The sequence below is a fragment of the Schistocerca cancellata genome, chromosome 2, assembly GCF_023864275.1.
Source record: "Schistocerca cancellata isolate TAMUIC-IGC-003103 chromosome 2, iqSchCanc2.1, whole genome shotgun sequence".
NCBI classification, from domain to species: domain Eukaryota; kingdom Metazoa; phylum Arthropoda; class Insecta; order Orthoptera; family Acrididae; genus Schistocerca; species Schistocerca cancellata.
The window spans coordinates 826523320-827496391 of NC_064627.1; the positions used below are offsets into that span (position 1 = coordinate 826523320).

Consider the following 973072-nt stretch of genomic DNA (forward strand, 5'->3'; position numbering starts at 1 on the left):
ATTGGCGATGCGACGCCGCGTAGCATCCATCGGCAGTGGAGCGGGCTGCGACCCACGCCACGCCTCTACAAGCAGGAGGAATACGAAGTGGAACTGTCAGACCAAAAGAATGGCTGTAGAAAGAAGTTTTCTACTGCCGTAAACTGCGTCTGAAACGTAACGCCCGCAAGATTCTTTTAGGTGTATTTGAAGGCGTCTCTAGGGTGGTGAATTCATAGCGAATGACACTGGCTGTCACCTTGAATGAGGTCGCTAAGAGACGAAAATATTGCAGTCATTATGGCGATCAAATCCTAACCTTTCCGGAGTGATTTGTAACGCAGAGTCTTTGCATTATAATACTTATATATACACTGAAGCCGTTGACATCGAGTATAGATTTGAGTGTCGTTTCTGAAAGTATTTGTATGGAGTGTAGCCGTGTATGGAACTGAAACATGGACGATAAATAGTTTGGACAAGAAGATAATAGAAACTTTCGAAATGTGGTGCTACAGAAGAATGCTGAAGATTAGATGGGTAGATCACATAACTAATGAGGAGATATTGAATAGAATTGGGGAGAAGAGGAGTTTGTGGCACAACTTGACTAGAAGAACGGATCGGTTGGTAGGACATGTTCTGAGGCATCAAGGGATCACCAGTTTAGTATTGGAGGACAGCGTGGAGGGTAAAAATCGTAGAGGGAGACCAAGAGATGAATACACAAAGCAGATTCAGAAGGATGTAGGTTGCAGTAGGTACTGGGAGATAAAGAAGCTTGCACAGGATAGAATAGCATGGAGAGCTCCATGTAACCAGTCTCAGCATTGAAGACCACAACAACAACAACAACACTAAAGCGTCAAATAAATTGTCATAGACAGGCGTATTCAAATTCAGTGATATGTAAACAGGCAGAATATGGCGCTGCAATCGGCAACGCATATGTAGAACAACAAGTGTCTGTCACACTTGTTAGATCGGTTACTGCTGCTATAATGACAGGTTATCAAGTATTAAGTGAGTTTGAACATGGTGTTATAATTGAAGAACTAGTGATGGGACACAGAATCTCTAATCTCCGACATCGCTGCGGTCGGGAAAAGATCCTGCAAGAACGGGACCAACGACGACTGAAGAGAATCGTTCAACGTGACAGAAGTGCAACCCTTACGCAAATTGCTGGAGATTTCAGTGCTGGGCCATCAATAAATGTCAGCGTGCGAACCATTCAACGAAACATCATCGATATGGTCTGATGACTACACGACACAAAGCTTTACGCCTCGCCTGGGCCCGTCAACACCGACACTGGACTGTTGATGGCTGGAAACATGTTGCCTGATAGGACGAATCTCGTTTCAAATTGTATCGAGCCAATGGACGTGCTCTGCATGTCAGCAGGGGACTTTCAAGCTAGTGGAGGCTCAGTAATCGTGCGGGGCGTGTGCAGTTGGAATGATACGGGACCCCCCAATATGTCTAGATACTACTCTGACAGGTGACACGTACGTAAGCATACTCTCTGATCACCTGCATCCATTCATTTCCATTGTGCATTCCGACTGACTTCGGCAATTCCAGCAGGACAGTGAGACACCCCAAACGTCCAGAACAGCTACAGAGTGGCTCCAGGAACACTCTTCTGAATTTAAACACGTCCGCTGGCCACCAAACTCCCCAGACATGAACATTATTGAGCATACCTGAGATGCCTTGCAACGTGCTGTTCAGAAGAGATCTCCACCTCCTCGCACTCGTACGGATTGATAGACAGCCCTGCAGGATTCATGGTATCAGTTTCCTCCAGCACTACTTCAGACGTTAGTAAAGTCCATGTCACGTCGTGTTGCGGCACTTCTGCGTGCTCTCGGGGGCCCTACACGTTATTATACAGGTGTACCAGTTTCTTTGGTTCTTCAGTGTATAAAAGACAATTTGCGACTGACTGACACACTCACTGAGTCATCATCTGCCAGACGAAAGGGCTATGGATCGAAACTTGAAATTTGGAGAGCGAGTTGGTCTCATACTGCAGCCGTCGTTTAACACCCTAGGGGGATGAAATAGGGGATGTATGGTATTTGGTTTATCAGCAGTAAATCAGCCTTTTGGGGAACTCAAAGACAAAGGGGGTAAAACAGTGGGTGTTTTAAGATATCAATACATCATCATTAAAGTACATCTGAAGCATTTTTAAAGCTACATCTCTGAAAATAGGTGTTTGATTTCTCTGATGCTAATTAAAAAAATTCGTGTTTCATTCTTTCTGGAAATCCGGTCCCTTGGGTGGTGAAATAGGGGATCAAAATTTTTAAGAAAATATTTCATTATATTAAAACATTTTTAAAGGATAATCAATTAAAAGCGATATTTTACTTCTCGGTTGAATACAAGGAAATAGGTTTTATGGGATGAAAATTCCTATGAAAATATCACCGCAAGAAGTAAAAAGGCATGATTAACAAACACCTCGGACTCGCTGTACCAGAATTGCTTTCAGTCACAAGTACGTTCGGAAAAGACCATGCTTCTTAGGCCTTAATTAGCGTGAAAAGTTTGGAAGGGGTTGCTACCTTTGAGCAACACAAAAACTTGATTAAGGAAACAAAAAGTGTGTGACCATCACACAGTAAACGCGAGCGAAGCAGCGGGTGCTAAGTTAATCTTCAATACATAATAAAGATCAGTTAATGTGTTAATATTTTACTTTAATCGTGGGCAACTAGCACTCCATTTGAAATAGAAGTTAGTTTATCATGCCTCTGAATGTTTATAAGATCATATATCTGATAAACTACGTGTCGTAAAATGATACACTTTTGCAGGTACATCCAGTGATGTATATAAATACTGTCTGCAAAGCGTGTTGCGAATAGAGTTAGTAGTAAAGAAACAATCAGTTCAAAGGTCATGAATAAATTTGAAGTTCTAGTGCACCTTTAAGCGAAATCCAATTTTTCGCGCATATAAATGTTTATGGCGTTATATATCCCGACCCGTGTGTCGTAGAATGATACAGTTTTGCAGGTAGATTCAGTGGTCTATGTGGACACTGCCCGCAAACTGTGACGCGAATACAGCCAGTAGAAGTAGTAAATGGAAATGTCGTACATGATGCTGAAGTCTGAGTGCATGAACAGCGATAAACATTTTTTCAGTTCATCAGTTTGTGGGGGATGTCAGCGGGAAAAAGTTTAGTAAACATTTAAAATTATGTGTATAGTTTGTTGGAGGTTCCCAGCTGCTGTCATTCTGCAACACTGGATGAATATAGTTCGGGTATTCGTACGCCGCCAGCTACGCTGCCCCACGACAAACACACAGTTTCTAACTGTATTGTCTGTCTTATTGTGTTAAACTTTTAATATGAGATTATATTTGTTAATGAGTAAATTATGACAGCATTTTAAAATTTTAAATTCGGTAAAAAATTACGTGGAATAGTGAAAATCAAAATTTTGTTGCCCATGGAAGCCGTCTGATAGACCACGTGCAGTTGGTTTTAGGTTCTGCGATCTATTAATATAAATAAACACCGTGCGCTAAAGTCTTGCTCCAAATCCGAGGGAGGTGTTAGGAGTACAAACTGTGGTCGCAGCCAATGAGAAGAGACCGTAAGAACGCCACCTCCAGTGTCCAACACTAGTTGCTTTGCCACCAGCTGCAAGTGTGTCTACGAAAAGAAAACAGAGGAAAATTATCTACGAGTACATCTACATACACACACCACAAGCCACTGCCCATTACATTTGTACCGATATTAGAGATTTCCTTTCCTCTTCCATTCACGTGTTGAGCGAGGGAAAACAATGGACAACATACATCTGTCCGCTCGTTAATCTCTCTCACCTTCTTCTAAAGACACCTGTATCAGACCTACGATGTTGTCAGCATAGTGGCCACACAGGCTCCAATTTCACCAAACTGGATTTCGCTAGAACTATGTCGTCCTTCAACCCCCTTGAAATACAGACTTTGCCGTTGGTGGGGAGGCTTGGGTGCCTCAGCGATACAGATGGCTGTATTGTAGGTACAACCACAAGGAAGGGGTGTCTGTTGAGAGGCCAGACAAACGTATGGCTCCTGAAGAGGGGCAGCAGCCTTTGCAGTAGTTGCAGGGGCAACAGTCTGGATGATTGACTGATCTAGCCTTGTAATTAACCAAAACGGCCTTCCTGTGCTAGTACTGCGAACGGCTGAAAGCAAGGGGAAACCACAGCCGTAATTTTTCCCAAGGGCATGCAGCTTCACTGTATGGTTAAATGATGATGACATCCTCTTGGATAAAATTTTCCGGAAGTAAAATAGTCTCCCATTTGGATCTCCGGGCGGGGACTACTCAGGAGGACGTCGTTATCAGGCGAAACAGATCTGGCGTTCTACGGAACGGAGCGTGGAATGACAGAGCCATTAATCGGACAGGTACGTTAGAAAATTTATAAAGGGAAATGGATAGGTTAAAGTTAGATATATTGGGAATTAGTGAAGTTAGGTGGCAGGAGGAACAAGACTTCTGGTCACGTGAATACAGGGTTATAAATTCAAAATCAAAAAGGGGTAATGCAGGAGTAGGTTTAATAATGAATAAAAAAAATAGGAGCGCGGATAAGCAACTACGAACACCATAGTGAACGCATTATTGTAGCCAAGATAGACACGAAGCCCACGCCTACCACAGCAGTACAAGTCTATATGCCAAGTAGCTCCGCAGATGAAGATGAAATGTATGATGAGATAAAAGAAATTTTTCAGATAGTGAAGGGAGACGAAAATTTTGTGGTCATGAGGGACTGGAATTGGATAGTAGGGAAAGCAAGAGAAGAAAAAGTAGTAGGTGAATATGGAATGGGGGTAAGGAATGAAAGGTGATGCCGTCTGGCAGAACTTTACGCAGGGCATTACTTAATCATAGCTAACACTTGGTTTAAGAATCATGAAATAAGGTCGTATGTGTGAAAGAGGCCTAGAGACACTGAAAGATTTCAGATAGATTATATAATGGTAAGACAGAGATTTAGGAACCGGGTTTTAAATTGTAAGACATTTCCAGGAGCAGATGTGAACTCTGGCCCAATTTATTGATTATGAAGTGTAGATTAAAACTGAAGAAACTGCGAAAAGGTAGAAATATACGGAGATGAGACCTGGATAAACTGGGAGAACCAGAGGTTGTAGAAAGTTTCAGATAGAGCATTAGGGAACGACTGACAAATACAGGGAAAAGAAATATAGTGGAAGATGAATGGGTAGTTTTGAGAGATGAAATCTTGAAGGCAGCAGAGAATCAAGTAGGTAGAAAGACGAGGGCTAGTAGAAATCCTTGGGTAACAGAAGAGGTATCGAATTTAATTGATGAATCGAGAAAATATAAAAATCCAGTAAATCAATCAGGCGAAAAGGAATACAAACATTTCAAAAATGAGATAGACAGGAAGTGCAAAATGGCTAAGCGAGGATGGCTAGACAAATGTCAGGATGTAGAGGAATATATCACTACGGGTAAGATAGATACTGCCTACAGAAAAATTAAAGAGAACTTTGGAGAAAAGATAACCACCTGTATGAATATGAACAGCTCAGATGGAAAAGCAAAGAAGGGAAAGCAGAAAGGTGGAAGGAGTATACAGAGTGATCTGTTGATAGTCACTGGGCCAAATATCTCACGAAATTAACATGAAACGAAAAAATAAGAAGAATAAATCTGTTCGAGCGTGACAGGGTAAAATAGATGGCCTATGACTGGCCCACTAGATGGCGCTGCCATAGTGCAGATTGATACAAACTACATTTTTAAAAAAATAGGTACTCCCATTTTATTGCATTTTCGCATAGTACGCAAACAAATATGAATGTTTAATTTGAATATTTGTTTCGCTTTGTGATGGATGGCGATGTAATATTCTCACAAACGTAGCAACGCACCCACTAGCACTGTGTGTAATTCATTACTTAAATTAGGTATGATAATGCGCTTGTCCACACCTCACCCTTTATGGTCGTCTCATCCAGCTCACCCCCGCCCTGAAATACCTTGGCCTCACCCTCGACCGACACCTCACCTGGACTCCTCATCTCCAGACCGTCCAGCAGAAAGCCCATTTCTGCCTCCGCAATTCTGAAACTCCTGTCTGGCTGGACATGGGGATTGCATCCTTCTACCAACCTCCACACCTACAAATCCCTCATCCGTCCTCTCCTCTGTTATGCCAGCCTGGATCTCCGCCCCCACCCGCTTTTACAAGGCCCTCCAAATCCTTGAACGCCATGCGCTCCGCCTTGCCTTCCGTATCCGCCTTTCTTCCCCCTCACGGCTTCTGTATGACCTGATCCCCTTCCCCCACCTCCTCCTGTTCCTCCAACATCTCCGCATCCTTTACATTGTCCGCAGGCTTGATCCCCCCCACCCTCTGGTTTCCTCCTTCCTCTCCACCCCCCCACCCGTTGCCGCGCCTCTATCGCTGTATCCCTCCCTCTCTCGACCTCCACACCCTCCATCTCCTTCATCAGGGCAATTTCCAACGCCTCCCCCTCCCGGATGACAACTTCGCCATGACATCTACCCTTCCTTCCAACTATAACCTGGCCTTGTTCCCCCCCCCCCTCCCCAGGGCCCCCTTTTTCCTCTTCCCTCCTTCACCCCGAGCGGATTTTCCTCTTCCCCCCCCTCCCCTGAGACCCTGCACCCCATACTTGCCTCTTTCCTTCCCACATCCCTCCCTACCTGGCCCTCTGCAGCGCGCCCCCCGCTCATCTCCCCCATTACTTCCCCTCCCTCCCTTCTTCCGGTCTCCCTCATCTCCTTGCGCCTGGCAGATCCTCTGTTTTTATCATCGTCAGTGTGCCACATCAGTGTTGTGTTTAGTGCTGTTTCTCCTGTGTGTCAAGAGGTGTAATTTTAATTGTGTGCTGCCTTGAGGTGTGCTGCCATCAGTGTTTGTTATGTGCTATGCCATCCGTCGATACCTTTTATTCTCCAGTCATACTGTGCCTTGTGTTATTTTAATTGTCGCAGAGTGTGGCTTTTTGTGTGTGCTACTTTTAAACAGTTTTTTATCTCCATTTTACAGTCACCCCGTTTTTTGTCTATTGCCTTCCATGATGTTCCCCTTTTTTATATCTATGTTCACCATATTCTCTCCCTTGTTATTTTTAAATGTCTTCTATTGTTTGTTCAATGTCTTTCGGCTGAAGAGCAGCGCCTATGCTGCTGCCAGCCCGCCCCGATGGGGAATTGTAATACAATAAAGAAAAAAAAAAAAACGCTTGTCCAGTCATAACATTTACGCGGAAGACATAATCTTAGTAACATGGAACGTTCAACAGTTGCAGAAAAGGTAGATATTGGGTTTGTTTATGGCTATTGTGATCAAAATGCCTAACAAGGTTGTGCTATTTATGTTGATCTTTCTCCCGACAGACAGCATCCAAGTGTCCGGACCTTTCGTCGGATAGTTAATTTATTTAAAGAAACCGGAAGTGTTCAGCTAAAGAAGAAGATGCAACCAAGAAGTGCGACAAATGAAGATGCCTAAATAAATGTTTTAGCTGCACTTGAAGCTAATCCGCACATAAGTAGCAGACAAATTGTGCGGGAATCGGGAATTTCAAAAACGTCGGTTTTGAGAATTCTACATCGTCATAAATTTCCCCTTACCATATTTCTGTGCACCAGGAATTGCATGGTGATGATTTTAACGTCGTGTAAATTTTTGCTGCTGGGCACAAAATAAATTACGAGACGATAACAGGTTATTTGCAAGAGTTCTATTTAGTGACGAAGCGTCATTCACAAACAGAGGTAACGAAAACATATATTGTGCACTATTGGGCAACGGGAAATCCACAATGGATGCCACAAGTGGAACATCATCGACCCTGGCGGGTTAATGTACGGTATGGAATTATGGGCCTTATTTTATCGATGGCAATCTAAATGGTGCAATGCATGCCTATTTCTTAAGTAGTGTTTTACCGATTCTACTTCAAGATATTTCACTTCATGACAGAATGGTGATCTAGTTTCAACATGATGGATGTCCGGAACATAGCACGCGTGCGGTTGAAGCGCTATTAAATAAAATATTTGATGACAGGTGGATTGATCGTGGGCGTTCACCGGACCTTACATCTCCGGACTTCTTTCTTTCTGGAAATTTGAAAGGTATTTGCGATCGTGGTCCACCGACAACGACTTAAAACATGCGTCAGCGCCTTGTCAATGCATTTGCGACAGTTACTGAAGGCGATCTACTCGCAGGTGAGAGGAATTTCGTTACCCGTATTGTCAAACGCATTGAGGTTTAACGACATCATTCTGAGCGTTTATTACATTAATGAGGTTGTTACGGTTGCTCACGGAGTAACAGCATGCGTTTCATTAAGTTATGATAACGTCACAAAAGTAAATGTATCACACAGGAACAACAGAAATAAAGTTGAAACCATAACTACTTTTTGTGTTTTAATTTAAAAAAACCACATTGTTACCAACTGTTCTTCTGAATTGATTATGCATATTACAAGTGTCAGAATATTACAGCGCCATCCATCACAAACCGAGACAAATATTCCAAATCATTCATATTTATTTACGTACTATACGAATATGCAATAAAAGTGGGGGTAAATATTTTAAAAAATGCAGTTTCTATCAATTTGACCTATGGCAGCGCCATCTAGTGGGCCAGCCATAGCGCCATCTGTTTCCCCCGTCTCTCTCGAACACATTTGCTTATTTCTTCGTTTGCTAATTTTGTGAGATATTTGACCCGGTCACTATCAATGGACCACCCTGTATAGACGGTCTATACAAAGACGATGTACTTGAGGGCAATGTTATGGAAATGGAAGAGGACGTAGATGAAGATGAAATGGGAGATACGATACTGCGTGAAGAGTTTGACAGAGCACTGAAAGAACTAAGTCGAAACAAGGCCCCAGGAGTAGACGACATTCCATTAGAGCTGCTAACTTTACCATCTGGTGAGTAAGATGTATAAGACGGGCAAAATACTTTCAGACTTCAAGAAGAATATAACAATTCTATCTCAAAGAAATCAGGTGCCGACAGGTGTGAAAATTACCGAACTATCAGTTTAATAAGTCTTGGTTGCAAAGTACTGACACGAATTCTTTACAGATGAATGGAAAAACTGGTAGAAGCCGATCTCAGGGAAGATCAGTTTGGATTCCGGAGAAACATTGTAACACGTGGGGCAATACTGACCCTACGACTTATCTTAGAAAATAGATTAAGGAAAGGCAAACCTATGTTTCTAGCATTTGTTGACTTAGAGAAAGCTTTTGACAATGTTGACTGGAATACTCTCTTTCAAATTCTGAAGGTGGCAGGGGTAAAACACAGGTAGCAAAAGGCTATTTACAATTTGTACAGAAACCAAATGGCAGTTATAAGAGTCGAGGGACATGAAAGGGAAGCAGTGGTTGGGAAGGGAATGAGACAGGGTTGTAGCCTCTCCCCAATGTTATTCAATCTGTATATTGAGCAAGCAGTAAAGGAAACAAAAGAAAAATTCGGAGTAGGTATTAAAATCCATGGAGAAGAAATAAAAACTTTGAGGTAATTCTGTCAGAGACAGCAAAGCACCTGGAAGAGCAGCTGAACGGAATGAGCACTGTCTCGAAAGGAGGATATAAGAAGAACATTAACAAAAATAAAACGAGGATAATTGATAGTCGAAATAAATCACGTGATGCTGAGGAAATTAGATTAGGAAATGAGACACTTGGAGTGAGTTTCGCTTTTTGGGGAGCAGAATAACAGATGATGGTAGAAGTAGAGAGGATATAAAATTAGACTGGCAACGTCGTGTATAGTGTTAAGTGTCAGGAAGTCTTTTCTGAAAGTATTTGTATGGAGTGTATCCATGTATGGAGTAAAACATGGACGACAAATAGTTTACAGACGAAGCGAAATGTGGTGCTACAGAAGAATGCTGAAGATTAAACGGGTAGATCACGTAACTAATGAGGAGGTACTGTATACAGTTGGGGAGAAGTGGAATTTGTGGCACAATATGACTAAAAGAATGAATCGAGTGATAGTACACGTTCTTAGGCAGCGAGGGATCACCAATTTAGTATCGAAGGGAAGCGTGGAGAGCAAGAATTGCAGAGGGAGACTAAGAGATGAATACACTAAGCAGATTTAGAAGGATGTAGGTCGCAGTAGTTATTCGGGGCTGACGAGACTTGTCCAGGATAGAGTAGCACGGAGAGCTGCATCAAACCAGACTGTAGACCACAACAACAACAACAACAACATGACGTCCCTGTTACAATTGTTGCCACTGATCTTCCCCAAACAGTTCCGTGACAGTTCCGGATGTGCCCCACCGACATGTTAGGATCCTAGCAGCGCGTTCCGTCTTTACAGTTACGCCATCATGTTAAAGAGTCTACACGCAGGAACAGTACTCCATAATTGATACCACATGCGTCTTGCATTGTACATTCATAGAACCCTTCCAACAAACCTGTCTTTCATTTGTCTTCCTTAGTACTGGTTATCGCGATATAAGAGTCGTCTGGTGTATTTTTTTCTGATGTTTCGGCAGGTATCAGCGATTTCTCTTTCGCAACGTGTTGCTGGTGTCAGACCAAACAAATCCTACCCTCACGTCTCTCATACGACACCTAGCGTCGACGGAGAGCGTCGATTTGTTTCCCATTACAAACAAAATGAATTTTAAAGTGAAATCTTACGAGCCCATTCTATACAGTGATTCCGCATTAGTCTTTTGCGTTATCTGGTTTGTCGATATGTTTTAACAGGGACAGTAAAGCACGAAGAACAACGAGTACTGCAGCACTGACAGCACCACAGTGGCCCGAACTGACTGCTGCCGCCATGCGCTGTTTCGTTGCTGCTGGAGTACTGGTTATCATTCGCCTTTTACTGTCCCTGTTGTCACATATCGACAAAACGAATAACGCACTAGACTAGTGTGGAATCACTGTATAGAATAGGCTCGTAAAACTGCACTTTAAAATTCATTTTCTTTTTTAACGGGTGTCGTATGAGAGATGTGAGGGTAGGATTTGTTTGGGCTACACGTCGCAGAAAATAAATTTAATGTATGTGCCGAAACTCCAGACGAAATGTGCCTGACGACCCATATGTCGGACAGCCGGCATATTTCGCAAAGCACAATTAGTATACAAGTATAAAACATTTATGGACCACCAGCTGAGGAAAACTTGCATCGCACTGTCTTTATTTTCGTTTGTTTTCTGCGAATGTTTCATATCACTTGAGACCATTTGAGAACGTAGTAAAATTGAACATTAAAAAAATTCTTAAAAATGTTTGCCGCGTTAAAAAAAGTTCTCTCGAATACTCAGAAATAACTACTCTTAAATCCACTGTAATATCCACAGTACTCTAATTTGAAGTACTCTTCCTCATAGGACACCGGGAACATGCAATATAGATACTCTAACACATACACTGAAGCGCCAACTGGTATAGGCATGTGCATTCCAATACAGAGATATCTATGGTGGCAGAACACGGCGCTGCGGTCGGCAACGCCTATATAAGGCAACAAGTGTATGGTGCAGTTGTTAGCTCGGTTACTGCTGCTACAATGGCAGGTTATCAAGATTTAAGTGAGTTCGAACGTGGTGTTATAGTCGGCGCACGAGCGATGGGACACAGCATCTCCGAGGTAGCGATGAAGTGGGGATTTTCCCGTACTACCATTTCACGAGTGTACCGTGAATATGAGGAATCCAGTAAAACACCAAATCTTCGAGATCGCTGCTGCTGGGAAAATATCCTGCAAGAACGGGACCAACGACGACTGAAGAGAATCGTTCAACGTGGCGGAAGTGTGCTGCACATTTCATTGCTCTGCAGATTTACACGCTACCGAAGTCAATATATCTTACACGAAGTCCGGTTACTGTTTTGTTTTATAATGCGAAACAATTTGTCTAGTTATACTCCATGCTACTATGCTCGGCCGTCACGAAATCCGATTACTGTTTTGTTATATAATGCAAAACAATTTGTTGGCCGGCCATGGTGGCCGTGCGGTTCTAGGCGCTTCAGTCCGGAACCGCGTGACTGCTACGGTCGCAGGTTCGAATCCTGCCTCGGGCATGGATGTGTGTGATGTGCTTAGGTTAGTTAGGTTTAAGTAGTTCTAAGTTCTAGGGGACTGATGACCTAAGATGTTAAGTCCCATAGTGCTCAGAGCCATTTGAACCATTTCAACAATTTGTCGCATTACACTCCACGCTACTATGCTCGGCCGTCACCAAACTTGTCAGCTCCCCAATAATGACTCTGAACCTCACAACCACGAAAGCAGGTAACGGAAGAAGTATATAATTATTATTTCTAATTTACAACGAACAAATGAAATGCTGTGCTTGCAGTATGCAAGACGACAGAAGAAGAACATGCTAGGAGGCCATTTGTGCTTCAGTTTTTTATAAAGTTGAAAGGGAAAAATCACAGCAACGATGGCTTCAGACTAATGAGAATGGCAATGTACAATTTTATCTTTGCATTGTAAGAAGAAATTAGTTAATTACACTTTAAATTCAGAAATTATTTACTAAATCATCATATTCTCAGTACATCTGTATTTAATTTACTCAAAGAGAACGCTGCTTTGTTTTTTATTGTATTTTATACTTCGTTTAACTTATTCTATCACAATACTTGCTTATGAGCTTCATTTGTCAACTTGTTATTTGGTGAGCTGATACATTAATCCTTTGGGTCCCCATCCCTAGAGCAAGCTACATACAGGTACCGCATAGAAGAGCACGATCCTTTCAAATTAACACCACAACACCTTAAAATTTGCCTTTGTGCCTTATTTCTAGTGATCGTAATGCTAATCTTACTGGTAATTTCAGTCTTTCGAATTGAAACAGCAATTCGGTAGATATGAGCGGAATCCTAGGAACATATACTCTTTTCCCTTTATCTTTTCCTGACATTATTTCTGCTTCAATTATATTTTTTGACAACTTTTCACGACCATTTTTTGTTTTGAATTTCTGAATTAATACCGTCAACTACTCCATTTCTTACTGCTAAAGTGGCGCTTGCAGATAACCAACCTGAGTAATTTCGAAAAAGGTTCGGAAAAAACTTTATCTATTAATTGAGCTATTGACAGTGTTACATTAACCATTCGTAAATTGCAGTTTGGCTAATTACTCAGTCAACTGTTTGAGTGTCTTCACTAATTTGTGAAAGTTTTTCGACAAAATGTTTCGTTTATTCATCGTTGGTAAGTTCAACTCTCATATTTGTTCGTAACTGCACTTTCCTTACTCGTGAATAAACAAATAATTTCTTCAAATCTGCTTTGGTTTAATCTGTTGGAGTTGATTGTGTAATAACTGGAATCATATGGCGAGGACGTCGAGACGTGTGAGTAATACACCTTCCGGATTATATGGAGGGTGTGGAATATTATCGAATCTTTCGGAAGATTGTATAACATTTCGGAATGCTCTAAAACATTCTCCAACATTCTAGAAGTAATAGCACTTGATTACAAGCTGCTTCTCCGTCTTCCCTTAAGAAATGTAGTTGTGCAATTTCCCCTTTGGCACTCATATCTTCGAACCCAACTCCTGCAGTTCCACGCCAAAACTTTTTCATGGATGTTGCATGGAGGTCTGCGGTACTATACAACTCCCAAGGGGCTGTGGGAGTGTGAGCCGTAGTTACGGTGTCAGCCACCGACAAACATCGCTCATATTTATTATGTCGTCGCGAACAAATGCCCTCTTTAGACACCCATAACTAACCCCTGCAGTTCCAAAACAAAACTTTCTTCCTCTTTGGGGGATGGTACACAACGTTATCTTCAAGAGGCGCCACACACCAGTCAGTCGGAGCGTGGCGCCTCAGAGTATGAGCATTCGTCTTCAAAGTCCCTCACACTAAAAACTCCTTTGTGCTTCCACTCCAAGACATTCAAATAGGCCATGTATCTGCCAATACTCACGTATATCACCACAGAGAGGGCTCAAATCCGAAACTATTCGATGTATTGGCCAAATAGTTCACATGATGACGCAACATTTAAGCAATATTTAAGGGATCGCACGTCGACACTCGGTCAGTCGCTCAGCATTCAACACTGTAGGTCAGCAGCTCCTATTGTTGGACGGTTTCCGCCAAGTGTCATACATTGTTCCAAATCATAATCGACGTGTTTATCTGTTTGAGAGACTGAGCTTTAAAACTGCAGTTCATCCCAACTTCAGATTAGTTAGCAATCTTCTACTGTGTTAGGATAGATCAGATCCATCATTGCCAGTTTGTCACAAAGCGGAAGCTGAGTATGTTACTTCTATGTACATATTTTCAGTAAATGATTGTTCTGGTTTCTCATGAGTTACCACAGTGATTCTATTTTCGAGATTTTGCCCTGTGAAGAATGTGTATCTAGCGCTCCACTTTAATTTAGCTACATATATCTGTGGCAGGGATTTTGCTTCCTGTAAGTCAAATACTCAAACACAAAATACAGATGCAGAATTTTCTAAAGATCGTAAATAATTTGAAGAATATATTGATATGACTAATCTTGTTTCAACATCTGTGAAACCGTGAAGCTCTTTGTAAATATATGATATATTTGACTTTTTTTTTTTTTTAATCTCATTCGGTAACAGCGCTACCGTCAAAAGACATGGTTCCAGAATCTATTTCCGGTTTGGCACGTAGTTTTAATCTGCTAAGAAATTTCAGAACAGCACTTACTACGCTACAGAGTGAAAGGCTCATTTGGGTACCGAAAATTCTGATTTGTCAAAAGTCTGTAGATCATATTGACTATTTTGTTTATTTCTTTTAGTGTCCATCCGGCAATTTTATTCGTATGTAATTAATTTAAAAACACATATTTGGTCTACATAGTTCTGACTCCATTAATTTTTGGTAGAGCACTTGCCCGCGAAAGGCAAAGGTCCCGAGTTCGAGTCTCGGTCCAGCACACAGTTTTAATCGGCCAGGAAGTTTCACATCGGCGCACACTCCACCGCAGAGTGAAAATTTGATTCTGGATCGATTAATTTTGTTATGCTTTGCTTAAGTTCAGTATGCTTTTCACTTTATCAAGTCCTTGTCCTTGATCTCCCACTTTATTGCTACCACCCGGATTTTGTTAATAACATAACATATATAGTGACGAGCCAAGACATAACGATCACCTGTCCATCTTCGGAACGCAATGTAGCAGGAGTGAGGTGGCACAGTGGTTAGCACACTGGACTTGTATTCGGCAGGACGACGGTTCAAACGCGCCTCCGGCCATCCTGATTTAGGTTTTCCGTGATTTCCCTAAATCTCTTCAGGCAAATGCTGGGATGGTTCCTTTGAAAGGGCACAGCCGACTTGCTTCCAAATCCTTCCCTAAACCCGATGGGACCAATGATCTCGCTGTTTGGTCCCCTACCCCGAATCAGCCAACCAACCAACCAACCAATAAAGCAGCATTTTGAATGTAGTGGATTCAACAAGTAAATGGTAGGTTTCCGGATGCAATTCCCATACACCAGGAGCCAGTGGTTTGTGGGCATTTGTGGCGATAGCGTTCCAGATGTATTCCACCTGGTGCAGATCAGGACACCTTGATGACCGAGGTATCACCGTCAGTTAATTGAGATGCTCCTCAATCCACTGTCCCCCCAGGGGGCTCACCGCTCTTTGGTGAGTACGTGCTTGGCAACCACGGGGCCCCAGCCCTCGCAACATCGCTTCTCTTTCTATGCTACTTGTCTCCTCTCCTCCTGTCCTTTTCCCCTCTCTTGGGGAGATGTCTCGTGCCTCCTTGGGCTCTTGAAGCTCATTTGCTTTGGTTTGCTTGTAGGAATATTCCCTCTTGTACTGCTCTTTCCCTATACCGCTCTTTCCTTGCACTGCTCTTTTCCTGTATTGCCCTTTCCCTGTACTACTTCTTCCTCATTTTGCTCTTTCCCTGTTTAGCTCCTTTCCCTGTTCAGTTTTTTCCATGTTCCTCTCTTTGCTTGTTCCTTTCTTTGCTTGTTCTGCTCTTTCCTTGTTCTGATATATTATTCCCCCGCTGCAGCGTTTGAGGCCATTATTTCTTTCCTTCTTATCTTTTCTTCTCCTCCCTGTGTGTGCCTGATGGCCACCCACGAGTTTGATGCGTAGCAGGAGTCTGGGTAACGGGGTAATTCCCAGCTTCGGGTTGGCATATAGAGTCGCATGGCTTGGGGAGGGGTGATTGCCTGAGCTGTTACCTTCCTCCTCTGCCGATTGGTCCCTCCGCCTGTCGTTCGGGAAGTGTGACCTAAGGTGAGGACAATCACCTAAGGCGGGAGGCTCCCCTTTGGTGGGCCCCTGGCTGGAAGGAGGGAGCCATCGGAGACACTGGCAATCATGTGGAACTTCTTACCAATGACTGACTTTCCTTCATGAGTGTTTCACATAAAAGAAAGTGGAATGAGGCTCCTGCCTCAATGTCTGTTCCTGTTGCGCCTCGATATCGAGTAGTCTCACGTTTAGACGAAAACCATAATTTTGCTACTGTTAACCCCTTTGTTATACAGAAAGGCGTGGATGACTTCCGCGGCCCTGTGAAGTCATGCTCTCGTCTCCGCAATGGAACTCTGCTTTTGGAAATTGATAGTGCTCTCCAGGCCCAGAAACTACTCAAGGGCTAACACCTCCACGACCGTCCTATAAAAGTGGAGGCTCACAGGACATTTAACTCGTCTCGCAGTGTTATCTACACTCGGCTGTTGGATGGTTTCACGGAGGACGAAATCACTAATTATCTATCGGATCGGGGCGTTACTGCTGTTCATCGAGTTATGAAGAAGGAAGCTGCCGATTTGGTGCCCACTCGCCCATTGTTCCTGACTTTCGATTGGTTAACGCTTCCTACTAGGATAAAGGCAGGCTATGATCTCTGTGCACCCTTATATTCCCAATCCGTTAGGTGTTATAAATGCCATCAGTTCAATCATACCAGCACATCATGTAAAAGTGCAGTCCAATGTGTCACTTGTAGCAGGGATGCGTATGAGGGCGCCTGTCCACCCCCTTCCCCCAGCTGCGTTAATTGTCATGGAGAACATGATGCTTCTTCTCGTTCTTGTCCCGTCTATCAAGATGAGCGGGCTGTTCAGGAGATAAGGGTGAAAGAGAGGTACCTTTCCTGTTGCCCGAAAACTGTTGGCGAGCCGTAAACCGAATGTCCCTTCGTCTGGAAGCTACAGCACCGTGTCAGCCTCTTCCCGTCCCACGAAAAACATGGCTATGCAATCTTGTGACTAACAGTTCAGTTCGATGGTGGCAAAGTTGCCTCGCCTTCAAGCTGACACTCAGGTCTCGCGCATCCCGGGCTGTAGATTCTGCTACCCGTTCTTCCACCTCACCGACGAAGACGGTTGCAGCGCAGCCAGCGAACCGTCTATTCAAAAAGGATTATTCCCTGGAAGATTTATTGCGTACCTCGAGTTCGCAGCCGTCTGGCTCTTCTGTCAATCGCCAAAATCAATACAATCATCCAAAGGCAAACAATCTTCCCCTCTCCGACTCGTAGGCCCTCTTCGACTCGTCGGTCCTCTTCAACTGAACAACACCAGGGAAGCTCCGTTGATCCCGCTGAACTGATGTACGAAGATCCTTCACCTGTGGATTCCAGTGGCCGTCCTCCCTCGACGGCCCGCCCTAAGCGGCCGTCGACGTGAGTGTTTCTTCTTCATTCTCCGGTGTTCCTAAATTTTATGGCCCTTTTACAATGGAATATCCGTGGGCTTCGGTCAAACAGGGCGGACCTCCAGCTGTTCCTGCGATCGCAGTGTCCACTTGTAGTCTGTCTCCAAGGAACCAATCTCCGTCCTCAAGACCATTTTGCTCTTACCCATTTTACTTCGCTACAGATGGACCTTCCCCTTACGGTGGGGACTCTTGCTCATGGTGGGTTCATGCTGCTTCTAAGAGATGATGTTTGTCATCGTCCTATCCCCTTGCACAGACACCTGCAAGCAACTTCTACCCGTGTTTTCCTTCCCGAATTTACCTTTTCCCTCTGCATCGTTTATATCCCTTCGTCTTCTGCTGTCACTAGGGCGGACCTGATGCAGCTTGTTGCTCAGCTTCCTCCACCCTCTCTGCTTCTCGGTGACACCAATGCCCATCATCCTCTTTGGGACTCGCCTGTCGCCTGCCCGAGAGGTTCTCTTTTTGCGGATCTTCTTAATCATCTTAAACTTGTGTGCCTTAACACCGGTGAAGCCACGTTTCTCTCTGATTCCACGCACACTTATTTCCACTTAGACCTCTGGATCTGCTCTGCCCAGCTCGCTCGACGCCTCGAGGGGTGTATTTCTCATTCTGGAAACATCCCCCAGGCTGTGGCTAAGCCATGTCTCCGCAATATCCTTTCTTTCAGGAGCGTTAGTTCTGCAAGGCTCGCAGGAGAGCTTCTGTAAAGTTTGGAAGGTAGGAGGCGAAGTACTGGCAGAAGTAAAGCTGTGAAGACGGGCCATGAGTCGTGCTTGGGTAGCTCAGATGGTAGAGCACTTGCCCGCGAAAGGCAAAGGTCCCGAGTTCGAGTCTCGATCCGGCACACAGTTTTAATCTTCCAGGAAGTTTCATATCAGCGCACACTCAGCTGCAGAGTGAAAATCTCAGTCTGGAATACTCATTTTACTATAAGGGAGCTCTAGCGTGCTCTCTCCTCATCCAGGTCTTCTGCTTCTGGGCCGGATACAATCCACATCCTCATGCTGTAGGTCTTTCTCCTGCAGGAAAACGCTTTCCCTCGATACCTACAACCGTATTTGGACTGATGGTGTATTTCTCACGCTTTGGCGTGAAGCTATTATTGTTCCAATTTCCCTTACCAGCAGCGTTTGTAAGGTGATGGAACGCATGATCAATGGTCGATTAGTGTGGTGGCTGAGGTCACACCATCTTCTCACTAATGCTTACTGTGGGTTCCGAAAGTGGCGCTCAGTGGTTCATCATCTCGTTACCCTGTCTGGGTTCATCATGAATAATTTTCCGCCAAAGCGACAAACAGTGGTCGTTTGATTTGGAGAAAGCCTATGATACCTGTCGGCGGACAGGCATTCTACGTACTCTGCACACATGGGGCCTTCGCAGTCATCTTCCCTCTTTCATCCGGGAATTTTCAACAGACCGAGTTTTCCGGGTACGTGTGGGTTCCTCCTTATCCCACATTCTTTCACAGGAGAACGGGGTGTCTCAGGGCTCCATACTGTAGTCCTCTTCGCCACAGCCATCAACCGAATTTCCTCCCAGGGGATCCACAACTCTTTTGTGGATACGTGTGTAGTGAGCATGGGACCCCGAGCTAATGTGGCCTTCCTTCCTTTCTGGGCTGCATACCTTCCCTTTCCGCATCCTTCCCCAACCCTCTCTTCGCCCCTCCTCCCCTCACCTCTGGCTCTTTCCTTCCCTTTCTCCCCATCTGGGAGTATGGTTTGTGCCTACGTCCGGAGACGGACGCTCGTAAATGTACTGCATTCTTCGCCTTCCTTGCTTGTATGTCTTCTTCCTTCCATTGTCCTTCTCTTTTCCTTACCTCTTCTCTTTACCCTTTTCTCCGCTGCGGCGTTTGAGACCTCTCTTCTTTCCTTTCCCTTTCTGTTTCTGTGCGTGTCTGAAGGCCGACCCACGCCTTTTGTGCGTAGCCGATGACGGGGTAACGCGTAATTCCCCGCCCCGGGTAGACAGGTAGGACACGTACGTACCCCCTGGTAACGGCCAGGCCCAGGGAGGGGTGATTACCCGAGCTGATACCTTCCGAAAGTGCCGATTGGTCCCTCCGTCCGTTTGTCGGGAGGTGTGACCTGAGGTGTGAACAATCGCCTAAGGCGGGAGTGCCCTCAGAGAGGGCCCCCACAAGGGAGGAGCGCGCCATCGGAGACGCCGGTAATCATGGGGGATTCTTCCGCAATGGTTTCCTCACCTTCCACTATGTCTGCTCACAAACGTAAGTATACTGAGTCTCAGCCACAGACGATTCTTCCATCGTTGCCACAGTTCCTTGTTGTTTCTCGGTCTGACGAAGGTCATGACTTCTCCACGGTCAACCCTTTCATTATTCAGAAAGGTGTCGACGCAATTGCAGGTCCTGTAAAGTCTTGTTCCAGATTACGGAATGGCACCCTGTTGTTAGAAACACACAGTGCCCTCCAGGCACAAAAATTGCTGCGTACTTCTCTGCTCCACACCTTCCCTGTCCTGGTGGAACCGCACCGTACCTTAAATTCCTCGCGTGGAGTCGTTTATACACGATCCCTCGATGGATTGTCTGACGAAGAAATTCAGCAGTATCTCTCTGACCAGGGCGTAACGGCTGTTCATAGAGTAATGAAACGGGTTGACACGAACATCATTCCAACCCGCACTGTCTTCTTGACATTTGACAAAGTTCAACTCCCATCGAAAATCAAAGCAGGCTATGAGATAATTTCCGTTCGCCCTTACGTCCCAAACCCTACGCATTGCTATCGATGTCAGTGGTTCAATCACACCAGCCAGTCCTGTTCCAATCCGGTAAAATGTGTTACGTGTGGCAAGGATGCCCATGAGGGTGCTTGTCCACTTCCATCCCCTCGCTGCATCAACTGTATGGGTGACCACCCTGCTTCCTCTCGAGATTGCCCCGTTTTTCAGGACGAAAAGCTCATCCAGGAAATAAGAGTGAAGGAAAAGGTGTCGACCTTTGCTGCTCGAAAATTATTCGCCAGTCGACAGCCCACCGTGCCTCAGACAGGAAAATACAGCACTGTCCTTGCTTCTCCTCGGCCAACAAAGGAGGCGGCCACGCAGACTTGCGACCTCACCTTTAGTACCACGGTCATCAGATCGACCAGCGCAAAGATCGCCCGTTCAACCTCACCACTTTCGCCTGCCCACTCTATGGCTCACCCTTCGTCGGGTTCTGCTAAATCTCGAGCCCAAAAGTCAGACGCCAAGTCTTCAAAAAAAGAGCATACTCGTGAAGAGTTTTTACGTACCGCAACTTCACAACCATCGGTTCCTCCTTCATCTAAACATCATACTTCCAAGAAGGCTACAAAGAAACCCAGTTCCTCTCCTTCTCCGCCAAGGCGTGTCCCATCTCCAGCACCACCTGGCGGAAATCGCCCTCGGCCGTCTTCTGTGTCGCCGAGGCGCACTGCTGGTGGCCGGTTAACCGGCCGATCGCTGGTGGCAGGGGCTGGTCCTGACCAACCTATGGATCAGGATCTTCTGCCTTCGGCTGAATGCCATTCCATGCTGTCGGTCGCAAGCTCTGAGCAGTCGTTGAGTTGACAGTACCCTTGGTCACATTCCTCCATTTTCTGTTCACCCTATGTCCATTATCCACTGGAATATCCGCGGCATTCGAGCCAATCGGGATGAATTGTCGGTCCTCTTACGATCCTACTCGCCGGTCATCTTCTGTCTTCAGTCCGTCCTATATGACCTCCCCTCTGTTGAAGGCACTCCAGCCCATGGAGGACTCATGATTCTTCTCCATGATACTCTCCATTATCACCCAGTCCCCTTAAACAGTTCCTTCCAAGCTGTCGCCGTCCGTCTTTCCCTTTCTGGATGCACGTTCTCTCTTTGTACTGTATACATTCCATCATCCACACCAATGGCACGAGCTGATCTCCTTCATCTTCTTGGTCAGCTTCCACCCCCTATTTGCTGGTTGGGGACTTCAATGCCCACCACCCGCTTTGGGGATCTCCACATCCTTGTCCACGTGGCTCTCTATTGCTAGACGTCTTCCACCAAGCGGATCTAGTTTGCCTCAACACTGGGGTCCCCACATTTTTGTCTGCCTCCACGACAAATTTATCTCATTTGGACCTTGCGGTCGGTACTGTTCCGCTAGCTCGGCGCTTCGAATGGTTCGCCCTTGATGATACACACTCGAGTGACCACTTTCCATGTGTCCTTAGACTGCAGCCTCCACTGCCATATATGCGCTCGTGACGCTGGAAATTTGCCCAAGCCGATTGGACACTTTTTTCGTCTCTAGCGACATTCGATGACCGTCGCTTTCCCAGCGTCGACGATGAGGTCACACATATTACCGACGTTATTCTTACAGCTGCGGAACGTTCAATACCACGCACCTCCGAATTGCCCCGGCGCCCCCCAGTTCCTTGGTGGAACGAGGCATGCTGTGACGCAATACGTGAGCGGCGACGTGCTCTTCGCATTTTCCGTTACCACCCTACTTTGGCCAACTGTATCCGCTATAAGCAGCTCCGTGCGCGATGCCGTCGCGTCATCCGCGATAGTAAGAAGGCAAGCTGGAAATTCTTTATTAGCTCATTTAACACCTTCACTCTCTCCTCGGAAGTTTGGAGTCGGCTTCGACGGTTCTCAGGCGCGCCTAGTTTCTCCCCGGTCTCTGGGCTCACTGTCGCGCATGATACCTTAGTGGACCCCGTCGCAATTTCTAACTCGTTGGGTCAGCACTTTGCTGAGATTTCGAGCTCTTCAAATTACCCGCCAGCGTTTCTCCCGAAGAAACGTGCAGCGGAAGTGCGACATTTTGCTTTCTCCTCTCAAAATCACGAAAGCTACAATACTGTTTTCTCCATGCGGGAACTCCAACATGCCCTCTCTTCTTCTCGCGCCTCCGCCCCAGGACCGGATGGTATCCATGTCCAAATGTTGCTGCATTTATCAACCCATAGTCTGCGTTACCTTCTTCGCCTTTATAATCGAATTTGGACCGACAGTACCTTTCCCAGACGGTGGCGGGAAGCTGTTGTCGTTCCCGTTCCGAAACCTGGAAAGGACAAACATATCCCCTCTAGCTATCGCCCCATTTCTCTCACGAGTAGTGTCTGTAAGGTTTTGGAGCGTATGGTGAATTACCGTTTAGCTTGGTGGCTGGAATCCCGCAGTCTTTTAACACCAGCCCAATGCGGATTTCGGAAGCATCGTTCTGCAGTTGACCATCTTGTTGCTCTCTCCACTTATATCATGAACAATTTTCTCCGGAAACGCCAAACGGTAGCAATATTTTTTGATCTGGAGAGAGCATACGATACCTGTTGGAGGACAGGCATCCTCCGCACACTGTTCTCTTGGGGCTTTCGAGGCCGGCTGCCCCTTTTTCTTCGCGAATTTATGGCAGAGCGCACTTTTAGGGTGCGGGTGAACACTACTCTCTCCCGTACTTTCTCCCAAGAAAACGGGGTACCCCAGGGATCCGTGCTGAGTGTTGTAGTGTTTGCCATCGCCATCAATCCAATTATGGATTGTCTCATCTACATTTATACATCTACATTTATCCTTCCTGATGTCTCGGGCTCCCTCTTTGTGGACGATTTTGCGATCTACTACAGCTCTCAATGGACCAGCCTTCTTGAACGGCGTCTTCAAGGATGTCTCGATCGCCTCCACTCGTGGAGCATCGAAACCGGCTTCCGTTTCTCATCCAGTAAGACCGTTTGTGTCAATTTTTGGCGACGTAAGGAGTTTCTTCCGCCCTCCTTACATCTAGGTCCTGTCAACCTTCCGTTTTCAGACGTCGCTAAATTCTTGGGTCTTATGTTTGACAGAAAACTGTGCTGGTCCTCCCACGTTTCCTATCTTTCGGCTCGCTGTCTGCGATCGCTTAACACCCTCCGTGTCCTGAATGGTACCTCCTGGGGAGCGGACCAAGTGGTCCTTCTCCGCCTCTATCGCGCCTTAGTGCGCTCGAAATTGGATTATGGAAGCATAGTCTACTCCTCTGCTCGGCCGTCTATTCTTCGGCGTCTCGACTCTATCCACCACCATGGATTACGTTTAGTGTCTGGAGCTTTTTACACTAGCCCTGTGGAAAGCCTTTATGCTGAGACTGCTGAACCTCCGCTGTCCAATCGGCGAGCAGTCCTCCTGAGTCGTTATGCTAGCCATCTGTCTTCCATGCCTGCTAATCCAACCCATGACCTTTTTTTCGACGCCTCCTTTGATGTAGGGTATGCAGGCCGCTCCTCCTCCCTACTACCCCCGGGAGTCCGCTTCCGTCAACTGCTCCATTCTCTTTCCTTCCGCTTTCCTAAAACCTTATTGACAACTTGGGGTACAGCACCGCCTTGGCTCCGTCCCCGGATCTGCCTACTCCGTGACCTTTGTCAATTTCCCAAGGATGGTACCCCTACACTTGTTTATCGTCGGGCATTTGCTGCTCTATGTGCACAAATGACGGACGCCACATTTATTTACACCGACGGCTCGAAAACATTGTTAGGTGTAGGGAGTGCCTATATTGTTGGCGACACCCCAAATCGCTTTCGGCTTCCCGACCAGTGTTCGGTTTATACTGCGGAGCTTTACGCTGTTCTCCAGGCTGTCCACTACATCCGCCGCCATCAGCGGATACAGTACGTTATCTGCTCAGATTCTCTCAGCTCTCTCCTCAGTCTCCAAGCTCTTTACCCTGTGCACCCTCTGGTCCACCGGATTCAGGACTGTCTGCGCTTGCTCCACCTGGGGGGCGTCTCGGTGGCGTTCCTCTGGCTCCCAGGACACGCTGGTATCTGTGGGAATGAGGCGGCCGATATAACGGCCAAGGCTGCAGTCTCTCTTCCTTGGCCAGCTATTCAGTCGCTTCCCTTCACCGATCTACGGAGCGGTTTATGTCGCAAAGTTGCTCATTTATGGCATGCGCATTGGTCGGCACTTCCCCGTAATAAATTGCGGGAAGTGAAAGCCCTTCCTTGCGCTTGGACCTCTTCCTCCCGAACGCGTCGTCGGGAGGAGGTAATTTTAGCTAGACTCCGGATAGGGCACTGTCTTTTTAGCCATCGACATCTTTTAAGCGGCGATCCTCCCCCACTCTGTCCCCACTGCTCTCAGCTGTGGACGGTAAGACACCTTTTAATTGAATGCCCCTATTTTAATCCGTTACGCTCCCGTCTACAGCTATCGCCTGATCTATCGTCGATTTTAGCAGATGACACGCGCTCAGCCGACCGCGTTCTCCAGTTTATTAGTGACAGTGAAATGACATCAGTCATTTGAAGCTTTTTTTGGGGACAACCACCCCCTTTCTGTAGTGGATTTTTAAGCATTCCTTCTATTTTTAGTTTCTCCAATTTTATGACTTTGTTCCCATTGATGCTGGTTTTCAATTTCGGTTTTTTACTGTCTTAAGTCACGGGCTGGGCGCTAATGACCATAGAAGTTTTGCGCCCTAAAACCAAAAACAAAAGCAAAAAAACAAAATCAACCGAATTTCACTGCCTTCCAGCTGGCATTTCCAGCTCTCTTCTCGTTGACGACTTTGCTATTTATTGCAGCTCCAAGCGGACGTGTCTCTTGCAATACTGTCTTCAGCGTTGTCTGGACTGTCTCTATTCGTGGAGTGTCGCAAATGGTTTCCCCTTTTCTTCTACCAAATCCGTTTGCGTCAACTTCTGGCGGTACAAGGCGTTTCTTCCACCGTCCTCGTGACTGGGCCAAAATGCTCTCCCGTTCGTGGATGCAACGAAGTTCTTAGGGCTTACGTTCGATAGGAAACTCATTTGGTCTCCCCACGTGTCCTACCTGCCTGCATGCTGCACCTGGTCCCTCAGTGTCCTTCGTGTATTGAGTGGTACCACTTGGGGAGCTGACCGGCCTGTCCTCCTCTGCCTCTGTCGATCTCTTGTCCACTCCAAGTTGGACTATGGATGCATTGTCTACTCCTCTGCACGGCCGTCTATCTTATTCCGTCTAAATACAATCCAGCTTTTGGGGATCCCTCTCGCCACTGGTGTCTTCCCTACTAGCCCAGTTGAGAGTCTCTACACAGAAGCTGGTGAACTACCACTGTCATACCGGCGCGACATCCTACTCAGTAGGTATGCGTATCGGCTTTCTTCCATGTCAGGCCACCCTATCTTTGACCCTTTCTTTGATGACATTCTTGACCGCCAGTACGAGATGTACGTTTCTTCTCTGCAGCCTCTCGGCTTCCGCTTTCGTCACCTGCTTCAGCAGCTGCAATACATGCTTCCTGCCATTTTCCGAATGGGGGAGAGCGCTTCACCACCTTGGCTTCAGGCACAGGTTCGTGTTCATACTGACCTCAGCTCGTTCCCGAAGGATTCGACACCCGAGCTGACCTATCGCTGAAAATTTCTCGAACTTCGCTCACAACTTGCCGATAGCATATTTTTGTACACTGATGGTTCCAAGTGTGCTTTTTTCGTCGGGGATGATAAGTTTCAATACCGGCTTCTCGACCAGTGCACAATTTTTACAGCAGAGCTTCTTGCCCTCTATCAGGCCGTTCACTACGTCCGGAGGCACCAGCTCACTCGCTGTGTGATCTGCTCTGATTCCTTCAGTGCCCTTCAGAGTCTGGATTATCCAGATCCAGTCCACCCCATCGTTCGACGGATCCGGGACTGCGTCCATTTGTTCCCGGATGGGGGAGCCCAAGTGTCGTTCATGTGGGTTCCTGGCCATGTTGGTGTGCCTGGGAATGACGCTGCTGATGCTGCAGCCAAGGCCGCAGTCCATCTCGGTCAGTCCGCCACTTACTCTGTTCCCTCGCAAGATATTTATACTTTTCTCTATCGCCTTATCACGTCACTTTGGCATGACCATTGGTGCTCACTTCATTGGAACAAACTCAGAGAAGTTAAACCTCTCCTAACAGCCTGGTCGACTTCCTCCCGGCCGTCTCGCCGTGAGGAAGAAATGTTAGCTCGGTTGCTAATAGGGCACTGCCGCTTTAGTCGCCGCCACTTGTTGAGTGGCGACCCTGCACTCAGCCAGCCATTAACAGTCGACATTTCATCATCCTCTGCCCCTATTTTAGTCACTCACGTCTCAGGGTCGGGCTGCCGCCCGCTTTGCCGGACATTTTAGCGGATGACGTGCGAGCTGTGGCTCGCGTTTTAAGTTTTCTAAAAACCAGTTATATGACAAAAAAGATTTGATTTCTACCTGATGACTCCGGTGTCTTGTCGATGTCCTTTAGATGCTATTCCGTACCGTCTTGACGTTTTACATTTTCTTTTCCTTTCTGTATTGGACCCTGCAACGGTTTTTTACCCTCGCAGTCTGAACATTCTATGGTTCTATACTGGGCGATTATGACCTTAGATGTTTTACGCCCTAAAACCCCCCAAAAAAATCAATCCACTGTAGCACGATTTTGGCTGTGTAACACGGTTATCCTGACGGAAGATGAAAAGATGTTATTCCTGACGGGGAAGATACCGAGCATGAAGGCACGCAAATGGTCCGCAATAACATTCCCCTGGTTCACAGCAGTCATGGTCCCTTCGATTACTACCACAGACCTCATAGAAGCCCAGGTGAATGTTCCCACAGCATGCATGATACAGCTCCCACGTTCATGGTGCGACAGGAGCAACCGTTCGCCTATATGACACTGTATCTGGACAACTGCAAGGACGCAACGCAGGGTTGCCCAACCTTCCTGCGCTTGAGATCTACTACGTGAATTTTAGTCCATTTAGAGATCTCCTGACTTAAAAATTCATGAAGGTTTAACACAAAACAATGCCATAGCCAAAATTAATCATGTTAACCGTACAAACTACATAAAAGTTAATTTCCTCTCCATCAATAGTTTTCAGCCTTCTTCTCAATTTTCGAGATGTTACATCCCTCAAAAATATTAAAGTGTACACCATTATAAATGTTGAAAAAGTTTCAGTGGGATACTTGGTTTTGTATATTATTGGTAAGTTTATTATAATCTTCTAAACAATCTGTCACAGCCAACCGTACAGTCTAAAAGACGAGTATCAGTAGATTTATTCCTACACTTAGGTTTCACTATGTTCATCGCTGAAAAGCTGCCTCACGTAGATATGTTGGTCCACCAACGATAAATCACATGACGTCTCTTTTACAATATTAGGGTGGGTTGTGACATTTACTAATTTCCAAAAGTTATCTTTATTACATTCTGAATTTAAGGACACGTAATTTTGCAATCGAATTATTTCCTCTTCATGTTCAGTCCCCGTACCAGAGAAGAGAGTACTCATTTTACTCGAAATATATTCCACATCCACTTTTTGGAAAGGTTGGGCTATGAAAGCTAGAACGGTTCGATTGTCTTGAAATCGGATAATTGGTTTTAAAACTATGTATTCAGTTCTGTCATGTTGGCTATATACACTCCTGGAAATGGAAAAAAGAACACATTGACACCGGTGTGTCAGACCCACCATACTTGCTCCGGACACTGCGAGAGGGCTGTACAAGCAATGATCACACGCACGGCACAGCGGACACACCAGGACCCGCGGTGTTGGCCGTCGAATGGCGCTAGCTGCGCAGCATTTGTGCACCGCCGCCGTCAGTGTCAGCCAGTTTGCTGTGGCATACGGAGCTCCATCGCAGTCTTTAACACTGGTAGCATGCCGCGACAGCGTGGACGTGAACCGTATGTGCAGTTGACGGACTTTGAGCGAGGGCGTATAGTGGGCATGCGGGAGGCCGGGTGGACGTACCGCCGAATTGCTCAACACGTGGGGCGTGAGGTCTCCACAGTACATCGATGTTGTCGCCAGTGGTTGGCGGAAGGTGCACGTGCCCGTCGACCTGGGACCGGACCGCAGCGACGCACGGATGCACGCCAAGACCGTAGGATCCTACGCAGTGCCGTAGGGGACCGCACCACCACTTCCCAGCAAATTAGGGACGCTGTTGCTCCTGGGGTATCGGCGAGGACCATTCGCAACCGTCTCCATGAAACTGGGCTACGGTCCCGCACACCGTTAGGCCGTCTTCCGCTCACGCCCCAACATCGTGCAGCCCGCCTCCAGTGGTGTCGCGACAGGCGTGAATGGAGGGACGAATGGAGACGTGTCGTCTTCAGCGATGAGAGTCGCTTCTGCCTTGGTGCCAATGATGGTCGTATGCGTGTTTGGAGCCGTGCAGGTGAGCGCCACAATCAGGACTGCATACGACCGAGGCACACAGGGCCAACACCCGGCATCATGGTGTGGGGAGCGATCTCCTACACTGGCCGTACACCACTGGTGATCGTCGAGGGGACACTGAATAGTGCGCGGTACATCCAAACCGCCATCGAACCCATCGTTCTACCATTCCTAGACCGGCAAGGGAACTTGCAGTTCCAACAGGACAATGCACGTCCGCATGTATCCCGTGCCACCCAACGTGCTCTAGAAGGTGTAAGTCAACTACCCTGGCCAGCAAGATCTCCGGATCTGTCCCCCATTGAGCATGTTTGGGACTGGATGAAGCGTCGTCTCACGCGGTCTGCACGTCCAGCACGAACGCTGGTCCAACTGAGGCGGCAGGTGGAAATGGCATGGCAAGCCGTTCCACAGGACTACATCCAGCATCTCTACGATCGTCTCCATGGGAAAATAGCAGCCTGCATTGCTGCGAAAGGTGGATATACACTGTACTAGTGCCGACATTGTGCATGCTCTGTTGCCTGTGTCTATGTGCCTGTGGTTCTGTCAGTGTGATCATGTGATGTATCTGACCCCAGGAATGTGTCAATAAAGTTTCCCCTTCCTGGGACAATGAATTCACGGTGTTCTTATTTCAATTTCGAGGAGTGTACGTCTTTGCAGTTTCTTGATCCAATGATGTTTGTTGATAACAGTTTTGACTCTATCTGAGGAAAGTTTTTCACGTTTAATTTCTGTAACTGTAATACCTTACGGTCAAGTTTTTGAATGAAACATTTTATTAAAGACGTAAGAGTTATGACGGTTCAGTTTCTTCCCAAAAAGTTATTTGTTTCAATCATTTTGTTTAACTGTCATATGAAACCAGATCTAGCTACCAACTCAAATCACATACGGCAGTTGTAAGTAATCCTTCTGTCTTTGAGACACAAAAGATTTTGTTGCTGGCAGAACTTCTCTAAATCTCATTAGAACAATACTCCTACTCAGCCATCAAACTTCAGTGTGCAATATCATGCCTCCATACTGTCTATCACCAGTTCTTCTAGTTGTACGCTGAACTTTCTTCTCTTTAGTGGTTGTGAGTGAAATTGATTCACAAATTTTCTGACATTACTCATGACAGGTACTATTTTCAAAAAAAGACCACAAAGCACTTGCTGATGCACGATACAACAAAACTTAAAGAAAGGCGGGAAAATACGTCGTTCGCATACACGGTAACAAATCCTTAACGTTTCCCTACCATGTAAGGCGCGCCATGAGTACTAATAGTGTCTAGCATCTAAGCTGGCAAATCGTATTCCGAAATGAAGTGTTTCAACGCACTGTAAAAATCTTCTTCCCGTGCAGTGTCTCTCATGGTCAAAATTATAAGAATGTCTCCTTTATTCTGAAATCCGTAAATATCAATCTTAACAAAAATCATAACTTGAGATGAATCGACTGCATCTACATGACTCGTCTAACTGTATTGAGAAATACAAGCAGCGCTGCAAATTTGTTATCAGCCGATCTTTTATATCTTCCACCGTTAATTCCAGTTTTCTTGTTATAGTAGGTCTTGATAGAGACTCGTCTCTGATGACTGATATTTTCTATGATTTGTTTTTAAATGTAGAAAGCGTTCAGTAGTTCCCTTTTAAGATATGCCTAAAGTAGTGTTATATGAGGGCTATCCACAAAGTACATTACGTTTTCGAATTAAATAAAATAAAGTATTGCAATTTTTTTATTATATACAGATGAAAGCGACACTTCAATACTACTTTTCTACATAGTTGCCATTTAAATTAAGGCACTTATCGAAGCGATGGACGAGCCTGGAAATTCCTTCGTCGTAAAATTCGGCCGCCTGCGCCTTCAACCACGTGGTTACCTCTTCTTGAACCTGTGCGTCGTCATCAAAACGCTGCATAGCCAACCACTTCTTCATTGCTGGGAATAAGTGGAAGTCGCTCGGTGCCAGGTCGGGACTGTACGGCGGATGAGGAAACAACTCCCACTTAAAAGATTCGAGAACTTCACAAGTGGCATTTGCCGTGTGGGCCCGGGCGTTGTCATGAATCAGCAAGTTCTTTGAGCCCAACTTTCCCCTGCGCTTGTTTTGTATTGCTCTTCTGAGGTTGTGCAGAGTTTGGCAATACCTCTGAGAATTTATTGTAGTGCCTCTTTCCAGGAAATCCACAAAAATCGTATTTCTACCGGGCTACTTATTAACCACGTGGTTGAAGGCGCAGACGGCCGAATTTTACGACGAAGGAATTTCCAAGCTCGTCCATCGCTACGATAAGTGCCTTAAGTTAAATGGTAACTATGTAGAAAAGTAGTATTTAAGTGTGGCTTTCATCTGTATATAATAAAAAAAATTCCAATACTTTATTTATTTTTAATTCCAAAACGAGGGCGTTCTACGGATCGGAGTGTGGAATGTCAGATCCCTTAATCGGGCAGGTAGGTTAGAAAATTTAGAAAGGGAAATAGACAGGTTAAAGTTCAAATGGTTCAAATGGCTCTGAGCACTACGGGACTCAACATCTTAGGTCATAATTCCCCTAGAACTTAGAACTACTTAAACCTAACTAACCTAAGGACATCACACACACCCATGCCCGAGGCAGGATTCGAACCTGCGACCGTAGCAGTCCCGCGGTTCCGGACTGCAGCGCCAGAACCGCTAGACCACCGCGGACGGCACAGGTTAAAGTTAGATATAGTGGGAATTAGTGAAGTTCGGTGGCAGGAGGAACAAGACTTCTGGTCAGGTGACAACAGGGTTATAAACACAAAGTCAAATAGGGGTAATGCAGGAGTAGGTTTAATAATGAATAGGAAAATAGGAATGCGGGTAAGCTACTACAAACAGCATAGTGAACGCATTATTGTGGCCAAGGTAGATACGAAGCCCACACCTACTACAGTAGTACAAGTTTATATGCCAACTAGCTCTGCAGATGACGAAGAAATTGAAGAAATGTATGATGAAATAAAAGAAATTATTCAGATAGTGACGGGAGACGAAAATTTAATAGTCATGGGTGACTGGAATTCCAGTGTAGGAAAAGGGAGAGAAGGAAACGTAGTAGATGAATATGGATTGGGGCTAAGAAATGAAAGAGGAAGCCGCCTGGTAGAATTTTGCACAGAGCACAACTTAATCATAGCTAACACTTGGTTCAAGAATCATGAAAGAAGGTTGTATACATGGAAGAACCCTGGAGATTCTAAAAGGTTTCAGATAGATTATATAATGGTAAGACAGAGATTTAGGAACCAGATTAAAATTGTAAGACATTTCCAGAGGCAGATGTGGTCTCTGACCACAATCTATTGGTTATGAACTGTAGATTAAAACTGAAGAAACTGCAAAAAGGTGGGAATTTAAGGAGATGGGACCTGGCTGAACTGAAAGAACCAGAGGTTGTACAGAGTTTCAGGGGGAGCATAAGGGAACAATTTACAGGAATGGGGGAAAGAAATACAGTAGAAGAAGAATGGGCAGCTTTGAGGGATGAAGTAGTGAAGGCAGCAGAGGATCAAGTAGGTAAAAAGACGAGGGCTAGTAGAAATCCTTGGGTAACAGAAGAAATATTGAATTTAATTGATGAAAGGAGAAAATATAAAAGTGCAGTAAATGAAGCAGGCAAAAAGGAATACAAACGTCTCAAAAATGAGATCGACAGGAAGTGCAAAATGGCTAAGCAGGGATGGCTAGAGGACAAATGTAAGGATGTAGAGGCTTATCTCACTAGGGGTAAGATAGATACTGCCTACAGGAAAATTAAAGAGACCTTTGGAGATAAGAGAACCACTTGTATCAACATCAAGAGCTCAGATGGAAACCCAGTTCTAAGCAAAGAAGGGAAAGCGGGAAGGTGGAAGGAGTATATAGAGAGTCTATACAAGGGCGATGCACTTGAGGACAATATTATGGAAATGGAAGAGGATGTAGATGAAGATGAAGATGAAATGGGAGATACGATACTGCGTGAAGGGAGTGACAGAGCACTGAAAGACCTGAGTCGAAACAAGGCCCCGGGAGTAGACAACATTCCACTGGAACTTCTGACGGCCTTGGGAGAGCCAGTCCTGACGAAACTCTACCATCTGGTGAGCAAGATGTATGAAACAGGCGAAATACCCTCAGACTTCAAGAATAATATAATAATTCCAATCCCAAAGGAAGCAGGTGTTGACAGATGTGAAAATTACCGAACAATTAGTTTAATAAGCCACAGCTGCAAAGTACTAACACGAATTCTTTACAGACGAATGGAAAAACTAGTAGAAGCCGACCTCGGGGAAGATCAATTTGGATTCCGTAGAAATACTGGAACACGTGAGGCAATACTGACCTTACGACTTATCTTAGAAGAAAGATTAAGGAAAGGCAAACCTACGTTTCTAGCATTTGTAGACTTAGAGAAAGCTTTTGACAATGTTGACTGGAATACTCTCTTTCAAATTGTAAAGGTGGCAGGGGTAAAATACAGGGAGCGAAAGGCTATTTACAATTTGTACAGAAACCAGATGGCAGTTATAAGAGTCGAGGGACATGAAAGGCAAGCAGTGGTTGGGAAGGGAGTAAGACAGGGTTGTAGCCTCTCCCCGATGTTATTCAATCTCTATATTGAGCAAGCAGTAAAGGAAACAAAAGAAAAGTTCGTAGTAGGTATTAAAATCCATGGAGAAGAAATAAAAACTTTGAGGTTCGCCGATGACATTGTAATTCTGTCAGAGACAGCAAAGGACTTGGAAGAGCAGTTGAACGGAATGGATGGTGTCTTGAAGGGAGGATATAAGATGAACATTAACAAAAGCAAAACGAGGATAATGGAATGTAGTCGAATTAAGTCGGGTGATGTTAAGGGTATTAGATTAGGAAATGAGACACTTAAAGTAGTAAAGGAGTTTTGCTATTTGGGGAGCAAAATAACTGATGATGGTCGAAGTAGAGAGGATATAAAATGTAGACTGGCAATGGCAAGGAAAGCGTTTCTGAAGAAGAGAAATTTGTTAACATCGAGTATAGATTTAAGTGTCAGGAAGTCATTTCTGAAAGTATTTGTATGGAGTGTAGCCATGTATGGAAGTGAGACATGGACGGTAAATAGTTTGGACAAGAAGAGAATAGAAGCTTTTGAAATGTGGTGCTACAGAAGAATGCTGAAGATTAGGTGGGTAGATCACATAACTAATGACGAAGTATTGAATAGGATTGGGGAGAAGTGAAATTTGTGGCACAACTCGACCAGAAGAAGGGATCGGTTGGTAGGCCATGTTCTGAGGCATCAAGGGATCACCAATTTAGTATTGGAGGGCAGCGTGGAGGTTGAAAATCGTAGAGGGAGACCAAGAGATGAATACACTAAGCAGATTCAGAAGGATGTAGGTTGCAGTAGGTACTGGGAGATGAAGAAGCTTGCACAGGCTAGAGTAGCATGGAGAGCTGCATCAAACCAGTCTCAGGACTGAAGACCACAACAACAACAACAATTCCAAAACGTGTTGTACTTTGTGGAGAACCTTCGTATATCAAACCGTGGAATTGGTATGTTTTTCACTTTATAAATGCACTTATTTTCACCTTGTAGGAGGTAAGACTGGCATTGTTAAACGCGATGAAATGCAGATGGACAAGAAACAGGTGGAGGTAGTGTTGTCAGATTTACCACCTACAAAGACAGTGCGAAACGCTCATTCTCAACAAAGTGGTTTTCTACTAAAGCAGTTCAGTTAAATAGATTTCAGACAAATGATTTCAATGATCCACTTATAAGACCATGGTGTCCGCCTGGTTGAGCACCCCTGACCTAGTGTAACAAGAAATGTGAATCATACGACCAGACTACACCTTTCCTTTGATCCACGGTGCAATATCAATGATCCCTTGGCTACTGCAATAGTGATTGGGTCAGCGTGGGAACACAAAGAAGCCGCCTGTTCTGGAGTCCCATGTTCAACAGTGTGCGTTGAGCGGTGTGCTGTGAAACAGTTTTGTGTCGTCATATGTGCCACAGATCGCCGTTTATCCTGCTTTAGAGAAAGAGCCAACGGAGGACCTCCACGTCCCATCATGAGGCGTGGACGTCCCACACCTTGCCGCCTACTCCTGCTTTCACCGGCATTCAGACAGTTCCGATACTTTTTTAAAGTTGATTTAATATTCATTATTTATTACAATACCCAGTGCTGCAATTGCGACCTTAGGTAATTTTTAAGAGCCTCGGTAACTTACCTATGTACGAGAGCATGCTAAGAAGTAATGACTCCGAATCTTATTTTTGAAAACTCTTGAAAGTTTTTAAATACACTGCTGGCCATTAAAATTGCTACACCACGAAGATGAAGTGCTACAGACGTGAAATTTAACCGACAGGAAGAAGATGCTGTGATATGCAAATGATTAGTTTTTTAGAGCATTCACACAAGGTTAGCGCCGTTGGCTGCTTGCACCGCTTCAGCACTATCGAAGTGAAGTGCTCGAAGGTGTTCTTTAGGTTTGGGAAACAAATGAAAATCGGTAGGGGCAAGTTGTGACCTTAGGGAAGACGATCGATGACAGTGAAACCAAAGTGTAGAATTGTTGTAGATGTGGCAGTGCTCGTGTGCGATTTGGTATTGTCAAACTAAATATTTAAGAGGGTGCACCATGTGTGGACGAACTCTTGGTATTCGAAACTCGGTTGCAGCTCGCTGTGTCTCACGCACCGACACCGCCATTTGCGCGCTTCAATTGAAAGTCCTATTGCAGTAGAGGGCGGCAAATATGTAAAATACGTAGAAACGAAGAATAAACGTGTTGAATGTTTGTAGCGTTTGTTCTGTTTAAAGAACTTTAAGAGTTTTCATACAAATAATTGGGAGACATTACTTTTCAGCATGTTTCGTATTCTTTTAAGAAACGTTGACTACTGCTGCCTTATCAGCACCTGTAACCACTTGCACCGGTCGTCTGCTGCCAGAGACCATTAACGACAAATTTTGCAGGACTGACCTAACGGATACGTTAGTCGCACGTCCCACATTGCTTTCTGCGGGTAATTCACGCAATGTTGCTTGTCTGCTAGCACTGATAACTGCGCGCAAACTCCACTGCTCTCGGTCGTTAAGTGAAGGCTGTCAGACACTGCATTGTCTGTGGTGAGACTTAATGCCTGAAATTTAGTATTATCGGCACACCATTAACACTGTGGATCCCCGAAAGTTAAAGTTCCTAACGATTTCCGAAATGTAATGTCCCATGCGTCTAGCTCCAACTACCATTCCGCGTTCAAAGTCAGTTAATTCCCGTCGTGTGGCCATAATCACGTCGTAAGCTTTTCAGTTGAGTCATATAAGTGCAAATGACATCACCGCCAATGCATCACCCTTTTTTACTTTGTGTACGCCATACTATCGCCATTTGTATATGTGCACATCACTATCCCGTGACTTTTGTCACCTCAGTGGAAGACAGATCTATCGTACACACGTTGGAGGATAATGACAAGTATCCAGCGCTTGATGTTCGCCATGAAATTAGTGTTATGGGTTCCGCCGATATTATCACTCTCATGTACAAGAATATACCACGCGGTCCAGAAATGGTAGATCGTAAAATTTTAGCTTTAACACTATACGATGCTGTGAGGCTTCCTGGAGCTAGCACCGCCTTTCTCGCAGGGTGGGCGGTGGCAGTGTCAGCTGTGACGTCAGAGGACGCCGGGACAGCCACAGCCGCAGCCCCACTTGGCGGCGTCCATTCAGCGCTCTCTCTCCCCACCCCTACCCCTCCTACCCTCCCCAGGCTCAAGGGCAGCGCGTCCTTCTCTCCGCCTGCCACCCACGCGTCCCGGGAGAGTCAGTTTGCGTCCCAACGAGATGGGCGTCGTCACACATTACGACCCAATTTTGTGGCAAGATTTTGTGTAACCAGAATCAAACTTTAACACTAGTGCTCAACAACCTATTTATGATGAACGTACTCCTACAGTGAAACTGTGCAAGGGATCCTACCAGGAGAAATTTTGCGACAATTAAAAATAGCATTTTAAGGAATTTCGGAATTTTTAGCCTATAAGGAAGCACTTGTCTTTAATGAATTTCAGAACATTTCTCAAGGAGAACAGCAGTTTTTTTAGTGCATTAAAATGAACATAAATAGTCTCGATCACAAGAAACATTTATTTTTCTGGTTGCCAGTTTTGGTCAGTTTTTAACCGTCTTCAGACCTCATACCATGATGGTTGACAGTGCTGCTCATTGACGTTTATAGATGAGAGCTGAGTTGGTGACCCTTCACTCACAGCTCCAGGCAGTGTTGGCTTCCATAACACAGCTTGAGGCTGCTGCCAATAGCCATCACTGAGGGTCATCGGACGCGGGGATGTGAGGGACGTCAAGCACGACCCACGTGTCCCCCGATCGATCCACTGCTGTGGCTGCCCCAGGTACTGCCTGCACTGAGGTTGACCCCTCACCCATGGTCGAGTGGTAGATAATTCCAAAGTCCGGCAGGCAGCGAAAGACTTTCCGTGGGGCCGATCGTAGGGCCTCCTCAGTTCGTTTGATGAACAGGTTTCGGGCGTTATCTGCAGCTGACGAAGTCTCTGAGCCGGATGCAATCGTCCACCCTGTTCGAAAGGAAGCTTCTCGGCCCGCATGGTCTGGGCATTCACTTAGAGTGGATTTGCTGGTAGTTGGGAGCTCCAACGTTAGGCGTGTAATGGGGTCCCTTGGGAACATGGCTGCCAAAGAGGAGAAGGAAGCTAGTGTACACTCTGTGTGCATACTGGGGGAAGTCATTCCGGATGTGGAAAGGGTGCTTCCAGATGCCATGAAGAGTACAGGATGCAGCCAACTGCCGGTGGTGGCTCATGTCGGTACTAATGACGTGTTCCGGCCGGAGTGGCCGTGCGGTTCTAGGCGCTACAGTCTGGAGCCGAGCGACCGCTTCGGTCGCAGGTTCGATCCTGCCTCGGCATGGATGTGTATGATGTCCTTAGGTTAGTTAGGTTTAATTAGTTTTAGGCTACTGATGACCTCAGAAGTTAAGTCGCATAGTGCTCAGAGCCATTTGAACCAATGACGTGTGTCGCATTGGGGGGGGGGGGGGTTGGTTTGTTTGGGGGAAGAGACCAAACAGCGAGGTCATCGGTCTCATCGGATTAGGGAAGGACGGGGAAGGAAGTCGGCCGTGCTCTTTCGAAGGAACAATCCCGGCATTTGCCTGGAGCGATTTAGGGAAATCACGGAAAACATAAACGAGGATGGCCGGACGCGCGATTGAACCGTCGTCCTCCCGTATGCGAGTCCAGTGTGTCGCATTGGATCGGAGCAGCTTCTGTCTGGTTTGGAAAAGGCTGCCAGTCTTGCTTACGAGATTAAGGCGGAGCTCACCATCTGCAGCATCGTCGATAGAACCGACTGATGTCCTTTGGTGCAGAGCAGAGTGGAGGGTCTGAAGCGGAGGCTCAGGCGGTTCTGTGACCGTGTAGGCTGCAGATTCCTTGACTTGCATCATCGGGTGGTGGGTTTCCGGGTTCCGCTAAATAGGTCAGGAGTCCACTACACACAGGAAGCGGCTACACGGGTAGCGGGGGATGCGTGGAAGGGATTGGGCGGTTTTTAGGTTAGAGGGTGTCAGAAAACCACAGAATGGGCGTCCGTCTAAAAGGGGTCAGGTAAAACACAGTATGGTAGTTGTAGACACGGTCGTTATTGTAGTTGTAAATTATCATAGCTATTTTGGGAAAGAACCAGAGCTCCAAGCCCTAATAGAAAGCACTGAAGCTCAAATAGTTATAGATATAGAAAGCTGGCTAAAACCGGAAATAAGTTCAGCAGAAATTTTTTCAACCGATCTAACAGAGTTCAGAAAGGATAAATTAAATACAGCTGGTGGCGGAGTATTTATTGCTGTCAGAAGTAGTTTGCCTCGTAGTGATAATTGAAGTAAATAGTTCCTGCGAAATAGTATGGGTAGAGATTATACTTGACAATCGGACTAAACTATTAATTGGATCGTTTTACCGACCCCCCGACTTAGAAGATATAGTTGCTGAACAGTTCAAAGAAAACTTGAGTCTCATTTCAAATAGGTACTCCACTCATACAATTATAGTCGGTGGCGACTTCAGTCTACCCTCGATAAGCTGGAAAAATTATACATTTAAAGCCGGCGGCAGACGTAAAACGCCATACGAAATTGTACTCAGTGCTTTCTCAGAAAATTATTTTGAACAATTAGTTCATGAGCCTGCTCGAAGCGTAAATGGCTGCAAAAGCATACTTGACCTCTTAGCAACAAATAATCCTGGACAAATAGGGAGTATCATGACGAATACAGGAATTAGCGACCACAAGGCAGTTGCTCCTAGGCTGAATACATTTAACACCCACAACCATCAAAAGGAAATGCAAAGTACATATAATTAAAAATGCTGATAAAAATGTTCTTAAGGGGCTCCGGAACGCCCTATACTTGCAATGTTAAAATAACGCTTATAAATTACATCTTTCCTAACAAAGTATTTGAGGTAGGAAGTTGAACTTTTTACAGATTATTTATTGGAATATGGGCTACAACTTAACACAGGGATTTTACAAAATTTTAGTTCAGTTATTAAAGATGATTTTTTTTCAATTGTAATGAAAATTCACAACATTTTTTTGCAATTTTTTATTTATATATTCAAAAATATACAGTTTTTTGGAAAAAGGCTGTGTTAAATTATGCAGAAGGTACTGTGTAACATTTACCGAAAGTTTGAAACAAATATGTTTGGAAGATCCTTAGAAAACATGTAATTAGTATGAGAAAATAAAAGTTTTCGGAATCGAGCGACAAAGATTGGATTAACTTTTTAGTGCATTCCAGGTCCATAGGAGGGATTATCTTCATCCTCTGCAAACTCCTCCTCCAGCTTCCTCTTGTTCCTCCTCCTGTTTACTCTTGCTTGTATTTCTAGGCTCTTTACAGCTCTGTCTGCAGCCCGAAGGCGTTCCTTGTCTAAAGCAAGCATCGCTCGTACCATGTTAGAACCTATCTTCATTCCCATATTTCTAAATACCTTGCACCTTACAATGTTTCCATCCTTCAGAGGATTTCTAATAACTTTACTTTTACTCATTATTATACTTCAACAAAACAGAGACTCAAGAAACAGAATTAATTACGAATATTTTCGAGATAACGACAGAGTAAATAAACATGAAACAATCGACAATCACACCAGCGATATATATTGAACCATCACAGGTTAGCCACAACACATACTTTATCTCACATCACTAAAATGTACCTGATGAACACGGACGTTAATAATAACACCATTTGACAGCAGTTTAACAGCGCCACTGTGGGTCACGCCCATGTAGAACACATCTCAAAAAAAATTTAAAAATAGTTGTAGTCTTCGGAATTGAATAAATTATATATCTATTAAAAGGTAATAGTGTGCAGATTCAGAAAACGCAAAAAAGTAAAAATTGAACTTTTCATGATTTTGAGCCTTTCCGTAGCCCCTTAACGCCGTTTTAAGAGACAGTCTCCACTCCTTCTGATCTGATCATGTAAATGTAGAAAAGATATGGAATGATTTCAAAGAGATAGGATCGACGGCAATTGAGAGACATATACCACATAAATTAATAAGTGATTGTACTGATCCCCCATGGTACACAAAACGGGCCATATCGCTGTTGCAGAAGCAAGGAAGTAAGCATGCCAAATTTAAAATAACGCAAAATCCCGAAGATTGGTAAAGTTTTACAGAATTTCGAAATATATTTGGCGTACTTCATTGTGAGATGCTTTTAATAATTTCCACAACGAAATTCTGTCTCGAAATCTGGCAGAAAACCCAAAGAGATTCTGGTCATACATAAAGCACACGGGTGGCAAGACGCAATCAAATACCTTCACTGCGCGATAACAACGATGAAGTCACTGATAACAGTGCCACCGAAGCAGAGTTATTAAACGTGGTATCCGAAACTCTTTCACCAAAGAAGATGAAGTATATGTTCCCGAATTCCAATCAAGGACAACTGCAAAGATGAGAAACTTAGAAGTTATATCCTCGGTGTAGCAAAGCAGCTTAAATCACTTAATAAAGCCAAGGCTCCCCATCCAGTTGGTATACCAGTCAGATTCCTTTCAGAGTGTGCAGATGCAATAGCTCCATATTGAGCAATTATATACAACAGCTTGCACACAGAAAGTTCCGTACCTAAAGACTGGAAAGTTTCTTAAATCACACCAATACCCAAAAATGGAAATAGGAGTAATACGCTGAATTACAGGTCCATATTACAAACGTCGATTTGCAGCAGGGTTTTGGAAGATATACTATATTCGAACATTATGAAGTACCTCGAAGAAAACGATTTACTGACACATAGCACGGATTCAGAAAACATCGTTCTTGCGGAACACAACTAGCTCTTTATACTCATGAAGGAATAAGTGCTATCGACAGAGGCTGTCAAATTGACTCCATATTTTTAGATTTTCAGAAGGCTTTCGACACCGTTCCTCAAGAGCGTCTTCTAACCAAACTGTGTGCCTATGGAACATCGCCTCAGTTGTGTAACTGGATTCGTGATTTCCTGTCAGAAAGGTCACAGTTCGTAGTGATAGACGGGAAGTCATCGAGTAAAACAGAAGTAATATCCGGCGTTCCCCAGCGTTATACGCCCTCTATTGTTCGTGATCTATTTTAACGACGTAGGAGATAATCTGAGTAGCCCTCTTAGATTATATGCAGATGATGCTGTCATTTACCGTCTTGTAAAGTCATCAGATGACGAAAATGAATTGCAAAATGATTTAGAAAAGATATCTGTGTGGTGCGAAAAGTGGCAATTGACCCTGAATAAAGAAAAGTGTGAAGTTATTCACATGAGTACTACAAGACATACGCTAAATTTCGAGTAAGCGATAAGTCACACAGATCTGAAGGCTGTAAATTCAACTAAATACTTAGGGATAACAATTACAAACAACCTAAATTGGAACGATCACATAGATAATATTGTGGGTAGAGCAAACCAAAGACTGCGATTTATTGGCAGAACATTTAGAAGGTGCAACAGATCTACTAAAGAGACTGCTTACACTACGCTTCTCCGCCCTATTCTGGGGTATTGCTGTGCGGTGTGGGATCCGCATCAGTTGGGACTGAGGGATGATACTGAAAAAGTTCAATCATTAAAACAAAGGCGTTTTTCGTTGCGACAGAATCTTCTCATGAAATTTCAATCACCAAGTTTCTCATCCGATTGTCAAAACATTCTGTTGGCACCCACCTACATAGGGAGAAATGAACATCATGATAAAATAAGAGAAATCAGGGCTCGCACAGAAAAATTTAAGTGCTCGTTTTTCCCGCGCGCCGTTCGAGATTGGAACCGTAGAGAAGCAGCTTGAAGGTGGTTCACTGAACCCTCTGCCAAGCACTTCATTGTGAATAGCAGAGTAATCACGTAAATGTAGATGTAGTCGTAACGCCTGCCCGCTCACCGCCACCGCCTACTATCATGGTATCAGTTCTGAAGATGGTTAAAGACTGGACCGAAACTGGTAACTACAAAAATAAAGGTTTCTTGCGGTCTACATGGGGTGAAACAGGAGGAAAAGTACTGCGTGTTAACCAGGTAACTGAATAAAGGTAGTGATCAAAATAATTTTGATTAAGATTAAAAATAAAAAGTTTCGATGTGCGTAGCATATGAGGCTAGTATCTTACCCATTACGCCATGAAGCCAATCTATAATATTTCTGTTTTTAAACCTATAGACCGCAACATTAAATTCTGAAATTTTTTTTGTCGATTATTCGCAAACGAGGACCCACCAGGGTGAATGGTTCCTGTGTTTGATACCTTGTACCTTAATGCACATCACCGTATACACTGTTTCAAAAAGTCGACTGCACCGCTGGGGCCTCTCCCATGTCCATGGTGTGTGACTTTGTTAGCAAGTTTTTGACATTTGCTTCTCAATGTGGGCTTTCCTGCGAGGAGCAGGCGGCGTCTTTTACACAAATAATAAATTAAACTCTCCAGAACTAATTACGCTTAATAAACAGTTAAGACTGAGGACAATCGTAGAAACTGGTCCCTCAAATTAAGGCCTATATAAATATCAGTAGGATTGTTTAGCGATAAATACTCTCTTTACCTGGTCCATTTTGTTTCTTATATGCCCCTTGCTTTTTTTATCATGCTTTATTTGACTTCGAGTGCTATATATCCCACATTTGTTAACTCTGTCTCTAATCTCATTCCTGCTACGCCTCATTACGTTCGCTTGCCATTCGCTTAACCAACTTTTCAGAGGATTTCGATCATCTTGCGCCATTTACATTGTCGATAATTTTTTCTAACAAGGGATCATCGTCAACTTGACCTCATATTACAAGGAGAAAGAAGTACGTTCGGAAGATATCAGCCCAGCAATCGATCCGGCGCCGAAATTTGGGATACACTTCTGATAATGCGCAGTTAAGAGCTTATGACAGTACAGCTTTTAAGCTTTCGCGCACACCGGTTGTTTGTTACTGGCTCCGTCCCACTGCAGCCGCGTAATACCCTACTGCGAGTGCTGTACTGCGTAATGAATGGGAGGTTTGTGAAATACTGTTTGACACTGTAGCACGCTTCGTTCATCGTGTCAGTTTGAGTTTGCAGTTTCCAACCTATAGCTGCTGCCAGAGACCACGTTCTTTGAACATTTTTATGTTGCGATTCACAAGTACAGTTAAAGTGAATGAAACGAGTTTGTGTGTGTAATTGAAGAAGTAGCGTAGCGCTCTTTAATTATTAACATCGCTTTCCCTTTGCATTTTCTTTGCATCTTAAAGCTGGCGCTGTTACAGTGTTCCGGCTGCGGTGGTCTCGCGGTTCTAGGCGTTCAGTCCGGAACCGCGCGACTGATATGGTCGCAGGTTCGAATCCTGCCTCGGGCATGGATGTGTGTGATGTCCTTAGGTTAGTTAGATTTAAGTAGTTCTAAGTTCTAGGGGACTGATAGCCACAGCAGTTAAGTCCCATAGTGCTCAGAGCCATTTGAGCTGTTACAGTGGCGTAAATTTGCAGGCGATGCACTATTCTTCAGTGTGATGGGCATGATTAAATTGTAATTCGAAAAATCGTTAACTTCATTTCATAACTATTCTTCAGTTTCTTACGTTTATTAATTGAGCCTATCTACAGCTACCGAATATCAGTACGAGAATATTGTTAAAGTAATATTTGAAACGTATTCGTAGTAGCGGATATGGACAACTATAACTTGTATAATGGAATGATAATTAACAAAAAATTAGCTCAAAGGGTAATAGACACTCAATTACATAGGCCTCTACCTTGTAAAATCAATACGCCAGATACAGTCAAGACGGAAAAAGCACTCAATAAAAAGCAAAAATTAAAATGAAAATAATTCAAACAAAATATTCTTATTAGACAAAGCACGGCCGGCAGCTCTCTGCCGCAGAATATAACAAGGGAAGAGTCCAATCCGACATCTCGAAATCCACCCTTAAATGTTTTATGCGGGAAGAATATCACTAAATAAATAAAGTATCAAAATTTTAGCTGCTAGGACACACTGCAAGTGGTTTTTTTTTTTTAAATTCTTGAATTACTCATTTTTGTTGCACGAAGAACCGCTCATGGCAGCGGTTGATACAGCACTTCCTGCCTAGCGCGTGATCGATCGTGAAAAGGAGACTGTAACGCCACATAGCGTTAACATCCGGAGTGACAAAAGCGAATGTGAAGCACATTGGAAGCGTGTAATCGTCATCGCCATACTGGCGTATCCCCCGGCGTGATGGTATGGGATGCCACTGGTTACACGTCTTGGTCACCTCTTGTTCGCATTAACGGCACTCTGAACAGTAGACGTTACATTTCAGATGTGTTACGACCCGTGGCTCCACCCTTCATTCGATCCCTGCGAAACCGTATATTTCAGCAGGATAAAGCACGACCGCATGTTGCAGGTCCTGTACGGTTCTTTCTGGATACAGAAAATGTGTCGGCTGCTGCCCTGGCCAGCACATTCTTCAGACCTCTCACCAATTGAAAACGTCTGGTCAATGGTGGTCGAGTAACTGGCTCGTCACGATACGCCCGTGACTACTCTTGATGAACTGTGTTATGATGTTGAAGCTGCATGAGCAGCTGTACCTGTACACGCCATCCAGGCTCTGTTTGACTCAATGCCAAGGCGTATCAAGGCCGTTAAAACGGCCAGAGGTGGTTGTTCTGGGTACTGATTTCTGAGGATCTATGCACCCAAATTGCGTGAAAGTGTAATCACATGTCAGTTGTAGTACAATATATCTGTCCAGACAATACCCGTTTATCATCTGAATTTCTTCTTGGTGCAGCAATTTTAGTGGCCAGTGGGGTAATTGGCGTTGGACACGGCAGATTTTGGGATAAAAGCAAATTTTGTCTTTATTTCAGCTACGAATTAATGGCATCTGTTCTATGCTTTTACTTCTTTGTTTTGCGACTTCGTATACTGTGCGATTTTCTGAATCTACTTAACTATGTAGAAGATTTCAAATCAGCAATGTTCATATCAGCTCCGATTCTGAGGTGCCTGTCTCCCATTAGCAGCTCTACATGGTTCATATCTTAAGAAAACCTTAGGGGTTGGTTATTAATGGGAGGTAATTGGACTTTGTGGCTACCTCGCACAGTAAATCTTACTGATAGTTTCTTTCACAGTTCCGTAGGTTTCATTTTGGCCTGTTTTTATTATTAGGTGTAAGTCTTTGTCCCATTTATACAGTTCACTGTCAGATTTCACGAAGCAAAACCGGGTGTACATACTGCTTAACATTAGGCGCTAAACATAATGAACATTAATTCAGTCTTATCTACGTTTTCAAAAGTTATGGTACCAAAAGAGAAATTGGTAGTTGTTATGCATACTAAACGAGTTACATATTTGACTGAACAGTAACTGCGGACAATTTATTCAGAGGAAATACCAACGAAAACTGAAATTCGCTTTACAAACTACGGTCGCATCGAGTTGTGTTATCTGTACCGCCTGGCGAGCTTGAATTCGACGTTTTCAACTTTTTGTTTTCTTTGTTTTAGTAATGCTTGCTGTGCGCCTTCGCAGCCACATTTGACAAGTTAAGTGGACACGCTGCCAACATGCGAAGTCCGGCTGTCTGCACAATCACGCAACACTATAGGCAGCGGCACTTCCTGGAGGAAACCTTTCTTCTGTTCGAGTTGTTATGCTACATCTGCTCCCCTGCTCTAACGCTTATCCACAGGACGCATATTCAAAATACATTGTGACACTCTCATCCTCCCACTGCCTGATGGAAGTCTGGGACTGGTTAACGTACGTACACAGGCAGCTGCCCTGTATAGAGGGTGAAAAGTATTTAAACCGACAAACTCTGGGAGGTTGTAGGGGACATCAAAACAAATATCTTTCCCTAACGTCATTTTTTTTCTATGAGGATTATTTAAACCGGTGGAGGCCGTATCACGCTCTTCAGTTGTCAGAGGCCGTATTACGATCTTCAGTTGTTAGAGGGCGTATTACGCTCTTCATTTGTAGGCAACCGCTGTCCACCAATGTAGTAGTGCATTGTCTCTGTTTACTAATGGAGTGATACACCTGGGGTGAGTACACTGTACAACGTAGCGCACCACAACGGACGAGCTTCACAGCGGGTTTATCAACAACAATATCCTAATCGCCGTATCCCGCATCATACGACCTTTGCCGCTGTGTACCAGCGTCTGCGTGAGATGGAGTCATTTAGCGGATTACCTGGACAGGGACGCCGTCGCACGGTAAGGACGGTGCAATTTGAGGAAGCTGTCTTGCAGCATGTGGAGCGGGATCCTTCAGTCAGCACTCGTGCAATTGCACGTAACATGGGGACGAATCAGACGAATGTAAGAACAGTCCTTCGAGAGCAGTTATTACGTCCATTTCACTCACAGCGTGTCTACAACTTGGAACCAGTTGATTATCCACCCAGAGCACAGTTTTCGCGGTGGTACCTGGAAATGCATCCTACATTGTGTTGTTCACCGATGAAGCAACGTTCGGGCGTGATGGCGTCTTTAACACGCACAATTCGCACGTTTGGAGTGAGGATAACCCACATGACACAGTTACTAGCGCTCATCAAGTGCGGTTCTTCGTTAATGTGTGGGTCGGTGTTGTTAGGGACTGTTTAATTGGGCCGTATCTGCTACCTAGGCCATGAAATGGCAGGCACTATTACATTTTTCTCGCCAGAGCATTGCCAGAATTGCTGGAAGACGTCCCGCTCCCTACAAGACAACGCGTGTGGTTCCAGCATGACGGGCCGCCGGCACATTTCAGTCGTCGTGTGCGTCTATTCCTGGACCGATGGTTCCCAGAAACGTGGATTAGCAGAGGTGATGCTGTACCATGGCCTGCTCGATCACGAGATATGTCCCCTCTGGACTTTTTTTGTGTGCGGAGAGATGCACAACCTTGTTTACGCAACTCCTGCTCCATCAGAAGAGGATCTGGTTGCCCGGATAGTAGCAGCAGCAGGAACAATTCAGGATACTCCTGGGGTTTCTGCTCATGTCAGACAGAACATGAGCCGACGGTGTAACCTTTGTTTACGTGTCAATGGAGGAATTTTTGAAAATCTACTGCAATTGAAATTGGGTTGTGTTAATGTGTTGTCTCTTGGTCATAAAAACATGGAAAAGTGTTTGTTAGGTTAATTAATTTGCCGCCAGAGAAATTTTCCTCTACCGGTTTAAATACTCCTCATATGAATGTCCCCTACAACCTCCCAGAGTTTGTCGGTTTAAATACTTTCGACCCTGTATGCGCATTATGTGGAAACGATGGACCAGTCAACACGCTGTAACGGAACTGAAATGATGGTGGGCTGACAGTAATTTGGAGCCCGCGCGTCTGAAACGGGCGCGCTTGTGTGAGACTGCCAGGGAGTGCACCCTGATGCCATCTATTGGCGAAACTGGGAATAGCGCTGCCTGTCAGACAATGCACTAAGCTCTCAGAGTCAAATGTATTCTTTTTCTTGGTAATTATAAGTTATTACTGTATAATTTAATGTTGTAAAGCGCTAGTAGTAAATTATTATGACTGGTATAGACTCCAGGGTAGTAAATATAAATATTCTTAAATACTAAATGATTTCGGTAAAAAGGTGGTAGGGGAACGCCCCCACTCTTGGTGATACGAGCGTAGCTAGGGGTAGCTGGAGACACAGGGACTGAACAATGGAATGGCCTGGGGAGTGTTGACGTGATCGGACGTGCGTAACTGTGCTCACGCAAAAGTGATTGTGCAACAGCGAAGAGGTGAATATCGTCGCCTTTTTGGAGTAAAACCCGACGAATGGTTGTTGAAGCCGCCTCTATGCCACTGGGGCTGATTGTAAGAGTTCCTGCGCCCAGATTTTATGGCGGACGTGCAGTAGCTTATACGAGTGCTACAGCTCGTAGTTTCAGCCGCCATTAAGGGCATGAGGCGTGAAGAGCTGCGTTAGCCACCGGCATCTCACCACCAGCACCGACACGTCTAGCCAAGGCAAGACTGCTTGCAATTGTTAAGTCGAACTTTGTATACATGTAAAAGGAGAATACCAGTTTTCTTTTATGCAAGTGCAGAGGACAGAATATAGTAATGAGTAAAATTACGACACATGTTGTTCATTGTAAAGTGTAGTAACCTCAAACATAGTATAGTGAAATCAGACTGAGGCCACCATCGCCTCTTTCATTTACAATTCTTTTGGTTGTAGAATACTTTAGCGTATAAGAATGTTGAAAAGAGCAATGGTCACACCAGAATGAGTCGCCTATTTACAGTTACTTAAATTTTTCTGAGCAACCTTTCAAGTAAAGTCACTTAACTGATTCTGTATCAATGGTCCAAAGAGTAATATCCAAAATCATTAAATAAGTTGAAGGATAGAATTTTGTTAACCGAAGTTGCATAACCTGTCTTGGTAGTAATTACCAAGCCACCTCACAGAAATTGAGAGAGTATTTGCTTTGTAGAATCATCTAGAATGATCAGAAATAGTAATATTCAGAATTAAGTTTAAATTCAACTCAAGCCATTTCACTTTGAAATGAGCCAAAAATTGATTTATTCTTTTGCTCCTTCAGAGCTGGCGACCGTAGTTATAAGTATTTTCAGGAGGATTCGACGGTAAGTCTGCTGCTCTCGTCGTGCTGATAGGATTATCCACTGCTGCTAGCAGTGGTGATTGGATACATAAGCTCACTACCAAGTTAAGTGGGTCAGGTAGGCAGTGTTACCGTGTGAACTGTAGGGCACTGTAGGCCGTGGATCGAACCCGTTCAATCATCACAGCTCTTAGGGAAATAATCCGGTTAGGAGTGTACTATTCATTAGGTAAATACTGGCGAGTAACGGTCAAAAATGTATACGCAAGTGAATTTAGCAAGGTCCACGTAGCACCTAGTTAATGTGGTGCAATGGCGAGGGTAGGAGTGGAGTAAAAGTGAGCTGAGCTTGTGGCAGCTGTGCTGGATTCAAATATTAACTACGTGAATTCACTATTGCCTCTTACCATTGGGACTGAGCTATTTACAGTTAAAATACGTAGCAGTAAGCGCAAAGGCGTGACAGCTACAAGTCAGTATTGGTTTTATACATACGGAATTGGGAAGTGGGTCATTCCGTCAGTGGAGGGGGTTAAAAAAACCGAGTCAGTGGAGAACATACCCCATTTACTGATGGAAAGATTCAGCGGTTCGGTCGCAACGCCTCACTCATGGGTCGTGTATTGGAGTTCCTGATGCCCGTCTGTCACATCCTGCCGGTGTCGACAACACACGTCACGACACAGCTCTCCCATATAAAGACGTTCATCCTCGAATGTAGCTATGTGACCTCGGATCTGACACCAACACTCCCGCCAAAGGCAAAAGATTTTTACACCACATTCTGCAGTAAGTTCCAAGTAATGTGGTTGAAACCAAGTACCCGACTATCAATTAGCCACGAGTGTGGAAAACGATGCACCTCCACTTTCTGCCAACTTCCGTGCGCGACGTGGTAACAAGTCAGATGCGGCGAGACACCGGTTCCACGCTAATGGAGCAACGGACTCCCCACTTTGCCTCGACCCTCGAGTCCTGGACACTGACGAACATCACTTCACGTGCGCGTCGTTGTCCGGCGTCTGGCGACGGACGCAGAAGATTTCAGCTTCTTACCTCCCTGTCACATCTCACGTGCGTGAACCTCGGACCCACCCGCGTCTGGATGGTATTACCTTTCCTTCGCAAAATATCTACATCTATCATTTATACTCCGCAAGCCACCCAACGGTTGTTGGCGGAGGGCACTTTATGTGCCACTGTCATTACCTCCCTTTCCTGTTCCAGTCGCGTATGGTTCGCGGGAAGAACGACTGCCAGAAAGCCTCCGTACATGCTCGAATCTCTCTAATTTAACATTCGTGATCTCCTCAGGAGGTATAGGTAGGGGGAAGCAATATATTCGATACCTCATCCAGAAACGCACCCACTCGAAACCTGAACAGCAAGCTACACCGCGATACAGAGCACCTCTCTTGCAGAGTCTGCCACTTGAGTTTGCTAAACATCTCCGTAACGCTATCACGCTTACCAAATAACCCTGTGACGAAACGCGCCGCTTTTCTTTGGATCTTCTCTATCTCCTCTGTCAACCCGACCTAGTGCGGATCCCACACTGATGAGCAATACTCAGGTATAGGTCGAACGAGTGTTTTGTAAGCCACCTTCTTTGTTGATGGGCTACATTTTCTTAGGACTCTCCCAATGAATCACAACCTGGCACCCGCCTTACCAACAATTAATTTTATATGATCATTCCACTTCAAATCGTTCCGCACTCATACTCCCAGATATTTTACAGAAGTAACTGCTACCAGTGTTTGCTCTGCTATCATATAATCATACAATAAAGGATCCTTTTTTCTATGTATTCGCAATACATTACATTTGTCAGTTGCCACTTCCTGCACCAAGTGCCTATCCGCTGCAGATCTTCCTGCATTTCGCTGCAATTTTCTAATGCTGCAACTTCTCTGTATACTACAGCATCATCCGCGAAAAGCTGCATGGAACTTCCGACACTATCTACTAGGTCATTTATATACATTGTGAAAAGCAATGGTCCCATAACACTCCCCTGTGGCACGCCAGAGGTTACTTTAACGTCTGTAGACGTCTCTCCATTGAGAACAACATGCTGTGTTCTGCTTGCTAAAAACTCTTCAATCCAGACACACAACTGGTCTGATATTCTGTAGGCTCTTACTTTGTTTATCAGACGACAGTGCGGAACTGTATCGAACGCCTTCCGGAAGTCAAGGAAAATGGCATCTACCTGGGAGCCTGTGTCTAATATTTTTTGGGTCTCATGAACAAATAAAGCGAGTTGGGTTTCACACGATCACTGTTCCTGGAATCCATGTTGATTCCTACAGAGTACATTCTGGGTTTGCAGAAATGACATGATACGTGAGCAAAAAACATGTTCCAAAATTCTCCAACAGATCGATGTCAGAGATATAGGCCTATAGTTTTGCGCGTCTGTTCGACGACTCTTCTTGAAGACTGGGACTACCTGTGCTTGTAACGCCGGAAATGCATATCCTCCTATTTCCATTTATTGTACTATAAATTTGTTTTCCTTATTTTGATACCTGAATATATAACATTTCTGTGTCTTCGTATATTGTAATTGTTTTACTATTTGTATATATATATATATATATATATATATATATATATATATATATATATATATATATTTATTTATATTTATGCATTTATGTCGATGTATAATTGGTTTGTTTCGTAAATATTATTTGTATTTTTACGCTGGGTCTTGCCTAGGGAAAATTGCTATCGAACGATTACATCGATAGGTCGTGTGAAGAATCAAAGTGTGTAGGATCTTTGGTAGTGTTAACTCTGTCGGGTGGAGCGCGGGCTGGGTAGAGAGAGAGTCTGGCTGGGGTAGCGAGTGGAGCAGGTGTGTTGTGAGAAGCTCCCGCGAGTTGCCGCGCTTTCGGGGTTTGGCAGCATGTAATTGCGCTCGACTTGCAATGATAGTTTCTGACATGGTGTCGCGGATTGGAAGCATTAGCTGGTGCACATTAAGAGCCCGTTTCGCCTGGTGACCGTGTCGAGAAGAAGGCGCGCCAACATCCAGCTTCTGCAACAGCGACGGCCGACAATGAGTGATTGTCGCCACCTCCTCGATCGACGGCTTCAAACCTTCAATCAACCAACAAGGAAGACTGGAAGCACGTAAAGTTTTAGAACTGTATGACAGACCTCAGCTTTTCAAACTGTACCATTTTCGTAACTATAATTACAGCAACTTAGCATGAACTTTTGTTGCTCATTGTCCCAATTGCATTACCAAGCAGAGTCCCTTCCTTTTCCGAAATGAACCCGAGTGTCGTTGAAATTCAAACGCCAGCATTAAAGTAATATAGCTAATTCGTTTTCACTGCTTTAATTTCAAAGTCAGTTAAGGCATTCATAGCTGGCTACAATATTTAGATTACACAAGCACGAATTAAGAGTGCGAGTTTTGTTACCGTATTTTAGCTTACCTGTGACTGCAGCTCAGCTTGGTACGTACTAAATTTTACTATTGTTAATTGTTCAGAATCATTTAATTCAAGTTCAAAGTTAAATCTCTTGTTTCTAAATTGCGTAGATTCAAGTAGCTTTTGAAATGATTGTTGAGGTAGTCCAAGACTAACCGTATTTTACTGAATTTCGATGTGCTTCAGAAAGAAAGCTCACTATTAACTTCAGTCACTAAATTAACTTTCGATTTTCCGGTTTTATTAATTCTTTTGCTAAATTAAGTCAGGGTGTAGCGAAATTTATTACTTCTGACAAACTTTCAGTTTTCACACTACACGTGTCAACCTTCAGTTGCCACGCTTCTAGTGCTAATTATATGTGTAATAATCTTTCTTTTTCAGTTACTATAGTAATTGTCCTTAGGACTGGCGACCGTAATTTCCCCCAAATCTCAAATATCTAATTACCGGTAGTTATTTGTTAACGTAACGGCTGCACATTTACTTTCTTTATTAACTTTACCCCTTTTCAAAATTAATTTCCACCAGTTTCATTAGCATTTTTCCTTTCATTAAGATGTAACCCTTTCCTCCCTCTTTACCGACAAATTAACTTCGGTGACGATTGCTTTTCCCAAATTCCCATTAGGTACACGCGGTCTCTTTTTTCACTGTCATTAAGGTCAATTAGTGAGGGGGAGGTTACACGTGGCGACCTGGTGACAGGACAATCTTCGGATTTGAGGTTGTTCTGGACACGAAATCTCGTAACAAAGTACTGGTTGCGAAATATTCGATACGTCAGCCAGAATATTAGTGTGAGGAATCCTAATTAGATTTGATATTTGGCATTTATATTGAAAATTATTAAAATGAGTTAAGGCAACAATTACCAAAATTTGGTAGGCTTGGATAAGGAACAATCGGTCAAACAGTGGGAAACGCGCACCGTGGTACCCATTGTTCAGGAGCAGGCGGCTAGCATGAAAGACGCGACCGCTGAAACGCAACAAAGAGCAGAAATGGAATTCCACACTTTAGAAAATGTTTCGGAATCGGAAGTGAAAATCAAATGTGAATCCCTTGATGACGAATACGGGGGGGACAATTAAAGAGGAAGCCGCTACGGAAGTAAAACCGGTAGTTTCCGGGAATTTAACTGATTTATTGAATGTTTTGATTAACGAAATCAAGAGTCAATCGGCCAGGCAAGAAGCTCAGTCTGAAAAAATTGAACGAAAGCTAGACAATCAGAACAAAGCTATTAATGTTGTTAACAACAATGTTGGAGTTGTTAACACAAAAGTTGATAAAATCAAAGAAGATATTGTTGTGATTAATACCGAAATCGGTAATCTTAAAAAGGAAATGATAGGCGTTCAGGCGGAAATTGCGAGCATAAATACTCGTTTTTATTCCGATATTAGCAGAATCGAGAGAAGTGTAGGAGAATCAGTTGCTCCGATCATCGAGAATAAGGTGACGGAACAAATTCAATTAGTGAAAAAAGAGGATCAAAAGAAGGTGGAAACTTTAAAGGCTTTAGTATCCGAAGTAGATACCAAAGTGACGAAGCAGACTAATACCTGCGAAGAAAAAAAAAGGGAAGTAGAAACGCTTGCGACAACCACTTGCCAAGTAATTACGAGAGTGTCACAATTAGAAAAGAAACTTGACGAAAAACAGAGCTGTGTGCCAATCTATGCACATAGTTCGAATTGTTGACGAAAGAGGAGCGGTTCGACTCCTTGAAAAAAGGCGGTATACACGCGACGGATTTCATTAAGAATTGTGAAAGAGTTTTACCCAGATCATGGACTAATGAGAGAAAAATTAATGCGATTATTGATGTGTTGGCTGGTGATGCCAAGCGTTGGGGCTTAAACCTCAACATTACGAACCTGACTTTTGACGAATTTAAAAATTTGTTTCCGGCTGAATACTGGTCAGAGCAAAAACAGCAAAGTGTCTGGCACGAATTTGTCGTATCGAGGCCTTTCGATGCGAATTCGCGCGGTTCGATGAAGGAGTTTTGTGAGGGCTGGATCCGCAAGTTGGAATATTTGCGTGATCGCCGCACGGAATCCGAAATAGTCTGGGAACTCTACAAAAAGCTTCCAGATGATACAAAACGCTACGTAGGAAGCAATTACAGGACAATAAATGATTTCCTGGAAAGGGTGGAGGACGAGGACAATTGGCGCAATAATCGCGACAGTGGTAGAGGCCGTGGTAACAACAACGGGTACCACAGCAACCACAACAACGATAACCATGGGAATAATGCATACCGCAACCATGGCAGCAATAACAATAATGGTTCGGACCGTAATAACAATCGGTACAATGCAAATAATAACAGAAATGACGGAAACCGGTATCATACTAACGTGATACGGGCTTCGCAGAATAGTAATAACGCCAGAGGGTGTGATCAGCCGCCTCAGCAGCATCCGGGAAGCATATCTGCTGGGACGAGACAGGGAAACCATTAGCCGCGCCGGTGAGGGGCCGACCGGGCGTGGAGAAATTTTGGAGGCCCAATAACAGGAGAAATCCCAGGTGTCGTCGTTACGAAAATTCCGTATGGAATATTCAACGGTGGGAGAGTGTGCCAGTTTTAAGAGAAAGGAGATCGCCCACAAGTAGTAGATCAGCTGTATACACGGCAGTAGGAAGTACATTCACTGTCAGTGAGAACAATTTAAGTAGTGTTCCGGAAATCGATTATAAAGTGGTACCTGTAATACCCACAGCGGAACTGGAGATTGAGTTTAAGAATGATTCGCAAGTGTTGAGAGAAGATCATATGTCGGATAAAACGTCCGTCATCGAGCGAGGGGATGCAGAGAGGGATGAGGTCTGGTTAAGTCAGTTCTGTCGCTTATACGACGAACTAAGAGATTATAGGGGTCTGTATGGGAGAAGCGTTTATGGGGAGCGCGTGCAGGATTTGCCGCGTCTCGTCCCGCAGGAAGATAGTGTTTGTGAAGTGATAGAAAGTTCTGGCCCTAACCGGCAGACTTTACTAGAAATAGTTGATGTTAATGGGGAGCACGAGCAAGATTCGTCGTGTTTCGTCCCGTAAGAGTTGGATGTTGAAGTAGTAACGGAAAGTTCTGGCCCTGACCGGCAGACTTTACCGAAAGTTATAGTGGTAGAAGTAGCCGACCCATCCGACGCAAAACTCCAGTTAAAACATTGCGAAAGTATTAAGGAGAAAGATTACGAAAATTTTAGTGATAGCCGGACACCATTGGTAGAAAAGCACATAGATTACAGCGTGTATGAGGTTAGAGCTGACATTATACGGTCAGACGATAGCAGTGTGGGTTGCGCAGATCCAGAGGAAGTAATTGCAGATACTACTGGGCACATTCCTCCAGGTAGATTGGCAGATAAGATCAATCTGACCAAAGAGGAATCAATGAAGGTGACAATTAATGAATTGATAGCCAAGCAACACTCACTAGTTGACGAGTTACAGGAAAAGGTTTCGGTATTGGAGGCGAAGCTACAGACTAAGCCTCAGGACAAACGTGTTGAAATTAAAACTGTATATGAACAGAGGCTGAAACAGCCGCCAGATAAGCCAGATTTAGGATCAAAGCCGGATGGTTTTTTTTGGAATGACCTGGATATAGACGAGGATTTACTGTGGGAAAATACAGAAACAGTCGAGGACAAATGTAGACAGATAGTAGTGTCTGTTAATATGCACGACCTACAGCTAAACGTGTTGATTGACACCGGTGCAGAATTGAGTGCTATATCTGGGAAAATATTTGAGTTACTGAAAGACAGACCTGGCATCGTAGTTATGCCAGTAACAGGAATGAAAATTATTGGTGCTACTGGGAAGGCCAGTAAACCGGTCACAAAACAGATTTTTGCCAACTTCGAGGTATGTGGGGCACGATTTGAACAAGAGTTGGTCGTCGTGCCAGACTTGACTACGGAAGTAATTATCGGGTTAGATTGGCTATTAAAGTACCGTGCAGTGATTAACTGCGAAAGCAAAACTTTGACATGTATGTCACTAGATAAAACAATGGTAGTTAGTTTTGACGAGGCAGGAGACGGTGTGCCTAGGCAATACCAGCCTATACACATTGTTAACTGGCCGGATGACATTGAAGTAGGAATGAATTTGAACTACTGTAATGTGAGGAATCTCGGCATTGACAGAAGTAAAAGTTTAGTGGAAGAGATAATCAAATTCCCTCCACGGATTGACATTAGTATTGGTGTGAAAAAAGATCGTTTGCGAGAAGTAATGAAGCTAAAAGCCGATGCTCGCATACGTCGTCATGACGCTAAAGCGCGTTTTGCTAAGTTTGCAATCGGAGACTTAGTACTTGTAAAAGCTCATGAGAAATCGAGCGAGATAGACCATGAAATCTCTAAATTTAAGTTTGTTTATAATGGACCATATAAAGTCATTGGTATACCTCACACAAATGCTTATTGCTTAGAGTATCCAAGCTCTGGAGAACTATTAGGTATACAGAACATTGTAGACTTGAAATTGTACCAACCTAGGATTGATTAATACCACAGAATGGGTAATTTGTACAGTATGTAAGTATAGAGTGCAATATTTCACGATTTGCTAGATTTCCATGCTTTTGCCTGACCTAGAGGTCATTAAAAAGTTGAAATTAATAAGTAATTAATGTTGATTAAATGATTTAAGAGTTACTGAATATTAATCAATTTTAAAATCCAAGCTGCTAGTTTAAGTTTTCAGCTGAGTCACAGTAGATTAAGGAATGTAAATATGCTTTTGTAACTAGCTGTCAGATTTCATGAATGTGTGTTTTACTAGTCATTGCCGATGTACTTAGACGCTGTTTTAAGTTTCGGGCTAGTACATGCGTGTGATGATGGACAGTGTTGAATTATCCACTGTGATAGTATTAAGGGACTCCTTGAGATTACTCGGTAGTGAGTTTTTCCTAAAGAATTCAGTGAAACGGACGTTCTGGAAATTCCGTTACACAGGCGAGTGAGATCAAGCGTGCCGCACAGGCGGGCGCAACAATACTTACGAGGCGAAGCCGCTGTCGGCTCTTGTGTCGCTGTCGGCTCTTGTGCTTCTTTGTACTTGCGAGTACGGAAGGTGGAGTTGTTTTTCTTCCCGGACAGCTGATGTGAAAGAATTCTGCTGTCAATATTTATGTTTTTTTCGATCTGCTGTATATTATTTTCTTGTTAAGCGTTAAGTGCACACACATTACGAGAATATTAATTATGAAAAGTTTATATAAAATACGTATGCTATGTAATTAATTATTAATTTGCGTATTTTGATATACCTGCTTTCTATGACCATGTAATCTGATTAATTTTGTAAATAGTATTCCATTTCTTGATACTGCTAGGAATTTAGATTTTTAGAATAGCTAAACCATTTTCTATGTTTTCTATGAATTTTAATATGTTGTCAACCTGTTTTATTTTGATCAAGATGACAGAGTGGAATAAGATTAGGAGTGTCTCCACTCAATTATTATCGTCTAAAAATTGGTTTATGGTTAATTAGGCGAATGCTAAATTTTGTTGATGTTTTGAGCATATGCATTTCCGCTGTTTCTTTTTTGGGACATTTTCTGAGTCTGTTTAGGTTACACGAACATCCTCAGACAATGTGGGGCACATGTAACGCCGGAAATGCATATCCTCCTATTTCCATTTATTGTACTATAAATTTGTTTTCCTTATTTTGATACCTGAATATATAACATTTCTGTGTCTTCGTATATTGTAATTGTTTTACTATTTGTATATATATATATATATATATATATATATATATATATATATATATATATATATATATTTATGCATTTATGTCGATGTATAATTGGTTTGTTTCGTAAATATTATTTGTATTTTTACGCTGGGTCTTGCCTAGGGAAAATTGCTATCGAACGATTACATCGATAGGTCGTGTGAAGAATCAAAGTGTGTAGGATCTTTGATAGTGTTAACTCTGTCGGGTGGAGCGCGGGCTGGGCAGAGAGAGAGACTGGCTGGGGTAGCGAGTGGAGCAGGTGTGTTGTGAGAAGCTCCCGCGAGTTGCCGCGCTTTCGGGGTTTGGCAGCATGTAATTGCGCTCGACTTGAAATGATAGTTTCTGACATGGTGTCGCGGACGGGAAGCATTAGCTGGTGCACATCAAGAGCCCGTTTCGCCTGGTGACCGTGTCGAGAAGAAGGCGCGCCAACATCCAGCTTCTGCATCAGCGACGGCCGACAATGAGTGATTGTCGCCACCTCCTCGATCGACGGCTTCAAACCTTCAATCAACCAACAAGGAAGACTGGAGGCACGTAAAGTTTTAGAACTGTATGACAGACCTCAGCTTTTCAAACTGTACCATTTTCGTAACTACACTCCTGGAAATTGAAATAAGAACACCGTGAATTCATTGTCCCAGGAAGGGGAAACTTTATTGACACATTCCTGGGGTCAGATACATCACATGATCACACTGACAGAACCACAGGCACATAGACACAGGCAACAGAGCATGCACAATATCGGCACTAGTACAGTGTATATCCACCTTTCGCAGCAATGCAGGCTGCTATTCTCCCATGGAGACGATCGTAGAGATGCTGGATGTAGTCCTGTGGAACGGCTTGCCATGCCATTTCCACCTGGCGCCTCAGTTGGACCAGCGTTCGTGCTGGACGTGCAGACCGCGTGAGACGACGCTTCATCCAGTCCCAAACATGCTCAGTGGGGGACAGATCCGGAGATCTTGCTGGCCAGGGTAGTTGACTTACACCTTCTAGAGCACGTTGGGTGGCACGGGATACATGCGGACGTGCATTGTCCTGTTGGAACAGCAAGTTCCCTTGCCGGTCTAGGAATGGGTTCGATGACGGTTTGGATGTACCGTGCACTATTCAGTGTCCCCTCGACGATCACCAGTGGTGTACGGCCAGTGTAGGAGATCGCTCCCCACACCATGATGCCGGGTGTTGGCCCTGTGTGCCTCGGTCGTATGCAGTCCTGATTCTGGCGCTCACCTGCAAGGCGCCAAACACGCATACGACCATCATTGGCACCAAGGCAGAAGCGACTCTCATCGCTGAAGACGACACGTCTCCATTCGTCCCTCCATTCACGCCTGTCGCGACACCACTGGAGGCGGGCTGCACGATGTTGGAGCGTGAGCGGAAGACGGCCTAACGGTGTGCTGGACCGTAGCCCAGCTTCATGGAGACGGTTGCGAATGGTCCTTGCCGATACCCCAGGAGCAACAGCGTCCCTAATTTGCTGGGAAGTGGCGGTGTGGTCCCCTACGGCACTGCGTAGGATCCTACGGTCTTGGCATGCATCCGTGCGTCGCTGCGGTCTGGTCCCAGGTCGACGGGCACGTGCACCTTCCGCCGACCACTGGCGACAACATCGATGTACTGTGGAGACCTCACGCCCCACGTGTTGAGCAATTCGGCGGTACGTCCACCCGGCCTCCCGCATGCCCACTATACGCCCTCGCTCAAAGTCCGTCAACTGCACATACGGTTCACGTCCACGCTGTCGCGGCATGCTACCAGTGTTAAAGACTGCGATGGAGCTCCGTATGCCACGGCAAACTGGCTGACACTGACGACGGCGGTGCACAAATGCTGCGCAGCTAGCGCCATTCGACGGCCAATACCGCGGTTCCTGGTGTGTCCGCTGTGCCGTGCGTGTGATCATTGCTTGTACAGCCCTCTCGCAGTGTCCGGAGCAAGTATGGTGGGTCTGACATACCGGTGTCAATGTGTTCTTTTTTCCATTTCCAGGAGTGTATAATTACAGCAACTTAGCATGAACTTTTGTTGCTCATTGTCCCAATTACATTACCAAGCAGAGTCCCTTCCTTTTTTATAAATGAACCCGAGTGTCGTTGAAATTCAAACGCCAGCATTAAAGTAATATAGCTAATTCGTTTTCACTGCTTTAATTTCAAAGTCAGTTAAGGCATTCATAGCTGGCTACAATATTTAGATTACACAAGCACGAATTAAGAGTGCGAGTTTTGTTACCGTATTTTAGCTTACCTGTGACTGCAGCTCAGCTTGGTACGTACTAAATTTTACTATTGTTAATTGTTCAGAATCATTTAATTCAAATTCAAAGTTAAATCTCTTGTTTCTAAATTGCGTAGATTCAAGTAGCTTTTGAAATGATTGTTGAGGTAGTCCAAGACTAACCGTATTTTACTGAATTTCGATGTGCTTCAGAAAGAAAGCTCACTATTAACTTCAGTCACTAAATTAACTTTCGATTTTCCGGTTTTATTAATTCTTTTGCTAAATTAAGTCAGGGTGTAGCGAAATTTATTACTTCTGACAAACTTTCAGTTTTCACACTACACGTGTCAACCTTCAGTTGCCACGCTTCTAGTGCTAATTATATGTGTAATAATCTTTCTTTTTCAGTTACTATAGTAATTGTCCTTAGGACTGGCGACCGTAATTTCCCCCAAATCTCAAATATCTAATTACCGGTAGTTATTTGTTAATGTAACGGCTGCACATTTACTTTCTTTATTAACTTTACCCCTTTTCAAAATTAATTTCCACCAGTTTCATTAGCATTTTTCCTTTCATTAAGATGTAACCCTTTCCTCCCTCTTTACCGACAAATTAACTTCGGTGACGATTGCTTTTCCCAAATTCCCATTAGGTACACGCGGTCTCTTTTTTCACTGTCATTAAGGTCGATAAGTGAGGGGGAGGTTACATGCTCTTTTACAATCATTTGGAACCTTCCGTGGACTTGCGGTACATGGCTGTTAGAAGGGGGGCAAGTTCTTTCGCATACTCTGTGTAGAATCAAATTGATATCCCGTCAGGTCCAATGGATTTTCCTCTGTTGAGTGATTTCAGTTGCTTTTCTATTCCTTGAACACTTATTTCGATGTTAGCCATTTTTTCGTTTGTGTGAGGATTTAGAGAAAGAACTGCAGTGCTATTTCATGGTTCGAGGAGGTGACCACAGACTACATCTTTGGTGAAGGGGAGAAACTGGAACTAGATTGCTGGTGGCACCAGCAAAACACTCACAACGTTCTTGGTCGCACACCGAGATATGGCCCTCCACAATTAGTGGTTTGGTCTAGTTGTGGAGGGTCAGGCTCAGTGTGACTTTCTGCAAATCGTCGTATATAAGACATAATGACCTGAACTGCAAGCAGTGAGAAAGGAAAGAGGTCGGCTGATTCATGAAACGTTGCGTTAATTGAGGTATTAGAAGTGCAACATGAGTCTGTCGTAGATATTGTAGACGGCATTGTTGGTGATGACCGGCCTTGGTGCCTGAGCGGTTCTAGGCGCTACAGTCTGGAACCGCGCGACAGCTACGTCGCAGGTTCGAATCCTGGCTCGGGCATCGACGTGTTTGATGTCCATAGGTTAGTTAGGTTTAAGTAGTTCTAAGTTCTAGGGGACTGGTGACCTCAGAAGTTAAGTCCCATAGTGCTCAGAGCCATCTGAACCAAATTTTTGGAAAACGCTAGTGGCAATCGACACGGAACTCCAGTTGTACCATTTCTTGAAGAAAGTTTCTCTTAGCTGAATTAATGCAAATAATGTACACTACTGGCCATTAAAATTGCTACACCAAGAAGAAATGCAGATGATAAACGGGTATTCATTGGACAAATATATTATACTAGAACTGACATGTGAGTACATTTTCACGCTGTTTGGGTGCATAGATCACGAGAAATCGGTACCCGAGCAACCACCTCAGGCCATAATAACGGCTTTGATACGCCTGGGCAATGAGTGAAACAGAGCTTGGATGGCGTGTACAGGAACAGCTGCCCGTGCAGCTTCAACACGATACCACAGTTCATCAACAGTATTGACTGGCGTATTGTGACGAGACAGTTGCTCGACCAACATTGACCAGACGTATTCAATTGGTGAGAGATCTGGTGAATGTGCTGGCCAGGGCAGCAGTCGAACATTTTCTGTATCCAGAAAGGATCGTACAGGACCTTCAACGTGCGGTCGTGCATTATCCTACTGAAATGTAGGGTTTTGCACGGATCGAATGAAGGGCAGAGCCACGGGTCGTAACACATCTGAAATATAACGTCCACTGTTCAAAGTGTCGTCAATGCGAACAAGAGGTGACCGAGACGTGTAACCAATGGCACCCCATACCATCACGCCGGGTGATACGCCAGTATGGCGATGACGAATACACGCTTCCAATGTACGTTCACCGCGATGTCGCCAAACACGGATGCGACCATCATGATGCTGTAAACAGAACCTGGATTCATCCGAATACATGACGTTTTGCCATTCGTGCACCCAGGTTCGTTGTTGAGTACACCATCGCAGGCGATCCTGTCTGTGATGCAGCGTCAAGGGTAACCGCAGCAATGGTCCCCGAGCTGATAGTCCATGCTGCTGCAAACGTCGTCGAACTGTTCGTGCTGATGGTTGTCTTGCAGACGTCCCCATCTGGGATCGAGACGCGGCTGCACAATCCGATACAGCCATGCGGATAAGATGCCTGTCATCTCGACTGCTAGTGATACGAGGCCGTTGGGATCCAGCACGGCGTTCCGTATTACCTTCCTGCACCCAACGGTTCCATATTCTGCTAACAGTCATTGGATCTCGACCAACGCGAGCAGCAATGTCGCGATACGATAAAACGCAAACGCGATAGGCTACAATCCGATCTTTATCAAAGTTGGAAACGTGATGGTACGCATTTCTCCTCCTTACACGAAGCATCACAACAACGTTTCACCAGACAACGCCGGTCAACTGCAGTTTGTGTATGAGAAATCGGTTGGAAACTTTCTTCATGTCAGCACGTTTTAGGTGTCGCCACCGGCGCCAATCTTGTGTGAATGCTCTGAAAAGCTAATAATTTGCATATCACAGCGTCTTCTTCTTGTCGGTTAAATTTCGCGTCTGTAGCACGTCATCTTCGTGGTGTAGCAATTTTAATTTCCAGTAGTGTACAAAGTTATTTCAATTTATGCTTTGAACGACGTTCTTTTCTTTTTTTTTATTCTTTTTTTGTGAGATTCTGTTTTCTGGAAATTTCATTTGTGAACATTTACTAATTACAATCATGTTAAAAAAATTATAGACCCTATAACCTTGGTAGATGTTTTGGGAACAGGAACAACGCCTGAAGAGGGATAGTTGATTTTTTTTATGCTAGGATAAAAGTGGCAAAGCCAGGTAGGGTTACATATGATTTTTATTTTATGGGGGAGAGATTAAATGTATTTAGGTATGGGGGTAGGTCCATAAAAGTGAGAGAGACGGTAAACAACATGTCAGCTGAATGCAACGCTGTCGAAACTGCTCTTTGCTTAAATTGTTATAGGGAATTTCGTCGCTGACACTCCGGTAATAACAGTTCTGTCGTTGGCGGTGGAGGCAGTGTTATTGAGGGACCTTTGTGTGGAGAAGATGCGAAAAGTTCTCGGCAGATTGTCTGTTTATGAACACCACTCGACTGTGACATAAGCTCTGGAGAGTATGAAATGCTTTGCTGTTCTTGAGTGGTGCTGCACAAAAAATGTGTATTATTATTTGCATTTCACGTTCGATAGAAACAGAGGCAGACGATTTTTTTTTTTTTTTACGTGATGAATATTGTCATACACTGATATGCAAAATTAGTTTCATGGTTTGTGATCCAATCGTAAAACCTCGCTACGTTATTTTATGTTATTATTAACCTTTCGATGCATGCTCTATAGCAACAGAACACACATTTTGAGCTCCACTTATGGATTCATGGAGAACTTAACACTGATCAAAACTGTTATTTAAGGTATTCAGTTAGATGTAAACCAACAAAAGTGGCCGTTTATGAAGCTATACAGATTGCAAAGAACTTGCTAACGGTGGTGATAGCAATCGTCTACAGGGGTGCGTAATTGCTATTAAATAGATATAGCACAGATGAACTATATTGATTTCATAATTATTCCATCTACGTCTACATGGATACTCTGCAAATCACATTTAAGTGCCTGGCACAGGGTTCATCGAACCACCTTCACAGTTCTCTGTTATTCCAATCTCGTATAGCGCGCGGAAAGAATGAACACCTATATCTTTCCGTATGAGCTCTGATTTCCCTTATTATATCGTGGTGATCTTTCCTCCCTATGTAGGTCGGTGTCAATAAAATATTTTCGCATTCGGAGGAGGAAGTTGGTGATTCGAATTTCGTGAGAAGATTCCGTCGCAACGTAAAACGCCTTTCTTTTAATGATTTCCAGCCCAAATCCTGTATCATTTCCGTGACACTCCCTCCCATATTTCGCGATAATACAAAACGTGCTGCCTTTCTTTGAACTTTTTTTAATGTATTTCGTCAATGCTATCTGGTAAGGTTCCCACACCGTGCAGCAGTATTCTAAAAGAGGACGGACAAGCTTAGTGTGGGCAGTCTCCTTAGTAGGTCTGTTACATTTTCTAAGTGTCCTGCCAATGAAACGCAGTATTTGGTTAGCCTTCCCCACAACATTTTCTATGTTTTCTTTCCACCTTAAGTTGTTCGTAACTGTAATACCTAGGTATTTATTTGAATCTACAGCTTTTGGATTAGATTGACTTATCGTGTCTATTTAGCACTCATGTGGATGACCTCACACTTTTCGTTATTTAGGGTCAACAGCCACTTTTCACACCATTCAGATATTTTTACTAAATCGTTTTGCAGTTTGTTTTGATCTACTGATGACTTTATTAGTCGGTAAACGACAGCGTCATCTGCGAAGCCGACTGGTCAGATTGTCTCCCAAATCGTTTATATAGATAAGAAACAGCAAAGGGCCTAAAACACTACCTTGGAGAACGCCAGAAATAACTTCTGTTTTACTCGATGACTTTCCGTCAGTTACTACGAAATGTGACCCCTCTCACAGGAAATCACAAATCCAGTCACATAACTGAGACGATATTCCATAAGCACGCAATTTCACTAAGAGCCGCTTTTGTGATACAGTGCCAAAAGCCTTCCGGAAATCCAGGAATGTTGTTGTTGTTGTGGTCTTCAGTCCTGAGACTGGTTTGATGCAGCTCTCCATGCTACTCTATCCTGTGCAAGCTTCTTCATCTCCCAGTACCTACTGCAACCTACATCCTTCTGAATCTGCTTAGTGTATTCATCTCTTAGTCTCCCCCTATGATTTTTACCCTCCACGCTGCCCTCCAATACTAAATTGGTGATCCCTTGATGCCTCAGAATATGTCCTACCAACCGATCCCTTCTTCTGGTCAAGTTGTGCCACAAACTTCTCTTCTCCCCAATCCTATTCAATACTTCCTCATTAGTTATGTGATCTACCCATCTAATTTTCAGCATTCTTCTGTAGCACCACATTTCAAAAGCTTCTATTCTCTTCTTGTCCAAACTATTTACCGTCCATGTTTCACTTCCATACATGGCTACACTCCATACAAATACTTTCAGAAATGACTTCCTGACACTTAAATCTATACTCGATGTTAACAAATTTCTCTTCTTCAGAAACGCTTTCCTTGCCATTGCCAGTCTACATTTTATATCCTCTCTACTTCGTCCATCATCAGTTATTTTGCTCCCCAAATAGCAAAACTCCTTTACTACTTTAAGTGTCTCATTTCCTAATCTAATACCCTCAGCATCACCCGACTTAATTCGACTACATTCCATTATCCTCGTTTTGCTTTTGTTGATGTTCATCTTATATCCTCCCTTCAAGACACCATCCATTCCATTCAACTGCTCTTCCAAGTCCTTTGCTGTCTCTGACAGAATTACAATGTCATCGGCGAACCTCAAAGTTTTTATTTCTTCTCCATGGATTTTAATACCTACTCCAAATTTTTCTTTTGTTTCCTTTACTGCTTGCTCAATATAGAGATTGAATAACATCGGGAGAGGCTACAACCCTGTCTTACTCCCTTCCCAACCACTGCTTCCCTTTCATGTCCCTCAACTCTTATAACTGCCATCTGGTTTCTGTACAAACTGTAAATAGCCTTTCGCTCCCTGTATTTTACCCCTGCCACCTTTAGAATTTGAAAGAGAGTATTCCAGTCAACATTATCAAAAGCTTTCTCTAAGTCTACAAATGCTAGAAACGTAGGTTTGCCTTTCCTTAATCTTTCTTCTAAGATAAGTCGTAAGGTCAGTATTGCCTCACGTGTTCCAGTATTTCTACGGAATCCAAACTGATCTTCCCCGAGGTCGGCTTCTACTAGTTTTTCCATTCGTCTGTAAAGAATTCGTGTTAGTACTTTGCAGCTGTGGCTTATTAAACTGATTGTTCGGTAATTTTCACATCTGTCAACACCTGCTTTCTTTGGGATTGGAATTATTATATTCTTCTTGAAGTCTGAGGGTATTTCGCCTGTTTCATACATCTTGCTCACCAGATGGTAGAGTATTGTCAGGACTGGCTCTCCCAAGGCCGTCAGTAGTTCCAATGGAATGTTGTCTACTCCGGGTGCCTTGTTTCGACTCAGGTCTTTCAGTGCTCTGTCAAACTCTTCACGCAGTATCGTATCTCCCATTTCATCTTCATCTACACCCTCTTCCATTTCCATAATATTGTCCTCAAGTGCATCGCTCTTGTATAGACCCTCTATATACTCCTTCCACCTTTCTGCTTTCCCTTCTTTGCTTAGAACTGGGTTTCCATCTGAGCTCTTGATGTTCATACATGTGGTTCTCTCATCTCCAAAGGTCTCTTTAATTTTCCTGTAGGCAGTATCTATCTTACCCCTAGTGAGATAAGCCTCTACATCCTTACATTTGTCCTCTAGCCATCCCTGCTTAGCCATTTTGCACTTCCTGTCGATCTCATTTTTGAGACGTTTGTATTCCTTTCTGCCTGCTTCATTTACTGCATTTTTATATTTTCTCCTTTCATCAATTAAATTCAATATTTCTTCTGTTACCCAAGGATTTCTACTAACCCTCTTCTTTTTACCTACTTGATCCTCTGCTGCCTTTACTACTTCATCCCTCAGAGCTACCCATTCTTCTTCTACTGTATTTCTTTCCCCCATTCCTTTCAATTGTTCCCTTATGCTCTCCCTGAAACTCTGTACAACCTCTGGTTCTTTCAGTTTATCCAGGTCCCATCTCCTTAAATTCCCACCTTTTTGCAGTTTCTTCAGGAATACGGAATCGATATATAAGTCCTGCGTGCGGAACAAGACTCAAATTCCTGTCGTTGGCGGTCGAGGCGAAGTTCTTGAGGGACGTTTGTGTGGAAAAGATGTTTGGTATTCAGAAAGCAGACATCAATGACCATTGAAACAGTTCACTTAGTCGAGATTGTGAGAAGCGTAATGTGTAAAGGTTTTCGGCAGATTTTGTTAAAGTATTTATTCCAACAATTTGCAGCTCCAGTAAGTAAAATGATAAGAGAGAACCTAGAGAGCAATTGTCTGCAATGCAATTAGAATTGAGAACTCATGCTGCCATTGCATCACAATACGTGGGAACCACTAAGCTAACGAGAACTCTGGTAGAGAAGATTTCTCTCATTGCAGTACTGGTCGCAGAGCCTCATAACGCTATGTTAAAGGTAAGGACAGTTGTTACTTACGTGAAGTACGGCATTCCTGAAATCCGGAAATTAAATTTTCTGTCTCATTGTCTCATTTTACATGAAGATTATGTAGCAAAAGCCATCGAAATGGAAAGAGAATTCAAAATGAATTTAGCGGAACGATTCAAAGCCACATGTGGAAGTAAATAGACTGTCAGAGGGTTATAGGATATTTACGGCCATGCTGCCAAGTCTTAGCTGTGCTCAAGGGCAGCTATGTAGGGAAATGCTTGTAGTGCTCATCTTATACGGGCTCTTATGGGGAAGGTGCGAGCGCATTTGGTTTTTACGGAGCGTTATCTCCTGATACTAATGTCGCCTTTCAGACTATCTATATTTAAGACAGTCAATTAGAGTCAATGTTGGATACCTTAGTTCTGAAGAGATGCGGCGTGGAAGGGGGCTGTTGATGTCGGTGCAATATAATTTTAACGGAGGTGTACCAAACTAGGTGATTTTTGCTTCCTCTCATGCAGCATGTGAAATATTGAGGTATTACTATTCCTACAGGATTGCAATTTCTCCAAAATACAAAGGAATGAAACGAATGCAACGAAAACTTATTTCAGTGCAATAAAAAGTAACTGAAAATCATCTTTCCCCCACACATCACGAAATAGTAAGACATAAAATATTCTGCAGAAGTCGCTCGCGTAAGTGAATTTCCCCATGTGTGACCCGTATCGACACTAGAATGATTCCCCATACGTCTCTGCGCAGCTTGTGTACTACCCTACCACCATACTATTAAACTTGGCCCCCCGTGGTCGTTACTGGAAAACGCGGTGACTTTACAGTAAAAAAGTATAGTAGTGACTAAGGAAGATGTATCGCTGAGTGAATTATTTGAAGACGGATGTGCAATATTATCAAGTGCTTCAGCGTGTCCTCGTGAAATCTCACCATCAAAGCTCACGTAGGCCGAGCGATTCCCCCTCACTCGCAGGTGCAACAATATTGTTATCGATTCGCACTTTGCTTACCGCACCGTCTGCCTGCAAGCTCTCGCGTTCGTCGGCCGTCGTAATTTAATATATTATTATTGTTATTTTGATTGTTGCCGACTTACGTGGTGGGCCTTAATAAAAATGATATTTCATTCGATTTTGATTTACGATTAAATGCTTTTGTGAAGTTCTCCTTTTTAACAATATTAATCTTAAATTATTTGGTACGTTAATGAATGTTAGACTAGCTGAATCTTAAAACATGAGCATTTAAGTTGAAGAATGGAATAAACTTTTCATATTAATTTCCTCGGCTAGTCAGTTCACTCTAAAGCAAAAAATCTTTAGTTATTAATTACAATTGCGGGCCACACAGGCGCGAGAGTATTTCTTCTTACCTCCGTTAACCATTGCATTGTAGTCGGAGTCCTGGCTCTGGCTCTCGGCTGTGGTACTGAAAATAAGAATCTTAAGGCTGCTGAACGGAATGAACAGTCTAATGAGTACACAGTATGGTTTGAGAGTAAATCGGAGAAAGACGAAGGTAATGAGAAGTAGTAGAAATGAGAACAGCGAGAAACTTAACATCAGGATTGATGGTCACGAAGTCAATGAAGTTAAGGAATTCTGCTGCCTAGGCAGTAAAATAACCAATGACGGACGGAGCAAGGACGACATCAAAAGCAGACTCGCTATGGCAAAAAAGTCATTTCTGGCCAAGAGAAGTCTACTAATATCAAATACCGGCCGTAATTTGAGGAAGAAATTTCTGAGGATGTACGTCTGGAGTACAGCATTGTATGGTAGTGAAACATGGACTGTGGGAAAACCGGAACAGAAGAGAATCGAAGCATTTGAGATGTGGTGCTATAGACGAATGTTGAAAATTAGGTGGACTGATAAGGTAAGGAATGAGGAGGTTCTACGCAGAATCGGAGAGGAAAGGAATATGTGGAAAACACTGATAAGGAGAAGGGACAGGATGATAGGACATCTGTTAAGACATGAATCAATGACTTCCATGGTACTAGAGGGAGCTGTAGAGGGCAAAAACTGTAGAGGAAGACAGAGATTGGAATACGTCAAGCAAATAATTGAGGACGTAGGTTGCAAGTGCTACTCTGAGATGAAGAGGTTAGCACACAGGAAAGGAATTCGTGGCGTGCCGCATCAAACCAGTCAGTAGACTGATGACAAAAAAAAAAAGGCTACGTATTTTCTGCAACGTCGTGCGGCTGTGGAGAAAAATGTACACTCCTGGAAATGGAAAAAAGAACACATTGACACCGGTGTGTCAGACCCACCATACTTGCTCCGGACACTGCGAGAGGGCTGTACAAGCAATGATCACACGCACGGCACAGCGGACACACCAGGAACCGCGGTGTTGGCCGTCGAATGGCGCTAGCTGCGCAGCATTTGTGCACCGCCGCCGTCAGTGTCAGCCAGTTTGCCGTGGCATACGGAGCTCCATCGCAGTCTTTAACACTGGTAGCATGCCGCGACAGCGTGGACGTGAACCGTATGTGCAGTTGACGGACTTTGAGCGAGGGCGTATAGTGGGCATGCGGGAGGCCGTGTGGACGTACCGCCGAATTGCTCAATACGTGGGGCGTGAGGTCTCCACAGTACATCGATGTTGTCGCCAGTGGTCGGCGGAAGGTGCACGTGCCCGTCGACCTGGGACCGGACCGCAGCGACGCACGGATGCACGCCAAGACCGTAGGATCCTACGCAGTGCCGTAGGGGACCGCACCACCACTTCCCAGCAAATTAGGGACACTGTTGCTCCTGGGGTATCGGCGAGGACCATTCGCAACCGTCTCCATGAAGCTGGGCTACGGTCCCGCACACCGTTAGGCCGTCTTCCGCTCACGCTCCAACATCGTGCAGCCCGCCTCCAGTGGTGTCGCGACAGGCGTGAATGGAGGGACGAATGGAGACGTGTCGTCTTCAGCGATGAGAGTCGCTTCTGCCTTGGTGCCAATGATGGTCGTATGCGTGTTTGGCGCCGTGCAGGTGAGCGCCACAATCAGGACTGCATACGACCGAGACACTCAGGGCCAACACCCGGCATCATGGTGTGGGGAGCGATCTCCTACACTGGCCGTACACCACTGGTGATCGTCGAGGGGACACTGAATAGTGCACGGTACATCCAAACCGTCATCGAACCCATCGTTCTACCATTCCTAGACCGGCAAGGGAACTTGCTGTTCCAACAGGACAATGCACGTCCGCATGTATCCCGTGCCACCCAACGTGCTCTAGAAGGTGTAAGTCAACTACCCTGGCCAGCAAGATCTCCGGATCTGTCCCCCATTGAGCATGTTTGGGACTGGATGAAGCGTCGTCTCACGCGGTCTGCACGTCCAGCACGAACGCTGGTCCAACTGAGGCGCCAGGTGGAAATGGCATGGCAAGCCGTTCCACAGGACTACATCCAGCATCTCTACGATCGTCTCCATGGGAGAATAGCAGCCTGCATTGCTGCGAAAGGTGGATATACACTGTACTAGTGCCGACATTGTGCATGCTCTGTTGCCTGTGTCTATGTGCCTGTGGTTCTGTCAGTGTGATCATGTGATGTATCTGACCCCAGGAATGTGTCAATAAAGTTTCCCCTTCCTGGGACAATGAATTCACGGTGTTCTTATTTCAATATCCAGGAGTGTATATTATGTTAATGGCGGGCGAGTTTTTCGCTTCCGCTAATTTTTATAAGTTAATATCGCCACGTAATAGCGTCGTTGACTGCATCGGCCGCTGCGATTGTTAAATTACTCGAATCCAGGTTAATTCAAGGAAGGCGGACATGAAACCGGGATCACCTCTAACAAATTAAAAGTGAACAATGCTATTAAATCAATATATTATCTGCTTAATTAGTACAAATATGCTTACATTTGCCAGCACTCGCAAGATGTCTGTGTACACGCAATCAAGACAAGAGAAGAAGTGAAGACGGCTAAAAAATTAACAAAAGAGCGTATCTTGTCATCTCTTTCGATCATTTTGTTATATTTCTTTGCACTCAAAACTTACCCAGAGAAATTATTATAATACGGGTACATGATAAAAAAATCTGTATTTTTCAAGTTTTAAATGTCTTTTCTTTATAAATACCGTTTTTTAAGTCTTTTCGTATTATTTCACTGGGGACGCTATAAAGCCACGATAGCAGCATTCGATCTCGTGTGGGAGTGGTCATGATGTTCGGCTCACCAGTGTATATTGTCTACACATTGAGGTGACAAAAGTCATGGTATAGCTACATGCGCATATCAAGATAGCAGTAGTATCACATACACAAGGTATAACAGGGCAGTGCCTTGGTGGAGCTGTCATTTGTACTCACATGATAAATGTTAAAAGGTTTCTTCCGTGATGTGAACGTGGGATGGTAGTTGAAGCAAGACACATGGAACATTCCATTTCGGAAATTCTTAGAGAATTCAGCATTCCGAGATGCACAGTGTCAAGAATGTTCAGGCATCACCTATCACCAGGGACAAACGCAGTGACTGACGGTGTTCACTTAACGGCCGAGAGCAGCAGCATTTGGGTTGTCAGTGCTAACAGACAAGCCACACCGCGTGAAATAACCGCAGACATGAGTGTGGGACGTAGGACGAAAGTATCAGCTAGGACAGTGTGGCGAAATTTGGCGTTCACGGGCTATGGCAGCAGATGAACTACGCGAATGTCTGTTAATAGCACGACATCGCCTGCTGTTCTTCTCCTGAGCTCGGACCGTATCGGTTGGACCCTAGACGACTGGGAAAGAGTAGCCAGGTCAGATGAGCCCCGGTTTCTGTTCTTAAGAGCTGATGCTAGGGTTAGAATGTGGCGCAGGCCCCACGAAGTCTTGTACACCTAGTTGTCAGCAAGGCAATGTGCAAGGCGATGGTGGATGTATAATGGTATGGGCTGTGTTTACAGGCAATGGACTGAGCGCTCTGATCCAACAGAACTTGTAAGGTCATGTTTGCCTGCTTGGAAACCATTTGCACGAAATTCATGTTTTCAAACAAGGCTTTTTTTTTTTTTTTTTTTTTTTTTTTTTTTTTTTTTTTTTTTTTTTTGTCATCAGTCTACTTACTGGTTTGATGCGGCCCGCCACGAATTCCTTTCCTGTGCTAACCTCTTCATCTCAGAGTAGCACTTGCAACCTACATCCTCAATTATTTGCTTGACGTATTCCAATCTCTGTCTTCCTCTACAGTTTTTGCCCTCTACAGCTCCCACTAGTACCATGGAAGTCATTCCCTCATGTCTTAGCAGATGTCCTATCATCCTGTCCCTTCTCCTTATAAGTGTTTTCCACATATTCCTTTCCTCTCCGATTCTGCGTAGAACCTCCTCATTCCTTACCTTATCAGTCCACCTAATTTTCAACATTCGTCTATAGCACCACATCTCAAACGCTTCGATTCTCTTCTGTTCCGGTTTTCCCACAGTCCATGTTTCACTACCATACAATGCTGTACTCCAGACGTACATCCTCAGAAATTTCTTCCTCAAATTAAGGCCGGTATTTGATATTAGTAGACTTCTCTTGGCCAGAAATGCCTTTTTTGCCATAGCGAGTCTGCTTTTGATGTCCTCCTTGCTCCGTCCGTCATTGATTATTTTACTGCCTAGGTAGCAGAATTCCTTAACTTCATTGACTTCGTGACCATCAATCCTGATGTTAAGTTTCTCGCTGTTCTCATTTCTACTACTTCTCATTACTTTCGTCTTTCTCCGATTTACTCTCAAACCATACTGTGTACTCATTCGACTGTTCATTCCGTTCAGCAGATCATTTAATTCTTCTTCACTTTCACTCACGATAGCAATGTCATCAGCGAATCGTATCATTGATATCCTTTCACCCTGTATTTTAATTCCACTCCTGCACCTTTCTTTTATTTCCATCATTGCTTCCTCAGTGTACAGATTGAAGAGTAGGGGCGAAAGGCTACAGCCTTGTCTTACACCCTTCTTAATACGAGCACTTCGTTCTTGATCGTCCACTCTTATTATTCCCTCTTGGTTGTTGTACATATTTATATGACCCGTTTCTCCCTATAGCTTACCCCTACTTTCTTCAGAATCTCGAACAGATTGCACCATTTTATATTGTCGAACGCTTTTTCCAGGTCGACAAATCCTATGAAAGTGTCTTGATTTTTCTTTAGCCTTGCTTCCATTATTAGCCGTAACGTCAGAATTGCCTCTCTCGTCCCTTTACTTTTCCTAAAGCGAAACTGATCGCCACCTAGCGCATTCAAACAATGCCGGAATTTTTATGGATGTATATGCACCATGTCTCTGGGCCACAATTGTTCGCGGCTGGACCATTCGAGGGAATGACTTGGCAACGCAGACCGCTCAACATGAATTCGATCGAAAATGTACAGGACATAATCGAGAGATCAGTTGATGCATAAAATCCGCCACCGGCAACCCTTCCGCAAGCATGAACCGACATAGAGGCAGCGTGGCTCAATATTTCTACAGGGACTTCCGAGGACTTGTTGAGTCCAAGTCACGACGAGTTCCTGCACTATGCCAGGCAGGAGGAGGTCCGACACGGTATTAGGAGGTATCCCACGTCTTTTGTCACCTCAGTGTAAACCTATGCGTCTAGTAACCTCCACGTCGACCAGATGTCAAGTTCACTTTTTCCTCTCACAATACTTACACCTCATCTCTCCAGCCACTTGTCGAAGACATATCCAGTCCTATGATAAATACTCCTCCAAAAGAGAGCCGGCTACAAGACCACCAGCGGTCATACCCATTTATTACCGCCTGAGGCCTGAATCTGGAGACTAGCCATTTGCTGACTCAGCTATCCCGATACGACTCACAACCCCTCCTTCAGTGTTTCAGCTCTGCCACTACTTCCACTTCCCAAGCAAAGCTGTTACGGCGTTTCGTGAGTTAAGCCTGGATAGCTCAACAATGAGAATGTTGCCGTTAAAGGGTAAAGGTCTACCTGGGATTATTCAAATAACAGAGTTTCACAGTTTTAATACGTCAGGAAGTTTCAGAATATCACACACTCCATTACAGAGCGAAGGATTCAGTCTGCACCCCTGTTTCGCTCATTAATATTCCTGTACATGTAAATTATTCCCATGTTCAGTTTCCAAGCATGAAGGTTTCACTACATATACAAATACGGTTCCGTAAGACATCCATGATACCCAGAGACCTAACATTTTACGATGGCTTACTGAAAAGTAATTCCCCTGAATTATTCATTCTATTTCAATATCGGTTAAGTTATTACATCTCATGTATATTACTCGGTCGAATTTCCAACTTCGCAGAGGCAAGTTGCAACCTTTTGCCGCTAGAGGGCTCCAAATTCTATCGTGTAACATGGCTGTCTGTAACGTAACTATGTCTGTGCGTGAGATACCGCATGTCGTAATCGAGTTTCGAATTCGAAGATTTCGTCTACGTAAGGAAAACTCCCTCCTTCAGCATGACAATGCCAGAAAACACATGAGCCCTGCTACATCTGCAACAATCCAATGTCATGGATTCATTGTCATCGATCATCCTCCACATAGTCCCGACTTGACCACATCCGATTTTCATATCTTTGCAAACCTTAAACAGCATCATCGAGGACTTCACTTTGATAGTGACGAAGCGGTGCAAGCAGAAGTGAGTCTGTGACTCCGTCAACAAAGTCAAACATTCTACTGTGACATTATCAATAGAATGAACTCTCTCTCTGACAGAAATGTTTTCGTCGTCAGAATCACTGTATTTAGAAATAAATATGTAAGCGTGAAGAATGAATATGTAGGATATTAATAAAGATTTTTTTATTTAAAAATCCTTATGCGTTTCACGTAAAAGAGAGGCAGGAGGCATTACTATTCAGCACTAACTTCTTTGTATGTTGTTCAGCTTCCTCTGCCAATGTAATAACCACTTAGCACCAAAACAGACTCACCTCCTCTATTTCTTTATGTAACTATGTCACAGCTCACTGTTTATTACAACATATCCGTGTTACTGAGTGGCCAATGCGATCACCCACTCGCAGTTGCAAGTGCCTATCTAAAGGCATTCAGGAGCAACAAAAATCGATTTTCAACGTTGCACATAATTACTGACCAAATTTATAAATTTAAAATAACATCATAGTCTAGTCACTAACAGGTATGACCTAACATTGAAGATTTGACAAAGCAAATCTGTTACTGAAGTTAGAAACTTTGTGTATGTCTTGCCGTAGCGCAACTAACGATGCACAAATTACTCAGAGTATATTCATCCAGTTTTTGAGAGCGAGAGCACCTGGCGACTTTCAATAACTGTACATGTAACTTCAAACCTTTACAAAACTTTGTCTTGCTGACACTCCCTACAAAATAATAATAGGGAAAAAGTGTATCGCATGCAACATTTTTGATGTTCATGTAGTAAAACATTAGGCATAACGTCTTATTACTTCTTCACTAATAACACCATTCGCCATATATTTTTCTGACAGTATTCACTTATACCAGTGAATATACAAGGCAGATTTTATCATCATATGATAACATTGTCTGGGAGACATGTCGTCTTAAACACTGAGATGCGTGAAAGAAATGGTAATTCGATTATATATAGAAGCTTGGGTGGGTGTTGGATCGAGGGGTAGGAGGGGGGTGCTGGTAATGATCTAAGCGCAGAACAACATTGCTGCTCTATAACATAAAATGAAATGAATACTTGTTCATTGGCATCGTATCCTATTATCAACGCAATACTTTTAATCCTCCATGAAACATTTCGACAACTGTATGATTTCCATCTATTCGAGTCCCTATAAAATCGTTTCAGCCACCGTATCACCCTCATCTTTTCAAACTTCTATACCCCGTAATCAAAATCCTGCGGCTAGAAGCAAAGTTAAAAATGGAAACAACTCAGTTTTTCCACCGAAGTTTATGAACACCCTATCACCTGTTACAATATAGATATCTCGTATAACCATTCCATCCCATATGACCCTGCTATTTACATCCTTACGATATCATATAGTATGTGGACCAAGTCATACAAACCGATATGGTCAGATCTAACTTGAATATTCACAAAACTGTCGTGTGCATATCATCTCCCGGCCACCATAATTCGCATCCGTAAATACATCAGCAAGAAATTAGCTACAAACTGTTGTAACTATTCAGCCCCTTACTGAATGCAGTATTTAAGAAACAGGACTCGAACTCAGGAGGATGGGACTGCAGAAGACCGTCCGATCATCTAGATTTAGGTTTTTCATAGTTTTCCTGCACTAATTCAGTATAATGACAGGATAGTGAAATTTGACATGAACTGGAGCACGCCGTCTGTTTTTGAAAGTGCGTATTTATTCACAATTGTTTCCATCACGCTGGATGGATTTAAGCAAGTTTACCTGTTTCGACTCTTAGCAATCACCATCAGAACTAAAAATAACACAAATAATACGAAATGTAAAAATATTATTATTGTATGTATTCATGTTTTCATGAATGGTATCAAAAGGAAAGGCAAAAGAAAACTTTGAACTGCAAATAAATTTCCAGGTAGGGATTGTAAGGTGTACCCGAGAACTTCGTATATGAAATTAGATAATGTTATTATTCTATCGTTGATGATTTACACGTGCTGTGGTGATACGCAACGCAAAACCGAGGGTAGCAGTAATTGTCTTGAAATCTTACAAACGCCGCGTTTTCACAATTGCATGACTGTTTTAAAAATTCTATAGAAAAACAAACTTGGTTTACATTCAGGAAAGGTTCTCTCTCGTCGCACTTTGCAGTAACCCCGTGTAAGTCATTGTACCAAATACTGGCGAGGATAGCTTTTGATGTACATTGTAATGTATTCTCTTGTATCTTCTCTGGATCTGATTTCTTTTTCTTTCTCGACGAGACAATAGCAATTTTCAAGCTTTCTGATCAAATCTTTACCCTATGATAAAAATAGACAACTCAAGGTTGCATTAGCGTAGTGCATTTAAGTGCAATCATTTTAATACTTCACAATGGAAATTTTCATTATCTTGAAAAATTTCACCTATCTATATACAGTGTATAAGCCAATTTCTTGACTGACTGACTGACTTACTGACTGACTCATCGTAGCCCAACCCAGACCGCTATGGTTCGTTGGTTGAATTGCGGGAGGGGACCAAATAGCGGGGTCATCGGTCCCATCGGATGAACAAGGAATGGGGAAGGAAGTAGGCCGTACCCTTTCAAAGGAACCATGCCGGCATTTCCTTGAAGTGATTTTGGGAAATCGCGGAAAACGTAAATCATAATGACCGGACGCGGGTTTGAACTGTCGTCCTCCCGAATGCGAGGCCAGCGAGCTAACTACTACGCCACTTCTCTCGGGCAACCGCTAAGACGCTACTATAGGCGTCATTTAAGAAGAAATTTTTCGAAATTCCTACCCTAAAAGGGTGAAATAGAGAATGAAGGTTTCTTTGCGAAAAATGTCGCTACTAAGGCAATTTTTAAGCTAGACCTATGAAATGTGGTATTTTGTTTCTCGGTCACAAATAAAGAAATATGTGTTTCAGCATTTTTGGATATTTAACCCTTTGGGTGGGAAATAGTGGGTGAAGACTTTTTTCAAAATATATCATTATTAAAAAACTAGTAAACTATTTTTCAAGCTAAATCTGTGATAATTGGTATTTTACTTCTCGGTTAGTTTCAGTGTTTTCGAACATTCAACCCCCAAGGGAGTGCAATAAGGGATGAAATTTTTTAATAAAATATTTCTTTACATTAAAAAAACTTAAATTTCTGAAAATTGTTATTTCACTTCTTGGTTAGATATAAAGAAATATTTGTTAGGGGATGAAAATTGCTATGGAGGTATCTCCACAAGAACAAAAAAGGCATGACTCCCGCTACCAGAAGTACTCTTTGGTCAGAAATATATTTACAAAGAATCATGTATATGGCCTTAATTAGCATGAAAACCTTACAGGGTGTTGCAGTTTGTGAACAACATAAAAATTCTATTAAATAAATACAAAAAAATATCTGCAGTCCATGCAGCCTACGCGAGCAAAGCAGCGGGCGCTAGGCTAGTCGTATAATAACTGTGGATTTCTTTGTCCGCTCCACAAGTGAATTAACAGCATAAATCTGTTCTCCTCCACGTTGGACGTTACCGCATCAGTAAAAGATTTTTGGTGTATAACTGTTGCTATTCTCCCAAATCTTCACGAGGCAATGACGGGATTTCTACGTTTTTCCGGGTGCTCATCCGCTGTTTTTTGAAGCCTGCATCCAAAACTCCCTTTGTAATTCCTTTTCGTATCTCTTACGAAAATGATGAAGAATACAATACTTAAGCCAGATTTCGGCTTATTTGCAGTGTCAGTAACGCAAAAACTGGAAATAAAATGTTTTCACCTAGGGACTCGATCCTGCTAACGCCAATAAAGTACTGCAGTCTTCCCACTGTGTCGAGTGCTACTCAGAAAATATACACTAAAATAAATGGCTCATGCCTCGACCGACTCGCGTCAAAAATAATAATTTTTAAATGTTTGGCCATCTGAAGCTCCCACTCTGTCATGGGGACCACGCAACGACTAAAACGAAATTAACAAGTTTGTTGACTACTGCAGTTAGGAGCATATTAAATTATAAAAGCAAAAGAAACAAAGTAGTTGCATAACTGTTAAGGACGCAGTTATTCTATCAGGAAAATAAAATTCAAGACGAACGCAATAACAAACATCACAGTGCAGCCGCCTGGGTTCTCTATCTCCAGGCAGGCTCTTGTTATTCCTTTCAGTTGGAGTTGTGGGCAGCGCGGAGGTAGGCCTAAGAGAAACTGCTCTACCACGTCCTGCGCGTCCGTAGGTCTCTGCCTGTTGCTTCGTCAGATTTTTCGCATCATGGGAGGGGGGGGGGGGGGGCACATACTCTACTGGCCATTAAAATTGCTACACCACGAAGATGACGTGCTACAGACGCAAAATTTAACCGACAGGAAGAAGATGTTGTGATATGCAAATGATTAGCCTTTCAGAGCAATCACACGAGGTTGGCGCCGGTGGCGACACCTACAACGTGCTCACATGAGGAAAGTTTCCAACCGAATTCTCATACACGAACAGCAGTTGACCGGCGTTTCCTGGTGAAACGTTGTTGTGATGCCACGTGTGAGGAGGAGAAATGCGTACCATCACGTTTCCCACTTTCATAAAGGTCGGATTGTAGCCTATCGCGATTGCGGTTTATCGTAGCGACATTGCTGCTCGCGTTGGTCGAGATCCAATGACTGTTAGCAGAATATGGAATCGTTGGGTTCAGGAGGGTATACGGAACGCCGTGATGGATCCCAACGGCCTCGTATCACTAGCAGTCGAGATGACAAGCAGCTTATCCGCATGGCTGTAACGGATAGTGCAGCCACGTCTCGATCCCTGAGTCAATAGATGGGGACGTTTGCAAGACAACAACCATCAGCACGAACAGTTCGACGACGTTTGCAGCGGCATGGACTATCAGCTCGGAGACCATGGGTGCGGTTACCCTTGACGCTGCATCACAGACAGGAGCGCCTGCGATGGTGTACTCAACAACGAACCTGGGTGCACGAATGGCAAAACGTCATGTATTCGGATGAATCCAGGTTCTGTTTACAGCATCATGATGGTCGTCTCCGTTTTTGGCGTCATCGCAGTGAACGCACATTGGAAGCGTGTATTCTTCATCGGCATACTGGCGTACAACCCGGCGTGATGCTATGTGGTGCCATCGGTTACACGTCTCGGTCACCTCTTGTTCGCAATGACGGTACTTTGAACAGTGGACGTTACATTTCAGATGTGTTACGACCTGTGGCTCCACCCTTCATTCGAATCCTGCGAAACCCTACATTTCAGCAGGATAATGCACGACGGCATGTTGCAGGTCCTATACGGGCCTTTCTGGATACAGAAAATATTCGTCTGCTGCCCTGGCCAGCCCATTCTCCAGATCTCCCACCAATTGAAAACGTCTGGTCAATGGTGGCCGAGCAACTGGCTCGTCGCAATACGCCAGTCACTACTCTTGATGAGTTGTGGTATCGTGTTGAAGCTGCATGGGCAGCTGTACCTGTACACGCCAACCAATCTCGGTTTGACTCAATGCCCAGGCGTTGCAAGGCCGTTATTACATCCAGAGGTGGTTGTTCTGGGTACTGATTTGTCACGATCTATGCACGCGAACTGCGTGAAAATGTAATTACATGTCAATTCTAGTATAATATTTTTGTCCAATGAACACCCGTTTATCATCAGCATTTCTTATCGGTGTAGCAATTTTAATGGCCAGTAGTGTAGTTACATTTATCTTCTTAAGAGACACTACATCAGACAATCGGGACGACACTAGACATCATCAGGAGTCCGACAATTGGAATATACTGCAATAACGGTATTCAATCAAAATCCTTTCAGGATGTCAGTTTTCGCTATCGAAGATCTCCAGTTCCTCCGCAACACTGAAAAACCTTGTGCAAAATGTGTTTTGTCCCATGTTCGTTAATGAGTAATTATGTACCATAATATACTCGCCAAAAGCGCTTGCTTTTGCAGAAAGGTGTTTCCCATTCGCCAAATTCCGAAACTATGTCCATTTCGGCCTATATAGTATCTGTTGAAAGCATTACGATTGATTTTGCAAACACCTCAGCTTAAGAATTTCACCTATACAGGGTGTTACAAAAACGTACGGCCAAGCTTTCAGGAAACATTCCTCACACACAAAGAAAGAAAATATGTTATGTGGACATGTGTCCGGAAACGCTTAGTTTCCATGTAAGAGCTCATTTTATTACTTCTCTTCAAATCTAATTAATCATGGAATGGAAACACAGAGCAACAGAACGTACCAGCGTGACTTCAAACGCTTTGTTACAGGAAATGTTCAAAATGTCCTCCGTTAGCGAGGATACATGCATCCACCCTCCTTCGCATGGAATCCCCGATGCGCTGATGCAGCCCTGGAGAGTGGCGTGTTGTATCACAGCCGTCCACAAATACGAGCACGAAGAGTCTCTACATTTGGTACCGGGGTTGCGTAGACAAGAGCTTTCAAATGCCCCCATAAATGAAAGTCAAGAGGGTTGAGGTCAGGAGAGCGTTGAGGCCATGGAATTGGTCCGCCCCTACCAATCCATCGGTCACCGAATCTGTTGTTGAGAAGCGTAAGAACACTTCGACTGAAATGTGCAGGAGTTCCATCGTGCATGAACCACATGTTGTGTCGTACTTGTAAAGGCACATGTTCTAGCAGCACAGGTAGAGTATCCCGTATGAAATCATGATAACGTGCTCCATTGAGTGTAGTTGGAAGAAACTAAACTGACCTCTAACATGGAAATCAAGCATTTCCGGACACATGTCCGCATTACATCTTTTCTTTATTTGTGTGTGAGGAATGTTTCCAGAAAGTTTGGCCGTACCTTTTTGTAACACCCTGTATAATGATGTAATCGCAATTTTAGTTACTACATTTTTGACACTGGACTTTCTGAAACATTCCGATTTTAGGTGAAATTTTACAGCTCAAGGTCATAGCATTATATTTAGTCTTTTTAACTGTCCTTATTCAATAGCTTGTTTGCTGTTTATGGACCGCTACTTTTTGTCTTAATCTTAGTATCTATGTATATGACTTGCGAACTGTAATAGCCATTAACAACCACTATCTGCTCTAAGAAACACGCTCTTTCTTTATTTCTTTTAGCTGTAAGGGAAGTTACATTAACCGATTCAATACAGAGACGAAGCAAGATTGTTTTGTAGCGTAGTATATGACCTGACTGGGCATGTGTTACAGTGTTTGTACTAGTCGGCTGTAAGTAAATACTGACAATATGTTTATTCCTTTTTTATTGTCAGATCTACCTACATGCAGAATTAACTGATTGCGCAGAGTTAATAATACGTTGTTCGTTTCATTTGTAGAGGAAAAGAGAAGTCATTGAGAATGACAGCCAATACCGGAAATCGAATCTGGACAACGGCCTGAAGCAGTGACGACGCGGCTACAGAGGCGGACATTAACGAATACAAACTGTGCTTTTTTCTGCACTATCTACTTTATGCTATTCTCACTTGTGCCTTCATTCCGAACACTGCTTTGTGCAGCTCTCCACACTAGCATTTCTGGTAGGAGCATCAGCGAATAACTACTTCATCCTACATCTGCTTCAACTTGCTTACTGCCTTCATCCCTTGGCCTTGATCTACAGTTTTACAGCCCACGCTTCCCTCAAATATCAAACTGACGATTCCTTGATGCTTTGGAATTTGTCCATCAAAGTATTCCTCCTTTTAGTCAAGTTGTGCCATAAATGTCTCTTCTCCTCGGTTAAATTCAGTACCTCCCCATTAGCGACGCTGTCTACTCATCTCATCTTTAGTTCAAATGTTTCAAATGGCTCTGAGCACTATGGGACTTAACATAAGAGTTCATAAGTCCCCTAAAACTTAGAACTACTTAAACCTAACTAACCGAAGGACATCACACACAACAATGCCTGAGGCAGGATTCGAACCTGCACCCATAGTGGTCGCGGAGTTCCAGACTAAAGTGCTCGGCTACAACGGCCGGCTCGTCTTTAGTCCCCTTCCATAGCACCACATTTCAAAAGCTTATATTCCCCTCTTGTCTGAACTGCTTATAGTTCGCGTTTCACTTCCGTACAAGGTTATAGTATAAAGTGTGTGGCTTTTCTTTGCTGTGCATGTCATACTAATTCTAAATTTTGGATTGTATCTTTGATGTAACGTATAATATAATCCCCGTTAATGACTGTAGTGTACAACATGCAGAATGCCTTATGATGTGAAAAAGAGTCTTACGGCACTAATTTCGTTAGGATAAATCTGTATAACAAATTGTAAATCTTCGTTTGTTGAGTGTCGCAAATCTCCGAAAGTTCTTCACCGACTGCTTTGACATTTTGATATACCGTTGCATTCGACAACACGTGTTTTTAAATAGCTATTTTTAAGGTATGTAATACACAAAAATATGTAATATATAAGGGGTAACGTCATCAGCAAAAATCTCGAAAATTTCTTGGCCGATTTACTGTTAATTTTTACACAGTACTCTAATGAACATTCAGGACATAGATGAAAAATTTTCAATACGTATATTATGTATGTAAAATTATGATAGTGAAACACTGTTAGTTGCATTTGTGGGTTATCTGCTTATGATTAGAATACTGCTGTGGAATCTGAATTTGCAGCAACAACAAACAATGCTCAACCCCAGAGAGAAGAGGAGACGGGCAGAAGAGTGCTAGAATTTGCACAGAAATCGGAAAGGAGAAGATGGGCATAGAAAGAGGGCAGCAGCAGATGGAGTGGGAGGGGTAGGAGAAGATGGACTGAGGAAAGGGGGAGGAGGTGATGGACACGGTAACGGTGGAGGATAGAGGGGACAGGAGGAGAAGAGAGATGGGAGGATGAGAAGATGGACAGAAAAAGGGGTAGGAGGTGATGGACTGAGTAACGGTGGGGGATAGAGGGGACAGCAGGAGAAGAGAAACGAGAGGAAGAGAAGATGGACAGAGAAAGTGGACATGAGGTGATGGACCGAGTAATGGTGGGCTACAGAGTGGGCAGGAGAAGAAGGAAAGGCAGGGGGAGGAGAAGATGGATAGAGGAAGAGGGGAGGAGGAGGCGGATACAGAGAGGGGTAGATAAACGGGGAGGACAAGTTGGACAGAGACAGGGGGGACAGAGATTAGTGCACGTATACAGTTCCCACACCTATTAGAAATGAGTGCTTTCTCTTTTCTTTCTCTTCCACCCAAACAGACTGAGCTACACCAACACATAGCCAGGAACAGCTTGTAAATAAATGTTTGTCTGAGAAATTCTACGTTTTTCATGATTTACATTGTCGAAATCTTACTCTACGTCAAGAAATGGTATGAAAGAGTCTTGATAATTTGTAAGTGCTGCCTGTGATACCAAGTGCGACGTCTGAACTGCTCTTCACGCAACATAACAGCACTGGGCTCCACAATGAAAGAAGGCCAAGCAGCCCTCTCTGCTGCTGTGATATTTGTCATGGGTGTCAGTGCACGCGTCACCAGACACCAGGCTTCCCTCCCTGCCTCGATAGCAGGGACCCGAACAATTTAAGCTGCCTCGGGGCCCTGCCATCGGCAGGCAGGGAGGCCAGCCACTAGCTACCAGCACGGCGGCCTCACCATGGAGTGCAGCACGCGGCAGCGTCCACTGGAAGCCTGGCACCATTCGTAGAAGTTGCTTTGTGAGATATAGTGCTGGAAGAATGAACTACTGTTTCTATAAACCCATGTACACTTTAGTATAACTTTCTTTAAACTTTTCAATTATGTATCAAGCAGAAATTGTGCAGATTCATTTGAAGAAGGGTTAGTTCAAATTAGAAGTATGGAGGTAGCACGTCTATTTAATGTTGTGCAAACCACACCTTGCAATGTGTAGGAGGGATACTGTTCGTGAGTATACGAGTATAAATGTTTGTATTAGAGAGATGTACAGCAGACTATTGTTGTGCAGAATTTTTGTTTCCAAAGGAATGATTTTGGCTTGGTTACATTAACACCCAGAGAACCTAAGGTGAACTTTAGTTTCTCACGATGCTATAAATTAAGTTGTGCTATGTGTCTACAACAGCATCTTATACAGTATTATTAAATCCATTCTAGCTACTTATTTTAGCATCAGTTTCTGCAATTGGAATCTAGTCAAATCCGAACAATCTACTACATCAACTCTTGCAAGTGAGTACAATTATAACATTTATTATGCCAGTAATCTTAAACAGTTTATAATTCATAAATAAATTGCATTATTCATTGAAGTTCTTTGTGTGGCAACGTCTGTGCTTACAAGTTCTGTGCCATAATTTGTAGTGCAGATATAAGCAGGCATGTAGAAGCTTGCGTTCGAAGTCCTTACGGTCCAGATGACAATTAGGCAAAATCGCCATGAGCAGCGAGGCGATCACCCCATCGCTGTTTCAGGTTGAATATACCCATTTTGTTAATCACCATGTCCTGCTGCACTGTGAAGTTAGTAACTTTCTGCTGCACAGTCTCATCTGACAGGAATTGTCGACCCTTCTAGGACTTTTTTTAAGGGAACAAAAGTATTGGGGCAATGCCTTTTCTGGGACACTCTGCATTGTTGCCAGATGTATCCAAGATGGCAGCGATATCATCAAAGATGGCGTCATGTAGACTTTGCAACAGTGCATTACATCATCCAAGAAGGGGGCGATGATGTCATTCAAGATGGAGGATTTTGGCAGGAAGTTTGGATTTTGATGGGAAGAAGATAAATTGGGCTACCTCCACTAACCTAACCTCCTCCCCCAGAAAAATGGTGGGTAGTTCAAATTCCAACAGGATAATGCATCTCAGCATGGTTGTAACCCGACCGCCACTTCCTCCTATGAACTGGCGCCAAGCTTCAATTTTGGCAGTAAAGAAAGGTCACTTGGGGTTTGCTATCAATGTAAGAAATTTGTGGGAAACAAAGCTCACCTCCACTAACCTAAGTCACCCTTGTGCCACCTCTTCCTAGTGACTTGTGGGAAAAGGACTCTGCCTGCACTGGGCTGTTGGAGAGAGGAAGGAGTGTACTTTATTTATTTTCGAGCAATTTATTTTGGGATGCAGTATATTTATCACAGCGATACAGATCATACGCTCTGACATGCCCACAGCATACAGACCTGCAAACTATTCCTAAGTAACTCATTTATAATGCTCTACACACATGCCTGCTAATTGTAAACCGTCATAATAACGCATTGCACAGCCTATAGACATGCAAACCGCTCGTAAATAATGCAATACATTTACATCCAGAGAGCCAAACAACACTTAAATTGTCAAAATAATAATCCATCTAAAAGACTCTGCAAACAAGCTTGCTAGTTGTGAACAATCGAAATCATGCACCAGTCTTTATTTAAACAATTAGAGGCAGCACCACCATCCAGTGTGCTCGCCACGAGATCCACACTCCAACTGACCTAGTACACAGTACAGGCACCAGAGGGTGCTGTTGTCCAAGATGGCGGCCATTATGTCAGGTGACGGTGCAAGTACAGTTATCCATTATGTCAGCAAACAGTGTGTTCACCACGTGGCCTCGTCTCAGTGCCACCAGGAGAGGGCACTGTCTTCCGTTTCGTGGCGTAATCCAAGATGTTGGGGGGAAATTGCGGTAAAACGACTCTGGACACAATATGTTTATTTTGCAGGTAGTCTGACCTAGTACACAGTACTGCCACCTGATGGTACTGTCATGCCTCATGTGATGTATCTAAGATGGTTGTCTGTAGGGGGAAAATGGCGCTCTAAGCTGCTGGGGAGAATAAGGAAGGAGTACACTCTGTTTACTTTGGAACAATTTATTTAGAGATGGTGTATATTTATCACACTGGGACAGTCAGATGTTTAGGGCGGGTGGTAGGGACAGAGCTTTGAGTGTCATTATACTGAATGCACTATGCGAAAATTACTTTGAGCAATTAAACAGAGAACCAACTCGTCTGAACTTTTCGACTCTGTAAGTGCAGAACGAGGAAACAGTGATCATGAGGTCGTTGCAGCATCCCTGAATATGGAAGTAAATAGGAATATAAAAAAAGGGAGGAAGGGTTATCTGTTTTGCAAGAGTAATAGGAGGCAGATTTCAGACTACCTAACAGATTAAAACGAAAATTTCTGTTCTGCCACTGACAATGTTGAGTGTTTATGGAAAAAGTTCAAGGCAATCGTAAAATGCGTTTTAGACAGGTACGTGCCGAATAAAATTGTGAGGGATGGGAAAAACCCACCGTGGTTCAACAACAGAGTTAGGAAACTACTGCGAAAGCAAAGAGAGTTTCACTGCAAATTTAAACGCAGCCAGAACCTCTCAGACAAACAGAAGCTAAACGATGTCAAAGTTAGAGGAAGGAGGGCTAAGCGTGAAGCGTTCAGTGAATTCGACAGTAAAATTCTACGTACCGACTGGACAGAAAATCCTAATAAGTTCTGGTCTTACGTTAAATCAGTAAGTGGCTCGAAACAGCACATCCAGACACCCTGGGATGACGATGCCATTGAAACAGAGGATGACACTTGTAAAGCTGAAATACTAAACACCTTCTTCCAAAGCTGTTTAGCAGAGGATGACTGCACTGCAGTTCCTTCTCTAAATCATCGCATGAACGAAAAAATGGCTGACATCGAAATAAGTGTCCAAGGAATAGGAAAGCAACTGAAATCACTCGACAAAGTCCACTGGACCTTAAGGGATACCAATTCGATTCTACACAGAGTATGCGAAAGAACTTGCCCCCCTTGTAACAGGCGTGTACCACAAGTCTCTAGAGGAATGGAAGTATCCAAATGATTGGAAAAGAGCACAGGTAGTTACAGTTTTCAAGAAGGGTCGTCGAGCAGATGCGCAAAATTATAGGCCTATATCTCTGACATAGATCTGTTGTAGAATTTTAGAACATGTTTTTTGCTCACGTATCATGTCATTTCTGCAAACCCAGAATCTACTCTGTAGGAATCAACATGGATTCCAGAACCAGTGATCGTGTGAAACCCAACTAGCTTTATTTGTTCTTGAGACCCAGAAAATATTAGATACAGGCTCCCAGGTAGATGCCGTTTCCTTGACTTCCGGAAGGCGTTCGATACAGTTCCGCACTGTCGTCTGATAAACAAAGTAAGAGCCTACAGAATATCAGACCAGCTCTGTGGCTGGATTGAAGAGTTTTTAGCAAGCAGAACACAGCATGTTGTTCTCAATGGAGAGACGTCTACAGACGTTAAAGTAACCTCTGGCGTGCCACAGGGGAGTGTTATGGGACCATTGCTTTCCACAATATATATATAAATGACCTAGTAGATAGTGTCGGAAATTCCATGCGGCTTTTCGCAGATGATGCTGTAGTATACAAAGAAGTTGCAGCATTTGAAAATTGCAGCGAAATGCAGAAAGATCTGGAGCAGATAGGCACTTGGTGCATGGAGTGGCAACTGACCCTTAACATAGACAAATGTAATTTATTGCGAATACATAGAAAGAAGGATCCTTTATTGTATGATTATATGATAGCAGAACAAACACTGGTAGCAGTTACTTCTGTAAAGTATCTGGGAGTACACATACAGAATGATTTGAAGTGGGATGATCATATAAAAATAATTGTTGGTAAGGCAGGTGCAAGGTTGTCATTCATTGGGAGAGTCCTTGGAAAATGTAGGTCATCAACAAGGGAGGTGGCTTACAAAACACTCGTTCGACCTATACTTGAGTATTGCTCATCAGTGTGGGATACATACCAGGTTGGGTTGACAGAGGAGACAGAGGAGATCCAAAGAAGAGTGGCGCACTCAGTCACAGGGTTATTTGGTAAGCGGGATAGCGTTACGGAGATTTTAGCAAACTCAAGTTGCAGACTCTGCAAGAGAGGCGTTCTGTATCGCGGTGTAGCTTGCTGTTCAAGTTTCGAGAGGGTGCGTTTCTGGATGAGGTATCGAATATATTCCTTCCCCCTACATATACCTCCTGAGGAGATCACGAATGTTAAATTGCAGAGATTCGAGCATGTATGGAGGCTTTCTGGCAGTCATTCTTCCCGCGAATCATACGCGACTGGAACAGCAAAGGGAGGTAATAACAGTGGCACGTAAAGTACCCTCTACCACACCCCATTGGGTGGGTTGCAGAGTATAAATGTAGATGTAGATACAAAACACAAGCTCTGACACGCTTAGGGCCATCTCACAGACCAGTAAACTACTTCTAAATAATGCTCTCCAGACATGCAAACAACTCCTAAATTAACGAAATAATTTGAGTACACACTTGTAGATTGCTCCTAAATAATGCAGCACTGTGATGTGTAGACATGCTCAGTACTCGTAAAGTATGCAAATAATGCACAGCAAGGCCTACAGACCTGCTCGCAAAATAATGCAATCAATGCGTGCAAGCACCCTCCGCCACACCCTGTCCAGTAGAGCACACAGGAGGTAGCGGCAGCCCCCGTGAGGTGATGCAGCCGTCAGCTGTCAAACCACTCACAGGCCACCGTTTGGGTCCTGAAAGCATGAGGCGGCGACATTCCATTCATACTTGGTACCTGAGAAACTTCTATCCCAATAGCTTTTCACGTAGACACAGCAGCGGACGCGAACGGGCGGGAGTGCAGACACTCCAGTAGGCGCGCACAGCCGTGAGCCGCCAGTGCACACACGTGACAGTTGACTCTGGTTTCGAGTATACAGTCACGGTTATACTGACGTCACAGGATTCCAAGGTGAGATCATGTCACACTCATATGCAGACACCTCCGAGCAGTACTTGCCTTTACCATTGATGACAGACTAGCACAGGCTGCTTTTACCCTAATGGCACATATGAGCTGCATCAGTGACACCTCGCTGCGAAACACCTGCGTGGCGACTCGCCATGTAAAAAGTTCTCAATGTTATTCTTACATCACATGGATTTGTAAAAAATAACAGCCAAGTCGACCTCTTGGGAATTGTATAGTGTCCCAGAAATAGTTAATGCTCGCTGTCTTTATGTCTCAGTTTGCCTGCACGAAAATTCTTTCCTTAACAGAACGTGTTTACGAAAACAACGCAGAATAACCAGTCCATCACGTATTACCCTTCCTGCTCTCAACATACGCAAACATTTCCCCCACTATGTAGAGGCTCCTATATCCCAGCACAAAGGATGTGAATGAATCGAGCATTGTAATTGGCTGTTATGGAATTTACCCATCAGATTACTAATACCACCAATATCGAAGCACTGTCCGCTTTTTTTCCTTTTGGAGACAGGGTTTTACACAGATCGCCATTTGCACTGACGATTAAATCATATACAAACTACCATACGTATCGTCATATATTGAGAAATAAATGTGTAGGCGTGAAGAATGAATATGTAGGATATTAGTAAACATTTTCTTATTTTAAATCTTTTCGCATTTCCAGTAAAAAAATAAAAAAAAGATGCAGGAAGCATTATTTTTCAGCACGAACTTCTTTGTATGTTTCTCAGCTTTCTCTGCCAATGTAACAACCACTTACCACCAAAACAGACTTACCTCCTCTATTTGTTTAAGTAACTCTATCACCATTCACTGTCTCCCACAACATACGATCTGTGTTACTGTGTGGCTGAAACGATCCCCCAATCGTAGTTGCAAGTTGCCTATCTAATGGCTTCCAGGAGCAACAAAATTCGATTTACAACGTTTCACATAATTTCTGACCGAAGTTATAAATTTAAAATAACATATAGCCTAGTCACTGACAGGTATGACCTAACATTGAGGGTTTGACAAAGCAAATCTGTTACTGAAGTTAGAATCTTTATATAAGTCTTGCGGTAGTGCAACTTACGGTACACATATTACTCAGACTATATTCATCCAGTTTTTGAGAATGAGAGCACCTGGCGAGTTTCAATAACTTTACATATAACTTCAAATTTTTTCAAAAATTTTCTTATTGACACTCCCCGCAACCTAATCATAGGGAAAAAGTGTATCGCATACAACATTTTTAGTGTTCATGCGTTAAAACATTAGGCAGACGTTTTATTACTTCTTCACTGATAATACCATCCACCATATACACTCCTGGAAATGGAAAAAAGAACACATTGACACCGGTGTGTCAGACCCACCATACTTGCTCCGGACACTGCGAGAGGGCTGTACAAGCAAGGATCACACGCACGGCACAGCGGACACACCAGGAACCGCGGTGTTGGCCGTCGAATGGCGCTAGCTGCGCAGCATTTGTGCACCGCCGCCGTCAGTGTCAGCCAGTTTGCCGTGGCATACGGAGCTCCATCGCAGTCTTTAACACTGGTAGCATGCCGCGACAGCGTGGACGTGAACCGTATGTGCAGTTGACGGACTTTGAGCGAGGGCGTATAGTGGGCATGCGGGAGGCCGGGTGGACGTACCGCCGAATTGCTCAACACGTGGGGCGTGAGGTCTCCACAGTACATCGATGTTGTCGCCAGTGGTCGGCGGAAGGTGCACGTGCCCGTCGACCTGGGACCGGACCCCAGCGACGCACGGATGCACGCCAAGACCGTAGGATCCTACGCAGTGCCGTAGGGGACCGCACCGCCACTTCCCAGCAAATTAGGGACACTGTTGCTCCTGGGGTATCGGTGAGGTCCATTCGCAACCGTCTCCATGAAGCTGGGCTACGGTTCCGCACACCGTTAGGCCGTCTTCCGCTCACGCCCCAACATCGTGCAGCCCGCCTCCAGTGGTGTCGCGACAGGCGTGAATGGAGGAACGAATGGAGACGTGTCGTCTTCAGCGATGAGAGTCGCTTCTGCCTTGGTGCCAATGATGGTCGTATGCGTGTTTGGCGCCGTGCAGGTGAGCGCCACAATCAGGACTGCATACGACCGAGGCACACAGGGCCAACACCCGGCATCATGGTGTGGGGAGCGATCTCCTACACTGGCCGTACACCACTGGTGATCGTCGAGGGGACACTGAATAGTGCACGGTACATCCAAACCGTCATCGAACCCATCGTTCTACCATTCCTAGACCGGCAAGGGAACGTGCTGTTCCAACAGGACAATGCACGTCCGCATGTATCCCGTGCCACCCAACGTGCTCTAGAAGGTGTAAGTCAACTACCCTGGCCAGCAAGATCTCCGGATCTGTCCCCCATTGAGCATGTTTGGGACTGGATGAAGCGTCGTCTCACGCGGTCTGCACGTCCAGCACGAACGCTGGTCCAACTGAGGCGCCAGGTGGAAATGGCATGGCAAGCCGTTCCACAGGACTACATCCAGCATCTCTACGATCGTCTCCATGGGAGAATAGCAGCCTGCATTGCTGCTAAAGGTGGATATACACTGTACTAGTGCCGACATTGTGCATGCTCTGTAGCCTGTGTCTATGTGCCTGTGGTTCTGTCAGTGTGATCATGTGATGTATCTGACCCCAGGAATGCGTCAATAAAGCTTCCCTTTCCTGGGACAATGAATTCACGGTGTTCTTATTTCAATTTCCAGGAGTGTATTTTTCTGACAGTATTCACTTATACCAATGAATATACATGTTAGTTTCTATCGTTATACATAGTCTGGGAGATATGTCGTCTTGAACACAGAGACGTTGAAAAATATGGGAATTCGATTCTTTACAGAATCGTGGGTGCGGTTGGAAGGGTGGTGGGAGGGAGTGGTGGTAATGATCTAAGCACAGAACAACATTGCTGCTTTATAACATAAAATGAATACCTGTTCATTGGCCTCGTATCCCATTATCAGTTCAGTACTTTTAATCCTCAGTGAAACATTTCGATAACTGTATGATCTCCATCTATTCGAGTTCCTATAAAATCGTTTCAACTACCATATCACCCTCATCTTTCCAAACTTCTATACCCTGTAATAAAAATCCTGCGTCTAGAAGCGGAGTTAAAAATGAATTGTCTGAAAACAACTCAGTTTTTCCAACAACGTTTATGAACGCCCTGTCAGCTGTTACAATATAGATACCTCGTATAACCATTCTATCCCATATGACCCTGCTATTTTCATCTTTACGATTTCATCTAGTATGTGGATCAAGTCATACACACCGATATGCCCAGCCCTGATTCATTGTTCACAAAACTGTCGTGTACGTATCACCCCCGAGCCACCCTAATTCGCATCCCTAAATACATCAGCAAGAAATTAGCTAGTAACTGTTGTAACTATTCAGCCTCTTACCGAACGCAGTATTTAAGAAACATTATTCGAAGTCAAGAGGGTGGGACTGCAGATGCCCGTCATGTCGTCTAGATTTAGATTTTCCATAGATTTCCTATACTAGTTCAGGAAAATGACAGGATGGTGAAATTGGACATTATCTGGAGTAAGCTGTCTACTTTTGAAAGTGCATTTTTATTCACAATTGTTTCCATCACATTGGATGGATTTAAACAAGTTTACCGGTTTCGACTCTTAGCTATCATCATCAGAACTAAAAATAACAAATAAAAGTCAAAATTTAAAGATACCATTATTAGTAAAAAAATTTACGAAGTACTAGGTAAAGTCACAAAAGTAACGTTTCGAACCGTCATCTGATGCCTATCTCGGTCCCTTGACATTAACTGCGCCTGAGAGAGCCCATGCACATGCTTCCCTTACGTGGCAGAGTACAATTTGAATTATTTTTCATATCTGAAATACGTATTCTGCCAAGTCTGAGTATTTAAAGAAACTAGCAAGGGGACCGTGCCTACTCGTCATTACCGGTTCCGTCCAGGTTTATGGTACACTCAGGGCTTGGCAAAGCGTGAAAGATGTAGTGGGAGCTTGCGATGGCCAAGCCTTCCAAGTCTTTAGACAAAAAATAGTATTTTTGGCCGGGTTCTGGCTAAGTGTTACCCTTTTAGATAACGTGGTACCCAGGAAGTGGCTAGGGCAGCGGAAAGCGTACAGAACGGTGGGCCGAGTGTTGTTTAGTCCAGTCCCTATGCGGAAAGCTTTGTTTTAATTTTCAGGTCTTAGATTCAACTTCAGATAAAATCAAATAATTCTGTATATTGTATTTATTAATGTTTAAGGTATCAAATGGATAGGGAAATGAAAATTTGGAACTGCAAATAAATTTCGAGCTACGGATTGTAAGATGTACGAAAGAACTTTGTATATGAAGTTAAGATACTTTTATTATTTTGTAGTTGATGATTGACACGTGCTGTGGTGATAATCATAAAAGCGATGATAGCAGTAATCCTCTGGACATCTTGGAAATGCCGCATTCTCACAATTGTATGATTGTTTTAAAGATTCTTTATAAGAACAAACTTGGTTTACATTCAAGAAAGGTTCTCTCTCGTCTCACTTTGCAGTAACCCCGTGTAAGTCATTGTACCAAATATTGGTGAGGATAGCTTTTGATGTAAATTCGAATGTATTTTCACGCATCTTCTCTGGATCTGATTTCTTTCTCGATGAGACAAGAGCAATTTTCAAGCTTCCTGATCAAATTCTTTACCCTACGATAAAAATAGATAACTCAAGGTTGCATTAGCGGAGGTCATTTAAGTGAAATTATTTTAATACTGCACGATGGTAATTTTTCATTATCTTGAAAAATTTCATCTCTTTATATACAATACATAAGCCAACTTCTTGACTGGCAGACTGACTTACTGACTGACTGACTCATCGTAGTCCAACCTAAACCACTAAGGTTGGTTGGTTGAGGGGACCAAACAGTGAGGTATGCAGGCCGCTCCTCCTCCCTACTACCCCCGGGAGTCCGCTTCCGTCAACTGCTCCATTCCTTTTCCTTCCGCTTTCCTAAAACCTTCTTGACAACTTGGGGTACAGCACCGCCTTGGCTCCGTCCCCGGATCTGCCTGCTCCGTGACCTTTGTCAATTTCCCAAGGATGGTACCCCTACACTTGTTTATCGTCGGGCATTTGCTGCTCTATGTGCACAAATGACGGACGCCACATTTATTTACACCGATGGCTCGAAAACATCGTTAGGTGTAGGGAGTGCCTATATTGTTGGCGACACCCCAAATCGCTTTCGGCTTCCCGACCAGTGTTCGGTTTATACTGCGGAGCTTTACGCTGTTCTCCAGGCTGTCCACTACATCCGCCGCCATCAGCGGATACAGTATGTTATCTGCTCAGATTCTCTCAGCTCTCTCCTCAGTCTCCAAGCTCTTTACCCTGTGCACCCTCTGGTCCACCGGATTCAGGACTGTCTGCGCTTGCTCCACCTGGGGGGCGTCTCGGTGGCGTTCCTCTGGCTCCCGGGACACGCTGGTATCTGTGGGAATGAGGCGGCCCATATAGCGGCCAAGGCTGCAGTCTCTCTTCCTCGGCCAGCTATTCAGTCGCTTCCCTTCACCGATCTACGGAGCGGTTTATGTCGCAAAGTTGCTCATTTATGGCATGCGCATTGGTCGGCACTTCCCCGTAATAAATTGCGGGAAGTGAAAGCCCTTCCTTGCGCTTGGACCTCTTCCTCCCGAACGCGTCGCCGGGAGGAGGTAATTTTAGCTAGACTCCGGATAGGGCACTGTCTTTTTAGCCATCGACATCTTTTAAGCGGCGATCCTCCCCCACTCTGTCCCCACTGCTCTCAGCTGTAAGACACCTTTTAACTGAATGCCCCTATTTTAATCCGTTACGCTCCCGTCTACAGCTATCGCCTGATCTATCGTCGATTTTAGCAGATGACACGCGCTCAGCCGACCGCGTTCTCCAGTTTATTAGTGACAGTGAAATGACGTCAGTCATTTGAAGCTTTTTTTTGGGGACAACCACCCCCTTTCTGTAGTGGATTTTTAAGTATTCCTTCTACTTTTAGTTTCTCCAATTTTATGACTTTGTTCCCATTGCTGCTGGTTTTCAATTTCGGTTTTTTATTGTCTTAAGTCACGGGCTGGGCGCTAATGACCATAGAAGTTTTGCGCCCTAAAACCACAAAAAAAAAAAAAAATGAGGTCTTCGGTCCCTTCGGATGAGGGAAGGATGAGTAAGGAAATAGGCCGTGCCTTTTCAAAGGAAACATGCCGGCATTTCCCTGGAGCGATTTAGGGAAATCGCGGAAAACCTAAATCTTAATGGCTGGACGCTGGTTTGAACCGTCGTCCTCTGGAATGCGAGTCCAGTGTGCTAACCACTGCGCCACTTTTGTCAACTGCTAAGAATAGCAACTTGAAATTTGGAGAACGTGTGGATCTTATACTATAGGCGTCGTTTAAGAAGGGATTTTACGAAATTCCAACACTAGAGGGGTGAAATAGGGAATGAAGGCTTCGTTGTGAAAAATGTCGCTATTAAGGCAATTTGTAAGATAGACCTATGAAATTTGGTGTTTGGTTTCTAGGTCGCAAATAAAGAAATATGTGTTTCAGCATTTTTTTATATTTAACACTTTGGGGTGAAATAGTGGGTGATAACTTTTTTTCAAAATATATCATTATTAAAGAACTAGTAAAGTATTTTAAGGCTAAATCTGTGATAACTGGTATTTCACTTCTCGATTAGTAGTAAAGAAACACATGTTTCAATGTTTTCGGAAACTCAACACCCTAGGGGGTGTAATAAGGCAAATACATTTTTAAGAAAATATTTCTTTACATTAAAAAAAAACTAAATTTATGAAAATGGTTACTTCACTTCTTGGTTAGATATTAAGAAATATTTGTTAGGTGATGAAAGTTACTATGGAAATATCTCCACAAAAACGAAAAAGGCATGACTCCAGCTACAAGAAATGCTCTTTGGTCAGAAGTACATTCAGAAAGGATCATGTATACAGGGTGAGTCACCTAATATTACTGGTGGATATATTTCGTAAACCACATCAAATACTGACGAATCGATTCCACAGACCGAACGTGAGGAGAAGGGCTAGTGTAATTGGTTAATACAAACCATAAAAAAATGCACGGAAGTATGTATTTTAACACAAACCTACGTTTTCTTAAAATGGAACCCCGTTAGTTTTGTAGGCACATCTGAACATATAAACAAATACGTAATCAGTGCCGTTTGTTGCATTGTAAAATGTTAATTACATCCGGAGATATTGTAACCTAAAGTTGACGCTTGAAACCTCCGACAGCTGCAACATACATCGCGTTTCTACAGAATGATCTACCAACGTTGCTCGAAACTGTCCCACAGGAAACGCGTCGACGTATGTGGTATCAGCATGATGGTGCACCTGCACATTCCGCAATTAACACTAGGCTGACCCTTGACAGGATGTTCGACGGGCGTTTCATAGGACGTGGAGGACGCATAAATTGGCCAGCCCGTTCTCCTGATCTTCTGCACTTCTTTCTGTGGGGTACGTTAAAGGAGAATGTGTACCGTGATGTGCCTACAACCCCAGAGGATATGAAACAACGTATTGTGGCAGCCTGCGGCGACATTACACCAGATGTACTGCGGCGTGTACGACATTCATTACGCCAGAGATTGCAATTGTGTGCAGCAAATGATGGCCACCACATTGAACATCTATTGGCCTGACATGTCGGGACACACTCTATTCCACTCCGTAATTGAAAACGGAAACCAAGTGTGTACGTGTACCTCACCCCTCATGGTAATGTACATGTGCGTCAGTGAAAAAGACCAATAAAAAGGTGTTAGCATGTGGACGTAATGTGCTGTTCCAGTCTCTTCTGTGCGTAAGGTCCATCACCGTTCCATTTGCATCCCTACGTAATTCGGTGCTCTCCGATACACACGATCGAACAGCGGAGGAGTGGTGCTCAAGCATCAACTTTAGGTTACAATATCTCCGGATGTAATTAACATTTTACAATGCAACAAACGGCACTGATTACGTATTTGTTTATATGTTCAGATGTGCCTACAAAACTAACGGGGTTCCATTTAAAAAAACGTAGGTTTGTGTTAAAAAACATACTTCCGTGCATTTTTTTATGGTTTGTATTAACCAATTACACTAGCCCCTCTCCTCACGTTCGGTCTGTGGAATCGATTCGTCAGTACTTGATGTGGTTTACGAAATATATCCACCGGTAATATTAGGTGACTCACCCTGTATACATGATCCTTTCTGAATGTACTTCTGACCAAAGAGCATTTCTTGTAGCTGGAGTCATGCCTTTTTCGTTTTTGTGGAGATATTTCCATAGTAACTTTCATCACCTAACAACTATTTCTTAATATCTAACCAAGAAGTGAAGTAACCATTTTCATAAATTTAGTTTTTTTTAATGTAAAGAAATATTTTCTTAAAAATATATTTGCCTTATTACACCCCCTAGGGTGTTGAGTTTCCGAAAACATTGAAACATGTGTTTCTTTACTACTAATCGAGAAGTGAAATACCAGTTATTTGTTTATATGTTCAGATGTGCTAACAAAACTAACGTGGTTCCATTTTAAAAAACGTAGGTTTGTGTTAAAAACATACTTCCGTGCATTCTTTTATGGTTTGTATTAAACAATTACACTAGCCCCTCTCCTCACGTTCGGTCTGTGGAATCGGTTCGTCAGTATTTCATGTGGTTTACGAAATATATCCAGCGGTAACGTTAGGTGACTCACCCTGTATATGGCCTTAATTAGCATTAAACTTACAGGGTATTTCAGTTTGTGAACAACATAGAAATTCTATTACATAAAAACAAAAAAATATCTGAAGGCCATGCAGTCTACGCCAGCAAAGAAGCGTCTCGATCGCTGAGTCAACAAGACAACAACCATCTGCACAAACAGATCGACGACGTTTGGAGCAGCATGGACTATCAGCTCGGAGACCATGGCTGCAGTTACCCTTGACGTTGCATCACAGACAGGAGCGCCTACGATGGTGTACTCGACGAAGAAACCTGGGTGCACTAATGGCAAAACGTCATTTTTTCTGATGAACCCAGGTTCTGTTTACAGCATCATGATGGTCGCATCCGTGTTTGGCGACATCGCTGTGAACGCACATTGGAAGCGTGTATTCGTCAGCGCCATACTGGCATATCACCCGGCGTGATGGTATGGGGTGCCACTGGTTACACCTCTCAGTCACCTCTTGTTCGCATTGACAGCACTTTGAACAGTGAACGTTACATTTCAGATGTATTACGACCCGTGGCTCTACCCTTCATTCGATCCCTGCGAAACCCTACATTTCAGCAGGATAATGCATGACCGCATATTGCAGGTCCTGTACGGGCATTTCTCGATACAGTAAATGTTCGACAGCTGCCCTGGCCAGCACATTCTCCAGATCTCTCACCAGCTGAATACGTCTGGTCAACTGGCTCGTCACAATACACCAGTCACTACTCCTGATGAACTGTGGTATCGTGTTGAAGCTGCATGGGCAGCTGTACCTGTACACGCAATCCTAGCTCTGTTTGACTCAATGCCCAAGTGTATCAAGGCCGTTATTAGGGCCAGAGTTGGTTGTTCTGGGTACTGATTTCTCAGGACCTATGCACCCAGATTGCGTGAAAATGTAATCACATGTCAGTTCTAGTATAATATATTTGTCCAATGAATACCCGTTTATCATCTGCATTTCTTCTTGGTGTAGCAATTTTAGTGGCCAGTAGTGTAGTTACATTTATCTTCTTAAGAGACACAACATCAGACAATCTGGAGGACACTAGATATCATTCGGAGACCAACTATTGGAAGATACTGCAACAACAGGATTCAATCAAAATCCTTTCAAGGTGTCATTTTTCTCTATCGAAGATCTCCATTTCCTCCGCAACAATGAAAAACCTTGTGCAAAATGTGAGTGTTTCGTTCAATGTTTGTTAATGAGAAATTATGTACCATAATATACTCGCCAAAAGACGCTTGCTTCTGCAGAAAGATGTTTTCCATTTGCCTAATTCCGAAACTGCGTCCATTTCGGCCTATATAGTATTTTTAGAAATCATTACGATTAATTTGGCAAACACCTTAGCTTAAAAATTTCACCTATGTTATGATGCAGTCGCAATTTTAAGTAGTTACTCTCTTTTTGACACTGGACCTTCTGAAACATTCCGATTTTAGGTGAAATTTTACAGCTGAAAGTCATAGCATTATATTTAGTCTTTCTAAATGTCCTTATGCAGTTGCTTGTTTTCATTAATGGACCGCTAATTTTGTCTTAATCTTAGTATGTATGTATGTGACTTGCGAACTATTATAGCCATTAACAACCACTATCTGCTCTAACAAACAAGCTCTTTCTTTATTTCTTTTAGCTGTAAGGGAGGTCACATTAACAGATTCATACAGAGTCGATGCAAGATTGTTTTGTAGCGTAGTATATGACCCGACTGGGCATGTGTTACAGTGTTTGTACTAGTCGGCTGTATGTAAATACTGACAATGTTTATTCGTTTTTTACTGCCAGGTCTATTTACATGTAGGATTAACTGATTATTGCAGAGTTAATAATACATAATTCGTATCATTTATAGAGAAAAATAGAATCAGTACCGGAATTCGAATCAGAACAACGGCCTCACGAAGTGACGACTCGGCTGTAGAGGCGGACATTAACAAATACAAACTGTGTTTGTCTTTTCTGCACTATCTTCGTTACGTTATTGTCGCTTGTGCCCTCATTCCAAACACTGCTTTGTGCAGCTCTCCATACTAGTATTTCTGGCGGAAGCATCAGCGAGTAACTACTTCATCCTACATCCGCTTCAGCTTGCTTTCTGCCTTCATCCCTTGTCCTTGATCTACAATTTTTACAGGCCACACTTCCATAAATATCAAACTGACGATTCCTTGATGCTTTGGAATTTGTCCATCCAAGGATTCCTCCTTTTATTCATGTTGTGCCGTAAATTTCTCTTCTCCTAGGTTAAATTCAGTACCTTCCCATTAGCGACGCTGTCTACTCATCTTATCTTTGGTCTCCTTCGATAGCACCACATTTCAAAAGCTTATATTCCCCTTCTTGTCTGAACTGTTTATAGTTCGCGTTTCACTTCCGTACAAGGCTATAAGGTGTGCGGCTTTTCTGCTACGTATGTCATAGTAGTTGTAAATTTTGGATTCTATGTTTGATGTACCTTATAATATAATCAACGTTAATGACTGTAGTGTATAACATGTAGAATGCCTGATGGTGTGAGGAAGAGATTTATGGCCCTTATTCCGTCTGGATAAATGTGTATAACAAATTGTAAATCTTCGTTTATTGAGTGTCTCAAATCTCCAAAGTTCTTCACTGACGGCTTTGAAATTTTGATATACTGTTGCATTCGAAAACACGCGTTTTTATACAGCTATTTTAACATATGTAACACACAAAAATATGTAATATATAAGAGGTATTGTCATTAGCAAAAATCTCGAAAATTTCTTGGCCGATTTACTATATATTTTTACACAGTACTCTAATAAACATTCGGAAGGACATAGATGAAATATTTTCAATATGTATAATATGTATGTAAAATTATGATAGTGAAACATTGTTAGTTGCATTTGCGGTTTATTTGCTTGTGATTAGAATACTACCGCAGAATCTGAATTTGCAACAACAACAATCAAGGCTCAAGATCAGAGAAAAGAGGATACATGTAGAGTAGCGTGAGAATATGGAAATGGGAAAGAAGGTGATCGGCATTGAAAGGAGGCAGCAGCAGATGGAGAGGCAGGGGGAGATGAAGATGCACTGAGGAAGGGCAGAGGAGATGATGGACAGAGCAACATTGGAGGATAGAGGGGGCAGGAGGACAAGGGAAGGGAGAAAGAGAAGATGGACAGAGAAAGGGGACAGGAGGTGATAGACTGAGTAATGGTGTGCTATAGAACAGGCAGTAGCAGATGGAGAGGGAGAGGTTGGAGATGGACAGAGGAAGAGGGAGGAGATGATGGGCAGAGTAGTGGTGGAGTGCAGAGGAGTCAGGAGGAGACTGAGAGAGAGGACAAGGAATAGGAGATGGAAAGAGGAAGGAGACAGGAGATGATGGACCGATTAACGGTGGGCTATAGAGTGGGCAGGAGGAGAAGGAGAGGCTGGTGGAGGAGAAGATGGATAAATGAAGAGGGGAGGAGGAGGCAGATACAGAGATGGGTAGATGTTGCGGAAGACAAGTTGGACAGAGATTAGTACATGTATGCAGTTCCACACCTATTCTTTCTTTTCCACAACCAGACTGAGCTACACCAACACGTAGCCGGGAACAGCTTCTAAATAAATGTTTGTCTGAGATATTCTATGCCTTTCATGATTTACATTGTCGAAATCTTTCTCTATGTCAAGAAATTGTATGAAAGTGTCTTGATAATTTGTAAGTGCTGCCTGTATTACCAAATGAAACGTCTGAGCTGCTCTTCATGCAAGATAATAGCACCACGCTCCACTCTGCAAGAAGGGCAGGCAGCCCTCTCTGCTGCTGTGATATTTCTCGTGGGTCTCAGCGCATGCGTCACCAGATGCCCGGCTTCCCTCCCTGCCTCGATAGCAGGGTCCCGAACGATTTAAGGTGCCTCGGGGCCCTGCCATCGGCAGGCAGGGAGGCCAGCCACTAGCTACCAGCACGGAGGCCTCACCACGGCGTGCAGCACGCAGCAGCGTCCACTGGAAACCTGACACCATTCGTAGAAGTCGCACTGTGAGATGTATTGCTGGAAAAACTTCTGTTTGTATGAAACCATGTACACCTTCATATAACTTTCTTGAAACTTTTCAGTTATGTATCAAGCAGAAATTGTTCATTTCAAGGAGCGTTAGTTCAAATAAGAAGTATGGAGGTAGCACGTCTATTTAATGTGGTGCAAACCACACCTTGTGCTCTAAAGGTTTACATGTTCCGAGCAGCACACACCCTTGTGTTGTTGTGCAGTATCACTGAAGAGTAAGGGGGCAATGTGTTCCTGCGGTAGCCCAATCCCGATGCTCAAGGCGACGGACTTGTCAACATTGATTTGGCTACCAGAAGCTGTACCATAGTCCAAAGTTGCCGTCATATCGTCAGCTCCAAGTGTGATGATCATCAAATCATCCGCATATGCAGTTCGGGCCAGGTTACATTAACAGCCAGAGAACCCTAAGGTGAACTTTGGTTTCTCACAATGCTGTAAATTAAGTTGTGCTATGTGTCTACAACAGGATCTTATACAGTATTATTAAATCCATTCTGGCTACTTATTTTAGCATCAGTTTCTACAATTGGAATCTAGTCAAATCCGAACAATCTACTACATCAACTCTTGCAAGTGAGTACAATTATAACATTTATTATACCAGTAATCTTTAACAGTTTCTAATTCATAAATAAGTTACATTATTTAATGAAGTTCTTCATGTGGCAACATCTGTGCTTACAGGTTTTGTGCCATAATTTGTGGGGCAGATATAAAGAGGGATGTAGAAGCTTGCATTCAAAGTCATTTCAGCCCAGAATCGGTATGGCAATCAGGCATAATCGCCATGACCAGCGAGGCAATCACTCCACTGCCGTTTCAGGTTGAATAAACCAATTTCGTTAATCACTGTGTCCTACTGCACTGAGAAGTCTGTAACTGTCTGCTGCACACTATCATCCGACAGGAAATGTCGACACTTCGAGGCCTTTTTTAAGGGAACGAAAGTAATGGGGCAAAGCCTTTCTGGGACACACTCTGCATTGTTGCCAGATGTATCTAAGATGCCGGCGATGTCACCATCCAAGATGGCGTTGTCTAGACTTGGCAGCAGTGCATGGCGTCATCCAAGATGGCGGTGATGACGTCATTAAAGATGGAGAATTTTGGTGGGAAGTTTGAATTTTGGTGGGAAGAAGATAAATTGGACTACCTCCACTAACCTAACCCCCTCCCCCAGAAAAATGGTGGGTAGTTCAAATTCCATCAGAATAATGCATCTCTGCATGTACTATACTAAGCAAAGAAAATCTTTATTTAAACAATTAGAGGTAGCACCATCATCCAGTGTGCTCGGCACAAAATCCACACTCCAACTGACCTAGTACACAGTACAGGCACAGAGGGCACTGTTGTCCAACATGGCGGCCACTACGTCAGTTGATGATGCAAGTACAGTTATCCATAATAAAAGTGTCTTCACCAAGAGCTCTAGTCTCAGTGACACCAGCAGAGGACTCTGTCATCTGTTTCGTGATGTAATCCAAGATGGTGGGGGGGAAATAGCAGGAAGACGACTTTGAACACAAGTATTTATTTTGCAGGCAGTCTCTCCACCACAAGATGTAGAGACCAACTGACCTAGTACACAGTACTGCCACCAGATGGTGCTGTCATCCCTCATGTGATATAATCCAAGATGGTTGTCTGTAGGGGGAAAATGGCGTGAAAATTACTCAGCTTGCTCTGGGCTGCTGGGGAAACTAAGGAAGGAGTACACTCTGTTTATTTTGGAACAATTTATTTAGGGATGGAGTGTATTTATCACACTGATACAAATCAGACACTCTGACATGCTTGGGGCCATCTCACACAGCGCACAGACAAATAAACTACTTCTGAATAATGCTCTCCAGACATGCAAGCAATTAACTAATTAATTTCTGTACATACTTGCCTACTCCTCATTAGTAATGCAGCAAAGTGATGTGGAGACATGCTAAGTACTCATAAAGTGTCCAAATAATGTACAGCACAGCCTACAGACCAGCTCACAAAAGAATGCATTCAATGCATGCAAGCACCCTCCGCAACCCCCTGTCCAGTAGAGCGCACAGTAGGTAGCGGCAGCCCCCGAAAAGTGACGCAGCCATCAGCTGTCAAACCACGCAAAGGCCACCGCTCGGATCCTGCATGCATGAGGCGGCGACATCCCATTCATACTTGGTACCTGAGAAACTCCTATGTAAATATGTGTTCACCTAGACACTGCAGCCGAAGTGAATGGGCGGGAGTGCAGATGCTCCAGGGGGGGGAAGTCTGCTTTCAGCTGTGGTGGGGCGAGGACATCCGCTGTGCCCTGCTGTGCACGACCGTGCGTGCTTGCTTGTGTTTACCTTCTCGCGAGGTAAGTTGTATTTGTGCCAAGTTCAGTGCGACTATGACACGCACATGGCGCCACGATACGATCAAAATTACCTTCCAAGCAGATCAAACACGTCCTTGAGGCTATGAAATAGTACAATTAATATGTGATGATCTACGTTTAGATCCAGCGACTGTCGGTGGAGTACTTTTATCTATAAGGGCGAGTGTGGCTTATGTTAAAATGACTAGTGCAGAGATCTGCATGACAGTGGTGTCTAAATACGCGAACTCACTCTGATTCAAACATGCTGGTGGGCATATCGATGCAGTGATGATGGATCATGCAGGCATGGGCCAAACGACTGCAAGGGTTTTTGAGCTACCCTTTGAGGTCCCAGAGAAATTTGCAAGGACACTTTCCGACCATATGGCGATGTCATCAGCCACGTTGCAGAAAAGTGGCAAATTTTTTCGACGAATGAGGTCTACAATGTTGTGCACCAAATTAAACTTGAACTCCTGCAACATGTGCCATCCTGTTGGAACATATTGTATGGTGGTCAACCACATACCTGTTCCGGATGTGGGCAGGAAGGCCATGTTTGATCGAGCTGGTTACAATGTAGAATTACGCAGAAACCAGTGGGATACTCCGTTCTCCAGAAGTGGACGACAATCCTGCCCCTCACTTACGCTCAGACGAATATGTGCTCCATAGATGAGAACAGAATGGGCAACCTAGCACATCCATCGACGTCAGAAGGACTAAGGAAGGAAGAGGAAAGACCCCCGATGCCAACCCAGATGTCGCCTCCTCCACAGCAGCAACAGTCAAACGGAATCCAAATGAATCATAAAATTTAGGGCGAGTTGGACATGGAGGTGAACACTTTCCCGACCACAGCTTTCCTAGCGGAAGGTGGTACAATCCTGGATTGCCTCCCACATTTCGGTATGGATGTCCATGTTCGAAAGCAATGTCGGCGGACCCCTTCTCATGGTTGCCTCATACACATAGCCTGTCAAGAAGGTGACATCTCGTCATATGGCACGGATGCTGCGCCTGCTGAGGATCTAAGTGGTGTAGACGGTTCGCTTGCCAATACTATGAGTGCCAAGTTACTTGTTGCACCACAGATACAGCAGGTCATGTCGATGGATGGCCCTGCGTCCACCTCTTCCAAAGACGACGTGCGTGAGAGAGATTTAGGTGCCGATCAGCTACACAGCATTGTGTTGCACCCACTGTGGTCGGACAATGTTGAGGAACAACAACAAACAAGGCTCAAGCCCAGAGAGAAGAGAGGAGACAGGCAGAGGAGCGTGAGAATATTGACATAAATGGAAAAGGGGGTGACCGGCATAGAAAGGGGGTAGCAGCAGATGGAGAGGGAGGGGGAGGAGAAAATGGACTGAGAAAGGGGACAGGAGGTGACGGACTGAGTAATGGGGGGGATAGAGGGGACAGGAGGAGAAGAGAAACGGAAGGAAGACAAGATGGTCAGAGAAAGGGTACAGGCGGTGATGGACCGAGTAACAGTGGGCTATAGAGCAGGCAGGACGAGACGGAGAGGGTTGGAGATGGACTGAGGAAGAGAGAGGAGATGATGCACAGAGTAGTGGTGGAGGGTAGAGGAGTCAGGAGAAAACAAAGAGAGAGGAGGATGAATAGAAGATGGACAGAGGAAGGGGACAGGAGGTGATGGAACAAGTAAAGGTGGGCTTCAGAGTGGGCAGGAGAAGGAAAGGCAGAGGGAGGAGAAGATCGATAGATAACGAGGGGTAGGAGGAGGAGGAGGCAGAGAGTGGTAGATAGACGAGGAGGACATGTTGGACAGAGGCAGGGGGAGAAAGAGATTAGCACATGTATGCAGTTCCCACACCTATTAGGAACGAGTGCTTTCCCTTTTCTTTCTTTTCCACTCATTCAGACTGAGCTCCACCATCATGTAGCCGGGAACAGCTTGTAAATAGATGTATGTCTGAGAAATTCTACGTCTTTCATTATTTACTTGTCGAAATCTGTCTCTACGTCGACAAATGGTATGAAAGTGTCTTGATAATTTGTAAGTCTTCTGGTATTACCAATTGCAATGTCTGAACTGCTCTTCACACAAGATAACAGCAATGGGCTCCACTCTGAAGAGGGCAAAGCAGCCCTCTCTGCTGCTGTGATATTCCTCGTGGGTGTCAGTGCACGCAACACCGGATGCCACAGACGCCAGGCTTTCCTCCCTGCCTCGATAGCAGGGTCCCGAACGATTTAAGGTGCCTCGGGGCCCTGCCATCGGCAGGCAGGGAGGCCAGCCACTAGCTACCAGCATGGCAGCTTCACCACAGCGTGCAGCACGCGTCAGCATCCACTGGAAGCCTGACACCATTCGTAGAAGTCGCACTGTGAGACGTAGTGCTGGAAGAATGAACTTCTGTTTGTTTGAACCTATGTACACTTTCATATAACTTTCGTTAAACTTTTCAGTTACGTATCATGCAGAAATTGTGCAGAGTCATTTGAAGAAGCGTTAGTTCAAATAAGTAGTATGGAGGTAGCACATCTATTTAATGTGGTGCAAACCACACCTCCTGCTCAAAAGGTTTACATCTTTCGAGCAGTACACTCTTTTGCAATGTGTGTTTTAGAGAGATCTGCAGGAGACTCTGTTGTTGTGCAGAATTTTTATTTCCGAAGGAGTGATTTCGGCTTCATTACATTGACAACCAGAGAACCTAAGGTGAACTTTGGTTTCTCACAACGATATAAATTAAGTTGTGCTATGTGTCTATTACAGGATCTTATACAGTGTTATTAAATCCATTCTGGCTACTTATTTTAGCATCAGTTTCTGCAATTCGAATCTAGTCTAATCCAAACAATCTACTACAACAACTCTTGCAAGTGAGTACAATTATAACATTTATTATGCCAGTAATCTTTAACAGTTTACACTTCATAAATAAGTTACATTATTTAATGAAGTTCTTCATGTGGCAACATCTGTGCTTACAGGTTTTGTGCCATAATTTGTGGGGCAGATATAAAGAGGGATGTAGAAGCTTGCATTCAAAGTCATTTCAGCCCAGAATCGGTATGGCAATCAGGCAAAATCGCCATGACCAGCGAGGCAAACACTCCACTGCCGTTTCAGGTTGAATAAACCAATTTCGTTAATCACTGTGTCCTGCTGCACTGAGAAGTCTGTAACTGTCTGCTGCACACTATCATCCGACAGGAAATGTCGATACTTCGAGGCCTTTTTTAAGGGAACGAAAGTAATGGGGCAAAGCCTTTCTGGGACACACTCTGCATTGTTGCCAGATGTATCTAAGATGCCGGCGATGACGCCATCCAAGATGGCGTTGACTAGACTTGGCAGCAGTGCATGACGTCATCCAAGATGGCGGTGATGACGTCATTAAAGATGGAGAATTTTGGTGGGAAGTTTGAATTTTGGTGGGAAGAAGATAAATTGGGCTACCTCCACTAACCTAAACCCCTGCCCCAGAATAATGGTGGGAAATTCAAATTCCTACAGGATAATGCATCTCTGCACAGTTGTCTATATGAAGCAAAGAAAGTCGAGGGAAGTTAGGTCTCTTGGGCTACGTCCACTAACCTAAGTAACCTGACAGCCACTTCCTCCTATGAACTGGTACCAACTTTGAATTTTGTTAGTAAACTAAGGTCACTTGGGGTATCGCTGCTACTCTAAGAAAATGGCATGAAAGAAAGGACACTTCTACTAACCTCAGTCACCTGACTGCCACCTCCTGCCACGAACTGGTGCCAAGTTTCAATTTTGGCAGTAAAAAAGGACACTTGGGGTTTCACTACCAACCTAAGAAAATAGTGACAAACAAAGCTCACCTCCACCAACCTAAGTCACCCGGCTGCCATCTCTTCCTAGGGATTTGTGGGAAAAGGACTCTGCCTGCAATGGGTTATTGGAGAGAGGAAGGAGTGTACTTTATTTATTTTGGAGCAATTTATTTAGGGGTGTAGGATATTTATCACAGTAATACACAACACACGCTCTGACATGCCCCACAGCTTACAGACCTGCAAACGTCTCCTAAGTAACTCATTTGTAATGCTCTACACGCACGCCTGCTAATTGTAAACCGTCAAAATAACGCATTGCACAGCCTACAGACATTGAAACCACTCATAAATAATGCAATACATTTACGTCCAGAGAGCCAAACAACTAGTAAATTATAATAGTAAGCCATCTAAAAGACTCTGCAAACAAGCTTGATAATCATCAACTGTCGAAATCATGCACCAGGCTTTATTTAAACAATTAGAGGCAGCGCCACCATCCAATGTGCTCGCTACAAGATCCACACTCCAACTGACCTAGTACATAGTAACAGGCACCAGAGGGCGCTGTCGTCCAAGATGGCGGCCATTATGACAGGTGATGGTGCAAGTACAGTTATCCATGATGGCAGCAAACAGTGTGTTCACCAAGAGCTCTAGTCTCAGTGCCACCAGCAGAGGGTGCCGACGTCCGTTTTGTGATGTCATCCAATATGGTGGGGGAAATGGCAGGAAAACGACTGTGGACACAAGTCTTTATTTGGCACTCAGTCTCTCCACCACAAGATGTAGAGCCCAACTGACCTAGTACGCAGTACTGCCACCAGATGGTGCTGTTATCCCTCATTTCAGTACACACTTGCAGACTCCTCATTAATAATGCAGCAAAGTGATGTGTAGACTAAGTACTCATAAAGTGTCCAAATAACACACAGCACAGGCTACACACGTGCTCACAAAATAATGCAATCAATGCACGCAACAAGCACCCTCCGGCACTCCCTGTCCAGTAGAGCACACAGGAGGTAGTGGCAGCCATTAGCTGTCAAACCATGCACAGGCCGCTACTCGGGTCCTGCAAGCATGAGGTGGTGACATCCCATTCATACTTGCTACCTGAGAAACTCCTATCTAAATACCTGTTCACCTAGACACTGCAGCCAACTTGAATGGGCGGGAGTGCAGACGCTCCAGGGGAAAATTCTGTTTTCAGCTGTGTTGGGGCGAGGACGTCCACTGTGCCCCACCATACGTGACCATGAGTGCTTGCTTGTATTTACTTTCTCACGGGGTAAGTTTTATTTGTTCCAAGTTCAGTGCGACTATGGCACACACATGGTGTCATGATACGATCAAAATTACCTTCCAACCAGGTCACATGCATCCTTGAGCCTATGAAATAGAACAGTTCATATGCGATGATCTACATTTAGATCCAGCGACTGTCGTTGGAATAAATTTATCTATAACGGTGAGCGTGGCTTATGTTAAAATGACTCATGCAGAGATCTTCGCGACAGTGGTGTCTAAATACGTGAAGTCACTCAGATTCAAACATGCTGATGGGCATATTGGTGCAGTGATGGTGGATCATGCAGCCATGGACCTAACGACTGCAAGGGTTTTTAAGCTCGCCTTTGAGATCCCAGAGGAATTTTTCAAGGATGCCTTCTAACCATATGGCGATGTGATCAGTCAAGTTGCAGAAAAGTGGCAAACTTTTTCTGCATATAAGGTCTACAATAGTGTATGCCAAATTAAACTTGAACTCAAGAAACATGTCCATCCTATTAGAACAGAGGTGCCTGTCATGCAATCATAATGTATGACTGTCAACCGCATACCTGTTCCGGATGTGGGCAGGAAGGCTATGTTCGATCGAGCTACTTACAATGTAGAAATACGCAGACACCAGTCGGATACTCCGTTCTCCAGAAGTGGACGACAATCCTGCCCCTCACTTACGCTCAGACGAATATGCGCTCCACAGATGAGTACGAAATGGGCAATCTGGCACATCCATAGACGTCAGAGGAACTAAGGATGCCAACCCAGATGTCGCCTCCTCCACAGCAACAACAGCAGCAACAGTCACACGGAATTCAGATGCATCATAAAATTCAGGGCGAGTTGGACATGGAGGCGAACACTTTACCAACCGCAGCTTTCCTAGCGGAAGGTGCTACAATGCTGGATTGCCTCCCACATTTCGGTATGGATGTCCACATTCGAAAGCAACGTCGGCGGACCCCTTCTGACGCTTGCCTCCTACACACGGCCTGTCAAGAAGGTCACATCTCGTCATATGGCATGGATGCTGCGCCTGATGAGGATCTAAGTGGTGTAGATGGTTTACTTGCCCATACTACGAGCGCCCAGTTACTTCTTGCACCACAGATACAGCAGGTCATGTGGATGGATGGCGCTCCGTCCACCTCTTCCAAAAACAATGTGGGGGAGAGAGAGTTAGGTGCCGATCAGATACACAGCATCATGTTACACCAACTGTGGTCGAACGATGCGCACAGGTGACAGGGAATGCGGTGGCATGTGGGTGTCACTCCTAGCGTGAAAGACATAATCTGTAACGGGTTCGGTGGGTCTGGCGTCTATTGCGGTTGTCTTTGATTGCCATGGCGTCTACCATAGGTGAAGAGGCAAGGCACCTTTCGCCTTGCCACAATCAATATCAATGCAATAAGGGCACCACACAAACTGACAATGCTACAACGCATGCTCAGTGCAGCAGACGTCGACGTGGCCTTCTTACAGGAAGTATGTGTGGCTAGTTTCCCTGAGTTCTGCAGATATACCGCCCACATCTCCCACGCCTCTTCTACCGATTTTGGTGCAGCTGCCCTGCTACGGGAAGGCTTGGCGGCTACGGACATACTGTACTTCCAGAGTGCAAGAGTCATGGCCGTAACTGTCAGTGGTGTACGACTCACCAATGCATATGCCCCTTCAGGATCAGGGAGATGGAGAGATCGGGCCCACTTTTTTTCAGAAGATATTACGCTTCTCTTTATGGGCCGCATAGACGATATGGTGATCAAAGGAGATTTTAACTGTACTTTATTTCCGCCTGATCAGCAGCCACATCACGTCCCGTGTGCAGAACTGGAAATGCTAGTGCGTGACCTCCACCTGCTCGACACGTGGCACCACATCCATGACCCAGCTCCTGGTTACACCCATTATACAAGTCATTTGTCAAGTCAGTTAGACAGGATTTACGTCACAAGCACCCTTTCGATGACAACGAGAGGAGCAGAGCTCTGGCCCACTGCAGTCACCGACCACATAGCCTATATTTGCACCATAGCCCTCTAACCTGCGCGTGTGTGGCGCAGTAGGCCCCCTGGAATCTAAACTTCGCCCATATGGACGAGCCAGCATATAAAGGTGCTATCGAAGAGTCGGAAAACGCGTCCTTACAGCGTCGTGATCGTTACCGATCGACCCTCAGTTGGTGGATTTAATGTATGAAGCCTACTCTTAGGCGCATCTTCAAGGCTTACATCCTGGAAGCAGTGGCATGAAAGAGGAGCACGGAAAACTTTTATTACACCGTCCTACAGGAATGTCTTGCTATGGAACCCCACCTGACAGGCAGATCATAGTCAATCGTGCGAAAGCGCAGCTCGTCTCCTTAGCAGGCCAACATTTACAGGGTGCTGTTATGCGCTCGCATGCTCCAGACATGATACAATCAGAAAGGCCTTCTATGCAGCACGTGCTCCTAGAGCGCAGGAGGCGCCGTAGGGCGCTGGAAACCGACGTGATAACAGACGAGGGTCGACACGTGCTAGAACAAGGAGATATAGCACAAGCCTTCTATGGGCATTCTGCTCATCTTTATTCAGCAGTGCTCCCTGGTACGGCGATGGTAGACACCATTCCAGCACATGTCCACGGTGCAGTTCCACCAGACATGGTACCGACTTTACTGGGAGAAGTGACAGAAGAGGAAATGCTCGACGCCATTGGTAAAGGTGCTCCCCATAAATCACCAGGAATCGACGGATTACCATTAGAGTTCTACAGAGCCTTTAAACAACTTTTGTTACCGCGTAGGGTTGAAATTTATCAGGAATTGATGTCCCCTGGAATACCGTTTGCTGCACCGTTCTTGGAAGGACTGATTTTACCCATTCATAAGCTGATGGGACAGAATCATGTCCCCTTAACGTCATTGAACATCGACTTCAAAATCTTTTCGGGCTGCTATCAGAACGTATTCGTGGCATACTATGGCACGTCCTGTCCAGCGATCAGACGTCCTTGGGAAGACCCAACAACATCAAAACTGCGTTATGTCGTTCCAGAAATCTCATCTTCCTTGCACGGGTGAGACGTTTGCTGGCAGCCCTGGCGTCTACGACTTTAGCCATGCTTTTGACTGTGTGGGCCACACTTTCCTCACGGCCGTTCTACGGCGCATGGAATACCCCGACCCCTTTATCACAGTGTTGACATGCCTTCTGCATGGTGCTACTTCTCGAGTTCTTGTTAATGGAAGACTGACGGCACCCATGCCGATCCGCCGGTCAGTACGACAGGGATGTCCATTATCTACTTTGTTATTTGCATTGGCCTTAGAACCTTTGTTGTGTGGTCTCCGAGACAGGCTTACTGGGATAAAGTTTGGCGGCTCCATCTGTCGCCGCACCGCATATGCGGATGATTTGATGATCATCACACGTGGAGCTGACGATATGACGGCTACTTTGGACTAGGCTGCAACGTATGGTACAGCTTCTGGTAGCCAAATCAACGTTGACAAGTCCATCACCTTGAGCATCGGGATTGGGCTATCGCAGGAACACATTGCCCCCTTATTCTTCAGTGATACTGTCGGCTGCTTGGGCTTAGATTTCATGAACGACATGCGATGCATGACGACGCTCAATTATCGACGCCTTCTTAACCAGATTCGGGCCGGAATTGCAAATCAGTGCTTGCGATCCCTCAACATCGTTCAGCGGCCGCATTTCCTAGCGCCCGCGTCCGACATAAGCGCACCGCCGCGCGGAGACTAAGTCCCGTGCAGATTCGAAGTCCCTCTCAAGGTCACGCGCTCTCGCGCGTCTATAAAAGCGAGCGATTGCCGCTCAGTTGCTCATTCGCGCTGCTGCTGCTGCACAGGCAACTGCATTGAACGCTGCCACGATGCCTTACCACAGAAGATATCGTCGACGTGCAAGACAGACTATCTATAAAACTATTGAAGACGTTGAAATGACAACATCTGCTGCTGACAAGAAGAAGAATACTATAAAGTCTGTTGCAGCACATTCTTTGCTTGATGGACCAGCAGTCTTCTGTGGTTGCAGACTCAACTTCAGTATCGACATCAATGATTCCTTCACACCTGGCAACGGATGGTTAACTGTAGCTATTGTACGAGGTGGATCAGGAGTTCCAAACGTATCTGGCCTGGAGAGCTTCGTAGACCGAGATGTCATCGCCTACAGAACCTATCATGTTACCGAGAATGCTAATAAAGACTTTGGCAAATCTACCTATATGTCACCCTCACCCTTTACCTTATATACCCGTAATAGACGTAAGCTATCATGTAATGATTTCCTAGCGCCCGCGTCCGGCATAACGACCAAAAATTCAAAATTATCATATTACATAAGTATTCATCAAAAACGATCTACCTTTATGCCTAACTTATGCAGGACATCCCAGCGCCCCTCTTTTATATAGGACGTTTCTATTTAGAACAAAGATATTCCAGTGTACCGCTCACGACACCACGAATGGCCACAACTCGACGCCTATATCACGACATGCTGAACGCCGTCCCCTAAATGTGGTCGAACTATAATATCCTGACGTACAGTGGCGCGTTGTGTGGAAGACTGTACACGATGCCATGCTTGATTCCGATGTTGTTTCCCAATGGTACGTAGTCGTTAATGGAAAACAGGTGACGCAAGAACGTCTCTACAATATCCACATGACAGAATCTCCCAATTGTGTGGGTTGTAATACAGTAGATTCTGACGAGCACCGCCTCAGCTGTGGAGAGGCAGAACCGGTTTGGCACCTAGTGCGGCCGATGCTGGCTTCTCTCTTGCGAGTTGCGCCGGAGCATATATCTGCAAACACGTTATTGTTTCCGGATGAGACATTTTACCCCAAGACTCGGACCAACTCCGTCACCTCGATACGTGGACTTGCGGTCCATTACCTCTATTGTGACGGACACAAAAATTTACTTGACTTCTGGCTCTATTTGCAACAAAGACATCATGCTATTTCTGGGCATACCAGATATCGACAATGCTTCGCAAACTCCCTGTGGAGTGCCTTTCACAGCCCGCCATGTAGTTGGTATGTTCCAGGCAGTGATAGATGAGGTCATAATTAACTCCAAACGATCATACATTGAACTATCTTTATCAGTGGGCGCAGTCGCTGGGAAGCCTAACTGCGAAGTGGTAATTTTATTTTCATGTTATTTATGTTTACTATCTTTGATGGTGTCTTCATTCCGTTTTAGTTTTCAAGTTCTGATTAACTATGACTGTTCGCACATTGATATCTACATAAAAAAATGGTAGAGCTCTCTCCTAGCATATGAGAGGTACTGGGATCGATGCCCGGCGCGTCCAGGCTTTAATTTTTGTTTGTACATGGTACGACACACTACACAACCTATGACATTGATGTGACAATCGCTCGTCAGGACCAGACTGTATGAATATGTCATCCATATTTGTAGTCTAAGTGATGAAACACGAGCAAAGATGAGTCAATGTATGCATAAAAAGATGAGGTTATTAAACATGATGTTTGATCGTTGTCCTAGGGCGTAATGATAACACTCATATTGTGTTTTTATTATCAGTGTTTTATCATAGAGCACTTCTAGCAGCTTTTTCCCAATACAAAAATGCTGGAATTTAGAACACGTGCAGTTCCATGGTTGGGATGAATAATTGTACTGTAAAATGTATGACTGAAATCGAAAAACAATATTACAAAGCTTTCATTTGCAGTGCATTGAAAATGAAGTCTTTCGATAATACTAAAAACATATTAAAGAAAAAAAAGAGGGGTCGCGCACAGCCGGGAGCCGCCGCCGGACACATGTGAAAGTTGACTCTGTTTCCGAGTATACAGTCACGGTTATACTGACATCACAGAATTCCAAGGTATGATCGTGTCAGACTCATACGCATTCAATAGATTCTGACGAGCACCGCCTCAGCTGTGGAGAGGCGGAAACGGTTTGGCACCTAGTGCGGCACATGTTGGCTTATCTCTTGCGAGTTACACCAGAGCATATATCTTCATGCACGTTATTGTTACTATTGATGGCAGAATAGCACAGGCTCCTTTCACCCTAATGGAACATACGAGCTGCGTCACTGACACGTCGCTGCGGAACGCCTGCGTGGCGACTCGCTATGTAAAAACGTTCTCAATGTTATTCTTACGTCACATGGCTTTGTAAAAAAGTAACAGCAAGTCTACCTCTTGGGAATTGTATAGTGTCCCAGAGATAGTTAACGCTCACTTTCTTGATGTCTCAGCTTGACCGCACGAAAATTCTTATCCTAACAGAACCTGTTTACGAAAACAGTACAGAATAACCCAATCTTCCTGCTCTCAACATACGCAAACGTTCCCCCCAGTATGTAGAGGCTCCTATATCCCAACACAAAGGATGTCAATGAATCGAGCATTACTATTGGCTCTTATCGAATTTACCCGTAGAATTGCTGATACCACCGATATCGAAGCACTGTCCCCTCTTTTTTCTTCTCCAGACGAGATTTTACCCGGATCGCCAAATTGCACTGACAATTAAATCATATACAAACTACCATACATATCGTCATATATTGAGAAATAAATATGTAGGCGTGAAGGATGAATATGTAGGATATTAATAAAGATTATGTTATTTCAAAATCCTTGAGCGTTTCGCGTAAAAAGAATAGGTAGGAGGAATTACTTTCCAGCACGAATTTCTCTGTACGTTTCTCAGCTTTCTCTGCCAATGTAGCGACCACTTACCACCAAAACAGACTCACCTCCTCTGCTTCTTTAAGTAACTCTATCACAGGTCACTGTTTCCCACAACATGCGATCTGTGTTACTGAGTGGCTAAAACGATCACCCGGTCGTAGATGCAAGTTGCCTATCTAATGGCTTCCAGGAGCAACAAGATTCGATCTTCAATGTTGCATATAACACCTGACCGAAGTTATAAATTTAAAATAACATATGGTCTAGTCACTAACAGGAATGACCTAACATTCAGGGTTTGACAAAGCAGATCTGTTACTGAAGATAGAAACTTTATGTAAGTCTTGCGGTAGCGCAACTTACGGTGCACAAATTACTCAGACTATATTCAACCAGTTTTTGAGAACGAGAGAATCCGGCGACTTTCAATAATTTTACATACAACTTCAAATCTTTTCAAAACATTTTCTTGTTGACACTCCCCAGAATCTAATAATAGGGAAAAAGTGAATCGTGTACTACATTTTTGCTGTTCATTCAGTAAAACTTCAACATTAGGCATAACCTTTTATTAATTCTTCACTAATAACACCATTCACCATATATTTTTCTGACAGTATTCACTGCTACCAATGAATATAACTGCTAGATTGTATCATTATATGATACATAGTCTGCGAGATATGTCGTCTTGAACACTGCAATGCGTGAAAAATATGGGAATTCGATTCTTTATAGAATCGTGGGTGGGGTGGTGGGACGGGGGTGCTGGTAATGATCTAAGTGCAGAACAACATTGCTGCTCTACAACATAAAATAAAATGAATACTTGTTCATTGGCCTCGTATCCCATTATCAGTTCAGTAGTTTTAATCCTCAATGAAACATTTCGACAACTGTATGATCTCCATCTATTTGAGTCACCATCACCTAGATTTAGGTTTTCCATAGTTTTCCTATACTGGTTTACGATAATGACAGGATAGTGAAATTTGACATTATCTGGAGCAAACTGTCTGCTTTTGAAAGTGCATTTTTATTCACAATTGTTTCCATCACGTTGGGTGGATTTAAGGAAGTTTACCGGTTTCGACTCTCAGCAGTCACCATCAGAACTGAAAGTAACACACAAATTGACTAAATGTAAAGATACTATTATTGGTAACAAATTTTACAAAGTACTAGATAAAGTTACAAAAGTAACACGTCGAACCATCATCTAATGCCCATCTCTATCACTTGCATTAACTGCGTTTTTATGTAGTTATTTTTAATGTACATTATACAAAAAATATCTAATATATAATGGGTAACGTCATTAGCAAAAATCTCGAAAATTTCTTGAGCGATTCACTCTAAATTTTTACACAGTACTCTAATGAACATTCGGAAGGACACAGATGAAACATTTCCAATATGTATCTTATGTATGTAAAATTATGATAGTGAAACACTGTTAGTTGCATTTGTGGGTTATCTGCTTATGATTAGAATACTGCTGTGGAATCTGAATTTGCAACAACAACAAACAAGGCTCAACCCCAGAGAGAAGAGAGAAGAGGAGACGGGCAGAAGAGTGCGAGAATATGGACAGAAATCGGAAAGGAGGAGATGGGCATAGAAAGGGGGCAAGGGGACAGCAGCGGATGGAGAGGGAGGGGGAGGAGAAGATGGACTGAGGAAGGGACAGGAGGTGACAGACTGAGTAATGGTGGGGGATAGAGGGGACAGGAGGAGAAGAGAGACAAGAGGAAGAGAACATGGACAGAGAAACACAGGACAGTAGGTGATGGTCCGAGTAATGGTGGGCTATAGAGCAGGCAGGAGGAGAAGGAGTAACTGGGGGAGGATAAGATGGATAGAGGAAGAGGGGAGGACTAAGCAGATACAGAGAGGGGTAGATAGATGGGGATTACAACATGGACAGAGACAGGGGCAGACAGAGATTAGAACACGTATGCAGTTCCCACACCTATTAGAAACGAGTGCTTTCTCTTTTCTTTCTTTTCCTCTGAACCAGACTGAGCTGCACCAACACATAGCTGGGAACAGCTTGTAAATATACGTTTGTCTCAGAAATTCTACGTCTTTCATGACTTACATTGTCGAAATCTTTCTCTACGTCGACAAATGGTATGAAAGTGTCTTGTTAATTTGTAAGTGCTACCTGTATTACCAAGCGCAACATCTGAACTCCTCTTCACACATGATAACAGCACCGGGCTCCACTCTAAAAGAAGGCCAAGCAGCCCTCTCTACTGCTGTCACATTTCTCGTGGGTGTCAGTGCACGCGTCACCAGATGTCCGGCTTCTCTCCCTGCCTCGATAGCAGGGTCCCGAACGATTTAAGCTGCCTCGGGGCCCTGCCATCGGCAGGCAGGGAGGCCAGCCACTAGCTACCAGCATGGCAGCTTCACCACAGCGTGCAGCACGCGTCAGCATCCACTGGAAGCCTGACACCATTCGTAGAAGTCGCACTGTGAGACGTAGTGCTGGAAGAATGAACTTCTGTTTGTTTGAACCCATGTACACCTTCATGTAACTTTCTTTAAACTTTTCAGTTATGTATCAAGCAGAAATTGTGCAGAGTCAATTGAAAAAGCGTTAGTTCAAATAAGTAGTATGGAGGTAGCACGTCTATTTAATGTGGTGCAAACCACACCTTGTGCTCTAAAGGTTTACATGTTATGAGCGGCACACACCGTTGCCGTATGTCGGAGGTATATTGTTCATGACTACACAAGTATAAATCTTTGTTTTAGAGAGATGTGCAGGAGACTCTGTTGTTGTGCAGAATTTTTATTTCAAAAGGAGTGATTACATTTGCAGCCAGAGTACCTAAGGTGAACTTTAATTTCTTATTATGCTATAAATTAAGCTGCTCTATGTGTCTACAACAGGATCTTATACAGTATTATTAAATCCATCCTGGCTACTTATTTTAGCATCAGTTTATTCAATTGGAATCTAATCGAAACCGAACAATCTAGTACATGAGGACTTGCAAGTGAGTACAATTGTAACATTTACTATGACAGTAATTTTTAACAGATGACAATTCATAAATAAATTGCATTATTCATTGAAGTTCTTTGTGTGGCAAAGTCTGTGCCTACAAGTTCTGTGCCATAATTTGGAGGGCAGATATAAGGAGGGATTTAGAAGCTTTCATTCAAAGTTCTCACAGTCCAGAATCGGTATGGCAATCAGGCAAATTGCCATGAGCAGAGAGGCAATCACCCCACCGCCGTTTCAGGTTGTATATACCCGTTTCGTTAATCACCGTGTCCTGCTGCACTGAGATTCTGTAACTGCCTGCTGCACACTTTTGTCCAATTGAAGACCCTCCAAGGCATCTTTTAAGGGACCGAAAGTATTGGGGAAAAACCCATTCTGGGACACTCTACACTGTTGCCAGATGTATCCAAGATGGCGGCGATGTCGTCATCAAAGATGGCGTCATGTAGACTTCCCAACAGTGGATTACATCATCCATGATGGTGGTGATGACGTTATTCAAGAAGGAGGATTTTCGTTGGAAGTTTGAATTTTGGCAGGAAGAAGGTAAATTGGGCTACCTCCAATAACCTAACTTCCTCCCCCAGAAATATGGCGGGAAGTTGAAATTCCAACAGGATAATGAATCTCAGCACATTTGTCAAAACTAAGCAAAAAAAAAATTGCAGGGAGGTAGGTGACTTGTGATACCTCCACTAACCTAAGTCAGCCAGATGCCACCCCATCCTAGGGATCGGTGGGAGAAGGACTCTGCCTGCACTGGGCTGGTGGAGAGAGGAAGCAGTGTACTTTATATATTTTGGAGCAATTTATTTAAGGATGGAGTGTATTTATCACAGTGATACAGAACATACGCTCTGACATGCCCCACAGCACACAGACCTGCAAACAACTCCTAAATAACTCATTTATAATGCTCTACACACATGTCTGTTAATTGTCAACCGTCAAAATCATGCACCAGTCTTTATTTAAACAATTGGAGGCAGCACCAGCATCCATTGCGCTCGCCACGAGATCCACACTCCAACTGACCTAGTACACAGTACAGGCACCAGAGGGCGCTGTCGTCCAAAATGGCGGCCATGACGTCAGGTGATGATGCAAGTACAGTTATCCATGACGGCAGCAAACAGTGTGTTCACCAGGAGGTCTAGTTTGAGTGCGACCAGCAGAGGGCGCAGTCGTCTCTTTCGTGATGTAATCCATGATGGTGGGGGGAAATGACAGGAAAACGACTCTGGACACAAGTCTTTACTTTGCGTCAGTCTCTCCACCACGAGATGTAGAGACCAACTGACCTAGTACGCAGTACTGCCACCAAATGGTGCTGTCATCCCTCATGTGACGTAATAAGATGGTTGTCTGTAGGGAGAAAATGGCGCGAAAATGATCCAGCCTGCCCTGGGCTGCTGGGAAGAGTAAGGAAGTAGTGCACTCTGTTTATTTTGGAAAAATTTATTTAGGGATGGAGTATATTTATCACACTGATACAAAACACATGCCCTGACATGCTTGAGGCTATCTCACACAGACCTGAAAACTACTCCTAAATAATGCTCTCCAGAAATGCAAACGACTCCTAAATTAACGAAATAATTTCAGTACACACTTGTACACTCCTCCTAAGTAATGCAGCACAGTGATATGTAGACATTCTCAGTACTCGTGAAGTGTCCAAATAACGCACGGCACAGCCTGAAGACCTGCTCGCAAAATAATGCAATCAATGAATGCAAGCACCCTCCGGCACCCCCTGTCCAGTAGAGCATACAGGAGGTAGCGGCAGCCCCTGTGCAGTGATGCAGCCGTCAGCTGTCAAACCATGCACAGGCCACTGCTCGGGTGCTGCAAGCATGAGACGGTGACATCCCATTCATACTTGGTACCTGAGAAACTCCCATCTAAATACATGTTCACCTGGACACTGCAGCCGACGTGAATGGGCGGGAGTGCAGACGCTCCAGGGGGCGCACACAGCCGGGAGTCACCGGCGGACACAAGGGAAAGTTAACTCAGTTTTCAAGTACACAGTCACGGTTACATTGACTTCAAAGAAATCCAAGATGCGATCATGTTGGACTCATACGCAGACACCTCCAAGCAGCACTTGTCTTTACCATTGATAACGGAATAGCAGAGGCTGCTTTCACCCTTACGGAACATACGAGCTGCGTCACTGACACCTCGCGGCGGAACGCCTACGTGGCGACTCGCCGTGTAAACAATTCTCAATGTTATTCTTACATCACATGGCTTCGCAAAAAACGACAGCCACGTTGACCTCTTGGGAATTGTATAGTATCCCAGAAATAGTTAACGCTCGCTTTCTTGATGTCTCACCTTGCCTGCACGAAAATTCTTACCCTAACAGAATCTGTTTACGAAAACAACGCAGAATAACCCAGTCCATCACGTATTACCCTTCCTGCTCTCAACATACGCAAACATTCCCCCCACTATGTAGAGGGTCATATATCCCAGCACAAAGGATGAGAATGAATCGAGCTTTGTAATAGGCTCTTATGGAATTTTCCCATCGAATTACTGATACCACCGATATCGAAGCACTGTCTGCTTTTTTCCTTCTGCAGACGAGATTTTTCACAGATCGCCATATTACACTGACAATTAAATCACATACAAACTACCATACATATAGTCATATATTGAGAAATAAATATGTAGCCGTGAAGAATGAATATGTAGGATATTAATAAAGATTTTTTTATTTAAAATACTTATGCATTTCACGTAAAAAAAATAATGGAAAGGAGGCATTACTTTTCAGCACGAACTTTTTTGTACGTTTTTCAGCTTTCTCTGCCAATGTAACAACCACTAACCACCAAAACAGACTTACCTCCTCTACTTCTTTAAGTAATTCTATCACAGTTCACTGTTTCCCACAACATACGATCTGTGTTACTGAGTGGCAAAAACGATCACCTGGTTGCAGTTCGATCTTTAACATTGCATATAATTCCTGACCGAAGTTATAAATTTAAAATAACGTATGATCTAGTCACTAACAGGAATGAGCTAACATTGAAAGTTTGATAAAGCAAATCTCATACTGAAGTTAGAAACTTTATGTAAGTCTTGCGGTAGCGCAACTTACGGTGCACAAATTACTCAGACTATATTCAACCAGTTTTTGAGAACGAGAGCATCCGGCGACTTTCAATAATTTTACATACAATTTCAAATCTTTTCAAAACATTTTCTTGTTGACACTCCCCACAATATAATAATAGGGAAAAAGTGTATCGCATACTACATTTTTGCTGTTCATGCAGTAAAACTGCAACATTAGGCATAACCTTTTATTATTTCTTCACTAATAACACCATTCACCATATATTTTTCTAACAGTATTCACTTACGCCAATGAATATACCTGCTAGATTGTACTGACATGCGTGAGAAATATGGGAATTCGATCCTTTATACAATCTTGGGTTGGGTTGGATGGGTAGTAGGAGAGGCGTGCTGGTAATGATCTAAGTGCAGAACAACATTGCTACTCTACAACATAAAATAAAATGAATACCTGTTCATTGGACTCGCATCCTATTATCAGTTCAATACTTTTAATCCTCAATAAAACATTTCGCGAACTGTATGATCTCCATCTATTCGAGTTCCTATAAAATCGTTTCAACTACCATATCACCCTCATCTTTTCAAACTTCTACACCCTGTAATAAAAATCCTCCGTCTAGATGCGGAGTTAAAAATGAATTGTCTGAAAACAACTCAGTTTTTCCAACAACGTTTATGAACGCCCTTTCAACTGTTACAATATAGATACCTCGTATAACCATTCTCTCCCATATGACCCTGCTATTTTCAACCTTACGATTTCATCTAGTATGTGGACCAAGTCATACACACCGATATGTCCAGCTCTGATTCATTATTCACAAAACTGTCGTTTACGTATCACCCACTGGCCACCATAATTTGCATCCCTAAATACATCAGCAAGAAATTAGCTAGCAACTGTTGTAACTATTCAGCCTCTTACCGAACGCAGTATTTAAGAAACATTATTCGAACTCAAGAGGATGGGACTGCAGATGCCCGTCCTATCATCTAGATTTAGATTTTCCATAGATTTCCTATACTAGTTCAGGAAAATGACAGGATGGTGAAATTTGACATTATCTGGAGTAAGCTGTCTACTTTTGAAAGTGCATTTTTATTCACAATTGTTTCCATCACATTGGATGGATTTAAACAAGTTTACTGGTTTCGGCTCTCAGCAATTACCATCAGGACTAAAAATAACACACAAAAGACAAAATGTAAAGATACTATTATTGGTAAAAAAATTTAAAAAATAATAGATAAAGCTACAAAACCGTCATCTAATGACGATCTCGGTCACTGGACATTAACGGCGCCTGAGAGAGCACACACGCGTACTTCGCTTACGTGTACGCAGAGTACAATTTGAAAAACTGTTGAAGTAATGATTATTTTTCATATCCGAAATATGTATTCGGCCAAGTCTGAGTATTTAAAGAAACTAACAAGGGGACCATGCCTCCATATCATTACCGGTTTCTTCCAGATGTATGGCGTACGCAGGGCTTGGCGAGGAATGAAAGTGGCAGAAGTGGGAACTTGCGATGGCCAAGTCTTCAAGTGTTTAGACAAAACATTGCAGATATGGCGGGGTAATGGCTAAGTGTTACCCTTTTAGATAACGTTGTACACAGGAAGCGGCTGGGGCAGCGGAAAGCGTACAGAACGTTGCTCGGAGGGGTATGAGCCCAGTCCCTAGGCGGAAACTTTTTTTTTTTTAATTTTCAGGTTTTACATTCAACTTCAAATAAGACCAAATAATTCTGTCTATTGTATTTTTTAATGTTTTCATGAAAAGTATCAAAAGGAAAGGGAGAGGAAAACTTTGAACTGCAAATAAATTTCGACGAACGGATTGTAAGGTGTAGCCGAGAACTTCGTATATGAAATTAGATACGTTTATTATACTGTCGTTGATGATATACACTTGCTGTGGTGATATTCAACGCAAAAGCTAGGGTAGCAGTAATTGTCTTGAAATCTTGCAAACGCCGCGTTTTTACAATTGCATGATAATTTTAAAGATTCTATAGAAAAACATACTTGGTTTACATTCAGGAAAGGTTTTTCTCTTCGCCCTTTGCAGTAACACTGTGTAAGTCATTGCACCAAATATTGGCGAGGATAGCTTGTGATTTAAAATGGAATGTATTTTCATGCATCTTCTCTGCATCTGATTTCTCTTTCTCTTTCGATTTTCAATCCTTCTGAACAAATTCTTTATCCTACGATAAAAATAGACCTGAAGGTTGCATTAGCGTAGTGCATTTAAGTGAAATCATTTTAATACTGCACGATGGAAATTTTCAATATCTTGAAAAGTTTCACCTATCTATATACAGTGTATGATCCAATTTCTTCAGTGTTGACTTACTGACTGCCTCATCGTAGCCCAACACAGACCACTAAGGTTGTTTGGTTGAATTGTGAGAGGCGACCAAACAGCGAGGTCATCGGTCCCATCGGATCAAGAATGGATGGGGAAGTAAGTAGGCCGTACCCTTTCAAAGGAACCATCGTGGCATTCCCCTGAAGCGATTTAGGGAAATCGAGGAAAACCTAAATCATAAAGGCCGGACGCGGGTTTGAACCGTCGTCCTCCCGAATGCGAGGCCAGTGTGGTAACTGCTACGCCACTTCGCTCGCTCAACCGCTAAGAACAGCAACTTGAAATTTGGTGACGGTGTGGATCTTATACTATAGGCGTCGTTTCAGAAGGAATTTTTCGGAATTCCGACCCTAAAGAGGTGAAATAGAGAATTAAGGTTTTCTGTGAAAAATATCGCTATTAACGCAATTTTTAAGCTAGACCTATGAAATTTGGTATTTGGTTTGTCCGTAACAAATAAAGAAATATGTGTTCTAGCATTTTTGGATATTTAACCCTTTGGGTATGAATAGTGGTGAAAACGTTTTTCAAAATATATCATTATTAACTAGTAAAATATTTTTCAGGCTAAATCTGTTATAATTGGTGTTTCACTTAACGGTTAGTAGTAAAGAAACACATGTTTCACTCTTTTCGGAAATTCAACCCCCAAGAGAGTGCAATAAGGGATGAAAATTTTTAAGAAAATATTTCTTTACATTAAAAAATATCCTAAATTTATGAAAGTTGTTATTTTACTTCTTGCTTAGATATAAAGAAATATTTGTTAGGGGATGAAAGTTGCAATGGAGATATCTACACAAGAACGCAAAAGGCATGACTCCAGCTACTTGAAGTGCCCTTTGGTTAGAAATACATTCACAAAGGATCATGTATATATGGCCTTAATTAGCATGAAAGCCTTACAGGGTTTTGCAGTTTGTCAACAACATAAAAATTCTATCAAATAAAAACAAAAAAATATCTATAGGCCATACAGTCTACGGGAGCAAAGCAGTGGGTGCTAGGCTAGTCGTATAATAACTGTAGATTTGTTTGTCCTCTCCACGAGCCAATTAACAGCATAAATTTGTTCTCCACCACGTCGGACGTCACCGCCCAGGAAAATATTTCTGGTGTATAACTGTTGCTGTCGTCCCAGATCTTCACGAGGTAATGAAGAGATTTCTACATTTCTCCGGGTACTCATCCATTGTTTTTTGAAGCCTGGGTCCAAAACTTCCTTTGTCATTCCTTTACATATCTTTTACGAAAATGATGGAAAATACAATACTTACGCTCTGTTTCGGCTTATTTGCAGTGTCAGTAACGTTAAAACTGGAAATAAAAATGTTTCCACCTAGGGACTCGATCCTGCTAACGCCAATAACGTTCTGCAGTCTTCCTTCTGTGTCAACTGCTGCTCAGAAAATATACACTAAAATAAATGGCTCGTGCCTCGACCGACACGAGTCAAAAATTCTAATTTTTTAAATGTTTGACCATCTGAAGCTCCCACTCTGTCACTTTCCATTCTGGCGATGCCCTGCTTATACCATAAATTTGGTCAAAATCGGGGATGACGTGGTTCTCCGGTAAGATAAGCGATTACTGGTGTCATGGGGAGCACGCACCGACTAAAACGAAATGAACGTGTATGTTCACTACTGCAGTTAGGAGCAAATTAAATTATAAAAGCAAAAGAACCAAACATAAGCAGCTGCATAACTGTTAAGGACGCAGTTATTCTACCAGGAAAATAAAATTCAAGACGAACGCAATAACAAACATCACAGTGCAGGCGCCTGGATTCACTATCTGCAGTCAGGCTCTTGTTATTCCTTTCAGTTAGAGGGTTGGGCAGCGCGGAGGTAGGCTTAAAATAAACTGCTCTACCACGTCCTGCGCGTCCGTGGTTGCCGTAGGGCTCTGCCTGTTGCTCCGTCAGATTTTTTGCATCATGGGAGGGGGGAAGGGGGGCACATAGTTACATTTATCTTCTTAAGAGACACTACATCAGACAATGGGGTGGACACTAGACATCATCAGGAGACCGACTATTGGAAGATACTGCAATTTTACGCTATCAAAGATCTCCAGTTCCTCCGCAACACTGAAAAACCTTGCTCAAATGTGAGTGCTTCGTCCTATGTTTGTTAATGAGTAATTATCTACCGTAATATACTTGCTTCTGCAGGAAGGTGTTTTCCATTTGCCTGATTCCGAAACTGCGTCAATTTCGGCCTATGTAACATCTGTTGAAATCATTATGATTAATTTTGCAAACACCTCAGTTTACGAATTTCACCTATATTATGATATAATCGAAAATTTAAGAAATTACCATATTTTTGACACTGGGCTCTTGAAACATTCCGATTTTAGGTGAAATTTTACAGCTGACAGTCATAGCATTGTATTTAGTCTTTTTAACTGTCCTTATGTAGTAGCTTGTTTTCATTTATGGACCGCTACTTTTTGTCTTAATCTTAGTATGTATGTACGTTACTTGTGTACTATTATAGCCATTAACAACCACTATCTGCTCTAAGAAACACGTCTTTCTTTATTTTTTTAGCCGTAAGGCAAGTCAGATTAACTGGTTCATTACAGAGTCGAAGCAAGATTGATCTGTAGACTAGTATATGACCAGACTGGGCATGTGTTACAGTGTTTCTACTAGTCGGCTGTATGTAAATACTGAGAATATGTTTATTCCATTTTTACTGTCAGATCTACTTACATGCAGAATTAACCGATTGTGCAGAGTTAGTAATACATAATTCGTTTCATTTATAGAGAAAAATAGAGTAACTGGGAATGACAGCCACTAACGGAAATCGAATCTGGACAACGGCCTGAAGCAGTGACGCCGCGGTTATAGAGGCGGACAATAACGAATACAAACTGTGGTTTTCTTTTCTTCACTTTCTACGTTATGTTATTGTCGCTTGTGCCTTCATTCCGAACACTGCTTTTTGCAGCTCTCCACACTAGCATTTCTGGTGGAAGCATCAGCGAATAACTACTTCATCCTACATCCGCTTCAACTTGCTTACTGACTTCATCCCTTGACCTTCATCTACAATTTTCACAGCCCACACTTCTCTCAAATATCAAACTGACGATTCCTTGATGCTTTGGAATTTTTCCATCGAAGCATTCCTCCTTTTATTCAAGTTGTGCCATAAATTTCTCTTCTCCTCAGTTAAATTCAGTACCTCCCCATTAGCGACGCTGTCTACTCATCTCATCTATAGTTCAAATGTTTCAAATGGCTCTGAGCATTATGGGACTTAACAGCGGAGTTCATCCCCTAGAACGTAGAACTACTTAAACCTAACTAACCTAAGGATATCACACACAACAATGCGTGAGGCAGGATTCGAGCCTGCACCCGTAGCGGTCGCGCAGTTCCACACTGAAGTGCCTAGAACTGCTCGGCCACAACGGCCAGCTAATCTTTAGTCTCCTTCCATAGCACCACATTTCAAAAGCTGATATTCCCCTTGTTGTCTCAACTGCATATACTTCGCGTTTCACTTCCGTACAAGGCTTTAGCATAAAGTGTGTGACTTTTCTGCACTATGTATGTCATACTAATTCTGAATTTTGGATTCTATGTTTGATGTAACTTATAATAAATCCCTGTTAATGACTTTAGTGTAGAACATGTAGAATGCCTTATGGCCCTAATTTCATTAGGATAAATCTGTAAAACAATTTGTAAATCTACGTTTGTTGAGTGTTACAAATCTCCGAAAGTTCTTCACCAACTGCTTTGAAATTTTGACATAATGTTGCATTCAAAAACACGCTTTATTATATATATATATATATATATATATATATATATATATATATATATATATATATATCCACTCCTGGAAATTGAAATAAGAACACCGTGAATTCATTGCCCCAGGAAGGGGAAACTTTATTGACACATTCCTGGGGTCAGATACATCACATGATCACACTGACAGAACCACAGGCACATAGACACAGGCAACAGAGCATGCACAATGTCGGCACTAGTACAGTGTATATCCACCTTTCGCAGCAATGCAGGCTGCTATTCTCCCATGGAGACGATCGTAGAGATGCTGGATGTAGTCCTGTGGAACGGCTTGCCATGCCATTTCCACCTGGTGCCTCAGTTGGACCAGCGTTCGTGCTGGACGTGCAGACCGCGTGAGACGACGCTTCATCCAGTCCCAAACATGCTCAGTGGGGGACAGATCCGGAGATCTTGCTGGCCAGGGTAGTTGACTTACACCTTCTAGAGCACATTGAGTGGCACGGGATACATGCGGACGTGCATTGTCCTGTTGGAACAGCAAGTTCCCTTGCCGGTCTAGGAATGGTAGAACGATGGGTTCGATGACGGTTTGGATGTACCGTGCACTATTCAGTGTCCCCTCGACGATCACCAGTGGTGTACGGCGAGTGTAGGAGATCGCTCCCCACACCATGATGCCGGGTGTTGGCCCTGTGTGCCTCGGTCGTATGCAGTCCTGATTGTGGCGCTCACCTCCACGGCGCCAAACACGCATACGACCATCATTGGCACCAAGGCAGAAGCGACTCTCATCGCTGAAGACGACACGTCTCCATTCGTCCCTCCATTCACGCCTGTCGCGACACCACTGGAGGCGGGCTGCACGATGTTGGGGCGTGAGCGGAAGACGGCCTAACGGTGTGCGGGACCGTAGCCCAGCTTCATGGAGACGGTTGCGAATGGTCCTCGCCGATACCCCAGGAGCAACAGTGTCCCTAATTTGCTGGGAAGTGGCGGTGCGGTCCCCTACGGCACTGCGTAGGATCCTACGGTCTTGGCGTGCATCCGTGCGTCGCTGCGGTCCGGTCCCAGGTCGACGGGCACGTGCACCTTCCGCCGACCACTGGCGACAACATCGATGTACTGTGGAGACCTCACGCCCCACGTGTTGAGCAATTCGGCGGTACATCCACCCGGCCTCCCGCATGCCCATTATACGCCCTCTCTCAAAGTCCGTCAACTGAACATACGGTTCACGTCCACGCTGTCGCGGCATGCTACCAGTGTTAAAGACTGTGATGGAGCTCCGTATGCCACGGCAAACTGGCTGACACTGACGGCGGCGGTGTACAAATGCTGCGCAGCTAGCGCCATTCGACGGCCAACACCGCGGTTCCTGGTGTGTCCGCTGTGCCGTGCGTGTGATCATTGCTTGTACAGCCCTCTCGCAGTGTCCGGAGCAAGTATGGTGGGTCTGACACACCGGTGTCAATGTGTTCTTTTATCCATTTCCAGGAGTGTATATATATTTGCCGTATGTGATACACAACAATATGTAATATATAAGGGGTGATGTGTTATCAAAAATCTCTAAAATTCCTTCACCAATTTACTTCAAAGTGTTACACAGTACTCTAATGAAATTCAGAAGGGCATAGGTGAAATATTTTCAATATGTATATTATGCATGTAAAATTATGATAGTGAAACTTCGTTAGTTACATTTGTGGGTTATCTGCTTGTGATTAGAATACTACCACAGAATCTGAATTTGCAACAACAACAAACAAGGCTCAAGACCAGATAGAAGAGAGAAGAGGAGACGGGCAGAAGAGTGCGAGAATATGGACAGAAATCGGAAAGGAGGAGATGGGCATAGAAAGGGGGCAGCATCAGATGGAGAGGGAGGGGGAGGAGGAGATGGACTGAGGAAGGGGACAGGAGGGGATGGTCCGAGTAACAGTGGGGGATAGAGGGGGCAGGAGGTGAAGAGAAACGAAAGGAAGAGAAGATGGACAGAGAAAGTGGTCATGAGGTGATGGACCGAGTAATGGTGGGCTATAGAGCAGGCAGGAGAAGAAGGAAAGGAAGGGGCAGTAGAAGGTGGATAGAGGAAGAGGGGAAGAGGAGGCAGATACAGAGAGGGGTAGATAGACAGGAAGGACAAGTTAGGCAGAGACAGGGGGAGACAGAGATTAGTACACATATGCAGTTCCCACACCTATTAGAAACGAGTGCTTTTCTTTCCTTCCTTTTCCTCTCAACCAGACTGAGCTAAGCCAACACGTAGCTGGGAACAGCTTGTAAATAAATGTTTGTCAGAAAAATTCTACGTCTTTCATGATTTACATTGTTGAAATCTTTCTCTACATCAACAAATGGTATCAAAGTGTCTTGATAATTTGTAAGTGCTACCTGTATTACCAAGCACAACGTCTGAACTGCTCTTCACGCAACATAACAGCACTGGGCTACGCAATGGAAGAAGGCCACCAGCCCTCTCTGCTGCTGTGATATTTCTCGTGGGTTTCAGCGCATGCGTCACCAGGCGCCAGGCTTCTCTCCCTGCCTCGATAGCAGGGTCCCGAACAATTTAAACTGCCTCGGGGCCCTGCCATCGGCAGGCAGGGAGGCCAGCCACTAGCTACCAGCACGGCGGCCTCACCATGGGGTGCAGCACGCGGCAGCGTCCGCTGGAAGCCTGGCACCATTTGTAGAAGTTTCTTTGTGAGATATAGTGCTGAAAGAATGAGTTACTGTTTCTATGAATCCATGTACACCTTCATATAACTTTGTTTAAACTTTTCAGGTATGTACCAAGCAGAAAATGTGCAGAGTCATTTGAAGAAGGGTTAGTTCAAATTAGTAGTAGAGAGGTAGCACGTCTATTTAATGTGGTGCAAACCACACCTTGTGCTCTAAAGGTTTACACGTTTCGAGCAACACACACTTGTGATGTGTAGGAAGTATACTGTTCGTGACTATACGAGTATAAATGTTTGTTTTAGAGAGATCTGCAGCAGACTGTTGTGCAGAGTTTTTATTTCCAAACGAATGATTTGGGCTTGGTTACATCAACAGCCAGATAACCTAAGGTGAACTTTAGTTTCTCATGCTGCTATAAATGAAGTTGTGCTATGTGTTTACAACAGGAACTTATACAGTGTTATTAAATCCATTCTGGCTACTTATTTTAGCATCAGTTTTTGCAATTGGAACCTAGTGTAATCTGAACAATGTGCTACATCAAGATGCCAGTAATCTTTAACAGTTGATAATTCATAAATTAATTGCATTATTCATTGAACTTTGTGTGGCAACGTCTGTGCTTACGAGTTCTGTGCCATAATTTGTATGGCAGATATAAGGAGGGATGTAGAAGCTTGCATTCGAAAACCTTACAGTCCAGAATCGGTATGACAACCAGGCTAAATCGCCATGAGCAGAGAGGCAATCATCCCAACGCCATTTCAGGTTGAATATACCCGTTCCGTTGATCACTGTGTCCTGCTGCACTCAGAAGTTTGTAACTGTCTGCTGCACACTCTCGTCCGACAGGAATTGTTGACCCTTCAAGGCATTTTTAAGGGACTTAAAATATTGGGGCAAAGCCTTCTCTGGGACACTCTGCATTGTTGCCAGATGTATCCAAGATGGCGGCGAAGTCATAATCAAAGATGGCGTCATGTAGACTTGGCAACAGTGCATTACATCATCGAAGATCGCGGCGATGTCGTCATTCAAGATGGAGGATTTTTGTGGGAAATTTGAATTTTGGCATGAAGAAGGTAAATTGGGCTACATCCACTAACCTAACACCCTCCCGTAGAAAAATGGCGAGAAGTTCAAATTCCGACAGGATAATGCACAGTTGTCTCTACTAAGCAAAGAAAATACGGGAAGATAGGTCATTTGGGCTGCCTCCACTAACCTATCACACGACCGCTACTTCCTCCAATTAACTGGTGCCAAGTTTGAATTTTGGCAGTAAACATAGGTCACTTGAGGTTCGCTGCTAATCTAAGAAAATGGCGCGAAAGAAAAGACACTTGTTCCAACCTCAGTCACCCGACCACCACCTCTCCTGCAAACTGGTGCCAAGATTGAATTTTGGCTGTAAAGAAAGGTCACTTGGGGTTTCGCTACCAACTTAAGAAAATTGTGGGAAACAAAGCTCACCTCCACTAATTTAAGTCGCCTGGGCGCCACCTCTTCCTAGGGATTGGTGGGAAAAGGACTCTGCCTGCACTAGGCTGGTGGAGAGAGAAAGGAGTGTACTTTATTTTTTTTGGAGCCATTTATGTAGGGATGGACTATATTTATCACAGTGATACAGAACATACGCTCTGACATGCCCCACAGCATACAGACCTGCAAACAACTCCTAAATAACTCATTTATAATGCTCTTCACACACGTCTGTTAATTTTAAATCGTCAAAATAACGCACTGCGCAGCATACAGACATACAAACCACTCGTAAATAATGCAATACATTTATGTCCAGAGAGCCAAACAACTCATAATTTGTCAAAATAATACTCCATCTAAAAGAATCTGCAAACAAGCTCGCTAATCGTCAACCATCGAAATCAGGCACCAGTCTTTATTCAAACAATTAGAGGCAGCACCACGAGATCCACACTCCAACTGACCTAGTACACAATACAGGCACGAGAGGGTGCTGTTGTCCAGGATGGCGGCCATGACGTCAGGTGATGATGCAAGTACTGTTATTCATGATGGCAGCAAACAGTGTGTTCACTACAAGGTCTAGTCTCAGTGCCACAAGCAGGGGGCGCTGTCGTATGTTTCGTGATGTAATCCAAGATGGTGGGGGGAAATGGCGGGAAAACGACTCAGCCTGCTCTGGGCTGCTGGGAAGAGTAAGGAAGGAGTGCACTCTGTTTATTTTGGAACAGTTTATTTTTGGATGGAGTATATTTATCACACCGATACAAAACACACACTCTGACATGCTTGGGGCCATCTCGCACAGCCAAGAGACCTGCAAACCACTTCTAAATAATGCTCTCCAGACATGCAAATAACTCCGAAATTAACAAAATAATTTGAGGACACATTGAGGATTGCTCCTAAATAATGCAGCACATGATGTGTCGACATGCTCAGTAGTCGCAAAGTGTCCTAATAACTCACAGCACAGCCTACAGACCTGCTCACAAAATAATGCAATCAATGCACACAAGCATACTCCGCCACCCCCTGTCCAGTAGAGCACACAGGGGCTAGGAGCAGCCCCCACGAAGTGACGCAGTTGTCAAACCACGAACAAGCTGCCACTCGGGTCCTGCAAGCATGAGGTGGTGATATCCCATTCACACTTGGTACCTGAGAAACTCGTATCCAAATACGTTTTCACCTAGGCACTGCAGCCGACGCGAAGAGGCGGGAGTGAAGATGCTCCAGTTGGCGACCGACCACAGCTGCGAGCTGACTGAATGAAATCGAAAAACAATATTACAAATTTTCCATTTGCAGTGCGTTGAAAATGAAGTCTTTAGATAATACAAACAATATATTAAAGAAAAAAAAACAGGGCTCGCACACAGCCATTAGCCGCTGCCAGACACATGTGAAAGTTGACTCTGTTTCCGAGTATACAGTCTTGGTTATACTGACATCACAGAATTCCAAGGTGCGATCGTGTCTGACTCATACGCATTCAGTAGATTCTGACGAGCACCGCCTCAGCTGTGGAGAGGCGGAACCGGTTTGGCACCTATTGCGGCACATGCTGGCACATGCTCTTGCGAGTTACACCAGAGCATATATCTTCATGCACGTTATTGTTACTATTGATGGCAGAATAGCACAGGCTCATACGAGCCTGCGTCACTGACACCTCGCTGCGGAACGCCTGCATGGCGACCCGCTATGTAAAAAGTTCTAAATGTTATTATTATGTCACATGGCTTTGTAAAAAAATAACAGCAAGTCTACCTCTTGGGAATTGTATAGTGTCCCAGAAATAGTTAACACTCGCTTTCTTGATGTCTCAGCTTGTCCATACGAAAATTCTTACCCTAACAGAACCTGTTTACAAAAACAACACAAAATAAACCAGTCCATCATGTATTACCCTTCCTGCTCTCAACCTACGCAAACATTCCCCCAATTATGTAGAGACTCCTATATCCCAACACAAAGGATGTGAATGAATCGAGCATTACAATTGGCTCTTATCGAATTTACACATAGAATTACTGATACCACCGATATCGAAGCACTGTCCGCTTTTTTTACTTCTGCAGACGAGATATTATACAGATCGTCATATTGCACTGACAATTAAATCATATACAAACTACCAGACATATCGTCATATATTGAGAAATAAATTTGTAGGCGTGAAGAATGAATATGTAGGATATTAATAAAGATTTTTTTTATTTAAAATACTTATACATTACGTAAACAAATAATGGAAAGGAGGCATTACTTTTCAGCACGAACTTCTCTGTACGTTTTTCAGCTTTCTCTGCCAATGTAACAACCACTTACCACCAAAACAGACTCACCTCCTCTACTTCTTTAAGTAACTCTATCACAGATCACTGTTTCCCACAGCATGCGATCTGTGTTACTGAGTGGCTAAAACGATCACCCGGTCGTAGTTCCAAGTTGCCTACCTAATGGCTTCCAGGAGCAACAAAATTCGATCTTCAATGTTGGATATAATACCTGACCGAAGTTATAAATTTAAAATAACGTAGGGTCTACTCACTAACAGGAATGAGCTAACATTGAAAGTTTGACAACAAATAGTCTAGTCACTAATAGGTATGACCTAACATTGAAGGTTTGACAAAGCAAATCTGTTACTGAATTTAGAAACTTTATGTAAGTCTTGCGGTAGTGCAACTTATGGTACACAAATCATTCAGACTATGTTCAACCAGTTTTTGAGAACGAGAGCACCTGTCGACTTGCAATTATTTTAACTAACAAGGGGACCGTGCCTACTCGTTGTTACCGGTTTTCAAAAATGGTTCAAATGGCTCTGAGCACTATGGGACTAAACTGCTGAGGTCATCAGTCCCCTAGAACTTAGAACTACTTAAACCTAACTAACCTAAGGACATCACACACATCCATGCCCGAGGCAGGATTCGAACCTGCGACCGTAGCAATCGGGCGGTTCCAGACTATAGCGCCTAGAACCGGTCGGCCACCCAGGCCGGCTGTTACCGGTTTCTTCCAGATTTATGGTACACACAGGTCTTGGGCAGGAATAAAAGTGGCAGAAGTGGGAGCTTGCGATGGCCAAGTCTTCCAAGCGTTTAGAAAAAAAAATTGCATTTTTCGCGGGGTTCGGGCTAAGTGTTTGATAACGTGGTACCCAGGAAGTGGCTGGGGCAGTGGAAAGCCTTGCGAACCGTGGGCTGAGGGTTGTTTAGTCCAGTCCCCATGTGGAGAGCTTTTTTTTAATTTTCTGGTTTTAGATTCAACTTCAAATAAAATCAAATAATTTTGTATATTGTGTTTTTTAGTGTATAAGGTATCAAAAGGAAAGACAAAGGAAAATTTGGAACTGCAAATAAATTTCGCGGTACAGATTGTAAGGTGTACAAGAGAACTTCATACATTAACTTAGATACTTTTATTATTTTGTAGTTGATGATTTACGCGTGCTGTGGTGATAATCATAAAAGCGATGGTAGCAGTAATTCTCTGGACATTTTGCAAACACCGCATTCTCCCAATTCTATTTTTGTCTTAAAGATTCTATAGAAGAACAAACTTGGTTTACATTCAGGAAAGGTTCTCTCTTGTCGCACTTTGCAGTAACCCCATGTAAGTCGTTGTACCAAATATTGGTGAGGACAGCTTTTGATTTACATTGGAATGTATTTTCATGCATCTTCTCTGCATCCGATTTCTTTTTCTCTCTCGATGAGACAAGAGCAATTTTCAAGCATCCTGATCAAATTCTTTACCCTACGATAAAAATAGACAACTCAAGGTTGCATTAGCGGAGGTCATTTAAGTGAAATTATTTTAAAACTGCACAATGGCAATTTTTTATTATTTTGAAAAGTTCGTCTCTCTATATACAGTACATAAGCCAACTTTTTGACTGACTCATCGTAGAGCAACCCAAACTGCTAAGGTTGGTTGGTTGATTTGGGGGAGGGGACCAGACAATGAGGTCATCGGTCCCATTGGATGAAGGAGGGATGGGTAAGGAAATTGGCCGTGCCCTATCAAAGGAACCATCCCGGAATTTCCCTGAAGCGATTTAGGGAAATCGTGGAAAACCTAAATCAGAATGGCCAGACGCAGGTTTGAACCATCATCCTCCCAAATGCAAGTCCAGCATGCTAACTACTACGCCACTTTGCTTGGTCAACTGCTAAGAACAGCAACTTGAAATTTAGAGAACTTGTGTATCTTATAATGTAGCAGTCGTTTAAGAAGGGATTTTTCGAAATTCCAACCCAAAGGGGGTGAAATAGGGAATGAAGGATATTTTTGAAAAATGTCTCTATGAAAACGAAGTTTAAGCAAGACCTTTGAAATTTGGTATTTGCTTCTCAGTCACAAATAAAGAAATATGTGTTTCAGTATTTTTGGTTATTTAACCCTTTGGGAGTGAAATAGTGGGTGAAAACATTTTTCAAAATATATCGTTATTAAAAACTAGTAAAGTATTTTTAAGGCAAACTCTGTGATAACTAGTATTACACTTCTCGGTTAATAATTAAAAAAAGCATGTTTCATTGTTTTCGGAAATTCAACCAACTAGGGAGTGCAATAACGGATGTGAATTTTTAAGAAAATACTTCTTTACATTAGAAATCATTAACACAAATTTATGAAAATTGTTATTTCTCTACTTGGTTAGATATAAAGCAATATTTGTTAGGGGATGGAAGTTGCTATGGAGATATCTCCACAAGAATGCAAAAGGCATGACTCCAGCTACTTGAAGTGCTCTTTGGTTAGAAATACATTCACAAAGGCTCATGTATATATGACCTTAATTAGCATGAAAACCTTACAGGTTGTTCCAGTTTGTGAACAACATAAAAATTCTATCAAATAAAAACAAAAAAAAGTCTGTAGGCGAGCAAAGCAGCGGGCACTAGGCTAGTCGTATAATAACTGTAGATTTGTTTGTCCTCTCCATGAGTCAATTAACAGCATAAATTTGTTCTCCACCACGTTGGACGTCACCACAGCAGTAAAAGATTTTTGGTTTATAATTATTGCTAGTTCCCTGATTTTCACGAGGTAATGACGAAATTCCTATCTTTTTCCGGGTACTCATCCACTGTTTTTTGAAGCCTGGATCCAATTTTTTTCTTTCTCATACCTTTTCATATCTTTTACGAAAATGATGAAAAATACAAAACTTTAGCTGTGTATCGGCTTATTTGTAGTGTCAGTAATCTAAAAACTGGAAATAAAAATGTTTCCACCAAGGGGCTCGATGCTGCTAACGCCAATAACTTTTTGTAGTCTTCCCACTATGTCAACTGCTGCTCCAAAACTACACTAAAATAAATAGCTCATGCCTCGACCAACCCGCATCAAAAATGCTAATTTTTTAAATGTTTGGCCATCAATTCACTATAAACCTCAAGTGAGGATTGGCAAATACAAAGTAGCGAACAAAACATTTTAAAGAAAACATAACATTTGCTCATGTTTACAGTTCAATATAAAATTATTTAAACAAATTTAGAGTTATATGTAACAATTTTTGTTTTTCTCCAATTGAGGTAAAGTGTTTACCTAGTAAATACAATACATTGCATATGTTTTTACCAGGACATCAAAGTTTTTACAAAGGATAAAGTAAACACTCTTATGGTCCGATACAGTCAAATAATATTTACAACAGTTTAACTACAGAATGTTAAATAAAAAAAGGCAAAATAAATTAATAGATCCTTAGAGCTCTGGTGTTACAGTCTGAACTGCTCCTCACACAAGATAACAACACCAGACTCCACTCTGAAAGAAGGCCAAGCAGCCCTCTCTGCTGCTGTGATATTTCTCATGGGCATCACCAGACGCCAGGCTTTCCTCCCTGCCTCCACAGCAGGGTCCCGAGCGATTTAAACTGCCCCGGGGCCCTGCCAGCGGCAGGCAGGGAGGCCAGCCACTAGCTACCAGCACGGCGTGCAGCATCCGACAGCTTCCACTGGAAGCCTGACACCATTTGTAGGAGTTGCAGTGTGAGACGTAGTGCTGGAAGAATGAACTTCTGTTTGTATGAACCCATGTACACCTTCAATAACTTTTTTAAAACTTTTCAGTTATGTATCAAGCCGAAATTGTGCACAACCAGTGGAAGAAGTGTTAGTTGAAATTGGTAGTATGGAGGTAAACACGTCTATTTCGTGTGGTGTAACGCACACCTTGTACTCGAAATGCTTATGTTTAGTGCAGCACACACCCTGGTGGTGTGCAGCAGGGTTACTGTGAGTGACTATATAAGTGTTTGTTTTAGAGAGATGTGCAGCAGACTCTGTTGTTGTGCAGAATTTTTATTTCCAAAGGAGTGATTCGGGCTTGGTTACATAACAGCCAGTGAACCTAAGGTGAACTTTAGTTTCTGAGGATGCTATAAATTAATTTGTGCTATGTGTCCTACTGGACACTTCACTGATAGTAATCCAATTTTTTGTCAATCACATAAGCAAACAAAAATATTTATCATAAATCTTATTCTTGCTGCCTTCAATAGCATTTGGCAGTCCACATAGCAAACAATTAACCACATAGAAACATAGACAAAAAATATTTCAAAAGAACCATTACAAATTCACGTTCTGTCTGTTATTTGTTTGGCAGTCTTTGTATGTAAACATTTAAGCACAGAAACACACTTTAGAGTAAGAACATTAAAAGAACACGTTTTTAAATGGACACACTGCCCCATAATTCAGGTTTAGCAGTTCGTAATCACTTATCAACGGCTTGCCCCACATTTGCAAGTCCTTTGGCTACTGCTCACATAGCAGTTTGGGTAGTTCACTGCTTGAGAACTACTTTACATTTTATTAGTTTGGTTTGTTGCACAATGATACATTTTTGGGTGTTTTATTCCATTTTAATGCTGCAGAACTTTTATCACTACAGTCTCTATTTCATAATCTCCAGAACATGTTAAACGTTCAGTGTAATACATTTCTTTCAATAAGACAACATTAAGTAGTATACACATATCTGTGTCATATTCAAAATTAAGTAAAGATCAGTATTTTTCTAGTTATTTTTCATTACTTTTTCATATCTTTAGGTCATTACACACATAAATTCAGGGAATCATTTCATGGCTTATTGCAAATGATTTTATGACAACTTCTGTGGTTTAGAAAAAAAGGAATATCTTACTACTGGTACATAAAGTACACACATTTCCTCTGCCTTTGACATAAACATTTTTCACTTTTACTTATGCTCATCTTCAGATGTAAGTCACATCAGATTATTCATTACAAATTTTACTTTTATTTATTCCCTTGCATCTTTCTGATTAGAATCATTTAAGTTATTTTTATTTTTATCCTATGTTTATTCTTATCATTCCAGCACCCAATCTCAGTTTAATTATCCTTAATCATTTTCTAGTGTACCTGTATTACTTATTTACTTCTTTGTCCACAAACAATTCTACAGTCAACATAAGTCAGTTTTTCATAGAAAACAATATTCTGAAATTATAAATATTACTTGAGTTACTTTCTCTTTCCAATCTCTTACCATTTTCACTGTATTCAGTACATCTTACACAAAGAATATTCGGTATTATTGAAATGTTTACACATTTGTAAACAATTTTACATCTACCAAGAAAAGCTAACATTCTGTATTAGAACAGCTATACTGATCTAACCTAATAGAGAAGGAGGAAAGAAGATAGTCAAAGTTCCAAACAACAAAGAGGGAGGTTGACAGCATGAAAAGAAATGGCAACGACTGGGGTACCTGGTGTTTGTCAGACACTTGACAATGCAAAGAGTGCATGTCTCCTGAGGCTTCAACATTTTATTCATTGTTGGTTTCCCTATATTCCTGTGGACATGTACTTATAAGTATACAACATAGTGCACACATAAATACTTCCTAGCCTTTGAGTACACTAGAAATTAATCATTTGTAATTCTTTGCACTTCCATTAAGCTACCATAAGCATCATTATTCATAAAATTTTCAAAATTTGGTAATAATTTGTTTCAGTCCTCATAATTAAGCTGGCATCAATAAGCACTCATATGAAAATAAACAGTTTCTTAACAAAGTCACACAGTAGATTACAATAAAATAAACAAGAACCTGCCCCAGGCCTCAAGATCAACAAAACAGTAATTCACTTTCAGGCAAACTCAGTAATACAATAATAATGTCATGCATTATATTAACAAAATATATACAACTCCTTCCCCCAGTCTCTTTATTAACAAGGCAGTCTTTTATCGTTCACTAAACAGTCACTTAAGTCTGGTGGCTTTTTAGGCCTCCTATTTTCTACATCTTTCACTAAGCCATTCCGATCTTGCCAACGCTTTGTTTCATCAGGTGGCTTTTTAGGTTTTGGAATTTCAAAGTCTTTAGTAATATGCAAGAGCTCCTGTATAATTCCATCAGGTGGTTCTTTTTGTTCCTGTAATCCACAATCTTTCAAAACCTTTGTTAAGGCTTGCCCCAGTATAGTATCATCTGGAGGTCCCTGAAAATCATGCCTCTGTGCTACATTGCTTAATGATTCTTCAGTTTTGGCGCAGTTACACTTCCTGTATCTTGCTTTGGAAAAATGTCGCTAATTTTTTTCATATGCTCTTTCAGTAAAAGTGTTTTCAGTTTCGTTTATTCCTGAGAATTCATCTTTAGTGGAGTCATCACTAGTCCCTTCCTCACCATCAGATTCACTTAAGTACACGACTTTTGAACAATAGGGAAAGTTAGTATATTCATTCTTATCTGTATCCATATACCCTTCATCATCTGAACTATCACTGATTTCAGTTTCGTCATCAGATTCGAGCATGAATGCAACTTTCAGACAGCGGGGCAATTCATCATTAGATGTTAATCCACTTCGTTTTTCGGATAGTGTCCTATACATTTCACATAGTTTGGACACTATGGCATTTCTATAGTACCACTTTGAACGATTTCAGCGTTAAATTCATACTTCGTATAATCGTCATATACATCGATACCCTTCATTTTACTATCTTCTTTACTATCAGTTTCAGCTAACTATGCGAAATTCCTACCTGACTTTTCTGTATCAGAACCAAGAAACATCAACAATAATTTCATTTGCACTGCCTATAACGTCATATTTACTAACTCCCTTCTTTAACTCTTTTTCATTTTTTATTAATTGTGCACACGTCTTTTGCATGGCATAATCTACTTTCTTTTCATCTTCATTCATCCTAATCTCTCCTACTCCTACATCCTTTTTCTCATATACATTACTAACGGTACAAGTATCTTCTTTCCCAAGCGTACTATCTTGCTCTCTTTTATTCTTTAGTAATACCTTTTCGCATGATTCCGATACTGAGTTATCCTTATTATATGTCATATTAACTTTATTTTCAGTTTCATATTCATCTATTGCTGAAACCGGCCAACGGAAGTGTCTGATTCCGCCTCTTATGTTTCTCTCTATGTCAGCCAGTTTGTTCTGACCTCGACCATTTAACCTTCCCTCTAACAAGGGAACCTCCACATCGCACCCCCCTCAGATTTAGTTATAACTTGGCACAGTGGATAGGCCTTGAAAAACTGAACACAGATAAATAGAGAAAACAGGAAGAAGTTGTGTGGAACTATGAAAAAATAAGCAAAATATACAAACTGAGTAGTCCATGGGCAACATAGGCAACATCAAGGATGATCTGTGCACAGGAGCGCCGTGGTCCCGTGGTTAGCTTGAGCACCTGCAGAACAAGAGGTCCTTGGTTCAAGTCTTCCCTCCAGTAAAAAGTTTAATTTTTTATTTTCAGACAATTATCGGAGTTCAGCCACTCACACATAATCAATTTCACTCTCCAAAATTCCAGGACATGTTCAGATTTGCTTCGACATATGCAGGATTTGACGGTCTACGCACGGGAAAATTTGAAAACGTTAAAAACATATGTTTTGACAGAGCACAGAGAAAACGGTGCGAGTGTGAAACTGTTGCATTCATTTGTTACAGTTTATGTGACACACTCTTATGTTTTCATCACTTTTTTGGGAGTGATTATCACATCCACAAGAAAACCTAAATCGGGCAAGGTAGAAGAATCTTTTTACCCATTCGCCAAGTGTGCAAGTTAGGTGGGTCGACAACATATTCCTGTCATGTGACGCACATGCCGTCACCAGTGTCGTATAGAATATGTCAGACGTGTTTTCCTGGATCAAATGTTTTCGGTTCCCATTGGAGAGGCACGTCCTTTCGTCTACTAATCGCACGGTTTTGTGGTGCGGTCGCAAAACACAGACACTAAACTTATTACAGTGAACAGAGACGTCAATGAACGAATGGACAGATCATAACTTCGCAAAAATAAAGTAAGGAAACTTTTCGCTCGAGGGTAGACTTGAACCATGGACCTCTCGCTCCGCAGCTGCTCACGCTTACCACAGGACCACGGCGCTCCTGTGCCCATATCATCCTTGATGTTACCTACGTTGCCCATGACTACTCAGTTTGTATATTTTGCTTCTTTTTTCATAGTTCCACACAACTTCTTCCTGTTTTCTCGACTGATCTGTGTTCAGTTTTTCAAGGCCTATCCACTGTGCCAAATTATAACTAAATCGGTGGGTGGTGCTATCTGGAGGTTCCCTTGTAAGTACCCTGTCCAGTACCGCTCTGGATACAAGCGGTAGCCACTTGAACTACCGCCAGCTACCAATCGGCACACATCACTATGTATTGCTCGGCATGCGTTTATTAACGCAGCGTTATTAAATTTTATGCCGCATATTTTGCATTCTTCCCTCTCGGATTTTTTATTTGACATCTTTACTCTGATCCCAAAACCGGCTCCCGCTTGAATGTGACCCTTAACACATACGGTTCTTAGTTTTCCACTTCTTCCCTATTTTGAAAATTCCGCGGCATGAATCCTCCTCCGTGCATCGAAAAATTTCCCCCTGCTCTTACGCGACCTCTTTGAATTGTGTTTATACGAAACCTATAATGTACAGGTCGTTCGTTTTGGTTATTATTTTGTCGCGAGTAATCATTATTATTGGGACGAACCTCGCGATTTCCTCACCAATGGTCTTCGTCTTCGACCCTTTCCAAGAATGCTGTAAAATTCCTATAGTTACTACCCATGTATCTTTTTGAATGCTGTGGTAATTTCATCCATAGTTCCCAAATTATTTCAGTTTCAATATGTCTGGTTTTCAGATGTATTAATTTCCTATACCACGATTCACAAAACTCTTTCATGGTCTGCCTCCCTCTAATATCATACAATCTGGCCATTATAAATTCATGCCATAAGTGGTCTTGCTTTTGTTCTGACCAGTATTCGTCAATAAATTTTTGTTTGAAACTTTCAAAAGACATCTGGTTAGTATCCAGATTCAATCCCCACCTTTTCGCATCTCCTGTTAATGCACTAATTATTACATTGATCTTTTCCTGGTCAGACAAGTACTCAGGAAAGTTCATTTCGCAATTCTTTACAAAATCAAGGGGGTGCCATTCGTTATGCCTTTTTGCAGGATCGAATTTTTCCTCGCCCTCTAACATTTTGCTGTAAGGTATTCTTTCAGTAAACTGTGTAAGTCTTGCTTGTATTTTTCTTTACAGGTCGTACATTTTGCCTTGGATTTGTGAAGTCCTATGGTCACACTTCTTTTCGAAAGGAAAAGACCCCTGAACAAATTGCAGCACACGGTGACAATATTAATGCACAACTTTCTGTTCACTAGTTCTCTACCTGTTTCTGTCAGAGATTGTTTAATCTGTGCAAATTCCGTGTTGTATTCTGCCTGTATTTCGGAATTAATACCGAATACTTTTTCGTCCACTTTAGTACTTACGAAGGGTTCTATTTGATCTTGAATTTTAATTACTTCAGTGTCAATCTTTCGTTAATGTCCTCGATCTGTCCTTGTACGTTGACAATATTGCCATTGATGACATTGACCTCGCTTTTAAGATTTTTTATTTCATTACTCACTGTTCCTACCATTGAATTGCCTTCTTCAATTTGTTGGTAAGTCTGGTACTTTGCATTCCGATTTGTTTACTTTGTGCAGTAATGTGTTGGTTATGCTCAGCAAGTTGATTATTAATGTTTCAGCCTTGTTCTGAAAGTTGTGCATTAATATTGTCACCGTGTGCTGCAATTTGTTCAGGGGTCTTTTCACTCCTAGGTTATGCTCCATTTTCGTGTTCAAATCCTACTTCCCTTTCTGTTCTTGGTGATTCAGACATATCCCTCGATTCATTTGCATAGCCACTGTCTTTGACAACATTGCCTATCTTGTCTTGTTTAGTTTGCGCGACACTCATAGCTTGGGTCTGCTCGTTCACGTTTGAGTGAAATTATATGTAATTCAATTCGCGCCTAGTGGCATCTCTTGGTGCGCAACCCGAACTACTGTCAGTCGCATTCCATTGTTCCTTGTCTGGATTCATTTCTAGTATCCTGCCCATTTTAGTTACTATTAGGTTCTTATATCTTTTACTTTCAATATTAGCTGACCTTTCACTATCCATTCTGTCAAATAGGTTACAGGTTAGGGTGGCTGGACGTTTCATGTTCACACCATGTCTGTAAAATGCTTAATACTTATAATTTTTTCCAGTCTGTACCTGCAGAGTTAAGAAAGTCCTGTCACGCGGCCCCACGTCCAACATTTACTGCTAACACAGCGTGTGTCATTTATTACCAAATCTTGTTTACTACGCGCAATATCCCATCAGAACAAATAGTCCCATTCGCCAAGTGTGCAAGTTAGGTGGGTCGACAACATATTCCTGTCATGTGACGCACATGCCGTCACCAGTGTCGTATAGAATATGTCAGACGTGTTTTCCTGGATCAAATGTTTTCGGTTCCCATTGGAGAGGCACGTCCTTTCGTCTACTAATCGCACGGTTTTGTGGTGCGGTCGCAAAACACAGACACTAAACTTATTACAGTGAACAGAGACGTCAATGAACGAATGGACAGATCATAACTTCGCAAAAATAAAGTAAGGAAACTTTTCGCTCAAGGGAAGACTTGAACCATGGACCTCTCGCTCCGCAGCTGCTCACGCTTACCACAGGACCACGGCGCTCCTGTGCCCATATCATCCTTGATGTTACCTACGTTGCCCATGACTACTCAGTTTGTATATTTTGCTTCTTTTTTCATAGTTCCACACAACTTCTTCCTGTTTTCTCGACTGATCTGTGTTCAGTTTTTCAAGGCCTATCCACTGTGCCAAATTATAACTAAATCGGAGGGTGGTGCGATGGGGAGGTTCCCTTGTTAGTAAAATACAAACCTATTCTCGCCAACACAACAAACACTGATGCACTTTTCTATATTAAATACTTTGTCAAACTGAGTAACTTCATTAATACTATTACTGCAAGTCGATACTGAATTATAAATTGGGCATGGACGCAGTTTCAAATTGACAAAAACCTTTCTACATAGCATGAATGTAAAAATAGGTCACTTGCGAACATATTCTCACTGTTCTTTAAAGAAAAGAAGAAACTGATTTCATAGATAATAATAATACTTGTGTTAACTATATTCTCAGTAGCCCAAAAAAAAAAACACAACAGGTGGGTGCTCATAAATTGGTATTATATCTCTTAATACGCATAACAAGCATAAATCTCAGGAACAGTTAGCATTTTCTTTTATATAGCAACTTTTGAGTATATTGATTAACTTTCAACAGTGGGGGCCTTTAAACTTTACCACAGTAAGAAATCAAACTGACACATTTTAGGAAACACTGACTCATCTCTTGCGCTATTTCAACAGAGTGCACAATAATTGTTTACTAAGAAAAACATTTCAAGCCAAACTTTAGTAATAACCTCAAAATGGTTTATTGCCTGTCTTTATAACCATAGTCTTTTACTTTGAAGTCAGTGATGAAATAGGTAACTTCGAAAGTCCAAAAAACTTTAAACTGAACTGTTCCAGTCACTGTGGAGGCTTTCACAAAGCTACATTTACTACTTCCCACAATTTTACCAAATGCACAGTAAATATGAATACTCGCTTCTTACCAAATATCAAATAACATTACTTAATTAACTGTTTGGCTTTGAGGCTTTCATTTTTACACAACAAGGATACTCGGTAATCGTAGTTCAAATGGAGAGGAACCTGAGAGGAGTTGTAATAAGGAAAAAAATCAAGGTAGGTACATAAATTCAGATATAAGTTACCTTACATTTGAGCACACTAATAGAGCTGATCCATCACTTCACAAATCCATAATTCTTCCACTTCGTTGATGTGATTGAGCCATGTGGTGGCGAGTACATCTTGGCAGGTGGATTTGCTGTTGGTAATGGTAAGCTCTGTCATTCTCTTGGTGGCGACATTCCTCAGATTTTTGGATACAATTTCCAGAAACAGAGCTAGGTAAATTAATCCATCCATCCATCCACCTGAGGCTTTGGCACAGTGGAACCAGGCACGAAAAGCCTCTCAGCACCAGCACAATACACTGTTCTATCATAAGCTGTCAGCGGTTTGGTAGCTCGTTTCCAACTAACTCGTTGTACACCTCTTCCTTCATGCCAACCACATTTTTCGCACGTTGCATGATTCTGTTGCCGAGGGGAACCACAACAACTTTTCATCTTACAATTTCCTAAAAATACAAATACAAAGTAGCGAACAATTTTAGAGAAAACATAACATTGGCTTATATTGACAGTTCAATATAAAATTTTCAGTTATATATTATAATTTTTGCTTCCCTCCAAGTGAGGCAAAGTGTTTAACTAATAAAGAGAATACATTGCATATGTTTTTACCACGACATCAAAGTTTTTACAAAGGAAAAAGTAAATACGCTCATGGTATCGATACAGTCAAATATTATTTGCAACAGTTTAAATACAGAATGTTAAATAAAACAAAAAAGCAAAATAAATTAATAGAGCCTTAGAGCTCTGGTGTTACAGTCTGCTCTTCACGCAAGATAACAGCACCGGGCTCCACTCTGAAAGAAGGCCAAGCACCCGTCTCTGCTGCTGTGATATTTCTCGTGGGTGTCTGTGCACGCATCACCAGATGCCCGGCTTCCCTCCCTGCCTCGATAGCAGGGTCCCGAACGATTTAAGCTGCCTCGGGGCCCTGCCATCGGCAGGCAGGGAGGCCAGCCACTAGCTACCAGCACGGAGGCCTCACCACGGCGTGCAGCACACAGCAGCGTCCACTGGAAGCCTGGTACCATTCGTAGAAGTTGCACTGTGAGACGTATTGCTGGAAGAATGAACTTCTCTTTGTATGAACCCATGTACACCTTCTTATATCTTTCTTTAAACTTTTCAGTTATGTATCAAGCAGTAATTGTGCAGAGTCATTTGAAGAAGGGGTAATTCAAATTAGTAGTATGGAGGGAGCATGTCTATTTAATGTGGTGCAAACCACACCTTGTGCTCTAAAGGTTTACACGTTTTGCGCAGCACACACCCTAGCGGTGTGCAGCAGGGTTACTGTTTGTAACTATATAAGTGTTTGTTTTAGAGAAATGTGCAGCAGACTCTTTTGTTGTGCAAAATTTTTATTTCCAAAGGAGTGATTTGGGTTTGGTTACATCAACAGCCAGAGAACCTGAGGTGAACTTTAGTTTCTCACGATGCTATAAATTAAGTTGTGCTATGTGTCTATAACAGGAACTTACACAGTGTTACTAAAACCATGCTGGCTGCTTATTTTAGCGTAAGTTTCTGCAATTTGAATCTAGTCTAATCCGAACCATCTACTACATCAGGACTTGCAAGTGAATACTATTATAGCATTTATTGTGCCAGTGATCTTTGACAGTTTATAATTAATAAATAAATTCCGTTATTCATTAAAGTTCTTCTTGTGTCGACGTGTACGCTTACAAGTTTTGTGCTGTTATTTGTAGGTCAGATATAAGGAGCGATGTAGAAGCTTGCGTTCGAGGTCCTTACAGTCCAGAATCGGTATGGCAATCAGGTAAAATCGCCGTGAATAGCGAGGAAATCACCCCACCGCCGTTTCAGGTTGAATATACTCGTTCTGTTAATCACCGTGTCCTGCTACATTGAGAAGTCTGTAACTGTCTGCTGTACACCACGTCCGACAGGAACTGTCGTCCCTTCGAGGCCTACTTTAAGGGACCGAAGGCGTGATACGTGGGATCAGGACAACAGGGCGTGTGCTCGAGTGGCTCTCACCTGACTTGGCGTAACTTCTGCATTACGACATTTCTTGTATAAAGACGAGAGTTATCATAAAACAGCAACACCCCTTGGAACACCATTGCACAACGGCCGTTTTCGACAGATGTACTGACCTATACACATTCTCCTTTCTCCGATGGATGTCTATCGTTGTTTGCCCTTCGGCAGCCAAAAAAAGAATAACTGCACGTTGGTCCTGTTTCGACGCTTTTGTTAAGAAGATTGCCATAGTTCACGTTTCGCATTTACCAAATGCACGCTGGGAAGAGACAAACGGCACTCTGATCCCTTGCCGGCATGTCGGTGCTTATACACCGTTATCGGAGTCGCGCTACCTTGAATATATGCTGCAACAGCGCCCTCAAGCTGAAACTGTTTAATTGTCCCTTACAAAATGGACATTAATTTGCAGACTACGGCAGTCTACTGGTCAGAAGAGGTATAAACGTAATACTGTGTGATCCGAATCTGTGATACCAACGACGAACCATCACTATACAGTACAGATCACACGTTTTAGAACGGCAGAACACGGGGTGAGAGCTTACAAAATGTAAGCATGGCTCGGGATGTGGTTCAGGAGAGCAGAACATTGCTAGTCTTATGGAACACTGATAGGCACGTGCATAAGCGATGGCAGTATCACAGCATGTAGAACCAGTGGCGGCCGTAGCACCAGCAAAAGGTATTGAACATCGCAGAGACAACTAACGGAGATGATGATATCTGATCGAACAAGTACCAGTGTCGATAATATACAACTGCCCTGCTTTTAAAAACTATAATCAGTCATGGAAGGCATAGTGCGGTTCGATGGGCTATGCAGTCCAAACTCAGAGAAATAAATTGAAGTAGTAGGACTGTAAAGATCAAGCAAACAAGTGGAAATATTTTCAGATCAAATTGGGATGATAGAGAATAAAATAAAAACGGATGTTAGGAAATATAAGAACGAAAACTAACAGGGTGTGAACGTGAAACAGACATGTTAGCTTCAGAGCAATCAAGTTAACAATAAGGTCGATAATGCCGAAAAGGTTTTCGAGGATCGATTGAAAATGTTTAGCAAGACTTTGAAATATACGTTGATGCAATCGAGCAACGGTGAACCACGCTCGAGAATCAGATTCGAGTTGCTTACAGAATACTCACACGTGATGTCGGGGAGCGCCGCGACGAAACCAGAAAGTCACAGGTGGTCTTCAAGGCGGAAACAGGTTTGGACGCTATACGATCTGAGCAGCATATTTCTGAAGTACAATCTGTGCCTGATACACGTATTAGCATAAGGAAAAGCTGCGAATTTTGTGGGTGTGAGCGGGTATCATATTAAGGGTGACTGGACAATGTAGAACTGGCGAGTGAAGAGATAAATATAGGCCAGTACTGATTTAATAAGTATTACCTACATAGCAGTAATAACCAAAGGGAGGAAGAGAATTGGCAGCATTTTGATATGCTCATAAATATGAGACCTCGAAATAATCATAATATTCAAAGCGGAAGTGCTGCATCTGATGTCCTTAGATGTTATAAAAAACCACCGAAAAATCAGGCTATGATTTATATGGCTACAATGACTCCAAAGACATTCGTTGGGGTTCAGTCTTGGGAAACATCGAGCATGGATGCCCGGAACAAAACAATAATACAGGAAAGAAATCGGGTTGTAAGTTTAACTAGATAACATGGTGACTGATATCAGTGGTTTGTTTGCAGAAAGAAAGGGGGAAGAAGACTCTACCATGCTTAAGTGTAATAATTCATAAACCAATATGGGTGCAAAGTCCACATAAAAAAAGAGATGGGTCAACTCTGACAGTGATATTGATGATAATAGGAGGAACAGGAGTGAAGTAGCGGCGAGTTAAATAATAGATGGAATGGCATGTACGTACGCACACACAGGACTTAGCGTATTGCGAGGAGCATAATTAGGATTTAAATTACTGAGAATAAAAAATTGATAAATTAAAAGTAGCAGAAGGGATGTAGTAGCAGCAGTGGAAGTATTTAAGAAATTGTTTGCAATGGATCTGAAAGTGGAAGCACTTCGGGAAAATAACATTTATGTGCTGGAAGATGATAGCAAGTGTTAAGAGACTAAAAGGGATTTGTTACAACAAAGAGATTTGCAAAATGTGGTTGACGTGAAATTAGGGAACTGCAAACACATCCCCTTTTGGATTCAGGAAGTCTGACATCGGCTTTGGCAGAAGTATTTGTTGGAAGATTTAAGGATAAAAGGGTTGTATAAGTCCATGTATGGGAGTCTACATAAAAAAAGCCATTGCAGATTTTAAAAAGCCAGCAAAGACTGAGATCATATTGGAATTTCGTCGGGATAATCATGCATTTAGCGTAAGTTGTTTCATAATTTGAGGATTGGTTACCGATGTAATTGTGGAAACTAGTTTCCTGTCAAAATACAAGGGACCTATTAACTGTAAATAGCATTGTTGGAGAGAGGGGGAGCCGCACAGATTGTCTTAAGCGTGGATGAGCGTATTGTTCGTACCAAACAGAATGAAGACTCTTGAGAGGTACCAGACATTACGAAATAAATATGAGTAAGAATCTCTCTGTGATTCAGAACGAGGAATTGTGTAGTTTACTCTTTAGATACGAGGATATGTTTTCATACAAACTCAGTATCATACTGGACATCGAATATGAGCTTAAAGATGCGCCATTTGTACCTATTAGGTTAACAGCGTACGCTACTGTAACATCAGAAAAGGAGACAGTGTAAACCATACTCTTAACAGACAACAGAGTGGAAGGTCATCAAGCCGTGAAGAAGTGGCTACTGCAACCCGATTTTTGTCTTACTAAATAGAAAGGGCAATACGGTGAGGATAACCTTAGACGATCGGAAATTGAAGAATAAAAAGTGTGGGAAAGCAACCAGCTGCCAAACGTGGAGGAGTTGGTACAAAATTTTAAAAATGTGAAGCTAATGTCGAGCATGGACCTCACTTTAGGACTGTTGCAAGTGCCACAGGCGGAAGAGAGTAGGCGGTACACTGCTTTCTTCTTCAAAGAGTGGAGCTACGATTTTTTAGTGGCCTGTTGATTTCTGTTGAAGTATTCGTGAGGGCATTGAGCCATGTTCAGGGTACCAGGTTAATGCGCATTTAGCGGTTTACATAGACATTAAAGCGGCCACAGTGTCATGCTGAAAACGTTACAGTCTCATGGAGGAAGTTCAAAAAATGGCTCTGAGCACTATGGGACTTAACATCTATGGTCATCAGTCCCCTAGAACTTAGAACTACTTAAACCTAACTAACCTAAGGACATCACACAACACCCAATGGAGGAAGTGCTTTTAAGATCTAAAAAGGGGCAGTACACCGCCGAAGATACGACAATGTGAGTTAGTGAAGACTGAAATTCACTTCCTAAGGCATAAACTCACATCTAATTTAAATAAGATAAAAGCTAATGCTGACTGCTGAAGACCATTTACCCAGTAACAGCTTAAGTCGTTTACAGTGCTGTGTGGTTTCTACAACAATTTCAGAAGTGATGAAAGCGTAAATTCCTCCAGTCTCTGCAGATTATTAAAAAAGAATGTGGAATGGAGGTGGAGAGGTACACTACCGAGATAAGATGGTGAAAGATAGACTCGAACATCCACATATGGCTTTTGCTTGCAGTATGCTATCTAAACACAAGTGTGGTTACAAATTTCTGAGTGTCGTGTTTTGGTTTCAGAAATTCCGTATATATCTTTAAGTGCATGAGGTTCCAATTCTATACGTACTTAAGGCACCGATTTACAAACAGGAAAGCAAAGTTTTGAATGGATGTCTTATGCGATGGGCAATGTTCTTGTAACAAACACTTAAACTTTCTTAGACATAAAAGGCAGCGAAAACAAGCTCTCTGATGCATGTTCGTTATAGTGATCAGTGAAGAAGAAGTACACAGAAGTCAAGGAGGGTGACCAGTAACTTCAGATTATTTATCAGAAGGGTTTTGAAGGAGAAAAGAAAATACACAAAATCCGTAAAGACATGTGGAGGCAAAAAGAGTGGAGCACCCACAATGAACTTTATAAAGCTAAATTTAGAAAGACGTGGCTACGATAAACTGCTGCAACATTATGAGACACGAATGGGCATTTTGTTCAAAAAAAGAAAAACTAAGGTATAGTCAGAGCAAAGAAAGTTACATTTCCCGGAGGATCATGAGTAGGCTGTAATTGATTACATACATTTGATGTGTGACCACTCTGGAGCAAATAATTGTGCAGAGATATTGTAGGGTTAAGTGTACACTAATACCCTGGCAAGATGAGGATGGAAGAAATTGGCTGAACGCGACTGCTGTCTGAGAGCACAGGACAGCACAATGTCCTGTCAATTTGGTAGGCTAACTATCATTTAAATAAAGTAGAGGAATTGCTACTCATCGGTAAATTTAGATTGCTTCTCGCTAGTATGTATAAGGGGATTGTGTGTTCTAGAAGATTACTGTACTTTATCCAATACAGAGTGCTAATAGCAAGAATATGACTGTCAAACTCGAAAAAATTACATGGTACTAGCAGTAAAACCACTAATGGGGTACAGTGTACCTATAACATGATGAAGGAATTCATGAGACTACAAGGGATTAATCCTGTCAGAATCTCGGTATTTCATCCAGTAGAAATGCTACTAAAAGATGTACTTAGAAGTTCAAAACACTCATCGCGAGCGGAATATGAGCATCTTGCCAAAGATGTGATTAACAGCGTCAAGAGTAACGCAGTAGGATTGTCTGCTTTGGGAAAGATGAACATCAAAGGACCAGCAACTATCTTCTGGAGACGAAGAGTATCTTCCAGGAAACAGTGGTACAAGGCCGAATAAGGGAACTGCTGTATGAAGAAACAAACGCAGAAGAAACCGGCCGAGTTGCAGGAACGGCATGACGCTTGGCGGAGGCCCATGAAGTATAAAATAAAGGATATGGTGCTTATTAGCACAAAAGAAAAGTCTAGAGAGATTGACAAAGACCTTAAGAAATTCTTTGAGTTCTGTTATGGGCCATTGGTAGTAACACAGTTTCCGATTTCCAGTGCGCTTAGCCTATACTGTGCTGCGTTGGAATAACACTGGGACTGCGAAATTTAACCGAATTAGGGTAATATATTCAGAAATAGTGCCCAAGAATGCGGATCTGAATAACTTACTTGTTATAGAGATCTAGAAGGAGCAGTGCGATTTTTACTTCGTCGATAATATTTCGGTGCATAATTTATGAATGAACTTTATTTAAATTAATGTGTAGGATAAGATCATACAATTCAAAGCGGACGCGTATATCAATAATGCTAAGTAGATTTACAGTGCTCTGTGTGTTCTGAGGAGAACTGAATGATAGGTCATGAGGCATCGTTTCTCTTTCAGCGCCCACACACAACTGGTGCAGAGAGGGGGATGTGGTGGTGGTATTAAGGCACTTAGGTGAACTTTTACTTTCAACTGTAGTGTGTGGTTCTTGTCATTATAATCTATATATCAATGACTATTTAGCCACGTAATGCTCCCTTCATGAAATCGTATTGTATTAGGGATAGTTTTTTGAATTAATTTTATTTTTTCTTGTATAATTAGTATATTGCTGTGTATTTGATGTGAATTTTGAGTAGATCGCACAAAATGAAAGGCTGCCAGGACGGTAACAACTCACACTTTTTTCTCTACGTGAGCACTAAATAACATATTTAAAATCTGTTGTTGGCTCTGTCTATACCATGTACGATAATCATATGTACATGCGAGTCTTCGAAATCCTTTGATTGATCGTGTCTGTTAACCCTTTGAGTCCCAATAATATGAACAAATACATAATTTTAAAATTTTTCTGATGTTGTTGTTGTGTTCTTCAGTCCTGAGACTGGTTTGATGCAGCTCTCCATGCTACTATATCTTGTGCAAGCTTCTTCATCTCCCAGTACTCACTGCAACCTGCATCCTTCTGAATCTGCTTAGTGTATTCATCTCATGGTCTCCCTCTACGATTTTTACCCTGCAAGCTGCCTTCCAATGCTAAATTTGTGATCCCCTGATGCCTCAGAACATGTCCTACCAACTGATCCCTTCTTCTAGTCAAGTTGTGCCACAAACTCCTCTTCTTCCCAATTTTATTCAGTACTTGCTCATTAGTTATGTGATCTACCCATCTAATCTTCAGCATTCTTCTGTAGCACCACATTTCGAAAGCTTCTATTCTCTTCTCGTCTGAACTATTTATCGTCCAAGTTTCACTTCCATACATGGCTACATTCCATACAAATACTTTCAGAAACGACTTCCTGACACTTAAATAATACTTGATGTTAACAAATTTCTCTTCTTCAGAAACGCTTTCCTTGCCATTTCCAGTCTACACTTTATATCCTCTCTACTTCGACCATTATCAGTTATTTTGCTCCCCAAATAGCAAAACTCCTTTACTACTTTCAGTGTCTCATTTCCTAATCTAATTCCCTCAGAATCACCCGACTTAGTTCGACTAGATTCCATTATCCTCGTTTTGCTTTTGTTGATGTTCATCTTATATCATCCTTTCAGGACACTGTCCATTCCGTTCAACTGCTCTTCCAAGTCCTTTGCTGTCTCTGGCAGAATTACAATGTCATCGGCGAACCTCAAAGTTTTTATTTCTTCTCCATGAATTTTAATACCTACTCCGAATTTTTCTTTTGTTTCCTTTACTGCTGGCTCAATATACAGATTGAATAACATCTGGGAGAGGTTAAAACCCTGCCTCACTCCCTTCCCAACCACTGCTTCCCTTTCGTGTCCCTCGACTCTTATAACTGCCATCTGGTTTCTGTACAAATTGTAAAGTCGTAGGGTCAGTATTGCCTCACGTGTTCCAACATTTCTACGGAATCCAAACTGATCTTCCCCGAGGTCGGCTTCTACCAGTTTTTCCATTCGTCTGTAAGGAATTCGCGTTAGTATTTTGCAGCTGTGACTTGTTAAACTGATAGTTCGGTAATTTTCACATCTTTCAACACCTGCTTTCTTTGGGATTGGAATTATTATATTCTTCTTGAAGTCTGAGGGTATTTCGCCTGTCTCATACATCTTGCTCACCAGTTGGTAGAGTTTTGTCAGCACTGACTCCCCCAAGGCTGTCAGTAGTTCTAATGAAATTTTGTCTACTCCCTGGGACTTGCTTCGACTCAGGTCTTTCAGTGTTCTGTCAAACTCTTCACGCAGTATCATATATCCCATTTCATCTTCATCTACAACCTCTTCCATTTATATAATATTGTCCTCTAGTACATTGCCCTTGTATAGACCCTCTATATACTCCTTCCACCTTTCTGCTTTCCCTTCTTTGCTTAGAACTGGGTTTCCACATGAGCTCTTGATATTCATACAAGTGGTTATCTTTTCTCCAAAGGTCTCTTTAATTTTCCTGTAGGCAGTATCTACCTTGCCCCTAGTGAGATAAGCCTCTATATCCTTACATTTGTCCTCTAGCCATCCCTGCTTAGCCATTTTGCACTTCCTGTCGATTTCAATTTTGAGACGATTGTATTCCTTTTTGCCTGTTTCATTTACAGCATTTTTATATTTTCTCCTTTCATCAATTAAATTCAATATATCTTCTGTTACCCAAGGATTTCTATTAGCCCTCGTCTGTTTACCTACTTTATCCTCTGCTGCCTTCACTACTTCATCTCTCAGAGCTACCCATTCTTCCTCTAGTGAATTTCTTTCCCCCATTCCTGCCAATTGTTCCCATCATAGTAAGCCACGAATAAAAAAAGAAACTGGCAAAAAGTAAACAACGGCTTCAAGGGGTTCATTGCACATTGTAATATAATTATAAAATTTCTTACAAAATTAAGATATAGTACATAGTAAGCAACTATTAAAAGATGTTGGCAAAAAAACAAGGTTTCACTTTTGAACCACTGGTATATACAATTTACAACGACCCATCATTTCATGTGACATATTTGAAAGCAAATGGTCACTTTTCCCAGAGAAATTACTTCTTGTCGAAACTTCTGCCCTCCCATAATGCCTAAAATAAACTGTAGTTCTAAAAAAAAACAAGCAGAAATGAGCCGAAAATTTAATAAAGTGAGGTTGTGGCTCTGTCAACGAAGTCAAATGCTCTGCGGTGAGTGTATCAGCAAACTGATGTCTCGTTGGGAGAAATGTGTTCGCCGCAAGGGTGGTTATATTGAGAAATAAATGTGTAGACATGAAGAATAAAGATGTAGAATGTTAATAAGATGTTTCTACTTAAAAAGCCTTAAGAATTTTCACATAAAATGTTCGAAAGCATTACTTTTCAACATGTCCTCATATCTCTGCATTTCGTCTATTCTTACGCATAATTCTTGGTTCTTTTACGTATTGTCTATTACCCATATTTCTCTATAGACTATTCGACGTCCATTCCTCCTCTCATACCCAATGCTATTAGTGTAAATAATTTAAATCTAAGGGCCTGTAATTTGTCTATATTTTTCTACCAGTAATGAACAATATAAAACATCTTTTCTTCTGCGCTTTTTACGTCATGATTGTTATTAAATATTGGGTTCATTATCTGGTGTAACTTGTAATGTGTTTGTCATAATGAATCTAGCGTAAAAATATAGGATGTAGTTTACATGTAGGAGTGGGCCTGATAGGGCTAGGATAGATAAATAAATAAATAAATATTTTTATTCAAATTATGGACATCCTGCGCCATTTTTACATTGTTGAGCACTTTCACTTTGTCGATAAATCGTCTGAGACAGTGTTGACATTTCTTAAACCTCGCCTATGTTATCAAGTGCAACACAAAAAAGGCCTTGAGATAAGTTAATACTATTAGGTTCCCCCAATAGATGGCCATGCGGACCCCTCTGCTGTTGTACTACCAGTTTTCGACGTCCGTGCACGCGTCACCACACAGCGGGCTTCCCTCCCTGCTTCCTCAGCAGGGTGCCGAGCGATTTGAACTGCCTCGGGACCCTGCAGAGGAGGCAGGGATGCCAGCCAGAGGCCACCAGTACGGCGACTGCAGCACGGGGCATGCAGCATTCACGACCAGCACGGCGTACAGCACACGGCGCTCTGTTATTATAAACCGTTCAACCCTCGTACAAAAAGCTCTATGAGAAATCCATGGACACCATTATTTATACAGTCTCATAATGATGAGTGTGGCGCATTACTTGTCAGGAAAAATATACTCAAGATCTGCGAAATGAAGTGACATTTAGAATCTCATTTTATATTACCATTATGTGTCAAGCCGAAAGATGAATACCTTGACTGGAACTGTGATTTCATGCCGTAGTTATGGTGTGTCATATTAAATGTGTTTAATCGTGTTCGTCATGTAGCTTGTTGACCAATCATTGTAGTCCTTTTATTTACCACCTTTGTAGTTAGATCGCTTTTCTGTTTGTTTGTCTGTTCAGTACAAATTTTGCAGTTAATTTTGAGGCTTTCACATATCTCAGAGCTCGATGGCAGTGCAATATTAACTCCCTTTTGTGTGGCAGAATAAACTTTAACTGTCCATCTGTGTGTGTGCGCGTGTTTGTTTCAGTGTATCTGCTCGGTACAGACATTGCAACAGACTCCAAAGAAACCTCCCAATGACCTAGACCCTTGAAACTTTCAGTATGTCTCAAAAGTGGATGGCGATGATACATTCGTGTGTGGTGTGTAGTCAGGGAACTTTACATTGAGATTACAAAAGCCATGAGATAGCAGTATGCACATATCCATATGATTTGTAGTATTGCACACACAAGGTATAAAAGGACAGTGCAATGGCGAGGCTGCCATTTGTATTTAAGTGATTCATGCGACAAGGTTTCAGACGTGAGTATGGCTGCATGAGGGGACTAAGAGGGGCAAGAATGGCGTCAGCACACATTGCAGGTTGCCTACGTCAGGGGCAAGTATACATTCAGGGATAAACCCATTGTTGTCTTCTGATTGACAGGTGCTTAACCTATTCTTCTGCTAAGGCGATTATGACCCCTTGACCCCTTGACCCCTTGGTGATAACACATCCTTCATAGACACCCCACACCGCCCCTCCTCTTCCCTCACCTGTCTGAGAACTCCTGTCATTGTTACAAGCACGCTGTTGATATCAGTTTGATTGACTAATTAATTAACTCTATCAATTAATTATTTAGTACCCCTCTGGGAAACCACTCAGCATTGCCACTCCCCTCCCCCACCTGCAAATTGGCGGGAAAAAGACTAAGCTGATTGGTTATTAGGCAGCAAATCGATTGCAGTGTATGGAATATTGTTTAAACAATTTAGACAATTTGTGGAATATTGTTTATTTAAACAACTGTTTGATACAAGGCGGTGTACAGAATATAGCTTATTTATTTATTTAAAGAAGTTGCTGGGTATTTGATTGCAATGTATGGAATATAGTTTAAACATTTTTGGTTGACAAGGCAATGTGTGGAATATCGTTTATTTAAACAGTTTATGGGATACAAGCCAGTGCCGGCCATCCTGATTTAGGTTTTCCGTGCTTTCCCTAAATCACTCCAGGCAAATGCCGGGATGGTTCCTCTGAAAGGGCACGGCCGACTTCCTTCCCAATCCTTCCCTAATCTGATGAGACCGATGACCACGCTGTCTGGTCTCCTTCCCCAAACCAACCAACCAACCAACAAGGCAGTGTAACGAATATTGTTTGAACAATTTAGATAATGTGTGGAATATTGTTTAGTTGAAAGATGTATAGGATACAAGATGGTCTATGGAATATAGACTGTTAACATAATTTGTCAGGAAATCGTTTCCAGTGTATGGAATATTGAAACACTTGTGGTGCTTTTTCATTCCCACTGGGTAAGGAAACACTTTAATTACACTATTACAGATTGCTTAAACATATCTGAAAGGCTTTCTCGTATCTCGCCATCTGTGCAAGCTGCGTTGAGTCGCTGTGTACCGAGAGGACTTGGAACTGCCAATGTCCATGCTGACCAGTGCAAGTAACAGCGAGCTAATCCCCGGGAACAAAAACACACACCCTGTCGGTGTCCTCTGCCATCTTAAATGGTCATGTACTGTTTCTGCATCCGTGAACCAACCTGTTAGATACCACCACACGCGAGAGACACTTTCCTTCAAGAGCAAATACCTGACTGGGAATCGATCCTGAAATAGTGCTGGAGTTAATAACTAATTTCCGGTCACATTATTGTGATGTAAAGTATCTATCACTGCGGTAGTCATTTCACACACACACACACACACACACACACACACACACACACACAAATTGATAATGTCACAAAACTAGTGGCAGTCTGACTAGAAATACACTTAAAAAAATATCGTTGCACACACACACACACACACACACACACACACACACACACACACAGAGAGAGAGAGAGAGAGAGAGAGAGAGAGAGAGAGAGAGCGCTGTTGTTTGCTTTCAGATGTGACACAGGAACTATAATGGGATATTTAAATAATTACACTTTGTCATTTCTCCATGGACTGTAAACTGCCCCTACCTTCCTGATGCAGTTCCTTGTGCTACACTTCACGAACTGATTCAGGAGTTATTAAATGTGGTACAGAATATCACACCTTGAAGATGCCACATATATTGCTTCAGAAGATGCACCACAGGAAATATTAATGAAATCGTTAATATAGGTCTTTAAATAATTTGATTCAAACACACATATACACTTTAAAACGACTGAAATAAGATGATCAACTCTCCACAGCAGTTTGCGTGCGCAACATAATGTTAAGTTTTGATGAGATATTTCTTTGAATAATCCAAACCCATTGATATCTGATGACACAACTGGAAGTGATGATGTAAGAAATGATAGATATAAGTTCAAATTTCGACGAGAATTTATATCATCTCAGTTATGGAATTTCCGATCCCTACAGGTCTACTAAGTGTATTACCCTTTTTAAAGCGCTATAGAATTTCTAAATTCGTCCTCTCCGCTACATTTTGAAAGAGAAGGAAAAGTCCACCATGCGTTGGGAGAGTAACAACAACAACAACAACAAATATCCTTGCAAGACAGAGTCCACTGTAGTGTATTGAGAAACACTAAACATGAAAAGACTGTGATCCATAGCAATAAGTTGTCATGGCTAGATGTTGGAGATCACTATTAACTGGGAGTCTTACATCATGAATGGGTTTTTAAAGCACTATACAATTCCTAAATTGGTACTCTCCATTACAGTCTGAAGGGGCAGGAAGGGCGTGAAATGATAGAGACAATAACATCAAATACCTGCAGAGTCCGCTGACATGTATTGAGAAGCACTAAACATGACACATTTAAACCACAAAATAGACCACAGCAGTAGTTGTCAAGGATGCATACCTGAGATAGCTCAAAACACTTGCACAACCCATGTGCTTACCCCCCAGATGTCCACATGCAGTATGCCCATCCCCGCATACACTGCAGGTGGCAATGCTCAGAGGTCGGTGAAATGTGCCACCAAGCCCACAGCTATAGTCATGGATGTGGATGTATGCCAGAGTGCACCACTCCTGACCATGGAGCACATCTGGAGATGATTGGAGTGGTAGGACTTCGAATGCTATCAATACATCCGGCTTAAACACACATCATTGTGAATCTTCTCTGATGTAACACACACATCTGCTTCTATCCCCACTCACCCAGCACACTGCTCACTTCACGAGACCCTGCTGCCGTTGGCAAGATCAGACAGGTCGGCGCATTCTTTGTATATAATCCCCCATCACAGGCTGAGGTAATCCGTTAATTCCAATCGCCGACTCCTTGTGACAACCGTTGCTGTATTCTGTGGTGCACTGCAAAAAAAAAATCAGTTTTACCCAATCGGAGACAGCGAAGCCGTTTTTTACGTGAAATGTAGATTTCTTTCTTTTATAGAAGTCATTTTCGAAGACAAGAAGTCAGGGCATATACGCGTTTTCACATCGGTAACATATCATCACTTGTGACAATCCTGAAACATTCTGGCAAAGGTATAAGTATTCTTTCATCAGGTATAAATAAATTTTTTTATCTGTTATGTCATCCATCACAGGACTAAAATATAAAACTCATTTTTGGCTCATGATGGAATGCTAAGAGCGTGATGCACCTCTGTCACAGGATGCCTCTTCACTGTCGAAATCTCTTAAAGTAACCAAATGTGTCACTACAAATGAAGACTCTTAAGGTAATACAGCACAGAGAAGATGTAAATATCGGGTTTACGCTGTGTATCACGTTATGAATTCGGTAATACATCCGATTTTATTACAATGCTTGTCTCCCCCTGTATAGGTGGCAGATTGAAATTTGGTTAAAAGATATCGCCATAACAAAAAAAAAATCGCCTGATTGACGCTCCAACTAAAGAATCATATCCGTGGTTCCCTAACTACAGTTTCCACCTTCCAGGTGGCATGTCATTTATATCAGATTGTTAGGCTAGTTAATTAAATTGATAATAATTTTTCTTTTTCAGCAATAGGATTACACTCGCCAGGTAGCACGATAGAGATCCCTGGAGGAAAGACAACGTTCTTTTCGAGGGACACTACTGAAAACCAACGTTTGAAGCTGACTGCAGAAGAATACTACAACAAGCAACATACAGTTCGCATAAGGGCTCCACTATTAAAAACATGATCACAACAACTTAGTTACTGTCACCCTCCACAAAAAGAGGTCTTTTTTCTACAGGCAAACACAAGAGTTGCTGATAGTGTTAGGTTATCAGGCAGAAATGCTATCTGCAATTTGCAATCAAGTATGTCCATTCAACAACATACTTGCATTGGATCATAGGAAGATGTCTTTTAATGATTACAGCCACTAATGAATCAAATTCGTGTCACTCTCATATCTCGAAAAGAGTCACCTTTGGCTACCCCACCTGCTAAGAACCCCATACAGAAAATCTCTAGTGTGATTCTTAGACAGTCTCTCTGCAGCTTGTAACTGTTCCCGAGCTTCTGCCCATGCTTTGTCAATGTAATCATTCCAGTTTAAGTCAGAATTGAATGGAAGTTGGAGAGTGCTATATCTAAGACCTGTTGCTTCCTGTGGAGAAACAGGGCGAGCTGAGCTAATGCGACAGGACTGTGTTTTGACCACTCGGTGGAAATGGGACATGTTGTCGTAGCTCTGCCAACCGTGTACAATGTATAACAAAGCTGTGTAGAATTCTTCTGCAGTCAGCTTCAAATGTTGGTTCTCAGTAGTGCTCCTCGAAAAGAACACTGTCTTCCTTCCTGGGATCCCCCTTGTGGTACCTGGCGAGCGTAATTCTACTACCGAAAAAGAAAAATTACACCCTGGGCAAAGCGAGTCTCATGATCTAATTATTTAACTAGCCTATCAATTTGATATAAATGACATCCCACTTGGCAGGTGGAAGCCATAACTAGGGCACCACGGATATGATTCTTGAGTTGTAGTGATATCTTTTAACGAAATTCCAAACTTCTACCTACACACGGACAGACTACCATTATAATAAAATCAGATGTATTACCAAGTTTATAGCGTGATACATAGCACAAATCTGATATTTAAATCATCTCTATGCTGTTACACTAAGAGTCTTCATATATAGTGAGGCTTTTGGTTACTTTAAGGGAGAGTTAGAAAGTAAGGAGGCATCTTGTGAAGAGATACAGCATGCTTCAGCACTCTATCATCAGCCAAAAATGAGTTTAATATTCTGCTCTTGTGATGCACGACGTAACAGGAAAGAAAAAATTTATTTCTAGCTGACGAGAGAATACTTTCAGGAAATGTAGACTATGCCATACTGTTACAGGATTTTCGTAACAAGTAACGATACATCAGCCATGTGAAAACACGTGTATGCTCCGTTGTCTTGTGTTCGAAAATAACGTGTGTAAAAGAGAGAAATCTACATTTCGCATGGGAAATTTGAGGTTTATGGTCTACAGCATCGCTATCACGGATTGGGTAAAGAGGATTTTTTAAACTCTGATGTGTACATCAGGGTGAAATTGGATAAAACTACTGTATACATCCAAGCTGCAGCTGTTTGTTTTGCAGTGGAGCACAGCTGGCGGCAAGGGTGACGACAAGATGTAACGGATGAGCTCAGTCTGTGACAGATGGTAAGGTAAAAAATTCCCCAACCTGTCTGATCTTCCCCACAGTAGCATGGTCTAGCTAAGTGACTAGTGTGCTGGGGAGTGGGGACAGAAGCGGATGTCTGTGTGCCGTGAGAGAAGATTCAAAATGATGGTTGTTTGCGCTAGATGAATTGACAGCATCCGAATCTCTACCACTCAGTCATTCCCAGATACACTCCATGGCCGGAGGTGGTGCACACTGGCATGCATGTGCGTCCACAACTGCAGCTGTGGCAGTTGTTTTCACCGACCTCTGTGCATTGGCGCTGGTAGTGCGCGAGGGGAGAGGCAGGCTGCGTTTGGACATCTGGGAGGTGAGTGCATGGGAAGTGCGAATTTTTCCAGCGATCTCAGGCATTTAACCATGACAGCTACTGCTATGGATTGGATTGTGGTTTAAGTGTGTCATGTTTAGAGCTTCCCAACACATGGCAGTGGAATCTGTGTTGCTCGGGTATTTTTTGTTGTTGTCTCTATCATTTCATGCAGTAGGCCCTTCCTGCTCCTTCCAAATGTAGCACAGAGAACCAATTTAGGAATTCTGTAGCACTTTAAAAAGAAAATATACTTAGCAGACCTGTAGTGACTGGAAATTCCATAACCATGATGGTATAAATTCTCGTCGAAATTTGAAATTCCAACTATCATATCATACATCACCACTTCCATTCGTGACATCAAATAACTACGGGATTGGATTATTTACTGAAATTTCTCGCCTAAAACACAGCAGTTTTGTTAATACACACAAACTGCTGTGCACTGTCGAATTTTTAAATTTCGAGTAGTTTTAAGGTGTGTGTGTGTGTGTGTGTGTGTGTGTGTGTGTGTGTGTGTGTGCTTGAAGCAAACTGTTTAAATGCCTATATTAACAATTTCATTAGCATTTCCTGTGGCACATCTTCTGAAGCAACATTTGTGGCATCTTCAAGATATTATATTACGCACCAGATTTAATAACTCCTGAAGCCGTTTGTGAAGTTTACCACAGGAAAGTGCGCCAGGAAGGCAGGGGTAGTTCAGAGTCCATGGAGGAATGAAAAAGTGTAATTGTTTAAATATACCATGATAGTTGCTGTTTCAGCTGCAAGGCAAACTACAGCTCCCCCCCCCCCCCCCTCACTCTCTCTCTCTCTTCAGCCTGTTACTAGTTTCGTGACATAAATTTGTGTGTGTGTGTGTGTGTGTGTGTGTGTGTGTGTGTGAAATAGCTACTGTGTCAGCCTTGTATCTCCTACATCACTATCATATAACCGGAAATTAATTTTTTTTAACTTCAGCAGCATTTCTGGATCGATTCCCAGTAAGATTTGCTTTGGAAGGAAGGTGACCCTCACGCGTGCTGGTATCCGACAGGGTAGTTCACGCATGCCGAAACAGGACATGACACTTGAGATTGAACAGGACCCCGACAGGATGTGTGCTTTTGTTCCCAGGGATTAACTCCTGCTACTTGCAGAGTCCGGCATGGACACTGGCAGTTCCAAATCCTCCCAGTGCACCCTGAATCCTTGCAGCCTGTACAGATGGCGAGGCGTGATAAACATTATTTCACACATTATCTAAATTGTTTAAGTAATATTGCATACACTGCAACTGATTTACCACCAGATTCTTTAAATAAATAAATAAACTATATTCCACTATACTCCTACATCCCTTGTATCAAATAAATTGTTTATATAAACAGGCGGGGGAGGGGGTGGTAGGGGTAGGGGATTTCCCAGAGGGGAAAGGGTTTGTTAATTGATCAAGTTAACTAATTCATCAATCAAATTGGTATCAAAAGTGTTCTTGTATTAGCGAGGGTAGTTCCCAGACGATTGTGGGAGGAGGAGGGGGTTGGGTGACGGATGGTGGTTTCCCTGAAGGCTATAGTCCACTTAGCAGATCAATAGGTTAAAGACCAGAGAATCAAAAGCATGAGTTATCCCCAGGGGTTCTTAAATCATTTAGCAGAACAATAGGTTAAGGACCTGTCAATCAAAAGGATGAAGTATCTGCAGGGAATCATAATCCACTTAGCACAAGAATAGGTTAAGCACCTGTCAGTTCAAAAGAAAACAATAGATTTGCCCCTGGATATATGCTTGTCCCCGATATAGACAACCCACAATGTCTACTGATGATGGCCTTGCATCCCTACTGATGGGAATTAACAGTCTTTCAATGTGGAATACTAATTTGAGCTAGATACATGGGACATTCCATCTCCGAAATTGTCAGGGAATTCAACATCACGAGGACCACAGTGTCAGCTCATAAAAGGTTAGTGATACGAAGTGACATAACAGAATCTTATTTTGTGTTTAAAATATGTGTCAAATCGAAAGATAAATTGGAACTGTGAGTCCATGTTTTAATTATGTAGTATCACGTTAAATGTAGTATCACATTAAATCACATTTAAGTTTTAAAAGTATTGTCGTAGATGTTAAAAATTCACATGTTCAAATTTTCAGGGCTATCTGTGTGTGATTATGAATTTTTATGGCGCTAAGAGAAATTATTTCTGTTTTCTCTTCAGTCCGTTTTAAAAACGTGTTATATTAAAAAAGCTTTTTGTTGTAAATAGTTCTTTTTTAGCTGTTGCCAACAAACAAACACCTAGATCGCACAGGACCTGCCAGAATCAAACGGTGGAAATTCAAGGATAAGGATGACGACATCATGGCCCGAATTACTTTGCCACCAGTTACCACAGTTGAAGAAAGCTGAGAGAAATTGAAAGAGTCTGCTCACGAAGCTGCACATGCAGTTCTTGGGGCAAGAAAACCAGGACGACGGAGGATCGATAGAGATACGTGGCTTTGGAATGGCACCGTCAAAGACGAGGTACGCTCAAAGAAGCGATTGTATCATGAGTTCATTGCCGATAAAACACCAGAGCGATGGAACGCATACAGAACAACTTGAAGAGATGCAAAACAGGTTATAGCAGCAACAAAATCTTCAGGTTATGTTGATCTATACGCAAAACTTGACACATATGAAGGAAAGCAGGACTTATATCGACTCGCTAAAGAAAGACATTGCAATTCGGAAGATGTTCATCGGTTCTACCGAGTCAGTGATGGGACAGGTAATCTGCTAGTTTGGTGGAAGAAGGCCAGAGAACGATGGCGCAGCTACTTCAAGAACATCTCAAAAAAAGAATTGTCCCATCCACCAATACCCACCGGCCATGCTGTTGAAGGGCCCGCGAGAGAAATGGCAACCGAAGAGGTCAAGACAGCTTTCAGGAAAATGAAGCCTGGGAATGCCACCGGCCCAGATGGCCTTCCAGCAGAGTTATGGTGTTGCCATCATTGGAAGGCAGTACTCTTCAAGAAGATCATTGACGAGGGAAAACACCAACTGATTGGCAATAGAGCATCACTGTGCCTATCTTTAAGAAGAAGGGAGTGCACCAACTAACGTTCAGTTCGACTTCCCTGCCACGCCTTGAAAATCTTTGAGCGCATTCTTGACCAAAGGATCCGTGAGATCATACAGGTTTCCAAAAACGAAGCTGGATTTGTGAAGAACTGGGCACAACTGATGCAGTTCATGCTGCAAAACTCTTAGTCGAGAAACATCATGAGAAACCCAAGCCGCTGTATCTAGCATTCCTGGATATCGAAAAGGCCTTTGATCGGGTGTCACACAGTCTCATCTGGCTATCAATTTGACAGCAAGATAGGCCAGAGAAGGTTATTAACTTGGTGCAGTTATTTCATGCACAGCCAAGAAGTTATGTCTGTACAACATCACGACTATCCAAGGACTTCCCCATCACAGTTGGCATCCATCAAGGTTCTGCATTATCATCACTTCTGTTCATTCTCGTAATGGACACCGTGACAGCTGACCTGCAGCGGCCATTACTATGGACCTTACTTTATACTGACGACGTGATGCTGGCAGCAGAAAACAAGCTTGATCTGCAGAGCCAAACTGAAAAATGGAGCGACCGGTTGCCGCAACACGGTTTGCGCCTTAATTTGAAGAAAAGCGAGTACATGACATCAGACAGACATGAAATGGGAACCATCCTAATTAATGGTGAAGATCTGACTCGTGTGAGTAAGTTTAAGTACCTCGATTCCACCATCACTGTTGGCGGCCGACTCACCGAAGAGGTCAACACCAGAACTCAGGCAGCCTGTATGAAGTGGCGAACAACAACGGGAGTCACTTGCGACCGCAGGATGAAAGATAATTTAAAATCAAAAATATATCGCACTGTCATCCGACCAGTCGCCTTGTATGGTTGTGAGCGCTGACCGACTACAGTTGAGACAGAACAGTGCCTAAGTGTAATGGAAATTAAGATGCTAAAGTGGACAGCGGGCCTCACTAAGTTAGATCACGTTTCCAATGACAGCATTAGGAAACAGTTTGGTGTTGCACAGATCCAAGACAAGAAGCGTGAGAGTCGTCTTCGATGGTTGTACAGGCCGGTAAGAGCTCTATTGCCATGGCGGGTTACAAACTTGAAGTCGTCGGCAGAAGACCCAATGGACGACCTAAGCAATGTTGGGCTGATACAATTCATAAAGACCTTAAATGCGTAAACATCCACTCAGAAGCAGAACATGATAGAATGAAATGGAGACAACGGACCCATGTAGCGGACCCCGCAGGCACGCAGGACGAACGCTTTTTTTTAGATGTAGTTGCGGAAAATGTATTTCATTTACTTTCATTTAATTCATTTAGTAATCAAATTGGTGCACCTCTTTTAATTAATGTTGGATGAATTCATGCACTACATCACATACTAATTTAAATTAATATCTCATTATTAACAAACCTGAGGTAAGAAGATGCCTTTTCTTATTCAAATCAGCAAACACTAAACTCATAGAATATAGGTTACAAAATTCCTCTGCATACCTGTTGTACATCTATTCTATCCACGGACATCTATAACCTAGCTATCTAATTTTATCTCATTGTCTAGTAAATCTCATAAATAAATTTGTTATAGAAAGTAGTAACGCTATAATATATCGAAGGCTCTTGGTTTCCAGTAGATGGAAATGTAACTCCGAAATATCCATCAACTTTAGAGTCGTTCAAAGAGTGATCGACCCTAATTAAAGCAGTTTCTGCCACAGCTGAACTCATCTTCAGGAGACTCCTGGAGATTAATGGAGAAAAACAGTTCTTAATTATAGGATTTCCAACTTTCTACAAAACTCAGCTAATCTAACGAGGTCTCAGACCATAGCATTGGCAACGTCAATAATCCAGAAAATGTGCAGCATTTCATATGGTCGATCACAGGATGTATGGAAGGTGCAACGTTCAGTGCGGGAATGAGGAAGAAATGTGGATACGCAATATAACACTACTTTCGTTATGTGAGTTCACTGGGTTCTGGATGGTAGTCGTTTCCCAGAACTTGCCCAAAACATATACTGGATCATCCGGCTTGAACGCATATTTTTGTTTTAGAATCAGTAACTTACTGTAAACCCCACGTCACCATGGAATAGTTGTCTCCGTTAATGTACCCGAGTAACGTAGCTATTTCAAGGTCAGTAACGACACTGAACAAGAGAGCAAGAGATCCCAAAGTAGGGCGTCCATTCGTCCCGCTTTTTCCATCGCAGTCCCCTTTTTTTCCCAAAATACCCCGCTGTCCATAAAGTTTTTTTACTCTCAAATATTCCGCATTTTTGTGATTCCTCTTGGCTAAAGTATTTGTTTAGTTTGCAAAGTACTGCATACTGCGCAATTATATATGCTAGAAAGCGTCACTTGTACAACTTGCTCTACAATCAGTATTTATTTTCTGTCTATGTTTTGCAATGTTGGTAATGCCGATTCATGATGACTGTTTCACAATTCCAAACCGAAAGCTTAATTTTAACAACAATGTAAAAAAATCAGTTTACTTTTCTCTCCGGCAGGGGAAAAACTAGAATTTGCGTTGCCCTTATCAAACTTAGCTATTGGAGATCGGGGATAGTCACACCGTGAATCACATTAAGACGAAGATCCATCGCATGAGTATTTCGAAAATACACTATTTGATAAAATACATAAAAGTGAAAATTGCCGCGACAGCGCAGCAGAATAATTGTGAAGTCATTTGGGATCATCTGAGTGTGTGATGCAAAGGCAAACATCTATGTTAGTTCAAAATTATCTGGAAAATTTGTGTCCCTTTTTGTCCTTAATTGTCCTAGATATTTTCCGGAGCTTTTTAAAATACCTATTTTTAATAAAAATTAAATGGATATCCTATCCTGATGGCGAAATGAAGTTAGGCTGTTTTCGTTTTATAGTCTGTAGATGAGAAGTGGCAATAAAGCTAGCAGCACACATTTTTTTCGTTTGTGGAACGAAACGAAACGGGTCTGTAGAAACATTGTGACTCTTTATACACTCGTGAAGCGGTAACCGTATCAGTTGGTCAATTTTTGATATTACATACATTCTAAGACATTAAAAAGAAAAAAAGGAAAACAACTCATTACCAAGAAATTATCTGAATGGAACGGAAATCGGTTTATGTGATGTACATGTACAGATGAACGAATGATTACCATTTCAAAAAAATGGACGATTTATTCAAGAGAGAGAGCCTCCCAATCGAGTGAAGGCAGTAACGCGTTGGTCCGCCTCTGGCCCTTACGGAAGCAGTTATTCGGACTGGCGTTGATTGACAGAGTTATTGGATGTCCCCCTGAGGGCTATCGTGCCGATTTCTGAGCTGATCGCTGGGACCTACCAGTAACGTTCCAAACGTTCTCAGTGGGCGGGACATCTGGTGGTCTTGCTGGCCAAGGTAGAAATTCTCGCCGCGTGCGAGCGGTTGTGAAACGTCCCCTTAGAAAAATTATACACGACTGTGCTTTAACTGACACACAATATTTTTTAGCGCAACGCAATCTGACTTTCAGAAATCCCTGCAAAGGAATGGCCCTGACTAACATTAACCTATACCTTTCACAAATCACTTACCTCACAAAAATCTTCATTACTCGAACTACTGCAACACAGCGAGCGCCACTACTGCCAGCTAAATGAAAGATTCAAACTACGGAAGGCACTAACTACTGATAGGCATAGTTAGCAAATGAAAGATTTTAATAGAGAACAAACAATGTATTTACCTTAATAGTCATCAAAAGTCATAATATATACAGCAGCTCATGACATTCATTTTTACAAATTTCAAAACTCCGCCATTTCTCTCCCCACATCCACCACTGCTGGCGGCTCACCTCCAACTGCGCAACGCTACGCGCTGTTCACATCCAGCTGCCGCTGCCCAACACTACAATGGCAGACAACAATGCAAACTAGCCACAGACTGCACATAGCACAGCCAGTGATTTTCATATAGAGCGCTACGTAACGTTGCCGATAAGAAAACATAAACAGCCTACTTACATAAAGAAAACATAAACAGCCTACTTACATAAAGAAAACATAAACAGCCTACTTACATAATATAGAGCGCTACGTAACGTTGCCGATAAGAAAACATAAACAGCCTACTTACATAATATAGAGCGCTACGTAACGTTGCCGATAAGAAAACATAAACAGCCTACTTACATAATATAGAGCGCTACGTAACGTTGCCGATAAGAAAACATAAACAGCCTACTTACAGTTGTTATCTTCCTGAGATGTAAGCTCAGGATGGCTTGCCATGAAGGGTAACAAAACGGGGCCTATAATATCGTCGACGTACCGATGTGGTGTAAGGCTGCCGCGGACGACAGTCAAAGTGATCCTGCTATGAAAAGGAATGGCACCTCAGGCAATCACTTCTGGTTGTCGGCCCGTACGGCGGGTTACACTTCAAGCTGTTATCCAACCACTGTTCAGTGCATCTTCATACTCGTCTTCGGCATGGAATCTCATTGAATGGACTATAACTATACTGAGTGATGAATCTCACTTCGAAGTGAGCCCTACCAATGAAGACGGATCTGTAGACGCCCATGACAATAGTGGGGTCCAGCATAAATGTCGCCCACCATGCAGCCCCACAAGCAAGGGTGTCTGCTGTGCCATTTCTTTTCACAGTAGGACCACTTTGGTTGCCATCCACGACACCCTTACAGCACAGCGGTAAGAGGACGATATTCTACGCCCACTTTCGTAACCCTTCATGGGAAGCCATCCTGAGTTACATTTCAACAATATAATGGCCGCCCACACACTGCGAGAGTTTACTACATGTCTTCGTGCTTACCAAGCCCTAACTTTATAAGCAATGGCGCCGAATCTGTCACCAGTTGATAAAGCATTATGGGCAGGACCCTCCAAACAGCTCGGTATTTTGACAATCTGAGGCGTTTATTGGACATAATTTGGCATGATATCCCTCAAAAGAGTACTGAACAATTCCATCAGTCATGGCCAAGCCGAAGAACTGCTTGCATAACGGACTAGGGTGGCCCAACACCTTAGTGACTTGCTCAGTTTGTGAAGCTCTTGAATAAACCAACAATTTTTTTTTTCTGAAACTGTGATAATCTGTTTGTCTGTACACGTGCATCGCACCCGTTTTTCCGTCTCATTCGGGTAATTTCTTCGTTCTGCATAGTCTTTTTTGTCTTTTTTCTTCTTCTTAGAGTGTGTATTCTTGTATGTATGTAATCATAAATACTAAATAAATTTTGTATTTGAAAGTGAATGGTAATTATTTCTTTCCCCTTATCAAGTCCTTTGGCAACGGCCTTGCCGCAGTGGATACACCGGTTCCCGTCAGATCACCGAAGTTAAGTGCTGTCGGGTGTGGCCGGCACTTGGATGGGTGACCATCCCGGTCGCCATGAGCTGTTGCCATTTTTCGGGGTGCACTCAGCCTCGTGATGCCATTGAGGAGCTACTCGACCGAACAGTAGCGGCTCCACTCAAAGAAAACCATCGTAACGACTGGGAGAACAGTGTGCTGACCACACGCCCCTCCTATCCGTATCCTCAGCTGAGGATGACACGGCGGTCGGACGGTCCCGATAGGCCACTTGTGGCCTGAAGACGGAGTGCTTTTTTATCAAGTCCTTTGATCTATGCCACTTCAAGAATTTCATTAAGTACCTAATCTTTTTCATTCACCCCGCTAAATTGATTTATTCCATAACTGTGTGAAAAATGAAGGTAAGAAAAGAATTCATTAGGACTTCACTCAACATAGCCAGAAGACAAAACATACGAAAATGGCTTTCCTACGTACCGCATAATACAACCTCAAAAACTGAGCAGAATGAATGGAAGGACTCAAGATAGATAAATAGGTTAGCGTTTAGCTGCCAGTTCAACTGTTTCATCCGTGTAGGGTGGAGAGGGAATTCGACAGGGATATTGTTAAAGAAACCATGCCGACATTGAACTGGTACGACTTGAGAGGAACAACACGTAAGCCAAATTTGTATGGCTAGAAGTGGACTTGAACACCGCTTTTTCTAAAATGTGCATTAGTGCCTGATCATTGTACCACCTAGATCTGTCTAAAAATTGGAAGTCCTTCGATTGTAAGTCTGTCTTAGAAATTAAATTATTTTACGATGTTACTGAATGTATCATCAGTACTCAGAACGTTGAGAATATAGTTAACGGAACCTGTGTAAAGTTACCCAGATGCAGATCGTGCAATGGGTGACCAGCCGTCAGGGAGTACTTCATCAACCAACTCAAGGCCTATGTTACTTCTTCTTCAGTTTTCTGAACTGCTAATATAAAAGGCGATCAAAAAGGTTGCGTTCAAAGGCCGTACAATCCAGAATCTGTTGGCCAGTCAGGCAAGATTGCAGTGAGCATGGGCGCATTCATCGCACCGACAAACAAGGTTGAAGATATCCATTTGATAAAACACTGTGCCGTGCTGCGTGTAGAGCTTAACTTTCTGCTGCACATCCTCGTCCGACAGGAGTCGTCGACCCTTTTTTAAGGGACAGCAGGCGTGATAATCGCATTGGGAGAGAGCAGAACTGTAGGATGGGCCCTTGAGTTATTCCATTTGAGTTCTGCTTTACGACGTTTTCAATATAGGTATACGCATTATAATTCATCAACCCCGAACTTAGCACACCCTTCCATAACAATGGTTTTCGACAGGCGTGCTGGCAAATATACATTTCTCATTGTCCAATGGATGTTTATCGGTGTTCGTCCTTCGGCAGCCAAGAAAAGAGAAACAGCACGTTGGTTCGGTTAGGATCCATTTGGTAATAACGTCGTCATAGTTCACGTTTCCGCATTTATTGTATGCTAGTCAGAAAGGTATGAATGGCACGCCAATTCTTCGTCTACATGTCGATGCTTACACACCTGCATCAGGATCGCGTTACGCTGCATGTATGCTGCAGTAACGCTGTAACATGCCCGGGAGTACAAATGGATGGGGTACATTAAACTGGCTTCTCGTTTCGACCGTGCGCCCTGTGCACACCACGTACCCGATAATCCCGCTGCGGTCGTACTGTTCTGCTCCACACTGCTGCTCGACTTACCTGAAAATATCTATCGAAAAATGCAAGCGGGTTTAGGGGAGCCACTCAACGGTAAAACACAAAACTGTCCTAAGTCTGGTATGAACAACTATGTTCTGAGACGATAAGAAATCACAGGTTGCACTGTTTACACCCTGCGCGTAACCGTCGCGGCGCGGCTGATTGTTGATAATCCGGAAACGCAATGGTAGAACGCACTTTCTCACGCTCGCTACAAGACACTGGCACTTGACTGCACTCTTTTATGGTGACTCATTTCTACTGATTCACATCAGGTCATTCTGGGAGATCGAACACGGCGCGGATGATTGATGCTGTGCGACACGCAACGAGAGGATACACAAATACGTTATCAGCGGCACTGCTCATTTTAATTACATCTTGAAGCACTTTCCTCTGAATCACTTCCATATTACATCACTTTACTATAATAGCACTTGTAGCAACACTTCAACTTCCATACTGACAATGCTTCTTACATGTAGAGCTATCCACAACACAACATAACAGTTCGGTGTCCCGCTCTCGACTCTACAGACGCGGCTGCCCGCAAAGATAAAAATGGTTCAAATGGCTCTAGGCACTACGGGACTTAAAATCGGAGGTCATCAGTCCCCTAGACTTAGAACTATTTAAACCTTAGGACATCACACACATCCCTGCCCGAGGCAGGATTCGAACCTGCGACCGTAGCAGCCGTCTGGTTCCGGACTGAAGCGCCTCGAACCGCTCGGCTACCACGGTCGGGCCCGCAAAGATACTCCTTCATCTTTATGACGGCTTCAACTGCCGGCCGGTGTGGCCGAGCGGTTCTAGGCGCTACAGTCTGGAACCGCGCGACTGCTACGGTCGCAGGTTCGAATCCTGCCTCGGGCATGGGTGTGTTTGATGTCCTTAGGTTAGTTAGGTTTAAGTAGTTCTACGTTCTAGGGGACTGATGACCTCAGAAGTTAAGTCTGATAGTGCTCAGAGGCATTTGAACCATTTGATACTCCACAACTAAGCCAGCGATATGACAATTCGCTTACATTCCCTCATGAAAAGGTTTTCCAATTGTCGAAGAGAATATCGAAATCTACATAATACCCGATTGCAGGAGACTAAAAAGATGGTGCCACCTTGTGGACCAGACGTGAGTTACTCATAATCATGGAAACATTTGTCAAATACGCAAAATTTTACCTAATAAATGAACCCTACACTAAGACACAAGAATATTAAGTCCCTGAAATAGAAAGTTCTACAAATACAAATACAATAGATTCGATATGATAGGCAGGTACCTGGAAGAAAGAGATAAAAAAATAGTAGAAAAAAAGAACATGTGTTCACTGCTACTTTTGGTAGACAAATCACCGGTGACACTATTAGGCATGAACTAGAGAAACTCCATCAGCATTAGGCCCTCAAAAAAAAAAAAAAAAAAAAACACACAAGAAATGTTTTCACTACTCACAACATTGAATCACAAGGGAGCGTTCCTAGCATTGAAAGGGATGGGGAGTAACTGTAGCGTCGATGCTGCGCCGACCGGCAGATGTGCAGTATAGTCGTCAGCTCGCCACTCTCGCCTCGCGGAAATCCGTCCATTGGCGACATGAAACCGGTTAATGACGCACTCAGTGTTGTCGTAGCAATGCCTATCCAGCTTACTCATAGTCTGTTACTGCTACAGTAAACATTATAATGTTCTATATAACACAGCATAAAAAACATAGACTAATAATAATAAAAAAACATATGGATCTCCACTAAGTTAAATTTAGTTGTGAAGTGAATGGTACAAAATATAATAGCAGTCATTAAGCAGGGGTAGTAAGAAACTTTCAAATGAAAATATTTTGGATAGCACAACCTATAAACACCAGTCACTGGTAATCACTCAAACCATATCACTGTGTGGGCAAGAAGAAATGTGATACATATGATCTAGATTAAACAGATAGAAAGCGAAAACAAAACAAAAAAATAATATTGCATGTGATGGGAACACATCCTAGTTAAATCTCACTCCATTAGAGGGTCCTCATAAAACCTCATAATAATCAGAAATTAATGTCTGTACTTAAGGACAGTAACAGCTGAACATGTGTACAGTTCCCACATGTCACAGAGAACAAACAGTCATTAATCTTGCTCAGTATGGTATGGTTTAATGTTTTCCAAATGGTGTTTGCTCTTGTGGCATGAGGTATGCTGTTGATTACACCCTCAAAATATGTTATATACTCTTTCCACTTGCTATGTTTCCAGTTTCGCACCTGGTCATCTGATGCACTGTGCCTTGAATTCTGATATCTATAGCCGCCACCGTCGCTTCTGTGATCACCATGGGCACAGAAAACACCGTAATGTCTCCTATCATTACAATTATTCCAATGTCGTCCACTATGTCTATTGTCATGATCTGAATGGGTATTTGTATTGGTTTCATTGTTTCCTGATACTCTTCTATCATCTTTTCCTCCTCCTGTTGCTTGTGACTCATACAACAGGTTTAATTGTCCTGAGACTAATTTCATTGCCTCTACGTCATCTTTAGGGATAGCTAGAAACTTATACTGAACTCCAGTTGGTAGCTTACTTATGGTCAGGGACACTATTGCTTCTGTCTTCACTGGTTCACCTAAATACAAGTTCCTCTCATAATTATCTTTCTGGTCACATCCTGTCTCAAACCTTCTATCTTGGTACAGACTGTTGCGTACTTCATTTTGCATCCGTCGCGACAAAAATCGTTGCAAAAATTCCTTTGATATCCTGTGTTTACAGTGTTTCACTTCCTCTTCTAGTTGTTCGAAATGCTCGTCGTAAACCTCAACCCTTTTTGTAAGTTCTTCCTTCACTTCTTCGACATCCGATTCTACCATTTCAAAACGTTTAGTATTGCTTGCAACGTCTTGCTCAAGTGGAATGGTAACTTCATTTATCCTTTGATGACTTGATTCAGTCCGCTTTTTTAGAGCCTCATTTGTTTCGTCGGTCTTTTCATTGAGTCCTTCGTTTATCTGCTCTACTGATTCGTTAATATCTTTCCTTAGTTGTTTGTAATCATGCTCTGTAGATCGCTTAATATCTTCCCTTAATTGTTTTTACTCATGCTTAATATCTTCCCTTAATTGTTTGTTCTCATGCTCTACTGATCGCTTAATAATTTCTGGTTGTCCTGAAATAAAGTTCTGAGCATGTCAACGATGGACAGGTCATTTTACACTCATCCCGTCTAGGCGTCTCCATGATTGGTGACGACACTGCATTAGGACTTCCCATCTCTGTTGATAGACTACTGTCCCCTATACCGGAATCCTACACTTCACTACTCCTTGCTTCTGTTTTTGTCTCCACCTAATTACTTTCGCCTGAAGAGTCTGCTTTAACCTCCCTGTCTACTGCAGTTGCACCACCCTTATTAATTTGCCAAACTGAACCACAGATAAGTCACTCAAGCGAGCAATAAACAAATCACAACACTCGTAGCACAGAATGGATGGCAATAACAACAACCAAACTACAAAGCCGTATGCATTCAACGCTGTAATTCGTGAAGCACATATAAAATACTAGATCACGCAAAAGAAAAAAAAAATGAAAATATAAGCTAAGGTAATACAGTTCTGAAATTGTATTAACTGTTGATAAGGAAAAAATGTTAGACTACAAAGTGAGCAGGGTCTGGCAGTGATATTTATTTTACTGTATGATCGGCAAAGTAATTATAGCAAGTAATTTTGTGAACAAAAGTATTTCAACTGTGACTGTTTTTAATTACATAATTATAGAACGCAATCTGCACTGCCAGTTAATTACCCTCGTTGCTTCAGTTGCGTGAGGTAACGTTGTGATGCGTGACTAACTTTGCGTTGTCTGCTGGCTCCGTAGTCTCGGCTGTTGCATAGCGCCGACTTGGTTGACGCCGCCGGCTGTCAGCACTGCACCCTCTCTGCAAAGCGTGGTAATATTTGTTGCGTCGCTCGAAGGCGCCGCTCACGTCGTACACTGTGATGGCTGCCGAAAAGTTTTCACTTTTGCCCATAGTAGACGCTAGCGTCGTCTACCGCAATGGCTGTCACATTAGTGTTCACTTTCGCACATAAGTGCCGCTAGCGTCGTCAAAAGCGCACCGCCGTGGAGTATGTTTACTTCGTACCACTAGTTCTTTGCACTGTCACGGATAGGACGAGTATATACACTGTGTCACAAGTTCTTTGACGTACTCATCCTACAGCTCGCGTGATGTCACTCAGCAATCCAAATCAACAGTCATTATTTATACACGAATAGTTCACTCCCCTAAATCATTACACGGCACTTCTTATCGGAAAATTGCAGTTCCTGAATACACGTCGCCATGTAACACGCCCAGGAGGGCAAATGGGTGGGGTACCTTGAACTGGCTTCTCGTTTCGACCATGGGCCATGTCCACACCACGCAACTGATAATCCCGTGGCGGTCTTACTGTTCTGCTCCACACTGCTGCTCGACTTACCTGAAAATATCTATCGAAAAATGCAAGCGGGTTTAGGGGAGCCTCTCAACGTTAAAACACAACATTCTCCTACGTCTGGTTGTTGTTGTTGTTGTGGTCTTCAGTCCTGAGACTGGTTTGATGCAGCTCTCCATGCTACTCTATCCTGTGCAAGTTTCTTCATCTCCCAGTACCTACTGCAACCTACATCCTTCTGAATCTGCTTGGTGTATTCATCTCTTGGCCTCCCCCTACGATTTTTACCCTCCACGCTGCCCTCCAATACTAAATTGGTGATCCCTTGATGCCTCAGAACATGTCCTACCAACCGATCCCTTCTTCTGGTCAAGTTGTACCACAAACTTCTCTTCTCCCCAATCCTATTCAATACTTCCTCATTAGTTATGTGATCTACCCACCTTATCTTCAGCATTCTTCTGTAGCACCACATTTCGAAAGCTTCTATTCTCTTCTTGTCCAAACTATTTACCGTCCATGTTTCACTTCCATACAAGGCTACACTCCATACAAATACATTCAGAAATGACTTCCTGACACTTAAATCTATGCTCGATGTTAACAAATTTCTCTTCTTCAGAAACGCTTTCCTTGCCATTGCCAGTCTACATTTTATATCCTCTCTACTTCGACCGTCATCAGTTATTTTGCTCCCCAAATAGCAAAACTCCTTTACTAATTTACTCTCATTTCCTAATCTAATACCATCAACATCACCCGACTTAATTCGACTACATTCCATTATCCTCGTTTTGCTTTTGTTGATGTTCATCTTATATCCTCCCTTCAAGACACCATCCATTCCATTCAACTGCTCTTCCAAGTCCTTTGCTGTCTCTGACAGAATTACAATGTCATCGGCGAACCTCAAAGTTTTTATTTCTTCTCCATGGATTTTAATAGCTACTCTGAATTTTTTTTTTGTTTCCTTTACTGCTTGCTCAATATACAGATTGAATAACATCGGCGAGAGGCTACAAACCTGTCTTACTCCCTTCCCAACCACTGCTTCCCTTTCATATCCCTCGACTCTTATAACTGCCATCTGGTTTCTATACAAATTGTAAATAGCCTTTCGCTGCCTGTATTTTACCCCTGCCACCTTTAGAATTTGAAAGAGAGTATTCCAGTCAACATTGTCAAAAGCTTTCTCTAAGTCTACAAATGCTAGAAACGTAGGTTTGCCTTTCCTTAATCTTTCTTCTAAGATAAGTCGTAACGTCAGTATTACCTCACGTGTTCCAGTATTTCTACGGAATCCAAACTGATCTTCCCCGAGGTCGGCTTCTACTAGTTTCTCCATTCGTCTGTAAAGAATTCGTGTTAGTATTTTGCAGCTGTGGCTTATTAAAGTGATTGTTCCGTAATTTTCACATCTGTCAACACCTGCTTTCTTTGGGATTGGAATTATTATATTCTTCTTGAAGTCTGAGGGTATTTCGCCTGTTTCATTCATCTTGCTCACCAGATGGTAGAGTTTTGTCAGGACTGGCTCTCCCAAGGCCGTCAGTAGTTCCAATGGAATGTTGTCTACTCCAGGGGCCTTGTTTCTTTCAGTCTTTCAGTGCTCTGTCAAACTCTTCACGCAGTATCGTATCTCCTATTTCATCTTCATCTACATCCTCTTCCATGTCCATAATATTGTCCTCAAGTACATCGCCCTTGTATAGACCCTCTATATATTCCTTCCACCTTTCTGCTTTCCCTTTTTTGCTTAGAACTGGGTTTCCATCTGAGCTCTTGATGTTCATACAAGTGGTTCTCTTATCTCCAAAGGTCTCTTTAATTTTCCAGTAGGCCTTACCCCTAGTGAGATAAGCCTCTATATCCTTGCATTTGTCCTCTAGCCATCCCTGCTTAGCCATTTTGCACTTCCTGTCGATCTCATTTTTGAGACGTTTGTATTCCTTTTTGCCTGCTTCATTTACTGCATTTTTATATTTTCTCCTTTCATCAATTAAATTCAATATTTCTTCTGTTACCCAAGGATTTCTACTAGCCCTCGTCTTTTTACCTACTTGATCCTCTGCTGCCTTCACTACTTCATCCCTCAAAGCTACCCATTCTTCTTCTACTATATTTCTTTCCCCCATTCCTGTCAATTGTTCTCTTATGCTCTCCCTGAAACTCTGTACAACCTCTGGTTCTTTCAGTTTATCCAGGTCCCATCTCCTTAAATTCCCACCTTTCTGCAGTTTCTTCAGTTTTAATCTACAGGTCATAACCAATAGATTGTGGTCAGAGTCCACATCTGCTCCTGGAAATGTCTTACAATTTAAAACCTGGTTCCTAAATCTCTGTCTTACCATTATATAATCTATCTGATACCTTTTAGTATCTCCAGGGTTCTTCCATGTATACAACCTTCTATCGTGATTCTTAAACCAAGTGTTAGCTATGATTAAGTTGTGCTCTGTGCAAAATTCTACCAGGCGGCTTCCTCTTTCATTTCTTAGTCCCAATCCATATTCACCTACTACGTTTCCTTCTCTCCCTTTTCCTACACTCGAATTCCAGTCACCCATGACTATTAAATTTTCGTCTCCCTTCACTATCTGAATAATTTCTTTTATTTCATCATACATTTCTTCAATTTCTTCGTCATCTGCAGAGCTAGTTGGCATATAAACTTGTACTACTGTAGTAGGTGTGGGCTTCGTATGTATCTTGGCCACAATAATGCGTTCACTATGCTGTTTGTAGTAGCTTACCCGCATTCCTATTTTCCTATTCATTATTAAACCTACTCCTGCATTACCCCTATTTGATTTTGTATTTATAACCCTGTATTCACCTGACCAAAAGTTTTGTTCCTCCTGCCACCGAACTTCACTAATTCCCACTATATCTAACTTTAACCTATCCATTTCCCTTTTTAAATTTTCTAACCTACCTGCCCGATTAAGGGATCTGACATTCCACGTTCCGATCCGTAGAACGCCAGTTTTCTTTCTCCTGATAATGACATCCTCTTGAGTAGTCCCGCCCGGATATCCGAATGGGGGACTATTTTACCTCCGGAATATTTTACCCAAGAGGATGCCATCATCATTTAATCATACAGTAAAGCTGCATGCCCTCGGGAAAAATTACGGCTGTAGTTTCCCCTTGCTTTCAGCCGTTCGCAGTACCAGCACAGCAAGGCCGTTTTGGTTATTGTTACAAGGCCAGATCAGTCAATGATCCAGACTGTTGCCCCTGCAACTACTGAAAAGGCTGCTGCCCCTCTTCAGGAACCACACGTTTGTCTGGCCTCTCAGCAGACACCCCTCCGTTGTGGTTGTACCTACGGTATGGCTATCTGTATCGCTGAGGCACGCAAGCCTCCCCACCAACGGCAAGGTCCATGGTTCATGGGGGGGGGGGGGCTACGTCTGGTATGAACAACTATATTCTGAGACGATAAGAAATCACAGGTTGCACTGTTTACATTCTGAGTCGTAAATGTTTATCCCAATTAACAATCTTGATGATTATCTGTCCACAATATCACTTGGACGAGCGTACATGTACCGAACACGGCGCGGATGATTGTTCATGATGCGAAAGCCGAATAATCGAACGAAAGTTCTTACGCTCGCCAGGCATACACAGATTTATTTTGGTACCAGTCCTCCTCCACACTAGTAATGATATAACACTGTCCGTAAAGTTAATTTTTCAGTTTTCAGTTCTCACTTGTACGAGCGTGCGCATAACCGTCGCGGCGCGGCTGATTGTTGATAATGCGGAAACGCAATGGTCGAACGCACTTTCTCACACTCGCTACAAGACACTGGCACTTGACTGCACTCTTTTATGGTGACTCATTTCTACTGATTCACATCAGTTCATTCTGGGAGACCGAACACGGCGCGGATGATTGATGCTGTGCGACACGCAACGAGAGGATACACAAATACTTTATCGGTGGCACTGCTAATTTTAATTACATCTTGAAGCACGTTCCTCTGAATCACTTCCATATTACATCACTTTACTATAATAGCACTTGTAGCAACACTTCAACTTCCATACTGACAATGCTTCTTACATGTAGAGCTATCCACAACACAACATAACAGTACCGTGTCCCGCGCTCGACTCTACATACGCGGCTGCCCGCAAAGATACTCCACAACTAAGCCAGCGATGTGTGACAATACGCTTACAACGCCCAGAAACAGAACATTTTAATGGAAATACATTTTTTTTTAGCTTTTCCTCATTACAGAGGCTTATCTCCAACATAATAATTTACTTGGAAATTACAATACAAACAATAAACGTTCTTAAACTATAATCTCAAAATATTTCTCCAGGTGTTTCGATCTTGTGTGTCCTCTTCCTCTGCGCCCATTCTCCTCATTGTGTGCTGTACATTTTGGAGCCAGGTTGTCATAGGTCGTCCTCTTCTTCTTCTCCCCTCCGGTTCCCACTCCAGTATCAATTTTGGTATTCTGGTTTTCTCCATTCGTCGTATATGCCCGTACCACTGTAATTTCTTCCTATCCATTAATTCATATATTCTTTCTTTTATTTCCATTCTCCTTATTACTTCGGTGTTCCTTATCTTTTCTTTCCTGGAGATTCTTGCCGATCTTCTCCAAAAGTCCATCTCTAGAGCTTGTAATTTTTTAATGTGCTTCATGTTAATTGTCCAGGTCTCCGTTCCATACAGAACCACACTCTCTAATATGGATTTGTATATTAGTTTTTTAGTTCTGCTCATTACATTCCTGCTCCATAAGACTGAGTTAAGCATCCCAATGACCCTCCGTCCGCTACTAATTCTTTTATTGATTTCTGACTCTGATTTTCCCTCGATTTCTAAAATGGATCCTAAATAACAGAAAGTGTTTATCTTTTTGACTTTCTTTCCTTCAATGTATAGCTCATCTGAATCATTAGTCAAGTATTCTGTTTTTTGGTAATTAATCTTCAAACCCCAAGTTTTGTATGCTACTGCTAGTTGATTGCACATATAGTTAGCATCCTCCCCATCTTGTGCTACGACTACTTGATCATCAGCAAATAATAAATGATGTAGATAAACGCCATCTCTTATTTCTAATCCCATACTATTACATTTACGAGACCATGCTCTAAGGCTAATATCTATATAGATTTTAAATAATGATGGTGACATGGGACAGCCTTGTAAAAGGCCTTTGCTTGTTCTAAATTTCTGTGAAAGTTTATTACCAACTTTCACTTGGCAAATGTTATCTTTATACATCTGTTGTATTATTTTAATCAAGGGAGGGTTTATGTTTGCCATATGTAGTGCTCTCCAAAGTAATTTTCTTGGAACAGTAACATATGCTTTTTCTAGATCTATGAAAATTAATCCTACACTCCTGGAAATGGAAAAAAGAACACATTGACACCGGTGTGTCAGACCCACCATACTTGCTCCGGACACTGCGAGAGGTCTGTACAAGCAATGATCACACGCACGGCACAGCGGACACACCAGGAACCGCGGTGTTGGCCGTCGAATGGCGCTAGCTGCGCAGCATTTGTGCACCGCCGCCGTCAGTGTCAGCCAGTTTGCCGTGGCATACGGAGCTCCATCGCAGTCTTTAACACTGGTAGCATGCCGCGACAGCGTGGACGTGAACCGTATGTGCAGTTGACGGACTTTGAGCGAGGGCGTATAGTGGGCATGCGGGAGGCCGGGTGGACGTACCGCCGAATTGCTCAACACGTGGGGCGTGAGGTCTCCACAGTACATCGATGTTGTCACCAGTGGTCGGCGGAAGGTGCACGTGCCCGTCGACCTGGGACCGGACCGCAGCGACGCACGGATGCACGCCAAGACCGTAGGATCCTACGCAGTGCCGTAGGGGACCGCACCGCCACTTCCCAGCAAATTAGGGACACTGTTGCTCCTGGGGTATCGGCGAGGACCATTCGCAACCGTCTCCATGAAGCTGGGCTACGGTCCCGCACACCGTTAGGCCGTCTTCCGCTCACGCCCCAACATCGTGCAGCCCGCCTCCAGTGGTGTCGCGACAGGCGTGAATGGAGGGACGAATGGAGACGTGTCGTCTTCAGCGATGAGAGTCGCTTCTGCCTTGGTGCCAATGATGGTCGTTTGCGTGTTTGGCGCCGTGCAGGTGAGCGCCACAATCAGGACTGCATACGACCGAGGCACACAGGGCCAACACCCGGCATCATTGTGTGGGGAGCGATCTCCTACACTGGCCGTACACCACTGGTGATCGTCGAGGGGACACTGAATGGTGCACGGTACATCCAAACCGTCATCGAACCCATCGTTCTACCATTCCTAGACCGGCAAGGGAACTTGCTGTTCCAACAGGACAATGCACGTCCGCATGTATCCCGTGCCACCCAACGTGCTCTAGAAGGTGTAAGTCAACTACCCTGGCCAGCAAGATCTCCGGATCTGTCCCCCATTGAGCATGTTTGGGACTGGATGAAGCGTCGTCTCACGCGGTCTGCACGTCCAGCACGAACGCTGGTCCAACTGAGGCGCCAGGTGGAAATGGCATGGCAAGCCGCTCCACAGGACTACATACAGCATCTCTACGATCGTCTCCATGGGAGAATAGCAGCCTGCATTGCTGCGAAAGGTGGATATACACTGTACTAGTGCCGACATTGTGCATGCTCTGTTGCCTGTGTCTATGTGCCTGTGGTTCTGTCAGTGTGATCATGTGATGTATCTGACCCCAGGAATGTGTCAATAAAGTTTCGCCTTCCTGGGACAATGAATTCACGGTGTTCTTATTTCAATTTCTAGGAGTGTATATTTTTTTATTTTTCCCTATGTTTCTCCAAAATCTGTCGTAATGTGAAAATATGGTCTACATTCATGAAATACATTTTCGTGGATAAATACTGAATCTCAGCTTCATCTTCGATAAGAAGATGAAGCTGAGATCCACTACACTACCCTGCAATACAGACTATCAAGACAGGCTGAGGTGCGAATTCAAGTTTGTGTTAGGGAGGGTACTGGAATCAGTAGTTCGCGTAGCTATCTAGCAAGTATGCTAGGATTATGTAGTGGATAACACGTGTGGCTAGTAAGCAAGAGAACCACTTTCAAGTCCCAACCTTGGCACAAATTTTAATTTACTACTTCAGCTTGTAACCTTACGGGTAGCTCTGCTGCATCAAATAACGATTCAAAGGAAGAAATAAGGAAAGTGTGTAAGGAAACAGAAGTGGAAAAAGGAGAGGGGAGCATTTAGGGGACAGGGGGTTGGGAAGGACGAGAAAAACGGACATAAGTGCAAAGATAAATGGGAAGGAAGAAGGAGAATTGGAAAGTACATGGACTGGATGAAAAGTAGTAGCAGCAGTACCGCAACATGAAGGATTTACGTCAAATCCTATTCCCACTGTCTGTAGCTGACAGCATAAGGTCAGTTGAAACAATGCAGTGGCCGTGACGGCTGTGTTTGAGTCAGTTGCTGTGTGTACTGTCAGAAAGTGTGCGAGACCAGTTGAAACGCCATAACAGTGAGTTCAGGAAACACGAACAACGTGCTGGATCAAGATTTAAGTGGGCAGGGTCGGAGCACACCACACCACACTAGCTCTAGCACTACATTCCATTATCTTCGTTGACAATGGATAATGCCACACGGAAGACCCCGTGCAGGAGCTCATGTGTACGTAGGGGTGGGAGACACTGGAACAAACGTCATATTCACCCGATCTGAGTCAGTGCGATTACAATCTGTTCGCCAAAATGAAGGATACCTCGTCATGGCATGTGGTACAGCGCAAGACAAGACAGTATGCGTGCCATAGGGCGGCCCTTGCGGGACATCGACAGAGATGGACACGCTGACAGTGTACGACATCTCTCTTCTATCTCGGTCGAGGAATGTGATCGAGATGCGGCACGATTGCATTGAAGTATGAGATACGATGAATGTCTGTCAGTAAAGTCTAGTACGAAATATAACTGAGTTCCCACTACTTTTTATCCAACCCATATATATAGGGCAGGAAAAGAAATAAAGAGGAAAATGGGGGGGAGGATGTAAGGTTCAAATGGCTCTGAGCACTATGGGACTCAACATCTTAGGTCATAAGTCCCCTAGAACTTAGAACTACTTAAACCTAACTAACCTAAGGACATCACACACACCCATGCCCGAGGCAGGATTCGAACCTGCGACCGTAGCAGTCCCGCGGTTCCGGACTGCAGCGCCAGAACCGCTAGACCACCGCGGCCGGCGAGGATGTAAGGAAAACGTGGAAAGGAAAATAAGGGGAAAGGAAAAATAAAGAATAAAGGAAAGGAAAAAGGAAATGTAAGTGGGTGAAAAAGAAGAAAGAGCGGAAAAGTGAAAGTGTTATGTGAAAGAAATAGAAGGGGAAAGAAATAAAGAGAACAGGAATGAGAAAATGGAATAGTGAGGAACGCAAAACAGAAAGAAAGAGAGACACAGCAAGGGTAAAAGGTAAGGGAATAGAGTAAGGAGGCAGAAAAAAACTTATAAGACGATGGAAGTAAAAGAAGAGAGATACGGAAATAGATCATAAGGCTACAGATTTAGCGTAAGCTTTGAGCAGTGCTTCGATGCAGTGGTCATTTCGATCTCGTTATCTGGGACATGAATTTTCTGTCCTATTTCGCCGCTTTGGCTGTATCTCACGAGGTACAATGTCTGTGTGTGTGTGTGTGTGTGTGTGTGTGTGTGTGTGTGTCCATGTGTGTTTGTGTGTGTGTGTGACGCTGGGGAACGGGCTGTTGCAGGCGGACATCGGGCCGAGCAGCACGAGCGACGATGAAACGATGGGTCCACGGCGCGGCGGTCGTCTGCTGAGCGGGGGCGGCGGGGGCGTGCCGGCTCCGCCGTACAGCAAGCAGGACATCCGCGAGCAGTACTGCATCACCAGCAAGCAGCTGGACGTGCTCGAGCGCCACCGCGCCTCCTCCGGCGGCGACTGGCTGCTCGGCTGCCTCTCCTCCTACCAGGTTCGTGCCGTTCGCCGCCTCGCCTCACCACGCAACGCGTGCTGGACAGCTATAGCACGATTAAAATTACTTGGTAGTTCACCCTTCACTAACTGTAGCGTGTTTTCTCCAATCACAGGGCTCAGCGTCAAGCCTGAAACTTTCGCTTTTGTCAAACTGCCTGAACAATTAGTTCACTTCCAATTACTTGTCCGGCATTCTTTCTTGATGTGTCTGGATCTCGAATGCTGGGTCTGTCTCTTTTATTTTACAACTCATCACAGATGATAACCACACCAAAAACAACACACACACACACACACACACACACACACACACACACAAGCCAACAATGCTAACTAAATTCACACGTTTCGTACACAGTATTAACCAAACACCACTGGATCCTTCCACACAAGACGCGATTCAGATTAATTTGTACAGTTATTATAATCATACAGATTGGCTTCGATTAGATACACTCCGCATGACACTGAGTAAAGCCGAATTTTTGAAGGCTGCAGTTAATCGTTGCGACTGGGATGCCAGAGGCTTAAATACAACAGCTTTCTGAAGTATAATGGCATGGCATAGAGTAATGGTTGGCATACAAGACATACGTGTAGAAGGGTTCTGGTCCGGATCTTGTCAAATCTAATCAAAAGACTTTGACTATCATTTTTTCGGTTGTTGTTGTTGTGGTCTTCAGTCCTGAGACTGGTTTGATGCAGCTCTCCATGCTACTCTATCCTGTGCAAGCTTCTTCATCTCCCAGTACCTACTGCAACCTACATCCTTCTGAATCTGCTTAGTGTATTGATCTCTTGGTCTCCCTCTACGATTTTTACCCTCCACGCTGCCCTCCAATGCTAAATTTGTGATCCCTCGATGCCTCAGAACATGTCCTACCAACCGATCCCTTCTTCTAGTCAAGTTGTGCCACAAACTTCTCTTCTCCCCAATCCTATTCAATACCTCATTAGTTACGTGATCTACCCACGTTATCTTCAGCATTCTTCTGTAGCACCACATTTCGAAAGCTTCTATTCTCTTCTTGTCCAAACTAGTTATCGTCCATGTCTCACTTCCATACATGGCTACACTCCATACAAATACTTTCAGAAACGACTTCCTGACACCTAAATCTATATTCGATGTTAACAAATTTCTCTTCTTCAGAAACGCTTTCCTTGCCATTGCCAGTCTACATTTTACATCCTCTCTACTTCGGCCATCATAAGTTATTTTGCTCCCCAAATAGCAAAACTCCTTTACTACTTTAAATGTCTTATTTCCTAATCTAATTCCCTCAGCATCACCCGACTTAATTCGACTACATTCCATCATCCTCGTTTTGCTTTTGTTGATGTTCATCTTATATCCTCCTTTCAAGACACTGTCCATTCCTTTCAACTGCTCTTCCAAGTCCTTTGCTGTCTCTGACAGAATTACAATATCATCGGTGAACCTCAAAGCTTTTGTTTCTTCTCCATGGAATTTAATACGTACTCCGAATTTATCTTTTGTTTCCTTTACCTCTTGCTCAGCATACAGATTGAATAACATAGGGGAGGGTCTACAACCCTGCCTCACTCCGTTTCCAACCACTGCGTCCCTTTCGTACCCCTCGACTATTATAACTGCCATCTGGTTTCTGTACAAATTGTAAATAGCCTTTCGCTCCCTGTATTTTACCCCTGCCACCTTTAGAATTTGAAAGAGAGTAGTCCAGTCAACATTATCAAAAGCTTTCTCTAAGTCTACAAATGCTAGAAACGTAGGTTTGCCTTTTCTTAATCTTTCTTCCAAGATAAGTCGTAAGGTCAGTATTGCCTCACGTGTTTTCGGTTAATTCACATAAATGTAATTTTTTTCTTTATAATAGTTTGCCATGTCATTTTCATCATCATAATGACTTTTTTATTTGCTCATATTTTTCTTCACTTCGTTCTTTTTTCGTTTGGAATCAGCTTGTGTCGCCTATAATCTGCAGCCAGATGTCAACAAGGATTGCTCATCGATTGGTAATGCTGCAGCCCGTGCCGCCAGCGTGGGAGTAATTGCAGATAGTCAGTGACAGCGAGAAATTACAGTTCGCTTTCACGGCCATGACTGAAGTACTGCTGCCGAAGCTGGCCAACATTTCTCCACCTCAGCGTTTGTGAAGTGAGCCGCCATGTTTGTGTGCCGCCTATAACCGAGTGGTAGACGGTAACGGATGTGGCAACACTTAAGCGGCAAGTGAGAGACCCCAGCTGTCAACTAATTTTAATCGGACTATTGTGATCGATCCCAAAACTGGCTTGATACCGCGTCAAGGGACCACTCCTTTCCTCAGAGTGAGCGGCAGTCTCGTATTTATGTCTGTTAAGTCATCTGTATCAACAAATGTTTCAACCCATCTGTCCCACAGAGCATCTTGATTCAATATCTTTCCACCACAGGCCACTGTATAATGTCGATCTTATCTAGCATACTGCCCTCGATATAGGACTGAATGGTTCGCATAAGCACACGATGATACCGTGTAACCGCCACTATGCTTGATAATGGCCTGTATTCTGCGAGGAAGAGAGTTCATAAGATTCTTCAGGTACGATATATCTAATAGAAATCAGTCATTGATTATCAGACCCCATAGAGCTTCCAAATTTCGGGGATATTAATTGCTTCGTTTCAGTCACGTTCATAGACTCAGACATTTACAGTGAAATTAAGATTGGCTGATTTACTGGGCCAGTCGAGGTGTGATAGGATACCTTAGCGTTCGTTCAACCGGAATAGTATCTGCGCAGCCCTATAAATACGGAAGTTATCTTGGAAAGGGGAGCGTCGTGAATGTGTGGATGAAATGGTGACAGTTTGTCACCGAAAATAGCGATAGAAATAATGTGGTTCGTGTTCACGGTGTCCGCCTCCATAGCTAACGAGGAGAACACGGGATGTACCATAATCCGATTTCCCAGAGATTTCGCTTACTGGAAGAGGAATCAAAATAAACGAACACGTGTTTCGGCTTTTCTGTAGACACTCGTCCATTTCTGAGAAATCTACCGTCAAAGTTTCGACGTAATTTAGATGTCGTTTAGCGAGAAATAAGCTCAGCCAATTTGGTGGCACAGTGGCTAGCGTCATGGTTTCCCAATTTTCCCTCTAAACCAGATTATTATTTTTATTTATTTTATTTTTTCATTTATCTACTGATGTTCGTAGAAGATTAATACTCAAATGTTTCTTATCAAGCTAGGAGATACAAGGACACTACATTAATAGTAAAATTAGAAATGGGTTTCACAATAAGTGTTATACACTATGTGATCAAAAGTTTCCGGACACCTGGCTCAAAATGACTTACAAGTTCGTGGCGTCCTCCATCGGTAATTGTGGAATTCAATGTGGTGGTGACCCACCCTTAGCCTTCATGACAGCTTAACCTTTCGCAGGCATACGTTCAATCAGATGCTGGAAGGTTTCTTGTGGAATGGCTGCACTGAGGAGATGTATCGATGTCAGTCGTTGAGGCCTGGCACGAAATCGGCGTTCCAGAACATCCCAAAGCTGTTCTGTAGGATTCAGGCCATGACTCTGTGCAGGTCAGTCCATTATAGGGCATTTATCGTCGTGTAACCACTCCACCACAGGCCGTGCATTATGAACAGGTGCTCGATCGTGCTGAAAATGCAGTCGCCATGCCCGAATTGCTCTTCAACAGTGGGAAGCAAGAGGGTGCTTAAAACATCAGTGTAGGCCTGTGCTGTGATAGTGCCAAGCAAAACAACAAGGGGTGCAAGCCCCTCCATGAAAAACACGACCACACAATAACAACACCGCCTCCGAATTTCACTGTTGGGACTACACACGCTGACAAATGACGTTCACCGGGCGTTCGCCATACCCACACCCTGCCATCAGATCGCCACATTGTGTACTGTGATTTGTCACTCCACACAACGTTTTTCCACTGTTCAATCGTCAAATGTTTACACTCGTTACACCAAGCGAGGCGTCGTTTGGCATTTGCCGGAGTGATGTGTGGCTTATGAGCAGCCGCTCGTCCATGAAATCCAAGTTTTCTCACCTACCGCCTAATTGTCATAGTACTTGCAGTGGATCCTGATGCAGTTTGGAATTCCTGCGTGATGGTCTGGGCAGATGTCTGCCTATTACACATTATGAAGCTCTTCAACTGTCGGCGGTCTCTGTCAGTCAACAGACGAGGTAGGCCTGTACGCCTTGTACGTGTCCCTTCACATTTCCACTTCACTGTCACATCGGAAACAGTGGACCTAGGGATGCTTAGGAATGTGTAAATCTCGCGTACAGATGTATGACGCAAGTGACACCCAATCACCCCCGAAGTCAGTGAGCTCCGCGGAGCACCCCATTCTGCTCTCTCACAATGTCTAATGACTACTGAGGTCGCTGATATGGAGTACCTACCTGCCAGCAGATGGCAGAACAATACACTTCATATGAAAAACGTTTTTTTTTGGGGTGTCCGGATACTTTTGATCACTTAGTGTATATTGACTATGTAATATATGTGTACAATATTTTCAAGGGTTGCAATGTTTCTAAAATGTCATATTCTTATATTCCGTTTTTATATCAGTTCTTATATCTTATATTATATTTTCATGTTTATGCTTTATTCTGTGTGTATGCTTTCCCTTGGATTATACTGATCGTAGAAACATTTGGAACATAGAATTTTGGAACACCACAAGCATTGCGCAAAGGGAGGTTTGCCACAGCGAAATATATTCATAGAAATCTCACTCGGAAAAGAGACGCCATTCACACTGTTGAAGATTTCGCGCGTTGGCAATAATTTTGCGGCAAACCACGAGTGACGGATCACTTTCCCGAAAAGCGGCGCTTGCAACTGATTCCGAAATACGATACGCTACAGGAATTTCACTGAAAAGTATTTCAAATAATTTTTTTCCATTCTTTTATCAATTTTTCATTCATTCACCAGACGTACTATTAGTAGACGAATAAGTTTACGTTATTTCGCTGTATGTTGGAAACATTCGCATAGTAATCTTTTACGGGCATGGATAGATAAGTGGAAGACCAAAATACAAAATAAAAACAATAATTAGGTTTTGAACATGGAGTGCAAAAGTGTAAAGGCGCGACCCATTGTGCCACCGCTTCGGCTGATCCACTTACTGGCTGGAAGGTACGTAAGACATCTCTAAAGCTTCGACCGTCGTATTCCCAGAAACGGTCGAGTATTTACGGATAAACCGAGATACGTATTCCCTTATTTCCTTATTTTGACTCCTCTACCACTGAGCGAATTTTCTGGGAAATCGAATTATGGCAACTGCTGTGTTCCTCTCGTGAGTGGTCAGCGCAGCAAAGGACGTGGGTTCGATTCCCGTCCCAGGCAGGGATCTTTCCTCGGTGGAAAGACTGATACATGCACTCAGCCTCGTGTGGCCAACTGAGGAGCTGCTCCACTGGAATAGGTCAAGAAACCAGGCTACGGTCGGGTGTGCTGTGTGCTGACCACATGACCCTTCATCCTTTGGTAGAGAATGACACGGCAGTAGGTCGGGCCCGATTGGCCCACCTAGGGACAGAACAGAGCACTGAACATCATGTTCACCGTAACCTTAATTTTGTGGTAAGTTCCTGTGGGACCAAACTGCTGAGGCCATAGGTCCCTAGACTTACAAACTACTTAATCCAACTTAAACTAACTTACGCTAAGGACGAAACACACACACACACATGCCCGAGGGAGGGTTCGAACCTCGGACGGGGAGAGTCACACGAACCGTGGCAAGGCGCCTCAGCCCGCGCGGCGGTATCCTTAATGAGTGGATCTAAGTCGGCTACGAAAAACACCCCCAAAGCTTCACAGAACCTACTGTGGCCTTCCATTATCAGATACAAACTTAGAACGGCCTCCTTCGTGCCCTTATCATTCCGAAAGCCACTCTAATCGACCTCTAACAGATTCTCAATTTTATTTTCCTTTCTCCTGTATATTATTCTTGCAGGAACTTGGTTACATGAGTTGTCAGGTTGATTATGAGATAGTATTCACATTTTTTCCCCTTGCTATCTTGGGGATATGTGGACAATATTTTTCCGAAAGTCTCCGTACTCATAGACTCTCTACACCAACTTGAATAGTCCCTTGGCTGTCACTTCCCACAATGATTTCAGAAACCGCAAAGGAATGTTATCCATTTCTTCTACCTTCTTTGTTCTCAAATATCCAAATCTCTGTTTAGCTCTGACACTAATTCTGGATCCTTTATATCTCTCGTATCAACACCCATTTCTTTCTCACGTAAATCATCTGACGAGTGCTCCCCCTCATAGGAGCCTCCAATTTGCAAAACTCTCGTCTGATGCTAACAAAGTAATTCCCATTGCACTTGTAATTTCACCGAACGTTTGTTTTGTCCTTTCTATATGCTGAAGCAGTACTTTCGACGACAATTTCCTTTTCGATGTCTTCACATTTTTGTTCAATCATTTTACCTTAGGTTCTACGTTCTTCCTGTTTCTTACATTCCTAAGTGACTTATATTTCTGTATTCCTGAATTTCCCTGAGCGGTTTTGAACTTCCCGCTCTCGCCCATCAGCTGAATTATTTCCTATGCTGCTCAAGGTTTCTTTGCATTTATCTTCCTTGTACTACATTTTTTCTGTCGACATTCTGTGATTGCCCTTTTTAGATATGTCCATTCCTCTTCAGCTGAACTGCCTACTGTCGTATTCATTATCGCAGTATCAATAGCGTCGGTGACTTCATCCCTCAGTATCTCAAAATCCATCTTCTTCCCATGTTGATGCCTCCGGATGAGTCTCTTAAACTTCAGCCTGCTCTTCATCATAACTAAATTGTGATTCGAGTCTATATCTGATCACGGACACGCTTTGTAAGTCAATATCTGATTTCGGAGTCTCTGTCTGACCATTATGTAATCCAGATGGAATTTTCCTCATCTTAAAGCCTTTCCCGAGTGTACGTCCTCCTCCTGTGATATTTGAACAATATATCCGCTATTACTAGCTGAAATTTATTCCAGAACTCAATTAATTTTCCTCCTCTCTCATTCGAACTGCCAAGACCATTTTCTTCTGTAACTCTTTCTTTTGTTCCTTCCCATACTAAAACGTTACAACCCCCAATGGTCATTAGATTATTATCTCGTTTAACATACTGAATTACCCGTTCGGTATTCTCGTGTACTTTCTCTGTCTATCTTCTGTCGTCAGCATATACGTCTGAACTACTATTGGCGCTAGCTTGCTTTCGATTCTGATGAGAACAAACCTGTCACTGAACTATTCACACTAACTCACTCTCTACCCTGCCTCCGTGTTCACAACTAATGCTACTCCTGTTACAAGATTTATTACTGCTGTTGATATTATTCTTCATTCGTCTGACAAGAAATCCTTATCTTCTGTAAGTAGGCTGTTTAGGTTTTTATGTTGGTAACGTCACCTAGCGCTCTGTATGAAAATCACTGGCTGTGCTGTGTGCAGTTTGTGGCTGGTTTGCATTGTTGGAATTTGCTATTGTAGTGTTGGGCAGTTGGTTGTTAACAGCGCGTAGCGTTGCGCAGTTGGGGTGAGCCGCCAGCAGTGGTGGATGTGGGGAGAGAAATGGCTGAGTTTTGAGAGCGGATGATCTGGACGTGTGTCCACAGACACAGTAAATTTGTAAGACTGGATGTCATGAACTGCTGTATATATTATGACTTTTGAACACTATTAAGGTAAATACATTGTTTGTTCTCTATCAAAATCTTTCATTTGCTGACTACGCCATCAGTAGTTAGTGCCTTCAGTAGTTAGAATCGTTTATTTCGCTGGCAGAAGTGGCGCTCGCTGTATTGCAGTAGTTCGAGTAACGAAGATTTTTGTGAGATAAGTGATTTATGAAAGGTATAGGTTAATGTTAGTCAGAGCCATTCTTTTTTAGAGATTTTTGAAAGTCAGATTGCGTTGCGCTAGAAATATTGTGTGTCAGTTTAGTGTTCATCAGAATAAGCAAAGAAAGTAATGTCTGAGTACGTTCAGTTTTGCTCAGCTGTTTGAAAAGCAAACAATGTAAGCGGGTTTCCAGCACAGTAATTCATAAATTTTTCTAAGGGGACGTTTCACTTCTTTCTATCTAATTTCAGGTACCCTTACTAAATCTAGACCGAGATTTTCCATTTCCATTCAAACTTCTGACATTCCACTCTCCGATTCGTAGAATATTACTCTTTCGTTGATTATTCTGTCTTTTTCTTGTGGTCATCTCTCTCTTGGCAGTTCCCTCGCGGATATCCGAATAGGTACTACTCTGGAATATTTTACCAAAGGAAGGATCATCATTAACCTTTTTAGATTACAGGCTACATGTCCTGTGGATGCACGTAATGTGTATGTAACGCAGTGGGTTAATTGCCTGCTGCATCCTGATGCCGTTGATCAGAGCTGATTCTTTCTCTTTTTAGTGGGAGTTTGCTACCCCAAGGAAAAGAAGTTCCCGTGAAATTCTGTCCGCTCCTCGGTTCTTTTGACAAACACATTGGCAGAATGAGGGTGACTCCGTCTTCGCTACCACGGCTGACGGTCTTTATTAACAATGTAAACCGTGGGTGGGCTTGAGCCCGGGAAGCAGCACGTTTCACTAGTTTCACAGACAGTACCCCTGGCCCACGAGTCCCGGATCACGTGTCGTCGTTGCATACGTTGAATAACATCGGGGATGCAATCGTGTCTCAGTCGCTGTTCAGTTACAGTTTCCCTTTCATGGCATTCGACTCTTATAACAGTACTCTGGTTTCTGTACACCTTGTAAATAACTTTTCAAGCATTTTTTTTTGTATCACTGCTACCGTCAGAAGTTTATTGAGTATGTTCCAGTTAATATTATCAAAAGTTTACTTCAAATTTACAAACGTAGGTTTGCCTTTCTTCAAACTACCTTCCTTCAAGATAAGCCGCAGCAACAGTTTTGCCTCTCATGTCACTACAGTTCTTTGGAATCCAAACAGATCTTCCTCGTGGTCAGCTTCTACGAGTCTTTCAATTAGTAAATAATTTGTGTCGGTATTTTGCAGCCACGATTTTATTAAATGGAAGTTCGGTAATGTACACACCTGTCAGCTCCAGCCTTCTTTGAAAGTGGAATTCTTACATTCTTCCAGAAATCTTAAGGTATTTCGGCTGATTTATCTTGCTCACCAGCTGTTCCATGTTTGACATGGCTAGCACTCCCAAAGATCTCAGTAGTATTGAGGAAATGTCGTCTACTCCAGGGGATTTGTTACACTTAGGTCTGTCAGTACGCCGTCAGATTCTTCTCATCCTCCATTTCAGCTTTATCTACTTTTACTTTCCTTTCCATAATATTATATTCAAGTTCATTTCCTTTCTATACATTCCTTCCATTTTCCACTTTTCAGCTTTCCATTCTTTGATTAGTACTGGCTTTCCATTGAGCTATTGATATTCATGTAGCTGCTTTTCTTTTCTCCAAACGCTTCTAATTTTCTCTATATACAACTTCCGTCTTTCTCATAGCGGCGCATGCTTGTACAACTTTGTGTTTCTCATCTAGTCATCTCCGCTTTTCTGTTCTGACTTTTTGTCAATATCATTTTTATAGCACTTGCCGTGTTTCTGTATTTTCTCCATTCTTCAGTTAAATTCATTATTTCTCGTGTTATCCATGAATTTCCATGGGATCTTGTCTCTTTGTCTCTGCAATTTTTTTCTCGAATTTTTTCTCTATACCAGTTGTCAAACTTACCCATTCGTCTTCTGTTGTGTTTCCTTCGCCTCGTTTAGTCTGTAGTTACCTACTGCTCCCATTGAAACTCCAAAACCTTTGGTTCTTTCAGCCTTTCTACAATTTCTTCAGTTCAAATCTGCAGCTTTTAACCAGTGAATTTTGGTCAGAGTCCACTTCTTCCCCTGGAAAATTTTTGCAGTTTAAAATCTGGTTTCTATACCTCTTTGAAATCTTCCAGTGTCTCCATGTCTCTTCATTTTATATATAACCTTCTTAAGCAAAGTGTTAGCAATGATTCAGTTATGCACTGTACGGAAGTGCGCCAAGCGGCTTTCCTTTTCATTCCTTCTCCCAAGTCCATGTTCTCCTGCTTCTCTTCTTTTTTCAACTGCCGTATTCCAGTCTCCCATTCCTGTACAGCTTTCGTCTTTGTTAACTATCTGTATAAATTATTTGATCTTATCATGCATTGTTTCAATCTCTTCATCATCTGCGGAGCTAGTAGGCGTGAAAACTAAAGCTGGTAATAAAGAATGGAAATGGAAAAATTAGCACCGAATAGCTTTTTAAAGACAGTACAGTAAAGAAACATAGGGAATAGTTAGTAGAATGAGAGTCTCGTCGCTATTTGCTCTTCAGCTATGGTGGGCTCCGAAGGGCTTCAAGCCATCAATCTCTGATCAACATCACTGGTATTGACACAAGACGTTCCTCGCGATTCACGGCGTCACTGAAATCATTAAGTCGTTGTGTCGCACGAGAAGATATTTCCATATTTTTTAGGCATCCTGTATGTCCGCACAAGTCAAGTCATTCGACATTCAGTTGGTATTCTTAACAATGGAATGAGAGCAACAGCATTCTGGACCCACTCCACACATGATCCTTTATTGTATGATTATATGATAGTGGAACAAACACTGGTAGCAGTTACTTCTGTAAAATATCTGGGAGTATGCGTGCGGAACGATTTGAAATGGAATGATCATATAAAATTAATTGTTGGTAAGGCGGGTACCAGGTTGAGATTCATTGGGAGAGTCCTTAGAAAATGTAGTCCATCAACAAAGGAGGTGGCTTACAAAACACTCGTTCGACCTATGCTTGAGTATTGCTCATCAGTGTGGGATCCGGACCAGATCGGGTTGACAGAGGAGATAGAGAAGATCCAAAGAAGAGCGGCGCGTTTCGTCACAGGGTTATATGGTAACCGTGATAGCGTTGCGGAGATGTTTAACAAACTCAAGTGGCAGACTCTGCAAGAGAGGCGCTCTGCATCGCGGTTTCGAGAGGGTGCGCTTCTGGATGAGGTATCGAATATATTGCTTCCCCCTACTTATACCTCCCGAGGAGATCACGAATGTAAAATTAGAGAGATTAGAGCGCGCACAGAGGCTTTCAGACAGTCGTTCTTCCCGCGAACCATACGCGACTGGAACAGGAAAGGGAGGTAATGACAGTGGCACGTAAAGTGCCCTCCGCCACACACCGTTGGGTGGCTTGCGGAATATAAATGTAGATGACCTTCCATTGACCCTGACCTCCCCTTTTGAGCTCTCTCTTCTACTCCCTCCTCGTTACCCTTCGTCTCCTTCACTTCTATTACCCCTCCATCCTCCCTATCCCATCCCTCGTTCTGCTTTCCCCCTGTCCTTCCCAACACCATGTCCCTTCCTAAACCACAGCCACCCGTCTTAGCCTCACATCACCCTCCGCTTCCCTCCAAATATTTTATATTTAATATCTGCGCACTATGCTAATCAAACAGCTCCTAAGCCACTGCACCACACATATTTAGCTCGCCCAGTCATAGTTCACCACTTTACGGCCATATTAGCTCACACAATCACATTTCTCGACACCCTCCCACTGGAAATAGGTCAGTCAGTGAGCTTCATGTAGCAGGAATGGGTGAGGGGCTTGGCATCATTATCCTCCAGCTTACATGTAGCCATATACTTACATATGCTCTCTCTGAAAGCTATCACGTGATATATTTATTTAACCCGATCTGATTAGGGCTATCAGGCCCCCATTTACTTCGGACCAGGAGTTCACACATACAATACTTTTTTACATCATAGTTACCAAAGAAATAACAATTTAAATGTGATAAACAGTATTAAGATGATTTCAGTATGTATAGAAACAATGTGAGTAAATAACACTGACTATGAACTAATAAAGTTAATACTGGCAATACTTGTACTACTGCTACTGTTGCCACTAATACTAATAATCCAGAATGAGATTTCACTCTTCAGCGGAGTTGCGCTGTTATGAAACTTTTCCTGGCAGATTAAAACTGTGTGCCGGACCGAGACTGGAACTCGGGACCTTTGCCTTTCGCGGGCAAGTGCTCTACCATCTGAGCTACCCAAGCACGACTCACGCCCCCTCCTCACAGCTTTACATCCTCCAGTAACTCGTCTCTTACCTTCCAAACTTCACAGAAGCTCTCCTGCTAGGCACTGAAGGAGCCTTTGCATTGCTTCATTAACTAACTAGCCTAGTACATGAGGACGCTTAAACTTTCATGGTACACCAGTATGTATGAGAGACTGTAAGCATTCTTATCATTAATTATTAATTACGTAAAACACAACAAATTACAACTCTTTAAACGACAAATTTGCTTTCATAAGCAGTCTTTTGACCTACTCAAAAATGTAACTGACTGTGCAAATGACAACACAACATTAAACTCAATTTCTGCCACTTTCTCATAATTAATTAGGAAACTCGGAAATAAATTCACTAAGATAGGATTCCTGTCCAGGTTTTAAACAACACCACTATTATTATTATAAAATCAACCAAATTTCACAAATACCTGGTCCATTTACAGAGTGCCAAATACAAAACAATTTAGTGGAAGGCTGCTGGCACTGGTGGAGTAATGTGCAGTGGCTGTAGACCTGGCGACGATGCATCATGGCAATACTGTTGGTCTCGCCCTATTACTGATCTTCTTGGCGTCGAAGTAATATTTTTATAGAGCCAAAAACCATGCCATGATAATGATATCACCAAATGCAGCAACCGAGGCCCATTAATACTGCCCTTAAGCTCTTCTGGCCTCAAAACTCCAGGAATATCAGCCACAATGATCCGCTACTACCAACGAGGTGTTAACCACAGCACTGCTCAGCCCAGATACATTACCCGTCACAATAGAACGAGTTGCCATTTGTTCGCCAACGACACCTTTTCCACTTCGCCAGGCTAATTCAATAGCTGCGGGGCTTCCCACATCTTTTACATTCAACCCTATGTTCCCTAACTAAGGACCAAGTCATTTACAGTACATTAGATAACAATTATTCCATTAGTTATTTAAATTCACAAACATCGATCAACATCGTTCAAAAGTTTCACATAACTGAAACATGTATATATATTCAAAGAATTTCCATGACGGATACAACATTTTATAAAAGCAACACTACAAACTAACATTGAAATATAGATACAAATATAATATAAGTCAAGCATAGGTGTTACAATGTGTCTCTCTGGTTTGATCTATGTTTAATGTTCGTATGTTTGGTGTCTGCATGTTCTTCTTCGTATGTTATGTCCTCGATGTCGGTGTTGGAGGAGTCCTTAAAGTGCGCGTCATTTATGTTGGCGGCCGAGTTTAGGTTCGTTCTGCGCATCAGACGTCACAAAACACAGTCAGCCAATGAACAGAGAACGACGTTGCCAGATTTCGACTGCAGTGCAGAGCACGGACGAGTGTCCTCAGTTTTAGTAACGTTCAGTCATAAATAAAGTAATAGAACAAAAGCAATGTCTTGATAGCAGACTTTCTTTTATAGAATGTTTGGAAAAAGCATTCTTTATACCAATTGCTTCATATTCTATTAATTAATTAAACCAAACAAGCAATAAGACTCCTAATTCAGGCGATAGCAAGGAAAGGTGTTTGTATCAATCTCACGAACCGCTTTTTCGCAATAAAGAACAGCGGTAATTGTTTATTTGCTATTGTACTTCGACGAAGCGTGAGTAATTCATAGTCATACCAACAGTGTTTGTCAGTATTTTGCGTGACGTGTTGTAATCCTCATGGAGTGTCGTTAGCAGACGAGTTGCGTTAGCGTAACGGTGAAGGTGTTGAGCCGTGAAGTGCAAGATTAGAGTTCAAACCTTGTGCAGTGCTTAATATTTTCTTTATTGATATATTGAAGTGCCTTACTTAACGAATTTTATTCGTTTGAATGCAATTTTTTTTAAATTTCTAGTGCTTTGTCTCTTCATTAACCCTTTCGCTGCTGCCGACACATGCTCCCCGCATTCCACGCTGTGCGGAATTTTGTCATCACTGCACTGCTCGCCTGTGCAGACACATGGTGTTCCCACTGCTTTGACACTCTTATCATTCGATTTCACAAAAACTATTTGGCCCAAAAATTTGTTTTTAACACGTCTTCTTGACTGATACCTTCCCCCCATAAATGACTTAATTTTGTTTCGATGTTCAACGCAGTTATTGTGCAGCATTAAATGTAGTAAACCATTGCACGAAATTTTGAAGAGTTTGCAGCTGAAAGTCCATAGCGTATACTTTCCGTATGGTCGATTTTAGTTGCCAAAATGTTGAGAATGAAATGTGGACAAGATACCTAAATTTCATATAAAATTTACTGTATCCTCCACCCCTTGTTGTTTTGCGTGGCACTATCACAGCACAGGCCTACGTTGATGTTTTAAGCAATTTCTTACTTCGTACTGTTGAACAGCAATTCAGGGATGGCGATTGCATCTTTTAACACGGACGGGCACCTGTACGTAATGCACGGGTTGTGGCAGAGTGGTTACACGATAATAACATTCCTGTAATGGACTGATCTGCACAGAGTCATGACCTGAATCCTATAGAACACCTTTGGGATGTTTTGGAACGCCGACTTCGTGCCAGGCCTCACCGACCGACATCGATACCTTTCCTCAGTGCAGCACTCCGCGAAGAATGGGCTGCCATTCCCCATGAAACCTTACAGCACCTAATTGAATGTATGCCTGCGAAAGTGGAAGCTATCATCAAGGGTGGGCCAACGCCATCTTGAATTCCAGCACTACCGATGGACAGCGCCACGAAGTTGTAAGTCATTTTGCCGGCCGGAGTGGCCGTGTGGTTCTAGGCGCTACAGTCTGGAGCCGAGCGTCCAGTACGGTCGCAGGTTCGAATCCTGCCTCGGGCATGGATGTGTGTGATGTCCTTAGGTTAGTTAGGTGTAGTTAGTTCTAAGTTCTAGGTGACTGATGACCCCAGAATTTAAGTCCCATAGTGCTCAGAGCCATTTGAACCATTTTGTAAGTCATTTTCAGCCATGTATCCGGATTCTTTTGATCACATAGTATAGCTGCATGAAGGTGCTTTATTCACATAACTACCGTTTCCATGTCAGTAGAGACGCTTCTTCATGTTTTTAATGATTATATTTCCATCTGCATTATGGAAATATAACCATTATAAACTTGGACACGCGGCTATAGTGAGGTGAAGACGGTAGTTGCGACTAAAGCAGCTTCATACAGCTACGCGGCTTTTGGTAACCCCTCATTATTGTTGAATTTTTAATTGCTATACTTTTTACTATAATTTGAATGGTTACTGAGTGTTGAGTGTTTTTATTCACAATGTTGTCTGTAATGTAGTTGTCTGCGATGTGTGTGTAAAGGCTTGATACCATTCACGTATGAGGGTCACTGGCTCAATGTACATTTATCTTTCTGCCGTGTCATATACTGTATTTGGTCTGAATCTTGTTTGTTGAGATTTGTGGTTCTGTTGTGTGGTGTAGTGATTGCTCTTCAGTGTTTCCTGCCGCGTTGACGGTACCTGAGTTCCTTGTCGAGGCTTGGAACTTAATTCCTTGCATAGGCGCAAAATTTGGTGATCAGCGACAGTACTAGCTCTTCATTCCTTGCGGAACAAGTATTGGCGGCGAAAATTCCATCGACCACCAGTATTCGAAGTAGCCATCTCCGAGTCGAGAGCCTACGCGCAGGCGACCTCGTTATGCGGAGGCGGGTTCTTCACGTGTCAGCGTATCGTGTCTAGTCCTAGCAGATCAGCATGGAACGCCGAGCAGTTTGTACCTCCAGCCGCGCCGGCGTCACCTGCGCGCGCTCTGCCGGCAGGAGGGCACGTGCCGCGCAGTCAAGCGGTCGTCGCTGCTGTCGGTGTGCGTGCGGCGGCGCGCCCCCAGCGACGAGAACCTGCCCGAGCTGTGCCGCCGCCCCCTGCCGCCGCCCGCCTTCCGCCACCGCGCCGCCGCCACCGACGACGACGACGACGACGAAGACTGCACCTACCTGCGCCGCCGCCTCCGCTACCCCTGGATGCCCGAGGACGATGAGCCCGACCGCATGGTGAGTGAGCGCGCAAGGGCGCAACCAAACCAACCAAACAAGTTACCCTCGTCACAAGCTGACAACTAGTGAATTGTTACGGTATTACACTGAGCTGACAAAAGTCATGAGATAGCAACATGTACATATACAGATGGCGGTATTATCGCGTGCACAAGGTATAAAAGGGCAGTGCATAGGCGGAGCTGTCTCAACTCTGATCCTCACTCTCCCTCCTTTCCTCTGTCCTTTCCCTGGGCTCCCTCTTCCCCCATTCCGTCCTGTTTTCTCCCCACTAAACATCTTCCTACCTCCCTTCTCCCCTCCCCCCTGAGTCCTTTTGTATTCCCCTCCTCTGCCTACCCCACTCCCTGTCGCGTCTGCCCAGCGCCCCCCACCCCTCTTATGGGTCCTCATCCTCCATCAGCTCCTTTCCCGGCTCCCCCCCCCCTTTTTATTTTCCCATCATCTGTCCAGTTTCCCCCCCACCCCCCCACCTCCTCTCGGCTGTGGTATGTCACATTTGCCAACTTTTTAGTGCAGTGTTCCAGTGACTGTTCAGTGTTGTTCGTCTTTCTCGTGTTGCGAACAGAAACCATGCTGTCGCTGGGTGTGAATTTTATGTCTTTTGCGAACAGAAACCAGACTGTCGCCGTGTTTCCGACTTGATTATGACCTCACGAAGGTATTAACACACTTTTTCAACGCGGAGCAGCATTGGAACTAGACGCATGGGACATTCCATTTCTGAAATCGTTATGGATTTTAGTATTCCTAGATCCACAGCGTCAAAAGTGTGCCAAGAATGTTGAAGTTCAGGCATTCTCTCTCACCACGGACAACACGCAGTGGCCGACGACCTTCACTTAACGACGAAGAGCAGCGTAAAGTTGTCAGTGCTAACAGACTGGCAATACTGCTTGAAATAACCACACAAATCAATGTCGGACGTACGAAGAACGTATCCGTTAGCACAGTGCGTCGAGGTCTGGCTTTAGGCTACGGCACCAAACGACTGACGCAAGTGCCTTTGCTACAGCTTGACATCGCCTGCAGCGCCTCTTCGGGGCTCGTGCCCATATCGTTTTGACCCTACAAGGCTGGAAAACCGTGTCTTGGTCAGATGAGCCCCAATTTCAGTTGGTAAGAGCTGATAGTAGGATTGGAATGTAGCCCTGACCCTACGAAGTCATCGACCTAAGTTGTCAATAAGGAATTGGGCAACCTAGTGGTGGCTCTAAAATCGTGTGGGCTGTGTTGGCATGGAATGGACTGAGTCCTCTGCTCCAACTGAACCGATCATTGACTGGAAATGGTTGTGTTCGACTACTTGGAGTCCATTTACAGCCATTCTTGGACTTCATGTTCCCAAACAACGGCGCAGTTTTTATAGTTGACAATGTGCCGTGTCATCGCTCCACTATTGCTTGCGATTGGTTTGAAGAACATTCTGCACCATTCGAGCGAATGATTTGGTCATCCAGATCTCCCGACGTGAATGCTATCGAACGTTTATGGGACATAATCGAGAGGTCAGTTCGTGCATAAAATCTCTCACTCGTAACACTTCCGCAATTGTGGACGGCTATAGAGGCAGCATGCCCCAATATTTCTGCAGGGGGCTTCCGACGACCTGCCGAGTCCATGCCACCTCGAGTTTCTGCGCTACTCCGGACAAAAGAAGGTCCGACACAATATTAGGAGGTATCCCATGACTTTTGTCACCGCAGTGTATTTTCCTTTTCAAAGCTAACATCAGTTATCAACAGTGGTCACCCTCCTACGAAATTATCAAGTATTGCCGCATTGTTCCATAAAGTTTCGTATATACGCCATCCACTCTGTTTGTTTTCCCAAGTCTTCCTTAAAAATTCTACCTTACGTTGTACAGCTATAATTCATTGTGGTCTCACCCGTCTCAGCACAATTTGAAGACCCCCTGAATATAATTTTTTTTTTTTGCACGGTCCATCACATAGTTAACTAAATCCACTTTTCTTACATTACCAAATTGAACAAAAGATTTTCTAAGATACGTAATAAACAAGTTGCCAATCGGCAGACGACCGTTCTGACAGTGTGCATTACCTTGCACTTGTTTCTTTTAAGGATCAAATGTAAGCTAACGATACTAATTGATCCAATGAAACTACTGTCTGCCTAAAGTTACAAAATGTAATAATAATAATAATAATATAGGAATATGTTACACCCGTGGTCGAAGGATGACGCATTTGACTGCTAATCAGAACGTTATGGGTTCCGTGTTCGAATCCAGTCCCTGGTTAAATTCTGAATAAAAATCATCAGTAACGGCAGCCGAAGACTTCTTGCATAAGAAGTGACCCTCTTTCTGTCAACGGCCTTGTCAAAGAGGGCGGAGGAGCTGACAGAGGTTCAAAGCACTCTCTTGAAACAAGTGTCATGATGATCTCTCCATTGGCAAAACATTCCGGTTTGGTACCCGATTCGGATCTCTGGGAGATGACTGCCAAGGAGGAGGCCGCCTTGACTTATAGCCCTGAGGTAAATGGGCATGTTTTAACTCTAATTATAATTTCTCTGGGACATGGACTCTATCAAGAGTGGTAATTCAGCAAGTTACGTAGCAGAGCTTCTATGATGTTTTGAAAGTAGGAGGGAAGTACTGGAAAAATTGAAGCTATGATGACTGACAGTGAGTCGTGGCTGGGTAGCTCGTCAGTAGGAGTATTTCTAGCGTGAGCCAGGTTTCCGAAGTCCCGACCCAACAGTCTGTCAGAAAGATTCAAAACCAGTGCCCATACCGCTGAATAGTGGAAGATTCATTTTGAAAACAACTCCTACGAGGTGCACCAATAAAGTAATGAGACTGATTTTCTTTGCAAGATGTGTCAACCCTGCAGGCTTGTGTAGGAACTATATCCTTGACCTTGGTCCTTAAACTGCTTCTAGTCCAAGCGGCACATCGATGCAACTGCTCAGTCGTGAGTTGTGCTGTAATAAGCTAACACGTGCTTGTGTCTCTCGTCACGGAAATGGAACCGCATAATATTGTGCAACGATAAGACATTTCTTTTTGCGCTAAATTGGATGAAAACGCGACGACAACTTACAGTAAGCTTCAGAAGGCTTTTGGAGAGGAGGTGTTTCGTTGGCATAAAATGTTTAGTGAAGGCAGAACGAATGTTGAAGATGAGGACCGCAGTGGACGACCATGCGTGCTTCTGTGCTTGTTTGATTCCAAGGGAATTGTTCATAAAGAGTGGGTGCCTCCTGCACAAACAGTTAACCAATATTACTACAGAGAAATTTTAGAAAGACTTCATAAAAGAGTTCTGTGCCAACATTACTGATAATTGGATTCTGCATCACGATAACGCACCATCCCATACTGCTCTGTCAGTACAGAAATTTTTAACCTCACAACAAATTTCAGTACTACCACAGCCACCTTATTCGCCAGATATCGCTCCGTGCGACTTTTTCCTGTTTCCAAGGGTCAAAACGGCGGTCAAGGGACACCATTTTCAAACAACACAAGATGTCCAAAAAGCTGTGACGAGGGTCTTGGAGGATATTACAGAAGATGAGTACCAGAAATGTTACCATCAATGGCAGAAGCGCTGGAAAAAGTGTGTGCAATGAGAAGGAAACTACTTTGAAGGACGCAACACTAAACTTGACTAAAACGGTAAGCAACATTTTTTTTCACATCAGTCTCATTACTTTATTGTCGCACTTCGTAGGTCGTAGCTAAGCTATTTGTGTGGGACGTTCTTTGCTACAGGACTGATTACGCAGGCCAACGATGGAGAAACTTTTTTGCTGGACGTACCTTATTCTTATGTTTTTTAGGGTGGCAAATCCAAATATGATACTTAAAAACTGTATCACGCACCATTTCTTCACATTTTACACTTAAATTTATTAAATTAAGCTATTTTTTTAAGAATTTAACGGCTTTTATATAGCTAAAATAATTTGAAAAGGAGGTGTAATGAATGTAGATGACGTTGGTAGCACTGCTGAAAAACATTTGCTGGCAAAAAAACGTCGATTCTATTTTTGTATTAACAGATGGTGTTTTGTTTAGTGTCACCCTACCTTCACTCTCCCGTTTCCTGTACATGTGCTCAGTTCAATATCTAATTGTGGTTGTAAAAACTCTGCTGTCAGTTCTTCTTGCATTTGTGGTGAATTTGTGATTAAAAAAACACCAAACAAACATTACAGACTTTGTGAAAAAGGTTTATTTATCATAATCTGGATCTAAACTTGGTGATCTAGATAAATCTTGGGCACCACATAAGGTATGTTATGTGTGTGTCGAAGAACTGAGAAAATGGTCCAAGCAGGAAAAAAAAGCCTTTAGATTCGCTGTTCCTATTATATTGAGGGACCAAGAAATCATTCTACTTTTGCATTGTTGATTTCACTGGGCATAATTCGAAAAACAAGAAGGTAATAAGCTACCCTACCCTTCCGTCCTCCATCCGACCAGTAGGGCATGGTGTAGATTTGCCGGTTCCTAAACCACCAGATAAGCTTAAATTCAATTCCAACAGAAGTATTTTCTGATGTACAGTCTGATTTAGATGAACCAGATGATGATGAATTCCATTGTAATACAGAAAGTTTAGAACCCAAATTTTTTATTATTTGGTAAGGGATCTGGGCTTAACGAAGGAAAAAGCTGAATTACTTGGCTCTAGATTAAAAGAAAAGAACTTATTGGCAGTAGGAACCAGCATACAAGTGTATAGAAAGAGAGAACATCAATTTTCCAAGTTTTTTCAACAAGAAAGTGATTTAGTGCACTGCTCAGACATTCCCGGTCAGATGAATGAGTTTAGTATTGAATTCAAAAAAGAAGACTGGAGGCTCTTTATTGATTCATCCAAAACTAGTGATGGAAAAACGCTACCAAGGCCGCTGGAACACCAATATGATGTGGCACTACTGTTGGTCACTTCACCGAGAAGTTCAGCAAGCGACTCATTTTAGAAAAGGCTGCACACGAAGTTTCAAAGAAAAAAGAGAAAGAAAATACAAACCAATTCCAGCTGACAAGTGAAACCTCTATTAGCACATATCATTGTTTTAAGTGGCTTATTGTAAATACAAACCATGCTTATGTTGTAACTAAGCATTTCATTAATATCCCTGTTCACTGTATAGCATAGAATTTTTATACTATATAGTAAAAAGCATATTGCTCGAAAACTATGGGTGTCACAAAAAAGCTAAGGCTAGATTTGGATTCAGCTCATGAAAATATATAAATATCAGCTGTCAAAGTTAAAAAAAAAAAATTTTAATTTTCATTGGTCTGTGTTATTTAACGATCTGTGTGATCAAAAGTATCCGTACAGCCCTATGTAATGCGGAATTCACCAACGGATGTCACTAGACGGGGACCCAGCAGTGTAATAGGAGGTGAGGAGCACAGTCTAGTGAGCAGAGAAGAGGTAACAACAGAATTGGTGGGTCAGGAGAGCTCAGTGATTTCTAACTTGAACTAGTGGTTGGATGTCACGGAGTAACAGATCCACAAGCGATATATCAATCCTTTTAATGCTGTCCAAATTGGCTATGGTGATGTGGTTGTTAAGTGGAAACATGATGGAACAACAGCAGCTAAACCAAAACGAGGCAGACCTCGTGTATTAGTGGACAAGACGTTATGGACGGTGGTTGTAGAAAATAGCCTGGAATGAGCGGAAACCAGTGGAAACTTCCAAAGTGCTACCAGTAGTCCATTTACGACAATGACTGCACGTAAGGTGACAAAAAGAATGGGACACAATGGTCGAGCAGCTTCTCATAAGCCACACATGTCTGCTATCAGTGCTGAACTACACTTTAGCTGGTGTAAGGAGCGACACTACTCGAGTGATATGGAGTGAGGAATCACGCTATGACCCGTGAGAATGCGAGGGAAAGACTTACATTTGGTAAACGCCTGGAGAATGTTACCTGCCATCATCTGTAGAGCCGACAGTGAAGTACGGAGGAGGTGGTGTTACGATAGGAGGTTGTGTTTTGGAGATTAGAGTGTGGTCACCTTATTGTGCTTGAGAAAACGCTATATGCGGGAGAATAAGTATTTTACAGCACTCTTTTGCGTAAACTTGAGGAACGGTTCAGAAACGAAGATTGATTGTATTAGCATGACAATGCACCCTTTCATAAAGTGGTATTTGTAGGACAGTGATTTGTGGACAATAACATTCTTGAAATGAACTGGCCCTCAGAGAGTGTTAAATGAACTCAGTGTAATATCTTTGAGTTGAAGAAGAACGTCGTCTTTGCTCCAGACTCAGCATACATCGCTATCTTCTCTCTGTATGTTCATGTAGTCAGAGATGGTCCCGAGACACGGCAATTCGATACAGGATGTCAAATCAAACACCTTTCAGCCGTCTATTTTCCAAACTTATTTTATTTGGCTACCAGTTTCGGCGATTTACTACTCCATCTTCAGGCCCCTGACTGACGTCTAGGAAGATTCCACCTCAGTTATGATCAAAACAGGGGCAAGCAATATTGGTATAAGTAGATTTCTGCTTGCTATAGTGATCTCTATAGCAAGCAGAAATCTAACAATACCAATATTGCTTGCCCCTGTTTTGATCATAACCGAGGTGGAATCTTCCTAGACGTCAGTCAGGGGCCTGAAGATGGAGTAGTATATCGCCGAAACTGGTAGCCAAATAAAATAAGTTTGGAAAATAGACGGCTGAAAGGTGTTTGATTTGACACCACTATCTTCTCTGGTTTCCGCTCTTGAAGAAGATTGGGCTTCCATTCCTCCACAGACACTCGGACACCTCACTGAAAGTCTTCCTGGCAGAGTTCAAGCCATCGTAAAGGCTAAGGGTGGATATACACCATATTAATGTGCGCTAATAGCTGTCTCGGTACTGTTAATCATTTCGGAAAGCATTTTTTCAAAGATATTTTGTCTAGGTGTTTCAAGTAAACCGGTTTTTCGAAACCATGTAAGAAAAAAATAGCCCGCCTGTACTGTGCTGTACTTGTACTGTACGCGCCCTCTGCCGGCCTGCCACCTGTTGCCGTGCGCGCAGGAGCGGCGGCCCATCCGGCCCGGCGTGAGCTCCGACTCGGAGGCGGAGTGCGACGGCCCGGCGGCGCTGCCGCTGTCGCCGGCGGCGCGCTGCCCGCACCACGGCCTGCAGCTGCCGCTGCCGCCGCCCCCGCCGCCGCCGGCGCAGGCGCACCCCTCCGGCCGGCCGCACAAGCACGTCAGCTTCGCGCGCTCGCACACGCTCACCTCGTTCGACGTGGGCAGCTGCAGCCTGGCGCGCTCCAGGGAGCGCCTCGTCGACGGCAAGGAGCGCGCCGCCCTCAGGCCGCAGCCGCCCGCGGACGGGCCCAAGGTGGTCGTGCTCGGTGAGTAGCGCCGACCGCCACCACCTGCACCTGGCGCGTTTTACACCGTACAGTGTACACACACCCCCAGAACCGGCATTATTTACGTCGTCGTCGCTCCACCCCTCACCCCAACTTTTTCACCTGTGGCCTTGTTGCCGTTCTTCATCTTTGATTTAAATAAGTATAAACTTTTTAAGACTTCGTAGATGAAATCGAAGATACCACCAAAACCACCCACCACCCACTATCAATCACTGCTTTTAGTGTCTGGGGCTACCTTCGGTTCCTCTGTTGTGCAGTACAGGGGTTGTTGATCAGTAGGTGTTGTGGTTGTAAAGCTATGAAATGTTTTTATTCCAGTCTTTGATCACAATATGAATTCTTTTGACGATGACTGGTTTCAGTCGGTAATGACCATCCTCAGATTTATTAATATACAAATACATACGCATAGTGAGCAGTGTGTGTTTCAACATAATACAGCAATACGTATCACAATACACTATCATACAACCAGGGAGATGTACGGAGAATACGATAAAACGTACCTTTTTTCACCATGTCCTAAAGTGATAAAGCCATAATGGCCTCGTCAAAACATATAAATATAATCAGCATAGCATCGTCAGATAGATCTAAAATAAGGTGTAGCTTTAGCTTTAGCCAGTCAGTGTAGCTCTTCTAATGCCGTCAATCATGAGAGTCGTACCTTAAAAAATCTCAATACTAAGTTAGAAAAAGAGAAGGCAATGGTCATTCGCGCAGACAAGGGTAATACAGAGGTCCTTATATATGAAGAGGCCTATATTAAAAAGACGGAGTTCTTCTCTGAAAATGATATAATAGAAGTTCACAAAGACCCAACACAGAAGTTCCAAATAGATTTACGGAAAAACATAGACAGCTTCCAATTTCTGCTTAACGATTACGAAAAGAAATCGCTAAAAATGATGAATCCAAAGCTCCCCCAACTGAGATCGCAGGTTAAGATACATAAAAAAGGAAAGCCACTCCGTCCAATTGTTAACAATTTGTCATCGCCATGTTGTAAACTAAATACGTTTATTAACAACAAACTTGAAGTAGTGTACACCTTCTCTATCAATTTTGGGGTGAAAAACAGTTCTGACTTCTACAGTAGTGTCCCGATAAAGGAAACGATTCTGATTATTAAACGTAATCTACTAACTCATAACAAGATTAGTACTGCAGAATACTTAGAATTAATAGAACTTTTAGAATTTGCGTTAACTTATAACTAATTTACATTCAATAGCAAAATATATCAACAAAAAGATGGTCTTGGGATGGGGAACAGTTTGGCTGATACGTTACCAGACATTTTCATGAACGACTTGGAATGTAAGTTCTTTGCTATGTTTCCACGACTGAAAGACAAGACTATATATTATAAACGTTATGTCGATGACATCTTGTTACTGTTAGAGGGGGACGAGAATGAGGTTACCGTATTTGCTCAATCCATAGGCAGCATGCACCAAAAAATAACGTTTACTACAGAAACAGAAGAAGCAGGCTCCATTAACTATTTAGACCTTACCATTAAGAAGGTTGATAACAGACATAAATTTTCGATTTTCAGAAAGCCTACATGTACAGATATTGTTATCGGAGCCAATTCATGCCATCCGCCACGATATAAAAGGGCCTTTTTCACTAAAGATGTTATGCGCCCATACAATAGGATAAAAAAACACAAAACAAATAGTAGGCAGACCCACAATCATCTAGAAAAAAGAAAGAATAAAGATAACCTGCAAACTATCCCAATGAAATTTTACGGAAAAATGTCCCAACAAATAGAAAAGTGTTTGAATAAATCTAAGGTTAGATATGGTTTTCAAGTTAACAACACTCTGAAATTCCGTGTAAAACATAGTTTGAGTAAAGATTCTGATAAATTTGACGGTTCTGGGGCTTACAAGATCGTTTGTAGTAGTTGTGACAAATTTTACGTCGGTCAAACTGACCCTTCTTTTAAATTTAGAGTCAGGGAGCATTTGCAGGCACATAACAAAACTGCATTGGGAATGCATTTGGCAGAATCCGGCCACACCCTAGGCAATATCGAGAGTTGTATGCGTATTCTACACAGGGCAGAGAATGGTTGACTTGTTGGAGGAGTTGGAGATTTACAAAACGAAAAAGCATGAGCCCACTAGGGTACTCAATGGACAAAGCGATTTTGGGTCCAACGACACTTTGCTTTGTTTGATGACATACTACGATAACCAAATAATGCCTCGCGTATTTATATCTAGCCTTACTTGATGATTTATGTCGAGAACAGTAGGCATTTGCCTTATTTCCATATATTAATAGCACTAATCCCGTAACTGATTATGTCTTACCTATTCATTGAATGTATAACCAGACTATATAATTTTATTTATTGACTGTTAATATGTTGGGAAGATATATCACGTTGTATGCAAAGCCCTCTAGTGGTTAAGTTCTTAAGATCGGTGCACGCCTAAATAACATCCTGGCGGCCGACCCAACAGAGGGCGCTGATCATTGATCTGTCCCTTTTTTCAGCTGTCATATAGACATTTTATCTTTCATAGGCAATTTATAGGTTGCTGCAGGCAATGTAATACGTATATTAATTGTTGACCGTAAATTCACCATAAAAAGGATCGGTCCTATTCTATTCATATATTTCCTTTTAATAATTTTATATGGGTAACTGTATTCGTCTTTTAATGTATCACGATTTAGTTTCTATGATAGTTATCAATTTTAAAAGTTCGCTACATGTATTTTACATAATGTGTTTTTATCAGATTATGTTTTTTCGTAAATGATGACTACATCTAAGCCGACAGTAGCGACATCTAGGGATGATGTAGGCAAACAGATTTCTGGTAGCTACAGTACTTCAGTAGCCAGTTGCAATAATGACGGTGTGGACGATGCGCCCTATTCTACACCTTATTTTAGATCTATATGACGATGCTATGCTGATTATATTTATATGTTTTGACGATGCCATTATGGCCTTAGCACTTTAGGACATTGTGAAAAAAGCTACGCCGGCCACTGTGGCCGAGCTGTTCTAGGCGCTTCAGTCCGGAACCGTGCTGCTACTACGGTCGCAGGTTCGAATCCTGCCTCGGGCATGGATGTGTGTGATGTCCTTAGGTTAGCTGGGTATACGTAGTTCTAAGTCTAGGGGACTGATGACCTCAGATGTTAAGTCTTATAGTGCTTAGAGCCATTTGAGCCAAAAAAGCTACGTTTTACCGCGTTGTCTGTACATCTCCCTGGTTGTACGATAGTATATTGTGATACGTATTGCTGTATTGTGTTGAAAGTCACACTGCTCACTAGGTGTATATATTTGTATATTACAGATCTGAGGATGGTCATTACGGTCTGAAACCGGTCATCGTCTAAAGAATTCATATTGTGATCAAAGACTGGAATAAAAAACATTTCACAATATTGGATCACTGTTTGTACACGCGACCATGTCGCAGTTGGTAAAGTCTATGAATTGGTCACAGTCGCATCGTGGTCACCAGCACATCTGCGTCTTTCACATCAATGTACACTGTCGAGTCACATTAATGTGACCAAGGCTTATGTTAAATGTACACATGCAAGGTAGCAGCATTAGCAGTGGAGGATATATAAAGCGTAGCGGAAGGTGGATTAGGGAAAATAGTGCAATTGTTGGAGTTATGAGGAAACAGATCGATGTATCTTTAATTCCAAAAGGGCTTCATCATTGGGTTTCGGGCCAATGGTGGAAGCATTTCCGAAACGGCTAACTTTGTAAACAGTCGCGTGCCAGTGTGCTTAAGTATACTGTGCATGACAAAATGGTACTACCCAAAACCGGCACCGGGGCAGGTGTGGTGCACCACGTGCCACAGGTGTACGACGGCTGTACAGATATGTACGGGCGCAAAGACGTGCAGCTGTTGAGAACCTGACCGCCCTGACGAACGAAAGGCGCTGTCAACAGTGTCTCCTCGACCACCCTTCAGCCAACGTTGCTGCGTATGGGCCTCTGCAGCAGGCACCTCGTTCATGCACCGATGCTGACTGCTGTCCATTGGCGAGGAAGGCTGGAATTTACACGGTAATGCCGCAACTGAACATCCACTTAGTGGCGCCAGGTGGTCTTTTCACATTATTCAGGTTTTATGCTCCATCGGATAGGCAGCCATTGGCGTATACGGCGTGAAAGTCTGAAAGCCTACAAGAATCATCGGAATGGTCCAGGCCGGAGGACATTCGCTGGGTGATCTCGTCGTTCTGGAAGACACACTAGATCAACACAATTATGCATCTATCCTTGTGGACCATGTTATCCCCTACATACAGTTTGTTTTTCCTCGGTACGATGGCATCTACGAGGTGCATTCAAGTTCTAAGGCCTCCGATTTTTTTTCTCCGGACTGGAAATAGATAGAAACATGCGCATTGTTTTAAAATGAGGCCGCGTTCATTGTCAATACGTCCCAGAGATGGCAGCACTGTAAGGCAGATGGAATTTTACCGCCAGCGGCGAGAATGAGAACTGTTTTAAATACTTAAAATGGCGACGTTTTCCTTACTTGAACAGCGTGCAATCATTCGTTTTCTGAATTTGCGTGGTGTGAAACCAATTTAAATTCATCAACAGTTGAAGGAGACATGTGGTGATGGAGTTATGGATGTGTCGAAAGTGCGTTCGTGGGTGCGACAGCTTAATGAAGGCAGAACATCGTGTGACAACAAACCGAAACAACCTCGGGCTCGCACAAGCCGGTCTGACGACATGATCGAGAAAGTGGAGAGAATTGTTTTGGGGGATCGCCGAATGACTGTTGAACAGATCGCCTCCAGAGTTGGCATTTCTGTGGGTTCTGTGCACACAATCCTGCATGACGACCTGAAAATGCGAAAAGTGTCAACCAGGTGGGTGCCACAAATGCTGACGGACGACCACACAGCTGCCCGTGTGGCACGTTGCCAAGCAATGTTGACATGCAACGACAGCACGAATGGGACTTTCTTTTCGTCGGTTGCGACAATGGATGAGACGTGGATGCCATTTTTCAATCCAGAAACAAAGCGCCAGTCAGCTCCATGGAAGCACACAGATTCACCGCGACCAAAAAAATTTCGGGTAACCGCCAGTGCTGAAAAAATGATGGTGTCCATGTTCTGGGACAGCGAGGGCGTAATCCTTACCCATTGCGTTCCAAAGGGCACTACGGTAACAGGTGCATCCTACGAAAATGTTTTGAAGAACAAATTCCTTCCTGCACTCCAACAAAAACGTCTGGGAAGGGCTGCGTGTGTGCTGTTTCACCAAGACAACGCACCCGCACATCGAACTAACGTTACGCAACAGTTTCTTCGCGATAACAACTTTGAAGTGATTCCTCATGCTCTCTACTCACCTGACCTGGCTCCTAGTGACTTTTGGCTTTTTCCAACGATGAAAGACACTTTCCGTGGCCGCACATTCACTAGCCGTGCTGCTACAGCCTAAGCGATTTTCCAGTGGTCAAAACAGACTCCTAAAGAAGCCTTCGCCGCTGCCATGGAATCATGGCGTCAACGTTGTGAAAAATGTGTACGTCTGCAGGGCGATTACGTCGAGAAGTAACGCCAGTTTCATCGATTTCGGGTGAGTAGTTAATTAGAAAAAAAATCGGAGGCCTTAGAACTTGAATGCACCTCGTACTAATAGGACAATGCAACATCTTAGACAGCTCGCAGTGTACGTGCGTGGTTTAAAGAGCACCGGGATGAGTTTACCGCACTCCCCTGACTACCAGACTACCCGGATCTAAACCCAGTGAGAGTTTGTGGGACCACCTCGACCGGGCTGTTCGCGCCGTGGATCCTCAGCCGCGAAATCTGCCGCAGCTGGCGGCGGCACTGTGGCCGTCATGGCTGCGCACTTCCTGTCGGTGCCTTCCATAACCTCACTGACTCCCACCCTGCGCGTCTCGCGATGCGAAAGGTGGTTACTCAGACTTTTGGCAGGTGTACATATTAAAATGAATGGACGATGTATTTTCCAATGAACGACACATGTCGCACTGATCTGCAGGGGGAGAGGGGGGGGGGGGGGCAAAATCGTCTTAACCTATCGAATGTGCAACATAGTAAAGGCAGAGGCAGAACTCACAAAAAAGTATATCCGTCTATACACAGAAAACAAAAAAAATGGCTGTGTGAGCGAACAATTTTAACGACAAAAACTGACATAGTTCAAGTAATAAATCGGTGGATACAAAATATGATGCTAAGGGAGGAAAAAATAGTCAATTAATCTGATACAATGATGAACCAAGATTAAAGCGTAAACCCCACAATATAATTTCTAAATTCGCTCGATGTTCCCGATGTACTCTCCCAGAAATGCTTCTAAACAACATCACAGAAGTGGAAATGTGAACTGGAAAACAAAAGGCAACTCATTATTCGTACCACGAGTTCTACTCATTTCAAGAAACTTACATCGAGCTTTAAAATGCTTCAGTCTCTGTGTCTTACAAAAATATATATATTTATGTTCAACATCTTACACTAAACTACTGGATAGATTTCAACCCAATTTGCTGTCTGGAAAGAAGCACTGTGTAGCTAAGAACCATCTGCTTCTCAAAATGGATGTGGTGAGAGTTGAAAAGAAGCATAATGCACCAGGTGAAAGTAACCCGTACATAGTATATTCCTCCAGTATTTGAGAACGAGAATGGTTCAAATGGCTCTGGTACTATGGGACTTAACTTGCGAGGTCATCAGTCCCATAGAACTTAGAACTACTTAAACCTAACTAACCTAAGGACATCACACACATCGATGCCCGAGGCAGGATTCGAACCTGCGACCGTAGCGGTGGCGCGGTTCCAGGCTGTAGCGCCTAGAACCGCTCGGCCACCACGGCCAGCAGTACGAGAATGCTTGGCGGCTTGCAAAAAACGTTACACAGCCCCCCCCCCCCCCCCCACACACACACACAAACTGATGAAAGGAAAACAGTTTATTGCTTATCGTATTTTTGATCTTCTTACTGTAAAAGTTCAGCATCAAGCACGACGTTTTAATTTATTACTTCTTTACTACTAACGCTATTAGCAACACATTTTAGAGGCAGTCTCGACACACACAAACAGTTAAATGTGCCTGCAAAATCATATCATTGTACGACACATAATTCAGGAGGTATCATGACATAAATAACAAGCTGCTTGAAAAACTAGTTTCTGCTTGGACAGGGCGACAATCGTCCACTGTTTGATAATCAGAGCATTTACTGGCTTCGCACAAACCTCAAAACTAATTTCATACCTTATCTATACTTTTCCTCGCGTACATGCTTAACATTAAATCCTTAACACGTTAACTCATTTCTGAAGTAATCACATGTTTGAAGCTGTTTTACACAACAGAGTTAGATTTATTAAATAATCCTCTTTGGAGGCGTATGGTGTAGAACAGCAGAGAATAGACATACATGTGTGCAATTTATGTCACATACCCAGATGTTTAACGCCTCCTCCTAAGCCCCTCGATTTCATCGAAATATGCTACACATATTACTTACCATCCGGGAAGAAATACTGTGTGAATAAAAAGAACAATCTCTCGTGGGGGTAGGGGAGGGGATGATAATGGGTGATGGGCAGAGAAGAGAGGAGGAGATGGACTAATAGAATGAATAAAATCCCGGGGAATGCAAGTGTTCTCATCTAGTTTCTGGTAAATTTCAGACCCTACATGATTGTCAATTAAGCACTATGGCAAACATTCCAATGTTGCAATTTGAAAACAATCGTGTTCATCATACGGCAACTACACGTAGGATACTCGTGTCTCTTCACCCAAAATCAAAGCACGAAATGTGAATTGTAAGAATATTCTTTCGATTAGCTACATGCTATATAAGTGAGATAATCAGCTGCACATTTTTTCCACTGCAGAAGACCAATCGAAAAAAAGACCAAGTGAAATATGTACTTTTCAGCTAGTACGTAAACATACACTAACAAGAGCAAAAGTCGAGTATCGTGATTTGATGTGATATTCTGACTTCTTGACACTGGTGATGTGGGCTACCTCGTGCTAACTGTTTCTACATCAGCACGCCTCATCCGCCTCGTCGTGTGTGGCAGAGGGTGCTTCTTGTACCACTGTCTTTTCCCCCCTTCCCTGTTACATTCGCGAATAGCTCGTAGGAGGAATCACTGTCGATAAGTCTCCGGTGGAGCCGTATGTGGAGGGAAGTAATATATTGCCCGACTCTTCTTGGAATGCTCGCTCTCGGAAGTTTGGCAGCCTCTTTGTGATGCACAGCACCTGCCTCGAGGCGTCTGTCATTGGAGTTTGTTGAGCTTCTCCGTAACCCACAAAAAATAAAGGCAAAATTTGTGTGTTTAAAAAAGCACATAAAAATTCACTTGACTCCTCTCTAAAGGACAGTGTAGGTCAAATGTGGCATAAACTCAAACAAATAGTATCGACAGCAGTCAAGAGTCTTATACCATATAAATTAACAACAGACGAAACTGCCGCCCAGCCTCCTCTCTCTCTCTCCCCTCCCCCCCCCCCCTTCCACCTTACCACGTTACACAAAACGAGTCAGGTAACTGTGGCAGAAGCAACGAAAACAGTATGCCAAATTTACACTACTGGCCATTAAAATTGCTACACCACGAAGATGACGTGCTACAGAAGCGAAATTTAACTGACAGGAAGAAGTGCTATGATATGCAAATGATTAGCTTTTCACAGCATTCACACAAGGTTAGCGCCGGTAGCGACACCTACAACGTGCTGACATGAGAAAAGTTTCCAACCGATTTCTCTCACAAAAACAGCAGTTGACCGGCGTTGTCTGGTGAAACGTTGTTGTGATGCCTCGTGCAAGGAGGATAAATGCGTACATCACGTTTCCGACTTTAATAAAGGTCGGATTGTAGTCTATCGCGATTGCGGTTTATCGTATCGCGACATTGCTGCTCGCGTTGGTCGACATACAATGACTGTTAGCAGAATAGGAATCGGTGCGTTCAGGAGGGTAATACGGAACGCCGTGCTGGATCCCAACGGCCTCGTATCGCTAGCAGTCGAGATGACAGGCATCTTATCCGCATGGCTCTAACGAATCGTGCAGTCACGTCTCGATCCCTGAGTCAACATATGGGGACGTTTGCAAGACAACAACCATCTGCACGAACAGTTCGACGACGTTTGCAGCAGCATGGACTATCAGCTCGGAGACCATGGCTGCGGTCACCCTCGACGCTGCATCATAGACAGGAGCGCCTGCGATGGTGTACTCAACGACGAACGGCTCTACCCTTCATTCGATCCTTGCGAAACCCTACATTTCAGCAGGATAACGCACGACCGCATGTTGCAGGTCCTGTACAGGCCTTTCTGGGTACAGGAAATGTTCGACTGCTGCCCTGGCCAGCATATTCACCAGATCTCTCACCAATTGAAAACGTCTGGTCAATGGTGGCCGAGCAACTGGCTCGTCACAACACGCCAGTCAGTATTCTTGATGAACTGTGGTATCGTGTTGAAGCTGCATGGGCAGCTGTACCTGTACACGCCATCCATGCTCTGATTGACTCAATGCCCAGGCGTATGAAGGCCGTTATTACGGCCAGAGGTTGTTGTTCTAGGTACTGATGTCTCAGGATCTATGCACCCAAAATGCGTCAAAATGTAATCAAATGTCAGTTTTAATATAATACATTTCTCCAATGAACACCCGTTTATCATCTGCATTTCTTCTGGTGTAGCATTTTTAATGGCCGGTCGAAGTGGCCGTGCGGTTAAAGGCGCTGCAGTCTGGAACCGCAAGGCCGCTACGGTCGCAGGTTCGAATCCTGCCTCGGGCATGGATGTTTGTGATGTCCGTAGGTTAGTTAGGTTTAACTAGTTCTAAGTTATAGGGGACTAATGACCTCAGCAGTTGAGTCCCATAGTGCTCATAGCCATTTTAACCATTTTTAATGGCTGGTAGTGTAAATAAATACAAAAGCCTCAAGACTGGCAAAGTCATATAGAAGCTCGAAATGTAGCGCGAACTTCAATGCGAGATGGGTTTAATAGTTTCCACAACCAACTCTGTCTCGAAAACTGGCAGAAAATCCAGAGAGATTCTGATTGTATGTGACGTACACCAGCGGCCAGACGCGGCAATATCTTCACTGTGCTGTTGCGAAGGTAATGTTACCGATGATAGTGCCCTAAAGGGGAATTGCTAAATACAAAAATGGTTCAAATGGCTCTAAGCACTATGGAACTTAACATCTGAGATCATCAGTCCCCTAAACGTAGAACTACTTAAACCTAACTAACCTAAGGACACCAGACACATCCATGCCCGAGGCAGAATTCGAACCTGCGACCGTAGCAGCAGCGTGGTTCCGGACTGAAGCGCCCAGAACCGCTTGGCCACAGCGGCCGGCTACTAAATACAGTTTTCCGAAATTCCTTGAACTAAGAATGCGAAGTATTTATTCCATACTTGGAAAGAAGAACCGCTGCCAACATGAGTAACTTAGAAGCAGATGTCCTTGGTGCAGTAAAGCAGCTTAAATAACTTAATAAAACCAAGTCGTCCGTTCCAGATTGTATAGCAATCGGATTCCTTTCAGAGTTTGTAGATATGACAGTTCCGCTCTGAACAACGCTCGATGGATTGAAATCAATACCTAAAGCCTGGAAAGTTTTGCAGATCGCCCAATACTCAAGAAAGAAACACGAGTTATCTGCTCAGTTAAGGAAAGAAAATTGTAGTAATCTGCTGAATTAATGATCCACATCACTGAAGTATTTGCTGTAGGAGCTGGGAACATATACAGTTTTCGAACATAATGAATTACCTCGAATATAAGTGGCTGTTAACCCACACAGTCAACACGGATTCAGAAAAAACATCGTTCTTATGAAACATAACTAACTCTTTATTCTCACGAAGTAATAAGCGTAATCTATATGGTACCTCAGATTTATTCCATATTTCTTGATTTCCAAAATTTTTTGTACCGTTCCTCACAAGCGACTTACAATCTAGCTGTGTGTCTATAGAGTGTCGCCTCAATTGTGTGACTGGATTCGTGATTTCCTGCCTGACTCATCACACTTCGTAGCAATTGACGGACTGTCATCGAGTAAAACAGAAGTGATAAGTGGCATTCCCGAGGGAAGTGTTATAGGCGCTCTGCTTGTCTATTCTATATAAACGACTTATGAACAATCATCTTAAGTTGTCTGTGGCTGATGCTCTAATTTACCGTCAATTAAAGTGATCTAAAGATCAAAACCAGTTTCTAACTGACTTAGACAAGATATCTTTATATTGCGAGAAGTAGTCTGCTATAAATAACGAAAAGTGTTAGGTCATCCACATGAACACTATAAGGAATCCGAATATTTTCTGCTAAATAATAAATCACACAAATCTAATCGCTGTCATTTCAGCTAAATACCTAGGACTTACAATTAAGGACAACTTAAGTTGGAACGATGACATACACAGGGTGAATATTAATAAAACCGACAAACTGCAGCGAGGGATTCCTGACTGGAAATGCAGGCAAAAGGTCCTATGAACGTGTGTCCGGAAATTGACGTTGTGCTTGCAGCGACAACAAATCTCCCCAGTACAAATTACAGAGCACAGATGCTCAAAGTGGCCTCCACGGGATTGCACGTGATTGGGATAATAGCGGCCGCCATGCAGGGTACACGTAGTCGTACTTTAGCTAACAGCATGTTGGCGGGCCACTTGCCTGCGGTACGTCTCAGTATCCTGTAAGGTCCTGTTCTCCAAATCTGGTAGACACCTTCCTCCACGTTCGTCTGCCTGAAGGGACCCATGGTCGCACAAGCGCCAAAAAGGGTCTTGAAATGTGTGATGTGATTCATCTCTGTGAGGGTACTTGTTTTGGTACAGCCGTGCCACCTCCAGACAGTTTCCAACTCTTTGGCCGTACACAAACATCATGTCGGATTTTTTTTTTTCACTTTCCGCCCTGATTTTACGACCCACCACCTAAGTGCTTAAGGTGGGTCTATTTTGACCACTTGGCCGCTACGACCGGTGTACGGGTGCTGATGTAGTTGATGAAACTCACACCAGTTCCCGCATCCGGCCGTACCGTTGCCCGTGTCCCGCCACGTGGAGGCGGGTCTTTCCCCTTTTTTTTTCTTATTTCTTTCTTTACTTTGGCAGCTTTCCCAAAACCGTTTTAACAAAATTTAAAAAAAATAATTTTGGATTAGAAGAAGGAAATACAAGGAATAGTTTAGACTGAAGAGGAGAAAAGACGATAGGAAAGGAAGAGATGATAGTCCCTCCACCTTAGGGTACTGAGGATGAGCGCCTTGGGATTTATCTTCAAGCCTCTGATTCTCAGTCTCCTAACCTTAGCCTAGGAAGTTCTATTCTATTCTATTTATAACAATTGATATCTCTATTTATTTCTAGCAGGTTATTTATATACAGTTTTAAAGTGCCGTGGTAGCTGATGGCAATTGCGACGGTGCGCCGACACTATTTATACCTAATTTCATACATTAATCTAATCGGTATTGTCCATTGCAGGACTACTTATGTAAGTCTATTGCGTCTCAGTTGTTTTATATTGAGTCTTAGTTTACCTCTTCCACACTATGGTGTCTGTCTGGGTGCTGTATATGGGTATATCGTCTGTGTGGTCTTCCGTTCCTGCACTCTTTGTGGCATTCATCAGAAATTTTGTCTGTTAGTGCGTTCAATTCGTCCCAAAGTTCAGGTGTTCTGATCGCTGCATGTCGGATTGTTCGCAACATGACTGCCGGATCATTCTGCAGATTACAGAACGCCGCGTATATCACACAGCCTGCAACACACAATAAACACACGGCACATGATTAGAGAAACTTTCATTCGTCAACGCATTTTCGAACATGTGTCCATAGGACCTTTTTTCCTCCATTTCCAATCCGCCCCTGAATTTCTCGGTCTTATTAATGCTCACCCTGTATAATGCTGTGGTAAAGCAAACATAAGAATGTGTTTTATTGGCAGAACGCTTAGAAAATGCAGCAGGTTTACTGAAGAGACAACCTACACTACGCTTGTCCAGCCTCTGCTAGAGTACTGCTGTGCGGTGTGGGATCCTTACCAGATAGGATTGACGGAGGTCATCGAAAAAGTCCAAAGGAGGCTAGATCGGATTGAGTTATAGCGAAATAGGGGTGAGAGTGTCCAAAGGAGGCCAGCTCGTTTTATATTATCGTGAAATAGGGGTGAGAGTGTCACGGAAATGATGCCCGAGTTGATGTAGAATTCATTTAAAACAAAGGCGGTTTTCGTCGCAGCGAGATATTTTCACGAAATTTCGGCCTCCAATGTTGTCCTCCGAATGAGAAAAATATTTTGACTCAAACCTACATAGGGAAAAGTGATCACTGTAATAAAATAGGAAAAATTCAGAACTCGTACAGAAAGATTTATGTCTTCATTTTACCCGCCTGCTCTTAGAGAGTGGGACGGTAAAGAAGTAGTGTGAAAGCGGTTCGATGCAATCTCTCCCAGGCACTTAATTGTGATTTAGAGTTTAGTCACGTAGATGTAGATGTTCACTAAACGAACACATGTCGAAAAGCGCCACTCATCTTTCTCTCGTCTACATCTACACCTGCATCTACATCTGCAAATCACACTTACGTGCCTGGCAGAGGGTTCATCGACCCATATTCACAATAATTCTCTATTATTCAAATCTCCATCAGCGCGAGGAAAAAACGAACACCTAAATCTTTCCGAGTGAGCTCTCATTTCCCTTATCTTGTTACGATGATCGTTTCTCCCTATGCGGGTCGGTGTTGGCAAAATATTTTCGCATTCGGAGGAGGAAGTTGGTGACTCAACTTAAGTGAGGAGATTCTGCTGCAAAAGAAAACGACTTTGTTTTTTTTTTTTGTGTGTGTGTTAGCAGAAGAACCAACACCGTGTTACGAGTGGATTCCGAAATGCACGCGTTTTAGCTCAGGCAGGCTGGCGTGAGGAGGGAAGAACTATACTGACGTGAGGTCTGGAACACGACAAGGAATGAGAATTCAGAAAGCGGACGTAATTAGTTTGATACTTACCTTTAATCCATTAATGATGAACGTCGCTCTTGACGGTACATGATTCACAATATTATCTGCTCAGAACACATTCCTGAAGGTAGTAATAATAGTAACTGAATATGGCGCCTTGATAGGTCGTAGCAAATGACGTAGCTGAAGGCTATGCTAAACTGTCGTCTCTGCAAATGAGAGCGTATGTAGACAGTGAACCATCGCTAGCAAAGTCGGCTGTACAACTGGCGCGAGTGCTAGGGAGTCTCTCTAGACTAGACCTACCGTGTGGTGGCGCTCGGTCTGCAATGACTGACAGTGGCGACACGCGGGTCCGACGTATGACAAAGGACCACGGCCGATTTAAAGGCTACCACCTAGCAAGTGTGGTGTCTGGCGGTGACACCATAGTTTTAATTATGTCCACCCCTAACCCTGTATCATGTCCGTGACACTCTCCTCCCTATAGCGGGGTAGTACAAAATGTGCTGCTCTTCTTTCAACTTTCTCGATGTACTCTGTCACACCTATCTGGTAAGGATCCCACACCGCGCAGCAGTATTCTAAAAGAGGACGGACAAGCGTAGGGTGTACAGCCTCTTTAGTAGATCTGTTACATTTTCTACGTGTTCTGCCAACAAAACGCAGTCTTTGGTTTGCGTTCCCCGCAGCATTTTCTATGTTCTATTTCCGATTAAAGCCCTTCGTAATTGCAATTCCTAAGCATTTAATTGAGTTTACGACCTTTAGATTGACTGATTTATCGTGTAACCGAAGTTTAACGGATTCCTTTTAGCATTCATGTGGATGATCCCAACACTTTTCATTATTTAGGGGCCAATTGCCAATTTTCTCACCATACAGACATCTTTTCTAAATCGTTTTGTAATTTGTTTTAATCTTTTGATGGCTGTACTAGACGATATACGACATCCTCATCGGCAAACAACCTAATGCGGCTGCTCAGGCTATCTCCTAAATCGTTTATATACATGAGGAATAAAAAAATGGTTCAAATGGCTCTGAGCACTATGCGACTTAACTTCTGTGGTCATCAGTCGCCTAGAACTTAGAACTAATTAAACCGAACTAACCTAAGGACATCACACACATCCATGCCCGAGGCAGGATTCGAACCTGCGACCTTAGCGGTCACGTGGTTCCAGACTGAAGCGCCTTTAACCGCACGGCCACACAGGCCGGCCTCATGAGGAACAGTAGACGGCCTATAACACTACCTTGTACAAAGCCAGAAATCACTTCTGTTTTTCACGATGACTTTTCATCATTTACTACGAACTGTGACCTCTCTAACAGGAAATCACGAAACGAGTCACGTAGCTGAGACGGTATTCCATAAGCACGCAATTTCACTGCAAGCCGCTTGTGTGCTACCGTGTCAAGAGCCTCCTGGGAGTCTAAAAATAAGGAATCAATTTGAACTCTCTTGTCAATAGCAATCAACACTTCGTGTGAATAAAGAGGTAGTTGTGTTTCACAAGAACAATGTTTTCTAAATCCGTGTTGACTGTGTGTCAATAGACCGTTGTCTTCGAGGTAATTTATAATGTTCGAAAACAATATATGTTCCAAAATCCTGCTGCATATTGACTTTAATTATATGGGCCTGTAATTTAGTAAATTACTCCAACTGCTTTACTTGAAAGTTGGTGTGACCTGTGCAACTTTCCAGTCTCTGGGTACGGATCTTTCGTCTAGCAAGCGGTTGTATGTGATTGTTAAGTATGGAGCTGTTGTATCAGCATACTCTGAAATGACTGGTATTCAGCCTGGAGCGGAAGACTTATGTTACGAGGCTACGTGTAAGTAGTAACTAGGGATGACATAAGAATGCCTTACAGGCTGCAAACATTGGGTAGTGGAAGGCTCTGAAGTCGTGAAGTTAAGGCCAGCGAAGAGTGCTGACAGGCTAAGAAAACGGAAGCACATTAGGTCACCCCTACAGGCGAAATTACGTCATCAGCTGCTTTAAAACCTTCGTGTTGCTTCAGATCACTCTCAGAGTTAGGTCTCTACATCTGTATCACTGTTACCGATGGAAATCCAGCTCTGTTAGCTGCAGTATGACCTAGTGAATACAGCGAGGCGTCTACAACCGCCGCCGCCGCCACCTTGGAGTCCAGTGGTACAAGTCCGCAGCCGTCTGGCTGTGGAGACAACTTTGTAAGCTGCGATCCTGCCAGTCACAACGGTGACTGATTGAAGATGAGGCCAGTGCCGATTTTCTGTGAGTGAAGAGTCCATCTGCCCATCTGTGAGTTGTTTAACTAGGAAGCAGGGCCCCTCTGCCACCACTACTGGGCAATACAAGTACCACACTACTGTCTGCATGCTGGGACCAAGTCTCGGGCTGTCCTTCATGTCGCTGTTGGGTCTTCCACCCACACGCCGTCTCGACAACCGACATCAGGGGCATGAAGATTTCTGGGGCCGAGTTCGAGCCCAGTTTCAGTCGAGGCTCTTGCAGACCCGCACAGCCACGCCGGACAGTAGCGACACACCGGCCGCCAGACCCACCTAAGGCAGAGCGGTGGCACTGGCTTCAGACAACGCCAGAGCGTACGCCTACAAATTCCTCGTCAGGCGCTGATTTGCTACCCTGCGACTTCGTGCAACGCTGCCAATGATAGGCAGCGCCGGGAAGAAGATGGACTGATAATAACACTGTTTGAAATGAATGTCTGTCAGTTGAATGATGTCTCATCAGCGTCCCGGCGCTCCACAGGACTCCACCACCGCACATCCCTTCGTCTAGCCTACACAGAAAATACTCTTCTGACGCCCTGGCTCCTACAGCATGTTATTGTCGCGAGCTTCTGTGGAGGGTCGTTGGAGGAAGATGAAACCAAGAGTAGGCAACAAGCTGTTTGACATCCACGCCTCATCTAAGATTGTCAATGTCGGAGGCTTTTCTGCTCTGTAAAGCAGGATCGATGGCGATCTGTGGAAGGTGTGACGGTAGAGTATAATGCTAATGCATGCACAACTTCTTTGGAAAACACCTTTCAGGCCACAGAGCCGAAAATGAGGATCCGCAGCAGACGACGCTTACGTTTTCCCTTGTTGATCCAACGATATCGACAGTTACAGTTATAATGGGCACAGGATAATCGAAATTGGACCTTCGATGAATGAAAACATGGCCTTCTCTGACGAATTACCGTTCTCTTTATGTCTGGATATGCCACTGTCCATAGCGAACAGATACTCGAAACATGCACCAATGGGGCAGTATCACGGTATGGGGGACATTGATCTGGGGCAGTATCACGGTATGGGGGACACTGATCAAGGCTCTTGTGGCACCTGTGGTACTAATCGCAGGCATCATGACAACTGTGCACTATGTGAACAATCTTGCGGATAACCTGCATCCTGTCTTTCTCGATAACTATCCGAGATACAAGGACAAAATCGTGCTGCAGTGGTTTGAGGAGTATGACAATGATGAACCCATTTTCATATCTTAGCCACCAAATTCGCCTGATCTGAACCCCATGGAATACATCTGGGAGACTTCCGAGTGCCAGCTTCGCACTCGCAAACAACTGACCCATAATTTACGGAATTCCGGGAGGTGTGCATAGACATCTGGTACCACATATATCTCTGGGGACCTACCAAGGACTTATCCAAGTGACGACACTCAGAATCTCTGCTGCATTGCTTTGTGGAAATGGACCAATACGTAGTTAAGCAGCTGACAACAACGTGTGGTTTCAGCAGTGTATTGTTACAGTATAGAATAGTAGGGCGTGGGATTTACAAATATTTATCGAAACATTCGCAATGTCATAGGCAATATCAAATTAAGCCAGAAGCATACTGAAGCAGAAAACATACCAGTATGTCGCAAGTGGGTCAGGCCTTCAACACGTTATGACACCATCTACCATGTGGCACATCACAGCCCCGCATTAGCACCATTTAGATACTCCAGTTTTCCAGCTCTCGTCAGCTGATTGTTTGGATCAATGGCAGACGCAATAATAGCGCTCGATTCTATGATTACAATAGTAAATCTCTGTCCTAGATGCTCCATAATAGCCTAAGAACTAGCTGAAGAAGTCCCCTAGATGATGGTATTCACCGATGAGCTTCATGCTACTCGCCACCTACCATCTACTGATGGAGAAAATGTCTTACGACAACACCACATCGCAGAGTGCTGCCAGCAGCAAACTTTAACGTGGAAGGCAGCAGTAGCGCGTTTTGGGGTTCACGTTCCTGTTCAACACCTAGATGCCTCCAGGTGCTGAAATCTACCAGCCCAGCTGGGAGCACATCAACCGACCACACTACTACCGACACCAGGTACATCACTGATGCGTCAGCAAGGCTCATTGTAGAATTCGGAGCGAGACCAAACTTATCCACTGCCAGCCGGAAAACCGCCGCGGCGCAGAGAAAATAACACCATCACCTAGGTGTGCAGACGTTGAGCTCACTAAACAGACGTCAGATAGAATCCAATACGCAGCTGAATAAAGCATCAGCCGAGTCTGGTGCGGGAGAGCAACGAATTGTAAACGCAGCGAATAAACTATTGAACTATAATAATGATTTACTAGCGTCGAAGGTTTGCAGCAGCTATCCTGACCGCACACGGAGGAGTTCCTGCTTACCCCGCCTACAGTAATACCGCCTTTGAAGTTCAGCCATAGTAAATGAAAGTTAACAAGTCTAATTATTTTTGTTTAATATTTCAACCGAAATTCATAGAACTGGGGAAAAATATATGCTGATAAATAAAAGTCACGGCTTCAGAGAAATATGTCTTGAAGCTGAGCCAAGTGAATGACTACTCAAAACTGTATCCATAGAAAAGAACTTGTGGGAAGTGAACACCATATGATATGGTTGTGGAATGTACTGAATGTAGAATAAAATCAAGTGCGAAAAACAAAATTAGACCAATGTTTGGACAGTTTTAAAAGAATTCAGCTGATTGTTTCTGCCAATTTGTTACAATGAATACTTCGTGGCTCACAGTTTCGTGCCAGTAACGGAACAGCATTCGGAGTTAATGGCGGAAGCTGGCGTCCATAAAAAAAAGATACCATCTAGTGCAAATGATGCGGATAATGTTCTCGAGGATGCAGAAGATGTTGTTCTTATTGATTACGTTTAGTTAACAGTAAAACAATAACTGGCGAACACTATTTTACTGTTCTCGGATAAATGAAATAATGCAAGAGAATAAGCCTGCACTTCTGATGGCGAAAAATAATCTTTCATCAGTAAAGTAAGGCTGTCTGAATGTCTTACGATTGGGAATACTTAAGGACTCAAGTAACTGTCAATTTTTCATTACTAAATTTCATTCGGTACGTCTATAGAAATCGTAAGTATACGCCTTAAGCGTAGTATATACTGTCTCATTAAAGAACCCGAGTAGGACTACTTGTTAGCAGCACAACTCGGTTAAAAAATAAGAGAGGCGCATAGTGCATCGCTCTGCTGAGAGACTGGGGAGGGGCGTATCTAAAAGTATGAGAACGAATGTTGACCACGGTACAGTATCTCAACGTCTACGGACACTCTCACAGACTGCAGTGCCAAATACACAGCTTGCCAAAAAACTGATCTGTCATGAAGACGTGGTCGGGTATCCACATAAATATGCACACAGTGATTATGTAAATTATTAGGGTTGTAATTCTCTGTGAGCGGCAGAATGACCACCAAAGTGCATTAGAGCTGGTCGTGTTTGGTGTTGTTACCGGGGCCGGCCGAGGTGACCGAGCGGTTCTAGGCGCTACAGTCTGGAACCGCGAGACCGCTACGGTCACAGGTTCGAATTCTGCCTCGGGCATGGATGTGTGTGATGTCCTTAGGTTAGTTAGGTTTAAGTAGTTCTAAGTTCTAGGGCCCCCCATGAACCATGGACCTTGCCGTTGGTGGGGAGGCTTGCGTGCCTCAGCGATACAGATGGCCGTACCGTAGGTGCAACCACAACGGAGGGGTATCTGTTGAGAGGCCAGACAAACATGTGGTTCCTGAAGAGGGGCAGCAGCCTTTTCAGTAGTTGCAGGGGCAACAGTCTGGATGATTGACTGATCTGGCCTTGTAACATTAACCAAAACGGCCTTGCTGTGCTGGTACTGCGAACGGCTGAAAGCAAGGGGAAACTACAGCCGTAATTTTTCCCGAGGACATGCAGCTCTACTGTATGATTAAATGATGATGGCGTCCTCTTGGGTAAAATATTCCGGAGGTAAAATAGTCCCCCATTCGGATCTCCGGGCGGGGACTACTCAAGAGGACGTCATTATCAGGAGAAAGAAAACTGGCGTTTTACGGATCGGAGCGTGGAATGTCAGATCACTTAATCGGGCAGTTAGGTTAGAAAATTTAAAAAGGGAGATGGATAGGTTAAAGTTAGATATAGTGGGAATTAGTGAAGTTCGGTGGCAGGAGGAACAAGACTTTTGGTCAGGTGATTACAGGTTTATAAATACAAAATCAAATAGGGGTAATGAAGGAGTAGGTTTAATAATGAATAAAAAAAATAGGAGTGCGGGTTAGCTACTACAAACAGCATAGTGAACGCATTATTGTGGCCAAGATAGACACAAAGCCCATGCCTACTACAGTAGTACAAGTTTATATGCCAACTAGCTCTGCAGATGATGAAGAAATAGATGAAATGTATGACAAGATAAAAGAAATTATTCAGGTAGTGAAGGGAGACGAAAATTTAATAGTCATGGGTGACTGGAATTCGTCAGTAGGAAAAGGGAGAGAAGGAAACATAGTAGGTGAATATGGATTGGGGGGAAGGAATGAAAGAGGAAGCCGCCTTGTAGAATTTTGCACAGAGCATAACTTAATCATAGCTAACACTTGGTTCAAGAATCATGAAAGGAGGCTGTATACATGGAAGAAGCCTGGAGATACTGACAGGTTTCAGATAGATTATATAATGGTAAGACAGAGATTTAGGAACCAGGTTTTACATTGTAAGACATTTCCTGGGGCAGATGTAGATTCTGACCACAATCTATTGGTTATGAACTGCAGATTGAAACTGAAGAAACTGCAAAAAGGTGGGAATTTAAGGAGATGGGACCTGGATAAACTGAAAGAACCAGAGGTTGTAGAGAGTTTCAGGGAGAGCATTAGGGAACAATTGACAGGAATGGGGGAAAGAAATACAGTAGAAGAAGAATGGGTAGCTCTGAGGGATGAAGTGGTGAAGGCAGCAGACGATCAAGTAGGTAAAAAGACGCGGGCTAGTAGAAATCCTTGGGTAACGGAAGGAATATTGAATTTAATTGATGAAAGGAGAAAATATAAAAATGCAGTAAATGAAGCAGGCAAAAAGGAATACAAACGTCTCAAAAATGAAATCGACAGGAAGTGCAAAATGGCTAAGCAGGGATGGCTAGAGGACAAATGTAAGGATGTAGAGGCTTGTCTCACGAGGGGTAAGATAGATACTGCCTACAGGAAAATTAAAGAGACCTTTGGAGAGAAGAGAACCACTTGTATGAATATCAAGAGCTCAGATGGCAACCCAGTTCTAAGCAAAGAAGGGAAAGCAGAAAGGTGGAAGGAGTATATAGAGGGTTTATACAAGGGCGATGTACTTGGGGACAATATTATGGAAATGGAAGAGGATGTAGATGAAGATGAAATGGGAGATAAGATATTGCGTGAAGAGTTTGACACAGCACTGAAAGACCTGACTCAAAACAAGGCCCCGGGAGTAGACAACATTCCATTAGAACTACTGATGGCCTCGGGAGAGCCAGTCATGACAAAACTCTACCATCTGGTGAGCACGATGTATGAGACAGACGAAATACCCTCAGACTTTAAGAAGAATATAATAATTCCAATCCAAAAGAAATCAGGTGTTGACAGATGTGAAAGTTACCGAACTATCAGTTTAATAAGTCACAGCTGCAAAATACTAACGCGAATTCTTTACAGACGAATGGAAAAACTGGTAGAAGCCGACCTCGGGGAAGATCAGTATGGATTCCGTAGAAATGTTGGAACACGTGAGGCAATACTGACCTTACGACTTATCTTGGAAGAAAGATTAAGAAAAGGCAAACCTACGTTTCTAGCATTTGTAGACTTAGAGAAAGCTTTTGACAATGTTGACTGGAATACTCTCTTTCAAATTCTGAAGGTGGCAGGGGTAAAATACAGGGAGCGAAAGGCTATTTACAATTTATACAGAAACCAGATGGCAGTTATAAGAGTCGAGGGGCATGAAAGGGAAGCAGTGGTTGGGAAAGGAGTGAGGCAGGGTTGTAGCCTCTCCCCGATGTTATTCAATCTGTATATTGAGCAAGCAGTAAAGGAAACAAAAGAAAAATTCGGAGTAGGTATTAAAATTCATGGAGAAGAAGTAAAAACTTTGAGGTTCGCCGATGACATTGTAATTCTGTCAGAGACAGCAAAGGACTTGGAAGAGCAGTTGAACGGAATGGACAGTGTCTTGAAAGGAGGATATAAGATGAACATCAACAAAAGCAAAACGAGGATAATGGAATGTAGTCTAATTAAGTCGGGTGATGCTGAGGGAATTAGATTAGGAAATGAGACACTTAAAGTAGTTAAGGAATTTTGCTATTTAGGGAGTAAAATAACCGATGATGGTCGAAGTAGAGAGGATATAAAATGTAGACTGGCAATGGCAAGGAAAGCGTTTCTGAAGAAGAGAAATTTGTTAACATCGAATATAGATTTAGGTGTCAGGAAGTCGTTTCTGAAAGTATTTGTATGGAGTGTAGCCATGTATGGAAGTGAGACATGGACGATAACTAGTTTGGACAAGAAGAGAATAGAAGCTTTCGAAATGTGGTGCTACAGAAGAATGATGAAGATTAGATGGGTAGATCACATAACTAATGAGGAGGTATTTAATAGGATTGGGGAGAAGAGAAGTTTGTGGTACAACTTGACTAGAAGAAGGGATCGATTGGTAGGACATGTTCTGAGGCATCGAGGGATCACAAATTTAGCATTGGAGGGCAGCGTGGAGGGTAAAAATCGTAGAGGGAGACCAAGAGATCAATACACTAAGCAGATTCAGAAGGATGTAGGTTGCAGTAGGTACTGGGAGATGAAGAAGCTTGCACAGGATGGAGTAGCATGGAGAGCTGCATCAAACCAGTCTCAGGACTGAAGACCACAACAACAAGTTCTAGGGGACTAATGACCTCAGGAGTTAAGTCCCATAGTGCTCAGAGCCATTTGTTACCGGGACTGGTAGGGCATATAAGGAGCGTGAACACACTCAGATGTTGAGCTATCACGGAGGTGCCGCGTTTTGGTTTGAGAGCATTATTAAAAAAAGAACACCTTATAGAGTTTAAAATGTACCTAATAATCGATTTCCATTTGGGTGACTAGTCAAATCACACAGAATGCAGATATTTGAGGCATTCGGATGTGGCAGTGGCCCGATGTTGGACTGCGTGGAAACGCAGTGGCAGATGTACGTTGCGTCAGATGTACGACAATGTATGACATGTATGATGGGGTGATGGCCACATTGTGCAACAAACACATTGTAATTCCTTCACACCATCGCCTACCATCCGAGAACGAGTGATGGGCTCACTGCAACAGTCTGTGTCAACCTACACCATTGACTGGAGATTAGCAGGGGACGGACTGGGACATTACCGTCCTATGTGTAGGGTGCTGTTAACTTCACAACAAAACCGGCAGCGTTTTGAGTGGTGCCGTCAACGGGAAGCACGCATTGCTGATGAATGGCGTAGCATTGTGTACACCGACGAACAGCGGTACTGCGTTACCCCAAATGATCATCGTCGGCGTGTAGCGCGGCGACCTGAGTAGAGGTCGCTTTCTTCCAACGTTTTGGAGTTACTCCTAGCATCGTCAGCAGAGCCAGGTCAGCGATATCAGTGATTGAGGGAATTCTGACGGCACAAAGTACATCACTGATTATTTGCGTCCTCACGTGTTACCTCTAATATCACAGCATCCTGGTGCCATTTTTCAATAGAACAATGCTCGTTCCCACTTGGCTTGCATCTCTCTGCACTGCCTGATGTTGAGGTGTTCCCCTGATCAGCAAGATCACAGTTCTGTCCCCGTCATAACATGTGTGGCTCCAGGTCGGACTTCTTCCTCCCAGTGCTAGTATCCGAAATGTCAATATCATTTGTGGGCAACCATTTTTCAGGAGATGCTACATCAGCTTTGTGACCCCTCGCCAACCAAATCAGTGCATGCACCCACGCCAGAAGCGGTGCAATGTCATACGGATAAAGGGGCTCTTACTGCAAACTTCTTTGTAACCTTGATTCAGTTTTATAATCAACCTCTCAATCCGTGAAGTTTCATTTCGTTTCCCCCAACCCTTCTGGTACTTCACTTTATCTTTTAGGCGATGTATATACGAGTTTCTATAATTAATTTACGCCAGTCATACGACAGTTTATCCACATTCATAGTAAAATTGGCACATTTGTTCACCTTTCATGAATAGCCAGATTTCTGAGAACAACGGAGCTGGCATCGACTGTTCCGTTTGTAGTAGTGACTGCGTAAGGAAGTTTATTAACTGCATCCCCCTTAATATATTAATTATTAATTAATCCCCCATGGATTATATGGTGTGGTGAGTTATTTATGTGTCTGTCTTACTCATCAAACATGACACCACGCGAATCGCAGCTATTTCCTCGCTCAAAGATACGCGTGTCTGCCAAACGCTTTGAGCCTGCCTGAAAGTTTATGTCAGCGGTTGTTGAATGCTTTGCTCGACTTCGACATCGCAGTTCAGGAAACGAAACGACTCGCAGAAGACACGTAGAACGGCTTTGCTCGACTTCGACATCGCAGTTCAGGAAACGAAACGACTCGCAGAAGACACGTAGAACGAAGTGCATTGGCGTAAAAGCAGCTCCTTGGGTAACAGCTACATATTCGACATAAAAGCGCAATCTTTTATTTCCAGACAATGACTGCTTGTTCCTGTCCTTATACCTACAGTATTCTCTTGCGAGATTATGCACCCTACATTCACAAAATAAAGGCAGGGCCGTAGTTCAAAGGACATCAAAACTATAGGTCCACGCAGGGGCCGTTTAACTGCACTGTTGTTTTCCCCCTTCCACCGCTCCCTCCCATGTACAAAGCGTTAAAATTATGCTGCCTATGAAATGCAGACGTGATATATAATGAAACAGTACTGTAAATGTTGGCGTATAATTCACGTCATCACGGTCACATAACGTTGCGTAGCTGAACCTTTCGATAATAAAATGATTAGTTTTGAGTCGTCAGACCAAAGCTAAGAGGACAGAGCTCATATTATACGTGGTGTGATGCAATGTTTCCTGTCTGTAACCGATCGAAAAAAAGTCCAATATTATCCATTTTCGTTTATATATATAATTCATCGGGTACCGTGGGAGCATATGGGCCATACCTACTTATATACAGGACGAGTCAGTACATAATTCACAGAAAGGTGATCTGAAAATTTAAAGATCTAAGAGTAGAATATAGAAATAAAAATAAACTCTTATGATTTGTTGTAGTACTTCTTTGTGTCATTTATCGTGTTTAGGGACTGATCATTGACACACATTAACAAAAGCAATATGTGCAAGAGACAACGTTGTAGCAGTCCCTCCGTCCACCTCCCCACCACTCTCACATCAATATACAATTGTGGAAGTATGGTTCTGCCTTGAACAAAATCCAAACGTGTTTCGGTGAAGCTTCACCAACGTCAGTGGGTTCCATTTATTTTCTGTCAAATAACTTGTGAAGAAATTCCTTTACATGTTATTTGAAAGAAGATAAGTGAACCCCATGACATTGGTGAAACTTCACCGAAACATTTTTGGGTATTAAACAAGAAAACTATGTGTTTGTTCAATGTAGATCTATACTTCTACAACTGCATATTTGAAAAGAAACACAGACTAAATGTGATCTTTAGCCACGAGATAAATACGCCATATCAAATCAGTTCGCTGTTTCTCGACGTTTGGATGGAGCACCGTGCTTCGTATTTTCTACATATGAAGTGAACTGTTGTTCAGCTCTTCCCTAACATCGTGATGTTCCAACTAATGCTAAGCCGTAGCATAATCCAAACAGTCGGATATGATTGTCAAATCAAAGAAATACTCCACTACTTATCAATTAACGCTGCAGTTCCTCACAAGCAAAAGAATGAGTCTCATTTTCTGCTCATGCTCCTGTCCTGAAGGCAAACTGAAAGTACGAGGGTCGTCCACAAAGTAAGTCCCGTTTCCGTTTCTGTCCGCGGCAGCGCTACGATCGCAGTTCCGAGCATGCACCGCAGTTATTCTGATTCAAGGAGAAGACACGTACGCCATTTTCAGATCGCTGCTGCCGACGTGCGCTTTGTAGTACTTCTTTATAATGTCAGCCGTAATTGAAAATGCCGCTGCGTGTGAAATCAGATTTGTGATTTCTTTTCTAAATGCAAAGAAAGTTAAACCAAAGGAAATCCACCGGCAATTCTGCGAGGTTTACGGACAAAATGCTATGAGTGATTCAATGGTTAGAAGATGGGTCAGATTGTTCAATGAAGGACGTGATCAAGTGCACGATGAAGAACGAAGTGGAAGTCCGTCTGTGGTTACTGATGAACTGGTTCACGCAATTGAAGAGCAGATTAAGCACAACCATAAGTTTACACTTAGTGCTCTTGCTATGGAAGTTCCGCAAATTTCACGGTCACTGATTCATGAAATTGTTACTGAAAAACTGAAATTTCGAAAACTTTGCTCACGTTGGGTACCCAAAATTCAACAACGGATGGGCAGTGCACTTCAGTTTTTGAGACGCTACAATGAAGAAGGCGATGGTTTTCTTTCTCGGATAGTCACGGAGGATGAGACTTGGGTACCGTACGACACCCATGAAAGAAAACGGCAGTCGATGGAATGGAGGCACACTTCATCCCCAACGAATGTTAAGCCTAATCAAATCTTGACACCTCGAAAAGTCATGTGCACCGTTTTTTGGGATAGAAAAGACATTTTGTTTAATTGATTTCTTACCGCGAGGCCAAACAATCGATGCACATGGTTACTGCGAGACCATTAAGAAATTGCGCCTCGCAGTACAGAACAAGCGCCAAGGATTATTGTAAAAAGGTGCTTTTTTTTTCACGATAATGCCCGACCTCATAAGGCGAATGTGACCAAACAACTGTTACGGGAATTTCACTGGGACGTGTTTGATCATCGTCCGTACAGCCCGGACCTCGCTCCTAGCGACTTTCATCTCTTCTTACACCTAAAACCTGTCGTTTGTGGTCAACACTTCAACAATGATGACGAGCTGAAAGAACATGTTACCACATGGTTGAACACACAGGCGGCAACCTTCTATGAAGAACGCATACAAAAACTTGTGCCACGCTATGACACGTGCCTACAAAATTTCGGAAGCTATATAGAAAAGTAGTTTAACAGTTGTAGATTTTCGTAGAATAAATATTTTTTCTGTATCTGTACACGTTTGTTTTATATAACCAAACGGAACTTACTTTGTGGACATACCACGCCGCGCGGGATTAGCCGAGCGGTCTGAGGCGCTGCTAGACTTTGCGGCTGGTCCCGGCGGAGGTTCGAGTCCTCCCCCAGGCATGGGTGTATGTGTGTTTGTCCTTAGGATAACTTAGGTTAAGTAGTGTGTAAGCTTAGGGACTGATGACCTTAGCAGTTACGTCCCATAAGATTTCACACACATTTGAACATGTGACATACCTCGTACAGCATAAAATTAATGTATTGGGGTGTGTCAATACATTTCCTTCTCAAAAAACTTCGAAAGCGAGTCAGCAAGAGTAGTGCCCTGAAAGTATCTACAATATACCTTTTCCGTTTTTATAAAGCGCTATGCATCAGTCCTCTGACTCAACAAGTATTGCTGCTGCTGCTGCTGCTTGCAGCCCTCACTTTGTTGTACTGTATTGTGTAATATTGCACTGTGCCGTGTCGTGTTGCAGAGAAGCTGAAGCGCGCGCCTATGAAGACGCAGGCGACGCAGACGGACGTGTGTCTGGGGAGGAGACCTCTCGTACCAAACTACCTGTCCCTCAGCCCGCGCACCATACACAGGGTAAGTCCACGTGGCAACGTGCCACACCCCACACACTCAGAAAAATATACTCGTGTTATAAACTATCAGATGGGAAACAATGTACTCTTCCGGGAGTAAAAAGTATCTATGTTTATTTAAATGAAGAATAAGACAGTTTTTAATCATAGATAGAGCTGACATTTTTCTGCTCCTGACCACCGACTGTCGTTAACAGAGTTTGAGTGATTTCTGCGTTACCATAGAAACATGCAAGCATAATTTCTGTGTTCAGATTTTCTCATTCTTGTGTCAATACAGGGGGTAAACGTAATTACGTAAACTGTAAGTGAAAGGGAAAAAAGGAAAGGGAAGGGAAGGGACTCATGATATCAGCTACATCAAGGCTTTATGCGGAATCAGCGAAGACGAGTGAAAATGTGTGCCGGATGTGCAGTCGAACCCGGGATCTCCTGCTTAGTAGGCAGTTGCGTTAACGACTGCGCCACTTTTTTTGGGTCTAGTGTAGCAGGGGATACAACCCGTCGGCTTTGACCAATGACGTCAGAATTGGCCAGAGAGCATGTATTACAAAGATGAAAGAGCTGATAACCCTTATCACTTAAATCCCTGTATGAAGAAAACCCGTCTGAAATAACAATAGAACCCTATGCAACGTGATCTTCAATTAATCTAACCAAAACTTCCTTAGTTCTGTTTGGTACTACTTTGAACACTACATCGTCACAATGCTGACCTGAAACTACTGCCCCCCCCCCCCCCCCAAACCCATAATCCTACCGGAGGTTCCCTCCTGTTGTACTTCCTTTTCCCAAAATGCGACTCGTAAATTTCGACCATAACACCCCCCCCCTCCCTCCCCACTCAACGGCCCCTTATATTTCATGTATTCCCCACAAACTTCCCTACAAAAATAGTACCAGTCCACTACAGTACGCTTACTCACACGACATTCATGCACACCGAGCCACACAGGATATCTTAAACACCAACAGTAAGTGATTTTCATAATGTGTGTCAGGGCGAGCTTAGATTTCTCGAACCACGTTCCCCTCATAATAGATCGCCAAAACCCGTCTCTGCTGCACCTCCATACAAATAAGTCGTGAGTACGGCGACTTGATGCACTGGTGAGGCGCATATGTTCGCCGCACTCACAACATCGGACGTATTCAGCAATAAGACCTCACATTTGCAAGAAACAGTTTGTGGTCAATATGTCATCGTCCATAGCTTGTCTTAAATCATCAAAAGATTCATTGCAACAGACAAATCCATTCCTACAAACGAAACTAAGACACTAAAAATTGTTCTGCAATAAGAAACTAATACTCCAAATTACCTCAATATCACTAGAAATAAAATTTAATACCATTTGAATAAGTAACAACCAATTAATTTAATTAAATCACACGATGAATAATTTAAGCAATACGAAGCGATCGCTTTTAGAATCACATTCAATTATTTTAATGTACAATGATAGCCCTTATCCGGAACACAGAATTGTTTTATTATCTATGCCTCGAAGTGAAGACACTACTATCTGTGACTAATGTATGACGTCATTGGTCAAAGCCGACGGGTTGTATCCCCTGCTTCACTAGACCCCTTGTTTTTTATCCCCGTCCAAATTCTGCATGTTTGCTAAATTTTAGATTCCCGCCGGAGGTCGAATGTAAATGTGCATCCGCACACAAGGTTGTGGAGTCATTGCCCATTGAAGCGAATCAATTATATGAATGCATGGAGTCTGTTCTTTAGGACATGTCCGAAATGACAGACACCACGCATTCATGTAAACGATAACTGTTTGCGACAAACGCCATTGGTACAAGGCAGATCGAGACGAACAGTTTGATATAGGACACTTTACCGTCTAGTAAAATCATCAGAAGGTCAAAACCAATTACAAGGTGACCTAGACACATCTGAATGGTGCTAAAAGTGGAAAGGGCCACTCAATAACGGAAAGTGTGACGTCATCCGAAAAGTATGAAAAGAAATACGTTAAATTTCGATTACAATACAACTCACACAAACTTAAAGAATGTCAATTCGACTAAAACCCAGGAATTACAATTGCGAACAACTTAATTTGGGACGATCACATATGTAATGTTGTGGGGAAGGCTAACCAAGGACTACTTTTTATTGGAAGAACACTTAGAAGATGCAAAACATCTGCTTAAGAGACTACATATACTACGCCTATTCTGTATTATCGCGAAATTCGGGAGAGAGTGTCACGTTTATGATAAGCATGTTGGGATGGCAATCATTAAAACAAAGGCGATTTCCGTTGCGGTGAGATCTTTTTACGAAATTAAATCACCGACTTTGTCCTCTGAATGTGAAAATACTTTACTGTCGCCAACCTGCTTAGGAAGAAATGACCATCATAACAAAATAAGAGAAATCAGATCTCGTAGAGAATCATTTAACTGTTCATTCTTCCCACACTCTTAGACAGTGAAAAGGTAGAGAAATAGACTGAAGATGATTCGAAGAACCCTGTACCAGGCACGTAAGTGCGAATTGCATAATAATCAAGTAGATGTAGATGTGGTATGTTTTGCTGGGAAACCACCACAAACTGAAATACAAAAGCCAGCTATCCTATAATGCAAGAGCGCCATATGCTTAGCTTATCTTGAAGTTCGTTTGTTCTTTCCCTCTAACATCGTCCTTGAATATTAAACACATTTTATTCTTGTGTTTATAAAATGTAAAATTGACTTTTGTCTAAATCTTACCTCAAAATTTTGTGAATTTTAACAGTGTAAAATTAACAATTAAATTATTTTGTTTATGTGATCTTATTACTACGAGACTTGTAATGCTAGAGCTCACATCGAACTGTAAACCTAATTAGTGCTTGCATAACATTAAACGGTGAAGTTTAAATTACTCATGTTAACAAAATAAAAGATTTAAAAAATCTGACCGACTAAGTCGGTGACGAAAGACGTGAAGCGATGTGCATCCGCTGTGGCTTAGGTGGCATTTATAGGCAAATTTGTTGTTTGTCTAGTTGACAAACTACCAACGTCCTTCATAAAATTGTTCGCCTCTATTTCCCCTCTACCGCTGTGGCACATCGTAAACAGTTTTTGCTTACACTCTACAGTGACAAGACAGGCCGCCAGATTCCACAACAGCAAAATTATCTACGTGTGTACAGGAATTTCACTCTGTTGACCAGGTACTCAATATGGGGCTGATTTTTTCAAAGAAACCAAAAAGGACTACATATAGATTAACGCACAAATACGCTGAAGTACTTAACGACATGACCAATATCTCTGTTGGAACTTCAATGGACGTAAGGCGAGTTACACGCAGATATACGCGGTGTGGCCGTTGTTGTAAATCATTTTATTTCAGACAGGTACATACACACACAAAAAAAGTTTTGCACCGCCTCGGTTTCGAGAGTTCCGGAACCTGTACAGAAAACTGGAATAGAGTTCAACATAAACATCATTTCCGCCCTCTTTATTGCTCATGAAAACCACACATTGCATGTTGTACCACCATACAACGAGACCTTCAGAGTGGTGGTCCAGATTGCTGTACACACTGGTACCTCTAATACCCAGTATCATGACCTCTTGCATTGGTGCACGCCTGCATTCGTCGTGGCATACTATCCACAAGTACGTCAAGGAACTATTAGTCCAGATTGTACCAATCCTCAACGACGATTCGGTGTAGATTCCTCAGAGTGGTTGGTAGGTCACGTCGTCCATTAACAGCCCTTTTCAATCTGTCCCAGGCATGTTCGATAGAGCTCATGTCTGGAGAACATACTGCCCCCTCTAGTCGAGCGATGTCGTTATCCTGAAGGAAGTCATTCACAAGATATGCACGATGCGAGCGCGAATTGTCATCCATGAAGACGAATGTCTCGCCAATATGCTGTCGATATGGTTTCACTATCGGTCGGAGGATGGCATTCACGTAACGTACAGCCGTTACGGCGCCTTCCATGACCGCCAGCAGCGTACGTCTGCTCCACATAATGCCACCCCAAAACAGGAGGGAACCTCCACCTAGATGCACTCGCTGGACTGTGTGTGTAAGGCGTTCAGGCTGACCAGATTGCCTCCAAACACGTCTCCGACGATTGTCTGGTTGAAGACATATGCGACACTCACCGGTAAAGAGAACGGGATGCACGAAAAGTAGGATTCGTCCGAGCCATAATCCGTAGACAGCGGACTTCCACTGTAGTAGTAGCCCTCGATTGGCATGAACGAGGCATGTCATCGACACTTCCTGGCTCTCTGTATCTCCTCCATGTCCGAACAACATCGCTTTGGTTCGCTCCGAGACGCCTGGACACTTGTTGAGAGCCCTTACTGGCACAAAGTAATAAAGAGGACGCGATCTAACCGTCTAGGCATGGTTGAACTACAGACAACACGAGCCGTGTACCTCCTTCCTGGTGCAGTGACTGGAACTGATAGACTGTCGAATCCCCTCCGTCTAATAGGCGCTGCTCCTGCATGGTTGTTTACATCTTTGGGCGGGTTTAGTGACATCTCTGAAGAGTCAAAACTACTGTGTCTGCTGTACAATATCCACAGTCAACGTCTGTCTTCAGGAGTACTGGGAACCGGTGTAATGCAAAACTTTTTTTTATGTGTGTCTTTATTTATTGTCACCCTCAATACACTCCCCTACTCTATTACTGCAACGCTCCATGCGAATTTTCCATTAATGGAAACAGAATTGGAAGTCTTCCTCTGTGAGCTACTTGATGACGTGGGTCACTTTTCCTTTCACTGCTTCTACGACCAAAATCGTCTTCCTGTTAATGCAGATTAGATCTTGGGGAATAGATAAAAGTCACATGGTGCTAAGTCAGACGAATAAGGCGAGTGGTCTAATAATGGGATGCTGTCCTTCGCTAGAAACCTTTTAACGGACAGTGCAGTATGAGCCAGTGAGTTGTCTGTGCACGGAATGGCGCTTAGTTTCTGGACAATAAGAGGAAAAACAAGATTCGTCCCATGTTATCACTCTCGCCAAGAAATTAGGACCATTTTCAGTGATATTAAAAGAGCCAAAACAAACATTTTCACGAGCTGCTTTTTGTTCAGTCGTGAGGATTTTAGGTGCCAGTTTCGCACATGTTAAATTGGTTAACTAAATTGTACCTTACACGCTCTTTGCCGAACCTCAGAGTTTCAGCAATCATCGAATACTCAAACGACTGTCATATCGAAACAGATGACCCATATTTTCGATATTTTCATCCGTTTTCGATATGGAAGGCGTCCCGGGCGTGAGTCATCTTCAGCGTCTTCTCAGCCATCTTCCAAAAGCTCTAACCACTCAAAAACTCGCGTACGTGATAAAAAGTCTTCACCGTACACTTGTTTTAGAAATACCCAGGTTTCAGCCGCAGTATTTCCAAGTTTCATGTGAAACTTGGCGACAGTTCGTTACTGTATTGTTACACTTACCATTTTTCCTGCAAAACAAAGTAATAGCTCTTTTACAAACAAAGGCCACAGCCACAATGGTTTGTCTACAGGCACCAGAGATGCCACATTCGACTGAGAAGGCTTCACGCTTCACAGCTATTGGTCGTTCATCTTTGGTGCATGCGTATTCAGTTTGTGACAGCATCACCCCTTTTATTTTATAGCTACACCTCGTATAGTCATAATCAGAAACCAAGAACAGAGGTCACTGACTTACTTACGCTGAAATAAACACAGCCTTTTTGTAATCTGACGCGTAGGGTAACAAATTCTTTCGTTAGACCATTATGTTTATCATTGTATGGTCTTCAACCGTACATATTCAAGTAATGGTCCTGTGTATTTCCTAATGTCATCCATCCACCTTCCACTTGGCTGTCATTTCGATCTCTTCTTGTCTACTGGAATCCAAAAAAGAACTACTTTGCAAGATCTACTACCCATCAGTTACGTGCTATTTGTTGAGTCGATAACTATGTCTTTGGCTGTAACTCTTCAGTCTTTCCCGGCGATATAATGACATCTTGGGTTGTCGGGTGTTCTGCCGGATATCAGCGTCGTACTTGCACGATATTTCGGTCACGCAGCTCGTGGCCTTCATCAGGTGCGACCTGTTGTTTTTGTTGACACCCACCTACGTAGGGAGAAATGATGAGCATAATAAAATAAGAGAAATCAGAGCTCTAACGGAAATATTTAGGTGTTTCTTTTTCCCATGCTCCATTCGGGAATGGAATGGTAGAGAAGTAGTATGAAAATGGTTCGATGAACCCTCCGCCAGGCACTTAAGTGTGAATTGCAGAGTAACCATGTAGATTTAGATGTAAATCTTCCTCGTGGTCACCAATTTTTATGTCAAAGTTATCGATAATCTTAGGGCAATGTAAGCCCTGAGAAGAAGACCAAGAAGACGACAAGGAGGGTGGATAACATTAGCCAAACATGCAGGAGCAACATGTATGCGTATTACCGAACACTGCGATGCAGGGAATTGTCTAGAGGAGGCGTTTATCTAGCAGTGGATATCACGTAACTGATGGCGAAACATTCCGTTGGTGCCGTTGGGCGTTGCGAACCCTCGGTGGACTCTCGCTAACGCTGAGCAGCAACCGCAGGTGTTTGCGACTGTTGGCGCGCACACACACACACACACACACACACACACACACACACACAAGGTTTGCTCTCTTCACCGGCGCAGGTTAACTCGAGCCGTTAAAGTCCCCCACCGGCTCCGCGAGTAATCACTGCGGTAAGCCTCCAGTGTAAGGTCTGGCGAGCAGTTAACGCGGGGGCCCGCTTACTGGCTCCCGTTTTTACGCTCCTCCCGTAATTAGTAGCGACTCGCCGTAAACTGAGATCTCTCTAAGATGCTAAACTCGCCTTCACACTGAAGAATATCGCAGCCGTAGTCATGGGGCTAATGCATAAATGCATGAATGAGGGGGAAGAGGACGGGCAACGGAGACTGGTAATTGTGCATGACGCATTCCGAAGCGACAGCGTAATACACTCTTAGGAAAAAAAAGGGGGGGGGGGCGCCGCAACACGAAGGAATTATTCGAATGGGGCCGAAATGCGTAGATGTGATGTACATATACATCTACATCTACGCGATTACCCTGCTATTCACAATAAAGTGCCTCGCAGAGGGTTCAGTGAACCACCTTCAAGCTGTCTCTCTACCGTTCCACTCTAGAACGGCACGCGGGAAAAACGAGCTCTTAAATTTTTCTGTGCGAGCCCTGATTTCTCTTATTTTATCGTGATGATCATTTCTCCCTATGTAGGCGGATGCCAACAGAATGTTTTGCAATCGGAGGAGAAAACTGGTGATTAAAATTTCATGAGAAGATCCCGTCGCAACGAAAAACGTCTTTGTTAGTGATTACCACTCCAATCCGTGTGTCATATCTGTGGCACTACCTCCCCTATTTCGCGATAATACAAAACAAGCTGCCCTTCTTTGTACTGTTTCGGCGTCATCCGTCAGTCCCACCTCATGCGGATCCCACACCGCACAGTAATACTCCAGAATAGGGCGGACAAGCGTGGTGTAAGCAGTCTCTTTAGTAGACCTCTTGCACCTTATAAGTGTTCTGCCAGTGAATCGGAGTCTTTGGTTTGCTCTACCCACAATATTATCTATGTGATCGTTCCAGTTTAGGTTATTTGTAATTTTAATCCCTAAGTATTTAGTTGAATTTACAGCCCTCAGATTTGTGTGACTTATCGCGTAATCGAAATTTAGCTGATTTCTTTTAGTACTCAAGTGAACAACTGCGCACTTTTCTTTATTCAGGGTCAATTGCCACTTTTCGCACCATACAGATATCTTATCTAAATCATTTTGCAAGTCGTTTCGATCATATGATGACTTTACAAAACGGTAAATGACAGCATCACCTGCAAACAATCTAAGACAGCTGCTTAGATTATCTCCTACGTCGTTAACATAGATCAGGAACAACGAAGGGCCTATAACACTTCCTTGGGGAACGCCGGATATTACTTCTGTTTTACTCGATGACCTTCCGTCTATTACTACGAATTGTGATTTTTCTGACAGGAAGTCACGAATCCAGTCGCACAACTGAGGGGATACTCCGTAGGCACGCAGTTTGGTTAAGAAGACGCTTGTGAGGAACGGTGTCGAAAGCCTTCGGGAAATCTAAAAATATGGAATCAATTTGACATCCCCTGTCGATAGCACTCATTACTTCATGAGTGTAAAGAGCTAGTTGTGTTTCACAATAACGATATTTTCTGAAATCGTGCTGACTATGTATCAATCAATCGTTTTCTTCGAGGTACTTAATAATGTTCGAATACAGTATATGCTCCAAAAACCTACTGCAAATCGGCGTTAGTGCCTGTAATTAAGCGGATTACTCCTACTTCCCTTTTTGGGTATTGGTGTGACTTGAGCAATTTTCCAGTCACTAGGCACGAACCTTTCAAATGGCTCTGAGCACTTTGGGACTTAACATCTATGGTCATCAGTCCCCTAGAACTTAGAACTACTTAAACCTGACTAACCTAAGGACATCACACAACACCCAGTCATCACGAGCAGAGAAAATCCCTGACCCCGCCGGGAATCGAACCCGGGAACTCGGGCGACGGACCTTTCTGTGAGCGAGTAGTTGTATATAAATGCCAAACATGGAGATATTTTATCAGCATACTCTGAGAGGAACCTGACTGGTATACAACCTGTACCGGAGGCCTTGCCTTTATTAAGTGATTTAAGCTGCTTCGTTACACCGAGGATATCTACTTCTATGTTTCTCATCTTGGCAGTTGTTCTTGATTGGAATTCAGGAATATTTACTTCGTCTTCTTTGATGAAGGAGTTTCGGAAAACCGTGTTTAATAACTCTGCTTTAGTGGTACTTGTGGTGTCACCGCCAGACACCACACTTGCTAGGTGGTAGCTTTTAAATCGGCCGCGGTCCGCTAGTATACGTCGGACCCGCGTGTCGCCACTGTCAGTAATTGCAGACCGAGCGCCGCCACACGGCAGGTCTAGAGACAGATCCTAGCACTTGCCCTAGTTGTACAGCCGACGTTGGTAGCCATGGTTCACTGAGAATTACGCTCTCAATTGCCGAGACGATAGTTAGCATAGCCTTCAGCTACAATTGCTACGACCTAGCAAGGCGCCGTATTCAATTGATATTGAGATTCTATTAATGTATCATCAAGAGCGATGTTCTACAAATGTGGATTAAAGTTAAGTATTCCAGAAGCTACGTACTTTTCTTTATAGCATTCATTACGTATCCTGTTTCAGAGCTCACGCCAGCCTGCGTGAGTTTAAGCGCGTGCCTTTCGGCTTCCTCTCATTGTGTCTAGGCTGTCTTGTCTAGACACAACAGTACTGTCATCAGTGACTTCACCGTTGTTATCGCGCAGTGAAGGTATTAATTGCGTCTTGCCACTGCTGTGCTTTATGTATGACCAGAATCTCTTTGGGTTTTCTGCCAGATTTCGGGACAGAATTTCGTTGTGGAAATTATTAAAAGCATATCGCATTGATATTTCGAACTTCTGTAAAACTGTGCCAATCTTTGGGATTTTGAGTTTTTTAAATATACAGAAAAACAAATAATTGCAGTTTCAGAAAAATTTGATGATTTATTGTAGAGAAAGAGCTTCACTAACTGAGCAGATGAATAACGCGCTGGTTCATCTCTGGCTTTATGCGAGCAGTTATTAATCTTTACATACGTTTAAAGAGTTGATGGATGTCCTCATGAGGGCTATCGTGCCAAATTTGTCCAACTGGAGCATTAGACCGTCAAAATCCCGAGATGACTGGAGGGCCCTGCCCATAAAGCTTCACACGTTCTCAGTTTTGGAGAGATACGACGTCCTTGCTGTCAAGCACGAAGCCAAGAAGTAGAAGTTCTCGCCACTTTCGGGCGGCCGTTATCTTGCTAGAATGTAAGCCCAGGATGGCTTGCGATGAAAGGCAACAAAACGGCGGGTAGAATATCGTCGACGTACCGCTATGCCGTAAGTGTGGGTGTCCAGATATGAAAAGAAATGGCAACCCAGACCATCACCCCTGGTTGTTGGGCTGTTTGGCTGGCGACGTTCTGTCTGGTATCCGGGATGAACTCAGACACGTCTTCACTGCTCATCGGCGCTTAGATCAAAGCGGGACTCATTGCTATAGACAGTTCTACTCCATGTGCGTAAACGTAGGCTTACGCGGCCGTTGTCACAGTCAATAAAATTCTTCTGGGTTTGTGGCCGCATTGTCAACTATAAAATTACCTAGTCGGCCTTGTTTTAATTTTTATCTTGTTAACAAATCTGTATTTCATTGTCAAATTAATAAATATGGTATTAACAGCTCCACTCCCCGCAACTATCCCGTTGTCGTATCATTTCATATAGACCAATAAAGTGAAACATGTTCGACCTGGAATCTTACTGACAGGAGTAGAATTCAATAAAACTCTTCTGGGTTTGAGGCAGCATTGTCAACTATAAAACTCTGACATTTTGGCGACTATTGCAAGACGCCTTCCTCAGGATGTATTGATAATTGCTGAATGAGCTCTAGTTTCATTACTTGCATGCTAATAAGGAGTGCTGTCATTGGATATGAGGGTGAAGAGGAAGGGTCTTAGGTGATTTTTATTGGTTTTTCTTTTCTTTCAAAAGTGCTACAAAAAAAAAGCTACAAAGAAAAGCGTGTCTGGGATACGGAGCTGATAGACAGTTTTGACGTGAAGTCTTTATTCACGAATTACTGACACCATGAACATTTTAAAGGAACGCATGGCACCTGATACCTGCGAGCTAGTGCGCCACTGCTATAGGACCACCTATTTCAGATGGAAATGGTATTTCTATGAGCAGACGGACGGTGTAGCTATGGGTTCCCTTCTATCGCCTGTCGCAGCAGACGTTTTCATGCAAGCGTTCGAGCATTACGCCCAGAATGGTGGCTACGATACGTTGACGACACCTTTGTCATCTGGTTACACGTAGAAGAAGAGCTTCAGAACTTCCACCAACACCTCAATCGGCAGCACCGCAAAATTCACTGTACCACGGAGGTGGAAAAGAACGGGGTATTGCCTTTCCTCGACGTGGAAGTTTTCCGTAAGCTAGACGGGAAGCTTGGACACAGAGTTTACAGGAAACCCACCAACACGGACAGGTACGTGCATGCATCCTCACACCACCATCCTACGCAAAAAAAAAAAAAAAAAAAAAAAAATCGGTCCTGCAAACTTTTACTAAGAGAGCCTACAGGATCAGCGATGAACATATTTTCAAAGCTGAACTACAGAAGCTCAGGTACATTTTTGGAGCTGATGACTACGAAATGAGAATGATACATAAAACTATGGCGCCGAAGGAGGAGGCCAATAGGGAAATGCAGAAAATGGCTCAAATGGCTCAAATGGCTCTGAGTACTATGGGACTTAACTTCTTAGGTCACCAGTCCTCTAGAACTTAGAACAACTTAAACCTAACTAACCTAAGAACATCACACACATCCATGCCCGAGGCAGGATTCGAGCCTACGACCGTAGCAGTCGCGTGGTGCCAGACTGTAGTGCCTAGAACCGCTCGGCCACCACGGCCGGTTTTCGTATGTCATTCTGGCTGTGAAATGACATGGGATGGGTTGAGGTGCCTAAAGCAAAGTGTGCTCTTATTCCGCCAATTTCCTTGCAGATATGTGAGAGTTGTATCGTATGTGTACTTGTGGTATGTAGGTGAGTGTAATGATCCCGTGGGATATAATGTTATGTTTATGTTGTATGATGATAATGAGAGAAGGGAAGTGGCGAAACCCGTTCCCGGCACATAGCCTGGTCTTCTCGAACAGTACCAAGGGACACGCCGTGGTTAGCGTCCACGTCCAACGGACTGATGACAATCAACAGTGTAGCATGTCTTGCTGAGAGGTTTGGTACTTAATCCTGGGCACTAGCGGAAAGACTGGTGATCATGAATTTTAAGCCACCACTTCCCCTACCCTTGCCGGCCAAACACTGGCAGTGAAACTTTCCTCCATTACCAGGATTTGAACCGGTTTACCTCCGAAACAAGCACCACCGCATAGGCGTGCACTAGCGACCTCAGCTACGGAAGCAGGTGTTGCCAACCGCTAAAATGTAGAGCAAAACTGAGTACAGCTTGCGCTACTAAGCTTCCCGCGCCCGGGTTCCCGGGTTCGATTCCCGGCGGGGTCAGGGATTTTCTCTGCTCGTGATGACTGGGTGTTGTGTGATGTCCTTAGGTTAGTTAGGTTTAAGTAGTTCTAAGTTCTAGTGGACTGATGACCATATATGTTAAGTCCCATAGTGCTCAGAGCCATTTTAACCATTTTTTGCGCTACTAATAACTACCAACTGGCAGTAACAACTAAGAGGAGATAAGTTACAAGTAGCAGGGCTGTCCTTCTTAATAGCAGCTAGTGGAACCGAGCGATTCCATTCAAGAACATAATTACTAGTTTTAAAAATCGATAACAGCTTCAATAATACGAACGTACCAAACACACCGCTGAACAAAATGTCAGTCAGTAGTATTCCTCTTTCCTGTTGCTAACAATGTCCACAAGCAGCAAAATCCACGTTGATACCAGTGAGGACCCTATCGATGTAATTCAAACTGAATCTATAGGTCAGGCACGGTACTCGACAGCTGCGCCAGCTTCCCCAGTGGCTGATCATGCGCGCACCGTGTCTCCTTTTCCAGTTGCCGCTGCCGCAGCCATGTTCACCGTCCTGCTGAAAACTCGATAACTGAGACGTTACCATAGTAACGGCAAGTTGGGTCTAGTGAAGCACGGGATACAACCCGTCGGCTTTGACCAATGAAGTCAGAATTTGCCAGAGATCATTTATTACACAGATGTAACAGCTGACAAGAGTTTTCAGAGACAAAAAATATTGTTGATATATATCAAGGGAAGTAGTAATTTCACGATAAGGATATCGCGTCTTTGTATCGTACTATTTCTGTGGAAAATGAAGGGGAAAATGGATGAAACTATTGGTAGCATGGAATGTCTCACGTCACATATAAGGTTGTATCTCGAACCTCATTCGAACTGTATTGGTTAACTGCAGTACGGGATACAAGTTTAGCGTACATCGATTTCTTCGTTTTCGTTAGCATTAATATCTTGTTGTTCAGTTGAACTATATAGATCAACTGAAGCGCGGGACACAAATTTTACACGTGTTGTTTCTTTCACCTCCGCTACCACTAATAGTATGTTCTTACGTAAATAATAGTACTACCGATGGCAGAAGGAGCTACGTACATAATATTTGTATCCAGTACCTCCCTTATATATATATATATATATATATATATATATATATATATATATATATATATATATATACTGCTAACGAAAAAGTCGAAATGGACGTACGTTACATTTGCAACCTGTACCTCAGTTGAACTACGCGAAGAGGCAATAAGACAACACTTAAACAATTTGTATCCCGTACTTGACTATGGAGTACAGTTTTTTTTTTCGCCTTTGATGCTAATAGTATCGACTGAAAGTTGTAGTTTTGATCACAGCAGTGAAAAGAGTATCCCATTCTTTAGCTGAGATATATAGCTATACACAAAATTTGTAACCTACACTCCAGTTGACATATATAGGTAAATTTCATTAATGTTACATATGTCGTTCTTTTCGAGTAGGTAGTGACAGTGTAAAGGCCAACTGAAGGATGGGACACAAATTTTAGTTGTGTCGGGTGTTTCGCCTTTACTATTGCTAGTACAAATTAGAAAAAATCGTACAGATACTAGTGCTGGGAAACGAAAGAGGAACGACAGCTGCGAAATTTCTATTACGTACTGGAGTACACGAAAACCTACGTAATGGTGTAATACAACAATGAAATACGTCAAAATAGTCAAATGCTGTAAAAGAAAAAAAATGGAAAACTGAACTTACCATCGGGAACTTCTTAAAAGAGCCGACGATCGCCTACAAAGACATCAACAAAAATCACATCCCCACATACACAGGAAACAAAACATTACAAACACACACACACACACACACACACACACACACACACACATTTCGGACGGTACATCTGCCCCACACGTTTAACAAAACATTTAAACGAGCTGGGGGATGCTACGCCTCCATGAATATTCGTCTAAGTGACTTTGAAGTGTGGAAATCCGGCGTTTCCCCTTCCCTACAAGAGATTTCACACCTGACCAATAACCCTCTATGCTATTTGTGCAAGCCCCTGTGGATAATGATCTGAACTTAGTATCGTGATTAACTACGAGATGCTGATAACCCCTTTCCCTTAAATCCCTATATGAGGAAAAAAGAAAAAGCATCTGAAGTTACAAAGGAACTCTCTGCAACGTGATTTTCAATTAAGCTGACCGAAACTTCCTTCCTTCGACTGGGTACTACTTTAAACACTACATCGTCACACTCTTGATCTGAAACTACAGCCCCCCAAACCCATAATCGTGCCAGAGAGTCCCCCCTGTTGTTGTTGCTTTTGCCAAAATGCGACTCGGCAATTTTGACCGTAACACCCGTCGACCCCCCCACCCCCCCAACCCTTGCCCCTCCAACGGCCCTCTATATTTCACGTATTCGCCACAAACTTCCCTACAAAAGGAGTGCCAATTCACAACTGTACGCCTACTCACACGACATTCATGGACACACAGGATATCTCAAACACCAACAGTGCGTGATTTTCATAATGTCTCTCAAGGCGAGTTTAGATTTTTCGAAGCACGTCCCTCGTCTAATGGACCGCCACAACCGATCTTTGCTGCAGCGTCATACGAATAAGTCGTGAGTACGGCGACGAGATACACTTGTGAGGCGCATATGTTCGCCGCTCTCACGACATCGAACATACTCGGCAACGAGACCACACAATTGTAAAACACAAATCGTGGCCAACATGTCTACACCCATAGCCTCTCTCAAATCATCCAGCTTCAACGGAACAGATAAGTCCATACCTACAAACGAAAATGAGATACTAAAATTTGTCCTAAAATAAGAAACTAATATTCCAAATTACCTCAGTATCACTAAGAATGAAATTAAGTACTGAATGAATTGCAAACAACCAATTATTCAAATAAATGCACACGAAGAATATTTTGAGCAATATGTAGCGATCTCTTATAAAATCACATTCAATTATTTTAATGTGCAATGACAGCGCTTATCCGGAACACAGAGCTGTTTTATTATGTATGGCTGAAAGTGAAGACACCGTTATCTATAAGTAATGTATGACGTCATTGGTCAAAGCCGACGGGTTGTATCCCCTGCTTCACTAGACCCGAAGTTCTATACAAAACAAGAAAATGGCTCTGAGCACTATGGGACTTAACTTCTGAGGTCATCAGTCCCCTAGAACTTAGAACTACTTAAACCTAACTAACCTAAGGACATCACACACATCCATGCCCGAGGCAGGATTCGAACCTGCGACCGTAGCGGTCTCGCGGTTCCAGACTGTAGCGCCTATAACCGCTCGGCCACTCTGGCCGGCTACAAAACAAGAGAGACAATCTTTTAACTATTGGTCAAAAGTATCCGGACGCCTATTTTTAATGAGAAACTGACTACTAGGTGTCACGAGAGGCGAACGTACCGGCGTAAAAGAAGGCGACAAGTAGAGTGTTGTGAAGAGAGAAGACGTAACAGCAAAATGGGTCGTTTGGGAGGTCAGTGACTCTGAACGTGGACTTGTCATTGAATATCACCTGAGTAACAAACACATCAGCGACATTTCAATCCTTCTAAGGCGACCAAGTCGATTGTCGGTGATGCGATTGCAAAGTAGAAACTCGAAGGAACGAGCACATCTGAAGAAAGATCAGGCAGATTCCATGTACTGACTGGCCGGTCAATCGATCGTTGCGGACGGTAGTTGTAAAAACTCGCATGAAGTCAGCGGAAGGAATCACTCGTTTGTTTCAAAGTGCTACCAGGCAGTCCAGCTTGCACAGAGTGCGTATGGAGTTAAAAAGAATAGCCGAGCATCTTCTCAGAAGGCACACATTTCTGTAGTCAGTGTTAAGCGACGTTTGAAGTGGCGAAAGAACGATGACCGAGCGGGGTGGTGCAGTGCTTACAAGGGAACCTCCCCATCGCACCCCCCTCAGATTTAGTTATAAGTTGGCACAGTGGATAGGACCTTGAAAAACTGAACACAGATCAATCGAGAAAACAGGAAGAAGTTGTGTGGAACTATGAAATAATAATCAAAATATACAAACTAAGTAGTCCATACGCAAGATAGGTAACATCAAGGAAAGCGTGTGTTCAGGAGCGTCGTGGTCCCGTGGTTAGCGTGAGCAGCTGCGGAGCGAGAGGTCTTTGGTTCGATTCTTCCCTTGTATCAAAATTTTAATTTTTTTCATTTTCATCCAATTATTATCTGTCCATCCGTTATGTTTTGATCACTTTTTTGGGAGTGATTATCACATCCAGAAGAAAACCTAAATCAGGCAAGGTAGAAGAATCTTTTTACCCACTCGACAATTGTACAACTTAGGTGGGTCGACAACATATTCCTGTCATGTGACGCACATGCCGTCACCAGTGTCGTATAGAATATATGAGACGTGTTTTCCTGTGGAAGAATCGGTTGACCTATGACCTTGCGATCAAATATTTTTGGTTCCCATTGGAGAAGCACGTCCTTTCGTCTACTAATCGCACGGTTTTGCCGCGCGGTCGCAAAACACAGGCACTAAACTTATTACAGTGAACAGAGATCTCAATGAACGAACGGACATTGCCAAAATAAAGAAAGTAAACTTTTCACTCAAGGGGAGAGTTGAACGAAGGACCTCTCGCTCCGCAGCTGCTCACGCTAACCACGGGACCACGGCGCTCCTGAGCTCACCTTCTCCTTGATATTTCCTATCTTGCCTATGGACTACTCAGTTTGTATATTTTGCTTATTTTTTTCATAGTTCCACACAACTTCTTCCTGTTTTCTCGATTGATCTGTGTTCCGTTTTTCAAGGCCTATTCACTGTGCCAACTTATAACTAGATCTGAGGGGGGTGCGATGGGGAGGTTCCCTTGTCAGTACACTGGACTCGCATTCTGGAGGACGGTGGTTCAAACCCTGCGTTCGGCCATACTGATTTAGGTTTCCCGCGATTTCCCTAAATCGCTTCAGGCAAATGTGTGGATGGTTTCTCTGAAAGGGCACGGTCGACTTCCTTCCAAATACTTCCCTCATCCAACGGGACCGATGACCTTGCTGTTTGGTTCCCTCCCCCAAATCAACCAATCGACCAAAGAACGATGCCACTCGACAGTGGATGACGGGAAACGAGTGAAAAAATGCTAAATGTGGAAAAACAAAAACGCTTCCCAGCATTGTGTACTGCATACAGTAGAGGAACAATTCAGAGACAATGATTATTTGTATCACCATGACAGTGCACACATAACGCGGCATCCGTGAACAACTACGTAACAGAAATGGACTGGCCTGCCCAGAGCCCTGTCATGAGCCAGTGGAACACCTTTGGGATGACAGAATGTCGACTTCGCTCTAGAGCTGTGTGTAACATAAGTGCCTTCTTTCGGTTTGCCTCTTGAGGAAGCATGAGCTCCCAATCCTCCAAAAACCTTCATCCATCTCATTGAAAGTATCCCAGAAGAGGTCAAGAAGTCATAAAGGCGAAGGGTGGACACACCCCATGTTGAAGTCCACTAATAGGTGTTCGGATACTTTTTTCCAGGACCACACTTACATTGCCTTACTACTTATAACTATAAAATTCCGATTTACCATTTTGTTTTATGTCTCCTAGTCCTTTCGTGTGCCAGTTGCCCCTTGTGTAAATACACTCATTCTCATAAATTAAGAATAATGCTGATACATGGTGAAACAACGCTCTGGTGGGCGGTTTGCCGTCTTAAATCACCTCGGGGTATGCCCATGCGGCGCATTTGACCTGCGGTCATCGCACGGTGGCGCTGGCACAAGTCCACACACGCAGAGGTATGTTGGCGCATGTCAGAGTACGGCGAAGCGAGTAAGTGTACATACGTTTTCAGACGTGCTAATGGTGACAGTGTGTTGAAAATGGCTGAAAGAACACATATTGATGATGTTATGAGGGGTAGAATACTAGGGCGACTGGAGGCTGGTCAAACACAGCAGGTCGTAGCACAGGCCCTCCGTGTGCCACAAAGTGTGATCTCAAGATTATGGCAACGTTTCCAGCAGATAGGAAACGTGTCCAGGCGCTACAGTACGGGACGTCCACAGTATACAACACCACAAGAAGACCGATAGCTCACCATCAGTGCCCGCAGACGGCCACGGAGTACTGCAGGTAGCCTTGCTCGGGACCTTACAGCAACCACTGAAACAGTTCTATCCAGACACACAGACGACTGAACAGACATGGTTTATTCGCCTGGAGACCTGCAAGGTACATTCCACTGACCCCTAGTCACAGGACAGCCGGTGAAGCCTGGTGTCAAGAACACAGTACGTGGTCATTGGAACAGTGGTCCCAGGTTATGTTCACGGACGAGTCCAGGTATAGTCTGAACATTGATTCTCGCCGGGTTTTCACCTGGCGTGAACCAGGAACCACATACCAACCCCTTAATGTCCTTGAAAGGGACCTGTATGGAGGTCGTGGTTTGATGGTGTGGGGTGGGATTATGATTGGTGCACGTACACCCCTGCATGTCTTTGACAGAGGCACTGTAACAGGTCAGGTGTATCGGGACGTCATTTTGCACCAGTATGTCCACCTTTTCAGGGGTGCAGTGGGCCCCACCATCCTCCTGATGGATGATAGCGCACGGCCCCACCGAGCTGCCTTCGTGAAGGAGGACCTTGAAACAGAAGATATCAGGTGAATGGAGTGGCCTGCCTGTTCTCCAGACGTAAATCCCATCGAGCACGTCTGGAATGCTCTCGGTCGACGTATCGCTGCACGTCTTCAAACCCGTAGGACACTTCAGGAGCTCCGACAGGCACTGGTGCAAGAATGGGAGGCTATACCCCAGCAGCTGCTCGACAGCCTGATCCAGAGTATGCCAACCCGTTGTGCGACTTGTATACGTATGCATGGTGATCATATCCCATATTGATTCTGGATACATGCGCAGGAAGCAGCGGCGTTTTGTAGCACATGTGTTTCGGGACGGTTTTCTCAACTTATCATCAATACCGTGGACTTACAGATCTGTGTCGTGTGTGTTCCCTATGTGCCTATGCTATTAGCGCCAGTTTTGTGTAGTGCCACGTTGTGTGGCACCACATTCTGCAATTGTCCTTAATTTATGAGCATGAGTGTACAAGAAGGACACAAAAGGAAACGAGATAAATGAAAAAAGCAAGTGAACTGTCCGTCATTTCAAAATATTCGCAGTGACTGTTAATACATTTACCCCTCTGAGAGACAAGACGGTCAGGGCCTTTTTGGAAAAATGTTCGCGGTTCCCTACAGTACCATAGTTGTACAAAGGCGTGAACTTCTTCGTCCAGAGCAAATCGACGGCCACGAATGTCTTTCTTCGGGGCTCCACAAATAAGGAAATCGCATGGGGAAATATCTGGACTGTATGGGGGATGTGTAAGGGCTTCCCAGAGAAACTTCTTCAGCGCACTCGGAACAACTTTGGCAGCATGTGTGCAGGCATTATTCTACAACAAAATGATGCCATTCGTCAACGCTTTCGCATTTGTACTTGCCAAAGTTTCCTGTTAACAGAACGTCAAATTTAGACATTCCTCCGGAAATGACCTTGCTGGTTGTACGCTGATCTTGACCTGGCTGCAGTGCTGCCTGAGACGTTATAGGAATGTAGATGGTACCAGTGGAGTGGTATGTTGGGAGAAGTTTGGAAGACAGATTGATGTGGCCGTGGAGGAGTGTGTAAACGAGCGCTCGCGGGTGTGCGTGCGTGCATGTCCGAAAACTGTCACGAAACAAGAAAGTGTCACTCATGTGAAACGCAGTACGTGGTTTCCCACATGACTTGTAAGAAATTAGAATTCGAATTTCTAGATTTCCAATGGGTATCGTACCGTACAGGCCAGTGACAACGAGATGCGAGAGAGTGGAGCGTTGACGCTAATAGACTACCTTACTGACAAGAAAAAAAAAATATTTGCCCAATAGGAAAGTCCAGAATGACCATGGATGCTGCCTCGACATACAGTTTGTGGAGAGGTCAACTTACATATGGTTCCAGAAAAGTGTCAGCAGAATTTTCAGTAGTTCCAAAATGGTTGACTGATGTGGCTTTGTAACATTATTCAACGTGCCGTGTTTTTTTGGTACTTCTGCACAGCTGAAAGTAAGGAGACACTTGACTTAAAGGAAGGATAAATTGACAGGAAAAATCATCAGGCTCGTACCAGTCGCTACAGGCCTGGCAACCTGTAAGTTCGTGACCACATTCAAGTTTATATCAGACTCGGTGTGAATTGTAGTTGTAGTGTACCCATCCTATCATATCCTCTTCACCTCCTGCTGGTTTCTCATTTCCGATCTCAATTTATCCTTCAGGAATATTTAGAGCTGGAATCTGATGACGATGATGATGAAGAATTTCAGTCTTGTTTTCTTAATCTGAGTGCAATGTTCGTCTGTCTAGTGTGTGTAAAAGACTGGGCATGAATTCATCACGCCAATACGAAAGGAATACTGATGCTTCAGTGTACCACAGTGCAGGCAGGAAGTGTTCGTGCTGGTTCCCATTCTTAAAAGAACTTGCCCAAGGGCGGAGAATACTTATGTGTATCCCGTCTGAACAGGTGGTGCATTTTTACCAGCTCTTTTCTGTGTTGTGTCTTTATCACAGTGCTGAGCCGTACCAGTTGACAATGTCAGATTCCGACTACAAGTTGCCTTTTTCGCTGTGAAGTATGATATCCCTGTGCCTTGACTGATGTATTTATGCACACTACAGCAACGCCGTACATATGATATGGTTATTTCCTGTAAATGTAATCTGTGGCACATGAGAAACACTCATATATTACAAGAAATGAAAAATGAAACGTGTTTCTGTTAGTCGAAGAAAATTTTCGAAAAAGGGAGAATTAATTATCAGCAGTTCATACCCCTAACTTTCTCCACGTTTTGGCACTAATGTTTAATTTTCTTGACAAAGTAATAACGGGTTGGTACGTACTGGGTGTGGTCGCAGCTGTGCAGACAGGCTCTCGTTGCAGGTGCGGATGGTGTCGCAGTTCGCGCAGACCAACGGCGGTGGCGTGCTGGCCAACGGACGCGGCCGGCTGATGAAGAGCTTCTCGGAGGCGGGGGGCTGCTTCGCGGACGGCGCAGCAGGCGGCCCAGGGGCGGGGGGCGCGGACGACACGTCGCACGAGCCGCTGCAGCGCACACAGTCCGAGGAGCCGCCGCGCTCGCCCTTCCTCGTCACCACGCCGCCCCCGCGCAGCCCCATCCAGCAGCCCCCAGACGCCGCCGCCCCCACAGCCGCGCCTGCCTCGACCCGCACCACGCCACGACACCGCAAGGCCTACAAAGAGGTAACTTTTCTAGAACCTGCTTGCAGTCGCTAGTTCCTCTTTCGTTTTGTGCGACTTAACTTTTCTTGGGTTATAATACTGCAAATTTTGAAAAGGGCACGAAGTATACATTCTAAGACAAAAAGATGCTTGAAGGAGGAGCTATGCAAATTGCTCTCAAACTGGTATTCACATAGGTATCGATGGAAAGTACAAAATTGTAAACTTTGGCAGTCACTGGATGAATGTATGACGCTTCTAACAATACCACCACTTGCAAAGTAGGTTAGAAATCAGATTAATAATGTTGCTCACGCTGCATATGTTCGCTTTATCAGGCAACAACAAAGTTATTGACTGTGGATGGTATCGTCCGAATGGAAATAATGAAGTCACTGTAAAAAAGTTATTAATTTTGACACTTATCTTGAATGGATTCCCACATAGATTTCGTCGAAGTTGTTATGGCTCATCTTATTGATTCTAGGGTGATTCCACTTTTACTGCTAGAAGGTCCAAATCTGTATTTTAGTAATATCTGAAGACCTAACAAATGCGTTTTTCAGGAAATTCTTAATGATCAAACAATCCCAGATCAGAACAATGGTATGGTAGAAATAATTTTTGACTTGGTGTTCACGATCAACATTTTTATTAAACTTCTTGTAAATTCACATATACTTCTTCTTAATTGCCACATCATCAAGAAAACTTTGTATCAATTTTCATATATTTAATATCCACTTTAACCAAACACAAGACTTGACTGTTCTTTTACAAAACGAAGTAAGAACTTAACTTCTGCAAAGTGAAACAAAGACTGCTCTCTGCACATTCGCGCCAAAACGGTTACAAGTAAGTCAAAGATTATGACAGTCTCACAGAAATGAATATACACAAGAATCATATCACTGTAATGTATCGATACATCGGAGTACCTATACATTAATAAAACCAAATGTGAATATTGTCACAAAAATATGTCTGTTACTTCGCAGAAAAATAGTACGATATTACTGGTATCGAGAACAGGGGTTGGAGTGCCGTAACGGTCACGTAAATAAAGAACCATTACACGCTGTAGAGCAATTTCACCGCACAGCTGGTAAAGATAGTAAACAGAGGACATGTCGAAACAAGGGCATAAAGTCTTTGCGGATTTCGTCCCTTGAACTCAGTTCGACAGTTACTATGCCTTCTAGACAGGAACGTGAATAATATAAGCGGATGTCAGTATTTGAAAGAGGACGTATAGCTGAGCTCAAAGAACCCATTTGGAGTAATCGGCGAATAGCTTGACATTTGAATAAGAGCGAGCCACCCTTCGACGATGATGGCAGTAACGGGTGAACCATGTCCGAACACTGTATCAAGAAAGAAGCGGTCGACGTAGAGGGACGACAGAGCGTGAGGTCCAAGCAATCGTCAGAGACACACACGGCCCCGAATTCATCATTATCATCGATCTGACGTCCAATTGGTGCTTCAGTGGCCGCAAAGCGTATTAATAGGCAGCTCACAAAAAGGAGGCTGAGTTCACGGAGCCCTTGCGCCGACTACCATAGACCTCTGTACACAAGCCCATCTGTAGCGGTGTCGGGCACATTCGACCTGGAATCTTATTGACTGGAGTAGAATTGTCTTCAGTAATGAGTTCCGCTTCGAACAGAGCCCCAACAGGTTCTAGATACCGGCACCCACGTTGACGCCATATTTCTCGACTTTCGAAAGGCGTTCGACTCAGTTCCGCACTGTGCCTTGCTACAAAAAGTGCGCGCTTAAGGTCTATCCGATGACATATGCGGTTGGATAGAAAGTGTTCTAACAGACAGGAAGCAGTATGCTATCCTGAATGGGGTCACTTCAACAGAAACAAGTGGAACTTCAGGTGTGCCCAAGAGCAGCGTAATAGGTCCTCCGCTTTTTACGATTTACATAAACGATCTGGTTGATGGTATTGACAGCGGCCTTAGACTGTTTGCCGATGATGCTGTAGTCTACAGAAAAGTAGTATCACACGAAAGTTGTGAACAAATCAGTGAGGATTTGCAGAAAATAAATGCGTGGTGTAATGACCGGCAGTTATAACGCCCCCTCGGAAAAATTAATGAATTACTGTGCTGATAAACATCTTATGTTATTTGATTTTCAAACAGCTGAGGAAAATTGAACGTACTCAGACATTCACTAAAGTGACACACAATATTTTTAGCGCAACGCAATCTGACTTTCAGTAATCCCTACAAAATAATGGCCCTGACTAATAATAACCTATACCTTTCATGAATTCTTACCTCACAAAAATCTTCGTTACTCGAACTACTGCAATACAGCGAGCGCCAATACTCCCAGCTAAGGCACTAACTACTGATAGGCGTACTTAGCAAATGAAAGATTTTGATAGAGAACAAACAATGTATTTACCTTAATAGTGTTCATAGTGTTCAAAAGTCATAATATATATATATCAGTTCATGACATCCAGTCTTACAAATTTACTGTCTCTGTCCAAATCATCCGCTCTCGAAACTCAACCATCTCACTCCCCACATCCACCACTGCTGGCGGCTCACCTCCAACTGCGCAACGCTACGCGCTGTTAACATCCAGCTGCCCAACACTACAATAGCAAACAACAATGCAAACCAGCCACAGACTGCACACAGCACAGCCAGTGATTTTCATACAGAGCGCTACGTGGCGTTACCAATAAAAAAAACTTAAACAGCCTACTTACATGGAGACCTACTGTGTATAGCAAGGCAAAAATCCCCATTAATGTACGAGTACAAAATAAATGCCCAGTCTTTGGAAGCAGTAACGTCCGTCAAGTATCTGGGTGTGACTGTTCGAAATGATCTCAAATGGAATGATCAGATTACATAAGTAATGGGTAAGGCGATCTCTAGATTGCGGTTTATTGGTAGAATCCTGAGGCGTTGCAGTCCTTCAACAACGGAAGTAGCTTACAATACGTTAGTTCGTCCAGTCTTGGAGTACTGTTCGTCTTTGTGCGACCCTTACCAAATGGTTCAAAATGGCTCTGAGCACTATGGGACTTAACTTCTGAGGTCATCAGTCCCCTAGAACTTAGAACTACTTAAACCTAACTAACCTAAGGACATCACACACATCGATGACCGAGACAGGATTCGAACCTGCGACCGTACCAGTCGCGCGGTTCCGGACTGAAGCGCCTAGAACCGCTCGGCCACCACGGCCGGCGGACCCTTACCAGTTGAGAAGGTCCAAAGAAGAGCGGCAAGATTCGTGACTGGTACTTTTAGCCATCGCGAGAGCGTTGCAAATCTCATAGACAGTTTCAAGTGGGACACTCTTGCAGATAGACGGCGCGCTAAACACCTCAGGGGCAGCTCACTAAATTCCGAAATCCGATCTTCACCGAGGATGTAGAGCATATATTATTACCAACAACTTTCAAATCGTGCAATGATCACCACTCAAAGATAATGGAAATTAGGGATCGTACTGAGGCGTTCAGACAGCAGACAGTCGTTTCTCCCTCGCGCGATCCGCGAGTGGAACAGTGGGGGGGGGGGGGGGGGGGAATATAACTTTGGCGCGAATTGTGCCCTCCGCCACACACTGCTTGGTGGCTAGCGGAGTATATCTGTAGATGCAGATATAGAATGAACAGTGTAGATGTGACTGGAGACGCCCTGGACAGCTGTAGAATACTAACCTGACCGTCGTCCGGCATGCGGCCCGACATCTGGGAGTGATGGTCTGGGCTGCCGTTTCGTTTCATAGCAGGGCGCCTTTGGTTGTCCTCCACAGCATCCGTACGGCTACGACGCATCCGTACAGCTATGACGGTACTGGGCACTACACATTGAAGTTTGAATAGTTTGGCTTGAGCTTCCACGTGCTATGGCACGAAAAAAATATATATTTTTTACACTCAGCTTAATTGACTGGCGCAGAGAAGTGGTTGGTCTCAATGTTTGGCTACGTTTTTCGTCATAGGGTGCCAGCTCACACCTGTCGTAAACTCAATTTTTAAGCTCAAATAAAATATAGCAAAACAATGCAGGCAGGTATTGCGGTGAAATTTGAAATATTGAGTCACTCACGTTGATTTATAATTTGAACACGTATTTTATTTTTCTTCAATATATTCACTAAACAATTGAAATGCAGTCTGAGGGGCTTTTACATAAGGGTGGGCTTCAACAATAGATGGTACAACACTTCACTATAAATTTCATATGTCGCTATCACGGCACTCGATAGTCTGTTCACAATTCGCAAAGTACACTCTTGTCTGCTATCCTAAACCACTATATTGCGCTCCACTTGGTTGCTTTCGAACGTGGCTATCAACCCACTTCTACCCCCAGATGCGTGGCACGTCCGCCCTCGAAACTACTGCCTGATTCAGAACAATGTTTGACAAATAGAATTACGAATATTGTAAAACTATAATCAAAAACACATATGATACACTGAAAAATATAGAAAATTTCTGGGCAATAACAATTTAAAGTCCAATTTTCTGTATCTGCCACCGTTTTCTCACATGTAATGTTCCTGAGGCGTGATATTGCTTTCCCCGGATTTTTGATACTATACATAAATAAACAAATAAAAATACATACTTAATTACTCATCTACCTCTTTAAGCTTTAGATAGTTGCCGCTAGTTTCGTCTCTTTAAATTTATTTATTACCAAAAACACAGTTTCTCTCTGCCGGATCCCATATTCCGACCTCTCATTCAAAAATGTACACACTATACTAAATCGGCTATGATTTCTCGGTGCATCCGCAGACACATTTTTTATATTAATCGGCCAAAGCATTGCCGAGATATTAGCTTTTGAACTTCCTTAAATTTACAATTTTAAGACAACACTAGCTTTTAAACTACTATATATTTTTGTGTCGCGTCTAGATAATTTAGCTTTACATATTTTCCTGTCCATGAGTGCCAACTCGCACATCTGTGTCACTCTTAGTTTTGCTTTTATCAACTTTTCTCTGGCATATGAATTTCTCCAAGCGCGCAGACACGGCAATACGCGCCCCTGCCAAGCGCTCGCGTTTTTCAAAAGCCGCGTAGACGCTAGCCGCTCGCCACGGCCCCGTAGCAACCGCCAGCCACGTGCTACGCGGCGGAAAACTGCCGCTCTAATCTCCCCGCTCAGCTTGTACGGTCACACAGCACAGCTGTACGTCGACTATTTTCTAAGACCCGTTTTGTTGCTCTTCATGGCTGGCCATCCCAGCCTTATATTTCAGCAAGATAATGCCCGCCTGCACACGGTGAGAGTTCTTGGCAAACCCTACTTTCACCAGCAAATCGTCTGAACTCGACGACTTATGGCGGATGGATGACTTTCTAACCGTCATGAGTATAAAAATATTTCAGTTATTAATGTGATCTATTCGTTTGATGATATGGAAACAAGAGGAAAACGAAGAAAAACTGACCGCCTACCTCTTATAAGTGTACAGGATGGCGGGTATGGGCAGGCGGTGGGCGTTATGGAATAATAGTGTAATTTTTAGAGAAAGGCCATTTATTGGCTAAAGCATGATGAAAAGGGGCTACATAGGCCTAGGGAGGTGAGGGTGAGCCAGAGCTTACAATTTGGCGAACATTGTTCGCGAAGCTACCGAAAGTGGTTGTCTGTCAAAACTAAGTCCACAGTGCCGCAGCACCGGGAGAAGCGAGAGATGTACAATGCTACAGGGCGCGCATCCGACTCGCGGGTGAGCAAGAATACAAGAGAGAGGGCCCGGCGACGGGCGGCCGGGTATGTTCGACGCACCACGCGGCTTCCTCCGCCCTGATTGGTCAGGACCGAGCAAACCGTGCGGGCGGCATGGAACTTTCCTGAGCGTTGCCTGCTAAGCGACGCCTGGGGCGGCGTTACCTCGTCAGCACACGAGGGAGGCGCGTGAACAAGGTGCCCTTCATCGGTGCTGACTTCCTGTTACTAGACCGTGGGACGAAAGAATTTACAGGCAGCTAACACTGCCGGCCGGGGCTTGGCCGCAATGGAAAAATGAAGTTACCGGTTGGAGGCTCGTATAAAAAAGTAAAATCCCTTATTGTCTGGCTCATCCTTTACATTCCTCCCCCTTCCGTGGGAGCGGAGAACGTACGTGAATTCGCTCAATGCAATTATTATTTGAATGTAAACAAATTTAGCTTGCAAAACAAAGTAAACATGAATGGCCCTCACGGAAGACGGCACGGGTCTTAACCTATGGGAGGGTGTATAGACTCTAAAGACCTCCTACGGGTCGCAAGGGGACTTACATCAACAATATTGTGTGCATACAAGAACCATTATAAAACATCAAAACGTCATAAAACATCAAAACATCATAAAATATCAAAATAAAATTCGAACAAAACATGACAGTGTGAATTAGATAAATATGTCGAGCGTTTTTGTTGCTAAGTTGAAGTAAAAATGTCTCTTTTTTTTTCTTTTGTTGGAATAAGTTGAAAATGTAAACATATCACCACTGATGAGTCACGGCGAGGGCGAGTGGCACGAGGCGGCGTGGTGTGTTGTCCTCAGCGGGCAGCGTGCAGGCTGCCGGCGGGTAGGGGGCGTGGCCGTGGCCAGGTCCGTGCACTGGAACTCAGCGCAGGGGGGTATGAGGGGAGGTCCACATGTTTCAAAACACAGTTGAAAAGGGAGTTATCACTAAGGGAACACTTCACTACACTACACGAGTTTTTCCACATTAGATGATATTAGAATTGCACTCTTAAAACTAAGGGAGGGCACATGCCTGATAGGTTCTTGTTTTCTCTTTTCTTTAGTTTGTGGCTGTTTACCATTCATTTAAGTGTCAACAGGCGAACGTAAGAAATTTGTCCTTTTTCACGTTTTAGCAAGTCATCAATTGACTATAGGAGGTGATCATTTGATTTATTAGTTAAAACTGAAAGTTAGTTGACAAGGGAATCATGAATGGGCTTTCAGGCATAAAAACATAATGAAAGGGGCGCGAATACTGAGTAAGCCGTAGTGGCATGAAAGGTTATAAGTGGTGTTCCAACAGGAACCGTTTGCTAAAGACCTGCGCGGAGGCTACGTCAGAGTGGCAGCTGGCTGCAAGGCCGAATCTTCGCGCTACGTAAGAATCGCACGCGGCAGATAACTTCCAAGGCCAGCGTCGCGTCAGAGCAACACGCGGCAGCTGAGGAACGAAGCCGAGGCGGCTACGTGCGAGCACGCAGGAAGGGTCAGGTTTAAGAGCGAGAGAGAGATGAAGCTTACCGACGCTGTTCATTGCACTGTCTGTATTTTACACTCTCTCCAAAGGGAAATAGATGTGCGTAATCGATATGGTTTATTCACCGATGACAAACAAAATAGAAGTGGGATTACGCGTGTCATCACGCTAGACGCGTTGATACAGTAGGTTCTGTTTAAAATTACATTATGTCATAGTAAATTACTTCATAAGTAACACATAGGTCACAACCCCGTAACATAGGTCCAATGAAATCCATTATAGCCCATACATAATTGTTACAAAAACATGAAAATATAAAAACGAAGCACTCAAATATCATATCAAATTGTTGCAAATAACACATCAATAACTAAAAAAAAGTTAAATGCCTCCTTGGGCTAACCATCCAAGTGTAATAACATTCACATTTTGAGAAGAAGTTTCTCGTAACTCAATATATTTGCTGAAGTGAGACTGACAAAGAAAAATGACACGAGTTTGGTGCAGGTGGGGCGTAGATTGTGTCGTTGGAAGTCAACGGTGTTGCTAACAGGAGAGAAACAAAACTCGACGAGAATCTAGAGGTTTCCACAGTGGACACAGAAAGCGTAGGGAGTTGGATTAGAAAAGACTAAGTTGACCGTAATTTCTGAAGGACTTTCCCTTTATGAAGGTATAGTGCATGGCGCATCGTTGACACGACGTTATCGCCTACTTAACTGTGTAAATGACAATTCTGCGACTCCAAGATAGCTGCTTCATACTTCTTCCTCAAATACGACACCTCTTCACAAAACCCTTCGTTGTGCGACCAAATTCGCCATATTTATTCTCTCAACATCTTGCGACTAACTTTACTTTGCGACCAAATTCGCCGTCTTCATCCTCTCAACATTTTGCGACTAAACTCGCCGTCTCTTTAACTCCATGGTGCTGGCCTCCTCGGGCCCAGCTGGTTGCTTAAAACTCCGTCTATCCTTGGTTATATCGCAGTGTCCTGGGACACGTCATACAGTTAAATGCTACTACTTCAATAGTCGGTATTCCTTCGGAAAATACAATGGGAAAACAAAGAAGGCTCAAGGTTTTGAACAGAGATTTCCGCTTACTGGCGTTTAGCTGCGGGCTAGACGCGGTTCGCGTCTGACGTTGCCTGATCAGCTGTCGTCAGAGAGCACGGAACACTGTTCTCGTGAGTTCTTCTTCGACATGAAAGATCAAAGTCTGGGCTGAATAGTTTTGTGTCTGTTGAAATTTCGCGGATGAAAGTGGGTAGGATGGACTATGCCGCGAAATGGAAAAGTGAAGGAACGACACAGACAGCTAAGGGTCCGCGCGGGAGCCAACCGCGTCACGTAAGGTACGTGCCCTCGCGGGTGGTGCGTGACTCTTCAAGGGTTGTTCTGTTGATAGTTGAAAGATGAAAGTGGTTAAAACGGACTATGTCGCGAAACGGAAAAGTGAAGAAACGACACAGACAGCTAAGGGACCGCGCGGGTGCCAACCGCGTCACGTAAGGTACGTGCCCTTGCGGGTGTGGTACTCTTGTTCAACCAACAGACTAAGTATATAGACAAAGCTTACTCGTTCTGTGGGTGTGATTCACTCTGTTTAGGTTATCTATCACGGGGGTAGGCATGTGGTATGTCCCTCCAGATAAACATTCAAATACAAATCAAAATAAAGCATGGTTACATCCTAAATTACTCTTCCAAAACCATTTCTTACCTAAGACATCATTATTAATAACAAATAATTGGCAGTACTCGGGAACCTATCCTAGCATACTTGAAATCCTACAAAATGATTATCCTCATCAATATAGTAACACAGTGACACATGGAAACACTAGATTGATACAAATACTAAATTACTGGTGCTGGCAAAACTTTAGCAAAATTCTCTAAATAGGTAGTAATAAAACAGTCAAAATGAACAACAATAAGATAATACATGGACTTAAGTAATTGGACGTAAGTAATTAGACATAAGTAATTGGCAACTCGTCATAGTGATATAAGCGGTGGCAAAACCGCAACAAAAGCAAAAGTTTAAAATATTATTTCCTTCAAACAAAACTTCTTTATCCTCCAATTACATTTCGTAGCAAAATGAATGTATGTATCCCTTGGTATTCCTTTATGCTCTCGTTTGTATTTTCATTCCAACCGATCTTTGGTACTTCTACCCACAAGAAAACTGTCATTAAGTAATGGCAATGTTGTGTGTAATGCTGTGGAATAGTGTAATGTCACGTTAATACTTCCTTTAAGAAGATTCTGATGAAAAATGATTTTATGTCTCCTTCAATTGACAGACCAATAATTATTAAACATGTGATAAACCGTTTCCTGTGTTGATTTGTTTTTGTAAATATTTGTGATTATCAGTCACCCAGTCAATCGTTCAAGGATATGATTGTTGTTCCTTTTGTTAATTCTCTCACCTACCTGCTTCCATATAAACAATATTGGCGGCTCGACGAAGCTAGTTGCATCTCGGAAGACGTTGATATGACTTACCTGTCGTTGCTTTGGTTTTTAATAAAATTTAGAGTTCATTTGTCATATAGTATATAAAGTGTGTGGGGAGCAAAGTAAATTCCTTAGTATTGAAAATGTGCATAAAGTTATTCAAATGGTTCGTTATACAATGGTTAAGAATTTTCTGTGTTGAGATTCAGTGCAGCTTGAGGTGCTAAGGTGTGACACGCGTCGCGCTCGTGAGATTGTAAGTTGCTGACAGCACAGCTGACAGTACGGCTGCGACCGGTTTCACTGGCTCGGCAGCATAACTGGCATTCATGCTGGGTCCGTCCTCTTGCTACGCGTGGAGTTAATCTCTCGGTACAGTTACAAAATTTCCTTCCAGAGTTATCTTATGTTGTTCACGACAGTTATGCATGGAGGATGTTCTTTTCTAAGCGACTCTAATAACTTCAATCGCTAGAGGTCACAAAACTATTGGGTTCCAATTATTTTACTTAAACACTCTGTTCTTCTAAAATTTAGATAACTGGCAGGTGTCAAGCTTCTAGATAAACTGTATTTTGCGATGGCATTCCAAACCCAACTCCTTGGCTAACGCGTTTCCCACACAGCGGTCGTTTACAGGACAGATATAGCGGCAAGTGCCGGCTTCCTTGACGCCATATAGATCCGTTTATTAACCGTGGTGGTGATACAACAAAGCCGGAGATCGATCTCAAATTCCAACGTTTGCTAATCCTGATGGTTTAGACAATGCGTACCAGGAAAAAGTTCTCTCACGATTTTTGTTCCATACTGAAAACACGGGTAGACGTCAAAAATAGATTCCCGTCTTTAGATAAGACTAATAAAATCTGTAGGGCAATATTAAGCTGGTGATTTTATTTCTATAACTATCCCTTTAGGTTTGCTGTTTAAACTGCAACGTACGAATGTGTAACGTGGCTGACGCACGTGGCGTGCAGGGCGATAGGATGGAGGTGAGGAGGGGCGAGGGGAGAGGTGCAGATGCTGTAGGCGCCAAAGACATTGGCGGTGGGTGGGGAAGTGGGAACTGCAATGGCCGCTCTCTCTCTGCAGGCCGGAGAGAGGGAAGGGAAGGGGGCCGCGTCGCCAGCTGACAGGGAGGGGCGGGACTCGCCGCATGTGAACAGCTGTAGACAACAGCGGCGGCATTTACGCGACTCCTTCCGTGGCATTCAATATACAGAAATACGTGGTACCAAAAAACTTACCTCGTTGTCTGTTCAACATCGCATCATGAAAACAATAAAACAGCACTTGAGGAAGACTCCTTTTACTTTAGAGTAACATATTGGTTGTTTAACTTGGACATACTTATTCTTGGTATTATCGTTGTGTGATCATTTAGCAAAACATACATGTAATTGGGCGTATTTCAAGGGACAGGTAGACGGCAGCATGTAGTCACTGATCTACTGGCAGTTACGAAGGCGTGTTACTATCATGTTTTTATGGTAAAGCTTTAGTAGTTGTGTTCGTGCACTATTCACTAAATTAACAGGTGAAATGTGAATCCCTTTGATATATTCTAGATTAACTGATTCTTTCTTTAAGTGTTCTGTTGAAAAGGACAACTTTCCCCTTAATGCCATGATTAAAGAATGTGTTTTTAATTCTCGACTGCTACGATAACATTACTGGAGACGTTGAATGACAAGACAAAATGATTACATAACTTCAATCACTTCCATTAACATGTGACGTCATAAATTCTATTACCAGTTACCAATGGTTGCCAATTCTTATGTCTACTTATAATTAACATGCACAACTTCAATAAATGTATAGTAACGACGGTGTTTTCCGTCAATTGAGTCTCTTGCTGCATGCAGGACTTTTCCAACTGTTTACATACCATTTCAGACCTACTTTCTGGAACGCAATTCATAGGGGTTTGACCTTAGAGCATATCTACGTTGCTGTCTAGGCGGTTGTATAACCTTCTTTCTTGCTTTTTTGGGTGGAACTACTGGCGCAATAGGCCGAGCTTCTCCGGTCGGAATTTCGTGCTGAACCAAATCAGTAGCCGGTAGAAACTGCCTCTCTTCAAATAACCACGAAAATTCCTCTAATACTAGCTGCAACATCCTTTTCTCCTCACTGTTTAAATGACCTAACTTCTCTGATAACTGACTGCTTGACGTCGACGCGACATATCGCACTTCTGACACCAATTGTACAGGATGGCGGGTATGGACAGGCGGTGGGCGTTATGGAATAATAGTGTAATTTTTAGAGAAAGGCCATTTATTGGCTAAAGCATGATGAAAAGGGGCTACATAGGCCTAGGGAGGTGAGGGTGAGCCAGAGCTTACAATTTGGCGAACATTGTTCGCGAAGCTACCGAAAGTGGTTGTCTGTCAAAACTAAGTCCACAGTGCCGCAGCACCGGGAGAAGCGAGAGATGTACAATGCTACAGGGCGCGCATCCGACTCGCGGGTGAGCAAGAATACAAGAGAGAGGGCCCGGCGACGGGCGGCCGGGTATGTTCGACGCACCACGCGGCTTCCTCCGCCCTGATTGGTCAGGACCGAGCAAACCGTGCGGGCGGCATGGAACTTTCCTGAGCGTTGCCTGCTAAGCGACGCCTGGGGCGGCGTTACCTCGTCAGCACACGAGGGAGGCGCGTGAACAAGGTGCCCTTCATCGGTGCTGACTTCCTGTTACTAGACCGTGGGACGAAAGAATTTACAGGCAGCTAACACTGCCGGCCGGGGCTTGGCCGCAATGGAAAAATGAAGTTACCGGTTGGAGGCTCGTATAATAAAGTAAAATCCCTTATTGTCTGGCTCATCCTTTACATAAGAATCATTTTTGAAGAATTCGTTGTGAACTGCCGGAAATGTTATTCACTTGTTGAAAATGTCACAATCGATGAAAAACTCGTGGCTTTTCGAAGCAGACGAGGTTTCATACAATATACGCCAAAAACAACAAGCAAATATGGCATAAATTTATGCTTTGGTCCACTCTCGGCTATATCATACATATAACATGGTAGGTCCATTTAATGTAAGCAATAAACCATCCGACGTTGTGAAAAGGTTAGCAGCACCCATTTTCTACAGTGGGAGAAATATCACGGCCGACAATTGGCTTACGGATTACGATTTGGAAAAGGAATTGGCATAAAAAAATTTCATACGTTGGCACGTTACTTAAAAATAAGCCTCAGATTCCTCCAAAATTCACAGCGACCAGAAAGCGAGAGCCCCACTCAAGTCTGTTCGGTTTTCGCTTTTATTTGTTTCATAAGTGCCACAAAACTACAAGAATGTTTTGTTGATATCCAGCCTTCGCGACGATACCAAAATCGATGAAGGAACAGGTGATCTCAAGAAACCAGAAATTATAACTTTTTACGATCACACAAAAGGAGGCGTAGACACTGTCGACAAACTTTGTGAGTCTTTCAACGTTGCGAGAAATACAAAATGACGGCCTCTGGCGGTGTTTCTCTCGATGATGAACGTTACTGACATAAATTCATTTCTGATCTGGAAAGGAAACACCAACAATAATCTCAAGAGAAGAATATTTAAGATATTTTTCGAACGAACTTGTGCAGGAACATGTAAAAAGGAGAAGTACTGAAGTAACTGGAGACCTCCGTACAAAAGTTTTAAATGTGTCGCACACAGAAGATGAACACCAACAAGAACAAGGAAGAGGTTCAAATGGTTCTATGCACTATGGGACTTAACCTCTGAGGTCATCTGTCCCCTAGACTTAGAACTACTTAAACCTAACTAACCTAAGGTTATCACACACATCCATGCCCGAGGCAGGATTCGAACCTGCGACCGTAGCAGCAGCGCAGTTCCGGACTAAAGCGCCTAGAACCGCTCGGCCACAACGTCCGACAAGGAAGAGCAGAAGAAGATCAACCTCAGGAGCCTCTGAAGAGAAGATGTAGGCCATGTTTAGTTGGTAATAAAACGAGAATCACCTGTTTCAAATGTGAAATACACATATCAAAAGAAGTTTTGCATCTCCCCAGTTCCCAGAATTCCTGAAGATAGATGTTGATTGAGAATACTGTATCACAGACACAGTCCCTTTGACTTTTCAGAGATGTCACTAAACCCACCCAAAGACGTAAGCAACCATGCATGAGCAGCGCCTATTAGACGGAGGGGGTCCGACAGCTGATCAGTTCCAATCATTCCACCTGGAAGGAGGTAAACGGCTCGTGTTGTCTGTAGTTCAACTATGCCTAGACGGTCAATACCGCGGTTCGATCGCGTCCGCATTGTTATTTTGTGCCAGGAAGGGCTCTCAACAAGGGAAGCGTCCAAGCGTCTCGGAGTGAACAAAGCGACGTTATTTGGACATGGAGGCGATACAGAGAGACAGGAACTGTCGATGACATGCCTCGCTCAGGCCGCCCAATGGCTACTACTGCTTTGGATGACCGCTACTTCCGGATTATGGCTCGGACGAACACTGACAGCAACACCACTATGTTGAATAATGATTTTCGTGCAGCCACTGGACGTCGTGTTATGACTCAAACTGTGAGCAATAGACTGCATGATGCGCAACTTAACTCCCAACGTCCATGGCGAGGTCCATCTTTGCAACCAGACCTTGAAGCGCGGTACACACAGGCCCAAAGACATGCCGAATTGGTCGCTCAGGTTTGGCATCACATTCTCTTCACCAATGTGTGTCGCCTTCAACCAGACAATTATTGGAGACATGTTTGGAGGCTACCCAGTCAGACTGAACCCCTTAGACACACTGTCCAGCGAGTGCAGCAAGGTGGAGGTTCCCTGCAGTTTCGGAGTGGCATTATGTGGGGCCGACGTATGCCGCTAGTGGTCGTGGAAGAAGCCGTAACGGCTGTACGATACGTGAATGCCATCCTCCGACCGACAGTGCAACCATATCGGCAGCGTATTGACGAGGCATTCGTCTTCATGGACATCTATTCGCAACCCCATCGTGCACATATTGTGAATGACTTCTTTCAGGATAACGACATCGCTCGACTAGAGTGGCCAGCATATTCTAACATGCCTAGGATAGATTGAAAAGGGCTGTTTATGGACGACGTGACCCACCAACCCCTCTGAGGGATCTACGCCGAATCGCCGTTGAGGAGTGGGGCAATCTGGACCAACAGTGCGTTGATGTACTTGTGGATAGCATGCCATGACGAATACAGGCATGCATCAATGCAAGAGGACGTGCTACTCCGCCACACACCGTCAGGTGGCTTGCGGAGTATGGATGTAGATGTAGACATATTAGAGGTACCAGTGTGTGCAGCAATTTGGACCTCCACCTCTGAGGGTCTCACTGTATGGTGGTACAACATGCAATGTGCGGTTTTCATGAGCATTATAAAGGGCAGAAATGATGTTTATGTTGATCTCTATTCCAATTCTCTGTACCGGTTACGGAACACTCGGAACCGAGGTGATGCATAACTTTTTTTGATGTGTGTATGTGGATAGTTCATTTGTTTACAGCGTTCAAGAAATGTTTGCCCTCGTACGACCAGAAGGCGCGCCTACCGGAAGGTTAATTTGAATAACTTTGTTACAGCGAGCTCGGCATGCTGAAAGAAACAGTCTGTGTGACCATCGTCCCAAAATCCACTGGCCCTCCACAACACTGCGTTCCGCAGTGCAGCTTCGAGAACGTCGGGTACGTTGGCCTGGGGCAAAAAGACTGAAACGGCGGTCAGTGTGCACAGCTCGGAATAAAGGCATATGCCAGATTTTCAACCGACCAAGTCACTAAATTTTGGACACCTTAATAAAGAAAGCCGTCAATATCAGGCCTCGTAAACAGATGATGCCTACCAATTGAACCCTGTTCGGGACCCGCTACTGGACACAACACGCTGCGAGGGCTTCCAGCAGAGAGTTATCCACACCGCAAGCGAGGTGCCGCCTGACGGACCACGTCGCGATTCGAACGCGGTCTTCCTCCTCCTCCCCCCCCCCCCCAGCACCACCGCCAGCACCTCACTTCGACACGGATTTGCACGCGGTTGATCCCACCCCTACACTCTCACCCGCCCTGTCGGGAGGGGCGGGGGTGACCAGTCCCTCAGCATCGTCTGTGTACTGTTTCGACATTTCGCACGAGATCAACATCTACATCCACATCTACATGGATACTCTGCAAATCACATTTAAGTGCCTGGCAGAGGGCTCATCGAACCACCTTCACAATTCTCTATTATTCCAGTACGACCTCTGTTTTCCCTTATTTTATCGTGGTGATCGTTTCTCCCCATGTAGGTCGGTGTCAGCAAAATATTTTCGCATTCGGAGGAGAGAGTTGGTGATTGGAATTTCGTGAGAAGATTCCGTCGGAACGAAAAACGCCTTTCTTTTAATGATTTCCAGCCCAAATCCTGTATCATTTCTGTGACACACTCTCGCATATTTTGCGATAATACAAAACGTGCTGCTTTTCTTTGAACTTTTTCGATGTACTCCGCCAGTCTTGTCTGGTAAGGATCCCACACCGCGCAGTAGTATTCTAAAAGAGGACGGACAAGCGTAGCGTAGGCAGTCTCCTTTGTAGGTCTGTTACATTTTCTAAGTGTCCTTCCAATAAAACGCAGCCTTTGGTTAGCCTTCTCCACAACATTTTCTATGTGTTCTTTCCAATGTAAGTTGTTCGTAATTGTAATACCTAGGTATTTAGTTGAATTTACGACATGCTAGGAGTGACATTCATCGGGACGTCGCACCACTTTGGTGGTCTCACCCGTCAAGCAATCAAAAAACTTTTTATTGATTACATCTGTTTGTCCTCCCATAGTTGATCACGGTTTTATTTTTTTAGTGATTTAATGAGCACCCTCTTCCAGGCTATTACCCCGTGGTCTTACGATCGGTTGTTGGAAACCAGCGTCTCGTCCTCGTCTCCTGCGGTCATCTATAAGAGGGTTTGTAGATTTTTCGAAGGTCCTGTACACGAAACGGTTCCCTAATGACTAAGTAAAATTCCGTGTCCGCTTGTTCCCGCTCAGAGCGGTGACGTAACATTTTTTTGAAAACTCTAGCGCAATTGGCTGTTGTCGGTTGCTGTCTTCCGCTGTTGGTGTCATCCCGTCGTGGAGGACTGGCACACACCTTCTTCACCACCGGAATCCAGATACCATTCAGTTTCACACACTCCTCGTTCTGCTTGAAATTATTCAGGTCTCTAGTCTCTCTCTATAGCTTTTCATAGTATCCGTTTGTGGCTGGCAGTAAATGATTCTTATTATATCGAATCCCGTAGTCCCATGGTTGCATAGCATGGTCTGCAGCATCTGACCTGTCAGTTTCCACCTTTCTGCTGATGCTGTTATTTTCTTCCAAACGATTTTCGACCCGTCTTTAAATATTACCCAGTCAAAAGGAAGCATAACGGTCTCCTACCAAGGCGTGATAATAGCAGACGACAGCAACCGACGACAAGCTGAAGTTACAAAACGTGTGACGTCATAGCTAAGCAAGGGAGATCGCGAAACGGAATTTTGCTTTAGTCACTAGTGAGACAGCGTGTGTATAGGAGGACCTTTGAAAAAGTTACAATTCCTTCTTCCTCTCCCACGCCCCGCCCTGAAGATGGCCCACACAGACGGGTGCGAAACGTTGGATTTCAAAAAGACATTCATCGGATCACAGCGTAAAAGCCCCCAATATTTTAATAAGTTTGACATTTCTTGGCGTGAAAGTTTACATTTTACAATTAACGAAAACTGCAAGAATACGTGAAAGGGCTCCTTTCACCGTCTTTCCGGTTTCCTAATCTTCATGCTCGTCGACAGCAGAAGTCTCTGTACTACTCTCTCAGAAGTTCAGCAGCTTGTAACAACAGCATCCTGGAACTAATATACGGTTACTTTAATTTGCCACCCCGATTTCGGATGTCCTGCTTATTTTCTAGGAACTATACACCTTCTTTTACACCTGTAGCGACTTTGAAAGCGCAGTAACAGTTTGTAGTGATGGTGTAACATCCGCCTGTGTTGCCCAATCTTTCGGGTAAGCCTTACTTAATGTCGTACACAGAACACAAGGATTGAGTACTGCTGATTTAAACACGGTGTCTGTAATGTCATCGTGACCTACTGGTGCAGTTTAATGTGCAGCACCCTAGCTTGCGAGAAGGGCCAGGTGAGCAAAATCCAAACCGAGTCCGCGCTGCTGAGTTACGACCGTTGTTCCGGTATGCAGGCCAGCGTGGTTTTAGGTGCCTTCCCTCACTCGTTTAGTCAAATACTGGGCAAGTCCACAATCTCCACCTCTGAAAATACGATACACAAACAGCTAAAAGAAGATAAAGCACAGAAGAAAGTTTTCAAGATTTGCATACATGTTGCGAGCATGACACTCCTCAGATTTACTGACAATTGAGAAGATTGGACGGTCAGCCAGCCTCAAAGTTTAAACAGATTAATTTGCCAAACCATCGAAAAGGAGTGGGCACAAAAAATGGCTCTGAGCACTATGGGACTTAACATCTATGGTCATCAGTCCCCTAGAACTTAGAACTACTTAAACCTAACTAACCTAAGGACAGCACACAACACCCAGCCATCACGAGGCAGAGAAAATCCCTGACCCCGCCGGGAATCGAACCCGGGAACCCGGGCGTGGGAAGCGAGAACGCTACCGCACGACCACGAGATGCGGGCAGAGTGGGCACCGTATGGCGGGATAAATGCTAGTAGACAGAGAGAGAGAACTGAACTCCTGAAGCAGCAGTCAACGTCAAGGCAGAGCATGCATGCATGTGAATGTAGGTCAGCTGCCTCACCGGATCGTGCTACGACCCGCTAAACAAACAGCGCATCCACAACTGGAAAGAAATGGTCATCAGTCCATGAGAGCACACGCTCTTGCACATGACTTAACAGTCAGTGTAGAGCTTATTCTTCACTTGAATAGCTGAATGCAGAAATAACAGTAGTCCACTTTTTTCCCCATACTGACTTAAGAGTTGGTTTCCATACGCTGAAGCTCTTTCCATCGAATGAATGCAGAAAGAACTTTTGTTATACATTCTTAATGGGAGAAATTAGAGGCAAAGGTATTAGTGAGAGGAGGAGCGACACTGCAACCGATGTTGGCAAGTCTGTTTCCGGATATTACCCCAATATTGCCGTGATTATTCATTGTTAAAGACCATCGATTATACAGGGTGGTCCATTGATAGTGTCCGGGCCAAATATCTCACGAAATAAGCATCAAACGAAAAACCTACAAAGAACGAAACTTCTCTAGCTTGAGGGGAAACCAGATGGCGCTATGGTTGGCCCACTAGGTGGCGTTGCCATAGGTCAAACGGATATCAACTGAGTTTTTTTAAATAGGAACTTCAATTTTTATTACATATTCGAATAGTACGTAAAGAAGTATGAATGTTTTAGTTGGACCACTTTTTTCGCTTTGTGATAGATGGCGCCGTCATAGTCACAAACATATGGCTCACAATTTTAGACAAACAGTTGGTAACAGGTAGGTTTATTTAAATTAAAATACAGAACATAGTTACGTTTGAGCATTTTATTTCGGTTTTTCCAATGTTCCTTTGTGAACTTATCATTTCTGACAACGCGTGCTCTTACAGCGTGATTACCTGTAAATACCACATAAATGTAATAAATGCTCAAAATTATATCCGTCAACCTCAATGCATTTGGCAATGCGTGTAACGACATTCCTATCAACAGCGAGTAGTTCGCCTTCCATAACGTTCTCACATGCATTGACAATGCGCTAACGCATGTTGTCAGGCGTTGTCGGTGGATCACGATAGCAAATATCTTTCAACTTTCCCCACAGAAAGAAATCCGTGGGCGTCAGATCCGGTGAACGTACGGGACATGGTATGGTGCTTCGACGACCAATCCACATGTCATGAAATATGCTATTCAGTACCGCTTCTACCGCACGCGAGCTATGTGCCGGACATCCATCATGTTGGAAGTACATCGCCATTTTGTCATGCAGTGAAACATCCTCTAGTAACATCGGTAGAACATTACGTAGGAAATCAGCATACATTGCACCATTTAGATTGCCATCGATAAAATGGGGTCCAATTATCCTTCCTCCCATAATGCCGCAACCTACATTAACCCGCCAAGGTTGCTGATGTTCCACTTGTCGCATCCATCGTGGATTTTTCGTTGCCCAATAGTGCATATTATGCCGGTTTACGTTACCGCTATTGGTGAATGACGCTTCGTCGCTAAATAGAACGCGTGCAAAAAAATCTGTCATCGTCCCGTAATTTCTCTTGTGTCCAGTGGCAGAACTGTACACGATGTTCAAAGTCATCGCCATGCAATTCCTGGTGCTTAGAAATATGGTACGGGTGCAATCGAAGTTCATGTAGCATTCTCAACACCGATGTTTTTGAGATTCCCGATTCTCGCGCAGTTTGTCTCCTACTGATGTGCGGATTAGCCGCGACAGCAGCTAAAACACCTCCTTGGGCACCATCATTTGTTGCAGGTCGTGGGTGACGTTTCACATGTGGCTGAACACTTCCTGTTTCCGTAAATAACGTAACTATCCGGCGAACGGTCCGGACACTTGGATGATGTCGTCCAGGATATCGAGCAGCATACATAGCACACGCCCGTTGGGCATTTTGATCACAATAGCCATACATCAACACGATATCGACCTTTTCCGCAATTGGTAAACGGTCCATTTTAACACGGGTAATGTATCACGAAGCAAATACCGTCCGCACTGGCGGAATGTTACGTGATACCACGTAGTTATACGTTTGTGACTATTACAGTGCCATCTATCACAAAGCGAAAAAAGTTTTCCAACTAAAACATTCATATTTCTTTACGTAATACACTAATATATAATAAAAATGGGGGTTCCTATTTGAAAAACGCAGTTGATATGCGTTTGACCTATGGCTGCGCATTCTAGCGGGCCAACCATAGCGCCATCTGGTTTCCCACTTCAAGCCAGATAAGTTTCGTTCTTTGTAGTTTTTTCGTTTGCTGCTTATTTCGCGAGATATTTGGCCCGGTCATGATCAATGTGTAGATTTTGGTAGTAAGAGCTTAAAAAGAAAAAAAGGATGTAAAAAATATCTAGAACAAAACGAAATCATAAAACGATCACGAATAAAAGTTTTGGAGTACAAAAATTACAGTGCCATGTCGATTTCCAATGAAAATATTGACGAAAATGTTCTGATAATGAAGCTTATGTATCATTAAAGTTGTAATTTAACGTTTTATTTTGTTACTGAATGCAGGGGAAAAAGATGAAACATTTTAAAATTCCTAATACATGATTTCAAAGGATGGATCGGATTCTTATATTCAAGGATGTATTTCTGTACATGATATTCCTAGATGACAGGGTGGGTACCAGAGGAGGATAAGTACCAACGAGGATCAACAACTTTCAACATTTCGTTAATTCCAGCACTGGATAACCAGCTTCCTTAGGCATCCATGTCGCCACAAGCCAAAGGGCCAGGAGGGTAAGCATTCTACTTCCTTATGGAAAATCCCCTGCTGATGAGAGGGGTAAAAATTCATCAGCAAATGAAATCAGCGGTGCAGGAATGATTCCAAATTATTGACAGGTAAATTTGTATGATAGGGGTAAAAATTCATCAGCTAATCAAATCAGCGGTGCAGAAATAATTACGAATTATTGACAGGTAAATTTGTATCCCCAAAATAATATTCACTATGACACAGGAGAACAGCTTTATTTAAACTGGCAACTAAATGTCAGAATCATGCACAAGCAATACAAAATACTACACCACAAAGCAATTAACATTAAGCATGAATTTTATTTCAATATCTTCAAAGAACAGTTTAAATTTACATCTGGTCGCCCACAAACAACAGACGAACTCAAAAATTGGTCTTTTATTTCCCTGAAGAGCACCTATTCTTCAATAGGCCACTCTGCTCTTTAGTAGACCCTAAAGATCCTGGCAGAGTATAAGAGACATGGAGAGAAGCAGTACTTCTCCAAGCTTGTCATTTATTGTCTGTGTGTTTAGCAGTTACATATTGATGTTCAGAACCTGTGATATAACCTTAAAATAACAGCTTTTGCAGGGACAAACAATGAACCTAGTTTCCCTAACATAATTTGTAACCTTACAAAAATAAACTGATGAGCAACGTAGAATAATTTTTGTGAAAAGAAATTTGTTTCAAAAACAGCACATGTTGAATAACTTATAGGTCTAAAATCATCTAATAATCTAATCATAAAACCACTGAAAATAAGGTCTGGATATAATCAGAATCTGTATGATACAAAGTGAAATTTAATTGAGAAAGGAAAAAGAAGAAACATACAAAAAACATTATTTTCGTTTTTCTCAAAACAAGCAGGCTTGGACTAGTTAGTGTTGTTACTACAGTCAGAGATTCACTTGCATAAGAGCCTTTGCATTTGAATGGGCAGATGAAATATTGCGGCCTGTTAATCGAACTATTTCTGAGCAACTTCTGTTGGTGTTTTGTAGCGCTTTTTTGTCCCACTATAAGAAATACCCATTCTGAAACTATTCCTGCATGTCGCTTATTTTTTTAATGGTGTCGATGTAGACCGAATGTTGTTCACGTCAGTGGTTGTTACTTGTCACGGCAGATCCTGATCGACTTCGAGCCGGCGCCGGTGGAGCGTCGGCCGCGGAAGCGCCTGCTGCAGAAGACGCTGTCGGAGGGCGAGATGCTGCGCGTGGGCGTAGGCCCGGTGGGCGGCGGCGGGGGCGGCACGGGCGCCACGCCCCCCGCCAGGCTGCCCCCCGACGAGCCGCTGGAGAAGCAGAAGCGCGCCTTCGCCTCCACGCCTGCCGGTACGTCACCAGCGCACCTCTTCTATGCAAAGGCCACACGACAGTGGATCACATGCTGCGAACGGTTGCTACAAGTGTTTCGGATTTTCTGTTTGTGTTTGGATAACGGTTGCACTTGTGGAAGCAGTCGATCTTGCAGTGCCTGTGGATCGTGATACTTTATGTGTACGCTATCAGATAAAGCCCCTATTTAATGCGGAATTGACCGATAGATGTCACGAAAGGCAGACCCGCCAATATAAAAGGAGGCAAAGAGTGTTGCGTTGTGAGCAGAAGCATCGATCATCCATCCCAGAAGTGGAACTTTTCGACAAACCAATTCAGTGGATCGTGTCGGTCAAATACCTAGGCGTGGTTCTGGACTCTCGACTCACGTGCCAAAGGCACGTCCAAGAACTTCGTAGCAAGGTATCACAGCGACTAGGGGCATTATACCCCCACTAAAAGAACGGCCTGTGCTCTCCGTCTGTTGTGCTCTCTTCCTATGACTCGGATGGATGTCTGGGGTAATGCAGCGAAATCCCATCTTCACTGGCTGCAAACTCTCCAGAATAAGGCATTACGAAGGATTTATACTGTGCCTTGCAACTTTCCATCTGCTACCTTCACGGTGCCGCTGGCAAACTGGAGGTCATTGACCAGTTTAAAAAGATTGCCCAGTCTTTCTACAAACAGACATGTGCGTCCGCTAACCCACTCATTCCCCCTTAGGTAGGCTCAACGATCCTCTAGAACTTTAGAAATATCCAGTTGTCTTATTCAACAGGTTGTAATGCACAATAGAAGGTGGCTCTGGCGCAGGACCTACACACACCCAATGGCATACAAAATAACGAGATTAGAATTGTATTAATACCGTCAGCTGCGCACGAGCGTTGATATAGATCAACGGGGACAGGTGAAAATGTGTGCCCCAACCGGGAGTCGAACCCGGGATCTCCTGCTTACATGGCAGACGCTCTACCCATCTCAGCCACCGAGGGCTGAGTGCGACTGCAGGGACTATCTCGCGCACGCCTCCCGCGCGACTCACATTCTCACCTTGTAAGTCCACACACTACATTCGTAGTGTCCCACCCCAACACACTCATTACTCGTGGAAGACATTCTTCCAAGTCCTGTAAGAGTTCGGGGAATATGTGTGCATCCGCACAGAAGAAGAAGGTCATGGCCGGTATCGCCAGAACTATATACTTATAAAATAACGAGATGTCATTACACACTTACAGTGATCAGCCAGAACATTATGACCACCTACCTAATACCCAGTATGTCCACCTATGGCACGGGTAACAGTAGAGGCGCGTCGTGGCATAGAAGCAGTGAGGGCCTTGATGGGTCGCTTGAGGAACGTGGCGCCACATTTGCACACACACACACACACACACACACACACACACACACACACACACACAAGTTACCTAATTCCCGTAAATTCCGGGAACAGGGACGCTGAATCACATCCCAGATATGTTCGATCGGGTTAAGATCTGACGACTTGGGGGGGGCCAGCACATGAAGTGGAACTCGCCACTGTGTTCCTCGAACCACTCCATCACACTCCTGGCCATGTGACACGGCGCATTATCTTGCTGAAAAATGCCCGCTGCCGTCGGGAAGCATAATCTTGATGAAGGGGTGTACGTGGTCTGCAACCAGTGTACGATACTCCTTAGCCGTCATGGTGCCTTGCAGGAGCTCCTCTCCCTAGTGCATAATGGAGCCGCCGCCAGCTTTTCTCTGTCCTGCAGTACAGGTGTCACGAACTTGTTCGCCTGGAAGACGACGGATTTGCGCCGTCCTGTCGGCATGATGGAGAAGGTATGGGGATTCATCAGACCACGCAACCCTCTGCCACTGCGCTGATGGTAACGTGTCCATTTCAGTCGTAGTTGCCGATGTCGTGGTGTTAACATTGGCACATGTCTGGATCGTCAGCTGTGATGGCCATCGTTGGGAGTGTGCAGTGCACTGGGCGTTCGGCCACACTTGTACTCTGGCCAGCATTAGAGTCTGATGTTAGTTCCACCTCAGTTCGCCGTCTATCCTGTTTTACCAGTCTGCCCAGCCTATGACGTCCGACATCTATAATGAGGTGACAAAAAATAAAAGCACCTACAGCTGTCCTTATGACTTTATTTTATTTTGTCGCTACCAGTTTCGACGCTTCATTACGCCATCTTCAGGCATGTATGCAGAAAACATTAAAGATAGCATTATCAACTTACCGTTCAAGTTACATAGAAACAGATTAAAATAAAATGAGAGCAAAGGCAAGACTCTACAAATGAATTTACACCCAACATTTGACAGAAATAACAGATACATCCACTGTCACATATCTAAAATGTACCATCACAAATTTCAACTCAATACATTGAACAATTATACTATTAAAATTTCTTTAAATACTATCCACGATTTTTATTTGACAGTCGGGCATGCATTATCTGCAAAACGTTGAAATAACTTACTGTAAGACAAAATAACTGTAAAAGGTAATGAATGGAAGGAAACAATAACTCACAAAGAAGTAAAAAGAAGGAACATGACCTATGTGTCATGTCGAAGTATAAAATGCTTATGTGTACATAGATGAGGGGCATACACTGTCATATCTATAAAATGAACGCCCGAGAAGTGGTATAAGCCGAATATAGAATCCACATACATAGAACGTATGAAAGACACCTACAAGGAAACTGTTCAAGATGCAAACATTCATATGCGAATGCATCATATATCGTGTATTGCCATGAAACAATCACAAACAGGGATATTAAGTAGCCCGCAAGGATGCAGTAACTGATTACATGTTACGGATTCTTAAACTGTTCTAGGCTCCTTATATATACAAAATCGACATGACTGTCCCTTCCTGTCTCATTAGGCAGTGCCACTACCTCACTTGGGAGCCCGCTTTAGGGCTTCGTCTGCCTATTCGTTTAACTTTTGCTTTTTCTTACGAATGTAATTTTGATCTTCCAAACAAGTAGGCGATAGCTTGATATTTGGAGATACTTATTCCAGAATCTTAAGTAGGTTTAATCTACTGTTCTTAAAATGTTAATGAAAGGAAGCATTTTGGAGCGGATACTACGAATGTATCAGCCAACCACATTGATTCTGGCGGGCTTCCCGCTAAGAAACGTACGATCTGCTACTGGTACCTCACACCACTTATTACGTCATATTCACAGTGCTGCAGCCTGTACTACTCTGAGGAAAGAATCTGGTAGCTACGTGTATTTTGCTACTAAATCCAGAAATATCACAGTCTCGTCTCCCTGCGGGATAAATGTCTCAGCAGGTGTGGTGATTACTTTTGAATGAAAACATTCCAATGCCCCGTTGTGACGAGTGTTCGCATCTCATCTGACTGCCCCTCATTTTGCGTGGCAGTCTCCACACTGTACCGGTTGGTATAATCCGTTGCCTATGTGCAATAATGGTTGCCATAAGGAATGTGCTTGTTGCTAGAACACACAAAAAGGCCTGCTTGCTAACGGCACCTACATCGCAGAGCAGAAATGTTCATCTCTAAAAGTGAATTAACATTAGAAAGCAAGATCGCGACTGGTCGACACGAAGGAAAAAGCTGATTTGCAATTCACATAAGGACCGTTTATTTAACGATGTATTTAAAACATTGGCATGTGAAACGCAACTTGCAACAAAAATCAGTACTGTCAATAGTGACATAAAACATTGCTTGAATTATGCGTCAGTCTGTGCGACTTGGTTTAGATCAAGTCCCACGGACGGCATCTCAGTACTCATAAAATATTACCAGTAAAATTCTAAAAGTGGTCATCATATTCTCAGACTGCACAGGGAACACATTTTTACACTCTGGAGCTTGGAAAGTGACAGAACCTGTTACTCTAAAAGTCTTGGTTCCTGGCCGCAGGAGGTTAACTTTAGCCAATCAGCGGGTAGTGTTCCTTCGGTCAGTCTTTCCTTGCATTCATTTCTCAAATATAAAATTTTTGAATGTAACATCTTGTACTGTCTACAATTTAAACTGATATTGAGTATTAATCGACCGTGACGGTTTCAAAAATTTGAAAAGGTTTTTCAGAAATCGGTATCTTTCACAAAATTTTGTTGACTTACTTAAGTTATTTAATGAAGCATTATTTCTCGCGGCACAAGCTTCAGCATCAGGCTAGAATGCCAATAGAAAGAAAAACATTTATCAAAAGAACACATAGATATTAAAATTGTTTTGTACAGTGTTAATACGAGCCGCGGCAAAAGAAAAGGGTAACCTAACAGCAAGTAATGTTCAACTGCTTTGTTGGTCTGCTGTTCATATAAACATATTTGAAACATCACTTACTTTGTTCGTATGATATTGCTGTCTTCTTGTGGTGCTGTGTTCAGTTACCTCCATTGCTATAATTCTTTCGATCTTGCTACTCGTTGTTCAGAAACTTCCGATGGGCACTTAAAACCTGTCATCATAATCAACTCTACTCTGTGGTAGAAATAAGATGATGGTCAAAACAAAACCTGCTTCGACTGAACCGTCAATGTGTTGATCTACGTGTTGAACATCACTTGAAATGTCTTCTACATATCTTGTTGTCGCATTTCTGATGTTCGTCCACGAAATATATTACAATACGAGAGACTGCGGTAGTTTGATCCTAATATCGACAGCATAAAGATTATTGTAAAGAATTACAGAACTACTGCTACTGGGAAACATTTATATACGATAGATGAAAATTACAACAGTCTACGACCACAAATAATACTTTTATTCGGTATCTGGTTTCAGTCGTAATCATCATCTTCAGATGAATCTATAAACGAATGCGCATATTTATGAATAAGAGCATTATGATACGGCATCAACACTAAAAGCAGTAGCATGACTCATATTTTTTGAGAGGGAACTTGGAAACATACCTGTGCCCCTGAAGCTAAGGAAAGAAGGAAACTAAATATGTAGCCATGACTGGCATCGTCACATGGTATAAAAACATGATGAAGGAGGCTCGAAATTCAGCGTGGTCTTCAGTGCGAAATTCTTTTCATAGTTTCATCAGTGAAACTCTGTCTCGAAATCTGGCAGAAAATCCAAGGGGATTCTGGTCGTATGTTAAGGACACTAGCTCCAAAATGAAATCAATACATTCAGTGCACAAAAGCTATGGTAATTGTACTGATAAGAATGCCACTAAAACAGAGCTGCTAAACACAGTTTTCCGATATTCCTTCACCAAAGAAGACGTAATAAACATTCCAGCATTCGAATCAAGAATAACTGCCAACGTAACTTATAAGTAGATATCCTCTGCGTAGCGGAGCAGCTTAAATCGCTTAATAAAGGCAAGGCCTGCGGTTCAGATTGTATACCAATTAGATTCCCTTCAGAGGCGTAGCTCCATACTAAGCAATCATGTACAACCGCTCGTTAGTTGAAAAATTCGTATCTGAAGACTGGAAAGTTTCACAGGTGTCGTTAATACTCAAGAAAGGAATCAGGAGTAATCCGCTGAGTTGCAGACCCTTATTCCTAACATCCATTTACAATGGGAGTTTGAAACGTATACAGTGTTCGGACATTATGAGTTATTTCGGAGAAAACGATTGATCGACAAATATCCAACACGGCTTCATAAAACATCGTTCTTGTGAATTTCAAAGAAGGGCAGTTCAATTTGTATTATAGCGAAAAGGGGGGGGGGGGGGGAGTGCAACTGATATGATTCGCGAGTTGAGGTGGCAGTCATTAAAACAAAGGCGTTTTTTGTTTCGGCAAGATCTGTTCACGAAATTTTAGTCTCCAAGTTTCTCCTTCGAATGCGAAAATATCTTGTTGACAACCACCTAAGCAGGGTGAAATGATCACCGTAATAAAATAAGAAAAATCAGAGCTCGCCTTGAAAGCTTTAAATATTCGTTTTGCCCACACTATTCTAAATTGGTTCCAAAATTGGACGGTAGAGAAATAGCTTGAAGGCGGTTCGAGGAACCCTCTGCCAGACAATTGTGAACTGCAGAGTAATCATGTAGATGTACAATTATGATACTCACGCCCCACAATGCAGAACCGTCGTTAGCAGGCTGTGCTTATAGCCGCTGTACAAACAGCTTGGACGCTAGGTGTCGTTGACCATGAGCACTGTTTACAATAGTGTGCTACGAAGTCAGGGATATTATCTTTAACATTCTGTGTGGAACAAAATAGGACAAGTTAAAATTCAATTAAAACCAAGTTAGTGCTTGGTTGGTTGATTTGGCTGGAGGGGAGCAAACAGCGAGGTCATCGGTCCAATCGGATTAGGAAAGGAGGGGAAGAAGGTCGGCCGTGTCCTTTCAAAGGAACAGTCCCAGCATTTGCCTCAAGCGATTTAGGGAAATCACGGAAAATGTAGATCAGGATGGCTGGACTCGGGTTGAACCGTCTTCCTCGCGAATGCGAGTCCCAGTCCTGCAGCACCTCGCTCGGTCAAGTTGAAACGTTCCCTTGGAAAAATTATAAATGACTATGCTTAAACTGACGCACATTTTTTTAGCGCAACGCAATCTGACTTTCAATAATCCCTACAAAAGAATGGCCCTGACTAACAATAACCTATACCGTTCATGAATCACTTACCTCACAAAAATCTTCGTTACTCGAACTACTGCAATAGAGCGAGCGCCAATACTGCCAGCTAAATAAAAGATTCTAACTACTGAAGGCACTAACTACTGTTAGGCATAGTTAGCAAATGAAAGATTTCGATAGAAACAAACAATGTATTTACCTTAATAGTGTTCAAAAGTCATAATATATCAGTACATGACATCCAGTCTTACAAATTTACTGTCTGTGATGGACATACGTCCAGATCATCCGCTCTCAAAACTCCGCCATCTCACTCCCCACATCCACCACTGCTGGCGGCTCACCTCCAACTGCACTACGCGCTGTTCACAGCCAACTGCCCAACACTACAATAGCAAATTCCAACAATGCAAACCAGCCACAGACTTCACACAGCACAGCCAGTGATTTTCATACAGAGCGCTAGATGGCGTTACCAACATAAAAACCTAAACAGCCTACTTACAAAGTTAGTGCTTAAACGTGGGTCCGAAGTAATATATTAGTTCAAATTATAAATGCTAGCTCTCAAATGTGACGTATACAGTACAGAATAAAGTCAACTGATATCAACAGCTCAAAGTCAAAGGAACAACGGACTTGCAGAAACAATGACAAGAAAACCTGGGCGACGTAGGTCTAGGGCAGAAAAAAAAAGACAGTCACAGCACCACGACATGCAATAGTTACAACGACCTATCATGCAATGAAAAATAGAAGTTCAATGCAAATTCGTTTCGTTCATTCACACGGTTCGTGTGGTGGCGATTCTTATTCCTGCAGATTTATATTTCTTCCAAACGGTTCGACAGGCGGCTCTGTGGTGCAATGTTTACGTCTCGCATTTTGTAGTCTATGTTGGTTACTGTACGATTGTGTTTAGTCAGGTGGTGTCCTAATGCAGTTTTGTTCTGTGTATGTTCCCCAAACCTAGTATTAAAATTCCTGCCTTTCTCTCCAGTAGAAAATTTCCCACAGTCACCGAAACACATTTAATGAACGCCCGCATTTGATAATTTATTACTTTTGTCATCCACCTTGCGCCAAAGCCGCAGTCTGAGGGTATTATTTGTTTGAAAAGAGCATCTGACGGTGTGTTTTCTTTTTTGTTCTGTTGCTTCTCTAGGTGTTGAGAAACATTTCTACAATAAGTCACCCGGATAACATTTTTGTTACTTTTCGTTGCTTCCTGTGTTCTGTTATCTATGTAGTGGGTTATCTGTAAATGCTGAACGTATGTCTATTGTTAGTTTCAGTGTTCATTAAGTTTAAATAGTCAATAGAGCTATGTTCCTCTAGTTCAGTGATAAAATTAATTTTGGGATACAAAGAACAAAAGAGTTTCGCACAGATATCGATGTGGTTTCCGCTACCTTTTAGCGTCACCATGATGTCGTCTGCATGTTTACATTAGATGACTTAATCTTTACAAACCTGGAATTTATTAAAATATTGTTTCCAAGTTATCGACAAAAATGCCAGGCATGGTGCCAGCTAAGCTATTTCCCTTTGTAAGTCGTTATTTTTAGTAATATATTTTGTTATTAAAAAGAAACAGTTGTAGTACAGCGAGAGTTCAAGAATTTCAACGAGCTCTATGTTTTCTGCTGGGCTAATTTTCTTGAGAGACATCCGATTCCATTTTGTAATCTCGATAGTTACCTTCATATAGCGAAGAAAGGGAACACGTAATTCACTCAGGAACAGCGGTGAATATGATCGTTTCGATTGTCCAGGTGTTACGCTGTGGAGAGACATAATGTTCCATGGCGTACTGACCTCCAGATCTGTGAATACATAAACTCGCCGGTCGAGGTTATTGTGAGACAGTGCTGCTGCCCCACGTGCGTCTTTTCTGCGGTGCATTCGGCACTGACTTTGTTTTTATACCTGACAATGTGCACTGAACATTGCAAATGTAGAAGCTCTTGGAACGAGTGTGTATTCGGCAAGTGGACTGGCCTACCCATTCCCTCGACTTAAATCCCATTGAGCACGTGAGGGATGTGTTGGGTAAATGTATTGCGACACATCCACAGGCGCCAACGACCGTCGAGCAGACGTCGCCCGCGCTGGTGGAGGAATGGATCGCCCTACCACAAGAGCTCCCTACCAACCTTATAAGCAGCATACGAGCACGTTGCAGAGCAATTACTGCCGTCCGTTGTCATCATACATCATATTAAAAACTACACTGAAACTGGTATAGGCATGTGTGTTCAAATACAGAAATATGTAAAAAAGCAGAATACGGCGCTGCGGTCGGCAACGCCTATATAAGACAACAAGTGTCTGGCGCAGTTGTTACACTGGTCACTGCTGCTACAGAGGCAGGTTGGTAAGATTTAAGTGAGTTTGAATGTGGTATTATGATCGCGCACGAGCGATGGGACACAGCGTCTCTGAGGTAGCGATGAAGTGGGGATTTTCCCGTAAGACCATTTCACGAGTGTACTGTGAATATCAGGAATCCGGTAAAATATCAAATCTCCGATATCGCTGCCGCCGGAAAAAGAACCTGCAAGAACGGGACCAATGACGACTGAAGAGAATCGTTCTTGTGTGTGCAGCCCTTCCGCAAACTGCTGCAGATGTCAATTCTGAGCCATCAACAAGTGTCAGGGTGTGAACCATTCTACGAAAAATCATCAATTTGGGCTTCTGGAGCGGAAGGCCCACTCGTGCACCCTTGATGACTGCACGACGTAAAGCTTTACGCCTCGCCTGGGCCGATCAACACTGACAGTGGACTGTTGACGACAGGAAACATTTTAGCTGGACGGACGAGTCTCGTTTCAAATTGTATCGAGTGGATGGACGTGTACAGGTATGGAGACAACCTCATGAATCCACGGACCCTGCATGTTAGCAGGGGACTGTTCAAGCTGGTGGAGGCTCTGCAATGTGGTGGGGCGTGTGCACTTGAAGTAATGTGGAACCCCTGATATGACTCTGACAGGTGACACGTACGTAAGTATCCTGTCTAATCACCTCATCCACTCATGTCCATTGTGCATTCCGAGGTATCTGGGCAATTCCAGCAGGACAATGCGACCCCCACGCGTCCAGAATTGCTACACAGTGGCTCCAGGAACACTCTTCTGAGTTTAAACACTTCCGCTGACCACCAAACTCCCGAGATATGAACATTATTGAGCATATTTGGGATGCCTTGCAACGTGCTGTTTAGAAGAGATCTCCACCCCCTCGTACTCTTACGGATTTATGGACAAGCTTGCAGGATTCATGGAGTCAATTTCTTCCAGCACTACTTCAGACACTAGTCGAGTCCATTGCCACGTCGTGTTGTGGTATTTATGGGTGCTCGCGAGGACCATAAACGATATTAGGCAGGTGCACCCAGTTTCTTTGGCTCTTCAGTGTATATCCCACCTTTCGCAGAGTCCAGGGACCATCATAACTCGTGGTGGTTTCAGTGTAATTATTGTCTTTGAATAAAAGTGTCATTTCTGTTCGTCCCATTACGTACTTCCTTCAGTTCCCTTCTGTCCTACACTGTAGCAGTTCTTTCTGTGTGTGGTTCACTTATGCTACTTGGCCATGAAACTTCACGCAAAAGTTAATTTCGTCTTTAAGTTTTGCACAACGTTCTGTATCATGTAAATGAAGTGGTCGGTACCGTATTTATTCATTCAGATACAGCCGAAATATAATTGCAACTCCGTCCTGTGAAAAGTTTCAGATTGATAACTCCACCTCTAACCGTTACCACTGTTTTTTCTTTTTCAGTCTCGAATAAATTATGTAATCTGTGTCGTCCTGTAGAAAGTGTAGCAGCCTATTACAAATCTAAGAGCGTTCCAGTAGCTGCCCAAACTTCAGTGTGAGGGATGTTGTATACTTAGTGGAATTTATAAATGAACAACAAAGAACAGTTAATGTTCTACTGTGTTACATACAATCGAAAATCGGTGTTTCATAGCTGCTACATTATTAAAGAAATCCTTGTTGAAAAAGGTTGCTAGCGGTTTCGATTATAAATTATCATCCTCAGGAATAGACGCTGCCACCTCAACATCCCTTTGAGTAAACAATGATGATCTCTTAAAGGATCATTCTGTATCGGATTTGTTGTAAAAGGTCTAAGTTCCATGAGAAAATTTTACCTTCGAAAATAACTATTATGATCAAGCACAAGTTAAACCTGTGTCATGACTGTCATTAACGTCTGCCTGATTATGTAACCAAACATACCTCTAATCAACAAGCTGTAATCATGAGAATGTTTTGTTTTGTTTAATTACGAAAGACAAAGTCCTAACATTCATGTACGTAACCAACAACAAAGAGTTATAGAACTATTCGTCTTCAACAATGAAGCAGAAATTAATGCTAATAATGGCACTATCTCCATTTATATTTGATTGCAAATGATATCTCAACGCTAAAATTTCTTGAAATAGATCTGGCTTTATAAGAAATTTGACACAGTATTTTGGCATATAAAGGCAACCAACCACAATCAGAAACTGGTTTCATGTGGCGCAGAGAAACGCTCGTAGCTTAGTGAGAAATCTTGGCAGCTGTATTTACGTCTCAGTCGCTGTAAGATTTGCTCACATTCCTATCAGGTGCTGGCGGCGGGCTAGCTGCGCAGTAGTTGCCATGGAGCAGTGAATTCCAACACAGTCTTGTAATCACACGACAGTTCACTCCAAGAAAAAGTTTCATCTTCGCTGTTCCATACGGGTCAATATTCTTTTGTGGCCGCCTCTCAATACAGAACATGAATAGGTTCCAACAATGCCAGTGAGAAACAAAGGCCAAGTTCATCATAAAAGCTTTAGCTGGCTAATCAGCCTGTTGTTCTCGGTACTTACAGCGCTTTCTAAGTGCTGGTAAAGATGTCCATTCGCTGCAACCGTGTTAGAGGAAACTGGAGAAAACTTTTCGTATAATCAATATTCCAGCAATGCAGAGGTTAGAGGGACTGTGAGAAAGATACATAACTTGAAATACTGATATTAAAGGGTAGCATTTAATGTAAAGTGGTGGGTTTCAGAATTTATGTATAATTATTACGCATTGTACTATAATTCTTGTAATACTAGTCATAAACACTTTTTAATGTGTCTATAATTATTTGAGAAATTTACAAATAAGATTACACTAGATACACCATACACCGTTAGTTTAGTAGACCCATAGTGGGAAGATCCTCAAAGATGTGGTAAACGCCAGAAAATAAAAATACACAGAATATTTTTTAAAAAAGACAGATATGCTGATTTTCCTTCCGCATCCTAAGTGATAGTTCTCAACGACACAAAAAAGGTTAAGAATTTTGTACATTGCTTTCATTTACACATTAGTTATAATTTTTCCATAAACATTTAAATGTATACATACCAATGTACATAAGATAATAGATAGACCATTTTAATCAAGTATGCGCAAAACAAAAACAATTTTTAGGGCTCAGATTACATTAAATAAGATATATATTTTATTACATAGACCCATTAGGCGTATCTCGCTTCCGCAGATGCGAAGTGAAATGGTCCTCATGAACATGGAATAAGTTTTAAAAAAATCGTAAACTTGCTTTTATTTAAGAAGTAACAAAATTGTCACCAAATACAAATGTATAATACAATCAGATGCATGTGATAATTCGTATATATTGCAGCCACACTTCATCTAACGGAAAATCAGTTTATGATACTTCTTTGCATTGAAAATGCAAAAAAGTGAGATTTAACCTAATTTTCACATTATTCCAAATTATGTATAATATATACATCAATCAGTTCTACTAAGAAATTAATAGTGTGAAGGAAAGTGACAACTAGTAAATCCTTTGGGCTTCTTTTAAACCGAACTTTATTGGTATTTCATTTTTTATGGTTACTCGTAAGTTATTTAAAATGTGTGTTCTTGAATAATGAAAATCCTTCATGACCAAAATGAGTGTCTTACAATGTTTTTGAAGATTATTCGTGTTTCTAGCATTAATTCCATGAACTGAGCTGTTGGTTTTGAAAAGAGATACATTACTTATAAAATTTTCATTAAAAATATATAATGGTAAGCAGTGGTTTTATCCCCAGTTTCTCAAGAAGTTCTATCACAACACTCTTGAACTGAAGCCAAAAGTTTTTAGACTATGAAAACTTTAGCTTTGTTTGATGAGTTACCCAAAAAATAATCGAGTGTGATATTATGGAATGAAAGTAGGCTAACTTATTTATTTTTATTTCACCAATGCCTGACAACATCCACAGTGCAAATAAAGATTTGGTTAGGTGCTTTGGCAGTTTTTTGGCCTGTTTCTACCAAGTGAATTTATTATAAAATTATAATTCCCATAATTTGACGCACTCAAGGTCTTCTATCTGCTTGTGGTGACATCTCAGACATATACTGACAGGCAAGCTCTTACGAGGTTTGAATTGCATAGAGTGCGTCTTTCCAAAGTTTAGTGACACAGAAAAGGCTGGGAAACATTCATTAATGCCCACGAAAGTTTTTATTAAACAATATTTCCATAATTATACTTTATTTGCTATTTATTGCGATGTTATTACCATCTGCAAACAAAAGAAACGTGGCATCTGGTAATGTTACTGTTGACTGGACATTCATATACACAAGAAAAAGTAAGGCCCCTAAGATGGAATGTTGTGGAACGCCATATACAATTGGTTTCCAGTTGCATGATGAGTAATGGCTTAGTATAGGAATCTTTCTTATTGATGTCCTTTGTTCTCTGTCTGACTGATATGGTTTGAATCATTTTGCAGCTTTTTAAGCTACACCATAATATTCTCATTTACTTGAAAGGATATTTTGACTGCATGTAGTAAGTTTTCCAAAGATTAATTACAGTGAACTTTCCATAAACCAGTTATTAATGTCAATGAAAATTTCATTAATATGTGTTTCTAAGTTACATTTCATTTGCTATTTATCACAATGTTTGTAAAGCATGCAAGTCAAGCTAAATGTAGTACCTGGTAATGTTGCCATTGAAAAGTCATTAACGTACACAATAAGGTTAAGGCCTTAATATGAAACTCTCTGTGACACCACATTAATTACTTCTGATTTGGAAGAAATTTGAATGGATGAAAACCCAGTCATATATAAAGTTGACAAAATTAAATAAAGTTAAAACTAATTCTTTGGACGCATGGGTACAAAATGTGTCTGCCGCTTTGTATAAGACGATAACAACTTCAGATCATCTCGAAACTTGTTGCTAGAAGAGCGTGTCACTATTGATTCAAAAGTCACAGCACAGTAGAAGGAAACAACTGACAGCCATAGTGACACTGCTTCTACATCTTTGGGAATAACTGTTGTACGCCCAGTTTCTGTCATAATTTTCATAAGCAGATCAGAGGTGGCGTGCTATTTAGCTGTAATATTCCGATTTCATTAACGCTGGTTTCCCATGGTGTTTCTAACGTTTCGTATAGTGTTTCGATGTTAGTGCGAAGTGCTTAGAACAGGGAAGCAAGGCTACGGTACATGATAGGCAATGTCGGTTGAATATTAGGACTTGCATGATCCTGTTCTGTTAATGTAGCCAGGTGTTCTATTGATGAAATAGATTCATGCCTTAAAATTAAATATACAGCGTGAGTTAGGAGGAAAGGTACGTGTTTCCACAGGAGATAGCATTAGTGATTCTCAAGAAAAAATTTGATGTGGACATATGCCCTATTCCGAGTGGTTTCCGAGATAGAACACTTTTAATGCACATTTATATTTATTTTCTGTATTGTTCATTGTCATTGTTTATAACGTACCACAGTAGTATAGAGGAAGTTGAGACGAACATTTTGATACAGGACGCTTGTGGTCTATCAAGTCGGGAAACTACCTGAAACTGGCCTACAAGAAGCACTTACGAAACAGCGCACGCGCGTCGCGCGTGGTTTCCAATATTCTCGCGATCTCTTCGCGCAAACTGTTAGTCCTAGACAAAAAAATTAATGGGACCCTTTTTGATGGAAATTTAATTTACTTTAACTATGTGCTGACACACGTTTTCGTTGGAGTGTGAGGTTTTTCAGTTATTAAAGAAAAACGTACAAAAGTGATATTAAACGTGTTCTATCTCGAAAACCATTTGCAAAAGGGTATATGTCCATATGAAGCTTTTTGTTCAGAATAACTAATACTATCGCGTCTCAAGCATATACCTTTCCTGCTGACTCACCCTGTATTAATAGTAGTTCGGTTATAAAGAATTGATCAGTAATTATGATTACAGCTAGCAACAAAAATTGCCTTCAAACTCAGTTTTCAGTATCAGATGGCACAAAAAAACTGCACTTTGAGTTAATTAAAATTTTGTGACAAATTTCCTTAGTGTTGTGGAAACAGAAACAAGTATAAAACTAAATATGTAATGAAGCGTTGCACAACATTAACATTTAAAATGGTAATTACATCGACAAATATCGCACAATTCGCAAAACGAAAGCTGGAGATTTTGCTTATTTTTAGAAAACTCTTGTCATTTTCTATGTCTTCTAAATTCATGTCTTACTTCTGTCTGTTCGAGGATACTAAATAAATGTCGGAAAAATTAATTTCGCGTATAATGAAGTCACAAATACCCAAGGTGGGTTGTAGTTCTCCATGGGACACATTCGATGATATAAATATGTGGTACATCCGCATGCAAACTGCGGAATAGAAATGGGCATAAAACTGAGATTATCCATTTTTGTGATGGGTTGGTTGACGCAGCAGCTGGATGACTGTTCCTCTCTCAACAGTGAAATGCTTCTCCAAGATAGCTGTTTAATCAGTTCTGCATTGCATCTAGGCAGGTCTGAACGAGATATAGTGGTACAAGGATCAGGTCAATTTTTGTCTGCTAGGGTTACAAAAAATTTCAGGTAAACAGATGGTTGTGGGGGCGGTTTGTGGACAGGGAGGGAAGGGGGTGAGGGGTGGGGGAGAAGGAGACTTCGTCTCGAGCACCCTTCCGCGAGGGCCCAACCCGGTCCCTCTTTATGGGTGTTCCCGAGTAGCCAATATTAATTCTCTAGTATTTTGCTTTGGAGACGGCTACTGTTGAACTGGAAGATAAGCCTGTAACTGTCAACGCGTGACTAACATGGCGCAGCAAGCATTGCTGACAAGAGAACTTGTGTTCTTAACCATGTGTGGCTACAGTAAAGTGGTTCAAAACGTAAAGCAACAAGTCCTCTGGGAGAAACGTCTTATTCGGGAAGTCAACGAGGCACTAGTACATGTTAATTTTCCAGGTAATCGCCATGCTTGCTTACGCATTTCTTCCGTCGATAAACCAGTCTGTGGAACCCGACATAAGGGAAATGTAGGTCGAGGTCCAGGAGCCGCTTAGCAAGAGCCTCCTAGTCGTCGGCGTCGGTTCTGACGCGGCGACAGTCCAGGTGCTTATTTAGCAGTCTGAAGAGAAGAAAAGCGCTCGTTGCGAGATCCAGCTTGAATGAAATGTGATCCAACACGGTCCATCGGAACCCTCGCACCAAATGATACGTGATCTTGGAAAACAATTGCTGTCATTTAGTATGAACAACCTTTATAAATAATTACAGCATGGCAAATTAAGTGGCGGCATGCACGGTCTGTCCATGGGTGAGGAAATACTGGTATTAATGATTTTCACCCTTCAGGAGCAACAGGTTGAGCGCAAGTTTCCTCCCGTGTGACACTACATGTATAAATGTAACACACTGCGTGTTGTGTGCTGGAGAGACAACCAATTCATTAGGTCTTAATCTTGTCTCATAATTGTCGCAGTACCCAGCGCCGGCCGCGGTGTCCAAGCGGTTCTAGGCACTTCAGTCCGGAACCGCGCGACTGCTACGGTCGCAGGTTCAAGTCCTGCCTCGGGCATGGATTTGTGTGATGTCCTTAGGTTAGTTAGGTTTAAGTAGTTCTAAGTTCTAGGGGACTGATGACCTTAGATGTTAAGTCCCATAGTGCTCAGAGCCATTTGAACCAGTACCCAGCGAGAACACGTCTAATGCGCTGTGCTAGATATTCATTACACTGTCAATGGAGATAGTTCGTTTGCAATGTGCCTCCCATGAATGCGACGACGGATTTGACTCACACCTTCTGATACACGGTATGCCTGCCTGCCCTGGCCTTCCTCATCTCCCACATCCGTCCTGTTTTTATCAAATCCTCATCACCAAAAACATCTACTATCGTGAAGACACAATGGCTCCGTAAACTTCCTCTAACTGACAATGATGTGTATTCGGGGATGTATCCTTTAATCGCAAAAAATGTTATTACACTTTGCAATTCAATCGCGTACAATATACTATCTGATGAAACATATCCGGAAGCCCACACGCGGTCGCAGGTTCGAATCCTGCCTCGGGCATGGATGTGTGTGATGTCCTTAGGTTAGTTAGGTTTAAGTAGTTATAAGTTCTAGGGGACTGATGACCTCAGAAGTTAAGTCCCATAGTGCTCAGAGCCATTTGAACCAGCCAAGCCCACACGTAAACATTAATGTGGAGTTTGTACACCTTGCATCTTTATACTTGCTTGAACTGTGTTAGGGACATTTTCAGTGAGGTGATGGAGGTCTATGAGGGAATTGCAACCCATCATCCCTCTAGAGCCGAAACCAGAGAATGTAGTCATATTGGACGCTGGTATCTGTAAAGAAGCCGACGTTCTAACTCGTCCCTAAAGTGTTCCGTAGTTCATATCGGAACTCTGCACCGGGCACTCTACACCGATCAGCCACAACATTGTGACCACCTACCTAATAGACGGTATGTTAACCTTTGGCACGGATAACAGCGGCGACACGTCGTGATATGGAAGCAATGAAGCCTTGGTAGGTCGCTGGAGGGAGTTGGCAGCACATCTGGACACGCAAGTCACCTAATTCCCTAAATTCCTGGGAGGGGAGCGATGACATCTCACGTCAGGTTCAATCACATTCCACATGTGTTCGATTGGATTTAGATCTGGCCAGTTGGAGGCATTACATCAATTGAAGCTCGCCACTGTGTTCCTCGAACAACTCCATCAACTAGAGACACGGCTCATTACCTTGTTGAAAAATGCCAATGCCATCAGGAAACATGATCGTCATGAAGGGGTGTACGCGGTCTGCAACCAGTGTACGATACTCATTGACCATCTTGGTACCTTTCACGAACTCCACTGGACCAGTGGATGCCCACGTGAATGTTTTCCAGAGATCCGACGCCAGCTTTTCCCCATCCTACAGCACCGGTGTCAAGGAGCTGTTCCCCTGGAAGACGACGAATTCGCCCCCCCCCCCCCCTCCCATCGACATGATGAAGAAGGTATCGGAATTCATGAGACAGGCAACGCTCTGCCACTACGCCAACGTCCAGTGCTATTTCAGTCGTAGTTGGCGATGTCGTGGTGTTAACATAGGCACATGCATGGGTCGTCGGCTGTGGAGACCCATCATTAGGAATGTTCAGTGCACTATCTACATCTACATCTACATCTACATCCATACTCCACAAGCGACCTGACGGTGTGTGACGGAGGTTACGTTGAGTACCTCTATCGGTTCTCCCTTCTATACCAGTCTCGTATTGTTCGTGGAAAGAAGGATTGTCGGTATGCCTCTGTGTGGGCTCTAATCTCTCTGATTTTATCCTCATGGTCTCTTCGCGAGATATACGTAGGAGGAAGCAATATACTGCTTGACTCTTCGGTGAAGGTATGTTCTCGAAACTTTGACAAAAGCCCGTACCGAGCTACTGAGCGTCTCTCCTGCAGAGTCTTCCACTGGAGTTTATCTATCATCTCCGTAACACTTTCGCGATTACTAAATGATCCTGTAACGAAGCGCGCTGCTCTCCGTTGGATCTTCTCTATATCTTCTATCAACCCTATCTGGTACGGATCCCACACTGGTGAGCAGTATTCAAGCAGTGGGCGAACAAGCGTACTGTAACCTACTTCCTTTGTTTTCGGATTGCATTTCCTTAGGATTCTTCCAATGAATCTCAGTCTGGCATCTGCTTTACCGACGATCAACATTGTATGATCATTCCATTTTAAATCACTCCTAATGCGTACTCCCAGATAATTTATGGTATTAACTGCTTCCAGTTGCTGACCTGCTATTTTGTAGCTAAATGATAAAGGATCTATCTTTCTGTATATTCGCAGCACATTACACTTGTCTACATTGAGATTCAATTGCTATTCCCTGCACCATGCGTCAATTCGCTGCAGATCCTCCTGCATTTCAGTACAATTTTCCATTGTTACAACCTCTCGATACACCACAGCATCATCTGCAAAAAGCCTCAGTGAACTTCCGATGTCATCCACCAGGTCATTTATGTATATTGTGAATAGCAACGGTCCTATGACACTCCCCTGCGGCACACCTGAAATCACTCTTACTTCGGAAGACTTCTCTCCATTGAGAATGACATGCTGCGTCCTGTTATCTAGGAACTCCTCAATCCAATCACACAATTGGTCTGATAGTCCATATGCTCTTACTTTGTTCATTAAACGACTGTGGGGAACTGTATCGAACGCCTTGCGGAAGTCAAGAAACACGGCACCTACCTGGGAACCCGTGTCTATGGCCCTCTGAGTCTCATGAATAGCGCGAGCTGGGTTTCACATGACCGTCCTTTTCGAAACCCATGCTGATTCCTACAGAGTAGATTTCTAGTCTCCAGAAAAGTCATTATACTCGAACACAATACGTGTTCCAAAATTCTACAACTGATCGACGTTAGAGATATAGGTCTATAGTTCTGCACATCTGTTCGACGTCCCTTCTTGAAAACGGGGATGACCTGTGCCTTTTTCCAATCCTTTGGAACACTACGCTCTTCTAGAGACCTACGGTACACCGCTGCAAGACACGTTGTATTCAGACACGCTTGTGCTCTGCCCAGCATTAAAGTCTGATGCTAATTCCACCACATTTCGCCACCTGTACTTTTTTACCAGACTGCCGAGCCCACGACGTCCGACATTTGTAATAAGGGGTGGCCGCCCAACCTCACGACGTTTGGACGTGGTTTCACCTCGGTTTCGCCACGAGCTAAAGACGCTCACCACAGCAGTCCTCGAACAGCCAACAAGTCGTGCAGTTTTCGAAATGCTCGTGCCGAGGCTCCAGGCCGTCGTAATGTGCCTTCAGTCAGATTCAGATAGATCGCACACCTTCTCCATTCTCCACATGGACAGCACGCTCACTGATACTACATACAATGTGCGTGTCATTTGTCCCCAGGTGACGCTGCTGTCACCTGGGCAGGTTTATATCGATAGTAGGTCGGTGATCACAATTTTCCGGCTGATCAGTGTATTTCAAGACTGTTACTGTTCTTAAACCATTGCCTCAGATATACTGCTTTCTGACAGGATACGTCGTCGTGCTGATACAGTCATCGTCTCTGAACTGTTCTTCCACTATAAGCAATGCACAATGCTGTAAAATGTGCTCGTACCATTTTTCATTTAACGTTTGTTTAGACTGCAATAAGGAGAATACCCCCTAACCATGAAAAATACCCCCATACCGTAACACCACCTCCTCTGCGCTGTTCGCCTAGAGATGAAGACTGGTAAAACTCTCCAGACATTCGCCAAACCCAGTCCCTGCCATCGGACTGCTACACTCTATAGCGTGTTTCATCACTATACATCACTTTAGAGTCACACACGGTTCAGTGGCGTTGATCTGTGCACTACCCAAAGCAATGCTTAGCTTTGACTAGAGAAATGTTTGACTCGATGTTTTAGCCCATTCTTTTCAAGCCCATGTCCACAGTCATTGTGTTAGCTGGTCTCCTGGTAGCACTTTAGAACGCAAGAGTGATTTCTTCCACTGATTTCATGCTATCTTTTTAAAACCACCCTCAAACGTTGTACGGTGCCTGTCCATCAGTGCGTGAAGACTGCGTGGTCTTGATTCAGCTGTGGTCGTTCCTTCGTGTGTCCACTCCACCCTCATATCACCAACGTTCAACTTGGGCATCAGTAGAACGGACAAAACTCCAACGATGAATTTTTTTACCTAAATATCATTTAATGAGTAGTCCATGTTCGAAGTCACTGAGCTCTCTTGACGGAGCCATTCTGTTGTTATTGCTTCTCTATTGACAACACAGTGTTTTCCTCCTCCTACTGTTGTGGCTCTCACTGCCTGCTCTGACATGTGCACTGAAGAGCCAAAGAAACTGTTACACCTGCCTAACGTCTTGTGGGGCCCCCTCGAGCACGTAGAAGTGCCGCAGCACGACGTGGCATGGACTCGACTAATATCTGAAGTAGTGCTGCAGGGAACTGACACCATGAATCTTGCAGGCTGTCCATAAATCCGTAAGAGTACGAGAGAGGAGAGATCTCTTCTGAACAGCACGTTGCAAGGCATCCCAGATATCCTCAATAATGTTCATGTTTCGGGAGTTTGGTGGACAGTGGAACTGTTTAAACACGGAAGAGTGTTCCTGGAGCCACCCTGTAGCATTTCTGGAGGTGTAGGATGTCACATTGTCCTGCTGGAATTGCCGAAATACATTGGAATGCACAATGAACATGAGTGGATGAGGTGATCAGACAGGATACTTACGTACGTGTCACCTGTCAGTCCTATCTAGACGTATCAGGGGTTCGATATCGCTCCAACTACCCTCTTCTCACACCATTACAGACTCCACCAGCTTGAAGAGTCCGCTGCTGACATGTAGAGTCCATGGATTCATGAGGTTGTCTCCACACCCGTACACGTCCATCCGCCCTATACAGTTTGAAAGGAGACTCGTCCGACCAGACAACATGTCTCCAGTCATCAACAGTCCAATGTCGGTGTTGATGGGCCCAGGCGAGGCGTAAAACTTTGTGTCGTGAAGTCATCAAGGGTATACGAGTGGGCCTTTGGCACCGAAAGCTCGTATCGATGCTGTTTCGTTGAATGGTTCGCACTCTGACACTTGTTTATGGCGCAGCACTGAAATCTGCAGCAGTTTTCGGAAGGGTTGCACACACAAGAACGATTCTCTTCAGTCGTCATAGGTCCCGTTCTTGCAGGTTCTTTTTCCGGCGGCAGCGATGTCGGAGATTTGATATTCTACCGGATTCCTGATATTCACGGGACACTGGTGAAATGGTCGTACGGGAAAATCCCCACTTCATCGCTACCTCGGAGATGCTGTGTCCCATCACTCGTGCGCCGACTATAACACCACGTTCAAACTCATTAAAATCTTGATGACCTGCCATCGTAGCAGCAGTGACCGACGTAACAACTGCGGTAAGCGTTTGTTGTCTTATATAGGCGTTACCGACCGCAGCGCCGTATTCTGCCTGTTTACATAATTCTGGATTTGAATGCGCGTGCCTATACCAGTTACTTTCGCTCGTCGGTGTAGGAACCACTTTCGCATTGCATAGGGTGTCGCGATACTTATGATCAGATAGTGTACATCCGTCTTTTCAGCCAAAAACCATGAACTGTGCCCTGTGGCAGATGATCCCTAATTGGAAATTGAGGGGAAGATTTTACCATGTACCTGACAATCAAAGTCACTTCCTGGCAGATTAAAACTGGGTACTGTAGCGAGACTAGCGAGCAAATGGTCTACTGGTGACGTACCCAGATACAACACACGATCCTTCCCATTCCTCCCCCCCCCCCCCTCCCACCGACCATATCTCCCGTTCGCAGCTTTACTCGCCCGTACGTTCCCTACTTCAAAGAAGTTATGCTGTGTACCTTGCGGGAAAAGCCCTCGTGCCAGAAAGAATATCACGAAGAATTGGCTCAGTCACAGCGAAGAATGATCTACTCTACAGCGAAGTATGCGCTGATTTAAAATGTTGAAGTATTAAAACATATGATTTGACGGAAGTAAAGCTATGAGGGTGAATCGCGAACTGTTCCCGGATAGCTATGTTAGTAGAGCATTTGCCCGCGGTAGGGAAAGGTTTCGAGTTCGGTTCTACGTACGGCACACTGTTTTAATCTGCCAGAGAGTTTTAGATCTGCTCGCACGCTGCTGCGAAGTGAAAGTTTTTTCTGGAAACATTGTCCAAAACAAAACAAAAATAGGAGAGGCGTTCAGTAAGTAATGCAACACGTTGAAGAAGTGAGGAATTTATTATGAGACATAGTGGATTTTCCCGCTTCATCACCTATAGTTTCATGAAGTTTCGGTATTTGGCGGCGCTATATGTCCCCTCCCAAATGGCGTCTGTAAGGTAGGTGCGATCCTAGCAGGGAGCCGCCATTGAGTTTCTTTTGGCGGAAAACCAGAGCGTCGCTTATAATCATAGGAGCTTGCAGAATGTCTACGGAGATCTGGCAGTGAACAAAGGAACGGTGAGTCGTTGGGTGAGGCGTCTGTCATCATTGCAAACCTCTCCGATCTTGCGCATGCCGGCCTTACGTACACAGCACTGACACTTGCAATTTTGGACACTCTCATTCGATGTGACACATACACTCATCTAAAAGTTGGCGCTGCCTAATAGAAGACCATAATGAGCAACGAAACACCATCTTTAAGGGATTACTTGTGCGTTACGAGCCTGATTGTTCAAATGTTCAAATGTGTGTGAAATCCTATGGGACTTAACTGCTACGATTATCAATCCCTAAGCTTACACACTACTTAACCTAAATTATCTTGAGGACAAACACACACACACCCATGGCCGAGGGAGGACTCGAACCTCAGCCTGATTGTGAGCAACTCTCAAGTGTATTGTGCTATCCTCATAAAACCGAGCTGGCCGTTGTGGCCGAGCAGTTCTAGGCGCTTCATTCCGGAGCCGCGGTGCTGCTACGGTCGCAGGTTCGAATCCTGCCTCGGGCATCGATGTGTGTGATGTCCTTAGGTTAGTTAGGTTTAAATAGGTCTAAGTCTAGGAGACTGATGCCCTCAGATATTAAGCCCCATAGCGCTCAAAGCCATTTGAACCATAAAGCCGAAGAAGCTGCTTCAGTGTGTTCGCCGCCACAAAACGAATCTTCTCTTCCATGACAACACAAGGCCTCACACAAGTCTGCGCTCCCGGAAAGACCTCACAAAACTTCATTTGACTGTTCTTCCTCATCCACCCTTCAGCTGCGATCTCGCACCTTGCGACTTACATCTTTTAAACCGAATGATGGACACACTCCACCGGAAATAGTACATAATGGAGAGGTTATTCATCCAGTAAGACTCCAGCATCGACCAGTAGAATGGTACAATGCATGAATACAGGCCTTCCCAGTAAGATGGCGGGAATTCGTCGCATTGAACACAAATTATGTTCAGAATAGGGTTTGCTACCCGAAAGCAAGGAGAATGTATGGTGATTGGTTCAAAATGGTTCAAATGGCTCTGAGCAGTGTGGGACTCAACTTCTAAGGTCATCAGTCCCCTAGAACGTAGAACTACTTAAACCTTAATAACCAAAGGACACCACACACATCCATGTCCGAGGCAGGATTCGAACCTGCGACCGTAGCAGTCGCGCGGTTCCGGACTGAAGCGCCTAGAACCGCTAGGCCACCGCGGCCGACTGGTGCATTGGAATACGGAATAAAATTGACCTCCTTTCAGAATAAAAACTTACAGTACGCCCCTCGCAAAATGATGTGAATGTGTCTCCAATTCAGACATGGAAATTACCTTTACACCCCCGTGCGACCTACCGACGCCTTACGCGTCGAAGCATCCGTGTACGTGTTTCACTGCGGCAGGCCTGTCGGCGGCGGCGGACGAGGACGAGTTCCACGAGAACCTCATCTTCCGCGGGCTGTTCCGCAAGCGGTCCGTGTCGCTGGAGGACGCGGGGCCGGCGTCGCTGGGACCCCTCGACAGCCCCGCCGCCGGGGAGTTCCACTCGGCGCCCGCCTCGCCAGAGCCGCCCTCGCCGCCCCCGACCGCCGCCCCCGCGACCGCTGCCCCCGCAGCCAGCAGCGTGGCCGGCCGACCGCAGCTTCCCACGCCCACGCCCACGCCCGCGCCCGCCCCCGCGCCGCGCACCCAGCGCTCCTCGCCGTCCGCCTCCTGCGACTCGCTGGCCGCCGAGCTGCGCACCGACCACAGCGACGGCATCTGGAACGAGTCGCAGGCCACGGTGAGCGTCTGCGCCTTCACAGCGGTAACACACCGGGGGCGGAAGACTCCCTACACCTTGCCCGACAACCACACTGCAGCTGTGACAGCCGCAGGACGTTACTTGGGGGTCAGTAATTGAAAAGGGTGTGATACAGGGTTGTAGCCTATCCGAAATATTACTCAAACTACACAGTGAGTAAGCAGTAAAGGAAATCAGTTTTGTAAGATAATTGAAACTCAAGCGGAAGAAATAAAAACTTCAGCTTTTGCCAGTGACCGTGTAAATCCGTCATAGGCAGCAAAGGAATTGAAAGTACGGGTGAGGAGAATGGGTAATGTCGCGACAAGATAACATGTACGTCAAGAAAACTGGGACAAGTGTAATGGAGTTTAGTTGAAATATACACTGCTGGACATTAAAATTGCCACATCGAGAAGAAATGCAGATGATAAACGGGTATTCATTGGACAAATATATTATACTAGAACCGACATGTTATTACACTTTCATGCAATTTGGGTGCATAGATCCTCAGAAATCAGTACCCAGAACAACCACCTCTGGCCGTAATAACGGCCTTGATACGCCTGGGCATTGAGTCAAACAGAGCTTGGATGGCGTGTACAGGTACAGCTGCCCATGCAGCTTCAACACCATACCACAGTTCATCAAGAGTAGTGACTGGCGTATTGTGACGAGCCAGTTGCTCGGCCACCGTTGACCACACGTTTTCAATTGGTGAGAGATGTGGAGAATGTGTTGGCCAGGGCAACAGTCGAACATTTTTTTTCAGGAAGTCCCATACAGGAACTGCAACATGTGGTCGTGCATTATCTTGCTGAAATTTAGGGTTTCGCAGGGATCGAATGAAGGGTAGAGCCACGGGTCGTACCACATCTGAAATGTAACGTCCACTGTTCAAAGTACCGTCAATGCGAACAAGAGCTGACCGAGACGTGTAACCAATGGCGCCCCATACCATCACGCCGGATGATACGCCAGTATGGCGATGACGAATACGCGCCTCCAATGTGCGTTCACCGCGATGCCGCCAAACACGGATGCGACCATCATGATGCTGTAAACAGAACCTGGATTCATCCGAAAAAAATGACGTTTTGCCATTCGTGCACCTAGGTTCGCCATTCAGTACACCATCGCAGGCGCTCCTGTCTGTGATGCAGCGTCCACGGTAACCGCAGCCATGGTCTCAGAGCTGATAGTCCATACTACTGCAAACGTCGTCGAACTGTTCGTGCAGATGGTTGTCGTCTTGCAAACGTCCCCATTTGTTGACTCAGGGATCGAGACGTGGCTGCACGATCCGTTACAGCCATGCGGATAAGATCCCTGTAATCTCGACTGCTAGTGATACGAGGCCGTTGGGATCCAGCACGGCGTTCCGTATTACCCTCCTGAACCCACCGATTCCATATCCTGCTAACAGTCATTGGATCTCGACCACCGCTAGCAGCAATTTCGCGATACGATAAACCGCAATCGAGACAGGCTACAATCCGACCTTTATCAAAGTCGGAAACGTGATGGTACGCATTTCTTCTCCTTACATGAGGCATAACAACAACGTTTCACCAGGCAACGCCGGTCAACTGCTGTTTGTGTATGAGAAATCGGTTGGAAACTTTCCTCACGTCAGCACGTTGTAGGTGTCGCCGCCGACGCCAACCTTGTGTGAATGCTCTGAAAAGCTAATCATTTGCATATCACACCATCTTCTTCCTGTCGGTTAAATTTCTCGTCTGTAGCACGTCGTTTTCGTGGTGTAGCAGTTTTAATGGCCAGTAGTGTGTCAGGTGATATTACGTAGCTATAGGGGAGTGACAAGTCTGGATTGATTAAATGCACTAAACACTATGTTTAGCCCACTGCCCAGTATAAAATCAACGTAGCGGCCGCAATTAATTCCTGAATGAGATACACTTCGAATACAATAACCAGAAAGATCATAACGCATACAAATCTCTTGAACGGCCTGATAAGTTTACGATATAAAACTCTTTGCATAATGTTCATTTACCTGATCAATATCCAGTCAAAATGCATGTTAACCAGATTCAGTGGAAATTCCGTTCGACCATAAATATTTTTTTCACAACATTAGCAATTGACGTTGTAAGTTGCCACTCCTTCTTGAACTTGCCACAATGGTTCATACACCAATATCAGCATTTTTCATGACCTGCAATACACCCCAAACAGGAAATGTCTTTTGACATGGTCCATTTTCGGCAATGCGTAAGAACGGTGGAAATTTACTACATTGTAATACCATTTGAACATTGAATATGTAGGGATGCTGTAAATTCCACTCCACATATAGTCAAAGTATGGCAACATGCACCTTGTAGGTGCAACTAGCTCCAGTGATATGCCTTACTAGCAGTCGCCTGTCAACGCCTAATAAACTGAGAGCTTAATTCCTACTGGCAAAAGTCAACAGTTGCAAATTTGTCGTCTCCATCGTCAGATGATCTTGGAGTACTCCATCAGCATGAAACTGAAAATCACTGCTGAAAATCGCCTGTAAAAAAAGATTTATAAGGGAAGACGCGTGTGCAATGTGACCCTTAAGCAAAGTGCTGCGTATATTCAATAGGTACGTATTTCCGTGGAGCAAATTCGGAAGTTCCAACATGGATACAATTACAACTAGAATAAGTGGCATATCAAGAGAAGTGGAGTGAAATAATAAATTATCTTAGACAAATTTGAATGTCAAATAATTGACGAAGAAGCCGTGGTGGCTGTGAATACAGATTTGAAATGGACTGTCTTTAAATCTTTTCGGTAGAGTACCTCAGAACGACGCCACAAAAGTAACAGCTCAAGAACATAAAACATCACTTAAAGTTGAACGAGCTCCTACAAATCGCTTGTGTTTACAAATGCCTAACATGGAAATAGGTTCGGATTATCATTTGTTATAAAGCAGATACTTGAGTGAAGAAAGACTCACACAGAGAATCCGTAATTTTCACGAGAGTAGCAACTTGAAACAGTGACAGCTTTCTCAGAACTTAAAAGCATTCTGAAACTAATTCATATGAAAGCGATTGTAACGTGCGCAGGTATGCGCATCTCACCACTCGCATCGAAGTGTGCCGGTTAAAAGCTTCAGTCTGGCACGGGAGACAAAAGAGTTCCTGTTTGTGACCAGAGTACTGTCAGAGATGTACACATCACGCTTTTAACCTACCTCTGAGTACCTGTTAGCCAGGCAGGCAAGGTGCCGCACGAACGCAGCAGAACGGGCGGGATGCCTTGCTCCCATTCAAACCAAGCTGTGTCCGACCGAAACAGGCTAAAGGAGTCTTGCCAGTCTGGCTGCCTGCCCGTCTTCCCGCAGTGCTACGCTACGTAGCAGTTTATTCTGTACGCTTTCATTGTAGTGTCATGAGTAGCATTCAGAACTTGTTGAAAATACCCTAGTATCACACGACTAGGTTTAATTCAACGTGTATTTATTTTGGATCATTGTAGGCTAGAAAATAGTGGATTTTATTTGACCTCTTTTCCTTTTCGACGTATTTAGGGCTTAGTTATTTATTTCTGTATGAAAAGTTTTCTCTGCAACTTCACCCTCTTTCAACTAATATTGGCTATTCTTAATTCGAACCATCATCAGACTACCTCAAGTACGTGTTTTCTGTAGTAATGAGAACCACCTCTGAAAGTCGGTAACATTTTCACCTAAGTACTTGAAGATGCCAAATGAGGTAACTTTTTGGAAGTCTTTTCTGTAACCTTAGCCAAATATGACCCCAGTTACAGCAGTTTTAATTACTTTTTACAGGATTTGTATTGCGATTTGACTGAATTCACTGTAAGTGGCCAAAATAGATCATTCTAAATTCCCCAAATGCATTTTAGCAAAGAGAAACTTAGGTTTTCATATTATGTTAATGTAAGAAGTACATCTCTGGAAGAAGAAGCTTCTCTTTGATACTAAGCTTTCTTTGCACTACGTTGCATATCACCAGAATGTTGTTTTTAATATCCACTGAACCATATTTTTTCCTGTTTCAGTCAATGTTTGCCCTAAATTTAGAAAGCCTGTATGTACTGCCAAATGGTCTCAAGTCCTTAGCACTCATTTCCACACGCTTCTCAGTCACTTCGTCTTTGTCCACTTTCAAATTAAGTGAGGAAACTGCTGGTGAAATTTGCAAACATTTCGTAACATACACGAGGTTCCAGAATGAGTGTTTAGTAACTTCTTTCACAATCTGCGTTGCTTTTTTTTTCTTTATTGTGATTTCATTCCCCTGCCCCATATGGGCAGGGGAGGGCTGTCAGCAGCACAATCCGCCGCTCTTCAGCCGAGTGACACGACAACTAAAACAAGAATAAAATAATACATACATAAGGAGATAAAAAAGGGGAACATAAAACAGAGTAAGGGGAGAAAATGGAGTTAAAAAAGTCACCAGAAAGTTAAAAAACACAGTTGGCGATTCTTAAAACACAGAGAAGACACTGGATGCGCATGCACAGGTTAAAAGTTGGCCACAGTATTAAAAACACTCCGAAACAACACACTTAAAACCCACTTGAGCACACACGACGAAGAATAAAACTACCAGGTGGGACCTGCCGAGGGAAAGGTCAGAGAGGATGGAAAAGGAGGGGAGAGCATGGGGCAGCTGGGGAAGTGGCGGGATGAAGAGAGGAGGGGCAACCGTGGGTTCAGGAAGAGGCAGGAGACACATGGGGCGGGAGAGGAAAAGGGAAGACAGGGCAGGAGGGAGCGCAGAGACACTGAAAGAAGGCACAGGAGATGGAGGGGGAGTAGGAGGGGAAATCCGCTCAGAAGGAGGGAGGGGGGGAGAGGGAGCCCTGAGGAGGAGGCAGGAAGAGGGGGTTAGAGTTGGTAGGAAGGGTAGATGTCAGGGCGAAGCTCATCATCCGGGAGGGGTAGACGGTGGAAGTTGTGTTGGGAAAGGAGATGGAGGGTGTGGAGATGGAGAGCGGGAGGGACACAATGGTAAAGGCGCGGCAACTGGTTGGGAGTGGAGAGGAAGGGAGACACCAGGGGGTGAGGGGGATCAAGGCGGCGGACAATATATAGTGTGCGGATGTGTTCAAGGAAAAGGAGAAGGTGGGGGAAGGGGATGAGGTCATAGAGGATGCGCGTGGGGGACGGAAGGCGGATGCGGAAGGCGAGGCGGAGTGCATGGCGTTCGAGGATTTGGAGGGCTTTATCTGCGTTGCGAGACACCTACCGTTTTATTTGAAGCTGCTCATAAACACACTACAATTTTCCCCTTCTGGACTGGCACTCTGTTTCGCAAATGGGATATATTCTCCAATTGTTGATTCGTCATCAGTCTATATAATTTAGTTTTTTCATTTTGCTGCTCCCTCCATTATAATAAATGAGCTGCAGTGAGAGTACTTACGCAGACGTATGTCTGTCTGTTCTTTAGTCACGCTGGACGGACAGCGCAACCTGTTGTCAGATGCAGCAGGCTAAACGGGTCCTGTGAAGCTCGTCAGGCTTGCGGAAACCCAAACTGGCCTGTTTTAGCCACTGTGCTTCAGTACACATGTACTCTTGTGTCTCTGTTTCGGCAGGTTGACCTGCTTTAATGGTTGCGGCAGAGATAGGGGCAGGTAAGCTGGAAGGAGAATTTGTATACCTCTGGGTACTGCCTGGCGGAACACTGGATGAGAAATGCTGAATCCTCTGTGGTTCAGACAGCAAGCTGGAACCAACTGAACTTACACGGGCTTTGCGTTCCTCTTGATCGTCACCGTAAGAAATCTCTACATTTCTGCATTTGATATAGATGTTTTGCGCGAGCGGACAAGTTGATATGCGTATCGATTTTCTGCTACCAGCAAGTGACTAACACAGAGCGTGTTGCAGACCTGTCATATACGAAAACATGCTCGTAATGAAATGGCCACTTTCCATCACGACTAAGGTTGATTGGTTTGAGGGATAAAGGGACCAAACTACAGGGTCATCAGTCCCTATTAAGGAATGTGGGTGGTAAAAGTTACAGAGGGAGACCGATGCTGGACTGCAGTGATCTGGTTTGAGTTGGACGTAGGTTGCAGTGGTTACGCAAAGATGAAGATACTAGCACATGCTGGGCACAAGATTGTTTAGAACTTCTTGTGGCAGGGAGTTGGTTGGGGAGCTTAAAAGTACTGGAGCCACAAAATGACGTGTCTTTATACAATAATTTATTAAAAACAATTAAATTCACACAATAAAAAGTAGACCATCAAGGGGATCACAATAGCAAGTACTTAACAAGGAATTAAACCAAGAACAGTCAGATAAATGGCGCAGAGGTAAATGACACGCGCCTCACACAACCAAATTTAAATTCTAAACTGTCAAAGTGACAGACAAAGAATGGCTAATAAAACTGCTGCTAAATAGTTAATCGCGTTGAGGCTTTGTTCATAGGCAGGTAAAGGAAGCCAAACGACAAACTTTGCAACTGTAAAAATGCCTTCAGGCCTAGTTAACTGTATGTTTCGTCGGAAAGCCAACAAAAAATTGTTACAAGCACATACAGTAAGTTAAATCCAAAATTATTCGTAACTATTGCACCGACGGTATAAGGTCCAATGGTAAAAGCGTATTACGATAAGATAAGCAAACACAAGGAACAATTACAGATTAAAACCATGAAACCTGAAACCATATATTTACACTTGACAATTTCATCAAAGGGCATAGGACTCAATAAACTTAGAAACTACGTTGAACGCAACACCGTGTTTTAGAAACACTGAGCTTCACTAATATTCAAGTACTGTAAGTCAGAACATGAACCGGTTAACTGAATTAACGACATTTTACAATTATTGAAGGCATTTTAAGGTTTGCCTGAAATTCTCCTAAAATACAAGATATCCATAGTGAGATTCATACCGCACTGACCAAGCAAACAACAGGCAGAGCTTATATTAAAGGTTGCCTCTAAGAGGAGCTCTTCACGAAAACTTCTTAATTTTATTTTTTATTTTTTAAACGAACATTTTTCATGTAATCATGTAATATTTTTATCATGAAAAATTCAGGTGGCTTAGACTGTTGCAGTTACGATAGCAAGAACAGTTACAGATTAAGAACGTAAATACGAAAAGTAACTATTGTAGCCAGAAGCAGATCTTGAGATTTACAAAAAATTTTAAATAGCACTTCAAAAGAAAGTCGTACACTAGCGGCCGGCAGACACTTAAGCAAGCTTTAAGATTGGTGGAGGTGCCCGAGAATTTGCACCGAAATTTGATGAAAACACAAGAAGTTCGTAAGTAACCACACAACAAGTTCTTACAGCCTGTTGCCAAGCATTGCAGTAGGCTAAGTTAATACTACAGGAGGGTCGTAGGCTAAACAGAAGATTAACCTCAGGATCGGCAAACAACGGCAGTAGCCACTCAGATCTGCCGGCAGACTGAGCAAGGCCCAGGCAGCATGATCGCATAAACAATCGACAGATACTGATAGACGGAGGCCTACTTCACAAACGTAATAACGGCAGCTAATACGGATCTAAAGTACTCATTGGCTAACTGTCTTACAAAATTGAGCACTATTAGCAAACGTATTACCACATACGTTCGTCGTCTGTCACTGCACTAACTAAAGCATACAATGAGGTCCATGCTAATATAGCTTTAAGTAATGAATCACATGTCCTGCAACATACAGATAAAATTAAACAGTATGAGATTCAAAGCTAATGAGCAAAGTAAGTTTGAAGAAGCGCTTAAAGCACCAGCAAAACAAAGTGAATAAACATCATGTTCATAAAACACAGGACGCGGAGTAACACACGAGGGAAGCAAACTATAGGTAAACTTAACAGCAGGCGCCTAGAGCACTGTTTAAACAAATAGCAAACATCTTAAAACACCGGTAACGAGAGGAAAACGGCAGGTAGTCTACCAAAGTAGATAACAAAGCACCCCTTTAGCAACAAAAGGCAGCCACACTTCAGTAAATAACAATTTTACATATTTAATGCATATACCCACAAACCGTAAATACGTGCTTGGTTATCAGAAACAAACTGGCGGATTTGGTCCACGATATCGCGTGGGAAGGAGATACATGAGGAACTAGGATGGATGAATTTAAAGCCAGAAATGAAACACCTCACCGTAGTGCACAATACGTGCAGGCAATAATTCCCCAACAGGTAACAGTTCCCTCCAACGATGAGTTAGAAGTAGTCCAAGTTCCTATCCAGTGTCTTTAATAACTCTTCACAGGCGAGGCTGCCGCCTTCTAGCAACGTTCGGCCAGTACCGAGCGCTCACAAGTCCTCCATTTACGACTGCTGCAAGCCAGCCACTTCACTTGCCGCAAGCCGAGCGCAGGAATATACAAGTATCTTGTCCGCTGCCGCTCACGCGAACCATTTTGCGGTCCATCATTCTCTCGTCGCCGAGCAACGGCCAGAGGGAAAGGCAACGAGAGCAGCTTCGATACCAGCAAAGATATCATGCGTGCGTGGCACGAAGTTCTTGTGGTCGGGAGTTCCATTTTTCCAGTGGCACTGATGACAACTGCTGGATGATCATTGGTGCACGTCGACATTCTGCAATACGTCTTCCCAAAGTATCCGACGTGTTCTGGGTGAGACTTAAGCGAGTGAGAGGGCAGGCCAGTCCTTTCGCCGAACATCCGGTAATCTCCAAGAATGATGGCCTATCGAAGTCGCGGGGTCCAAATGATACATATCGTTCAAAAAAATGGTTCAGATGGCTCTGAGCACTATGGGACTTAACATCTATGGTCATCGGTCCCCTAGAACTTAGAACTACTTAAACCTAACTAACCTAAGGACAGCACGCAACACCCAGTCATCACGAGGCAGAGAAAATCCCTGACCCCGCCGGGAATCGAACCCGGGAACCCGGGCGTGGGAAGTGAGAACGCTACCGCACGACCACGAGCTGCGGACATATCGTTCTAAATCGATCATGCGACTCTGGTGGCGGAAGTTATGAACAATTATTTGTAATCGTTATTTTTATCTGTTTTCCATCGTTCCTTCAGTAGCTCTAAATTAAATACCTCCACGAATTATTTGTGAGTTGCTTGGTGGTGGTGGTGGTTAGTGTTTAACGTCCCGTCGACAACGAGGTCATTATAGACGGAGCGCAAGCTCGGGTTAGGGAAGGATGGGGAAGGAAATCGACCGTGCCCTTTCAAAGGAACCATCCCAGCATTTGCCTGAAACGATTTAGGGAAATCACGGAAAACCTAAATCAGGATGGCTGGAGACGGGATTGAACCGTCGTCCTCCCGAATGCGAGTCCAGTGTGCTAACCACTGCGCCACCTCGCTCGGTAGTGAGTTGCTTGGGGAACCCGGACGATTTCTGTCGATAGTGAGTGTGATGTCAGGTGTTCCTGACGTTTCTTCGGCGGATTCTCTCATATGGAAAATCTAATTCCATGCTTATCCAGCGCAGAAAACTATTTGACTTTTTGTCGCAAATATGGAGAACTGCTGGATGAAGAAAGATGGGACTGTGATGACTGTGGTGGTGCGAAGTGTGTAAAACTTCGTAAAAGGTGTTTCGATGCTCAGATACCGTTACAATTTCATTGCGGACAGTGTGGAAAACAAACGAGTATAGGGAAGAATATATGCCTCGACTCTTCCAAATTATCCATCCAGACCAGCGTAATTCTTCTATCTTGAGGGATTCGAGACTACACATAGCAAGCAACACTATTGGAAACTGAGGCGATTTATGTCGTTAGTGAGTGGGATGTCTGGTGTTCTTGACGTTTCTTCGGCTGATTATCTCAACGGAAAAATCTAATTCCATGTTTATCAAGCGTAGAAAATTGTTTGACTTTTTGTTGCAAATATGGAGTACTACCGGACAAGGAAAGAAGGGACTGTGTAGAGTGTGGTGGTGCGAAATGTGTAAAACTTGGTAAGTCACTTTCGATGCTGAAATACCGTTACAATTTCATTGCGGACAGTGCGGAAAACGATCGAGTATCGGGAAGACTCTGAGCACTATGGGACTTAACTTCTGAGGTCATTAGTCCCCTAGAACTTAGAACTACTTAAACCTACCTAACCTAAGGACATCACACACATCCATGCCTGAGGCAGGATTCGAACCTGCGACGTCCGCAGCTCGTGGTCGTGCGGTAGCGTTCTCGCTTCCCACGCCCGGGTTCCCGGGTTCGATTCCCGGCGGGGTCAGGGATTTTCTCTGCCTCGTGATGACGGGGTGTTGTGTGATGTCCTTAGGTTAGTTAGGTTTAAGTAGTTCTAAGTTCTAGGGGACTGATGACCACAGATGTTAAGTCCCATAGTGCTCAGAGCCATTTGAACCTGCGACCGTAGCGGTCGCGCGGTTCCAGACTGTAGAGCCTAGAACCGCTCGGCTAGAATCAGAAAGAATACATGGTTCGTCTCTTCCAAATTATCCACCCATACCACCGTAATGGACTTTAACATGACGACAACACCTACAACGAGTAAGGTGAGTCGTCTCCTCTGCAATTACAAGTATTTTTGTAACGCTCTTCTTTTGTCGTTGCTGTAGTGACCACCATAACCATAGTCACAACGCCCACCACAAGAGTCGCATTATCGATTTACGATCGCATGTTCGATATGTATCGCTTGGACCCCGCGACTTCGATAGACAATCATTCTCGGAAATTACCGAACATCCTCTCGCTGCAAGAGCCCCACCACTTGGGCCGTTCGAACAGTTTGCGGGTTGTCATGTATAAACATTGGCGAAGCACGAATAGGACTTGCGCACTGAGGATTCTGTACAAATTGAATCATGTACATATATGTCGTTCATCTATATTGAGAATCGAGAATCTAAACCATTTTTATCAGTTTCCGATATGGTTACCAGCAAGATATCGGTCCCAGGAATTCCAGTACCGTATCAAAACCTCTACAGTAGTTCCCAGGCTAGCACGGACATACGAAAAGAAGCGAGCAGGGTGCATCAGTTTATACATACAGATATAGAAAATGTTAAAAATAGTTTGTTTAGTTACTAAAGCATAACTACAACTTACATTTTACGTTTACGTGCAGTAATATTCGTCTATTATTATTGTTCTGACGGATGGTGAATGCAATGTATCTTCTAATGGCAAAAGGATATTGTTTTGGTATAATTACAGTCTAACAATTTTCATATATTTTTTTTTACTTTACTTGTACTGTGAAACCTTGCTTCTTGCGAAATTTGATGATTATACATCAACGAGAAGTACCTTATAGGTTTTGAACAGTGAGTTCGCGAGTATCAAAACATGTAACATAAATGGCCAGATCTTTTGATTGCATTGAGATAAACTCCGTCTGAACAGGTCTCGGAAGGCTCCACGGTACCGACCGACTGCCGTTTCATCCTCAACCGTTAGGCCCTACTGAATGCGCACATGGAGGGGCATGTGGACAGCACACTGTTCTCCCAACCGTCATCAGCTTTCGAAACCAGAACTGCTATTTCTCAGTCAAGAAGCTCCTCGTTTGGCCTCACAAGAGCTGAGAACACCCCGCTTACTGACTTAGCTCGGCGGACCAGGAGGGTCATCCATCTAAGCGCTAGCCTAGCCCGACAGCGCTTAACTTTGGTGAGCTGATTGGAACCGGTTTCACCACTGTGGGAAGGCCGTTGGTGATTGCATTAACTTAGGGCTTAAATTTTATACACCTCCAAGATACCATGGACCTTAGTACATGACATAAATTTGAATTTGATACGCCAACCTGCTCATGAGAAAAAGCGATCTTAACAGACGGACAGACAAATAGACAGACGGATAAAAAGTGACCAAAAAAGTATTTATTCGTGTTATATAATTACAAATTAAGAATTTTGTGATTTTTTTTTTCCTTTGCCTGTACTGTCAAACCTTGATTCTTGACGAATTTCATGATCCCAGATCAATGGAAGGTACCCTGTAGGTTTTGATGAGTGGATTTGCGAGCTTCAAAATATGTGACATAAATGGCGGAATCTTTTGACTGAATTGACATAGAAGTTTAAATGTTTCACACCGGCAATGGATCATAGGCCTTTGATTGTGACACAGATTTTAATTTGACAGATCAACCTGTTACAGAGAAAACTGGGTCTTAACAGAGGAACTGACACATGGATAAAAATGATGAAAAATCTTTCCATGTGATTTGATTACAAGTTAACAAGATTTAGATTTTTTCCTTTTGAAAATTTCGTGATTCTAGGTCAACGCGAAGTACCATATAGGTTTTGGTGAGTGGGTTTTCGAGTATCTAAATGTCTGAGATAAATGGTCGTGTCTTTTGACTAAATTGATATGGAAGCTTAAAATGTTTGCACTGCCAAAGGATCTTAATATGTAACACAAATCAGAAATCGATACGTCCACCCTTTCCTGAGAAAAAGGGTTTTCAGTAGTCGAACAGACAGATAGACGGACGGACGGACGGACAACAAGGCGCTCCTGTAAGCTTTTACAGACTGAGGCGCGGAACCCAAAAATGAAGGCAGGGCCGAATGCACCCCTGAAAAGACGCAAGTGGCGAAGGAGTACGTAAGTCATAATTACATTGACCAGTGTGTGTACCGTGTTCAAAGATTTTTAGTCACTGCGGCCATGAAATGTTGTGCACCCCACACTAATAACTGGACCACGATTATGTTCGACAATGGTGGACGTATCTTCATATGATGAGAGGCGGGAAAACGTAATACGCCGGCCGCGGTGGCCGAGCGGTTCTAGGAGCTTCAGTCCGGAACCGCGCTGCTGCTACGTTCGCAGGTTCGAATCCTGCCTCGGGCATGGATGTGTGTGATGTCCTTAGGTTAGTTAGGTTTAAGTAGTTTTAAGTCTATGAGACTGATGGCCTCAGATGTTAAGTGCCATAGTGCTTAGAGCCATTTGAACCATTTGAAAACGTAATGCACTCACCGAAGTTATCGAAATTCGGAATTTTGTGGTTCAGGTGTAATGTTAGATGGACGTAGTGACCTCTAAATCTTTAAACACGGTACATTCACATGACCACGTACTTGTGACGCTGCACTCCTTCACCACGTGCATCTTTTGAGAGATGCATTCGGTCCTGATTTCATTTTTATGAATGACAGTGCGCGACCACTTGGAACAGCGCTGATGGACGAACTCTTGGAACGAGAGTACATTCGGCAAATGGATTGGCCTGCCGTTTCCCCGACTTAAATCCCATCGACCTCGTGAGGAATGCGTTGGGAAGGAGTGTTGCACGAACGATCCCCAAGCAGTTGTCAACCGAGCTAGTGGAGAAAGTGAACGCCCTACCATAAGGACTCCTCACTAACCTTGTGAACAACACGGGAGTACTTTGCACAACTGGCATTACCGTCGGTGGTGATCACAGTACGTATTAGTACTGTGTGCTGCCATTTGTAATGTCCAGGAGAGAATCATGAATCCTGGTGATTTAAGTGTAACTACTGTCTTTGAATAAAAGTGTGATTTCTGTTCGTTTTGTCGTGTATTTCTTTCAGTTACCTTCTGTACTATTCTGTACTGTTCTTGCTGTGTATGGTCCAAGTTTCTTCGAGGTATGTTACTTGGCTGTGACTCATTCGAAACAGTTACTTTCATCCTCGAGTTTTTCCCACCAGTCTATTAATACTGTTTGTCATATTAAAATTATCATTATTTATTATCTATCTGTGATGTAATAGAAGTATTGAGTGTGTGAAACCCTTCTCCGATGAGTAAGAGAAAGCCTGAACTTCCTGAGCTGATCATGTCAAGTAAATAAATAAGTTTCGTAACCATGCCTCGAAAAGAAATTAATATAATGCAATTCTGACGCCGATACCTACAATACTTCTACGGTACACAAGTCCGAGCGTTCATTTCACGTGCCCCAAGGAAAAGAACCCGTACCTGAGTACAGCAGGATCAGTGACGGCCATTTATTGGATGGCGTCCCTCTCCTCTATCCACTTCCCAGGCTGTTTAGCCTTACTACAGTTTTATTTTGCTTCTGAGACAACATTGGTAACAAGATACGTCAGTTAGCCTCCATTGATCATAAGTGACTGCTCCTCCTCAGATAACTTTACTGTTTACGTCTGCTAACTGATTGTAGCTGTTCGCTAGCTCGCTGTGGCGGTTTTGTATTCAAACTTGACGCCGGTAACATTTAAGGAGGCGTCCTCTGCATTTACCCACCCAGATTACTCACTCAAGCTAACACAGATACACTCTCAGATCATTCGGTATTAGATGTAATGAAAAGACTGATTTATACTGCATAGCGAGCAGTGTCAAAGGAAAATAGCAGATTATAGGACGCAGGTTAGAAAATATGAATTAGCACTCCGCTGCTGGGGGCATTTGGAATCCAAGAGCTCTTTGACTTTGGCGTAAAGCGCTACATCTGCCTACGTACCCCGCAAGCCTCCACACTATGCATGGCGGAGGGTACGTCGTGCCACTGTTAGTCACACCCTTTCCTGTTCTTTCCATTTGCGAATGGAGCGACGGAAAATCGACTGTCTAGATGCATGTGTTTTGCACGAGGCCTCGTTCCTCTTATCTTGTCTTCGCGGTCCTTACGTGAGATCTATGTTGGTGGCAGTAGGACCACTCTGGCGATTGTCTAAAATGTCGATTGTATAAACTTTCTCAGTACTGTTTCGCAGAAAGAACGTCTACTTCCCTCCAGGGATTCATATTTAAACTGAGAAGAATTTCCCTAATACTCATGTGTTGATCGAAACTACCAGTAACATATCTAAGAGCACGCCACTGAATTGCTTCCATGTGTTCCAGCTACGGATCGTAAACACTCCTCCAGAGATCAAGGAATATATCACACAAGTGTTCTTTACGCCGTCTCCTATGAGCTACACTCTCCCAAAATACAGCGTTTATCAAAAAGAATCGTCCGATTTTTAAAAAATCATAATTATTATGTTATTTGAGATATGTGCTTGATCAACATACTATTGGACAGAGCAAACTCTCGAGTTTTACATGGTTCCCATTGTAGCAGCAGTGTGCGCCCATTTCAGTTGTAATAAAAATGGAGTCTGTTCGCTAGCTCGCTGTGGCGGTTTTGTATTCAAACTTGACGCCGGTAACATTTAAGGAGGCGTCCTCTGCATTTACCCACCCAGATTAGTCACTCAAGCTAACACAGATACACCCTCAGAAAGCGTTTTGTGTTCTAAGTTTTGCACAGTGACGGTCAATAATAACTGATTAGGTGAATTTCGTACTAGGCATGACGTAGATCCTGCTACAGCACAGAGCATTAAACGATAGCATTACCAATTCCGAGAAACAAGTTGTTTGTGTAAAGGCAAATCGCCGGGGGGCGTCCTCGAGTGTCTGACACAGACGTCGAACGCATGGATCGGTGGCACTGGACCAAATGATTCAGCTTTACATTACTAGCCTCCAAGGTCACCCGACCTGACTGTATGTAATTACTTCTTGTGTGGGTTTATAAAAGTCTCTGTTTATGTGCCTCCGTTACCAACAACAATGAACGAATTGAGTCATCGCATAACAGCAACTGTGGAAGCTTTAACTCAAGACATGCTCGCTGCAGTGTGGGAACAATTTGAATACCGCATTGACATATACCGTGCATCTCAAGGGGGGCATGTTGAACACCTATGAAAAAGTATGAAAAAAAGCTTTTGAGTTTCCTGTCCAGCAAAACACAAAATTCATTGCATATGATTCTTAGTTTCAGACATATAGACGTGCCAAATCCGATGGTTCTTTTTTGTGTGTCCCGTACTTCCAATAAAACGCAGTCAAGCATTCGCCTTCCCTACTACCAACCTGACGTGCTGGATTCCATTTTAATTTAGTCATCCGTGGGTTCTTGGTGAAACATTGTAAATTTATTAAATAAACAGTGTTTTTGGCCTTGTTTCACAATTGTATCATCGATGTTATTGCAAAACCTAGGTTTCGGGTTATAAGCCTATTTTCAAGTACATTACTGATTTCCAAAGATGACAATGCACAAATAAACATGATGACAAGGCAAAGATAATCATCTTCTTAGGGCATCGATCCGTAGCTTAATGTACAATTACGTCAATGACCATTTTTAAATAAATTACATACATTATTACACATTCAGCAAGTACACTACAATGACCGGACTAAAGTTATGCATCACCAAGAGCTTTTTAACAACGATGGACTGGGGCCGAAAGTTTTGCTTCTATCCTGGGGTTATGATCTCATATAAAAGAGATGAATAATTGAATTGGGTTTGCTCATTTAATAATAGGTGTGGGGATATGCACATTTGCCTTTTAATTTCTAAAATTTCTAGTTGGTTGAGTTTGTCCCCCTTTTCCTCTACATGTAGGACTTGCACATCTATTTTGTATTTGTGATTATTGTTCAGGCAATGTTCTGCAAAAGCTGAATCAGGCTTCTTCAATCTCCAGCTTCTGTGGTGTTCTTTAAGCCTGGTGCAGACTTACCTCCCCGTCTGTCCAATGTAGCAAGACTGACACTCACAGCACGTGATTTTATAAAGCCCACATTTTCCTTCTCTAGATTGTCGCACAGATGACAAAATGGTAGATATCGAAATAGACGACAGAGGGATAGAGAAACAATTAAAATCGCTCAAAAGAGGAAAGGCCTCTGGACCTGATGGGATACCAGTTCAATTTTACACAGAGTACGCCAAGGAACTTGCCCCCCTTCTTGCAGTGGTGTACCGTAGGTCTCTAGAAGAGCGTAGCGTTCCAAAGGATTGGAAAAGGGCACAGGTTATCCCCGTTTTCAAGAAGGGACGTCGAACAGATGTGCAGAACTATAGACCTATATCTCTAACGTCGATCAGTTGTAGAATTTTGGAACACGTATTGTGTTCGAGTATAATGACTTTTCTGAAGACTAGAAATCTACTCTGTAAGAATCAGCATGGGTTTCGAAAAAGACGTCCATGTGAAACCCAGCTCGCGCTATTCGTCCACGAGACTCAGAGGGCCATAGACACGGGTTCACAGGTAGATGCCGTGTTTCTTGACTTCCGCAAGGCGTTCGATACAGTTCCCCACAGTCGTTTAATGAACAAAGTAAGAGCATATGGACTATCAGACCAATTGTGTGATTGGATTGAGGAGTTCCTAGATAACAGGAAGCAGCATGTCATTCTCAATGGAGAGAAGTCTTCCGAAGTAAGAGTGATTTCAGGTGTGCCGCAGGGGAGTGTCATAGGACCGTTGCTATTCACAATATACGTAAATGACCTGGTGGATGACATCGGAAGTTCACTGAGGCTTTTTGCAGATGATGCTGTGGTGTATCGAGAGGTTGTAACAATGGAAAATTGTACTGAAATGCAGGAGGATCTGCAGCGAATTGACACATGGTGCAGGGAATGGCAATTGAATCTCAATGTAGACAAGTGTAATGTGCCGCGAATACACAGAAAGATAGATCCTTTATCATTTAGCTACAAAATAGCAGGTCAGCAACTGGAAGCAATTACTACCATAAATTATCTGGGAGTACGCATTAGGAGTGATTTAAAATGGAATGATCATATAATGTTGATCGTCGGTAGGGCAGATGCCAGACTGAGATTCATTGGAAGAATCCTAAGGAAATGCAATCCGAAAACAAAGGAAGTAGGTTACAGTACGCTTGTTCGCCCACTGCTTGAATACTGCTCAGCAGTGTGGGATCCGTACCAGATAGGGTTGATAGAAGATATAGAGAAGATCCAACGGAGAGCAGCGCGCTTCGTTACAGGATCATTTAGTAATCGCGAAAGCGTTACGGAGATGATAGATGAACTCCAGTGGAAGACTCTGCAGGAGAGACGCTCAGTAGCTCGGTACGGGCTTTTGTCAAAGTTTCGAGAACATACCTTCACCGAAGAGTCAAGCAGTATAATGCTCCCTTCTACGTATATGTCGCGAAGAGACCATGAGGATAAAATCAGAGAGATTAGAGCCCAGACAGAGGCATACCGACAATCCTTCTTTCCACGAACAATACGAGACTGGAATAGAAGGGAGAACCGATAGAGGTACTCAAGGTATCCTCCGCCACACACTGTCAGGTGGCTTGCGGAGTATGGATGTAGATGCAGATGTTATGATAGCTGGTTGTTTGTCTTTTGCATTGAAAAAGAAACTACCTATTCTCTGAGGGTCAGGGAAAAACACAGATAAACCCTTTGCCTTCAAGATGATACTTATGCTACTTACTGTTTTCCCTATAAAAGGTAATCCTCACCATTTCTTTTCCAGGTTGTCTGTGTTTCTTATTGGGGACAGTAGGGACCTGGCTTGCTTCTTCATCTTTTTACCTAAAATTTTATCATTGGTGTTGGGGTCAAATTCATTACGTTTCACATAGCTCTGCAACTTTAGGACTAGATTATTAATTAACGTGCTGCGTCAAGCAACACCATAGTAGTGCTATATTCGATCGTTACATGGACAGGGTTGTTTTTCCTACTAATCCGCTTTAACTTACAATTCCCACATTTAGAGCAAAGTGCCATTCATCACACCAAATAAAAATTAGAACCATCATTCTGTATCCTCCTACAGCCACTCACTTCCCAGTACACTATAGCGCCATCAGCAAAGCGTCAAAGAGTGAGGTTAAATGGTTTATCTATATAGAGAACAATAGCGGACCTATCACACTTCTGTGGGGCATTTCAAACGATACCCTCGTATCCGGTGAACACTCGCCGTGCAGGATAAGGCTCTGAGTTGTATCATTTAAAACGTATTCAAGCCACTCACGTATCTGAGAACCCATTGCATATGATCGGACCTCTGTTCACAGCGTGATTCTAGCATCAGTATTTATGATTTGGGTACCTATGTGGTGCTTTGACGACCAGAGCTCAACGTAGCACACAGCAGAAGCAAAAATACGTAACATAGTGTGGCGCTCGATGTTTGCAGGTACTGCAAGCGGGTGAGGGCGGCGGTCTCGGCCTCGACACAGAGTGTGGGGCGGCGCCGGGCAGCCCCGGCAGCTTGGCGATGACGCCGTCTTCCCGGCGGAAGCACCTGCTGCTGCTGCAGCACCAGCAGCGCTCCTCCATGGACACCGACGCGCTCGACGAGGAGCTCGACCTCTCCGATGCCACCCAGGTACGGCCCGCAACACGCTGTAGGGCGCGTAGTCAGATTCAATAGGACACTGTGCTGCTCCTCTTGCGGCACCTCAGAGGTGGGTGACTCACAATGCACATTCATGATTGAATGAATTTTTTTCGGTTTCTAGGCCACGTCAGTTCGAATAAAACTCTCGACCTTTCGATGACCACCTTCGCCATCATCGTCAGGAATAAAACCACTGACTGCTGGGACTGACTCAGTTTTCCGCTTATATAGCCATTACTGCGGCCTCTGGCGCCAACCAGAGAAGGCTAAACGACACATGCGTGGAAGCTGATTGGGCAGCTCATAGCAGCTCCGGTCCGCCAAGGGACCGAGGCCCACGAGAAAGACAACCCGCGGTGCGTACGTCACAGCACGTGACACCACAGGTCTGACGAGTGCCAGCAGCAGTCTCTGCCAGGGATCGAGTAACTATTTCAAACGAGTTTGATAATTCTTGGCTGTGTATTTAAATGCTTGCAAGTTCTCGACAACACACCACAAAATGAAGGTTTAGTGGTTACCTTTTCAATGAAATATTGATTTCCCATGGGTCAAGCAAGTAGCAGAGCGTTCGCGAATGTGGCGGACAAATCGACCAGTGTGACGCCACAAGTTCGTTGCAGGGCCCTTCTATTTCGTTGGCCCCGCGCGTGACCGGCCCCTCGTGCCACCTAACGACACTTGGTCCCGTGAGAGCCTGAGCTGCTGTGAGCTGCCCAATCAGCTTCCACGCATGTGTCGTTACGGCCTTCTCTGATTGGTGCCAGAGGTCGCAATAGTGGGTATGTAAGGGGAAAACCGTGCCAGGGCCGCAGCCAGTGGTTTCACTCCTGACGACGATGGCGGAAATGGCCATCGAAAGCTCGAGAATTTTATTGGAACTGTCCCGGCTTGAAAACCGAAAAGATTTTATTCATACACGCCGCTGCGAAAGGCTCCATGAATAAATTCGTGATTGTTAATGTCGATCGTATAACGGGCAATATATCACGCTATATAACATTTTTCTTAAATTTCAACGCTGTAATATAAATATAAATATAATAGTAAATAGTTACTGTGAAAAATGAGAACGTAGATACGCTATCTTATCAAAAGTATCCGGACACCTACTAGTGAACAATAATATGCGTACCACACTTCAGCCTCATGACGGCTTTAACTCTGCTGAGGACACTTTCAGTGCTGTGTCTGGATGTCCGTCCAGGAATGGCAGCCCATTCTTCCTCAAGAGCCGAAATCTGAGAAGGTAGTGTTGTTGGACACTGGGGCCTTGAGTGTAGTCGGTGTTCTAACTCCTTTGTAAGGTCTACCATTGTGTTCAGATCGTAACTATAGGCAGCCTAGTCCATTTCAGGAATGTTATTGCCAACTAACCACTGTCGCACAGACGACACGATGCCATGTCATGCCGATAGAGTCATCGCCTCCGAAATATTCCTCTATTCTACGCGATACACAATAGTGTTAAATGTGTTCACAACTTTCCGTAAATAGAATTTTCTTAAGCACATGGAGGGTACCTTTCCCTTGTCACAATAAAGCACCCCCTTCAGTAGCACCAACTCTTCCATACTTCACTGTGGGCACTACACATGGCAGCAGGTGATGTTCTCCAGGTATTCGCCACGCCAAATCTAAACATTTCCATGGGACTGACACAGGGTATAGCTTCATTCATCACTCCAAACTTGTTTCGAGTCATCAACTGTCCAATAGCGTCGCTCTTCACACCACCTCAAGTGTCGCTTCTTATTAACTGGATAAATGCATGCCTTATGACGAGCTCTTCCACCACTGCACTCCATTCTTTTTAATTACTCGCCCACATGAAATGTGCTGTCTGGAATTCCGGTAGCACTTTCAATCTCAAGAGTGATTCCTTCCATTGATTTCATGCTATTTTTTGCAAGCAGCTTCCGCAATACTCGACGGTCTGGGAACGTCAGCACAAGGGGCTACCTGGGTTTCGTTTGGCTGCTCCATAGCGTCCCTGTCACAGTCACATCGCCAACAGTCAACGAGGGCGGCTTTACAGGGGTTGAAAAGTCCCTTACGGACCAGGTGACATCAAACAACTTGTCCTCGTTCAAATTCACTGAGCTCTTCTGACCCACCTACTCGCTTTTATTGCTCCTCTACTGGCAACACAACACTCACCACTTCCTTTTACACTGGCGGCTCATTCCCTCATGAAATCAAGTGATCAATTTCGCATTGCGTACGGTAACCCAGATACTTTTATCAGATAACGTACAGTTGAAAAAAAAAATAAAAAAAATTCGGTTATTCATTTCGGACGTGTTATGGCGTATTGCATACTATCGAGGGATATGTGCTTAGACTTCCTGTATATACTCCTTTAAAATTCATTTAGAGATAGCGTCAGGCATCGTATTGATAAGACGCTCCATACTGTCATACTTTCTCCCGGCCAGTTGACTTCGGGAATTCTACTTTTTCCTGAATGTGCACACTAAGCTGCCACCATATTTCGAAGTCAAGTGGTAGCTCACACTTCGGCGCCCATTCTTAGTGTGTGCCGCAGTGGTTTGACGGAACGCGACGCAGAAAGCTGACAGGGCCTTCAAACCGGAGCACTTTGTCTCGCACTGTATCTACTTTTAGACTCGCGTTCTGTCGACTTTCCGAGAGTCCGTCAACTGACTCCAATACGGAAGAGTTCCAAACAGGCGGCACGGCTGTTCTACACAAAGTTCGCGCATTCCAGCACACTCACTTGCCCGGCTGGGAGCCTTGTGCAGCGATTAAAAGCTACCAGACCCCATAAGTCCTTTTCAGCTGATAGACTGGCAGCAGTGGAGAGACATTACGTAGCGTACCCTAAAGCATAACCAGAAGTGAGGCTAAATGAACTATTTTACAACGTTTAGAGTTACCGCAATCAAATTTTAAGTCCACTGAACCGTGAGAAAGGGTGATATCCCGCAGTTCCGCAGGTATTAGTAGGCCAGATGGTGTCTGCACGACGCATCGACTACAACGTTACCGAGGGCGTGCAGAAACTATGTTTTTCACGTGTTCTTGTCTCAAGGGTGTGGTTCTGCAATAACGTAATCTGTGCAGTACGATTAATGGTTCACATTTTGGAAATCCCTTATTGTCTCTCGCTGAAAAGCATAAATTTGAAATTTGGTTCAAAGGTGCCTACAGCCTTACTCTATAATGTTGCAAAAGCGTGGCGCTCTGCGACACCGCCCTTGTGTTCCGCGACGCTTCAAACGGCAAGGTGTCGACACATGCTAGAAAAATGCCAGAGGTCAGAAGTTCATGTGAGGTGTAAGGTGGATTAGTGATGTCACATCGGCACCGAATTTCTCCACAATTATGCCATTGCCACCGCTCACCTGTCACAAGGTGGGAAGGTCGCCACTAACACTCTCACCTACCTATCGCCCTTTCTTCTGATACATAAGCGATGGAGAAACGAACTGCGACGTGCTGTGTTGAAAGCCGCTGGTTATCTTATGGATCTCCAAGGAAAACATTTCAAACATAACGCATCCAGAATCGACAAGGAAAGGCCTGAGTGGGTGGCATAAAAGGCAGCGATGAAACCACCCCTTCCCCTGAGGCATAGATTCCAACACATTTCGTGATTGATGCCCCACATGATTCTGATCACAAAGGGGTGCGACATTGATGCATGCGTGATTAAAATGGTGAAGTCTCTGTAAGACCATCCAGTTCTGCAACATCTACGGTTCCACCCACCCACTTTTGTTGAGCACCTTAAAATGTATCTGTACAGGAAGAATATTTGACGAGAGTCCTGGGGGCCTGCAGATAGGCTACGTTGCTGCCCCTGCGCTTGTTCGTAGGCCAACCGGAGTGGGTAGGGTGTCAAAGGCATTGCCTGTCTGCAAGCGCTTAGTACTTCGTCACGGCTCGCCTGTGTTCAGCTACATTTTTGAAGTGCTTAATAAAGGCCGAACTGGGGGTCTTAGAAGAAACCTCAGCCGTTTTATTCACATACGTGACAATGTCGCACCTGTCTGTGATCACGCCACAGGAGAGTGCGAAACAGGGCTGAAAAAGCATGAGCACTCTCTGCTGCTACTGATGGCGTTCAAATTTCGTCAAATGGTTTTTGAACGATCCCTAGTGGTTTCAGCCTGTACACCAGAGCAAGAATTGCGGTCAAACTGCGCTCCAAACTGGTGAGATCATGTTCAGTGGGGTTTACAAAATTATTTGTGATCTTTCTTTGCCACTTGTTAACAAAATTCCTGGCTGGGGTGGTGACTTGCCAGTTTGTGCGGCTATTGGTCCGTATGTGTTGGTTTTGGATACACGCTGTGTCCCAGGTTTTCACCATCCGTTGTCACCAGCAAATCTAGAAAGCGTAACCGTCTGTCCTTTTCTACTTCGGTGGTAAATTTTATGTTGGCATGGTGGCTGTTCAAGTGTCTTAGGAAGTCACCGAGCTGTTTCTCACCGTGGCACCATACAATAAAGGTATCGTCGACTTACCTGTACAACACCTTTACGAGGTGTCAAGCCCATTGCCTATGGTTTGGAATGTCCCATGAACAAGTCGGCCACCACTGGACTAAGAAGACTACCCATGGCGACGTTTTCCAGCTGTTCGTAGAAGTTGTCATTCCAAGTGAAATAGCCTGCGGTGAGACATTTATGAAAGATCTTGCTGAAGTCTTGCGGGAAATGGAGCCGATGTGCTTTAGAGAGTCACTTAATGGCTCTGTGGTGAACAAAGAAACAACATCAGAGCTTACCAGGAAGTCGTTGGCCTAAGTTTTAGTTTCTACAGTTTTTCAGTGAAATGTGCTGAGTCCTTTATGCATGTATCAATCTTTCCCACGTGCGGCTGGATCAGAGTGTTTTGCCAGGATATACGTCGGTGAGCCTGGAGCGCAAACAATCAGTCTTAATGGAACATTATTCTTATAGATCTTTGGTAATTCATACAACCGAGGTGGTACTGGTGCTGTGTTGCGCAGGTTCCTTTGTATGTCCGACGAGAGAGATGACGCCCTGATTAACCTAATCGTATTCCGTGTGATCCGCTGCATCGGATATGCGCTTGGTGTTAGGCACGTCGTCGGATCTAATAGGTCCCGGATATAATCTTCGGTCCTCATTACGACAGTTGCATTACCCTTATCGGCAGGCAGTACCCATATATTCTTGTCGGCGTTAAGACTATTGTTAGCTTGTACCTTTTCTTTCTTCAGATTGCAAGCTGGTGGTTTTCCTTGGCGCAGTATCCCACCTCTTCCAGTGCGTAATTCTCAGCTCTTTCACAAGGAACGGTCTGAGTCGCGGCTTCGGTATTAGCAATGATGACCTCCGTGATCCTGGGTTCCCGTGCTGCAGCGAACTACCTTTTCAGGTAGCAAGAGGAGAACGGCACCGGAAATGACCACAGAAAAGCCCTTGGATGTTGATGTGCCAGGTATAAGTAATCTGTGGCAGCGAGCTCGACTCCAGTCCACCACCAGCAATGGTTGGAGAAACTTTGTCAATGCCAGCCATTTGTGCTGGCGAAGCGTCAGAAAAATCGTCAAACGAACGTCAGTCAAAGAGATACAGAAGCGAATATGCAGTTTGTCGATAAGGTTTGCTGGTCCATGATGTCCTTAGAGTACGTTTCAACCATCTGGGGGTGTCAGCAGTGTCAAAGCTTGTCAAGAACATCGCCCTGTCGCTTATCACACTGCGTACTGTCGCTTTAGACTGCAAAATGTGTGGTATATTTGCGCCCCGAGTGAAGAGGTGGTTCATTGACGCTCTTTATGCCAACCCATAAGGCCATTTCGTGTCGAATCGCAGAGGCGGTGAGTATGAAATCTTTTCCTCGGCCAGCTAAAAGACAACCGCGTGATTTCAACGCTTGGCGTCGCGATTGTGACCTCCATCGCACAGGCGTCAAAAAAAAAAAAAAAAAAAAAGGGGGGGGGGTGAAATATGGGTGCGAAAGTGCGTGACGACCTTGCCATCGTGTGGCACGTCTACACTGCTATTGAGCATATTTGTGGTGAAATTCGGTGTCAATGTAACATAATTAATCGACCTTACATCTCATAAGAACTTCTGAGTTCTTGCCTTTTTCTCGCGTGTGTCGAATTTTGCTGTATGAAGCGTGTCCGAGCCTGAGGGTGACTTCGCAGGGTTCCACACTTAAGTACCATTACAGACAAAAGTCAAGGCACCTTTGCACCAAATTTCAAATTTATGTAAAGCGATGGGAGACAATTACGAGCTTTCAGAACAATGATCCTTTAATTTTGTTGTGCAGTGAACTATCGGAGCCTTCTGCTTCGGGCAACAACATAGTTGATTGTATTAGTGGAAGAAGACCAATGTAGCAAATCATGCAACAATTTAATGCTGGGTTACAAGCACAGATGAACAACCATACCAATTTTCCGAACATATTTGCAGTATGGGATGTACTGTAGAAGTCATTATGCATTAGGCTTATCTCGGCTCACAAAACGTCACAGTGCACAAAGACTGGCGTGGGTGATCGCCACTTTTGTATGAGCAAAACTGGCCCTGGATGTATTACCTTCACAGAGGTAAAGATAAGGCAGTGGGCTGTCGGCAGGATGACGATCGACTGTTGTTCAAAGAAACATCATTAGTTGTCATACATTTTAGTTAAAAATAAACTACAACACTATTAGTGACGGTCTGCAGTGGCAACGCCCTCCTGGGTGAAGACAGCTAGTGGGGGAGGCGCTCGTGCAGCAGGCAGCCCGCGGCCTGTTTTGCCGCCAGCGGCTCAGCTGAAACACTGACTCGGTCGATCTCGGGAGGGGAGGGGGGGCAGTGAATGTGCAATGTGCAGTCTGAATGCAGTTGTTTTGCAGCTCAGAGCAGGATGCACCGAAATTTGCGGAACACCGCCATGGTCCTAGTAGAAGAAGACAGCCCTCAGCAGGAGTATCCGATCTCGTGACGAGAGGTGTACAGCGAAAGTATGCATGCAGAAGCATAGGTGTTTGGATGGCTGCACCTTCTCGGTCTTCATCAGCTGCCCTCCATAGCAGAAGCCTAGTAACAGCTGGAAGTATTCCCAGAGGTGGCCCACTAGCTGGAAGGTGCTACGTCCGTGGCATTGGACTTAGAGCCACCAGTAGGCCCAAAGTGAAGGCCAAGTCTCTTGGTGGCTGCTAATAGAACCAAGTCTATCCGAAGACTGGCGTAGACTACCCCTTGCTGACAGTAGCTGCCTGACTGGAATTTCTTTGACTAAACATGGGGGTTGTTTGTACTGTCTTGGTAAACACTCATTTTGCTACTACATTGGGTGTGGTCATGTAGGCCACAGCAAGTCTGCGGCTCTGGTGTGAAGTAACCAGGTCATCTAGACCATGGTATATTTGCGTTTCTGCTGCATCGAAATTATTTGCGCTCTTGGCCCCTCCACTTGGCGATATGAGGTAATCACCCAGACGTTCGGCAGCCATGCTCGCTTCATCAGCAGGTAGTTCTGCAGTAACTCGTGTCTAGCAATCTGTTTTGACCTGCTTCTCTGACCCCTGCATTAGCCAAGGAACTTGTCATAATTTTTCCCAGCCGCATCAAGTAATTTATTTGCGGCGCAGAGTATGAAAAGAGATTGTTTGGACTGACAAATCGCTTTGGTGCACACCAATGGAAGGATACCTGTGCCTCTAAAACCGATGAACCCAACTTACTGACAGTGCAGTGCTCACCCAAATGGTGGCGGTATTCCCGTGTGGGAGAATGCTTACAGAATGTGAGGTAAGCTCCCTGACAGGTCTGTCTTCGTCTCTCGACGTAGGAGACAATGTTTTGCCGTTCAGTCAAGTGCATTCGTAATTTATGCTTTCGCCTAGAGCATCTTACAGTCGTCAAGTACATTCAGCAAGAGAATGCACGATCCAGCGTTCCCAAATTGTTGCAGGCCCTAGCATGTTTTGAGGAACATCCGATATTGCTTTTTTGGCCACCTAGTTCCCTTCAACTACATGGCATTGATCCTATGTGGGACGTCACGTGGAGGCATTCTACAACACGAAGGAATTTGAGCTAAAATAGAGGTTTACCGTCATTCGTCCCATGCACCATTCGGAAGTAGAACGGGGAAGAGAGGAAAAGATAGTGGAAACAAAGGTATCCTCACTACACACCGTAGGGTGGCTGGCGGAGTGTAGACGTACAGGTATGTGCAGATACGTTCCCGCCGTGGACAAGGCTCTGTCCATCCTCCATGAGCTGCAGGCATGCACTGAGTGGTCGTACATCACAATACCTTCCCAACGCATCCAGTGTGTCGTGGAGTCCATGCCACGACGAGTCACCGTTGTCATCTATGCGTGCTCATGTGTGTTTCTCACACCGTACTCAAATTTACCGGGCGACAACAGCACTATCCTCGAACGTTTTCGGCTAACGTATGCAGCTAGTAGACTATATCTGCGTCGTCCCAGGCTTAAAATCTTATTAACAGATGAGCACCACACTATTTGGCAAGCAATAATACCTTGTTGAACCACACATCAGTGTCGTTCCAGCTCACGTAGGGTGGTGGGGAATCCATATAGGATTTCAGACTTACGGTACACATGACATTACACACATCCTGCGTTTTTAATTTGTACGTCATATTCGGTATTAAGCTGTGGAATACTTGGAGAAAGCCATGCCACATACACACAGTCAAATTTTAGGTATACAATCTCATTCCAAAGAAATTACTAAGATAATTAATCTGCTGAAAAGCTGAAATGGGTATGGGGTTGTGGCATTTCAAATACACGACTAGAAATCTGTTCTTTCTGTATAGGAATTGTAATCTTTATACGACGGTAGGAACTTAAAAAATGGCAACTATTTATTCACAACCGATACAAAAGAATTACATGTTTCCACCTGTTACTGTCCTTCAAAGTAGTTACCAGCGTTGTGTAGAACCCGTTGCCAGTGATTTGGAAGGCGTAGTATACCGTTATCAGAGCCTGTTCTGTTGATAGTGTGAATGGAGCGGTCTACTGCCTGTCGAATCTCTGGAACAGTTCTGAAGCGAATGCCACAAAGTGGTTCCTTCATCTTCGGGATCAAATCAATGTCACAAGGACTTAAGTCGTATTACTGTTCGTTTTTGGAGCATCTCCTGCGACCAGCTTTGCGAAAGAAGCGGTGACACTTGCGCGACCCACCCATCACTTTGCACGACAATACGCGGGCGCATACAGCGCAATCTGCGGCTGTTCTGTTCGGTCGAAGGGACTTGGAAGTATTGCACCATCCACCATACTCCCCGGACTTAAGTTCTTGTGACTTTGATTTGATTCCGAATATGAAGGAACCACTTCGTGCCACTCGCTTCAGAACTGTCTACTGCCTGTTAGACAGGCAGTAGACCGCTCCATTCGCACCATCAACAGAACAGCCTCTGCTAACGGTATACTACGCCTTCCACATCACTAGCAACGGGTTCTACACAACGCTGGTGACTACTCTGAAGGACAGTAACAGGTGCAAACATGTAACTCTTTTGTATCGGTTGTGAATAAATAGTTGCCACTATTTAAGTTCTAACCCTCGTATATGTAAGGTACACATTATCGAAAAGTATATTTTCGGACCCTGACTGTTGAGGCAGGACAGATTTAAAAACTTGCTTCGAGTTTCACTGCCACTTTCCCAATCTAGGTTCTAGAAAAGGTAATCTATTCAAAAGCAATTGCACATTTCTGTCAACATAATTCTTATAGAGTTCAGAAAGGATTTTCAGAAAACATAGGACCTTCAATACACTAACCACAACACTCAGTATTTGAATCTTCTGTTACTTATCCTGTCTTATTGTGCAAATGCATATGATGATGATGATGATGATGATGATAATGAAGTCCCATACTCTTTAACAGAGCATAGGGGAACGATGCGGGGCAAATATATATATATATATATATATATATATATATATATATATATATATATATATATATATATATATATATATATATATTATAATTAAAGTCAAACTTTGAAATCGCTGTAGAAATAATACCACTGGTCAGAATGACGTCAAATTGCAAAGGAATATTATCGGAGAAGGGGGAAAAACGTATGGCAGAAGAAAAATAAATAGTTACAAAATGTAACAATACATGGCGCTGTAAGCATCATAATTTAATAGTGGCCGACTACAAATGCCAAATGAATCATACAACAATGCCTAAGGTGTACGTTTGACGTTAAACAAACTGTACTACTCAGTGTGCGTGAGTGTACAGGTGTGCTACTGTTGGTTACGTAAGCCCATCCACCACGGCAAGGTCATGTCACATTGGATGATAAAAATCGGTTTTTAATTGTCCTAAGGCCAAAAACAGCATAAAAAGCATCAATCGAAATCAAATCAGATTATTAATTTCCGTATGACTGGCGCAAAACATGTTCAATATGAGATTATTAATTTCAGTGTGACTGGCGCAAAACATGTTTAATATCCTATCCACCGTTTTCTGCAAGAAGTTGAAATCGAGAAACAGCATGTTCCACAACTGATCGAAGCGTTTCCCGGGTCACGTTCAGAAAGTGTTGCGCTTTGCGTGCCTTCAACGCAATTAAGTTTGCAATCGGGAAACTGAACACAACATCTTTCATATAGCCCCACAGCCTGAAGTCACACGGATTAAGATCATGTGATCGGGACGGCCAGGCTGTAGGGAAATGGTGGCTGATAATTCTAGCATTTCCGAAATGGCGCTTCAGCAGCTGCTTAACTGGATTTGCAATGTGCGGGGGTGCGCTTGCTTGCATAAAAATGATCCCATCCACACATCCACACTGTTGGAGAGCTGGAATGACGTTTTTGCGCAAAAGACACTCATGGCGCTTACCAGTGACGATACAGGTAACAGGACCGTAAGCACCTGTCTCTTGTGAAAAATATGGCCCTATGATAAATGATGCCGTAAACCAGCACCACACGGTGACCTTTTCAGGATGAAGTGGTACTGGTTGATTTGCGTGTAGATTTTCCGTTGCCCATATTCGACAGTTCTGTGTATTGACATATCCTGTCAGATGGAGGCCGGCCGGGGTGGCCGAGCGGTTCTAGGCGCTACAGTCTGGAACCGCGCGACCGCTACGGTCACAGGTTCGAATCCTGCTTCGGGTATGGATGTGTGATGTTCTTAGGTCAGTTAAGTTTAAGTAGTTCTAAGTTCTAGGGGACTGATGACCTCAGAAGTTAAGTCTCATAGTGCTCAGAGCCATTTTCTCGCATGGAAGTGGGCTTCATCTGTCCACAAAATCTTCCACGGCCAATCATTGTTCACTTCTATGCGTGCAAGAAATTCTAAAGCAAATGTCTCTCTTGCTGGCAGGTCAACAGGAAGCAACTCGTGCACGTGGGTTATTTTGAATGGATACAAAGAAGGATGTTTCGTAGGACTTTACGCAGCGTGCTCGCGGGTATGTCCAATGTTCGAGCAGCTCTCCGTGCACTGCGCGTTTGCACACCACCACTCGTCTCCTCCTGTATTGCTGTGGCCACTGCTTCCTCGACGTCGAATAAATTCGTTTCCTCCCTCTACCAGGTTGCACACCAAAAGAATCCGTCTTTTCGAATTTCCGAATCATTTTCTCCATATCGACGGCTGTCATCGATCCAACGTCTTTTTTCAAACCCTTCAGTGTCCGGAACTTCTGCAGAACGACGTGTGCACAGTCATTGTTTTTTTAATACAGCTTTACAAGAAGAGCGCGATCCTGCATTCCGACAGTCATGGCGAACGTCGCAGACGCGAAAGGAGGAAAAGCCGTGTACCCGGTGTGTTTATACCAACTTCAATGGGTCGTGCGCGTGACACGTGTTTTCATTTACGTATTCTGATACATACAGCGCCATCTGTTGAACGATGTTCACACTATTTTTTTCTTCTGCCATACGTTTTCCCCCCTTCTGTGTTAATATTCTGCTGCAATTTGATATCAATTAAACTGCTACTTTTAACCGACCAATTACCACGCTGTACAGAATGTTTATAATAAATCACTACAAGTGTGCCGGACGCATTAGTACAACTTATATTTATTTCTTGCTTCATAGAAAATGATATTGCCTTGCCGAACTGAAAGATATTATGGTTCAAATGGCTCTAATCACTATGGTACTTAACATTTGAGGTCATCAGTCCTCTAGACTTAGAACTACTTAAACCTAGCTAATCTAAGGACATCCATGCTCGAGGCAGGATTCGAACCTGCGACCGTAGCAGCAGCGGGGTTCCGGAATGAAGCGTCTAGAACCGCTCGGCCACAACGGCCAGCAAGATATTATAATCAATCTAATGGAGATCTGTCAACTGCAAGAGAAGTTAATGAGATTTTCTTTGATATTACTAACTAGCTATGTGTTCACTGAAATTGCATAGTTGACAGTGTATTCAGTTCTTTTCTGCGTCATTCTTTATGTCCACCTTAACAATAGTGTGCGGGGGAAATAAATAAACAACATGCACATTGCACGTAAACAAGATAGAGTCTCCAATTTTTTAATGTGTACTTTAATACTAACTGTACCAGAGAATCAGACCTTGCAGTGCAGTGACTTCTGAAATACTGCCGATAACAGCCTATGAAACTGTCACAACTGAATCACATTACTTTAGATAACTGTTCATGTTGACAACTGTCTCACAATACACTTACTTCCTTAAGAAGTTTATTATCAACAGTCAATCACAATTTTAAAAAAAACAATAACCTTCACAAATTTAATGATTAAAGAAAAAATCTAGTGTACTTCAACAATCAGTGCATATAGAACTGAAATATGCAGCAGCATTTTAAATTTTTTATTAAATATATCGCTGGTGATATGAAACGTTTAATTAATAAAACTTAAGAATACATTAAATTAAACTCATACGTCTTTGACAACTGTTCCTACACAGCAGACAAATTTTATTGCAGATAATATTATTGTGTGTGTTCTGTAATAACAAACCTAGAATATAATTCAGTTTGACAGTCATCGACTAAGTAGACGTAGGTGCAGCAACTGTAAATGTCTTTTGTTTTCGCATGCAAACACTTGAAAAATGAATCTGACTTTCTGCCTGTGTAGAATGTGGATCGTGCGGTAAGACTATCCGGCCGCGGTGGCCGAGCGGTTCTAGGCGCTTCAGTCCGGAACCGCGCGACTGCTGCGGTCGCAGGTACGAATCCTGCCGCGGGCATGCATTTGTGTGATGTCCTTAGGTTAGTTAGGTTTAAGTAGTTCTAAGTTCTAGAGTTCTTATGACCTCAGATGTTAAGTCCCATAGTACTCAGAGCCATTTGAGAGCCAGTAAGATTATGACGCATTTCGCGTGTGATCATTGGAAGCAATCACACAAAAAAACTAACGTTTTATCAAGTTTTTCTAGACGAGAAGACTCGTATATCGACTGTATGAATGTCTGTCGACAGCCTACGATGAAATGCATTGCCAGTGTAGACACCACGACTTTGCGACTGAACCCCAAGGAACATTTCTACCGCCTTGGTATGAATATTACGTCCATACGTCCCGAAATACCATTGTAAAGCAGTCACATGAACACTCAACAAGACGTGATTCATTTCATTAATATAGCCTTCTCATACTGAGCATATTACGCATTCTTCAACTAGAATGAGAATCTCTCTCTCTCTCTCTCTCTCTCTCTCTCTCTCTCTCTCTGTGTGTGTGTGTGTGTGTGTGTGTGTGTGTGTGTGTGTGTGTTACTACATCATTAGTTTCTCTGCATTTCGTGTTGCAGCCGCAGCAGCCCCTGTCTCCACGGATTTGCATCGACGCTCCGGTACAGCAGGCTAACAGCGGGCCCAGTACCTGCAACGAAAGGTGCGTATCAGCTGCAGGACACTCGCCAAAACTCGCCGTCCACTACGATAAAAAATAGATACCGTACAAATATCACATGGATTCACAACGTCGTCAGTTAGTGACATTTGTTTTTTAACGCCCCCTTTTCCTGTTTATACTTCGTAGGTTCACTGACTCACACAGGGCGTTACTTGTGTAAACCAACATAACCTATGTGATTTCTGAATCTGCTTGACAGATTTAACTTTTTCTTCTGTCTGCCCTTTTATCTGAGAAGTCATCCATTTGAATATGTCTGGGATTTCGACGGTGTATTTTTTGATACTGAGAAGCGGCCAGTAGCTAATACAGCACGTCCTTGGATTTGGGCAAAAATTATCGGAAATACCATTCCTCCGGAACACATTCAACAATATGTAAGAATGTACGGGCTCTCCGCGGTATCCATTAATTAAATCTTCAAAAGTTTCTAACTGCGACGGGCGGTTGAAATTCCACGAGCTTTTGGTTGAATTCTCCTCTGGCTTTGTCAAAGAAACAGAGTGCCGAGCCGTCGATGGTTCGTATTTAGCTGTACAGTGTGCTGTGATTTTACTTGTGCTCAGTTCAGTGCCCTATAAGGAATTACAAACGTCTCGTCCCAGCTCCAACCTCCTGGATCCCACAGTGTACTGATCTGTAGATCGCCATTTTTTTAAAGATTTTAATTTCAATCTCTTCTTTTATTACATTACCTCAGAAACAGTTCGTCTTCGTAAAGACAGAAGCTTTTTCAAAGGTGATTCGGTGTCCATTTTCTAAAGCACTCTGCCTTTTGCTTATTTTTTCGTGGTAGATTTGACATAAAAATGTCATGTTCTAAGCTATCGTCACTCCGCAAGTGTGCATTGTTTCTCCGGTGTAGCTGTCGCAGACAGCACTGAAGCGTGGACAAGTATTTTCTACATGGCACTCGTCCTGCTCTTTGATTCGTCGTTTCGGCGGTCTCCCTAAACCGTCTGAGGCAAGTACCAGGACGGTACTTAAAGGGGGGTAGGACGTCAAACGGACCGACTTGGAGCAGGAGAGGCACCATAGGACATTTTATTTTTTACTGTCTATACTTTTACAAATAAATTCCTAAAACTTTGTCAGCATGACGAGGAAGGATTCAGGATTCACACTCATAACAGTGGAAGTGCGAAAACATAACAAAATAATTTTTTTTAGATATGAAATTTCATCATTTTTTCACTTACTGTTGGCTGCATTTGTTGCTATAGGCACATTTTTCTTCACAAGTAAGAGAGATTATTTGATGAATTTTTCACAGCATACAAACCATACTTAAAGGTGTATGAAACTCTAGAATTTTCGAAATCTATTAAAAACTGTGGCAAAAATTGAAATAATTAACTACAAAATTTGATTATTTTCTAAACATAAAGTTTAAAACGTAACAGCTCATTCATTTTTTCATAAATTAAATAGATTCTAGAGTTTCAAACACCTGTAAGTATGGTTTGTATGCTGTGCAAAATTCATCGAACAGTCTCTCTTACTTATAAAGAAAAGTGTACCTATAGCAACAAATGCAGCTAATAGTAAGTGAAAAAATGATGAAATTCCACATGTAAAAAAATTGTTTTATTATGTTTTTGAACTTCCACTACTATGAGTGTGAATCCTGAATCCTTCTTGGTCATGCTGACAAAGTTTTATGAATTTACTTGTAAAAGTATAGACAGTGGAAATTAAAATGTCCTGTGGTGCCTCTCCTGCTCCAAGTCGGGCCGTTTGACCTCCTACCCCCCTTAAAAACGATATGACAGATTTCGTTTCTCGTCTTCCCAAACTCTAGTTTCTGTTCCTCGTCGACGCTAGATGTAAAACCGTAAAATTCCTTGATTCCAGTGACACACAGTCACGTCAGATTTCACTGTGAGGGGAAGGCCTGGCAGTGGGTTCAGATAGTCACGTCAATGAAGCAGAGAAAGGATGAAATGACAGCATGCCTCCTAACTTCTGGCGGGGAAAATATTTAATTGTTCATTTAAACATAAGCCAAACAAGTGTTGTCATGTCGAAAGGAATGCGGCAGGTTGTCCATAACATGGGGTTAACGCCAATATTATCATTTCGTTAAATATTTATTTGGCGCAAATTATTATTATTATTATTATTATTATTATTATTATTATTACTATTATATCTCAGATAGTAACCAGTACTATACCATCAATTTATTTACCATATTAAAAGATTGTAGCATTGCTCATGTAATGTGGTTCGCAATTGATCGGGCGGCAGCGAACAGTTGATTGATCAATTTTGAATTCAAATGTTCTTAGGTTGTTAATGCCCACTTTGTAACCTTGAGAACAGTCCTGGATTGACCATAGCTCACACCTTTCGCTGATATAATGCGCCCCAAAAAAGATATCTCTTTCCGAGCTGACGTTACCTTAAGGGGCTTAACAGTCAAGCCAGCCTCCCTCAGACGACCTAATTCTTCGCTCATGTGTTCGAGATGTTGTTCAAAACTCGCGATATAGACCACCCTGTCATCCAAGTACTTTAAATCCTAGGTTCCCTAGCACAGAATCTAATATCCGGGACACGACGCCACACCGGCAACAAGACCGATCGTCACCCTGTTGCACAAACCTGTAAATGGCTTAGAATCTTCATGCAGCGGAATTTGATAATATGCTTCATTCAGATATAGCACGGTGAACACTCTTACCAACACGAAACAAGTGATACAGTTTCTGTAAGTCGGGGATGGGAACCGACCCTAACACTACCTTTTGGTTCAGGGCGCTGTAGCCGACGACTGGCCTCGACCCGAGCCATTAGGCTTGGGCGCCAGGAAGATGGGAGCCGCATATTTAACGTTACCTCTTTGTTTGTAATATCTGTCTGCCCTCAAACTAGCCCACTGAAGGTGCACTGGCCCACGGTGTGTTGTGGTTGAAATAGTGCGAGGGACTGACAGTGTATCACAGAGAAGCATCCATTAACTGTGTTTGTACACCCGCTGGCTAAAATGCCATATACCTACGTCAACGAAGAATATGTTGATATTGTGTATGTTCATTGAACCGTGATTTATTTTTAAAGAATATTCTTAAGAATTTATTTTATTTACTAGCGATTCATCAAGAACATTAACACATTTAATCACACTACGTAAGCATGGAAGTAGTTGCCAGGGAGTAACTGATGAAATCATAACTAAATTCCTTTTAACAAATGGGAATTTTATTCACTTTAATAGTGCCTAAAGCATTTTTAAAAGAAACAGATTTAAAATTATAATCTGAAAGCACCCTCTAAATATAAAAGTTACAATTTATTCAGAGGCAGAAAGAAACTAGTGTAGACTGTATGAGCTTTAGGGCAGAGAACCTTCCCGCTCCCTTTTGACACGGCGGTAGTTACGACCGCTCACAACAGCCTCTGAAAGACTGCACAGGTCCAGATCTGTAACACACCAGATAACTTTAAACTAAGAGTTTTAACAATGTACACAAGCACACAAACTATGCACCCACCGTAGGAGGGATGGAAATGGCACAAAACACTAACAATTAAAATATTAACCTTGCCACCGAAGGTGCAACTTGATTTTAACTTCTAAGAAAAGTCTTAAGGTGAAAGGGTGGCAACTTAATGTACTAAAATGATCATTTAAATAAAAGCCCATGAAATGCAATCTTATATAAAATTCTACAAGGTTGGCCAAACAGTAGTTAGGATGCTCGACAGTACACAGATACCGCCTCTCAAGATCATAGGCAATAATATCAAAGTTTCTAAAGATCAAAACATATTTCAGGTATTAGGCCGTTACACTCCAAGCAATAACTTTGTTAACACACCAAATCCGACGAACATGACAGAGGCAGCTACTAACGTACGGTAGATTGATAGGGAGATTACCGAACAACCCGAACCGCAGGTTGCTCTAACGCGCCCCTATTCCACAAGGAAAAATGGACCACCCAATTTATAAACAACCACCTTCCCGCGGGTGGGACGACCCCAAAGCAAAACGGTTGGTGACCTTGCCAAGAAAACAAGTAGAATTTAACAAGAGTAAATCAAACAACGTCTCACTAATCACTTAACTTCTAAAAAACTGCAATTTCTCGAGAAGACCTGGCGCAACACCCCAAATCGCTCTCCCGAACCGTCCGCTGCCAGCCGCTTCAAGCCGGCCGGTGTGGCCGTGCGGTTCTAAGCGCGTCAGTTTGGAACCGCGTGACCGCTACGGTCGCAGGTTCGAATCCTGCCTCGGGCATGGATATGTGTGATGTCCTTAGGTTAGTTAGGTTTAAGTAGTTCTACGTTCTAGGGGACTGATGACCTCAGTAGTTAAGTCCCATAGTGCTCAGAGCCATTTGAACCATTTTGAACCAGCCGCTTCAACGGTCGCAGGAAGGTGCGCCGATCTCCCGTCTCACGGCATCGCAGCTCGCACCGGCCAGACTGATGTCGCGGGTTGACTCCTGTTGCTCTTGTGTCGACCGCGAAGCCACTACCCCTCGCTATACGCCACGGCCCACTGGACTCATGTGGCGATCTCACATGCGCCGACACTCAAACGGACAAATCATCTTGTGTCTCAGTGCGCGACCGACCAACCGATCGATCCAACCGCCAATGACCATTGCCTGAGCAAACTCGACCGACTGGCGAGCTCATGACGCCCCTTAAATGCACGTGAACAGGCAACCTTTCCCCTTTCCCACCAGAGGGAGACACCAAAGTTGCGACTGCCGCCAGAAACGGAGGGCGACTGCTTCACACTACGCGCTGCGGCGCGCTCTTCAAAACAACAAATTTTACCACAGCTCATTCATGTTTTCTGGAATGTTTGTGCTCCTGGTGCTGTTGAAGAATAATGTCGGTGCTTCCCGACTCGTTGATTACCTGATTGTAGTGTGTTTGCCAGAGTTTTCAGCTATTGTGCGAAACGGGTATTCTTTCAAGTTCCCATTTTTCTTCTGAACCTGTAGTTGCACAGCCTGGCCGCCGTTGTGGCGGAGCGGCTCTAGGCGCTACAGTCTGGAACCGTGCGACCGCTACGGTCGCAGGTTCGAATCCTGCCTCGGGCATGAATGTGTGTGACGTCCTTAGGTTAGTTAGGTTTAAGTAGTTCTAAGTCAAGGAGACTGATGACCTCAGATGTTAAGTCCCATAGTGCTCAGAGCCATTTAAACCATTTTGAACAACCTGTGCAGGAACAGCAACACACAAAGGTGCAACGTAGTGACGTGTACGATAATACTTGAACTGAATACGTATATTTCATTCGATACTGTATAAAACAAATGTTGTAATGTTTACTAACTACTGTTGTACATGTTTAAACTGGACAGTGTGTTGAATAATGCAGAATAACAATGTGTATTAAATGTGTTCTATCTCGGAAACTATTAGGAATAGGACATCTGAATTTTTTACTTCAAATGACAGTTCCTGTTAAATTCCTGAATACTGACCATTCCTCCTGGAACACTCTGTACAAGCACCGCCATTGTGATCAGGGACAGGCTGACACGAACCGGCTAACCTCCATGTCATCCTTTGACATTGGCGTCATTTGTCGTTTTAGCAGCTCTGGTGCCGCTAACATTCGGTCAAGCAGGTCCTCAACTGGGAACATAAGGCGAGTGGACCCCAGTGTGGAACCCCCACTAAGTAAAAGTTCCTGGCGGCATCGGGAATTGAACCCTGATCCTCTGCATGGCAGATAACCGCACTGGCAACATTTTTCTTTTTTCGTTCTTTCTTTTTTCATTTTTTCTCCCTCTTTTTTTTAACAAAAGTTTGGTATATCTGATTTAAAGATTGGAAAGTTTATCTACACTGATGCCACAGTACACAGAATGCATTGATTCTTTTGGATTCTGTCTTTTGTTGGGTCATCGGATATGCATAATGTGTAAAACTCCTTCTACCTACGAGTTTAGCAATCTTGAGAATAGTAACTGTACAATTCAACATCTCGTAATCGAAATCCAACCAGTGTCATAAACGAAGATCCTATAACCTGTGGCATTTCAATCCCTGTTGAACATTGCGACCACTTCTTGCCTTATACTGTTGCTGTCCTCTTTTTCTTCTTCTGTTGGGGAGCCATAGTTTCAGCTAAATCTCTCCAGCAGTACTAGGTTTCTGCGTTTCTTTTCGTCTACGTATTTGGAGGCACCGCGTGTCCTTATACCTATCTTCTGTTTGCTTTGCCAGTGGGTGTTCCTTCTCCCCTACTGCTCTGCATTCTGATGACATCCTCAACTCGAAACTACTCAGCCACACAGGATCACATGCTTTATACACTGAAGAGCCAAAGAAACTGGTACACATACCTATTATCGAGCAGGGCCACCGCGAGCACGCAGAAGTGCTGCAACACGACCTGTCATGCACTCAACTAATGTCTGAAGTAGTGCTGCTGGGAACTGACACCATGAATCTTGCAGAGCTGTTCGCAAATCCGTAAGAGGACAAGGTGATGGAAATCTTTTCTGAACTGCACGTTGCAAGGCATCCCAGATATGGTCAATAATATTCATGTCTGGAGAGTTTGGTGACTAGCAGAAGTGTTTAAACTCAGAAGAGTGTTCCTGGAGCCACTCTGTAGCAATTCTGGACGTGTGGGGTGTCGTATTGTCCTGCTGGAATTTCCCAAGTCCGTCGGAATGCACAATGCACATGAATGGAAGCAGGTGATCAGATAGGAGGCTTACGTACGTGTCACCACTCAGAGTCGTAACTGGATGTATGAGGGGTCCCATATCACTCAACTGTACACGCCCCACACCATTACAGAGCCTCCAACAGCTTGAACAGTACCCTGCTGCCACGCAGGGTCCATGGATTCGTGAGGTTGTCTCCACATCCGTACACGTCCAATCGCTCAATACAATTTGAAATGAGACTCGTCCGACCAGCCAACATGTTTGCAGTCTTCAGCGGTCCAATGTCGGTGTTAACGGGCCCAAGGAGGCATAAAGCTTTGTGTCGAGCATTCATCAAGGGTACACGAGTGAGCGTTTGGCTCCTAAACCCCATATCGATGATGTTTCGTTGAATGGTTCGCATACTGACGCTTGTTGGTGGCCCAAAATTGAAATCTGCAGCAATCTGCCAAAAGGTTGCACTTCTGTCACGTTGAACGATTCTGTTCAGTCATCATTGGTCCCGTTCTTGCAGGACCTTTTTCCGGCCGCAGCGATGTCGGAGATTTGATGTTTCACCGGTTTCCTGACATTCACGTGAAACGGCCGTACGGGAATATCCCCACTTCATCGTTAACTCGGAGATGCTGTGTCCCATCGCTCGTGCGCAGACTATAACAGCATGTTCAAACTCACTTAATTGTTGATAACGTGACGTTGTAGCAGCAGTAACCGATTTAACAAATGCGCCAAGCACTTGTTGTCTTATATAGGCGTTGCCGACCGCAGCGCCGTGTTCTGCCTGTTTACGTATCTCTGTATTTGGATACGTATGCCTATACCAGTTTCTTTGGCGCTTCAGTGTATAAACAAAAATTATTGTTTGTGTTTGTTGCTTGGTTAAAATGTGGAAGTGCTCCCTTTGATTGTGTGTATTATTCTTGTTCTTTTGGTTTGGGGTGCGGAGTGTGTGAAATGGACGGAGCAGTACGGGTGCGGTGTTGCAGGCTGGAGCGTTACTCTCAGGACTCGGCGGGCCTGTCGCCGCGCCGCAGCCGCAGCCCGCTGGGACACCGCACCTCAGAGGCCTCCGCCGCCTCCTCTCTGGAGTCCTGCGACCGCTTCTCCAGGAACGGCACAGGTCAGTCGCGCTCGCGCCGTCGCCCGCAGCTGCTCACTAATCCGGCGCCCAACGTCGCAGAGAGTGTGAGCGGGATCGTGTTAAATAGTGTGCCGTCCATGATGGTTGCAGAACTTCAGCACTAAACAGAAATACGCTCACGAGCAGCTGAATTAGATTCTGTGTTGGAGAGAAAGTGCTCCTGCTACCTAGGCGAATGGAACAGTTCGGCGTGTCTCCTGACTCGAATTTCGATGGAATCTCGGATGATGGACAACAGGCAGATTTAATATTTCTAGATTTCCGGAAAGCATTTGATACGATGGCCCACTGCAGACTGTTAACGAAGGTACGAGCATACTGAAAAGGTTCCCAGACATTTGAATGGCTCGATGAGCTCTTAAGTAATAAAACCCAGTACACTGTTCTCGACGGTGAATGTTCATCAGCGACAAGGGTATCGTTAGGAGAGTAACTAAGGAAGTGTGGTAGAACCGTTCTTGTTCTCTGTACAGGGCGTTCCAGGAGGAACGGTCAATATTCAGAGTTATGACAGGAACAATCATTCGAAGCCAAAAAGTCTAGTAAACATAGAATCTAAAGCCCATGCCTTAAGAGCTACGAGCACTTTCTCACCTTCGACACTAGGCTACAAATATCTTGTACTACAAGCTCTTCGCTTTCCATAATTTGAAAGGTGTAGTATGGGCCAAAACAAAATAAAAATGTACAGTTAACGTGTGCTCTACAGTGGCCACCTTTAGAGATAAGAGCACTTTTTCATATTAGCTGCTGTGAAACTCATCTCTTCTACTGAACAAGTGCTGATAACTCTTAAGATATGAAACTTCCTGGCAGATTAAAACTGTGTGCCCGACCAAGACTCGAACTCGGGACCTTTGCCTTTCGCGGGCAAGTGCTCTACCGAGTTCGAGTCTCGGTCGGGCACACAGTTTTAATCTGCCAGGAAGTTTCATATCAGCGCACATTCCGCTGCAGAGTGAAAATCTCATTCTCTAAAGATATGCATTATATGCATTTTAGAGACCATATTTACTAGACAACTTTTCCTTGTTTTCGTCCACTCGAATTCCTCCTAAAATATCGAAAGCAAAGAGCTTTCAGAAGAGCAATTAGTTACACAATATCGAAGGTAAAGAAGTGCCTTTGTCTACTAGGTTTGTTTGCTTTGGATGATCGTCCGCGTCATGTCGCTGAATATTGATCTTTCCTCCCGGGATAACCTGAATACATAAATAATCTGACGGATACGGTGAGCAGCGAACATTGGTTGTATGTTGATATGCTGTAGTATACGGGAAAGCATTGTCTTTGAGTGAGCGTAGCAGGATATAAGATGATTAAGAAAACAATTGTAGTCGGTGTGATGAATGGCAGCTTACTTTAAATTTATAAATAGGGAAGTTGATGCGGATGACAGGATAAATCAATCCCATAATGCTCCAATACAGCATTAGCAGTGTGCTGCTTGATACAGTCATTTCGATTAGATATCCAGATGTAACGTTGCGAAACTATATGAAATGGAACGAACAAGTAAAACAGGGGAATCGCCAGCTTCAGTTTATTTGGAAAATTGTAGGAAACTGTGGATCATCTGTAAAGGAGGCCGCGTGTAAAACACAAGTGCGACATATTCTTCAGTAATGCTCGAGTGTTTGGGATCCACACCAGGTCGGAACCGAGCGAGGTGGCGCAGTGGTTAGCACACTGGATTCGCATTCGGGAGGACGACGGTTCAAACCCGCTTCCGGCCATCCTGATTTAGGTTTCCCATGATTTCCCTCAAATCGTTTCAGGCAAACGCCGGGATAGTTCCTTTGAAAGCGCACGGCCGACTTCCTTCCCCATCCTTCACTAATCCGGTGGGACTGATGACCTCACTCTTGGGTGCCCTCTCCCAAATCAACCAATCAACCACGTCGGATTAAAAGAAGACATCGAAGTAATTCAGAGACGGGCTGCTAGTTTTTTTACCAACAGGTTCGATCAACACGCAAACATTATCGATATGACGAACAGTCCACGGGTATACTGCCGGTTCATAGTGTCCAATGGGCACAATGGATATGCATCGCGAAATCAAATGGAAATGCCTGAGGGAGCAAAGTTCTATTCACAGAACACTGTTGCTAAAATTTAGAGAACCTGCATTGTACGATTCTGCTACCAACAACATACATTTCGCTCAAGGAACACGAACATAAGATAAGTGAAATTACTACTCGTACGGAAGCACATACACCTAAACACTCGTTTTTCCTCTCCGCTTACGAGTAGGACAGGAAACGAAACAACGGTGGCATGCTAAGTTTGTATTTAGAAGTAGCTTATATGTAGACCTCTTCACTCTGTATCAGAATATACGCTGATTTGAAACTTTTTGGTACACCGTAGTGCGCCAGACCGAGATTTGGACCACGGACCTGGGCTGGTCGAGAGTCGTCGTAAGGGGGCTACACACGTAACCACATGCTTGACCAGCGCGTTTTGTGCAATCATCTTTTGGTGTGCGCAGGATAAATTTGCACAATCCTTAGAACTATGCAATACAGGGTGTTCCATTGATCGTGACCGGGCGAAATAACTCACGAAATAAGCGTCAAACGAGAAAACTACAAAGAACGAAACTTGTATAGCTTGAAGGGGGAAACCAGATGGCGCTATGGTTGGCCCGCTAGATGGCGCTGCCATAGGTCAAAAGGATATCAACTGCGTTTTTTTCAAGTAGGAGCCGCCATTTTTAAATACATATTCGTGTAGTACGTAAAGAGTCGCGCTATGTTACGTACGCGGTGCAACAACGGCCTCATACTTTTTGATCGGTCATTATGGTAATAAGAAAGATAAATTCAGTGAGATAAAATTTCCACGAGGAAAAGAAGAACATGCTTTCAGCATATAGTCCTCAAAATAAAAGCATGATTTGAAATTTATGGGATCATTTCTATTGCGTTACAAGTTGTCACACGTTAATGTGTTAACGCAGGGACTGGCAACACTACGATGACGAACACGACGACGACAACGACGAGCTCGGAGCTGGCCCGCACCGACTCTGGCCGCACCAACACGGACCTGTCGGAGACGAGCGAGGACTACGTGACGGCGGACGGCAATTCGCACACCGACACGGCGGGCTACGTGGCGTGGCCGGTGGGCACGCCCGTGTCCGCCCCCGGCGGCGTGGGGGCGGCGGGGGCGGGCGCGGGCCGGCGCGGCGAGGGCGACGGCAGCTCGTTCGAGAGCGGCTCCTCGCTGTACAGCGTGCCCGCCGCCGCCGAGGAGACCTCCTCCGAGCTGCAGACGACCACGACGCCCACGCCGCTCGTCGACAGCGAGGACAACGGCGACGCCGACGCGACGCGCGCCGGCTCGTCGACGCCGCGCGTCTCCGTAGACATGGGCTACGGGGCGCTGCGCCTCATGGCCAACAGCCCCAGCGACGAGAGCAGCAGCTCCTCCGGCAGGTCGGTAGCTCCTGGCACGGTCGCCACTTCGTACGGCACAGTTTCCTGCAGCAACCAAAACTACACCTTTCATCATTGGATTTTACAAATGAAAGCACGGTGCGATGTAGGCTGTGTATATCATTGTTCTTTTTTCAATTTGTGCAATTAGCTAATTTCGAGATTGCATCATTTTCAAACACATGAGTGACATCACCTTAAGCACATCACGTTTTACATTCTGTAAATATTGGATGCATGTTATGCCTATATGGCTACATGTCATATTCCACAAATACATTTGGATAGAATCCAAATGATCATGCTGCTCCATCACATATTACGTAATAGTAGCTGTAACTACAAGTACTACAACTGTAGTAATTGCTAGATGTAACTTCGAGTACTGCAGCTACTATTGTGCCACATGTGATGGTGTAGCATAATTATTTAGATTCTGTCCACATGTATCAAAAAGTCTCTCCGCAGTGCTGTATGATTGTTAGCCGCGCGTGCCGTATGCCGCAGTGAATATACCGAAATGAAACTCAGTTAAGTACAAGTTATTAATTTATTGTATACTGATTTTTACTTACATATTTTCACATTAAATTTTGAAAGTTTCTCCCCTGTTGTTGAATACGCAATTCAGTTCGTCTAATCATGTTTCCAAACACAAGCTGTAACGTTTCTTCTGTAAAGAAGCAGTGAAAGAGGATATTGCAGTTTTCAATTCATGGATGGATTTTGGGCGGTTTTTATAGACAGTTGCTTTCGCTGCACCCCAGAAGAAAAAGTCAGGTGGTGTTAGGACAGGCGATCGTGGAGGTCAAAGTCCCTGTGAAATTATACGATCACCAAAAACATCCTGCTTCGGGCATGGATGTGTGTGATGTCCTTAGGTTAGTTAGGTTTAGGTAGTTCTAAGTCTAGGGGACTGATGACCTCATATGTTAAGTCCCATAGTGCTCAGAGCCATTTGAACCAAAAACATCAGCAAGCAGTGATGCATAATATCACTGCAGTATCGTTGTGCGTTTATTGTTTCGTTGAAAAATATGGGACCCACAATCCGACGTCTAGAAATTGCAATCCAAACTCCTATTTTCACAGAATGAAGTGGTTCCTCATGAATACACAATGGATTTGCGGTACTCCTCATAGGAGAATTTTGCGAGTTCATGTACCCGGATAAATGAAACCACGCCTCATCAGTGAAAAACTTTTCATTAGGAATATCCCTTCCATTTCACTGAACGAAATTTTTCAACCATTGACAATAATGCAGTCTCTTGCCGTTATCAGTATTTTTGAGTTCTTGCACGACTATCACTTTGTATGGGAAAAGTTCTAGTTTTTTTCTTACAGCTGTGTTGGCCGCTCGGACACTAACATCGATTACCTGGGCGAGTTTTCTTACTGACTTGTTCGGACTCATGGACATTTTATCGGAAATATCGAGTAGTTTATCCTCAGACAAAACGCTAGGACAACCACTTCTCGGTGCATCTGTCACTGAACCCGTACTTCGAAATTTGTTAATCAAACCTCTCACAGTGTCGGGGAATGTTGTCTCCGGGAAAACTGAATTAAATGTTTGACGAACTGAAACTGTGCATTTACCGCCAGCTTTGAACACTTGTTCAACTAAGAACACGCGTTCTTTAATAGTCAGCATTTTTAACAATGACAAAAACGTAACAAACGAACAAAGGAGCTAAACTCAAACGTACACGTCAACACGTAACACCACACGACAACGATACTACTGATGCTGGCTGAGATAAACGATACAGTGGAATGTTGGGAGAGTCCACTTGAAGGTAAGTAACCCAGGCGGCCGAACAATCGTACGGCACGCGCGGCTAACAATCATACGGCACTGCGGAGAGGCTCTTAGAACACCCCGTATGTGTAAAATGAATTCGATAATTATATTTACACAATGTAAAACTTGATGCACATAAGTTTGTCATACATGTTCTTGAAAAGGATTCAGTCTCGAAACTAGTTAACTGCACAAATTAAATGAATAACGTTAACGTACAGCCTGCAACGGACCATGTTTTCATTTGTAAAATATTTAGAGGCTGTGAGACAAAATTTTAGCAGTCCATTCCTTATTTCGTGATTTAATTCGAAGATCATGACTTCCACTGTTATAGTTGACAGACCAACTGAAAAGCACACGAATATTTGGAGGCTGTATCATAAGGTGGATTACAATGTAGTAAACTTCGTTTGTCTATTATTTTTTGGACAGCCATGTGGCATATAATTACATTTAGACGGTAGATTTGATAGGTTAATCATTTACAATATTCTGTTAGACAGGACAGTCTATCCACTATCTAAAATCATGTAATTTCACTTCGATTAAAAAAATATATAATTAGTGTTTTCAAATTATAAAATAAAATGTTCATAATTCTCAATATATACTGAATACTAAATTTAAATGTAGCATCCTCTCATATCCTCATCTCTCCAAGGTATACTACAGGTTTCTAACACAATTACTTTTCTTTCCAAATAGTGTGTTATATTATGGTAAGTTTAATAGAATGAGCTGCTGGGGTTTCACTGTCACTCTTTGCCCAACAGCGACCCTAAGGCTCTAGGAGCATTTCACCCTAACACGTGAATCAGCTTTGAGTAATTTGAGAATTAATTTCGATTGAAATTATCCGTCGTACCAGAATCACACTTATTTTTACATTTCATCCCCTTACTGTCTTCACGTCGTCAATTTTATCCTTGTATTATTTTTTTAATTGCTATCTCAAAATCTTACGAAGTTTTGTTGTAACTGCTCCAGGCGATACAGAGTAACGCTTGTTTCTACATGTCACCACCTTCTCATACCAGTCACCACTCCTAGAGGTCAAAAGGGCTGTTAACATCATAACATTTTTCAGGACAGTGTGTCACATAGCACATGTACTGTGAAACTCGTGTTGATGGAAAATCGTCGATTACAGGCTGCATATTATGATATTTATTAACCATTAAACTAAATGGAATCGAGGATCTTCTCATCAACAGCAGTTTGCAGAGGAAGAAAAGAAACAAAATAATAAGAGCCCCCCACAGAAGTGTAAGCCAAACCAAAATTTTACAACACTTGCGGTGAAAATAACATCCATGCTCGTAGGAAGATTTCGTCCATACTCTTAGCTATAAAATTAAATAGCTTGAAAACTCCCCTAGTAAGGCTGTGCTGAGCTAAGAATGCAGTCATACTTTTGATCAATATCTCCCTAGCCACAATTGCACGAATCTCTATAGTTAATAACGCAACTTTAAAAACAAAACCATAGGAATAGAGTAATATTACGCATAGACAAGAACATGGAAGTAAGACATTTTTGTGACTGAAGGCACTTATTTATATTATGCGATTTTAACATGACAGAAGTCGCAAATGAAGTTTTGACCTATTGTGTTCAAAGCTGACAAATACCTTTCACTTTCCTGCAGAATAAATACTAGTAAACACTTTAGATGAGAGGAAATTTGTCGTCTGTTGAATAATGTCGTGGAGTGGCTCAATAAAATGATCAGTTACTAGAACAGTGAAAGTTGTGTGTTTCAGTTTATGGCGCATATATCTCCTCTTGCACAGATACAATAGTGCTGCCGTAAAATTTCTAGAAATCTTTCGGAAATTCGACCTTCGAAATTTAATTCAGTTACTGTGTCATCTAATACTGAAAGTCTAAGATTATTATGTACGTAGTCAATAGTCAATTTAATCTTCTACAATAAAACGAAGGACGTTGGTATCAACACCGGAAAAAAGGGGTCGATACACAGCACTACAACCAGAAAATGATATACGATTAATGCCTTATGTAGCATATGCATCTTACGCAACAGACACCAAAAAAAAAAAAAAAAAACATAAATGCGACTTCTGTGTCACCTGTAGTGTTTGGGTACCTAAATCGCAAAGGGTTACTCCTGAATTCGCCTTATTTGGCCACATTTCCATTGCGCAACGTCGTCACTACTGTGAACTAATTATTACATTTGTCTGTAGGCAAATGCGACGAGTGCATGTACACAATGTGATCTATTAGTGGGCATTAACAGTGGGTTTCCATCGTTCACTTTTATAACGGCTTGAACTCTGCGGGGGACGCTTTCAATAACGTGGCTGAAAGTCTCTGGAGGAATTGCAGGACTTTCTTCCTATAAAGTCGAAATCACAGAATAAATGGACGCTGGGGTCTGATGGGAACTCGACTTTCTAACACTTCCGAAAGTTGTTCCATTAGGTTAAAATCGGGACTCTGAAGAGTCCGATCTATTTCAGGAATGTTGCTGTCCATAGACCATTGCTTCACAGATATTACTTTATTACAGGGTGCATTGTCGTGCTGATAAAATCAGTCATCGCCTCCGAGATGTTACTCTGCTGCACACATGGTATAAGGCTGTAAAATGTGTTCATATCCTTCCGCATTTAGCGCCTTCTTAAATGTTATAACGATATCATACCCTAACCACGATAAACACTCCCATACCGTAACACCACATCCTCCTCACTGCCAGGTTGACACCGCACATGAAAGCAGATAATGTTCCTCAGGATTTCGCCAAACTCAAAAGCTTCTATCGGATTACCACAGTGATAAGCGTGATTCATCGCTCTAAATCACTCGTTTACAGTGGCGTAGCTCTTTACACCATCTCAAGCGCAGCTCTGCGTTGATTACAAAACTGTATCCCATTATTTTTAAGTCCAGACGCACACTCTTTGTGTAGCTTGACTGCATTTTGGAGCTCACGAGTAATTCATTTCGCTGATTTCACGCCATTTTTTTGCAGTCACCCTCCACAATGCTCGGTGGTCCCAGTCCGTTAGTACATGAGATCTGCCAGGTCTTGGTTTAGCAGTAGTTGTTGCTTCACGTTTCCACTTCATAGTCACGTCACCAGCTGTAGGCTTGGGCAGCTTTAGAACGATTGAACGTTCACTGACGAATTTGTTACACAGATGACATCGAAGTCACTGATCTCTACTGACCGACCCATTCTGCTATCACTGCACCTTTTATACTGGCGGGGCCACCTTTCGTTATATCTGGTGGTCAATTCTGCATTTCATAGCGGTGCCCGGATGCTTTTGATCCGACAGTGCTTGATAGTGGTATGATTGTGTTTTTGAAACTGAGAGAGAAACCTAAGAGATAAACCTTGCTACCGTAACGAAGCCTATGTTGTAACGGCGACCGGAACGGTCGTGGGGTAGTAGTGACGGAAACGCGGCGGGACCCGCGGAGCGGCCCGCGAACAACAACAGCACAACGGGAGAGGACGGGCAAGGCCAACGGAGGACGTTACGACACAACAAGAACAGACAACAGAGTAACGAACCAAACGAGACAACGACGTCCTCAGGAATAGAAACACGAAGTCAATACGCTGTCTGGGACGATATGTCCTGAGACGCAAAGCGATGTCAGACTGCTGGCTGAGCTTTTTTTTTTTCTTTGTTGTTATTTTTCACCTCATACGAAGGTGGGCTGGCAGCGGACAAATCTACTCCACTCTTCAGCCACCAGCATACAATAAATGAGACAAGAAAGACAGAAAGTAATAGATGAGTGGTTAAAAACACAATAGGTACAAATTAAAAAAACACGAAGCCGTTCACACTTGACGAAAAACACGAAAAACTGTCGGCTGCGCACAGACACTGATGACTGAGATGGAACAAGTGAACGAAGGAGCGTGGCGGCGAAAAACATTAAAGCACAACACGATGGCACACACACAAGAAACTGATGGCGATGAACTCCGGCACGCGAATGTCCACTGAGCGTGTGCGACTCCGGGGACCTGCCAAGAGTGGAAGAAGGTGGTGGGGGAGGGAGAGGGGAGAGCAAAGATGCCAATGGCAGAGGAGATGGGAGAAGGAAAGAAGGTATGGGGGTAGGGGAAGCCCGGGAGAGGAGGGGGGGAGAAAAGGAGGAGGGAGGGAAGGGTGAGAGAAGGGAGAGAGGGTGCCCATAGGAACAAACACAGGAAGAGGGAGGGAGGATCAAAGTTGGTAGGAGGGGTAGATGGAGGGGAGGAGGGCATCATCAGGAAGGGGGAGCTGGCGGAAGCCACCTTGGGAGAGGGTAAGGAGGGTGGAGAGATGGAGAGCAGGTGGGACGTGGGAATACAGGCGCGGCAGCGGACAGGGGCGGGAGAGGATGGGAGAGACAAGTGGGTGAGGAGGATCGAGTTTACGGGAGGTGTAAAGGATCCGTATCCGTCCGAGGAAAAGGAGGTGAGGGAACGGAATAAGGTCGTACAGGACTCGCGTGGGGGAGGGGAGACGGATGCGATAGGCGAGGCAAAGAGCATGGCGTTCTAGGATCTGAAGGGATTTGTAAAAGCTAGGGGGAGCGGAGATCCATTGGCTGAGCGCGAGGCAGGCGCTCAAGTATGCTATCGAGGGCGCCGCTATTGGCCGCTGGACCACGTGTTCCACTGTGGTGCCCTCACACTAAAGCGGGCCAGGAGGCGCGCGCCGCCACAGCTTACGGCGCGATGGTGCAGAGGCCTCTATGGGTCTTCGACGTCCATGACGTCTGGCGTGGATTCAAATTCCGCGGCGCGCGGTACCAGAGCCTACCTCTTTCAAACAACACCAAGGGATTGGACTCGCTCAACTCTCTCATTTATCCGTCTGCTCGCTACTAATTGTGCGATATCCCCTCCTTCACCTAGACATTGAAGAGAGGTACGTGACTTAATTTAGGAGAGTGGAGCACACAGTCTGGTGATCGAGAATCGGGCACTTCTATGTCTCCTTTCGTGGTGGCCAAAGTTGGTAACAATCTCGCCTTTATCTAATGAGTACTAGTCGCCTTGCAATGGTTTGTGCCAAACATAAAACTTTAAATCGTATGTGACAGTATTCATTATTAACTTTTCTTCTGTGAATGAAACCTGTTGAACACATTTTTCACGCTCCGTATACTAAACATTATCATTTGCACCATCTGGTCTAACAAGGGACGCCTTTGACCTCGAATGTTCAGAACCGCACGAAACCGCGCTTAGACTAACACCCGGTCATATACATAAACAGTAGTCTGTCATTTTCATGCAAAACTTCGCGCTCTACCACAAGTGACATTTTAATAGAGAGAAACAAAGTTACAAGATAACAATATGATAGGAGGGAAATTATAAGTAATTCAATGGCTTCAATGCATCCTTACATTTTCAATCGACAGTGACAAAAACTCTCTGCTTAAAGTAATTATAATATGGCAAAATACACATATTCTACACACCTGGTAATGCCGTTATTAGTCGTCACATTGCAGATGCGGGATTTCTATGAAGTCGTTAAAACTAAGTGGAACAGAATAACTTGCATACCTCACTGACGCCACATTTTTGGATTCTGAATCACTTGCCCATTAAAGCAGTCCAATATCAAAAACCACACTAATTTCATTTTCAGGTGATGATGTGGCTATTGATTGTGATAACCTGCCTTTCGCCAAGCATGTTACAACATACGCTTATACTTTGGTGCAGAAAACCAATTCCAAATCACAGAGTGAAATTTGATCATGAAATAGCGATCATATACTTGTATCTTCGATTGTGGTTAGGCAGATTTCAGTCTTTCAAAATCAGCAATCCTTGTGATATAGATCTTACACTATTGGCCATTAAAATTGCTACACCAAGAAGAAATGCGGATGATAAACGGGTACTCATTGGACAAATATAATATACTACAACTGACATGTGATTACATTTTCACGCAATTTGGGTAGATAGATCCTGAGAAATCAGTACCCAGAACAACCTCCTCTGAACGTAATAACGGCCTTGATACGCCTGGGCGTTGAGTCAAACGCAGGTTGGATGCAGATGCCCATGCAGCTTGAACACGGTACCACAGTTCATCAAGAGTAGTGACTGGCATATTGTGACGAGCCAGTTGTTCGGCCATCATTGACCAGACGTTTTCAATTGGTGAGAGATCTGGAGAATGTGCTGGCCAAGGCAGCAGTCGAACATTTTCTTTATCCAGAAAGGCCCGTACAGGACTTGCAACATGCGGTCTTGCATTATCCTGCTGAAATATAGGGTTTCGCAGGGATCGAATGAAGGGTAGAGCCACGAGCCGTAACGCATCTGAAATGTAACGTCCACTGTTCAAAGTGCCGTCAATGCGAACAAGAGGTGACCGAGACGTGTAACCGATGGCACCCCATACCATCACGCCGGGTGATACGCCAGTATGCCGACGACGAATACACGCTTCCAATGTGCGTTCACCACGATGTCGTGCATGTGACCATCATGATGCTGTAAACAGAGCCTGGATTCATCCGAAAATTGACGTTTTGACATTCGTGCACCCAGGTTCGTCGTTGAGTACACCATCGCAGGCGCTCCTGTCTCTAATGCAGCGTCAAGGGTATCCGCAACCATGGTCTCCGTGCTGATAGTCCATGCTGCTGCAATCGTCGTCGGACTGTTCGTGCAGATGGTTGCTGTCTTGCTAACGTCCCCATCTGTTGACTCCGGGATCGAGACGTGGCTGCACGATCCGTTACAGCCATGCGAATAAGATGTCTGTCATCTCGACTGCTAGTGATACGAGGCCGTTGGGATCCAGCACGGCGTTCCGTATTACTCTCCTGAACCCACCGATTCCACATTCTGCTAACATTCATTGGATCTCGACCAACGCGAGCAGCAATTTCGCGATACGATAAACCGCAATCGCGATAGGCTACAATCCGACCTTTATCAAAGTCGGAAACGTGGTGGTACGCATTTCTCTTCATTACACGAGGCATCACAACAACGTTTCTCCAGGAAACGCCGGTGAACTGCCGTTTGTGTATGAGAAATCGGTTGGAAATTTTCCTAATGTCATCACGTTGTAGGTGTCGCCACCGGCGCCAACCTTTTGTGAATACTATGAAAAGCTAATCATTTGCATATCACAGCATCTTCTTCCTGTCGGTTAAATTTCGCGTCTGTAGCACGTCATCTTCGTGTTGTAGCAATTTTAATGGCCAGTAGTGTATATTGCCAAAAGAAGTAAACATCAAGGGATTATATTAAATTTCAGCCTCCAGTTGCATAAACAAAGAAACTTTACCTACGTTTCGGTTATAATAATGTAGCCTTCTTCAGCATTGTTAAAAAATTCATCTACATCTACATCTACATCCTACTCCGCAAGCCACCTGACGGTGTGTGGCGGAGGGTACCCTCAGTACCTCTATCGGTTCTCCCTTCTATTCCAGTCTCGTATTGTTCGTGGAAAGAAGGATTGTCGGTATGCCTCTGTGTGGGCTCTAATCTCTCTGATTTTATCCTCATGGTCTCTTCGCGAGATATACGTAGGAGGGAGCAATATACTGCTTGACTCTTCGGTGAAGGTATGTTCTCGAAACTTTGACAAAAGCCCGTACCGAGCTACTGAGCGTCTCTCCTGCAGAGTCTTCCACTGGAGTTTATCTATCATCTCCGTAACACTTTCGCGATTACTCAATGATCCTGTAACGAAGCGCGCTGCTCTCTGTTGGATCTTCTCTATGTCTTGTATCAACCCTATCTGGTACGGATCCCACACTGCTGAGCAGTATTCAAGCAGTGGGCGAACAAGCGTACTGTAACCTACTTCCTTTGTTTTCGGATTGCATTTCCTTAGGATTCTTCCAATGAATCTCAGTCTGGCATCTGCTTTACCGACGATCAAAATTATATGATCATTCCATTTTAAATCACTCCTAATGCGTACTCCCAGATAATTTATGGTATTAACTGCTTCCAGTTGCTGACCTGCTATTTTGTAGCTGAATGATAAAGGATCTATCTTTCTGTGTATTCGCAGCACATTACACTTGTCTACATTGATATTCAATTGCCATTCCCTGCACCATGCGTCAATTCGATGCAGATCCTCCTGCATTTCAGTACAATTTTCCATTGTTACAACCTCTCGATACACCACAGCATCATCTGCAAAAAGCCTCAGTGAACTTCCGATGTCATCCACCAGGTCATTTATGTATATTGTGAATAGCAACGGTCCTATGACACTCCCCTGCGGCACACCTGAAATCACTCTTACTTCGGAAGACTTCTCTCCATTGAGAATAACATGCTGCGTCCTGTTATCTAGGAACTCCTCAATCCAATCACACAATTGGTCTGATAGTCCATATGCTCTTACTTTATTCATTAAACGACTGTGAGGAACTGTATCGAACGCCTTGCGGAAGACAAGAAACACGGCATCTACCTGTGAACCCGTGTCTGTGGCCCTCTGAGTCTCGTGGACGAATAGCGCGAGCTGGGTTTCACATGACCGTCTTTTTCGAAACCCATGCTGATTCCTACAGAGTAGATTCCTAGTCTCCAGAAAATTCATTATACTCGAACACAATACGTGTTCCAAAATTCTACAACTGATCGACGTTAGAGATATAGGTCTATAGTTCTGCACATCTGTTCGACGTCCCTTCTTGAAAACGGGGATGACCTGTGCCCTTTTCCAATCCTTTGGAACGCTACGCTCGTCTAGAGACCTACGGTACACCGCTGCTAGAAGGGGGGCAAGTTCCTTCGTGTACTCTGTGTAAAACTGAACTGATATCCCATCAGGTCCAGAGGCCTTTCCTCTTTTGAGCGATTTTAATTGTTTCTCTATCCCTCTGTCGTCTATTTCGATATCTACCATTTTGTCATCTGTGCGACAATCTAGAGAAGGAACTACAGTGCAATCTTCCTCTGTGAAACAACTTTGGAAAAAGACATTTAGTATTTCGGCCTTTAGTCTGTCAGCCTCTGTTTCAGTACCATTTTGGTCACAGAGTGTCTGGACATTTTGTTTTGATCCACCTACCGCTTTGACATGAGACCAAAATTTCTTAGGATTTTCTGCCAAGTCAGTACATAGAACTTTACTTTCGAATTCATTGAACGCCTCTCGCATAGCCCTCCTCACACTACATTTCGCTTCGCGTAATTTTTGTTTGTCTGCAAGGCTTTGGCTATGTTTATGTTTGCTATGAAGTTCCCTTTGCTTCCGCAGCAGTTTTCTAACTCGGTTGTTGTACCACGGTGGCTCTTTTCCATCTCTTACTATCTTGCTGGGCACATACTCATCTAAAGCATAATGTACGACGGTTTTGAACTTTGTCCACTGATCCTCAACACTACCTGTACTTGAGACAAAACTTTTGTGTTGAGCCAACAGGTACTCTGAAATCTGCTTTTTGTCACTTTTTCTAAACAGAAAAATCTTCCTACCCTTTTTAATATTCCTATTTACGGCTGAAATCATCGATGCCGTAACCGCTTTATGATCGCTGATTCCCTGTTCTGCGTTAACTTTTTCAAATAGTTCGGGTCTGTTTGTCACCAGAAGGTCTAATATGTTATCGCCACGAGTCGGTTCTCTGTTTAACTGCTCAAGGTAGTTTTCAGATAAAGCACTTAAAAAAATTTCACTGGATTCTTTGTCCCTGCCACCCGTTATGAACATTTGAGTCTCCCAGTCTATATCCGGCAAATTAAAATCTCCACCCAGAACTATAACATGATGGGGAAATCTACTCGAAATATTTTCCAAATTATCCTTCAGGTGCTCAGCCACAACAGCTGCTGAGCCAGGGGGCCTATAGAGACATCCAATTACCATGTCTGAGCCTGCTTTAACCGTGACCTTCACCCAAATCATTTCACATTTCGGATCTCCGTCAATTTCCTTCGATACTATTGCACTTCTTATCGCTATAAACACGCCTCCCCCTTCACTGTTCAGCCTGTCTCTGCGGTATACATTCCAATCTGAGTTTAGGATTTCATTACTGTTTACGTCTGGTTTCAGCCAACTTTCTGTCCCTAGTACTATATGGGCGTTGTGACCATTTATTAATGAGAGCAATTCTGGGACCTTTCTATAGACGCTCCTGCAGTTTACTATTAGCACATTAATATTGTTATTCCCTGTTGCATTTTGCCTACTCCTACCTTGCCACGTCTCAGGAGGCGTCTTGTCGGGCCTAGGGAGGGGATTCTCTAACCTAAAAAACCCCCATGTGCACTCCACACGTACTCCGCTACCCTTGTAGCCGCTTCCGGCGTGTAGTGCACGCCTGACCTATTCAGGGGGACCCTACATTTCTCCACCCGATAGCGGAGGTCGAGAAATTTGCACCCCAGATCTCCGCAGAATCGTCTGAGCCTCTGGTTTAAGCCTTCCACTCGGCTCCAAACCAGAGGACCGCGATCGGTTCTGGGAACGATACTACAAATAGTTAGCTCTGAATACACCCCGCGCGCGAGGCTTTCTGCCTTCACCAATTCCGCCAACCGCCTGTACGAACTGAGGATGACCTCTGAACCCAGACGGCAGGAGTCATTGGTGCCGACGTGAGCAACAATTTGCAGTCGGGTGCTCCCAGTGCTCTCTATCGCCGCCGGTAGGGCCTCCTCCACATCTCGGATGAGACCCCCCGGCAAGCAGACAGAGTGAACACTGGCCTTCTTCCCCGACCTTCCCGCTATTTCCCTAAGGGGCTCCATCACCCGCCTAACGTTGGAGCTCCCAATAACTAATAAACCCCTCCCCACGTGTGCCTGCTCGGAGCTTGCTGAAGGAGCAGCCACATGTCCACTCACAGGCAGAGCGGGCGATGCCACACGGCCAGCCTCCACATTGACCCTCCGCCTCGTGCGCCGCGAACGCCGCTGAACCCGCCACTCCCCTTGGGGAGAGGGTGGCCCAACCGCGCCCGGTACCCGCAAAGATGTCTCGACAGCAGGGACAGTGGGTGAAGCATGTAACACCTGGGGTGTACCTTGCGACGCACCAGACTCCCCACTGCCGCTACACTCCGAGGCAGCAGCCTGAAGACGGCTGACCGCGGCCATCAACACGCTCAGCTGTTCGCGAACAGTGGCCAGCTCCTCCTGCGTCCGTACACAGCAGTCACACATCCTATCCATCCTAAGGAATCAATTTACTGAAGAGAGTTAATCACCCTTTAACTAGACTGCTAATTCACTAAAGGCGGCTGTTTATTCACTAAACTGTGGTTGCTAGCCACTTCTTGCGGAAACAGTCTCTGGACTGTATTGAAAACAAACGCTAGCGCTACTGGCACTATGGTTGACTACAGGGACTCTCTCTGACTATATTCAAAACAAACACGAAATCTATGGAACACTATTAATAGCACCCGACTTAAAGCTTCCTAAAAGCAAATACACACGGAAGAAGAAGTGACAAGTAAGAAAAATACAGTTAATACTTAAATTAAGGCAGCTCGCTGCATAGCAGACGTGAAGCAGACGGCAGTTACGACGACACTGACACTGACTATGGCTGACTAAAGGGACTCTCTCTGACTGTATTCAAAACAAACACGAAATCTATGGAACACTATTAATAGCACCCTACTTAAAGCTTCCTAAAAGCAAATACACACGGAAGAAGAAGCGACAAGTAAGAAAAATACAGTTAATACTTAAATGAAGGTAGCTCGCTGCGCAGCAGACGTGAAGCAGACGGCAGTTGTTCAAATGGCTCTGAGCACTATGCGACTTAACTTCTGAGGTCATCAGTCGCCTAGAACTTAGAACCACTTAAACCTGACTAACCTAAGGACATCATACACATCCATGCCCGAGGCAGGATTCGAACCTGCGACTGTAGCGGTCGCTCTGTTCCAGAACCGCACTGCCACTCCGGCCAGCTCTTCAGCATTGTCACAATATAAAATTAAATTAAAACATGCCAGATATTGGCCTTGTCCAACCTAATATGATAGTACTACAGTACACAGTCATAAGCCTACGTCACTCTGCTGCACCATGCTAAAAATATTCAAACATCAAGGGGTTGGCAGTATTTTCTTGTTTTCGGTGACAATATCTTCAGCATAACGTCTTTCTTTGGAAAACTAGAAAAGAATACGATTTGTATGACCTGACCAGGAATCACATAGCAATAGGCTCTTTTCAATTGTCACATGTTCGCAAAGACTGAAGTTAGAAAACATTTCGTATGTTCTTTAGTAGTTTTTCCACTTTTGCTTGCCTCGACATAAATGTTTCGTGGGCAGGGTTTTTCATGTTTCTTTGAAATATTTGGGCCAAAAGTGTCTTGTGCCTTTTGAAAACAGATGTGCAACTAGTCTGCTAGTCTGCCTGTCACTGATAAAGTCACATCAATAGTGTAGCTGTGGCTAGAGCAACGTACAGACTGCAACACACAAGCTGTAATTTTTTGTCTTCTGTGAGACAGTGTTGATTATGAACACATTTCATACTGCAGTTTAATCTTGTCGCTGTTCCAAGTATTTTCTTTCTTCATACTCACTGTTGTGCCTTGTGACGTACACTAGTATCGTCTTCTGTGTCCTCACGTGTGACAAATGTAATAATATGCCTGAATGAAATGTCAGATACAGCCTTCAGAGTGTGGTTAAGAGAAGCTCTGAAATTCTCCAGCAGATATCCATGGTGAACTGTAGATCCATTCGACCTTGCTCTATCAAATTGCGATATTACATGCTCTTTTATAGTTTTTTATAGCGAAAATTTGTTTCCTTTGAAACGAGCTCCTGCTCGCCTTTTGCTAGACACATAATTTAGAATTAATGTGCAGTCTGATTTAGTTTTCATGCACTTACAGCGTCCCGTTAGTTCGGTATATGAATTGAAGACACAAATGTAACAGTCTTCATAAAATGTTCTGTAATACGATGTCATCAATATCTTCTGACACATTGGTTTTTGACTTTTTGGGTGGAGATAGTTCGTACTCACTTTCACTGGAGTTTTCCTGTTGCTCTGGAGACGAACGTCATGTACTGCTGGAACAGCCATCTTCAGGTTCAGGTTCTTCCTGTTCAAAATCTGTATGTCTATCGAGCGTAACATCATGTATCTGTATGTCATCCCCATTATATTTCTGAATTATTACATTACGTCTATGAACTCTCTGTCCTCAGCACTGATTTCATTTCCGTATTTAGCAGGTCACTAATTCGTCCCTAATATTTGGTCCACATTCGTAGCATTAATTCACTTCATGATATCATTGTAAACAGTTTACACAGTAACCCGCATTCCAACACACCAAGAGACTCACTCGTACTGCAGCTATACTATTCACACAACTTGACTACTTGTTAGTGCCGCTACATGTCACCGTCTGATGGCGCTAGCAGTGCGGATTCATGCATGGAAATGACACAGACCACTGTTGTTTTCGTCTGAGCATGGTTTAGTACGGTCTGACCGCTCAAAGTCAAAGGTGTTCTTAGGAACCGCAAAACTAGTACTAGATTCAGTCCAATGTACCGTACTCAAGGAATGACAGAAATCATACAAAGAGAGAAATATATTAACCTCACGGAAATATATCGCAGTTTTTAGCAACGGAAATCTTGTAGCAGCCTAGGAACCTGTAAGGATACAGGTTCCCGACGTAATACCGGTTGGACGGACCGGCTGTGATCGCCAAGTAGCGAAACTCACCGAACAGCGCCACTAACGGATAAACAAAACATTGCATGCAGAACTGGTGGTGCCGTTTGGCTGTTTTGACACCCGGCAAGAAAAGGGTTGTATTTCCGCGATTAGCCGCAGAATCACATGACCAGCCATAAGCTTGTGTCATATTCTCAGTGTACTACTAATTACCAGCAAATAAAATAGCCTGCTAACAGTAAGCCACGCATACGCTCCTTTCTTGTCTTATAACGGCAAGTCATGTTTTATGGACAGTAAAATCTTAGAAAGTTTACTCGGATAAAGCAGTTTCTGCCCCGAGGAAAGCCACTTAGACGCGGCTCAAACATCGGTTATTTACGTATTCTAGTATTTTATTTTATAAAATGGTGTGGCAGTATAGCCAGAAGGATTTTAATCAGTCGTTGAGGGTGACGTTTACGCCGTTGTTTCGTGTCGTGTGAATGTGAGAAGACAAGGGCACCGAACTGTTTCCCGAGCTGTAATCTCGTCTCAAATTGTGCTAAACGCTTGCTGTTTTGTTCCGTAAACTGTTTTTGAGTACCTGGTAGTGTGATATTTTCTTTCTGTTGTCAGATAGTGGCCATAACATTCCACATGAACAGCGAGAGCTGTGAAAACGGCCTTGGTCGAAATAGGCACCAGCGTCCATTAACGGGAGTTTCTGACCGAGACCGATGGAAAAATGGATTTTTTTTTGCATAATTTTCATCCCTGTTTATATAGATTATGCTTGCAACCGTTTCTTATTGTGAAAGTAGTTCAGATGTTATAGCGTGTTGAATGTAACTGTGCGCCATCCGAAATATAATCAGCTGAATTACATGAATTAGTTCAAGAAATCAGATGAATTAGTTGAAGAAAAGATTAGACCAGTATAGAAATTTCTGTCCAATGAAGATTTGCTTTAATGACACACTGGTGCTAGTATGTAAAATGACAACCATTACTTCAAGGTATGCATTTGGAAACTGGTACCAAAAGATCTTTACTGTGGGGCAAAAACTGTGGAAATAGAAGAATTGATAGCTGCAGACATATCTAGCGAACGTTATTCATATATTATGAAGACCACAAACTTGTTAGAAACTGTCACAGGGACGAACAGCAGAAACTTGGCGGATTTATCTGGCAGAAAACGCGTGGCAGCCGCGGAGCAAGGAATGTTTCAGTTTGTTAAAAGAGCCCAGATTGAACAAATACAGCGCCAAATTGAAAACCACAGCATGTTTGAGGAAGAAGAAGGATGTCTCTATGGTCCTGTGATTGCAGATTGCCGTAATTTTTGAAACAACTCTTTTTTTTTTACTCCCAACTTTATGCGCGTTTATCTCGAAACAATATTTTTCAGCGTGCGAAGCACTCTAGAGTCTCGACAGATTAACCGATTCGTTTGATTTTTTAAAACTGAAAGATAGTTAAATTTAAGGGGCATTAGGGAGAGCTTCATTTAATTCGAATTTTAAATACTCTTTTAAAAACAATGAGATTTTCACTCTGCAGCGGAGTGTGCGCTGATATGAAACTTCCTTGCAGATAAAAAAAATTGTGTGCCGGACCTAGACTCGAACTCGGGACCTTTGCCTTTCGCGGGCAAGTGCTCTACCGATTTTTTTTTTTATGTTGCAGGTAAGGAGGAAACAAATAAAAAATCTCTTGTGTATGAAAATAAAAGACGACGTTCTTCATAAAATAACACAATATAATTTGAAAACGTAAAACATAAAAGGTAGCTATATTTCCGCAATGGCCTTCTTTTTTTATTTTTATTTATATTTTGTTGTTAACATAAATGAGTATAGAGTCTCACCATCAGCGGCAACCCAAATTTTTTTATGTTATTTTTTTGGTGGGGGGAGCACAGGATAAAGAAAAACAAATAGGCTGCAGATAGAGAGCTATGCGTGAAAAGCGTAAACATGTGTAAGGAAAAAAAACTTAGAAGAGGAGGAAAAAAGAGAAGTGACAAAAAATAGGAATACTTCCCGCGCCATGCTTCACTTTGGAGCGTCATCAGAACAAAATGCATTCTATCATTGGCCATTAAAGGGGAACGTGGGATCGTCCAGTCTTGACTGGTACGGTTCGTTGAGATTCCAGCTTTGAGGCGGGTTGGTGAAAATACGCTGTAAATAGTTCGCGAAAGTGGCCCGATAGTGTCGATGTCGGTGAAGGGTGTGGTGATGTACTTGGAGGCGTGTCCAAAAGTCCGCCGGATCGACGATGTCGCCCCGGAAGAGGTAGTTGACAGCCATGCCACTGATCCATATGATGGCGTGCCACTTAGCCGACGGAAAGTAGGTCATGTCGGGATATATCATCATGGTAGGAGAAACGTGATGTGGTGGTACTCGGAGGTAGAAAGCCACAATCTTCTGTGCGAGGGTCCAGATGGCTGCTGCCGGCCCACACTCAAAATGATGTAAATCTGTATCTTCGACATTGCACTTGAGGCACAGGGGTGAGTCCACCAGTGCGATGCGATGCAGTTTCTGTCTTGTAGTATACTTGCCGTTGACGAGAAGGTACCACATAGAGGGGGTGGCAGTGGTGTGATATGGTTGGTGGATCGTTTTTTTTTTTTTAATTCTTTATTATCAAAACCATTATAATTATACAAATTTAACCCACTACCTTAATACATTAGTGGGTCCTAACAGTGATACATTTTTATTACATTTTTGCAGCTTAGTGTAGTTATTAGTGGGTGAGCTACAGTTAACATTAGTAACAATGGGCACCTAATATCTACTTATATTATTTATGCCTAATTCCTATTACTAATCTAATTTATATATGTATACTGCAGCGTCACACATGTGCCAGTGAAGATATAAACCTACTTTTACTTGCCCCGCTCTTCGAGCTAACCCCGAAGAGCATGCCCCGGCACTGGGCGGGCCTCGATGTTAATTCGCTGCAGTCCCTACTTAGTTTCCTATAACTAAGTCCTACAAACTAACCTATCCTACGTCATATCCGGTGTGTGTGTCGCAATCGGTAGTTGTTCCCCACTCCCCCTAGTCCTGCATGTGGCGGTTCCCAACTTAGAGGTAGTCGGCCAGTCCTCACACAGGCGGTATGGGAATAGGGCTCTTAGACTAAGTTGGTGGTTATTGTCGCTCATTTTTTTACTGTATCTCTCCTAAATAGTCGATTAGTACTTTTCGAGATACCTCGTTTGCCAGGGTGTTCAAGGTCTGAAAAGTTTCTTCTCGTCTAAGTACGAGTAGTTGGTATGTGTCACGGTTGGGTAGTCTGTCTCGTAGTCCATTGGCGATATCATTGAAGAGGGGACACTCGTAAACTACGTGCTCAGGCGTGCCCTCCGGATCGCCACAGTCGCATGCTGGTGTTGCCCTTTTCCCAAATCGACATAAATATGTCGGATAGGGTCCATGGCCAGTGAGAAAGTGGATCAACCCTCGCGTAGGCTCAAAGTACTTCAGTCCAAGTCGTTCCCTCACTTCGGGTAGGAACTGGAAGGTTCTTCGTCCAGTCTCTTCTGCCTCCCAAATCTCCTGCCAGAGCTCTTCCCCTCTTTTCCTTATCTCTCTTTTGTCCCTCAATCTAATACCCATGATATCTGCAATCTTATCATAATTTCCCTTCTTGGCCCAATACCAAGCCGCCTGTTCTCTAATCTTTATGTCCAGAGGGCAGAGCCCCATTATGATTAATAGGGCTCCCCCTGGAGATGTTCTATAGGCACCTATGGATCTTAATATCATGCTTCTCTGGACCCTTCTCACTGCCATGGCGGGCACAACCCTTGTGAGCCTGTGCGCCCAGACTTCTGAGCCGTAGCCCACAACTGAGGTTAAAATACTGTTGTGATAAAGTCTAATTAGGTGTGGAGGAAGATGAAATCTTTTGTGGCCTATGGAAATTAAGTTATTTAATATCTGAAGGGCTCTCTGGGTGACAGTTTCAATGTGCTTTCCGAAGCTCCACCTCTCATCAATGATAACTCCCAGGTAACGTGTCTCTCGTCGTCGGAGAACTGGTGATCCATCTATTCTGACAGTCGGGTTTCTAATAAGATTTCCTTTTAGTAGTAAGTAGGTGGATTTACTAGGTGATATCGTCATTTTTGTCGCTTGGCACCACTTCTGGAGTTTGTCTAATGCTGTCTCTATTTTTGGTTCAATGTCTTCACGGCTACGGCCGCCAACCAACAGGAGGAGGTCATCTGCGTAGGCTATCACCTCTAGCACCTCATCGCTTTGTTGTAATCTATCTAATAAAGGCTCCATATGTATGTCCCAGAAAAGGGGTCCTAAGACGGAACCTTGGGGACATCCTTTGGTAATTATCTTTCCTATTCTTTCGCTAGATGATGATAACCACACCTCCCGATCGTTGCAATAGCTCCTCAGGCAACCATATAGCGGCCCTGGACACTCTTTCTCCCGCAAGCAGGAGAAGAGCGAAGGCCACCAAAGGTTGTCGAAGGCGCCACTGATATCAACCATGATGCCAACCACGTATTTGTGCGGGGTCGAGCTGCAGACCTCGGCCGCCAGGGCGATTGCGTCAGATGCTGACCGCCCCGGCCTGAACCCGAACTGCCTGTCGCCCACCCCGCACAACACTCGGTGTGCCGTCAATCTGTCAGCCAGCAGTTTCTCCAATATTTTGCCAAATATGTCCAACAAGCAAATCGGCCTGTAAGATTTCACTTCTGCAGGGTCCTTGTCCATTCCTTTCTTTATAATGATTACGTTTGCCGTTTTCCATCCCTTCGGAAATTTTCTCTGTCGGAGACATTCGTTGTAAAGATGTGTTAGTGGCGCAGTTAGCTGAGGCGCCAGAAACTGCACTATCTCCGCCACAATGCCGTCCGGCCCAGGTGCTTTTTCCTTTTTTCAATGATCTTATATGGGTTGCCACCTCCTCCTCTGAAAAAGGGTAGACTGCCGTCTCATTACCGTATTCCTCTTGATCTTCATTTCTGAGTTGTTTCTGCCCCTCTGTTTCCCCTTCCGCATTGTCGTCAGGCAACAGGGACCGGAGGAGGACCCCCGCAGTTTCCTGCCAGGACTCCGTCATCCTGTCCCCGTACCTGACTGTTGATAACTCCAGAGGAGAGCGGATTTTTTCCCTTACCAGCTTATATGGAAGCCCCCATGGGTCCGTGACTAGCTAATTAAGCACGAAATTCTCCCAACTTCTCATCCTGACTTCGCGTAGTTCCTTTTGGAACTTCTGCTTTTCCTCCCTGTATAACATCTGCCACCTTTGGCGTTCCTGCCAGATGACACTGCGCTGGTAGTGCCTCCTTAGCCTTCTGACAGATGACGCAGTTCACCTAGTTCAGCAGTCCATGGTGACGGAGAGGCCGCCATGGCCCTCCTCCTTGTAGGTACGGCTGCCTTCACCGCTCTTGTCACTGCATTCACCAGTTCCACTGTTCTCTGGTCTACGTCTATGTCTAGATACATGTCACCTTCGGTAATGGAGGAATGTCACACTCCCTCGCTAGGCGCTCCCAGTCAGCTCTTCTATAATTTAGTTGCACCTCCCACCCCGTGGCCCAGCGGCACTCTCTTTCTCCCAAGGTAAAAGATATCAAGTTGTGGTCGCTTGTGGTGGCATTCTCTAGGACTCTCCAATTTTGAATAATGTTAGCCATATTTGGTGTTACAAGGGTCACATCAATATTTGTGCCCTGTCCTCCCCCTGCAGCGTAGGTAGGAGGATTGCCAGGCCTGTTTGCCACCACAAGTTGTGATGCCATTATGAGTTCCTCAATTTTTTCATCGTTGGCATCCCTTGTGCCACTGTACCACAGGGGGGACTTTGCGTTAATGTCAGCTGTTACTACAACTTTTCTTCCCTGCAACGCCGCGGTGACTCTAGCCAGGTGGTCTATGTAGAGTTCTATGTTGTCCCCATACTGGAAATACATGTTTATGAGAATTATTGTTCCCATGGGGGTTTGAAGCTCCACGACGTTGCAGTGGCTAGTTGTGAACTGTGATAGTGTGGTGACTCTGAGGAGTTTATTAGTGATTATGATCGCCGCCTTCGGGTCATCTCCTCTGCTATTTGCCAGCCCGCAGCAGCAAAAGCTATTTTTCCAGCCAGGGAGTATGGCTCCTGTAGACAGAGTACATCTAGTCTCCTCTCTTCCACCTCCCTTCGGAGCTCCTGCATAACGAGTCTGCTATTATGACTGTTAAGCTGTCCAATGGTTATTTTCGTCATTAAGGGTAGTACGTATGTATTCGGTCATGTGGCCAAGTCTTATTCCAGTCGAAAGCAATTCGTCCGTGTGCTACTACTGATTGCTCGTAAATTTCGTTAAGGTCAAATTTCTCACCTCGTCTGTCGAAAACTTTCTTGAGCAGATCACGCAAGGCTCCGAAGTCGGTGGGGAGATTCACTGATTTTAGCTGGATTCTGTCAACAGCCTCCATAACCGAGAAGGTTACCTTTCTGCCTTCTTCATGTCCTACTTGGACCACATGTCGTAAGGCAGTGGTCAGGGTTGCCGGCTGCTCCAATCTGGATAATTGCATAGTATACTCCAAGTTGGGGTATACCCTCACCGGATCGACCGGTGGGACTCTGACAATTGGTGAGCTTTGTACAGTGGGGCTCATGCATGAGCTTGTCACTGTATTTTCTTGAATGGGTAGTTGATTTATATGATTGATGTGATTGTCTTTTGGCGTTACCACAGTCACAGGATGCCCTTGCCGTTGTTGATGTATTTCTGGCTTTATTCCCCAGCTTCCAGAGGAGAGAGTTTCAGTCGTGAGGGGGAGATTGGTTTGTATGCCAATGTCCATTGTTGGAAAATCAGTCTGAGTTGCTTTGTCTTGTATTTCAGTTCTAGTGGCGCCGGAGAGCGACCTCAGAAACTCCTTGAATCTGTTTGCCCTCACGGCATCCCTCCTCCTTTTGCTCGGGGACTTCCATTTTGGCATCCTATTTGGTTTACCTGGCTCAGCCATAGTCTGTTCTGGAGATTAGTCTTTGCTCCAGCATTTTATATGTAGGGCAATTCCTGCCTGTGGCTCCGCAAGACTTCTTACCTCGATTCTTACATGGTATGCAGACCGCCGCCGCCTTACAATCTTTGCGGCTATGACCATGTTCTCCACATTTAGTGCATGCTGGCTCCCTGGTGCACAACCTTAAGACGTGATCCAAGTCACCACAGTTGTGGCAACGAGGTACCACGACATAATCTCTTGTGTTAACGGCGTGAAAGCCAATATATATTCTGCCCATTGTTGTAATGTTCCGCCACATTTGCGCTGACACCTCGGCGACGTGATGAACAACATCACGACCCCGTGGCCCAGTCTTAAATTTTAATTTAAAACAGTTCTTGAATTCTTCTTCATTAATTTCCTCAAAATTTTGCAGCCTAATTGTTTCTATTAATTCTTCATTGGTCATTATTGTTGGTACGTCATATAATATGACTAAAGGATTACGTTTCCTCGGTGGTTCGCATTTGACAACCGAGTTCAGTTTTTGGTTGTTCAACAGTTTTTCTTTGTCATTCTCAGAAGCAACTTCAACTATAACAGAATTTCTACTTGGTTTTACTCTTTTAATTCGTATTTTGTCTTTAACAGGGTCTATGCTTTTTGTGAAAAGTTCTTGGATCTTTTTGACACTTGTGTCCTGCCCAGGTAGTGTCCTGAGGAAAACTGCCGTGTCAGTTCTTTTTGTGATTTTGTCTGTTGTGTCTTTGGTGGAGTTTTGTGGGCGCTTAGTGGGCGCTTGCGCGGCCACAGCTGCCCACGTCTTTGCTGGTTGTCTCCTTAATCTATCGTTCGCCTTTTTGAGTTCCTCTGCCCTTCCTTCTAGTTTGGCGTGGGCAATAGCCCATGCTGCCAGCTCATTCTTAATAATGGCAAGACCAGCTTGGCTTATCTTGCCGTTTTTAATTTGTTGCTCCATGAGCGACGCAATTCGAGTATATCTTTCCATAACTGTTTCATTCTTCGCCTGTCCCTGTTCGTCCTGGGGAGAGGGATCAGGCGCAATGGAAGCTCGTTGAGGCGCACACGTATCACTCGTTTCGTTAGTAGCCATGATTGACGAGTGATGAAAAGAGAGGTGGGAGCCCGTCTCTTGCCCCAGACCGGCTCCTCTGGCATGGGGGGGGGGGGGACTTCTGCAGCTCACCCACCGACCTCGCCCCTAGGTCAAGGGCACTTCCGAGCTGCCAGGTTCAGCGCACCGTCACCAGTGCACTGGTCCTCGTCGGTGTCCCCGTCATCGACGATTTCACGCGACGCTCCTCGGCAACTGCATCCCGCACTCCGGAGAGGCGGATGCACCTCTCGCCCTTCGCCGCCTACTTGCCCGAGTTTCCACCATCTGGCCAAGGACCCACTCCTACTCAGGTGGCGCGCCGATCCCCCAGACGTTCGGCGGTCTGGACCCATCTAACCTGACCCAGGCGATGTCACCACCTCCTGAGTTTGGCAGAACACGCCCCGGTTACCCAGGGGCGCGGCGAAGCACCCTTGCCGACTCGCGCCGCGATCCCACGCCGACAAACGAGATCGCCGGCATGCAGGGCACGTGCTGGTCTGTACCCTGCGAACAGAAAGGGACTGATGTTCGGTCCCTCGACACAGCTCCCCTTGTGCCACGCACCCTTCGCTTTCGCATCGGGTTGGGTCGCAGCTCTCCCTTTTGACGCAAGGCAGAATGCCGAGCTTGACGTCTGGCACCACGGGAAGGCGGAAAGAGCCACTTGGGAAGGAGAGGCTGTAAGAGACGCATCACTTCCCCGAGTGAGGACGGCCGCGGCACGCTCGACGTAAAGCGATACGCTCCAATGCGAGCTTCCGTGCCTTACGGCGCGCCGGCAACGGGCGGGCCCGCACCGAAACGCGCCGTCAAGCGACTGACCTCACGCCAGACTGGTGGATCGTTTTCCAAACTGTAGGCCATGAAACCTGGGGGTGACGTGTTTCGACGGGGTTGCGGGGTGGAGACTTTCGGAGAAGGCAATAGATGTCGCGGGTGGTCGTCTTCCTGGTCGTGGGGAGCTCGGTGCATATGTAGCTGTACTCCAAAAATAAACGGCCGATATGTGACATTTGAGGTGGGATGTGTGCCAGAGACGCCGGTGGGCGTCTCGAAACAGGTGCGAGCTCGGTGGTCAACATTCCAGTAAAACTAGCATTTTGGTTGGTTGGTTGGTTGTTTTGGGGAAGACCAGACAGCGAGGTCATCGGTCTCATCGGATTAGGGAAGGACAGGTGCCCTGTGAAAGGAACCATCCCGGCATTTGCCTGGAGCGATTTAGGGAAATCACGGAAAACCTAAATCAGGATGGCCGGACGCGGGATTGAACTAGCATTTTGGCTTTTCCATAACTGGAGCATAGTATTGGTGTAAAGTGCCGTAGTCCTGGCTCTCACATTAACCAGATCGAGGCCACTGTCCCGCTTCGGTTAGGTGAGAGCTTCATACTGGACTCTGAAGATGCGTCCAGAACAAATAAAATAGCCGAAAGCCGCTTGTAATCTGGCCACCATTGTCGCAGTGATGGGCAGAATCTGCGCTATATGGGGTATCCGGGCTGCCAGCTGGGCATTGATGAATGTGCCTCCCTGGCACATATTTAGCGGGCGTAGTATGTGATTTTGTATGTTGGCCCGGATGCGTTGCAGTAGCGCCCGAAAATTGATCGCCGAGGTGCAGCGAATGTCTCACGTGTACACTAATCCGAGACAATGAAGGGTGTCTACCAGTCGAAATGGGACTACGCTGTCTGCGGGAAGGCCGCGGCCGATCTTCATGGCGCATGATTTTGCCACGTTCATAGCGCTCCCTGCCCCTGCACTGTAACGGGGAATCCACTGCATCGCAGCTTGTACGTCGGCCGCTGAACGTACGACGAGGGCCAAGTCGTGCGCGTGAGCTCGGCAGCGGAACATATGATCCCGGAGTGGAATACCTGTCAAACGTCGTCGTAATCCGCAAATGAGTGGTTCAATCGCAATGGCATAAAGCACCGTCGACAAGGGGCAACCCTGCCGTACTGAGCGTTCAATCCGTATAGGTTCTGTCAGTCTGCCGTTGACGAGAAGTCTGGACGTTGCTCCACGAAGGAGCCGCATAATCACTTGCGTGAACGTCGGGGGAATTGCCATGCGGTCCATCACTGCATTGAGGAATGCATGACTGACGCGGTCAACGCTTGTTTGAAGTCGATGGAGATTAAAGCGCCCGGCAGTCGCGAGTGTGTGGCCACAGCGATCACATCTCGATATTCACTGAGGTCTGTCTGTATATTACGATCGCCGCCTACGGATGTTTGTTCGTGGGAAACAATGTCTCGTAAGACATGTTTTAGTCGCACTGCTAGAAGGCGTGTGAAAATGTTGAAGTCGAAATTGAGTAACGTGATCGGCCGATAAGTGTCGAGTCGTGTTCCTCCTGCTGGTTTCGGGACTGGTACAAGTAAGCCTTCCATGAACATTGGTGGCGGGTTCGCCGCGCCGGACAAAAGTTCCCAGTACATGTCCCTCCATCGTGGCAACATCAAATCTTGTAAGGTTCTGTAAAATTCGTGAGGTAAACCATCCGGGCCGGGAGATCGAGAACAGCGCCACAGCACCTTAGACGTCGTCGGTGGTCACTTCAGAAGTCAGGAGGGTTACAGCTGCTGCGTTTAGAGTACCAAGTGTCTCCTGGGCAACCTCAGCAATGGCCTCCACACCGGCTGGTACTTCTTGATAGAAAAGTCTATAGTGCGTTGTGAATGCATCCGCAATGGTAGCTTGCGAAGTCAGCCGTCGTCTGTCAGGTAGGTCTGAAGTTGTCATTAAAGCCTGTCGGCGTCGACGAACATTTTGAACAATATGATGCATAGAAGGTTCTTCACCGTTAATCCTATCTTGGCTGCGTGCTCGTACAATGGCTCCCTCTAGACGGCATCTGGTCAAGGTTAAAATCTTTGCCTTGATGCGTTGAGCTTCTTTTAGACGATCCGGGGATGGAGGATGATCCATGAGTTCACGTAGAGCGCTATAGTAGAAATCAGTTGTGTGGTGATTCCACCTGGCTTTGGCTCTGCCATAGTGTGTCAATGTGCGTCGGATGGCCGGTTTGGCCCACAGCAACCACCACTGCAGTGTGGTCTCGTAACGCATAATGCGTTGAACACAGGTGTGCCACGTGTCGGTGACCTGTTGTCGACATTCAGGGTCCCGCAGTAGCGTGACATTGAGTTTCCAAGGTCCTGCACTGCGCCATATAGATTGTCGACGTAGGTTCATGGTACAGATGTAGATGTCATGATCCGAAAAGGCAGACGGCCAACGTTCCGCGTCGAGGAGAACTGATTTTAGAGCGTCAGAGATGTACATTCTATCAAGTCGGCTGGCGGAGTGGCTCGTGATGTGTGTATACCCAGGGCGGTCGCCGTGTACCACTCACCAAGTGTCGAGGAGACGAAGACGACGGACGAGGAAGCGAATTTCCGGACATGTGGTGAAATGGGGGTATTGGTCTGTGCGCTCGCGAACACAGTTGAAATCTCCACCTACGATGAGATGATCGTATCGGTCGAGGAATAGAGGCGTGATATCTTCTGCGTAGAAAAAAAAATGGTTCAAATGGCTCTGAGCACTATGGGACTTAACATCTGAGGTCATCAGTCCCCTATAACTTAGAACTACTTAAACCTAACTAACCTAAGGACATCACACACATCCATGCCCGAGGCAGGATTCGAACCTGCGACCGTAGCGGTCGCGCGGTTCCAGACTGAAGCGCCTAAAACCGCTCAGCCACATCGGCCGGCTTCTGCGTAGAAGTGGGAGCGATACCTCCGTGTATCAGTGCCCGATGGGGCGTAGAGATTTATGATTTTGATTCCTTCAACTGTTATGGCCACCCCTCGCACCGGTGGGAGGTATGTGACATCAGAAACTGCAATCCCTTCTCGTAGGAGGATAGCTGCACCTGTGTGTTCCGTAGCTGCAGGGGCGGCGTACGTCTCATATCCATAACACCCAGTCCAAGTTGCTGACCTCAGTTCTTGTAACAGGGCGATGTCGATGTCCGCTGCTCTTAGCGTGTCACGGAGCAGTTGAAGTTTAACGTGGGAGCCAATATGATTAGTATTGATAGTAGCCATTCGGTACGCCTGATGGGAGATCCGTGCTGCCGATAGGTTCGTAGCTGGTGAAGGTTGCCGTGATGGATGCTGGAAGTCCATAGAACTCTCAGGAGTCGCCGTAGAAACTTACCCCATTTTAGTGTTGGGCTAACGGAGGAACAGATCTCATTTCCGCATCAGATGGAGGTAGGAAATCCGTGTCATCCGCCCATGAAAAATGTCCGACAGGTTTGACATCGACGAGAGGTGGCAGCGCTGGCCGAGTCGACTCAATTGCGTCGGTGACAACAGGCGTGCTGTGTTCCATGGCTTCTGGGCGCGGGGCTTACGCACGATCTCTGTTGGACGGTTCACCGTCTTGCGGATGACGCGTCTCCATGGCAGAGGAGAAAGTGTTATCGTGTTCTCCGTCAGAGTGATGTGCCATCTCTTCGTCCTGCGGAGGTGGCTCAATGGTCGATTCTGATGTCTTGCGGCGTTTTTTCGTCGTTTGGGCGACTTCTGCTATCGGCAATGAGTTCCGGTGTCTGTGGAAGGAAGTGATTCACGTCGTTCCGGTACAAAAGCTGCCGGTGCTGTGATGCGGTCGTCATTCTCCAGAACACTCTCATTGGTATCCTTGTGATCGTCTAGCGGGGGTGTGTCCGGCTGTTGGACATGCTCACGGGCGGTATCGCCGGTGTCAAGGTGCTGGGACGCCTCCAGGTGTATCGGTCCAGAGAGACGCTCATCAACGGCGTCTTGTGAGGGCTGGACGTGCAGTGTCGCCGCATGGGTGACTGGAAGGGTGGTTGTGGTTCTGTCGGTGTTCGTATCGTCGTGTCTTAGTTGTCTGATGCGGCGTTTCAGGCATTCATAACGGACGTGGCCTTCTTTGCCACAACCGGAACATGTTCGGGGTTGTCCGTCGTAAATGATCACCGCACGGCAGCCGTCGATAGAAATGTACGATCGAACGTGCCGTTTGAGATCGATTCGGACTTGTCTCACACCATTAAGCACCGTATACGTCGTAAACTGTGCCCATGTCTCAGCTACGTGGCTCTGGACTTTTCCGAAAGGGCTTAGCGCCGCGTTGACTTCATCTTCATTCACCTCGAAAGGCAGTTCGAATACACGGATCGTCCGAAGGCCAAGTCCTGCATGGTCGACATCCACAGGCCCGACGTTTCCGTCAGAGTGCTGAAATTTTAGTCCATGTCGCGTCCTTTGAATAATTTCGTTGCAGGCAGCGTCGGAAGTCATCTTAACATAAACGACGCTGCTAATGATCGATAGGTGTATGCCGATGAGTTCGTCACGAGGGATCTTCACGTCTTCGGGTAGGAAGCGTTCGACGGCCAGTGCTTTGGGTCGTGCGTATTCATTTGAGGAGGTGAACTTAAGAGTGTTCTTCCTGTAAGAGTTGGCCGTTAGAGCGTGTTCGACTGAGAAGCGCTGTGACGAGGAAGTAAACAAAACACTCCACGCGCGCGGCGGCGTGGACGGTCGAGCGTGGTGCGCACTGCTGCCCTGCCGAACGCAGACTGTGAACCGATTGAGCTACCCAAGTACGACCCACGACCCGTCCTCACAGGAGACGAGGTACTGGCAGAATTGGAGCTGTAAGTACGGGTCGTGAGTTGTGCTTGGGTAGCTCAGTCGGTAGAGCACTTGTCCGCGAAAGGCAAAGGTCCCGAGTTCGAGACTAGGTCCGGCACACAGTTCTAATCTGCCAGGAAGTTTCACTCTTTCAAAAACTTTTGAACTGATAATAACATGCCAAACCATTGACATGTTTTTAAAATAGCTGCTTTTTCCGAAATATTTTTCAAAACCCCATCTTCATGGCTCCCAAGTTTCATCCTGATTTAAGCGGTTTCTATTTTTATGAGTGTCGGAAATCGCTATGAGTCTGTACAAGGTTTCGCGCAAACCAGGACGCGCCACGAGGAGCATACTTTGTGGAGGGCTGCAGCCGCCTAATTGTTATGAGATAAAAAAAGTTTTTCGTACACGAATGTATGTATAATAAGGTGGTAAAACCACGATCGTAATAAAAACTATCCTTGTGTGAAAAGAATTCTGAACGTGACCCTTTATTCGTGCCTCTCGACCAGAGCCTCCCTTTAAGAGGCGATGTCTTGTGTAAGACGATGCTCGAAAAGATTCCATAACGCCACTGGAAAATCTCTAACGTTGTTATAGAAAAGTAGAATGATCATCGCATGTAAGCACGTCATCGTATTAGCCTGCTTCCTTCCAACTTCGCAAGCCTCGCGAGAGAGTGTGTTTCGTGCCGGATTGTAGGTGACGTGATCTTCATTAGGCGCTCTCCGGGCAGCACCACGCTGTCGGAGATCAGACGCACCCTCTGATCCTGGAACCCTCGCTAAGACCTGTCGCTCTAGTGGCGGTAAAAGAGTGACTCGTGTCAATTACGACCTGTTTCATCCTGCGTTGTGTAGTTTCCACCGAAACGAAAGTCGAAGAAATTGGTGGCACCGATGCCCGATGGAGCCACTTCACTGCCTAACAATTGCAACCGTTTAGTCTATCCAACAGGCAATGAAAGATAAATTTTTCAGAGCGATATCAATAAATTCTCTTTAAGTATTATTAAGCGTTGAAACGCTTACTCAGTCAGCAGCAGACACACTGCTGGCTGTAGCGAGTTCATATCTCTAAAAATTGCGACAGAAAACGTTCAAATGAGTTGAAGGAGAGTTCACTAGTACCAATCTGCAAGCTAATGTAGTGAGGTACTATAAAAAAAAATCCAAGTAAGTGAGGGTAGGACTCGCGTACGGAAGGTTCCGTACAAACTTATTTGTACATATTCATGGTTCATCCATCCCGGAAATTGAGAATTTCGACAGATTTTGCTTGTTACCGAAATAGATATTGGCAAAATATCAAAATATACGACATAAATGGCCGTAAAATTTGATTCCATTGACTTTGAAGGTTAAAGTTTTATGCGGCCAAGGGATCATAGACCTCAATATGTGACATAAATTTCAACTTGATAGTCGACATGTTCCTTAGAAAAAGGGGTCGTAACAGACTCACTGACAGGCAGTCAAATAATAAATGATAAGAAAATATTTTTTTGTGATATTATTTCGAGTTAACCATTTTTGAATTTTTTCCTTTACTTGTATTTTTACTCTTGCTTCCTGCCAAATTTCATGATTGTAGGTGAACGGAGAGTAACCTATGGGTTTTGATGAGTGAATTACGAGTATCAAAATATGTGACATAAATGACCGTATCTTTCGACTGCACTGACATAGAAATTTAAATTTTTTCACGGCCAAGGGACCATAGGCCTTAGTATGTGACGTAAATTTCAACCTGACACGTCGACCCGCCCTGAGAGAAGGGTTCTTAATAGTTAGACAGACAGACATACAACAAAGTGATCCTAGAGGGCTCCCGTTTTTTCCGACTGAGGTACTCCTCCCGAACAGGCCATGTAGGCCAAACGCTACCGACAGGCCGCCGTGTCATCCTCAACCCATAGGCGTCACTAGATGCGGATATGGAGGGGTATGTGGTCAGCGCACCGCTCTCCCGGCCGTAAGTCAGTTCCTGAGACCGGAGCCGCTACTTCTCAATCAAGCAGCTCCTCAGTTTGCCTCACAAGGGCTGAGTGTACCCCGCTTGCCAATAGCACTAGGCAGACCGGATGGTCACCCATCCAAGCGCTAACCCAGCCTGACAGCGCTTAACTTCGGTGATCTGACGGGACCCGGTATTACCACTGCGGCAAGGACGTTGGCGACTGAGCAACGGAACACTAAAAGGCTAGTAGTTATACAGAGGAGACACGATCTGGTGTGTGAGTGACTTCCATTACTAATTAATATGTTTTAACATCTCACCAGTGAAGGGGAGCAATTTAAGCACAAATATACTAGGTTTACAACTTCGCTTCCGCCGTTTTTTCTCGAAGTTCGGGGCTTTATTGTGAAAAACTTACAAAAAACTTATGACTCATAGTACTGCCCATCGCTGGCCACTGCATTCTCTCATATTTCGAATAGCATACGAATCCCGTGGCGGAAGAACTGGGCGGCTTTTGTGGGGATCCACGAATCGATTCAGTTTTGCACTTGTTCATATGATCGGAAATGCTGATCAGCCAGACTGTATGCCACTGATCGAAAAAGGCGGTAGTCAGAGAGAGCAACGTATGGAGAATACGGCGGGAGGGATAGGACTTTTCGTTTCAACGTTTCCATGTATATTTTGACGGGTTTTGCGACATGGGGTCGAGCACTGACCTGCTGCAAAATTACCTTTACGTGTCTATCGCTGTACTGTGGCCGTTTGTGTTTCAGTGCTGGGCTCGAACGCATCATTTGCATTCGATAATGATGTCCTGTGACTGTCTTCGTCTGTTTCAGTAGCTACGAAAACGTTCTGTCCTCCCCCGCCATGCCGGTCTTCGACATCAAAATCACCGTTCTTAAGGCGTTGAAAACATTCTCTGCACGTTCTTCCACTAATAGTTCCCTCACCATTGGTCTTACCCAGCATTTTAAGAGCCACAGCCGCAGATTTCTTCATGTTGAAGCAGAAAATTAAAACTTCCTTCAAATGGCGAGAAATGGATACGTAAATTGACGTACTTAATCGAGAATAACCTTATGATGCAATCACGAATCGACTAATATTTTTATGGCATTATGTTTACAGATGCCTAAGCTTATTGTATCACACCTATGACCAACCATCTGAACCCCACTTGGCGTTACTGCCGTCTATTGCAAACGGCGGAAGAAAAGTTGTAGACCTAATACTTTCGCTACCAGTGCGTCACTGACACGAAAATTACTCAAGTTCAGGACGTTACAGTTACACAAGTGAGCAATCGCTGCTATTCCATGAAACCTCTTCACCCTTGTGGCCTAAGGCCACCACCACTCTGTGCATCCACACCTTCTTCCGTTCCATACGTCGACGCTGTCTCACCAATGCTCTGTTGCCATAAAACTGAACTGTCCCCTACGGACTTCGGTAACGTACAAACTGGAATGTTTGTTTCAACGGTCTTGTAAATCCGCCTTTAATGTGAGTTTACTAGCGAAGCGTATACAAGCTGGCGTGGAACTGGCAATAGTTTGTACAGTGTTTATTTGTATTGCACTTCGATTATCTGTACATCACTGGCAATTCAGATGTAAATAAACAGTAAGATCCTGCCGCTTCAATAACCAGACGTTGCAGGTTATCTATGGCAGCATATTTCACTCAAGCACTCAAGTCCTTAATACTATAAATGTACATCATGTAATGTTATACGTAATGGTTACAGGGTATTGAATGAATAACGTAAACATGGCTACACTTCAGAAAGTAATGAACAGCGAAAGAAACTAGTCTCAACTATTACCGTACATTCTTTGTCAGAGATCGATTTTGGGGATTGATGAGACTTCAGTAGGACTTTCTGTTTCTCAGCTCTTCCGCAATATTGAGAACGTGTTGGTGATGGATCTGTGATGCAGTTGGTTGATACATTATTGCATCATTGGCATGGCCTCTCTGTTCTTTTTTCCCGTAGCTTGGCTGTGGACAACGTAAGCCAAGGCGACGAGAACACCCTGGCTTTCGATTTTGGAAGTCACCTCTCGTGGTCTTACGCCAGTAGCCCAAGGATCAGCGACAGGTTTTTGATACAATACAGAAGCCCCTTTTGATTTCATTGCACTATATTATTTCCTATAAAACCTACTGTTGTGTGTGATTTTGGTACTTTAACTACAAATTTTGATTCCAGTCTCTTGCTTTGTGTTACTGCATATCTTCTGTCCCCTGTAGGATAATGGTTCCTACGTATCTTTAGAAAAACTGCTTTATGCATCTTCTGTTATATTTTAGTTGCGAGATGGATTATTAGTATCTTCTTAGTGCACAGATTCCCTTTCTACGGCTAAATAAACGGCTGTTGATTTGGTTTCCAAACGAGCTGTGCATATTTCACTTCCGAAATACCTTTAGTGGTGATTTCATATGCTCATTTTCTTACATGCACTGTGATAGATATATGTTTGATTGTTCTACACAGCACAGATGTGCTATTCTTCACATTTGCGTCCACATTTCAGAGTTACACTTCGCAGTTTCGGCACTGTGGATTTGAAAGAGTAAATACACGTTCTAAAAACACGCTGGCGAAAATGCGAAGTGTATGTGCGAAATGTACATGTAGTTGTCATAAACAGGACATCCTGGACTATATGGAAGAATCAAACAGTTCCATCGAAGTAAAAATATGATAAGGAACACACTAAATCGTCATTCAGGATAATTCGAAAAAGAAAACAAACGCATGTGGAAACCAGACAGCCTTTTATTTAGTCGCAGAGTCATAATTTGTACCCTAAGAAGATGCTAGAATAATGTTGGCTCTCGTTCAACCTATATTTTATGTCTCCTTCAGTCTTACACGATTGTTGTGAATAACTGTGGTGTTCTTAACTTTATCTCCTTTTGTAATATTCACACCTCACCATATGGTATAAGACTGTAATAAATTTTATCTTCCGACTTTTAGTTAACTCTGTTCTTATTTATATAGAAGATATCCAGTTCAGTACCACCCCACTTTCTGGAAACGATCATACCAGGTGCACTTTTAGTAATACATGTTATTCGATATGTACGGAAAGTTCCGTGATTAGAATTTTTCGTTTGGTGAAGTTTATAACGTAAATACTACTTTTATGTCTTCTTTTAACCAAAATAGTTTTAAATCATGAAAATCTTACGAGCATAAATCATTTAATAATGTGGGTTCACTTTATTTCGCTGTCCTACTGGAGCATTATATACACTGTTGTATATATCTAGTTCATTACTGAAAACCGATTATTATTTTTTTTTTCTTTTTAGTTCGAGCATCATCCTGTTCAGATATTCATAATACCACAAAGAGCTTTACAAGACTCAGAAATGTGAGCATTGTGACTGCTCTTGTTTGTATATGCTCACCTAACCTAGTCCGATCTCACGTGAATATCAAACGCGTTAGCATGAATTCAGCATAAAGAGTAGAAACAACTTATAACCAATACCTGTCGTAGAACAAACTGCAGTTTTTCGGTAGCATTAAAGTTAACCAGTCGCGAGACTTACCAAATTATTTTCAGTTCACTAAGTCTGATTCTTGGAACTAGAAACAAAAATGTATGTAACAGAATTCTGATACATGTATTACTCTGTTGGACGATAGATGAGAGAGAGAATTTACGGTTTGTAGCTATAACTGCACACACAAGCTTATAAATACAAGAGGTTATTGTATAAAAGCGCAATAAATACGAACAAAAAATGATTAGTTTTTCTTAAATAGGGAACATGGTTTCAGAAAACCAATTTATACAGAGAGGGATTATAAACATGTCAGCGAAGTTGTGTGTAGTTAGCAGTATCACCTTATTTCATTCACGTATAACTTACGTTGATGAGGCCATATTATACATTTACTTCCATACCGTTACATGACAGAAGAATTACATTACATAACTATACATTTTAATTACAAGGGAAGAATATTGTGACATTGTACATAACACTGCGGTAACAACTTACTACTTCGTACAGCACAACATGTCCCATAAATAAGAGCCACCTGGAATGAGATTTTCACTCTGCAGCGGAATGTGCGCTGAGATGAAACTTCCTGGCAGATTAAAACTGTGTGCCGGACCGAGACACGAACTCGGGGCCTTTGCCTTTCGCAGGCAAGTGCTCTACCAACTGAGGTACCCAAGTTCGAGTCTCGGTCCGGCACACAGTTTTAATCTGCCAGGAAGTGTCAAGAGCCACCTACTTTAGGACATGACTAACAATGATGCAATTATGTCGCTTTCCTTGAACGTCTATACAGGCGGCTTCAAACATGAGAATCAATCCGATTACACTATCCTTCGGTCTTTCATAAACAAAGGATTTTAAACATCATCAAAGGAAGGAATAAAGAGACCTTTAAAGGAAATTGCTCTAATCTTTGTAAGACACCAGTAACACTAATATCTTAATAATCTGTAAAATTTTCAGTCTTTGTCATCTTTTATTGAAGAGTCATCTTTTAATACTGAAAAAGCACCGGCACTGACGATACATAGTCGTTTGCGGCTACCCGATCTCTGTGTCGTTGCATTTCTAAGGTCTGATGATGGCTGTAAAGCTGAAACAGGCTGTCTACTCAAATATGTATTCACACTGAGAAACGCCACAATCCGCGAAACGAGGCCACCACTGTCAATACTGCGAACGAGAAATGTCGCGCTGAGGTGCCTGCGGTAAAAATCCCAAAGCGAGCGGTTCTCCGCCACATCTCCTCGCTCATAACTTAGTGCATGAATAAGCTGTCATTATAGCATTTTCTAGCAAGCGAAAAACAGAACTGGTTTTTACATGATGTGAAAAACCGAAAAACTGAATCGACAATCCGGTAAACAGTTCCTATTGCCGAATCGCCAGTTTCACCCATAACTCATCAAGCTTCATATAATACACATTCCCTAAATCATCATGTTCTGATGTATACTCTGTGTTGCATATCTACTTGTAAATGTAATACTTTTCTGCCAAAACTATTAGCTTATTCAAATTATCCATGCAATTATGTCATGGATTGTTTGGAAAATCCCAATTTTTCGTCCTCGTCTGCGAAATACATCATCAGCGGATCGTATCTTCGATGTGCGAACGAATACGTGCAACAGACAGTTAAGGACTAAAGTGAATATTCGTTAGAGAATGCATCCGTACAGAACTGTGACCTATTTTAAACATTTAGTAAGTTTGTTCCGTGTTTAGTACACGCAGACGACCTCAGAATATCATGTCGTAGGATCAACAACCGCTTATGTTTCGTTTACCGTATCGTGCCATTTATAATAACAGATAATGTTTTCTTCAATTCGTGTTCAACCTGAACAAAAGATGCTTGCTGAAATTACAAGTTTTTCGTGAACTTATTACTACGAGAACTACTACCTTAATACCCATAATGTCTGCAAAATGTATGGCATGAAAGATTGGAGGTAAAACACAATATAACTCTACAAAATTCTACCTCTCCATAGACATTTTCAAGAGAATTTGGGGAAAATGGTAGCGTTTCATATTTGAAGCCATCTGTCGTAGAGAAAAATGAAAATCAAAGTAGTCAAATACACAACAAACTGAATGCGAGTGTACTGAAATGAGATTTCCATCTCTGCCTTCAAAGAGACTCAAACTTCGATACCAAATGTTTTGATTATCCTGAGACGTTCTTCACGTTGTCATTTATATCGCACTTGCAGGAGAAGGAACTAAAATGACAATGTATTCAAAACACTAGCAGAAAAACTTTCATTTTTATAATACAAAAAGACAATAGCTATACGTTTCTGGATCATGACCGAATGAAGTAAGATAATTATTCTTCCGAATATTTTCATAAGTGTTAAGAAAATTCTGAAGCTAGTATTTATATTTGCAAAATTAGTTCACAAAATTAAGCCTCTCTTCTAAAAATAATGCACATATATCCATGTTTTCGCGCCCTGTAATTACATATACAGTACGAATTTTATGACATCACGATGGCTTTATCTTACATACAACACCTACTTACAGGTGAGAACAATTTCGGTTCATAAATCGATTCCACTGTGCTAGTTTGCTCAAACTTCATCCTTAACGGGATAGTCTCATCTCTTAATACTAGTTATTTATCGCTTAGGTAGCTATTGTACAAAAGACTCTCAGTATGTGATACCTAATTTTCACTTTTACAAAGTGTAAAGTTGTATTGTATATATTGTACCAGGGATTCCACTGTGCTAGTTTGCTCAAACTTCATCCTTAACGGGATAGTCTCATCTCTTAATACTAGTTATTTATTGCTTAGGTAGCTATTGTACAAAAGACTCTCAGTATGTGATACCTAATTTTCACTTTTACAAAGTGTAAAGCTGTATTGTATATATTGTACATAAGAGTTCAATTGATATATCAAGTACTTGTACTAGGGAACGTGAAGCACCAAAACAGCTTTCCAGTAGTATAAACATGTTCCTTTCTGAAGTAAAAGTCTGTGTTACAATATTGCATTCGAGTTTCTTTCATATGGAGTTCTATAGTACTGCGCAAATTGTATATAAAATATTCCTCGAAGACCAGTACATTCTATATTATTTTGCATAACTCCTAACTTACAAGTTTTTCTTGTTATGAAAATTAGGTTTTTGTTCCATGACCAGTAAATGAAAGTGTGTCGTATATAATGCCTAAGCCTAGTCTACAGTATATTCGGTCTCACATAAACATTGAATTATAGATGTTATTGTATAAAATGAAGTGATCAACATAATCCAAAACCAGAATGAGATTTTCACTCTGCAGCGGAGTGTGCGCTGATATAAAACTTCCTGGCAGATTAAAACTGTGTGCCCGACCGAGACTCGAACTCGGGAGCTTTGCCTTTCGCGGGCAAGTGCTCTACCATCTGAGCTACCGAAGCAAGACTCACGCCCGGTCCTCACAGCTTTACTTCTGCCAGTATTTCATCTCCTACCTTCCAAACTTTACAGAAGCTCTCCTGCGAACCTGCAGAACTGAATTATAATTCTGTCAGAGACAGTAAAGGACCTGGAAGAGCAGTTGAACGGAATGTACAGTGCCTTGAAAGGAGGATATACGATGAACATCAACAAAAGCAAAATGAGGATAATGGAATGTAGTCGAATTAAATCGGGTGATTCTGAGGGAATTTTGTTCGCAGGAGAGCTTCTGTAAAGTTTGGAAGGTAGGAGATGAGATACTGACAGAAGTAAAGCTGTGAGGACCGGGCGTGAGTCGTGCTTCGGTAGCTCAGATGGTAGAGCACTTGCCCGCGAAAGGCAAAGGTCCCGAGTTCGAGTCTCGGTCGGGCACACAGTTTTAATCTGCCAGGAAGTTTCATAATCCAAAACATTTTTTTTATAAAATCTTAAGCAGTAAAGTCTACATTGTATTTATCTTTAGTGTTTCCATATACGAGTGTCATAGAACAGTGAACAGTAAATTTACCTAGTCTGCATTTAATTTTAGTGATATTCTATCGTTAACCCGTAAGCTTGACTTGACTGATAATGTGATGATACTAACAACGAAGTGTGCTGCTATTGGATTTAGACCAAACATTCAGTAAAACACCCTGTCCTGTTGCATGAAAAAGACCGTAACTGCGCCCACTGGCACCCCTCACCACCATGAACAGTCCTCTGGCCGTCTGACAATTACGAATGCAATCTGGCAACGTTAGTTCTCCTCGAAACCTACACACGTGGATGAGATCGCCTTGATGATGTACCCAGAACGAAGACTCATATGTAAAGACGACGTGTCCAGTGTTGTAGGGTGCACCAGTGTCGATGTGCTGCCCTGTGCTGCCACATCAAGACAGGCCGCAATTATGGCCGGCATGCTGACGGTCCGTGGCCCTCCCTCGGATTCCTGTCTTGCTGTAAACAATCCCATTTCCCGAACACGATACAAGAAGTGGGTTTACAACTGGGGCGGCCGAGAATTCGGCTCGCGAGCTGCGCCCTGGCTCGAGTATCATAGCAGCCTGGCTGCACATTTTCCCAACTGCTATGGCACGCTGCCTGAGCGTGAGGAGGGGGAAACCGCGAACACGCCCCATTTAAATGGAAATGTAGTCGCACTGCTTATGTTTTATATTTCCCATTTCTCAACAAATACATAAAAACCTAATTATCAGTATTTAATTTTAGGCTCGATTTTCGCTCTCTGGTTGCCACGTTATAAATTTTTCATAATCGAAAAATGGTTTTCACATACATATGTTGATCGAAATGTTCTAGCACATATGCAAGCTTATATTGAACACATGGAAACTCTGCCTGAGGTAAACTATCTAGACCCCTGGACTATTTTCATGTAAAAGGATTTGTATTTAAAACAGGAATTAAACTGCAGATTGTCTTGAAAACACCTTGAAAATAAATGTAATATTGGCAATTTCCTCAAAACGCTTATAAAACTCTCCTTGTAATTCTTTCAAGACCACAATGAATTCTTCAGACCTGGTGTTTCCTTCAATGCCAGTGAGGTTAGCTGTGTTTTTTGTCAGAATATTCCCTTCTATAATGCGATTTTTTTCAATTCACCGCCATCAAATCAGATTTGTTTCTCACCTTACACTATCGTGCTGCGGGCAGTGTACAGTCTGTGCTCTTTTTTCCTTCATAAGTTCAGCAATGTTGTTGTTGTGGTCTTCAGTCCAGAGACAGGTTTGATGCAACTCTCCATGCTACTCTATCCTGTGCAAGCTTCTTCATCTCCCAGTACCTGCTGCAACCTACATCCTTCTGAATCTGCTTAGTGTATTCATTTCTTGGTCTCCCTCTACGATTTTTACCATCCACACTGCCCTCCAATACTATATTGGTGATCCCTTGATGCCTCAGACCATGTACTACCAACCGATCCCATCTTCTAGTCACCATCTAATCTTCAGCATTTCGAAAGCCGCTATTGTCTTTTTGTCTGAACTATTTATCGTGCATGTTTTACTTCCATACGTGGCTTCACTCCATACAAATACACTCCTGGAAATGGGAAAAAGAACACATTGACACCGGTGTGTCAGACCCACCATACTTGCTCCGGACACTGCGAGAGGGCTGTACAAGCAATTATCACACGCACGGCACAGCGGACACACCAGGAACCGCGGTGTTGGCCGTCGAATGGCGCTAGCTGCGCAGCATTTGTGCACCGCCGTCGTCAGTGTCAGCCAGTTTGCCGTGGCATACGGAGCTCCATCGCAGTCTTTAACACTGGTAGCATGCCACGACAGCGTGGACGTGAACCGTATGTGCAGTTGACGGACTTTGAGCGAGGGCGTATAGTGGGCATGCGGGAGGCCGGGTGGACGTACCGCCGAATTGCTCAACACGTGGGGCGTGAGGTCTCCACAGTACATCGATGTTGTCGCCAGTGGTCGGCGGAAGGTGCACGTGCCCGTCGACCTGGGACCGGACCGCAGCGACGCACGGATGCATGCCAAGACCGTAGGATCCTACGCAGTGCCGTAGGGGACCGCACCGCCACTTCCCAGCAAATTAGGGACACTGTTGCTCCTGGGGTATCGGCGAGGACCATTCGCAACCGTCTCCATGAAGCTGGGCTACGGTCCCGCACACCGTTAGGCCGTCTTCCGCTCACGCCCCAACATCGTGCAGCCCGCCTCCAGTGGTGTCGCGACAGGCGTGAATGGAGGGACGAATGGAGACGTGTCGTCTTCAGCGATGAGAGTCGCTTCTGCCTTGGTGCCAATGATGGTCGTATGCGTGTTTGGCGCCGTGCAGGTGAGCGCCACAATCAGGACTGCATACGACCGAGGCATACAGGGCCGACACCCGGCATCATGGTGTGGGGAGCGATCTCCTACACTGGCCGTACACCACTGGTGATCGTCGAGGGGACACTGAATAGTGCACGGTACATCCAAACCGTCATCGAACCCATCGTTCTACCATTCCTAGACCGGCAAGGGAACTTGCTGTTCCAACACGACAATGCACGTCCGCATGTATCCCGTGCCACCCAACGTGCTCTAAAGTCAACTACCCTGGCCAGCAAGATCTCCGGATCTGTCCCCCATTGAGCATGTTTGGGACTGGATGAAGCGTCGTCTCACGCGGTCTGCACGTCCAGCACGAACGCTGGTCCAACTGAGGCGCCAGGTGGAAATGGCATGGCAAGCCGTTCCACAGGACTACATCCAGCATCTCTACGATCGTCTCCATGGGAGAATAGCAGCCTGCATTGCTGCGAAAGGTGGATATACACTGTACTAGTGCCGACATTGTGCATGCTCTGTTGCCTGTGTCTATGTGCCTCTGGTTGTGTCAGTGTGATCATGTGATGTATCTGACCCCAGGAATGTGTCAATAAAGTTTCCCCTTCCTGGGACAATGAATTCACGGTGTTCTTATTTCAATTTCCAGGAGTGTACTTTCAGAAACGACTTCCTAACACTTAAATCTACACTCGATGTTAACAAATTTCTCTTCTTCAGAATCGCTTTCCTTGCCATTGCCAGACTACATTTTATATACCCTCTACTTCGACCATCGTCAGTTATTTTGCTGCTCAAAGAGCAAAACTCATTTACTACTTTAAGTGTCTCATTTCCTAATCTAATTCCCTCAGCTTCACCCGATTTAATTCGACTACATTCCATTATCCTCGTTTTGCTTTTGTTGATGTTCATCGTATATCCTCCTTTCAAGGCACTGTCCACTCCGTTCAACTGCTCTTCCAGGTCCTTTGCTGTCTCTGACAGAATTATAATTCAGCAATAGCGGGTTTTAAATCGGAAAGTCGTTCCAGGCATGCCTCTTGACTTAACCAACGTCTTCAGTAATATATGATGTCTCCATACTCTTTGTTCAGTTCCGTTGGAAACAGTTGCAACTGACAGTGGAATACTGCAACTCAGGAATTTTACTGTTCATACCACCTACTTCTTCAAGTGCTTCTGCAAACTTAATACAAAGTGCACAGCGTGTCCTGTCTGTCAATCCTTGTAATTTTTTGCTGTTTCCTTGTCAGCTAAATCTTTAAATTATTTCCTCATAGTACTGAAATATCATTTCGTAGAAAATTTGCAGCACTCATCGATTACGCGACGGCATAATAGTTACTTAGAAGTCTCATCCTTCTATTCTGTCATTTCCATTCAGTTTCAAAGGCTTGTCACGAGGCTGGCCAGTGGCCGTGTGGTTCTAAGCGCTTCAGTTTGGAACCGCGTGACCGCTACGGTCGCAGGTTCGAATCCTGCCTCGGGCATGGATGTGTGTGATGTCCTTAGGTTGGTTAGGTTTAAGTAGTTCTAAGTTCTAGGGGACTGATGACCTCAGAAGTTAAGTCCCATAGTGCTCAGAGCCATTTGAGCCATTTTTTTTAACTTGTCACGATACAGCGCTAGACGTCCTCTCTTTGAGCAGAAAGTTGCTGCACCTATGAACGTACCTTCATACCACGAATAAATGACGAAGAGTAAACATTGCTGAACCACGATCTGCCGAACTGAAAAGACGTGTACCGACCGAAAAATGTCACACCGCAATACTAAATGGAATATCGCCCTTTCCGGGTACGTCTGAGAAGGACTGAGCAAAGTCGAGACTGGCCGAGCCTCGACGCTCACGCAGCAAACACATCTGGCTCACTTGCTGTTTGGCACTGCATGGCCGGCCCTGCTCCACGGTACAACTCGGCCTAGCGGGCAACACGTGTGCCCCCTCTGACACTAGTCTCGCGGAGACGCCAAGATTTCACGTGGCAGAGTATGGTCCTCCTAAATCCGTGCAGTCCATATTCGCATCACATTAACGGGGACCTGATCAGCACGAGCAGCAGTTTTATGAAACAGTAAATCACAATCTCGAATGGTCACACTGTTGCCACTATCGAAATCGGAAGTATGCAGGTAGATGTTTCTCTTTCTCGTATAGGACATAATATGACCTTCTCACAAGCAAACAACATCATTTCTGAATGAGAAATCCGCTGTATAATCTCTCCTTACAGACAGAATGTACAGGTATAACACCTCCCTGCCTTGTGCGGTTTCGCTGAAGTGGTGATATCCAAGCATGTGGTACATTCATTCCTATCTGACGTTTGTTGCATGCCATCTTCCTGGTGTTGTAATTTTAATGGCAGTCAGTAAATATTCTGAGCACTTGCTGCAGATCTGTATTCCCATAGAAAATACGATCCTCATAATTTGTACCGCCCAAGTTGTTTCATGCCGCGTCTGTTGTGTTCGGCCAGCTACAGCGTAGAGGGCAGCCGTGACGATCTGGACAAGATGCTGGACCAGCAGCCACTGTCGCCCGTCCAGAACCACAACAGTAGCAACCACTCCAACCATTCCAACCACGCCGGCAACGACCACGAGGAGGTGGAGGCACGAGCGGTGGCCGGGGGTGACGAAGAGGAGGAGGAAGAAGAGGAGGAGGAGTACGAGGAGGAGGACGAGGAGGCGGAGGACGACCGCCCCCCCGCCGCCGGCCACCACGACGCCTCCGCCTCCGGGGAAGATGAGGAAGTGGACCAACAGCACAGCCGCGCTTCCAGTCTCGGCTCCCCCGGCGATGCTAGGTGAGTATTCGTACTTTCAGCTCCACCTTCTATTTCGTGTTTATATCGCAACATGTCTTCATCGTTCTCGGTTCCCTTCGTAGAGGCTTCCGTTACGTACGCTCGCAGAACAAAATGTTAGTCAACCGCTTAAAAAACACACTGGTCGGGTTGCAGTGTGCAGATGGCGTAGGGCTGGTACCAAGCGTCACCTATGACCAAGGCAAGTCAGTACAGTGGTATGGACACTATATGTACGAAGTGCACTTGGAAAGTAACGTCCGATTAGACACGAAATGGAAACCATTGTGAAAATCCGATGGAACTTGACAGAGATGTGTTGGGCACTGTCTTTACTGTGCCTGTCCATCGCTTCACGTCGCTGTTTTCAGTTCAGAGCACAAAGTGGTCACGTAGAAATGCCTAAAACAACAGTGTCCCACCAAGTATGTGAATCTGGTGAGAGATTTCGCCTAAAGCATAAGGCCTAAAGCATAAATTTCATGCTTTTCTTTCAATGGAGACGATCCTGCAGCGTTTTCGATTGGAAGCGTCTGATTACCCACAATACGGCGCTTAATTGGTTCCCTCCGCTATTCATCTTTGCTCACATGAACCGCTGGCTACGAAGACAACATTTTGGCACAAACAACGAAAGGCAGAAAAGCGTAGAGAACTGCTTTCTGTGACGAAGGTATTGGGAAGTCTGAACAATGCCAAGACAAATGGCTGAGTTGGAGCGGCGACTATTTAGAGAGGTAGGTGGAAGGTGTGTCTAACTCTTGCGTACAAAAAATTTTTGATTTTCACTATAGTTATCATTTCGTGGCATATCGAATCTGATTTCCGAACAGCCTTCGTACAAAGTATCCGGACTCTAGACTCCGATATCAGGTGTCCCCACCCTCTTTCGCCTTTATGGCGGTATGAACTCTGCTGGGGACCCTTATTGTGAGACGTCTGAATCTCTGTGGTGGAATGGCGACCCATTCTTCCTCAAGAGCCGAAATCAGAGAAGGTAGTGATCTCGGATGCTGGGTTCTGGTGTGAAGTTGACGTTCTAACTGCATCTACAGCATGGTTATTATTAAACTTGCTACCTGACCCAGTGTAGACGGGAAACTATTTACCGTATGGGTACCCAACTTTATCGGAATAATGTGCAGATGTGGATCTACAGGATTTTCGTTGTTAGTAGTGTTAGTGACAGCCAACGGCCTTGCCGCAGTGGTAACACCGGTTCCCGTCAGATTACCGAAGTTAAGGGCTGTCAGGCTTGGATGGGTGACCATCCGGTCTACCGAGCGCTGTTGGCAAGCAGGGTGCACTTCAACCCTTGAGAGGCAAACTGAGGAGTTACTTGATTGAGAAGTGGCGGCTCCGGTCTCGTAAACTGACATACGGCTGGGAGAGCGGTGTGCTGACTACATGCTCCTCCATATCCATATCCAGTGATGCCTCTGGGCTGAAGATGACACGGCGGCCGGTCGGTACCATTGGGCTTTCCAAGGCGTGTCCAGACGGAGTTTAGTTAGTTTACTTTTAGCAGTGTTAGTGACATGATTTGCTGTTAGGCGCCAGTACTGTGTATGGCAACATGGATTTACTTGTAATTCCGTTTTATCAAAACAACAACAATAGTCCTGACGCATTATTCGTAACGTCACTCGGTTACTCCGTTACGCATTATTGGTCGATCGTTCCAGACTATGTGGCTACCAAGATCATACGATTTGAACCCTTGTTTATCGAAGGGACACTAACAGACGCTGGATGTTCAGGACGAGCATATTGATGGCGGTAGCCATCAACCAACCAGCAATGTTCCGGGCAGCGTAGAGCATTCCCTTGTGTGGTTCCAGGCTGTCGTGGATGCAGATGGTCGTCACACTGAGCAACGTTTGTAGCCCAGAACGAAAACATAGTACGCAAATTACAAATAATACCCTCTCATGTGGAAATTAAAGTGTGTTTCTTTCTACCGTTTATTCGTTTTCTCTCTTCCGCGTGACCTTACAAGTGTTTCCACAAAGTTTCAGTGTCCTACGAGCCCTCGTTTGTAGTGAGTGCCCTCTCATGCAACGAAAGTTCCATTACAATCACACTGTACATCTACATCAATACTATGCAAGCACCTGACGGTGGTTAGAGGAGGTTACTTCTCGTACCCCTATCTGATTCCCCCTTCCCTATCCCATTAGCGAATGGCACGTGGAAAGAGTGATTGCTGGTAAACTTCTGCATTAGCTCTACTTTCTCGAACTTTCTCATTGCAGCCATTTCGTGGGAGCTACGTGGAAGGAAGTAATGTGTTGCCAAAGTTTTCCCGGGACGTTCACTCTCTAAATTTCAATACTGCACAACGCCTCTCTTGTAGAGTCTATCAGTGGAGTTTGTTGAACATCTCTGTAACGTTCTCGTCGACTAAACGATCACGTGACGGAACGAGCTACTCTTCATTCGGCCTTCTCCACCTCTTCTATCAGTCCTACCTGGTAAGCGGCTCAGATCGGTGAACAAAACAACCGGTCGAACAAGCGCCTTGTAAGCCATTTTTGTAATGGATGAATCACATTTCCTTAAAATTCTTCCTATGAATCTCAGTCAGGCATCCGCTTTTCCTACTTATACGTGGTAGTTACTGGAATTAAGCAAAACTTGGAAGATATTACCCACCTATATAACTTTCTTTTCACACGACTTGTTTATTTAACAATATATAAAAGGTGTTTTACAGATAATTGAAACACTTAATCATAAAATTTTCTTTAACAAAATGAACAATTTGCAGGATTCTTTTGACCTTAAATCATAAGTTGAATAAGCTTTTAATCTTTGCAAAAGAAATCTGAAATGCTGTATTGTAAAACAGCAGACAATATAACAGTGAGAGGGCCGGATCTGCAGCCAGTGTTTACACCGGCGTTTACTACCACCCTGGAAACAGTCTGTTTTATTAAATGCCCTTCTGCAACACCTGAAAACTGTATCATCACCACTGACGACAAGACTGATTCAATTAATCAAAACAGATAATGTAACTTTTAATTTGAAAGCTGTATGTCGAAAGGTTCGGGTTAAGATGAGCATTTGTGCTTAAAGGTTAAACAGATTAGCAAACAATATAACAATGCTAAGGCTTACTTCAAAGCAACCAACCTCTTAATTTCAATCGGCAGCCAAGGTGCGACTGGATTCCAACCTGTCCCTTCTGACAATTTTATTTTGACTAAGGCCTTGGTATCAGTTGGCTGTTAATATTTTCAAAGTTAAAGTGGTTGTCAGTTATTATGACCGTTCTGAAGGAACGTCTGAAAACGTTACTTGTGAACGCTTATTACAAGAGAACTCACTCGGCGTAACCACAAGATCCAACTAAAATACACCAATAATGACCGGTCTTTCAAACATACAAGCGAACAGCTTAGAATAACACGTTGTTCAGATTATGAATAATGACTGAGAAATGCAATTACCATCAAAGAACTCAACCGGTTAACAGCTAAATCTAACCACAAGGTCCATCTTTTGTTTAACGGCAACCTGTGCCTTAGTGCAATAGTTCCGGCTGTATTTATGACCAAGAACCGATTCATTAGAACATTAATGATCTGGAGCAAACCAGAAATGAAAGGCAATATAACAGCGGGACAAATTTTCAAGCGACGACTAGTGTCTTAGTACAATACTACTGCCTATATTTACGACCAAAGAGCCGACCGAGCAAAACTCTAAGGGTCGGGTACAAACCAGAAAATAATAAAGAGGGCAGGTAGACAATGACACAAATCACCACAATGATTACAGAATGTTACTCCCCTTTATCAGCAAGCAGTTCCACAGATCCACGGTGCGTCACAGTGGTTACTGAGTGGTGCCGATGAAAGCCAGGTAGAAGAGGGCAGCCAGGTCAACAGCGGTCGTCCGACACGAATGTTGCCAACCAACCGACGGGATATCGGCCTGCTGCTTGTAGTCGGCACTGACCCCGGTGAAGTACTCTGGTGTCTTCGCTTTGCGCAGGCCCTCCTTGTGCAGCTCGTGGCTTCGGCCGCTAGGACCTCGTAACCACATCTTGTCGCGACGCTACCGCCAATCGACAAACCTCGTGCCTCCATTTCGGGCCAGTGAATCCCGTATATATATCGGCAAGCCTTTGCTTGCTGGACAGAGTATAAGTGTGTCTAATCACACAGTACACCGAATTCATAAATTTCGGGCGTATTATAGTATTTGAGAGTTGTAACATCGCGTTTTAGTACCTGAATAGTGTAAATTCGCGTAGTCTCCTTCCGCCGCCGAGCAGTGTGTCAGCAGTGCACAAGTGGCAGCATTACTGTATTTACTAGGCAATCTTGTATTTTAATAACCGTTTAAATTTTGTGTCGATTTGTTTGCGCTCTCTGTAGATTAGTTCAGACGTTCTTTGCACAACAGCTTTAAGCATGGATAGGGACTGCAACTGCTGTGTTCGGATGCAGGCTGAGTTGGCATCCCTTCGCTCCCAGCTTCAGGCAGTGTTGGCTTCGGTCACACAGCTTGAGGCTGTTGCCAATGGGCATCACTGTGGGGGTCCGGATGGGGGTTTGTCGGGGACGGCCAGCTCATCCCACGCATCCCCCGATCGGACTACAACTGTGGTTGCCCGGGATACTGCCCGCATTGAGGCTGATCCCTCACCTGTGGTAGAGTGGGAGGTCGTCTCAAGGTGTGGCAGGGGGCGAAAGACATTCCGGAGGGCTGAACGGAAGGCCTCTCCAGTTTGTCTGACGAACCGGTTTCAGGCTCTGTCTCAGATTGATACTGATCTTCGGCCTGACATGGCTGCTTGTCCTGTTCCAGAGGTTGCCCCTCAGTCTGCAAGATCCGGGCGGTCGCAGAAGGTGGGCTTACTGGTAGTTGGGAGCTCCAACGTCAGGCGCGTAATGGGGCCCCTTAGGGATATGGCAGCAAGGGAGGGGAAGAAAACCAAAGTGCACTCCGTGTGCATACCGGGGGGAGTCATTCCAGATGTGGAAAGGGTCCTTCCGGATGCCATGAAGGGTACAGGGTGCACCCATCTGCAGGTGGTCGCTCATGTCGGCACCAATGATGTGTGTCGCTATGGATCGAAGGAAATCCTCTCTGCCTTCCGGCGGCTATCTGATTTGGTGAAGACTGCCAGTCTCGCTAGCGGGATGAAAGCAGAGCTTACCATCTGCAGCATCGTCGAAAAAAATGGTTCAAATGGCTCGGAGCACTATGGGACTTAACTTCTAAGGTCATCAGTCCCCTAGAACTTAGAACTACTTAAACCTAACTAACCTAAGGACATCACACACATCCATGCCCGAGGCAGGATTCGAACCTGCGACCGTAGCGGCCGCGCGGTTCCAACAGCATCGTCGACAGGACTGACTGCGGACCTTTGGTACAGAGCCGAGCGGAGGGTCTGAATCAGAGGCTGAGACGGTTCTGCGACCGTGTGGGCTGCAGATTCCTCAACTTGCGCCATAGGGTGGTGGGGTTTCGGGTTCCGCTGGATAGGTCAGGAGTCCACTACATGCAACAAGCGGCTACACTGGTAGCAGGGGTTGTGTGACGTGGGCTGGGCGGTTTTTTAGGTTAGATGGCCTCGGGCAAGTACAGAAAGGGCAACAGCCTCAACGGGTGCGGGGCAAAGTCAGGACATGCGGGGACCAAGCAGCAATCGGTATTGTAATTGTAAACTGTCGAAGCTGCGTTGGTAAAGTACCGGAACTTCAAGCGCTGATAGAAAGCACCGAAGCTGAAATCGTTATAGGTACAGAAAGCTGGCTGAAGCCAGAGATAAATTCTGCCGAAATTTTTACAAAGGTATAGACGGTGTTTAGAAAGGATAGATTGCATGCAACCGGTGATGAAGTGTTCGTCGCTGTTAGTAGTAGTTTATCCTGTAGTGAAGTAGAAGTGGATAGTTCCTGTGAATTACTATGGGTGGAGGTTACACTCAACAACCGAGCTAGGTTAGTAATTGGCTCCTTTTACCGACCCCCCGACTCAGCAGCATTAGTGGCAGAACAACTGAGAGAAAATTTGGAATACATTTCACATAAATTTTCTCAGCATGTTATAGTCTTAGGTGGAGATTTCAATTTACCAGATATAGACTGGGACACTCAGATGTTTAGGACGGGTGGTAGGGACAGAGCATCGAGTGACATTACACTGAGTGCACTATCCGAAAATTACCTCGAGCAATTAAACAGAGAACCGACTCGTGGAGATAACATCTTGGACCTACTGATAACAAACAGACCCGAACTTTTCGACTCTGTAAGTGCAGAACAGGGAATCAGTGATCATAAGGCCGTTGCAGCATCCCTGAATATGGAAGTTAATAGGAATATAAAAAAAGGGAGGAAGGTTTATCTGTTTAGCAAGAGTAATAGAAGGCAGATTTCAGACTACCTAACAGATCAAAACGAAAATTTCTGTTCCGACACTGACAATGTTGAGTGTTTATGGAAAAAGTTCAAGGCAATCGTAAAATGCGTTTTAGACAGGTACGTGCCGAGTAAAACTGTGAGGGACGGGAAAAACACACCGTGGTACAACAACAAAGTTAGGAAACTACTGCGAAAGCAAAGAGAGCTTCACTCCAAGTTCCAAATGATTGGAAAAGAGCACAGGTAGTCCCAGTCTTCAAGAAGGGTCGTCGAGCAGATGCGCAAAACTATAGACCTATATCTCTGACGTCGATCTGTTGTAGAATTTTAGAACATGTTTTTTGCTTGAGTATCATGTCGTTTTTGGAAACTCAGAATCTACTATGTAGGAATCAACATGGATTCCGGAAACAGCGATCGTGTGAGACCCAACTCGCTTTATTTGTTCATGAGACCCAGAAAATATTAGATACAGGCTCCCAGGTAGATGCTATTTTTCTTGACTTCCGGAAGGCGTTCGATACAGTTCCTAACTGTCGCCTGATAAACAAAGTAAGAGCCTACGGAATATCAGACCAGCTGTGTGGCTGGATTGAAGACTTTTTAGCAAACAGAACACAGCATGTTGTTATCAACGGAGAGACGTCTACAGACGTTAAAGTAACCTCTGGCGTGCCACAGGGGAGTGTTATGGGACCATTGCTTTTCACAATATATATAAATGACCTAGTAGATAGTGTCGGAAGTTCCATGCGGCTTTTCGCGGATGATGCTGTAGTATACAGAGAAGTTGCAGCATTAGAAAATTGTAGCGAAATGCAGGAAGATCTGCAGCGGATAGGCACTTGGTGCAGGGAGTGGCAACTGACCCTTAACATAGACAAATGTAATGTATTGCGAATACATAGAAAGAAGGATCCTTTATTGTATGATTATATGATAGCGGAACAAACACTGGTAGCAGTTACTTCTGTAAAATATCTGGGAGTATGCGTGCGGAACGATTTGAAGTGGAATGATCATATAAAATTAATTGTTGGTAAGGCGGGTACCAGTTTGAGATTCATTGGGAGAGTCCTTGGAAAATGTAGTCCATCAACAAAGGAGGTGGCTTACAAAACACTCGTTCGACCTATACTTGAGTATTGCTCATCAGTGTGGGATCCGTACCAGATCGGGTTGACGGAGGAGATAGAGAAGATCCAAAGAAGAGCGGTGCGTTTCGTCACAGGGTTATTTGGTAACCCTGATAGCGTTACGGAGATGTTTAACAATCTCAAGTGGCAGACTCTGCAAGAGAGGCGCTCTGCATCGCGGTGTAGCTTGCTCGCCAGGTTTCGAGAGGGTGCGTTTCTGGATGAGGTATCGAATATATTGCTTCCCCCTACTTATACCTCCCGTGGAGATCACGAATGTAAAATTAGAGAGATTAGAGCACGCACAGAGGCTTTCAGACAGTCATTCTTCCCGGGAACCATACGCGACTGGAACAGGAAAGGGAGGTAATGACAGTGGCACGTAGAGTGCCCTCCGCCACACACCGTTGGGTGGCTTGCGTAGTATAAATGTAGATGTAGATGTAGAACACTGTCAACTATGGGCCTCCGCAGGCGACAACCCATGCGTGTGTCAATATTAACACCACGACTGCGACTGGAATGGGCACGTGACCATCGACACTAGACGGTGACGCACTAGCAGAGCGTTGCCTGGTCTGATAAATCCTGATACCTTTTTCATCGTGCCGATGGGAGGGCGCGAATCACTCGTTTTCCAGTGGAACAACTGCTTGACATATGTACTGTGGGACGGAGACAAGATGGCGGCGTCTCTATTATCCTCCGGGGAACATTCACGTTGGCGTCCATTGGTCGAGTGGAGCTCGTGCAAGGGACCATGACGGCCGAGGAGTATCGTAGTCTGGCATCCGGACGGCAGTAGCATTTTTCAGCAAGATAATGCGCCATGTCACAACGCAAGGAGTGAGATGGAGTGTTTCGAGGAACACAGTGGCGAATTCCAGTTGATGTGCTGGCCTCCCAACTCGTCAGACCTGAACCCGATCAAACACATCTGGGAAGTGATTGAACATGGCTTCAGAGCCCATTGCCCCCTCCCCGGAATTTAAGAGAATTAGGTGATTTGTGTGTGTTGATGGGGTGTCAGCTCCCTCCAGCTGCCTACCAAGGCCTCATTGCTTCGAAGGCAAGACGCGCCGCTGCTGTTATTCCTCTCAAAGGTGGGCATACAGGCTGTTAGGTGATTGGTCATAATGTTCTGGCTGATCAGTGTACCTGTCTGCATATGTATCTACATGACTGCTTTGCAGTTCGTAATTAAGTACCTGGCAGAGGGTTCATGGAACACCCTCACCGCCATCCGCCACTGTCCACTGTGGAGCAGAGCGCAAGAAAACGCACACTTAAATCTTTCCGTGCGAACGCAAGCATTGATTTCTCTTATTTTATTATGGTTCAAATGGCTCTGAGCACTATGGACTTAACTTCTAAGGTCATCAGTTCCCTAGAACTTAGAACTACTTAAACCTAACTAACCTAAGGACATCACACACATCCACGCCCGAGGCAGGATTCGAACCTGCGACAGTAGCGGTCACGCGGTTCCAGACTGCAGCGCCTTTAACCGCTTGGCCACCCCGGCCGGCTTATTTTATTATGATGATCATTTCTTCCTCTGTAGGTGGGCGCCAACATAATGTTTTCTCACTCTGAGGTGAAGTTGGTGACTCAAATTTCAGGAGAACTGGCATTCTCTCCACTATTTCGTGATAACACAAAACGACCTTCCCTTCTTTGAACTTCTTCGATGTTCTCTGTCAAAGCTAATGAAATAGAGGCGTAGTTTGGTTAACAAAGGAACATTCACTGCCCGCACCTCGTGGTCGTGCGGTAGCGTTCTCGCTTCCCACGCCCGGGTTCCCTGGTTCGATTCCCGGCGGGGTCAGGGATTTTCTCTGCCTCGTGATGGCTGGGTGTTGTGTGCTGTCCTTAGGTTAGTTAGGTTTAAGTAGTTCTAAGTTCTAGGGGACTTATGACCACAGCAGTTGAGTCCCATAGTGCTCAGAGCCATTTGAACCATTTGAACATTCACTGGGGTAAATAAACGATCTTGATGAAAGTTTGAGACTGTGTATGGAGGCAAAATAATGCAATATGTACTTTTTTGTTTGTGCCTAGCTTCACTTTTAAGGATAAAACACACCCCGATAGGTAATTTGCCGTATTATATTTACAGGGAATAATTTTGAAACCATGAAACACAAAAAATGTGTATCATACAAAAGTTGAACTGTAATTATGGCTCTTAAAAACGGTTAATTAATTTCTGTAACGATTTAAAATTTTGCTAAATACGCCACCACCACTAATTAATTTTGCAAAATGATAACTTTTGCTCCACCATAAATTAAAGAAGCTTTCACGCCACATCCATCCAGATGTAATAAAGCTGATTTCTGAAATACCAGTTTTCGAAAATAAGTTGTACACAAGTTGCTGTCAGAATATTTTTAACATACGTAATTAAAATATCTAACGCTCATTATAATTCTAATTGTTTTATTTATTTTTGTTTTGTGTTTTAAATTGCTATTTTACGTTGTAAATTCGTGCTTTTTAGTTTATCATTTCCCATACGTGTATATTGTTACCTGAAAATAATAAGTAACTCATTATTATGACACAATATCATTAGAATAATGACAATCGCTAAACAAATTATCAAAATATTACGCTTTAAAACATAACGGTTTATTTACATTATACGCACAAAATTAACGACATTTCTTCACATAATACACAGAATATAACAGAATATAAAACAAAATTCAGCAGGAGTCTCAAATTGTGGTGGGCGATCCTCTAAATGCTCTGTTTTGTACCAGACATATTTCAGTACGTCGGAAAACCTCGACGAAGAGAACTAATTACGTACTGGTGACTGCAGCTTGATTATATTGTTTCTCAAGAGGTGGTTCTGCTTCCTGCTTTCTGCCACCAATCGCCCTCTATGGCGATTTCCAGCAAGTTACCAACGATTCCATTCCTCCACCTTTTATTTGGTCCACACAGCGATCTTCTTCCGCTGGGAATAAAATCCATGGATTTCAAAGGCCATCGATGCTTATCCATCCGAGCGATCTGACCTACCCATACATCAACCGTTATGAAAATATGCTGTATAGTTGTGAACGAAGCAAAATCTAAAGCAATCAAGGAAATCAGCCACTTCCTTTATATAGCTGTTCCATGAACACTAGAACACACAAATTAACATACGCCCTCTACACTCTGCAAACAACGTAATGTTAAACAAATAAAAAATTGCGGTTTATCTTGGATGTTTGCTTAAGGGGAGATTTACTATCTTTGGCCCGAAAAAAGCATGTTCTTTGAGAATTTCTTTCTCGGGATCAATGTCAAATTCGGTGAAAATGTTTATTGATATTTCCTCTACAAACAGGAATTTTTTCGACCTGAAATGTCAAAGAGCAAAGGCGGAACTGCCGCCGGAACGAAACAAAATTTCGATGTAGACCTCCACGCGTGGTATGTCACAGGTCAGCCGGCTCGTCTGAAATCAGAGTTGAGTTGACGTTAGCGAAGTATATAAGATTCTTCAGGAGTTGTACCTCGCTTAAGTTATTTGGACCATAGGAAACAAAATGGCGGCCATTTGAAAAAAATAGGGGTTTTTTCATCGATTTTTCGACTTCGTCGACCAAGTAAAAATATTTATAGTTGATAGATCGGAAAAAAAGTGGCACAACTCCTGAAGTTACCACACCGCGCGATAAAAAGAAATTCATTTCGAGAAAAACGCGTTTGAAGCTTTGACTACATATAAATGCAATATTACGCAACTTACGTTCACTCTGCTATTCCGGGTCCATAAACTAGTCCTTCCTCTTCTTCACAGAGGGAGTTCTGCTCGATCTGGGCCATCCTGCGCTGCTCCAGAGCCGCTCGTACGGCTGGTGAGAAGCGGTTTTCTGCTGCTTGAATCTGGTGGTCGTCCGAATGCTTGGCAAACTGCGTCGAATAGAGTCCCAGGGTGACGTCCATCGTTGTCATGGTCTTTAGGATTGCTGAATACGCTTCGTTGAAGCTGCTCACTGCCAGGAAAGTCGCAACCTCCACAGTCTTCGCACCAGAATGCAAATGCTCGGCGGCTAATTTCCAAACACACCCGTTCACACTCTCATTTGAATTTTCTGTGTTTTCTCCCAAGCACTGGTACAATAACTCGTCCTCCGAAAGAAAAAAAAACTGCTGCTTCAAAAAGGCCGATTTCAGGCAGGTGCATTTTTTTTGTTCAACAGCGAATAACAAACATTTCCGTTCCGTATTCGGAAAACCGTTTCAGGGGTGGATTCTAAACACTTTCACGGATCCAAAATTGCAATTTTAAAAAAATCGATTTTTTTAACCAAAAGATAGTAGACCTCCCCTTAATAATACTGTCAAAAAAAGGTACTTTCTCATTATTAGTTGACTTCTCATGAACATTACGCAACAAACAAATTTGTAGTTCTTTTTCACTAGACTACATCGTTAAATAGTACTGAAAGATAAGAGAAATTTACGACAGTCTTTGCTAAGAAAATGAGATAAGTTTCTCTTCATTATCATGACGCCATGGTAAATTTTATCATTTGGGCCAGGAACCAAGTGTGACTTGAATGAGTTTAGTTAATAATAGTCTATACGCACCTGTAAATTCAACACTATTGATAAAAGGACACACAAAAATACGGATCCACGTGATTTACAACTTTAAAGAAAATAGTACAGTGCCTGGATGTGGCAATGGAAAGGATTATTCTGCCATCGTCGCATATTATGTAGTCTCAGCCTCTGCTTTTATAAGGCAGACACAGGGCTCTTCTTCTAATAATAAGGGGGAGGGGGGGCTGTTTAAAAATTTCTCACCATTACTGTCGGAGCCAACAAACATCCGAGGTAATATTTTCGAGAAGCTGTATAGATTTTAGCCTCGAATACGATATCCGAGATGTGCTTATTATGACGGATGACTATTTCACAGAAATGTTCATATTTGGTACAACTCAGAAATAAACACAACATATGCCGCTGAATGTACACATAAAAATATTCGTATATCATTATCTCAGATAATTCAAGAGAGATAAACACTGAGATTCGTGAAAAAATGCCACATCATGCAGGAAATTTTTAATACGTTTACTCTTTACTACTAAGACACTCCCACAGTCGAGTCAACTTAATGAGATCCCTGACACCTGGCAGTGCTTCTGACAACTTTTCAACTGCGTAGCGCAGACGGCTGTAGGCGAAAACAATAGCCGTCTATAGAGCTATGAACTGGCGTTGCCACAGGGACGTTTACAAAATCGCGTTGTACAACGTGAAGGAGCTGCGCCCAGCGTACAGAAACAGGTAGTTTCGAAGGCGTTTTCACGAATACATGGAAATGAAATTTCTTCGACATTACGCTACATTTTTTATTGTCATTTCTTATAGATAATTGGTAAAATGAATACCTGGGCAATGCCGAGTTTTGCCAACTAGATATCTATAAACGTTTGAAAATTATGGATGCCATAAGTGTTGGTGGTACATGCTAATCACCAGGCACTCGCTCTTCGAATCATTCACCAGGAGTTCGATCTTGCTGTCTGCCACCCCCACGCTGTTGCTCATCTTCATCTGCATCTGCAGGACTATTCTGTAATCGACAGTTAACTGCTTGGCAGAGGACTCACCGAACCTACCTTCGGACTATTTCTCTACCGATCCAGTGTCCAATAGCACTCCGGAAAAACGAACGCTTAAATCTTTCCGTGCGAGCTCCAGTTTCTCTTATTTTATCACAATGATTATTGCTCCTTATGTGGGTGGGCGTCAACGAAATATTTTCGCATTCAGAGGAGAAATTTGGTGTTGAAAGTTCTTCCTTAGATCTGGATAACAGAAAGGCGTCGTCGACATATGCGATATGTGTAATTTTCTCACCTTCGACCTGGATCCCCTTAATATTTTATGGAAAGGTTCCCTCATTATCTTTTCGAAAGCCAGGCTGAACAATGTCCATCTCCTCTGTCTCAGATCTGTAATTACACTATGAGATCAAAAGTATCCGGCCACCACCAAAAACATACGTTTTTCATATTAGGTGCATTGTACTGCCACCTACTGCCAGGTACTCCATATCAGCGACCTCAGTAGTCATTAGACATCGTGAGAGAGCAGAATGGGGCGCTCCGCGGAACTCAACGGACTTCGAACGTGGTCAGGTGATAGAATGACACTTGTGTCATACGCCTGTACGCGAGATTTCCACACTCCTAAACATCCATAGGTTCACTGTTTCCGATGTGATAGTGAAGTTGAAACGTTAAGGGACACGTACAGCACAAAAGCGTACAGTTCGATCTCGTCTGTTGACTGACAGGGACCGCCGACAGTTGAAGAGGGTCGTAATGTGTAATAGTCAGACACCTATCCAGACCATCACACAAGAATTCCAAACTGCATCAGGACCCATGCAGGTACTATGACAGATAGGCGGGAGGTGAGAAAACTTGGATTTTATGGTCGAGTGGCTACCCATAAGCCACACATCTCGCCATTAAATGCCAGACGTCACCTCGCTTGGCGTAAGGAGCGTAAACATTGGACGATTGAACAGTGGAGAAACGTTGTGTGGAGTGACGAATCAGGGTACACAATGTGGCGATCTGTTAGCAGGGTGTGGGTATAGCCAATGCCCGGTGAAGTTCATCTGCCAGCATGCCTAGTGCCAACAGTAATATTCGTAGGCAGTGGGGTTATGGTGTGGTCGTGTTTTTCATGGAGGGGGCTTGCACCGCTTGTTGTTTTGCGTGGCACTATCACAGCTCAGGCCTACATTGAAGTTTTAAGCACCTTCTTGCTTCCCACTGTCGAAGAGCTATTCGGGGATGGCGATTGCATTATTCAACACGCTCGAGCACCTGTTCATAATGCACGGCTTGTGGCGGAGTGTTTACACGACAGTAACATCCGTGCAATGGACTGGTCTGCACAGATGGCTCTGAGCACCATGGGACTCAACTGGTCATAAGTCCCCTAGAACGTAGAACTACTTAAACCTAAGTAACCTAAGGACATCACACACATCCATGCCCGAGGCAGGATTCGAACCTGCGACCGTAGCGGTCGTGCGGTTCCAGACTGTAGCGCCTTTAACCGCTCGGCCACTGCGGCCGGCCGGTCTGCACAGAGTCCTGACTTGAATCCTATAGAACACCTTTGGGATGTTTTGGAACGCCGACTTCGTGCCAGGCCTCACCGACTGACATCGATACCTCTTCTCAGAGCAGCACTCCGTGAAGAATGGGCTGCCATTCCCCAAAAAATCTTCCAGCACCTGGCTGAACGTATGCCTGCGAGAGTGGAAGCTGTCATCAAGGCTAATGATGGACCAACACCATACTGACTTCCAGCATTATCGATGGAGGGCGCCACGAACTTGTGAGTCAGTTTCATCCAGGTGTCCGGATACTTTTGATCACATAGTGTATGTTAAAGCTATACATAACTTGACTCCCGAGCTTCACTTTTCCTTTTGAATCAGTGAGACAAACTCTAATTAGGCTGACAAGTTTCCCGAATATTCCGGTCTCGCTTTGGCAAATAGTCTCTCCCATTGAATACACTCACAAGCCTTGTTAAAATCTGCGAAGAGCACATGAACGTCTTCACCATACTATCACGTCTTCTAGGTGAGCTCTCGCAGTACATAGACGTTGTGGACAGTCGCACGGCACTTCCTTAAGGTCACTTGCTAGTGAATCTGCTTCAAAAATTCTAATTTTTTCCATCTTAAATCAATATTTACAGTTTTGTGAAAAAATGGTAGTTAAATGAATCAGTTCCAACATCTGGAACATCTTTAAAAATAAATTTAAAAATATGTTGGTATGCGGCAACGACTGTGTTTCCTCTGCGGTCGGATGTCAAATGGCGTCATTATTATTTGCGTTGACGTAGAAGCGTGAGACGCGGAAGGAAACAAGGTTTCACAGTACAATTCAAGGAAAGTAACGGAAAGTGTTTAGTTTGTAATTACAAACGACGAAAAACAGCTTTTCTCTGAGTTCCTTTAATCCGTTTTTCGGTTTGTATTTCCGTCTTTGAGAGCGTTTTACCCTGGTAAAGTAAGCGTGTATCAAGTTGAAATTGATATCACGTACTAAGATTGGTGGTCGCTTGGCTGTTTGAAGATCGTAAGAGAAGGCAGCGAGGAGTTAGAGTAATTTATGCGTTCGCGATGTGTCTAATTTATGCTATTCTCTCACTGTCCCTTGTTTGGACTTGTCCAGTTATAATGGGACAGCTAACAAGCGGGTAAAGTCGGGAAGCAAACAGGAAAGCCGTGAAATGCAAAATAACCTATATGAGCTACATGTCTGAAATGAAATGTTTCAGGTTACCATATGGAGAAAAGTAGACTACAGACACCAGTTTACAATCATCTGGGAGAAAAATAAACCCTTATTAAATATAAAATATTATGTTGATTTTGATTGTTTAGTTTATGTGTTTATAGTATCAAAACTATTAACTGGAATCATTTGAATGTAGCCTACATTTTAGATAACAGTGTCATAAATGTGTGCACAAAATTTTAAGCATCTAGGAAAAGCAGGTGATAAGTCTACAGGAAAGCCGTGAAATGCAAAAAACCTCTATGAGCTACATGTCTGAAATGAAATGTTTCAGGTTACCATATGGAGAAAAGTAGACTACAGACACCAGTTTACAATCATCTGGGAGAAAAATATACCAATATTAAATATAAAATATTACATTGATTTTGATTGTTTACTTTACGTGTTTATAGTATCAAAACTATTAATTGAAATCATTTGATTGTAGTCTACATTTTAGATAACAATGTCATAAATGTGTGCACAAAATTTTAAGCATCTAGGAAAAGTAGGTGATAAGTCTATAGACTTCAAACTTAAATTGGCAGGAGAAATTTTAAATTACTGACCGACATAGATGTTTATATAATAAAGTTTGTATAGAAGCTATTCTGATTATTCTTATACCAAAATATTCGTCCTCAAAACACTTTCATAGTCCTAAAATTTCTTTGTATTCAGAGTTCAAAAATGTTCAAATGTGTGTGAATTAGTAAGGGACCAAACTGCTGAGGTCATCGGTCGCTAGACTTACACACTACTTAATCTAACTTCTGCTAAGAGCAATGCACACACCCATGCCCAAGGAAGGGCTCGAACCTCTGGCGGGGGGGGGGGGGGGGGGGGGGGGGGGGCGCAATCCGTGATATGGCGCCTTAAACCGCGCGGCTGTATTCAGACTTCACATTATGTAGTTAGACCCTCTTAAACTTTATGAAAGTTATTACTGTTTTTCCAGCCATTCACTGGCAAGTTACCTTAAGTTTCCTCAAATCCACCAATCATTTCCTCTGCAAACGGCTAAATTCTGTCCAGTATATTGTTGGACAGGGTCTTGTTGTAGACATGAAATTTATTCGCAATGGCGAATATGGATAAACGTCAGGTTAATGATGGAATGGCAACAATGAATATTTGTGTAGGACCGGGACTCGAACCTAGATTTCCCACTTACCGCGAGCGGTAGCCTTACCAATAGGCTATCCGAGCAGACCCACGGCCAGACCCAAACTTCAAAATGTCGTCAACCATGTGTCTACAACCTGAGATTCTACATTCATTATGTATATTCCCATAAAAGCGAGGCATTTTACTTGTAAGTCATTGCCCGGTGTCATCGGATAAATACACTCCTGGAAATTGAAATAAGAACACCGTGAATTCATTGTCCCAGGAAGGGGAAACTTTATTGACACATTCCTGGGGTCAGATACATCACATGATCACACTGACAGAACCACAGGCACATAGACACAGGCAACAGAGCATGCACAATGTCGGCACTAGTACAGTGTATATACACCTTTCGCAGCAATGCAGGCTGCTATTCTCCCATGGAGACGATCGTAGAGATGCTGGATGTAGTCCTGTGGAACGGCTTGCCATGCCATTTCCACCTGGCGCCTCAGTTGGACCAGCGTTCGTGCTGGACGTGCAGACCGCGTGAGACGACGCTTCATCCAGTCCCAAACATGCTCAATGGGGGACAGATCCGGAGATCTTGCTGGCCAGGGTAGTTGACTTACACCTTCTAGAGCACGTTGGGTGGCACGGGATACATGCGGACGTGCATTGTCCTGTTGGAACAGCAAGTTCCCTTGCCGGTCTAGGAATGGTAGAACGATGGGTTCGATGACGGTTTGGATGTACCGTGCACTATTCAGTGTCCCCTCGACGATCACCAGTGGTGTACGGCCAGTGTAGGAGATCGCTCCCCACACCATGATGCCGGGTGTTGGCCCTGTGTGCCTCGGTCGTATGAAGTCCTGATTGTGGCGCTCACCTGCACGGCGCCAAACACGCATACGACCATCATTGGCACCAAGGCAGAAGCGACTCCCATCGCTGAAGACGACACGTCTCCATTCGTCCCTCCATTCACGCCTGTCGCGACACCACTGGAGGCGGGCTGCACGATGTTGGGGCGTGAGCGGAAGACGGCCTAACGGTGTGCGGGACCGTAGCCCAGCTTCATGGAGACGGTTGCGAATGGTCCTCGTCGATACCCCAGGAGCAACAGTGTCCCTAATTTGCTGGGAAGTGGCGGTGCGATCCCCTACGGCACTGCGTAGGATCCTACGGTCTTGGCGTGCATCCGTGCGTCGCTGCGGTCCGGTCCCAGGTCGACGGGCACGTGCACCTTCCGCCGACCACTGGCGACAACATCGATGTACTGTGGAGACCTCACGCCCCACGTGTTGAGCAATTCGGCGGTACGTCCACCCGGCCTCCCGCATGCCCACTATACGCCCTCGCTCAAAGTCCGTCAACTGCACATACGGTTCACGTCCACGCTGTCGCGGCATGCTACCAGTGTTAAAGACTGCGATGGAGCTCCATATGCCACGGCAAACTGGCTGACACTGACGGCGGCGGTGCACAAATGCTGCGCAGCTAGCGCCATTCGACGGCCAACACCGCGGTTCCTGGTGTGTCCGCTGTGCCGTGCGTGTGATCATTGCTTGTACAGCCCTCTCGCAGTGTCCGGAGCAAGTATGGTGGGTCTGACACACCGGTGTCAATGTGTTCTTTTTTCTATTTCCAGGAGTGTACGATACTGCAGTGCCTTGTGTTATTCCGAATTACGATGCAGTGTTCCTTTGGACATGCATGCCAACACTGAGCAAGCGACTATCAAGTAAAATGTGTCACCTGTACGGGAATATGCATAATGGATGAGGTTATAGACACGTGGATGACGACATATGGAAGGTTGGATCTGGTTCAGATACCCTAATAGTAAGGCTACCGCTCGCGATAAGCGGCAGATTCGGGTTCCAATCCCAGGCTGGCACAATCTTTCATTGTCGTCATTCCATTATAGAGCTGATGGTTGTCCATAATTCGCAATTTCGAAAACATTTCATAACTGCTGTAGTCGCTGCAGTGTCTGTTCGTTTGGACATACATGCATGTTCAAAAGAACATTGCTTCGTAATTTGGAATAACACAGGCCCTGCAATATCGTACTTGCTGTAGACGTTCAGAAGAGCGTTCCCTCTGTAGTTGCTGCAGTTCATTTAGTCACCTTTCTTGTGTATAGGGCAGATGATTGCTGTCTTCCAATCTTTTGAGACCTCCTCCACAAGCTATATTCTCTTGATTAGTTGGTGGTTTCGCTAGTAGTCTTCCTCCCTCGAGCCTGCTGAAATGACTGTTTGAATTCTACCTTCTCTGGACTTTGATTCTTCTTCCGCCTCATTATCTGATTCTTCACTTCCTCTGGTGCAGGCGGTGGCTAATATAAATCTGCAGTGTCAGGAGACTGCAAACGGAACAGGCCATTTGGTTTATCACCGTTGAAAAGCTACCTGAAGCATTGTTTGCACCTCTCAGCGATGTAGAACTTGTGGTATCTATATCACATATCGATACCACCCTATGGCGTCATAGCAACGGAATTTGAAGTTTCCGTGAGACGCCAGTAGCTGTCGTGCGGGATCCGGCGGATCCAGTGGAGCACGCTGCTGAGCCACACCTCTCTAGCGGCTCGGCGCGATATAGGAGGGCCGGCGGAAGCGGCTCAGCCCACTCCCGCTCGGAGCCACTTACCTACGGCACTCCATGCAGACGCCGCCTGGTCGCGGCTCTGGCACCACCGTTCATGCTTTAGTGCAGAGAGACTTTTCCTCACGGGCATTGAGAGAGCTGGACCCTCTTTCTTGCTGCATTATCTGTTATGAGCCTTCATATGTTTGGAGAAATACAAGTTAAATAAATCTTCTGTTTATTGTGTTAATTCGCTCGCCGGTCATTTCTGCTCCTGTCCAGTTTTCTTACTACCACAGTTGTTGCAACACTCATTATTGTCCTTGATGAACTTTTGTCGGCTCTGACATCCCTTCTTAAAGAAGTTAACTTTATAACACACTTTTTGAGCCCTTTTACCCAACTAATCTTGTTCAACCACCTTCATCATTCCTTTTACTTACATACTCTTTGCTCTTCACATTGCTGCTTGGGTAGTTCTCTTTACCGCTTCGCACTGTGCTTTGCCTTGTGCAAAAACTGTGACTCGTAACCAGCTCTCCTTGGCTTCTCTTCTCTTCGCTAATGCCTGGCAGACTTAAAAGAATGTAAAATGTACAGAGGCGCTCAAGAGTTAATGCGGTTTTCGATATGAGATGCTTTTAACAGTTCTCGTAACGAATCTCTGTCTCGAAGTCTGCCAAAAAATCCAAAGACGTAAAGATCCATTAAGGCCATAGTCAAAGACACAATCAATATCTTCACTGAGTGATAGCAATAGTAATATTACCGACACCAGGACCACTTAATCGAGGTTACTGAACGACGTTTGCCGTAATTCATTCATCAAATAGAATGCAGCAAATAATCCGAAATTGGAATCTAGAACAGCTGCTAAACTGAGCAATTTAGAGGCAAATACCTTCGGTGTAGCGAAGTCTAGAAGGAAAATCTTTAGGTAGAGAATTTGTTCCTTTCAGAGTATTATGATGAAATAGCTCCATGTTTAGGAGTCATACACAACGGCTCGCTGTATTAAAGCTCCATATCTAAAGACTGTAAAGTTGCACACATTACACCACCCCACAGTAACGAAAACAGAAGTTACCAGCTGACTTATTAACTCGTATCGTCGATATAGATTTTTATTAGTACTTTGGAACATATACTGTGCTTAAAAGATATGAAATGCACTACCTGACAAGAAAAGTGACACACAAAAAAGCTGTTTGGATGTAAAAGTAACTTCGTAGATGTTCACACTATCAGCGGATACGTAAACGATTAGAGTTAAAATTCTCTGTGAGAGGTAGAACAACTACCAGAGTACTTTAGTGTTGCTCGTGTTTAGTACTGTTGGCTTGGTCGGCTGTATACGAGGTGCGAATAGCATCAGATAATGAGTTTTTACTGTGAAGTACTTTGAGATGTCGCGTATTCGTGTGAAACAGCGTTATGAGACCTGACAGATTTTAAAAGGGGCCTCATTATGGGTCTCCATTTGGCCGGCTGGTCGAATCGCGCAGTATCCAGATTTGTGGGGTATTTGGATGTCCGATGCTAGACTGCACGGCATCGTAATGGCGGCTGCACTCATAGAGGTAAGAATAAGGGGAGATGGCGCTACGTATCCCAGCCGTACTACGTTTTGAAGCCATGGGGGCGTGGCTCGCTGCCATGACACACTGACCAAAAGATTGCCAGTGTGCTATAGCGCTGCGTGTATTACAGTCGCTAATTGCACCATATACGCATGTAACGTCATCAGATTGGTTGTTTCAAAGTTTTTGTTTAAAATAAAATCTCGTAAAGGCGAAATTCCGCGTTTCTTCTGATTAAAAATAGTTTTTAATGTAATATTACGAATAGCTAGCCTTCAATGTAAACGATACAATTTTGTTAATTCAGTAATAAACGTGTATCACAAACTAAATAATAGAAACTGAAAACTAAGTTAGCTATACCCTCCCTCCAAAGCCCCATAAATACATCTTGTTTGTAATACGTACTGGGACATTTCAGTTACGTTACACTACTGGGAAACACTGTTCATTACCACCAATATTTACTGAAATACGGTACATAGAATGGCAAATCTACACAGTGTCCTGTTTAGGCCTATACTTTACGCCAGTTAATGTAGTGTTAGCTTTTAATTTGGTACATGATGAAGACAAAGTGAGTTACCAACACTTCGATTATCGACGATACGTACGTATTATACTGAAACGTGAACTTGAAAACTAAGAATTTAATTCTTTGGATTAACGTACCTTTTGCTAATGTTTTGGGTGTGTAGGGAAAACTGATGGTACAGCATTTTCTCTGAGCCTTACAGTTGAAAGGGAAGTTCGGTCTATGTCCTCTTCTCGGAAATGCTGAGAACATATAGTGCTCCATTTAGACGCACGCCAATTCTTCCTCCTCACGGCATTCTCCCACAAAGCTTTCCGACTTTCATTTTTAGGTAATCTAAAATCATACAGGAGAAAAACACGCTATAGTACAAGTACCGATGTAGCACACGTTCATTCACAATGAAGTTGTAAAATCACACTTAACGAGACAACTTACACATGAAATGTTATTCCCTTCGATTTCGCATCACAATCAGAACGATTCGTACATCCGAACACCACACAAGTCACCATAATAGCGCAAAATCCTTCCAAAAGCGAGCGACAAGCCTATGCACACAAGCTTACAGCAGCAATGTTTTGGTCGGATTGAGATCGCTACCCTCGGCTTCACATAGCTTCACAGCTGTGACGTCACGGCGTCTCCCTCTATTCTTACCTCCATGGGTGCACTCGTCGTCATTGTTCCGGTCGATCACACCTGCCACTTCCGCGGCTCGTGGTCTTGCGGTAGCGTTCTCGCTTCCCGCGCACGGGGTCCCGGGTTCGATTCCCGGCGGGGTCAAGGATTTTCTCTGCCTCGAGATGACTGGGTGTTGTGCATCTTTTATCATCATTTCATCCTCATTCACTCGCAAGTCGCCGTAGTGGCGTTAAAGAACTTGTGGAGCGGCGGCCGAACCGCCTAGCGAGGGGTCTCCCGGCCACCAATGCCATACGCTCATTAACATTAACACCTGCCACCACAAAGGAGAATAGTCATACTGTGTACAAGCGTCCAGCAACCCTTCAAATATGCACCTGTAATCTGGGAACAAGTAATGGAGTCCCAGCAACATTCTGCTGTTCCACACCGCTGGTCGGAGACTGACAGCAATTGGACTAGGGAATTACCGAGCCCTTCCGTTGGCTACCGTTGACACCACAACACAATCAGCTGTGTTTGCAGTGTTGGCCTGACTGGGACACATGTCCTACTGATGAATTGCATCACACTGTATTCAGTGGTGAATTGCGCTTCTGCACTACCCTGAATGATCATCGTATGCGATAATAGTGGCGATCTTGGACGATATCTCATTTTTCCAATGTTTTGGAGAGGCACAGCAGTGTTACTCCCGTCGTCACGCTGTTGGAAGGCATCGGTTATGACTTCATATCGCGGCTGGTAGCAACTGAGAAAACTGACAGCACAGTGGCAAGTTACGGACGATCTGGGTCGTTACGTGTTACCACTCACACGACAGTATGTTGGTGCCATTTTTCAACAGGACAATGTAGAAGGATGGTTGCTTACCGTTTTTGGACGTCTTGGTTGTTAGGAAAGGCCGGCCGGTGTGGTCGAGCGGTTCTAGGCGCTTCGGTCTGGAACGGCGCGACCGCTACGGTCGCAGGTTCGAATCCTGCCTCGGGCATGGATGGGTGTGATGTCCTTAGGTTAGTTAGGTTTAAGTAGTTCTAAGTTCTAGGGGACTGATGACCTAAGATGTTAAGTCCCATAGTGCTCAGAGCCATTTGAACCACTTTTTGTTAGGAACATGGAGGGGTCATTAGGGCATTTCGTCTACCGTAAGCCCACACGTACGGACCTCTATCTACAAGCGCCGAGCTGCCATCAACCTTTACAACCTACTGTCGTCATTTGAACGTTCGAGCAGCTGTCACATGTTGCTTCTGATGGAGATAGCCTTGCAAAGGAGCTAGAACAACTGCGGTCGGTGTCTCCATATCAGATTCAAATGGCTCTAAGCACTATGGGACTGAACACCGCCGGCCGGAGTGGACGAGCGGTTAAAGGCGCTACAGTCTGGAACCGCACGACCGCTGCGGTCGCAGGTTCGAATCCTGCCTCGGGCATGGATGTGTGTGATGTCCTTAGGTTAGTTAGGTTTCAGTAGTTCTAAGTTCTAGGGGACTGATGACCTAAGATGTTAAGTCCCATAGTGCTCAGAGCCATTTGAACCATTTTTTGGACTGAACATCTGAGGTTACATCAGTCCCCTAGATTTAGAACTACGTAAACATAACTAACCTAAGGACATCACACACATCCAAGCCCGAGACAGGATTCGAACCTGCGACCGTAACAGCCGCGTGGTTCCCGACTGAAGCGCCTAGAACCGCTCGACCACAGCGGCCGGCCAACATCAGATTAGTATAGCGCTAAGGAGGAAGATATGTGACCACACACAATATACAGCGTGACAATTATTGAATTATATAAAAAAACCGTAACTTAGTTACAAACCACGGCATGCACACACTTTATTCAGCATGTAAACATCACTACAGATGATACATATGCCTTCTATCATTGGCGGTGACGTGGCGCAAACGAATAGCGAAATCCTGCAATACGCACTGAAGTGTCGGAACATCGATGCAGTCGATGACCTCCTGAATGGCTGTTTTCAGCTCAGCAGTGTCCTCAATGTAGCCCAACAAAAAGGAGTCGCGTGTGTTCAGATCCGGAGAATATGGCAGCCAATCGAGACCTATGATAATGGTCTCTGGATACCCCAGAGCCACAATGCGGTTCCCAAAAAATCAAGACATCAAAAACTTTCCTGATTCGATGGGCTGAAGCTCCGTCCAGCATGAACCACATACTGTCGAAATCAAGGTCACTTTGGGTAACTGGGATGAAATCATTTTCCAAAATCTTCACGTACCGTTCGGTAGTCGCCGTTCCATCAAGGAATATCGCACCGATTATTCTGTGACTGGACACTGCACACTACACAGTCACCCGTTGAGGATGAAGAGACTTCACGATCGCGAAATGCGGATTCTCAGTCCTCCAAATGCCCCAATTTTGCTTACTGACGAACCTATCCAAATGAAAATGGGCTTCGTCGCTAGACCAAACCACGTGCATGCACATAATAACTCCCATCATGCCCCGCTGTCAATCGCGCAGTTTCAAAGTCCTAACGGAAACCGTTCAGAAGTTACGACTATTTTGTTTCATATAGTTCAATAGTTGTCGCCCTGAAAAGAGGGTAAGGATTTGTCTTTCCTTCTGCATTTATCGCGATTAACTCATAAGATTTGCCGTATGACTAAATGTACGAAATTTTAAAAGTGCAATAAATTCCGATGGCCATTATTTGTGATGAAACTAATTAGCTCATTGCCATCAGGACGACAAACTGAATGAGCTATAAAATGAAGCTTTGTGGGGGAAATTTATTTCTACCATTTTGATAATTTACGCGGTATGTGCATAATGTAGGAATCTTAAAATCGGAATTTTGAAAAGAAAATTAGTCAAAATTTCATATAAACTTAATACATGAAACAGGAGTGCTTACAAAGCAGGATGGTGAGGGTCAACCTTCTCTGTTACATGTTTCTGCTCTTTTCGACACAATGCTTCGATCTCTCACGTGGGGCTACAGTTGCTTAGAAACTGGTTCTGCTTCTATGAGTAACTCGGCTTCCGCGTGTGTTGCAGGCGAGAGTGGACCGAGGAGGAACGCCGACGCCGCAAGAAGACGTTCCGGCTGGATTTCTCGCCGCTGGGCGCCGGCCCGCACACCGACTGGGACTCCCCGCCGTCCACAGGTGCGTCGCCGGGGAACCCCCTGTCGTAAGGCATCAGGCTACAGCATACAATAAGCACAGGCCGTGACTGTGCGAGCAAACCAAACAGCAAAGTGATACAAAGTAACTCAGTTAATTCGCTTAATTCCGAGACTGAACGCTTAAATTATCTTTTCTTCTTCATTTCAAGTAATAGGTAAAACGACCCTCCGTCGCGCGATCTGACTGCTCTTGTCATACCTTAGGCATCTATAATTTTTGGTTCTTAGGGGTAATCTTCCAGTCTCCACTTTTTTAGTTGTTCTACTGCGATCGATCCTTGCCTACTTTGTCACCGAGACTACTTTTGTATTAGTTTGATATGCCCTGCTTAACCCGCAGGACAGGACAGATAGAATAAATTGTGGAAACGGTCCACAATAAGGGGCTGTCAGTTACACTCGAACATACAGCTTTATTATTTGATCAAACATTACAAGAGCCCAAAAAAAAATTTTAAACACACAGCTTTAATCTTTGGGACTTAATTACCGGATGAAAGCCACTTTACTTAAAAAATGGCTAAAGGCCAATAACTTGAAACGCAAGCATAATCAGGCATTTAAAAGGCTAGCCTTATCTTAAAACAGTTCTTTAGTTAGGCTGAAGTAAACAAGTTAAATTCAAACCGGCTGAAGGCCGAAGACTTAAAAATTCATTTTTTAAAATGCAAAGGGCTTACGTGAAACAGTACTTTAAACAAGGCTGAAGGCCTTAAGAATAAAACAAGTCTAATTTGAAACACAAAACCGGCTGGAAGCCATAAAAGTGCCAACAACAAGACCAGATTAAAAAATAAGGCAGTAGACACAAGGACGTCCAGATGTTCGAGTGTCGGCCTGTAATTCAAACACTAACGCTCACTTAGGTGAGACAGGCAGTCGGGCCAACCATTCACGATCCAACGACAACCCAACCGACAGACAGTCAGCGGACCCACCAACAACATAACTTCCACTTCATCCGACACGGGCGCAACAGGGAGTTCAACGGAACAACGTAGACAATATTGGTGCTGGAGAGCAACAACACGATCAGGAAACTACACTGCCTGAAATTTACGTCAACGCCCAGGGCAGGTAACCGGAACGTTAACGACCACAAGGCAGAAGATTCCGCTGGTGCACATCAATTCAAATAACCAAATACAGTGAAACTCCACCAGAGGGTGGCTAGAATTTTCCAACTTGAAAACCACGTTGTTGCTCGCAGGAATATCCAAACAGCCGCCGACAACTAACTCCAAACGACACAATGTGAACGGTCTTGACTTGCTGGTAGGTTAAATCAAAACTCAACTTTCGTGTCCAGTGTCGGTAAGCCACGAACCTCGTAGTAATGAGAACAGCGCCACACTCTCCAACACCACGTAGAGACCGGCAGTGGGCCCCAGCCAAACTACACCCTGCCGAGAATTCCTCACTGCTCCACGCCAACCAACCGACTCCTCAGAGCCAGTACGCCGACAACGTTTAAAATAACTTGTCAGTAAAAAAATCACACAAACTACACACAGTTTCACGAACACTGCGCGAAGAACTAGACAATGCCAACGGCAGTGACTGTACAATAACAGGGACGAATCACGAATCGGCACACACACCCAACCCATAAGCGGTCGCCGGCCAAAATGCACGTCGTCCAGCAAGATGACCGACCAACGACCAACCAAAGTCGACCCCACTCCAATCATGTGAGTCAGCAACCGTCGGGCGAGTCATGGCGGTCCGGACTTCGCTGCTGCCGCGCCCCAACTGAACTTGTGTCGCGTGCCAACTCGAACACTGCCAGCTCCCAACTAACTCACAATCCGACCTGGTTGTTCTCGTACAGCCAGCACAATTCACAGAAATGTCATTTCTTATGCCAATTTTTTTTCCTCTCCTAGAGAGGGCTCTGCGTTTGCTTCCATATATTAGCGTGGGGACAGCACTCCATCGTATAATATTTCATAAATGTCCCTTAATGTTCTTTGCTTCTTAAGTTTCTGTTATTTCTTCCACATGTGGGAGTCTATGTGTTTAACTTCCCAGTCACCATGTTCGGTGTATTCTTGAATTATATCGCATCCCAGATATGTGCAAACGTTTTGCTTTTTCTGATATTTCATTGTCAATTAAATATGTGCTGCATCTCTTGCGCCCTGTTATTGTAATTATATTCTTGGAGAAAAATTTTATACATACGTACGGTGTCAACACTTGCCTGACAGTTGGTCTCAGCCTCAGCGAATAGATCTGATGTGAACACAGCTCGTCCATTTAGGTATATGCTTTTATAAAATACCCCAAATTGTCAAATTGTGCCCATTAAAATGCTTAGAAGTTTTGACTAAAGCAACATTATTGTCTTGCTCTGTTAAGCCACATTTTTTCTGACAATTATCTCGCAAATGTAATAACATAATTCTACTTTCGAACATTTAATAACCTCTGCATGACACTTCACAGTTTCTTCCTGGATATATAATGAAAAGCCTTCTTGATGTTTACAAATGAAGTAGGCGATTCTTTGTTATATATCTGTGTGCTCAATGAACAGTTGCATTACACGAGTGTGTAAAAAGTTTAGCATCCTTCTAAAACCCATTAATTCTTCACTACTCACCAGGTCTGTATGTTTCTAATCTTTCATGAACAATTCTTCCAAATACACACATCAAAAAAAGTTTTGCATCACCCCGGTTCCCACAACTCCAGAAGATAGACGTTGACTGTGTATATTGTACCACAGACACAGTCCCTTTAACTGTTCATTGTTGTCACTAAACCCACCCAAAAATGTAAACAATAATGCATGAGCTGCGCCTATTAGACGGAGAGGGTCCGACAGCCGACCAGATCCAGTCATTCCACCATGAAGGAGCTACACGGCTTGTGTTGTCTGTAGTTCAACCATGCTTAGACTGTCAATATCGCGTCCGCATTGTTACTTTGTGCCATGAAGGGTCTCAACAAGGGAAGAGTCCAGGCGTCTCGGAGTGAAGCAAAGCAATGTTGTTCGGGCATGGAGGAGATACAGTTGTTGTTGTTGTTGTGGTCTTCAGTCCTGAGACTGGTCTGATGCAGCTCTCCATGCTACTCTATCCTGTGCAAGCTTCTTCATCTCCCAGTACGTGCTGCAACCTACATCCTTCTGAATCTGCTTAGTGTATTCATCTCTTGGTCTCCCCCTACGATTTTTACCCTCCACGCTGCCCTCCAATACTAAATTGGTGATCCCTTGATGCCTCAGAACATGTCCTACCAACCGATCCCTTCTTCTGGTCAAGTTGTGCCACAAACTCCTCTTCTCCCCAATCCTATTCAGTACCTCCTCATTAGTTATGTGATCTACCCATCTAATCTTCAGCATTCTTCTGTAGCACCACATTTCGAAAGCTTCTATTCTCTTCTTGTCCAAACTATTTACCGTCCATGTTTCACTTCCATACATGGCTACACTCCATACAAATACTTTCAGAAATGACTTCCTGGCACTTAATAATGCTTTTCGTGCAGCCACACGACGTCGAATTTTGACTCAAACTGTGCGCAATAGGTTGCACGATACGCAACTTCACTCCCAACGTCCATGGCGAGGTGCATCTTTGCAACCACGACACCATGCAGCGTGGTACAGATGGGCCCAACAACATGCCGAATGGACCGCTCAGGATTGGCATCACGTTCTCTTCACTGATGAATGTCACATATGCCTTCAACCAGACAATCGTCGGAGACGTGTTTGGAGGCAATCTGGCCAGCCTGAACGCCTTAGACACACAATCCAGCGAGTGCAGTAAGGTGCAGGTTCCCTGCTGCTTTGAGGTGGCATTATGTGGGGCTGACGTATGGTGCTGGTGGTCATGGAAGGCGCCATAACGGCTGTACGTAACGTGAATGCCATCCTCCGACCGATAGTGCAACCATATCGGCAGCATATTAATGAGGTATTCGTCTTCATGGAAGGTAATTCGTTCGCTCAACGTGCACATCTTGTAAATGACTCCCTTCAGGATAACTACAACGCTCGACTAGAGCGGCCAGCATGTTTTCCAGACATGAACCCTATCGAACATGTCTGGGATGGATTGAAAAGGGCTGTTTATGGACGACGTGACCCACCAACCACTCTAAGGGAGTGGGACAATCTGGACCAACAGAGCCTTGATGAAATTGTGGAGAGTATGCCACAACAAATACATGCATGCGTCAATGCAAGGTGACGTGGTACTTGATATTAGGGATACTGGTGTGTACAGCTATCTGGACCACCATCTCTGAAAATCTCGCTGTGTGGTGGTACAACACGCAATGTGTGGTTTTGATGAGCAATAAAAAGGGTGAAAATGATTTTTATGTTGATCTCTATTCCAATTTACTGTACACGTTCCGGAACACTCGCATTCAGGTGTTGTAAAACTTTTTTTGATGTGTGTATATTACGGACTGAATGTAGAATGTTTGTACCTCTATGGTATCCACGATTTTGTCAGCTATAATACAAATTCTTTGAATTTTTTCCATTCACGGCTTATTATTCCACAGGAGCAGTTAGACCGTAAAAGGCCTCCATATTTCCACATTTAAACATTTATACTGTCTATGCCTGGCGCTGTTTTGCTTTTAATGGATTTGAGTGCTTTTGTTCGTTCTTCCCTGTACGTGCTATCCAGTCTATACTTTCTAGCTTTCTCTCATACGTAGAGACTCGTAGCACGTTTTGAAATAGTGAAGGAAATGATATATTACTTACATATTCCTTCTATGGCAAGTGTGCAACCACCGCTTCAGTAACCTTGATCCTGACCATTGGGAGAGGAGGAATAGGAGAAGTTTGCGTGTAGTCGACAGTAGGGTCATTAGAGATGGATATGGGAAAGAATGAACCATGGAGTTGTCATGGGAACCATCTTACAATGCAACTTAAATAATATGGTGAAAATAGAGAAAGGGGAACTGAAATCTTTGTCGTTGTTTTAACGATTTCGCCATGTGCATTTGTGGCAGCGGCAGTCATCAAGCATAAAACTAAAAAGACAACACACGGTCTATAGACGTGTAAGTAAATGCGAAAACGAGGGAGCCACTGTTACTACAGATATCTTCTCAGCCAACGATGAAAAGATGAAAGTATCAGAAGCCGCTTCATATTGATCTGTGGCAATTATTTACTTCCGTATGCAACAGATCACTTAAGCTCTCCGACCCAACCGAAGTATTAACTGCTAACATCAAAAGTCAAAAGTTCTACCAGTGTCATTGATACGGAGTAGCCCAGTGATAAGCGCACTATAAATATCCAAAACTTCTCATTAGTCAAAAACATTTTGGAGCATAAAGCGAATTAAGTCATAATATTATGTTTTATACGAAGCATTACCCTTATAGTTCACCTACATGTTGTCCTCTGTCTGAGGACGACACATGAGGTTTCAGTCTTATCAACTTATCTCTTAGCCTAATATAAAATCGTGTGATAAATATACCAAGGTTCAGTTGTTTGTGTTATTGATATCAACGTCAAACCATTTGGGAAATGAATACGAGCTCATTTGTGCATTTGTTGGAATATATTCACGATATTGACGACAATCCACTCTATAAAAGAGAAAGTTATTTATGGATACATAAGCCACCGCAAATTATCTCATGAGAGGCTTCGACCTCTCGTTGGCCTTCAGTCCATCGGGGCAGTCTATTCTGTGCAAGGCTCTTCAGCTCCAAGTGAAGAGTGCAACCTACACATATTTCAACCTGCTTTCTGTATTCGTGCCTTGGTGTCCCTCTACAATCCTCACCGCCCACAGCTACCTCCATTACCAAATAGACAATTCCTTGATGCCTCAGCATGTATCCTATCAACGGATGCTTCAAGTCAAGGTTTGCCATAATTTTCTTCTTTTTCAATTCGTTTCAGTACTTCCTTGTGGTAATTCGATCTACCCATCTAATCTTTAGTGTTACCCTCTGGCATCACATTTCAATAGCTTCTATTCGTCCCATGTCTGGACTGCTTATCGTCCACATTACTCTTTCGTACAAGATTAAACTCAAAATAAATGGTTTCAGAAAAGATATTCTAACGTCAACAATTATATTAGATGTTAATAAATTCCTCTTTTTCAGAAAAGCGTTTGCTGCTGTAGCCAGTCTACATTTTATATCTTCTCTACTTCAGCCATCATCAGTTATTTTGCTACCTAGATAACAAAATTTCTCTTCTGCTTCTAGTCTCTCTCTTCCTGATCCAATTCCCTCAGCTTCGATTGAACTAATTCGACTACTTTCCATCACCCTTGTTTTACTTCTGTTGATGTTCATATTATAATCTCTTTTCATGACACAACCCATTTCGTTCCACTACTCTTCAAAGATCTTTGGTGTATGTGACAGAATTACATTGTTGGCAAACCTCAGAGTTTTTATATCATCTCCCCATGTTGTAATTAGCTTTCCAAATTTCTCCTTGGTTCCTGCTTGCTCAACATGCAAGTCAATACGGGCATGGACTACAACCCTGTCTCGCTTCCTTCTGAACCAGTGCTTCCCCTTCATTTGCATCGACTGTTGTAACTTATTGCCAATTGAGGGCCTGATGACGGAATGCTGTAGCACCAAAACCAGTCTCAATGAATAAAGGAATTTAAAAAAAAACACACTGCTGAAGGTGCTACCATCAGTCCTCACGTACTGACCAGCCATCATCCCGGTTTCCACAGAAGACGGTTGTAGGAAAAACAGGCGTTGTAATCGCAGCCAGATCTCTTATTCCAAGTAAAGAGCTAGCCGGCTTCGTGGTTAAGTATTCGGGCAAAGACAACGTCAGTCCTTATCTGGCTATCCAGACTGTGAGTTCCCGCGACTCCCCAAAATCAGTTAAGGTGAATATCGGTATGGTTCCTCCAAAACTGCCACTACCGATTTCCTGCCCTTTCTTTGTTTAACCCAAGATTTTTCGACGTCTTTAACGATTTCGAATACACGGTACACTAATCTTTCTCACGAACAACTGAGCCGCTGCGACCGAACCGCCGAATCCTTCCGCCAGTAAATGGGGTATGTTCTCAACTGATTCAGTTGTTTTAACCTCCTCCACTGACGGAATGACCCGCTTCCTAATTCTGTATGTATATCACCAATACGGACTTGTAGCTGTCATGCCTTTGCGCTTACTGCTACGTATTTTAACAGTAAATAGCTCAGTCCTAATGGTAAGAGGTAGCAGTGAATTCAAGTTGTTAGTATTTGAATACAGCACAGCTGCCACACGCTCAGTTCACCTTTACTCCGCTCCTACCCTCGCCATTGCACAACATTAACTATGTGCTACTTGGACCTTGCTAAGCTATTAAATTCACTTGCGTGTACATTTTGACCGTTACTCGCCAGTATTTACCTAATGATTAAAGCACACTCCTAACTGGACTATTTACCAAAGAGCTGTGATGATTGAACGGGTTCGATCCACGGCCTACAGTGCCCTACAGCTCACACGGTAACACTGCCTACCTCACCCATTTAACTTGGTAGTGAGCTTATGTATCCAATCATCATTGCTAGCAGCAGTGGATAATCCTATCAGCACGACGAGAGCAGCAGACTTACCGTCGAATCCTCCTGAAAATACTTATAACTACGGTCGCCAGCTCTGAAGGAGCAAATGAATAAATCAATTTTTGGCTCTTTTCAAAGTGAAACGGCTTGAGTTGGATTTAAACTCAATTTTTAATATTACTGTTACTGATCATTCAAGGTGATTCAACAAAGCAAATACGCTTTCAATTTCCGTGTGTTGACTTGGCAATGTAATGTTTTTGGATATTACTCTTTCAACAATTGATAAAGAATTACTTAAGTGACGTTACTTAAAAAGTTACTAAGAAAAATTTAAGTTAACTATAAAATGGCGACTCATTCTGGTGTGACCATTGCTCTTGTCAACATTCTTATACGCTAAAGTATTCTACAACAAAAGAGTTGTAAATGAAAGAGGCGATGGTGGCCTCAGTCTGATTTCACTATACTATGTTTGAGGTTACTACACTTTACAATGAACAACATTCGCCGAATTTTACTCATATCTGTATTCTGTCCTCTGTACTTACATAAAATGAACAACTGGTATTCTCCTTTTAAATTTCTATAAAGTTCGAATTAACAATTACAAGCAGTCTTGCCTTGGGTAAACGTGCCGGTGCTGGTGGTGAGATGTATGTGGATAACGCAACTCTTCACGCCTCATGGCCCTAATGGCGGCTGTAACTACGAGCCGTAGCACTCGTATAAGCTACTGCACGATCGCCATAAAATCTGGGCGCAAGGGCTCTTACAATCGGCTTCAGTGGCATAGAGACGACTTCGATAACCATTCGTCGCGTTTTACCCCACAAACAGCGACGATATTCCCCTCTTCGCCGTTGCACAATCACTTTTGCGTGAGCACAGTTCAGTTACACACGTCCGATCACGTCAACACTACCCAGGTCATTCTATCGTTCTGTTCCTGTGTCTCCAGCTACCACGAGCGACGCTTGTATCACCACGCTCGCTTGTTATAATTAACAAGAAAAAGAATACATTTGAGTCCGAGAGTTTAGTGCATTGTCTAACAGATAGCGTGGTGGTGCCTTTCCGCTAGTTCCCAGTGGTGTTAGCTCGCTAATTCCCGGTTTCGCCAATAGATGGCATCAGGGTGCGCTCCCTGGCAGTCTCACGCCAGCCCACCCGTTTCCGACGCGCGGGCTCCAAATTACTGGCAGCCTACCATCATTTCAGTTCCGTTACACCGCCTTGCAACGATTGTGACAGTTCGTATGATACTTGATAACATGCTAGCGACAGAAATAACATTCCAAACTGGCGAACCCATAGTAGCCGAAGTGAGAAAATTCTGCTAGGTAGGAAGCAAGATTAAGAAGAAACTGGGAAGAGGTAATAAGCTGACTAGCACTGGAAAAGAGTGGGTTCCTCGCCGAAACAAGTCTACTAGTAACTACACAGGCGTCCATTTGGGACAGAAAATTTTAAGAGTGACCATCTCGAGCACAGCGATATCTTCGGTGAAACTACAATGAGAAGACAATCGACGCATAGATAAGTAAATGTACCTATAAGATAATAAATGAAGAACATTCAGCAAGGGAAGGAATATGTAGAAAACGCTAACCAGAAGAAGGGACATCATGACGGGACGTGTGTTTTGGCATGAGGGAAGTCGTTTAGTTTCATCACGCCTAAGATCTAAGCCTCTTTTGTGTCCGTAGCCGAGGAGTATGACAGCCACAACTAAAATGCACACAGGTAGCAAACACAATACCTTGTTTAATAACTAAGGAACAGAACAATACACAGTTTCTTGGAACGAGTGTCAACACCACTTGAATCAAATTCAAAAGTCAATCCCTTACGTTGCCTAGAGGATGCTCATAGTGACCAGGTCCACAAAAGCAATAGTCGGCGGGGAGCAAGTCGGGTCCTCATGGACGATTATCGATAGAATACAACGATGCTTGTGCTCGAAGCCGGTTGAGACGAAAATCCCGCGCAGCAACCCTTAAGCCGTTGTCACAGAAGTTGAGGCAGCTTACCCTCACATGCTAGCAGACGAAATATACAATGTCACGAGTGACAGCACCGTCGCCGCGGACGACGATCTGATTAACGTGATTTTGAGCTCTCACAACTCTCCAGCGGCAGTTGTCGGCTTTATTTGGATCATAAAAAGTACAGTTTGGCTCTGAGCACTATGCGACTTAACTTCTGAGGTCATCAGTCGCCTAGAACTTAGAACTAGTTAAACCTAACTAACCTAAGGACATCACACACATCCATGCCCGAGGCAGGATGCGAACCTGCGACCGTAGCGGTCGCTCGGTTCCAGACTGTAGCGCCTAGAACCGCACGGCCACATCGGCCGGCTAGTACAGTTTGTTCACGAAAATGAACGCGCTTAAATTTCCTACTTTATCTCTATTAAATCGCCCATTTCCTCTCTTGTCCACATGCTAGATATGTTGATCTTTCTGTGGGGTAAGTAAATAAAAAAATCAACATCCGTGAACATGTAGTAAGACAAAAAGGAACGATACGTGTCCAGTTAGGACATCAGCTTGTAAAAGTTCACCAAATCGAACAAACTCATTCCTGGTAGAGGACTCACTTATATTTAAACGACAGTAAATATTACAGAAATTATTTCTATTAATTTCATAAGGAAGTCCCACAACCTTTAGAAAACACGAAGCTGAAAACAAAATTTAGGTACACCAGGACGGGGACCCTCTGCTATTCTAGCATCTGTTCCATAACGTGGCGCCCCTACTAAATACGCATGCCAAAGGTCTGCTATGAGTAACCTTGTATCTTATGTTACGGTCTTCTAAATGCTTTAATCGCCGAACTGATATTAATTGGCATTTAATCATAACAGATGCTAACTAGAATGACATTTTTTTCTTCACGAATCTTCAATGTGCCGAGGCCTCAGTACGGCTTACTTTCATAACACGCGAGTATAACGCGAAATAAGGAAATACAAAAATTCTTTAACCACCGCTACGACGTTCCCAGTCATTTTATTACAATACATCGTACCAATAACGATTCGTTCTCCAGACATTCAATGCGATGGTGCTTAGAAAGAGAATAAATTCATAGGCTGTAAGGCATAACATAAAACCTATCGAATATGGGCTTCTACCGAACACAACAAATACAATACCGCAGTCGCGCTTCTTGCTTGTAACGTACGGAGCGTTTTCCTTCCTGCTGGTTTTACTGTACGTGGCTCGTTGCTGAAATTACGAAGAACTCACTTCGTGTTTCACGCGACGAAATGACGCCTCAACGTGAAATTGTAGAAAGTGACGTCGCAAAACTGGTAGAGCGTCACGTGAACGTTAGCTAACTCGTCCCCTGTGACGTCGGCTTTAGGGTGGCTGAGACGCAGATTCAGCACAGTGAAGGACTTGAGGCTGGCTGGCGGAAATCCAGCGAGCGCTGAACGGCAGTTGCGAAGACGAAGGCGACTTCATTTGAAGGACAGTGAGCCCGGAGCGTATACTAGCCGCATAGTAGCAACACCGACTCAAAGGAAGGCCTCGGCGCTTGTTCGTGACGACACGTCAGCTAGGCACGGCGAACGCCAGGTCTGTTGCAGGCATACTCATAATCGTGGTGTCTCCCTCTCTGATACAGGAAAATGTGAGACTATTGTCGGTAGTTGACCAACACACATTGTTCTGAGAGATTTATGCGATCAATTAATTGTGCAATTCATTACAGTTCTTAACAAATAGTGTACTCCTGAACTTAAATTTCCACCTGTTTTAGGATTGACGTACAAAACAACTTCATTGTCCAGCAGCAACAGAATTCGTGCTTCTTTACCTTATTTGTAAAGCAGAGGAAGTTACGTTTGTACTGGCTTGCTTTTACAAGAAACTGTGAACATATTGGTTCTCTTCTTTAGGTATCTTGGTTGACTATGGGGTGAGGAGCACTGAATGTTAATGAAATATCTTGCGATTGTACACGTTGGGGGAGGGGGTGGGGGACAGAAGAAGAGGCCAAATAGATATACTTGTTTTGTCAAATAAATGTTTTTTATCTTATAAAGTTTCGCCTTTCAGTTGCAAGAGGGGAATATTTATCTTTTCTAATGTGCACATTTAAAAAAGTTTAAGCTCAGCAGTATTTTCGATGTATGAAGCTTTTTTGTTTCCTGTTTCCAACTCCTTTCGTTGAAAACGACTGTAATCTAATGACTGGCATCAGTTGGACACTTACACATGTAAATTAGTTCACATTTCCAGTGACGATGTCAAACGAAAATAAATAAATAAATGAAAGAAACGAGTTAATTGTAAGGGGGTTGGGGTAAGTTTCGATAACAAAATGGGTCAAGTAAATATAGTTACTTGAATGTAAAATTTCCGAAGCTTGCAATGGGGCAAAGCATCTTCTCATATTGATTTACGTTTGTTTCGACAGGATTCAGTAATACAGAACTATGATCTTCATTTGTAGCTTTACGATAGTAAGAAAATCTTTCATCTAAATAAAACTGCAGAATCCAAAACAATACCAAATATTATGTTCAAAAATAAGAGATTTATAGTGATAAGCACGCCCAGGCGTTTCTGCCTGCAACAGACCTGGCGTTCGCCATGCCTAGCTGACGTGACGTCACGAATAAGCGCCGAGGCCTTCCTTTGAGTCGGTGTTGATAGTAGTCGTGCAGTGGCCCTCAGCACCAGCCAGTGCATGGATACTGGCGTAGCCTTTAGTGGGCACGTACTAGTCGATCGCAATATTATTGCATCTGAGAGTGAGGGTTCTTCTGTCGGCTTATCGTTAGTTTTCAAGAAGACGCGCTAAACCACTTGATGGTGTATGCACAATTGTCTTGAAGTCATTCATAGCGCGATGCCTTTTCCCTAGTCACCACTGTACTTGTTTGCCGTAACGCGATGCCTTTTCCCTAGACACCACTGAACTTGTTTGCAGTAACTTCGCCACGTGTTTCCGATGACGGCCATAGGAGGTCGAGTGCTACACTTCTGGCCATTAAAATTGCTACACCAAGAAGAAATGGGAGATGATAAACGGGTTTCATTGGACAAATGTATTATACTAGAACTGACATGTGATTACATTTTCACGCAATTTGGGTGCATAGATCCTAAGAAATCAGTACCCAGAACAGCCACCTCTGACTGTAATGACAGCCTTCATAGCCTGGCCATTGAGTCAAACAGAGCTTGGATGGCGTGTACAGGTACAGTTGCCCATGCAGCTTCGACACGATACCACAGTTCATCAAGAGTAGTGACTGGCGTATTGTGACGAGCCAGTTGCTCGGCCACCATTGACCAGACGTTTTCAATTGGTGAGACATCTGGAGAATGTGCTGGCCAGGGCAGCAGTCGAACATTTTCTGTATCCAGAAAGGCCCGTACAGGACCTGCAACATGCGGTCGTGCATGTAGGGTTTCGCAGCGATCGAATGTAGGGTAGAGCCACGGGTCGTAACACATCTGAAATGTAACGTCTACTGTTCAAAGTGCCGTCAATGCGTACAAGAGGTGACCGGGTGATACGCCAGTATGGCGATGACGAATACAAGCTTCTAATGTGCGTTCACCGCGATGTCGCCAAACACGGATGCGACCATCATGATGCTGTAAACAGAACCTGGATTCATCCGAAAAGGTGACGTTTTGCCATTCGTGCACCCTGGTTTGTCGTTGAGTACACCATCGCAGGCGCTCCTGTCTGTGATGCAGCGTCAAGGGTAACCGCAACCATGGTCTCCGAGCTGATAGTCCATGCTGCTGCAAACGTCATCGAACTGTTCGTGCAGATGGTTGTTGTCTTTCAAACGTACCCATATGTTGACTCAGAAATCGAGACGTGGCTGCACGATCCGTTACAGCCATGCGGATAAGATGCCTGTCATCTCGACTGCTAGTGATACGAGGCGTTCCGTATTACCCTCCTGAACCCACCGATTCCATATTCTGCTAACAGTCATTGGATCTCGACCAACGCGAGCAGCAATGTCACGATACGATAAACCGCAATCGCGATAGACTACAATCCGACCTTTATCAAAGTCGGAAACGTGATGGTACGCATTTCTCCTCCTTACACGAGGCATCACAACAACGTTTCACCAGGCAACGGCGGTCAACTGCTGTTTGTGTATGAGAAATCGCTAGGAAAATTTCCTCGTGTCAGCACGTTGTAGGTGTCGCCACTGGCGCCAACCTTGTGTGAATGCTCTGAAAAGCTAATCATTTGCATATCACAGCATCTTCTTCCTGTCGATTAAATTTCGCGTATGTAGCACGTCGTCTTCGTGGTGTAGCAATTTTAATGGCCAGTAGTGTATAATGTCGTGTAGGAAAGTGAAAGTGGTGAAGTGGCGCCCGCGACTGCAGCGCTATTTATTCTGATCTACACGCTGCATATCGGCGAGGCTGGGCCACTCCTTCCCCCCCCCCCCTCCCCCTCGTCCCGTCAGATGGAGGCTGTGTGAGTCTTGGCTGAAACGACCCTGACGAGTTGTGGTGGTGTATGCTGTTTCAGTGCCATCTCCTGCGGTAATGTTACCAACGAGTCAGTCCGCAGCTCGTGGTCGTGCGGTAGTGTTCTCGCTTCCCACGCCCGGGTTCCCGGGTTCGATTCCCGGCGGGGTCAGGGATTTTCTCTGCCTCGTGATGACTTGGTGTTGTGTGATGTCCTTAGGTTAGTTAGGTTTAAGTAGTTCTAAGTTCTAGGGGACTGATGACCATAGATGTTAAGTCCCAAAGTGCTCAGAGCCACGATGCCAACGAGTCAGGGGTCCGGCTACCAGTCTTACACATCTGTGAAAGGGGTTGCCGCGTCGCAAGGTAGCAGGCCGGCGTGTACAACAGCTGCCAAACAGCTCCCTTTTACACAATATGGTGTGCCTCTGCAGCTTTGAGTCGCAGCCAACGTTTGCCAAACGACCAGATATTCCTATAATTTCAATAAAAACCGAGTAAATTGATTATAGGGCGCTATATGATATTGTTTCCTTCGTAGTGCAGCATCTTCCAGTGCAACTAAGAAAGAACGCCAAGGCTGATGGTTTTTCAGAGACAGCTACCAATCACAAAATTTGCTGAAATTCGAATTATTTAACGAAGCAAAATGTTTCGAGGTATATTCCACATCTTTAGACTAGAACGGTAACACAAAAACATTTCATAAAAGTACACATAGATATTAAAGTCGTTTTCTAAAGTCTTGGCATGTGCCGTGTTTCACGTATAAGTTCTCTCGCGAATTGTTAAATTGTTATTCTTTAGTTTATGTATTCTCTTTGTAACAACACATTTACGAAGAGAGTTACGTGAAATACTTTTTGCAATGCTGTGCTTTGCTTTTCTTTATCATCATTACCTTTTAGCGGAATAAAATGTATATATGGAAGTCTGATTGTTCTGGATCTGGCCTACAATTTAAGGAACGATTTTTCGTAACTGCAACTCATGCTAAGAATCAATATATCTTCCCTACTTCATAGTGATTAAAAGTTGAAATTACTTTGTTATGAACACTGATGTTACAGTTCGTATGATCGTTCAAAAACACAAGTTCGCAGTGGATTTTATTTCTCGTTAAAATGCTATTTCATACCACGACTAGCCCAAGAACATGAGACTCTCATTAAAAAATACGTTGTCACTATAAAGTTTGCCAGATCAGAACGGAGCACAGCAAGATTCCTATCAGATTCTGAAGGTACATTAAATTATTTGCACTGTAAATTACATCCTATCAGCAGCCCGCGTCAACCTGCAACACATCATAAAATCTGCTGATCTTCACTGCCAGTCTGGGAGCTAAAAGAAATAATATTATTTTACTATTATTTTACCGCTTCCTTGCGGTATGCTCGACTATATTGTAAGTCGTTTAAATACGCCGCGGCAGCGGCTCTTCGTTCTCCCGCAGCTCAGCACCACAGATAATATTTATATAACTGAAAAATGTCTCAACAGGATGGGATAATATGCAAGCAAGCTTAACAATAAATAATACAAGTTTTCATTTAAACAACTCTATTAAAACCTTTAAATATCTCAGTGATTACAGACCTTTGTGAATTCACACGTAATGGCGTACATTGCTTAGTCTCGACAAAAGAGTGCTACATTCGCGTTCTCTACGACAACAACAGGAGATCTTACTCGCACAACTTCCAAATTAAAAAGACAAAGACATTCGTATTCAACACGTATTATATACTAGTTCCTTTTTTAATCTCTGTTTAACATTTATCTTCTGTGTCGGTTTTATTACTCGCCGACGCAGACGTTTTCAAAAATAAATAATAAAAAAAAATACATAATTTTATACAATGACACAATATGATACATCTAATTCTCTAATTACTACATAATATATTGTTTTTGTTTCTCTAGACGTTACAATGCCCCCTGGCAGCAATTGACAAACGTTGGAAATGTTCGGCAATATGCTGCCACTAACGTCTGTTTGGTTATTGTCTGTTACCTTGGTTGGATCATTCACTTTACACTTCTTAGTTCTTTTACACTGTAAGTTTAATTACACTTTTTATACTGTTCTTACACTTTGCGAGGTGACCGTCAACCTAGTCCCAGGGTCATTACATTTATTTGGCTCCCCCATTCGGGCTACGTGCGATCAGAAAACCTGGGAAAACTGCGCCGGAGCCATGGTCATCTCGCCTGGTTTGTTTTAATACCCAGTTTGATCACAAAAAGTTCAGATTCTATCCAGTGTTCACATATAACAAAGGGTATTTGTGAGAGCGTGTTAAACCTTTAGTCTCTTTGTTACCCATATAATATTTGTGTTTTGGATTGTAATGAAAGTCACTTATTATACATTTTTACAGTCGTATCATGAATCGTCCTTGCACTTACTCGCGACAATTGGTTTAAAATGTCTAGCATTCATGCGAGTATACTTCATTAACATGACGAAAACATATTATATCTATATATCACTGAACCAATGAATACTTTGAGTCCGTATTGAATAACTCAAGAAAAAAAAACAAATGTTTGTCACGTCATTTCGTGTCCCCTAAACCCTATTCATGTTAGTGCATTAAACACATATTTGATAGTTCATTTGAATGACAACAATGTTGTACGGAGCTGGCGGCGCGAAGCAATTCTTGAGTAGCGTCGTCTGGAACGCCGCGTGCCGACGGCCGCTGGGTTCGACGACCGGCTCTCAGTAACAGCGACGTCGTGCTGACGTGGCGCCCAAGCAGTCGCGAACCGCGCTGAACCATTCGCCGATGTCGGCGAGTGGCAGTGGTTTACCGCGACCGGCTGGCTGGCGGCACGGCACTCGTCTCGGCTTCTCCGCATGGCTCCCCGTCGTAGCGCATGAAACAAACATTCCACATCGGTGTACTGTCTTTAAGGACACAGATTACTAGCTGTGGAAGAAGATGCAACTTGTTAAAAGCGTTTATTGTTCAGTAAGCCGTCGCTTCACTGGTATGCACAGGATGGTTTGGCGTGATAACAGGTTTCTTGTGGCATTGTGACACTGGTATTCAAGGTTCGTCACACGCACATTGTACTACACATTTTCACTCACTCCACGGTTGGTACACTGCCAGAGCGTCTTTCAACACGTGAAAATGTTTCGTAACACACATACTAAATGTCCCCGTCGAGCGATGTTCGTTTAAATCGACTCCGAACGGATCAATAACTACTGTTTTTATACACTGTCTATTGTTCGTTGAGCACTGCACTAGGACAGTTTATCACTCAACACTAGACTTATCGACGTATGTATTGGTGCAGATACAACAGTCATTTTCTGTCCCTGCTACACACAATATTCCGTCCTTTCCTCCATTGTTTATGCACACAGTTTATTTTTTAATACCTTTTAACTGTTCTTCGCATACTCACTCTAATCTACATGGCGTCTATTTGTTTTTACCTTATCACAACACACTTTTCATATTGTTACTAGGCGTATATAGCCCTTTTGTAAAATTTTTTAATTTTCTTATCAGTGTAGCTTGCCTGGTTATCACCCATCTATCAAACAGATTTTACCATGTGCATGACAGCTTGACTTGGGCATATTGCTCAATAAATACTTCATTTAGCACTAGCATTATTTTTAATGATTTTTCCTATATGACTACAGTGTAGGTTCCACATTGGTTGACTTAATTCGCGTATCGCGTAATGAATATTCAAGGGCGTGTACCAAGTACACAGGCTTCAATTGAAGCATTGTTATATACAAAGCGGAGTTTCCACGGAACCGGCTTGTTTTTTTGATTAGCTTATGCTCCAGTGTCGTTCTCAAATCACTACTGGCAGCAAACATCACATAATTGTTGCATATTACAAAGTCCATGTTTGGCTAGTCAAGACTCTCTCTCTCAGGGTTCCTTATTCTAATACAATTACAACAGTTACCTTACTATATTAGATTGCGTCATTAATTGCACTTACACACTACACATAGAAAATGGTTCAAGAAATTAATCCTTTGTATAATGATTCAAGAAATTAATCCTCACTTTATCAACAAGAAGATTGTTCGTTGCTTAATGAGCATATAATATTTTAAATGGCTCTAATTGTCTGTAAACAAAATCTTTCCTGTGTAAGCTATTGCCTACTTTCTGAATCCACTTCCTCCAAGTTTCATTACACACAAATTTCTTTCTTAATACTAACATACTTATATTCTAAAACACAATTAAAATCTTCTTACAACTATTACTCTTTATATGTGATATGTCACTGAATAAATAACTTCACATCTTTACGTGGATACAATCCTTTGATCTTCCCCGTATGGGGATGTGCTAACAAATAGCTACATTCGTGTGGCACGCTTATTACTTCAAAGGGCCCTGAATATAGCAATTGCCACTTACTATTCTGTTTTAAGGTGGCTGAGGATTTAGCGTGGTTACGAATAAGTACTAGATCTCCTACATTATATTTCTGTTCGTTAGTTACACCTCGGTCGTACTTCCTTTTCCTCTTTGCCGCACAGCTGGTTAGTCTGTTCCATACCTTTTTCATCTTTTCCTCCCTTGTTTCTGGCTTGACTGGTAGTCTCGGCAAAGGCGTGAGCCATTCATTCGGTGTCTCATTAAATCCATTCAATATCTCTACCGGTGGATAGCCTGTACTTGAATGGGGTGTTAAATTGTGTATTTCTACAAATTTCGGTACTAGCCCTGGCCATTTTGTATGTCGGTTCCCTATGTAGATTCTAAGGAACTTATTCAGTTCTCTGAATATTCTTTCAACTAGACTTGCTTCGGGATGGAACCGGGATACCAGAATATGCTGTATATTTTGTTCCCGTAGGTAATTTTTCCAAGTTCGACCCGTGAAATAAGAAGCATTATCAGTCGTTATGGCTTCGGGTTTTCCCACTTGAGGCAAGTATTCTTGATTGATCCGCCTGACCATGGTTTTGGCAGTAGCTGATTTTATACAATAAATTGCCAAGTACTTGGAAAAAATATCGTACATGGCCAGTATATATTTCATACCTCCTCTGGCCATGGGATAAGGACCGGCTACATCCACAGATACTATTTGAAGCGGCCTGAGTGGAACTATGGGATGTAGTTCAAACTTAGTGGATCTATTATAATGTTTTGCTTTTTGACATATCACGCAAGTTCTAACTGTTGCCTGAATCTGGTGTTTCATACTGGGAAAGTAGCAGTATCTCGCCATGATCTCTGCACACTTTCCAATCCCTGTACGGCCCCATGCCAAGTGCGTGTGCCATATCATAACTTTTACCGACTGGTTAGGTATACATACTGCCCAGCAGTCTTCTTTCGTGCTAAGTTTATGATACAAAATATGGTTCACTATTTTAAAACCTTGCTCATCTCTATTGTTAACACCCTCTTCAATATTATTAATGATTTTTTTCCACATCGGATCTGCCCTTTGTAATTCGAACATGTTTTTACATATATATAAAAAATCTTTCATGTAAGTATTGTCACGCACTAACAGCACTTTATACTCCGCGGATTGCTCTAACATTTCTGCTAAATCCGGTAATCCTACCGGCAGTCGCGACAGAGCATCCGCTATCACGTTATCTTGGCCTTTTATGTACATAATCTTTATCCGGTATTCTTGTAAGACAAGCATCCATCTCCTCAGTCTGGTATGGAATAGTTTGCATGACATCAAAAAACTTAACGCCTGGTGGTCACTATACACTCTAATCTCCTTCCCTTGTAAATAATAATTAAACTTTTTTACAGCCCAGACTACTGCAAGTGCTTCCAGTTCGGTTGCCGAGTAGGCTCTCTCGCAGCTAGTTTAAGTCCTACTGGCGAAGCCGATAATCTTTATTGTTGTCGGGTCGTTTCCTTCCCCCCACTGAAATAAGCACGCTCCCAGGCCATAAGAACATGAATCCGTCGCAAGACAAAAATCTTTTGACAGATCTGGGTGCTGCAAAATATTTGCATTCAGTAGGGCGGTTTTAATCGCTTCGAAAGCTTGTTGACATTTGTCAGTCCAAACCCACTGCACATTTTTTCGTAGTAGATTTAGTAGTGACGCGTCATTTAACAACTGATTGGGCACGAACCTTCTGAAAAAAGACGTGAGCCCAAGGAACGCTTTCAATTGTCTCTTAGTGCGGGGGCTTGGAAATTCTCGGATCGCCTCTAGTTTTTTGTTGTCTGGGCGAATACCAAGTGGTGTAATAAGATGGCCTAAAAATTTAATTTTATTTCGTCCAAATTTTGACTTTTCTAGGTTTGCTGTCACACCTGCTTGCTTAAATCTCTCTAGTACTCTACGCAACAATTCCATATGTTCGTCCCAAGTAGCAGTAGCGATTACCAGATCATCAACATATACAGTGATTTTTTCTAATAAGTCTGGACCCAATACCGTGTCTAATGCCGTAATAAACACTCCAGCACTCACATTCAATCCGAAGGGAAGTACCTTGAATTGGTAACTCCGCCCTCCGAATATGAAAGCTGTGTACTTCCTGGATTCCGGTGTAAGGGGAATTTGCCAATATGAACTTTTCAGATCGACCGAGGTCAAGTACTGTACTCCATGAAATTTTTGTATCTGCTCATCTAAATTCTCAGGGCGAGTCCGGACAGGTACGATAATTTTGTTACTGTCCCTCGCATCTAACACTAGCCTGATTTTTCCATTGGCTTTCGCCACTGCTACAAGAGGACTACTGTATGGAGAAAAGGAGGGCTCAATGATATCCCACTCTAACATCTTCCGAATCTCTTTACCTACCAATTCCCTCCTCGACCAAGGGATGGAGTAAGTTGCGCGACAGTATGTTTTATGGGGCATCACCTCTATGTGATAGTGGTACCCTTTGACTATTCCTGGTCGGTCGGTAAATACCATAGTGTATTCCGATAGCAGCTGCGTCAACTGTTGCTTTTGTGTATCGCTTAACCCTTCAGATTCCTGCACTTTGGTTTGACATGCCTGAACATTTATTTCAAAATTTCGATCCTCTAAATTCGGATAATAGAGGTCTGCTGCATGTGACAAATCATCAAGGTGTAGTACCCAAGGGTTCCTACCCTTGATATTGATTCGATTACAACACGGCACAAGTACCTCCTTCGATTTCATCATAGATAACTCAATCCTCCTACCCCTATTAACTATGCTTAATTTCCCCAAGGAGAGGTCGATCAATGCGTCCCTCTCACGGAGAAAATCTACTCCCAGAATGCAGGCCACCTTCAATCCTTTAACAACGAGGAACGAGCTCACTATGGCTTCGCCCTCCTTACAAATCTCCACCTGCACCTGGTACTTAACTGATTGGCTCTGTGCACTAATGGCTCCAGACACCTTACAATTATTAACCGGGAAAGTCGGAATACTATGTCCTTTTCCCAGTGCCTTAAATAACTCCATACTCATTACACTTACTGAGGCACCTGTGTCGATGATTATATTCACTGCAACATCATTGATTTTCGCTTCGATAATAGCTTGCACATTTTCGTTATTATCTTTCTTACATTCGTGCGGTTCGTTCAGTAGATCTTTATCCATACTGACACCGTCGTTGTATCGCAGCATACGTATCCCAGGTATATTATTATCACTCGTGTTGCTCTCACTCCATCCCTCGGCCATCGATGGAGAGCATACCGAGGCCGATTCTAGTTTGTTGGATTAGTTACTTGTGAAGTACTTGGACGGCTATTGTCCGCGACCTCCACTATATGTACACTCTGATTTGTCGGCCGCCACGGCTGCGCAATAGGCGCGTTTTGCGGTGGTGGTCTATTGTTGTCATACCGGTCATTACCCTGTCGCTCTGGGCTTCTTCGCTGATTTTGCTGCCAATTTCGATTACTATCACTATAATTGCTCTGCCACTGACCTCGCGCATTCTTCCAGCGGTTGGTCCCTGACATTCCGGATTCGTACCGGTCGTCAAATCGACGCTTTTTGTTATAAATTGTTTGTCCATACCCGTTCTGGCCTCTACCATTACTACCATTTTGCGAATGTTCTTGCCGCTTGTTACCACCCCCACCATTTCCATGGTTGTGGTTTTGTGCACTACTATTTCTGTCATGTTTACATCCTGACCCATTATTCCGCGAGTGATCACACGCTGATTTTGCGTCTTCCTGTATCAAGTCTATAGAATCTAGAACAGACAGGAAGTTTTCCATATCGCTTTCTGGTACGTGTATTAATTTCTCTTTGATATGAATGGGTAAATGTGATTTTAGTAGTCTTATTATGTCTCTTGGTGATATAGGCTCGTCCCAGTAGCGTGTTTTGTTTATATATTTTTCAAAATACCGTCTCAAATTCCCCAGACGGGGTGAGTACGGTTCGGGATTATATACTTCTTTTCTTAGCCGCTCTTGTATACAAGGCGACCAATATTTCGATAGAAATGCCCTTTCGAACTGTTCATATGTCATGCAGCTGTCTGCCACCTCTGTAGCCCACAACGCTGCGTCACCTTGAATGTACGACATTACGTATTGAATTTTCTGCGTTTCGTTCCACACACTGGGCAAGATATTTTTAAAGCTTTTTATGAATACTACTGGGTGTACTGATTTCCGTTCAGTAGTAAACGTTTGAAATTGTCTATTTTTAATTAAACTTTCTTCCACTAATATTTTTGAACTACAAGGTTTTGCTCCTGGGACATATGCTGTGTGCTCCGAACCGAAGCTACAGCTCTTCGCATTATCGACTACAGATTCCCCATTGTTGTATCGCGTATAAGTTTGTGCGTTGCCAAAACCATGGGCTGTTGGCGACAGAGGTTCCTGTTCCAAATGCTTTCTGCTTTGTGCTAAACCCTTCTCCAGGTCGGATATCCGTTTGTTCATATTCCCTTGCCACAGTGGAATATCCTCACTGAGTATTTGTTTGATGGTTTGCACGTCGTTCTGTACCTGATTGTTTACTGCGGTACTGAACGATTCGGGATCTCTATTTGCTATGGCTGCTTGTACTTTGGAATTAATGTTCTTGTCAATCTCACTCTCCTTCACTTCTAGGCATGAGTTGAATTCTGTTTCAATTTTAGTTGCTTGTTCGTTCCACTTCTGCTCTACAAGCTGCGTGGAATCTATTTCTAGCTTTTCTACTCGATTGGCTAATACACCTATTTCGTCTACCCTGTTAGTGTTTGCTACTTGCAGGTTGTTGACCTGTTCAATCAGCTCCTGCACGGCCTGAGGTATCGACTCATAATTCTGTTTCATATCTGCAATCTCCTTTTTTATATTTTCTAACGATTGCACAAGTTGCTGGTCCCGCTCAGCTTGCCGGCGATCTCGCTCAGCTTGCTGGCGGTCTCGCTCGACTTGCTGTTCAATAAAGGTTTCAATTTTTTCGTCCTTTTCAGCTTGTTGTTGCGCAAACTTTGCCTGGTAATCCAGCACGCGCTCTAATATAGCCTGAAGCGAATACCTCCCAGGCAGATTACCACTCTCTGGTTCCTGCTTTTCTGGTGGTGGTACAATTTCTTTATCTACATCTCCTTGAGGACTAGTGGGCGGTGGCACCACTACCTGTGCCCCTGCCCCCACATTCTCACATGTTGTATCCTCAAGGAGAGTACTAGTACTACTTGAGGTACCCGGTTCCACATTTCCTGCACTAACTAATTGTTGTTCCTCAGTATCCATATTGCTCGGACGTTGACTACGCAGCTTAACCATATTCCTAAATTGCTTACTAAAACACAAAGTCTGACAGTTTTGCCCCTTGCACACAAAATACGTTAATTTATCTACACTAACTGCACACTAAAAATTACTATCTACCATCAACTTTGTCCTGCCACAAACACTAACATCAAACTACGCACAATATGCACACCACTAGCGAAATGAGATCACTTCACTGGAGCTCAACTTCTACAAACAGGACAACTACACTGTAGTCTTACCTTTAGTTTATCTTATCTCGGGGTTCGGCTGCCCCCGGATTACGTAGTCGTTACAGCTTCTCAGTACTATCAGGACCGTCTTCTCAGACTCGTTTGCAGTAGTACGTTTTGTCATGAAAGAGTGTTTACATATTCATTAATACATAGCATTGATCATGATATACATACATACATTTATCACCTAATACATATATATCTACACATACATAACAATCAACACTGAAAGAAAAATACATAAAATTTTATATTTGTGGCCACTGCAAATTCGGGCCCCGCGTTTTTGGGCGCCAGTTTCACGTATAAGTCTCTCGCGGATTGTAAAATTGTTGCTCTTTGGTTTATTTATTCTCTTTGTAACAACACATTTACGAAGAGAGTTACGTGAAATACTTTTTGCAATGCTGTGCTTTGCTTTTCTTTATCATCATTACCTTTTAGCGGAATAAAATGTATATATGGAAGTCTGATTGTTCTGGATCTGGCCTACAATTTAAGGAACGATTTTTCGTAACTGCAACTCATGCTAAGAATCAATATATCTTCCCTACTTCATAGTGATTAAAAGTTGAAATTACTTTGTTATGAACACTGATGTTACAGTTCGTATGATCGTTCAAAAACACAAGTTCGCAGTGGATTTTATTTCTCGTTAAAATGCTATTTCATACCACGACTAGCCCAAGAACATGAGACTCTCATTAAAAAATACGTTGTCACTATAAAGTTTGCCAGATCAGAACGGAGCACAGCAAGATTCCTATCAGATTCTGAAGGTACATTAAATTATTTGCACTGTAAATTACATCCTATCAGCAGCCCGCGTCAACCTGCAACACATCATAAAATCTGCTGATCTTCACTGCCAGTCTGGGAGCTAAAAGAAATAATATTATTTTACTATTATTTTACCGCTTCCTTGCGGTATGCTCGACTATATTGTAAGTCGTTTAAATACGCCGCGGCAGCGGCTCTTCGTTCTCCACGCAGCTCAGCACCACAGATAATATTTATATAACTGAAAAATGTCTCAACAGGATGGGATAATATGCAAGCAAGCTTAACAATAAATAATACAAGTTTTCATTTAAACAACTCTATTAAAACCTTTAAATATCTCAGTGATTACAGACCTTTGTGAATTCACACGTAATGGCGTACATTGCTTAGTCTCGACAAAAGAGTGCTACATTCGCGTTCTCTACGACAACAACAGGAGATCTTACTCGCACAACTTCCAAATTAAAAAGACAAAGACATTCGTATTCAACACGTATTATATACTAGTTCCTTTTTTAATCTCTGTTTAACATTTATCTTCTGTGTCGGTTTTATTACTCGCCGACGCAGACGTTTTCAAAAATAAATAATAAAAAAAATACATAATTTTATACAATGACACAATATGATACATCTAATTCTCTAATTACTACATAATATATTGTTTTTGTTTCTCTAGACGTTACACGTGGTCATTCAGTGTAGAAAGATAAAGATAACCTAACAAGAGGGAATCTTCACTTTGCATGTTGCTCCGCTGCTGACATAATTTTTTAAAACAATTACTCACTATATTCATGTGAAATGGCTGTCTTTTTCGGGTGTGTTCAGTTATCTCCATTGCTGTGGCGCTTTAAGCTGTTGTTAACAAGTTCCAAGGAGCTAACTGAATACACCTCAAGCAGACAACCGTTTCATATGAAAATGTGAGGTTTTTTTTTCTTTTTTTTTTTAATGAGATCAGTAGGGCAACATATGAAGTGAATATTCCCGCTCAGTAGAATATCTTTTTCTTTCTCCACAAGATGACCAGAGCACATGCCAAAAGTCTGCTAAACAACTGTAATATCTACTTGTACTTTTGTTAAATGCTTTTTTATTGCTATTGTGGCCTGAAGACGAGATTTATATCTCGAAACATGTTTCTTCATTAAATAATTTGAATGTTAACTAATTTTGCGATTGGTAGCGCTCACTGATAATCTTTTCCAACTTTCTGAATGTTCTGAGACAATACAAAAAAGCTACCTGTGTCAAGAGTTTGGTTTAAAACCTTCACATAACCTTGGTGTGTAACTTCATCATACGCACGGGGCTACACAGAACTCAAAAATGAGCATTACACTTTAATTATTTCCAGGATTTAATCTATGTAGGTTTCTAGAAAAGGGACACAAAAACAGAAAATTGTCTGATTTTAACATAATAATTAGTGAGAAAGTTTACTGTAATGACGTCTTTTTCTAAAGGATTCAAAGTTCAGACTCCTGTCCATCGCTTAAGTGCCCTTAAAAACCTTTAATTGTTGATTATCGTCAGATTAGTTAGTCAGTCATGATGAAACTCACAAACGGTATATTTCAGATTCGTAAGTTGCTCTACAAAATGATGTGAAAAATGTACGGGGCCTGTATCAGTGGCTTTTTGTGGTGACAATTCCATCATATAGCATCAGTAGCATAGCTTATTCGCCTGGCGCGCAATTGCGCATAGCACGAGGACGTCCTTTTCTAAGGCGCGGGTAAATTCCTAACACGGCCGCGACCATATCTGCTTATGCGTCATCACCTGGTGACGGTAGCATACACTGGTATCAAGATTCTGGGACAAGTTACCGTGCCTGCCGTGAGACACGCTCGGTTTAGTGAGTGTTTGTGTCTGGTGTTGTAGGCTCTCGCACAACCCCGGATGGCTGGCGGCGCGGCGGCACGCCCCCCGGAGCTCCGACACAAGCACCCTCCGCCACTTCCACTGCGCCGCGACGCTCCAAGGTCGCCCAGGCGCACCGCCGACAGGTAAGCCATAGTCCTGGTAACAGCTTGTAACCTCCCCCTTACTAATCGGCCTATCCTGCTTGCGATATAAAATATGACCGTGGATCGCGTGTATACCGAATGGAATTTTTCTAATTGGATAAGGCTATCCTTCACGAAGAAGTAATACCGATAAGTAGGGGGAAAGTGTACAACCGGTCTTTCTGATAGAAAAGTCTACTAAAAATAAAAAAGTAATTAAACCGAACAGGGCTACAATTTGGAAAAATGAAAGTTATTTTGTGCATTCACTCACGAACAAAACTCACAGAAAAGGGGTACTACTGATCACGAACCCAAAAGTTACACTAATGAACGAACAGGAAATAATTACGAACGCCAGCCCACTAGGGCGGATTTACAGCCATAATCCTGTACAAGATGATGGGAAAGAAAAACATTTATTATTAAACACCGTAGTGGCAACTGAAGTTTGTCACGTCTTTTGACACTAATTTTAACTGAGTACGTAATGATAAAGAAAACTAAGAACTCACCTTTACGTTACGTTTGTCACTAAATTTTGAAAAAGGCAATCGAGTCATGATTTGAAAATATCCACTTAAACTTTGTTAGTACTGAATTTCGTTTCGTGAACAATGACTTTCAGAGACCTCAACATAACGTCATCAAAGAAATTTAGAGAAAGGCAAGCACTTTTTACTTTGCAGTTACTTAACTTTCGAATTGGATTTCATATTATTGTCTGAGCAACTGAACCTTTTTTACTGACTTGAAGAGAATTAAATACTAGAATACGTACCAAACCAAACATCCATGTGCTCCAAGCTATGTGTAAAATAAATAAAACTTCCGCTCTCTTAATTTGTGCATTTTTTTTTAGATTTGGATTGTTTCCAGCGATAGATTCTCAAACTTCGGTTAGCATATAAGGAAAAAATGGAAGAAGGACCCTGCTTGGTAACAATGTCTGGGGGCAATGAGGACACAATCGCCCTGAATTTAACTGATTATTATTTAAACAATGTTCCTTAATCACATCACATTCAGTTGTGCTGCTGGATTAGCCGCTAATACTTTCTACCAATGAACAGTCTTACTTCAGTGCTGTGCGTGCCACGGAACTCGGAGCCGACGACGAATCTGTGTTGCTGGAACTGCTGCTGTCATTGAAGACGGTAGCATGTTGTGGAGCCACGGCTAATTACAGAAACGGGCAATCGTAATTAATACAGCCTCTTCTATTGGTAGCAGGCGCCATGCATCCTGCATTTTCGGTGTTACAAGCTGTGTTGGGAGAACCTGTGATAATACTGTTGACGCTGTATAACTGCGCGAGAGCGTTGATACAGGCTACGCCTCACTGGCTACAAATGCGTGGTTGTGCTGTTTCAAACTCCAGTGAACACTGACAGATCCAGCATAATTTTCGGGTTGATCACAATGATAACAGTGATTAACGCATTGAACACCAATATGAGGAAAGAAACATTGGTGATAGTCCTCCTTTCGTTGAATGTCGACATTGAATTTCCCATTCTCGATTGATACTCTATGACGGAAGCAGCTAATTACCCTTCAGTGTCACATCCTTCTACAACTGACAATAGACAACAATCTTTCCACTGTGTAATCATCCTGGAACATGGCGAGTTTCCTGCAGATGCGCCTTTTTGGCACTGCTGTTATAATTTGTGGCAAATACATTTGTAACCCGGGTTGCTAAGCGCTGCAGGGTAGGTAATGTGGGGGAAAGCGTGCTCCATTTCCCGCCTCAAGATGCTTTCTAGATGTGCCTTTTAAAAAGGGCGGGCAAAGAGTTTCGTTTGAGGGTGTTGCTAGAGCTCGTATGCAACCTAGCTCGACTCCAATGTGGATCTAAGAGCTCCGACATGTAGGCAAAGTGTTAGTATGGAATTCGCGTCTTTCCGACGTGCTGGCGGTAAGCGCGGAAACGTGAATTATGGCGATGTTATTACCAAATGTGCACCTGGTGCGTTTCAGTGTTAAACGCAACACGTTCCTTGACCCCACTGTTTCAGACAACGAAAGCTGTTACCACCACTGGGAACCGGAATCGAAAGCGCCGACGATGCAGTGGTGTCATCTATCGCCTCTTCGGCTCAAAAAGTTCAAAACCGAGGCCTATGCCAGAAACGTGATGCTAACACCGTTTTTTAATTACCGTGGCCTACTGCTTATTAAGTTCAAGACACCTGATGTCTCCGTCACTGGAGAACGTTACTGCCCAACGCTGGAGAAATTACGGAGTGCAGTTGAGGTGAAATAGGGAAAACTGCGACAGGAGTGTAACTGCTTCATGATAATTCATGTCCCCATATCATAGCAACGTAGAAGTTACGCCAGCTCAAGTGGCAGAAACTCGAGAAACCGCACTATAGTTCTGACCTCTCCCTATGCCATTATCCCTTTGAAAAGGCTCTGAAACTTCGACTATTCCTGTCGGACAAGGTTACACAATGGGCAGTTACGGAACTCTACACACGGCAGGACGCGGTTCTTTTTAGCAAACGGGTATTTTCATCTTGGTGCGTTGCTGCGATGACTGCCTCAGTGGTTCAAATGGTTCAAATGGCTCTGAGCACTATGGGACTTAACATCTGTGGTCATCCGTCCCCTAGAACTTAGAACTACTTAAACCTAACTAACCTAAGGGCATCACACACATCCATGCCCGAGGCAGGATTCGAACCTGCGACCGTAGCAGTCGCGCGTCTCCTGACTGAGCGCTTAGAACCGCTAGACCACCGCAGCCGGCATTGCCTCAGTGTTCACGACGATTTTGCCCGATTGGGATACCGTTTCTGGACTGTACGGAATTCCAAAGGAAACTTTTTCATCGCCTCTTATACATTAATAACATATCCACGCCCTTCATCATAGGAAAATTAAGGTCGTACGGCACTGTTGCCTACAACAAAAAATGGCTCTGAGCACTATGAGACTCAATTTCTGAGGTCATTAGTCCCCTAGAACTTAGAACTAGTTAAACCTAACTAACCTAAGGACATCACACACATGCATGCCCAAGGCAGGATTCGAACCTGCGACCGTAGCGGTCTCGCGGCTCCAGACTGCAGCGCCTTGAACCGCACGGCCACTTCGGCCGGCCTGACTACTACACCTCCCGCGAGGTCGCTCACCTACGTAGTTGGAAAGGCTTTCCGTCCTCGCGCACAATGGTAGACGCTACACAAAATAACTTAGGCCATACGTGTCCAAATGGAGCGGTACTGGAGGGGACGAAATTATATAGGTTCTATAGGGGAAGTGGCAACAAAACGACTATTCACGTTGGTGTGCAAAATGTATGAGTCTGGCGACACACCACCTAACTTTCAGAAAAGTACCATCCGCTCAATTCCGAAGACTACAACAGCCGACAAGTGCGAGAATCATCGCATCAGCTAACAGCTCAGCATCCAAGTTGTTGACAAGAATCATATACACAAGAACGGAAGAAACTGAGAACCTGTTAGTTGACGATCAGTTTGGCCTTAGGATAGGTAAACCCACCAGAGAGGCAGTTCAAACGTTGCGGTTTATAATGAAAACAAGGCTAAAGAAAAGCCAAGACACATTCATAAGAGTTCTCGACCTGCAAAAAGCGTTCGACAAAGAAATATGGTGCAAGATGTTCGAAATTCTGAGGAAAATAGGGGTAAGCTGTAGGGAGAGGCGTGTAATATACAACAAGTAAAAGAGCTAAAGCGGAATAATAAGAGTGGAAGTCCAACAACGAAGTGGTCGGATTAAAAAGGTTGTAAGAGAGGAAAGTAGTCTTCAGGCCCTACTCTTCGATTTATACATCGAAGAAGCAATGATGGAAATAAACGAAAAGTTCAAGAGTTGAATTAATAGTCAAGGTGAAAGGATGTCAGTGATAATATTCGCTGATGACTTGCTATCCTGAGTGAAAGGGAAGAAAAATTACTTGATCTGCTGAAAGGAATGAACAGTCTAATGAGTACAGAATATGGTTCAAAAAAGGCTCTGAGCACTATGGGACTTAACTTCTGATGTCATCAGTCCCCTAGAACTTAGAACTACTTAAACTTAACTAACCTCTATACTGAAGTCCTTTTGGAATCTTATTACATTCTCTCAGAATATGAAATACATTCACTGTCAATTACACAGTGTACGAATGATTTAGAACCAAACCAGAAGAAGGTGTCAAATATGCTGCATAAACAATTTCTCCTGCAGCTACTGTGCTTCATTCCGAAGTTTATCGTTCATGTAGAAGTGTTTCTGTAAGTTGAATCTTTGGTTAGAACATCGAATTTTGAAGGACATCACAGATATCCATGCCCGAGGCAGGATTCGAACCTGTTCCAGACTGTAGCACCTCGAACCGTCCGACCACTCCGGCCGGCAGTACAGTATATGGATTGAGAGTAAATCGAAGAAAGACGAAAGTAATGAGAAGTAGCAGAAATGAGAACAGCGACAACATCAGGATTGATGGTCACGAAGTAGATGAAGTTAAGGAATTCTACTAAATAGGTAGCAAAATAACCAATGACGGAGCAAGGAGACATCAAAAGCAGACCAGCACTGGTAAAAAACTAATTCGTGCCGAAAAGAAATCTACTAGTATCTAACATAGGCCTTAATTTGAGGAACAAATTTCTGAGATCGTACCTTTGGAGCACAGGATTGTATGGTAGGGAAACATGGACTCTGGAAAGATCGGAAAAGAAGAGAATAGAAGCGTTTGATATGTGGTGCTATAGAAGAAATTTGAAAATTAGGTAGACGGATAAGGTAACGAATGAGGAGTTCCTCGCGGAATCGGAGAAGAAAGGAATGGCCGGCCGTGGTGGCCGAGCGGTTGTAGGCGCTTCAGTCCGGAACCGCGCGACTGCTACGGTCGCAGATTCGAATCCTGCCTCAAGCATGGATGTGTGTTAGTTAGGTTTAAGTAGTTCTAAGTTCTAGGGGTCTGATGACATCAGATGTTAATTCCCATAGTGCTCAGAGCCATTTGAAGAAAGGAATGTATAGCAAACACTGACAATAACACTGACTAAACTAATTACATCACACCTGCACTCTTCTACCAACAGAAGTACGGTTTCACTCAACCAGTCCTTCACAATAACGAATAATTAGAGTATACAAAACTAATGAAAGTTTGCGCGCAGAAACACCACACCGCGGCAGAACGAGTACACTGTCTATCTTCGAAGCAGGCGCCGAAGCGGAGAGGACGCCAACTACCTTTGATAGTTCGCTCTAGAACTTACACCCAGCAGATCACAAACGAACACTTGTGAATGCGACCCGAGCACAACCGAACAACAAGCGTCAAGCATTTACATCAGAGGAAATTCTCGTACACTGTTGCACGTTGACCTGTTGTAACGTCCCCTTAGAAAATTATAAATTTATGAATGACTGTGCTGGTAAACCACTTCGTTATTTGATTTTCAAACGGCTGAGCAAAACTGAACATACTGAGACATTTCTCTCTTATTCCCATCAACACTAAACTGACACCCAATATTTTTTAGCGCAACGCAATCTGACTTTCAGTAATCCCTACAAAAGAATGGCCCTGACTAACAATAACCTATACCTTTCATGAATCACTTTCCTCACAAAAATCTTCGTTATTCGAACTACTGGAATACAGCGAGCGCCAATACTGTCAGCTAACTAAATGATTCTAACTACTGAAGGCACTAACTACTGATAGGCATAGTTAGCAAATGGATGATTTTGGTAGCGAACAAACAATGTATTACAAATTTACTCTTTTTGATGGAAACACGTCCAGATCGTCCGCTCTCAAAATTCTGCCATCTCTCTCCCCACATCCACCACTGTTGGCGGCTCACCTCCAACTGCACAACGCTACGCACTGTTCACATCCAATTGCCCAACGCTACAATAGCAAATATTCCAACAATGCCACAGACTGCACACTAGAGATGGGCAAACTGAAACACGTAAATGTTTCGAAACAAATGAAACAGTACAATATAATGTTCCGATACGGTGTTTCGAAACAGTGAAACAGTTTGTGTTTTGTAATCTAATAAACCTACACATTTTATCATCTTGAATGTCTACTGTATAAGTATGTCCATATAAACACAAATGAGGTGCGAGAGCGCTAATCACATCGCAGAAAGTATGAAACTATCACTTAGGCGTCTTGGCAGTTTCGTATTTCCTGCAGCAAATGCGCTGCTTTTGTTTCATGTGACTTTCATACTTTTCAATTGGCTGAGGAAAGCCTTCGCTGAAGACAGAAGAACCACCACGAACGGAACTGGAGGTGGGAGCGAACTGCAGAAACAACAGATATGCTACTGGGATTCCCACATTCCATTAGTATGGCTAATGTACCCATCCTGCTAATTTCCATGCACACAAAGGGAATCATTGTGGATAATAGACACAGTGACTATAGACTCACAAATAACGCCAAATAATTTGAATAAATAACAAAATATAACAGAAAAATTCTTTGTGTTTCAAGGTTTTTCGAACCGTTACTATAAATTACGATACTTCCCGTTCACCATTACACTATCAGTGATATGTCAAACAGATTGTTTGCAATTATACCTACATCAAATTTATGTACATGTCTAATAACTGTCACTCTACGCCTTTTTTTATTTAAAATGTAGTAGCCTTACTTGCGTTTCTTAATATGATTACTGTACATGAACAGAGAAGCGTATGTTATAAAAAAAGTGTAATTTAACTGAATGATTTTCACATATTTATTATTTTGAATGTGAATAGTATGCGTTGTTTTATTGTTTGGTTAGTGTTTATAAAGCAGATGTAACGCCATTTCGGAATAGGACAGTCAGCTAGAAACGAAGCTTTATTTTCGGAAATCTTAAGCTTCATGCTATTGCTTGTCTAAAGATTTCGACACTCTTGAAAGTGTTTCATGAAGTGGTATGTTGTGTTTCAGTACCTGTGCCGAGCCCCAATCTCGTCCGACACAGAGCGGAATGAAACAGCACTGTTTCGATACAATTACTCCGTTCCAAGCGCAGGTGGACTGAAACAGTCTTATTTTGAAACAACGATACAGTTTCTGTGTCTGGCTCGAGATCCGAGACAGGGGCGGAACGACACACCGCTGTTTCGAAACAGTGAACCATAGCCGTTCCGAAACACTGAAACAGTTATAGGTATCGATACACTGTATCGAAACATAGAAACAGTGGCCAAGTCTACTGGACACAGCACAGTCAGTGATTTTCACACAGAGCGCTACATGGCGCTACCAACATAAGAACCTAAACAGCCTACTTACACTGTGTTCGCTTCGGTGTAAAGCGGACTTCAGAAGAGCGTCACTGTTGCAGGCGAAGAAGTGCTTGGCAGCGGGCATGGTGCGGAGCCCCGCCATGCACGAGGGCTTCCGCGCGGACGACTGGGCGGCGCCGCTGCAGCGCTCCACGCCAGGCCACAGCCCGCCGGAGGGGGCGGCGCCGGGGGGCGGCAATGGCGGCGGAGGCGGAGGCGGAGGCGGAGGGGGCGACACCGCGGTGGCGACCGCAGCTGTGGCGGCGGTAGTGGGGCCCGCAGTAGCCGGCGGCGGCACGTCGGACGAGAGCAGCGGCCGGCAGGAGGCGGCGGGGGCGGGACCGGCAGCGGGGGCGGCGGCGGGGGCGGCGCCGTCCGGCAGCTCGCCGCGCCGCGTGCGCCGCATCCGCGAGCGCAAGGCGGGCGGCCGCAGCCCCACGCAGGCCAGGTAGGCCACCCACTGGCCTCTCCGCCCCACCCACCCTCACAGATCAGCACTCCATTCCTGTACTAGCCGAGTACACGCCGTTTCTTGGTCTTTTGATATGGAACTGTAACCATGTTTGTCACTGGAGTTGCTCTCATTGGTGTTCTGTGCACCCTTACGGTCTCGTCCCACATAAATACATCATGCTACCATTTTGGCCTCGCCTCACAGAGTAACACCTTCAACTACAAACAAATCAGGAGACGCATTCGTCACCGTGAAAACCGGATCTAATTCTTCATACAGGATTCCTGGGAGATTCCTGGCTAATCCATTGCTGTTCACATGGAGTGGCTTTTCAAGAGGAGTGGCTACTGAGATTCTAGTGTATACTTTTCACAGGCAACTCTAAGATTCAGCACACTCGACTGTGGAGTGAGATGACTGACCCAAGGGAAAAACGACAACAGCACCATTCACAGTTCAAGAACAGTAATAAGAAATTTATTTGATAAAACTATACACCTAAACATGTCAAGTAATTTCCTTCTTCAGTTTAGAGATAGCAATCAACTTAGTGAAGCAATTAAAACAACAAAAGGAATTGTTTCCAAAACACCTCTTAGAAGTTCTGTTCTTTTACTTTGCACCAATTCAACCACATGGCTCTATCTTTATTCCAGTATCATCATTTTGTTCCAAATCTGTGAAATTAATTGATTTGACAAATGAAAAAAGTAACATCACAAATTTGGAATTAAATAACTTGGTAGAAGCGTCAACGAATTAAAACTTTTTACTCTTTAAATCCTTGGAGTTAAATGATTTGGTAAAAGAATTATTCAGGCATGAAACAACAAAATCTGTGGTGAATACAGTCACGCACTGCTTAAATCAGTTGTTTAAATTATTCCAAACTCAGTACGAAGAGTTAGTGACATTACTGCTCTCACAGAGGCCGACACAATGGCTCGAGGTACAACGACCGGGGCCGCCCGCCAAAGCAAGCTAACAACCGGCCGGCTCAGACAAGACATTACAGAAATGGATAAGAAACTAAAACTAAAATTAGATTACACAGTTACTGGCCGAATAATGCACAAAGCAATATACACCCAGAAAGGAATGCCAAGCAATATCTGCGTGGTAGTAAAAGAAATCAGGCTGGACAGAACAAAGGCCAATTCTAACAGTGGATTTGCTTAGCGCTTCTCAGTACCAAATGCGTAAAATTTCCTTAAGTATTATTAAAAATAAACAACTTTAGTTTACTTTTGATTCATTATGTAAAACTCATAGATTACTTTTGAACGTCCCATGCTATCTTGAGCTTAAATAGCCACTTCAGACGTTTTATAAATATCGCCAGGATTATAACTGTGGCTTGGGAGAAATTTCAGGAAGCCGCAACTACTAAGGGAAACAGGTTACCATAATCCGACCTGCAAATTATAGGGTGTTGTAGGAAAAGAAATAGTGCAGAGCAGGAAGTTCAGCTCCCGATCACGCTTACAATTAAAGTGTTAGTACACTCACATTCCTGAGGTCACGATGTAACAAGCATACGGAGGGCTTAACCACTATCAATACTTAACGTAAGCTACACAATTAGCAATACAGGAAGCTCCAAATAGCGTTTCAGGAAATTCGAAACTCTTAAGGACAGCTAACTGTAATACGGCAGCCATGGTCCTTAACACTGTATCAACTCAAATAATAGGGAAGAGTAATTTAAGCTCACTAGCTCATTTAGGAATTTCACTATTACTTGTTATTTGCCTTAAGCTTAAGCTAAGAAACGCTCTCCCTTTCTTTTCTTTTTTGGGGAGCATCTGGAAACATACCCAACTTCCTGTAGAGCGGAAGTATAAATAACAGTTTTCAAATTCTGGTAGGATGCTTTGCCTCCAGAAACACAATAATTGTGCACAAATTAACGACCGCAAGCACTCATGTGAAACACAAAATTCAACCTCTGTTGAAAGCACTGCAGGGAAGTTCAGGAAGTAGCTTCACTACAAGTCACCAAAAAACCACAACGCAAAACAAAGTCTGAAAGTGCTCACGAAGTGTGTAACAACAGGAACTGGTCGTTCGCAAATGTCAGGGAACAGTAACGAGTACAAGGTCTCGGTGGTCTCACATTTGCTTGCTTCCCAGGACATACTAGGTGCGACAATAAAGTAATGAGACTGATTTTCTTTGCAAGATGTGGCAACCCTGCAGGCTTGCGTAGGCACAATATCTTTGACCTTGGTCTATAAACTGCTTCTAGTCCAAGCGGCACATCGAGGCAACTGCTCAGTCGTTAGTTGTGCTGTAATAAGCTAACACGTGTTTGTGTCCCTCGACACGGAAATGGAACCTCTTGGGTGAAAACGCGACGACAGCTGACAGTAAGCTTCAGAAGGCTTTTGGAGAGGAGGTTATGTCAAGAGATCAAGTTTTTCGTTGGCATAAAATTTTTAGTGAAGGCAGAACGAATGTTGAAGATGAAGACCACAGTGGACGACCATCAACCTCACGGACGGATGTCAACTTGGCCAGGATGCGTGAATTCGTACGATTTGATCGAAGATCATCCGTGAACTTGATTGTATAAGAACTAAACATCAATCGAGAAACGGTTCGTCTAGTAATAACTGAAGATCTTGGTATGAGAAAGCGCCATCCCATACTGCTCTGTCAGTACAGCAATTTTTAACCTCAAAACAAATTTCAGTAGTACCACAGCCACATTATTCACCAGATATCGCTCCATGCGACTTTTTTCTATTTACAAGACTCAAACAGCGGTCAAGGGACACGATTTTCAAACAACACAAGATATCCAAAAAGCTATGACGAGGGTTTTGGAGGATATTACAAAAGATGAGTTCCAGAAATTTTACCATCAATGGCAGAAGCGCTGGAAAATCAGACGGGAACTACTTTGAAGGAGACAACACTAAACTTGACTACAACGGTAAGCAACATTTTTTTTCACATAAGTCACAATATTTTATTGTCGCACCTCATATGTTGCCAGAGACAAATAGCGGATCCGCCTCAGTGCCCGACATGTAGCTCACACCGGCAAGCCGAAACGCGCTCCTGCGCCAACGTTAACACAGCCCTCCCAAACCACTGCCACACCGATGCCTCGTTGGTATCACTTCCGCCTAACTCCGCGGTTCCTGTCTAGCCCTAGCCGTTCGGAGCACTCCCTCCTGACTGCAACGCGGAGGCGCTCTAGTCCCGCTGCCGAGCGGCACTCCGGCAAATAATGTTCACAAGACCGTGCTATCAAGGGGTCGAAGCGAGCCGCGCGGCTCTCAGGGAATACCGGTAACAGCGTAGCTCATCATTTTGCCTAGTTAGTCCAAAATGTTTCGAGATTGGATTAATAAACGGTAAACTTTAAGGCGGTGGTTCATAATACTTTAGCTGTTCTACACCGTCTCCTCCACTCTAGTACAACAACGTCCATGCAGCCATGTGACACCGTCGGAAAAGTCCATCTTTGAGATGTAGTTTAACTCCCGCATCAAGTTGGCTTGAATGTCGACTATGTCTCCAGACCATTGGCCCTTCTTGTAAATTCCTGCATTTTGTCGTTTTATGGTGGTTCCGTCTTTTTTTCGTTTGACTTAATGATTTTCAAAATTCAGTCAAGTTGCAGCAAGCTTCCGCGCATCATAGTTTTTTTTTTTTTATCGGAAGTCCAGGTCTGCGGACAAACTTCGCACCCACTTTTTGTCGATTGAAACATTCTGGAGAATGTCTTCTATATCTAACTTAGAGATGTTACTCCACTGCGATTTGTGACACAACAACGTTGACACACTAATGTCGCACGTCCACTTATTAAATTGAGTATTTAATGAATTGTGGATGAAGCCCGACCAACAGGCATTACATGCATTGATCAAAAATGATAGTGCATTCAGAATGGCTAGTTTCTAGCTGAAATCTAGATCTGCCAATAAAATTTCGAGAGGACGACTGATAGCTGAAATCTATTATTTACAACTTATTAAATAGTTCAAATGGCTCTGAGCCCTATGGGACTTAACATCTGAGGTCATCAGTCCCCTAGAGCTTAGAACTAATTAAACCTAACTAACCTAAGGACATCACACACATCCATGGCCAAGGCAGGATTCGAACCTGCGACCGTAGCGGTCGCGAGGTTCCAGACTGTAGCGCCTAGAACCGCTCGGCCACACCGGCCAGCCTCGCACACACTGGCAATGCGTGTTACTAAGAATAGTTTACATCTCCTGTAGAGGCATCAAAAAGATGAATCGACAAAAAGTCGCCAGTTTAAAAAGCCCATTATAAACAACAAATCCTCACAACATTTTCGAAAAATGTTACTTCACTCTAACAAATGATCGTTAAAGACCATGAAACGTCCCCTTAGAAAAATTATACATGACTGTGCTTAAACTGACACACAGTATTTTTGGCGCAACGCAATCTGACTTTCAAAAATCCCTACAAAAGAATGGCCCTGACTAACATTAACCTATACGTTTCGCAAATCACTTACCTCACAAAAATCTTCGTTACTCGAACTACTGCAATACAGCGAGCGCCACTACTGCCAGCTAAATAAAAGATTCAAACTACTGAAGGCACTAACTACTGATAGGCATAGTTAGCAAATGAAAGATTTTGATAGAGTGCAAACAATGTATTTACCTTAATAGTCATAATATATATAGCAGTTCATGACATCCATTCGTACAAATGTACTGTTTCTGATGGACACACCTCCAGATTATCCATTCTCAAAAATCCGCCATCTCACTTAACCACATCCACCACTGCTGACGGCCCGCCTCCAACTGCGCAACGCTACTCGCTGTTAACAGCCCAACACTACACTGGCGGACAACAAAGCAAACCAGCCACAGACTGCACACAGCACTGCCAGTGATTTTCATACAGAGCGCTACGTGGCGTTACCAACATAGAAACCTAAACAGCCTACTTACAACCAAAACAAGAAATGAGTGTTAACAGCATTATGTAACCTAATGACAGGACTACAATCCAATACTAACAAAGCGGTGTAAGGCATTTTTTTTGTTTTAGGCCCAACATGTTGGTAAATGCGTCTAACATTATGTTGAAAGATCTTGGTTAATTGCAGATGACAGACTGGAACAAATATTATCTTTACTAAAAATGTCAGACGGTCACATAAACATCAGTTTGTGATACTAAGGTATATAAACTGTCCCAGCAGGAATGGTCAATATTTAGGGATATGACATCAACGTTACTTCTAAGCAAGAACGTCTAGTGAACATGGACTCTAAACCGCATACCTTAAGAGCTATGAGCACTTGTTCTGTAGAAGAGATGTGTTTCACCGTAGTGAAAATGAACAAATGGTCATTGCTCTTAAGGTATGCACTTTAGACTCTTGGTTTAGTGGATATTTTTTCTCAAAATATGGGAAAAAAGGCCTTGCAATGGAAGGGATTTGTTTCACAGTATCAAGGTTGAAGAAGTGCCTATAGCTCTTAAGGTATGCGTTTTAGGTTCTATGTTTACAAGACCTTGTTGCTTCAAATGGCTATTCATATCATCTCTCTGAATACTGACCATTCCAATCTAGGCACCCTGTATTTTTTCTGTTAATCTTTTATGTTATATAAGCACATCTCCTCCCAAACATGTGGGTTAGTTTCAACCAAAGTTGGCACAGAAACAGCAGGTGTCTTGAGTATCAGCACTGTAGGTTGTATACACTCCTAGTTCCAATAGCAACGAAGGTACAGGCAGAAACGTGTTTTTGTGAGCCTCTGGTGTATAGGCTACCCCACATGACAGCCATGTTGTGTGGGAACTGTATCAGTCTGTCAAGTGACCTGCTTTCTTTTTTTTTGGAGGGGGGGGGGGCTACATGCCACGAGCAATAAACCGTTGTTCGGACCCGATATGCAGGCTACCCTACATTAGAGACGTGTTGTGTTGGAGTAGTATCAGTCTACTTTATTGATCTGCTTTGTGTGACGACCTGTATGGCAGCGTCAAATAGATGATTTTCAAGCCCATGATGTGTAGCCTGCCCTGCATGCTGTAGGACTAGTATTGACCTGCTTTATTGAACTGTATTTCAGGGGCTATACATGCTGATGAGCATAGCTGGGGACAGGTTAAGCTGGGGCAGGTGAAGATGGAAAGAGAGAGGGAGAGGAGGCCATGGTCAGAGGGAGGAGGGAGGAAGATAAGGTCAGAGAGACAGGATGGAGGAAATGGACAAATCGAGGGGGAGGAGAGACAGACAGAGAGAGAGAGAAGATACGAAGATGTGGACAGACAGAGGGAGGAGGAAGAGGTGTGATCGATATGTGTTGATTGTACATGTGAGTGAAGCTGCAGGGAAAAGGCTAGTAATTTTATAAATGTAAGTGACTTCATCTCAAGACTACATGTATAATGCCTACAATTTTTTGATACGTTATTTAATAGAAAATAAATGAACCCCGTGATGACGGCGAGATTCCACCGAAACACGTTTGGACGTAAAACAAGACTAATTTGTGTTTGCTCAAGATGTAGTAATATTTCCATTGTTATATAACACACAAAATTTCTTTAAGAATCTTTTCATTATTAGCAAATATTGTCGTTTTATACGTTATATTATGCTACGTGGAAAGAAATAGGTGGCTGTGTCATAGGCTATGTACACTACCGGCCATTAAAATTGCTACACCAGGAGGAAATGCAGATGATAAACGGGTATTCATTGGAGAAATATATTATACTAGAACTGACATTCGATTACATTTTCACGCAATTTGAGTGCATAGGCCCTGAGAAATCAGTACCCAGAACAACCACCTCTGCCCGTAATAGCGGCCTTGATACGCCTGGGCATTGAGTCAAACAGAGCTTGGATGGCGTGTACAGGTACAGCTGCCCATGCAACTTCAACAAGATATTACGGTTCATCAAGAGTAGTGACTGGCGTATTGTGACGTCCCAGTTGCTCGGCCACCATTGACCAGACGTTTTCAATTGGTGAGAGATCTGGAGAATGTGCTGGCCAGAGCAGCAGTCGAACATTTTCTGTATCCAGAAAGGCCCGTACAGGACCTGCAAGCATCTAGTCGTGCATTATCCTGCTGAAATGTAGGGTTTCGCAGGGATCGAATGAAGGGTAGAGCCACGGGTCGTAACACATCTGAAATGTAACGATCCCTGTTCAAAGTGCCGTCAATGCGAACAAGAGGTGACCGAGACGTGTAACCAATGGCACCCCATACCATCACGCCGGGTGATACGCCAGTATGACGATGACGAATACACGCTTCAAATGTGCGTTCACCGCCATGTCACCAAACACGGCTGCGACCATCATGATGCTGTAAACAGAACCTGGATTCATCCGAAAAGATGACGTTTTGCCATTCGTGCACCCAGGTTCGTCGCTGAGTACACCATCGCAGGCGCTCCTGTCTGTGATGCAGCGTCAAGGGTAGCCGCAACCATGGTTTCCGAGCTGATAGTCCATGCTGCTGCAAACGTCGCCGAACTGTTCGTGTAGATGGTTGTTGTCTTGCAAACTTCCCCATCTGTTGACTTAGGGATCGAGACGTGGGTGCACGATCCGTTACAGCCATTCGGATAAGATGTCTGTCATCTCGACTGCTAGTGATACGAGGCCGTTGGGATCCAGCATGGCGTTCCTTATTACCCTTTTGTACCCACCGATTCCATATTCTGCTAACAGTCATTGGATCTCAACCAACGCGAGCAGCAATGTCGCGATACGATAAACCGCAATCGCGATAGACTACAATCCGACCTTTATCAAAGTCGGAAACGTGATGGTACGCATTTATCCTCCTTACACGAGGCATCACAACAACGTTTCACCTGGCAACGGCGGTCAACTGCTTTTTGTATATGAGAAATCGGTTGGAAACTTTCCTCATGTCAGCACGTTGTAGGTGTCGCCACCGGCGCCAACCTTGTGTGAATGCTCTGAAAAGCTAATCATTTGCATATCAGAGCATCTTCTCCCTGTCGGTTAAATTTCGCGTCTGTAGCACGTCATTTTCGTGGTGTAGCAATTTTAATCGCCAGTAGTGTATTTATATACTTTGGTAAGACGAGTGGCTCCAGCACGCTTTCCTGGGGAGCATACTTTCATTAGTCGGCTTACGCTGCAGGGTGCGGCGGCGAAGCAACAGTGGGGATGCGGGCCGGCGGCGGTCGTCGATCGCGGTGCCCACTGCCAGCAAGACGCCTCCGCCGGACGCGGGGGCGGAGGCTGACGCGGAGACGGCGGCGGAGGCGGAGGTGGAGGCGGAGGGCGGCGCGCGCAGCTCCCGGCTCAGCCCGCTGCGGTACACGCGCAGCCCGGCCGGCAGCCCGTCCAGGCGGCGGCGCTCCAAGGGCTCCCCCAGCAGGAACACGGCGGCCCCCGCGGGGGCCGACGCCAAGGTGACGTCTAGTAGTCGTCCCTTCACTGTCTTAAGCTAACTGATTCCCTTTATTAAGTGTAAAATAACTGTAGTTGGGTCGAACTTTTACAATTAATAATACAAGCAGTTTCTAATATGGCTTTACAAATTTGAAACTTCATACAAACTTATTCATACGATTTATAGACCTAGTCTTGGCGTAATTTTGTAACAAAATAATTGAATTTTTGTCTCACGTAGTAAGCTAGAACAAATCACACCACCGCGAGCACTAGCCACAGTTGCAACAGAGATGGCTGCCTTCACGGGTCCCGATTGTGGTCACTGTGTCTTTTGATTTGAAGAATCGAAATCTGCGACAACTCTACAGTGTAATTTTTCTACTGAGTACGTTAGATATCCTCCATGCAGGGTTGCCATTGATATTGGTTGCCCGGTAACCTATAAGAAATACTCAATCGACCGCTTCTGTCTGACAACATTGTAAATCAAGTGAGGCAGAGTTTCGTCGACAGTTGAACAGAATCGACCCAACAGGGGCTTCTCACATCTAACTATTTGTCGTTTGTTAAGAAGACTAACGAATCCCAAACTGTACAAATTAACAACGGCGCATGAACTGAAACACACTTAGGGTTCATGAAGGACTGGTCGTAAGGACTCTTCTTCAGAAATTTTACTTCGATAGGATAAAGATAAATAATTCATTGGATACCTCTTTGGTGATAGTCGACTTTTAAGTTAAGCGGTAAATTTCATAAACACGGCCGAGCGAGGTGCCGCAGTGGCTAGCACACTGGACTCGCATTCGGGAGGACGACGTTTGGATCCCGTGTCCGGCCATCCTGATTTAGGTTTTCCGTGATTTCCCTAAATCTCTCCAGGAAAATGCCGGGATGGTTCCTTTGAAAGGGCACGGCCGACTTCTTTCCCCGTCCTTCCGTAATCCGATGAGACCGATGACCTCGCTGTCTGGTCTCGTCCTCCAAACAACCCAAACCCCATAAACACGACTGTAGGATTTGGGGCAGCGAAAATGTAAGACAAACCTTGAAACGTGTTCGTGACAGCCCGTAAGCTAACTTCTTTTATACAGTGAGCAAAAACAAAGTTTTCGGCCCTCCCTGTTTCCAAGAGAAAAAACAAATTAATGTGTTTATATATGCTGGCGTGTTTTTATCGTCGCAGATTGACCAGATTGACAAGGACGGAGCGTACAGTTCAAGATGGAGCACCGTCGTGCTACATCACTAATGTCTGGGATTTCCTCAACAGCCGCTTGCAAGGGAAATGTATTGTAATGTTACTTAAAATCCGTCTTGATTGCAAATTTTTTTTTATTATTCATATGACCGGTTTCGGTTCATTCAGAACCATCTTCAGATCTGATATTTCAGTTACAGGAGTAACCCGTCCAAATCAGCAACTTTCACATGCTACGTCACATGCTACGTCACATGTGACGTAGCATGTGAAAGTTGCTGATTTGGACGGGTTACTCCTGTAACTGAAATATCAGATCTGAAGATGGTTCTGAATGAACCGAAACCGGTCATATGAATAATAAAAAAAAAATTTGCAATCAAGACGGATTTTAAGTAACATTATAAAATCACTGATTGCGGTTATCCCGTAAGACATTATGTCTGTTTTTGCAAAGGAAATGTATTGGATGACGTGCGCGTTCGCTTGATTTTGTGTGTGTGTGTGTGTGTGTGTGTGTGTGTGTGTGTGTGTGTGTGTACTTTAAGGTTTTACAACGTGATGATGAGCGCATTGTCACTCAAAATGCGTTGTTAAGCTGCATTGCAATTGCAAGACAGAAGTACTGTTGAAAGGGAGCGCTTTAACAGCTCAGACACATGCACCATGAAAGACCAGATGAAAGCGATACCGAATGCACTCGCCCTGGCCACTTTCTGTTTAACCAATGTGTCAACTGAGTCAACGATCTATTTCCTTCTGTTGATTATACAGGGTGGTCCTATGATCGTGACCGGGCCAAATATCTCACGAAATAAGCGTCGAACAAAAAAACTACGAAGAACGAAACTTGTCTAGCTTGCTGGGGGAAACCAGATGGCGCTATGGTTTTCCCGCTAGATGGCGCTGCCATAGGTCAAACGGATATCAACTGCGCGCCATAGGTCAAACGGATATCAACTGTGCTTTTTTAAAAATTGGAAACCCCATTTTTTTACATATTCGTGTAGTACGTAAAGAAATATGAATGTTTTAGTTGGACCACTGTTTTGGCTTTGTGATAGATGGCGCTGTAATAGCCACAAACATATCACTCACAATTTTAGACGAACAGTTGGTAACAGGTAGGTTTTTAAATTAAAATACAGAACGAAGATACGTTAGAACATTTTATTTCGGTTGTTCCAATGTGATACATGTTCCTTTATGAACTTATCATTTCTGAGAACGCATGCTGTTACAGCGAGATTACCTGTGAATACCACATTAATGCAATAAATGCTGAAAATAATGTCCGTCAACCTCAATGCATTTGGCAATACGTGTAACGACATTCCTTTCAACAGCGCGTAGTTCGCCTTCCGTAATGTTCGCACATGCATTGAAAATGCGCTGACGCATGTTGTCAGGCGTTGTCAGTCGATCACGATAGCAAATATCCTTCAACGTTCCCCACAGAAAGAAATCCGGGGACGTCAGATCCGGTGAACGTGCGGGCCATGGTATGGTGCTTAGACGATCAATCCACCTGCCATGAAATATGCTATTCAACACCGCTTCAACCGCGCGCGAGCTATGTGCCGCACATCCATCATGTTGGAAGTACATCGCCATTCTGGCATGCAGTGAAACATCTTGTAGTAACATCGGTAGAACATTACGTTGGAAATCAGCATACATTGCACCATTTAGATTACCATCGATAAAATGGGGACCAATTATCCTTCCTCCCATAATGCCGCACCATACATTAACCCGCCATGGTCGCTGATGTTCCACTTGTCGCAGCCATCGTGGATTTTCCGTTGCCCAATAGTGCATATTATGCCGGTTTACGTTACCGCTGTTGGTGAATGACGCTTCGTCGATAAATAGAACGTGTGCAAAAATCTGTCATTGTCCCGTAATTTCTGTTGTGCCCAGTGGCAGAACTGTACACCACGTTCAAAGTCGTCGCCATGCAATTCCTGGTGCATTGAAATATGGTACGGGTGCAATCGATGTTGATGTAGCACTCTCAACACCGACGTTTTTGAGATTCCAGATCTCGCGCAATTTGTCTGCTACTGATGTGCGGATTAGCCGCGACAGCCGCTAAAACACCTACTTGGGCATCCTCATTTGTTTCAGGTCGTGGTTGACGTTTCACATGTGGTTGAACACTTTCTGTTTCCGTAAATAACGTAATTATCCGGCGAACGATCCGGACACTTGGATGATGTCGTCCAGGATACCGAGCAGCAAACATAGCACACGCCCGTTGGGCATTTGATCACAATAGCCATACATCAACACGATATCGACCTTTTCCGCAATTGGTAAACGGTCCATTTTAACTCGGATAATGTATCACTGAAGCAAATACCGTCAGCACTGGCGGAATGTTACGTGATACCACGTACTTATATGTTTGTGACTATTACTGCATCATCTATCACAAAGCGAAAAAAGTGGTCCAACTAAAACATTCACATTTCTTTACGTACTACACGAATATGTAATAAAAATGGGGGTCCCCATTTAAAAAAAAAAAGCAGTTGATATCCGTTTGACCTATGGCAGCGCCATCTAGCGGGCCAACCATAGCGCCATCTGGTTTCCCCTTCGAGCTAGACGAGTTTTGTTCTTTGTAGTTTTCTCGTTTATGCTTATTTGTGAGATATTTGGCCCGGTCACTATCAATGGACCACCCTGTATACTTTGCCCTTCTGACACAATAATAAATAAATCTCTGCCGTTGATCGATGATATATTCTTAGGACGCGACTGAATGTATTGCAAGGCTGGACTCTGCAGTTCTGACTCCACTGAAATGAAGGTTAGAGCATGCTGCTATCTAGCGTAGCAGCAGACTGCTGCGTAAATGGACAAAGAGAGGAAACGAAAAACGAATGAGCAACGTCATGGGAGTGGAAATGAATGAGGCAGAGCAGGGGGTATCCGATAGTTTCATAAGCGTGGTAGTGCACTTCCCATGCTAAAAACACAGCACAAATTGCCAGCCATGTAGGGATGTTGCATTGTCTACCCTGCTGCGTCTGTAAGGCGGACGCATCGTCTCTACGTGGAGTCACCACGAGGACACGTGGACAAAGATCTCTCTGCGCAATCGCGTGGATCGGAAACACCGTTTCCTAATGGAAAATTCCATATTGAGATTTTTAATCAGTCTGATTTTTGGTAATCACATAGTTATTCTGACATCACTATCTCATACTCCTATCCTTCCACAACACATTGGTAATTTCATAATTTCGTAATTAATTTGCGGGCAGAATTTTGCGTATTAAATGTATATACTTGCTCAATATGCACCTAAGCGATCTGTGATTGCGGTCATTCGATTCGTAATTTCATCAGCCGTTAGAATCTTTGATTGAAATTTAGGTGAATTGATTTATAACATGCGCTTCCTTTATGTGAGCTTGATGCAGTGGTCAAACTTGTCTCGCCACCGTGAGCGTAAATCGCTCAAGAAAAGTTTGTGATCCACACGAACAGTTACCCGTTAACTTCAACTGTCAACCATTGAGAGTTTTCAAAAAATGGTTCAAATGGCTCTGAGCACTATGGGACTTAACATCTGAGGTCATCAGTCCCCTAGAACTTAGAACTACTTAAACCTAACTAACCTAAGGCCATCACACACATCCATGCACGAGGCAGGATTCGAACCTGCGACCGTAGCAGTCGCGCGGTTCCGGACTGAAGCGCCTAGATCCGCTCGGCTACCGCGGCCGGCTTGAGAGTTTTCTCTAGTTGTGTCGTGTTGGATTACATCGCAGTACTTGAGGTCCGGGAGAACGAGTGATTGTACAAGAGTACGTTTCACATCCTGTGGAGAGATTTTCGAAACTTCTGGAGGGCACAGAAGCAAATGGGAGACTTCCTGTTCGTGTATTATCTGCTCATCCAAAGTTACACGTAAGGTCTTCGTTGTTTTCTGCAGTGGTACTGGTACACGACCGAGAAGAACGTCAGGCAATTGTTCGTGGTGTTCTAACTAAGTTGGTACTGATCGTCATAATCATCATCATCATTTAAGACTAATTATGCCTTTCAGCGTTCAGTCTGGAGCATAGTCCCCCTTATAAAATTCCCCCAAGATCCCGTATTCCGCGCTAACATTGGTGCCTCTTCTACTGTTAAGCCTATTACTTTAAAATCATTCTTAACCTTCTCCTTGGTCTACCCCGACTCCTCCTACCCTCTACTGCTGAAGCCATGAGTCTCTTGGGTAACCTTGCTTCTCCCATACGTGTAACATGACCCCACCATCTAAGCCTGTTCGCCCTGACTGCTACATCTATAGAGCTCAGTCCCAGTTTTTCTTTGATTTCCTCATTGTGGACACCCTCCTACCATTGTTCCCATCTACTAGTACCTGCAATCATCCTAGCTACTTTCATATCCGTAACCTCAACCTTACTGATAAGGTAACCTGAATCCACCCAGCTTTCGCTCCCATACAACAAAGTTGGTCGAAAGATTGAACGGTGCACAGATAACTTAGTCTTGGTACTGACTTCCTTCTTGCAGAAGAGAGTAGACCGTAGCTGAGCGCTCACTGCATTAGCTTTGGTACACCTTGCTTCCAGTTCTTTCACTATGTTGCCATCCTGTGAGAATATGCATCCTAAGTACTTGAAACCGTCCACCTGTTCTAACTTGTTTCCTCCTATTTGGCACTCAATCCGTTTATATCTCTTTCCCACTGACATTACTTTCGTTTTGGAGATGCTAATCTTCACACCATAGTCCTTATATTACTTTGCAAACTTTCAGTCGAATCTGCCATCAGAACTAAGTCATCCGCATATGCGAGACTGCTTATTTTGTGTTCACATATCTTAATCTCACCCAGCCAGTCTATTGTTTTCAACATATGATCCATAAATAATATGAACAACAGTGGAGATTGGTTGCAGCCTTGTCTTACCCCTGAAACTACTCTGAACCATGCACTCAATTTACCGTCAACTCTAACTGCTGCCTGACTATCTATGGAAAGACCTTTAATTGCTCACAAAAGTTTGCCTCCTATTCCACAATCTCGTAGAACAGACAATAACTTCCTCCTAGGAACCCGGTCATATGCTTTTTCTAGATCTATAAAGCATAGATACAATTCCCTGTTCCACTCGTAACACTTCTCCATTATTTGGCGTAAGCTAAAGATCTGGTCCTGACAACCTCTAAGAGGCCTAAACCCAGACTGACTTTCATCCAATTTGTCCTCAACTAATACTCGCACTTTCCTTTCAACAATACCTGAGAATATTTTACCCTCAACGCTGATTAAAGAGATACCTCTGTAGTTGTTACAATCTTTTCTGTTGCCATGTTTAAAGATTGGTACTGATTTGATATTAAAATTACTTGTTACTTATTTGCGTGTATTTTAAGTACTTGGTGTTGCGCGATGACAGTATTGATTTTTCACATCTAGCAATTAAGTGAAGTTGGAGGCCGTTGGTATAGAAATAATTTTGATAGGAGGACAGAAGTGACGAGATGTCATTGACATACGGGGAAAACAATAGTAGGCTCAGGTCTGATTCCTGCGAGACTCTTGAGAAAACATGCTTTCAGGACGACTCCTCATTCCACGGATAACACCCTGCTGTCTGTTTTTGAAGTAGTTTTCAGATTTCATCAGGACAATATCTAAAAATTTTAGCTGTCTCCATTTTCTGAACAGTATATCAAAGTTCCTGACAGTTCAAAAGTATCGGTAATATGGCATGTGTTATCTACGGAATATTCCAGGTAAATAGTTACCTTAACATAACTGCAGTAGTTGCCAAGTTGAATTTGCGTAACTACTCAGTAATTTGTCGTGGACGATATATATCAGGTTTTTGGGCACAGCGAATAAGATGCTAAATCGGCTTGTAAGGTGACTGTTCGTTTTTGTTCTTAGGAATAGGTCGTACTATGCTTATTTTGCATTGAATGAGGTGTATCACACTTACAGCAGAAAAATATGTCTGTCAAGACTGGTACTAAGGCATCCACAAAGTTCTTGATCATGGAAAGGTCACGATAATACTGATACAGTCGTTGACTATCGCTTCATAAAAGATTCTAATGACTGTTTTCTCGTTTATTGTAACGGATTTTGTGTGGAAAGTGTTAGGGTTAGACGTGAAGACTGAGTATTCTTGCGTGTGACAGTTGTTTGCAGTATAGAGACGGAAAACTGGTGAAAACTTCATGCAGTTTGACAGCTTAGACGAGAATAATAATATTTGATTTTTTCTGTCCTACGCCCAAGTTAACGAGGTTCTTCCACACAAACGCAGGGCTCGTTTCGCTGCAGACAACGGAACGAGCGAATCTGTTCTTCACATTACAAGGTTAATTCTTCACTCCTCAAAAAATGGTTCAAATGGCTCTGAGCACTATGGGACTTAACATCTGAGGTCATCAGTCCCCTAGACTTAGAACTACTTAAACCTATCTAACCTAATGACGTCACACACATCCATGCCCGAGGCAGTATTCGAACCTGCAGTCGCGCGGTTCCGGACTGAAGCGCCTAGAGCCGCTCGGCCACCGCGGCCAACAATTCTTCGCTCTGTTTCACATCTTCTGTGCCTTTTATAGTGGCCAGCCTTCGGATTTAACATGGAACGTCTATGAGCAACATCACTGTTGTTCATTATTTGAAGTAATTCGGTTGTCATCCAAAGAGCAGGAGCTTTCTGTTCGATTTGTACGCGTAGGAGTATGTTCGTTACAGAGATACCCATGAAATTCTCAGATTCGTGATTTTGAAGCGTACTGTACCTCACTGATTATTTTGTGCCAATGGATTTCTGGACAATCAGCTCTCAGAATATGACGTTCTAATATGTTCACTATTCTTACAAGTTATGCGACGCTACTTAAGGGCTGAGGGAAGCAGAACACGATAATCACGTCATGCACTGAGGGGCCTCGAGGCGGAGTTTGACAGATGTCTCTTACTTCAGTCTTTTTCGTTGCGATTACGTCTGCAAGAGTGTGATAGTGTTCAATGCGGTATGTGGGTTTCAACAGATGACTTCTCTTATTGTTGCAATTAAACCACTTATTGTGGACGGAGTGTCTTTCAACAAGACTTTTTACAAAAATACGCTGCCAGACAAAAAAAGTGAAACACCCAGGAAAGGAGAAGGAAAAGAAATGAAGATTCGCTGGTTGAGAGGGTACATAATGGTATTTCGGTTATTACAAAATCAATTCAAATTAAAAAAGAACTTGGCAGTATGAGCCCGCTTATCAGCAAGGCATTATACCACCTCAGTCATGGATGCTTGCACAGATTTGGTTGGAAAGGTTTTCATTATGCCGTTGTGTCCTCGCCTGAGCCAAGCTGGTCTATAATATTTGGCGCTGGTACGAAGCTGACGCCCGAGCTAATCCCACACATCTTCCATTAGGGACACACCTGAGAATCATGCTGGCCACGAGAGTACCTCACCATCTCGCAGACATTTCATTGAGACACGCGCCATGTGTCGACGAGCATTGTCCTCTTGAAATATGACACCACAATATTGTCGAATGAGAGGTAAGACATGAAGGCGCAGGATGTCCGTGACTCACCATTGCGTCGTCAGTGTCCCTGTCACACCCAGCCGCGACCTGAAGCCACACCTGTTGACTACCCACACCATGGTGCCAAGAGTAACACCACTACGACTCCCAGAGGCATTGAAAGAATGGGACCTCTCTCCAGGTCGCCGCCACACTCTCCGACGATGGTCATCCGAGGTAGTGCAGAACCGCGATTCATCACTGAACACACAGCGACAGAATCATCGGCAGCCCATGATTCCTTGTCACAGTACCACCCTAAACGGCAGCCGTTTATGTTGTGGTGTTAACGGTACACTACATATAGCACGGTAATTCCCTAGTCCGGCTGCTGCTAGAGTCCAGTCAATGGTGCAGGATGACCACATCGTTGAAGAGAGTCCATTTCTTTTGCTCGGGTGGCAGGAGCAGATGTGAAAGGTTTACGATGTGCTCGGTGCACAGTACAGTGATACTCCCTTCTGGCAGTCAGACGTGGTCTGTCTTAACGTTTACGACGAGTATGCATACCCTCACGTTCCCAGGCAGCCCAACATCGGGCCACTATCACAACCAGATGCCCTACAGATCTGGATATTGCACGATTGAACCAGCTGACCTAACCGAGATTGGAAGTTCTGTCCATTTCAAGTTTTGTCAGGTGCTAATAACGCTGTCTCGCCGGCGTACGAGGTATCTCCGTGTCCTTCATATTAATCACTCAACGACTGACGCCCCTTCTATACCCAGTCAGGCCTGGTAACAACACTAATTCACTCTGGTGGCCACTCTAACTGCCGCAGAGAACTGCAACTCTAATCATCTATAACGGGCATTGAAATGAAACCGGGTCACCAGTGTAAAGTCACGATAACAATTTTATTAACTCAAAAATGGAGTTATACACAGGACACATACTCAAAAATAGTCGCCAAAAATGTTGGCACATTTATCCCATTGCGACACTAGCCGATCGATTCCATCCTTGAAGAAGCTAGTAGGCCGCTGTTGGATCCAGGTCTGAACCATGTCACACACTTCGTCGTCCGTTGCGAATCGATATCCGCGAATAGCTTGTGTTAGAGGTCAAAACACCGATCGATCTCGTCCGCGGTTGTCCAAGACTAAAGCTTTCACTTCCTCAACCATTTCCGGTGTGATGGCACGATGAGCGTGTCCAGAACGAGCATCGTCTTCCAGTGACTCGCTCCCATCAAGGAATCGTCTGCGCCACCCCACAACACTTGAACAACTCAGACTGTACTCACCGTACACAGCCTTCATCTGTCGATACATATAACGGCCTCCAGCTCCCTCCGCTGTCAAAAATCGAATCACTCCTCGTTGTTCCTGCTTACTCGCCTGCATGTTCGGTAGTGGACGATAACTTGTGTTTGATGATGATGTTTGGTTTGTGGGGCGCTAAACTGCGCACTTACAAAGTGCCAATTTTTACACAGTCCATTTTCTTTTCACAATCCAATCTAGTCACTCTCACAAATGATGATTATGATGATGATGAGGATAACACAAACACCCAGTTCCCGGGCAGAGAAAATCCCCAACCCGTCCGGGAATCGAACCCGGGATCCCAAGATCCAGAGGCAGCAACGCTAGCCCCTAGACCACGAGCTGCACACGATAACTTGTGTGACCACTTTCTCTTCGGCGTGAAACCACACTAGGGCTATCCAAAATCAAACGGTGCGCACGCGTCAGTCTCTCTACCAATAGATGGCGCCACCATACCCGCACTTACGTGATGCCACCTTGCGTTTAAGGAAAAGGTAGACGCACTGACCAGGTTTCATTTGAATGAACCTCATAGATAGCTGCCGATGATGTGTACATGTATGAAGTTACATTAATATCTGATCATACCTCCTGGGCGCTTCAATTTTTTTATTTTATTATTTTTTTTTCGGGCCGTATACATTGTTTTCGACCGCAGCAAGATTTCAATTACCCTTTATAAAAACACTGTTATGAAATAAGATCTTTTCCTTTCCATCAGAAAGCTTTAATGTATTAATAAATTTCTTAGGGACACTTTTTCTGGGTTCATGAGACGAATTCCAAAACTACGGTCTGGTGACCAATACTTAACTGATGTTAGGCCTCAATGAAGTCTCACGCATGCAGCGCTGTCTACCGACTCTTTAGTAAACTACTGCAATGTTCGTACGATTCGCTAGTCGTTTGCCAGTCAGCGAGAGCATGTTGCAAATGGCCGAGATAATCGTAGGTGACACCAGTTGTGAAGTGCGCGTTGTGACTGTATTTTTGATGGCAAAAGGATCTGCAGCTGCTGAAATATACCGTGACTTATGCCTACTTTATGGAACAGAAATAATAAGAGACAAGCAACTTAGAAAATGGTGTCGAGAATTTCAAAATGGCCGCACAAATGTTCATGATGAACGGCGGAGTGGCAGGCTCTGTATTAGGACCGACGACATCGATGATCAAATGAATCAAAAAGTTCGAATTGATCGGTGATTGACGATTAGTGATCTGTTACTGAACACAGTGTTGCTCGAACCTGAGTTTACTGGACTTTCGTTGAACAGCTTGGATATCACAAACTGTAGGCAAGTAGTCGGCGAAGGGCGAGGGGTGCATCCGCTTCTCCGGAGTGTGGGGTGCAGTTGCCGAGGAGCGTTGTGTGAAATCGTCGACGACGAGGCCATCGATGGGGACCAGTGCGTTGGCGACGGCGCGTTGAACCCGGCAGCTCTGGTGTGCCCTTGACCTAGGGGCGAGGTCGGTGGGCGAGCTGCATAAGTCCCCCCCCCCCCCTCCTCCATGCCAGAGGAGCCGGTCCGGGTCAAGAGACGGGCTCCCATCTTTCTTCACTCGTCTGCAAATATGGCTGACTTAGAGACGAGTGATTCTAGTGCGACCTCGAGGGCGTCAATAGCGACTGTTCCTGCCTCACGGGAGGAAGTGGAACAAAATGAGCAAAACACTCTTGAAAGGCACACCAAAATAAATCAAATTCTGGATTCAAGCGTTAAAAATGGAAAAATTAGCCAGGCTGCAGTCCTGTCAATCAAAAACGAACTTGCCGCCTGGGCTATTGCCAGTGCAAAGCTTGAGGGGCGATTCGAAGAATTAGAGAAGGAAAACAACAGACTAAGGCAGCAACCAACCAAAACCTGGGCTGCAGTGGCTGCGCAAGCAGTCACAGAACCTCAAACGACGAAGGAAACGATTGCACAGGTCTCTGAAAGGCCGGACACGGCGGTCTTTTTAAGACCCCTGCCCGGACAGACATTCAAGAAAGTTCAAGAAATATTTACCACTACCATTGACCCCGCTAAAGACAAGATAAAGATAAACAAAGTCAAGGCAACTAAAAATGTAGTAGTAGTAGATGTAGCAACTGAAGAGGATAGAGACAAGATTTTAAACAATGCCAAACATAACAAAGCAGTCAAATGTGAACCACCAATAAAGCGAAATCCGCTGGTTATCTTGTACGATGTACCAGTAGCACTAACAGAAACAGACATATACGAAACTCTATACAACCAAAACTTCGACGACATGGAATGGGAAACATTCAAGAACGATTTCAAGCTGCGTTTCAGGACAGGGCCCCGTGAGCGCAATGTCGTACATCACGTTGCCAAGGTCTCTGGAAAGATGTGGCGTAGAATCACCACCATGGGGAGAGTCTATATAGGCTTTCATGCAATAAATGTAAGAGATTATCTAGTGGTTCCCAGATGCCACAACTGTGGCGATTTAGATCACGTACACAAGCACTGTGAGAGGAAGCCGGCCTGCTCCAGGTGCGGGGCAGAGCTGTAATCTGCATACCCTGCACAAAGACAGGTAAAAAGTCATGTAATACCACTGGCAGAAATTGCCCTACCTATAGGATGCTGCAGCAGAGACTCATAGCACGAATCGACTATGGCTGAGTCCCTAAATGGGAACAGGAAGCCCAAAAGAAAGTCTCCAAGCAAGAGGTTGAGGGATGCAATAAGGGCCAATAAATTCAAAGAATTTATTCAGAAATGAAACTTCCTGGCAGATTAAAACTGTGTGCCCGACCGAGACTCGAACTCGGGACCTTTGCCTTTCGCTGGCAAGTGCTCTATCATCTGAGCTACCGAAGCTGCTTCGGTAGCTCAGATGATAGAGCACTTGCCCGCGAAAGGCAAAGGTCCCGAGTTCGAGTCTCGGTCGGGCACACAGTTTTAATCTGCCAGGAAGTTTCATATCAGCGCACCTCCGCTGCAGAGTGAAAATCTCATTCTGGAAATTTATTCAGAAGATCACCAGGCCACAATGTTACATAATCATAATGAAAGACGTCTGTATCCAAACAGACCCCTGTGATCATAATGATGCACCCTCCCCTCCGAATCGGGGACAAAGGTCGCCCAAAGACCATGCACGACCACTTGGGCATCCTGTGAGGGAAATTATTGACAAAAGACCTAAAGGCAAATAGTCACGAAGAGAAAGTGCAGGTAAACGCAATAAGTAGCACAAGTATACCAACAAGTACAAGTACACCAATAAGATCACCAACTGAAAGAGGGCTGGGAATAGATCCTGCTAGGATTTACCCCAACCTGGAGCATGCTTTACAGCTGTCTAGACTGGAAGAGCCGGCCATCCTCACAACAGCCTTAAAGCATGTGGTGCGTGTCGGCCATGAATATGGCAGAGACATTACCTTCCCAGTGATGAAGGCTGTAGATAGAATACAGCTTAAGACAATGAATGTCCCCACGGACTTCGGAGCCCTGCGGGACCTAGTTAAGAAGGTGTTGGACAGGCGAAATGAAAAGTTCGACCTCAATGAATTGTACAACCAATCTGTCATCACTAACGGTAGAATAGCGCACGACTGTCGCAAAAACTGGCCGGAATCTCACATCCACACACACTTCCCACGTGAGCCAGTTAAGAGTTGGACAGATAAACACACACAATAGCAAACTGGTTCTGCAGGAACTCCAAAGAGTGGTGGAGGAGAAGAGTCTGGACGTACTCTGTTTGCAGGAGCCATACTCCCTGACTGGACGGATCCCGTTCACTGCAGTCAACTGGCAACAAAACTATAGCGGAGCGGAACCAACAGCCCCGGTCATAATCAAAAACAAAGCATTGAGAGCCACAGTACCAGCGCAATTTTCAGATGACCAGTGCAACGTCGTGGAGCTTCATTCACCAATAGGAGTACTCTACGAGGTCAACATGTACTTCCAGTAAAGAAGACAAATAGATGAATTCCTGGACAAGCTCGTTCAAATAGCCACGGCTTTACGGGGACGCAAAACTCTTGTGACAGCAGACATTAACGCAAAATCCCCCCTGTGGTTCAGTGGTACTCAGAATGACCGAGGAGAGAAAGCTGTCGACACAATTATGGCACTACGACTTATGGTCGCAAACAAACAGGGAAACCCTCCCACCTACACTGGTGGTGGAGGACAGGGCACAAACATCGACGTTACTCTGGTAACGCCGAACCTTGCAGCAAAAATATCACACTGGACAGTATGGGACCAAATTACCACTAGTGACCATAATGTAATAACATTCACCATTGGAGACAGCGAGTGCCACTGAGACATGGGGTGGGAAACGCAGCTCAATTACAATAAAGCCGATTGGGACCGCTTGGCGAGGGAGTGTGACATTCCTGCATTACTGGAGGGTGATGTCAACGTAGAAGAATATGCCAAAGAACTAACGAGTGCGATAACTATGGCGGTGAAGGCAGCTGTACCAACCAGGAGGAGGGCCGTCGCGGCCTCCCCCTCACCATGGTCAGCCGAATTGGGGCAAATGCGCCAGGCAGTAAGGAGGGCGAGGAGGTATTACCAGCGGTGCGTCGTCTGGCATGAAAAGCAGCGCTGGCTGCGGGTATACAGAGAAGCCAGAGAACAGTTCCAACAGGAGCTTAAGGCTGTCAGGATGAGGAGCTGGGAGAAGTACGTACATAGCCAACTGGCTACTGACCCTTGGGGAATTCCATATAAAATAGTACGAGAAAAAATCAAAACACCCATGGTGCTATCTACCGTCAGGGACTGGGACCGGATGACGGAGACCTGGCAGGAAACTGCGGGTTCCTACTCCGAGCCTTGCTGCCTGACGATAGAGAGGAAGATGACTCTGACGAACAACAAAGAATAAGGAGAGAGAACCAACGGGTCTACGAAAACAACCGCGTGGTTTACCCCTTCTCCGAAGAAGAGGCAGGCTCCCAAATCAAGGCTCTTAAAAAAGGCAAAGCTGCTGGCCCAGACGGCATCACTGCGGAAGTGGTACAATACCTCGTCCCCCAGCTGGTGGCATCTCTCACTCAGCTGTACAATGAGTGTTTACGGCTTGAGACATTCCCCTCAATATGGAAGAAGGCGAATATAGTCGTAATCAAAAAAGGCCGAGACAAAGACCCCACAGAAACCAAATCGTACAGACCTATATGTTTAATGGACTTGTTGGGCAAGCTTTTTGAGAGGTTGCTAGCAGACAGACTGGCTGCACACCGAGTCCTGTGCGGGATGATTGACAGAGAATTCGGTTTTCGGACAGGACGATCGGCATCTGACGCAATCGCCCTGGCTGCGGATGTCTGTGGCTCTGCCCCGCACAAGTACATTGTCGGCATCATGGTGGACATCGGTGGCCCCTTTGATAACCTGTGTTGGCCTTCGCTCTTCTCCTGCTTTCGGGAGAAGGAATGCCCAGGGCCGCTGTATGGCTATCTCAGGAGCTATTGTGAAGAAACGGAGGTCTGGCTATCGGCCCCTAGCGGCAAAGTCAGCAATAAAATTACCAAGGGGTGTCCTCAGGGATCCGTCCAGGGGCCACTCTTTTGGGACATAAACATGGACCCACTCTTAGAAGACCTAAAGAGCAGTGAAGATGTGCTAGAGGTCATAGCCTACGCAGACGACCTCCTCCTGATGGTCGGCGGCCGTAGCCGCGAAGAGTTAGAGCCAAAGTAGAGAGATCAATAGCAATATTGACCACATGGTGTCACAAAACAAAAATGACCATCGCACCTAACAAGTCCACCTACAAGGCCAACTACTAAGAAATCCCACAGTTAGAATAAACGGCTTGCCGGTTCTCAGGCGCCGAGAAGCCCGGTACCTTGGTGTAATCGTCGACGAGAGGTGGAACTATGCGTCACATATTGACACGGTAACACAGAGATCACTAACAGTACTAAACAATTTAATCGGAATAGGGCACAAAAGATTCCATCTCCCACCTGATGTTATTAAATTGTACCATAACAACATCTTCACATCCATAGTAGGCTACTGGTCAGCGATCTGGGCACACAGGCTCACGAGGGTCATGCCTGCCGTGGCCGTAAGAAGAGTGCAGCGAAATATGCTCCTACGTTCAGTAGGCGCATGTAGAACACCTCCTGGAGGGGCACTTTTAGTACTGATGGGGTTATGTCCATTGGACATTAAAATAAGGGAACAAGCCACCTGATATTGCATAAAGAAGAACAGAAGAGAAAAAATTGAAGAAATCATGGGGGTATATGTAGGAGATAAAGAAAGTATTAAAAGAAGGGGAACTGAATTATGGCAGGATCTTTGGAATAATGACGAGACAGGGAGAAGAACACATGAGCTACCTCCAAACATACAGGAACGCTTAAAACTTACGTACATCAAACCTACTAGAGGCTTGCTGCACTTTCTTACTGGGCATGGACCCTACCCGACATATTTGTGTCGGTTCAGGAAAAGGGTAACACCAGCGTGTGACTGTGGAGCAGTGCAGGGCACTCCAGACCATGGGGTGTACGAGTGTCCCCTCTTCGACGACGTTGCACAACAATTTAGGGAACAACTGCCGAATAACGATACGCACCACTTGCTCGGGCAAGAAAACACTTTTAACGTCCTGAATAACCTAGCAGATGCAATCTCAGGCAAAGTCGTCAAAGAGTACCTGAGAAACAATCAATGAAAAACACCAGACTTGACCACGTACAGCCTCCATGTTCCGCCGGGACATGGACTTGGCCAGCCGCCTCACGGCTGGAACCCGCCATGTTTTCGGATTATGTTGGGGGGGGGGGGGGGGGCAGTACATCACCACCGGATTTGACAACGCATCGATTAAGACAGTAGATACAGATTAGTTATAGGTTCAGATTAGGATAATAACATTAGTATAGAACTGCAGCGACCAAGTCATCGGCCAGCCCAGTGCCAGGGGCACTCCCACTGGGATTAGCTCTGTGGGAAAGGCCAGTAATTATAGGTTTGTATCTTCTGGCACACCTGTGACGCTGCAGGTAGAGTAGTCATAGTAATTCGTTATAAGTAGTATCCAAATCTAACAGTAGCTGAAAATTACAATCCAAACACCAAAACAATAGCGTAGTAAATAATAGTAGAATAATCCCCATAGTGGTGAAGAATTAAAGTATTAACCTGTAGTGTTAGAAAATAATAGCTGCAGATTGTAAATTCTAATAGTTAAAAATAGGACCTACTAATGTATTTAGGTAGTAGGTTAATTTGTATCATAATAATGATTGAATAAAGAATTTAAAAAAAACTGTAGGCAAAGTGGGTTCCAAAAATACTCACTAATCATCACAAAGAGCGTAGAATGCGTAGTGCACGATAGTTCCTGGAGCACTATAGAGGGGATAAATATTACTTGTCTTCCCACGCTGTGATGGGCGACGAGACATGGATATCGTACATCAACACAGAATCTAAACGACACTCAATACAGTGGTGCCATTCAAGTTCGCCCAAACCAAAAAATTTTTAACAATATACTTCCTCGAATCGAAAAATGAAGCCCACCGTTTTTTCGAACGAAAAGGGCGTCCTTTTGATTGATTTCACGGATCGTGGGTCAACAGTTTCAGCTGACATATACTGTGAAACGCCAAACCGAGACGTGCGAACCAAAATGGACGCCACGCGAAATTGTTGTCTGGCGTAATCCTCCTTTACGACAACGCACGCCCTGTACAGTCCGACCTTGCACCAAGCGACTACTTCCCCTTCTTGCATTTGGACTAATCGCTGGATGTGTAGCGGGCGCGATTACTAAGTGCTCGTGCTACTGATAGTGTCCACTCACCTTGCAGCGATTTTTCTTTTGCTGTCCGGTCCACACACCTTTCCTGTTAAAAACGAATAATGTTCCTCCCTTGGAAAAGCTATAGTAGAACCAGTAGCATTATACGAAACCAGCGGATGCAATAAATGTTTTGTTAATATAAGATTAACTGGACGTTTGTTTTTAAGGTATTTTGCGAGTGAAAATGTCGATGTATTGGCAGTTTTTTGATACACAAAACACTGTCCTGTCAAGCCAATTCTAATCTTAAATTAGAGTCATACTCACTTATAATAGCCAGCTTATGGTAATCATCCAAACCCGTTACCGAAATGATTAACAAACGGATTATCTGTGACAGAAAGCTCGCTCAAATATTACACAGTTTGACCAATACGAATGTTCGGTTTGCGGTCGCACCTTGTATAACACGGCACGCGGAGTTTGGTTATTCAAAAGTCACAGTTTACATATTAAAATCGTAATTTCACGTGTTCGTCTTTCTCACATGTTCGCGCCCGCTTTACGTCTCTTCACACTCAAGTTTTGCCCATTTTCCGCAAAATTTTAACACCTATTCAGAGCTCCTTATATCCACGTCCGCAATTCTATAGCCAACAATATACGTGCGAACGCACTGTCTGTGATCGTCTGGTACACACATCATACCTAATCCGGTATTAGTATCAAACCGCGTCTTTTACGTTTGAGCAATCGCAACTTAATAGCTTTTATGAACAATTTCCTAAATAAACAAATTAAAAAACTCCAGAATATCAAATTAACTTCCTCTTTTATAACAGTACCATCGTAAATTGTTTCTTGTTTTTCTAGTCCCCTAAACTGGCTAGCTGCACTTCATAATTTCCCCTGAGTATGATTCAGTCTCGCAGTACACAGTTCTCACGCTAACGTATACTCAGTTACTAGACATACCAATATTCATTTATTTAATACTTCACATTCACACTATTAACAATTAAACAAATTAGTAATAAATTACAATGAAATGAACACCCTTAGCTGTTTACAGGCGTTGACATAGGTCAACGGGGACAGATGAAAATGTGTGCCCCGACCGGAACTCGAACCCGGACTCTCCTGCTTACATGGCAGACGCTCTATCCATCTGAGCCACCGAGGGCACAGAGGATAGCGCGACTGCAGGGATTTCTCTCTGGCACGCCTCCCGCGAAACCCACATTCTCAACGTATTGTCCCGCACTACATTCGTAGTGCCCCCGCCCATTATACACATTACTCGCGGCGCGTTGCCTATTCCCGTAAGACTTCGGGCACTGTTTGTGCATTCGCACAGAAGAAGAAGATGTTCAAGCGGCCGATGAGCCTTAACTACATATATACTAAGATGGTGTGTGTTCTTTCGGACATGTCGGAAAGAAGAGATACCATCGGTGACCATGCAGCTCGTTAGAATGAAATTATAATGAAATGAACACCCTTAGCTGCTTACAGGTGTTGACAGTGCCCGAACTCTTACGGGAATCGGTAACGCGCCGCGAGTAAAGAGTATAATGGGCGGGGGCACTACGAATGTAGTGCGGGACAGTACGTTGAGAATGTGGGTTTCGCGGGAGTCGTGCCAGAGAGAAATCCCTGCAGTCGCACTATTCTCTCTGCCCTCGGTGGCTCAGATGGATAGAGCGTCTGCCATGTAAGCAGGAGATCCTGGGTTCGAGTCCCAGTTGGGGCACACATTTTCATCTGTCCCTGTTGACGTATGTCAACGCCTGTAAGCAGCTAAAGGTGGTTATTTCATTGTAATTTCATTCTAACGAGCTGCATGGTCACCGATGGTATCTGTTCTTTCAGACATGTCCGAAAGAACAGATACCGTCTTAGTATAAATTAGTAATAATTAATGAAAGTCGCAATAATCTCAATAAATTGAGTTTTATTTCCCAAATATACAGTTTTAACTACCAGATAATTTCATAGCCCGTAAGATGCTGACACCTTTCGACCACAGCCGAAATTACTTGCAGCTAGTACCGGATACGAACGCATCTGTTATGCGAGACATGATTCGTGTATGAAGCTCTCTGCCTTCTAATGTCTCTTACATTGTCGCCGTTCAAGGTGCTGTGCCTCAGATGGACAACGATTTCAAAACGACGATGAACTCAAGACTGACATTACCAGTTGGTCAATTCCGAGGCGGCAGACTTCTATACAGAGGGGTTAAAGAAGCTGGTGCAGCGTTATAGAAAGTGTATAGATGTGAACGACGACTACGTAGAAAAGTAAAGTAATTATGTAGTTAAATACTACTGTTAGTAGAAACATTTTGTCATGAGCTTATTTTTTATGGCCAAATGGAGCTTTGTTTTGGAATAAGCTTCGTATTTATCTGAGACAAGCAGAACATTGTCAGGCATACTTTAAATGGAGTTCTTTAGTCCAAATCAGAGGCTGCCTCGCGTCGTTGAGAGACCAGCACTTCCGAGTAAAAGGATACGCCAATTAAAACAGAAGACATTTACGCCACTCTGTTAGTTGAAGAACTGAAGACGATGCTTGTGTATCAAACGATACTATACGATCTTTTATTCTCTAAGTACATGCGAGCTTCTTTGGAATTACAGCTACTGGTATTACTACACTTCTTTTTATGTCTTCACCCTCTCCGTCGCACTGTCCTCCTTTTCTTCGTCATAATCGTCGTATTCTGCCTTTGATTGGGAGACACATCTCCGCGACAGAATGCTGAGTCTTGCTGAGAAGAATTGGAATTCGAAACCCAGTCGGCCTGATTTAGGTCTTAGGTGATGTGACACTGCAGCGGCCTTTCGCCTTCCTAACTGATCTGACTGTATCACCATGAGTGTTAAAAGAGACATAAAGCCAAACACATAAATAGGCTGAAAGAAAAGAGTACATTTTGACTGTCAACGCTTGCTGACGAGTCGCGTTCAGATTTTATGAAGCCCAGATTTCAGTCCGCAGCTCGTGGTCGTGCGGTAGCGTTCTCGCTTCCCGCGCCCGGGTTCCCGGGTTCGATTCCCGGCGGGTCAGGGATTTTCTCTGCCTCGTGATGACTGGGTGTTGTGTGCTGTCCTTAGGTTAGTTAGCTTTAAGTAGTCCTAAGTTCTAGGGGACTGATGACCATAGATGTTAAGTCCCATAGTGCTCAGAGCCATTTGAACCATTTTGAACCCAGATTTCATAGTACTTCTGCTGTGGAAGTAAATGTTAAAAATCTGCATTTGTTGTTACCCAGCCGTAGAGCTTACGCAGATGACCTCAAATAATGCGCACACTAATTAATCAGAAGCTTTATCGTAACTAGTAAGCGCTGTGACGTATTTGCTCTCCGCTCTTATACCGCATAATGCGCTTACACGTCGCTCAGAAGCTTTGATGGGGACTGCAGCTCCCGGGTCACCTGTTGCCGCTGTTTAACCGGCAGGTCCCTGAACTTTGCCCTCTTTAGAAGGAGCAAACAGCAACGTGTTGAGTCTTGGGAGCACAATTCCTCCGTCTGAGAGTACTTGTTGCTCCTCCACAACAGGTACAGTCTGAGATTTCAGTTCATTATCTGTTGTTAGCAGACAGCTTTCAGATTACCTCATCTATAGTGGATCTCTACATCTCTGCCCCCACAATCGTACTCCGCTGACGGAACAGATAACTTTTTCTCTCTGCCCCCTCCCCCCCCCCCCTCTCACTCTCTCTCTCTCTCTCTCTCTCTCTCTCTCTCTCTCTCTCTCACACACACACACACACACACACACACACACACACACACACACACAAACGACTTACTAATACCTCTGAGGCAGTCTTCCAACGCACCATATCTTGACATGCACAGTGTGTCCCAAATTCATTATAATTAATGTTTTGTAGCAAATTACACTACCTTTCCCTGTTTCACAACTGGCTGTGAACTTTAAATTATACGTATATTAATAGATATTCAATGCAAGAAGAAAATGAAGAAGCGTGAAGAGGAGGATGGGCGTGTAGAGAAGTAGTACTAAAAAAATTAAATACTGTATTTGATACCAGGCAGCCGCGTGGCTCTGCATAGCTACTCGACAAAGTTCACCGTTTCCCTTGCGGCCGTTCGGTATTGATTTCCAGTAAGAGCAGTAATTTAAACGGGGCAGAGGAAAGTAATAGCACGCAGCCTCCCGAGGAATTCAGTAAGATTGTAAGAGCGGCTACACACACACACACACACACACACACATACACACACAATTTTCCAGCTCAATATGAATGTAAAATGTGGTGCCACCGCCAGACACCACACTTGCTAGGTGGTAGCCTTTAAATCGGCCGCGGTCCGTTAGTATACGTCGGACCCGCGTGTCGCCACTATCAGTCATTGCAGACCGAGGGCCGCCACACGGCAGGTCTAGAGAGACTTCCTAGCACTCGCCCCAGTTGTATAGCCGACTTTGCTAGCAATGGTTCACTGACAAATTACGCTCTCATTTGCCGAGACCATAGTTAGCATAGCCTTCAGCTACGTCATCTGCTACGACCTAACAAGGCGCCATTACCAGTTACTATTGATGCTGTAAAACATGTACCGTCATGAGCTATGTTCACCAATTATGGATTAAAGTTGAGTATTCCAACAGCTACGACCTTTTTTGCTAAAGTCTAACTTCCTTGTCCAGTTCCAGACCTCACGCCAGCCTGCGTGAGCTTAAACGCGTGCCTTTCGGCTTCCTCATAGTGGATTGGCTGTCTTGCCAATCCACAACATAAAACATTAGTAAAAGACCCATTGCAGTTATTTATATATGAACAGAAAGGGTTCCAGCACATGAATGTGACAGTCGCTCTAAGGTCTGATATGTTGTAAATATTTGGTCTACAACTTTTTTTCCACCGTTGTGCAATATATGGCAGCAGTGGCAAGTGGTGGTGCAGATGGTAGGTTGTAAGTGCATACAGTAAGTTTAGGCACATGGCAACATAACACCATCAAAATATTAATCGATTTGTGATAGGATCATAAAGTTATTCTCGATTGAATATGTCAACCTATGAGCTCAGTTCTCACCATTTGCAAGAAGTTTTAATTTTCTACTTTAACATGAACAAATCTGTAGCTAAGGCTCATAAAGTGCTGGGTAACACGTATGGTGAGGCATCTTTTAGTGAAAGAACGTGCAGAGAATGGTTTCAACGCTTCGCGAACGGTGGTTTTGGTGTCGAAAACCAGCGTGGTATTGGCAGAGAGCAGGCTGAAATCAGCGGAAACAATCAATGCAGACTGGTATCGAAAGCAACTGATGCGCCTGAACTCAGCCTGAAAGACAAACTGCGCCAATACAGCGGTAGACATGAGAAAGTCATCTTGTAGCATGACAATGCTCGACCTCACGTCGCAATAGCCGTCAAAATATACTTGCAAACGTTGAAATGGGAAGTCTTACACACACCCCGTATCATAGAGATATTGTTCGCTCTGACTACCACGTTTTTCGATCAGTGGCACACTGCCTGGCTGACCAGCACTTCCTATCATATGATTAAGTGCAAAGTTGGATCGATTCATGATCTCAAAAGATGCCCAGTTCTTCCGCCGCGGGATTCGTATGCTGCTCTAAAGATATGAGAAAGTAATGTCCGGCGATTGCCAATATTTTGAACCGTAAATTATTTGTAACTTTTTCACAATAAGGCTTCGAACTTCGAGAAAAACCGCCGGAAGCAAAGTTGTAGGCTTAATAATTATTTTTAATTGAATTATCATGTACTTAATTTTTGAATGGTTTAACATTACATGGCAGCGTCATATGCTGCTTACCACTACTGAAAACTGGAAACAAAATAATAAGTAACTTTCTTCTTTCTAATTCGAAGACTATGCTGTAACCTTATAGAGACTGTATTAGACCTCTTGATGCAAACTAGGCGGAGACATGCGTTATGAGTAACATAACACAGAACGACGGAGTTTTATAAATATGATTAAAAGGATCAGTAAGAAGACGAGATACTGTAAGAGTAGAACGTGGCTGCTGGACTTAACCGGGGTAACTGCAAATGTCTTCTTCCTCCGCGCACGTTAGCATTCTTAACTATAAATACAAATCTTTCGGAAGTCCGACTGCTGAGCTGAGTGGTAACGTGCTAGCCTCCCATGCAAGCGGGCCCGGGTTCGATTCCGGGCCGGGTTGGAGCTTTTCTCCGTTCGGAGACTGGGTGTTGTGTTCTCATCATCATTTCATCCTCATCTCCGGCGTGCAAATAACCCAATATGGCGTCGATTGAAATAAGAGTTGCATTTGGCGGCCGAACTTCCCCGGGCGGGGCCTCCCGGCCGACGATGCCATACGCTCGTTTCATTTCATTTCCTTTCGGAACTGTGGCCTTTTAGCGTAGACATCTTCACAATTGAAAGGGTTGCTTAAATTTGTATGAAAGATATTTTCTATCCAATAAAATCATCAATTGGAGAAACTGGAAATTTTCAAGATGTTCACTGGACTGACAAGAAGGGAAGCTATTTCATTTACATTATTTACCCTCATCTTATGTGAGCGGTTTAGAATCAAAGAATAAGGGCCTTGGGGCCTAAAGTTTCGTCCAAGGCGAAGTAATTAGAGAAGAATCACACGTTCGAACTAGGCAAATATAGGAAAAGAAATCAGTCCCGTCCTTTAAAAAAACTATCAATTAAGGAATTCAGAGAAACTACGGAAAACCTAAATTTGAATTGCCGAACGCGGATTTAAACATCCAACCTCCGTAGTGCGACTTCAGTGCCTTTCCACTACGCCACCTGATGTAGTAGTTAAAAAAGCTATCAATTAAGCGATTCAGAGAAACTACGGGAAACCTAAATTTGGATTGCCGAACGCGGATTTGAACATCCAACCTCCCTAGTGCGACTTCAGTGCCTTTCCACTACGCCACCTGATGTAGTAGTTATATTAAGATTCTAATAAGAGGTCGCTCAGCACCAACTTCAAAAACCACTTGCATCCATCTACTGTAACACTTGTAAAATTATAGAACCTTTTTTTTTTAGGGGGAGGGGGTTCCAATTGATGAGGATATCAGGTTTGGAGGATTAGAAAAAAAACTAAGTAGTACATAAATTGTTTAAATACTGCAGTGTCGAATATTAACCTGGTTTCGTCATACAGTACGAATGTTGGAGGATAGACCTAATACGGCATTCTCTGGAAAACATGTGGAATGTTAGGAAGAGAAGGACGCAGAACTAGACGGCGAGGCAACGTCCAGCACATTGCAGCAAGGTTGTAGACCAACACCGACATGACAACCAGGGCACCAGGCAGAGAGAAACAGATGAGGCTGATAGACCAACGAATAAGGCTCTTGCCATATAAATGAAAAAACTAAATAAATGTGATCGTTGCATACTATATGGCGAGGTCAAAAAAGTTTCCGTTTGAAGGCGTTGCTGCAACATATAAGTAACGTGGTGCGACTCTGATACGAGCATATAAGCATCGATATGTAAGCAAGAGATCCGTCTGGCATTCGCGTCTTTCTGACGTGAACTACGGTTAAGTTATTACCAATGTGTCCAAACAGGTCCAACGAGTTGTTATTTTTTTTTCCTTGGCTGCCGAAGGACAAACACCGATAGACATTGATCGGAGAATGAAATGAAATGATCGTATGACATTGATGGCCGAGAGTCCCACCTAGGGAAGTTCGGGCACCAGTTTGCAAGTCTTTTCAGTTGACGCCAAAGTGGGCGATAAAATGATGATGAGGACAACACCCAGTCCCCGAGCGGAGAAAAAATTCTCGGCTCGCTCAGTAATCGAACCCAGGTCTCCTGTGTGGCAGTCAGACGCTCTGACCCATTTTTTATTCGTTGAATTTGTTCGGAGCAGACGTCCGATGACACCCGTTCAGGTTGTTCGTTGATCCGTTCACTCAGTTTTTTTTTTTTATTACAGAGGGTAGTTAAGCCTCTGACCGAACACGCTGAGCTACCGTCCACTCGGTTAAGGAGGCGGACGTTCGGAGAGTGAAGAATGTGTACGATGTGAAAACCAGAATTATGGAATGGTGCGCCAAGTTCCGTGCTGGTTGCGAGAAGGCGCGGGTCGACCTGGGAGGCCACCCTCACCCATCACGCCAACTCAAATCGGAGACTCTCGAGCACCCATCCTAGAGTTCTTATTTTTCGACATGCGATTACCACCCCTTCGGTCCCCTAAAAAAGGCCTTGATTGGTCGACGATTCCTCTCTGACAACGGTGTGCAGCAGGTAGTTAAGGACTTCTTCACGTAGTAGCACATCATGGTTTACCAATTGGGTACGTTCAACCTGGTGCGTCGGTGAGATAGTTGCGTCAGTTTTTACGCCGATTTTGCCTAACTGACATACAGACACTAGACTGTGCAGCCTGCGAAAGGAAACTTTTTGATCGCCCCTTACACATTACTGTGTCTGTATGTTGAACCCAGGATGAAACTGATATACACACATCAAAAAATATTTGCATCAAAAAATATTACAGTTCCGGAACCTGTACAGAAAATTGGAATAGAGATTAATATAAACATCATTTCCGCCCTTTTTATTGCTCATGAAAACCATACATTGCATGTTGTACCACCATACAGCGAAACCTTCAGAGGTGGTGGTACACACCGATACCTCTAATACCCAGTAGCACGTCCCCTTGTATTGATGCATGCCTTTATTTGTCGTGACATACTATCCACAAGTTCATCAAGGCTCTGTTGGTCCAGATTGTCCCACTCCTCAACGGCCATTAGGCGTAGATGCCTCAGTGTTGTTGGTGCGTCACGTCGTCTATAAACAGCCCTTTTCAATCTATCCTAGGCATGTTCGATAGGGTTTATGTCTGGAGAACATGCTGGCCACTCTAGTCGAGCGATGTCGTTATCCTGAAGGAAGTTATTCACAAGATGTGTACGATGGGGGCGCGAATTGACGTCCATGAAGACGAATGCCTCGCCAATATGCTGCCGATATGGCTGCACTATCGTGCGGAGGATGGCATTCACGCCTCGTACAGCCGTTACGGCGCCTTCCATGAGCACCAGCGGCGTACATCGGCCTCACGTAACGCCACCCCAAAGCAGCAGGGAACCTCCACCTTGTTGCACTCGCTGGACAGTGTGTCTAAGGCGTTCAGCCTGACCGGGTTGCCTCCAAACACGTCTCCGACGATTGTATGGTTGAAGGCATATGCGACACTCATCGGTGAAGAGAACGTGATGCCAATCCTGAGCGGTCTATTCGGCATGTTGTTGTATCCATCTGTACCGCACTACATGGTGTCGTAGTTGAAAAGATGGACCTCGACATGAACGTCGGGAGTGAAGTTGCGCATCATGCAACCTATTGCGCACAGGTTGAGTCGTAACACGACGTCGTGTGGCTGCACGAAAAGCATTATTCAACATGGTAGGTTGCAGTCAGCGTTCCTCCGAGCCATAATCCGTAGGTAGCGGTCGTCCATTGCAGTAGTAGCCCTTGGGCGGCCTGAGCGAGGCACTTCACCGACGGTTCCTCTCTCTGTATCTGCTCCATATCCGAGACGCATGGACTCTTCCCTTGTTGAGAGCCCCTCCTGGCAGAAAGTAACAATGCGTACGCGATCGAGCCGCGATATCAACTGCTAGGCGTGGTTGAACTACAGGCAACACGAGCCGTGTACCTCCTTCCTGGTGTAATGACTGGAACTGATCGGCTGTCGGACCCCTTCCGTCTAATAGGCGCTGATCATGCATGGTTGTTTACATCTTTGGGCGGGTTTAGTGACATCTCTGAACCGTCAAAGGGACTGTATCTGTGATACAGTATCCACAGTCAACGTCTATCTTCAGCAGTTCTGAGAAATGTGGAGATACAAAACTTTTTTTTTATGTGTGTATAATCTATGGAATTTAGGATACACGATAAAACACACTGTAAATTCAACTAGAGCTAGAGGTTACCTTTACCAATAACTTAAATTTGAATCATCACATAGATAATGTTGCGGGGAAAGGAAGCCAGAGACTGTGTGATTTATAGGCAGAACACTTACAAAATGAAACAGGACTCCTAAAGAGACTGCTTACGTTACGTTTCTCCGCCATCCTCTGGAACATCGCTGTGCGGTGTGGGATCTGCATTAAATGAGATTGACGGAGAACATCGAAAAAAGTTTAAAAAAAGAGCATCTCGTTTTGTGTTATCACAAAATAGTGGAGAGATTGCCAAGAATATGATACGCGAATCGGGGTGGCAATCATCAAAACAAAGGCGTTTTTCGTTGCGGCAGGAACTTATCATGAAATTTCTATAACCAACTTTCTTCTCAGAATCTGAAAACATTTTGTTGGCGCCGAGCTTCATAGTGAAAAATGATCTCTGTAATAAAACCAGGAAAATCAGAGCTCGTACGGAAAGATTTAATTGTTCGATTTTCCCACGTGTTATTCCAGAGTGGAACGATAGAGAAATAACTCAAGGTGGTTCGTTGAATCCTCTCCCACGCCCTTAATTCTGAATTGCAGAGCAATCAGTCAGATGTAAATGTAGATGGATTCAGATGGTTTTCCACCTTTATCAAAATGACTCGTTATGCTCTGTAGCGAAGCGCTTTACCTCTTTAGGTGAATGGCTGAAAGGGACGCAGCCGAAATAAGTGTAAATGAAATAAACTACAGCTGAGTACATGCGCGATATCTCGTCGATTTCTTGAGGAGATCGTATGTTGGGCGTTACTGTCAAGTAAATGAGTTACCTGTAAAGCGTTGCTAATGTCACATATCGTGACGCTTTCTGTGTATTAAGACAGGTCGTGAATATGCAGGGTATAAGAAAACGATACCAACAAATTTCAAGGGTTTGTAGAGGGGCTCTCCAAGAACAAATTGAGGATATGAATGTATGTGCGGTAACGACGTCATCGAACGACCTGGCCGATCTGGCTGTGTCGACAGGCGCTGAGCATGTGGATACCACGCTGAAGGAGTTACGTCTGGCGTGGAGCGAGCGTTTCGGAGAAACACTAGGTCACATACAGGGGTCTCCACCGTAAGGGCCAACTGTCGTCAACTTCTGCGTCGTGCGTGATGCAGTGCCTGCCACTGGCTGCCCCCAAATTCAGCAGCAAGCTGTAGCCCTCGACCTCGCTGGGGCGCAGCTGCACGCGTACTGTATCGCGTCACTGAATGCCAACGGCACCCGAGCCCCCGTCACGATCCATCTCCTGAAAAAAATGATATCGACTTCGAAACAAGACACTGCGCTGTTACAGAAGGTGCAGTTAGTAACGCTACCACGGATAGCAGGATACGACTTCTATGCCTCTCATAGCGATCACCTTGGCCGTGGAGTGGCGGTTTATGTACGTGACGCCATCCTGATCGACGACATCATGTGCATCCCGTCGGCCAGGGGTACTGCGTTTGCGGTTCACTCCACGCGTGTCATTAATGTGTATGCGCCTTCTGATATCGGGTGTCGGCATGAAAGGGCACGATTTTATGCGGAGGAGATTGACACACTGTTCTTAGGTGACATGAACATGTTTTCCTTGGAGGGGACTTTAATTGCGGAAAGATCAGCACTCAAATTTTGCAGGAGCTACATCTCATTGTTCGCGAATTAACCCTGCGCGATACCTGGTAGGTACAGCTCGCAGACAATCCGGGATCAACGTTTCTCACGAGTCATTCGGCAAGTCGGTTAGATTGCATTTATGTCTCCCGTGGGCTGGTTGACGCGTGCTGCTTGATGTTAGCGCTGGCCTTTGGTGTTCTCTGACCATTGCGGATACATGTGTACATTGCTCCTTTCCCGCAAAGAAGTTTGGAGGAACCGTTCATCGTCCTCATTTCACTTCCACAAAAGGCTACACTGGAGGCAAATACTTTCAACAAAGACGTGCTAACACCTAAATTTATATTCGATGTTAAAAGTTTTCTCGTGTCTTTAACGCTTTTCTTGCTATTGCCGGTACCTTCTCTACTTCGACCATCATCAGTTATTTTGCTGCTCAAATAGCAAAACTCATGTACTACTTTTAATGTTTCAAAAATGGTTCAAATGGCTCCGAGCACTATGGGACTTAACTTCTGAGGTCATCAGTCCCCTAGAACGTAGAACTAATTAAACCTAACTAACCTAAGGACATCACACACATTCATGCCCGAGGCAGGGTTCCTTAATGTTTCATTTCCTAATCTAATTCCCTCTGATTTGCCTGATTTAATTCGGTTACCCTCCATTACATTTGTTTTACTTTTGATGATATTCATGTTGACAACAGTCATTCCGTTAAATTGTGCTGCCAAGTCTTTTGCCGCCTCTGATCGGCTACCTCATTTATTTCTTCTCCCTGAGCTTTAAGTCTCTTTTCAAATTTCTCCTTGGTTTTCTTCACTACTTGCTCAATGCGCATATTGAGTTACTTCAGGGGTAGGCTATAAACCCTGTCTCTCTACCTTCTCAACTACTGCATTGTCTTTGTGTCTTTCATTTGTTGTAGCTGCAGTTTGGTTTATGCATACGTTGTAGATAACCTTTCACTCCCTGTTTTTTATTCCTGATATCTTAAGAATTTAAAAGACTATGCATAACACAGAGGCGCATGCCCATGAAATGAGCGTTGGAGAGCAGATGCAAAAATAGTGCATCGTGTCCTGGGCAATATCCTTGTAACGGTGTTTTGCTGTTGCCTTCCTCCGTTGTGTGTGTACCTGTGTCGTGTGTATGACTGTGAGGTTTTGGAGTTGTGCGTTTGTGTTTTTATAGGCAGAAGGAAGTGAGAGGGCGAAATCCGGTGCCGGAACGTATTCTATTCCTCTCGAATTGCACCACCGGGGTCGCTGAGTTTAAGGTTACCATCCGACGGTCGGATCACAATCCACTGCGTCACATGGCCTCATTTCACTAGCCTCTGCGGAGCGGTTTGGGATTTAATCCAGCGCAAAGTCTGGTAATCAGGATCTTTACACCACCAGCTCTTCTCGCCTTGTCGACCAACTACTGGCAGAGAAATTTTTCCATCACCAGGATTCGAATCGGCTTACCTCCGACTCGAGCGGCACCGCACTAGCCTGTGTTAATGTCCACTGCTGCAGATGTGGTCTCAATAGAGTATTTTAAAGTCAAAGTAGCTAAAACTGTCTCTAAATGTACGAATACTATTACGAATGCTATACACGTAGGTTTGCCTTTCTTTAATGAATCGTAAGGTCTACATCCGCATCTACATCTACATACATATTCCGCAATCCACCATACGGTGCGTGGCGGAGGGTACCTCGTACCACAACTAGCATCTTCTCTCCCTGTTCCGCTCCCAAACAGAACGAGGAAAAAATAACTGCCTATTTGCCTCTGTACGAGCCCTAATCTCTCTTGTCTTATCTTTGTGGTCTTTCCGCTAACTGTAAGTGTAAACTGCAGTCAGCCTCAAATGCTGGTTCTCTAAATTTCCTCAGCAGCGATTCACGAAAAGAACGCCTCCTTTCCTCTAGAGACTCCCACCCGAGTTCCTGAAGCATTTCCGTAACACCCGCGTGATGATCAAACCTACCAGTAACAAATCTAGCAGCCTGCCTCTGAATTTCTTCTATGTCCTCCCTCAATCCGACCTGATAGGGATCCCAAACGCTCGAGCAGTACTCAATAATAGGTCGTATTAGTGTTTTATAAGCGGTCTCCTTTAAAGATGAACCACATCTTCCCAAAATTCTACCAATGAACCGAAGACGACTATCCGCCTTCCCCACAACTGCCATTACATGCTTGTCCCACTTCATATCGCTCTGCAATGTTACGCCCAAATATTTAATCGGCGTGACTGTGTCAAGCGCTACTCTACTAATGGAGTATTCAAACATTTCAGGATTCATTTTCCTATTCATCTGCATTAAATTACATTTATCTATATTTAGAGTTAGCAGCCATTCTTTACACCAATCACAAATCCTGTCCAAGTCATTTTGTATCCTCCTACAGTCACTCAACGACGACACCTTCCCGTACACCACAGCATCATCAGCAAACAGCCGCACATTCCTATCCACCCTATCCAGAAGATCATTTATGTAGATAGAAAACAACAGCGGACCTACCACACTTCCCTGGGGCACTCCAGATGATACCCTCATCTCCGATGAACACTCACCATCGAGGACAACGTACTGGGTTGTATTACTTAAGAAGTCTTCGAGCCACTCACATACTTTGGAACCAATCCCATATGCTCGTACCTAGTATGGTCTTGTGTGCTCCTACATGTCTCAGGAACCCAAACTGAACTTACCAGGTGTAAGACTCTATTAGTCTTAACATTTTCCTGTAGCTACACTTGCTGTGATGGAAATCCATTCCAAACCGAGTGCACCTGCAGCCACGTTAAGACAGTGTTTTTGTTGGCGCCGCCGCCGCAGGAGGGCGTGGCCAGCCCCGAGGCGCAGCGGCTAAAGGCGCTGAGCGCGGAGTCTCTGCGCTCGGTGAGCCCGGGCAGCGACAGCGTCTTCTACTCGGAGGCGGGCGAGCTGAGCAGCAACACGATGACCGCCGCCACCGACACCGCCGCCGGCGTCGTCTGCCACCACTGCGGCCGCGAGGTCGCCGTCCTCTCCGGGCCCGAGGTGCGTACCTCGCCTCGGCAGCACTCACCGCGAGTCCACTATCGCGAGTACGGTTCAGCCGGCGTTCGGCCGAGAGCGGTCGATTTCGTCGTCCTGACAGACTGAGCTGCAGCGTAGCGCGAAGTCTAGGTTAGGGTAAAAGGTGATAACTCTCTTGCGAGTTGACGAAGCCAATGAATGTAAATTACAAATAAACATTGTGGAAGCAGATTGACCTGTAGCGTAACCTAATGTTGACATTCGCAACTTAGGCAATCGGTCGATTTCAGCCGAACGCCAGTTGAACTGTACTGCTTTTAGTTGCTAGGGACCCGTATCCGCCACACATTTACTCGCACAAAAGCTGGTGAAAAATACCTGAGCCACTACATGCTTTTAATGTTGACTACCCTTACCCTTACCCCTACTACCCTGGTATCAGTATACCAGGCGCCAATTAACAAAGCATGTATCTACTGAACGTACGACTTTTAGATAACCTGTAGTACTGACTGAAATCAGAAGAAAAATATCTCATATTTAACTTTTCATAACTAGGATTCACAGTCATGTAAAATTTTTTGAAAGACACCATGTTTACGCCAGTGACTGTTAAACGGTTTATTTCCATTATTGCAATTTCGGCCTTAGGCCATTATCAAGTGCAGCTAAAATACAAAATGTTCATAAAATATTTTACAAAAATCGTTGTGTATTTTGACATTCGGCCGATACACAATTTGAAAAATGGAGCTATGTAACCATGTTTACGTACGTGTTTTGGCTTTAAGCCATGTCAACTTTATACACTCTGACACATTTTTATGTCGTTTTTTTCCTTTATTGTTATTTTAACACTTTTACTTGAAAGGTAGGCCGGCAGTGTCCTATCTATGTCGCTCTTCGGCCACAGATAACACAGACAGTATAATGAGGGACAGAAAAACAAAACAAACATGGTGGATAAAAAACAGTAGACAGACATAGTAAAATACATGTAGCCGTGCACAGGCGCATTGTCCGAATAAAAAAAACGTTCAGCACTGGTACACAAACGGAGAAGACAGAAAGTACACACGTGAACAGTGGAGCACAAACAGTGAGACACTTAAGCACTAACACGAAGACACACAAACACTGGCATTGATCTCTGGCACACCAAGATTCTCTGTTCACGTACAAAGCCGGGCACCTGCCAAAGGGAAAAGGTGTGGGTAGGAGGGGGACGGTGTTGATGCCAGTGGCGGAGGAGAAGGGAGGAGCAGAGAAAATGGGAGGAGGGGGTAGTGGAAGCCAGGAGACGGGGGAGAGGAGGAATTGTGTTTTTTTTCTTTATTGTCATTTTTAAACCTGATACAGGGAGGCCGGCAGCAGCAAAACTACGCCGCTCTTCGGCCACAGATAATACAATTAGTACATAAAGAGACATAGAAAAACAAATCAAAATGTTGCATAAAAAACAGTAGACATACAAAGTAAAATACATGGAGCCGTTCACAGGTGCAGTGGAATAAAAAACGTTCAGCACTTGGACATGAACATAGACAACAGAAATGACACATGTGAATGATGGATCTCAGACAGTGAAACACTAAAGCACTAACACGAAGGCACACAAAATCCGTTGGCAATGATCTCCAGCACACGAATAGTCACTGTTCACGTACAATTCCGGGGACCTGCGAAAGGGGAAAAGGTGGGGGTAGGAGAGAGAGGGGGAGAGTGTAGATGCCAGTGGCAGAGGAGAGCGGAGAGAGAGGGAAGAAGGTAGGGGCGTAGGGGAAGCCCAGGGGGAGAGGAGGGAGGGAGGTATGGAGGAGGGAGAGAAGGCAGAGAGGGTGTCCTTGGGAAAGACACAGGGAGGAAGGGGAGGATCAAAGTTGGTAGGAGGGGTAGATGGAGGGGATAAGGGCATCATCAAGGAGGGGGAGTTGGCGGAAGCCATCTTGGGCAAGGGTATGGAGGGTGGAGAGATGGAGAGCAGGTGGGATATGGGAATACAGGCGTAGCAGCAGACGGGGGTGGGAAAGGATGGGAGAGACAAGCAGGTGAGGGGGATCAAGTTTGCGGGAGGTGTAGAGGATCCGTATCCATTGTATGTCGTTGTCATTTGCTGTTATATACATTCGTAACGCTGCTAAGTAGTGTGAGTACACAATCATGTCCATATATCGTAAAACAGCACAGTCTGAACATACACATGTTCGTTCCACCATCACTAGTAACTTTTGCACTAAAACTCAGCAGCGAACGACTGTTTACAGGCTACTGGTAGCCGTTTTGGCGTGTAAGCGGATTACAGATAGTATTCATGTTCTGAGTACAGCGCCATTGTAGTCCAGCGACTGTACTAGCAAGCACGGAGCTGTGCACTCGCTGTACAATTATGGAACATACTATAATTTCTTACATAACCTACCCTTAATGTTGGAAGGGTGAAGGAACAGTATATAATTTATTTCGTTATAGGTTTTTTGAGAAAACATCGTAGTTAAAATATGTGAAGGTTTTACATCGTTTTACATAACTGTAGGTATTATTTTGTACATAGTATAATTTTGTATGCCTACGCTTAATGTTAAATTTGTGTAGGTTGTTTATTTCGTCGTAGGTTTTTAATACAACACAATTAAAATCGCAAAGGTCCTACTATTGCCCCACACAACCTTACGCACTTTCTTGATCAGCAGCACGCGCCCACACAACCACCTTCGTTTAATTAAAAGACAGTTGGCGTGACACTCTGCCAACTTTACATATATTTTAAGCACACAGACTGATCATCGACATACAGCTATAAAATCAGGTACGTATAAGTTGTAGTATTAAAGGCTATCGTCGTTACATAACTAAAATTAATGATATAAGTAATGTACATTGGCGTTTTCACGAGATTCGTCGTTTTGTGATAATTGTAATATAATACATTTTTATTACGTTAGCCTAAGCAATGGATATTGGCTATGTTCAACTATAGAATAGTGTTTTTTGCATTCAGAGTAGGGTGCATAAGACTGGGAACTTAGTGCCATATGTCTACAAATATCAATAGTGTTTGATGATTACGTACCTTCTTAATACTGGTTTTTTACCTGAGCTACCATTTGTAGGTACATCGTAAGAGCGAGTAAAAATTATCTAGGTATCGTTTATTCCTGAAGTCGGTTTGGCCATTTAAAAGGTTATGAGGATCATTTCTGTAGTGATTGTATATTTCCACGTCTTCAAGGAAGCTCATGACTCTTTCTTTGAGCACAGCATGTAGTACTGTCAGGGCTGAATTTTTATCTTTACGTTGTTGTCATACACTATTATTATAAGGCAACTGTTAACAGTTTCTTCTCTGCCATTCTTTTGCATAGTTTGCGTTCTACTAAGTGGAAACGAAAACTGTTTACAACGTATCACGGTGGGGTAGAGTGAATCCAGAGAAACAGTTTGATGTAGAACACTTGTGTAAACGTAGACATCCGCGGCCGTTGTCACAGTCAATAAAATTCATCCGGGTTTGGGGCCGCATTGCAGGTGTAAAATTCCGACGTTTCGGCGACTATTGCAAGACGCCTTCCTCATGATGTACTGCTAACTGAGGAAGGCGTCTTGCAATAGTCGCCGAAACATCGGGATCTTATAACTGATAATGCGGCCCCAAACCCAGAACAATTTTATTGACTAGAACACTTGTGTTACGTCAAGCCGAGAAACAATCTCAAATTGCCCTACAAAAGACATCTAAGCTACAGCACACGTGTGGAGCAAGATTTGCGAATATCCTCTACTAAGCAAGGAAAACGTGGGGAAAAAAGTACTTGCCTTTATTATTTATCCAATTTCAAGCAGGTGTGTTCGCCACTGAGTCTGGACTCCAACTGTCTTAGTTCATATCGTTGCCGCCAGAGAGCATGACACAAGTACCATTACTGAAGGTAGCTGCACCCAGTGTATCCACCACATGGTGTGGGTCTACTTCATATCATCGTGAGCAGAGGATGCTACCATGACGTCAGATCATGACACAAGTGCCATTATTCAAGGTGGCGTCGCCCAGTGTATCCACCACGAGCTCCAGAGACCAACTGGCTTAGTTCATATGATTGCCACCAGACGGCACTACCGTGACATTGGGTTATGACACAAGATCGTCTGCTCTCTCTCTCTCTCCCTCTCTCTCTCTCTCTCTCTCTCTCTCTCTCTCTCTCTCTCTCTCTCTCTCTCTCTCGCACGTTATAACCAGACATGCGCCGCCTCAACAGCCTGGGAGCAAGTGACTGCTGACGTCACAGCCTCAATCCCACACCTTTATACTAACATTGGACATAGTCTTCTTAAATATGCTAACGAATTTAACTGAACACATGTGTCACCAACATCGCCCATCTAACCTGTCAATTACCTAAGTACTTAATTCCATTTTAATTTTAATCATATTCAATAAGTTAATATACAATTTCAATATTCAATGATCAGATCAGAACTTCCATATTTTCTCACTATGAGCACAGTGTTCATTCATGACCTAGCACCCCCCCACCCCTAGAATGCTGCACTCCTATTGGCTACTGCACTACTCACGTCATTCGACTTCATAGAACCTAGGACTTGGAATCAATTTTCGCCAATGCCACACCCACCTGGACTTGGAATAAAATAGTTGAAGACTCCACCACAATCCTCAACCCAGCACCACGTCCCCTTACCGATCCATGTTGGCGGGCTAACATGTACTAACGTGCACTACCCTGTGCTAAGTGTACTAATGTGCACAGCGCATCACGTCATTAAAGATGGTGGGGCAAAATGGGGGGAAAACAGATCTGAACACAAGTCTTTTTTTTTTGCAGGCAGTGTCTCCACCACGAGATTTAGTGTCCAACTGGCCTAGTACACATTACAGCCACCACAGGGTGCTGTCATCCCTCCTGTGACCTAATCCCAGATAGTAGTCTGTAGGAGGAAAATGGTGCGAAAATGACTCAGGCTGCACTGGGCTGCTGGGGAGAGTAAGGAAGGAGTGCACTCTATTTAGTGATCGAATATATTTATCACACTGACGCAAAACACTCGCCATGTTATGCTTGGGGTCACAATACACAGTCTGCAGCCGGCCGCGGTGGTCTAGCGGTTCTAGGCGCTCAGTCCGGTGCCGCGCGACTGCTACGGTCGCAGGTTCGAATCCTGCCTCGGGCATGGATGTGTGTGATGTCCTTAGGTTAGTTAGGTTTAAGTAGTTCTAAGTTCTAGGGGACTGATGACCATAGATGTTAAGTCCCATAGTGCTCAGAGCCATTTGAACCATTTTTTTTGAACAGTCTGCAGACACACAAGCAACTCCTAATTTACGCAAATAATTTAATTACAGACATTCAGATTCCCCCTAAATAATGCAGCACAGTTATGTCTAGACACGCTTAGTACTCGTAAACTGTCCCAATAGCTCATAGCACAGCCCACAGACCTGCTCGCAAAATAATTTATTCAACGTCACAAGCACCCTCCGCCAACCCCTCTCCAGTAGACAAACCCAACGACATGGCGGGCCCGTCAGCTGCCAAACCATGCAGAGGCCCCCGCCCGGGTCCCGCAAGCATTACGCGGCGACATCTCATTCATAGTTCATTTCTGAGAAATTCCTATCCAAATACGTGTTCACCTAGACACAAGTGCTGATGTGATCGGGCGGGAGCGCAGCCGTGAGCTGCAGCCGAACACAGGCGAAAATTGTATGTAGGCGCCGTTGATGACGTGATCGGACAGCGGCGGGGTCTTATTTACAGAGCGCGACCTCCAAGCAGGGCTGCAAGCTTGGGGCGCTCCTTGCTACCCTCACTCTAACTGCGGTCCGGCGAAGACGCTATAGAAATCCATTCCCCAATAGCAGAATCTGTTTTCTCCTTAGCAGTTGTAATGGGCCATACGTGACGTTTGATTGACGCTCGCCACGCGTAGCTACTTACCATCACAAGCGCATCTAGCAACATTATCAATCTTATACTCAAGCCACGTTGCTACCTAAAATAATAACCAAGTCGAACTCTAGTAAATTCCATAGCCGTCCAGAAATACTTAACCTGCGCTTTTCTAGTAGTTTTCGTCTTCTCTCAGCCTGTATGCACGAAATTTCTTGCCCCAACAGAACCTCTTTACAAAAATAACGCACAATAACGTCGAATGCAGTCTTCCTCGCGGACCTAACGTGATACCCACTCCATCACGTGATACCCATCCCGCTCTCAATGTACGCAAATGTTCGCACAGCTATGTAGAGGCTCCCATATCCCAGCACAAAGCATGTGAATGAATCCAACATTATAATTTGCTCTTATCGAATTTACTCGCCAAATTACTGATGCAGCCGGTATCCAAGCACCATCCATCTCTTCTTTCTGGGACTTTCAGCGGTAAAATTATTTTGCGCAGATCGCTAAAGTGCATTACGATTAAACCCTTAAACTTGTCTATAGATCATTAAATACATATCATACTCACTACGATATTCGAAACCAGGAACATATCTACCAGTGTAACTACAATTAAATATTACCATTGCTGCTACAGCAACCCATCGTTTTACAGTTAATGTCTCATCGTGATGTCTGTGCTTCTGGAACCAATTTTACTATCTATAGTGCACATAAGAGGGTTGTATACATGGAAGAAGCCTGGAGATACTGACAGGTTTCAGATAGATTATATAATGGTAAGACAGAGATTTAGGAAGCAGGTTTTAAATTGTAAGACATTTCCAGGGGCAGATGTGGACTCTGACCACAATCTATTGGTTATGAACTGTAGATTAAAACTGAAGAAACTGCAAAAAGGTGGGAATTTAAGGAGATGGGACCTGGATAAACTGAAAGAACCAGAGGTTGTACAGAGTTTCAAGGAGAGCATAAGGGAACAATTGACAGGAATGGGGGAATGAAATACAGTAGAAACAGAATGGGTAGCTTTGAGGGATGAAGTAGTGAAGGCAACAGAGGATCAAGTAGGTAAGCAGACGAGGGCTGCTAGAAATCCTTGGGTAACAGAAGAAATATTGAACTTAATTGATGAAAGGAGAAAATATAAAAATGCAGTAAATGAAGCAGACAAAAAGGAATACAAACGTCTCAAAAATGATGGTCGAAGTAGAGAGGATATAAAATGTAGACTGGCAATGGCAAGGAAAGCGTTTCTGAAGAAGAGAAATTTGTTAACATCGAGTATAGATTTAAGTGTCAGGAAACCGTTTCTGAAAGTATTTGTATGGAGTGTAGCCGTGTATGGAAGTGAAACATGGACTATAAATAGTTTGGACAAGAAGAGAATAGAAGCTTTCGAAATGTGGTGCTACAGAAGAATGCTGAAGATTAGATGGGTAGATCACATAACTAATGAGGAGGTATTGAGTAGGATTGGGAAGAAGAGAAATTTGTGGCACAACTTGACTAGAAGAAGGGATCGGTTGGTAGGACATGTTCTGAGGCATCGGGATCGCCAATTTAGTATTGGAGGGCAGTGTGGATGGTAAAAATCGTAGAGGGAGACCAAGAGATGAATACACTAAGAAGATTAAGAAGGATGTAGGTTGCATTAGTTACTGGGAGATGAAGAAGCTTGCACACGATAGAGTAGCATGGAGAGCTGCATCAAACCAGTCTCAGGACTGAAGACCACAACAACAACAGTGCACATAATTCTCAACATAAGAAATCTCTCTCCATTATCCATGTGATCAATCTATTCATCCCTCACGATAGCACACACAGTCATACTCTCTAGTCATGCCACAACATAAACAACACTAACCTTAGAATCCAATATATACACATTTTACACAAACAGTGCAATTATCTTTTATATCTGTACAGGACCCTACAAAATTATCGTGTGCCTACACTCACACAGGCTATATGTCACGATGCTCCCCAGTCCTAGGAAAGCACCAGCCACCTTATCTTTTTTCTATAGACCAGACATTGAGCCCCAATAAACTATTTTACACTGTTCGCCATATTGCACCGAAAAGTAAACCTTGCAAACTGCCATACACATTGTCAAATATGTAAAGACAACTAGTCATATACACTGTCCTCCCACTCATGCCAGGAGCTTGAATATTAGTGCGTGAAACTGATCTCCAACTCAGCAATATATCAACACGTACCGTGTCGATGTACTAACCATAAAATTCCTATACTATGCCATACAAAATCACCCCTTTTACATCAGAAAACCCTCACTCAATGACTCAGAACTTATGTGCAAAGAGAGGCTCGTTTCCCCTTGGTACAAACGCGCTACTGCTTCTTGTCTGGACCTGCCTGCTTGTTTGCTTTTCTACACCCATCTCCAGACTTGGGGATTACAAGAACACACCTGTTCTTGCCATAATATTATATCATTTTCGCCGTACTTCTCGATATCAAGAACACGGCAGTAGACTCCTGGTCGCTCACGCAACATAATTCCGAAGATATAGACTCGAAATTATTTCTCTACAAACCCAAAACTTTAGCTAGGATGAGCGTGCTCTAGACCACTAACTAGAAACAAACATATGAAAAATGATACTTCCACCAGCAAATACCAATCACGCTGATCTAACAAAATTCCAAATCGTCCCTATAATTTACAAGCCAACTGAGGTCGTTCCCATGTCTAGAGAACAGGCAAACGTGTCTTCCACATGCCAGATGCACACACCACATTCGATCTTCTCTCAGGTAAATAAAGGCCCGAAATGTACAGAAGCAGTCAACTGAACAATTTACATGGACGGGAATAACAGTCCAGCGCACACGCACCTCCATACACAATCTTCTACTTGATCACGAAAGCTGCCCATCTTACGATCCCTGTCTCAATTCAATGTCATTCAACAATGAGTGAAGTATCAGAAATACACCCTACCGAAGGCAGTGACTCTGGAAACTAAAATAGCTGTACCTACCTTACGATGACATACTCTTCCCTTTGCTATCACAATACTCCAAGTCAAATCCATACCTTCCCTACAACAGGGCATAGTCATCTCCTTTCTACAAACTCATACTTTATAAACCTGATGCTCAAATACATACATATCACACACACACCAATACTCCTAATTATAAGATTTGGTCAATAAATGATTGCCTACGATACGAAATAATACTGACCGAAAATCAAAGATGCATGTGCATGTCCCTTATGTTGTTCTTGCTAGTCCTACCACCATGTCATAGAAAGAGAGACGTAATCGACCAGATGTTGAAGAAAAAACCCGATCTCAACAACTAGTGCATGTTACTCCCACAAGCACACCTGGTTCTACAGGTGGACACAAGTATCCATGTTAAAAGCTATACCCGCTTTACAAATTGCGGTACGACATTACCTCTGAATTAGGTAGTTTTCTTTTTTCCGAACAAATACCGTGACGGTGATCGTAGGAATGTATAAGCCCACAATGCAATGTAGTGGCAAAATTATCGCATTTGAAAGTCAATCGGCTAAGGAATGTGGTATGTAAGCGGTATTTGCGATTCTATAGTATTTGTAATGCATTCTGTCTCGAGACCATATCACACGTTCAGCGATATATCCACTGAGTTATAGGCGATGACTGATTGAGAAGGAACACAAACAGTAGTAGTAGTAGATGATGTGTTGATTGAGATTGTAAGAAAATGTACACTAGTTTCCCCGATATCTAGTGCCACGCTATATGTTAGAAATGATGCTAGTCATTCGGAACCCGGTGTTTCCATTCAAGCACATACCCGCGTTCGAGTGTGTGTGTGTGTGTGTGTTGGGGCTTATGGGCGCTCAGCGTCGAGGTCATCAGCGCCCTGACACCCAGTAAAAGGAACGAATGTGGACAGACCTAATAAAACTGAAGCACACACGCAAAGAAAGCATGAAAAGAAGGAAAATGCTACATGAGAAAGTGAAACGTACAGAAAGGAAAAACATAGCATCAAGAATGCCACAGGAAATTGTCATTGGCTGGCCACTTACATAAAATATGGGCGAGCTTGTCACACAGTGAGCAAATTAAGACCCTCTCCCTAAAATCTTTGTAAAAACATTTGTCATGGCACAGAACTTTAAAACTTTAAGCATATTCGTCCGAGTGTTGCCCAAAAGAGATGGCAGGTCCACTGGCAAGTCAGCCGCCGCCCGCTGGTCAGAAAATAAAACGGAATCCAATGAAACGTGGCGCACACTGACCTGGACGCCACAAGCACCACACATTGGAGGATCCTCTCGCCGGAGCAGGAAGCCATGCATCATTGGGCTGTGGCCTATCCGAAGCCGAGTGAGGAGAACCTAGTCCCGTCGACGGGGCTGAAAGGAAGTACACCACACACGCGTTGTGGGCTTGACTAAACGGAGCTTATTGTCACTTCCAGCCACTCATCCTCCCACCGACGCATGACTCGAGAGCTCAAAAGCGAGGTGAGTGAATACAGGGGGATAGCACACTGAAATACTTGTGGATCGAGACACGCCTCCCTGGCTGCGAGATCTGCCCTTTCATTCCCAGCAATGCCGACGTGCCCCGAAACCCTACAGAAAGCCACCATCTTCCCCAGTCGCTGTAGTTGGAGGAGGGTATCCTGGATGGTCTGGACTATTTTATCTGCTGGATACAAACGTTGCAAAGAGTGAAGGGTACTTAGTGAATCGGAACAGACAAGAAATTTAGGACAGGAAGAATGTCTCATCTGCCCCAGTGCCCGCAAAATCGCAGGCAATTCTGCATCAAAGACAGTAAAAGTCTGAGGCAGTCGAACCTTGAGGACACGATCCGGAAAAACAACAGAGCAACCAACGGAATCTCCCTGTTTCGTCCCATCCGTAAAAACAGCTACATAGTCGTGGTGCTCAGATAAAATGGCAGAAAATGTTGCATTAAAAACGGTGGCAGGAGTGCAATCTCTCTTGTACTGTAATAAATCTAAAATCACTCTGGGCCTCTCTAGTAACCAGGGTGGCAGGCGGTTAAAACCCTGGATTTGGGGTCGTAGAGACTCCACACCGAGGGACTCTAGCACACGTTGCACATGGATCCCAAACGGCAACATAGCCCGGGTACAGTGGGAAAAAAGGCGCCCCAGAGGTGGATGAGCAACAATATGGTGAGCAGGCGAGGTTGGAGCTGCAAGTAGCTTACAAGCCCCGCGTTCCATCCTATTGACAATTCCTTTAATTATTAGAGCCGCTACTGAATGATATTTCTGCCACTGTCATATCTCGAAACGAGTCACCTTTCCCGAATCTAGCTGCTACAGTAAAATTCCAACTTCGCTTTAGTCACCCCCTACGCACCTTGCAGATGATTCCATTTCTACAGCTTTCCGCATGTGATAGTTCCGATTTAAGTCGGAACAGAGCAAAAGTCGGAGAAAGACATATCTCCCACCTTCTGCTACCCATGTAGAAACAGAACGACCTTAGTTAGCGCAACAGGACCGTGTTTTGACCATTCAGCGGAAATGCGCGCAATGTGGTACGTCCCCAAACTACATACAAGTAATACACTTCCGCACCCATTCAAATCAGTCAGCCCAACATGCTATCATAGTTATTCTCTACCCCCCAACAGAGAAAAATTATGAACTATAAAAGCTCATCCCATTTAGAAGTCAACTAGGCACCGATGCTGGCGCAATGACGCACAGCTGCGCTGCAATCCAGCGCAGGGAAAGAGATGTCACAATACTCCCCAGAATAGCACAGCGTGCAGCCAGCCAAGCATTCCTAGCGGTATACACAGTCCCTTTGCGAATTTTCACCTCAAAATTCTGCTGCTACTGCCTCCTGTGTCTTACAGCGGAAAACATAACACGCCACACATCTGCTGATTTTAAATAAAAGACACTTACAACATAAGCAAACTGGAAGACTTTCACGGTGTTGGCGTATGTCTCTAAACTATAGTCCGAAGGTGATTCACGAGCTATACATTTAGACCCGCCTCTCACACTGACGGAAAAGCTGAAGACTATGCATTGCGTGTCGAACTCATTCCTTATATTGCAATCATGTATGCGATCACTCTTTCGCAGCTAGCAACCCCCAGAAGTTGGTGTCCATCCACCAAAACTTTTTCCCCAACTCAAACAAGCCATATCATTCAATCATTATATGCTAACCAATGCAGGGATGGGATGGAAAAGATACCATCCACGTACTCTAATAATAAACATCACACTTGATAGTGTGAAGAATTTTACACTAAGTTCAACACTGGCCAATGATGTGACAGCATGTTTCCCCAATATCACGTAGTGTAGGCTAATTTAGAAAGTATGTAGTACAAGCGACGTATTGATTTGAAGAACATTACATGAATTAGGCAAACATATTTACTCTTTGAAAAAGGTGTTTACTCTTTGACTTTGTTCTTTATTATATTTGTGAAAATGCTTTTATTGTTTGAATTGTATTACGTGATACGATTCAAAATAACGAATGCGATGTTTATAAAGCCTTCAAAAATGTTCGCATGTGTGTGAAGTCTTATGGGACTTAACTGCTAAAGTCATCAGTCCCTAAGCTTACACACTACTTAACCTAAATTATCCTAAGGACAAACACACGTACCCATGCCCGAGGGAGGACTCGAACCTCCGCCGGTACCAGCCGCACAGTCCACGACTGCAGCGCCTCAGACCGCTCGGCTAATCCCGAGTGGCTATAAAGCCTTCAGTGTGTTTAATGCACACTTACACACTGTTTGCTGCATAACGTGGACGTTGCATAACATATAGCTACTTCAGTAGCACGATGCAGAGATGCGCGCTTCTGTCCGTGACCTCTGTACGCATTGCTCGGTAGGTACGCTGCGCATGCCGACGCATCGTGCGTGGGAACAGTTTCTACTGGGGAGAGCGAGACGCACATCACGAGTATGCTTACCCGAACAGGCAGACACTTGATGTTAACTGCACGTACAGTAGCTTACTTACTTACCATGACTCATTAACAACACTACTAATAAATGAGAGCAGATGCAGGTAACAGCTAGCGTCACCATAAAAGATAACATTTGTTCACACTATCAAAAGACACTCCCTATAAAGTTTGGCATATTTCACTCGTCAAAAACAGTCAAATTTCTATCATATCGTTGGTGAAAATTAGCAATTGAACCTAAATAATGAAAATGTGAGGTCATCCACATGAGTGCTAAAAGGAATCCGTTAAACTTAGATTGCACAGTAAATCACTCAAATCTAAGGGCCGCAAATTCAACTAAATACCTAGTAATTACAATTACGAACAACTAAAATTGGAAAGACTCTGAGCACTATGGGACTTAACATCTTAGGTCATCAGTCCCCTAGAACTTAGAACTACTTAAACCTAACTAACCTAAGGACATCACACACATCCATGCCCAAGGCAGGATTCGAACCTGCGACCGTAGCGGTCGCGCGGTTCCAGACTGAAGCACCTAAAGCCGCTCGGCCACACAGGCCGGAATTAAATTGGAAAGAACACATCAAAAATGTTCCGTGGAAGGTGAACCAAAGATTACTTTATATTGGCAGAGCACTTAGACGGTGCAACACATCTCCTAAGGAGACTGCCCACACTACGCTTGTCCGTCCTCGTTTGGAGTACTGCTTCTGTCTGTGGGATCCTTACCAGATAGGATTAAGGGAGTACATCAAGAAAGTTCAGAGAGTGGCAGTACGTTTTTTACTATCGAGAAATAGGGGAGAGAGCGTCACGGACATGATACAGGATTTAGGATGGTAATCATTAAAATAAAGGTTTTTTCGTTGCGTCAGAATCTTCTCAGGAAATTTCAATCACCAGCTTTCTCCTTCGAATGCGAAAATATTTTGTTGACGCCGACCTACATAGGGAGAAACGACCATCATAATGGAATAAGCGAAATCAGAGCTCGCACGGAAAGATACAGGAGTACCATTTTCCCTCGCGCTGTTCGACAGTGGAATAATACCCAGAGGATTAGTTTGAAGGTTGTTCGATAAACCCTCTTACAGGCACTTAAGTGTTATTTGCAGAGTAGCCATGCAGATCTAGATGGAATTTGCATGGTTACAAAATTTGCATGGTAACAAATGACAGTTATTGTCATGAAATAACTGTAGCGAAATCCGTCACATTTATCGAACACCACCGTTAGCCAACTGATGGCTTGACACTCTGCCATGAGATCTCTCTGTCTCTCTCTCTCTCTCTGTCTCTCTGTCTCTCTCTCTCTCTCTCTCTCTCTCTCTCTCTCTCTCTCTCTAACGAACAGATTCACACTCAGTATAGTGCCACAGTCTCCGAGAACATAGGAAAGTGGTAAGTAGGACTCCACACCTCCACCCTGGAACGCATTTCTCGTTCTCTCAGTCTTGGGTATCGCGCTAAGTCATTTGGCTGACGACGCAGAATCACGTACTCCCCACTTCTTACGTACACAATGAAGACGACACCGCCCCTCCTCAGGCTCTCCACCGCACAGTGGCTGTTGGCCAACTGCCCGATTTCGGCAGCTCCGTGCTACTCGCGAAATTGTTCAGCAAATAGTGTTTTTAGTCAGTCAAAATAAGGAGCAGAAAGTAGAAATTTTCGTTGGCCATTTTCTTCACCTGCAAACTTGCCGCGCTTCTGTAAGGTGCAGCCCCCTAGTGGAACATTAAGAACTTTTTCAGCAACGGCCGGCTTGAGGAATTTCTCTCCGTGTAAAGCAACCCAGTCGGCTCCAACAGGAAACCGTATAGAAGCATTAGCTAAAATGTAGCCCATCTTCTACAGGCCGAACAAAAAGCCCCGTTCCCCTACCGCCGGAAACTGGCTGAGACGGGTAAGACTCTTCCCGCAAACGTTACGTCATTATGACGTCACAAGCAATATCGACGACTGCAGGAACTCCTATCGACGTTTTGCGAAGGAACAGTATGGGTGTAAGATCCACTCCAGAAATTTAAGCTGTCTTCTTAGGTTACTGCCTAATCACGCAATCGCAAGTCGCCATATAATCGGAAATAGTCAAATTTTTATGACAAGGAAGAAAATGAATTTTGTTGCTGCTAGATTCAGTCGCAACACTTTAAGCTGCCGTCTTAGGTTCCTGTTTAACCACACACTCAGCAATCACTAAATATTTATGGCATTCTTCGTTTTCTAATCACACGGAAATGTAAATAACATGGAATATTGTTGAACTTACTTCTATTACATTCATAATAAAGTCCCAGAATCTCTTAACAACGCTAACATGAAATAAAAAGTATTTGCATGTGGCGAGATGCAAACCTACATCTTTTGACTCCAGAAACCATGATGTTATCGATTACTCTAGTACTCTCTCATGTGAAATTAGCCTCCTGTGTTAGTTACCATAGTAACTCTTGAAGGCTTATATGACTAACGTGTTGTTAACTGAGATTTAATTACAATGGTGACGTGTCTGTGATAAATTTCCAGTGTTTAGTTACCTTGAACGGCATACTGCAAATTATAACACAAGACGGTTTCATACTTAATTTGTAAATCATTGACTATTTCAACTCACTACTGAAAGAACATTCTTATGTGAAGTCATTAACCGACGATAAATAATTATGTGCCATTTAGTTATAATAATTGTAATAAATCATTCCAAGAATGACGTGTATTTTATAAATATTCGCTATGTGTGCATGAAGTCTTGTGAGAGGCCCATATCGAATGCTAATGAAAGTCCACAGCAGCCCAGTGCTGTTGTCGATATTGCGTGAGACTTCAAAATGACGTCACGCATGCGGTAAGTGTTGTGAAACGAGCGGTACCCGGCTGAGACGATTACAACACTGAAAGAGCACTTGAGCTCTTGGACATCTAGGAAAAGATGTGCTACAATTGTAGTAGGCACGTCGAGCGTTCTTGTCTGTTTTACTCATTTTGCGCACCCCAGGCAACAGCTCCTTAAAGTCTTCGAGTCGGAGATTTTTAGGCCGCTGCACATCTCGTTCAAGTCAACGTCGCCGCCGTAGAAGATTAAACGCTGCGTTTGACGCAGCGAAGTTTAGATTAAATTAGATTAGATTTACTTTCATTCCAATTGATCCATAGTGAGGAGGTCCTCCAGGATGTGGAACATGTCAGAAAAACAATAATACATGACGAATATTTACAAGTGAAACAAATAAGGTAATGTACTTTCCATAGGTCGCAAGTGGAATGATCGTCATTTTTTTAATGAACACTGTATGAAAGAATCATTTTACAAACACTAATGCACTGAATTTAAAATAAGAAAAGGTTTTATTATTCATGAGGTAATAAACATGTAACAGAACTACTACAATACTCATTTACAATGAACACATTACTGCACTGAAATGGTGCAGAAGTTATATATATATATATATATATATCAGTTGGTCCTACTGAGAAATTCATCAATGGAGTAGAAGTTCTTGGCCACCAATAAATCCTTTACGCTTCTCTTAAACTGAATTTCATTGGTTGTTAAGTTTTTTATGGCTGCTGGCAAGTCATTGAAAATGTGTGTACCTGAATAATGCACATCTTTTTGTACGAGAGTAAGTGACTTTAAATCCTTGTGAAGATTATTCTTATTTCTAGTATTGATTCCATGAATTGAGCTTTGGTTTGAAGAAGTGATATATTTTTAATGACAAATTTCATTAAGGAATAAATATATTGGGAAGCAGTAGTCAGTATCCCTAGTTGCCTAAACAGACTTCTGCAGGATGTTCTTAAGTTCACACCACATATAACTCTTACTGTACGTTTTTGTGCCTGGAAAACTTTAGCTTGGCTTGATGAATTACCCCCCAAAAAAAATAATCCCATATGACATTATGGAATGAAAGTAAGCATAGTATGCCAGCTTTTTCATTTTTATGTCCCCTATGTCTGACACAATACCCATTGCAAATAGAAATTTGTTAAGACGCTTCAGCAGTTCTGTGGTGTGCTCCACCCAGTTGAATTTATTATCAAGCTCGAATCCCAAGAATTTAACAATGTCCAGTTCTTCTATCTGCTTGTCATCGTATGTTAGACATATACTTGTGCGACACCCCTTACAAGTTCTGAACTGCATGTAGTGTGTTTTTTCAAAGTCTAGTGACAAAGAATTGGCTAGGAACCATTGATTAGGGTCCACAAATATTTTATTAGCCGATCTTTCTAAGACTACACTTGATTTGCTATTTATTGCAATGTTTGTATCATCGGCAAACAAAACGAACTTCGCATCTGGTAATGTCACTGATGAAAGGTCATTGATATACACAAGAAAAAGTAAGGGCCCTAAAATGGAACCTTGTGGGACCCCACATGTAATTAGTTCCCAGTTGAATGATGCCTGATAGCTTAATATATATCTCTTCCCTAATAAAACCTTTTGTTTCCTGCCAGAGATATAAGATTTGAATCATTTTCCAGCGTTTCATGTTACACCATAATATTCTAATTTACTTGAAAGGATATTGTGATTTACACAGTCAAATGCCTTTGACAGATCATAAAATATACCAGTTGCCTGCAATTTTTTGTTTGATGAATTAAGCACATTTTCACTGTAATTTTAGATAGCCTTCTCAATATCAGAACGCTTCAGAAATCCGAACTGCGACTTTGACAGTACTAGTAGTTGCAACTGTTATGGATTGTCGTGAGGTGTCGTTCATTGTGTAATGTTATGTTTGTCACTTAATAGGCCAATACAAGTTCCGGTGACATTGTGGGTACACTGTGTGCAACGGCGCTCCCACGACTCGGCTGTACAGAAAGGTTTCCACTGTGCCGACAGGAGCTGGAGAGCACGGCGGCGGACGGCCCGTCGCCGGACATCGTGCAGCCGCCGGCGGGCTTCGCAGACTCCCCGGAAGGCCCCCGCCAGCAGGCGCAGCAGCAGCAGCAGCAGCAGCAGCAGCCGCGCCTCTACAAGAAGGCGGACCGCCGCTTCCGGTCGGAGGAGCGCCACGGCGAGCGGCGGCACACGCACTCCACCGGCCGCTACCGCTGCGACGGCGCGCGGGCCAAGTCCGAGGAGCGGGGGCGCGGCCGCGAGGACCGCGTGCGCCTCAGGTTGGTAGCCCTGCTACACCTGCCTCCTACATTACAAACTATGGACGACTGTCTAAATTCCGAGTAAGAGGAGGGAGCCGCGGGCACACTGACCGCGCAGCTGAGTTCGGTCACCCTACCACATACTGCCTCGTAAGTGACCAACCGCAAACCAGTATAAAACGGCAGCTCTGAAGAGTGGGACTCCGGCCTCTAGAATTGCGTGCGGATCAGACTGATCTCCCTGTTTCACACTGCCTCATACACTGTCCGACTGAAAACGTGAAACAGGCAACACGTGCTCGGGTACCTCTACAGGTTGTAGAGGGGGGTTAGTAGATCAAGTTTTACGTTGTGAAACATCCCCTTAGAAAAATTTTATAAATGACAGCGCTAGAAAACCTCTATGTTACTTGATTTTCAAACAGCTGAGCAGAACTGAACGTACTCAGACATTTCTCTCTTTACTTATTATGATCATCAGTAAACTCACACACAATGTTTTTAGCGCAACGCAGTCTGACTTTCCATAATCGCTACAAGAGAATGGCCCTGACTAACAACAACCTATACATTTCATGAATCACTTGCCTCACAAAAATCTTCGTTACTCGAACTACCGCAATACAGCGAGCGCCAATACTGCCAGCTAAATAAAAGATTCTAACTACTGAAGGCACTAACTACTGATAGGCATTGTTAGCAAATGAAAGATTTTGATAGAGAACAAACAATGTATTTACCTTAATAATGTTCAAAAGTCATTATATATATATATCAGTTCATGGTATCCAATATTACAAATTTACTGTTTCTGATTGACACACGACCAGATCGTCCGCTCTCAAAATTCTGCCATCTCTCTCCCCCACATCCACCACTGCTGGCGGCTCACCTCCAACTGCGCAACGCTACGCGCTGTTCACATCCAACTGCCCAACACTACAATAGCAAATATTCCAACAACGCAAACCAGCCACAGATTGCACACAGCACAGTCAGTGATTGTCATACAGAGCGCTACATGGCGTTACCAACATAAAAACCTAAATAGCCTACTTACACTAGGAATCCATGTAGAGAAACGCTATCCAGCGACGCTACAGGGCGTCAAAGTTAAAGGCGCCGGCGCCTGTAAATGTAAGCCTACGGATATAAAGGGTGATTCCGTGATGATGTTACAAACTTTGTAGGATGATGGAGCAGGATAATGTACCAATTTGAAATAAGGGTCCCTGCAATGGAAACGATGGAGTCGAAAGTTGTAACGGAAAATCGTTCTGATACCTCTGACAGTTGAATACATGTACCGGTACTGTTGCTGACCAGACTGTAGGTAGACAACTTTCGGGCGTGGTAGTATGAACCAAAACCAGAAAAAGTGTCTGTTAAACATGGGCTTCAAAATGTATACATTAAGAGCTCTGAGCACTTGTTCAATGAGAAGATGTGTTTGACACTAGCGAAGATGAACAAGTGCTCGTAGCTCGTCAGGTTTGCATTTTAGAGACCATGTTACTACACTTGTTTTTGCCCATACTACCATCTCTGTATCCCATTAGAACTACTGATAGCCTTGGGAGAGCCAGCCCTGACAAAACTCTACCATCCGGTGAGCAAGATGTATAAGACAGCCGATATACCCTCATCTTCAAGAAGATTATATTAATTCCAATCCCAAACAAAGCAGGTGTTGACAGATGTGAAAATTACCGAACTATCAGTTTAATAAGTCTTAACAACAGAATACTAACGTGAATTCTTTACAGACGAATGGAAAAACTGGCAGAAACCGACCTCGGGGAAGATCAGTTTGGATTCCGTAGAAATATTGGAACACGCGAGGCGATACTAAACCTACGACATGTCTTAGAAAAAAGGTTAAGAAAAGGCAAACCTAGATTTCTAGCATTTGTAGACTTAAAGAAAGCTTTTGACAGTCTTGAGCGGAATACTCACTTTCAAATTCTGAAGGTGGCACGGGTAAAATACAGGGAGCGACAGGCTATTTACAATTTGTACAGAAACCAGATGGCAGTTGTAAGAGTCGAGGGGTATAAAAGGGAAGCAGTGGTTCGTAAAAACGTAAGACAGGGTTGTAGCCTGTCCCCGATGTTACACAAACTGTATATTGAGCAAGCATTGAAGGAAACAAAAGAAAAATTCGGAGCGGGAATTAAAATCCATGGAGAAGAAATGAAACTTCGAGATTCATCGTTGACATTGTAATTCCGTCAGAGACAGCAAAGGACCTGGAAAAGCAGTTTAACGGAATGGACAGTGTCTTCAAAGGAGGATATAAGATGTACATCAACAAAAGCAAAACGAGGGTAATGAAATGTAGCCGAATTAAATCGGCTGAGACTTAGGGAATTAGATTAGGAAATGAGACGCTTAAAGTAGTAAATGAGTTTTGCTATTCGGGGAGCAAAATAACTGATAATGCTCGAAGCAGAGTTGATATAAAATGTAGACAGGCAATAGCAAGGTAAGCGTTTCTGAAGAAGAGAAATTTGTTATCATCGAGTATAGATTTAAGGGCCAGGAAGTCGTTTCTCAAAGTATTTGAATGGAGTGTAGCCACGTATAGAAGTAAAACGTGAACGATAAATAGTTTGCACAAGAAGAGAAGAGAAGCTTTCGAAATGGGGTGGTACAGAAGAATGCTGAAAATTAGATGGGTAGATCACATAACTAATGAGGAGGTATTGAATAGAATTGGGGAGAAGAGGAGTTTGTGGCACAACTTGACTAGACGAAGGGATCGGTTGGTAGGACTTGTTCTGAGGCATCAATGGATCACAAATTTAGTATTGGAGGGTAAAAATCGTAGAGGGAGACCAAGAGATGAATACACTAATCACATTCAGAAGGATGTAGGTTGCAGTAGGTAATGGGAGATGAAGAAGCTTGCACAGGATAGAATACCATGGAGAGCTGCTTCGAACCAGTCCCTGGACTGAAGACCACAACAACAACAACAACAAAAACCATCTCTGAATGTTGCATACCCCACGTTCTTAGCCACAACAGTACCAGTACATGTATTGCACTGTCAGAGGTATCAGAACGGTTTACGCTTATAACTTTCGGCCTATTTGTTTCCAGAACTGGGACACTTACCTCAAATTGATGCATTTATCCTTCCCCGTCATCCTAGGGCTTCCGTAACACCATCACGGAATCATACTGTATATACATACATTTACTGGCACCGGCGCCTATAACACCGACGCTCCGTAGCGACGTTGGATGACATTTTCGGTGTTTCTGTGTAAAATTTAATCTATTAAATCAGCACCAGAACTTCTAGAAGTGTGTAATCTGAATTGTGAAAAATCGCTATATAATAGACACGAAGAGCACTGTGAAGGACACGGATATACCGCATATTCTCGTGGAACAGCGTTATCAGCACCTGACAGAGTTCGAAAGGGGCTTAGTTGAGGGTCTCCATTTGGTCGGCAGTTGGACTCGTGCAATACCCACAGTTGCGCGGCGTTCTCATATGACAGTGGCCGGATGCTGCGCTGCATAGGAACGTCACGGTAGGCATATTCGTCGTCAAGATTCCGGTCAATTGACCCCCGCATTTGAGAATAAGAACATCAAATTTCGTTCACATTTGCGTCCACCGTCCAAGAACAAGTAATGCAATTCCCGTAAGAATCTGTCCCCCCTCGCACCACTGGTAGAAATCTTATTTATTACATTCCAGTCTATTATTTATCATTTAAGCAGGAACTGTATTATTCTTATACAAATTATTACTGTCAACAGCATGTTTATCTATACGTCGTCATTTAATTACTCAACATACGTTATTATATCCAGCAGAATACTGTATAATGCTGCTACTGGCAGGAGCTAGACTACGGAATTGCCACCGCATATGTAGGGTGCCGTAAACAACACAAACGGCTACGTTTAGAATCGTACCGTGACCGGGAAGCGTGGTATGCTGATGAGTTGCCCGCACCGAGCGAGATGGCGCAGTGGCTAGCCCACTGGACTCGCATTCGGGAGAACGACGGTTCAATCCCGCGTCCGACCATCCTGATTTAGGTTTCCCGTGATTTCCTTAAATCGCTTCAGGCAAATGCCGGGATGGTTCCTTTGAAAGGGCACGGCCGACTTCCTTCCCCGTCCTTCCCTATTCCGACGAGACCGATGACCTGCTGTCTGGTCTCCTCCTCCAAACAACCCAACCCAACCCAGTTGTCCCGCAATGAGTTCAGCTATCAGCCGCGGTTCAGCGCTACCGCACAATGCTGTTAAAATCCAGCGTCATGACGTGGGGAGTCATCGGGTATAAGTTCAGGTCACGGCTGGCGATGGTCGACGTGAACCCTGACGGTACAGCGGAAAGTCACAAATATCCTGCGCCCTCTAATGGAACAGTAACATGTCGCCAGTTTTCACCAGGTCAGTTCTCCTCCACAAATGGCACATGCCTCTAAAAACTGGCCCAGGAATGGCCAGGAAGATCCCTAGAGCTATCACCGACAGAACATGCACGGGACCAGCTCGGACAACTCCGTCCCAGAGCCAGCATCAAGGATATCAAGTAGCGGCTACAACAGTTGCAGACCAGCTTGCCTAGTGAGAGGATACAAGACTTTATGACACCCTCCCCAACCGAATCAGTGCGTGCATCCAGACCGAAGGGGTTCTATACTGCTAAGTGGGCTCATAGTGTCAAGCTTCTTGTAAGTATGACTTGATGCTGTAATCACTGAAATAACGTCACACACACTACCAATCCGTGAAGTTTCATTTCGTTTCCTCGTCCCCTGCTGGGTGCTTCACTTTTTTGTCACGTAGTGTATTTTGGGAATCATGAGCAAAAAACGAGACGCATTTATATGACTCATTTCAAAAGGCGCACCTCAAGTAGGTCACTATTTATTTACTTATTTGGCTCAAATGGCTCTGAGCACTATAGGACTCAACATCTGATGTCATCAGTCCCCTAGACTTAGAACTACGTAAACCTAGGGACATCACACACATCGATGACCGAGGCAGGATTCGAACCTGCGACCGTAGCAGCAGCGCGGTTTCAGACTGGAGCGCCTAAAACCGCTCGGCCACCGAGGCCGGCATTTGCTTATTTATTTATTTACACGTCTAATTCCGTAGGCCCAAATTGAGGAACAAATTCCAAGGGCATGGAATGTCTCAGTGTATGAAATTACAACACAAAAGTAATAGTAGATAAAATAAAATGTTTATGAACCCAAAAAAGTCTAGCCATTAGATTAAGTAAACGCAATCAACAAAATAACATAGGAATCAGCTTAATTTTTCAAGGAACTTCTTCTGGTAGCTTATTGAAAATGGATGCAGCAGTATTCTGCACATCTTTCTGCACTAGAGTTGAGGAAGTGCGATCCACGTGTAGACTGGATTTCTGCCTGGTGTACTCCAAGTTATAGAAAATGACGCACGAGTCAGAACATAACGGTACGAGATTCTTCCATACAGCTGCCGTCACCGGAACACCGACACCTTCCCACAGGCCATCTTTACGCGGCCGAGCACCTCGCACGGGGTGCTGCATATATAGGAGAGACGCCCGGTGTCTCCGTTCTTGTTCACGTCTCTCTTACTAGCTGCAGATTCGTTCACTAACTGGAAAGTGAGACAAGAGGAAGTGTCCCGACTTTGTACAGCAGGTGTCACTGACAAATGAAATTAGATATTTGCAATTCCATTTCGAAAATGAATTGTAGAGAAAATATGGCTAAAGCCAACGAATTACAGCATCTGAAATTACAAGAAAAGAATACTGTTTGTTTCCTGTGCAAATATGCTCTTTATCACTCGCACAATTAGAACGAAATATCTACGGCGCATAATAATACTGTCCGAACCCACTCTGAGCGCCGATTCGATCATTACTTATTTGAGTATTGACGCAAGTGACACTCTGCAGGCAATGGCTTGTCGTAAATTTTCAGAAGTGTTCGGTTCATAAAAATCAATAATCCAAACGACAGTTGGTGCATAAATTAACAAATATCTTGGGTTTATAACGTTCCGCAACAGAATCTCTCCCGCGTAATACTTCCCCTTTGTCGTTCCAACTTACCATCATTACGTTCTTGCTGTTGTTTTCCTATTCATCGTGCACGAGACTAAAATTGTAAATTTTTATATAAATGACATGGTCATTTTCAAGACATGTTAAGTTTGTCCTAGGGAATTGATCGTTACCTAGTCAACATATGAATGAAATCTTCTCCGTACTCCGTATTTCAGGGGTAGGAGGAGTCGGGGTGGAGGGAGGGGTGGAGAATAACTGACCCCTCTTGCCCTCCCTTGCCCTTGGAGACGCCTATGATCGCATTACCTACAACCTTCGAGAACTCCAAGCTCGTCTCAGTATTCCTCAGTACTTCCGTAGCCCACTTCTTTCTACATGGATCTGGATATTCTCTTAAACTTAGAAATGTCTATTTCACGCTACTCTTTGCCATTACTAAATTCCCACCCAAGTCTATGTCCATTCCTGGGTACGCAGTACAATCCGATATCTTACTGCGGAATCTCTGTCTGAGCATGATGTAATCCAACTATAATCATCCCATGTCTCCAGGCCTGTTCTAAGTATGCCTGCTCCTCTTGTGACTCTTTAACAGTGTATTAGGCATTATTAAATTTTCATCTCGCCTTTCAAACTGAGTTACCTCTTCAATGACCTCATATACTTTATCTATCTCTTCATCTTCTGCTAGCGGCATTGGCATGTATACCTGAACTACTGTTGCTGGCATTTGGATGCTGTAGATTCTATGAGAATAATTCTTCCACTGAAATGTTCACTCTCTACGCTACCGTCCTGTTCATAATGAATCATATTCATTTGATCATTTCCTGCTGCTGTTGTTATCACCGTATATTCGTCTGGCCAGAGACAGTATCTTCTTTTGATTTCTATTCACCGATCCTCACAAGATCTAGACTGAGGTTTTGCCTTTCCCGTTCCAGATTTTATCACTCCCCTACGACATTCAGACTTCTGACATTCCCGCCGCGGCTCTTAGAATGAAGCCTTTCCTTAGTTGCTCCATATTTCTCTCGTAGGTACTTCCACCTTGACAGTCTCTTCCCGCAGTTCCGTATTGGGGCGCAAATTATGAATTCAGAGATCATCATCACACTTTTTTTCATCGCAGGCCACGTATCTTGTGGATATTCATTATTAGTCTTTAATGCAGTCGTCCCATTGCCTTCTGTATCCCCACGCCTTTGATCATTGCTGATCCTTTCGCCTTCAAGGGTAGTTCTCCACCACAAGGGCAAGGGGGTGACCTGAACCCCTGTAGCTCCTCAGGTCTCTTCGATAGGCCGTGGCAGAACGAGGATGACTCCTTGCACCAGAAGTCTTCGACAGCCATTGCTGCTGACTTTTATTCACGTTTAAGCAGTTGTTGGAACCGAACCCAGAACATTTTCTATCAATACGCGAAGCCACGGTGATGTGTTTATTTTTTGTCCTATAAATGTTTATTAAAATATCTGATCAAGTTTACTATAGAAAATAAGGCCATCCACGCGCTACGTCCTTGAAACCGAAGGTCTTTTCTCACCCACCTGAGTCGCCTTAAGCGACAAATGACCTTTCTCAGCATAGGTGCCTGGAAAATGTGACTGTGCTAACACGGCTCTGCCTCCTAATCTGCAGTAAGGCTTCTCGTAATTTCTTATTAAATATCAGTAATGTTTCAGATTTCGAGGTGGAATGAGATAGGAATGATGATGGAAATAGGATCACATTTGAGGAAGTGGAGAAAATGGTCAATAGATTGCAGTGCAATAAAGCAGCTGGGGTGGATGAAATTAAGTCGGAACTCATCAAATACAGTGGAATGTCAGGTCTTAAATGGCTACACAGGATAATTGAAATGGCCTGGGAGTCGGCACAGGTTCCATCAGACTGGACAAAAGCAGTAATCACACCAGTCTTTAAACATGGAAACAGAAAAGATTGTAACAACTATAGAGGTATCTCTTTAATCAGCGTTGTGGGTAAAATCTTCGCAGGTATTGTTGAAAGGAAAGTGCGAGTGTTAGTTGAGGACCAATTGGATGAAAATCAGTGTGGGTTTAGGCCTCTTAGAGGTTGTCAGTACCAGATCTTTAGCTTACGGCAAATAATGGAGAAGTGTTATGAATGGAACAGGGAATTGTATCTACGCTTTATATATCTAGAAAAGGCATATAACCGGGTTCCTAGGAGGAAGTTATTGTCTGTTCTACGAGATTATGGAATAGGAGACAAACTTTTGCAAGCAATTAAAGGTCTTTACATAGATAATCAGGCAGCAGTTAGAGTTGACGGTAAATTGAGTCCATGGTTCAGAGTAGTTTCAGGGGTAAGACAAGGCTGCAACCTGTCTCCACTGCTCATATTATTCATGGATCATATGTTGAAAACAATAGACTGGCTGGGTGAGATTAAGGTATGTGAACACAAAATAAGCAGTCTCGCATTTGCGGATGGCTTAGTTGTGATGGCAGATTCGATTGAAAGTTTGCAAAGTAATATTTCAGAGCTAGATCAGAAATGTAAGGACTACGGTATGAAGATTAGCATCTCCAAAACGAAAGTAATGTCAATGGGAAACAGATGTAAACGGATTGAGTGCCACGTAGGAGGAACAAAGTTAGAACAGGTGGGCAGTTTCAATTACTTAGGATGCATATGCTCCCAGGATGGCAACATAGTGAAAGAACTGGAAGCGAGGTGTAGCAAAGCTAATGCAGTGAGCACTCAGCTACGATCTACTCTCTTCTGCAAGAAGGAAGTCAGTACCAAGACTAAGTTATCTGTGCACCGTTCAATCTTTCGACCAACTTTGTTGTATGGGAGCGAAAGCTGGGTGGATTCAGGTTACCTTATCAACAAGGTTGAGGTTACGGATATGAAAGTAGCTAGGATGATTGCAGGTACTAGTAGATGGGAACTATGGCAGGAGGGTGTCCACAATGAGGAAATCAAAGAAAAACTGGGAATGAACTCTATAGATGTAGCAGTCAGGGCGAACAGGCTTAGATGGTGGGGTCATGTTACACGCATGGGAGAAGCAAGGTTACCCAAGAGACTCATGGGTTCAGCAGTAGAGGGTAGGAGGAGTCGGGACAGACCAAGGAGAAAGTACCTGGATTCGGTTAAGAATGATTTTGAAGTAATAGGTTTAACATCAGAAGAGGCACCAATGTTAGCACTGAATAGGGGATCATGGAGGAATTTTATAAGGGGGGCTATGCTCCAGACTGAACGCTGAAAGGCATAATCAGTCTTAAATGATGATGATGATGATGATGATGATGATGACATATGTATTGTATTAAGTTGTTTGTTAGCTATTTAATTGTTTATTCATTAGTGGATCGTGTTACGACGACTTTAGATAGGTCAAATTTTAACAACAGTAAAACGTAATTAAAAATTAGTAAATACTGGTTTATGATTACTTACAGGTGTATAAATTCCAGTACATCCTAATCTTACACCATTTATTCCCTGTCAGTGCACAAATTTCACTTACAGCGTAAATTACCCACATATCCTGTTGATTTGCATCATAACTATAATGATACTCGCGCGTCTCCATTATATTCGTTATGCAGTTCTTCAGGTTACAATTATTCATTAATGTTCATAACAATCTGATAGTATATTGTGGAATGAAAGAAAAGTAATAAAAGTTTAAAAAATCCAATAAAATTTTGTTTACCCAGCCAGCACAGTGCTGCAAGTCATGCAGGCTGTCGCAGATATGTGGGTGAATTATGAAGCAGAACTCTAGAAATTCTTCATTCTGCTTCCATTATGTCTGAAGAATACATAAAGAGGTTTGCTTGGTTATAGCTGAACGGCATGACTGAGTCCGGGTGACTAGAGAAAGAAGGAAAAAAGGGAAACACCGCCAATCTGGCCACAGACTGGGCAGTTGGATTCACCCGATTACCGTGTCATGTTCAGCCAGTGGCGTCATCGAGATGCTGTATGGAGCGCTGTCAGTTAAACACCCTGTTCTTTCTCCGGTGTCGGGTTACAAGACCTGGAGCCGCTACAATCGGTGACGTAGCTCCTGAGGTGGACGAGGCTCAGTGCACACCGTTCAAATCTTCCAGCCATGGACAAATTCTTGAAAGTACCGCGAATCGAACTCAGGTCCCCCGTATAGTAGTCTGCTGCACTGATCGCTCACCTACAGAGGCGGACTGTATTAGCTTAGATGGGTGAGCAATATAACGTAATGGCCTAGTCTTAGGCAGTACCCGAGGATTCGCCTTAACAGATTTAGAGATAGTTAAACCTAACTGTGGAGTGGTTGGCGGAGATTTTAGCCCTACTAGCCCTGAATGTGCCGCAATTATCTCAAATACCGCATTGTCGCACTCGGTAAATGAGGTCATTATTTGTTGTTGTTGTTCTTGTTGTTGTTTTTGTTGTGGTCTTCAGTCCTGAAACTGGTTTGATGCAGCTCTCCATGCTACTCGGTCCTGTGAAAGCTTCATCATCTCCCAGTACTTACTGCGACCTACATCCTTCTGAATCTGCTTTGTGTATTCATCTCTTGGTCTCCCTCTACGATTTTTACCCTCCACGCTGCCCTCCAATACTAAATTTGTGATCCCTCGATGCCTCAGAACATGTCCTACCAACCGATCCCTTCTTCTAGCCAAGTTGTGCCACATACTCCTCTGATCTCCAATTCTATTCAATACCTCCTCGTTAGTTATGTGATCTACCCATCTAATGTTCAGCATTCTTCTGTAGCACCACGTTTCGAAAGCTTCTCTTCTCTTCTTGTCCAAATTATTTATCATCCATGTTTCACTTCCATACATGGCTACACTCCATACAAATACTTTCAGAAACGACTTCCTGACACTTAAATCTATAACCGATGTTAACAAATTTCTCTTCTTCAGAAACGCTTTCCTTACCATTGCCAGTCTACATTTTATATCCTCTCTACTTCGACCATCATCAGCTATCTTGCTCCCCAAATAGCAAAACTCCTTTACTACTTTAAGGGTCTCATTTCCTAATCTAATACCCTCAACATCACCCGACTTAATTCGACTACATTCCATTATCCTCGTTTTGCTTTTGTTGATATTCATCTTATATCCTCCTTTCAAGACACTGTCCATTCCGTTCAACTGCTTTCAAGTCCTTTGCTGTTTCTGACAGAATTACAATGTCATCGGCAAACCTCAAAGTTTTTATTTCTTCCCCATGGATTTTAATACCTAATCCGATATTTTCTTTTGTTTCCTTTACTGCTTGCCCAATATACAGATTGAATAACATCGCGGATAGGCTACAACCCTGTCTCACTCCCTTCCCAACCACTGCTTCTCTTTCATGCCCCTCGGCTCTTATAACTGCCGCATGGTTTCTGTACAAATTGCATATACCCTTTTGCTCCCTGTATTTTACCCCTGCCACTTTTAGAATTTGAAAGTCATTATTTAGACTGTCTAATTTCAATATGGACAATGAGTAACATTTCATTATTTGCTATCCTTGTTGGTGTTGGAGTAAACCTTTTTTCTGTAAATAGCGCTCGTAGCTGCCTCGGTTTACTAGCATTTACTATTGAGTATACATACACACAGCATGAGTCAAAACATTGCTTATGTATGGAAAAGTTTCTTTCAGACGACGTCTCAGACCTAGTCCTGCGATTTGTGGCGCGGCAGAGCCGCTGAGGCACAGTTCGTACAGCCGCGGCTGTGCCCTGGCCTGCGTTTTAGGTGAGTCCTGCAGACAGGTGCGGCTGTTGCAGGCCCCTGGCGCGCTCCACGGACGCCAGCATGGAGACGCTGCGCGCCGGCGACGCGACGGCGGCTGCGGAGGACGCGGGACCGCCCGACGGAGCGCCTGCAGCGCCGCCGGCGGAGGGCGACGAAGACGCGGGTAACTAAGCAGGCGCTCCCACCAGCAGTAGCACAGGCACTGCGCTTTGGTCAGTAGGAAAATGATAATAAGTAGGACACGTTTGTGTTGCATCTGCAATGAACGACAAGAGCGACACTACTAGAGTAGCTGCGGAAAGTGTGAACAGCATTCTCACAGAGGTTCACTCTGAGCGATGCTTACAGAGGAACTGCGCGGCAATCGGATTTTTAAAATTTTTTGTCGTATGTGAAATTCTTCCAAGTTGAACGGAATGGACAGTGTCTTGAAAGGAGGATATAAGATATACATCAACAAAAGCAAAACGAAGATAATGGAATGTAGTCGAATTAAGTCGGGTGATGCTGAGGGAATTAGATTAGGAAATGAGACAAAGTAGTAAACCAGTTTTGCTATTTGGGGAGCAAAATAACTGATGATAGTCGAAGTAGAGAGGATATAAAATGTAGACTGGCAATGGTAAGGAAGGCGTTTCTGAAGAAGAGAAATTTGTTAACATCGAGTATAGATTTAAGTGTCAGGAAGTCGTTTCTGAAAGTATTTGTATGGAGTGTAGCCATGTATGGAAGTGAAACATGGACTATAAATAGTTTGGACAAGAAGAGAATAGAAGCTTTCGAAATTTGGTGCTACAGAAGAATGCTGAAGATTAGATGGGTAGATCACATAACTAATGAGGAGGTACTGAATAGGATTGGGGAGAAGAGGAGTTTGTGGCACAACTTGACTAGAAGAAGGGATCGGTTGGTAGGACATGTTCTGAGGCATCAAGGGATCACCAATTTAGTATTGGAGGGCAGCGTGGAGGGTAAAAATCGTAGAGGGAGACCAAGAGATGAATACACAAAGCAGATTCAGAAGGATGTAGGCTGCAGTACGTACTGGGAGATGAAGCAGCTTGCACAGGATAGAGACAGAAGACCACAACAACAACGTGTGAAATTCAGAACTTTAGTAATAATCAGCCAAAGCAGTTCAATGTAATTCTCAAAAATTCTCGAAACAATTGTCTTGGAAGATTTCCGAACGTCTTTAATAACATAAATTGAGGCGTATATTTCGGCAAGCTGCTTGGTTCTGCGGTAAAATTTGGGAGACTTGCATTGTGTTCCCGGGCGATTCATTATTTTAAACAGAGATGCATGTTCTACGAGCAGTTTCATTAAATCAAAAAAACATAAAGATAGAAAAAAGTCGGTAGCACACGAGACTGGTAACAGCAGGGTCGCTGCTTCGAGTCTCATTTCGGCCATGACTATTTCTCTCTTTTTTTTTTGTGCCATTCCAACACCGACGTCAAATAAAAAATTCCTCATCTATATCCTAATTAACACTTATCTAACAGCCATTTTGATGAAAATGCACCTCTTCTTGTTTCTACACTACTGGCCTTAAAATTGCTACACCACGAAGATGACTGCCTATAGATGCGAAATTTAACCGACAGAAATAAGATGCTGTGATATGCAAATGATTAGCTTTTCAGAGCATTCACACAAGATTGGCGCCGGTGGCGACACCTACAATGTGCTGACATGAGGAAAGTTTCCAACCGAATCCTCATACACAAACAGCAGTTGGCCGGCGTTGCCTGGTGAAACGTTGTTGTGATGCCTCGTGTAAGGAGGAGAAATGCGTACCATCACGTTTCCGACTTTGATAAAGGTCGGATTGTAGCCTATCGCGATTGCGGTTTATCGTATCACGACGTTGCTGCTCACGTTGGTCGAGATCCAATGACTGTTAGCAGAATATGGAATTGGTGGGTTTAGGAGGGTAATACGGAACGCCGTGCTCGATTCCAACAGCCTCGTATCACCTGCAGTCGAGATGACAGGCATCTTATCCGCATGGCTGTAACGGATCGTGCAGCCACGTCTTGATCCCTGAGACAGCAGATAGGGACGTTTACAAGACAACAACCATCTGCACGAACAGTTCGTCGACTTTTGCAGCAGCACGAACTATCAGCTTGCAGACCATGGCTGCGGTTACCTTCACGCTGCATCATAGACAGGAGCGCCTGCGATGGTGTACTCAACGACGAACCTGGGTGCACGAATGGCAAAACGTCTTTTTTTCGGATGAATCCAGGTTCTGTTTACAGCTTCATGATGTTCGCATCCGTGTTTGGCGACAACGCGGTGAACGCACATTGGAAGCGTGTATTCGTCATCGCCATAGTGGCGTATCACCCGGCATGATGGTATCGGGTGCCATTGGTTACACGTCTCGGTCACCTCTCGTTCGCATTGACGGCACTTTGAACAGTGGACGTTACATTCAAGATGTGTTACGACCCGTGGCTCTACCCTTCATTCGATCCCTGCGAAACCCTACATTTCAGCAGGTTAATGCACGACCGCATGTTGCAGGTCCTGTACGGGCCTTTCTGGATACACAAAATGTCCGACTGCTGCCCTGGACAACACATTCTCCAGATCTCTCACCAACTGAAAACGTCTGGTCAATGGTGGCCGAGCAACTGGCTCGTCACAATACGCCAGTCACTACTCTTAATGAAGTGTAGTATCTTGTTGAAGCCGCATGGGCAGCTGTACCTGTACACGCCATCCAAGCTCTGTTTGACTCAATGCCCAGGCGTATCAAGGCCGTTATTACGGCCACAGGTGGTTGTTCTGGGTACCGATTTCTCAGGATCTATGCACCCAAATTGCGTGAAAATGTAATCACATGTCAGTTCTAGTATAATATATTTGTCCAATGAATACTCGTTTATCATCTTCTTGGTGTAGCAAAGTTAATGGCCGTAGTGTAATTACACATCGTTGACTAAAATCTTGTTATATTGTAAATATATTCTCAGTTTTCGGTTGTTTATAAAATTGTTAATAAAGATTGGAAAACATTACATCGTCATTATTACGCCTAGCAACATGGTGCGACTGTACTAACAGCGCACGCTCCAGTGCTTCTACAAGCAGACTGCTGTCACACGCTCCACCTCTGCATGCACCACGGAATGATTCCCATTTACAAAAATAACTGATACAAAATGGACAGTACATTTCACGTTGGCTGCTCAAGAAACTTCGCTTGTAGTACTCGTAAAACGACCTTCCCCGGTGAGATCGCTGTTTTCCACCCCTGTAACTTTTGGTTCATCTTCTGCTTTTTCAGTCGCAGATGATAATGCTGATTCTTTGTTTGAACATAAGCAGACTGGTTATTATATTTCCAGTTTCCTCGTCCGACGCAGTATCTCTCCTCCTGGTGGTCATCGCACATTTTTCTTTGTTTGATACACAGCCTTTCCAGTCTAGTAATGTCCCAATAGTAAACCCTCATATCACGAAAGTGAAAGGAAACTGGCCGCGGTCTAGCAAGTCAGCCTCTTTGGTTCTTAATGGCGAGGCCCCTGATTTGGTTCCCGTGACTGACTCAAATTTTGTATGGTGGAAAAATCTGGAAGGAGCTCCACTCAGTCTTGTGGGGCCACCTAAAAAACTGATTGAATACAAATCGGCGAAGTTGACACGCAAGTCAGCGAAGTAGCGTTACATCGAGACACTTGCACCAGGCTATATGACACACAATTATTTATTTATTAACAACGAAAGCACCAGCAGCTATTTTTTCGGATTATTGAGCGAGGTGATTGACTTATTATGGCTACAGATCTCTGCAAGACTCCAGACAAGTTTTGTAGGATTTAAGTATATAGTTAGGCGGAGTAGAAATGGAATAAAGAGGGGAAGTCTGGTGCTCCTTAATTAACTCCAGAGGTTCTGCTTACCTCGTCTCTTCGTATTTTTAATTTTATTCTGTCCATTTCTGCACGATAGTCAGAAGCATTCCTGTTTTAGTCACAGAGGAGAAGTGAACACAAATCGAAACTTAGCGTTCGCAACAATAAAACGTTGCCCAGCAATGTTGTTTGGCATTACTCATCGCACGCTGTCACTTTGCAACACTTATTCACATTAGTGTATGAAATCACGGTTCGTGTAAGTACGTCACTGGCCGCTGTTTTTCGGATGCTTAATTTGTTCACAAGAAGTCAAATGCTCTTTTCGCATGCACGTTCTCTCATTCGCACATAATAGCTCTTTTATTCTGGCACCTTAATCAAAGCCCATAGCTGGAGCAGAATTTTTTAGAGCGTATTTGCTAGCCTGGAAGTCCGTTTCTGTGTCAATAAAATCAGTGGCTTTTACAACAAGTTGTCACAGCTGCATGCGAAGATGCTTTACACGGTTACTTTTCGCAGTCGCACTGCTAGTTAATACCACACACCGCTTCTGTCACTTACCTTACGTAGTCACGTGAGTAAGTCAGTTATTGCTACGACCGGGTAACCAGTTCGCCTTGCCGAGTAATAACTGAGCACCATTAATAGTGTCCACAATCCCTCCTTCAGTTTTCTTCACTAGTTTAGAGCACGTTGTCGGAAGCAATATTCCTAAAATACTTGCCAGCCCTGGAATGCCGAGCAGGAAAGTCAAATCCCATCATAATTAGTTTTGGACAAGTTTTGCAATGAAACAAGACTTACATTGAAAACAACACGCATACGACAATGTTTATTTTAGCAATTATTGCAATAAGTACTCGATACATTGGATAGTTTTTGAAGACATTATGAATATTCGCGGCCGTTTGGTTTGGCATTCGATAAAGGCTTCGTTAAGCTACACATTTATTGGTTGTTAAGTTAGTTAGTTTTCCCGTACGATGATGTTCAACATCTTCTCTTACAACTGTTAAATTATGCAGTAAGCAAATGCATTTAACAACGTCGTCAGCCACGTCTGCCGAATCTTTTATTTTCTTGGCTAATATTCTTCGTTTACAATATTTTATACCAAGGATACATACTGCGTGAAGAGTTTGTCAAAGCACTGAAAGACCTAAGTCGAAACAAGGCCCCAGGCGTAGACAACATTCCATTAGAACTACTGACGGCTTTGGGAGAGCCAGGCCTAACAAAACTCTACCATCTGGTGAGCAAGATGTATGAGACAGGCGAAATTCCCTCAGACTTCAAGAAGAATATAATAATTCCAATCCCAAAGAATGCAGGTGTTGACATATGTGAGAATTACCGAACTATCAGTTTAATAAGTCACAGCTGCAAAACACTAATGCGCATTCTTTACAGACGAATGGAAAAACTGGTAGAAGCCGACCTCGGGGAAGATCAGTTTGGATTCCGTAGAAATGGTTGGAACACGTGAGGCAATACTGACCCTACGACTTATCTTAGAAGAAAGATTAAGGAAAGCCAAACCTACGTTTCAAGCATTTGTAGACTTAGAGAAAGCTTTTGACAATGTTGACTGGAATACTCTCTTTCAAATTCTGAAGGTGGCAGGGGTAAAATACAGGGAGCGAAAGGCTATTTACAATTTGTACAGAAACCAGATGGTAGTTATAAGAGTCGAGGGACATGAAAGGGAAGAAGTGGTTGGGAAGGGAATGAGACAGGGTTGTAGCCTCTCCCCGATGCTATTCAATCTATATATTGAGCAAGCAGTAAAGGAAACAAAAGAACAGTTCGGAGAAGGTATTAAAATCCATGGAGAAGAAATAAAAACTTTGAGGTTTGCGGATGACATTGTAATTCTGTCAGAGACAGCAAAGGACTTGGAAGAGCAGTTGAACGGAATGGACAGTGTCTTGAAAGGAGGATATAAGATGAACATCAACAAAAGCAAATTGAGGATAATGGAATGTAGTCGAATTAAATCGGGTGATGCTGAGGGAATTAGATTAGGAAATGAGACACTTAAAGTAGTAAAGGAGTTTTGCTATTTGGGGAGCAAAATAACTGATGATGGTCGAAGTAGAGAGGATATAAAATGTAGACTGGCAATGTCAGGGAAAGCGTTTCTGAAGAAGAGAAATCTGTTAACATCGAGTATTGACTTAAGTGTCATGAAGTTGTTTTTGAAAGTATTTGTACGGAGTGTAGCCATGTATGGAAGTGAAACATGGACGATAAATAGTTTAGACAAGAAGAGAATAGAAGCTTTCGAAATGTGGTGCTACAGAAGAATGCTGAAGATTAGATGGGTAGATCACATAACTAATGAGGAGATATTGAATAGAACTGGGGAGAAGAGGAGTTTGTGGCACAACTTGACTAGAAGGAGGGATCGGTTGGTAGGACATGTTCTGAGGCATCAAGGGATCACCAATTTGGTACTGGAGGGCAGCGTGGAGTAAAAATCGTAGAGGGAGACCAAGAGATGAATGGATTAAGCAGATTCAGAAAGATGTAGGCTGCAGTAGGTACTGGAAGATGAAGAAGCTTGCACAGGATAGAGTAGCACGGAGAGCTGCATCAAACCAGTCTCAGGACTGAAGACCACAACAACAACAACAACATTTAAAAATTCTTCGTGCTCCTGATAAACTAGTGTTGAAGTATTCTTTGTGAGCATTTTACTGATGCCCCTTCCCTTAAGTATTCACAATGGATAAAAGTGATTATCACTTTTGTCCTTCACATCCTAGAATGACGTAAGATATGTTTAGTTATCAATTTGGCTAAGCACTAGCATCTGGACTTTAGATTCTTTCACGTGACATATGCTTAAAAAATCTGAAGAGTTAAATGTCCCACCATCGCCTTTTTCCGTAACTGTACATCTATATCTACATGATTACTCTGCAGTTAACAGAGGATTAATAGAACCACGTCTAAACTCTTTCCCTACCGCTCCACTCTCGAATGTGCACTTAAATATTTCTATGCAAGCTGTGATATTTATTATTTTATTATCATTTCTCCCTATGTAGGTGGGTGGCAACAAAATATTTTAGCAGTCGGGGGAGAAGGTTGGTGACTGAAGTTTCACGAGAAGATCCTGCCGCTACGAAAAACGCCTTTATTTTAATGATTGCCACCCCATTTCACGTATCTTGTCCGAGGCCCTCTCTCCCTACTTCGCGATCATACAAAACGAGCTGCCTTCTTTGAACTTCTTATATGTCCTCCGTCAGTCCCATATGCTGCGGGTCCCATACCAAACAGCAGTACTTCAGAAGATGGCTGACAAAAGTGGTATAAGCAGTCTCTTTAGTAGGCCTGTTGCACTGTTCTGCCAATTAATCACGGTCTTTTCTTTAAGCCGGCTTTGTGGCCGAGCGGTTCTAGGCGCTTCAGTCCGGAACAGCGCTGCTGCAACGGTCGCAGGTTCGAATCCTGCCTCGGTCATGGATGTGTTTGATGACCTTAGGTTAGTTAGGTTTAAGTAGTTCTAAGTCTAGGGGACTGATGACCTCACGTGTTAAGCCCCATAGTGCCTAGAGCCATTTGAACCATTTCTTTGCTTTACTTTCCCCACAACATTACCTGCGTGACTGTTTCAATTTACGTTGTTCGTATCTGAATTCCCTAAGTATTTAGTTGAATTTACAGCCTTTCGATTGTGTGATTTATCGTGTAACCGAAATTTTACCGAGTTTCTTTTAGTGCTCATGTGGATGACTTCACACTTTTATTTGTTTAGAGTCAATTGCCACTTTTCGCGCCATATATATATCTTATCTAAATGATTTTGCAGCTAGTTTTGATCATCTGACGACTTTGAAAGACCATAACGACAGCACCATCTGCTAACAATCTAAGAGGGCTACTCATATTGTCTGCTTTGTTGTTCATGTGGATCAGGAACAGCAAAGGGCTTATAACGTTTCCTTGTGAAACGCCAAATATTACTTCTAATTTTACTCGATGACTTTCCGTCAATTACGTCGAACTGTGACCTTCTCGAGAGGAAATCACGAATAGAGTCGCACAATTCCATAGGCTCGCTGTTTGATTAGAAGTCGTTTGTGAGGAACTTGGTCAAAAGCACTCCGGAAATCTAAAAATATGGATTCAGTTTGACATCCCCTGTCGATAGCACTCATTATTTAATGAGAATAAAGAACTAGTTGCGTTACAGGAGAACGATATTTTCTGAATCCATGCTGACTATTGGGCAATAAGTCGTTTGTTCTTTCGAGGTAATTTATAATGTTCAAACACAGTATATGTTCAAAAATCCTACTGCAAATCGACTCTAGTGATATGGGTCTGTAATCAGCAGATTATGTCTACTTCCTGTCCTGGGCGTGACTTGCGCAACTTTCCAGTCATTATGTAGGGATCTTCCGAAGAGTGAGAGGTTGTATGTGATTGCTAAGAATGGAGCTTGTATCGTCTCCGCTCTGGTGTACGTTAACTCTTTAAAGCCTGTACTATGGTAAGTTGACGGGCTCCACCTTATAAGAAAGGATTTTAGTAAATATGTTGACCGCGTGTACCTGAATGGAGGCAAAATCAGACTTACACCCACTCAGTAACAACAATGATACGTCAAGCAAGTCTAAAGTGCAACTACACGTTAGGATGGGCAAGAAACATACACAGCAGATGCTACCAATTGTTAATAATACGGTCGCCAGCCTAATTAGGCATTAAGTGAGTTTTTTCCTTCTACAAGTGGATGTACGTACAAGCATAACAACACGTAGTAATACTGCATTATATGGTAAATTTTAGAACCAGAAAAATCTACTGAACTAAGATTTTCACTTTCTGTATTAATTCGGACAAGCTATAAATACGCAGCATTACACTATAATGATTACTACAAACTGCATTTTGTCTATTGATCCGACTGAAATCGGGCATAGGTTACCCTAGAAACAGCACTTTTGAAACACACATACAATGTCAATTTTAAGAAGGGTAAAACACTGATAAATTTAGGTTTTATTTTGACTTTAACTTTGCTGGTCAAAGCAGTTCAGCACACTTCAGGATTCAAATGAATAGAAAAGAAAGAAAGGAGAAGGGGGGAGGGACCCTGAAACTATTATGATCACTGTAGTGAAAGTTTGATCATTGAGAGCCTTAAGCATTCTAGATTTCCAATATATGATTCACCACTCTTTTTGTCTTATTTCCTGCTGATTTTACTACCGTTATTTTGGTCTCAATTCAAATAAACTTCATTACTAAACCAATTTCAATATTATCTTACAACTTGGTCAGACCTATATTATTCGTCCAGTATTTCATTAACAACAAAGTTCTTTAAACATCATTCTAACATAGATAGGTCTGCAGGTAATTATTATTAACATAAACTTTAAATCTTCATCTTGGGATACTCGGATTGCACAACATGTGGAAAGGACCCTGTCTAGGTTAGTTGTGAGGATAATTAATTGATAGGACAGTTCTGGTAAAATTTAAGTTATTATTGAACAGCATGTAGCAAAAGTGACACTGGTCCACACGAATACAGTACTGAAAGCTTCAACCTGTTCGTATCGATGAGGCGGTCGGCAGGCGGCGAGATGGCGTGGCACAAAGCACACGTGCAATTACAGCAATGGCTCATGAAATATCGGCACTTTACTTCTTCATGGCGTCGCAATGCTTTTCCATTTAGTGCCTATGGAATATTGTCATGCTGTATAGACGTCGGAAACAGCGCATCCGAGGCTCAACGAAACCACTTTTTCCAGGAGAGCCTCCTCGATCTAGCACATGTTTCTCAGATCGATGCCCAACTCCGACTACTACTGCTGAGCCCGTTGTACCGTACCGTGCCCGTGTGTATTTTCCCGCGCTCGCCTACCTCCACCTTTTCCTGCTCCCCTACAGACAGGGTATTCACCAAAGGTTTTACATCCCACATATTCTAATACATTACCTACGTATGGACCAGGCATACAATTACATCTTTCACATCTTACAATATTTCCAACATTAGTTCCACTTCCCTTTGATTACAACATTGCTTGAAATTTGACATAAATATTAAAATTTACACCGAAAATTGTTTATAGCTTCTTCAACATAATGGCATGAAACAAAAAAGAAATGAAACCTAAACATCGATTATACTAATTTATTGAAATTCAGAAGAAAAAAATTTATTACATATACAGTAGGATAACGTTCGTGTTGTTACACATGCCCCTGTTTCCATTAAATTTCACTAAGTGCAAATTTGATGGGAACACTGAACTTTATATTTATACAGTGGTTCTGAATCTTTGTGTGATTGTCCCATCAAAAAAAATTTGTACCACAAACTTCCTTTCACTCACTTTACATAAGTCTATAATTTTTTAATATATCAAGAACATTTACCTATCGTTTGCTGAAGTGCCTTTGGCGCAGTCCAACCTCCAATCACAACATTATTTAAGTAGCAAATTACTCATCATTGTTCAATTTCTCAGACAAATAAAAACCAAATTTGGAACACAAACACTTATTTACAAAAGCAAATACAAATATCTATATACACTATAAACTAATTTGTTGCTGCTTGTATTGAATGGCAGTCCATTTCCTTATTTACTAATAAACACACAATAATGTTTAGAAAATTACTACACATATTCGCTGCCTATTATTCAGATTCGGGCAGTCCTTTTCACATCATATTGTCACATCTCCTGTATCACACTTACAATTCTCCTTTGACTATTTATCTGCCCTCTTTGGTGTTTGGCAGTCCTTTATATTATGGCTCATACACTGCCCTTTTTCATTTTTGACAGTCCCATCTTTTATCTGGCTGACAGCATTTATCCTTTCTTTTCAGCCCTTTTTCTCCATACCTCTTTACATTTATAGTACAATTGGTAATCTGAAACTCACATAATTACATTAGTACACTGATATTGGTCTACCTATGTTACAAAGGTTTGTTACATTTGGCATAAATTAGCTTCAGCTTAATATACAGCATATTTACTGTAAATTGTTTTCTGATTGTACTTAGTTCACTCACTTCTAGGAACATACAGTTTCAGGTCCACAACATTTCTTACACCTAAAGGTCTTTTGGATTTTGGGTAGATCAGGTAGTAAGCATTATCGTGTGGAATGTTCTGTATTACATACGGTCCATTATAAATATATTTAAATTTGGAAATTTCATGGTTCAGTTCACTAGATTTTTCGTGGGTTTTTAAAATAACATAATCCCCAATTTTAAATTTTGAAACTTTCAGATTTTTATCATGTCTTTTAGATCTCGATTCAGCTTTTTGCTTTGCCCTTTTTCTGACTAATTCTTTCTTTTGACTCAACCCCAAACTTGTTCATGGCGGAAACTCTAGTTTTTCCTCAATTAAACTTTTACTTCTGCTGCCTAACAAAATTTCTTCCGGTGGGAATCCAGTAGTTTCATGATGTAAGGTGTTCATGACGTTCTCAAAGTCCAATATAAATCTGCCCCAGGCTCTAAATCATGCCCCTTCCTCCTTTTTCCACAACGCACCTTGGTCGACTGTGACATTGTCCCAAGATACGTTCCTGACCTGTGAACCATTTATATCCGGTGGCTTTCTAGGTTTCAGGAGTTCAAAGTCTTTGCTTACTTGAACTCTTTGCAAAATAAACACTGAGTCGTCAGGTGGTTCCTTCTTTCTTTGTTCAGTCTCAACATCTGGATTTTGTTTTAAAACTTCGTCATCATTAGGTATAATATCGCAATTAACTGTATTTCCATTATTTTCACTAGTACCGAAATATTCGTCATCTGAACTATCGTCAGAATCCGACCATTCTGGATCGCTTTTAGCCCGCATCTCGTGGTCGTGCGGTAGCGTCCTCGCTTCCCACGCCCGGGTTCCCGGGTTCGATTCCCGGCGGGGTCAGGGATTTTCTCTGCCTCGTGATGGCTGGGTGTTGTGTGCTGTCCTTAGGTTAGTTAGGTTTAAGTAGTTCTAAGTTCTAGGGGACTTATGACCACAGCAGTTGAGTCCCATAGTGCTCAGAACCATTTGAACCATTTGATCGCTTTTAGGTTCTAACATAAAAGCTTTTCTGAGACAGGCACTACGTTCTTCCTCTACGTTTTCGTCAGGTTTAGGTTTTAACTCAATATCCTCTTTCGGCAAAACGTCCTCATTATCAGCTTTACTCACATCTACTGTTACTTCATATTTATTGTAATCCTCGTGGACTTCAATTACTTTCAGGTAATTACCAGCCTCTTCCTCACGGTGCCTTTCGGTAGCAGCGTGTACTGTTGGCGGATCGTTAACAGAAGTTACTTCCTCGTCAATGCTTAGGATTTCATCCTCCAATTCCTTCCTACTTTTAATCATCGTCCTATCGGCAGCACGTGTACTCAGCGCGGCGCTGTTTACTCTCTCCTCTTCAACTTTGGGCCATGTCACCTTATCGACGTCCCTATTATCTCCTTTTTCACTAATCAACTTCCTTGCCTCATACTCCTTCTTAAAATCCTCCCACTCACATTGCTTTAGGCCCTTGTACAGATCGTCGATCTGCACACACCAATCAGTTACTTCTGCTAGATCATTCTCGCCATTTACTTTTTTGCTAACACTGCTAACCGCGCCTCTCTGTGTCTCCACCGTTTCATCTACTATTTCCTTCGCCACGGAATTACCACCCGTAATGTATTCATCAGTTCTTACGGCAATGTTCGTATCTAATGCTGCCGCATTGCTAGCGGCTTCTCTCTGAACAGCTGTTCTGCTAGGCTGGGCCGTTGCCCTCTGATGCTCCACTCGCCTGTTAACATGTAGCGCTCTGCGCGGCAACGATGACTCATTTATGCCCGCACCTGACGCTTGTTTCGCAACAACACGTTGCGTCGTTCCACGCCTGTCTCTAACCTGTCTCATAACTTTACTGTCGCTCCGGTAACTTTTCTTAAATCGGGGCCGGTATGTATTGTCCGCTTCCGTTTGACCTGCAACGTTCGCGGAAATCAGTTTCCCGCGTCATTATTATCTTGCGTGGTATACCCTCTACCGCGACCTTGATAATTTCCCCTTCCTCTTCCTCTGCCTCTTCCTCTCTGTATCATGTTGACACGAAACCCTTTGCCGTCATTTCTCTCATCATTATTACGATTATTCCTGTTACCAAAATTTTGATAATTGGCACGACTTTCGCGCCAGTGGTCTTCGTCTTCGACCCTTTTGAGAAATGCTTGGAAGCTACAATAATTGCTTCCCACGTATCTCTTCGAATCTTCTGGAAGCTTTTTATATAACTCCCATATTATTTCAGAATCGGACCTTCTTCCTCTTAAATGCGTCAACTTCCGGTACCAATATTCGCAGAAATCTTTTAAAGAATTCCTGCCCCTGTTATCATGAAGTTTGGCCATGATAAACTCGCGCCACAAGTGATCCTGTTTTTGTTCGGACCAATATTCTTCCGTAAACTTTTGCTTAAATTCTTCGAACGTCATTCGTTCGGTATTCAAATTAATTCCCCAGCGCTTAGCGTCACCTGCTAAGGCGCTAATTACTACGTTTATCTTTTCCTGATCAGACAAGTGTTCAGGAAATATTCTCTCGCAATTTTTGATGAAATCTAACGGATGCCATCCGTTATGTTTCTTGGCGGGATCGAAGCGTTCCTCACCTTCCAATAGCTTCTTAAGTGGTGTGCCATTACAGACGACACCAGGCCTATCTTTGATTTTATTCTTAAGATCGAAAATTTTGCGTTAAATTTTCGAAGTATTTTGTTCACAGTTTTGTACACATCCGGTAACTTTTTCGCCTAATTCTCTTTCAGTGTTTGAAACTGCCTTTTTCAATTGTGATATTCCGTGTTGACATTCGTTTACGATCTCAGTTTTAAGACCGAAAACCTTTTTGTCTACTTTGGTTTCAACCAGAGGCTCTACTTTCTCTTGGATGCTGAGAATTTCAACATCAAACCTGCTGTTAATGTTGTCAATTTCCCCCTGCATAGTATCCATATTTTTGTTAATTGTGTCAATTTCAAATTTCATAGTATTTACTACAGAACTTAAACTACCCACTTGTTGTTCTACCTGTTCTATTTGTTTACTAATTTTAATTCCTTGTTCTTCGACCTGTGCTTTAAGCTGACCAACGTGTGTTTTAAGCTGATCATTCTGGGTTTTGAGCTGATTACTTTGAGTTTTAAGCTGCTCATCAACGTGTGTTTTAAGCTGATCATTCTGTCTTTTGAGCTGCTCGCCAACGTCTGTTTTAAGCTGATCATTCTGTCCAGCAATTTGTTTGGTTAATTGTTCAAATAAATCGTTCATGCTTAAAATTTTCACACTGTTTTGCTCTACGGAATCGGTGTGTTCCGATCCTACTTCAAAAGTTTCTTTCGGTTCTTTCTTTATCTGTGGTGAATCAAACATGTCAGTGGATTCGTTCACGTACCCACTATCATCTACAAAGTCATCCCCTACTTCTTGTTTTATCCCTTGCTGTGTTCGAGGCAATCTCGACATTTCAATCTGTTCATTAACATGTTCGTGATATTGTATGTACGCCAACTGTCTTTCGCTAACGCCATCTGTTATCTGGCAGCGTAAACTCCTGCTATTGCCATGCGCCTCTTCCATTACGCTCGGCACATCTACCCTGTCTACTTTCCTGTCCATACTGAATGCAAATTACACCACACTACCGTACTTGACGTTCACTGCTATTTATTTTACTGAATACTATTGCAATACGTGCCACTGAACATCCACTGTTCGGTATTCACATTAATTTGTGACCGACAACAACTGGATGTCCTGTCACCGGGAAGCCACTTGTAACGTCTCCGCTCTGGTGTACGTTAACTCTTTAAAGCCTGTACTATGGTAAGTTGACGGGCTCCACCTTATAAGAAAGGATTTTAGTAAATATGTTGACCGCGTGTACCTGAATGGAGGCAAAATCAGACTTACACCCACTCAGTAACAACAATGATACGTCAAGCAAGTCTAAAGTGCAACTACACGTTAGGATGGGCAAGAAACATACACAGCAGATGCTACCAATTGTTAATAATACGGTCGCCAGCCTAATTAGGCATTAAGTGAGTTTTTCCCTTCTACAAGTGGATGTACGTACAAGCATAACAACACGTAGTAATACTGCATTATATGGTAAATTTTAGAACCAGAAAAATCTACTGAACTAAGATTTTCACTTTCTGTATTAATTTGGACAAGCTATAAATACACAGCATTACACTATAATGATTACTACAAACTGCATTTTGTCTATTGATCCGACTGAAATCGGGCATAGGTTACCCTAGAAACAGCACTTTTGAAACACACATACAATGTCAATTTTAAGAAGGGTAAAACACTGATAAATTTAGGTTTTATTTTGACTTTAACTTTGCTGGTCAAAGCAGTTCAGCACACTTCAGGATTCAAATGAATAGAAAAGAAAGAAAGGAGAAGAGGGAGGGGGGGACCCTGAAACTATTATGATCACTGTAGTGAAAGTTCGATCATTGAGAGCCTTAAGCATTCTAGATTTCCAATATATGATTTACCACTCTTTTTGTCTTATTTCCTGCTGATTTAACTACCGTTATTTTGGTCTCAATTCAAATAAACTTCATTACTAAACCAATTTCAATATTATCTTACAACTTGGTCAGACCTATATTATTCGTCCAGTATTTCATTAACAACAAAGTTCTTTAAACATCATTCTAACATAGATAGGTCTGCAGGTAATTATTATTAACATAAACTTTAAATCTTCATCTTGGGATACTCAGATTGCACAACATGTGGAAAGGACCCTGTCTAGGTTAGTTGTGAGGATAATTAATTGATAGGACAGTTCTGGTAAAATTTAAGTTATTATTGAACAGTATGTAGCAAAAGTGACACTGGTCCACACGAATACAGTACTGAAAGCTTCAACCTGTTCGTATCGATGAGGCGGTCGGCAGGTGGCGAGATGGCGTGGCACAAAGCACACGTGCAATTACAGCAATGGCTCATGAAATATCGGCACTTTACTTCTTCATGGCGTCGCAATGCTTTTCCATTTAGTGCCTATGGAATATTGTCATGCTGTATAGACGTCGGAAACAGCGCATCCGAGGCTCAATGAAACCACTTTTTCCAGGAGAGCCTCCTCGATCTAGCACGTGTTTCTCAGATCGATGCCCAACTCCGACTACTACTGCTGAGCCCGTTGTGCCGTACCGTGCCCGTGTGTATTTTCCCGCGCTCACCTACCTCCACCTTTTCCTGCTCCCCTACAGACAGGGTATTCACCAAAGGTTTTACATCCCACATATTCTAATACATTACCTACGTATGGACCAGGCATACAATTACATCTTTCACATCTTACAATATTTCCAACATTAGTTCCACTTCCCTTTGATTACAACATTGCTTGAAATTTGACATAAATATTAAAATTTACACCGAAAATTGTTTATAGCTTCTTCAACATAATGGCATGAAACAAAAAAGAAATGAAACCTAAACATCGATTATACTAATTTATTGAAATTCAGAAGAAAAAAATGTATTACATATACAGTAGGATAAGGTTCGTGTTGTTACAAGCTACTGTATCAGCATACTCTGAAAGAAACATGAGTGATTTAACTAATAAATAATCTTCGTAGGTTTTAAACGCAGGCCTAGAGCCAGAATGGGCAGGGCAAATAACGCAAATGCGTTTACCGTCTACCATTCCTAAAAAAAAAGGCACTCCATCTTCAGGCCACGAGTGGCCAACCGGGACCATCCGACCGCCGTGTCATCCTCAGGGGAGGATGCGGATAGGAGGGGCGTGGGATCACCCATCCAAGTGCCGACCACGCCCGAGAGCGTTTAACTTCGGTGATCTCACGGGAACCGGTGTATCCACTGCGTCAAGGCCGTTGCCCTCTACCATTCTTAAGCAGTAAGGAAAATCATATATGTTGTTGTTCCTAACCATGATTTTTCTGAAGTCATAGACGTTTAAAATTCTCATTTCTGTTAGTTTTCCAATCTTCCCGTTCAACTATAGTTAAATCTCTTAAAATTTTCGTAAACGGGCTCGAAGTACCTGTAAAAAATGGGAATTCAGTAAAATACATGCAATTATTTTCCAATTTCTCGTTATTTATAGTCACACGGTATATTTAAAGGCGTAACGCTTGTTAATCGCGCATCTTTAGATTTATTAGCACGAAATAAACGAAAAAGTTTACGTGGTAAACTTAGAACTACCTTCGCTTCCATTCAAAAGGCTTCACTGCTCAGTAGTCCACTCAAAGCTCTTATAAAAGCTCCATCATGAACGGCTCATAACAACTAAGAACCACACTTCACTTTAATCGTTGTTCTGTTCGACGCTCTTCTCGTTCATCACACATTCTCATCATAAACGTACACTTACACATCAGCGATCTAGAGGCGCTACCTGGCGTGGGAGTCATAATTGGGATTCCTTATTCCCTGACATTTCAGGTGGTATTCAAGCGCCCTTCATGCCTCCAGAGTGTATGGGCAGTTGCGCCTAAGAAATCCTTCGGCAGGCATGTACTTATTCCCCATTTCTGTCAGTACTGGATGTGATAAGTAGAGCGATGAAACAATTTCTGAAATTCCAATTCAATATTTCGCCCTTCTCTCAGTTCATCTTTCGTACCAGTGTGGTCACTGACTGACTGAGTAGATTCTTTCGAACCGATTGCTGATCCTACGTACGACCAAAACCTCTTCGAGTTTATAGTAAGTTCGGTTGGGAAAATTTTACTTTCAAAGTCATTGAACGCTTGTCTCATTGCTCACCTTTCGCTCATTTTCGCTTCGTTCAGCTTTTGTTTGTCAGCTAGGTTTTAATTTCTCTTCATCTGTGATGAAGCTCTTTTTGTACATAGTAGCTGTCTAACACGGCTATTAAACCGCACTATTTGTTTCTCATCGCTTAAAACCGTGATCGGAACATACTTGTCTAAGGAGCAATGGGAGTTTCCATTGGTGCTTCACATCTTTGTCCTCAACACTGTATTTTTGATGTTAACTGTTCAGATATTTGTGTCCTGTCACTCCTGCTAAACAAAAATATTCTTCTCCTTTTCTTAACAGTCCTTTTAACAACCGTAGTAACTGATGCTACCACAGCCTTATGACCGCTGATACATTGCTACACGTTGCCTGGTTCGAATAGTGCGGCTCTGTCGCTAGGAGTTCTAAGGCGCTACCTTCACGAATTGGCTCTCCATCTGCTCGAGGCAATTTTCCGACAGGACATTCAGAGTAATGTAACGGGAATCCCCTTCTCTGGAACCAGTTCTGATCGCATAACTCTTTCATTCTGTACTGTCAAGATGAAGTCTCGCAGCTATTACAATATCATGATCGCGAAACTCACTCGTGAACCTCTTGTAGTTCTCTCAGTTCTACCACTACAGCTCCTGATGAAAGCACTCTATAAAACCATTCGTTAGCTATTTTGGACCGACATTTGATGCTTAACTTCAGCCACATTAATTCACATTCGGAATCTGAGATAACCATACTAGATATCATAGAATTCTTTACTGCCTTCTAAACTGTCTTTACGGTAAATATTCCAGTCTGAACTTACGAGGTGAAAATATCAAACGCCATAACTCGACTTCCCAGGAAGTTCGCGCAGTGGTAGAGGTGTCAGGATAAGCGATCACGTTTCTTGGTTTATTTGTAAATATTCGCCCTTTTCTGGGAAAACGGCTATCAAAGTTTTCGAGGTACTTAATATGCCTTTTACCGAACAAACAATTCAACCGAAGCGGTGACACAGTGGCTAGCGTCACTTTCGCCGTTCCGTGTTCGAAACCCGACTATTATTTTTATTGTTCGTTTTCATTAGCCTACCCATGTCCATAAAAGATTACTGGCCGTTGTTTCCCAGTGTATACTGAAATAACATTGTCCTTACTCGTCTAACAACTGAATGTCTGTTGAATGAATTAAAAACAATAAAAAATTCTGTGAAATTGTTTTCGGTAAAATTCTTGCAGTGCACCTTGGTTCATAGTCAACTGCAAGCGTAAGTTTTCGGAAAAATGATCCGTTAAGCGTGGTTTGCTGCGAATTTATTGGCAACGCGTCGAAATCTTCAACAAGATTTCTTCCAGAGTGAGATTCATATGAAGAAATGTCACTGTGGCAAACCTGCCTACACGCAAACCTCATGGTGTTCAGAATTTCTATATTTCGAATGTTTCTACGATCGATATCATTCAAGAGAATGTACCAACTCTTCCTCAAGAATAAACATAACAATAAAATAGAACAATAAATATAAGAATTAATATAAGAATGAAATATAAGAATATGAGAATTTACAAAGATTGTAACATTTGAAAATATCGTACACACTTACATTGTATAATAAAAATATGACACTAATTGTGAGCCGGCCGAAGTGGCCGTGCGTTTCTAGGCGCTACAGTCTGGAGCCGAGCGACCGCTACGGACGCAGGTTCGAATCCTCGGGCATGGATGTGTGTGATGTCCGTAGGTTAGTTAGGTTTAATTAGTTCTAAGTTCTAGGCGACTGATAACCTCAGAAGATAAGTCGCATAGTGCTCAGAGCCATTTTGAACACTTATTGTGAAACCCGAGTAGTAATTTTATAATTAATATAATAACGCGTTAAAGTTTTAAACATGGCTGCGAGATCAGCGACCGTTTACAAATTAAAGTTAAAGCAATTACAGCCCTCGGTCGCAAAAATAAAGTCTTTTGACCTGGTTTCGACACTTCTATGAGTGCCTTCATTAGAAAATTAAACATTCAAATCGGCCTATAACATAAGCACAAAGATTACGGGAAAAGTTTTTTTATAAAAGTGTAAGTACTGACTAACAGTACAAGAAAGAAACAGTACTTATATGTCAAGTATAAAAATAAATATCAAGCGATAAAGCTTTAGTCGCAAAATTAAAAACAAAAAACTGTGGAAGGCAAGCCACTATTGGCTGCTCACATGTGTCAAGCCACAGGTAGCCACACACTGAGGCGCCGGCATTAGCAACTGCGGGCAGGTGAACATTACACCAAGAGTGTCATCTAGTAGCCGCAAATATAAGTAGGCTACTTAACATTTAAAAAATAGACAGACGCATGTTAAGATGAGCGTTATTTATGATATGAAGTAACAGGCAATGTTTTATTTGACAGCAACAGACATAGTAACTTTTTGTCTACGTAAAAGCTTAGAAGTACAGTTTTAAGACTGATAACTACCTAAAAGTACAAGAAGAAACAGTATTTAGATGTCAAGTATAAAATAAATATCAGGCGATAAAACTTTAGTCTCAAAATTTTTAAGTAGAATGCATAAAATGCAAGCCACTATGGGATGCTCGCAAATGTCGAGTTACAGATAGCATCAGACTGAGATGCCCGCGTTGACAATTGAGGGTAGGAGAACATTGCACCAAGAGTGCCATCTAGTAGCCGCATATACAAATAGGCTACTTAACATTCAGATAAGGACAGACAAATATGATGATGAACATTATTTAGTACATGAAGTAAAAGGCAATATTTTGTTTAAAACCAGCAGACAAGGTAACATTTTGTCTACATAAGAGCTTAGAAGTACAGTTTAAAGGATGAATCCGTCATTATCAGATTACAAAGAAGACTGAATGACAAAGCCTGTAGAAAAACAATATAACATGAAATGCAGCCAATATAAACCATTTAATAAACGAAAAATTATATGTCGACTTAGATAGAAAAAACTTTTCGGTAACTGCACGAGGGACGCCCAAATCAAATATTAAATAACAGCTTTATACCGTTTTAGAAGTTTTTATTACGTAATTGTAGCTGCTCATTAAGAATGAGACTATCGTTTCGAGAAAGATGTTTAAAGATTTCTAGTTCTTTGATAATATCTAATCTACGCCCTTTCTTCTCGGTGTGCAAAACGTTAATATCGTGAACAGCTTTAGGCGCGTGCCCTGTAATCAAAAGGTGGTCGGCAAATCTTGTGTGGTAGTGCCATTTTTTCTTCAAAGTTGTTCTTTGTATCTGGTTGTAAGGGCACGTCCTGTTTGTCCTATGTAATAAGAAGAGCAGGTGTCGCAGAAAATCTTATAGACGCCAGAGTTTTCCAAAGAGGAACGAGTCGATTTTAAATTATGAGTTAAGTTTTTTTTTTTCAAATTGTTATTGGTAGAAAAGGCAACATTACAGTTGCATTTTTTTTACGAAGAAGGCGTTCAATCTGGTAGGAGATGGGCCCCCAGAAAGGAATAGAAAAAACTTTTTGGGTTAGAGTCAATAATAGAAGTGCCGAATGTAGTAACTCTTTTAACAGTTTTATTTTTAAGGATGTCATCCACTATGCCAGGTTCATATTCATTATAAACTGCTAACGTTTTGATTAAATTAATTTCGTCATTGAATTTTTCTTTAGAGAGGGGCATAGAAGTAGCTCTATGAATAGCACAGTGAAAGAAAGCGTTTTTATGAGATTGTGGGAGCTTGGAAGACGCAGGTACGATCTGATCAGTATATGTTTCTTTACGAAAACCATTGAATGAGATTTTGTTTTCTTCTACTGTAAGCGTAAAGTCAAGAAAGTTTAACTGACAGGCCTCGGTTTCGAGTTCGCTGGTGAAGAATATTTTCTCATGAAGTTCATTAGAGAAATTGAAAATACAGTCAATGCCATCGGTAGCTCCTTTGTAGATGACCAAAATATCATCAGCAAGTGTGAAATAGGAAAGAATGCCTAGTGTTGTAGCTGAGAAACAGTTGAAAAACGTTTCTTCTGGAAAGTTAGTGAAAATATCAGCAAGGATACCAGCTAACGAATTTCCCACAGCGAGACCGTCGGATTGGTGATACAATTGTTCATGAAATTCAAAATAGTTGTATTTGACTACGACTGTTATTAGAGTCATAAAGTCAGTGAATTATTCGTCTGGAAGTTCTTTTTTGAAATGACGTAAATTTTTTCTACGATCCTAAGAGTTCCTTGTACGGGAACGTTAGTGTTAAGATTTTTGATGTCTAGTGAAAACAACTTGGTGTCTGAATTACATTCTAAATCTTTTATTTTATGAACTAAGGCGTGACTGTTGGGTATGGAATAATTTTCTCGAAAAAGAATGATTTTTTCAGAGATTCATGCAGAAATTTTCGCTAAATCATGGTACGCGCTATTCATACTATTAGAAATCGGGCGTATCGGATGGTTAGGTTTGTGAATTTTGAATTGAGAACGACGTTTTGGGGGCTGAGGGTTCATGTTGATAAGCATTTTCTTCTGAAAAGGATGGATTAGAAATTTTGCGTAATTGGTAGCTGACCTGACTTCTTTGTGTAATTCCGGAGTCGGATCCTCATGCAGTTCCAAAATATTATTTTCGATAAAAAATCTAAGGTTTTAGAAATATATTCAGAATTGTAGGCAATAACTAAAGTGCAATCTTTCTGAGACTTAGTTATTAAAGCATCAGCTTCTTTTTTATTATTAATGGATTTAGCCAACTTCCTATCGTTATGCATAATATTTTGAACACTGGCTGTGTTTATACTGAGAATGTTAGCTGCGTCAAAAGCAATTCTAGTTTGACATGAATTATCAATTTTTTTATAATCAAGACCAATTTTTAGGTCGACAGGTATCTTTTATATTGCATTTTTGCCTGCCAAGTTGGGCATGACATTGTTCTTTACGCCTTTTTCAAGTAAGACAGGCCAATTGAATGTTTAATTTTCTGATGAAGGTACTCATAGAAGTGTCGAAACCAGGTCAGAAAGCTTAATTTTTGCGACCGAGAGCTGTAATTGCTTTAACTTTAATATGACGCACTTGTATCCCATCACTTGATAATAAACATTCGTGTAGTAACCTTCTACGGACATGAGTAGATAAATTAAAAAAATTAAATAAATAAAAACAATAAGCGAGTTACGAACACGGAGTTCAAACCTGAGAGCCCGCGCCGCTAGCGGCTGTGCGACCATTTCATTTTCGTTATCTCAGAAACAGCCGACTATCTACGGATAAGCAGAGACGCGTATGCGTCTATTTTGACTCTTCTCACACTGAGCGAAATTCCTGGGAAAACGGATTATGGCGCTTGCGCCGGCCGGTTTGGCCAAGCGGTTCTAGACGCTACAGTCTGGAACCGCGCGACCGCTACGGTCGCAGGTTCGAATACTGCCTCGGGCATGGATGTGTGTGATGTCCTTAGGTTAGTTAGGTTTAAGTAGTTCTAAGTTCTAGGGGACTGATGACCTCAGAAGTTAAGTCCCATACTTCACAGAGCCATTTGAACCAATTTTATGGCGCTTGCCGTGTTCTCCTCATTAGAATTTCTTTGCTGTTCGCTTGCGGTTTAAACCAACTTTCCTGTTCCTAATACTACCTGGGCGTTATTGTGTTTAATTCAGGATACTAATTTTAGGACCTTAGCAGGTCATGGGGAGATCGCTGCCTGCCTGCACTGGTATTGTTTTCCATGTAACGCCATAGAAAGTAAACACTCTCTGACACTGACCTACGTCCAGTCGCTCCATACTTTTAAATTAATCCTAGTCCAGTTCAGCAAGATCCTTCAAAAGCCATATAGATTTTCTGATCTTCACTGTTACTTCGGTGGTCCTACAGGAGGAACGGTAGGCGAGATATCACTGTTGCGGAGGTTCATATATCACAAAATTTTGTACATGGCTGCACGTTCAGAGACCGTGAATAGCTACAATTGAAAGAAAAACAGCCCTCGGCCACTATTTTTAACAAATTAACCTGGTTTCAACACTGCTAGGAGTGTCTTCTTCAGAATTTAAAACAAAGAATGGTCTATATTCTGTAACATGGTCACAGAATAATGACTAAAACGTATGATAGTGTATAAGTACGGAATCATCGTAAAAGACTGACAGTACTTATATGTCATTTACAAAATAATAAATATGCCAAAAGGGCATTAGTCACAAAGATATTTAAGATAAAGAAAACTATGATGGCGAACCACTAAGGGCTGCTCGTTACTTGCGTGGTGCAGGTTGCAAAACGGACTCCAGTCCTTAGTGGCTCGCCATCATAGTTTTCTTTATCTTAAATGTCTTTGTGACTAATGCCCTTCTGGCATGTTTATTATTTTATAAATGACATATAAGTACTGTCAGTCTTTTACAATGATTCCGTACTTATACCCTATCATACGTTTTTAGTCATCATTCTGTGACCATGTTATAGAATATAGACCATTCTTTGTTTTATATTCTGAAGAAGACACCCCTAGCAGTGTCGAAACCAGGTTAATTTGTTATAAATAGCGACCGAGGGCTGTTTTTCTTTCACTTGTTCATATATCAGTTCTGTCTCACTTCATCCCGACCTCAAAGTCCAAACACTTGACAGTCAGGTAATGAGCAATGGGAACTAAGCAAGAATTCCACATTGCGTTCCTGAGCAAGAACCTAGTGTAAACAGTTCATTCATGCCATCTCCCGTTTTCTTATAAGTCCACAGCTCGTATCTGTATCTGCGGGTGACTATGATAAGTTCTTATGCAGCTTAGTACTGTTTCTATGTTTTTAACGACATCTAGGAAAACAGTGGAATCTTTTTTTTTGGAAGTTGTATCAGTAAGAGTACTGCAAAATATCTGCTTTATGCAGAATTATTCTTAAGTCCCTCCGGGATTTCAGAAGACGACAAGACACACAGAAAAGCCACACATATACTATGTGATCAAAAATATCCGGACACACCTATGTAATGAGGAACTGAGCACTAGATGTCACGATAAACGGACCAGCGGGTATAAAACGAGGCACAGAGTATTGTGTTGCCAGTAGAGGCGTTGTAACAGCAGAATATGTCTATCAGGAAAGCTCACCGTCTGGTAGCGTCCATTCAGGAGTCCATCCATACCCTGGAACAGTCCCGCCGTTCCGTGGTGTTTGTGTGGGCCCCAGGACATGTCAGAATCCCCGGCAACGAACTTGCCGACAGGATGGCCAAACAGGAGAAGCGGAAATCGCTTCTGGAGATAGGCATCTCCGAAGCTGACCTGCGTTCTGTCTTACACCGCAGGGTTTTCCGGCTTTGGGAGACGGAATGGCATAATAGCACGCACAACAAACTGCGTGCGGAAGTCTTCCATGCAGGCCTCTCGCAGGGAATCAGTTGTCCTCTGCCGGCTCCGCATTGGCCATACATGGCTAACGCATCGTTACCTACTCTGCCGCGAGGACCCGCCTCAGTGTCGCTGTTGCTCCCAAATGACAGTCGCCCACCTCTTGCCGGACTGCCCACTTTTAGCCGCTCTGCGGGAGACTTTTAACTTTCCCAGCACCCTGCCTTCGGTGTTGGGCGACAATGCCCCCACAGCAGCTTTAGTTTTACGTTTTATCCGTGAGAGTGGGTTTTATATTTCTATGTAGGTTTTACCGCATGTCCTTTGTGCCTCTGTGTCCTCCACCCTAGTGCTTTTAGGGTGGAGGTTTTAATGTGCTGCAGAGTGGCTGGATTTCCCTTTTTATCCTCGTGGTTGGCCAGCCACTGGGATCTGCTTTCATGTTTTACTCCCTTCTGTTTCAAGCGTCTCTCTGTTGTTTTCTTATCCTCTTTTGTTCCTTTTAGTGTTCGTTGCCTTCCCTTCGTTCTTATGGCTTTTCCTTTCCTTCCGTTTTGTGTTACATGTTTCGTCTGTTTTATTCTCACACTTGATGTATTGCTTTATTAGGAACAACGGACTAATGTCCTCGTAGTTTGGTCCCTTCTCCCGCCTTTAAACCAACCAGACAATCAGGACACCTCAGTCACTTCGAACGTGGACTAGTCATTGGATGTGACATAAGTACCAAATATACCAGGGACATTTCAACCATTTTAGAGCTGCACAAGTCGACTGTTGATGATGTGGTTGTGAAGTGGTAACACGAAGGAATAACCACAACTAAACGAAGACCAGACTGACCTTACGTACTTACAGACCGGGATTGTCGAGTCCTGCAGAGGGTGGTTGTAAAAAATCGAGTGAGTCCAGCGGAAAGAATCATTTATGAGCTACAGAATGCTACCAGCAGTCCAGGTAGCACAGTGATTGTGCGTAGGGAGTTCAAAAGAGTGGGGGACAGTGGTCCAGCACCTCCTCATAAGTCACACATTTTGTGGTCAGTGCTAAATGTCACTTGGGATCGTGTAAAGTGCGACGCCATTGTTCGCTGGATGACAGGAAACGAGTGATTTTGAGTGAAGAATCACTTCATACCCTATGGCAATCCAACGCAAAGGTATGAGTTTGGCGAATTCCTGGAGTACGTTGCCTGACCTCATGCGTAGTTCCAACAGTGGAGTACGGAGGAGATGGTGTTACGGTATGGCAGTGTTTCTCGTGGTTAGTGTGTGGTCCTCTTACTGCGTTTAAGAAAACGCTAAATATGTTATGACATGATCACATTTTACACCATTGTGTACCATGTACAGCAGAGGAACAATTACGATATCAGCATGATAATGCGGCTTGTCATAAAGTAGCATTTGTGAAGCAATGGTTTGTGGACAATAATATTCCGGAAATGGTCTAGCCTGCCCAGAATTACGATCTGAATCCAATGGGACCCGTGTGGAATGAGTCAGAAACTCCGCTCCAGATCCCAGCCTCCAGTATCATTACCTACTCTGATTTCGGTTCTTAAGAAAGAATGGGCTGTTCAGTTCAGATTCCAGCTTCCAATATCATTATCTATTCTGGTTTCAGTTCTTAAAGGAAAGCGGGCTGCCATTCCTCCGCAGACATTCACACAATGAAAGGAGTTGAAGCCGTCATAAAGATGAAGGATGCATATACGCCGTATTAATATCCACTAAAAAGTGTCGAGGTACTTTTTAATCAGATAGCGTACTAGTGGATAAAGCATCCCTCCAAGTTCGGTTCGTAATACGTGCCGTGGCCTAGTTCCACGAGCGGGCAGGTATGTCAAGAGGATTTAGACAAACCATCCACTACGTATTGTCGCACTAAATTAGTTTGCGCCTGCAGATGAACAGATTTCCAAGGCTGGGCGCCATCGCCCGTTCCCGGGCAGTTTGTGACACCGACTTCAATGAATTTTGACATTTGTTGCGTCACAGATGGCGCCAATATTGAGCAACTGTAATGTAAGTTAAAAACCTGGAGATATACTCTGTCCTTGATGTATGTTTTCTGTGTGTCGTAGAGTTTTCGCACATACTTCTGAATTCCTGGAGGTCCTTATCGATAACCTTGTATTAGAGTATCTCTTGCGGCAGCGGAAGAGACAGGGCATATATTTGCTTTGATTATCTGTTCAGGTGTGTATGCGGAAACGTACAAGAAAGCAACGTGGATCTACATTGGCGAAACTGAAGAGGTGCACGTGTGGCAGAAACCGGAATCCAGGTCGCAGGACAAAGGTAAGTGGCTTAAACTACCCGACCTAATGTTGGGACTTCCTATCATTTATAAATACAGTACATCCACACACATTGCCTGCCAGTGGTTGGAAAATAAAGGTTGCTGACAAAAGTATGGAAACACCAAACAGATTACAATGCGTAATACGGTGTAAGAAACCCGTTGGTGTTCGAAACAGCTTCCAGTGGTCTCGAAATGGATAACTACGGTTTTCAAGAGAATTTCAGACCATTATTCCTGTAAAATAATGTTTTTATTACCCATACTAATCTGGGTTTACGGATGGCCGGGTTGTGCCATAGTCCGTGTCACTGTGGGAAGACATATGTTGCACAAACTGTGCGCACCATACAAGATCACTGCCGAGAACACCAACGACACACTCGGTGTTGCATGTCGATACGACTGGTCGCTGAAATGTTGTGCACACTGGACAGGTGTACACCGTTGAACTGTTCGATTAATACCAGGGTCGTTCTAAATGTAATGAACTTTTGCTCTGCCCCCCACCCACGCCGTTGCGTCACAGACCTAACCGCTTGTGCCAGACAAAGCTAATACTGAAAGGAACGGTCGTTTACTGTGCGATTTTACAATGTGCGACAAAATTAACAGTCCTGCCAAGTGTCAAGTTCGTATTGTAATACAGTTCCTGAATGCGTAGAATGTCCGCCTTATCGAAATTTACATACAGATAACCGAAGTTAATGGAAACATGTTGAATGTTGCATGAATTTCAATGGCACACAAATGAATTATGAACGATCAGCCCAACTTTCTGTTGTGAGTGACGAACGCAAATCAAGGATTGAGGAATAAATGCAAGAGAATAGTGTGGAAATTCTCTTATTTAATGGGCTTTATTGATTTTGTTTAACTAATAGATCTCCCTTTCCCGAGCGCTAAAGATCACATATAATATTGTTCTTACTGTTCTGGCTCGCGTCAACTGTCCACCAAGAGGGGCCTAACACGAAAGCGCAAAGGATCATTATTTAAATATTTCTTGGAGCCCTAAATGTGCATTTTACATCTTACACACGCGTAATTCCCACATAATGAATTCAGAGGGTAAAGAACTCAGTCTCAGAATAATTATCACTCCCTATAACAGAACCCTCACTTTAAATGAAAACGTAATAAATTCAAAATAACTTCATCTCACAGTCATACACATAAAAATAAAAGTCCTATCATAAAACTAAACTTGTGGCATGTATTCTGAAAACTATTTTTACATTCCTTGTGGCTTGTAATCCCATCCCAAGTTATTTTTCATATGATGCAATTAATATGAATTTCATCCAGTGACACAGCCATGGTGGGGGAGGGGGGGGGGACCACACGATAACCCTGGGTTCGGTGTGGAGCGGCGGGTGGACTGCTGTGGCCTGTTGTGGGGTTGTGAACCACTGAGGGCTGTGGCGGGGCGAAGCCACCTGTCGTTTCTATGTCCCCATTTCAATACACGATACACAAGCATTTCGTGTGTGTTTCCATAATTTTGTCTGTAGTCGGACAGTTACAGTAGTCATTTCACTATAGATGAACTGAGCCTGCGATTTTTTTAAATTTCAAGATCACATCATTATCAAATTGCTAGTGGTGATTAGGGCTATGGAAAAGTGTATGCCAGATGGGTACCTCAATTTTTGATACATAAACAAAAAAAAAAAAAACAGTGAATGGTAGCTGCAATGAATTTTTTCACCTGGCACGGCAAGGATGGTGAAGAGTTTTTGAACCAAATCTTTATAGTGACGACATCTGGATTTGCAGAAAAGTCCAGAAACAAAGCATTAGGCTGTGGAATGGCATTACCCACAATCCCCAGTAAAACAAAACAAAAAAATCAAACAAATTCCAAGCACCGAAAAGTTTATGACCTCAGTGTTTTGCCTAGAGGGAAGACCGTAAACGAACTGCGTGGATTGTTGTGCAGAAGCACTGTACTTCTTCACGATAACGCTCGACCGCTTTCTGCTTCGCTGACAAAGGATTTCATTCTGCATTTTAAGTGTGAATCTTTTCTACATCCGCGTTATAGACGGGACTTCTCCACGAGTGATTAACACATTTTTCGCAAGCTGAGTGGTTTTACATGAGGAAAGCAATGTGGAGATAATGAGAAACTGAAACAGGACGCTTGTTTCAACAATTTGGCGGCAACTGAGTATGCAGAAGGCCGTAGAACACTAGGACAGCTGTTTCAATTCTGAACGGCGGCGACGCAGAAAAATAGCTGACAAAGATGCCGCACGGCAATCGGATTTTTGTAATTTTTAACGTTTATGGTACGTCATACTCAGAACTTAAATATCAGTCGAAGAAGTTAAATGAAACTCTCAAGCCGGCCTGGGTGGCCGAGCGGTTCTAGGCGCTACAGTCTGGAACCGTGCGACCGCTACGGTCGTAGGTTCGAATCCTGCCTCGGGCATGGATGTGTGTGATGTCCTTAGGTTAGTTCGGTTTAAGTAGTTCTAAGTTCTAGGGGACTGATGACCTTAGAAGTTAAGTCCCATATTACTCAGAGCCATTTTTTGAAACTCTCAAATTCTCGAGGAAATCGACTTTGAAGTTTTCCGAATATTTTTAATGTCTTAAAAAAATATCGCTTATTTTCTACGGGTAGTGTGGCACTGTGGTAGAATGCTCGCCTGCCCCGTTGGGGTCCTGGGTTCGATTCTTGGCTGATGCTGATTTTTGAAGGTATCTGCTTGTTCTACAAGCATCTACAAGCATTTCGTGAAGACATAAAGGTGGAAAATATCAATAGCACTCAATGCTAGTAATTGCTTATTAGAATCTCGTTCCCGTCATTATTTATTTATTTTCGTTACAGCCATCTACGGGCTACGTTTACACAACTTCCTTCACTTTCTAAAGTTCTCTTCCTTCCTCTTTCGCGAGTACTCCTTCATCCGTTGGCTCACTCGTGCACGTTCTTCTGCTGAGAATACTCTGTTCTTCCCCGTTTTCTCCTCGAAGAAATCCTTCACTTCCGCAACCTTTTTCCTAAAGATCTGTCTGTTCACAATTTCTTCTGCCGTGATCCCGCATTTTTATAGATTCCAGTGCACTTCTTTCACCCATGGGTTTAATGCGCGTTTAATTTGATTATCTCTAAATATAAAATTCACCAAGCACATCGTAATTAACACGTGTCTAACAGTCATTTACACGAAAAATTCATGTCTTTTTATTTCTAATTACATCCCACACAAAAATCTGTACTGTCGAGTCACATTGATGTGACTACCACCTTTGTTCGAAGTCAGCGTGCAATTACCACTCACAGGTAGCAAGTGGCAGTACTTGAAGTGCAGGGTAAATAAATCGTGTCCGGAGGACTCGGAAAACAGTGCAGTCGTTGTTGTAATGTACGAACAGAGAAAATTACATGACGTCAAAACAACACGAGTATTGGCTTTTGGGCCAAAGGTGGAAGCATTTCCGAAATGGCTACGTTTGTACTCCGCTTGCGTGTCGGTGTTGTTAAAGTACACCGTGCATGGCAAAATGGCACTATTCAAAATGACACTGAAACAGTTGCGGTGTACCACGAATCATAGATGACAGGGGTGAATGATGACTGCGGAGGCGTGCATGGGCGAATAGACGTGCAACTACTGAGCAACTATCCGCCCAGAGAACCAAGGCGTTACCAACACTGTCTCCTCAAGGACCATTCACGAACATTGCTGCGTATTGGCCTCTGCATCAGGAGCGTGAACAATGCAAGCATGTTGACTGCTGTTCAACGGCGACGAAGGCTGGAATTTGCACGCCAGTACCGCAACTGAATGTCCACTGAATGGCGAATGGTGGTCTTTTCAGATGAATCACGTTTTATGCTCCATCGGACAGATGACAGACACTCTGTAAGGGTATAGGACGAAGGAGGAAGTGTTACTGACTGAGGAATATTTTTGTAATTTTCCCTGAGTGATTTCGTAATTCTGGAAGGAACAGTGGATCAACACAAGAATGCTTCTAGCCTTTGGTACCATGCCCACCCCTACCCCTTTGTTTTTGTTCCGCATAATATCTGCCCTCAGGACAGTGCATCGTGTGGTACAGATCGCAGTGTACGTGCGTGGTTCGATAAACACAGGGATGACCACCAAAGTCCTCGGATTTAAACCCAACCGCGGATCTGAGGGACCACCTCGGTCGAGCTGCACGTGCCATGTAACGTCATCCGAGAAACCTACGGCAGCTGGCCACGGCATTGGAATCGGCATGGCTCCACGACCCTGTCGGTACCTTCCAGAACCCCATTAACACTCCTCCTCTATGTCACACAGTTGTCCGCACTGTAAAAGTTGCTTATTCAGGCTTCTGACACGTGTTCACATTAATGTGACTCGTTTGTGTAGTTTTCATTGCAAACATAAAACCTTAATTACCGAGCTTTTGCAAAAGATTGGTCGTAAAAATGGTTTAACGTTAAAAAATTTACAAATTTATTTTTTTACTCATTATACAGGGTGGTCCATTGATAGTGACCCGGCCAAATATCTCACAAAAGAAGCATCAAACGAAAAAACTACAAAGAACGAAACTTGTCTAGCTTGAAGGAGGAATCCAGATGGCGCTATGGTCGGCCCGCTATATGGCGCTGCCATAGGTCAAACGGATATCAACTGCGTTTTTTAAATGGGAACCCCCATTTTTTATTACATATTCGTGTAGTACGTAAAGAAATATGAATGTTTTAGTTGGACCACTTTTTTCGCTTTGTGATAAATTGCGCTGTAATAGTCACAAACGTATAAGTACGTGATATCACGTAACATTCCGCCAGTGCGGACGGTATTTGCTTCGTTATATATTACCCGAGTTAAAATGGACCGTTTACCAATTGCGGAAAAGGTCTATATCGTGTTGATTTATGACTATTGTGATCAAAAGGCCCAACGGATGTGTGCTATGTATGCTGCTCGGTATCCTGGACAACATCGTCCAAGTGTCCGGACCGTTCGCCGGATGGTTATGTTATTTGGGGTTATTTCAGCCACATGTGAAACGTCAACCACGACCTGCAACAAATGATGATTCCCAAATAGGTTTTTAGCTGCTGTCGCGGCTAATCCGCACATCAGTAGCAGACAAATTGCACGAGAATCGGGAATCTCACAAACGTCGGTGTTGAGACTGCTACATCAACATCGATTGCACCGGTACCATATTTCTATGCACCAGGAATTGCTTGGCGACGACTTTGAACGTCGTGTACAGTTCTGCCACTGGGCACAAGAGAAATTACGGGACGCTGACAGATTTTTTGCACGCGTTCTGTTTAGCGACGAAGCGTCATTCACCAACAGCGGTAACGTAAACCGGCATAATATGCACTATTGGGCAACGAAAAATCCACGATGGCTACGACAAGTGGAACATCAGCGACCCTAGCGGGTTAATGTATGGTGTGGCATTATGGGAAGAAGGATAATTGGCCCCCATTTTATCGATGGCAATCTAAATGGTGCGATGTATGCTGATTTCCTACGTAATGTTCTACTGATGTTACTACTAGATGTTTCACTGCATGACAGAATGGCGATGTACTTCCAACATGATGGGTGTCCGGCACATAGCTCGCGTGCGGTTGAAGCGGTATTGAATAGCACATTTCATGAAAGGTAGATTGGTCGTCGAAGCACCATACCATGGCCCGCACGTTCACCGGATCTGACGTCCTCGGATTTCCTTCTGTGGGGAAAGTTGAAGGATATTTGCTATCGTGATCCACCGACAACGCCTGACAACATGCGTCAGCGCATTGTCAATGCATGTGCGAACATAACGGAAGGCGAACTACTCGCTGTTGAGAGGAATGTCGTTACATGTATTGCCAAATGCATTGAGGTTGACGGATATCATTGTGAGCATTTATTGCAGTAATGTGGTATTTAGAGGTAAACACGCTGTAGCATCATGCGTTCTCAGAAATGATAAGTTCACAGAGATACAGGTATCGCATTGGAACAACCGAAATAAAATGTTCAAACGTACCTTCGTTCTGTATTTTAATTTAAAAAACCTACATGTTACCAACTGTTCGTGTAAAATTGTGAGCCATATGTTTGTGACTATTACAGCGCCATCTATCACAATGATAAAAAAGTGGTCCAAGTAAAACATTCATATTTTTTTACGTACTACACGAATATGTAATAAAAAATGGGGGTTCCTATTTAAAAAAACGCAGTTGATATCCGTTTGACCTATGGCAACGCCATCTAGGGGGCCAACCATAGTGCCATCTGGTTTCCCCCTTCAAGCTAGACAAGTTTCGTTCTTTGTAGTTTGTTTTCGTTTCACACTTATTTCGTGAGATATTTGGCCCGGTCACGATCAATGGACCACCCTGTATGTTTTTCGCTTCACGGTAATGCTCATGGAACATGCACCTTTGTTTAAAAATTTACCACAACTGTGAATCGTAGCTGGACTACCCATGAGGTAGGCGTAGGCAATCATTCTACCACAAAGCCACATGTACCATCAAATTACAACTTACTCTAGGGTATTAAACACGTTCGGAAAGCTACAAAGTCGACTTTCTCGAGAAGTTTTGAAAGTTGCGTCGAAGTGCTTTTGGGATTGATGTTTGAGTCCTGAACATGTATAAAAAATTACAGAAACCCGCTATCTCCTTGTAAGATATCAAAATATGTTGAAGTTTTCTATCATTATTTGGATTAAAAACGTCTGAAATGACTCTGACATAAAGTGTTCGGCCTTCCAACCGGGTGAGTTTTTGACTGCTCCAAAAGATGATGGAAGTGACATTCAAACTTTACGACCTTGTGACGCGCTCACCCGGCTTGGGCTCTGATACCTTACTTTTAGTTTGGTGAAACAATTTCTAGTTTTTACTTCATGCAGTGTGGCGTACGTCACAGGTGTCCAACACTGTCACGTTTCTTTTCACAGACGACAAGGCCAGCGACGGGACGAGCGAACGCCGGGACTCGCTCGAGTCGACCATCTCTGAGCGGGACTTCCGTCGCAAGTATCAGGCCATCACCCACCGTATGGTGCACAGGAAGGCCACCGTCGAGATGTACCGACGCCTCGCCAACGACTCCTTCGGTGAGTACTCTGTCCCATGACCACGCCAATGGGACGCCACTTTCCCTGGGGAACTCCAGTGGATGGTTGAAAATTGGAATTAAATCATTTACTCGTCATTCGAAGGGCTTAGCTAATATTAAAGTTGTATGGCTGATCCTGGAACTAACCCTACATCTCCACTTTCATTGGTAGCATAAGGTCTTTTCACATACTTTGATCGAACTAGTAGGCATGCTCAGCAATAGTGGGTTTCAACTAACCTCCCAGACACCCAAATTATGCTTTTCGTGGTTTCTCCCAATCGCTTAAGACAAATGCTGGCTGGTTCCTGTGATGTAGACTCAGTCCTGCGGAAGGATCATTAACCCATTGGGGCCCGCATCTCGTGGTCGTGCGGTAGCGTTCTCGCTTCCCACGCCCGAGTTCCCGGGTTCGATTCCCGGCGGGGTCAGGGATTTCCTCTGCCTCGTGATGGCTGGGTGTTGTGTGCTGTCCTTAGGTTAGTTAGGTTTAAGTAGTTCTAAGTTCTAGGGGACTGATGACCATAGCTGTTAAGTCCCATAGTGCTCAGAGCCATTTTTGAACCCATTGGGATTTTTTGTGATCTCTCAAAGGCTTTTGATTGTGTAAATCATGAAATTCTGCTAGACAAGCTCAAGTATTGTGGCATGAGTGGGACAGTGCACAAATGGTTTAATTCGTACCTAACTGGAAGAGAGCAGAAAGTTGAAATAAGCAGTTCTCATAATATGCAAAGATCAGCAGATTCCTCAAACTGGGGAACGATCAAGAATGGGGTTCCACAAGGGTCGGTCTTGGGTCCTTTGTTGTTCTTAATATATATTAATGACTTGTCATTGTATATTCATGAAGAGGCAAAGTTAGTTCTCTTTGCTGATGATACAATTATAGTAATCACACCTGACAAACAAGAATTACCTGATGAAATTGTCAATAATGTCTTTCAGAAAATTACTCAGTGATTCCTTGTAAACGGACTCTCACTGAATTTTGATAATACACAGTATATACAGTTCCGTACAGTAAATGGTATGACGCCATTAATAAATATAGACCTTAATCAGAAGCATATAGCTAAGGTAGAATATTCAAAATTTTTGGTGTGTCCATTGATGAGAGATTAAATTGAAAGAAACACATTGATGATCTGGTGAAACGTTTGAGTTCAGCTACTTATGCAATAAGGGTCATTGCAAATTTTGGTGGTAAACATCTTAATAAATTAGCTTACTATGCCTATTTTCACTCATTGCTTGCATACGGCATCATATTTTGGGGTAATTCATCACTGAGGAATAAAGTATTTATTGCACAAAAGCCTGTAATCAGAATAATAGCTGGAGTCCACCCAAGATCATCCTGCAGACATTTATTTAAGGATCTAGGGATATTCACAGTAGCTTCTCAGTATATATATTCTTTTATGAAATTTGTTATTAACAACCAAACCCAATTCAAAAGTAATAGCAGTGTGCATAGCTACAATACTAGGAGGAAGGGTGATCTTCACTATTCAAGATTAAATCTAACTTTGGCACAGAAAGGGGTGAATTATACTGCCACTAAAGTCTTTGGTCACTTACCAAATAGTATCAAAAGTCTGACACATAACCAACAAGTATTTAAGAAGAAATTAAAAGAATTTCTGAATGACAACTCCTTCTACTCCATAGAGGAATTTTTAGATATAAATTAAGAAAAAAAAGTTGTTATATTAACTTAATTATGTTGTTAAATTAACTTAATTATGTCATGTATTGGAAAATTTGAATCGTTCTGTGGTGTCACCGCCAGACACCACACTTGCTAGGTGGTAGCTTTTAAATCGGCCGCGGTCCGCTATTATACGACGGACCCGCGTGTCGCCACTGTCAGTGATGGCAGACCGAGCGCCGCCACACGGCGGGTCTAGTGAGACGTACTAGCACTCGCCCCAGTTGTACAGCCGACTTAGCCAGAGATGGATCACTGACAACTACGCTCTCATTTGCCGAGACGATAGTTAGCATAGCCTTCAGCTACGTCATTTGCTACGACCTAGCAAGGCGCCATTTATCCTTTGCTATGTATCTAATGAAGCATGAACCATCAGACCGATGTACTCCAATTGTGGATTAAAGTTAAGTATTATATCAACTACGTACTTTCTTTGCTACTATTAATTCCCTTAACTGTTCCAGACCTCACGCCAGTCAGCGTGTATTTAAACGCTTGCATTTCGGCCTCCTCTAGCAACACTTCACGTTCCACATCATTACGAAATATCGTATTCATGATCCATGGAAATAGTATTAATCTAATCTAATATAACCTAACCTAATCTAGTCGATCTCCTTCCCCTTGTTCCATCTAAGCCTGAGAACCGAAGCTGATTAACTTATCGTCGGCTGAACGTCAAGCCTCAACGCTGGATTTTGTTCATCTTCACGGTGTTTGTGATGGCCTGCAGCTGAAAAATTTTGGGAAGACAATGAACAAACGTTGTTGGGTAGTCAAAAATTCCACAGAGTGGTACAATCCAGCGGAACTATAACACTGACGGAGTTTTCCTTTGGTGCTAGACAGAACACAGCATTATTTAATAGGAAACACGTTCTTAATGTTCTGCAAAATTATGTTTATTTGTTCCCTAACTGGCTTTCAGCTGCTTCAGGCCATCATCAGGTGACCACTGAATGTCACACACTTAGATAAAATGAGATATCAAGGTCACCTTTTTTTTAATTGGATGCTATTGTTTGCTACTTATTTTCTGATAGCGGCTATCGAGACGAATCCAGTGATGTGTAACAGTAAGGTCTTTGAAGGTCTTCCACAAATCTTACAGTCAGGTGACATAAGTCCTGGGATATTTCTTAATATCGTGTCGGTTTTCTTTTGCCCGGCGTAGCGGCAACTCGATGTGTTGTGGACTCAATAAGTCGTTGGAAGTCACCTGCAGAAATAGTGGGCCTTGCTGCCTATGCAGCCGTCCACAATTGCGAAAGTGTAACCGGTGCACGATCTTGTGGACGACTTGACCTTTCGATTATGGCCCATTAATGTTCGCTGGGATTCATGTCGAACGCTATGGATGGCCAAACCATTAGCTCGAATTGTCGAGAATGTTCTTCAAACCAATGGCGAACAATTCTGGCCAGGTGACATGGGGCATTTTCATCCATAAAAATTCCAAAGTTGTTTCGGAACGTGACGTCCATAAATGGCTCCAGGTAACCGAACATCCAGAGGGTCCTGTCCATTCCACGTAAACACAACCCACACCATTATTCGGGTTCGGCATCTCGTGGTCTAGTGGCGCCGGCCGCTGTGACCGAGTGGTTCTAGGCGCTTCAGTCCGGAACCGCGCTGCTGCTACGGTAGCAGGTTCGAATCCTGCCTCGGACATGGATGTGTGTGATGTCCTTAGGTTAGTTAGGTGTAAGTAGTTCTAAGTCTAGGGGACTGATGACCTCAGATGTTAAGTCCCATAGTGCTTAGAGCCATTTGAACAGTTTCTATACGAGCCGGCATGGTAGCTCAGCGTGTTCGGTCAGAGGGTTAGCTGCCCTCTATAATAATAAAAAAAAAAAAACACTGAGTGAACGAATCAACGAAGAGGCTGAACGGGTGTCATCAGACGACAGCCCTGAACGAATTCAACGATCAGTATAGAACAAAATGAGATCAACAAAAAAAAGTGGCTAGCATTGCTGACTCTGGATCACGGGATCCCGGGTTCGATTCCCGGCATTGTTGGGGATTTTTTTCTGCCCGGGGACTGGGTGTTTGTGTTGTCCCCATCATTTCATCGTCATCGTCGTTCGTGACAGTGGCTAAATTGGAATGCGTACTAATTGGACTGCGTAAAAATTCGGACTTTGTACGGGCGTTGATGAACGCACAGTTGAGCGGCCCTCAAACCAAACATCATCATCATCATCATCATCATCATCATCATCAAACACCATTATGGAGCCACCACCAGCTCGCACAGTGTCTTGTTGACCACTTGGGTCCATGGCATCATGGGGTCTACGCCAAACTCGAACAGATCCCTTGACGAGACTGCTAGGTGCCTGCGGGCGGGCTACGCTTCTGCTCTTCCGCGCTACACTACTGCTCTGTGTCTAGTAGCAGGCCATCTGTAATCGGAGTGTGACAAAGGGGTTGCCCTTCTGCAAGACGTCGTGCCGAGTTCTGTCTGTACATGCGCATTTTTGAAATTTTCAGTAAATATGGGCGGGTGCCGCCGAGGGATTGCAGAAATGTTGGGGGGAGGCGGTGTTAGAGGGATCGCTTGTCATTTTATTAACACATGTGTTGCCACAGGAGGTACACAAAAACAGCGCAGAAAAAGCATAACCACCCATAGGTGCTTTGGATCATGTTCAAATTTCGATGTATGGTTTTGAAATTTCCCTAGTGGTTCCATCCTGTACACGAGAGCAAAACTTGCTGTCGCACTGTGCTCCGAACGGGTGTGATCAAGCTCGATGGGGATGCAGCTCCACGATGTCCCTAGAGATGGGCTCAAACCCCCGAGTGTGTCGGCAGTGTTAGTGGATGTGAAGAACGTCTTCTCGTTGCTCATTGCACTCCGAACTGTCGTTTTCGACCGCCTAATGCTTGGATATCAACATCGCAGGGAAAGGGGTGATTTCATTGGTGCGCTGTGTACCACCCGCTGAGCCCTTTTCGTTTCGATTCTGAGTGTCGGTTTGTCTGGAATGCTTTCCTCGTCCACTCATAATAAAACCGCGTGATGTCAACGCTGAGCGTCAGGGTTCTAATCTCCATCAAAGAGGCGCCAAAAGAAGGGATGAAATGTGGATAGGAAAGGACTTTCTGATCGTGTGGCGTTGGGCAGAACTGTGGTGAAATTTGGTGCCAATGTGACGTCATTAACCTACCTTACCCGTCACATGAACTTCTGATTCATGGCTTATTTTTCGCAAGTGTCGACACCTTGCTGTCTGGAGCGTCGTCGAGACCGGGGGTGACGTCACAGGATGCCACGCTTTTACATCATTACACTGGAAGATTGCACACAACTTGGTGTTTCGGAAAAGTGATCCTTTAATTCTGTTGCGCAGTCTAGAAGAAGGCTACTGGCGGAAGGAAAGCTGAGTGTCGGGTTCTCAGTCATGCCAGGACAGCTCTGTGGTAGAGCACTGATTAAAAAATAGAAAGGTTCAGGGATCGAGTCCCGGTCCGGCACACAGTTTTAATCTGCCAGTATGTTAATCCAATTACATTTGTTTCTGTGTATATGTTATCAGAACAGTAAAATGCGACAATCAAAAGTTGCAATACAAAACACAGTGTGTGGAAAGCACTGTGATGTGGTTGCCTTGGATACGGGAGCAGCCCAGTATAGAGTCGTTGTGCTGTTCTTCCGCTGCATTCAGTGAACCAATAGGCGAGATGCACATCAAATGGTTCAAATGGCTCTGAGTACTATGGAACTTAACATCTGAGGTCATCACTCCCCTAGAACTTAGAACTATTTAAACCTAACTAACGTAAGGACATCACACACATCCATGCCCGGGGCAGGATTCGAACCTGCGACCGTAGCGGTCGCGCGGTTCCAGACTGAAACGCCTAGAACCGCTCGGCCACAACGGCCGGCGAGGTGAACATCGTCCAACTTTTCGTCAGTAAATCTATACAAGCCTGAGTCAGAACCGAGCACTACTGAATGCAGGCTTGAAGAGTAATATGGGCACTACCGTTTCAGCAGAAAGTGCGGTGAGTGAATGGAATTCGTTTGTTTCCAAACAAGACACGCACTTCATAATGACAAAATTTACACTGTCGTGTAGAGATTTACAGTGTAATTGAGGTAAGAAATAAAACGACAAACAAAAAGGGCACTGCGTACTCACAAGCCGACTCGTATGTATGATAGTAGCTGAAAAGTTTGTGGGACGAAAGTTGCAGGGGACAACGGGGACCATAATACGACATTGGTTTCTTGTTGCTAGGTGGGGTCGCTTCAGAGATATTAAGGTAAACCTTTTTTTTTTTAATTGGATGCTATAGTTATAGTATGGTACTTATTTTCTGATAGCGGCTATCGAGACGAATCCAGTGATGTGTAACAGTAAGGCCTTTGAAGGTCAACGAAGGTCAAAAAGATGGCATTCTCTCTCTTTAGGTGTAGTTGGAACGTCTGTATAAACAATGTCTTCTACGAATCCCCACAAGAAAAAATCCAGAAAATTGACAGAACATGTGTCGGATAAGTACCAAAGTGATAAGGAATACCACTCAGTTCATGATAAGAAGATACCAATGGTCATCACTTCGAACACCTTCTTTAAATGGACGTTCATGCCACCTTTTTGACCTTCGTTGACCTTCAAAGACCTTACTGTTACACATCATTGGATTCGTCTCGATAGCCGCTATCAGAAAATAAGTACCAGACTATAGCATTCAACTTAAAAAAAAAGTAGTTGACCTTCATATCTCTGACGCGACCCCACCTAGCAAAAAAAAACCAACGTCATATTATAACCCCGTTGTCCCATGCAACATTTGTCCCACAAACTTTTCAGCTACTGTCATACTTTCGAAGTTATTCTTCGTGCGTGACTCAGCCCGTAGAAGTGTAGCTGTGAGCTGACAGCTGTTATTACCATGTGCAGACCAGTGGTGTCCTCAAAGCACCAGTACACAGGGCAAATATGTTTCTTCACAAAGACCAGTTACTAGAAGAGCTCGAAAATCTGAGAAAAGTTTTTGTCTATGACTGAAGTCCACTATGGAAGATCCAAAAGGCTTTGCAGTTCAACCCGAAGGCGCATGTCTCATCTAAAGAAGCTGAGGAGGATACGTTCTAGTCCATGGCCTTCTTACCGTTCATAGGGAATCTTTGTTCTGAAATAGGTCATACCCTCTCCAGACATGATAGCCATGGCCGTTGGAACTGTGAAGGAGTACTTCATTGCACGGAAGTCAAGCATGCATAAGATTCCCTGCTAGCGTGATTTATGTGATAATGGACGTACTTTAGGTACAATTCTATAACAGTGTGTGGAACATCGACGCTATACCCGCCTGCTGAAACCTGATAAATCAACCGCGGCTGGGCAGACTATGAGAACGCTTGATTATAATATCTGCTTCATCCTTCTCAGGCAAGCCAGTGAAATAGTTAGACGGCTAATTTAATAAATCGTGATGACGGTTTTAATCTAGAAAAAAATATGGAATTCACCACTGCCGACAGTTAACTCTTACAGACGGCGGCACTGTTCCTCTGCCGACCGGAATTTCTGAAGCCACATCCTTCACAGAGGGATCACGGTGGCGTGTATCTCTGCAGTCTACTCATACATACTTGTCTCGCCCCATTATACAGGGTACTCCAAAGTCTTTGCGTCAGGCGTCATGGGGAACAGGTTTTGTTACATACAAAATTTTCGCTGATGCTTTCCAGCACCGCTAGGCGTCCTTATGCATTGGTTGTGCCCCTGAGAGGCGGCAGGCCTTAGGCAATCTGCGTCGTGTGTATGCCTGGTGTGTTGACTGCAAACCAGTCATCTGCTACGTGTGAAACGTGGTACGTCCAGTAAAATTTTAAGTTCTTCATTTGTTTCCAAGATACCAGGTAGTTATAATTAAAGCGTATCTACTTACGGAGGCCCAGTGTGGGCTGTAATTATCGTATGACAGCGGAACTTGGTAGATATGCTAATGCGTTAAGGTGGAAACCGATTTACTCTGGAAACAATTAGTTCCAATTTTAGCCACCAGGTGCAAATCTGGCGTTGTAAAGCATCCAGTCGAAGTCTCCGGCGCTAATACTGATCAAATTGTGTAAGCATCAGTTAATAAAAAAAAAGGACATTATGCCTTTCTCACTTGTTTGGCCCTTCTGCCCATGTCCCAGCCCTAATCCATTACATGTGGAAACATTTCTATACATCTTCCTTGCATTCACAGCGCTAGATGTGTACCTGATGAGCAAAACAGGAACTAATTTTTTTCCAGCGTAAATCGAGTTTGCATTAACGCATTAGAATATCTACCAAGGCATACAATTTCAGCCCACAATGGACCTCTGTGAGTAGCTGTACTTTAATTATGACCACCCAGTATCTTTCTCTACTTACAGATACTGATTGTTAAGGCTTTCTTGTAGAAAATAATTCTATCAATTTACTGGGGTAGGTGATACGCAGCACATATTGTTAGAACACCGTGCTAGTTCGGTAAAATCTCGTTGTCCCGAGGTCGGAGAGTACTAAAGGACACCTTAACGTCCCCAGGAGCGAAAGCGAACATTTTGTCTCTAAAAAAAGTTGTTCCTCAGACATGATGTATCACTCTTAAATGTTTGATTTAAAGACTATGACCCACCCTGTGTGAGGCGTATAGGAGCGCTTTACAGTCTGTCTGACTTTTCCCGAAGATGGCTGGACTGTTTACAGCTGAAATACTAGGAGCTTTCATGGTCACAACTGAGTTCCCGTTAATTCGTGGATTGAAATACAGTCCCTCTGTACTAGAAATCAGGGGTCTACTTTCCCAAAGTATGAGCAACTACGCACTTGGCACGGCTGTAATAGATCTAGGGGTATGTGTTCAGAGTGATTTAAACTGAAATGGTAACACTAAACTAATTGTAGAAAAAGCAGATTCCGGATGGATCCTGCAAGTTAAAGATCTTCCAATAAGTATCAATAGATGCTTAGTCGTCCTGTTAATTCCAAGGAATTTCTTGACAGGTGAGTTTATAATCCTTAGAGGTTAGATATAATAGAGGAGGTGAAGAACATCCAAAGAAGAGCAAGCAGTTTCTCACCGGCTCATACAGAAAGCGCGAATGTGCCGCAGACCAGCTCATCGACGATACAAGAGGTACATTCGTCACGGAGTGTCTTACCGTTAAAATTCAGATAATGTACGTTCCAAGAATGATGATGGCGTCCTCTTGGGTAAAATATTTCGGAGGTAAAATAGTCCCCCATTCGGATCTCCGGGCGGGGACTACTCAAGAGGATGTCGTCATCAGGAGAAAGAAAACTGGCGTTCTACGGATCGGAGCGTGGAATGTCAGATCCCTTAATCGGGCAGGTAGGTTAGAAAATCTAAAAAGGGAAATGGATAGGTTAAAGTTAGATATAGTGGTAATTAGTGAAGTTCGGTGGCAGGAGGAACAAGACTTTTGGTCAGGTGAATACAGGGTTATAAATACAAAATCAAATAGGGGTAATGCAGGACTAGGTTTAATAATGAATAAAAAAATAGGAATGCGGGTAAACTACTACAAACAGCATAGTGAACGCATTACTGTGGCCAAGATAGATACGAAGCCCACACCTACTACAGTAGTACAAGTTTATATGCCAACTAGCTCTGCAGATGACGAAGAAATTGAAGAAATGTATGATGAAATAAAAGAAATTATTCAGATAGTGAAGGGAGACGAAAATTTAATAGTCATGGGTGACTGGAATTCGAGTGTAGGAAAAGGGAGAGAAGGAAACGTAGTAGGTGAATATGGATTGGGGCTAAGAAATGAAAGAGGAAGCCACCTGGTAGAATTTTGCACAGAGCACAAATTAATCATAGCTAACACTTGGTTTAAGAATCATGATAGAAGGTTGTGTACATGGAAGAACCCTGGAGATACTAAAAGGTATCAGATAGATTATATAATGGTAAGACAGAGATTTAGGAACCAGTTTTTAAATTGTAAGACATTTCCAGAGGCAGATGTGGACTCTGACCACAATCTATTGGTTATGACCTGTAGATTAAAACTGAAGAAACTGCAAAAAGGTGGGAATTTAAGGAGATGGGACCTGGATAAACTGAAAGAACCAGAGGTTGTACAGAGTTTCAGGGAGAGCATAAGGGAACAATTGACAGGAATCGGGGAAATAAATTCAGTAGAAGAAGAATGGGTAGCTTTGAGGGATGAAGTAGTGAAGGCAGCAGAGGATCAAGTAGGTAAAAAGACTACGGCTAGTAGAAATCCTTGGGTAACAGAAGAAATATTGAATTTAATTGATGAAAGGAGAAAATATAAAAATGCAGTAAATGAAGCAGGCAAAAAGGAATACAAACGTCTCAAAAATGAGATCGACAGGAAGTGCAAAATGGCTAAGCAGGGATGGTTAGAGGACAAATGTAAGGATGTAGAGGCTTATCTCACTAGGGGTAAGATAGATACAGCCTACAGGAAAATTAAAGGGACATTTGGAGAAAAGAGAGCCACTTGTATGAATATCAAAAGCTCAGATGGAAACCCATTTCTAAGCAAAGAAGGGAAAGCAGAAAGGTGGAAGGAGTATATAGAGGGTCTATACAAGGGCGATGTACTTGAGGACAATATTATGGAAATGGAAGAGGATGTAGATGAAGATGAAATGGGAGATACGATACTGCGTGAAGAGTTTGACAGAGCATTGAAAGACCTGAGCCGAAACAAGGCCCCCGGAGTAGACAACATTCCATTGGAACTACTGACGGCCTTGGGAGAGCCAGTCCTGACAAAACTCTACCATCTGGTGAGTAAGATGTATGAAACAGGCGAAATACCCTCAGACTTCAAGAAGAATATAATAATTCCAATCCCAAAGAAAGCAGGTGTTGACAGATGTGAAAATTACCGAACAATCAGTTTAATAAGCCACAGCTGCAAAATACTAACACGAATTCTTTACAGACGAATGGAAAAACTAGTAGAAGCCGACCTCGGGGAAGATCAGTTTGGATTCCGTAGAAATACTGGAACACGTGAGGCAATACTGACGTTACGACTTATCTTAGAAGAAAGATTAAGGAAAGCCAAACCTACGTTTATAGCATTTGTAGACTTAGAGAAAGCTTTTGACAATGTTGACTGGAATACTCTCTTTCAAATTCTAAAGGTGGCAGGGGTAAAATACATGGAGCGAAAGGCTATTTACAATTTGTACAGAAACCAGATGGCAGTTATAAGAGTTGAGGGTCATGAAAGGGAAGCAGTGGTTGGGAAGGGAGTGAGACAGGGTTGTAGCCTCTCCCCGATGTTATTCAATCTGTATATTGAGCAAGCAGTAAAGGAAACAAAAGAAAAATTCGGAGTAGGTATTAAAATCCATGGAGAAGAAATAAAAACTTTGAGGTTCGCCGATGACATTGTAATTCTGTCAGAGACAGCAAAGAACTTGGAAGAGCAGTTGAACGGAATGGACAGTGTCCTGAAAGGAGGATATAAGATGAACATCAACAAAAGCAAAACGAGGGTAATGGAATGTAGTCAAATTAAGTCGGGTGATGTTTAGGGTATTAGATTAGGAAATGAGACACTTAAAGTAGTAAAGGAGTTTTGCTATTTGGGGAGCAAAATAACTGATGATGGTCGAAGTAGAGAGGATATAAAATGTAGACTGGCAATGGCAAGGAAAGCGTTTCTGAAGAAGAGAAATTTGTTAACATCGAGTATAGATTTAAGTGTCAGGAAGTCATTTCTGAAAGTATTTGTATGGAGTGTAGCCATGTATGGAAGTGAAACATGGACGGTAAATAGTTTGGACAAGAAGAGAATAGAAGCTTTCGAAATGTGGTGCTACAGAAGAATGTTGAAGATTAGATGGGTAGATCCCATAACTAGTGAGGAAGTATTGAATAGGAATGGGGAGAAGAGAAGTTTGTGGCACAACTTGACCAGAAGAAGGGATCGGTTGGTAGTACATGTTCTGAGGCATCAAGGGATCACCAATTTAGTATTGGAGGGCAGCGGGGAGGGTAAAAATCGTAGGGGGAGACCAAGAGATGAATACACTAAGCAGATTCAGAAGGATGTAGGTTGCAGTAGGTACTGGGAGATGAAGAAGCTTGCACAGGATAGAGTAGCATGGAGAGCTGCATCAAACCAGTCTCAGGACTGAAGACCACAACAACAACAACGTTCCAAGAAGAGTCAAGCAACGTGTTAAATCCTTCCACATATCCCTCACAAAATTAAAATTAATGAACACCGATCTCATATGAAGGCTTACCCTGACAGGCGAATGGATGAGAAAAGGGAGAAGTCGTAATGACTCAAGAAATGCTCTCTACCACAATCCGTGAGACTACACAGAGTATATTTAGAGGTGTAGATATAACCACAAATTTGGGTACGAGTTTATAGCTAGGTACGAACAAGTCTTTCTTGGAACAGACTAGTTGTTGGAAAACGTTAGCGGAAAACAGCTTGGCGGAAAATATGTCATGTGCGCGTTGTATAATGACAGAGTACATAGAGAGGTAAACAGGGAAAACTGCAGAAGATTGCTATGTTTGGCTCATACAACACAAATTATTAAAGACGAAGATGTGATATATAAGCAGAAGTAATGAGATGGAAAGGAAGAAGTAGGATACAACCGAGAAGTCGAAGACAATTTTATCGTTAAAAAATAACAACTGCAAGCTTTCCAAAAACATCGTAATATTTAAACAATCGGATGTACAGGAATTTAGATTTATTCCAAAGGTAAAGTGTAGCATACACATGCGTTGGTCATATATACGTGATAGTTTCTGTTACATCGTTTATTCGGATCAAAACAGTCAGCTCGCTAGAATAAACACGCAGAGAGATATTTCAGTGTTTAAGCCGGCTAGGAAATCAAACGAGCGACCCACAGAGCCAAAGACAGCACAAAGGGCAGTAATTTTGGATGCCGGGCGGTATGCGGTCTTCCTGTGATCCGTGGCGCCGCTTCCAACAGCACTCGCGACGCAAGGCTTTAAGAATAACTCCTCTGGTTGGCACACGCCCAGAAGCACCAACCGTAGTACGGACGCTGTTGTTTTGGGCAACTGAAAGACTTGGAATGGAGCTTGCCCTATTAACAACTACCTTTGCGCTAGACGTAAACTTGGAAAATGAACGAACAAAAAATTAAATAAAAAGTAATGTCAGTTTAGAGAAGACATGTTCAAACAAATTTCGCGCTTGCAGCCGGTCATCGTTTAATTCATCGCACCATGTTTCGACTGGACACCTGCCAGTTATCTTTAGGTGAGGTAGTGAAGACTGACGAAGAGCTCCTCTGATACGCAGTATACACAGGGTGGTCCATTGATTGTGACCGGTCCTAATATCTCACGAAATAAGCGTCAAACGAAAAAACTACAAAGAACGAAACTTGTCTAGCTCGAAGGGGGAAACCAGATGGCGCTATGGTTGGCCCGCTAGATGGCGCTGCCATAAGTCAAACGGATATCAACTGCGTTTTTCTAAATAGGAATCCCCAATTTTTATTACATATTCGTGTAGTACGTAAAGAAATATGACCACTTTCTTCGCTTTGTGACAGATGGCGCTGTAATAGTCACAAACATATGGCTCACAATTTTAGACGAACAGTTGGTAACAGGTAGGTTTTCTAAATTAAAATACAGAACGTAGGTACGTTTGAACATTTTATTTCGGTTGTTCCAATGTGATACATGTACCTTTGTGAACTTATCATTTCTGAGAACGCATGCTGATACAGCGTGATTACCTGTAAATACCACATTAATGCAATAAATGCTCACAATGATGTCCGTCAACCTCAATGCATTTGGCAATACGTGTAACGACATTCCTCTCAACAGCGAGTAGTTCGCCTTCAGTAATGTTCGCACATGCATTGACAATGCGCTGACACATGTTGTCAGGCGTTGTCGGTGCATCACGATAGCAAATATCCTTCAACTTTCCCCACAGAAAAAAATCCGAGGACGTCAGATCCGCTGAACGTGCGGGCCATGCTATGGTGCTTCGACGACCAATCCACCTATCATGAAATATGCTATTCAATACCGCTTCAACCGCACGCGAGCTATGTGCCGGACATCCATCATGTTGGAAGTACATCGCCATTCTGTCATGTAGTGAAACATTTTGTAGTAAAATCGGTAGAACATTACGTAGGAAATCAGCATACATTGCACCATTTAGATTGCCATCGATAAAATGAGGGCCAATTATCCTTCCCCCCATAATGCCGCACCATACATTAAGCCACCAAGGTCGCTGATGTTCCACTTGTCGCAGCCTTTGTGAATTTTCAGTTGCCCAATAGTGCATATTATGCCGGTCTACGTTACCGCTGTTGGTGAATAACGCTTCGTCGCTAAATAGAACGCGTGCAAAAAATCTGTCAGCGTCCCGTAATTTCTCTTGTGCCCAGTGGCAGAACTGTACACGACGTTCAAAGTCGTTGCCATGCAATTCCTGGTGCACAGAAATATGGTACGGTTGCAATCGATATTGATGTAGCAGTCTCAACACCGACGTTTTTGAGATTCCCAATTCTCGCGCAATTTTTCTGCTACTGATGTGCGGATTAGCAGCGACAGCAGCTAAAACACCTACTTGGGCATCATCATTTGTTGCGGGTCGTGGTTGACGTTTCACATTTGGCTGAACACTTCCTGTTCCCTTAAATATTGTAACTATCCTGCGAACGGTCCGTGCACTTGGATGATGTCCAGGATACCGAGCAGCATACATAGCACAAGCCCGTTGGGCATTTTGATCACAATAGCCATACATCAACACGATATCGACCTTTTCTGCAAATTGGTAAACGGTCCATTTTAACACAGGTAATGTATCACGAAGCAAATACCGTCCCCACTGGCGGAATGTTACATGATACCACTGTACTTATACGTTTGTGACTATTACAGCGCCATCTATCACAAAGCGAAAAAATATTTCTTTACGTGCTACACTAATACGTAATAAAATTGGGGGTTCCAATTTAAAAAAAAAAAACGCAGTTGATATCCGTTTGACCTATGGCAGCGCCATCTAGCGGGCCAACCAAAGCGCCATCTGGTTTCCCCCTTCAAGCTAGGCAAGTTTCGTTCTTTGTAGTTGTTTCGTTTTTTCGTGAGACATTTGGCCCAGTCACTATCAATGGACCACCCCGTATAGCGCTGCAAGTACTCCGCGCATACGTCAAAGTCATGTTGATAGACGTATCACACTTCCCGGCGGCAGCGCCCTCACTGGTGGAAAATCGCCACTCAGCTGTCCTCTGCATTACCACTCAGATTGGTTGGTTGATTTGTGAGAAAGGGACCAAACAGCGAGGTCATCGGTCACATCGGATTTGGGATGGATGGCGAGGGATGTCGGCCGTGCCCTTTGAAAGGAACCATCCCGGCATTAGCCTGAAGCGACTTAGGAATAAACCTAAATCAGGATGGCCGGACGCAGGTTTGACCCATCGTCATCACGAATGCGAATCCGGTATACTAATCACTGCGCCACGGCGTTCGGTCACTACCGCAAATCGTGGAGACGATGGGGTTCCACACACTACCCAACTGGTAGCCACTATCGCGGTTCATCAGATTTTCCGCCAGGTGCATTTCCACGGATTCTTTGATATGGAGTCCCAAAAAGATATTGCTTTGATCAGAATCCTAATTCTATAATACTCTGTTGAAGGTCGATTGGAAATACAAATCTGGGCAGTAGCGGGCTTGCTTGGCTGCAAAAGTCAAGTACAACGGTGATCTTCAGTGCGGCGTTTTTTCACAGAGCGTGTTGTCTGTCTTGTGTAAGCCATACCACGTTGACAATGTATTCTGTAAATTCCAGCCTTCCGCAGTAACAAGTCATCTTCATTGATCCCAGAATGTCTGCAATCTTAGATGGTGGGAAACTCAGTTTCACGAGAAATTTGTAGAGGATTCTTGCTATTTTATAGGAAATGTTGCCCATGAAAGGAAGAAAAGCTACGTCTTCTCCTCTTTGTCCACTTCTTGATCCTTGGTTTGGTAGTTTCTGATCTACACAGTTTGCTGAAAGACCTCGCACACGTGAAGACCAGAAAAAATGAGCATTTCACCCAGAAGATTAACAGGGCACTGTCAGCTAAAACCAAGAATGAGGAAGTGGGAAAGAGGGAGAACACGCCGGTAAACTTGATTTTGATGATGCGCGGAATACTCGCAGAGCACTAAACGGGGTGTTTCCGTAAGAGCGTGCAAAAATTTAACAGAATATAGAGGATGCTCCACTGAAAAATTTGAGGTAGGGAACCTGAGGTCGGAGAAACCAGCTTAAGGGGATAACGGGAATAAAATCTGTTCTGCCGCGTACTTTTCTATTTGCATTACTTACAGTTAACTGCAAGTACCGTCACCGACACAATGAACGTACCGTTTGTACTGTGTCTTACAAAGTGTGCTGAAACTGATGGTTATCAACCTCAATACAAGCATGACATATATGCCTGGTGTGTCTCGAAACACATCACTGGCAGTTACGATTCAGTTAACTAATTCTGTCTCCGAAACCACTGCGATCTCGACTCATGTGACTTTACATATCCCCATAGGAAATAATGAAGGTGATGCAGGACAGGTGACCCAGCAGTGACTAGGGAATACAGCATTGAGATGGTTGCAGACATCCACACCGAAGTGAGGCGGTGCACCGTCATGTTGTATTCACATCCTCTCACGAACAGCCAGAGTACGTTCTCCAACAAGTAAGGCAGGATTCTTTGCACGAACCTCAAGTACAAGTGGCCATTCAGACGGCCAGGTAGAAGTTACGGCCCAATGAGATTGTCACCTACAATGCCGGCCCATATACACTCCTGGAAATTGAAATAAGAACACCGTGAATTCATTGTCCCAGGAAGGGGAAACTTTATTGACACATTCCTGGGGTCAGATACATCACATGATCACACTGACAGAACCACAGGCACATAGACACAGGCAACAGAGCATGCACAATGTCGGCACTAGTACAGTGTATATCCACCTTTCGCAGCAATGCAGGCTGCTATTCTCCCATGGAGACGATCGTAGAGATGCTGGATGTAGTCCTGTGGAACGGCTTGCCATGCCATTTCCACCTGGCGCCTCAGTTGGACCAGCGTTCGTGCTGGACGTGCAGACCGCGTGAGACGACGCTTCATTCAGTCCCAAACATGCTCAATGGGGGACAGATCCGGAGATCTTGCTGGCCAGGGTAGTTGACTTACACCTTCTAGAGCACGTTGGGTAGCACGGGATACATGCGGACGTGCATTGTCCTGTTGGAACAGCAAGTTCCCTTGCCGGTCTAGGAATGGTAGAACGATGGGTTCGATGACGGTTTGGATGTACCGTGCACTATTCAGTGTCCCCTCGACGATCACCAGTGGTGTACGGCCAGTGTAGGAGATCGCTCCCCACACCATGATGCCGGGTGTTGGCCCTGTGTGCCTCGGTCGTATGCAGTCCTGATTGTGGCGCTCACCTGCACGGCGCCAAACACGCATACGACCATCATTGGCACCAAGGCAGAAGCGACTCTCATCGCTGAAGACGACACGTCTCCATTCGTCCCTCCATTCACGCCTGTCGCGACACCACTGGAGGCGGGCTGCACGATGTTGGGGCGTGAGCGGAAGACGGCCTAACGGTGTGCGGGACCGTAGCCCAGCTTCATGGAGACGGTTGCGAATGGTCCTCGCCGATACCCCAGGAGCAACAGTGTCCCTAATTTGCTGGGAAGTGGCGGTGCGGTCCCCTACGGTACTGCGTAGGATCCTACGGTCTTGGCGTGCATCCGTGCGACGCTGCGGTCCGGTCCCAGGTCGACGGGCACGTGCACCTTCCGCCGACCACTGGCGACAACATCGATGTACTGTGGAGACCTCACGCCCCACGTGTTGAGCAATTCGGCGGTACGTCCACCCGGCCTCCCGCATGCCCACTATACGCCCTCGCTCAAAGTCCGTCAACTGCACATACGGTTCACGTCCACGCTGTCGCGGCATGCTACCAGTGTTAAAGACTGCGATGGAGCTCCGTATGCCACGGCAAACTGGCTGACACTGACGGCGGCGGTGCACAAATGCTGCGCAGCTAGCGCCATTCGACGGCCAACACCGCGGTTCCTGGTGTGTCCGCTGTGCCGTGCGTGTGATCATTGCTTGTACAGCCCTCTCGCAGTGTCCGGAGCAAGTATGGTGGGTCTGACACACCGGTGTCAATGCGTTCTTTTTTCCATTTCCAGGAGTGTATTTACAGCAAAACGTACTTAATAGTGTGACTCTACGACAGCGTGGGGGTTCTTCTCATCCCACACGTGGCTATTCCTGTGGTGCGAAATACCGTCACGATCAAATTAGGCCTGGGCAGTAAACAGCACGATTTGGAGGAAATCTGGTCGATCAATCCACTGTCGGAGCAACCACTAATACAATGCGAACCTTGGTGTAAAGTCATTCACAAGCTTTGCATGGACTCGTTGAGGGTGATATGGGTGTAATTGTTGTTAGTGGAATACTCACTACGTGATAGTATGTGCGGAGTCCAGTTCAGTGCAATACGACGAGTACTTGTAGCGGGGACCACTGCAACACTTTCCAACACTGTCGTTGATTCGTAGCACGTTCTCTCTTCGTACAATGTAAATACGATACAACAGAGCCATCTTATGGACAAATAAAATAAACAAAACCTGATACTGACTTCCTAGTAATCAAGCTCGTCGTCCTTGTTTCCTTGCAGGAAATAGGGAATGTAGATGTAATACGAATGTTAGTTGTAAATAAACTGGAAAACAATAATGCTAGACAAAGCGGTAGACAAGTTTACTTCCATATCTCCTTCAGCTGGCTTCTCCGACCCAAAGTTCCCTACCTCAAATTATTTAGTGGAGCATTCTCTACGTCCTGTTACATTTTTGCACGCTCTTACGGAAACATCCAGTATATTTAGGGACATAGCAGCTCTTTGTCAGTCTTCGATGGCTCACTGAAGATGACAGGCAGGTGCCCAGTCGACATACCGTGCGATGAATTAAACGACCAGCGGCTGCAAGCCCGAAATTTATCTGAACATTCAATTCGCCGGGAAAATTTTAAAACGCAGAATTAAGACACGCTAACACAGAGTTCCACTTGAATTTGAATAGGAATTTTAGAAATTTGGCGTCAGCACTAACGACATCTCCGAAATGGGAGGTGCCGCCTCCACAATCAGAGTGCTCCGAAGACGGTTAATGGGCCGAATCTAGTCTTTAGAAGATCTCCTATATAACTTACTAAATCTGGAAACGAATGAGCGAACAACTAAGAGATTGGAAGTTCGACAAGTCATTTCGGAAAGTGAGAATACAGTTAAGGAAGCGCAGCCAGCGTTAGGGCGCCTGGGACGAGATGGCGTAGCGGTCAGCACACCAACCCACACTCAGGAGGACGGTGGGTCTGATCCAGGTCTCTCGATAAAATGTCGATATATCGGTATATCGATACTTTCCCAAAAAGTATAGGTATACATCGGCAATGTTTCCTTCCCCCTTCCCCGATATCGAAAGGGCAATATCGAATGCCAACATTTTTACTTTATATTATATTTTTTCGAAATTTTCGGTAAATATTTGAAATTTTTATTTGAAATTCTAGTAGAACATAATTTTACTTTCACTTGTGAAGGAGTCTCACTATTTTTTGAGTTTTCGTCACGTCCAATCTTTCTCTTTGACCATGTGAAGCGAGTACAAGTGGTACAAAGAAGAAGTCCGATTGCACTCAACTAGTGTGCTATTTCTTCACATCGGCATTCTTTAAAAGGATAAATGAAACTGATGAATAAAAACCTAAGTGACAAGATTGGTCCTTGCTGTGGGCGGAGACTTGTGAGAGGAAATGCTGACGTAATCAGCGCTACTAACAGAAACTGCATCGTTTAACTACACCACGCAATTTTGAAACTGCAATTGCTGGGTCGCTAGCGTTTGCAGAAATGAAACGAAGGAGAGGTCGATACGACGTGCTCTGGACAAATCCGATATGTGACGAAACCTAACGACGGACCCAGCGGACGCCTTTTATCGTGCCACTTACATGCAGTTATGATTGTTAGCAAAGTGGTTATCGCCAAGCCTGAACATGCATCGTTCCCGAAGGTACAGAACTCTTGCCAATTGATGGACTAATTTCAACGGATAATCTGGAGGAAGATGGAGGGCCTACTTTAGAGCTCGGCTCCGGATACGTCGAAGACGTAGTATGTGTTATTCAGCTGCAGTTCCCCAAGATACAGCACCTTCGATGAGCGGCCGTACATGCGATCTGTAGGTAGTCAGTTCGACTTCTGGAGGTAGACTTGACTACGGACTGAGGACTAGGTAAAGGAGACATATACGACGCATTTCATGGCAGTGTACGTCCTCAGTGTCAAGGATCCATATGAGCCTCGCATCCATATGCCCTTGGCCTCAGGAGGTGGAATTGCATGAGGTGTGGGTCTCCAAACGAGAATGGGGCTTCCATCTTCTGCAGCCTGCAAGCAAGACAATTCGTGGTGGCTCAGGAAACAACGTCGTCTTGGTTGAAGTTGCTGCTGCAGCACACATATAATTCTGCTTTTGCTGAGGAACTGCGTGTCATCTGCTTGTAACGCCAGTTAGGTGTTCCTCGTCCTCGGTATGTCGCTGGTGAAGTGCACATATAACATGGGCCTCAGAACTGACCCTTGTGGGACTCGGATGTGGTGGTGAGACGATTCTCGTGAATAGTTACAAACATGGAATGTCGGATCTTGAAAGCAGGAGTGAAAAAGCCTAAAGTTGGACATGCTATTCTCTAGGATGAGTTTAAATAGGAGGCCCTGGTGCCATACAGAATCGAAAACTCCAAGGAGGACGAACCCGAATTATTTCCGGCGTCAATCGCATCAGTTGATGAGTTGGTGAGTAGCCGCACAACAATCCAGAGTGTTTAGAAAGCAGGAGCCGTTTATCCTGGACATTGAATTAACAACCTCTCCAGATAAGTTCTCTCGAAAAACTTTGAGGGCAAAGGAAGAAGGATAATCAGGCAATAAATACCAGGAGATCGAGGATCCTTGTGTGGGATGGGAATAGCGAAGACCTCTTCCTCTTTCCAGGCTTCAGGGTACTTCCCCATTAGCAGGATGGCGCTAAATACAGCAGTAGTCTTACCAGAGACGAGTGGTGGCACTTGCCGAAGCTTCTGACTGGTGATGAAATCGACCCCTCCAGCCTTCCTCACAATGAAAGAAAGTGTCGAGTCTCCCCCCAAGCAGTGCCATCTTCGATGCAGAGTGTGGTAACTACAGTAGGTTGGCTCAAGACTGGTTCCGCTGACGCTTCTCAGTAGCCTTTATTTCCCACTAGAGTCGGTTGAATTGGTATTTCATCTCAGAGTTTCGTGCGGGCTGCGAGGCGCGGGAGACACTGTTCTTCTAGGCAGTAACTTGGAGAAGATGCTGCGGCTGTATCGACGATTTGTCCCATGGCTGATCGTCGCCTCCACCGGGTTTAGAATTGATGACCACCTGGAGTAGACCAGATGTGACATGGTGAAGCAGCGGATACGTACCCAGCACAGCAGTATCTGCGTGTGTTGCAGAGTGGCGTCTACGCATGCGTGACAGTCATCCCAGTTGATTACGCGGGTAATAAAACCTATCTGATGGATGGGGGCAGCGTCAGTGGCAAGTTCAAACACAATGGAAACGTGGTCCGAAGACAGTTCGCAAGAGCACGCAGAGAGTCGCACGTGTGATTAAGGGACCTCAAAGAACTGCAAGGCTGCCCCCTCGCGAGACCCCAGGCAAGCCGTTGCTAAGGAATGAAGACTGAAGTGCATCAACGAGCGGCCAGAATCGATATGAGCGCACGCAAAGCTCAAGTTTCAAACGCCTGATTATTGTACCAGTGAGTTAATGCGTTAAATATTTGAGGCTAAGCATGTGGAACCATTATGGTTGAAAACGTGAGAAACCTTAGTTATTTGGGTATTCTTAGTTTCGGATCATTAACTCACAGAGTAAAGAAAAAGTTTAAAAAAGATTTGAATTGCGTTTAAAGTTTGTTCGAAGCTGTCAGGTGCTCTCATCATGAAAGACTGTATGAGTATAGTCTCGGTAATTTACATTTCATTTCAAGAAAATCTGGTTTTTAATTCATCTCAATGTTGACAATCTCGTATCGCCTGAACTGTGTGTCGTAAAATGATATAATTTTGCCAGCACATTCAGTGGCACATCCGAATACCGTCTGCGAATGTGTTGCGAATAGAGTTAGTAGTAAAGAAATAATAAAGTAAAATTTCACCTCTGATGTTGAAGTTTCACTGCATGAACACCGGAAACGTAGTAAGCGATAAACTTTTTTCTTTAATTGTCTTGCAGAAAGAGATACCGAGAAATAGTTTCTTGAAGGTTTGAAATTACGTGTAAAATTTTTTGAAAGTCGCTAAGTGCTCCCTTCCTAAATACTGGATGAATGTAGCCTGGGTAATTTGCGGGCCATGAGTTATGTGGTCTCGCGATGCGCACACAGTTTCTAACTGTAATACTTTGGAGTGTTGTTTTAAACATGCAACGTAAGGTTATAGCTCTTAATGATTAGACTCGCATTCGGGAGGACGACGGTTCAATCCCGTCTCCGGCCATCCTGATTTAGGTTTTCCGTGATTTCCCTAAATCGCTTCAGGCAAATGCCGGGATGGTTCCTTTGAAAGGGCATGGCCGATTTCCTTCCCCATCCTTCCCTCATCCGAGCTTCCGCTCCGTCTCTAATGACCTCGTTGTCGACGGGACGTTAAACACTAATCTCCTCCTCCTCCTCCCTCCTCCTTAATGATTAGATTATGACAGCATTTTAAATTTTTAAATTCGGTCAATAATTACCACCGGAAAAATGCTCCTATCGGAGCACAAAACTTGCGGATATGTTCCTGTTTATTTAAAAACTCTTGAACATGAGGTACCAACTGCCTCATTCTATCTTTCTCTCACCATCTTCAAAAGTTTTTCCTAAAATTTTAGCATGAGATCATATTCACGCTTTTTTTCTTTTTAACATGCAACACCTCAAACTCCGACAAGCTCCCCTAACTATAACTCACCCACACTCACCAGTCCATCGCTAGTCCACCCACACCCAGTTATCCTTTCTCACTCTCTCGTTCAGCCCAACTCATTGTCATTATATCTTTGTGTCTATCTGTCACTGACGCCTGTGTCACAGCGACTTCTTTCTTTCCTACTACTATAGTCTCCTGTCATTATCACAGTCTTCTCTTGCTCTCTCCTACTGCTGGTATCTCATTCTTTTCTCCCCACTGCTGCTTTCTCTTCTCGCGGTCAGTACCTCTTCCTCCTCGTTATCATTGTTATATACGCTGTCTCTCATTATTACTGTCTCTCACTCATTTCCACTTTATCTTTATTCCTCACCCTCCCCCCGCTCCTGGTGCAGTCTCCTTGACTCTTTGCCTCCCATCGTTCTGTCATTGTCAACTATGTTCCACTCCCACTGTGTCCCTCCCTTTCTCTTACGCTGCCATTGTCTCCTTCCACTGTCTACTGCCTTTCAGTATTTATTACTTTGGCATCTCTTTACCACTGCCGCTGTCTTCTTCTCTCTAGCATAAAAAACATGGTTATTTTCGCATGCCAAATTTTTTTGAAAATTTTTAAAAGTGCTGAGAAAGATAGAATGAGGCATCTGGTACTACCACTTTTCAGTCATATTCTTTTAAATAAACATGTATATATTCTCATTTTTTTGTGCTCCGATAGGAGTATTTTTCCGCTGGTTCCCTCCTTCTCTCTGCTGCATCAGAGAACCTAGCTCATATGAAAAGAAATGTACTGGTCAGTAAAATTTAAATAGTTTACTTGAGTGAAACTGAAATAACGTAAAGCTAATTTTTTAACTCAGAACGGATTTAACTTGCAAAAAAGTTTTGCATGTGTTTCAGTAGTACAACATGGGGTTCCCAAACGATAACGGAGATACTTTACAGCATATTTCTCCGTGCTACGGCTCTTTATAAACAATTTTTCCGCTCACACCGTATTTTACGTGTACAAGCACGGTAACTCTGAACTTTTGTATCTTAACCGTCTTGGAATTCTCGGCTGGGTTTTGGTCCATCTGTGACAGCAAAAGTATAGTAAGAAACCCATTTTCTTAGGACTTTCCGAGGAACCGCCAATGAACTAATGGTACCTCCGTAGGACCCATCAGACCCACAGTACCTTTGCCTAAGCAGGAGGAAGTGTGTAATATTCAGATTTTAACCCTGTAATCTTGGATATTTGCACTAAGACAATCCTTCTGTTGAGTATACAAATGGTCACTAGCCCAAGGGCTATCCGTAACACCTGACCCTACCTTTTTATCACCATTAGAACCCTTGGTATAAGCACAAAAAATCCTGTTTTTTATGCGTGGCGTTTACGTATTAGTTATGTATACTGTCGCAAGGATACCGATATGAAACACAAGCACACAGACATGAAACAGATTTTTATTGCCCTCTGCAAGCCGTTAGATAGACAACCTGCTACGGACATCATGATCACTTCAACCGTTTTGTTATATAGATACAGTGAAGCGCCAAAGAACCAAAGAAACTGATATAGGCATGCATATTCAAATACAGAGATATGTAAACAGGCGGAATACGGCGCTGCGGTTGGCAACGCCTATATATGACAACAAGTTTCTAGTGCAGTTGTTAGATCGGTTACTGATGCTAAAATGGCAGGTTATCAAAATTTAAGTGAGTTTGAACGTGATGTTATAGCCGGCGCACGAGCTATGAGACGTAGCATCCTCGACGTAGCGATGAAGTGGGGATTTTCCCGTACGAATATTTCACGAGTGTACCGTGAATATCAGGAATCCGGTAAAACGTCAGATCTCCGACATCACTGCAGTCGGAAAAAAAAAAATCCGGAAAGAATGGGACCAAGGACGACTTAAGAAAATGGTTCAACGTGACATAAGTGCAACCCTTCCTCAAATTGCTGCAGATTTCAGTGCTGGGCCATCAACAAGTGTCAGCGTTCGAACCAGTCAACGAAACATCATCGATATGGGCTTTCGGAGCCGAAGGCCCACTCGTGTACCGTTGATGACTGCCTTGCCTGAAACCATCAATACCGACATTGAACTGTTGAAGACTGGAAACGTGTTGCCTGGTCGGACGAGTTTCGTTTCAAACTGTGTCGAGAGGATGGACTTGTACCAGTATGGAGACAACCTCATGAATCGATGGACTCTACATGTCATAAAGCTAGTAGAGACTGTGTAATGGTGTGGGACGTGTGCAGTTGGAGTGATATGCGACCCTTATACATGTAGATACGACTCCGATCGTTGACACGTACCTAAGCATCCTGTCTGATCACCTGCATCCATTCACGTCCATTGTGCATTACGAAGGACTTGGGCAATTCTAGCAGGACAATGCGACAGCCCACACGTCCAGAATTGTTACAGCGTGGCTCCAGGAACACTCCTCTGAGCTTAAACACTTCCTCTGGCCACCAAACTCCCCAGACATGAGCATTACTGAGCATGTGTGGGATGCCTTACAACGTGCTGTTCAGAAGAGATGTCCATCCCGTCATACCCTTTATGGACAGACCTGCAGGATTGATGGTGTCAGTTCCCCCCAACACTATTTCAGACATTAGTCGAGTCGATGCCACGTCGTGTTGCGGCACTTCTGCGTGCTCGCGGGGACCATTTTCTTTGGCTCTTCAGTGTACATAGATAACAGCCCTAAACAACTTCGGATATTTTGTCGGTGGGGTCTGTGTACACGCTGCAGAACCCACATCGCGACGCATCACCGCTTTCATCAGGGCGAAAGAGGTTTCCTCTACACGCTAATAGGTGACTAAAAGTGCTCATGAATGTCGCTTCATCGGTAGTCCACAAGTGATATGCTGCGCCTGGTGGATGCCACATCTACACTCATGCTCATAAAATAAGGATAACTGCAGAATGTGGTGCCACACAACGTGGCACTGTACAAAACTGGCGCTAATAGCATAGGCATATAAGGAACACACAACACAGATCTGTAAGTCCACGGTATTGGTGATAAGTTGAGAAAACCGTCCCTAAACACATGTGCTACAAAACGCCACTGTTTCCTGCGCATGTACCCCGACATCAATATAGGATATGATCACCATGCACACGTACACAGGCCACACAACGGGTTGGCATACTCTGGATCAGGTGATCGAGCAGCTGCTGGGGTATAGCCTCTCATTTTTGCACCAGTGCGTGTCGGAGCTCCTTAAATGTCGTAGGGGTTTGAAGACGAGTAGAGATATGTCGACCGAGAGCATCCCAGACGTGCTCGATGGGGTTTAGGTATGGAGAACAGGCAGGCCATTTCATTCGCCTGATATCTTCTGTTTCAAGGTACTCCTCCACGATGGCAGCTCCGTGGGGCCATGCGCTATCATCCATCAGGAGGAAGGTGCGACCCACTGCACCCCTGAAAAGGCGTACATACTGGTGTAAAATGACGTCCCGATACACCTGACCTGTTACAGTTCCTCTGTCAAAGACGTGCAGGGGTGTACGTGCACCAATCGCAATCCCATCCCACACCATAAAACCACGACCTCCATACAAGTCCCTTTCAATTACATTAAGGGGTTGCTATCTGGTTCCTGGTTCACGCCAGATGAAAACCCGGTAAGCGAAATGTAGTGTGAGGAGGGCTATGCGAGACGCGTTCAATGAATTCGAAAGTATAGTTCTATGTACTGACTTGGCAGAAAATCCAAAGAAATTTTGGTCCTACGTCAAAGCGGTAGGTGGATCAAAACAAAATGCCCAGACACTCTGTGACCAAAATGGTACTGAAACAGAGGATGATAGACTAAAGGCCGAAATACTAAATGTCTTTTTCCAAAGCTGTTTCACAGAGGAAGACCGCACTGTAGTTCCTCCTCTAGATTGTCGCACAGATGACAAAATGGTAGATATCGAAATAGACGACTGAGGGATAGAGGAACAATTAAAATCGCTCAAAAGGGGAAAGGTTGCTGGACCTGATGGAATACCAGTTCGGTTTTACACAGAGCACGCGAAGGAACTTGCCCCCCTTCTTGCAGCGGTGTACCGTAGGTCTCTAGAAGAGCGTAGCGTTCCAAAGGATTGGAGAAGGGCACAGGTCATCCCCGTTTTCAAGAAGGGACGTTGAACAGATGTGCAGAACTATAGACCCATATTTCTAACGTCTATCAGTTGTACAATTTAGGAACACGTATTATGTTCAAGTATAATGACTTTTCTGGAGACTAGAAATCTACTCTGTAGGAATCAGCATGGGTTTCGAAAAAGACGATCGCGTGAAACCCAGCTCGCGCTATTCGTCCACGAGACTCAGATGGCCATAGACACGGGTTCCCAGGTAGATGCCGTGTTTCTTGACTTCCGCAAGGCGTTCGATATAGTTCCCCACAGTCGTTTAATGAACAAAGTAAGAGCATATGGACTATCAGACCAATTGTGTGATTGGATTGAAGAGTTCCTAGATAAAAGAACGCAGCATGTCATTCTCAATGGAGAGAAGTCTTCCGAAGTGAGAGTGATTTCAGGTGTGCCGCAGGGGAGTGTCGTAGCACCGTTGCTATTCACAATATACATAAATTACCTTGTGGATGACATCGGAAGTTCACTGAGGCTTTTTGCGGATGATGCTGTGGTATATCGAGAGGTTGTAACAATGGAAAATTGTACTGAAATGCAGGAGGATCTGCAACGAATTGACGCATGGTGCAGGGAATGGCAATTGAATCTCAATGTAGACAAGTGTAATGTGCTGCGAATACATAGAAAGATAGACCCCTTATCATTTAGCTACAAAATAGCAGGTCAGCAACTGGAAGCAGTTAATTCCTTAAATTATCTGGGAGTACGCATTAGGAGTGATTTAAAATGGAATAATCATACAAAGTTGATCGTTGGTAAAGCAGATTCCAGACTGAGATTCATTGAAAGAATCTTAAGAAAATGCAATCCGAAAACCAAGGAAGTAGGTTACAGTACGCTTGTTCGCCCACTGCTTGAATACTGCTCAGCATTATGGGATCCGTACCAGATGGGTTAACAGAATAGATAGAGAAGATCCGACGGAGAGCAGTGTGCTTCGTTACAGGATCATTATGTAATCGCGAAAGCGTTACGGAGATGATAGATAAACTCCAGTGGAAGACTCTGCAGGAGAGACGCTCAGTAGCTCGGTACGGGCTTTTGTTGAAGTTTCGAGAACATACCTTCACCGAAGAGTCAAGCAGTATATTCCTCCCTCCTACGTATATCTCGCGAAGAGACCATGAGGATAAAATCAGAGAGATTAGAGCCCACACAGAAGCATACCGACAATCCTTCTTTCCACGAACAATACGAGACTGGAATAGAAGGGAGAACCGATAGAGGTACTGAAGGTACCCTCCGCCACACACCGTCAGGTGGCTTGCGGAGTATGGATGTAGATGTAGATGTAGATGTAGAGAATCACTGTTGAGACTATACCTGGACTCATCTGTGAACATAACCTGGGACCACTGTTCCAATGACCATGTACTGTGTTCTTGACACCAGGCTTTAAGGGCTCTCGTGTGACCAGGGGCCAGTGGAATGCACCTTGCAGGTCTCTGGGCGAATAAACCATGTCTGTTCAGGCGTCTGTAGACTGTGTGTCTAGATACAACTGTTCCAGTGGCTGCGGTAAGGTCCCGAGCAAGGCTACCTGCAGTACTCCGTGGTCGTTTGCGCGCACTGATGGTGAGATATTGGCCTTCTTGTGGTGTTGTACACTGTGAACGTCCAGTACTGTAGCATCTGGACACGTTTCCTGTCTGCTGGAATCGTTGCCATAATCGTGAGTTCACAGTTTGGGGCACACGGAGGGCCCGTGCTACGACCTACTGTGTTTGACCAGCCTCCAGTCGCCCTAGTATTCTACCCCTCATAACGTCATTAGTGTGTGTTCTTAGAGCCATTTTCAACACAGTCACCATTAGCACGTCTAAAATGTGTGCACACTTACTCGCTGCACCGTACTCTGACATGCACCAGCACACCTCTGCGTATGTGGACTGCTGCCAGCGCCAACGTGCGACGACCGCAGGACAAGTGCACCGCATGGTCATACCCCGAGGTGATTTAAACCCGCAAACCGCCATCCAGAGCGTTATTTCACCATGTATCAGCATTGTCCTTAATTTATGAGCATGAGTGTAGAAGGTGGTCGTATTGATGCGAATCCGACAATGTACGTTAGCGTTGGAATTGGCTCTGAGCGCCGGTGTCGACCCCCCCCCCCCCCCCACCCTTCTGCCACTGGCGTTCCCTGAGAGTGGCGGCGCTGGTGCTGACGTGGCAGAACTGAATCAGGCGGGCGGCGAGCCGTGCGACGGCACCCGGCGTCTCTCTGGTCCGCCGCGGCCCAGAATAGCGGGCAAGGCCGCCCCTCCCCTCCCCTCCCAGCCTTCAGCTGGACCGTGGCCAGCCCTGCCTGCCGCCTCAGTTCAACGCAGCGACGCCGCGCGACGAGCGTCCATCCGACGAATCGCGAAGCCGGCAACGACCGTATCGACAGCGACTGCGACTGCAAGGCGAAATGGTCGCCGGTACGTACGCCGCGACAGCTGCGTGTTGCCGAGGTGCCGATTGCTGCTCCCAAAAGGCTCCACTGTGCAGCGGCTCCTTCTTAACCCCTCTGTATACCTGCTATCTCCCGACTGCTCGGACCATAGTAAGCAAGAAGATCGGTCGCGCTTCGAGCCATTGAGCTCTTCATCCATGTGCTCGACCCTGCGGAGAATATATGTTACGTATGACACGTATATTTTCGCGCACCGATAGCACCTGTGAAACAATAAACTACAATGTAGGCAAAACCAATAATGTGTGCGAAGTAAATACGACCGATTCATCAGTGAAAAAAAAAAAAGATTTCTTATTTACAAGTGGACAATGTATCAGTTGTTGTTGTTGTGGTCTTCATTGCAGAGACTGGTTTGATGCAGCTCTCCATGCTACTCTATCCTGTGCAAGCTTCTTCATCTCCCAGTACCTCCTGCAACCTACATCCTTCTGAATCTGTTTAGTGTATTCATCTCTTGGTCTCCCTCTACGATTTTTACCCTCGACGCTGCCCTCCAATACTAAATTGGTGATCCCTTGACGCCTCAGAATATGCCCTACCAACCGACCCCTTTTTCTAGACAAGTTGTGCTACAAATTTCTCTTCTCTCCAGTTCTATTCAATACCTCCTCGTTAGTTATATGATCCACACATCTAATCTTCAGCATTCTTCTGTAGCACCACATTTCGAAAGCTTGTATTCTCTTCTTGTCTAAACTATTTATCGTCCACGTTTCACTTCCATACATGGCTACACTCCAGACAAATACTTTCAGAAACGACTTCCCGACACTTAAATCTATACTCGAAGTTAACAAATTTTTCTTCTTCAGAAACGCTTTCCTTCCATTGCCAGTCTACATTTTATATCCTCTCTACTTCGACCATCATCAGTTATTTTGCTCCCCAAATAGCAAAACTAATTTACTACTTTAAGCGTCTCATTTCCTAATCTAAATCCCTCAGCATCACCCGATTTAATTCGACTACATTCCATTATCCTCGCTTTGCTTTTGTTGATGTTCATCTTATATCCTCCTTTCAAGACACTGTCCATTCCGTTCAACTGCTCTTCCAAGTCCTTTGCTATCTCTGATAGAATTACAATGTCATCGGCGAACCTCGAAGTTTTTATTTCTTCTCCATGGATTTTAATTCCTACTCCGAATTTTTCTTTTGTTTCCTTTACTGCGTGCTCAATATACAGATTCAATAACATCGGGGAGAGGCTACAACCCTGTCTCACCCCCTTCCCAACCACTGCTTCCCTTTCATGCCCCTCGACTCTTATAACTGCCATCTGGTTTCTGTACAAATTGTAAATAGCCTTTCGTTTCCTGTATTTTACCCCTGCCACCTTCACAATTTGAAAGTATCAGTAACAATTTCTAAATTAATGCTTAGTTTAAATACATTATTTTCTTGCACTGTGGGTCCACAGCTTCTATAATTTTTTTTATTTTTTTTAAGATTTCATCTTGCTTTCAGGCGTTAGAAGTTCCTTTTGCGAATGCAATTTCGGCACTGGGCCATTTTCAGGCATATTCAAAACATAATAGAACGTAATGAGAACAATTTACAGTGATATTAACAATAGATACAGATTTGTAGTTTATTGATAATCGCCGGCCGGTGTGGCCGTGCGGTTCTAAGCGCTTCAGTTTGGAACCGCGTGACCGCTACGGTCGCAAGTTCGAATCCTGCCTCTGGCATGGATGTGTGTGATGTCCTTAGGTTAGTTAGGTTTAAGTAGTTCTAAGTTCTAGGGGACTGATGAGCTCAGTAGTTAAGTCCCATAGTGCTCAGAGCCATTTGAACCATTTTTTTTATTGACAAACGTATAACGTACGTCCAAAATTTTGACATATATGGCTGAAATAACCACGTAATTTACACAACTGCACATCAAAGAACAATTAGTTAGCGTCACTGGTCAATATTCCATTTTATGTGCTGCCATTTTAAGTGTATTGTATTTATCGCAAAACTACAAGTGAGCACCTACAGTACCTTAGAGTAAATGTGTGGAACAATCGAGAAAAGTTTTATTTCTGATGTGTGTTTGTTCATTGAGTACGTATTGTGGTTTCTCTTTGAACGCGCTATAAATTTCAGTTTCTTCCGGAACGTCCATTAACCCGTCTTTCTCTACCCAGTGTAGTTTCTTTACTTATTCCTCAATGATGCTGGTGTTATGATTACAGTTTCCTAGATCTGCAGTAAAGAAGGATTACAGTGCTCGCTTATGTTTGTGTGCTCTCTGAATTTCGTGGAGAAACTTCTGCTTGTTTGTATGAATGCGTGGTTTCTGTTCTTTCGCACATCTCCGAAAGAACAGACATCAAGCAGACTCTACCTGTTTGTCACACACAGAAATTTTCTCATTCAACACATTTGAGTTTATAAATCCCCGATTGTATAAATTATTTTGTTTCGTGGGCTGTGTGTCTGATTATTGTCCCTACTTTGTTATTCTTGTGGAACCTGATTCGTACATTGGTTTAACGAAAATTATCAGTTATTCTGTCTGATAATGCGCCATTATAACATGAAGCAATTAATTTCGTTTTTCTGGTTCTGTTTGTCTTGTTGATGTTATTTCCTTATCTACATTGTTGCTTTTGTTATGTAGTTATGTAATTCGGTACTATACGTTTTGTCGGTCTTATCAGTATTGTAGCCGATATTTGTTGCTACATGTTTTAGTGAACACAACTCTTCAGTAATTTCGTTCTGTTCTAATGGGATGATTCCGTTGTTCATCCAGTGTGCACATTACATTGTTATCTCTGCCTGTATGTTATAAACTTGTAAGTGCGGAATATGAACTTTAAAAAATTACATAACTGGTTTTACCTACTGTTAATTACACTGTAAATTGTCCTCATTACATTCCATTACGTTTTATAAATGCTTGTAAATAGCTTAATGCCGAAATGAAAATCGCAAAATAAAGTTCTAACAGCTGAAAGTAAAATGAAATCCTTTAAATAAATTGTTTTGAGGATACTTGCAGACTATTAGTAATCTTCAACTGCGTGAAATTTTTCGAAACAGTGATGTATATTTAAACGGAATACAGAATTTTTTCCATTCTCGCGATGTTTCACTCCGTTTCTTATTTTTTATATATTGTTTGCAAGCTCTTGTTTAAGGAGTTTACGTTTCAGAATGTGACCTCAATGTTACGCGTATAGTCTCATCGGTATATGTCACGTCGGTAATGGCCCTCGCCAATCTAAACTTGTGGCGGCACGTTTTGTAATAATTCTTCTACTATTTGAAGTCTATACTCAGCACGATTCTGTTTCTTTTTCATATTTTTTCTGTTATATAGAATATATACAGCATGAAGTGCCAAATCAAATATGCAAAAATACACTTTTCGGTACGCTTCCAAGTATTTCGTCATAACAAGGATACCCGCTAGTATCTGATCTTGGCGCTCAATAACAATCATTCCCTTCTTGTAACCAACAATACATTTTCCTTTGAAAGAATTTCGTTCACTTCCGGTTTCTTTCGTGATTTACAGAAATAATACGGACGTCTCGTTTATCCTTCCACTTTAACACTAATATGCCATTTCAGCTTCTCATTGTGTATTCCCCCATTTTTTAAATTTTACTTTAACAAACTCTCCCGGCATATTTTTTTCTATTAACCCTTAACTCGCGAGGTGACTTTTCTTCTGTAACGTATATCACGAGGTGGGGTCTATGGTACCCCTATGTTTAAGCCGAGATTTAAGGCAAAATTGAAATAGTTAGCCGGCCGGAGTGGACGAGCGGTTCTAGGCGCTACAGTCTGGAACCGCGCGACTCCTACGGTCGTAGGTTCTAATCCTGGCTCGGACATGGATGTGTGTGATGTCCTTAGGTTAGTTAGGTTTAAGTAGTTCTAAGTTCTATGGGACTGATGACCTCAGAACTTATGTCCCATAGTGCTCAGAGCCATTTGAACCATTTGAAATAGTTAATTTATGGAATATAACATTTATTTTCACAATTATGTAAGTGTTGTTTAAATGCTTCTAGTTTATTTTATAGCGCTATGCAGAACCAGCGGCATTTTACTATTTATCACACAAGACCACGTAATTTTGTGTGGTTCTTTTAAATAATACAGGGAAATAGACTGTTAGAGTACTGTATTTTACATTCTGAAAAATTATACAATCTCTGTAGCAAATAAATTTCCAAATAAAACTAAATTGCGGGGTTTAAATTTTCGCATAAAAATTCTACCTGATAAGTACAAAAAGAAAGTCTGTCAAATTGACATTCAGTGCTGGGACCTACGTTTTTCTTATCACCACTCAGAACACATTCGATTTTGACAGACACTTTAAGTACTTCATTGAAGAAACAGACAGATCACTATCAATGTTCCTGAAGTTCTTCTTCTGAATTATATTCTAGTTCGAGAGCAGAACTGTGATCACTGGCTGATGTAAAATTGTTGTCTTTTTCGTTTATTTCTGACAACATAGACCGACTCATAATTTCATCAAACTCGGGAAAGTTAAAAATGACACAGTCGTGCCACCACATTTTGAGCTATAACGTACCGTACTGAAGAAAACAGGTACGTAGTTCACGAGGCGCGGTCTAGGAGACTCCAGCACCTATCAGTAACACGTGCCGACAGTAAACACAGAAGGCGGTAAAGCAACCGACAACAAAACATCGTAGTAAGGAGAGTATAGAAGCATTCCACCACGACTGGCCTTGGAGAGCGAGTCCGAAAATTTTCGTGCTGTCTGAGAGACTATACTTCGTGAGTTAAGGGTTAAAACGTACTGTCTCAACAGCATCCGTTCCATTTTCGTCTAAAGTTACAAACGCTTTCGTCGAATATTACTAATTATCCATGCACAAAGTGTGTCCTTTATTTTGGATTGACTTTGATATCTCCATCACAACCGTTTCAGATGCATTGCAATTACAATCTGTTTTATCTTCCCCGAATGTTTTCTTCAAATTATAGCAATAGCACTATGCTGATTCCCAAAGTTTCCAATATTTTATCCCAAATCTCTTCCTCTTTGAGGAATTAAATTGTTTATAAAACGTGCGTCTCTTAGGGGCAAGGACCTTTCCGCAGTGGATACACCGGTTCCCGTGAGATCACCGAAGTTAAGCGCTGTCGGGCGTGGTCGGCACATGGATGGGTGACCATGCAGCCCGCCATTCGCTGTTGCCATTTTTCGGGGTGCACTCAATCTCGTGATGCCAATTGAGGAGCTACTCGACCGAATAGAAGCGGCTTCGGTCAAGAATACCATCATAACGACCGGGAGAGCGGTGTGCTGTCCCCACGCCCCTCCTATCCGCATCCTCCACTGAGGATGACACGGCGGTCGAATGGTACCGGTAGGCCACTCGTGGCCTGAAGACGGAGTGAGTGCGTCTCTTAAATTTCATTAACGATCCTTCGATCGCGATGTTCTCTTCCATTACATATACTTCTTTGAAATTTTTATTAAAACAGTATAATACAGCTGTAAATGTAATGTATTCATCTTGTTAGTCATATCGTTATTTCCATAATGTAGAAATTTAGCAAAACTCTTTTCAGTGGCACTGTTGTCTTGAGTGTCCGTGTTTCTGTGATGACTCTTTTAGACCAGTATATCTGTATTTTTCAATTTTTTTACTCGAGCTGTCATTGCACACAATGCAAAGTATATTATAATTCCATTACAGCCGACAGGGATCCATGGATCATCAAGTTTCTTTCTTGTATTTTCATTGCTAATTTTTTTTTCCGCGTTCCGAATCGCTTCCGTGATAATATTATTCCAAAACACACTGATCAACACTACATAAAACGTCAAACACTCTTGCACTTCCACCTAACCGGTCAAAAATTCGTGACCGATGGGGGTAACGCAGGGGATTAGTACACTGGACTGGCATTCGGGAAGACGACGATCCAAACCCGCGTGCGGCCATCCTGATTTAGGTTTTCCGTGATTTCCCTGAATCGCTTAAGGCAAATGCCGCGATGGTTCCTTCGAATGGGCACGGCTGCTTACATTCGCCATCCTTCTCCAACCTGAGCTTGTGCACCTTCTCTACTGACCTTGTTGTCGACGGGACGTTAAGCACTAATCTCCTAATCCTCCTTTAAAATTGGTGTTAGTATGCCAGGACACTGGGTGTACTCCCATATTTTTCGCTTGTTATTTTCTTCTTTGCAAATCCATTGCTTTGGTGTTTCATGATTGTCTTTATCATCCGTATCACCTTCAGTGATTAATCTTCTTGGATGTTTCCAGGCAGCCGGCCGCGGTGGCCGAGCGGTTCTAGGCGCTTCAGTCCGGAACTGCGCGACTGCTACGGTCGCAAAAAAAATGGCTCTGAGTACTATGGGACTCAACTGCTGAGGTCATTAGTCCCCTAGAACTTAGAACTAGTTAAACCTAACTAACCTAAGGACATCACAAACATCCATGCCCGAGGCAGGATTCGAACCTGCGACCGTAGCGGTCTTGCGGTTCCAGACTGCAGCGCCTTTAACCGCACGGCCACTACGGTCGCAGGTTCGAGTCCTGTCTCGGGCATGGATGTGTGTGATGTCCTTAGGTTAGTTAGGTTTAAGTAGTTCTAAGTTCTAGGGGACTGATGACCTCAGGTGTTAAGTCCCATAGTGCTCTGAGCCATTTTAATTTTTTTGTTTCCAGGCAAGAAACATAATAAAGCTAACATCACTGTCATTATCGGGAGGATCTACCCAATCACTGTCCGCAATAGTAACATTTTCACTACCGTCTTCATTAATCGATATCATTTTTACCGACATGATGGGTATATGGGTTGTCTAATTCTTTTAGGGAATTACACGCAATAGTAACACATTTTCACTACCGTCTTCGTTAATAGATATCATTTTTACCGACATGATGGGTATATGGGTTGTCTAATTCTTTTAGGCGTGTGAATGCAACGAAGGAATTCACGTAACTGACTTAATAGAATATTAAGAATTGTTTAACCACGACTCCGAACTGTGTTATTGTCCTTTGTCACGAGTGACGTATCACGAGCCAAGTTCGTCTTGTTTACGTGTGGTTCGCACGAAGAACTGCGAGGCATGCTCGTACTTCTCCGCCCCTGGTAGCTGAGTGCTCAGCGCGACGGAATGTCATATCGAACGGCCCGCATTCAATTCCCGGATGGGTCGGAGATTTTCTCCACTCAGGGACTGGGTTTTGTGTTGTCATCATCATCATTTCATCCCCATCGACACGCAAGTCGCCGAAGTGGCATCAACTCGTAAGACTTGGCCAGGATAATGGTCTACCCGACGGGAGGCCCTAGCCACACGGCATTTCCATTTTCATGCTCGTGCTTGTTGCTCATAGCCTAACTTGCTTACCACGAGTCTCACTCGTGGTTGTGGGCCAAGGGTTTAATGCTTCTTTCTAAAGAAATGTCACTATTATCGTGGCATAAATTTGGACCGTTTAAAATTTCCTTACTGTAGCTCTCAACAGGTGAAACAACATGTTTCTCACGGTTAAGCTTAACTTTTGAAAATTTTTCAGGAATTATAAAACATAGGTGTCAGTGGCCTGTTGTGTTCAAATGGTTCAAATGGCTCTGAGCACTATGGGACTCAACTGCTGTGGTCATAAGTCCCCTAGAACTTAGAACTACTTAAACCTAACTAACCTAAGGACAGCACACAACACCCAGCCATCACGAGGCAGAGAAAGCCTGTTGTGTATCAGACAATAAATTCAAAGTTTCTGACTTGAATTCCCTGTATATCCTAACGTTCATCACACGTGATGAATTTGAAGTATGTACCAGATAAGGACTCGAACACAGGTCTCCACTTTTCGCGAGAAGTGCGTTTCTATTTACGCTATGCAAGGATGACTCACGGACTGACTGACAGCTCCAAAGAGAGTAGCCCCTGACTGACAAGTTGGAGTTTTGAGTCGGTGTGTGAGAAGTGCTGAGATGTATTTTATGTTCAAAATCAAATGGCTCTGAGCACTATGGGACTTAACATCTGTGGTCATCAGTCCCCTAGAACTTAGAACTACTTAAACCTAACTAACCTAAGGACATCACACACATCCATGCCCGAGGCAGGATTCGAACCTTTATTTTATGTCTTAATCCTGTTGCACACAAGGTACACAGAATCTGGACAGGTCAGTTTCATCTACAAAAAAATCTGACCATATCGCCCAGATCGTCAAAATAAATATCGCATGGCCACTGTCTTGTAGTACACGTGAATTTTTAGGGTAACGTATATGCTGTAGCAAACGCTTAAGTTCTGCAGTTTAATTTCTCTAATTCATATATAAAAGCCGTTCAAATACTGCACGAACATAGGACAGAGAAAATGATCTACAAAAACAAATTAAAATTAGGATACTGATCGAACAATTTATATTTTTGCGGATTCCAAAATATCAGCTGGAGTTGTCACTTAAAAAAAAATCCTTCTCTGTGTAACATAAACAAGTAAAGTATATTTTGATAACTTTTAAGCTTTTTACGCAGGGTAGCTCAATTTATTTAAACTGAATAAAATATTACAAGAAAAATAACGTCGTAGATAGAACATTGCCAGTAGAAGGCAGGGATCCTGGTACGAATCTCGGTCCAGTACATAGTTTTGTCATGTATGGTTAAGGTACGTTGTCCAAGACGCGACGCACGCTAGCGACTGCGACGGGTCGCTACGTGACGTCAGAAGTTGCTTGCTGGCGCATGCGCAGTTCGAGTTTGGGATGCGACGCGCGACTGATGCGACAGCTGCCGCAGCACTGCACCAGTGAGCAGTGTTGCGACGGAAGTCGCACGACACAAAGACGTACGGCTGCCAGAAAGATGTCGAGCCAGTCAAGGAAAACTGAAATGAGCCACTCATAGGATGTGATTCTCTGTGAGCTGGTCTCGCAACATCCTTGCCTTTACGATTTGAATAACCCTAAATATAGAGACACTATGTTCAGAGACAGAATTTTCGAAGAAATTGGTGCACAGTTGAAACTGGCAGGTGAGTGAAATATATAATATTTTCCCATTAATGCAAATTTTTCGGGCCTGTTATGAAAATCAGTATAATCCATGCAGATGTAGAATTAGAATGATGAAAATGAACTTGAAGGTAAATTTTCGCATTACTCTTTTTTGTGACGATAAAAATTGAAAACGGCAAGTACATTATAAAATGAACAATCTAAAGTACAACGAGAAAGTTACATTTTACAATACCTTCACTTTGAAAGTAAACGGTAGATTGGTGTCTTGATGATACCTTCTAGTTGTGAAAAACCACCACCAGATTGTTGTACAGCTTTCTGTAATCAATAGATGCTCGTTTTTGAGGAAGGCGTTTCTCAACAGATTGCGCAAACAGTATGCTGCAATAAGTAATTTGTCACATTCACTTCAATTCATTGGTAGAAGATGGTGCTCAAAAAACTTGTGCCAAAAGTGCACTACTGTTTTACAAGGCCCTTCTGGTCTGACACAGTTCACAATTGAAATTCGTCTTTTGTAAATCCTGGAGTCATCTTTTGACTGCAGCTTGGAAAGATTAAATGTTCATGTCATCCATAACGATGTATGCTGTCAGAATATAAGAATATGGAAGTTCATTTGGATGGGAATAAAGAGTCAGTTGGCTATGAAAGTTGCCTTAGCTTGTCCCAAAAGTTTCTGCATGGGAGAAACTGACAAGTATAATTTGGGGAAATTTTGTGAACAAGCACGGACATTATTTCTTCCACATTTCTGCCAGTGTATACTGTAGACGTTCAGAATGAAAATTCTAGAGATGTTTAAGGTGTAACCCTATCTTGTTGTCAAGAACTTGAAACAATGCAATGACGCTAGCGTGCGCTTATTGTTAATAAACTTATCTTTCATTGGAATTTTAGGTGAAATGTGCAAAAACAGATGGAGGAATATTCGGGACTCGTATCAGAGAAATAAACGAGAAAGAAAGCTTGGAACAGGTTCAGATGCCTCAGCGAAACCAAGAAAATGGGTTCTGCTTGATCACTTGGCTTTAAGAAACCTACATTTCGTGGCATTTTAAATGAAATTGTCAAGAGCATATGGAGAAATATTAGTAACTCATACCGGAGAAATATATGACATAAAATGGTTTCATTCGGTCCAAATGTGTCAGCGAAACAAAACAAATACATTCTCTATCGTGTGATGACCACACGATTCTCGTTGCGCGTCGACAGAACTGGCGGCTAGTCGCGACGCTCCCGGAGATATATGAGCCCAAATCTCGGAAACGGAGATCGATATCATTCTGATCTCAACTTTAAAAATAATTTCGATATGTTAGCTTCTTTTCATCGGCAACGATGTATGACCTAACGTGAACCATACGTAAAGTAGCCAGCGACCACATTTTTCACTGTACATAATTCAAATTTTATGCAGTAGGTTACTTGTAAATTAAGTATCGGAATAACTGTGACGAATATCGGAAAAATAGACACCTCATTATCAAGCTGTGATGTGAAACTGTTAGATACGCAAACATCAATTTTTTGTGCCTTTTACTTTCCTCACAATTGATAGAGAAGTAATATACAGCGAAAAAAACACGCAAAACCGGAAGAGATACTTTTCAATTTTTTAAAGTAAAAGGAGAATCTGTATCGAAAAACTAACTCTGGGAGCCGATGTAACTTTGTTGCATTAACATACAGTATTTTTTACAGCAAGAAAATCGGAATTCTTAATTTTCTTATGTATTAGAATCCGCCGCCGCCGACCGGACCTTGGGAAACGGCGACGACTCCAGTCGCCTTGCGGCCGTGCCGCCGTCTGCCAGGGTGGGAAAAGAGGAGGGGGCAGCGTCGCAGTCGCAGCCAACTGTCGTGTCTTGCACAACGTAACTTAAACGTAGCATATATTCTCCAAAGAATAAAATATTTCCTTCGCTCATCCAATCATACTTTCTAGGATTCCATACCTCAGTCGGTAAAAACGGAACCCCTATAGGATCGCTTTGTTGTCTGCCTCTCTGTCCGATTATTACGATCCCCTTTCCTGAATTGAGATTTACTCGTATGTCAATGGAAATGAAATGAACGTATGGCATCGCTGGCCGGGAGGCCCCATCCAGGGAAGTTCGGCCGCCAAGTGCAAGTCTTATTTCAGTTGACGCCACATTGGGCGACTTGTGCGCCGGTGTTGAGGATGAAATGGATGAAATGATGATGAGGACAACACAACACCCAGTTCGCGAGCGGAGAAAATCTCCAACCCGGCCGGGAATCGAAACCGGGCCCGCTTGCTTGGGGGGCGAGCATGTTACCACCCAGCTAAGCAGGCGGACCGTACGTCAACTACTGAGGTGTACGGAAAAACATTTACGCTGTTAAGTCAATGCATTCAAAAGATGCGGCCATTAATGCCACGTAGTTTTGATACTCGCAAACTCATTCATCAAAACCCAAAGGCTGTTTCCCGTTGACTTAGAGTCATGAAATTGGGTAAGAAGCATGGCTTCCAAGGAAAAGGAAAGGAAAAAATCCGAAAATTGGTAATTTGCAATTATACCACATAAAAATATTTTTCACCGTTTATTGTCCGTCTGTCTGTCTGCCTGTCTGTTTCTTTAAGGCGACTTTTTCTGACGAACGGGTAGAGCTATCGAGTTAAAATTGTGAGTTAAACACTGACATTTACGACCTCTTGGCGGTGTAAAACTTTGAAGCTTCAAAGTTAGCTCAGTCAAAAGATATCGCCATTTTTGTCACGTAGTTTGATGCAACTTCACTCATCAAAACCTATAGACGAACTATCTACATGCATAATTACTTTTGTACGGTACCCTCAGAGCGCGAGTCCTGTTCCTACAACTGAGACTTTATCGTAATTTGAGATCACTTTCACGCAATCTATAGCTCCATGGCTCCGATTACACATTAAATTGTAGGTCCCCTAGTAAATACATACACCAAAAAAAGTTTTGCTTCACCCCGGTTCCCAGAACTCCTGAAGATAGACGTTGACTGCGGATATCGTATCACAGACACAGTCCCTTTGACTGTTCAGAGACGTCATTAAACTAACCCAAATATTAAACAACCGTGCATGAGCAGCGCTTATTAGGCGGAGTGGGTCGGACAGCCGATCAGTTCCAGTCATTGCACCACGAAGGAGGTACACGGCTCGTGTTGTCTGTAGTTCAACCACGCATAGACGGTCAATATCGATGTTCGATCGCTTCCGCATTGTTACTTTGGGCCAGGAAGGGATCTCAACAATGGAAGTGTCCAGACGTCTCGGAGTAAATCAAAGCGATGTTGTTCTGACATGGTGGAGATTCAGAGAGACAGGAACTGTCGATGACATGCCTCGCTCAGACCGCTCAGGGGGTACTACTACACTGGATGACCGCTGACTGCGGATTGTGGCTCGGAGAAACCCTAACACCAACGCCACCATGTTGAATATTGCTTTTCGTGCAGCCACAGGACGTCATGTCACGACTCAAACTGTGCGCAAGATGCTGCATGACGGGCAAATTCACTCTCGACGTCAATGGCGAGGTGCATCTTTACAAGCATGACACCATGCAGCGCGGTACAGATGGGCCCAACAACATGCCGAATGGACCACTCAGGACTGGCATCATGTTCTCTTCAGCGATGAGTGTCGCATATGCCTTCAGCCAGACAATCGTCGGACACGTGTTTGGAGTCAACCCCGTCAAGCTGAATGCCTTAGACACACTGCCCAGCGAGTGCAGCAAGGTGGAGGTTCCCTGCTGTTTTGGGGTGGCATTATGTGGGGCCGACGTACGCCGCTGGTGGAAGGCGCCGTAACGTCTGTACGATACGTGAATGCCGTCCTCCGACCGATAGTGCAGCATATTGGCGAGACATTCTTCTTCATGGACGGCAATTCGCGCCCCCATCGTACACATCTTGTGTATGGCTTCCTTCAGGATAACGACATGGCTCGGTATTAGAGGTGCCGGTGCGTACAGCAGTCTGGACCACCACCTCCTAAGGTCTCGCTGTATGGTGGTACAACAAGAAATGTGTGGTTTTCATGAGGAATAAATGTGGCGGAAATGATGTTTATGTTGACCTCTATTCCAGTTTTTTTTTTTACAATTTCCGGAACTCCTGGAACCGAGGTGATGCAAAACTTCTTTTAAAAGTGTGTATGATACAGAGTGCCGTGACATGTGGAGTACTATGCCTAACAAACACGGAGCAGTTCCACCTTAGCTTTCTGGTTGGTGAATACTTTTAAAACGTGTTGAATATCACAATAGTGACATCAAACTTCCTGGAAGATTAAAACTGTGTGCCGGACTGAGACTCGAACTCGGGACCTTTGCCTTTCGCGGGCAAGTGCTCTACCAGCTGAGCTATCCAAGCACGACTCACGCCCCGTCCTCACAACTTCACTTCTGCCAGTATCTCTCACTTGGTAGAGCACTTGCCCGCAAAAGGCAAAGATCCCGAGTTCGAGTCTCGGTCCAGCACACTGTTTTAATCTGCCAAGAAGTTTCATATCAGCGCACACTCTTCTGCAGAGTGAAAATCTCATTCTGGAAACTGTGACATCATCAAGGAAAAATTCTCGTTTACGAGTTCGCCGCGACTGTACGCCTTGGAGTGTGGACTTTTATCTGTACGTTTCTCATCATCGTGAGATCCTGTATTCCACAGCCGCCACCGGAAGCCATTGCTCTACTCATGTAATCATAGAGGCCGTGTGTTCTGCAGACGCACTCATTCACCTTCGATTGTTAAGTTCCTGTCCTGCATAACATATTTCTAGCCCCCGTGGCGTGCACGTCACTAACCCAACAATCTCCCTACTGTCAGTAAGCCTATTACGCGTGCGTAGTTCGGCGCTTTTCGAAAAAAGAAAGCCTGGCATATTCTGTTATGATTGAAACGAACATTTTCGTTTAGAATACACTAACGTTCATGTGAGGAGTATGATACTGCTGCTCGTCTGACCGATCTTGTGAGATTGATTTCTGGTTGCGAAAACATATATGATGAAATCTGCGAGTTCTTAAATTATGATGCTTAAGAACCAGGATCGAGCTACCCATTATCAGACAAACTGACGCACTGAAATGCATTGATCTGTTATGAGAGTATTCAGTACAAAATTCGTATGACTATACCATCATTTTGACACTCAGAGAAAAGCGAATGAAAAACAGAAACCGAAAAAATTGGAAGATCATTTCCCGAAAGAGAAATGAAAGCAAGTGACATCATCTACAGTACGTTTTAATTGTAATTTCGTATATAAGTTATCGGTTTTCGGCAGTAAGGCGTATAAAGTGCAGTTAGCTATCAAATTTGTCAGGTAGTATGTTTTGTAAAAACAGTAAACAGCAGTTTCTGGTAACAACTTGTGTGTTTTGGATTATACGTGTTTGTCGGTTATGTGTGCAGTCTCAGGTCTGCATTAACTCGAATAGTCGGAAGCTTTCTGTACTTCGGAACGGTTCAAGATATTGAAACATAATGTAACGTAGAAACTGGCAGCCATGCCAAAGTTTGAATTTCATTGATACGCTAAAAGCCTTGTCACTATGTGAACTCACACCAACGAAATTATCGTACTGAAAATTACTGCATTTCCCTGTCATCCTCTACGCAATCTCTTGCTATTCGTAAGATCATATTTATAAAAATAGTTTCCTTCTATCTCTTTACAAACAATTTTGAGCAAACGCGTTGTCGTCTATTCACAGTTTGCGACACACCCTACTTTGATTTCGCTGACACACGAATATAGCAGTAAATGGGGTATGGCTGCCCACATCGCTTCGCTACTTAGAGGTCGCGCAGTTTTGATACATTGTACAGGGCATCAAAAACTCACAAGCATCTACGCTTTTGTAGGTGCGCTGTATTCCAGCGTGCCCTTTAAGTACGCTGGAGTGCCCATACCTTTAATTAATGTAACCTTAGGCACTCAGCTCTTCGGCTCATACCGAATAATAGGACAGATCGTTAAGCATTTGGAAGTGGATTGCTTTTGTTGTCCTACATTCATCTATTCGATATACTTCAAAAATAAATTGATATCTATTAGCAGGCAAAAGGAAATAAGGAGAAAAGAAAAGGCTGGTGCAATGCCGTGAATTACAAGAAACAAGTAAGAGCATCTGACATTATCTGCAGTGGTGCCCGGTTCTTGTACACCTTCCGCATCTTCACTGACTGAATGACGCAGCAATGTATATACGCTATGTGTTCAAAAGTATCCGGACACCCCCAAAAACATAATATTTTTCATATTAGGTGCATTGTGCTGCCACCTCCTGCCAGATGCTCCATATCAGCCACCTCAGCAGTCATTAGACATCGTGAGAGAGCAGAATGGGAAGCTCCGCAGAACTCACGGAATTGAACGTGGTCAGGTGATAGGGGTTCCAGTTGTGTCATACGTCTGTACGCGAGATTTCCACACTCCTAAACAGCCCTAGGTCCACTTTTTCCAATGTGATAGTGAAGAGGAAACGTGAAGGCACACGTACAGTACAAAAGCGTACAGGCCGACCTCGTCTGTTGACTGACAGAGACCGCCGACAGTTGAAGAAGGTCGTAATGTGTAAAAGGCAGACGTCTATCCAGATCGTCATACAAGAATTCCAAACTGCATCAGGGTCCATTGCAAGTACGATGACAATTAGGTGGGAGATGAGAAAACTTGGACTTCATGGTCGAGCGGCTGCTTATAAGCCTCACATCACGCCGGTAAATGCCAGACGTCGCCTCGCTTGGTGTAAGGAGCGTAAGCAGTGGACGATTGAACGTTGGAAAAACGTCGTGTGGAGTGACGCATCACGGTACACACTGTGGCGATCCCATGGCAGGGTGTGGGTATGGCGAATGGGAAAATGTCATTTGCCAGCGTGTGTAGTGCCAACAGTAAAATTCGGAAGCGGTAGTGTTATGGTGTGGTCGTGTTTTTCATGCAGGGGGCTTGCACCCCGTGTTGTTTTGCTTGACACTATCACATCACAGGCCTACATTGATGTTTTAAGCACGTTCTTGCTTCCCACTGTTGAAGAGCAGTTCGGGGATGGCGATTGCATCTTTCAACAGGAACGAGCACCTGTTCATAATGCACGGCCTGTGGCGGAGTAGTTACACGACAGTAACATCCATGTAATGGACTGGCCTGCACAGAGTCCTGACCTGAATCCTATAGAACACATCTATGATGTTTTGGAACGCCGACTTCGTGCCAGGCCTCACCGACCGACATCGATACCTCTCCTCAGTGCAGCACTCGGTGAAGAACGGGCAGCCATTCCCCAAGAAACCTTCCAGCACCTGATTGAACGTATACCTGTGAGACTAGAAGCTGTCATCAAAGCTAAGGGTGGCCAACACCATATTCAGTTCCAGTATTACAGATGGAGGACGCCACGAACTTGTAAGTCATTTTCAACCAGCTGTCCGGATACTTTTGATCACATAGTGTATGTTGTCCCAGTCCATCGTCACATGGCTATCCTCGTAACAGTCTACATCGACATTACGTGCACTCTGGAAGGCACATTATGATGTGTGACGAAATTACTTTGTGTGCCTATGTCACTTCCTTCAGTTTCTGTTCGTAGCGAATGATGCGCGAGTGAACGATTGTTAGTACAGTAAGTCACTGGGTGAGCTCGAACCTCTGTAATTTTAACTTCGTATGCATAGGAGTAAGCAATATATTAGTTTACTCTTCTAGGATCGTACCTACTCTGAATTTTAACAGTAAATGACACCGTGATGCACAACACCTTACCTGTAGCATATGGCAATGTATTTGTTTGCGCAACTCGGTCACACTTCCGAGCTTACTGCGATGAAATGCGCGGCATTTCTTTAGATCTTATCTGTGATTCCTGTCTGGTAAGAATCTCACAGTAGTGAGCAATACTCAAGTAACGGTCGAAGGAAGTTTTTCTAAGCCACCCCATCCATAGGTGGCCTACACTTCTGACGAATCTTCCAATGAATCTCGATTTGGCATCTATTTTTCCCACGATTGGTTTTATGTGGACTTCGGACTTCAGGTGGCCCCGTCCGCATACTCTTAGATTTTTAATGGATGTGTGTGCTTCCAGTGATTGCTCGGAAACTAGTGACGGGAACAACAGAACGAAAACAATCGATGCAGTCGGACGTTGAAAAACAGTCAATTCATTTGACTGTGGTTTTACAGATGGGATGAATTATTAATTTTTTTCTTTTGAGTGAAACCAATCTGTGGGAACAACCGAATGAAAACAGTCTAGCCAGTCGGTTGCAGCTTTATGTATCAGTTGGACTTTTCATTCACTCTTTTGAGAGAAAGCAGTCTGTGGGAGCAACTGAGCGAAAACAGGCAAAATACACCGGCGCATTCGGTCCTGAGCGGAAACATTTGATCGCGTTTAGGCATTATTAAATCATTACCGTTGACTGCACTCAGTTATCGCCTGCAGTCGCTGTTATTGCCATTCCGATATCTGCTTTTTATTGAGTGCCAGTAAGTAGCTTTTAGTTCAGTTTGTCGTTCATGTTTATTAACAGCCGTTTACTTAATAATGAACTCTGATCTGGATTATACTGACGAGATATACAACACCGTGGGTATGGAAGCAGTCAAACGACTGAATAAAATATGATCCTCGAGATATTTCCATTGCGATACGTAGTATCTCTGTAAGGATGATTCATGTTATGAAACAAAACGGATTAAAGAAATTCAAAGAAAATTAACGAAAGAATATTTCTCACAAAAGATAATTCCTACAAAAGTTTAAAAAGCAAATGATAATGTCAAACAATTAAAAATAAATTATCTCTTATCCTTTCTGTTCAGCTCACATCAGCATTTATCGAAATAAAATTATCGGCGATGGGTGCAAACTAGCGGGAAAGGGAAAACAGAGTTTCAATAAATATAAATAACGAAACAAATGTTCATTATTGTAAATATAAGTTTATAATATACGAAAAATTCACATTTAAGTAAATAAATTTATAAATTTTGAAAATATTTAATTTTTAGAGCCGGCCGGAGTGGCCGAGCGGTTCTAGGCGCTACAGTCTGGAGCCGCGCGACCGCAGCGGTCGCAGGTTCGAATCCTGCCTCGGGCATGGATGTGTGTGATGTCCTTAGGTTAGTTAGGTTTAAGTAGTTCTAAGTTCTAGGGGACTGATGACCTCAGAAGTTAAGTCCCATAGTGCTCAGAGCCATTTGAACCATTTTTTTATTTTTAGAAATAAACTTTTTAATCACTTCTTTTTTAAATAGGTCACATTATTTGTCTCTAAAAATGTTGGCAGCCCTAGTCGTTGTCCACGTGTAACAGGAAAGTCTGAAAAAGTGCGTAAATGAAGTCACTCAAACCCAGAAATTGAGTGAAAAATATTCATACACATGTCTGTCTGGAGACTACTTTCACTCGACTGAAAAAAATCACCTGAATGAAAAACAATCGACTCACCAAACGGTTGTTAACAGCAGTCGGTTTTTCCATCACCATCATCAAACTGTGTAATCATACAACAACTGGTTTCTGTCCTATTTCTCAATACGTTACACTTGTTCATGTTGAGAGTCAACTGCCAATCTACATCTACATCTACATCCATACTCCGCAAGCCACCTGACGGTGTGTGGCGGAGGGTACTTTGAGTACCTCTATCGGTTCTCCCTTCTATTCCAGTCTCGAATTATTTGTGGAAAGAAGGATTGTCGGTATGCCTCTGTGTGGGCCCTAATCTCTCTGATTTTATCCTCATGATCTCTTCGCGAGATATACTGCTTGACCTCGGTGAAGGTATGTTCTCGAAACTTCAACAAAAGCCCTTACCGAGCTACTGAGCGTCTCTCCTGCAGAGTCTTCCACTGGAGTTTATCTATCATCTCCGTAACGCTTTCGCGATTGCTAAATGATCCTGTAACGAAGCGCGCTGCTCTCCGTTGGATCTTCTCTATCTCTTCTATCAACCCTATCTGGTACGGATCCCACACTGGTGAGCAACATTCAAGCAGTGGGCGGACAAGTGTGCTGTAACTTACTTCCTTTGTTTTCGGATTGCATTTCCTTATGATTCTTCCAATGAATCTCAGTCTGGCATCTGCTTTACCGACGATCAACTTTATATGATCATTCCATTCACTGGAGTTTATCTATCATCCTCGTAACGCTTTCGCGATTACTAAATGATCCTATAACGAAGCGCGCTGCTGTCCGTTGGATGTTCTCTATCTCTTCTAATAACACTATCTGGTACAGATCCCACACTGGTGAGCAATATTCAAGCAGTGGGCGAACAAGTGTACTGTAACCTACTTCCTTTGTTATCGGATTGCATTTTCTTAGGATTCTTCCAATGAATCGCAGTCTGGCATCTGCTTTACCGACGATCAACTTTATATGATCATTCCATTTTAAATCACTCCTAATGCCTACTCCCAGATAATTTATGTAATTAACTGCTCCCAGTTGCTGACCTGCTATGTTGTAGCTAAATGATAAAGGATCTTTCTTTCTATGTATTCGCAGTACATTACACTTGTCTACATTGAGATTCAATTGCCATTCCCTGCACCAAGCGTCGTTTCTCTGGAGGATTCCCTAGTTTCTGGACACAGTCTGAGGTTGAAAGGTTCCACTCTGCGATGCACAGCCCTGTCGATAGTACATGAAATAATTACTCTACTTCGGCTGTTTAGTGCTTGACGGGATACAGACTGTCGAGGTGGAACTACTATTTTATACACGCTGAGATTCTCTTCAATACGATGAAGGGGCATAGCTGTAGTTTCTACAGTTTGTGAGTGTGTAAATCAGAAAACTTGTGGTTACTTCTCCACCATACTGCTGAGGTGAGAAGTGTGATTGCCGGTGGTTGCGCAGCCGACCCACCGCCAGCGGGGCGTACCTCCCTGCGCCGCAACCTGGAGGAGCTGCTGAAGACGATGCTGCGGGTCTGGGCCAAGCAGGTGGTCGCCGTCTCCGTCACGGGGGGCCGACCGTGCGGTAAGGCCGGGCGCCTAACACCGTGTGCTACTCACCAGCTAACATCTCACTAACCGCACGCAGTGTGTGAACAGTGTGTAGAACGAGGCTTTTGTCCAGGCGCCTAATGCCACTGCAAGAAAAATCACGCGACAAATGGTTACTGTGTGCCGTACTGGGACTCGAACTCAGATCTACAACTTGTCTCGAGCAGTCATTTCACCCACTAGAATATTCTATTATGTGAGAATAAGACCATCGGATTTGATGGAGGTATCGGGGTTCACCACAGACGCAAAGCTCTCCTTGTGGCCTTTAGAAATTTAGTCTTCTGCAGCAGACGTCACACTGTCACCGTGTAACATCGTCTACAGTCTTGATAATGATCTCGGTTCGGCGAGGAAGAGGGTCCATAAGTTTCTTCATGTAAACCCTACCGAGCTGAAGTCACTCTTCGATGACCAGGTTGAGCGCCATGTTCCATTTGCTGTCCAAATAGTTTCTAACATTTCCTAAGGGAATTACATTTTCCTGGAGATATTTGTCTTCTATACAGATATAAGTTATGAATTGAAGTTTGTTCTAAGGCGAGGACTTGAACCCGTGTGTCCGGCTTACTGGGTAGGGTCACCCTGAATAGGTCAGGCGTGCACTACACGCAGGAAGCGGCTACAAGGGTACGGAGTACGTGTGGAATGCACATGTGCGTTTTTTAGGTTAGAGAATTTCCTCCCAAGACGCCTCCTGAGACGCGACAATGTACCAGTAGGCAAAACTCAACAGGGAATGTCAATATTAATGTGGTAATAGTAAACTGCAGGAGCGTCAGTAGAAAGGTCCCAGAACTACTCTCATTAATAAACGGTCACAATTCCCACATAGTACTAGGGACGGAAAATTGGCTGAAACCAGATGTAAACAGTAATGAAATTCTAAACTCAGATTGGAATGCATACCACAGAGACAGGCCGGACAGTGAAGGGGGAGGCGTGTTTATAACCACAAAAAGTGCAATAGTAACGAAGGAAATTGACGGAGATCCGAAATGTGAAATAATTTGGGTGAAGTCCACGGTTAAATCAGGCTCAAACATGGTAACTGGATGTCTCTATATGCCCCCCGGCTCAGCATCTGTTGTGGCAGAACACCTGAAGGAAAATTTGGAAAATATTTCGAGTAGATTTCCCGACCATGTTATAGTTTTTGGTGGAGATTTTAATTTACCAGATATAGATTGGGAGACTCAAACGTTTATAACGGGTGGCAGGGACAAAGAGTCCCGTGAAATGTTTTTAAGTGCATTATCTGAAAACTACCTTGAGCAGCTAAACAGAGAACCGACTCGTGGTGGTAACGTATTAGACCTTCTGGTCACAAACAGACCCAAACTATTTGAAAAAGTTAACGCAGAATAAGGAATCAGCGATCATAAAGCTGTTACTGCATCGGTTATTTCAGCCGTAAATAGAAATATTAAAAAAGGTAACAAGATTTTTCTGTTTAGCAAAAGTGACAAAAGGCAGATTTCAGAGTACTTGACGACACAACACAAAAGTTTTATCTCAAGTACAAATAGTGTTGAGGATCAGTGGACAAAGTTCAAAATCATCGTACAGTATGCATTAGATGAGCATGTGCCAAGCAAGATCGTAAGAAATGGAAAAGAGCCACCGTGGTACAACAACCGAGTTAGAAAACTGCTACGGAAGCAAAGAGAACTTCACAGCAAACATAAACATAGCCAAAGCCTTGCAGACAAACAAAAATTACACGAAGCGAAATGCAGTGTGAGGAGGGCTATGCGAGAAGCGTTCAACGAATTCGAAAGTAAAGTTCTGTGTACTGACTTGACAGAAAATGCTTCGAAATTTTGGTCTTATGTCAAAGCGGTACGTGGATCAAAACAAAATGTCCAGACATTCTGTGACCAAAATGGTACTGAAACAGAGGTTGACAGACTAACGGCCGAAATACTAAATGTCTTTTTCCAAAGCTGTTTCACAGAGGAAGACTGCACTGTAGTTCCTTCTCTAGATTGTCGCACAGATGAAAAAATGGTAGATATTGAAATAGACGACAGAAGGATAGAGAAACAATTAAAATCGCTCAGAAGAGGAAAGGCCGCTGGACCTGATGGGATACCAGTTCGATTTTACACAGAGTACGCGAAGGAACTTGCCCCACTTCTTGCAGCGGTGTACCGTAGGTCTCTAGACGAGCGTAGCGTTCCAAAGATTGGAAAAGGACACAGGTCATCCCCGTTTTCAAGAAGGGACGTCGAAAATATGTGCAGAACTATAAACCTATATCTCTAACGTCGATCTATTGTAGAATTTTGGAACACGTATTATGATCGAGTATAATGACTTTTCTCGAGACTAGAAATCTACTTTGTAGTAATCAGCATGGGTTTCGAAAAAGACGATCGTGTGAAACCCAGCTCGCGCTATTCGTCCACGAGACTCAGAATGCCATAGACACGGGTTCCCAGGTAGATGCCATGTTTCTTGAGTTCCGTAAGGTGTTTGATACAGTTCCCCACAGTCGTTTAATGAACAAACTAACAGCATATGGACTATCAGACCAATTGTGTGACTGGATTGAAGAGTTCCTAGATAACAGAACTCAGCATGTCATTCTCTATGGAGAGAAGTCTTCCGAAGTAAGAGTGATTTCAGGTGTGCCGCAGGGGAGTTTCGTATGACCGTTGCTATTCACAATATATATAAATGAGCTTGTGGTTAACATCGGAAGTTCACTGAGGCTTTTTGCGGATGATGCTGTAGTATATCGAGAGATTGTAACAATGGAAAATTGTACTGAAATGCAGGAGGATCTGCAACGAATTGACGCATGGTGCAGGGAATGGCAATTGAATCTCAATGTAGACAAGCGTAATGTGCTGTGAATACATAGAAAGAAATATCCTTTATCATTTAGCTACAATATAGCAGGTCAGCAACTGGAAGCAGTTAATCCCATAAATTATCTGGGAGTAGGCATTAGGAGTGATTTAAAATGGAATGACCATATAAAATTAATCGTCGGTAAAGCAGATGCCAGATGAGATTCATTGCAAAAACCTAAGGAAATGCAGTTCGAAAACAAAGGAAGTAGGTTACAGTACACTTGTTCGCCCACTGTTTGAATATTGCTCACCAGTTTGGGATCCGGCCCAGATAGGGTTGATAGAAGAGAGAGAGAAGATCCAACGGAGAGCAGCGCGCTTCGTTACATGATCATTTAGTAATCGCGAAAGCGTTACGGAGATGATAGATAAACTCTAGTGGAAGACTCTGCAAGAGAGACGCTCAGTAGCTCGGTACGGGCTTTTGTTGAAGTTTCGAGAACATACCTTCACCGAGGAGTCAAGCAGTATATTGCTCCCTCCTACGTAAATCTTACGAAGAGACCATGAGGATAAAATCAGAGAGATTAGAGCCCACACAGAGGCATACCGACAATCTTTCTTTCCACGAATAATACGAGACTGAAATAGAAGGGAGAACCGATAGAGGTACTGAAGTTACCCTCCGCCACACACCGTCAGGTGGCTTGCGGAGTATGGATGTAGATGTAGATGTGCTATCCATTATAATACCCAGGCATTGTGGACAACACAGTTGCATGGAGTACCCAAGTGGTAGGGGAGGCATCTGTGTGTTAAGGTTACATGTAGGAGTCCCCCTGAAGGGGAAGAGAGAGAGAAGATCCAACGGAGAGCAGCGCGCTTCGTTACATGATCATTTAGTAATCGCGAAAGCGTTACGGAGATGATAGATAAACTCTAGTGGAAGACTCAGCAAGAGAGACGCTCAGTAGCTCGGAACGGGCTTTTGTTGAAGTTTCGAGAACATACCTTCACCGAGGAGTCAAGCAGTATATTGCTCCCTCCTACGTAAATCTTACGAAGAGACCATGAGGATAAAATCAGAGAGATTAGAGCCCACACAGAGGCATACCGACAATCTTTCTTTCCACGAATAATACGAGACTGAAATAGAAGGGAGAACCGATAGAGGTACTGAAGTTACCCTCCGCCACACACCGTCAGGTGGCTTGCGGAGTATGGATGTAGATGTAGATGTGCTATCCATTATAATACCCAGGTATTGTGGACAACACAGTTGCATGGAGTACCCAAGTGGTAGGGGAGGCATCTGTGTGTTAAGGTTACATGTAGGAGTCCCCCTGAAGGGGAAGAGAGAGAGAAGATCCAACGGAGAGCAGCGCGCTTCGTTACATGATCATTTAGTAATCGCGAAAGCGTTACGGAGATGATAGATAAACTCTAGTGGAAGACTCTGCAAGAGAGACGCTCAGTAGCTCGGTACGGGCTTTTGTTGAAGTTTCGAGAACATACCTTCACCGAGGAGTCAAGCAGTATATTGCTCCCTCCTACGTAAATCTTACGAAGAGACCATGAGGATAAAATCAGAGAGATTAGAGCCCACACAGAGGCATACCGACAATCTTTCTTTCCACGAATAATACGAGACTGAAATAGAAGGGAGAACCGATAGAGGTACTGAAGTTACCCTCCGCCACACACCGTCAGGTGGCTTGCGGAGTATGGATGTAGATGTAGATGTGCTATCCATTATAATACCCAGGCATTGTGGACAACACAGTTGCATGGAGTACCCAAGTGGTAGGGGAGGCATCTGTGTGTTAAGGTTACATGTAGGAGTCCCCCTGAAGGGGAAGAGAGAGAGAAGATCCAACGGAGAGCAGCGCGCTTCGTTACATGATCATTTAGTAATCGCGAAAGCGTTACGGAGATGATAGATAAACTCTAGTGGAAGACTCAGCAAGAGAGACGCTCAGTAGCTCGGTACGGGCTTTTGTTGAAGTTTAGAGAACATACCTTCACCGAGGAGTCAAGCAGTATATTGCTCCCTCCTACGTAAATCTTACGAAGAGACCATGAGGATAAAATCAGAGAGATTAGAGCCCACACAGAGGCATACCGACAATCTTTCTTTCCACGAATAATACGAGACTGAAATAGAAGGGAGAACCGATAGAGGTACTGAAGTTACCCTCCGCCACACACCGTCAGGTGGCTTGCGGAGTATGGATGTAGATGTAGATGTGCTATCCATTATAATACCCAGGTATTGTGGACAACACAGTTGCATGGAGTACCCAAGTGGTAGGGGAGGCATCTGTGTGTTAAGGTTACATGTAGGAGTCCCCCTGAAGGGGAAGAGAGAGAGAAGATCCAACGGAGAGCAGCGCGCTTCGTTACATGATCATTTAGTAATCGCGAAAGCGTTACGGAGATGATAGATAAACTCTAGTGGAAGACTCAGCAAGAGAGACGCTCAGTAGCTCGGTACGGGCTTTTGTTGAAGTTTAGAGAACATACCTTCACCGAGGAGTCAAGCAGTATATTGCTCCCTCCTACGTAAATCTTACGAAGAGACCATGAGGATAAAATCAGAGAGATTAGAGCCCACACAGAGGCATACCGACAATCTTTCTTTCCACGAATAATACGAGATTGGAATAGAAGGGAGAACCGATAGAGGTACTGAAGTTACCCTCCGCCACACACCGTCAGGTGGCTTGCGGAGTATGGATGTAGATGTAGATGTGCTATCCATTATAATACCCAGGCATTGTGGACAACACAGTTGCATGGAGTACCCAAGTGGTAGGGAAGGCATCTGTGTGTTAAGGTTACATGTAGGAGTCCCCCTGAAATCTTGGGTGCCGTGGCAGCGCAGCCCGAGATCTAGGCTAGCCATCGAATGTGAAACCGGAAAATATGGTTGCGGTAACAAATTGACCGCTGGTATAGCCATGTTGAGACATGCAAGGGGACTACAATACGTAACGTCTATCCATCTGTGCCAGCCACAGTGCCAGGGTGGTGTGTACACCCCCCCCCCCCCCCCCCCCCCGGTGTGTAGACAGTCCATGTGCCTAGTAAGCAGGAAACCTGGGTTCAGGTCTCGATCTTGGCACATGTTTTAATTTGCTACTTCAGCTTCTATCCTTATCGAAGATAAAAGTTGAGACTCGTTATGTCTCCAGGAAAATGTAATTCCATCAGATCAACAGATCACCTAGGTCTGAGATACATACAGGATTTCCCCATCACATGCAAAGTTGGGGTGCTATCCCAAAATTGGAGAATCTCGGCATATCTGACGATGTAGGAAGGGGAAAGTCAAGATGGACTGAGGTGTGAGCCACGTGGAGTGGCCGTGCGGTTTGAGGCGCTATGTCACGGACTGCGCAGAGGGTTGAGTCTTCCCTCGGGCATGGGTGTGTGTGTGTTGTCCTTAGCATACGTTAGTTTAAGCAGTGTGTAAGTCTAGGGACCGACGACCTCAGCAGTTTAGGAATTCACACACATATGAACTGAGGTGTGAACTGATGTTTGTGTTAGTGAGGGCACTGGATTAGGGTTGTCCCTGCAGCTGTGTTAGCCACATTACCAGGGTGGTGTAGTGGATAGCACGTCTGTATAATGAGCACCGGAACGGTAGCTCAGCATGTTCGCTCAGAGGGCTGGCTGGTCTCTGTATAAAAAAACTGAGTGAAAGGATCAACAACGAACCTCAGCGGATGTCATCTGACGTCCGCTACGACCAAATGCAACGGACAATAACAAACAAAAACTGCAAAAAAAAAAAAAAGCAGGAGACCCGGGATCAAGTCCAGCCTTGACACAAATTTTGATTCATTACTTCAGCTTCTACCCTTATCGAAGATTTCCGAGGGAATTATGATCGGGTTATTTGGTGGGCCAATAGAGCTGTCATAGGATGCCAGAGTGCTCCTCAAACCAAGGACGTAAGTGTGCCGTTCTGTGAATACAGCTTTTGTCATCTCGAAAGACTGGACTGTCGCAGTGTATACTCACCATCAACGTACAGAAGGAAGAGCAAAAATGGTCAACGAGAATGTTGAAATAAATTGTCCGGTTCATGGTTGCGGTAACCGAAATGAGTTGGCTCAACTCACCCTTCGAAAAACGCACTCAAAACATCACGTATCCACTGCCATCCTGAGCTATAACCTCCGCAAACTGCGGGTTAAATGCCTCATTGCGCCGTCCAGGTGTTCGACGCCTTACTTCATTTGAAAAGAGGCAAAATTTCGATTCGCCTGACCACCCAACACTCATCCAGCCGGGCACTGCCCACTTTCTGTGTCGTTTGGCCCACTGAAGACTTAGAGCTTTATGTGACGGTATGAGTAATGGCCTTTAGCAAGGTACCCGATTCCAAATGTCCACTGCAAGCAGTCCTCTTCGCGTTGTTCACTCGAAAACTGGTTGTCATGGCGCTGCATTCACTGACAGTAGCACTTCCTGTCGGATTTGAAACCGATTGACTTTTACAAGGCGTACCTGTAAGTTAGGGTCTTTTCATAACCACTGTTGTTGCAACGAGTTACATGGCTGTGATTTGTTCTCCATTCCTTGTAGCCACGTTAGGCAGTTCACGTTTATACACCAACGAATTGGATATCTCCATTCAAAGTGTGATCATAGGCACGTCCAAACACGAAAGCTCCTTTCTGCCATTCTGATGTGTCTCCACATCGACCCATCTTGTTGCGGTGATCCCATACCACCAACTGGCACATACACACTACTTCATTGTTTAATGTCGTGGCTTACTTCAGCGGTGGATGGACACATGATCGTGTCGCACTAGCTCTACGCCATCCAGTGTTCCAAGGCTACCAGTGTGCTATAGCAGTAGGGTGAGTAACACTTTGTTCGGCGAACTTAGTGCGGAAACATAATTTAAAATAGGGATGCGTCTCGAAGTGCGCTCAGTCAGTCTCGCATCTTAGACATCATTGAATCTCCTGTCGACACACACCTCTACAACTGAAGTGTGAACCCTTTTGTTGTGGTGATCGACTGGAAAGAAGTCACTTCGAAATCCGTATCGAGACAGGTGGGAAAGTGGCTGACACGATTGGCAGATTCTCATTGAGAGAAGTGAGCTTAGATTCCAGTCCGATCATCCTGATTTAAGTTGCTCATAGTTTCCACACAATTCATGTAAGGCCAAAGGCAGTATAGTTTCCACTCGACGCGAACGAGGCACCAGGTATTGCCGAAACTGCCGTAAATTATACATTGATTACGCTGCGAAATTACCTGGTTCCCAGATTCATATCTACCCATAGCCTCTCGCGCAACGAATTTTCCGGAATCACTGGAAGAACGCACAGATCGCAGCTGTTCACATAAAAATAGGTGACCCTACGTCCGTCTGTTTCGCGATCCAACGGCGTTTGCTGACCTTGGAAGTTTTGACGCTCCTGGAGCAATAAAAGCTTCTCTGTAAGAATAATCACGTGTGCAACACAGCTACCCTTTTATATACACGATATCTTGCAAATAGTAGATGCAAGTGAATACGTCGATTCCGTCTTCATAGATTTTATAACACATTATCGTTTCATAACAACCAAGACATTGTCATCATAATTACCTTCACAATTATGTGGTTCGTTGGAGGACTAATGTACTACATCAACATACACCCCATACCAAAAAAGTAAAGCCCACAGAAGACATGGTCGGATGTCAGTGTAGTTTCGTACAAGTACACACCATCGGTTGGCACGCAACTGATTGAGTTCCAATTCTCTGCAATACATGCGAGAGTCGTTCAATAACTAATGCAACAAATTTATTTTCTCGGCCAGTTTCGGTTGAAGAAAATGCGTAATTTATTGTGGAACATCGTGGAACATTTCCGCTTCAGCCACTATAGTTTCTTGAAGTTCCGGTGGGTAGTGACGCTGAACGTCGTCTTTAAAATGGCTTCTGTAACGGAGGTGCGTTCCAAGAAGAGAGCTGTCATTGAGTTTATTTTGGTGGAAAACCAGAGCAGAATGTCTACGGAGACCTGGCAGTGAACAAAAGGACAGTGAGTCACTGGGCGAGGCGTCTGTCATCATCGCAACAAGGACGCGCGAACCTGTCCGACGTCCCGCGGGCCGGCCAGCCTCACACAGCTGTGACTCCCGCACTGATGGAGCGTGCGGACACTCTCATTCGAGGTGATCGACGGATCACAGTCAGACATTTCAACTGGACATCTATGTCGGTAGTGCTGACACACACGTCCACCAATTGGGGTACTCAAAGGTGTGTGCCCGCTGGGTTCGTCGCCATCTAACAGAAGGCTATAAACAGAAACGAAGGACTTTCTGTGCGAAATTTCTTGCGCCTTACGAGGGTGATCGTGACAATTTTTGGTGTAACACCGTCACAGGGGATGAAACATGGGTTGATCACTTCGAGCCGGAAACGAAACAGCAGTCTTCATGGACTCTGAAGGGGTTATTCTGTTTGATGTCCTCCCTTATGGTGCTATGATCAGCTCGGAAGTGTATTGTGCTATCCTCAGGACATTGAAGAAACGACTTCAGCGTGTTCGTTGCCACAAAAATGCAAACGCCCTTTTCCTTCTCCATGACAGCGCAAGCCCTCACACAAGTCTGCGCAACCGAGAAGAGCTTATTAAAGTTCCCCGATCTCGCACTTTCCGACATCCACCTGTTTGGCCCAATGAAGGATGCACTCCGCGGTAAGTAGTACGTTGATCATCTACATCTACGTGATTACTCTGCTATTCGAAATAAAGTGCCTGGCAAAGGGTTCATGAATCACTTTCAAGCTCTCTCTCTACCGTTCCACTCTCGAACGGCACGCGGGAAAAACGAGCACTTACTTTTTTTCTGTGCGAGCCCTGATTTCTCTTATTTTGTCGTGATGATCATTTGAAATTTCATGAGAAGATCCTGTCGCAACGAGAAACGCCTTTGTTTTAATGATTGCCATTCCAATTCACGTATCATGTCTGTGACACTATCTCCCCTATTTCGCTATAATACTAAACGAGCTGCCCTTCTTTGTACTTTTTCGATCTCATCTGTCAGTCCCATCTGATGCGGATCCCACACCGTAGAGCAATATTCCAGAATAGGGCGGACAAGCGTGGTGTAAGCAGTCTCTTTAGTAGACCTGTTGCACCTTCTAAGTGTTCTGCCATTGGATCGCAGTCTTTGGTTTGCTCTACCCACAATATTATCTATCTGATAGTTCCAATTTAGGTTATTTGTAATTGTAACCCCTAAGTATTTACTTGAATTTACACCCCTCAGATTTGTGTGACTTATCGCGTAATCGAAATTTAGCTGATTTCTTTTAGTACTCATGTGAATAACTTCGCACTTTTCTTTATTCAGGGCCAATTGACACTTCTCGCACCATACAGATATCTTATCTAAATCATTTTGCAAGTCGTTTTGATCATCTGATGACTTTACAAGACGGTAAATGACAGCATCATCTGCAAACAATCTAAGACAGCTACTCAGATTGTCTCCTATGTCGTTAACATAGATCAGGAACAATAGAGGGCCTATAACACTTCCTTGGGGAACGCCGGATATTACTTCTGTTTTACTCGATGACTTTCCGTCTATTACTACGAACTGTGACCTTTCTGACAGGAAATAACGATTCCAGTCGCACAACTGAGGCGATACTCCATAGGCACGCAGTTTGGTTGAAAGACGCGTGTGAGGAACAGTGTCGAAAGCCTGGAAATCTAAAAATATGGAATCAATTTGACATCCCCTGTCGATAGCACTTATTACTTCATGGGTATAAAGAGCTAGTTGTGTTTCACAAGAACGATATTTTCTGAAATCATGCTGACTATGTGTCAATCAATCGTTTTCTTCGAGGTACTTCATAATGTTCGAATATAGTATATCTTCCAAAACCCTGCTGCAAATTGGCATTAGTAATATGGACCTGTAATTCAGTGTATTACTCCTACTTCCATTTTTGGGTATTGGTGTGACTTGAGCAATTTTCCAGTCTTTAGGTACGGACCATTCTGTGAGCGAGTCGTTGCATATAATTGCTAAATATGGAGCTATTTTATCAGCATTCTCTGAGAGGAACCTGACTGGTATACAATCTGGACCGGAGGCCTTGCCTTTATTAAGTGATTTAAGCTGCCTCGTTACTCCGATGATATCTACTTCTAATATTTCTCGTCTTGGCAGTTGTCCTTGTTCGGAATTCAGGAATATTTACTTCGTCTTCTTTGGTGAAGGAGTTTCGGAAAACCGTGTTTAATAACTCTGCTTTAGTACACTGTCATCAGTGACTTCACCGTTGTTATCGCGCAGTGAAGGTACTGATTGCGTCTTGCCACCGGTGTGCTTTATGTATGACCAGAATCTCTTTGGGTTTTCTGGCAGATTTCGAGACAGAATTTCGTTGTGGAAATTATTAAAAGCATCTCGCATTGAAGCACGCGTCATATTTCGAACTTCTGTAAAACTTTGCCAATCTTGGGGTTATTGATGCAGCAAGTCGTAGACTCCGACATCGACCAGTAGAGTGATGCCATGCGGGCATACAGACTCCCCCAGTATGATGGCATCAGGCAGCCACACTGAGCACAGTTTATGTTGACATATAGGGTTTTGTAGGGAAAAAAGCGGGGAATAGCATGGTCTATTGGAATCCTGAATAAAATTAACATGTTTTCGTTGCGTTGCATTAGTTATTGAACGCCCCACGTAGAACAGCCACCTTAATGCGTTAGTGCGTTTCCTGTTTTTCGTTTTTACTGGGGATACTAGAGCATGGGGCGTGAAAAGTGTTAGATGTTGAGTGATATCTTTCAAGGATACGGAGACGCCATGTTTCGTGTGAGATAGCTTTATCAGCACTTGTCAGAGTTTGAAAGAGGCCTCTTTATCGGTCTCCATTAGGCCGGCTGGCTGAATCGTGATATACCCAGATTTGTGGGGTATTCGGATGTGACAGTGGCTCCATATTGGACTGCGTGGAAATGTGAGGGCAAAATCTTCGCCAAAGTTCCCGTCGACTATGTGTGACCACCACAAGGAAGAATCGCCGTTTTATGTACCAAGCACGTCGTTACAGCTTTGTATTTACGCATGACATTCGGGAACAAGTAATGGACCGGCTGTGTCAACACGCGTCATCGGTCGGATATTAGCAGCGGCCTGATCTACGGAATTATCGCCCTATGTGTAGACTGCCGATGTCACCAGAACACAAACGGCTGCGTTTGGAGTATTGCTGTGACCTGGAAGCGTGGACTCTGGATGAACGCTTTCGCACTGTGCTCAACGATGACTCGCGGTTCTGCACTGCCTCAGATGACTGTCGTGGGGGAGTGTGGCGGCAACCTGGGGTGAGGTCCCATACCTCCAATGTTTTTGAGGGGCACCACAGCGTTATTTATTATAGCTGGTTCTCGTGGTGTCATGGTGTGGAGCCATCGGGCTTGACTTCAGATCACAACCATTACTGACTGTGGGAACTCTGGCGACGCAACCATACGTCACACATACTGCGTTGTCCTAAGTATTAATTCTCATGCTACAGTATAGTGCTGTCATTTTTCAACGTGACAGTGCTCGTCTATTCGTGTCAGGAACTGTCTGCGTGATGTCGAGGTGCTACTGCGGCCAGCAACATGTCAAGAGGTGTCCCAGGTAGGACCTACCGTGAGTGAGCAGTTCAGATATCAACTCTGGCCCAGCTGCAGCATCCATGATATCGAGGACCAGTTAAAACATTTTTGGGCCAACTTGTCTCGGAAGAGGATACAAAGATTTCATGACACCCTTCCCAACAGACTCAGGTCATGCATCCAGATCAGAGGGGATGCTACACTATACTCATAAGTGGACACATATTGCCAAGTTCTTTGTTAATATGCCTCTATTTTGTAATCACTGAAATAACATTAAATACTCTCTAAACCCATGAATTTTCATGTCATTTATTACTCCCCTTCTGGGTGCTTCATGTTTCTTGCCAGACCTTGTAACAGACTGTGCAAGACACTCCACTGTGCAAGGCGGACGTTAGTTCTAATCCACTTACAAATTTTATGTCCTGTTCCATTCATGTACTGAGCGAGGAAAAAAGGCCTACATATCTCCGTACGCGCCCTAGACCACTCTTGTTTTATTGTCGGTCCCTAAGGGAGGTATACGAATCGCAGCAGAATGGGCGCACTCTTCCTCGAATATCGGCTCTTTAAGTTTACCGAACAGAATATCGCATAAAACAACGTCTCCGTTGTCACAAAAGTTCTCATTTATTTTCCCCCCCAGCGTATCTGTTGTACTTTTATATGGGCTCTACCGAACTGCTGCTAACCTAGTAGAGCGTCTCTGAATTTGTTCGATGTGATGTACTGGACATACTCTCTACTAATGTTGCAATCGGATACTATCGGGTCTTTTTTTATACGTCCTAACTCCCACTCATTCACACTTAAACAGAACTGCCATTGATTATAGTAAATGTAACTTTCGCCCATGTATTTTCGCATTTCTTTACGATAGTTCAACTCTGACACACAACAGCATTAACAACGAACATAATTATATTCCTGATAGTCCTACCTGTTAAAGTCTACTGAGAGCATTAGAAGGTATATTATACACCTTTGGAGAACAAGCGATGTTACTTTCGTTTCTGTTGAATATTCGAATCGATTTACAGCTTACTAGGTACGATTAATTAAAAATTCTTCACGTTAATCACACGTCTTTAAAGCTACTCCTTATGATCGTGTCCTGGTTACTAGTCGCCAATGCAGTGAGGATGCAGAGGCTTTTTGGAAATCGAGGAAAATGGGCTCTGCCTGCTCATTTGCATCTACTATTTAAAAGATTTCGTACATGTAAAAAGGTGAGCTCTGTTTCACACCTGAGGTTTTCCTGAACCCCTGCTGATTCTTTATGTCCAGCATAATATTCGAGCACAGCAAACGATGCAGCATAACGTAACAAGACTGACATTAGCGTTAGTCGTCTGCAATACTGTTCATGTCTTTGTTTATCCTTTATCTAAATAGTTCTTTCCACTACCGGACTATTCATTGCTCAAGGAATTCTCGATAAATGTAAATTTGGAAAGGAGCTAATTCCGTATCATACGTAAAGTAAAATTTTGTCAGAGACAGTAAGGGACCTGGAAGAGCAGCTGAAGGGAATGGACAGTGTCTTGAAGTACCTACTGCAACCTACATCCTTCTGAATCTACTTAGTGTATTCATCTCTTGGTCTCCCTCCACGCTGCCCTCCAATACTAAATTGGTGATCCCCTGATGCCTCAGAACGTGTCCTACCAACCGATTCCTTCTTCTAGTCAAGTTATGCCACAAATTTCTCTTCTTCCCAATTCCATTCAATAACTTCTCATTAGTTATATGATCTATCTATCTAATCTTCAGCATTATTCTGTAGCACCACATTTCAAAAGCTTCTATTCTCTTCTTCTCCGAACTATTTATCGTCCATGTGTCACTTCCATACATGGTTACACTCCATACAAATACTTTCAGAAACGACTTCCTGACACTTAAATCTATACTCGATGTTAACAAATTTCTCTTCTTCACAAACGCTTTCCTTGCCATTGCCAGTCTACATTTTATATCCTCTCTACTCCGACCACCATCAGTTACTTTGCTCTCCAAATAGCAAAACTCATTTACTATTTTAAGCGTCTCATTTCCTAATCTAATTCCCTCAGCATCACTCGATTTAATTCGACTACATTCCATTATCCTCGTTTTGCTTCTGTTGATGTTCATCTTATATCCTCTCTTCAAGACACTGTCCATTCCCTTCAGCTGCTCTTCCAGGTCCTTTGCTGCCTGTGACAGAATTACAATGTCATCGGCGAACCTCCAAGTTTTTATTTCTTCTCCATGGATTTTCATTCCTTTACTGCTTGCTCAATATACAGATTGAATAACATCGGGGATAGGCTACAACCTGTCTCACTCCCTTCCCAACCACTGCTTCCCTTTCATGCCCCTGGACTCTTATAACTGCCATCTGGTTTCTGTACAGATTGTGCATAGCCTTTCGCTCCCTGTATTTTACCCCTGCCACCTTCAGAATTTGAAAGAGAATACTCCAGCCAACATTTTCAAAAGCTTTCACTATGACTTCAAATGCTAGAAACGTAGGTTTGCCTTTCCTTAATCTATTTTCTAAGATAAGTCGTAGGGTCAGTATTGCCTCACGTGTTCCAACATTTCTACGGAATCCAAACTGATCTTCCCCGAGGTCGGCATCTACCAGTTTTTCCATCCGTCTGTAATAAATTCGTGTTAGTATTTTGCAGCCGTGGCTTATTTGCATGTATAGTACAACAAAAAGGATGATCCGTATCTAATCTCGTACCTATAATTCGTTGTAGAAAAATGATAGTTCATATTGGTGAGATTCCATTACCTTTATTGGTATAAATTGTTGATTAACTACAAACATTTTATTAATAAATCACGTGAATAAACAATATGTTTTATTATTCCATTCGCTGTGTAATAGAATCAACTTAAAATAATTGAAATTAATGCTAATATTTAGCTAACTTGAATAGATAAAAAATTTTTGGTTTTCTGTTTTGACCTATAGATGTACAGAGTTTTTAGAGTTCCCACTCTGAAGCTAGCAACTTGTAGGACACCACGAAAAAAATCTGGCTTTTCTAAATTTCATCCGGCAAAGCGCAATGACTGCCCTTGAGCTGTGTTGATTGTCATCGCGAAATCAAGACGCACAAGAAACTGCAGTCGTTTGAACTTTAAGGGAAAATCAGAGGAATCACTGGAATGCGTGGAATCAGCACACCTTTTCCTTTACATGTACCCTTAATTACTATTGCTTCAGTCACATTCGACACCAGTTTTCTCACGGAAGTCTGGTTCCGTTGCACAACTTTGGAGTGTTGAGGTTCCTAAGGAGCAGTGTTGGTGAGCCAACTTTCAACGTGAATATTAATGTTGACATTCCAGGAAATGAACTGAGAAATTCTACCGGATCACCATCAGTTTAATCTTCTGCTGCAGCTGTTTCATTGGATTTGTATTTCGTAGCCGCACCAGGAATTTTCAGTTGAATCTTATCACTGATTCTATTGTCATCATCAATTTTTGGAGTTAAGACAGGTCACTCGCAGAGCCAATCGTGAATCCTGAAGTTGTTGACGATGTTCCGAAAATCCTTCTTTTCAAGATCTTCAGCTGACTCCTGAAGTTCACAGAAGTTCGGTGGGAATGGCGTGTCCTGTGTTTCAGCAAGTACCGGATGTTTGCCGTTGTCCATGTCCAAAACCTGCTTGGAATTTTTTTTTGTATTCAGAAGCTTCTCCAAGTAAATCCCTACACATATTGGTCGAATATGTAATTTTTTTTAAATGCCTCCACAGAGCCGAATTCTTCAGGCATGCGTTCAGTTTGTCTGTTGCTGCTGATCTTGGAATGACAGGCAAACTTTGACGGAAAGGAGCGGTGAGCAATATCAGAGCTCCTTCCATTTGGCGCTGATCGCTTTGAAAATCTCACGGACTATGATCAGCTGCCTCAAGTCTTTCTTACGTGCCGTGGTATACTCACCGCAAATATTTGATTCGGCACCCTTCATTAAATTTCAGCTGTGCATCCCATAAATTTCGCTTCTTCTTCTTCTACTACTACTAATATTTCGACTGTATATCGTTCAGCAATCCTCACAGTGAACCGAAAGACTGACGCTCCAGCACTCGCTTCGTCACTTTAAACTCACGGACCGGGCCACTACACATGCAGACACAGATACACAAGTGCCAGAGACATTGATCGACGGCAAAGAAGTACCAATATCCATGAATTAGAGCTGTCTCTACACGGTCGATCCACACTGGGATGTATCAATATCAGCGGCACTGTGGCGTCGCCTTTGTACGTTTAGTACAGAAACCGTCGGATTCCACAATTTATCCAAGCTGAAGCCACTATCTCTATTAATTAAGCTCGTTGCCAGGCGAATTTTAATCGCCTCTTTCACTACTGAGTCCCAAAAAGATGAAGTAGACGCTTAAATTTCGACGTTTTCGTAGAAGATAGAGTACCCAGTATCAATACAGTGCTCTGCAACAGCCTATTTATTGGGCTCTAAGAGAATCGTGTCCCGTAAATCCTTCGTGGACTGTACGAGTCGTCTGTCCGATGTATGAAAGGTGTGTCGCCTCCTATTGCTGCATACTGGCACTCCCACAATCAGCGAAGATGTAGTGTCCTTTTTCTGTGGCCAGCCAGTATTCTTAACCTCGTCGAGATACCTGAAAGCGGGGCGACACAACACAGTCAATATTTGTTGGTCAATAAGTTGAAATTCAATTATTACCATCGGCTAGCGGCGTCGTTTAGTAGTTGCCACCAAAGATACTGATTAACAGTCACTAGACGGCTGATTCGTGTTTCAGAATGAATTGATATCTTTGATTTTGCGTAGCACAGCTAGGCCGAATTAATATCTTCAAAAGTCACAAGGTTCATTTAACACAGTTTATTGATATGATTGACTACGACAAGTAGTCATGCTTAAGCCCGATAATAAATGTCCAAACAGGGTCTGTAATCTAAAGTCAAAGAAATGTACTTTTAATTAGTCCGGCTTCCAATGATGTTAACTATTTCACGCAGTGACGCATGGACTCAAAGGGTCGCAAATATTCAAAACTCCAACGCTACAAGCTCTGTTGCTAAAATCTCGAACACAAAGATTCCCAGACGCTAAAGACTCACAGACACTCGAGACTAACAGACGCGAAAGACGTTGACAATACGTGCGTTGGTTTATGTAACAGTTATTAAACAAACGGGACGGTTATTAGAAACTCTTTCAATAAAGTCTCTTGCTGCATTGCATAAAATTCTCTATTCCATTGGCTCTTATTAATCTTTTATTTAATTGTTCTGCTTTAAAAGGAGAATTCGTGATTTTATTTGAAATACGGGAACTGTTCATGACCAGTTCGAATAAATGTTGGTTTAAAGAAACACTGGATATGTAACGAGGCGTCACAAAGGCCACGTTCACAAGAGATCTTGTAAACTACAGCCTTCCGCAGCATCACGCCATCTTCAGTTGAGCCCAGGAGTGCTGCTGTCTTCGGTGGAGGACGAAAAATAACTTTTACTTTGTGCCTGCTGAGGATCCGTCCTGCTTTTCACAACAGGCTTCCCACGTGACAGGGAATTCAGGGATCTAAATTTTTTGTGTTTTTTTCTGCATTCTTTATGACCATCTTTGGTTTCATCCGTAGTGCCTTAAGTATCTGCTGCGGATAATACCCACTGGCTTCAAAAACTCTCTTTAAATGTATATGGTCGTCCTGCAGACTGCGCTCGTCATCAGTGGTGTGTGCTACGTGTACCAGAGTTCGAAGAACATTCATCATTTGGGAAGAATGGTGGCAGCTATTTGCATTCAAATATAAATCTCTACGTCTCTGTTTCCAGTACACTGGCATGTCCCAAAGTGCCATCATCTGTGCGTCGAACCAAAACATCCAAAAATGGAAGGCATCCCTCATTTTCCATTTCCATTTCAAACTGGATTTGTGCATAGAAGGAAGTCAGATTGTTTAAAAATTGTTGTAATTTATCTGCACTCTGGGGCCACAGCACAAACGTTCGTCTCCAGAATACTGTGGCCCTTAAGTTAGCGTCTTTTCCTCGAAGTTCTCCAATAAAAATTGTGGCGAAGTCATAACAGGTTTGAACAAAGCTGTAATCTCTTTATCAAAACTTCTGCCGATAATTGATAACGATTGTGAAGGAGGAGCCTTAGTGAACAAAGACACGGCATTATAGAGTGCCAATTCCAGCAGACGAGTATCTCCGCCACCGCGACCGATGCGATTAAGGTGACATACTGCGGCTACCGCCTGTGAGTGTGGAAGGTAAACAGGTTCTCAAAAGTTAATCAAAGATAGAGCAAGACATGCTATGCCTACCACGTCTTAGGACAGGTTAGTGATAGTAAAAACTTTGTGATTCCCCCTCATATGCCTTAAGCTGTCTTCGTGACCACTACATGTAAATCGTCAAAAACGTCTCCAGAGGACTGCGTGAAAGTGAGAACCTCGTAAATACAGACGTTTTCAGACCATAAAACTTATTTACGTTTATTGTATTTGTTTGTATTTGCACTGTTTAGAAGTGCAGTCCTCTGATCATTGATGTGATTGTAAGCTGCGGTGGTGTCCCCTACAGATTGATAAGTTTGGTAAGGAAATTATCGTATGTGTTGTGAGTCGTGTTGGCAGAAAATGAGGGTCAATGGCAAGAGGAGACACCAGAGCGTCCCCTTGAAACACTTCTAGCGCGTCGTAGACGGGGGAATCTTGGCAGGAGGCGACGCAGCTGCTGCCAGCTGTTCGCGTAACCCACTCAGTCTGCGGTCTGACATCACACACCGTTTTATAGCGTCCAGAGCATCTAAGAATAAGTACGCTCAAGTAGGTCTTCAAAAGAAAACGATTGCTTTGTCATTCTCTTAACACTTGAGATCCAGCTATAACTGCCTGTAGCAAAGTGAACAGTGTCGTAACGAATCCAACAAGCTACAGCGAGTGCCAGAGCTGTTCAGAAATATAATCCCTCAACTTCCTAGGCTTCTCGGCTACTACCTTATTCGATTATAACCTTTTAGTGATGATAGCCCTTTACCCTGTACATCAATCCACATTATGCAGACAGAACTAAATGTTTATTGGAAAAATGGAAATGAAGTCCCATGCTTCTTTACAGAGCGTAGGGGAACGATGCGGGAGACCCGCACCGCCTTACTAGGTAAGGTCGTAATGGAGGTGGTTTGCCGTTGCCTTCCTCCGACCGTAAAGGGGATGAATGATGATGATGAAGACAACACAACAACACCCAGTCATCTCGAGGCAGGAAAAATCCCTGACCCCGCCGGGAATCGACCTCGGGACCCCGTGCTCGGGAAGCGAGAACGCTACCGCGAGACCACGAGGGGCGGAAAAATGTGTATTATTTGTATATAACTAGTGATCAATAGTCACTTCTAAGTGAAATCTCTGACATTGTTGACTTATTGTCAATGCTGGAAAGTTTTCTGTATGAATGGTTTCGGCCGGCCGGAGTGGCCGAGCGGTTAAAGGCGCTACAGTCTGGAAGCGCACGACCGCTACGGTCGCAGGTTCGAATCCTGCCTCGGGCATGGATGTGTGTGATGTCCTTAGGTTAGTTAGGTTTAATTAGTTCTAAGTTCTAGGGGACTTATGACCACAGCAGTTGAGTCCCGTAGTGCTCAGAGCCATTTTTTTGAATGGTTTTGTTATATTGTAAATTAGCGAACGCTCAGCGAAATTTAAAATGATCTTATATATTGGAAATACGCCTTATTTTAAGCCCCAATAAATATACGCACCATAAAATTCAAATTGTACGAGGATGAGTCAAATGAAAACCTTAAATATTTTTTAAATATTATTTATTGTGCAGAAGTGGTACAAAGCTATATCACTTTTCAACATAATCTCCACCACGCTCAATGCAAGTCCTCCAGTGCTTACAAAGTGCATAAATTCCTTTAGAAAAAATTCTTTTGGTACTCCGCACAATCACTCATGAAACGCGTGGCGTACCTCTTCATCAGAACGGAACTTCTTTCCTCCCATTGCGTCTTTGAGTGGTCCAAACATATGAAAATCACTTGGGGTAAGGTCTGGTGAGTATGGTGGATGAGGAAGACACTCAAAATGCTGGTCTGTGATCGTTGCAACTGTTGTACGGGCAGTGTGGGTCCTTGCATTGTCATGTTGCAAAAGGACACGTGCTGACAGCAATCCACGTCACTTCGATTTGATTGCAGGCCGCAGATGATTTTTTATGAGATCTGTGTATGATGCACTGGTGACAGTGATCCCTCTAGGCAGATAATGCTCCAAAATGACGCCTTTTTCGTCCCAAAAGAGAGTCAGCATAACCTTCCCCGCTGATGGTTCTGTTCGAAACTTCTTTGGTTTTGCTGATGAGGAATGGCGCCTTTCGCTGTTCGCTCTCTTCGTTTGCGGTTGGTGGAAGTGAACCCAGGTTTCGTCCCCAGTAACGATTCTTGCAAGGAAGCCATCACCTTCTCGTTCAAAGCGCCGAAGAAGTTGTTCACCAGCATCAACACTTCGTTCTCTCATTTCAGGAGTCAGCTGCCGTGGCACCCATCTTGCAAACACTTTGTGAAACTGGAGAACATCATGCACAATGTGGTGTGCTGACCCATGACTAATCTGTCAACATGCTGCAATGTCATTCAGTGTCACTCGGCGGTTTTCCTTCACTATGGCTTCAACTGCTGCAATGTTCTGTGGAGTCACAACTCGTTGTACCTGGCATGAACGAGGAGCATCTTCCACTGAAGTCACACCATTTGCAAACTTCCTACTCCATTCGTATACTTGCTGCTGCGACAAACGTGCATCACCGTACTGAACCTTCATTCGTCGATGAATTTCAATAGGTTTCACACCTTCATTACGCAAAAACCGAATAACAGAACGCTGTTCTTCCCTGGTGCAAGTCACAAGTGGGGCGGCCATCTTTATACTGATACTGCGACGGTTTGTGTGCATCTGCACTATGCTGCCACCTACAGGCCATTCTGCAAGCTGTTTGTAGCACGCATACCAACTTACAGAATAACGGCGCGAAATTTCGATTTGTTATTACAGATTTAAGGTTTTCATTTTAATCACTCTCGTATGTCAGAAAATACAGGGCTATTACAAATGATTCAAGCGATTTCATAAATTCACTGTAGCTCCATTCATTGACATATGGTCACAACACACTACAGATACGTAGAAAAACTCATAAAGTTTTGTTCGGCTGAAGCCGCACTTCAGGTTTCTGCCGCCAGAGCACTCGAGAGCGCAGTGAGACAAAATGGCGACAGCAGCCGAGAAAGCGTATGTCGTGCTTGAAATGCACTCACATCAGTCAGTCATAACAGTGCAACGACACTTCAGGACAAAGTTCAACAAAGATCCACCAACTGCTAACTCCATTCGCCGATGGTATGCGCAGTTTAAAGCTTCTTGATGCCTCTGTAAGGGGAAATCAACGGGTCGGCCAGCAGTGAGCGAAGAAACGGTTGAACGCGTGCGGGCAAGTTTCACGCGTAGCCCGCGGAAGTCGACGAATAAAGCAAGCAGGGAGCTAAACGTACCACAGCCGACGGTTTGGTAAATCTTACGGAAAAGGCTAAAGCAGAAGCCTTACCGTTTACAATTGCTACAAGCCCTGATACCCGATGACAGAGTCAAACGCTTTGAATTTTCGGCGCGGTTGCAACAGCTCATGGAAGGGGATGCGTTCAGTGCGAAACTTGTTTTCAGTGATGAAGCAACATTTTTTCGTAATGGAGAAGTGAACAGACACAATGTGCGAATCTGGGCGGTAGAGAATCCTCACGCATTCGTGCAGCAAATTCGCAATTCACCAAAAGTTAACGTGTTTTGTGCAATCTCACGGTTTAAAGTTTATGGCCCCTTTTTCTTCTGCGAAAAAAACGTTACAGGACACGTGTATCTGGACATGCTGGAAAATTGGCTCATGCCACAACTGGAGACCGACAGCGCCGACTTCATGTTTCAACAGGATGGTGCTCCACCGCACTTCCATCATGATGTTCGGCATTTCTTAAACAGGAGATTGGAAAACCTATGGATCGGTCGTGGTGGAGATCATGATCAGCAATTCATGTCATGGCCTCCACGCTCTCCCGACTTAATCCCATGCGATTTCTTTCTGTGGGGTTATGTGAAAGATTCAGTGTTTAAACCTCCTCTACCAAGAAACGTGCCAGAACTGCGAGCTCGCATCAACGATGCTTTCGAACTCATTGATGGGGACATGCTGCGCCGAGTGTGGGAGGAACTTGATTATCGGCTTGATGTCTGCCAAATCACTAAAGGGGCACATATCGAACATTTGTGAATGCCTAAAAAAACTTTTTGAGTTTTTGTATGTGTGTGCAAAGCATTGTGAAAATATCTCAAATAATAAAGTTATTGTAGAGCTGTGAAATCGCTTCAATCATTTGTAATAACCCTGTATAATGTTTTCGTAATGATTCGTGATAATGATGCTTTACGAGTGAAAATGGATAAAACAAATTGAGCAAAACTATTAGAAACATACAAGGGCGTGCTGAAAATTTATGCCTCCGAATTTTTTATTTGAAAGCTGTTACTGCTTTTAAATAAAACAAACTAACAAACTTAACATTCTCCATCTTTATTCTTCATGTCTACACATTTATTTCTCACTGCAGTCACTGTGGCAACGAGCACATTTCTCCTAACAAGAAAACACTGTAAAATGTTTGACTTTGTTCACGGAGCCAAACGCTCACCTCGGCTTGCGCTGCTCAGACGTCGCAGCGCTCGTGTGAGGTATGGCATTTTCATGCCGATGGCAAGTGTGCTCCATGTGTGGAATTCGTGCTCTCACTTTTCTGACGGTTTCGTAGTACATTGCAGAGTTTATGGTAGAGCTTTTAGGCATGAATTCCAAATGCATCACATACTGAACATTCCAGAACACTGTGAGCATAACTTTGTCTGCTGATGGAATGGTATTGATCTTTTCTGGCGTCGGTGATCCTTTGTGGCGGATCTCCATTGATGCTTTCTTGTTTTCGGGGTCAAAACAGTAAATCCAGTGTTCGTCTTCTGTCACATTACTGATGTCGATATAATCATCGCCACAAACAGCTTTTATTCTTCTATGTATTTCAACTGGAGACGTGTTGTCTACAGTTAGAAACTCGATTGCAGCACGCACCGACAAGTTGCGTTACACACCTCCATGTTATACGCTGCAGTTCGGAGCCGTCTACCGACGGACTGCGTCAGCGAAGCGAGAAAGTCAGCCGAATAATATGCCTGACGTGTAATACCTCAACCGATATTGAGAGCAGAATAAAAAAAATTGAAGGCATTACTTTTCAGCACGACTTCGTACATGTCATGACAGAAATTAAAAGTGTTCCATATTTTTGCTTTTTTTAAACTGTGTGTTTTGTATACTCCAAGAAATATGGGTAGTAAAATACACTCCTGGAAATGGAAAAAAGAACACATTGACACCGGTGTGTCAGACCCACCATACTTGCTCCGGACACTGCGAGAGGGCTGTACAAGCAATGATCACACGCACGGCACAGCGGACACACCAGGAACCGCGGTGTTGGCCGTCGAATGGCGCTAGCTGCGCAGCATTTGTGCACCGCCGCCGTCAGTGTCAGCCAGTTTGCCGTGGCATACGGAGCTCCATCGCAGTCTTTAACACTGGTAGCATGCCGCGACAGCGTGGACGTGAACCGTATGTGCAGTTGACGGACTTTGAGCGAGGGCGTATAGTGGGCATGCGGGAGGCCGGGTGGACGTACCGCCGAATTGCTCAACACGTGGGGCGTGAGGTCTCCACAGTACATCGATGTTGTCGCCAGTGGTCGGCGGAAGGTGCACGTGCCCGTCGACCTGGGACCGGACCGCAGCGACGCACGGATGCACGCCAAGACCGTAGGATCCTACGCAGTGCCGTAGGGGACCGCACCGCCACTTCCCAGCAAATTAGGGACACTGTTGCTCCTGGGGTATCGGCGAGGACCATTCGCAACCGTCTCCATGAAGCTGGGCTACGGTCCTGCACACCGTTAGGCCGTCTTCCGCTCACGCCCCAACATCGTGCAGCCCGCCTCCAGTGGTGTCGCGACAGGCGTGAATGGAGGGACGAATGGAGACGTATCGTCTTCAGCGATGAGAGTCGCTTCTGCCTTGGTGCCAATGATGATCGTATGCGTGTTTGGCGCCGTGCAGGTGAGCGCCACAATCAGGACTGCATACGACCGAGGCACACAGGGCCAACACTCGGCATCATGGTGTGGGGAGCGATCTTCTACACTGGCCGTACACCACTGGTGATCGTCGAGGGGACACTGAATAGTGCACGGTACATCCAAACCGTCATCGAACCCATCGTTCTACCATTCCTAGACCGGCAAGGGAACTTGCTGTTCCAACAGGACAATGCACGTCCGCATGTATCCCGTGCCACCCAACGTGCTCTAGAAGGTGTAAGTCAACTACCCTGGCCAGCAAGATCTCCGGATCTGTCCCCCATTGAGCATGTTTGGGACTGGATGAAGCGTCGTCTCACGCGGTCTGCACGTCCAGCACGAACGCTGGTCCAACTGAGGCGCCAGGTGGAAATGGCATGGCAAGCCGTTCCACAGGACTACATCCAGCATCTCTACGATCGTCTCCATGGGAGAATAGCAGCCTGCATTGCTGCGAAAGGTGGATATACACTGTACTAGTGCAGACATTGTGCATGCTCTGTTGCCTGTGTCTATGTGCCTGTGGTTCTGTCAGTGTGATCATGTGATGTATCTGACCCCAGGAATGTGTCAATAAAGTTTCCCCTTCCTGGGACAATGAATTCACGGTGTTCTTATTTCAATTTCCAGGAGTGTATTACAATGAAAAGCATTCTAAGTAAATGAGGGTAAAAACTAAAAATATAGAAATGGACTGGTTTAGGGCCCAAATCGGATACAGAACACTTTAAGTCACTTGTCAAAACCGTAAACTGGTGCAGGGTGTAGCTTTGAGCAATAAATAATGAACTCACTGGAAAAAACATGAAACACACGCTACAGGAACAAAAATATTTTCGAAAACGTTGAAGGCCAACTTGTTTAGCGTCAAAGATATTCTGTCAATATCTTTCAACACGTCACTTCGAATTAATACAACCATATTACTATGCGAAAGCAATGAAGTCACAACGAACTGTCATAAGTGAATAGATCTTGATGTCGACCTGAACTAGCGGCGAGCCCGGTAACAATCCATACGAGTTACTGAGCTATGATAATGGCTAAGAATTGTCAAGTCCGACTGCGACTCTTCTCTTGTCGTCTATTCCAGACGTGTAGGCTGCTCAAGACGCGTCGAAGTGTGTCAAGCTGATGCTGCATTGACCACGTATAAAATTATTAAATCACATCTGAGTAAAAGTTAACAACATTTATTACTGATGAAGTATACAGGGTCTCTGAGGAGGAATGGTCAGTATCAGGGGATATGACAGGGACGATAAATAGAAGCAAAGACGTCTAGTAAACGTGGCCACTAAAATACATACCTTAAGAGCTATGAGCACTTTTTCGTCTTCGATACTGTGGAACATATCACTTCTACTGCAAACTCTTTACTTTCCATATGTTGGGAGGAGGTAGTATGGATCGTAACAAGAAAAAATTGTGTAGTAAACATGGACTATAAAATGCCTACCTTCAGAGCTATGAGTACTTGCTCAGCGTCCGCTCCCTGAAGTGAGTGGTCAGCACGTTTGACTGGCATGCAGGGGCGCGGGTTCGATTGCCGGCCGGGTAAGAGATTTTCGCTGCTCGGGGACCGGGTGTTGTGTTGTCCTCATCATCATTTCATCATCATCGACACGCAAGTCGCTCAGTGTGGCGTCAACTGAAAAGACTTGCAACTCGGCCGCCGAACTTCCCCAAGTGGGGACTCCCGGCCATCAATGCTATACGATCATTTCATTTTCACTTGTTCAGTAGAAGAGATGTGTTTCACAGTAGAGATGATAATAAACAAGTGTTTATAGCTTATTAAGGTGTGCCTTTTAGAGCCCATGAGCTTTGATTCGAATGGTCCTTCCTATCACAACCCTGAATATTGGCCGTTTCTCCTGGGACACCCGGAATACAATACGTAACGTTCTTCTTCAGAGCACCGATGTTAGCCACAATTTTCACTAGTTATCATTTAGTGTCGAATCAGGTTAAGTTAGACTTCAGAGATGTTCTCAGTCCAGTCGTTGATCAACGTATGTGGTGGGCGTCCGGTGGCCGTTGAAGACGGGTGGTGGTGCTCATCGTTACTAGCTGGCAAGGCACTGGAGTCGGAAGTAGATCCGCTGACTCTCCGGTTGGACTCCAGTTGCCTCTCCACTTCGCTTTGGTGTCGTCGGGTCGTTAGGCCTTCCTAAATACTGGGCAGGCGGCAGGTTTCTGAGAAAAGCTCTAATCGTTTATTTGACAGGTGCAGCAAAATAGTGCTCTCTCTGTAAGCAGAACCGGAACTATGGTGTCTCGTCACATAAATCTGCTGTGCAGGCAACGCCGCTGACTGCTGAACCGCATGGAGCCTCTGTGCCCGTGGATACAGCCGTTGACATCTGCCTCTCTATTTCTGTAGCAGTCAGCACCTACGTTTATATATAGATATTTACCGCGGTGAACTGTGGACTTGACGGTAAACATCTCAGTCAGAGAGATCCCATTCACAGCTCTTTGCTGGCTGCTGTGGCCGAGCGGTTCTAGGCGCTTCAGTCCGCGCTGATGCTACAGTCGCAGGTTCGAATCCTGCCTCGGGCACAGATATGTGTGATGTCCTTAGTTAGATTTAATTAGTTCTAAGTCTAGGGGACTGATGACCTCAGGTGTTAAGTCCCATAGTGCTCAAAACCAGTTTTTGAACAGCTTCTTCGGTTCCAGTGTGTACAGATGTTATTGGAGCATTTGGTAGCCTGATGCTTACTGGTAATATGAATTAACCTAATATTTAACCTTTTTTGTATTACTATACTGTTAGTCACTTGTGATAAAATGCCAGCAATTTTTTGCCGCGCGGAGTGGCCGCGCGGTCTATTGCGCCATGTCACGGATTGCGCGGCCCCTCCAGCCCTCGGGCATGGGTGTGTGTGCTGTTCTTAGCGTAAGTTAATTTAAATTAGTTTAAGTTGTGTGTAAATCTAGGGACCGATGACCTCAGTCGTTTGGTACCTTAGGAATTCACACACCTTTGAACATTTGTCAGCATTTTTGATAATTCCCAACTGCGCTACAATTTTCTCTCTCAAGCGCTGTTTTGTAATCGTTCTTCTTGTATCATGTGGATCTGCTCTAGAAATCCAAATTTTGTCGCTGGTACACAGAGCACGGCCGATATAGTTTTTACACAAGGTATTCTGCTTGTGAGCCTCGGGGCTACAAAAGATAAGATTCAGCGGCAGCTCGTCCCAATACAACGGAGAACGCGTACCAGATAACACATACGGACGCCGGAGGTTCACGCTGCGCTGTTCCAGACTGCGACAAGACGGTGGTGGTGCGGCGGCAGTCTGGGGAGTTCGGCTTCCGCATCCACGGCTCCAAGCCGGTGGTGGTGTCCGCCATCGAGCCCGACACGCCTGCCGAGTCGTCGGGCCTGGAGGTGGGCGACATCGTCATCACCGTCAACGGCCACGACGTGCTCGACGCCTCCCACTCAGAGGTCGTCAAGCTGGCGCACGCAGGTCAGTGTGCGGTGCGTTTGTCTGCTGTCTCTGTGCCTGCCTGCTCTATGAAGCTAACAAGAAAAGCTCTGTTCAAAGTGAGAATTTGCGTTGTGGACAAGCCAACTAGGTAGCGAAATCTCTGCAACTCCCAATTCACACAGTTCTATAGAACAACAAGTAAACGAGGGAGACAGAATGATTTCTTGATTTTTCGCTAAAGGAAAAGGTTCCAGGTTCGAGTCCCGGTCCAGCGCAAAGTTTTAATCTGTGAGGGAACACTCCGCATCAGAGTGAAAGGTACATTCTGTAAACAAATCCACCGGCTGTAGCTAAGCCATCTCCCCACATTATTCTTTCTTCCAGGAGTTCTCGACCGACAAGGGGTGGAACAGAACTGCTGTGATGTTTGGAAGGTTGGATACGAAGTACTGGCGGACGTGAAGTTGTGAAGGAGTGGGGGGGGGGGGTCGTCAGATTCAGAGAATACACGAACGAAACAAATAACAATCAATCCACCTTCTTTACACACTTCAAAAATTAAAAAGACGAAGTTGACAACATTGAAAACGCACTACAAATACTGCACAAAATCCCAAAAGGTTCAATCATGAATACTTTGGAGGAATTTTGAAATATACATACGCATTTAAGGATTATCCCCACGATTTACTAAATCAACAAACCGATTACAAACATACAAAGTTTTAAAAATTTTATTGAAATTTTATGAAAGGATAACGGATAACCATAACACCAGAGATGACAAACACATCACTAATAAATCAGCGCACACTCCGCTGCAGAGTGAAAATCTCATTTCTGGAAACATTGAAACGTCCCCTTTGAACAATTTTACATGTGAAACGTCCACTTAGAACAAGTTATACAAGACTGTGCTTAACCTGGCACACAATAATTTTAGCGCAACGCAATCTGACTATCTAAAAATCCCTGCAAAAGAATGGCCCTGACAAACATTAAACTATACCTTTTACAAATCACTTACCTCACAAAAATCTTCGCTGCTCGAACTACTGCAATACGGCGAGCGCCACTACTGCCAGCTAAATAAAAGATTCAAACTACTGAAGGCACTAACTACTGATAGGGATAGTTAGCAAATGAAAGATTTTAATAGAGAACAAACACTGTATTTACCTTAATATTCATAATTGACATTCAGTCTTACAGATTATCAAAACTCCGCCATCTCTCTCCCCACGTCCACCACTGCTGGCGGCTCACCTCCAACTGCCCAGCGCTATGCGCTGTTCGCATCCAGCTATAGCAGTTCATGACAACAATGGCAGACAACAATGCAAATTAGCCACATACTGCACACAGCACAGCCAGTGATTTTCATACAGAGTGCTATGTAACGTTGCCAATAAAAAACATAAACAGCAAACTTACATAAAGAAAACATAAACAGCCTACTTACATAGCCCCCATGCTCCCCACAAAAAAATTTTACAAATGGTGTTGGGCACTGGCAAATACAGATTTGAAAAAATTTTTCATAATTACAGTAAGAAAGATATCAAATGCACACACGTATTAATACAATGTTGGTCAACAGCTAAAATTTTCTCACAGTCAATAAAGACAGTCCAGATTGTTCATCATAATAGTAATTACAGTTTTTGTTTTTCACAAAGTCTCATTAGTAAAAGAAATTGCACATAGAAGTAGTGGATTTCCATGCAGTCTTGAAGAAGTAGTGTTGTCCTTACAACGGAAAGACAGTGCTGACTCTTGACATGCTGACAGGTAATGGGCCACAATGGAGCAAACCCACAGCTGAGTCATTCGAAGTTCTGACGAATATTGGTAGGTAGGTCATCACAGAGCAGACCCACTGTAGTCCTGGTAGAGATTGTGGTATTGGTGGGCCACCAGAAGTGCAGACCCACTGTTGTCCTTGTAGAGACGGCCAGCAGCCATCTGTTGCGACTGTGCGGGTGCACAATCACCAGTGAAGAGTCTTGCGGATAATAGAGCAAGTCCATAACCACCACTTGTGCACTCACAAAGTTTTTGGAATTGTCCTTAGAACCAGCAATGCTGTTATCCAGTCCCTTGCTGAATTAGTAACACACGTGCAAACACTAACAGTCCCAACTTCTCACATAGTGTCCATATACTATGACCAACAGAAATGTGTGCAGTGAAATGAATGCTTTCAAGTTACTTAATTTGATTAACTGGCGTCAGTTACAATTATATAACATAAGAATACAATTACAAAGATACAAAATACAACATTAAAGACATAACAATACAGATAATATTTGTAGTAATAGGGGCTTTACAAAAGAATAGAAATAAACATATACATCAGTGTTACAGGAATGATAACATGAGTACATACATAAAAGATCAGAATCACTTTTGAAACGTCAACTTCACACATGAGCATGAAAACAACACAGAATAAATAATGTCTAAGCATCTTTACAAAGTAAATAACATATTATTAGAAAAAGTCTACAACAGAGCTCTCATCAGCTAAACACATAAAGACAGGAAAAACACAAATACACAAGGGTACACAAACACATAGTGGGATAACACCATCCTGGCAGGGTCGCCATATGAAACGTCCCCTTTGAACAATTTTACATGTGAAACGTCCACTTAGAACAAGTTATACAAGACTGTGCTTAACCTGGCACACAATAATTTTAGCGCAACGCAATCTGACTATCTAAAAATCCCTGCAAAAGAATGGCCCTGACAAACATTAAACTATACCTTTTACAAATCACTTACCTCACAAAAATCTTCGCTGCTCGAACTACTGCAATACGGCGAGCGCCACTACTGCCAGCTAAATAAAAGATTCAAACTACTGAAGGCACTAACTACTGATAGGGATAGTTAGCAAATGAAAGATTTTAATAGAGAACAAACACTGTATTTACCTTAATATTCATAATTGACATTCAGTCTTACAGATTATCAAAACTCCGCCATCTCTCTCCCCACGTCCACCACTGCTGGCGGCTCACCTCCAACTGCCCAGCGCTATGCGCTGTTCGCATCCAGCTATAGCAGTTCATGACAACAATGGCAGACAACAATGCAAATTAGCCACATACTGCACACAGCACAGCCAGTGATTTTCATACAGAGTGCTATGTAACGTTGCCAATAAAAAACATAAACAGCAAACTTACATAAAGAAAACATAAACAGCCTACTTACAACATCCCCCAGGCTGTGGCTAAGCCATGTCTCCGTAATATCCTTTCTTTCAGGAGTGCTAGTTCTACAAGGTTCGCAGGAGAGCTTCTGTAAAGTTTGGAAGGTAGGAGACGAGATACTGGCAGAAGTGAAGCTGTGAGACCGGGCGTGAGTCGTGCTTCGGTAGCTCAGATGGTAGAGCACTTGCGCGCGAAAGGCAAAGGTCCCGAGTTCGAGTCTCGGTCGGGCACACAGTTTTAATCTGCCAGGAAGTTTCATGTCAGCGCACACTGCGCTGCAGACTGAAAATCTCATTCTGGAAACATCCCCCAGGCTGTGGCTAAGCCATGTCTCCGCAATATCCTTTCTTTCAGGAGTGCTAGTTCTGCAAGGTTCGCAGGAGAGCTTCTGTAAAGTTTGGAAGGTAGGAGACGAGACACTGGCAGAAGTGAAGCTGTGAAACCGGTCGTGAGTCGTGCTTTGGTAGCTCATATGGTAGAGCACTTGCCCGCGAAAGGCAAAAGTCCCGAGTTCGAGTCTCGGTCGGGCACACAGTTTTAATCTACCAGGAAGTTTCATATCAGCGCACACTCCGCTGCAGAGTGAAAATCTCATTCTGGAAACATCACTAATAGTTCCATAGACACAGAACCCACAACAACATGAATATCTTTGAGTAAACAACTTGCTATCAAATTTTTATTTCTACGACAGTCAAAATAGCAAAAAGTTATTATAATATACGTGCTGCATCAAATCCTTGAATAACTTTAAAACGCTACTGAAAAAATATTACATCCAATAACTACGGACAGCAGTAATAGTTTACCGAAAGTTGACAAACGTCCATCTACAACGTTAGGACTTGAGTACAATACCCAATCTAAAAAAAACCTTTAAATTATATATAATCATAAATAAATGCGATTACCTTCAGATATACTGATCGAGATAATAAAGCCGAAATAAGCTTATATACAAAAATAAAATATCGGGCAGCATACTATCTACTAATCTTCTGCATAAGATCTGCTAGGGTTACCCAGAAAACAGTGCTACGAATGCGAAACGTTACGTATGTATTATTTGAAGCCTCCTGAGTGAATGCGCCAAGTTTCCGTCACTTCCGACAGATAGCGTACCTGCACGACAGTTTCAAAATGGCGTCTGTAGGTGATGTACGTTACAAGCAACGCGCCGTCATTGAATTTCTCACTGCAGAGAAAGAAACTGTGGGGAATATTCAGAAACGTTGTGCAAAGTCTATGGAGCATCTGCTGTCGACAGAAGAACAGTTAGTCGCTGGGCAGAAGCCGGTTCGGTAGAGCTCCACGATTTGTAGCGGTCGGCAGACCACCCACAGCTGACACACCTGACCTAGCCTCGCGGACCTCCACTTGTTTGGGCCATTAAAGGATGCCATTCGCGGAAGAAGTTTCGAGGACGATGAGGAAGTGACTCACACAGTAAAGGATTGACTCCGCCACAAGGACAAGGATTAATACCGACAGGGCATACACGCGGCTGTTTCGTGCTGGAGGAAGGCATAGAACGGGATGGAGAATACGTAGAAAACAGGGTATTTAGATAAAACACAATTCTTTCGTGTCTGTTATTCTCATTATGTTCAATAAAGAACTGTTGAAGAAACAAAAATGCAGTGCATTACTTTCTGGGCAACCCTCGTAATTTAGTTCAAATTTCATTGTTCTACAGAAAAACACTAACTTAATCAACGCTACAAGTGTTATAGAAACTTACTCTCGACTCACTCATTAGTCTGTCATCATCAACCGAATAACTGAATAGTGGAAATTTCAAACTTTCGAAGTGCCATTTTTTCACAAAAGGTGATTTCACTGCTATTGTGTTGTCGATACTGTGTTGCATGTTCCTGAAGTTATTCCGAGAGCCAATCATGTATAAAATGCATCAAACATTCAGTATCAGATCAATGAGTACTTTGTGCCGAACTGTAGTTCCCTCTGCGGTTCCAAGTGCCAAACGTCAACGTCTCCTCCAATTACTTACCATACGTAAGCTTTTCTTCCTATCAGTAAAACCTCTCTGTAATGGAAAAAGATAAGTTGGCTGTCAAAAATAGTAAGAAAAAAAGTTGGAGATGCCAAGAACATGTTTCTGGATAAATTTATGAAAAGAGAAAGACAAAACATAGAGCTTCTGACAAACATACGCTGAATAACGAGGTTAGTAAGTTTTATTAGTGATTCAGTAACATGAACACTGTTGTCAATGCTGGCGTGCAAGACCTCGAAATCCAGTACGTTCCATCTCAAATAGCCGAGTAAAGTGCTTACTCTGAAGCAGGGCAATTTACTCAAAAGAGAAAAGATCATCGCCGACATACACAGTGCAGCACTTGTTCTGAAAGATCAGCGAAATATATCAGTTGTAAAACAGAAAAACCTGCTGACGAAGATGCCTCTTTTGCTCAACAGCAAAAAGAGTTCCGTTGTAGACTTCGCAACACCTTACCTCTAGAATGGTGTTGTACAAGAAACAAAAGTCAATACTGAAACAATGTTTCTTGACTTTAATTTTGTTGTTCTCTTATAAAAAATTTCAAAGATATTAGAAACAGTTTTTGCTGGGTACAGTCCTAATGTGTCAACGGCTTTGCCTCAGTGGTCACACCAGTTTCCGTCAGACCACCGAAGCTAAGCTCTGCTGGACTTAGCTAGCACTTGGATGGGTGAGCGCCCGGTCTGCCGAGCGCTGTTTGCAAGTGGGGTGCATTCAGCCCTTGTGTGGCCAATTGAGGAGCTACTTGACTGAGAAGTAGCGGCTCCGGTCACGAAATCTGACAACGGCCGGGAGAGCGGTGTGCTGACTACACGTGTTTATCCAGTCACCCCTGTCGGCTGAGGATGACACGGAAGTCGGTCGGTACCATTGGGCTTTCCGATTCCCATTCTGACTGAGTTTATTGTAGTTTAATTTACAGTCCTGTCAGTTAAAACATTTATGAAGTATTTATATAAAGTATTTTTATACTAGTATTATCACAAACAAAAACGTAGCGTCCCAATATTAATGGGAAAACTTCCTTATTGGTGCTTATAATCAGTCAATTCCCTGGTATCGTTGCGCATGCACCAGTATGTGCTTTGTGCTGTGTTCCAAAAGGAGCTTATACCTCAAATTCTATTGGTGACAGAAAGATAGGCTCAAGTACTTTGGATAACCCTTAGGCTGAGGACCATTTGTATACCCAACAAAAGGACCGTCTTAGTGTCACTATCCCACAGAACAGAAACAAAGTACGGATATTAGACACTTGCTTCTGCTAAGGCAAATGAAGAAAATCGGTTGGGCAGTTACTCAGAAAGCGTCGAAAAAGGCGTTTTACCATCTTTTTTCGTGCCGAAACCACTGATTCTTCAGCTAAGCACAGAAAATGGCTGAAATTTTTACGATATATACCTAAGATCCCGATCTCGAACAACCTTGGAAATTTTAGTGATATGTTTACCCGTTTCCGAGATGTAAAGATTCATAGAAACCCTACTTCTACACATAAAAAACGGGCGTAACATCCCGAGTAAGGCGAAAACGCAGTTTATAAAATGACGTAGAACGGAGAAATATGCTGTGAAGTGTCTCCGTTGCCATTATAAGGTTCTGATAACTCCATGTTTTAGTACTGAAATGAAAAATTTTTGTGCACATAAAAACTGGTGTGACGTGTAAAACTACTTTTGCGTTATTTCAGTTTCACAGAAACAAAGTATCAAAATTTTAAGAAACATTCTGGTAGAAACAGCGATCGATGTTCACAACTGTACTTAGAAAAACAATCTAGATCGCAGAAATCACATTTACATGTGAGCAGTTTAAGCCCAGAGGCGGGCCATGTTCAGATCGTATTCCAGTTTTGATGCATGGAGACGGTCGGAGCATAAAAAAGGCGAATATGCTGCTGTTTAAAAGACTCTGACTGAAAAGTGGGGTACCAGGTGCCTCATTCAACCGTCCTCAGTATGAAAACATACTCGCGCTTTTTTATGCTGAGAGAGGAGGAAACAGTGGCAGTGCGAAAGAGAAGAAAAAGTAATAAATACTGGAAGATATTTGACGGTGGTTGTGGTATAGAAAGAGCGAGGTGAGAGAAAAAGAGGAACACATTGCCCGTGGACCGTAGTTGACAGTGACATAACAGTGCTGGTAAGGGAGTGAAGGAGATAATGCCAGTGGACAGAGAATAAAGACAAGGAGAAGGTGGTACTGGGTGAGATCCAGTGATAATATGAGGCAGAGAGTCTATGACGATGACAACGGTGGAGAGAGAGAGATAGTGACCGTGAGAAAGAACAAGAAAATGACAGTGATAGTAGTAGTAGGACAGATCTAAGTAGACTCTAGCTGTGAGACAAGAGACAGTGAGGGACACGAAGGAATAACTGCGATGAGCAAGGCTGAATGAGTGAGTGAGAATAGGCAAGTGGGAGTGGATGGGTATGAGCGACTTGCAGCGATGGACTATGAGCGTGAGTGAGTTACAGTTTGGGGGGGGGGGGGGGGGGAGGGGCTTGTGGGTGTGAGAGGTGAGCTGCATGACAGAATGCAGCAAAGGGTACCTCACTTTTCAGAGTGTTTCTCACAGGAGCTTATCTGCCTATTTTTGTGGTCCGACAGGAACACTTTTCCGCTGGTTTTCGACTTTGTCTCTTATTCTTCTCAATGATGAGACGAGGAGCACAATTTTGTGCTATCAGAATACCTTCTCTGTTTTTTGTATACAAGTAAGTTAGATAGAATATGCTATACATTGTTTTTTTTATTTTTCTGGGATTTGGCACTTGGAATTTTTGACATTTCTAATCTTCAATAGACTGTAGTACTTATTTGCCAATCCAATCCATCATCGATAGTCTACAATCGCTCATAGAGTCTAGAAAACTATACCCGGGCCGCTGAAACATGTCACTTCAAGGTCACTCCCCAAGCGCCGTAGAGTAGGTAATATAACTAACAAACAAGTGAGGAACGAGAGGCGCCGCGTCTTCTGAACCAATAACAACACCGAACAAAAGTCGGTTCCGGCGTCGACTGGTGACTATCATGATGATATGGACCACCCACGGTTTCTACAGTGGTTTATAAATTTGTTGCTCCAGTTCAGTGTTCAGTGGACAATGCACCATACCATTCCGTGATTTTAGATAAAACTCCCACCACTAGTGACCGTAAAGAGGCGCTGTGATTGCAGGCGAGAGACATTGCTACGGACATGAGCATGACAAAGCTGCTGTTATACTCGCTCGTACAACAAAATAAGCCTGTGACGCCTAAATATGTTGTAGATGAAATTTCAAGCGAACAAGGTCACTTGGTAATTAGGCTACCGCCTTATGATTGCCGTTTTAATCCAATTGAATTGGTTTGGAGTGAAGTCAAGGCGTACATTAAAAGTAACAATAAGACTTTTACTATAACAGAAGTGGAAAGACTGTTACGTGAAGATATTGCTATCGTAGACGCCACCTCATGAAGGAAAAAAGTAGACCATAAGCACAGATTATAGACGGCATTATAAATGGAGGTTTTAGCGCCGATTCCGATGATAGTGGAGAAGAACTGGATGGAATTGCGCCGTTGACATCGTAAATTGGTGAGTGTAAATGTATACAGAATTAATCATTTCTCTCTGCAATCTGGTAGGCTATGCATGTTTTGCTTTATTTCTTTCTATGAGTGTGGATAGCATGTTCTCTGGTACGCTTACGTTTACACTATTATACGACGTTTTACGTGCAGCTATTACGGTAACAATTTGGAACGACTTTTCATAGATATTGTCATTAACTTCGGGTGTTTTTATTTTCTGGTTTCATATGCTATCAAGCGTTTAATCTCCTTCGTCGTTCTCTCCACTGTTAGAAAGAAGTACTTTGTTGAACATAACGTATAAACGTTAATTGTACGAGGGTTACTCCAAAAAAATTGCACACTATTTTTGTAAAAATACAGTTTTCAGTATGCATTTGTGAAAGTTTTACAGTGTGTACATACATCCTTCCCGCTTGTTTTCAAACTTAGTTCAACCTGTTCCCGTGAGTGGCGCCGTCACAGTATGTCTTCAAGATGGCTGCTACACTTGACGTTCGTCAGAAGCAACGTGCTGTCATAGAATTCCTGTGCTGTGAAAACGAGACAGTGGGAAACATCCGAAAGAGGTTGACAAAGGTGTATGGAGATGCTGCTGTCGATCGCAGTACAGTTAGTCGGTGGGCAAGTAGGTCAACTCCAGACAATGTGCAGAGAATTAACGAATTGGTGACTGCTGACAGAGACATCACAGTGAACGAATTGTCATGCTACGTTGGATTAGGGGAAGAAAGTGTTTGCAGAATACTGAAAGTGTTGGCGTTAAAAAAGGTTTGTGCCAGGTAGGTTCCCAGGATGCTGACAGTGGCTCACAAAGAAACAAGAAAAACGGTATGCAGCGAACTTTTGGAACAGTACGAGAATGGTGGGGATGAATTTCTTGGAAGAAATGTGACAGGTGATGAAACATGGCTCCATCATTTCTCACCAGAGACGAAGAGGCAATCAATGGAGTGGCACCATGCAAATTCACCCAAGAAAAAAAAATTCAAAACCACACCTTCTGCTGGAACAGTTATGGCTACGGTGTTTTTCGATTCCGGAGGACTCTTGCTTGTGGACATCATGCCAAGTGGAACCACCATAACTTCTGATGCATATGTGACGACACTGAAGAAGCTTCAAGCTCGACTGAGTCATGTTCGTCAACATCGGCAAAAGCAGGATGTTTTGCTGTTATACGACAATGCACGGCCCCGTGTCAGTCAAAAAACCATGGAAGCGATCACAAAACTCGGATGGACAACACTGAAACACCCGCCTTACAGTCCTGACCTGGGTCCAAGTGACTATCATCTCTTTGGGAAACTGAAAGACTCTCTTCGCGGAACAAAGTTTGAAGAAGATGACTCACTTGTACACGCTGCCAAACAGTGGCTCCAACAGGTTGGTCCAGAATTTTACCGTGCGGGTATACAGGCGCTGGTTCCAAGATGGCGTAAGGCAGTTGAGAGGGATGGAAATTATGTGGAGAAATGAAAATATTGTTCCTAAAGGATGTATCTACACACTCTAAAACTTCAAATACGTAGAATAAAAGAGGGGTTTTGAAAAAAAAAAGTTTGCGTTTCTTTTGGAGTGATCCTCATAGCTTACATTTACAAAACGTATTTCGGAGTTGCTGGCGTGTGCGGTGGCAGCTATTACAATCTCGCAACCGCATCATAGCCAATCACACGCTAGCTGTCAAGTGACATGTTTCGCCGGCCCAGGATTAGGATGGACACTGCTTATTCCTTTGTTGGTGATAGTGAATGAGGTAGCTGGGACTTTGTCTGGCTCTTTGTTTGTCCCTCCCTTTGGATGAGTGCGCCTCCAGTTCCCTTACCTGTGTTTACGTCTGTGTGTGTGACGCGGCTTGTGTGCGGCAGGCTCTGAGACGCTGAAGCTGGGCGTGGCCCGCACGGCCAACGTGCTGACGCCGGTGCTGCGCGAGCCGGGCGCGGGCAAGGCGCTCTACTCGGGCTTCCTGTGGCGGCTGGGCGGCGCGGGCGGCACCACCTGGGTGCGCCGCTGGTTCTCCCTCAAGCGCGACAACTGCCTCTACTACTACAAGACTGATGCGGTGAGTACACCACGCCAGGCTCAGTCGTAAGGCTGAGGCCGTGAAACTTAGTGCTGGTGTCGGCTCCCTCTCTACGCATTCATGCCTCAAAACGACACATCTTTCCCAAAGATGGATGACTTGGCAGAGGCTTTGGTTGTAGGAGCCTGTATTTTGGATGTTCTCCCTCGGAAGTCATCTCGTCGCCATTCTGGAAATGGCTGCCACGCACTGGTTGCTCGACCTGGGGAAGAGAACGAAGTCACTGTGTGCCCTGTCAGGACTGTGCAGTAATTGATACCCCAGTGAAGCAGCGTGTGTGAGTGCATCCGGTACAAAATGAGATGCCACGCTGTCGTGGAGCAAAAGCGGTAACCCTGTCAGGAGAGTTCGGGTAGTGTGCTCCTGAGGCGGTTTGCCTTTTACGACCTTCATTAGCAACGTACGATGGTAGTTCCCAACAACACGTTGCCTGAAGATGGTTGGATCTTCGCCTTTGCCAAACCGTATGCTTCTGCAACTTACTTTCCTTCTTTCTCAAGGGATCATAGTCACAAACTGTGGTGTGTGTACTGTAAGACCTTCGGTACACACACCATCAGATTGTTTGACTTGTCGCTCTAATGAAGTAGGCGAGTGTCAGCAATATGTATCGTGGTCTTATTGTGGCGTGTTTATCTTCTGCCGTTAGGTCAGACGATAGAAATGCCACTTGCACAATTAGAGTAGCAGATTGACGGTGACCAACTTTAAACAGAACTTGATTAATTTTCACACACATTTATTAAAATAATAACAAGCATAAAATTACTTAACTTGATTCTGGATGCTATTTACAATTGACAATCTGAAGTTCCTTTGGTCTTGGTACGTTAATCTTATTTTCACATATCTCTGATACTTGACAAAGTGTCTATACATTTATCTTCATGGCTACGTACAGGAATATGATAATCTTATTAGGCGCAGACTGAAATTTGACTATAGACTGGCACAGACAAATGCAGACTGGTACAGACTAATGCAGAAAAATGCAGACTGACTAATTGGAAGTCTGTACACCCGTTATAATACCTCGCGCATTCAGGTATCACTGCGTGAGGGTGATCCGTGAGGAGAAAAGGTTCTACGGTAGCAGCAATCTCATTGGCTGCATTACATATTAATACACTGATCGGCGGAAGCAAAATTTGGTCCATCTCTAAGGCAGCGCCATCTCGTAGTGTGGAGATGGACGAGCGCTTCGCCTGCGCTGTTGTGCTTAGCGGGGCGCGCTCTAGTGGGAAAGTTGTGTACGAGCTGACTACGTGGAACTATATACACAATACAAATCCAGCCCTCATCGATGATTAAGGTACTAAATAAATCATACAAATTCGACTGACACAACTGCAACATTTCCGCTGCGGCCTCGGTTCGGCCTGAATTTTGAATAGGTTCTGGAAAACAGGCGACCGCGATCTTTGTTATACTCATACTGTCGTGCGAGCTTTTGAAAACTTGCTTATGACTTATTTTCACTTTCTTCACTGTTGTGTAAATTGTAATAAGCTGGTCTTCGAGCTCCATGCCTTTTCCTCTCTTCTACTTCCCTGTTCTTCAGTGCCACGTAGTTCCTTGTGATTTAGATATATTTGACCAAATAGCAAAGTGTTCTTGTATACTGGTCTTCAAATCAGGTAGAGACAGAACGTGTCCCTAGTAAACCCATTCCTTTAGATATCCCCAGAATCAAAAGTTATATGGGTTCAGATCAAGTGATCTTGCTACCTAATCAAAGTCTCATATGATGCTGCGTTATCGCCGTATACTTCCCAACTCAGTATTGATTGTTAAAGCGTCGTTCTCCTTCAAATATGGAAAACGAATTACCCCGCGATAGTGCTCTTCTTCAGTGGGCAGTGCCATTTTGTTTGGGTCATCAAACGACGTGCTACGACACCCTATTTCGATGTGTAGGATGACTACGCATGTATACCCATAAATCAAAGAAGAATTAATCAAGTACCTTTATTTCTCGAGGCTATACTTAAAACCTTATGAATTTCCTAGTATATGTGTGCCGTCGCAAGGCTACACCTAAGAATCAAAAAGTATGTTTTGTTAGTAATGCTGATTACATGACATATTTTCTTTATTTATTACATTATTTCGTATCTATCTATAGTATCTATGTTGCTGACGATAGGGCACAAAGGAACATCCTTTTTATGCACCATTGGTAACCCATGGGGGGTGCAGCAGCTCGAGGTCAGAGTTTCTTGACGATTTCCTCCGGCCGGCACATAGGCACTCCAATGTACCACCTAGCCAAATATTTAACGGCGGAATTAAGCCCTCACGTCGGGAAATGTCAGCGTCACATCAGGAATTCTGTACATTTCATTCAACGGCTGCAGGAGCTGCGCCTCCGTAACCAGGACCTCATGGTGAGCTTCGATGTGGTCTCGCTTGATGACACTCTTAATTTGATTAGGGAGAAATGCAACCCGACGATGACTAATCTTTTCGAATTTGTCCTCACATCAACATTCTCTCTCTTCGATGGAAACTATTACGAACAAACGGATGGTGTTGCCATCGGGTGTCCCCTGTCACCAGTGGTAGCAAACTTGTTTATAGAGGACTTCGAAGAGAATGCACTGGAAACTGCAGCACTGAAGCCTATGTGATTTTACAGATATGTTGATGACACATTCGTGATATGGCAACATGGAAGAGAAAAACTTCAAGTGTTTCTCCAACATCTGAATTCTCTGCATCCTAACATCAAATTCACCATGGAGGTGGAAGAGACGTCTGGACGTCCTAGTCAAGCGCAAAGAGGATAGCACCTTGGGACACAGTTTATAAAGGAAAGAAACCCACACTTATTTGTCTCTACGCTACCAGCTGCCATCATCCTTCACAGCTTGAGGGTGTACTGCGAACACTGGTACACAGGGCCCGCGCAATATCGGATGAAGAAAGCCCACAAGAAGAACTTAACCACCTTAAGAACGTTTCATGAAGAACGGATATAACGAGAGTCAAATTCGACGTGCTTTCAGGCAGAATGCACAAGCCCAGCAGAGAGAGAACGAAGAGGACGAGAAGACAATGGCGTACCTGCCTTACGCCGGCAAAGTACAAATGTTTCTTCCGCCCACCTCCGAAAACGCGTGCCCTGCTAGGCACAGTAAAAGATGACCTGGGCTCCGCAAACTGGGTGTTTACCGTATTCCGTGTAAATGCGGTAAGGCATACATCGGGCAAACTGTACGGACAATCGAAGAAAGATGCCACGAACACAGAAGGCACACTGAACTGAAGCAGCCTACAAAATCTGCGGTTGCGGAACCTTACATGGATACTAGAGATACTATGTAGCACGCGAAAACTGAAGTTTTACGGCAGGCTTCGTTTTTTGGGACTGTGTTCTGAAGAAGGCGATTGAAATACGTGTAGCTGATGGGCTGATCATCAGAGACGCCGGGTTCAACCTCAGGAAAGCCTGGTACCCAGCACTCAGCAAACTAAAAGCACAGAGCAGTCCCAGAGTGACTTCCGTGCCTGACGAAGGCCACAGGACATCTGATGGTCCACAGTTCGCATCCAGCAGCCCGCCCCTCCCCTCCACCACTCCACGCAGCGCCGCGTGTGGCATGACGCGGGGGAAGGGGTGGGGAGCGATCAGAGTACAAAGGGGTGGAGATTCAGCGGAGACGCTCAGTCTGCAGGTATCACCTGAAGATGACGCCAAGGAACGCTGTCGAAATATTGTGGTTTGAAAACGACTGCACCCGGCTGTAGACCCGAGAACATTACAAACAGATATTTGTAGTCTTCAATCCGCTCCAGTTTCATAACGATCGGAAATCGGACACATGTTCATGGAACTTTGTCAGTTTATTTTGACATGTGGGATCGCCTCACAATTTATGTGACATTCCTTCTGAATTATCCTGTATGCTTCATACAAGTTTGAGACTTCAAAAGGTGTCTGGAACTATGTAGTTTCATATGATTAAACTATTTTTGTGATGTCGAAATATGTGTCATAACGGCCATGCAGTAAGTGCCTTCTGGAAAACTCCTTTTCTTAGGGTTTTAGGGAGTACATTTTAATCAGTTCCCACTCACATCTCACAACATTAAGACAGGCAACCCACTATGTATTTATGTATATTGGATATGTTCATTTTTGCTATTTGTTGATCCATAAGATATTGTATGTCATATATTTCGTCATGGGCTATTTTCATTCACTTGTCATGGTGTATTGACTAGATGTCATGACATATTTCTCATGTATATGCATTTTACTGTGGATCCTTTGAAATGCAGTAACGCCAAGCATGTAAGGTGTAACAAAGGCAATAAAAACTATAGATGAAATGTATTCGCAGTTGCGAACATGAACAGCCATCAGATGTATGATGGAATTACGACAGTGAAAATTTGCGCAGGACCGGGAATAAAAACCGGATTTACCAATTAGTCCTGTATTACAGTATCAAATTTCTTTGTCAAATTTGATATGTCAAATATTTTTGTCAGGGAAGTTTGATGGTGTAATAGGACACTTTGTCAAATCTCGTCTGTCGTCAAATAAATTTGATCAAATCTAGGGCCTCGCTGTAAATTTGATCATAAAAGTCGCTTGTCTTCTGTTTACTGCAATGTGACATGTTACCACGTGGAGCGCTAGCATTGCTGCAACGTCCTGTCATCTGTAGTGTGTTTATAAACATGGCCGGTAAATACAATTGGTTTTTACTGACAACTGCAAATTTAATAGAGATGTATGAAGCTGATGAGGCGCTTTGCAACGCGAGGTACCCTGAAAACAAAAACAGATTAAGAAGATTTGAGACCTAAACTAACCTAACCTAACTCTCTCCCGTAGCAAGGAATCGGAATGTTACAGTGAGCCTGTCTTCTGCAGATATAGCAGATCGTAAGTGAGTATTGTGCTTTGTGATATGAGGATACACTTCATTGAGCCATTACTGAAATGTATGCTCCTCCATTCTTAAGTAATTTACGTACGACTTGACGTCCTCCACCACAAGCTCACGTAACAAGTTTTGTTGAATGCTTTTATCGTCTCGTCGTAAAACCCACGGCTTCACCGAGATACGTTTCCTTTTTTTCCCCCTCTTCTCTTCCACATGTGCACACAGTGCAATTGTGGTACATGCAACTGCTGCGGTTAATAACAAGTTGTTGTTGTCAGCCATCTTGAACTTTGATGAAAAATATGATGAGAGTGTAATACCCCTTTTTAGCGCCACATCAAAGATCTTTGTCAAATAAATTTCATGAGTATTTCATCATATCTTTGATCAAATCTTTGACAAAGAAATTTGATAGTGTAATACCGGCCTTATCGCGAGTGTTTGCCGAACACGACTCACTGCCAGATCCAAACTTCCATATGTCGTCAATCATGTGTCTACAACCTGTACTCTTACATCCGTTGTGTATATATCCGTACAGGGGAGACATTTTACTTGAATATCGCTTGCCCGGTGTCTGCGGACAAATACCAGGTTGCAGTGCCTGTGTTATTCCTAATTACGTGTATGCATGTCCGAACGGTTATTGCATCATAATTCGAAATAACACAGGCACTGTAATATCGTAATAAAAACTATGGTCTAAGACAAAAAGTGTTACTACAGTATTTGACTTATTGGGTTAAACCTTCAAGATTTTCGCTCTTAATGGCTAGATTATGACAGCATTTTCAGTTCTTAAATTCGACCAATAACTGTATGAAATCGCGAAAATCGAATTTTAATTCCCGACAGTTAGCCGTTTAGTGATGCATATAATTCAACGGATTATTTCTGTTTCCTTTCTTGTGTACTTGTGTGATCTGCGTAAGTTTCTATTCTTTGGGTACGAATGTTTTGCCTAGGGAGCGAATGAATATGATTCCTAAAAATGGAGCTGTTTCGTTACCATACGGCACATCTACATCTACACCTACATGGATACTCTGCAAATCACGTTTAATTGCCTGGCAGAGGGTTCATCGAACTACCTTCACAATTTTCTATTATTCCAATCTCGTATAGAGTGCGGAAAAAACGAACACCTACATCTTTCCGTACGAGCTCTGATTTCCTTATTTTATCGTGGTCATCGTTTCTGCCTGTGTAGGTCGGTGTCAACAAAATATTTTCGCATTCGGAGGAGAAAGTTGGCGATTGGCATTTCGTGAGAAGATTCCGTCGCAACGAAAAACACCTTTTTTTTTAATGATGTCCAGCCCACACTCCATTTTCTAAGTGTCCTACCAATAAAACGCAGTCTTTGGTTAGCGTTCCCCGCAACATTTTCTTTGTGTTCCTTCCAATTTAAGTTCTCCGTAATTGTGATATCTAGGTATTTAGTTGAATTTGCGGCTTTTAGATTAGACTGATTTATCGTGTAACCGAAGTTTAACGCGTTCCTTTTAGCACTCATGTGGATGATGCAGCGGAACCGATTTATAGTATTTCGTGACTTTAATTACTTATAAACGATATTTCCGGTAGATCAAAAAAAATATAAAACCAGTTACCTACTGTCAGCGTAACAATTCGTTTGATCTCAGAAATGATTATCCCGGCTACTATTTGTCACTCTGCTAAGATCTGCTAAGGAAATCTCCACTTGACGTTGTGGAGAAATGTTGTCTGTAAAGTCCTGTGAGTGACATTAAATTGCATATCATTTATCAGACTTTACACAACTGTTGCTTAAGATGGAAGCGCTTTCCTCTAGCAAAAGGAACAATTAGTCACAAAGTACTACCCGCACACAACACTGACGTATGTCTCCTATTAAAATATTTCGTGTAAATCGTCCGAAATAATTAGGCTTCATACATCAGCAAATAAGTAATTGATATTCCGTAAGGTGCTGTGAGCACTATTTTTAAATATTCAATCTGAGTTGAATTCTGTCTTTTAAAGTAGATTCGGGACCACAGGTGAACATTGATTTCCATTCATTTGTATCTAACAACATTTATGTTTGTTAAAATTCTCAATTCAAAACTACCGCGGAGATATTTTTGCTAAGATGGCGGGAGACGGATGATAGTCAATTTGTCTATTGTTATTCTCGATTCCTTTTATATCAAGTTAATATATTCAGATAAAAGTCTTTAAGCCTTTCGTTCTCTATTCTTTAGCATTTAGAATTATTCTCAATGAAAAACGTTTTATATTTTTTATACCAGCTACTAGTAAACTCCGCTGGAAGTTACTAGCGCTAGTGGCTGCGCTCCTAATTGCGGGGCTGAAAATTAACACTAAAGACATTAATTAGATTGGATTACAACTGAAATAAATACAAATCTGCGTGTAGACAATAGCGACTTTATTTTTCAAATAATAATTAACAATATAGTTACAGGTTTTCTCTTTACAGACCTCACACGTCTCACGTCCGAACAGTTTAACGGTTAGGACAGGAAGAACAACTGAACCACAGTTATCACAGATAACAAAAAAAATTATAATTGTCGTTGTCCATGAATGTAGTTCTCTGATAATAGTTTTAATTCACACAGAAATTAAATTATTATAGTAATAATGAAATAATTATCGTCATTTGTACACGATAGTCATTTTTATACGTAGTATCGATAACATTTGTTGAAGTTTGTACAGTTAGTTCAATTTAACATCTATTGGCTGTAACATAGTGTCGTGATATTACAATGACCTCACACTTTTCGCTATTTAGGGTCAATTGCCACTTTTCGCACCATTCAGATATCTTTTCTAAATCGTTTTTCAGTTTGTTTTGATCTTCTGATGACTTTATTAGTCGATAAACGACAGCGTCATCTGCAAACAACCGAAGACGGCTGCTCAGATTGTCCCAAATCGTTTATATAGATAACGAACAGCAAAGGGGCCATAACACTACGTTGGGGAAATCACTACTGTTTCACTCGACGACTTTCCGTCAGTTACTACGAACTTTGATGTCTCTGACAGGAAATCACAAATCTAGTTAGCGCCGGCTGGAGTGGCCGAGCGGTTCTAGGCGCTTCAGTCTGGAACCGCGCGATCGCTACAGTCGCAGGTTCGAACCCTGCCCCGGGCATGGACGTGTGTGATGTCTTTAGGTTAGTTAGGTTTAACTAGTTCTAAGTTCTAGGGGACTGATGACCATAGAAGTTAAGTCCCATAGTGCTCAGAGCCATTTGAACCATTTTTGAACATAAGTGGGACGATATTCCACAAGCACGCAAATTCACTACGAGCCGCTTGTGTGGTGCAGTGTCAAAAGCCTTCCGGAAATCCAGAAATACGGAATCGATCTGAAATGTCAATAGCACTCAACACTTAATAATTCAGAATAACACAGGCACTGTAATATCGTAGTAAAAAGTACGGTCGAAGACAAAAATGTGTTACAATAGCATCTGACTTACTAGGTTAAACCTTTAAACTAAGATTTTCGCTCTTATTGAGTAGATTATGACAGCATTTTCAGTTCTTAAACTCGGCCAATTAGGCCTACTGTACGAAATCGCGAAAATCGAATTTTTGTTGCGCGGCAGTTAGCCGTTTAGTGATACATATAATTCAACGGATTATTTCTGTTTCCTTTCTTGTGTACTTGTGTGATCTGCGTAAGTTTCTGTTCTTTAGGTACGAATGTTTTGTCTGGGGAGCCAATGAATACGATTGCTAAAAATGGAGCTGTTTCGTCAGCATACTCAGCATACGGTACTTTGAAATGGTGCAGTGTATTTCCTCGCTATGCTTGCTACGTGCCTCGGCCCTTACGGACGCCGTGGCCTTCTTTCCCGCAGGAGAGCCTGCCGCTGGGCGCGCTCATGCTGCACCGGTACGCGGCGTCGCGCTGCGAGGCGGCCGGCCGCCAGCACTGCCTGCAGCTGGCGCGCAAGGGCGGCCTGGGGCTGACGCTGGCCGCAGACTCGGAGGAGGCGCTCACGCGCTGGCTCGCCGTCCTCTCGCACGCCATCGAGCGCAACAACCACGTGAGTAGCCGGCCCGCACTCCAACTACAACCACTGTACATGTCAGTCAGTAGCCTAAACCCGTCACACATTGTTTTCTACTCGTAACATAGTTATGTACCACACTAAAGCATCCAAAAGAAAAAAAAGTGAAATGCCAAAACAAAACAGTAATTGCTCCCGAAACGGGGACTAGGCAACAACCGAGTAGCAACGCCAGGAATTGAACCCGGGTCTCCTCCTTATTAGGCAGGTGCACTAGCCGCTAAGCCACCTTGGGAAAGCGGTTCAGAAAACTGCACGGATTACCCTGGCAAGCTTCCCTCCTCGATCCAGTCTCACTGCCTCCCCAATCTACCGGGTGATCAAAAAGTCAGTATAAATTTGAAAACTAAATAAATCACGGAATAATGTAGATAGAGAGGTACAAATTGACACACATGCTTGGATATGACATGGGGTTTTATTAGAACCAAAAAAAATTCAAACGTTCAAAAAATGTCCGACACATGGCGCTTCATCTGATCAGAATAGCAATAATTAGCATGACAACGTAAGACAAAGCAAAGATGATGTTCTTTACAGCAAATGCTCAATATGTCCACCATCATTCCTCAACAATAGCTGTAGTCGAGGAATAATGTTGTGAACTGCACTGTAAAGCATGTCCGGAGTTATGGTGAGGCATTCGCGTCGGATGTTGTCTTTCAGAATCCCTAGAGATGTCGGTCGATCACGATACACTTGCGACTTCAGGTAACCCCAAAGCCAATAATCGCACGGACTGAGGTCTGGGGACCTGGGAGGCCAAGCATGACGAAAGTGGCGGCTGAGCACACGATCATCACCAAACGTCGAGCGCAAGAGATCTCTCAGGCGTCTAGCAATATGGGGTGGAGCGCCATCTTGCATAAAAATCGTCCGTTCTGGCAGGTGTTTATCAGCCAGGCTGGCGATGATGCGACTCTGTAACATACCGGCATACCTCTCACCAGTCACGGTAGCAGATTTGCTGTCCAGCGCCATCAGTCGGACATTTTGCGAACTTTGCTTTTTTTTCTTTTTGTTCTAATAAAACCCCATGCCATTCCAAGCATGTGTGTCATGCTTTCACACGAACGGAATTGCTGAGCCTCTCCATGTTCTGGAACAGCACCTCAGCACCCTCGGTACAAATTTTCACTCGCAGCTTAAGTCTACATACGTAAAAAAGATCATTTCTTTACGAGACCCGTAAAATCTCTGACATTGTGTCATTTTATTTGTATAAATGCCTGCACTTGCGTTTCAGGCTGGATCCCACATTTACGTTCGATGCTGAGATGCTATTCCGGAAGATGGAGAGCCTCGGCAATTCTGTTCGTCCGTAACACGTAAGCCGGCCGGACTGGCCGAGCGGTTCTAGGCGCTACAGTCTGGAACCGTGCGGCCGCTACGGTCGCAGGTTCGAATCCTGCTTCGGGCATGGATGTGTGTGATGTCCTTAGGTTAGTTAGGGTTAGGTAGTTCTGAGTTCTAGGGGACTGATGACCTCAGCAGTTAAGTCCCACAGTGCTCAGAGCCATTTGAACCATTCTTTTGTAACACGTAATTTAAATTAGACTGGGTCGGCATAGAGAATTTGGATCAAGGTAATCCCTGCAGCTGTGCGAACCCATATGCCAAGGTGGCTTAGTGTCCAGCACACCTGTCTAATAAGCAGAAGACCCAGGTTCGATTCCTAGCCTTGGTACAAATTTTCACTCGCTGCTTCAGTCTACATACAAAAAGAATCATATCTGTATGAGACCAGTAAAGTCTCTGAAATTGTATCATTTCATTTGTAATCAAGTAACACTTGCTCTACAGAATTACGTTCCGAATACATGTATCGTAAATCTCTCCCAAGCCAAAGTTCACAAACACCAAAATGTTGAGCTCTGACTCCGCAGTTAGCGTCTTTAGTTCCTGTGGCGCTGAAGTTCTGCCTCACATTCCCGATAAGCACTTCGCAATTTACCAACAACAAACTAAGAGCTTAGTGAACAGTAATTAAGACCTTATTTGGAGTTAAATGTTGATGATCTTGATACGTAGCCACGCTGATAGATGACACGTGAACCAAGAAAGAAAAGCGAAGACAGTGACGCCTGCACCGTAGCATCCTTCTTTCTGTGACGTAGGACGATTGAGTAAGACATCCACCCACACCTGTACGCTTGTATCCAGATAGTGTGTAAATGAAACCCCACTTAAACGCACTTACCTACATATTCTACATTTACATCTACATCCACACTCCGCAAGCCACCTGACGGTGTGCGGCGGAGGGTACCTTGAGTACCTCTATCGGTTCTCCCTTCTATTCCAGTCTCGTATTGTTCGTGGAAAGAAGGATTGTCGGTATGCCTCCGTGTGGGCTCTAATCTCTCTGATTTTATCCTCCTGGTCTCTTCGCGAGATATACGTAGGAGGGAGCAATATACTGCTTGACTCCTCGGTGAAGGTATGTTCTCGAAACCTCAACAAAAGCCCGTACCGAGCTACTGAGCGTCTCTCCTGCAGAGTCTTCCACTACAGTTTATCTATCATCTCCGTAACGCTTTCGCGATTACTAAATGATCCTATAACGAAGCACGCTGTTCTCCGTTGGATCTTCTCTATCTCTTCTATCAACCCTATCTGGTACGGATCCCACACTGGTCATCAGTATTCAAGCAGTGGGCGAACAACCGTACTGTAACCTACTTCCTTTGTTCTCGGATTGCATTTCCTTAGGATTCTTCCAATGAATCTCAGTATGGCATCTGCTTTACCGATGATCAACTTTATATGATCATTCCATTTTCCACTTGTAACATAGTTATGTACCATACTAAAGTAATCAGAAGAGAAAAAGGAAATGCAAATAGAAAACAGTAACTGCTTCCGAAACGGGGACAAGGCAACAATCAAGTAACAACGCCAGGAATTCAACCCGGGTCTCCTCCTTATTAGGCAGGTGCACTAACCACTAAGCCACCTTGGCAAAGCGATTCACCAAACTGCACGGATTACCCTGGCAGGCCTCCCTCTAGTCTCACTGGCGCCACACTCTACTTTAAATTCCCCTTACACACACCGAGCGAGGTGGCGCAGTGGTTAGCACACTGGACTCGCATTCGGGAGGACGACGGTTCAATCACGTCTCCGGCCATCCTGATTTAGGTTTTCCGTGATTTCCCTAAATCGCTTCAGGCAAATGCCGGGATGGTTCCTTTGAAAGGGCACGGCCGATTTCCTTCCCCATCCTTCCCCCACCCGAGCTTGTGCTCCGTCTCTAATGACCTCGTTGTCGACGGGACGTTAAACACTAATCTCCTCCTCCTCCTCCTCCTCCTCCTCCTCCTCCTCCTTACACACAAACGGAACTGCTGAGGCTCTCCATGTTCTTGAACAGCACCCTTGGTACAAATTTTCACTCGCCGCTTCAGTGTACGTGCATAAAAAGATCGCTTCTCTACGAGACCCTTAAAAACTCTGAGATTGTATAATTTTATTTGTATAACTGCCTGCACCTGTGTTTCAGGCTGGATCCCACATTTACGTTCGATGCCGTGATGCTATTCCAGAAGATGGAGAGCCTCGGCAGTTCTGTTCGTGTGTAAGGCGGAATTTAAATTCGACTGGGGCCGTATTGAGAATTTGGATCGGGGTAATCTGTGCAGCTGTTAGAAGCGCTATGCCAAGGTGGCTTAGCGTCTAGCGCACCTGTCTGGTAAGCAAAAGACCCAGGTTCGATTCCTGGCCTTGGAACAAATTTCCACTCGCTGCTTCAGTCTACATACAAATATAATCATAAATTACAGTTGTTTTCAAAGAAAATGCGTTTTGCTCTCTGTTAAAAACAGTTCCTAAATCTATAACCTACATGTGAAACCGTAACCTATGTGAAAAAAGGACAAATCATGTAATATTTCAGGACACCCACTGAAGATGCCTTGTAAAAAAGTAGAAACGCGTCTGGGTACATAAATAAAAATAAAAAATTTCAATGTGCAGCGTTCAAAAGGCATTTTCTTTGAAAACAACTGTAATTTATATACAGCTGCTGCGAAAATGGCCACTACAAGAAACGTGTTAAAAAGAATCATATCTGTATGAGACCAATAAAGTTTCTGAAATTGTATCATTTCATTTGTAATCATGGTACACTTTCTCTACAGAATTACGTTCCGAACACTTTCATCGTAAATCTCTCCCAAGCCTAAGTTCACAAACACCAAAATGTTGAGCTCTCACCCCACAGTTAGCATCTTTAGTTCTTGTGGCGCTGAAGTTCTGCCTCACATTCCTGATTGCACTTCGGATTTTACCAACAACAAAGTAAGAATAAATTTATTTTAATTTACGTCTATGGTCACAGACTTTTTGTTCACAGGTTACCGGTTTCGGTCGGTAATGACCATCTTCAGATCTGCAGCAAAAAATATGGGAAAACGTAAATACACCCGCAGATTGTCTACAGCTTAAAAACAATAAATAGAACATAATGAAAAGTACTACTGCTTCCGAAACGGGGACTAGGCAACAATCAAGTAACAACGCCAGGAATTCAACCCTGGTCTCCTCCTTATTAGGCAGGTGCACAACCACTAAGCCACCTTGGCAAAGCGATTCGCCAAACTGTATGGATTACCCTGGCAGGCCTCCCTCTAGTCTCACTGGCGCCACACTCTACTTTAAATTCCCCTTACACACACCGAGCGAGGTATCGCAATAGCAAACAGAAGTCTACTAATATCAGTATTGCTGGACCCTGTTTTGATCTTAACGGGGTTGGAATCTCCCTACACGTCTGTCATGGAGTTTCCCTTGTCAACAAGTCATTGTCTTCCCTTGCCCCACGACCAAGCCGTGAAGCTGCTACGGAGAAGTAACGGCCTCAGCTGGCAGAGCGTGGCTACCTGTTGCAGGCGGACGAGTGGCTGGAGGCGACGCAGCGAGCCCTGCGGCTGCCCGCCAGCAGCGTGCTGCAGCCCGACTGCGCCGGCTACCTCACGCAGATAGGGCCCAAGTGGCGGCGCCGCTTCTGCGTGCTCAAGGACGCCTGTCTCTACTTCTACCAGGACAGCACCGCGGACTCCGCCATCGGTGAGGCGCCTCACCCCTCCTCCCTGCACCACCTGCATGTTTGTGAATCAAAGAACACGCCCTATGAAACTAAATAATAATTTAAAAGATGCCCGTTATTCTTACTGTAATACGAGGTATGTCCATTTTGGTTATATAAAACGAACGTATACAGATACAGAAAAAATATTTATTGTACAAAAATCAACAGCTGTTAAACTACACTACTGGCCATTAAAATTGCTACACCAAGAAGAAATGCATATGATATACAGGTATTCATTGGACAAATATATTATACTAGAACTGACATGTGATTACATTTTCACGCAATTTGGGTGCACAGATCCTGAGAAATCAGTACCCAGAACAACCACCTCCGGCCGTAATAACGGCCTTGATATGCCTGGGCATTGAGTCAAACAGAGCTTGGATGGGGTGTACAGGTACAGCTGCCCATGCAGCTTCAACACGATACCACAGTTCATCGAAAGTAGCGACTGGCGTATTGTGACAAGCCAGTTGCTCGGCCACCATTGACCAGACGTTTTCAGTTGGAGAGAGATCTGGAGAACGTGCTGGACAGGGCAGCAGTCGAACATTTTCTGTGTCCAGAAAGGCCCGTACAGGACCGGCAACATGTGGTCGTGCATTATCCTCCTGAAATGTAGGGTTTCGCAGGGATCGAATGAAAGGTACAGCCACGGGTCGTAAAACGTCTGAAATATAACGTCCACTGTTCAAAGTGCCGTCAATGCGAACAAGAGGTGACCGAGACGTGTAACCAATGGCACCCCATCCCACCACGCCGCGTGACACGCTAGTATGGCGATGACGAATACACGCTTCCAATGTGCGTTCACCGCGATGTCACCAAACACGGATGCGACCACCATGATGCCGTAAACAGAACCTGGATTCATCCGAAAAAATGGGGTTTTGCCATTCGTGCACCCACGTTCGTCGTTGAGTACACCATCGCAGGCGCTTCTGTCTGTAATGCAGCGTCAAGGGTAACCGCAACCATGGTCTCCGAGCTGATAGTCCATATAGTCCATGCTGCTGCCAACGTCGTCGAACTGTTCGTGCAGATGGTTGTTGTCTTGCAAACGTCCCTATCTGTTGACTCAGGGATCGAGACGTGGCTACACGATCCGTTACAGCCATGCGGATAAGATGCCTGTCATCTCGTCTGCTAGTGATACGAGGCCGTTGGGATCCAGCACGGCGTTCCGAACCCACCGATTCCATATTCTGCTAACAGTCATTGGAACTCGACCAACGCGAGCAGCAATTTCGCGATACGATAAACCGCAATCGCGATAGGCTACAATCCGACCTTTATCAAAGTCGGAAACGTGACGGTACGCATTTGTCCGCCTTACACGAGGCATCACAACAACGTTCACCAGGCAACGCCGGTCAACTGCTGTTTGTGTATGAGAAATCGGCTGGAAACTTTCCTCATGTCAGCACGTTGTAGGTGTCACCACCGGCGCCAACCTTGTGTAAATGCTCTGAAAAGCTAATCTTTTGAATATCACACCATCATCTTTCTGTCGGTTAAATTTCACGTATGTAGCATGTCATCTTCGTGGTGTAGCAACTTTAATGGCCAGTAGTGTACTTTCCTACATAGTTCCTCATTAAACTTAATGTGGTTTCACTTACAGTTGTTGACGATTTGTTGTATATATGTTTATTGCAAAGATGATGGTACACAGTGGCACCCAAAGGCAATCATATGCAGCCTGAAGATATTTAACATTAGTAGTCATATATCTTTGACATTTTGTCATTTTAGTATTCAGCTGTTCTATTATCGATACTCTTTGATTGCATTATCATTACAACTCAAGGACATGTGTTCATCTTTTGTATACCAAAGTAAACCTGGTTTTCCTAAATATGACGAGCCCTCACGACTATTTACTGATCTTTTTACAACCTGATGATTTTACGTCTAGCATTTCGTCTGGAACCAATATTTTTCTTAATTTGTGGCCAATTTTGAGCTTGATGCCCTGCAATATACAGGGTGTTTCAAAAATGACCGGTATATTTGAAACGGTAATAAAAACTAAACGAGCAGCGATAGAAATACACCGTTTGTTGCAATATGCTTGGGACAACAGTACATTTTCAGGCAGACAAACTTTCGAAATTACAGTAGTTACAATTGTCAACAACAGATGGCGCTGCGGTCTGGGAAACTCTATAGTACGATATTTTCCACATATCCACCATGCGTATCAATAATATGGCGTAGTCTCTGAATGAAATTACCCGAAACCTTTGACAACGTGTCTGGCGGAATGGCTTCACATGCAGATGAGATGTACTGCTTCAGCTGTTCAATTGTTTCTGGATTCTGGCGGTACACCTGGTCTTTCAAGTGTCCCCACAGAAAGAAGTCACAGGGGTTCATGTCTGGCGAATAGGGAGGCCAATCCACGCCGCCTCCTGTATGTTTCGGATAGCCCAAAGCAATCACACGATCATCGAAATATTCATTCAGGAAATTAAAGACGTCGGCCGTGCGATGTGGCCGGGCACCATCTTGCATAAACCACGAGGTGTTCGCAGTGTCGTCTAAGGCAGTTTGTACCGCCACAAATTCACGAAGAATGTCCAGATAGCGTGATGCAGTAATCGTTTCGGATCTGAAAAATGGGCCAATGATTCCTTTGTAAGAAATGGCGACCAAGACCAGTACTTTTTGAGGATGCAGGGACGATGGGACTGCAACATGGGGCTTTTCGGTTCCCCATATGCGCCAGTTCTGTTTATTGACGAAGCTGTCCAGGTAAAAATAAGCTTCGTCAGTAAACCAAATGCTGCCCACATGCATATCGCTGTCATCAATCCTGTGCACTATATCGTTAGCGAATGTCTCTCGTGCAGCAATGGTAGCGGCGCTGAGGGGTTGCTGCGTTTGAATTTTGTATGGATAGAGGTGTAAACTCTGGCGCATGAGACGATACGTGGACGTTGGCGTCATTTGGACCGCAGCTGCAACACGGCGAACGGAAACCCGAGGCCGCTGTTGGATCACCTGCTGAACTAGCTGCGCGTTGCCCTCTGTGGTTGCCGTACGCGGTCGCCCTACCTTTCCAGCACGTTCACCCGTCACGTTCCCAGTCCGTTGAAATTTTTCAAACAGATCCTTTATTGTATCGCTTTTCGGTCCTTTGGTTACATTAAACCTCCTTTGAAAACTTCGTCTTGTTGCAACAACACTGTGTTCTAGGCAGTGGAATTCCAACACCAGAAAAATCCTCTGTTCTAAGGAATAAACCATGTTGTTCACAGCACACTTGCACGTTGTGAACAGCACACTCTTACAGCAGAAAGACGACGAACAGAATGGCGCACCCACAGACTGCGTTGTCTTCTATATCTTTCACATCACTTGCAGCGCCATCTGTTGTTGAAAATTGTAACTACTGTCATTTCGAAAGTTGGTCCGCCTGAAAATGTACTGTTGTCCCAAGCATATTGCAACAAACGGTGTATTTCTATCGCTGCTCGTTTAGTTTTTATTGCCGTTTCAAATATACCGGTCATTTTTGAAACACCCTGTACGTTAATGACATAAACTGTAAGGACATATTTCGTAGTTATACACTTATTTATATTCATTGTTTAAGACATTTTACATCTTTTGAAATAGTATGTGATATTATTGTACGCAATTTTTGCTTTTAGCAGTCACTTGGAAATGGTACAAAAAGGCAGGAACCTGGGTCTTAATTCAATAAACAAAAATGCAATGACGTCGTGGTGTGTCAATTTAAAAATTATTGTATGACTGTTGCTCAGAAACATCAAAAACCGATTTCCAATATGGTTGTCGCTCCGTGAGACCAGCAAATTCACATGTCGTCCCCAGATCGTTTAGAAGGTATACCGATCTGTACATTCAGGAATGTTCTGTGGACGTGAGCAGCAACACCATCGACTGTGCACCATAGAAACAAGCGTCACTTTAATGCCGCGCTACGATACGCAGTGTACAAGAAAACCCACCAGTTACAAACGCGTCAAGCAAAACCTTTAATTTCGATGCTTTAATTACGAGGGTGGTCTGATAAGTCTGGTACATTTCTTTGAAAGAATGGAACATTTTCGATGTGCCTTCATGTTGGTAAGCTTGATTATTCCAAGGGTCGTATTAAGAATTTCAACAATGTATAGCGTACAGTTCACTGTTGACAGATGACTGAATTGGTCAATGTGTCGACTACGATTGAAAATGTTGTTGTTAAACATTTTCATTTGAAGGGTTGGACTGCCGCACAAATCAAAACCGAGTTGGATGAAGTTCACGAGGACTCTACACCATCTTGAAGAGCATTTACTTTTGGATTAATGAAGTTAAACGTGGTCAGGAAGCACCGAAAACGAAGCGCGCTCCGGCCGTCCGACTGCTGAGACTGTAGGCACCTCAACTGAACGACTGTTTAATATCCTGCCCAGAGAATTGGCTATGGAGAAGCTGCGTGTGAGGTGGATGCCCCGATTCCTAACAGTCGATCAAGAGCGCATCCGGCATGACGTTTCAACACACAGTCTGGCGATGTTTAATAGCCGTACGCAAGACTTTTTGCGCCAATTTATGACTGTTAATGAAACTTGGATCCATGATTACACATCAGAGTCAAAACGGTAGTGAAAACAATAAAAAAACTTGTGAAGGTGTAGCGAAGAAGGCAAAGACCATTTTGTCAGCTGGTAAAGCTCATAGATTACCTGGTAAATGGCAGAACCAGAACTGGGTACTATTGTCCTTCATTGATAGACCGTTTGAAACATGCGTTGACTTAAAGAAGACCAAGATTGACAGGCGTAACAGTCCTCTTTCATATGGATAATGCACCATCTCACACATCTCTAGCAATCCATCAACGAAAGTGGGACTGCAGCCGGACAGCGGCGGTATTTGAATCTAACGTCGTTTATTGTTTTTAACATAAGCTACCAGTTTCGACACCACATGGTGTCATCTTCAGGACCCGAACGTAACCTGCTATCGACAACCGTTTTCATGTGCAATGAACAGAATCGTATGCAGCGGGCCGGAATTAACCGGGTTCCGTACTTTCTGTGGCAACAACAAGCCCATCATGGTCGTCTGACCATGGTAGCATGTAGAATAAACAACGTTAGATTCCAATACAGCTGCTGGTTTTGTTTCATTATTCGAGTATCTCACACATCAGCGATAGCAACGGCGAAAGTGCGTTAATCGCGCTTTGAACTGATTCCTCGTCCATCGTATTCACCAGACCTACCCCCAAGCGACTGCTGACTCTAAAGTTTGGCTTGGAAAGCGATGATTGCAGTCAAGGAGTATTTTGCAGAATTTGACAGAACTTATTTTTCCGATGGTATGAATAAGCTGGAGGCTCGTTGGATCATGTGTATATCCCCCAAAGGAGACTGTCGGGAAGTAAGGTGAGATGTTTACGAAACAATCGTTTTTTCTTGCTTTTTTACCAGACTTATCGAACCACCCTCGTAAATTCATCGTATGTTTCCGCCTTCGTTCGTGTAGAAGATATGTGGTAGCATTTTGAAACGGGATGAATCTTTTAAAACACTCTGTATTCTTCCCCGTGTATGAGTTTCTATGTATGCGTCGCATTAACAGTGTAACAGCCAGATAAGCTACTTACAGGCTGCGCGTGTTCCCTGTGCAGGGATGGCGTGTCTGCACGGCTACCGGGTGCAGAACTGCGGCACGGGTGAGAAGCGCTTGTCCTTCGAGGTCCTGCCGCCCGATGCTCGCCAGCGACACTTCTACTTCCATGCAGAATCGGAGCTCGACAAAAAGAAGTGAGTACATATCCTGCTCATTACATACAGCGTAATACACGTCCGTCACTGCCACTTACAAGGAAAAACTCTCCCAAGTGAACAGTTGCTATTAAATTTGTGAAGCAGCTCATCGAGAAGTAAGCATCTCCATTACCCATTCTTGCACATAACCATCTGGCAAGCAACAAAGCGTGAAGTAGGGTGTGGGAACAGTTCGATGTGTCCGTTTCCTTATGTGAGCACAAAATAGAGAAGAATGGCTGCAGCTAATGCCGAACCATCAGAAGAATAAGACGGAGGAGGAGGCGGAGGATGATGAAAAAAATTATTCAAAAATTGGTGATCAAAAATATACCCTAAAATGCCACGACTGATCTTTATACACACTACGCAGCACAGGTAAAAGCTCATTCTTTCGAAATCCCGTAATTGTTTCCCACTGCGACGTAGAAGTTTGAAATTTGGCTCGGAGGAGCCGACAACCTTCCTCTTTAGCGCAGCAAAAGTGTGGCGCCCTGCGGCATGACCATCGAGCTCCACGAAGCTTCAAACAGCAAGGTACTCGCACACGCGAAGATAAAGGCCACAGCTCAGAAGTTCACGTGGTGTGTAAGGTGTCTTAACAATGTCATATTGGCATCAAAGTGGATGACAATTCTACACAACACCACTGCGGACATGTCACAAGATGGGAAGGTAATGAAACCCCTCTTACCCACATTTCACCCTTTCTTTTGACGCTTCTGCTATGGAGATCAGAACCGCGACAACCAGCTTTGAAATCACGCAGTTTTCTTATGGTTGGACGAGGAAATATTTCAGACACACCGCCGCTCAACATCAACACGAAAAGGCTTCAGGGGGTGACATAAAGGACGTCAAAGAAACTACCCTTCACTTGGAACGTTGCTTCCTACACACTTAATGGTCAAAAATGACAGTTTTCAGTACCATGAACAACAGACAGGACGACTTTCTTGACAGCCCTTCGACACAGGTAGGCAATTAAACTTCTCTAAGTGTTGTCTAAGGCTCAGGCGCTAGAGCAGACGCGAGGCTGAGTGGGTGTCGAAGTTAGTGTGAGATCACTTTTAACATGCTCAATAAGGGTGAATGGGTTTGAAAGTAATGGATCCAACTTCAAGAAACCTCGCCCTCTTGACGTATTTTGATAGTAACTGAATGGTGAATGGGAAAAAATGTTCGAGGTCTCAACCCGATAGTCTGTTATGCAGCCATAACATCGCTACCGTTTGTTGGCTCGAGAAAATTGGTTTTGATATTCAAATTGATTGATTTAATTAATGTGATTTTTAATTAATCAGTTGGTAAATCCGTGCTTGGAACTAATAAACTCGTTATCTCGTAAACAAAATGAATCAGTAATCGGTTTTCCTGGATTAATTTTAATTCTCTCTCTCTCTTTCTCTTTCTCAGTCGTTTTTCTTGTACTGGAAAGGGAAGTCTGTATGACTTTGCCATGTGCTGTGTCTGTCTGCAAAAAGTTTATGAGTTACAGTGTATGGAACAAATCACTCAGTAACCTCAAAGAGAAGATTAAAAAAAATCTCTGAGCACTATGGGACTTAACTTCTGAGGTCATCAGTCCCCTAGAACTTAGAACTACTTAAACCTAACTAACCTAAGGACATCACACACATCCATGCCCGAGGCAGGATTCGAACCTGCGACCGTAGCGTTCGCGCGGTTCCAGGCTGTAGCGCCTAGAACCGCTCGACCACTCTGGCCGGCGAGCAGATTAAAGCTTTTCTTGTTACCATCGGCGTAGATTCCCTATCGATATGTCAAGCGTCTTCCTCCTGTTCGACAGTGAACCACTATCTCTCTCACATTTGCCAACAGTCTCTCACGTTTCCTCCTCCCTGACTCTTTATGTTTCTTTTGGATATCCAATGCAATTGGTTTTCTTTAATTATCTACTCCGGTAACTTTTCCCTATGATTTCTCGCCCGTCTCCAGACCAGTTGACTTCTTCTGCAGAGGTGCTTCTGTTAGTATTCTTCCCATGTGTTTTGTTAGTGTTTCATTCTCCTGTTAAACAGGAACGTTGTATTATGACAAATGTACTTAATACAAACCTCAAGGAACTAACATTACTGCAACTACTACGTTCATAAGTATAACTGTTGTTGTCGCTGCCGCCATGTGTAACTCAAGCAGTGTGCACTTTAGAATACCAAATGTGAAAAATACCTCTAAGAGAGACGAAATAGAGCGTCTAAAAGCTCTAATTCGGCCAAATAAAATAAATACATGAATAAATAAATATGTGTGTCGTTGACGAACACAGTCTGTCGCTTGTAAGAAATGATAAAGATGAAAGAAGCAGACTTGAGTGCATGCACGAAACGGGCGGTGACAAGAATCTGCACCTGCTATGATTCGTTATCAGCACGCTTTGTATACGACGAAATTCACACGGGCATATTGTCGGAAAGGCGCTGTTCCGTTACTCGATACCACCACATCCTTCGTGTGCAGCTTGGGAGATGCAAGGAAGGAAACCTCAAATGCTAATAAGGTTAGTGCGACAGCATAGCTTCTTGGCGCTTACACGGAGATTTGAAAGCTCACTGCTAGAAATTTTAATTGTGAACAGTAAATTCAGAGATAAAGTATATTACAATTTAATAGGGAATGGATGTTCATGCAGATATCCCGATAGTAAATGTTAAGGCTTAAAGGAAAGAATAGCATTATTATAAGGGGCGATCAAGACATTTCCGTTTGAGGAAATGCATCAGGGTTCATGCAAAGTAGCGCAACTCCGATGCAGGTATATTAGCACCGACATGTAGGCAAGGGATTAGTGTAGCATTTTTGTCTTTCCGACGTGCGTGTAGTAAATGCAGAAACCTGAACTATGGGGATGTTATTACCAATTGCGTCCAAACAGGACCGACGTGCAGTTATTCTTTTCTTGGCTGCCGAAGCACAAACAGCGGTAGATATCCTTCGAAGAATGGCGAATATGAATGGGGGAGCATCTTCCTCGAAAACCACCGTTGTGGAAGGGTGCACTTAGTTCAGTGCTGGTCACGATCCGACACAAGACGCCCCAATTTTGAAAATGTAACGCTGAAGTTACACCACCTCAAGTGGCTAACATTCGAGCACCCGTGCTACAGTTCTGGTCTCTCCTCACGCGATGATCATGCCTTCGGTTCCTTAAAAAAGGCCTTGAAGGGTCGACGGTTACTTGTCGGACGAGGATGTGCAGCAGGCAGTTACGAACTTCTTCACGCGTACCAAACGGGTATTTCCAACCCGATGCGTCTCTGGGGTGATTGTCTCAATGCTCTCGGCGATTTTGCCTCTTTGTCCTAATGATTCTGGACTGTAAAGTGCTCGAGCGGAAACTGTTTGATCACCCTATTACCCCATGTATTTTGGGTTATCACACAAACCTCTGATCAGTTACTGTGATTATGAATTCAATATTCGAGTAGCGTTCAACAAGTAATGCAACACATATTTTTTCTCGGCCAATTTCGTTTGAAGAAATGGGGAAGTTCTTGTGGGACATCGCAGTATATTCCCGCTTCAGAGTCTATAGTTTGATGAAGTTCTGATACGTCGCAGCGCTAAACTTGTACTTAGCCTTCAAAATAGCGTCTCTAACGGAGTTACGTCCCAAGCAAAGAGCTGTCATTGAGTTTCTTTTTTCGGAAAACCAGATCATCGCAGATATTCATAGGCGCTTGCAGAATGTCTACGGACACATGTCAGTGAACAAAAGCGCGGTGAGTCGTCGCGGGAGGCGTCTGACATCGTTGCAGCAGGATTGCGTGAACCTGTCCCGATCTCTCGCGTGCCGACCGGCCGCACACAGCGGTAGTGTTGGAAAGTGCGTACACTCTCATTCGAGGTGATCAACGGATCGAAATCAAGCACCTCGCTGCACAAATGAAGGTCTCTTTTGGTAGTTCAAAAATGGCTCTGAGCATAGTGGGACGTAACATCTGAGGTCACCAGTCCCCTAGAACTTAGAACTACTTAAACCTAACTAACCTAAAGACATCGCACACATCCATGCCCGAGGCAGGATTCGAACCTGCGACCGTAGCGGTCGCGCGGTTCCAGACTGAAGCGCCTAGAACCGCTAGACCACATCGGCCACTAGTTGGGGTACTCAAGATGGGTGCTCTCTGCATTCCTCGACGTCTAACAGAAGAACATAAAGAGCAACAAAGGACCATCTTTGTGGAATTGCTTGCGCTTAACGAGGCTGATAGTGACAATTTTTTGTCGAACATCGTCACAGGTGATGAAAAATGTGTTCATAATTTCGAACGGGAAACAAAACGGCAGTCTAAGGAGTGGCGCCAAATCATCTCTTTTCTGAAGAAAAACTTCAGAGCCACACCTTCGGCCGGTAAAGTCATCGCGACGATCTTCTGCGACTTGGCGGGTTATTCTCTTTGATGTCCTCCATCATGGTGCAACGATTGACTCGGAAGTGTACTGTGCTACCCTCAGGAAACTGAAGAAATGACTTCAGCATGTCCGTCACCACATAATGCAGACGAACTTCTCCTTCTCAATGACAACGTAAGGTCTCACCCAAATCTGCTCACCTGACAGGAGCTCACAAAAATTCACCAGACTGTTCTTCCTCATTCACCCTACAGCCCAGTTCCTGCATCTTCGGACTTCCATCTGTTTGGTCCAATGAAAAATGCAGTCCGCGGGAAGCAATACATGGATGACAGAGAGGTTATTGATGAAACAAAACGTTGGCTTCGACGTCGACCAGTAAAGTGGTACCATGCGATCATACAGACCCTGCCAGTAACGTGGCATAAGTCCATCGCAATGAACGGAGATTATGTTGAAAAATAGGGTTTGTAGCCAAAATAGTGGGGAATAATATGGTGTATTCGAATCCTAAATAAAACCAACCTCCTTTCAGAAAAACAATGTTGCATACTTATTGAACGCCCCTCGAACATTATTTCTTTCTTGGATGAGTTACATTACTTCCCACAAATAAGGGTACATACACAGTAACACCATGAAATCGAAAAAAGACAAGGCTGTTGAGTCGAAAGTAGTAACCACATCCTTTTCGTATGGCTGACACTACGGTGGACACCGAGGCAATTTGAGAGGTTACATGGCAGTAGTGTTTATGTGTCTCGATCTGTGAATGTGTAAGATTGTGGACCAAATTCATATTTTTCCTCATTTATTACTCTACACACACTGATAGCCATTAATATTGCAACACCACGAAGATGGCATTTATCAACTGTCGACTGTACTGCATGCCTGGATACGCAAGTGATCAGCGTTCCAGTGCAGTCTCGGGAAGTAGGCAGAAGTAATGCTATCTACATTCTGTATTTAAGAAAAGATTATGCAAAGAGTTACTCATTAAAAAATCAAATTGAAATGTTTTGTTTTGTTTGTAAGAAGATCCTGTTATACGTCCTGTAAGAAAGACAAATGACTATCAGCCAGAGGCTGAGGCCAGTTTTCGAGGTTTCTGTGACGTTAGTTTCTAACAAGATAACCCAAGACCGAGTTTTTCCCGTGCTGTACTGACCTATCTCAATAAAGAGGGTGCCTGAGCCGGCCGTTGTGGCCGAGCGGTTCTAGGCGCTTCAGTCCGGAACCGCGCTGCTGCTACGCTCGCAGGTTCGAATCCTGCCTCGGGCATGGATGTGTTTGCTGTCCTTAGGTTAGCTAGGTTTAAGTAGTTCTAAGTCTAGGGGACTGATGACCTCAGATGTTAAGTCCCATAGTGCTCAGAGCCATTTGAACCTTTTTTTTTTGGGGGGGGGGGGGGGGGAATTGTTTGACTGTTGCTCTCGCGAACACGTTCTCCATATCTTCCACACATTTGAAAGAGACCATTACGACTGACGAACTGTAGTATAGAGTTAAAGCAGCACGGACTGATGTACCCGTATCTGCTGTCCAAGCTCTACATGTACATAAAAACTCTGTATGCGGTGTGTGGCGAAGGGTACTTCTGGTACCAATATCTGATGCCTCCTTCCCTGTTCCATTCGCGAATAGCGCGTGGGAAGAATGATTTTCGGTACAACTTTCTATTAGCTCTAATTTCTCGAATTTTCTCGTTTTGGTAGCTTCGCGAGACGTGTGTCGAGCAGGTAATATGTTGTCTGACTCTTCGCGCAACATACTCACTAGAAATTTAAGTAGTAAACCATACCGTGATGCGCAACGCCTCTCTTGTAGAGTCTGCCACCTGAGTCTGTTGAGCATTTCTGTAAGCTCTCAAAAATGGTTCAAATGGCTCTGATCACTATGCGACTTAACTTCTGAGGTCATCAGTCGCCTAGAACTTAGAACTAATTAAACCTAACTAACCTAAGGACATCACACACATCCATGCCCGAGGCAGGATTCGAACCTGCGACCGTAGCGGTCGCTCGGCTCCTGACCGTAGCGCCTAGAATCGCACGGCCACTCCGGCCGGCTGTAAGCTCTCGCGCCGCCTGAACGATGCTGTGATGTAACACACTGCTGTTCATTGTATCCTCTCTATCTCTTCTATCAGTCCTTCCTGCTAACGGTCCCAGAGTAATGAACAGTACTCAAGAAGCAGTCGAACAAGCGTTTGGGACGCCACTTCTTTCTTGGATGAGTTACACTTCTTTAATAATCTTCCTACGAATCTCATTTTAGTTTCGTTCTTCCACCTACGCTCAATGGAGTACGTTATCATAATTTCATACGGGATACTCTACCTGTGCTGCTAGAACATGTGCCTTTACAAGTACGACACAACATGTGGTTCATGCACGATGGAGCTCCCGCACATTTCAGTCGAAGTGTTCGTACGCTTCTCAACAACAGATTCGGTGACCGATGGATTGGTAGAGGCGGACCAATTCCATGGCCTCCACTCTCTCCTGACCTCAACCCTCTTGACTTTCATTTATGGGGGCTTTTGAAAGCTCTTGTCTACGCAACCCCGGTACCAAATGTAGAGACTCTTCGTGCTCGTATTGTGGACGGCTGTGATGCAATACGCCATTCTCCAGGGCTGCATCAGCGAATCGGGGATTCCATGCGACGGAGGATGGATGCATGTATCCTCGCTAACGGAGGACATTTTGAACATTTCCTGTAACAAAGTGTTTGAAGTCACGCTGGTACGTTCTGTTGCTGTGTGTTTCCATTCCATGATTAATGTGATTTGAAGAGAAGTAATAAAATGAGCTCTAACATGGAAATGCCTTCCTGAAGTCCAGGAAAACGGCGTCAACCTGAGCGCTGACGTCTACGGTACTGTCAGGATCACGTGGAGGAACAGAACGAGCTGGCTTTCGCATGCTCTGTGATTGCAGAATCCATATGGATTTTTATGGAGGAGATATTCGTACTACAAAGACGTCATAATACGTGTGCATAAAACATGCCCCATAATTGTACAACAGACAGATTTCAATGATATGTACCTATAATTAGGTGCAGCTGTCCTACGGCTCCTCTTCAAAACGGGAATGGCTTGCACTTTTTCCTGTCGCTAGGTGCCCTTCGTTGCTCAAGCGACTTCCGACAAACTGCTGCTAGTAAGGGAGCACGTTCTTTCGCATAATCTCTGCAGAATCTTACAGGTATCTCATCTGGTCCTGACGCCTTCCCCTTACTAAGGGAATGTAGTTACTATTTTATTCCGCTATTTCTCGATCAGCTATCTCAGTATCTGTCATTTCGGCGTTCGTACGACTGTACGCCCCGTCGTGTGAAGTCGCTGCTGCTGCGAATTTCGCTTCCTGTGTACCCCCAGACAACCGTCAAACTTAATAGTGCCTCCTTCCGACCTTCCTACATATCTCCTTGTGCTGTAATTTCACTGACCAGCAGTGTATTACGATATGAGTTCAAAAGTAGGTTATACCTTATAACGGTAGGCCAAGTAATTTTAACGGAATGCCACACTACACTTCAGAGTGACACAGATACATTACACTATTTTTCAACATAGACCTCACGTCTCTGTAACCAACAGTCGAATATTATACCAGTCATTCAGTTCCTCGACGATAGAAATTCCCTTCTGTGTCACCGAGTCATTCAAGAACCGTTGTGTGAACGTCCTCATCGTTGGAAAATCTATTTATACCAGCTTACGGAAAAATGGAAATTACGTGCTGCCAGTTCTGGACTTTAAGTTCGGTTGTGCGACCTTGGTCAAACTGTTGGCACCATTTCTGTACGGGTAGATGCAACATTGCATTTGCTCCGTATACCGCCAGAACTCCTCTGTGAATCTGCATGCAATCTAGACGTTTTTCCCGCAAGAATTGTATTGTCCCGCGGAACTTCAAGTCTGGAGTACGTCTCCAGTTGCCACGTCATTTCGGGCGCGCATTCTGATGCACCTGCTATTCCTACAGCAGAAGAACTGTGTCACCAGAAAACCCAGAACAAGTAGTCTCTTCTGACAACGCGCCACTCTTGTTGATCAAAGGTCTTAGCGCAGAACAACATGTGTACCTTACTTTTTGAAGTCTCTTCGTAAATATGGGAAGTAGTACCACCACAGCTGTATCTTGAGAATTTCTTTATTCTACCACGGGAGTAGTTTTAGCGGCACATTACAGCCATACTCAGGCCCTGTTTACTAAAGAACAATAACACAGTATTTGAAAACGAAACAACTATAAAACAAGGAAAACATAAAATTATGGTACCCTTATGTATTAGTTGAAATGACCTTAGGGTAATATTCGAAACGCCGGATGGTGTAGCCGAGCGGTTCTAGGCACTTCAGTCTGGAACCGTTCGACCGCTACGGTCGCAGGTTCGAATCCTGCCTCGGGCATGGATGTGTGTGGTGTCCTTAGGTTAGTTAGGTTTAAGTAGTTCTAAGTTCTAGGGGACTGATGACCTCACATGTTAAGTCCCATAGTGCTCAGAGCCATTTGAACCATTTGATTTCTAATATTCGAAACATAAACACAGAATAAACCTGAATCACAGTCACAAAATACATGGCTGTCGTCATACTTAAGAAACAATGGACGTCTAAAAAGGCAACTTTCGCTCCTTTCAAAGCAAATCATTAAAACAAAACGTGTTAATGTACCACGGTTATCAATTTAACAAAGGGTCACAAATATCAGACATGACCCAACTAAAAATGTTCACTAATGTTTAAAGACGTATGTGAAAGGTGTATACGTGATGTAAGAATGATGTAAGAATGTGATGTAAAAGTGAAATCAACCTGGTACAGTCCAACCCTTGACCCACTGCAGCTGCACATGAACTACACAATTCTGTGACAACCTATCACCAAGAACTGAAAAGGCCCTCCTCTCAAAACCCTTGATAACTATGTACCCTTAAAAATAGAAGTACACCATGCCTAAATATTAAGTTCACTATACATCCTTGTGTGATGGAGACAAACACCTGACCGCAAGGAAAAAATGGCTCTAAGCACTATGGGACTTAACATCTGAGGTCATCAGTCCCCTAGACTTAGAACTACTTAAACCTAACCAACCTAAGGACATCACACACATCAATGCCCGAGGCAGGATTCGAACCTGCGACCGTAGCAGCAGCGCGGATCCGGAGTGAAGCGCCTAGAACCACTCGGCCACAGCGGCCGGCTAACCGCAAGAAATAAAACTAAAATACCCACTTCAAACAGTATATTTCTCCACAGTAAAAACCCTTGGTAAATAGTAGACAGGAGTCCACTACCTAAACCTCTTAGCACGCGCTTTACGCAAGTCATGACATTGACGTGAAAGCGTCTGTTTGCTCGTTGATCGAACTTTCTTGTGTGGCAAAATACCGTCAGATTTTAATTGTCAGTAAGCACGGGACTAATAACGCGTAAATAATGGGTGAGCGCACAACGGGTAGATGGTGTCTCTAGTGGTTGTCACGCAGTATTTGTTTTGCCTGTGACGTCGTCTTACCAGTGTAGACGCATGCGCGTGACTGTTTGTGCAAAGTTATATATGGCTGTAACGTGTGAATTCGTTTAGCTATGCCACTGATTCTTTGTGAAGAACTTGCGGTACACTACTAGGTCCCAAAGGGTGACAAAAAATATTCGTCGGAATATAAGTGAAAATTGGTATTAAGTTGGCAGTCAAAAATAACGAAAGATGTCGTCTCATACGACTCGTAAATATTGCCGGAATCGTGAAAACGCAAGTCAGAGGAAAGCTCACGCCCGAAGCAATCCAGAAATCCTAAAACGTCCAATGCCGAGCGAATGCTACAGCAAGGAAACGTAAAAACGGCCAAAGCGATTACGCAGGTGGCCCTCGGGCGAACAGCGATCAGGGGCAGTCGTAACTTATGATTTATCCATTGTATAATTATTTTACTAACAGTCTGAAGTCAGCCGTTAAAAATATTTCGGACCTCAAAACCAGATATTTATGCCATAATTTAAAAAAATACTCTATCTTGGTACATCTTAAATGATAACACATAAAAAAGAACGAAGCTGCAAGGTTCATTTTTCATATGTATTTTAGTTCTTAGCTAGATCACAAATTTTACAATAATGATGATAGAAAGTATAATTATACTTCAAACTTTTTAGGTCGTTTCTTGATCAGTTTCACACGTAATTGGCATTTTTAAGCAAAAGTCTCTGGCAGAGGCTCTGCGATCAGGTCAAAACCAGTTTGTTTCTTTCCTGGTAGTTTTTTCAGTAATTTTTTTCGTTTTCTCCTAACAAATCTTGTAAACTCTGATTGCATGCTGCATCCTCGTGAGATTCATGTGTGAAAAATAGGAGATGAAGCGAAATAAAACGGAACTAAATTGTAATTACAGCAGTAGTATGTGTAGTAACAGTATTAACGACGAAAAATTGTAGCAGCCGCAACTTATTTGAATATGAATCTCCATCAAACTGTTTGCAAACAGATATTTCTCCCTCCGATTTAACCATTTAAAACATACAATATATGTAAGTAAAATAAATAAATAGAATAATAATGAATGTTTAGATATTTTAACTACGTATGTCGAAAATACTCCGGTAACATACTTTATAAAGTTTATTTTCCAAAAATCGTATTTCAGAAACCTCCTTTATTACATATGGATTTATGTGGCTTGGAAGCTTCTTTAATTTATTTTGTAACAAAAAGCTTTCATTTTTGAAAGTAATTAGTTACGGCGGGATATTTTGCAAAATTTCGAGTTATTGCATAGTTGAATACACAGTTTTCAAGAATTTTTATTACATATCAACTTTTATATGAAGCACATTTTTATATATCATCGTTTCGAAGATATTCTCTCTAAACGTAATATGCCAAAATACCTTCCGAGATGTGTTCTACCTTTTAAAACTGAAAATGGGTACAAACAAAAAGTGTGTATTGAATTATTTTGCCTCCCCTACACACTCGTCAAGTTTCATCACGAACATTTATTTACAACATGGGAATGTTACCTTGTCAGTGGTTCGCAGTATCAGTTCTTACATTCGCTACTGTTTCTTTCGAAGTCGTCGTCGTCTTTGTTTCTCCTTCATCCAACATCTGGCCTGGTTGAGACTTTTATAGTATTTCTCCACTTTCTTCTGTCTTTCCATCACTCTTCTTCTGAAACTGTTTTGCTCCAGTACGGATTCCTTCTTCTTAATATGGTCTTTATTGAGTCAATCCATCTTGCTCTAGTTCTCACTCTTGCCCTCAACTTTGGTCTCTATCATTCGTTTTGGTAGTCTCCCATCTTGTATTCTCTTAACATGTTCAAAGCATTTTCACCTGTTCTCCCCTCATTCAGCTTTTATACTATAATTTCGTTCCTAATATCTTCAGTAGTTACTCACTGTCCCCTCGTTTACCCTAGCATACTTTCAGGAATTTCATTTCCCTGTTTTGGTTTCTACTTCGTCGCTGTCCAGGTCTCCAATGCATATGTCAGATGGTTGTAAAGTACGTGTAGTAGAACACTTCCTTACAGCTGATTGGTCCTCCATTCCCCGGACTAAGCCCCTCTCACACTGGTAAAATGCATTGCTCTTTCGTATCCTTTTACTAACTCCCATCCCCATACTTGCATCCCCAGTTTTCACACTTTGGTCACGCGGGACTAGCCGAGCGGCCTCAGGCGCTGCAGTCATGACCCGTGCGGCTGGTCCCGGCGGAGGTTCGAGTCCTCCCTCGGGCATGGGTGTGTTTGTTTGTCCTCAGGATAATTTAGGTTAAGTAGTGTATAAGCTTAGGGACTGATGACCTTAGCAGTTAAGTCCCATAAGATTTCACACACTTCATTTTTTTTTTTTTTTTAATATTTGAGATTTTCACTCTGCAGCGGAGTGTGCGCTGCAGAGTGAAAATCTCATTCTGGAAACATCCCGCACGCTGTAGCTAAGCCATGTCTCCGCAATATCCTTTCTTTCAGGAGTGCTAGTTCTGCAAGGTTCGCAGGAGTGCTTCTGTCAAGTTTGGAAGGTAAGAGACGAGGTACTGGCAGAAGTAAAGCTGTGAGGACGCGGCGTGAGTCATGCTTGGGTAGCTCAGTTGGTAGAGCACTTGCCTACGAAAGGCAAAGGTGCCGAGTTCGAGTCTCGGTCCGGCATACAGTTTTAATCTGCCAATTAAATTACTTATTAATACGAAACAGTTTATAACGATTTTGTCCTAGCGTTTTCGGAAAAATCTGCGGTGCGAACCCGAGTTGCGCCCGCAGAAATGTTTTGCCTTTTGCGGCAGGTGGTTGGCGGCCCTGGAGTACTCGATCGACCGGTGGATCCGCGTGGGCTGACGGCGGTGCCACGCGTGCCGGCGGCGCGCCCGCTCCCGCTCGCGCTCGCGGCTGCTGTCCGAGGCGGCGCTCGCGGACGCAGAGGCAGACGCAGAGGCCGAGGCCGACGCGGACGCGCGCCAGCGCCTCTGACGGCGTCCGCGCGCACTGCCGCCGGGCAGCCCGCGACGCCGCCGGCGCCGCCGCAGGCTGCGCAACTGCTGACCGGCGCGCATCTGTCCTCCTCTCTGCCGAGTAGCAGGTGCCCCGGGGCGGAGCCATCTGCGCACGTACTCTCTGCCTGTGCCTGCAGGTTTCCGGCGTCGCCTTCCTGGCGGGAGATCAGTGTTGTCGACGTACGAGACTGTAGCGGCACGGACACTGCTTTTCGTAGCGGTGTAGAACCTGAGCTGTTACAGTACCGAGCGAATAGCTGAACGTCACAGTGCGTGTTGCTCATGGTTAGCGAACACAGACTATATGAAAATAGCGTGTAACTATACCTGCCACGATCCAGTCAACGTTTTACAGACTACTGAAGTTTGACAGGTGCCACAATAATTTGAACAGTATGTACAAAAGCTCTCGGAGATTACAGAGCACTGAATTGCATTCCGATTCAAACCAAACCGTAATTATTCTGTACATTCTACAAAAAAAGTTAAAAAATTAATACTTTGATTGAAAGTGAAAAGGAGCAAAGCTGCAAAAGCAATCACACATAATTCCGCTTGCCAGAGTGTATCAAATTCTTTGTGGTCGGCAGAGAATCTAGATGCTAGTCATTTTTTTGTCAGGCTTCCCACTTCATATATTCTGTTGCTTACATCCGAATGACAGTTTCGAACTAAATTCGATTCTTAAACTGAGGAACAACCGAGCAATATCCATACTCTCATAGCAATGAGTGGGGTACAAATAGCCATCCTGCCAACACAGCTTCAGATTTCCTTTAGTATCCGTACATCGCCCGGCCAGTTGGCCGTGCGGTCTAACGCACGGCTTTCTGGGCGGGAAGGAGCGCCTGGCCCCGTCACTAATCCGCCCGGCGGATTTGTTTCGAGGTCCGGTGAATCGGCCAGTTCGTGGATAGTTTTTAGGTGGTTTTCCATCTTCCTCGGCAAATGCGGGCTGGTTCCCCTTATTCCGCCTCAGTTACACTATGTCGGCGATTGCTGCGCAAACAAGTTGTCCACGTACGCGTACACCACCATTACTCTACCACGCAAACATAGGGGTTACACTCGTCTGGTGTGAGACGTTCCCTGGGGAGTCCACCGGGGGCCGAACCGCACAATAACCCTGGGTTCGGTGTGGGGCGGCGAAGGGGTGAAGTGGACTGCGGCAGTCGTCATGGGGTTGTGGACCACTGCGGATGCGGTGGGGACGGAGCCTCTCCGTCGTTTCTAGTTCCCCGGTTAAGATACAATACAATCCGTACATCGATCAATGCAAAAGTAGGGATAGATCCTTCGAATTGGACACGGTTGATTTCTCCCCCTATCTTGTCCCTCTCTGACGACTTCATCGTTGATGGAATGTCAAACCGTAATCCTTTTTCCTTCCGATGAATAAAGTTCCAAGCCGGCAAAGCATATTATGAAAAATTTTTTTGTAGTATAACAATTCTGACGAAGCAACGTAACAAATTTCTTACTGTACTCATCTATCAATGACAAATGAGACTTCGCTCTTTTATGGAGCTCCTTCCTCTAAATTTTGTTTATTTCTGTGCAAAGAAGAGAATATATTTAGAACATTCGCCATTGTGTGCGTCCTGTAACTAGACTAACACCTGTTTCAGAGTTTGGCCACAGATCGGTAGTCTCGCCACTAGTCACAGTTTGAGAGCTTTAATACTTCCCACTCTGTAGCTTAGGGGCCGTTCCTCTGACTGTGAACGGCTATCATCTAAGGACAGGTGACTTGATTTTCAACATCTAATGAGCAGGCTACGTTCAGCAGTCAGTTCCTGTGTCGTTCGTTAAGAAGAGCAAAGAAGGGAACAGTTCCGAAATTTTTACTGGTGATGCTTTGGGAGGGCAGGGAGAGCGCCAAGAAAGCAATCCTCAGTATTTCTTCCGACTTCTCAGCACTTGCAAGGTCCAGTGAATCGCTGCAGCATCCATGCCGATAGTGTTTTGTCATTACTTTGCGGTTGTTTCATCTTTATTAACAAGTGAATAAACAGGCAGTCCATTCTTAAAACCCTACTCCTACTCCTCTCGATTTCTTCTTCAAGTTAAGCCTGTTACATACAATTTTCCCTTTTTTATTTTTCGCTATCCTGGACCATCTCCTGGATTTCTGACTTCTCTTTCATTCTAAATCATCACCTCTCTGTCATTGTATAAATTTCTAGTCTGTTATTTTGACATATTCTCAGCAATTCGTACGAATTTCTCAGATACATACACAGATGTATATTACATTGGTCTGTCCTACCTTATGTTTGTTGCCACAGACCATTAAAGGAATATTTCCGGTAGTCAATCACTTCTCCTCAAAACAGTTTTCTAATAACATCAATGAAACTTGCATAGAATCCGCCAAGTGCATTCCCAAAGATTTCTAACGTAAAAAATCTTCTTTATAAGTGGCATGCGCATTCACATGAATTTTTTATATACTTACCTGAAGAAGACGTAACTATTTACAACTGTTCCTTTTGACATGGTTTCACAATAGTTCATAGACCGTGAACTTCTGTGTAAACCAGCTTTTTGCTGTCTTTCTGTTTTACTCTGATTCAGACAGCACAAGAACTAAGACTGGATGAGATAGCCACAAATTTTTAACAAAAATGTAGCTAGAATAATAGGTGTTTCTAGTATCTTGTTCAATGTCATTTATAATATGTATGTGACTTTTCTATGGCAAAACAGATACATATGCTAAAAAAAATGGTGAGCTCAGTTTCTGATAATAAACTCCTACAGATCACTTTGTTTCTAACTGCTCTCTTCTATCATCACCAATATTCACTTACCCAAAGCTTTCTCATTACTTTGCAAATATGACATATTCTTCATGAAACTTTCCATCAGTTTTTACATTATTTTCCAAGTAGGATGTCTTTTTTGTCAAAGCAAAATATTATTAGCAAAACTGATAGGACTGTAGTTCCACGGATGTCATTTGTTTTCTTGTTTTCTGAACATTAACAAAAGTTTTACTAAATTTAATTTTGTGAATTAATGTATTAGGCTGCCAAGTGCATCTGATAAATGAATATTTTAGTTAGATGCATTAGAAATGAAAGTTACCAGTGGCAGTCAGTACCACAACAGGAAAAATTCGGTACTTTTCATATGACATTGTATAGTATTCAGATTATGTGCTATCGAAATTATTATCTGTCACACACGCTGTGTACATTCCAGATAAAGTGAAGTAATTGTCAGTTGCCATAGTCCTGTACTTTGTAATATTATTAGAAAGGCTATGAAGTGCTGCCGCATGAGTAAACAAAGCAATTCAGAGCTCTGTATTACCACAAAGAAACTATAATATCACACTAGTGACATTATATCTGTATTACATTAAAATATTTAAGAATATTTTTCCTTAATTACATATACTGCTGACATTTTTTTAAAAAAATAGACAAACGTCTTGCCTTCTCTTTTTCAGTGTTTTGCTACAGACTAAGAGAATTGCTAGTTTTATTTCTTTCTCTTCCTGTTTCAATTAACCTATTCATTTGCACATGCATCTTTTAGCACAAATTTTTTGTTTCATCTTGGCCAAATTTCTGAACTCTCTACTTCTGAATGCAGATATCTAATATAAGTTGAAATGACTATTAACTACTACAGTAGTTAAAGATGGTGAGCAATCACACACTTTTACAGCTTTATCATTAAGAACATGAAGAATGGTCTTGAAAAATCTTCTATTTTTCTTCTCTTTCATGCTACGTTATGCAATCTTTGTATTCATTATTTTTAAGTGCATACATACAATTAAAGAAAGTGGCATGTTTATTTCTATCATATGAACCAGCTGGTTCCTTCTTCTAAGACTTATTCTTAGAACAGAAGACACAAAAAATTAATTAAAACACAAAAAATTAATTAAAACACAAAAAATTACTGAATGAATATTTCAAACCCATAATTATGATTTCTTCCCATTAGCAAAACTACTGTGCAATTAAATCAGCTTTGAAGAAAGCATAATAATGACACTCCTGCAACTGATTTTCAGAACATTCAAATGTAATTAATGTACATGATACTACCATTATTGTTTTTACATTCATGGGACTCCAACTGGTGTTGAAGAGGTGAAATTGCTCCAGAAGCAATTATGTACTTTTTACACTACCATTATCAACAGAAGTGTTGAATTTCATGAAATGACATGGACAAATCCTGACTGTTGAGGCACAGTTATCATAATGCATGAACCATTGTATTTCTGTATTAATATCTGTCTTTTTGAGACATATTGCTCATATGCCATCTCCTGTTATGGTACACAATTAAAACTATAAGTATGACAATGATACTGACTAAAAAATGTAAAGAACTGGTTTAAATTAACATTAAGAGCAAACAGTTATTTGTAGCTCAAATGAAGCCAACAGATATTTATTACAGGAGAATTTTTCTGTTACTTTTTTCTTTCATAAAGTTTAATACTCATTTATGTCTAGCATCACTGGTTTCTGCTATGTTTTCATGTAACACTCGTGCAAAGGGTAAGAAGTAATATGACAACAAACAATTATATATTCCATTTCCCTCAGAACTGCACTACCAAAACCATATTCAGGTCTCAGATCCTCTTTGTAAACACCACTGCATATACTCCACAACCAAGCAGCTCTGATATTTGTTATTTCATAGGTTTTTCATTGTATTACTCAAGAAATTTACAGAGTGCTGAAGACATTTTGAAACATATCAGGAGTAAATTTATGCATGAATGTGAAAACAAGTCATAACAGTTTTATGTGTTTACATGTGGAAGTGCAGGATACTGTGTGTTTTGTCTAGACAATTTCTGTAGTTGAATGTTCCTGAAAGTAAGCAACAAATAGAACACAGAAGTCTGTGGTCTCTCTTAACGTAAATTCTCATACTTGTGAAGTAAAACTATCTGCGGTTTTAGAAGATGTTAGCTTTAGACTCTGTGGAATTGCAAGCTTCTAAACTACATGTATTTGTGTTATGACCCAATGTAATTTTTAATTTAATATCACATCAGAAAAGTATGTGTTGTAAAATCTTGTAAATAATTGTCTCATTCACTTTTAATTTTTTGCTGTGATGTTATTGGAGGTATGAAACGAAAAATCGAGACAATATTATAGTATAATCAGCTTTGCTAATGTACTAGTAATTAAGCTACTGCATGTCTAGGGGTGCTAGGCAGAATCATACATACACTTGTTATGGGACTTGTCCATTCTAGATGTGCAGGCAATGTGAAATTCAGTGTACTGGTATAGACTTTGAACAGTTTCTTTTCTACCCACATATGATATACCAGTAATCAGTGAACTGATTGTCTGAATTTCAGTGTCCCAGTAACTTGTAGCAGCCCAAGAGACAACCTCATGTTATGCAGATAATTCAGACATGCAACACTTTGCAGAGTTGTTCGTCTGATACAGAATGTTCCAATTTGTATGTGACATTAGTCTAACACTGTGCTATGTGGCAACTGCTTTCTGTATGGCTGAATATCTAAAGTCAGAGTAGGGGGTGTAGATTTCCTGATGCAAGAATTAGAAGTACAGTTGAAAATATTAAATGGGAATATTATTGTTGCTGTTGTAAAACAAGGAAAATCATTAATTAATGCAAATGTTGTATAGATTTTAAACACAGATTTTAAAAATACCAAAGTGCTTGCTTCATGAAGAAGAAGCAACGTAAATAGAACGCCAGTAATTTACAAAAGTAGTGAGATATTTAGAATGAGTGAGCACTGATAACAGATGAAACTAAAAATAAATTTCTAGTTTTGTCTAGAAAGAATTTAATTGTTTCTAAAAGGAAAAGCTCATATAAACTCATAAGACTTGATATAATAAAGCGGGTTGAAATAAAACTAATCAAACATTTAATAATAATAAACTAAGATGTTCTTAAAAAACAGAGGCTCCTTGTCTTTATTCCAAATTAATGCATAACCCATCCATTTTGGCATGGTATCTGTAATTTGTAAGCAAAGTATATTTTTTAAAGAAATAACTATTTAATTGTTTAGAAGAATAAACCAATATTTATAAGAATTTGTTTTTTGTTTGTTGAATAAATGTTTGAAATGAATAATTTTTTTATAAATTGAAGCTAAACTTTGTTTTGTAAAACTCATTATGCAATATACATGTTTCAAGGGTTAAGACATGGCATTTCAGTTAAATGTCTTCTTGAACATGTAGCTTTGCATTCCTTATTGGCAGTTGTCTGATGCTTATTTCATGTCTCATGTGATAACAGGAATTCCTACTTACAGAAAAATACAGATATCAGATGCCATCCTGAAATGCTGTTTATTTGTGCTTTCCAAAATAAGGAAATTTTTAAAGCATTTCCCTGTCAGAGTAAGCTTTGAATGTTTAACTGTATTTGTAATGTGTCACCTTTCTTCTTAGGTTGGCATCATTGATTAACTTGTGTGTTGCTTTATTCATTTGTATGTGAACATTATACTGCTTATAAAAACTCACTCGCTGTGCTCAAAGGAAAGCATCCTTAAGTGTCCAAGAATAAGCTCTTCTAATCATCTTACACAAAAATATTTTTAAACCTATAATCCGTTCACGCCGTATCCAGTGATTTTTAACTCTTGACAGCAATCTGTTTCTTGCCAATACAAATGTACACACAAAATTTTGAGTGAATGTTGGTAACAGTGTAAATTACAGTACCATTTGCTTATATTCTTCTCTGGTTTGCACTTAGATGATACCCAAAGTGCACAATAGTTTGGAGAAGCAGGTACTGTGATCATATTAACAAAAAATTTAAGAGTTCAGATCTTATTTAAATTTAACATACCCCCATTGCCCATAGCATATAATTGCATTTTGGAAGAGACTGGTCACTATTATGTATAGTCCTTGATTCATGCAGTTGAGGTTAGTATGTACCACACCCCTTTAATTAAAACATGAGTAATACTTCCACTAGATTTTCCATACGATATTTATTAAAACTGGGTTATAATATGCAGATTTCTTCAGTCAAATATTGTGGACTCTTGACATGATTATCTAGTTCAAACCTATGAAGAATATAAAAGAATTTTCACTAGGAAAATTTTAAAGTGCACATTACCTTTTAATTTCGTGATGGAATCCTATGATACCAAATGCATAGCTTGCAGTTAGTAATTTTCTAGTGTAGCAGAGAAATTTTGAGAATACATTTGCTGTACAGCATGAGCTGTCAGAATGAGCTGTAAAACAAATACCTCAGCATCAAATGGAGGCCTTTTCAATAATCTTGATGTTATTAAAATATTACACTGCTTATTTCAGTGGTATTCATGCTCAGATACACACATCAGCTTTGGGTAATTTTTGATGTACATATTTATGAAACTACCAAAAACTAATTTTGAATATTTCAACAGTTGGTAATCATATGGTGAGCTTCATACATTCTTCATTGAAGTGGTGCCAGCTGCTAGCAGTTGTGTAACAGGAAATAGGACACTTGTATACAGCCACATACTATATAGAAACTGAGCTCCTGAAATCTGCAACAATGATTTTTTATCTGTAATACATTTCTTAACAAAAGTTTAATTTTCGAACTATGTTTAAACATCTAGAGTTTAACTCTTCAGCCTCATAACATCAGGTGAGTACCAGGATAGTACCTCAGACAAAAATGAACTCTGTGTTAATTAGACACAAAAACCAAATACTTTTTAGAAAATTCTTACAATTTTCCTCAAATATTTGAGAAAGTGATGTATGTAATATAATTTGTGCATGAGTTTGTAGAACAAGCAAAGTATGGCAGTCTGAACCAATTACAGTCATTGAAACATCATTGGACATTTCCAAAGTTCTCAAAATAATATTTTGATAGAAACTGAGGTACAATGGCTTTAACTTAACTGTTATGGAATTAATGCTTAATTCATATTGTACTTTGATTTTGTTGTCATTGGAGTACACAGAGTGTAGATGAACAGACGAAGGACAAAAATTAAGTTTGGTTTTCTATACACTCTGCCATAACACATGCTTGTGGTGTATCAAAGGTCTTACACACAATGACAGTAATAAACACTTAAATTAATGAAATATTGCTCTCATTCAGAGCACAGAAACTCAAAAGCTTCAAGTGAAAGATGTTAATTTACTGAGTCATCAACTGTTAACAGCACAACTGACTTTCACAGGACTTCAGTCCAAGCAATTTCATATTAATAACTGACACAATGTTAAGGAAACGAAAATTAATAGACACATACTCAATGAAACATTGTTGATCAAATTCCAGGTATTAGTATCTAGACTTGTACTGTCTGCTATTACGTCCAAACTCTGGAAAATCACTGTGTAGGATATGTCAGAAGGTATTTTCAATAGCACTGTGTATTAGGGAGTCTTCCTGTCCCATTCACATTTGGAGTTAAGGAACAACAACTGTATAAATGCCTCTGTGTGCACTGTAAACAATCTAATTTTTTCTTTGCAGCTCAAGTGAGAGTTACATGGATACGTGGTGCCTTATCTTTTGGAAGGGACTACTGATGTCAGCTATATCAGTACTTTATGAGGACATGTCTGAAAGAACAGACACAACTGATTCGCCTTGATAGGAAACTAATCCACCTTCTTCAGTGTGGATGCACAAATCATCTGACCTTCTGTGGGAACCTTCACGCAGTGAGTATGGAGGACATGGACAGGTGCTTCGGATAGTTGGCACTAGGTGAGAGTGTGGGTCAGCTGACAGGTGTGCTGAGATAGTCAGCACAGTTGCAGCAAACACTCTGCCTGGGTGGTGCTGTGGTTAATGCACATGCCCAGTATGCAGGATATCCTATGTTCAAATCCTGATCTGGCACATATTTTCTGTTCATTCTGCGTAAAGTCCTAATGCAGCTGACATTAATATTCCTTCCTTTTCCTTCCCTTCCCCCTCCCCCCCACCTTTCATTTACATCAAATGAGAGTAATACATAGAGGCTATATGTATTCCTAGACTGCTCACTCAGTACTGGTTCTTGGAAGCTCGTAAATACACTTTCATAGGATAGACTGTGATTATTTTCAAATGTCTCCCTGTTACCCCACTCTCTTCCATGAGTCAAAGAAACCTGTATCACATATGCTGCCCTCCTTTGTATATCATGGTTGTGAAAACATCGTTGACCTCTTATCAACAAATAATCAGCACCAAATAGAGAGCATCATGAAAGGTACAGGGATTAGTGACCACAATGTTGTTGGAGCTAGACTGAAATCTGGCAAAACCCCAAAGACATTCTGGTCATATGTAAAGTATATCTGCAACAAGACACATAACAGTGGTGCGTTGTAACTCTTCATGCTTTCCTGGCGAGATCTCGACATGTCGAATAATCGGGTCTACCGCTGGATGTTTGTGTCGCTCTTGCACAATATTTCGGACATGTAACTCGTTGCTTTCTTCAGGTGCTACTTGAGACTGCTGTATTGGAGGATCTTGTCCAGTATTTATGCCCAGAGGGCACTGGGCGCTCCGTTCGCAGTCTTCGCCCGCCTGGCGCTGCTTGTAAGGTGTTGTCTCTTCCCCAGTGCTCCCTCGGACGTCCGCGCCCGACTTGGTCGCCATCTGTGGCAGCTCTCTGAGGCCCGTCCTGTGTCGGGCGTTCCATTCACGGTCCGGGCCCGCCTGGTGCTGATCCTGAGGTTTTGACTCTTCCCTGGTGCTCCCACGGACGTCCGCGCCCAGCAGGTCCACCATCTGTGGTCGTGGCAGCTGTCTGGGGCCGGACCCGCTTTTGGCGTTCCGTTCGCGGTCCGCGCCCGCTTACGTTGCTCCTGAGGTGTTGGCACTTCCCTGGTGCTCCGACAGTCGTCCGCGCTCGGCTCATCCATCATCTGCGGTCGTGGCGGCTGTCAGAGGCCCACCTAGCGTCGGGAGTTGCGTTCGCGGTCCGCGCCCGCCTGGCGCTGCTCCTGCGGTGTTACTACTTCTTGAGGAGTTTCTCGGTTCCTTTCGTTGGGCCCTGATAAGCTGCAGAGCCAGACTCCACGCCGAGCTGAGCTGGTAACCGCTGTCTCAGTTTATTAGGTTGTCTGTGACCTGGATCTCGATGGCCTCCTTTATGACACTGTCCCAAAATCTTGGAGTCTGCGCCACAATTTTAGTGTTGTTGTAGTCCATTGAGTGACCGAGCACCAGACAGAGCTCCGCTATGGCAGATTTGGTTGCCTGTCCGATTCTGGTGTGCCTCTGCTGTTCTTTGCACCTGACATCCACCATCCTGGTTGTCTGGCCAATGTATGACTTCCCACACTGGCATGGGATGTTGTAAATGCCTGGTTTACTTAGCCCCAGGTCGTCCTTCACACTCCCTAGCATTGTCCCAATTTTGGAAAGTGGACAGAAGATACTCTTTACATCATATTTTGAAAGAATTCTGCTGATCTTTGCAGAAATAGGTCCAGCATATGGCAGGTATGCCACCTTCTTCACCTCCTCTTACTCCTCTTCTGTACCCTGTCGTTGGCTGGCAGCATAAAGTGCCCTTTGGATGTATGTGGAAGAGTATCCATTTCTGCTGAACACCAGCTGTTGATGTTCTATCTCTGTGGCCAGACTTTCCGTATCCGACAGGGCCCGAGACCTGTGAACTGATGTTTTCGAGACTTCATTCTTCTGTGCTGGGTGATGGCAGCTACTGGCTTGAAGGTATAAAAGTCAGTGTGGGTGGGCTTACGATACACACTGTGCCCCAGAGTGCCATCTGCCTTCCTCCATCCCAGAATAGGAGCTGACCATCCTTCTCTAGCTCCATAGTAAATTTTATACTTGGGTGGCGTAAATTTAGATGTTCCAAAAAGTCATCTAGCTTCTCCCTGCCATGGGGCCAAATGACAAATGTGTCATTGACATACCTAAGAAAGCACTTGGGTTGGTAAGTGAGTGATGCAGTGCCTCCTCTTCGTACCTTTCCATGAAAAGATTGGCTACCACTGGTGATGAAGGGCTGCCCATAGCCACTTCTTCCATTTGCTCATAAAATTGATCCCCGTAAAGAAAATATGTTGAAGTCAGTACATGCTTGAACAGGTCTAACAGGGCACCATCGAACTTCTCTCCAATGATATTGAGTGAATCAGTGAGTGGCATTCATATGAAGAGCGACACCAGATCAAAACTGACCATGATGTCAGAGTCCCCGGTGTGTAGCTGCCTTAGCCATTGTAGGAAGTCCTCCGAGTTCCAAATGTGGTGTGCACATTTGCCCTCATATGGTGTAGGTATTGTGCAGTGAGGTATGTCGCTGTGCTGATGTTACTGATAGTAGGTCAAAGAAGGAAGCCCTCCTTCTGGACCTTGGAGAGTCCATAGAGTCTGGGTGGTACAGGTGCTTTGGGATGAAGCTTCTTGATGACCTGTTCAGGTAGACCTGTCTCCTTCAGCAAGTTACGGGTCTTCTTGTCCACCTTGTCAGTGGGGTCGCCATCTAGTGGTTTGTAAGCAGTGTCTTCTAGAAGTTGTTGCACCTTCCTATCATACTCCAACTTGTTTAATATGACCATGGAGTTACCCTTATCAGCTCTCAGAACTACAACGCTGTCATCCTCCTGTAGCTGCCTGAGTGCTACTCTCTCCTCGCTCAAGATATTGGATTTGGGGGGCTTCGTCCTGGTACGTGCCCTGCAGGTCTCCCTGCGGATCTCTTCAGACACGCTGGAAGGTAGCGTGTTGACGACTTGCTCAACTGAACTGATTAAGGCTGCAACAGGTACGCTTCTGGGAGGCACTGCAAAATTGAGGCCATTGCTCAGTGCTTTTGAGGTGGCCTCATCGAGCTGCTTGTCGCTCAGGTTGACCACTGTCCATGTGTCCCCATCCTGTTGTACCTTCATGTTAAGGCACTCAAATTGACCTGTTGACATGCTGTTGATTTCCTCTTGGTGGATGGACGAGTAAGGCGCTTTAATGTAATGAATGAAATTTTTTTCTTTAAAGAATATTTAATAATCTAATTTGTTTGTTTTAGTTAATTAATTTTTGTCTTTTATTTCCTTCAGTAAGTACGAACTTTGTTGTAGAACCTTTCTCTTATTTACGTGTGGTAATAAAAATTCATTTTCAAAAGAATTACGTACATTTAAAATTACGTGAACTCATATTAACTGATTAAGAATATTTAGTTGAGAATTAAATCCTTTACATAATTCGGGCTTGGCATACATTTTCTAAATGCAGTGGTTTTTTTAAATATTTTTTTTATTTATTTACTGAATTCTTTCCCGGCGTTAGCTATGGAACACAAGACTGTCTCTATTAGCAGAAAATGGTTAAATATTGCCAAGCCGACATTTAATTATCACTGATAAAACATACTTCGCTATACATTTAAGTTATTTGAAAGAACCAAAATTGTTAAATTTCAACATTAACTATCTGCCTACGAATGCACAAATGTATAATTAGTTTAAAATTCATCAGTCTCAGGATCACTGTAAAAGAAAAACATTTTCTTAATTCACTGCTAATTTTTATCTGTTCCCGATTTACGGGTTTGGTTAGTTTTTCTTTAGCGGAACAATTTTTTAAATGTGCCGCCGCTGCAAATCGATCGGTCGCGGCACAGCCCAGCAACACCGCTAAAAATGCTGAAAATTCTTTAAAGAAATATTATAGATGACATGGGCAAGCTAATTTACATTAATAATACACACTTTGGATAAATTATGATATATTTAGACCCAACAATAATTCAACTCACATTAGTTTGTAATTTCTCCTCTAATGGCGGCTAAATCTAGATACAGACAAAAGAAGTCTACCCATTCATAAAACGCTTCGTCACAGCTTCCTCTCGCATTCAGCTCTACACGGAGATGACCAAAGAATACACAGTATGTGGTGCTTTTATACTACTGCTGACTATTAACATTTCTTTGTAATCTCATAACATTATTTTCCTCTGGCTGAATTTCACATCTCTGTTATCGCAGATATTGACACATTTCGCAATTACATAATGAATATAGAAATATTACCATCCTAAATACAGAGAGAATATTACTACAAAAAATATTACAATAATAACAAATGTCTTTTACACAAAATTCAATAATATTTTTTGTTCAATAATTACAGTATATACAAATTGCTCAGAGCGGCGTATATGGTACAAATAAATTTTAGTTCATTAATAGCGTGAGTTTGCCAGGGAACGTTACATTGCCCCCTGGCAACATTTGGCAAAGAGTTTCTATACTTTGACACAATGGTGCCAGTAACGTTCTTTACAATTCTGTATTTTTTATGGAATGGCTCTTTTAATTAGTCCCAGGGTTATATATGTTCATGGCTCCCCCATTTGGGCGAAGGCAGACAGGAAACCTGGACAAAACTGTGCCGGAGCCCAGCCATCCCAGTTGGTTCATGATTAATCTTGTCTCTTTAACAGTCATTCTTTTGAATTAATTTAGCAGTTTGTCATCAACGGTTACACAATATCACAGTCACATACAGTTCAACGAAAGTTTTGTGTGTGTGATTAACAACTCGTTATTATTAATTTTGCGATATACTGCTAGGTCACTTGTCCTAGGATATATCACTTAGTTTTTTTTTTGTAAATCACTTAGCACAGCATCACTTTTCATAATGTTTCCACTACCTACGTGTTACAAATCCATCTCCTACACTTGTTAGTGTTCATTTTCTCTTATCAGTTTACGGATATACATAATAAATGTTCAATGTTTATCAAAAATGGAGTCATTGACATGTTATGCAGTTTGTGTAAATATTTTGGAAAATGTCAATAATGCTGTAGTTGGTGAGCGGTACGGAGTGATTGTTGAGCGGCGCTCGGCGCGGCGCGTTGGCTCCGTGTAGGTCACCGCCCCCGGTGTTGACAGCTACGGCTCGGAGAGGCGTGTGGCTGTCTGGTCTGCTACGGGCTGCTGCGGCCGCTGCATGGCTGAGGTAGCCGGATGCGCGTTGTATATCAGCTCGCCCGTGTGACATCTTCTTGCAGTGCTCCAGCAAACATGCAACAAGTTCACAAACAGTGTACTATCCTTATGGGCATTTTTCCTGCTGTGGGAAAAAACGCACACAGTTATTGGCTGTTATTATTCAGTAGGCCTTCACTAGTCTGGTTTGCACAATGTTTCGTTGTCACAGTAACACGTTTTATGGGCACACAATATTTTTTCACCATGTCATGACTTGTCATTCGTCACACGCAAGTTTTCACCTTAGGACAAAATGTATCTCTGTAGTCAATGCGCTTTCCTAGCGTCCCTTGACACACAAAGAGTTAAAGTTTGACACTAACTTGGTCCACCGTCCGTTATCGGCTCACTGTTCGTGTCGTGCTAGTTTCTTGTCCACTTGCACACACGGCGATTATACAGTTTCTTATTGCTTGTACAAAACAACTTCGTGACGTATTGCTGCAGGTTTAACAGTCACTGTTTGTCTCTGCTACACAATACTGCACTTTTGTTTAAGTTTTTTTTTTTTACACTGTCCGTTGTGCAATTTTTGTAACAGCACATTCGTAACTTATTTGTTCGCTCTTTACCAAGGTGTGTGATATTTGCGTACATGGTAACAAATATTAAAATTTCGTATTAGTTTGCCCAAAAATCATCTATATTCATGTTCGAGTAGATTTTATTTGTTCATTCCAGCCGAATTCAGGCATATTGTTCAATAACTCCTTTGAAATTATGTCTCACTTTACTTGCAAGGTCCTACGTAACTACAGTGTAGTCTCTGTAGGCTAAAATTGACTTGGACTGTATCAGGCTAGCTCCTTTTTTACTGATTGAATCTGCACATGCTTCAATTGAAGCTTCTTTGTGCGTAACTTTGCGTTACTTAAATTTGCAATAAGTTTGCCTCCTATGGTGCCCTCGGGTCACTACTGGGTGCATTATTCTCTTTGATAACACCGGTTTGATAATAAAGTTCTCAGGGCCTCATATTATTGATATTATTCTGGGTTCGAATCTGTCAATCTGACAGCTACACATATATACATATATACATATATAATAAAAAAGATTGTACCAAGAAATATTTCAAGTTTGACACACATATAGAATATTATGCAGTACACAAACTAATCACTACTAAAATGTTCCTCCTGACTGATCTCTGTCACAATTTAACACTATAAATAATTGCACTAATCAGGTTATCTGTGCAGACATCTAGAGCATGTTTAAGCTAACCCTAATTAAAAGAAGACATAACACAAATATTCATAAACAAAAGAGAAAGTCAATCATATCCTTATAACTAAATACTTCTACACTAATACATTATCTCTAGAGATCACACATCATTAATGTTCATTCATTTTCAAAAGAATGGTGTCCACATAGGACTATTAGTCATTTACTGTAGGAATATTTTGACATCCTTACGCGGATACAGTCCCCGTACTCTCCCTCAGTGGGGATCTGCTAAGAGATAGCTACACTCATGTGGCACACTTACTATTCTAAAAGGTCCATTGTACACCAGCCGGCCGAAGTGGCCGTGCGGTTAAAGGCGCTGCAGTCTGGAACCGCAAGACCGCTACGGTCGCAGGTTCGAATCCTGCCTCGGGCATGGATGTTTGTGATGTCCTTAGGTTAGTTAGGTTTAACTAGTTCTAAGTTCTAGGGGACTAATGACCTCAGCAGTTGAGTCCCATAGTGCTCAGAGCCATTTTTTTTGTACACCAATTGCCACTTGCTGTTCTGTTTCAAGGATGCCGAGGACTTAGGATGATTGCGTAAGAGCACCAAGTCCCCAACACTAAATTTTTGGTTATTCGTCACATGTCGATTATATTTTTCTTTCCTTTTCTGAGCGCACCTGGTAAGGTTGCACCCTGCTTTTCTTATCTTCTCTTCCTTAGGCTCAGGAATGACTGGGACCTTAGGCAAAGGTGCCAGCCACTCATTCAGAACTCTATTATTATTCATTATAATCTCGTTTGGTGGATACCCCGTAGAAGCATGCGGGGTTGCGTTGTGAATTTCCAAAAACTTAGGTATCAGATCTGGCCATCTTGTGTGCTTACACGCAATGTATAACCTGAAAAATTTATTTAACTCTCCAAATGTTCTCTCTACTAAACTTGCTTGTGGGTGAAAACGGGATATTAGTATGTGCTTTATATCTTGTTCATGTAAATAGTTCTTCCAGGTATGGCCTGTAAAATAGGATATTATCGCTTCAGGCTTACCCACCTGTGTAAAATATTCTTTCCCTAACCATTTAACTATTCCACGAGCAGTGGCTGATTTAAGGCAGTATATTTTTAAGTATTTAGAGAAAAGGTCATATACCGCTAAAATGTACTTTAATCCACCCCTGGCTCGAGGGTAGGGTCCTGCTATGTCTATAGATACTAACTGAAGTGGCCGATGAGCCACTATAGGATGCAGTTCAAACCTTGTGGACTTATTTTGAAACTTAGCCTTTTGGCACAGAGGACAAGTCCTGATAATGGTGCGAGTCTGCTGGCTTATTCCCTTAAAGTAACAGAATCTGGATAAAATCCTTATTGTTTTGCCTATCCCAGCGTGACCCCATGCTAAATGCGTGTGCCACACTACAGCTGGGATAGCCTGTTGCGGTATACACACGACTCCATGGTCATTTGACACATCTGTTTTATAATACAGAATATTATCTACTATTTTGAAATTCTGAACACTTTTAAGATTGGTTCCTTCTTTAATTTTGCTAATGATATCTCGCCAAATCGGATCAGTTTCCTGCAATATAGACATATTCTTACACATATGTAAAAAGTCCCTCCTATGTACCGTATCTTGTACTAAGAGTATTCGATATTCCTCCGATTGTTCCAAAAACTGAGGATTGCCCTAGTGGGAGCCTCGACAAGGCGTCAGCTACAACATTATCTTGTCCTTTTAGGTACATAATCTTAATTTTATATTCCTGCAATGCTAACCTCCATCTTAGCAAGCGGGTATGGTATAATTTGCAAGACATTAAATAGCTCAGAGCCTGGTGGTCACTGAATACTTTGACTTCTTTGCCATAGATGTAATAATTGAATTTCTTTACCGCCCAAACCACTGCAAGAGCCTCTAATTCGGTAGCGGAATATGCTCTCTCACAGCTATTTAGTGTGCGGCTGGCAAATCCGATTACATTGATTGTTGTGGGGTCGTTGCTCCTGTCCCACTGAAATAAACAAGCGCCCAGACCGTATGAACACGAATCTGTCGCTATGCAAAAATCTTTTGTCATGTCTGGGTGTCGCAGTATGTTTGCATTCACCAAGGCGTTTTTGATAGCGTCAAATGCGCGTTGACATTCTTCTGTCCACACCCAGTGCGCATTTTTACGCAACGGGCTCAATAAAGATTCGTTATTCATTAATTGGTTTGGAACAAACCGTCTAAAAAAAGATGCAAGACCTATAAACGCTTTGAGTTGTCTCTTAGTTCTCGGGCTAGGAAACCCACGAATTGCGTCAAGTTTTTTGCTGTCAGGTTTGATGCCTTGTGGTGTTATTATATGACCTAGAAATTTATTCTGATTACGTCCAAATTTGGATTTCTCAATATTCGCTGTTACTCCCGCTTGCTTAAACCTTTCTAAGACTCTACCCAGTAGTTCTACGTGCTCCTCCCAGGTGGCAGTAGCAATCACCAGATCGTCTACATACACTGTTACCCTTTGCAGCAAATCCGGACCTAAAACCGCGTCGAGGGCTGTTATGAAAACTCCTGCACTTACATTTAAGCCGAAAGGTAGTAACCTAAATTGGTAGCTCCTTCCCCCAAATATAAATGCAGTATATTTCCTCGATTCGGATGTGAGCAGGATTTGCCAGAATGAACTTTTCATATCAACAGATGTCAAATATTGCACTCCATGGAATTTTTGAATTTGCTCATCTAAGTTTTCCGGATGAGTCCTGACAGGTACAATAATTTCGTTTATGTCTCTCGCATCTAATACTAACCGTACCTGTCCGTCTGCTTTTGCTACCGCCACCAAAGGACTACTATAAGGGGACAAAGACGGTTCTATTATTCCCCACTCGATCAGTTTTCTTATTTCTTTAGCTACTATTTCCTTCTTGGACCAAGGAATGGATTATGAGGCTCGACAGTAGGTTTTGTGGGGCTTCACCTCGATATTGTATTGATACCCCTTAACAATTCCTGGTCGTTCTGAAAATACATCTGCATAATTAGATAATAACTGTACCAAATCCTGCTGTTGCATTGAGTTCAAATTTTCGGACTGTGATACTTTGTTCACAAGTGCGTCCACATTTGCTTTTAATTGATCGTTTTGTATGTCTGGATAATAGAGATTTTGTCCTTGACAATGATTGTCTAAATGTAGTATCCACTGATTCCTACATTTTATGTTAATAGCATTACAATTAGGCACAGGTACCTCTTCAGATCTGAGCATGGACAATTCTATCTTCCTACCCGCGTTCATCAAACTTAATTTTCCCCGAGAAAGGTCGATTACTGCGTCCCTTTCTCTCAAAAAATCTACCCCCAAAATGCAGGCTACCCTTAAACCCTATACTACCAGGAATGAGCACGCTATGGCTTCTTCCCCCATATACATCTCTACCCGCACTTGGAGTTTAATTATTTGTCGCTGTGCACTTATGGCTCCAGTGACTTTGCAATTGTTCACAGGAAAAGTCAGCATACGCTTTTCTTTCCCCAGCACTTTGAATAAGTCCATACTCATGACACTGACAGTAGCACCTGTATCTACGATCGCTTGCACATCAATATTGTTAATTTTGATCTCTATTATCGCTTGTACTTTGTCTTTGTGCTCCTTTATGCACGTGGATGGTTCAGTTATCAATTCATGTCCCATCTGTACCCCGTCATTATACCTGAGGATACAGATTCCCGATGTTTTGTTCTGTGTCGGGCTGCTCTCACTCCAAACCTCAGCCGACGATGGAGAGCGTATCTCGGCTGAATCTAGTTTGTTGAATTATTACAGGTGGATGGGTGTGGCTGCTCTGTGTCGCTGACCTCCACTATGTGTAAGTTGTGTTGCGTCGGCCGCCACGGTTGCGCAATTGGCGCATTTTGTGGTGGCGGTCGGTTATTGTCATATCTTTCACTGTTTTGCCGGTCCGGACTGGGCCTCTGGTTCTGTGGCCAAGTTCGGTTTGCAGCATTATAGGTATTAGTGTTCCACGGCCCCCTGGCATTTTTCCATCTACTATTGCTTGGTGGGCCTGTTTCAGATCGGTCATCAGACCTCCTTTTCCGGTCATTATTCACCGGCGGACTATTGCCGTTCCGGTCTCTACCTCTATTCCCGTTTTGTACATAATCTTGTCTCCTATTGTTACCTCCGCCGTTTCCATTATTTGGTGGAGGCGTGTTATTTCGACCATTTCTGTAACCGTTTCCGTTACTTCTAGCCTGTTCAGAGGCTGCCTTAACATCCTCCTGAATCAGGTCAATTGAGTCCAGAACAAACAAGAAATGTTCCATGTCATTCTCCGGCACGTGTATAAGTTTTTCCTTTACGTGTATCGGCAAGTGTGATTTCAAAAGTCTGATCAAATCCCGGGATGAAATCTGCTCGTCCCAATAACGGGTCTTATTAATGTACTTCTCAAAATATTTTCGCAAATTGCCTAATCGTGTAGAATACGGCTCTGGATTATATACCTCTTTCCGTAATCTCTCCTGAATACATGTTGACCAATATTTGGCCAAGAATGCCTTTTCAAATTGCTCATATGTGTCGCAACTGTCAGCTGCTTCGGTTGCCCATAATGCAGCATCTCCTTGTATGTAAGACATAACGAACTGTATTTTCTGTGTATGACTCCAAACGCTAGGCAAAATGTTTCTAAATCCCTTGATAAACACCAGAGGGTGAACAGATTTCTTCTCCGTTGTAAAGATCTGAAACTGTCGGTTTCTAGTCAGGTTTTCTTCAATCACTATTTTGGAGTGACAATTATTTGTTTCGCTAACATTGGTTGCCTGTTCTGTCTCGCAGTCGCAATTTTTTACTGCTGTATTTATATGCCTATCATTGTTGGACCTGGCTGGCGTGACATACGCCTGTGGGTCGTCGTACGCCTGTGGGTCGTCGTGCAGCAAGCTGACTTCTAGCTCGGCGAGACGACGGTTGACATTTCGCTGCCACAGCGGAATGTCAGTGTGTACCACCCTTTTTAGGTCCTGCATTTCCGCATTTGAGCCCACATCTTTGGCTTCAATCGCGGCGTGCACTTTCTCGTCTATTTTTTTTATAAATTCGTTTTCAATTTCGTGCACTTGTCCGGACATTTTGTGCTCAATTACTTGATTTGTGTCAATTTCTAATTGTTCCACCCTGTTAGTCAGTACACTGATTTCATCTACGATACTGGCTTTAGCCACTTGGATTCTATATACTCTTTCGCTCAGTTCTTGCACCGTTTTGGGTATGGTTTCATAGTTTTGTCTCAAACTAACAATCTCATTTTGCATAGTTTCCAAGGATTGCATTAACTGCAAGTCTCTCTCATGCAGGCATCGATCACGCTCTGCTTGTTTAGCATCACGTTCTCTATCACGCTCTGCTTGTTTAGCATCACGTTCTCTATCGCGTTCTGCTTGCATACGTACAAATTCAGCTTGGAAACTGAGCATGCGCTCGAACATAACTCTTAATGATTGCACTTCTGACACCTCACCACACTCTGGTCCGTGTCAAGTGCTTGCGGGTGACACAGTATTTCCGCTATCAACTGAATCACTGGCTGGCAGTGGCAACATTTCTTGCCCTTCTGCCCCCAGATTCTCACATTGTACCTCCTGAACTACGCCACTAACATTACTTTGTGTCCCACTTTCTAACTCGGTATCACTACTTACTAACTGTTGTTCATTATCCATGTTGATATCTTTCTGACTACGCAATCTAACCATAGTTAACAAAAGAAACAAAATCTGAACTAAATATCCTAACACTCAGGTTTCACTGACATAATCACACAAGAAATGGTCATTTGTTGAAACACACTTATTATATACTACAGTGACTAACTACTCAAATGTCCTGTTTTTTTTTTTTTTTTTTTTTTTTAAAAGCACTAACAACAAGCACACCACTAATGATCCGAGAACACTGCACTGAGGCTACTTTACTACCCACAGGACAACTACACTGTAGCTTTACCTTTTGGTGATCTATCTTGGGTGCAGCTGCCCCCTGATATTGTGGTAGGTAATTAATTTTTCGATATAATGAGCTCTCTTCCTCAGCTTGCCTCTGGGTATATAGTGTTCTCATGCAAAAAATCATATACAGGTATTACCACACAATATTGGTTAGGCAATACATACAATACATGGAAAAATTATTAATTGTTCTCCAACAAAGTTCGACTATAATAATGTAATGAATGAAATTTTTCATTTAAGAATATTCAATAATCTAATTTGTTTGTTTTAGTTAATTAATTTTTGTCTTTTATTTCCTTCAGTAAGTACGAACTTTGTTGTAGAACCTTTCTCTTATTTACGTGTAGTAATAAAAATTCATTTTCAAAAGAATTACGTACATTTAAAAATTACGTGAACTCATATTAACTGATTAAGAATATTTAGTTGAGAATTAAATCCTTTACATAATTCGGCCTTGGCATTCATTTTCTAAATGCAGTGTTTTTTTTTAAATATTTTTTTTATTTATTTACTGAATTATTTCCCGGCGTTAGCTATGGAACACAAGACTGTCTCTATTAGCAGAAAATGGTTAAATATTGCCAAGCCGACATTTAATTATCACTGATAAAACATATTTCGCTATACGTTTAAGTTATTTGAAAGAACCAAAATTGTTAAATTTCAACATTAACTATCCGCCTACGAATGCACAAATGTATAATTAGTTTAAAATTCATCAGTCTCAGGATCACTGTAAAAGAAGAACATTTTCTTAATTCACTGCTAATTTTTATCTGTTCCCGATTTACGGGTTTGGTTAGTTTTTCTTTAGCGGAACAATTTTTTAAATGTGCCGCCGCTGCAAATCGATCGGTCGCGGCACAGCCCAGCAACACCGCTAAAAATGCTGAAAATTCTTTAAAGAAATATTATAGATGACATGGGCAAGCTAATTTACATTAATAATACACACTTTGGATAAATTATGATATATTTAGACCCAACAATAATTCAACTCACATTAGTTTGTAATTTCTCCTCTAATGGCGGCTAAATCTAGATACAGACAAAAGAAGTCTACCCATTCATAAAACGCTTCGTCACAGCTTCCTCTCGCATTCAACTCTGCACGGAGATGACCAAAGAATACACAGTATGTGGTGCTTTTATACTACTGCTGACTATTAACATTTCTTTGTAATCTCATAACATTATTTTCCTCTGGCTGAATTTCACATCTCTGTTATCGCAGATATTGACACATTTCACAATTACATAATGAATATAGAAATATTACCATCCTAAATACAGAGAGAATATTACTACAAAAAATATTACAATAATAACAAATGTCTTTTACACAAAATTCAATAATATTTTTTGTTCAATAATTACAGTATATACAAATTGCTCAGAGCGGCGTATATGGTACAAATAAATTTTAGTTCATTAATAGCGTGAGTTTGCCAGGGAACGTTACAGCGCGGACGTCCGTCGAACCACCAGGGAAGTGCCAACACCTCAGGAGCAGCGCCAAGCGGGCGCAGATCACGAACGGAACGCCAAACGCGGGTCTGGCCCGAGACAGCTGCCACGACCACAGATGGTGGACGTGCCTGGCGCGGACGTCCATGGGAGCACCAGGGAAGGGCCAAAACGTCAGGGGCAGCACCAGGCGGGCGCGGACCGCGAACCGAGCGCCCGACACAGACCACGCCTCAGAAAGCTGCCACAGATGGCGACCAAGTCGGGCGCGGACGTCCGAGGTAGCACCGGGGAAGAGACAACACCTTACAAGCAACGCCAGGCGGGCGTGGACTGCGAATGGAGCGCCCGACGCGACACGGGCCTCAGACAGCTGCCACAACTGCAGACGGTGGACGAGACGGGCGCAGACGTCCGTCGGAGCACCAGGGAAGTGCCAACACCTCAGGAGCAGCGCCAAGCGGGCGCGGACGACGAAAGGAACGCCAAACGTGGGTCCGGCCCCAGACAACTACCACGACCACAGATGGTGGACGAGCCGGGCGCGGACGTCCGTGGGAGCACCAGGGAGGGGCCAAAACCTCAGGATCAGCACCAGGCGGGCGCGGACCGTGAACGGAACGCCCGACACAGGACGGGCCTCAGAGAGCTGCCACAGATAGCGACCAAGTCTGGCGCGGACGTCCGAGGGAGCACTGGGGAAGAGACAACACCTTACATGCAGCGCCAGGCGGGCGCGGACGGCAAACAGAGCGCCCAGCGCCCTCTGGGCATAAATACTGGACAAGATCCTCCAATACAGTAATCTCAGGTAGCACCTGAAGAAGGCAACGAGTTACATGGCCGAAATATTGTGCCAGAGCGACACAAACATCCGGCAGTAGACTCGATTATTGATTATAAAGTTACTAACCGCGGTTTTCCGAAATTCCTTCATTAAAGAAGACGAAGTAAATATTCCAGAATTAGAGTCAAGAACAACATGAGTAACTAGCTTCTAACACTTAAGAAAAGCAAGGCTTCCGGACCGAATCTTATACCAATCACGTTCCTTTCAGAGTATGCTGATACAATAGCTCCATATTAAGAATCATATACAACAGCTCGCTCGTTGAAAGGTCCTTACCCAATGAATGGAAAGTTACACAAGTCACACCAATACACGAGAAAGAAAATAGGAGTAATCCGCTGAATTATAGACCCATATCACCAACGTCGGTTTGCAATAGAATTCTGGAAGATATACTGCGCTCGAAGAAAACGATTTAGTGACAAATAGCCAACACAGGTTCAGCAGATATCTTTCTTGTGAAACACAACTAGCTCTTTGTTCTCACCAAGTAATGAGTGCTTTCGTCAGGAGGCATCAAACTGCTTCTGTAACTTTAGATTTCCAGTAGGCTTTTGACACCATTCTTCACAAGTGACTTCCAGTTAAAGTGCTTGTCTATGGAGGATCGTCTCAGTTGTGTGACTGGACTCCTGACTTCCTATCAGACGTCACAGTTCGCTGACGGAAATTCATCGAGTAAAACAGATGTAATATCTGGTGTCCCCCAAGGAAATGTTATAGGTTCTCTGTTGTTCCCAATCTACATAAACGATTTTGTAGACAATCTAAGCAGCCCTCTTAGATTGTTTGCAGATGATGCTGTCATTTACCGTCATGTAAAGCCATCAGATGATCAAAACGAATTCAAAATGATTTAGACAAGTTATATGTTTGGTGTAAAAAGCGGTAATTCACTCTAAATAGTGAAAAGTCTGAAGTCACGCATATGAGCACAAAAAATAATCCGCTAAATTTCAATTACATGATAAATCACACAAGCCTAAAGGGTGTAAAGTCAGCTAAATACTTAGGGATTACAATTACGAATAACTTAAATTGTTAAAATCCCATAGATAATGTTGTGAGGAAAGCAAACCAAAGACTGCAATTTCTTGGCGGAACACTTAGAAAATGTAACAAGTCTGCTAAAGAGACCGCTTACACTATGCTTGTCCGCCCTCTTCTGGAGAACCGCTGTTCAGTGTGGGATCTGCATCAGATAGGATTGATGGAGGATCTAGTTCAAAGAAGCACAGCACCTTTTGTATTATCGCAATATTGGGAAGAGAGCGTCACGGATATGATTCACGGATTGGGGTGGCAGTCATTAAAACAAAGGAGTTTTTCTCTGTGGTAGAGCCTTATCTAGAAATTTCAATCATCAACCTTCTCCTCAGAGTGTGAAAATATTTTGTTGGCGCCCATCTGCATAGACTGAAAAAATTATCTTCATAAAATAAGTGAAGTCAGAGCACGCGCGCAAAGATGTAAGTGTTCGTTTTTCCCGCACGCTGTTCTAGAGTGGAACGGTAGCATAAAGGTGGTTCGATTGAACCCTCTACCAGGCCCTTAATTGTGAACTGCAGCCTAATGACGCAGATGTAGATGTAGATGATCAAAGAGCTCTTGTTAGTCCTACTTTATATGGGCCACATACATCTGATAAGTACTCCAGGAGGGCCACACTGTGTGTCATAGCAAGATAGAATTTCTGCCTCTGTTACGTTTCTGTACCTCTCACATTACTAAATTTTGGATTGTGATTATTACTCACTTTTTATACTGTCATCTACGTAATATATATGTAATATATACATAAATATTTCAAGTTAATAATTAGGCTGAGTTACACTTACATTTATTATCTAAATTATTATTTTTAATGTTCTGATCCGATTAGTGCGTGTAGTTTTCGTGAGAGCTCTGTTAATTCAAAGATGTGACTAATGGCAAATAATGCTACAGTCCGTCATATGCTGAATCTTGTAAGCTAGTCGGCCTATTTGGATCAGTTATTATACACATTAGATTAAGTCTGACACCCCAGCTTTGACGTAAAATAATTTAATTTTCGTAAAACTAATTGACTTATGGGATAACTGACAGAGAAAGTTTAGACTGTCACAATTATCAGTGGCCAATTCCGCTTCTGTGCTTTCTAAATTCCGAACATTGAAACAGTATTTTTTGCCGTAATTTTTATGAACACCATAACATACTTTATTGATTGATTAAGCCACTAATTGTGACTTTACATCCTTTATAATAGTGTAAAACAATTTTCAAGATGACAACCATAATAGTAAATAGTGTATTCCCAACGCAGACTCGTAAGATGTTTCTATAAGCTTTTCTAATACCTTAATCCTTAAAAAAATTGATAACCACATTAATACCTTAGTATATAGTTCATTCACAATAGCAAAATTAAACCCAGCCTTTTTTTCAAATGATTATGTAGCCGCCGAAAGCAACAAAAATCTTTACGCCGATATTTAAACTGTCGAACTCCACCGATAATCCTCAATCTGGGCTCAGATATAGCAACGGTAACATCTGTGTCCAACTACCTCTTAGAAGTCCGCAGTCCAAAACCCACGGACAACACGTATCTTGAAAGAGACCACGGCAACAGTTCTTTAAAAAAAGTGCACATGAAATTTGTGCTGCTAAAGTTCAGATATGTAATATCATGTAGCAAATTCTGGAATCAGGAAGCAACAACATAACTTCTATGTAGCTGAGCCGTGAGTGCACAAGCACTTATGCAATATCTCCGAGTAATTCTTACGAGAAAGATTCGTACTCGGAAAGCAGACAAGAAACAACTAAGTGTAAGTCTCCAGACACCTCTTCGTTGGTCATCAGGGATCAGTTCAAAGCAGGACTCAACAATGAAGACAATTCTACTTCCGTCAATGAGATTCGAGGTCGAAGATATGTCTCGAGACGCCCCAAACAGAAGTGGGATACCAACCTGAATGTCGCTGCTGTTGGCAGCAGCGGTGGCTTGTGTTGTCGTTGACAGATGCACGTATTGGAGACTTTGATATGTGTCAGTTGATGATAGTTCAAAAGTGTTTTTCAGTGCAATGAGTGTTTGTGCACTGCATTATTTTCAGCTGTTAAAGAATTGTGAGCGTGTTTGCAAAGTGTTACACAGGCGTTATTTTTTGACAGTTTACTAGTTGCTTGCATGTCTGTATGCTGTGTACTGCATTAATTCGGTAATTTACGAGTTGTTTGTGTGCCTGTATATCAGTGTACTGCATTTTTTTGTGTAGTTTGCAGGTCTGTAAACTGTGTATTGTGACCTCAAGCACGTCAGAGTGAGTGTTTTGTATCAGTGTAATAAATATACTACATCAAATCTGTCCCTAAATAAATTGTTCCGAAATAAATAAAGTATACTCCTTCCACTCTCCAGTAGCCCAGAACAGGCTGAGTCTTTTTCCCACCAATTTTACCCTCCAGATGTCCATCTTAGATTACATCACGGAAGGGGTGATGGGGCTCTCTGGTGTCAGTACTGTGTACCAGTTCAGTTTAATTCCAGACTTCGTGGTGAACACACTTGATGGCGCTATTGCCTCTAACTGTTTTAATAAAGACTAAAAGTAACGACTTATATACATCCTATCCAGCACATGCTGAGTCCATTCCCAGCCAATTCCTAATAAGAGGTGCGTTCACATGACTTAGGTTAGTGGAGGTAGCCTAAGTGACCTATTTTCCGGCCATTTTCTTAGGTTAGTGGAGGTAGCTGTGGTGTGTTGCATTGTCCTGCTAGAATTTGAACTTCCCGCCGTTTTCTGGGGAAGGGGAGGGAAGTGGGAGGAGAGGGGATTAGGTTAGTAGAGGTAGCCCAATTGACCGATGTTCCAGCCAAAATTTAAACTTTCTGCCATGACGTCATTGCGACATTGCCATATCTTTTGACACCATCTTGGCTCTACCATCTTGAATAAATTTGGCAACAATGGAGAGTGGGGCGACGCTCTCTTTGGTCCACTACTCGCAGCATCCTCTGGACATGTTGTATCAAGGCAAACGGTGTACAGAAGGGTTTGGCAGAGTGGCCTCTATTGTCAGAGACCTTCTGTATATGTTCCCCTGATGCGTCTTCACAGAAGGGAATGTTTAGAGTGGAGTTGTCAGCATGCCACTTGGATGATCGATCAGTTGGCCAGTGTTCTTTTCGCAGATGAGTCCCAATTTGATCATCTGATTCGCATCTGGAGTGAAAGTGGAACTCGATTTCGTGACCAAAACATTGTGTAAAAAGACCGATATCGAGGAGGATCCCTAATGGTGAGGACAGGGATTACTTTAACCACCCAGACACCTCTTTGCCAAATTATATGGGTGAAGTGTCAAGGTTTATCTGCAGTCAGGTATCGTGACGACATCTTGGGACCTCATGTGCGATTGTTGCGAGTTGCTGCAGGCCAATGGGTCCAGATTTTGTTCTGATGGACGACAGTGCTCGGCATTGGTTGATTTTCTCTTGGAAACGGAAGATACTGCACCCATGGTGTGGTCTGCTCACTATCCCGATTTGAATGCCATAGACCGCGTCTGGGATGCATAGGGAGACGGCCCGACAACTAGGAGTCATGGTCTCGTGTACCTCTTCTCATCATAGCAGGACCCCTTCGGTTGTATCCGCGGCACTCCTGTTGCGCAGCGATACGTAGACGATATTCTACGCCCCGTTTTGTGGCCCTTCGTGGCAAGCCATACTGAGCTTACATTTCAGTAAGACAGTCCACGCCTCCACATGGCGAGATGGCGAGAATTTCTGCTGCTTGTCTTCGTGCTTACCAGACCCTAACTTGGGCAGCAAGGTCGTCGGATCTCTCCCCTACTGAGGTTTTGAACATAATGGGCAGGGCCGTCAACCAGCTCGAAATTTTAACGATCTAACGCGTCAATTGGACAGAACTTGGTACGATACCACTCAGGAGGACATACAACTACTCTATTAATTATTACTAAGCCAAATAACTGCTTGCAAAATGGCCAGAGGGGACCAATGCGATAGTGACTTGCTCAATTTCTGAAGTTCTTTCTCTTGAATATATCATCCAATTTTTATGAAATTTTAATCATTTGTTTGTCTGTACATATACGAGGGTTGAAACTTAAATGGTAGCAACCATTTATTCACAACCGATACAAAAGAGTTACATGTTTGCACCTGTTACTGTCCTTCAAAGTAGTCACCAGCGTTGTGTAGAACCCGTTGCGAGCGATGTGGAAGGCGTAGTATATCCACATGAGTGGCTCTGAAAGCCGACATATACGATGTTTCATTGAATGGTTCACACGCTGACACTTGTTGATGGCCCAGCATTGAAATCTCCAGCAACTTGCAGAAGGCTTGCACTTCTGTCATGCTGAACGATTCTCTTCAGTCTTCATTGGTCCCACACTTGCAGGATCTTTTTCCGGCCGCAGTGATGTCGGAGATTTGATGCTTTAGTGGATTTCTGATATTCACGTTACACTGTGAAATGGTCGTACGGAAAAATCGCCACTTCGTTGCTACCTCGGAGATGCTGTGTCCCATCGCTCATGCGCCGACAATAGCACCACGTTCAAACTCAATTAAATCTGGATAACCTGCCATTGTAGCAGCAGTAACCGATCTAACAACTGCGCCAGACAGGCGTTGGCGATCACAGCGCCGTATTCTGCCTGTTAACACATCTCTGAATTTGAATACGCATGCCTATACCAGTTTCTTTGGCGCTTCAGTGTATTTTACGTTTCTCAACAATGTAGATCAGAAACGAAACAAATTTTCGGAATTATTTTTGGCGGGATGAAGAGATAGAATAATTTTTATCTGTTACAAACTGTCGGCATACGGAGGGACGCAAACAATTCCACAGATTTTTGCACTCAAGTAGTCACGTAACAGTGCCTTATTTAGTTTCTTAATTAAAGAGCGGTCTTTCAGACACATACGTTGGTCGATATATTGTAGCACTTTTGCAACCTCACCATGGAGACGCGGTAACTCTAACCGAGGAAAGCAGTGCAGACATCCTGGACAGATTCATCGTTAAAGAGATTTGTCTTTAAGATGAGAATTACCTTGCAGATCGACGAGCTGCATCTGCACATGCACAGCACAGGCCTGCTTTCAGCTGAAACGGCTAACTGTCTGCAGAACAGCTCAAAAACAAGTGTGAGACTGGCACTGTTCTCAAAACGTTTAGGAAACTATCCTTGTAATTATTTAAAGGCCACAACGAATTCTTTAAACCTCGCGTTTTCTTTAACGCCAGTAAACTTAGGGAACTGGACAGTATTAATCTGTTCCTTTTACAACGCGATTTTCTTTTTAAATACATCCTCATCAAATAAAAAAGAAGCTGTTTCTCACCTTGCAGTGTCTTAAATGGTTCAAATGGCTCTGAGCACTATGGGACTAAACTTCTGATGTCATCAGTGCCCTAGAACTTAGAACTACTTAAACCTAACTAACCTAAGGACATCACACACATCCATGCCCGAGGCAGGATTCGAACCTGTGACCGTAGCGGTCGCGCGGTTCCAGACTGTAGGGCCTAGAACCGCTCTGCCACCTCGGCCGGCTGCAGTGTCTTACTGTGGGTAGTGTGCAGTCAAGTCCACTTAAATGGGAGGTTCTAATTTTCGTTCCTGCACTCATTTTTCTTTCAAAAATTCAAAAATATGGTTGTTTTAAAACTAAAAATCGTTCCAGGCATGCCTCTTAACATAAACAACGTACCTTACATTAATACACAAAGCAGTTCTATCGAAGAACTTTGAAGCTTACATTGGAGTAAAGAGTGCGATTTCAGAAATTTTACTATTCATACCAGCAATTTCTCCAAGTGCTCCATGCCCGCAAATTTAGCACAATGTGCTTCTTGACGTACGTACAATGAATCACGTCTGTTTTTCTGAACGTTGTAATTTTTTACTCTTTCATTGTCAACTAACAACTAAATCTTTAAAACCATTTTGCATATTATTGTAACGTCGTTTCATAGAAAATTTGTAATTCCCGTGGCCGTGCAGGATAGCCGGTCTGGGGCGCCTGCCACGGTTCGCGCGGTCTGAGGCAACGCCACCTGTTCCTAGGTGGCGTTGTCTGAGGCGCCTTGCCACACGGTTTGCGCGGCTCCCCCCCCCCCCCCCCCCCCCCTCCCCTGCCCACCCAATTTCAGTCGTAGATTCGAGTCCTCCCTTGGGCATCGGTGTGTGTGTTGTCCTTAGTGTAAATTAGTTTACGTTAGATTCAGTAGTGTGTAAGCCTAGGGACCGATGACCTCAGCAGTTTGGTCCCATAGAACTTACCACAAATTTCCCAACTTGTAATACCCGTCGCTTGTTCCCTTGTTTAATAGATATTGGCAATTTTCATCCCTCTCTTGTCACTCCCATTCATTTTTAAAGGCTTGTGGCGATAAATCGCTAAACTGCAAACTTTTAGTGCAAACAGCCGTAGGACCTGGGAACATCCTTCATATCAGGAAGGGTAAACAGCTCCGATGTCACGATTCTGATGAACCGAAAAATGCCAAGCTACATTGCTAAACAAAATATCGCGCTGTTCCGGGTATTTCCGCGAAGGATAGCCTAGACAGGCTGGCTCTCGGTCAGTATGCGGCCCGCACTCTCTGCACGTGTGAAGTGTGGCACGCCGTGCCCAGCCCAGACATAGACCACTGCATAGGTGCGAAAAAAACCGTATTGCTGTAGGCAGAGTGATGCTGAACAAAATGCGTTTGGGTGTCAAGGGGGCAATGCACGAAGCCTACAGATAATTGCCTTAGCAGAAACTCTCACAAAAGCCAAAGAAATTTTGAGCATTTGTAAAGACTGTTAGTCAGTCATGCCAAAGTTAGTGTACAGAGTATGCGTAGGTCGCAGTTAAATACAGAATTTAGTACGCTTCTGTAGCTAAGTGGTTAGCTGCCATGTGAAGCACCTAGGTTAGATTGCCGGTTCTGCCAAGGGTGTTTACATGGTAGAAGGACTGGTATGGGATGTAAACAGCCTCGTCATGTCAACTGAGGAGCTACGAGCTACTTGGCCGAGCAGTGGCCACCTCGTAGTCTGGAAAGTCTAATGGTTCAAATGGCTCTGAGCACTATGGGACTTAACATCTATGGTCATCAGTCCCCTAGAACTTAGAACTACTTAAACCTAACTAACCTAAGGACAGCACACAACACCCAGCCATCACGAGGCAGAGAAACTGTAAAAATGCAGCCTTTGTACGGTATGCTGGACGCAGTGAAAATTATTTTCCATGTTCCTGCGACGCTTGTCACACTTGACTCGTGTAAGATCACATCTGTGGTACAGAACAATGGACATTACGGGTAGCAGAAACTGTCTAGTTAAAACCGATAACGATATTTTAGTTCTGAATGATTGGTGTTTGTTTGGTCTCGTTTACAACAGGCGATTTTTTTATTTTTAACTAATAACCGAGTAAAAGACCGAAATATTAATTGGCCATAGCGGCACTGCCAACATTTTTCGTTTGTAAATATTTCTTTTTAAAAAAAGGAGTGATTTTTATTTGTAAAAGTTGCGTTGGTTTGAAATATAGCGTTATTATAGGCTATGATAAAAGCGATTAGTGCTATTTTAATAACAATGACGACAGAAACGAGCAACAAACATAGGGCGTGAGAATTGTTACAGCATTGCTTAGACAATAATGTAGGTCTCGGGACATTAATTGTATTGCGGAACGCCACCAACCGAGGTCTGGAAATATTTTTACGAAGTGATGTAGCAGTGAAGTGCAACGCTTGATTTACTTCAAGAGATTAAAGTTTGTCTGCCATTTCTAGAAACAATAAAGGGGAAAATTCACTGCTGGTATACAATGAAACCAGAAAGTAGCTGATCGGCTGCTCGTGCCTGCCTTTATTTGCTTGTAAACGGACAAATTAACATTGACTATTCGTAATTCGCTGGTATACAATGAAACCAGAAAGTAGCTGATCGGCTGCTCGTGCCTGCCTTTATTTGCTTGTAAACGGACAAATTAACATTGACTATTCGTAATTCGCAAGTAGTGGTATAGTCCCCGATTACAATACAATTTTTGAGCAGAGTTTCAAAAAAACGAGAATGACAGGAAAATACTGCTGATTTTTTGTCATATTCAATCACTTATCACTTTTCGAGTAAAGCAGCGAACGGTGGATTGGCTAAATTTTCTTTTATTTGCCTATTTAATTTAATATTTTAATTCTATGTATCTTGAAACTGAGTGAGTCAATTTTTTTTTTAAATCTTGGTTCGACGTTTATTACGGGAAATAGTTTGAACAAAACGCCGAAAATCGGTTATCTCAGAAATCGAATATTTTGAGACGTCTCATAGTCAAGTTAAACTGACATCAAAAGAAAAACGATTTGACCGAAAACCAGTTCTTTCAGCGATAACCGTCATGGCAACTGGACATAGACCAAATAATGGTACAAGATTTTTCCTTTTTGTCCCAAAAATTATTAGTAATGTTTTCTTAGTTTAAATAATCTTTATTAATGATCTTTTATAACATTTCGATAATTAAGGATTTATATTTGCAATAAAAACTGGAATTTTTGCGCGCAATATGTAATTAGAAACAATATGTTCATTTTCCATAAAAAGTGATGACTAGATATCTGTTAACTGGCATACATTTGGTGAGCTTTTTATTTAAATGATGGTAAGTATTCGAAATGAAAGAAAAAAATAAAAGACCCGCATTTTCATTTGCATTGATTCTCCTTTCGTCGTCGTGGCTTCCTCCCAGCTCCGTTTGAAGTTTTATTCGTGTCATCGTTATCCACATTCGTCCTGCTATACTATCGAGAACGAGTACCCTCGAAACTGGCGGACTTTGCACCGTCGTCTTCCGTCCTGTTCTGCATCCTCACTCTCTCTTATCGATTTTCTGGCACGAACAACCATTCCCTTTCCAACTCGTTTATGTTCATTTTGAAAGTATATAATTCCTTATTTTTGACAGAATACATGTATTTTGAATATTTATTTGCTTTGTATACGTCTTTATTTTGAAGTTCATAGTTCTTTCTCATAGAACACAGATTTACTTCAAAACCATTACAACTTTAATTTAGAACCGTCTGCTACATCTAGTTCTTCAAGTGCAACATTTTTGCTCGCACTCTTCTAGTTTGCACGTATTTGTGGGTAACATTTCAAATAATGTTACGATGTTTTTCAAGTTAATACCTCGTGTCTCTTCTTTAACTACAGTTTAAAGTTCGAAAAATGCTATTGTTGAAGTGACACCTATTTGCCTTCCGCGTGCGTATCCGCTACTACCTCAAACAATATTGGAAGGTCGCTCAGTGGCTCAGAATTAGAAATGACTGATACTTCTAATATGGTATCTTCTGATTCTCTGGATAATTTCCTTCTGTATTTACTGCTTCCTCTCCTAAGTCGTCATAACCATACTATAATTTTTCAATGGCTGGATTATATACATAACTAATGAGGAGGTGCTAAATAGGATTGGGGAGAAGAGAAGATTGTGGCACAACTTGACTAGAAAGGGGGATCGGTTGGTAGGACATGTTCTGAGGCATCAAGGGATCACCAATTTAGTATTGGAGAGCAGCGTGGAGGGTAAAAATCGTAGAGGGAGACCAAGAGATGAACACACTAAGCAGATTCAGAAGGATGTAGGTTGCAGTAGGTACTGGGAGATGAAGAAGCTTGCACAGGATAGAGTAGCATGGAGAGCTGCATCAAACCAGTCTCAGGACTGAAGACCACAACAACAACATATTGTTACCAATGGGTTTCGTCACTTACTGTATTCTCACGTGTTTCGTTACTACTCGCTAACTGCTTTTGAACCCTAATGCATATTATTGAATAATTTTTGAACTTTTTTCGTCTGATTTTTGTGTTATGTTTCCCGTTTTTTATAATTCGGAATTGCACATTTTGCACCTGTGTTCCATGGCGCGGACGAGCTGAAACTAATATAATACTTCTCTGGACCCTATCCTCTGTCTACCGTTTTCGCACCATGGTCTAGGCATTTCTTCCTCTCCTCTCGGTGTGATGTATTGTCTCTCATCGTGCATAAAATTTCTGCGCTGTCATCTCCATACTGCGTTTATACTCTCATAACTCATCTTATTAATCGTTTTTCTCCCACTGGCGTGTCCAAATAAATGTTTAACTCTTGTGAATTTTCCAACTAAACAACTAATAACCCCTCCGTCTGTCTACGGTATGTTCGTAGGCTCAGTTCATCCCTGACCTTTTCTTGCGTTTCCGCTGACCAGTATTTCTTTACGAAAGATTCTTCAAACTCGTTGTACGCCATCCTGTCTAAATTCAGAGAAGTTGCCCAGTTGGCTGCTCCTTCCATCTGCATCACCGCGAATTTTCTTTTTCTTTTTTTTTTTCTGGTGTTGCTGAGCTGCCGGCCGTGGTGGCCGAGCGGTTCTAGGCGCTTCAGTCCGGAACCACGCGGCTGCAATGGTCGCAGGTTCGAATCCTGCCTCGGGCATGGGTGTGTGTGGTGTCCTTAGGTTAGTTAGGTTTAAGTAGTTCTGAGTTCTAGGGGACTGATGACCTCAGATATAAAGTCCCATAATGCTCAGAGCCATTTGAACCTGCTGAGCTGGCTATAATTCTCGGCGCAACCCGTCACTGCTTCAACGTGCAAGAGTGTTAGTTGATGCATATGACTCCATTTCTCGTAGTTTTCGATCCGCTCATTTCACTTACTGATGAAATCTGCTTTCTGATATTTTACTTGTCTCAAACCATCCATGCTTTCTCCATCTTTTTCCCCCTTGAGTTGCTTGTCATCCATTTTAGCCCTTAACTCACTATGTGACTTTTCTGTAAGGTATACTACGAGGCGTGTCCAGTGGAACTCCTATCTTTAAACCCAAGATTTAGGATGTAAATCATTCGAAAATTTAATTGATGTTATATAACATTTATGGTTACAAATATATAAGTGTTGTTTCAAATGGTTCAAATGGCTCTGAGCACTATGGGACTCAACATCTTAGGTCATAAGTCCCCTAGAACTTAGAACTACTTAAACCTAACTAACCTAAGGACATCACACACATCCATGCCCGAGGCAGGATTCGAACCTGCGACCGTAGCAGTCCCGTGGTTCCGGACTGCAGCGCCAGAACCGCTAGACCACCGTGGCCGGCCCAAGTGTTGTTTCAATATCCCTTGTTGATTTTATTGCACTAAATAAAGCCAGCAGTAATTTATTTTTGTATCACGCAAAAATCACATACTTTTGTGACGTGTTTTCAATAGTACAATAAACGAACTGTTAGACAGCTCAATTTTACGTTCTGAAAAATTATGGTATCTCTGTGGAAAGCAAATTTTCACATAAAACTAATTTCCGGGGTTTAAACTCGCATGTAAAAACTGAACTCGACAGTCAGAAAAAGAAAGGCTGCAAAATTTACATTCAGTACTGAGATCTACATTTTTCTTTACCACCACTCAGAACACATTTAATTTTAACTAACACTTCAAGTCTTTTGTTGGAGAAACAGAAAGGTGCTCATCATCACAGTCCTGAAGTTCTTCCTCTGAATGGTCCTAGCTATTGAAAAATCGTTATTTTCTTTGTCTACTTCTTGTTCTATGTCATTGACGTCATTCTCCATTTCATTTCATCGAAGTCAGAGTGCGTAAAATTGTCACATTCTTGCGAACACATTTTGTACTGAATTGACGAAAACAGGTGCGTAGTCCACGAGGCGCGGTCCAGGAAACCCCATCACATGTCAACAAGAAGTCAGTAACAATCAAATAAGGCGATAACGTAACTGACAATAATAATTTGTAGGTTGGTGATTAAAGGAGGCTAGGTGGTGTATAAAACCATTCCACCATAACTGACCTACGAGAGCGACTCAGAAAATTCTGAAGTGGTCTGAGAGACCACACCCCGTGAGTTAAGAGTTAGTCATTAGTATTGCCAAGAGCGTCTGCATTATGTAAACCCCCATTGGTCTCTAGTACATGAATGTGTAGGTTCTTGTTCTATCTTAACTCCCTTTATCTTGTCAATTTTCTTGCCGCGCGCACGAAACGAGTGCACTTCTGTCTTACAGTTCCCCTACCTCATGCAAAAAATAAGATTATGTTGGCACTAATTCCCGACATTTATGCAATTCCTGAATCTGCTTCTACCGTTGTCTTAGCCACGACAATTTCGGCTCCCAGCTTGTATAACTTAAAAGTAGTCTCACTACCCGTATCGATATTTTTCTACATATACATCTACACCAACCACCATACGATGCGTGGCGGATAGCACCCTTCATCATAAGAATAAACCTGATGTAAAAAAACATAAGCGCAGTGATTGATCAGCAGCCGTAACTCTCGTACACTGGTGTTACTCCGCTCTTGGAGCAAGTCCAACTTACTTATTACTGTGCCATTGTACACGAAACTTTAAGACATTCTGATGTACTAACAGCTATCATTGTTTTTTCTTAATCATACTTAAGCAACGTAATTTTTATTTCAAAAATCGTGTACAGTCAGTGTCTCCGTAAACGCTGCTTGTGCAGTGATTCTCACTGTTAATACGTACCGTGTAAATGAACGACAGTGCTTCCCGCTTCGTAATGAAACACGCGCGCGGAAAGCCGTTAATGGCAAGAAACTAACTGTTCGTAATGTTTATCTCAAGCTAAAGAGAAAAATTACGCCTACAGTTTTCCGAGGAAGAGTATGAAATAGATATGCATAAGCAGTCGAGTTTCTCATCTTACCCTGACTGTTTTGCAACGCACAAATGTGTCCAGATCGGTGTGCACATTGCACCCATTGTGGAAAGGATGGGCATCTTTGAACTGTCTGCCATCAAGTACTGGGACAGTCAAACCCCACTCCCCACTTGCACAGGCGATGGTGCATGAATTCCAGGCCACTGTTCCTTAGAGCAATCCTGCTACCAAGTTGCTTACTGATCTCATGACTAACATCAGGATGTTCATGTCCAAGTAGACACAAGAGCGACAGTTTCCCTGGTGAACCTCCTAATACATGCCCATCTGTGTTACCCCAGCACTGGCCCCATCCTCCTATAAGTTGGCTTCATATGGTAATACCTCAATTCCCCTCAGAGGTCAATCCACAACTATGGCAGCATATAAGAAGGTTACATGACCTACAACACTGTGTGTTGTCAATATTCACTCAGCTGGCAGCATTTCTAGCCTGGATATTTTCTCACTGTTTGCATTTCTCATCATGGACAAAGGTCAGATCATCTTTGACACAGTTTGTAACGGAACATATTAAAGGCTTTACTGTACCGAAGTATGCGATACCCTCCAAATTCAACCAGTTTAACGAGTATTCATGATTATAGCAAAGGTATTGTGTATGTTAACAATGATTGCATAACATGTCTCCATAAATGGTCAACCCATTAAATTATACTGAGTAACTGACCCACACAAAAGTTTATATCACTTGATCACTGATACAGCAAATGTCATCATGTAAAAACACTGAGTTCATCTTAAATAATTAATATGAAGTACGAAAATTAGTGGCCAACTTAGGTATTTTGGATCTCCTTAAATAAAAATCACCCAGTGAAACCTATTTGTTCCCTAGGAGCGTTTTCACTCAGTATTCACGAAATCAATCCTATTTTAGACGAAAACCAATGTAATTCTTAATAATTCATGTTATTTACTTATTTATGCAAATTAGAGAAGTCAATTGACAAACTTCTAAAAAACGGCCTTTTTGTAACAAAGAATTATTCTGTCAAGTCAACAAATCTGTCTGTCATTTTAATAACATGTTAACTTATGTCACTCGATGCAAATTAATAACTTTTCTGCACAAATTATGATAACAGATGTACATGTGACTTATAAACTATATCTCTTTTTAGTAGTTCTTTGACAATGTTATAAATACGAGCAGCAAGAAGGGTCGAGAGGGAGTCGGAATGTCACTTTGGTACAGTGTGTTTGTGTGTTATTGTTTGAGGTGGATAAACAATGCAAAGAACATGTAAAGGAAGTTGTGTTGTGTCATGGTCTTTGGTGGACAGGGGAATTAAGATGGCCACCAGAGTAATAAATATTTGAAGTTTACATATTTGTTGGTTTCGCTCGTTCTTTATCATCAAAAGCACATAAAAAACACGGAACCTCATGTTTTTAACCCTAGACAACCAGATGTAGAGCCAGCATCAGCATCGAGAGACAGCAGCGATCCAGCAAGTAGCAGCGATTACTACAACACAATGCATTTTAATGGCGCCAACCTAACATCAAGTGCTAACGAGCTCCGTAAATGGGAGTGAAATAGTGCGATTATAGCAATTAGCAATATCTACGACTAGGTGACCATTACAAGTTCCACCACAGGACCTTGATGACCTTTGTGTCTCTGATCGAACCTGGCCTGGAGGTCCCACCAATTTCAAGGTATATATTTCTCTATGTCCAGATGCAGTGCCCCATTTCTGTCAGACCTGTCTGCTAACAGTCTTGATATGGATGTGGTTAAGCTCAGACTTGATCACCTTCATGAAGCTGGGGTAATTGAACCTGTCAAAATTAGTGCTTAGGCCACTCTGTGTAGGGTCAACAGTCAGTGCCTAAGCACACATGGAAACCTGCCCCATATCACATCTGAAGGGCTTCCTCACTAAGCTTGTTGATGGTAAGTATTTTTCTAAGACAGACCTTGCTGATTCTTATTTACAGATCCCACTGGATGAGTAATCACAATACATTATGGTCATCAATAACCCCTTTGACTTGTACAAATACAAAAATTTGACCTTTGTGATCTCTTCTATGCTTACAGATACATGGAACAGTTAACCATGTCCATTCCAATTACCTAGATGACTAAATAGTTACTTGTGCCATACGCCAAGACCACCTACGTAACCTCTTTACTACAATGCATGACGCAGAGCTCAAGTGCTAACTCCACAAATGCCAGTTTTTTCAGGAGAAAGTGGAGTACCTTGGTCACTTGCTCAACAAAGATGGGATTAAACACACAATTGCAAATCTGCAATTGTTGACTCTCTCCCATGTCCCAAAAACCTACAAGAACTGCAGGGGTTTTTGGGTAAAGTGAGTTATTATTCTAAGTTACTCCTGCAAGCTGCTGGTACTGAGCAACCCATCTCCTATGTGTCAAACACACTGATGCCTGCTCAAAAAAACTACTCACAGGTAAAGAAAGAGACTTTGGTAATCGTCTTTGCTGTTAAGAAATTCCATGTATACCTCTTTGGTACTAAGTTTGTCCTCATTACTGACCACAAAACATTGGTAGTGCTCTCTCTGGGCCATATTCACAGTTTCCAGAGCAGCTTGCTGTTCCTTAGTTCTTACAGTTACACCATTAAGTAAAAGCCTACAGTGCAACACACAAATGCAGATATGCTCTCTCATCTACCCTCAGGACCAGACCTGGCATTTGACAAACAGGAGATTTCCTGTTTCCACACTGACATCAAATGGCAATGCGCTGTGGGTGGGTTCCCATTACCGCTACTCACATCACTGCAAACACACGCTGTAAATCTTATGGCACATCGCACACTATGTGCTTCTTAGGTGGCCCACTTATTTTTTCCAAATCAGCTGATCCAGAACTCTTGGCAGTGGCTCACCTTTCTCATCTTTTGTTTGTTGTCTCTGATGTTCCCCTGCTGGATGTGGAATCAGATTCTCACTGTGTTGTCATTCCAACTACCTTACATTTCATGTCTTGGAACTCCTCTATTGTGGACATTGGGGTATGTCACAGATGGAAGCTCTTGCTAGGTGATATGCCTACTGGCCAAGACTGAAAACAGACTTGGTGGTCATGATGCATAGCTGTTCTGCACGTCCCCAACATCAGGCACCTCCATCACAGTCTTTCGCCCCCTGGCCGACTCCCCTCGCCCCTGGGATCACATTCATTTGGACTTTGCAGGTCTCTTTCTGGGCTCTATGTGGCTCAAATGTTGTTATTGCTTATTTCAAATACCCATACGTGGTTAGCATGGCATCCACCCCTACAGCAGCCATGCCCAATGCATTTACCCAGATTCTCACAATCAAAGGACTTCACGAGACACTCATGGCCAACAACATGCCCTAATTCATGGCGAGAGCTTTTGAACAGTTCTGCAAAGACAATGGCATTAAACACCTGTTTAGCGCACCTTTTCATCCAGTCTCCAATGGTGAAGTGGAGCGAATGGTATGTATATTTAAACAACAAACGTTGAAAGCAATGGGCACATTCACCACTGTAGCAACACTCACAATGTTCCTGAGCACCTACTGGACCACCCATGTCCATGATCACAGTCTCACAGAGCTCCTCCTTGTGCAACAGCAACATACTCTCGTCACCTTCTGGTACCACAGCTCTCGGAACCCCAGATCTGACATGCTGGACAATACCCCCCAGGTATCCTTCGCAGATGCCAACTACAGTGGTGGCCCCCCATGGGTGGCACCTTCTGACAGTTGACAGTTTGAAGGAACTGGAGTGTCAGCACACCAGCCAACTTCTTCCCCGCCTACTGACTGTGCCACCATTGAGGGTCTCTCAGAGTTGATGTGCCCACCCTTGCAAATCACTCAACCACATGTACATTATTCAGGCTCCAGGCAATCATCGGTGGTTCCCATGGATGTGAGTATGGAGACTGAGTCCTCACCATAGTGTCTGCCCACTCAACAGTCATCTCCCACGCCGCCATTACCCGGAGCATTGCCCAACATCCCACATTCCTTTTCCCAGCTGGTGAGCTCCTCTCTTGGAACATCCAACCATGCCTCCGGTTCAACTTCAAAAACATAATCTTGTGTGCTTCAGGCCCAATGCACTCATTTCAGGGGAGGGATCAGGTATTCCAGCCCATGAGTTTGAAAGCCTGCCAGAACACATGGACCTAGATGACAGTTCCTAGGCAGCACACCCCATACATGTGAGCCCTGCTGTCACTGACTCTGCACTACATGTAGGCTGTACCGCACATGCCAGCCTTTTGCCACCCATGGCCATACTATAAAGCTAGCAGGGTAGTTGTCTGAACTTCAGTCATGTTCCAACCACATTTACTTATCTTTCCTTGTTCAAAGTGTTCCTTGGTTTCACATATTGCTATGTCTAGGCTCTTGCTTTGGTTTACACTCTGGACTTGTCATTCAATCATGTTTTCTGGTTGTTCACCCATCATTGCTGTAGTCTTTGGTGTTTTCAGCAACTCATTGTCAACACCATCAGCCAGTTATGCAGTGTCTCTGGGACATGTCAGATTCCAGTTACTTTAGTGTGCCTGGCCTTGCCAGACAGTGAAACATTTATCACTAAGCATGCAGCAGTCAACGTGTTAGAAGATGTATTAACATATACACTTTAATTCAATAGCAATAAGCAAATTATTTAAAACCACTTTGCCTGATTAGCATGTGTACCACACTGAATTTTATTTTTAGAAATTTTTACTGCTGTTGAGAAATCTGCGCAGCCACAGTTACTGAAAAAAGCTAATGAAGAAGATAATGGGAGAAGTAGAAGGAAAGTAATTTTCAATCCATCCAATCAGAAAAGACAGTGTTAAAGAAAAAAAGACATATAGCTTACCATACAATTTACCAACTGATGTGCTCAAACTTATGTATATTTGTAGAATGAAGTGCAACAGGAAGTCAGCCAAAAATGAAACTTAAAGATTTTTGGAACACACCATCATTCCCCAACCAACAAGATCAAACAATCGTGGGCCTAGTAAAATAAGAACAGAAAAATATACACCATTCCATCAGAAAACTAACCACATAAGAACAATGACTAAACTACACACACTCATGACTGAACTTCAAATGTTACCACTTTTTCGATATTTTTAATACATTTTATATGTCAAACAAGTTTGTTTGTTTCGCTCTTATAAACAAAATAAAAGAAACTGTGCTATGTGGACATATAAGTTATTGACTCTGCACACCTTATATTTCAAAATACCCACAGAATGAGTGCCACTGCTCCAGAGAAAGGTCACAGCAGACACCTCTTGTTTCTGGACTTAACATTTACATTACTTGTACAGTATACATGACAAAGGAAAATGTTATTACTCCTAATAATACACCAAGGGAATAGCTTTACATGAATATTGTCAATGAAGGGTCCAATCTGTTGTCCACTTCTCAAATCAGGACATGTATGATGAATGAGATAAATTTCAGAAGCATCTGAAGGATGGATATTGTGAAGAAGAGGACAAGAAGGTAGATCTTGCTGTACCATCAGGAAGAGGCTGCACAGAGGTATTCACAGAAGAAAGATGACAAAGAGATAAATATATTAGACAAAGATGGCAATTAATGAGGCCTTGCAACATCATGTCTTGCCGAAGCCAAACAGTTGTATGTGCACACTTTGCACCTCCTCTCAATATCATTTTTAGACATACATACCCCATTTTTCCTGCTTTGCATGCTGCATTTATATATTCTCCCCTTTCATCAATTAAACTTAACAGCTCATATGTTATTCATAATATGTTAGTTGTTCCTCAGCTGTCTTCACTACTTCATCTCTCAAAGGTACCCATTCACTTTTCTTTTGTAATTGTTCCACCTATTTGAATTAGATATTGCCTAATGCTACCTGTGGATCAACTAATGAGGACATAATAATATTGTTAAAATATTAATTAGGTTCAAATGATTGTTTCTCCTTATTTAACTTTCTTGCCATGGCATTAAATCTCTGTGTTAGTCAAAATTAATAGTGGATGGCTGTATTTAAATGAAATTATTCTTATTAAGTATAAGTAAAAGGTTAAATAATCTTGGACTTTCTAAGCGAATTTTTTGTTGATATTCAAATTAAGTTTATTTTTTGTGTTGTTACAAATGTATTTTTACACTACAATAATTCATAACATTAAGAAATTATTGTCAGACAAAACTGTACAGTGAATAAATACTGTGACATTAAATAAACAATAACATTCCTACAGACTAGAAAAGTACCTGAAGAACTGTGCATATGGAAAGAGGTACAGGTTATCCTCAACATTCTCCTGATCCATTTGCCCTGGATACTAAAAGTTTCCAGAGAATAAATTTTTCATGGGACCACTGAGTTGACACATCAGTGTTATGAAAATACTGTTGTGGTGCTAGATGAATGCACCTCAGTGTATTACCTGTACTGATGGACATTCTAAATTGGCAGGATACAGTAGGAATTAAATCAGTTAAAAACTATAAACTGCATTCCTAAAATAGATGTTGTTCACTGTATTTGTAGACAAGCGAGCACAAATATGGAGATTGTAGTTCTCTAGCACATGGAAGTATCAGTTTGGACTTATGCCTGGCACACTGTCTTATGGAAATGCTACTACTGAGCCATTGGAGATTGTCTCACAGATTGACTAAAAGTCTCACAACGTCAGATACCAGTGTGTAGGAGGTGTAATGTAGTCACCTGCTGACTGAGACTACTTGTTTGCACATCTTGAGAGGAAACAAGATTCTAAAATGTGTTTTAATAAATAGTTGTCGAGTAAAATTAACTAAGAGAAAAATTAATGTTTGTTTGTCACTGATTATCAGAGGGCTGAAAAGGCAAATTTTACTGTCATGAGTAACAGTAGCAGACTAGGTATACAACACTGTGAAAACAACTTAATATTATGATCAGTACAGAGAAAGTGAATTTTCTTCACTGACAGACTGACAAATGTGACTGTCTCCCACGGCACACATCTTGTGTTTATTTTTATTTCTACTAAACATTAATCATGTAATAGATTTGGCAACTTTAATAAGTAATTCATAAGAGGTACAGGTACTTAATTAAAGCATTAGGCACCTATGCAGAATGCAAGTAACTAACAGTCTGAAGAAAATGAAACTTAAATTAATTTGAAAAACTGCTGGTATGAATTACATGAGAATGTTGACACTGTTAGACCTACACAGCATGCACAGACATATTATGTATATATACAAAGAAGGGGAGTATGAATAGTAACATTTGATTTAACTTATGTGACAGTGCCATTGAAATGCTGAAAACTATGATTTGTCTAGCCACTGAAAAAAGATAGCAATTATTTCATGAAAATCTATTTTCAAAATTTCAGTAACAGGTTTTTGCTAAGTTATATCCTATAAATAAGGCTACATTAATTACACCTGCCACACTCACCAAAGAAGTGATTTTTTGTAGGTTTCATCAGTCAATAAAATTTTTAAAAAAAATTCAGAAAGAACAACAGAAACATCAATTACTCAGTTCATTGTTTTTAAGGTAGCACCTTTCTATGCAAATAACATTGTAAGTTATGGACAGCATGTTCATTGAGATTTCTTTTTTCTCCAACCACATATACGGCAAAACTTTCTGAATTCATACAAATTATCTTATGTTGTCATAAGTGATGGGTGCAGAAATTTACAAAATTATGTGTCACAAACTATTACTCTCTTTTAACAGACTTTCTCAGTTATGAGAAGTCACTGTCAGTTGTGCAAGAAGACAGACAGAAGTAACTAATTCATACCAAAAAGGACAACTGCATCAGCCATAGAATAGAAGAAAAATATTTTTGAGAAGCACCTACAGCACAAGTTTCAAACAGCTTGTCATCACAGACATCTACAAGAAATAAATACACAGCTGAAAGTACAAATGACAAAATTATAAACAGCACAGAATATTTCTTCGCAGATAATTCTGCAAAAACTCTTGTGTTCTAAACTAACATATCTCAGAAAAATAATTGTAGTTGTGACCAAAGCAACAATAACTAATTTTCAATAACAACACCATAAATACTTTGCAACCAACAACAAAATAATCACATGGAAAAACTGAAAGTAATATTGTATTTAACCTCGATTTTCAACAGTTGAAATTCTGCGATGGAATACAAAAAATGGCTCATTTCTGAAAGTGATATGGCTTTTGAGTGACAAATATGAGAAGCATACAAAGGAAATGTAATAGTTTGCTTAGGTTTGTTGCATAGTAAGTTAGTACACATTTGGGTGTTGAAACTTCCTGTTTTGAAAACAACTGAGAGTTCTTTTGAGAAATACATTAAATTTGGCACAATACTGTAGCAACAGAGTCACACATTCAAACAGCAAATGGTTCAATAAATACACACAAATGCATAGAAAAAACACTTCATATACGTACACACACAAACACACACACACACACACACACACACACACACACATCACAGCTGAATGTTGAAACATATACAAGAGGATCTTAAAGGAATCTCACTTACATTAAAAGCAACAAAACAGTATGAGTGTTCAATAGGTTTCACCTTTCCCTATTACACAGCATCCTCAGCATATTACAAATTTCAGGAATAACTTACTAGTAGTCAAAACAAGTGAGTAGTGCTTTAAAAATTATCCTACAAAAGTTACGGAAATTCCTCTGATGGATGGACACTGATGATCCATATAACACACTGTCTGGAACCTGAAACTGAAAAAAGAATGTGTTAAATGTCCATATAGTACATGGTCTACAGAAAGAAACTGTTATTCATGATACCTGAAGTTAACTCTTTTTTAATTTAATTTCAGCAAATTATTTACAAAAGCAGAAAAATATAAGTCTTCCTTCAATTCTAACAATATCTGAGGCAGATGAGGAGCAGATAACTGAAAATCAATAGAGCAAGAATGAGTGGAACAAGGTGGGGACGAAATATATATATATATATATTTTTAATAGAGAATATTCAGCTGTGGTTGCAATAAAGATAGATTTATTAGTTCTTCATTTGCGGCATGTTTTACCTGTACTGAAAGGCATCTTCAGATAATCATATAGAGACAATGCCCCTTAAACACAAACTAGGGCCTGTTTACATCTGTTATTATGTTGTACATATATGATACATAAGTAGGCCCTATTTTGTGTACATGTGAAATGCATTACAAATGAAGAAGTAATAAATCTATCTTTATTGCAACCATTACTGAATTCTCTCTATAACATTACCATGGTTGCTGTACCAGTGCCATAGACTTTGGGAATAAAATGGAGTGGTATTTTTAAATGTATTGTTGTCTCTCAGGTTTTCAAAACTTTTATTTTTTAACCCAATTTCCTTCCTTTCCCTTTGGTCTTCACTAATACATTCTATATTCCTTTGTCACCATCCGCACAGCTTAAATTTTCTTGGCTTTCTATATCCTGACGGAGAAGTTATTCAAAAGTTTGCAAAGGCAAGTTTCTAAAATTTCTCTTTTTCTCTCTCTCTCTTTAAATATAACAGTCCAAAACCTGCACTACACTAATTCTCAATTTTGTTGTTATTATGCAATCACTCTTCTCCTGAATCAAATAGTACAAAAAAGCTGTTGACATTGTTAGTACATAAAAAATGAAAAAACTATGAAAAAGCAACCAACAACAGAAAAATCGGAGAAGATACTGTTGTTGGATATGACTACCATAGTTAGTACATAATTTTTGTTGTTGAGCAGGTACAATAATATAAAATACAAAATGAATAACTGAAAATGAAGCAACCTGAAAGTTATTAATACACACAAGACCACAGACTGAGAAATGCAGTTGTAGAAACTGATTCTTTCTTTCATTCATTCACAGACAGTGTTCAATAGACCCCATCACAAGGAAATCCGGGATGAGTTAAACAATACATTACAACAGATGTGTAGCTACAATATATTGCTTCCGTAGAATAAATTTATAGCCATAATTAATGAAGTGGGTTATGATATTTACTAAAGATACTTGTAAAACTTTATTTACTCTTAAAAGTACTACAAAAAGTATCTAACTTCCCAGCAGATTAAAACTTTGTGGCAGACCAGGAGTCAAACTTGAGACCTTTGCCTTTTGTGGATAAGTGTTCTACTGACTGAGCTATCCCAGCACAACCCACAACCTGCTCTTACAGCTTTACTTCTGCCAGAACCTCACCTCTTACCTTCCAAACTTCACAGAAGTTCTTATGCATACCTTGTGGGTATAGCCCTCCTGAATGAAGGGATATTGCAGAGACATGGCTCAACCACAGTGTGGGGGATTGTTTCCAGAATGAATTATCACTATGTAGTGGAGTGCATACTGATTTGAAACTTCCTGGCAGATTAAAACTGTGTGCCAGACCATGACTTGAACTTGTGACCATCACCTTTTGCAGGCAAGTGCTCTACTGACCGAGGTATCCCAGTACAGTTCACAACCCATCCACACAGCTTTATTTCCAGCAGTACCTCATCTCCTTCCTTCCATACCTGCAAGATAAGCGGAAGAACTTTTGTTGTGAAATTCGGAATGTAAGAGATGAGGTACTGGTGGAAGTAAAGCTGTGAGTGCAGGTTGTGAGTCATGCTTGAACAAGAGTGGAAGTGGGGTTGGGCTGGGGTGCTAGACCTGAGGTATGTAAGTAGCCATAAAAAATCACCAGTTTCCAAGCTGTTAAAAACCTGCATAATAACGACCTTTAAATCATTTTCTTGAAATATAAACACCTGACTACACTATATTTTTCCTTTCCCTGTGAACTAGGGGTGGAGGTAAGAGGCCCAGATCCCCATTTCACCTGAGCAAGGGTGCCTTTCTGCTTGGATAGCTCACCTGGTAAAGTACTTGCCTGCAAAAGGTAAAGGTCCCAGGTTCAAGTTCTTGTCCAACACATAGTTGTAATCTACAGTTGCAGGCACAGTTTGCCATAATTTTTATTTTATTTGTAATATCTTCACTACAGTAACATTTTTATGTCTTTGACTTTACTACATTCTTGAATGGTTTTATCAAGAGTAGTGAACTATCACGTCAATGTCTCACATGGAAATGATGTATTCCTACCCTTACAAGTCTACTCTGTGTGTTGTATTATGAAGACCATCCCCATATTATGCTTTATAACTGTATTTTTTGTTTGTCATGCCAAGTGTTCCTTTCAGTATTTAATTGCTTTTGATTAATTATTACTGCTGAATATACAGAATTGTGAGACATACTTACCAAACAGTTGTATTGTGTACACAAAGCTGACTAGCAAGTGCCATATGGATTATGACGTACAAGGAAGCTGCTCATATCTCAGGCACATCCCAATGTTGTCATCGGGGGACTCATTCTCTTTTCCAGGACCAAACTGCACACGGATGTTGAATGGTGTTGTGCTACCTATGAAGATCATAATGTCCATGTATTTTATCACAAACCATTGTTGCCAAGTTACCAGTATTTGAGATGATTTTCCAATGTACAAGAATTTCTGCAGAGTATTTTAGAATTTGAGAGCTTATTTTGTCAATACATATGAATAACGCTGTCTTCAATTACTAAACACATGTAGCATTTGAAAACATAATGTTTTCAGCCAATAAAATTAAGATAATGCAAATTTTAGCTTCCAAGTACACCTCATGGACAACTTCAAAGTGACAACTTCCCAAAAGCTTCTCACCATCCATTCCAACTAAATCAGTTGATGAAACAAACTACAAAAAAGCACACTGACAGTGCACTGGCCATGAAAGGCAGGCATCCAAGTTTGAGCTGCGTGGGATAGCCGCCGTTGGATAAGCAGCTGCCAGCAGAAAGTCGTATACTCCTTGCTCACTTATTTGTTACATAGTTTAATTCTCAATTTCTTTGCATGTTTTTGGTACTTGCATTGTTTAATTCATAAATTTTGGGCGTATTATAGTATTTGAGAGTTGTAGCATCGCATTTTAGTACCTGAATAGAGTAAATTCGCGTAGTCGTCTGTCTTCTGTTTTTGTTTTGAGCGGCCAGTGTCGGTTGGTCACAGCCAGTGTGCTCCCTGCCGCCGTTGGATAAGCAGCTGCCAGCAGAAAGTCGTATACTCCTAGCTCACTTACTTGCTACATAGTTTAATTCTTAATTTCTTTGAGTGTTTTCGGTACTTGCATTGTTTAATTCATAAATTTCGGGCGTATTATAGTATTTGAGAGTTGTAGCATCGCGTTTTAGTACCTGAATAGTGTAAAATCACGTAGTCTCCTTCCGCCGCCGAGCAGTGTGTCAGCAGTGCGCAAGTAGCAGCATTACTGCATTTACTAGGCAATCTTGTATTTTAATAACCGTTTAAATTTTGTGTCAATTTGTTTGTGCTCTCTGTAGATTAGTTTAGACGTTCTTTGCACAACAGTTTTTAGCATGGATAGGGACTGCAACTGCTGTGTTCGGATGCAGGCTGAGTTGGCATCCCTTCGCTCCCAGCTTCAGGCAGTGTTGGCTTCGGTCACACAGCTTGAGGCTGTTGCCAATGGGCATCACTGTGGGGATCCGGATGGGGGTTTGTTGGGGATGGCCAGCTCGTCCTACGCATCCCCCGATCGGACTACGGCTGTGGCTGCCCGGGATACTGCCCACATTGAGACTGATCACTCACCTGTGGTAGAGTGGGAGGTTGTCTCGAGGTGTGGCAGAGGGCGAAAGACATTCCGGAGGGCTGAACGGAAGGCCTCTCCAGTTTGTTTGACGAACCGGTTTCAGGCTCTGTCTCAGGCTGATACTGATCTTTGGCCAGACATGGCTGCTTGTCCTGACCAGAGGTTGCCCCTCACTCTGCAAGATCCGGGCAGTCGCAGAGGGTGGGCTTACTGGTAGTTGGGAGCTCCAAAGTCAGGCGTGTAATGGGACCCCTTAGGGATATGGCAGCAAGAGAGGGGAAGAAAACCAATGTGCACTCTGTGTGCATACCGGGGGGAGTCATTCCAGATGTTGAAGGGGTCCTTCCGGATGCCATGAAGGGTACAGGGTGCACCCATTGGCAGGTGGTCGCTCATGTCAGCACCAATGATGTGTGTCGCTATGGATCGGAGGAAATCCTCTCTGGCTTCCAGTGGTGCAGAGCTCACCATCTGCAGCATCGTCGACAGGACTGACTGTGGACCTTTGGTACAGAGCTGAGTGGAGGGTCTGAATCAGAGGCTGAGACAGTTCTGTGACCATGTGGGCTGCGGATTCCTCAACTTGTGCCATAGGGTGATGGGGTTTCGGGTTCCGCTGGATAGGTCAGGAGTCCACTACACACAGCAAGCAGCTACACGGGTAGCAAGGGTTGTGTGGTGTGGACTGGGTGGTTTTTTAGGTTAGATGGCCTCGGGCAAGTACAGAAACGGCAACAGCCTCAAAGGGTGCGGGGCAAAGTCAGGACATGCGGGGACCAAGCAGCAATCGGTATTGTAATTGTAAACTGTCGAAGCTGCATTGGTAAAGTACCGGAACTTCAAGCGCTGCTAGAAAGCACCGAAGCTGAAATTGTTATAGGTACAGAAAGCTGGATGAAGCCAGAGATAAACTCTGCCGAAATATTTACAAAGGCACAGATGGTGTTTAGAAAGGATAGACTGCATGCAACCGGTGGTGGTGTATTTGTCGCTGTTAGTAGTAGTTTATCCTGTAGTGAAGTAGAAGTGGATAGTTCCTGTGAATTATTATGGGTGGAGGTTACACTCAACAACCGAGCTAGGTTAATGATTGGCTCCTTTTACCTATCTCCTGACTCAGCAGCATTAGTGGCAGAACAATTGAGAGAAAATTTGGAATACATTTCACATAAATTTTCTCAGCATGTTATAGTCTTACGTGGAGATTTCAATTTACCAGATATAGACTGGGACACTCAGATGTTTAGGATGGGTGGTAGGGACAGAGCATCGAGTGACATTATACTGAGTGTACTATCTGAAAATTACCTTGAGCAATTAAATAGAGAACCGACTCATGGAGATAACATCTTGGACCTACTGATAACAAACAGACCCGATCTTTTTGACACTATAAGTGCAGAACAGGGAACACTGATCATAGGGCCATTGCAGTATCCCTGAATATGGAAGTTAATAGGAATATAAAAAAAAGGGAGGAAGGTTTATCTGTTTAGCAAGAGTAACAGAAGGCAGATTTCAGACTACCTAACAGATCAAAACGAAAATTTCTGTTCCGACACTGACAATGTTGAGTGTTTATGGGAAAAGTTCAAGGCAACCGTAAAATGGGTTTTAGACAGGTACGTACCGAGTAAAAACTGTGAGGGATGGGAAAAACACACAAAGTTAGGAAACTACTGCGAAAACAAAGAGAGCTTCACTGCAAGTTTAAACGCAGACAAAACCTCTCAGACAAACAGAAGCTAAACGATGCCAAAGTTAGCATAAGGAGGGCTATGCGTGAAGCGTTCAGTGAATTCGAAAGTAAAATTCTATGTACCGACTTGACAGAAAATCCTAGGAAGTTCTGGTCTTACGTTAAATCAGTACGTGGCTCGAAACAGCATATCCAGACACTCCTGGATGATGATGGCATTGAAACAGAGGATGACACGCATAAAGCTGAAATACTAAACACCTTTTTCCAAAGCTGTTTCACAGGGGAAGACCGCACTGAAGTTCCTTCTCTAAATCCTTGCACAAAGGAAAAAATGGCTGACATTGAAATACACTCCTGGAAATTGAAATAAGAACACCGTGAATTCATTGTCCCAGGAAGGGGAAACTTTATTGACACATTCCTGGGGTCAGATACATCACATGATCACACTGACAGAACCACAGGCACATAGACACAGGCAACAGAGCATGCACAATGTCGGCACTAGTACAGTGTATATCCACCTTTCGCAGCAATGCAGGCTGCTATTGTCCCATGGAGACAATTGTAGAGATGCTGGATGTAGTCCTGTGGAACGGCTTGCCATGCCATTTCCACCTGGCGCCTCAGTTGGACCAGCGTTCGTGCTGGACGTGCAGACCGTGTGAGACGACGCTTCATCCAGTCCCAAACATGCTCAATGGGGGACAGATCCGGAGATCTTGCTGGCCAGGGTAGTTGACTTACACCTTCTAGAGCACATTGGGTGGCATGGGATACATGCGGACGTGCATTGTCCTGTTGGAACAGCAAGTTCCCTTGCCGGTCTAGGAATGGTAGAACGATGGGTTCGATGATGGTTTGGATGTACCGTGCACTATTCAGTGTCCCCTCGACGATCACCAGTGGTGTATGGCCAATGTAGGAGATCGCTCCCCACACCATGATGCCGGGTATTGGCCCTGTGTGCCTCGGTCGTATGCAGTCCTGATTGTGGCGCTCACCTGCACGGCGCCAAACACGCATACAACCATCATTGGCACCAAGGCAGAAGCGACTCTCATCGCTGAAGACAACACGTCTCCATTCGTCCCTCCATTCACGCCTGTCGCGACACCACTGGAGGTGGGCTGCACGATGTTGGGGCGTGAGCGGAAGATGGCCTAACGGTGTGCGGGACCGTAGCCCAGCTTCATGGAGATGGTTGCGAATGGTCCTCGCTGATACCCCAGGAGCAACAGTGTCCCTAATTTGCTGGGAAGTGGCGGTGCAGTCCCCTACGGCACTGCGTAGGATCCTACGGTCTTGGCGTGCATCCGTGCGTCGCTGCGGTCCGGTCCCAGGTCGAAGGGCACGTGCACCTTCCGCCGACCACTGGCGACAACATCGATGTACTGTGGAGACCTCACGCCCCACGTGTTGAGCAATTCGGCGGTACGTCCACCCGGCCTCCCGCATGCCCACTATACGCCCTCGCTCAAAGTCCGTCAACTGCACATACGCTTCACGTCCACGCTGTCGCGGCATGCTACCAGTGTTAAAGACTGCGATGGAGCTCCGTATGCCACGGCAAACTGGCTGACACTGATGGCGGCGGTGCACAAATGCTGCGCAGCTAGCGCCATTCGACGGCCAACACCGCGGTTCCTGGTGTGTCCCCTGTGCCGTGCGTGTGATCATTGCTTGTACAGCCCTCTCGCAGTGTCCGGAGCAAGTATGGTGGGTCTGACACACTGGTGTCAATGTGTTCTTTTTTCCATTTCCAGGAGTGTAAGTGTCCAAGGAATAGAAAAGCAACTGGAATCACTCAACAGAGGAAAGTCCACTGGACCTGACGGGATACCAATTCGATTCTACACAGAGTACACGAAAGAACTTGCCCCCCTTCTAACAGCCGTGTACCGCAAGTCTCTAGAGGAACAGAAGGTTACAAATGATTGGAAAAGAGCACAGGTAGTCCCAGTCTTCAAGAAGGGTCGTCGACAGATGCGCAAAACTATAGACCTATATCTGTGACATCGATCTGTTGTAGAATTTTAGAACATGTTTTTTGCTTGCATGTCATGTCATTTCTGGAAACCCAGAATCTACCCTGTAGGAATCAACATGGATTCCGGAAACAGCAATCGTGTGAGACCCAACTCGCTTTATTTGTTCATGAGACCCAGCAAAATTTTAGATACAGGCTCCCAGGTAGATGCTATTTTCCTTGACTTCCGGGAGGCGTTCACTACAGTTCCGCACCGTCGCCTGATAAACAAAGTAAGAGCCTACGGAATATCAGACCAGCTGTGTGGCTGGATTGAAGAGTTTTTAGCAAACAGAACACAGCATGTTGTTATCATTGGAGAGACGTCTACAGACGTTAAAGTAACCTCTGGCATGCCACAGGGGAGTGTTATGGGACCATTGCTTTTCACAATATATATAAATGACCTAGTAGATAGTGTCGGAAGTTCCATGCGGCTTTTCGCGGATGATGCTGTAGTATACAGAGAAGTTGCAGCATTAGAAAATTCTAGCGAAATGCAGGAAGATCTGCAGCAGATAGGCACATGGTGCAGGGAGTGGCAACTGACCCTTAACATAGACAAATGTAACATATTGCGAATACATAGAAAGAAGGATCCTTTATTGTATGATTATATGATAGCGGAACAAACACTGGTAGCAGTTACTTCTGTAAAATATCTGGGAGTATGTGTGCGGAACGATTTGAAGTGGAATGATCATATAAAATTAATTGTTGGTAAGGCGGGTACCAGGTTGAGATTCATTGGGAGAGTCCTTAGAAAATGTAGTCCATCAACAAAGGAGGTGGCTTACAAAACACTCGTTCGCCCTATACTTGAGTATTGCTCATCAGTGTGGGATCCGTACCAGATCGGGTTGACAGAGGAGATAGAGAAGATCCAAAGAAGAGTGGCGCGTTTTGTCACAGGGTTATTTGGTAACCATGATAGCGATACGGAGATGTTTAGCAAACTCAAGTGGCAGACTCTGCAAGAGAGGCGCTCTGCATCGCGGTGTAGCTTGCTTGCCAGGTTTCGAGAGGGTGCGTTTCTGGATGAGGTATCGAATATATTGCTTCCCCCAACTTATACCTCCCGAGGAGATCACGAATGTAAAATTAGAGAGATTTGAGCACGCACGGAGGGTTTCAGACAGTCGTTCTTCCTGCGAACCATATGCGACTGGAACAGAAAAGGGAGGTAATGACAGTGGCACGTAAAGTGCCCTCCGCCATACACCATTGGGTGGCTTTCGGAGTATAAATGTAGATGTAGATGTAGGTGCCTTGTCACAGTCCATGCAGCTCCCCCTGTCTGGGGTTCGAGTCCTCCCTCGGGCATGGGTGTGTGTGTTGTTTTTAGCATAAGTTAGTTTAAGTTAGATTAAGTAGTGCATAAGCTTAGGGAATGATGACCTAAGCAGTTTGGTCAAACTTTTCAAAATTTTCCAAGTTTGAGTTCCACACCAGCAGACTGTATTAAATTATCATGCACACACAACTCAGAATTAGTCTGTAAAAGAGTAGAGCAACTCTTCTCAAGAAAAATGTCATCTTCAGCTTCAGGATAGAATGTGATACTTGCAAATATTAAATTAAGGTGAGAGATTCTGATGTTGCAAAATCAGTAATATGAGAGAATGTGCTTGAGCATTCTTCATATGACTGAGTTATGCTCCTCTATACAACACTGAACCACTCTTTGCCTCTTTGACTTTAAAGAAAGAAAGTTCTACCATCAAATTTGCTGAATGTTCCAGTCAATCAGGCATCAATCTTTAACCATGTGGCAAAAAGGCACTTTTATCCTTCACTGTGTAGCCACAAATTAATTAGTACAGTGATTATTGGAGGAATTACAATGAGAAATGTCTTACAAATATTTCACTCCACAATAACTTGCAATAAATCCAGTTTCATTATAATATGTACCAGCTTTGCAGCCTCTCTTACAAAATACAATGGTTTTTCCATATGAGCACAGATAGTTGTGGGTAATCTGATGCTTCCCATACATCTAGATCTACAAGCCACTATGAGTTTGATCGAGGATATATAGTGTATCAGACTCATTTTACCAATTCTTGTTCTGATCACAGTATACAATAAGAAAAACTGTTGATTACCCTCACTACATAGTCAAATTTCTCTGATTTTACTTTCATGTATCATTACACAAGATCTAAATCAGAGGAATTAATGTGTTTCTTGTCTTGTGGGATCTTCAAATTTTTTTGAAGATTCTCCCTGCTACAATAGTGCTTTGTTGTAGCACTCCACTGAAGTTTGTTGAATATTTTGGTGATATGCTCATGTTAACCAAATACATTAACACCAAATTGTATCATTCTTCTGTGAATCTTTCCTATCTTTCTCATTAATCTATATAGTGTATGTGACCCAGATCCATGAACAATACTCAAAAACTGCTCAAATGTAGGACCTGTAAGCAGCTTGACACAAGCAAGATGGAATAGCTCCAACTACTATAACTGTACTCTTTAAATAATTCCCACAATGCCCCCCCATAATACACATATGTATAGACTATGTGCACATAAAATTACCAAATTTTTATTCATTCAAGTATTTCATTAAATTTAATTATTTGTGGGATAATTTACAGTCTGCTGATGAAATTGGTGTAAACAGTTCGTGTAGAAACAATTTATTCAAAGAAATATTCATAATTTACAATACCTGTAAAGTGTAAATCATGTGCACATTAAAATTCAGCTCCACTAAAAACTGTTTATTTTAAAATTAACATACATTGTTTGAAAGCCTCATTCTCCTCTTTCAAGCAAATGTTTTACTTTTTATGAAAACTTAATATTTCAAAAATTATCTTATCCAAACTTTTCATATTCCAAAACATTCCAGTCTTAAAATGTGACCCCATCAAAATTCCACTGTTATAGCTGCGTAACCCAAATTTTCTGATCCCAAAAATGCATGACTCTCCTAAAATAATACATTAATTTACGAAATATCCAAATTATAATATGTAATTTTATAGAATATTCTGGCTGACATTGAAAATCCCAGCATATTTTAAAACTTCCACATCATAAAATAGTACCTATAATTTTGCCACTTTCTGATTCTACGTATTCTACAGCTCATATTTAATCAAGATAAATTCATTGACTAAGTTGTTTTTGTATGTTTCACTGTCCTTGTTTTTTATGTTTATATCTAAAATGTAATAGCTCTGTATTTTATATTTTTGACATTTGTAAGTATGTAAGTGGCTAGCACTTGAATGGCTGACGTCCGGATGTAATGAATGCTGTTGGCAAGTGTGTGTGTGTGTGTGTGTGTGTGTGTGTGTGTGTGTGTGTGTGTGTGTGTGTAAGGGGGGGGGGGGGGACGCCTCAGCCACTGTGAGACCGACTGAGGAGCTAGATGACTGAGAAATAGCAGTTCCAGCCACAAAAACCAACAATGGCCAGGAGAGTGGTGTAATGACCTCTCCATATCCACATCCAGTGATGTCTGTCGACTAAGGATGACACAATGGTCAGTCAGTATTGTTGAGCCTTCTGAGGTCTGTCTAGATGGAGGTAGTTTAAAGTCATTATGCACCAAGCAAAAGTCAGTTTGAGCCCAGCAGTGAACTAGCAAACTTATAAGTCAGTTCTATGTTGGTAACTAGTCATCAAGCATACTTCTTATGTTCAGTATTTGATTTTCATCATATAATCATCAGTGTCCAATGTGTATCCAATCTGTAGTGTTCCACAATCAGTGCTCAGTAGACAAAACATGAATCTCCATGATCATCAGTCTTTGCCACTTTTTAAATTGTGTGAGCAGTGTGAAACTAATCAGAGCCTATGGAGCTTACTGATCTTTGTTACAAAACGGATGTTAAAACATTACAATCAAGCCGATCATGAATAGTGCATTTAGTGCCAATAAATAGGAAGAGAATGAAAATGTGAATTCTATAGTGACATGTGTACATTTATTCAATAACTGTTCATCACATCAAATAATCACAGGAAGAATATTAACGGAGAAGTTCCATGAGACTTATGTGGCATCAAACAGGTCAGTAGCACTTCAGTCTTGTTTGTGGATGAATTAGACTTCAACAACATTCTCAGTGATGCACAAGCCTTCCTCAAGACCAGTTTTATATGTGGTCATACTACTTACAGTCACTCCAGACAGATACTTCTATATACTTGATCAATGTGAGCAATTCTAGAGATTGATTGCTAATATATATTCAAAATTATCAGACTTTTTTCACCTATTTGCCCAAATTACATTCACATTTATTTATTTTGAAGTTCAGCTGCCAACCTTTGCCACAAGTTCCGATCATGTACAAGTCTTCCTGTATTTTGTAACAAGTTTCTAAGTGTCATATCCCTCTACATTGCTGCATCATCTACATATTGTTTCATAGAACTATGAACATTACCTGCTAGTTCATCAATATTGTTAATGGTCCTTATCAGACTTCCTTGAAGTATTATACAGGGCATTTCACAATTCATCTTACACACTTCTAGAGGTTGAGGAGAGGACTTAGTAGACTAAGTTTTACATAGGAACCCCTGTCCAGAAACAGTTCATTTCCATATTGCAAGGAAAACAAGAGCTACTCAACTCTGCACTAGATGTTTCTTACACAGTTCACCCGCTATGGCATGCTACCCACATTCATGAATGGTATGATGATGTGATATCCTCTGTTTCCATCTGCCTTGTCTTCATGCTTCCTGGTGGTGCATCAGTTGACATTACAGTGATAAGTATTGCAGTAACAGGATGCCTGAATATACATTTGCAGAGTACACCAATATATTGTTACTATGATGAAGCTTGCCATAGTGGAAGAGAAGCTGTACCATGAGTACTTTCCAAATCATGTCACCCGGACTCATGTTTGCCAGAGCAGAACAACAGTTGCAGGATGAAAGTTGGAAATTCACAAGTGACTGAGCAAACTGTAGTGCCCCAAGAAGATGGTAAACTGTTGCACTGGAAGAGGAAGTGCTTCATTAAGTTGAAGAGAACCCATTGATAAGTGCCCAAGCCATTACATGTGACTTGCATGTGCATCACTCATCTGTCTAATGTGATCCACATGAACAGTAAATCCACACATATCACTCTCAGAAAGTACAGATTTTGTGCAATGTATTTTGACAGGGCAGATGTTCTGAACACTTGAAGTAGCCACATCTGGGATCATGAAAACCCCAAAGCCACATGTACATGAAGATTTCAGCACACCATCAGCCTCAACATCTGGGCAGGTATCTGCAATGGTCGTGTTAATGAGCCATCCATCCTTTCGCCCCATCTAATGGGTTTCAGATACTTGATATTCCTGTAACAATTGCTGGCAGAGTTTTTGAAAGATGTGTCATTGGACATTCAGCATGAATTATGGTTCCAGCATGATGTTGCAGCAGTACATTTTGCAGTTCATGTCCAAAACCATATGAATGTAATCTAAATGGACAGTTGGATTGGTCAAGATGGACCATGTGCTTGGCCACCTAAACCCCAGATTTAACCCTATTTTTACTTTAACTTGTAGGTATACATGAAGAGTCTTGTTAATGAGACCTGTGGGCAGTCAAAGAAAGATCTGGTTGCATGGATCTTGGCTGTGGTAGAAGTGATTAACCATCCAAGGACAGCACTAAACAGCAAGGACATCACACAGTTTTCATGCCTCTGTGCAAACAGTAAAAAAATATGTAACATGAACAAAATTAGTTATGAAACTTCCTGGCAGATTAAAACTGTGTGCCCGACCGAGACTCGAACTCGGGACCTTTGCCTTTTGCGGGCAAGTGCTCTACCATCTGAGCTACCAAAGCACGACTCACGCCTGGTCTCACAGCTTTACTTCTGCCAGTATCTCATCTCCTACCTTCCAAACTTTACAGAAGCTCTCCTGCGAACCTTGCAGAACTAGCACTCCTGAAAGAAAGGATATTGCGGAGACATGGCTTAGCCACAGCCTGGGGGGATGTTTTCAGAATGAGATTTTCACTCTGCAGCGGAGTGTGTGCTGATATGAAACTTCCTGGCAGATTAAAACTGTGTGCCCGACCGAGACTCAAACTCGGGACCTTTGCCTTTCAGGGGCAAGTGCTCTACCATCTGAGCTACCGAAGCATGACTCATGCCCGGTCTCACAACTTTACTTCTGCCAATATCTCGTCTCCTACCTTCCAAACTTTACAGAAGCTCTCCTGCGAACCTTGCAGAACTAGCACTTCTGAAAGAAAGGATATTGCGGAGACATGGCTTAGCCACAGCCTGGGGGATGTTTTCAGAATGAGATTTTCACTCTGCAGCGGAGTGTGCACTGATATGAAACTTCCTGGCAGATTAAAACTGTGCGCCCGACCGAGACTCAAACTCGGGACCTTTGCCTTTTGCAGGCAAGTGCTCTACCATCTGAGCTACCGAAGCACGACTTATGCCCAGTCTCACAGCTTTCATATCAGCGCACACTCCGCTGCAGAGTGAAAATCTCATTCTGGAAACATCCCCCAGGCTGTGGCTAAGCCATGTCTCCACAATATCCTTTCTTTCAGGAGTGCTAGTTCTGCAAGGTTCGCAGGAGAGCTTCTGTAAAGTTTGGAAGGTAGGAGATGAGATACTGGCAGAAGTAAAGCTGTGAGACCAGGTGTGAGTCGTGCTTCGGTAGCTCAGATGGTAGAGCACTTGCCCGCAAAAGGCAAAGGTCCCGAGTTCGAGTCTCGGTCGGGCACACAGTTTTAATCTGCCAGGAAGTTTCATATCAGCACACACTCCGCTGCAGAGTGAAAATCTCATTCTGGAAAATTAGTTATATTTCTGTGGTTACCATCAACAAAAAATATAATACACAATCTGAACACTGGTATATTATTAAAAGAGAACATGAAATATGATAATCCAGTTGAATACTAGGTAGTAATATTGGTTGTTTGCATGATTAAGGACTGTTTATGCAATGCAGAAGTGTGCTCAAAAGAAGGATGCAAGAACATAAATCTGGAAATTAATTAAAGCTGTATAAAGAATATTATGCCTTGACATATGATGAGCACTTCATTCACTTGTTAAAATATATGGATATAGGCATTGCAGCTGGACTAAAAAAAAAGACAGACGATACTTATGGAAACAAGCTATTTTCCAGTACACAGGACAGTCGAAAGAAGTGTGCCAAAAAACAATACTTGACATATTCTGCAACACTCAGTGATGAATACGGACTCTTCAACATAAACTAAGTGGTGGAATGACTACTCCTACAAATAGTCAAGGAAAACATTTCAGTAGGCCACATGCCATATCACATGACAACAGGGCTCTGATTCGGCAATACATTTTGAGTTTCTCAAGGTAGATGAACCATTACACCAGGAATAAATTGTCAAAAGGATGTCTGCACCCTGATCTCAACCCCTGCAGAATGTAATGACTGTTAACTGAAAATTTTCTTGGTAAATCAATAACCAGTCATATTATCAAAGCATGTTTCAAAAGATTTTAACTGGCATTTCGAGACACCTAGGTCAGATACTTGCAGATATAGTGATTTGTTGTTTAACAAGATGATCATAGCTTCAGACAAAATAGAATTACATAACATAGAACTTGAGTCAGTTGCATCGTGCAAAAGCAGACCAAGCACACAAAATGCTAAAAAACAATACAGAAATGGCTAAAAGGAACAACAATATACATGTTATGTGTGTTCACCTACAACAGGTTTTACTTTGTCCTACATTGATGCATTCCATGGTATTCTACCAGAGATGGCCTTCATCATATAATTTCATGGTTCATGATGTATACCAGAAACATCACAATAAATCTGTAGGATGAATCCAGTGCAAGAAGAGATTCACTTGAAATAGTTTCCTATCTGCTTAAATTTGTGATGTACGATACAACATGCTTGAAGGAGGTATGGAATGCAAACCAACTGTACAGTTCGACCACTGTGTTGGTCAGAACAATAACTGGAGAGTTTTAGTGTTTTATTTCTATCTGGTCAGCTGCCAGTACTTTACAGAAATACATCAAAAGTTTTCATGTTCTGGTCATAGTTTCCTACCTTGTGACAGGGACTTCGCAATTATCCAAATGAAAGAAAGTGTCATAAGTTATGGTTCCTTGAGAATGGAAACATGTTATTGCTGAGGCCTTTGTTAAACTTTCAAAACTGACCACTCAGGAGACAGTGATGATGGAAGATATCAAGGATGTAGGATCCATTGAGTTGGTTTTCAAGAAGTCACCTGCTCTGAAAATTACTGATGAACTCTGGCTGAAGCTGTGTAGCCACAGTCCTTGAGGCGTAAGCATGTGTCATAATCAAAATGTGCTCTGCCCTTGAGAAAGAACTGCATTGTAAAAATTGGTTGTGAACATCAAGTACAAAATTTTTCATTGCCTTCTGGTTTTCAGCTGCTCTACAGTGGTGGCACTGAAACTTCATAAGGAGAAGAAAATGAGTCTATTGGATAAAATGAAATACATGGGGCCAAAATGCAGGCTTTTCTACAGAAACCTGCAGTATGACACCTGAGTTTAATGTACCAGATTTGTGTCTCAACTTGATAAAACTCATGTTCTATTACTTTTCTGAAGACCAAAGTAATCAGTTTACAATAAATATTATTTTATACCCTGTTATAATATTCTTACTTACAACTTTTGGATTCTAGACAAATTTATCACTACAGCAGAGTACAGAATGATCTGGAATATTGCTAAACAGTATTTTTCCATTTTAATACATACTTATTTTCAAAAGAATGATTCTTAGTGCAATTTTAAAAAGCATAACCAAGTATTTTCAACAGTTCGTGTGCACAAACAATACATATCTGCTATTACATTATTATTTTGCAACAACTCTCTGTAATTAACAGTTTTTGTCAATTTCCAAAAAATTGCGAAACATGCCATACAACATTATTTGTGCACAAGCTTCAACATTAAAATTATTGATCTAAAATCATACAAAATGAACAAGTATAAATGGTAAAACTAAGATTCTTTTGATCCCAAATTTTACTCTTCAGCAAAAGTTCTTCTGCACTCATTGTGAAGATTTCATTAACTGACAAAGGATTGAATGGAGGGGGCAGATAAGTCAGCAGTCAGGGGGAAGCAGACATACAGGGAGAACAAAACAAATGGTAAACAATAATTAAAGGCTAGACAAGTGATAAACAATAATTAAAGGCTAGAGCAGAACTGAATTAAATTGTGGAAATAGTTTAGCGTGATAGATAAAAGTAAGAGCAATGTCCAATTATATGAAAGGGGAGTCAAATAATAAGGCATGAAAACAAACCCAGACAAGCTGCACCATAGGAAGTGAACACATAATCATGAGAGGGGAAAGGGTCAATGTAGAGAAGCAGATGAAGCATTATGGGAAAGAGGATGGAACTTTGTGGTAAGAGGGGAGACAGAGGAACACTCCAATGAAATATATTGCACATAAAATATGACTTGTCGTCAGTCTGGTACTACATATAATACCCTAGTTAACTAACATACTTTAAGCAATCCTAACTCCTCTACTGATCTTTGGTCCTAGGCTTGCTAATAACCTCTCTATAACACCTATTCCTCAAACTTATTATAACTGCACAGTCTATAGCTTTTTGTGGGCATCTCACAGTTCATAAGAGGCAATTTTTATAATAGCCAAACCAGCCAAAGTTGCAGCGTAAACACTGCTCTGCATTAGATGTTGGCGTGAGAAATGACTGACTTTCCTCCACAATAAACTACTGCCACCAAATAGTCTCTAGTGCCATATTGGATTATTTTTCAGCACAGTCTGCTGCTCAGCACCATCTCAGAGCAAAATTTAGTAAAAAATGCAGAGAGTAATAAAATACACATTACTTAAAGAGTATGACATGATCCACTGCATAGACATTTCAAACTGATGGAAAGCATTGATTGACACATTACTCTGAGCTAATAGTGTCATATATATTATCAGTGGACTTACTCTCTACTCTGCATGGCACCTCCCCAGGGCTGCAGAAGGAGCTGCCACAATGAAGTAAGTCACACACTCCACCCATTCCTCCACCATTTTGTTTTGGCTAGAATAAATTAACACAAAGAAAGGACTATTAGCATTCATATTGTAAACTTACTGCATCATCTTTCTTAGTACAGGACCAACAGTATAAAGTGAACAGAAGTGTAAGAGAAGGTACCAGTCAACAACCCCCAAAACGCTATTAAACATTAAAACAAAAGAATTTATTACATGCATGTGATGGATTCTGTGGCCAACATCTATAAAAACTGTTCTCTATTATTGCAAAGATTCTGAACAATAGCAAAGCCCTCCTTGCCCAGAGCACAGCAACTTATAAAAACTTTAATTTTAGAGGTGTTTTAAAAACAAAAGCTAAATTTTAGTTTAATAATAATAATCTGTAGATTCAAAGTAATGACAATTTACAGGTGTCTTTAGCTATGCAATATACATACAAAAGTCATTGTAATGATCACTTTTATCATTTGGTTCTGATGAGTTATTCTTATGTTTCATTGAAGTTTTAAAGAAAATAATAATTGGTTGCCAAGGGGATTATGAAATCCTCCAAATAAAAAGACCTATAGGTTCCAATTGCTCTCAAAAATACTAAAGAATATACACGAATGTGTTGCTAGCAGCAAAGAAAGCCAAAAATGACAATGTCCCATGAAATTTTGACATTAAAATCAAAGCAATTTGGACAGTTTATGTTCAACAATAATAGAAATTATGATGAAACACAGACTTGCCTGCTACTTTAATAAATATAACTTTCTAATAAATCACAATTTGGGTTCATGCAGGGCAGTGATACAAAAGCAACAGTAGCAGAATTTTCCAAAATCATAATGGAGGACCTGGATGGAGATGATTGTGTAGCAGAATTTTTTTAGATCTGTCCAAAGCATTCAACAAAGTAGATCACAAAGTACTCCTCCAAAAACTAAAGATGCCAGGAATAAGAAGAGTGGTAAACAGGTAGTTCAGTTATATCTCATGGGAAGAGTACACAGAGCACAAATTTAACATACCAGAAGAAATCTCAATTGTACATTAAAACATCTTTCTGATTCTAAACATAACATTGCCAACATCGCAGTTCCACAGGAGAGTATACTGAATCAGATTCTATTACACATCAATATTAATAACTTGCAGGGAGATGAAATTTTGTTTGCTGGAAACAGCAGGGCTACTACTGTGCAAAGCTCATGGTATGCTAAAAGATGTATGTAAATGGCCAGAGGAGAATGAAGTAACCCTTAATGTAAAGAAACCAAACAGCATGTATTTCTATATAAACAAAAATAACAACAATACCAAATTAATTTAAAAGTGACTCCATAAGCTGTGTAATTGACATAAAATTTTTAGAGCTGTATATAGTGAAGCTAATGAAGAGGAGAGAACATATCACAAATACAGCAAAAAGAATATCATCTGCATGCGACGATTTAAGGGTATTAGCATCAGTGTGTAATAGTAATGGCCTAAAAATAACTTCATATGCATATGTTCACTCAGTCAAAAGACATGATATAATTTTCTGGGACTCTAGCAAACAGAACCTCTGAAAAATTTTCAAATTTCAAAAGAGAACTCTTAGTGTAATAATGAAGAAGAATAAGTGGATTTAGTGCCATGAATTTTTTAAAGAGCTAGAGATCTTCACTGTCACTAGTGAATGTATTTTCCAAACATTAGAGCAATTCAGGAAAAAATATGTATCACTATACCACAAACTACTCTATACACAAACACAACACAAGAAATAGTAAATGCCTACACCTAGAAAGAAAACATGAAGTGAGAACTCAAAATAATATTGAATATCTAGGGATTAAAATTGAATCATAAATTACCTCAAGACAGTAAAGACTGCTTTAAAAAACTATTGAAGCATATCTTCTTACAAAAGTGATTTTACAATGAAAGATTATTTAAATGAAATGCAACTAAGATAGCAGTTAACAGCAATGTGAAAAATTAATGTACTGACAAGTCACTAGTATACAACAATCAATATTCTCATTCATGAAATTAACAAAAACACTACTCTTAGACAATAAAGCTGTTCTACAGTTATCAATGAGTGAAGATGGGTATTAAAACTGTGTTATATTCTTTTTGGAGCACTTGTTTTCCCAATGAAAATATCAGGCACCATACTAGTGTCAGACCTGCAAGAAAGGCACTGCCAACAGCTGACACTTATGCACTGTTTAAGTATCATGTATAATTTCTTTGCAAGTTTTATTTTTTTTTTAATGTAGTGGAATTAATGGCTAATGGAAAGTTTAAGTGTTTCAGTGGTAAAGAGTATACTGGTATATGTAGTATATTGTGACATATATTTTCATTCTGTTAACCCATTTATTAATATTGTTTACTGTGTTTTACATAATGTATGTTTGCCACTTATGAATGTATCTAAATATATTTATCTGTTACATGTACATACCTGACAAAAACCATTACATGTACATGGTCAATGGTTGATAAATAAATATGAATATGAATTACAACAATATGGAAAGAATAAACTGCTACTCAGCACACAGATACGGTGTCAAATAGTGGGCAGGCACATTGAAAAAAGGTTGTTAGATAGTAAACAAAACATAAATATTCAAAGATTCACACATGCGTGCGCGCGCAAGCGACCACACACACACACACACACACACACACACACACACACACACGCACACACATGCAGACACGGCCAATGTTGTCCCAAAGCACTAGGACCTGACCAATCTTTGCTAGGGCAGTTAGTGGTCATAGAGAAATGTGGGGAGGTGGGAGGATGGATGGGAAAAGGAGAGAAACAGTAAAGGGAAAGGACTATGCAGGTATTCTTTTGGGACAGAAGCCATGTGTAGGACTGGAGTAGAAGCAGGGGAGAAAGGCAGGTGGGGGATAAGGACTAGCAAAGGTTGAGGGCAGTAGGGTTACATTGCAGTTAGAGTTCTCGTCTGTGAAATTCAGAAAATCTTGTGTTGCTGGAAGAAATGCAGATGGCACAATCTGTGAAGCAGTCACTGAAATCAAACACATAGTTCTTCACGGCATGCTCAGCAACTAGGTGGACCAGCTGTCTGCAGTTTGGCAGTGCTTGTCAGTCCCAATCATTAAGTTGTCAATGATGAATCTGAACCAGATGAAGGGTTTGGAATTCTGGTTGCTTAGGAAGGATTCCTCTATATGACCCCTTTTAGGTTGGCAAAGGCTGGTGTCAGATGAGTGCCCACTGCTGCGCCATGGATTTCTGTAGTCAATACCTTGAAAGGGGAAGCAATTCTGAGTGACAATATAGTTGGATGTGGTGACAAAGGAAGGAGGTCATACATTACCATGGTCATTGCAGCTGTAGTCACTAACAGTCTAACACACACACACACATACACACACTCTTTATGTATGCAAGGTCATCACAGACCAACATTACCTTCCACTTCTTGTCCAGAAAAAGATCTCCCATGCCTTGTCTCCCCATTCATCCACTATGCCCCATATACCCACTGTCTTTCCATACAAGAACTCCTATTTCATAACTCAATATTACCCAGATTGGAGCAACTGAACCACATTCTCTGCTAGGATTTTAACTACCTCTTGCCACACCCTGAAATGGGGAATTATTATCCTTCCTCCCTCTCCCACAGTGGTATTCTGCAACCCACCCAACCTACACAACTTCCTATCTACTCCTGTTACATCCTTGCTCCCAATTCCTTCTCCCATGGTTGATACCCCTGCAACAGACGTACAGTAAATGCAAGCTCTGCCCCATACATTTGTCCAGTACCACCTACTCCAGCCTGTCATAGGCACCTTCTATCTCATAATAGGCAGGGCTACTTCTAAACGCAGCTGTGTGATCTACTCTGTTGCTGAAACCAATATGCAGCATTCCGTGTGGGCATGACCACTAACAAGCTATCTGTATTCAGAAATATAATAGGAATAACACATAAATATATTATGTTATGCTGTATATATATACCGATTTTGAAGAACAGGAAGAACCTGAGTCTGAAGGCATGTGTTCAATCAGTACATGACACTCATCTCCAAAGTAACAGGAACAGTCCAATCAAAGTGAGTATGGACTATTGCCACCCAAGAAGTCAAGGCCCAGGGTATTAGAAGACACTGATGACAGTGTACTAGAAAACATTTATGAAGACTATTACAATCATGGCTTTGGTTCCTGTAGCAAATTACCAAGGTGCTGTACATGCCTTATAAGTAAATCAAACTGCAGATTAATTCTAAATTATGTGTCTAGCAATAGGTAAGCAGAAGCTCATTTCAGAAGAAACAGACAGACACAATTACAAACTATAAAGGATCATTAATATCTCAATTTGATAGAGCAAGGTCATATGGATCTACAATTCACTATTGGCATCTGCAAATGTGGACACTAGAACCATCTAAAATGGCTGACTTGAACAATTTCAGAGGTTAAATTTTTTTTATCAATAATCTTAAGGCTGAATATGGCAGATCATCATCTTAGTCTTTTCTTACACTATGCAACAATGAATTTGCTACTGGGTGAAAATAATGTGATTGTTATGTAAGTGTGATAGAGTTTGTGTATGTGTGTATATTCACAGGGTTACTGTACTTTATGTGTCACTGCAAAGATACATGTGCAGTGGTACAAACAAACAGGCACTCTTGGGCAATCTAATTAGTCCATGACAATTTCTAACTTGTCTGCAAGCTACAGCATGCACACAGGTTTCAATTAGTTTTATGAGGTTAGCTCCCATGCAATTTCTCCTGTTAGTCCATCAGCCTGATTTGGAGTTGACTAGAGAATAGTTCATGCTAGTGTGGTCCCGTGTTTTGTTAATCAACAGTTGCAGTAATATGTATTTAAGTGAGTTCGAATAAGACATTCCGTAATTCAGTGTGTGGTGATTCAATAAACGAAAATTGAACAGGTGCAGTTGTTTGAATTGTCCGGACTGCTTTAGCTACATTTGTGACAAAACAACATCTGATCAGGGCAAGAACACGTCCAGAAAGCTACGTGCAGCTTACAAACATTACTTCAGATGTGAAGTCAGAGATCAAACAAAACGCTAGGCTCCCCATCCCTGCTGCAAAGTCTGTTACTCTTGACTAACCCAGTGGTTAAACGACAAGTGAAATTGAATGCCTTTTGCTGTTCCTATGTTTTGGCGGGAGCAGAGAGAACACCACTCAGATTGCTATTTCTGCTTGACCAACATATCCGGGTGCAGCAAGATGAACAAGTCAAAAATCATGTATCCAGATTGTCAATCTGTTCTAAAGCTTGTTGCCCATGGTACAGATTAACCAGTGCCAATTCCTGCTTCATCTGATGCAATTAACAATGAAGAAAGTGATACTGAGGGTAATGACAGTGATGCTGAAGCTATATAATACATTAATGATCCCAACAATATCATTAAAAAGCGACATTTGATCAGCCAAATTGAACTGGATGACCTGGTTCACAATTTGTCCCTGTTCAAAGAAAACTCTGAATTCCTGATTTTCAGACTGAAGGAGTGGAACTTACTTGTGAGGGAACTACTGTTATGTATTTTAGAGATTGCCACATGAAATTCGCAGCATACTATGTTGTTGAACATGGTGTTTCTTTCCGTCATGACCCGACAGGACTCATAAAGGAACTAGATAACATATATGTTGCAGAAGAGTGGAGACTTTTTATTGACTCTGGCTCAAGCACTCTCAAAGCTGCACTACTACACAATGGCAACCAGAAACCATCAATTCCTATTGCTCACATCATGGGAATGAAGGAAACCTACAAAACAATGAAGACTCTCTTGATACTGATTAAGTAATCTGAGCACAACTGAAATGTTAGCAGTGATTTGAAGATTGTAGCTCTTCTGTTAGGAATGCGGACTGGGTATACAAAGTACATGTGCTTTCTTTGCCTATGTAATAGTCACGATGACAAGACTCACTACACAGTGAAAAACTGTCAACCCTGAAATTTACCTGTAGCTGGACAGCACAACGTGCAACATATAACTCTTGTGGATCATAATAATATTTACCTACCTCCACTCCACAACGAACTGAGACTTATGAAACAGTTTGTTGCAGTGATAGATAACACAAATCGTGGTTTTCAGTGCCTAAAAGATGAAAACTGACGTAAAATTGAAAGCAGGAATCTTTGTTGGACCAGGAATATGACAGTTGATTCAAGATCCACAATTCAGATTGGAACTCACGGAATGAGAACCAGCAGCTTGGGACACATTTGTCCTTGTCATGCACAACTCTCTTGGGAACCACAGAGCAGACAACTATGCAGAAATTGTGGACAACTTGCTAACAGCCTTCCAGCACCTCAGTTGCTGAATGTCACTAAAGATGCATTTTCTCAGATTCACATCTCACCTACTTTCCATCAAATATTGGAGCCATGAGTGACAAGCACAGCGAAAAATTACACCAGGAGATGTCACAATGGAAGCAAGATATTAAGGCCACTTAAATCCAAACATGATGGGGAATTACTGTTGGTTATTGCAGTGAGGCACAGAAGATGTTCACAGGCAGAAAGCAAGAAGTTCTACGCACTTTTAAACCAATCAATTATCAATCTTAGTGTAACTAAGGGTCTCTGACTCATTTCAGAGTGGAATAAACATTTATAATTCACTTCTTAATTATTATATTTAATGTTTTCATCTCAAAGCACACGCATTAATTTCCCTAAAATTTCTCACATTCGCAGTTCAACTTAGTTAATAGTATTATCCTTCATAACCTTTACATGTGCGTAATATTTTTTCCTGATATGCCAGAGCAAATCTGACTGCAGTTCTGTATTCAGCACATATGAATTACTATAAGGAACATATCTTCAATCCAGTAGCAGCGAAAAAAATATTTTGTTGCATAGTGTTATCTCTTGGAATCCAGCAAAGATCTTTCTTCTCAAATCTTCATGCATCTGTCAGGCTTCATATCACATCCACTTGTATTAGTGACTTATGGGTCCTGTATACAGCAACTGAAACTAACTCATTGCCCTGTGACTATTATTAATCCAAAGATATCCTGCAATTGAGTGAAATCAGTTATCATTGTGGTAGAAGTGTGAGAGCAAAACAGATGAATTATCATGTGTAGAATGAATTCACCTACCATCTGAATGTTATTTGTACAGGTACAGTGAGCAAACTACACATTTATTAACTTTCATGTTAGTAAAATCAAGTGTAAGTTACACAATTCAAACATTGTGTAATGGTCATGAAGCGTAAAAGTAGCCACCGAGTTCATTTTTTTGAATCCTGAATATAGGCAGCAAAAGAGACCTGCAATTCAACAAAGTAGTACTAAAGCACAAGACTTCTCTGAAGCAGTGTTGTTGTACACATTCTAGTGCTAATCAACCACATAACTAAAAATAACGCGAGATGTGATACATGTGATTTTCAGATATTGCATACTAGGGCCGTGCCTTTGAGATAATATGTCAATTTAAAGTGTTTTGATGTTTTATTTCCATTTTCCATTGAACATCCAAATTTCTCATATCACAATAAAGCTGAACAAAAATCAGTTTCAACTGAATCACAAGATCAGGAATCTAATACAAGATATAACAATCCAGTTCCAAAATTTTCAGCCAAGTTGACAGTGAACAATAAAATTACAATACATTTATGAACTGTTTGAAATAAGACTCACCATAATGAAGTCTTCTGAATCACATGGCATCACAATGCGATCATCACATTCTCTTGTATCCCCACCTCCAGAGCCTTCATCTGAAAAATGTTATGAATTGAGATGAAAAAAGGACGTTATTTTCATGGCTGATAATTTTATTTTGGTAAATTAGCACAAAAATTTCATAGTATAGTATGACAAAAGTATTTTCATATAGTCTGCAGGGAGTTATGCATTAGTCAGATAATATACACCCATTGTCTAGGGGTAGTGTCTTTGACTAGTAACCAAATGTCTTGAATCCCAAGTTTGAACCCAGCTGCTGCTAAAATTAGGAATAACAATCATCAGTAATGGTGGCCAAAGGCATCTGGCATAAGTGGCCACCATCACTCTGCCAACAGCCTTGTCAAAGAGGATAGAGGAGTGGACAGAGTTTCAGGGCATGCTCTCGCCACTGGGGTCAGAAACTGCACCAAAAAGCCAGAAGAATCGGCAATGATAAATAGCATGAGGATGTAAAAGGCAATTGAAAACAATGCATTAAAGACACATAATAAGACATGCAGCCTGTAATTGAAAAAAGTTTTGTGATGATCTCTTCACTGGCAAAAGATTCCATGTTAGACCCCCATTCAGGTCTCTGGGAGTGTACTGCCAAGGGGAAGTGACCATGAGAAAGAAATGGAATAATCAACAAAGGAATAACATTCTATGAATAAGAGCAAGGAATATCATAAGGTTGAATGTGGTAGGATAGCTAAAAACTCTGAAAATGGAAATGCAGAGGCTCAATCTGGGTGAAGTTGGGGTCAGTAAAGTGAAATGGAGAGAATATTATGTTTTGTGGTCAGACAAATTTAGGGAAATATCAACAGTAGCAGAAAATGGTACAACAAGAGTAGGAATCATTATAGAAAAGTAGGCCAGGGAATGAGGTTTTCTGAAAAGTTCAGGGATAAGATTTTTCCAAGAGCGAGCTACTGTGAACCATTCAGTGTTGTGATTCTCCTCATTGGGTTCAACAGAAAACCAACACAAACAATGATAGTTCAGGTATACATTCCAACATCACAAACAGAAGATGAAGATATGGAGAAAGTACAGTATACGAGATACTGAACAGGTTATTCAGTATGTAATGGGAGATGAAAATCTAATGTCATGGGGAACAGAATGCAGTAGGGGAGGAATAGAAGAAAGGGTTATGGGAGAACATGGGCTGCATAATAGGAAGAAAAGAGGTGAAAGACAAATTGAGTTTTGCAATTAATTTTAGATGATAACAGCAAATATTCTGTTCAAGAATCACTAGAGGAGGAGGTATACTTTGAAAAGATCTGGAGATACAGGAAGATTCTAGTTGGATACATCAAGGTCAGACAGAGATTCTGAAATCAGACACTGGACTAATCAGACACTGGACTGTAAGGCATATCCAAGAGCAGATACAGACTCAGATCATAATTTAGTACTAATGAAGAGTAGCCTAAAGTTTCTACAGAAGAATCAGTGTGGAAAAAAGTGGGTTACTGAAGAATGATGAGATATGTTTTAAGTTCACTAAGGATGTGGATACTGCAGTAAGGAGTATCACAGTAGGCAGTTCAGTTGAAGAGGAGTGTACATCTTTAAAAATGGCAATCACAGATGTTGGACTGTCACACATAGGTACAAGGAAAGTAACTTTGAAGAAACCTAGCAAAGCAGAAGAAATACTTCAGTTTTATTGTACTTATTGTTCCCTCTTGTCTACAAAAGCATCTTTTGTACAAGCCACTGGACAAGTCAAGTTATAAGTATACTTATGAAAGTCATTTCTAGGCTTACTTATTTAAGATTACAATAATACACTTTATACATAAAGTATTTAGAAAACACTCTTCATAAATTTAAATATTCATCAATGGAATACAAGCATGGTGCTGTAAATATGACTTTAGAGATTTTCCAGTAATAGCTTTTATGTTTTCAGGAAATTTGTCATAAAGTTCAATTTCCATGTGGAAAGTACCTTTTTGGGACATAGGTGTGGTGATATGGGTTACATGTAAATGTTTGTTTTGTCTGGTAAAGTGACCATGTATATCAGAATTGTTTTGCAGTTTTCAGTCCTTACCTATTACACTTATTTTAAAGAATATAATGGTTTCCATAATGTATACACATGGTAATGGGGGAATGCCAGGTATTGTTTAAGAGTCTCTAGGTTTGCATCCAAACAAGTTTCTAATGGCCCTTTTTTGTAGTTTGAAAGGGCTATTAGCTGTTTTAGAGTTTCCCCAGAAAGTGACTCCATACTTAAGGTAAGAATGCATGGAATGCATTCACTACTGTTTTGTCACTACAGCATGATTTTGGTTAGCAAAGGAGGTGACATGTCTTGCACAGGTCTGCATTTAGGTATTAAATATGATTATTCAATTTTACAATGCTCTGCAGCCAAGGTCCTAAGAATTTGGTTTCAGTACCATTACCAACCAGTTCATTGTTGATAGAGACCAATAGCATAAAAATGTCCTTCACTCTGGAATTTTAGTACAATGGTTTTTTTACTATTTATTACAAGCTGATTATTCTCTGCCCAGCTGCTAATCTGTTTTGTGACAATGTTTACTGATTGCTGTAGCTATTCACTGCTGTCTCCTTTTAGTAAAATTGTGATGTCACATGCAAATATGACTGTTTTCTGTGTATCCACATTTAGGCTGAGATCCTTTATATAAAGAAAGAATAAAAGGGGTCCCCTTACTGATCCTTGGGGTACACCATATCTAATTTGTTTATAGTCTGATAAGTGTTCAGATATAGTTTTTATGCAGATATTTGTGTGCTTGATGCACACTGCTTGCTTACAAATGCTCGGGAAGGAACTGATTGCTGGACAGATCTCGAATACCATATTGTTCAAGTTTTGATGGCAGAATCTTATGGTCAATCATGTCAAAAGCTTTTGAAATATCAATAAATACTCCTATTGATTCCAGTCTCCTATACATCAGGCTTAATATGCAGTTGCTGCACTAAATATAAATAGCAGTTATCGCTGACCTCTAATTTCTGAATCCACGTTGTTCATTATATAGGGTATTGTTTTTATTTACAAATTTCATAAGTTTTTCATACATAACTTTTTCTAATATGCTTGAAATGCAGGAGGAAATTGTGATGGGTCTGTAGCTATTTATTTAAGTTATCTGTCTCACCTTTTGTATATACTGGAATGACTGGATGTTTTCAATACTTGATTAATGAAAGGAGAGTGTGCAAAAATGTCCAGGGAAATGCATGATTACAGCAACATAAATCACTCAGGAATGAAATACATAGGAAGTGCAGGAGAGCCAAGGTGAAATGGCTGCAACAAAAATGGAAAGAAATCAAAAAACAAATGACTGAAGAACTTACTCAGAATATACAAAATTCTTCAATTAAATGAAAATCAAGGCTGGTAACATTAAGAGTGCAATGGAAATTCCACTATTGAACACAGAGGAAAGAGCAGATAGGTGGAAAGAGATCATTAGAGGCCCTATGAAGGAGAGGGCTTGTCTGATGACTTCATAGAAGAAGGAACAGGAGTCAATAAGGAAGACATAGGAGATCCAGTCAGAACTTAAAAGAGTTCTGGAAGACTTGAGATCAAATAAAGCAGAGGGGATAGATAACATTCCATCAGAATTTCTTAAATCATTGAGGTAATGGCCTATTCAAGTGTTTGTATAATTTATGAGACTGGTGACATACTATCAGACTTCCAGAAAAATATCATCCACAAAATTCTGAAGATATCAGGGCAGATAGGTGCAAAAACTATCCCACAGTAAGCTTAACATCTCACACATCCAAGCTGCTGACAAGAACAATATACATAAGAACAGAAAAGAAAATTGAGGATCTGTTAGATGATGATCAGTTTGCCTTTAGAAAAGGTATCACCAGACAGGTAATTCTTACTTTAGACTTGATAATGGATGCAAGACTGAAGAAAAATCAAGATACATTCATACAATTTCTCAGTCTAGCAAAATTGCTTAACAATGTAAAATATGGTGCTAGATGTTCAAAATTCTGAGAAAAATAGGAGTAAGCTACAGTGAAAGATGGGAAGTACATAATATGTACAAGAGTCAAGGGGGACCGACAAGATCTTAAGACAGAGAATGAAGTGCTAGGATTAAAAATGATGTAAGACACAGATGGAGTCTTTTATTGTTTAATCTATATACAGAAGAAGAAATAACTGAAATAAAAGAAAGGTTCAAGAATGAGATTGAAATTCGGGGTGAAAGAATATCAATGATCAGATTCGCTGGTGACATCACTATTCTCAGAGAAAGTAAATAAGAATTACACAAACTGTTGAGTGGAATGAACTGGGTATTGAGTATGGAATATGGATTGAGAGTACACCAGAAAAAGACAAAAGTAATGAGACATAGCAGAAATAGTGCGAAACTGAATATCAAATCTGGTGGTCACAAATAAGATGTAGTTCAAGAATTCTGGTACGATGGAAGAAAAACAACCCATGGTGGATGAAGCAAGAATATAAAAATCGCACTAAAACAGGAAAAGGTGGCATTCCAGGCCAAGAGAAGTCTACTGATAAAAAAGATAAGCCTTAATTTGAGAGTGAAATTTCTGAGAATGTGCATTTGGAATATAGCATTGTATGGTGGTGTATCATGGACAGCAGGAAAACTAGAAATGTAGAGAATTGAAGTGTTTGAGATATGGTGCTACAGAAGAGTGTTGAATATCAAATGGACTACTGAGATAAGGAATTAGGAGGTTCTGCACAGAACGGACAAAGCAAGAAAAACATGGAAAATACTGACAAGAAGAAGGGACATGACAATAGAATATGTGTTGAGGCATCAGGGAATAAACTCCATGTTACTAAGGGAAGTGTCGAAGGTAAAAGCTGTAAGGGAAGACAGAGATTGGAATATATCTAGCAAATAATTAATGATATAGGATGCAAGTGCTGTCCTAAAATGAAGAGGTTGGTATTGTAGAGGAGTTTGTGGTGGGCCAAATCGAACCAGTCAGGAGACAGATGACTCAAAAAACTACATCCAGAGGTATGTCTCCACAAATTAAAAATTAATGTGATACTCTTGTTAGAAACAGGCTTCTCTTCAGTTACAAACTCATGTTACTCATTAATAGAACTTTTAATTCCACAGTTGTGCACCTTAAATGTACCAGTACAACCATTGGCACAAGTCGGTCTCTTTTCATATAACCCACAAGCACAGAAAATTTGACAAAATGCGTTAAAAATTTGTTTATGAGTTAGTAGGTTGCCTGCCTCCTATATGTTAATGGCTGCCTACTCATTATTTCATTATGTAATGATGGATGAAGAGATTAAATATGTCAGTGCACCCTGATATCCCATACACTGGTTTGAATCTTCTATGCCTGTATCTGCTTCTAAATTAGGTTTCAGGACAGATGCATAAGAGGCATGTTTGAAAGCAACTAGAAGGAATTAAAGCAGTTACAAGGAAATAAAATAAATATTAACACAATGCATTAAGTTGCAAGTCACACCATCACAGAAAACAGTTACGCTTTCTTTATAAGGAAACCATATGATGAGTATTGTTCAGCCTTGTGGCTACTATAAGTAACAAGATGAGTCCAGAGATCTGGAGTCCCCCCCCACACCAAAAATCATCTAAATGAAATTACATATGACCAAGTTGCTGTGGAGTGAAACTGAAAGATATTTTGATTTTCAATCATACAACAAAAATGGGATATGCACTATCAATAGTCAGCAAGGTCAATGATAGATTTAAACTGTCCATACATCTGTAGCACTGCTGGCCATCACCCATACCTATTTTAGCAAAGACAATTGTTGGCTTTGCTTGAGCTCAGTTGTTGTTTTGTTAATCAGTTCAGGTCTTATTTGCTATTAAATTTAAAGTAAGTACTATCATTTATTGTTTTTGTGCTGTGTGCTGTTGTGGTAGTTTCTAATTACGGATAGGCTTGCAACAAGAAAGAAAAGGAAAACAGATTTTGATTCACCTGCTAGTGTTATGGTACGTTAAAAAATGTGTACACACCACTGTAAGAGCTTAATTACCTAGCTGTCTATCTATGTATATACAGCAGCACTGGAGTTGTTATTTGGAGCCTGGAAGAACTTTAGGATTGCAATATTTCAGTATTTCACAAGGCACTGAAGTGGTAAATATCATTACAAATAACATTACATTAAAATTAGTGCATACAAATACACTTGGATTTGTCTGTGTTGCCCAAAAATCATGTTTATCAACAAAAATATCACACAAAAGGTTATGGGTGTATTTCTTTAAAATAGTTACTAAATATTCTATCATTAGTAGCCCAAATGACAAAACATCACCCAGTCTGATTATCCAGATGGTACTCAATTATGAAAAACAGTTCTGATACAGAATGATGAGGATGGGTTTGTGGAGATAGAAAGGAGTATTTGATGGTAGTAAATTATATAGTTCATTCATTTCTAAAAGATTTTTTCAGTGGGCTGATTGAATACATCAAAGCTGACTGTGCCCTGCATTCATCTCTCCCCCTTTCATGCAAAATCAACATACACTATTGTAATACTATAATAATTGAAGCCAGAAAGTCCATGCACAATTAAATCTTAAAATATGCATCCATTCATGCCCTACCAAATAACTAAACATGCACAATTAAAGAAAGAACATGCAACGTCGGAATTCAATCTTTTGTTGTGGTGCATTTTATTTTATTTTAAAACAATGTACAACAACCAGTTTTTCCAAATTCTCCACCGACTTGGGGTAACTCTGCATGTTGAACTACTGAGCTACCAACCTTTCGATTCAGGAGGCAAAGTGGACTGAAAATGGTTTTCAGTTTAGCAAATGCTATGGTTGGTCACTTACTATAGGCCACAACCAGTTCCTTCCAAATACCTTTCTTTCTCAACAGATTTCAGTTCCATTAAAGATCCAACCCTTTGCTTAAATGTAAAGTACTGCATCAAAGGTAAGCTGAGCATCTCTTCAGAGAGTCCTGGCACTAAAAGCCATATAATAAATAAATAATAATCTAGATTCTCCTCGTTTAGGCACACATGTTTGTATGTTGCGATATTCTTTAATGCAGAAAATGATCTTTTGTACACTGCAAGAAGTGAGAGATACATACTTAAATGAGGAAATTTGGGAAAATGTAAGGTTGAATAACTCAAAATCCTTTGCATTTTTGCTACCAAAAATTGTTCTAGATCCCCTGTCAAACAGAACTCTCTTTATTTCAAAAGCCCTGTTGGTAAAAATCGTAGTGTTGTAAAATATTTGCACTCAAACATTTCTGATAACTTCCTCAACTCAAATCCAGACTGAAAGAAGAAGAGTGTAAAATGACCTGGGAGGGTGAAGGAAGATTGGAGATTGAATGCTTGTTAGTGGTTTGCCAAATATAGCAGTCCTAAGTAATGAGATCATATCTCCCCTTGGTGAAAACTCCAAGATCATTGTCGAATAAAATGGTTTCTCATACTTTATGGAAATTTTCAAAATAAATGAAGAAAATGAGTTTTTTAAGGTCCTCTTTAACAAATCAGACCATGCCATCCCTCCCCCTCCCCCCCTCTTTTTTGATCAAATCCTGGCTACATTCTTGTATGCAATACTCATGTAACATTATATTTATTACTTGTGACATTTCTGTACATGTGGTCACCCTAATAGTGTACAGAAGATTATGATAAGTTTAATTTTCCACATCTTTACTCAGCAAGCCTCCTAATGGAATGTGGGAGGGAGTACCTCTGGTACCACTACCTTCCCAGTTCCATTCACAAACTGGGGATGGGAAGAATGAATGTCAATATCAGTAAACCTCTGTATGAGCTCTAATTTATTTAATTTGCACATAATGGTCATTTTGCAAGATGTAGATAAAGAAAAAGAGGCAGCAGTATCTCATCTTAATAGGGAACCAGAAAGATTTAGCTCTGGAAAAGAGCAGTTAGCAGAACTGTGGCTCAAGTTCAGAAGAATAGTTGGTGATGAACTTGATTGATAAGTACCTAGAAAAACAGTTGCAGGTGGGAGGGGCTCTCTTTGGTATACAGTCACTATAAAGAAACTTCTAAAGGAACAGAGACTACTGCACACTTGGTGCAAAACAAATCATAGAGAGATGCTGAATGAAATTCATTTGGCTGTCAAGAAAGCAGTGCCTGAAGCCCTCAGTGGCCATTGTTGTAGAATATTATTGAAAGATCTCTCAAAAAACCCAAAGAAATTCTGGTCAAGTTTAAAGGCTATTTGTGATACCAAAGCAAGTATCTAGAAACTAATGGATGAGATAGGCACTGAAACTGAGGGTAGCAAAGCAAAAGCAAAAACACTGAATTTGATTTTCAAATGTTCCATTATAAATGAAAATCCTGGTGTATTGCACTACTGGAAAGATGAGTGGTACAGATATTATTACGTCATTCACAAAACTACCATCCAACATCCATTTGCTGTAGAATCTTAGAACATATTCTGAGCTCAAACATAATGAGGTCTCTCCAACAGAATGACCTTCTCCAAGCCAACCAAAATGAATTCTGAAAACATCAGTCATGTGAAACCCGACTCTCACTTTTCTCGCATCACACCCTGAAAGTCATGGATCAACACCTTTGCTGCTCATGTTGTACATTAATGCCCTTGTAGATGATATAAATAGCAACCTCAGACTTTTCACAGCTGATGCTATTATCTATAATGAAGTTTTGTCTGAAAAAAGTAACACAAATATTCAGCCATATATTGTTAAGTTGTCAGAGTGATGTAAAGATTAGAATCTTGCTTTAAATGTTCAGAAATTTAAAACTGTGTGCTTCACAAAATGTAAAAATTTAATGTCCTATGACTACAGTATCAAGAAGCTACAAATCAAATTGGTAAACTCATACCTATGTGCAAAGGTTTGTAGAGACAGGAAATGGAATGCTCACACAGGACCAGGCATAGGACAAGCAGGTGGTAGAATGCTGGGGAAATCAGTCTACTTAGGAGATTGCTTATAGATCAGTTTCAAATACTGCTCAACTGAGCACGATTCTTTCCAAATAGGACTAACTGAGGCTATTGACCATATATAGCAGGAATGATCACAGGTTTCTTTGACCCACAGGAGAGTGTCATGAAGATGCTGAAGAAACTGAAGTGGCAGATAGTTGAAGAAATACACAAACTACCCCAAGGAAGCATGCTTAGAAAATGTTTAATTTCTAGCCTTACATCATCAATCTAGGAATATATTATAAAGGGAGTGGTAATATATTCCTAGCTTGATGATGCACAATCATGAGAACGAGATTAGATTAGATACAGCACACACAGAAGCATTTAAAGTTATTCTTGCCATACTCCATAAGTGAGTACCCTGTGCCATGCGCCCTCCACAGTGATTTCCAGAGTATGGACATAGATGTGAGAGGAAGCATTATGTTGCCCTGACTTCTCAGAACACATGCTTTCACAATTTTAACAGTAAACCATTTCATAATGCACAATGTCTCTCTTGTAGCATATTCCATTGGAATTTGTTGAGCATCTCCATAACACTATCACACTTAATAAATCAGGGCTGGCCATGGCATGGCAAACTTCACGCATGCAGCATGTGCAGGCCATGGGCAAGCCAGGGCCCAAACATGGCTTTGCTCGGTCCTTCTTGGAAGTACCTGGAACAGTGTGACATTTCATTTAGCATTGCAGTGCAGCATTCTTTGGTCGTCACAACTCTCGGAGTTCAGCAGAACAGTTCTGTCAGCACCTTTTAATCTTCAATATTTGTTTATGGTATGAGGGACAGTCACAGATCCAGTGACAATTTGCACAACAAGAGGCAGTTCACCAATCTTTCATCACAATCTTTTAAAATAAGTGAGAATGCAAGAAGAGATGGATGAGAGTTCCCAATTTACATAAGTGACTGGCATTGCATATCTGCTATGAAATGGCATTACCTTACCACACAGAAAGAATTTAAAGATTTAGTTGACAAGGAAATAGGAAAAAATTACAATGATTGACAGACAGTATTCAGTGTTTTGTACATTAAAAAGCACTTTGTGCTAAATTTGTAGGCCTGGAGCACGTGAAGAAATTGGTGATACAAATTATTGCACACATTATTCTATTGACAGTTGGAACAGGTTTCAACTGAACTCAACAAAGAGTTGGAGACTTCATATATTAATACAAAGTATTTTGGTTAAGTCAAGAGGTACATCAGAGATGATTTTTTTTTTATTTAACACTCACTATTGTTGAATTTATGAAGGAAAAAGGAGTGCAGGAACGAAAATTAGAACATCCATAATGAAATGCAGACTTCACATTTTAACTGGACTGCATGCTGCCCACAGTAAGAAACTGCAAGGTACCTTCTCTTTGATTGATGGGGGATGAATTTTAAAAGAAAATCACATTGTAGAAGGCACACATTTTGATAAAGACAGTCTAGTTCCCTAAACTGAGTCACCTGAAGAAAACACAAGGTCTGAAGAATTCATTGTTGCCTTGAAACAATTACAAGGATAGTTTTATAAAGATTTTGGGGACGCTATCAACATTACATCTGCTCCTGAGCTTTTTTGGAAACCCTTTGCCATTCCAGTTGAAATGGCTCCTGTGCATGTGCAGATGTAGCTGATTGATCTGCAAGGTAATTCCAGTTTTAATGGCAGATCTTGTGACATGAAAACTGCCCAGGACATCGACATTGCTTTCCTCGGGTAGAGTACAAGTCTTCATAATAAGGCTGCAAAAGTGCTACAATATTTCAATTGGCATATTTGTGTTAAAGGCCTTTTTTGATCATGAAACTAAGTAAGTTATGATTATGTGACAACTTGAGTGCAAAACTCTGTGAAATTGTCTGTGTCTGTTTGTATGCCAGCAGTTTGTAGCAGACAAAAATTATATTGTGTCTTTAGTGTGCAAAAAGTAGTTGAATATTATTGAAAATATGTTTTGTTAGTGAGAAATATAAATTCAGAATCAAGTAGTATGCAATTTAAATGTGGCACATTCGCAGTTTCCCCCTCTTCCACCTCCTTGTATTAAGATAGCATGGTATTGTGGTGGGGGAAATGTGAATTGAGGCTGAGGGCCTTGGCATTCATTCTCTGGGCATGGCTTGTGAACCGAAATGTTGGCTGCTCCTGTACTAAAACTACCCATGACAAAATGTTAAAAAATGTTTTGATGGTTCTCTTCTAGATCTTCTATTAATTCGCTTCCTGAGAGCACCAGAGTGATTGCATTACTCGAGAATAAGTCCAAAAAATGTTTTTCAAGCTACTTTTTTCACAAATGAATTTCGTTTTAACATTCTTCCAATGAATCTCAGGTTGGAATCTGCACTTTTCATAATTATTTATATGTGTCCTTTCCATTTTAGTTCATTCTGGCTTAGTACTCAGAGGTATTTTATGAGTCATACTGTTTCCAATGGTTTATTGCCAATGGAATAACTGGACAGTAATGGACCTTTTGGCTTATTGACACACATTACATTTATTTACATTCAGGGTCCACTGGCAGTCACTGCACTAATTAGCAATCCTTCACATATATTCTTGCATTTTACCACTGAAATCTGATGCAACCCTTCCTCTATTCAACAGCATCATCTGCACATAGCCTCATGATGTTTCTGAATTTATTCACTAGATCATTTGTGTACACTGCAAACAGTAACAGTTCTGCAACACTCCCTTGGGGAACTCCAAAAAATTACCTTTACATTTCTAAGTTCATGTTTTGTTCACTGTGCAACAGTGTGGAAAAGTATCAGATGCCCCGTGGAAGTCAAGAAACATGGAATCAACCTGAATGCAGTTGTCTACTACACTCTGATTCCTACGGACAGAAGGTGCTTACAGAGTCTATGTTGATTTTCTTACAATATATCTTCATTCTCCAAAAATGTTATTATTTTCTAATATTTCTGATTCTTGGTTAATAAAAAATCGTTTTCAGTGATGCAGGATTGTTGTAGTTCCGATCATCTGGCCCAAGTCTACATTTTTGTGGAATAGATACAGTGCTAAGACTGCCACAATTTGCACAACTTAAATGAACATCTGACCTGTTTGCATGGTGAATTATTAACAAGAAATTAAGAGAGCTTCTGCAAGTTCTTTAGTTTAAATACCTACAGAAGCAATATTTTCAAACGCCAATAATTTACTGTCCACCTGTGTGCTGCCATTAGGATGACACTTTTAAGTACAGATCAAGTGTATGAGGAACTGGTGAGAGGATGATGTCAGATTAAACAATGTGATTTTCTGTGACAATATTGTACAATTTAATTATGCTAATTTGCCTCGAATTAACTGTGACTCAAGTAAGCAGGGTGTTTTATTCTCTATCTAATCATTTGTACTGCTGACAAAATTTCTATTCATTTCCTTGAAATATATATATGTATATAGTTCTGCTACTTGGTACAGGATTTAAGAGCCAGACAGAAAAATGTTCCTTGTTCAAAATGAAAATAAAAAAGAACAAAAGAAAATGATGAATAGAACACTTCATTTCTGTTTATTATTACTATCTTATGATAAAAGAAATTACCTGCCTGGTTTTCTGGTGGCCCAATCCTGAATGAGTTCTCATCACATGGCTCATAGGCTATGGAGCACATACCTGCCAAATAAAATGCCACTGCATAAACAACCAATTCTCGGATCTTGCTTTTGAAATGATGATGACAATAATTGTACCATACCTGATTCCTGCCTGACACAAATCAGGTAATCCTGATTGGCTAAATGTCTTCCATTGTCAGCAAAGTTCATTGTTCGTATAATACCTGTTAATAAAATATTCACAAGATATAATACCAGTAATAATAATCAGAAGAAAATCAGAACAAGTGTCCAAGTGGATGAATACTAGGATAACTTGGTGATGGTCAAAAGAATAAAAGATTAACAAAAAAAATCCAGTGGAAAATAAACAAATTACATTACTTTTTTTATAACTTACAGAGGTATTTCAAATATAGGCATAGCCTGAAATAACATACGTCAGTCTCCACCCAAATTCATTAGGTTGTTACCAAGCCAGTGTTGCACAAAATACAATATACATGCATGCTGGTAGCACTGCAATATGCTTAATTCATCTGTACATGATATGTTTGAAAGTAGAACAGCCATTAGTGCTAGTGAGTGAGAATGAAATAGCTCAGGCAGCCAACTTGGTCATACAGAGCCACAGCATCATCTGGCAGTTTAACTTATTGTAAGTAGATTTGAAGAGATAGTCTGGTAATAATGTGTAACCACAAGTCTGCTTACTTATGATTCAACAGAGAGTTACAACATCCATCAGTGAGCAAAATTTTCTACTATTCAGTCAAAAGAATAGGACTGCAACTCTATTCGAAGTATGATTCTTCTATAGCCACCAGGTGTATATATTATTTATTTTTCACATATTGCTTTATGTAGGTAATACATATACACTTTTCCTCTACCTTACATCCACCTTTTCCGGTCACAGCCAGAAGCCCATACGCACATTGCTAAAGTTTCCTCTAGTATGTTTCTTCTATATAATGACCACCTCAATGTAATGTTCATATTTCTGGAACCCTAACCAATTATTTCCCTATTCATAGCATTTAAGACACTGGTGTAGATGCTTCATTTTCCATTTTGTAGATCTGTATGGCTCCGAAATTCTGTGCTCAGTATGAGTCACACATCAGTGTCAATGTCTGAGTCACAAGAGATGTGACCACATCATACTTGTCACTTGTCTCATTGGTGCTACTTTGCTTTTTCTTTTCCCCGCATAAGAAAATGCTGAACACCTGTACAGTGTGTTTAATACTGTGCCCCTATTACATGATACACCTGAGATGCATCTCAAGTGTACACATTTGGACTGTAGATTGGTTCACATCGACCAATTACTCAATACACATGGGATATTCCTGGCGCAAATCTGTACACGCAAACTAGATGGAATAACACTTGAAAATGGAAGAGGAAAGAGTCATTTTTTGTGAAGTCGTTTATTTGAATTAAAAATGGAAAATGGAAGTGAAAATAAAAGTGATAGTTAGTTGGAAGATGAACCTGAGACCTGGTATACAAAGGCAGCTGAAGGATATGAAACATTCAGGAGGTTCATGGTGGCCCATAAACTTGAGGACACAACAATAGCACAACTTTCTCATTTGGAGCAAGAAATGGTTCTTATACACTCTAGAAGAAACCTGAAGCAAACAAGTTTGCTTAACTACTACAAAAAGTCCTAAGTACGTGATGTTCTAGTTGTGCTAGTTCACAGTTTTTAGCAACTGTTTGACCGAAGTTGTATTTTACAAGTTCATTATTAAAGTAATTATTTGGAGTTAATTCTTTTTTTAATTTTTACCATTCACTGGTTTTCTGTAGTATGTCCTCAGCAAAATTTGACTCGACTTCTATAATTATCAACTGGAGGTCTTCCTCCTTATAGTGTCTTCCTCCATACACTGTTCAGAATTCATGGTCCCTTAAAAAATCTTATGTAGAGGTTTATCGTTTTATACAGTATATCGCTCATCACAGAATGAAGTATTTTGGGTGAGTTCCTTGGAATGTATATTGACCTGCAGGTCAATGAATGACCATTCTCGTCATGGATCAGTCAAATGGACTAGTCAAGGTCTGTCTTGTAAAGAAGTAATAGACAAGTTTCAGTTCAGTGAGAAGTCAGATTTTGGTTATTCATCAGACTTTTGTGTAAGGTACAGTTATTCATCAGACTTCCATGTAATGTATGCCTACTGTCAAATTTCCTGGATAGTGCCTATGTTGAGAAAATGGAACTTTAGGCAAATGAACATAACTCTATGAGATTCCACATCAATTTGTGACTGACAAGTATACAGACAGGAGTCAGAAAAAAGGGAAATTTTTAAATTTGTGTTGGTAGCCCTGGACAATTGTTTATTTATTTATTTATGTAGCACCCATATTATCACATTCATGATATTGGACTTGTCAAAGTACAAAACAGTATAAAATATTACATATCTGTATTATGTACAAAAATCTTATCATTCATATTGTGGCATCGATAGGTCATAGTGACCATAGACAACATAAATCTTTGGGACTAAGGTCGCTCATCTGAGCCACCATATTAATTCAATCTGTTCTTATACCTTGTACTGTGTGCACATGTATGATAATTGTCGAAATATATGCATGTGCAGATATTAGTGAGGACAGTTTATTCCATATACCACTATTTGTATCCTGTCCCCATAGTATCAACACATCTTTATAACAAAAACATTATTTTGCTTAATTAGGTTATAAAATTATATCTGTACATACAGATAAAATAAAAGCTAGTGAAATACCTTGGTTGATTTTACTAAAACTATTAAATACCAATACTTTAGCTAAATAGACATAGTAATATATGGCACAAAAGTTAGGTGCATAATTAGATACATACAGGGATAAAAGAAGTTTAGTTTTATGTAGGAATGGTTTGATAATTATAAATTTTTGTTTAGAGAGTTATGAAAGACCTACAGATTTGAGCAAAATTCCAGGTATTCATTAATGGTGTAGAAGTTGTTGTTTATTAGTAGATTTTTAGTTCCTTTTTTTTTGTATTAATGTTTGGCATTTTTTTGATGTTATCTAGCAATGCAATGTAAAGGATTTTTAGTTTGTAAACAGCATTGTTTCTGATATATTGATTTTCTGTGAACATCCCTATGATAATCATCCCTGTTCCTTGTTAGATAATTGTGGATCTCACTATTCGAAGCTGATACTTGATGGTTTTTAATGAAGCAATACTTTCAAATATAAATATAAATGGTTAGGTCATGATTTTTAATTACTTGAAGTTACCTCTACATGATGCTCTGTAAGCAAAATCACTTATTAACCTTACAACTTTCTTTTAAGCTTAAAAGACTGTTTGACCAAATAGGTATTTCCCCACAATACTATACCATACCTCAGTAGAGTATGCATGTATGCATAACAAATACTTAACCCTATTTCAGTATTGCAGCAATTTTTAAACATTCTTAATATGTAATAGTACTTGCTTAATTTTTTTGCTAAGCAATTCTAAATGTCTTTCCCATCTTAGATACTCATCCACCCATAATCCTAAAAATTTTGTGTGATACTTTTGCTGAATTTGGCTATTTGATAATGTGAATTTTACATTGATTCTGTTTTTGTTCGTTATATGGTTGAAGTTCATCCATACAGTTCTGTTGTCATTGACAACTAGACAGTTATCTTTAAACCATTTTTCTGCCACTTCGCTGTTCTGTCAAGATTTTGCTGCACCTCATAATTATTCTTTCCTTTTATAATGAAGCTGGTACCATCAGCAAGTAATATAGTATCTGCTGTTGAAAACTGTTGTGGTAGATCATTAATAAAAACCAATAATAACAATGGTCTCAATACTGAGGCCTGGGGCACCTCCCAATTAACCCTTTTATGTTAACATCCTGAGAGATTTGCACTCTTTGTTTCCTATCAGTTAAATATTACTTGAACCACTCATAGGAAATACCACAGACACCATAATTATATAGTTTTAACAGTAAAAGATTATGATTTATGAGAGAAAACGCTTTAGAATGGTCAAAAAACAACCCACAGATCAGTTCCTTGTCCTTAATAACTTTGTAAACAATATTTAGGAAATTGAAGAGGGCTGTTTGTGTAGATTTGCATATAGCAATCTGTCATACATTTCTCTTTCAATTATTTTAGAAAACACAGATAATAATGATAGTGGCCTGAAATTTTTAATGTCAAACTTGTTACCACTTTTATAAACTGGTGTTACTGTTGACTGCTTAAGTTTACTTGGAAACACACCAGTTTCAAAGGAGTCATTGATTATGTCCACAAGTTGAGTGACAAAATTATCATTACTATATATAATAATTTTGTCAGGGATAACATCAAATCCGCCGGTCATTTTACTCTTTAGTTTACTAATAGTCATTTGTATGTCTTTGGATGTTATGGGATACAGGTACATTGTCCTTTCATTTATTGGAGTTATTACCTTTGACTGTGATTATATTTAGTTGTGATTATGTTTTGGGCTACATTAATATAATGATCATTAAATATATTAGTGTTTGCCTATATGATTATTAATAAACTTTCCACACTGATTTCATTTTGTTGTTACCCTTTTGATATATGATTCATTGCGCTTCTTTTCTGCAGCAACTATAGCTTCCCTGTGCTTTTTCCTATAAAACTGTATATATGGTTTCAAGGAAGTACTTTTCTTTGCACACTTATACAGCATATTAAGACTTTCTGAGACTCTGATTTCACTTGTTATCCATGAATTTGATTTTTTGTCTATTTTCATTCTCTTCAGAGCCAATGAAATGTCATAGCAGTATTTATAATTTGACAAGAACTTGATGAATTTTATATCTACAGAACTATTGGTTTCCATGTTCCAATTTACATTTTTAACATGAGATGAAAGACCCTAATGCTTTTATCATTAATTAATCTTCTCTCAATATACCTCCTGTTGTCACTTTTCTCATGAGATTTCCTTAAAGTCAATTTAATTGCGTGATGGTCAGAGAAACCTGTATCCAATACCTCAGATTTAAAGCCACATTTTGTTTTGTCAATGAATTTTCGGCCAATAGTATTTTCACTTTTGCTGCCGTACCTGGTGATATCTTCTACACAAATATCCCTACTGTATGTTTTTAGTAGATTAACCAGTTTCTGCCCTTAATGCTGAGTAATATATAGAAATCAGCCATTTAGTTGACATAGACTTTTGGGGTGCTGCACAAGATGCATTTGCCACCAGTTTTTTTTCCACCCCAAAAAACAGTTACAATGTGGAGGCTGCATGTAGAGAATTTGCCATCATTACAATTTAAGAAGCCCTAATCACCTAATCATGTTCCATCAGCACATGGAGTAAACTATAAACTTGTGGATACATAATTTTGAGGATACATGTTCAACAACAAAAAAAGAAACCTTTTGACTGGGTGTAAACTGTTCATACACCACAGACAATATCAAAGCCATCTGAGACACTGTCATAAGAAGTCCACACTGTTCACTTCATCAAAAGGCATCATCTTTACAGTTATATAGTTCAAGTGTTTGAAGAATATTGGTACAGGACTTTCATTACCATCCATTCAAGTTGACAGTTGTCCAGGAACTGAAATGCAATGATCCACCTAATACAATGACAATTCTGAGAACTAATGGTTGAAAAGATAAACAATGAAAATGAGTTTGTTAACAACATGTGGATGTCAGATGAAACCACTCTCCATCTGAGGATTTGTTAAAAAACAACATTTCCATTACTAGGCACAAATTTCTGGTTTCAGCAAGTTGGATCAATGTCACACAGCATAAATACTGATGGCTGTTGTAAGCCAGTTATTTGGAAACCATATAATTTCAAGAGATAGTGTTGTGGCACTGATGAGGTCGACACCAGCATCGAGATGCGTTTGTCTTTGGATTCTGAGCATCCTCTTTAGACTCTGAACATTGTCTTTGGGCTGTTCTGCCATGTTCAGTTCTTTGTGAGCCTTGCATGTGTTTAGATGAGTAAATGAACTACTGCAAAATGGGTGTTGTTTGGTGTAACCAACCCGAACTTCCCCCTCACTGGTGACCTCGACGTGACCCAGTGAGGGGGAAGTTCGGGTTTGTTACACCAAAGCTCAGAGTCCAAAGACGAACGCATATCGATGCTGGTGTCGACCTCATCAGCACCACAATGTCATTCCATGGCCTCCTGGATCTCCTGATCTATCAGCATGAAATTTTTTCTTTTGAGGTCACCTTAAATGCAAACTGTATCATAATTAACCTGCTATAACAGAAGAATTGAGAGCTAAGATCCAAGAAGCAATTGCCAAAATTCCTGTTGAAATGTACAATTTATCCAAGAGACTGCTCGAATGTTTTCACAAAAGTGGAGCTCACCTGCAAGATGTCATCTTCTAGAAATAAATTCACTTAATATAGTCTTAAATTGCATGTTTTTGACTGTTAAATGAAATGATCATGTGGCATTGTTAGCCAGGAGGCCCCATCCAGGGAAGTTCGGCCACCCAGTGCAAGTCTTATTTCAGTTGATGCCATACTGGGTGACTTGTGTGACAGTGATGAGAATGAAATGATGATTAGAACACCACAACAACCAGTCCACAAGTGGAGAAAATCTCCAACCCATCCAGGACTCAAACCCAGGCCCACTGCATGGGAGGCAAGCACGTTACCACTCAGCTAAGCAGGTGGACTTTTTGACTATTATATGACACAAATAAATTTACTTAACACATTTTTTCCATAAAAATATTTAATTTTTTTCAATTTCCCATTTCTCTTAATCAGCTTGCATAAGAGATGAAATCCTCTTTATGCTGGTCCAATGAGTGATGAATTGTTCCTACAAAATATCAATGACACAGTGCTTGGAATTTCACACGTTGATGAATACCTTTCAGCAAACAAATCAGTATACAAAGTGGTCAGGTCAATTTCACATCCTAAGTAACATAGAGCATATTTATGAGGCTCTTTGGAGCATACACAATTTTAAGAAAAATGGAATTTACCACCTCTGAAGTGTCCATATGTGCAGTATTACTAGGGACAACCACACATTACTTGTGCAATAAATGGCTGACATTTCTTCAAATTAGAAGCCTTGTTGCTGTTTACCAGATTTGCAAATTAAATATGGTTTTTAATGACTCCACCTCTAATCATCGTCAGTGGTCTCATTTTAAATCTATAGATTATTATTCAAACTTTCAGTTAGTTTTCTGTTTTAGGCCTAAAATCTATAACATTTATCTCACATTGATGTGATTTCTCATTTAAACTGGATTGGCCTGCTTTTATGCATTTTATGACCTGGCAACATGCTGTCTCCAAAGTAGTCAAAAAATATTCTCCTTTGTCAAAAGGTCACTGTTTGTAATACTTTTCCTAAGAATGAAGTAGAACATGCTCTATAGCTATATTTCGCATCATGTTGTGCATCCTGTGTGTGGTTTGAGGATTGTATTTTTGCATATTGTTCTTCACACCTTTTTCCACTTCACTCTCACCTTGTATTACAGATATTCACAAAAAAAGTTATTCATTTTTTAAAAAAAGAATTTTCCTGGTTTATGTAGAACGGTGAAATCAATATGGTTAATGGCTACTCACAGTAGACATTATAGACAGATTACCATGAAATGTCAGTTGTTGATTTATGGTATCTCATAGTGTTAGAAATAATGTGTTAGAAAATGTAACGACAACATTTGATTTGATCAAATTTGCATTGCAGTCAGTTGAACTGTAAGTTGCAATATAGATTCCATGCCTTTAAACTGGAAACAATAGTCTGAAATTACTGCTGTGACTCAGTTCTCTGTTCCACTACACTGACTCTGTACAAAGGCGAGAAACTGATCTAAATAGTAATATAATCATTCATCCACTGTAACCTGTAACGGAATTGGTCTACAACAAGAAGCTTTGACACTACACTACCATTTGACAAATTCTGAATACTGGATCCAGCAGAACTGTAGATAATTTAGTAACACACATTTCTCTATGACTTAACTTGTGGAAAATAGTTAAAAATATGCAAGTATGTAGATGCTTGCGATGAAACCTTACCAGTTTCTCCCTGGTGGTACTGCAAACATCCAGCTGGAGCCCTCTGGTTGAAAACAATCTGGGACACCTACACTATCAAACAATTCATTTACTATCACTTCTACTGCTTTTCTTTCAATGGAAGTTGCATTTCATAGAATTGTCTAATATTTTGCTGTTATATTTGTATGTATTATAAGAAACTCATGAATAGTATTACAAATAGTACAAAAATACACTACTTTTCTGTGACTTAGTTTTTCCCTTACTATCTCACTTCAATGGCAAAATTAATTAACAATTCATTTTAGTTCTTTGCAGCACAACATATAATTTTAATGTCTTTTTCAAAAGGAAACTGAAAACTATTAGTATCTCAAGAGAATAGTGATCAGCTGCTGAAACAGGATCAGCTGGAACAGGGCTGAAATCTTTAAAATAGACTTGAATATTAGTTTTAAGTACAAACTTCTCCATGAAACTGAGGTTGGGGAACACAAAAATAATATACAAGAACCTGCAGGGAAAGAAAAATTGCTTCACGTCAAGAGAGAGATAAGAGGATATCTTTATTTTCATTTTCTTAACATGATAATAGTCTCTTGTCACTTTCTAGTCATCTTTACCTTGTATCATTCCCAGTATCTTGTATCATTCCCACTCAATTGGAAGCAATTTTTTCTCACTCTCAACAGTCTAACCTATTCTGTAGAAATTTAAATGTTACCGGCATGTAATACATATGGTTTCTACAGATGTTGCTATGTGTATGTTTCCAAATCAACTGTTAGTAGTTTTGTGTTATTCTCTGAATATTGAGTTGTGAATGAGGTTTTTCTGTGCTTAAATGTAATGCCTGTATGGTCAAACCACTTCCCTATAGGTTATGGGCCCAGGTAATGTGATCAGCAAAAACATTTCTCAATTAGATGAAAATTTACATCCATAAGCTTAAAAGTTTGGAAACTGATAAGTCACTTAACCCTCTGAGACATAGTGGCTCTGTTTCAGTCCACCTAGCCTCTTTTTTTTCAGCCAAGTGACATTGTGGCTTCAACTGAATCCACCTGCTCTCAAACCTACATAGTGCTGTCATTGCAGGAATTTTTGTAAATAGGACCAGAGCCTGCTTCTTTGGTATAAGACAGTTTCTAATGCTAGTATTTACTTAAGTTGTGTTCCCTGCTGTTCAATTCACTCATGCAAAACATTTCTTGTGCATATACAACGAATGGTCTTAGATATATATGTATATATATTTTGAAATGTCGTAGATATGATGTGTACTATGTTAATATACGAAACAAAATATGTAGTTAGCACAATATGTGCAAAACTACTGTGGCGTCATTTGGGGCCACTGTGCTTGATTATGTGTGTCCAGACCTAAGCTATATTTTTTCCTCCCCAGAACACAACGTCTAGGAAAATGCTGTATGAGAAAGGAATATTAGAAATTTTGGATGAAGTTACATCTGAACCTGAATTAGAGAGTGATGAAAGTGACCTTGATGCCAATCCTGATTCTGTTGTGCACATTATTGTTGAAGAAAGTGGCATTAAGAAGCCTCCCATTTAAACTCCTGGGAGTCCTAATAATTTCTGAGAGTGAAAGTGTTTATGATGACAATGATAATGATAGTTTTAGTAGTGATTATGATGTGCCTTTATCTTCTCTTGCCACTAACACATGGAGTCAAATTTTTAGTGGTGGTATAAAGTGTCTTGTTGTAAAGTGCAAATTGAAAGATGAAGGTAACACATGACACCACATAGTTTCTTTTCAGTGATTTTCTGTGATAATTTGATTGAAGATTTAGTGTTTCAAACTAACTCATACACCAATCAGAAAGCCAAACCACTTAACCTCTAACCAAAGATGAAATGTTAGTTTTTCAACCAATAAATTCTTTCATGGGATTAAAACAACCTCATAGTTACTATGACTGTTGTTCTTGTTATGAAGTGCTAAGGCACAATTATGTAAGTTCACTCATGACCCTAAATAGATGTGTATGACTACTATCACATATTCATTTCAATGATGCCAAGAAGGGATTCTCCTAATTGCAATAAGCTTTATAAGACCAATGCTTGACATATTGACCAATAATTAAGCATGGTGAAATTCAATGATAGAATTATTTAACAAGCAGTACATGTCCAAGAAACCCCTCAAAAGAGGATATAAGGTATGGCTTTGAGCTGCTAAATTAGAAATTGTTTATGGGTTTCAAGTTTACACTGGGAAAGAAAGATTCGGCTGAGGTTAATTTAGGACAAAGAGTTATATTTGATTTGTGTGAGGGTCTGGAAGTGAATTGTTACCATACACTTTTTGATAACTACATCACAAGTTTGACATAAGTAGAAAAGCTAACACAACATGAGATGCCAAGTTGTGGTATTGTCAAGCATGATCGCAAAGGTTTGCCACAACTGGAGCGTGAGAAAGAGCTCAGTAAAGGGGACTCTGATTGATTAGTCAGGAATGATGGAGTAACCTGTATAAAATGGAAGGGAAAAGGAACTGTAATGGTTTTATCTACCATCATTTCTCTAGGTGACATTTCTGTTGTAAGCAGAAAGGGTGCTGATGGTAGCATAAAGCAAATTGCTTGTCCTAACATTGCTAAGGCATATTGTGTGAATATGGGATGCATTGACATGGCTGATGCCCTAACATTGCTAAGGCATATTATGTGAATATGGAATGCGTTGACAAAGTTGATGTGATGATCATTCTAGGCAACTGACAGCAAAGCAAAAAGATCCTGGATAAGATTGTTTTGGTATTTTGTTGATGTATCTGTTGTGAATTCATTTATTTTGTACACACTGTGCAACATTGGTAGGAGTTTATGACTCAATGAACTCAGAAGGAATGTCATAACTGATTTAGTAGGTATTAGAAAATTGAGAGATTTATCGGATCCATTATGTAGTACACAATTCCCTTAGAGATTCAGCCATAGGTCCCCATGGAAAAAGAGAAAAGTGGAATCATAATACGCACCATACTTTGGGCCTCCAAAACATTGTGCATACTATAGTATGAAAAAGACCCCTTATAGATCCAGATGAAGTCGTAAAACATGTGATGTAGGCCTATGCTTGTCCTCTAACAGGAAACATTTCATTCCTTTCCATAATTAGCTGCATATTTGAGTATATGTAGGGCATGTTGTGCATGTTTTATATATTGTGGATCTTGCTAAGATTTGCTGCAACAGCTTCAAATGAAGCCACCTCCCAACTTCTATGCAAATGTAAAAAAAATTAGTAACTCGCTATTTCATTTCCTTATTGTGTAATTGATTTACTTTAATCAAATGCAGTGGTTTTATGCTCTGTGCCTCAAAGGATTAACATGACGCATATAGAGCATATGACTGATACATGGAGATGGAGTAGAAATGCTCTCATTTGATAACTACAACACATGGAAAATACAAATTGAAGCACTACTCACCAAAAACAACAGATGGGGATATATATATGAGCTGCTCACAGTTGCACAAGCTATATAGGAAGCTTAGCTAGGAGCAGACAGAAAAGGAAAAGCAGGCTTGATTTTATCCATCAATCCCACTGACCTGAAGAAAGTACAGAACTGCACTACATAATGTCTGGTATGGCTTAAACTCGAATCTTCCTACACATACAAAAAGACATGCTCACAAAGCAATAGTGTGCAAAAGCCTCACAGTTCCCAAAATGCAATCTAGTAATAACCTGACACATTTTACTAAATTCCTCGATGCTGTGCATAAGTTGCAAGCAATGGATGTTGAAATAAACAATGATATGATGTCAGTAATGCTACTCTATAGCCTTCCATATAGCTCCAACAATTTTACATGTGTAATTGAATCTACATCTACATCTATAATCTGCAAAATCATCATGAAGTGCATGGCAGTGGGTACATCCCACTTTACCAATTACTATGTATCAATTACTATGGTTTCTTCCCATTCCATTCACATATGGAGCACGGAAAGAATGATTGTTTCAGTGCCTCTGTGCATGCTGCAATTATTCTGATCTTGTCCTCACAATCGCTGTGTGAGTGATATGTAGAGGATTACAGTATATTCCTAAAGTCACCATTTAAAGCCAGTTCTTTAAATTTTGTTAGAAGACTTTCTCAGATTAGTTTACTCATATCTTCAAGAATCCACCAGCTCAGTTTCTTCAGCACCTTGATAACACTCTACCAGGGATCATACAAAACTGTGACCATTCATGCTTCCCTTCTCTGTATATGTTCAGTATCCCTGTTAATCCAATTTGGTATGGATCCAACCCATTTGAGAAATGTTCTAGAACTGGTCATGTGAGTGTTCTGTGAGCAAGATCCTATGTAGACTGACTGCACTTCCTCAGCTTTCTACAAATAAACTGAAGTCTGCCAACTACTTTATCCATAACTGAGCCTGTGTCATCATTTCACTTCATATCCCCACAAAGTGTTACAACCAGGTATTTGTGTGAGTTGGCCGATTCCAGCAGTTACTAATTGACATTACAGTCATAGGATACTACATTTTTCCATTTTGTGAAGTACACAATTTTACATTTTTTAACATTTAAAGCAAGTTGCCAGTCTTTGCACCAATTGTGACTCTAGCATTCGTCACACGGGTGGACCATATTATGAAATAGGTGGGCCTAACTTTGAGTTCATGTTGATAAATATCAAGGACAAAATATAATTTAAAATCTTAATTTATGCACCTTACAAAATTCTGTTAATAAATTCATAGCAGACATCATGAAATGCCAAATTTGATGTGTAATGCAGAGCTATTTTAATTTTACAAAATAAAGTTTGACTTTGAATTGTGATTCTGAAATTGGTTTGTTACCAAATTACCTGAAGTCTTCTCTAAAGTTTTTAGTTACATTGGGAGATGAGTCCACTTATTATCCTATAACTGCCCCTCACACTGAGTCTTGCCCAAACAATCTCACACACAGCTTCAATTTCTATCTCTGTGGATCTGAGTTTCTTGTTTGCTGTGGTAAATACACTACCTCTACTTCCCATTTGCCTATCTTTTTCTTATACACTTAAATTTCCTCAAAAATTGTCACTACTATCAATTTCAGGTTTTAACCAGCTTTCTGAGCCCAGTATTATGTGAGCTTCACTGCTTTTCAGGAGTGCTTCAAACTCTGCCACTTTCTTGTGAATGCATTGGCAGTTAACCATTAGGATTTTAATACTCTCACCTCTTGGAGGTATTTCTTTTGATCTTCTTCCCTTCAGCTGTCATTATCTGGATTGGATGGTGAGTTGCCTAATCTAAAAACACCTGTACATGGATCCCACACACAGTCAGCTATGTGAGTAGCAGCTTCTGGTGTGTAGTGCACACCTGACCAATTTAGGGGACCCTAGAGTTCTCATACCTATGGCACAAATTCAGGAAGTCACAGCCTAGCTTGCCATAGAACCTTCAAAGTCTCTGGTTCAGTCCTTCCACTCAACTCAGAACCATAGAGCCACAATTATTCTGGGGATAATGCTGATAATTGTAAGCTTCATTGAAACTCTATGTGCCAGGTTATTCTTCTCAACCTTCTCTGCCAGTCAGTGGAATGACCCAAGTATGACCTATGGGGCCCAACGACATAGCATAATTTGTTCCAACGTGTTTCACAATCTGCATTTGGTTGCATCCTGTTCCCTCAATGTTTGCCAAAGTAGCCTCTTCAACCTGTTGAGTGAGGGCCCCCAGTCATACACACTGAATGCACCTGGTGACCTTTCCTGTCCCTTGCTGCCATTTCCCTAAGGGGTACCATCTTTCACCATACGGTTGAATTGATGACAATTAACAGATCCCTACCCTTTTGCGTTTGCCTCCTCTTGACACCAGACAAAACAGATTCCCCCAAAACAGGTGAAATGAGTCCTATTGGCTCAGTTTCAGTTTCTGTGAAAGACAGCACCTCAAAGTTAGGGGGGGGGGGGGGGATTGGTGCAACACCCTGAGTCCTCCACGGTTCCCATCCACCCAGTACAGGACGCCTAGATCTACCATTGAAATGCCACCCACAGTCAAGTGGATGAGTAATGACACATCCCATACGTTCTGCAGAGGATACAGGATCCACAGGAGTGGATAGTAATTGAGATACATATGCTACCAGTACCAGGGTTACATGACTCTTGGGAGCTCTTACAATGCAACAACCTTCAGCAGCTGCCAATTATTTGACAGTAGTCAGGGCAATTTCCAGCTCCTTGTCTACTAGTTCATACCATGTTCAAGAACGGCATTCACAATGCCGCTGCATTTTAACTAGTGCAGTGTATTATGGGATAGTGAACAAATAACTTTGAATTAAGATCAATGATTATCTTTTAGTCTGTTGAACAAAAAAGTTGCTAATTCCCAATATGAACTGAAGTAAATACACAAAGTGAGATTTCTATTAAGGCAACAGAAAAACCTGTGGTAAAATTTATTAGTTTCCCGCAACTTTCCGAGATTAATATAGGTGTTAGCAAACTCGAGGACAAGGTTAATTTACAACAAATGTAGATAATATATAGAGCTACTCCCCTTTAGGTAAAACTAGATGTAACACAAGTCTTGCGCATAATATGTAAAAGAGGCCATAGGGAGCACTGTCGTCCTCTTTTTTCCAGACTCAGAAAACTCACAATTATAAATTTATACATCTATGTGTCTGTACTCTATATCAAAAACAATATTTCAGAGTTTATTGCCAGAGGGGAAATACATGACAACAACACCATGGTTAAGGGTAATTTAGACATACCACGCCACAGATTAGCAAGAACAGGAAATTCCCACAAAATTAACCCTCTCAAAATGCCAATTTATGTTCAGTCTATGGATATAATTTTTTTTTAAATAAGTGGTACAGATGGCTGTCAGATCATCCATTCTATGACATTAAAGAATTCTTTGAGATGCCTGAGGAGGATATTAGCATTTAAAAGTTGTCTGTAGTTAAACATATTATTGTGTGCTGTGGTTAATTGTGTGTAATTACATAGTGTATGCAATAAACAATTCAATAGTATATTATATTATAGTATAGCTTATTGCATTAACTTTTAGAAGCTATCCTGGTGTAATTTGGTACACTGCCATGCTTGAAATGTATTCTCTAATGCACTGACACTTGTGTATTTTATTATTCTGTATGTACTAGTACATCCTGTATGACGAAGCCAATATCACTGTAAAATGATCTATGGTGAGTAAAATTCTTGATTCTTGATGCTATCTCGTACAGTCACGAAATCACATACGCCGTTTTGTTACAAATTAGATTATGCAAAGGACAATGGTAGCTTCCGAAATTCTAAAAAAATGCACGGTCTTGTGCATCGATATCAGGCCCGGATCTGTGGACAGGAGAGGGAGGGGGGGGGGGGGAGGGGTGCAAGTTGGGGTATTTCAGGGGACACCAAATTCATACCGTTGAAAAAAGCCTTGTGTCACAAAGCACCTAGAATCCAGCTGAAAAAAACCTTGTGTCACAAAGCACCTAGAATCCAGCACACGCTGGCCTACTATCGATTATTCATATGGATTTTGAACATTTTTTAACATATTCTAAGTTGATTTCTGAACAAATCATAAGCTGGTTTTTGAATGCATGCATAGTGTAGGTGATGTCTCTGCCAGGGGAATTACGGTCGCAAATAGATATAAAAAACTTTCCCGCAGACACAAGGGACTGAACTATAAGAGCTGAGCTGAACAAAACCGAACCGGGGAATGCCAATCGGTGTTTGTTCATGTGGTTGATTGGGTATGCGAATGATCAACGTTGTTATAATCAGCGAAATCCATGGTTTCAGAGTGGAAATAAACAAATAACATGAATAACATATAGGAAAGATTACATATTATCTTCTCCTTGCATCCAAGAAAATTAAATTTTGACAAAAAATAATGTTTGCCAGATCGCTACACTACCCGTCGTACAGTACCCGATTAGTGGCCGCTTTACGGTCTATTCTGGGAATAGCGCGAAAACGCGTTTACGAACACGTAGTAACGTCTAAGTAGCGAATAAGCGCGGGATAACTGAACCTGTGATTCCGGCAGGGCTCGTGAATTTTCCGGAGAATAAGTTTTTACAATAGTAGGAATAGTTACAGAGTTAGCGATAACAAGATTGGTTATTAGAACGACGAAGAAGAAGAAACGGGGATATCACACAAATTATACGAAAGAATATTACGATTCCAAATTTATATAAAAATTTCGTACTACTACTATTCGATCTTATGCTTGAGAGACTGGAGCGTATGAATGAAATGTGAAACTATTTACTATCATAAAATTTTTTGCTTGTAGTAGGCCTAACAGGCATTTGATATTGGTACTTCGTGAATTATGTTTTGTCGTATTATTTATGTAAATGAGGTATATAAATATGATCATTTGTGCCAAAAGTATCTCGCTTCTTTGGCGTTACATTAGCTGCATTATTTGAAGGGCCTATTTCGTTTTATCTAACAGTGACAAAATAAACGTAATCAAATCTAGAAACCACACCAGTCATGGGTAGCCTACTATTGATATTAACAGCCAACAGTGGTTGTTTTTGAAGATCACTGCCCTTCAAATCATAGAGGCAATGGTAAGAAAATCGGTTAAAGCATTTAATTATCCAGACGAGTCTCATTCGCATCCTGCATCAACAGAATTTCCATCCCTATCATTTGTCACTACATCAGGCACTCGGTGACAGTGATTTCTAACATCGTACAGAATTTTATCGGCTTGCCATTCAGCAACTAAGAGACGACCTTACGTTTTTCCAACATGTGTTCTTTAGTAATGAAGCAACGTTTACTAATTTAACTGGCCGACTGGGAGCGGGAGAGGCATCACAGGACGTTTTAATTTCCTATGTCCTCAATATAGGCTTGATGGCTTCCATTACAAAACATATACGTTTGAAATACAGTGACGTGCGATAAATAATGCTGTGGGCAGTGCACTTTGGCATACTTAAGACCTAATAACATGTCTTACATTTCCCAAACATACATGTTTAAAAAAAACACACTCTTCAGAAAGATGTGCGCTACAAAATGAAAATATTTTTGAAAAGTCGATTTTTTTAAAATTGTTACGTCTTCTCTCAAACGCTTCAGTGCGCAACAGTATGCAAAGAGCTGTGTAAATGTCCTAGACGAAAATGTAGTAGCTAATGAATATCGTAATTTCATACATTCGTGGAACTAGTTCATCAGTTTTCTTTCCAGCATAGTGAACGCATTATTGTGGCCAAGATAGACACAAAGCCCATGCCTACTACAGTAGTACAAGTTTATATGCCAACTACCTCTGCAGATGATGAAGAAATAGATGAAATGTATGACGAGATAAAAGAAATTATTCAGGTAGTGAAGGGAGACGAAAATTTAATAGTTATGGGTGACTGGAATTCGTCAGTAGGAAAAGGGAGAGAAGGAAACATAGTAGGTGAATGGATTGGGGGCAAGGAATGAAAGAGGAAGCCGCCTTGTAGAATTTTGCACAGAGCATAACTTAATCATAGCCAACACTTGGTTCAAGAATCATAAAAGAAGGTTGTATACCTGGAAGAATCCTGGAGATACTAAAAGGTATCAGATAGATTATATAATGGTAAGACAGAGATTTAGGAACCAGGTTTTAAATTGTAAGACATTTCCTGGGGCAGATGTGGATTCTGACCACAATCTATTGGTTATGAACTGCATATTGAAACTGAAGAAACTGCAAAAAGGTGGGAATTTAAGGAGATGGGACCTGGATAAACTAAAAGAACCAGAGGTTGTAGAGAGTTTCAGGGAGAGCATAAGGGAACAATTGACAGGAATGGGGGAAAGAAATACAGTAGAAGAAGAATGGGTAGCTCTGAGGGATGAAGTAGTGAAGGCAGCAGAGGATCAAGTAGGTAAAAAGACGAGGGCTAATAGAAATCCTTGGGTAACAGAAGAAATATTGAATTTAATCGATGAAAGGAGAAAATATAAAAATGCAATAAATGAAGCAGGCAAAAAGGAATACAAACGTCTCAAAAATGATATCGACAGGAAGTGCAAAATGGCTAAGCAGGGATGGCTAGAGGACAAATGTAAGGATGTAGAGGCTTGTCTCACTAGGGGTAAGATAGATACTGCCTACAGGAAAATTAAAGAGACCTTTGGAGAGAAGAGAACCACTTGTATGAATATCAAGAGCTCAGATGGCAACCCAGTTCTAAGCAAAGAAGGGAAGGCAGAAAGGTGGAAGGAGTATATAGAGGGTTTGTACAAGGGCGATGTACTTGAGGACAATATTATGGAAATGGAAGAGGATGTAGATGAAGACGAAATGGGAGATAAGATACTGCGTGAAGAGTTTGACAGAGCACTGAAAGACCTGAGTCGAAACAAGGCCCCGGGAGTAGACAACATTCCATTTGAACTACTGATGGCCTCGGGAGAGCCAGTCATGACAAAACTCTACCATCTGCTGAGCACGATGTATGACACAGGCGAAATACCCTCAGACTTCAAAAAGAATACAATAATTCCAATCCCAAAGAAAGCAGGTGTTGACAGATGTGAAAATTACCGAACTATCAGTTTAATAAGTCACAGCTGCAAAATACTAACGCGAATTCTTTACAGACGAATGGAAAAACTGGTAGAAGCCGACCTCGGGGAAGATCAGTTTGGATTCCGTAGAAATGTTGGAACACGTGAGGCAATACTGACCTTACGACTTATCTTAGAAGAAAGATTAAGAAAAGGCAAACCTACGTTTCTAGCATTTGTAGACTTAGAGAAAGCTTTTGACAATGTTAACTGGAATACTCTCTTTCAAATTCTGAAGATGGCAGGGGTAAAATACAGGGAGCGAAAGGCTATTTACAGTTTGTACAGAAACCAGATGGCAGTGATAAGAGTCGAGGGGCATGAAAGGGAAGCAGTGGTTGGGAAAGGAGTAAGACAGGGTTGTAGCCTCTCCCCGATGTTATTCAATCTGTATATTGAGCAAGCAGTAAAGGAAACAAAAGAAAAATTCGGAGTAGGTATTAAAATTCATGGAGAAGAAGTAAAAACTTTGAGGTTCGCCGATGACATTGTAATTCTGTCAGAGACAGCAAAGGACTTGGAAGAGCAGTTGAACGGAATGGACAGTGTCTTGAAAGGAGGATATAAGATGAACATCAACAAAAGTATAACGAGGATAATGGAATGTAGTCAAATTAAGTCGGGTGATGCTGAGGGAATTAGATTAGGAAATGAGACACTTAAAGTAGTAAAGGAGTTTTGCTATTTAGGGAGTAAAATAACCGATGATGGTCGAAGTAGAGAGGATATAAAATGTAGACTGGCAATGGCAAGGAAAGCGTTTCTCAAGAAGAGGAATTTGTTAACATCGAGTATAGATTTAAGTGTCAGGAAGTCGTTTCTGAAAGTATTTGTATGGAGTGTAGCCATGTATGGAAGTGAAACATGGACGATAACTAGTTTGGACAAGAAGAGAATAGAAGCTTTCGAAATGTGGTGCTACAGAAGAATGCTGAAGATAAGGTGGGTAGATCATGTAACTAATGAGGTGGTATTGAATAGGATTGGGGAGAAGAGAAGTTTGTGGCACAACTTGACTAGAAGAAGGGATCGGTTGGTAGGACATGTTTTGAGGCATCAAGGGATCACAAATTTAGCATTGGAGGGCAGTGTGGAGGGTAAAAATCGTAGAGGGAGACCAAGAGATGAATACACTAAGCAGATTCAGAAGGATGTAGGTTGCAGTAGATACTGGGAGATGAAGAAGCTTGCACAGGATAGAGTAGCATGGAGAGCTGCATCAAACCAGTCTCAGGACTGAAGACCACAACAACAACAGTCACTTGGTACTTCAATGACTTGATTCTTCTCCGTATTCTAATCCGTGCTCTAAATTATGACGTAATCCAGATCGTTGCTCAAAAAGAATGGTTTCTCGCAAGAAAGAGATAGGTTATCAGGTCGAACATTTCAGATTTTTAATCAGTACATGTAAAGAAAGCACGTTACGGAACACTTTTCTCTGGCTAGCGCTTCCATCTGAAATCAAAACTGAATCTCTTTCCACGTATTGCTGTTTTTTTTTCAAGTAGTGAAACAATAAAGCAGTTACTTCGTTCTGAACCCTCTTGGTAAGTCCTTCATGATAAGTGATCACCATAACTTCATCAATAGAAAAAATTACCTTCTCACAAAATTATCCTTCATATGGTTTCCTAAAGAAAGTTCACAAACCTAACCTCAGTAAATTACTTTGTAGAAATAAATTCGTTTTAGTAGAAATTTTTGAGCTGCAACAGTTCAAGACAGAGGTTTTAGCTGTATTTGACTAATTAAAATAGTTGTGGGTTTCGGTCATGGCTACCAAAACGCATCAGAATCACAAAAAAAATTTATTTTACTTGAGGGACGTTGCGTTAGACATCCTGCTTTTTTCTTAAATTTTGGTTATCTATTTCTGTACGCAAGGTACTACAAAGCTGCAATGTGACGAGTATTTGATTTATGTGTAATTAATATCCACATGCGTACAATATGTGACGGTCCAAGAGACATTATATTACAAACACGACAGCATTAAACTGATAACGGGCCGTTGCACACAATACGTTCCCGATATCAAACCACTCAGCTAATATCCATGAGCAACTTCGAATAATTTGACTGTAGGTTTCATCTCCACCCCGCATATTTCCAGAACAAGCAAAAATGATACATTACGTCAGCGCCTACTGTCGTGGCTGGGTCATGTCAGCTGAAAGTGAAATGGTGTAAAAAAACTGAGTGTGAGTGTAAAGCAGCGGAAAAATATTTATATATTTTAGTGCCCTTAAAGAAAAGGTTGTTGAGACACAAAGCTGGAATGAAAATATTACATGATTAGAACCTCTGCATATCAGGTATCCAAGTAACTAAAAATCCATCAGCTACAATTGATGGTGTATCATTTTTGAGAAGAAAAGATCACAAAGTGCTATGAACTACAAGTAACAACAAAGGAGGACCATTCTACGGTATTTCATAGTATGGCATACAAACCTTAATTTCCCATATTCGGCTCAGGTCGCTTCTGCTCAAATTCATAGTAATGCTGATTGGGTCTCTCACGCTGTCCACGTCAAAGTACACTGAAAACAGAAATCAAGCATGATGATCACTGAACATAAAGAAATGGAAATAATTAGTCATGTAAACCATGAAGCTGCTGTTTTGTTTAAATCCATGTTCCAAGGTTTTTGCACTGTTTGTATCGGAATTGTGTGGAACAAGCCTGTTTACATAATGCAGTACTTCCGTTGCAAGTGGCAATGGCCCATCAAGTCTGCAAGTCCATATCGTGCACTTCGCCTCGATCCATAAATTCTCAACTTCACTGGACTGGATGTAGCTGTGCCCACTGAAACAATGGGCATAGGATTTTCTTTTCTTCGGGTTATTCATACATAATGTATAGCCCATAAGGGGAAATGGCGTTTTAAAATGCAGTATGCTGCCTAAACTCCCCATTGAAATTATAAGGAGGAGATTTTGAGAGGTCGGGTAGTGGCTGGTTAATTCCAAATATTGCGTTATCAATCAGCATAATACATTATTACATTAAAGGTTAGCCGTTTATAATTATTTGGATCTTGCTGTATTTTACATGTGTCTAAAAATTACCACATTATAAAATTTACATGGTTCAAATGGCTCTGAGCACTATGGGACTTTACATCTGAGGTCTTCAGTCCCCTAGAACTTAGAACTACTTAAACCTAACTAACCTAAGGACATCACACACATCCATGCCCGAGGCAGGATTCGAACCTGCGACAGTAGCGGTCGCGCGGTTCCAGACTGAAGCGCCTAGAGCCGCCGCGACCGAACCCAGTTCCCTCTGAGCAGCCATAGCGTACGATCTCCGTGCCGGCACGTTCACAGGAGCTCAGTCCGTCAGTTCACCTGATGATGGCGACATGTATGATCGCCGAAATATTGTGCCCGTTGGACACTGTAGACCGGCAGTACACTCGTGGATATTTTGATTATCAAATACGCCGGGAGAAACTCAATAATCACACTATCTCCCCTACTTCGCGATAATACAAAGCGAGCTGCTCTTCTTTGTACTTTTTCGATGTCATCCGCAAGAAATGCAAGCTTGGATATAAATGCAGACGCTAGCCAAGCTTGCAGGATGGGCTGTTGTATCTGACCACGAACGGCACCAGTGCATTGTCCTCAATACGTTGCACGTGTCATTCATAGACGTAACAGTGTTTTGTGTAGTTTTGTGTCGGAGCTAAGTGAATTAGGATGTGGGCAAATTCTTAGTGCTCGTATGGTGGGGGCTTCCCGAAACCATGGTAGCTGAAGTGTTTTATGCTTCAAGAGCCACCTACCGAAGATTTATACCGCATACAAGGAAAGTGGAAAAACAACATCCGCTAAACCACCACGCGGAAAAAGTGTGTTTCGAGTGATCGAGACAGACGGTCATTTAACAGAACTGTGACGAAAAATAAGAGGACGACAGGTGCAAAAATCACTGTAGAACTGAGGTCTAACTAGCAAGCCCTGCCACCACCAAAAGAACAAGAAGGGGGCTTCATAAGCAGGGAATGGAAGAGCAACTGGAATTCCAAAATCACTCGTCAGTGATACAAATACCCGTAACGGGAAAACGTGGTTTCGAAGCCATAAAAACTGGACTATGGCATATCGAAAGAAGTCATTTGGTCGGATGAGTCTTCTTTCACACTGCTCCCAACTACTGGATGGGTTTACGTCCTAAGAACGAGACATGGCAGAAATTCGGTTATGGTTTCGGCAGCCATATTGCGGTATTCCGTGAGGCCCATGGCTGCACTGCTAGGTCGCATTACTGCCAGGGACTATTTGACCACTCTGGCTCATCAGGTCCATTCCATAGCAATTTGTTTGTTCCCCAATGGCGACGCTGTGTTCCAAGGCGACAGTGCCACTGTTCATACAGCTCGCATCGTCCGGGACAGGTTCTGTGAGCACGATGATGAATTAACGCATCTCCCCTCCAACGTTACTGACTCTTTGTGGGCCGGCCAGTGTGGCCGAGCGGCTCTAGGCGCTTCAGTCTGGACCCGCGCGACCGCTACCGTCGCAGGTTCGAATCCTGCCTCGGGCATGGATGTGTGTGATGTCCTTAGGTTAGTTAGGTTTAAGTAGTTCTAAGTTCTAGGGGACTGATGACCTCAGATGTTAAGTCCCATCGTGCTCAGAGCCATTTGAACCATTTGAAGTGTTTGTGGTCTATTTTTGGAGAGAAGGTTGCGTTATCGCTATCCACCTTCATCATCAGTACTTGGACTTGCCACTATTTTGTAAGAGGAAAGGTCTAAGATTCCCTTTAAAACCAAAAAGTCCTTTGATTCATTGTTAAACTCTACTATATCACTCACAATAGATTTAATTTGATGTGGCAGGTTGTTCAATACATGTGATCCCAATTAGCTCATACTTTCTGTAACAGAAGTAAATCTTAGAAACTTTTGTAGAAGTTCCTGAAGACCTAATGTTATATTCATGATTTCCCCTATTTTTAAAGAATTGTTAGACATGATAAAGGACATTAATGAATGTGCTGTGAGATAGTTGTCAAAACACAAAATTTTTCGAGGAGGTCTCTGAAGGTGTTCTGTAACTGATGTTAGCAGATGATGTTCTCATATCACGCCATTGTATCCTGAAGTCGAGCTGGTCCAAAAAATGATTCTGTAACTCATTAGCGAATGGAAATTTCTAGAAAAAACTGATTTCTTCACTTCGAAACGTCATATAGCAGTAATCAGTCGTCGAAAGCATTTTTGTGACTCAGAAAGTCAAAGTTGTATCTTTACTTCGAAGCAGCCTTTAATGTATTGTTTTTATTATGACTGTCCACCCCGATAGCTGAGTGGTCAGCGTGACGGATTGCTGTCCTGCGGGCCCGGGTTCAATTCCCGACTGGGTCGGGGATTTCCTCCGCTCAGGAACTGGGTGTTGTGCTGTCTTCATCATCATTTCATCCCGATCTGGCGGGCAGGTTGCCCAATGTGGCGTCGAATGTAATAAGACCTGCACCAAGGCGGCCGGACCAGCTCCGCAAGGGGCCTCCCGGCCAATGACGCCAAACGCTCATTTCCATTTCTATTATGACTCAATACTGCCAGCTACAGCTTACTCGGTAACAGCTGTCACCATGTTGAACATGATTATGATGTTTCTTACACGGCTAGGATTAATTGCTCTGTGGAACCGTTCAATGGTTGGTTGGTTGCTTGATGATTTGGGAGAGGGGAACAAACAGCGACGTCATCGGTCCCATTGATGTAGGGAAGGACGCGGAACGAACTGTTCAGTGCCCTTTCAAAGGAACCATCCCGGCATGTGCCTGAATTTCGGGAAATCAGGGAAAACCTAAATCAGGATGGCCGAATGCGAGTCCGGTGTACTAATCACTGCGTCACCTCGCTCGGTGAACCGTTCAATAAGAATATTATAAAAGCATAACTTTCGAAAGTCTCTTCATGGATTTTTGGATGGTCAAAAAATGGTTCAAATGGCTTTGAGCACTATGGGACTTAACTTCTGAGGTCATCAGTCCCCTAGAACTTAGAACTACTTAAACCTAACTAACCTAAGGACATCACACACATCCATGCCCGAAGCAGGATTCGAACCTGCGACCGTAGCGGTCGCGCGGTTCCAGACTGTAGCGCCTAGAACCTCTCGGCCAACCGGTCGGCTTGGATTATCACAATTGCGTGACAATTAGTTACTGTCTGAAGGTATCCGTGTTTGATTATAAGAGCGAATTTAGGATTAATTGCCAAATTTCCAACCACAAAAACAGAAGTAAAAATAATTTCCATATATTAGTTTCTCCATATTTGGATGACGCTGACTACGCAACTCGCTCTCTCTCTTTGCTTGTGTCTGTGTCCTGCACTCCGCAAGGTCGGCAAAGATATCGTCTGATTTGGCAAAGTTAATTGAAGGGGTGGCCGGATGCTCTTCCTGTCACCCCCCCCCCCCCCCCCGGTGGATGAGCCGATGAGGAAGACAACACAACAGGATGACGAGGACATCACAACACCGAGACCCTGAGCGGAGAAAAATCCACCATCCAGCCGGGAATCGAACCCGGGCCACCTGGCGCGGCGTTCCGTTGTGCTGACCACTCAGCTATCGGGGCGGACATGCTGACTACCCCACTATCGTTCAGTTAATGAAAATCCGCTCCGGTTGCTTAATTGGAGCTTTATTAAGTGCACACACGACCAGTTTGGGCCTTTATATTAAGTCATTATCAAGTTTATCTGAAACTGCCATATATAATATATGGTATATAGATATTCTTGTAAATAATAATAGATAAGAGACAATGCTTATATAATAAGAGTACAAGTACAGGGAGAATATACAATTTACGTTATGCTGTAAAGAAGCAGCGTCAAATGATAAAAGGTAGAAGTTAAGTGGATTTAAAGAAAAATCGCTCCCAATGATATCTTGAGAAAAATGGGCTTGATTTAACTATAAAAAGCTGTACAATCCAATACCTTCAGACTGTTCCAATGGTTTAGGTAAAAAGGGTTATTTGACAGATTTCAAAATTACATTATATTTTTTTTCAGTTTAAATCCTAACAGTAAAGGATAAAACTGGAAAAGTCAAATAGATTTAAAAAATTTCGTGCCCAATGACGTCATGCGAAAAATGGACTTGTCGTAATTATAAAAACGGTACAATCGGATACATTAAACTTGTTAACATGATTAAGCTAAAAGAGTTAATTTCTGACGTGTTTCAGAACTAAAAGTGTAGAATACGACTAGTTGCAATGAACGAGGCGTCCATGTCGAGCGTAAATTTTACTCGTTACAGAGACGAGGACGCCCCGTTCGTAGCAACTATTTTACAGTTTAATTAATTCCAAGTAATTACTTTTAGCATTTAATATGAGACACAGGCAGCTCCATTCTGAAAACACATCAGCAAGCGAATGCATGTTAACAATTTTAATTTATCGTATTGTACAGTTTTTATAATTACGACACGCCGGTTTTTCTCATGCGTCATTAGGGGCGATTTTTTAAAACCCACTTGACTTCTACTGTTTTTATCGTTTGACTGTGCTTCTCTATAGCATAACGCGTTAAGTTGTATATCCCTTCTCCACTTATACTCTACATGTACAAAGCATTGTCTCTCTTCTACTGCTATGTAAAGGAATATCTACACTGGCGGAAAAAATAGCAAACCAAGAAGGAGTTGTGCGACATAAACGAAATTGGCTGGCGTGTTTCTACATCTGAAATATGAAGTCTATTCAGATTTCGTGTCAGTCGCTAGTAGCGCCACTATGAGGATGCAAATCAGTTTTCCTTTAAAATACACGCTGTAACGGTCGTGGGCGTTAGTTACGTTTGAGATTTCACATGGCGAACTGACGTTAGTCAAGAATGCCTTTAAGACGACAAAGACGCCATTAACAATACCTCACTGTGTTTGAACGAGATCGTGTAATAGTGTTACGAGAAGCCGGATGTTCCTTCAGCGATACAGCACAAAGACTTGGCAGGAATGTAGCCACCGTACATCGATTGCTGGCAACGGTGGTCACGACTCTGCACGGTCGCAGTAAGACCGGTCTCCGGACGCCCACGTGGCGCTACTGAGAGGGAATATCATTGTGTTCGGCGTAAGGCTTTGGCGCATCGTACTGCATGTGTAGTACCAATTTGAACAGCAATTGGCACCACAGTGGCACAACGAACTGTTGCAAACAGGTTACTTCAGGGACAGATCCAAGGCGCCCTATAGGATGCATTCCACGGACCCCAAACTATCGCAATTTGCGATTTCAGTGGTGTCAAATGAGAGCTCATTAGAGGGCAGTGTCGAGCTCCTTCATGCTTTATAATGAAAGCCAGTTTTCCCTGGGTGCCAATGATGACCGTGTATTGGTTAGAAGGAGGGCAGTTAAGTGACTGCAAACAACTTGTCTGCGTGCTATACGCACTGTACCTACACCTGGAGTTATTGCCTGGGGTGCGATTTCGTATGACAGCAGGGACACCCTCATGGTTATCCTACATACCCAGACTTCAAATCTGTGCGTCAGTCTGGTGATTCGACCTGCTGTGCTGCCATTCATGAACAGCATTCCAGTCGGTTTTTTCCAACAGGATAACGCTCACCCACATACCGCTGTCGTAGCCCAACATGCTCTAGAGAGTGCCGACATGTCGCCTTGGACTGCTTAATCGCTACACCTGTCTCCAATCGAGCACATGTGGGACACCATCGGACGACAACCCCAGAGTCATCCAGAAAACAGCTTTAATCGTCCCTATATTGACCGACCAAGTGCAACAGGCATGGAAGATCATCCCACAAACTGTCATCCGGCAGCTGTACATTAGCAGCTGCACATTTGCTTGCTTAGTTTCAACATTCCGGCGGTTACACCGGTTATTAATGCATCAGCATTTCAGATTTTCAATGGCTTATCTTGCGCTTACATTAACCTGTGCCGGCCGCGGTGGTCTCGCGGTTCTCGGCGCTCAGTCTGGAACCGCGCGACTGCTACGGTCGCAGGTTCGAATCCTGCCTCGGGCATGGGTGTGTGTGATGTCCTTAGGTTAGTTAGGTTTAAGTAGTTCTAAGTTCTAGCGGACTGATGACCACAGATGTTAAGTCCCATTTGAACCATTTGAACCATTAACCTGTGATCTTGCGACGGTAATCACTTAAACATGTTACTTAGACAAATGTATTTCCGAAATTTCATTACGCTACGTTAATTATTTTTTGTGATGCGATTTTTTTTCCCTCAGTTTATGTATCCATCATAATATATCCGGAAGTTTCAGATATACTTGACAAAGGCCTAATGAAAAGGCCGAAACCGCTCGTGTGTGGTCTTAATAAAGTTCCAATTAGGCAACTGGAGCGGCTCTTCATTAGTTTCCATGTAGACAATGCCCCCATGTCTTGCGTCCAAGTGGCCGTGCGGCTCTAGGCGCTACAGTCTGGAGCCGAGCGACCACTCCGGTCGCAGGTTCGAATCCTGCCTCGGGCATGGATGTGTGTGATGTCCTTAGGTTAGTTAGGTTTAATTAGTTCTAAGTTCTAGGCGACTGATGAACTCAGAAGCTAAGTCGCATAGTGCTCAGAGCCTCTTGAGTCCAGAATAGAGTTTTATAATCTCCTACAGAAGCCTGTAACACGTTGTTGGTAGAAATAAGCAGGAAACTGGAATCACCAGGTACTCAAAAACAAAGTGAAATGGTATTTTATTAGTCGTACCTTCCTTATCAGATCGTTAGGACTCGGGGATGGAAATTCCACCTAAAACTAATGTTCATATTAAAAATGTGTTTTAACTTTTCCAGTACTGGTACAGAGACAGCTGTAGTGATTTCTGAAATTATTAATGTTACTGAAATGCTTAGCAGATCAAGACAGCAGCTGAGCTGCGTAAGAGGAACAGTGGTTATCTTCAATGTAGCTACTTTCCTCCTCATATACAAATAAAGTAATCTAAAAGTAACTCTCATGTTTATCAGCGTGAGTGAATTAGCGCTAGTCATAATTTGTAGTTACTGTGCTTCAGAAAATTTGTTTGCAGTGGTTGCTTCTGTGTTTTAATACATAAACTGACTCTTTTCACATCCCTGAACATTATTCTTAATGATGGGATACACAGAAAACGATGTATCAACAAACGAATATATGAATTATCTTTTTCAAAAGCATAAAAACAAAATATCGAAAGTGTTTAAAGGCTTACTGTGTTGTCCACTGTTCTGGCCGCATAGCGTGAGCTGCCTCGCTGGTCCTGCAGACATGAGGAACACGTCGGAGTCACACACGCCAGTGCGCCGGTTTGGCTGGCCCTGCAACCACACACGCTTGTCACACTGATCGATTGTTCGATCCAATTCACACACTAGGGACACTTACAAAATGTGCACTGAGAAGGCAACTATAGAAATATGTCTTTCCATCACGTGTATATATATATATATATATATATATATATATATATATACTCCTTAAAAACGCTAAATACTGGATTGTTACAATTAAAGTGCAGCTATTCACGGAGGTCCAGTCTGTGTTGTAATTATCATACGGCAGAGGAACTTGGTAGATTCGCTAACGTGTTAATATACAACCGATTTACGCTGGAAAAAAATTGGTTCCAACTTTTGCTGCGAAGTGCAAGTCTGACGCTGTACAGCATCTCGTCGATGTCTCTGGTGCTCATACTGAATAACCTGTGTAAGTGGCAGTTAATTAAAAAAATCAGCATTTTGCCTTTCTCATTTGTTTTACCTTTCCAGTCCACGTCCCGTTCTTAATCCATTGCATATAGTAACATTTCTATACGTCTTTCTTGCGTTCACAGAACCAGATTTGGAAATGACGACTGAGACGTCAGGTACCGCACCACGCAGGTTACATTTAGCAAATAAAAATAAATACACCTCAAGCCAGAATCAAACCCACGACCTCCTTCACGCTAATCAAAAACGCTACCCACTGCACCAGCTGCACAGCATTGCAGCCGCTTCCTGACTGAGATAGTTACCGTGGAGGTTATTACAGTGCTGCCAGATTGCCCGTCTTTAACGACCATTTACTGCCGCAAATATATGCAGGACGAAATTTTGTGAGAATCGTATGTGTATTGCTAGTATGTGAGGTATTACGCTGTGAAGTCCGAGTGCACGAAGTTTTCTTCACCCTGTAGATTAGATTAAGTCATGTGGCTGGAATAGTAGACGGAAAACTACACTATGTGATCAGAAGTATCCGGACACATGGCTGAAAATGACTTAAAGGTTCGTCGCACCCTCCATTGGTCATGCTGGAATTCATTATGACGTTGGCCCACACTTAGCCTTGATGACAGCTTCCACTCTCGCAGGCATACGTTCAATCAGGTGCTGGAAGATTTCTTGGAGAATGGCAGCACATTCTTCACGGAGTGCTGCATTGAGGAGAGGTATCGACGTCGGTCGGTGAGGCCTGGCACGAAGCAGGCGATCCAAAACATCCACAAGGTCTTCTATAGGATTCAGGTCAGAACACTGTGCAGGCCAGTCCACTACAGGGATGTTATTGTCGTGTAACCACTCCGTCACAGGCCGTGCATTATGAACAGCTGCTCGACCGTGTTGAAAGATGCAATCGCCATCCCCGAATTTCTCTTCAACAGAGGGAAGCAAGAAGGTGCTTAAAACATCAATGTAAGCTTGTGCTGTGATAGTGCCACCGCAAAACAACACGGAGCGCAAGCCCTCTCCATGGAAAACACGACCACACCATAACACCACCGCCTCCGAATTTTACTGTTGACAGTACACACGTTGGCAGATGACCTTCACCAGGCATTCGTCATACTCACACCCTGCCATCTGATCGCCATATTGTGCACCGTGATTCGTCACTCCACACAACGTTTTTCCACAGTTCAATTGTCCAATATTTACGCTACTTACACCAAGCAAGGCGTCGTTTGGCATTTACCGGCATGATGTGTGCCTTATGAGATGCCGCTCGACCATGAAATCCGAATTTCTCGCCTCCCGCCTAACTGTCATAGTACTTGTATTGGATCTTGATGCAGTTTGGAAGTCCTGTGTGATGGTCTGGATAGATGTCTGCCTATTATACACTACGACCCTCTTCAACTGTCGGCGGTCTCTGTCAGTCAGCTTTTGTGCTTCACGTTTGCACTTTACTATCACATCGGAAACAGTGGACTTAGGGATGTTTAGGAGTGTGGAAATCTCGCGTACAGACGTATGACACAAGTGACACCCAATCAACTGACCGCGTTCGAAGTACCTGAGTTCCACGGAGCGCCCCATTCTGCTCTCTCACGATGTCCAATGACTACTGAGGTAATTGATATGGAGTACCTGGCATTAGGTGGCAGTACAACGCACCTAATGTGAAAAACGTATATTTTGGGGTGTCCGGATACTTTTGATCACATAGTGTATTTACCTTGCGGGCAGCTAACTTTATAGGAACGATGTTCAGATTGTGCGGTGCAGGATCTGCGTCGTTAGTGTTGTCAGTGTCACGTTACTGGTCAGGTGCCGGTACTGCTATGGTACCAGTCACGCCACAAATTCCTGAAGAAGTTACAGTTGACACGCCTGAGAAAGCTGGACGCAGTGTGCGACATTCAAGGAGTGCACAGAGCAGTGTCACGGCAGGTGAACATTCCATGGTCCACCGTTCGAAAAGTGCTGCGAACAATTGTCAGATGGTATCCCAGCTGTTGTGGATGCAAATGGTCGTCGCACTCAGCAACATTTGCAACCTGGAAGGTAAATCTGGTACACAATTAACAAATATTATCCTCTCGTGTGGAAATTAAAATGTGTTCTTTCAACTCTTTATTCGTTATTTCTCTTCCGCATGTCCTTACAAATGTTTCCATAAAGTCTGTGTCCCATGATCACTCGTTTTTTAATGGGGATCCGCTCAAGTTTAATTATATAACCACTCTGTATTCAATCATGGAAGTAAAGTGCACGTGGTAGAATTTGTGAGCAAAGAAACCAAGTGATGTAATGAATTCGCGAAGCCCAATTATATGAAAAATCCCATATGAGCGTAAACCAGTATGCTAAGCAAAACCATCCTTTATCGTTAGGAACAAACATCGAATTAGAACAGTTGACATCCCCTCCAAACATCATGGCAAGAAAGCAAACACAAATAAATTTAAAAGCTGTTGAGAAATAATCTTGCGAGTGAGAGTATATGTTTGTAAATCACTCGAATTTACAGATGGTTAACCCAGTGATGGATGTCAATCACCACGTGTTCTGATGATACAACTGAGAACTAGAACAAAGGGACAAAATTATGCATCAATTCAAATGAAAAATGCAACGCGAAAAGAGTAGGAAATGAGTACTCCCTGCTTCGAATATGCGAGTGGTTATAAGATAAGGATAAGAACTCTCAGTCGTGTTTTCACTGTCCATTGCGAGCACAGAATATCGTCGATGAAACCGAAATTATATTATGTGGTTCCGTGAGTAGGTGGATAGCGAGAATGTGGATAGATGTCAGATTGCGATTAGACGGGCTTGGAGTTCAATCCCCGGTTGGTCCTATGACTATATCTGTCACATCGCTTTCACATCTATATCTGCATGACTACTCTGCAATTCACACTTAAGTGCGAGGCAGAGGGTTGATTCAACCAATTCAGACCATTTCTCTAGTGTTTGTGCCCCATAGGTTGTGTTGTTTAGCATAGCCCTGGATGCTATAGTCTGATCTCTGATGACCCACAGAGAAGGGGAGCACGCCGTATGATCACTCAAATTAATTTAAAGGAAATGATAATCTTGTGCAAACGGATACGTCTTACTAAAATGACAATTAATAGGAGTGATCCAATCAGGCATGAAAATATAGGTACCACGCAACGCACATAGACATATTAATGAAAGAAGGGATCATCTACCTATAATGGAAACAAGTGTTCATTATAACAATCAGGTTTATTATCATAAACATCAATATATGAGTTCGTTAGTTAGTTACATGTTAAAAAGATCATTCCTACGATCCTTTTAACGAAATGACGTATTGTGACAACGAAGTTAAAACGCCAAACTCCTGGAAGTGGTACCTAAATGACACCCATGGGTGAACACTACATATTATTCTAACTGTATATAGTCTGTTATTACAAAGCAACGTAAAACAATAACCACATTGAGTATATAGTATTCCGAACTGCGTTTAGGACAAAACCTGCCATGTAACACATTCCACTCTGGAACAACGCTCGGGGAAAACGGACACTCAAATCTTCCTGTGTGAGCTCCGACTTCCCTCATTTTATTACGATGTTCACTTCCCCCTGAGTGGGTGGCGTCCCCAAATTTTTTTATACTCGGAGGAGAAAGTTGATCATTAAAATGTTGTAAAAATATTTCGCCGCAACGGAAAACGCCTTTGTTTTAACGATTGCCACCCCATCTCGTGTATCACATCCACGGCACCCTCTCTCCCAATTTCGTGATAATACAAAACGAGCTGCCCTTCTTTGTATGTTGTCGATGGCCTTCATCAATCCTGTCTGATAAGGATCCCATACCACACAGCAATACTTTAGCAGATGCCCGACAAGAAGTGTAGACAGTTTCTTTAGTAGACCTATTGCATCTTCTAAGTGTTCTGTCAATAAAAAGCAGATTTTGTTTGCTTTCACCACAACATTAGCTATACGATAGTTCCATTTTTAATTGTTCGTACTTGTAATCTATTGGTATTTAGTTCAGTTGAAAGCTTTTAGACATGCGGGATTTATCGTGTACCCGGAATTTAATGGATTCCTTTTATACTCGTGTGGACGCCCTCACACTTTTCGTTAGAGTCAACTGCTACATTTCGCACCATTCAGGTGTCTCGTCTGTATCATTTTGCAGTTGGTTTTGATCTACTGTTGACTTTACAAGATGGTAAATGACAGCATCGTCTACAAACAATCTAAGAGGTCTGCTCAGATTATCTCCTAAAATGTTTATACGAATCGGGAACAGCAGAGGGCCTCTGACACTTCCTTGGAGAGCGCCAGATATTATTTCTGTTTTACTCGATAACTTTTTAGCAGTTATTACGAACTGCGACCTTTATGACAGGAAATCACAAGTCTAGCCGCACAACTGAGGCGACACACTGTAGGCAAGCAATGTCATTAGAAGCCACTTGAGAGGAACGCTGTCAAAAGCCGCCTGGAAATCTAAAAATATGGAATAAATTTATGATCCTCGTGAGAACAAACAGCTAGTTGTGTTTCACAGGAACTACGTTTTCTGAATCCGTGCAGACTATGTGCCAATAGACCATGTTCTTCGTGGTAAATTCATAATGTTAGAACTCAGTATATATTCCAAAATCTTACTGCAAAAACGACAGTGATATGCGCCTACAATTGAGCGTATTACTCCCAGTTTCTTTCTTGAGTATTGGTGTGACTTGCGCAACTTTCCACGCTTTAGGTACTGATCTTTCGTCGAGCGAGCTGTTGTATATGATTGTATACATGGTTGGTGTATTAATCTTTCACGTCTGACCACGATTATTTAATGTGAAAGATGCCAAGCTGTAGTGTGGTTCGTAGCCCACGCCAAGCTGTAAGTTCCCCCAGTATGCGTAGTTACCAAAATACTAACCTTCGGGATGAGGACTGATTTGGACCTTGTTTCGAAAGCGAAATCCTCAGCTGCCTTGAACTCAGACAGTCGCCGCATTCTCAGTAACGTTCAATGTTCCTCAGAGTGAGATTACAAGAATTTGCCAATAGTTTTTAGACACAGAAAATATTCAACGTACGTCGGAATAAGGTCGACAAAAAGTAACCACTCCACAATAGTAATGATATCTAAGCTTAACAGCACGGTTAAGTTCGGTAATGCACGCGAGATAATTGGCTGCAGAGCAGACAGCTGCTTCTGAGTTTTCCGATAAACTGTGTATCAAAGGGTGTAGGCCGGACGTCCGGTAGGCTGTGTCTCGCCCACAGCTGTGCGGAGATCCTCCTTTTACTGTACAGTCAGTAACATCGACGTGGACCGCGAACAAATGGTTGAACGCGATCTTCACAGGTGAACTTTAGTTAACTCATCGAATCTTGTCTTACAACCGTCTGAAGAAAAAGTGTTAGGAGCATCTCGAAATTTTCCCACTGTATCATACAAGCAGTCCAGTTTGTTGGTGGTAGGGTCATGTGTGTGAATGATAGAATGCAGTGTGACAGTAGAGCCCTCTGAGCTGCAAGGGAAGTCGCGCACCTGAGTTCACCTGGCTCTCTGAGAAAAGACTCTGTCGACAAAGACAGACATTTTACAGCGAGACAGTAGCAACAAACTGGTCTGTCGCTGAGATAAATGTGTTCGTCACCTGGGTGATTATGTTCAAATGGTTCAAATGGCTCTGAGCACTATGGGACTTAACATCTGAGGTCATCAGTCCCCTAGAACTTAGAACTACTTAAACCTAACTAACCTAAGGACATCACACACATCCACGCCCGAGGCAGGATTCGAACCTGCGACCGTAACGGTCGCGCGGGTCCAGACTGAAGCGCATAGAACCGCTCGGTCACGACGGAGGGCTGGTGATCATGTTGAGAAATAAAGAAGAATAAAGATGCAGAATTTTAATAACGTTTGTTTTAAGGGTTTTCACATAAGGAATTCGGAGGCACTACTTTCCAACACGCCCTCGTATGTAAGGAGTAGTCTAATGAAAACGATACAAAGGGATAAAAATAAGTAAACAGTGTTTCCGATTGCCTGCGGAACCATGATTGTACCCAGGGGGGCACCTCTTCGTCCGAAGCAAACTGACGGCCAAGAACGTCTTTCCTCGTGGCTCCAAATAATGGAAATCGCATTGGGAGAGATAGGGACTGTATGGAAGGTGCCTAAGGGCTTCTCGATGGAACTTTTGAAGCCTAGTCGAAACAACATGGACGACATGTGGCTGGGGATTACACTGCAACAGAATGATGACGCTCGTCAGTATTCTTGGGCGTTTAGACACTATAAATTTTTGCAGAGTGTCCACCTAACACCTTGCGTTAATTGTGGCGGCATGTTCCAGAAAGTTAACGAGCAGCGGGTCTTGCAGTCAAAGAAAAAGGTCATCATGACTTTCCCGGAGCTGGCGTGCACTGCTTTGGAATGAATCCATGTGTTTCCATTTTTTGCTCTGACGCTTGATCTCCGACTCAAAATGATGACACCACGTTTCGTCTCCAGCAACGATATTTACGATATTACTGTGTCTCTGTTATTCCGAATTACTATGCAATGTTCCTTTGCACATGCATGGTTTGAGGCACATGGTTGACGACATATGGAACTTTGCGTCTAGCTTTAGTCGTGCTCGGATAGCCTAATGGTAGATCGCTCCTGATAAGCCGGAAATCCGGGTTCGATTCCCGGTCCGGCGCAAATTTTCTTTGTCGTCATCCCATTATACATCTGATGGTTGTACAAATTTGCAATTCTTAATACATTTAATGGAAATGATATTAATCATCGTGATACCATTCCAGGTGCTGCAGTGACGTCGACAACCTGTTTCACTTCCGCTTCTCCGTCAGGCTATGGGAAACCTATTACATACGGATTTTCCGGAATTTCAGATGCTCTGCCATGACGACGTAAGCGTTACCGTGCTGCTACCCAAAAAGAACCGAATGTCTTCCACCTTGTGCCGTCTGACGACAGCACCCACCGCAGCAATGACCGAAGAGGTAATGACACGATGATGCTGTCCTGGCCGACTGCTGCCTTTCAATTACACGCGACATTCACGAAATCGTTTATTCCAAGCAATCATACGCACACGTGACATACTGTGTTCACCATACACAGCAGAAACTCGGGCATGAATTTCATTACTGCCACTGCTTCCGCAGTCAGAAACCGCACTACACCTCGCTGTTCCTCTTTCCCGGCCTCCTTAGTGAAGTCGGATTCACACACGACTCCCTAACCTCACGTCGAGCGCGTCTAACAGACAAATGGCGCAGAGATGAGCCATCGCGCTTTTCCTTTCTCTCCTACACACACACACCTACCTACCTGCGTTACCACTCGTTATACAGTCTGTCTCATTTTCATCTGACTGGCGCTGCAATATCAGCAGCTCGTGGTCTTGTGGTTAGCTTTGCTGACTTGGGGCCCCAGATTCGATTCCCGGTCGGAGCGGGCATATACTCCGCTCGCGACTGGATGTGTGTGTGTGTGTGTGTGTGTGTGTGTGTGTGTGTGTGTGTGTGTGTGTCTTCGTCACCATCTACACGCAAGTCACAGCCACAGGTGGCTGAACTCCCCAGAAGGGACTCACGGCAAACAATGGCCATATCCACATTTCATATACAGGGGGTTCCAAAAAGAAACACATACTTTACGAATTGGTTCCTATCTTCAAAACAAGAAAACAGTCTAGAAAACAAGTCTCCAAAGCGCGTACCTTAAGAGATATGAGCAGTTGTTCTTCTTCGATACTATGAAACACAGCTCTTCAATTGCAGGCTCTTTGCTTCTCATATCAAAACAAGAAAAACAGTCTAGTAAACACGGGCTCTAAAATACATACCTTAAGAACTATGAGCACTTTTTAAGTAGAAGAGATGTGTTTCACACAAATGCAGATGAACAACTGCTCAAAGCTCTTAAAGTATGCATTCTGGTCTCCATGTTTACTAGACATTTTTTTCTTATTTTGGTCAATACTTTCTCTTTCCAAAATATGGAAAGCAAAGACCTTGCCGCAGAAGAGATCTGTTTCATACTATCGAAGATGAACAAGTGTTCTTACCTCTTAAAAGGTGTGCATTTTAGACCCTCTGTTTCCTTGACAGTTTTTACTTATTTTTGTATAAGCAGCCTGTTCCTAACGTTTTTTGGGACACCCTGTATGTAGGGTATTAAGGCTATAAGTGCAGATATTTTTCTTGGTGACTGAGGACAGTTTACTAAACAATATTACATCAGTATTTACTTCATTTGCAGACTAATAATTACAGCTATTAGGAGTAGTATGTTTTTAGGTTAGTAAGTACCTCCAAGTACATGTGACAAGAGCAAGTCATTAATGCTTATTTTCCCCTAGGCAGCTGGTCAAGTGACGAAGTGTAGGCAAGTGGATGCAAAACGCTCACTCTATAATGACAGATGAAGTCCACTTACCGTCGCAGTTACGACCGTGGAGAAAACATCTGGTAGTAAATTACGTGACGTGTTTGTGAGAAGACTATTAGACGCAGAGATAAAACAACCAAGACACTGATGTTTGTATGCATTAAGGCTCCACATCTAAAAATATCTGCACTTACATGATCGTCACGCTATACAGGGTGAGTCACCTAACGTTACCGCTGGATATATTTCATAAACCACATCAAATACTGACGAACCGATTCCACAGACCGAACGTGAGGAGAGGGGCTAGTGTAATTGTTTAATACAAACCATACAAAAATGCACGGAAGTATGTTTTTTAACACAAACCTAATTTTTTCAATGGAATTTTTTAGTTTTGTTAGCACATCTGAACATATAAACAAATACGTAATCAGTGCCGTTTGTAGCATTGTAAAATGTTAATTTACATATTGTCGTCCATATTGTAACCTAAAGTTGACGCTTGAAACCTCCGACATTCAGTTGCTTGTTGTAACAAACACGGGCCACGGTCGGCGAGCAGCAACTGCAGGGACATGTTTACGATGACGACCGTGTTTACGAGTGTGGCTGTAGTGCACTGTTGTGGTTTGGTCTAGCTGTCGCAGTGTCCGCATGTAGCGCTTGCTGCTATTGTTATTCCGTATTCGTCTCCGCACGCAGACCAACTGTAGTACACCGTGTTACCAGACGTCTGTGATAGTGTAGTGTTGCAGGAACTGTGACCATGGTGTATTCGAACTCTGAAAAGGTGGAGATGATACTCATCTATGGCGAGTGTCCACGAAATGCAGCTGAAGCCTGCAGGGTGCATGCAGAACGGTACCCGGACAGAGAGCATCCAACGTGCCGCACATTGCAAAACATCTACCGCCAACTGTATGCAACAGGTATGGTCGTAGCACGCAAACGGATCCGCAACAAGCCCGTCACAGGAGAAGCGGGTGCAGTTGGTGTGTTAGCTGCTGTTGCCATGAACCCACACATGAGAACACGGGACATTGCGAGAGCCGGTGGACTGAGTCAAAGTAGTGTCGTGAGCATACTGCATCGTCACCGCTTTCACCCGTTTCATGTGTCGCTACATCAGCAATTACATGGTGATGACTTTAATCACCGAGTGCAATTCTGTCAATGGGCATTAACAGAGAATGCGTTGCAGTTCTACCTGTTTTCCGATGAAGCGGGTTTCACAAACCACGGGCAGTGAATCTACGGAACATGCATTACTGGTCCGTGGACAATCCTCGCTGGCTCAGACAGGTAGAGCGACAGCGACCGTGGACTGTAAATGTATGGTGTGGAATCATTGGCGACCACCTCAGTGGTCCTCACTTCATTGCAGGGGCCCAAACAGCTGCAACATACATCGCGTTTCTACAGAATGATCTGCCAATGTTGCTCGAAAATGTCCCACTGGAAACGCGTCGACGTATGTGGTATCAGCATGATGGTGCACCTGCACATTCCGCAATTAACTCTAGGCTGACCCTTGACAGGATGTTCGACGGGCGTTTCATAGGACGTGGAGGACGCATAAATTGGCCAGCCCGTTCTCCTGATCTTACACCTCTGGACTTCTGTCTGTGGGGTACGTTAAAGGAGAATGTGTACCCTGATGTGCCTACAACCCAAGAGGATATGAAACAACGTATTGTGGCAGCCTGCGGCGACATTACACCAGATGTACTTCCGCGTGTACGACATTCATTTCGCCAGAGATTGCTATTGTGTGCAGCAAATGATGGCCACCACATTGAACATCTATTGGCCTGACATGTTGGGACACACTCTATTCCACTCCGTAATTGAAAACGGAAACCACGTGTGTACGTGTACCTCACCCCTCATGGTAATGTACATGTGCGTCAGTGAAAAAGACCAATAAAAAGGTGTTAGCATGTGGACGTAATGTGCTGTTCCAGTCTCTTCTGTACCTAAGGTCCATCACCGTTCCCTTTGGATCCCTACGTAATTCGGTGCTCTCCGATACACACGATCGAACAGCGGAGGAATGGTACTCAAGCGTCAACTTTAGGTTACAATATCTCCGGATGTAATTAACATTTTACAGTGCAACAAACGGCACTGATTACGTATTTGTTTATATGTTCAGATGTGCTAGCAAAACTAACGGGGTTCCATTTTAAAAAAACGTAGGTTTGTGTTAAAAAACATACTTCCGTGCATGTTTCATGGTTTGTATTAACCAATTACACTAGCCCCTCTCCTCACGTTCTGTCTGTGGAATCTATTCGTCAGTATTTGATGTGGTTTACGAAATATATCCAGCGGTAATGTTAGGTGACTCACCCTGTATACAGGGTGTTACAAAAAGGTATGGCCAAACTTTCAGGAAACATTCCTCACACACAAATAAAGAAAAGATGTTATGTGGACATGTGTTCGGAAACGCTTAATTTCCATGTTAGAGCTCATTTTAGTTTCGTCAGTATGTGCTGTACTTTCTCGATTCACCGCCAGTTGGCCCAATTGAAGGAAGGTAATGTTGACTTCGGTGCTTGTGTTGACATGCGACTCATTGCTCTACAGTACTAGCATCAAGCACATCAGTACGTAGCATCAACAGGTTAGTGTTCATCACGAACGTGGTTTTGCAGTCAGAGCAATGTTTACAAATGCGGAGTTGGCAGATGCCCATTTGATGTATGGATTAGCACGTGGCAACAGCCGTGGCGCGTTACATTTGTATTGAGACAGATTTCCAGAACGAAGGTGTCCCGACAGGAAGACGTTCGAAGCAATTTATCGGCGTCTTAGGGAGCACGGAACATTCCAGCCTATGACTCGCGACTGGGGAAAACCTAGAACGACGAGGACACCTGCAATGGACGAGGCAATTCTTCGTGCAGTTGACGATAACCCTAATGCCAGCGTCAGAGAAGATGCTGCTGTACAAGGAAACGTTGACCACGTCACTGCTTGGAGAGTGCTACGGGAGAACCAGTTGTTTCCGTACCATGCACAGCGTGTGCAGGCACTATCAGCAGCTGATTGGCCTCCACGGGTACACTTCTGCGAATGGTTCATCCAACAATGTGTCAATCATCATTTCAGTGCAAATGTTCTCTTTACGGATGAGGCTTCATTCCAACGCGATCAAATTGCAAATTTTCACAATCAACATGTGTGGGCTGACGAGAATCCGCACGCAATTGTGCAATCACGTCATCAACACAGATTTTCTGTGAACGTTTGGGCAGGCATTGTTGGTGATGTCTTGATTGGGCCCCATGTTCTTCCACCTACGCTCAATGGAGCACGTTATCATGATTTAATACGGGATACTCTACCTGTGCTGCTAGAACATGTGCCTTTACAAGTACGACACAACATGTGGTTCATGCACGATGGAGCTCCTGCACATTTCTGTCGAAGTGTTCGTACACTTCTCAACAACAGATTCGGTGACCGATGGATTGGTAGAGGCGGACCAATTCCATGGCCTCCACGCTCTCCTGACCTCAACCCTCTTGACTTTCATTTATGAGGGCATTTGAAAGCTCTTCTCTACGCAACCCCGGTACCAAATGTAGAGACTCTTCGTGCTCGTATTGTGGACGGCTGTGATACAATACGCCATTCTCCAGGGCTGCCTCAGCGCATCAGGTATTCCATGTGACGGAGGGTGGATGCATGTATCCTCGCTAACGGAGGACATTTTGAACATTTGCTGGAACAAAGTGTTTGCAGTCACGCTGGTACGTTCTGTTGCTGTGTGTTTCCATTCCATGATTAATGTGATTTGAAGAGAAGTAATAAAATGAGCTCTAACATGGAAAGTAAGCGTTTCCGGACACATGTCCACATAACATATTTTCTTTCTTTGTGTGTGAGGAATGTTTCCTGAAAGTTTGGCCGAACCTTTTTGTAACACCCTGTATATCAGCAGCTCGTGGTGTGGTTAGCGTTGCTGACTTGGGGCCCCAGGTTCTATTCATGGTCGCAGCGGGGATATTCTCCGCTCGCGACTGCATGTGTGTGCGTCTTCGTCACCATCGACGCGCAAGTCAGCCACAGGTGGCTGAACTCCCCAGAAGGGACTCACGACAAACAAAGCCATATCTACATTTCGAATACAGGGGGTTCCAAAAAGAAATACTGAGACACTTTACGAATTGGTTCCTTTCTCCAAAAGAAGGAAAAAAGTCTAGAAAACAAGGGCTCCAAAGCGCGTATCTTAAGACATATGAGCACCTGTTCTTCGTCGACATTATGAAACACAGCTCTTCTGCTGCAAGCTCTTTGCTTTTCATATTTTGGGCGGAGGTAGTATGGACCAAAACAAGAAAAAAATTCCAGTAAACATGAGCTCTAAAATGCATACCTTAACAGCTATGAGGACTTGTTAAGCATAAGAGATGTGTTTCACTCTAGCGCAGATGAACAACTGTTCATAGCCCTTAAAGTATGCATTTAAGACTCTACCTTGCAATAGAAGAGGTTTCATACTATCGAAATGCTCGTGCCTCGTAAGGTATGTATTTTAGACCCCCTGCTTCCGCCGGCCGAGGTGGCCGAGCGGTTCTAGGCGCTACAGTCTGGAACCGCGCGACCGCTACGGTCGCAGGTTCGAATCCTGCCTCGGGCATGGATGTGTGTGATGTCCTTTAGTTAGTTAGGTTTAAGTAGTTCTAAGTTCTAGTGGACTGATGACCTCAGAAGTTAAGTCCCATAGTGCTCAGAGCCATTTTTGAACCCCCTGTTTCCTTGACAGTTTTTACTTATTTCTGTATAAGGAACCTGTCCCTAACGTTTTTGGGACATCCTGTATGCAAGGTATTAAGACCTTTTTTGGAACAACCTGTATGCAGGGTATGAAGGCTGTAAGTACAGATATTTTTCTTGGTGACTGAGGACAGTTTACTAAAGAATATTACATCAGTATTTACTTCATTTACAGACTAATAATTATAGACATTAGGAGTAGTATGTTTTTATGTTGGTTAGTACCGCCAAGTAATGTACATGTGACAAGAGCAAGCCATTAATGCTTTTTTCCCCTGGGGTGCTGGTCAGGTGACGAAATGTGTTGATGATGGGACTGATGATCTCGGAAGTTAAGTCCCATAGTGCTCAGAGCCATTTGTACCATTCTGAATGATGACGCCCGTCAACTTTTCTGGGCGTTTGGACTCTATGAATTTTTATGAAATGTAGACTCTTGGACGCAAAACGCTCAGTCTATACTAACAGATGTAGCCACTTACTGACGCAGTTACGACCGTGGAGATAACATCTGGTAGTAAATTATATGTCGTGTTTGTGAGAAGACTGTTAGACGCAGAGACAAAATAACCAACACACTTATGTTTGTATATATTAAGGTGCCACATCTAAAAATATCTGCACTTATGTAACTGTTGCGCTATATATACAGCTCAATTGGGCTGTTCGTAGACGACGCGTTATTTACAGGACTGCAACAATGCCAGACGACTGTAAGGGGCTTTAGGAAGAACCGCAGAGGCCCGAAACACGTGTTCGACCGAACCTTAAAGTATGACAAATCAGTCCCAGGTTCTTACCGAATTGAATTAATAGAAGAGGTAGAGAAGATCCAACGAAGAGTGGCGCGTTTCGTTACGGGTTCGTTTGGTCGGTACGAGAGCGTTACACAGATGCACAACAAACTCTAGTGGCAGGCGACACAAGAGGGGCGTTGTGTATCACTGGAAGGTTTGCTGTAGAAAATCCGCTATTATAAGTTACAGGAAGAGTCGGGCTACACATATTTCCTCGCACAGACTTCTTGTGAAATGACCACACAGAGAAATTTAGAGAAAATAGCTTTCATATAGAAGTTTACCTGCAATCATATTCACCACCCACCGTTCGTGAATGCAACAAGGTAATGACACCAGAAGTATCTTCCGCGATGTTCCGTGACGTGGATTCTTGAGCACAGATGTGGAAAGGACTTTCACCTATGTTTCCTTTTTAATACGTGTTCATATTTTCAAGATCGTTGTAACTCCATGTTTCAGATGCAGTTGTATGCCAAATGTGTTGTCATTAAGTTTTACCCTGTTACGTACCCTCCCACTAACTTGTTGCTCTCATTTCTTAGTTCTACGTGAAAACCCTTAAAGCTTTTTAATTTAAAAAAAAAACGTTATTAACGCTACAGTCGCAGGTTCGAATCCTGCCTCGTACATGGATGTGTGTGATGTTCTTAGGTTAGTTAGGTTTAAGTAGTACTAAGTTCTAGGGGACTGATGACCTCAGCTGTTAAGTCCCATAGTGCTCAGAGCCATCTGAACCATTTTATTCTTCATATTTACTTATTTACAGACTTCTGCCGCTGTTTTAGGGCTCCGAATTGTAGCGTGTAACATGGCGGTGTGGAACGCAACTATATCGGCTCTTGAGAAACAGCGTTCTGTACTGTAGTTTCGAATGCGAACAGTTCGTCACAAATGGAGCATCCTCTCCTTCTGCATGACGTGCAGAACCTTGACTCTAATAGTGATGAAGCGGTGCAAGCAGAGGTAAGATTGGGGCTCCGTCAACGAAGTCAAACAGTCTACGGTGACGATATCAACAAAATGGTTTCTCGTCATGAGCAACGCGTTCGTTGCCAGCGTGTCTATGTCGAGGAATAAATATGTAGCCTTGAAGAATAAAGATGTAGAATGTTAATGTAGTTTGTTTTAGTCAAAAAACTCTAAGTGTTTCAATATAAAAAAAATCGGAGCCATTACTTTTCAGCATGCCCTCGTATGTTTCAGTATGCACTTAATTTTTTTAATGTACTATTTTTTATTCCTGAAACAATAATAGCGCAAACTGACTGTATTTTCTAAACACTTGTTTTCTTTATACGAAAAAACATTTATCAGCTGGGTTTTCAAAATGTAAAATAATGTGTAAAGCTGTATTTCATTTTCGTTCCAGAATTACGTTATTTCTTTTTTTCTGTGCAGGATAAAGAAGGGAAATATAATTCAGTGCAGTGTAATGTGCAGTGTAATGCGACTGTAATGTGAATTTTGGACAGTAACAAATTTCTAAAACTGTTGTGACTCCACGTGTACCAACAATTTTGTTTTGCATTTCGGGACTGAAATGTATAATTTTGGTTTGGCATTTACTATTTCACCTGATTTTACGGTTCGTCTCTTATTTCAGATGTTTGATGAGTCAAAATGAATGTTTATTCATATATTCCACAGATAAACACGCAGTGAAGTCAAAAAGTTTTAGTTATTTCCTCAAAAATAAAATGACGCAGTTCATATTTTGTTTGTTTACATGTACCAGGTAGTCATAATTAAAGTGCAGCTGCTCACAGACGCCCAGTGTGGGCTGTAATTTTCGTATGGCAGCAAAATTTGCTCGATATTCAAATGCGTTAATGCGGCTCCTATTTACGCTGCATAAAGTTAATTCCAATTTTGCCCATCGAGCTCAAATCTGGTGCTGTGGATGAAAGAAAGACGTACAGAAATGTTTACATATATAATGGTTTAAGAACATGACGTGGGTATAAAAGCCCAAAAGGAGTGAGAAAGACATAACGTTGATGGTATTATTAACCACCACTTACACAATTTGTTCAGTGTGAGCACCGAAGACGTCGAAGAGATGCTGAACAGCCCCAGATTTGCACCTGGTGGCCAAAACTGGAACTAATTTTTTTCCCTTGTGAACAAATTAGCATATCTACCAAGTTCCACTGCCATGGGATAATTACAGCCAACACTGGACCTCCGTGAGTAGCTGCACTTGAATTATATCCACCTGGTACATGTCTGCAGTCAGGTACACATTAAAATCCCGTTGCCACAGTACCTCAGCACCACTTGAGGTTTCCAATACAAAATGGCGCAGCCAGCTGATCCCAGTTTCCAAGTCGTGGTGCCGATATCTTCACTGGTAAGCCCCTTTATTTTGTTCTTCTCTTAATCTGTTTTTCTTTTCCACTATCATCCACGCACAACATTCATAAATGCAACAGCTGATGTGTGGCCGTTAGTAATACGTGACAAGAACGAACTGGACAGGGTACTAACCATGCTGAAGTGTACGAAGTCGAGCCGCAGCTGACTGACGTTGGGTACCACCTTCTTGATGGTGATCGTACACGTGGAAGAAGACGACGACAGGCCTGGGAAGTGCGGGTTCACGAAGTACGTCACGTTGTTGAAAATCTCCTGGCCGCAAGTCGCCGTGACTGCAACACAAGCAATTACACTGCTCTCCAACTGCTGAGGAACAATCACATACTGAGTTACAGTTTTTAGGTATTGGGAAACATGATATCAAAACACAAAACAAAAGTTTATGAAATACACTCTAAGACAAAAAAAAGACAGAAATCTATAGATGTGACGTACATGTGCAGACAAATAAATGTTTACAGTTTCAGAAAAAAATGCTTGGAATCTCTCTGACTGGGGTAGAATCGTCTTCAGCGATGAGTCCTGTTTCGAACTGAGCCCCAATGACCATCGAACAGGTGTCTAGAGACTTCTGACACAGCCGTGGGATACCATCTCTATGCGACCCGACAACGAGGAGTGAAGGTCTGGGGTGCCATTTCATTTCATAGCAGCACCTGTTAGTTTGTCATCCTCGGCACCGTTACATCACAGTGGTAAGTCGACGATATTCTACGCACCCTTTGTTGCCCTTCATGAAAAGCCATCCTGGGCTCACATTTCAGCAAGATGATGCCCGCCCACAACGGTGACAGTTTCTACTGCTTATATCCGTACTTGCCAAACCCTACGTTGGGAAGCAGAGTAGCCGGATCCCTCTTCAAAATGGTTCAAATGGCTCTGAGCACTTTGGGACCTAACATCTGAGGTCATCAGTCCCCTAGAACTTAGAACTACTTAAACCCAACTAACCTAAGGACATCACACACATCCATGCCCGAGGCAGGATTCGAACCTGCGACCGTAGCGGTCGCGTGGTTCCAGACTGAAGCGCCTAGAAGCGCTCGGCCACCCAGGCTGGCGATCTCTCCTCAGTTGAGAACGATTGGAGCATTATGAGCAAGGCCCTCCAACCGGCAAGGGATTCTGACGATCTAGCGCGCCAGTTGGACAGAATTTGGCACGACATTCCTCATGAGCACTTCCAACAATTCTATCAGTCAATGTCAAGCCGAATAACTGCTTGCATAAGGGCCAGAGGTGTACCAATGCGTTATTGATTTACTCAACTTGGTCTTTCTCTTGAACAAATTATCCATTTTTTCTGAAATTTTCCCGCTCCCAGGTTCCCTGGTTCGATTCCCGGCGGGATCAAGGATTTTCTCTGCCTCGTGATGACTGGGTGTTGTGTGATGTCCTTAGGTTAGTTAGGTTTAAGTAGTTCTAAGTTCTAGGGGACTGATGACCATAGATGTTAAGTCCCATAGTGCTCAGAGCCATTTGAACCATTTTTTCTGAAATTGTGATCATTTGTTTGTCTGTACGTGTACATCACATCTACCGGTTTCCGTCCCATTCGTAGAATTTCTTCATGGTACATGGTTTTTTTCTCGTACAATGTGTATTGACATTATTAACACGAAAGTTAAAAGGCCAGCAAAGACCAACTAACACATTTGGAGCAATGTGTTACATTGATAAGAACTGTCATTAACATACGAATGCCAAATCAGTAGGAAATATGCTCACTGGGCAGCAATGCACCTGTTTAGTATAGCTTCAGCGCTGCTTGTCCCATCTTTGCCTTGATACAATTTGTGGGTCCCAAAAGATCCTCGAGTGTAACACAGATTTATGTCTATGGGATTCAAAACCTGCGAGTCTGCAGGCGCTTACATTCAATAGAAGTTCTCATTCTGCAGTATGTCAACAAAGCGGGCAGTATTGTGGAACGGAAGTTATGGTCTGTGAAAATTAAGTCCGAACCTAAAGCGCCACGGAAAAGTCGTTCGTTTGTTACTGATCCTTCTGCAAAGATGTGTTCTTGAGCTGATTGAGGTTGCATATAAAGAATTTAATTCTTGCAGAATTGCTGTAGAGGCGCAATTCTTCAGACACAGGTAATGACGTCAGACAACAAAATTCAAATGGCTCTAAGCACTATGGGACTTAACATCTGAGGTCATCAGTCCCCCAGAACTTAGAACTACTTAAACCTAACGACATCACACACACCCGTGCCCGAGGCAGGATTCGAACCTGCGACCGCAGCAGCAGCGCGGTTCCGGATTGAAGCGCCTGGAACCGCTCGTCCACAGAGGCCGGCACGTCAGACAACAGTTTGAGCTAAAAAAAGGCCAAATTTCTACTATATATTTAGAGAAAAAGAGGACATTGGTACGCAACATTTTTTAGCCGAGGCTGCCTCAGAAAAATTAAGGCGTAAGTATAATCGACATACAGCACAGCGAAGCTGAGGAAGGCCACGAAGCACAGGGCACGAGCAAGGTGACGGATTCTTCGAAGAGCGCGACCGATTTCCTACCCTATCCTTCCCAGTGGCGTATCAACCGAAGGCGGAGATGGGGGGAAGGGGTGGGGGTGGAAGCAGATACGGTTTCTGCTTCCCAAATTCCTTTGAATATTTACGTGATCCACAGTCCTAACGACAATGAAAACATGGGGGGCATTGAACAGTTTTAGAAAATCAAACAAGTGTTACTTTAGAAAAGATTTGTTTTGTTTTCCAAGATATTCCCCTTTGACATCAATACATTTTTACATCCGATACGACCACTCCTTAAAGCAATGATATCAGTCTTGCCGAGTAGTTCAGGAACCAGGTTTTTATAATGTTGCACTGCTTCATCCGATGACGAAGAATCGTTTCCATGCATTTTATCTTTAATTTTTTTATACAAAAAGAAATTACAAGGTGCTAGGTCAGGGCTGTAATGTGGAGGGTCAATGGTGCTGACCTTCAGGGCATCCATCTACTGAATTGCTGAATGCGATAATGCGTTGGCGTGATGGACATTTTTTTCACGAACTTGTTCAAAAATTTGGGGTAAACAGACATTTGCGTACTATCCGGCAGTAATAGTACGTCTATCTTTTAGTGCTGTGCTAAAAATAAACCCCGTATTAGAAAAATAAATTAGTAACAGTCTCCTTACCAGCATTGTGAATTCGTCGGACCTTTTTAGGCTTAAGATCTGTCCGAAAGACAGTTGAGCTAATCCAAGATCCATCACCACTAACGGTATTCCAAACAAAATTTGAAGTGCGACCTTGAAGTTTTTCCAGAGTTTTTCTGTACCAATCAGTGTGTTGTTTTTGTTCGGGAGTAAGTCTATGTGGAATCCAATGACAACAAAGTTTTCTCAAGTCCCACTGTTCATGCAAAACATTTTGAATTTGACTCGTACCAATGCTCAATGTCGCCCGCATAAATTCATAAGATGTCGGTCGATCTTCCTCAAGCACTGATCGAAGAGCGACAACATTTTCATCAGCAACAGCAGTTCTTGGGCATACTTCAAGAAATTCATCACTAAGAAACATACGATCACTTCTGAATTCACTATACCAATTGTAAATTATTTCTTTAGAAGGGGCTTCTTCCCCAAAGGCATTTCAAACCCGATCTTTGCAATGTTTAGGCATTAGTGACGATTTAAAATAAAAAAATCATAGCCCTAAAATGCTCTCTAGCAAAATTAATTTTTCGGTTGACGCAAAATCTTTAAATAATGATAATTAACAAACTGTTAAAGTAGATTGAACAAACTACACTGCAGACAACTAGCAAAACATTAAGAAGTAGCTGTCAAATATAAACAAATTTCATTTGTTTTTAGACCCACACTGTTCCAAAAAATTTCTCAACCTTTCTCGTACGTCACCAAATATGTTGTTAGCATTTTTGTTTCAGCCATTTTTGCTTATAGCTAGATGAAACTGTTGAATCCTTGAAGAAACTACGTTACTGGCCATTAAAATTGCTACACCACGAAGATGACGTGCTACAGACGCGAAATTTAACCGACATCAAGAAGATGCTGTGATATGTTAATGATTAGCTTTTCAGAGCATTCACACAAGGTTGGCGACGGTGGCGACACCTAAAGTGTGCTGACATGAGGAAAGTTACCAACCGATTTCTCATACACAAACGGCAGTTGACCGGCGTTGCGTGGTGAAACGTTGTTGTGATGAATCCAAGTTCTGTTTACAGCAGCATGATGGTCTCATCCGTGTTTGGCGACATCGCGGTGAACGCACATTGGAAACGTGTATTCGTCATCGCCGTACTGGTGTATCACCCGGCGTGATGGTATGGAGTGCCATTGGTTACACGTCTCGGTCACCTCTTGTTCGCATTGACGGCACTTTGAATAGTGGACGTTACATTTCAGATGTGTTACGACCCGTGGCTCCATCCTTCATTCGATCCCTGTGAGACCCTACATTTCAGCAGGATAATGCACGACCGCATGTTGCAGGTGCTGTACGGGCCTTTCTGGATACAGAAAATGTTCGACTGCTGCCCTAGCCAGCACATTCTCCAGATCTCTCACCAATTGAAAACGTCTGGTCAATGGTGGCCGAGAAACTGGATCGTCACAATACGCCAGTCACTACTCTTGATGAACTGCGGTATCGTGTTGAAGCTGCATGGGCAGCTGTACCTGTACACGCGATCCAAGCTCTCTTTGACTCAATGCACAGGCGTGTCAAGGCCGTTATTACGGCCAGAGGTGGTTGTTCTGGGTACTGGTTTCTCAGGATCTATGCACCCAAATTGCGTGAAAATGTAATCACACGTCAGCTCTAGTATAATATATTTGTCCAATGAATATCCATTTATCATCTGCATTTCTTCTTGGTGTAGCAATTTTAATGACCAGTAGTGTAGTTGACAGACTATGTAACCGTCTTGTACCCGACCCAGGATATTAATGCAAACAGCTGCCAAAATAACCACTTTTTGCAACGTGGACGTGCAACAAGAGAGTCAGTGAGCTTCTGGAGGGTACCGACAGAGATATGGAGCAATACCGAGTCCAGGGTCGTGATCAGCCGCGCTGGGGTTCTCGATTGAGGATCCATGGTGCGAATAGCCCGATCGGTGCAGTCCCACGGTTTCGTGACTGAGTTTAAATCCGAGGGGTCTGGAGGCAAGGGAAGTACGGTAAACTCATCCTAGTGCTCTTAGAACCACGCACGTACACAGCGAGCTGTTTGATACGTTGTATTGTCCTGCTGGTAGATGTCATCGTGCCGAGGAACAAACAAACTGTATGTAGGGCTGGACGTGGTCCCCAATGACAGATGCATTCATATGTTGATCATTAAGCCTTCCAGAATGACGAGATCACCCAGAAAATGACACGAAAACGTTCCCCAGACCATAACGATCCTTACTCCGGCCTGGACCCATTCCGACGATTTTGTAGGGTGTTTGCTTTCAGGTGTTTCACGCCGTACACGCCAACGGCCACGTGTCATCCGAAAAGGCCGCTTGTTCGCAACTTAGTGGACGTCGAGTTGCAGTAATGGCGTGCGAATTCCAGCCATCATCGCCAGCATGTGTGCACAATCCAGGCGCCTGCTGAGGGGCCCATACGCAGAAACGTTCACTGAACGGTCGTTGAGGAGTCGTTGTTAGTAGTCCCTTGGTTCATCTGGGAGGCCAGTTGCTGAACAGTTGCACGTCTACTCGGCCGAACACGTCCCCGCAGCCGTCGTTCGCCCCTGATATCTGTGGCCCGTGGTGCAGCACCGTTGTCTCGGCGCCGGTTTTCGATAACGCCATTTTGCCATGCACAGTGTACGTTAACCAAGTCAGCACACGAACGGTTTACAAACTTAGCCGTTTCGGAAATGCTTCCACCGATGGACAGAAAGTTAATGATCGTGTATTTTGGACGTCAGGAAAATCGCTCTGCTTCCGCATACCACTACGACTGCGTTGTTGTCCGCGTCCCTCCCTCACACTTTATAGACCCTCCACTGCTGGTGCTGCCACCTTCCGTCAATGAGTGGCTATTGCACGTTGACGTCGAACATAGGCGGTGGTCACATTAACGTGACTGGACTGCGTAACTCCAACTGCATTCTGTCCCGTCCTGTCATACGTTTTCGCGGAGGGTAGAAACATCTTATAAAATGGGAATGATCTGTGCCTGCCTTATCCGTGGCTGCATTACGAAGAAGCGAGTGACGTTGTGCTCTGCTATGGCTGTACTAGGTCTATTTACGTAGTAAGCAATAGACGATCAAAGAAAAAACAGCTTTTCTTTAAAAAAAGTTTCTCTGACTGCAAAAAGACACAGAAAAGACTGTCACCGTTATTCAACAACGTGAAAACAGCACACCCGAGAGCGGCGAAAGCGCGAGACGTCAGCTAACCGATTATGAGAAAGCTAGAACAGCTTTACTGGCCACTCAAGTGTGCCACACCTTGGTTGTCATCAGTGATAGAAAACAAAATACTGGAAACTGATGATCACATGAGACGCTGTGCAGCAAATGAAAATTTCTTCATTTTGCGGAACTATGGCAGATCCAATGACGGATGTGGCTGGCTAGCGAAACTTGGTTGTCGCCAGTGATACGAAATTAAATACTGGAAATTGATGCTCACATGAGAGACTGCAGCAAATGAAATTTTCTTCATTTTACGGAACTGCAGCAGATTCAACGACGGATGTGGCTGTCCAGGGCCTGTTTACTGTTTGTGGATGTTGCCTTTAGTCAAAAATGTCTCTGAGCACTATGGGACTTAACTTCCGAGGTCATCAGTCCCCTAGAACTTAGAACTACTTAAACCTAACTAACCTAAGGACATCACACACATCCATGCCCGAGGCAGGATTCGAACCTGAGACCGTAGCGATCGCGTGGTTCCAGACTGTAGCGCCTAGAACCGCTCGGCCACCCGGGCCGGCTTGCATTTAGTCGCTTGAAGTAAAAGACCTTTTTCAGAGTATATGGTGGCCAAGCCACAAACGCTGGCAACGACCACTAAACACATCCTTCTAAAACTCTCAGTAGGAATTAGTTTCTACGCGCCCATTGTTTCGATGGTGCAGCTAATATGTATGGGCGGAACAAGGGTGTGAAGAAATCTTTCTTCGATACCAGCCAAAGAGCTTTTGCATCCCCTCCAGTAATCATTGTTTGGATCTTCCACCAAAGGAAGTTTCAAAAGGCGTGATCCATTGTGCAATGTCTTGGTAACTATTAATGACGTTTCAAATATAATACCGGAAGCCGCAAAAAAGAGAAATGCGTGTGTAGATGCTGTGCTACCATCTGGTGTCGACAAAACGAATCCAAACCGACAGTTCAGCAGCTGATGCCGGTGTGTCCGACCTGATGAGCTGTGATAGTTAAATCTCAGACACATTTCAGAGAAAACTGTTAGCTGCTCCAGAAAAAAGTGGCCGAAGTACTGAATGCATCCAGCTCAATTACAGACAAAAACGTTCAGTTCTGCAGGGCTATGCGAAGCGGCTCGAAAAGTTTTTTTACGTGACAGTCGCCATTGAAATTTTTGATTTACTTGAAGAGCTGGCCAGATCTGTACAGAATCCAAAATTTAATGCGTCCGGTGTGAAACGATCTGTAGACATTTTAAAAGCAGTTCTTGCGAAACATAGAACTGCGGAAGCGTTTGATAGGCTGTTGCAGAAAGCCAAATATTATTCTGAGAACCTAAATCTGAAAGACCCAAATATCTCAAGGACACAACAAATACCAGCGACATTGAAACGTACACTCACCGTCCGCTTCTTAAGAATTATCACGTCAACGAAGATTTAAAAAAGATATGTTTGAAATTCTAGATCTCTTTCTGAATGAGAGTCAACGACGGTTCAGCCAAGAGCATCAGAAGCAACTATCCCACCTCGAAGAGATACTTGTTACTTTCTCCCAATCCTCCATCTGCACGACCATTGGAAGAGTTCTTTGCAGTACACACACAAAACTTTAGTGGAGACAGGCTTTATGCAATGTTCGAAATGTTGCAAACCGTTACCAATAGTGCAAAACCATGTAATATAGACCTTATTCAAGGATAACTTATTGCTGACCGTGGCAGGATTGAAGAACATTTCAGGATAATGTTCGCCCGATCATTCTTTTAATGACAGAGCCAGTATCGTCAGCATCCTCTCGGAGGTCATTCAACCCATTGCGACTACTTAAATCACAGTCCAGACTAATTCATCTACACCACCTTGATGTTAGGACTCGGAAACTTATTCTTGTCATGAAAGAATTTGTTTCACCAATTATGGAAAGGAAACTACGTTAGGAAATTGTGTGTAAATCCCTTCTTTTTCGAAGCAATTATGATTTAATTTTCCCCATTAACCCTTTGTTTGGCACTCTGAGAAATATTTGAAGGAAAAGTATTAAGTTACTTAAATTAGACGTGTATGGTCATGTGAACAATTTTACATACATTGCTTCAAACTGCAATAAGCCGCAAGTATAACTGCCAAAAAAGGCGCATGCTACAATAAAAATATTACAATGTCGTTCCTGTGACTGAAACAATTGTTGCATTTTGCACTATTGCATGTGAAGCGTCTTAAAATATTTGCAACAAAGCACGGAACAATTCCGCATTTTCCGCGTTTTACAGTCGACCATCCCTGAGGGCAAAGACTACATCTTCGCTTTTGGCCCATATTCTGGCCAGTGACCAAATCTGTCATACTGTACATCATTCACTGGCAAAAGAGCTGCTGTTTACTTCTCCTTCTGGCCTTGTTGTCCATCCAGCACTCAAAACCAGGCTGCCTCTTCCCACAAAGGCAAGTCCACTTATGTCCCCATGTAAGAATTCGGAAACACATTTGTATAATAACTCAACTTCAAGAATTCCTTTTTCCGTTTATAAACAGCTTTCGTTGTACGAGATGCATTCAAGTTCTAAGGCCTAAGATTTTTTTTCTAATTAACTACTCACCCGAAATCGATGAAACTGGCGTTACTTCTCGACGTAATCGCCCTGCAGACGTACACATTTTTCACAACGCTGACGCCATGATTCCATGGCAGCGGCGAAGGCTTCTTTAGGAGTCTGTTTTGACCACTGGAAAATCGCTGAGGCAGTAGCAGCACGGCTGGTGAATGTGCGGCCACGGAGAGTGTCTTTCATTGTTGGAAAAAGCCAAAAGTCACTAGGAGCCAGGTCAGGTGAGTAGGGAACATGAGGAATCACTTCAAAGTTGTTATCACGAAGAAACTGTTGCGTAACGTTAGCTCGATGTGCGGGTGCGTTGTCTTGGTGAAACAGCGCACGCGCAGCCCTTCCCGGACGTTTTTGTTGCAGTGTAGGAAGGAATTTGTTCTTCAAAACATTTTCGTAGGATGCACCTGTTACCGTAGTGCCTTTGGAACGCAATGGGTAAGGATTACGCCCTCGCTGTCCCAGAACATGGACACCATCATTTTTTCAGCACTGGCGGTTACCCGAAATTTTTTTGGTGGCAGTGAATCTGTGTGCTTCCATTGAGCTGACTGGCGCTTTGTTTCTGGATTGAAAAATGGCATCCACGTCTCATCCATTGTCACAACCGACGAAAAGAAAGTCCCATTCATGCTGTCGTCGCACGTCAACATTGCTTGGCAACATGCCACACGGGCAGCCATGTGGTCGTCCTTCAGCATTCGTGGCACCCACCTGGATGACACTTTTCGCATTTTCAGGTCGTCATGCAGGATTGTGTGCACAGAACCCACAGAAATGTCAACTCTGGAGGCGATCTGTTCAACAGTCATTCGGCGATCCCCCAAAACAGTTCTCTCCACTTTCTCGATCATGTTGTCAGACTGGCTTGTGCAAGCCGAGGTTGTTTCGGTTTGTTGTCACACGATGTTCTGTTTTCATTAAACTGTCGCACCCACGAACGCACTTTCGACACATCCATAACTCCATCACCACATGTCTCCTTCAACTGTCGATGAATTTCAATTGATTTCACACCACGCAAATTCAGAAAACGGATGATTGCACGCTGTTCAGGTAAGGAAAACGTCGCCATTTTAAGTATTTAAAACAGTTCTCATTCTCGCCGCTGGCGGTAAAATTCCATCTGCCGTACGGTGCTGCCATCTCTGGGACGTATTGACAATGAACGCGGCCTCATTTTAAAACAATGCGCTTGTTTCTATCTCTTTCCAGTCCGGAGAAAAAAATCGGAGGCCTTAGAACTTGAATGCACCTCGTACAATAAAAAACAGCGCTGTAAAATCGAATGGAAGTCTTACACTGGTCACTAATGCTCGCATAACCTTGCAAGATGTCTGCAAAGACGTTTTGGAAGCCTAGCGATTTTTATCTCATATGGGAATAAATAGTGACAGTCTAAATTGCAACTTCTCAGGCGATCATTGTAGGCAAAACCACCCCTTCCTTCCACCTCCTTGATTTCTATCTCACCATCTATGGCAGTCCTATCGCCCTCACTCCCACCCTTAAGTACCTTGGCGTCACCCTCGACCGTCGCCTCTCCTGGACTCCCCACCTCCGGACAATCCAAGCCAAGGCACGCTCCTGACTCAGTCTCCTCAAGCTCCTCTCCGGCCGTACGTGGGGTCTGGACCCCTCCACCATCCTCCACACCTATAAATCCCTCATCCGCCCTATCCTTTGTTATGCCCATCCAGCTTGGATCTCCGCCCCCCCCCTACCTTTTACAAATCCCTCCAAATCCTTGAACGCCATGCTCTCCGCCTCGCCTATCGCATCCGTCTCCCCTCCCCCACGCGGATCCTGTACGATCTCATCCCCTTCCCCCACCTCCTTCTTTTCCTTGAAAGGATACGGATCCTGTACACCTCCCGTAAACTCGATCCTCCTCACCCGCTAGTCTCCCTGATCCTCTCCCACCCCCGCCCGTTGCCGCGCCTGTATTCCCACGTCCCACTCGGTCTCCATCTCTCCACCCTCCTTACCCTCTCCCAAGGTGACTTCCGCCAGCTCCCCCTCCCTGATAATGTCCTCCTCCCCTCCATTTACCCCTCCTATCAACTTTGATCCTGCCCCCCCCTTCCTGTGTCCTTTCCTTTAGGCACCCTCCCTCCCTCCCTCCCTCCCTCCCTTCCCTACCCTTCTCTTTCCTTTCCCCCCTTCCTCCTCCCCTCTTCCCTCGGGCTTCCCCTCCCCCTTCCTCCCTCCCCCTCTCTCCTCTGCCCATGGAATCTCTGCTCTCCCCTCTCCCATTCCCCTCCTCCTCATCCTCCACTCTTGGCAGGTCCCTGGACTCGTACACGCTCAGTGAACATTCGCGCGCCGGAGATCGTCGCCGTCAGTGTTTCGTGTGTGTGCCTTCGTTTGTGTGTAGTGTTGTTCGCCGTCACGCCACCACCGTTCACATGCCGTCGCCATCATCCATGTTCTGTGCACCGTGTCGCCTAGTGTTAGAGCTGTTTCTCGTCCAGCGTGAACGGATCCATGTTTTTTCGATTTTTAGTGTCTACATTTTTTGCCCACCTTTTTGACTGTCTTCTCTGCGCCACCTTTATGTACTACTTGTTGTCAAACTCGAGGCTGAAGAGCGGCGTATTGTGCTGCTGACAGCCCGCCTTTGTATAAGGTGTTTAAAATCACCATAAAGAAAAAAAATTGCAATTTCTTTTGTATCTACTCACGGCGGCCGGTTTTGGCTCCCATAACCGTTATGGATTCAAACTTATTTTACCCAGACCGCATGAGCAGCCGGCGCTCGCAGTCAAAAAGTAGACGTCAGTGATTGTTCCGGCAGCTAGGTAAGTATGACGACGCATCGCTCATGCGAAACTCAGCTTGCCCTCTTTTCACATGATATCCTGCGAACTATGGATGAAAGGCAACAGACAGGTTCCATATTCCTAGATTTTTCAAACGCCCCTCTGCGGGCTGTTAACGAAGGTACCAGCATACGTAACATGTTCCCAGATACGTGAGTGTCTCAAAGACTTCATAAGTAACAGTACCCAGAGGTAGTTCTGGACGGAGAGTATTCATCAGACACAAGGTTATCGTTAGAGGTGCCCCAGGGAAGTGTGACATAACTACTGTTATTTTCTGTGTACACTGCTGAAAAATGTCGCAACACCAAAAATAATTAATGTAGGGTAATGAAATTTCCGGAATAATTAAGTGATTAATATTGCAAGATCACAGGATAAAGTAAATCCATTGCAAATCTGAAATGCTGGTACATTAATAGCCGGTGTAGTCGCCAGAATGTTGAATGCAAGCGTGCAAACGTACATGCATTGTGTTGTACAGGTGCCGGGTGTCAGTTTGTGAGATGGACATCCAAGCCAGTTGTGTTTGGTAGGTCAATACAGGGACAGTTAACGTTGCTTGTAGATGACGCTTGATTCGTCGTCGATGATGTCCCATATGTGCTCGATTGGAGACATTTCTGGTAATCGAGCAGGCCAAGGCGACATGTCGACATTCTCTGTAGAGCAGGTTGGGTTACAACAGCGGTATGTGGGCGAGAGTTATCCTGTTTGAAAACATTCCCTGAAACGCTGTTAATGAGTGGGATCACAACAGGTCGAATCATCGGATTGACGTACGAATTTGCAGTGAGCGTGAGCTGGATAACCACGAGGGTGTTCCTGCTGCCATCCGTAATCACATCCCAGACTCTCATAACTCCATTTGTAGGTGCAGTGGGTATAGCACGCAGACAGGTTGCTCGTAGATCCTCAGCTGGCCTCCTTGTAAGCAACACGCGGGCATCACACATGGTAGAACTATCTTTCATCAGAAAACACAACAGAACGTCATCCTGCCTCGCAATGAGCTCTCGCTTGACACCACAGAAGTCACAAATGGTGGTGGTTTGGGGCCAGTGGAATGCACGATACGGGGCGACTGTCTCGGAGTTCCTTGAAGTAACTGTTCATCTACATCTACATCTACATGACTACTCTGCAATTCACATTTAAGTGCTTGGCAGAGGGCTCATCGAACCACAATCATACTATCTCTCTAACATTCCACTCCCGAACAGCGCGCGGGAAAAACGAACACTTAAACCTTTCTGTTCGAGCTCTGATTTCTCTTATTTTATTTTGATGATCATTCCTACCTATGTAGGTTGGGCTCAACAAAATATTTTCGCATTCGGAAGAGAAAGTTGGTGACTGAAATTTCGTAAATAGATCTCGCCGCGACGAAAAACGCCTTTGCTTTAATGGCTTCCATCCCAACTCGCGTATCATATCTACCACACTCTCTCCCCTATTATGTGATAATACAAAACGAGCTGCCCTTTCTTGCACTCTTTCGATGTCCTCCGTCAATCCCACCTGGTAAGGATCCCACACCGCGCAGCAATATTCTAACAGAGGACGAACGAGTGTAGTGTAAGCTGTCTCTTTAGTGGACTTGTTGCCTCTTCTAAGTGTCCTGCCAATGAAACGCAACCTTTGACTCGCCTTCCCCACAATATTATCTATGTGGTCTTTCCAACTGAAGTTGTTCGTAATTTTAACACCCAGGTACTTAGTTAAATTGACAGCCTCGAGAATTGTACTATTTATCAAGTAATCGAATTCCAACGGATTTCTTTTGGAACTCATGTGGATCACCTCACACTTTTCGTTATTTAGCGTCAACTGCCACCTGCCACACCATACAGCAATCTTTTCTAAATCGCTTTGCAACTGATACTGGTCTTCGGTTGACCTTACTAGACGGTAAATTACAGCAGCATCTGCGAACAACCTAAGAGAACTGCTCAGATTGTCACCCAGGTCATTTATATAGATCAGGAACAGCAGAGGTCCCAGGACGCTTCCCTGGGGAACACCTGATATCACTTCAATTTTACTCGATGATTTGCCGTCTATTACTACGAACTGCGACCTTCCTGACAGGAAATCACGAATCCAGTCGCACAACTGAGACGATACCCCATAGGCCCGCAGCTTGATTAGAAGTCGCTTGTGAGGAACGGTGTCAAAAGCCCTCCGGAAATCCGGAATCAGCCTGTTTTGTAACGGTTCGTTGTGTCGTTGTGGTGCGAACTGCTGCTCTAATTTCTGCTGCAGATGCAGTACGATGCGCCAGAGCCATACTCCGAACACGACAGCCTCCCTTCTCAGTAGTGCCACATGGCCGTCAAGAGACCGGTTTTCTTGCGATCGTACATTCTCGTGACCGCCGCTGCTAGCAATCATGTGCAATATTTACATTTTTCTGCAGTATCACAGAACAAACATCCCACTACTCGTAGCCCTATTACACGACCTGGTTCAGACTCAGTGAGGTGTTGATAATGACGTCTGTGGTGTCACCGCCAGACACCACACTTGCTAGGTGGTAGCTTTAAATCGGCCGCGGTCCATTAGTACATGTCGGACCCGCGTGTCGCCACTGTCAGTAATTGCAGACCGAGCGCCACCACACGGCAGGTCTAGAGAGACGTACTAGCACTCGCCCCAGTTGTACGACGACTTTGCTAGCGACTACACTGACGAAGCCTTTCTCTCATTTGCCGAGAGATAGTTAGAATAGCCTTCAGCTAAGTCCATGGCTACGACCTAGCAAGGCGCCATTAACCATTTCAAGAGAGAGTCTCACTTGTATCATCCAGAATGCTGTATACAAATGATGGATTAAAGTTAAGTATTCCTGCAGCTACGTACTTTTCTTTATAGCATTCATTACGTATCCTGTTTCAGACCTAGCGCCACCGGCGTGAATTAAACGCGTGCATTTCGGCCTCCTATTGCAACACAGTGTTGGCTCTTCTGCCAACACAAAAACGTCTATGTCGTCTTAAACACATTCGTGACTAACATAAACTCACAATGTCCAATCTCAAAGGTAATTAGCGCTCACGACCGTTACAGCGTGTATTTAAATCGAGCAAGATTTGCATTCCCATTGTCGCGCTACTAGCGCCACTCTAACGCGACTGGCGAGAAATCAGAATAGACATCATCTGTCAGATGGGAAAATACGCTTACCAACTTTCGTTTATATCGCACAACTCTTTCTTGGGGTTGCGATTTTTTCCGTCTGTATATACAGGGTGAGTCACCAACTATTGCCACCAAGAAAAACTCCGAAAGTATGATAGTAGATGAAAAGTTTGTGGGACAAAACTTGCATGGGACAATGGTTTTTTGTTGCTAGGTGGGGTCGCTTCAGAGATATGAAGGTCAACTTTGCTTTTTGTAATGGGATGCTATAGTTTAGTACTTATTTTCTGATAGCGACTATCGAGATGAATCCAATGATGTGTCACAGTAAGGGTACAAAGGTGACATGAACGTCCATTTACGGAAGGTATTCCAAGCAGTGCTGCAATCTTTTTATCATGGATTGAGTGGTATACCTTATCACATCGGCACTTATCGAAGCACATGCTATGATAATTCATTCTCGTATATCTTCAGGTGTAATTGGAACGCCTTTATAAACAATGTCATTTACGAATCCCCACAAGAAAAAATCCAGAGGCGTCAAGTCTGGCGAACGAGCCGGCCACAAGACACCTCCTCTGCGTCCAATCCAACGATTTGGGAATTGTCTCTGCAACTCATTTTTAGCCATCAGCGAAAAATGTGCAGGACACCCATCGTGTTGATACCACATTCTGTTCCTTGTTCCTAAAGGTATTTCTTCCAATAACAGATCTAATGTTTCTTGCAGGAATGTGGTGTACTTCCTACCATTAAGATTTGCTTCGATGAAATAGGGACCTACGAGGGCTATCGACAAAGTACATTACGTTTTGGAATTAAAAATAAATAAAGTATTGGAATTTTTTTTATTATATACAGATGAAAGCCACACTTAAATACTACTTTTCTACATAGTTGCCATTTAAATTAAGGCACTTATCGTAGCGATGGACGAGCTTGGAAATTCCTTCGTCGTAAAATTCGGCCGCCTGCGCCTTCAACCACGTGGTTACCTCTTTTGGGACAGAAAAGGTGTTATTTTTGTGGATTTCCTGGAAAGAGGCACTACAATAAACTCTCAAAGGTATTGCCAAACTCTGCACAACCTCAGAAGAGCAATACAAAACAAGCGCAGGGGAAAGTTGGGCTTAAAGATCTTGCTGATTCACGGCAACGCCCGGGCCCACACGGCAAATGCCACTCGTGAAGTTCTCGAATCTTTTAAGTGGGAGTTGTTTCCTCATCCGCCGTACAGTCCCGACCTGGCACCGAGCGACTTCCACTTATTCCCAGCAATGAAGAAGTGGTTGGCTATGCAGCGTTTTGATGACGACGCACAGCTGCAAGAAGAGGTAACCACGTGGTTGAAGGCGCAGGCGGCCGAATTTTACGACGAAGGAATTTCCAAGCTCGTCCATCGCCAGGATAAGTGCCTTAATTTAAATGGCAACTATGTAGAAAAGTAGTATTTAAGTGTGGCTTTCATCTGTATATAATAAAAAAATTTACAATAGTTTATTTATTTTTAATTCCAAAACGTAATGTACTTTGTGGATAGCCCTCGTATAATTCTGTCCTCCAAAATCCCACACCATACATTTACCGACCGCGGTTTTTGGTGTTCAACTTGTCGCACCCAACATGGGTTTTCAGTTGCCCAATAATGCGTGTTATGCAAATTAACATTTCCATGGCTCATGAATGTAGCCTCGTCAGTAAATAAAATCAAATTAATAAATGTGTAATTCCTCTGAATCTGAAATTGAGCCCATCGTCAGAATTCAATGCGACGCATACAATCCGTACCAGCTAATTCTTCGTGGGGACTGATATGGTAAGGATGATATATATGGCGATGTAGAACAGGAACAACACTACTCTGGCTCATGCCAGACCCTTAGCGATTTGACGCTAACTAACACAAGGATCTCGAATCACAGTGGTAAGCGTACCAATCTCCGCTGCCTCGTTAGTAGCTTTCCTTTGCCGGATGTCTTTCCGATGCGTTAAAGACCCAGCTGTTCTCAATTTATCACACAGATATTTAAATGTACGACGTGTAGGGTGAGTTCGATGAGAATATCTTTCAGCGTTTAAGTCTCTAGCTCTCGCTGAATTCCCTTGGCATTCTTCGTAAATGAGAAGCATATAGACTTGTTCTTCGAAGGAATACATCATCCACATTCGCTTGATTCGGCGATACTAGTCTTACCGTTCCTATTGGTGTTGTATTGCGAAACCGTCGAATGATGCTAACATGTCAATGGAACGTTAGATGGATACGCCGTATTCGGCGAATATTTACTATTTGGACGATAAACGAGAGAGAATTGTCAAAATATGTGCTTCGATAAGTACCGAAGTGATAAGGAATACCACTCAGTCCATGATAAGAAGATTGCAGCACTGCATTGATACCAGTCATCGTCACTTCGAACACCTTTGTGACCTTCGTTGACCTTCAAAGACCTTACTATTACACATCATTGGATTCGTCTCGATAGTCGCTTTCAGAAAATAAGTACCAAACTATAGCATCCCATATAGAAAAAGAAAGTTGACCGTCATATCTCTGACGCGACCCCATCTAGGAACAAAAAACCAACGTCATATTGTGGCCCCCGATGTCGCATGCAGCATTTGTCCCACAAACGTTTCAGCTCCTATCATACTTTCGGAGTTATTCTAGGTGGCAATACTTAGTGACTCACCCTGTATAAATGATCTGGCTGACAGGGCGAGCAGCAGGTTACGGCTTTTTGCTGGTAATGCTGTGGTATACAGGAAAGCATCGTCGTTGAGTGTCTGTAAAAGGATACATGATGGCTTGGAGAAAATTTCTAGTTGGTGTGATGGATGGCAGCTTGGTCTAAATATACTGTAATTTAATGCAGATTATCAGGAAAAAACAATGCCTCAATGTTATAATACGGCATTAGTAGTGAGCTGCTTCAATGAGTCACATTGATTAAATATCTAGGTGTACCTATGTAAATCAGCATGAAATGGAACGGGCATGTAAGGATTGTAGAGGGGGAAGGCGAACAGTCGACTTCGTTTTACTGGGAGAATTTTAGAAATGTGTAGTTCACTCGTAAAGGAGACTGCATACAGGACACTAGTACGAGCCATTGTTAAGTATTAAAAAAGTGCTTGGGATCCGTACCAGGTAGGATTAAAGGAATACATCGAAGCAGTTCAAAGGCGTACGCTGTGGTGTTTTAGAGAGACACTTTTTTTTCACTGCTGCTACTCTTTGTAATAACCCGCCATTTTTATACATAACACGGGTCCTTTCTAGCCTATGGGCTGGTCTCTTAGCCGACACACAGAGCGATACGACCATTTGTTACCGGTAGGTTCAAAGAATGCGTGTTACGGAGATGCTTCGGGAACTCAAATGTGAATCCCTGGAAGGAAAGCGACGTTCTTTTCGAGGAACGTTACTGAGAAAATTTACGGAACCAGCATATGAAGCTGCCTGGAGAACGATTCTCCTGCTGCCAACGTACATTTCCCGGATGGATCACTAAGATAAGAGAAATTGCGGCTCGTACAGAGGCATATAGGCAATCGTTTATCCCACACTCTATTTGCGATTGGAACGGGAAAGGAAATGCCTAGTAGTGTTACAAGGTACCCTCCTTCACATACCATACTGTGGCTTGCGGAATATGTATCTAGATGTAGAATGCAACCTGGCAACCTTGATTCTCCTCCGAGCCATCACACAGGGTTACGCTCATCGTGGTACTGTACAAGAAACTAAGCATTTCAACGAACCCGCACAAATCAGAAATGTGTAACGCCATCTACACTAGTGCACATTCCTCATTACTTAGTGACTCACCCTGTATAAATGATCTGGCTGACAGGGCGAGCAGCAGGTTACGGCTTTTTGCTGGTAATGCTGTGGTATACAGGAAAGCGTCGTCGTTGAGTGTTTCTTGTCAGAAATGTGTTACGCCATCTACACTAGTGCACATTCCTCATTTGTGCGGGTTCGTTGAAATGCTGATCATTTCCATATCCAAGCATACCGTACACTTTACTGGCAATTTCCTGTTTATTGGATGCCACCGTCACTATGTTCCAGTTTTAATGACCAGGAGCGTACTTCGGCAGTGCACACACACATTGCCTACGATACGGGTTAAACCGTTGTAGACGTCGGATGTAGGACAAGTCGTGAGAGTGTAACTGTAGTGTGTCATGGGCTCAGGTAAAGGATTTGAAGATCGAAATGAGGATCGCAGTGCCGAACATTGACACTCACGTCGAGCCCTTGCGTACGCTGTGGTGTTTTAAAGAGACACTTTTTTTTCACTGCTGCTCTTTGTAATAACCCGCCATTTTTATACATAACACGGGTCCTTTCTAGCCTATGGGCTGGTCTCTTAGCCGACACACAGAGCGATACGACCATATGCTGTGTGTCGTTGCCCGTGCCCCACCAACGTGGAGGTGGACCACTATGCCCTCTTTCTGAGAATTTATTTGCAGCCTTAAAATGAATATACAAAGATTTGACAAAATTATAATTATAGAGCAAAGAGGCAGCAGGATGTGTGTGTGACTGGGCGTTTCGCCCGACATGCAGTTCCGCGCCTGCCCCGGTCGGCGCGGTGCCCTTGGTGGCAGGTGCCGGTGAATGCGCGGGCGGCCTCGTGACGTAGAACCAGCGATCGAGTGTTAGTCGTTAACCTGTTGCGACTCCCAGCGGTCAGTGCACCGCGAACAGGCCGCACATGCAACAACAAGCCAGGCTCCGGGAGGGAGGGGAAAGCGACAGGTTGCGTCGGCCTGGCGCCTTGTGAAAATCAGTCCAGCTGCAGCCCACGACGTAGTAAGCATTGCGCTACAGACTGTACCTCTGTGAAGTCAGCAAAGTGTGCATATAGAACTACGCGTAAGACTGTAGAAGCAACTTGATATCAGTTTAAAGTACGTTAGATTCACCATTAATTCCAGAGACCAATACTGTGCAAACCCTCATGGATGTGAAACATGTCGGCAGAATACGGCAGATAACACCTGTCCCACAAAGCGCTTTTTTTTCGTCTTCAGTCTTCTGACTGCTTTGATACGGCATGCCATGAATTCCTTTCCTGTGCAAACTTTTCAGCTCAGAGTAGTAATTATTTGCTGGATGTATTCCAATCTCTGTTTTCCTCTTCAGTTTGTACTCTCTACAGCTCCTTCTAGTACCATGGACTTATTCCCTGATGTCTTAACAGGTGCCCTGTCATCCTGTCCCTTCTTCTTGTCAGTGTTTTCCATATATTCCTTTCCCCACCGATTCTGCAGAGAGCCCCCTCATTCCTTACAGTAAGTTGGTTCAAATGGCTCTAAGCACTATGGGGCTTAACATTGAAGTCATCAGTCCCCTAGACTAGAACTACGTAAACATAACTAACCTAAGGACATCACACACATCCATGCCCGAGGCAGGATTCGAATCTGCGACCGTAGCGGTCGCGCGGTTCCAGACTGAAGCGCCTAGAACCGCTTGGCGACAACGGCAGGCTTACAGTAAAAGTCCACCTAATTTTCAATATTCTTCTGTAGGCCCACATCTCAAATATTTCGATTCTCTTCTGTTCCTGTTTGCCCACAGTCCATGTCCATGTTTATAATTAATATAAATTCCACAAACATCATTTATAGCTTTTTGTCATGGACTTGCTTCGCGGTATCTAGAGTTATTAATATGCAAAATAATGACCAAATCCTTAATACTCAGCATTTTTCATAATTGCCACACTATTGGCGAAGAGCAGTAGTTAGTTTATTATTTCCAACAATAAAGTTTTTTTTTCCTGTGAGATGCCCATCTAAATTTTTCAATCACTAAATCGGTGTCGATTAAGTCATTTTTGGCGCATGGCTACTTCTTGGCGTCTACGTCAGAGTATGATTTACGCAAGACTCCAACCAGATGACCCAGTGTACCAGTATGGTAGGAGCCTCACGTAAATAGTGACCCGTCGTATATTCTGAGTCAGCCTTACTCCATGATTTATATATGGGCTGTTGTAATTGAATTATAAGCAGAAACCGGTTTAGGCACTGAAAGAGTTACATGGCCATTTGACTGCAATAACTTTTATTGATACTAAGTATTGCAAATATACGTGGCATCCAATAGGCGGTCTAGGTGAAATGGTGAAGATGGGGCAGGTTTACCGTTATCGGCGAATGGGTATCTGTATCTTCTGAGTGAATATAGTGAGTGCATATGCAGTGTCTCATTGGGGATTGTCGTAGAAGTAATAAGACGGAAGAGAGTGAAACTCAGGAAACTTAGGACACTTCTGTCAAATGTTATTAACGGTGCAATCGAACTTGAATTCTCCTTCTACAGTCACATAACCACCTACTGCGTCACAAATGCCTACTCGACTAGATCCTATTAAAAATTTCAGATTTAATTCAGAACATTTGGCACACAGCCTCTAACCGTGAAGTGTATGATATCACTATTTCTTTCATTATTAACTAGATAGCTGTAACCATCATTTTTTACCACTGAACCTTTGTCACGCTCACCACGTGAAACAGGTATTTTTCCTAAGTTTACATTTTTCTTCTGAACGTGTAGTTCAACAACCTGTGCAGGAACAGCTACACGTAGTTTAAATGGTGGAGCGTAGTGCTACTACGAGCACACTGCGACTTTCTGCACCTATCGGTGTCCCACGAATAGGTGTATGACGATCATTACGTACGGGACAGTTGTACCCCTTTAATATACAATATGCCCACAATTTTCACACTGGCAACAATGCCACGAGACTTGAATTTTATCACTTGCTCCTACTGTGAAGTGTATGCTATCACTATTTCTTTCATTATTAACTAGATAGCTGTAACGACCATTTTTTACCACTGAACCTTTGTCACGCTCACCACGTGAAACAGGCTTCACTGATGAAGCCATGTTTACACGGAATGGAATCAACAACACCGTAATAACCATCGATGGTCGCAGGAAAATCCACACGCTACAGTGGGAACCAATTTCCAAGTTCGTTTTTCGATGCGGCAATATCAGATCCAGTCAGTTTAGAAGAGCAAATGACGAGACATAATTACTTGAATTTTTTGGAAAATTCGTTTGTTGAGCCCCTAAGTACGTTCCTTCGGCCAGGCTGACTGCAGCGAACTTCCTCCATCACGGATTCCCTCCACATTTTACCAGACTTGCGAGGGAACATCTCACCCGTACTTAACCTAACCGCTGGATTGGTCGTGGTAGTACATTTAACTTGCCACCGAGATTTCTGCACCTTACTCCATTAGATTTTTGATTGAAGGGTTGGGTGAAATCTGAGATGTACAAACGAAAGATGAATTTGTGAGATGAAATGGTTGGTCTCATCGAGGAGGCCGCTACGTGCTGAGGCAACAAGACAAACGACATAACATGTTCTTCCGTATTCTTGTGATCGCCCAGCGCAGGACACCTGTTCTATGATTTTAATACCATCCTCTACTTTTCCTTTTGGTGTATATTTTCCCCTTTTGGTTCGCTTTTTTCATTTTCTCTTTCGATGTGGTTCTCCGTTAGTTTTACGCCCTTTTACTTTCTCCAACTCCTTCTGGGAACTGTTTTACCTTAAGACTTGTTTGTATGAGGAATAAGGTACTGATGAGCCTGTAGTTTGGTCCCTTTATATCCCAAACCAACCAACCAAGCAAGAGTACACAAATGCATTAAAGATGACTGTGGAATACTTGAACATTTATTGTTAACTGTACAACAGGTGTAATGTGACGTGTACGATAGTGCTTAGAAATGAATGTGTTAAAAATACGTATTTTTCAGTTGATTGTAAAACTCATGTTGTAATGTTGTTTTCCTCTGACACCGCGTCATAGATACGTATACGATATATATCTGTTTAAGCTGTATATATTCATACAATGTAAGCTTCCACGGCCGGTATTGTCTTCGCTTAAAACTTCCGGGCTGATAGGCCGTGGTCGAAGTATAAAACTCTCCCCTGACGTTTCGTCTCCGACTGCGGGAGACTTTACACAACTACAAGGAGTAGTTGTGGACCGGTTTATATCGGTACCACAAAGAGAAGTGTGAACACCCGTCTTGTTGAACATAAGAGGAATTGCCGCCTGGGTCACACGGATAAATCGGTCGTAGCGGAACATGTTTGCCAGGAAGATGATCATGAAATAAAATTCCGTGAGACGAGCGTCATATCAAAAACCTCGCATTATTATGCACGTTTGTATAGAGAGGCTATTGGCATTGATAAACACCGTAATAATTTTAACAGAAAAGACGAAGGTGCTAAACTGCATAAAATTTGGATGTCAGCGTTGCACCGCAAGCGTTCGATTACTTTCAATCGAGAATGTTGGCATTACCAGAGACAATCTCATAGCCGACGCCACGTGATCGACAGTGGCGCTTTCTGTACTGCCTACATAATCAGCGCTTCCTCGAGTTCTCTTCGCAGTTCGTCGCTGTATCTCCGAGGATGTTCCTGCAGTCGAAGACGAAACGTCAGGGGAGTGTTTTATACTTCGACCACGGCCTATCAGCCCGGAAGTTTTAAGTGTATATATTCTTTAACTACTAAACAGTCGCAATATTATTCAAATCCTCCTTTTTTAGGTGAAAACTGAGCTTCAGTGAAAGTTTTCAAATGGTCACTCTGCTGGTTAGGAAGGGAAAGGTAGCCACAGACAGATAAAAGGCAAACTAAGACTCAAATGAAGGGGAATCTGGTTTTCTAAGCCTTATGTTCGGATGTCTCTTTCTAAAATGTGTCGCCCAAATTTTTTTTTCCTTGTTGAGTATGTTTGGTAGATCATTCCGCACAGCAATCTGAAATGCCAAATGGCACAAATTAATTACTAATCAGCCATAATATCTTAGTTCCATGTCAAAAATATGGTTAAGGGTTCTTCCTCTTGCTCATTGTTGAATACTCATTTCAATTCCCAAAAATCTACTCGTCTGCAACAGCATCATATTTTTTTATAAGAACTCCCCTTTTAAGTGTTTTACTTGAGACACTGAATAGTCTGGCTGTTGTAGCAAACGGTATCTTTTCTTTTTTTACAGCATCCAATGCCTGTTGCATAGTATTAGAATCCCAAGACTTTTGTAGTGATCTGAAATAAACTGATGGCCTCTTAGCATACACCCGTAATAAGAGAACGTAGCTTTCAGCCAATTTGTTAGGACACTAATACCTTTGTATACCTATTTTATAAAATACATTACAAATTATACGGCATGTGGCACATTGCCTCGTCAGGCGGCTGGCCACGATGCTCGACTGGGCACGTTTACGCTATATGTTGCTTGAATATGAAATTACATAACCTAGGAAATTCATAAACAGGTGTTTTCGAAGGCTAAAATACAACGCCTTACCAGCGTTGAAGCAATTAACAGTCACAATATATATATATTCATGCTCATAAATTATGGATAATGCTGATACATGGTGAAACAACGCTCTTGTGGGCTGTTTGCGGGTTTAAATCACCTCGGGGTATGACCATGCGATGCATTTGACCTGCGGTCGTCGCACAGTGCCGCTGGCGGTAGTCCACATATGCAGAGGTGTGTTGGTGCATGTCAGAGTACACTGCAGCGAGTAAGTGTGCAGGCGTTTTCAGACGTGCTAATGGTGACTGTGTGTTGACGATGGCTCAAAGAACACATATTGATGACGTTGTGAGGGGTAGAATACTAGGGCGAATGGAGGCTGGTCAAACACAGCTGGTCGTAGGACGGACCCTCCGTGTGCCACAAAGTGTAATCTCAAGATTATGGCAACGATTCGAGCAGACAGGAAACGTGTCCAGGCGCTACAGTACGGGACATCCACAGTGTACAACACCACAAGAAGACCGATATCTCACCATCAATGCCCGCAGACGGCCATGGAGTACTGCAGGTAGCCTTGCTCGGGACCTTACCGCAACCACTGGAACAATTCTCTCCAGACACACAGTCTACAGACGACTGAACAGGCATGGTTTATTCGCCCGGAGACCTGCAAGGTGCATTCCACTGACCCCTGGTCACAGGAGAACCCGTAAAGCCTGGTGTCAAGAACACAGTACATGGTCATTGGAACAGTGGTTCCAGGTTATGTTCACGGACGAGTCCAGGTATAGTCTGAACAGTGATTATCGCCGGGTTTTCATCTGGCGTGAACCAGGAAACAGATACCAACCCCTAAATGTCCTTGAAAGGGACCTGTATGGAGGTCGTGGTTTCATGGTGTGGGGTGGGATTATGATTGGTGCTCGTACACCCGTGCATGTGTTTGACAGAGGAACTGTAACAGGCCAGGTGTATCGGGACGTCACTTTGCACCAGTATGTCCGCCTTTTCAGGGGTGCAGTGAGTTCCACCTTCCTCCTGATTGATGGTAACGCACAGCCCCACCGAGTTGCCATTGTGGAGGAGTACCTTGAAACAGAAGATACCAGGCGAATGGAGTGGCCTGCCTGTTCTCCAGACCTAAGCCCATCGAGCACGTCTGGGATGCAACAGGCACTGGTGCAAGAATGGGAGGCTATACCCCAGCAGCTGCTCGACCACCTGATCCAGAGTATGCTAACCCGTTGTGCGGCCTATGTACGTGTGCATCGTGATCATATTCCGTTTGATGTCGGGGTCCATGCGCAGGAAACAGTGGCGTTTTGTAGCACATGTGTTTTGTGACGTGTCGTATGTGTTCCCTATGTGTCTATGCTATTAGCGCCAGTTTTGTGTAGTGCCACGTTGTGTGGCACCACATTCTGCAATTATCCTTAATTTATGAGCAATAGTCGTCCTAAAGTCTGCAAAATCCAATGTCTTCCTGCCGTTCATTAAAGACGGTAATTACCCTTAGGAAAGATCTTGTGGAAACGAAAGATATGGGACACCTAAAGTCGAGAAAGGATGCCCGCAGACCACTGCAAAACTCAGGGATTCAAAGATTCTGTGTAGTTATATACACATGCAAGTGGGTACTAAAAGAACAGTCGAAGAACGATTATAACACAAAGGCAACTGTAGAATTGAAGAAATAATCAATTGTTTTGCATACTGGAGACCTCCAGATTCGATTTGATAAGACTTAGGTACTGGCAGTCACAGTTGGATACTATGAAAAACTATGTGAAGAGACAGCGGAGATTAATAATTAATGATTTAATAATGAATAATTAATGATTTTAATCTGAAGGAGGTGGTTGTAAAACTGAATGGCACCTGGATTACAGGGCTGCAGAAGATGTGTACACGTCCTCCCCCACTGGATGACAGCAACTGCGGACGACAGCAGTCGACAACGGCCAACTGCGTTCGAGTTTTCAAAACATGTGATGTCACACCTCTGCCCAGTAGAACTCGAAAAAGGTAATTCTTCTTCAGCCGGTAGCAAATCTGGATGTGCATCGGGCCTTCGAGAAAGGTACAGTATGTCTTGATGTTCTTCAGAGATGGGAACAAAACGCTGGGTTTCAACGAGAAATTCATTGGACCATACTTATTATGAAAACTAGATGAGTACCTGGCATTGCACGATATGTATTTATTTCAGTCTTTGATGAGCCCATGTCCTCCTTTTCCCTCTCTCTGTTCATCTCCTCCTTCACCTCCTCTCTGTCCATCTTCTCAAAACCCTTCCTGTCCACCTCACCCACTCCCTGCTCTCTGATCTTCTTCTGCCACTGTCTCTGTCCATCTCCTCATACCTCCTCTCTCTGTGTCGATGTGCTCCACTCCCCTCTATCCATTTGATCCTCCCCACTCTGTCCATTAGATCCTTCTCCCTCTGTCCATTTCCTCCTCTCCCTCTCCATCGCCATCCTCCTACCCTCTCTTTGTCAATATCTTCCTTCCCCTTTCTCTGTCCGTCTCCTCCTCCCCCTCTCCCAGTTCATCTTCTCTTCTTTCCTTTCTGTGTCCATCTCCTTCTCTCTCTGTCCTTCTCCTGCTCTTTCTCTGTCCATTTCCTTCTTCCCCTCTGTCTGCCTCTCTCTTCCTCCACCTGTCTCTGTCCATCTCACCCTCTCCCCTCTCTCTGTCCATATCCCGCTCCCCTATATTTGTCCATCTTTTCCTCCTATCTGTGCCTATCTCCTCGCTCCCCCTCGCCATCAGTCTATTTTTTCCTCTCCCTTTCTCTCTCCATGTTATCACAAACACCCCAATAGGAGGCTGGTGGCTCTTATCCCTGCAGTATTTCTTTCCAGATTGTAAATAATATTTGTACCAAATATGATTTAATTAGTTCCAAGGGTTTACGATGAGCTTTTCATCCATGACTTTGCACGAATGCTCACAAGTGAAACATATTGAAACGTCCCCTTAGAAAAATTTATGAATGATTGTCCTGATAAACATCTTACGTTATTTGATTTTCAAACAGCTGAGCAGAACTGAACGTACTCAGACATTTCACTCTTTACCTATTCCGGTCAACACTAAACTGACACACAATGTTTTTTAGCGCAACGCAATCTGACTTTCAATAATCCCTACAAAAGAATGGCCCTGACTAACATTAACCTATACGTTTCATGAATCACTTACCTCACAAAAATCTTCGTTACTCGAACTACTGCAATACATCGAGCGCTAATACTGCAAGCTAAATAAAAGATTCTAACTACTGAAGGCACTAACTACTGATAGGCATACTTAGCAAATGAAAGATTTTGATAGAGAACAAACAATATATTTACCTTAATAGTGTTCAAAAGTCATTATATATATCAGTTCGTGACATCCAGTCTTACAAATTTACTCTCTCTGATGGACACACGTCCAGATCATCCGCTCTCAAAACTCCGCCATCTCTCTCCCCATATCCACCACTGCTGGCGGCTCACCTCCAACTGCGCAACGCTACGCGCTGTTAACATTCAACTGCCCAACACCACAATAGCAAATTCCAACAATGCCACCCAGCCACAGACTGCACGCAGCACAGCCAGTGATTTTCATACAGAGCGCTACGTGGCAGTGGCGTTACCAATATAAAAACCTAAACAGCCTACTTACAATATTTGATATATTTTTAACATATTTCATACGTATTTGTACACATATTTCACCTGCATGTAGGCGAATTTCGCCCTGCAATTTGATTTTCAAGCAAACTTTCCGTCCGAACAGGCTTTGGAAGGCCCAACATCACCGACCTACCACCGTGTCATCCTCAGGCGATAGGCGCCACTGGATGTGGATATGGAGGAGCATGTGGTCAGCACACAGCTCTCCCGACCGTTGTTAGTTTTCGCGATTTTTATTTTTACGTAGCCCATTGTTCATGATGTATCTCCTGAACTATGTGGTGCACAATGGTAAAATTTTGCAGGTACGTCCGGTGTTACATGTGGCAAGTGTCTGCGAAACGTGCTGTGAATAGAGTTAGTAGTAAAGAAGTAATAAATTAAAGCGTCAGTCCTGGTGCGGCAGTCTTACTGCATGTACAACGAAGATGTAGTAAGCGATAAACTTTTTTCTTTTCGTCATATTATAGGCGTCGTCAACGACATAAAGTTTCGTAAAGAAATTATCAAAGGTGTGGGGGTGAAAAAGGAGTGTAGCCCACAACACGCGAGTACCCAGACTTTACTCATCCAGAATTTGAGAATGAGAGCACATAATGGCTTGCAACAGACTTTACACATAATTTCAAACCTTTACAAAAAATATCCTTGTTGACAATCCACACGATGCGATGAAAGGAAAAACTTTTGGCGCTTTCTACATTTACGCTGCCCATGTATTAAAACTGCCGCATCGGGCATGACTCTTTAATTCATTACTTCTTTACTGCTAACTGTATTCGCGACACATTCAGTATACAGACAGTATTCACATATACCACTGGAAGTACCTACAGAATTATATCATTGTACGACACGTTCAGGCGATATGACGTCATAAACATTGATCTGCGTGAAAACGAAACTGCAGGTCGAAATTCGATTTGTATAAAAAGGTGAACTATGCACACAAATATGTGTGAAATTAGTTAAATGTTTGTGATATATGTGTAAGCGGCCAAATTGACGGGTAAAAAGCTCATCCTAAATCCCTGGATCGATTTCAGCCAAACACGATACACATACGAGTATGACTTACTATCTGGAAGGGGTGGGTGATAACGTAGAGAGAGAAAGGGGTAGGAAAAGGTGGGCAGACACATGGGGGAAAGAAGGGGATGGAAACAGATAAGGGGAAGAAGGAGATGGACCGAGATAAGGGATGGCGCAAATGAACAGAAAGGAGAGGAGACGGACAGAGAGAGGAAAGAGTTGGAGATGGACAGAGAAAGGAAACAAGAGAAGATGGAGAGAGAGAGGGCAGAGGAGGCGATGGACAGAGAAATGGGAGAGGAGGCGCTGGACAGAGAGAGGGGGAGGTGGGAACGGATAGACAGAGGGGGGAAGGAGGATATGGACAGAGAGAGGGGCAGGAAGAGATTAGTGCAGTATATGTGAAATAGAGGTATGTGGGCGAAGCTGAGAGTAAAAAGCTAGTATTTTAATAAATGTGAACACTCAGATACCCTGTTGCTCTTTGACTGGCCCTCTAAATCATGCTGAAAATCTGTTGGGCTGTATGGAACAGAGGGTGAAACGCAACAATCAAGATTCCCTTAATTTCTTTGATCTAATCACCAATGAGTGGCGCCTGCTGGATATGGCAGACGTGTAGAAACTTCTGGGCTCTCTTCCTCACCGAGTTTAGGCAATTTTCAACGCAAGAGCCAGTGTTACACGATATTAGTGCTAAATTTTCCGGTGGTGACAATTTTTTCCCAGTGTACTGTTGTCAGAGGAAATGAGTGTGGAATCTTATAGGACTTAACCGCTGAGGTCGTCAGTCCCTAAGCTTACGCACTACTTAACCCAAATTATCCTAAGGACAAACACACACACCCATGCCCGAGGGAGGACTCGAACCTCCGCCGGGACCAGCCGCATAGTCCATGACTGCAGCGCCTGAGACCGCTCGGCTAGTCCCGCGCGGCTTCTCAGAGGAGTAGCCTCACACAATCATAAGCATCGGCTGTATTGCGCTGTGTGCCTGGTACTTACGGTGTGCTTCGATACTTACAGACACAGCAGACGCCGAAACCGAGAGCACAAGGGCCGTGGGAAGAGCCACCCTGGATGCGGCATTCGTACGTGTTGAGGCACACCCCTGCAAAACAGCACGCCTAAGCCACTCGTACCCGCCTCTAGAAAATCATCTCTCGTAAATCATACACTCAACGAAGCACTTCAGCAGAACTCAAAAAGAGCACAAATACACTACGTACAAAGTAAATACTATGCACTAGCGGGAAATGAAAAATGAAATTCTCTTATGATGTGACATGACAATGATGGTGGTGGTGGTGACGGTGACCCTCTTCAAAATATCCGTTGACGGTAACTTTATAGCTCGTCATATGGAAAGCGCAGGAAAAATATATTTCTTGTGCGTTTGCATGTTAGACGAAAAACTGGTTGCTTTCGTTAACAGTGGCAACACATGCCCAACTGTCGTCTTCCAGTCAGAAACGATTTTTGATTAATTCGGTTCTTCGTGTTTCGAGGTTTAAATTCTCATCCTCAGGAAGCTCTGGTCTTGAATGTGGTATACAGCATCTGATTGATATTCTTATCAAATTATGTACTTGGAAGTATCTAATAATGTAAAATAGAACGTGCTGCTACAGTAATATCACCGCATATTAAGTAAACATGAAGTTGAACAAAAACAACTTGAAAACGATTGTTTAAATCTCGAAACGCGGAGTCCAGAAATGATAAAAAATGTCATTTGTTGCTGTCAATCATTTTTTGTATTGCGGCTCCATACTGTAGGCCGAACTAAAAATGTAAAACTGTAGTGAATTCGAATGTTGTCTTGAACACCACATTGCTGTGCTAGGCATGGTCCTTCCTCGACCTTTGAATCAATTATCCAGCAAGTTGTACGGGAGCTACTGTTTAACGGTGACTACGAACCACAGTACAGCTCGGCATTTTTCATATTAATAAATATTGCTAGAAGTGAGAGAAGTGATAGGTGCAAGATACGACCTATGCTTCTTGAAATTCCTCTAGAGTTATTTAGAAAAAAACATATGGAACCGTAATTATGATGGTCAGATGGGGATTTGAATACTGCTCCTTCCGAATGCGAAATATGAGGAGTTGGAAGTGTAGTTGAAGACACGTGAAAGTTTGGGCCTGTGAAAAAGGGATAATTTCCTCTGCAATGGGCATTCCAGGAGCGAATTACATTCACCTTTGGTTTCAAACATAAAAACATTATTTAAAGAAGCTTATGTTTGGCAGCAGCAGAGTCCTCTATGGAACGCTGAAGCATATTCAAAACTTTTTACTACCGTCTCGCGTACGCCGCAGCCACTGCGGACACCGTCAACACAATAACTTCGTCGCCACTCTGTAGTTTATCGTCATTTTTCCCCACATTCTGCTGCTTATGATACAACTCACTCATTTCAGTAAATCTGCCAAGATCACTAGCTTTTAAACAGCGCTAACCGTTATTCATGACACCGTTACACCAAACTGTTCCTACTAACATCGTTTTAACAACGGCTATGACCGCCGGTTGACTGCCGGGAAGATGGAGTAATTTTTTCCTTTCTTAGGACGAGCTCGATTCTTTTCAGGTAAATACCGACGAGCTGAGAGTGAGGCAGTGAATTTACATCTGGCTGGGAATACTTGGGAGAGGAGTTCGATAAGCTACAGAGAAAGTGCGTACAACGCAAACACGATTCGGAAAACAGCCTGTGACCACTGAAAGATAGTGCCACAGATCACCCAGTAAGGTCGTACGTACAGATATCTGTTGATCTTGAATCCAGAAGGCACAGTCTACTGGCCTATACATTATGTGGCATTGCTAGATCACTAATTTTGTAATTTATAATTTTGGACTACACTACTACCACACTATAGTATACAACATTACACTGCACAACATTACTACACTTGGTATTAGAACCAAGTTGGATCTCTCGCTGGTTTGGATGGTTAGTCCCGTGTGCACTGAGGTGCAACTCGGATTGACAGGCCTGTGCTGCTGTGCCAGCCAAGTTGTAGAGACTGGGAGATGGCTGTCAGGGTCTCAGGAAGTCCTCTTTGGTCCTCCTCGAGGCTCGTCTCATCACTGCTTCCAGACGGTTGTTGTAGGTGGGTGATCTGCTGTGGCATGTCTTGTTATCATGATGTAAGGCCTCTTCTTGGTTGTCTCTCAGCCTTGTAGGCTTGCAATTCATAAACTATATCTTAGCTGAATGCGACTTCAGTTTACGTCACAGTTCCTCATTCCTTAGTATAGTATAGAGTGTTGCATTTCAAAATGCGTTTCTGTTGTGGTCCGTAACATCTTGTCTAACCGGACACTCCCAGACGATGTGATTCGGGGTGCATATTGCTCCACGTTCACAAGTGTCTGTAGTGCGCTGTCATATTTTTAGTAATTAGCTGGGATACGGACCATGTCCCGACAGGTAGTGTATAGCCGACACCCCCGGGATAACAAGGCCGCCCAGCAGTGTTAGTGACGTCACAGTAAGCGGCCCATAGCCGACGCAGCAGTCCACGGACACCTCCGTACAGACGCACCTGATGCTAACGATCTTCTGTCCGTCGTACAGAAAGGAGCTAACTATAATTCGAACCAAAGACCAAATTATATATATTCTTGTAAACAGCATAAAGGTTCATAACGAAATACCGGTTACATATACGGCCAGGAATTGGTTCTAGAACTCCTCTGAAAAGTGTTTATCTTCAGTACCAGAATGAACATCAAATTGTCAGGTTTTCTAAATAGAAAAGCACTTTGTTAGTAACAGACAGCAATAATGAGACTTGCAGTTGGTGATTTCTACGTGGAAAAGGAAATAAGCTGTAGAGAGATTGAAAATGGTAAGTAAAGAGAGACTCAGCCTTTTGCTCACATTCTTACATGTAATGCACTCGGTTGTTTTTCATTTCCTTACCTTTCATAACATTTTTAATATTGTTTCAAGAAATGTTTCTTCAATAGCAGAGTGAACTTCAAACTGTCAGGCTTTTCTTAAAGGAAAGAGCAGTCCCTTAGTATCACATTGCAAGACAGAATCTTGTGTTCATTGATGTCTATGTTAAAAGGAGAATATTTGATATCTATCTTTTGTTTCCATTCTTTATTACTGGGGATACACTGGTAAAAATTCTTGAAAAGAGCTGTCACCACGAACATATGAGTAAATTCACAATAGTCATGTGTTTTATGAGATAAAGCGAACTCTTGTTACCTTATTGTAAACGAAAGTTGTGAGGGTTTTGCTATGGATGATAGTGTTTAAGTTAATTTACTTTCAGTGTGATAGCTTGAAAATGTTAAGTCCTGTTGTCAGTTGGCATTTGTCACCACCTGTATGCGAGTTTTAAAGCTAAATATTGTTCTGACAATTATAAAATAGTGGCAAAGTTCCTCAATCGATTAAACTTATTCCTGCCCGTACATGTAATCGGTATTTCGTTATGAACCTTTATGCTGTTTACAAGAATATATATAATTTGGTCTTTGGTTCGAATTATAGTTAGCTCCTTTCTGTACGACGGACAGAAGATCGTTAGCATCAGGCGCGTCTGTACGGAGGTGTCCGTGGACTGCTGCGTCGGCTATGGGCCGCTTAGTGTGACGTCACTAACACTGCTGGGCGGCCTTGTTATCCCGGGGGTGTCGGTATAGCTCCCTTGGTTGAAAGGAAGTATGTCATTCTTGTTCTTTCTCTTATGTTTGGAAGGAAGAGGTAGGTCCTTCTCCGTGTCTCTGCCCTATCCCAGATTTCTTGCCATTCTCTATCTCGCTCTTATGTCCAGTATCTCCTTTACCTCATCATATTTGCACTTTTTGAGCCAATATTGTGCACCTCTCTTTCTTACAGCGAGACCTAGAGGTAGCAAGTCACCAGCAGCGCCCCGTGTTGTTCTGTACGCGCCGTCCGCAGCTCGTGGTCTAGTGGCTAGCGCTGCTGCCTCTTAATCACTAGGTCCCGGATTCGATTCCCGACCGGGTTGGGGATTTTCTCTGCGCGAGGACTGGGTATTTGTGTTGTCCTCGTCATTTCATCATCATTCCTGAACGTGGCGAGATTGGACTGTGTAAAGATTGGGATAACCGCGCAGTTGAGCGATCCACAAACCAAACAATATCTATACGCGCTTGTCAGGCGCAGGAGTACACTTCTCTGCGCTCGCTGTGGAGCCTGTGCTATCCTTACCTTTCTGGCTCTATGAGTCCAAACACTCGACCCATAGCCCACAACAGCGAGTAAGATTGCGTTGTGGCACGTTCTTATTGCACTTAGTGGCAGCTGAAAACTTCTCTGGCCAATTGTAGCTATTTTATTTAGGATTTTAATATCTCTCTGGCAGGCGATTTCTACATCTGCATGACAGTTTTCCTTTTCGTCGATATTAATTGGAAGCTAACTATATATTTCTTTTCACAGTTTCTACATCATTCTGGCCGTGGGGTTTCTCGTTCTTGATAGTGTTCCTTTTAGTAACATATACACTCCTGGAAATTGAAATAAGAACACCCTGAATTCATTGTCCCAGGAAGGGGAAACTTTATTGACACATTCCTGGGGTCAGATACATCACATGATCACACTGACAGAACCACAGGCACATAGACACAGGCAACAGAGCATGCACAATGTCGGCACTAGTACAGTGTATATCCACCTTTCGCAGCAATGCAGGCTGCTATTCTCCCATGGAGACGATCGTAGAGATGCTGGATGTAGTCCTGTGGTACGGCTTGCCATGCCATTTCCACCTGGCGCCTCAGTTGGACCAGCGTTCGTGCTGGACGTGCAGACCGCGTGAGACGACGCTTCATCCAGTCCCAAACATGCTCAATGGGGGACAGATCCGGAGATCTTGCTGGCCAGGGTAGTTGACTTACACCTTCTAGAGCACGTTGGGTGGCACGGGATACATGCGGACGTGCATTGTCCTGTTGGAACAGCAAGTTCCCTTGCCGGTCTAGGAATGGTAGAACGATGGGTTCGATGACGGTTTGGATGTACCGTGCACTATTCAGTGTCCCCTCGACGATCACCAGTGGTGTACGGCCAGTGTAGGAGATCGCTCCCCACACCATGATGCCGGGTGTTGGCCCTGTGTGCCTCGGTCGTATGCAGTCCTGATTGTGGCGCTCACCTGCACAGCGCCAAACACGCATACGACCATCATTGGCACCAAGGCAGAAGCGACTCTCATCGCTGAAGACGACACGTCTCCATTCGTCCCTCCATTCACGCCTGTCGCGACACCATTGGAGGCGGGCTGCACGATGTTGGGGCGTGAGCGGAAGACGGCCTAACGGTGTGCGGGACCGTAGCCCAGCTTCATGGAGACGGTTGCGAATGGTCGTCGCCGATACCCCAGGAGCAACAGTGTCCCTAATTTGCTGGGAAGTGGCGGTGCGGTCCCCTACGGCACTGCGTAGGATCCTACGGTCTTGGCGTGCATCCGTGCGTCGCTGCGGTCCGGTCCCAGGTCGACGGGCACGTGCACCTTCCGCCGACCACTGGCGACAACATCGATGTACTGTGGAGACCTCACGCCCCACGTGTTGAGCAATTCGGCGGTACGTCCACCCGGCCTCCCGCATGCCCACTATACGCCCTCGCTCAAAGTCCGTCAACTGCACATACGGTTCACGTCCACGTTGTCGCGGCATGCTACCAGTGTTAAAGACTGCGATGGAGCTCCGTATGCCACGGCAAACTGGCTGACACTGACGGCGGCGGTGCACAAATGCTGCGCAGCTAGCGCCATTCGACGGCCAACACCGCGGTTCCTGGTGTGTCCGCTGTGCCGTGCGTGTGATCATTGCTTGTACAGCCCTCTCGCAGTGTCCGGAGCAAGTATGGTGGGTCTGACACACTGGTGTCAATGTGTTCTTTTTTCCATTTCCAGGAGTGTAGACCGTTTTGAGCGCAGCTATTGTTAGTTAGTTTTCTACGCAGCAGATGCTTAGTCTTTCAAGAACTACCTTACTGTTTAATTTAGCCCTTGTGTTAGCAGATACTGTAATTAGCAGACTGTGTGCGTAGGCGATGCAGCCTCTAGTGTTTGTGACACTCTGAAGCTGGTTCAGTAATGGCTCTTTGCCAACACCCCAGAATTCTGAACCACAAACAGCCTTCGATGATGTCTTTCACAATTTTTTCCCCCAGTACATTCTAATTGCACCTGCTTGTCTGTGCAGTAATCTCGTGGAATGTTATAGAGACACCTTGAACAGTCCGTCTGTTTCACTATTTTTAACAGGGCAGGCTACCACAAATTATCAAACGCCCCATCAATATCAGTCTTTATGGCTATAACATACATGTTGTCTGAGATATTCACAATTTTCTCTGCATGATTTATCGCATCCTGGTGAATTTCCCTTTCGTGAGACAGTGCTGCAGGGGGCTTATGCCTACTAACTGTCTGTCGTCCCTTAGGCGGCGACACAGAAGCTTTTCTTGTATTGGGGCTACAGCATTACCAAACAAATCGACCTGCAAAGATTTCGATTCTCTTGGGTCTTTGTCTTCCCCTTCTTCAGTTTAATGATATCCGAGATTTTCAAAATTCTGAGAACCAGACCCTGCAAAGACATTTGTTTAATAACACTGTTAGATATGGCAGACGGCTGGTCCCGGCGGAGGTTCGAGTCCTCCCTCGGGCATGGGTGTGTGTGTTTGTCCTTAGGATAATTTAGGTTAAGTAGTGTGTAAGCTTAGAGACTGATGACCTTAGCACTTAAATCCCATAAGATTTCACACACATTTGAACATATGGCAGAATTTGGTCCACCAGCTGGCGCAACAATTGTGCCAGTATTCTGTCAGGTCCTGCTGCTGTCTTCTTCTTTAACTTCATTATTGCCAGTCTCACTTCCTCCTGGGAAAATGGAATCACAACATTGTTATTCACACGCTGCTCTGGTGATTCAGAGCGAAAATGCTGATGGAACTCTCTGTCTTCCATCGTTCTATCGTTTGGCTACAAAGTTCTGAGTAGGTACTGCGCTGATGTTTGAGGTCGTCATTGTTCCATCGAACCTTCTCACTGGGTGATCGAACCTTATTGGTTGCAAGTTTGTATAGAAAACCCCCAAACATCTGTTACCATATGGTTCTTAATGTACGCCTCTCATTTTTCTACTCTTGTTTGGTGTAGTAGTTAGTTACATTGTTGTTCGACTGTTCGGTAGAAAATCAGCCTTCTTTGTCGTTCTGTTTCCCCTAAGGGTCTTTGGTAGTATCCCCTCCTCTGCCTTGCTCTATGTCTCAAGGACTGTAGGGCGGGACTCCAGGGAATTTTAAGCCCTTTGGACTTCCTAACTAATGTTACGATCGCCATCTGCAGCGCTCGCAAAAATTCGTCCGCTTCGCCGTCACCATCAGTCCGGTTCCTTGCAGTGGCTGTATCTTGAATTCTGCCTTTAAAAGTTCCCAATTCTCTCAGCGTAGACTGTATAGTCTCTCGGGCTGGATGCTGCTGTCTAAGTCATTATCTGTGTTTGTAATTGTGAAGCAAAGGAGTTTATGGTCACTTGTTCTAAGTCCATCACAGACCTTCCAGTTGGCAATGTGGTCACTGACTTTCCAGTTTGCGAGGGTGGTGTCTATATTTGCTGTCACACCCGCGCGATTTTGGAAAGCAGGTGAGCTGAATGGCCTATTCGTGAGATAAAGGCCAAGTTCTTGTATAGAGTCCCGAAGCTAGAGTCCTCTTTCGTCCATTAGTCTTCTATACTACAATGCTGATTCGCTTTTGCGTCCATTACGAAAATGTTCTGTCGTGTCGACCCAGAATTGCTGCCTTTTTTAAGTTTTCTACGCGTGGATGTACCCCCTGACTGTATTGAAAATATTGATTAGTTATGTAAAATTTTACTAAGAAAGTCATTATTTCTATTGCCACCGCTTGTTCGTCACTGTGTTGATGTACCTTTGTCAGTGTTATGTCTCTACCTGGCACCACAATCGCGGCCATTGGACGTTGACCTGATATTATGGAGTATGCTGTAACTGGCAAGCGGGGTAATGCCTCGTCTCTGGAATGTGGTTCCTGTTTTCATAATATGTGTAAGGACAAGTCCTCCAACATTTTTCTGAGTTCTTGCATGACTATGGCATTACGCATCGCATTTATCTGGCAGATTGTAGTCACTTGCCTCTGTTCCATTCGCCTTGGGGTGTGATTTTATTGTAAGTGAATGTTACGGGAACTAGCGAGCGTATAGCTATGGGGCCAGTGTAACCTGTAATCATACCCATTTTGGCTGTGTGTCATCCCTAATTTCCTGTAAAGATGCTCAATATCAGGTGTCTTCTGTTTCCACTTAAAGACGACGTCAGGTACAGTCTGCAGTTCCTTTGTATTTGTAGGCAGGTTGTTGACACTAATCTGAATACGATCAAGTTTATCCGTGACAGGGAAATGTATGGTACAGCCTCTTCGATGACTGTGCCTAACCAATTGTCTTATTGCTATGGTTAATACATGCATATCCTCTAATTTAGCCTGTCTCATTGCGTTTTTACACATTTCGTAAATAGGCCGTGGGTCTGGCCATAAACTTCGTCCATATTTCATGTCCATTACTGTCTGTATCTTTTGAAGGCTTAGCACGAAACTGATATGAAGTGAAACGGGGTTAAATATCGTGTCGTTACAAAACAATTAAATCGGCAGATAGCAACGCATTGCGAAGCCGGATGGCGCGAGACTGAACTCACACACAGCAAGAGCGAGCACTGGATTGCGTACTAACAGGTGGCGTGTTAAGATGCAATTGCGGAAACGCCAGACACCAAAATGGAGAGAAGGGTCATGTGGAGCGCGCATGGGCATTGGCGGATAAATATACCAATAGAATGCGTAGCTGAGCTGATAGGAAGGCTGGATAGTTCCTTAAAATGTAAATTTGTAAAGACTATTATTAGTGCTATTGTTGTTCATTGAAAAGCGACACGTTAGTCGTTGCAACGTGGACTCAAGATAGCAGCTACAAAAAGTTCCAAAATATGACGTCAACGATTATTTATAATTAAAACCAATAAAAGCCATTTTCGTGCTAAGCCTTAAAACAGTTTTCCACTGGATGTTTTGGGGGGATTAACTACAATTTAAGACTGAATACCTCGATCGTTATCAGTATATTTTTCAATCCACTTTAGGTGAATGAGCGACCGTGAGCTGCTGCAATTTTACATTTCCCGCGATGATCATATATGGCCTGTGCTTTGACCACCATTCCGGTACGCGGGGGCCCTGCTGACTCACCAGGTACAGCTGTTGCTACAGCTGTTAGTTCACATTTATCAGCATTTAAAGGGAACTGACATTCGTTACACCAAGTGGAAATTATGTACAAGTTTTTCCCCAATTCCCTACCATCGACCAACAACGATACTTTGCTGTAAACAACAGCATTGTAAGTGAGCAGTCTGATAGTGTTGCTGATCCTATATGATTAACCGTGTGTGTATACTGAGAACATTAGAGATCCTCTTAAGACGTCGGCTCACGGGCTGTGCTGTCGAACGTCAACGTTGAGCGTGCTAAGTTGAACGTGCTGCTGAACGCTCAGAAATGATGCGACACGGTACGTGGGCCCGAACGTGATATACGCGATCACAACGCACTCCAGCGGCAGTTGCGGGATGTTTATAGTTCGTAAATCAGACTGTTTACTCAAGGTGAGTGGAAATTTTTAGTATTTTACCTGCCTGATGCTCTTTTATTGGAATTTCTTCCTATTAGCTTTCGTCCTTTCTAGGTATCACGAGAGCGTTCTATGTTATTTTATATTTGACGTTCGCTACTTCGCGAAAAATTGCTCACTGTGTATGCTGGGGTACACCATTCTCTTTCATCGATTGGAACATGACTTAATTTTGTATGTTCATCCCGTATATACCTTTCACTTTAGTTACGTTCTCTTGCCTTATGAGAGTCTTTGTCTATCATTCTGAACAGACTGCACCTGATGATGCAGCTAAAGTCATGCGAAAATAAAGGACTTACAGCTAAGGCGGTCTTATCTTCTCAAGGCGATACATCCAGGCTGAGGCAGTCCTGACTACAAAGTCTGCTATCTCTGAATTTATCCAACCAACTCATTCAGTGTCTGTTGTCACACCTACTTGGCAAGGACTAACACTGCAACAACACACTAGAATCGGTCGCACTAAAGTCTTGCATGGTATTTCCTTTACAGATGCGTTACATTTTCACAGAAAGCTTGAACAAATCTAGGCCTTCCATTTGTGTCTCTAACACCAGTTTCTCATGATCGTACCATTTCATATCGCTTATTAACATCACCCTTCAATACCTGTATGCTGTGATGCTGAAGATGCTCACCACTAATCTTGTAATCAGATACTATACCGATCTTTCTACTTGCTACAGCTGTTAGCTCACATTTATCAGCATTTAAAGGGAGCTGACATTCGTTACACCAAGTGGAAATTATGTACAAGTTTTTCCCCAATTCCCTACCATCGACCAACAACGATACTTTGCTCTAAACGACAGCATTGTAAGTGAGTAGTCTGATAGTGTTGCTGATCCTATATGATTAACCGTGTGTGTATACTGAGAACATCAGAGATCCTCTTAAGACGTCGGCACACGGGCCGTGCTGTCGAACGTCAACGTTGAGCGTGCTAAGTTGAACGTGCTGCTGAACGCTCAGAAATGATGCGACTTGCGCACACGGTGGGCCCGAACGTGTTATACGCGATCACAACGCACTCCAGCGGCAGTTGCGGGATGTTTCTAGTTCGTAAATCAGACTGTTTACTAAACGGGCGCGAGTATAATTCCCAAGTTAGCTCTATTAAAACGCACATTTCCTCCATCGTCCACGTAAAGGAAAGTACCATGTCCAATCAATAAGGACACAGGCTTACCAAAGTTCCATTACAAACAGTGCAATACAAATTTGCAATACTTCTCCACATAAGATAAACATTATTCCATCATTCCCACATTTTAGTAAAACACCAAGGTCAGCCTTACTTGATCACTGTTCCTACACAGTAGCAGAAACTTTGCAACAAGTGAATTTCGAAGCGTAAAAGAAAAAGAAGCAAAATATCTTTATAGAAGTAGCGCAAGCTGTCGTATAGTTTAAGCCAATTAAACAAAGTCACCCCTCTAGAAAAGGTGAACTTATATTAACATGACATCAAATATTATATATACTTATATTAAACTAATAATAAAGTATCAGAACCTAATAAAAACGCAAATGTTAGGAAAAAAATTTGGAAGTGTCGAGTCGCGAACCACTGCCATAAGCAGTGACGCTACTCACGTCGCTAAACCAACAACACATTGTCACTCAATCATAGCTTGTAAGGAGTTGCTGAACACCTTAATCGTAGATATGTTACTAATTGAAATTTAATTATAATAAATTATACCAAGAACAATGCGTTTTTGGTGGATCTTCAATGTGTGCTGCCTTCAAATAGCATACTCTCTTAATAAGCGAGTTACAATAATTCTTTTGCCACGAATATGATGTTTCTCATTATTTTATTGGAACGAATCACACAGTTAACTACGGGTTTTCCAGTGATTCTCTCTTTGCTGGTGCCCAGAAACGGCATGTATACGTATAGGCTTGAAATGAATGCCAATATGGCGCCAATAAATATTCGGAAAGACTCCCGAACGTGATATTCCACGCTGTGACGTCAGAAACTCGGTACGCTCAACACTCAACGTCCGGTTGCACGGTCCGTGTGCTGACGGATTTAAACTTCCAACGTTCCGACGTTCCTCTAGTTTCTGTAGAACACTCACTGGTGAGCAGGACGTGCTGTATTCTGTTAGTCAAATACTCGCCGATCCAATCGCATATGCTTTCGAAGACACTATGTATGATTATACCTTGGTCAGTAGACGACGATGTGGAATAGTGCCAAACGCCTATCAGAAATCTAGGAAAACAGTACCTGCTTCTTCACCTATATATGTCGTTTGAAATATGTCGTGTATGAACGAAGCAAGTTGCGTTTCGCATGGGTCGAAACCGTGTCGATTCCTTGAGAGCAGCTTCCCTGCCACGAGGAAAGTAGCTCTAAGAACTATGGGACTTAACATCTGAGGTCATCAGTCCCCTAGATTTAGAACTACTTAAACCTAACTAACCTAAGGACATCACACACATCCATGCCCGAGGCAGGATTCGAACCTGCGACCGTAGCAGCAACGCGGTTCCGGACTAAAGCGCGTAGAACCGCTCGACCACAACGGTCGGCCTGAGGAAAGTCACTGTCTCATCGATGCCAGCGTCAGCAGCCTTGCTTCTGTCGCAATGCAATACTCCTCTGATATTAGTGATGACGATGACAATGGTAATTATGATGATGAGGACGATGGTGATGGGCGTTACGAAGATAGCGAGACGGCAACAGTGGACTCACCTGAGCGGCGTCCGTCGTCCGAGAGGCACTCGTCGTCTACGGGCACCGGAAAGAAGTTGAGCACTGCGGACATAACGGAAGTGGCAGTCAGTCGCAAATAAAGGCAGGCAGATCAACTATGAAACTATGCAAGAAAAGTATACAGCAGATGAAGCACAGCCAAGTTTAGAAATACGTGTAAGTAAATGAGCTGCCTCTGCAACTGATGCAGGGCAATGAGATGGTACGCTACTCGGAGGTAACTAACTCGAATCCGTTGCTGAAAAAAATTATCGTCACTAGTATCTGAACGGCAAGGAGAGAGGACACAATGACGCACAATTGTTTCTCAGAATTGGTTCCTACAATTCGATGGCAATTTCTGTAACACCACACACACTCTCATTCAATGGAGACTGTAAACACTCCAGGTTGCGATTTTGTAAGCCATTAATATTTCCAATTTCGAAGTGAGTAAAATTCATTTCCGGCATGACAAGTTACGCATGCTAGCGTTTGATAAGCTGTGAACTGTTCTTTTTGGCTGAAAGCTGCAGCAAACACTGTATTCAGCTTTGACAACTGTCGAACATGTGTTTGATTATTGTTGAACATTTCTACATCTACATCTACATCGATACTCCGCAAGCCACCCAACGGTGTGTGGCGGAGGACACTTTACGTGCCACTGTCATTACCTCCCTTTCCTGTTCCAGTCACGTATGGTTCGCGGGAAGAACGACTGCCGGAAAGCCTCCGTGCGCGCTCGAATCTCTCTAATTTTACATTCGTGATCTCCTCGGGAGGTATAAGTAGGGGGAAGCAATATATTCGATACCTCATCCAGAAACGCACCCTCTCGAAACCTGTACAGCAAGCTACACCGCGATGCAGAGCGCCTCTCTTGCAGAGTCTGCCACTTGACTTTGCTAAACATCTCCGTAACGCTATCACGCTTACCAAATAACCCAGTGACGAAACGCGCCGCTCTTCTTTGGATCTATCTATCTCCTCTGTCAACCCACACTGATGAGCAATACTCAAGTATAGGTCGAACGAGTGTTTTGTAAGCCATCTCCTTTTTTGATGGACTACATTTTCTAAGGACTCTTCCAATGAATATACAACCTGGCACCCGCCTTACCAACAATTAATTTTATATCATCATTCCACTTCAAATCGTTCCGTACACATACTCCCAGATATTTTACAGAAGTAACTGCTACCAGTGTTTGTTCCGCTATCATATAATCATACAATAAAGGATCCTTTTTTCTATGTATTCGCAATACATTACATTTAGGTATGTTAAGGGTCAGTTGCCACTCCCTGCACCAAGTGCCTATACGCTGCAGATCTTCCTGCATTTCGCTGCAATTTTCTAATGCTGCAACTTCTCTGTATACTACAGCATCATCCGCGAAAAGCCGCATGGAACTTCCGACACTATCTACTAGGTCATTTATACATATTGTGAAAAGCAATGGCCCCATAACACTCCCCTGTGGCACGCCAGAGTTTACTTTAACGTCTGTAGACGTCTCTCCATTGAGAACAACATGCTGTGTTTTGTTTGCTAAAAACTCTTCAATCCTGCCACACAGCTGGTCTGATATTGCGTAGGCTCTCACTTTGTTTATCAGGCGACAGTGCGGAACTGTATCGAACGCCTTCCGGAAGTCAAGGAAAATGGCATCTACCTACGAGCCTGAATCTAATATTTTCTGGGTCTCATGAACAAATAAAGCTTGTTGGTGTTTACCAAGTCAATGTTCCTTCGTACATTAATTCATTTGTGAATTCATGAAAAACATTTTCGATCAATATTTCTCATACGTGTCTATGAGCAACTAAATTTAAAGCCACCGAATAATATTAATGAAATTTTGTTGCTTCTGTTTTTTCAGTGGTGACCAGCTGTTTTGATTCTTTGAGTAAGAGCACAGGGCAAGAACATGAATAAAATTCCATGTATTTTGAGTAGGACATTAAAGTAATTTCATTTTTTTTGCTATGTTACGCGTGGGATTACATACACTCCTGGAAATGGAAAAAAGAACTCATTGACACCGGTGTGTCAGACCCACCATACTTGCTCCGGACACTGCGAGAGGGCTGTACAAGCAATGATCACACGCACGGCACAGCGGACACACCAGGAACCGCGGTGTTGGCCGTCGAATGGCGCTAGCTGCGCAGCATTTGTGCACCGCCGCCGTCAGTGTCAGCCAGTTTGCCGTGGCATATGGAGCTCCATCGCAGTCTTTAACACTGGTAGCATGCCGCGACAGCGTGGACGTGAACCGTATGAGCAGTTGACGGACTTTGAGCGAGGGCGTATAGTGGGCATGCGGGAGGCCGGGTGGACGTACCGCCGAATTGCTCAACACGTGGGGCGTGAGGTCTCCACAGTACATCGATGTTGTCGCCAGCGGTCGGCGGAAGGTGCACGTGCCCGTCGACCTGGGACCGGACCGCAGCGACGCACGGATGCACGCCAAGACCGTAGGATCCTACGCAGTGCCGTAGGGGACCGCACCGCCACTTCCCAGCAAATTAGGGACACTGTTGCTCCTGGGGTATCGGCGAGGACCATTCGCAACCGTCTCCATGAAGCTGGGCTACGGTCCCGCACACCGTTAGGCCGTCTTCCGCTCACGCCCCAACATCGTGCAGCCCGCCTCCAGTGGTGTCGCGACAGGCGTGAATGGAGGGACGAATGGAGACGTGTCGTCTTCAGCGATGAGAGTCGCTTCTGCCTTGGTGCCAATGATGGTCGTATGCGTGTTTGGCGCCGTGCAGGTGAGCGCCACAATCAGGACTGCATACGACCGAGGCACACAGGGCCAACACCCGGCATCATGGTGTGGGGAGCGACCTCCTACACTGGCCGTACACCACTGGTGATCGTCATGGGGACACTGAATAGTGCACGGTACATCCAAACCATCATCGAACCCATCGTTCTACCATTCCTAGACCGTTAAGGGAACTTGCTGTTCCAACAAGACAATGCACGTCCGCATGTATCCCGTGCCACCCAACGTGCTCTAGAAGGTGTAAGTCAACTACCCTGGCCAGCAAGATCTCCGGATCTGTCCCCCATTGAGCATGTTTGGGACTGGATGAAGCGTCGTCTCACGCGGTCTGCACGTCCAGCACGAACGCTGGTCCAACTGAGGCGCCAGGTGGAAATGGCATGGCAAGCCGTACCACAGGACTACATCCAGCATCTCTACGATCGTCTCCATGGGAGAATAGCAGCCTGCATTGCTGCGAAAGGCGGATATACACTGTACTAGTGCCGGCATTGTGCATGCTCTGTTGCCTGTGTCTATGTGCCTGTGGTTCTGTCAGTGTGATCATGTGATGTATCTGACCCCAGGAATGTGTCAATAAAGTTTCCCTTTCCTGGGACAATGAATTCACGGTGTTCTTATTTCAATTTCCAGGAGTGTATTTGGCCAACACATACAATTACAATCAATTCCAACAAAACCATTAGTTTTAGGTGGACCACCCCCGTTTTGTTACAGCCTCTCCACTGTGTCAAAAGAAAAAAGAGCAAGTGAAATTTTAATGATCATTCGTCAGCTGGAGAAATGGATCTCTAGATGCTCTTCGGGAAGAGCAGCGTATATGTTATCACTGTGTGTTATTGTAATCGAACACTTTACTTCTCGGCAGTAGGTCTCACCGTATCCCTTTTTTTCATTCGACATGGTGAACCAGAACTCCACCGACAAACTTTCGGTGGTTGTTTTGTGTATTTTGGTATGAGGGACCCGTGTTACGGATGGGTCGAAACAGGGGGATTCCGTTGCTTGCTCTGTTGTTTTTCCGGATAGTGTCCTCAAGGTCCGACTGTCTTTGATGCAGAGTTGTCTGCGATCTTTCGGGTACTGGAGCAGGTGATACGCTCCTCCCGTCCTAAATTTCTTGTCTGTTCCGATTCACTAAGTGCCCTTCACTCATTGGAACGTTTGTATCCAGCAGATAAAATAGTCCAGACCATCGACGATGCCCTCCTCCAACTACAACGACTGGGGAAGGAGGTGGCTTTCTGCTGGTTTCCGGGGCACGTTGGCATTGCTGGGAACGAAAGGGCAGATCTCGCAGCCAAGGAGGCGTGTCTCGATCCGCACGTATTTCAGTGTGCCATCCCCCTGCACGCGTTCACCTCGCTGTTGAGCTCACGAGCCATGCGTCGGTGGGAGGATGAGTAGCTGGAAGTGACTGACAATAAGTCAAGCCCACAACGCGTGTGTGGTGTACTTCCTTCGAGCCACCTAGACGGGACTAGGTTCTCCTCACTCGTCTTCGGATAGGCCACAGTCCTATGACGCATGGCTTCCTGCTCCGGCGAGAGGACCCTCCAATGTGTGGTACTTGTGGCGTCCAGGTCACTGTGCGAAACGTTTTATTGGATTGCGTTTTATTTTCTGACCAGCGGGCTGCGGCTGACTTGCCGGGGGATCTGTCATCTCTTTTAGGAAATACTCAAACGAATGTCGCTAAAGTTTTAAAGTTCTGTGACTTGGCCAATGTTTTTACCAAGATTTTAGGGAAAGGGTCTTAATTTGTTCACAGGGTGGCTGGCTCGCCCATATTTTACGTAAGTGGCCAGCCAGTGACAATTTGCAGTGGCATCTTTGACGCTCCTTTCTCGTTTTCCTTGCGTTTTATTTTCTTAGACAGCATTTTACATCTTTTCCCGCTTTCTTTTCGTGTATGCTTCCATTTTACTCAGTTTGTCCACATTCATTCCTTTTAATGTGTGTAAGGGCGCTGATGACCTCGACATTCAGCGCCCGTAAGCCCTAACACACACACACACAGTTCTCCGGTGGCTCGTTACAGAGTAATTGCATTTTGTTTTATTTCTTATCCCTTCTTCTTTTTGCATTGTTATTGCAACGAAAATACCTGGGCAAGAGTTCAAATATCAACAGTTGCTCTGTGACTCTTGTTTGGAGCCAAACTTGCTCCATTACCTCACGGCACTCACTGTTGACAACAGTAACGCACTGTTCGCCTTCAAGCCTGCGTTCATTATTGCTCGCTTCTGTCAGTGGTTTGTTTTTCCAGCATCGTTAGCTGAACTTTAACACTAATACACAACATTATGGATAGATTTACTGGTGATGAGATGGCTGGATTGCACGTTGTGTGCGAGTTCACCGAACGCAATAGAAGACCAGCACAACGGCACTACGCTGATCTGTTCCCGCAACATTGTCAGCCACATCACAGTGCCTTTACTTCTGACAGTTGGCAAATTACTCTGCGTTTCGTGTTGTAAGCTGTGGTGTACAGACTTCTTCACTGTTGTGGCGGTATTTCACAGAAACAAAAGCTATTTGTGTAACAAACCGAATCAATCGTAATTACATTATTACTACGTCAGGAGCCACCGAAGACCATGTGGTCCTCACATCGAAAATATTCCTGGACACCCTTCGAAAGTTTGCCTCTGGGTTTCGGTACACTCACCCATTATAACACAGGCACCACTCTACACTGCACAAGCACTCACAACAACCATTCACACGAAGCATTTTCACATCTGACATATCATCTATAGTTCGCCAGAAGGCAAAGGCATACAGTGTCCTCAACGACCTTACCAAAAGAACTCTGTGTCATATACCACACACCCACGCTCATTAATGTTGTTCCACGTCCACTAGAGTGTCTTCATGGTGGAACTGTGGAATATCACTATCATAATTTAAGGGATTCCCTCAGTTGTTTAGCTGAGTGGAGGCTTGTTTATCTATGAAAAGCGAGGCGAATAAAACGTCGGAAATCCTACCACAGGTATAGCGTGAGATCATTATATATTTATATAGCGGTGATATATGTGGATCGAAACTGAAGTGTGAAATATTGTTGTTTTTCTCCAGCAAGTCAGTAACAACCACAACCCATAGTCACCTTGAGCAGAAATTCTCGTTTGGCAGGCAAAAAAAAAGTCACTCATACTTGTCCCTAGCGGCGAAAACCTGCTATTTTTTCTATTTTCTAACTGTGTATCTACATCTACACTTCACAAGCAACTTTAAGATACACTATGTGATCAAAAGTATCCGGACACCTGGCTGAAAATGACTTACAAGTTCGTGGCGCCCTCCATCGGTAATTCTGGAACTCAATATGGTGTTGGCCCACCCTTGGCCTTGATGACAGGTTCCACTCTCGCAGGCATTCGTTCAATCAGGTGCTGGAAGGTTTCTTGGGCAATGGCAGCCCATTCTTCACGGAGTGCTGCACTGAGGAGAGGTATCGATGGCGGTCGGTGAGGCCTGGCACGTAGTCGACTTTCCAAAATATCCCAAAGATGTTCTCTAGGATTCAGGTCAGGACTCTGTGCAGGCCTGTCCATTACAGTCCATTACAGTCCATTATAGGCCAGGTGTTCGATCGTGTTGAAACATGCAATCGCCATCCCCGAATTGCTCTTCAACAGTGGGAAGCAATAAGGTGCTTAAAACATCAATGTAGGCCTGTGCTGTGATAGTGCCACGCACAACAATCAGGGCTGCAAGCCCCCTCCATGAAAAAACACTGCCACACCATAACACTACCGCCTCCGAATTTTACTGTTGGCACTACGCACGATGGCAGATGACGTTCACCAGGCATTCGCCATACCTACACCATCCCATCGGATCGCAACATTGTGCACCGTGATTCGTCACTCCACACAACGTTTTTCCACTCTTCAATCTTCCAATGTTTACACTCCTTACACCAAGCGAGGCGTTGTTTGGCATTTCCCGGTGTGATGTGTGGCTTATGAGCAGCCGCTCGACCATGAAACCCAGGTTTTCTCACCTCCCGGTTGTCATAGTACTTGCAGTGGATCCTGATGCAGTTTGGAATTCCTGTGTGATGGCCTGGATAGTTGTCTGCCTATTACACATTACGACCCTCTTCAACTGTCGGCAGTCTCTGTTAGTCAACGGACGAGGTCGGCCTGTACGATTTTGTGCTGTACGTGTCCCTTCACGTTCCCACTTCACTATCACATCGGAAACAGTGGACCTAGGGATGTTTAGGAGTGTGGAAATCTCATGTACAGACGTATGACACAAGTGACAACCAATCACATGACCATGTTCGAAGTCCGTGACTTCCGCGGAGCGCCCCATTCTGCTCTCTCACGATGTTTAATGACTAGTGAGGTAGTTGATATGGAGTACCTGGCAGTAGGTGGCAGCACAATGCACCTAATATGAAAGACGTATGTTTTTGGGGGTGTCCGGATACTTTTGATCACATAGTGTACGTGGCGGAGGGTTCTTCTGATACCACTATTACTTACCCCTCCCCTGTTCCATTCGGAAACGATGCGTGTGACGAATAACTTGGTTGGTGCCAGCTCTAATTTATCTGATTTCCTCTAGGTGGTCGTCTTGCCAGAGACATATGGGAGAAACTGATATATAGCCAGGTTCTTGTTTGTGCGTACACTCTCGGAATTTCAACGGCAAACCTCTCCGAGACACAAATTACCTCTCTTGTAGTGTATGCCACTGAAGTCCGTTTGGCACCTCTAAAACGCTCGCGCACTATATAAAAAATCTCGTGACGCAACTTGGTGCTCTGTATTGCATATTATCCGCCTCTTCTTTTAATCCCACAATACTCGAGACTAAGTCTTACAAGTGTGATTCTTCAGTTTTCCCCGACGTATTTGTTGATCGATCAGCCTACTGGTGTGCTCCAGCTTCATAGAGTCCAACGGCACAATATTTCGGCGAACAGACGTGTCGCCATCGTTAGCTGCTCTGAAGAATTGACCTCTTGGGACGCACGGTCGACTTCTATCCCCTTCCCCGAGAGCCGTTCTCTACGCGCTCAGCGAGCCATAGCGCATGTCGTCGCGGCTATGAAAGACGTCGGTATCTGTGGCCGGCGACCCGACGTTCAGAGGCCATCGAAATACGCACAGTGGAAAATTGTAAGTAGGCTGTTTATGTTTTCTTATTGGCAACGTTACGTAGCGCTCTGTATGAAAATCACTGGCTGTGCTGTGTGCAGTCTGTGGCTAGTTTGCATTGTTGTCTGCCATTGTAGTGTTGGGCAGCTGAATGTTAACAGCGCGTAGCGTTGCGCAGTTGGAGGTGAGCCGCCAGCAGTGGTGGATGTGGGGAGAGAAATGGCGGAGTTTTGAAATTTGTAAGACTGGATGTCATGAACTGCTATGTATATTATGATTTTTCAACACTATTAAGGTAAATACATTGTTTGTTCTCTATTAAAATCTTTCATTTGCTAACTATGCCTATCAGTAGTTAGTGCCTTCCGTAGTTTGAATTTTTTATTTAGCTGGCAGTAGTGGCGCTCGCTGTATTGCAGTAGTTCGAGTAACCAAGATTTTTGTGAGGTAAGTGATTTGTGAAAGGTATAGGTTAATGTTAGTCAGGGCCATTCCTTTGTAGGAATTTTTGAAAGTCAGATTGCGTTGCGCTAAAAATATTGTGTGTCAGTTTAAGCACAGTCATGTATAATTTTTCAAAGGGGACGTTTCATATGTCGACCCTTCGCCGAGGATACCTCATTGGAATCTTCTGATTTTTTCTTGTAGTTTGTATAATTAGTGTAGCTATTGTTTATTACTAGCGCGTAATTGTAGAGAGAATTTCCTTTGTAGTTGTAGTTTTTCATTCTTGTATAGTAAAACAGTTGTGGCATGCATGTAGATTTGCACCAAGTATTTCGCAGCTGCGATTGCAATTAACGAGATATTATTTTCAGTGTTCTCTTACTTTTTCTCTTCAAATTGTGCTTTTCTGTGTTATCGTGTGAAATATTGTGACAATAATGGCGTGTGAAAAACGTAGCACTAGGCTCCAAAGTAAACTGAGAAATAATAGTGACGACGAGCGTAGCTTATCAGCACTACTGTGTAATGAATTAACAGACATTCAAACTAGTAATTTGGTAATTGTGCATAGGGAAATGCAGCGGGCGGCAAATAATGGCGTAGACAGTGAAACAATTAGTGAACAGGGAAGCATTATCGATCGATCGGTCGGCAATAGCTCGCCTCAGGAATCCGAAATGACAGGACACAATCTCGCAAATACTGTAGATTCAGGTTTTGGGTCCTCACCATTTTCTCAAATAAGTCAAGACACATTTTATGCTTGGAAAAAGGTGAATGTTGCCGGCGCAAATTCACTGCCGAAAAGCACTGAGGAACATGTTTCAGACACCAGTGCATTGTTATTACAATTAATACAACAAATGGGACAAACACAGCAAAAGCTTCAAAAGTTAGACACAATGGAACAAAATCTTCGAAAGTTAGACACAATGGAACAAAATCAGAGACAAACGCAGCAAAAGCTTCAAAAGTTAGACACAATGGAACAAAATCTTCGGAAGTTAGACACCACGCTTGAACAAACACGTGAAGATTTAACTACTGAGTTACATAACATTGAATCGAAATGTCAAAAAGTCTGTAATGACGTAAAAACACAAATTTGTGAGCATTTTCAACCTATTTTTTCGCGGCATGAAAATGCATTACAGAATCACAAAGCAGCCATAAAAGAACTGCAAACTATTGTTCATGAAAATCATGAGACCTTGCAAGCTAAAATTGACTCAGTTGCATCTACCGATTCGGTTACGCAACTTGCAAAAACTCAGGAAAACTTAAAGGACACAGTAGATACTCTGAAAATTGGTTCAGAAAGACACATGGAGGAAATTAGTTCATTATCAGAGAAAGTAGTTGAACTTTCGGATCAGCTAAATAATTTATCTACGAAGGTAGATGATAATCTGAATGACACAAAACCGGTAGTCTTTAATGACACAGAAGAGTGCGAACGAATTAGGAAATTCAAACAAAATCAGAATCGAATTAATACGCTACACCAAAGAGAAATCCGGGAAGTACAAGATCAGCTGACACAGGTAATACAAGAATTACGTACGGGGTTATTACAAATGATTGAAGCGATTTCACAGCTCTACAATAACTTTATTATTTGAGATATTTTCACAATGCTTTGCACACACATACAAAAACTCAAAAAGTTTTTTTAGGCATTCAAAAATGTTCGATATGTGCCCCTTTAGTGATTCGGCAGACATCAAGCCGATAATCAAGTTCCTCCCACACTCGGCGCAGCATGTCCCCATCAATGAGTTCGAAAGCATCGTTGATGCGAGCTCGCAGTTCTGGTACGTTTCTTGGTAGAGCACGTTTAAACACTGAATCTTTCACATAACCCCACTGAAAGAAATCGCATGGGGTTAAGTCGGGAGAGCGTGGAGGCCATGACATGAATTGCTGATCATGATCTCCACCACGACCGATACATCGGTTTTCCAATCTCCTGTTTAAGAAATGCCGAACATCATGATGGAAGTGCGGTGGAGCACCATCCTGTTGAAAGATGAAGTCGGCGCTGTCGGTCTCCAGTTGTGGCATGAGCCAATTTTCCAGCATGTCCAGATACATGTGTCCTGTAACGTTTTTTTCGCTGAAGAAAAAGGGGCCGTAAACTTTAAACCGTGAGATTGCACAAAACACGTTAACTTTTGGTGAATTGTGAATTTGCTGCACGAATGCGTGAGGATTCTCTACCGCCCAGATTCGCACAATGTGTCTGTTCACTTCACAATTAAGAAAAAATGTTGCTTCATCACTGAAAACAAGCTTCGCACTGAACGCATCCTCTTCCATGAGCTGTTGCAACCGCGCCGAAAATTCAAAGCGTTTGACTTTGTCATCGGGTGTCAGGGCTTGTAGCAATTTTAAACGGTAAGGCTTCTGCTTTAGCCTTTTCCGTAAAATTCTCGAAACCGTCGGCTGTGGTACGTTTAGCTCCCTTCTTGCTTTATTCGTCGACTTCCGCGGGCTACGCGTGAAACTTGCCCGCACGCGTTCAACCGTTTCTTCGCTCACTGCAGGCCGACCCGTTGATTTCCCCGAGGCATCCAGAAGCTTTAAACTGCGCATACCATCGCCAAATGGAGTTAGCAGTTGGTGGATCTTTGTTGAACTTCGTCCTGAAGTGTCGTTGCACTGTTATGACTGACTGATGCGAGTGCATTTCAAGCACGACAGACGCTTTCTCGGCCCCTGTCGCCATTTTGTCTCACTGCGCTCTCGAGCGCTCTGGCGGCAGAAACCTGAAGTGCGGCTTCAGCCGAACAAAACTTTATGAGTTTTTCTACGTATCTGTAGTCTGTCGTGACCATATGTCAAGGAATGGAGCTACAGTGAATTTATGAAATCGCTTCTATCATTTGTAATAGCCCTGTATTTCAGAGGACACGCGCGCCCCAATACGGGAAGAGGGACGTAGAAACACGGAACAGCCACAAAATAATAACACAGCGCATTTCGGAAATTATGAAAGAAATTGGCAAGGTGCACCGAATTTTGAAATGGAACCGCCGAAACGACGTAACAATGACCGATATGTGACTCGCCGACATAATGATTTTAACTATAAGCTGTTCATTACTACACGTAAATTTAAAACATTTAAGAATTCTGGCAACGACATTCATCCACAAGCGTGGCTCCATCAATTCTCTCATTGTTTTCCTCCCAACTGGTCATTAGAGCACAGATTAGAATTTATGTGTGGCTATTTAGAGAATGAACCAGCTGTAAGAATGCGATCGATCATTCACGATTGTCACAGTGAAGGAGAATTTTATCATGCCTTCCTCTCAGCATATTGGTCTCAAGCTACATAAGACCGAGTAAAACATAGCATCATAATGATGAAACATTTCGAACAATCTGAATTTTCCAGTCTTGACAAATATTTTGAAGACATGTTACATAAGAATCAGTATCTTTCAAACCCATACAGCCCCTCAGAACTCATCCGCATTTGTTTAATCAAATTGCCTGAACATATACGACTTATTATTTTGGCAGGACGTTGCAAAGACGACACTGAAGCTTTTCAGGGACTGTTACAAGAATTGGAAATTGACACTGACAATCGCGGAACGCGAAAACAGGAGCACAACAATTACAGGTCACATCCATCACAATTCCGCGATGAAAGAAATAATAACTGGACACTACAAGGCTATTCGTACAACGCAAATCGTGAACAAAACAGACACCACCCACATGACAACCACTGGCAGAGTAATAGTTACAGAAAATGATCGCATTTCCGTAGTAATGAATATGACAGAGACAATCATAGAAACAGACAATATGGCAACCAGAACTATTATTATCACGGGAGACAGAATAACTTCAGACGCAATGGTCTACCGTGCAGTGATAATTCAGGGAGAAATTCTCCACCACTTAACGGACAAGGAAGAAATTACAGGAACTACCGACATGACGACAGACGATATAATCGTAACGACAGACTTGAATTGCATCAGAACTGGCGAGATTCAAACAGAGCAGGGCACTCTCGACAAGGTGAATTTGTAGAAGTTAGGTCTCGTAATCCCAGTGACGATGCGCGCCAACAAAGAAACAGACAATGACTCGCACCGCAGGCAGCCACGTGCGCCCGCTGGCTCAGGGAAAAATAACATAGACGCTAACCTTGAGAAAAATTCCAGTGTTCGGAGGACGATAACTACAACACTACCACAGAGATTATCTTACAACAAGACGCACAGTATACCGCATGATAATTGTGTTAAAGTTGAAACTCTGTGTACTAGGAAGAGCAAAAGTTTACACCACATTTCACATGTAAAACCGTTTATTGAAAGATAATCTGCTTTTTAACTTTGTCTTTGCCATAAAACTTTTCACTTCACATTTCTAGTATGCATTGTCAGACTTAGAAACTGTTACCATGCAGCAATGTTTGAAGTTAAATATCCAATCAAGAACCAAGAGAACTTATTTAAACAGAAATTACGAATGCATTATTATAGTGAACAGACGTCACAGTGTTATTGTGTGTGTACATTCTTGCTTGTTAGTTGCATAATTACGTAATGACTATAAGGCTTACATACTTAGAACTTATACTGGTACTGCTAATGAGATTTTAATGCAACATTTTGGTTTACTTGAAAATACATTCTGGATTTAAAGTACTTTCAGTGAGATACCAGACGACTCAGAGGTTAGTTTATGTGACAGCTACACGATTTTATCACGACGCTACTAATGAGTGACAATTTACAATGTTGCTTTTGCAGTGTTTCTGTTTTATATCTGTACAGTTTTTCTGTATTATTCTGGAAAGTGAACATGTTTTAGTAGTAACTTTTGTGGTATAGCTACAATGAGACTGCCTTTTCCATAGCACAACAATACATTACAGCACAGTACTTTCTTCATCACGGCAATAAGCGTAATAACTAAGATATCTATACGCAAAGCATTTCACTTTTGTTTATCATGAGGTAAGTACATTGGCTTCTGCAGAACTTAGCTTTTGGAGGACGATAACTACAACACTTCCACAGAGATTATCTTACAACAAGATGCACAGTTTAGCGCTACAGTACACGTATTTGAGTGATTAATTTTGTACTTCAATCATTTATTTTTAAAGATATTTGAAGTACAATGATACAAAGGTTTTCCGTGATACATTTCATTCCATTGCTGTAATCTGTAACACCTGAGGGTATAATTACATTAATCCTCAGGGGGTACATGCCTACTTTGTGTACCATGTGTTTGGCAAGCACAAGGAGCCCTAGCTAATATGGTATTTGCTTATACAACTTTACACATCGGTACCATATTTCTCTAAAACACAAATTACACAGCTATCTGATCATTTAACTGAGAGAGACAAACATTTTTTTTTACTACATCAGTGACACATGTTTACGCAGTACACAGTTGGGTAACTTCACACTTATGAAATTGTATTTTGTCTGTACTTTGTGAACTGTTCATATTTTTTCGGAACCATTGTGATACTATGAGAGCTTTGAATGATGTATTTGGTAAGCGACCATGATTTTAAAGTACGTTTGAGGTAGATGACACTCTTGAAATGAGCAGAGAATTTTTTTTAGGTTTTGACATTATTGCAGAAAGCTACGACGTTTCTGAGATTTGACTGAGGTGTTATGATGTTATTTTTATGACGACGATGTGTATTATGCTGTTGAGGTATGTTTATGATCAATAAGCTGATGTTATATGAGGAATTTGATTATGCTACGTATTTATTAAGATGAAATATTAAAGAAGTGTCGACGAATATGTATATGTGTAATAAGGTAAGGAATAATGAGTAGTGGTTACTGACTCTGACTTGTGAAAAAGGATGTTGGAAACCAAGAATCGTTCTTTAAGAGTTATGAAATGTGTGTAAATGCGTTAATGTATCACAATGCCGGCGAAAATTTTTTGCTCACTGTTATATTCATAGGATTTTGTTTCTACACATTTGCAACGCAAATTCTCGACCTGTGAAATTTTTTATATGAGACTGTCACTGTAGTGCAAACTGGTGTCGTAAATATTTCAATAAGAAAGTTAAGTGACCACCTTCACGTAATGAGTCGTGGGCACCCAGCTGCGCGACAGTTGCCTGGAAAAAAGCCATTTGTGTGTGCCTTTCAGAGGCACAGGTGGAGAAAAAAAAGGGGCCATTATCCTCGCTATTGACATTCCTTTGTAGAAAGCATCGCAAATACTACACGCTCAAACTTGAAAATATATGATTACACTGTGGAGCTCTTAATTTATGATATTTACTAAAATGCCTAATGAAATGATGAGAAACATTTTACATCTATTGTCTTTCTAGTTGAGAGATTGCTCATTTTGTTTGATATCTAGTTTCTAGCTGCACTGCAGCATTGGTTAAAATAAAATTTAATAGATGTACTAATATAGATATTTGATGCTTACAGATCCAGTAAATAACCATTTTATAATCTACTTCAAAAAAACGAGGGAGCACAAAGACATTTCCCTTCACAGGAATTGCATACACAATTTTTGTCAATGACTGGGTAACTTATTTAGTAGTGTAAGTTAAGGTGATGCATCACCCTAGTGTTAAGATGTGACATAGGTATTAAACATGGCCATTTTTACTGTAATATTTTTTCTGCTTGAGCTTTGTCATGTTTAGATATAAGTTATTGCATTTGCTGCTGCTGTTTGCCAGGCATAATGTTACTGAATTTGACTTTGTATTACTCTGTTAAGCCATTTTTACTACGGATTTATTTTTCTTGTTTGCTGCTCATTGCCTTATATTCGTTGTAATATTGCTGCTTGCTTTGCCAATTTGAATTTTTTTGTCATTGCTGTTTGTGTTAATTGTTTTGTGCTGCTGCATTGCCTCGTCCCTTAGTTTAGCATCTGAGCTCAGTAGATTTACGTTAGCTTAAGACGCGGTAGGCTATATAAGAGGAAAGATCTATGGAAGAAATGCATTGAGAAGCTATAAGAAAATCGTTTGGCCAAAAAAGAATTTTGAAAGAGGATGTGAACAGAATACAGAAAGAATGCTTGGATAGAATTTTTTTGGTGGAAACAAATGTTGAAATAAGAGGAACGATATATGGAATGAAGTTTTGGGGTGGACTGCAGTACCAAATGTCACACTGAAAACAAACCCTGTCCTGTATTTTTGTGTTATTACACTATGTGAATTTGTGTTTTTCCTGTCTTAATGTGTTTTTTTCTGATGATATGTTATTTTCTTTGTAAAGATGTTTAGACATTATTTATTCTGTTCTGTTTTAATGCTCATGTGTGAAGTTGATGATTCGAAAGTTATTCTGATCTTTTATGTATGTACTTATGTCATAATTCCGGTAACACTGATGTATATGTTATTTCGTTTCTTTTATAAAGCCCATATTACTACAAATGTTATCTGTATTGTTATATTCTTTAATGATGTATTTTGTACCTTTCTTTTGTATTCTTATGTTATAAAATTGTAATTGACACCAGTTCATCAAATTAAGTAACTTGTAAGTTACATTTCACTGTACACGTTTCTGTTGGTCATAGTATATGGACAATATGTGAGAAGTAGGGACTGATAGTGTTTGCACGTGTGTTAATAATTCAGCAAGGGACTGGATAACAGCATTGCTGGTACTAACGACATTTCAAAAAAAAATTTTGTGAGTGCACAAGTGGTGGTTCATGGACTTCCTATGTTGTCCACAAGACACTTCTATGGTGATTGTGCACCTGCACAGTCGCAATGGATGGCTGCTAGCCGTCTCTACAAGGACTACAGTGGGTCTGCATCTTTGATGGCCCACCAATACCATTATTTCTACAATCACTGCTCTGGGTCTGCTCCTCTGGTGGCCCATCAATACCATAATCTCTACCAGGACTATAGTGGGTCTGCTCTGTGATGACCTACCTACCAATATTCTTCAAAACTTCTACTGACTCTGATGTGGGTTTGCTCTGTTGTGGCCCATTACCTGTGTGCATGTCAAGAGTCAGCACTGTCTTTCTGTTGGAAGGACAACACTACTTCTTCAAGACTGCATGGAAATCTACAACTTCTGTGTGCATTTTCTTTTACTGCTCAGACTTTGAGAAAAACACTGCAATTTTACTGTGATGAATGATCAGGACTGTCTTTATGGACTGTGAGAAAATTTTAGCTTTTGACCAACATTGTATCAATAAGTGTGTGCATTTGATATCTTTGTTATTGTAATTATGAAAAAAATTTTCAAATCTGTATTGGCCACTGCCCAAAACAATTTATAAAATTTTTGTGGGGAGCATGGGGGCTATGTAAGTAGGCTGTTTATGTTTTCTTATTGGCAACGTTACGTAGCGCTCTGTATGAAAATCACTGGCTGTGCTGTGTGCAGTCTGTGGCTGGTTTGCATTGTTGTCTACCATTGTAGTGTTGGGCAGCTGAATGTTAACAGCGCGTAGCGTTGCGCAGTTGGAGGTGAGCCGCCAGCAGTGATGGATGTGGGGAGAGAAATGGCGGAGTTTTGAAATTTGTAAAATTGGATGTCATGAACTGCTATGTATATTATGATTTTTCAACACTGTTAAGGTAAATACATTGTTTGTTCTCTATTGAAATCTTTCATTTGCTAACTATGCCTATCAGTAGTTAGTGCCTTCTGTAGTTTGAATTTTTTATTTAGCTGGCAGTAGTGGCGCTCGCTGTATTGCAGTAGTTCGAGTAACCAAGATTTTTGTGAGGTAAGTGATTTGTGAAAGGTATAGGTTAATGTTAGTCAGGGCCATTCCTTTGTAGGGATTTTTGAAAGTCAGATTGCGTTGCGCTAAAAATATTGTGTGTCAGTTTAAGCACAGTCATGTATAATTTTTCAAAGGGGACGTTTCAAAATCTCATCAAGTCTTGTGAACCAGTACTGGATTGATTTATAAGATACTCAGAAAACACAATGTTCTGGCAACAAGGATGGACGTACACTACTGGCCATTAAAATTACTACACCAAGAAGAAATGCAGATGATAAACGGGTATTCATTGGACAAATATATTATAATAGATCTGACACGTGATTACATTTTCATGCAGTTAGGGTGCATAGATCCTGAGAAATTAGTACCCAGAACAACCACCTCTGGCCACAATAACGGCCTTGATACGCCTGTCAGACAGTTTGGATGGCGTGTACAGGTACAGCTGCCCATGCAACTTCAACACGATACCACAGTTCATCAAGAGTAGTGACTGGCGTATTGTGATGAGCCAGTTGCTCGGCCACCATTGACCAGACGTTTTGAATTGGTGAGAGATGTGGAGAATGTGCTGGCCAAGGCAGCAGTCGAACATTTTCTATATCCAGAAAGGCCCGTACAGCACCTGCAACATGCGGTCATGCATTATGCTGCTGAAATGTAGGATTTCGCAGGGATCGAATCAAGGGTAGAGCCACGAGTCGTAACACATCTGAAATGTAACGTCCACTGTTCAAACTGCCGTCAATACGAACAAGAGGTGACCGAGACGTGTAACCAATGGCACCCCGTACCATCACGCCGGGTGATACGCCAGTATGGCGATGACAAATACACGCTTCCAATGTCCGTTCACCGCGATGTCTCCAAACATGGATGCGACCATCATGATTCTGTAAACAGAACCTGGATTCATCCGAAAAAAATGACGTTTTGCCATTCGTACACCCAGGTTCGTCATTGAGTACACCATCGCAGGCGCTCCTGTTTGTGATGCAGCGTCAAGGGTAACCGCAGCCATGGTCTCCGAGCTGATAGCCCATGCTGCTGCAAGCGTCGTCGAACTGTTCGTGCAGATGGTTGTTGTCTTGCAAACGTTCCCATCTGTTGACTCTGGGATCGAGACGTGGCTGCGCGATCCGTTACAGCCATGCGGATAAGATGCCTGTCATCTCGACTGCTAGTGATACGAGGCCGTTGGGACCTAGCACGGCGTTCCGTATTACCCTGCTGAACCCACCGATTCCAGCATTGGATCTCGACCAACGCGAGCATCAATGTCGCGATACGATAAACCGCAATCGCGATAGGCTACAATCCGACCTTTATCAAAGTCGGAAACGTGATGGTATGCATTTCTCCTCCTTATACGAGACAACACAACAACGTTTCACCAGGCAGCCCCGGTCAACTGCTGTTTGTGTATGAGAAAACTTTCCTCATGTCAGCTCCTTGTAGGTGTCGCCACCGGCGCCAACCTTGTGTGAATGCTCTGAAAAGCTAATCATTTGCATAACACAGCATCTTCTTTCTGTCGGTTAAATTTCGCGTCTGTAGAACGTCATCCTCGTGGTGTAGCAATTTTAAGGGCCAGTAGTGTAGTAACTAGATCAGCGCTGTAACAACCAGGACGACCCGCCAGGCATCGCTGGCCACAGATGCCGTCACAGTTCGACTCGATGGCCGCGTTGACGTGATCACTTGGGTGAGGACAGCGTAGAGAAATTCTCGTTGGAGGACGGGATACAAGTCGGATATGCACCCCCAGTAGGTCGATTCGTCAGCGAAGTCTGATCGCTGAAATGTTGTGCCCTTTGGACACTATGAATCGGCAGCCCATCCACTGCCTGTTCCATCAAGTCTTAAAAGTGTTTTCCTAGCCAGAACTTCCGTGGATGAATTACATTTCCAGAGTAGTTTAGAGAGTAGAAGACAGTAGTTATGTTCATTGCTCTGAAGGTACGCTGAGAATGAAGAGTGAGTTACGAAATACTCTGGAAAGCTCGAGATGACTAAAAATAACTCCATGAACTGCACCTCAGGGAGTGTCATTTTCGTGACATGACGAAAGACAATCATTAGAAATATTTCCAAAATTACTAGGAGGTTGTGCTTCTGTAATGTCGTGGCTTAATCAACTGGCTTAAATAGAGGCACATTGACCATCTGGTATGACAGTAGTACATGCGTCATATTAGTTATGGAGACAAGGTGTGAGACGACACGTCATCGGGCAACCTTTTTTTCCTGGCTAGGAAACACTTATTTTGTAACGGTGCCCAGCCTCTGTCCAATCCTTCGGCAGATGACCAGTTTGTGGATGTAAAGGAGACATCACATAGTACTGGAGTAACTGCGATATTCATCGAGTTGTCAGTAAGATGCGAAGAACAGTAGTGGTTGTAGGAACCACGCATGCTGTCTCTAACTTTATAAGATGCTGGACAAAAAATTATAAACATAGTTGTGGTTAATACATTACGTCCATTGTGGGTGGCAAATTACAACCTTCCAAATCAAGATAGTAAGCATACCTTCCAGATATATAGAAAGTCGATTACCACTGTTGTTGCCATTAACAGTACCTCATGTCAGCCGAACCAATAAAAAATCGCTTTCTTCAGGTCAACTATGAACCATATGCTTCGCATCCCTATCACTGAAGCAGATGCACGTAATGAAATAAACATACTTAGACCTAGAGCTCAAAATAATGGTTAACTTGCTCACGCTGAGTATTAAGGGGCTATCTGTAAATATTCAACTTCAAGAAAGACATCGTCTCAGCCAAGATGGCATTTGTAAAAACTTTATTTTCGATGACTGGTTTTTGTAAGCAAAGTTACCATCATCTGTTTTGTTAATAGTGTATACAGGGTGTTACAAAAAGGTACGGCCAAACTTTCAGGAAACATTCCTCACACACAAATAAAGAAAAGATGTTATGTGGGCATGTGTCCGGAAACGCTTAATTTCCATGTTAGAGCTCATTTTAGTTTCGTCAGTATGTACTGTACTTCCGCGATTCACCGCCAGTTGGCCCAATTGAAGGATGGCAGTGTTGACTTCGGTGCTTGTGTTGACATGCGACTCATTGCTCTACAGTACTAGCATCAAGCACATCAGTACGTAGTATCAACAGGTTAGTGTTCATCACGAACGTGGTTTTGCAGTCAGTGCAATGTTTACAAATGCGGAGGTGGCAGATGCCCATTTCATGTACGGATTAGCACGGGGCAATAGCCGTGGCGCGGTACGTTTGTATCGAGACAGATTTCCAGAACTAAGGTGTCCCAACAGGCCGACGTTCGAAGCAATTGATCGGCATCTTAGGGAGCAAAGAAAATTCCAGCCTATGACTCGCGACTGGGGAAGACCTAGAACGACGGGGACACCTGCAATGGACCAGGCAATTCTTCGTGCAGTTGACGATAACCCTAATGTCAGCGTCAGAGAAGTTGCTGCTGTACAAGGTAACGTTGACCACGTCACTGTATGGAGAGTGCTACGGGAGGAACAGTTGTTTCCGTACCATGTACAGCGTGTGCAGGCACTATCAACAGCTGATTGGCCTCCACGGGTGCACTTCTGCAAATGGTTCATCCAACAATGTGTCAATCCTCATTTCAGAGCAAATGTTCTCTTTACGGATGAGGCTTCATTCCAACGTGATCAAATTGTAAATTTTCACAATCAACATGTGTGGGCTGACGAGAATCCGCACGCAATTGTGCAATCACTTCATCAACACAGATTTTCTGTGAACGTTTGGGCAGGCATTGTTGGTGATGTCTTGATGGGGCCCCATGTTCTTCCAGCTACGCTCAATGGAGCACGTTATCATGATTTCATACGGGATACTCTATCTGTGCTGCTCGAACATGTGCCTTTACAAGTACGACACAACATGTGGTTCATGCACGATGGAGCTCCTGCACATTTCAGACGAAGTGCTCGTACGCTTCTCAACAACAGATTACGTGACCGATGGATTGGTAGAGGCGGACCAATTGCATGGCCTCCACGCTCTCCTGACCTCAACCCTCTTGACTTTCATTTATGGGGGCATTTGAAAGCTCTTGTCTACGCGTACCAAATGTAGAGACTCTTCGTGCTCGTATTGTGGACGGCTGTGATACAATAAGCCCTTCTCCAGGGCTGCATCAGCGCATCAGGGATTCCATGCGACGGAGGGTGGATGCATGTATCCTTGCTAACGGAGGACATTTTGAACATTTCCTGTAACAAAGTGTTTGAAGTCACTCTGGTACGTTCTGTTGCTGTGTGTTTCCATTCCATGATTAATGTGATTTTCAGAGAAGTAATAAAATGAGCTCTAACATGGAAAGTAAGCGTTTCCGGACACATGTCCACATAACATATTTTCTTTCCTTGTGTGTGAGGAATGTTTCCTGAAAGTTTGGCCGTACCTTTTTGTAACACCCTGTATAAAGTGTGAAAGATATTACGTTACGAAAACTAGTGTACATGTCATCAACATAATAGAGTGAATTATTATTACACACACTTCTACAGGTTAATACATGTGGCCGATTCATGCTACAAATATACTCCATATCTTAATTAGTGGGTCAATTGACGTTAGATGCATTGTCATCCATTCCAGTCATTCATTTAATGTTTAACTACTTCACATGGCTATGAGCACTATGGGACTTAACACCTGAGGTCATCAGCCCTCTACAACTTAGAACTACTTACACCTAACTAACCTAAGGACATCACACATATCCATGCCCGAGGCAGGATTCGAACCTGCGACCGTAGCTGTCGCGCGGTTTCGGACTGAAGATTAACTACTTAGCTACTGTAATAGACCGGTGGTCCAGGGTTAGCGTCTTGGACTACTAATCAAATCTTCCTGGGTCGCGGGTTCTAACTTCGCCACTGCTTAAATTTTAAATAAAAATCAACAGCAATGGCGGCCGATGACTTCCAGATAAGAAGTTACCCTGTTTCTGCCAACTGTCTTGTCAAAGGGGACAGAGATTCAGGGCATTCTCTTGCCCATGGGGTGAGAAACTGCCCCTAAAAGGCGAAAGAATCAGCAGTGATCGGTGACATGAGGATGCAGAAGGCAAATTAAAGACAAGTAGGGCGTACGCACAGGACATGTGGCTTGTAATTGGAAAAATGTTATGATGATCTCTCCAATGGCAAAAGATTCCGGACTAGTATCTCATTCGGATTTTCGGGGAGGACTGCCTAGGGGTATGTGACCATAAGAAAAAGATTGAATAACTAACGAAAAGATAACGTTCTGCGAGTCGGGACGTGGAATGTCAGACGTCTGAACGTGGTAAAGAAGCTATAAAACCTGAAAAGGAAAATGCCATTGCTCAATCTGGATGTAGCGGGGGGCTGTGAAGTGAAATAGAAAGAAGGTAAGGATTTCTGGTCCGGCAATATCAACAGCAGTAGAAAATGGTATAACGGGAGTAGGATTCGTTGTAAATAAAAAGGTAGGGCAGAAAGTGAGTTACTGTGAACAGTTCAGTGAAGGGGTTTTCTCATGAAAATCGACAGCAAACCAACACCGACAACAGTTCAGGTATAAATGCCCTCGTCACAAGCTGAAGGTGAAGAAGCACAGAAATTAGACGAGGATATTGAACGAGTAACTCACTATGTAAAGAGAGATGCAAATCTAATAGTCATGGTTGACTGGAATGCGACTGTAGGGGAACAAGTAGAAGAGAGGATTAGGGAGAATATGGGCTTGATAGTAGGAATGAGAAAAGACGAAGATTGATTGAGTTCCGCAATAAATTTAAGTTAATAACAGCGAAAACTCTGTTCATGAATCACGAGAGGAGGAGGTGTACTTCGAAAAGGTCCGGAGATATTGGAAAATATCAGATTATATCATAGGAAGACAGAGATTCCGAAATCAGATACTGGATTGTACAGCGTACTCGGGAGCAGATGTACATTCAGATCACACTTTAGCAATGATTAAGAGTAGGCTGAAGTTTAAGATACTAGTCAGGGAGAATTAGTGCGCAAGGAAGTGGGATAGGGAAGTACTAAAGACTGAAGAGACACGCTTAAAGTTCTCTCAGGTTATAGATACTGCGATAATGAATAGCTCAGTAGGCGTTTCTGTTGAAGAGGAATGGAAATCTCTAAAAAGGGCAATCACAGAAGCTGGAAAGGAAGAGATAGGTACAAGAAAGGTTAACAGCAAAGAAACCATGGGTAACAGAAGAAATACTTCAGCTGATCGACGAAAGAAGGAATTACAAAAATATTAAGGAAAATTCAGGAATACATAAGTACAAGTCACGTAGGTAACGAAATAAATAACAATTTCGGGGAAGCTAAGGCAAAATGGCTGCATGATAAACGTGAAGAAATCGAAAAAGATATGAATGTTGGAAGGACAGTTTCAGCAGATAGCAAAGTCAAATTAAACTTCTGTGAAATTATAAGCAAAGGTGGTAACATTACGAGAGCAGTGGGAATTCCGTTGTTAAATGCAGAGCAGAGAGCGGATGGGTGGAAAGAGTACATTGAAGGCCTTACGAGGCGGAATACTTGTCTGGAGACGTGGCAGAAGAAGAAACAGGAGTCAACAGAAAAAAGATGGGGATCCACTATTAGAATTAGAATTTGAAAGAGCTTTGAACGACGTAGGACCAAATAAGGCCGAAGTGATAGATAACATTTCATCAGAATTTCTAAAATCATTGGGGAATAGCAACAAAACGCCTATTCACAGTGGCGTGTAGAATGTATGAGACTGGCGGTGTACCATAAGACTCTCCGAAAAACATCATCCACACAATTCCGAAGATTGCAAGAGACGACAAGTGCAAGAATTATCGCACTATCAGCTGCATCCAAGTCGCTGACAAGAATAATATACAGAAGATGGAAAAGAAAATTGAGAATCTGTTAGACGACGATCAGTTTGGCTTTAGAGAATGTAAAGGCGCCAGAGAGGCAGTTCTGTCGTTGCGGTTGATAATGTAAGCAAAACTGAAGGAAAAATTAAGACGGCTTTGTCGACCTGGAAAAAAAGTTCGAGAATGTAAAATAGTGCAATATGTTCGAAATTCTTAGAAAAATTGGGGTAATCTACAAGAAAGGACGGGTAAAATATAGTCTGTACAAGAACGAAGAGGGAACAATAAGAGCGGAAGACCAAGACCGATGTGCTCGGTTTGAAAAGGATGTAAGACAGGGATGTAATCTGTCGCCCCTGTTGTTCAGTCCATACAGCGAAGAAGCAATGACGGAAAACAATAGAAAGTTTCAGTAATTGGCTTAAAACTCAGAGTGAAAGGCTGTTAATCGTAAGATTCGCTGATGACCTTACTGTCCTCAGTGGAAACGAAGACCTACAGGATGTGTTGAATGGAATGAAGTCTAATGAGTACAGAATATGGATTGAGAGTAAATCGAAGAAAGACGAAAGTAATGAGAAGTAGCAGAAATGAGAACAGCAAGAAACCTAACGTCAGAATTTGGGATCACAAATAGAAAGAGTTAAGTAATTCTGATACATAGGTGGCAAAATAATCCCTGATCAACGGAGCAAGGAGGACATAAAAAGCAGACTAGCAGTGGCAAAAGGAGCATTCCTTTCCAAGAGAAGTCAGCTAGTACCAAATATCGGCCTAAATTTGAGGAAGAAATTTCTGAGAATGTACGTTTGGAGCACAGAATTGTCTGGTAGTGAAACAAGGACTGTGGAGAAACCGGGACAGAAGAGAATCGAAGCCTCTGAGATGTGGTGCTGCAGATGAATGTTGAAAACCAGGTGGACTGATGAGGTAAGGAATGAGGTTCTCCGCAGAATCGGCGAGGAAAGGAATATATGGAAAACATTGACAAGAAGAAGGGACAGGATGGTAGGACATCTGTTAAGACATCAGGGAATAGCTTCCACTGTACTAGAGGGATCTGTAGTGGGCAAAAACTATAGAGCCCGCATCTCGTGGTCGTGCGGTAGCGTTCTCGCTTCCCACGCCCGGGTTCCCGGGTTCGATTCCCGGCGAGGTCAGGGAATTTCTCTCCCTCGTGATGGCTGGGTGTTGTGTGCTGTCCTTAGGTTAGTTAGGTTTAAGTAGTTCTAAGTTCTAGGGGACTGATGACCATAGATGTTAAGTCCCATAGTGCTCAGAGCCATTTGAACCATTTTTTTGAAAAACTATAGAGGAAAAAGAAGTTTGGAATACATCCAGCAAATAATTGAGGACATAGGTTGCAAGTGCTATTCTGATATGAGATGGTTAGCACAGCAGAGGAATTCGTGGTAGCCAGTCAGAAGACTGTTGACTTTAAAAAAAATCTCAGTTTGTTTGATTATTTATAACTTTTCTATTCATATTACTTGTGTACTTTCAAAGTTGAATACACCAGTAGCTTGTAATGCTCACTTGCGACATTTCATTCTGTAATTTAATGCATCTCGTGTGCAAGATCACAGCGGCAATGTCAGTATCCTATGAAAAACAATCTTTTCTTTTCGTAAACATTTCCGTTATATTCGCCAGCGCCACGACTCTAGCGCCTAGCCGCACTTGGTCCAAGATATAACGTTCGTGTGACACCTCCATCTGATGGTGAGGCTGCAGAGGATCGAAAACTAATTAACGTCACTATAAATACGTATCAAATTCAAAAAGCAGCTGGTCGTATACTGTACCAACACAAGCAACCGATAATTGTGCTTATTTTCCCATACTGAAACGCATTTCCACACCCGTTCTTTAAATTCTCAGGACTAGATGTTGCAGCGGATAAGGGGCAGAATTTACGTGCAGACACTGAAGACCCCTGGTTCTCGTTGACCCCGTAGCCCTGATGACGACAGCGGTGGCCGAATCCACCTGTTGCATCACATGAAACAGACTTCGGAAGTGAGTACCGCTTCGCGTGACCCAAGAACCCGGCGTTCCTCGTTCACAACGGTTTCTCGATAATGAATGTTGTCATTCATGACTTCACAGGCATATGTAAATATATACTGACAATTTTGTGTTTAGCGTCTGTGTATAGCTGAATACATACAATTTCATGTTTTATCGTACGCGTTTAGTTTTGATTTAATAAGAGGCATCTCCAGTGGCCAGAAATGTGTATACTCTTTCAGGTGCAACGTTTATTTACTCATAGTTGTTTATGTAGAGTTGTTATGATTATGGTGTGGAATTACGTAGTACAGTAGTACAAAGAAATTCTCAAACAAAGAAGACCTTCCCGTACAGCTTATTGTAGACGCATAAATAAATAATACTTGTACTCGCTTAGTAAGCGTGTTGTTGTCTTGTTGTTACTGCGGCCTTGAGTCAGAAGACTGGTTTGATGCCAGTCTATGCTGTGCAAGCATTTTTTTCTTTTTTTAATTGTTTATCTTTCGGACGTGGCCATATAGCCATCTCACCACTGGGAATTTTATACTAAAGTTTCTTTTGACAATTCAGAGTATACATTAATTTAAGTCGTATCCTGGTACGAGGTTACATTGGCTTAACAAAGAACAGATTGCGACATAAAACAAATTTTGCATCCACACAGGATACACAGAGGACAGTATGCTATAAAAATCCTAGTGGTAACACAATAAGAAATGAGAAATCGCCGTTGATACACGTGCAAGCGCATTCAACTCTGCATAACTACCGCCACCTACATCCTTCTGACTGTGCATGTTATATGGTTCAAATGGCTCTGAGCACTATGGGACTTAACATCTGAGGTCATCAGTCCACTAGAACTTAGAACTACTTAAACCTAACTAACTAAGGACATCACACACATCCATGCCCGAGGCAGGATTCGAACCTGCGACCGTAGCGGTCGCGCGGTTCCAGACTGAAGCGCCTAGAACCGCTCGGCCACACTGGTCGGCTGTGCATGTTATACCGAAGCCTTTGTCTCCCTCTACAATGTTTATTCCCACGTTTCTCTCCATTACCAAAATGACACTTCACGACGTTTCCTGGCAACAGGTCCCTTCTTTTAGTCAACTTGAGCCATAATTTTTTCCCCGTATTCGATTCAGTATCTCCTCATCTGCAATACAATCTACCCATCAAATCTTCTGAATTCTTCTATAGCACCACATTTCAAAAGCTTCAATTCTCTTCTTGTTTGAACTGTTTATCGTTCACGTTTCACTTACGTATAAGGCTACGAGAAACAAATACCGTCTGAAAAGACATCTGAAACACTTAAATTATATTCTGCCTTAATAAATCCCACTTTGCGGTAAATGCTTTTCTTACTGTTGCTAGTGTGCATTTATGTCTTACCTATATCAGTCATCATCAGAACACACTTGCTGTCACGTTGGAAGTTACACTGTTTGACAAAAGAAGTGAGGCATCCTGAAGACATGTTCGGGTGTCAGTGTCATATCGTACACGTGCACACCAAGGGCGGATATGTAAGTGATTTGGAGTTGTAATTCTCTGTGAAAATTAAAAAGGCCACCAGCGTGCGGTAGTGTTGTTCGTGTTTAGTGTTGTTACCAGGCCTGGTAGGGTGTATAAGCGCCGCGTACAGCGACAGGTGTTGAGTGATCGCGACGTCCTCGCTATCTTCATCCTGTCCAAGCTTGTCCTCCGCCACTGATGATCTCGCCATCGACGGGACGTTAAACCCAAATAATTCTTCCTTGATTCAATCCCAGCTCAACACACAGGCTCGTTCTTATAAAATGTACTGTATAGTTACAACAATAAATTTCCTTCACGCGTTTACTACAGACAATGGATCCATATCCTACTCTGTTTCATACAGTTTGTCAGGAGAGTATCGAATATTTTCAGGGGTGATAAGACTTATCGAAACAAGAACAAGTCCAACAAATGGATGCATACTTTCTGAAATCTGAATGCATGTTCACAGGGAGGACTGAAAGACTTTTGCGTGCAGATACCAGTCACTGCACTGACACTCGTCCTACAGTATCAACAAAGTGATCTGACGTCTATCTGAGTACACTTCAGTCGGAGCATTTCCTAAACTGCAGTCACTTGTGTGGTTCGAACTGTGATGTAGCATAGTTTCATTCGCGTTATTATATACCATTGCACAATAAACAAAACGCAACTCTGGATATGTATGGGGGTGTCTTACCGACATACGCAAATGACTTCACTTTTATGTTAACCGATTTTTTTTCTCTTTTCCACCAATGGACAGCAATGGAAGCTCCACGCATGATACGGCTGGTGCTTTTGTAAGGGAAACAACCCATTAGTTCTTTCCCTCTGCGCTGAAAAAAATCTACATGGATGAGTACCACCTGATAAGTTATTCGGCCGACTTTTCCAGCGTATTAGGAGCCAAGACTCTGAAGCACACCAAATGGTAAACAGTGGAAGGACTCCCTCGGTTCACACCCTGAGACGGTGGAGCGGTTGTTACATTTAGTGCATCAAACTCATGGTACAATTTGTATAGGTTAATTGCCGTCTTTAGCAACTGTAATAAAAGTCTTGTTAAGATCACATGCGTTTCGCTTTATTTGAAAGCATCTTCAGTGGTCAGTGTAACAATATGGTTTTTTCTCTTACATTTTTGTTTGTTCTGCTCATTCACAGTTCGCATAGTTTACTTTTTACTTCAACCAGTTTTTATTCTTTTCGTTTCTCACGGTTGTTTTGTTGTTTATTCCATTCTTCCTCGACTTCCACGTGTATATGTTGAGTATTTGCATTTGCACACAGCGATTTCACTGAACTTTTACGCTTTCGTGCATTGTCCTCTCGTCATTTTGCGTGTTTTGTATTGGTATTGCGGGATGCGTTTTCGCTTTCTCTCTCTCTCTCTTTCTCTCTCTCTCTCACACACACACACACACACACAACCCCACTAGATGTTCTATGTCGGATGGAGAGGAGACTGTTGGAAGCCGCCATTATGGCAGTAATCTATGTTTTATGGTATTGAAGAAAATAAATACATATAAAAGCACAAAAGGAGTATCAGGTGTGTAGAATTCATAACGCTTAATCTCTTCAAAAGAAATATTCGGTGATTATAAAGACGCAAGTCGTTCGGAAGTGTTGTGTGGTTTGATGGTGCGAACCTGCAGTTTTACATGGTTTTCGGATTCGTCGAGAATATTTCTCCGAAGGCCTAAATAATTCCACGAACTAAAGTTGGACGCTACATTCCATACACGTGACAGAGCATAGAACTTGGCTGTATCGATCGATTTCCGTAGAGCTATAAATTATCTTTAGCGATTTCAGGTGGAGAAGTTCCAGCAAGGAGACTACTCAATGAGATCTGCTGCTGCGAAACGCATATGGTATTACCATATTCTTTAACTTACGAAGAACAGTAAGCAATATAGACTCACAACCACCGCAAACATAATTAAAAGGACTTCGTTTAAATAAAAGGAGCAAACAGTAAAAAGGAATCACTAAACCGAACGATAAATAAAATTAATTAATAATAATACGTAATCACATTAATAAAACGTTCTTTAAATAATAGAGAGAATAAAAAAAGAATAACTTTAAAACACAAACGCACAAACATATGCTTTCTCTGTCCGTCTTTCTGTCTGTCTCTCTTTCTAGAGGAAAATACAATCACAGAGCGATAGCCGGCCCGTCTACCACTACATAAACTAACAAAACAAGAACGCATCCCGCAAAAGCAAAACAAAACACGAAAAATGACGAGAGGACAATGCACAGAAGTGTAAATGTGGTAAGTGCAGTGAAACTGCTGTGTGCAAATGGAAATTCTCAACACATACACGTGGAAGTCGCAGAAGAGTGGAATAAACAACAAAAAACTGCGAGTAACGGAAAGAATAAAAACTGGTTATAGCAAAAACTAAAGTATGCGAATTGTTAATGATCAAAACAAACATATTTGCAACAGAAAAAAAATGGCTCTGAGCACTATGGGACTCAACTGCTGTGGTCATAAGTCCCCTAGAACTTAGAACTACTTAAACCTAATTAACCTAAGGACATCACACACATCCATGCCCGAGGCAGGATTCGAACCTGCGACCGTAGCGGTCGTGCGGTTCCAGACTGTAGCGCCTTTAACCGCTTGGCCACTCCGGCCGGCTTTGCAACAGAAGAAACCACATTGTTACAGTGACCGCTGAAGATGCTTTAAAATAAATCGAAACGCTCCTGGTCTTAATAAGACTTATATTACAGTTGCTAAAGAAGGAAATTAAACAATACAACTTGGGTACGTGCAACTGCAGAAAAAGAGGCCAAAAACAAAGACCACTGCACGTCATGGCACAATGTGCTATGGTTAACGGTATCAAGCGATACTGTTTGAAAATTGCTTTATCCAGCGGTAGCTTCAGCATATCCAATCTCTCAAGGCCACAGGATCACCGCGACAAGTTGCAGATCTGTCAATAACGGTTGTAAAAGTGTGGTGCAGATCCGCCGTTTACTTCTAAAATTTTCTTTAGTTCCTTTTCTTCTCTGTCAGCAGAAACTGCATCTAATGATGATACATATAGTTGAGAAATATCTGTAGCTTCCTTGAATGCTACAAGCATAAAGCTTGTCATGTGGCATATCATGTCAGCTACAAGCAGCTTCAGTTGTACATCGACGGCCATGTCCATAAATTAACAATTCGTAGAACCACGAACAGCATGTCAGAGACAGAATCTCAATAGGGGAAAGCTGTGAGGTCTGAATCTTCACTTCGCAGGTAACAGGCTGCTTTGATACTAGTGAATATCACTACGTGTGGAGAGCTACAACTTAGCCGACCGCCGCATCGTGTGCTCAGCTGAGTGGACAGTACTGAAACTGTACGCCACTTCTTAATAGACGCTACTAAACAATCTTTCACGTTAGCTGAGGTATCCATAAATCCTAAAAGAAAATGCATTTATGTTTCTTCAAAATGGTTCAAATGGCTCTGAGCACTATGGGATTTAACATCTGAGGTCATCAGTGCCCTAGAACTTAGAACTACTTAAACCTAACTAACCTAAGGACACCACACACATCCATGCCCGAGGCGGGATTCGAACCTGCGACCGTAGCGGTCGTGTGGTTCCAGACTGACGCGCCTAGAACCGCTCGGCCACTCCGGCCGGCTATGTTTCTTCAAAGTAGATGACAACCGTATCCTTCTCCTATGACTGCCGAGACGTGCTTGCGCTCCGCCCCTGAGGCTTAGACATCAATGACACAAACTCTAATCTTACTGTATTCCCTCACAGAAATAAGAACATCCACAGCTTCCACTAAGTGAAAGTTATCGATGAAAGAGGCTGAATCACAGTGAGATGAGCTAGTTATATTTTTTTATCGAGTTATCTTCCGATGAAAAGCTTACCATTACGACTTTCGTGCTGTGTCGTTGACGTGACAGATACATGAAGCATCTTACACGCCTTCTTGTTATGAGAAGAAGTTATCTCAACAGGATAGGAAATGGTGGCGGACTGCATCAGTTCAGTCAGAAGACTGATAATGCCAAAAAATATTCTCCATGATGGTCCATGACCGACCTAGTGCAACTGTTGTACTTTTTTCCCCTGTCATTCAAGAACGAATACGGAAAAGTATTCTTACAAACGCTCGTTCCGTACTTCCGCACAGACAAGCACATACGCCAATCCGTACATCAAGATACTGTGATTTTCCGTGACGGTTTATTAAGCACGCGTTGCGGTTGGTGTGATGTATAGGTAGTAAGAAGAGGAATCGATGAAGGAGTCTAGTGGCAAATATACCGCAAGCGCAAAGTCCTACGCGAGCGGGGAAATACCGGCCGAGTGCGTTGAACCGGGATGACGTACTGGCGATCGACCCGAAGCGTGCTGACTCCTATTCCGGTATGGAAAGGATTTTCGACCTTGCAATGTAGCTGACAAGACGAGAAGGAATGGTAACTTACAGGTGCTCAACGCCGAAAAAAAGAAGACAACGATTGCACAGGAAGTACACTACTGGCCATTAAAATTGCTACACCAAGAAGAAACGCAGATGATAAACGGGTATTCATTGAACAGATATATTATACTAGAACTGACATGTGATTACATTTTCACACAATTTTGGTGCATAGATCCTGCGAATTCAGTTCCCAGAACAACAACCTCTGTCCGTAATAACGGACTTGACACGCCTGGCCATTGAGTCAAACAGAACTTGGATGGCGTGTACAGGTACAGCTGCCCAGGCAGCTTCAACACGATACCACAGTTCATCAAGAGTAGTGACTGGTGTATTGTGACGAGCCAGTTGCGCGGCCACCATTGACCAGACGTTTTCAATTGCTGAGATCTGTAGAATGAGCTGGCCAGGGTAGCAGTCGAACATTTTCTGTATCCAGAAAGGCCCGTACAGGACGTGCAACATGCGATCGTGCATTATCCTGCTGAAATGTAGGGTTTCGCAGGGATCGAATGAAGGGTAGAGTCACGGGTCGTAACACATCTGAAATGTAACGTCCACTGTTCAAAGTGCCGTCAATGCGAACAAGAGGTGACCGAGACGTGTAACCGATGGCACCCCATACTATCACGCCGGGTGATACGCCAGTATGGCGATGACAAATACACGCTTCCAATGTCCGTTCACCGCGATGTCGCCACACGGATGCGACCATCATGATGCTGTAAACAGAACCTGGATTCATCCGAAAAAATGATATTTTGCCATTTGTGCACCCGGGTTCGTCGTTGAGTACAGCATCGCAGGCGCTCCTGTCAGTGATGCAGCGTCAAGGGTAACCGCAGCCATGGTCTCCGAGCTGATAGTCCATGATGCTGCAAACGTCGTCGAACTGTTTGTGCAGATGGTTGCTGTCTTGCGAACGTCCTCATCTGTTGACTCAGGGATCGAGACGTGGCTGCACGATCCGTTACATCCATGCGGATAAGATGCCTGTCATCTCGACTGCTAGTGATACGAGGCCGTTGAGATCCAGCACGGCGTTCCGTATTACCCTCCTGAACCCACCGATTCCATATTCTGCTAACAGTCACTGGATCTCGACCAACGCGAGCAGCAATGTCGCGATACGATAAACCGCAATCGTGATAGGCTACAATCCGACCTTTATCAAAGTCGGAAACGTGATGCTACGCATTTCTCCTCCTTACACGAGGCATCACAACAACGTTGCACCAGGCAACGCCGGTCACCTGCTGTTTATGTATCAGAAATCGGTTGGAAACTTTCCTCACGTCAGCACGCTGTATGTGTCGCCACCGGCGCCAACCTTGTGTGAATGCTCTGAAAAGCTAATCATTTGCATATCACAGCATCTTCTTCCTGTCGGTTAAATTTCACGTCTGTAGCACGTCATCTTCGTGGTGTAGCAATTTTAATGGCCAGTAGTCTAGTTACATTATGTTTTGGATCGCCCATAAGGCTAAAGGTGGAGGGAAATGAAAATGTGCTATTAACACATATCGTCGTACTCTCTTTAGAATGGCAAAAACGTTTGTGTGCGCGCGCACTGTCAGGCAATAGCTGGGCATACCGAGCTGATTCTAACGACAGGCCACGGATATTTCCAATGGATTCTACAAAATAGGCAGGTCTCGCCTGTTAGTGGAAGCGCGACCTGCATTCCATTACCTTCAGTTCTCGGAACCGGCGATTCCACCGCCCCAGCTGGGCGTACGCGAGCCGATTTCTGCGGCGGGCCACGTTCAGAAGGCCACTGAGTTTTCCTGTGGTTTTCAATCGACAAAAAGTTTTAGTTGCTGCAAGTATAACGGGCGATCAAAAAGTCTCCGTTTGAGGACGCTGCTGCAGCGTACGTGCAACGTAGTGCAGCTCCGATGTGGGTATATAAGCACCGACATCTAGGCAAGAGTTTAGTGTTTAGTTCGTTTGTTTCCGACGTGCTTGCGATAAATGTGGAACCGTGAACTATGAAGGCGTTATTACCAAATGTTCCCAGACAGGAGCAACGTGCTGTTCTCCTTTTGCTGGCCTGTGTGGCCGTGCGGTTCTAGGCGGTTCAGTCTGAAACCGCGCGACCGCTACGGTCGCAGGTTCGAGTGCTGCCTCGGGCATGGATGTGTGTGATGTCCTTAGGTTAGTTAGGTTTAAGTAGTTCTAAGTTCTAGGGCACTGATGACCTAAGATGTTAAGTCCCATAGTGCTCAGAGCCATTTGAACCATTTTGTTATTCTTTTCTTGATTGCCGAAGGACAAACACCATTAGACATCCATGGGAGCATATCTGTCGAAAACTACCGTTGTGGAACTATGTGCCAAGTTCCGCGATGCTTCTTGATAAGGCACGTCCCTATATCGTGAATGTCGAAATGCAGAAGTTACGTCAAGTGGGAGACACACGAGACCCACCCTGTAGGGCTGATCTCTCCCCCATGCGGTTATCACGCCTTCGGTCCCTGAAAAACGGCTTTGAAGGGTCGACCATTCCTGTCGGACAAGTACGTGCAGCAGGCAGTTACAGACTGTTTAACAAAACTTTTTCATCGCCACTTGCATAATGAAGGAGCAGAGCAGTAACCACATTCAGAAACGTGTATAATTGTACAGCGAAAGACCTTGTATATAGAAACTAACACTTAATATTACGCGAACAAGAATGTAAAACGTAACACATACGAAGGGATGGTTGAAATATTGCTAGGCGGTGCTCCGTCTGTGGAGCGAAGTGCATTCAAATCCGAGCTATAAAATTTGGAATCAAGTTCCTGAAAAGAGCTCAAGAAGGTGCATGTACCTGACGCGAGAGGGAAAAAAAGGGGGGGGGGGGAAGGTGAATTGTATAGACCAACATTACGGTGAGTGCCAAATAAAAGTAGCTTGTATGAAGTTCAGTATTGTATTATCTATAACTTTATTACGTCCATTATTTTACAGGCATTACGAATTACTGTGCTTTCCAAAGGATCAATAATGCACTCTTCCTAGTACACCAAACCTTCACTATTCTCATAGGAACCTCACGATTCTGAAGCAGATCCCTATCTGTGTAATGTTACCTTTCGGCAATCAATTTTTGACCAATTTTGTGTGATATTTCTTTCGAGATATATTTGACCACTTAGCATACATATCACCGGCGATTGCCACAGTTTTCTTCCTCCCATCATGCATGCTAAATTTCCATCGACGCTGTAAAATCCAAAAATATACTATAATAAAATAATGTCTGAAAACGTCACGCTGTACAACGTACTTTTGGTGAGATACATTCGCGACTACTGAAGTACGTCGCCTGTGACCTCTGACCTGTCGAGCATGCCTCGCAATCCTGGGTCCGCGGATAAATGACGAAAATGATTCCAGGTGAGCGGCAGGGGAGTGTCGTAGGACCGTTGCTATTCACAATATATATAAATGATCTTGTGGATAACATCGGAGGTTCAGTGAAGCTTTTTGCGGGTGATGCTGTGGTATATCGAGAGGTTGTAATAATGGAAAATTGTACTGATATGCAGGAGGATTTGCAACGAATTGACGCATGGTGCAGGGAATGGCAATTGACTCTCAATGTAGACAAGTGTAATGTGTTGCGAATAGATAGAAAGAAAGATCCTTTATCATTTAGCTACAATATAGCAGGTCAGCAACTGGAAGCAGTTAATTCCATACATTATCTGGGATTAGGCATTAGGAGTGATTTAAAACGGAATGACCATATAAAATTAATCGTCGGTAAATCAGTAGCCAGACAGATTCATTGGAAGAATCCTAAGGAAATGCAGTCCGTAAACAAAGTAAGTAGGTTACAGTACACTTGTTCGCCCACTGCTTGAATACTGCTCACCGGTGTGGGATCCGTACCAGATAGGGTTGAGAGAAGGGATAGAGAAGATCCAACGAAGAGCAGCGCGCTTCGTTACAGGATCATTTAGTAATCGCGAAAGCGTTACGGAGATGATAGATAAACTCCAGTGGAAGACTCTGCAGGATAGACGCTCAGTAGATCGGTACGGGCTTTTTTTGAAGTTTCGAGAACATACCTTTACTGAGGAGTCAAGCAGTATATTGCTCCCTCCTACGTATACCTCGCGAAGAGACCATGAGGATAAAATCAGAGAGATTAGAGCCCACACAGAGGCATACTGACAATCTTTCTTTGCACGAACAATACGAGACTGGAATAGACGGGAGAACCGATAGAGGTACTCAAGGTACCCTCCGCCACACACCGTCAGGTGGCTTGCGGAGAATGGATGTAGATGTAGATGAAGATGTAGAAAATCCGCCCATTTACGCCAAGTGGCCTCTGGGCAGATACGAGAGAATAGGTCCGACGGGCGGGCCATGACCGATAGTGGAAACCGGCAGGCCTGAGATCGGCTGGCCGCATCCGTCAAGAACATCAGCGGCACTGACTCGCGATTCTAGCCTGTCACAGAATTACGCTCGTGTTCAGCCAGTTAATGATATTTGTGCGGCTGCCTGTGTGGAACAGAGTCTTAATCTGTTAGGAAGTACCACAACAGCGGACACACTGCTGCAGAGGGAAAGATTCGAGCTGGACTATGAATAATAACATTACTGTTGTGAGTATAATGAGTATTCCATGAGGTTTCGGGATAGTATCTGCGTGACACCGACGCCTAGACAAGATATCAAGATATTTAGGCCGACCCAACAACCAGGCAACCGTCTACGCGGACGCTGATGCACGGAGGTGGGACGGAGGAGGGAGGAGGGGAATGAGTCCATAAAAATATTTTGGTGAAAGCTTTTATATATCTACATATACCAATTTCCACATTTCTCTGCTAATTTTCGGAGAATAAAACAGCGTTAATACTAAGAGTCAAGGAATTCTAGAAATTCTATGCTGAACAAAAGATATTTTGCAGTTGCTTATATGAGGCCCCACCATCGTAGCTGAGCTTACGGCCTGACAGCTGCAGAGAACGGTAACTTACTCTGACGCTTCCTAAACAATTGTGAGACTCATTCTAGAATATTGTTCAAGTGCGTGCGGTGCATTCCAAATAAGACCATCAGTGGATATTGAACACAAATAAAGAAGGGCAACAAAGATGGTCACAGGTTTATTTGACCAGTGGATGAACCTCACGGAAATGTTGACAATCCTAAACTGGCAGACACCTGAAGACAGATGCCAACTATCCCGCGAAAGCCTACTTAACGAAGTTTCAAGAACTAGAATCTAGGAACATACAGGTACGGTGGCCTACGTGTCGCTGCTGCAGGAATCGCTAAGAACAGAATAAATTACAGGGGCATTTAAGCAGTAATTCTTTCCACGCATATTACTCTAATGAAACGGGGAAAAATACACTGCTATTTTCTCAGAAACTGACATTTTAAGCCCGTGACTGTATACAAAATATAGGTTGACTCTTACACAGAAGATTATAGTATCCAGACACTTGCTGGTTGCTGTAATCTACTGTGTAAGGGTCAACCTATAAAAATACACTGTCCCATCACATAAATGTCACCACCTGTCAAAAGCCTGAATGACAACCATTTGCAGTGTGGACCGCTGCGAGACGAGCAGGGCTGATGATGATTCAAATGGCTCTGAGCACTATGGGACTTAATTCTGAGGTCATCAGTCCCCTAGAACTTAGAATTACTTAAACCTAACTAACCTAAGGACATCACACACGTCCATGCCCGAGGCAGGATTCGAAACTGCAACCGTAGTAGGAGCGCGGTTCCAGACTGAAGCGCTTAGAACCGCTTGGGCACAACGGCCGGCGGATTGATGATGTTCTGGAAGGTAGCTACAGGGATGTGGAGCAATGCCGACTCCGCTGCCGTGGAAAGCTGCTCTAGGTTCCTCGGTATTCTCGATTGGATTTATATGCAGGGAGTTTGGCGCCCAGGCAATTAAGTCATACTCGTCCTGGTGCTTTTCGAACCAAGTACACTGCGAGTTGTACGACAAGTTGCATTGTCGTACTGGTAGATACTATCCTGCCGAGGAAAAACAAACTGCCTGGGCCCTGAGGATAGATCCGCACTTGTGTTGCTCCTTTGTGCCTTCAACAGTGACAGGATCACGTAGGGAATTCCCCAGAACATAAGGCCCATCCTTGTTTGTTTTCAGACGATTGGTTCAAATGGCTCTGAGCACTATGGGACTCAGCTTCTGAGGTCATTAGTCCCCTAGAACTTAGAACTAGTTAAACCTAACTAACCTAAGGACATCACACTTATCCATGCCCGAGGCAGGATTCGAACCTGCGACCGTAGAAGTCTCGCGGTTCCAGACTACAGCGCCTAGAACCACACGGCCACTTCGGCCGGCTGTTTTCAGACGGTTTACGCCGTATGCACCCACAGCTGTTTGTCCGAGGGAGCATAAAACGTAATTCATCAGAAAGGGCCACCTGTCGCCAATCAGTAGACGTCCATTGGTTTACTGGCGTGCAAATTCCAACCATCGTCACCGACGAACAGCAGTCTGTACGGGTGCGTGAACCACACGCCTGCTGTGGAGACCCATACACAGCGACGTTCGCTGAGCGATCGTTCAGGAGACAGTATTGGTAGCTAAACATATAACACGTCAGCCTCAGTTGCAAATAGAAACCAATCTTTACCTAGGTTTCAGCCAAAATAATTTGCCCTTCTACAGAAGCTACTGACACTAAACTGTCCATGTCAAGTATAAAACTACAGCACCGTACTACCCAGTCACAAACCTATATTACTTAGCTGAAGAGAAACAGTAGGCCCCACTGCGCGGGCGAGGTCGGTAGGTCGCGAGAGCTGCGCCGGAACTAACTGCACCGAGCAGGTATGTGCCGAGCACCGCTGATAGTCAAGCCCATGCGCGCGTGGAAATACAGAAGCATAAACAGTAGCTACCTTTACGTTAGGAATTGGATTAATATAATCATTAAAACTGTTAATGATGTAATCTGTAACCGAACTTACTTCTGAGGAAAACGAGAACCCTATAAACGGATTCGGAGCCCGTAAGAAAGACTAGCTATTACTCGGCAAAATTATTCCTCAATTTTGAATACATTACTATACGACTAAAGAATGTGGAATCAGGCGTTGGCGACTACAAAGGGACCGTAACATCAGGGCCGGTGAATCAAAGGTTTAAAACCTTCGAAAAAGTTCTTATTTCTCAATTGTAGCTGGTCATTAAGTAGGTTTTCTTTATCAAGCAACAGGTATTTAAAGATTTGCAACACCTCAAGGATGTCAAGCCTAGTGCCTTTAACCTCGCAATTTAATAGCTCTGTGTTATTTGGTGGATTTGGAGCATGGGCCAATTGAACAAGGAGCTCGGCAAAAGTCGAGCCCGCGTGCCATCACCACTTTTCGTGGGTTCAAAAAATTGTTCAAATGGCTCTGAGCACTATCGGACTTAACATCTATGGTCATCAGTCCCCTAGAACTTAGAACTACTTAAACCTAACTAACCTAAGGACATCACACAACACCCAGTCATCATGAGGCAGAGAAAATCCCTGACTCCGCCGGGAATCGAACCCGGGCGTGGGAAGCGAGAACGCTACCGCACGACCACGAGCTGCGGACTTTTCGTGGGTATAAATCCTTTATATCTGGCTTAAGTACCGGTAGCCTTTCCTTCATCTGGGTGGGCAGTTGCTCAACAATTGCACGTCTATTCGTCCGTACACATCTCCACAGCCATCTTTTACCACTGTCGTCTATGGCGCGTGGTTCAGCACTGTTGTCTTGGCGCAGATTTTGGATAGCACCGTTCTGCCATGCACAGTACATTTCACCACGGCGGCACGCGAATTACAAACTTAGCCGTTTCTGAAATGCTTCCATCTTGGCCGGAAAGCAAATGACCATGTCCTTTTGGATGTCAGATAAATCACTCCGTTTCCGTATTATGCCAACGACTGCAGTGTCTTGTGCGTCTCCCCGAAACGCCTTATATAGCCTCCACGGCTAGTGCTGCCACCTGCCATCTGCTACTCGTTATTGCACGTTGATGGCAAACATAGGCGGTAGTCACACAAATGTGACTGGATTGTGTGTAATGTGATGCAATAGGAAGTACCCTCTGCCAAGCACTTCACAGTGCTTTGCCTGGCATGAATGTAGATACGTTCGAGGAACCGCGTAAGTGAGAAGCAGCCTGCTAAACAACTGCACGACTAGACTGACCTGTGGACAGCCAATCACAGCTCAAGTTTCGGGACGTACGCAATGGCTGTTCCTCCAAACACAAACCAGCTTGATGTTTTCACCTGGCGAAGATAGTACCGAATAGCGGGAAGGGTAGCGATGCTACAGCGTAGGTGCGTCCGTCTGGAAAGACTCGGTGTACTTCACATTTAAGTTTTCTGAGTATTCATTGTACCGCGTGGCGTCAGAAGTAGGCCACTGAGGTCACTGTAATCGTGGCCGAAACGTTGGTTTCTCCAGAATAGCTTTTCTTTCTTTTATCTTTTTTTTTACATTATGACGCGGTACGATATTCAGAAAACTTTTATATCAACTGACTGTCCCGAGTCCGGCCATCTTGATTTAGGTTTTCTGTGATTTCCCTAAATCGCTCCAGCCAAATGCCGGGATGGTTCCTTTGAAAGGGCAAGGCCGACTTCCTTCCCGTCCTTCCCTATTCCGATGAGACCAATGACCTCGCTATCTGGTCTCCTCCCCCAAACAGCCCAACCCAATCAACTGGCTCTGGCCGTGGAAGTCTACGTAGTTATATCCGATGTACTTGTTTCGTCATCGCCATGTCATGCTAAGGCGTGGGACTCGATTATTTATTTAATTTATTCAGAAGGTACAATTTTCCATCTAACGCCACGTACACTGATCAGGCAGAACACTATGACCACCTACCTAATACCCGGTATGCCGACCTTTGGCACGGATAATAGCGGCGACACGTCGTGACATAGAAGCAATGAGCGCTTGGTAGGTCGCTAGAGGCAGTTGGCACCGCCTGCACACACAAGTCATCTAATTCCCGTAAATTCTGGGGAGGGAGGCGATGAGCTCTGACGCCATGTTCACTCACGTCTCAGATCTGGCTAGTTGTGGGGACAGTTCACCAACTGGAATTCCTCACTGTGTTCTTCGAACCACTCCGTCCCACTCCTGGCCTTGCGACACGGCGCATTCTCTTGTCGAAAAATGCCACTGCCGTCGGGAAACATGATCGTAATGAAGGGATGTACATGGTCTGCAACCAGTGGACGATAATCATTGACTGTCATGGTGCATTGCACAAGCTCCATGGGACCCATGGATGCCCACGTCAATGTTCCCCAGAGCCTAATTGAGCCGCCGCCGGCTTGTCTCCGGCCCGCAGTACAGCTATCAAAAATCTGTCCCCCTGGAAGATGACAAATTCGCGCCCGCCCATCGGCATGATGAAGGTATCGGGATTCATTACACCATGCACCACTATGCCACTGCGCCAACGTCCAGTGCAGATGGTCACGTGCCCATTTCTGTTGTAGTGATCGATGTTGTGGTGTTAACATTGGCACATTGGCCGCGGAGGTCCATCTTTAGGAGTGTTCGGTGCACTATATGTTCAGAAACACTTGTACTCTGCCCAGCATTAAAGTCTGATGTTAGTTACACCACACTTCGCCGCCTGTTCTGTTTTACCAGTCTGCCCAGCCTATGACGTCCAACATCTGTATTGAGTAGCGGCCGCCCAACCCCACTACGTCTGGATGTGGTTTCACCCTGGTTTCGTCACGTGTTGAAGACACTCAGCACAGCACTCCTCAAATACCCGACAAGTCGTGCAGTTTCCGAAATGCTTGTGTCGAGTCTCCAGGGCGTCACAATCTGCCCTCAGTCAAACTCAGATAGATTGCGTGCCATGACCATTCTACACATGGACACATGCCCCGTGTGTGTGGCTGACCAGCAGTCATTCCTCGCCAGGTGAAGCTGTTATCGGCTAGACGGGTTTATATCGATAGTATGTCGGTGGTCCTAATGTTCTGGCTGATCAGTGCATATCAACAATTAACTGTATTGACATTCTTCACGGGTTTGCAGCCGGATCATGTCGTCGTCCAGACACAATATTTCGGCGGACCAGCTAGCCGCCATCTTCAGGTGAGTTAATGCTAGTGCACTGCCTCACCGGAACTGAATTCCAGCCATAACGACGGAAACCTTTATACACCATGAACAGAGCACCGCGCGTGCGTGAGATGATGGGCAGCGCCTCCTGGCGGCAAGTAGACACGCAGCGCGCCGGTGGGAGAAGACGGCAGAAACGATAAATCGCCACAGCACTAGTTGGAAGAATCCAATGATCGAAAAGAAGACCGTTGTTCTTTGATGTCGGACAAAATCGGATTCCATATCTTACTTACAAGGGAACCTCCCCATCGCACCCCCCTCAGATTTAGTTATAGGTTGGCACATTCGATAGGCCTTGAAAAACTAAACACAGATCAATCGAGAAAACAGGAAGAAGTTGTGTGGAACTATGAAAAAAATAAGCAAAATATACAAACTGAGTAGTCCATGCTCAAGATAAGCAACATCAAGGATAATGTGAGCTCAGGAGCGCCGTGGTCCCGTGGTTAGCGTGAGCAGCTGCGGAACAAGAGGTCCTTGGTTCAAGTCTACCCTCGGATGAAAATTTTTACTTTCTTTATTTTCGCAAAGTTATGATCTGTCCGTTCGTTCATTGACGCCTCTGTTCACTGTAATAAGTTTAGTGTCTGTGTTTTGCGACTGCACCGCAAAACCATGCGATTAGTAGGCGAAAGGACGTGCCTGTCCAATGGGAACCGAAAACATTTGATCGCAAGGTCATAGGTCAACCGATTCCTCCACAGGAAAACACGTCTGATATATCCTATACGACACTGCCGACGGCATGTGCGTCATATGACAGGAATATGTTGTCGACTCACCTAACTTGTACATTTGGCGAATGGGTAAAAAGATTCTTCTACCTTGCCCGATTTAGGTTTTCTTGTGGATGTGATAATCACTCCCAAAAAAAGTGATGAAAGCATAAGCCTTTGTCACATAAACTGAAAATTAAAAAGTTAATCTTTTCACCCGAGAGAAGGCTTGAACCAAGCACCTCTCGTTCCGCAGCTGCTCACGCTAACCACGGGACCACGGCACCGACGAGCTTGCTTTTTACTTGTAGTTGCCCAAGTTGAGCATGGACTACTCAGTTTGTATATTTTGCTTATTTCTTTCATAGTCCCGCACAACTTCTTCCTGTTTTCTCGACTGATCTGTGTTCAGTTTTTCCAAGGCCTATCCACTGTGCCAACTTATAACTAAATCTGAGGGGGATGCGATTGGGAGGTTCCCTTGTTAGAGGAAAACCTTTATCCCTGTTAATAATATTACGGGATAATCTAATTTCAATGGATTCTTTAAGAACACATTCCCAATAGTGAGAAGCAGGAGAGATCAATTGTGTCTTGTCATACATCATCCTGTGTCCTTCGTTAAGGCAATGTTCCGCCACTGCCGACTTCTCAGGCTGCTTTAAAGAATACACACGGGTGAAGGCCTTACTGAAAAAAAAATTTCACGTAAATACTCGGCTGAAGGCAACACACAAAGACATTGAACAACTCAGGGATTAGGGCTTCGATAACAAGTATTTGAGATAGAGCAAATTTTCTGAAAATATTGGTTTTAAACAAATCAATTTTCAAAATTTTAATTTAAGTCAGCTGAAGGCCTTATTTTAAAATTAAAACAAACTTAATAGGCAGCTGAAGGCCTCGCAGAGTACATCAGACCAAAATGAAAATCACAATCTAAAACCAACACAACAGTGGTGCTCAGAAGTGTTCCAAGGGTCGGCCTAAGGAGGTAGTTCGAACATAAAGTGAGGTGAGACAGGCAGCCAAGAGTAAGGTTAAATAATTGGATGGCAACCCAACCCAGGGATGGCTGAAGGACTGACCAACAACCTAGTCAATTCCCTTCCACCCGACCAATGGTACGAACATGGAAACTATCAACCGAGGATGAAGATACCAGCCATACTACATCTTCAAAATTGGCATCTAAAACAGCCAAGGCACAATAACCACTCTTAAGAACAAAATACGAACAAACAACTAAAAGGCTGTCGACCTACACGCCGTGCCAGACAGCATCAACACGGCGAGGAAAACACACTGTCGGAAAACTACGCTAACGACCAGGGCAGGTAACCGGAGCATTAACAGCCACAAGGCATAAAATACCGCTGGTGCACTTCACTGATAAGTAACAACCAATTTAATAGCTAAAGACCATACAGGAAGACGGCTGCAAAATTTCGCCAACTCCAACACACCATACGTTGCTGCTAGCCGGAACGGCCCAGGAAGCAACAACTGGCAATGAATGAAGAGATCTCACAGCAGTCGAGGTTTCGTAACAGGTTAACTGATCTCTCAACTTCTGTGTCCAGGTTCGGTGGGAAACGAATTTCGTAGCTCTCGCAGCCAGCACTTCACGATCTGACCGCACGTGAACGCCGCCAGCGGTCTCGGCCTGACGCCGCGCCGTGGAAACTTCCTCTCTGCTCTGTCCCAACCGACCGTCTGCCACACGCAAATATAGCGGTCACGCCAAAGATGGTACAGCAGTACTAGTATCGATAAACGCCGTGCTGCCACTGACGGAGCAAGTCTGCATCTCGTTATGGTAGTCATTCAAGGAGAAATAAGACGCCACTCGATTGCGACAAAATGCCAAAGAGGAAACGGCATCAACGCGAGCCGGCCATGGCTCAGTACCTACTAAAGGTCTTAACTCTGTCGTGTGCTGTCGACAGCTTGCATGCATCTAGTATACTCGCTCCCCGCTGGAGAAAGCTGCTGTCACTCATAAGACCTGCAGTGTCAGGTGCTTTGACGAATGCCCCACGGCCTGTCTTTCTCGCAGGCCTCGCTACAGTTCAGAAAGCGCGTTGAATTATTACTGTCGTTATCTTCATCAGAACTTCCGTAAGCTTTCATTATGAGTGGAGTGTTTCTTTTCCACTTTCGCAAGATATTAGAGAGAGCCTGAAAATCTTAACTTGTAACACGTAAATACAATAAGTACGTTAGAAAGATGACACAGAAGAAATGTTGTTGATAATAGATCAGAATTTTAGTAAAAAGCAAAGGTCGCTAACAATGACAGAGTTTCCATTCGCTACTCATGCGAAGTAGCACTTCGATTGAAAATGAAGTCTATCCTGTCACTCCAAAAAGTTTCGAGACTGGATTAGCAGAAAACAGAAAAAGTTTAATACGGTGTTTTTAAGGCTTCAGGTCTTGCATACAGACTCCTCCTACTTCAGTATAAGGCACAGTACGTTCATATAATAATTTGAAACTGTCAAAGAAGTCCTGTTTTGGGATTTTGTTCCATTCGCACGCCACATTCGCACCTTCTTCGGTCTTCGCGAACCATCAGAGACCCAGTTTACATTTTGTCGTTTTGTAGTAGGCCTACGGTCGTATCGGTAACAGCAAGACTCAGCACCTGTAATGACGTTTTGCAGAAAAAAGTTGGCCGCGTTTTGCATTTCAATTACGTCACGGCAGGCGTCTATGCGTCATTGTTTTTGTTCGGTAGTCAAAGTATCGGGGGAAACTTTGTACACACTTTTCTTTTTTCCAAAACATTCTGAAGTATGTCTTGAACACTGATTTACGTTTTTCAAACAACTTACGGGAATTCAGCCAGGTAATATTTACAGCGACCGCCAATACTCCGGAGGGAGTACACACCACCATTTTGAAGGCACAAACTGCAACGGACAGGCGATGTACAACTAAATTTAAAACCTCGGTTCTTAGAGTAATTCAGGAAAGATAACACACACACACACACACACTGAACACCAGTGTCACCAAAGATGAGCAAAGTCAGAGGTATCGATAGTGAAAGACTACGAAGTAGCAGGTGAGGTAACATTGACTCTATCCCTCTGTTTTTTGATAAGGGAGAGAGCAGGATTCCAAGCAGAGTTTAAACAAAAACCTCATCCCTGTTTACAAGAAAGCTCGCTAATTTAATCTCAACAGCTGCCTTAATAACACTGTCCCAATAGCTGGACGTGCATGCCAATATCTCGGTATTGTTATAGAACATAGGGTGACCAGTATCCAAACAATGATCGGCAATAGCAGATCTACTTGGCTACTGTAATCGTGTGTGCCGTTTATGCTCAGTACGTCGATGCTCCACGGCCCTCATAGTTTGACCAATGTATGCCACGCCACAGCAACAAGGAATACGATATACACATGCATTACGCAAACCAAGATCATCCTTAACAGAACCCAAAAGTCCTTTAATTTTAGATGGAGGTCGAAAAACACATTTCAGATCGTTATTAACGTAAAATACGACCGATCTTGTTGTAAGTGCTTCCTGCGTAAGGCGAAAGGGCAGTAGTAGACGTAGGTGTCGACTCAGTATTATCATCAATCACCCGATGCACAATTGGTCGATAGCGCAACGCACGTTCAATGTGTGCTTCACTATAATCATTCTGACGAAATGAGCTTCAAGATGGGCCAGCTCAGCTGGCAAATTCCCAGTGTCGGAAATGACATGTGCTCTGTGTACCAAGGTACGAAGTACCCCTTCAAGCTAATCCGGAAGGTGACAACTATCAGCCTGTAAATACAAGGCAGTGTGAGTACGTTTCCGTAAACTGCGTGTCCCAATGATCTATCAACATTCCTCCTAACCAAAAAGTCAAGAAAGGGAAGGCAACCATCCTCTTCCACCCCCATCCAAAAATAAATGTTCGTGTGGATCGAGTTCAGATGTTCTAAAAGGGCATTCAAATTCTCGCTGCCATGAGGCCAAACAACAAAAATATCATCAATATATCTGAAGAAACAGGCAGCTTTGAAAGGCGCCGACTCCTATGCACGTTTCCCGAAGTATTCCATAAACAAATTTGCAGTCAGAGAAGACAACGGGCTGCCCATCGCAACTCCATCTGTCTGCTCGTAATATTAGTCATTGAACAAAAAGTAAGTGGATCTCAATAAACGTCGAAAGAGATCAGTTAATTCAGCACCTCACCTAACCTCCATTAATCGCAACGAATCAGATGGAGGAACACGAGTAAAGAGAGAGAGAGAGACCACATCAAAACTTACTAAAATACCAGAGTCATTCAACCGCATTCCCTCCAAACGACGTAAGAAATCAGCTGAGTTCCTGAAACGATGTTCACACCGCCAAACATGTGTGCTTAACAGAGAAGCAAGGTGCTTGGCTGCACGATATGTCGGGGTGCCGATATTGCTCACTATAGGATGGAAAGGAATCCCTTCCTTGTGTACCTTCGGAAAGTAGTCCACAATTTGGTCATCTAAGCTGCACTGAACGTTAGCATGCGGAATGCAACGAAAAGGAGTGGAAGGAGTAACGGGTTCCGTCGTGCTCACATTTTCATGCAAACGACCGAGATATTTCAGCATACTAACGGCTTCTTCACGATGGCGGCAGAGTGGACGCGGGGTGTCGCAAGCCGAGTTGAGAGCATCGGCAGGGGAGAGGAACGCGCCTCAGCTAGGCTCTCCCGTTAGCCAGCGTCTGCCGGCGCAGACGTTCCACCTGAGCCACACACTGGTTCCAGGCAGCTACCAGAGGAGCCGCGGAAATTCCAGCACCGCGCGCACACTTCTAGGAAGTGACACATCTTAGCAGTAGCAGTAGTAGCAATTTTATTCTTCCGTGGAACACATTTACAATGTCGGTCATGTCATAGCATTACAGTTTATGAACCGAATAAAAATACAGAGTCCAGTCACATTAATGTGATAACCGCCAATGTTCGATGTTAGCGTGCTGTAACTACACTACTGGCCATTAATATTGCTACACCACGAAGATGACGTGCTACAGACGCGAAATTTAACCGACAGGAAGAAGATGCTGTGATATGCAAATGATTAGCTTCTCAGAGCATTCACACCTACAACGTACTAACATGAAGAGAGTTTCCAACCGATTTCTCATACACAAACAGCAGTTGACCGGCGTTGCCTGGTGAAACGTTGCTGTGATGCCTCGTGTAAGAGGGAGAAATGCGTACCATCACGTTTCTGACTTTGATAAAGGTCGGATTGTAGCCTATAGCGATTGCGGTTTATCGTACCGCGACATTGCTGCTCGCGTTGGTCGAGATCCAATGACTGTTAGCAGAATATGGAATCGGTGGGTTCAGGAGGGGAATACGGAACGCCGTGCTGGATCTCAACGGTCTCGTATCACTAGCAGTCGAGATGACAGGCATCTTATCCGCATGGATGCAACGGATCGTGCATCCACGTCTCGATCCCTGAGTCAACAGATGGGGACGTTTGCAAGACAACAACCATCTGCACGAACAGTTCGACGACGTTTGCAGCACCATAGACTATCAGCTTGGAGACCATGGCTGCGGTTACCCTTGACACTGCATCACAGACAGGATCGCCTGCGATGGTGTACTCAACGACGAACCTGCGTGCACGAATGGCAAAACGTCTTATTTTCGGATGAATCCCGGTTCTGTTTACAGCATCATGATGGTCGCATCCGTGTTTGGTGACATCGCGGTGAACGCATATTGGAAGCGTGTATTCGTCATCGCCATACTGGCGTATCACCCGGCGTGATGGTATAGGGTGCCAATGGTTACACGTCTCGGTCACCTCTTGTTTGCATTGACGGCACTTTGAACAGTGGACGTTACATTTCAGATGTGTTACGACCCGTATCTCTACCCTTCATTCGATCCCTGCGAAACCCTAGATTTCAGTCAGGATAATGCACGACCGCATGTTGCAGGTCCTGTACGGACCTTTCTGGATACAGAAAATGTTCGACTGCTGCCCTAGCCAGCCCATTCTCCAGACCTCTCACCAACTGAAAACGTCTGGTCAATGGTGGCCGAGCAACTGACTCGTCACAATACGCCAGTCACTACTCTTGATGAACTGTGGTATCGTGTTGAAGCTGCATGGGCAGCTGTACCTGTACACGCCATCCAAGCTCTGTTTGACTCAATGCCCAGCCGTATCAAGGCCGTTATTACGGCCAGAGATGGCTGTTCTGGGTACTGGTTTATCAGGACCTATGCACCGAAATTGCGTGAAAATGTAATCACATGTCAGTTCTAGTATAATATATTTGTCCAATTAATACGCGTTTATCATCTGCATTTCTTGTTGGTGTAGCATTTTTAATGGCCAGTAGTGTACTTACAGGCGGCAGGTGACAGCATGCGGAATGCGTAATGCGGGAACGGAGCGTTTTATCTGACGTTCAAAACAGCTTATTGATTCTCTTTCAGGCCAAGGGTGGAAGCAGTTCCGAAACGGCTACGTTTGTAGACTGCTGGAGTTCAGTCGTTATTACAGTACACCGAACACGGCAAAATGGCGCTGTCCAAAACCGTCATCGAGGAAGCTATAGTGACAGTGGTGAACCACCGTTGCGGCGATGTGTACAGGCAAATAGACGTGCAACTGTTGATCAACTGACCGCCCAGATAAACCAACGGACTACCAACAGTGTCTCCTCAAAGGCCGCTCAGCTGCAGGCGACTGGTCCTGCACCAAAGCTGACAGCAATTCATCGGCGACGAAGGCTGGAATTTGCACACCATTTCCGCAACTGGACCTCCGCTCAGTGGAGACAGCTGGCCTTTTCAGATGAATCACGTTTCATTCTCCATTGGTCAGATAGCAGCTGGCGTGTACGTCCTGAAACGTCTGAAAGCAAACACCCTGCATGCGTTGTGGTCTGGGGAATGTTTTCGTGTCATTTCCTGGATGAACTCGTTATTCTGGAACGCACAACGGATCAACACAAATATGCATTTATGCGTAGTGAGCATGTCCATCGACAAGAAGTTTGTTACTCCTCAGCACGGTGGCATCTACCAGCAGGACAACGCAACGTGTCACACAGCTCGCAGTGCCTGATTTGAAGAGCACCAGGATGAGTTTAGCAGTTTCTCCTGGTCATCAAATCCCTTGTATTAAAACCCAGTCGAGCATCTGTGGGACCACCTTTTTCGGGCTGTAGGCACCATGGATCCTAAACCGAGAAACATAGCGCATCTGGCCACGGCACTGGAGTTCAAAAATGGTTCAAATGGCTCTGAGCACTGTGGGACTTAACTTCTGAGGTCATCAGTCCCCTAGAACTCAGAGCTACTTAAACCTAACTAACCAAAGGACATCACACACATCTATGCCCGAGGCAGGATTCGAACCTGCGACGTAGCGGTCGCGCGGTTCCAGACTGTAGAGCCTAGACCCGCTCGGCCACCCTGGCCGGCGCTACTGGAGTCGGCATGCCTCCACATCCCTGGCTGAACCTTCCAGAACCTCACTGACACTCTTTTCGCACGTCCACAACGGTTAGCGCTGCAAAAGGTGGCTATTCAGACTTTTGGCTGGTGGTGACATTAAAGTGACTGCACAGTGTATTTTCTGTATTATTCCATACATTGTTAGATTTGTACATGTACAACAGAGGTCTTAGTCTTAGTTTCTAGCTTTAACGTACCCTAATCTCTTCTAGTTAAGGTAGTTTTTAGGATAGTAGATGTTTAAGGCATGGTGAGCAACGGCCAGCGTCTTGAGGTTCATTCCAAGACCCGGGCCGCCGCCCACAACCAGGTGACGGGCAATATTATACCTGTAACTTCTCTATTCAGTTCTCTTCCTTTCCTTCCTTCTTTCTAAATATTTAATTTCGTTTTGTTTATTAATATCTTACTTGATTTTGTATTAGTTATACGTTTTTCTAATGCTGCACAAAAAAAACAAAAAAAAAAGATATCAAATGGATCTAAACAGAGCCCGCCTCCACGTGGCGGGACACGGGCAACGGTGTGAGTGGGGACGGGAGCCGGTGTGGTGTTACTTTCAGTCACTGCGGACCCCGGACCCAGTCACAGCGGCTAAGTGGCAATATACGACCCACCATAAGAAATTAGACGGTGGGTCATAAAATATAAGCAGCTAGTGAAAAAAAAAAAGAAAAAGTGTACAACAGTCAGCAAACATTACAACATGCATTTTGCAAAGAATTAATCAAAAAATACGTATCTGTAACACATTTACGTCTAAGCATTATCGTACATGTCACATTACAGCTGTTGTACAGTTCACAATAAATGTTCGAATATGCCACCATCAACTTCACTGCATTTGTGCACGCTTGGGAGGAATGGTGCGTTGCTTGTCCGAGTGTCTCTCGTCGTTCCCTAATGAAGGCAGCAGCAGATTTATTCCGTATTTCTGGATTTCCGGAAGGCTTTTGACACTGCACCACATAAGCGGCTTATAGTGTGCTTATGAAATATAGTCTCAGTTATGTGACTGGATTTGTGGTTTCCTGTCAGAGAGGTCACAGTTCATAGTAACTGACGGAAAGTCATCGAATAAAACAGAAGTGATATCTGGCGTTCCCCAAGGTAGTGTTATAGGCCCTTTGCTGTCCCTTACGTATATAAACGATAATCTGAGCAGCCGTCACCGGTTGTTTGCAGATTACGCTGTCGTATATCGACTAATAAAGTCATCAGAAGATCAAAACAAACTGCAAAACGATTTAGAAAAGATATCTGCATGTTGCGAGAAGTGACAGTTGACCCTAAATAACGAAAAGTGTGATGTCATCCACATGAGTGCTAAAAGGAATTCGTTAAACTTCGGCTACACGATAAATCAGTCTAGGCTAAAATCCGTAAATTCAACTAAATACCTAGGCATTACAATTACGAACAACTTAAATTGGAAGTAACACATAGAAAATGTTGTAGGGAAGGCTAACCAATACTGCGTTTTATTGGCAGAACACTTGGAAAATGTAACAGACCTACTAAGGAGACTGCCTAAACTTCGCTTGTCCTTCGTCTTTTAGAATACTGCTGCGCTGTGTGGGATCCTTACCAGGTAGGACTGACACAGTACATCGAAAAATTTCAAAGAAAGGCAGCACGTTTTGTATTATCGCGAAATATGGGAGAGAGTGTCACAGAAATAATACAGGATTTGGGCTGGACATCATAAAAAGAAAGGCGTTTTTCATTGCGACGGAAACTTCTCACGAAATTCCAATTACCAACTTCCTCCTCCGACTGCGAAAATATTTTGTTGACAGCGACCTACATAGGGAGGAACGATCACCACGATAAAATAAGGGAAAGAGCTCGTACGGAAAGATATAGGTGTTCATTCTTTCCGCGTGCTATACGAGACTGGAATAATAGAGAATTGTGAAGCTGGTTCGATGAACCCTCTGCCAGGCACTTAAATGCGATTTTCAGAGTATCCATGTAGATGTAGGTGTAGATGTAGATTATGCTACCAAACATTCATCTTCCGTATTCACCTTTCGTTTGTACACCTCAGACTTAATCGGAACCCATAAACTAAAGCCTAATGGTGTAAGATATGGCGATGTTGGCAAGCTGACTGTGCTACGACTAATCCAGCGATTGGCGTAAGTGATATTGAGATGTTCCCTCACGCGTCTGGTAAAATGTGGAGGGGCTCCATCGTGCTGGAGGGACATTGCAGTTCTAAATTGGAAGAACACCTTTTCCAAGTAATGTGCTGAAAACGCTGGTAAACATTCTACGATCAGAAATTAGACGTGCCGGAAAGCACCGACGGTATTCTGCGACAGCAGTAGGAGCACTATCATCGCTGAAGCCGTATACATACACCATATCTGCTTATCCTTCATTAGTGTATATATGTGGCATTTTATCCGGCGGGTGTACAGACACAATTAGCCGGTGCTGCTCTCTGATACACTCTGAGTCCCTCGCACCATGGACAATTGCGAGTTCAATGGGATACATCAATTACAGAAAGAGAGCAAAGAGGTTGGAAGCAATTAGGTACATTGGGCTAGATTAAAAGGACAAAGAGACAAGGCAGGTAAGACACATTAGGTGCGCGCCACTATCCAGAAAACAAACGTACATAAAATGTATTCTATCTCGGTAACCATTCGGAATAGGACATATCTCCATATCGAAATTTTTTGCTTCAGCAAAGCGTTCCTGTCGTATCTCTAACTATTGACAATTCCTGCTGGGATACCCCGCATGTTAGACACAGGTGTCACTCTTGCTCTGTCCGTTTCGAATCTTGTCAATGATGACGTCCAACCAATAGCAGTAGCAGGAATTTCAACCAATACCCCTTCTCCAATGTAAATGGGAATAGTGCCTTTCTATCCAATGACGATGAGCCGCCAATGGTACCTACAGGAGATTAGCTAACAACGCCCCATTTTCTTCATCATAGCGGGAATATTAGCCTATAACTGTGGCCCACCAATGGTAGCCATATGAATTTAACGAATACTATCACTTCTCCAGCACGAACGCGAGAAAGTCCCCTTTATAAGAGGACGCGACACTCGTCTCTGACAGTGTTCTAGCAGTAGCGGACACTAGAAGTTCCTGAGAAAGATCCCAGCAGATGGTTCGAAACGTCGATCATTTTAGAAGAAATATGACGCGGTCTAATAACCCAGAAGATTTTAACTTCAGTGACAACGGCCACAAAAGCCCACAGACTTACATAAGAGTTGAAATGTCCTTGAATGATGTGTTACTCAGGTTACATCCAACGACTTGTCCATGTTCGAATTTACTGAGCTCTCCTGACCGCCCCGTTCCGTTGTTACTGCTTCTCTACCGACAACACAACACAATCGTACGGCATTGTTGGCCGAGAGGTCCCATTCGGGTTCGGCCGCCAAGTGCAAGTCTTATTTCAGTCGGCGCCATATTGGGCGACTCGCGGCCGATGATGAAGACAAAACAATAGCCAGTCCACGAGTGGAGAAAATCTCTAACCCGGCCGGGAATCGAACCCGGGCCCAGTGCATGAGAGGCAAGCAAGTTACCACCCAGCTATGCAGGCGGACTATATAGGAGTGTCGGAATACGTTTGATCAGATAGTGTATTTTAAGTGTATTTAATTTTTGTTTCGTAGTGCAGTTTGCCTCTAAGGAAAGGACTATGGCTATGGCAGACAATGACAGACATTGTTTGTGAATCAATAAGCTATTTGTACCTTCTGTCGAATTTTGATTCACAGTGACGTTCTTATATTTCGTTCGGGCAGCGTAGTAGATACACAAAGTATACGACCGTGTCCGCAAGATGATTTATTAATACAACTGCACCTATGAAGGAGATACACTCCTGGAAATTGAAATAAGAACACCGTGAATTCATTGTCCCAGGAAGGGGAAACTTTATTGACACATTCCTGGGGTCAGATACATCACATGATCACACTGACAGAACCATAGGCACATAGACACAGGCAACAGAGCATGCACAATGTCGGCACTAGTACAGTGTATATCCACCTTTCGCAGCAATGCAGGCTGCTATTCTCCCATGGAGACGATCGTAGAGATGCTGGATGTAGTCCTGTGGAACGGCTTGCCATGCCATTTCCACCTGGCGCCTCAGTTGGACCAGCGTTCGTGCTGGACGTGCAGACCGCGTGAGACGACGCTTCATCCAGTCCCAAACATGCTCAATGGGGGACAGATCCGGAGATCTTGCTGGCCAAGGTAGTTGACTTACACCTTCTAGAGCACGTTGGGTGGCACGGGATACATGCGGACGTGCATTGTCCTGTTGGAACAGCAAGTTCCCTTGCCGGTCTAGGAATGGTAGAGCGATGGGTTCGATGACGGTTTGGATGTACCGTGCACTATTCAGTGTCCCCTCGACGATCACCAGTGGTGTACGGCCAGTGTAGGAGATCGCTCCCCACACCATGATGCCGGGTGTTGGCCCTGTGTGCCTCGGTCGTATGCAGTCCTGATTGTGGCGCTCACCTGCACGGCGCCAAACACGCATACGACCATCATTGGCACCAAGGCAGAAGCGACTCTCATCGCTGAAGACGACACGTCTCCATTCGTCCCTCCATTCACGCCTGTCGCGACACCACTGGAGGCGGGCTGCACGATGTTGGGGCGTGAGCGGGAGACGGCCTAACGGTGTGCGGGACCGTAGCCCAGCTTAATGGAGACGGTTGCGAATGGTCCTCGCCGATACCCCAGGAGCAACAGTGTCCCTAATTTGCTGGGAAGTGGCGGTGCGGTCCCCTACGGCACTACGTAGGATCCTACGGTCTTGGCGTGCATCCGTGCGTCGCTGCGGTCCGGTCCCAGGTCGACGGGCACGTGCATCTTCCGCCGACCACTGGCGACAACATCGATGTACTGTGGAGACCTCACGCCCCACGTGTTGAGCAATTCGGCGGTACGTCCACCCGGCCTCCCGCATACCCACTATACGCCCTCGCTCAAAGTCCGTCAACTGCACATACGGTTCACGTCCACGCTGTCGCGGCATGCTACCAGTGTTAAAGACTGCGATGGAGCTCCGTATGCCACGGCAAACTGGCTGACACTGACGGCGGCGGTGCACAAATGCTGCGCAGCTAGCGCCATTCGACGGCCAACACCGCGGTTCCTGGTGTGTCCGCTGTGCCGTGCGTGTGATCATTGCTTGTACAGCCCTCTCGCAGTGTCCGGAGCAAATATGGTGGGTCTGACACACCGGTGTCAATGTGTTCTTTTTTCCATTTCCAGGAGTGTATATTAATAACCTGACAACCAAAGTGAACTTGAACATTTTGTGAATGACACAGGTATCATAAGGAACCACTGTCTGAAAATACTGCTCAAATACACTACCTGACAAAGATAATGTGAAGTACACAAAGGAAAGGAGTAAAAGAAATGAAAATTCGTGGATTGAAAGGGTATGTGACGTTTTTTACAATGATTACGAACTCGTACACTCTCCTAAGGCAAACTTTACCACAAAGGTTGTAATTCGTCCTTGATATCCTGAATTCATGAAGTTGACATCCATGCTATTCCCACACATGTTCTACCGGGGACAGATCTGGGCATCTTGCCGGGCACGGGAATACCTCAACACTGCGCACACAGTTCATAGAGAGACGTCTCATGTGTGAACGACATTCAAAAATGGCACCGCAATACTGTCGCATCAGAAGTAACACACGAGGATGCAGGATGTCTACGACGTACTGCTGTGCCGTCAGAGTTTCCTCAGCCTCTGCCAGCAGTGACCTGAAATTATTTCCGATGGCTCCCCACACCGTAACGCCAGGAATAACACCACTGTTCCTCTCCTAAACATTGGAAGAATGAGACTTCTGCCCAGATGGCCGCCATACTCGCCAACGATGATCATCCGGGATAGTGCAGAACTGCGATTCATCGTTGAACACTGTGCGACGTCATTCATCATCAGTGCGTGCTTCTTTATCACGGCATCACTTCAGACGTACGTGTTTGTGTTGTGGTGTTTATGGAAGCCTACACATGGGACGGTAATTCTCTAGTGAGGCTGTTTCTAATCTCAGACCAGTAGTAAGAATGGCACAGAATGCTCCAGGATGTCCATTTCTTATTCTCGAACGGCAGGCACAGAGGTGAAGTTGTTACGACGTGCGTAGTGCACAACACGGTGACTCCATCGTGGTGGTCAGACATGGTCGACCCTAACCATAACGACGACTGTGCCTTCATTCGCATTCCCAAGCAGTCCCAACATCGGGTCGCTGCCACACCCAGGTGGTCCACAAATCTGGATATTGCACGATTCGATCAGCTTGCCAAATGGAGACCTATAAAGAAGCCCCATTCAAACTCAGACAGATGTTGCCAAAGCGGTCTCACTTGCGAATGCGCCATCTTGTATCCTTCACAATGATTATTCAACATTTGACGTTGTTGACACCCCTTACATACCCTACCAGACCTCGCAGCAACACTAAGCACGGACAACATTAATATGCACTGTGGTTGCCGTTGAATCTGTTCCTAGGAGTTGCAAAAAATTCAAATGGCTCCAAGCACTATGGGACTTAACATCTGATGTCATCAGTCCCCTAGTCTTAGAACTACTTAAACCTAACTAAGGACATCACACACATCCATGACCGAGGCAGGATTCGAACCTGCGACCGTAGCAGCAGCGCAGTTCCGGACTGAAGCGCCTAGAACCGCTCGGCCACAACGGCTTAGGAGTTGCGACTCTAATCATTTACATACACGCCGATGGTGTGTACCTGCGTGTACGAAGTTACATTGACATCTAGCCTTGTCTTCCGGGTGCTTCACGTTTTTGTCAGGCAGTGTATTCGGCCTTATCGTGATAAGATTCGTAAATGGTTTAGACACTGGCAACTCGCGTAAAGTGTCCACAAACAATAAGACTGTTCACTTCACAAAATGAGGAAAACTGACAACAACATCAATGTGTCACAAATGGACTTAGTCAATTCACTCGGTGTAACAGTTTGCACTCGTATGCAACTGAATGATCACAATAGCTCAGTTGTAGGTAAAAGAGGCAGAAGACTTCGGTTCATTGGTCGGATACTCTGGAAATGCAACGGGTCTGCAAAAGAGATTGATTACAAAATACTGCGCAAGTGTGTGGGACCCATACCAAAGTGGAATACCGATGGATATTGAACGTACTCGGTGAAGGACAGCAATGTTTTGTGAATGATTTGTCACTCTCACGGGATGTATTGAAAAAACCCGAACAGTTAGACGCTTGAAGATACACGGAAACTACTGCGCGAAAGCCTACTTTCAAAGATTCAAAAACCATGTGAATTAGGAAATTAGAAATTTACAACGTGGCGTTAAGTGGCGTCTGTGAAGACAAGTCTAGACTAATTACGGCACGCACAGAGGCAATGAACAATCAATCCGCTTTACATATGTGAATGGAACGGGAAGAACTCCTAATAAGTGGTAGAATGGGAAGTACCCTTTGTTATTCTCTTCACAGTAGTCTCCAGACTATAGATACACATATAGAGTTGTTACTAATTAAAAGACTTGGTGTAGCGCGCCCACCAATTTTTCAGTCACATGAATTGACACGAGATATTTTCTCTAGTACACTACTGGCCATTAAAACTACTACACCAAGAAGAAATGCAGATGATAAACGGGTATTCATTGGACAAATATATTATACTAGAACTGACATGTAATTACATTTTCACGCAGTTTGGGTGCATAGATCCTGAGAAATCAGTACTCAGAACAACCACCTCTGTCCGTAATAACGTTCTTAATACGCCTGGGCATTGAGTCAGAGCTTGGATGGCGTGTACAAGTACAGCTGCCCATGCAGCTTCAACACGATACCATAGTTCATCAAGAGTAGTGACTGGCGTATTGTGACGAGCCAGTTGCTCGGCCACCATTGACCAGACGTTGTCAGTTGGTGAGAGATCTGGAGAATGTGCTGGCCAGGGCAGCAGTCGAACATTTTCTGTATCCAGAAAGACCCGAACAGGACCTGCAACATGCGGTCGTGCATTATGCTGCTGAAACGTAAGGTTTCGCAGGGATCGAATGAAGGGTGGAGCCACGGGTCGTAACACATCTGAAATGTAACGACCACTGTTCAAAGTGCTGTCAATGCGAACAAGAGGTGACCGAGACGTGTAACCAATGATACCCTATACCATCACGCCGGGTGATACGCCAGTATGGCGATGACGAATACACGATTCCAGTATGCGTTCACCGCGATGTCGCCAAACACGGATGTGACCATCATGATGCTGTAAACAGAACTTGGATTCATCCGAAAAAATTACGTTTTGCCATTCGTGCACCCAGGTTCGTCGTTGAGTACACCATCGCAGGCGCTCCTGTCTGTGATGCAGCGTCAAGGGTAACCGCAGCCATGGTCTCTGAGCTGCTAGTCCATGGTGCTGCAAACGTCGTCGAACTGTTCGTGCAGATGGTTGTTGTCTTGCAAACGTCCCCATGTGTTAACTCAGGGATCGAGACGTGGCTGCACGATCCGTTACATCCATGCGGATAAGATGCCTGTCATCTCGACTGCTAGTGATACGAGGCCGTTGGGATCCAGCACGGCGTTCCGTATTACCCTCCTTAACCCACCGATTCCATATTCTGCTAACAGTCATTGTATCTCGACCAGTGCGAGCAGCAATGTGGCGATACGATAAACCGCAATCGCGATAGGCTACAATCCGACGTTTATCAAAGTCGGAAACGTGATTGTACGCATTTCTCCTGCTTACACGAGCCATCTCAACAACGTTTCACCAGGCAACGGCGGTCAACTGCTGTTTGTGTATGAGAAATCGGTTGGAAACTTTCCTCATGTCAACACATTGTAGGTGTCGCCACCGGCGCCAACCTTGTGTGAATGCTCTGAAAAACTAATCATTTGCATATCACAGCATCTTCTTCCTGTCGGTTAAATTTCGCGTCTGTAGCACGTCATCTTATGGTGTAGCAATTTTAATGGCCAGTAGTGTAATACTCTCCACATTACGAATTTTAAAAGCTGGCACTCGCAGAAATAATAATAATGTCGTGTGACTACGGCCTCCCGTTGGGTAGACCGTTCGCCTCGTGCAAGTCTTTCGGTTTGACGCCACTTCGGCGACTTGCGCATCGATGGGGATGAAACGATTTTTTTTTTGTAATCTCATTTTGTTTGTTTTAGTTTGTTGCGTCTGCTCGGGGCGGACGTCGCAAGACACTCGTTTCAGTTCGTTGTTTATCCATTAACTCAGTTTTTTTATTACAGAGGACAGCTAACCCTCTGACCGAACACGGTGAGTTACCGTGCCGGCTATTGATGATGATTTGGACAACACAACACCCAGTCCGTGAGCGGAGAAAATCTCCGACCCAGCCGGGAATCGAACCCGGGCCCTTAGGATTGACATTCTGTCGCGCTGACCACTAAGCTACCGGGGGCGGATAGTCGCAGAAATGGTTGCTGTGTTCAACTCCTTATAGGTGACTGTGGTTGAGAAAGTCAACATCGGGAGAATGGTGAGGTTTAAATCCACTTCTTTTAGAACAGTTCGACGTGTGAGAATTAAAAACATTTCTTCAGCTGTGTATCGTGGATAACGGCAAACTTTGTGAAATGATTTTTCATTTATATTCCATTCTTACGCACGCCATATGTGACTCATTACTGAGCCGTTCCAGTTGTTTGTGAAGGGCGGGACACGATACGAGAGCGTTTCTACGGCCACGCGCTCGGCCTGCCGTAACTCGTGTCACCAGGCAGTGGGCGCCCATGACCTCGACACTGGTCCGCCGGAGTGGGCTGCAGCACGGCGGGCAACAGCGACCGCCGTTCGCGGCTGGCAGCGCGTGTTCCGTGCAGTCCGAGCGACACACTGGTTCTACTAAGGATGACTCTCTAAAAAAAAAATCTTATCGGGAGATCAGCCGAGTGGTAGCGTCGTCTTGTCGCAACATTTTGATGACATTTGTATCCATCATCTTCTGTGTTATTAAGCCACGTCATGTTTCTTCTAAAATGTTCGACGTTTCGACCCCTCTGCTGGGATCTTCCTCAGGATCTTTTGGTGTCCACTACTGCTAGAACACTGTCAGAGACGAGTGTCGTGTCCACTTATAAAGGGGGAATTTTCTGGCGTTCGTGCTAGAGTAGAGATAGTATTGGTTAAAATTCATATGGCTACCATTGAAGGACCATGGTCATAGGTTAATGCAGAAGAAGGCACGTTGGTAGCTAATCTCTTGTGGATACCATTGGCGGTCATCGTCATTGGACAGAAGATTTTATCACTAAGTGCTGTTATTTTGTCAGGGTATAAACCATCTCCCAGTAGCACATATCGAGTTAAGTAAAGTAATCAAAACAGTACGTGGGGTAGTCATGAGGGCTTAACTATCACTTAGAAAATATAAACCAACGTAACCGATTTCTTCTTTATTTGCAGGTACATTTCTGGAGCCTAGGTACACAACGAAAGCTCCACGCCACGGTACCGTAACACACCGCTGGAGGAGCCACAGCAATGTGATCTGTACCACTTACAAAGTAGAAAATCCTGTGGTAATTCGTTTCCTGCATTTTGAAGGGCACAGCGCTCCTACAACCCGTGCTGAGTTGTTTGAAGTGTACAACAAAAATGCACCATCATATAACACATTGGTTAGGTGACGCAGCCGCTTCCAGTGTGGTCAAATATGTATGAATGATGAAGAAGGAAGAGTCAGACAATTTCTTGAATCTTCCTGGCAGATTAAAACTGTGTGCCTGGATCGAGACTCGAATTCGGGACCTTTGCTTTCCGTCCAGAGTTCGAGTCTCGGTCCGGCACACAGTTTTAATCTGCCAGGAAGTTTCATATTAGCGCACACTCCGCTGCAGAGTGAAAATCTCATTCTGGAAACATCCCCCAGGCTGTGGTTAAGCCATGTCTCCGCAATATCCTTTCTTTCAGGAGTGCTAGTTCTGCAAGTTTCACAGGAGAGCTTCTGTAAAGTTTGGAAGGTAGGAGACGAGATACTGGCAGAAGTGAGGCTGTGCTTGGGTAGCTCAGATGGTAGAGGACTTGCCCGCGAAAGGCAAAGGTCCTGAGTTCGAATCTCGGTCCGGCACACAGTTTTAATCTGCCAGGAAGTTTCATATCAGCGCACACTCCGCTGCAGAGTGTAAATCTCATTCTAGAGACAATTTCTTAGCGAAGAAAAGGACTCAAAGGAAGAAGACCTCATGGTCGGTGACCAGCGTGTCACAATCGAGATGATAGTGGAAAAACTGAAAATCAGATATGGCTCAGTTTTCAACCTCTTGTACGACCTTTGAATACCACAAAAGTCGTCTACGGCTAGGTCCGCGACTGATCACACCCATTCAAAACGACCGCTTTATCCAAACAACAGCGGAAATGTTGAAGCTGTGTCAGGGCAGTCCAGGTGACTGACCTCTGTGGCCTCCTAGTTACCACGGAAGAGCGCTGGATGTATCACTGTTACTCAGAGATTAAGAGGCAACGAAAGCAGTGAAAGGATGCGAAGACCTAACCATCACCGGGTAAGGTGACGCTGAGTGTGTGTCTTAGGGTTGCCACGGAGTGACACTAGTAGATGATGCTCATAAGAGGCGACCGTCACAGGAGCACAATACTGAAGTCTTCTGGTAAGATGTGAGGGTACAGCTGAGCTTCCGGCGCACCCTTGTGGATGTCAGAACGATCCGCGTTGGCTAGACTGGCCGGTAGTCAGATCTCTCACCATGTGATCATGTGGTTTTACAACAGTTGTTGTGTAATGGATAGCTAATAAGACAGGGGAGACCCTAATAACCATGAGACAAGGAAGTTGCACTTCACAAAAAGTAACAAACATGGGATCATCTATTTATGAACCGAGCGAGGTGGCGCAGTGGTTAGACACTGGACTCGCATTCGGGAGGACGACGGTTCAATCCCGCGTCCAGCCATCCTGATTTAGGTTTTCCATGATTTCCCCAAATCGCTCCAGGCAAATGCCGGGATGGTTCCTTTCAAGGGGCACGGCCGACTTCCTTCCCCGTCCTTCCCTAATCCGATGACACCGATGACCTCGATGTCTGGTCTCCTTCCCCGAAACAACCAACCAATCTATTTATGAAACGAAACAACGGTCCACATTATCCCCTGTTTATAATAAAGTTCCCTGCTAACATACAGGGTGTTAAGGGTTGGGGGGGGGGGGGGAAGGGGGGGTCCGACTCGTCCACCCGTCAGTGGGTGGCTTAAATCACTGCCCCAGACCTCTCTGCTGACCCTGACTTACCGTGACCCCAGCTGAACTACAGAAAATATCACATGCAAAACAGCCACAAGGAGAGAAATGGAAATAACATGAAAATAAATGGCTTAATCCTAGTAATCCGTGAAATTATTTATTCCAGCTTTAAAATGTATTATTATTTGACACAGATGGAACTCAGATCGTAATTCATTTAAGTAGGTTATAAATGACACATGAGACGTGCCAGTCCGGCAATGGATTCATGCGTACCGAAAGTTACATGATACTGTCAAGACGGAGTGTTGTGGGAAGCTGTCAAAAGAGGTGTTTTCGCTCCACAATAATTTCCTGGCTCATTCTACACAGGTCACCGTCAAATATGTTGTTTCGTTAAAGTATCAAATTTTACCTGATCCTGGCATGGCATTTAGTTATGTCTAGCTCTGTTCTGGGATGAAGAAACCATTGCGTAGTAGCCATCTCCAGAATAACAGCGACGTGGTTTTCAAGGTGGGACGTTACCTGAATAGCCAAAACAAAGACTTCTACAACCAAGGTCTCCGCCAAGTCATCGATTGTTGTGAAAAAGTGTCGCGTTGAAGGACACATATGTAGAGGACTAATAAATGAAAAGCACCAGTTTGCTTTTGTTCTACAATATTCTTATTGTAGAACAAAAGCAAACTGGTGCTTTTCATTTATTATAATGTTGTTCTACCAAGAACCGACGGAAGATTCTGTTAACCTAGAGGACTAATACTGCCACCAGATTTCATGCTCGCAGCTTGATGATTTCGGAGTGATGATTAAAATTGTATGATAACTGCTCTTACATGCAGATGTAGAGGTACTAATATCAGCAGAAACGGATACTGTCTGTTGGCCTGGGGTCTATTCAGTCCACAAGAAAGCTATATTGAGTAGCGGACCCAAACCCCCAGACACACCCCTGTAAAACCAACTACTGATATTTACTGTTGGGCCACTGTTGTTGCTCATGCTCCTCCCACTCTTATTTAACTGCCACACTTTTCAACAGCGAACTTCAAAATTTAGATTGGTTTTTATTTTACATGCTCTCGCTTACGATATTTGACATCAGACATACTGTTTACGTCATTGCTACCTGAACTCGGCTGGGACACTGCTGTAGAACAACACCGACTAGTGTCCTTAATATGAACAGGTGTCAAAAGACTGAATAACCACCTTTTGCAGCGTGGGCCACTGCGAGACATACAGGAAGAGAATCACTGAGGTTCTGCAAGGTGCCGACAGAGACAAAGAACCATGCCGACTCTAGTACTGTGGTCACCCGCATAAGGTTTCTTGGTCGAGGATCCATGGCGCAGACAGCCCGATCGAGGTGTCTGACAGATTCTCGAATGGCTTTAATCTGAGGAGTTTAGTGGTCAGGGGAGACCGGTAAACCCATCCCGATGCTCTTCAGATCACGTACGTACACTGCAAGCAGTGTGACAAGTTGCATTGTCCTGCTAGTAGATACCATTATGCCGAGAAAAGAGAAACTGCATGTAGAGGTGAACACGGTCTCCAAGGACAGATGTATACTTGTATTGATCCACTGTGTCTTCTAGACTAAAGAGATCACTTAGAGAATGCCACGGAGACACTCTCCAGACGATAATGTTTCCTCCTCGCTCCTGGATTATTCCAAGGATTGTTGCAGGGTGGCTATTTTCAGACGTTTCTGTCCGATGGAGCAAAAGACGTGATTCATCTGAAAAGGCCACCCGTCGCCACACAGTGAATGTCCACTTGCGGTATTGGCGTGAAAATGTCACTCTTCGTCACTGATTAACGGCAGTCAGCATGGGTGTATAAACCAGGCGCCTGCTGTGGAGGCCCATATGCAGCAACGTTCTCTAAATGGTTGTTGGGAAGACGCTGCTGTTAACCCCTTGATTGATCTGGGAGCTCAGTTGCTCAACAGTTCCACGTCTATTCATCCATACACATCTCCGCAGCCGTTGTTCATAGGGTGACCAGACGTCCGGATTAATCCGGACATGTCCACCTTTTTAGCTCCTTGTCCGGGGTCGTGGTGGATTTTTACAGTGTCCGGCTATTTCACAGAGTTGAGCGTAATACAGTTAAATTTACAATTCGTCCCGTTCTATTGCTTCTTCCTTAAATACTTTAACTATTGGCACAGCCTTCGTGATAAACACGCACGGAGGCGGTGTTAGTAGGTGGCACAAGGATCGTCGATGTTATCGTTGATCTACCTATAAGCGAGTGCAAATATCGATTATTTAAAATTTTCGTTTCGTATCTTCCCTTTGTATTGCCTTGGCTTCCTGTAGTGCACGTGTGATTTGTGAGTGTAATTTTTAACCGAGTGAGTTATGTAAAATATTTGGCTATGCCTGAACGAAATTGTACATTTTCTGATGTCCTTTCCCGCAAATATCCGGCTTTGAGGAAGGGAGAAATGAAATGAAGCGGAATGTAAGATATGTGGAGCTGAAACGTACGTCTCAGTGGCCAATAAAGGTATTGAAATAACTCGACAGGTTAACTGTCATAGTTTTATTTCATTGTTTCATAGTCACTCAATTTATTTGTATTCGGAATGTTAAAGTGCAGTTTACAGGTCGTCAGCTGCTGCTTGAATTGTAGATGTTGGTAGCGGTGCGTCGAATGAAGAGAGGTGAATATTCTTACGTTTTTTGCTTTGTAAACAATTCCGTGTTGTTGATGTAACAAAACAATTGACGCCATACTGTCACCACAATCAATCTTTTTGATTTTTTTTATTGCTCAGTTAACCACCATCTTACCGTCAGTAACAATTAACTACTAGTTTTAGTTTTACCGGTAATTTCCGGCTGACGGGTGGTATCCCCATCTGCAGTTGACCCGTTTGATGTGTCCTCTTTTTTTCTTCCTCTGTCCTCCTTTTTGAAGCTGTTTGTTCTCCTTTCTAATCAATCGCATCTGGTCACCCTAGTTGTTCATCCCTGTCATCTACTGCCCATAGTGCAGTTGGCTCGACAGCGGTTTTGGATAGCACCTTTTTGCTATGTACAGTATACTTTAACCACGGCGGCACGCATACAGTTCACAAACTTAGTCCTTTTGGAAAAGTATCCTCTGTTGGTCCGAAAGCTAATGATCACGTCCTATTGGACGACCGATAAACTGCTCTATTTCCGCATTACGACAAGGACTGCACTGTATTTCTGCATAACCCCCCCCCCCCCCCCAACACGGTTTGTATACCCTCCACTGATAGTCTTGGCATCTGCCGACTGTGTATGGTTATTGCACATTGGCATCGAACATAAGCGGAGGTCACATTAATGTGATTGGACAGTGTATTAATTCTCTTTCCTATTACGAATTCTCATCACCTGTATTCACGTACATGTGCATACATAAACTGTGGGGGGATAAATTTCTGTAGCTTTTTGTGCAATATCTTTTTTTTACTTTAACCAGCGATCAGGGGGGAATCCTTCATATCATCTGCCGACTTTATAAACTGCCTCCACCAGATACTGTCCTGTGGAATTTACATCCAGTTTGCTGTGAATGCTAGTTGTTGCAGGATGTCTAATAGTCTTCTTTTCTTGGTCTTTCTCGGGGTGCTTTCCCTGCGGCTTCCTACTAACATTACTTTTTAAACAGCATCATCTATCGTTCTCACAACATGTCCTGTCCATTGCAGTCGCTTCACCTTTGCTTTTTGTGCAATATCGGACTGATTACCATAGCGTATATTTCTTCTTTTTTCAGTTTCCTCTACCCTATTTCTTCCACCGCAGGCTCAAAAATCTATGTCATCATCTTTTACTCAAACACCATCAGTTTTCCTCTGTCTCTCTTGGTGAGACTCAGTGTTTGTGTGCCTTATAACAGCGTTGGGACAATTACTGTATTATATGCTTCATTTTAGTTTTAGTTAAGATTACCCTTGATTTCATGATTGGTTTTACACTCTGCTTTTCCTTGAATTGGCCTACAAGATTCCTCTGTTTCATAACACAACTGTTGGATTCATTCTCTTCTATTTTGGGTATATGTATGCTTCTTACTCATAGTGTCAATATCAAAGACAGGCAGCTCGAGAATCTTACATGTAATATACAGGGTTGTTCACAATTCCTACGTCGCGTGTTTTTTAAGTAAGTACCGTTTTGCCACACCGCGGCCGCAGCGCTGCGGTCGGCGTTCTGCACATGTGCACTGGGTACCTACATCTGTTGTCTATGCACTGACGCCATTACAGTCAGATTCTTCCTTGTTTACGTTGTGTACTGAGTGTTTAATATGCCTCCGATAGTCGTGAGTCCCGCCGACTGTGAAGGACGGGCTGTTATAAGATTTCTTAGTGATAAAGTCCTAAAAGCGATCGATATTCATCGTGAGATCTGCGCAGTTTACGGAGAAAACATTATCAACGATGGAATGGTAAGAAAGTTGGTGAGAGCATTTAAAGATGGCCGCACAAATGTGCATGATGAACAACGGAGTGGGCGTCCTTCGGTCGTTAATGAAAGTATGGTGCAGGAAGTGGACAATAAGGTGAGAGAAAACAGACGCTTTACGATTTCCTCCTTACAGGATGACTTTCTAATGTTTCTCGTAGTGTTTTGTATGGCATTGTGACCGAGCACTTGAATTACCGAAAATTGTGCGCACGTTGGGTACCGAAAATGTTTACGGATGTGCACAAAACCAAACGTTTAGACAGTGAATTGACTTTCCTTGAGCGGTACCACAACGACGGTGATGATTTCTTAAGCCAAATTCTTACGGGCGATGAAACATGGGTGGCCTACGTCACACCAGAATCAAAGGCAACAGTCCATGGAATGGTGGCATTCAGATTCACCCAGAAAAGTGAAGTTTAAGCAAACAATTTCTGCCCAGAAAATCATGTGCACAGTTTTTTGAGACAGAAAAGGAGTACTGCTTGTGGAATTTCTGCCTCGTAATGAGACAATCAATGCAGCAGCTTGCTGTAAGACATTGCACAATCTGCGCCGTTCAATTCAGAACAAAAGACGTGGCAAGTTGAGCAGGGGCATCGTTTTGCTGCAAGACAATGCCCGTCCGCATGTGGCGAATCAGACCAAAGATCTCAAATGGTTCAAATGGCTCTGAGCACTATGGGACTTAACTTCTGTGGTCATCAGTCCCCTAGAACTTAGAACTACTTAAACCTAACTAACCTAAGGACATCACACACATCCATGCCCGAGGCAGGATTCGAACCTGCGAACGTAGCGGTCACGCGGTTCCAGAATGAAGCGCCTAGAACCGTACGGCCACACCGGCCGGCCACCAAATATCTCATCACATCTTTTCGATGGGAAACTCTAGATCATCCTCCGTACAGCCCCGATCTTGGGCCCAGTGACTATCGTCTGTTCCTGCACTTCAAGAAACACCTGGGCGGTTAGCGTCTTCAAGACAATGACAAAGTCAAAACAGTGGTGATGCAGTGGTTAACAAGTCAGGCGGCAGACTTCTATGAGGAGAGTATTCAAAAACTGGTACAACGTTATGACAAGTGCCTCAATATTGACGGACATTATGTAGAAAAATAGATTAAGGTATAGGCTTTCATGTAAAAATAAAATCATTGAGATATCTTAGCACGTCTTTTTTCAATTTCAAACGGTACTTACTCAAAAAACATGCCTCGTATTACACGCTTCTAGGGACTGTAGAGGGGACTTAGTCGATAAAATAATTTTGATAAAGACCCCATGTCCGAAAATATATCGTTTCGATATAAGTTTGAAGATGGAACCACTTTCAAATCTCCCACCTCATAGTATACACAGGAAGTGAGCAGAGGGTGCCGTCGCCAGTCCCTGCTGTAATTACACCACATACCACCTTCGTTCGCTACCACAACGTCTGCGAGAAACTGGTACACTCGCAACTACAGATAGGGGGCTTGGCTGTGACGGTCCACGTACGCTCCGCACTCAACTTTGAAGAGCAGTTTCTTCTCATAGAAGATAACATGACAACGAGCACTGGAAACAGTGCCTGTGCTTTGATCTCTTGAATGGCGCAGAGGTCAGAGCTCATTATCTCCAGTGCGTGCTTACATTAAAGTGGGAGCTTTGGAAATGACCTGATCCTCAAAGTTATTTTACATCCAAACGGTACATTTCTTGACACTGGTTCCTTATCTAAACTTTATCTATGATGTCCCCACTATAGCACCAAGGAATCTGTATTACGAACTGTGAAACACTATGTATATAATGTTTCGACAGCAGCTAATTTTTTACTGAAGAACTACACGTAGTTACGTTTTTGCTTCTCCAAGTTAAATTTTCTATCTACTTCTTCTGCTATCACATACACGTTTTAGCACGTTGCTCTTGTCGTTCCGGTACTAGTGTTGAACTTTGTCTTCCTGTTATTTGTTCTGACGGCTTATGTAATGTGCAGATTCGGACATGTCCGAAGGAACAGACACCATCTATTGTCTTACGCAGCCTTTATATTCATAACTATAGGGAAATTTGTACGACTTAGCTGCTTTGGGGGTTGAAATGATTCGATAGCTCCACTTGAAAATTTCTGACCGGACCGGACTCAAACATGGATTCTCCGTTTCTCTAGAACGGTCGCCTTGACCGCCTCGGCCATCAGACATGTCTCCCATCCGACTCAAATTCCTAGCTGCTGCTCACCTCTGATTTTACCACCCCATTTATTTTTCCCTTTTACTCGCAGCCTCACTACAAAGGGACGAACGACGTTATGCATCCGCACTGAAATAGTCGTATGCCCGTCGAGGCGTATCCATACAATTATATGTATGGTGTCTGTTCTTTCGGACATGTTCTTTCATAATGATAATATGCTGAAATGGTATGTGCAAAACTGGTTCATGCATACGGTACGTAGGTCGACACAGGTGAAAAACCCGGAGGGAAGTACCTCTGTTAAAAAAGTGCAGGAGGAATTGTAAAATGTGGTCTGGCGCGAAATACTGCAAGAAGTCTTTGTGGTATATCGGTGGTCAGGATCCATCCAGTTAACATCTTGTGTCCTAAATGAGGCAAGAATAGCCGTAAGATTGGATTAATTACGCCTCTGGTACGGGAGTATATTTGGAATGAGATCATGCCCTTTATTGACTGGCTCTGGATCGCAAAATTCCGACGTGAAGAAGATAATTTGAAAACCAGTTCTACATCAAGAGCCAAAATCATGTATGATGACTTCATACTTTTGCCACAGAAGATCACCACAACCACCACCTTGACAAGTAAAGTTTAGTATTTTATTTATCTGCATGAACCAATAAGTTACTTAATGTTCAAATAATAGAGCTTTAACTTCAACTTTGTGTTGAGAATGATTTATCCTCAGCAATTTACCTGGACAGTTTCCACTTCCTAGTGATGAAATATTCCGAGTGTCTCTGTTTCTATTGAAGAATAAGATCATTACTGTTGCAAAACTGTTTATTAACTTTCGTGGAGTAATAATTTTCTGAAGTGTTAATTAGTCTTTTTTATAAAGTGCTCAACGTGATCAGGATTTCAAAAGAATGAGAGCTAAGAAAAAGGCAAAATGATACTTTTTTTTCATTCTTATTAACATTTTTGCTCAGGACTAAAAGTGATGGAAAACGGTTGTGATTTGGAGAAGCAATTGCAGATCATTACAATTTAAAGGCCTACACAATTATTATTTACCTTGCAGATATGTAATAGAGCTTTCATTCATATAATTATGTTTATGTGTGTATCCTTACTGTGTTTCGTTTGAAGTGGCTGTCCTGAACCCGGTCAGTAGGTGGAACGATATCTGGATGACTTAACTTCTGAGGTCATCAGTCCCCTACACTTAGAACTACTTCAACCTAACTAACCTAAGGACATCACACACATCCATGCCCGAGGCAGTATTCTAACCTGCGACCATAGCAGCAGCGCGGTTCTGGACTAAAGCGCCTAGAACCGCTCGGCCACATCGGATGCGTCCGGACGTTAATGGCGAAGTGTGCTGGAGCACCATCATGTAGCAGCCACATAAACCTTCGAATCATCAATGGGACTTCTTCCAGCAGGGGAGGCAAAGTCACTCGCAAGAAACGCCGATAGTTCCGGCATGTTAGACGACATGGAAGGCGACTGGTCCCAAAATTCGGTCGCCAATTATCCCGGTGCACACATTCCGGCTGCACCGATGCTGGTGACTGTCTCCATTACCATGGGGGTTCTGCATGCTATTCCACAGATGACTGTCGTGAGAGCTGAAGACACCACTCCGCGTAAAGCTGGCCTCATCTGTGAATAGGATGGATGATACAAATTCCGGAACCATGACTGCCTGCCGGCCGGTGTGGCCGAGCGGTTCTAGGCGCTTCAGTCTGCAACTGCGCTACCGCTACGGTCGCAGGTTCGAATCCTGCCTCGGGCATGGATGTGTGTGATGTCCCTAGGTTAGTTAGGTTTAAGTAGTTCTAAGTTCTAGGGGACTGATGACCTCAGATGTTAAGTCCCACAGTGCTCAGAGCCATTTGAACCATGGCTGCCTGGTGAAGAAACCAGTGGCAAAACTGCTCCAGAAGTGGAAAGTCTGTCCCTAGTAAGCCCTTCACACGCTGTAAATGATAAGGGTAGTAACAATTGTCATGGAGAATGTTCCACACGGTCATCTGGCTTGTCCTGTACTGGCGGGCCAACTGCCTGGTACTGAAACGGCGATCGCCTTCCACAGTGTTAATCACATTTTCCTCCAAATCTGGTGTCCGAACATTTAGGGTCCGTCCTTCATGATTTCCTGCTTCCTGAAATTACCCTGTCGCAGACAAACGGCGAAACACTGATGCAAACATTGATTCAAAAATGGCTCTGAGCACTATGCGACTAAACTTCTGAGGTCATCAGTCCCCTAGAACTTAGAACTACTTAAACCTAACTAACCTAAGGACATAACACACATCCATGCTCGAGGCAGGATACGAACCTGCGACCGTAGCGATCGCTCGGTTCCAGACTGTAGCACGTAGAACCGCTCGGCCACTTCGGCCGGCCAAACATTGATTGCTGTGGTTGTTGTCGGAGGGCATAGGTCTCCTGATACAACCTTGCTGTCCGCTGCCTGTTGCCATTTGCCCTTCCGTAAGTAAACACCACGTCGACAAGCTCTCGATTCGAATGAGGAACCGCTGTGTACAACTTTGTATCACATCTACTACAAAGTGAGTCAGCAAGAGAAGTGAATCGGTCACAACATTACCAGTTACTATGGCAGGAGAGGGCGCTAGGGCGTTACGTAAGATGAAAGGTACCACCCTCTAGGAGGAAACCATGCCTTATGTATGTTTGGCTGAATGGTACAGCGCGTATTAGACCACAGTCTCCATAACAAAGTATGAGTGAATAAATGGTCACTAGCATGGAAAACACGCATCTCCGGACATAAGTTCATTAGACCTTATTTGTTCCCTATCCTCTCATGCTTCAGTGCCTAGAGTTTGTACACGGTGGAGAAAATCACCCTGTATAATTTGGAAATTTGTGGTAAGTTCCTATGGGACTAAACAGCTGAGGTCATCGGTCCCTACATAATCTAACTTAAACTAACTTAAGCTAAAGACAACACACACATTCATGCCCGAGTGAGGACTCGAACCTCCGATGCGGGACCCGGCGCGAACCGTGGCAAGACGCCCAGACCGCGTTGCTTCCCCGCACGGCCCCGGTATAAAGCAAATATTTATATACTCCATTTGAAAACAAATAGTAACCATGTTCGTTAGCGTGACTGTTTGATAATTATTTCTGTTTTATTGTCTTTCAATTTTTTTGAGTCATCAGTCGTTCGACTGGTATGATGCGGCCCACCGCAAATTCCTCTCCTGGGCCAACCGCTTCATCTCAGAATAGCACTTCAACCTACGTCCTGTCATTTGCTGGATGTACTCCAATCTCTGTTTTCTTCTCCAGTTTTTTCCCTCTACAGCTCCCTCTAGTACTACGGAAGTTATTCCATGATGTACTAACAGACGTCTACCACCCTATCCCTTCTTCTTGTTAGTGTTTGCCATATATACGTTTTCTCGCCGATACTCCGGAGAGCCTCCTTATTCCCTACCTTATCAGTCCACCTAATATTGATCATTCTTCTGTAGCAACACATCTCAAAGGCTTCGATTCTCTTGTGTTCCGGCTTTCCCACAGTCCTTGTTTCACTATCAATCAATACTGTGCTTCAAATGAACGTTCTAAGAAATTCATTCCTCAGATTATGACCTATGTTTGATATTATTATAATTGTCTTGGGCAGGCATACGCTTTTTGCCAATACTACTCTGGTTTCTATGTCCTCCTTTCCCCGTCCCGTTCCTTACTTTCATGTACGAGGTGCATTCAAGTTCTAAGGCCGCCGATTTTTTTTCTAATTAACTACTCACCTGAAATCGATGAAACTGGCGTTACTTCTCGACGTAATCGCCCTGCAGACGTACACATTTTTCACAACGCTGACGCCATGATTCCATGGCAGCGGCGACGGCTTCTTTAGGAGTCTGTTTTGACCACTGGAAAATCGCTGAGGCAATAGCAGCATGGCTGGTGAATGTGCGGCCACGGAGAGTGTCTTTCATTGTTGGAAAAAGCCAAAAGTCACTAGGAGCCAGGTCAGGTGAGTAGGGAGCATGAGGAATCACTTCAAAGTTGTTATCACGAAGAAACTGTTGCGTAACGTTAGCTCGATGTGCGGGTGCGTTGTCTTGGTGAAACAGCACACGCACAGCCCTTCCCGGACGTTCTTGTTGCAGTGCAGGAAGGAATTTGTTCTTCAAAACATTTTTGTAGGATGCACCTGTTACCGTAGTGCCCTTTGGAATGCAATGGGTAAGGATTACGCACTCGCTGTCCCAGAACATGGACACCATCATTTTTTCAGCACTGGCGGTTACCCGAAATTTTTTGGTGGCGGTGAATCTGTGTGCTTCCATTGAGCTGACTGGCACTTTGTTTCTGGATTGAAAAATGGCATCCACGTCTCATCCATTGTCACAACCGACGAAAAGGAAGTCCCATTCGTGCTGTCGTTGCGCGTCAACATTGCTTGGCAACATGCCACACGGTCAGCCGTGTGGTCGTCCGTCAGCATTCGTGGCACCCACCTGGATGACACTTTTCGTATTTTCAGGTCGTCATGCAGGATTGTGTGCACAGAACCCACAGAAATGCCAACTCTGGAGGCGATCTGTTCAACAGTCATTCGGCGATCCCCCAAAACAGTTCGCTCCACTTTCTCGATCATGTCATCAGACTAGCTTGTGCGAACCCGAGGTTGTTTCGGTTTGTTGTCATACGATGTTCTGCCTTCATTAAACTGTCACACCCACGAACGCACTTTCGACACATCCATAACCCCATCACCACATGTCTCCTTCAACTGTCGATGAATTTCAATTGGTTTCACACCACGCAAATTCAGAAAACGAATGATTGCACACTGTTCAAGTAAGGAAAACGTCGCCATTTTAAGTATTTAAAACAGTTCTCATTCTCGCCGCTGGCAGTAAAATTCCATCTCCCGTACGGTGCTGCCATCTCTGGGACGTGTTGACAATGAATGCGGCCTCATTTTAAAACAATGCGCATGTTTCTATCTCTTTCCAGTCCAGAGAAAAAAAAATCGGAGGCCTTAGAACTTGAATGCACCTTGTACTTCTTGATCACCAATCCTGATGTTAAGTTTCTCGCTTTTCTCTTGTCTGCTACTTCTCATTACTTTCGTCTTTCTTCGTTCTATTCTCAGTACATATTCTGTACTCATTACACTGTTCGTTCCATTAAGCAAATCCCGTGATTCTCCTTCACTTTCACTGAGGATAGCAATGTCATAAGCGGATCTTATCATTGATATCCTTTCACCTTGAATTTCGACTCCACTCTTGAACTTTTCTTTTATTATAGTCATTGCCTCTTCTTTGTATAGATTGAACAGTAGTAGCGAAAGCCCAGATCCCTGTCTTACATCCTTTTTATTCCGAGCACTTCAGCCACTCTTGGGCTCAGCATCTTTGTTCTCGCGTATATTGTATATTATCCGTCTTTCCCTATAGATTACCTCTATTTTCCTCAGAATTTCTAACTTCTTGCACCATTTGACATTGAGGAAGGTTTTTTCTAGGTCGACAAAATTCTATGAAAGTGTCTTAATTTTTCTTTAGTCTTGGTTCCATTATCAACCGCAACATTAGAAAAGCTTCTCTGGTGCCTTTACCTTTCCTAAAGCCAAACTGATCGTCATCTGACACAACCTCCATTTTCTTTCCCGTTCTTCTGTATACTGTTCTTATCATGAACCTGGGTACACGAGTTGTTAAGCTGATTGTGCGATAATTCTCGCACTTGTCGTGTCTTTCGGTCTCCGAAATCGTGTTAAAGCAATTTCAGGTCTAAATTACCTGCGCTCCTCCTTAAGTGGTACTGTGGAATGAACAATATCTTTCTTGCTTCGAAACAGACAGTGTATGTTAGTGGGAGGGAATTTGTTACAAGACATTTTAAGCTTTTATCTGTATTGCTCATGAATAGCTGCTTTACAAATACTCGCTAGATTCTGCTATTGTTTCGAGTCCAATTTCCAAAACAGATTTCAGTTCCACGTAAAATCATACAGCAATTAGTTTTCTTGATTAACAGTACATTTATTGGTATCACTCGCCTCATTAGGGGGGGGGGGGAGGACCGTTTTTGATTTGCGCAACTAGTTTTACTTTACAACTTGAATAACACTGGGTCGGTCCCAGCTATCGTAACTACTGTCCCTAGTCCATAAATATTCTTTCTGGTGACAAAACGTTGTCTGATTAATTTCCATTGGATCATGATTTCATTCCTGTAGTAGGATTAACATTATCGGGGATTTACTCATACAGTAATAACCTGAAGTGTTATGAAGTGAAGTTGTCAGCTGCTGGTGAATCGTGACAGGATAGCTAATTTGGTAAGAGCGTTGCCCGCGAAAGACAAGGTCTGGTCCGAGCCCCAGTCCGGTACACTGTTTTAACCTTCTAGGGCATTTAAACTCTGCTACATAGTGAAAGATTCGTTCCGAAAATAAAAGGTACAGTTTCCAAAAGTGTGGTAGTTCAACTCGAATCATCACCAGGTAACAGACGCCATTCAAATGGAGTAGCAATTTACAAGCGCATGCCTCATACGCATTAGTCATTCAGGACTACGTACCGCCTCAGATATTCATTGATTCTCCCCCTATGAACCATGGACCTTGTCGTTGGTGGGGAGGCTTGCGTGCTCAACTATACAGATAGCCGTACCGTAGGTGCAACCACAATGGAGGGATATCTGTTGAGAGGCCAGACAAACGTGTGGTTCCTGAAGAGGGGCAGCAGCCTTTTCAGTAGTTGCAAGGGCAACAGTCTGGATGATTGACTGATCTGTAATGTCAGATCCCTTAATAGAGCAGGTAAGTTAGAAAATTTAAAAAGGGAAATGGATAGGTTAAAGTTAGATATAGTGGGAATTAGTGAAGTTCGGTAGCAAGAGGACCAAGACTTTTGGTCAGGTGAATACAGAGTTATAAATACAAAATCAAATAGGGGTAATGCAGGAGTAGGTTTAATAATGAATAAAAAAATATGAGTGCGGGTTAGCTACTACAAACAGCATAGTGAACGCATTATTGTGGCCAAGATAGACACGAAGCCCACGCCTACTACAGTAGTACAAACTTATATGCCAGCTAGCTCTGCAGATGATGAAGAAATTGATGAAATGTATGATGAGATAAAAGAAATTATTCAGTTAGTGAAGGGAGACGAAAATTTTATAGTCATGAGTGACTGGAATTCGACAGTACGAAAAGGAAGAGAAGGAAACGTAGTAGGTGAATATGGATTGGGGCTAAGAAATGAAAGAGTAAACCGCCTGGTAGAATTTTGCACAGAGCATAACTTAATCATAGCTAACACTTGGTTCAAGAATCATGAAAGAAGGTTGTATACATGGAAGAACCCTGGAGACACTAAAAGGTTTCAGATAGATTATATAATGGTAAGACAGGGATTTAGGAACCAGATTTTAAATTGTAAGACATTTCCAGGGGCAGATGTGAACTCTGACCACAATCTATTGGTTATGAACTGTAGATTAAAACTGAAGGAACTGCAAAAGGTGGGAATTTAAGGAGATGAGCCCTGGATAAACTGACTAAACCAGAGGTTGTACAGAGTTTCAGGGACAGCATAAGGGAACAATTGACAGGAATGGGGGAAAGAAATACAGTAGAAGAAGAATCGGTAGCTTTGAGGAATGAAATAGTGAAGGCGGCAGAGGATCAAGTAGTAAAAAGACAAGCTAGTAGAAATCCTTGGGTAACAGAAGAGATACTGAATTTAATTGATGAAAGAGGAAAATGCAAAAATTCAGTAAGTGAAGCAGGCAAAAAGGAATACAAACGTCTCAAAAATGAGATCGACAGGAAATGGAAAATGGCTAAGCAGGGATTGCTAGAGGATAAATGTAAGGATGTAGAGGCTTATCTCACGAGGGGTAAGAGAGATACTGCTTACAGGAAAATTAAAGAGACCTTTGGAGAAAAGAGAACCACTTGTATGAATATCAAGAGCTCAGATGGAAACCCAGTTCTAAGCAAAGAAGGGAAAGCAGAAAGGTGGAAGGAGTATATAAAGGGTCTATACAGGGGCGATGTTCTTGAGGACAATATTATGGAAATGGAAGAGGATGTAGATGAATATGAATTGGGAGATACGATACTGCGTGAAGAGTTTGACAGAGCACTGAAAGACTTAAGTCGAAACAAGGCCCCAGGAGTAGACAACATTCCATTAGAACTACTGACAGCCTTGGGAGAGCCAGGCCTAACAAAACTCTACCATCTGGTGAGCAAGATGTATGAGACAGGCGAAATTCCCTCAGAATTCAAGAAGAATATAGTAATTCGAATCCCAAAGAAAGCAGGTGTTGATAGATGTGAAAATTACCGAACTACCAGTTTAATAAGTCACAGCTGTAAAATACTAACGCGAATTCTTTACAGACAAATGGAAAAACTGGTAGAAGCTGACCTCGGGGAAGATCGGTTTGGATTCCGTAGAAATGTTGGAACACGTGAGGCAATACTGACCTTACGACTTATCTTAGAAGAAAGATTAAGGAAAGGCAAACCTACGTTTCTAGCATTTGTAGACTTAGAGAAAGCTTTTAACGACGTTGACTTGAATACTCTCTTTCAAATTCTGAAGGTGGCAGGGGTAAAATACAGGGAGCGAAAGGCTATTTACAATTTGTACAGAAACCAGATGGCAGTTATAAGAGTCAAGGGACATGAAAGGGAAGCAGTGGTTGGGAAGGGAGTGAGACAGGGTTGTATCCTCTCCCAGATGCTATTCAATCTGTATATTGAGTAAGTAGTAAAGGAAACAAAAGAAAAGTTCGGAGTAGGTATTAAAATCCAGCGAGAAGAAATAAAAACTTTGAGGTTTGACGATGAGATTGTAATTCTGTCAGAGACAGCAAAGGACTTGGAAGAGTAGTTGGACGGAATGGACAGTGTCTTGAAAGGAGGGTATAAGATGAACATCAACAAAAGCAAGACGAGGATAATGGAATGTAGTCGAATTAAATCGGGTCATGCTGAGGGAATTAGATTAGGAAATGAGACACTTAAAGTAGTAAAGGAGTTTTGCTATTTGGGGAGCAAAATAACTGATGATGGTCGAAGTAGAGAGGACATAAAATGTAGACTGGCAATGGCAAGGAAAGCGTTTCTGAAGAACAGAAATTTGTTAACATCGAGTATAGATTTAAGTGTCAGGAAGTCGTTTCTGAAAGTATTTGTATGGAGTGTAGCCATGTATGGAAGTGAAACGTGGACGATAAATAGTTTAGACAAGAAGAGAATAGAAGCTTTCGAAATGTGGTGCTACAGAAGAATGCTGAAGATTAGATGGGTAGATCACATAACTAATCAGGAGGTATTGAATAGAATTGTGGAGAAGAGGAGTTTGTGCACAACTTGACTAGAAGAAGGGATCGGTTGGTAGGACATGTTCTGAGGCATCAAGGGATCACAAATTTAGTACTGGAGGGCAGCGTGGAGGGTAAAAATCGTAGAGGGAGACCAAGAGATGAATACACTAAGCAGATTCAGAAGGATGTAGGCTGAAGTAGGTACTGGGAGATGAAGAAGCTTGCACAGGATAGAGTAGCATGGAGAGCTGCATCAAACCAGTCTCAGGACTGAAGACCACAACAACAACAACAACAACATTGATTCTTAATCCCAAAATACAGTAGTCGGTTTAGCGCCCTATACCCTTTGAACGCATTCGAAACAGGTTGTCTATTGATTCTCAGAGTGTATTGCCTGATTTAAAACAGCAACGTGGAAAAATCGTACAAGGGAGAGTCAAGAAGAGTAAATTGTCGCTCTAGTAATGTACCTGAAAACCAGTAAAAATTAATGGCGTAGCTTTATTTATTTATTTTTTAAGGAGATAGTAAAAAATATATTTCTACCTACGTATTCTCTCAGTATTATGTCTGCGAATCACTTTGCTGGCGCAGCATGTGGAGGAGACATCCGTGAGCTGCTGGTGAACTTTCACGTTTTCCGCGGATTTCTGCGCATACCGCTACGCCTTGCATCCTGCCGTTTTTGCGTCCGGTGGCCCGTTACGTCGTTACTAGGGCAACGCGACCGTCTCCTGTCTGCAGCCTCAGGTGTGTGTGTGTGTGTGTGTGTGTGTGTGTGTGCGTGTGTGTGTGTTGTGTGTTTGTGTGTGGAGGGGTTGAGGGGGGGGGGGGGGGGGTTATTGCTGTAGCCTCCCAGATGCCGGCCTCCCACTACCCTGCCCTTGCCACGTGCACCGGCTTCCGCGCACCTAGTTACAAGTCATTACAGTGTTTCTCCTTGCGGTCTGTGGTCTGTGGACGGCGTACCATTAGATGTTCAAACACCAACAGAGACAAATAATTCTAGGGAGGCAAGCCAATCCATAAAATTTACACTCTCGAAACTTGCCACTAACCATGACCCTTAAAGTCGGCCACTCACGTTCTTCGTGCTGCCATTTCGCGTAAATGTTGTTACTTGCAGAAATCTTGTTCCTTTGCTTCTTTCAAGGACTAGCCGATTCCGTTGTTCAAGTTACAGAGGAAACTGTCGCCAACGTATCCATTATCTAGCTACGTATCTATACCATTCCGTCTGCATGATTAAATTTTTAATATTCTTCCTTCTCGCATTCAGTTTAGGTGGGAGACGCAGTTTTCTTTATTTTCGATGATTCTATCTTCTGTTGTTTTAAACAACACCTGACCTGTAAACAAAAACAGGCACAGCCATCACTTCATAAAATTCCGTTCCTGTTTCTTCTCTCATTTTTCTAGATAATAGTTTCTGAATTATTCCGCATATGCCGTGGTAATCGTTCGGTTTGTGATCGATATCAAGCTCAGTGCCATAAGTTATATTATAGCCAAGTTATTGAAACTGAGACACTTGCTCAATAGGTAATTTGGCTAGTGCTATTCCTTTCGGGGCCGGCCGTTGTGGCCGATCGGTTCTAGGCGCTTCAGTCCGGATCTGCGCTGCTGCTACGGTCGCAGGTTCGAATCCTGCCTCGGGCATGGATGTGCGTGTTGTCCTTAGGTTAGTTAGGTTTAAGTAGTTCTAAGTCTAGGGGACTGATGACCTCAGATGTTAAGTTCCATAGTGCTCAGAGCCATTTGAACAATTTTTATTCCTTTCGGACTCCATATTTGCCTATATAAACCATTGTCTTCGTCCTTTGTGTAGAGCAGTTCATGTTTTGCCCGGAGCAGAACTCTGGAAATCTCTGAGGTCATCATCAGTTTGTTGAATAGTAACCTGATCATCGGCAAACAGATTGTATTTAAGTATGTTCTTTCATTACAATTCCTGAGCTTCCATTTTCTAATTACATCATTTAAAAACCAAAGGAAATTTACTGTATTTAATATTATCTTTGTGCCATGATAGCTTTTTTATGACACCCATGGAGAGGTGATTTTACTAACACACAAACACATACACGCATTTTCTGAGTATTTTAGAATAAGTAACTCACGGTCGCCGGCGGCGGTTCGTTACGGAGTTAATAATGATTTATTCAGTTTGTGACCTCAGTTACCGATGCTTCTGTGAAAATACCTTCATAAAGGTGGAAAAGCCTGTGACATGCGATTACCTAAACGTACAACACAAAAGAAAAGAAATAATTCAAAGGCCAAGATCGCTTAAATACTATTTACTGTATGACCGGTTTCAACACACTAAAGGTGCCATCATCGGATCTGATTGTAGCTTAACATTTATAAACCATTTGGATATCACGATACATGAGGCAGACCAGCTGATATAAAATCATTGTCACAGAAATAAAAAATAAAAACTGCTCTCATGGTCATTCTATTCCATCAGATATATAAAACCGAAGTCACAAGATAAAACTATTTGGTACATGACCGCTGCTCGACTAACAACGGTCGGCATCACGCTGCCCTAATCCGCACCGGTTTACCTGCTGCGATTCTAGAATGGTTCAAATGGTTCTAAGCGCTATGGGACTTAACATCTGAGGTCTTCAGTCCCCTAGACTTAGAACTACTTAAACCTAACTAACCTAAGGACATCACACACATCCACGCCCGAGGCAGGATTCGAACCTGCGACCGTAGCAGCAGCGCGGTTCCAGACTGAAGCTCCTAGAACCGCTCGGCCACAGCGGCCGGCCGTTGTTAGTCGAGCAGCGGTCATGTACCAAATAGTTTTATCTTGTGACTTCGGTTTTATATATCTGATGGAATAGAATGACCATGAGAGCAGTTGTTTTTATTTTTTATTTCTGTGACAATGATTTTATATCAGCTACTCTGCCTCATTTATCGTTATATCCAAATGGTTTATAAATGTTAAGCTACACTCAGATCCGATGGTGGCACCTTTAGTGTGTTGAAACCGGTCATCCAGTAAATAGTATTTAAGCGATCTTGACCTTTGAATTATTTCTACAACAGAGTGATCGCCCCACAACACACTATGTGTTCACTACAAAAGAAAAGGTAATGCAACAGACCTCAAATGTTGCCGGCCGGTGTGGCCAAGCGGTTAAAGGCGCTACAGTCTGGAACCGCGTGACCGCTACGGTCGCAGGTTCGAATCCTGCCTCGGGCATGGATGTGTGTGATGTCCTTAGGTTAGTTAGGTTTAAGTAGTTCTAAGTTCTAGGGGACTGATGACCTTAGAAGTTAAGTCCCATAGTGCTCAGAGCCATTTTTTGAAGACCTCAAATGCAAAGCTACTGTGATGTGGTCGCCGTCGCTACAGGAACAGATCAGATAGTGTCGTTCTGCCGCAATGCCACTGCGTTCAATAAAACCACAAACGAGGCGCATATCGGACACCACTTCATCAGTAAACTTATCCGCACTGCTGTGTATCGTTACTAAGGTGTGCGCGTGACCAGTTATGCAGTGCCGCCGGGACTTACGAATCATCGTCGAATCCTGAGCCACTAAGAACTTCTTTCAATGGGCTACGAATGTGATAATCCGAAGGCGCCAGATCAAGGGAATACGGAGGTTGGGGCAAGCAGACGAATTTAAGGCCTCCCGGCACATATCCATCAGCCTTTCTTTCATTTCTGATGCCAAATGTTTTGGAACCAACCTTGCACATACTTTCTTGAACACCACTACCTCATGAACAATATGGTGTGCTGATCAGACACTAATGTTCATCGTCGTTGCAATGTCACTCAACGTAACACACCAGTTTTCCTGTGTCAACTGATCAACTCTCGCCATGATGTTCTCCATGACCGGACAAACTGAGTGTCCTTGGCGTGGAGAATCGTCTACACTTGTTACACCTCATTTGAACTTACCTGCCCCTCGTACACTTGTGTTTGACTCAAACAACTTTCACCATATTGCACTGCCATCTGACGGTGAATGTGGATTGGTTTCAATCCTTCAGCTAAAAGAATTCTAATGACACTCTATCGCCCACGTTGGTGCAAACTGCAAGGTTGCTGCCATCAAGTTTTAACGATTCCCAGAATCCCGTTCGCGAGGCACTCGTGCCAGCCCCATCGGATAATCTACACCACCACCAAATAACAAAGAAGCACAAACTTTGTCGAAGTTTCGTATTTTTATAAAACTTTTATGGTTTTTTATTGAGTAGACCTTATGTTTTGTCTTGGTTGGTTCTTCCAAGGGTCTTAACAATTTTGACGGAATATGGTCTACTCCAGGGGCTTTGTTTCGACTTACGTCTGCCAGTGACCCGTTAAATTCTCATCGCAATGTCATGGCTGTCTTATCATCTTCGTCTACTTCCTGTTTCCTTTCTATAATATTGCATTCAAATTCGTTTTCCTCGTACGGGCCCTCTATATATTCCTTTCACCTTTCAGCTTGCCCTTCTTTGATTAGTTATGAATTGTAATCTAAGCTTTTAATAGTCACACATGTGCTTCCATTTTCTCCAGGGTCTTTTTTTTTTATTTTCCTATAGGCGGCATCTATGTTTCTCGTCGTCATACATGATTCAACAGCTTGGCGTTTATCCTCTAGTTACTCCTGCTTCGTCGATTTGCAGTTGTTCCCTGCCACAATTTTTAGACGTTCATATTCTGTTCCCCTGCCTCATTTTCTGCCTTGTTTGTGATTTCTCCTTCTGTCGATTAAATTAGTGTCTTGTGTGTTATCCAAGGATTTCTAGAGGCTTTTGGTATTAACTTATATTATGATTACGTCTTTGTCTTATAAATAATTTTTTTAAAAATTCTGATAATTAAATAAAGAGTACCTACCCAGAAAGGTGCAGCCGCGCGGAATCATATTTGGTGTAAAGAAATAATTCCAGTGTTTGTTTTTAAACGATACCGTAAGTCTCAGATAACTTCCTCCATCGTCAGTGGCTTACTGTCACAACTGACGGTGCACTGACGTTACGCTAATATTCTATGTGTATAAGTCTTCAGAATTGCGTCGTGGTGAGGAATAATTTGTCCCCGGCAGAGATTTAGGTGAGCAGCCGGTCACCTCTAAGAGTGACGTAAAACATCATACAACTGACACATCAGCAGTCTGAGCTCATCGTGCAGCGCCACAGCTGCACTAAGTGACTGTCTCTCCCAGCAGAATAAAATGATTCCTTCCAGCAATCTGTTTATCTGGTTACAAACCAACTTTGTTGCTCCGCTTTCCATGAATTACTATTAACTCTGGCCGTGGTGATCCAGCGGATAGAGCACTAGACTTCAGCCTTGATCATCCCGGGTTCAGTCCCAGTTGGGGGTGGGGACTTCTCTTCGTTCCATACCTTCCAGGACGGCCCCAGATACATTCACAGTAACATTCTACCAAACTGAGTACCGGAGATCTTGACCTGGAGTAAAAGGCGGCCGGGGCGATACCACCCTCCCCCTCCTAGTGCCGGCAAACGAAACGCTGCACTCTACCTGCAGTCAGACGAGAAACCTGTTCACGGGTTGAGTGCCGTAGCTCTTACTATTTTATTCTCAACATAAACCCTGCATTGTTTCCACTAGACATATATAGTTTCTACAATTTACGTTATAGTGAGTTCTTGGTGTTATACCTCACTTTACGTGTAAGAATTTTTGTAACATCTGTGGCGTTATGTGAACCCATTGTACAAGATGTAGACTGCCGGCTTAGACGTAAGGAAGGACCTGAGGGTCCTAATCTTACCACGATAAATAAATCAATAAATAAAGAAAACTAAGCAAATAATGTAGCTTTTTCGTACATTTCAAATAGGTATCAGAGAGGGCCAACAAAAGGAAGTCACTAGTAATGGATCAACGAGAACTTCTGAAGGGACGATCCAGAGTATTTTTCATAGAAGACTGGGAGCCAAAGATTCCAGGCAAGAGGCTCTCGCATGTCTAACGTTAGGCACAGGCCAAGGTATTTACACATGTTACCATAGTTTATGTAGATGTCTAAGATGGAGGAATATTAGTGGAGCATCCGAACTCCTTGGAAAGTAAACAACTCTGCATAATCGTCTGTAGCCTCTCAGCATCGAGTGTCCGCTTCCACACACCACGAGGGATATAGCCGAAGTCCTGTTTGCAGCTGTTGCTTCCAACAACCGAACCCAAACAGGTCGGTGCATGAGACGAGACGAGGAAGAAGAAGACAGAAACTCTGTTTCCTTCCGTTCCCGGGACAGCTCTCAGACAAAACCGCGAGGCTGATCGAAAAATCCAACATAAATACCGTCTTCCAACCACCGCCGAAGACGAAAGAGTGGCTCGGCTTTTCGAAAGACCCACGAGAAATGAACGTACCGGGAATACACAACATCGCCTGCGCGTGTGACCGATAGTACTCTGGCAAACGCAGTGCTGTTTTTCGAAATGCTGCGAGGAGCAAATCAGGCGTGTGCGACTGGGACAGACAGAGCAATCAACAATAGCAGGGCATAGCATCAAGGTAGACGACACATATGACTTACAGAACATCAAGGTGCTTTGCAAGCAACCAGCTATTGGGCCAGTGTCATCAAGGAATCGGATTCTGTGTTGTCAGCAGAGACGAAGGATGCCGACTAAGTGCGGAATGGAACCCTGAGTTAGCGGTAATAGGACGAGAGACCAACCAGCACCGTCCAACTCCCAAGACGCGGCCGAAACGCCCACGCAGAGGTGCCGAGTACCCGCTACTACCCCCTCCCCGGCGACCGGCCGGACGGTACACAGCCGCTCGTAGTCATTAGACTAGTATGAATATCACAGCCTCCGCGTAATTCGACATCACGCCAGAAGATGATAAGTATGAAATTCGTCGAAACGTCGCGGTAATTTTAGCACTGCCACTGGGCTGCAAACCCGACAGTTTTCACCAACAGTATACGCCTAGCCGGCCGGAGTGGCCGAGCGGTTCTAGGCGCTACAGTCTGGAACCGCGCGACCGCTACGGTCGCAGGTTCGAATCCTGCCTCGGGCATGGATGTGTGTGATGTCCTTAGGTTAGTTAGGTTTAAGTAGTTCTAAGTTCTAGGGGACTGATGACCTCAGAAGTTAAGTCTCATAGTGCTCAGAGCCAGAGTATACGCCTAGAGAGTCTATATTCACATGTGAATAATGTTCTAGAACTACACAGAGAATTTCGCAGCACCGTCTTTCAGTTTTCATTCGGTCTTTGTGTTTAGCCAGATATCAACACTTTGCTTCAGTTACGTAGAGACTTCGGATAGGAAGAAGCACCCGTCGTCCCACAGTAAGACCATTGCGCAACAAGAGTGGCGCCTTATCAAAAAGAGTACATGTACCTGGTTTCCTGTTGACACAGTGCCGCTACGGTGCGGTTAACAGGTAGATCACAGTGTCCGAGGAAATTACTCAGGAACTGAAAACGTACTTTAAAGTGGACGTACGTGCGGAAGTACGCTTCTTGTGGACAAAAGTCTAGACTGCACACAGATTCATGGTGAAGTTCTAGCGGTATATGTGCCCAAATGCAGCGTGGCTTCCAACCGTAGTCAAATGGTGCCATATGATCAACGTCGTGTAGACTTCGGTGATGCTTTCTGGGAAGTCCAGATCTTGCATCATGCGAGCTGCATCTTTACTGCAACCAGAAAGAACAGCTCAGGAACTGGGAGTGGGGGGGGGGGGGGGGGGGAATGATTTTTCCAACGATGAGGACGATCACAAGCCGGTTCTCGAATGGCTTCATGACCAAGGAGCGGATTTCTATCGTCGAGCAAATGGACAATTAATAGAACGTTCCGAGTGTTGTTTATCGAGACTTGGTCACTATGTTGATAAATTACTTGGACTGCTGTAACAATGTGTAACTTACTTTTCGAAGTCACCTCGTATAACGAAGGGTAACTCTCTTTAAAAGTAAATAAATGCAATATAATGTCCATAACAAAGAGCAAAATCTGACACTATCCTATCATAAAATTTGGGTGGACACCCTGGACTACGACATCGTTGGAACATTTAGGAGTAATGCTAAGAAGCGGTAGTAAATTGGATGAAAACGTAAAACGAGTAATAAGGTACTTCAAAATGAATTTTTGGAACGAAGGTGAGGCTACTCGCGTAAAAAATTGTTGTATAAATTTAGACAACTTGTACGGGACGAAGATTGCGTCATAACTCTGCTGACCCCTTCATATAAACGGCACAGGAACGGAATACGACAGAACATGTCCAATGCTAAAGCACCAAACAGTAACTTGCGAAGGGCATTCTAACACAAAAAAGTCTCTCGACGAAGGAGTTATCCTAATGGGACTGAAATCGGTAGATGTGGTGTATATGAACGGAGAATAAATGATTATAATTTCATAAAAATTGGACGATTTATTCAAGAGCAAGTCAATAACGCCTTGATCCACCACTAGCCCTTATGCAAGCAGTAGTTATTCAGCTTGGCTTTGATTGACAGAATTGTTGCATATCGTTGTGAGAGATATCCAGCCAAATTGTTTCCAATTGGCGGGTTACATCGTTGCCGCGCGGGATTAGCCGAGCAGTCTGGGGCGCTGCAGTCATGGACTGTGCGGCTGGTCCCGGCGGAGGTTCGAGTCCTCCCTCGGGCATGGGTGTGTGTGTTTGCCCTTAGGATAATTTAGGTTAAGTAGTGTGTAAGCTTAGGGACTGCTGACCTTACTAGTTAAGTCCCATAAGATTTCACACACATTTGAACATTTTTTGGTTACATCGTCAAAATCCCGAACTGGTTGGAGGGCCCTGACCGTAACGCTCCAAACTTTGTCGACTGAGGAGAGATCCGGCGATCTTGCTAGTCAAGGTACGGTTTGGCGCGAGCATTATCTTGCTGAAATGTAAGTCTGGGATGGCTTCCCATAAAGGGCAACAAAACAGAGCATAGGATATCGTCGAAGTACCGCTGGCCGTCGGACCATATGGCGCTCGACAGTCAGGTTGATATCACACTGTTGTCCAGGGCGTCTCCAGAAATGTCTTCGATGGTCATCGGGGCTTAATTCGAAGCGGGACTCATCGCTGAAGACAGTTCTCAATTCTACTCCAGTCAATGAGATTACAGGCCGAAGACGTGTCTGGTGCCGCCCCCGACACCAATGGGACACCAACCTGATTGTCGCCCGCCATGTGGCTGGACAACCAGAAGTGATGGTCTGCGGTGCTTTTCACAGAAGGATATTTTACGCCTCGTCTTGTTGCCCTTCATGGCAAACCACCCATTTCAGCAGGATAATGCCCACCCCTACACGGCAAGAGTTCTCATGCTTGTCTTCGTGCTTGCCAAAACCTATCTTGGCTAGCAAAGTCGTCGGATCTCTCCCCAAATGAGAACATTTGGAACCTTATGGACAGGGCTCTGCAACCAGCTCGGGATTTTGACAGTCTAACGCCCCAGTTGGACAGAATTTGGTACGATATCCCTAAGGAGGACATCCAACAACTCTGTCAATCAATGCCAAGTCGAATAACTGCTTGCATAAGGGCCAGAGGTGAACCAAGCGTTATTGACATGCTCACTTTGTGAAGTTCTTTCTCTTGAAAAAATCATCCATTTTTTCTGAAATTGTAATCATTTGTTTATCTACGCATGTACATCGCATCACATTTCCCATTCGGGTAATTTCTTCGTGGTGTGTCTATTTTTTTCTTTTTTTGCCTTAGAGTGGATATACACTCCTGGAAATGGAAAAAAGAACACATTGACACCGGTGTGTCAGACCCACCATACTTGCTCCGGACACTGTACAAGCAATGATCACACGCACGGCACAGCGGACACACCAGGAACCGCGGTGTTGGCCGTCGAATGGCGCTAGCTGCGCAGCATTTGTGCACCGCCGCCGTCAGTGTCAGCCAGTTTGCCGTGGCATACGGAGCTCCATCGCAGTCTTTAACACTGGTAGCATGCCGCGACAGCGTGGACGTGAACCGTATGTGCAGTTGACGGACTTTGAGCGAGGGCGTATAGTGGGCATGCGGGAGGCCGGGTGGACGTACCGCCGAATTGCTCAACACGTGGGGCGTGAGGTCTCCACAGTACATCGATGTTGTCGCCAGTGGTCGGCGGAAGGTGCACGTGCCCGTCGACCTGGGACCGGACCGCAGCGACGCACGGATGCACGCCAAGACCGTAGGATCCTACGCAGTGCCGTAGGGGACCGCATCGCCACTTCCCAGCAAATTAGGGACACTGTTGCTCCTGGGGTATCGGCGAGGACCATTCGCAACCGTCTCCATGAAGCTGGGCTACGGTCCCGCACACCGTTAGGCCGTCTTCCGCTCACGCCCCAACATCGTGCAGCCCGCCTCCAGTGGTGTCGCGACAGGCGTGAATGGAGGGACGAATGGAGACGTGTCGTCTTCAGCGATGAGAGTCGCTTCTGCCTTGGTGCCAATGATGGTCGTATGCGTGTTTGGCGCCGTGCAGGTGAGCGCCACAATCAGGACTGCATACGACCGAGGCACACATGGCCAACACCCGGCATCATGGTGTGGGGAGCGATCTCCTACACTGGCCGTACACCACTGGTGATCGTCGAGGGGACACTGAATAGTGCACGGTACATCCAAACCGTCATCGAACCCATCGTTCTACCATTCCTAGACCGGCAAGGGAACTTGCTGTTCCAACAGGACAATGCATGTCCGCATGTATCCCGTGCCACCCAACGTGCTCTAGAAGGTGTAAGTCAACTACCCTGGCCAGCAAGATCTCCGGATCTGTCCCCCATTGAGCATGTTTGGGACTGGATGAAGCGTCGTCTCACGCGGTCTGCACGTCCAGCACGAACGCTGGTCCAACTGAGGCGCCAGGTGGAAATGGCATGGCAAGCCGTTCCACAGGACTACATCCAGCATCTCTACGATCGTCTCCATGGGAGAATAGCAGCCTGCATTGCTGCGAAAGGTGGATATACACTGTACTAGTGCCGACATTGTGCATGCTCTGTTGCCTGTGTCTATGTGCCTGTGGTTCTGTCAGTGTGATCATGTGATGTATCTGACCCCAGGAATGTGTCAACAAAGTTTCCCCTTCCTGGGACAATGAATTCACGGTGTTCTTATTTCAATTTCCAGGAGTGTATGTATGTGTAGCTATTAGCTCCGCATCGGTAGACATTGATCCTCAAGACACCTCTGGGTATCGCCTACCACTGTTGTGACATTTACAATGATCATTTGATAATTAGTACTTTGTCTGCTAACTAATTTAAAGACTGGGCGAATCCAACATATCGCGGAAGAGAGCACGAAAGTCCTAATGCACCAAGTGCAAGTAAGGGAGTTAAAACCGAACGCTTTTCATCAAGATAGGTGTAATCATCACGTATCGCTTACCTTGTAAGGGATACTCTCCATGAAGAGGGACGTAACATAAAACGGCAACAATAGCACGAAAATCCCTCAAACTCAATATGTTTTTACCCTGTAATAGTTTGCCACAATTACGAAAGAGTTATGTAACTGAATTTGTGTCATACAGATCTACTAGTCCGATACAAAAATACGCCTTGCTCCACTAAAAAGAATTAAGTTTATGCCTCTATCTCTGTTATTAATGATGCTGTAGAACAGTTGATCTTCTCGTTTCATGTGCTCCTGGTCATTATTTCTCTGTATGATAAACAGGTTACATATATCTTTAACAATTCGAAGTAAGTTATTTAGGTGAAAGCGCAGGAAAAACACGTACGTACGAAGACGTACCTTTCAGTTTCAAGTAGTGCGTGATTTTTGTTCGACCTCTGACTGTGAGATGCTATTAGAAATACAAGGAGGTACTGAGTAACAAATAAAAATGTTTTCTGTCAGTCTTGATTGCACCGGTACACAATGTTATTACCGATTTCGGTATACTGTTGCCATGTTCAGATCACTGCCAATGTTACCTACCGGAATAGTGAGCCACAGTACATCTTTATTGGCATAGTACGTCAAAATTGACTCATGACAAAACATCTTTCAGAAAAATTATTTTTCTAAGGCTTTCAGAGTTAAAAGGTGAAAATTAAAAAAATGATGAAGTGTAAAGGCGAAAACCTAATTGCTAAGAGTAAGTTCTACGTTTGCATTTTCCTAAGGAATAAACTTCCTACATGAATACGTTAGTGATTAACTTAGACGAAATGTAGATTCACATAGGCAACACCATGAATAAATTACAATGACGCGACTGCCTGGGAGATAGAAGGTGACAACAGAAGTAACTTATCTGTAATAGACAACCGGCTATTGAATATTTCCAGTTAATCCACCCTATTACTTTGCTTAACTTTACATTTTGAACGTTCCAGACTGATGACCAGTACTGAAGATGCGGTCGACGAAGGCTTCGTAATCTACCGCTTTCGTGCGTGAATTACATTTTTTTATGCTTCATCCAATGAATGTCAGTCCGACATCTACCTTACAATGTCTTATGTGGTCGTACCCCCTTGGGTCACACCAGATGCATACACCTAGAACTATTTCCAGTGGCTGATCACAAAAGAACAATTCAATAAAAATGGATCTTTCTGCCTATTAATGAACGATATGTTCTTTTTATTTATGTTTAGAGTCAACTGCCACTTCTTGCACCAAAGGTTGGTTCTCCTCAGGTCCGACGTATTTTACTATGATTTTCTGTTCTTGCGAATTTTCTGTACCCAACTTTACTGTCCCTGGTCAACCTCCGACATTACTCACAAGAATGCTGACATTTATGCATACCAACATTGCGTTTTCGCATCCTTTTATTTTAAGAAATCATACACAAAAGCACGCATTTTTGAAAAATAGTAAGTACGCCGGAAACCAGAAATAGTTTTTCTTTCGTTGCACACTATATATAATACAAAAACATCTACTTAGGATACATTAGCTTCAATGGCTATTTTCAGTTGTTTGATATACTTATTTTCGTTTGTTATGCTGTCAGAGAGTGTGAAGTGGTAAACGCAGCACGTATGCGAAGTATAAATCTTGAAATTTGTTATAATTTATGGTGAATGAATGTATGAATCATGGAGCAGTAAGTTAGATCAACTAAAGATAGTGTATTCTCGGTGTTTTGGCTGCCTTCCAACCGCTGCACGGGTAACTGAAGATATTGCCAAAAATAACTGATATCGGAAAATGAACGTTATTTGTCATACCTGCGAGTTGACAATGATAGTTCCGCCCACCTCTGGTGGGAGAGACGTTGCCGAACGAAACTTTTAAACGCCTGACAGTGCTACACTTGGAATAAAACCAGTGTGTTCAGTTTTATTGCGTATCTCTCTCTATCGGTCTCTCTTTGTATGGCGTTGACATACGACAGCGCTACCCATAAGATATCAGTTGGTCTTGTCGGATAATACAAAAGTAGATGTTATATATAGAAATAGTTGTGATTTATTTTGATAAAACCTAATTCTTTGTTATCTATAATGAGAAATCTCTTGTGTCTGTTACCACGATGTACGCATTTTGAGCTACCACCACACTGTCTCCGTAATTTAGTGGTTAGCGTTGTTAGTTGCATAACGCGGAGGTCCTGGCTTCGACACCTGTAGAATATCTTACTCATTTATATTGTGCGAAGGCCTATAACAGGAAGCATCCAGCGTAGTATTAAATACTAAACCCCTGATTCTTTAAAGAATCTAACTCCCATGTGCAAAAAGTCTTCAAACGTCTGATTACTTTAAAAACGAGTTGACGTTTTAAGTATTTAATCATATATACTGGCGACTCCTCACATCACTGATAGGTGAAGGCTACATTAAAGACAATCTGAAATTTCCCCGCTATATCTCGGTTTCCAGGGATGTGCCTTACCAGCTTGAGCGCCAGGCCCGACACCTAGACTAGTGGAGCCAACAGAAAAGCTGATCAACATAGCAACCGACGATCTTGACATCCATATTACCGAAATCGTAGCACATGTAAATGCTTGCAGCGAGTTTGGGAACCACATAGGGTGACCAATTCACCCGTATGTCTCGGTATGTCCCGTATCACAGCACTTTCTTTTTTTTTTTTTTTTTTTTTTTTTTTTTTTTTTTTTTTTTTTGTCCTCCTGGCTCCATCATTGTCTGCCTGTTTCTCTTGCATACATAGTCAGTGATCACTATTACAGATTTTAATCCCGCTTAGTATTGTCAAGAGCAGACCCACGCGGAAAGGGAAAAAAATCATAGATGTAGTTTTTAGGAGGTTTCCCACAACTGGTACCCAAGTCCTGCCTCAGTAACATGATTCGCAAACATTTAGAAACCTTTCCCTCATTTTCAGATGTGTAACACTAGTCGCAAACAGTTGCGGTACAATCATTCCGTTCCAGGAAATTATCGGGGTGGCGACAGGAAGGGCCCCTTATACTAAGCCTGTCACATCCGTTAATGACCATGCCAACCCCGCCCCGATGCGAGACGAAGGCAGAAGAAAGGAAGAAGGAGGACTATCGATAGTTCAGATTCCCTGACCGACTGATCTCGAAATTTTTTTGTATATTAATCGATAAAAAGAGTCTTTTCTGTTCGTGCTTCTACTTAAAGATCACGGTTTTTCTCAAAAGAATGCTTGAGACTACGCGTATAGAGGAGTCGTGAGAAGGGGACTGTTTACCTTTAAAGTACAAATACTCCGAGAAGCAGTATTTAGTATGTCCAATTCTTTCAATAGGTTTTGGTATGCTGTTCTTGAACTTACACCGCAATGAATCTTTATACACGCTTTTTCACTCTAAAGACTTTCTCCTGGTTTGTGTATTACCCCAAAATATGGTACCGTATAACCTGATAGAGTAAAAGTAGGCACAGTATGGCTTTTTTTATTTTCATTTTTATATCTCCACTGTCACGCATTCGAAGAAATTCAGATGTAGTTGCGCAGTTGAAATTTATTGCTGCTAAATCTCCCTTAAAACTATCATAAAACCACAGTGGAAATCAAAAATGTTTTGTAATTTATAAATTAATGTTTCCGTCAGAGTTGCAAATAATATTTTTATTAGTAACTGGTTTTGAACTTTTCGTTCATTCTCAAACCATCATTAGAAGTTGCAATGTTATCAACAAAACATGAAATACAACATTTTCAAACATTTTGCGCGCACAATTTACATTAGTGCAACAAATCTTTTGTGACATAACTGCATTTGTAGTGCTTCACTGTACAGAATACATTTGGTTTACATCAGCTCAATATAATAATAATGTTACTTGACTGTATTACGTTTGTCTTGACAGATTCAAAATTCGATAGGCGTCTTCAGTTATTATGATACATTGGTCTGATCTAAAAAACAAATGTATTATGTACAGTGAAACATTACAAATGCACGTATATCACAAAACATTTATTGCATTGCTGTAATCTCTGCACACAAAAAGTTTCTCATATTGTATTTCATGTATTGTTAGTAACATTGTATCTTTTAATATAGGTAATGGTTTGATAATGAACGAAAAGCTCGAAACTAGTCACTCATAAAAATATTATTTGCAAATCTGACAGAAACCTTAATTCATAAATTTCAGATATATTGAGTTGCTCATCCAACGCAGTGTTGGAATTACGTAAAAAAATGTTTTATTTGCAACATTTAGCTACACCTTCCACATACTTCTCTACGTAGTCGCCGCTCCAACTTAGAGATATGTCGTAGTGTGGTAGCTACTTTCTAACACCCTCGTAATAGAAGGCAGCCGCCTGAGATACCTGCCATTCCCTACGCTGGACTGCAGCTCGTTGTCCGTGCCAAAATGCTGTCCTCATTGCCAGCGGTTCATGAGAGCGAAGAGATGACAATTAGAAGAAGCGAAGTGAGTGATCAAACACCTCCTACCGAAACAGCTGCAGCTGTGTCGCCTGATAAACAAAGTAAGAGTCTACGGAATATCAGACCAGCTGTGTGGCTGGATTGAAGACTTTTAGCAAACAGAACACAGCATGTTGTTCTCAATGGAGAGACGTCTACAGACGTTAAAGTAACCTCTGGCGTGCCACAGGGGAGTGCTATGGGACCATTGATTTTCACAATATGTATAAATGACCTAGTAGATTGTGTCGGAAGTTCCATACGGCTTTTCGCGGATGATGCTGTAGTATACAGAGAAGTTGCAGCATTAGAAAATTGCAGCGAAATGCAGGAAGATCTGCAGCGGATAGGCACTTGGTGCAGGGAGTGGCAACTGACCCTTAACATAGACAAATGTAATGTATTGCGAATACATAGAAAGAAGGATCCTTTATTCTATGATTATATGATAGCGGAACAAACACTGGTAGCAGTTACTTCTGTAAAATATCTGGGAGTATGCGTGCGGAACAGTTTGAAGTGGAATGATCATATAAAATTAATTGTTGGTAAGGCGGGTGCCAGGTTGAGATTTATTGGGAGAATCCATAGAAAATGTAGTGCATCAACAAAGGAGGTGGCTTACAAAACACTCGTTCGACCTATACTTGAATATTGCTCATCAGTGTGGGACCCGTACCAGGTCGGGTTGACAGAGGAGATAGAGGAGATCCAAAGAAGAGCGGCGCGTTTCGTCACAGGGTTATTTGGTAACCGTGATAGCGTTACGGAAATGTTTATCAAACTCAAGTGGCAGACTCTGCAAGAGAGGCGCTCTGCATCGCGGTGTAGCCTGCTGTCCAGGTTTCGAGAGGGTGCGTTTCTGGATGAGGTATCGAATATATTGCTTCCCCCTACTTATACCTCCCAGGGAGATCACGAACGTAAAATTAGAGAGATTCGAGCGCGCACGGAGGCTTTCCGGCAGTCATACGCGACTGGAACAGGAAAGGGAGGTAATGACAGTGGCACATAAATTTCCCTCCGCCACACACCATTGAGTGGCTTGCGGAGTATAAATGTAGATGTAGATGTAATGTATTTGTTGGACCTGCAGTGTGCGGCCGCGAATTGTCACGGAGAAGGAAACACACGTGAATTACGTTATCTGGGCTAAACGAATTGAGGAACAGCCCCTCAACAGGCACTTCGCGCTTGGCGGGAGTCAGTATTGTTGTAGGCATTCTTAGGTGCAGACTGTGCCTTCAGAACTGAAAAGTGCGATTTGGCGGAATAGACTGCCATACTAGAGACATACCGAAACACATATGTGCAAAACTTAGCCGCATTTTCACTGTGGTTTTAATTTCGCGACCGCTTGGACTTTGAAAAAGAAAAACAAAAAATCTTGCTCTTGTACTGTATGGAATAATCATGCCAATGGCTGAAGCACGACTCACCCCTGTCCGTCCTATTGGAGGCAGCGACAATTGCCGATGGAAGAGCAGCCTCGACATTGCCGGTGGTGGTAGAGTCTGGCGTGGTGGAAGATCGGTCGACGGCGGTCGCGAAGACATCGTCGCCGGGGTCGGCGAACACGTCGTCGACTATCGTCATATCGTTGGCGGCGGTGGCGTCAGGGGTGTTGGAATCGACGGCGTACGTGGGGAACAGCGCTGTGGCGGCTCTGCCGTGTTGGAGCACCACCACCACCACCACTACAACAGCTACCAGCAGCGGCAGCCGCGGCGGCGGCGTGCAGAAGGCGCGCTGGACCATGGCGGGCGCTGTCGCGGGCGGCTGACTCGCGGCTGTGCGTGGCGGCGGCCGGTGGCTGGGCGGCCGGCACCGGCGGCCGGCGCACCGTTAGCGGACCCGCCGCTTGCGAAAACCCGCCTCCTGCCGCAGCCGCGTCCCGGCCACATCCGCTAGCCTCAAAAAAAACCCCATGGAACGGGTTCTCGTCGCGTAAACACGCCCGTTTTCGATATTCCCTCTACGTCTAGGCGGTCACACTGTGTTGAAACAGTAGCCTCCTCTGGAGCCTTAAAAACACTGAAGAGCCAAAGAAACTGGTACACCTGCCTATTATCGTGAAGGGCCCCCGCGAGCACGCAGATGTGCCGCAACACGACGTGGCATGGACTCGACTAATGTTTGAAGAAGTGCTGGAAGGAATTGACACCATGAATCCTGCAGTGCTTTCCGTAAATCAGTAGCGGTACGAGGGGGTACAGGTCTCTTCTGAACAGCACGTTGCAAGGCATCCCAGATATGCTCAATAACGTTCATGTGTCGGAATTTTGGTGATTAGCAGTAGTGTTTAAACTCAGAAGAGTATTCCTGGAACCACTCTGTAGCAATTCTGGACGTGTGGAGTGTCGCATTGTCCTGTTGGAATTGCCCAAGTCTGTCGGAATGCACAATGGACATGAATGGATGCAGGTGACCAGACAGGGTGCTTACATACGTGTCACCTATCAGAGTCGTATCTAGACGTACCAGGGGTCCCATATCACTACAAATGTACACGCCCCACTCCATTACAGAGCCTCCACCAGCTTGAACAGCCCCTGCTGACATGCGAGGTCCATGGATTCATGAGGTTGTCTCCATAACCATACATCCGCTCGATATAATCTGAAACGAGACTCGTCCGACCAGGCAACATGTTTCCAGTCATCAACAATCCAATGTCGCTGTTGATGGTGTAAGTAGGCTGTTTAGGTTTTTATGTTGGTAATGCCATGTAGTGCTCTGTATGAAAATCGCTAACTGTGCTGTGTGCAGTCTGTCACTGGTTGGACTCATTGTTGGAGTGTTGGGCAGTTGGATGTGAACAGCGCGTAGCGTTCGGCAGTTGGAGGTGAGCTGGCAGCAGTGGTGGATGTGGGGAGAGAGATGCCAGAGTTTTGAGAGGACGATCTGGACGTGTGTCCGTCAGAAAAACGAAATATGTTTAATTGGGTGTCATAAAATTATATATATATATATATATATATATATATATATATATATATATATATATATATATATATATATATATATATATAGTGACTTTTGAAGGCTATTAAGGTAAATACATTGTTTGTTCTCTATCAAGATCTTTCATTTGCTAACTCAAAAATAGCTCTGAGCACTATGGGACTTAACTTCTGAGGTCATCAGTCCCCTAGAACTTAGAACTACTTAAACCTAACTAACCTAAGGACGTCACACACATCCATGCCCGAGGCAGGATTCGAACCTGCGACCGTAGCGGTCGCGCGGTTCCAGACTGTAGCGCTCGGCCACTCCGGCCGGCCCATTTGCTAACTATGCCTATCAGTAGTTAGTGCCTTCAGTAGTTAGAATCTTTTATTTAGCTGGCAGTATTGGCGCTCGCTGTATTGCAGTAGTTCGAAAAAAATGGTTCAAATGGCTCTGAGCACTATGGGACTTAACATCTTAGGTCATCTGTCTCCTAGAACTTAGAACTACTTAAACCTAACTAACTTAAGGACATCACACAACATCCAGCCATCACGAGGCAGAGAAAATCCCTGACCCCGCCGGGAATCGAACCCGGGAACCCGGGCGTGGAAAGCGAGAACGCTACCGCACGACCACGAGATGCGGGCTGCAGTAGTTCGAGTAAAGAAGATTTTTGTGAGGTAAGTGATTCCTGAAAGGTATAGGTTATTTTTAGTCAGGGCCATTCTTTTGTCGGGATTATTGAAAGTCAGACTGCGTTACGCTGAAAATATTGTGTGTCAGTTTAGTGATGATCAGAGTAAGTAAAAAGAAAGTTGTCTGAGTACGTTCAGTTTTACTCAACTGTCTCTGTATCAAATAACGTAAGACTTTTTCCAGCACTGTCATTCTTAATTTTTCTTAGGGGACGTTTCAATGGCCCCAGGAGAGGCGCAAAGCTTCGTATGAGCAGTCGTCAAGGGTACACAAGTGGGCCTTTCTGCTCCGAAAGCCCATACCGATTATGTTCCGTTGAATGGTTCGCACGCTGACACTTTTTGATGGCACAGCACTGAAATCTGCAGCAATTTGCTGAAGGCTTGCACTTCCCTCGCGTTCAACGAATGTCTTCAGTCGTCGTTGGTCCCGTTCTTGCAAGATCTTTTATCGGCGTTGGAGATTTGATGTTTTACCGGATTACTGATATTCACGCTACACTCCTGAAATGATCATACGGGAAAATCTCCACTTCATCGGTACCTCGGAGATGCTGCGTCCCGTCGCTCGTGCGGCGACTATAACACCACGTTCAAACTCACTTAAATGTTGATAAGCTGCCATTGCAGCAGCAGTAACTGATCTAACAACAGTGCCAGATCCTTGTTTTCTTATATAGACGTTGCCGACCGCAGCGCCGTATTCCGCCTGTTTACATATCTCTGTATTTGAATACGCATGGCTATAACAGTTTCTTTGGCGCGTCAGTGTAAAATAAGTGTCATATAGCCCCTGACATTGACTGGAATGCACTCTTTCCAATTATAATCAGCGACAGAACACAGGAAGCAAAATATTACCTACAACTTGTATATGAAATAGCCTGACGTTATACGAGGTGCATTCAAGTTCTAAGACCTCCGATTTTTTTCTCCGGACTGGAAAGAGATAGAAACATGCGCATTGTTTTAAAATGAGGCCGCGTTCATTGTCAATACGTCCCAGAGATGGCAGCACCGTACGGCAGATGGAATTTTACCGCCAGCGGCGAGTATGAGAACTGTTTTATATACTTAAAATGGCGACGTTTTCCTTACTTGAACAGCTCGCAATCATTCGTTTTCTGAATTTGCATGGTGTGAAACCAATTAAAATTTATCGACAGTTGAAGGAGACATGTGGTGATGGAGTTATGGATGTGTCGAAAGTGCGTTCGTGGGTGCGACAGTTTAATGAAGGCAGAACATCATGTGACAACAAACCGAAACAACCTCGGGCTCGCACAAGCCGGTCTGACGACATGATCGAGGGGGATCGCCGAATGACTGTTGAACAGATCGCCTCCAGAGGTGGCGTTTCTGTGGGTTCTGTGCATACTATCCTGCATGACGACCTGAAAATGCGAAAAGTGTCATCCAGGTGGGTGCCACGAATGCTGACGGACGACCACAAGGCTGCCCGTGTGGCATGTTGCCAAGCAATGTTGACGCGCAACGACAGCATGAATGGGACTTTCTTTTCGTCGGTTGTGACAATGGATGTGACGTGGATGCCATTTTTCAATCCAGAAACAAAGCGCCAGTCAGCTCAATGGAAGCACACAGATTCACCGCCACCAAAAAACTTTCGGGTAACCGCCAGTGCTGAAAAAATGATGGTGTCCATGTTCTGGGACAGCGAGGGCGTAATCCTTACCAATTGCGTTCCAAAGGGCACTACGGTAACAGGTGCATCCTACGAAAATGTTTTGAAGAACAAATTCTTTCCTGCACTGCAACAAAAACGTCCGGGAAAGGCTGCGCGTGTGCTGTTTCACCAAGACAACGCACCCGCACATCGAGCTAACGTTACGCAACAGTTTCTTCGTGATAACAACTTTGAAGTGATTCCTCATGCTCCCTACTCACCTGACCTGGCTCCTAGTGACTTTTGGCTTTTTCCAACAATGAAAGACACTCTCCGTGGCCGCACATTCACCAGCCGTGCTGCTATTGCCTCAGCGATTTTCCAGTGGTCAAAACAGACTCCTGAAGAAGCCTTCGCCGCTGCCATGGAATCATGGCGTCAGCGTTGTGAAAAATGTGTACGTCTGCAGGGCGATTACGTCGAGAAGTAACGCCAGTTTCATCGATTTCGGGTGAGTAGTTAATTAGAAAAAAAATCGGAGGCCTTAGAACTTGAATGCACCTCGTACGAGAGTTGGAAATTCAATAGTGGCAACTCATTACTTACAACGTATCTACTGTTTGTTCTCTATCAAGATCTTTCATTTGCTAACTCAATAATAGCTCTGAGCACTATGGGACTTAACTTCTGAGGTCATCAGTCCCCTAGAACTTAGAACTAGGCCCTTTTGGAAGCTGCTACTCGGCATTGATTAACAGAGTTGTCGGATGTCCTCCTGAGGAATATAGTGCCAAATTCTGTCCAACTGACACGTTAAATCGTCAAAATCCCGATCTGTTTGGAGTGCTCTCCCAGTAACGCTCCAAACGTTCTTAACTAGGGAGGGCTCTGGCGACCTTGCTAGCCAAGGTATGGTTTGGCAAGCACGAAGAGAAGCAATAGAAAATCTCGCCGTGCGTGGGCACGCATTATCTTGCTCAAATGTAAGCCCGAAATGGCTTCCCATGAAGGGAAACAAACCGGGCGCTGAATATCGTCGACGTACTGATGCGCTGGAAGGTTGCCGAGGATGAAAACTCCAGGGGTCCTATTATAGAAAGAAATGGCAAGCCAGACCATCACTCCTGTATGGCCGGCTGCATGGCGTGCGACAGTCAGGTTGGTACCCGATCGCTATCCAGGGTATCTCCAGATACGTTTCCGACCTGGAATCTCATTGACTGCAATAGATTGTCTTCGGTGGTGGGTACCGCTTTGAACTAAGTCCCAATTATCAACGAAGACGTATCTGGAGACGCCCTGGACAGTGGTGGGATGGCATCCAGACTTTCCCCGCCATACAGCCTGACAATCAGGATGATCGTCTATGGTGCCATTTCATTTCATAGCGGTTGTCATACGCGGCACCCTTACAACATAGCAGTACATTCTAAGGCTCCCGATTTGTTTTCCTTCATGCAAGCCATCCTGGGCTTACGTTTCAGCAAGGTAATGCCCTCCCACACACGGTGAGATTTTACACTGCTTGTATTCATGCTTCCTAAATCCTACCATAGACAGTAAGGTCACCGAGTCGCTCCAGAAATGAGAATTTTTGGAGCATTATGGGCAGGGCCGTCCAACCGGCTCGGTGTTTTGACGACCTGACGCGCCAGTTGCACAGAATTTAGCACGATATCCGTCAGGAGGACATCTAACAACTCTATCAATCAATGCCAAGCCGAATAACTGCTTGCATAAGGGCCAGAGGTGGACCTACAAGTGACTGACATGCTCAATTTGTGAAGCTCTTTCGCTTGAATAAATTATGACTTACACAAGATAAATTATGATTTATTCAAGAGAAAGACCTTCACAAATTGAGCATGTCAATAACTTGTAGGTCCACCTCTGGCCCTTATGCAAGCAGTTATTCGGCTTGGCACTGATTGATAGAGTTGTTAGATGTCCTCATTTGCTTGTCTGTACATGTACCGGGTGATCAAACAGTCAGTATAACTTTGAAAACTGAATAAATCACGGGATAATGTAGATACAGAGGTACAAATTGACACACCTGCTTGGAATGACATGGTGTTTTATTAGAACCAAAAAAATACAAAAGTTCAAAAAATTTCCGACAGTTGTCGCTTCATCTGATCAGAATAGCAATAATTAGCATAACAAAGTAAGACAAAGCAAAGATGATGTTCTTTACAGGAAATGCTCAAATTGTCCACCATCATTCCTCAACAATAGCTGTAGTCGAGGAATAATGTTGTGAACAGCACTGTAAAGCATGTCCGGAGTTATGGTGAGGCATTGGCGTCGGATGTTGTCTTTCAGCATCCCTAGGGAAAGTCGGTCGATCACGATACACTTGCGACTTCAGGTAACCCCAAAGCCAATAATCGCACGGACTGAGGTCTGGGGACCTGGGAGGCCAAGCATGACGAAAGTGGCGGCTGAGCACACTATCATCAACAAACGACACACGCAAGAGATCTTTCACGCGTCTTTTTTTTTTTTTTTGTTCTAATAAAACCCCATGTCATTCCAAGCATGTTTGTCAATTTTTACCTCTCTATCTACATTATTCTGTGGTTTATTAAGTTTTCAAATTTATACTGATTTTTTGATCACCCGGTACATCATATCTACCGATTTCAATCCCATTCCGATAATATCTGTGTTTTGTCTCCCTTTTTGTCTTAGAGTGTGTACAATACATACTTAATACAGAAAAGGAAAACTTCCTTACCAAAAGTCTCTAAAAGTACTTGACCGAAACTTTTACTCGAAATCCAATGAATATTTGGACAGACGTAAACATTATAATTTTAATATCTACAGAAATACGCCAACAAAATACCAGTGGCTTTAGAGGATGTCTTGAGGAATAAATCGAGTATAGAAACCCGTGTCCGGAAACTTCATCCAATGGCGCTACAGAGCGTCCAAGTTACAGGCATCAGCGCCTCTCACTAGGCCGCCCTCTCGGCAGCAGACGTGTCTTTGTACGCTGACGGTCAATAGGCGGAACGTCGCGCAATGCTGTTTGCTATTCAGTGATCGCGAATGATTGTTACGATCACCAGTAGACAAGATGGAACTGGTACTGGGTAAGAAAGCCTTTGTCCTATGAACGCGATGCTCTGTTACCTTGGCGGATGACAGTTTTGGACATGGATTTCCTTGTTCAGGTGCCAGCCGCTGTGGCCGAGCGGTTCTAGGCGCTTCAGTCCGGAACCGCCCTGCTGCTACGGTAGCAGGTTCGAATCCTACCTCGGGCATGCATGTGTGTGATGTCCTTAGGTCAGTTAGGTTTAAGAAGTTGTAAGTCTAGGGGACTGATGACCTCAGATGTTAAGTCCAATAGTGCTTAGAGCCATTTGAACCACTTGAACCTGTGCAGGTTATTTTTCTCCAGGAACCTTCTAAAATCTCCAATGTTGTTCGACATACAGGAGAAAAATAAACTGCAGATGGAAACCTTTGTCCAGAACAGTCATTCACAAAGACAATAGAGTATCGTATTAATAGGAGGCAAGGCTTCTCTACGCAGCAGCTAGCTCCATCTTCTCCACTGGCGATCGTGGCCATCAGTCATGATAACTGAATAACAAACAACAATCCGAGACGTTCCGCCTACGGTTCGTTCAAATGGCTCTGAGCACTATGGGACTCAACTGCTGTGGTCATAAGTCCCCTAGAACTTAGAACTACTTAAACCTAACTAACCTAAGGACAGCACACAACACCCAGCCATCACGAGGCAGAGAAAATCCCTGACCCCGCCGGGAATCGAACCCGGGAACCCGGGCGTGGGAAGCGAGAACGCTACCGCACGACCACGAGATGCGGGCTCCTACGGTTCGTCAGCGTACGGTGTCACGTTTGCTGCCGAAGGGGTGGCCCAAGAGGCGCTGATGCCTGTAACTTGGACACTCTGTAGCATCGTTGGACAACACTGCCAGGCATGAATTCCTGTACCACGTTTGTTCCTCTAGACACACTCTATAACCCTGCGAAGTTTGTCGCAACATTTCTGGGACACCTTGTATAATACAGGGTGTCTCAAAAGCTGCAGTACAACTTTTATGTGTTATAGCTCCCAAACTAATCAAGATATTGACACCTTGTTTGACTTACATGACACATTATCTCACAAAGTTTTCATGCCACTCAGTCAGTTTCAATATATGCGCATTTGGTGGCACGATGACATCCAGTCTGTATTCAAGCTCTACCCACACTCGGCGCAACAAATTCGCGTCAAGTGTGACAGTGACAGCAACGATTCGGTTCTTTAAATCACTTATGTGTTTGACAGGCGTTTGGCAGATTCTGTCCTTGATATACCCACATAGAAAGAAGTACATCAGTGTAATATCAAGCGACCTGGGAGGCCAGTGAATTGGACCACTCCTGCCAATCCAGCGATCTGGAAACACCTGGTCTAGAACATCTCGTACAGTTGAGCCCAATTTAGCGGGTCACCGTCTTGTTAGGAAACTACTATGTCTTGCCAGTCAGCCAGTTGTGGTAATGTAAACAGCTCCAGCATACTATGGTAATTGTCTGGAGTAACTGTTTCTTCCGAGAGAAAAAATGGTCTCACAACATGATCAACCACCAAAAAACACTATGTATTCACTTCTGGCTGTCTCGTAATATTTTCCGTCACACGTGAACGTTGCTTCGTCAGAAAGTGCTAGATTGTTTAGAAAATTTCCATCCTCCTCTAAACGGTGAAGAACGTCCACAGCGAATAGAATACGTTGATGTTTGTCGTCTGGTGTCAATGGTTACATCTGTAAACGTTTCCGAAGGATCCGGCACACCGTCGCCCTAGGGATTAACAACTCCTACAAACCATTCTGAACAGACTTTGAAACGTCCCCTTTGAACAATTTATACAGGACTGTGCTTAACCTGACACACAATATTTTTAGCGCAACGCAATCTGACTTTCAAAAATCCCTACAAAAGAATGGCCCTGACTAACATTAACCTATACCTTTCACAAATCACTTACCTCACAAAAATCTTCGTTACTCAAGCTACAGCAATACAGCGAGCGCCACTACTGCCAGCTAAATAACAGATTCAAACTGCGGAAGGCACTAACTACTAGTAGGCATAGTTAGCAAATGAAAGATTTTAATAGAGAACAAACAATGTATTTACCTTAATAGTCATAATATATATAGCAGTTCAGACATCCATTCTGTACTCAAAACTCCGCCATCTCACTTCCAACATCCACCACTGCTGGCGGCTCACCTCCAACTGCGCAACGCTACGCGCTGTTAACATCCAGCTGCCCAACACTACAATGGCTGACAACAATGCAAACCAGCCACAGACTGCACACAGCACAGCCAGTGATTTTCATACAGAGCGCTACGTAACGTTGCCGATAAGAAAACATAAACAGCCTACCTACAACTTCTGCGGTGAATGTTGAAAAACCAACAGTATCCGTCCTGTATTAGTTTCACTTGTTGCAGATCGTCCAGTACGATGCTTTACATCAACTCTTCCGGTCGGCATAAAATTCCTGTACCACCGGCGTATCGACGTCCCTGAGGATGGGTGTTTCCTACACTGTTTTTGGAAGTTTCTTTGAACTCGCATGTTCAAAGATCAAAGCTGTGTGAATTCCTAAGGGATCAAATTGCTGAGGTCATCGGTCCCTAGACTTACACACTACTTAAACTAACTTATGCTAAGAACAACACACACACACACACACATGCCTCAGGGAGGACTCGAACCTCTGACGGGAGGGGCCGCGCAATCCGGTGTAGCGTGGCCGATTTGGTCTGAATAAACCATTCCATAAACCGACCTTTTTCATGGACCGCTATGTTATGCTTCACTCACGATAACCTAGAATACACAGAACCAAAACTCTCTGACTATATATCTCACTTAAACATGGTGTGAATATCTTAAACTGTTTGGTGCTGTAACACATTGGAATTCTAGCGAACCTCTTAAGACACCCTGTATGTACGAGGGGCGTTCGATAAGTAATGCAACATATTCTTTTTCTCGGCCAGTTTCGGTTGAAAAAATGCGGAATTTGTCGTAGAACATTGTGGTGTAATCTTGCTTCAGCCCCCATAGGTTCATGGAGTTCCAACAGGTGACAGGCTATACGTAGCCTTCAAAATGGCGTTTGCAACGAAGGTGCGCTCCAAGTAGAAAGGTGTCATTTGAGTATCTTTTAAAAATCATTTTGTTCGTAACTCGTAACAAACCGACACTTTCCTCCATATTGGGAGGCGCATGATAGACATTATGATCAGTATGTTTTGTTAGAGCTAACTCCAGCTACACTGCAAAAACTAAATCTCAAAGACCTGCCGAAACACAAGAGAAAATGCGCCTGACGACCGGTAGGAGAGACTCTCTCACATTTCATTACAACACCAAATCCCCGGTATTTGCTTTGGATACAGGTTTTGGCCCAGTGTCCTGGTGACCGAAATTAAATACACAGTAATTAAAATACATCGTTTGCCTCACGGACGAAGTCAAATGCACGTGGTAATGTGATAGCACAGACTAAGTTACCAGGCACAACTCACAACCATTTCTCACAGTTTTACTTACAAAGAAATGGTCCAGTTCGACATGTCGAAGCCTACACTGAAATGTTTTACATAAGAAGAATACGCCGAAAGAAAGTACCGTCCAAAAAATGTTAAATGTACTCATATTTGCATTACGGGCAACAGATAGTAACAGAGCTTTGTATAGCCTTCCTACCGAACGAGTGAATCGGCGAATAAGCAAACGCACGGGGCCAACGAGATATACGGGCCCTGCAACAAACTTGTGACTTCACAGTAGACGTCTTGTCCGCCACACTTCGTGAACGCTTAGTTCCATGCAGGGCCCACGGGATATTAGTATTTAGCTGGAAAGATACTCGCTAAAGATCTTAATATTGTCGTGTGACATCGAGAACTTGAATATATTTAAATATGCAGTCAAGAATTACGTAACTCATCTGAAATAGTCGATTGACGTAATCGACAATTTCCTGCTTCCACTAATGTTTCCAAATTTCTAACAAAATGTTGGCATAATTCGATTAAATATCCAAGAAATTAACTAATAAATAACACATACGTAGATCTTCAGGAGAGGTAAGTGATTCTGACTGTGTACCACTTGCTTCATAATTCATCATTGCAATGCTGAAAACACTAGATGGATTCCACAATACAGTGAAATTCTGGAGTCTGCGAAAATACAGATGCTATTAGCAAGCACATACGAAGAAATCACAAACAAAATTACTTCAGTTTTATCTTAGCCACACCACAATTATTATGGATATCAAAAGAGTTGCAAATCTGAGCTAACAGCAACTATGAACAGCCGTGGCACAGAAACTATCAAAGGGAAGTGAAGTTCGATTTACAAATTACGATACCATTGGTGCCATGTTATCTACTAGCGATTATAATATTACTGATATTAAAAAAAATGGGAATATAAAACTTTTTAATCACTTCTACTGGTGGCAAAGCTCCTGAAGTGGTAGAATGGCACATAGAAAAATTTTACTTGTTTAATAATTAAACTGCATTTCCCCATCCAGCATGAGATCCCCATCAGACCGACGCGAAGGTTGACTGACTGCACTGTTTAGAGGGCAGTGACCATCTCAAAATTAAGCAGTTTGCGTAATTACACTGCCCAGATATTGATGGAAAGATCGGTAAACGAGATCTCAGAGACACTGAAATAAAAGTTTGATAAAGTAAATGCCAACTGAACACTGACAGCGTTGAATTGTGGCCACCAAACAATTCGTCAGCGATCCTCCTTCGCTGCAACCTGAAAAAGTTCTAAAATACAACATAAAAAAGTGAGATGTGACATTAATGGGAGAGGAAAGCGGATTTCTTGATTCAGACACGGCTATTATAATTAAATTACCTTAATTATTTAACCAAAAGTTACAGATACGGCAGCGACACTTATATTTACTAAACAGCCATTGAAAATAAACGAGAGAGAGAGGGGGGGGGGGAGGGATCACAGCTCCTGCTTTTATATAGTCCAAAACAAACTACGGCGACTGCCTTCAATTTGCTTTACAGAGCATTTTCTTTTTATCAAATTTCGATATATAAATATATCTCTGGAACATTCTTTATCGGAATAGCACAAAAATACATCCCCATATTAAATGATGACCTTTTCTCCTCACTTTGCAGATTTATTTACACAAACAAAATTTATTCTTAGTTTTTTAGCGTTAATTAAACGTTTGGGGCATATTTTATTAATTATTCAAAAAGCAACATTTCATTGCCCCCTTGAACACTTGTTCCTAATTTTATCTCTAGAAAAACAGAACAAGGGTTCAACTTTGGTAAGATTAGTATACATTGTGTCCCTCAAGAATAAATAAACATCATATTCCAACAGAATCATTAACAAAATGCACTGTCCAGTCGGCAGTTACTTTTTTGAGAAAATGTTCGGTACATACACATTACAGTTCACAGACTTTGTGTACCCGTTTCTTAAACTTTGTTTAAATACATCTGTCTTTATAGAAAATTTTCGTAAACTTTTAGTAAATATACATAAATATGGTATTGCCCGCCCGGTTAGCCGTGCGGTCTAACGCACTGCTACCCGGCGGGAAGGCGTGCCCGTCCCGGCACGAATCCGCCCGGCGGGTTAGTGTCGAGGTTTGGTGTGCCGGCCAGTCTGTGGATGGTTTTTAAGGTGGTTTTCCATCTGCCTCGGCGAATGCGGGAGGGTTCCCCTTATCCCGCCTCAGTTACACTATGTTGGCGATTGCTGCGCAAACACTGTCTCCACGTACGCGTAGACCAGCATTACACTACCACGCAAACATTGGGGTTACACTCGCCTGGTGTGAGGCGTTCCCGTATATACTTTCCAAAAGCATATACGGGACAAACGGGAATATGTCAGCAGACAATTTGTTTTCCTCCACTGAATTGTGTAAGGAGCTACTGAAAAACATGTTCACTCATGTTGGAACTCTAAAATCCAACAAAACAGAAGTTCCAAAAGCGTTTGTTCCCAAACCAAAAAAAGAAGTGGGCTCCCGTATTTATGGTTTTTTGTCCTCCAAATAAAACTCGTGCACTGGTGGGGAGCGCCAAAGATGACCTCGGTTTGAGGAAGGCCGGCGTGTACCAGATTCCGTGTCAATGTGGCAAGTCGTATATTGGTCAGACAATGCGTACCGTCGAGGATCGATGCCGTGAACACCAGAGGCACACTCGACTGATGTATCCGAGCAAGTCGGCGGTCGCTGAACATTGTTTGTCGGAAAATCACGCCATGGAGTATGACCGCACGAGGATTCTGGTACAGACGTCGAGATACTGGGACAGCGTTGTTAGAGAGGCCATCGAAATTCGCACCAATGACGACCTCATAAACCGTGACTGTGGCTACAATCTTAGCAAGGCTTGGGAACCAGCGATTGGGTTAATCAAGAGTAAATCGAGCAAACGTATAGTTGTGACGACCACGGCGGACAGAGCCATCACATCGACGTCATCTCAGACGCTGTCGCAATCTGTTCCACAGCGCGACCGTTGCGCGGGGTGCGGACGGCTGAGGGAGCGCGCCGCGGGCAGAGGGTATTTAAATCGGCCGCCGCCGCGACCGAACCCAGTTCCCTCTGAGCAGCCATAGCGTACGGATCTCCGTGCCGGCACGTTCACAGGAGCTCAGTCCGTCAGTTCACCTGATGATGGCGACATGTATGATCGCCGAAATATTGTGCCCGTTGGACATTATAGACCGGCAGCACACCCGTGGATATTTTGATTATCAAATACGCCGGGAGAAACTCAAGAATCACAATTTACTAAGATGTTTATCACCAAAATTTGCAATGACCCTTACTGCATAAGTAGCTGAACTCAAACGTTTCAGCAGATCATCAATGTGTTTCTTCCAATTTAATCTCTCATCAATGGCCACACCAATAGAAATATATATATCACTGGTAATATTTATGTCCATTAGTTTTGGTACGCTAGTACACATTCTTCATTGTGCAGTAGACTTTTATAGTATGACAGGTTCAGCGTAAACCTTCAGAAATTGTATACATCCATAACAGCGAGTGGTAGATAAAATATAAAAGACAAAATAATTTCACATCTGGGCAAACATCCTTACTGAATAGATTTCTTCAGATCCTTTTGGTGATAAAGTCCTTTAACTTTCAGTGATTCAGGATAGGCCAATAGCTAACTTACTGATAATCTCACCTGGACCAGGGTACATTAGTCGCCATTTCTTGTTCTTTCTTAATAACAGGAAAGATTTAGAGTGTGTTCTCAAAAAGGTTGTATATACAATTTTGAATTCTTGCGTCTTTTCAAGTTTCTTTTCATAAGCTGTTTTTCTCAAAGCCACTGCTGAACTAAGGGAACCAAAACTTCCCTAATTCTTTCCTGGCGTGGCAATTTACTCTCTGTAAACTGAGAAAGAGGATTCACCCATTCATTTCTCTCAGCCGTATCAAATACGAGAGATACTGGCGTTTCCTGTGTGAATGTATGCGGCAGATTGTTTATCACTTGCGCAAATGGCGTAACGAATTCAACCCATTTAGTTTGCTTGTTAGGAACATGCGTTGTAATGAAGAGGTTGAATTCTTGAAAAGTCCGTTTAGTAGGATTTGATTCGGGATGAAAATTACTTATCGAAATCTGCTTGATGCCATTTTCTAACATTTTCTGCCACTTGGTAGTACTATGACAATTTATGATAAGGCTGTTCTGCGAATGTGCCCTTTACTTTTGCCCATTTTGTATCTGCATCCTGTAGTGTCGCTACATTCTGCACATTTCTAGGAAATACAGTTTATGGAGTGGATATTTCATTAAAAGTACCTTGAAGTGTGACATCTGTTCTATAAGATCCGAATACTCTGGTTGACCTTGCGGAAGCCTGGATACAGCATACGCTACCCCATTGTCCTTGCAATTGATATGGACTTCCTCATAATCATACCCGTGTAATAGGAGAGTCCATCTGATTAGTCACTGAGTAACAACTCACACGTCAGAAGAAAGCTCAAGGCTTGCTTGATGGTCACAATGCACTTTGATATGTTTGCCATGAATATAGTAGTTGAACTTTTTTAAAGGACCAAATCACGGCTAATGCTGTGGCTGAAGACGGTCTCTCACATTCCGTGAGCACATGGCTTGAAAACTAAACAACTTAATTTCGCGTTTAGCCTCGACGTCATCTTCCTTAAACAGGCACGCCCCCAAACCGGAGCACAACGCGTCCGTCGTGATGCAGAAATCCTACTACATGTTCGGGTGGTACAACACAGCTGACTTTACCAGCGCCTGTTTAATTCTGTTAAATGCCTCCTGACATTTGTCAGACCAGTGCCATACCACATTTTTTCTCAATAACTTCAGCAAATCATAATCGTTCATCGATCGAGTGGAAGGAACTTTCTGAAGAAAGAAGCGAGGCTGAGAAACGCCTTTAACTGCTTCTTAGTTGAAGGAGGGATGCAAATTTTCTATGGCCTTAATCTTTTAGGGGTCAGGTAAAATTCCTGGCGACAAAATTATGTGCCCAGGGAATTTGATCTGATTCCTTGCAAATTTAGGTTTGTCCAAGTTGGCGGTGACTCCGTACTCTGAAAAATTACGGGGCAGTCTGTCTAACAAACACAGGTGTTCTTCCAGGTAGCTCTTGCAATTAGCAAATCGTCCACATATAGCGTGACATGGTCCAACAGTTTGGATCCTAGAACTGTATCTAGTGCTGAAATAAATACTCCACACTGACATTCAGGCCAGAGGGAAGCACTCGAAATTGGTACGATCTTCCAGCATAGATAAAAACAGTGCATTTCTGTGTATCTTCTGAAAGCGCCACTTGCCAGTACGAGCAGAGGAGGTCAATCAATGATAAATATCGAACTCTAAGGAATTTCTATACCTATTCCTCTAACACTGCCGGCCTGATTCTTACCGGAACAATTATTTTGTTGATAGATCATACATCAAGAGCAAGGCGCACCCCTCCTCCTGCCTTGCCCACAGCTAGTAATGGGCTGCTGTATGGCGAAAGAAAGGCTCTATAATACGCCACTGTCTCATTTTCTGGGGCTACTGCTTGACAGCCTCCCTTTTGGACCACGGGATGGAATAGGTCGCTTGGCAGTAAGTTTTATGTGTCATGACTTTCAGCCTGTAAAAATCGTCTTTAATCACGCCAGGCTTTAATGAAAATACCTGGACATGTTTCTCCAGTAACATATATAATTGTGTTTTCTGTTCGTCAGATAAGGTTTTCGTCTCATTGGATTTGCATCGTACGAGCGAAGAATGTATTTCGTTTTGCCCACCCTCTGTTATTTAGTTCAGATGCAAGTTTCGTGTACAGTGAATGGTCTTGCAGCCATAGCACTCTATCCTTAACAATTTTAACCTGTTTCACTTGGCACAGTTTGCTGCGTTTCGCTTTTGTCTTTATCAGATTCAAACCAAACTCCTCACCTTCTAACTTTATATGGAAATTCCCATGCGGAAGGCCGATATTTACGTCCCGTTCCCGCATGAATTCCATGCCTATGAGACAGGATACGGTTATTCACAACGAGAAAAATGCATTGATCCACTCCGTCCTCGAATTCTACACCTATCCGTGCCTGTAACGTAATAGTCTGGCCTCTGGTGGCAGTAGCACCAGACACCACGCAGTTTTGAACCGGCAAAGTCGGAATCTTTTCAGACTGCGCTATTTTCTTGAAGGAATTAGCTTCTATCACGTTTACACTTGCACCGGTATCTAAAACCAATGTCGTGGGAATACCTCCCACAACTGCTTGAGCAGCGGCTTGTACGTACTCGGAAGGACTTTCAGTATTATTGTCTACATCTTTAAATAACTCTTGCTGGTTCATTCAAACTATTGCCCCAGTCCGTCCTGTGATTGCCATCAGGGAGCTCGGTACAGTCGCGTTTAATTTGACATCCAGGACGTTATCGTTTGTGGCTTTTCAGCCACCTCGAGTATGCGGACGTCCTGGTTAAAGTTATTTCTGTTTTGGTTTACATGCGTACCTTCCCCTTCATTATTTAGCAACCACTGATTATTGTGCCCTTGATTCCTATTGTCGTTCTGCCGGTTTCCGTTTGAATTATTTTGATACCCGGGATGGTACCGATTATTATTTCGTCTCTGCCTTTGAAAAAACGTCTGTCCGCTTTGTGGACCATCATTGTTGTCCTTCTGATTTGCGTGTCAGGTTTCCGACGTGCCGCCATTACTCCGCGACCCGCCATTACGGCTGTTGTTGTGGCCATGTCCTTTCTTATTCGAGAACTGCGAGCCATTGTTGCCAGTGCTCTTCTTCACATCTTCTTGTATTAGGTCCATGGTATTGAGCACTCACAAAAAGTGTTTAAGGTCAAAATAAGGGACTGTTATTAATTTTTCCCTTATGTGCACAAGCAACTTTGCCTTCAAGATGCGTAATACATCTTTGTGTGCGAGCCGATCGTCCCAGCATCTCGCCAAATAAATGTATTTTTCGAAATACTTCCTAGTCCACCCTGCTTTGGATTGTAAATTTCTGGGCTGAAGACCTGTTTACTAAGGCGTTCTTGTATGCCCTCTGCCAGTACTTAGCAATAAAAGCCTTTTCGAATAGTTCATAACGTATACAGTTCTCTGTGGCTATGGTAGTCCTTCAGGCACCGTCTCCTTATATATGCGAGGCAACGAATTGTATTCTCAGCCTCGCATTCGATTACCTGGGCAATACATTGCGGAATGAACATATGAAAACTGCGGGATGAACTTTTTTCTGGGATAACGAGCGGGAGCTGTCGGTATTTTAACATGCTTTCTTTATGAAAGATCTCTGTTAATACTTAGAAGGGAATATCCGCCTGAGAGGAGAGTATGATTTACGTTTGTTCCGCTAGAGGCGCTGATAATCTGCCTACTGAAGTAGCTAGCTGCGAGAGTCTCAGTCGATATTTAGTTGTGCAGAGAAGGTCATGTGCCTCGTCAAGCCATATTACCCAGCATACCTTGCGTCCATTCCAGACACACGCCACCCTATAGGCGGATGTTCCAAGTAAGAGCAAATATTTGCCTGCTTCACTGACTGATATTCCAGAACTCGCAGCATTTTTTCCATCTGCCTCAAAGATGAATATTGTATGTTATTATTTAGGTTCTTAGGTGTTTCATTTTTCTGCCTGAGTACATTAAATATTTGAGGGATGTTTTTAGACAATACGGGGTGAATTATTTTGCTCACAAAAACACGACTAGCAAATTAATTCAGTTTTAAATTATTTGCAGTTTTAAATTATTCCATTGTGTTTCTTTTCCTTATGTAGAATCATAACTGTTCTAATTGTTACCTTTCAAAATATTTTCTGCACTATTTAGCCATTTTTCACGGTCATGTTATTATGATATTATTCAGTTTAGTGTTTATTCTCGATTGTTTTTTCATTTTATGAAGACAGGTAGATAGACCTACGAGTTTACGTTTTCTGCCATTACTCGCAGTAAGACAATTTTAGCATGAATTTTTTCTTACTCGGTCTGTTTGTTTTAGAGATTGCAATAGCTGGAAAAATACCAACTAATGTGCCACACAGAAGCAGAAGGATAATGGAGATGATGGAAGCGATGTTTTCTGAAGACCCTCATTCTGAAGTACTCCTATGTTTCTGACGAAAGTTATCTATCGACATCAGAACATGACACTGCCTCAGAAATATCTGAAAACGAACTGGATCAGGATATTTTTCAAGAAGAGAATGTGGACAATCCAAGTGCAGTTGATCAGCAAAGTTCAACAGTGACTATAAGCAATCTCAGTTCTCACGATAATGTGCCATCTACAAAATGCACATAATATGGCCCTCCAGATTCCCCTTTTGCTCTCAACTCTTCTACTGGTTCACATCATGACTACTGAAGTTAGTCTGTTCGTTATTTCCAAGGTAAAAGAAACCATTTTATTTGGAGTTCTGTGCCTCAGTGCGCTTCTAACTCTACATCAGATCGCAACATAATAAAAATTCGACTGTCGAGACCCATTGGTCCAGCTTTCACTTTAGGGGAAAACTCAAACCCCATTGAAATAGGGTGCTTGTTTTTTACCGATGACATCATACAAGTAATTGTTTAAAGCTAATGAGGAACAGGAATCAATACGTTAGCATCTGAAAAATCCAGAAGATATACAAAATTTACAGAGATGAAAGCGCTCCTGGGAGCTCTGGTGTTTTGCTGCATCTTCAAATCATCTCCAGAATCTCTCAAATCACTATACTCTATAGGACCCACTGGATGACCCATATTTAGGTGCATAATGTCTGAGAAGCATTGTCACATTTTCTGAGAGGGCTGATATTTGATGACAACCTTACACGTTCAGCTCGCCAAGAAACTGACCCAGTGCCTCCAATAAGTGGAATTTGTCAAACACTGCTGAAGAACTTTCAAAATAATTATGCTGTTGGGTCATTTGCATGCACTGATGACACGTTAGTACCATTTAGAGGCAGGGTACATTTCAAAATGTACATGCCTCAAAAGCCTGCTAAGTATGGCACTAAAATCGTTGCACTTGCTGATGCTAGAAATAGCTACCTGGCTGATTCCTACATTTGCACAGGACAGAGCAGTGATGGATTTACGCTAACTGCAGAACAGTAGAAGCACCAAAGACACACTCAGTCCCTCCTCAGACTTACCCGACGTCTGATAGACAGTCACAGGAACATAACCTGTGATAACTGGTTCATTTCCGTAGAAGCTGCAAAATGACTGTGCAATAATGGTATGACAATCGTTGGAATGTTGAAAAAGAATAAAGCCGAGATTCTTCTGGACTTCCTCCCAAGGACAACTAGAGCAGTCATTTCTGCTCTATTTGTGTTTACATTGGAGCTCACACTCTTGTCATGCGTCCCCAAGAAATCTAAGGCTGTTATTTTCTTGTCATCAATGCACCACAATGAATATACTGATTGAATGTGTGGGAAGCTACAAATCATCTCAATGTACAATGCCACAAAATGTGGTGTTGATGTATTACATATGAAATAGAACAATTACTGTGCCAGCTGAAGAACTTGTCAATGGCCATTGGCTATTTTTTACCATTTAACAACCCTTGGTGGTTCCAATAAATACATACTTCATTCACATTTCAAAAGAGAGTACACATTAAGGTTTGATTTATTACATCAGCTTGAACTTTCTCTTCTAAGGGATCAAAATGAAATGAAAAGATGAAGTTAAGACTTCTCAAATTTTTACAATTTTTTAATCATGTACATAATAAAAAAATTTCAGTTAGCATTTATTTTGTGAATCATAAGTCAACTTATTTTACCATATATAATAACATATTCAAATGTCTCATTAGGAATATTTTCATAAAAAACTCATAATATCAATGTTATTTTTTGGGTAGTTACATTCATTCTTCTAGACATAGATAGTAGAATTTTTAATAAAATTGAATGGACTTACATTTACATCGTTATTTGTGTTATTCTTTTAAAATCTCTAAAACCATCATAATCTTTTAAAAAGATTCCATAATTCTTCAGGAAAAACTTCGTTTCTTCCATTTTTCACATAGATGTTCTGTAATTTAACATAATCAGATAAAGAAGAATGACTAACTGATCATTTTTTCGATTAGTTTGGTAAACAACAGAAACAATGTAGGGCATAACAGATTTGGTAGAATTATAGTATTAGTAATTTTCCATTTAATCCAGGAAATTCAGTTGTCACTAGTTCAAAGAGTTTCTTGCTCTAGTTCAAGCAAACATTCTCGTTTGTATTTAACAACAGGAACATGAATTTCCATAATTTTTACAACAATTTTACCTGCTTTTGTAAGTGCACTACTATCATTATCAGTGGTCCAACCAAGAATAGAATGTTCTTGATCGTTTCTTGAACTCCAT

General features: G+C 43.3%; 2 protein-coding genes, 1 non-coding gene and 1 pseudogene across 3 annotated transcripts; 3 read left to right on the forward strand and 1 right to left on the reverse strand.

Moving 5' to 3' along the window:
• Positions 1-169037: 169037 nt before the first annotated feature.
• LOC126159020 (uncharacterized) lies at positions 169038-683886 on the forward strand. Its single transcript, XM_049916483.1, has 32 exons — positions 169038-169268; positions 188880-189101; positions 204995-205108; positions 212398-212599; positions 240696-240808; positions 262014-262220; positions 270880-270897; positions 284669-284876; positions 309095-309558; positions 324984-325003; positions 328562-328679; positions 342467-342549; positions 350207-350259; positions 353330-353541; positions 382060-382169; positions 422956-423065; positions 449720-449844; positions 457188-457320; positions 494911-495097; positions 498147-498438; positions 516176-516316; positions 516404-516453; positions 528246-528286; positions 533649-533680; positions 555433-555538; positions 562482-562640; positions 640114-640320; positions 650988-651181; positions 659967-660155; positions 665069-665246; positions 670928-671063; positions 683750-683886. Exons 1-32 carry the CDS (start codon positions 169038-169040, stop codon positions 683799-683801), a joined length of 4707 nt encoding a protein of 1568 aa, XP_049772440.1. The 3' UTR covers positions 683802-683886.
• LOC126163580 (5S ribosomal RNA) lies at positions 173889-174006 on the forward strand (annotated as a pseudogene).
• Positions 485477-485551, forward strand: Trnat-ugu (transfer RNA threonine (anticodon UGU)). The gene has a single exon. It is a non-coding gene; the product is annotated as a tRNA-Thr (tRNA).
• A 45908-nt stretch (positions 683887-729794) lies between the features above and the next one.
• On the reverse strand, positions 729795-952470 carry LOC126148472 (uncharacterized). Its single transcript, XM_049915759.1, has 13 exons — positions 952244-952470; positions 856299-856361; positions 843881-843967; positions 813967-814127; positions 796978-797083; positions 789222-789310; positions 776153-776219; positions 768193-768276; positions 768039-768110; positions 755422-755501; positions 747652-747748; positions 732530-732694; positions 729795-730006 (listed from the first exon to the last, which is right to left on the reverse strand). The coding sequence occupies exons 1-12, from the start codon at positions 952398-952400 to the stop codon at positions 732579-732581; spliced, it is 1179 nt and encodes a 392-aa protein (XP_049771716.1). The 5' UTR covers positions 952401-952470; the 3' UTR covers positions 729795-730006; positions 732530-732578.
• Positions 952471-973072: the final 20602 nt, after the last annotated feature.

Bases quoted from the DNA above. Each gene is read 5' to 3' on its own strand.
- LOC126159020 (XM_049916483.1), top strand. From the start codon at position 169,038: ATGGACACCGTGACAGCTGACCTGCAGCGGCCATTACTATGGACCTTA. The intron at 353,542-382,059 runs GCGGGCGCGGGC...GTGATCGTCTAG, and splicing joins GCGGCGTGGGGGCGGCGGGG to CGGGGGTGTGTCCGGCTGTT. The intron at 495,098-498,146 runs GTTAGTAACGCT...ATTTTCCTGTAG, and splicing joins GCGCTGTTACAGAAGGTGCA to CTACACTTGCTGTGATGGAA.
- LOC126148472 (XM_049915759.1), bottom strand. From the start codon at position 952,400: ATGACGATAGTCGACGACGTGTTCGCCGACCCCGGCGACGATGTCTTC. The intron at 856,362-952,243 runs GTGAGTCGTGCT...TTATGTCCGCAG, and splicing joins CTCCAATAGGACGGACAGGG to TGCTCAACTTCTTTCCGGTG. The intron at 797,084-813,966 runs GTTAGTACCCTG...GTGTGGTTGCAG, and splicing joins ACTTCGTACACTTCAGCATG to GGCCAGCCAAACCGGCGCAC.